The sequence below is a fragment of the Ambystoma mexicanum genome, chromosome 1q (genome assembly GCF_040938575.1).
Source record: "Ambystoma mexicanum isolate Mex_15411 chromosome 1q, UKY_AmexF1_1, whole genome shotgun sequence".
Taxonomy (NCBI): Eukaryota; Metazoa; Chordata; class Amphibia; order Caudata; family Ambystomatidae; genus Ambystoma; species Ambystoma mexicanum.
Genome location: NC_090922.1, coordinates 227,985,851 through 229,139,283, shown reverse-complemented (window position 1 = coordinate 229,139,283; position 1,153,433 = coordinate 227,985,851). Strand labels below are relative to the sequence as shown.

The 1,153,433-nt window shown below is 45.6% G+C and overlaps 1 protein-coding gene and 1 long non-coding RNA gene across 2 annotated transcripts; one reads left to right on the top strand and one right to left on the bottom strand.

Annotated features, from left to right (window-relative positions):
* Positions 1–448,669: 448,669 nt before the first annotated feature.
* On the bottom strand, positions 448,670–840,773 carry LOC138526910 (branched-chain-amino-acid aminotransferase, cytosolic-like). The gene is made up of 11 exons (XM_069637744.1): positions 840,632–840,773; positions 685,228–685,302; positions 653,094–653,294; positions 648,034–648,144; positions 645,622–645,741; positions 587,682–587,845; positions 528,151–528,293; positions 507,144–507,229; positions 458,937–459,077; positions 453,839–453,913; positions 448,670–452,201 (listed from the first exon to the last, which is right to left on the bottom strand). Exons 1-11 carry the CDS (start codon positions 840,650–840,652, stop codon positions 452,163–452,165), a joined length of 1,176 nt encoding a protein of 391 aa, XP_069493845.1. The 5' UTR covers positions 840,653–840,773; the 3' UTR covers positions 448,670–452,162.
* LOC138526916 (uncharacterized) lies at positions 731,076–950,655 on the top strand. The gene is made up of 2 exons (XR_011283775.1): positions 731,076–731,427; positions 950,483–950,655. It is a non-coding gene; the product is annotated as an uncharacterized lncRNA (long non-coding RNA).
* The last annotated feature ends 202,778 nt before the right edge of the window (positions 950,656–1,153,433 follow it).

Below are 1,153,433 nucleotides of genomic sequence, written 5' to 3'. Positions count from 1 at the left end.
TTCATAATCCTGGACTCCCTGGGCATCTCATACACAAACTATGCTGATGATACCCAGGTACTCATCCCCCTCTCGGGTGATTACCAGGCCGACCAGAACACCCTCAATTCCATCTACACAACAATCCAAGCCTGGATGGCAGAACACTGGCTATGTCTCAACAGTGAGAAAACCGAACTACTGCTAGTTGGTTCCCCTTCCACCTTGAGCAAATTGGATAACAAATATTCCACCTTCTCCATTGACAACATCTCCATCACTGTGTCACCCTCCTTCAAAACACTAGGTGTTTACCTCGAACTAGACCTATCCATGGAAAGGCACGTCAACGCCATAGCCTCCCCATCTGCCTATCATTCTAAACTCATTAACGCAGTCAGACCCTTCCTGTCTCAACAGAACTGCCTCTCCATCGCCAAGGCCATAATTGGCTCCAGGGTTGACTACTGCAATGCACTACTCATCGGCACTTCTGCCAAGAATGTCGCCAAACTCCAAATCGTTCAAAACAACGCGCTCAGAGCCGCCACTGGCCTCACGCGTAAAGAACACATTTCGGTACTTAGAAGACAGATCCACTGGCTCCCAGTCAAGGTGATGATCACATTCAAAGCCCTGTCTTTGACTCACAAGTGCCTTCACGACCTTGCCCCCCCTACTTGTCATGCAGAATCACCAAACCTGCTTCCCTTAGACCTTCCAGATCCCATTACTCTAACCTCCTAGCACGATGGCTCCAGCTTCCCTGCAGTCGCCCCCCTACTCTGGAACTCCCTACCGCCCCACATCAGGTCCATTAAATCCCACTCAGGCTTTCGCAAAGCCATCAAAACTAACCTCTTTGTTTGACTGTTTTAACCTGGATTCTATGACAATTTAAACCTGCATTTACTCTGTGTTACGCTGTAAACACTTTCTCTGAACTGTAACAAGTAATACTGGGCGTCTTCTTTGTAACCCTTAATCAAGCCTTCTTAAGCTCTGACATAGCGCCTCGATGCCTGCGGGCTGCCATGCGCTATACAAATTTAAATAAATAAATAAATAAATAAATAAATAAACATACAGGCGCCCAACAGATCCCTGTAGAATGCCAGGTCTATGTACGTAGCCAGAAGGGATCAACCATATTAATTGTTCTCCTATCCCATGGCTCTCCTCAATGTGTTTTCCCTGTATTCACCAACCTGTTTTGTACAGTGCTCTGTTAACTAGCAATTACATTTAAGCTTTATTAATCCTGCCCATATCAAAATATATACATAAAACCACTGCCCACTTATCTCACCTATTTGCATCCTTCACACTCTTGTTTGCTAAAGCATAAACTGAAACAGAACTCTCAAATCATGTCTTTTAAGGCATGGCATTGAGAGCACATGTCATTTACATTCCTTTTTAGTTTTAGACTTAATATCAGAATCCTATGTAAGTGTTTTGGAGTCTATATACACTTTAATGTTGTTTCGTATTTTCCCCAATATTCCTTTGCTTGTTCCGGTTTCAGGGCTTTTAATGTTCGTTTCACTTTTTTTGGGTACTTTCCTTCCTACCCTCAGATTACATCACAATGCGTCTGACCTTTTAGCTCCTTTGTGTTCATCTTGACTGGGCCGTGTGTAAATGCAGCTATTTCTGGCATCTTTGTGGTATGCTCTTGCCTACCCTTTGGCGAGCCACACAGAGAGCACTATGGTGAGATTTAGTGAGATTTAGCTGGAAGTTAAGACGATTCACAGAGCCTTGGTGGCGTGATGGCCTCTTAAAATGAGAATGTCCTAAGAAATAGCACTATTTCAGAGAGGCGACTCACCCTCAACAGAAAACTTGCTTGTGTGTAAAAGGATGCTTTAGTGTAAAAAGGGCAACAGCTCAGAAAAACATGACAACCTGGCTTGCCATTTTAACAAATTAACTCTCTCACAACTCGCTAATACAGAACGGCAACCTCACCACCCCTTCTGTAAAATTCCCTTCACCTCCAATCGGCCTCCCCCTCTCCAATAACTATATCCATTCCTGCCTGTGACCCCAGCCACTCCTCACAATTAAATCCTTGGCCTACATTTCTTCATCCCTATGAGTCCTTCTTCTCCCCCAACTCACCTTGCCCATAGCAAGCCTTTCAATAATCAGACAGAGCTGGCGATCCTTCCCTAACTCCTAGCTACCACCAAAACTGCCCCAGCACTGAGAAAATACCTCTTTTTCACCTATCACATTCAACTATTTATCAGGACCTTCCCTTGTTTGCAAACCTACTCAATGAAAATGATGGCTCCGCCAAGTATAGCCCATAGCCCATGAAGGACATGTGAACCACACTTAGAAACTTCCACATGTATCAGAAGCCCCTGCTCCACACATGTAACCCTTCTGTTCCTTAGCGTTATATCACCCCAAGCCAATAAAAGCTTCCTTAGATCCCTCAAGCATCTGCTTGAATACCTCCCAGCCCCCGTGCTCTCGTCCACTTCACTTTCACCGCCCACTTTCTGCATGCTCATAGCAATGCCCACTCTTTCCCACCCTGCCTCTCCCTAAGTCACTTCACTCTCATCTGTTTAATTTCTAACTCCACATCTACCTGTGGCCCCACCGGCAACCATCCCCTCACCACCAACCCTTGGCACCTTGCCTGCCTCTAGCTGCCCTCTACCTTTACCCTACAATGGCTACCACCCATTCACCCTCTGTTTGTAAATAACAGGTCTCCTCCATTGACCTCTTCTGCTTTCAACATCAGCAGCTGGACCTACTCCACTTCCACTGCTACCTTTGTCACTGGCTGGGCTCTTTTCCCTCAGTGCTGACCGCCCTCCTTCTAATGCCACACTTCTATTCCTTGCTCTTCCCCCATCACAAATCTCCACTTCCTTCACACAATGACCTCTCTCCTCAGCAACCTATTCCGGAGTCTCCCCCCCACCCCACACTTGGAATGAGGCCGTGGGGAAGGGCAGTCTTTGCTAAACTATCAGCATTCACTTTGAGCTAGAGGCCATGTTTGAGCAGTACACGGAAGTTCCATATTAAGAGAGTCAGGGTGTCAGAGGACCAATCAGGAGGATCTCGGGCTTCCGAATGAGGAGGCACCGCCTCTTCCGCTGCATCTGAGGCTGGACATGCTACCAGCTGTGTCCCAGGTATGTGATTTTCGATTGCACAGGAATATGGACTAGACATCCGGAGTGAGCAACGTTTATAGTATGCACAGATCTCGATTCTTTTTTGCGATAGCTACAAAAGTATAGATCTGTGCTGCACCTCAGATCAGGTGTCCCCTTGATTTGAGGTGTGGCCGGGCGCAACCCAGCTGCTGCTTACTTTTCCGCTAGGGGTGGTGCTGCTTGCCAAGGGCGGAGCCAGCCCTCAAACGTTTTGGATGTGCGGGGCTGAAGGACAGTTTTTTAAAAAAGCATGTCACGAGTAGGGCCATGAGTGATCAGAAATGTCCAATGCCCATCCAAATGCCTGCATGCCCACTATCAGTTGTGACTTTTTATTTTGCACCCTCACCTCAGTAACCCTCATACATAAGCTGTCTCTATGCTCCCCAACTGCCCTTCCAGTGTTAAGCTACCTAAACTGCAAATCATACAGGGCCCCTTCTCAAGGTGACCAGACAGGTCCCTGCACAGCAAGCACAGCTTTGTCAATACCTCACCAGGAAATGAATGTGTTGCCAGCAGGATACAAATGGATATCTGCCAGGCTCGGACTGGCCCATAGAGCAATGCCCAAACCAAAAACCCAAAAACCCAAAGTGCTAGAGTGGGCACGTTTGAGTGGTGAAAGTGGGCCACTTTTTTGGCCAATGTGGGCCAGTTTGATGAGTTACTTCCCAATATAGCTAGTAGTTTTGACCATTGTTGCTGAGTAAATATTTTTTTAATTGCACAATTTGCATCACATTTTTATCAAAAAACTCCCCCTTAGTTACTATTCAAACAGTCTGTCACAAAAGAAATGAATTGCCTTTCGCAACTGTGGGCCACTTTTTCATTGGTGCCCGAGACAATTGTATGCCCCAGTACGACCATGATAGCTGCCTTAGGTACATTATCCCATTCCACTCTGCACTCCCAACTTCCACTGTGAGCAGGAGGCTGAATATGTATTAAGCCTTCCTTTGGCCCATTAGATCGTCTTTTTAAATATTTATTTTCACAATGATATTCTAATAATTGTGAAGTGTGAGAAATCTAAAAGCTGTGCAGAGCAGATATGTCTGGTTTCATCATGGGGGGGTGTATTGAAATGGTCAGGGCAGCCTTCGCTCAGCTGCTACTGTACATTTGTTCCTACTGTGGCATTAAGCCCCATTCCAAGGGCTGCAACGGGAGGTAACGTCCAGCAGCCCAAGTCGCGAGGGCCATTAACAAGGCCACTGGGCTGTTACCCCAGGTTCCAGCACTTGGAATGCGGGCTTAAGGCCATCAGCATCCCGGGCAACTAAAGGAGTAACCTGGGGTGCTTAAAGAAAGTGTTTTCAGTCATTGAACGGGACGACTAACGTGTCCCATTCAATGGCTGAAAACACTGTTTTAAGATGGCCGCCATGGAAAGGGAATGCAGGGATCCCTATGGAGCCCCTCTTCCCTTTCGGCCTGCAGGAGCCAAGAGGAAGGAGTGGCTGCAGTGGTGGCACTCGATCACCAACAGCTACGTCTCTGGAAAATGTGAGCAACTGCTCAACAGAGGCAACAAGATGGCTGGATTCATTTTGAACAGAGAGAAGATCGAAAATCCACTAGGAGACAACTTCTCTAGTGAGAGGCCTATTTACCGTGGCGTACCTCAAGGTGCAAGTTTGTCACCACTGCTCTTCATCCTATACCTGAGGTGTCTCTGCATAGTGCTCAATAATATCAGAGCTTTTTTCACCAACTATGCAGATGACACCTTGCTGGTGGTGGAATTGAGTGGTTGTTACGCTAGCGACTGGTCCACAGTGGCATCCCTCTATAACATCATTGAAACATGGATGGATAAACACTGGATGTGTCGCAATGCAAACAAAATGGAGCTCATGATTTTCGGCTCCTTCCAAACCAGATCCAAATTAAGCCAGGAATATCAATCGTTCAACATCAAAGACTCACCCATTACAGTAGTAGGTAAAGTGAAGACCCTGGGGATCATCATGGAAGCCTCGTTGGGTGCTGAAGCTCAGAGCACCTACATTAACAAAACCTGCCAATACTATCTACGGCTACTCAAAGCTATCAGACCATATTTGAGTGAGGGTAACAGCGCCACCATAGCAAGGGCCGCCATTCTATCTAGTCTCGACTATGGTAATGCACTCCTACTAGGTGCAAGTGAAGGATGCATATAAAAATGGCAGACCTTGCAAAATAGCGCAGTCTGAATAATAAAAAAGAAAGCAAGGCGAGACCACATCACAGAGGACAGAAAAGCCCTCCACTGGTTGTCGGTGGAGGACAGAATTCTCTTTAAGAACATGACCTTGGTACACAGATGCCTCTTTAGGCAGGTGCCCACCTACCTTAAAGAGAAACTCACCCTCTATGTTGCACCACGATCATTAAGATCTGAGGCTCTGGGGAAGATTATCTGTCCCTCCTCAAAAAGAGCCTGCAGACTGGGCCGTGCCTTTCAGGTGATAGCAGCCCAGAAATGGACGAGCCTCCCAAATCAGCTCAGGCACGAGAAGAATTTTCAAGCCTTTAGGAAGGGGTTGAAAACTCACCTGTTTAGGTGATAGAACATGATCCAGAATCAGGGCTTATTGTTAGTTAGATAACCACATCCCGTTTTATATGTCAGTCCATGCGTCTATATGTCCTGCATCCTGATGCCTGTGAGCTTTCGGCGCATTATAAACACACAAATAAATAATAAATAAAATAAAACTCACTGCCACCGAAATAAGCTAAGTGGGAGGGAATGAAAAAAAAATAGTGGGGACAGAGGGTGGGGGGAAGGTGGTGGCAGGAGGGAGCAGGCCGTCATCCAGGATTGAACACAGGCTTTCATCGCTGATTCAAGCCTGCGTTCCTAGCCACCTGATTGGCTGGCTCCGTCAGCCAGGGTGCTAATGCTTTTTAATGATTGTTTATCTTAAACTCTCTGCTCATTGCCCCTTTCCCACCACCACCGGAGGCTGAGTTCTCGGGAGAGTGCTGCCTTCTGTCTGCTACTCCCTCAATTTGGGGGGGCTTATGCCCTCACACGCCAGTGGCTTGCTCTGCCACGGCTACCAGCACTTACATCTGTTGTGTTTTTGATGTTCCAAAAATAATCTGACTGGGCCTTGTTATGCTCACTGTTCCACTTAAAGGTTTCCTGTGCCATTTATTATGCTCTTAGATATTTAGGAATGCGACTGTGGCTTTGCCATGAAGGACCACCCTTCCCCTTATTCCCCTTTCTCCCTGAGCTCTGAAGCGTTCTCAATTGTGGTGCTTTAAAAAGCAAGCGCTTGCAATGGAATGGCACTTGCCAGGAACAGCCATAGTGGTATTAACTGGTCATTGACTGTGGCAGGTGCAAAATGGTGTGAGTACTTAGGCATCTAATAGTATTGCCTGGCACATGCTTAATGCTTATACACAAGCCAACACTGCTGGCTTTGCCAATGCTTGTTTTTAACAGTGCTTCAGTGAAGGACACGCAGAGTCCTTATAAATCGAGTGGCTGAAGGCAGACCTGGTAAGACATTTTTATTACACTGGTAGTGGGTTTACAACTCCAATTAAGTTGAATCAGAAGACTACTTTGGACTCAAAGTACCTGCCAGTGTTTTTTCAAAGTTTGATGGTGAGCTCAACGAGTACTCATGAGGAGGTGTTTTGGCGAGGAAGGCAGGAACTGGCTCAGAATGTTTATAGGGATTAGCATGGCCATGGGCAGTCAACCATTGCCTTGAGCATTGCTGTAGTTTCAGGGTTTGAAATTGCCAGGAGCTAGCTAGCTCCTGCTTGCAACCTGGAGGAGCCTGGTTAGCTTGATCCTAGCAGGTGTTACTTTTGAATCCCTAGGCCAAATGGTGCTATTATGTAGGTGACATTAACTCTCAGTGTTTGTATATCGGTCTGTGCACATCTAGAAGAAGTTAAACCATAATGGGTCATTTCTACAGCTTGTGCCGCACCTGTAGAAGTAGGATGTGCAGCTCGTTGTGCACTCACTCCTGGTTCCCCAGAGGTAGTTCCTACCTCCAGGATGAGGCCAGACGCCCAGGAGCTACTTTTAGCTCTTGCTCAACTAAACCTTATTTCAATCCATGCAGTTTTAGATTAGTTTAAACATAGTAATCATTGCTGCTACCAATGGAGATGCAGTGAACCGCTAGTCCCAGCAACATTTCATGTTCATGCTGCTGGAAACTGCCTCTACGTGACTCGGGTATGGGTGGCAGGAGCCTGGGTCCAAGTGATGGCTAAATGTGATCAGCCTAGTTGTTTACAAAGAGTTAACAATGCTCCTGCATGACTAGTTTACCAAATGAAGTGTTTTTTGACTCTAATATATGGGGGACCTGGTTTTATCAATATGGAAAAGATGTATACACATCCTGATGTTGTCTTCAGATTGTCCGCGGCAGGTCTAAAGGAACATTTTTCCCTGGTGCTCAGATGTCTGTATTCCCAAACCCAGCAACACACTGCCTTTAAGATGCTGTGTATCATTCACAGACCAGTTCACAGCCAAGAGCCCATAGGGAACAGACCAATCACTGCCAACCAGGTGGGGCTCTTCTCTTTCAGACTGCATGAGTCTCCAAAAAGAAGATGGAGGGCATGTGCTTCTCTATGCAGGCGTCCTGTCTTTGGAACTTGCTTCCCTATCACCTAATAGGTTACATTATGCTATGCTATTAAGAGTTGTGCCGCACCGCGCTTCCATTTGCATGGTCTCCAGGCGCTCTGGCAGATCTGGAGAGGCTGGGAGGGATCGGTTAGTTGGGGGGAGATGGAGAGAGCGAGGTTGCAGTGCTTTGTGTTGATCGTGCAGATCAGAGGTACCCTGAGCTCTGTGTGCATGGAGGTTTTCTAGGTGTGATGTGCCATGAGCATTGGGTTGGGTACTGGGTGAGCCAGTTGGTGTTAAAAGTATACATTTGTGTTGCATGGCGTCTGGGTTGGGGCCTTTTAAAAGCCATGTGCAGGTGGCTAGTTCGACTTTTCATGTAGTGAGTAAGGTGGAGAAATTGAGAGGTAGTCGATAGGGTCTGTGGTTGATCGGGCAGCTTTTCAATATTGGGTGTAAGGACATGACGCCACTGTCGCTGAAGTTGTGATGAACATTTTGAGCTATATCCAGTGGTAGAAGTGTGCCAAAAAAAGTCACGGAACTAAGACAGCAGCGGGGGTAGGGTAGGCAGGAGGAGAGGAATGTGCAACACATTTCAAGAGGTTGCAACGGTGCTGGTTTCCAGCCTATTGAGTAAAATAGGCAAAAGGAGGCGTTCCCTATATTAAAAGTGTTTCTCTCACTCTGCCAGTCGGTTGGAATAACTTACTGTCATGAATAGAATTTGGTAATTTTGTATTAGCACCCTCGGCAGGGGAGCCAGTCAATCAGGTGGCTAGAAATGCAGGCTTCAACCGCTGGTACAAGCTCGTGTTCCAAGCCTCCTGACGGCATGCTCGCCCCGCCGTCATCTTCCCCCAACCACTGCCCTGTTTTTTTTTTCTTTCAGAACCCCCACCCCCCACTTACCTTATTTCAGCAGCGGTGGCTATCGCTGCCGCAGCCGCACCTTCCTCTCAGCTTCCCCCTGCTGCCATGGAAAGAGAAGAGGGGCTCTGAACGGATCCCTACCTTCCCTTTCCATGGTGGCCATCTTGGAAAAGGATTTTTCTTCCTACAGCGGGACGCTGCGCATGTCCAGTTGTAGGAAGGAAAATCCTTTTTTTTAGCACCGTGGGTTACCGCTTTTGTAACCCGGGCTGCTAATGGCCTTCATCCCCCGTCCCGTTGTTCGATAAGAGATAAAAGAGGACAACCCATGCTTTGATGTGATGTTCATCCCACGTTCCAGCCCGTCGAACAGGGGATAATGGCCCGGAGCCCTTGTTATCTGGCCTTGCTTTGCTCGGGCCGATAACTTGCGCTGTCAGGCCATTATCACCCGTTCCAGCCCCTTGAATGGGCCATGAACGCCACATTAAAGCATGGGTTGTCCCCTTTTATCTGTTGTCTAGGGATGAATATTCTGTTATTCACGATTGACTTAGGTTCCATCCAGTTCTATACCATGTGATGTCATCTTTGAGGTAGGCAGGAGCCACACCATGGATCCATTTGAACATGATGCAGAGAATGGTCATTTCAATTCATTACTCTGCTGGAGGTCACATCCGGTTCCCGTGAACAACACTTTTCCTATGTCCAGAAACAATCAGTTTTGTAACCCCAGAAGTGTGTAGCCCCTGATTTCTTCCCCCAGCATGGGCCAAGGACAGCGCAAACCCCAAGGGAACCACCACCTCCAGGTCAGCTGCTTAGGGAGGGCCACTACACCTGTAAAATAATGTTGCTGTTAACAGGAGATGGGCTTCATCCTGAGTTTTTACCTTATAAAACTGGACACAGACACCAAGGTGGATTTTATAGGACCTTAACAGGGACCCCCGCTTTATGTATTAAAAAAACACCTATTCTTTTACTAAACATTTCTAATCCCTTATTCCCACTTCCCATACTAAAATTCCCCTAGCGTGAGTTCCCTCTGAATGGGAGAATCTGCAGGGGCCACAGGGAGAACGTTAGGGTGGAACTGACGTAGCAGCCCCCCTGCCTAATTCCTGGTACCATCCACTGAAGTGTGAGGCTAGAGGATGCCCCCCATTGGTGGTCCCACTCCTTAGGTGGTCTCTACCAGGCCACTACTTTCATCGACTATCTTAAGCCAGGCGTTTTAGCCCTTTACCCATTTCTACACAATTATACTTAACACCATGTTCTAATACTATTTAACATTCCCCATAATAACCCCATCTACTTACCAGTCCTACTATTTATAAAAATTCACATTACCCTTAGTAACACATTCTATGCAATTAAATATATATATGGATATATGTAAATATATACATATATAAACACAAAGAATAACATACAACATATAAAACATATAGGACATTATTTCATAATAGGGGTGACTGCTGCAATCAGTCACCCCCAAATAGTATCTTCATGGGTCTGTTCTTCTGGTGGTTGCTGTGGCCGGGTGAGGCCCTGTCCCCTGATAGAGCAGGAGTCCGGCCCCACTGTTCTTTCTTCTGGTTGGCTCCATCCACCATGTGGTGCCGCCCAAAATCATCACACACTCGCCCATCCTCACTGCGCCCCACAGCCATATTGTTCATTTTTGGCCTGGGGCGGCACACTCGACAATATAGCTGCAGCCTTCTAAAACTTCAGGGCAACCCCAATAGGGTCACTCGCAGCACCGTCTTTAATCCAGGCAGCGTTCCCTATTGCCATGGGGAGGCTGCCTTTATCCCAGCCATGCCTTTGCGGCCCTGCTCCTCTGACTCACATAGAGGTACGCAGGGGGGGCAGGCTGCATAATCTTCATGTGGGCCCACAATGACTCAGCGGCCCAGGACATCCCTCTTCACCTGGGCTTTCCTTCACCTAGGGCACTCTAGCGTCCCAGGACTTTCTTCACCACCCCGCTCACCGAGGGTGCGGCAGACTTCCCCTGCTCTTCACCTCCCGGGCCGTCTGGCAGATCCGGCCGGGAGGGCTTCTCAGCAGAGACCACCTCACTGGCCACGAAGGTGGGCCAAGGCATGGGTATGGCTCGGTTGCACAGTTTGGGCCGCCCCACCAAGTTGCATGGATTGAGCTGTTCTTCTGATTCAGCCCGAGCAGCCTAATGCACACTACCCAGGCCATCTGATCTCTCTGGGCCTGCCTGGTCTGGCCCCCGGGAGGGCCAAATGGTGCCATGGCCCTGGGAGTCCCAAGCTGTTCCTGGTACGCAGCCCGGGCCCACCTTTATCAAGCTGGGTCACGCAGCTCACGCAACCCGACTAGGAAAGGTCTTCATACCCTGGGGGAGTTGATCGAGGTTACAGCTCCCCCAGTGAGTTGGTTTTTCTTTATTTCCTTCTGTTTTTTCCTCTCCCCCCTCCGGTTTCTTCCTTTCTCTTTTTCAAATGCTCTTTTCAACTGTCCCTTTTCAAGCCTCGAAGATTCTTTTCTATGCTGCCCAGTCCATTCCTGGGAAGGGGAGTTCTGCCCCCTTGTTTCTTTTTTCCTTTATCTTTTCTTTTCAACATTCCATCCAGCCCCATGATGGGCAATATGGATTAGTGCAAAACGAATGCAAATAACATGCACACACACTACATTTAATAAAGTATTGTCTTTAAACCCTGGTGTCTGTGTCTTTATTTCTAGGTTTTCCCTTAGGGGGCAAGTATGTAGCCCTTTCTAGCCTTGCCCCATTTGGGCCACAGGCTACAAGTGCATTTTGGCGTCCAAGCGAATCGTCACCATGGCTCCTACTACAACTACGCTTATCCAGAGACCCAAAGGCACACATGTCAAATGTCAATGATATCAAAATAGCAACCCCTGTGAATAGACTGGCCCACCATCAACTGTACTCAGTGGTCGAAGTGAGCGGGAGAGGTTGGGAGCGGGGCTCCTATACTTTTTTAATTACAATTTACAGCTCCTATACTTTTATTTTAAAAAGAAACCGTTCCGGAATGGGTTCGTTTTAAAATAAAAGTGTAAGAACAAGTTGAAACGTGCCCTTTCAGTGCACTGCACTGAACGTTCCCTTAAACAGCAGGCGCATGTGTTTGAGGGGTTGCATTGTGCGTGGGAGGGGTTTGGCGAAGGGGTTTGTGGGGAGTGGGGGCAGGCCAGCAGGGAACATAGTTCCACTACTTCTTTTCGTACACTTCGACCACTGAGTCTGTACTGTCTAAGCGTTTAAGCTGAGATGAGAATGGGACATGTTTTCCAAAAGTCACAGGCAGATGGGGTATGAGGAGAGGTTTTCCAGGACCTCGTCCATCATCCCCTGGCTAAGATGTGACAACTACCTTCCATCCAGCTTGAGATGTCATACATGCTTGTACATGAATGTACGTTCCAACAGATTTCAGTTTAGCTGACAGCTAACAGTTCCGGAAAGGTGAAAATAGATGCAAAAGGTAGTGGTGATAGTTTACTGTTAACAGTAAGAAAACAGTAGTTGAACTCTCCCGACGGTTTCTTCGCACTTTAACCTCTGGCTACATCCAGTGTTGTGTTTTATGAAAAGGGGGCATTCTCTCAGGCAGGGGTGAAGTCCTAAAAATTAAAGTGGGGGGGCACTCATCAACAAACGCACTGGGACGCGACGTCGCCCGAAATTAGCATATCAAGGTGAAATATGCACATTTCATTAAATTGGCTTTGCATAACCACCCAAATTGCACAGGACCAATGGCATTTGCCTTTCATAATATCCACACACACACCAAACCAAGAGAGGACATTCTCTTCTAATAGTGTTTTTGAAAATGTTAACAGCTGTGCATGTTTTAAACTCAAAGAACCAATACAAATGTTTTTCCTGGGACTTGCAGTACCGAAATGCAACATTTCACCTTTAGTTGTTTGTTATTTTTCATCAGGTTACATAGTGCAGTGGTGAAGTGTCCGGCCTACAAACCTGAAGACTGCGGTTTGATCCCCGAAGTCGTCTTTAATTCATAAATTCAAAGAGGACATTCAAAGTTTCTCACTTTTGCTGGGGGGGACTGAGTCCACCCTCTGAATTAAGTGGGGGGACTCCGTCCCCCCCGCGTGTACCCTCCACTTGAGCCCTGCTCTCAGGGTTTTACTTGTGGCTGGAGATGTTATCATACTTTTCTCTGTGTGCCATGATTTAGTTTGGAACCTGGCAGCTAGGAGTGGCAATGGTGTTCCCTTAGGGTCTAGTTGTGTGTGGGTTGGTTTATTGAGAGGTACTGTTTCTGCATTTTGCTGATTGTTGACTAGTTTCTGCTGTTTATGCATTAAAAAGACAGACGTTAAGAGTTGTCCTGATTTTCGAGGGGTCCTGTAATGTGCAGATTTCCCATAACTAACCATATCGGTTTCCACAAGGTGTTGAAAACCTGGCTCTTTCTAGGAGATCCTTTCTTTTCCGGATCTCTCTCTTTTTCAGATTTCACTACTCAGCAACCCACAGGTGTTAGTAAAGACATGCAGGCTATAAGTCTACTGGTAGGGGCTCTGATCTACGGCAGGCCTGACCTGCTGATAGATCAGGCCCCTACCGGCAGATACATGCCTGAATCACCAGGCACCGTTACTAACCGTGCTGGTGATTTGGGCAACCCCATCGAATGGGGAGTTACTGGCCTCTCTGCCGCCCATGATATCTGGGTAACACCTGGTTATCAGGCATCAGAGACGGTACAGTAATTCCCCCGGTAACCCACCCCAATTACCGGTGGGGTGCCAGGGAACTCATAATGAGCCCAATGGTGTAGGGAAAAAATATTTCTGCCACATGCACTAAGTAAGTAAACTAATGTCCTTTCCCCCCTCCCTGCACAGGAGCCTGGACCATCATATCACTGGTCTCATCAAGAATTGACTATGCCAACAGCCTAAGCATGTATGCATTTATGTATGGGATTTATAAAGCATGCACCTCGCAGGGAAGCAACGAAGTGCTGTAGAAAGGGGCTGGACCTAGGGGGTAAGACAAGACCTAATAATAATCAATCCCTGATTATTATTAGGCCTTGGTGCCTAATCATAATCAGTCCTGTAGCCAAGTAACCAGGCAATGCCCGTTTTCGTCTGGTTTTTCCCTAACTTCCAGTGCAGCCTGAGGTCTATGGTGGATCCAGATTCCCTACATTAGTTGGCATGAGCGAACACTATACACCGCACAGGCAGGGCCTGAGTGGGCAAAGCCCACCCAAAATCTGCAATTGCCCACTGAGCAGCGCTGTGTGGGCATTTACAGATCTTACTGTCACTGCAGTGGGCCCAACTACATTATCTTCAGGCCCCACTTTTTAGACCAACTTGGCTACGCCTCTGGGCACAGGGAACTCACAGCAGGCTGTGTTGCTCTTGAGGGCCACATGAATCTAACCGGCTAAGAATCCCCACTCCACACCCTCCATCGAAGCCAGCCTCGATCACTGTCTACTTGGTACAAGCTGCTTCTGGCTTGCCTCCCGCTTCCCACTCGTTGGCGTGTTCTCCCTGCTCTGCACAAACTGCCACTGCACACTGCCAAACTGAGTGCCCAATTGAGGCTGGCACAGGATATCTCCCTACTATCTCAATTTCCCTGCCTGAAGTAGGTACAGGTTTGGTGCAAGCGTTAAAAGTGGCATTGCATTGTTGAAGTTTGGTGCACCCATGGCAAGGACCTGGTAGAAGTGCCCTTCTGGAGTGAGAAGGGCACTTCTACCGGGTCCTTGCCATGGATGCACCAAACTTCAACAATGCAATGCCACTTTTAATGCTTGCACCAAACCTGTACCTACTTCAGGCAGGGAAATTGAATTCTAACCACTTTTGCCAGTCGTTTACAGCAGCCAGGGTTTTACACGTGCGGGGGTAGGAACAGAGCGGGAAACGGCAAGAATGTGAGTCATGACTAGATGTTATTTCAGAATTTACTGAGGTGCATCACAAAGAAATGAGTGTGCAGCTAAAAGGAGCCAGGAGACTGTGTGGGGCGACGGCTGTTTACATTGGGAGTTCCAGAGAGACTTGCAAGCAGCACACTGTCTATTGTTCCCAGCAAGGTGTCACGTCCAATAGACGTGACTCTGGACAGTGTCTTTGTTCCCTCGAGTTTCTTGCGTATCCACACAGACTGTCTGGCTCTGTCTGAAAGGTCGCACTCGTCTCTGCGTATTTTTCAGAGAAGGTCATCTGGTACACATTAGGCACCTGTGACCACAGCATCTGAATGAACTCCACGTGTTCTTCCCTGTCCTCGTGAGACCTCTCTGTGGCCTCACTTCCCTCACATTACAGCCCGGTGTTTCTGACCGGATTCCATTGTTCTCTTCTCTCACTTCTCATGTTTCTGTGCTGACTAAGGAGGATGAGGGGGCGGCAATCAGGCTCGGACTGGACTATGGGGCAATGGCCGAGCCAGAAACGCACAATGCTATTGTGGGACATTTTTTGGGGGGTCAAAGTGGGCCACTTATTGGCCAATGTGGGCCAGTTTGATGAGTTGCTTCACCATGCGGCTAGTAGTTTTGACCAGAGTTGCTGAATACATATTCTTTAAATTGCACAATTTGCATCAGATTTGATCCCAAAACTCCCCCGTGTGCACTATTCCGTCTGTCACAAAAGGAATTAATTGCCATTTGCAACTGTGGGCCAATTTTCATAGGTGCCTGAGACGATTTTATGCCCCATTCTGACCCTGGCGGCAATGGTTGCAGTAGCCCAACACAAACAAAATCAGAGAGGGAGCAGCAAGCGCCTCCTGAAATATTAGATGGCCCAGTGATATCTTTTGTTTTCTCTGGCGAATAATTTATTTTCCAACAATAATCAGAGCTCCAGTCATTTGCAGTGAGTTGGGTAGGAAACTGGGCAGTTACACCTCAAATTGAAATGGCACTTTTCTGAAGATCTCATCTGCACAAGATGTGTTGTTTACTTGGTAACCTTGTATTTCAACGTCTCTTACCAACCGCAGTTACAAGGTAAAACCAATTTCTTAAAATGAAAACCAACTGCTCTATTCTCTAACTGTATATGTAGTGTCAGAGGCAAAGGCAGGATTGTCTAACAAGTGGGGCCTGACGCTAATGTGGTTGGGCCCACCGCAGCGCCATTAATATCTGTAAATACCCACACATCGCTGCTCAACGGGCATTTACAGATTTTGGGTGGACCCTGCCCACTATGGCCCTATCCTGTCTATACTTCAGTGTTTAACTTGTATTGATATCATAATTTGCAACAAAATGTATGACTACATTAAACAATGACTAGGAGCAGGTGATTTTCTCACAAGTGTGTGTAATCCAGGAGAGACATTAAAGGCATCTCAAATTGACCCATTTAAGTTGTTAGTATGATAGGATCAGCTATTCCTGCTATTAGGCTTCCATCACATTGCATTATGGTTCGTGCAGTCCTGTGTTTGTACTCCTGGAACATAGAAATACAATGACTGTATAAGATCACATGGTGCTTGCTTATTCTCCCGTATCTCTCTTCTTTATGTTTTCTATTTTGTTCATTCATTCCTTCCTTTCTCCCTACTTTTTTTTTAAAAAAAACAAAAGCTGTGTTGTATATTAGGTGTTCTTATTTCTTTTTGTAAAAGGTTACATTTCATTTAACCACATGCAATAAAATACAAATTAAAAATAAGAACATGGTAACTGACCTAAAACTGCAGATATTATAAAATATCTCTCCACTTACTCGCAAACTTGAGAGCTTTGTTTCTGCATATATTGTTTATACTTTTTTTTTATATATAGGCAGCACTTTCAATGGGTTAGTTCTTAATTTCCCTTCCTTCAAACTACTGGCACGTTTAAGACTGAAAGGATGGAGGACCAGCGGACCAGAGAACATTTGATGACTAGTCTAAAAATGGATGAATTTGAAAACTCAGGCACATGTCCTTCATGCTAACACCATGCCCGCCACTCCCCCTTTACCCATAACCTTACTTGTTTGGGGAAGATCACCCTCTCCGATGATGTTACTTCTCCCAGACTCAAAGATTGCACTTAGGACTGAGCCAGAACTCCCAACACGGAAAATCCAGGAGTTGCCACTGTTGCATATACTACAAGTTAACTCTTGCCAGACTACTCTCCAGAGACCTGAAGATGCACCAGGAGAAAATGTAGTCTGGAGCCTAAAATATGTCCAACTGTGCAGCCAGAAAAGCCTGGGCTCACAGCCAGGCATCTGCGCTTGTCCAAACTATGTGATGCTGGGCAGGTCCTTCAACCTAATTTCAATTCTAAAAATTGTAAGGCTTTTCTAGGCTGTAAACATTTTCTCTCATCATGCAAAAACAGTTGCAAGGAAGGCATGCTATCAAACAGTAAGACAGACACAAGTGATCACAGTTCAAGGGTGTTTATTGAACTTCAAAACAGCCTCTAAGCCTAAATCTACCGATGGGAGCAAGCTGCGACGATCAAATAATATTAACATAGTCCTAGTGATTTCTTGTCAAAATAAAAGGGCCTATACTAAAAAAAACTATTGCCAATCCTTACTTCTAAATACAAAATAGTGTGGGAAACAATGTTATGCAAAAGAAAAGTGCTCAAGAAAGGGGGCGTGGCTACACAGCCATGGACTGGGATGTGAATTCAGAGAGCTCCTTGCCGATCCGTAAATTATCCTGCTGATGCTAGGCGTCTTAAGCTAGCTGTGCGAAGTGTACCTGGAGCTATGGCAGTATGAATATTAGCAGAATGCAGCAGTGAAACATCCGATGTGAAAAGTACAAAAGAAAGCGACTTATGAGTCGAAGAAGACAGCGTGACTCCTCCGACAACAGATACAAGATGGCGCCCTATTGAGAACAAAGGAGAAGGCGCATCATTGTTGCACCGCGGGTCTGGAGCGCAGAGCCGTCCTTCGTTGCAAGCAGGCCTGGTGTGCCGTGGGGAAGGCAATACCAATGACAACGGTACGGATTGAAGCAGACCCGCAGATGGCGAGTAGCTGAAGAGAGAGGCACAGAGGATGTGAGGATACATTGTTGCGCCAAACAGGTGGAAGAACGGACGCAGAAACTGCAAAATTTAAATTACTGCATGGACAGCAACAGCGTGGCAGACGAGCGAGGGAGACCTCCGAGACAATGCGATGACTCTGAACTCACTAAAGCAGCACTGTGTGCCGGTTCGGAAGCCCTGCTTTGGTATTATTGAGGAATGGAAAGCATGAAGAGCCCTGCTGCATAGGCGCCAGTATGCCGTTGGGTACCATATCAGGAGGAGGGAATATGATAGGTGACTGGTGAAGTAGGAGGGTAGGAGGCAAAGGAGTGATTGCGCCTCAAGAACCTGATGCTCTCACGGGAGAAAGAACACTCAAGGGGGCCTACCGGAGGCGTTCAGAGGGGCGCTTGCAAACGTATCACGGGTGCAGGACACTCAGTGAGCTGCGTGAACAGTAACAGCGCACGTGTGTCCCTGGCTTCCAGAGGAGGCTTCAGCGTGCCCCGTGGACAGTGCACAACATAGGTGTAAGGCAGACAAAAGAGACTGATAGCCCCAAGGGACACAAGGAAGTCATAGGGCACAGACTGTTATTGAGTGAGCGGAGGCAAGTAGCAAAGACCAGAGCCATGCCATTGAGACATGAGCACGATAGAACGAAGCTAAACAGAGCTGAGGACCCGAGACTAGACCCCACTACACGGAATGACCAATGGCCAGGCGCTAAAACACACACGCCTGCGAGCGTCTGGAGAACACCAGGCACACTGTCAGATATGCCACCCACAGTGGGAGGGAAACCTCAGATAATGGAGGTTGGATGTAAATGGCGCAGAGGGCCAGCAATATCCTAAGGCTCTGAAAAGAGCAGAGAAGCTAGAGTACCCATGAGCTAGAGTACCCATGCAGTGAAGGTGTGGTGCAGCCTTCCCAATCCAGGGCAGTCACATAGTGATGCTGGAGGACGATGGAAGATGACCAGCAGCCAAGAGGAGCGACTAGGGTGGTGGGGGCTGCTCATGGTCCACGGTAGCAGTACAATAGAATAACGGGAGCCCCGGATGAGGGGGCAGTGGACCAACCACTGAAACAAAACAATGGGTGCTTCCCGTTGCAACTGAACAATGTGCTAGGCAGCAATGTGCACAATGGGGATCCCAGAAGACGCACAGGACAAGTACACCGAGAACCTGGCTGTATTGATGGTGAAGGAGAGTCACCGGAAATGAAAGTACAGGATGTGGGAGTGTGGTGAGACTCGGCAGAGGGGTACACGAGTAGTACCTTAGCATGAAGGACAGTGTGCAATCCCAAACTTCCATGGTATCAGACAGCGGCCTGCACAGAGTAGGGCCCCAGGGTGTGGTGAAACGGAAATGGTGACTAAAGCTAACAAAGGTAAAGGGAAGCAGTCGTCATTAGATACGTTTGCCAAACCTACTCAAATGTCGGAAGGCACGAAGATAAAACCGCATGAGGCGAATGATGGGGAAACGTAAGGAAGAATGGACAATGAAATATTGCCCGCCATAGCAGAACTGAAAACGTCACTGGAATTTAAAATAGATGCAATGCAAATAGACATGACCCTCTTGAGACAAGATGTCAGAACGCTGTCGGAATGTACCGGAGTGCTAGAAAAAGAGGTGAAAGCCAACACTAGCAGCTGCAAGGAAAACTCCCAGGAAGTCTTGATCCTGAAACAACAAGTGAAAAACCTGGAAAATAGAGTGGCGGAAGCAGAAGGTCGGGCAAGGAGCAATAATGTACGAATTATTGGTCTCCCGGAAGGTAAGGAAGGCCATAACCCGACTAACTATGTTGAGGACATGCTCCTTCAGGAAATAGGTGCCTGTACGCTCACCCAAGGGTTTACAGTGGAAAGGTGCATAGAGCCCTGAAGAGAAGACCGCCACCTGGAGCTCCGCCCCGGACGATAATTGCGAACATATTGAACTATAAAGACAGGGAGAGAATCCTGGAACACTTCCGAAAAGGAGGCACCATCAGTCAGGCATCGGCATCCATCACTGCATACCTGGATTACAAGTTTTTGGTACAGAAACAGAGGATGAGCTTTGGGGCAGTCAAAAGACGGCTGCAAGTTGCCAACCTCAAATATATGCTATTGTATCTGGTGAAGATGAAGGTGCTGCACAAAGATTGTGCTCTTTTCTTCGAGACCCCTGAGGATTTAAATAAATGGATGGACTCACAGAACATGCCATCAGAACAATGCGAGCAGGTGCCAGAAGAAAGTGATAAGTCAAGCGGCAATGGGTGCTCTGATGTACATTTTACATTGTGGAGTGGCTGATATAAGCTATGGCGATGGTGACTCTCAAACTATTAAGTGACTATGTGTTTAAGGCCAGCGAATTGCAGGAGACACCCGAGCTACTTAAGAGTAGGCAGTGCTAAGAATCACTCTTTCCCCACACTTTTGTTAGCATTTTGCATTTTTATTTGCACTCGGTTAGTTAGTTGGGATACTTGCAGTACAGTATCCTCCTGCTGCACTCCGAGTACTGGCAATGGGCCGGGAAAGGCGGGAGAAGCGGGGAAGCCTGAGATTCAGTAGTGGAGCTGGGCAAATGTTGGGGACAGTTGGGGGAGAAGGGGGAAGTTGGGGGAGTTATTCAGGAGTTGGTCTGCACACTACGAAACAGGAACAGGAGAGCTGTAGGTGAGAAATGGGACGAGAAGGTTGGGTAAAATGGGGTAACTTAGAATTGTAACCTGGAATGTCAGGGGATTAAATAGTTACATTAAGCAGAATCGAGTCCTGACATATTTAAGACTTCAGAAACTTGATATAGCGATGCTGCAAGAAACCCACCTGACTAAAGAGAAACAAGATACAATCATGCAGAAGTGGAACGGGACGACCCTGGGCGCGACTTACTCGGCATATGCCAGCGGAGTCCTAATATGGATAGCACCACAGGTTCCATTCAAGCTCCTCCAGTCCTCCATAGATAAAGATGATAGGCTAGTAACGATACGAGGGTTGGTGGAAAGTAAAGAAATTTGTATTATCAATGTGTATGTTCCGAACCATAACACTGTAGCTTACTTTAGATCCTTATATTCAAAAGTCAGTCCTTATATAGATGGGGTGGTGATTTTAATTGTACTCTGGACCCAACGATTGATAGGTCAGACAAGAAGATAGCTCATCCGACACCTTCAGCCAAAACCCTGAACACACTACTACAGGCCTATCAGTTAGCGGATGTGTGGAGGTGGAAGCATCTACGAGACTGAGTATACTTACACTATTCCGCCCCGCAGAACCTTTATACGAGGCTAGATTGTGTTTACCGGAGAGGAAATGATAACTTAGATAATGAGTGCAGAGTATAAAGCTAGGGTCCTGTCAGATCATGCCCCTCTCATTGTGACGTGGCAGGTACCCTCTCCCCCCCAGAGCCAGGATCCCAACATGGAGGTTTAGGGTCGAGCCACTTAAGGACACAGGGTTCCGGGAGGACCTGAGGGCAGAAATAATGGGGTATTTTGAATACAAAACAATGTCAGTGTAGATTCAGCCGGGATGTTGTGGGAAGCCTTTAAGTAGTAGTGAGAGGGGCGGCTATGGCCAAGTCGAAGGGATTGCAAGATGACATAATGCATGATTTGCAAAAAGTGGAAAACAAGTTAGAAATGATTATGCGAAAAGGCAACACATCGGCCAGAGGAGGCCAGGGAAGTATCCTATTTACAGCAAGAATGTAGACATCACTGGGGACGACTGGGCAAATTAAGCTATAAGAAATACTTTGAGAGACAGCATGCTGAAGGGGTCAAACCAGGCAGACTGTTAGACTGGTTATATAAAAGTGAGACCTCCAGGCAGACAATCAAGGCGGTGAGGGGGAAAGAGGGACTGTTGCATGAGACCCAAGATGGGGTAAACAAGTGTTTTTATGAATATTACATGCAGTGATAAGAAGACTCTGAGGTGGAGGAAGGGTTAGATCTAAAAGAAGCACTGTCCGAGATCACTCTCCGCAAGCTTGAAACAGCAGAGAGAGATAGCCTGGAAACTCCTGTCACGTTAGAGGAATTAGAGCATGTGATAAAGACGCTACCAACTAATAAATCTCCAGGAGCGGACAGACTTCCTGGCAAATTCTATAAATAATATAAGACGGAAGTACTTCCCAAACTGTTAGCAATGTTAAATGTTAAATGAGGCATTCAGCAAAGGTAAGCTGCCAGAGACTCTGCGGGAGGCAATAATCATCCCACTCCTCAAGCCTAATAAGCCGGATACAGATTGTGGATCCTATAGACCCCTTTCACTGCTTAATCAGGACGGGAAGATTCTTACCGCGGTCATGGCGTATAGGTTAAGACCGCTCATAGGTAAATTCATCCACACAGAAATATTACTAACAATTTGAGGAGACTACATCACATAATTGATTATACCCAGGGAGATCCGCAGGACGTGGCAGTGGTTTCGCTGGACGCAGTAAAAGCATTTGACTTTGTCAAATGGCCCTGGCAAGTGGCGGTTCTGGAAGAATACGTGATCGGGCCCACAACAACAAATGGGTGTGGCTGCTGCACAGTGCACCGGTGGCAAGGGTCAAGACGGGATCCACTATCTCTGAACAATGCGTTTGAGTAAAGGCACTAGACAGGGGTCCCCTTGGTCTCCGATGCTTTTCATTTTGGCATTGGAGCCAGTTGCAGTGTATCTGAGAGAGGCGTATGGAGGGGCGGTATTAGCACTAAAGGGGGACGACATCTGATATTGTTGTATGCTGATGATATGCTTCTGTACCTGCAGCACCCGGAAGAGAACCTACAATTTATACTGGATGTGTTGGCACGATATGCAGCTCTGTCGGGCATTACTATAAACCCGCAGAAGTCGAGCCTATACCCTTTGTGGGCATATGTAAGTAAGCCTGTACACAAGCTGCCGGTGTTACTGATAAAATGGGAATTAGGCAGATTCCGATACCTGTGGATAGACATATACCATGACCCTAAGTTAGAACATAGACATAACACTGAAAAGGCGGTGACCTGAATCGAGAAAAGAATTGCATTTTGGAAGAAATTCCCTTTGTCCATGATGGGAGAGGCATCATGGACAAAGGGGTGTCCAAGATGCCTGTCCATGATGGGACAGGCATCATGGACTAAAAATGGTGGTGCTGCCTAGACCACTACATTACTTTGCAAATATTCCATATGCAATACCAAATAAGTTCTTAATGAAGGTACACGGGATATGTAGAAGCTTTATCTGGCATAATTCAAGAAGTAGGGCAGCATTATGGAAACTGCAGAACCCATACAAACAGGGAGGGATTAAACTGCCCAATTTTGAAGTATATTATCTGGCTAGGCAGCTACAATTCGTGGCCAAGTGGCTATCAGGGGAACAGATGCCTGAATCTAGGTCAATGCGCCCTGAGAGTGCCCCATACTTTCTAAATGAGATAATATGGCTAAACAGACAACGGGGAAACCGGACTGCATCTACTGACACGCCTGGGCAGGATGATTTGGAGTAAGGCATGTAAGCTGATGAACAACGCCACTGCATGCTCCCCGCAGATACCACTGGTGATGTTGGAAGGGGTGGATGTACAGGTCAGGCCCAATGTTAGGAGGAAATGGGAACCGGTAGGTAAAGCAACGGTGGGAGACATTCTTGTGGAGGGGAGGCCCAGGGACTTTGAAGAGTTGGTTGAGAACACAGGATTACACCGTGGACAATACATCACATACTCTCGACTCCTTAAGAACATTAAGAGTATGTGGTCCGAGGCTGAACTGGCCCTACAACCAGACATGGTAATAGAAACATTCTATGATGTGTCGGATGGGGGACATGAGGTCTCCCGCATATACGAGTTATTGAGGTCTAAGGTGGGTGAAGAGGTAGTATGCACAAGGCAGCATTGGGAGACGGATGTGGGGGAACCAATGTCAGATGGGATGTAGGGGAGGGTACAAGGTTACCACAAGACGGTATCAAGAAATGTGCGGTTACAACAGATTCAGCTATATGTAACCCACAGAGCATATCTAACCCAGAGCAAGATAGCTAAAATCCATCAAGCGGGTACACAGAAATGTCTGAAGTGCGGGGAGGTGAACGTGGAGCTGGTGCACATGTTCTGGTCCTGTGCAGAGATTGGCAGTTTCTGGGGAGAGGTGGCCCAAATCATGGCTGGAGCGGAAATTAACATTGATGTGGGATCCCCTGGGGCATGTTTTTTGGGTGGCTTCCTAAGGCCTAGAAGAGCTAAGCATGTAAGTAAACTAAAGTACCTAGCGTACATGCTGGCAAAACGTAGAATTGCGATGAGTTGGAAGGCGCAGGGGAGATCGGCTGCACGAGGACTGTGGAGAGATCTTGTGAAATGGGCTAATGCAGAAACAGTGGTATGGCAAGAAGCAAGAAGGAGGAATGAGGATCCAGAGGGTGGAGGGCTTGAGGCTTGAAGGCAACTGATAGCTGCGTTGTCTGTCCAGGAGCATGATGTTCTGGATGGCAGTTAGTCCGGGAGGCGGTAGGATATCACCAGAACAGCTAGGGTGGGAAGAGGGGTGGGGGGGAGGAAGTGTGAAGCAGGCTGGGGTTGGGAGAGGAAAGTTGGGGGAGGGGAGTTAAAAACACTTAACTGCAGGTACAAGGTGGTGTTTGATTGATGATGTGTAAATGTAAATGGTTATATGTGAAAAATCCATAAAAAATGTTTAAAAAAGAAAAAGAAAAGTGCTCAGGAAATGATATGTCAGGATATTCAATCTATTGGCTTCCCTTCCCCATGTTTTTAGCAAGGGACAAGGCAGCACACTCAGGTTTAGCACACTCTCTGGCTTCTCCAGCACGAGGATGGAGTTCAAAAATTCAACATCAGGATCTTCTGTGCCAAAGTCTCTTTGCCATTCAAAGTCTCTTAGTTCAGAGGGCCTGATGCAACATGACAAAACATAAAAGTTCCTTTCTTCTCAGGGTTTTCATTGATACAACTTCTTGGGTGATTTATTGTTCACTCCAGGTCCCACTCCACCGGGCCCAGATCCACTTTTATACCAGAACCTTCAACTGGTCTCCCTCTGCTGGGCTCGGACCAGATCCCTGTACTTTTCCAAAATGTTCTCTATTTCACCAAAATCGAAGATATTCAACTGTGTGCAGGATTTTTATTGACGCGTCGCAGGACCACTTCGATTCACATTTATTCATTCACTTTTAAATGATCTCCCTCTGCTGGGCTCGGATCAAATTGATCTACCTGTATTACTTCTCAGCTGGATACCTTACAGAGACCTTCGATTTAGCACCCACAAGGTGCCGAACCACTGTGTCAAAGGTATTGTAGCTTGCTTTAAAATTCAATCGTTCATCAGCAGTTTAACTCCACTCGCATCTCTTATCACAAGCGTTTTAACAATGTTCATTCCAGTGCTCACCATACAATGTTGGTACTTGCAACCTAGGCTTCAACACAGACTGGTCGCGTATCGGTCTCCCCAACTCACCAGCTGTTCTGCTTTCATTGAAGTGGCTTTGTTCTTGGAGCCAAGGACAGTACCACGGTGGCTGGTGATTCTCCCCGACGCTGATTATTGATGCGGGAGGGCCCCGGGTATCTCCAACACACAATACAGGATTCTTCAGCCTGGTCCCCTGGTCTTATGTTTTCTCTTGAGGTTTCGGGAAAGTAACAGTTCCCTGTTGAAAAAGTCAATGGAATGTCCCTCCTTGCGATCCCCTTCGGTTTTGCCGACTTTCCTCTCTTGCTCAGCTGCTGTCTCGAAACTGCGGTTTCCACATGTGCTTTGCCTCGCTCGGAGTGTGCTCTCGTGCTCCGCCTTTAATCCATGTGGGGAAGTGTAATAGAAGTGGGGTGTGAGTAATTGTCGATTATTGCCTGACCTCGCCTGACCATAGTATTGGGACATGTCATGTACACGGCTCGAGTGTTAGTCTGTTTTCCCTTAGAGCGGCCGGTCAATGAGAAAGTGTAACTATTGTAAAGGGGGGTAGAGTTCCTAAATATCCTACTGGGTAGGATGGGGTAAAGGTGTTACAGGGCAGGGGATACCACGTCTCACCATTAGGTGTCCCATTCCCAATCCAGGAACAGCCCTCACCCAGTTGATCCTCCCGCACTGATCAACCCCCAAGAACTTTATCCAAAAGTGATGGCTGTTTCCTGGCCACCTGGATGACAGATCCCCGATCACTAGTGGGTGAGACACCTTCTGTGTTCTCACATGCCCTTCCCCTATGCAATTTAGCCGAATCTGTTTCACAAGGAAACCAAGAAAGAAAATCATCGTTCCTTTGCTCTTTACTTTTTTTCGGTGCTCCCCAGTGAAACAGTAGGGCTGCATGTCTAGGAACCATCGCATGACTCGAGAGTTTACAGTCCTTTCATTGGCTTATCCACAATTGTGGAGAATATTCTGTGACAAGTGTGAACTTCCTTCCTAGGAGATAGTATGTTAGATGGGTGATGGCCCATTTGATGGCAAGGGCCTCTAATTCTAAGACAGAGTTGTTTTTCCTCATATGGGAAGACTTTTTGACTAGTGAATAGGATAGGTTTTTCTAATGTATCACAAACTTGTGAAAAAAATGCTCCTAACCCTGTAAGAGAGGCATCAGTTTGTAACACAATCTCTTTTGAAAAATCTACCTTTAGGATCAGGTTCTGGCACAGGGTTTGATTTAAGCTGATGTAACACACATCGCCCTCGTCAGTCCAATGAATCTTCTGGGGTTCGACGTTCTTTTGTCTGTCAACCTAGCTGGTCTGTCTGAGAAATTAGGGATAAACCTACAGTAATAACCGATTAAGCCTAAGAATGCTCTGAGGTCTCTTGGTTTTAGGCGTGGGGCTAACAAGCACAGCTTTCACTTTTTATCATTGAGGGTGGACACTGCCATTCCCTACAAAGAAGCTGAGGTATTTCACGGCTGATTACGCCAGCTTACATTTGGATGGATTGGCAGTTAAGCCGGCTTCTCATAATAGTAAAGAGATGGAAAGGATAGTGTAGAGGAGGAGCCAAATACCTCTACTGGAAATCCCACCCCTATTTTGCATATATGTTGTAAGCTGGAAATTGCAACATGCACAATGCCCGTAATGATCCCAATACCACAAAGAATCCTCGAAACAAGGTATTCATTGAGAAAGCCCAACATGATGTACCTGCGAAGAGATGACCATCTCCTAAGGGAGATCCCTGAAGATGTGTAAAGATGAATGAAAGAAAAGATTGGTGATGTCACACGAAGAAAACACGACGCACCAAGAAGAAATGACAAAGAAGATAATGCATAGACCTTGTAGCATCTGATGACGAGATGAAGAATGGAGTAACTTTCATGTGCTAAATGAAGATTGCATGTGCGAAGAACACTGAAGAAAATATAAGTCGCTTTATAACTGTACAGACGCTGCAACGCAACTAGGCTAAGTAATCATGAAGGCTGGCTATACGTAGTAAATAGAATGCAGGTGGTGCCGCCAATATATATGTATGTGTATAGAGCCTGGATGATCGATGTCACAACTTGATTAAGCCAGGACTCGTGGAAGAGAAGGGTTGAAAGTGTGGCGCAGTAGAAAAGCAGCTGAAAATCAAGGAAGGTTCGAGAAGGCTGTCTGGCCCAGTGTCAAGGGTTGGGGCAGCCAAGAACTGGTTATCTATTCAAGGAGATACAGTGAACGTGAGAAGCAAGACAAGCTCCTGTTAAGGTGCATTGGAAAGACACTGCAAGTTTTATACATTTTTTATCATTAAATGCGAATAAAGGAGCTCAAACACAGTCTACAGTCACGTGGGATGGATGGGAATAAAAATGGGCAAGCTGCATCGAGACTTGAAGATAAGAACGTGCTTGCACTCCCTTCTATTCTCAGGCACAGTGATACTTTGCAAGGCCAAGTTCAAAGACAATTCGAATGGCAGATGGCATGAGTGATGATGGATGGTGGGCTAATTGGGTAGGGAGGCATGTTCAAGTCCACCCACCAGCACCTGGAATACCAGTTTATGTGCTGCTAGCGGGTTGAATATTCCAGAAGGGTACAAACGTGCAAACCAATTATAGTGAGCCATGTATTAAAGAGCCCTATAGTTTGAGAGCCAATGGTGTGTCATGTATCTAGGAAATATTTAGGATGACTTGCACAAGGGATGTGCATAAATTGTCCACCTATAGAGACGCAATTATAGTCCAATCCCCTACAGAAAGTATACCTAGATGTCCCCCGTAGACCTATCACAATCTCAAGTAGGTTTTCTTAGTTTGCCACGTAGTATGATGTCACGTATGAAAAATGTTTGCTATATAAGGATGTTTTTTCATGTGATGCTTTGAGATTAGGCTGTGAGACGTCCGTTGATGTCCGTTGTACTCCCTGTTTTAGACAATTGACAATAGACCGCTTTTGTTTGGCAACTTCCTGAGTCTATCTGGTTATTGGTGTAAGTTATTCTGCACCCCCATCTATGTAATGATGAGCTTCCTCATTTAAAAAGGACCTAACGGTTCAATGGCCTTCCCAAGTCTTACTATAAATAACTATGACATCAATATAAACCCCACAGAAATCAGAGTAGGGCTGTAATATCCTGTCCATAAGCCTTTGGAAAGTGGCGTGTGCCCCGTATAAGCCAAAAGGCAGGACATTAACTGAAATAGTCCCATGGGCATTGCGAAACCTGTCTTTTCCTTATCAGGTCCATGTATTGGGACCTGCCAGTAGCCCTTGGTTAAGTCTAGGGTTGATAGGTAGGTTGCATTTCCGAGTTTATCAATCAATTCTTCAATGCGTGGCATGGGATAGGCATCGAAGTCAGAGGTGGCGTTGACCTATCGGACGTCTATACAAACCTCAAGGAATCATCAGGTTTTTTGACCAATACTATAGGGGAGGATCATGGGCTTGAAGAATGTTCGATATTATTTTCCCTTTTTCCCTTTGGGAGTTCTGATACAATGATACATGCTTTGCACTCTCCCTGGTTTCTCACAGAATACATCAGGGAATGTCGTAACTAAATATTTGTAGTCTTCTTGTTGTTGACTAAATAGCTCTTGGGGAATGAAATCAAAATTTTATATTTCTCCTGGTACCAAACAAGACAGTATTGTGGCAGTGGCTACTGATGGATTTTCTTTCCATTATTTTAAGAGATCTACATGGTAGAGGTGGGTTTTTCGTTTCCTGTCCGGTTGGGCTATTTTATAGGTACAGGTACCTGTTTGCTCTTATATTTCATATGGCCCATGTCACTTTGAGACAAGTTTATTTTCAGAGGTAGGTAAGAGGACTAATACCTTTTGTCCTATTGAAAAAGATCTTAATTTGACCTTTTTCTCGTAGGTGGACTTTTTCTGTGCTTGGGCTTTTTCCATGTGGATATAAACAAGATTTTGAACAAGTTTCATATGCTCTCACAATCTGGTAGCTGGTTGTGAGAGGGGAATAGGTGCCTCTTCTCATTCTTCCCAGGTCTCTCAGAGCATGTCTAGGACATTGCTTGGTTCTCTACCATAAAGTAATTTGAAAGGAGGGAATCCAGTGAAGCCTGAGGGGTCTTTATTACAGCAAGTAGGGCCCAAGGAATCAGGCGATCCCAATCCTTCCCATCATTGTCTACCAACTTTCTTAGGATCATCTTAAGTGTTTTTTTAAATCTTTCTACCAGTCCGTCCATTTGGGGGTGGTGAACTGAGGTTCTTAAGGTGGCAACATGGAGTAATTCTTTGACTTCACCCATGAGTTTGCTCATAAAATTGGATCCCTGATCCATTAGAATTTCCTTGGGAAAACCAACCCAGGAAAAATATGGCAATAGATGTTTTAAAATCTGTTGGGTTGTGTTGTTCCGCATGGGGAATGCCTCTGTGTATCGGGTGGCGTAATCAACTATTACAAGGACATACTTGTTACCCAGTCTAGAGGTTTTCAATAGTCCAATTATATCCATCCCAATCCAGGAGGAAGGGATTTCTGTTATTGGTAAAGGGTTCAGAGGGGCAGGCAAGGGAATATGCATACTGATTTTCTGGCATATTTCACATGTCTGAATGAAGTTCTTTATTGCCTGGGTCCTAGATTGTCCTAAGTATCCCCCTATCAAATGAGAATGCGCAATCTCTAGCACGATCTTCCGATGGGATTTAGGGACTACTTACTGAGTTTTACTTAGGCATTCTGTGCAGGTTTCTGTTCTGTACAGTAATCATTATCTTAGGAAGAAAAAGTGACTTCCTTTCTCTGATCCACGTCTCACCATTCGGTGTCCCACTGCCACTCCCCAAAGCAGTATGACATTTCTATAAAAAGGAAGTCGGCTTTAGCAATCAATCAAGGTTGCCCGGAGGCACTGGTACAAATGCACGAGTTGCCCAGTAGGGTGCCAGAGAGATTAGAAGAGAAATTGAACACATTTGCGTGTTTTAAATACAACAGACACAAGATAATGTTGCCCCTGATGAATGTCCGACATTTATGTGTATGAACAGGAGAGAAACCTGTACATATAGGGCTTTTATAAGTGTAAGAGGAATAGCACCACTAGTACACCAAACAAAAAGAGTCCAGAGTAAAGTTTCACATGGAAGAAGTGTTGTACTGTAATAACAGGATTCACATGTGTTGATGAACTTGTGTTGTTTTTACATCATGTTTTATGTTAAGTGATCATTTTATGATTGTCTTTCATGACAAATAAAATGTGTACTATAGTAAGTATATGAAAATAATTTGAAAGATAATTGTGTAATCCTTCTGGCTCATACTCAGTAGAGACACTGCATTCACATCTTTCTTTTGTAGATTGTCTTCCTACTACATGGATATAGTCATACAGTGATCCCTATACATGGACTCAGCCATTTTGAGATCAGTGTGTTTTGTTGAAACTATCATATTGGGAAAGGAACTGTTCATTTGATTTGTTGAAAGTGGCTTTCGAGGGGTCAGTGCCCAGAAGGGGGTGGGGGGCCGAGGGGTGAAGCCATCCCCCAAAAGCCTTCGTGAAACAGAACTTTGTATTTGTTTGTTGGCACTATCAGGCCCTCGAGGGCAAGAGACTTTTTATTGGAAAGCCATTGAAGAACCTGATAACTGGGATGGAACTATCGAATCGTGCTGGGAAAGCTCGAGTTTGTGCTGTGCTCCAAGGTCCCATTTTACCCCGTGCTCAAACCGTGGCTAAGGGAGATCCACGCCACTGCATCCTAACCTATTATTTGAGAACACTTCTATCCCACACACTTTTTTGCATTAGCTTTAAGGTTTGGTAATAGTTGTTATTTAGTATAGGCCCTTTTTATTTGACACAGCACCTCTAGGACTGCCTTATTTTTTTTTGATGGTTGACACTTGCTCCCATCTTAGATTTAGGGTTAGATTAGGTGTTTTTCCAACCTGCATACATCATTCATTGTTAAAATAAACACCCTTGAACTGTGATCACGTGTGTCTGTTTTGCTTGTTGCCACCATGTGTTTCTCACACCTTTTCCATTCTCCCCCTTTTCTCCTCTTTCTCCCCCATCCTTTTCTATTTGTCCACCAGTAGGCCTCCTGCCCTCTCTTCCCCTGCTTCTTTCTTTCTTTCTTTCTTTCTTTCTTTCTTTCTTTCTTTCTTTCTTTCTTTCTTTCTTTCTTTCTTTCTTTCTTTCTTTCTTTCTTTCTTTCTTTCTTTCTTTCTTTCTTTCTTTCTTTCTCTCAATCCTCATCTCTACCAGCCCCATTCTCTCCCCTCTTCCACTATCTCCCCACCGGCTACTATCCTCCTTGCACCCCACTCTCCCTCTTACCACTCCCCTACTGCCCATTCTTTCTACTCTGTCACCTCTCCCCAGTCTCTCTCGCACTCTCTCCTTCTTCCCCTCTACACGTGTACATTTCCCTCTCTAACCCTTTCCTTCCCCCCTTGGTGCACCCACCTGCATCCACGGGTACTCCCAAGTGTCCCATGAAAGTGGGTGTGCCTAGCCTATATGCCTGCCATTGATGCTCCACCTTGCACCAGCAGCCCAGTGTAGACAATCATCCATGTCCAGTGTCCAGTGTGCCTATCGTACTCTCGATAATAAGCCTACTGTTCTGCCTGTAATAAATCATTCATTGGTGTTCCCACTTTCAGTGTAGCCTACCTATTATAGCCAGAGGGGGGGGGACACAGTCCATCTGCAAACAAAATGCACCCTCACCGGTCCTGCTAATCCCAGGCACAAAACTGTATCTCTACCTGGGGTCACCCACGTGGCCTTCCCCATGTTGGCCTGCTTCCCAAGTCCAAGGGGGCAACTCTAGAGGGATAGTTGGAAAAAGGGTGTTAGGATGAAGGGGTAACAAAATGTAAGTGTCTAGGGTTAACTCAGCAGAAGACCTGATGATCTAGTTTCAATCCTTTATTAGTACCACGGCGAGAGACAATCAGAATGAAACAAGCATTCTGATTGGCTCTCGCCAGGTCCATACCCGGCCGGGAATCCCTCAGTCGGGAATCCACGGCCTTTTTCCCCGGCAGGGGGCGTGGCAACCCCTCAGCCTATGGGGAGGCTCGACGCGGGGCCTCCCCGCAGCTGAGAGGCTGCCTTCGCCCCCCGCCGGGGACTCGGGTAAGTATTTTATTTTCCCTTCCCTCTCCTTCCTCCCACCCGCCCCCCCCAACTTACCCTCTTGTTTCTGCATCCCCAGCGGGGGACGAGGGAAGTCTCCAGCCGTGTGGAGACTCGGAGCGGGGCCATCCCTGCTCTGCGCCTCCACACGGCTGGGGGCTTTCCTCGTCCCCCGCTGGGGACGCAGGTACTTTTTTTCCCCCCTCCCACTCCCACCCTCCCAACACCACTTACCTTTTTCTTGATCCTTTTTTGTGTCCCCGGCGGGGGACGAGGGAAGTCTCCAGCCGCGTGGAGACTCGGAGCGGGGCCATCCCCGCTCTGCGCCTCCACACGGCTTGGGACTTTCCTCGCCCCCTGCCGGGGACGCAGGTACGTTTTCTTTTTTGTTTTGTTTTTCCCCCCTACCAACCCCACTTACCTTTTTCTTGATCCTTTTTTGGGAGCGGACGCGCTGGGAACTTCCGATTCCGATGACCGCCATGGAAAGGGAAAACGGACTCCGTTTTCCCTTTCCATGGCGGCGGCAATTTTCTTGGTCGTTTTTTTTCTGTCCCGAAACGCCGCAGCATTTCGGGACAGAAAAAAATTGCTTTTAGTACCCCGGTCACGCAAATATTGCGGGCCGGGATACTAATAGCAATATGACCCTCGCGGCGGGGGCATTATCGACTCTGGTAATGCCCCGGGGCCCTTATTAAGGCCCTCGCGATTACCGACTCTGGTAATACCCCGGGGCCTTCGTTAACTAGGCCCCGGGGCATTACCTGAGTCGGTAATGCCCCCGTCGCTCGGGTCATATTGCTTAAATGTTCAACCCCAAAGTTCCCTATCAATAGGTAGGAGCAAATTTCCTGGGTACTGAAGTTTCCTGTCTCAAAACAATTCTTTAACTCAAACAGCAGCTTTTCTGGGTGATTCCCTGGTTCCGCCGTCATGGTCCATAGAGGGAAGGTCACTGTCCCAAGCTTTGTGAAGGCTGATGCAATGTATCACTACCAGCAATAGCTTGTTATTCCCTCTTGCCTTAGGGAATGCCCAAAACTACTTCCAGAAGGAATGTCTTCCCTATTGCCATGGTGCATGTTCTTCTCCCATACCAGAAAAGGGCCATCCTATTGGGCTTAAGCCCATGGCAGACTTGGCCTAGGTTTCTTGCCTCAAGCAAGCTAACAGCATTCTACTTGAGACAGACTGGATCTGGGCTGCATCACCTAGAAGACTGAGACCAGGCATCAACAGGTTGAAACCATTGTGTGTTAGTCTCATTGTTGGACTTGTCTCAGGGACTGAGATACAGCTCCCACTAAACTATGACTCCTTTTTTTTATCTCCTTCACTTGTACCACATCCCAACTCCTCAACCCATGTTCCTTTTGGTATCCTTTTACACTGCTTAACCCAACTGTTTCATTAATGCTTTGGATTTGGCTAAGTCATGTATCATGAAATGCAGAGCACAGGTTGTGTCAAAGATGGATAATAGATCCACCTTTCCACCGTCTGGCGCCCCTCCTCTCAACACTATCATCAAATGTTGTGACTTCCTTTTGCGTTTTGTTAACCGTCATGACTTGATTTAGCGTGTGGGCTGAGATCCCAAGAAATCTATCACACATTTTAGAGATATGTGGAACTGTCATGTTGCAAGTATGGCTTTGCAACACCACTCCCTGTCTCTGTGGTGACCTAATCACTGCCACCACTGTGTCTTTAGTCACTTTTCATGTGCCCCAGTCTCCAGCATGTCTCCTATTCATGGTGGCATTTCACCTGATCCGTGAGCAGGATCACAAGCTGCTCACTTTCTGTGTGTTCTCCACACTCAGTGTCTCACTGGGCATTGATATGCAACCTATTGACGGTACTCTTCCATATCCATACACTGTGAATTTGGGGCTTACAGCCGGCAGGGACATTTCGCTACAAAAGGGGTTGCCCCCGGGTTGTCCAACTCCATGCCTCGAGGGTCAGAAACCTGGTGGGCTTTTAGGATATCCCTCATTAATAATTTAGAATCATTTTATGCAAATTTATCTCATTAATATTAATGAGGGTTATCCTGAAAATCCACAGATCCGGCGCCCGAGGCCTGTGTTAGACAACACTGCCTGGGGGATTCCCCACATACTGCCTCCAGGGGTTGCATTGTGGAGTGGGCAGCTTTCCATTAACCCCAAAGTATCCTGCTCTCCCAAACCAGGCTCAAACATATGACTTCATCGCAATGTGATACTCCCATCAGGCACGTTACGCGTGAATATGCAGGGGGGAAATTTCCGGCCACCAAATATACCAGCATGTTCCTGCCAGAGTAGTTCATGCCTAAATGATTATAACATTGACAGCATCAGCTTCATACTGTTCAGTGTGGGTGGAAGCTGCCCTGTCTGGAGGAGGTGCATCAGTTGGCATGAGCAGTCGGTGGGAGATAACAGGAGGGCAGCTGCCCTAAAAGGTTAACAAGAGCAGGCTATGATCACACAGGTGGATGCGAGTGAGGAGCGAGAAGCACAGGGTATCAGGGGGTTTCCCCCAAAAGAAACAGAGTCCATTCGAAAGATGCCAGTGGCAGGGAGACCCAGTAGCAGTGTATGAGGAAAACGGTGAGGCTGACACATTTCAGCTGGCAGGATAATGATGACATAAAACAAGGCTAGGTTGTTATTTCACAGTCAGAAAGGCAAAGATCATTCTGCACTGGCCTAGTTAGTGAGTGAAGTTATACGATCGAAGCAACAGTACTTACTGATCCTCATGACTAAGGACTAATTCCAAGTTAATCGCCTTCACGAGATCCAGGGAACGGACCGCTGCTGGACCGTTTGTGCGGTGGCCATCTTGGGTTGGAGCACTGGCTTTGGAGCGTGGTGAAAAGTGAATGACATTGCGCCAGAAGCTGATCCTCCAAGGCACGGTGCCATGCCTGCAGTGACTCCTAGCACAGGGATGAGCAGCTACCTGGGGCTGCGTGTGAAGGTGCAACCCCTGAGCCGAGCACCGATGATGGAGGTTGCGATGGAACGCTGTTGACCTGCTCCGATTAACCAGGTGAGAGAGAGGGCAGAAGAGAAAGACACAGAAGAAGCAGCCGTGCTGGAGCGAAGGAGGCCCAGTCGCTTGAACATTGACACAGATGCTGGGAGTCCTACTGGGGCAACCAAACAGGACAAGGAGACCACGAAAGGAAAGGCGGGCAGGCAAGCACTACCGAAGAGTGAGGGCCACGCTGCACACGAGAGACAGAGCGGGCTGTTTCAAATGTCTGGCGATCCGGCTTTCCCATGAAGGGGGAGAAGCCATTATGAGGAGCTATAAAGTCTGGATAGGTGTCCGGGACACCTAAGCACACCAGGGCACTCCGAACAACTGTATATTTAGTAGCGGTCTACGTAATGAAGCAAAGTTGTCTTTATTGAAACCTGCAATGAATGAAAGAAGCAAAGGTGCTTATACCGAATACCAAACTGAATGAAAGGAGCAAAGTTGCTTATAATGAATACTGAACTGAATGAAAGAAGCACAGTTATGTTTAAACAGCAACGTTACAGCCATTGAATACTGAACTGAATGAAAGGATTAAAGTTGCTTACATTGAATAAGAGGAAATAAGCAAAAAGGCATATATTGAACATTGAACTGAATGGAATAAGCAGAACATGCACCTGTCGAATGAAAGTGAAAGGAAAGAACAACCTTGTTGCACTATAGCACAATGAACTGTAAGGCAATGCAAAGTTAAGACAAATGAAAGCTCTTGGGCGCAAAGTTGAAGTCAAGATTGAGAAACCACTGATATGTTAAAGTCAAGGAATTGCATTTGAGAAAATACTTGTTTGAATGAATATTGAACTATGAGCCAACAAGGAAGTTTTACTGAGATGAAAGAGCGAGAGTAAAGAGAGTAAAGAGTGGTGAATATCAGTCCTGGGGAAGGGAACCCTGAGTTATACAGATTTGTGGAAAATCCAGCTGAAAAGCAAAGCTTCAAAATATTTCTTTTTGTGTTACCTTTTTACATTGAACTGGAGAGGGAAGCCCTGAGACCTATTTTCCCAGAACTTTATTGAACTTGGTGAAGGGCACCCTGACCTTTACAAAAGTGAGGAACTTTATTGCTGCAAGTCCAAAAGAAGGCAAATTGAATATTGTAAAGAACGTGTTGACATTGGGAGAAGAGTAGCTGAAGCATAAGCCAGAGCTGGAAATAGCTCAGAACTTTACTTTTGAAACACTATTTAGTTTATGGTTGACATCCCAACACATTGTTCTGTAGAGATAGAGTCCTCCAAAAGCTCCCTCCGATGCTGCCTATCTGTTGGGAGCCAGAATGTGAGACACATGCAGTACCAGTGAGAATACCTGTATCAATAAGATTCCCATTGAGAAAGCCGTACATGCATACACAACATTATGATGGCCAATTGAATGAAATCCCGGAAGACGTGGGAAAACTGAGGAAAAGGGAAGACTGGTGGCATCATGAAGAGCAGAATTGACGCACACAGAAGAGATGCATAAGAATCCATAAGCTCTAAAGAGGAGGTGTTAAAGATAAGTAACATTTTGGGCTCGAAATGAAGATGTTCATTCTATAGAAATAATGAAGAAGTTATCAAGTTATTTTACAAATGTACAGTTGGAAAACAACGCAAGTAGAGAAAGTATTCTTTAAGGCTGGCTACGTAGTGAATAGATTGCGGCGATGCACCAACATATATATACATATATATATCCCTACACAGGGTACAACTATTATTTAGCTGCTAATTGCACATTGCACTTTACTAACATTAGGTTGTCTATTGCATATTTGCACAGATAGTAAAAATAGGCATTTGCACTTTAAGAAGGTAATTCTTGACATAGGAACCCTCATACACCATTGCCATAAGCACTATGCACTTTAGCACAAGCACCGTATTACCTTGTGAGAATTACATCTCACGTAAAATACACATCCCACCAGTAGACCTAACTGGCCAGCAAGCACAGAAAAATGCAGCATGTATCTCTGTAAGGCACACAGACATACACAGATTATAAAATGAAATGGTGACTTAAAACCCGGTTCTGCTGGGGTAAATATAAGTGTCACTAGGATCGTGTACCAATACGATCCACGAGTCTATCTTGTCTAACTGTGCATAGCAATACAAGCCTTAATTACTGTTTGCTTTTCTACAATTGGAACATAAACAACAATCAGGCAGCACACACAGAGAGCACACACAGAGGCATGACATCCAGCATATATTTTATGCAAGCTGCAGCCTTGATGCTATACAATCCATATGTTTTAATATTCATTTCAGTTAAAATATTATTTCTGTGCAGTTTCTAACGCTGTTAAGAAATGAGGAACATCGTCTGCCCATTTTAATGTTCTCAAGGTCTCTTTTTGAATGTATTAACGTGAATTTACAATAACTTATCATGTTGTGCGTAATGTTTAAAGATGGCGGATTTTGCTAACAGGCAGTCTGTATGTGTACGCTGCTCTATACACTGGAACCATAGAGAACATGCCAGTTTAAAAGTCCTTTCTCTGTGTTCACACCCTAAACGTGATCAAGTGGCATGTTTGCAGCGAAACGCATCGTTTTCGTGCTGATCTTATTTTTGTCCATGACATTTAATCAATTAAAGAAATAATTTCAATGCCTGGTAACTATTGGTTTTTTGACTCAACATTCAGCGTGGACTACACTCTCTGAAATGCTTTCTGGAGTGCACTCCGCTCACTTTATACCGAGGTATAAAGGCCTTTACATATATATATATATATATATATATATATATATATATATATATATATATATATATATACACACACACACACACACACACACATATATATATATAGGAAATGTATGACAATGGATGTTTGCACAACACACTTTAGCAGAGCTGGATTCCGAAAGCAGAAAGACGTTTTCAGTGTGTCGCAGTTAGAAATTGAAAACTCAACCATGGAAGTGGATCAAAGAAAGGCTTGGTTGAATCAACACCAACAAATCAAGGTCATCTTGGTCCTGGATGTGCGTACAGACAATTACAGGACGTGTGAAAAGAACAAACCTTCTGTCTTAAATGAGAGGCGAGAACATTGAAGACGTAAGAGGTTTATCAAATAGTAGTATTTTAAATGCAGTAAGACTCGAAAACATGGTCTACAGTCATGGGGTCAGATGGAAATAGACACTATGATGAACTATATCAAAACCAAGAAGACAGAGTATGCTATTCTCCCTCATATTCTCCAGCACAGTGAACATTTCCAAGGCCGAGTTCAAAGCCTTAATTGACTAGTAGGCTGCATGTGTGATGATGGATGCCAGGGCTAATTGGAGGGAAGCTTTGGTTATGACCAGCCCATCAGCACCTGTGTGTCAGCCTGTGTGCTGCTTGCGTAGGTGGAATATTACAGAAGGGTACAAGGGTGCCAACCAATTGTAGAGGGACACGTGGTAGAGAGCCCTATAGTTTGTATAGCCAATGGGACGTTGTGTATTTGATGACGTTCGTAGTGACCTGAACTAGTGGAGGGCTTAGTTGCCCCACTTGATGTTAGAAATCCAATCACCGTCCCTAACCAGTATGGAATGTGTATATCAGTGGTCAAAGTGTATGAAAAGAAGTAGTGGAACTATGTTCCCTGCTAGCCTGCACCCCCTCCCCACAAACCCCATCACCACACCGCCTTCCACACACAATACACACCCCCAAACACATGCCCTGCTATTTAAGGGAACATTCAGTTCGGCGCACTGAAAGTGCAAGTTTCAACTGCTTCCTACACTGTTCGTTCCGGAACGGTTTCGTTTTAAAATAAAAGTATAGGAGCAGTAAAACTTAATTTAAAAAAGTAGAGGAGCACCGCTCCCAACCGCTCCTGCTCACTTCGACCACTGGTGTACATAGATTTTCCTTGCAAGCCTATTACCATTCCAGATAGGTTTTTGTAGTTTGCAATGTAGGTAGACATCAATGATGACTAGTTTTTTGTATATAACCTGCTTTTTTATGTGTTGAATTGAGTGTGAAGATCGAGCAAACACGTTGATGTTAATTGTAACCCCCTGTTTTAGATAATTGACTTCAAAACAGTCGCACTTCGTCAACTTCATGAGTCAGTTTTGATTATTGATGTTTGAGTAATATTCTGCATCGCCATCTGTCTCTAAGTATTGCTACCTCGTCTTAAAGGGCTGGGTTGGACCCCCCAGTTCAATTCTGTTTTAGTTGTGAGGGCAAGTAAAGGTTTTGGACACAGACAGACTTTTCAGTTGGACACATTGACACAGACCTTCCTAAGTTTCCTTAGGTAAGGAAATCCCCCCTGAGTATAGGGCAAGTTAGGCATTTCTCCATCCTGACAATTTTAATAATTAAAGCGTTTTGTTATATTGAATCTGTTGACTGTGGCATCTGTGAGATTGGCATCATGGAAGGAGACACAAAGACAGAAATCTTGACCATGGAAAGAAAAAACTGTCGGGGACGCCGAAAGAGATGACATTTATGGCAATGTCTGCGGAGCCGGCTCACGCTATGATAGCTGGTGGCTATTTTTTCCACGGAAAGTCAAATGACAACACCAATGTACTAGCCAAAACGAGAAGATCTATGATAAAGCAACAAACATTCTGGAAAGGACATTAACCTGACAAATATGCCCTGTGAGATACTTGCTCGTGACATCCCTTCACCTGCCTCGTTCAAACTGAGAGGCCATCTCTCTACCCCCATGGCACACAAACAGTACATACTGCTGAAGTTCCCCGTGTGATCTCCCCCTCTGAGAGAAACCTGCATTGGTTACACGCAGATACACGACTGTAATAGTTTAGGAGATCTGTTATTTAATCCAATGGTTGTTGTTTTAGCATTACGAAGTTATGAAATGTTGTTATTGTCTTCAACAACAATTGTTCCCACCCAGGTCCACAATTCCGCTACTTAATTTGCTGGGTAATGGGTAATGCGGGGCAGACAAGGAGGATAAAACGGCAGGAGGCTACATTCTAGAGAGCACAGAGCCAACCTAATCATCTCACAAACAAATAGAATGAATGGCATGGTTGTGACGTGGAATGTACGTGGCGTGAATGGCTTCACAAAGAGCAGCAGGGCCAAACAACTATTCACAAGGAAGAAACTCTCAATCATAATGCACCAGCTGACACATTTAACAACTAAGGGACAAACTAAACTACATAAAATATGGGGTGGAAGGGGCTTTGGATCCGTTTATTCGTCCTACACAAGAGGGATGCTGATGTAGATACCGGACAATATCCGTTCAAATCAGAGACTATACAGAAAGACAAGGGGGGTAGGCTGATTATAATCGAGGGATATCTATAACACATTAAATTCTGTCTTATTAATGTATATGCACCCAATGCCAATGCAGCTACTTTCTTTATGCAGGTGATCAGCAAATTTGATCTAGACAGGGAGGCAATTTGGGTTTGGGGAGACGACTTCAACTGCTTTTTTGACCGCACTAGAGACAGATCATCACTGACAGATGTGAGGCCCTCACCCACCACTAGGACACTGCAACTGATAATGTCCAATTTAAACCTAATAGATATTTGGAGACACACAAGCGTATTCCTTCTACACCCACTCTCAGAATACATACACCATATCGATCACTTCATCATGGGAAGAGAGCATGCCCATCTCTTCATTGACGCACCATACCTGGGCAGAACCCTCTCGTCCACTCTCAAGTATTGACCTGTCATGCTCCATAGACAGCGCCCGAGACCTCTCATTCTGACCTGGAAATTTAATCCCAAAGATTTGCTCAATGCAACCTACCGCACAACTCTGAGGGAGGATATAGGCAGCTACTTTGCAGACAATCGCTCCTCTGCCCCACATCCCATGTCAACTAGCAAAACCCCAGGGACTGCTGGTTTCCCAACTGAATGCTATATACTATTTCACAACATTTCACAAAAAATATTGGACCCATTCCTGAAAACATACATATATTCCTATGAAACTGGTGAACTACCTAGAACGATGTGAGAAACCTTAATAGTCCACATTTTGAAACCAGGAAAGGATCCTTCAGACCAGACCTCATGTCAACCTCTGCTTAAGTTAAATACTGAAACAAAACTAGTGGGAATCTTACTAGCTAATAGGTTCAAACCACTGCTCCCACAATTGGTTCATGCCGACCAGGCCGGCTTCATCCTGGGAAGTAACACCATACACAATTTACGCAGACTTCACCACATTATAGCGGAAACCTCTGATAAAGACACCAGGGAACCAGTACTGTCCCTAGTGTGAGAAACCCAAAGGTGTCTCACCCGCTAATCCCCGGATATCTGTCATCCATGTGGCCAGGACACAGCATTGCTATTGGATCCAGTTCCTGGGGGTGGACCAGTGGGGGAGGATCACCTGGATGGGGGGTCTGTGTGGAGTGGAAGTGGGAAACCGATGGGCGAGACATGGTAGCTCCTTCCCTGTAACACCTTTTCCCCATCCTACTCTGTAGGGCATTCAGGAGCTCTACTCCCCACCCACCTTTTCTGGTACAAACACTTTCATACACAGCAAGATACAACGGACTAACACCAGAGCCATTCACCTGACATGTCCCTACACATGGGCCAGGCAGAGTCAGGCAATTGAAAATAACCATGCACACCTGAGGGCCCTTTACCTTCCCCACAGGGATAAAAGACGGAGCACAAGAGCACACTTCGAGCAAGGCCGAACGCACAATGAAACAGCTACACCGAACCAGCAGTACAAACGGAGGAGAAAGGCGGTGAGACCCGGAGGGACGACAAAGGGGAAACCGCCCTTACCCCTTTCAACTCAGACCTGCAAAATCTCTAAAAGGGAATTCTTAAGACTGGGAGTTACAGCTGGTTTTGTGGAGGAACATATGTCAACGGCATTGATAACACACTTGGGGAGGAATGCTGGCTAACATGGTACCATCCTTGACTCCAAAAACAAGCCAAGTCAGCAGACTCGACAAAATCAGTGAGTCGAAGGAAGATGATAGCAACCGCAAGTGTATTGAGTCCAAGGTTGCAAGTGGCAACAATAGATGAATGCAAGAACTTGAGAAAAAAGAAATTGTGTGTATTTGAATTTGTTCGGAAAGCCTGATAAGGGCCAGCTGCAGAGTGGTCAGGTGCTGCAGGAGTGCTCATTCATGGGACTCTCGCAGGCCTCTTTTTCTTTGAAACTGCAAGTACTAGAAGGCCCTAGGAAAGGGCAGCGTTTGGTGTCAGAGTGGTCCTACAAGGGTCACATCAAATCCCTTGTACACTCAAAAGTCTCTGAACCATTGCCAAGAGAAAGCTAAGGGAAGTGAATCCTGCATCAAGAGAAAGTAAAGTGAAGTGTATATTTGGCAAACGTGAACATTGTGTAGAATAAGACAAGTGTGAACGCGACAGAGGGATGCTGAACGAAAGCTAGGGAAAGAAAGTCCACACTTTCTGTTGAAACAAAGCAAATCACAAACTGTGTTAGGAAATCATGAACTGTGTTAAAGGTTCTTAAAAATTACAAGCTGCATTTGAATGGCCGTAGTGAACCCGACGGAGGGAGGCCTGAGTTGCAAGAAGGATCCGAGCCCAGTGGAGGGAGATCCAAGGGGCGTACAGGAATAGCTCAAGGTACAAGATTAACACAGGAACTTTGTTTGTTGATCTGATCCATCAGGTCTTCTAAGGCAAGATACTTCGTAGAGAAGAGACTTGGCCCCTGAAGGTTCTGGTATCGCTGAACTGGAATTGTAAGCCTTGTGCTGGAGAGGCCCAGGAGTGTGCTGTGCTCAGGAGTTCTGCGTTGTCCCGTGCAAAAAATGTGGGGTAGGGAGACCCCACCATACCATCCTGACTTATCATCATTTTGTGAACACTTCTTTATTTTCTGGTGAACATTATCCCAGACTCTTTTTTATCATTTAGTGTTAAGGATTAGCAATAGTTTATTTTTAGCGTAGGCCCTTTATATTTGATAAAACGCTACTAGGACTGCCTTATTATTATTTGATGGTCGTAGCTTGCTCCCATCTTAGTTTTAGGTTTAGATTAGGCATTTTTCTCAACCATGCATATAGTTTAATAAATACCCTTGAACTTTGATAATAATAGGTTATATATAACACACTTAATACCCATAGGCTTCTAAGCGCAGACCTGGGGATCGAACCTGTGTGGGCTATCCTCCTGAGACTAAGTCAGACATCACTTGTGTTTGTCTTTTCTGTTACCACCATGAGTTCCTTACACTAGACGTGGCTAAGGATTTCGACACAGTTATCTGGAACTGGATGTTTGCTTTTCTAAAATGCTTTGGTCTTGGGGAACGCATCCTGAGGTGGATACATTTGTTGTAAAAAAGACGAGAAGGGGCTAGTCCTTGGTAACAGTGGTGGCAGGGGTAATCATTCATGAAAACAACTACACATGATCCAACACTCTGTATTCATTATTTACAATCGGTTAAATCTTTATTAAAGGGGTGTGTGTGTCCATACTGCATATCACACTTGGTAACTGCGGCATAGGGAGAAACTGGAATTGTGATGCTGATAAAGGACAATGGGTATCCCTACAAAATATCTCCTCCAAAAATATCGGCATACATATGGCTGTTTGTCTCGCCATAGGCAATATTTTTGGGGAGGATATTTTGTGGGAGCGGGGGTTGCGGGGGTGTCCCTTACGCATTTTAAAATAATGCGGTGGTTGCGGGGGTGTCCCCCGCAGGGTCCATGGGTACATTTTGCTGCAAAAATATGGCTATATTTTTTTATTGCGATATTTCTGTGGGGATATTAAGACATGGAACCAGGAAAATGGTGTGGCTGAACTATATTGATTGCTGGCCTGTTGTCATTTCAAAGAAAAGATCCTGTGCACAATGTTCATGAAAACTTTATTGACTTACTAAAATTGCCGGTTGGTTGTGAATTCAAAACAATGGTTTGAAAGTCACATCATCATTTTTTGAAACAAAAGTCAACTCAGGAAAGGGAAGGAAATGTTCATAAATTACAAAAGAGAAAAGAAAATGGATTGGAAACTAGAAAGAGAAAAGAATCCAAGCCCTAGTGGCTGTAGACATATGAAAAGACAAAAGCACCTTCATCAATCAGAACAAAAAACATTTGCCCAAAAAAGTTAAGAAAAAACGGGGTGATTCAATAATATTGAAAGTTGGAGGGACACAATTATATCTTCTTTTCAATGCAATTTGTGTGTGAACTTGTCGTTGTAGCTTCAATGTGCTATTACATTAACTGCAATCAGTCTTAAATGGACCCCATTGTTTTTTCATAGGAATGTGTTGCATTTCAGTTCTACTTAGAACAATTCTTCATGTGCAGACAAGTATCCTCAGAGAGTCTCTGTGAGGGTGTCATGAGTTCAATCTTCAATCAGTCACAAAGAGAATCCAAGTCGTCCCTTTGAATAAAAATCTTCATGGGGTATGCCTGTGTCCACTCTTGGATCTGCCTCTGTGGGTGAACGTATAACAGTTTTGGATAAGGACCCTGGTAATGCCAATTGGGTCCTTCTGATGCAAACACGTTTCGGCGTATGACAATAAGTGGTGAAACGCCTTCCTCAGGGCACTAAGGAAAACCCTAGGGGGGAAACAGATAACAATGGAATTAGTGGCTCCCTGGGCCGTATACCTACGAGTGTCTGCTGCCCATTCTTGCATCCCCCTGGGAGAACTCGCCCTGTTCAGGACAAGTCTGGAGTTCCAAACATCAAATCTCCAAACTTAGTGGACCGCACAACATGCATCAGGTCACTCCCCCTACTGCAGGTTCTAAGGAGCAGAGGAGAGAAATGAAAAATATATTGAGGTATATATTCTATGGATCTGTCCTTAAGTTAGCTTCATTCAAAGGCACATCAGACATGTCTGCCTGATAGATTAGCATGAAATGTTATGTTGGTTAATGACCACGGTCATTGTTTTAAGGAATGGAAAAGTATACTTTAAGGGAAGGGTGTTTCTATGCTCGTTCGTGATGGAAGCACAGAAATTGCAGAAATTGCGCCTGCCCAAATATCACCCGTGAAGTCTGCTGGATATAGCTATAACAATGCCGGTGGGGAGACAAAGGGGAAAGTGACCAGAGAGAACTAGACACCAAGTTGATAATATTGTTATGGCCCAATAGCAGAATGCAAAATAGCCTTGCAAACAGTGTGTTGACCTGTGGAAGAGGTGCAAGCGCACCTTTCAGATTTTGAATCCTACTATATTGCCTCAAAACTGCAATATGTAGCAAGATAGTTATTGTGATGCTGGAAATGCATCTGAGGGACAGGGCCTCTGAATCCTTGTCCTTTTTCTGTTTTTACCGTGTGTTCTGTTATGTTTTCTGCCCCGGAGTCCATGTGGGACTTCTGGAAGTGCAGCTCTCTCTTTTGGTTTGGTGAACAGACCCATGGGATACCCTTATGGCACCCATGGGTAGGGGTACAACCCTGTGCCCCTAGTGTATGTTTTTGGGCACCTGTGGGTGACCCCAGAGCAGGGTATGGGCTGGTGGCAGCTCCATGCTGAAATTGACAGGTGCTCTGGGTGTCCTCCATTTGGGGACACCCTGGCCCTGCCATTGGGATCTGTTGATTCCTGATAGGAAACTATCTTGCTTTCTATGACCTGTTATCTTGTTTTGCCCAAAGCCCTGGGAAGCCCTGTCTCTGTCCCTTCCCCCTGACTGGCTGTTGGGTGGAAGTTCCATGTATGGTATTGTTGTGAAGGCCCAGCTAGACTGGCTGGAGCCTTCCCAGTGACTGTATGTTGTGGGTACCTCCTGTGGGTGGGACCTGGGTGAATGGAGTGTGTGACCAATATACACTTCTTGTTGTAGTTGTCTGGTTTCTGGCATGAGAGACAAAGACTGAGACAGCCCTGCCCGAAACTGGCCTGAATGCAGTGTGTAGTGTTGAATGGCTGGGTACTTGTCCCAATCCACATTCCTTGTTGTGAGTGTCTGGAAGGGAGGAGTGTGGCCTGAATGCACTGTGTGCCTGATTGGCTGACTGACTGCATGAATGCCCTGCAGTATGATTGGCTGCTGAGTGTGTGCCAGCAGCGTGGATGAGAGAGAGAGGATAGTATATCTGGGGACCTCTCACCACTGGAAAAGTGTTCAGAAGCGTTCAGAAGCTGAGTCTCCACTCAAGAATAACTGGAACTGCTGATCCTCGGCGTCCAGCTGGAAGAAGAAGACTTGCTGTGGCATTTGCTTCAACCGATCCGAAGGCTGTCGAATTCGTCGAGGACTGACCCGAGAGAGGACCTGGTAAGGCGCCCTCTTCCCGTGCTCCGAGGGACCATCGAGCACCGCTCCATCTTCGCCGAAGCGCCCTGGAAGACAGATCCTCGAAAGGCTGTCGACCCGAGACGGGACCGCCGAGGAGATCGAAGTGAAGCACCCGGACATCGACGCCGTCGAAGTCCATTGCCGTCGACCAGGGTTCGCAGGTTTGTGGAACCGCTGGAGGCCCGTCGAAGTTGTGTTGCCCAGCCGTGGGAACCACTTGACGCCGTGCCGCCGACGACCGGAGCCGTCCGCTCCATTGCCTAAGAACATTCAATCGAAGGACTCTCTCGACCGCATCATCGACCGCTTATCCTGCCGGAGAAAGTCGAGGACGACCAACGCGCCGAGGAGAAACCTGCTGGTGGGTTTCCCGCCACCCGACGACCTCAAAGACTCGGACGACTCGACGCCCTCGCTGGGCTTCCGTCTCTACAATCTTTGCGGTCCAGAACTATTGTCATCGAGGTGCCCCGCACACCTCCGCCTTGCAGGACGCCGACGCCCCGACGCCGACGAGCACCGCTCGGACGAAGCTGCTGCCTCCTCGACATCGTTCTGCCTCGTTTGTCGACGGATGCTCGACGCCCCGTGCCTCCCGCTTGAAAGGGAAGGCATTCAAGAAGGGCCGTCGATGAACAGCGAGTCCCTCGACGTTTGTCGACGCCTTTTCGAGGAACTCGACTCCACCAGGTACATTGGGGGGGTAAAAACATTATAGGGGAAAATAAGACTTGCAGAGCAATATATGGACTGGGCTTGTGCTATATCTTTCTTTACAGGTTGCCCAGGTGGGGGGATCTCCACACAGAACTGTGCCTAGTGGTAGGGGTCAGTATTCTGCCTATTGCTCAACCGTCTTATTTTCTCTCCTCTCTCTATTGCTGGTTTCACTCTATTGGTCTGTGTGACATTGTACAGTATTGTTCATGCACTTCAATGAGATCTAGGGTGGTACCACTTTAGGATTGTAAATATTTGTCATTGTAGATTTTGCCAGAGTACAAAGTGAGTTATCATGATGAATGTACATAACCTTAACTATTGATTATATAAAGACTGTGTTCTAACCAATACAGAGTGTGGATATTCCTTTGTGGGGGCTTGGGGATACACTGTACTTAAGAACCAGCCTGCATCACCTCCTGAGAAGCTAGGCCTTGATTGCTCGACCATTGCTACCGAATAGAGAATCTTGGCTGGGGTCTCCTGTGCCTCTCCTCGACCATATAGGGAGTGGGAGTACAGACACCCCCCACCGGTCGTTGAGATCCGTTCTCTCACAGTTATCAAACAAGGAAACGTCAGAGATTGGAATATTGGGGAACTCTATCACTCCCTACGTCATGAAGGAAGCATTGTGGGCACCCCTGAATAATGAGAATGCTCTAGAACTTGTGACTCTAGGCGTCCGATCTGTTCACAAACCTGTAAAATGTTTTACTAAGTATGTCTTAGTCCCCAGAGCTTCCGCTGGGAGTCACACTTAAATTACCAATAACACTTAAACATCAAATACAGAGAATTTGGGAGGCAAACGGGCTGACTTTGTGGGGAGACTTGTTTAAAGATGGTAGTCTATGCTCTTGGGAGAACTTACAAGATAATTATGATGTACCGCCAGGTCAGTTCTTAACCTATATGACTCAATGGGCCTCATTACGACTTTGGCGGTAGCCATGCCCTTAATAAAGGCATGGCTGCCACCAACACTGGGTTCGGGATCCCTGAATGGGGAATTACCGGGCCATTCTAAGTTTGGAGGGCCCGGTAATTCTTCCTTCAGGGAACCCGGGCCCGGACCTTCCCCATTCCCATTTGAGCCCCCAAAGGGCTCAATGGGAATGGGTGCAGGGAGCTAACAACAGGGCGATTACGACCGGCCCGTTGTTAGCTCCCTGGTACCCTTGCGGGGGGTTTTACCAGGCGTCCTTACCGGGTCCCACGAGGGAACAGCGTAATGAGGCAGAATGGGTTTAACAGGGTCTGCCTCCATTAGAGGCACCCGTTAACCCATTCCGCCAAAGTCGTAATGAGGCCCAATGTCTCAATGAAGCATTGCTAGGCATTGCTAGGCGCACCTGAAGTGAGTACCCAGAGCAATCAGCATGCAACTCGGTGCTATAAGAGAGGGGAGGGTCCACAGGCGATAAGATCTATATATGACGCCATGCTGAGGAGAGGGACATGAAAGGTGTGGAATATCGAACTAACATGGAAAGATGACTCAGGAATGCTTCTCGGTGATGGGCAATGGTACACTATGCAGCTGCATCCTAGTATGGTCTCCCGCAATTAGAGACTTAGAGCGATTCAATACAACCTCCTTCACAGGACATACCTGTCCCCCGATAGGCTGTCACAGGTGTGTGACGTGCGAGTCACGTTGTGCGCATGCGCGAGCCTTGTTCGGGCTACGCGCATGCGCAGTTAAATAAAGTGCGCCCGTGCCGGCAGTTACGGCCGGGATGCGAAACGGCCAACACCGTGTCCCGTGTGTTCCTGTGTGAATGTGCGCAGGAGTGCATGCAGGCCTGCCCGAGGCACGGGCGGCCACACAACATCGTGGCGACGAGGCGGGACGCCAGCGGGGCGCAGAGTGAATGCTTTCATTTTCACAACGCTGCACCGCGGTATGTTACGAACCCGGCGCGAACACAACAGAGGTGTTTTCACGCTTCGTGGACAGCAGTAGCGGCCTGAAAAGGTGCTCGTGCGCTGCTGTGTACCTGAAAAGCCTATCACAAATGAATTTTTGGAAACCCTGCAGTCTTCACCAAACAGGAGGACTGTACCTCAACTAGCCGCCACCACCCAGGGGCTGCGGGTGCAACATTCAGGCAACTCGGAGGTTCAAGGACCGCGCAGTGTTTCAAGATATGTCCAATAGTCATCCAAGACAGGTTTGCGGCCTCGAACCCACCACGAGGTGCCTGTGCGACCTGTGAACATGGCAGAGAGCGATGGCGAACAAGAGGCAGCGAGAGTGGTGGTAAGGAGGCAACAAGGGGCGTTACCTCCCATGCAAGAGTTCGACACGACGGGCCCCCCTTCCAAACTAGGCCCGAGGTGGCTGTTGTGGATCAAGAAATTAGACATGTACTTTACTGCCACGGGGGAAACCGATGACGACGCAAAGAGAGCCACCCTGTTGTACTCGGCGGGCATGGACGTATTACGCATCTATGAGTCCCTGAACCTACAAGTAACAACCTATGACGCCGTCAAAGCTGCTCCTGAGAACTACTTTATCCCGTTATCCAATGTGGACTACGAGAGATTCCTGTTCTGTGGCGAAAAGCAGCGGGAAGAGGAGTCACTCGACCAGTTTTGCGCTCGCCTGCGTCAAATGGCTACAACCTGTCGGTGGGACAATGAGGAATCCATGGTTCGAAATCAGGTCCTCCAAGGCTGTGGCTCTGGCAAGTTACGCAGGCAGATTTTGAGGGAGCCGGGTTGGACTCTACAACAAATTTTGGACAGCGGCAGGACGCATGAGCTGGCGGAGTCAAGGGCTGCCAAAATGGATGCCGCAGTGCGCCCGGGTAAGGTGGAGGAGGCTTTTGCAATTGGCAAACAGGGGGCGTCAAAGGCTAAGTGGGTCCAAAGGTGCCAGGACACGGGGTCGGTGCAAGGGGCATCATCTGTGTGCCAGTACTGTGGATATGACCTTCCACACTCCGAAGAGTGTCTGGCCAAGTCGAGAACATGTGGCAGATGCAACAGTCCAGGTCATTACGCACGGATGTGTCGTGCTCCTGCCCCGGTGACCGTGCAGAGGGGCCCCGCCAGGGTGTTCGACGGACATGCAAGGAGACAGAGGAGCGTTGCCGCACTAGAGCAGGAAATGCAGAGGCTCAACTTGGCAGAGGAAGAGGAAGAGGAGGAAGAGGAGGTGTTCTTCATTTCAAGTTTGGCCACGGGGGCGAGGAAGAAAAGGCAACCGAAGTGTGTTGTGGACATTCAAGGGGTGCCGACACAAGTACTGGTAGACACGGGAGCTTCGGTGTGTGTACTGGCGTCCGACCACTACCAGTCCATACCGGGCCCACCGGCGTTGGACGTTTCAACGGCGAAAATATTCACGTTCGGAGGAGATACACCGCTCCCCATCAAGGGCGTCTTCGTGGCACCGGTGTCCAGAGGAGGCAAGACCATCAAAGCTCGTTTCTTTGTCACAGACGTGAGCCCTCACTCTTTACTCAGTTGTGCAGCTTCTGAGGCCCTCGACCTGGTGCATTTCGCATGGGAAGTTTATCAAGTCGACATAGAGCGGTTACTGGGCAAGTTCCCAGGCATTTTCGAAGGCGTGGGGAAACTGAAGGCTCCTCCGGTACGGCTGCACATAGATGACACCGTCAGGCCTATGTCGCTCAAGCATCGTAGAATCCCATTCCACCTCAGGGAAAAGGTCGAAGAGGAGCTTCGGTCGCTGGTGCAGATGGACATCATTGAGAGGGTGGAAGGCCCTACGCCCTGGGTCTCACCCATTGTGGTAGCCCCCAAGCCGAAGCAGCCTGGAGCGGTGCGTATATGTGTAGATATGCAGCTCCCCAATGCCGCCATCAAGAGGGAGAGACACATCACACCCACTCGGGATCACATAATAGGCGAACTGCAAGGCGCAAGAGTATTCTCAAAGCTAGACTTACGAGCGGGCTACCATTAGCTTGAACTCCACCCAGTCTCCAGATTCATTACGACGTTCACGACGCATGAAGGCCTGTACCAGTTTAAGCGCCTGAGCTTTGGCATTTCCTCAGCTGCCGAAGTCTTCCAGAACACCATCAGGGGGGCGCTGGCGGTCCTAAAAGGTGTTTTGAACATGAGTGATGACATTCTAGTGTTCGCAGAATCTGAATTGGAACACATGAAGAGGCTGGAGTGCAAACTAAAGAGGTTGGATGATTTGGGACTCACCTTACATAGCGAAAAGTGCGAATTTTTCAAGGACAGGATCGGGTTCTTCGGATTCATCTTCCATGCCAGCGGTGTGTCTCTGGATCCGGCAAAGATTAAGGACATTCGTGAGGCCGACGCGCCCCAATCCCCTACCGAGGTGAGGAGTTTCTTGGGGATGGTCAATTACTGTGGGCGCTTCATCAGAGGGTTGGCCTCCCTGTCGGAACCTCTCAGGGCGTTGACCCGGAACGATGCCGTGTGGACTTGGGAGAGGGAGGAGCAAGAGGCCTTTCAGCGCCTCAAGAATGCCCTGTCGGATGATGACACCATGGTGTATTTCAACCCATCAGTTGAATCAGAAATTGTTGTAGATGCGAGTCCCGTCGGTGTTGGTGCACTGCTACTACAGCCAGACAAAAGAGGGGAAATGAGACCCATCGCGTATGCGAGCAAGGCACTCTCGGACACTGAAAGGCGCTACTCGCAAATTGAAAGAGAGGCTCTAGCCATTCTGTGGGGCTGTCGCCACTTTCGGCTATACATTCTGGGCAAGCCTGTGGTGGTCGTGACTGACCATAAGCCGTTACTGCCCATCCTGGCGGGAGTATCGTCTAAGCCGCCTCCCAGAATCGAGCGGTGGATGCTGGCCCTGATGGAGTATGGGGTGAGGCTCGTGTACAGGCCAGGCACCAACAACCCGGCGGACTATCTGTCGCGCCACCCCAACAAGGGGAGTGGGGACCTGAACGAGGAAGTGTCGGAATGCCAAGGACTACTCTGCCATGTCGTGGAAGGGGCATTGCCAGTGGCGCTATCGAGACTCACCATGGCAACTGAGTCATCCAAGGATGAGGTGTTCCACATCATCAAGGCGGCGGTGAGGAGTGGTGACTGGAAGGCTGTGCTAAGGGACAACTCCAGGCGGCAGCTAGAAGCCCAGAAGGACCTTCAGGCGCTCTGGAAGGTGAGGGATGAGTTGTCCATTTCGGATGATGGGCTGCTACTGAGAGGGAGACAGATTGTGATTCCGCAAGCCTTGAGGAATCGCGTCCTGGAGTTAGCACACATCGGGCACCAAGGGGTCGTCAAGACCAAGGCGAGGCTCCGTCCGAAGGTGTGGTTCCCCGACCTTGAGGGCATGGTAGAGCGCTTTGTGGGAAGGTGTATGCTGTGTCAAGCCGCGGCTCCCGGGGACAAGGCCCCACCGATTAGGTCGATGGAACGAAGCGAGAAGCCCTGGGGAACGGTACACGTGGATTTCGGATCGACTGGTCGGGGCATGTACTTTTTAGTGGCCGTGGACCAATGGTCGCGATACCCGGAGGTGGAGGTGTTGGAACACACCGCGACTGAATACACCACTAGGGCCCTGGACAAAATGTTTGCGACCCATGGGTTCCCGGAAATATTATGCTCGGACAATGGGCCCCCGTTCACAGGCAGTATTTTCGCCCAATACCTCAAAGACAGAGGCATTCACCACCGGAGGGTATCCCCTCTGTGGCCTCGCACCAATGGGGAGGCCGAAAGGTTAATGCGCACTTTGAACAAAGTGCTAAGAATTTCCGCTCATGGAGGGGAGGACCTTGCCAAGAAGCTAGTGGAATTCTTAAGAGAGTACAGGACCACCCCACACCAGTCCACGGTGGTAGCCCCCGCTGAAGCGCTGTTCGGACGCTGCCCCAGAGGCATGATACCGGAGGTCAAGGGCCGCGGGCCATGCATCATTGACAACGAGAAGGTCAGAGAGGATCGCATGGCACGGAACCAGCGAGAAAGTGAAAGAAGGGGTCTACAAGACAAAGATGTACGTGTGGGAGATGCGGTGCTGGTCCGTAACCGCCACACCGAGGCCAAGTTGTCATTACCCTACGAACCCCACCCGTGGAGAGTCACACATGTAAAAGGGACCATGGTGACGGCAGCCTGTGCCCGTGGCACAGTCACTCGCAACAAGTCCTTCTTTAAGCAAGTCGACACGTCAGCGGATACGAGTGAGCCGAGCGAGAGCAGGGTTTCCGAGGAAACCCCTGAGGGTCGAATGGAGGACATCCAGAGGGAGCCTGGCCCAGCTGAGGATGGCCTCCGTGGAGCCGCGCCAGAGATGTCCAGGTACCCGATGAGAAGGGGTCGCCGACCGCCCTCATACCTCAAGGACTATGTCCTGGACTCGGGAGACTGAGCCGGGGTGTGTGAAGTCGTTTTCTCTGGGAGTAACAAAATGTTGGGGAAATGGGGGTGTTCCAAGTTTGGACTGTTATTTCCACATATGTTGGGTTTGTGTTTTCGTTAAAGAAAAAAAGGGATGTGACGTGCGAGTCACGTTGCGTGCATGCGCGAGCCTCGTTCGGGCTACGCACATGCGCAGTTAAATAAAGTGCGCCCGTGCCGGCAGTTACGGCCGGGACGCGAAACGGCCAACACTGTGTCCCGTGTGTTCCTGTGTGAATGTGCGCAGGAGTGCATGCAGGCCTGCCCGAGGCACGGGCGGCCACACAACAGGGTGTACCCTGCCACGCCGCATTATTGCCTTAGATGCCACTTACAAAATGCAACCTTGATGCATATGTTTTGGGAATGCCCGCTCATCACCCCTTTCTAGGAGTGAATACAGAGAATATTGAAAGAGGCAGGTGTAATACCAGAGTCTATAAACCCAGGTGGCTTCTTGGGGGGCCTCTGATCAGAAATGGGGGGCCAAATGCACCTAGATACATTTGTGAACCTAGCCATTTTCTTAGCGGTCGGGAGAATGGCTATGGCTTGAAAATCACTAAACCCTGGGCCATTACATCATGGTTAGCAGATTTACAACACTGGGCTAGGGCGGAGGCGACCATACTGAGAGCAAACGCGCGTAGATCTGCACACACTAACCAAGATACACTGCTACAATGGGCGGAGGTCGTCATAACATTGACAAGAGCAACAGACGAGAAACCCCACTGAGAAAATCTCCTATAGAACATATCGTGTAGGAAGTTCCAGCCATTCCCTGTATCAAGAACAGCGATCAACAGCCCTGATTGCACACATTGAATGGCCCTGCACCCCCGCCCCCACGCCCCCACTCCCTCCGCCCTGCCTACCATAATCTGGAGAAGGGTAGATCTGTGTGTAAACAAAAGATGTCTTCGGTTTCTTTTATTTACGCTTATGTTTGCATTGACAACACAGGCATAGAACATTTGGGTACTGCTGACGGCGAAGACATGCTCACTGGCAATTCTTATCGACAGAACCCATTAAGTGGCATTATGATTGTGCAGTTTTTAAATGAATAAAGACATTTAAAAAACAAAGTATGTTGCTCTGAGTGGCGAGTATATTGGGCAGAAGCAGAGAACGTGGTCTAAAGATTCTTTAATGACGTAGCAACCAGGGCAGGTATCATGTTGCAACGAAACCCAGGATTGTGTAAATTAAGGGTGCCCAATACGAAATCTGATATACAATAAGTGGGCCATTGGCGGGGTGATGTCATCTAAATACTCCTTAAAACCAAAATCATATTTATTGAACATGTATGCTTACCCGAGCAAAAGTTGGTGACATTTGGCCTTAAGCTGCGCTTGTGATAGGCTGTCATATGATCTCTTCATCAGCTGCTTTGCCCCAGTGCTAATAGTTTGGGGGGGGGGGGGGGTGGGGGAATTCACAGATGCATCAAATCTAGGGGCGCTAACAGTGATTTCATCCTCCGCCCTGAGCCAGTATATCTAGCAGCACCCCCTTATACTTGGCTAGATCTGGGGGAACCCACAAGCAAATCCAGTACAAAAAGAAAAGCAAGGGAGAATTACAATTGTTTTATGTTATGAGATATTTGTACAGGAGCTAACTGCCAATGTCATGGCCTTGAAGCGCTTGAAGTTGCCTGGGAGTCCAGAAGACTGCAATCCGAACACACATGATAAACAACACATTGCATTGCCGAGAAGTACACCGCATGGTTGTATGCATTTAAGATAGCATGCAAATGATACATTTGTGGCTAAGATGTACTTTAGTGCTACATTTTGCAGTTGTGTTTTGTGTGGGGTGCTGTGTAATTTGCTGTGTTAGTGAATATGTGGTTGTTGGCTTTGGACTCAGCCAATTAATATGGGGATGTTGCACAAAGATGGGGCGTGAGTAGCGTGTAAATACACAACTCTCTCTTTTGCAACTGATTGTATTTGAGGGCTCTACACAACTTCACATGCAAATTTCACACGCATTACACGCACATTTAGAAAACACTGCATGCCAAAGGGTGCATTATATAGGATGCATGCTTGGCAGGCAGAAACCTGGCCAAGCAGTTAAACCATCTGTCTAACTCTGTTGCCCTATCACGCTGTTGCATTATATGCATATTTAGTAGCAAGAAGAAACAAGAAAAAAGTTGAGTCCACCGATAGACAATGTGCTGCCTGGAAAAACATCATAAAACAAAGGACTACAGCGATACACAATAACTCCTCCCTCAGGAAAACATATAACAAGAATGAAACTGAGCAACAGGAGGAAGTAAAAATAGGAATGCGTCATTGATTTAAAAAATCCTGTTTTTGCTAGAAGTGATCAAACACAGTCTCACGACTCCTATGATGGCTCAATTGACCTGATACCCGATTCTTGACCAAAAGCATTCCACGCCGAAGAAGCGATTCATTATTAGTGAAGGGAGAGAACATTCTGGAACAGTAGAAAGTAAGCCCTGCATTGACTATCAGAAATGCCAACAGATCCCCTTCCACGTCAAGTCATGTTTATTTGTTCAGCACAAGGGCCATTACAAAACGCATACAAACAAGGCATATTAATAAAATAAAAAATTAACAAAGTCCCTTACCTAGCAGAGTCTGTGTTGAGGTGAGGAAGATATAAACTGTGGGGGAGTTCATCCAATTCAAATGATAAAAGGTAAGATTAACAAGGTGATGTAACTTGTCTTCCCAATAAACATCAACTGGTGTAACTGCACTCTGCAAGGGTGTTTAAAATGTTTTGTTGAAGATGTGACTTGATATTGCTTTTTTTGTTATATGTAAGTTATCGTTAACAGTTATTTTCGTCCGAATATTAGGCAATTTGTATTATCGTTATCTTCGAACTTTGTCTTTATTCATTTGTCACTGTACCTTCAAAATGGACTTGCAAAAAAAGTAAAAAAATATGTATAATAAATAACATAGGAAAGTGGTCCCCAGCCAAATACAAAATTTATAAAGATGAAAATGTACAATACATACAGGCATGCATTACTTTCTAAAATAAGCAGTGGTACACCACTTTTCATGCAAAAAAAGGAAGGCACACAACAGGGCCACAACAGAGCTAACTTCCTGCACAGTCCAGTTGTGCCATGGGGCAGCTCACCACGAGAGCAGTCATTTCCGATACCTCCACCCTCCCAAATGAAAGTACCTATAGCAATAACACATAAACATACTTGTCGAGGAGAGTGCCCACAGGTGTGCCCCTTGCAAGTGCGTTATCATTGCCTGCATGAGGAGGTGCCTGGGTGCTCACCGCCTAATATTACCATAATCATTTCACATAAGAGAAAATGACCCCAGAGTGCTATCCCAGGCCGCATGAGCAAAGACACTCATGAGTTCAAGCTTAGCCCATGTCACTGTCAAATTTAAGGGCATCCTTGAATTTATGGTAGTGGGTTCACATCTCTGGGTGTCAGATGTGGCGTCATCATTTTCTGCCCATCATAGTAATTAAGGTTTTACTAAAGTTCTATGGCCCAAATATTCAGATAGTAACCAACAGTATCTGATAAGGTTGCTAAGTTTATACAGCTGCACTATATTTTCTTAAAGCGGGTCTTCTCCTTACTGTTGAGGAGTTGGCTTGATGGCAACCTAACCTCACTTGTAGTTGGAGAATAATCCCCTGACTCGTGCAACTTTATTCTAAAAACACACCTCTTTCGTAAGGGCCCACCATTATTAGTGCATTGTTATAATTTCTTAAATACTCCACTTCATATCATTCATTCAATTCTTAATCTTCTAATTTTTCACATAAATGTTTATTTTAATAATGGTGGTACTCCCCACACTCCTACATTATTTTACGAATGTCCCGTACAATATCCTGAATGCCTTTTTTAGGAGATTCAATAGTATAAGCCGGAGCATCCTGTGGAGTAACTCAAGGTGCAGGTTAGCGCTAGCAAAACTTCAGAGCCATATGAACTAGGCGGTATTAAAGTACCCAAGTTCGAAGGATATTTTGTGGCGAGCCAACTACAATTCGTAACCACATGGCTGTCGGACGAGTGGACCCAAGAGACACAGTTGCTTCAAGCTGCATGTGCCCCATTCATTTTAAGAGAGGTAATCTGGACGGCGGAGACAGGGGTGGTGCAGCCCCCTGCTACTGAGGTTAGGCAAAGCAATATAGAAGAGGATGTGTCAGTTATTGGGAAAAGTGACGCCATATTCCCCCCCGATTGATCCCACTGGTGTCACTCAGAGGGCAAGATGCGCAACTGAGGCTAAAAGTGAGAAGGTACTGGGAACCACTGGGAGTAGCAACGTTGGGGATGTGATACGAGAAGGGAGACCGAAGAATGTTGTTGGAACTGGTGTTGGATACAGGAATTTCACTGGTCAGCCTCTTACCTACACCGGTCTCCTTACAAGCCTACAGCAGAAATGGCCAGTTACACAGATAGACGTGCAGGAGAATGAGATGATAGAGACATTTTACAATATTTCAGAGGGAGGGCATGAAGTGTCGAGAATTTATGAGGTATTAATGTCTAAACCGGGAGATATGCTGGCACAAACCAGGTGTAGCTGGGAAGCTGACTTACAAGTGCAAATGACAGATGAAGTATGGAGCAGAGTGATGGTTTACCACAAGAAGGTGTGTAGAAATGCACGGTTACAATTGATCCAATTGTATGTGACCCATAGGGCGTATTTAAACCCAAATAAAATATCTAAATTTAGAGGCACAAAAGAGCAATGCTGCCCTAAATGCGGGTTAATTAATGCTGATCTAGTGCACATGTTCTGGGTGTGCACGAAGATTAGACAATATTGGGAGGAGATAACCCTGGCCTTACAACGAGGGAGCATTACACTGGATACAGGTTCCCCTATGGCATGTCTGCTGGGTAGTTTTGCAAGACCAAAGAATGCGAGACACATGAGCAAGTTTAAAGACCTGGCATATATAGTAGCGAAGCGCAGGATTGCAATGGGGTGGAAAGCACACAAAGGCCCGGGAGTACGTTTCTGGTGGGCCGGCCTCGAGAAATGGGCGAAAGCAGAAACCACAGTATGTCAAGAGGCAGCCCACCGAAGTCCGGAGGAAAGAAATGTGGATTTAGATGCATGGAATCTTATGATAGCGGAGTTAGCTGCCTCCGTACACACAGGTAGCATAGAGGGGGAGGAAGCAGAGACATCATCAGGAGCTATAAATAATAGAGACACAGAGCACAGTCAGTTGCAATAAGTTAGAGATAATTGAGGTGGATTAGGCTGGGGTAGGGTTGGGGGAGTTGGGGATGTGGGAGCCCATGCAGACACAAAAGAACATTGAGGATCATGTGAATTGAAGTGAAACTCTGTAAATTGCTTTGTTGTTGAAAATTAATAAAAGATTGTTTAAAAAAATGTTTATTTTAATACAGAAAAAGGTTAAAGTATTACAAATCGCTGGTATCATTGTTAGTTCCTCTATTCAAGTACTGGTGCCCAACTGCTTAGTGCCCGCTATTAGTTCCACAATTCAACTTCCCGTGCCAACACGTATTTCAATCCATCGCATCTTCTTCAAGGCTGTTATGTCCATAAATAAATAAGTATTTTAGACTATGATTCTAATACAACATTTCGCTTTGTCTATTCTAATATTTTTTTCATGTATATAACCTCAATGTTACCATTCGAGTTCTTTCACAAATATGATATAAATTCAATTAAGCGTAAATTGCAAATCACATAGATTATTAGAATATCATGGTTTTCTATAACTCACTTATTCTGCCTATATGTTCTTATATTCTATGCGGAACTAGCAAATTCTATTTTGATAATGATTTGCAATGCTTTATTCTTTTTTGGTATTATAATAAACATTTATATGAACAACTATAAGATTAGGAATTGAATGAATGATATGAAGTGGAGTATTTAAGAAATTGTAACTACATGCTAATAATGGAGCGCCCTTACGAAAGAGGTGTGTAAAAGAATAAAATGACTAAAATTCTAATCTAGTGTTTGACCATCTTCGTTTATGGTGAACTAAGGCTATCACCTCCCAATATGATGCCTTAATGTACTTCGGGTCAGCTGGAGCAACAAAATTTGGTTCATCCGCCAGGTGGGCAAGATGAAGGAAACCTCAAAGGTTTTTAAAGGGGCCTACACAAAGCTAGGGATTGTAGTCCTCCAGGGCATCGTCTCCTGTAGGTGGATCTTAAAATCAGTGCCCCCCTCTGCTGCCCATACTCGTGCCCATAACAGTGCAGGCCACAGAGCAGCCTCCTTGCTGATCTTCCCAAGACACATCTCTTCATGTACCTAGATAGTCATTGGGAATCTGGAGGTTTTAATAGTGTCTTACTAAAATAATACTCAGCTTCTTGTAGGGTAGCCATTTTTGCATGACCTCACTGCTTGCTTATGGGGGACTGAGGTTGTCATGGCCTTGTAAGAAGGGGCAGAGAGCAGGTGGCCCCAAAACTTGCTGTTAAAGCATAAGATACACTTGCCCCAACTACCAATTTCAAGATGTTCACACGCTTAACTAGCCTGGGTTTCCAGGAACCTGAATAATACAGCCTAATCCCAAAGTAATCATATTATTGGTCTACTTCCAAAGGGGATCATCCTGGAGATTATTTTTTAAATCTAAAGCTGGATATCCTCTTACATTCATACCAGCTCTAATTGATCAGTTCCAGGATACGATTTGGGTCACCAAACTAGACCTCTGCCAAATCTGGGATGTGGCGAATGGAAAGCAGCATTTAAGACCAATTTCAGCTACTCTGAATATACTGTAATGCCATGTTGGCTGTCCGATGCACCAGCAACATTTCAACATCTCATCTCCAATTGGTTCGATATGCACAATGAATAGATGAAACATGTACAATTTGACCTGCTAGATGGCCACTTGAAAAAGAATCTCCCATTAACTTAATGCACAATCCTTTCTTGCACCCTCAAATTGTGGACATATACTGAAAATTAAGTGTGCACCTGATTTTAAGCTACCGCTGCACGTTGAGCTGAGAGATTGGACAGAAGGCCTGACAGAAGAATAAATTCACCTGCGTTAATGAAAGAGGGAGAAGTAAAAGCCACAGACCCTACCTAAGATTCCTTAGACCCTTGGATCGTTCCTCTCCCTCCCATAGAATAGTTCTAGCATGGGGGTCATTGCCCTTTTGTCTTTGAGTTGAAGGGTTTGATTGGGTGACAAAAGGGGAACGATTGAAGCCCGTTGTGGCTTCTCTACATCTTCCACAGGCTGTATGAAAGATACCACAAGCACAATTCAGTTTGTTGTCCTGAACTGAATAACCTCAGCCCTTTAAGATGAGTAGCAATTACCCTGGAGATGGATGGGCATGCGGAAGTTACTAAACATCAATAATCAAAATGACTCAGTTAGTTGGTAAAAAGGATAACTGTTTTATTTTCAATTGTCTAAAACAGGGAGCACAATGAACAACAACGAATTTGCTTGATCGTCTTACTGAATGAAATTCATAAAAAAAACAGTACTTTTATATTCAAAACTTGTCATCATTGATGTTGACCAATGTCATCCTACGTGGCAAACTACAGAACCTATTACTAACTATGGTAGGCTCTGAATGAACATCTACATATGCAATCTATACTAGTATGGGATAGTAAGTGAAAGTGAAAGTGATAGGTTTCTTAACATCAGGTGGGACAACTAAGCCCTTCCCTCTAAATGGCCACAATGAACGCCACTAAATACACGACATCCCATTGGCTACACAAACTATAGGACCCTTAATTACGTGGTCCCCTACAATTGGTTGGACTCTAACCTTCGTCAGTAATTTTCCACCTATGCCTAGCAGCATGCAGATTGTACTTCCAGGTGCTGGGGAGCTCGTCTTACCCCAGCTTCCCACCAATTAGCATATCAATCTATCATCACCTCAGTGGTCACCGTAGTCAATTAGGCTTTGAAGCTCGGCCTTGAGTTTGTTCTGTACTGTGGAGAATCAGGGGAGTGAAAGCATGCTCTGCCCTCATGCGTAGGTATGACCTTCATGCTAGTCCAACGTCATCCTTCCACATGACTGAAGACCATGGCTTCGAGCATTTACTGTCTTTAAAATACTATATTTTAATAGACCTCTGACGTCTTTCGTATTTAGTTCATGCCTTCTGAACAAGAGCTTTCTTTCACACGATTTTGTATCCAATGCTAGTTAACTTCAATCTGATAAGAACATGGCTTCTTGGCTTGACTTCATCGTACATTCAGCCTCATCTTGCTTAGATTCACTTTTAATTCATGCGTTTTCTTACTGCACCACACTGAAGATGGGGTCTTCCATTTTTAGTCCAACTCTGCTATAATACGTAGTGGAAACATCCATCGTTTATCATTAATACATGTATGTAAATAATGGTGCATGCCGCAATCTATTGACTATAAAGCTAGCCTTAAGAATACATAGTCTGCTTGCGTTTCTTTTGCATCTGTACACGTGTAAACTAACTGGATTTCTTCATCCGTTTTATGGGATAAGCTTCTTCACCTTGATCCCAAGATATCACTCATCCTTGATACTTTCTTGATGCCTTATCGAATATCTGCATTTTCTAGTCCCTGCATCTGTTCTAGTCGGTTTAGGGTCAAAGATTCGAATACAAAGGTTCGAATAAGAATACTCTCGAAACAAAGGGACCGAAAAAAAAATCGAATGCACTTTTTTGTTTTTGTTTTGGGGGGTTCCCCCCCAAGCACCTGTTTTTTGGCCAAAAACCATTATTTTTACCTATAACAAAACAAACAAAAAATACATTAAAAAAGGGCCTTCAGTCTTTTTTTGTGTGGTCCTTTTGACTCTAATGTATTGCATTCAATCCTTTTGTTTTCGAATTAATGACTGGACACCGTTCTAGTCACGTCAACTCTGCTCTGTGCGACGTTACCATTTGTCTTGTCCATTCATTTGCTCTGCTTCTTCCGGGATTTCATTCAAACGGCCATCATATTTTCTTGCATGCAGGTACGGTTTTCTCAATGGGAACCTTGCTTCCAGGATTCTCTTAGGTATCAGTATTTTCACTGGTACTGCATGTGTCTCGCATACTGGCTCTCAACATATAGGCAATACAGGTGAGGTGGTTGAGGTGGGGGTACTTGGCTCCTCCTCCTCTACAGACCATTTGGACTGTTATAATTAGAAAACACAAAATTATCAAACGACATACAATATATACGTTTATGTACTTGTGTTGCACCAATTTAGTTGGTAGTCAGCACAATTTTAAATTGTATTTTTTAATGTGTATGAATTCGAAATGTTTTAATTTCTTCTAATTGCTCTTTTTCTATATGAAAGATGTATTAATTACTTCTTGCAGGCAGCACTGTCAAAGCCGAGGCATTCACCCAGGCTAGTGAATAAGCCAAATTGGCTATAAATAATACCTGCTGGGAACATTCCCTTCTTGGTTGTGTCCTACCTAGGATTCAGGCAGCCCGAGGTCTGTGTAGCTCTGAAACTGTCCCTACTACTCTTCCTCTGGGTGGGGTGTGGGCTTGGGGCCACAAGGACTTCAGATGTGCAGGGTGGTCTGGTATCTACCAATGGGAGGGAGGTGTGTCCAGGTCTCTGTGCTGCCTGAGTCTGAATAATGCCTACTCAGCATGAAGAGGCTCCTCTATGCCCAGGCAGGGGTAGAAGAGTGGAGGTGTACAGTGGGATCAGTGGTGCGGCTGACAGCCTGGACAGCAGGGTTGATGCTGCCTGAAGCACAGCAATGACGGTGGTGGCATGACCATCAGAGGTAGGGGGAGATCTGAGGTGACAATGTGGGGCTCCTCAGAAAACAACGCCAGCTTTACTTGACAGCTACTTTGATATGACAGGGGTGTGACCTGAAGTATTCAGCTCATAGTCGTCTCCTCTCTCAAAGGGGCAAGCACATTAAATAGACTGCCTGTTTGAAAAGTTCACCAACACCTCTCTTCTGCTCTGTAACATGGGCATATCAGATCGAATACAGCTAAAGGTAGGCCTCCAATCAAAAGGAATAAAAATGTAATGATCAGAGTCCAAAAGCAACATCAGAAAAGGACTACAACTCTGTTAGCTCTCTGTAAGGAAGAACGTCCTCTGTTGCTCACTTTTGTGGAATTCCATCCAGACCTCACTGTGAAAGCAAATAATAAATGTCCTCCTTTGGGGGTCCTTTTTGCTCCCAAAGATTGGGGCCACCCTCACGGGGCCCCTTAGTCTCCTTGGTTGACTAATAGTGCATTGATGTGGTAACGCCATTTTAGGGTGATGTCTCTTACCTGTCAGATGGCCTGTCTGTGTCCTGTCCTGGGGCTGAACAACAGGGCCTTGTTGAACAGGCAAGAATCCTTTGACATTTGCCCTTTACCAGCTGCTCGTGGCAAGGCTGCCCTGTAAGGTCTTCAGATGTAGGAGGATGAGTCGATCAAGTGTTCCTCAATCTTCCAATCGGGTTGCAGGAGTAACGGTGGCTGTGGAGAGCAAGGTAGGAGCAAGGGTGATGCTGACAAAACCGAAAGTAACTACTGTGATTGCTCTGCCCCACTGTCGGTCTGACTCTGAGATGGATTCAACTCTACCCATATTCTCTGGCTGCAAGTGTTTGAGCACAGGATATTAGGTCTTTCAGAGGTCCTGGGACTTAGTATCTGAGAAGTTTTCCAGACACAGAAAAAAGGATGGTGTAGTCGGGAAATGTGGGCAACTGATGCAACAAAGCATTTGAATTGATGCATGTGTGGCCACCAGTTGGACACTGAGGAGAGTTTAACCTGGTCGTGTTAGAGCACATCTTGGATGCTTGTCCTACAAATTTGCCTTAGAACCTTCCTGACATAGGTTTTGAACCTAAAGAGGTTTGAAGCAGCAGCAGATGAATAGGCAGCATAGAGTAGAGGTGCCTTCTCAAAAACGGGCTCGTCGTTAAAAGCAGTACCCAAAAAGTCTTCCAACCGGGTTTTCATAACTGAGGGTGAAACAACCAAAGGAGGGGATACCTGGAAAGAACAGGCCCCTGGCTACATGGCAGAACAGATGGGTGATGGCAAGGGATGGATTTTGACCACCGAAGGATGGACACCCAGATGCATGGTGAACGCATTAGGAGCACAGGTGTCCAGTCTGATTATTTCCTTTGGATTAAAAGCCACCCGCATCACATCTGAAGTAACCATTTCTTTCCTACAAGTGCGGAGGCAGGACCAAGAACTCCTCCATGAGCTGCCCAGGAATGCGCTTGAGCATCTGTGCAGTGTCACCATCAATGGTCAAAGGACAGAAGTGATTTAAGACACTGGAGCCAAAAGAGCAATGGTAGATTGCACTCTAGCTCTTCCTTGTGGCATAGTTTCTGGAACGAGGAATCCACAAGACGGGTCTCAAGGGCTATGAGGAAGTGTGAGACTGCCAAAGTCACTCTCCAGAGAGGCGATTTCAAGGATCTAAATCAGCGCAGGAGATAAAGCACCTACTTTGGTATATTTGGGGAAGGGGATGGTTGCCGCTGGTGTACCCACACTTGTAAAATGGCCAGGGCTAAAATCACACAATCACAGTCTAAGGGACAGCCTCCTGAGGAGCGCGCTCCTGAGGCTGAAAAGATGATTAGTGTATAAGGCAGACAGTGAGGGGTTGCTGCCCAGTGGTGGCACTTAAACTGCTGTGTGGAACCCATCCCCGCCCCCAAACACGAGTAAAATTGTGCTTTTTTGATGTGCAAAACACAGAGGTCTGCCTTCTTGAAATTCCAACAAAAGTGTTTATTTTTGTTGCATAATGCAGGTTGGCACTAACAAGTGCTTTGAAAAAACAAAGCCAAACTATGGTAAAAGCCATAGCTGGGCTTCACAGGCCACCAAACACGTGTGTATAGGCGCGTTATAAATACCATATCATATCATAACAGGTCATTCCCCAAGTCTGTTTAACAATGTCATGTATTTTATTATTGATCTGGGGCAGACAGGTGTGAACTGGAGAGTGCTAATGGCCCCTTTCCCTGACAATTCACAGCGCACTGGGAAAGGGCCATAGACATTCCAAAGCCTTTTCCCCAGTTAATGGCTGCACCACATACACTTGAAACAGTGTAATGCATGCACACTTGCATATTTTATTCAGAAGGTGCATGTAAAACATTTCTGTGATGTGAAGACAAGTACGGCAACACACAGAGATGCCTGGTTGTCTTGTGCAGGTAAGACATTTTCAAACATGCGGGTGTTGTAAATGTTTGCAGACGGTTTGATTTCGAGAATAAGTGGTGTTTAAAAAGAATTTAGAAAACAAGGAAAGGGGATGTTTAAAAAAAATTGAGGGTGTGTGGCTTGGCACCAAATAAAGATGGCGGCTTAGAGCGCAGCTCCGTCCGCACCGCCTCACATATTTCCCTGTAACACCGTTTTCATCCCTCAATCCCTCCCCCTTCTCCTCACCTTCTGGCAGCGATGGCTGCGGGCTACTTGCTTCTCGGTTCCGGCGTGCTTCGGCACTTTAGGAAACGTTTTCTTCACCCTGCAAGCCCCTGCGGCAGTAAGCACAGCCGTCATCTGTGAGGAGATACCGGTCACGGCGGCGACGCAACTTCCCGGATTGAGCCTCTCATTTTCTACTCATCACCACCTCATGGACATTAAGCAATAGTCGACACATTAAAGTTAAATTGCACTAAAAAGATTTTACACAAGAAGAACACAAGGTGAAATTAATTCTACCACAACTTCCATTGTTCTACGGTAACTTTTTTTTTTTCCTCCTCAACTCTCCTCAATTGGAGTTTTTATCTGTGCAGGTGGGCCCATTATATCAACATTTTGGGGCTTAGTCAGTTAATATGGCGTCCGACAAATATAACCAGAAAGAGTCAAATGCTTCTAAGGATGTGCAAATCTCTGATGTAACTCTTAAAAGCCCAAAAGGGATTTGCCACCACCATCACTTTCACAGGACTCCGCCATTAAGGCCATCCTACAAGAAATATGATTGCTCAAAACATTTATTGAAACCAACAACCAAAAATTGCACCAGCTTAATGAAAGGTGAAACGTATTTGAAAATACAATGAGTGAGATGGAAAATAGAATATCTCCCGGTGGAAGATGTTTCACCCAGAATGTCTCAGCTTGAAAAAGCAGTGAAAGACCTCCAAAAGCACAATGAAGAATTGGAAAAGAGAAGCAGGCGCAACAACCTACGCATTACCGGCCTTCCCGAGGTTTGTGAGGGGAATGATACATTTTCTCCAGAATCTATTACTAGCCCTACTTAACATTTCAAAAGAAACATCCCTCAATATTTTGCACGCTCATCGCATCGGTGCATCAAAAAGCCCACAATCAGCACAACTCCCACCACGCACTTTGTTCTTTTATCTACTTGAATACACCCAACTGCAGCTCATTCTTTCAAAAGCCAAGGAATTAAACCTGGCATGGGAAAAGGATTTATATTTCTCAAGATGTGTAAAAAAAACGGCCCTACTCAGGAAGGAATTCCTCTCCTATCGATCTGAGCTTAAACAACTCAATGTCAGATATGGCCTTTACCACCCATGTTCCTTTAAAGTTACGTATGATGGTCGCACTTCAATATTTGACGAACCTTCTGACCTCAAGATATTCATCCGTTCTCTCAAGACCGACAGCATGGATACGTCGCTTCCTACTAACCCATCTTCTTCTGTGTATTGACTTTTTTTTTCTTTTTACATTTTTGAAGTGTTGCAGTCTCTAATCTGCCCCCAATAATAGTGGGCCGGGCACCACTTGGTACTCCTCTTCTTCCAGGTCTTTTTTCCCCAGCCCTGTTGGTGTCACCTACTCCTTTCTTTTTTCTCCCTTTTTATTCTCCTTGATTTACTTGATCTTGTCATCTTTCTCTATATACTTTATGTTTCAATTTGTCATCTCATTCAAAGTTATGCTTTTCTTTTTTATCTTACCTTTCCTGATGAAGTATCCCCTTTCTTCCTCTCCTCCCCCCCCCCGTGTCACCCTTCTATGTTCGCCCTCACAGTTTTGGATACACCACTTATGTGGATATTTATTTACAGTTGCTACTCTTACTACTATTTAGTGTACTGTGTTCAATTAAACTTTCATCCTTAGGTATTTTTGTGCTCCTGCTCTACCCTTGCTGCTCCTGTGTGATGATTTTGAGAGGTGTTACTTGGAACATTAAGGGATATAATAATACAATGAAAAGGTACAAAATTATCTATCATCTCAAAAAGCTGAACCCATCTGTTGCATGTATACAGGAATCGCACCTCTCCCTTACAGAAGCCATGAAACTCAAAACCCTTTGTGTCAATGCTGTTATCCCTAGTCCAGCTGTGGGGAAGAAACATGGTGTGGCCATACTAATCAATAGGAAGCTATCATATAAGATTCAAGGTCAGGATGTGGATACCAATGGTAGGTGGGCGTGGGTTAAACTGTTAGTTGGTTGGGATGTCATCAGTGTTATGTGTATTTACGGCCCCACCCTGCCTGATCCTGACTTTTGGAATTCTATCAAACAAACCATACTTAACTGAAATGTATCCAATCTAATGTTATGTGGAGATATGAACCAAGTTCTCAACCCATTCTTAGACAGACAATCCAAATGCTCCTTCAAGAAATCCATTTGCCATAAAACTTTATGACTTTGCTTAGCTGAAGCTGGCCTTATTGACACTTGGAGACTGGCCCATACGGCTGACCTAGAGTACACTTTTTATTCAAATCCCCACAATGCCCTTTCACACCTCGATTACATTTCCACAACTAAATCCACTACGAACACTATTACTGACTCCCTTATCTCTAATATTATTATATCTTATAATGCCCCAGTCATAACCACCTTTGATCTCTCTGACATTAGGAAACCATCCTCCAGATGGAAATGTAATAACTGTCTTCTCCAAGACCAAACTATTTATTCAGTCTTTCATGGCCTTCCAACCGAACTTTTTTTCAGAAAATATAGATGAAGACACCTCCATCACCACTAACTGGGATGCCTTTAAAGCTGCCATCTCCAGTATGAAAAAGAAGCAATACAAAAAAGACCTTGATTCTCTATATCTTCAATTTACTGCTGCAGAGAAGCAACATTTTCGCTTGTCCTCAAACACAGACCTTCGTACTCTCCTGCCCCTGCACTTTCAAATTAACAAAATACTCACTGAACAAGCTGCTGGTGCAATCTTAAAATATAAATCCAAAATTTACCAAACCTCCAATAAAGCTGGCAAAGCTCTTGCCTCCTATCTCAAAGCTAGGAAAGAGAAAACTCTTATCTCATACATTAAAAGTCTCTCAGGTGCCATCGTTACCAATCCCTCCGAGATTATCAAGGTCTTCAAAGAATTTTACACTGATCTACACTCTCTGGAATCTTCGGTCCCAGACGATACTCTCAAATCCTTGTTTGATAACATTAATAGATGATCTTACCCATGAACTGATTTAGGTGGCCTGGATGGCAACCTCACTATGCAGGAAATCATGCAGGCCATCAAGGGATTGGGAATAAAGGTAAAGCTCCCAGTCCTGACGGTCTATCCTCAGAATTCTACAATCGGTTCTCTGAATCCTTAATCCCAGACTCAAAACCCTTTACTCTTCCTTTATTTCTAAAGGCTCCTCGTCTGGAACCTTTTCTGAGGCCCTCCTTATCCTTTTTTTCGAAAACCGATAAAGACCTAGATCTTCCAAAAAATTATAGACCCATATCCCTCATAAATGTAGAAAGTAAAATATTTTCAAACATTCTTCCCAATAGAATTGAATACTACTTTCCCATTCTCATTAAATCTGATCAGGTAGGATATGGCAAAGGCAGAAACATTTCGGCCAATGCTAGACTCCTGATTAATTCCCTGCATATTATTTCACTGGATAAAAAAGAGAAATCGGACTATGCTGCCATCGCCTTAGATGCCGAAAAGACCTTTGACCGGGTCGACTGGGACTGGGCCTCATTACACGGACGGCGATAAGGGTTAACGGTCACCATTAATGGTACCGGTGACCGTTAACCCTTACCGCCTTACTACGAGGTCCCTTTGCGGGTTGTAGAATTTAACGCCTGCTTTTTGCAGGCGTTGAAAACCAACCCACAAAGGGACCAGGGAGCTAATTACGGTACCGCAATTTGCAGTGCCGTAATTAGCACCTTCCCCATTCCCATTATGCCCTATGGGGCAAAAATAGGAATGGGGAAGGGCAATGGGGGAAGGGGGAATTACCGCCCCACCAACCTTGGAATAGGGTGGTAATTCCCCTTTCCACCAAGGCGGTGCCAGTATTTTACCGGCATGGACCAAGGTGCTAATAGCACCTTGGTCCACCGCCGTCCGTGTAATGAGGCCCTATATGTTTCAAGTTCTATGATGGCATGGATGTGGTGAGGGCTTCATATCCCTTGCCAAACTTCTGTACTCTAACCCCAAATTCTCGCTATGTATAAATGGTAAGTCCTCATCCTTTTTCGCCTTATAAAGAGGAACTAGGCAGGGTTTCCCTCTTTCCCCCATTCTAAATGTTCTATCCCTTGAACCCTTTTTAGAACTCATCCGATCTGATAAGAATATTCCTGGGATTGCGTCCAGCATCCATGAAACCAAGATAGCTGCCTATGCGGATGATATTCTCATTCTTATGAAAAATCCCAAACAACACCTCCCCTATCTGCTGGCCAGACTTCAAGATTTCTCATATCTATCAGGGTATAAGCTCAATAGAGACAAATCAGAACTTTTACTTCTAAATTCATACTGCCTTAAATTAGCTGTATTTGGCTTTAAATGGTGCAATAACTCCTTCAAGTATTTAGACTTATGATATGCTTCCTCGGTTATCAGTACTATCAAAATAAATTTAGACTCCTTACTCAACAGGCTTAAAGATTTATACTCCACCTGGTCCCCTCTTTATTTATCCTGGTGGGGTCACTTGGACACTATTAAGATGATCTTTTCTCCTATTGTGCTTTACTATTTACAAATTCTCCCAATACCTCCCCCTACCACATTTTTCTAATCCATCAACTCAATTTTGCTCAATTTCCTATGGGGAAAAGGCAAAAGCAAAGGAATTGCACTCAACAAACTCAAAGCTCCTTATGAAAGAAATGGTGTCAGATTTCTGGACGTCACACTTTATCATTACGCTTTCATACTTAAACCTGCTGCTGGTATTCCCCTACTGATTTAAAGCACCCACCCTCCTGGTTCATAATTGAAAAGCAGTTAGTTTCCCCTCACAATCTTGCTGACATATTTTATCTCACTATTAGATCTTCCACTACACTCTCTGACCCCATCAAAGCCTCCAAATCAGCCCTAAGAGCATTTCTCTTCTCTTCCATCAAATCCCGCCTCAAGAACTATCCCCTTATTTGTGGCATAACAAGTCCATTACGATTAATAACAGAGCACTTTGTAGGAAATATTGTCTCTCCAAGGGTGTTAGGTTTATTTATCAGATTGTACGAGAACACACCATAATGTTATTCGAAGACCTCAAGAATTCTTTCACTCTACATCATTCGGTATTTAACTTTTACAACCAGTTGGTCAACGGCTGTCTGGATGGTCTTCAAGCTCACAACAACAAAGTTCTCTTTCACCAGACACCTCAAAACTACATCTAATTACCACGGTCCCTAACATTCAAGCTGCCAAACTCTACAAACTGTTGACCACGGTCGACTTTCCTACGATCAAATGGCTTGTACAATCCCAATCTAAGACTGACTGTGACTGTGGGCTGGTCTTCAATGATCATACATGGTCTCAGCTGTGGTCTAAGATTAGATAGGTTTCGACCTCTGGCAACATCACTCAAAATCTCTTCTTCTTCATGCACAGAGCCTTCATCACCCCTTTAAAACTGACAAAAACCAAAATTCAATCTGATGGTAACTACTGGTCATGCAGGAATAACCTGGGCTCTTACAAGCATATGTTTTATGAATGCCCATTTGTGTTCGGGCTATGGCAAGAAATCTGGAAATACCTAACTGCTATGTTTAACATACATGTCCCTCTATCTCTTACAAATATTTTCCTGGGAAGTATTGCAGTCAATGGGGATGAATATCTCTCCTCCCCCATCCTATATGACCTCTTTATTGCTATTGCCATCAAGCTCATTACCGCCATTTGTAAAAACTTTCAAAATATCTCAGCTAAGGGCTGGTGGAACAATAACTGCCACACACCCAGAATTGAACATTGTATGGCTTCGTATCCTGATATCGTCCCCAAACACAACTCGAAACGGGCTCCCTTTGCCAAGTGGAGCTCATTACAAGTTTGCCGGTCCGGGAACTACGTTACCGGTAATCTTGCCGGTACCTTAGTTCCCAGACCGACAAACTACAAGTTCTGCTCGTGGGTGCCATTACAGCCGCCAGGTCTGACTTGGCGGCCATACCAGCACCCGCGAGGAGAACTTGACGGTAGCACCGGCACCGTTATTAACGGTGTCGGTGCTACCGTGCTCCCCATTCCCATTGAGCCCATATAGGTCATATGGGAATGGGAACTGACAATTACCGGCACCCAGCAATGGGTAATTGCCGAGTCTGGTGGGGTCGGAATACCCCAGTAATTGCCCATTGCCGGGTGCTGGTATTTTCACGAGTTTGGTGGCAGCCGTGCCGGTTTTACCGGCACAGCTACCGCCAAACTCATAATGAGGCCCAATTACTTGGATCATCATAATATGTCTGGACATGGTTCATGAAGTTCTCTTATGTCTGTACCAGATGATTTTTTTTTACCCTTGTTTATATGTACTGCAAGATTATAAACTGTATACGAGCTAACCTGTAAATGGTATCCCTGTTTTCCTTGTTTTTTTCTCTATGTCTGTCTCTTGTTCATTCCCCAGTGAGTCCAAAACTCTATTATCCATCCACCTTTATTTAAATCACTTGACAATAATGTATTATTTTAACCTCTTCATTCTTGACATAGTTTATTTATTTTATTGTATTTAATATGCATATAACAATTATAGTTTTACATATAAGGCACATAAAATCCTAAGGTATTCACAAGAGAATTCTTAAAACACATCTTCATCTAACACAAGTTAAAACATCACTATAAAAACATCAATACACCATTTGATAATTATTTTAAAATCTCTAAAATCGTTACATAAAACTTAATCATATAATAGATTAAAATCATATAATTTCCAGCCATAATTCTCAACCAAATTTCAAACATATTGCACTTATACATATTATTATTGTACTTCATTAAGTATTTCCTACGTATTTCATCAAGGCTATCGCATGCTCTTTCCAAAGTATTTACCCCGCATAGTCTACAATATCTAACATCTTTATGGATACTATTTTTTGCACCTAAAATTACAAATACATTACAGATGTTCAATTTAAACATTAGATACCAACGAATCGTTTTACACTATGGGTACACATACTGATAACTTGGTATGACTTCTCTGGAAGTGAATTGGTTAAGGAATGGACCACTGTTTACTTTTTCCCCCAGGTTTACTATCAGCTGGTCATAGTCTGTTTCACAGATTAGTTTTTTAGTTTCTGCTTAGTCTGTGCAATCGAGAACAGCAACCAGCTGGCACTATCATTTTTTGTCCACTTATCATATATCACTCTCCATCTATTTATGGTAACCAAATTCGTTTTGGTGAGTGAACAGTTGTATTGTTCCATAACCTTTACCACAAAGGTGCCATTAGCAAGTCTGTTCAATTTCACATATAGCATATCCACCATCAATTCAATACGATTATTCACACTTATCAGTCCACATTCAAGAAATATGTATTCATTAGAAAGGTTTTTTGGCATTCTCAACAATATCCTCAGCACTTTGGCTTCACATGCTTTCAACTCTTTCTTGAATAGGCTCCCCCAAATTTCTGCACCATATAACAAGCAAGATACAATTTTAGCGGAATGTAATTTCATCACAGTGTTCACAGAAAAGTTTCCTCGGTTACCGATAAATTTACTTAGGGCCGTGGTGGATATCATACATTTACGCTTTGTTTCACAACAATGTTTTTTCCAATTAAACTTATTATCTATAACTACTCCCAGATATTCAGATGTTTATATTCATTCACAACGTCAAGCTGTCTCGTCTCAATCATCCATTTTGTCGTTTGGTTTCTAATCAGATTTTTGGAATCAAACTTCATTACTTTGGTTTTCTCAATATTGACCACCAAATGGTTCTCTTTTGCAAATCTTACCAATTCATCTAATTTTACTTGAAGACCCTTAGGTGTAATCAATCAGAACAAGGTAATCAGCGTATCCTAACCAACCAGGTTCTACTGTAACTATCTTGATATCAAATGTCTGACTATTACTAATCTCATTTAGAAAGTCTGCCAAGTACAGGTTGAATAAAATAGCTGCTAGTGTACAGCCTTGCTTAACTCCGCGTATAGTGGGTATGGCTTCTGATAATCTCCCTTTTAAATCAAGACGAACTCGAACCGACGTATCTGTGAAAAGCAATTGTATCATATACAATTGCCCGGGCGGTATTCCCCAATGTTTTAGCTTGGTCCATAGCTTACTTCGCGTAATAGTATCAAATGCAGCTGAAAAGTCTATAAACCCAACATATACAGACAGCCCACGAACCTTACGCGAGTATTCTATGCCAGTTACTAAATTTAACATATTATGGGATGTTGATGATCCCGCTCTAAAACCAGATTGATTGTCTGGCAGAACTCCACATTTATTAATCCATTGATTTAGATCATTTAACAGAATCTTTGCAAATATTTTAGCCGGTATATCTAGCATAGCCAACATCCTATAGTCAGCAGGATCTTTACGTGGGCCTTTCTTATATATTAGAAAAATGATACTTTTCTTCCATGTCTCTGGCAGCCTCCCTTGTCTTCCAATCCACTGAAATCTAATAAGTAATACCCTGGCCCATAGTTCTGGGGCCTGCTGCAGCAGGGCATTGCAGGTACTATCTGGTCCTGCTGCTCTTGACTTGGGCAATTTTCTTATTATATTTACTAATGAAGTTACAGTCAATTTACTTTTCCATATCATAACATCATTCACATTGCCATTTTCTTCACTTGTTAGCGTTCCCAAGGTGCTTTTAACATAGGTGTCCCATCCACTTTCTGACACACAGTTAATTGGAAGGGCAGTTTCTTTTTTACGATTTATAATGTCCCACATTGCTTTACTATTTCTATTTTTTTTTTAGGCTTGTGCCAATGCCAACCATGTTTCTTCATTTCTCTTTTTCTGATTGTTTTTCAACCAGTGTTTATACTGCCTTTTGAGTACATATATCTTGTTTGTTGCATTTATGGCCTTTTCCTTTATACATTTTTGAATATTATCTCTGAGCCTTTTCTTTTCCTTATGCATCGCGTTATCAAATCTCTTATGATGTACCAAGTTCCATTTTTCTCCAATAGTTCTATGGGTTCTTTTTTCCATTACAGAAGTTTTTATGTTTTCAGTCATAGATTCAAAATCACTAAGCATTTCATTCATATTATCAAGAGGACTGTTTTCAAATTTGTCAATAACATTTTCCAATAGATGTACAGCTATCTCATTCCCTTTCTCTATATTTCTAGGGTTCCATTTTATACGGTTTCCAGCATCATTTACCTCTGTATCTCCATTCTTTTGACATTCATTAGTGTCTACATGTTTATCTATAAGACAGAGATATAGAGGCAAATGATCGCTTTCTTCCCTACACCCAACTGCCATATCACATACCAACATTCTTGCTCTTTTATTCACAATCATATAATCAATAGTGCTCATACTATTTCCACATATTCGAGTAGGTTGTTGTTCAGCATCTACAAGAGTATTACCATTCAGAATGGATAACTGAAATGTGTTAAGTAGGGAGATCCATTCTTAATCTTCCTTCTTAGGACGATACATATTAAATGGTTCAGAATTAGGTTCTACATTAATGTATTCTGATTCGAACTTAAGCTTAGTATTTAAGTCTCCAACTATAATAACGGGCAGTTTGTTTCCAAATTCTACCAGTATTTTAGTTAGTGTTGATATATTCTCCCTGTTATGCTTCCACCTGGCGGGTTATATACATTTACAAAGATGAATTTGTCTATAGTTGGCACGGTACATGACACAATGACTACTAAAATCATCTTGGTTGATTCTTTATGTTTAATCCCGCTCCACGGCGGTTTAATAGAGATCATTAATCCTCCCTTCGGCCGTCCTCTAATAACTTGGATTGCATAACTAAAATGGTTACTGCGTCCATCTATTTCACATTCATTCACAAGCCACGTTTCTTTTTTATTTTTTTTATTCCCTATTTACATTTTAACAAACATTACATGAACCGGCAACAGTATACAAATCAGCAAAGTACATCCCAAGGAAAAAAAGAACAAAAAAAAAGAAAAACAATATCAATATTATGAATTATGACACCAAAGCAAAGCTAGTACAAATTCAAGAAAGTACCCCAGACCTTCGCATGTAAATTAATTTTGCCCAGTTTTCTATAAGCAATCCTCTCAATGTTCGCCAAGCAGTTCATTTCTGCAATCCAATCCTCCAGTATTGGTGAAATTCGGTATTTCCATGTTCTCAAAATCATTTTTTTGCAAATTGAATCACCTCTGGACAAAAATGTCTTTTCTGATAATGTAAGGTCCTCAAATAAAGCACTACATCCTAAAACCATTGCCTTGAAATCCAAATTAATATTTTGATGCAATACCCGGAAACACACATTGCACACCTCATGCCAAAAGCCTCGAACCCGTACACAATCCCACAAAAGATGTTCCATAATACCTGTCTCGTTCCTGCAACACCAGCAAACATCAGAGTCCGACATACCCCTTTTTTTAATCCTTTCTGGGCTCCAATAAACTCTATTGAGGATTTTAACTTGTCTCGAACGTTCACTTAGACTTATCGAGCAAAGTTTCACATTCACACATATGTCAAGCCATAGATCCGAAGTGATGTCACATCCCAATCTCCCACTCCATTCAGCAAACCAGTATTCTCTCTGTAGTTTGCAACAATCTGACGATAAACCTTACGAGCAAGTGATTGTTTACCACTAGTGAACAGTCCTAAGTTTGCATTTCCACCACATTGAACCTCACCAATACATCTCTTCAATTTCCTGAAATCCGAGATAGTGAAATTATCCACAGTAAAGCTTGCGCTCAATTCCTCAAAGGCAACCCATTTCCCATCCTTATACACATCACCAATCCATTGAATTCCCCCTAGAAACCATTCCGGCCAGAATAATACTTTGCCATTGTCCATAATCGCTTTATTCAACCAAATAGAGGCCTCAGGCGACTTCAGCGCCTCCGAACCACACGTCATAAATAGTCCTCCATATGTCTCTAAAAAACTCAGTCAGGGGACACCTCTTACCATGCCTGTTGACGGTCGTGAAGACCGCTCTCGGCGCAAGAGGACCAGTCATGTTTGCCTCCGCCAGCGCCCATTCAGTAGGAGAGTCCCCTAGAAATGGAAGAAAAAACTGGCATGAAAACGCCAAATGATACGCCTTAAAATTTGGAACCTCAAGCCCCCCCTTCTCAACCGGAAGTTGGAGTTTCCAGAGCCCAAGTCTAGGAGGCTTCCCATACCAAAGGAATGACTGGATAATACCATCAATCAATTTCCAATAGCCTTGGCCAATTTTCAGGGGTAGCAAACTCAGAATATAACTGATTTTTGGCGCAGCATTCATCTTTAGAGCGTTCACTTTACCCCACATAGATAGATGCAAAGCCGACCACCTGTGAACACTCAATTTTAATTCCCTGCTGATCTCCTCCATATTCACTTCAACCATATCACTTATCGCCGAAGTCAACCAAACTCCCAAGTATTTCATTTTGTCCTCACACCATTGAAATCCATAGCTCATTACCAAAGACTTATCACAGTGTGCTGTTACCGGCATCACCTCCGACTTAGACCAGTTAATTTTGTACCTGGCCACCTCATGAAACCAATCAAGTGTGTTCATCAGCGAATGTAATGACAATTCCAAATCTCGTAATATTAATAAAAGATCGTCCACGAAAAACCAAATTTTTTGTATAACACCCTCATAGGAAACACCTCTCAAATCCAGATTACACCTTAAAGCAATAGCAAGAGATTCAATGGCCAGCACAAACAATAGTGGTGACAGCAGGCAACCCTGCCCAGTTCCTCTCTGCAGATCAAAAAAATCAGATAAGAAACCTTTAATTTTAACATCCGCCGTGGGGTGAGCATACAACTGGGCAACCCACGTGATATATTCTTCCCCCGTATTCATTGCCCGTAAGACCGTAAACAAATATTGCCAGTTAACACGATCAAAAGTTTTCTCTGCATTTAGAGAGAATGCAGCTACATCATCATCCAAATTCCTAGCATGCGACATGGTCAGCAGTAAATTCCGGATGTTACTAGAAGATCTACGACCCTTAACAAAACCTGATTGATCAGTGTGAATATGTTTATTCATCAGCAGTTCAACACGTGAAGCCAGTATTTTAGCCAATATCTTATTGTCAGTATTTATCAGACTTATTGGCCGACAGCTAGCTGGTAAATTACTGTCTTTACCTTTCTTCAAAAAGACCGAAATTGTAGCGTGATTTGTAGACGCCGGGAGGCAGCCAGCCTCTTTAGATTCAATAAACATATCCTGTAAAAGACCCAACACCTTCTCAGGAAGAATCTTATAGAATTCAACCGGCAACCCATCAGGGCCGGGAATTTTCCCATAATTCAATCTACTAATGGCAACTCTAATTTCATCAATAGTCACCTGCCTGTTCATACCCTCCTTTTCAGCATTAGTGAGTTTCGGAATATCCAATTTGCTCCAAAAATCTCCACCTTGACCTCAAATGTTAGACTCATTCATATATAAAGCAGCATAAAAATTCTTACTGCATTTATCTTGCGCGGATCAAAAGTGATCACACCATGACCATCCTCAATCGATGTTATAGCTCCCTCAGAGTGTTGCTGTCGCAACCTGTAAGCAAGCCACCTATCGCATTTTTCTCTGCGCTCAATATAAGCACATTTGACTTCATAAAGGTTTCTATTAGCTTTTATACATAAAATATCATCCAGTTCTTTTTTCAATTTCTTCAATTCATTTTTCTTATTAATATCATTCGGGTCACAGACCAAATCATTCATCACCTCCATAATACGAACATCAATTTCAAAGCGCCTCTTATCCATTTTCTTCCGTCTGCTACTAGATAAACCCAGAGCAAGACCCCTCATCATACATTTGAATGCCTCCGTCATGCGGAAGCACAATTTCCAATTGATATTCAGTTCCCACTAACCTGGATCAAGTGCAGCAGTCGTATGTGAGGAATTCCCCCGAAACCCCTACTCCTCTGACTAACAGTAATAAGCGCTCGAGGAGCAGAGACCTCAGGGAAAACCCCTGGGGTAGAAAACCCTGATAGCTGGAGTCGGGAGCGTTGTCTTCTGGTTGTCAGGACGAGAGCGGGCAGAGCTCGAAGGTGAGTATCGGTTGCTCTTTTCTGAGGTCTTCCCCGGCGAAGGCTGAAGAGGAAGTAAGAAGAGGTTACCGGAGTGAAGAGTTGGAGGTAAGGTAGAATGTAGGAAGGTAGAGGTGTAACCTGAGAGTTTGTCCGTTGCCGCCTTACACTCTGCGGGGAACCCCGGAATGGATGAGAGGACTTGAAGGGAGACCCTATAGTTGACGAGAAGGAATACGGTAAGTCTGTTCAGTGTAGTGGAAACAGAGAGGAGGTGTGAACCAAGCTTACCGAGCAGAGCGGATAGTAGTAACTGCTATGGGTTCTACCGCAGGAGCAGGGAAAAAGGTAAACACAGGAGATGTCCGAGTGAGCACGCCTGGAGCTGGAGAAGAAAGGCAGGAAAGTGGTGAGTGATAGGATCAGGACGGGGTTTGCGAAGGATCAAAAAGATTCTCAGTAGAAACTTCCAAAGAGAACCTAATTTCGAACTTCGGAGCGCCACAGTAAGGAGTAGCGACGCGAAGCACGTCTGGATTCGGCTGTTGATAAGGCAGGCTCGCTGAGCGCAGATAAATGGATTCCGCCTACACTGGCAAACAGAAACACGTCTGAGTGGGAGGCAGTACGGTGGCCATCTTGGGTGAGGAAAAAGGTGTAATGACACTGCACCGAATGTTTCCCCTACGGCACAACCAAGACCAGCGCTTGTAGGGAGTCATGACAGCCTCCCAGATAGTTTTCTTACTAAGTCTTCCGATTGATTTTCCATCGCAAAGTATTCCGCCTCTGTCCTAAGCTTCTCCAACAGGACATCATCATATAAAATCGAGGTGTTCATTTTCCATTGAAATGATCTACAGCACTCAAAGGTCAAAGCTACATCTACAAATATAGGTGCATGATCAATGACTGCAATAGAACCAATTCTGCTATTTACAAAATGTGTGGTCATTTCTCCCGCCGTAAACAGCATATCAATTCTTGAGTATGTAACATGTGAACCCGAGTAAAATGTAAATTCCCTTACATCAGGATGTTCCAGCCTCCAGCAATCTTTCAAGTCAAAGTCATCAATGAGAGCCCTGAACGAGCAATAATGCGTATCTCTCCTCTGGATATTCTTTCGTGTTGAACGATCAACAGAAGGGTCACAAACCAAGTTAAAATTGCCTCCAAGTATAATGTTAGGAGAGTCCAAATCAAGCAAGAGTTGCGAAACATCCCTAACGAAAGACCCATCATCGATAGAGGGTGCATAAATATTGCATAATACATTCCAAACTCCCTGAATATCTACTAGGATTGCAACAACTCGACCTTCTTTATCACTACTAGCTTTCAAAATTTTAATTGGAGATCCCTTTCGTACTAGAATAGCAACACCCCTGCTTTTACAGGAATAACATGAAGAAAAGAGATCCCCAAACCATCACTTCTGCAAAACACTCACACCTTCTCTCAACAGATGAGTTTCCTGAAGAAAACACACATCACATTTCATTTCCTCTATACAGTTCAACATTTTTTGTCGTTTCACGGGATTATTCATACCATTAATATTCCAAGATGTGAACGTTAAATGAGACCCCTTGCTCGCAGACATTTTAACCGGTCTAGAGAGATTCAGAAGACTAAGTACTAGCTCAAGAAAAAAAAAGAAAAACAAAGAAACCCACACCCCACACCCCTGGAACAGAAATATGACGCTAATGTAAACAAGCGCTCAGAAACCCAGCACCCCTGGCACCCCACCCAAAAGAGACTGCCCCAGTCAATAAAGAAACACAATCATCCTCCTCAAACCCCAGCATCCTAAAAATAGTCTTCAAAACCATACGTGTCGCCTGCAGAAAAAAAAAACACAGACACTCCAACACGATTCAATCAATTCACAAGTCAATACAGTTCCAAAACCCCAATCTGTCACCTCTAAATAGTGTCCCATGAATATTCATCTCTCCCCCCAATATTAGGTAACAATGAAGCCCCCCCAGCACTCATACGAGAAGATTAATTGGAAGATAGAGATCAGGCCATCATATGCAACTCAAACAGTGCACCAAACCAAAGTCCAGTCAAGCAGCCCCATACAGATCAGTAAATGCAAAATGTTTCCATAGCAAAGGAAGGCCGCAGTTCAGCATTCCCGAACATGGCCATACGAAAATGCACTCTTTTAAATGTTGCATCACATTGATATTAATACACAAGTTATAAGTGTAAGTAATCAGTCAATATGTACATGACCAATCAATTCCAGGCCAGATATTCAGTCTTTCCATGTGTGCTGACTTGGGAGTAAATGGAAAATATATGTCCGTGCTCTCGCAAGTGGATCAGTGCAATATCTCCACAGACATCACTCCTCGAAGTCCACTTCTGAGGACTCATCACACCCCGTTAGACTCGTTGCACTGCATATTCATTCACAAAGAAAAGGTACTACCTCAGATCAAAACAAGCATAAATACTGCATTTGGCTATAGTCTAATAGTCACAATACGAAGAACTAGCGCAATATAATAACACAGCCAGTTCACCCCTTCAAAATAGGCTGTTGCGTGCCTGTTAGTGCAGAATGAGACCCCACCCAAACATGGCAGCCGCAGCATCTAATAGATGTAACAGGGAGTGCAGGGTAAGTATTTAATCCGACAATTTCTATGCTGTATTAGCATTAACATAAGGGAGACAAAGAGAGGGACCAGGCAACAATGTCAAATATGGCCACTAGCGCGTCTTTGCAATTTAGGCAAAATAAACTTTAAATGGTTAAACAGCTTCAGTCCTCCCTAATCCGCTATTGGCCCACTTTCCCCAGATTACCACCCAGACCCGTATAGCCGTGTTGAACAAAAGGCATGATAAACACAAAGAGCCACGTTTCTTGGAGGGCCAATATTCTAAATCTGGCAATATTCGCAAGCAGTCCATCTTCACTTGTATAGTGAGTATTTTCTCCAGTATTCCAGGATACTATTACCTCTAGATCATCAGGAACAGTTTTCAAAGTGGGGTTTAAATGCTATAGGGAGCCATTGCCAATAGCCATCAGGGATATCTACATCAGTCGGCCTATTTGAGTTTGCTTTCACAGCATTCTTTTGATTTGGTTTAGTCACCCATTGTTCGTTATTCACTTTGTCTCCCTTATTTTCATCAGGTTTGTATTGTTCCTCTTCATATTTTCCTCTCGGAATAAGTTTTTCATTACATTTATAGCCAATTTTCTCAAAAAGCTTTTTTTGGCTCAGCATTAACTTGTGTATTGTCTTCTTGTAGCACCATACATTGGTGATAATCCTTGTAGGGCTAACCACTTGATCTACTATTTTCAGATCATCAGAAACAATCATCCAGTGGAATAATTGCTGCACATAGCCTGAGAATGTGTTGTCTATTGAGCACCAACATTTCACTAGTATCTATCTTTTCAATTCGAAGGGCCCAGGTCATATTATTCATTTCTCCTACAGCCTTTTCATTCGGTATAGTACCCACTTTTATACCTTTTTCTGCATTTTGTAAAATATTCTTTGTCTTCTCCTTATCCCTCTGTCCTTTAGTATGTTTTGTGTTGCTTTCACTTTCCCTATCTACGCTGATTCCTGTTGTATTTTCATAGAGTTTGTGTACATCACTCAATATGTTTTCAGCACACTCTAAATGTGTCCGTTTTTTTCTTTTTAGGGCGTATGATCTTCTTAAGAGGGCCCTGGCAGTCTGTGCTAGGTTTATCTAAATGTGATTCTGAAGATCTCCTAAAAAAGTCTCTAATATCAGTATCAGTATCATTAACCTTCTTTTGTCACTTAGGCAACATCCTATTGCTATAGTTTAGGCGATGCTCGTGTATTACACGGTTTATTTAATTCGACTTTTTATCCATTCACCATTCTTGGCTTATCAAGATTTTGATATATTGTCTCAATTTTTGTATTCATTTTCAATTTTTACCAATGTTCAGTGATTTACTCTCGTATGTTCAATAAAAATGTATTAAATAAATAAATAGAATGCTATGACATGTTATTTATAACGCACTTAATACCCAGAGGTTTCTAAGCGCGGACCCGGGGACCGAGCCTGTGTTGCTCTGCGTCGTCTTGCTTCCGGGTGTTCCTGCTACCAACAGCACATAACCTTGCAAGGGGAGTGGATTAGATGCCCGAGGCAGCTGCAAAGCCTAACTGCCCTGATCAGAGAGAATTTGGCAAAGGACAGAGATAACATCTCATTCTTGAATGCTTAACAGGCCATATCCTGGTTGAAATGAAAACCTCCTGAAATACTCTTTTATTGAGAAAGCAGGTGCACACAGGAGGCAAAATACAGGCAAAGTACATTCTGATGATGTTCGCATGCATGAGGCACCTCTGTCACGTCACCTCCGAGTGGAGAACATGTTTGGTTGGCGAGGTTCTGCTGCTGTGTGTATTGCTGGCTGGCAGTCAGTGATCGGTAGCAGTACCGTAAGTAACTATCTGTTTAAATGTCCACCTGTTGCTATCTCTCCCTGTGCTGATTATGTATGAGCTGAGAAGCAAGTCAGTTCCCGGTGAATGCTTAATCGTAGTGCAAAGTATAATCCCCCGGTCCTCAGCCTCCGATGATTGTCACATAGTGGTTGAAAGGGACAAATCCCCCTGGGTACCTTGTGAGGAGGAATGACCTAATGTCGCAGGAGAACTAAATCAGATCCCCCGAAACTGGGCTAACAGGTAGAAGTTCCCGTGATTACAAATGGAGAGGCGGAATTAGCACGGCAACCCTAACCACCGACATCACGTGCTAAATAACATCGCTTAATTGCCGCAGCAACACAGGCGGAGGAGATGTCTCTAATTGTAGCCTCAACTCAAGTGGCAAAGACCGCTTCTAATCGTAAAGAAATGTGCAGTTCTAAACACGCAAGACACCACGGTCAGGATCCAAACGAAAATGAATGATTTCTTTCCAGCTGCTGGTAGAAGCACAGAGATTCGAGTGAATTAAAAAAAACGTGTGCTTTAGTACCAGGAGAAAGCAATGTTAACAATGATCGCAGGCGGTTGGAATTCGATCTGTCAACTGACAATCAAGATGTGCCTCTTAGTCCCACTAAAAAGGTTCCAATGCAAGAAGGTTATAGAGGGCATGGGACTGACCAACTAGATCTGGATGAAATCCCCTTCTTTATGACGTCATTCAATAGTGACACTTCATCAACGAGTAGTCACATTTCTGCGCAAGCCCTCCATCATACCCTACGAGACTTAGACAATAAGGTGAAATTAACAGCTCCTTCAGTTTCAGCTCTAATCCTCATACTGAGTTCTTGGGTCAATTTGTATGACAACATAAAGCTGAAACTCTCTGCACGTACCTTACAGTGGAGTGAGATAAAAATCCCTCTCCACATTTTGCAGGAACATCTGCAAGATAAGGAGAAAAGGGGACAGTGCCTTTCAAGCTGCGTGGCCTCGGAAAACGTACCGCCGCGACCAGTGCAAGGGAGCCGCAGCTCCTGATGACGTGGTCAGTGTTCGTAAAGCTCAAGATGTTTCAGCAAAGAGGCTCGAAAAAGAAAAAAGAACAGGTCGACTACCCCTTCCTTTTTGTCACTGAGTGTTTACAAGTCAGAACAATGACAATCTAGTTTGCTATAAGATTGTTAAGCACACCAATCTAATGTATAAGTTTGGCATTTTCATTTATTTTAATACATTTCTTACAAAACTGTGCTAAACACTTACATTCTCATGTGCAACAATACAACATACCATCAGTCTGATTACAGAAAAGGACAGAAAAAAATCAAAAACTCAAAAAAGGGGAAAAAACAGTTTAAACAACTGTTGGAAAATACTGCTAATTAGAAATTTCAAGGAATGGAGATCTAGCAGCAGTGGCTATAATCATTTCTGCATAGTTTAATTCAACCGTTGTCTAAAGAGTCAGCTGTTTCTTCTTTTAATCTCTTATATACAGCCTCTCTACATTACTGTACGACATTGCTTAAGGGTGTGAATGATGTTACAACTTCTAACAAGACACCCTTTGGTTCTCGGTGTGGATTGAGAAAAAGGAAAAGAAATTGCTAACAGTTTCCTTTAATCTAGTCGACATATGTTTCGGCCATATAAACTCATACAGTTCACTCTCACAATGCTGTTGGTTTTGTTAATAAAGGCCGTCTTCAGGACAATGGAACTGATTTGAGCATGTTTTTAATACTTCCCGATTACGATGTTTCTTATATTGCAATCTGTACATCACTCTGATTGCTTCGAGAAATTGAGAAAAGTTCTTGGCACCATCTGGCTGCTTAATGGCTGCTCAATTCGGGAGGTGTAGTCATTTACCATATCTTAGGCTTCTGCCCTGAGACAGACTTTTTCCTTTTTGCTGTCTTCGTAGTGCAACTTTAGTGAACAGTCCTTGTTGCATATATTTATATATAGCTGTCTTTACCAGCATTCCTTAAAAAGCTGTGCTCATTATTTCACCCACAGTCTATAAGGCAGTTCTTCCGAATGCTCTTGTTTCCACCGATTCTAGAATAATCAGCACATCGTTTTAAGGAATGGTGGTAAAGACAGGTATATATATATGCAACAAGGACTGTTCACCAAAGTTGCACTACGAAGACAGCAAAAAGGAAAAAGTCTGTAGGAAAGGCCCACGAAATTGTCTCCACAGTTTGCCTACAACTGAAGAAGAGGTGGAGAAATATGTTGCAATGACCCAAACTGATAATCATAAGAGGGTCAACACCTCTACTGGATTAACCACTGACCGGTCAACTAAATTATCTGTCTTTAAAAAAGAGGCATATACCCAGAATTCTGAAGATCTAAATGATTGGGTAATTATTGAGCCTCATGACTCAGCTATTTCCATATCAAACAAGCAGTCTAACTGTCAAAAGCCTTTCTCAAAGCACAATAAATGCTGGAAAACAGGAGGAAAAATGACCCCATCCTACTACTAGTAGTCAGGCTCAATCCATCGGCCTACAGTGCTCAGTAGAACATTCCAAGGAACAACCCACTGTGGGAAGGATACTCAGTCTAACCAGCACTAAGTCTCCTCCATGCACGCTGAATTCTGCCCGACCTCGAATTAGACTGTGTACCTGAGGAGATCCAGTCTAATCATTTGATTTTGGAACTTGCAGTCCGCTCTGATGTAGCTATCACCTTGAACAGGGCTAACGTATTGTGCCTGTTCCATAAGGTTCCATCTGTGCGTCTACTTTCAACAAAGGACACAGAAATCAATCTATTTGTTTTATGATAAAATGACCAATGTAGTAGAGCTGTGTTTTAGATCAGGACTGTGGTAAAAATGTTACTCACTGAAGTAGAAGTGATTTAGTAAATGGGTTATGATATTCTGCCAAAGATATCTAGTGCTGCTAATAGATGGTTCAGTGGCCAGTAAAAAGCACAATCAAGTATAAACACTGAACAAGAATTTCTAAAAATAACATGTAAAAATAGCCAAGAGGGCACTGAAACTGTTAATTTAGAAAATTTCTCCTGCAATAAATCACAGTTTGAACAAAACGTTGTGGCTCCTCTGGAAACTGTCAGTAGGTTTTAATTTACTGGGTGAAAGCGGGACAGGGCTTTAACAGTGATAGCTGTTTGCTTCTTACATGTAACAGGAGGGGTTACAACAGCCTAATGAATGGTGAAGTTAGGGAAAAACATTTTCGACAATTAAGAAATTTTAGTACCCGGCGAGGGCACAATTAGAATGAAACAACCATTCTGATTGGCTCTCGCCGAGGCATTGCCCGGCTGGCAATCCCTCGGCCGCGATTCCACGGCCATTGTCCTCGAGGATGCCAATGAGGAGGCTTGAAGCGGGGCCATTCCATGGCTGAGAGGCTTTCTTTGCCCCCCCACCAGGGACGCAGGTAAGGCTTCTTCATTTTGTTTTCCCTCCTCCCTGCCCTCTGCACCCCACTTACCTTCTTGCTCCTTTGTCCCTGGTGAAGGACGATGGCAGTGCCCTGCGCGTGGAGACTCGGAGCAGGGCCATCCCCACTCCGTGCCTCCACACGGCTGGATGCTTTCATCGTCCCCCGCCGGGGACGCAGGTATGTTTTTTTTCTGGTTTTTTCCCCTCTCTTCCTCTCTCCCAACCCCACTTACCTTCTTCTCTGTATTCTTTGAGGAACGGACGCCCTGGGAACACTTCTGTTTCCAGCGCGTCCGCTCCCGATGGCCACCATGGAAAGGGAAAACGGACTCTGTTTTCCCTTTACCGGCGGCCATTTTCTTGGTCTTTCAAAAAAAAAAAGAATTCTGTCCCAAACGTTTCGGGTCAGAAAAAAATGCTTTTAGTGCCCGGTCATGCAAATCTTTGCTCAGGCCTATAACTATGGGCCCCAGGCCATTACCTGAGTCGGTAATGACCCCGCCGCTCGGGTCATATTGCTTTAATATTATTTCAAGAAACTTGGCTAACATCCAACATTACCTTAAATTGATTTACAATTATCCAAGGAATTGCAGATGTCCCAAAAGGAGGTCACCCATACGGTGGGCCTTTGGTTGCTATAAATAATTCTGTCTGAGATAAAGCAGGGCTTGTTTCTGATATGATAGCAGGGCTGTTGGCCTCAAAAATTTTGATAAAAGGTAGTACATACATAAATCCCCTTCTGCTGCTAAATATTTATTGGAACCCCTCGTCTTCCAAATTGGAGGAATATTTGGTTAATTTGGTGAATATTCTTGGAGAATTTATAGTAACCAATTAGGGGCAAAACATAATTGTCGCTGTCAGGACCAGCGGGTGGAGACTATGGAACTACTGGAGGCATTGACCAGTTCAGAGCTGCGCTCTAGTCCTCATCCAGCATGGTGGCTTGCCCTATAACTTCCGGCTCTGCCCCCTCAGCCAGTGCGTTTTATCTGTTACCCTCCTGTTACTACGCTCCGTACTCTTGTGACTACTCTAGTGATTTACTCTTGCGTTTTCGCCCTTTTCCTGCTACCCGTGCCTGTTTTTCTTCTCCCTACGTTATTCTTGTGTTTCCTATCTGTCCTTCCTGCACGGCGTCTTGCCGGTAAACTCCGCTGCCTTTCTTTTGCCTGCTTCTTGCTCTCGTTATCCTTGCTTTCGCTTTCTTAAATACTTTCACGGCGCTTGCCGTTTTAACTCTGCAGCTTTCTTTGCCGCTAACAGCACTTGCAGCCCGTTGCTTCCATTTCCATCACTATATTTTCAGGGCGCCTTGCCGTGTATACTCTGCAGCTTTCATTACCGCTAGCGACACTCACACTCCTTTTGCTTCCTTTCCTAAAAGCTGTATTTCCACAGTGCCTTGCCGTTTTAACACTGCTGCTTTCATTTGCCTCGCATGCGAGCTGCTCTCGCTATCCTTTACTTTCATTTTGTTCTGTACCATTTACACACGGCTCCTGTACTGTTCCCTCTTGGCCAATACTAAATTCCCATTTCTGACAATGTTTGTGTGCTTGACCACGGTTTGTTTCTAAAGCGTTTTCTGTCTGCTCAAGTGCTCTTTCTCCTGATTATCCTTCATTCTTTCTTTCCCGGATTACTCATCATTATTGAGCCCTTCCCATCTCGTTGGACAATTATCCTCGCTGGACATTGGTCTTTGGAAACTACATATCATTCCATCTGAATATCTTCATATCCAGGGTTTTTTCTGCCTTCTGGCTTTTTCCCTGGGGCGAGGCTGGCCCCCTGGGGGCCCCCTGGGGCAGATTCTCATCTCTGTCACAGTGGCCTCTGGAGGGGCAAGACCTTATTTACACGAACGAAGAGGTGGGAAACTAAAGGAAAACAAGCCTAAGAAAAAGAAGAAGGATCCAAAGAAGCCTGAAGCGACACCTAAGGAAAGCACATCAGAAGACTCAGGTGAGGAGAAGGGGGAGTTTGACCCTGAGCCTGACAGTCGCAGGTGACTTAAACTCAGAATGTGTCCCGAGGGTTGCTGATGAAGTTATGTTGGCCACCAGCTTTAAGCATGGGACTGGTACTATGTTATGTTAAAGGATATTTATACCGCACACTATCACCACTGTAGTGGTCCACTGGTGCTCTGACGGATCTGAAAAGGAAACAGGGTGGGATAAGTTAGTAAAGTTAAGTGGGAAAAGGGAAAGAGAGCTGTAATGTGCTGTTGGCAGCATCAGTTCGGTTAACATAGTTCGCTGAGTTTAAGTGTGCTTTTCGGTTGTAACCATCATATGTTGTTGTGCAAGGATATGTGCGTTATGTTTTGTTGTTGCGATGTAGTGAAGTGCGCGCGGTTTGTAGTGCTTAGGAGGTGTAGTTGTGTATGTGTAGAGTGTGAGAGGTGTATGCAGAGGGGTGAGATTGTTTAGTGTGGTTGGTTAGTGGCATCGCTATTTAGAGGCGACATATGCTAATCTTCACAATCCTGTCTAGATGTGGCGCAAAGCTAATCTTTACAATTCTATCTAGATATGATGCAAGTTGATCTTCACAATTCTGTCTCGATTTGACACAAGCTAATCTTTACAGTCTATCTGGATGTGACGCAAGCTAGTAGTACAATTCTGTCTAGATATGACGCAAGCTAGTGTTACAAATCTCTTTAGATGTGATGCCATGCTAATCTTCACAATTCTGTCTAGATGTGACGCGTGCTAATCTTTACAGTTTACATCTTTACAGTTCTATCTAGATGTGACGCAATGCTAATCTTCACAATTCTGTCTAGATGTGACGTGAGCTGGTATTACAGTTCTGTCTAGATGTGATGCAATGCTAATCTTTACAATTCTGTCTAGATGTGACGCAAGCTAATCTTTGCAATTCTGTCTGGATTTGACCCAATGATAATTTTCGCAGTTCTGTCTAGATGTGATGCAGTGCTAATCTTCACAATTCTGTCTAGATGTTATGCAATGCTAATCTTCACAATTCTGTTTAGATGTGACGCATGCTAGTATTACAGTTCTATTTTAATTTAATGTATTTATTTCATTTGGTTATACGCCCAAACCCAAGGGTATCACGGCGTAGGTTTCAAGAATACCTACAGTCTTAATGGTTAAACAAACACTCATAAAGCAATGAACAAAGTCTTACATGAATACATAGCGGTTGCATGGTGAGGCACTTAACAATGGTTGCTAGTAAAGGTACAAAATAACAGTGTGGAGAAGTGGATATGGACAATACCAGCCAGCCGTGAGGGTGATGATATAATGGCAATGGCCAGTGTGAATCAAATAGGTACCTGGTGAAAGATTAGAATTAGTTGAAAAGCCAGCTTTTTAGTAATTTCTTAAATTTTGAGTTGGAGGGCTCATTGCAAATGTATGAGGGGTGAATTCCAGATTCTAGGGGCTACAGGGAAGCTAGAGCTGTATAGATATGACGCAATGCTGATATTTACAATTCTGTCTAGATGTGTGCAAGCTGACATTCAGAAATCTGTCTAGATGCCACGCAAGCTAATCTTTACAATGCTGTCTGGGTGTGGTGCAAGCTGACATTCACAATTCTGTCTAGTTGTGACGCAAGCAGACATTCACAGTTTTGTCTAGATATGACGCAAGCTAGTATTACCTCTCTGTCTATATATGATGCGGGCTAATCTTCACAGTTCTGTCTAGATATGACGTAATGCTAATCCTCACAATTCTGTATAGTTGTGATGCGTTCATACATGTAATTTGATCTGGACTTGCTAGGATAGAGTATAGTCTACCTAGTTGTGAGATATCACTCGATGTGAAAGATCTGGCACAATTAATCTGTCTGGCACAATCAGGCTGAATACGGAAATACTGCTATTTGGCACAATCTGGTAAGTGTGAAAAGCTGCTATCGCGCATAATCATGCTAAACGCAAAATGCTGCTATCTGGTATAATCAGGCTAAATGCAAAGTTCTGCTATCTGGCACAGTCATGCTATCTGGCAGTCAGGAAAATGAGAAATGCTGTCTGGCACAGGTAGGCTATCTGGCACAATCAGGTTGTCTGGCACAATCAGGCTAAATGTTATGTTATGTTAAGGATATTTATACTGCGCACTATCACCGCCAGATTGGTCCCTTGCCGCTCTGTTTGATTGAAAGTTAAGAGGGTAGGATTAGTTTGTACAGAGTAGCGGGATAAAGGTAGAGCATGATTGTAGGTGTTTTGTTGGCAGCTTCAGTACGGTTAGCACCGTTCGCTGGTCATGGGTGGGGTTTCCGGATCTGTGGGCTTCCATGTGCTGTTGTGCGGTACTATGTGTGGTTTGTTTTGTTGTTGCAGTGCAGTGAAGTGCTTGCGGTTGTGGTGCAGGAGAGTATTTGTGTTTGTTTACCATTTGAGATGGTGTGTGGCAAGAGCTGAGGTTTTAGCGTCGGGTTGGTGGGGTTATCTCGTTCTTTCGGGCATCTGTCTTGTGTTCTTTCTAAGGTCTTGCTGCGTGTTGGAGCATTCCCAAGCTGTTCAATCACCCTGTTCTGCACGAGGCGGTGGCCTATATCTGAGGCTATCTAGTGCTCCGTGGGATGGACAGGAAGTGAGGGCCTCCCCCACCCAGAGTTGGGATTGCTAAGGATATCAGTTGTATTCATTTTTGGGGGACATAATAGTGTTCCATCTAGCATCGTCTCCCTTTGTTCCTAGGGGTGGTCCCCTCCCTATGGGTTCTGAGCGCTCTCTCTCCTGTTGGGTGTTAGTTAGTCATTACTACTCCTTCGTCTCTAGCAACGGTCCCTATCCCTTGGGTTTTGCCTAGCAAGGGGGCTTGGCTTGGAGGTGTCGGATTCATTCTGATTCTATGGTGAAGAGGCAGGTTTGGAGTAGTTTCCTGAATTTTAGGTGGTCCTTTGTATTTCGGGTGTCTTTTGGGAGGGTGTTCCAAGTTTTTGCTGACAGGTGAGAGAAGGAGGATCCCCCTAGCTTTTTCCTTATGTACAGTTTTGGTTCAAGGCGGATGTTGTTGCAAGATTTGAGTGTTCTCGTTGTTTGGTAAATCGTTATTTTCTTTTGTATGAATTCTGCTCCTTGGCCGTGGATAGCTCTGTGCATTATGCACATTGTATTGAATGTGATCCGTTGTTTGACTGGAAGCCAGAGTAAAAATATTAGCGCTGGGGTGATGTGGTCTCTTTGTGATAGTTTGAGGACGATCCTGGTCGCTGCGATTTGGATATGTTGCAGTTTCTTCAGTAGGTGTTCTGGCATTCCGAGGTAAAGGCTGTTGGCATAGTCAATTATTGACATGATGAGGGTGATGATTGTCAGTGTCTTATGGTTGAAGGACATGAATGGTAAGATTCTTTTTACTGAGTGTAGGAGGAAAAGACATTTTTGGATTATTGCATTTACTTGTGGTTCTAATGTTAGTGTGTTGTCCATTAGGATTCTAAGATTTTTGACTATTTTTGATGGTGTTGGTGCTGTTCCTAGTTCTGTGGACCATGGTACATAAGTGTTATTTTCCAGGTTTTCGGACACAATCATGATTTCTGTCTTGCCTGGGTTGAGTTTTAGGCTGTTTGTGTTCATCCAGCCGTAGAGTTCTTTGAGACATTCTCCCAGCGTTGTGTTTTCTTATTGTGTTTCTTCGATTTTATAGATGATGTGTGTGTTGTCTGCGTAGTTGTAGCACGTAAGGTTGTGTTTTTTGTTGATCTTGATTAGCGGAGCCAGGTAGATGTTGAAGAACAGTGGGGATAGGGATGATCCTTGTGGTACTCCAAATCTGCTCCACGGGACACCGTCTGTGAAGAGTTTTATCCAGACAGTTTCCGTTCTATTTGCTAGGAATTATTTTATCCAGGGTAGGGGTAAGTCTGGTATTCCTATTTCTTCTGTCTTTTGATGAGGATGTCCTGGTTGACTGTGTCAAAAGCTGTGGAGTGGTCGAGTAGAATTAGGGCAGTGTTTGTACCGGACTCTGCGTTTGTCTTTAGGTCATCCCAGAAGGATAGGAGTGCCATTTCTGTTCCCCTCGTAGGTCTAAAGCTAACTTGCACCTATTCCAGCAACTGGTGTTTTTTTACGTGTTGTTGTGTTTGTTTGTAGACATAGGTTTCTAGTAGTTTTGCAAGATAGGGAATGTTTGAAATAGGTCTATAGTTGGAGAGGTCTTCCACATCTCCTCCTTTGTCCTTGAGGAGTGGTTCGGTGTGTGCTGATTTGAATGATTGCGGTACTTTCCCTGTTTTGAGTAACAGGTTAAAAAGGTTTCTGTAGTGTTCCAGTGGTGCGCCCTCTGTGAGGATGGATTTGTAAATGTCTGGGAGCAGGGGTACATGGTATTTGTGGGAAGCTTTGGAGTTTATACTGTGGTTACTTGTTTGGCAGGATTGGTTCTGTGGTTGGATTGACCGGGCTGCTTTGTATAATTTGATGGATGTCCCTGATTTTTTTTTTAAGGTGGTCTGCTAGGTCGTTGCATAGTTTCTGGGAGGATACCGGGGTGTTTTTGCACCCCAGTGAGTTCCTCATTTCATTTATGATGTTGAACAATTCTTTTTGGCTTCTTGAATTTCTTTTTTGTAAGATTGCATCTGTTGTTGGAATCGTGCTCCCTTTGTTTGGTCGTATTCTTTCCTCCAGTGCAGTTCGAGTTCCTTGTTGTTCTTTTTCATGGTGCTGAGCATTGGGGTAAACCATTTTGCCATTGCTCTCTTTCGTGACGGGGTGAAAGGTTTTTCAGGTGAAATGCCATCAATTGTTTTGGTGATCCATTTGTGAAGTAGCTCTGTTTTTCCATCGAAGTCAGCTTCGTACAGGTTAGTGGTAGTTGGTCTTGTGAGTTCAAGTTGTTCAATTAAGTTGCTCGCTTTGATGGATTTCCGGTTTCTTTTTGTGATAGTTGGGAGTTTGCCGGCCTGCTTGGCTGCTTTAGTTGGTGGCATGATCACAAAGGGATGATGAGGTGGTTGCTCCAGAGTCTCTGTATTGGTGGTGCGGTGGCGATAAGATTTTTGTTGGTGAAGATTGTGTCATATGTGTGTCCCGCTGTGTGTGTTACTCCTTTGACCAACCGTCATAGTTTCATGGTTTTTAGTTGTTCGATTAGTGATTTAGGTGTGTTTGCGTTTCCTTCTTCAAACCAGATGTTGAAGTCCCCTAGGATTATCAGATGTTCATTCATGCTGGATGGCTATGTTGGTAATGGCTTCTATGAAGTTGTCAACAAAAGTTGCATTGTATGTTGGTGGTCTGTAAATCAGTACACATTTTAGGTTTCTTTTTGGGTTTACTTCCAAGTGAAGGACCATGGATTCACAGTTTTGATGTTTAGTGGTTTGTCTGTTTTTATTTTCAGGTGTTCCTTGAAAGCTATTGCAGGACTTCCTGCTTTTTTTCATTTTCTGCTTAACTGTGTGCACTTGAAGTTGTCAGGTAGGCACCTGTGAAGTATGATTTTGTAGTTGTCATCTAACCATGTTTCTGTGATGAATAGGACATTGATGCGGTCATCGCTGAGCATGTCATATATCTCTGTAGCATGTTTTGACATTGACCATACGTTGATTAGGTTGCAGTGGATTCATTTGGTTTGGTTTTGTTTGTCTTTTAATATTGTTTTTTCCTTGCAGTTGTTGCATTGGTTTGCTTCCATGTTGCTCTCAGGGTGTTATGGTGGTTCAATGGCATCTGTGTCGTCATTGAGTAGGTCTGCTAGGTTAAGTATTGGGTTCTTATTTCTTCAGGGTCCCCTTCTATATGTTGTTGTAGTTGAAGGAGGTGTCCTTGTATTTTTGTGATAAATTGGGTGAGGGCATCGATTTTGTTCATATTTCTTCTGGGTGTTTCTGTTCTTTTTTTCCTGCGCTGGTCCGTTTGGTGTTGGTCCATCTGACAACGTTGGTCAAATTGACTTGTTCTGGTGAGTTGTTGGTTGCGAGGTATGGTGTTAGGTATAGAGATTTTTCTCTTCTTTTGGCATTTGTTCTGTTGGCGACCATGTTTGTGGGGGGGGGGGGTGCAGTTGTGATTATGTGGTGCGGTTCCATTTGGTTAATTCCTACACCTGGTTGTCTTTCGCGTGGTCCTGCTAATTTTTGTGGTATGTTGCGTTCCTTGGTGGTAGGTTGTTTTAGGAGTTTCTTTACATTTGGGTTGTCAGTGTTGTGATCTTTTTGGTTTCATTGGTTTGTAAGTTTGTTTGTGTTTAGCTTTCTTTTTTAGGATGCAAGGGCTGCAGCCCACATGCAACGCTTTCCTGGTAGTATTGTGACGGTTCCTGGCTTCCTTACGTTTGCGCTTATGGGTGTAATGGTTTAGCATTGGGTGGTCTTATGGCTTGGCATGTCGGGTTGTTTTGGGGGAGGAAGGGAAGGCTGTTGGGGGATGTAGCCCGCGGGTCCTTGCCTTACCATTGGATTTACTAGGGGAGTCTTGGGGAGGTCCTAGGCTTGATGGGATTCAAGGCTTATTGTTGGGGTTAGTGGTTATCTCTAAAAGGGTATGTCTAGTTTTAGGTATAGTAGTCAATCAGATGGACCTTTTTACAATTGGGCTATCTGGTTCAACTGGACTATCTTGCGCAATTGGGCTATCTGGCACAGTCAGGCCAAAGTGAAGTGCTGCAATCTGGCTCAATCTGGTTGTCTTGCCAATTAGGCTTGTCTGGCAAAAATTAGGCTATCTGGCACAGTCAGGCTAAAATGTGGGATGCTGCTGTTTGGCACAGTCAGTCTAAATGTTGAGTGTTACTATCTTGAATCAATCAGTTAATCCTACACAATTAGGCTCTCTAGCACAGTTAGGCTAAATGTTAAGGTCTTCTATCTCGACCAATCTGACTGTCTGGTACAATATGGCTATCAGGCACAGTCTGGCAGTCTGGCACAATCTGGCTGTCTCGCACAATTAGGCTAGATGTGGAATGCTGCTATCTGGTGCCGTCAGGCTGTATGGCACAATCAGGCTAAATGTGAAGGGATGCTATTTGCCACAATCATACTATCTGGCATAATCAAGTTACCTGGCAAAATCAAGCTAAATGTGGAATGCTGCTATGTGGCACCTTCAGGCTATCTGGCACAATCAGGCAATCTGGCACAGTCAGCCTATCTGGCACAATCAGGATAAATGCAAAATAAGGCTATCTGACACAATCAGGCTAAATGCGAAATTAGGCTAGATGTTGAATGCTGCTATCTGGTGCCGTCAGGCTGTATGGCACAATCAGGCTAAATGTGAAGGGATGCTATCTGGCACAATCATACTATCTGGCATAATCAGGTTACCTGGCAAAATCAAGCTAAATGTGGAATGCTGCTATGTGGCACCTTCAGGCTATCTGGCACAATCAGGCAATCTGGCACAGTCAGACTATCTGGCACAATCAGGATAAATGCGAAATAAGGCTATCTGGCACAATCAGGCTAAAGGTGAAATGCTGCTATCTGGCACATATCTTCGGTTTGAAATCTGTGCCACCCGGAATAAGCATTCAATCTTAATGTGGTTGAAAGGCAAAGCAGATCAACTTGCTCCTCAAATGAGGATAATACAAAACAAATATTGTAGGTTCTTGATCAAACCCTTAATTGAATTCTATAAAGCAAAAGTAGTGCCATCAATACTACCTGGCATGGATATTGAAACCCAGGCAAGAAACCTAAATTGGACCCTCATTTTGATCTTCACACAAGCTTTCCTATGGCCTCCTCAGCGGCTGGTTCTTTTGGAAGATTTTGACACTTTGTAGTAAATTGCTTTCTCCTCCGAGCCACTCTATTTTCATTGATCTAAGTGGGATTAATGGCACTGGGAAATCGCCAATCTTAATAACCTTTAAAGTTTAGCAGATTCAATTTTAAATGATTGTGGCCAGTTGATTGAAGGTTTAAAATCGAATCCTATGGCCATTAAAAAAATCCTTGTTCCAACTTGACTGGATTCAACTATTGAGAAAATGCAGGAGTATATAGTGCATTGTTCCCTTACAAAAGTTGATGATCCTCTGGGAGTACTGCCGCTGTTGTTGCACAAGTGCATACTGGCAAAATCCATTTCTATGGTTTAGGTTTAATTTGTTACCTACAAATGATGTCCTCCCAATGCATTCTAAATATAACGAGAACACAGGAGCCTGTAATATCTGTGGCGTGTGAGGAGACCCCAACCCTACAGCATGTTATGATTGGGTGTATTGCTTTTCAGGAAAATGGAGTGCAACTGTTGGGTAGATTTGTGGATAAGGTGGAATGGCTGAATAAAAATGTGTTCTGGGACACGTTGAATACAGGACATGAAAGAAAATTACTGCTAGAAGTTTTGTAAGTAGAGTTGATCAAAATTAGATGGTAATCAATGTTCTTACGGGTTAAACTCACCTTGTCTTTTAGCAACTTTTTTTTTATAAGTGTCTTACTATGTGCAGCATCTTGAATAGATGTATTAGATTTTAAAAATAAGGTTTGTGGCAATTGTGATATTACAGCAATTATGTTTTTAGACGATGATGAACTCAGGTTTGTTATAAAATTGAAATTGTATTTTATGTTCTCATTCATCTATTTATTGTTGTGTTATGTGAAAGGTTGACCATATTAACCATATCACAGTAATACAAAATAAATACAAAAAAACGTTTGGTTACTTCATAACTCAGTAAAAGAGAGAAAGTGAGCCTGAACCATTAATGACATGCTTACCCCTTGATAATTATAATATAAACAGAAGTAATTTTTATTCAAGTATACGTGTGTATCTCTGCACAAAGCCTGCAAATCTCAGAAAATGGAACCTTCAGTATGTGGCAATTGTGAGAAACCAAAGGGTGTCTCACCCGCTAGTCCTCAGGGACTTGTCATCCAGGTGGCCAGGACATGACCATCGCTTTTGGATCCAGTTCCTGGGGTTGGACCAGTGCAGGAGGATCACCAGGGTGAGGTGTCTTCCGGGAGTGGGGGTGAGACAGCCGACGATGAGACACGGTATCCCCCCTATTTTGCTTATCCATTTCAGGATGCTCCGAGGTCCCAACAACCCCCCCTTTTACACAATCACTGGGCCAAAAAAGAGGGTGACTGAGAGTAACAACATTAACATTCACACATCGTACCGGCCATCTCCCGCTAATCGGATCAGGCAAAGTCAGGCACTTAGTTCTTAGTGCATAGACATGATACCAATTAGCTCTCCACACACAAATAAAAGGCAGAACGCAAAGACACATTCTGAGCAAGGCGGATCATGAGAATGAGCAAGGCTTCCGGGATGAAAGCAAACCTATTGGAGCAGAGCGGCGGACCAAGGGGCGAGAGCAGAGGGTCAGAAAACCCCAGAGTGCCCAATTGGAGGTCGGTGCCTCCGACGGGCCACGAGAGACATGTGGAGAAGGCCAGATCTAGCAAGTGAAAACTAAATTGTGTTTCAAGGATGCCAGCGTCCTTCCTGGGTGAACAGCAGAGTTGGGGAGGCGAGGACAAGCCTGTGGTACTAACCTTGACTCGTGCATTGGAAATTGTAAAACAAAGAAGAAACGCACATAGCCAGTGAGTTGGCAAGTGACCTGAAAGATCGGGGTGTGTGTTAAAATTAGAACATTTGATCACAAGTGACAGCTGCACACTTGTGAATGAGATGCAAGGAAAGGAAGAGCTGTTAATTAAATTAGAAATAAAAGGCAGTTGTGAGGTTAGCGATACTAAGTATGGGAGTGGTCCGGCGAAAGGAAGTAGACCACTCAAAAGTCTCAATGAAAGGTACATTTTTTGAAGCAAGAAAGCAAATATAAAGCAAAATGGATTTGGAAATGTTTAACTCCTAGAAAGGGGAAAGTAAAAGTTGAACTATACATTTTGAGTCGAAGCGTCCCACAATGGTCTGAAAAGTGAGCCACACACATTCGAAAGCCTTTGACATCCGAACATAGTCCAAGCCCAACAGAGGGATACCCGAAGTGAAGTAAGCTAGGCAAAGGGAGCCATTCTTGCAAGTTTGTTTTGAACTTTATCATAAGGGTCTGGTGAAAGGGCTGTATATGTGTTGGAAGCCGAGCCAGAGTGTGTCATCCTGCCTACAGGGACAGCCTTACTCTCTGAGGTCTAACGTGGGGAGGAGAGCTGGTTCTAGCACATGTATTCATTTGATATGATCTTTCCTTTTGCATATATTTCTCCTTTATTCACTTTTTTGTACAAGATATAGGGCAGGCATTAGGTTTTGTTAGCATAGGCCATTTTGATTTGACAGACTCCACTAGAACTGCATTATTTATAGTAAAAAACCGGTATAGCCAAAAACCTAGGCTGCACGATGGACTCAGGCCTAGCTCTCTCCTGCCAGATCAATAATGTTTCAAAATGCTGTCACTACCACCTCAAACTTCTAAGATGTATCTTTCCTTACTTCTTCTACCCTAACAGACTCGCTGCTGTTATGTCTATTGTTATGTCGAGACTGGATTATGCCCTTTACCTGGGAGCCCCAGCATACCAACTCAATAAACTCCAAAGAGCCCAAACTAGTGCTGCCAAACTCCTCCTCACCCTGGGACAGAGAGATCACATCTCACCCGCTCTCCAAACCCTGCACTGGTTCGCAGTCGGACAAAGGGCCACCTTCAAGATCCTCTGCATTACCCACCGAGCAGCGCACAAGACCGGACCAATTTACATACAAGAGAAGCTAAAACTCTACCTCCCTTCTCGCACCATAAGATCAAGCACTGCCCTCTTTGTAGTGATTCAAACCTCTAAGTGTGTAAGGATCGGAAGATCTGTCTTCTCAACCTTAGCCTCAACTCGGTGGAGCTCACCCCCAACCCCCTCATATTTCACACACCCAAGACTACAGGACCTTCTGCAAAGCTCTAAAAACCTGACCCATTCCAAAAAACCAATTATGACCATCTAAAGTGACTGAGACCTACAAACCGATGACAAATGTTCTATGAGATCTGGAGCAATGGAGCCAAAAAAGCCCTATTAAGTCACTAATAAGTGTCATGACCCGGCGAAATTGCTCCTTCTGGACCTCATGGTCATTGTCACGAAGGGCTTGTACTCCTTGTTCCTCCCAACATGGCCGTACCAAGCTCCGTGCTACGCACTAGCTTTCACGTCGTGGCACGTACTATAAATTGGTCATGCCCCTGCGGGTCCGCGCGTCTCAACGCTATCTTCGGTAGTGACCCGATGTGTGTTTACTCTCTACATTGGTTTCCTTTGATCCTCTTACTTCCTTCCTTGCCTTTTATCCTGTTCCTGGATTTCCCCCCTACTTACTCGTTCATCGCTATCATGGATACCCTGGAACCACGAACTTCCTGGAACTCTGAACGCGTCCTGCAACCTGACGAGGCTCGGGCGAGCCTATTCAAGACCCGAACCATCCACAGGAAGAGTCCTGCGGCCGAACAAGGGAGATCCCGATCACAGGTGAGACGGGGGGAGATTTACGACAGTTTGAGACGCCAAACGATCAATACGGATTCTACCATGGAGAATGCTATTCAGGACCTGAGTCGCGGAATGCAAGAACTTTCCACAGAGACGGCGCTAAAACAGCTTGTCTTGTCACGTGACTCCGCGAACAAGGACAGCGTATTATTGGGAGGAGTGGTTGATAAATACGACGGTTCAACAAAGACATTACGTGGATTCCTGGATTCTTGTTTGGTACATTTTACCTTCAAGCCCTACTATTTCTCAACTCATAGGGCTAAGGTGGACTTCATAATATCGCATCTTTCCGGTAATGCCCTTACATGGGCCACTCCTTTACTCAATTCAGGGGATGCTCTCCTGGATGATTATGAAGGGTTCATCGCGGAACTCAAGACCATGTTCGAACGACCAGAGCTGGTCCACGGTGCTCAAGAGAAGTTACTTGACTTCCAACAAGGATCCCAAGACATGTTGACCTACGTTACCAGATTCAAACAGCTAGCCAAAGAGGCGGACTGGCCCCTGGAAGCCAGTTTTACCTTGTTTTGCAGAGATCTAAATGAAGAGATTAAGGATGAGTTAGCCAGGGTGGCACGTCCTAGTTCATTCCAGGCCCTCCTGGACTTGTCTATGCAAATAGACTTAGAATCCAAGAAAGAAAGGCCAAAAAGAAAAAGAATAAAGTCTCAATTCAAAGAAACTCCCCAGAGATTACTACAAGGACAGAATCTGCCAAAAATCCGAGCACTGATTCTGAACCCATGCAACTTGGAGCCTTTTGTGGACCAATTTCCCCGCAGGAAAGGTTAAGAAGGATACAGACAGGCTTATGCATGTATTGTGCCTCAGATAAACATCTAGTTAAAGAGTGTCCTCTGGCTCCTCCCCGATACTCGGGAAACGCCAGCTCCCGATCCTAAATGGAGCAAGGTTTCGGGAGAGCGATGTTTGCTCCACATCAATTCCATCCTTGAACGCTCCTGGACAAAACAATTTGGTGATATTACAGGCCTTTTTATCGCCATCCAAGGACAAGGTCTACCCCATACTGGCCTTGGTGGATTGCGGAGCAATGGGAGTCTTCATTGATCAAGATTGGGTCAGAAGTCATAACATTCCATATGAAGCAAGAAGTTTTTCACAGCCAGTGGAAGCAATTGACGGAAGACCTCTTTCCTCAGGACCCATAAGTCTGCAAACAAGGGAGATCCATCTTTCCATAAATCATCATCAAGAAAGAATTGTGTTTGACATTAGAAAATCAGCCCATTACCCCTTGGTTCTGGGCATGCCCTGGTTACAAAGGCACAATCCATATATTAACTGGACGGCCGGATCCTTATTCCTGGGCTCGGAGTTCTGTATGAGCCATTGTTTAAACCTGGATACCTCAGTCACAGCTCCTATAAGTCTACCAACGTGTCCAGAGACACCACTCATGGTTTCCAATATTGTACAAGTTCCAGAGATCTATCAATGGTATGCTGATGTATTCTCTACTGCCATTGTTCAAGCCTTACCTCCACATAGACCCGAAGACTGTGCCATAGATACTGAACCCTCAGCAGTGATTCCCTTTGGCAGGATGTTTATCCTTTCAGAACCCGAAAAGAGAGCCCTCCGGGAATACCTAGACACTAATCTTGAGAACGGCACCATAAGACCTTCAAAATCACCAGCTGGTGCTTCATTGTTCTTCGTTCCAAAAAAGTACCAAAGAGCTTAGACCTTGCCAGGACTATCGGGGCCTAAATCAATACACCCTGAAAGACAGATACCCACTACCCCTGATCTCGGATATCCTTGAAGCTGTGAGAGGTACAGTGATATTCACGAAACTGGATCTCCGAGGTGCTTACCATTTGATCCGTATCCGGGAAGGAGACGAATGGAAAACAGCCTTTAGAACAACCTTTGGTCACTTTCAATACCTAGTCATGCCCTTTGGTCTGACTAATGCTCCCGCAGTCTTCCAGCGTTTTATGGATAGGGTGTTCTCTGACATGTTATTTCTCAATGTTATCGTCTACTTGGATGACATATTGATCTTCTCCAAGGACTCCTTGAAACATGAAGAACATGTAAAAGCAGTACTTCAATGTCTCTGTGAAAATCAACTCTTAGCCAAACCAGAAAAATGTTTGTTTCATGTTACATCAGTTCACTATCTGTGATTTGTCCTTAGTTCAGAAGGAATTAGTATGGACCCTTCAAAGGTGAAGGCCATACTGGCTTGGCCCGCCCCAACATCTGTTAAGCAAATACAATCCTTCCTGGGGCTTGCCAACTTCTACCAGAAATTCATTCCCACCTTTTCCGAGATTGTTCAACCCATTGTTAATCTCCTGAAGAAAGACGTTCCATTTAACTGGTCTATACCACAAGACAAGGCATTCCAACGCTTGAAAGAAGAATTCACTCAGGCCCCCATCCTGGCCCAACCTGACATAAATCGTCCTTTTCTAGTGGAAACTGATGCTTCCAATTACGCCATAGGAGCAGTTTTAAAACAAGAATCCGATGATAAGTTGGAGCATCCCATTGCTTATCTCTCACGGACCCTGACCACCAGCGAGACTCACTACTCAGTTCTGGAGAAGGAGTTATTGGCTATTTGTCATGCCTTCACTGAATGGAGACAACTACTCCTGGGTGCTAAATATCCAGTTCAAGTCCGTACTGATCATCGAAATCTTCAGGTCCTACAATCCATGGAGTGCAGGAACAGTAGACAAGCTCGATGGGCCTACTTCTTTGTTCAATATCAATTTCAAATTTCACATGTTCCTGGATCGCAAAACTTGATTGCCTATGCCCTTTCTCGGCGTCCCGACTACGTTCCCTTGGAGGATAAGATCTATCCAAAAATGTTTCTACCCACAATCTTTGTAGCTCAAGCGATCAATCTCCTGGAAGAAATCAGAGTGCAGACTCAATTATCTGAACTCTGGAAGGACATATCGAAGAAAAATCCCTGGCGTCTAACAATCAAGGAAAGATATTTATTCAAGAACAATTCAGTGTTCATTCCGACAAAAGAACTTCAACAGAAGGTAATGAATCTATGCCATGATACTCTTCACTCCGGCCATCGAGGAGTAACCAACACCTTCCGTCTTATACAAAGACAGTTCTGGTGGCCAGGGATGAAGTCCAGTGTAGTTCAATACATCAAGACCTGTGCTATTTGTAGTCAGAACAAATACGATAATCAGAGGCCGGCGGGTCTGCTTCTACAACCTACGTTGCCAACCAGACCCTGGGAAGTTATTGCCATTGACTTCATTGTTGAATTACCACCTTCCCAAGGATATACAACCATCATGGTAACCATTGACTTGTTCACTCATCTAGCTCATTTTACACCATTTTACAAACTACCATCTTCCTCAGAACTTGCTGGAATTTTCCTGGAACATATTTTCCGTCTTCATGGCCTTCCTTCCAAGATTATTTCGGATCGGGGACCTCAGTATATTTCACAATTCTGGAAACATCTCTGTCGTGTTCTAGGAATCCAAAGTGCCCTTTCTTCAGACTATCATCCACAAACCAATGGGGCAACGGAACGAGTAAATCAAACCCTGGAACAATATCTTCGTTATTTTGCCACCAAGGTTCAAGACGATTGGTCTCTCCTTATACCTTTAGCCGAATTCTCCTACAATAACTCAGATCATTCATCTCTCAAGATCAGCCCTTTCTATTGCAGTCAAGGTTATCACCCGTCTGTTTTACCATCAGTTCTTCCAGAATCTACTCCAGTACCTACCCTTGACTCTTGGATTCAGACGCTGATCGACTTACAAAGAGAGGCCAAGGATCAGTTAGAACAGGCCCAGACTCGAACCAAAAGATATGCGGACTCTAAGAGAAGACCATCACCTTCCTATTCAGTTGGCGATCAAGTCTGGTTAGCCTCGAAAATGTTACCTCGACATCTACGACCAAACAAATTAGCTCCTCGCTATTATGGTCCATTTTCTATAAAGGAGATCAGCAATCCTGTCTCCTTCCGACTTAAGCTCCCGGATTCCTGGAAGAAGATACATCCAGTCTTCCATACTTCCCTGTTGAAACCCTACGTTAGTTCTACTCAAAAACCCTTCAAACCCACACCTGTTGTTGTGGACGACCAGTTGGAATATGAGGTATCCAGGATATGTGATTCCAGGTATAGGAGGGGTCGATTACAATATCTGGTCGAGTGGAAAGCCTACCCCCCTAGCGAGAGAACATGGGAACCAGTTTCTAATTTAAAGACCCCTCGTTTGCTCAGAAGATTCCATCTTATTCACCCAGGCAAGCCTGGAGGAACCAGTCTTCGGAGGGGGCATGCTGTCATGACCCGGCGAAATTGCCCCTTCTGGACCTCATGGTCATTGTCACGAAGAGCTTGTACTCCTTGTTCCTCCCAACATGGTCGTACCAAGCTCCGTGCTACGCACTAGCTTTCACGTCGTGGCACGTGCTATAAATTGGTCACGCCCCTGCGGGTCCGCCCGTCTCAGCGCTATCTTCGGTAGTGACCCGACGTGTGTTTACTCTCTACATTGGTTTCCTTTGATCCTCTTACTTCCTTCCTTGCCTTTTATCCTGTTCCTGGATTTCCCCCCCTACTTACTCGTTCATCGCTATCCTGGATACCCTGGAACCACGAACTTCCCGGAACTCTGAACGCGTCCTGCAACCTGACGAGGCTCGGGCGAGCCTATTCAAGACCCGAACCATCCACAGGAAGAGTCCTGCGGCCGAACAAGGGAGATCCCGATCACAGGTGAGACGGGGGGAGATTTACGACAATAAGTTTACTGTGATCTCAGCAATCACAAATGCGCACTTGAAATCCAGAATACCAAGCTCGTTAGATCAGAACTCGACCCAGACACTCACCTCTCCTATCACTATGCTCACTCTCTACTCTACACCAACACACAATTCGAGCGCAGCAACATTCCTCGATCAATTCAGCCTAGCTGCTCACATACGAACAATACTCTATGATCACCTCAACATTCTGATAAAACACAGATATACCCACAAAATTCAGGCCTAGATGCACACATAAGCATCCTACACAGGCCTAACGCAGCCAAAACCCAGTCTTGGTGAACTCCCTCCAGACTGCACACATTCAACCGATATCAAATACCACCACACATAATCCTAGGATGCAGCTACCATCAGGCATTTGCATCAGCTGCGCACATAATCGGTGCATCCAAGCACCCTATTACACCCTACTCTCTCGACTTACCTGGACTGCGGTCCCTGAAGCCATTCAACCTACCAGCGCTTTGAGGTCATACCAATGACATATAGAGCTCTATATAAATGCCAAATAACATAACATTATATAACATTTGATGGTCGAGTCTACTCCCATCTTAGTTATAGGGCAGACTAGGAGTTTCTCCAACCCCAACCGTTTCAATAAAGGTTCACAAATTGTACCCATTGTGTCAGTGTCAAACTTGTGATACCATGCCTTCCCTACACACCCTATTAAATACCAAATATTATTAATAAAAGTTAATCTTTTTTATTATTTTATTATTTTTATAATATTTTATTTTAAGACAATATTACAGAAAAAGTTCACTTTCATTTTCTCATGTACAGATTCATTGCCTAAAGCACAATCTCCCGAAATCTGCTACTGAAAAAGCATTTATCATTGCTGTATAATCCATTGTTTTTGATAATTTTGCTTCCAATTGAATATATAACTAGAGACAATAGCATCTCTTCAGCCATTAAATACTGTAATATGTTTTCATCAGATTAAAAGTACTGAAGCTCATCTAAATAATCTGCAGCATCAACTGTAACCTAGATCTTCAGGGCGACCCACATAATTTGCACAGCAGTCCATAAGTGGGTGCTTTAAGACTCAAAATGTAGGTTTTGTTGTGCCCCTGAACATACTCACACACACCAATCACCATATACACACACGCACACCCAGCAAGCCACACATTTAAGTGTGCTCCCTTTCACCATAATTGCACACCCAAGCAGCCACCCATACATTATAATGTGCACCCTCTCAACATGCAGGCACACTCAGGCAGCCACCCATACATTTAAGTGTACACCCTTTCACTGCACACGCACACACGCACACCCATACATGTGTGCACCGTTTCACCACCTACTCATACAGGCAGCTAACTTCACATTTAAGTGTAGACCCTTTGAAAATACATTCACACACTCACACATCATGGGGTTAAAGAGAGCCCTATTACTTCAAAAAGAAATTGTTCCTTCATAAAGAAATGTTTTCCATTAAGGACTGAACCATAACGGAAATTATCTCTTTATGATGGCAGAGTGACTTCAAAAATAAACTATTTCTTTTTGAAGTCATAGGGCTCCCCCCACCCTATGACATGGAGCCCCCCAGCCTGGGGTCTTCCATGTCATGGGGTGGGGGAGCCATCGGACTTCAAAAAGAAAGTTTCTTTTTGTAGTCACTCTTCCTTCATAAAGAAATAATTTTTGTTACAGAAATCATTTCTTTTTGACTGCAGAGTGAATTAAAAAAGAAATGTATTTTATTTTATTTGAAAAAATATTGTATTTCATTTTTTTTCTCCAAGTTGAGCCCACTCCCAGGACATGCCCTAGCGGGGCCCCCCGCACTGCAGGTGCTGCAGGGGCCCCCATTACCCGAGTGCTTAAAGATAGAGCTACAGGGGCGCTACACAGGGACGTCATTTGGGGGTCGCCAGAGGTCGCAACTGCGACCTCTGAGGTCTGCCTTGCGACCTCTGTGGTCTCCCTTGCGACCTCTGTTAAAAAAAAAAATTTTAAAAAAATTTCGTTTTTTTTTTTCGTTTTTTGTAACGCAAGGTGGCTGGCTCTCATGTTCAGGCCCTTTAAAAAAAAAAAAAAGAAAAATAAGAACAGGGGTGCCACAAGTCTAACACTTTCAGCACTGACCCTAAATAAGAAAGAATAGGAAACCAAACAATGTGTCTTTCGGGAATTCTGTACAATAATTGATAAACTCATTAAAGGTTTATTTCAGGCACACTTCAGGGTGTGAGTCACTGATTTAGTCTGTTCTCAAATGCCTCAACTCAGCCTTTAATCCTTCTGAGGTCGATAAATGAGTACCCACACAGGTTGGGTGATATTGGGTGTATATTTTTTCTATATAAAGCGCTTAATCGTAAGTGCTATACAATAATACATCATTATCATTTGGGCATGGACGTCTGCTTGCATTCACAGTAATTTGGTAATATGGGCCTATACACACTGACCTTAACGCTACATATGGCGATCCATTCTTGCATGAAATGTACATCACATTATAGTGATATCGTAACCATATTTTTCGTAGTGTACAATGCTGTGATGTCACTTCCTGTTTTGGCAATGGGTGAAAGGTTTGTGTTCCATCGCTCCCGCGATATCACCTCAGGGTGTGGTCAAATGACATCACTTCCTGTGATGTCATCAGGGGTCAAGGGTCGTGTGATGTCACTTCCGCTACCCCTGGCATTTTGGTGAAATGACGTCCCTGGCGCTACAGCGTGGCGCAAGATGGGACTGAGCTAGAGAAGCTCTGCATCAAGTGAAATATCCTACTGTAACGCTTACCTGGGACACTGCGGGAGCATGATGCCTTCTCAGCCAGAGGATCTGTTATTTGGCACTTTTTAGATTCTTTTTCTGTGAAAACGACAATAATAACAATACAACTACTGTAAATTCTATTTCGCTGGGAATAAACGGTATAGCAGTGTGCCTTTGATAATCCCTCCCTTCTCATCTGTGTTTATGTTTGGTGGAGCTCTCCATCCTGTATTCAACACGAGCGCTCTGGTATGAAAGCTTTTAACTTGAAAGGCTGCAGTGTTCAAATGATTCTTGTCAGAATAATGTCCTTGCTTTTCTAGAGTTATCTTGGGTAAGTATTTGATGAAAAAATATTATAGTTCATTAGATTCTGAGAAGCCCCTACGTTGGAGAGATCTCTCTTTCTAATATTTTCCCTTTTAACTTGCAGGTTCTTGGTTCTCAGAAAAGGTTAATGGCTGTGGGATGGCTGCAACTATACTCGGTTTGAAGAAGCGTTTAACAAATGTAAGTTCATCTAAACTGAGTAATTGCAGCCTTCAGAGACGAGCGCGGTAATAACTAAGCGAAGAAAACTTGCTTGAACTTCAGGTAAGCAACGTATGTAAAACTTCTTTATTTTTATTCCTATAAGTTAATTAATTAATGAAAATACCTTTTTGTTTTGCAGGTTTTCGGAAAAGCTGTAGATGAAATACCTTCAGCCGAGCAGAGTCTGCTGAGGAAACTTCGGAATGAAGGCACTGCGACCGCGAACGAAGACTGCTGCGAATAAGATGCTGAGGCTGTGAAGGAACTTCTGACAGAAGATGCAGAGACTACGAAATAAACAGCTGACTGAAGAAACGCTTCGGAAATACTTCGGTTAGGTAAGTCTTTTAAAAAAAACAGTGGAATTCTGTTGATTTTCTGTGGAAACTAATGTCTCTGAACTTTGTTTTCTTTGACAGGTTCTGTCAGGAGATCGCCGGTAGCGTTACCCGCTGCCGGCAGAGAAGATGCGAAGCGAGCGCTCCAGCGGAGGAAGGGCTTAAGTAGCTCCCTCTGCAATAGGTATAGTATGTGCTGTAAGTTAACAATGGACTTGGCGGCGGCCATGTTGAGTGTATGAAAACCAATGTAAGCGCTATGTGAGTATATGGGTGCAATGCTATGAATGAGACAAATGCCATTTGTGCCAGGCTTGTAGCCACTGTTGACCCACTGACTGAGGTGAAGTTCATTGCTCCCCTGGTATGCCTGAATGGGAACTGTGCTCCTTTACTGGGATCATGACACCTACATGAATAACGGTGGCCAGACTTGAGTAACCCCAACCAGAGATGGGGTGCAGGCAGATTAGGTCCACCAGAATATATTCACTGACTGTGAGCAACCATGCTGTGCTACATTGTAGGTAGGTAGCGGAGGAGTTTGCCTCGAGGAGCTGATGGTGAGCAGAAGCCTGGTGACAGAGGCTGCGGCCGAGGAAAGCTCCATGGCAGCCGCTCCTGTGGGAAGATCAGGGGGGCGAGCTCAGACTATTTTCACATAGTGGGCGGCATCTTACTCTACCTGACTTTCGCACGGCTTGGGCAACCCTTGCTCTGTTTCCTGGGGGCTGTAGAGGCTCAGGGGCTGCCGCCAGAGCTGCAGGACACACGAAGGAAAGGGGCTGTGCACCAACCAGCTGTTCCAGCTGGGAATGGCATGCCAAAGTGTGCTGTGCGGCAGGGCAGCTGGTGGAAAAATGGCAGTTCCATAGCCAGGAAGCGCAGTGCAGCTGCACCGAGGCCTGCATAGCCACCGCAAGCATTGCCCACCAAGACAATTTGGTGTATGGTCTGGAAACACATTGAGGAAGGCCACCGAAAGGAGGTGGTGATGCTAGGAAGTTTGCAGAGTGAATGTAGGGACAGCAACAGCTACCCTCACACTGTGCAGCCGGCAGGGCAGCCAGATGCAGACTGAACCATAGGGCAACACAGGGAACAACAAGAAACAGGTTAAAATGGATATATATTCCGGCACACCACGTGCCGAGCAGACAGGTGTGGATAGGGTGGCGGCATTTAAGTCAGAAGCACAAGTGGAGGCAAGATATGATGTTGAAGGTGATATAGCTGGGTTGCTGGTGTCCTTGAAGACAGCATTGATGAAATGGGTCCAGAAATGCAAACTGTGTGGTAGGGTAACGGAAGCAGAGGAGAGGACTGGGGCACTGGAAGACTCTTTTGAACAGTAGCGCAAAGTTCTGGACATGATTACGCTTGGAATTAAATGCATCAGATCCAAGTTTGAGGACCTAAAAGAAAGATCGAGGAGAAACAACTTGAGCATGTCTGAGCTGTCAGAGTCAACCAACATTGAGGGCAAAATGGAGGTTTTCCTGGAGCGCCTCTTAAAAGAAATCTTGGTAAACCTACTAGTATCCAGTCATTTATAATTGAGTGTGCACACAGAGCCCTGATGGAGAGGCCACCCCGGGGGACCACTGCGTCCAATCATCATAAGTATACTAAACTACAGGGACAGGGATGTGATACTGGCGGCAGCCTGCTAGAGAAAAGAATGCTGACTTAGAGCCCTGCCATGCTGTCGACATTCCCGGACTGCAGTCCCGGGTTGCAGAAGGGTAGGAAGTAGTTCCAAAAGGTTAAAGAAGATCTAATGCAAGAGAATATACCCTCTGCCAAGTTCTACCAGTGGACTTCAGAGCCTCGCATGGGGGAGGGGGGGAAAGTGCACTTCTTTTCAGCAGCACCAAATTTGCTAGGCAGAAGCTCAAGGAAACAAAATCTGTGGAGATACATAAGAGGTACTATAGCAGTTGAAGAATGTGATTAATGACTTGCAGTCTCAGATACCAGATATCAGCATCAGCCCAATGCTCAGTGGCCACAGACTGTAGGCCACACAACAGTGTACCCTGGCGTATACCGCACAGGGAGGGTTCCATTGTCACATTTATTGAGTCGGGTACTGCTGGCCAGTTTAGTTGGCTGGTGTGAATGGGGGGAGGTTTAGAGTTGTTGGTTGGTGGGCACACTTGAGGGTGTTCTCAGGAAGTTACATATCTTTACAAAAACCTGAGCTTAGAGCCCTTTGGATAGCGTGCATATAATGGATGGGATGCAGAGTAACTCTGACACTAAATAATCGAACCAACTCAGGAAGATGGCAAAGTTTGCTGTTTTAATATCAATTGTCGAAAACAGGGAGTTACAACGGACATCAACGGACATTTGCTTGAGTTCTCAGCTCATTTCACATGAAAACACATTTATATACAAAAACTTCATTATACGTGACGTCATACTATGTGGCAAATAAGAAAATCTACTGTCAGGTGGACAATTTATGCCTACCTCTAAAACATGTCATCTTCAGCACTATTAAGTACATAGTATATCATTGGCTCTGAAACTATAAGGCCCTTGATTATATGGCCCTCTACAATTGGTTGGCACGCTTGTGCCATGTCTTTAACATTTCGGTTCAATTAGCAGCACGTAAGCTCATATCCAGTTGCTAGGAGGTGGACTTGACTTTACCTCCCAACCCAATTAGCCCAAAGTCTCTCATCACCCATGCCTTCTGCCATGAAGATTGTCTTTGAACTTGGCCTTGCAAAGTATTCTCATCACTGGGAATATAGGAGACTGCGAACACGCACTATAACTGGTCTAGATATCCAAGCTCAACTCTATTTCCATCCTTGGCTCACGTGACAGGAGACCATGATTTGGACCATTTTGCAGCATTTAAATGTCTTAAATGAATAAAACTCTGCACTCTTGGTGTTCTTTCTTTGCACCTTAACAAGGGATGATTCAGCTTCTCACGTTCACTGTCTTTAAGAATCAATAACCGGCCTTGGCTGCTTTGACTTTGATACCAGCCAAACAGCCTCACCATTTGTATCCACAATCTCAGCTAATTCTTGCGGCGACACAGTTTTCAGCTTTCCTTCTCCAAGGGTCCGAGCTAACTAAATTCATGATGCTGATGTCTAGCTTCTATACAATGGCGGCTTCGCCTGCAGTCTATTTACTACGTATAGTCAGCTCTAAGATTACTTGATCTACTTGCATTTCTGCATCTGTACAGTTATTGAACGGCTTGCATTTTCTGCAGTGCTTCACACACATGCAATCTTCTTTTCACATATGAAAGTTTACTTGATTCTTTACTTCGTTGTTAATTTCTATTAGGTCCTTGCATTCTCTTCAGCCAGTACTCTCTGGGTGTCACGTTCGTCTCTCGTGATGTCAGCAGCTCCATTTTCACTTTTTAAAATCTATTTCTTTAGGGAGTTCCTCCCTCAGATTGTTGTCTCTTCGGGAATACATTTGATAGGGTTTTCTCAGTGGGTACCTTCATTCGAATATTCGCTGTAGTATGTTCACAACTGCTGGTGTCAAGCATGGCACAATTCCAGGCTTCCAACATACAGGAGTTAGGGGGGTGGGATTTCCTGCAGAGGCATATAGCTGTTCCTCAAACCTGTGCATGTTGTAGGCAAGGGAGAAGATGCTAGTGCAAGCAGTAGCCATATGGCTCATACAGAGGGGCAGGGGATGACATGAATAGGTCATTAGCGATAATGACATGGAACATACGAGGGGTCAAGGTCACTCAGAAAGCCAGGCAGGTCTCCAAATTCATGGAAAAGCATAAAATAGACAACCTAATGGTACAAAAGAACCCCATGTACAAAGGCTGCAGAGTAAGGCTTGTGCCATCCTGGAGCAAATGCAGAGAATACTCATCGTACATGTTGAGCTAAAGAGGGATTGCTACATTTGTGCACAAATCAGTGAATTTTAAGCTACTGGCGAGGAAGGTTGACAGGGAGGGCAGGTGTTCCTGCTCATGGGGGAGATCCAGCTTAGGAAAGTAGTGCTCCTCAAGATGTACGCCCCAAACCAGGACAACCCGTTGTCCTTTGAGGAAGCGGCTCGTAGATTGCACAATTACAGTGGCTGCCTAGTAATACTGGCGGGGGACTTCAACACAATAATGGATTTAAACATGGACAGGACATCCACCAGTAGTAGACCACTTTCACACGCTGCACGGGCGTGGTCAGATATAGCTTATTTCTTCTTGTACACGGATGCATGGTGGCACTGTAACGAGGCGAGTAGAGAAAACACGTACTAATCTTCGGTACACGGTGCATTCATGCAAATAGATCATGTCATGGTGTGAAGCCAGGGTCTAGGCTCAATTGTTTAATGCAAAATACTCCCAAGTATGCCCTCAGACCATGGCCCTGTGGTGCTGGAGTATTGTCTGGTGCACAGGAGCAGGCAGGCTAGGCTGTAGAAGTTCAAAGGCAACACACTGGCAGAGGAAGGGTACCGGCAAGCGATAGAAGTGAACATAGAATCCTACTTTGTTGAAGATGAGCCCACTATGGAGAACAAGTTTGTATTGGGGAAAGCGTTAAAGTACCTTATCAGAGGCATGTGCATATCCCGGGGGGGGGGGGGCTTAAACATATAAGACAGGAATATGCAAGTGTGACAGGGAAATCAAGGGGCACGAAGCAGAATAAGTGAGACACCACAGGGATGACCTGCTGGGCTGGATACAAGAACAGGTGGCACTATTCAATGCACTGGCGGCAAGAGAAGTGTGATATTTAGATGACAAGATATGTGCAAGAAGTTACGGGGAGAAGGATAGACCGGGTTGCATGCTGGCTTGGTTGTTAAAGGAGGAACTAGGGCAGCACAATATACCAGAAGTGGTGAATCAAACCAATAATAGATGCAGCCAGGAGGATTGTATCAACAAGATGTTCTTGGATAACTACATACATCTATACACGTCGATGGTGAATCCTGCAGGAGCAGGGGTGCGTGAATTATTGAACAGAGTGGGAGTGCCCAGGATAGGGTATGACATAGCTGGAGGTCTGAACAGGAAGATCTCTGTGGAAGAGATAATAGTCACGGTTAAGACCCTCCCCAATGGGACTGCACTAGGCACCTATGGCATCACATTAGAGTTTTATAATGCCTTCATAGAGATCCTCACACTGCACCTGAAAAAGGTATAGAATTCCTCAATCGAGGCGTAGAAGCAGCTGGAATCGATCAGAATTGCACTCATAATCCTCTTGCTGATATCAGATAAACCTGATAAGCAGTGCACGGCCTATAGACCGCTGTCTCTCCTGAACATTGAGAATAAGATATTGGCGAAAATACTGTCAAACCGTATCAAATAACATATGCTGCTTCTGGTCCAACCATACCAAACAAGGGTTATACCAGGCAGATCCATGGCACAAACTCTCTGCAGGTTCTTTGTAATGATTCACAATATCCCACGAGCCCACTGTCGATACTGCTACTCGATGCAGAGAAAGCTTTAGACTTGGTGGAATGGATGTCCCTTTTTGACACCTTGCAGTTCATGGAATGGGGTTTGCTTATATAAATATGTTCAAACTCCTATAGACTGTGCCAATAGCCAGGGTCTAAACTAATACTATGACCTCAACCCCCATTCACACTGCAGAAGGGTGCGCGGCAGGGATGCCCCCTGTCCTCACTTCTTTTTGCACTGTCCATCGAGCCTCTGGCGTGCATACAATAGTCATTCCATATCCACAGGGGGATTCAAATCCAGACCATCAGCACAATAGTGTCATTATATGTGGATGACATGCTTCTGTACATAGTGTGAGAAACCTGAAGGTGTCTCCCTGGCTAAACCCTGGGGATCTGTCATCCAGGTGGCCAGGACACGGCCATCGCTATTGGATCCAGTTCCTGGGGGTGGACCAGTGAGGGAGGATCACCTAGATGAGGGGTCCTCGAGGAGTGGGAGTGGGACACCCCCTTCCTTCAACACCTTTTCCCCATCCTCTTCCATAGGACATTCAAAAACACTGCCTCCCCTTTTCTGACACGAACATTCCCAGACATTCTTCTCCACATCGCTCGAATTATTATTTTCCACACTCCCAACCTGCTCAGATAAAATACTAGAGTTCCCACAATCCAAGCTATTCCCATTTGCCCCACAAACCCTACCAATCCTGTCCCACAGGATACTCTGACACTCCAACCCCTTGTTAGACCCAAGGACTAAATCAGAAGTGGTGGCTTGACACATCATGAAGCAATAGAGTCTTTCTCACAATAAACCCCTCAAGAGTACAAAAGGACAGATTGAGGTGAGTATTGCCCGAAAATGAATACACCCTGGTACACAGCTGGCTGCAAAAGAAAGCAAAGGATTAGTATAACATCAGTGAACAGAATCAAAGACTTAAACAGGGATATAAGACAGTACTCACTATAAGAATGAGAGATGTGTCTAATGTTTCCAGCAAGGATGTGATGGGTAACCCTGGGAAGCAGAACAGACTATTACCCAGGCAATAGTTCTAATCAAACAAACATGAAGGTTGACGTGCACTCTGCTTACCGATAAGAAATTGTCAAGAATCGTGAATTGTCCCACGTAGAAATAGCTGTAGCAGAAGAAGAACAGGCTTCAGGATATTAGTATCCTCCTATTCCCACCAGCACGAGGACACCTAAATCAAAGTACTTGATCCTTGCGCCGACCCGCCAATGTCCTCACAGTGTCTTTAGAAAATCCCAATGCTGATGAGTATAGTCCCAAACACCAGAGAAGTGAAGAGGTGGGTGAGAAGCGTGGCAATCCAGTAAACGTTCCGAGTCAGCAGCAGACGAGAGCAATAGTACAAAGGAGAACCGTGGCAATCCAGTAAGCGATCCGAGTCAGCAGCAGACGAGAGCAAAAGTACAAAGGAGAACCGTATTACTCTGGTAAGCAGTCCGAGTCAATGCCAATAAACAAACGTAGAGCCAAATCAGGAGACAGGAAAGGGTATTCAATATACAGACCGAGGAGTCAAGAAACCAGGAAACAAGAGTTCAAAATGTAGAGCAGTTTACAGAAACAAATTCAGAAGCAGCGCCATACAGGATGAGCAGAGCTTATATCATGAACAGCTGATAGCACGCACGGTGCGTTGCCGTAATCCAGGAGGCATACGTCTGTGCATTGGTAGCCAGCGTTTCCATGACAACCCATAACATTCTCTGAAAGAACGAACGTGCATAGATGAAGCCTTAGCCTGGGGCTTTTGTAGATGCTGTTTCACTCCCGAGAACTGGGACAAGAAAGCAGAGTTGCTGGAGACATGAGGCTGTTTACTTCCTTATACAGAATGTCCAAGACGTGGTAAAAAAGATCTGAAACCACGGTGGGACCTTCGGAACGGAACCCTTACACCCCTCCCCTTTCCAACAAGAACACTGTTTTACCTCATTAAAGACAACAGACTTGTAATAAAACTGTTTACCTGACATGTCCCGATACAAGGGTCAGGCAAAGTCGGGCAATTGACTTAAATCACACACACTTGACGGCCTTTCCTTTTCCCCACAGGGATAAAAGGTGGAGCAAGAGAGCACAGGACAAACAAGGCAGACTGCACGATGAGACAGCTATCCAGACCTGGTAGTTCAAGGGGTGGAGAAAGGCAGCAAAGATCAAGAGGCCAACAAGGAGAGACACAGCTTTGCCTCTCTTGACAAAACTCTGTGAAACCTCCACAGAAGGCATCATAAAACGGAGGACAATAGCCCAAGTATCCTGCAGCATATGTCAACGGTGCCCAGAGCATATCATTGCTGATAAGCCAGAGCAAGGGACACCCTTGCTTCCATGGTAGCGGCCTTGACTCCAGTTAAGAGGAAAGCCAGGTGGCAAAGTGAGAGAAGTTCAAAGAACTGTAAAATTGCAGAAGGGGACCGGCATCACGTGGGTGCTGCTCCAAGAAACTCTGGTCAATCACGCCTGAGTGAAACTACAGAAAGCAGAAGGCCGTAGGGGAGCCGTCAAGATAGGTCAAAGTGGTCATACCAGAGGTCAAACAAAATCCATGTACAGTCGAAAGCCTCTGACCTAAGAACTGAAAGGGCAGTGAATCCCACTCCATGAGAAATCAAGGGAAGTGAGTCACGCAAACATTGAAAGCAAATGTGAATGTAAAGTTGTCAAGCGTTAACCCGGAAGAGGGATGCTGATGAGAAGGGGTCAAAGACTAAAGTCCCAAGAAACAGTGTGTTGACAAAAGTGAACCCGGCCGAGGGATGTCCACTGGAACTGTTTAAAAAGCCATTAAGATTCGTGACTAAAGGAAAAGCCATAGTGAACCCAGTGGAGGGAGGCTGAAAGTAAAGAGGGGTCGGCACCCGGAAGAGGCGGACCCAGGGGTGAGGAATCCTCACCATAAGACACCAGGAAACAAACTTTCATTTTGTTGAAGGAACTTTTTGTTATGTGAAAATCTATCAGGCCCTCGGAATGAGGAGACGCAACCACTGAAGGCCCTGATATGGATAGGAACTGTTTTGAAGAATCAAACCCAGAGGAAGGGAACCCAGAGGTTAGCGAATCACCCGAAGAACATTTGAAACTGAACTTATTTTTGTTTATTATTTTTCAACCCTCAAAGTCATGAGACTTTTTAGTAAAAGAGACTTGGCCATCAAGGCTCCTGATAAGCTGAAACAGAACTGTCGACTTGTGCTGGGAAATCTTGAGCGTGTGCTCTGCTCCAAGATCCAACCTGACCCCTTGCTCAAAATGTGGGGAAGGAAGACCCAGGTTATCACATCCTGACATTGTGGGGTACATTTAAAGGCGGTAAACAGAAGTCCCTTTCACATAAACAGCAGCCATTTAAACACTGCAACCAAAAACGGCCTGGCTTTTGCTTTTATTTGACATGAGTGGCAAGAATTTGAACACTGCAACAAAAACGGCCTGGCTTCTTCTTGTTGTTCATGTAAAATGAAAGAACCATGGGGAAGGGGCCTACCTGTCATTATCAATGGACCAGCAGCAATGTAACTCACGCAAGAAGGAGGAATCAAAGAATCATGTGACACAAAAATTAAGATTTTTAAACATTAAAAGCAAAAACGGCCTGCATATGTGCTGGCAGATAAAAACGGCTTTAAAAAGCTACAATGGGAAAAGATATCACTGCTCACAGAAAAATGTCAGGAAAGCAGAACAGGATGTGTGGGTTTACCAAAGTCATGCATATTATGGTTCCCACACAGAACTCCAGTGACAGATGGAGAGACACTTACTTAAGGAAAAACCTGTTCTGGTGGGGTGCAGAAACTTCACAATGAAAAACCACACTCCAGCTGGATGTCGCACCGTCCAGCTAACAACCCCGCAATAAATTTGATGCTGCTGGAGGTGTCAAACTTCCCTATTCTGGAGACTAGCTGTCAGGAAAGCAGGGATTTCAAAGAAGGCAATCCTTGGCAAAAGCATGACAAAAAGGTGTGAGCCCTTGTTGCACCCACTTGAAAAGAGCCCACACTGACTTCAAAGGGACTCATTAAGATAACTCTGGTCACAGGCGAGCCCTGGGAGACAGATGGCTGTGGGGGATGACGCAGCCCTCCCATATGTTGAACCAACACTCACAATCAATATTAAAAGACTACGTTTGTTTTAGGCATTTTGCGCAGCCATCAGAGTGAGGATTGATTTCAATTTTATGCCATTTTTCATGTCATTTACAGGCAGTTTTAGGGGTATAAAATGCATCTACCTGTGACTTTGGGAACTGTAATGGGCAGTTAGTTTAGGTTTCTGGCTGATCTGAACATGTGACAAGTATGAGAGTTGATGAAAAGGTAGAAAATTAAATTAGGAACATGCTTGATAACTTACATATTCATAACTGTTGTACATTTTATGAAAACAACAAAAATGTGACACATGGCCATGCTACATAGTATGGATTTGGCGGTCGGCTTATCTAATTCCCCAGGATCAGCTAAAACCAAATATTTATTTCATATGGCAGTGACTAGTACAATTGTAAAGTTATGATACATAACTAGTTTTTGCCAAAAAAGTTGGAAGGAGAACAAAAGTATGATGACAAATGAAAAAAGACAGATGGTGCTCTCCTCCCTTGAACCAATCCGGACTGGGGCGGAGAGAGGGATTGTAACTGTACAATCCTAGTGGCAAGGATAATTACAGGATAATCCCCCTAGATTGTAAAATTAGTGATGTAATTTCTGCTATATAAGTGGGACTGTACTAGGACTCAAGACACACAACAACCGGGTAAGGCAGAAACAGGAGGACGGAGAGAAGGCTGCTGAAACTTACCATCTTTGAAAGTGCAGTGACCAGACCCCTTGTGCTTTATTTCTAGTGAGTCCTGAGATCCAGCTGGCTTTCCTGAATCTTAAACAAAGGCTTGCTATGTAAGTAGCAATATCCCCAGCCCTAAATTGCATAAACCCTTCATTTTTGTAGTAGTGAATCTAATATTTCCCCATTGAAAACCCCAATTGCCTGTGTAGTTCAGTCATCTCCCCATAGAAAAATCTCTTGTTTGCCTGTATATGTTAGCATATCCCCATTAAGAAAACCTTGCATTTGTCTGCGTAAATCCTCAGTATTTTTCGAAGTAAATCAGGTAATTCCCCCATTGAATTTCACGGATCGGGATTGTTGAAATTCAAAACCAACAATCTTGTTCCTAGTGTTTTTATTTAATTGGTATAGTCATTAAAGTGTTGCCCCAAAATAATTATTCCCACTGTGAGCTGAAAACCAAATGTGTCCATGTATTGTGTGCGTTCCCAAACAAATCCCTATTTGCATCTGTCAGTTTAAACCCCAACTGGTTTCATTAGTGTGAGAAAATCCCTTTTGCCTAGAAGTCTACCTGTTATGTCCCTCTGTCATTGTCACTGAAAACCGATTTTCCTATTTTATGTTACCCCTTTCCCAGAGCCTACCTGTAAATTATAAGCCTGAGTGTAAACGAATTTCCATTTGCCACTGTATTTTCCCTTTGCATTTGCTTTCTCCCAAAAAACGATTTTCCTACTTCATTTCTATTTTGCCCTGGTGTGCTGATTAGTATTCTCTAAAACTTTGCCTATCTCCTAAGCGTAAGCAATACAAATTTTCTTCTATTCTGTGCCCTAGCAGTTGTGAGAAATAATCAAAACCCCATTCTTCCATTTTGCTCCAAAAACAGGTTTTCCCTTTCTTTGCTGGCTTCACCCCAAATTCGATTGTGCCCCTATATTTCTACTCCTCGCCACTGCCTTCTATTCAAAGGAATCAAGTTTAATTAATGTTTGGGGGTTAGTGTTGCAGGGGGAGTGCTTAACTGTAGGTGCTACCATTTTGTGGTAAATTGTTCTTTTACTGTTCCGTTATTAAAAAAAACAGAATTAACTGTAATAGAATATCTTAACCTGGTTGTTTTGTGGAGATTATTGAATTTTGTTTTGCCACAACATTGGTGGCTGTGGAATTGGTTGATTTTCATTTTTCATTAAATAATACATGAATAAATATCTTATTGACACACACCGGCCTGGTCCCTGGTCTACTGGGACAAAGGGTGCTGGTGGGGGTTGAGTGTGACATGGGTTGGAGGCCTCCTTGAAAGAATTTGGTTGTAATAATAAAAAGCGTTATCTTTTGCGCCACCTTCATTGCAAGGGATTATTGACTTGCTGGTGCTGCATAATATATCATGACAACATATTATTTGTGAACACTTCTTTCTTTTCTTGAAAACTATCCCACACCTTTTTTGTATTAGTTGCAAGGTTTGTCAATAGGTTTCTTAGTATAGGCCCTTTTTATTTTGACACAACGCCACTAGGACTGCCTTATTTTCATTAGATGGTCGACGCTTGCTCCCATCTTAGATTTATGTTTAGTGTAGGCGTTTTTCCAACCTGCATAGTTTAATAAACACCCTTGAACTGTGATCACTTGTGTCTGCCATTACTCTTGCCACCATGAGTTCCTTACAATAAGGAACCAAGCACACAACCTGGCCCCAATCATGGAAGAGATAAATAACTATGGATGTGCCACAGGGTTTGAGATCAATTGGGGGAAATCTGAGCTTCTTCAATTGACCCCCAACTTGCAGAGCGCAATCGAGGAGCTACGGTTTATTTGGTGTGAAAAGTAAGATAAGATATCGAGGGTTCTTGGTATCTATGAATGTGCGTGGGTTATATATGGTTAATTATGTGAGGCCGCCTGAAGAACTGGAGCCTAAGGTGACGAGATGGGTGCAGCTACCTACATCCCTGATGGCCAGAGTTGCAACTATCAAGATGGTTATTCTGCCAAAACTGTTCTACATCTATCAAAATGTGCTGATAGTCCCACCTGTGGGGTACATCAGGAGGGTTAGGGCTTTGCTACTGAAGCTGACACGTGGAGATGGACACGCTAACCCTTCTGTATGATAGGGTAGGACTGGCAGTCCCAGATATGTGGCTATATGTTTGTGTGGCACAAGCACAATATGCGCCTGGCTGGGTGGAGGAACAAGTTGATGCACCCATCTGAGGCTTGAGAGTGAGGTTATCACACTTACTGCACTGGCAGCCCAGATATGGGGGCAGCTAGTGGGAGAGAGGAAAAAGATTCAGCCAAGTTATGCCACGTGGTGAGCTCTATGCCAGTGGAGGGTAGCAGTGCAGATGTTTTACCCTAAGCCCCAACACTATTGTTCTATAACACAGCAGAGGTCCCGATTACCTTTGAGAGACAGTCTCAGGCCCATCTCAGGAGTTTGGGTATCACACAACTGGGGGACCTTTTTATGGTATACAGTAATAGAATTGCAGCAACAATGTCGCCTGTACAAGAAATCTTAGCAAAAATGCAGTGTTTTGACCTGGTAAAGGTGTACCCCATTATACCATTTAAGGGGAGCGGGGGTGTCCCCCACTCCCATTAAATGGTATAATGGGTCTGGGGTTTGCAAGGGTGTCCCTGGCATCTTTTAGATGGATTGCGGCGGCAAAATCACAGCCTTTTTTGCCCTGATTTTTTGTGTAACCGGCCATTTTTGCAGCGATTTTAACACATGGAACCCTTTTTATGAACACAGAGTTTATCAGTCTTGAGAAACTCAGGGGTAGAGGGACTGTGAATGGGCTAACTATATTCTTATACCATAAGCTGAAGCTAGCACTGAGGGATCGAATGGCAGCTTCTCAATCGAGCCAAGGTTGTCACTGACCACACACTCTCTGCCATCTAGGACCATCAGTATGCATCTAATCTCTAACCTACATTGAAAACACAACATAGTAGGGCAAGCACAGTGCTTGCAAGCTGGAAAGAGGCGCTTGGACACAGTTCACAGACCCAGAATGGGTACAGGCACGTCAGCAAACTCTGAGGATATCCTTGAACCATGGTTAGTTTTAAGTATCTGCACGAGGCACACTACATTCCTAGTAGAGCTCATGCATACAGTACTGATATCCCAGACGAATGTAAGAGATGTGCGAGAGACCAGGCAGATATTATGCAGAAGGGGGGGAGCTGTTTTAGGGTGAGGCACTTCTGGAAGGAGGTTGGGAATAAAATGTCTAGAATTATGGACTTGGACTCTAAAGACTGGCTTCTAGTCCTTTTCCAGCTGCAGACGCAGGAGGAGTCCAGGTTTGTTAATCTTACAATGGTGGTAGACAGGCAGAACTTGGCCTTTATGACCGGTCTACAAAATACGCAGAATTGCAGCCCTAAGGTAGTAGATCAGAGAACATCTCGCCTTAGGAATCGGGAAAGCCAGTGCAGAGGATGCTGGGGAGGGGATTAACTAAGTGAAGTGTGTGTGTAATCATCACACATATGCGATGAGTTTATGGGGCAACGTATTTATTAATATTATTATACTCTATAGGGTTACAGGGGAGAAGCAGCACTGATATTGAGCCCCACCAACTGCCAGCTGACTTCTGTTGACATACAAATCTGCTCGCCGCATCGGTCACAAGCGCGTCTCCTGAATTCCAGGAACCGCTCCTCGTGCATTGCATCTCGTGGCATCTCGCGGCTGAGTTAGGGCATATACTACACATCTTCCCTCCTTAAACTCCTTTGAACAATAAAACTTATGTTGCAGTCTTTCTGCATGCTCCATGTTTCCACATAAAGTCTTTCATCAGGTGAGGGTTGTAAATGATCCTTCCTCTCTTTGACTTGCGTGAAGAATCTGGTTTGGGTTTTGGCAAGGACATTTCTGACACACTTTTCTTATACACTGCATCTCTGCCACACTCTTCACCATCACTAACACCTTCACTACTACCCATATTTTTTGACTTTCCTGACCATGATAACTTGATGTATTCACTCTACATGGTTTCACCACACATACTCTCTCCATGTTCCTGATTCTTCCATCCTCAACCCTTACTGCATGTCCAAATACTTCAACCACACTAACAGGTTTTGACCATTTGCACGGACCATCACCCAAAACAGGTGGAAGTTTAATCCTCACAAATCCTCCAACTGTCGGTCGTGCCTCTTTAACATTACTAGTTGTGGAATTGTCATGAGCTCTTTTGTTCTTTAACTGCATTGCTCTAATGTTCTCGCATGCATCCCCAAAATCCTTCCTCACCACAGTGATTCTCTTCATCCAGGATGGAGCTAACTTGGTGTTGGCTTTGCGACCTCTGCTCATTTCAAAAGGTGATAATCCTGTAGTGCAATGTGGTGTGAAACGGTGAGCATTTATCTTCCGTTTGACCGCTTCTTCCCATTTCAACCCATTTGCCCATGCCCATCGTATGGCATCCTTAAGTACTCTATTGAAGTGCTCGACCACCCCATTGGTCTGTGGGTGATATATGGCACTTCTTTTGCGTGTAATAGAATTCTCCGCACAAAATGTTTGCATTTCCTTTGAGCAAAATTGAACCCCATTATCTGTCAACATACTCTTTGGTAAACCTTCTCTTCCACATATTTCAGTTCAAAATTCAACGACCATCTTTGCGGTCATGCATGGTTTAATCATAACCTCAACCCACCTAGTTAAAAGGTCAATAATCACTAAGCAATACTGTTGCTTACCATCACTGTATATTGGACCTAATATATCCATGCCAATATCATTCCAGATATTACCTGGAATATCTGTGACCACCATAGGATATTTCACACTCGCACAACCTCTATCGCTCTCTTTGCAAAGGATACAATCTCTTATAACTCTCTAGATCTGTAGATCACATCCTGGCCACCACAATTCATCACGTATCCTTTGCTTCGTCTTCACTATTCCTTGGTGGCCCGCATGGCCTAATTCAATGATTCTTTGGCGTAGACTTGTAGGTGGAACAATTCTGTCGCTCCTCATAACTCTGTTATTTTCTACTTTGAGTTCACTAGCAACTTTCCAATATTCTGTGAGATTATTCCCCTCATATTTGATCTTCACTAACGAGTTTCCATTTAAAATGATTTGTCTCAATTGTGTTAACACTCTGTCTGACTCTTCTGCTTCCTCCCATTCTTTCTCCGATATGGAAAGGGCATCAACATTCAGAACAACCTCAGGATTCATTTCATCATCATCATCTATATCAGAGACATTGGTAAATCGTGATAGACAGTCCGCAGCTCGATTCCGTGTGCCTGGTACATATTTGACTACACAGTTGTATTCCTGCAGAAGTATCACCCATCTTCTTATGCGATTTGAGACATTATCTAAACCTTTGCTCATAATGACGTGGACCAACGGTTTGTGATCCGTGCAAAACTCTACTTCCGCACCCCAGATGAAATTTCGGAACTTCTCCTCTGCCCACTTAATGGCCAATGTCTCCTTTTCAATGGCAGCATAGGACTTTTCTGCACCTTGTAATAGTCTAGATGCGAAAGCTATCAACATTTCATTCCCATCAATCTCCTGCGTGACAACTGCTCCAAGACCCACATTACTGGCATCAGTCGTGATCACAGTTTTCTTGCCATTCTTGACATTTTTTAAAGATAGTGCCTTATTTAATTCTTGTTTTATCCATACAAATTCTTCCTCACATTCTGTGTCCCATTCAAATGATTTCTTTTTTAACAGTTCACGTAGAGGAATTGTGTGCGTAGCAAAATCTCTCATAAATTTCAAGTAGTATTCTGCCATACCAATAAAAGTACGTACTTCTTCTTTAGATTTAGGTCTTGGCATATTCTCTATAGCATCCACTAATTGTTTCTTTGGCCGTATGCCTTCGGCTGAGATTGTATGTCCCAGGTACTCAATTTCATGGCAATCAATCTTGCATTTATCTCTACTTAAAGTCATGCCTGCCTCATATGATTTACTGCAGTTTTTAATCATGCGATCTCTGATCGACGGCATTCACCAAAATGTCATCTTGGAAGCAGATGATTCCCTGATCTCCTTCAGACAATTTGTGCATAATCTTCTGAAAAACAGAGGCAGCAGATATTAGCCCAAAAGGTAATCTTTTATATTGGTACAAACCATCTGGTGTAATGAACGCTGTCATACTGTCATGATGCCTACCACCAAGGAGCCAGGTCCGACCCAGCAACCCCAGAGGCAGGCATCATTTCCCCCAGGGAAGTGCCAGCGGGCCCAAGCTGGGGCCCTTTGGACACAGTCCTGGCGCCTCAGGCGCCAGGCTCATGTTGGACCCCTGTCCTGGCGCCATAGGCGCCAGGCTCATAAAGCTAGACATGTGTTCAAGTGTTTTAAGATGCACTTACCTGATGCAGACCATGCTGCTACATCCAGGCCCTCTTGAGGCCTGAATGGAACTACTTTACCTGTGGACCTACTTTCCCCTGCGTGTGGTCGGGGAAGGATACATACCTGATCGGTGGAAGGATACATACCTGGAACTTCTTCCAAAGCTATTTAAACCACACCCGATCAGCAACTCACGCTTCGCGTTGTTCTGCTCCTCGCAGCTGGACGCTTACCGTGTCAGCTCCTGCATCTGGACTTCAGCCACGCCTGTCAGCATCCTGGGTCACCTGCTAAGAGAGAATTGGAAAGAAAGAAGACCTTACCTGCTAAAGCTGCATCACAGAGACTTCACACCGACGAACCTGAAAGGGAAGACATCATTTTAAAAGCATTTCGCTTCGATCGCTGCAGTGCTGCATTTCACTCACCTTTCCTGGGCAACCTCCATCTTCAGCAGCGATCATCCGGATCCGCAGCCACTTCCCAGAGCCTAGAGAGAAAAAGACAAGAACACAAGGTGAGAGAAGGAAGGGAATAGGAAAAGCTCAGTTTCCTTCTAAGACTTACCTGTTGGGTCATTCCCATTTCATTTCGGGTCCTGCCACTTCCTGGCATTCCGGACCCCGGCCCCTATGGGGAAAAAAGACAAAGACATTGAATGAGCGAATGCAAAGACATTACCCGAACGCTCATCCAGAACTTACCTGTCATTTACTGGAACTGCATGTTTCACTTCGGGTCGCGCCATATCTCCGGCATTCCGAACCCCGGCCCCTAAGGGGAAAAAAGACATAAGCAGTTAGCGCTTGCTGCAATAACACAATGAACATTATTATAAGGCTTGAACTTTTGAACTTGCTACAGAACTCTTACAGCGCCTTACCTGAATAGTCAAGCTTATTTGAACTCCCATCAAACCTCAATCCAGTGAAGTAACTGGGTTTCAACGCGCCCCTGCATCAGAAGCAGGATGGAGAACTCATCCTTCCAGACCCTAAGGTGAGACTTCACGGGGAATCGAGGAAGGGTATCGTGGAGGGCTGGAAGGGAGTGGGAGGCTTGAGCATTATTCCGTCAGTAGGTAATACTCCCTTTTCACGCACAGGGGAATAGTCCTGCGAGCCAGTGAGTCCATCTTCAGAGTCCTGCGCTTCACCATAGAAGAAGCATCAGCACTCGAAGCCAGACCTGCGCCTCCGTGGGAATCAGGTGAGCGTGACACATACTCCTAGAGTCCTTACGTAACTTCACTTGGTGGTACGCTGAAGTTAAATTGAGGGTGGAGAAATATTTCGAAGGACCAATAGTGGACACTATCTCCTGTATGTTGGGAAGTGGGTGCCTGTCTGGGATCACACACTTATTGAGCTCTCGCATGTCCACAAATATCCTCAATTTCCCAGATTTCTTCCTTAGAACAACTAATGGAGATACCCATTCGCTGGCATCGATACTCTCTATGACACCTTGTTCTTCTAAACTTTTAATCTCCTTTTTCACTTTATCCCTCATAGAGAGAGGAACATTACGCAATTTCTGTGCCACAGGAACATACCCAGGTTTCATTTTGATTTCATGTGCAAAACCTCTTAGACACCCAATTTCATTCCTGAAAACACCTTTCATTACTACGTCAATATTCTTGGCCTTCTTGCCCATCCAAGATTTTATGGTATTGCTTTCAATATTCAAAACTGACTCATCACCACCAGCATCTAATTTTACTTTAAGTTTACTTTGATGAGTCCATCTCAATAAAGGAGTCCTTCCAGCTCTTGTGATGTATACTTTCCCATTCGCTTTTCTATCTTGAAATTTTAGTGTACTCCAGAACCAGCCACTAACATCTATCTTCACCCCACAATAGGCTATGGGCCTTATGTCGGGTTCATATAGATACTCATGTTTGTTCTTGTCCCACATATTCTGCGGTATGAGAGTATATTTGGCACCAGAATCGATCATCATGTGCATGTCCACTCCATCCACACACACTGTGGCCTTTGGACTCTCCATCTCCTCCTCATTTTCTTCATCTGAAATGACAAATACGCATTCGTCCTCATCACCATCACTGTGGTTGTCGGCACCAATCCAATTTGCAGAGGCATTCTGTATTCTACTACATCTGGCATAATGTCCCTTGCCCTTGCATTTACCACATATAATTTTTAAAGCTGGGCATTCAGGGCTATCTGCCCAATGATCTGTACCATCACATCTGAAGCACCTGCCAGTATTCCTCCTTCTTGGACTGTTTCTTTGTCTACGTGGGCTTCTTTTCCTTGCATATGTCATGGATGCGCCTCTGCCTCTCCTGTCTTCAACCCATGTCGATTTGCGAATTCTATCCGACTTTCCCCTTCCACTTGTTATCTCCGCCACTTGGGCCACTGCTTCATTATTCATATTATTATTTGTAGCATTACTTTTCGGGACATCATGTTTAATTTCAACAGTAGGCATCCTGTTTTCCAATACCTGAACACATTTCTCAGTGTGCTCAACTTCTTTGGCTAACCGCAAAACAATATCCAGAGGTGGATCATCCTCCGTCCAAAGCCTCTCTCTCACTTTACTGCTTCTGCACTCTAACATGAATTGGTCACGTAACCTCTTATGTAATTGTGCATTAAATTTACAAGTTCTGGCTAATTTCCTCAATTCAGTTATGTATTGCTCAACGCTCTCACCTTCTACTTATACATTTGGGAAAAGAGTACATCGTTCCAGAATAGTGCTTACTTTATTCTCATAGTGCTTGCTCATCTTCTTTATTGAACATTCATATTCATTTAAATCTGCGCTTTCCTCTGGAGGTAAATCAGGTAAGTCTTCAAATTTCTCTTGTCCAGCTGGGCCAAGGCAGTGTAGCAATAGTGACTTTCTTTTCTCTACACTACAATTTTGGCCACATACTACACCTGAATAATGTTCAAAGGCCTTGATTCACCTCTTCCACAGAATAGCTGTCTCACCCACATCTGACAGGAAAAACATTGGAGGGGGAACACCGCTAAAAGACATGGTGATTCTGCGATCTTGATTTATGCGCTGATTGAATTATATATGAGAAAAATATAATGAGAGATTGCTTGCACAATTTTCTTAAATTGTCCTGCAGTGGACTTTGAATGAGAGCTCAGAGCCTGAAACCTTGTCTATATTTGATTGTGAGCATGCCATAAATGTATAACTTGTAATGTACCTGTTGCTCTGTAGTGATATGCATATATTTTCACCACATCATTGATTTTCATCTGGTGTTGTAAGGCCTTCCTCCGGTACACAGTGCTCTCCTATACACTGCTGTGAGGTCTTCTTTCAATAACAGTGCGCTCATATAAGGCTTATTACGTATACAAGAAACTGAAAGTCAGAGGGCCTCATTACGACCCAGGCAGTAATCGTCCGTCATTACCGCCATGGCGTAATGAGCGTTTACGCCGTGGGCCGATGGCGTAAAGAGCGCCACATTACGACCCATCGCGCACGAGCATTACGCCATGGCGGTAATGCAATTAACGCCATGGCGGAAAAGACCCCTACCGGCATCGTAAAGCGAGCAAGGTGCACTTCCGCCACCGTAAGTAGCGGCCACCGTAAGTAGCGTCCACCGTAAGTAGCGGCCACCGTAAGTAGCGGCCACCGCAATTTGCGGCGGCCGTAAAAAGCAGAACCGGAAATAGCGTCATCGCGCCGGAACGGGAAACAGCCCGTCGGCCATCTTTAAAAACACAATCCATTGCCATCCTACCGAACAACACCAGACCCAACCCTGACACCTGTCCCAACCTATCACCCACCCATCCAAGTACCCGAAAATGCCAAAAGCTGTGAAAAAGGCATGTGACCGCCAGCGCCAGGAGAGATTCAGCCGGGAGGAACTCTGCATGCTTACGGAGACCCTGCAAGACAACGCAGGTGTCGTTTTCTCCCCGGAAATGACCAGGACAGCCATAGGGAAGAAGAAGGCCATCTGGGCCCTGGTGGCTGAGCGCGTCAGCGCGGTGGGGACCGTACCCCGCACCCCACAGCAGTGCAGGAAGCGCTGGGACGACCTCCGCATACGGGTCAGAGCCGTCATCTCTGCAAACCGCAACCTTGCCCTGGGTACCGGTGGAGGGTCGGAATCCCCCCTAAAACTCCAACCGTGGGAGGAGATCTGTGCTACCACGATTGGCATGGAATCCATTGAAGGCGTCGGAGGGATGGAAAGGGGAGCTCCGACATCAGGCGATGAAGGTAGGTGCCTCAAACAAGACATGCCATAGTCACTGCAGTCCAAACATGTGTAGCACAAGGTTGCCCTAGAGTGTAAATGCAACACATATCAACACTGCCCATAGCCACATGCAAGCACCACCCTGTATGCACTGCTGGCACCCGCATACCTGCATCCACATTCCACACTAATAGGAGACAACCTGCATGGCACTGCCTGAAATCTGCCTCATCTACTGACCAGAATAATGTCAATCATTGTCATTCCAAAGTCCGCAGACCCATCAATAACGCCCTCCCTCCTTTGCTCCACCACAGGCACAGATTCACACCCAGACGACCAGGACACCCCTGCGCCGAAGAGAGCCAAGAAGGCCATCAATAACGTCCCTGCACCCTCAACCTCAGCTGCAGTGAGGCAGACCCCACTACAAGCAGGTCCCACTGCAAGCATACCTGACGTCCCACCGGCAAGCACCCCTGTAGGCAGCAGGCCAGCAGCAGCTGCACCACCTCCACCGACATTGCCTGCCACAGAAGGCACGGGGTCAGCGGCCAGCAGCAACATCGGTGAGACAGCTGCAACAGCTGCATGCTCAGACTCAGACTGGAGCACGAGGTCAGAAGCCCCACTGACCTACTACATTGCCCCTGTTTCTCAGACGCCAGCCCCCATGAGGATCACACACAGGGGCACACAGAGGTAGAGGAGTGGCCTTCCACCCCATGCCCTGTCCACACTCCACAGGAGGGGAGCAGCCCCTCCATCACTCCACCAGCACTGGCCATGGGCCATCAGGGCCAGCAGTCCCTCGAGGACATCACTGAACGGCAGCATCAACTGGCCACGATGCTGAATGAGCATGCCGCGGAATGTGTGGGGGCTAGGTCTGCCATTGAACAGGCCACGGAGACCCTAAGGGCCGAAGTAGCACAGTGCACTGCCACCCTGAGGGATGCCATGCAGGCCATGTCCAGGGACATCTGTGCGGAACTTGCCGCCTTGCGTCGTGCGCTCACTGGGCACACCCACACCCTACCGGATGTGCATGCACAGGGGCAGCCAGGGACATCCTCCACTGCCAGTTCTGCACAGAGCAGCCCCGTGCGACGTTCCGGACGTAACCTGCGCTCCACAGCCAGGGGTGCCCCGGGGGCCAGGAGAGGGGGCTTGTAACAGCCTGTGGCCACTGTCACAGGCATCTGTTGACACCTAGAGGGGGTGTGTTGGGGTGTGCAGGGGGGAGGTGGGAGGGGGTGTGTTGGGGTGTGCAGGGGGGAGGTGGGAGGGGGTGTGTTGGGGTGTGCAGGGGGGAGGTGGGAGGGGGTGTGTTGGGGTGTGCAGGGGGGAGGTGGAAGGGGGTGTGACACGACATTTCATAGTTTCAATACACTTTTTTCTTTCAAAAAAAGTAATGTGTGGACATTTTCATTGCGTATGTGTGCTTTATTGGTGTACAGTCCACAGTGTGCATGTCCCAGAGACACACAGTGCCTCAAGTGCAGTCTCCATGTGATAAACACCAGCCGTGTGTGCTAGAAGCAGTGGTCGATGATACTTTGGCGCATTGCACGCCCCTCCTGTGCATCGCCTCCTCCATGGGGTGCCGCCCCATCTGCACCCTCCTCATCCTCATCGTCAGGTGGTTGCAGTTCTGCGTCAGGGGCAGAGGCACATTCCGTCTGACGCACATATTGTATAGCATGACACATGCCATGACGATCTTTGCCACCTTCTCATGGCCATACAGGAGTGCGCCACCAGACCTGCTGAGGCTTCGGAACCGTGCCTTCAATAGGCCGAATGTCTGCTCTATGACCACACGAGTACGTGTATGTGCACGGTTGAAGTCCTCCTCGTGCTGGTTCTGCGGGTTCCGGACTGGTGTAAGGAGCCACCTCTTCAGGGGATAGCCTGCATCACCTGTATGTAGGCGAGAATGTATGTGTCAGTCATGTTGTCTGATCAGGAACATGATGTTCCACCATGGCTCGCATCCAACTGTTACTTTGGCTCACTTCTACATGCACTGATTGATTCACACAATGCAACCAGTATATGCTCATGGCTCCCATGGCCTGTTTTGCATGCCATCACCCAATGTATGCAGAGGGGTTGTGTGCACTGTGAGTGCCCATCCGCTGTCTCCGTTCTCTGTGTTACTCACAGCCAGGTGGAGTATGCATCATCCCCCGCCCCCTTTCTGCCAGGTGGAGTATGCATCACCACCCCCCCCTTTCTGCCAGGTGGAGTATGCATCACCCCCCCCTCTTTCTGCCAGGTGGAGTATGCATCACCCCCCCCCCTTTCTGCCAGCTGGAGTATGCATCACCCCCCCCTTTCTGCCAGGTGGAGTATGCATCATCCCCCCCCCCTTCTGCCAGGTGGAGTATGCATCGGTACGTCATTCACCTGCACACTTCCATGACATTGGACTCACCGAGTAGCCAGGATCTTGGGCCTGCATGTCGCTCCATGTCGCGTGGTATTGTGGAGTTCCTCAGGACCATAGAATCATGGGTTGATCCGGGGAATCGGGCACAACAATGTGTGATGATCTTGTTGGAGTCACAGACCATTTGCACGTTGATTGAGTGGAACTGTTTCTGGTTGCGGTACGGTACCTCCATGGCACGTGGAACCACCAATTCCACATGGGTGCAGTCGATGGCACCAATGCAACCGGGTATGCCGGCTAGTGCATGGAAACCCACTTTGGTGTTTGCAATCTCCTGGGCAGTCCGTGGTAATGAGATGTGGTCGTCTGTGTGCTTGAGGAGGGCATCGAGCACTTGGATGAGTGTTCGTGAGAATAATGGTTGTGAAATGCCATGCAGGTGCCCCACTGTGTGCTGGTAGGTGCCTGTGGCCAGGAAGTGGAGTACAGACACTACCTTCAGTAGGGGGGGGATGGCGGTTGGACTTTCTATCATGCTGACAATGTCGTTGTGTGTCATGTCTACGATGGCGGTGATGGTGTCCCGGTCCAAACGGTACAGGGTGTGGATCTGCTCAGCAGTGAGGTTGAATGGATTGGCTCTGATGCGTGGGATTGGGGGCTGCCTGCGTGGTGGCACTGGCTGTGCTGGTGGGGCTTGCTGGGCCTGCCTTGCCCTCCTTCTCCTCCTGCGTCTCCTCTGTGCTGCCTGTTGTTGTTGTTGTTGTTGCTGTTGTAGCACATGCATTGCTATCAGGTCCTCCAGCCCCAACATTGCTAGTCGTATTGGCATCATTGTGGAGTGTGACTGGGTGTTGGAAGGGGTGGGGTGTGCTCTTTTTGTGCTTCCCTGAGTCTGTATTGCCTTCACCTGTGCTGTTTCTGTGCACCTGTGGCAGCTGCATTCACTTAACATGGCCCTTTATGGTTGGTTCGCGATGGCGTTATTTGCACCATGGCGGTAAGGTACTTAACGGCCTGGGTGATGGCGTTAGGTGCATGTCCGCTTGGGTCAGCATTTGCGTACCTTTCCGCCATGGCGCTAAGTACGGTGTGGGCGGTCGCGTGCGCGCACCCTTGGCGCAGTTAGCGCCAGCGTTAACTACGATGCCGCTAATGGCATCGTAGTTAACGGTCACGGGTCATGATCGGACCTGGCGGGAAACGATGGCGGTAACCATTTACCGCCATCGTTTTTCACTTAGCGCCAGGGTCGTAATGAGGCCCAGAGTCATTTAAGCAACGCAGTGCCGACTTACTTGTGAGGTTTTATGGCCGCTACAACGTTCACACGAACGGAGCGGCCAGCTGTTCCCCATCCATCAGGGAACAGACAGGAGCAGGGCAGCAACAGGATGCCGGCTCGCCAGAGTCACGAAAGATAACAGCAGAGGTTAATTAAAGGAGGCGGTGGGGCTCGAAATCCTCGTCGCCACTTGAAGTGTGTGTGTAATCATCACACATATGCGGTGTGTTTATGGGGCAACGTATTTATTAATATTATTATACTCTATACGGTTACAGGGGAGAAGCAGCACTCGTATCGAGCCCCACCAACTGGAAGCTGACTTCTGTTGACATACAAATCAGCTCGCTGCATCGGTCACAAGCGCGTCTCCTGCATTCCAGGAACCGCTCCTCGTGCATTGCATCTCGTGGCATCTCGCGGCTGAGTTAGGGCATATACTACACTAAGATTAGCCAATGGATGGGGTGTTAGTCGGTCTGGTTAATGGGCAGATGGAAGGTTTTGGTGAAATGTCTATTTTGGATCCTTTGTCCAATGTAACAGCACTGACGAGTGTTGCCTCCCCTTCAGATTCATGATGATCATTGCCCCCAATTCTCATTCATATGTATTGGAACTTTCCTGTGGTTGTGGTAGATTGAAAGTGTTATGTGCAATAAATTACAAATAAAGGTTTGAAAAAACAAAAAACTACAACCAGGAAAGTACAGATATTTGAGTGAGCTCTTTCAAAGTTGAGCTGACAGCCGAGCAGTGGTGTGCTAGTCTGAAGCAACTCTTTGCTACATTGTGAGGCAAGGCAGCAGCGCCACCACTGTTTCTGTGTCCTGTTGCTTGTCATTATCTGTCACTTCTGCAGGTTTTTTTCTGGATTTTATAAACCAATAGGAGACATGCTATTAACGTATTTAAAAATAAAATGATCAGTGCCGGCGACTGCAAGCAGGATACACCGGCGCCCAGGGATCAGGGGTGTCTAGAAAATGTCAGCCCCACCTTTGAACATGTTCAACGGGAGCTGCAGCCTCTTAAGCGAGAATAAAGAGAAAGGGCGGAGGCTGCACTCATGAGGTGATCTACAGTGGAGTAACTTTGCTGAAAATGTTGGGGGGGGGACATTACATCTAAAGGAAAACGGCCCTTGCCAAATGAGGGTGGACAAAATGGTGTGCCACACAAACACCCTTTCCCCGCCCCTTCCCTAAAATTACTCCCAATGCGATCTGATACAGTTTCGCCCTGGATTGTTTCCCTGGTCTCACCATGCAGCAGTGCACGCCTCGGTTGTTAGGGGCGGGGAAGATGGCCACACACACCTCAATACAAAATCGGCCATTTCCGTTTTCTCGGAGCAGCGCTCACTTGGGCTTAAAAGAGGTTCGGCCCTCTTAGAAATCCCATGTTCCTCCTGCTAGCACGCTTTTGCCACCTCTCCAAAAACATAGCCTGCGTAAAAAAGACAAACACCTTTTCTTTTCTTAAACTGGCCACCACCAGCTGATTTATACATTTGGCTTCATATTGCGTTTTCGGCAGGAATACCACTTGTATTCAGATCATGTATTATGCATAATAATACGAAAATTGCATCAAGCAATGCCTAAGAGAAAATGTCACACATGTTAAACCTCGGCCACATATTAAAAACATTTGAGTGACCCATGCGCCGTGTGAAATGCGCAGCCAGTTCAAGCATCAGAGTGAATTTCGGTACTTTTCGGTCTGCGTTTAAAGTGAGATTATGATGGTACAAGCACTATGCCAGAATACAGAACGCTGTGAGCAAAAATTCAGAAGTACCCAGGACAACTTGAAACTGTGTTGAAGGCTTTCTTCCTGCATTTTTAATACAATGAGTGTAAATACTCAGCAGTCTCAGTGGGTTAGGCCTCAGTTTTTCTTCCTTACGACTACTAGGCTACATGATATGATATGATATGATAGTTTATTTATATAGCGCCTATACACAATGTGTTTCAAAGCGCTTCAAGGCAAGGAAGGGAACAAGGGAAAATACAACAACATTCTTACAGGCCATGAACAGTAAGGATGTGAAATTAACTATCGTACTGGCCTGAGGACATTTCAGGGGGAGAGTGGGAAGGAAATGGAAACAGACCGGCGACTGCCGTACTTGGCCTGACGACATTTCTGGTACAGCGGAGGAAAACAAAAGCTGAGGGAGAGGAGTGCAGAAAGGGAGGGTAGGAACAAAACACGTGACTATCGTGCTATGCATGACAATGTTTCAGATAGTGCTGGATGGAGGGGGGGCAACCGTAAGGGGTTAGGGGCGCGACAGACGAGGTTGCTATCATAGTAGGTCCAGGGACAATTCTGATAGAGTAAGTGCATAGAAGAAACATGGGGCTAAAACAGTGGCATCCCCAGTAATCAAAGTTAGGAGGGGCACAGAGGGGGCCAAAAACAAAAGTTGGGGGGGCGGGGCACAGACAAAAGTGGGGGGTCGCCTATGAAAGGTAATGTGTGCCGTCACAAGCACTCCTGCAAAGAGGCTTTTCAGCACACCAACTACCCACACCCCACTGCACCTCCCCTCCCATCAGAATTCATGCACAAAACCATTCAGTGACTAATGGCCCCTCATTAGCAGTTTTGTGCACTACATTCTGATGGGAGGGGCTGCAAGCTGCTCTGCGCACTATCGAGGCTGCTGTGCAGAAGCCAGGCAGGAACACCTGGGAAGTGGCTCGTGCTCATGTTCATACCAAGGCGATGCCAGAATGCATACCGAGATCACTGCTAACGTTGAGACAAAAGGAGAGTATTTGCCGTGTGATATGCAGACATTTTCCTTCGTGAGTGGCCAAGGATTTCAGAGGGGGGGCACGCCCCTCCATAGCCCCTAGCAACGCCACTGGGCTGAAAGAATGGAGGACCCAAGGACATGTTTATGTCCAGTCTACACAGGAATAGATTTGAGCCCCAGCTACTTGCCCTACTCTCTTATTATGACAATAATAGTTGATGTCCTTATTCAGCGCTAAGTGCCAGCTTCCTTCTTAATTTAAGTGCTGTAATAACAAGTGTTATTATGAACTTGATTAATGGTATTCAATTTATCAACATCAGAAGGATGAAGAGCTAAGTCAGCCCTGGTGTGGGCTTGCTAAGTGCAGGCTCAGCCCATGTGAGGGGCGCGCACTAAACCTGTGGCCCATCTGCTCATGAGCCATCTTCTACTCCCCCCAATTAACCCTACATTTTGGGGGAAGATCACCACTTGCTGTGATGTCACTACCGGCTCTGTCAAGGTTTGCTACTTAAGAGTGAGGCACCAACACAGAAAAGGTAGAAGTTGGCACCCATGATCTGTGTACTAATTTAACTCTTGCCAGGCTATTATGCAGACATCAATGTATGTCGGTGCAAACCTAAAGATGCAACAGGAGAATATGTAGTCGGACACCCAAACAATTGTGAGTCCAGGGATTCTTGCTGCACATTTGGCAGACAGTCGTCCCGCTTGACAAAACAATGTCATCCTGGCCAAATCACTCAACCTAAATGTGTCTTAATTTTTTGGGCCACCAAAACTAGCATTCCCTAGAAGTGTAACGTGACTTTCCTCCAACGCCTTTGTGGGGCGGGTCTTTACCACAATGCCTTTACATTGATGACCTGCACTGCAACATAAAGGTGACGCAGGTCATCTGGTGCTGGGGAGGTTGTGGGGAGTAGGCGGGTAGGGTATACCTTCAGAGTTTGGCATGAACGGGCTACAATGGAGCGTGACCTGGAATCACAAGGAAGATACAGCGTTCCAAGATTTAAGTGTGGGACAGGTGTAGAAAATGAGGGATCCCCTTCTTGGCATCATGAGGAACGGGGTACGAGGTAAATATGGGACCTCATTTGAGAAAGCTAGTTGGCACGTGGGGCAGACAGGGGGCGGGAAGAGTTATGAGGTATTTTCCGCATGGGAAAGGCCTATGCAATAAATACCTCTGGAGCTGATTTATTTATGTATTTTATTTTTTGGACATGTTTACGGTGCCTACACACAAGTGTTTCCAGGTGCCACAAGACAAGATGGGGGGCATGGTAATCACAAAAGTAGAACAACAAAAACTGGGATGGGGTAGAGGGAGAAGTGCAGTAGTGGGGTGCCCCCAAGCAAGGGGGTGGGCAAGTGCTGTGTGGGCCAAGGTGATCAGTGCCAGGGGAGAAGGGAGAAAGGGAGGATGAGTACAGTGGAGAGGGAGGACCAAGTTGGGCTGGTCTGGGAAAGGGAACCCGAGGGCAAGTGCTGGCAAAGGATGCGGGGGGGACTGGTAGGGGGTGGTCTCACCCCTGTATGACTCTGAAGGGACCAGGCCCCAGTCGCAGCTACAGAGAGTGAGAGTTAGCATGGGAAGTGTAGAGGGAAGGAAGAGGAGAAAGGGAAAGTCTTGAGAAGTTTCCGGAACTTAAGAAGATCCAGCTCAAGTCTGAGTGGGGACGGAGGCCATTCCAGCGGGAGGAGCCAGCAAAGGAAAGGGATCTACCTCCCACTCTCTGCTTGGAGAAACGTTTGACCTGCAGAGAGTTGGAGCCAGAGGACCGAAGGACTCTGGCCGGGAGGTATTTTGGGAAAGTGAAAGCTGCATGTAAAGAGGACCCAGCCCCAAGACAGCCTTATGGATGATGCAACAGGTCTTGAATTTGATCCTTGCGGTCACCGGGAGCCAGTGGAGAGATTCTGGGGCTGGAGAGACTCAGTCCCTGGGCTTGAGGCCAAGGATACGTCTTGCAGTCCTATTCTGGATTAGTTAAAGGGGGCGAAGAGAAGAAATGGGCAGATTGAGGAAGAGGCTGTTGCAGTAGTCTAGCATAGAGAGAACCAGGGCTATAGAAACATTGAGCTTCTGGGGGAAGGTGAGGAAAGGAAGAATGCCCCTGAGAAGGTGGAGCTGAAAGTTGGACTTTTTGGCAAGGTCTGTGATGTGTAGAGAGAAAAAGAGAGAGGAGTCAAAGAGGATCCCATGTTGTTTTGCCTCACAGGTGGGTGAGTGGAGGGGCGCCCATGAGTCTGGCCAGAGATTGGGGAAGAACAAGGAGCAGGCATCCCAATGAGAAGGATCTCTGTCATACTGGCATTAAGGCAGAGATCATTAGCAGAGCAGCATGCTTGAATAGCAGCTAGGCAGTCAGTTATGAGGGAGGATGAGGAGGAGGTAGAGGATGGCAGCTTGAAAGAGAGCTGTGTGTCGTCTGCATAACACTGGAAATGAGGGGTGAAAGTGGAGATCAGGTGGGCCAGATGGGCCAGGTAGATGTTGAAGAGCCATGGCGATAGGATAGAGCCCTGAGGGACACCACAGGTAGAGAGTGTGGTGGAGGAGAGAAAAGGACCAAATTGCACTGTGGAAGGTCTGCTTGAAAGGAAGGAGGAAAGCCGTGCCAGTGCCCTGTCTGTGATGCCAAGGGTTTTATAGAGATGGTTTATGAGGATAGAGTGGTTGACTGTGTCAAAAGCAGAAGAAAGATCAAGGAGGATCAGAACAGAGTGAGTGTTAGAGTCCAGGTTAGAGAGTAGGTCTTCACAGGTGTTCAGAAGAGCAGTTTCCATACTTCACTGTGGTCAGTTGGGTGATAACCAGCTTCTCCAGGAGTTTTCCCAAAATAGGGGTGATAGAGATAGGGCAATAGTTAGCCTGGCAAGAAGGGTCAGCAGACGGCTTTTTTAGGAGAGGGTGCACAAGAGAGTGCTTAAGGGGTTGAGGGAAGGAGCCAGTGGCAAATGAGTGGTTGCAGAGGTCAGCCAAGGCTGGAGCGAGAGAGGTGATGTTGTCCTTGATGGTACTGGAGGAGCAGGGGAGCAGCTGTTTAGAGGAGACTTTCATAGGGCAGACAACTCTAGAGATCTGATCTGGTGCAATGGGAGAGAAAGAGGAGAGTAATGGGGATGAAGGGGGCCAAGGAGGCGAGAGAAAGGGCAGGGGTGGGGGGGTGAGTAGATGACAGAGAGGACAGGATGTCCAGAGTTTTAGAGGAATAGTGGACAGCCAGTGCAGAGCAGAGGACCTGGGAGGGAGGAGGGAAGGAGGAGACTGTGGTAGGATTAGCAAGTTCCTTGCATTTCTTAAAGAGTTCAGCCATGCTATTGGCAGTTCCAGAGATGCAGGCTTGGACATGAGCCCTCTTCTTGCAGAAGATGGAGAGACGATATTGCCTTTGTAGTAGACAGTTTATCAGAGGAAGAGCTATCAGCCTGCCACTTCCGCTCTACTGCTTTTCATTTGCGTTTCAAAGCAGCCAAGTTGGAGTCATACCAAGAGTTGCATTTGGAGGCATTCTTCATGCGGATCCTCATGACGGGGGCAAGGGTGTCCAGGGTGTTAGAGATAGAAAGATGGAGATTAGCTAGAACAGAGTCAGAAGGAGAGTCAAAAGAAGGGGGTGGAGGAGGGATGCAGGAAGAGACAAGTACAGCAACTGACACGCTTCATCGGTCGAATGACAGCAAAGGAGACTGGCAGTGCGGGAGGAGGCATTATCAGGGGACAGGGAGGTCAAGGCGGGAGGAGAGAGTGGTCAAACCAGGAGAGAGAGGTAATAAGAGGGTTGGAAAGGGGGATATCGGTTGAGATGAGAGCATCCAAGGCGTGTCCAGCAGAGTGGATTAGGCCCATTCTGGGAGGAAAAGGGAGGTTGGTCCAGGAAGCCTGTAGATGGTAGTGAGAGTAAGAGAGACGGTAGGCGAGACAGAAAGCCTGCAGACTAGACTTTCAAAGGATTAGTAGGTTTGAGTGGAGATGATGTTATGTTGTGCTATGTTATGTTAAAGGTACATATGTAGCGCACCGTCACCCACGGAATTGGTCCCCAGGTGCTCTGATGGAGGCAGGAACCCACTCAGGGAAGATCAGAGCCACTACACCACCAGGCTGGGAGGGCTGGACAGGATCTTTAAGTCCTCGAGGAGAAGAGTGTCACAAGCAGTGATGGAGCTGGCCTTGAACCACGTCTCGGTGAGAGCAAGGACGTCAAGGTCAAGTTCTTCAAGGAGGTGACAGATGTCAGAGGAGTGTTTGATAGCAAAGCGAGAATTGAGGGCAGCCATGTGAAGCTGGTTGCCCCTTAAAAGGATTTGCAAGGGGGGCACAGGGGTGGGGTGCCAGCACTGAGGGGGGAGAGTGGGAATGAGGGATGGAGGGGGAGCAGGAGAGGTGGTGGGTTTAAGAGAGATAGAAGACTCCTATCAAGAAGCAGAGGTTGGGCTTAGAGCCCTGGGCCATGATAGTGCCATTGTGATAGACATTAATAGTGCATTTGGAATATGTGAAGTGAGGAGCCAAGAGCACTTCCCATATGGTGCCACCAGTAATGGGTGAGGAGGAGAAAGGGGAGAGGACAGAGACCATATGGGGAGTAAATACGTCAGAGGAAGGAACAGCAAAGAGAATGTCAGTGATAGTCTGTCTGGAGGAAGCATTGATGAAGGTGTCTGCAATGGGCAGACCAGGTTTGGAATTAAGGAGTGTCTTTTTAAGTTTCCTTATTCCAGACTTCTTGAGAGAAGGAGGATAGGCGGTGGAGAAGCAGTTAGAAAAGGTAGTGGATACTGAGCGCACCATGGGGGCAGGGACAGGTGGGTGGGATCAGAAGATAGCAGGGGAGAGAGTCACAAGCACTGTGCAACAGGAGAATCTCACCAGTCAGCCAAGCCGACAAAATCAATGAGCAACCTGGAAATGCCCAGATGTACAGGTCAATAAGACATGGGGCTCCTAGAAGTGATTATACGACATGAGCACTCCACAAAAAGCCTCCCTCATACATGGATGAATAGACTACAGCCTTTGTTCAATATATTATAATAACAATACATGTTTTTAGACTATGATATTTGTTCCATATATAATAAAGATTATTTATATAGCGCTCATGGCAGGCCACAGATCACACCTTAGTTTGTTCATTGCACCATTGTTCTTAAACCATGGTTATCTCCTAACAGAAACATTTTTAAAATGATGCACTAAAAGGTTCTGTAGACAAGTGGGCTTACCTGAGTCCCTGAGTTATTGGTTCCGACTGTGTAAGGAGTCTGCTAACAGTACATCAGTAGGGGGCACACTGGACATGGGGGATGCTTGCCACCTGCCACACATCACTTTAGTTAATCTCCCCCACTCTCCAACCATCCAGAATATGGAGGTGACTGCTCCTGCTCCCAATTGTGCCTGGTGGGGAACTAGCGTAATCTCCCCTTGGGAATAAAACTGCTAACAGCTCATCTCTGCTTATTTATTTTATTTCAACTTTTATACAGCACTATCCATATTCAGAGAGTGTCAGGGCGCTTTACAAAGTTCAAAGGAAGCATATGAAAAAGAAGTTCCAATGTTTTCAGAACAGGATAGGAACATTAGGATAGACAAAGAGTTGTAGGGGAGGTGGTCTCACTGTATTATCTGGGAAAAGGGGTGACTATTGAGGGTTTTGCTTAAAATGACAATGAAAGGGGTGGTGCAGCTATCATGTGGGTGGGTGGTCCAGGCTCTCCGTGTGCATTGAGTGAATGATTGTTTTTGTGTGCTGGCTAGCTTGCTGAGTGGATGTCTAGAGGAGTTTGGTTGGATTGTGTGGTGTTTGTGTGGGTGATGGGTTTCCGTTTGTTGTGAAGATGGGATGGGCTTTGTGGTGCATGGCCGTGCACATGATGCAGAGTACTTTGAAAGCAATTATCTGTGGCATGGGGAGAAAGTGGAGCTGGGAGAGAGCAGGGTTTAAGTTTTAGTGTTTGGGTAAGTGTAGGACGAGTCTTTCCCTTATTTTAATTTTTAATTTTAATTTTTATTAGCATTTGTTTTAAAAGTCAAACCTTATAGATACGTACCACAAGGAAACAGAATATACCAAATAAGCAATAATAAAAATCATACATGAACACAATAAGAAAAGCAAAAAATAAAAATCACCACACCTTAACAGGGGATGGATGCCCCATCTATTTTTTCCGCTTCAGCTAAAACCATTTCCTATTTCAAGTACCTGCTCCATAGAGTTACTTTCAAACCTTAAAGTTCCGACTTTCTTTCATTAATTACAAAGGCTTCTTTTAGAAAGGTTAATAAAGCCAGTGTTATGGAGACATGGTCTCCTTGGAGTAACATGCTCCACCAGTCTTCCGCCGAAAGCGTTGATGTTTGAGGAAGAAATCTTCCCAGCCACCTAGATTTTTGGAGTCCCAATTCCGGGCATGTTAAAGTCAGGTGATGCAATGTTCCACGCTTTCCCTTGCAGAGTCTGCAATCATAATTGTCTTTGCTTGCTTCTATTATTTCTCTGGTTGGCATCAAGTTGAAGCGGAATCGCATGACGTGACGTTTAAAGAGGCTACTGGGTAATCTTGAAAGATAGCTTGGCAAGTTGCCCCTTGCTCTTGGTTCCACGCAGTGTTTCCCACACAGTTTCAATTTTCTGCCGCTCTCCACTTTCTCGATCCAGTCCCAATCAAATCATTTACGTTTTACCCTTACTGGATTCATCTGTAAGGTGTCTTCCGATGTATTTAGGTCTTCTAATATCGCAATACAAGCTGTTCTCCATGCTACTAGGAGATCTTCAGTGTTCTTTCGCAGGGCGTTGTTTAGTACTTTAAAGCCAGCTTCAGTTTTCGCTAGCAGGCATTTGCGGTAAAACGACAACATTTTCCATACTGTGATAGAATACAGAGAGGATAGACCCCACTCCTCTCTTATTATCTGGATAGGCAAGCAATTTGGCAGGAACAGAACTCTTCTCCAAAATATGCCCTCCAGTTTGGGCCACAAAGATGCTGAAAGTGTGAATGAAGTCTCTGCCCCATAAGTCAGTATCGGTGCCACTTTTATGCGATAAAATTCTATCACAGGGATTAATGGGAACTTGCAGTGCTTCCCTTGTATGAGGCGTGCCTTGGATGTCAAGTTTCTGGTCTTACTTCTTAGAATCACTTCTCTTTGGGCATCCACTGCGCTGTTATTGAAGCACATTCCCAATAATGTAATGGTTGTGACCTCACTGATTTTCTCTCCCTTTAAGTACCATGATGTTTTGGAATTGCTTTTCTTTCCCGTTCTGCCTCCCAGAGTCAGAATGCTGGATTTGTGTACATTTATTTTCAGGCCATTTGCTTCCACGTAAGTAGCCAATGCATTCAACTGTCTTTTTAGCCCCACCTGCATTTGATCTAGAAGGATCAAATCGTCGTCGGCGTAAAGCAGCTGACTCGCCAGTTCCCCTGCTATTCGTGGTGGGAAACATCTGCTGTCCTCAAAGGCTCTCTCGATATCTGAGATAAATAGGTTAAACATAGTGGGAGCTAGGGGCTAGGGTGCACCCTTGTTTCAACCCTTTCGATGTCTTTATGGGCTGCGACAGGTTACCACTTTTGTGTAGTCTACCCCGTAAGGTGGTGTTCGAATACTATAGACTCAGAGCTTCTCTGATATCCTGAGGGCAACCCCAGGCCTTTAACGTCACCCAAAGCTTGGGTCTCTCAATGGTGTCGAAGGCCTGGGCTAGATCAATTTAAGCAAGATATGTTTTTGCCATGAGTTTCCGCTACACTCTTGATTTAATAAGGTTAATCAAAAAGAGGTTTAGGGAAGACCCAATTCCTTTGACAAATCTGGCCTGCCATTTATCGTACTGGGCAGATTTCTGACTCCAATCTGTCAGTGACTTCAAAATCAGCCATCCAAATATCTTACCAACTACATCCAAGAGAGTGATAGGCCTATAAATACTGGGGTTAGACCTATCGCCCTTCTTGAATATAGGTACAATGATAGAGGCTCTCCATGATTCTGGGATCATTCTAGTTCTCGTTTTTTTTTTTATAAAACATTTAATTGGTTTTACAAATGTATGAAACATACAGATAAAAGATGAGCAGAAGGCAGTTAAATCGGTGGTGCTTACAATTATGCTGTAGAATATACTGCGTTATGTATGGGCGCAGGACTGTCGTGGGGCGCAAGGGGGGGAGGGAGGGGGAATTAAGGGGGAGGGAAGAAGAGGGAGGGCGGCTTCACTGATCATCCATCCATCTTCCCCACACCTGCTGAAACTTGCGAGGGCAGCCTCTTGCTGTATAAATTTGTTGCTCCAAGGAAGCGCACCTAGTAACCTCATTGGTCATTCGGGTTAGGCTCAGTGCTGCAGGAGATCCCCAGTTTGCAGCGATCAGTCTCTCACCCAACCCCAGTGCCACGGGAGAGAACAGTTTTTGGTGCTTAGTGAGGCCCAGTTCTCTCCATGTCCCGAGCAGTATCAACTTTGGGCCTAGTGGTATGTGGGAACCCACCATCGCAGAGACTGTGCCCGTGCAGCCCGCCCAAAAGGCCTGTACCACAGTGCAATCCCAGATTGTGGGGGAGAAAGTGCCACATTCGCGCTTGCACCGAAAGCAGACCTACATGCCTGTCCCACTCCATCTAGCCAGCATTGTGTGGGAATAATAGGATTGGTGCAGTATCCTGAGCTGGATCAGGCGTAGTTTAGTGTCTATGCCTTTCTCACGAGGGAACATCAGAGCTTCCATCCACTCTTCCGGTTCCAGCCTGTCTCATCCTAGTTCTCTTCATATCACAAGTCTTACATCAGACTGGTCCATTTATCAGGATCTTTCTTCAGTATACAGTTTGTAATGCCATCAGGGCCGGTGGCCCTTGAGTTACTTGCCACTCTAGTGAGATTTTCAATGTCACTTTTCTCAGTGGGAAAGGACCAAGATCACCACCTACTTCCTACCTCCTTTTTCTCCGTATTTTTGGTCGAGAACAGGGCACCAAAATGGTCTATCAAAACCTCTGCCGCCACTGCATTTGAGAACAGTAAGCCTGAGGAGCACATATGTTGTTAAGCACCCTTCACATTTCTGAAGTGTGTTTGGTTGGCACCATCTTTAACATGAGTTCGGCATCCCGCTGGTGCATAGACCACTTGTGGCTTTTAAGCCCATTTTTAAATGGTTGTTTTAGTTCCCTTAGAATGGTAAGCACGTCTTTTAGATCTTCTTTTTGGTTTTCTCTTATGAGCCTTCTCATCTCTTTCTTCCTTTTAGCTACCTCCTGGTCAAACCTATGGTGCTTTATGAAAGAAGGACGACAACCTCTGCCCCTTACGTCTTTGAAAGATGTGAGGTTTTGCTGACCTAGAGGATATTCACTTTTAAAGCACTGCATCGCCAAGACTCCTTGGTGATCCCTTTGTACGCTCAGTCTATTTCTTCCTGGTGCTACTAGCAGCTCCTCCTGATCATTCGTTTCCTTATTCCCGGGCCACCCATTAATTGTTACTCTTAAGATGCTGTGATTACTAGATTTCATCATCAACACTTACGAGTTAGACAGGTTAGGGTGTAAGATCTCCGAGGCAAATATGTAATCAAGTATCTTTTCCTCTCTTCCTCTCTTCCACGTTGTCAGGGTGGGGATATCCACTTCAATATGGCCGTTAGCAATATGAATATTTTTGGCTGCTAATTCATTCCTCCAAGATAAACTTCTTATTACTTGTGGAGATGCTGCAATTGTGTGTTCTTTTATCAGTTTAGATTTTTTGTCAAAACAGTGGATGTTGAGGTCCCCACATATTAAGATATCCAAAATCACCCAGGATCCCATAGCTTCCTCTATTAAGTCCTGTACAGATCTTTCAAGTCCCTCTGCTGCGGCGGATGCTACATTCCAATACAAATTAATTATCAGGATTGTCATCTTATTTCTTTGTTCACAAGAGCACATAGAGATTAACAGCGCCTGAATCAGGGGAGATGGACATTTTTCTGAAATTACTTTAAAATGTTGGTTGTTTTGTTAATGCTAGTAATAGACCCGCTGCCGGACGGCCACTCGCCCCCTTCGTCGCAGGATTGATATAAATTGTATATCCTTCCAGCAATGGGTGTTTCCGCAGCCATGTCTCCTGCAAACATACTATGTTGTACTCCTCAAAATATAGTTTGCCTTTTCCAAAGAGGTGCGCAAAACCTCTTGTGCTCCAGGATGCTAATAATACATCCAAAAGAGGGTCTTTCCTTGTTCTTTTCCACCGTCGAGTTAGAGCACTATGTTGATGAATCGTCAGCAGCTAACGCACCTGCCAGCCAGTCCCAGCTAGCTTCTTCGTTTCCTGACCTCTTCTCTTCATTACAATATTTTTTCTGTTTCAGTAATAAGGTTCAATGCGGTAACTAAGATTTCTTTTTTGCCGCTTTACGACCCCCTGACCGTGGGGTCTCTGGTCTCCATTGTATTGTATTGTCTTTTTGACGACTGCTTTGGTATTTGCTCAACGTTTAGTGCTGTTTTTTATGAATTGTGTCAGAGTAACTCCCATTAGATCTCTTAGGGCTAGTCACATAGGAGTAATATTAGATAGGAAGAAAAACATACTGCTGGTGGAGGGAAGGAGATTACTGCCTATGGGTTTCATCCTAAGTGTTGATACATAAACTACTGCTTTGTACAGTCTATCCTCTTCTGGAAATTCAATCAAGTGAAAGTCTTTGGACTCTATTCCCTTGAAAGCCGTATACAGTGCAGTAGATGGAGTATGTTGGCCCTGTTTAACATGAGGTTGTTCTTTATGCATAGCACACTTTGCAATAGTAATCAATAAGTATAATTTTCTTTACCTTCTACCTGCCTTTCGACTTATCCCGGAGCTCTGTTGCTCCTTCGGTCTTGTGGTCGGATGTTTTTCCTTTGATCCCGTACTGGACATTAATAAGTTCACCCTTTTTTTCTCTAAGGTCCAAAACGGGCGGGCTTTACCTCCTAAGCCCCTACTTTGATGTAAGGGATAAAAACGATTCAGCAGATCATTTGATTCATCCTCCATCCTAGACGTCAGCTGTCTTCTATTTCTTACTGGAGTTTCGGTCTGGATTTCCATTTGCACAAGTTTTCTTTTCTCTATTCTACTTTCAGATCCTGTTCCTTGGTCTTGTTTTTCGTCCACCTCTTCATTACTACTTTCTTCTGACTCACTAGAGCCTTCTTGTGATCCTGATTCTTGTGGGGTTTCATATCTCTCCTGGTCTCTGTTAGTCCCACTTTCTTCACCCTCCTTAACAGTATAGGTGGAGAAGTTAGTGAGGTCCACCATCTCTTCGCTTATTTCCTCTATCAGTCGTTTTGGTTTAAACTGACTTCCCTCTGGACCCCCTGCCGGAGCAATCTTATCTGTTTTTACTAGGGGTGTACCGAATAGTAAATTTACTATCCGGCCGAATATCGAATAGTTGGCAAAGGTATTCGGCCGGTACCGAATAGTGAGCTGAATAGTAGTTTATTACTAGAAACAAGCAAAAACCGTTGGCTTTGCCAATGCTTGTTTTAACAGGACTTCAGTGAAGGACATCCATAGTGCATATACATAGATCATAGCTGTAACTAAGCTTAGGGGAGTTTTATTATTGCTTGCTTTAATTGCTTAATGAGAAATTTGGTAGATAACTGGGGCTGTGTGGGAGTTTTCAGTCGAAAGCGGCATGCTTTTTTATTTACAACAAAAATTGCCAAATAGATCAACAGGCGCTTTTGGGCAACACATGGTCAGGTGTGGAGGGAACAACCAATTTCAGATTTCGAAAGGGGAACTGGGAGTCGTTTGGAGGGAGTGCTGAATATTTTAAATTGGAGAAAGACAAACAAAGGTTAAGAACTATTAACGTTTCCCACAGAAAGGGCAAGTTTGCATGTTCATTCTGTGAGAAGCATATGCAGCATATACAGCATGACAGCCTGATAGCATGTTTGTCAGGCTGGTAGTCATAGATGCGGGTACTGAGGTGACACTCCTTTCCACAGAAAATGCACACAGGTCGCAGTGTGGGGAAATTGATTATATAGGAACTTATTTGCAATGTAAAGTAGTTTCTAGCAAATGCAGCTGGGTTTTCCCTTTGGCATAGTTTTGGTCTTTAACAAGCACTTTTATTTTATATACAGTGAGGAGGGCCCAACAATGCCACCACCCAGGACCGGCAGCCTTGTCTAACAATGGGCAACAGGCTGTGGCCATTACATGCAAATCCCGAGCAGCGTCGAGGAGGCAGCTTTGAAATGCAAAGCAGGGATCAATGCAGCGCTTTTCACCAACACATTAAATATTCAGGTCCACCCTGCAGAAGTACTTTGCAACTCCAATGCAAGCACACAAAAAAGACATTGGCATTTAATTGACGCATTAGCTCATGCTTATTTTCGCAGCCATTCTCCAGCCCACAGCCGAAGGGCAGTGAACTGGTGTGTGTGAAAGGGGGCAGTACAGTAGACCCTCATGTACAGAACTGATAACTGTCAGTGCTCCAATCACAGGCAGTGTGGCTCTTCTGATGACATCCTCTTGCCCGCCAATCCCACCCCCCTCGCCACTGACACACAGTGTGGCTCTTCTAATGGCATCCTCTTGCCCTCCAATCCCATCCCCCTCGCTCTGCAACTTCTTTCAAGGGACCTTGTGGCAGTGTAGTGCTGCTGGGGGCTGGAGGAGCGGGGGTAGAGAAAAAGGTGGGCAAGAGCGGGCCTAGGTGAAAGTGCTGAGACAAGGGGGCTGTGAACGTGGGGTGTGTGATTAAATGGAGTATGCCGTTTTTGAGTTGGTAGTTAGTTGCACAGTTGTGCTGTGATGCACTGGTGCTGCGTGGATCTAAAGAAAGTGACATACCTGCAACCCAGGGGTCTCCTTGAGGCCCCCAGGTGCCACCTGAAGGTGTGCTGTAGAATGCATAGCAGTGTAAGATGAGTAGACAAAATGGCAATGAGCACAAGCATCAGCAATGAGCGCACACACTGCTGGATGGCAACTGGTCAATAATACTGCTTTTGCACCTAATCTCCCTTATGTGCAATGCCTTTTTTATCTGGGCTGGGGTCAAAAGCCACATACAGACCAATATCTACTGATATTGATCTGCTGGATAATAGCGCTTGGTCACTTTCCGTTTCATGGCGGTATTGCGTAACCATTTGTGCCTGACACAACAAAAAGGAAGGGCGTGCTCCCCCATTGTGCGTGTGACAACAATGGCACTAAGGTACTACTCCAAAAACAGTCTGATTTCCAGATACATACAGGCACACAAATTCTGCACACCAGAGTCACTTTGCAGCCCATCTGCAACAAGTATGGCTGTGAACGCTGCACACCAGTCACGTTGCAGCCCATCTGCAACAAGTACGGGTGTAACTTTGGCTTTGAGTAAGGATTCTATTAGGTATTCGGCCGAAACCGAGTACCTAATTTTTAGCCGGAATTCGGCCGAATTCTTACTCGAAGCCGAATTTCGGTACACCCCTAGTTTTTACTGTTGAGACCACTTCATCATTTGTTTCCTGTACGAGTAAACCCCTAGACTTAGGGAGAATTACGTTTCTTAATATGCCAGGCTTAGGGGTACAGCTGGTCTGTTTGGCGACTTCAGGGTCCAATATTAATAGTGGTACTGTTAAACTACTTTGGTGGGATATGTTCAAACAGTTCAAGGGGAATAGGAGACCCCCGCCTCCCCTGAAGTTTAATATTTGGTTAAGGTCGCAGTTCACTGGATTAACGGTAAGCCTCTGGTAACCCGTCATGAACTATGCAAAACACAAAAATAAAGATCCAGGATTATGCGCCCAGTAGTGTCGATATGTGTTTTATTGAATTGCCCTTTAGATAACACGTGTTTCGGCTTTCCTTGTTGACTCAACAGCAAGCAGCCAACACAGACGACCAGAGCAACAAAATATGAGCATGGGATTGTACCCGTAATTTGAAAGCGCGAGCAATAAGGCTAAGAATTGATCAATTAACCCTACACTGGTGAATTATAATAACACAAGAGCCCTGATTTGAGAAAGGCCAAGGAAGGCCGAAGCACGTGTTATCAAAAGGGCAATTCAATAAAACACATACCGACATTACCGGGCGCAGAATCCTGGATCTTTATTTTTGTGTTTTGCATACGTTTCTTAATAGCGCGGCTGCCTTCTGGGATCTGGTGAGCTGCAGAAGTTTTGAGTCCAGCATAATGTCTGTTGATTTTTTTAGTTGTTTCTTCTGCTTGGTTAATTTCACTTTTAGTAACTCTCTTTTCCTTTGTGATGACTGCACTACTTTTGAGCCCTCACCCAACTTTGAGAATATCTCATACTTCTTCTTCAATTCTCTTGGAGCTGGGTCCCGGTCGCTATCAGACAAGCTTTCTCCTTTTCTTTTTTGCTGATCTGTGGCAGATAAATTGGCTGCGCTATCTTCCATTTCTATTGGTTCCATTTCACTAGCTTCAGCTTCTTGTCTCGCTTGCTGATGGACCTTCTGGCTGCCTGTGGAAGTAGTTGCTGGTAGCCTTTTCTCTTTCAACTCCTTAGGTCACAAATAACACCCCATCTCTGAAAACTCTTTAAGTGGCGTTGCTGTACTCACACTACTCCCCATAGTGTCTCTTTGTCTAGCACAGTCATTTCTCTGTTTTTCAAGATCCGATCTTCTTTTATTTTTGTCTTGAATTATCGGATCAATAATGCTATGTAATATTCCCGTGATCTGTTCTGTATTTGTATCCTGGTTATTTTGGATGGCTGTCAGAAAACCTTCTATGAGCAGCATCTTTAAGTGTAACATCGCCATCAATGTCGACGGGTCCCTAATTTGATCACTTGGGGTTTCATGGAGTTTCATATTTGGGGACATGGTTATAGCGAATACCGCTATCAAGTTTGCATCTACCGATGTTTTTTTGCCGTTTGCTCTTCCATTTGAGTGGCTGCAATCTCCAGAATGTTTTCCAACTCCACACTGTGAAGGGTATTGTCTCCCACCTCCACCTCATCCGCTATACTGCCCTGTCCACTTGTGTCTTGTGACATACTGGTGGACGGACAATGTATCTATCTGGAGATGGCTAGACCTAATTGTGCCCGCACACTCTTCCATCCTTTTCGTGCGCTCTTACACTTCTGTGAGACCACAGGTTGTCTCACGTGCAGGCCACTTTGTCCCGACTCCGCTTCCAGCGTCACGGCTGCTGGGATCAAAGGGATATTCCTGCAGTCTCCCAGCAGCTCCAGACACGCGGGGGCAAAGAAACTCCAACAAAGGTGAAGGATTTGGCGCCAAGACTCGCACTATGACTCACTCTGTCCCATTGCTCTTTTCACGTTTGGGCAGCCATGTCAGTTCAACATTCACTATGCTGGAAGCAGCGCAAGCACCGATAGTACTTACGATTTTGGTCTTTTTAAGGTTGAATCAACCTGCACGTTAATCGGAGGCAGCAGAAAGAGGTTTCTCTGATGTTAATGTTCACTGCAAACTGCTAACTGCTGCCACTTGACAACCACTTTTCGGCCGCTTCGCTGTTCCGGTGTGGTTATGAGTCTGAACTAGGGGGTAGAGCACGACACAGCGGCCCCAGGGCCTCAAAGAGATAAGGCCTTAGTTTTCCACATGCTATTTGAGAGTCTGTGAAGCAATTGCCCAAGTTAGTATTTCTCACTTCCAAAGCACTGAAACAAAGACGTCTGCTGCTAACTGCTGCCCCTTGACAACCACTTCCCTTATATTCTGTATGGCTTGCAGGTGGGCCAAAGTGTTGTTGGAGAGTCCAGTTTGGTTTTATTGATTGTTTAATTGAACTTGTGTAATGGGTTTTATTGAACTTGTGTAATGGGTTTTTGATTGCTGTACCTGAAGAGTAAACAGTCGAATAAAGTTATGGTGATGATGCTTGGGAGGCGTAACAAAAATGCTGCTTAAGTCAACGGATTGACATCGCTGATGTTAAAATGTCAACACGCTTATCTGTAATGCAGGCAAGGGGATGGCGAAACCGCATTCCCATCATAAAGGTATTAAAGGGAGTTTCCACATGAAATTTTGAAGCAGCCTTTATATTCCACGGTACATTTTAGCCCAGAGATGAATTTCAATAATCCGAAAAAGATCACAAATGAACAGCAGAACAAATGGCCTTCTTTGTAAATGTTGATTGTTTCCCTGCCTTCCCCTCCAAGGCCTGGAAAGTGTCCAGCATGTGGTCGTGCAATTGATCAGGTGTTCAATTTACTGCTCCGCAGCATCACCTGCAGGGGAAGGGAGATATTTAAAGTATAATTTAAAAAAAATACTGTTCTCATGGAAAATACAGCTATTTGAGTTCTGGGCAGGGATATGTGGATTAAGTATTGGGAAACGAAACCAGGCTCGCTCTGCCAGTGCTGCGAGAAGACTGGTGTGCAGCAACCCGTACTCTTTGTCAGTACTGCCAGGCACAGCCCAATACACAGCAATAACAACGTGTTTAGAGAGTTATTTTGTTTAACAAACATATATTTACAGCAGGCTCTAGGTCATAGGCATCAGAATGCTTTAGAGAAAGGAAGGGAGAGGCAAAGTGAAATATACACATTAGCATCGAATGCATGTCATAAAACACACTCTTAACCCTGTAGGCAAAATAGACCTTCAGGGCCAGCTGAAGATGTGTCAGGTGGGAGGGTGCGGGGGGGGGGGACGCTGGGGTTAAGGAGGGGGCATTACAAGACCATGTTTGGGCACCCCTGCCTTCCGCTGGGACAAACAGTCAAATTGGCGACAGAAGAAAGCAGCGAGCTGATAAAAGCTGATGGTGTTTGTAGTGACTGTTAGGTGGCACCCTCCTGTGTGCGTTGCCCCTTTAAGGGGATGTGCTTTCCTCAAGTGTATGGCGCCTTTAAGATGGGCCATGACTGTGTCATGGCCCAAGCTAATAAAAGGAGCCCCTGCAGGCACGTGAGACAGAGCGGCTGCAGACTCCCAAAGAGGAACGACTGAGTCTGTGTCTCATTATTGCAGGCCTACATGTGGAGGCCCAGGCCTGCACGCCCGGATGCCGTGGGACCTGCACGCCAGGATGGTAGCTGAGGTCCGCAGGGTCACGAGCCTGGCAGGCTGTGCCCCACCCCGATGGCACTGGTGTCCATATCGCCTGAGGGGCCTGCCGGATGCCAATGGCAGGCCCCAACCCCCACACATAGTGGGTCTGTGTCGTGCTCACAGAGAGAGCACTCCGGGGCGCCTGCCGGATGTCCATGGCAGGCGACCCCCAACAATGGCGACGAGGACCACGAGTCCACGTGGCCCCCCTGCTGCCAGTTAGTAGTGGGGGGGGAAAGAGGAGCGTCTGACCCCACCGCGGGTCCAGCGTGGCCTGTGCCTCAAAGCCACGTTGTGGGCGATGTAGGCCCGGGCGGCCCTGCGGTGGGGCACACACCTCGCGGCGTTCAGCCGCAAAGAGAAGAACGTGAGCGGTGGCTGCCGCGAAGGAAAAAAAGGAGATGCCCGTGGGGAGAGGGTGATGCTGCCCTCCCCCCGCGGCATCCGCCGCGGAGCGCGGTACGATGCCCTGGTCTTACGGGGAGAGGAGAGAAGGAGTGGGAGCCCCACCCATGATTCTCCCCGGCCGCGGCCCTCTGCTGGGGGTGCTCGTGCGGCTGGGGTGTTTGAAGTGGGGCGGAGTCCTGCCCACTGCCCCTGTGGCATCTATGGCCGTGGGGGGAAGAAGAAACGGAGTGGCTGCACCGGGGAGAAACGGCAGCCTGTGCCGTGTCTTGGAGCAAGAGCCCTGATGGTGGATTCCCCTGGCTGCGGCCCTCTGCAAGGAGGGTGCTCGTGCGGCCAGGGGGAGATACAGCCCTGCGGTAAGAAGAGAAGTTGGGGGGAGGATCATCTGCCCCTCGGCGTCTGCCGCCGGAACAAGAGCTGTGTTGCCCCCAGGCGGAAAGTGGAAGACCGGGAGCGGCCTGTGCCAGGGGGGGAACCAGCCAGCAGAATCTTGCGGCATACGCCACCATCAGTAATGATGAAGGAAGTGCCCCGCCAGGGGCAGCATCGTCCTGCGTGAGGCCACGTCGCTGCTGGGGCCCCGCTCGCATGGCGGGCACAGCAGCGGCAGAGCGACGGCTCCGGGACTCACAAAGAAAACACTGTGGACCAGGGACGGCTCCGGGATCGGAGCTGTCCAAGAGAAAAAAAAAAAACAGCAGCTGCATTGCGAGGCATGATCCCGGGCCCAGCAGTGAGAGAAATGATGCAGTGCTCCAGGCGGGTGAAGTTTAGGCCCCTATGTGGTCCTTAACTGCTGATGGTGAAACCAACTGGAAGGTCAGCCCGCAGCCCAGCGAAATCCAAAAATAAATAAATAAGGAAGGTAACATCAAACAGCCACAGCCGCATGTAGATAGGGAGTGGCTACAGCCCTAACAACAAAGGGACCTCCCGCCCGAGGAAAGAAACGATAGACGGAAGGAGGTGAGTACCTGCACCCCACAAACCCCATACGGCAACAGAATTTCGTGAGTATTCTCTGGCTCGCCGCCCACGAAAGCCCTCATGAAGACCCTGGTCTAGGCGGGCTGTCGGAGCGTGGAGAGACTGTGCATGGAGCAGAACGACCATGGTGTGGCCCCAAAGTGGCATTCATCCATGCTGCCGTGATAAGGGAAGGTGGACTCCCATGTTGTGGGAAAAGGGATGCGTGATGTTGCACTGCTCCGGCACTGAACTGCAGAAAAGGAAGACCCACAGCTCTCTGTATGGGTCCGGGCCACCTGGTGGTGAACGAATATGGAGGAGCGCTGCATGCAGGGGCTGATAATACTAACAGGCAGAGTCCGGCAGCGATGGGCCAGAAGCCCCACCTGCAGTTTTAGTCTGGAACCACCAGTGGTGACCTTCTGGAGTGTTACAAGTCGGAGCACGGAAAATGACGTGCACCTAGAACATCCGTGCTGTCTGGTGGTGAAATTGGCAGCTCCATGCTGGAGCCGAGGATGGAGAGGTGGAAAGGTTCCGGGGTCAGAGCCAGGAAAGTGAAAGTCCTGGACCCATATGCATTGAAGTGGAGGATCCAACCCACACCCAACGGTGTCTGCCACAACTAATGAATGGCCGCGGTTGGGGCAACATAGGCAGTTGTGTACCTGGTACCCTACATCGACAGAGAGGAATGCAGCCCTCCTGCATTCCGCGGGCCTGCGTGGCAGAGCAGAGGGAGCCCTGCCACTCCCAATGAAACGTCTTCCATGGTATCCCAAAGATAGTAATGAGCCCGATCATAATAGCCGAGAAGTCAGACCCCTGCCAGCCCCACCGGCAGTGCAGTGGACATGTGGGTGCCAAGTCGGAAGAAGGGAAAGGAAGGACTCTGAGCACCGAAGGCAGCAGTAGATCACCAGGCTGTCCCAACAGCACCAAACGGGATCTGCCATCCCTATGCTCCTAAGGGTTCCAGGCCATGAGCGTCGAAGCATCCGGGGCTCTGTTGGCTGTACATCTCACCCGCATCATCAGGCCGAGGAGTATGCACACACAGTGCGTGCAGGGACCCTCAGGCAATGGAAAGGAGGCAACCTGCACTGCCACGGAGTCCTAGGACAGCCTCCCATTGCCATGGAGAGGACCAGGCAGCTGGTGGCCCAACAATCTGGTACCAGCGTCACCCAGTTGGCCCCATGAGTATCCCTGATTCCCTACTACTACAACCACCCTGCCTGCCCACAGGTGGCCTCGACACCGGAAAAAGTTCCTGGACTGCTGACACTGGTGTCGCTTTGCATGCCATTCCGTCGTGAGATCAAGCCAATGTGGGTGTGGGGGGAGGTACCTGCTGGCCCCCCCTGAGTTCCGAAACACCTTGGGTCTGTCCAGACCAACACCCGGAAGCGGCGCAACGGGCATGGTATGGGTTGCAGCTCATCATGAGTGCTTGTGCGCCCTCCTGCGCTCCGGGAGGAAAGGAGGAAAGAAATACTCCTGACTGGGGGAGTATTACGAAGAAAAGGGGTGAGTGATGTCCTGTCCCCCTGGGCCCGACCGACTGCATCATCCTTTGTCGACAACATCAGGAGCAACCTGGAGGCGACCAGCGTCTCGCTACCCTGCTTTGAGCAGCAGGGGACTATGCCGATGTGGCCCCTGGTACCCACCAGGTGTGGCTTTGCCGGCTGTGAACTGCACCATCAAGGGACGTGGACCTGGAGGGGAGGAGTGACTCCAGCACGGACTGCCCACAACATCGAGGGCCGATGCCGATGTGGTCCTGGCATCATCCACCAGGCGCGGCTTTGCCGTTTTTTGAACTGTACAACCAATGGACCTGGTCCCAGGGAGGAGACTCCTGTACCGACGCTGATGGAAAATGAACTGGTCTCCTGCTGCCCTGCAATTGTTTAAAGAGGACTCAGTAATCTTGTGTTTTGATGCTGTGAACCTGCATAGTAACTACATGCTTTAAGTGGTCTCAGTAAAGAATAATAAGGTGCGGCTGTGCTCCCGCAGTCGCGAGGGGTGCATATAATGCCAGCCGCCAATCATGGCGTTTGTTTGTATGGTTACCGGTCCGAGCCCCAGGTCAATAAAGGGTTTTGCAAACTGTGGTAGAACTGCCTATGTTCCTCTGGCAGCTCACCTGCCACGACTGTCACCTGTTGAGAGTGTTTAGGAATGGGTTAATATATGTTAGGTCTGTAACTAGTAGGCGTTAGGTCTTTAATTGTTTGAGCAAGCTAAGTATGTGACGGTGGCATATATTATTATTTGCCTACCCCACAAGTTCTAAACCGACAAGTATTTTATTGTTTTGTAACAGGTGGGATGCCTGTATGTTTCCGCACTGTTTGTTTGTTCATTATGAAAAAGGAGGAGTGTTAGGTGGGACCCTCCTGTGTGCGTTGCCCCTTTAAGGGGATGTGCTTTCCTCACGTGTATGGCCCCTTTAAGATGGGCCATGACTGTGTCATGGCCCAAGCTAATAAAAGGAGCCCCTGCAGGCACGTGAGACAGAGCGGCTGCAGACTCCCAAAGAGGAACGACTGAGTCCGTGTCTCATTATTGAAGGTCGCAGGCCTACACGTGGAGGCCCAGGCCTGCACGCCCGGATGCCGTGGGACCCGCACGCCAGGATGGTGGCTTAGGTCCACACGGTCACGGGCCTGGCAGGCTGTGCCCCACCCCGATGGCGCTGGTGTCCATAGCGCCGAGGGGCCTGCCGGATGCCAATGACAGGCCCCAACCCCCAGACATAGTGGGCCTGTGTCGTGCTCACAGAGAGAGCACTCCGGGGCACCTGCCGGATGTCCATGGAGGGCGACCCCCAACACTGACGCACCAATGAATTCGTGGGTGGAGCTTTTACCAGCAAGCACCAATGCAGTCACGCAGGGAGGCGCAGGGGCACGCTGGGTCACCATGTTAATAAAACAAGTCAGCCTGAGTACAGGAGCCCAGAGTCGCAACGCATAACTTGTGAGCCTCCGTTATTGCTCCCTCGTCGCTTCCATTGCAACAGGCGTTGCTTGCCTGCCTTTGAACCCTGACCACAGGGGCCAAGTCTCTCTGGCATGCAGACCACTAGCAGGACCTGCCAGTTGGGCCTCCAGACCGCCTGCTTGCCCGTTGTACCAAGAGCAGTCCTTAAGCATGCCAGGGCCCTACCCATAGAAGCGGAGGACACAACAACTGGTGGCAAAGACAGGATTGGGGACGAATCCAATGATTAGTGCTTGTATCCCTTCACCCCACCAACGCCCAAGTCCACCAGCTGCCCTGGACTCGCACACGCCGTCCCTAACCCAGAATTTGATACGTTGGGCACAGTGTCGGCAATAGGGCCCATGTGGGCAACCCGAGTTGGTTCCTAGAACTGTATATCGCCACCAAAAAGGAGAGCGCAGACGAGGCAAAAAAGGCTGCCATGCTTTTCTATGCTTGACTGGGCATGCTCAAAACTTTCAAGACAATGGTGTAGAGGTCTTGACAAAAGACAGGACACAGATTGTGCTCACGGATGTTTATTGAGACACCTCTTGTACATCAGACCTGGGGTATTTAGAGTTCTGGGCAGGGCTGGGGTGTTTACTCACTGTGGCTAAATCCAGTCATGCAGTTGGCTTCACTACATGTAAGTGTGCTAGCAATCACACACTCAGGACAGCCAGAGCACGCAGGAGGCTGCCCTCAGCCTTGGTATTACGCTTTGGCTGACTGGGGCCTTTGTAGGCAGGCCCTGCATCAGCTGTAGTCCTCAACTAGAAGGAGCGCCGCGGCTGACTCGCCTCTGCAGCCTCCGGCAGGTTTTCGTGGTCTTTCCATATTTTTCACGGGCTTCTTGCCAGTGGTGGAAATGGAAAAAATGTGGTGGGGGATCCCACAAGTGCTGGGGTGGGGGAGGAGTTGGGAGGGGCAGAGGGGGCGTGGTTTAGAGGGGGCAGGGTTGGTAGTGGCCATCCGATCAGATAAATACTTTAAAAAAGCAAGAAAAAAAAAGCACCCACAACGGCAACATTGCCTTTTACCGCCGACCAGGGCTTTAAGTGGGCCGGAGCCTGCCGGGGCTCAGCCCCGTCAGGCTCCGAAATTTCGTTTTGAGGCGGGGTCCTGCGGGGCCCACTAATCTCCCCTGCCAGCCCCGGCCACTACAAGAAAATTGCCTTTCAGCCATAATGGTGGCGCCGCACCTGCGAGGCATCCCTTGAAGCAGGAGATGCCCGGGGGCCAGCGCCACCAATATGGAGAAAACATGAGGCCGCTGGAAGCTGAGGACGTTTTCCTGAAGACTGAAACTCGCGGGAGTTTCAGTCTTCAGGAAAACGGCCTCAGCTTCCAGCGGCCACACGCTTTCAGCCTTAATGGTGACGCTGCCCCTGCCCAGCTGGCAAGGGGCAGCACCACCATTAAGGCTGAATAGGCGAGGCCCTGTCCCCTGCCAGGCAAGCCTATAGAAAATAAATGCAGAGATCAACACCCTCTCCCCTACGGGGAGAGGGTGTTGATCACTAGAAAAGGATGCCTGGCAGGGGTGCCAGTGGCCCATTGAGCCAGGCTCTTCAGGGGAGCGTGGCCTAACGGGCCAGCAGGACCCTTGAAGTTAGGCCACGCCCCCTTGATGAGCCCGGCTCATTTTGTAGTGCCAAAAAAAGAAAAAGAAAAAAGAACGCCCGCCACGGCAGCATTGCTGTTTACCGCCGGCTTTGGTGTAATGCACAATGCTCGCTACGTGTACAACTGATTCCTTTCAGTTGTACATGTAGCGAGCATTGTGGATTACACACCAGTGCCAAAGCCAGCGGTAAACGGCAATGCTGCTGTCACGGGTGCTTTTTTTTTTCTTTTTCTTTTTTACAGCGCGGTTTATAGGCTTGGGCGGCTGACTCTGGCTGGATCCCGAGATCCGGCTACACATCTGGTGCCGGATCTTGGATCCGCCGAGAGCCAGCCCAATGACCAGCACTGCTTCTCGCTCCACAAATCTTGCGAGATCATGTGTGCGTTATCTCACGAGACAGAGTCCCCCACAACTGGCTCCCATTGAGGGTTCCTACGCTGCTGCGAAAGTGGCACTCGCCAATCATTTCTACCCACAAGCCAATGTAAACTTTGAATGAAATGGTCCCCCCTTACACTACTGACGCAGATAAAATCACTCAATGTTAAGTTTTGACAGGTAGCCAGTCCCCCATTTCTGGCATAAGTCCCGCCCATTTGATCAAGTGGATATAATTATACATTTTATATCAAATAGAACCCCCACATTTTTGATTGCCCCCCAAAATTATTGATATAATTTTTATATAAAATGGATATAATTTTAATATAACCATTTTATTTAATAAAAAAAAAATTGGGCAGGTGCGCCACTGTTGGTGAAAAATGATCACTGAACACTTGTACCACGGCTTGGTATGACCGTTGAGCAATCATTTTTCACTTACTTTCTGACTAGGCATTCCTTGTTGACTAGTCTTTTTCCTATAAAGGACAAACATGTTCTCTTCTGCCATAACATACCACACCATTATACTGTGAAAGGCCTGATTATCTATGAGAAGGGATTTAAAATACCAAAATAATTGACTTGCACTATGTATAAGGTGTGACACTTGTGGCAGATATAATTTATGAAATTAAAAATGATTTGTGTTAATGTGAAAATTTAAACATAGTATATAGATAGACAGCTGCTGTACTAGCCCCTTTATTTATGTATGGCACATTGGTAAGGCGCTTATACATCACGTAAATTGTGTTTCAAAGCACCCACAGGGCAGCAGGGAGGGGACATAGAAGCGAAAGGCAAATATACTAATAATGAAGAGAAAGAAAGAGGCGTTCCTACTAGGCCTTGTGAGCATTCAGAACGTGCAAGTGCAGAGAGGGAGAAGGGTGGGAGAGAGGGGTAAGTGCTAGGTGTTCCACTGAGGAAGTGCTAGGAGGTAAGTTGCAGGCAGCTGTTAAGTGCCTGGCAGAGATCACTAGGTGAGAGTGGTCAACTGCCAATAATAAGCACAGGCCAGTGGGCGCCCAAAGCATGGGAGTAGGTGGAGGCTGGAGGCGATTGGGGCAGACGGAGGACAGGACCCAGTAGGATACATGAGGGCTCTGGTCACCAATCTAAATGACTGTCCTGAGAGAAGCACAAGCCAGTGGTGAAATCACCACCTTTTGAATGTTTATGTTTGTTAATTATCATTGTCAAGATGCTAATGAACTAGCAGATATTTGTTCTAACCTTGTATGTTTTTTCTACCCTTTTTCTTTATAATATACATTTATTATTAAAACAGAAAAAAAATCTCTGCTATTGATTCTGCTGTTCGGTTGAGCTCTCAACCGATATCAGGTTCAGCAAGAAGTGTGAAGGGGAGGGGTAACCTGTTTCCCTAGGTTATATATTGTTATGTGCATCTTCCCCTCATGAGGCAGGTCCCTAGATAACACAAAATTGGGAAGCACTCATATACATTATAAATTATATATAATGGGGTGGTTTAGAACCAACTAGCTTGCCGCAAACAGGTCACTGGGCCTCATTACAAGTGTGCCGGTCCGGTAACAATGGTGCCGGTAAGCCTGCTGGAACCGTTGTTACTGGACCGGCACACTACGGGTCTGCCTGCCGGAGTTCCTGTGCCCGGCAGGTCTGACTCTGCCGGGCACAGCAGCCATGGTAGGCAGACGTTCACGGAAGCACCAGCACTGTTATTAACGGTGCCGTTGCTTCAGTGTTCCCCACTACCATAGAGTCCTATTGGACTCTATGGGAATGGGGAACAACATTTTACCGGCACCTGACTTCCCGGACCGCCGGTGTTGTAATGCCCCGGTGTTTCCGGCAAGCCAGGCGTCAGTAAAATGTACAAGTCTGGTGGCAACCTGCTGGTTTTAACAGCACGGTTACCGCCAGACTTGTAATGAGGCCCAGTTTCTCTATAACATCCCTTTTCTACCTAGATTGTGTTAATTTAAAAGAAACAAGTAATACCCAAGGCAATAGATTTGGTCTTTTGTATTGACACTGAGAAAACACCCTTTGCCTATAAAGCAAATTCAAATAGGGTTATGTTGTCCGCCATCAAAAGGTCTTGTGGTGTCATTCTGGCATCTATTTATTCTCTATATAAAATCTATATCAAAGTTTGATGTTACTAGGTGATGCGTGAGCTCAACTTTAGAGAGTTATTTTTAGATGCTGTCAAACGTCTGGAATGCTATGATGTCATCTATACTATATATGTTTGCTGTACCCCCTGCCCATTGTGCCTCCTCGCAATTTCGCCCCTTCCAACTCTTGGCCCCCCTCCACTGGAACTCCCTACCTCTATCTATCCGCTCCACCCCTACCTACCCATCTTTCTGCTCCTCCCTCAAAGCCCTTCTTCTCCACTCCCCCCGACTCTGCTTCCCTACCTCTCTCCCCATCACACGCCTGCCCCCTTCCCTTCCCCACTCTCTTCCCCCTCCCCCCGATAACCCCAATTTGAATACTGTAACCACATTAGTGCCTCGGAGGTCACCCGAGGACCCCTCCCTATCCCCTCCCTCCGTCCCCCTCTCTCCTCTGTGTAAATTATTCTAAATACTGTATCACTGGTTTGTTTCATGTTTGTAAATTATGCTTCATTCATTACTGTACCTGTTGTTATTCTGTAAAGCGCTTTGGTGTAAAGCGCTATATTAACTCAATAAACATAAACATAATATCAAAATTTGATATTAAATTGTATATATATTTTATATGAAAATGTATATTACATTTTTTTTTAAAACATTTTACATATAAATTATATAAATTGTATATAAAAATGATATAATAAATGTTGGGGGCAATTAAAAATGCTGGGGGTCGCATCAATTTAATATAAAATGTATATCAACTTGATATCAAATGGTTGGGGCATGGGGGAAAACAGCAGGATTTAGACCAGAAAGGGGGACGGGCCCACCTGTCAAAATTTTACATTGTATTAAAAGGTACCCCTTAGACCACTTACATCAAGCCTTCCAAGCGGCCCCAGATCCAATTGATGAGTTCCATGAACGTCTGAGACAAGTGGCTCCCTTGTCAATGAAACAGAAGGAGTCAGAGCTCAGCTCATCCAAGGTTGTTACTCACACACAAGCTATGGCATCAGATCATTTGAGAATTTAGCACTACAGCTACAGAGCATCCTGGAACTTGGTTGCTTCCTAGAGCTGACTGGAAGTAGATCAAGGAAGATGGAGGCTGGCTTCAAGCACATGGCTGTCACGCAAGTACAAGCAATCTCCTAAGTCCTGACCCGCAAACCAAGCAAGCAAAGCGGCAGGCATGCTACAAACTGTCCGGACACGCAGTCACGTGACATGCAACATTATTACTTTGGGGTAGGCTGGCACACACAGGCAGTTGCCATGTGAGGGTAACAGTGTGTGTGTGAAATGTGGGAGACTTAAGCACTTTGTTAGTGTTTGCGGTGCCGGCAGGTACGCCCCTTCCTCCAGGACAGAAAGATAGCTTTCTTCGACCCAACCCTTGAACTGATTGTTGATACCAACTCTCGCCATTTACGTGCCCTTATGTAATGGTTTATTGACAAGCCACCCTCAACACTGGGGGTTCCTTCCCTCCCCACTTACGTGGTTATGCAACAAACTGTTTAACAGATTCTTTTTTTAGCTCTATCTCAGACACATATCATGCCCCTTCGATCGCTTTCCCCTGAGCTAACAATGAGCCAAGAACCAGGCCGGTGTACGGGAAATATATTGGTATTTATTTAAATTAAAAGTAATAGAAATTAGCACGAATATATCAAAAACCACTTTATCCGTGGCATACCACAATTAACTTCTCTCAGCATAAATGAATCACAAAAGTGAGTTTTAAAAGAACAATCACAATTCTTAACTTTCTGCCGTTTTCACTTCACAAAATAATTACACTGATCAATAACAAAGGCTCATATGTAATGTTGTGCAATTTTGATTTTCCTGCAGGCTTAAAAGGGTAGCAGTAGGATTTCAAGATTGGTAAAAAATACATATGACAATTATAATTTTGCCCACACTTTTGGTTTAAAATAATCACAGAGTGATCTATCGTTTTCAGACCCTCTGCCCCCTTGCTTTGGTCTATGTTGGGAAGTCAGACAGAAACATTGGAATGCTTTGGGGAATGCTGGATTTCAGACCCCGCTACTGAAAGACCTGTGTTGGGGAAGCTGGGTAAAAAGTTTGGACTGATTTAAGAATGACACCTCTCTTCCTTAAAGAAGTTGAGGTCAGCTGAACAACAAGGATTACCCAATTAATGTATAGGCTATAGTTTTCAGCGCACACTGGGAAGTGAGATTTGTTAATTTTGAATTGTAACAAAATTTACCCCATAGTTTCTGTCAAATGGGGAATTCATTAAATTAATATTTTTGGTTACATAGGCTAAGGATCTACACAGTTCTGCCCCCACCCACTATAAAGGGAAATGATTCAAGGCAAGCACATTCCCCCACCTTTTGGTTTCGAAGTGCTCAGTCCTACTTACATAGCAAGCCTCTGTTTAGGGTTCAGGAAAGCCAGCTGCATCTCAGGACACTGTGAAAAGATAGAGCAGGGGTCTGGTCACGCCACTCTCAAAGATGGCCTACTGCTCAATATCATAAGACCCAGTCAGCTTTGAGGCCTTTCTGGAGATAGACAGCTCCACCCAGATGCACTCGCAGCAATCTCTACTGGTGTCTCCTTACAGCTGTCTAAGTTTCAGCAGCCTTCCTGGTGGCCTGTCTCTTCTCTCTGTCCTCCTGCCTTTCTCCTTTTTTTGTCCCCTGTCCTTGTGCAGTCCCCCTTACATAGCAGCGATAACACTTTTACAATCTCCGGGAGTTACTCTGAAATAATCCCTGCCAATAGGATTGGACAGTTACTTTTCTCTCTCCTCCTAAACCCAGCCTCCAAGTCAGGATTGGTTTAGGGGTCTGGAGCAACATATGGCAATTCCCATTTGTCATCATCCTTTGTTCTCCTTTCAACTTTTGACAAAAAAAATGATATGTATCACAACTTCATAATTTTGCCAGCAACTGCCAGACTAAACATATTTTCTGTTTCAGCTAATCATGGAGAATTAGAATAGCTGACCACCAAATCTGTATCATGTAGCATGGCCATGTGGCATCTTTCTGCCATTTTCATATAAAGCACGATAGTTATGAATATGTAAGTTATTAAGAATATCCCTAATTTTATTTTCTACCCAATCACAAACTCTGACGATTGGGACATGTTCAGATCAGTCAGAAACACATTTTAGATATCCATTACAGTTCCCAGAGTCACAGGAAGATACACTTTATATCCCCAAAATCGCCTGGAAATTACATTAAAAAAGGTACATAGATGAAATCCATCCGCCTTATGATGGCTGAGAAAAAGGCCTAAATTATAATAGTCCTTTTAAATAAATTGTGAATCTTCATTTGGGACAAATGGTCCTGCTCCTGCTTCCAGCCATTTGCTTTCACTGGGTGAGCCTGTGCCCACAGTTTATTTTTCAATCTCCTTTGTGTTGGAAGCTTTCTCTTTGAAGTGAGAGCCCCCATTTTCACACATATTAGTCATGCTCCAGCCAAGGGTAACTTTTGCTTTCAGAGCCAGCACGTCTTGAGACCACTGAATTTCAACCCCTTTATCAGGACATTTATTGCGGTTGGTCATTAGATGGGAGATGTGACATCCAGACTGGGAGTGGGAGTTTTCCTTGCGAAGTGTTGCCCACAGCCAGCAAAAGGGTCTGCCTTGGGCTGACATTTTTTTACATGAAGACAAAGTGGCTATTCAAATGTCACTGGAGTATTGTGGCTGAAACCAAATATACATTGCTCTTCATCAACCCACACATCATGTTTTGTTTTCCTGACATTTTTCTGTGAGCAGTGATATTTTTTCACTTTTACTTTTTCAAACCATTTATTTGCACACACATGTGCAGGCCGTTTTTGTTTTCAATGTTTAAAAATCCTGTTTTCCATGTGACTGTTTTCAGGGGCAACGTGCTCGCCTTAGAAGCAAGACGACACGGTGTACCACTGGTTCGATTCCCGTTTCCGTGCTTAGACCTCTGGGTATTAAGCTTCTTATAAATAACCTATCATATTCCTATCATATACACTTGAGCTCTTGATCAAAATATCATCCACATAGGCCAGGTTTCCCCTTTTGCCCAAATCGGGCTTGGCCTTATCTAGGAAGATGTTGAACTCATTGCCAGGGGTTTATGTATCCAAAGAGGGTTCGGGTCCACGTGTACTGCTGCCCCACCAAAGGTAAAGTCAAGCTTGTACTGGTCTTCCCTACTCAAGGGTACTGTCCAGTAACTGTTGGTCAGGTCAATGGTGGTGTACACCTTTGATCCTTGGATCTGGGCCAGTCCCTGATCGATGTAGGGATGGGGCCACCTTGACATGTGGACCCGTTTGTTCAACTCCCTCAGGTCTGCACACAGTCTCCATTGGCCGTTTGGTTTGAAGATCCCCAGGGCCAGGTTGTTGAAGGCACTGTGGATCGGATGAATTATCCCACGTGATTCTAAATTCTTAATCTCTTTGAGTGACTCCATGGACGCGAGAGGTAACCGGTATTGTTTCACAAATACTGGAATCATCTCAGGGTCCGTGTGAATGGTGGGTGAATGAATGAATGTGCGTCCGCAGTCATATGAGTGCACCGAAAAGATATCTTGGAATTCCAGGAAGACCTGTTTTAGCTTTTGTCTTTTCTCCTCGGTCTCATAGGCATCAGCAAGACTGATCCTTTCTTCAACGATCTGCTTGAAACCTGGAAATACCTTGGGCTTGGCAATTTCAGCGGTATCCTCTAGTTGGGTGGAGTGATCTCTTTTGATGGTGTTGACCTGAACAGGGTATTTGAGGTAGTGGTCCTTGACTCTGAACACTACCTCTTCCCTCCTAATGTCACAGGTCACCTCTTACACCTCATAGGGGCAGGAAGAGTACACCAGGAAATTCCCCCCATGCCTAGTAAAAATATTTTCTGGAGGAATAACGTTGCTGATGTCGAAAAAGCCATTTGGGATTGGTCCCATGATTTCATTACCTAAATCAATGGAATAATGTTGGGCATGAAGCGCCATTCCAATAAAGGTGTCTGCGCCCAAAGTGATACTTCAAGGGTTGCTGTTATCCACCAATATTCGAATGGTGGTATGTATTAGATTGGATTTAAATATAAACCTTGTTGTTGGAGATGGGAATTTTGATTTATATATGCGTCCTGATGTTTGAGGTTCTGTCGTCGCTTAATTTTGAGGGAAACAGTAAATTGTCGCACCTGTCTTGGGATGGTAACCTCTTCTCGCACTTGAACTTCAACCGCAAAAGGTAGCAATTGAGCTGATCGGAATACTTTTACAATGTTGTCAAAGCCCATGGGGTTACTCCCCAGCCGGGACCAGGCTTTATTATTAATTAGGTCCAAATTGACTGTGAATCGGTTGAGAGTGTCACTTCCCAGATGAAAGACAGAAGAGACATCTCTCACAACCCAACAATTATGGTCTATGCTTTTGTTGCCAATGGAAATGTTTTAGCATACACCTGCTAGGCAGGAGATGTTTTGAATTTGGAATTTCCAGACCTACTTCCCATTTGTCAATCAATTTAAATGTGGGAATGGTCTGATCTTTTGGGAGTTTCCTGAAGAATTCTTTGCTGATGAAGCTCCTTCAATTATTGATGCATACTCTGGCGAGCACTGGTTTCTCCACCTCATTTAACTAAATGGGGAAAACAACTGTTCAGCCTGTTTCTGAATGTCCGTCAGACTTAGAGCAGACTCTTCCTTGTCTAGTTTCAGGGGACTCAAGGTTTCTTCTGATTTTGGAATAGTGTTTGTTGTTGGATACCTGGTATTATTGGCGCTGGATCAGACTGTCAATTGTTACAGTGGTGCCTTCATGTTTGGTCAAGTAGTCACTTCTGGAAACAATTAAGTTTTCATGATCTTGGTTTTAATCTGCAAATGGTTGCCAGGGTTTTGCAAGCAAGTATTTTAATATTTGCATGAAAAAAGCCAACATGTGTTTCCACTATGGTTCTTTATCAAGGCTGTGATAAGGTGTAAGTGTGGCAGTGTGTGGTGATGATGTAGTGAATTGCTGTGAGTTGTCAGTGGTTGGTTAGAAACATAGTAGACATTAATGTTTATACATTTCAAATTTCATAACTACACATACAGTTGACAAAGGTGCTGTGTGGTGGTTGCGTGGTGACATAAATGCACAAATTCAATTACACACATTACGTGTAGTAAGATAACACCATCATGGGCAGTATGATTGACAAGGGGAGAACGTTGCACCAAAGACGAGAGAAAGAAGGACATTGGTGTTAGATGGATGGGGCAAAGCGTCTGAATATACTGTGTGGTTAATAGGAGTGGCCCTTCTTACTGGATGAGTATAAAGCTGTGTGGGGTCCTTGGATAAGGTGCTGGTTAGCCTCTGGAAATGGAAAGGGTCATGATTATGCACCCAATTGCAACCATGTAGGTATAATGCATGATGTGAGCCCAAGATGTTGTGGAAGGCAGGTGTTTCTCAGAGAGTGGTTGACCAATGTGTGCCATTGGGCCAAAGGACTGTGGTGTGTGAAAATGCCTGAGTGGATGGGGGGCTAAAAAGAGTGTCACCTGGCTGGGGGTGTGGGACACGGTGCTGAGGTCAGCGCAGGTAGGGGCGAGAGGGTGGAAACACCTCCTTGTAAGCAAGGCATGTGATGTTTCGTCACCAAGTCGGACGCGCTCTGCAGTGTCGTGTGGTCCTATTGCATTGCGGAGGCGTGAGAATTGAAGGAGGCTGGGTGCCTTACTAGGTGGTTGAAGCACAATTGTGCGGAGCAGGTGCTCCGGTGTGATGTGCATGGCATGCGAGAGCAAGAGCGCCAAAAATAGGTGGCACAAATTGGTAATCTAACAGGGAGGGTTGGTAGGGAGAGGTTGGATCCAGTAGTCAATAGAGTATGGTGCAACTCAAGGTAATCCTTCAAGGAGCAACACTGTTGAATCGAGAGCGCTGGCTACGGTGCACATCCATGGGGCTGGTAGCTTGCGGGCTAGTTAAAAATGCACCTGTGAGCAATTGCGCTGAAAAACTACGGTTAGGTGGCGGCTGCTGATGGGTGGGACTAGTCGGTGAGTCTAGTTGGATTCTACAATTAAAAATGTATCACATGTCTAGGCAAGTAGGTGATGGGCAAAGGGTTGAAGCAGGCTCGCTATCCGAGGTGTACATGGGTGCTGATGCTACTAGGCTGGCTTAGTCAGTGTGTTAGGGAGCCGATGTACAGGGGACATCGTTTGTGTTGACTGCTGTTCGCAGAAGGGAGATAGGGGTCCCTTAAAATTTGTGCACTTGAAATCATGCGTGTATGCATATTGTGGAATGCTACAGAGCTAGCTTACCTGTTGGGCCCAGCGGGGCCTCTGTATACACTTGTGGCTCACAGCGATCGTTAGATTCCATTCACCATTTTGTGTGAGATAATATAGGAGCATGTCTTGGATTGGTGGAGGGGCCTGGTGAGAGGCATGCTTCGATTGGCCAGGCAGCGGGTTGCGCCACTCGGCAAGTCTGCTCAGCATTCGCCGGTGACGATTAGTAATTAGAATGGTAAGTGCACAATAGGCATATGGGAGGTGATCTCATGTTGCTGTAATTGATGGTTGAATTTACTGGTTTTGTATACAGCAGCTTTCAGAGAAATGTACCATTGGTGTGCACGCTGTTTGTGCTGCGTTAACAGGAAGGTTAGTAGGTACACATGGGAATGCGGAGGTAAACCGCATGGAGTTGGACATGAAGTTAGGAGAAGTGGTTTTGTAAGTCACAGATGGGTAAATAGCGTATTACTAATGTGCGTGCCAGGTACCGTTTAAAGAGGAATCTTCAGTGCTCCACGTAAGTGAGAGGCTTGAGTATTATATTCAGGGGGACAAATCTCGGTGCCCTGAGTGCAACTATCTGGTGGCTTAGGTAGGAGATCTACCTTAATGTTAAGGTGAGATACTACCTGAGAAGTGTGCCACATATGGGAGGGACAGATAGGTACATTGCCAATGTCTGCCATGCGAAAGAATGAAGGGTGTGTTTGTGGGCGGAGGGAGAGCAAGCCTGTACTTGCCTGGGCTGGGACGATGTTAAAAAAGTGGGGAGCGGGCCAGGGGCTAAGAAGGCAGTAAAGTGTTTCAGTGTGGTCATTGCGGATGCATAATAGTGTTTATAAACATTCACTTCATCATACGTAGATGCCAATAGACAGGGTGATAGCTTAGAGGAAGACATTGAGCTCATGGTCTGTATTGAGGCATAGGCTAACACTCCTGTATTTGCAGATCAGTTTGGCCTCTCGTTGTCATAGTCTCAGTTCTCTGTTGCGGCCTCCTGCATCGCATTTGATGAGTTCTAGCCCCATGAATCGAACATCCTCTTTCTTCTCTATTTGGTGTTTGTCCTGCCAGTGCAGTGCCAGGGAGTATCTCACATCCTGTGATTTTAGTAGACCCAGGGGTTCTCTTATCCTTGTTCTCAGTCCTCTAATGGTATTGCCAATGTATTTGAGATAGCAAGTGCAAATAATTACATAAATGACAAATTTGGATTTGCAGTTAATGAAATCAGTGACTTTGTGATTGTGAGTGTCCATGAACTCGATCGAGTTGGCCTTTTTTGCAATTGGGCACATGGAGCATGTGCCACATTTATAAAAGCCTTCTGCTTTGGTTGATGAAAGCCAATTGTCTCTCGGAATCGCCTCAGCTGGCATCTAAGAAGGGCTCATCATGGTCCACAGGGTAGGTGCTTTGCTGTATGACCTTTGAGGTTTGGCTGGTATCCATTGTTGTATGTCTTTATCAATGCCAAGGCGGTGCCAGTGCTTGCCTAAGAACCTGATAGCTATCCTGTTGAAATTTTGATACTTATCTGATGATATCGTCCTTGGTTCCAAAACTGGTCTTTGGTGTTAAAAGTGTTTCACGCGCCGTATGTTTTGCTAGGCTAACCACTGATCCAATTGCTGCCGTGGTGTACCCTCTTTCTGAGAATCGCTTAATTAGAAGTTTGCATTCTGCATCAAATGCTTTACTGGTGCTGCAATTTTCAGTGCTCTGATAAATGCACCTTTAGGGATGTTATCAATTATAGATCTATGGTGGCAACTGGTTGCAAATAACACAGAGTTGACCTCAGTGGGTTCCTGTAGGTTGTTGTTTTCTTGCAAATGTTAGAATACTTGCTTGCAAAATCCTGGCAAACATTTGCCGATTAAAAACCAGGAACATGGAAACGTAATTGTTTCCAGATGTGATTACTTGACCAAACATGAAGGCACCACTGTAACAATTGACATTAGTCTGATCCAGTGCCAATAACACCTGGGATCCAACAACAAACACTATTCCTTCTTTTGCCACCGGACTCTAGGAGCTTTGTCCTGCAGGAACCCTGGGTCAGCCGCAGGAAGCATCATACCGATATGAATTACCAAGCAGATCAGTACAGGGATGCATATTTCCAACAAGCTCCTTCTTTCACCAGCTCTTCTGATTTTGGGCTGGTGCAACATTTTAGGGTGTTTCTTTTCAGTGTGGATTGCCACTTAAAACTGTGAGAAAGGTTCATTTTCAAGAATGGAGAAGGGTTCCCATCACCAATTTGTTCTCCTACAGAGATGACTGTGATGTCTGGGACTTGCTTATTTTTTAAATGGAACTGTACTTTCTCAGAGCGTTGATCAATTACGTGATAGGTACCATTCAGGCTTACATAATTGGTACTCATTTTTTATTTGATAGGGCGGTTAGTCGAAGTCCAGAGGACCTTGTTTACACAGTCGATCAGAGGTGATAACCTCCTCAGGAGATCGTTCCCCAGTAAACAAGGTGTGCCCTCTGGAGTCACAACGATCACCAGATGTTTCAGCCAGTGCTGTCCCATTTTTATGTCCACATCCACATTCCATTAGACGGAAAGATCATTCCTGACAACATTTTGGAGTTGTCCGGGAAGTGATGCGAGTGGAATTTGGTGGCCCTCCCACATCCTGAGTTTAGTTGGTCAAAGGCCCTTTATAACAGGAGGGTGGCTTGAGATCCAGTATCCACCAGAGCTGATAATTAACACTTACCTTGCACCTTAACCGGTGCATAAAATCGGCCTTCTTCCTCCTTCAAGGTGCAAAGAAAGTGTGAGTTATTTGACAACCTGGTAGTCATTTTCTTTATATTGAACTCCGACACTGTGTGGGCAGTTTTCTGTGTCGGAGTTCATTACTCTGTAACAAAAACTTTGCAACTCGCAATGGGTGTTGTTCGGGAATCCTCTTTTTCCATGGCTCCTTGGCTGTCCCCCGTTACCTGGCAACAGTTCTCAAAACCTGTTTGAAGAAAGGACACACCCTCTGTTTCACTTCTGTTTGGCTCACATGCTTGGGGTTGAATAGTTTGTGGTTCTGGGTCAGTCTCCATACTTACCTTGTCCCACTGAGGCTCTTTTGGGACTCATTTTTCTTTGGGAGGTCTTCCCCCATTTTTGAAAGAGATGGTCTGCTTACCTGAATCTTCCAGAGATTCTTCTCTTTCAAAGGGGATAATCTCTTCTTTGGCCTCACCTACTTAACATTTGCTCATTGGGTTCTAACATTTTGGGGGTAAAAGAGACTCTTTCAGGCTGAGGGGGTTTTAGGGGTTCTGTTTTGGTGAGAAAGGAAGCTTTCTCAAGGGCTTGGAATCTCCCCTCCAACCAGGTCTCCACCTCCGGAACCTGTGGTTTGTTAGAAGTTTCCTCCTGTCATTTCCCCCCCGGGGCATCAGACCAGGGTGTTGGGGAATTATGGGAAGCATTGTTAGGTTGAGAGTTGGACTGAGCCCTCAGCATGCTCCCCAAATCATTGGCCAGTTGCGAGACCTTGTCTGTGTGGTAGGGAGGTCACAAGTCATACCTCTGCTGCTCCTGAAAGGGGTAACTGTCCCTTCTCCTGGAGTAGCTTGGGTACTGGAAATTCCCCCCCCATAATTTTCCATCCTGAATCTCCCTTCACCCAGGTTTAGGGATCTTTTGTCCTGGAACCGGGGAGAGAGAGGAGGATGTTTTGGAAGTTGTGGTTTGGGGGATATCTGGGGAAAAAGTTCAGATTGGGAGGTGGAGTGATACTTCTCTCCTGATGGAGGTTTGGAGGGAGGTTTCCCGGGGAAGTACTTACCTGATTAGTTCGTCCCTACTTGGGCCGGGGGAGTGTATACATATCCCAGGATTGGTTTAGTACCCTTGTACCTAGGACTTATATAGGTGGTAGGGTCATAGGGATCATTGTTCTGGGCCCCCACCTGACTGCCATTCGATTGGGCCGGGTTGGGGGTCCCTTCTGCTTTCCATTTTGTTTGTTAGCAGGAGGGTACCTTTAAGGCCCCTCTGTCTCCAGATCCAATGGAGGGGTTGTTTTTACCTCTGCTACCTCTGCCACCTTTGCAGCAGTAGGGGCATTAGATAATTTGGGGGTTTTAACAGTATTTCTACTCTCAGCGGGCTTTTGGACCTCATAAATCCTGGCGGCCTGCTCAATCATCCAATCCAGGGTCCTATGCTCGTGAAAGTCACGCACCAACTGAGTCATTATGTATTTGGGGAGAGCATGGAAATATGTAGTTATGAACTCCCTACTATTTGTGTTCACCCACTGGGAAGTCTGAGCAAATGTGCGCTTTAGCTCCTGCACAAACTCCCTAGGCACCTAATCTTCCCCAGACTGCAAGTGATATGCAGCCTTACGGGCCTCTTGTGGCTTCCTATGGGTGGACATTTTTTTCAGTATGTCCACCTTATAAGTGGACCATTTATGAACCTGGTCCTCCAGTCCTGTAAAGAAACTGGAGTACTCAGGTGAGAACGTCCATTTAGAAAATGCTATACAATTCACATAATTCCTGAACTGGAATGATGCCATCATCTGCTCATAATGTTCCAGGTGCCCCCAAACCAAATTCTTGACATTCTTTTGGTATGGGGTCAGGAAGCTCTTTATGGCTTTGATTTGTCTTAATGGGTCTTTCACAAAACCCTTGCTCTGCTTCACTGTCATTTTCTTCCTATGCACCTGAGTCTATTCACCTTCTGACTCAGAGCTGCTAGTGGTACTCCCTTCCCTGTCTTCTAGGAGCTCCTTATCTCTAAGAGACTGAGAATTTCTCCAGAACCAAAGGGTCTGGACTCCTCTCGCCTGGACCAAAGTGAACTCTCAGGGTCACTCTTCCTGGATTTTATTTCCGGCCCAGGATTGAACCCAGTTTCCTCATCCCTTCTACCAGGGAGTCTGGGAAATTCACCCCCCTTCCCCTGAATAAACATAGGTTTTTAGAATGCCCTTCCTAGGCTGAGGGTCTGGCTTTTCTCCTTCAGCAAAGCGGGCAAGGTGGTCTCTTTGTAGTCTCATCTTCAGCCAATCTAACTCCCTAACTTTCTCCTCATAAGAGTTTTCATGGATTGAAGTACTGACCGTATTATTCCTTACTTCCCAGGACACACTGGTCCAGCCATTTTCCCTTCTGTGTGGTAGGGATTAATACTCATCAATATCAGACAGGGACTGGCCTTCTTGATCAGCTGGGCTAGGCCTGGGTAAGTCAAACTGTCTCATGTCACCCTGTTCTTGATAGGTGGTATGCATGAGGTTGGTTCCCATTTGGGCACAAGAGGTTGTAAATTACTGGCATGAGGCCCCTGTTGGGAAGAGCGCCTCACCTTTATTAGTGGGCCATGTCAAATATCCTGATTGGTCGAGGTGCCTCAGGTGCAGTTTATAATTTTCGATTTCCTTGGTGAGGCTCTCATACCTGTGCCTCTCTTTATTTATTTGTTGTTGGCAGTCAGAGAGCTGACACTAAGGCCTCATTAATCTCATGCACCCTGCTCTGAGCGACCAGCCGACCCTTTATTTGCTGCACCTCCTGCTGAAGTGATTAATTCTCCCTTCGTGAGCCTTGTAAGCTGCGTACATATTAAAAACGCTTTTCCTTCAGGAGACTAATCTCTTTCTCTTGTTCATCCCTACATTTTGCTGCCTCTAATAGTTCAGCTTCTATTTGCCTCACTCGCTCTACAAGCTCATTCTTTTCTTCTCTAATTCTGGTCAGTTCCTGAGAACATGGCTGTTCGTTTTCTAACTCCATTTCAAACTGATTAATCCTCTGTAACAGGACGCTGTTATCCTGATTCAAGATTCTGATTCAAGAGGTCATTTTCCGGAGCCAGCTGCATCCTCCATTGTTTCAGAGTATTTACCTGCTGATGTATCTGATCAAAGTCATTTTGGTAATCAACCCCTTTGATAATTAATTGACTATTTTCAGTTTTCAATTGTTTTATTTCTGATAGGAATGCGATAATGTCCTCCAAAAAGAGACTATCGAGCCGATTCATGGAATTAATATGCGCTGAAATTTTCAGCGCAAGCGTGTGAAAGCGTGCAAATCGCAGTGCCAGCGCGAAAATCACAGCGAAACCCGCGCACAGCGATTCATGGAAGTCCGTGCGCAAGGAAATTCCAGGATGTGCACCAGAATTCTGCGTGGCGCACGCTGGCGCACACGTCTCCAAACAGCGTGCGCTAAGCGCACAGCGAAATCGCACACAGCGCGGCGCACACAACAAAAGTAGGAGGAACAGGGGGGCGTGACACGTGGAATGGGGAACTCATGAAAATGTGGGCGTCACAGGGGAAGAACAGGAGGCAAGTGCGCGGAACGCCCACACGCACGTTCAAAACACGTATTCATGGAATCAAACGGGGCTAACGCGTGTGCCAAAAAAGACACGCTAATCCGGAAACACGTACGCCAGCAGGAAGCAGGCGTACGGGGACCCGCGCAGCAGAAAAGTGCACGTAAACAACAAACAAGCACAGACGCCAGCATGAATATACCGTTCCTAGCAGCAGTGGTCGTGGGATACCGCAGGAGGAGGATAGTCAGGCCCAGAATTTTTACACCCAGAACCAGCCTTTTTGGGATGCTTGATGACCAGGTGTATGGGAGATACAGGTTTCCACCTAACATAATACTCGACCTGGTCAGTGAGTGGGAGGATGACCTCACATCACCCACCCTGTGCTCCCAAGCACTCAGCCCCCTGGAGAAGGTCCTCAATGTACTGCACTTCTTGGCCACTGGATAATTTCAACGGACAACTGCTATAGTGGGGGGTTGCCTACACCAGGTCTCAGCCATCATGACTGCACGCCCATCAGTCCGCAGGCACATATACCTGCCCAGAACACTTGCAGAAAGGCAGGCTGTCGTCCAGGATTTTTACAGGGTGGCACGCTTCCCCAAAGTGCTAGGTGCCATTGACTGATGCCCTGGGGGGACGTAGAGCCACATGGGTGCAGAGCACATCTACAGAAACCGCAAGCACTGGCATTCCATCAACGTCCAGGTAGTATGTGATGCCAAGGGAATCATCACCTCAGTATATGCCAACTATCCAGGGTCCACCCATGACAGTTTTATTTACAGAATGTCAACCATAAACCGGGACCTAGAAGCTGGGCGGCATGGCGATACATGGCTGCTCGGTGAGTATAAATGCCACAGCACATGCATGCATGTCAGATACTGAGCAATGTCACAACCCCACTAATGATACCCATCACCACCTCCCCAGGGGACAGTGCCTACCCTCTGAGCACCCACATGATGACGCCAATTCGGAACCCCACCACGCACCCGAGGTAAGATACAACACAGCCCACATTGCAACCCGGGGCATAGTGGAGCGCACATTCGGAGTGCTCAAGTCACGCTTTCGCTCCCTTGACCGTTCTGGCAGGCAACTGTTATACGCTCCCCCAGTAGTGTGTAGGATCATAGTGGCAGCATGTGTCCTGCACAACGTTGCAACACGCCGGGGCCTGCCCGTGGACATGGTGGTGCCCCCACATCCCCAACCACAAGCACGGCCGCAGCGCATGGGAGGGGAAAGGGCACGGGGTGAGGCAGCCCGTACACAGCTGGTGGATAATTACTTCACCTAAAATCACACCCCTGTGGAGTGCACACAGCCCTGGCACATACCAGCTGACAATCAATGATGATGACATAAGGGACAGTCAACTGTCACAACCATACCAGCCTTAGATTGGTCACCTGGAAGTGTTACATTGTGTGCCCTACCTACACAAACACCACCAATGCTGTGTCATCAAAAGACACACTTCTATGCTGCAAAAACCATTACCCCCTTGCAAAATACAACATGACAACAGTGCCATGTCACCCAACCCCTCCCCAGCACCGCCACCAAACGCACCATGGCATGTCATGCTATGTGAGAGCAAACAAAGCAATCCCCAAAACATCACACAAGTTTCAAAGTACACTGTCCTCAATGGAAACTGCCCACACACAATATGCTCCCAGTGATGTAGGACTAACAACACACATGACCAAATACTTACCAACAATACAATGCAGCTACACAACCTCAAACATAGCATAAACATGACAGTACTAAGTTAAAATAGTGGTAGTCTTACAACCTGATCATGCCAGCACATCGGCCACTTCCAACTGTACAGTGCTGCTGCCACGCAAATGTCCAAGTGCACTGCTTACAACATGAGCTCCATCTCCAAAGTAGACAGCCTTGTGAAGACATGAGGAATTAACCTGACAATTAGGCGAAAGACATGGATGCACAAGCACATAGCAATACACCATGCAGTGTACAATTCAACAACAATATCCACTAGGAATATATACACAGTATTGACTACAGACAGCTCACACAGCTCATGGGAGTCCTACGTCACCGTGTAAGTCAATGTCACTTGGGCACACCCTTTGCAAGCCCATGGAAATGGGAAGCAGGAGGGGTGTGTGTCTCACGAACCCAAGCATCTAACCCAAACCCAGGACAAGCCTGCATGTGCCCAGCCGGAATACAGTGGATGTCCCCGGGAGCCACACAAGGCAACACACTGCAAACACAAAACAAAAAAATCAAAAATCAAAAATGGCCATGTGGGTGCCAGGCGGGGGGTGGGGAGGCCACCCAGGAGGTCCGAGGACAGGGTGCGCACCAACACCCACCTGTGTGGATGTTGGGAAAAAAAACACCTCCATGGGCTCATGGCAGGCACGGCTTTGCCAATGTGGGAGAACTGCTGCTGTCGCTATCATATCACCCTCTGCTGCTGCCACAGGAGGTGGTGCTGCCACTGGAGGTGGTGGTGCAACGGGAGGCAGCCCACGCAAAGCCCTGGTATGGTCCTCCGTGGCAGCAAGCATGCAGGTGTGGAAGGTCTCGTTTTGGAGGATTATAGTGCGGAGATCCCCCTGCAGCACCTGACGTGATGCACGGATCTCCTCCCGAGCTGCTGTTCTGTCCTCAAGTTAGTGGAAGCCTCAAGGTCAACAAAAGTCTCCGTGAGGTGATGGAGTTCTACCCTCAGGGCTTCCCTGTGGCCCTGGGACTCTATTGATATCGATTGGCGTAGAGTCTCCAGTGCCGCCCGTCTGTCCCTGTTGGACGCCAACATGTCCTCCCTGTGTGATTGGCAAATGGAGTCTGTTGCCTGCAGTAGTAGCTCCATCTGCCTTTCAGGGGGGACAATGGAAGTGGCCACTCTCTCCATTGCTTGAGCCATCATCTTAACTGATGCTGCCTGTTGGGTTGCCATACTGTAAATGGATTGTTCCCATGCGGTATTGCCTGGTGGCATACGGCCACCGCGTCGGTGGGCACCACACCTGTTTGGGACAAGGCGATCTGCGCCTTGCTGTGCCGGCACTGCCTGAGGCTGCAGGACTGCATTCCCCCTCTGATGTGCTGGCCCAGGAACAGGATCAGATGTTGTGGAGTGTGACCCTGCCTGTAACTGCCAAAGGGGGATTTACCAATACTGACATCCCCATAGAGGGTTCTACCCCTGGTACAGGTGGGTTGGACAGAACAGAATCCCTGCCAAAAACACTTACCTGTGACGCCACATAGCTCTCATAATCTGAATCAGCACCTGAATAGAGGTCTGGGGAGGTGCACTCAGAGGCACCCCTCGACAGAATGTTCTGCAGCAAGATTGTGTTCTCAACCACCACCACACCACGTCCCCCACTGGTGCCCGGTCGTGCCTGAGATTCCTCCTGGGACTGCACCATCTCCTCAACCTCAACAGCATCAAGTGCGTCATCCCCTGCAAAAACATGAAAGACAAAAAATGGAAACAGGCATTAGCACCATAGCACACAAATAGGCCTGACAAGCTACATAACCAGTACATCATTTATACAATTTACACATGTCCCACATGACTATAACCCTCCCATGCATGCACTGTCACTGAGTTTAAAAGGCAGACACTGATGACACCTACATGGAAGAGCAACACATATGCTGCATGCTGGGTAGCACTGCCATCACACATTGGCCTGTGATTGGCATGTCCAATACACATACATGACACATGCCATCACACAGATGGCATGTACCATAGCCATGGTAAATTCCACATGTCAGTGAATGAATACTGTCAGCCATCCATGCGAGATGGACATGATGAGATGAAAAATGCTACATAGTGTGACAAAATAGGCATGTGCCACATCCAGTGTACAAAAATACAGTGATTGCAGGCCGATGTACACATCAATGGTTTGTCACTTCAACATGACAGGAAACAACTATCATGTTCCACATTCAAACAGGCCCCATAAATTCCTGTGTTCAGGCCAATACTCAATTAGCCAGCCTGAATGGTCAAATCATTCATCTAACAAGGTAACACATGTGGTCCAATGTGGGGTTCATCAATGACAGAAGCATGTCACAAATGTGACAAAAGGGCTGAGGAATGCGTAGCCAAAGTGGAAGAATTGAAACAATCAGCTTGAATGAACACTGAAAAATACAAACAATGTTGTTGCAAGATGCCACTTCAAGGGCAACTGCCGTAATGTTGATCCAAATTACTAACGTGGGCAGAAGGGATACTGTCACACCCAAATCCAAGGCCGCTGAATGTTTTGGATGAAGCACATGGGTGACCCATACCACTCAGGCACACACACCCTCACCTGGCACTCAATCAGAGCCCGTCACCCAAACAACATACACATGCATTACACACACATGCATGGGCACTCACCGGACAATGCTTCATAATCAGGTAGTCCTCCCACACCTTGGATCTGTTCCTCTGTGACGAAGGCCCCAGCAGGAAGTCAGCCAGGGAGTCATCCTGTGCCAGGTCAGGTGCCACAATGGGCTGGTCCAACAGGGGTTGAGCTTGGTTGGTGTCAGCCACGTTTCCCTCAACCATGGGGTGGGGGGCATGGGTGTCCCTGATTGTTCCTCCACACATGGGGGCATAGGGGCACCCTGCAAATCCCGGACACGTCCCCTACCGCACCCACCATGCCCACCTTTTGAGGGTCGGCCACCTTTGCCTCCAAGCACAGTTGCTAAGTACGTGCGGAACTCACCGTCTGCCTGGAAAAAGAACGTGAAAAATACGCAACACCTCCGCCAAAAGAAGAATTGTACGCTGTCTGAAGAGACAGGACAAAAGGAGAAGTGAACTCTGTTTGAGGAAACAGGCCCAACAAAAAATCAGAAAAGAGCTGTCAGAGGTAACAGGGAGTACGAACTAGAAACGCTGTGAAGTAATCGCGTGTGATCCGACAAGAAGTACAGATTTCACCCACTCGCTCTCCACAAAAAGCACGTACAAGGAAATGGCGTCCTACACGCAGCTTTTAAACCGGCCCACACGTACACGTCAGAAACGCGTGTAAGCGGGCGCTTTCATCCAATTACATGCGATGACACTCGGACGTGCAGTTTTTCCACGTGTGCTCTGTCATCACGTGCTATGAGGGAAACGCCCACGCGCATAATGTAACTTACACGCCTACGCGCTAGGGGCCTTTGGTCCAATGGGATCGCGTGCGTGCGCTGACGCGCTAAGGCCCTTTCCTCGAATTACAGGATGACGTGCAATTTTTTCACGTGCCAAATCACTCCGTATCAAGCTGGCCACGCAAAAACACACGGAAGACCACGCACCTGCCCTGAAGGCCATTTTCCTGCCCCCCAGAGCCCCGAGCACGCTCCCACCTGCCATCTGCTGCTGCCTGACTGCCTGCTGCCCACGTGCCCCGCTATTTGGTGCCTGCACATCACCCAGGGGTCCAGTTGCTGTGACCACCCCTGCTGGAACTGAGGACTCCCGACTGGGATACCATCGCTCCACAGCCCAGCCCCAGGACCCAGTTGCCCACCCACACCTGCCTCTGGGGTTGCCATGTCGGGCACACCACCATCTGAGACCACTGGCAACCCCCAGCCAGAGAGGCAGAGGGCCACCAGCTTCACTGCCACCGAAGTTGGTGTCCTGGTGGAGCAAGTCCTGGGGCAGTATGATGCCCTCTTCGGAAGTTTGCGCGCCGACAAGGAGGAACTGACCAGGATCTGGACGGACATCGTGACTACCATAAACGCGGAGGGGGTGGCAGTCCGCAAATTCAAACATGTCAAGAAGCGCTGGGAGGACTTCAGGTCCAGGACCCTCAACAAGGCCCGGCGCCTCTTGAAGGCAGCGGATGCTAAGGGGCAGCGGGGCCACCTGTCGGAACATCAAATGAGGGTCCTGGAACGCATATCCCCAGCGCTCCACGTCCAGGTCCTTGAGAGGCAGACACGTCTGGAGTCGAGCGGTAAGTGTACATGCATACTGATTGTAAGCTGTGCGTGTGATGGTGTGCCAGTAGTGTGCAGGTTGCACATGTGGTTTTGTAGGGCCATGTATGGATGTGTATGTACAGGGCCGTGAGGCTAACACATGCGAGTCCTCTCATGTGTGAGACACATGGATGGTGCATGTGTGTGTAAGCTTGCATGCTAAATGCAGATGTGTGAACACACATGTTTGAATGACTGTGTATGTAAGTTGGCATGGTTGTGGTGTCACACATGGATGTCGGTTCCAGCTGCATGTATCTGCACCGTGTACATGTGTATGTGTGTGTATTTCACAAGGGTGCAACAGTGATGCAACATGGATGCTTGGGACACTGATATGTAGAAGACTGATTGCCAGATGTGACATAGATGCCGATCACATCACTGCGACAGTTGGTGGAGGTGTACACATGCATGTAAGTGTGGTGGCGTGTGTGCATGTCTAGTGCACTCCCTGTGTTTCATGTGATGTCTGGCTCACCTTTGGCTGCTCATGCTGTTGTATGTGTATGGATGGTGCTGGCTGTTGCCATATGGCTGTGGAATTGCTCATGTGTGTGAGTTGACATGCCATGTGTGTTGGGGATTGTGATGCCAGGTCTGAAGTTTGACACTGCCACTCATGTGCAACTGGCATGTGTGTATCAGTCCATTGTACAGTGTCCTGATGCCTGTCTCCTATCTCTCCCTGTCTGCAGCGTCAACTGATGAAGAGGGCGGAGAGGGTGCTGTGGAGCACAGCGGCAGGGATCACACCACCAGCCGGAGACGCAAGGCCCGGCTCCCCTCCCAGGTTGTGATCTCGTCAGGGAGTGAAGAGTCCGGTGGCGTGTCCCAGGCCGCAGCTGCCGAGGTGTTGGGTGTCCTGGCCCACGTTTAAGCTATCATGCTGCAACATTTGGTGCTGTGGGCTTAGAAAATTCAAGATGGCGGAAAACCCACATGTGCGCTGAAATCCAGGAAAGCTGCGCAGTTTGTGCGCACACTAAAATGGTTGCCTCACTTGCCACCCACCAGTGTGAGAATGAAAGGCTGGGTTGCCATGAGGGAAATGGGTTGCCAAAGGAAAAACAGTAGCGCCGGTTAGCTTCAAAGCGCTTTAAAACCACCATTGGACTACCCGCACAGTAGTCTGAAACCATTGGGAGTGGCAATGCTGATTGCCAAAAGCAAACCCATAACTGTTGGGAATTCATTTTCTTAAATCCCAAAAATGGGTGCAGTACCAGTACTCACCACTATCCAAAAGCCGGCAGTTTAAAACCACCCTGTGTTTCTCTGAAGGCAGGCTCAAACTGTCTATTTTAAACATTGCAACACATCTAAAAACTCACTGGACACCAGCAGACATTTGGTAGAATGGAGTTTTGTGTGCCTACAAAATCTGGGAAATGAAGAGCCCAGAAAAATGCTTATAACAAGACTGGCTGCGCTGTGGATTTCAGCAGTTTAAGTTGCATTGGACTGAAAGACACTACAAATCTTAATGTTTAAATTGACTGAGTGACCTACTTTTGAGTGTCACATAGGTTGCAATTGTTTAAATGTCATAGTTTTGCACTTAGAATCAGCATTCTAGCTGCATGTGTAAAATTGCAAGTTAATTTAAAAAGCAACAAATAACATGACAGTAGCTGAAAGTCTGGCTTAAGGAACTTGATTCTGCCTGGCAACTACCCCCATCAGCAGTGAAACTTGAGTCACCACTGTGTTCCCAGGCCAACCTTCCTTTTGCTGCCCACACTAAGGATATGCCATCTATCTGATAATTGAATTATCTGTGCTCTGCAAGAGAGTGAACAAAGCCCTCTTCACTCAGGCAAAGGTTTTTATTACCGCAGTCGTAAAATGTAGCTTCCTCTTGGCAGGAGCTGGGAGGAGCACTGCCTGTGAGAGCAAGCTGGCTTGGCAGAAACTGGAAAGACTGGTTTCTATACCATGTGACCTGGGAAACCACACCCCTTTGGAGCCAGAACATAACTTTAAAAAGATGAATAACTCATAGAGCGGACATGTGAAAATTTTATAAATGACACCATAATTCTTGTGATTTTTCTGCCCACATTTTAAGAGGTTTTTCGACCCGGTGGCGTGTTCAGGGGGGTGTCAGCGGAAAAGTGGATATAACTCTAAATGTATGCATGTTAAAAATCTGAAACTTCATCAGTTAATGTCCCTACTCCCTGCACACATGTATGTAAAGTTGGGTCCATGTCAGAAATTGCAAAATCAGTTAAAAAGTGAAATATGTGCCAGTTCTGAATGCAAGCTCCCAGGAAGAGCAGAGTTTGAACAGGGGATACCTCCTGTAATGCATGATGGGTGCATATGATTTTAAAACAATATGTACCTCTGCAAATATGTATTTGTTTCAAATCTAGATTTGTGTGTAAGTTGACAGGAGGAGTGGACTTTCTGCAGGCTGTAAAATGACATCACTCTGACTCACAGTTCATTCCCCAATCAAATGATAAATGGAAGTTTGACCAATTAGAAGCTGAGAGAGAGGTAGGGTCAGTGATGCTAGAACACACCCACATTCTAAACACATAAAAGCAGACAGACAGGACAGATAGAGACCTTCAAAATCCATCTGCAGCGGGACGCTCTGCCGGAAAAATCCATACTTACCTCCATCAACCTCCAGAAAGCCAAACTAGAGACTTCAATCTATCCAGAACTAGAGACCAGAGGGAGAAAGCAGTGCTGTACCCAGAGAGAAAGCAGTGCTGTGCCCAGAGAGAGAGCTGACCCAGATCACTGTGAAGTGCAGAGGCCAGACCAGACCAGACCAGAGCCCAGTCCAAAACCCTGACCAGATCCATGGCGAGGCCCATTTCACTCAAGAATATAGTGTGAGTACCTAGAAAACTGTGCAGAACCAATCTCCTAGTTAAATAATATAATTCAATCTATTTTAATCTAAGTAGAACTGTCTCCTAACTGTCACCTGTCACTTGTAAAGCTGTCACCAGTGATTTGCTAGTTGCAAGCTGCACTTGTCATTTTGAGCTTTTGAAATTTGCAAACCCAAAAACGACCTTTATTAAATCGCTCATATCTCCGCGACCGTTTGGGCTAGAGACTTGCAGTAACTTTCCTCTGATAGCTTAGAATCGTAGCTTTGAATCGCACCAAGAACCGCATTCCTACCCCTTATAGTTTTACCGCAATCGCGGAACACGCATCCGCGAATTTTACCGCGATTTGCAATTTCTTCACATGTAAAAACTGCTGCTGGCTTTCCATTTGCCAGAAATTCGTTTGACCTGCTAACTATCCCTGCATCATTGCTAGTGTGAGCCTGGACTAATATTAACTAGATACCACTCACCCTGAACCTCTGAAAGGGAATTAACAGCATTTCCAGCATATTTCTCATCCATTGCTAACACATATAAAAGCATTTGGGCTTGTGTTTTCAAAACTCCTATCTGTTTTCTGTTGTCTAAGCTTGCTGGATTGAACTGATTACATTGATTGCATTTCTGAGAACTGTGTGCTTCCCTCCCATTTCCTTGCATTGCATAAAGAGGGGGGGAGTGAATAGCCAGAGAAAAGTGATTACATTGTTTGGTTGAAATCATATTGAGTATTTTCTGTACTGCATTCATTGAATATTGCATCCACCTGAGCTTACATAAAGCATCCTCTACCACATTATACTTTTGTTCCTATTTACCAGTGTGCTACCTTATCCATTTCATGTCAACTCATTGGTGATTATAAGAAGTGTGCTAGTGCCAGATTCTCCGTTGTTAATCTTTATCATATTAGATTAAGGGTGATATTCAATTATTAATTTATTATAAGTGTGATCTATATATCTATTGTTAAATTATCAAATAAACCTTTTAAACTTGCAAAACAGAACTACTTCTTGGCTCAGTGGGGTCAGGGGGATTCCAAGAGAGGGGTGTTATATAGGGGTAGTCATCCAGAACGCATGAACTGGACCTAAAGATATATCAATAAGGGTTTTCATTCAGTATTCTAGACTAGGCGTTGACTTAGCTGTAGTGTTGAATTGAATCCTCTTACAAATTGGGGGCTCGAGCCGAGACGTTGGGTTAGATTTACCACTTGTGCAGCTTAATACAGTGTGCTAACTGACGGGATACATACATCCGGTCGGATCACCACGCTGCATTACGCTGTGAAGCATTCCTCAAAAGGGACACTCCAAGAAAAGTTCTGTTCTGCAAAAATAAAATACAAACTTCTGTAAGTCAGGACAGAGACCAATCTCTAGAATGACGACCTTAGTAGACATGAAAATAGCCAGAGAGCACCTCTTGCATAAGCTATTTGTGAGAGGTGAATGGACCGAACAGGGCCAGGATGCGTGGTTGCAGGCCATCACACAACAGGTCACTGAAACAGGGTCAGATATATATAGAGATCAGGGTCCCTTACATGTGGCCCTGAGTGAACTATATATGGCTCCTAAAGCCAAAGATGAACACAATAAGATTGCCAGGGTAGCGGCGTATTTATATTTACATATGGGAGCCGTGCAGGACAAATGTGCTGAAGGCCAAGATCTGGCGAGTAGGCAACTGCTGGCATTACAGAAGGTCCAATCTGACCTGGTCTCTTCTGAGCAGAGGCTGCAGAGGAGCCAGGAGTCAGAAAATGACAGCAGACTGTACATCACTAAAATGAAGGAGGATATGGATGTGCTGCAAAAGGAAAAGTCAGAACAGGATACCAGATTTCTGGCCCTGCAGAAGGAGCACCAAGACAGTTTGGACTCCTTACTGCAGAGCCAGAAAAAGCTGGAGCAACAATTAGACTTTAACAGGGCATGCACGGAGCAGGTAGCCACCCTGCAAAGTCATCTAGATAGAGTGAAGGTAGAGAGCAACAAGCTGATCTTGAAAGACCTGGATACCCAGGCAGAGTTTGATGAGGAGCGCCAAAAAGCTGGTGCCCTTCAACGGCAAAGGGACGACCTGGCGGCACAAATGCAGGCTCTTAGTCAGGAAAGAGACGCCTTAGGCCAGGAAGTCTGCCATTTAAAAAGAAAAATGGAAGAAAATCACCTGGCCCACCAGGGACTGGGTGATCTCCAAAAAGAACACCAGAACTTGTTAGAGCACACCAGGAGGGTGGAGGATGCTCTAGCAAGAAAGGAGCAGGCCAATAGGGACACAGCTCAGGAGGTAACCCTCCTGCAGCAAAGACTGGCCCAGTTCTCCAGGACCAACCAGGAAGCACAGAGGGAAAACGAGGCCCTCTGTGAACACAATGATAGGCTCCAACAACAGGTAGCAATGCAGGAGAGACTGATAGAGTCCAGTAAGGCCTTAACTGAAGAACTGAAGGCACAAATGCAGGCTCTTGCATTGCAACAGGGAGCAGGGGCGGATAGAGATGAGGTTCGCTGGGAAAGGGAAACTCCGGAGCATAACCTCAGGAGCCCTAGTACCAGAGGCCCTCATACCTCTCAGTCCCTGGACTCTGCCACCCCCATGTTCCCTGGCGCACATGAGCACAGGGCCACAGGGATGGCAGATTACTATCCAGCTAAGAGTATGGGGCTCATAGGCCAGAACCACTCAGGAATGGAGGGGTGGGCATCCGGGTATGGGCACCCAAGTACAGTACAGTTCAATGGGGAACCCCAGGAGAGTAGGCCCATTAAGGGCATCCTGAAAACCTCTGCCCAGTTAGGTCAGTGGAGGGGGTACCCATCAAATCCTGGCAGCAAGGAGGAATCTGAAGACTCCTCTGAACTGCGCAGGACACAGGAGACCAGGTCCCCACATTCCTCCAGCCATTCCCAGGCTTGCAGAATCCGGGGAAACCTGGAAGAACAGACGGGAACCTCTGGGAGCAGTGCCTCTGAGTCCGAGGAAGAATGGACAAGGGTTACCCGAACCAAAAAGGCCAATAAGGCAAAAAGGGCCTTGCTTAAGGACCCCTTAAAGCAGATTAAGGCGATCAGGAGCGTCATCACGCCTTACCATAAGAACGCTAAGTATTCTGTTTGGGAGCACTTAGAGTTGTTTGAACAAATGATGGAGACTTTCCATTTGAAGGACAGCCAAAGCTGTATTCAATATGTAAAGTGGACATTCTCCCCGGAATACTCCAGTTTCTTTGCGGGGCTGGAGGACCAAAATCATTTAAGATGGTCCACATATAAGGCGGCCATCCTGAAACATTTTTCTGTTCACAGAAATCCTCAAGAGGCTCGCAAGGCGGCCTACAATTTGCAATGTGGGGAGGATCAGGCCCCACGAGAATTTGTGCAGGAGTTAAAGCGTGCTTTTGCGCAAACCACCAGAAGGGTGCGCACAGATAGTAGAGAGTTTGTCAATACATTTTTCCATGCCTTGCCCAAATATATAATGACCCAGCTCGTGAGAGATTTTCATGAGAAAAGATCTTTAGACTGGGTCATTGAACAGGCTACCCGGATCTATGAGGTGCAGAAGCCCATAGAAAATAAAAGCAATGCCCAGAAAAACCCCAAAGCCAACAGCACCCCTGCTGCTGTCAAGGTGGCAGAGGTAAAGGTCACCCCCGTTTTGGATCTGGAGATGGGGGGGCCTAAAAACCTACCTGCACCTAATAATGCTAGGCCCAGAAGGTCCTCGGGCCAGTCACAGACAGGGAGCCAGGGAGGCAGCCCCACAAATGGGGTCCCTCGCTCTCCTGACTATGTAAGTCCTCGCTACAAAGGTAACAGACCCATCCTGGGTTATGTGTGGACTCCTCCAGCCCAAGGGGGGGGATCCAGCCAAGCACCTAACCCAGGGAACTTCCCTCCAAACTTCCCACAGGAGGGCAGAAATTTACCAAACCCTGGGCAGAACTTTTTCCCCAGATATCCTCCCGACTTTCAGCCCCAAAACCATCCATCCTTCTTTCCCCAATTCCCTGAGCCCAGACCACTGAATCCGGGAGAGGGGAGGCCAAGGGTGGAGGGGTACCCAAATCTTCCCAACCCGGGGTATTACCAGAGGAGGGACAGCTACCCTTCCCGGGATCAGCCCAGGGGAGAAAACAGGGCCCCGTATCAGCCTGAGCGGGTTTCCCAGTTAGAGCGCCAGGTTCAAAACATGGCGCGGGATCTGGGTCACATACTGAGGGCTCAGCAGAACCCTCAGATGGGCGTGCCGGCGCAGAACGCACCCAACTCTGGACCTGGTGCTCCAGAACAATGACGGGGGCAGCACCCCGATAACTCACCGGTTCCCAGGGAGGAGGCACAAGGGGAAGGGGGGTGTAAAGCCTTGGAGGAAGCTTCCTTCCTCACTTGTAAACAGCCCATGGAAACCCAGGAACCGGAAACAAAATCTCTTGCCCCTGAAAGTCTGCCTCCTAAGGAGCAGAGGGGGGGTAGGAGAAACAAAAGACCCAAACAGACTCAGTTTGAGGAGGAGGTACAGATCTTCCAATTTGAGGGAGAGGGATCCTCAGAGGATCCTGAGAAAAGGATCTTCTCCTTCAGAGAGGGGGGAACTCCTCCCAAAGAAAAATGGGTCCCTAGGAATGCAAATCCAGACTGGGGAGATGTGGAGACTGAGCTACCGCCGCCCACCATCTCATCCCAGAACCAACAGCAAGAAAATCCCCTGGTTCAAACCCATCCTGGGGACTGCCTCCAAAAAGGGGGGGGCGGCCCAGAACCGGAACCAGGGGAACCCACAATGGCTCTGATCTCCAGTTGCCAACTTTTTCTTTCAGATTCCCAAGGCTCTCCACAGAATTCTGCCCAAAATTCTTCTCTCGCGATGTCCAAAACCAGAAAGTTAGCCCACCAGTTGTCCAAAAATGTACATTATCTGTGCCCCCTTGAGGAGAAGGAGGGAAGATATTATGCCCCGGTACAAGTACAGGGGCAGGGTACAATCTCGGCACTGGTGGACACTGGATCTCAAGCTACCCTTCTGTCCAGAAGGGCCTTTGATGAACTGAATGCAGGAAGGGGAGAGAATTACCAAATTCCTCTCACCTCACTTCCTGGACAACTCCAGAACTTTGACGGGAAGGAAATTCCCGTTGAGGGGACTGCAGACTTGGACATTAAGATTGGGCGACATAAGTTGAAACACCCGGTCATAGTAGTGACCCCAGAGGGCACCCCTTGTTTACTAGGGAATGACCTCCTGAGAAGGTTGTCACCCCTAATAGATTGCGTAAACAAGGTCCTCTGGACCCAGACTAGCCGACCAATAAAATTAAAACAGAGTGTCAACCATGTTAGTTTAAACGGCACATGCCACATGGTTGAACAAAAATCTGACCAAGTAGAATTTCACTTCCAGAACAACCAGATTCCAGACGTGACAGTAATAGCAGTAGGACAACAGACTAGTGATGAGGGGTCCTCTCTATTTCTGAAAATCAACCTTCCTTCCAGTTTAAGGTGGTATTCCACGCTGGAAGGAAACACTCTGAAATTCTATACCAATCCACAATCTGAAACTCCCACTCCTATAGTCCAGAAAGATGTGAAATCAGCTCAAAGCCTGGCTGATATTCAGCAAATTGGAGAGCAGTTGTTCATCCCTGTTCAGTTAAATGATGGGAAGGACTCTGTTCTCGCTCGAGTGTGTGTGCAAAACGGTAAGAGCTTCATCAGCGAAGCCATGTTCCGCCAACTCCCAAAAGATCCAGCCATTCCCACCTTCAAACTGATAGACAAATGGGAAATGGACCTGGAAGCACCTAACTCCAAACATCTCCTGCCAAGCAGGTGTATGCTCAAAATCTCCATTGGCAACAAGAGCATAGTCCACAATTGTTGGGTCGTGCGAGACGTCCCTGCCGCCTTTTACTTAGGCAGTGACATTCTCAATCGCTTTGCCATTAGTTTGGACCTAATAAACTTCAAAGCTTGGTCCCGATTAGCGGATAATCCCATGGGCTTTGATGATCCAGAAAAAGCATTTAGGTCAGCTCAATTACTACCTTATGCAGTTGAAATTCAGATTAAAGAGGAAGTCACCATCCCAGAAAGGACCCGACAATTCTCCCTGGAAGTGAAAGTTAAAAGGGGACAAGAGTTGAAAAACCCTGATGCTTACATACATCTAAATGCTTCTCTCCAACAGCAAGGGTTGGGGGTAAACCCAACACCATTAGTCAACATAGAACATGACACCATTCCAATAGAGGTGGATAACAGCGACTTAAAGAGTATTACTCTAGCCGCAGGCACCATTATTGGAATGGCGGTCGATGACCGACATTTTTCCATCGACTTAGTAAATGAACTGTTAGGACCAATCCCCAAGGACTGTTTTGACAGTGACAGTGATGACAATACAACACCAGACAGGATTTTCACCCGGCAGGGGGGGAACTTCCTGGTGTACACTTCCTGCCCCTATGGTAAGGAAGATGTGACGTGTGACTTCAGGAGGGATGAGGTGATCTTCCAGGTACATGAGGGCTGCCTTTCCCACCTGAAGCCTCCGGTCCAAATCAGCACTCTGACCAGGGACTTCTCCACCCAGCTGGAGGAGGCCGCGGAAATAGCCAAACCAGAAGTCTTTCCAGGCTTCAGGCAGATGGTGGAGGAGAGAGTCAACCTAGCTGATGCCTGTGTGACTCTGGAACAAAAGCAAAAGTTGAAACAAGTTTTCTTGGATTTCCAAGATCTCTTTGCGATAGACTCATATGACTGTGGTCGCACTGACATCCACACAACAACAATCCCCACGGACCCTGGCATGACTCCTGTGTTTGTGAAGCAATATCGCTTGCCTCTCGCATCAATGGAGTCCCTTACTGAAATAATTAAGAACCTCGAGTCCCGGGGAATAATCCGTCCAGTCCACAGCACCTTCAATAATCCGGTGCTGGGAATATTGAAGCCGAACGGCCAGTGGAGACTCTGCGCCGACCTTAGGGAGCTCAACAAACGGGTCCATACTTCCCGATGGCCTCTGCCCTACATTGACCAAGGGCTGGCCCAGATCCAGGGGTCACAGGTATTCACTGCAATAGACCTGACCAATGGATACTGGACCGTGCCTGTCAGCAGGGAGGACCAATACAAACTGGCTTTTACCTTTGGGGGCCAGCAGTATACATGGACCCGGACTCCCTTCGGATACCTCAACTCCGGCAATGAATTCAACATTTTTCTACACAAGGCCATGCCCGACTTGGGTGCAAGGGGTAACCTGGCTTATGTAGATGATGTCCTCATCAAAAGCTCAACTGTTGAGGAACACATAGCGGAGATCCGTTATGTTCTGACACAGTTGAGGGCCGCCGGAGCAAAACTTTCCTTTCAGAAAGCACAGTGGTGTAAAACCCGTGTTAACTTCTTGGGGCATGAGATTACTCCTCAGGGTCTTTGTCCCCAGGAAAAGAAAGTGGAAGCACTTCAGAAACTGAAAGACCCCACAACTCTGCGAGAACTAAGGAGCCTCCTTGGACTGACTAATTACAGCAGAAAGTTCATTGAGGGCTACGCAGAGATCACCAGACCCCTGATTCATCTCCTGAAGGGGGGGGTCAAGTGGGAATGGGGTCCAGAACAAGCCGAGGCAGTAAGACAACTCAAAAGAAGCCTCTCACAAGCGCCTTGCCTAGCTTACCCGGTCAGAAACAAGGAGTTCTTCCTGGAGACAGGGTTCTCTAATGCGTGCTTGACGGCAGTATTATATCAAAAGCATGACAAGGTCAATAAAGTAATCTCCTATGCGAGCAAAACTTTATCCTCTGTGGAGGAAAAATTCAACGATTGTGAGAAGGCACTCCTGGCAACGGTGTGGGCATTGAAGAATTACCGCCCGTTTATCCAGGGGGAACACATCATAGTGGAGACTCCACACCAGCCTCTGCAATATCTCCAAAGTGACAGAATCCGGGCCGGAAATGTGAGTAATTCCCGAATTACTTCCTGGATTCTGTCAATGCAAGGCTTTCCTGTGGAGGTCCGATATGGCCAAAACAAGAAGAGTCCCCTCGCGCAAGGTCTGGCTGACTTGCATGATTGTGCCAGAGAAAACTGTCTCGAGGACGAAAGTCTAAAAATCAAGGACAACATGGAGGCATACCTTAATTCCCCCCACAAAGTCTTTGAAGAGGACAAGTGTGAGGGAATGCCCACTGTCTATGTGGATGGATGCTCTTACCATGTTGACAACGACGGGGAGAAAGAACTGGTGGCTGGCGTAGGGAATGCATGGGTGAATGAGTCCCCAGAACCCTCCGCTGGATACAAAATTGGTCCCCGAAGTAGTCAGGTGGCAGAATTGATGGCTGTGCATCATGCCATCCTCACTGCTGTCCAGCATCAACTCCACGAACTGGTCATAATCACAGATTCGGATTATGTACGGAACGGGTTCGTGGAGCACCTGGTTAATTGGAAAACCAGAGGCATGTTATGTGCTAACAACAAACACTTGAAACATGGGAAGTTGATCCAAAACATTGATGATCTGGTCACATCGAATGGGATGACCATCTATTTGAAGAAGATTAAGGGTCATTCCAAAGTAGAGGGACCAGACAAAACTGGAAATGACTTAGCTGATCAGCTGGCCAAAACCGGGGCCATCCAAGGGGATCTAATTGAGATTGAGTCCCTATTGGGGGAAATCCAGGTCACTGCTATCACTAGGTCCCAGACCAATGCTCACAACGACCTTTCAATTGCACAATGGAGTAAGGAGACCCCTGATGCTGATTTGATTACCGCTCAGAAGGGGGATCCAATTATTGGTAAATTTTACCAGCACCTTGAGGACCCTGAGAACTTTCCCCTGACGGATACCGATTACATTGGGAAAGAGGACCTAAGAGTGTTGATGAAATGTCCAAAAATGTTCCGAATCCAAGACGGTTTGCTGGTAAGGAAATCCAAAGCTGGCCACGATCAGTGGGTGGTTCCTACCTCATTCCGAAGCCTGATGTTAAGTCACGCCCATGATGCGGCCACCGCCGGTCATAGGGGGTTTCACACAACATTGGAAATCTTAAGAGAGGTTGCATACTGGCCACACATGGGCCAGGACCTCAACCAATATTTGAAGGGTTGTCTTGTGTGTGCACAATTTCAGCCGACATCCCTCACACACCGGGCGCCTTTACAAAAGAGGGGAATGACACTGCCATGGTCAGATTTACAAATCGACTTTGTAGGCCCTGTGATTCGCTCGGCTAGGGGGAATAAGTACATGTTGACTGTGACATGCTTGTTTACCAAGTGGGTGGAATGTCTCCCAGCCCCAAATTGCAAGGCAGAAACTGCAGCTGCCTTGATGATTAACCACATCTTTTCCCGTTTTGGTCTACCTCAAAGGATTGAGTCAGACAGAGGTAGCCACTTCACCAGTGAAGTAATGACAAAGATGTGGGAGATACTGGGGGTCAAGAGAAAGCTGCATATTGCTTATAGACCAGCTTCCTCTGGGGCAGTAGAGAGATATAACCGGACAATTGTGAGCATATTAAAGAAGTTTGTGGCAGATTCTGGGCCAAGTTGGGATATCCGATTACCTCTGGTCCTAATGGCTATCAGATCTACCCCTTCATCTGCAACCAAAATGTCACCATTTGAGTTGATGACTGGACGCAAGATGGTGCTTCCTCAGCATTTGCTCTACAGGACCCAGGAGCAGACACTGATAAATGCCTCCACTACTCATGAGTATGTAGAGAATTTAAGGAAACACCTCCAACATGCTTTTGCTTATGCTCAGCGGAATCTAGAAAGATCAGCTGATAGCATGAAGACCCACTATGACCTGAAAACTTCCAGGAAGGAATATCAGGTGGGGGACCGTGTCTATCTATACAACTTCCAAAGGAACCAGGCCAAGCAGCGCAAATTTTTGCCTACATGGAAAGGACCCTTTGAGATCATCGACAAGATCTCCCCTGTGGCCTACAAGATCCGCATCCCCAAAGGCGGTTCGGCAGAGGGGGAAGACAAGTGGGTCCACATAAACCAGTTGAAATGTTGCCATCCCAGGCACACTCTGCAACAACTGGAGGAATCCTCTGGAATCCTAGCGGGTACTGTCTCAGACTAATTCAGTTCCAATCATAAAACATACCACATCTAGTCTCTAAAATATTGTGATTTGCATGAAACTGTCTCTTAGTTATACTGTTTTTTTTATCAAAGTAAGAATGTAATGTTTCGTCATGATGAAATGCATATGCTGTCCCACCATCTCAACAGTGGTGGAAAAACGTCTATGAGTAGGTATTGCCGCTCTTCCTTTGTCGTCCTAGGAGAAAGATGACCTTGAGACTGGCCAAGGAGGATGATCCGGAGACCGGGAACGAAGATCCAATGGGCCCAGTGGACCGCCCAATACTCCCATCAGGACTGGCGAGGAGAACCGATCGATCAGTACCGGATGGAGAAGAAGATGCTGAACTGTGCCATCTACAGAAGAGGAAGAAGATTATGCGGACAGACCGGTGCGTGGGTCAAAACCCATGGGCACGCGACTCCCCATCGACTCAAATTCAAAGTGCAGTCGCGTGGGGGGGGCTTGTTGGGTGTCCTGACCCACGTTTAAGCTATCATGCTGCAACATTTGGTGCTGTGGGCTTAGAAAATTCAAGATGGCGGAAAACCCACATGTGCGCTGAAATCCAGGAAAGCTGCGCAGTTTGTGCGCACACTAAAATGGTTGCCTCACTTGCCACCCACCAGTGTGAGAATGAAAGGCTGGGTTGCCATGAGGGAAATGGGTTGCCAAAGGAAAAACAGTAGCGCCGGTTAGCTTCAAAGCGCTTTAAAACCACCATTGGACTACCCGCACAGTAGTCTGAAACCATTGGGAGTGGCAATGCTGATTGCCAAAAGCAAACCCATAACTGTTGGGAATTCATTTTCTTAAATCCCAAAAATGGGTGCAGTACCAGTACTCACCACTATCCAAAAGCCGGCAGTTTAAAACCACCCTGTGTTTCTCTGAAGGCAGGCTCAAACTGTCTATTTTAAACATTGCAACACATCTAAAAACTCACTGGACACCAGCAGACATTTGGTAGAATGGAGTTTTGTGTGCCTACAAAATCTGGGAAATGAAGAGCCCAGAAAAATGCTTATAACAAGACTGGCTGCGCTGTGGATTTCAGCAGTTTAAGTTGCATTGGACTGAAAGACACTACAAATCTAAATGTTTAAATTGACTGAGTGACCTACTTTTGAGTGTCACATAGGTTGCAATTGTTTAAATGTCATAGTTTTGCACTTAGAATCAGCATTCTAGCTGCATGTGTAAAATTGCAAGTTAATTTAAAAAGCAACAAATAACATGACAGTAGCTGAAAGTCTGGCTTAAGGAACTTGATTCTGCCTGGCAACTACCCCCATCAGCAGTGAAACTTGAGTCACCACTGTGTTCCCAGGCCAACCTTCCTTTTGCTGCCCACACTAAGGATATGCCATCTATCTGATAATTGAATTATCTGTGCTCTGCAAGAGAGTGAACAAAGCCCTCTTCACTCAGGCAAAGGTTTATATTACCGCAGTCGTAAAATGTAGCTTCCTCTTGGCAGGAGCTGGGAGGAGCACTGCTTGTGAGAGCAAGCTGGCTTGGCAGAAACTGGAAAGACTGGTTTCTATACCATGTGACCTGGGAAACCACACCCCTTTGGAGCCAGAACATAACTTTAAAAAGATGAATAACTCATAGAGCGGACATGTGAAAATTTTATAAATGACACCATAATTCTTGTGATTTTTCTGCCCACATTTTAAGAGGTTTTTCGACCCGGTGGCGTGTTCAGGGGGGTGTCAGCGGAAAAGTGGATATAACTCTAAATGTATGCATGTTAAAAATCTGAAACTTCATCAGTTAATGTCCCTACTCCCTGCACACATGTATGTAAAGTTGGGTCCATGTCAGAAATTGCAAAATCAGTTAAAAAGTGAAATATGTGCCAGTTCTGAATGCAAGCTCCCAGGAAGAGCAGAGTTTGAACAGGGGATACCTCCTGTAATGCATGATGGGTGCATATGATTTTAAAACAATATGTACCTCTGCAAATATGTATTTGTTTCAAATCTAGATTTGTGTGTAAGTTGACAGGAGGAGTGGACTTTCTGCAGGCTGTAAAATGACATCACTCTGACTCACAGTTCATTCCCCAATCAAATGATAAATGGAAGTTTGACCAATTAGAAGCTGAGAGAGAGGTAGGGTCAGTGATGCTAGAACACACCCACATTCTAAACACATAAAAGCAGACAGACAGGACAGATAGAGACCTTCAAAATCCATCTGCAGCGGGACGCTCTGCCGGAAAAATCCATACTTACCTCCATCAACCTCCAGAAAGCCAAACTAGAGACTTCAATCTATCCAGAACTAGAGACCAGAGGGAGAAAGCAGTGCTGTACCCAGAGAGAAAGCAGTGCTGTGCCCAGAGAGAGAGCTGACCCAGATCACTGTGAAGTGCAGAGGCCAGACCAGACCAGACCAGAGCCCAGTCCAAAACCCTGACCAGATCCATGGCGAGGCCCATTTCACTCAAGAATATAGTGTGAGTACCTAGAAAACTGTGCAGAACCAATCTCCTAGTTAAATAATATAATTCAATCTATTTTAATCTAAGTAGAACTGTCTCCTAACTGTCACCTGTCACTTGTAAAGCTGTCACCTGTGATTTGCTAGTTGCAAGCTGCACTTGTCATTTTGAGCTTTTGAAATTTGCAAACCCAAAAACGACCTTTATTAAATCGCTCATATCTCCGCGACCGTTTGGGCTAGAGACTTGCAGTAACTTTCCTCTGATAGCTTAGAGTCGTAGCTTTGAATCGCACCAAGAACCGCATTCCTACCCCTTATAGTTTTACCGCAATCGCGGAACACGCATCTGCGAATTTTACCGCGATTTGCAATTTCTTCACATGTAAAAACTGCTGCTGGCTTTCCATTTGCCAGAAATTCGTTTGACCTGCTAACTATCCCTGCATCATTGCTAGTGTGAGCCTGGACTAATATTAACTAGATACCACTCACCCTGAACCTCTGAAAGGGAATTAACAGCATTTCCAGCATATTTCTCATCCATTGCTAACACATATAAAAGCATTTGGGCTTGTGTTTTCAAAACTCCTATCTGTTTTCTGTTGTCTAAGCTTGCTGGATTGAACTGATTACATTGATTGCATTTCTGAGAACTGTGTGCTTTCCTCCCATTTCCTTGCATTGCATAAAGAGTGGGGGAGTGAATAGCCAGAGAAAAGTGATTACATTGTTTGGTTGAAATCATATTGAGTATTTTCTGTACTGCATTCATTGAATATTGCATCCACCTGAGCTTACATAAAGCATCCTCTACCACATTATACTTTTGTTCCTATTTACCAGTGTGCTACCTTATCCATTTCATGTCAACTCATTGGTGATTATAAGAAGTGTGCTAGTGCCAGATTCTCCGTTGTTAATCTTTATCATATTAGATTAAAGGTGATATTCAATTATTAATTTATTATAAGTGTGATCTATATATCTGTTGTTAAATTATCAAATAAACCTTTTAAACTTGCAAAACAGAACTACTTCTTGGCTCAGTGGGGTCAGGGGGATTCCAAGAGAGGGGTGTTATATAGGGGTAGTCATCCAGAACGCATGAACTGGACCTAAAGATATATCAATAAGGGTTTTCATTCAGTATTCTAGACTAGGCGTTGACTTAGCTGTAGTGTTGAATTGAATCCTCTTACAGAGGGGAGGTCCAAGAGGCGGAGGTCTGAGTTGGACTCCTCGGCAGCAGAAGGGGCAGCTGAGACCCCACAGGGTCCGACGAAGGAAGATGGCACGGAGTCACCCAGGTTGGTGGGGGGTTTGGTGGAGGAGGAGGCCGCGCAAGGGACAGAGACGGGGTCTGGAGGTGGGGATTCCACTGGTGCCAGTGGTGCAGTGCAGGGGCAGGGACAGGAGGCAGCACAGGCTGCCGCGGAGGTGCTTGTGTGTAATCCTGTCCCCGATCCTGTGACTGCATCATCCTACACCAGCAGGGATGCCTACGTCCAGACCCGTTTTCAGGGAGGGGATCCGCTTACAACAACTGACCTTCCTCTCCCTGCGGACATGGCTATCCGGGACCAGGTTGAGCCTGTCCTGGGTGGGGTGGCGTTGTATCAACGGGACATGCGAGGTGACCTGCAGTCTTTTCATGGGGAGACTGCACGTCATCTCGAATGGCTCGTTGACCACGTCAGCCTACTGGGACAGGTCACCCAGGCCGGATTCCTCCGTTTGCGGAACCTTGCTTTGACCCCCTCCTCACCTGAACCCCCTATGTGCCAGTCATCCTCCGTGCCATCTTCCCACCCATGTATCACCTGGGTACCCTGTGGAGCTGCCTCTGACCGTGCAGCCAGGCTGGTGGAGGACACATCCCTGCCGCAGTCGGAGTCGGACGTCCAGCAGGGGTGGCCACCTCAACAACTGCACCCCAGCCGGAGGAGGATGTGCAGGCAGCAGGAGCCAGGGCACGGCACAGGCACAGCAGCAGCAACAAGGTGGGAGCCTTGATGGCTCTGGGCCTTCGACATCGGAGGGGCAGGCATCGGCCGGAGGGCAGGAGGACCCAGGATTGGAAGTGTCTTCCGTGTGGCAGCGGTTAGGCCATGCTATAGATGCGGAGCTGCAGCGGGCGGAAGAGGCACGGCTCACAATGGTCAGGGCGGAGAACTCCATGCAAAGGGCTCTGGGGCGGGCCGAGTGCCTCGTGGCAATTCGCAGGGACCTGGAGGTCCGGATGTCATCGTCCCTGCGAACTCTCGGGGCCTTAGAAGAGGACTGCCTCCGGGACATCGAGCAGGAGTTCGATGATGCCCTGGCCCGGGAAATCTGGAAGTGAGCCATCGGACTAGCCCACTGCCATTGTATATAATTAATTAGTGTTAGGTTTCCTTTTGGTTTTCATTTCATTTGGGGCGCTTGGACAATGCCCCACCTTTTTGTATATAGTTGTTCATTAGGTAGGGTTTTTGTAGGTTTCCTTTCAATGGTTGGGCTCATGGACCCCGGATTTGTACTTTGTATATAGTTCTACACTGGATTTCACTTCATTTAAGTTTCTTTTTTACCATGGATCAATGGATGTGTCTTATTTTTACACTTTGGATTTGGTTGGACAGGCAGACTCTTTGGACCCATTTGCTTTTGGATTGATTTGGATTCTGCTTTCACACATTTTTTTGGGATATTTTGGACATGCAGCTTTTTCTTCATTATTTCCATTATTGTGTGATTTTTTTTTATTCATTTGGTTAATTATTGAATACACATTTATTATATACTTTACTGATGTGGTCTTATCTCATTTGTTTTGTGCATGTCACAATGTTGATCTTTTCACAGTCATGTGTCACCATTGCGTGGGTCTGAGGGACATTGATTCATGGCCATGCTGGTTATGTATTTTCTATCATGACTTTGGGAATTCAATGTGGGGTGTTTGGACTGGGGTGGGATTTGGGTGGCCATGAGGGGCATGGGACTGGAGTGTGATGACCTGTCAGGGGGGACATATGTGGGGGCCTGCTGGCAGGTGCCCCTGACTGCTGGGGGTGGGGGTGCAGGGGGACATGAGTGGGGGCCTGCTGGCAGGTGCCCCTGATTGCTGGGGGGTGGGGGTTCAGGGGGACGTGTGGGGGCCTGCTGGCAGTTGCCCCTGACTGCTTGGGTGTGGGGGTGCAGGGGGACATGTGTGGGACATGAGTGGGGGCCTGCTGGCAGGTGCCCCTGACTGCTGGGGGGTGGGGGTGCAAGGGGACATGAGTGGGGGCCTGCTGGCAGGTGCCCCTGACTGCTGTGGGGTGGGGGTGCAGGGGGACATGTGTGGGGGCCTGTTGGCAGGTGCCCCTGACTGCTGGGGGGTGGGGGTGCAGGGGGACATGTGTGGGGGCGTGCTGGCAGGTACCCCTGACTGCTGGGGGGTGGGGGTGCAGGGGGACATGAGTGGGGGCCTGCCGGCAGGTACCCCTGATTGCTGGGGGGTGGGGGTACAGGGGGACATGTTTGGGGGCCTGCTGGCAGTTGCCCCTGACTGCTGGGGGGTGGGGGTGCAGGGGGACATGTGTGGGACATGAGTGGGGGCATGCTGGCAGGTGCCCCTGACTGCTGGGGGGTGGGGGTGCAGGGGGACATGAGTGGGGGCCTGCTGGCAGGTGCCCCTGACTGCTGTGGGGTGGGGGTGCAGGGGGACATGTGTGGGGGCCTGCTGGCAGGTGCCCCGACTGCTGGGGGGTGGGGGTGCAGGGGGACATGTGTGGGGGCCTGCTGGCAGGTACCCCTGACTGCTGGGGGGTGGGGGTGCAGGGGGACATGAGTGGGACATGAGTGGGGGCCTGCTGGCAGGTGCCCTGCACTGCTGGGGGGTGGGGGTACAAGGGGTCATGTGTGGGACATGAGTGGGGGCCTGCTGGCAGGTGCCCTGCACTGCTGGGGGGTGGGGGTGCAAGGGGTCATGTGTGGGACATGAGTGGGGGCCTGCTGGCAGGTGCCCCTGACTGCTGGGGGGTGGGGGTGCAGGGGACATGAGTGGGAGCCTGCTGGCAGGTGCCCCTGACTGCTGTGGGGTGGGGGTGCAGGGGGACATGTGTGGGGGCCTGCTGGCAGATTCCCCGACTGCTGGGGGGTGGGGGTGCAGGGGGACATGTGTGGGGGCCTGCTGGCAAGTACCCCTGACTGCTGGGGGGTGGGGGTGCAGGGGGACATGAGTGGGACATGAGTGGGGGCCTGCTGGCAGGTGCCCTGCACTGCTGGGGGGTGGGGGTGCAAGGGGTCATGTGTGGGACATGAGTGGGGGCCTGCTGGCAGGTGCCCCTGACTGCTGGGGGGTGGGGGTGCAGGGGGACATGAGTGGGGGCCTGCTGGCAGGTGCCCCTGACTGCTGTGGGGTGGGGCGCAGGGGGACATGTGTGGGGGCCTGCTGGCAGGTGCCCCGACTGCTGGGGGGTGGGGGTGCAGGGGGACATGTGTGGGGGCCTGCTGGCAGGTACCCCTGACTGCTGGGGGGTGGGGGTGCAGGGGGACATGAGTGGGACATGAGTGGGGGCCTGCTGGCAGGTGCCCTGCACTGCTGGGGGGTGGGGGTGCAAGGGGTCATGTGTGGGACATGAGTGGGGGCCTGCTGGCAGGTGCCCCTGACTGCTGTGGGGTGGGGGTGCAGGGGGACATGTGTGGGACATGTGTGGGGGCCTGATGGCAGGTGCCCCTGACTGCTGGGGGGTGGGGGTGCAGGGGGACATGTGTGGGACATGAGTGGGGGGCTGCTGGCAGGTGCCCCTGACTGCTGGGGGGTGCGGGTGCAGGGGGACAAGTGTGGGACATGAGTGGGGGCCTGCTGGCAAGTGCCCCTGACTGCTGGGGGGTGGGGGTGCAGGGGGACATGTGTGGGGGCCTGCTGGCAGGTGCCCCTGACTGCTGGGGGTGGGGTGCAGGGGGACATGTGTGGGACATGAGTGGGGGCCTGCTGGCAGGTGCCCCTGACTGCTAGGGGGTGGGGGTGCAGGGGGACATGTGTGGGGGCCTGCTGGAGGGTGCCCCTGGCTGCTGGGGGCCTGGGGGTGCAGGGGGACATGTGTGGGACATGAGTGGGGGCCTACTGGAAGGTGCCCCTGACTGCTGGTGGGTGGGGGTGCAAGCTGAAATGTGGCTTGGCTGGGGGGCATGCCCATGGTGGATGGGCTGCCTGCGGGACATGACCAGGGGTGAGGGGTAGTCCCCTGTGGTGTGGGCTGCCTGCAGGTGCCGTGGGGGGTGTAGAGGGAACACCTGGGAGGACCCACACTGCCAATTCACGTGTAGGACTCACCACGCACCCCTGAAATTCACGTACCCCGCTCTGATAGCAAAATCGCGTGTGAACCTTACCGCGAACCCCAGAAATACACGTACCCTGCTGAAATAGTGTGTGAAACTTCCCGCGAACCCCAGTTATGCACGTACCCCACTCGCACAGGCCCTTTCGCGTGTGAAACTTCCCACAAAACCCCGTAATACACGTACCCTGCTAAAATCGCGTGTGAAATTTCCCGCGAACCCCAGTTATACACGTACCCACTCGCACAGGCCCTTCCGCGTGTGAAACTTCATGCGAACCCCAGTAATACACGTTCCCCGCTTGGCGTTTACTGATTGGCAGCCCTGTAAACTGGTCCAGTGTTAGCGCAGCCCTTTGCGCTGGATTGGGGATTTTGATGGCTTTTCCCTGCGCAAGCGGCGTCCTTGGGGGCATAACAGGCGCTGCTGCAGGGTCGCTGCGCTACTCTGCGCCACGGCTGGTTTTGGAGGCAAAAATCCATGAATACGCTGTGCGCGGAAATCGATTTTGGCGCACGTGGCTGGTGCAGACATTCGCACGCGCACACTGTGCGCCAGCTGCGTGCACCACTTTTGTGCGAAATTCTATGAATTACTCTGTATATAGACCAGACTGGTCATTTAGCTTGTGTTGCAGTGTGCTTGGATTTTGTACACACACTGTGAATTTTTCAGTGCAGAAAACTAGGTTTCACACTCTGCACTCTCTTGAGGCAGTGTTTTTAACTCAGCTTTGAGTTGTTGAAGAAGATCCTGGGCCTGTGACAGGTCTGATTCAGCCTACTAGCCTCACTATTTTGCCAACGCTCTTCTACTAACATGCAAATGAAAATATAAATGAGCAGTTAGCTGAGCCATTTGTATCTGTTCATCCCGAGCAGTTGTGGTAATATAAAATGCTTCAAGTGCTTTGTGCAATATTCTGGCTTCAAGCCAAATATTATTGCTTACTTAGGTAACCTCTACGACAATTCTGGTTTGTCAGTTTCCTGCATTGTGCTCAACCCATTCACCTTCGAGAAATTATTTTGTTAGGAGATGCTCCCTGGCTTCCCCACTTTATACAGTAGTCATTTTCACAATTTGCTTTTTGCACTTTAATAAAACATTCTTTATACAGGGGCAAAAATCACTGTGTTCCTGCTTGATTTCCTCACTCAAATAACTTCTTACACACTCTTAATTCTTTACCTATACACCTCCCTGGAACTCAGGAGTCAAGTCCTAGCAGCACTTTAACAAAACAAAGATTACTTTCCCACCAACTTAATGCAATTGCATCAAAATGAATAGACTGTCACAAAGTCCTTGTCATGGGTCAAGAATAGGAAGATAAATCCCAGACAAGCCCCCAATTTGTAACTGTGTATTGATAAATCACCCTCAACATAGGGAGTTCCTTCCCTCCCCACTTAAGTGGTTATGCAACAAACTGGTTAAATGATTCTTTTTTTAGCCCTATCGCACATGCATATTATGCCCCTTCGATCGCTTTCCCCTGAGCTAACAATGAGCCAAGAACCAGGCTGGTGTACGGGAAATATCTTGGTATTTATTTAAATTAAAAGTAATAGAAATTAGCACGAAAATATCAAAAACCACTTTATCTGTGGCATTAACACAATCAACTTCTCTCAGCATAAATAAATCACAAAAGTAAGTTTAAAAAGAACAGAATCACAATTCTTAAATTTCTGCAAATTTCACTTCACAAAATAATTACATTGATCAATAACAAAGCCTCTTATAAAATGTTGTGCGATTTTGATTTTCCTGCAGGCTTAAAGGGTAGCAGTAGGATTTCAAGATTGGTAAAAATACATATGGCAATTATAATTCCACCCACAATTTTGGATTAAAATAAACACAGGGTGATTTATCGCTTTGTTTTTCATACCTCCCCTTGCTTTGGTCTGTTTTGGGAAGTCAGACAGAAAAATTTAAATGTTTTGGGGATTTCTGGATTTCTGACCGCCTTTACTGAAAGGCCTGTGTTGCGGAAGCTGGATAAAAAGGTTGGACTGATTTAAGAAGAAAGACGCCCCTCTTCCTTAAAGAGTCGGGGTCAGCTGGACAACAAGGATTACCCAATCAATGTATAGGCTATAGTTGTTAGCGCACACTGGGAAGTGAGCTTTGTTAATTTTGAATTTTAACAAAATCACCCGTGGTCTTCTACCAAATGGGGAATTAATAAAATATTTTTTTTTTGGTTACATAGGCTAAGGATCCACACAGTTTTGCCTCTCCCCCACCCCTCCACCCACTATAAAGGGAAAGGATTCAAGGCAAGCATACTCCCCCACCTTTTGATTTCCCAAGGCTCAGTTCTACAACCATAGCAAGCATCTGTTTAAGGTTCAGGAAAGCTAGCTGCATCTCAGGAAACTCTGGAAAGATAGGGCAGAGGTCTGGTCACTCCACTCTCAAGGATGGCCTCCCACTATCCACCACAGGAACCTGCCTTCCTAGAGATAGACAGCTTCACCCAGATGCACTCTCAGCAATCTCCTCTGGTGTCTCCTTACAGCTGTCTAAGTTTAAGCAGCCTTCCTGATGGTCTGTCCCTTCTCTCTGTCTCTTGTCTTTCTCCTTTTTCTGTCTTCTGTCCCAGTGCAGTCCCCTTTATATAGCAGTGATGGCACCACCAATGTTACTCTCTTGGGGAGGCACCCTGCAGTAATTCCTGCCACTGGGATTGGACAGTTCCCCTTCTCTCTATTCCCAAACCCAGCCTCCAAGTCAGTATTGGTTTAGAGGTCTGGAGTAACATATGGCAATTCCCATTTGTCATCATCCTTTGTTCTCCTTTCAACGTTTTGGCAAAAAACTAGTTATGTATCACAACTTCATAATTTTACTAGCAAATGCCAGACTAAACATATTTTCTGTTTCAGCTAATCATGGGGAATTAGATAAGCTGGCCACCAAATCTGTGTCATGTATCACGGCCATGTGGCACCTATCTGCCGTTTCTATAAAAAGCACAACAGTTATGAATATGTAAGTTATTAAGCATATCCCTAATTTCATTTTCCACACACTCAACAACTCTCACATTTGGAACATGTTCAGATAAGCCAGAAACAAATCTTAGATAGCCATTACCGTTCCCACAGTCACAGGAAGATGTATTTTATATCCCCAAAATCACCTGGAAATTACATTAAAAAATGGCCCGTAGATGAAATCCATCCGCCTTATGATGGCTGAGAAAAAGGCCTAAATGATGATAGTCCTTTTAAATAAATTGTGAATTTTCAAGTGGGACAAATGGTCCTGCTCCTGCTTCCGGCCATTTGTTTTCACTGGGTCAGTCTGTGCCCACAGTTTATTATCATTTTTTCAATCTCCTTTGTGTTGGGAGCTTGCTCTTTGAGGCAAGTGTCCCCATTTTCACACATATCAGTCATGCTCCAGCCAAGGGTAACTTTTGCTTTCAGAGCCAGCACGTCTGGAGAACACTGAATTTCGGCACCCTTAGCATGACATTTTTATTGTGGTTGGTCTTTAGATGGAAGGTTTGACATCCAGGCTGGGAGTGGGAGTTTTCCTTGTAAAGTTTTGCTCACAACCAGCAAAAGGGTCTGCCTTGGGCTGACATTTTTTTTACATGAAGACAAAGTGGCTCTTCAAATGTCACTGGAGTTTTGTGGGTGAAACATATGAAGAACATTTCACGCTCCATGTTATACGGAGCGGCTCTGCACTGGCCTCCTTTACTATCAATACACAGTGAACACCATCTCAAGCCATGCAACTGGAAATCCTTCTAGAGTCCCATGCTTGCTGAAACTTTGCCAGCGCAAATTTGATCACATGCAACTGTCCCTCATTAAAGTGTGATCTACATTGCGCTGTGCCCCGGCTGATTAGATGTATAAGTGAAATAGTGTGGATGGCCCACACTTGTCTGGACTATTATAGAAGGTGACCCTGGGAGATTCAGGCACAGACAAGTGAAGCTGTGCAGTTCCCCACCACCCCAGCCCCTCTGTGGTGCAGTACCATAAAGGGGGAAGCGCACAGGGAACACTCTCTAATGCTGTGCTGTAGGAGCAAGAACATAATAGAAAGGAACCTGACCGGAGGTCTTGAACGTGAACAACTGAGTGCCTGGCCCTGCAGGGACATCCCCTATTGACTGCAAATCTACACCTAGAACAGTAGGCTGCAAAATGTATGGTGCTGTGCCCTAAGTGCTGTTGCATGGTGTGTGCAACCCACCGGCGCACCCTGTGAGCAACACCAATACTGGTGGCCCCTGTTCACTGGAACACACATTACAACTAATCCAAACAGTGCAGCACCAAGAAATGAGCTAAAACCAGTGTCAGGATATGACGAAAGGTGCACACAAGAAACGGGGCCCAATGGACTTGTACACGAATGCCACACCATCTACCACTAGACAGGTTGAGCAGGGAGCTGGCTGAAGCACTGACTCAAACCCAAAGGAATCCCGGGACGACCAGCGGATGCAGGCAATGCAGAATGGACTCCTGTCAGTGAATGTCAAGTTGGATGACATAGTGGCAACAATCAGCTCTCTGAAGGCTAAAGTGGAAAAAGAGATTGGGCGTATAACCAATGCGGAAACCAGAATCGGAGTGGTGGAGGATAAAATGGACCAACATGATCATGATATTTTGGAATTGAAGTCTGAATTAATCAAGACATGTGGCAAACGTGAGGACCTCGAATCACAATGGCGACGTAATAACATCTGTATTGTAGGGGTCCCGGAGATGCCGTGCAAGGGCCTGATGGAGCCATTCATAGAGAATCTCATCAAAACACTTTCTGAGACAGCATCGCTCTCTGCACACTTCCTGGTGGAACGTACACATCACACCCTGGCACCGAGCTCTAAACCTGGCGGCCCACCCCACACCATAATTGCTAGACTGCTAAATTACAGGGATAAGGACATTATGCTTAAATTATCCTGAGAGAAGGGATCCCTGCACTATGAATCCAGCACGATCCATGTATACCCTGACTTCTCGGCGCCCAGACGCAGTGGAGATCGTGCAACAAGGTGAAAAGAGCTTATTGTGCAAGACACGTCCCTTACGCTCTGTTGTTCCCAGCCAAAATTAGGATACAGCATAGGAGCCACACACCCTTTATTCGAAAACCCGGCGGAGGCCATGGCATATATTGAAGCATCTATCCCCCTCCCACCACAGAATCGCAGGAACAACCATAGTCCCAATCGGGAGATTGGGAATGCACATGATCACAAGGCTGGATGAACTGTTTCTCCCTATCCCAACCATTAAGAAAGTATTATTTGGTGCACAGCATGAATGTTGGAATGTTGGAAGCCGGGGACCGTGAGCTTTGGAAACACTGAAGTAAGCACTGACTGCTCACAGGACCCCCCCATGAATACTCCAGTTATTCATGGGATACACCATCAAGTTGGGGCAGATGGTGGGAGTGGCGGGATGCAAAATGGGGAACACGTTTGGGGTGGGAGGGACGGGAGTCAAGACATTTTTAAAAGTTACAACAAAAAAAAAGCAGGGAGACGGGGTAGCAGACAGGCACGTGAGCACGCACAAAAATTGACAACTTAATAGGCCCCCAAACGTCATTGATACCCGGCGGCACAATACATGGGTGAGTTGATGGGCCTGATGTCATTGAATGTGAGAGGCATTAACAACCCTATCAAGGCTAGTGGAATTATGGCATCCATCGACTGCCACTCACCCAAAATATTAATGTTGCAGGAGACACAAGCTGCAGGGGTACTGAACAAGACCTTTGCTTCCAGATGGGGACGACAAAGATTTTTTATCTCCTATTCATCACAGTCCAGAGGCGTGATAATATTTATACACTGGACACTGCCCTTTAATTCCCAAAAGGTATACATTGATCCTGAAGAAAGATACATAATAGTGATAGGAGAACTAGCTGGGAAAGGGGTTATACTAGTGAACTCATATGGGCCCAATATAGATGACCGTCATTTCTACAGTGGGGTCACTGAGAAAACTGGCAAGAGAGAGCGAGTGCCCCATCATATGGGGTGAGGACTTCAACATGGTCTTAGATGTTCCATGGGACAAGCACCACCCAACGAAAACTTTCTAATGCTGCACAGATGATTAAACAAATAATGGGTCAGCTGGGGGTGATAGATGTATGGAGGACTGAACATCCAAACATTAACAAATACACATACAACTCCTTGGTACACAATGCAATGTCCTGAATCGATTTGTGGCTACTCTCTGCAGGGTGGGCATCCAGACAACATGGTAGCAATATTCTGCCACTTACCCTCTCGGACCGCTCACAAGTAATGATGAATCTGTTACTAAGGGAAATATCTATCCCTCCCCCCTTGTGGAGAATGCCTACAGGAAGACACACAAGTCACATCACTGTGTGAGAAGATAGATGCGTTTTATGAGTTGAATGAAGGCACAGTCCAAAGTATGGGAAAATTTAAAAAGTGTGATTATGGGGCACACTGATGTCCACCACCACTGGATTATTAAAAGCAACTGGATGTGAACTGGGGGAAATCGTGGGGGAACTACGACACCTAGAGAACCAATACAGTAACACTAAAGATAGAGCTCTCCTGGGATTGATCTAAGGCAGCTTGACAAAATTTTGAGGTTTTGCAGCCCGGGAAGTCCGGTATATGGCCAAACCAGCACAATCACGAAGATATGGAGAGGGGGACGGTCCCGGGAAATTACTGGCAGGGTAGTTAGGGGTGATCGAGAGCCACAATTTATTACAGGAATTGTTAGAACCTCATGTCAATTGTTAACAGCCGCTGATGCAACCAATGAAGTATTCCGGAAATATTATATGGCATTATATGCTAAGGCGGACACAAGCACTTGTTAGGAAAGATTCCATATTGTATGTAATTTTCCCTCCATGTGGCAACCCTCAAACTTTTTGCTGCTGTTTTACACCCTGATCTAGACTTTGCCAGAGAAGCGCAGCCTTCCGCCGCACTCCTCTGGGCTTTTGCTCAATTCTTATGGGGAAACTGACATGCCCTTAAGACAGTCGGTACTGGGAGATTTCGTTTCCCTTACTCCTTTTCTCATGTTGCAGCTTTTGTGCAACATAACACAAGAGTGCACCGTAACTTACATTACCGCGCTCTTGGGTCTCTAGTCATTCCAAAGGCCCTAGAAACTCTCGATGGACTTATTATGAACTAGCCAGCCGTGTGGAGACTCGGAGCGGGGCCATCCCCGGTGGCAGCTTTCGTTTCTCTTGTGTTTTGAACCCTTTTTCGCCATGTTATCCGCGCTTACCGCGTTTGGCACAAATGAGTGTCCTGGCTCCAAAATGGCTATGCCACAAGGTTCTTTGTCCTGTCCGCTGACCGCCTTGCCCGTTCACCTTGCCCAGGTCGAGCCGACCCAGGTCAGTCCTTATTTGGTCATGCACTTTCCCGCAAAACCCCAAAGCTTTCGCGGGCTTCTGCATGCCTTGTGTGTGCCTCCAGGATGTGGCTGGGATGTCTGTTCCCAATACACATCCTGGGTGCCAGAGAGTCTGGAGTGTCCTGAATGCCTGGGACCATGTGGTCCGTGATAGGTCCACGTATGGTGTGAGTGTTTGTGAGCAGATCTCCCATTGGGTCCTCTCTGTTTTGGCGCAAAGGGAACTTTGGATAAGAGAGGGCTGAAAACACCACTACAATGTCGATTTCCTGAGTTCACACCAAACAAGGGATAAGGAGCGAAGTAACCTGCAACAAGAAGCTGAGTCGAGGAACCGCTGGTGACCCGCTGACGGTTTGGCACCCTGAACTGCTGTCGTCCTGCGAGACCCCTCTGCATCTGATCGTCCTAGAAGGTCTGCGAAGGCGCTTCGACCCATTGGAATAGTGGGGTCAACTATTCTCGGCACCTTCATCAAACCCTGCAAGTAAGCCTCTTCGGAAGTGTCCCTGAGCCAACCAGTGGGCTGACCAGCTTACACAGGACGCTTTGCTCTTTCACCGCCGCCCTTTTGGGGAAGCCCTCAAAACTTGGTTTATTGCTTGCTCTGCGTCCACGGCACCCTCACACCGAATTTCGTACACTTCGCAATCCCAGGTCTGAAGTGAGACGAGAGTGAACGCGGTTGCCGTGTTGCCCTGCTTCGGTAACAACCTGTGCACGTTTGCTGCATTTGGGACACCCTCGACCCTGCATCCTGCTACACAGAATCTACATGGTGTCGAGACATCCTGATCATCGCAGCTGAACCTGCCAGCAACGTGAACTGAACTGGAGAAGTCTGGGTCTGCCTGCATCGGGAACCGGTGAGTAGTCCATACCCCATCCGGTGGCCCCTCGCACAGGAGCCCGTTTCTTTTCTACCACTGTTGCAAAATAGCGACTCTATCCCACACTCTCATCCTGCCTCTGCCCACAAGTGGAGGCCTTGCTTGAGTAGTGGGGACTTGTTCTGCATCGCTTCATTCACCTTCCTGAACTACCTGATATCCTTGAAGAGGCCCTCTCTGGTCCATTGGCACCAGCGCGTGCAGGTACTTTTGAGCACAAGGCTCCTCTCTTCATAGGGCTCGGACTTCCTCCTAGGTGTATTGCAGATGTCGAACTGGGTCTAATGATTACTTGCACTGCCTGTTTCCCCCCCCCCCGTCTAGGTGGTCAACATATTACGTGCTCCTAACTCCTTAGACCCCTCGGTCTTGTATATATATTGTATTGATTGTGATGTGTTGGTTTACTTTAGTATTATTGTGATTCTTTGCTATGGTTGATGTTACAAAGGCCTTGTAATAAATGTGTCTATATTTTTAATATAACACCTGTCTGGAGTAATTTGTAAGTGTCCTTGCTTTGTGTGCTCGTTGCGGGTTTTCAGTCACCCTCACCCCTCTTGAGACTTAGTCTTGACCGGCGCCATCGCTACCCTGATTGGTCTGGCTTGTCCAGAGGTTACCCTGTTCCAAGAAACTAGGCTGGCCTTCTGAACCTCTGCCCCTCCAGGTCAGAGTTCAGAAATCCATCTTAACAGCACTTGTGTAGAAATAGACCAGTATTTAACTGACAATTCCCCCATTTCACTCTTTGGGGAGGTAAGGGAGGAAATCAATAGGCCAATCACATTGAGAGAAATCAAATAGTCAATACAGGCCTTATCCGCGGGCAAAGCCCCAGGCCCGGATGGGCTTGACATTGAATTATATAAAGCATATAAGGGAACCCTAGCCCAAAAACTCCTGAAGCTGTGGGAAGAGGCACTTGAGAATGGGCGACTCCCTCCATCATTATCGGAAGCTGTCATCACTGTGCTACCAAAACCAGGACGTCCACCAAATGATATGGCATCTTACCATCCCATATCCCCAATTAGTAACCCGGTGAGAGTGAAGCAGAATGCAACAAGCATTCTGATTGGCTCTCGCCAGGTCCCTACCCGGCCGGGAATCCCTCCGTCGGGATTCCACGGCCTTTGTCCCCAGCGGGGGGCGTGGCAGCCCCTCAGCCAATGAGGAGGCTCGAAGCGGGGCCATCCCCGCTCCGAGCCTCCCTGCGGCTGAGAGGCTGCCTTCGCCCCCCGCCGGGGACTCGGGTAAGTCTTTTTTTTTTCTTTTTTTTATCCCTTCCCTCCCTCCTACCCACCCCCCCCAACTTACCTTCTTGGTCCTAAGTCCCCGGCGGGGAACGAGGGAAGCCTCCAGCCGTGTGGAGACTCGGAGCAGGGCCATCCCCGGTGGCAGCTTTCGTTTCTCTTGTGTTTTGAACCCTTTTTCGCCATGTTATCCGCGCTTGCCGCGTTGGGCACAAATGAGTGTCCTGGCCCCAAAATGGCCATGCCACGAGGTTCTTTGTCCTGTCCGCTGACCGTCTTGCCCGTTCACCTTGCCCAGGTCGAGCCGACCCAGGTCAGTCCTTATTTGGTCATGCACTTTCCCGCGAAACTCCAAAGCTTTCGCGGGCTTCTGCATGCCTTGTGTGTGCCTCCAGGATGTGGCTGGGATATCTGTTCCCAATACACATCCTGGGTGCCAGAGAGTCTGGAGTGTCCTGAATGCCTGGGACCACGTGGTCCGTGATAGGTCCACGTATGGTGTGAGTGTTTGTGAGCAGATCTCCCATTGGGTCCTCTCTGTTTTGGCGCAAAGGGAACTTTGGATAAGAGGAGGCTGAAAACACCACTACAATGTCGATCTCCTGAGTTCACACCAAACAAGGGATAAGGAGCCAAGTATCCTGCAACAAGAAGCTGAGTCAAAGAACGGCTGGTGACCCGCTGACGGTTTGGCACCCTGAACTGCTGTCGTCCTGCGAGACCCCTCTGCATCTGATCGTCCTAGAAGGTCTGCGAAGGCGCTTCGACCCATTGGAATAGTGGGGTCAACTATTCTCGGCACCTTCATCAAACCCTGCAAGTAAGCCTCTTCGGAAGTGTCCCTGAGCCAACCAGTGGGCTGACCAGCTTACGCAGGACGCTTTGCTCTTTCCCCGCCGCCCTTTTGGGGAAGCCCTCGAAACTTGGTTTATTGCTTGCTCTGCGTCCACGGCACCCTCACACCGAATTTCGTACACTTCGCAATCCCAGGTCTGAAGTGAGACGAGAGTAAACGCGGTTGCCGTGTTGCCCTGCTGCGGTAACAACCTGTGCACGTTCGCTGCATTTGGGACACCCTCGACCCTGCATCCTGCTACACAGAATCTACATGGTGTCAAGACATCCTGATCATCGCAGCTGAACCTGCCAGCAACGTGAACTGAACTGGAGAAGTCTGGGTCTGCCTGCGTCGGGGACCGGTGAGTAGTCCATACCCCATACGGTGGCCCCTCGCGCAGGAGCCCGTTTCTTTTCTACCACTGTTGCGAAATAGCGACTCTATCCCACACTCTCATCCTGCCTCTGCCCACAAGTGGAGGCCTTGCTTGAGTAGTGGGGACTTGTTTTGCATCGCTTCATTCACCTTCCTGAACTACCTAATATCCTTGAAGAGGCCCTCTCTGGTCCATTGGCACCAGCGCGTGCAGGTACTTTTGAGCACAAGGCTCCTCTCTCGTAGGGCTCGGACTTCCTCCTAGGTGTATTGCAGATGTCGAACTGGGTCTAATGATTACTTGCACTGCCTGGGGCCATCCCCGCTCCGAGCCTCCCCGCGGCTGAGAGGCTGCCTTCGCCCCCCGCCGGGGACTCGGGTAAGTCTTTTTTTTTTCTTTTTTTTATCCCTTCCCTCCCTAAAACCCACCCCCCAACTTACCTTCTTGGTCCTAAGTCCCCGGCAGGGAACGAGGGAAGCCTCCAGCCGTGTGGAGACTCGGAGCGGGGCCATCCCCGCTCCGCGCCTCCACACGGCTGGAGGCTTCCCTCGTCCCCCGCTGGGGATGCAGGTACTTTTTTTTTTTTTTCTCGACCCACTCCCGCCCTCCCAACCCCACTTAACTTCTTTTTGATCCTTTTTCCGGGAGCAGATGCGCTGGGAACAGTTGTGTTCCCAGCGCGTCTGCTCCCGATGGCCGCCATGGAAAGGGAAAACAGACTCCGTTTTCCCTTTCCATGGTGGCGGCCATTTTCTTTTATTTATTTTTTTGTCCCGAAACGCTACAGCGCCGAAACGCTGCAGCGTTTCGGGACAAAAAAAAAACCTTTTAGTGCCCCGGTCACGCAATTTTTGCGGGCTGGGGTACTAATAGCAATAGAACCCTGGCGTCGGGAGCATTACCGACTCCGGTAATGCCCCCGACGCTCGGGTTCTATTGCTTACTTAATACGGATGCCAAGATCTTCGCTAAAACACTTGCAAACAGGCTTCTCCCGCATATTCAACATTTGGTACACCCATACCAATCCGGATATATCCCTTCTCGGTCGACGGAACTTAACCAGCATCGACTGTTTGGGATCATATTGAAAATTGATCCCGAAGCAAGAGCGGTAGCAGCGTCACTTGACGCAGAGAAAGCTTTTGATTTGGTGTCATGGGAATTTTTATTCAGGGTTCTTAAGTACTGTGGGGTGGGTTTCAATTTCATCAAAAATGTGCGACTGCTGTATATAAATCCAACTGCCAGAGAGAGCATCAATGGGACGTTATCACAGCGATTTGCATTAGCCCGTTGTACTAGGCAGGGCTGTCCCTTTTCCCCTTTGTTATTTACTCTCCTAATAGAACCCCTGGCATGGAGAATGCGGGAGCGAGACACACACAGTGGAATTCACATCAAGGGGTCTCCCCAGATAATTTCCCTATATGCAGATGACACACTATATATCTACGCAACCCAGGAGAAAACCTTAACCAAATTATGGCAGAAGTAGCCAAATTCACGACGCGCTCGGGATATAAGATAAATAATGCAAAATCGGAACTATTCCTGCTAACAGAGAACACAAAGGTTCCCTCCAACCTGCTAGGATTTCGGTGGGCTCTGATTAAACTCAAATACCTTGGGCTGATAGTCTCACGTAAACAACAAACACTATATGAGGACAATCATGAAACATATCTCAGTGCACTAAGAACAAAAGAAAAGCTGTGTCTGTCTCTGTTGAAAATGATTGTGGTTCCCAAGCTACTGTATCATTTTGCTATGATCCCAATATGGCCAGGTTCAAATACTTTACAAGACTCAGGTCTATGGTGATTCAATATGTATGGGGGCACGGCGTGCCCAGAATTAGTTGCGAGGGCCTGACAGAACATATGAACGTAGTGGCCTGGCCGCCCCAGACTTCAATCTATATGACATGGTAGCACAGGCACAACATGCAGGTCATTGGTACTCGGAATCCCCGGCTATGGCTCATTTAGCACTTGAACGATATGGCGCAGCCCATACGGACCTTAGGGCTGTGTTCCTTGAAGAAAGCTATACAGATTTGTGCGAGTTTGACCCTGTGCACACAACGGTTGATGCGTGGAGGCGAATATACAAATCACTGAATATAGACACACCGTACAACAGTAAAATAACACTATGGAATTGCCCCAGTCTTCCCCAACGTTTGATCCAGATATAAAGAAATCCTGGGACCCTGGGGGGACTATGAGTCTGGGTGACCTGTTTCCGGGAGGGACTTTTGTAACCCTAGAGGAGTTCAAGGAGAAATTAGGAAATAACCCTGTCAGGATATTGCAATACTTCCGCATGAGGGCGGCTGCACGCCACAAATGGCCATCCTTCCCACATGAACCTGAGTACTGTACATGCATGGATGTGGTAATGTCAGGAGAGGGGCAGAGTGGATTCATCTTCAAACTATATAAGACAATTCAAAAGGGCCAGAATCAGCAGAATAAGGCCAACTGTAAATGGGAAAGGGACTTGGCAATAACCATTGATGAAACAAAATGGCAAAAGTACTGCTTGCTGACCAGGGAGGTCTCATTAAATGCTCGTCTACGGCTCATACGGTTTAAAATATTGAATCGACTACATTATACCCCAGCAAGGGTCTCGAGATTCTTTCCTGCGGTCTCGAGTATATGTACGAAATGTGGTAACGAGGGGGCAGACTCCGTACAAATATACTGGCATTGTCCAGATATTGCAGAGTTCTGGAGAGAAGTATCAGAGGTATTGGCTGAAATGACTGCCTCTCCACCCCACACAGCTTACACCGCTGAAATATCTACTGGGGGACATAGGTAAAATATCCACCAAAAAATTGCAGACTGTTTAATATGGGATGTATAATAGCTAAGAAATATATAATGATGAAATGGAAATCCAAGAGTGCACCCACGTCCCAGGAATGATTTAGAGAAATGACCTTTGTAAGTGAACTAGAGGAGGGATACATTTGGTCGGTGCAAGTGGTGAGTAGACCAAATGGCATATGGGGCCCGTTTAAAGACTTCCTGAAAGGAAGAGAACCAGATAAGACATGAGATGCGACATATAAAATGTAAAATTGGTGTGTAATTGTTGTAAACAAAGATATTGATGGATTGTAATTGTGTGAACCCGTTGTCCGCTGCAATCTGCTAACCTAAATAAAGTTTAAAAAAAAGACAATGCTGAAGGATTTTAACCCGCTCATCCCCGTTTTCAAAGGATGATCCCTTCGCCCACCCCTGTGCATTGCAAAGTGTATGGTACACGTTCAGGAGTTTGATTACACTCCTGAATACCACCCCTGCTCCAGAAAACCAGCAGACTTTCTCTCAACACCTGCATAAGTCAACATTCAAGGAAACACAGAAAGCATCCAGAGTTGGGAGCCATGCCAAAGGTGATGGCAGACCACATTCCCTGTGCTCTGGTTGCTATAGCATCTGCCAGGTGGAACGGATTGCTCAATGGGGAGCAGCAGCACACGGCCTTGGCACAAAGACGTCTCAAGAGCCTATGATTGAGAAAAGACTAACTCTTGGTGTCAGACAAGGGTCTTCTTCTGCGAGACTTGTGGATCCGATTTCCGGCCTCTCCAACGAATAGAGTGGTCCATCTGGCAGACACTGGTCACCAAGGTTTATGTTAGACTACGGCACGCAGGAGGGAAAAGGAATGGTTCCCTGGACTTGAGCCGGCTATTGAGGCCCTCATATCAGAATGCATACTGTCCATGGCCACAGGAGTGCCGCCCCCACATGCTTCCCTATGTTCAATGTCCAGAGATGTGAGAAAACATCTGTGTAGACTTCAGCTCCATGGCCGATGGAAGCCACACCCTGGTAATGATGGACAATTTCTCCATTAACTGGAGCTAGAAATCATCACCTCTCTGGGGGTGAGTGCAGTGATCCCAAAATTAGAAAAGGTCTTTGCTTCCCACTGCCTTCTTGTCGCCCTCTGTTCACAGGCACCACTTCAGGAAAGTGAAATCAACAACTTTCTGAGTGGCCTAGGCATACAACACCGAAGAACAACGCAATGCTGGCTCCAAGCTCATGCAAAGGTGCAACACTTTATGCAAACTCTGAACAAAACATTTAGAATAGTGGTGGATTGTCAGCAAGACCCTGAAGAAGCTATTCTCCAATTCCGACGAAATTCTAGGTCCATCCCTCAAAGAGTGAGAGGTGTAGCCCCTGCTTGCAGCTTACTTTGGAGGGTACCGAGAACCACATCTCCCACAGCACCTGGCTGGGGGCCCGAAACTTTGAATGTGCAGAAATGTTCAGCATGGCGGGTTGAGCTCAGTACAGCTGAAAACTCTTGCAGGAGATCCAAGGAACCAGAACTGCATGTGGGAGAAACCGTCCTGGTCAAGAACTAGCGCCTGCCAAGCAGATTCAAGCACATTCTGATCCCCAGCCACAGGTGGGGACTGCAAAGGAGGGCAGCGTGATCAGTGCATCCAGCGCATATGCATCTATGACGTGAAACTCATCACATTTCAAACAATTAGAGAGTGGCGGGGATACCGGCGGCACTGAACACCCATGCACCCGCGTGGTTACCATGGACAAGAGGAGTACAGCCCAGCTACGGCAGGTCAAGCAGTATCAGAGTGACTGCTGGAGGACGGTACACCTGGCGATGCACATGATGTCACCAACCATGACCAGGAAGCAGAGGCGTTGCTGGGGGGGGCAAGGAGCTATAGCCCCGGGTCTTTTGGTTGTAGCCCCAGATAGAAGCTCAGGTTCTACAACCAAAATGCTGGCTAGCCCCCGAGTCCTGAAAGTCCTGACATTAGCTTAGCCCCTGACCTTTTCCAGACCTAGCAACACCCCTGACCAGGAAGCACCGGCAGTGAGTAGGAATACAGAACGAAGAACGTTTCGAGTAAGCTCAAGGACTTCATAATGGGGTGAGAGGAGCAACCTTTGAACACAATGCTGCAGAGGAATGTGGTGACCTACCGATGGGCGTACCGAAGGAGTGCTGTGCGCCCAGGCTCGCGCTGGCCTATAGGGCAAAGCCTGAACTAAAAACATAAAAGGCTAGTGTGGGCCATCTTTTTGTGCCAAAGTGGGTCACTTTTTTAGCCCACGTCGGCCAATTTGAAAAGTTATTTCACCATGCAGCTAGTAGTTTTGATCTGTGTTACTGAATAAATATTATTTAAAATGTACAATTTGCATCACATGTCACCAAAAACCTCCCCGTCTACTTGTCAAACAGTCTGTCACAAAAGGAATGAATTGCCATTTGCAACTGTGCGCCACATTTTCATTGGTGCCGAGTCCATTTTATGCCCCAGTCCGGCCCTGTGTGCCCCCACGCGCTTCCCAGGACACACCCATGAATTCACATGAGGATGCAGGAAGCATCGCTATGTTAATAAAAGACGGTGGCTTGAGTGCACAGGCCCAGAGCCGTGCCCCAGCTGATATAACGAGTGAGCCTCGGGTATTGCTCCCTTGTTACTACCATTGCCACGTTTTGCTAACCCGATTATGGGCCCTGACCATTGGGGCCCAGGCTCCTGGCATACATACCACCAGCCAAGTGCCCCATCAGACATCCTGCTTGCTCATTGCACTAACAGCAGCCCTTCAGCATCCAGGCGGCCCCATCCCTACAAGGTGAGTGCACAACAATTATTAAGGTGTCAAAGAGCAATTCTGCAGACGAAACCAGAGTAAAAAGGCACAGAGGTGGTAAGAACGTTGCTGGATAATGGCAGAGGCCAAGGTGTTGGCTTGAATTCGCCAGCAAGCAACGTCAGCCTGTAATTTGCACACTGAAAAGCTTACATGTAGTGCCCTGATTTAAAGATGTTGCTGTTCCACGACACTGCCAACATGGGGCAGTTGCTGGGACGCCCCCCCTGAGGATTAGGCTCATTATAACTGAGCATTTTGAAAAGCCTGAAGCCTTCGCTGACGCCTTTAGTTGTTTACAGAAGCACACAACGATTTAACTCACGGGAGTGCCACATGGCATTGGTAGTGCCGGTTAAAAACTGAACCAAGGTTTTTGGGAAAAAAATAAATCTCTCGAGCCAGAATATTCCTTGCCACGTGCACCCCGCTGCTGCCCAGAGACCACATCTTAGGGCTAAACTGCACAAAGCACACCCACACTCATCTCAAGTAGAAAAGGTTGCTTTAATGTTAGAAACCAAAGCTTATAAACATTGCTAACTTGGCCCCTCGGACTTACAGACTAACCAAATATTTAACATAGCAATTAATTAACACCGTTAGGCAATCACCCTGTCCACCCCTCCACTATTCCCTCCCATCAAATCTTCCCTCCCTCTTCAGAAACCCCCGTATGTTCCTAACTCTTACCCTACCCTCTCCCCCAGCCGACACCTGTAATTCTTCATCACCTCCTCCCCTTTTCTGTACCCCTGGGTTAGCCAGTCCATTTGACCAGCACTAACCACCCTCATTAATAACATACCAACCCCAAAGCTTCACACAACCATTCCTTTCACCGGCTATGCCCCCCAGCACCCAATAAACTCACCTTCTTCATTCTTTGTCAACCACCCCACCACCTGTATGTAGCCCCTGTTTTTTTTTCTGGCAAGGCAGTGCCCAGTATTAAAAATATTCCCGGCCAGAACTGGAACACACTGGACCAAGCCCACCCATCCCAAACCAGATGTTCTGCTGAGGCGCTGAGCAACCTGCAAATAAAATGGTTAATCTAGGAGATAGGCTACACCCTGAGTTCTTAGATGACTAATGGACAGACACCAAAGTGAATTTTATAGGAATCCCAACAGTGACCCCTCTTTTATCAATGAAACTCTAATTTCTTTTCTCCCCAAGTGCGCCTGGCGTGAGCTCCAGCTGAATGGGCCCCTGCTACATCAGCCCACCCTCCCTTAGTGGGCTTTCAGGGGCCCTTAGGGTGAGTCAGCCACAACAGACCCCTTACCTAACTTCGGGTACGACCCACTTAGAGTATGAGGCCAGAGGGTGGCCTCCGTGGGTGATCCCAACATGCTAGGCGGCTTCAGGCAAGCCGCCACACCATCCCTCTACCTCACACCAGTGTACACCCCATTTACCCACTTCTTAAACAATGGCCATCTATATTTATTTTATTTATTTTAATTGTTCATTTATAACGCGCTTAATACTGAGTGGTTTCTAAGCGTGGGATCTGGATTTGAACCTGTGTTGCTCTGCGTTGTCTTGCTTCCAAGACAAATGTGTTATATAACTTCTATACCTAATTAACAGTTACCCTACTTAACATTCCCCCTAATACCGCAATCTCTACTTACCCCTACTTAACATTTACCCTAAATAGCATTAATTACATAAATATATACACATAACTACTCATACATATATACATAGACTCACAATATATATAAAACACTCCAGCAGTCACCCCATTGTGACCTAGCGTTTTATAAGTCACCCTTCACAGTACCTGGTGGACTGTCCATGAGGCGCTGGGTCGGGGCAGGCTGGTGATGGGCTGATGCAGAGCTGTAGACAGGCTGGGGCCTGTTCCCCCGTGATAATGTGTGGGGCCAGATCCCTCTTCTTTCTTCAGCTGGTGACTGGGGCCTAGCCACTGCTCTTCCCTTCAGGGTGGCCCCGTCCACGACATGGGGCTACCCGCATTCACCACACGACGCTCGTTCTTGATGGCATCTTGGGCGGCCCCCTGTGTGAGTGGGGGCCGGCACACACTTGACAGCCGCACCCACGGTATGTACGGTATTAGGGAGGCCCACCTGATGTCACTGCTGCACCCGTGTGCCATTTTTATTTTTTGCGGTGTCCCCCTTACCATGGGGGTGCTACCACATTCACTGCCACTCCCACGGCCTTGCTCTTCAGGCCTGCCCCCTCGGCAATGCATTGCAAGACACAGGGGGTGAGCCACTCACCTTCACCCTCTTGATCAGCGCCACCCCAGGCTCTTTCCCTAAATCGTTCTCGCTGAATGTATTATTATTGCCACTGGTACATCATGCTCCTCCTTCATCACATTAAACATTGGAAGGAGCTGGTCCTACCTCAATCCGCCCAAACCGGACCACCTCACCAGCACATCTTTGTAACTGCATGCCATCTGAGCTCCAAATACTATGCTCCCCGCTTCTTTGCCTGCCCAATTCACAATCGAATGACCACAGAACCACACCTTGCAAACTAGACCCCCATTATGCACCTTATCTGCAATACCTACCTGCTACACTGTCCTCCCCCTCTCAACCCTTAGTCTACCACATATCTCCCCCAGATCTCTAAGGTAACCCTTATATCTGTCAGACTTCCAATCGCCCAAATGTCTTCATCTCCAGTTCCCCCACTCACAGTATCTTCCCCTCCTATGCCGGTTCTGTCCTGAAAGAGTGAGTCCTGAAACTTACCCCACACTCCTCCACCTCCACCAATGTCTTGCACAACAGCTACAACACCTTATCCAGTGTCACTTTCCCCCTGATGCTTAAAAACCAGCCCTGATGCCGCCCTGATGGACCCACTCCCATTTTGCTCACTGATTCCTTTTGGACCACCTCACCAAGATGTCCAACCACTTGTCATATAACCTAAGATATTCCCAAAGCAGCCCTTCTTTACCTTTTAATGATACTATCTCTGATATCCCGAAAGCACCCAATAACATCTATGTAAAACAAGTTCTAAACATCACCTCCTCCCATGCTGAACAACAAACGTTCCCTAGTACCTCCAGGATCCTTCCCAGTTGATCCATCATCACAGCCTTCCTTGTTGACTCAGCTGACCCCATTCTCTATCCCAATCATCTAACATCCTTCTACCCTGTCCCCCACTTAGCTCCAATGGCCAGAACCGCTTCATATAAAATGCAATCCTCATCAGCTTACCCACTATTGTCACCCTGGACAAATCCCTGTCCATCAACCTCAGCATATATGCGATGGCATAATCCCTTTTCCTTTCCCCCGCTTTCTGACAACCTTCCCAACATTTCACTCCCTCAACCACAAATTCCAACTAAGCCCTCTGGTAGGTGGACCGCAAACTTGACAACAGAGACTTCTCCACGAACCCCAGTGCCTTCATTCACCCAGATGCCACCGGTCCTCTGGGATTCGGCAGCCTTCTACGTCTGCCTCTGGTGCCAGCCCATGGAACTACCACCGAAAACCGACGAATCATCAGCGATACAATTATTCTTTCCAGGCAGATGCTTTGTTCTGAAGACAATAGTGTTTTCAACACTTCAGTGCAAACCCCCTCAAAAGCCTCATTACCCTCTCACCCCTTGCCGACTACCTGTTGATCACCTCCACCATGCCTTTGTTGCCCACATTGAAATGAACCCTTCTGTACACCGACTCTGGCACCCATAAGGTCAGCACCATGATCAGCGGGAAGAACTCCAGATACACAATGCTACATCCTTCGCTCCTCCAATGACCTGGCCACTTCTCCACACACCATAGTCCCTCGAATAGAAGCCAAAACCACCTGCCCCAGACGCGTCTGAAAATATTGGAACCTCCAAATAGTGGCCACATCGATACACTGCAGAAGCCTTGCAAAAAAGTCAGCGACACCCTGAAGACCTCTCGTATCGTTCACAAGAATCATACTCACTTATGTAGCAATCTGGACCCTAACCTCTACTACCCAATTTTCCTGAAAACATTACACCCCTGGGTAACCAATTTGCATGCAAAATTTAAATGCCCCACCAACTTCTGTAATTCCCTCAGTTCTATCATCTTTGCCGTTTCCGCAGCCTTCAGCATTCTCAGCAACATCTGTACCTTCCCCGCCAGCAGTCTTGACGGCATCGACAGCAAATCCATCTCTAGTCCCAGGAAGGTGGGCACTGTCGCTGGGACCTCCATTATCTCCAGTCAACACATCCACCAGGTCCTCAAATATTCTTCTGCCCACATCCCACCCTGCCCACAAACTGCAAATCATCTAAATATTCCTAAACCTGTTGATGCTCACTTTTGAAAGAAGAACACCACTACGGAAAAGAGTGGAAACGCTCAAAGTGGACACGATATAGAGAACACCATTGGCAATGCTTTGTTGATAAATATCTCAACACGGAACTGCATCCCCCTGCAGCTAAAAGTCAATGGGACCCCTAATCAATGCCTTCCACTTTTACGGGACCAAATCCAGCGGCAACACTACCAGGTCTCCATCCCACTGCTTGACACCCCTCTGCCACCTCCTTCCCCAATTTCCTTTCCATTCCTTTCAGCATGTTCTTTGCCAACCGCAAATTCTCTGCCCACATTCTAACCCCCGGTCCCTGATAACTCAACCAAAAGCCCATCCGGAACCCCTTCCCTAAAGGTGTGTGGTTTCGTTGTATGGGTAGAATTCCAGCTACCTCAGCACAGACCCCAACTTAACTGGTGTATGGGACTTTCCCCACAATCCCTCTACCCACTCCCCAACCCCGTTACCATCCCCTGATCGCATGCTGCAAAACACTGCATGTCTTGGTGCCATCTCGCGCACCTGCTTCACTCGTGCTTAAACTTGTAGACTGCTGGAAAACAGCCTTCCTTATTAAACACCCAGCATGATGTTGACTGCTGATCTCTCCCCATTGCTCGCACCCCATCCAGGGTGGGGTGGTTAAGAAAAGGTCAAAAGGGGAGTGATGTGCAGGACGGGTGCCATCTGCATCAGCACAAACCACTGCAACTATAGATCCATGTCAATGTCCCACCATGCCATGCTCTAATCTGCCCCAGCCTTGCCCGAAACTAATCATTATACCTGAAAAAGATCACAAACGCCTTCCTTATTATGTCTATGTACTTCAAAAGCGCCGCACAGCTCTCTGGGTATTTTTCACAATATACACTAGCATAAATAATGTTGGCCAACATCCAATTCTTTATCGCCACCGGCACCCCCTGCCACTATGCCAATTTCCTCTCTTCCTCCTTCAAACCTTCCTTAACGCTCACCTCCCTACACAACAATTTGAAAATATCCACACATTTCCAGTTCCAAATTTGTTTTTTTGTTGACTGCATTAAGTGCAACCCCACTTGCTTAGTTATGTCCATGGAGGGCAACATCTTCTCTTTCTTACCTTCCTGGTCAGTACTTGTGCTTTGTTCCTTGTGCATGTTGCTCCCTTTATCCCCAGGCATACCACATTTTCCCTGTCCCTTATGTGCTGGACCATGAGCCATTGTAACCATAGCAGTGACATGGCATTGGGTATCATCCACCTTTGTTTTTCATTATCCACCCAACAACCTTCATCATCTAGACCAGCTGGACCCTCAGCCCCCTTTTTGATTTCTTCTGGAGTAGCTAAAGCCTGAATTTCTTTCATAGAGCTAACCCCTTCATCTATCATACAAGTGTCAGAGACCCCCTTTGTTGGATCTAACACATGCATCTTTGAATGCAAATCAGTGGCAGTCTGTTTGGCTATCCTGTCAGCAAAGGTGTTTCCTTTTCCTACTTCGTCCGTCACTTTCTGGTGTGTGACACATTTCATTATTGCTAACTGTGTAGGAAGCGCAAGTGCTGAAAGTAACTAAACTATTAAGGTACCATGCTGGATTTATGTTCCATGCAAGGTCAAGAAACCTCTTTCAGCCCATAGTCGACCAAAGTTGTGAACTACCCCGAACGCATATTGACTATCTGTGTATATATTCACAGTAAGCCCTTCAGGAAGTTCACAGGCTCCGATTAACGCAATCATCTCTGCGGCCTGCGCAGAATTATGCGGAATTCGTTTGGTTTCCACAATAGTGCTTAATGTGGTCATTGCGTAAGCAGCAGTGGATGTACCATCCAGAAGTTTAAAGCAGGAGCCATCGCAAAACATCTCCCCTTGTGGATTCTTTACGGGTGTATCGCTTAAATCAATTCTGCTCTTAGTTTCTTGATCTGTGGTATAGAGTCAATCATGTGACATCTTGTCAGTACAGTCTGTTTCTTGCGGAAGAGGAAATAGTTCCGCCGGATTTAATGGCCAACATCTCTTAATTTGGGTATGCGGAGCAAATAGAATCAGCTCGCACCTTGCTAGCCGAGCTGATGTGAGATGTTGCGTTTGCGTTCTGTTAAAAATGTAAATATAATGTCTACGGAGTGGGGTACCATCATGGTTAAAGAATGACCTAAAACCATAGCCTCACTTTGTTTCACAGATGCAGCGGCAGCGGCTACAGCTCTCAAACCTCTCGGCAAAGCGCATGCAACAGGGTCTAACATGGAGGAGAAATAACCACACTGTCTATTCTTGCCCCATGTTCCTGTGTCAAAACAGCCAAAGTGCATCCATCACATTCATGCACATACAACACAAAGATCTTTTCATGATTTGGTGTGCCCAAAACCGGTGCTGAACACAACGCAGCCTTGAGCAAATCAAAAGCGTTCTGGCAATCCATGTTCCACGGTAAAGGCAAAGAAATGCCTTTACCCTGGGGGAGCACCAGAGACCCAAAGTGATAGCCACAGCAGGCAGAAACACAACGCGGTTGTGTTTGAAAACGCTGCGGTTTTTCTTTCCGAGTTTCTCAGGCTCCTCCGAGCCGGAGGAGCCTGAGAAACTTGGAAAGAAAAACTGCAGCGTTTTCAAACACAACGTTGTATTTATGTTTGTGGTCGCTTCAAAAGCGACCGCAAACATAAATACAACGTTTTTAAAGCTGCGGTTTTATTTCTAAGTTTTCCGGGCTCCTCCAGCCCGGAAAACTTAGAAAAAAAAACGCAGCTAGTGCTTATTTTTTAAAAAAAATAAATAGCACTTACCGAAATTCAGCTGCAGCTTTCCTGCTCTGGTCTCTGGTCCCCGTCCTCCGCGTACAGCACCAATGAAGGAAAAGCCACCCAGCGGTAGCTTTTGTTTACTACAGCTGGCTGGCTTTTCCTTCATTAGTGCCGCAAAAGCAAAAGCCAGCACAGGCGGGCATCCATTTCACAAAATGGATGCACCCATGTGCTTGCTTTTGCAAATTTTGAGCTTGAATAGCTCCAAATTTTACATAGGAAGTTTTTAAAAAAAAGTTCTAGTATTTTTTTTTTTTTAATGTTGCCTATCTATTTTTTAAATACATTTTTTTACTGGACTATCCTTTAAGTCTTGACTACTAAAATCTGTAAACACTTGCTCAAACCTATGAAAATACTCTGTTGCACCCTCTGACTTCAATTGTATACAAGCCGTAACTTTATCCCATTTAATTCTTTTTTCAGGAGCCAGAGTTTTTAATTTAGCTACTATTCTATCTGGCAACATCAGTATCAGTTGTGGTGGTTTCTCACCAGCATCCCTTTCCCCATCTATTCATACGGAAGCATCCCATGTATCACCCATCCCTGCCTGATCGTCTACAGTCCAAATCTGCTTCCACAAATCAGCAGGAAGGATCACAGGAAATAACAAATCTATGTCAACCAGCGTGAAAACTGACTAGTGCAAGACATATTCAATTTCTTTATAAAATCCTGTTGGATTCTTCCTAATATCTGGAATTGTTTGTCTGATAGTATTCACTTCCTGTCTAGAAAACAGGACGTGAACAAACTGTGAGGCATAATGTGATTCAATAGTAGTAGCAGATGTTCGTGCTATGGCATCAGCTGGAATTTCTACTTTTGGGACAAATGCCAGAGGAACCTCCCTCATCAACAATTGTAAAGTAGGCAAATCTGAGCATCTATTAAGCAACAAGGCTAAATCAAGTGACAAAGTAGTGAAAGCAGTATCAGTCGAAAATGCTTGCTTATAAATGATCATTAAATCTGAAGGACAACAAAACTTTCTCTTCATAAACTCATCTTGTAGATACTCTACCATCACCTGTAACACTTTCCATTGCATTGCCGGAGCACACTGACTAAACGTGTAATGCACTTCAATGGGAGAAATTGAAACATCCGAAATCCATCTAAGAGCGTCTCTTGTGCAAATGCGCATTTCTTCACTCATTGGTTTCAATGGAGGAAGAAATCGCTTCTGCACATATGAGGCTTCCTGTCCATTACCATCCATTTCATCTTTCTGTAACTGATCTAGCTCCCTCTTAAACTCAAATACCTTCTCTACATGCTCATATACTTTCTCTGCAGTGTCCCTTGTGCGGGCTTGGACATTCAAATCCCTCAACCCCTTTGGGACATTAATGTCCGTCAAATCACTCCATATATCAACTAAATGCATTCCCATCCGTTCTATCAAAATAGTCTGTTCAGGAATACCCCCTTGATCAGAAATCGCAACTAGAACAGACGATTCATCGCCCTCTTTGATATACTTTTAGCCCACGTATACAATTCTCTTTTCCTGTCTTTAGACACTGTACCACGAGTCACTATTCTTGAATCAGCTCCCACCCCTTCAACCACTACAGGTGAAGCAAAACCACCTAGTAAAGAGAGTTCAGAAAAATCTTGTTCAATGGGTAGCGGAGACAATACCGCTGGCAGTGCAGACGGAATTATGGGGACGGCAACTGTCGATAAGGGTGGAGGTGCAGGAGGAGGAACAACAACAGGAAGAGGAACAACAACGGGAAGAGGTGGACCAACACCAAGAGGAGATAGATAAGGAGGTGGTGCAGTGGAAAGAGTTCTAAGTTCATTCAACAATTTATTAATTGATCCATCTGATGTATGAAAATCCTGAGACGGATATATCTTTTGCACATCAAGTTGGAAAGCCCTATCCATACCTCTAATAGATTCTGACTGTCTCTGTTGATCATGCAATAGTGCTTTCTCAGCATTCATCATGTGTCTACATGCATGCTTTTCTTTACTTCTGAGTTGCTGCATAGCTTCCTTTGTCCAATCTTTAACTGCATCAAATGCTGCAGGCCTAGCCTTTTTCCTCAACAATACCGATTCTAAATGCTCTAGGCGGGCAATTTCAAAACTGTCATAAACTGCCCACTGAAGTTCGGAAACATGTCTAGTCTGTCTGTGCCAAATATCATTGAACACAATAACTCCTAGGCCGTACTTACAATACATAAAATAAGCCAGCGACCCATCAGGTGGCACTGGTTGGCCTTGTCCCAAAGATTGTCTATCTCTGCAGAATGATACCCTGAAGCAGGATGACCATTTCCCAGGCATTTCAGATCACTGGTGTTACCTGCCGTCGTTCGTATTTGCATTTACAAAGCTGCAACCAATATCAGGATTTTTAGGAATCGGGGCACGACTCACCTAATTTCAAAATACAAAGGGTCCGATCATATTTCAAAGGATCGTCGTGGCTGGTGATTTTGATAAACAGGCTTCGATATGGGGACCCTCGTCAAGATGCCCTCCTAAACGATGCTCACCGTCCAGGGATTGGGTCATGCAGTACTGCGCAGGAATCGTGTCTCACTTTGCAGGGGCCCCTTCACTCTACGATCCAAGTCTGGTAGCCTCGTCTTCGACTAGCGATGCAACATCAATCTTGAGGGTCCCTATTCAGGCGCCATCTGTAGGATCAAAAGAAATATCGAGCCTTAGAACCACCAAAGATGAAGTACGCCAGTCACGAGTTCAAAAGTACATTTCCAGTTTATTGATCAAATAGCTATCTGGCTCTCAATGCCTCGCAGTGTGTACCAGCAGACACCGTGAGGGGGGAAGAGTGCTGGACATTACAAAGTCATGAGTTTTTATACTTTTTTGTCACAATCCCGGTTACATCGTCCAGCCCCACTTCGAGTTACATATTCATTAAGGGTTTGTAGCCAGTTCACATACTAATACAGATGCAAACAACTATACACTGTTCAATGTTTTCCTCAAACATTAGACATGTTTTCTTGCACATATGATACAATGGTAACCTTTGTTTTCAAGCTTAGAGTTAATCCAGTTTCAAGGAACGCACACAAAGATTTCTACGAAGGCACACAGTTTCAGTTATTCAACATTCTGTTCCACTGTTTGAACGAGGATGACGCTATTGATACAGACAACATCTAAATTACTGTTCAGTTCAACTCTAGTTTAGCTCTTAGGTTTCTTAGTGCAGGACAAACAATCCACTATCAGCAGCCACAACATGTTTATCTGCGTTGACACAGTGCAAAGTTCAATTTTCTCTGCTGAAGCCGAAAACACAAAGTTTAACATGAAGCAGAAACAGGAGTTAATCAAAATGGTGGATGATTCTAAAATGGCAGTGTAGTCAGCCTTATTCAGGTTTATTCAAATGCAATTTACAGTGCGATGCGAATGCGTTTAGGCCAATGTTCAATATCAAGCAGTATTATGTGAAATATACTTTAACACCCCTTCTTTCAATCCCCCAACTTGTTCAGCCCCTGTGTTCACCGCCACATCCACTCCACCACTACCATCCACAACCTGCAACTCCAAATTCACCCCCTTCCTACCCACCTTCCAACCAGACCCTTCACCAGTCTCCCTCAGCCTGCAGTCCCCTTATAACTCCTAACCAGTGCCATGCCATTGACCACTTTGTTCCCCCCTCACCTGCCGGCAACCTTGATGCCATATCCTTCTTCACTATTGCCAATAGTAGGGGTCCCCTCGGCTGTGTACGGGCTCCTACTTTGGGATGAAAAAACATCTGTCAAGCGATTCTACCTATCCTCCCTTTCCCTATCTCTTCCCCCTTCCCTCCCATTCATCCCCCTTACCTCCTTACTTACCCCAAACAGCCACCGCTCCACTACCTCCCCCTTTTAAATACTCAGTTTCTCCTCCCAATCATCTCCTTGCCCTTCCTCCTAATGTATCACTGCTCCCTCCAAACCGTCTCCTGGCGCACACTGTACCACTCCAAATCCCCTATGCTACTCATGCCTAGCTACTAGAAGTCTTCCCATTGGGGGGCATCCACCCCCACATTTCTGTTCTCCTTCCTGGGGTGACTGCCTTTAACACCTCTTTACTGTTCCTGCTGGGTGGGGGTCGCACTGCTCACTCCCCAAAACTCTGCCATCCCCTTCATTTCCCCCCACGGACACACTGCTTCTCCTCCACTGCACCACCACAGACCTCAGCAGGGCCAGCCCAGCCAGTTTGCCATCATTGACTGCTGTGGGTGATGGCATCCCACCCATACACCCTTTCCTCCCCCAGATTGTTGCATTGCCCCTGTTCCCTTTCCTTTGACTGTTGGGGCACCGGTGCCCCAACCACCTCCCCTAACCTCTGGAACCCTCCCTTCCATCCTCCCATGGTCCCACTGCTTCCCTGGCCACCCATCTCTACACTCAAGTCCTTCCGCTCCACCGCTCCTACCCCTACCACAGACTTGTTCCAGCCCCTCCATGTGATATACTTCTCAGTCAACCTATCCCCCGTTGCTTCCCACCTTTCCTCATGCAGCCCCCCTCCCTTGGATTACATGTCACAACAGCGGCAAGGGCCTGATCCGAGGTCACCCTTCTCTGTGGCCTCCTCCCCTCTCCCCCAACCCCATGATACCTGCTGCACCTCTGTCAGTTGACCCTTACCTGCCCTACGTATGAGGCGGAGGGTCTCCTGGTCCACTTAATTCCCTTCTATTACTACCCCACATTGTACTATACACCTTACCACAATCCTCCCCTAACCCTCTATGGGCTCACTCTCCTTACCAACCCCCTCCCTTAGCTGCCCCCACACCAGTGATCCTCGACACTGCTTGTCCCAACCCAGAGCAGGTCACCCCCCAAACCACTAAAACCCATGCAAGGGCTGGGCCCACTGCCCTGCTCGGCAAGCCAACCCTCACGCAGTGTCCTATAGTGTCCTGAACCCTCACAAATAGCCCCATAATGGGGCTGGGAGGGTTGGAATGGCCCATTCTGATCATTTTCTGGGCCCTCCGACCCATCCTATAACTGCTGTATTAGTCACTGGGGCCCAGCGCAACACAGCCCACTGCTGTCGTCACCCCTGCTCCCTTGGCCCAAAGCCCCCACAAGATGCTACCCTGCACCCGATGGCTCCTTGACCCCCAATGGCCCAGACCATGATCTATCCCAGCTAACACCCCCTTACCTGCTCACTACTCACCGCTTTGCTCTGGCCCCTGGGTCTAGATGCTCTGGGCTGCCCCTCCTTTCGCCTACCTGGCACTGCCACTGAAATCCCACTGCCTGTGTTTCTCCTCGCTCCTTGCAGGTATCTCTGTTGCGTCCTGCAACTCCAGCCACCCAAAGCCCATGCCACTCCTTGTTCCTTCTCACCCTCGCTATCCAGGCCACACTCTGCCCACTCCGACGCCGCAGGTCCCACCACATGTCGACCCCCACTGTGATCAGCCCCTTATAAAGGGTGGGCAATACATTAGTCTGCCCTGCACCAACATCACCCAAACCATTGCTGGCCTGGCTTATGTATTCTGGGGGAGTGGGGGTACTCTGTCCCCCATCCAGCCCAGTACAGTGCCTAAATGAACCTGGGCGGCAATGCATGCCACGCGCCCCCGTGAACACCCTTCTGAACTGCTAAACCTGGCTCAACAAGAGAACATTTATTGTATAATTGTTATAAATAGGCCGGCAGACCTCAGAAGCCAGAGAAAGAAGCAACGCAGTACAGAACCTGCATGCCCACCATCTGCCTGGCTTTGAAGTACAGCGCCACTTTCAAAGGGGCCATAGAGGACTTGGGGAAATCCACGTGATGGCGCACCCAGAGTTCAGGTGTTAGATGACCAATGCATGGGCAACTGTTCACATATCCTCAACCAAGAGGTAGAGCTTAAATATCCTTGGCAAATGCAGGTGGCATTTACAGGCCTGATACAAAGGCATGTGATCATGTGTTCAGATGAAAATCATCAATACATTCCAATAGCCTGGCATGAGGCCCTAATGGGGTGATGCCATCAATAGACTTGTCTACTAACAATTGTTGGACACCAGGGCCTAATGGATACTACTGCAGTGCTGAGGTCCACACGCTATTTGCAGGTTTCCAGATTGACCCATAGCATGCATTTGACTCTAGGTAGCAGGAAGAAGAGGGTCCCATTAACTTATTTTGCAAGGGCCCTTCCTCATTTTGTGTTATACCGCTAGACAGGCACTAAAAAGGGTGAAGTGGTGCTAATCAGGAAGTTAGTGCTTTGTGGGTTAGTATATAAGCAATGCCCCGGTCCTTAGTTCCTCATTACCTTGTAGAGAACATACTTTGCATCTGATGTCCACAACTCTTGTATATAATTGGGTGTCATTGGCATACTGGGGAGCTTGGATATTAATGGTGCAGAAATGATTCCCCAGGAGCTTAACAAAAAAGATCTAAGAGGAAATACGAGCAAATGTACCTAGAGGAAACTACATATTGGATGTGAAACAGGCTCAAACAGAAAAACATCACAGTCAAACAAATTAGCCAGGGAGGAGGAACAGCAGCTCAGAAAAGGTTCACAGAATCCCAATCGGATCTCCAGCTTCCACAAGAAAATTACCTTATCAATCATTTAAAACACCTCTGAGGGATCCAACAGTGCCGACAGGTCGGGATTACCTCCCTCCAGAGGGAATCGCAAGGCACCTGAAAGGCAGCTGCCCAGAGGTAGACCCGTCCCAAAAGCTAGACTGATGTGAGCCGAACTAGCCATTCAGATAGATCAAAATGTAGCACTCCAGAGTTTTCACCAACCAGTATAAATGGGATGTTGCCAGTTTCACAGAGTTCAGAGTAGGCTTCTTCAATAGTGGCATCAGCTGAGCTATGTTTAAGGAGTCTGGGAAAACCTTCAACTTCCCAGTAATATCTTGTGGGCCAGCACTCATTAAAACTGTACCTGATGTAGTGGCCAATGATCTAAGATATCGTGATCAGTTTCTGATTTTTAAGGCTGGTCATCCCAAATAACATTTAGCAAGTTTTAGTTATGACGTTGCTCAAGAAGATGGCACTGCACAGCTCCCAGCCAGCAAACTAACCTTACAACGGACTTATAAAGTCAAGCTATTGGAGGCAGCAGGAAGCTTGCTGAGGTCTCCAACTGGTTGCAGACTTTGTAGGCTGGTTCTAGCTCAACCTGGCTCAGGGACAAACTCTATCTTGGTTTGCTTTGTGGGTGATAGCAGGAGGATGATGGAATTCATTGGTGTCAGGGATCTCATGCTACTCCCTCTATAGATGGCCATTTGCACAGTTGGCCACGTCATCTCTCAGTCAACTGACCTGATTGCTAATCCAGGGATCCAATAACAAGTGGATTACCTCTTCTTTGGCGATAGTTACACTTCCCCTTTCCAATCCAAATTCTTCATACTTGCCTGTGAGCTACCACAGTGCTCTACTTTTCCCCCTCAGTAATTTAATTTAGATTTTTAGGCTTTGCTTAAAAAACTTCACAATCATAGCTTTATTTTTTTTCAGATACTCCAATGATACCCAACTTCATCAAAAAAGGTGGCATGGCAATCCCTTAGCATGAGTTTAAGAGTAGAATAAGAGCAGTTGCATCCTAGATGGATGGTAAATGGCTTACATATAATAACAGAAAAACGGAGGTTGTGCGCTGTGTGAGAAATCTGAAGTTGTCTTACATGCTAGTCCCCGGAGTTCTGTCATCCAGGTTACTGGGACACGGCCATCGCTATTGGATCCAGTTTGCTGGGGGTGGACCAATGGGGATGGATCATCAGGATGGGGGGTCTTCGCGGAGTGGAAGTGGGACACTGACGGGTGAGACGCGGTCCCCCCTTCCTCATAACACCTTTTCCCCATCCTACCCCGTAGGATATTTAGAAGCTTTACCCCCTTTTTCCAACATGAACACTTTCTTACACTGTGAAAGACAACAGGCTAACACCAGAGCAGTTTACCTGAAGTGTCCCAATACAAGGGTCAGGCAGAGTCGGGCAATTGACAATAACTACACACACCTGACGGCCCTTTCCTTTCCCTACAAGGATAAAAGGGGGAGCACGATAGCACACTTTGAGCGAGGACAAACGCATTCCAGGATGGCAGTTCAAACAGAAAAGAAAGATGGCGAGACTGGAAAGGACAACAAGGAGGGAATTGCCCTTGCCCTTTTCTACCCATACCCGCAAAGCCTCCGTGAAAGGAATCATAACACCAGGAACTACAGCTGATGTGTGGCGTAACAGATGTCTACGGTGCACAAGACCCTCCCGCACTGAAAACGGAGGCAGGGAAGAACGCTTACTACCGTGGTACCGTTCTTGACTCCAGAGACAAGAAACAACAAGGAAGGCGGCAAAGCCAGAGAACCAATAGAAACCGGACGGTGTAGAGCAAAGGTTGCAAACAGCAACTTGTTATGAACAAAGAACTTGTGTGCTAGTGAACATTTAAAGCCCAGGGAAAGACCAGCTGCAGAGTGATCTGGCGCCACGTAGGCATACATTCGAAAGACTCTGGTTGGTCCCTCCTTGCTTGTGAACTTTGTAGTAACAAGAGGCTGTTGGAAAGGCTGGAATAAAGAGTCAAGGTGGTCATCCAAGGGTCAAGCTAAAATCCCTTGTATAATCGAAAGTCATTACCAAAGCTTTGACATTGTTAAACAGGCGTGTGCGCCCGGCTGAGGGAAATGCTGTATGAACGATAAATGTGGAAGGCCTGACTGGGGGCTTAAGAGAAAGCCTGACTGGGGGCTAGAAACAGCTAAGGGAAGTGAATCCAACAAGGTATTACAAATAAGTGAACTGTGTGAAACTGGCAAACGTGAACCCGACTGAGGGAAGCCAATGTTACAAAAAGGATAGAAGCCTGGTTGAGGGGGATCCACGAGTGAAAGGAAATCACTGGGAAGATTATTGAAAGCACCTTTTGTTTCTTGTTTATAGTGCATCAGACCCTCTGAGGCAAGTGACTGGTTGTAAAAGAGACTTGGCCACAGAACCACAGAAGGCTGTGATATTTTGGAAACAAACTGCAAGCTTGTGCTGGAGAAACCCAGCAGTGTGCTGTGCTCGAGAGTACTGTCTTTTCCTCTGCTAAAAACGTGGGGAAGGGAGACCCAGTTATACCATCCTGACTTATCATTTTGTGAACACTTCTTTCTTTTCTGGTGAACATTAACCCACACTATTTTTTAACTTAGGGGTAAGGATTGGCAATAGTTATTTTTTAGTATAAGCCCTTTTTATTTGACAAGACGCCACTAGGACTATCTTATTATTATTTGATGGTCATAGCTTGCTCCCATTTTAGATGAAGGTTTAGATTAGGCATTTTTCTCACCCATCTATTCAGTTTAATAAACACACTTGAACTGTGATCACTTGTGTCTGTCTTTACTGTTGCCACCATGAGTTCCTTACAGCTGTAACACTGCTCCCACTGCCTGCCCTCCATGCCTTTGGCTAGATGTTTCGGAACCCTGTGTGGTATAGGTTACCAAGGTCCACAATGGTGAGGTCACAATGGACACTGGTCTCTCTTCTGTTGCCTCAAATCACTTTCCTGGCGCAAGCCATGTTTTAAAGTTGCGCCAACTTCGGAGTGTCCCTGCATCCATTTTTCTTTTTACCCTAAAGTTAGCTTGATTAATGACTTTGTGTAGTCACTAAATGATTCTTATGACACAATTTAAACTAGGTCGCCAAACCTTCCAGAATCCTAATTTTTGTTGACAGAAATCTGTGTGAAGGTGCCATCACCTCACTGACATTGCATTCAAACCTCAGTTTCATTCAGCTTCACGCATAACAGTATAAAACAAGATTCACACATATCTAGAGGAAGCAAAAAAAGACTTGAAGTCAGATGTAAAGAAACTCTAATTTAAAACTATGACAATATTATGAGCCTATGCTTGGATTGATCGATGTAAACACGTAGGCATTTACAATAATACATTAATGATAAAGTGCTTTCGCAAAAGCACTTTGCACAAGGCACTCATATAAAACAAGTGCACTGTGACCGAAATTGATACTAATTATTGACCTCAGACGGATAAAAGTTTGAGTAGAACCTGCTAGGATTCAAAGCTGTGATTTCGAGATCTTATACATATTAACGAGTGAGCATTTAACCCGCTGAGCTATCTTCCCCGGTAATTCTCCTTCAATGTGCATTCCAAAGCATTTCATAATGCATTGGCTGTAGGGGTACATTTCTGATTAATATGACACCTAATGCGGTGCTTATAAGCAGGAGGAATAAGCCATGGCCCACTAGCAAACATGACACTAGTAGTGTTATATATATTTATTTTAATAAAAGGACTAGAAGGAGCAGCAGAGGACAATGGGTAGGTATCCCAATATGGTTATTCTTAACTGATCAGTTGATTAAACACCATACTTGTGTCAGAGTTGGACAGTTTAGCATGGTAAAAGCTCAGCTCAGATATGTGCCAACCTGCACTTCCCAAGTTCATATTTCAACAGGGCTGAATCAGGTCTTCATCTTACTGAGGTTGATCAGTACTATTACCTTTAGTAGTAATTATACCTATGTGTACAGTGCTTGGAAGCAGGAGGATTCAGACATGAGGCCCCATGTATAAAAAAATGTTAAAACAACAACTGCTATACCTGGATGCAGGAAAATCTAGACCACAGAGACATCAAAATGTGAAGTATTTTTGTACAAAATGATAGACCTCAGAAACATAAAACAATCAAGTTGAGTACAAGTTATCTCCAGGTCTATGGCATCCAGTCCAACCTGCCTATATAGGCAAGCAATACTCTCCAGCTCTACCTTTGTGACTATAGCATGTTAGAGAGAGGCATTTCAAATATTCTGGCAGGAAGTATGTTGATGGAAATGTCAAACTGCAGCTCAAATTGATAAGGATGCGCACAGAGTTAATGTGACTACAGGTGCAGGATGACCTAAGCTGAGCAACCATGACATGATATTTGCATGATTTTCAGTGTTTTCAGTTTCCAGATTTACACTACACATCATTTTGATGGTAAGTGCCATGGACAACAGCAAGGTTTTAGCTTGACCCAGTTGCATCCAAAATCCTCATCAAAATCCTCATCAACATACCTATGCCTTCTACACATAAACTCAAAGGGAGAGTTTTTGCGTCTCCTATTGGCCGCTGGTGCAGTGCAGAAAATAGCAAGGGGGGCCTTGCCACATTTCTTGCCCCGTGATTCACCAAAACTGTGACACCCCTGGGAACTGGTTTGCTCTACATGACTTGAATGACCCTGCTAACCAAAGCTTGCCCAGTCCCTCCCCGCCCCCGACATGTGACACAATATGTCATGCCCACAAATCTCCTCAACCAAGTAGTAGGGCTACTCCTTCCTTCTCCTTGGCATGATCAACCATTGAGTCACCCGACCACCCAAACCCTACCCATCTTCAGCCATCCTTCCAGAATTGGGAGTACATGCAGAGGGCGTGCCCGATGAATGGACAGCCTGTGCAGTTGCCCAGGGGCCTGCTGTGAGGAGGGTCCGCAGGCACCAGTTCCTGCCTTGAATTTACAAAGTAATATTGTTTTAAAGAGGGGTTGTGTTGATTCCATGTACAAAAGCTCACTTTTCTGTTTGTCCAGTGAGGTCAGGGTGTCACCTCCCAACCCCTTCACTTTCTTTCTTCATCAGAGCTTTTTTAGTAGGAGCAATTTAAAAGTCATTACTCATTTAAGAGATCATTGTTTTGGACAAGGCTTTCTTAACGGCTTCCTTGCTAAAAATGGAAAGGTGCATTTTTATTCTGAAAGCACACACAAATGCACCCGCTAGCTGCCCACATCTATGTCCTCCTCCAGGCCAATTGAAATATACCACGAAACAGTTTTAAAGGAACTACATTATTTTCAGATATTCATATTTAATAAATCAAACAGCGTTTCTTTTTGGTAAAATGTAATGTTTTCCTCACAGCATATATGAAGCCTGCATTTGTCATACATTGAAACACAAGTGGGTAACCTGTTCAAACACAACCTTTTGTTATAAGTCTTGAGAGTACATTTTCAAACCCAAAGCCCATGTTTGCTTTCTGATGAATTGCATTCTGGTATTTGTAGTCTCCCATTCAAGATGGGGGGGGATAATATATTTTTGTGAATACCTTACTATGGTTTATGCACTTTTCAAGTCATCTTTATAAAACATAGTATTGCTGAAAGCCAAACATGGTGGTGAGGAGAGGAAATGATGGGAGGGCAAGTGAGTCATGAATATTTGCCAGGAATGTGGCAATAGAGGTTTCAATCCTGGCGACCGGAGTGGTTATTTTTTCCTGGTTGTGGCCATATGCTGCTTTTCAAGGCATATGTAAAGCATACATGCGAGTGGATCGCTTTTTTTTTAGAGGACAGATGCAACCACCCCTGTGTGTTTTTGAGGCCGACAAGCTTCCTCAAGTGTTTGAATACCAGGATTTCGTCTAGGCTGTCATGTTCCCACTGACTATTACCCACAAGAAAGCATAACGTTGTTGTTAAAGCACATGTCTCGTACTAGGATTTTGTTTTCTTGGGAATATTTCACTATACATTTTTGGGTTTAAAAGGTGGGCAGCTTTTATACTTTGCTAGTGTAGTTAATGGAACATCTCCTCTTTCCGGTTATTTTTTCAGTGTTGGTTTATTATTCTGAAAGGCAATTCTCTTTTATTTCATGCACTTTCTTCTAAGCGGCAAGGTCAACTGAACTAAATGTGTATATTTCACAGTAAGATACGTCCACTTACTGTACGTATATTCATGGTTGCCAGCTTTTGATTCTTGCTACGGGGCAGAGGTTCCCACACTAAGTGAAGAGGGGGAGCCATACCCATCTCCAGGTTGAACCATCAGATTTGACAGCACATTTTGCAGCACCAATAGGAAAAAACCCATATAATGTACATAAAGGTATAAACACATTTCTATATTTTTATTTAGTGTGTTGCAGTTTACCTTGAAACCTATCACACTTATAGAAATATTAAAATAATCAGAACCATTTATACGCAATTAGACTCCAAACGTTAAAAGCGTTACTAATAAAAAAGTTCAGTCTAAAATAATTTCTCTACATTAAAACGTTATACCCACATTAATTTAATTTCCCTTCACCTTTAGGTTTCTTTTACCTTTTACTACAAGGATCATTCCCTATATTCAATATATTAAGCTTATTTTATTAGATTAATTGCATTCATAAATCTTATCATTGTGATGGTTAAAGGAACTTCAGGACCTGCAAGCATTCTATACCAGAAGTTTGCAACTAATCTGAGGACTCTGACTACTTTTCAAATAGCAGGAGTCTTAATTCTCTTTGAGCAACTCAACTTGGGATCAAATGTTGTAAACTTACTTTTTCAAACGCCGATTTAAAAAATGGACAGCTCTCAGACTCCTCTGACACGGAACTCTTCCTTTATTTCCCGCGTTGTCAATATATTCAATCTGAAACGCATAAATTGCCAACGGAAGTAAGCATTTGGCAACGTAACTAAGTATCGGAGTGAAGCATCCAGTCCTCCGATATCCATGGTGAAATGTGAGTAAAGCTTACACGATAGGACTTCCTCTTGCATTTTACACCAATCAGATTAAAACAATTTCTTAGCTGCCATTGGATTAACAATTAAAGTTTCTATATTTTTTTTTTAAACACTTTATTAAGTTTGCAATGAACAACAACAACTACCAATAAAGTAAACAATGTCTCACAGTAAAGCGTCACAAATTAATTTACAGAACAATATAAGCATCATACATCTTCAATCTGTCATAATAGCTTTATCCTGCGAAACATAACAGCAAACTGACAAATATACACAGAACAACACAAGAGACAACACAAGTGGGGCGAAGAGAAAAAACATTTTCAAAAAAAAAAAACATCACCTCGCCTTATCCCCTTTCCTCCTCAGATGACATATCCACCAGATCAGCTCCACTGTCACATTAATCATAAAGAGACAAAAATGGGCCCCAAAACTTTATGTATTCCTCACCTTTATCTTTATTTTCCAATGAAACCTTATCATACTGTGATAGAATATGCAACTACGTTAACCACTCCTCGACATTAGGCTTTTTCCTCTTTTTCCAAATTCTGAGAATTAATTTAATTGCTACCATCACTGCCCTATCAATCCAATAAGTACATTTTCTAGAACGCACACATCTTTTTTTATGTGACAATAGAACTATATTAGCTGCAGACCTTTGTAAGTTTATTCCATAAATCAGATCAATCCTATCAATGACATCCCGCCAATACAATTGCACTCTCGGACATTCCCACAGTAAATGTAACAGCGTGCCTCTACCAATGTCACAGCACCAGCATAAATCACACGATTGAAGACCCAATTGAAACATCTTAACTGGTGTCCAATATAGCCTTCCAATGATCTTCTGTCGAATCAAACGCAAACCCATGTCTGCTCCCAAATGTAAATTCACCCTCAGTATGTCACTCCAGTCCTCATCAGTAATAACCCTCCCAATATCATGTGACCAAGATTCCTTCAGTCCAGTCCATGCTGATTGAATATTTTCACCAATAGGCATAAATTGTATATAAGTCTGTACACAATATTCCTGACCTTCCAATAATTTGCTAAGTTCTGGTTTTCCCCCAACAGAACCCCCAGCCATACCTATCCTTAAATTAATCATGGAAGCTAGAGCCAAGTATCTATTCAATTCTCTCCGATTCAAACCATATCTACACTGTAGATCTTCAAATCCCAACAATTGGCTCCCATCCATCACATCCCCTAGCTTCAGAATTCCCTTATTAATCCAACTAATCCAGTTTAGACATTTATTATTTATTTGCAGAGCTTCATTATACCAAATAGAAGCATCCGGGCTGAAGCCATAGCCCTGCCCATTTTCTCGAAACCATGACCCTATCACCTGTCTAGTTGCCACCACGGGAATTAGCTTCAATCGTTTATTCGGCAATTTACCCATACTGTAAATATTCCCCAGATCATATGGTGCACATATACCCCTTTCCATACTCAGCCAAATCGGCTCCTTTTCATTCACTTCCCTAAAATAATATGAACTCTTTTTAAGTAAAAATGCTTTATAATACTTCAGTAAATCTGGATAACCAAATCCCCCTTTCTCCACACTTTGCATCATTATATATTTTGGAACCCGAGGCTTTTTCCCAGCACCCCACAAAAAGGATTGGAATAGTCTATCAACCTTTATCAATTGTTTTTTATAAATCATGAAAGGAATGGATTGCAAAACATATAAGAGTTTGGGTAAGAGAACCATTTTGATCGCACTAATCTTTGCCCATAAATTCAATGTTAATCTCTCCCATCTCTTTATTAGTAATGATATGCTTGCAGTTACCTGATCCAAATTATATTGTAACAATTTATTTAAATCCCCAATAATATGTATTCCTAAATACGTGACCCCCCCCCCCCGGCGACCACTTACAATTCCATGAGCTTAAAATATTACTATCACATGTTCTAGACAACGGAAAAATCTCAGTTTTATCCCAATTTACTTTATGACCCGAAATGTCACCTACCTCCTTAAACATATCCTTAATTACATCTCCACACACTTCTGGATTCGACAACAAAAGCATCATATCATCAGCATATGATAACATTTTAACTTCCACCCCCCCAACCACAATTCCCTTGATCAATTTACATTGTCTAATATATGCAGCAAGAGGCTCCAGCGCCAAGTCAAACAAAAATGGTGACAACGGACACCCTTGCCGCGTACCTTTCAACAATGGAAATGAACCCGAAATAACTCCATTGACCAATACCTGAGCTCTAACATCATGATGTATACATTCTATCATCTTCATAAAAACCGGCCCAAATCCCATCCTTTTCAAAGTATAATCCATAAATTTCCAATTAACCCTGTCAAAGGCTTTCTCAGCATCGAAAAAAACAATAATTTTATTCGAGTCCTTACCATGATGTTCACCAATCACATTCAACACAGTCCTAATATTATCATAACCAAACCGACCAGGGATGAAACCCACCTGAGATTCATCAACCAGATTTCCCATACATGACTTTAATCTATTTGCCCATATTTTTGTAAACGTTTTTAAATCTACATTCAGCAATGAAATAGGCCTGTAAATTCCACAATTTCTGTGATCTTTATTAGGTTTTGGAATCACTATAATCAATGCCTCTTTCATTGAATCACACATTAGTCCAGACATAAGAAAGTCATTGTAAAGGTCACATAAAATTGGTGCCAATTGAGGGTCATATTTTTTATAAAATTCTGAAACTATCGATCTGTTCCAATAATAAATTGCCGTCATTTTTAAAACAAGTAAGGAGACTCCTTATGTCTTTAATCAGTACATTTTACAAATCCTCGTATAGGGTCTCTTTTCCGGGTTTAAAAATATGTCTATAGATTTGCGTTTCTTCCATCACTGCCATTCTTTGATTGAAACAAGTTCTGATTTGTTAATTGGAACACTTTTTGGCATCAATTAACATCCGAGCAACACTCGACTACCCTGCTGAGTTGCCTTTCCAATATTCTACTATAGGATACCCTGCTTCCGCCTGCTATTCACGCACCCGCCAACAGCTTTGGCCTGCTCACCCCTTGCAATCAAGGCTCAGGGGTTACATTGATTAAGCCCCCCCTCTCATTTAGAAGTGATCAGCAATTGATAATTTTGCAATATCTATGCTAACACGACAAAGCAGAAGAGGAGACAGAAATCCTGTCAGACCCAGTGATTTACGGAGAGCATGGCATTCATTCCCGATTTTTTTCTCCCGTTTTTGGTTTCCCCATGCAAATATTTTGCAGAATCTCCACTTGGACAAAATGACACCTGTGCCCCTGTTGTTCAAGGAGAATGGGGCAAATGCGCCCTCTGCTCACATGTACTTGGCTTCTATGCATATATTTATAGCGCTCCAACCTTTTTTTCAGAACTTGAGCCCGGTTCATTTTGTAAACACTTAAAGACCTGCGAAATTGTGTACTCTCACTGCCTCAAAACCTCCCAGGTAAATATCGTCTATATCACACTGCAAGGTAATCCTGCAGTAGCGACAACATGTCCTGTCTGCACCAGGCCAAATCTCTGCCCTGACATACTTGGAACCTGATTGGAGTTAATTTATTTCGGCAGTTAAAATAATCCTTATATGTAGCTTCTGAAATAAAAGCATATAAAATAAAACAATAGTGAAACTTCCACAAAAATAGCAGTCAGCTTCAGGTAGCAAAACACAATATGATATGATATGATATTTTATTTATTTCGCGCTCATACACAAGTGATTCAGAGCGCAACCAAGAAAAGGGAGGGGAACAAGGGAGAAAAAAAACAACAATCTTGCTAGGCCCAGTGACATTAAGAACATGCAAGTGCATGGAAAAGGGAAAAAGGGGGAAAGTGCGAGGAAGGGGGAGAAGTGGAAAGTGTGGCACAAAGGAGAGAACAGAATAAATAATAAGTGCAATAAAAAAATAAATGCAATAAATAAATAAATACAGGCAAAGGCAAGTGAGTGAATTGTCAGATAGGGTATATCTGATAAGTGCAGAAGAGAAATGGGGGACTGTATGGGTACAGATACAGATCCCAGTGCAAGGGGTGGCTCGGAGGCAGTGCACGAGGGTGAGCATGTGCCTGGGCCTGAGGGCCTGAGGGTGGCCTGGAGCATGGAGCCAAGAGAGAAAACAGATCAGCAGGGGAGAAGAAGGGCAAGGTCAGAAGCGAAGAGGAAGGTGTTGAGGTGCTTCCAGAACCGGAGATGGTTCTCCTCAAGTTTCAAAGTGGCCAGGAGGCTGTTCCAAAGGGAGGCCTCTGCCGAATACAGAGATCTGCCGGCAGCTTGTTTCTTTGAAAAACGACTGACCCTGAGGGAGTTAGAAGTAGAGGAGCGAAGGGCTCGAGAGAGGAGGTATTTACGGAGGGATAGTTGAAGGTATTTTGGATCCAGGCCCCAGAAAGCCTTGTGGACAATACAGAGGGTTTTAAATGTAATCCTTACATCAACTGGGAGCCAATGAAGGGATTTCAGAGCTGGAGAGATGCGATACCAGGCCTTGAGGCCAAGGACAAGTCTCGCAGTCCTGTTCTGGATTAGTTGTAGAGGGCAGAGAGTGGAGGCAGGTAGATTTAGAAAGAGGCTGTTACAGTAGCCCAACCTAGAGAGAACCAGAGCTTGGGAGACAGCTTTTGTGGGAACGAGAGGAAAGGCAGAGTACCTCTAAGGAGGTGAAATAGGAAGTTTGACTTTTTAGAGACATCAGAGATGTGTGCGGAGAAGGAAAATGTGGAGTCAAAGATGATCCCGAGATTCTTAGCCTCGCAGGAAGGGGTAGGAGGAGGGCCAAGGGAGGCTGGCCAGAGAGTGAGGGGAAAGGATGGTGCAGGTGTGTCAATGAGGAGGATCTCAGTCTTGTTGGCATTTAGACAAAGATCGTTGGCGGCACACCAATTTTGAATGCCGATTAGGCAATCAGAGATGAGGCAAGGAGAGGAGGTGTCTGAGGGAAGCCTGAAAATGAGTTGGGTGTCATCAGCATTGCACTGGAAGTGTGAGCAGAAAATGGAAATGCAGTAGGCGAGAGAAGCTAGGTATGGGTTAAAAAGCCAGGGCGAGAGGTTAGACCCCTGGGAAACACCGCAGGTAGAGCGAGAAATAGAGGAAAGAAAGGACCCAAGTTGTACCTGGGAAGGTCGATCAGAAAGGAAAGAGGTCAGACAGGCCAGAGCCTGATCAGTGATACCCAGGTTGTCACAGAGACAATTGAGCAGGGTGGTATGGTTGACTGTATCGAAAGCAGAGGAGAGAGCAAGTAGGATGAGGACAGAGGGAATGTTAGAGTCAAGGTTGGGGTGCAGATCTTCATGGATGTTCAGGAGAGCAGTTTTTGTACTTCTGGTAGCTCTGAAACAAGATTGGTGGTCATGGAGAGAGCCAACAGTGTCGGAATGAAGATTAAGCTGTGAGATAACCATATTCTTGAAATCCCTTCCACAGTCAGATTGTGTTTTCAAACTAAAGTTTCAAAAATACCTTTTGCACACAACATTTCTATCAATCGTATCTGTGGGAAGAGATGTCTTCAAGTACCTGAAATGCAGACTAGTCTCAAATCCCGGCTTCGACACTTCGACACTTAACCAAAGTGTGAGCATAAACTTATTTCAGTACACCTTATCTGCCAAAATTAGAAGTCTGTATAAGGTACTCACACTGTTGTCTATTTAAAAAAAGAAGTCTCACCCCTTTACCTACATAAATGTAAATATTTGTAGTGACAATTCATATACCGGACATCACAGTGTACTTGCCTACTGCCATACTTATCGCAACATATTTTTAATTTAACTTCCCATGATAACTTTGCGTATTAAAGACTCATTACAGAACATCATTTCAGAACATATCACTCATATGACTGTTTATGCAAATAAAGAGGGACCACCCTTTTTTTGCCACCAGGGATCTGCAAATCCTAGGCTATGACCTATATGTGCATAGAATATGCCCATTGTAAGAATACTTAAAAAACAGTTTCCATTATACCAAATAAAATGTCATAAAACATCAAAAAGCAAGCAGGAAACAAACAAAAAATGTTTTCACATCACATAAATATCACCAAAGTTTACAGTAAAAAACTCAACATTTTAAACACTTCTGGAATCATCCAATATAAATGTACCCAAAGCATATCATCGCTTTCCACAGTCCCAGAGGTACGTAAAATAATATTTTAGGTGTATAGTTTTTTTTTTTTTTAGTTAGTTCTTTTTTTTAATAAAAATGTATATGGCTAATTTTAGCCTTTAACAAGATTTTACAAAGTTTAAACAATGACAACAGTCTACAGGCACGCACCAGTCTAGCTCAAAGAGTTTTTTCTCGACCACGTCTGGTGTTTCACTTAGATCTGAGTCTTCCAGTCCAAGAGTTTCTAATATGGCTTTCCTACTTAGCTCAAAGCTCTGCAACGATGGAATATGGTTTTCATTGAGATGGACATGTAAGGACACAAAGAGCGACTCAGGTGGAGGAATAAGCAGTTTACAGTAGAGACATAATTTGGCCCATGAGACTCTCGCAGCCAGCAATATTAGCCCGAATTCATGGCGAATTAGACAGTTGGGAATGGAAATGGGAAGGCCTAAGCCTGCCTTCCAAATAGTGCCCTCGAGAGCTATAAGAAAGAGGATACGATCATAGAGGGAACATTCTAAGCCATAAAGAAACAATCTTGGCCAAATAATACTCTCTAAATGGCAGCAAGGAAAATGTGTATAATGACACAAGCATTCTTGTAAGTCGAGCAATAAATGATTTAGATTTTCCTCTTAGTTGGTTTTCCACTGCCCCCTAGATTCTCTATAGATTACTTTTAAACCCACGTATTTCATGGAGTCAGTACAAGCCAGGTGTAATTATTCACTCCCCATTGCATTGATTGTGTTTTTTTGAGAAAATAATTATTCTCCACCTATTAGCATTGACCAGCAAATTGTTATCTTCAGCAATAATTGTGAAGGCTGTCAATTTACGCTGTAGCCCAACTGGAGTCGGATCAAGGAATAGAAGGTTGTCAACAAAAGCCAACCAATTTATTTTCAGTGAGCCAATTCCAATGGCATTGGAGTTAATGGGTTCCCACAAGTTTTCGATATCTCATAAGTAGATGTTAAAAAGAAGAGGGGCTAGAAGGTAACCCTGTCGCAGACCTAAAGACATTTGCATTGGTCTAGACAGGGAGCCTTCTTAAGTTGACCTAATCTTAACAGAAGTGTTGTGGTTCAATAGCGAGATCAATTTTACCAAAGCGGGTGGAATTCCCTTTTTAAGCATTTTATGCCACATTTTATTTGTGTTCACTCTGTTGAAAGCAATTGTGAGATCCGGTGAGGCTGTGTGTACTGTGCCGATCGCGCCCCCTGCCACCGCTGCCCGAATGTGAGTCATTCCATTCAGGATCGTTTTTTCAGAAGCCAATTTGGCTGGGGGCTAATACGTTAACAGGTGATGTTGTTCTTGCTGGTATATTGTGCTTTGCTTTTACTCTGGCTTCAGGTATTTTACCTAGCCACCCAATGGCTATTTCTTCCGAAAGGGCTGTTCTCTCTGGCTCTGTGTTTTTATTGTTGTTTATCTGGGCATTTTTTGCGTGACCTGCACTCTTCTCCCCACAGCACAGTGCTTTTGTCTTCAGCGCCTCCTGTATGTACAAGCCATTCTGAACGTCATCCCATTCTACTTCCGGGTGTTCTGACATTGCCCTCCTGAATGGCACGTTCCCCTCGCTCACCTGGTGATATTAAACGAACAATCTCACATACGGGCAGGTGATTGCACAATGGACTATTTCAAAGGCATTGGGGGTTTCCATGGCGACGCTGGCACTTGACACGGCTGCAGTCACGTTCCCGTCTGCTTTCCGCTCATGTGACTCCCACACCGCAGCAACGCCGATATAGTCACGCCCCCTCTTTCCCCTGGCGCTTCTGATTGTTTTCTCTTTGGACTTCAACAGCAGCGCTTATGTACTACTGAAATCCTGGTTTCTGATCCTTGCTTGTTTTTTGGACTTCGTTTGTCTTGCCCTCCTCTCTAAGCCTTCTTGAACTGCTACGACCCGGACTGTGTAACTGGCTGTGCTTTTGTCTTGTGATTTCACTTCTTCTTGTTGCTTGTGGATTGAGGACCTGGACTGCTTACAGAATGCCTTGCTTTATGGACATTGTTCAAACACCTCTACAAGGATCTGCGCTGGAGATACCATCTCCTAGGCGTACTTGTGCCGGCGGGAATAGGGTGTTTATTTCTGTGCTGGACTAGAGACTTCCTGCAGCACTTTGGAACTACTGTGTTGGACTAGAGACTGCCTGCAGCACTTGTAAAACCTAGGCATCCTCGTTTTGGCAGTACAGGTGGAGTTCTTGCTTCATTGTGGAATTTTGGAACTATTCGCTTTTCAAGTTTACGTCTTGCTGTGTTGGTGCTACAAAAGAGGTCCTGCTTTTGGACACATAGGTAAGCAAAGGGTATTATTGCCTGGTTATTTCTATCCGATTCTATTTCCAGTCCTAGGCTTACCTGTGGTGTGTTGTGTTTACTATAGATTCGCTATCTGACTCAGTGCTGGCCATTTCGTACCTGCTATCCCAGGAGTCATGTTGGTTATAGTCAGGTGGGTTACCAATTGTCATTTATGTTACTAAGTACCGTCCATATACCAGTTGCTAACCGAGTGTTTTCTTTGCAGCCATTTGGGGTCCAGTGTGTCCAGCCATCGCCAATTACTCTTTCAACCAATTAAACGCTCAGCACTGTTCTTAAGTCCAACTGAGTATTGCATTGGTGGGAAGAACTCATTTCTTCACTACGAGTTCAAGAGTACCCCATGCCCGTTAGGCACTTGTATCTGACATAGTCAGAAGCCTTATAATGGACACAGCTAGTGATCCCTTGGCGACATTGGTTCAGTTGGTAGCTGATTTGCATGCTGATATGCAGACAGCTCACGACACCACTCATCGCTGCATTGATTACATTCAGGCGGGATTGAGAACCGGTGTCACTGGGCCTCCACCAGTAGCTGTGGCATCCGGTTCAGGTACGCCTGGAGCCCAGCCACGGTCAGAAATGGTACCTGTCTATATGGCAGCACAGTTCCCATTGGCCCCTCCAGAACGATTCTTGGGCAATCCCAAAGCCTTTAGAATGTTTATAAACCAATGCAGACTGCACTTTTTATGCAGACCATCATCATTTCCTGACTCGACTACCAAGGCTGCCTTTGTCCTGTCTAATTTGGGTGGTACTGCTGCAGTTTGGGCCAATCCCCTTTTGGAACAGGGTAGTCATTTGTTATTCGATTGCGATGCCCTTATAGAGGTACTTACACGGGTCTTTGACACCAGATATAAATCTCTAGCCACCAACTTAGAGCTACTAAATCTTCAGTAAGGCGATACCCCTTTATTGACATACCTCACTAAATTCAATCATCTCGTGGCTGAGACTAACTGGCGAGATGAAAAGAAGGTGGCTTTGTTTTACAAAGGCCTATCGGATTCACTCAAAGACATCATAGCCACGGGACCTGTGGTACCAGCCTCTTTTACAGATTTTTTGGATCTGGTTCTCCAGATCGATGCTCGGAAATCAGAAAGGAAGGGTGAAAAAAGGACACTGCCTCCGGTTCCAGTCAATCTTGCGAGCTTTGTCCCTGGGAATGGGGAACCTATGTAAATAGGGGCGGTAAGGGGACTATTGTACAGAGAAGAAAGAGAGAACCGAAAGAAAAACAGCTTATGTTTTTACTGTGGTTCATCTGAGAATTTTGTACGCTCCTGTCCCAAGAAACCAGTGAAATCGGGAAACGCCAAGGCCCGGCAATAGAGGGAGCCCCTATGCCAAGCACTAATGTTCAGGGCTCCAGTTCAGGGCTCCAGTTTCTCTGTCCCATTCACGATTAAGGTCACCATTGCATGTCTGGAAAGACAGCCCTGGTCTACCGAAGCTGTTTTGGATTCCGGAGCAACTGGTAATTATATTGATAGCCAGTATGTCTGGGATTGGCAAATACCACTTGTACCCAAAGAACATCCCGAAGTGGTCAATGTGGTAGATGGCGCTACACTTCTTTCCGGGCTAGTAACCAAATCCACTGTGCCTCTGACCTTGATTGTCGACAGCTTCCATAGCGAACTTATTTCATTTGATGTTATTGCTGCACCCCAATTTCGACTCATTTTAGGCCTACCCTGGCTTAGACGCCACAACCCTATTGTTAACTGGGTTACCGGTTCCGTTTCTTTGTGTCACCGCATTGTCTGGATCATTGTAGTACAGCAAGCATTGTGCCAGATAACCCATGTCAAGCTCTATTGGAGTCCTCAATACTACCATACCCCCACAATATATGGTGTTTAAGGATGTTTTTGATAAGGGGCAGGCAGAAAAACTCCCACCCCATCGCCCATATGATTGTCCAATAGATCTCAAGGAGGGAGCGAAGATTCCTTTGGGGAAAATATACTCCCTCATCGTGAAAGAGGATGCAGTATTGAAGGAGTATTTGGATAAAGCCTTGGCTTCTGGCCTCATCCGTCCCTCCAGTTCCCCTGCAGCCTATCCTTTGTTTTTTGTTCCCAAAAAGGAGGGAGACCTCAGACCATGTATAGATTATCGGGAACTCAATGCCATAACTGTGCGGAACCAGTATCCCCTACCACTGATTTCTGTTCTTTTGGATCAATTGGGATCCTCAGTGATTTTTCAGTCAACTGGACATCAGGGGGGCATATAACCTAGTGAGAATACGAGAGGGGAGATGAATGGAAAACGGCTTTCAAAACCAAATATGGTCTGTTTGAGTATTTGGTTATGCCATTCGGGCTCTGTAACACCACTGCCACGTTCCAACATTTTGTCAATGACATTTTCCGAGACATGATTGACCGTTTTTTGATCGCCTATTTAGATGATATTTTGATCTATTCCCCTTCTCATGACCTTCATGTACAACATGTTACGGACGTCCTACAACGGTTGCGCGATAACTTATACGCAAAATGAGTGAAGTGTACCTTCCATACTTCTGAAGTGGAGTTTTTGGGGTATGACATCACTGGCCATGGTGTACAGATGAGCCAAGTGAAAGTCAAGGCAGTATTGGACTGGCCAGTACCTGCTACGGTGAAAGCCTTGCAGTCCTTTGTGGGATTTGCAAACTTTTATCTTTGCTTTATTAGACACTTCTCCACATTGTGGCTCCTCTCACGGCACTAGCAAGTAACAAGTGTCCGTTCCTATGGAACCCAGAAGCACAAAGTTCTTTTGATGTCCTTAAGGAAGCCTTTACCTCAGCTCCGGTGCTACATGTCAAACAACCGTTCGTTGGGGAGGCAGATGCATCAGACGTTGCGGTAGGGGCGGTTTTGTCTCAACCCTGTCCGGAGACTGGGGTCTTACACCTGGTTACCTTTCACTCCAGCAAACTCACTCCCTATGAGGTAAACTATACCATTACAGAACGTGAACTTCTGGCGGTTTGTGACACATTTAAGGTCTGGAGGCATCACCTTTTGGGAACGGAAACCCCAATTCTGGTGTACACACCGTCCATAGGAACCTTCTAGCTCATCAATCATTGCAATGCACCACAGCATGTCAGGCACGCTGGCATGAGTTCTTTTCCATGTACAACTTTGCCTTGTCTTACCGTCCTGGGATTATGCATTCCACGGCAGACACGTTATCTCGGTTACATGGAGAACCTGAACCCCGGTTGCAAGATAGTACTCTAATTCTACCCAGCCAGGTGATATGCGGTTGTACGTTGCAACCCTCCTTAAAATCTGCCATCCAACACTGGGTACTCAGGGGTCCTCCAGAGCTGGATCACTATAATAGGGATGTGGTGCAGTCCTTGCCGTATGTTCAAGGCAAGATTTACATACCAGATTCAAATACATGATGTATCGCCATGTTCTGGTGTCATGACTCATTGTTGGCGGCACACCCTGGCCCTAGAAAGACGGTGGAATTACTTAAACGCTGGTGTTGGTGGCCTTCCATGTCTAAAGATATAATACAGTACGTTGCAACTTGCGCTGTTTGTGCCCAATGTAAGAACTCCCCAGCCAACCCATGGGCTAACTGCAACCCCTACCCATACCCGCTATGGGCTAACATCACCATGGACTTTGTAGTAGAATTACCTCTGGTTAGAGGTTTTGACACCATTTGGGTAGTGGTGGACAGCTTCACTAAGTTAGCTCTCTTTTTGCCATGTCAGGGTCTCCCCTCTGCTCCCATTCTGGCTGATCTGTTCTTATGGAATGTTTTCCGTTTCTTTTGCCTCCCTGACATCATAGTATCTGATAGGGGTGCGCAATTTACCTCTCGTTTTTGGAGACATCTTACTCAGTCGATGGGAATCGATGAGAGGTATTCCACTGCCTACCACCCTCATACGGATGGACAAACTGAGCGACTAAATGCCACAATGGAACAATACTTGAGATGCCTTATTCTACAACATCAGGAGACCTGGCTCACAGTCCAGTCCATGGCAGAGTTTGCTTACAACAACTCGATTCATTCCTCCACTGGGGTCTCTCCTTTTTATGCCATGTATGGACAACACCCTCGTTCTTTACCCCTGGACATTAACTCATCCTCGGATTGTCCGGCAGTTCGGTCCTGTCTCAGGGATTTATCCTCGCTACGTACCAGTATTACAGAGCATTTGACTCATGCCCAGGGGCAGGCGAAGAAATATGCGGATCATCATCGCAGGCCGGCCCCACTTTACACTCCTGGTATGCGTGTCTGGCTTTCAGCCAAGCATCTCCCTATCCCTGGTCGTAGGAGCCTCTTGCCTCGCTTTGTAGGTTCCTATGTTGTTAAGGAGGTACTTAGTCCTCTTGTGGTCAAATTGGAGTTGCTTCAGACGTGGAAAGTACATCCAGTTTTTCATATTTCCTTGGTCAAGCCATGCACTGAGCAAACCAGACTGCCTCTCCGTCCTCCACCTTTATTAGTACAAGGGGTCGAGGAGTATGAGGTCCGCGCAATCTCGACACCAAACTCTCTCGTGGAGTGCGTTTGTGTCAGAATTCCTCTTCACAAATTTGACCCGTAGTGTAGAAGAAGAATTCTTCCCACCAATGTACCACTTTGTATGCAAGAAATACACAGTGCAAAGGAATCAATTAGTTGAAAGAATGGATATCCCACCGAGACCACGTGGCTGTAGGAGGAAATATAACACAATTAGTACTAAAAGACTGATGATTGAAAATCACAATTCTAATCTAAAACCCAATAACACTAACCTGAGTGAACTGAATAGTAGGAAAGTACTACCACGGTCAAGTTAAGAAAAAAGGCCCAGAAAAGTTCTGCAAAAAAACCAATATTCACTATAAGTAACACTATGTGCCTGAGAGAATAAGGATACTGAACTAAGTGAACTTTACCACAAGAATTTCCTTACCAGGGAATATCCATGAGGGAATCCGTAGAATTAATGGATGACACAAGCCACCTTCAGCAATCCGCGATCTCAAACAATACTCTCACGGTGCGGGGAACAGTTCTTCCAGGGGTTCGAATTCCCGCGTTGCAGTAGAGGCTGTCCCATGGTGCAGCGCAGGCTGTCCCACGGAGCAGCAGAGGCTGTCCCATGGAGCAGCAGTGGCTGTCCCAGATACCAGAGCACACGAGACGCGAATTCAGAATCCAAAAAGAGTAATCCATAAGCCGGTCCAAGTCCAAATATACCTAGCGGGCACCAACAACAGTCAAGGAGATATCAAAAACGAAATCAGGTCACAGAAGCCAGAGATCCAGAAACCATGAAAAACTATGAGGAAAAGTCACCAAAACAGTAGGGTAATCCAAAGCCAAAACAAGTACAAATCCGGGTCAAAACACGAGGAAAGATCGTAGAACTATGAGACAAGAAACAGAACGCCAAAATGCTCAATTAGAAGCACTGAGCAACTAAGGAGGAGGGACTAAATGCCCAAGATCACCTGATCAACATCGTGATCGTGCACGAACGTGACCCCTCCTTAGCAACGCGTCACTAAGCTTCCATGGCAACCTCCAGTCTCCGCCACGGATCGCGTTTCTGGCAACCCAATGCCGTTGTCCCAGCGCTTTCTTTTGTTTACTTTGTCCAGCTGCTGAAGGCGCACGAAAACCCGTACGCAAGTTCCCATGCCTGACAGTACCCTCTCCTAAAGATAGACTCCGTCTCCTTGAGGACCAGAACTCAGAGATCAAGCGAGGAGCATGAAAGTGCTGTACCGGTTCCCAGGTTCTTTCCTCCGGTCCATAACCCTTCCAATCCACGTAATACATCCTGGTACCTCTAGAAACCTTAATATTCAAAATTTTATGGACCTCATACTCCTCCTCCCCCTGCACTGTGATGGAAGGAGGGCGTGCAGGGAGCGTGGTTCCGGGAAAAAAAGGTTTGATTAGAGATACATGAAAAACAGGATGTACCCTCCATTTAGCTGGAAGAGACAGCCGAACCACTACGGGGTTGATTATTGCAGTGATATCATATGGCCCTACGTAACGCAGAAGAAGAGCTCTCCTACCAGGAATACGCAGATTTTTTGTAGATAGCCAAACCCTATCTCCCACACTATACTGAGGAGCCGGGGACCGGTGGGCATCAGCAAAGCGCTTGGCATTTTCTTGTGCAACAACAAGGTGTTTCTTCACCTGATCATGGATTGTACACAGATTCTTGATGCAAGAAGAAGCCGCCGGCTGGCGTGTGGGCAGAACAGGGGCAACAGGCAAAGACCGAGGATGACGACCGAACATGGCAAAAAACGGGGACGAGCGCGTAGAAGAATGTAAAGAATTGTTATACGCAAATTCGGCCATAGGAAGCAGTGAAAGCCAGGAATCCTGATATTGATGAATAAGGCACCTTAGATATTGTTCCATGGTGGAATTGAGGAGTTCAGTTTGTCCATCCGTTTGGGGATGATAAGAACTGGAATATCTTTCATCAATTCCAAAAGAGGCAGTAAGTGACTTCCAGAAATGAGAAGTAAACTGCGAACCCCTATCCGAGATGATAACGCAGGGAAGACCGAAGAGGCGAAAAACGTTCTTCAGAAACAAATCCGCCAGGCTCTGGGCAGATGGCGGACCTTGACAAGGCACAAACAACGCCAATTTGGTGAAGTAATCAATGATTACCCAGACAGTGTCAAAACCTGAAACCTGAGGCAAATCAACCACAAAGTCCATCGAGATCATATACCAAGGATACTCAGGAACGGGCATGGATCGCAAGAGTCCAACCGGTTTAGCACTAGGAGCTTTACATTGAGCTCAGACGTAGCAATGGGAAATGTATTCAGCAACGTCCTTAGACATCGACGGCCACCAACACCAGCGCTGCAAGAGATCAAGAGTCTTCCTACTGCCGGGATGTGCTGCTAAACGTGAATCATGGCACCATTGAATAGCCTTCTTCCGAGTCCCACTATCCGGAAGAAGCAGTAACCCCTCGATATGTGGCAACCCTCGAATGATTTCAAGATTGAGTTTTGCCGGTTCTGCAGGATTGTCTCTCACCCAATCCTGTAGATCGCTTCTTAGTGTGGGTTGAATGGTACAACCACAAATCACTTGATGTGGTAACAAAAGAGGACCTTTCGATCCGCGAGGGAGAGATTCTCCATGGATACGTGAAAGAGCATCCGCCTTAGTGTGCAGAGCACCAGGGCGATAAGTAATCGTGAAATCGAACATCGAAAAGAACTCATGCCATCTGGCATGCCTGGCTGTGGAGCACTTAACAGACTGTAGGGCTACCAAATTCTTGTGATCAGTGTATACCTGAACAGGAAAAACCGAACCCAATAAATGGTGTCGCCAAACCATGAACGAATCACGGACGGCTAACAACTCTCTCTCTGTGATAGTATAATTCCTTTTGTAAGAGGTAACTTTTCTAGAGTGAAAGGCCACCGGGTGTAACCCCTTAGTTTCTGGATATTCCTGAGACAGAATCGCCCCCAAGGCTATGTCCGAAGCATCCGCCTCTACCACAAACGGTAAATTCGGATTTGGGTGTTGAAGAACAGGTGCGCTGGTGAAAGCGGATTTAAGATGTCGAAAGGCTTTGTTACAGTCATCATTCCAAGAAAAAGGCGTCTTATTGCTTGTTAAAGCGGTCAAGGGGGCGACCAGAGATGAGAAATCTTTAATGAACCTTCTGTAGAAATTAGAGAACCCCAAAAATGATTGTAAAGCTTTTAGGGAGGTAGGGATTGGCCAGTCCAGAACTACTTGAACCTTAGACTGACTCATTTGTACTCTGTTACAAGTAATCTCATAGCCCAGAAATGTTCTACCTCAGATGCATGACAAATGCACTTCTCTAACTTGGCATATAAGTGGTTGTCACGAAGCCTCTGTAGAACCCTCGTAACATGTTGTACATGTAATTCGTAAGATGCAGAATAAATTAATATGTCATCCAAATACACCACAAGAAACTGGTCCATCATATCATGGAAAACGTCGTTAATGAAGTACTGGAAAGTAGCGGGCGCGTTGCAGAGTCCAAATGGAATGACTCTATATTCAAATAATCCGTATTTGGTCTTAAAGGCCGTTTTCCACTCGTCTCCGCTACAGATCCTTACCAAATTATAAGCCCCTCGAAGGTCCAATTTGGTAAATATTACGGATGACCCTAGTTGGTCCAAGAGTACAGAAATCAGTGGTATGGGATACTGGTTACGTACAGTAATGGAATTCAGGGCACGATAATCAATACATGGACGGAGCTCCCCTTCTTTCTTAGGTACAAAAAACAGAGGAGAGGCTGCCGGAGAACGAGATGGGAATATGAAACCTGATTTTAGAGATTGATCAATGTATTCCTTCAGAATGACATCCTCCTTGTGGGTTAAAGAGTAAATTCTTCCTGAAGGAATTTTGGCTCCAGGGACCAAATCAATGGGACAGTCGTACTGTCTGTGAGGAGGTAACACTGTACCCCCACCTTCATCAAACACATCTCTGAAATCGGAATACTCAATCGGTAATTCGACGGCCATGACCGCCCCAATCGTGACTGCAGTATCTAATAATAGATGACATGGATTGCAAGTTGAAACCTTCCCCTCCAAACACCTGGATTCACAGTACTCAGAAAGGAGTTCAATACTGCCAGTGTGCCAGTCAATCGAAGGATTGTGCAACTTGAGCCATGGAATACCTAATATAAGCTTGAACTGGGGGGCAGAGATCAAATCGAAATAAATGCGCTCTAAATGACCCTGAAGTGTTTCCATCACCAAATCCTCCGTCTGTCGTACCACCAGACCAGATATCAAAGTGGAACCATCAACAGCATTAACTACAACAGGGTTTGCCTTTTCAATAGTTGAAACACCTAATGTCTTAGCATATTGAGTATCGATGTAATTTCTCGTAGCACCGGAATCCAGAATAGCACTGGCCTGGACGACCTGGTCTTGAGACAACCTAAATCTCACCTGTAAGGAAATAGGTTGGTTGAGATCGGAGTCCATAGAAACATTGGTACTCGACAATCGGACTCCTCTTATTGTCGAGCTTTCAAGTTTCCCTGTTTCCTATTGGGTTTCTTGGTACATTCTTTTAACAGATGTTCAGAAGAACCACAGTAAAAACACAAATTGTTCTTCTTACGATGATCTCTCTCCTCTTGAGAAAGAGGACCCCGTGTAGCAGCTTCGATTTGCATGGGTTCAGGGGTACCTGCAACGGGTGTGGGATTAACCTGGATTACAGGTGGAGCACCACGTTTTTCCCCTTTCCTGGCAGCCTTACGGGCATCGATCTGAAGAACTAATTCCAATAACTCTGGAAAAGTAACCGGAACTATCGGTACTAAAGCAAGAGTATCCTTCAACGAGTCTGATAATCCTTTATAGAATAATGACGCCTTCTTATCGTCAGGCCATCCAGTTTCTGCAGCCAATTGATTAAATTTGGCTAGATATGCCAGAAGAGTCAAATCCCCTTGCTGTAGATTTAACAATTCCAGTTCCATAACTTGAGACTTGAATCGGGTATCAAACACTTTACCCATTGCTTCAATTAATGCATCACAATCAAACAATAATGGCTACCCTCTTCCCAAAGAGGGTTAGCCCAAGCTGCGGCAGTACCTCCAAGATGCAACAGTAAAAAATCTGCTTTGGTAGCGGAATCAGGAAACGAACCTGGTCGGCATAGAAAATGTAAACGACATTGATTCAAAAATGTCCTGTACTGCTTGGGAACCTTTCTGGGGGAGCCAACGGGAACTGTGAGGTAATGTATATCGGGCCAGCTTCTGCCTGCGCTGGTTCAACAACTGGCACATTGGGCATCGCCGGAGCCACTAGTGGTAATGGCTGAATGGCGGTTTGTAATTCGAGGATTTGTTGTTGTGTAGTAGTGTGAGCATTGGCCATATCAGATCTTAAATCAGCCACTAACTGAAGCAAAGTAGCCAGGGTCTCGTTGGGGTCCATGTTAAAGAAGGCTTCTGATTCTGTCAGAATTCCTCTTCACAAATTTGACCCGTAGTGTAGAAGAAGAATTCTTCCCACCAATGTACCCCTTTGTATGCAAGAAATACACAGTGCAAAGGAATCAATTAGTTGAAAGAATAGATATCCCACCGAGACCACGTGGCTGTAGGAGGAAATATAACACAATTAGTACCAAAAGACTGATGATTGAAAATCACAATTCTAATCTAAAACCCAATAACACTAACCTGAGTGAACTGAATAGTAGGAAAGTACTACCACGGTCAAGTTAAGAAAAAAGGCCCAGAAAAGTTCTGCAAAAAAAAACAATATTCACTATGAGTAACACTATGTGCCTGAGAGAATAAGGATACTGAACTAAGTGAACTTTACCACAAGAATTTCCTTACCAGGGAATATCCATGAGGGAATCCGTAGAATGAATGGATGACACAAGCCACCTTCAGCAATCCGCGATCACAAACAATATTCTCACGGTGCGGGGAACAGTTCTTCCAAGGGTTCGAATTCCCGCGTTGCAGTAGAGGCTGTCCCATGGTGCAGCGCAGGCTGTCCCACGGAGCAGCAGAGGCTGTCCCACGGAGCAGCAGTGGCTGTCCCAGATACCAGAGCACACAAGACGCGAATTCAGAATCCAAAAAGAGTAATCCATAAGCCGGTCCAAGTCCAAATATACCTAGCGGGCACCAACAACAGTCAAGGAGATATCAAAAACTAAATCAGGTCACAGAAGCCAGAGATCCAGAAACCATAAAAAACTATGAGGAAAAGTCGCCAAAACAGTAGGGTAATCCGAAGCCAAAACAAGTACAAATCCGGGTCAAAACACGAGGAAAGATCGTAGAACTATGAGACAAGAAACAGAACGCCAAAATGCTCAATCAGAAGCGCTGAGCAACTAAGGAGGAGGGACTAAATACCCAAGATCACCTGATCAACGTCGTGATCGTGCACGAACGTTACCCCTCCTTAACAATGCGTCACTAAGCTTCCATGGCAACCTCCAGGCTCTGCCACGGATCACGTTTCTGCCAGCCCAATGCCGTTGTCCCAGCGCTTTCTTTTGTTTACTTTGTCCAGCTGCTGAAGGCGCACGAAAACCTGTACGCAAGTTCCCATGCCTGACTATTTGTTCTTGGTGGATTGGAAAGGTTACGGTCCTGAGGATCGCACCTGGGAGCCTGAGTCCAACATCCATGCTCCTGCCTTATTGTACCGCTTTCTTGCCTCCCGGGGTCTCTAGGCGCCTTTGCGGGAGGGTACTGTCAGGTTGCAATCGCCTGCACGTTCCCCTCGCTCACCTGGTGATATTAAATGAACAATCTCACATACGGGCAGGCGATTGCAGAATGGACTATTTCGAAGGCATTGTGGGTTGCCATGGCGATGCTGGCACTTGACACAGCTGCAGTCACGTTCCTGTCTGCTTTCCACTCACGTGACTCCCACGCCGCAGCAACGCCAATATAGTCACACCCCCTCCTTCCCCCCGGCGCTTCTGATTGTTTTCTCTTCAGACTTCAACAGCAGCACTTATCTACTTCTGAACTCCTGGTTTCTGACCCTTGCTTGTTTTTTGGACTTCGTTTGTCTTGCCCTCCTGTCTAAGCCTTCTTGAACTGCTACGACCCGGACTATGTAACTGGCTGTGCTTTTGTCTTGTGATTTCACTTCTTCTTGTTGCTTGTGGATTGAGGACCTGGACTGTTTACGGAATGCCTTGCTTTATGGACATTCTTTAAACACCTCCACAAGGAGCTGCGCTGGAAATACCATCTCCTAGGCGTACTCGTGCCGGCGGGAATAGGGTGTTTATTTCTGTGCTGGACTAGAGACTTCCTGCAGCACTTTGGAACTACTGTGTTGGACTAGAGACTTCCTGCAGCACTTGTAAAATCTATGTGTCCTCGTCTCGGCGGTACAGGTGGAGTTCTTGCTTCATTGTGGAATTTTGGAACTATTCGCTTTTCAAGTTTACGTCTTGCTGTGCTGGTGCTACAAAAGAGGTCCTGCTTTTGGACACATAGGTAAGCAAAGGGTATTATTGCCTGGTTATTTCTATCTGATTCTATATCCAGTCCTAGGCTTACCTGTGGTGTGTTGTGTTTACTATAGATTCGCTATCTGACTCCAGTGCTGGCCATTTCGTACCTGCTATCCCAGGAGTCATCTTGGTTATAGTCAGGAGGGTTACCAATTGTGATTTATGTTACTATGTACCGTCCGTCTACCAGTTGCTAACCCAGTGTTTTCTTTGCAGCCATTTGGGGTCCAGCGTGTCCAGCCATTGTCAATTACTCTTTCAACCAATTAAACGCTCAGCACTGTTCTTAAGTACAACTGAGTATTGCATTGGTGGGAAGAACTCATTTCTTCAATACGAGTTCAAGAGTACCCCATGCCCGTTAGGCACTTGGTTCTGACAATTTTCTCTTGTTTGTGCTCTCATGAAACGACATGAAATTCTGATCACCTTCGCCATACCGTGGCGCGTGCAAACCTGATTTCTTCTTTCTTTGTTGCAGCAGCAACCTTGGCCGGTCTCTCCTCGACGGAAACCGATCGATGAAATGTTCGTGGCTCGGGCCCCGCCTGCTCCGTGACCGCTGCTCGATGCTGCTCCTCCTGGTCTCCCATTCCCGCCGGTGAGTTGGGCTATTTCATCTAAGTTCACCCATCTGCCCTTCTTGCCTGTCTAATGCTGGCTATTGAGTGCTGTGCTTGCGGCTCCTCCTGATCCTTGCCCGATGGCGATTCTCATGGAAACACGAGCACAATTCCTCCGACCGGTGCAAGGTAAAGCCCACGTTCGCTCTCGGGGTACTGGAATGTCTGTACTCGCAGTGCCTACGAAAAGAAAACTCCTCTAACCAGTGCACAGAAAAGCCCAGGGCACTGCTCGGTAAAAATACGAAACAAAACATCATCAAACCTGAGCACGGTGAAGCTCACAATCTTGATTCCACTTCCAAGAGCATGTCAAAGCTCTGAAGAAAAGTATTCTGCATGCGCAGATCACTTGTGGTGCTCTGTACGGAGTACCAAAGGATTGTGTTTCTTGCTGCCCAGGCAGCTCCTTATATCCTAACCGATTTGCCCTAGGCTATGCATGATTGTGGGGGGCTTTGCCACGCCCCCGCCCGGCTGGCGCCAATGACTGTTGGCATCTGGCAGTGCCCACTGTTGGTCCCCTGTGACTTCCTGCCTCCCTGATCTCCTTTGGGTGCAGCTCATGTGGCTTGGAACCTTGCCATGCACATCACCCCCCTGGCACTGTGTTGCTATGTGAGTGGAGGGGGGTTGGTGCCGCTTGCTGCAGTTTGCAGCCTATGTTTCGCCCCCTCCTCTTTTGCCCTCCTTGCCCCCCAGGTTACTTATCTGCGCTCTCTAGCTGCGCGGGGTGCCCCCTCCGCAGCGCTGCCCCTCCGCAGCACTGCCCAACATGCGCGTACACCCACTCCTGACTGCTCTCCTTGATTCGACTCGGCTGGAATGCTCGAACAATGCTCAATCAGATGTCTAAAGATGAAGTACTCACAAGCAGTCGAGGCCTCGCCGAGCACTCGAGGAACTGCGGGAAACTACCGCTACGCTGGCAATTGGGTAAGCCCACGTGTTCAACCCAGTGTCAACGTTGGCAAGCCAATGACAAAACCAACAGTAGCACTAGTGAACGCTAGTGAGCTCCTCTTCCTCACTGTGGCCAACTGCCACTTCCACTGCCGCTAAAATATATTTTAAAGAAGCTACCATGCAGGCACGAAAGAATGCAGAGGCACTTCAATGCAGGTCTATCATGACATCCAGTAAATTATTATCTGTTCGTTTCAAGATGCGCCATATTAGTAAATCTGTGGTATTGACATGAACAGCTTTTATTTGGATGCATCACAGACACTTCTGAAACAACTCGGGGTATATTTCCGTCTTGCAGCGTTTGTTGTGAAATCTCTAAATAATTTCACAGTCGCCATAGAAGGAGCGCATTAAGCCATCGTGTTGTGTTCTCTGCTCATATAGGGACCAGATCTATACATTTTTCACCTTATAATAAAATCAAGAGAAGAAAAGCCATACTTTCCATGAGGATTCCGATAATGCGGAGTGAGTCATTGGGGGTATTTCGCTGTCATATGTTTAGTGTGCGCCCATCTCCCACCAAGGAGCGGCAAACCGTATGCCTTGAAATTAGCCTTTTCCACAGAAGGGGAATTCCAAATTATTTTTGCTACGGAAATCTGCTGCTGTGCGAGTTCCAATCCAAACATTGCTTTGCAGCACCCCCTGCTGTTCATACACGGGACTGTCAGACTCCAAAAGGAACTTCACCTCTGCTTCACCACCACAGTACGACACTCGGCACTGGACATCTTGAATCCTACCCTGGCTGCAGCGCCTATAACCACGGCTTTAAGTGGGGTAAGAAATCGCGGGGCGGGCTGCATTTGGGGCATGGCTTTCAGGATGGGCGTGGCCTGAAAAGTACACAAACCATAGTAAGGTATGCAAACAAATATATAAATGTATGTAAGCATTGATATATTTGTATGCATATCGTACTATGTTTTGTGTACTATGCAAGCCATCTTTTATAAACATAGAAATATGTTGCATATTTCTATGTTTATAAAAGATGACTTAAAAGTATGCAAACCATAGTAAGGTGCGCACATAAATATATAAATGTTTACATTTACATATTTGTTTGCATGCCTTACTATGGTTTGTGTACTTCGAGATAGCTTGAAAAGTACTCAAACCATAGTAAGATACGCACACACATATATATCATTTATATATTTGTGTGCATACTTTATGGTTTACATACTTCTCCAGCCTCCTTTTTTAAACAATCTATGAATATAAAAGATGTCTCGAAAAGTACACAATTCAAGCCATCTTTTATAAAGCTTTGACGACGGACAAAGTCTGAGGCGTCTTTGTCCGTTGGCAAAGCTTTATAAAAGATGGCTTGAATTGTGTACTTTTCGGGACATCTTTTATAAACACAGAAATATGGCACTGAGACCCCAGGTTCGCTGAGGGTCAATGACGCCTCAGTGCCCTGAGGAAAGTGAAACTAAAGGACACTAACTTCTTCTTGTGACCCCTCACGCAAGAGGTCACAGGAGGAAGTTACACTGACTGACAGAAGTGCCAGCTAGTGGCTGGCTGGTACTCCTGTCAGATGGTCTGACTTGAAAATGTGAGGCGCATCTCTGTCGCGGCTGCGGCCGTGGTGGGATAATGTGTCCCGCTGTGGTCACTTTGGCATTTTTCGTGGCTTTTTCTAATGGGGGGCCCTGCCCACCATACCACCCCCAAACCCATTGCCTACTCCCCTAAAATTCAATATTAAATGTACCCTAAGCAGACCCTCCAGCTTATAGCGATTTTGCGATCCCGCAAAATGCTGCAAAAACGGCCGTTTTGCACAAAATGCAGCGAAAACGGGCGTTTTGTGCAAAATGCCGCGAAAACGGCCGTTTTGTGCAAAAACAGCACATTTGAAAAATAAAAAAAAGTTACAAAAAATGTATCTGCAAAAATGACTGTTTAAAAAAATAATGACTCAGGGTGCCAGTTTCTCAAATTTTTTTTTCACAAGAAATGAAATGCGCCAACACATCTCATCACTTTCGCCCAAAAAAAGAGCAGCCCAATCCACAAGGGACACATGAATGGGCCATTTTATATGTGCACCCATTCAGATGGCCCTTTTCACCTCCATGATCAAATAAATTGGCGTTTCTTCCAATTTAAAATCGCATCACTCATTTCCAAGCAAGATGCACTTTTAAATGTACAGAAATTGTAGGCAACACTACGCGCACGGGATGTGGGGGTGCCACTGCACGACAGGGTCTTTCCTGACCCTATCATGCATTTCAATGAAGGTATGAACTGCTGGTGTCGCTTGCATTTCTGTTCCTCAAACAGGATAAAAGTGCATTTTTTGGGGTCGCATTTTACAGTGGCCTGTCCCTGTGAAAGGCGCTGGGAGCTTGCAGAACACTGTCGGGAGAGCAATTCTATTCAAGGTACTACCCATTTTGATTACAAAAAATCGATCGAATGGTACAATTTGACCTATTTCGTCTATTCTATTCTATTCTAACGTATTTTTAAATACCGAAATGTGTTGCGGGGGTGTCACACACACGCTGCCCAAGTTCAGTATTATTTGGGTTAGGGGGTTGCAGGGGTGTTCCCCACTTTTCAAAATTGGAGGCGGGGACAGAAAAAAAAGAAAATAACGAAAAAGGGACTCTGCGAAGTCGGATCCGACCCGCGTTAGAGGGACGGATCTGACAACGCAGGGTTGCAGGGGAAGCGGCAGCGACCAAGCATTTAAGTAGGGGAAGGGGTGGTGGTGAAAGGTACATTTTGGGTTGTTTAGCTGAAGTGCAAATCAATTAGTGGCGAAATGGACTACGAACAATTCCGCCGCAAATAATTACACTTCGGTCAAACAACCCACAACACCATTCAAGGGAGCCGGCCAGCGCACAATTTGCGCTACAGCTGAATCCTGTGGAAATGCGCTGGTCACCTTTGAAAATAAGGTGACCTGCTCATTTCCAAAAATAGGTTGTCTAAAAATAGCATATCCTCGGCTCTATTTTTAAATGCCCCATTTTTTGACGATCTGCGTCAAAATCTACATTTGAAAAAAATGGTTACACTATGAGAGGGAAAGGAGAGAGAGGGAGAGTGATGAGAGAGATGTGAAGTGATAGGCAAGAAAGCAGAGGGAGAGCAGTGGGTCAGAGGAGGAAGCGGTGCACAAGAGAGCAGAGGAAGCAGTGATGCGGTGGCCCAAAATCTGAGAGCGAGTGGAGGTACAGAAAGTAGAGGGAGCGTGTGGTCAGAGAGCCAGAAAGCAAAGAGGAAGCAGTTGGCCAGAAAGAGGCAGTGAGCTGCAGATTGGGAAAAAGGATGAGGGAAAAGTGCGATAGAATGGGAGAAAGGATGAAAGATGCAGAAGCAGCACAATAGAATGAAGGACTGTATATTGCGGGAGGAATTGAGTGTAAGGTGTGAGTTGGGAGTATGATTTGGAGTGTGGCAGGGGAGGGGCAGTGCAAATTGTGACTTGACAGTGTGACATAGCACGTGAGTATTTGTATGACAGAGTGAGAGGTTTAGTAATGCAAGTTGTGATGGGGAGTTGGTGAGATTTGTGATGTGTGTTGGTGAGAGAGGTGTGTGGGTGTTTGGGGGATTGGAGAATATAGAAGGGGAATATTTTCAGCATTACAACTGATAATGATCAATTTAGTTAATACTATTAAATAGGCATGAACATTAACCAGAAATGTAGCCAAATCAAACACTGTTCTGCCAAGCCATCTGGGACTCTTCCTATTAAATTAATACAATATATACATAATAATGATACCCTGGCTCTCTTGTAGCCTTGCACTCTGCCTATTTCCTGCAATGTGGCAATCTTACACCTTCCAGTTAATACAAAATGTCCTGCAAAAATGCAGCAATAAATAAAGGTTTGTGCAGCACAATTTGCCATTTCATGCCACAAAGTTTGCCATTTCATGCCGCAAAATCCTGCAAGGTCTGCCGAAGCTACTACAAGGAGCTGACATGCTCCTTGTGATGTATGAGGTTGCGAGGGGACCCATGGACATATTCTACCCCCACTCACCAAAATCATCTCAGACCAGCACACACACACACCCACACAACATACACACAGCAAGCACTCGCTGTCTCATTCACAATCACAAGCACCCATCATGCACTCACTCATAACATAAGCATAGATGCATCCATACACATATTGAAATAGAAAAAAACATTCAAACACATACATTTACACAACATACACACAGCAAGCACTCTGTTTCATTCACACAAACATCCATCATGCACTCACTCAAAACACAAGCATACACGCATACATACACATTTAAATACATAACATATAAATGTACGCATTTAGACAACATACGCACTGCAAGCACTCTCTCATTCAAATGAGCACCGATCATGAACTCTCATAACACAAGCATACACGCATCTATAAACATACTTACATAATAAATAAATGAGCATAGAAACACACATTACACAACACACACGCACAAACACTGTTTCATTCACACGAGCATCCATCATGCACTCACTCATAACATAAGTATATACGCATCCATACACCTATTTATTTAAATACTAAATAATGAGCATACAAACACACATTTACATGGTTTAGGTCTACTTGATGGAAAATATTTGACCTTTTCCAATTTGACTTAATTTTGTTGCATCTTTTCTTGGTCAAAAATGTGGGGGTGGACCCCCCGCTAACTCCCCACATCCCCATCCTAACATATTCCCTTACACCTCCCATATATTTATTTAATTGAATTTTAATTGGACCAAAAAAACTATCAAAACAATTCTGTCAAATTGAAAAGGTCAAATATTTTTCCATCAAGTATGACAATACCCATTTACACAACGTACACACAGAAAGCACTCTCTCATTCACACCAGCATCCATCATCATACTGTCATGAACCATCGGATGCGTCCTTTTTGGACTTCCTGGTCCCTGATCCATAGGGGCTTGCACTCAGCAGTACTCCCAACAGGGCCACCGAACGCGGAAGACTGTTTACCAGTTTCTGCGCCTTATGCATTACGTTCTATAAAGCGGACACGCCCGCGCGGCCCTGCACGTCTCAACGCTACCGCTTGCCGTGGCTAGACGTGTGCTGCCGTAGTTCGCTTGTGTTTTCCTTTGATTCCTGGTTCCCGGTTCCCCTAAATTCCTCCTCCTTCATTCCCCCTCCTTTTGTCCTCCTTGCATCCTGGATCTCCGTGCACTCGTCTTCCGTGTGCACTCTTACTGTTTTCCTGGATTTCCTCAGACTTCCCGGACATCTGAACATTCCCAGGACTCGGAATGCTGAACGCATGCTGGAACCAGAGGACCTGCACTCAGGGTTATACAAGACCTGAACTCTACGAAAGAAAACTCCATCGAAGAACTCCCACAAACAACAAAGACAGGTGAGAAGGGGGGAAACCTGTGACAGATTGAGACGCCAACAAACTGATACAGATACGGACATGGAGGCTGCAGTTCAAGACCTCATGCGCGGCATGCAAGAGCTAACCACAGAAGTTCAGAATCTCAAAGCTGAGAATGCCGCATTAAAACAACTAGTCATGTCACGTGATTCCGCGACCAAGGAAAGTGTATTGCTGGGCAGAGTAGTGGATAAATATGATGGCTCCTCAAAGAACCTTCGTGGCTTCCTTGATTCGTGTTTAGTGCACTTTACCTTTAAGCCCTACTACTTTTCCACCCCCAGGGCAAAGGTGGGCTTTATTATTTCGCATCTCTCCGGGAATGCATTAACTTGGGCTACGCCCTTAGTTAATTCTGGAGATGCCCTCCTGGATGATTATGATGGGCTTGTCCGGGCTCTAAAGACCATGTTTGACCGCCCAGAACAGGTTTACAGTGCCCAAGAACGTCTACTGGATTTCCAACAAGGGTCCCATGATATGCTTACCTATGTAACACGTTTTAAGCAACTGGCCAAGGAAGCAGATTGGTCCCCGGAGGCCTGTTTCACCCTATTCCGGAGAGGACTAAATGAAGAAATAAAGGACGAGCTAGCCAGGGTAGCTCGCCCAGGTTCCTTCCAGGCCCTTATGGACCTCTCTCTACAAATAGACTTTCGAATCCAGGAAAGGAAGGCGGAAAAGAAGAAAACAAAGATGCCTTACCAAAAGACCTCTATAGAATCTGACCCTGGACCCATGCAATTGGGGCCTTCCGCGGACCCATATCCCCGCAAGAAAGATTGCGACGGATTCACACCGGGCTGTGTATGTACTGTGCCTCAGATAAACATCTTGTGAGAGAATGTCCTTTGGCCCCTCCACGGCATTCGGGAAATGCCAGCTCCCGATCCTAGACGGAGCACAGCTTCGGGAGAGAGATGTTTGCTCCACATCTATTCCATCCTTGAACTCTCCTGGACAAAACAACCTTGTGATCTTGCAGACCTTTCTATCGCCGTCCAGGAAAGAAACTTACCCCATTCTAGCATTAGTGGATTGTGGGGCCATGGGGATTTTTATAGATTAGGATTGGGTCACTACCCACCACATTCCATATGAAACTCGAGACATCATGCAACCAGTAGAGGCCATCGATGGACGACCTCTCTCTTCAGGACCAATCACCCTGCAAGCCAAAGAGATCGAGCTCTCGATAAACCATCATCAAGACATGATCAAGTTTGACATCATAAAGTCTGCCCATTTTCCATGGTACTGGGTATGCCCTGGTTACAGAAGCACAACCCATACATCAACTGGGCAGCAGGATCCTTGTTTCTTGGCTCCCAACATTGCATGTCTCACTGCCTATCCCTGGGTTCCTCGTCAAGATCCTCTGAAGGAACGCTGATAGACCAGCAAAGCCCACTCAGGGTCTCAAATATTATCCAGGTCCCCAGAGCCTATCAGGACTACACAGATGTGTTTTCAACTGCTATAGTTCAAGCCCTACCCCCCTCACAGACCTGAAGACTGCGCTATCGATACTGAACCCTTGGCAGTGATTCCCTTTGGAAGAATGTTCATCCTATCAGAACCAGAGAAAAGGGCCCTCCGAGAATACTTGGATACCAACCTAGAAAATGCCACCATACGACCATCCAAATCCCCAGCGGGAGCTTTGTTGTTTTTCGTTCCCAAGAAAGATACTAAGGATCTTAGGCCTTGCCTTGATTATCGTGGTCTTAATCAATGCACCCTCAAAGACCGGTATCGATTGCCCTTAATCTCAGATATCCTGGAAGCAGTAAGAGGAGCCGTAATCTTCACAAAATTGGATCTCAGAGGTGCCTACCATCTGATCCGCATAAAGGAAGGTGACGAATGGAAAACAACCTTTAGAACACACTTTGGTCACTTTGAATGCCTGGTCATGCCTTTCGGACTCGCCAATGCCCCAGCGGTCTTCCAACGTTTTATGGACGGGGTGTTCTCCGATCTGCTGTTCCTCTTCGTCATAGTTTACCTGGACGACATACTGATATACTCCAAGGAACATCTCAAGCATGAAGAACATGTCAAGGTAGTCTTACAACGGCTACGTGAACATAAACTCCTGGCTAAACCTGAGAAATGCCTTTTTCATGTCTCTACTGTTCACTATCTCGGATTTGTCCTTAGTCCAGAAGGAATTGGAATGGGCCACTCAAAAGTAAATTCCATACTATCCTGGCCTGTTCCAACTACTTTGAAACAGATTCAATCCTTCCTGGGGCTTGCCAACTTCTACGGGAAATGTATACCTTCCTTTTCAGAGATAGTTCAACCGAACATTACATTGTTGAAGAAGGATACTCCCTTCTTCTGGACCACAGCCCAAGACGAAGCGTTCCAACGTTTGAAGTTGGAATTTACACAAGCCCCCATCTTGGCTCAACCTGACATTGATCGACCTTTCCTAGTGGAGACTGATGCCTCTAACTACGCCATCGGAGCAGTCTTAAAGCAGGAATTCGAGGACAAGTTGGAACACCCCATCGCTTATCTCTCGCGAACCCTAACCCCTAGTGAGACCCATTATTCTGTTCTGGAAAAGGAATTGTTGGCCATCCGTCAAGCCTTCACAGAGTGGCGTCATCTACTCCTGGGAGCTGAACATCCTGTTCAGGTCCGTACGGATCATGGGAATCTCCAAGTCCTACAATCCATGGAATGTAGGAATAGTCGTCAAGCCTGTTGGGCTTTCTTCTTTGCCCAGTACCAGTTCCAGATCCATTATGTACCTGGAACACACAACATAATTGCTGACGCCTTATCCCGACGTCCCGACTACGAAAGTCTGGAAGATCGTTCCTTCCCAAAGATGTTTCCCCATACAATTTTCATAGCTCAAGCAATCACTCTCCTGGAAGACATTCGGATTCAAACCCAGTCCTCTGAGATCTGGCAGGAATGTACTGGGAAGAATCGATGGAATCTTAAAACCAAGGACGGGTATTTGTTCAAGGACAATGGCCTGGTCATTCCCACACAAAGACTGCGATAAAGGATTACAAGCCTCTGTCATGATACCCTTCATTCAGGACATTGTGGCATTACCAACACTCTCCGTTTAATACAAAGACAATTCTGGTGGCCAAAAATGAAAGTTGACATCCAGCAGTACATCCAAGCCTGTGCAGTCTGCAATCAAAACAAGCATGATAACAAGAGGCCAGCGGGTCTTCTACTCCAACCAACGCTACCAACAAGGCCCTAGGAATTTATTGCTACATACTTTATTGTTGAACTACCACCTTCCAGGGGATACACAACTATCATGGTTACCATTGATTTATTCACTCACATGGCTCATTTTACACCCTTGTATAAATTACCATCTTCCTCAGAACTCGCTGGAATCTTCCTGGAACACATATTCCGACTTCATGGACTCCCTTCCAAGATCATATCAGACAGAGGTCCTCAATATGTACCTCAATTCTGGAAACACTTATGCCGTATACTAGGAATCCAACATGCCCTCTCCTCAGGTTATCATCCACAGACCAACAGAGCTACAGAACATGTGAACCAAACCCTGGAGCAGTATCTCTGTTGTTTCACCACCAAGGTTCAGGACGATTGGTCTCTTTTAATACCTGTGGCTGAATTCACCAAGGATTGCACCCTTCGGTTCTACCATCCCTTCTCCCACATCCTACACCAGTTCCTACAGTCGACTCCTGGATTGAAACCCTCATCAATGTACACAAGGAAGCCAAAGAACACATCGAAAGGGCCCGAGCAAACACCAAGCACTATGCGGACTCCAAAAGAAGACCATGACCTTTCTATGCAGTGGGTGATAAGGTCTGGCTACCCTCGAAACTATTGCCTCGACACTTACGACCTAATAAGTTGGCTCCTCAGTACTATGGCCCTTTTTCCATAAAGGAAATCATTAACCCAGTGGCCTTCCGACTCCCATTACCAGACTCCTGGAAGAGGATCCACCCAGTATTTCACACATCTCTAATGAAACCATACATCCAGACCTGCCGGTCTGCTCCAAGACCGACCCCTGTGGTTGTCGACGACCAGCTAGAATACGAAGTGTACCGAATATGTGATTCCAGGTACAGACGTGGTCAGCTACAGTATCTGGTGGAGTGGAAAGGCTATCTACCCAGTGAACGCACCTGGGAACCGGTCTCAAACCTAAACGCCCCCAGGCTACTTCAAAGGTACCACCTTATACACCTGGGCAAACCCAGAAGAACAGGCCTTCGGAGGAGGCATGCTCTCATGAACCTTCGGACGCGTCCTTTTTGGACTTTCTGGTCCCTGACCCATAGGGGCTTGCACTCAGCAGTACTCCCAACATGGCCACCGAACGCAGAATACTGTTTACCAGTTTCTGCGCTGTATGCATTACATTATATAAAACGCACACGCCCCCACAGCCCTGCGCGTCTCAATGCTACTGCTTGCCGTGGCTAGACATGTGCTGCCGTAGTTCGCTTGTAATTTTCCTTTGATTCCTGGTTCCCGATTCCCCTAAATTCCTCCTCCTTCATTCCCCCTCCCTTTGTCCTCCTTGCATCCAGGATCTCCGTGCACTCATCTTCCGTGTGCACTCTTACTGTTTTCCTGGATTTCCTCAGACTTCCCAGACATCTGAACGTTCCCAGGACTCGGAACGCTGAATGCACGCTGGAACCCGAGGACCTGCACTCAGGGTTTTACAAGACCCAAACTCTATGAAAGAAAACTCCATCGCAGAACTCCCACAAACAACAAAGACAGGTGAGAAGGGGGGAAACCTGTGACACATACATTCACCTAACAACACAAGCATGCATGCATCCATACACACAATCACACAATTTAAATAAAAAAAATGAACATAAACAAACTTACCTTCAGCCGCGGGTCCAGAGGTTTCAGTGCTCCAGCCCCCTGCAAGCATGAACAGGAATCAGAAAGTTCCTGGTTCCTGCATATGTGTGCAAGGGGCCTGAGCATGGGTCCAGAGATGCCCCACTCCAGCCTGCTCTGCCTGTATGTGCGAGGAGGCGCAGCAGCACCACCTTGCACATAGAGATGTGCAGTTCCCCAGCAAGCATTTCCAATAAGCCATGCGAGGTTGGGGAAGCAAACGCCCCCAGCCTTGCATGGCTCATTGAGCTTGCATGGCTTGGGAAATTTAACTATGAAAGGAAAACTTTGTTTCCCTTTCATAGTTAAGAACACTCCCTCAGCTGAAAAAAACCACTGAGGGAGTGCTCGTATTTTACTGGGCTGGCTCCTCCATAATGGGTGAAAGGGGGCCAAGACCCGGTGGGGAGAAAGTCGCCCCTGGAAGGAAGTGCAGCAGGGCACACTTCTACAGTCTGCAATACCGGGGGAACTCAAAAGCATGATCAATCAGTACACCTATAAATCCCCCAGAAACCAAAAGAAAAATAATTATTTTTCAAAACAGCAGGAAGATGGAGGCACAGAGGGGAGAAGCATCACAAGACAATGGAAAGGTGGAGGTAGAGCTGGAGCAGATCATCCATATGGCGAGTTTAGCAGCATCCAAGCATGTGCCTAATTGGTTGTAGAGAATAACGGCAGAACTTGAAGGAGGCCCAGCAGGATCCTCAGGGAGTCGTTCTCAATCTCCACTCCTAAAGAGCAGGTGCTTGAGGAGCTGATTTCTCTCGGGGAGGAAGAGCCAGTGGCCAAGAGGAGGAATGCTTTGACAGCGAAGGCTATTGCAATGAGGCAGCAGACAGAAGCAGACAAAAAAGAGAAGCTGGGAAGACAGCACTGGGACGAAAAAGTAGAGCAGGAAAACAGAGGCTTGCAGCCACCTCAACGGCACCTGAAAGGAAGGCCCAAGGGAGAACAGCAGTGTGTCCAGCACTCATGCAGCCATCACGGCAGCGCAGTTATCAAAGGAAACTTCTTCCTTGGAGCAAGTGAAAGTTATTGTAATGTATTGTAGTGTTTGGGGCAATGGTAGTACGGGCCAAGAATTGTGTGGAAATGTTAATGCGTTTAATCACTTGGGAGAATACACAGTCTCCATCAACACTCAGGGGGGGAGGATGTGATGGCAGAAGTCCATAACAGGGGTGGCGCCACTACACCAGGTCAGCAGGGTAGTACAAGGAGTCCACTAACACAGGGAGAGGTATTGCACCTTCAGATTTGGCAGCCAATGCCAGGCAGCAGCCAATGTCAATGGTGGGGAAGGCAGCAGCAGCACCGTATATGGGAGGGGCATGCCAGGGTTTGCACCCCTGCGGGCAAAAGGGAATACTCTGGTGTGGCACATCCCTATCCATATTAAGGAGAGGATTTGGCAGAAAGAGTTAATTGACATTCTTACCCTTCTGGAGCTACAACAAACGGCTTAGGCATATGTCAATTGTCAGAAAAGGAGATGAAAGAGAGGGACAGGGTAAAGAAAGAGGAAACCATACATAATTGGTTGACACACTAATTGGTTTGCAGGCTTCAGGATGTTGGCATCCATCATGGTGGGAAAGTATCCTGGGGACAAAGGAGCATTATGGGCTTACGAGCAGTATATTCATGATGCATATTTAACTTATGATGGGCATGGCTAAAATACGATAGGGGTTTCAGATTAAAAATGCAGATTTTGCCTGCAATGGCATAGGATGAGGTGGATGTCACAGGATTCATAGAGAAAATGACAGCCGCTAAGGAGTTTGGGAACAGAACACAGTCTGAGAAGCCTTATTATAGAAGGAGAAATTGGCATATGGGGATAGAAGAAGGGGGTCCTTTCAAAGGCACTTCTCCTGGAACAAAAGGTCTAGCTAACAGCAGTGGGAGCAAGCTCCATGCTGGAAATTTGAACACGGGTCCTGCCCATTTGGCAAGACATGTTTTCTTTATTTTTTTATTTATTGTATTGGTTTATATAAACCTTTACAAAAACACATAGAATTCATTAAAACATAAGACAGAACATACAAATACAAAATCATTTCAATAAATATTTCCAAAACAATACTATCACAATATTTCAGACTAATGCTAAAATTCTTTAACTCATACAAAATCTCATAAAATTCATTGAACATAACACCAAACATAAAAGTCAGAACAGTAAAATAACAGCAGAGCAAAACTGTCTCACTACTAGGCGATGAAGCTACAGTTAATTCACAATTCCACATAGCATCTTGTTCATATCAAAATCCCACTAGGTCAAATTACAGATGTTTGCCAAAAAGGCATTCACTCTAATCTTTAGGGACATTGATGAACCATGTAGGATTTCATACCAAACCTGATCCCTTCGAACCTTAGATACATCACGAACAAAGTTTGAGAAATATTCCATCCTCTCCTTGCTCAACTTTGGACAAATTAGTAAAAGGTGCATCAGGGTTTCAGTTTCTCCAGCAGCTAAGCAAAATCTACATACTTTCTGATCCTCAGGGACTTAAATACAAAGGAAATTTGTTTTATGAGAATTTAATACGTTACACCTAAAATACATCGTACTATTCCTTAGATGACGCAAAGGATATTTTACAAGGTATTTCTCTAACTCGGGGTACCACTTGCATACTGATACAATTTGACAATACGATATCGAATTCAAAATAGCTGCATTATTGCCAACCCAGTCAACGCTTTTATTAGCAATTTTACTTTTGCTGGTTTCTCAATAACACATTTTGTTGAAACACCAATATGTGTAAGTATAGTTTCCACATCAATTTTAAGGTTCTGCGTGAATTCTTCCGTAACATTGTCACTGAATCATTTATACAGAGAGTTACTTTCACTTATAAGGTTATCTTTTTCCATTCCATAATGCTTTTCAAAGAGCAAAGACCAAACTCATACCGAATAGCTTCCATTGCTATGCATTTCGGCAGAAAAAAACAGAACCTTTCTCCAGATATGGTGTCAATGGCAAGACATGTAGGTTTAAACATGCATGTACCAAATGTTCTGCAGCACACAGCTCAGGCTCTCATGGAGCCAGAAAGAAGAGCTCTAACACAAAACAAAAAGAGTCACTCAAGTGCAATTATTCAGACCCTGTTAGGCATCAACACCGCTCTACCCTCCCCGATAAAACTGAACGGAACACTCTCACTGCTAAATTGTTGCCACAATACCAATGACGCCAAAATAATTTGGGAAGGATTTTCAAGAGGTTTTATTATTCCTTATTAGGGGTCCATGGTGGCCAGTGAGGCCGAGAACCTCAAGCCTGCACAATCACCGCCAGAAGTGATGAAACAGAAAATCAAAAAAGAGCTATAATTTGGCAGAATGGGGGAGTCTATTTTCTGTCCCTCCCTTAAAGAATGTGAAAGTTTCTCCTCTGTGTATAGCACCAAAGAAAGAGAAAGGGAACTTTCACCCCACCCACCATCTTTCTTTTCCAGCTGGGGAATCAGTAAATGACGGCCTGGACGAAGGAGGCCTGCACAGTGAATGTGGAAATGATCATGGCTTCAGGAAAAGCAGACAGAGTCAACCTCCAGACTCTTGCCAATCAGCCAGCAGAATTACAATCTACTGGGTTTCAAATTTGGTGGGATGTATTATTATGATAAATGCCTACCCATGGGGTGTTCAATATCTTGTGCTCTGTTTGATAAATGTACCACTTTCTTGGAATGGGCTCTGAAACAGATGACAAAGGGGGAGAGTATTGCATTACCTGGACGACTTTCTATTCATCAGTACAATGGGAACAGGTGAGTGCAGAGAGCTAATGGATCAGTTTGTTAGCCAAAGAGTTAGGAGTGCCTTTAGCAGAAAGGAAGACAGTAGGGCCCCTCAACAAGTTAACATTTTCTGGGGATAGAAATAGATACAGTCGAGATCAAGACCAGACTAACAAGGGAGAAGATCACGGATTTAAAGGAGGCAATTGGTTTGTTGCTAGGAAGGAACAAAGCAACATTGAGAGAACTGCCGTCATTGGGCCTGATCACGACTTTGGCGGTAATGCCGGCGGTATAACCGCCGCCGGTATTAGCCCTACCGCCGAACTCCCCAGCGCTAATAGCGTCGGATCACAAGTTTGGCGGTAATGTAATTCCCCATTCCCCATTGAGCCCATTTGGGAATGCCCCATTCCCCATTGGGCTCAATGGGGAAAATTCACGCTCTTACCGCCGGCGGATTTCCTGCCGGCGGTAAGAGCGTGAATTTTCAGCGGATTTCCCCCCAGCCAAGAGCTGGGACGAAATCCGCCGAAGTCCAGATTTGGCGGACCCTTAAATCCGGCGGTAATAGCACAACAGTTGGATTTAAGGGTTACACCCAAAGTCGTGATGAGGCCCATTGGCAGGAAGGGTGATACCAGCCGGTAGAGTTTTCGCAAGGAGCATATTTATCAGAACTGCAAGGCTACAACATGCAGGACAACACGTACGACTGGGCGCAGACATAAAAGAAGATTTGAAAATGTAGGACATGTTCCTGGACAATTTACGATGTACTACTTTGGAGGGGTCAGTGGGCAAGCAGTGAAGACATAAAACTCTTTACTGATGTATCATGCAAACATGGTTTTGGGGCATGTTGGGGATTGAGTGGTGTGCACAGCCACAACTGGACAAATGGCATATGGAATGCCTCTCAGTAGGCATCACACTATTGGAACTGTTCTCCATTGTAGTAGCCGATCAAATGTGAAAGGAGATGCTCAGGAACAAAAGGGTGATATTATGGTCAGACAACCAAGTAGTAGTACAGGTGATAAACAAGGGACGCACATCCTGTGCAAGGGGGCTGCTCTTACTCAGGGGACTGACAGCAAGCCTGCTTAGTTTAAAGACAGAGGTGCGGGCTAGACGCATCCCTGCGGTGAAAAACACAGCGGCTGAAGCTCTCTCTCATTTACAGTTCAAGAAATTCTGAGAGACAAGGCCAGTTGCGAGCAAGAAGATGACCCCATTCAGAAAGCAGCTGTGAGATGAAATCGGCAAGATCTGACTGCCCTCTTCAGTACAGCCTTTGCCTCAAATACTGCCAGGAGATACAAGGCTTGCTGGGACACACGTGTTATGTTCTGGACAGGGCTGCAAGAGGTGCAGGGAATGGCACCAGTGCGATCCTTCATTGGGTGGGCTTGATGCAACCACAAGACCAGAGCATGGGCAGCATACCATTTGGCAGCAACAGCCCACTACCATAAGGAGGATTGTCTACTCCAACAAAGGGGAACTATGTCAGAATGGAAATGAAAGGATGGGCCAGACAAACAGGGATGAAAGAGGATGCAAGGTGCTCCATAGACATTATAAAACGGCAGGACATGCTCGCAGGGCTGCGGTGTACATGCAAAGATAGTTTTGAAACCTCCATTGTTTAGGGCTGAATTTTCTTTGGGTTTCTTCGGGGCTCTCAGGATCAGCAAACTGGTACCATACAACAAAGAAGGGGGAGGAATATGATTCATGACGATAGAGGATGTAACAGTTTCAAACAAAACAGCGCAGCTGCTCCTACATAGGTCAAAAACGGCCCATATGGGTAAAGGGAGGGAGATAACGGTATAATGCATCAAAGACAGCCCTTGGTGCCCTGTGTGCTGCCTCTCGGCATATTTAACTTCGAGCCCCAGCAGCAGAGGATGGGCTCCGCTAATGATACATGCAGACAGCTCAGCATTGAGCAGATTTCAATTTAAAGGGATAATGGTCTTGGCGTTGAAGAACATGGGGGCAAATGAGGGGGTCTTCGGCACCCACTCCTTTAGGTTCTGAGCTGCCACTTCGCCAGCATGGGCAGGCATGCCCCCAGAAACAATTAAGAGAACAGGGGTTTGGAAATCAAACTGTTTTAAGAGGTACGTGAGGGTGGGAAAAATGTGACTAGACAGAGTTCAGAGTATATCCTCACCCCCCCTTTTCCCAATATGCAGCATCAAGAAGGAGCAGAAGAACAGCGTGGGTAGTCAGCCACTCGTTTGTGACAAGGGCCAAGGCAAGGTGGACAGCTGAAAGGGAGCAAATGACCGCAAGACACTTCACGGTCGAATGGTGGGGAAATCCACCCATGAAATGGGCACCGCTAGAGAAACACGTGGAAAGTCTGTTACGGAGGCATCACAAACCCGAAGTCTTGCTTGTTCCCTTGGGTGGCAATGATTTTACCAGCCCGGGAAGAGGAATGTTGTTGAGAAAAATTATGGGAACGTTGCAGAGTTTAGGTGCCTACCTGGGAGACACGGAAATTATGTGGTCAGAGATTATACCAAGAAAAAGTTGTCGAGGGGCAGTGTCACATTCAGCGATCGAGAAGTTTAGAAGAAAGTTGAATGTAGAAATGGCAACATTTTGCAAAGGCATGGGGCTCACACAGATCCGCCATGAGCTGATCAATTTAAAATCCCCAGAATACTATGAAGGCGGTGGGGTACATCTGTCTAAGAGTTGTATGGATCTTTTCATTTAGAACATAAGTACAAAATTGTTGGATTTATGAAGCCACAACAGGGTGGAGCCAAAGATGGGCTTAGAGCCCTCTGTGGCGTGGCGGGATGTAAGCGGCCATTTGGACTGTAAACACTATAAAGTGAGCTGGGTATGAATAAGGAGGGGTTTTCGCTCCTCCCGATCCCGTTCCCCCTTTGAGACTCAATGATGAGGGGACTTGAGGGAAGTAAGGGAGCTCAGATTCCCCCATCATGAACGGCATACCTTCAGCCCATGATCGCCTGCAAAGGCAGGCGGTTCAATGACTTTTCGGTTGGGAGAGCTTTGGCCCAACAAAGAAAGTGGAGTTGTTTGGCAATTAGGGGGAAGTAAGGAGTTGCTGGTTGGTCAGCTGGTCGCCGCACAAGAAGAACAATTTTGCCAAAGTGTGTTTTGCAGTGTTGACAATCAGGAAGTAGAATAGAATTAGTCTGATTGCTGTAAATATAATAAACCTTCAGCCGTTTTTAGCCACAAAGGAACAACTCTCTCTGACAATTCTGTGTAACACTATAATGAAGGTGCAGGTATGGGACTCATGTAAAGTATGGGATGTGTTCCAGGTAATGGCCAAATGCCCAGGTTATGGCAGTGGGCCTCTCAATCAGTGAAGTGGCAAGAGCCCACTAAACCGGGCACCAAAGCCTGCTAGAAAATACTATGAGAGACTAATTGGGGCAGAAAGCCCGTGAAAATGGGGGAGAATGGCAGGAAGGAGGCAGGGCCAGCCAGCGGTGGCATGTATGCACAAGGGCTTAAGAAGGGGGCTCACCCCTTGCCCAGCCTGTTTCTGTTTCTTACTGCCAATACAACAGGAAGCTTGCATAAGGACATTTTCCTCCCTCCCACCCCACATGGAAAGAGGTTCAGCAAAGGGCAAAGAAGGCATATGCAAAAACACATGCCGCAGGGCGGGATGTAAGCGACCAGTTGGACTGTAAACACTATAAAGGGAGCTGTGATGAATCGGGAGGGGCTTTCGCTCCTCCCGTGCCCTGCCCCCCTTTGAGACCTAGCAGCGTGGGGGCTTGAGGGATGAACAAGAGCGCAGCTTCCCCCGTCATGAACGGCACTCCTACAGCCCATGATCTCCTGCGAGGACAGGTGGATCGAGGACCTTTAGGTTGAGGAAGGCGTTGGCCTAACAAAGAAAGTGGAGTTGGATGGAAATAAGGGGGAAGCAAGAAATTGCTTGTTAGTCGGTTGGTCACCGCACAAGAAGAACATTTTTTGACAAAGGGTGTTTTGCAGTGGTGACAATCAGTAAGTAGAATGGAATTAGTCTGATTGCTGCGAAAATATAATAAACCTGCAGCCGTTTTCAGCCACAAAGAAACAACTGTCTCTGACAATTCTGTGTAACACTATATTGAAGGTGCAAGTATGGGACTAAGGTAGTATGGGATGTGTTCCAGGTAATAGCCAAGTGCCCAGGTATGGCCACCATTATTTGCTAAGTTTGTTATGACGGGATTGCTATTGCAGAAGCCTGGGTGGCACACAGTGAGTCTCTGCTTGACCTCTGTTACATGCTGAAACGGATGAGAAAGTCTGTAAGGAGCATGACTTTTTGTAAGGTAGGCTCCCAATTTTTTTCTTTTCGGGGATCAATTTCTCAAAACGGGAGACCAATTTAAATGTTCTATATAGAAAGGTGAGAAAAAGACTACACCTCTTTATACCAATTGAAGGTAGGTTTGGTGGTGCTTTTACATAGTCAGCAGGTTAACAAATTAGCACGTGAGTCCATAATGGATACACTTATCTGCGATGTATATACACATATCTTAATACCAGACACAGATCTATTCAGGTGAAAAAGTTTTCAATTTATTAATAACTCATTAAAACCACAAGGGAACCAAAAGAGAAAAATAAAGGAGAGAAAAAAAAGGGGATGAATACCATACAATCATTAAAAAATAATGCATACAGGGGTTGATTTTACTAAATTAACATAGACTCTTAATAATTCACAGTCTTTTCAGATTGTCAACATGTTTCGGCCATTAAAATTACATTAGACACTATCTCTAGTGTTATTTCCAACATCAGTTCTAAGGCCTTCTTCAGGACAGACTGATTTCTTCAATTCGGTAGTAATATTGTCTTGTACCCAATAATTATTTTTCAAATTCTAAAACATTTTTAAAACAACAATTACACAAAGTGGTTGGTTCATATGTGTTAGCTTCTTCTTCTTTAGTGCAATACTCTTAACATTGATACATCTCAAATTATTTGCTAATTTCATCAATCATAGGTCCTCTGCTATATTTTACATAATTTACTAACCAATGTTCACACAATCACATAGTTCTATGACAGTTACTGACTACTATAAGCACAACCAAACCTTCACTTCTATCAACAACCCGTATGAGCAATTCTGTTGCTGCTGGGCCATAATTGTCCAAAAGGATGTAATTTGGACAGTGAGATACTCTCTGTCCCTGAGCGGCCACAGTTTTGCTCAGCTCTGGCGTTAAGTGCGCCTTACTTATTCCCAAAACTGGAAAAGATTACTTAATTCCTAGTTCTGCCTTGTCATCGCTTTATGCAAGGAATTGGAATATTTCTCTAAACATATTAAGAGATCCTATTGACCTCTATGTCAACACAGATAATTATCGACTTATTTCAATAACTACTCCACTAATCAGAAGAGAGAGACAAGTATTTAAGAGAGACTCATAGCCTGCGATTTGGCACTCAGACTGTTACTTACCTACAGACAGCGTCTTGTGAATGTACTAGTCACTTTTCCAGTTCGATATTGTATAACTTAGCACGTGAGTCCATAATGGATATCACGGTCTCAAGAAAGAAGTCAACTAATTGGTTAACCTGCTAACTATGTAAAAGCACCACCAAACCTACATTCAATTGGTATAGAGAGGGGTTGTCTTTTTCTCACCTGTAAGGAGCATGGGCATGCAGGTGTGCTATCAGTTACTGATTGCCATGATCATACCACAGGCACATGATCTGCCCTCCAGTTGCATTGAATTTCATTTTATGAAGCATGATCCCAGCTACGAAGCAACAGAGTGCCATACAATAAGCCGTGGTAGAAGTGGAAAAAAAGGAACTAGTGCTACGCTGCATCCAAAAAGGCAGATGTGGGGTGCGGGTCAGATGAGGTGGTGGGGAGTGTTGGGGGAATTATAATTGAAGTCATCATTTACATAGCACTTTTTACCATTACAACGCGCTTGTGGTGGGAATGCCCTTGGGACTGCAGTCCAGAATATGGGACATTCTCACAGAGGTTTAGAATGTGTATGAGCATTTTGGCCAAGATAAGGAATTAGGTGGGCTGGCCGGGCTCCTGTAAGCAACCCAAGAAGTCAAGCATGTGGGTGGGTGGTGAGGGAGGTCACATGTGTTTGAGACTTGTTATGTGTCCAGCTAGACCAAAATGTTGTCGTAGGTTGTCACTGTATCCCAATGGCAGAAGTGTTGAGGCAAGTCGGGTGTAAGTAGGTGTAAAAATATTCAGTTTCCAGCTGGACTGAATTTTGGCATAGGTCGTCGCTGCATTTGAATGTGTATGGATGGATATGCCTGCATTAGATGTCCACCGAAGCGGTGCATTTATACGCACCTAGAGCTCAGATGGAAATTATCTTTGTTGTTGCTGCGTGATCATATCATTTTTGGGCATAAAGTTGGCTACCCTCAAGTATTCTAGGTGCTGTCCTAATAAATCTTCTAGGTGTGACAGACAGGCTACTCAAAACAGGATAATAGGATTATCTAGGACATTAGGTTTTCCCGAACCGCCATGGTCAGGCTACCTTTATATTCTCACAAAATATCTTCCAAGTTCTATAAACGCTACCAACAGCCATCTACTAACTGCGATATCTAGATACCTGCATATAATTTCTGTGTGTTACAACGGCTAACTTCGGATCTTTAAGTGTAATGGAAAAGTTACCAGCAATATCTTGAAGAATAATAGGTGCTATAACCTTATAGGTGCAGCACACAAGTCACTCCCAGGTCCATGTAAATGCAATTCACTGCTCACCCTCTGATCCATCTACCTTGTACCTTTCCAAATGCAATATTGGTGCCAGGCTTCACAGTTCTTCAAGTGAAAAGCGAGTGATAAATCCACACTGTTCTTCTAAATGGAATGCATGTGCTGACCTTTACAATTCTTCAAAAGCAGTACAAGTGTTAAACTTCACAGTTCTTTATGTGCAATGCGTATGTCAATCTACCCAATTTGTTCTAAGTGAAATACAGGTGTTAACCCACAGTTACTTGTAGGTGCAACCCAATTGCTGTCCTTCACAGTTCTTCAGGTACAACAAGTGCTAGAAATACCCAAATTCCTCTAAGTTCAATCATGTGCCAACCCACAAAATTGACTCCAAACGCAAAAGAAGAGCTGACCTTCAGAGTTCTTCTAAGAGCAGTGAATGTGCCAGCCTACGTAAGATTCTAAGTGCAATAAATGTGCCAACCTACAGAGCTTCTAAGTGTAATATGTGTGTTATGTGTGTTAGTCTTCACGGTGATAACTTACACAATTGCTCCAAGTGCAACATATGTGATGACCTACATGTGCAGTTTTCTAAGTGAGATATCAAAGCTGGGCTGTCCTCACAGATGTTCTAGGCATAAAAGGCGGGATAAAATCAAGAAACCAGGTCCGGTACCAAGGCTAAGTGCAGTGGGCAAGCTATCCTGGCATATCTTTAATCTCAGAAAGCCCAATTCTAATACCTCTACTAGGTTCAATGAACAGTCTGTCCTCAAAGAACTTCAATGTGCATTGGCCGGTTCTCCCTATGATCATTTGAGTTTAGAGGACAGGATATCATCATAAGCTTCTCTGTATAATGGAAAGGCTTACATATGAGTGCAAACACATTTCCAACCCCCCACCGCCCAAGTCCCTCCAAGGGCAATACATTTCTAACCCCAACAATCCATATGAGTGCAATGCATTCCAAGACCCAACAAACCATCCAAGAGTGACACCTTTCCCACACTCCAAAAGCCATCTAAGTGAGACACATTTCCCAAACCCAGAATCCATCCAAGTGCAATACATTTCCTAACCCCAACAATTCATCTAAATCTAATACGTCCCCTAACTCCAACAATTAATCTAAGTATGACACATTTCCCAACCCCCAACAATCCATCCAAATGTGATATATTTCCTACCCCCAACGTCCATATAACAGCCAAGGGTGACAGATAACTCCCAATAAATCTATCGTGTTATCTAGTGGGAAGAAACCTGTAATATACACAGTGGTATTATAATAATCACGATAATGTAAGGGAGACACAGGGCTGGGCGGCAGATGGGAAAATAAGAAATAAACACAGAAATCAAGCAAAAAGGCAGCACTTGCCAAGGGGGGAGCAGCACTCACCCTCATGTGCTGTTCGGGAAGAATGAAGAAGACCTTGTGCGCGGCACACTCCATGCTGTCCCAGTCACAAGGATCTAATGGAGGCCAATCATGGCCTTGGCCAGGCGGGGGGAGTGGGAGGAGGCAGGATGTAGGCACGCTAGCGCGGGAGCCAGAGAAATGAAAGGGAGACACAGGGTGGGCGGCAGATGGGAAAATAAGAAATAAACACAGAAATCAAGCAAAAAGGCAGCACTTGCCAAGGGGGGAGCAGCACTCACCCTCATGTGCTGTTCGGGAAGAGTGAAGAAGACCTTCTGCGCGGCACACTCCATGCTGTCCCAGTCACAAGGATCTAATGGAGGCCAATCATGGCCTTGGCCAGGCGGGGGGAGTGGGAGGAGGCAGGATGTAGGCACGCTAGCGCGGGAGCCAGAGAAATGAAAGGGAGACACAGGGCTGGGCGGCAGATGGGAAGATAAGAAATAAACACAGAAATCGAGCAAAAAGGCAGTGCTTGCCAAGGGGGGACTAGCACTCACCCTCATGTGCTGTTGTAGATAGTGTGGGGGAGGTTGGGGTTTGACCTTTGGTTAGCAGATTCAATGGCTCTTTCTGTACATTGTGGCCAGTCTAGATATTGCCTGGAAAAGTAAACTAAAGGCATTAGGTTAGTCCCCAAAACTGGGTATGGGCGTGGGTACCACCTGCTTCCATGTATATCGCGTCTGTTAATCAAGTTTATGGCATCCTCCAGAAACCCAACTAACACTCTACTGGGAATATGACCTAAAGTATGAATTTGGTGCATCAACACCGCACCTGGAGACGCCTTGTGTGTAGTCAAAACTAGTGCCAATTATGTATAAGTTGTACCATATGCATTGTGAACAAAACATGACAACCCATTGTCTATTTGTTGCATCCTTTAACCTTTAATGGAGTTCTTCTTCATGTCTTCATCTCAGAGGAAAATAATCTGCTGCCAATATATTTGGGACTTAATTAGTCCATCATCAGGGAAATTCTTCACTATCTCCACCACTAGGAAGGATGCCCAGCGTTCTGATCTCCGGGGGATGTCTCCCTCTTAAATAAAAAAGCATAAAACAGTACTTCTTAGAATGTTCCCCACCAGTGATCCTGATACTGTGTTGCATCAGTCATTGATATGTATATATATGTATCTAGTGCGTCTTGGCTAGGCACTTCCTTCAAACAGTGTATAATCACATGACCTGCAGTCACAGTGAGACGTGCACCTTGCATTGGCCTGTTAGTTACTGATGTTAGATTTGTTCCCCACAGAAATGGCAACACAATCTCTTCATGAATAGAAATCTGTGCTACAACTGTGCATACAAATTAAACACCTTTGAAACACATCTCTTTAGAACAGGTTTATTAGTGTTACCTGTGTAAACATATTTTGATTGCCAATACAATTTAAACTGTGAATGGTTCTATACATTGTCAGTAGGTAAAAACGTAATGTTCCTACATGACTAGTACAGGAAGTTAATCCAGCTATGATACACCACCCTTTAATGTTAATTTTTAATTACTGTATAATTTCTCTTAATGAACACTTTAATTTGTCAGTAATAGTAATTGGGGAAAAAAAGAAATTCAGTACGTTGAGCAAGCCTGTGCCGTACCTTAAACTCAATACACTTTGTATTCTCCAGTAAGCTTCTGTCTGCACTAACTTCAATAGAATCAAACCATTGCCAAAGACGACAGATTTGGCTTTTGTGTAGGCATGGGGTATGCATTTACCAGACACTGGGCCTCATTAGGATCCTGCCGGTCCCGAAAAAAACAGTGGCAGTAAAAACGGCGCCACCGTTCTTTCCAGACTGGCTGATTCAGAGTCCTGCAAAAGGGAAGTGTCACTCCCGCCAGGTCTGACCTGGCGGGAGTAACGCCACCCGACTGCTAGTGCAAATGGAAACACTGGCTCCGTCATAGACGGAAACAGTGTATTGTCCCCATGCAGTCCTATGGGACTACATGCGAATGGGGACTTACAGAATTCTGCCTTCGGAATTCCCAGGTCACCGGGGTCGTAATGCCCCAGTGATTCCGCGAATCACAGAGACGGAATGGTAATACAGGTCCGGCGGTAGCCTGCTGGTTCTTCCTTAGACGGTAATCAGGCCCACTGTCATAATGGCACTACCTGACCATACATACAACAGCTGGAACGTAGTGTGATTATCTATGTCTATGAATATCTGGAATATACCTATCTAATAACTATACAAACACTATAAATGCAGACTTTGTCAATGTTTGTGGATTCAGGCATACTTGTTTAAGACATTTTTATTAAATCTGTAGCACTTTTAGAGCTGTAATTAAGCCATTAACTCTTAACTCTCAGTAGACTACTTAGAAATAACACTGCCAGGACAAGCATGATGTTACTGTTTGATAGAGTGTAATAGATTTGACTTAAACATGGCACCTGTGTGCAGTGCATTTTGGGTGCGCCCAGTGCCATAATAGACATTTGCTCCAGGCCTCAATAGAAGCTGCACTTGATGTGAACAATTTTCTTATTATTTCATTGGTAAACATGTTTTCAGTGCTGCCTATTGCTTATGTTATTTTGCATTGCTCCAAATGCACGATGGAGAGAAGATGCACACATAGGCTTGAATGAGCCGATGCACGCTGATACCTGATAACGTTGTTATGTAATTTGCTAACGCCGAAGATAAGTTATCTAGTTGTTTTTTTGTTGCTTCCTTGAGAAAGGCAAGAGTTTTGCCTTTTGGTGTTGCTATGGGTCACTCCGGCCGGGGCCCATGGGAACTGTCACACATTTGCAGATGGCTTAAAACGAGGGGCGCCAGAGCAGTCAGACAGAAAGCTTCACTGGAGGATGGACGCATCACTCCAGGCCCACTGATGCCAAGATCTCTCTGCCAGCCTGTTTGGGAGCTTTTCAGGGACTGCTTGTGAGATGAGGGTGTGCCTTGCAGTTGTGCCAATGTTCATTTTTATTTAGACTTCTTTTATTCATGTATACATTTATTATTCTTGTTGCATTTATTAATTTATGTATGTTTTTGGTGAATAAAGAGGGGGTGTGTGTGTGTGTGTGTGTGTGTTTGTTTTTTCTTAGCCCTTTTTCATTCAGTGTACTATGTGAAAAACAAAACATAGAGCTATCACAAAGACATCCCAGGAGGATGTGTTTTGGATGGAGTGGGAGTAGCTGTTAGTGGGTGGGAATGGCCATTGGGATCAAACTCGTCCTTGACAGTCAATGGGTTGATAAATAACTAAACCAAACATTCAAACAGTTTGTCCTTCCTCACATATCCTCTCCTTCCTAGCTTTATTCCAGTGCAAAGGTTCAGTTTATAAGCCACACCTAATAGCCACAACTTAAAATGAACTGAAGTAAAAGCTCTGTGGTTAGGTGTCTCTCTGGTCATAACCCCTATGCTCCTTAGCTGTCACTCCTCCCTGGTCCTTGGCTCCCTTTGGAGCTGCTCCTCCTGTCCAATCCTTCCCTGGTCCTTGATTTCCTGGTCAGTCGCTGTCAAAAACAAACTGAAGCAAAAGGCTTAACTTTTCTGTGTGCTGTTGCTGTTTAAAGTGCACTACGAAAGCCTGAAATTCCCACTCTTACATTGTGTCTTCTATGGCCATACTGACGGATGCCTTTATATCAATTTATGCCATGTGACTTGACTTGCGGTGTAGTTGGTGAACATTGATTGAATAAACATTACATGCTGCGTCATACAAGGTGCAGTATTCAAATGAAGTGGGTATTCAACAACTGAGCAAGCCATATACCTTTGATACTGGAATTGCCACGCCATCAGGCAAAAAAATTGACAAACCAACCAATGCGTTAAATGACAGATAATCTATTAATGAATTAATAACTATTTTTCTCTCAAGCATGATCAGTGAAAGTATTTTAGACAAAAGACAAAGATCTCTTAATCTTGATACAATTATGATGGGGGGTCACGTAACTAGTGAGCATGGAGGAGTCTCCTTCGTTATCGGAATCACCCAGACAAATCGCTCCACCAACTAAGAACGGCCATGCTTCATGGTATCAGGCCATTTCACGTAAGCAGGGGCACTTTCACCAGTCCTTTTTTGATCCACCAACAAATGCTTCTGTTCTCGACCATGTGCTCATTGTGCCTGAACAAGCACGTCATCTAAATGACTGGATGACTGGAACCCAGCAAAACGGTTGCCAATACCATACAAAGTTGATCACTCCACATTTGCTAGGTTAATTGTGTTTCCCTGATGAAAACGTGGCAAATCATCTCTTATACCTCGAAACTGGTCAGTCCTTTAAAGCAGCCTGAACATAGAAATATGGAAACGACTTTGCCTGAGTTTTGGGACACGTGTTCTGATTATGTCATTGGGTCAATATTTTAATTGTTTGTTGAATTTGGTATGCAGTGTGTTTGGAATGGTTGTTGAGGGTATGGGTATGGTTGACTTTATTGATCAACTGTGAACATGGTATGATAGGAATTGTTTTCATTGTCCTCCTGCTCTGATTAATGATTTTTGGATTTATTAATTATTACATTCTATTTTTGTATTCATTCAATAAATGTTTCGATACTTTTGGAATTCAATCCTCTGGACTCCTTTTCTGTATGCACAATGCAATCAAGTTTGCCATTGATATGAGAAAGATATGGTAACAGCCGCTCAAATTCACTATCTCCCGCCCTAACTGAAAATATATTGCAGCACAAAACCTGTGCAGCGGGAAAACGAAGGTTACACAATGGCACATACACCAACTGAATGCACATATATGCACTACATTTCCGTAAACACCAAATTAACCCACCACACATATACCACCGTAACTCCCCACAATATTTAAGAACCACTCTTACAGACCCACAGCCAACCACACAAACAGGTACCTTAGCAACTTAGTGTGCACATTAACTATTGCCCCAGATACTCACAAAATATCTAAACTTACACTGCGTAGCGTTGCATCTTGAGATCTACACACATCAACATTGGAACAAAGGAATCATACCCTGGTCCCCCACTGCTGCATTAGTCTCCTAACACATTGCTTCCATACCCTGAAGCGCATGGACAGTGAGAAAATGGCAGCAGGTGTGCTATAAAAGATGCAATAAACCAGCCTAACAGGACAGAGCAAAGGGTTTCACTCACTCTCCTGTGGGGTAGTGCTCTGAATGACCAAAACCAACCTCTGTCACTGGCAGCAACAGGGGAGAACATTTATGTTGGCAGTGCCATAGTTAGTGTATAAAAGATGCTGATGTAGCAGACTGATTGGCTGCTGAACCTATGGGCCTCATCACAAGTTAGGCAGTGTCTCGGCAGTAATTGCGCCGCAATACTGCCCAACATAATTTGCGCTACCACTACTAGGTCCAGCGCAATTTGCGCGGAATCACAAGTAGTGGTAAGGTGGTAAATATCCATTCCCTATTGGGTGGCGTTATTACCACCAGCGCAAATACCGCCAGGGGTAATCGCGCTAAAATAGCCCATACCTTTAGCGCCTCCAGCTTAGAGCTGGAGGTGAATGTGGCTATACTCGGGATTGAGCGGCGCGGTGAATGCAGCGGTAATAGCATTACCATTGCATTTTACCACTACGCCCAACTCGTGATGAGGCCCTATATATTTACCTATCAAATCAAGTGATCTTGGACTGAGGGAGGGGCAGTGCACCAATAGTGAAATTCTAGATGACGGCTTTAGAGTCGACTAACAGAGGAGCATCAAATATGTCCCATTGCAAGAGTGTCTTTTTTCAAATGGGGTGATTAAGTACACACACTCTTTGAAAGACTCCAATTTTTGCAGTTAAGTCTGAGTGTGATTAAAAAATGTAGCAGGATCACACACTTTTGCTAAACAGGGAAGAAGGGCTTTTAATCCACTCTACAAATTTGACCACATACCTTCAAGCTTTACTTGGCACAAATATTTAAGTTTTGGATTTCCAGGCCTACAATAATACTGTATTACAGAGTTTCTTCACAAAATGCACAAATTGCATAGTAAAGCCCCGTGTCAACATGTTAATCATTATAGCAACATGTTAAGCCAAAAGAACATCATTGTGGCTTTAATGTTCACATCCTGAATGACAAACTAGTAAGTCCCAGAATGCAAAATAATGCAAACCTGACACATATATTTAACCTCACTGTACTTTCAGTGATTTAAGACACACAATAAAAGAAATGGTGTAATAAACTCAGAAATGTGGAGATTGTTTGTCACGAACCTCCAGCTCCTTGTTTATTCATGATGTTGAGAACATTTGATTAGTGACATAAAGCAACTTTATTTTTTTCATGTCCTGCTACTAGACATCATGGATATAAACACATCTGTAGAGGGTGCTTTCAGTTGCTCACTTTAACTATCATAAATTTGCAAGGTAACTGGTGCTTTGCAAGGTCTTTCAGCTGGAAATGTGCCATCCTGCACATGAAAGGCTCTGCTGCTGATAATGAAATGTGTTTGCAGGTTGTTAAGGTGCTCAGGCTGCAGAGCCACGAACGGATGCCATGTGTGTCTACGATTGGCCATGACTTGGGACATTGGCAGTGCTTGAATGTCCGTCCGAGCTGATTCTATATTCGGCTCGGGAGAAAGAAAACGAGTCAGGATGAATTTCTTGAGCCTTTCAACTAAAGGTACGCTCAGTAAAAAGCAAACAAACTAGTGGTACGGCGTACTATTCATTTATATTACACTTCCATCTCTGCCAATATGTATAGGGCCATGGGAAGAACATCACATAAGAAGGACCAGTTTGGAATTATGTGTACAGAAGGGAGTAAGGAAGTGTATCTGAGGGCTTGTTAGCTGAAGATGATGTTCTGGACCTTGAGAAGGTGGCTGTTGAGAGTTATTTTCCAAAAGGCCTATTGTCTTGTCTTTTAATCTTGCATTGATATGAATCCATCAATCCTCCCTTCTGTTCCCACTCCTCTGTTTTAACTCATGACATTCTGGTTGCATGTAACGTGGTACACACCACCAAGAAACAGAAGAAATATTTAAGAGCTCCATTTTGTTTTTACAACATCAAGGGGAAAGAAGGACAAAGCAAAACAAATTGAATATATATATATATAGAGAGAGAGAGAGAGAGAGAGAGAGAGAGAGAGAGAGAGAGAAAGAGAGAGAGAAAGAGAGGGGGAGAGAGAAGAGAGATGACTTGCAATAGGAACATTAACCTCCTAAGGGGACAAGTACCTCAAACTAAAGAGTACTGTATACATATCCAAAATTACATTATTTAGAGTCAGGAGAGTGTTGGGGTAAGGTAGGGAGGATGGGGGAGAGGGAATGGGAATTCCCTCTTCAGCAATTAAGTGAAGTGTAAACCAAGCTTTGACAAGATCTACAGTTGAGCTGGGTCTAATAGTTATGGGCATTGAGTTCCAGCGGAGCAGGCGAGTAGCGAGGAAGAGCGGAAGTGAGATATGGAAACAGGGAGGATATGGAACAGTGAGGTTCAGTGGAGAGGGGGAACGTAGGGAACAAGATGGTGAGTAAATGGAGATACAATCAGGCAGTTACTCAGGAACAAGACCATTGATATTTTTGTAGACAAGGTGAAGGAACTTGAACAGAGAGTGGTTGTACACGGAGAGCCAACCAGCATGTTGTTGGTAGGTAGAAGTAGGGCATACAGGTAGCAAAGTTGAGGATTTTGTCTAGAGGGAGGGTGGAGTAGAGAGGAAGGTCAAAGAGCAGGCTTGAGCAGTAGTCAAGTTTGCTTTGCACAAGGGTGGAGATTAGATGTAGAGTGGTTATTAAGAAAAGGACACATTTTCTGAATGTTGAGGAGGATAATAGGAGCATCAGCAGTACTGGTAGTGGTCAACTGTTGCAGTCGGAGGTTGCTATCAAAGAGGACCCCACCACAAGATTACAAGGAACGAAGAAGGTTAGGTGGGAAGGATAGGGAAGGGGAGAGATTTATTTATTTATTTATTGGGCATTTATAAGACCCCTATACAACAAGACAGTGTTTCAAAGCACCACAAGGCAAAAGGGAAAGGGAGAAAGGGAATAAATAATCAAGTGACAAAAAATCAATCATAAAATAAAGTGATCCTACTAGGCCTTGTGACATTCGGAGTGTCGAGAAAGAGAAGAGGGTGGGGGTGAGGGATAAGTGCTGGAGGCCACCCCAGGGGGGGAAGTGCAATAGGTGCCAGATGCAGAGATACCAGTTAAGTGCCCTGGCGGAGACGTCCCAAGTGAAGGGGGAGCTCAACCACCCACCAGGTAAGTGCAGGCCTGAGGCAACACCCAGCAATGTGTAGGCCCATGGCCAGTGCAGGCCAGTGCAGGGGGGCAGGTGCTGGGGCGATTGGGCAGATGGCCAGGACCCTATTGGATTCTTGCGGGACCAGGTGGTAAATCCCTGTGACTGTTGGGGTGGTTAGCAAGAGAGGGAGAGAGGGAAGGAGAAGGAGAAGAGAAAAGTCTTGAGTTTTTTGCAGAACTTGAGCAGATCCGATTCAAGACAGAGAGAAAGAGAGGGAGACTGTTCCGGAGGAGGAAGCCAGCCAAGTAGAGAGATCTGTCCCTAGCTCTCTGCTTGGGAAGCATTTGACCATCACAGAGTTGGAGCAAGAGGATCGAAGCAATCTTGAAGGAGAGTATTTAGTAAGAGGGCTGCAGATAGCGCAGCCCCTGGCCCCGGCAACCTTATGGGTGATGCAGAGGGACTTGAATGTGATCCTTACAGCAACCAGGAGCCAGTGGAGAGATATTAGGGCTGTAGAGATACAGTCCCTGGGCTTGAGGCCAAGGATAAGTCTTGCAGCCCTATTCTGAATTAGTTGAAGTGGACGGAGGGAAGAAAGACGTAGGTTAAGGAAGAGGCTGCTGCAGTAGTCCAGCTGGGAGAGGACCAGGCATCTAGAGACATTGAGCTCCTGGGGAAAGGTGAGGAAACAGAGAATGCCTCTGAGGGGGTAAAGTTGAAATTGGGCCTTCTTGGCAAGGTCCAAGACTTGAGGAATGAATGAGAGAGAGGAGTCGAACATGACCCCATGGTTTCTGGCCTCCGTGTAGGGAGAACGAGAAGAGCCCATAAAAGGTGGCTAGAGTGCATGGAGAAACAGGGAACAGGTCTTCTGATTGGAATAATCTCAGTCTTACTGGCATAAGACAGAGATCATTGGAAGTGCACAATGACTGGATAGCAGACATGCAGTACGGGATGATAGAGGGGGAAGAAGAGGAAGAGGAGGGGAGCTTGAAGGAGAGCTGAGCGTCATCTGCTTAACACTGGAAGTGAGGAGAGAGGGTGGAGATGAGGTGAGCAAGAGGAGCAAGGTAGATGTTGAAAAGCCAAGGCGAGAGGATAGAGCCCTGGGGAACACCACAAGTGGAGAGAGAGGTGGAGGAAGAGAAAGAGCCCAGGATCACCTGGGATGGGTGGTCAGTGAGGAAGGAGGTCACTGGAGATGGCACTGGAAGTTGCCATCCCCCAATACTCAAACAAGCATATTTTGCACCACATACTCTTGGCTGCATGGGCCATCTCTGATGGCTAAAGGTTGTGATCATGATGCCGCAGTCACGTGATGCATAGTGCACTAGGTGACAGATATAATGTTTTGGATCAAGTCTTGCATCTTACAACTAACATCAAATCACAGGGATAGCACCTGGCCCCAGTACTCAGATGTTCCAGTCACCATTAAGTTCAGCCATTATGGGAGTAGGGGAGGGAGCTTTTGGTGCCAGGGGGTCAAGTGGTTCTTGAGGGGGCACTGGCATTGTAAGGTCAGTGGCAGTAGGTGAATATATTTAATACAGAGGCATTAAAATCGTCCACATGTTAGCTCAAGCATATCAAGGGAGCCCTAAGTAACGTAGGGGAAACTAGGAGTTTCTTCTGAGAACATTTTTAAAATAATCTGTTGAAATGGTGCATTTAAACATAATTGTCTGAGAAAAATGGGTTAGAAAAATCATGCAATTGGTTCTCTAGGGTAATGCAGGAAAATAACTGGTAGATGCCATGTCACCAACAGTACACCAGAGCATTTATCAAAATGTGCATGAAGCCTGAATTAATAACATAAGCCACCATTGCCATTGTAAGTCATTTTTATGCAGCTGCGCCCATGATATATCTCAACATTTCCAGTGAAAATCATTTCATGAAGCTGAGGCAATAATAAGTGCCAGCATCCCAAGTGTACAGCACTTTCATTTTGGAGGACAAAATATATGCTAATATGGTCACTGTAAATACATTTTATGAAGATGCTAACACAGTCAATGCTAGATGGTCACTGTAAATCACTTTCATGAAACTGAAACTGCGGTCCCAGTCTATGCCAGTATGGTTGTAGATCATGATGATGAAGCTGCAGCCACAATCTATTTCAAAATGCTCTATATAGCAAATTGGATGGCGTTGCACAAACACTGTAAGCAAGCATTGTCACTATCAATAACCTCCATGATGCAACCCCCTACCCCCAAAGACATTGACGCATTGCACACACTCACACATCACCCACACTCACTGTCAAACACACAAACAGCACTGGCACAATACATCAGAAGCAAGAAGCAAAGACGTGCATATTAGAATTAATCTGGTACAGCTCGCAGGCGGCCAACTTTCACTGCCATTTCCCTACATTTCTTGCAGCACGTATATGGGGGATAGGCCCCCATACCCACCATCCATGCCTACTACCCCTTCTCCAGCTCCAAAATGTTTACAAAAATGTTCCCCAACGCCACATCTCACCCAAAAATGCAGCAAACAAATATGGCGAAAAGGCTACGATGGGTTGGCTTCCTGTGAGTTGGGCCAGTACCGATCAGAACTCTGCCAGTGCAGGAAGGAAAAAAACAGAAGGCACACCTTCTCCATCAATGCCCCAGACTCTGGAACCTCATCCCCATCAACACCAGACGAGTCCCCACTCTTTTACATTTCAGGCTGAAGCTCAAGAAACTCCTATTCAAGGAATGCCTTCTCCCTATTGCCTAGGTCCACATACCCTCCACTCTCCACCTAACCTGAGGCTGGGCGTCCTGCTCCACCTGTTTTGCTCTCATGGTTGTGTGTAGATCCCTTGGTGCCAGACCATCTGCACCCCCCACTGTTAGCTCCCCATTCCCACGTATGTATCCATTTCATTCTGCTTCCCTCACCGAGTACGTCCCCCTATGACTTGTACAGCACTCCATTACTCCTCCAAGCTAGGTCCATGCTCAATACATACCATAATAATAATACTAAGAATACAAATCGTGAGACACTGCCCACATGTATTCTGAGTCACTCGACATGATCTGGGGCGTCTTTTTATGCATCCAGGCTGCACATTGTAAATACATTTCTCTGGCTCTAAATCACTGTTATAAATAAAATATTCTGTCAATCACTATATAAACAATTCAACAAGTGAATACATCTCCCTCATTCTGTAAATACATTTCATATGGGAAACAGTATGCGGATAATGTCGCAATATTTCCTGGCTGCTTTGCATAACATCTAAGAGCATTTTGGGAACCTGTGAATGGACAAAGATTTTTATACTTAACGCATACATGTATTTATTTTCATTGCACAGTGACCTTGGTTTTTATTTGTCACAATACTCACCCTAACTGTAAAAAGCCTACAAAATGTGAGTTGTACATACCAATTTGGACATGCTTTTGCTTTAGGTGCGAGGCTTGCACTGAGCAGAAAATGACTGCTTATTTCTCTCACTGATTCGGGCATGCCTCTGGTGACGATTAGCTGGGGAAAGCAGCCGGTTAGTGTGGTCACTTTTAGGGCCCCCCGTGGCGTTGGGGGGCTGTGGAGGCCTTGTTTACGCCACTCCCCCTTTTGCTGCCGGACTTCCCCTTCTTGGAGTCTGGTCTAGCTGTCTACTCTAATCATAAGGTTAGTGTCTATAGTTTAAGGTCCTTTTGTTGGACTCAGAATCTGATAAAATAGGTCTCCTTGTACTCTGTGCTGTCTAAGTGTTTCTCACATACCCACTATGTGGACCAGGGGTAGAAAGGTGGTTGCCAGGGTTCACGGTTGGTACCCCAGGCAACCTGTAATTGCCAGAAATGGCCACAGGTAAAGTATCCCTTATGAACAAGATTCAAATCCCAAATCCTGTTAAGTCAGTGGCAGAGTGACTGCCTCTAGTTCACAGCGAATGGGATTGTAGCCCTAGTCCCACGTGCCCCTCTCCCCACTGTTTATTGCTCACAAATTCAGTGGTGGCCTGTCCATAACGGGGGGAGGGGTCATGAGGTCAGCGTATACTGCTCTGATGCGCTTAGCTTGTCATCTGCTGAAATTATCAGGGCAGAAGCTTTTATGTGCTGGTAGGCACAGCAACAAATGTCCATAGGCTCCTATGTGTGAACAAGTGTAAAGCTCTCCCATCAACACACAGTAGTCTGCGTGGACTCTGCCCCTGCAAGCACAGGGTGATGCTGAAGTTCTGGCCATAGGAGGCCTTTGGGTCACTGGACCGCTACACACATTCCAATACATGCGCAAAAGAACTTCCATGAGATCTTCACTAGCTCATGTAGGGGCAGGACTCAGGCAGAGCTGTGATTGACATCTCTTTTTCTGCCCTGACATGTGAGTTCGGAGATAGAAGCTGCTGCAGGAAGTAATAAGGAGCATGCAGTTCTGGGCCAAAGAGCGTAGTGTGGTCGGTGTGGGGATAATGAACATGGCACGGAACAATTGCAGGGTACAAGGGCAGTTTGGTGTAAAGAACGCGGTGTGCCAAAGTCTGAGGGGTAATGGTCATGGTAATGCTGTAGCACCGGAGATGATATGGGAAATGAGCAATTCTGGGGGCAATAATAGATGTGATGTGGCAGTTCTGGCACAGAGGACATTTTGTGTACTGTCAAGTGGCAGTTTGGTGTAAATGGACATACCTGGTGGCACCTCTGGGACAATGACATCATAGGGACAGTAATAAGGGCAATGGTGATAGCAAGAAGAAATTCCTTGCACATTTATTTTTTATTTTTGTTGTGCAAAGTGCCCTATTGTTAGCCACATTCTGCCATGGTGTACATGATGGGGAAGGGAGTGCACGCAGGGACGTCATTTTGGGGTTGCCCAGGGTCGCACCTACGACCACATCTAGTCATCCTTGCTACCCCTACAAAAGTTGTTTAAATTATTATTATTATTTTTATAATTGAAACTCCTGGGCTGTGGCCAGTACCATGTGGCTCTTTGTTTCTGGAGAGGCTGACTTTTTTGTTCAGGCCTCTTAAAAAAAACAGGGGGTTCCACAAGTGTAACACTTTGAGCAGTGACCCTAAATAAGAAATAATAGGAATAACAAATAATTTGTCTTTCTGGAATTCTATACAATTGTTAGAATCATGAAATGTTTATTTCAGGCACACTTCAGGGGGTAAAGCACTGATTTAGTCTGTTCTTAAAAACCTCAAATTGACAATGCAGACAAAAACATCCAAAAAGCATTTAGAGTAGAATAAGCATCCATTTCGGACTTTGGGCCTCATTCCGGGTTTGGAGCTAACAATGAAGTAATTGGAGTAATTACTGGTCCATTCCAGGGTTGGAGGGACCGGTAATTCCCCATTCACCTTTTGCCCTTCCCCATTCCCATTTCTGCCCCATAGGGCTCAATGGGAATGGGGAAGGAGGTAACTACGGCACCGTAAATTACGGTACCGTAATTACCTCCGAAGTACCTTTGCGGGTCCCGTACTTAACTCCTGCTAAAAGCAGGAGGTAAGGAAGGACCCGCAAAGGGACCTCGGAATACGGAGGTAAGGGATTACCGGCATCGGCACCCTTACCGGTGCCGGTAATTCCTTACCTCCAACCTCGGAATGACCCCCTATGTATTTTTCTTTTCCGCAAGTTGCAGTTGTAGCATTTTTTTTCTGCCGTTGTCTCTGTTACGTTCATCACAAGACATTCCATCCTCGGTTACTTGACAAAATCCTAGTGCCTAAACGTTTGTGTACAGTGTAGAATTGGTTGACCATAGCACATAAAGTGGCCCTTGATTTCATTGTGCCCCAATTACTGCTTTGTTTTAATGTATTGTCTAACAGGTGGGGCTATCCCTAAAGTAGTCAAAGTGCGCTTGGTACTGACTGTCTATTAAATCAATAGTTTGGAAATATATATAAAGATTTCTGGATAGCTTCTATCACATGTACAGTAAGGCTTTTCCCCCGCCTCTTGGAAAATGTAGATTATTGCTTCTGTACCATGTTGATTGCGCTTCTCCTATTTAGCTCTCTGTAATTGATCTGTACATGATACAACAGAATGGGCTTCTTTGCCAAGCATCAGTGAGCAGATTCTTAGTACACACATTTTAATTGGTCAAAATTATTTTTCGCTGCCAGTTCATAGCCACAGCTAACACATGTTTCGACCACTGGTCCTCGTCAAGGCTTACACATGGCACAAATGATATCTGTTACATACAGCACAGTGATAATAATGAATATTACATACCATCATTTCATCATTAGGTTTGTAGAGGGATATATAGCATATCAATGGAATCAGAAGAAATAATATTGGTTATGCATCAACATATTGTATACCATAATTGCATCATTAGGTTCGTAGAAGGATAAAAGAGCATATGCATAGGGGCAGAAGAGATGATATTAGTTATGCGTCAACATATTGTGACAGGACAAAATAAATATATGAACATCAATGTAAAATACACATATCTGCATATCCATAATGTCCAATGTTCAATAATTAAAAATAAAGTGGATATAATGTCAGCATTCTCTTGTCACATGTTTCCCATTGTTTGGGACTCAGTTACCATACACCCTGTCTGAGTCCCATGTTACCATTACAGTATTAATAAGAGAAGCTGTGCATCTGCACTATTCAATGTTGTGAGCTGTAAAATTCAGCTGATGGCGGAACTATCATCACTATATTACCCCATCGTGGGCTTAAAACCGTTCCTGAGTGACCTCAGTGTACCAAGTACAGCATATTATCTCCTAGGTTTACGGTGAAGTGTTCCATTTACCAAATATGTGTATAACTAAAGCATGATTCACCAATGCGAAACTCTCTTATTCTTGCAATTGCCTTAATGGCTAGTTCTGATTCTCTCTGCTTGTTCTAAAGATCATAATATTGTAACGTTACTATAGTGACAAATATTATGCTGTACACGTGTCTCTTGCACATCACTAAATTATTATAATTATTGATTAGTGGCTAAGCCATCTATGGTGGAAAAGTGCATCATTGGTGAGAACTCACCCCCATGTAGTCTGAGTCAAGATCACTGAAATTCACTGTAAGCGTTGCCTTAAGTCCAATTAAGGATGTGTGTCCTACCTGAAATGTAAGGAATCATCTTTAAGTTATATGTGGTTCGTAACTCAAATAGTAATAAACCAAAATATACAGATTATAGTGTTCAAAATGGAATTGAGTTGTCCCTTGTAACTGTAATTTACATGCCTGGGATAAATCCCTTTTCTCCTTGATGCAGTGTCCTGTATGGAATCACCTGCGGTTTCGGCGGCTTTGCGCGTGCAGGGACACCCGGCATTTTGTGTGTTGAGAAACGGCGGCGTGATGACATCGCACGTTCGAAACGCGCAACATCATCATGTTCCGCTTACTTACCATATTTACATGGGTTGGGCTGTATGACAACTGTGTAAAGTTATTAATGCTCCTAAATGGGCCAAAAATAGGTTGCTAGTGTGTAATTTGCCTATTGCTATGGCTAATGTGTATTGTCATGCACTATTACAGATCAAATATCGAATCTTGAGTTAGATTTAGGTGTAAAATCATGTACTGATATGAATCATCTAAGAACCCATGAGTCGTAATAAGGTATATTAGAGACATCTCATTTGCAACTTGATGGTTTCCTTCCCACAATGCCCATATCAGTTGTTTGCCTGTAAACATCGCCTGTGTATATTGTCATGCCAACTTTTGCAACTTGGTGGTGTCTTTCTAACAATGCCCGTATAGGTTATTTGACTGTGATCATGGCTTGTGTATATGATCATACACTTTTGAGGGTTAAATGGGAATCCGTATTAAACAATTTTACAATATTAAGCGCTCTGTTGCCAGACCATATTATTGGAGTCCAAATGCACAGCACTACTTGTACAGTTAATATCTAGGCAATAGTTTTCTCAAAACAACACATTGTTATTATTGAATATAAAGTCAATTGACATTTAGTTTTCATAGCTTGACAACTATTGCTTTCTTACAGGAACACATTCATCTCATGTTCCTGGATGAGGCCAACGGTTGTACATCTCAATCTGCAAATCATCCTAGATTCCATTTGTCTCAAGAGCAATTTTCGGTCACCTCCTCGACTACCACATCTCACTTTCTGCAGCCCAATGAATCTAATATCCATTTGTTCTCCCTCCTGTGATTCCCGCCAGTGACCAGCTAGTGGTAGTCTCTTATATTGATTACCCAGACTGGATACATTTTCTCCAATTCGGATACGTAATTCACGTATGGTGCTACCTACGTAAAATCTTTTATAGATAAAAATAATTGCACGCACAACATATCTGGTTCGCCAATTAATAAATCATGAATTTTGATTGTCAAACCATAATGACAATTAAAGATTACACATTCTGAATGTATTTATGTATTTTTATTTAAACATTTCTATTACGCCGGTAACTTGCAAAGTCTCGGGGCGCACATACATGGACACCTGGGACGAACACAGATAACATCTACACATGCTGCAAGTGCAGCACTTATGGAATACTTGCTTCAGTTGTCTCAGCCAATCACACCATGTCCTGCCATTCAATTACGGTCTTAAGAACGAAGGGCTCACAATATTCTTGAAAGTGGGAGTTCTTGCGTGTATAAATTTAGGTTTGGTACCTATGTAGTTCATTACATCTGGGTCCATTATCAATATATACTACTGTTTGTGAACAATTTTGTACAGGGCCTCAGAATTGCTAGAATATTGAGTGATAAAATTCACATTTTGATTTCAGGTATTCAAATCTTCCTTTGTAGGATTCAACATCGTCTTCCTGTCGATCACTTTAATTTTATTTTGTGCTTTTTTGACGCACTCTTGTGAATAGCCTCTTTCCTGGAATCTCTTGTGTGAGAACTCTCACAAAAATTGACAAAATCAAGCAGGAAATTGTAAATATGAATAGTTTAGAAAGCACCAAACAGAAAAACTATACCAATATGTACTCAGTTCTGAAGGATTATCAGGATGAAATCAAGTTGCGTACATTTTGCAAATATTTTCAGGATGACAGACACTATAGGGACGACAGGGTCTATACTTTTCAATCACGATACAATGATAATTATGAAACATCATCCAGGACCAGCACGCCCGCTTCAACTCCAGGCAACTCAGAGGTAGAATCTGAAGAAGAGGTTAATTTGACTACCACGACTAGCATACATCAAACATTAAACAGGGGTCAACCAGTCTGTGAAAGGGTGTTTTGGAGGAAATCAAGTGTTCCAAGAGAGGGAACCAAAGAACAGGTAACAATCACGTATGGTTTTAGGACCAAGTAACGTCAGGTACATCAGTGAGAATAATGTCCTAGGTTAGGCTATTGTGCACAGCGAGTAAAGTACCGGGATGTGCGAAGACACCTTTTAAATTTGGAAGGCAGTAAAAGCATATTGTGGGCCGCCCATATAAAAGAAGTGCTGATTGCATTAAATGAGGGTGAGCTGTCGGACAACCCACAGAATGTTGATAAATCAGCCTTACTAAGGATAAAGAGAGCAGCAACTGCTAAAAACAGGGAGAATCTGGTAGAGGAGGCTAAAGAGAAGGGTTTGGCAGTGAATGTTATCTTGATGTTAATACTCCACCGCACGGGAGATCCTTGTATGTCCGTTTCAGGATGCGGGCACTCCCGTTAGTCTCTTTCACCAAATCATGGAGACCTAATGGGTCAGGTGCCTGCCCTTTATGCAGGGCTGACAAGAAAACTGTTACCCATTTTCTATTGATCTGTGAAGCGTTGCACTCATTAAGAGCCTGGCACCTAAGATCAGTCGTCAGAGTCAATGGTCTCTGATCAACTGCAGTTGCTGTGACATTTTGTAAAAGCTCTTTAGAGCAGCAGGTAGTGTTTGCGGTTGGCCGCTTTATCCACAGTGCTTGGCTGCACAGAGTGAAAGCCCGGACATCTATTGATACCGGAAGTAGTGTGCATTGTTAACCATTAGGTCTATGGTAAAAATGGGCACTTTTTTGCTCAGGCATTGTGTGCTTCTGAGGCTGTGAGCTAGCTCTCCTCCATTTGGTATTCTTTCCTGAACTTCTTGTCTGTCATATTTTTAATCCCACATTTACTGTAATTTTTCTTAAGGATACTTTGCATTTGAAGGCCTTTCTATGCCAAATACTGTTTTAGAATGCTGTTGAGTGTTCTGATGTGTTACATTTGTAAAACCTGGAACTGTTACTATTTTGTGTGTGAGGCTCCAAGCTTGCTCTCCTCTGCTTTGCTTTTCCTTTCCATTTCTTTCCTATCATATATTTAATCTAACATTTATTGTACTTTTGTAAGGTTAGTTTGTATGTGAAGGCTTTTCTATGCCAAATACCGTTTTAGAATACTGTTGACTGATTTGATATGTCACATTTTTTAAATCTGGAACTGTTTTTATTTTGCACAGGATGTGTTGAGGCATTTTTAAAATATACATTTGCACAATTACTAGAAAGATGCACTCCATTTATATATTGCCCTAAGTAGAGTGTAAAGTACTGTAATTAACTGTATTTTATGTTTTGCGCTGATGTATGGTTTCTATGATTTATTGGTCGAAATAAAGCATAAAGAAAGAAAGATTCATTACGTGTCCATCTAGACTGAATTTACGTGGCGGGGGAGAGCTTCATTCTCATTGCAGAGGTGTTGTGCAATATGTTGTTGGGAATGGAGTATGGTTGCAGATGTGTGGGGTGATGGAGTGTGATACATACCCGAAGTCTGTGTGTGGGAAATTCATCAGAGGAATTTAGAATACGAGTGTGTATTTGATCCAAAATCAAGTTGGTAGGGGTGGCCAGGTCCCTACTAGGCACCCATATCGAGCTGGTATGTGGATGGGTTCTTTGACGTTGACAAGAGAGAATGTGAGGGTAGTAGGTTCATTATGTGTCCAGCTAGGCCAAATTTATGCACTGGGGGATCACTGCATTTTAATGGCAGAGGTGTTGTTTGATAGGTCATGGGAAATAGAGTATGGTTGCAGGTGTGTGCGGATGAATGGCCTTGACGTAGGCTATCTTCCATAAGCATGGAGTGTGATACCTACCCATCTACTGTTGCTGGCTTCCTGGTTTCGTAGTTGTGGCATGGTCTCTCTGCTTTCTTCTGCTAGAGATTATTAGCTTATTCTCACCATGAATGCATGGACGTTCTTTTCTGTCTAGGTCTGCCTAGAGTCATTGGCTAGCCTTGGAGGCATGGTTTGTCAGGGTGAAAGTGGGAATGGCCATGCCTTGAGGGCCCTCTGGAATGCCAAGTGGTCCTCAATAGGTCCACTTGGATGTTGAGCAGCAATGAATTCCAGATAGCGTGGGGTTGGATGGCGAAGGTGGAGCCTCCAATTCTGGTTGATTTGAAGATGGGGATCACCAGGAAGAGTGCTTGAGCACAGGTTTCTGTTAGGTTGGTAGCAGGTGATTTTCTGTTGGAGGTATTTTGGAACTGTCTTGTAGAGGGAATGGTGCATGATGCATATGGTCTTGAAAGCAGCCCGATGTCTGACCGGGAGCCAGTGGAGGACAATGAAGGTGGGGGTGATGTGGTCTCTGGGGCTGGGGGCAAGGAGGAGCCTAGCTGCAGAGTTCTGGACCTTTTGGAGCTTTCAGAGTTGATAGGCATGGGCACCCATGTAGAGGGAGTTGTCATATTCTAGGTGGTAGAGGACAATGGACAAGATTGCAGTGACTTTGTGGGGGTAGGAGAGGTAAGGGAAGATGCACCTGATAGTGCAGAGGTGTAGGTAGCAAGATATAGAGACAGTATCAATGTGGTGTGAGAGTGTCAGGTCAGTGTTGTGAGAAATCAGAGGGTGTCTCACCCGCTAGTCCCCAGGGATCTCTCTCTCAGGTGGCCAGGGCACAGCCCAGGTGGCCAGGGCACAGCCATCGCCTTTGGATTTAGACCCTGGGGATGGACCAGTGCGGGAGGATCACCTGGGTGAGGGGTCTTCGGAGTGTGGGGTGAGGCAGCCGATGGTGAGACGCGGTATTCCCCCTTTTTTGTTCATCTAACGCATCCTTTTTTTAGGATTCTCTGAGGTCCCATCTCCCCACCTTTTTACACAAACACTGGGTGGAGGAAGAGGATGACAGAGTAACAAGACTAACAAACATACATCGTACTGGACATTTCCCGTTATTCGGGTCAGGCAACGTCAGGCACTTGACTTCAAGTGCATACACCTGATACCAATTGGCTCTCCCCACATGAGTAAAAGGAAGAACCTACAGACACACTGAGCAAGGCGGGTCACGAGTCCAAGCAGCATTTCTGGGGAGAAGGCAAACCTACTGGAGTGGAGCAACGGACCAAGGGATGAGATCAGTGGGTTGAAAACCCCAAGAGTTCCCTACTGGAGGTCGTTGCCTCCGACACGCGGCCAAAGACACAGGGAGAAGGCCAGATCCCTCATCAGAAAGCTGCATTGTGTTTCAAGGATGCCAGCAACCCTCTCATGTGAACAGCAGAGTTGGGGAGGCAAGGCCTAGCCTGTGGCACTAACCTTGACTTTGTGAATTGGAAATCGTAAAACCAAGAAAGAAACGCCCACAACCGGTGAGTTTGCAAGCAACCTGAGAGACCAGTGTGTGTTAAAAATTAAAGTGGCAACATTATATCGCAAGTGAAGGCTGCACGCGTGTGGATGAGATACGAAGAAAGACAGACCTGTGAATGAACTTTTGAAATAAGGACAGCTGTGAAATCAGCAGTACTGAGTATCAGAGTGGTCCGGTGAAAGGAAGTAGCCCACCCGAAAGTCTCTGTGAAAGGTGCATTGTTTAAAACGAGAAAGTGAATGAACTGCAAAAGCGAGTAAGCAAAATTAACTCTGAGAGAAGGGGAGAGTGAAAGTTGAACTTTGAACTGTTAGTGGAAGTGGTCCTGCAGAGGTCTGTAAAGAAAGCCACGCACATTTGAAAGTCTTCGACATCCGAAAGGGGTCTGAGCCCAACTGAGGGAGACCTGAAAGTTTAATAAACTTGGGGAAGGGAGCCCCCTTGAAACTCGCCTGACAGTGGGGGTCCTTTGCGAATTTCATTTTGATGTCTGAGCCCGACAGAGGGGGAATAACGTGAACTTTTTGAAAGGTTGGGGAGAGCCACTTGTGGAGGCCAAGCAGGCTTCGATCCACGTCTTGAACTGCTCATGTGTTGAACCCCCTAGCCAGAGTGGGTCATCCTGCCTACAGGGTTCACTTTACTCTGTGTGGTCTAACGTGGGAAGGAGAGCTGATTCAGCCACATTTATTCTTTTGAACACTGATTTTTCTTTTACATACATTTCTCCCTTATACACCTTTTGTACAAGAGGTTGCCAGGACAAGGCCATTGCTATTGGATCCAGTTCCTGGGGGTGAACCATTGAGGGAGGATCATCTGAATGGGGGCATCCTTGGGGAGTGGGAGTGGGACACCGATTGGTGAGATGCGGTCCTCCCCTCTCAACACCTTTTCTCCATCCTACCACGTAGGATATTCCAAAACACTACCCCCTTCCCTTTTCCGACACAAAACACTTCAACACAAAAGACAATGGACTAACACTAGACATGTCTCAATACAAGGGTCAGGCAAAGTCAGGCAAATGACCAGAATCACACACCTGTGATTCTGGTCATTTGACCATGGACCTAATGGCCCTTTCCCTTCCCCACAGGGATAAAAGGTGGAGCACAAGACAAGCAAGGCAGACAGCACGACATGAAAGCTAACTCAGCATGGTAGTTCAAGAGGAGGAGAAAGACGGCACATATCGAAAGGGAGACTAGAGGAGAAGTGACTTGCCCTTTCCGACCAAGGCCAGTGAAACCTCCGCAGAAGGAATCATAAGACCGTGAACAGTAGCCAGCGTGTGTTGCAGCAGATGTCAATGGTACACAAGACCCTCCTGCACTGATTACCAAGCAAGGGAGGGATGCTTGTCTCTGTGGTACCAACTTTGACTACAAAGAGAAAGAAAGCCAAGCGGTTCAACGCAGCCTGTGAGTCGAGGGAACAGCTAATTTGAGCTTTGAAAGGTTTAAAGAATCTATTGATGAAAGAGGGGGAAAACCAGCAACTGAGGCGTCCGGCACCACATGGGTGATCACGCAGGAAACTCTGGAAGATTATCCGATAGTAGAGACTACCGTAAACAGAAGGCCTTGGGAAGAGGTGAAAAAGAGGTCAAAGTGGTCATACAGGAGTCTTGTAAAATCCTCTGTCCCATAGAAAGTCTTTGACCGACAGATGATTGTGAAAGAAAGGGAAATGAATCCCGCTTGGTGAAATTAGCGCATGAACAGTGTGTTATAAAAGTTGGCAAGAGTGAACCCGGCAGAGGGAAGCCGACAAAATGAGGGAAGCCGACAAAAGGGGCGAAGCCTGAAGAACAGTTTTAAAAGTTAAGATTTGTGAATAATATAAGTATTGAAAGACAAGGGGAAGTGAATTGCACTGCTTGTCATTTGGTTCTGAGCCTGGCCGAGGGAGATCCAGGGTTGAAAAGGCATCGCACAAAGTCCATTTGGAAAGGAATTCTTTGTGTGTTTGTTTGTTTGTTTGTTAATGAATACATCAGGCCCTCGAAGGCAAGACACTTTTTAATGAAAAGAGACTTAACCATTGAAGAACCCGATAGCTGGAATGGAACTGTCGGCTCGTACTGGGAAAGCTTGTGTGGGGGCTGTGCTCAGGAGATCCACCTTGTCCCATGATCAAAACGTGGGGAAGGGAGACCCCTGGCAATCAGAACGTGCATTATTATTTGTGAACACTTCTTTCTTTATTGAAAACCCTACCCCACACTCATTCTGTAATTAGTTGTAAGGATTTGGCAATAGTTTTTTTTTTAGTATGGGCCTTTTACTTTGACAAGACGCCACAAAGACTGCCTTATTTTTCATTTGATGGTCAAAGCTTGCTCCCATCTTAGATTTAGGTTAGGCATTTTTCCACCCTGCATTTACAGTTTAATAAACACCCTTGAACTGTGATCACTTGTGTCTGTCTTTACTGTTGCCACCATGAGTTCCCTACATAGGGCAGGCAAGCATTAGGTTTTGTTAGCATATGCCATTTTGATTTGATGGACTCCACTAGGACTGTTTTGTTTATCGTTTCATGGTCGAGACTACGCCCATCTTAGTTACAGGGCAAAGTAGGAGTTTTTACAACCCTATAAACTTCAATAAAGGGTTTACAAATTGTACCTATTGTGTCAGTGTCATACTTGTGATGCCATGCCTCCACCATGCCTTCCCTAGTGTTCATGGTGCATCCCAGGTTTTGAACAGTGGTGGATGTAGTGGGGGGGGGGCTAGGAAACCCGGCCAGGGGGTGGGTTGGGTGAAGAGAGCCATCTTTCTACAGAGCATTATTTCTGTTTTTCCAGGATTGAGGAGGAGGTGGCTGGTCGTCATCCACTGGTCAATGTCATTGAGGCAGGATGTTGGGGTGGAGACAAACTTGGGGATCTTAAAGATGATTTGAGTGTCGTTTGCGTAGTTGTAGCATGTGAGGTTGTGTGAGCGGATATTTGCAGAGAGAGGGCTCATTTAGAGGTTGAAGAGAAGAGGTGAAAGGCAGGTGCCTTGTGGGACTCCATTACTGAAGGGGCAGCAGATGAGGTGAAGGGAGGGAGGTGGGTGATTTGGTATCTGTTAGCGAGGAATGAGCAGATCCACCTTAGTGCTGTGTCTCTTATGCTGAAGAAGTGGAATCTGGCAAGGAGGATGCTGTGGTTGATAGTGTAGAAGGTCGCTTGAAGGTCAAGGAGTACGAGTGTGGCACAGCCCTCTGAATCTGTGGTAGATTTGAGTTTATCCCATATCGAAATGAGGGATTGTTCAGTTCCATGAAGGCATCTGAAGCCAGACTGTACAGGGTCCATGAAGGTGCATAGCTGGGAGTAGGCAGTTCAGTGAATGTAACATGACAGTTCTGATTCAATGGATGTGAAGTGGGCAGTTGTAGGGCAATTGGCATGGTGAGTGCATTGCTGGGCAAAAAACACAGCATGGAAATTCCAAGGGGCAAAGAACATTCTAAGGGACACTTCTGGGAACAATGGACTTCACATGTGGGATCCTAGGCTTAACAGACACAGCAAGTAGCAATTATGCAGACAACATACTTGATATGGACAGTTCTTAAGGCAAAGGTAAGTTTGGGGGCAATGGACATAGTAGAAGGAGATTCTTGGGCAATCAACACAACATGGGCAGTTTCAAGACCATCAAAATAGGGCAGGCCAATACTGATAGAAATGTACATGTCAAGGGGCTCTAGGGCAAAGGTTGTTGTGACATAACCAAATACAATACAATACAATGCATGGACAATTCTGTGTGCAATGGGCATGACATACATTTCTGGAGGCAAGGAGTCGTTTGGATGGCAAATGAAGTGATAATGAGAAGTTATGTGGCAAAGAACATTATAAAATGCAATTCTGAAAGCAGTGGATGTGACATGGGCATTCTCAGGGCAAACAAGGTGACATGGGACGTTTTGGAGGCAATAGAATTGTATTTGATATACATTTCAAGACACCACAACTGTCTTCAATGCACTAGCCACAATGAAAGAAAAGTCACAGCCACTGATAAAGAGCAGTAATACAAGGAGAAAGCAATTTATTGAATGGTTAATAAAATAAATATGGGCCTTGAGATTCCAGAAAAAGCCAGACAAGGTAAGGATGGGTCTGAGGGAGAGGGGGATAACATGCACAGCTGATGGAAAGAGTTGGAAAGACTGTAGAGTTCAGACTTAGAAAGAAGAAAGGTGTGACCCGCATTAGCAAGGCAGCAGGGAACAAAACCAAAGTGTTCTAAGGAGTACTCTTTAAACAGGAATCCGGTGGTGGTGAGCACATAGATGGGAAAGTCTGAGTAGAGACCAACAATCAGACGAGCAGCCGACTTCTGGGGAGCTTGAAGAAGGAAGGCTCAGGTAAAATAAGTTGGAATACTCTAGACGAAAATGGATAAGTGCAGAGAATGTGGGAATGCATTCCTGCCATACTGAATGACTTTGTGAAAGCCGCATCAGCTCTGTGGTGAATTGTGACGTTGAACCATACCAGGATTCGCCTGCTTTATCTTAATACCTGGCTACAACATGACTTAAACATGTCTTCACTGTTCACACACTGAGGATCCCTGAGCTAAGATTGTGAGCTTTTTTGGCTAATATACGCTTGATGGCTGAATAAATCACACATCACACCATCATAAGTTTGACTGGAATTTTTCCTGGAGTAATTTCCCCCAATTTGCATCTGAAGACGTGAACTCTCAGGTCTTGTGCCCTTATGTACCTGACTACGAACGCATAGGAGCCCTCACTTATACTTGTTGTCTCTGTCATGATGAAGGCCGACCCAATTGCCGCTACTCAAGATAAACAAGGTTGAAACACAGATGTGTTGACCCAATACTTCATACATCTATCCTGTTATTTGCACATACTTGTACACTTCGCACCACAATTACTTTATCATTCTGCTGTGTCATTCTCTGTTATGATAAATGATTCGTGTTTGTTTTTTTCAATTCGTATACTATGTCTACATGTTTTTTGTACTTTTGAGTATCCCATGCTGACTTCAATTAATTCAGATTCAAACATACATAAGTAGCCAGTATTATATACAACTAAAGTGGCTGTCATATTTTTACACTTTGTTGTGTACACTGACTGTTATGATTTAGTGTTGAGTTGCTGGTGGGGTTTACATGACCTTGCTCAATTGTGTTTGATATAAGTGTTCCTTCATGGGTAGAGCAAGGCATTAACCAGACGCCCTTTTTTTATAAATCGCCTAAAGTAGAAGGCCATAACTCGGAGCACCAAAGAGAATCCAATCCCCAAAAGATTGACCTATGTCTTGTACGAGTTGAGACAGAGAGAATTTGTATTCATCTAGTTGAATGTAACAGAACGCCTTGATTGCAAAGCGGCACGAGCAAACCTGCAAGGGGATAAACATGAATGTTTAATAAAAGAAGGAAAGGTGGCGTTCCCTGGGGAACACCACAAGGGAGAGGGCCAGGCTTTAAGTATAGGGAGAGAGATTCAGATTTAGATGGTTTGAAAGAAAGGAGGAAAACCAAGAGACAGCAGTGATAGAAATTACAAAACTGTAGAGGTGGTCAAAATGAATACCATGGTCGGCGAGGTCAAAGACAGCTGAAAGGCCAAGTGTGGAGAGGCCAGTAACACCGCTGCCATCCGTCACCATCCTAACATCATTGATAACAGGTAGAATAATGGACTCAGTGCTGCAGCCAGGTCAAAACTAGTCCTGCATGTGCAGAAGCAAACAGGCCTGCTCAACATATGCTGAAGATGATGGGTGGCCATGGACCCAGGAAATTTAGCAAGTAGAAGAGAGATAACATGGTAGTTAGAAGGAGTAAAAGGGTTCAGATATGGCTTTCTTAGCAATGGAGTAATAATAGCAGACTTTAGAGACATTGGCCCAGACACAGGAGAATATTTATAAGAATAGAAAGCAATGACTCCCTTATGGCAGAAGAGAAATGTTACAGGGGACAGACCATCGCACACCAGTCCTCAGTGCATCCTTTGCCAGCATTTGCCCTCTGACTCCCTTTCCTGGACTAGCCCAACTTGTCCACCCTGCCCACTGCACTCATCCTCCCTTTCTCTCTTTTTTCCCCTTGCACTTCCCTGGCCCCTTCCCTGGGTGCCCCAACACTCCTGCTCTTCTCCCTCTACCCCCCTCATCCCCTGCACATACCACCTTCTCAAGCACTTGCACGGTAGGATTGTCACAAGGCCACTCTAACCGTCTTTTGTTTTTCGTTGTTATCCCTTGTTCCTCCACCCATCTTGTCTTGTGGCGCCTGGAAATACTAGTGTATAGGCGCCATACAAATATCCAATAAAAAATTTAAAATGCTGTGGCATGGGGAACAGGCGTAAGTTTAGTCAGTCGTACAGACAGATCATCAAGAGAAAGTAAAATAATTAAATGAAGTTGGACAGGCAGAAAGAAGTAGAACAGAAGAGAGCAAAGACAAAGTGATTTTAGAAATAGTACAGCAAACAGTTCCAACATTATCGTTAATTAAATCACAACGTTATTCACAAACAGCAATAGTATGAAAATAACAGGAGAAGAAGCAGCAGGGTGACAGATGTCTTTAAAACACATAATAAGCTATTTTTGAAGAGTATGAGTGGAATCAATGTGAGCGGGAATAGTAATTACGTGGGCCATGATAGTCCATATGTTGAAGGATCAGCCGGGCAGCAGGATCCCAAGTAACTGACAGAACATAAATCCTACAAAATTATTTAAAGTTCTGAATGATATGAGAAGGATGAAAAAAGGAGAATGAGAACAGGAAAACAGGAGAAAAATACAAAAAAGGAGTAGCTAAGACTACTAAAAATGAGATCAAGAATGTTACCGGAAACACATGAGTAGGGCTGGGAATATATAGAGGAACAATAAAAATATCAAGTTTATCAAAAGGAAATTTACAGCGGAAAGTGAAGGGCAATCCCCACAAGGTTAAAATCAGTCAAAAACTCAAATCAAAGGAGATGGTGCGAAACCGTAACCATGAGATTGTCAGAAAAAGAGGCATTGTTGCCAGGAGGACGGTGAAGAAGCACCAAAGATTAGGAGCCAAAGATATAAAAAGACTACTGGCACCATAGTTTTGGTGCCAGAAACTTCAGGAAAGGGGACGATGACTAATCTGAGAGATGAACGAAAAATAAATGCTGCACCTTCTGTTTTTACCAATAATATGAAGAATATGGTAATTAGGTGGAACAGACTGGGTTATTGTAGCACCAGAATGATGAGAGAACCAAGGCTCTATAACAAAGTCTGGTGAAGGATCAAATACGAAAGCAAAAAGTTGTAGAGCATGTAGGCGGTGACCTGAGGATGCTGGTGTGAACGGTACCCCGATTTGAGAGGGGTTGTCGAGCAGCCAACTTGTCAGAAAGGGAGTTTCGGCAGTGGGGGGCATGGGAAATGTGGTGGGCAATGCATCTATAGGGGCAAGGGCCTGTCTGGCTCGAGGAGGGCTGTGGAAATTGGGGCTCGGCCGAGGAAGGAGTGTGTTGTTCGGGATATGAAAATGGAGAGTAGCAGCTCCCACTAGTGTCTGTGTCCTTGGGTAGTGGGGCTCCAGGCAGCCGGAGTGTGTACCCGGCTGCCTGATTTGTATTCCAGCACTTTCTAGAAGCTTTATGAGCTTGTTATGCCTTGGAATACGTATATGCCAGAAATATGAGAAAGTGCTGTCTTTCACGAGCGTTGCGCCGCAGCCTATGCTATTAATGGTTTCAAATATGAAGTTTCCACTTTAGGGCACATCCGGAAAATATGGCTGATTAGTGTCTACTGATATGGGCATTCTTTCCCGCGCTTTAGGAGGGTAGGCTGGCTACATAAACATGGCGGCTTCCGGTGCCCTCCTTATAAGGTGCCCCGACTTCCTAGTCATTGCTGTACAAATGTTACTTTCGAGCATATATAGGGGTGGATATTTATTTGTGCAGGCCTTGTGAGCAGCCTGGAATGGTGGGAATGGTGGGATCAGCACAACAGGATAGAAGTTTAAAAACAAAAAAGGGAAAGCAATAGCAAAAATCACAATACTGTGGAATAACTTTGTGAGAGTTAGTTTCACTCTCAAGAAGTGTTTTTTGGCACAGTTTCTGCCAATTTAAGGATTGTTGGTGGGGCTGTTAAGTCTGCAGGGGAAGCCTTCTGTTATAGTTATAATGCAAACTAATTAGTCAAGCGCAGTGGGGTCAGCTTGCTGAGGCTGTGGTGGGCGTCACAGCAAAACAAAAGGGGGAAAGTTGAAAAACGTGGTCACAGACGTGGGCAGCTTTGGACGTGGCTGTTGTTGCAGTGGTGGCTTGTAATCTACACACAGACAGTACAGCAGGCAGGCAGGGTGGTGAGAGGGATATAAGTGATTCTTTCTATTATGAAAATTTAGAATCCGAATATTATGAATTCGAAATGATCATCAAGGAAAAAATCACGCACATTGCCACTGCCTGCCATCCACCCTCCACTCACCCCCCAACTCCTAATACTCTCACACTTCCCTCCGGCATTTAACTTACTTGTGCTCCTTGGCTCCTATGCTCACACTGCGATGTGAGTTCCGCCTCCCCACTTAGAGGCGTAACTTCCGCCGCAGGGTCCTTTTCTTTTTTTAAAATAAATATTTGCCCCCCGCTTTCCTTTATGGATTCGGGGGACACCTCTGCCACCCCCAAATTCACTTAATGTCTAATAAGGGGAGAGGGGCACCCCCGCTCACCGTATTCTAAAACATTTCTTTTAGTTCTTTTTGGTCGTGCCAAACTCAGCATTTTCTGCCATTCAGCAATTATTTTTCATTATTTCCTGTGGAAACCGGTGGGGGAGATGTGGTGGAAGATGTGAGATGGGGCAAGATATTAAGACAGTTGGTAGGGGCATTGGGGCAAAGAAGTTGGTGGGAAGAGGGAAGGGCAGTGAGTGGGAGGGTTCAGGAAGGTGGGACACCAGGGGATAAGGGATTGGTGTGCAAGGGGATGGGGCGGGGAGGGGGCAGCGGAGGGGGCAGGGGTTGGGGGACACTTAGGTGGGGATGGGTAGCAAGAAGCAAAGTGAAATTTGTGGGTGTTTTTACTGCACAGGAAGGTGAAGTCCAAGGCGGGGTCCAAGGCAGAGAAGAGGGAGTTGGCAAAGAGGCCGAGGAAACCAGTGACTACAGAGAACTGGACATCATTGTTTCCTATATACACTAATGTGTACTGTGGGAAGTACCCAAAGCTGTTTGGCACGCGTCAAATACGTAGACGTTATTTGTTGCTCCTCAGTTTTGGGGTATTCGCATGGGTTAGGAGTCTCAGGAATTTAAGGCTAGGGTGGGAGAAAACGCCTGGTATTATGGGATGAATTGTACAACGATCTGGGGTTGCATTGGATGGCAGTGGCATTGGCTGGGAATATGGCAATGGGTCTGCTAGTGTCTTGTCAGCCATTTCTACGACACCCTACCCAGTAAGTGGTGGAGGCAGCAAGTAGGGGGCAGCCAGCTTTGGGATGTTGGGCCTGTAAAAACGAAGCTTGTTTTAGAACGGTGTGCCGGTTCAGGCATGTTTTGAAAGCGAGGACATAAAAGCATGGGATATAGAGAAAGGTGTGGTAGAAGAGGGGTTGTGCAGAAGGGCCCATACGCCAGTTAAGTTGTGGTCTCTAAAGAAGTGGTGACAACTTTACCCAGATAGGGACTTGGCAAAAATGTTGGAGGATGGTTTCACTTTGGGATCAGATTAGGGTACAGAGATCTGAGTGTCAGAAGGTGGGCTGAGACTCTCAGGATTTCCAAGAAGAGGCTGGAATTGATTGAGGTAAAGTTAGAGAAGGAAGTGGCAGAGGGGTGGCCCCTTCAAGGAATGACCATGGAGATATTTGATAATGTACCTTTTGGGATTAGAACTGAAGAAAGCAGATGGAGAATTAAGGTTGTTTCATGATTTTATTGTAGAGGAGGAGTGTGCACTAACCTGGGCTGGTGTGGATCAAGCGGTGGGGCTGGAAAAAAAAACGCAGACATGGGCCACGCCTAGCAAAATGTGATATTAGCTGTTTTTTGCTTCTTGCCAGTGCACCCAAAGGGTTTTTGGTTGCTTGCATTCAATTTGGGGATGTTTTGTGGATGAGCTGTTCCATATCCTGAGGCCTTTTAGAGCACTCTAGCACATTCCTGGAATGGTGATTGTCGTTTAAGAGTACGATCAGCATTATCTGGATGTTTTTTCTAATTGTGGGTAGGGTAGGGTAGGGTAGGGTAGGGTAGGGTAGGGCAGATAGGGGGGTCTAATTGTTTATTGCTGGGGTTTACTAAGTTGGGAGAGTTGGGCGTTCCGTTGGCACTGGAGAAGACTAAGGGGCCGGTGACAGTAATTGGACTCAGTGGCAATGTGCTCCAGGCTACCGCAGGATAAGGTAGAGATGTGTGCAATTGTTGTTGGAGGCATCCACGGCAAAGAGGATGGAACTTTGGGTGTTTGTGTTGGGGTGCCTGCATCGCAATATTGGCTTCAGAGCAAAGCATGTACCTGGCAAGGATAGCGGCAAAAGTATTTCCTCATTTTCAATGGAAGACTTTGTGCTCCGCAGGTGGAGAGGGGAGCAGTGCAGATCCTAGAAGGTATTAGGCAGCTGGGAGAGTAAGGGCCCTGGAGCTGGCAGGGAAGTCAATGTCACGGGTAGTATAGCTCAGTGGCAACGTGCATCTTTGAAGCAAGATCTTGGAAGCAAGATGACACAGAGCAACACAGGAACGAATCCTGGGTCTGCGCTTAGAAACCTCTTCAGTATTATGTCCATTATAAAAAAAACAATAATGTCGGCATCGTCCCGTACAGAATATCAGAGATCATGGAATTTGTGAATGTGGGCGTGGCATTGGAAGGAAGAAGAGAGGAAAAGGGATGATGCGATGAGGTATGTTTTGAGGTTGGTGGACAGAGGGTTGTCCAGGACAACTATTGCAGGCAAGCTGGTAGCAATTTCGTTTATTGTTAATTGTGTTGGGTGGCTTCAGCCTAGTTGAGGGGAAATGGCTAAGAAGATGGTCGAGGGAAAGGGGCAAGGTGGCTGTGCAGAGAATGCTATTGACAGAAGAGTTATTACCAAGTTTGTTGGGGTTGCTGGGGGAAGTATGTCAGTTGGTGCGGGAGACAGCACTGTTTCATACTTGCTTTACACGGTTGTTTTTTGGCGCCTTTAGACTGTCAGAGTTGGCGGAATAAAAGGTATGAATAGTTTGGCATGGGAGGAGGTTAGATTAACACAGAAGGAGTTGGGCATATTTATTGGGAGATCCACAGGAGGTAGAGGTGTGGGTTTGGTTTGGATAAGGGGGAGGGTTGTCCGGTTAAGGAGGGCACAAATTGTGAAAGGGGAGCAGTTGTGGCTCTGGTTTTCAGTATGAAGGAGAGGCATGTGTATCAGTGCACTAGGTGTTGAGCATATTGCGGAAGGGGTTGACAGGGTTTTGGGGGAAGTTGCTGGGGGGTTTCAGACTACATTCCTTTAGAATAGATGGAAGGAGATTGAGCATGGGACAAAAGGAGCTCAATAAACTGCGGAGGAGGAGGGGGGCAGAGAATTATAAGGGATATTTCAGGAAGTTGTGAGGTTGATGAGGATGTGCAGATTGGGAAGGGTAGGAGGGAAGGATGGGGTGTGATCGGGTATTATTTATTTATTTATTTATTTACAGATGTTTCACCTGAAAGGAATGGAGTGGCTGAGGCCTGGATTTGTGGACACTCGCTGGTCAAATGGGCTGGTCAACAGGTGAGGAGGAGTTTTTAGGGCGCAGCTGGGTTGTAGTTATTAGGAATGGACCAGCTCATGTCAATGCTGGTTAATTGAAATCCGTACAAATGTACGATTAAAAAAAAAAAACAAAGTGAGAAGATGCCGAATCTGGCATGCAAAATAAAAACGACCTGAAAAAATATCTGTCAAGGGGAGCGGGGAATCCGGGGTGTTCCCCGCTACCCTTGATCACCGTTCCGTGAGTTCGGGGGTGGTGGGGTTGTCCCCTGCTTCCGTAAAAATTAAAAGTGGGGGACAGGTAAAGTTAATGAAAAAATATAAAGGACCCTGTGGCGCTGGTTCCCTTCCATGTCCGTGAAGGGAACCGCCGTTGCAGGGGGATTCGAGAGGTGGCGGCACACTTCGCTATGTGCCGCCAGAAGGTAAGTAAAGGGGTGGGAGGAGCGGGTGGTCCGAAAGTTATTTTCAATATTTCTACTTTCGGCTTTTTCTCCCTCTGTCATTTAGTTTTGGAAAAGATCTCGGTAATCCGGTTAATTTGAAAGAAGGGCATCAGGAACCTAGGTAAATCATACTACCTGCAGGGCAGAGCAACCGGGCGAGGGAGGTGGGTGAAAAACTATAGTCAAGTATAGTAAATGTCTATGAAGCCTGCCACTGTGTATCAAGCAAAGAAACACAAGACTAACATCTAAATCAGAGATAAACTGGTAAAATACAGAGCTTTGTGTAGTACCAGGTGCCTGAGGCATAGACACGGTAGGGCCTGAGCAGGCAAGACCCACCCAAAATCTCTAAATTCCCACTCAGCAGCGCTGTGTGGCCATTTACAGATGTTAATGTCACTGCGGTGAGCCCAACTACATTAGCTTCAGGCCCCACTTGTTAGACAATCCTGGCTGCGCCGCTGCCGGGTGCTGTCAAGCAGGGCATCACAGACGCGACAGTTGCTGGCACATTGGGAAGCTGGCACCCAGGGGTGGTGGCTAGGTCTGTAAAATATCCAGGGCGAGGCTCATTTTGGGACTGTCGGGAACCGGGCTAGCTAGCCTTTTTGGTTGTAACGCCAGAGCTTCAATCCGTGGCTACATCCAAAAGATACGGGGCTATAGCTCCCTCCACCCCCTAGCAAAGCCTCTGCTGGCACCGTCATCTGGTGGGAAAGGATCCATAGGAGTCAGAGATGAAATTACAAGCATGCGGCCAAATGAAATTCCAACCCAAATGAAGCTGTAAAATACAAAATGTCGACCCTTTATTAAAAAAACTATTTCTTGGATGGGGGATCTCCCCTCAAACCTCTCGGGATATGTTTGGGGTCCCCCATGTTAATTTGGGGAAAACATTTACCCCCCCACCACTACAAGAACTACATTTCTTTTGTGTTTGGTCATTTCTCCAGGAGCAGTCTTCCATTCACTACGGACCAACTCTGGTTTGTATCTACCAACGTCACCAGGAAGCTGGAGCGTGACCGGACGAAGACAGTGCTATGATGTAAACAGAACATTCTCCGTGAACCCCCACCCAGCCCCCCCAACCGCCACTCTCGCCCACCACCAGTCCGACGTATGGCAGATGTGTTGGAAGCTTTCTTCCTTTTCGCTCGTCACATTTACAGGAAGTTTTGATAACAACCCTCGTGGAACATTCCAACTCCTCCAGCCTTGTAAAAGCTATAATAACCCAGTTAGTCCAAATATGTCACTACGCCACCAGTTCGCAATCCACTCAAGAGTCTTGTGACCTTGACGAGTGCCAGGAAGCGCAGACAAATAAGTACGCGTGATCTGGCCAGTTCATTCACAAATACAAAAAAAAAAAAAAACTCTTTTTTGCAGCTGTACGTTTTTGAAATGCTTTCACAAGTGCGTTTGTAAAAACCTTCTCCAAGGTTGTGAACCTTTGTAAAGGTTTACATTTAAAGCTAAAGAAACTGCGCATCCATACAAACCGTTACACAGATAAGGATTGCCAACAGACGTTTTTCGTCCACATAAATCAACGCGGACACTTTAACATGTCATGTAACAGTATCAGAGGTGTAAATACAATTTGGAAGTCATTTTTCAAGTCCATGTAAATTGCACACAGCGGACCTGTTAATTTTTCACTGAGGTGCAAAGAGTTCCCCTCCAGGCACTTTTCGTAATTTGCACTGCAAGTGCAAAAGGGAGGAGTAAAATCCCAGCAAAATTCCCCTTACTCCTCCTTTTTGCACTTCGCTGTGCAAATTGAGTTAACACCTCCTGTCATTTACGCATGGAAGGCCGCTTTTACAATGGATCCCTAGAGAATCTGCTTGCTTTTTACTGGTGCAAAAAGCTGTTGGATTTCCTAAGAATTCATAGCATTTACGACAGCATGAAAATGCCATGCGGTCGTAAATGCTGTTTTTTTTTTATATGGCAGAGACAATGGGACTGTGGAAATGAATATTCCACACCATGCCCCCTCTCCGCCATGGACATTAATTTAAATATGCTGTGGAGTTACAGCATTCTGTAAAATGTTTACGCATTAGTTTTACTCTTCGCCATGACAAACTTGAGGTTGTTTTAGGTTTGTGTTTATGCATTGTTTCATGCCTCATATACCGCTCTAGGGCATTTTCAGCCTTTTTGCTGGTATAATCGGGGTACTGAACACTAGCTCATTCTTCCTGTTCCCTGTGCTGCAGCAGCAAAACCTGAATGTATTTACGCTAGACTGGCGTTTTCATGGTGGTGCTAGTGCATTGGATTCATATGGATTCAGCCTGTTTTCAGCACCTGCTAAAAAGCAGGCAGATTTCCATATGAATCCATTATAAAAGATGGATTATGTAGTTACACCAGTGTTGTACGCTTACCACATGTTTAGGGAATGCATTAGAGTAATAACACCATACACATTAGATTGATACAATTAATGCAAAGGAGTTGATTAGTCTTCAAAAGCTAGTATTTAATTAGAATATAAGCAGTTCAGCCAACACTTGTTTCAACCTCTGGTATTTCTCAAGGCTGGTATTAGTATCAAACATATCACAGTAAAATAAAATTCATTGCAAAATTTGGTGTATACATACCAATATCAGGTTAGGGAGATTGGCAGAAAGAAAAGAACAAAAAAAAAATAACTATATTTACAAAAGACATCAACTTCAACTACATCTTACTGGTTGTACTACAGATACCTTGTAATATAATCTGATTGTTGCCTATTTCACAACATGCAAAGCGTGGATTCTGTGTAGCACCCAAAATACTCAAGTCACAAATAAGTAAGAGCCCAAGCTGTTCATTGTACGAGTACATCTATGTGCATACTTATCAGACCCATGCAGGTGTCACACTCAACCTTCAAGCTGTTGATGCTGTGTTAGTGTTTTGTTTCCCCAGCTGGGATTATTTAGGGGTTACATTCCACTCAAATTAGTGACCCCATCCATCTTTCTATAGCGAGTCGGGTCCAAACCAATCACCAGTAATTGGTTCTAAGGACACTGTGAAATGTGAAGTAGAAACGTATGAGTTATAGTTAGCAGCTATGTAGAGTTAACACCCCTCCCCCCAGGAGTAAGAGGTTTGGTCTAAAAACACGTACCCAATGTTAGTGCGTCTATCGTTTCCTATAAATTGCATGAATGTTCAAACTAGTTCTCATTTAGTTCTGAGCTGTAACAATATATTGTACACGGTAAGGCCACGACAAATCCAGTCCATTTGTCCAGCGCTTGTCTCTTATATGGTAGTAAAGTATTGTAAAGCGGACTTACCCCTGCTATAGTCTGGTTATATACTGCTATTACTGTATCTCTGGTGGGTAATTTCTCCCTCCAGGTCGGTGTGGTCACTGGGGGAACATATATGTTCTCTGAAGGACACAGGAGACCCCACACTCTGGATGAGGGTATTACTATAACAGTAGATCGCAGAAAGAACATCCAAAGGAAACAATTTTCAAATAGGAATCAGGGAAATTTATTAAACCTGATACAATTTAAATAAATGATTCAAATCATGATTTTAATCTGCACTAAATGGCAACAATTCACATAGCAGGAAAAAACTTTAAGAACACATCTATACAATTGTAAAAAACATCCTATTCAATTGTACACTCCTTCATCCACATACAACCGTCAACCATCCAATTTGTACAAAACTACAAAAATTACACAATCTCTGAAATCCATAAAAAAACATGACATATAATTCATTCATAGAGTTATTTATAGAAAGAATGTTTGGCCACAATAGATGATAAAAGTGGTCAGATGATTGAGATGGGTCGCCAGAATCTTCAACCACGGCCTCATCTCAGGATTCTCTACCGGTTTCGACGTGATATTTTATTTTAATAACGTCTTCATCAGGAGATACACAATTTTACATTCTAAAGAAAATAGGAAACATACATTCATAAGTCTCCTATATTAAGATGACAAGATGCTATAATCAGTTTTTTTAAAAAAACAAATATACAACCAATATATGTACACATGAGTAGCAGCCTGCTGCCGCTGCTGTTTCTACTTAAGATGAGTGTCTATAAAATATATACCGTGTGGGTCTCCCAGATAAGAGTGCAACCATCATAGATTGGTGTCCAAAAGTTCTTATAGTCAAGTCAAGTCAACGACAGAATGCACGCCACAACTCAGCCCTTCTAAAGGGTATTTCTAAAGCACTTAGTTTTCTCCTTGATCATATCAGTTCTAAAGCGCTTAATTTTCTCCTTAATCACATCAGTTATGTCATACATTTGTTAGGTTACTTCAAATTATTTGATTAAACTAAAACTAAAAGCCCATCCAAATGAAGAAGTACCACATGGATGCTCCAGCGTCAAAGGTGATCAAACGGGAATTATCCATCCCTATATGGTGGAATAGTAAACTCTGAATACATAACTAACCTTAAATGCACAAAAGGAGAATTCCTCTATGATATTACTGGGTCCGCTGACACTTCCGTTTAACAGCTTCCCGCAGTTAGTTCCTGCAATAGATGTTATTTTCCAAAACAGATTCCACCCTATGGGTTAGAAACATCCCTGAGTCAAAGTGCAAACTACCCCCATCACTACTGGTGTAGAAATCTAAGCTCCAGACTTACCCCATGTGTTTGGTGTAAGACATCAAACAGGAGAGGAAATGGAAGATATAGATGTTTATGCTTCCAATACGCAGTGGCTCACAAGGATGTGATCTATTCCTAAAGTCAACAAAAAACTAAGAATTGGGATTTTGTGACCAAAACGAATGTAAAAATCATTTGCCAAGCTCGAAACAAGGGAGGAGGAGGAGGTAGAGTTACAGCCCCCACTGAGAATACAAAAAGTTTTTTTATGATCTCCTTGATCATATCAGTTCTAAAGCACTTAATGTTCTCCTTAATCACATCAGTTATGTCATACATTTGTTAGGTTACTTCAAATTATTTGATTAAACTAAAACTAAAATCCCATCCAAATTACTGGGGGGAGCATAGCATAAGTTAGCTGGTGTTCACCTATGCCATTGGCATTATAACATAACTTGTCCCCAAAAGCGAGTAGTGATTATATTTGGTATTAGCTACTAAAGTCCACTGTTATTAACCTATCCTTCATGATTCCTAATGTTATTGCCCCCATGTTAAGGACAAATGTTAATCGCCATTGCTAAGTCTGTATACTATTTTCAAAGAGGCGATATCTCTTACCTATTTAGTGATTTACAGTCCCTAATATTGATCCAGCACAGCGCTCTGTGTTTTTTACTCGTGGGCGCCATATTCATATCGTTTTAAGTAGATAGTGCATGTGACGGCACACACATGTTTGCGCGTGATGTCACCAATTGTAAATAAAGACGTCCCGGTCAATTGTCCGGGCGCTACATAGTCTGTTGCCCAATGTAGGAATTAGCATGGGGATTGCCCTTCCATACTGTTACAATTTGCTATGGTTTGTAACAGTATGTGCTTACACTTGCCAAAAAGTATTTTAGGTGCTCACTTGGTCCATACACTGCTGTACAGGTAATTTAGCATTCAAACTAATATGCTGTAAAGGAGGAGTCAAATGCATCTAGCAGAAGTCCCACTCCGATTTTGCCTAAATATTGCGAACCGGAAATAGTGACAAGCACAACACCTGTAAAGATGCCCATAACACAAAAAGCCTTTGAGACAAGATATCCATTGAGAAAACCTTTCTTCGTGTATCCACGAAGAGCTGACAGTCTCTTGAGAGAGATGTGTGAAGATGAATGAAAGAGAAGACTGGTGATGTCACATGAAGCAAAGATGGTGTACTGAGAAGAGATGCAGAGAGAGAAGGCAAATAGAACGTATAGAATCTGATGATGAAGTAGAGGATCGAATATCCCTTTCCATGCGGAATGAAGATTACACGTGCAAAAAGCACTGAAGAAAATGCAAACCATTTTATAATTGACAAATGCTGTAATGCAAGTGGACTAAGTATTCATGAAGGCTGGCTATACGTAATGAATAGGCTGCAGATGATGCCTCCATTATATAGTATCTGGATGTTCCACATCGTGTTTAAGCAAACTAGGACCTCATGAACAGAGGGGCTGAAAGTGTGGTGAGGTAGAATAAAAACAGCTGATGGTGGAGGAAGAATCAAGAAGGCTTGTCTGGCCCAGTGTCAAGGGTTGGGACAGCCAAGAAACTGGTTATCTATCATGGAAAGATACAATGAACGTGAGAGGCGAGACAAGCTCCTGTTACGATGCGACAGAAATACTGAGTGATATGATATCTGCACTAAACGTGCTTAATACCCAGAGGTTTCTAAGCGTGGACCGGGGAACCGAACCTGTGTTGCTTTATGTCATCTTGCCTCCACGGCGAGCAGGTTGCCGCTGAGCTATCCTCCCAAGAGTGCCAAGTTTTATTCATTTTAATAGTATTAAATGTGAAGAAAGAACTCAAACACAGTCTCCTGTCACATGGTCTAGATGGAAATAGACTGTGGGCAAGCCACACTGAGACTTGAAGATAAGGGCATGCTCACACTCCCTTCTATTCACAGGAGTAGGGATACTTTGCAAGGCCAAGTTCAAAGACAATTCGAATGGCAGATGGCTTGAGTGATGATGGCTAATTGGGTGGGGAGGCATGGTCAAGTCCAACCCACCAGCACCTGGGGTATCAGCTTGCGTGCTGCTACTGAGTGGAATATTGCAGAAGGGTACAAGCATGCCAATCAATTTTAGAGGGCCACGTAGCAAAGAGCCCTATAGTTTGAGAACCAATGGAACGTTGTGTATTTTATGACAATGTAGATGACTTGAACTAGGGGGGGTATCCCCAATAGAAAATATACCTTGATGTTCCCTGTTGTCCTACCACAATCCTAGTTAGGTTTCCCTAGTTTGCCACGTAGTATGATGTCAATGATTTTTTAATCAAATGCTTTGAGATTTCTCATGAGATATTATGCTGTGAGACGTCCGTTGATGTCTGCTGTACTCCCTGTTTTAGACAATTGATATTAAAACAGTCAAAGTTTTGCCAACTTCCTCAGTCGGTCTTATTATTGGTGTACGAGTAAATTCTGCATCCCCATCCAATCAATAAAGCGCTATTTCACGTAAAAGGGCCTACAGGTTCAATGCATTTGCTTTTACATGAAAGTCTGTTCTCTCTGGTAAAATCCAGACTCAGTTGCATGACCTTGTGATGTTTGGAAAACACTTAAAACGCCTATTAACAGGACAAATCCGATTTTTTTACATATTTGCAGCGCATTACTATACAGTGTACATTCTGTGCCACCATTCTTATCATTTCATGAATATCAATGCCCTGTATTGATGCACGTATTGGTGATCCTATTAACATTCTCCATTATCGTGCATTATACAATCTGTAGGTTGGGCAAAAATACCATACATTTTCCAAGGGACAAAATGCAATGATGAGTGAGCCTGTTGATATTCCAGGTGCCAAATATAGAATAGTTTCCAAATCATATTTTGCATTCTAAATAAAGACACTCTCAGATAGTTAATAACAGAAAGTTAGAGAAAAAACATTAATCTCATGCTCCAAGTTCAGACCTTCTGTTGTGCTTCTCATTCTACAGATGCATATGGCCTTCAATTGTCTCAAGGTGAGTTTCCAGTCACCACCCCGTTTGCCATGTTTGGCTTTCATAAGGCCAATGAATTTGATGTCACTTTTATTCTCCAATTGGTGGCTTTTTGCCAATGATTGTCCAAAGGACACCTTGGATCCAGATTTACCAGGCTAGACGGGTGTTCCCTTATACACACTCTGAGTTGTCTAATAGTGCCTGTTATATATACTTTTTAACAGATAAATATTATGGCATATACAACATTTCTGGACCTGCAGTTAATAAAATCCTTGAGAAGAATGTATGTTTCCCTATGTTCCTCGTGAATAACCTAAACCACTTAGTGAATATACGATAGTTGACACCCACCTCCTGATGTTGCTTGACAGCAACACTAATAGAAAAGACATCTGCAAAGATTTAGCAGTGCATCCTAGAAACTTGAGTATGCAAGAAATCGGTAAATGTACATCTCCGACACATTCATGCAGTGTGATAGAAACTTTCAATAAGGCAGTGACAACTGATATAAATCAATATTTGGACAAAACCCAGAGGCTCATCAGAAGGAACCAACCTAATCTCACCAAAAATGAACGGTTAGCCCTTGAAGTATTAGCAAAAGACACCAGTATATTGATTAAGGAAGCGGATAAAGGAAGACATGTAGTGCTACTGAATAGGATAGACTACATCAATATGGGCCCAACACATCTTAAAACACCTGGTTGCTACACGAAATTATTATCAGATCCCACCAAATCAGTTGTGTAAGGGCTACAAAGTTTGGTGATGCACTGGCATGGTTTAGGTCTCATAATTGATGAAGAGAAATTGTTTCTGGTTACAACAGAACCAACCGTGCCAACCATATATTTTTTACCAAGATCGATAAGAAATTTGACAGTGTACCGTAAGTACGCCCAATCATGACTGGCATTGGTTGGGCTACCGAGGGGCTTTCTAGATACATAGACAGTGCTATCAAAGATCAGGTTTTGAAGCTATCTTCTTACATACCGGATATCACCCAGGTCTTGCAGTTCTTGCAAAACATTGAATGGCAAGAGAAATACCTACTGGCGACAATAGACATGAATACGTTATACACCTCCATTGTTCATGACTTAGCCATTAAGGCTGTAGATTATACTTATAAGGGGTTTTCAGCATCTCATTTCTCTCATGCTGCGATGATAAAAGCCTTTTTGAGGTTAATTCTTAATTATAACGTTTTCGTATTTGAAAACACACATTATTTGCAGACAAAGGGGGTTGCGATGAGGGCCAAATATGCCCCACCATTAGCAAATGTATTCATGGGACAGTCTGAAACAAAGCATGCTCTTACGAAGAAGGAACATAGTAAATATCTCATTACATAGAGAAGATATATCGACAATATTATCATTGTGTGGAATGGCTCAGAACAATGCTTCTGGGAATATGTACAATACCTGAATAATAATGACTTTGGTATTGAACTGATAGGCCATTGTGACAAGACAAGCATTGATTTTCTTGATCTCCATATTTACATTTAATAGTTAATAACATACCAACAGGTGAATTCCATAGTGCACGCAGAAATTTTAGTGAAGAATGTAAGTTTGATAATTAATGCGAAATCTTATCAGAAAGATTTCAGAGAAGGGGGTACTCATTAATGACTATCAATACATTAAAGAACAGGGTTAAAGGCATGGATCGGGGTGTAATGATGGAGACAGCCGCTAAGAAGGCACCATCAAGAAACCAACATATTGATATCATTACCCAATGCTTCCGAGATGTACATACCCTATATATGATGGTTCAGAGACACTAGTAATTGCTATGTATGGATAGGATTTGATGCAATTTGTTGACACTAAACCCAAATTTGTATTTACCAGGGCACCTACTATCAGAAACAGGCCATGTCCTTCATTTCGGAACACTATTGAAACTCAAGCAACTAGCAGTAGTGATTGGCTGAGAACAACCACAGGTTTTCACAAATGTGGCACTTGTAGCATGTGCTAATATGCACCTACGTACACCACTAAATACACCAATAGAGGTGAAAGAGAAATTCTTATCAAGGATTTCATTAACTGCAGGTCCACATATGTTGTATATGCCATAATTTGTATTTGTAAAATAGTATATGTCGGCAGCACTATTAGACAATTTGGAGTGCGTATAAGGGAACACCAGTCTAGCCTTTCAAACCTGGATCCAAGGTTACCTTTGGCCAATGTGAGGAACTCATGGTGACAACAATAAGACAGACACACGTGATCACAATTCAAGGGTGTTTATTTAACTGTATGCAGGGTGGAAAACTCCTACTCTAAACCTAAATCTAAGATGGTAACAAGCATTGACCATCAAATGAAAATTAAGGCAGTCCTTATGGCGTAGTGTCAAATAATAAAGGCCTATACTAAGAAACATATTGCCAAACATCACAACTAAGACAAAAAGGGTGTGGGATAGTTTTAAAGAAAATAAAGAAGTGTTTGTAAATAATATGTCAGGATGCGGTAGCTTGGAAACTTCCTTCCCCATGTTTGAAGCACGGGTAAGATGGGAGCTTGGAGTACAGCACACACTCGAGCTTTCCCAGCACTAGTTAACAATTCCAATGGCAGCAATCAGGACCGTCGATGGCCAAGTCTCGTTTCTTCTTGAAAGTCTCTTGCCTTCGAGGGCCTGAGGATTTTACAAAACAAACACAAAAGCTCTTTTTGCAGTTCACGTTGGGTGAAGATTTCACCCTTGGGTCTTCTGGATCTGACCCTTCAAAAAAAAAGTTCCTCTTTTTAATGGGTTTTGGGTGATGAGTTCACCCATGCATCTCCCTCTGTCGGGCTCAGACCTGTCTCGACTGTTGGCCTCCCTCTCCCGGGTTCCTTATGGCTTTCAACAAGTCTTCCTACTGTGAACCTCCTTTTCTCTGGTTTACTTGATCGAGGTGATAACTACTCACACCTGGGTCCCCCTCATCGGGGGCTGACTCTTCTTCGACAAGCGGGACAGTGTACTTCACCTGTCTTATAGGCTTATAGTGTCTTATAGTGTATTTATTTATTTTATTTATTTATTTTGACACTTATATAGCACACAAAACCCAGAGGTATCTAGGTGCTTTTAACTTAAAATTACGGTTACATTAAGTGCTTCGGATTACAGAAAAGGAAGCGTAAGAGGTGAATTACATCATGGAACATACAAAAGGTAATACATCATACGTCAAGCGAAAAAGAGAGGTACATGGTAATCACATCTATTGGGCCTGACCCCATGTTACCGGGCGGCAACAGCACACAGATGCAGAGTCAATTCAGTGGGCAAATGCATGGTGCCTACCCCATGTTGCAGGGTGGCAGCAACAAACAGATGCAAAGTCAGGTCAGGGGGCAAATACATGGTGCCTACCACAAGTGTCTCTTGGTTTCTCCCTCCGTCGGTCTCAGAATCCAAAACGACAAGCGGGACAGTGTACTTCTCCTATGCCCTCCTTAGCGTCTCAATAACTTTTCAAACAGTTCATAGTGGACATTCCTTGCCTTGTCGACACACTGTTTCTCAGGACTTTAGACTTTGCTACCTTCTTGTTAGCACCCCTCTTCTGGTTTTACTCTTGCCAAGTTCACTTTCACTTGTAATGTTTATGGGATTCACTTCCCCATTTACTTTCACCATTCAGGATTCACTTCCCTGTTTCTCAAGTTTGTGGATCAAAGTCTTTTGATTGTACGAGGATTTTACTAGACCTCCAGTATGACCACTTTGACCTCTTCTGGCAGCTCTCCTACGGCCTTCTGGTTTCTGTAGATCTCTTCAAACGGGGATTGACCAGAGTCTCTTGGCGCGATGCCCACATGGTGCTGGTTCCCTCTGCAGCTGGTCTCCCCTCAACACTTTTACAGTTCTTTCATAGTTCAATGCAGTTCACACTTGCCACTTGCGTTCCTCATTCAACACAGCCTGGCTTTTATCGGTCCTCCCCTCGACTCACCGGCTGTGATGAACCGCTTGGCTTTCTGCTTTATTGGAGTCAAGGCCGGGACCAAGGTAGCAGGAGTTTCCCTCACTCCCGCCTATCAGCGTTGATATGCTCTGTGTAACATTGACATCTGCTGCAAGACACTTGTGCTATTGTCCGCTGTCTTAGGTTCTCCTCCACAAAGGTTCTGGTTGTCTGAGACGAAAAGGGCAAAGTCACTTCTTTCCTTGCCACCCTCTCCCTTCCCGCCGCCTTTTTCCTTCTCTTGAACTGCCACTTTTGGGAAGCCATCTCATCATGCGGTCTGCCATGCTCGTGGTGTGCTCTCTCGCTCCACCTTTTATCCCTGTTGGGAAAAGGAAAGGTTGTCAGGTGTGCGTGATTCAAGTAAGTTGCCTGACTTTGCCGGACCCTTCGTGTCGGCACATGTCAGGTAAAAAGGGTTATTACAAGTCTGTGGTTTTCTATATCGGGGAAAAGTATGGGTATCAGAAATTATAGTCTTTACATTGTAAAGGGGAGAGGTTGGAGCGTCAGAGTAGGGGAGGTTTGCAAAATGGACGAGCATTACCAGGATGTAGAACAGAACAGATGGGATTGTGGGAACGGTAGTGAATGTCAAAGAAGGTTTGGAATGCAGAAAATGATACTCAGAGGGAAGGGAAGAAGAAGGATGGGGAGTATTCGAATGGAGACCGGTGAAACAATGATTCTGGGAGTTATGCTTTTTGGGTGTAACCATTTTTGGGACCTCAGAGGATTGATTACGTATGGAGGGGATGTTGGATCGGGGCAGGAGAGTTCTAACGAGAGGAAGGGAGGCAGATGCAATACAGCCCATGAAAGCCTCAGATATCTCGCCATCCTCTCCTTCTCTGGCAAGATTCTGCATCTCCCTTTGGGCATTCGCCTGAGCATAACCATGGGCTCCCCTACCCAGGTGATCTTTTCCTGCTCAGCTGCGTTTTGGGTCAGAATAACAGAAGGTCCTCCCTTTCTTGGCCACCAGAATAAGGGACTCTTGAGGTTTGCTAGGTGAGATACCCTCAGGTATTTCGCACCAATCATTTGCAAAAATGCCACCAATTGGAAAATAAAAGTGACATCAAATTAATTGGCCTTATGAAAGCCAAATGTGGCAAATGGGGTGAGGACTTGAAACTCACCTTGAGACAAATGGAGGCCAAATGCATATGTAGAATGAGAAGCACAATAGAAGGTCTGAACTCGGAGCATCAGATGAATGTGCTTCTCAAACTTTCTGTTAGTAACTCTCTGAAAGTGTTTTATTTAGAATGCAAAATATGATTTGGAAACTATTCTATATTTAGCACCTGGAATGTCAACAGGATCACTCATCATTGCATTCTGGTACTTGGAAAATGTATGGTATTTTTGCACAACCTATAGATTGTATAATGCACCATAATGGAGAATGTAAATAGGATTACAGAACTGTGCATTAATACAGGGCATTGCTATTTATGAAATTATTAGAATGGTGGCACAACACCACATAATGTACACTGTATAGTAATGAACTGTAAATATGTGAAACAATTGGACTTGTCCTAGTAATAGGCATCTTAAGTGTTTTCCAAACATCGCAAGGTCGTGCAACTGAGTCTGCAAGCGAAGGACTTTACCAGTGAGAACAGGCTTTCATGTAACAGCAAATGCCTATTAGTTTGAATGCTAAATTAGCTGTACAGTAGTATGCGGAAAAAAGTGAGCACCTAAAATACTTTTTGTCAAGTGTAAACACATACTGTTACAAATCATAGCAAATTGTAACAGTATGGAAGGGCAATCCCGATGCTAATTCCTACATTGGACAATGGACTATATACCGCTGGGACACTTGACCGGGGCGTCTTTATTTACAAATTAGAAATCCGTTTTCTTCACATGTTTGTGTGCACCACAAATGAGCTCTGTTGCACTGAGAAATGGTTGAAGCTTGCTCAAAGTTTATTTGAGAAGCAGTCATACATTGTGTTGGCCCTCTGTGATAACACGTGTTTCGGCAGTAGGGCAATAGCTTGAATATATTGAAATGATGAATGCAATACATAATATAGGAAATAAAAAACAAAAGATGATAAACAATAAAATAAATGATGGTATATGTTCCAGAGATCAATTTAGCACATCATAAATCAATTTTAGTCATCAAATATAATCACACAGTTATGTTCACAAATCACATAACAAAAATCACAAACAAGTTATCAACCCAGTGGTTGTGTTTTGAATCCGTTATCACATGTTTGAATAGTCAAAAACATAATGTTTCATTTTTTGTTGAGTAAGAACCCACAGAGATGAGGGAGGGGGGTCAGGCAGGATGATTAGGATTGGTGGGAGAAACAACACGGTGAAGAGAAAAGAAAATGCAAAAAAACGAGAAAAGAAAACAAAAATGGTACGAGTCTGATGTAACATTATATCTCCACATATATATCTCATTCTGTTGTTTTAAACCACAGTGTCAATTTTCGTCATATCGAATTTCGGATTCAATACTATTTATCCCAGAAAACCCTTTTCTGTAAAAAGGGAAACATGCTCGTCGTGAATCATTCAATTGTCTGGATAATATAGAAATACACGTGCCAAGATAGTTGTGCGTGCATTTATGTTGTGATAGTTAAATGCGAGGCGTTTATGCTTAATATTAATATTTGGTTAAAAAAAAAAAACTTAGATGGTGTATTGCCACCTCTTACCCTTGTTTATCATGAGTGTCTTCAAGTCACAGTATTATACTGTACATGTCATGGGTTAAATCCCTCCTATGATATGACAATAACCATTGTTGGATTATGATAGTGAAACGTGCAAGCAGGCCAATACCTCAATCAATATTAACAATGGTTATCGTCATATCATATATCATCGCAATACCCCAAACCCACCACCCCTCGCCCTGCTCCTACAACTACTAATCAGCCACCGATACAAAGAGATGCCCCTACCAAAAATAAACAACCCTCCTCGACTCAACCAAATAGTACCCTATCAATAATTGGATCTCTCATTAATGCAAGATCCATGGTCGCCCATGCTACCGAGATCTCGGACACCTTAACCAATGAAAACTTAGACCTACTAGTCATAACCGAAACATGGCTCCATGATGCAGCTGGCCCTGCCATCATGCTAGCTATACCTGACGGCTACCAACTACTAAGAGTCGATAGACCTAACACTAAAGGTGGCGGCCTAGCCATCATTCACAAAGCTACCTTACCTATCAAACTAGCTACTACCCTGATATTCTCATCTTGTGAACTCCTTACTGCCAAATTGCACCTCTCTTGTAACCGGACTCTCACCTTGCATGTTATCTACAGACCACCTGGACCACTGGGAACCTTTGAAGACGACATAACCAGCATTATAACCAACAATACTAAAGACCACGCTCAAATACTATTACTGGGAGACTTTAACCTGGGCTTTAATGACAGCAACGACAAACATGCCCTATCTGTCGCCTCACTCCTGAATGACTACGCCCTATCTCAAAAAGTCTCCTCTCCTACTCATGCCAAAGGCAGAACCTTAGACTGGGTTGCTGATCGGAACTGTAACATCAGTATTAGCAACATAATACCACAATCCTGGACTGACCACCACTTAATTGTATTCAATGCCTCACTAGACCTTATCCGGCCCAAACCTATACTCATGGCCCCGCCACTTCCCACCAGAAGTAAAAAAGACATCACATCAGAACAACTCCTACCCTACCTTCTCCCTACTCTTAATAACTTAGACAACATTACAGACCCTACGTCGCTGGTAGAAGCTTACAACAGCTCTATGCTCAAGGCACTTGACTCGATTGCCCCCACCAAGCTGCGTAAAATCAAACAACTCTGTCACCTTAACAACTGGTTCACGCCACACCTGAAAGACCTTAGAATCCAAAAAAGAAAGTTGCAGTCTATCTGGCAACACTCACCCACCGAGGAGAACAAAACCAAATTAGCCACCCTTGCCAAACAGTATAAAAAGGAAATCATAAACACTAAAAGAAATACCTTCAATGACAGAATCTCTAAAGCCAAATCAGACACCAAGGAGCTATTTTCCATCCTCCGTGAAATGGAATCACCCATAACCCCACCTGACAACATTCCCAAAAACAAGTCCTGGTGCACTAATATACAAAATGCCCTGGCGGATAAAATTAGCTCGCTCCAATCTAAAATTGCTAACAAAAAAGCCTCCTTGCTCCTGCCAACAGAACCCATATTGCAACCTCAGCTCCTCCCAAACCAATCTAACACCCCCCACCTATTTAGCTTCAGAAAGATATCCATATTGGAGACAGAAAAAATCATACTATCTCTAAAACCCTCCAACTGTAAAGGCGACAGCTGTCCGGCCCAAATTATAAAAGATGCAGCTCGAGACCTTGCACCCTTCATTTCAAAAATCATTAATGCATCCTTTAAGTCTAATCTAGTACCGAACAACCTCAAACAATCCTGGGTGCTTCCCTTGCTAAAAAAACAAACACTTGACCCTGCTATACCAACTTACTACAGACCCATCACTACTGTCCCTTTCTTACTTAAAATCATAGACAGAGTAGCATACCTGCAAATCCAGGACTACTTAGAAACTAACAATTTACTAGGATCACGGCAATCTGGCTTCCGTCCCCTTCATGGCACTGAAACAGCCTTGATTGACCTCAAGACCCAAATTGACGAGTTGAAGGACAATGGTAAAACAGCGATGCTACTCCTCCTTGACCTATCCGCGGCCTTCGACTTGGTAGATCATGCAGTCTTATGCAATCACCTAAGCTCGGCCGCTCATTTCTCAAGTGATGCCATAACCTGGGTACAATCCTTCCTTGCAAACCGGACAATGAGAGTCTTCTCACCCTCAGCAGCCGCTGATCCCATACAAGTTTCATGCGGTGTTCCCCAAGGATCATGTGTTTCTCCGACGATGTATAACATCTTTACTAAGCCCCTGTTTGATAAGTTGGACAGACTGGGTGTTGTCTACACTAATTACGCAGATGACACTCAGATTCTAATCCCCCTTTCGGGTAACTTCTTGGAAGACACGGACTTAGTAAATAAGATATATCTCCTCATTCAGGCTTGGATGGCATCCCATGGCCTCTGCCTGAACGACGACAAGACGGAGCTACTAATCACTGGCTCAGCGTCGGCTATCAAAAAACTTGACCCCAACTATGCCTCATTCAACATTGACAATAACGTCATTAAAGTGATGCCTGCAGTCAAAACCCTCGGGGTCTATCTTGATTCAGCGCTCACCTTCAAAAAGCAAACGAACTCGCTAGCATCCTCCACGGCATATACTTGCAAATTGATCCGAGCATGCAGACCTTTTCTAACTGAGACCAGCTGCATCACATTAGCCAATGCTCTCATCATATCCAAGCTGGATTACTGCAATGCCCTTTATGCAGGCTCTAACAAGTATATCCTTGACAAACTACAAACTCTCCAAAATAACGCTATCAGAGTAGCTTTAAATATTCCTAACAGAGCCCACATCTCCACCTTTAGGAAAAATATCCATTGGCTAAAAATCAAAGACAGGATCACCTTCAAAATACTCTCCCTCACATCCAAATGTCTCAACAACATTGCCCCCCCTTATCTGGCCAACAGAATCCACAAGAGAACCTCTAACCGTCCCACTAGACTGACCAACGCCTTCACCTTAGTGGTGCCTAGATTCAAAAAGAGTACAGCCGCCGGCTCTAGTTTCCCAATCATAGCTGCGCAAACTTGGAACAAACTCCCCTTGGATCTCAGAATGGACCAACCTTACTCTAGTTTCAGGTGAAAAGTCCTCACTTGGATCCGTGCCAATGACACTTAGCTCGACCTCCCCCTCCCACATAGACACTAGATGCCTGCAACCAGCTGAATGACATCCGATCAACTAGACTGAACCGTAGTTCCGCATTTCTTTATTTCGTTGATCTAACGTGAACTGTATAAACTGCACTTTTCTTGATTTAATTGCGAACTGCATAACGTGTATTTCTCCTGTAACTAAGTTCTTAAGCAATCTTGTACTGTTTGCGCCCAGCTACCCCTTCGGGTTTGGTTCTGCGCTATACCAAATAAACAAACAAACAAACAAACATGGGAGGGATTTAACCCATGACATGTACAGTATAATACTGTGACTGGAAGACACTCATGATAAACAAGGGTAAGAGGTGGCAATACACCATCTAAGCTTTTTTTACCAAATATTAATATTCAGTATAAACACATAGCATTTTACTATCACAACATAAATGCATGCACAACTATCTTGGCACGTGTATTTCTATATTATCCAGACGGTTGACTTGTAAGCCCGTTCGCAGTGCAAAGGGTGAAGACTGCATGCAGGGGACCCTTTTCCACGTAGGTCCAAAACCTAACAGGTCCCTGCCACGCAACGTACCCATTTCTATAAAATGACGACCAAAGTCTCTAAAATAATGATGTGATCAGTAAGAGTTTGTGGAGGGATACGATTGTCAATAAAAACATATGTAATCGGCAGTGAGTCAACATCCTCAGTACTGAGGCCTGTACAAGGATATCAGCAATAAGTGCAGTCACTGGGAGGACAGCAGTGTATACTTTTGTCAGCAGTGTGGCAGAATACACTGAAATCATGTGCACTAAGGATGTTAAAAGAGACAGCAGTGAATGTTCTGTCACAATTATTTGTTGAGCGCCAAAGCCCATGGGCATCAGGGTGCTACACACACACACACACACGGAGGACTTAAGCAATCAACAAGAAAAGGACTAAGAGAGGCGTGGCTGGTTCTAAGTGAATAAAAGAGCTTTTGAACCTTTCCTAGAGTTGAGATGGTCCTTGTCCTTTTACATATTGCTGGGAAGTTTGTTCCATGCCTGTGCAATCAGCACAGGAAAAGAACAACTATTTCCTCTGACTCTCTTAAACCGTGGTATGGTGAGACAATGTGCATCACAAGAGCGTAAGTTACGGCCAGGTTTATACATTTCCAATCTTTCCTTCAAATACGAAGGGGCATTTCCAAACAAACACTTATGGCCCATGGTAGGAATCTTAAATAGTTCTCTTGCTGTGATGGGGAGCCTATGTAGCACTTTCCAAGCCTTTGTTATCGGCTCTCTCATTGAAATATTCCAAACCACACGTACTACCTAGTTCTGGATCCTCTGCCGTCTTCCTAGAAACTCCTTACTTGCCGCAACCAAAAGGGAGTAAGAATAATCGAGTCTAGGTAAGATAAAGGGACTAAAGGGCTGATCTTCCTCAAAACCCTCCATTAGTAATTGGAGTTCTTAACTACATAATGTACATGGGCATCTGCATTTAGCAGCGCTTCAATGTATGTACCAAGTGTTTTTACCTTATCCTGAACAGGGATACTACATCCCACATTATCAAAGCTTTTATATGCATGTCTCAGCAATTCCCTTGCGTGCTTAGACCCATAAACCAACAACTCAGTTGTAGAAGAGTTTACGCACAGCCAATTCGTGGACATCGAGTCGTTTATGATCCTGTATGCTTGGTTCAGCTTTCCCTGATCTATTTCATGATTAACATTGGCATAGTTCGTGAACTGTAGGCCGAGCTTCTCCATTTCAACACAAAGATTTTATATAAATGTTGAACAATGACAGGGACAGGCAAGCACCTTGTGGGACCCTGTATAAAATATGGGTTCAGTCTGATGCAGAATCTCTCCAGCAAACTCTAGATTTCCTACCACAAAGAAAAGAGGCCATCCACTTGATCACATTCTCCAAACACTGACCTGTGACTGTTAACGTATTCAATAGCCTTTTGTGATCAAGCAGATCAAAGGCTGCTGATAGAGCTAAGAGAATCAACAGCTCTGCACTGCTGTTTTCTAAAGCTGAAAACATCTGGGAACGAAGATCCAGAAGAGCGCTCTCGGTTCCATAGCTACTTCGAAACCAGGACTGTTTCTCATGCAGGCCTCCAGCGGCCTCCATGTGATGTAACTGAATTGGAACCATTTTATCTATTACTTTGAGCAAAAATGGGGTATTTGTTATGGGCCCACGATTGCTAGGTTTCTTAGGATCCAGTCCTGCTTTTTTAACTAAAGGGGTTACCACCACTTATTTAATTACCCCTGGAATAAATCCTTGCACAAAATACGCATTTGTGAATCTTCTGAGGAAGGGAGCAAAAATGTTCCTGTTCTCCAAAATGATTTTAGAGGGTAAGAAATCTTCTGGGCAACTAGTTGGATGCATGTCCCTGAGAAAGTTTTCCAAGTCCAGATCGGACACAGGGCTGAAATTAAATAAAACTTGGGGTTCCTGACAGTATCCCGTCAATAGTTGGGATCAGTCCCGTCAGTATCTTGTAATTCTCGGGGGCCTGATCTATTGCGATCTTGGCTAATTTTATTACGTGACAGAGTAATTTTCTCTGCAAAGGCTTTCTGCACTTTAATACAATCATCTTTATCTGGCACACATGATCTGTCCAGCGCACTGGGCTTCTCCCAGTTTTTTAATATTTGGAACAAAGTCTTAGTTTCATTTTCTGCCCATCTTATTTGCTTATTATAGGAGTTCTTCTTTGTCTCCATACATTTTGTTTTATATTCTTGCTCAATTACTTTCCAAGCTTCTTTATTTTTCTCTATTTTCTTTTTGACCCAAATACCCTCAGCCTGTCTCGTGGTCTGCTTGAGCAGTATTAGGTTGTGGGAAAACCAGCTTTGATGATTAGGGCGTTCTCTTTCTGTTTTTAATTTAGAAGGGACGGTTCTGTCCAGAAAACCTTCCACATGTGTTGTATATTTCTCCACTAAGTACTCAGGAGAATCCTGATGTATTGCTATAACCATAAATTCCTTACGACAGCTAGCCATTTCAGAGTGCTTTATTTTCAGAAAATTCTTACTACGAACTTAATACCGTGGCTATACTGCAGAGGTGCTGGTAACTGCAACCTACATGTAACAAAAAAGTGGTCCAACCGTGTGCATGTTGTTTTTTGCACGGTAGTCACCTTCATATTCCTGATGGTAAGCCAATCTAAAATCTGGGCCTTTATATGGGAGGGGTCTGAGTTATATATATATATATGAATATCCATGTTCTTTAAATGGGGTCAGACAATGTTGTCAGCAGTCAGTGTAAAATAAGGCAATCAGCAGTGAAAGTGAAAATGATGTCATTGGTAGTGAGGAAGTTTACAAAATCTATCTTCTTACCAATACATCCCTTTTCCTCGACCCAGTACTTACTCCATGAGGTGCTCTACCGACAGTCCACAACCCCTTCAATAACATATTTTTCTTTTGTTTCGATACCTCACCTGTTTGGCACTGGGAAATATAAGAAGCACAACCTACCCACAATCCTCCTTTTTGGACAGTGAATCCTGAGGAGGCCTACTTGGCTGGTCTGCTTGCGTCCTGTTTTTCCCCTCGCTGCTGTGGTTTGCTTAAATGAAGATGGAAAAACAGAAGAGGATAGGCAGAATTGTGAGAGAGGGAACAAGTAGAGGATACACTTTAGGAATAAGTGCTGATGGTATGGGATCCACTGGGGAGGAGGTAGGGTGAGCACGGATCTACGTGATTTGTCCGGATGGGAAATGTTTGCATGAGAAATGTTCGCATGGTAAATGCACTAATACAAAATGTTCATACATTTCCCAATGCGAAAATGCAGGGATTTCCCCTGCAAACCCCGCTCACTATACTCTGTAGTATAGTGAGCGGGATGTTGCGGGGGACACTCCTGCAGCCCCCGTTTTTAATTTTTAAATTTATTTATTTTTTGGTTCTGTTGGTAGAGCGGGGGGTGTCCCCCGCAACCTCTGCTCACTGTAGTAAGCGGGGTGTTGCGGGGGACACCCCCCCAACCACCCCCCAGCCTTAAAAATAAAAAATTCAGACCGACCCCGCCAAAACACCTAAACACATACCACGAAAAGTTCGAACTTGTGGTAGTTAGAACATTTTGTGGTGTGTGTTTTAGGTCTTTTGGTGAGGTCGGTCATTTCGGGTTAGGTAATTTCGTCCTAACCCGGTGAGTACGAGCAAGGAGACGGAATGTATCTCCATTAGTGATGGGGCCATTTCAGGTCTTTTGATTAGCTTGGTCTTCCACAAAGTTTAAATGGAAGGACTTCCTCAATATTGTTACCCTTCTGGTATTGGCCAATAGTTAATTTGTATGACTACTGATTAATGCTGGCTCTAAGGCTTAAAGTATGTGCCAGACCAAACTGCCATCTTGAAACTACTTGTGAGCATGTACACGGCTCTGAGGTGTTCTGTGGTGGTCGGAATTCTCTCATTGAGTGGTGTCTGCCTTCCCACTGGACACCGCAGTTCTCTAGTCCACGCTCTATTTTTATTTTTGACCTGAATGTAAGCGGGTTTCCCTGTATATTTACAGTTTAATTCCCTTCTTTGTTCTGAGACCATTGCACACTTATGGTTCACTTCTTCCCTGTAGCTTGCAGCTGTTGAAAACTGGTTGTTTAATCCTAATTTCGTGGTGGGAGTTTACTCAATGCTTCTGATTTAATTTTGCTCCATGGCTTGATTTAACTTGCAGTGTAAGTCTTCTCTGTGGTTAAACTCTAGTAATACCAGGGTCTACTGGGACTTTTAGACCCCTTTCATCATTCATAGTGATGTTATCCTCAAAGAGTATATCTCAGTAACGGGTCTCGGAGGGAAGGACATGCCCAAGGAATCCTGCTCTATCCACTTTCTGGGAGGCGCATCGGCTAGCGGCTGGACCAAACCAGTCTGATTTGATTTGGCTGCATCACAATAAAAGAATTTAGTTAATCCGATGACGAGTCTACCCCCAAATTTAGTTAAGTTGGAGGCACTATGCCTTTTTGAATTATTCACAGCCATAGTCGGTCACTAAGGTTTGCGTTTCTCAAAATTGATCCTCGTCAGAGAAAAGTACCACCTGGCAAGACCCTGAGGTACATTCAGAGGACCTTGATTAACTGAATCTGAGGCAATGCCCGCCAATTTCCTCTAGGGTCTAGCTGGCTTCCTCTTTATGACTTACAGATCTGCACACGTGTGAGTACTGATGGAGACTTCTGCTGTGGTTGGTGCAGCAGGCTGAACCCTGTGGTCAGTGATGTTTGTGCTCTGTTGACAAACCTGTAGTCAAAAAACTAGTTCATACCTCCTTTCTTGCAGTCCCGTCAATGGTGTGTTAATAGGGCCTTCTTTGCCACTGATGAGGATATGGTTGTAAACTGGGCGTTCATGGACATTGAAGGCCCTGCTATTGAGGGGCCCTCAATGACAGGCCGTGTGGCAGTGGTTGCTCTGATCAACAAACCGTGGACAGTCGTTGACTGCTCATGGACTGATTCTGCATCTGTGACTTCTCTTCATCAGTGATGGATCCTGTTTTGCACACTTAAACCACTACCTGCAGTGTATGTTTCTAGGGTGTTTCATATTGAAGCTTTGAAGGAACTGATGTATATCTCTGCCTTTAATCTCCCCCTTCCCTCTGTCTGCTGTTTGGGCCCACTTTCCGATGGAGCCTGACAGTGTTGGGTCAGCTCTTGCCCAGGTAGCAGGAACTGTTCCAAATGACTAATCCCTAGAGAAAACTACTGCCCTTTCACTAAGAGACCGGAGTCTCCTGCACCAGTCCTTCTGTGTTGTATGAAGTAAACAGTCCTCCGGTATGTGATCTAGGCAAAGACCATAGGTGCACTCCTCCAGGGGGTACCCAGTGATTTCATCGCTAGAAATAAACATCGATGGGAAAACAATAATTTTTAAGCCACTATCCAACAGTTTCCCCAAATATTTTAGGACTGGAGTTTGTTTATATAATTGCAACCATTCTAAAATATGTTGGGAAGGATGTTTAGTGGGTTAAAACAAATATTGGTAACCCCTCGATGTTTATTACCAGCGATGGAATCACATATAATCCTTTGATGCCTGTTGGCAACTCTTAACTCACATTCAGGTATGCTGAGATACGAATGCACTCCAAATTCAAAGATACCCCTTTGAACCACCTCACCCTGCCGAGTTGACTGGTTAATGGTACTTGCCGATGCAGGGCCACAAGTCTTGGTGAATTTCACAGGACATGCTCTTCGAATATTTAAACACTTACGAGAAGTAGAGAGGACTCTAGTTAAGATGGGCTCTGAGCAGAGGAGCCGACTTATGAATTTCCCAGGGGGTGCCCAAATAAAGGAAGTGACATCACCGGCAGTTATGACTGCATTTGCACATAGTCGCCAACTTGGTGCAAGGGGGGGTGGGTGAAAACATTAGCTAGCATGTACTTTAAATGCTAAAGTCAAATAAGAAGGAGGTTTAAGCCTTCCAGTTGCATTCCAGTAAGCCATCACTGCCCCACTCCACTCCTCTATAATCATCCAGGTTGTAGTAGCCCTCAAAATGCAGAGCAATACAACTAGGATGGGAGAACGAGATGTTTGCTGAACAGAAGGTACAGCTGCAAGGTGGAGTACCACCACCAACACCAAAAAGAAGTTCCCAATTCAAGGGAAAACAAGTAAAGAAGTTTCAACATCCCTCGACAGGCAGCTTTGGCATTGCCAGTTGGGCTACACTGCATGTAAATGTAATGCTCTTGGGACTCCAAAAATTAGCTGATTGCTTTGAAACAGTACCCTATTTCTAACTGAGTGCTTGTTTAATACTTGATTAAGCTTATGCAATCCATTCGTACCTCACAACTTTCATGTTACCTTGAGTCAAACTCTAGGCAGGCTTTAGACTTCTTAGATTAATGGAATCTGTGATGATTTCTGTTCTTGATGTCATGCCCATGCTCCAGTACCGTGGTGAGGTCAGAGTTCTCATTTTACTTGACCTCTCCACGGCTTTCGATACGGCCAACCATGCCATCCTGTTTTGACTGTCAAGTTGTGGTATACTCTCCCACCTCGACTTCGAGAGCTGTCTGACCACCTCCATTTTCTCAAGGCCTTAAAGTCATTCCTTAATGTTTAAATCTCATGGTTAGGGGATGTTCGGCAGACCTGCTCCTTAGCGCCTGATGTCTTCGAGCCTTGGTTTCAGGCTTTATAAAGCAAATACAATACAATATCATCGCAAAGCTCTCCAATGAAGTTAGGTAAGGATATTGGTTCCAGAGGAAAAGAAGCAAGATAGCTAAATAGATCAATGCACCACCTACAGATAGTTGTGTGCATGAAGGTTTTTCTATGTGAAGGAGTGGACCTGAAAACTAATGTATATTTACCATCTGCATTTTTGCATAGGGTAAAAAAATGGCTTTCCCTCACCCGGATGAAGATTATTGTATTAATAAACCAAGGGAAAGAACTTCAAATTGCAAGTTACTAGCAAGGCATAAAAAGCCACTCGCCCCCACACATACCCACACACCATTTCTTACTCAGCACTAGCAAATTACCATTAGATAATAGCTAGTGGGAAGTGTGAATTTTGAAGCCCAAATAAACTCATAGTTAAAGGGTGCTTCTTGGTTGATCTAATGTTTATACAGTGCTCAGATACGCCAAAGAGGTCACCTAGCACTGTCCTCTACAGTTACATTGATGGAGATTTAAAGCACTGTACCCTACTCTAAAAGGACTACTTCTAAGGGCAGTGTGGGCACCTGTAGACTCTCATAAAGCTATTAAGAGGGTTGTTCACTCAGGAAACACCCATTTCTTAAGGTGTCTACAAAAACTGGTATGGCATGTAGTGAAGTCCCCTGTCAGGACCCTGGTGCATGTGTGAGGGTACCTCAAGGGGTTGGGTCCCACCACCCACTTCATATGGAGGTCCTGGAGCAGTGTAGGGAGGGTTCCCTCCATAACACAACGGGTGGGCGGCATGGGGCAGCTTCATAGTATCATACAGTGATGATAACGGTAGCTGGACTATTAGTGAGATGTAATGGAATAGAATAGAAATGCCTGCAATATTAAAGTACCTGAGCATTTCCTGACAGCACAGCCAATGATGGAATTCTGATACTTGGTCATAATTTGGAGACAGCTGGCAAATATAGAAAGTACCAGAGGGCCTGTCAAATGGATCTCCAGTGCCTACACAAAAGAAAAAAACTGTTGGCTTTGTCAAGGTTTGCTTCTCCTGCATTCAACCCACACATGCTTACTTCTTATGCATAAACCCAGCTACAATTGCACTCTATATATTGAGGATCATAAAAGTGTATCAATAATCGGACATCATATTCCACGCCTGATAAAACAGAATACACCTTGTTCAATAATACATTTATCACCACTAGTAAGATGACCATTCCCAAAACCCTAACTGAAAGGAGTTTAGCAAGTATAATACTAGTTTTCACCATCACTGGCCCCTCCTCTATCGTGTACATCCCAATACCCCTCCATTTCACACCATATCCCTCACTTGCATACCATATGCCCAGGATTTGACCTCTTTGCCCAATATTTTCAGTAGAACATGCTCTGCATGTGTGTTATTTACTATGCCCACATGTGCAACCCAATATTCACTTCCTTTTACACTCCCACATTCCCCTCATTTGAATACGATTTTAACATTTTCCTCATCATTTGTGTCATCACATGTGCCCTCATTAGCTCTTTTACATCCTAAAATAAAAATCTCTATTCACCAAAATGTATGCATGCTATCTGTTCCTAGGAGGCAGCACAACTGTTTGCTTTTAATAGGAATTCAGTGCAGGAAGCAGATGAAAGAACATAGAAATTGAAGGCACACTTGGTTAAGACATTTTTATTTCACCACGATTTTTAGAAATTGAGGGACTGATGCAAAGCAAGAGCTTCTTGCGTTGCATCTGTGCCTCCATTTCTAAAAATCGTTTTGGGTTGAGTGTACCTATACATCTATGCACCCCTCTGGGTGGTCCTGCGCCCAGTCCTGTGCCACAAGATGCAGAAACCTGGCATAGAAGAAAATGGCAACGTGTTGTCAGGGTGCACATTTACACTTCAACTAATGCAACAAGCGCCTAGCGCAAAAAGGAGGCCAACCAGCATGCAGCAAAAGCAACAGTAAATCTTGATTATCTGTAATTCCCTTGGATTTGTTAGGGAATTTTGAAAAAACAATGCTTTCAAGAAACTATTAAGGTCAAGTTTGTAGAGGCAATATAATAAATCAAATTTTGAATCAACAGTTCATACACAAACTGAAAGGGAATACATACATGGTTCATCATCAGGCAGACCAAGAAGCTGACACCACGACATTGTACTCCTATATGCCGCTGACCGTATATGACCGTATATGTTATTAACCATACATGTCTGAGCTATATGGTTGAGTAGACCTTGCTAGAATTCAAACCTAAGACTGGAAGAACACACATACACCACAGCAGTGAGCACTCAACCCTCTGAGCTATCTTACCACCTATGTATCCTTAAATGTGCATATCACAGCATTTGGTACCGGGCTGGCTATTATTTACATAACCCTTTTTATTACAGTGCTTAGACGCAGCTGGGATACGCCATGTCTTACTAGTAAACCTGATAACTGTAATTCTATATATTTATTTTAAACTTGTGAGGTTGGTGGTCAGATATCCTCATAAAAGTTTCTTTTTAACTGCAAATTGATTCTCCAGCATAGTGTGTCACAATTGGGTTTCTCAGTGAGTTTAAATCATATGGCTTTTTCTATTCCTGCTGTAAAATGTGTTGTTTTAACCTGGGGATGGGTACAGCTCCCTTGCTTCACTGAGTGTGGGAGTCTATGCCCCCGTAGCAATAATCAAAAGCTGCCACACATTAATATATGCACAGTAAGTGAACATGTCTTAAAGTGAAATATACAATTTAGTTCAATTGACCTTTCCCTTTAAAAGAAAGTGCACTAGACAAATGAGTATGTGCCTTTCCAAAAAAAGTAACCAACACTGGAAAAACTATCTGAGAGAGGATAATGTCCAATAACTATGCTGGCAAAGTATAAAAGGTGCTCACCTTTTAAACCCAACAATTTGTAATGAAATATTCCAAGGAAAGCACAACACAAAACAATGTCGAACAAATGTATATAAAAACGAAAAATATGTCTTTACATGGAATCTGCTTACGTCTTTAGACTTTGCTGTAATACCACCGGCACAGCAGGTCTGGATACTCCCCACCACACAGTACTCATGAGCAATGAGTTGACTTTACCGTGCAGGGTATACACACCTGACACACAGGCATCCCAGTGGTGGAGGCCCACACCGTAACTGGAAAGGCAAACTGCAGAGCACCCAGAAAGAACACTTTGAGTCCCCCTGATCCAAGATCTAGTGTTGTTGTGGCTGCAGATAGATGGCAAGCCTCACAATTTCTTCTGTTCCCATTCCAGCTTAGGATGAGTGCTGGGGAGATAGAAGCTCCGTCCCCTTCTCTGTCAGGAACTAGAATACTGCTGCAGAGGTCATGTTTCCACCAATGGTAGACAGCCTGACAATTCATGGGCGGTGACTGGGCGAGCCTGCTTGCCACTTGGCCAATCAGAGACGTGCCTACAGAAAGTATGGAGAAATAGTGTTCCTTAAGGATAATTTCACTCACTACTAACAACTGTCTGAAATAACAGACAGTCCATGATAAATATGGAGGGGTGGTCACCCTATGTGTAACATAGAAGAGGCCTTGCATTATCCTTCCCATTACATGTTCTAGCAGCACGGCCATGATATTTTTTTATTGAAGATGCACACATCCCAACGCTACTTATATCTTGTATATAAAACCTTTAAAAAATCACACATGCCTTGAGGTGGCCTCTGGCAGCATCTGTCATCTGATATACCACAAAAAGGGATTATGTCTGCCTGAATTCCACATAGCATTTCTTCTGTAAGGTCAGGTCTATAAGGAATGCAGATTCAATTGCCCCTCTCCCGCTTTGATTCCTCATGTCATCACACAATCATGAGTGTTTTCTACACCCGTTCAAAAGTTTTAAAAGGTTGTTCTTATAATGGCGGCCCCAGAACCACCAGCCGGAGCCCCAAGATACACTGTCAGATGCTTGAGCTAGCACAGTGCCATGCTTGCTTCACAGCGGTGGTCTTCAATTGTCATATGATAAGAACCCGTATGTCCCATTGTTACTCCCTGTGTCAATGTCAACTTAGAATCTCGTATGGAAGCAGCATTATCCGCCAAAGGCTGCGTTTGAAATGTTCCAGTAGTTTCTAAGAAACAAGGAAAGCTAACTTCAGAATGATGCAGGCCCATTCTTTCTGCAAAAGCAAGACAATGTAAAACAGGGGAAAAAAAGCTAACAGACATAAACCACCATGCCACAGATGTAATTCTATTTGGGCGCAAATTGATATTGATATGTTATTTTATTTATTTCTAATGTGGTGGCTGTCTCACTCAGGTACGTTATTTCACCAAAACGCCATAGGTAGCGGAAGTGACATCACATGACCCTTGACTTCTGTGGACATCGCAGGAAGTGATGACATTTGAGCCCCACCCCAAGTGTTATCAGAGGAAGTGAAGTGATGGCACACAACCTTCAACCTCTTGACAAAGCAGGAAGTGGCATCACATAGCATTGTTCCTCAGTATATACGATGGAAAATATGGTTATGATATCACTGTAATATGATATACATTTCATATATGAATGGATCATATCAAGACCATCCTCTTTTCTTCTGTCTTCACTCCCCTTCTCCCCTGCTGATCTGTTCTCTCTTGGCACCGTGCACCTGGCCAACCTCTGTCCACCGGGCCCAGGTACCTGCTCACCCTGCCACCCTCCTGCACTGCCTCCAGGCCACGCCTTGCACTGGGGTCTGTATTTGTACCCATACAGCACCCCCTTTTTCTTCCTGCACTTATCAGACCTACCCTGTCTGCTGCCTTAAACCTAGCAGTTGCACATTGCTGGCTGCACTACCACTGTTTGTTGCCTTTATTATTTATTTATTGTTATTTATCTGTTTCTCCTCTGCTTCGCACTTTCCACTTCTCCCCCCTTCCATGCACTTTTCCCCTCCCCCATGCACTTGCGCTCTCAATGTCACTGGGCCTTGTAAAATCGCTGTTTTGTTCTCCCCTGTTCCCCTCCCTTCCTCCCTTGCCTTGTTGCGCTCTGAAACACTTGTGTAGGAGCGCGATAGAAATAAAATATCAATGTCAAATGGTACACTCCATCTGAATGTTTGGGTTGAAGTTTGCTTGACTGCCTTTTCCATCTCCAGTTTCCAGAAGCAGCCATATTATGAAAGCATTTGTAACTGCGCTTCCTGTATGGCCCTTCACTTACAAATCCTTTCTTAATTATGCTCATGAAAAGGTTCCAAATTCAAAGAGGGAGAAAATCCCACCGTGGCCACTCCCCTCCAGCCTCCCTCTCGCTAAACGTGTTTTGTTCCTCAAAGGCTTTCCACCTCAATCACTCTCTTCAACTGCAAGGAATGTTCCTCATCATGTCTGCAGTTCCCCTTCAGTGGGATAGCTGGGAATTTGGGTGAGAGCTGCTCCTACCAGTGGGAGAAGAACAGAGTAAAATAGGGTGGTGGGACACTTGCTGAGACTGGGATATGACTAGCTTCAGAGGGGCCTGTTAGCAAAGCAAACATTCCCAGCCTGGTAGCTAGAAACAAAAGACTGACTTATCCACATCTCAAACCTGCATGCGGCCAAAACGTACACATTTATGATTTAGTTGGCAGCATCAGCATGTAGTCAGTAATAAAAGAGAGGGGAAGGCAACATGTAAACATTCCAAGCGTAGCATAACCATGGACTGGGAAATTGGTGACATGGTGCTCGCTCACCAAACATGACAGTGCCAACTAGCGAGGTGTGGAGGCCACTTGAGGGAGGCGCACTACACCGTCCTCCCACTGGCAAATTGCAATCACTCAGGGAAGGCGGATTTAAGAAAGTACAGAGAGATCGAGGAGCTAATATTTTGGAATGCAATTGTGCACTACTTGAAGGAGACGGAGAGAAGCAGGGATACTCATACTGTTACCCAATGTTACCCAATATTCATTCAAAAGTACAACAGTAATCTCTGTCTGAGAGTCACCAGAGCCTCGCAGTAGGTGTCTGGGGCGGCGGGGGTGTGAGGATCTGCAGATGGGGGTGTCTGCACTGTTTCTTCCAGGGTACACAGGAGTCTTACCTGGCACGGGGGTGAGCTCTACAGTCTCATGCCCGGCTCAGGCAAGCAGGCCTCTGTCCGTGGGAGTTGGAAGTGAAGTAAAAGCAGCAGAGCCGCTACTGCGCACCAAGGCGGGGTCTCCATGGACGACGGATGAGCTGGTTGCTAAGCAACCCTTAACACTCACTCGAGACAGAGTAATGCCGGAGCAAGGAAATGAGCAGGGGAAGGGGCTTGCACGCTTTAAAAACAGTAGTTTGTTTTCATCAGGGGTCACAGAGGCCAGTTGAAAACAACAAATGATTTTTAAAAAAGCAAAGCTCCATGTCAGGGCTCTCAGCTGTATTGTCGGGGGTTGCAGCTGCAAGACTAGGGTCACAACAGGGACCCCTAGCAACCCCCAAATGACGTCCCTGGTCGCGCTTCAATGGTGTGGCCAGTCCCTCCAATTTTCAACAGGCCAGAGCAGGAGGAAATTAGCTTATACCCTTTTTGCAAGCCAAATGACCTGGATCAAAGAAATGAAGGCCAAACCCAGGAGAACTAAGAGATACAACAGAAAACCACTGTCTGCGCCAACACCTGTTTGCTCCTGGCCAACAAATGTGTTGCTAAAGAAAAGCAAATACAAGAACCGATTGATCTGCTCTCTCTTGATGGAGCCCCCTGCCCATGATGGAGCCCCCTGCCCATGATGGAGATCTCAGCCCATGATCGAGAGCTCAGCCGGTGATCGAGAGCTCAGCCCATGATGGAGAGATCAGCCCATGATGGAGCGCTTTCCCCATGATGGAGAGCTCAGCCGGCGATGGAGAGCTCAGCCCATGATGGAGAGCTCAGCCGGCGATGGAGAGCTCAGCCCATGATGGAGCACTTTCCCCATGATGGGAGTCTCTGCCCACGTCAAGATTGCTTCAGAAATCAAATGGAGCTAACTTTGTTCTTTTTTGTGTAGCCATTTTATTGAGTTTTAACCATACACTAATAACTGAAGGATTTACATTTCATTAATATTTCTTAAGTGCCTTTGCCAAGGCGCTGTACAAAAAAGAATAACGTTGGTACAAAAATTAATGACATAATGAGTCCAACGACAAACAGCTGCAGAAGAGTTAAGAAGAAGTCAAGGAGGAGAGAAAATTGGCCTGCGACAGGAAAGAAAGATGTGAAGGAAGGGGGAAGCGAGGATGCCAGATGGCAGTGCATTCCAGCGCTTAGGGGTGAGCATGGGCATAATTTTAGGGGGGACAGGGGTGTTTGTCCCCCCCCAACTTTCATGGCACACCATTTTGTTCCCATTCATTTGGCTGGGTCACCTTTTCTTCAGATGTCATGTCCCCCCCCCCAACATTTTCAGAAAAGTTACTCCACTGGGGGCGAGAATAGAGAGAAGGAATGCAAACGCAAAGAAGCACAAGGAGGCCGAGCAGAAGAGAAGATGAATATGCAGAGAAAACGCGTGGGCGACAATGGAAGCAAGATAGGGAGGGACCAAGCCATGGTAACACTTAAAGACGATTGAAAGAAAACGAAATGAAAGATGAGCGTCATAGGGGAGAAAAGAGATAGATCAAAGAGGCTGGGTAATAGAGGAGCGAACAGGGAGTGATAAGAAGACGAATTGCAGTTTTGACGACCGAGCGTAGAGGGGTGAGTTGAGAGGAAGGAAGTCCGAAAAGCAGAGCAGAGCAATAATCAAGATGGGAGGGGATAGAAGTAATCAAAGGTTTAGCTGCATGAAGAGATAAGAATGAAGGAAGCGACAAGAATGGGCAGTCAAGAAAACGTGAGAGGCAAAGTTTAAGGAAAAGTAAAAATGAACACCAAGGTAACGGGCCGAAGAGGAGAAAGGAAGAAGTGCCGGTGATTTCGGCATAATGGAGGACGCTACGGGGGCCAATAAGCCTCAGCCAAATGACTATGAAGACATGGGCCGGGTGCTAAGGAGCGGCGTACAAACTATAAAAGTACCACTGTTGAGTGAAGCACGAAAGAAACCAACAAATAAAGCAACAGAGACCCTGAACCCGGGAAAGGGTACACTCTCTCCTCCAATACCCCCCCTTAGATCCTCCCACCAGCACGACTCACCTTGGAGAGAGGAAATGGACCCGGAGCCTGAGTCCGTCGGCTGAGTGCGATCGCAGAGCCTGGGAGGGTGTGTATCCCTAGATGGGTATGCCCCGCCTCGGTCTCCGCAGAGGGGGGCCGGCAACGAGGGAGGGGGGGATCTCCCAGAGAGATCGAGGCCGGCTCTGCTGCCTCCTGCTCCTGAGGGGCCGGGCTCGGTCGGTAGGGCCGGCGGCGAACGAACGAGCGATCTCTGTAGGGAGATGGAGGAGGCGAGAGGAAGAGGGGCGGACCCTGCACTAGTGGTTTCTGGGCTGAGCGCGGAGCTCTTGGGGAACGGAGTCCGTGGGCCTGACACCGTAAAGGCTGAGGAGCCGACCCACGATAGCACAACGAAAGCGAACAAGGACACAGACCCAGTCACAGATCCTGCGCGAGCGGTTTCGGGGCTGAGCGCGGAGCTCTTGGGGAACGGAGCCCGCGGGCCCGCCGCCGTGCAGGCAGAGGAGACGCCCCCTGGTGGTCCAACGAAAAAGTACAAAGTCACGGAGAAAACCAATGAAAAAGACTACATACAAAGTTCTATAAAGGGCTCAATAGAGCTCCCGGACAAAAATTTGACAAAAATAAACAAGAGGCTTGCTCTAAACGACACACAAAAATGCGAAAGTGATTCTCATCCAGTGACAGTGCGATCTGACTTACCCAGCCCGGAATGGAACCAAACAGAGTTTAAAGACACTAGTTGTCAGAACATTACCCTATCATACTCGGATGACCAGGAAATGGGAGAAATAGAGGAATTAAACATTCTGAGAGAACACAAGTGGGCTAAAATACACACCTACTCACAATCAGAAAACCAAGAAGAGGAGCCTCACCAAACAGAATTAAAACACCTATTTGAGGACCAAAAAAATGAAGAAGGAGGACAAACAATACCTGGATATAAAGTAAATGAATCTATACTGGATCAACAACCAAAAAGACAAGGAATTAAAAAACACAACCAAACTGATTCATCGACCCCCAATAACAGAGCACCACCAAAACTACAAACGAAAAAAACGGGTAAATCGACACTCCCATCTAACAACCCGTTTGGAAGATTTTTTGAAAAACTAGAGAAGACTCCCACAGTGAATCGTTTTGAACTTTCCGACTTAGAAATTCTGGCAGGAATCCCACCATCCCCTCAAAGAAACCTAAAAATTTCACCAAAGCCAGAAAAGACTTTTGAGGGGGGAGGCCTACAACCGCAAATACGCTGGCACCCAAGCCAACCTTCCTCACGCCAAAAGTCAGAAATAACCAAAACTGGTACAGACAACGAAATCACAGAAAACAGATCTCAGTGCTATGAGGATGGGAAGAAGAATTCAATATTGAAAACAGTAATATCAGGAGAGAACAAAGGAAAACAACAAGAAAGTAAACTAAACTCTGACCAAATGGGGGGAAAAAACAAAAACAAAGAAACAACAAAGGCAATAGACAACGCAAATCAAAAACCATTGCTTATACAACCAGATATATTAGGGAAAAATAATAGCGAGACTTCACTCAACGAAAGTAAAGCCGAGACGGAGGGAAAAAAAAGAGACAGCTTGGCACAACCTAAAGCAAGCTACCAGTGGAACCAAGAAGAAGTAAAACTGGCAGAGGCAATATTGAACTATAAAAAAATGCTAAAACACAGAGAGAACACCCCGGGTTGGAAACAGTCGCCGCAACATAAAAAGCCAGATGTCTCGACGAATGCCTTACGACTATTGTTCTCCACGCCACACAAAGCAAAAATAGAAAGTGAATCCCCAAAGAAAAAAGAAAAAAAACTCACCTGTTAAAAATGTGGACATACTACCCGTCATGTCAGCTGTGACCATCGCACTGGCACCTTTCGAGAAATTATATGAAACAATAAACGAAACATTAAAAGACCATACTTCACTATTAGCACCTTGCAACATGAAACAAACCCACTTGGAAGGGTATATAACAGCTTTAGAGGCATGGAAGGCATCCACAAAGGAACAAGGTACTATGACGGATAAAATGGAGGGGTTCCAGTTTAAAAAAAAATCAGTATCCAACAGTTCTCAAACCGAACAGATTGAGTACAAGGAAACCAGACACGAAGATGAACAAATAGCAACCACAAAAAAAATGAACTGGAGACCGTCATCAATTAAAGATAAAATAGATACAAACCTAGGTGAAACTAAAAAAGGCTTGAAATAGGATCAAAAAGAAAACCAGTCGACGAGGGTCCAACCCGAGAATAATCACCAACTTCAGAGAAAAAAGATCGCAAAAAATAGCTCAACTCAGAAAGAACAATTGAGCACAAAGGGATCCACTGCACAGGATAAACAACGTATGGAAAAAAATGCGAACTTGTTCATGTCTAAGTGGATATCTGGGATGGACCAAAAAATAAAAGTCGTAGAAAGTGAATTACAAGAGACAAAGACGAAAGCAACACATAAACTTGTGGAGGAGAGCTCGCTTGACTTATCGCACCTAAGTACATATTCCATTGAAAACTCAGAGTCGAAAATACCTCGACCGAGTGGAAAGAAAAGAAAGGTGTCCTTTGCGGAGGATAACTCCTCAAGAACAGAGCACGGGGACAAATACAAGCAGAAACAAACAAAGGCGCCAGAAAAAGAGAAAAATAAAATAGACGGTTTAAACTACAGAAGAAGTCGGATAACTCCAGAAAGGAAAACATTGTTTCGATTGGCTAACATAAAGATAAATAAAACGCAAACATGAAATCCCCAAAGACCGCCCCGCACAGAGTTCAAAGGAAAAACATGAGGGCAAAAGGCTTGATAACACACCGAATAGTGGAACTCGTCACAAACAATATCATCAACATAACCAAAGAGCACGACAAAACAAACCAGAAACATCTCCATATAGAAAAAAGTCAGACATAGCAGATAAGCGAAATAATAACCAAAGAAGAGAAAAAACTAGTCCAAGTGACAGACACTCAGAAAGAAGAACTAGATCAAACAGAAGACACTCGGACTATTCCATATAGCCAAAACCCCACTCAGACATCAGCAATTTTTACTCACAAGAGTAACTCATCACGCACCTTGAAATTAGAAAAAAGTGACAAAAAGGGAGAAAAGATCTTACTAAACAGAAGAGCAACCATGAGACTTCTACAAAAAGTTCATAAAGAAGACCAAATTAGAAGTATGGACTTAAACATAGTAGAGTTCGCACACAAAGCTCGGACGGATAGTATCTTCCTGCATATTACATCTCAAACAGTGAAAAAAACTCCTGTTTGTTATCAGTGGCAGGAGACCTAGCCAAAAGAGGATATACCTTAAGAGAAACTACAGCAGAGGAAAGAGGGTACAGAAGAGATGATTCACACAAAACAAGTGAAAAACGTAATTATGAAACAAACGAAAAAGAAATAAGGAAAACCACACAGATAACACCTGTAACTGAAAGACTAACTAGAACAAAGAGGAAATTCAATTCAATATCAGAGATAGATGACCGAAAAGAAGAAGATAAACGTCGAAAATCACGAGAATTATTGGATCAAAGTGATTCAAAGATGAAAAGTGACAAGGAAAGAGTAAAGACCAGAGAAAAGCTCTTCTCCCAAGATAGCTGGACACACAACGACAAGAAATCACAAAGAACATCTCCGAGAAAGCCTAAAGGTCCTTTTCTTCCCAGATCACCAGAGAAAAAGAAAAACATACCATTCGTGAAAACGCAGAATCAGACGAAAGAGACAGAAAAGAACCCTAACAAATGGGCATGGATTCCTTCGGCGTTGACAAGATATGTTAGGAAATAGCAACCAAATCGTCCCTCTGACAACCTAGAAGGATAGACATTAAAGGAGCAACATGCAGCCCAAGAACCAGAGCGAAACATCATCCTTGGCTCTTGGAACACAAGAGGCCACATTCACCTGACGCAACCAGGAGAGGTGAATCTTGGCCTATTCGACCTAATAAGTTTGCAAGAGACCTGGTTGCTATTTCCGCCGAGCCTGGACGGCTTTGAAGTAGTACTCGCACCGGCCCAAAAAGGAGATAGAGGACGTCCTACTTCAGGCCTGCTGACAGCCGTAAGAACTGGCGGAGCTCTCAGTATAGTCCACAATCTGATATCATCTCTGGCAATTCAGGCAATATTGCTAGAATGGAAGAAAGAGGACTCTAGGCAAAAAAAATCCAGGCAGGATCTTATCCTATTATTAAACATCTACTGGAATCCACTGATAACAAAGACCAAGGGATTCCTAAATAACGTGGAAAAAATTCTAACAGACGCAACAGAAATGTATGACATGGATCACATCTTGATATGCGGTGACTTAAATGCCACCTGTCCTGCACTCGAGATGGAAACGACTCCTCATTACATGGGTAGTGCACAATCAATAGCGAGAGGTACAGCATGGGCAAAACTGATGGAATCCCGGGATCTGTACAACTTAAATTCCCTCGAATCAGCCAAATCCAGAATTCCAACATGGGAAAGTGCTGGCAGAAGAAGCACAATTGATTACATCTTTGCCTCAAAAGAGCTATATCTCCAAACCAAACGTTTCAAGGTAGTGAAGACCACGGCCAGCGATCACAATTTACTAACTGCAAAGTGGCCAGCAAAAAAAAAGACGCCAGTGATAATGCCGAAAAATCTGGAAATAAACCAACAAGGAAACCGATTGAAAATTACGACAGAAGGCATAGTCTGTATCACGGCAGCTTACAACGGACAAAAAAAACAAAACACTTCGAAAGAAAAACTATTACCGTCCTCTTTTGATCCCTTACCTACATCCACGACGCAATAGAACTTATGACAAAACCCATTTACAAACTCATAACGAAGAACTGAGGATAAAGAAATCAAACCTAAGGAAGGCTACTCGGCTTGCACAAACAAATCCAACACAAACAAATATAGATTCGGCAACCAAAAACAAAAGACTGTACAAATCGTGGATACAATCGATACGATGGAAACTATATCAAGTGGATGCAGAGAACATGCTAAGAGCAGTGTGCAAAAAAAACTCCCAAGAGTTCTGGACAATCATAAAGCACAAAATCGCACCCACGGACATAAGAACCATAAACAGTGTCCCAGAAGAAAAATGGAGTGAGCACTACACTGACTTATACAAAGATCCTACCCCAGGGGAAACAACATCAACCACTCAAGACCACTCCAAATGGATAGTATGCTCAAAGGAGAATATTCTGATAAAGATCAAGAATCTGAACAACTCCCGTGCCCCAGGTCCAGATGGCATCTCCAATGCCCACTTGAAACAGGATGCAGAAATTTGGGCTCCACTAATATCAGAAATCTTCAGAAGATCGAGGATTTCGAGATCCATCCCTGATACGTGGAAGACAGCAAACATCGTCCCAATTTATAAGAAGGGCCCGAGAGACACCTGAGAAATTATAGGCCGATCGCACTATTAGATGTTCTCGGCAAACTTTTTGGATCACTGCTGTTGGACGAACTCCAGATATGGCAGAAAGAGGCAAAAACAACGGACCCCTTCCAATCAGGGTTCGAAAAGAATTTGGGAACGTCAGTCAACATTATGCTGATTAGCATCCTAAAATCAAAAGTGTTTGAGGGGCAACCATCAATATTCATTGCCTCAATTGATCTGGTCCAAGCTTTTGACCGCGTGAATATGGAAAAACTGTGGAGAAAACTGGAGAAACAAAAATGTCCACCATCCATTCTTGATCCAGTGAAAGCCCTATATAGCGAAACGTCCATCAAAATCCGGATCAATGAAGCAGGCTTGATGTCTGAAAGCATAAAAACGGCCAGAGGTGTGAAACAAGGCTGCCCTCTGGCGCCGGCGCTGTATAAGGCCTATATGGCCGACATAGCAGATTCCGAAAACGACACTCGATCATTTCCTCCGCAAATAGGCGATTCAAAAGTGACAAGATTGCTGTATGCAGATGACATTCTACTAGTAGATCAAACAGCAATTGGACTCCAGAGACAAATAGACAGTCTCACAGCCTATCTGAAGAAAAATGACCTGGAGCTTAATACATCAAAAACGAACATTTTGGTCATAGAAAAACCGACGAGACCGAACACAAGATCGCAATGGTTCGCAAATTCAAAGAAACTAGAAATAGTCAAAAGCTGTACTTACCTAGGGGTGAAACTCTCGTCCAGTAAAATTGATAAAACGATGCAAGTACATCTGTTTTCCAAAACAAAAACTTTAGCAGCACAGGCAGTGTCTTTGGATAGGAAATTCGGGAAATTCTCAATTCTTCCACTCATAAACTTTTATAGAGCAAAGGTCTGTCCAACTCTGACATACGGAGCCGAAGCCATGCCACATCTGCCGAAGACACTGTGGGCTAAACTTGAAGGTATATTTTGGCGCAGAGTACTACGACTTCCAAACTCCACTCCCATTGCAATCATTCGACGCAAACTGAGTCTACAATGATTGGAATCTGTGGTCACGAGAAACAGCCTATTATTCCTGGGTAAAATCATAAGGAACCCACGACCAAAAATCCTGGACATCATACTTCAAGAGTTGAAGAGTGAAAAAAAATCAACAATAACAAGCTGGTACAGTAGACCACTGGAACAAGCAGACAAAATCGGATGTTCAGAATGGGACATAGAACGGATCCCGGGAAAAATAAAGAAAAAACTTAAAATACAAGATTGGATTGAGACTCTAGACAAAGCAGAAGATCTCACAGTCTCCACAAACCATACAACGAACACGCAAAAAATAGACGAAGTCAGAAACTATCTAAAAAAGTTTCCAGATAAACGACTGAGAACAACCTTTTTAAGAGCAAGGTTAAACTTATTGAAAACCAATGAGATTCTTTTTCGTAGAAAACAGTCAACTACCAAAAACTGTCGCTATTGTAAGAAGATGGAAACCGAAACACTAGGCCATCTCCTCCTTCATTGCTCAGGAACGGAAAACCTGCAAACCACCTATCTCAATCCACACAGAGCTCGGCACCTAACCACAAATGAAGAAACTCTTCTGCAGGCTCACCTGCTCCCTCGTCGGCGGCATTCTGTAGCCCTCTCTCTCTCTGTGCACTCCGGGGGGTTTCCTGGTGCTGAGGTTCTCCTTCCTCAGTAGTACAGCATCCAACTCTCCCTTGCAGCATCAGCAACTCTGCTCTGTCAGTCTTTCTCACAATGCCCAGCTGCCCCAAGGCGTCTCCCGTCTCCAGTTAATATTCCCATACAGACGCCTCTTCTGCGGCATTCGCTTCAGATTCGCCGCTCCTCTCCCATGACCTCCTTCTCCCGCAGCCCCCACCGAGAGCAAAAAAAACCCACATGGTCATTAAATCACCCCGCCTTTCTCCGCAACCGATTGCACGCCTGGCACACCTCGCTCTCTCTCTTTGGCCACAGCCGTCTCGCACACCCGTCCCATGATTCACCCATGCTTCCCCAGCTTGCCACGGACTGTGCTCCCTGGCCCCGGTTTTCCTTGGGGAAGCCGCAGCCCCAGACCCCTTGCTATCTACAGCACCTTCCCCAGACACAATAAAAGTGGAGACAGTAGATAGACAGAGACATTGTACTAGTTGTTGGCTAGGCATAGAATACCATGAAGACTAACCAGACAAATACATTAAAGTCCTTACCTACTCCCTACTACACAGCATCTCCTCGAATTTGGAGAAGGACACCAGATCGTCGACCCAAAGGTCTATATTCAGGTTTCTCCTGGTCTTCTGACGTCTCAATATTTGCCTCTTTGTTGATGCAAGGCCCCTGCTGTGTATCCAGACCGCCTGGTAGTGATTCAGCAAGAGGATTCCTGCGATATCGCCGAGTGCAGTGAAACGAGCAGTTCCGAGGACACTTTTTTTCTAATGCCAGATCCATTCTACAGAGCGTGGTGCTCCAGAACTGTGTTTTTCGTTCACAACCCCATGAAGCACGTTAGGATGCCCAAATGTCGGGAACATCCGCAGCAAAGGTCATTGTACAGCCATTACAATTTAAATATCTTTTCTGGGATCCAATTTTACTGGAATAGAATCTGCTGCTGAATAAACTTAAATGTATGGTCTAACTTGCAGGAGGGTAGGAGCATCACATTACCTATTGTGAGAAAGGAATGGTAGCAAGAGACGCACATACTGAAATGTAAGTTTAAAAACCTTTATTTAAGAATATTGTTGGGTTGGTGTAATGCCTTACTGGCCCTAACTCTAAGGGGATTGTTCCCTCAACTTATGTTTCTAAGAGCAGTCAGTGTCTGTAAGTCCAGAACCAAAAGTCCATCTGTGTCACAACCTATGCTTGCCCTCACTCTTAGATAAACATGTGATCGTGATCTTCTGAAAAGGTAAAATGGCGACTCAATTGAAAATCTAAATCAGGATTGGTTTCAGGTAGTCTTACCCTCAGGTGCAGATCTGCCAGTTTCAAAATGCTTCAACTTAAAAGGGTTTCCCTTGGAACCTTCTACATAGGGGTCTTGCCGTCAGTCAATAAAGTTCCAAATGTCTCTGGAAATCTTGGGGTTCCCTTCCCCAAGCTTCAATCCTTCCAGTTCCACACAACAGGATACATTTCCTTTCAAGCCTCTTAGGGTTCCCTTCCCCAAGTATAGGCCTCACACACAAGAAAAAGACAAGTTCTGCTAGGCCTCTCAGGGTTCCCTTCCCCAAGTCTAGGACTCTCCTTTCAAGTTTCAGAAATGTCTCTGCAGGCCTCTCAGGGTTTCCTTCCTCAGGCTTAGGCCCGCTGGTCTTACAACAAAAAGTTCACACAGTTCCTTCACAGGGGTTGTGTCAGAGACCTTCAAAAACGCTGGGCTTTTGCTTCACCCCTACATGACCTATTTGACTTCTGACCACTCTCCTTACGCTTGCCAACCTTTCCTTCTGGTTTATTTTCCTTCCGGTACCTTTTCACTTTATTCTTGTTTTGCTTTCTGCTTTCTTTCTCCTTTACCGTGCACTCCTGCACCTTCTTTTGGTTTTCCTGTGTTTCCTACACACTCCTCTTGCTCTTTCGTGTGCCTTGGCACACTTCTTTTCACTTTGCCAGTGCACCCTTGCACCTCTTCTCCTATTTTCGGGTCACTAGTACCCTCTCTTGGCTTTCCGTTTCCTTTAAATCACACTTTATCTCTCCTTCGGTTTGCTCTAACCCTTCCTTCTGTCTTGGGTCACTCGCGCCCTCTCTTTCTGTCCTTCTCTTTCCTCATGCTGCTAGCGCACCTCATTTCTTTCTTTCCTTTTGCTTTCTGATCTTTGTGCCGCTTTCAGCTTCCAAACCTTTACTCCCACTACAGCCACCCACACGCCGTTGTGTTCCTCTTCCTCTCTCTCACTGAGACTCACCCATACAGCCTGACGGTGGCAAGTGGCTCCATGGGATCTCCGGGCCGAGGTCAGGATCTTAACACCTGCCCATCAGGCCCCCTCGGACGAGCACACATCCCAGTGGAAGGAGCACTGGCCTGGACACAGCCCATTATTAGCGTTCCGGCTCCAAGGAGACAAGGCTCCCTTGCCACTCTGCAGCCCTTCAACCATGCATGATAAGTGTCCCAGCGGCTCCTTCTCCTCTGGATTTCACAGGCTTCTTGTGCTGCAGCCCCCACATTCCAACCAGCAATCCCAGCTCGCTCTGCTTTTCTGGCAACAATTGGTCTGGGATTGAGAAGGGATCCCCTGCTGAACTCAGCCACACAGCCTGCCGTCTGCCCTTCGTCCTACTGCTGCTTGCACTGTTGAATGCCCCACCTTTTATACACCTGAGGCTTGTTAAGATGTTTCAGGTGTGAGTCCTTGGCCTCCCTTGTCTGACTCTCATTGGGCCAATTAATAGGACATGCCTGACCCTTAAGACCCCTTTTCTCCTGGTCAGTCCTGAAGTGGTGTTTAATAGATTACAGGTGTACATAATTCCTGTCAAGTGCCTGGCCTTGCCTGATTCTATTAACAGTACAACTGTCATGCCTGCTGGACATATCTCTGGACCAGGAACAACCTCTCCATACAAAATGAGTTACGCCCATAGAACCACTAGACCATTCTATTCGAAATGGAGGTTGTTCGATGCATTGCCCGGAAAACGACGTCTGCATTTTTCACGTTGTTAAATTCACGTGACTTAGTTCCGTCACGTTTATCACGGCAGAACGTACATAAGCAGCGTGGAAACGTCGATCGCTGCTTCTGATTAATTCATTTTTGGAGTTTTGTAGCTGAACTCCGGACCTGCGTCCTCGCATTCCCTTCAGCAACTTCTTTGGCCTTTTATGAGCGTGTTTTCCTCCACACGCTAATTCCTGGAGCCGTGTATCCTGTTCGCGTGTCAAATCTCCACGCGGACGCTGTCTGCAAGCGCGGCTGTCCTGAGCTGCGTGTATCCTGGTTGTGTACCAAATCGCCACGCGGACGCTGTCTGCAAGCGCGGCTGTCCTGAGCTGCGTGTATTCTGGTTGCGTACCAAATCTCCACGCGGACGCTGTCTGCAAGCGCGGCTGTCCTGAGCTGCGTGTATCCTGGTTGCGTACCAAATCTCCACGCGGACGCTGTCTGCAAGCGCGGCTGTCCTGAGCTGCGTGTATCCTGGTTGCGTACCAATCTCCACGCGGACGCTGTCTGCAAGCGCGGCTGTCCTGAGCTGCGTGTATCCTATTCGCGTGCCAAATCTCCACGCGGACGCTGTCTGCAAGCGCGGCTGTCCTGAGCTGCGTGTATCCTGTTCATGTACGAAATCTCTACACGCGGATGCTGTTTTCAAGCGCGGCTGTCCTGGGCTGCGTGTATCCTGTTCGCGTGCCAAATCTCCACACGCGGACGCTGTTTTCAAGCGCGGCTGTCCTGGGCTGCATGTATCATGTTCACTTGCTAAATCTCCACGCGGAAACGCTGTCTCCAAGCGCGGCTGGCCTGGCTGCGTGTACGCTGTCGTGTGCAATCCTGCACGTGGTTTTCTGAACTACTTTGAACCTTTGGTGCCTGTGACAGTTAACAGGTGAAAATCTAATTTTTTTCTTCGTGGGAAAGGAAGTATTTCATGAACTATTGGAAGGTGATTGTGCACAGTACTTTGGACGCTGTCCTGTGGTGCACCAACCCGGTATCTAGCGTGAGCCTCGTGCCGTTCGGGATAAGTCTCCCTTACTAATCTTCCCCTCCTTTATCGTTGTTTCAACTCCTGGTTTTCTTCAAGAGACTTTCGTTGAATTCTTCAGTTTTACCATAAGGTCAGTGTTTTGAATTAATGCTAATACTGTGCTATCATAGTGATTTGAGTTTGGGACAGTATCTTATGATACTTTATCTATCCTAGGAATACTTACAATACAATACCCACGCCCTTTCCAGTGATCCATCTCTCTGCCTGTTTTATCAGTCAGAGAGTTGTATCATTTGGAAGGTCTAATTTGACCTACCTACAATCAAGTCGTGTGAAAAAGGATCCGGAATAGCCCTACCAATTGTATCCTTTTTTGGTTACCGTATCCTTTTCAATTGATACATTGGTGATTTATGACAACAGCCTAATGGTGGAATATAGTACGCCTCTCCCTTCTTCCCAATGTTATTTGTATGGGTACTCCTCATTACTCTCAATTGCCTCTTCCTCGTCCCAGTACGTGTTGGAAATGGGGAGGGGGAGATGGGCAGAGACTGGAAATACCCCATAAAGGCTCAGGGAGAGTGTGATGCTGTACAACTGTGAAAGAAGGAATACCAGGACTCCCCCTTTGGCATTCTGCTCCAAATCTCTGGAGACCCTCCACTCAGGTGATCCTCCCTCACTTGTCTGCCCCAGGGTCAGGATCCAAAAGAGATGGCCCTACCCTGCCCACCTGAGTAGAACATACCTGGGGAATAAGTGTGAGAATGCCATCAGGTTTCTCACACTATCCAATTTCTTCTTTGTCACCCCATTCTTCCTTGTTGGTTGCCTCTGCAACCTTACCTTTCAGCAGGACAGCTACTGGGGGAGTGGTGTTTCTAAGTGTTTTACACAATGTAGGCTTTGCTAGGATATCCCTCAGGTGCATAGCCATGATTCTTTCCATTACATCTTTGAAAACACTGTACTTCCTTTCCTCCTTTTTCAGGAGTCCAACTTTGGTTGATAAGTCAGTACATTGAAACAGAATATTTATTCCATCACCCCCACGCACAGCACCCACCTTTCGTATACCCACTGATAGCCAGGTCTTCCAGGCTAGTTTCCTGTTTCAGATCTGTATCGCTAGGTCCCCCCAGGTTCTTGCCCAGTTGTGGAGATGGCAGTTTCCACCACTTTACTTCTAGCATATGGTCAAAAGCTTCACAGTGAATTTTAGTGTTGGCAGGATTTCATCCCCCATTGAGCTCCTCTCCACTCCCATGATATCACATCATACAGGTCAGATGGTGCTACAGCCTGCATCTCCATTTCCACCCACCCTGGTTCACCATCCATGTCATCCCAGAAGAGGACAGGCTTGTTAATGAATGCCTGATGGTACTTCCCAGGGAAACCCACATCCTCCCCTTCCAACCACTTAAAGAGTATATGTCATGGTATTCAGGGTCCTTTGTCACCCCTAGCCCCTGAAATAACCCCCTCAGGACCAAATCAATTATTTGTGTTCCTTCTAAGTTATTGGGATCAGTAGCTTCTGCAAGATGTAAAGAATTCTGCAGAGTAAGTACATTTGGACCGCACTGACATTGCCCTAGAAGGGGAGCTTAAGTCTGCCACACTGCTAAATGTGTTCTTAAAGATACTAGATATTCAGTTTGGATTCTGAAAAAAGACTTACTTCGTGCAAGTTTCACATATTAAATTTCATGTTTATGTTTGTAGTTTTACTAACAGTATCCTACTGTATGCAGGGAAATATGTTATGCACACAACAACGAAGTGGATTGATTGGCATGCAGTTGGGTAATATTTGAGCGGGTATTCAGACCATGGATTTGCAGCAGATTTCACTGTGCAGCAATTTAGCTCTATGGGGTGCCCCATCTTCTCTCCTGGAAGTGAACTGCCTACAGCTCAGTGCCAGAAAAGATGGCTTGCTCTTCGCTTGGTTTTACGAATGTGCTAATCGTCAAGCTCTAGACAGACAACTTACATCTTGGGACCATCAGTTATATTCACCCCCATTTTTGGCCACCCAGTAAATGGATGTGTAGGGATCCAAGGATGCAGAGATGTATTTATGCAAGGCCTCTCCACCATGGAGGGGGACCCCACACGGCTGCCTGAGCTAAAGAAGTCAGTTCCCATCGTTTATCAAACTTAAATAGCGCACTCCAGGATATTTGATAACATGCTGCTGAGGGTCTAAACCTACTGCCTGTCTGTTGTCGTCAGGTACATTCTGCTCTGATCAATTCATCCTGTAATGCTTTCTGTGTTCGCTATCCTATGCATAGTTTGTGCGTTCACTAAGACAACTCCTGTAGCATTCTTACTTTTCTATAGGAATTATATTAATAATGTGCAATCGCCAAAGGTGAAAAGCATGTTGATAAATGTGAGTGACGCGCTGGTTCAGAAGATAGCTGAGTGTGTTAAACACTAATTGCAGAGATCTGTGTTCATATGCAAGATTACAATACTACATTCCAGCATGGTCAATTAAGCCTTTTCTTTGTTGATAAACCTGCTATGTTGTTTTGTAGCAAAACAAGTTGTCAGAAACCTGATTGTGTTCTCCCATCTACTCCAGCCAGGAACCTCTATTCAGGTGGCCAGGGAAGGGCCGTCTCTTTTGGATCCCAACCCTGGGGGTGGACAAGCAAGGGAGGAGCACCTGAGTGGAGGGTCACAGGGACTGGGAGGAGAACACCCAAGGTTGAGACATGGCATTATCCTATTTCACCTCAAAACCCTCTCCCTCAGCTTCCATAGGGTATTTCCAAACCCATCCCATCTCCCACTCCCCATTTTCAACCAATACTGGGACGAAGAAGAGGCAACCAGGAGTTGTGCAGATTTCCCATAGGAACAACACGGGGAATGTAAGGGGAACCGACTATGGAAAGAACTCAAGTTGTCCCACTAATAGAGTCAGGCATTTACTAATTATCACTCACACCTGACTCCACTTGACTATTTTTACAACTATGAAAGGTGTGCTCTTTTTCCAAAGAAGGAGCGAGCTGGGGATGTTGTCTGGACCAGAGAGGCCAAAAAGCAGAGAGCAGAAGGACCTGAAGCCTGGAGGAGAACGGTGTGCCAAGACACTGACCCGGTGTTTGAAAAGGCCTGCAGCTTTGCTAGGGAGCTGTGTATCCTTGGAATCAGAGTGAGGCACTGTGCATCTTGCTGTTGGTGGTCAGAAAAGTGCTTGTTCCCTTGGGACTTGTGCCTGTCCAAAGGGTATCTGAGGGGCATGTGGTGAGACCCTGACCTCAGTCCTGTGTTTCCAGAGGAACTGCTCATCAATGTGACGTTGCCCAGTGAGTTTCATGTCAGTGAGAGAGAAACTCAGGAGCGTGCAGTTGACTGGAGCAGAGCGGGAGAAAGACACAGTTTGTAAAGCGGCACGGAGTGGAAAAGTGAAAGAAGTGAGAGAAAGCTTTTAAAGTGGCATGGAGTGGATAAGTGAATAAAGCTAGAGAAAGCTTGTAAAGGGCATGGAGCGAACAAGGGAAAGAAGCTAGAGAGAAAATATAAAGCAGCACAGGGCAGAAAAGTGAAAAGAAGCGAGAAAAAGCTTGTAGAACAGCACAGGGAAGAAAAGTGAAAGAAAATATGAGAAAAACAAAGCGCAAGGAATAGATAAGGAAAGCAATCAAAAGGAAAAGGTGCTAGCAGTGCAGATGGAAAGTAAAGACATTCAGAAAGTGCTAGTGTGCACGAGAAAGCAAGAAAGGTGCAAGTGTGCACGAGAAAGAAGCAAAAGAAACAAAGGAGAACAAGAAGGGGTGCAGGAAACACCTGAAGGTGAAAGGTTTAAAAGGAAGAGCAAGGAATCAAGAGAGGTGTTACAGATCAGTGTGTTCACGCCAAGGAGGAGCAAAAAACATGTGGTTTTGAACCCTTCAAGTGAAGTGTGTGTGAAAGAACTGTATATAAAAAAAAGGAAAGGTACATCCCGACACATTGAACCTGTGTTTGAAACTAAGAGGGGCCTAATCTTGGGGAAGTGTACCCTGAGAGGCCTAACAAAGCTAAATACGTATTAGTTTTTGATGCTTGAGAAGTTAAAAGCTTGGGGAAGGTAACCCCGAGAAGCTCGAAGCAGAACTGTGTATATTTCTTTTTGTTATGTTTTGAACTTGGAAGAGTTAAAGCTTGGGAAGGGATTCCCAAGGAACGGCCAAGGAATTTAAGACATTGGAAGTGTTTGAGACTACTGCAAGAACTGTGGAGACGGTTTTATGAACAGTTCTTTTTGATTGAACTCATTTTTGTGAAACTGACCAACCTACACCTGTTGAGAAGACCACCTGAAACCAACCCGGGTTTCCTATTTTCTGTTGAAGCACTATATATTTTCTTTTGAGAGACTTACTTATACATTTTGTCATAGACTGACGGCAAGCATAGGTTTAGACACAGATGGATTTTTACTTTGGACTTTCAGACTTTGACGACCCTTAGAAACATCAGTTAAGGGAAACATCCCTTTAGTGTTAGGGCCAGTAAGGCATTACACCAACCCAGAAACTTTAGTAAATAAAGATTTCGAAAAATCATCTTTGAGTCTGCGTCTCTCTTGATACAATGCCTGTCTCACAAGGTGCTATTATCAGCTATGTATCTGCACTAGATAGTGGTTGGTATAAAAAACTAACATAGCATCAGTATGGTGAAGGTCTAGAGATTGGTTTGTTGAGATGGATACTTGTAAAACCTCTGCAGCCACCTCCAATGAGGAGCATAAAGCATTAGCCAGAGAGGTGATTAGGTATTCAAATTCAAGACTGTGAAACCAAAGCGTTCATGCTTGTATCCTGGCTTTGCCAGCAGGCAATACAGTGATCCTGGACAAATTATCTTATATCAAAGGTTTGCCTTCTCACATGCTGGTGGCATTATTTAGCCCATTACCTGATCTGTCTTTTTATGTAGGCCATTTGAGTGAAAAGGGTGCTAGACAGAAAAGAGTGGACAAGATATCGGAGGCCTCCGGCAAGCATATTTTAAAGTCTGATCATTTGAGATAAAAAAAAAAGGGTTTGCTTTCTTGTACAACTCAAAGGTTTTTTGTTCATGTTTATAAATACAAATGTCACAAGCCTCTGTTTTGGGCATATATAAAGCTTTAAAATATATAAAAGAAAACCCAGATGTCATCTTTTTAAATCAGACCAATTAGTATGCTCTTAATTACGTACTTCCCTTGATGATGGAGACAATGAAGCTATAATAATTCAATTTTGCTTAGTACACTTCTGTAACATTTTGTTTTTAAAAATTGTGATGTTAGGCTATGTAATTTGTCTGCTTTCCAAGTCGGATCTATAAAATGGGATTATTTTAGTCCATGGTACACGCTAGAAAATAAAATGGTAAACTGCAGAAATTGCAGAGTGGATGCAAATCTCAGTTTCACCTCTTAACTAATGTATAATCCTGGACATCTCATTTAATCCTGTGAGTTTATAGCCCTTTAGTAACGTGCATGTAATGGATGGGATCGCAGAGTAATTCTGAGTCCGAATAATTGAACCAACTCAGGAAAATGGCAAAGGTACTGTTTTTATTAATTATTATCTAAAACATGGAGGTTACAACGGACATCAACGGACGTTTGCTCAGTCTCTCGACGATTTTCTCATAAGACATCCTTATATGCGAATAATAGAAAACCTATCAAGGGGTGGGACTGGCTATGGGAGACATCTAGATATACTTTCTATTGGGACTAGGATTGTGATTGACTGCCCACTGCCAGGTGGTCAACTTATGCCTACCTCTAAAAACATGTCATCTTCAACACTATTAAGTACACAGTTTATCATTGGTCTTCAAACTGTAAGGATCTTTGTTATACGGCCCTCTATAATTGGTTGGCATGCTTGTGCCTGGTCTGGAACATTTGGTTAATTTAGCGGCACGTAAGCTCAGACCCAGGTGCCATGAGGTGGACTTGACTTTACCTCCCCACCTAATTAGTCCAACATCTCTCATCACCCAAGCCTTCTGCCATGAATATTGTCTTTGAACTTGGCCTTGCAAAGTATTGTCTGTGGGAATATATGGCAGTGCAGACTCTCAATATAGTTGTTCAAAGACTCCAAGCTCAACTCTATATCCATCCTCGGCTCACGTGACAGGAGACCATGATTTGGTTCTTTTTGCAGCATTTAAATGTCTTAAATGAATGAAACTTAGCGCTCTTGGAGTTCTTTCTTTGTACCTTAACAAGGGATGATTCATCCTTCGCACATTCACTGCTCCAAGAATAGATAACCAACCTTGGCTGCTTCAGTTTTGACACCAGGCCAGACAGCCTTGCCAGGCTCTTCCACAATCTCAGCTTATTATTGCTGTGACACAATTCTTACACTTTCCTCTCCATGGGTCTGGTATTACTAAATTCATGACACTGATGTCCAGCATCTAAACAAAGGCGTCTTCGCCTGCAGTCTATTTACTATGTATAGCCAGCATCTATGATGACTTAGTCTACTTGCATTGCAGAATCTGTACAATTATTGAACGGTTGATTTTCTTCAGCACTTCGCACACGTGCAGTCTTCTTTTCGCACGTTAAAATGTACTTGATTCTTAACTTCGTCATCAGTTTCTATAAGATCCATGCATTCTTTTCAGCCAGTACTCTCGGGGCATCAATCATGTTTCTTTTTTACGTCACTAGCTTCTCTCTACGCTCCTTTTCATATTCTTTCAGTGAAGTCCTCCCTCAGATTCTCTTCTCTTCGGGGATACATTCGATAGGGTTTTCTAAATGGATACCTTCTTTTGAATATCTGCTGTGGTATTGGCACAATTGCTGGTGTCAAACATGGTACGATCTCAGGCTTCCAACATACAGGAGGTAGGGACGGGATGTCCTGTAGAGGCATGTAGCTGCTCCTCTACACCTGTATTTCCTAATATATCAAAATTGGCAGTCCCTAAACTATTCAAAATTGTCACCCTTCAGAGTGATATCGTTCTTGGGTATGATCTTTAAAACCGCTTCCCTCATGGTTTCACTGGCTATAGTGTGGTCACCTCTATAATAATAGTTAGCATTGATAGATTGTACACCACAGCCACTTGTTTCTTTGCTCTCTAATGGCAACACTACTTGAAAACCATGCCCCTCTTCTAATCTCAGTCTGTCTGGATACGAACACCTTCCTGGTAGCTTCTGATCTTCATCCACTATCTATACTATGGTATGTGTAGCTTTCACCTTGCTTTCAGTTGTCAGCTCTCTCCAGGCTTGAGAACATTTTCTTTCAATGAGGCAGCTATTCAGAGTCGTCTGTTTATTCAGGATTATGTGCACCTTGTTCATACGATCTATGTCTTGCATTTATGCTATTGCCGGTATGCCTTCTTCATGGATGCTATTTATGAAGGGTCCTGTACCTATGCTAAAAAGCAGGAACCCTTGTCGTGGACTGCTAATGCTGGCCTTGAAATGCTACTTATTTATCATTCTGATTACAGAAGAATGAAGAGGGTAAGGGGACTGAAAAGAAGTACCCTTGTCTCTTTTGATCCCTGCAAGGGAACATATCATGTGATCATGACAAAGGGGCTGCAACCAGATATTCTGGATCCCTTAATTCCTTAGTTCAGTCGAGGGGGGCCCCAAAGGTGTCAATGCCCCAGGCCCACAAAAGTGCTTAAGATGGCCCAGCACGGAGCACAAAACACATACTAATTAGGAGAGCCCCCCCAGCAGAATGTCTCATCAAATAAGTAGGGATGAGGATGTGCTTTACACAGAGGTTGGAAGCAGAGAGAGAAACAATACAAAGCGTAAACAGCTCAGCCTCAGAGGCTGTGTAAAGGCAGCTAAACACCACAACCCTCACGCAGGGCCACCAAGACCCTCCACTGGGTCCTCTTATTTAGCATCCCAGGCAATCCACAGGGGAAGCCCAATCGGCCCGTAACAGATGCCCCAGCTTACCATACCCATGATACAGTGGTTCAAAAGAACTATACAGAAAGAGTAGCCGGGAATGCATTATGGCCACAGGAGTGTTGGAAACAGTACATTGCAATGCTGATGAAAGGCGTCATCTAAAGTGCCTAATAAGTGGCCAGTACCCCCTATATTAACATAAAGAGGACAATCTTGGAAAGGATGAGGCTGATGAATGACATACCAAAAGAAGTTCCAGGAAGCCCAATTGAATTCTGGCGAAGCCCCTCAGCCTGGCAGCTGTTCATTGTATTAAAGACCTTGCCGATATATGGCTCCAACTCCCCCCCACTACAACAGTGCAGGTGGTGGACAAGATCATATCAGAGCAATTCATAGAAGCTCTCAAAAACCCAGAGAAGTTAATGAGGCAGCAACATTGGGCCAGTTTGAACAGTGATCAACATCACTTTGGCTTATCAGAAGGACAGAACCGCATGCCTGATGGCTGTGGGAAGCAACTTAGAATCCCCTTAAGTGCGTCCCCCGCGCCTGCCACCGAGTGAATGGCGTGAGAAGCAGCTGGATTAGACAAAATGGTATACTCAAGGTCAGACTACTAAGGGATAAGAAAGCTGCGGTTGTCTCGAGACCAAACACCAGCACCGGCTGTACCCAAGCCAAGACAAACCCAGTGTTAAGACTGTGGTGAATGGGGGAAATACTGCCAATCCCTGGCCCTTCAAGTCAAAAGCCGAACCAATGCAAACCAGGATTTTCAACGAGTCCTGAAGCAAGTATCAGAACTGATGTGAGGGAGATGTGACTCAAGAAGAACAGCAATACCTGTAATGCACTGCTTCATGGACACTCTAGCCGGGTCATGGTCAATATTGGCAGGCTTTAAACCATGTTAAGTGCTGAGTTGTTGGGACAAAAGAGAAGCGGAGGCCCCGGGGAATGCTTTTCTGCATCCAGGGAGACATAAAGAGGTACCTTACCTGTATCATCTTGTTAAAGTTGCTAGGACATGGTGTACATATAAGAGCACCTGGCTCCCATTTCTACCTGCACCATTAGTGATCGGCTCATATATCTTGGTGTTTACAACCATAGTGCAACACATAGAATCATAATGTTGGTAAGAGGCTCCTTTTGCTGGAGAAGACTTTCCACCCCCTTAACACACCTGCCTAAGAACCCGCGGAGCAGGGTGGCCAGAAAAATGGACATGGGGCTGTGAGGGTGAAGGAGTAAGAGACAGACACAAGGGTGGCATGTTGATCGGCAAATACTTTTATTAATAAGAAAACCAGGGGGAGTTGGCAGAAATCCTAACTATCCCTACCTCTAAGAGGGGTTTCCCTGACTCAGCAAGACTAGTTAATGAAACTGTCTGTGTCAGAATGTCCAAATAAAGTTTCCCGTCCAGTGTCCAAATCCTACCCTATACCTCAGAAGCTAAACTGAACATGGGGTGAAACGGGAAATGTCTCCGACTGCCGACCTGCAACCTGGCCTTGCAGTTCAAAACAAAAGTTCCAAAAAGGTGTGTAAAACAAGCACAAGTTCTGCAAGACTCAAGGGGTTTATTCCCTCACCCCTCACCCCCCCAAGTCTTTTCACTTTATCCAAGTTGTCACTGGATCTTGAATGGTCAGGATAAGACTTTAGTAGGCCTGCCCCCAGGCCCTGCAACAAGGAAGAATGGCTTGGACCCCTTTCTCAAGCTGTGCTGAGGGTCCCTGACCCTTTTCTCAATACCCCCTCCTTGGTCCGCTCTCCTGCCAAGTAGAGTACTCAATGTTCTTGCTCACACAGTTTTCTCTTTCTGATTTCACTTCCACCCACAGTCTTGGTTTACTCTCCTGTCAAAGTCTGTGAATACCACTTGTATATGTAAAGTTCGTATTCCTCTTTATTACTGTGTAGGGTGCATTTTCCCAGTGTGAGTCTCAGACCCCCTTCACTTGGCTACTCTTCCACTGCTCTTTGTCCTATCCTTCTTCAAGCCACACCCTTGGTTTACTCCCCTGCCAAGATCTGTGAATATGTATATGCAAAGTTCGTATTCCCATTTATTACTGGTCAGGCTATGCCTTCCCAATGTGGGTCCCAGACCCCTTCACTTGGTTATTCACAACGTTCTGTTTGTCTAATCTCTCTTCATTCTACAGCCTTGGTTTACTCTCGTCCAAAGGTCTGTGATTGCCACTTATATCTACAAAGTTTATTTTCCACTTTATTACTGGTCGGGGTATGTCTTCCTTACATGGGTCCTAGACCCCCTTCACTAGGTCACTGTGCCCCAGTGAGTATTCCTTCTGTTCTCTACTTCAGGCCTTCAGTATTCTCTTGGTCTCCCCAACCCAGGGACTAGCCACCCTTGTACATGTAAGGCCTTGACCATCACCAACCGGCTGCTCGTGGGTCTCCCAGGAGCTTCAGTGGCTTCTCTGCCTCACTGGGATCTTCCCCCGTTTTCCATGTGCCTCCTCTGCAGTTCGGTGGTGGTTTCCTTGCACTCCAGAGTCTTTGGTGACCGGCGGGTACGTTTCCTCTTCTCCGGTCTACCTTCTGCGTTGCGGGCCTTCTGCGAGTGCATCTCTTTGTTGGGAACTGTCTGCCTCTCCACTTTGCTGTCCTGCTTGTACCTGGTATGAGAAACCTGAGGGTTTTCCAACATCTACTCCCCTGAGATCCTCTGTGCAGGTAGCCAGCGACAGGACATTGCTTTTGGATCCTGCCCCTGGGGGGTGGACAAGTGAGCGAGGACCACCTGGATAGAGGGTCCTTGGCGATTGGAGATGGGATACCCTTAGGTAAAACAAGGAATTCCACATCCTCCTTTCAGCTGTGAACATCTATCCCAGAAGTAGTTGTAGGATATTGTGCACCATGTTCCCTTATCTCAGTAAAGAGCAGGAAATACGATCATCCCTGAAGTGTTAGACAGAGACTGAGACAGACTAGGAATAAGGTAATGTGGAACAAAACACAGTATCTGTCTTGTCCTTATGACACTCAATGTAACCCTCTCCCGACCTTTTTAAGTCACTATAAGGTAGTGTCCTCTTGTTTCCCCTCTTGGGCTATATAATGGTACTAAGATGAGGAAGAACCAACTGAGAGCCATTGATAATACACACTTTCCCCCCTATGGTATTGAGATGAGGAAGAATCAACTAAGAATAATGAATACCATTTCTTCTCACCACTTTGGTACTGAGATGAAGGTGGTGTACGAAGGTCAGGCATTTCCATTTAACCAAGGCCAGGCAGCAATGGTTAATGGTATACACTTGCAGCCCAGGAATGGACCACAGGTGTATAAAAGGTGGAAGGCTGAACCGCAATGGTAGAGCAGAGAAAGCGCAAGAAGCAGAACAAAGAGCTGTGCAGAAGCAACAGAAGCTGAGACACAGAGAAGCCAAACAAAACCCTGGGAATCGTGCTGGCGTGATCATACAGAACGGAAATCCCACTGAAGGGGAGGCTGGGAGCAGGCGCTACCGAGAGGCGAAGGCAAAGCTTTGCACGTGAGCCAGAGAATGCAGGGCAAAGCGCCCTGGCAAGCAGGCTTCCCCACTCAAGGAGAAGCCGGTGAAAGAAGCAGAGCTGCTAAACCTGGGTAAGTGTCTGGGACACTGGAACAACCGGGGCACTCCAAAGGACCATGAAAGTAGTAGCAGTTCGCGGAAACAGGCAAAGTTGCCTTCTTTTGTATACCGAACTGTATGAAAAAGGTAACGTTACATTAATTGAATGTTGAACTGAATGAAAACACGTAACATTAACTTTATTGAATACCGAACTGAATGAAATAGGCAAAGTTACCTTTATTGAATACTAAACCGAATGAAATCACGCAAAGTTGCTTTTCTTGAACAACAGCATTGAATGAAGAAAAGAAAGGTACATCTGATGATTATCAAAATTGAATGAAGCAAACAAAGCAGCAATTTTGGAATACCAAATTGAATGAAGAAAACTAAATCACATTTATTGAATACTGACTTGAATGAAACATACAAGGCTACACTCTTTGAGTATTGAAATGAATGAAATAAGTAAAAACTGCATTTTGTAAAGCACTGAATGAAAAGGAGAACAAACTTGTTGAATAATGAACAATGAACTGAAAGTAATTAAACAAACCAAGTTGAATGAAAGACTCTGAGAACAAAGAGCACCAAGGTTGAGAAACCACTTGAATGTTAAAGTTGTGGAGCTACATAGTAGAAACTACTTGTTTGGCTGAATATTGATCTACTCACGGAGACCTGGAAGTTCCTGTTTGCGTGACCTGTAATGGGTGGACTGTATGGTTTGAAACTGTTCCAAGACCAGAGAACTACTATTTGTAGAATAAAGAACTGTTGAAGAGTGAATCCAAAGTTCCTGGTTGCGTGATCTGTAATGGTTGGACCGAGTGGTCTTAAACTGCGCAAAGACCAGAGAACTCCTGCATGATAACAAGGAGGTTTACTGTGGCAGTGAAAGAAACCAACCATAGGTGTGTATCAGACTTGGGGAAGGGACCTCTAAGTTGTAAAGAATTTTTGAAATACAAATCCAAAGCTCCAAGAGACTTCTTTTGTTTCACCTTTAATTTTGAAGGGCATTCTGACCTGTAAAAAAGCGTGGAACTTTCTTGCTTATCGACCATTGGGGCAGTGCATCCTGACCTTTACAAAAATGTGGAACTTTACTACTACAAGTCAGAGAGAAGGTGAACTGAACATTGTGATAAACTTATTGACGTTTGGGGAAAAGAAGATGAAGAACAAGCTTGAGCTGGAAATAGCTCCGAACTTTAACTTTTGGAACACTGTTTAGTTTATGGTCGACATCCCAACACATTGTTTTGTATTAGTTGTGAGGGCAAGTATAGGTTTTGGACACAGACAGACTTTTCAGTTGAACATATTGACACAGACTTTCCTTAGTTTATTTTAGACAGGGAAATCCCACCTTAGTATAGGGCAAGTTAGGACTTACTCCATCCTGACATTTTCATTAATAAAAGCTTTTGTTATACTTTGAATCTGTTGTGTATGTCTCCCTCCATGATGCCAATCTCACAAATAGTGTAAGAAGTGGGATGTGGCTCAACCAATAAGAGTTGGGGGGCCCTCAAGTATAGAAAGCTAAGTGCCAGAGTATTGGATCCTTCAGTAGCCACAAAGGGCTCTATTGGATTTGATATCTGTAGCAGTACAGATGAGATCATCCCTTTAGGTGAAAGAAAGTTAATTCCCACAGATTTGATATTGATTCAACCCCCAGATACTTACATCAGAATAGCACCTAAGTTATGATTAGCCTGGCATTTTGAAATTGATATTTTAGCAGGAGTCCTAGATCCCAACTTGTGAGGTAAAGATATTGGTAATAAATCACAGGAAAAACCCATTTCAAATGTATCAAGGTCATAAGATGGCTCAAGGGGTATTGGAGAGAGCTATACTCCCCATACTCCATACTCCAAGAGAAGAAAGTTGACGAGGAAACTCAAACTTTGGAAAAATATTAGGACCCCTGATAACCCAGCTAATTTAAAATTCCAAAGAGATGGTATGGGACTAGGAGCTAAAAAGGTGGAGGAAGAACAAAAAATGTTCCCAATTGGTTAAACCAACAAAGTGAAATCTTGGAGGATGGTTTTCATCAGGAGTCACATATGATTGCTATCTCATTTTCGGCCTGCTGGTCAATCAGCACTGGTGGAGGTTTGATTGTTTGGGGATGTCTTAAGGACGTCTTGTGTGGTTTCAATAGTGAAGAATGCAAAACAAGATGCATTTTGTTCCAGGATCTTGGTAGAAGTAAGCGGAAGGACATAGGATTTATGACTTTGGAGATGGTGAAGGGTCCAAAGTATTTGGTGCAAATTTGCCTGATCTCAGACGCAGGGGCAGATGCTTTGCAGCCAACCAAACCTCATCACCCTTTTTGAAATCAGGGTCACAATAGCGCACTTTGTACTTGGAAGTCAATAATGATAAATATATACACGTCTAGAGTGGTACCACTAATGTTATCGAATCTCATTAAAGTGCATCAACTGTACGGTTAAAATGTCACACAGATTAATAACGAGGAAACCAGCAATAGAGATAGGAAGGAACGTAAGATGGTTGGAACAATTGGCAGAACACTGACCCCTACCGCTAGGCGCAGTTCTGAGTGGAGATCCCCCCACCTGGGCAACCTGTAAATAAAGATATATAGCACAAGCCCAGTCCATATAATGTTCGATAGTCTTAATTCTTCCTATTAAGGTTTTACCCCCCCAATGTACCTGGTGGAGTAGAGTTCTCTGACGATGCGCCGACCGATCCTTCTCGAGTGCCTCCCTTTCAGGCGGGAGCCACGGATCGTTGAGAGGTGTCGGGGAACTTGGCGTTCGGTTTCAGGGAATTGACAGCCCTTCTTGAGTGCCCTCCCTTTAAGGCGGGAGTCACGGGTCGTCGAACGTCTGACGGGGAACAGGTGAACTACGGCAGGGAAGTGGCAGCTTCGTTCCTAGCGGTGCTCGTCGACGACAGAGCGTTGGCGTCCTGCAAGGAAGAGGCGTGCGGGGCATCTCGGTGACGATAGTTCTGGACCGCAAAGAGATGATGAAGAACTGTGGCCCAGCAAGGGCGTCGAGTCGTCTGCGTCTCTGCGGTCTTTAGGTGGCAGGAAACCCACCGGTGGATGCTCCTCGGTGCGTCGACGGTCAGGCCTTCTCCAGCGGGAGACAAGCGGATGACGATGCAGACGAGAGCGTCCGATGATCAATTAAAGTTCTTAGGCAAAAGGGAGCACGGCGGCTCCGGTCGGCGACGGTGGTCGTCGACAGTGGCGGACAACAGTCCGGGTGCTTCTCCTTGGGGTTCCGCAGCAGTCCCCGTATCGGGTCAGCAGCCTGTCGAAGGTCTGTCTACCAGGGAGCGTTGGCAAAGATCAGCTGTGCACGATGGTCCCTCGTAGCTCGGGAAAAGGCGCCTTACCAGGTCCTCTCTGGGTCAGTCCTTGGAGGCACAGCAGCTTTCGGATTGTGAAGGAGAGCAACAGCAATTCTTCTCGTCCAGCAGGGCTTCAAGGTCAAGCGTCAGTTAATCCAGTTACTCGTCGTAGTGGACTTCAGCTTCTGAACACGATTCCTAGCAGTGAGAGATCCCCAGATATACTGTTGATCTCCCATTCATTCCGCTGGGTCACACTCAAGCATCCAATCACGACTACGGGCATTCATGCAGGCAGGCAGCCAATCAGGCACACGAGGTATTCAGGCCATTCACTTCTCTCCAGACACTCACAACAAGTTATGTGTATTGGGACAAGTACCGAGCCATTCAACACTCCAAGCTGCATTCATACCGGTTTCGGGCAGGGTTGTCTCAGTCATTGTGTCAACCACCAGATACTAGACACCCACAACACAGAATGCATATTCGTCACACACTCTATTCACCCAGGTCCCACCCACAGGAGGTACCCACAACATACATCACCGGGAAGGCTCCAGCTAGTCTGACCGGGCCTTCACAACAACACCATATATGGCACTTCCATCCAACAGCCAGTCAGGGGGAAGGGACAGAGTCAGGGCTTCCCAGGACTTTGGGAAACAAGGTAATGGGTAATAGAAAGCAAGAGGCCACCGGGGCCATCTTGTTTTCCATCAGGAATCAACTGATCCCAATGGCAGGGCCGGGGTATCCCAAAATGGAGGATACTCCGCGCACCTGTCAAATTCAGCATGGAGCTGCCAGCAGCCCATACCCTGCTCTGTGGGCCACCCACAGGTGCCCAAAAACATACACTAGGAGCACAGGGTTGTACCCCCCCACCCATGGGTGCCATAAAGGTATCCCACAGGTCAGTTCACCAAACCAAAAGAAAGAGAGCTGCACCGCCAGGAGGCCCACATGGACTCCTGCGCGGAAAACACAACAGAACACACGATGAAAAGCAGTAAAGGACAAGGATACGGAGGCCCTGTCCCTCCGATGCATTTCCAGCATCACAGTCGCCCCCCCAGACTGAGGTGGAGGGTGCCTAATCTCCCACGGGATAGACACCCTCATCCAGACGGTCAACATACCCTCTGGAAAGGCCATCTGCAGATTGCTAGTTATTTGGTCGAAAACAATTGGTCGACTGGACAACTGGTCTAATCAATTTGGTCGAAAACCAAATTGTCGAAATTTTTATTTTTTTTATTTTTACCCCTTTTTTTTGGGGGGGGGCCCCCCAACCCCCTTTTTTTCTTTCTTTTTTTTTTTCTACACGAAAACCCACAAAACACATATATAAATAAATAAAAAAAAATTCGACCATTTGGTTTTCGACCAAATGACGTCGACCAAATTGCAGTCGACCAGTTTGTAGTCGACCAAATGACTAGACACCCATCTGCATTATCGTGACTCTTCCCTGGTCTGTGCTCTATGGTGAAGTCTAGCCCTTGCAGGCTAATGGACCACCTGAGCAGTTTCGGATTCTCACCCTTCATCTGCATAAGCCACTTTAGGGGCTTATGATCTGTTTGGACCTTGAAGGTAGACTCCGTAAGGTAGGGCCTAAAACGCCTAAGGCTCCAAACTATACTAAAACATTCCTTTTCAACAGTAGCCCACCTATGTTCTCTACCCTTGAGTTGTCTACTGATGAATATGATAGGATGTTCTCTCCCTTTGTCATCTAACTGGGACAAGACAGCTCCAATTCCGGTGTCGCAGGCATCCATCTGGACGATAAAGGGTCGGCTGTAATCAGGCGCACACAACACGGGTGCCCGACACAGACTTTCTTTCAAGCCATCAAAGGCCTTCTGACAGTCTTCAGTCCAACTGACCTTCCTAGGCTGCTTGGGTGAAGTCAGAGCTGTCAGTGGTGCAGCTATGGTTCCATAGTCCGCCATGAAATTGCGATAGTACCCGGTGAGGCCCAAAAAGGCTCTCACCTGGGTTTGAGTAGTGGGAGTCTCCCAGTCCTGTACATCCTGTACCTTACTGGGGAGAGGTTGGATTTGACCCCCTCCTACCTCATGACCAAGATACGTGACTTTCCCCTGAGCTATCTGGCACTTAGTGGCCTTGATAGTGAGGTTAGCCCTTTTTAAGGCCTGCAACACTCTACCCAGATGTGTCAAGTGCTCTTCCCAAGTGGCACTGTAGACAGAAATGTCGTCTAAATAAGCCACACAAAAGGCTTCCAGCCCACTGAGAGCATGATTGACCAATCTCTGGATGGTGGCAGGGGCATTCTTTAACCCAAAAGGCATGACCCTAAACTGGTAGAGTCCCTCTGGGGTGGAGAACGCCGTCTTTTCCTTGGCATGGTCCGTCAGAGCTATTTGCCAATAGCCTGAGGTGAGGTCAAAGGTGCTCACAAATTTGGCAGCACCTATGGTGTCCACGAGCTCATCAGCCCGGGGCAATGGGTGCGCGTCAGTTTTGGTGACGGCATTGACTCCTCGGTAGTCCACACAGAACCTCCAATCCTTGGTACAGGCCTGGGAACTTGCCTTGGGGACAAGGACCACTGGACTGGACCAGGGACTGGTTGAGGGTTCAATAACACCCAGATCCAACATCTTGGCGACCTCGGCCTGGATGTGGTTCTTAACCGTATCTGACATTCGGTAGCTCCTGCTCTTGACAGGCACTCTGTCACCAGTGTCAATCTCGTGCTTACACCACGGTGTAAGGCCTGGCGTCAGCGAAAACAGAGAGGCATCCTGCTGGAGCAAAGTCCTGCAGGCCCTCTGCTGCTCGGTTGTCAAATCTGGAGAGAGCTGCACTCCCTCCACTGAGCCATCCTGAGGGTTGCTATGCAGCAAATCAGGAAGGGGCTCACTCTCATCCTCTTCTTGCTCTGAAGCCAGCAAGAGACATGAGACTTCTGCTCGCCTGTGGAAAGGCTTGAGCCTATTAACATGGAATACCTGAGGGGCTACCCCGGGGATTCCCATGTCAACCAGATAATTGACCTCGCCCATCTTGGAGACTATCCGGAAGGGTCCAGTCCATTTATCTGCCAATGCCCGTGGCTTGGTAGGCTCCATCACGAGGACCTCCAGTCCCGGAGTCCAATCCACTTGCGATGCTTTAAGGTCATGCCAGTATTTGTTCAATTCCTGGCTGGCCTTGAGATTCACCGTTGCTTGACCCATCATCTGTGTCATCCTCCATCTGAGGCCTAACACATAGTCCCCCACTTGCTTGGCGGGACCGGGAGGGGTGGCTTCCAAGCCTTCTCTGATCAAGGCGAGGGGCCCCCTCACGGGATGACCAAAGAGCAACTCAAAGGGGCTGAAACCAACACCCTCTTGAGGTACCTCTCTGTGAGCAAACAGCAGCCATGGCAGGAGGAGATCCCATTTCCTCCATAGGGGCTCTTCCAAAGCACCTAACATGCCCTTGAGAGTTTTATTAAATCTCTCAACTGGACCATTGGTCTGGGGGTGGTAAGAAGTGGAGAACTTGTAGGTTACCCCGCATTCTTTCCACATGGTTTTCATGTAACTAGACATGAAGTTGGATCCTCGGTCAGAGACAACCTCCTTGGGGAATCCAACGCGGGTGAAAATGCCCAGGAGGGCCCGGGCAACCACCTTGGCAGTAACAGTCCGAAGGGGTATAGCCTCAGGGTACCTGGTGGCATGATCTACCAAAATCAGGATGAACCGATGTCCACCTAACGTGGGAGGATCAAGGGGACCGACGATGTCGATGCCCACCCTCTCAAACGGTGTGCCAAACACTGGCAATGGCTGCAGTGGGGCAATGACACTGCCTCCAGTCTTGCCAGACAACTGACAAGTTGGGCAGGTCCTGCAGTGGGACTCCACTTCTACTCCCATCCGAGGTCAGTATAAATGGGCAGAGAGCCTCTGCTTAGTCTTCTTGGTACCAAGATGACCAGCCAAGGGCACCTCATGCGCCAACTGCAGTAGGAAGGGCCTGTAAACCTGGGGTACCACCAACCTCTTGAGGGCACCAGGTTCAGGCTTAGTGGGCTCACTAACAAGGAGCTCACCCTCCCAATAAATCCGGAAAGTCCTAGGCACTTCGCCTTGTGCCTGGGACAGCGCCTGTTTCCTCAGACCCTTGAGAGAGGGACACTCTCTCTGTCCTTTACAGAAGTCTGCCCGGGAGGGTCCCCCTTCAGCTAACAAGCATTGAAGATCGGGATTATCCTCCGGGTTGAGAACCTCTCCCACAGGAGAGTCTTCTGGCTCTTCTCCCACAGGAGTTGAGACGGGGTTTACCACTGGACCCAGCCCGTCCGGAGCATGGATCCCAATGGGTGCTGTAGGAACAGCAGGAAGAGAAGGGGCTCCCTCCACAGAGGTGGCCTTCTTGCTCTTCCTTCGTCGTGCCTTAGGCCGTGCCTTCGGCTCGGGTACCTGACTCACAGCCAGACCCGGTGTCACCTGTGACCTAGTGACCGCAGCAGCAGTCATGGGAAGACCATCCGTGATCAATCCCAACTCAACTAGATCGTTACCTAACAGAATGTTAGCAGGGACGTTGTCCCGAACCAGGACAGGAAGCTTTGCTGTCTTGTCTCCAATTACAAGTGTGACTCGGGCTACAGGTGATAATTTGGGAGGCCCACCAGCTAACCTGGTGGTTCTCAGAGGAGCATCTACATAGTCCTCTGGCTTGTGCAGGGTCCTGTCCACCACTATCATGGTTACCCCAGTGTCTCTCAAACCAGTAGAAGGCTGGTCATTCAGGAGGACACTTCTCAAAAATCTACGGATGTTCCGCGTACTGGTCCCAGGCCCCAAGGAACACTAAGGAAATCTCTACGGGAGCACCAAAAGTGATTCCGGTAGAGGAGGGGAGGACGGTGGCCTCCACCTCAGACATGTGGTAAGGGTAGGTCAGGCTGACAGCTTGTACTCCGAGTGCCTTACCGTTATACTTGGAGTCACCCCTTTTGTGATCCAGAGCCCCACAGTCCCAACAAGTGCCGGGAGTGCGGGGTACGGTACTGGAACCACCGGGAGCCTGCTTTGCAGCAGGTGGACCACTACTCTTATTCTCACCCACAGAGGACTTATCCCCACTAGATTTTTGGGTCTTAGGAGAGGAGGGTTTAGGTTTATTCGACTGTGACTGCTTTTGGGACTCCTCAGCTTTCTGAGAGGCCCCATTTTCTTTGTCCTTGTCCTTCCCACTGGAGTCCTTAGGGGACACCCGGTGGGAGACCCACTTGTCAGCCAACCTAGCCAGGTTAAAGGGATCCAAAATTTCTGGTCAGCAACATACTGACACAGCTCCGGTGAACAGGCTTCAGAAAAATGCTCAAAAAACAACAGGTGGGACAATTCAACAAAAGTTTTCACCTTGTAACCGTCAATCCACCCCATCATATTCATGTGCGCAGCACTCACCCAGTCGACCCAAGACACATTCTCTCTTTTCTTAAAATCCCTGAACCTTTTAAGGTATTGGGTAGGTGTCTTGCCAAACTTGGCAATCAAAGCAGATTTCATACACTCATACTGACTCCTTTCTTCCACACTCAGCTTCAGAAAACAGTCATATCCAGTTTGAGGCACTCTGCTTAGCAAACACTTAGCCCAATCTCTTTTGTCAACATCATGAATTGCACAAGCCATTTCAAATGCTTCAATCCATTGGAGGATATCAGAACCCTCTGAAAACACACCAACCAAATCCTTCATAAATTTAGTGGCTGGGGACCTGACACTCTCACTGGGTTTCGCTGAAGTCTCCACTCGACCTTTCTCTAGCTGGATACTCTGAAATTCAGTGTCCTTGTCTTTGAGTTCAAGATCCCTATTCTTGAGTTCAAGATCCCTATTCTTGAGCTCCACTTGTTGAGCCAACTCCTCCTTCTTAAGCTCAGCATCTATTTCCAACTTGCGATATTCAAAGGCCAATTTCATCCTTAATAACTCAAGCTCCAATGTATTGCTGGGGTTCGGAACGGAGGCAGCAGGAATGGCGGCATTCCCAGAAACAGATTCAGTAGAAACCCCAGGGGCAGAGTCCTCATTGGTTGCATTCCCCCCTTCATCAAGAGTTTCACCATCGGTCTGGTAGTCCACCAGGGCAGCTATCAGCTCAGCCCTAGACTTATCCACAAAGTCTAACTCCCTGGCTTCACAAGCACTCTGGAGAGCCTCTAAGCTCATCCGAGTCAATTTACCATTCGCAATAGACTCCATTGCTTGTAATGCAGTTATTTTGTACACACCCAAACCATAATCTAATAAAGTGCGGATATTTTGTAAGTGGCACGGTTATACACTGATTCTTAAAACCATAAGCATCCCACCGCTGCCACCAGTGTAAAGACTGGTAGGGGGTGTCTGTACTTCCGCTCTCTATATGGTAGAGGAGAGGCACAGAAGACCCCAGCCAAGATTCTCTATAAGGTAGCAATGGACGAGCAATCAAGGCCTAGCTTCTCAGGAGGTGATGCGGGCTGGTTCTTAAGTACAGTGTAGTCCCCGAACCCCCACAAAGGAATGTCCACAGACTGAATTACTGAAAACACAGTCTTTATATAATTAATATTCAAAGGTATGTACACGATCACAATAACGCACTTTGTACTTGGAAGTCAATAATGATAAATATATACACGTCTAGAGTGGTACCACTAATGTTATCGAATCTCATTAAAGTGCATCAACTGTACGGTTAAAATATCACACAGATTAATAACGAGGAAACCAGCAATAGAGATAGGAAGGAACGTAAGATGGTTGGAACAATTGGCAGAACACTGACCCCTACCGCTAGGCGCAGTTCTGAGTGGAGATCCCCCCACCTGGGCAACCTGTAAATAAAGATATATAGCACAAGCCCAGTCCATATAAAGTTCGATAGTCTTACTTCTTCCTATTAAGGTTTTACCCCCCCAATGTACCTGGTGGAGTAGAGTTCTCCGACGATGCGCCGACCGATCCTTCTTGAGTGCCTCCCTTTCAGGCGGGAGCCACGGATCGTCGAGAGGTGTCGGGGAACTTGGCGTTCGGTTTCAGGGAATTGACAGGCCTTCTTGAGTGCCCTCCCTTTAAGGCGGGAGTCACGGGTCGTCGAACGTCTGACGGGGAACAGGTTGAACTATGGCAGGGAAGTGGCAGCTTCGTTCCTAGCGGTGCTCGTCGACGACAGAGCGTTGGCATCCTGCAAGGAAGAGGCGTGCGGGGCACCTCGGTGACGATAGTTCTGGACCGCAAAGAGATGATGAAGAACTATGGCCCAGCAAGGGCGTCGAGTCGTCGGCGTCTCTGCGGTCTTTAGGTGGCAGGAAACCCACCGGTAGATGCTCCTCGGTGCGTCGACGGTCAGGCCTTCTCCAGCGGGAGACAAGCGGATGACGATGCAGACGATAGCGTCCGATGATCAATTAAAGTTCTTAGGCAAAAGGGAGCACGGCGGCTCCGGTCGGCGACGGTGGTCGTCGACAGTGGCGGACAACAGTCCGGGTGCTTCTCCTTGGGGTTCTGCAGCAGTCCCCGTATCGGGTCAGCACCCTGTCGAAGGTCTGTCTACCAGGGAGCGTTGGCAAAGATCAGCTGTGCACGATGGTCCCTCGTAGCTCGGGAAGAGGGCGCCTTACCAGGTCCTCTCTGGGTCAGTCCTTGGAGGCACAGCAGCTTTCGGATTGTGAAGGAGAGCAACAGCAATTCTTCTCGTCCAGCAGGGCTTCAAGGTCAAGCGTCAGTTAATCCAGTTACTCGTCGTAGTGGACTTCAGCTTCTGAACACGATTCCTAGCAGTGAGAGATCCCCAGATATACTGTTGATCTCCCATTCATTCCGCTGGGTCACACTCAAGCATCCAATCACGACTACAGGCATTCATGCAGGCAGGCAGCCAATCAGGCACACAAGGTATTCAGGCCATTCACTTCTCTCCAGACACTCACAACAAGTTATGTGTATTGGGACAAGTACCGAGCCATTCAACACTCCAAGCTGCAATCATACCGGTTTTGGGCAGGGTTGTCTCAGTCATTGTGTCAACCACCAGATACTAGACACCCACAACACAGAATGCATATTCGTCACACACTCTATTCACCCAGGTCCCACCCACAGGAGGTACCCACAACATACATCACCGGGAAGGCTCCAGCTAGTCTGACCGGGCCTTCACAACAACACCATATATGGCACTTCCATACAACAGCCAGTCAGGGGGAAGGGACAGAGTCAGGGCTTCCCAGGACTTTGGGAAAACAAGGTAATGGGTAATAGAAAGCAAGAGGCCACCGGGGCCATCTTGTTTTCCATCAGGAATCAACTGATCCCAATGGCAGGGCCGGGGTATCCCAAAATGGAGGATACTCCGCGCACCTGTCAAATTCAGCATGGAGCTGCCACCAGCCCATACCCTGCTCTGTGGGCCACCCACAGGTGCCCAAAAACATACACTAGGGGCACAGGGTTGTACCCCCCCACCCATGGGTGCCATAAGGGTATCCCACAGGTCCGTTCACCAAACCAAAAGAAAGAGAGCTGCACCGCCAGGAGTCCCACATGAACTCCTGCACGGAAAACACGACAGCACACACGATGAAAAGCAGTAAAGGACAAGGATACGAAGGCCCTGTCCCTCCAATGCATTTCCAGCATCACAATCGGCAAACTTCTTGGGTTGTCCATGAGAAGACTGTAGATTTTTTATGGCCTTTTCCTGTATTTCTTGAAGTACCTGTAGCAATTCTTCCACGGCTGGAACGTGTGTGCTCATGTGTGGAATAGACGATAACCAAGTCGGGTGGAAACCGTAATTGCAGAAGAAAGGAGTTGTTCCAATAGCAGTATGGTAAGAGGAGTATTGTAGGAGAATTTGGCTGACAGAAGTAAAGAAACCCAATTGCCCTGCGTTGCGGTGACAGAACAACAAAGATATTGATCCAGGTTTGGTTTTTTCTTTCCATAAAACTGTTTGATTGCTGGTGGTATCCAGATGACATGCTTGGATATGATGGAGCAAAGAGCTGACCAGAATTTGGAGGTATATCGAGTACCACGGTCCGAGATGATGTTAGAAGGCAATCCGTGCAGTCGAAAGATGGTGGAAAAAAAAATAGAAGACATTTGTGCAGTGTTAGGTAGTGAGGGGCAAGGAGTAAAGTGAGCCATTTTAGGTAAAAGGCATCCAGCATAACTAGAATGACTTTGGGCTTTGGTGCGTTAGAAATAGATAAATAAATAATAAATGAAGTTGGTCTGAGGAAACATCCTTTCAGGTTTGATGTCTGAGTGAGTTGTCAGGGATCGAGAAAGAGTGTCTGCGATCGTGTTCTAAGATCATGGGATGCAAGTCAGGTGGAAACTGATTTGCAGGAAGAAATATGCCCATCTGGTCTGGAGGCTATTGTGACACTCGAAGGATTGAAGCATGAGAAAATTGCAATGGTCTATTCTTATTTCGGTTTCTTGTTCTGCTCCAAGAAGGTAATGCCGCCATTCCAAACAAGCCTGTTTCATGGCGAGGGCTGTAATGTCTTCGAGTAGCATACTGTGGGATGCTCTGGAAGGTGTTCCATGACTTGTTTCAGTACTGCACCAATTGCTTTGTCCGATGCATCGGTTTCCAGTATGAACATCTTATGTTCATTGGGTTGAAAACAGGAGCAGTTGTTGTTAAAATGGATTTCTGAACTCCAACCTGGTGGGCAGAGGTTCAGAAGGCCAGCCTAGTTTCTTGGAACAGGGTAACCTCTGGACAAGCCAGACCAATCAAGGTAGCTATGGCAGGCGGTCAAGACTAGGTCTCAGGAGGGGTGAGGGTGACTAAAAGACCTCAATGAGCACACAGAGCAATGGCACTTACAAATTACTCCCAGACAGGTGTATATATCAAAAATATGAACACATTTATTACAAGGCCTTTGTAACTCAATACACAGTAAAAGAATCACAGCAATACTACTAAACCAACACAACTCTATCATTGCAATATATATACAAGACCATTGGAGTCTAAAGGGTAAACAGCACGAAATATGTCCATAACATAGAAGGGAAGGAAATAGGCAGTGCAAGTATTCTTTAGTCCCCTTCAACATCAAATACACACCTAACTAAGAGGCAGTCCAAGGCCTAAGAAGAGGGGAGCCTTGTGCTCAATAGTACATACAATGCAAGTGCACGCGGTTGTTCTAATGGGCAAACCGGGGTCTCTTAAGGGGTCGCTAGCAGCTCAGGAAGGTGGGTGAGGCGATGAAGAATAGATTCCCACTATTCAGGGAGGACCTCCACTTGAAGGCTGAGGCAGTTCCAAGGTTTGGGAATAGTTTGCTAGTTCACACTAGCAGTAGAAAGGAGAGGGGCCCCCAGGGGCCAATCGTGTGTAAACATGGATGGAGGTGCTAGGGGCCACCAATTAGGGTTATGATTGCTCACCGGCCCCAGGCGCACTCCAGATCAAACTTCACCAGTTGAGTCCACTGTGGTTGCAGGTTCGAATGCGACAAAAAGGACGTCTCTGCGGCTTTCAGTTCTGAAGATACAGCGATGATTCCCAAATGGGATAGTGGCGATTTCTCTGCTCCAAATGGATGGATCGAGCCAGTTTCACTGCAGCAGACTTCAGGGGCAAGAGGGTCACAAATGCAGCACACCTGCTAAGATTGTTGCCACGGCGGGGCAACACAGTAACCTCGTTTACTCTGGTCCTGGTGCACTTGTCTCACTTCAGACCTGGGAATGGCAAGTGTATGTAATTCGGAGTGAGGGTGCCGGGGACACAGAGCTAGCAGTATACCACGTTCCGAGAGCCTCCTCAAAACGGTGACGGTGACACAGCAAAGGACCTAGGTAAGCTGGTCAGACCACTGGTTGGCCCAGGTACACTTCTGAGAGAGTTTACTTGCAGGTTTTGATGAAGGTGCTGAGAATAGTTGGTCCCACTATTCTAAAGGGTCGAAGTGTCTTTGCAGACCTTCTAGGACGACCAGATGCAGAGGGGACGCACAGGACGACAGCGGCTCAGGGTGCCAAACCTTCCAGCGGGTCACCAGCGGTTCCTCAACTCAGCTTCGTAGTTTCAGGATACTTGGATCCTATTGTTCGTTCAGTGAGAACTCCAGAGATCGACATGGTATGGGTGTTTTTGGCCTCCTGTTATCCAGAGTCTCCTTCACGCCAAAACGAAGAGGACCAAATGGGAGATCTGCTCACAAACACACACTCCATACGTGGACAATCATAGACCACGGTGGTCCCAGGCATTCACAGCACTCCACACTCTCTGGCACCCAGGATGTGTATTGGAACCAGACGTTCCAGCCCACATCCTGGAGGCACACACACAAGGCATGCAGAAGCCCGTGAAAGCTTGGCATTTTGCGGGAAAATGCATGACCAAATAAGGACTGTCCAGGTTGGCTCGACTTTGGGAAGGTGAAGGTGCAAGATGGCCAAAGGACAGGACAAAGAACCTCGTGGAATGGCCATTTTGGAGCCAGGCCACCTATTCATGCCAAACGTGTTTAACGCAGTTAACTCGTCAGGAAAGGGTTAAAAAATATGCGAAAAGATAGCTGCCACCAGCCCTGTCCATGACACATCTGCACATATCCTAAAAGGTCCTTTAGGAGTATCTAGGGCCTTTGGAAATGACTAAGAGACCCAAGTACACTGTACTGAAAGGTACATTGTTCACTTGTTACATGTTGCAGAAAAGTTGCAACATTGGAAAAGGACTAAGGGAAACAAAGTTTCCCAGTACTGACTGTCTTAAGGGCATGTCAGTGTCCCCATTAAAAGTGAGCGAAAGCCCATAGGAGTGCAGCTGAAGGATGTGCTTCTCTGGCAAAGTCAGTCTATGGTGTTTAAACAGCAGCAACAAGTTTGGGGGTGTACAACTGGGGGGAAAATTACATATAAAATGAAATCTTTCCTAACAGTCGTAAAGGTGGTTCTTAGGGTCTGAAATGCGTCTTCCGTCTGGACATTCCATTGAAAGGCCGTATTCTTTTTTAGAAGAGATGTTAACGGTAGGACATTGGAGAAGGAGGGAACGAATTTCCTGTAGAAATTAGCCAGTCCGAGGAACTGCTATAACTCTTTCACAGAGGATGGTTGTCTCCAATTTAGGATAGCTTTTATCTTGTGCGGCTCCATGGATATGCCATCTTTGGACAAGATGTACCGCAGATAAGCCACTGAAAGAGCATCAAATGTACACTTCTACAGTTTAACTTGAAGATGGTTCCTTTGTAGCCGCTCAAGGACTTGACTGAAATGTTTGTGATGATCTGCAGCTTGTGTAAAGAAGTCCAAGATGTCATCAAGATATGCTGTATGGGTATGGAAAAGCAGATCTGAAAAGATGTGGTCCATGAATCGCTGAAAGATGGAAGGGGCATTGGCCAAACCAACTGGCATGATCCTATATTCATATTGTCCAAACCGCATGCGAAATGCGTTTTTCCACTCATCGCCTTCCTGGATGAGATGGTAGGCTCTGAGAAGTTTAGTAAAGACCGTAGCATGTTGGACAGCATCGATAATGTCAGAAATAAGCGGGAGTGGGTACTGCTCTTTGATTGTCACTGAATTGAGGCCTTGGTAGCCAAGACAAGGCCGGAGTTCCAAGGTTTCTTTCTTTGGGATAAAGAAAAGTGAGGCTCCGGCAGATTACACAGATTCTCAAATAAGACTGTTGGCTAAGACTCTCAAGGCAGAACATGCGGTTGAAAGGTTGAAGGGTACTGTAGTGTTAGGCATAAGGTTTATAGCGCAATCCTCGGGTCTGTGTGGAGGTACAGATTTCCAGGTTTCCTTCTCAAAGACGTTCATGTAGGGTATATCATTTTCTGGTAAGGTAGTGGCAATAGTACGGTGATTGGATATACTTGTAATTGCTGACGTTCTCATAACTGGAACAGATAACTCTCCTACCAGACAGGAGGTAACAAAATTTTCCGAGCTCAGGAACAGGGTATTGACTTTCCAATTGATGAGCATGAGCTTATGAGCAGTAAGCCATGGGATCCACAAAATAACCAGAAAATGTGCAGCTTGGATGAGGTCAAACTGGATGTTCTCATGATGGTGCTGTATTTGCATCTGTAGAGGTGCATTGTGTTCGATGATGGGCCCGCTTTCCAAAGTTGTCCGTCCACCCCTTCTACCGTAACGGGTTCTTCCTTTTTCTGCAGTGGTATAGCCATCCTTCTGGCCCATTTATTGTCCATGAATATGCCTCTGGCGCTTGAATCAGCTAATGCTGACACTTGAATGGATTGTGATTCAGTGAACTGCAAGGTTATTGTGAGCACAAGTAGCCAAGAAGGCTCTTTAAGAGTGGCTAATATTACTGTGTTATCCTAGCGAGTGGGATCTTGCAATTGCTACCGATCCTGTATCCCTGTTAGGACCGGGAGTTGGAGTTTATCTTACGTTTTGGTGCCAGAGGACATGTAGAGAGAGGACCTCTTGCTCTGCCCAATTGCATAGGTTCGGCCGTATCTTTGTGGATTTCTTGTTGGTTACTAGGAATAGAAAGAGGACGCAATGGTACAGTTCTGTGTTTCTTTCGTTCCTGTCTTGGTTCCTGTAATCTGTAATCAATCTGGATTACAAATTGCACTAGGTTATCCAATGTTGTAGGTCACAGTATATGGGAAAGTTCATGCTTTAGTTCTTCTGAAAGTCTGTGTAAACAATGTAAACAATGCCTGATCGGACCAATCAGCCCACAGGGCTAGTTGTTTAAACTTAGCCGTGTAGGTCAAAACATCTATTTGACCCTGTTGTAACTCTAGAAGTTCCTCCTGAGCTCCAGAAGCGAGATCAGGATGATCGAACAATCTCTTAAAGGCGGTGACAAAACCTGTGTAGGATTTCAAAATTTGGTCATCTGCTGCCACCAGAGTGGTAGCCCAGGTGAAGGCACTGCCTGATGTGTGTTATGAAAAAGCCCACTTTTGAGCGATCAGTCTGGAAAGAGATATCCTTAAAGGAGAACTGGACAGCACATGCATCCAGAAATTCCTTCAGGCGTTTAGGGTTTCCGGAGAATTTCTGCACCACAACCAAAAAGGAGCCTGGTATTCCTGGTGGTAGGGCATCGTGCATTAGTAGGGTTTATCTTAAATAGGCTTTCTCTGATTTCAAGTTTTGGACCTCAAGAGCAAGGTTCTGCACCACAGTAAGCAAGTCCTGTAACTGTGCCATTTCGGCTTTTGATTCTGCTTGGCATTGCAATCTCTTAGATTTGTTTTTTACCTGCGGTTTCCGTGAAGACTTGGTCTTTGTCTCGTGTAAGTAGGGGTGGTCCTTCCTGGCTGCCAGGACTTCCCTGGAGAACTCAGGGTAGACTGGCCACCAGAAAGGCCAGATTCAAGGAAAATCCCCTGTAGGGGTAAAAAAAACCTTGTGGTGCGCTGTGCGGATTCTGGGACAGGTAAGCCGGATGTGGAGCAGAGAAGAGGAGTCAACTTAGCTGTAGCTGCAGCAAACTGGATAAGATGAGTAGAGGGAGGTCCCAGGAAGAATACGAGCAGAGGCAAGAAGTGGCAAGGACCACTGAAAAACAGAGTGGCAGAAGGCAGGAGCGAGGAGCCTCCAAGGAAGGGCAACAAAGGAAAGGAAATAGGCAGAACAAGTAGCAAGAACACAAAGAGATGAGCATTGTAGCAACAAAGTTGCAACGTGAAGCTCTGCGTTAGCCATCTGTATTTGTGTGTAGCAGCACTCCTCACTTCAGTGCGTTTGATGTCTTGATCAAATGGCCGCCATCTTGTGGTTGGCGTACGTTCCTCCTTGATCGGCAATGGAAGCAGCCCTTGGATGGTTCACGGCTATTGCGCACTGCTGTAAGGATGGTTGGCAAGAAGCCGCCTTCCACTTGTGCCACAAGGACCAAGTCCGGGAGCGAAGCATATCAAGTAATAACTTCTGCTCAGCTATCATGAAACAAATTTGTAATCTCCTACATACTAAACAGCTACTGAGATCTATGAATCATGACCAAACAGGTGGATTGGGTGAAACCAAACCATCAAATAAATGCTGAGGAAATCAATGGGATTCTCAGAAAAAGAATATGATCAATTGTTATCTGTGATTCTAACTAACTTATATTGCACCCTACAATCTTCTACCTGTTGTTCTCCCTTCAAGGTCCTATTCAGGTAATATCTTCTAACCCTGCTTGATATCCTCGGGAAAGAGTGGTAGTATCAGCCAGCAAAGTAGTAACTCTTATAGAGTACATTCAAGAGCACCAAAAACACATCCACCAAATCAGCTACTCAACCTCTCCAGAAGGCTCATAAGGTACACAAACTTTATTACAATCAAGGAACTAGGATTTGTACATTGCAGGACAGGGACTGCTGAAGTAATGTCCTTTCAGGCTCGGAGACGTGCTGGATCCGGAATCAGGTAAGGGACTAAAATAATGTCCGTGATCTAACCTTTTCTCCTTCTTTCCCCTTTTTCTAGGAGCTCCGGTTTCGAGGCGGGCGTGACAGAAGACTGGATGCTGACTTGCAGGCACGGTGAGCGTTACTCTGCTGAATGCAGAATAACGCGAAGCATGTGCTGCTGTTCGGGCGTGGTTTAAATAGCCTCCAAAGTAGTTCCAGGTAAGAAGTTCCCCAGAACCACACCCGAGTAAAAAATAGTCCCTGTAATAAAATAGTCCCATCCAGGCCTCACGTTGGCTTGGATTCATTTGCAGCATGGTCTGCATGGGGTAAGTAAAGTCTATGAGCCTGGCGCCTATGGCGCCAGGACTGATTTCTAAGATGAGCCTGGCGCCTAAGGCGCCAGGACTGAACCCAAACAGCCCCCAGCCAGGGCTGCTGGGGTTTTAATAAGTATCTGGATGCCTACTCCCGGGGCTGATGGACTCGATCCGGATGCCCGGGGGTAGGCATCATGACAGCACCCCCCCCCCCCCCCAAGGCCCCTCCTAAAGTTGTTCTTCCCCTTGGCCCTGGCTTGTCTGGGAAGTTCCGATGGAATTCTTTCACCAACCGAAGAGCATGAACGTGGTCACTAGGTTCCCATGACCTTTCTTGTGGTCCGTAACCCTTCAGTCCATTAAATAAAAGAGTCTTGATTTAACCATTTTAGAGTCCAGGATGTTTTTTACCTCGAATTCAGGTTCTCCATCTATTAGGATGGGGTCAGGTGGTTTGGTTAATCTTGTCCCGGGTTGAACTGGTTTTAGAAGTGAAACATGAAAGACAGGATGAATTCGCATATTAGAGGGTAATTCTAATTTGAAGGCCACTGGGTTCATAATGACCTTAATGGTGTAAGGTCCCAAATATCTAGGATTAAAAGTCTGAGTTCCTTTCACAGGTATGTGTCTTGTAGCCAGCCAAACTTGATCTCCAATCCGATATGGTAGAGTCTCACTTCTATGTTGATCAGCATTTTTCTTGTATTTCTCTTTTGCTTGTTTCAAATGTTCTGTTGCCTACTTAAAGGCTTGTGTAATAGTAGAGTGCAGATGGGTCACTGCCGGCATTTCTACGTGCTGGGGTGAATCGAGTTCTGAGGTTCGAGGATGATGTCCATATATGGTATAAAAGGGGCTTTGTCCGGTTCCTGAATGTACAGAGTTATTGTATGCATATTCAGAAATCCATAAAATATCCTTCCAATTACTTTCGTTTTTGGTGAAGCATACAACGTAGGTATTGTTCAAGAGTCTGGTTGGTCCTCTCCGTCTGACCATCGGTTTGAGGATGGTGACTGGTTGATAACCTTACGTCGATTTGCGCCAATTGACAACATTTCTTCCATAATTGCGAAATGAACTGACTACCTCGGTCAGAAATCAATACGGAAGGAAATCCATGCATTCGAACAATGTTTTCGAGAAATTCCTTGGCCAAAATTGAAGCAGGAGGTAATCCTTTTAAAGGAATAAAGTGGGCCATCTTGGAAAAAAGATCCACAATAACTAGAATGGTGTAGAATCCATTACATGGCGGTAGATCTGTAATAAAGTCTAAAGACAAAGTGTGCCATGGTGTGGGTGGAATATCTAAAGGTTGTAAAAGACCAGCTGGTTTTTTCTTCTGACTTTTGTTTTGGGCGCAGATGCCACAAGATAGTACAAATTACTTTACGTCTTTTCGCCAGGTGGGCCACCAGAATCGTCTTTTAATTTTAGCTTCAGTCTTTGCTATACCTGGGTGCCCTTCCATCAGAGCATCATGGTAATTGGAGATGACTAGTTCTTGTAGTTCCTTGTGTGGTAGAAATAGACGCCCTTGATAGTAAGGTAAGTCATTGATGACCAAATAATCTTGGCCCTTTTTCACCCAGTCCTGGTGGGCTGCTGAATCGAAAAGTTGTTGGATTTTTAAATGAATATCTTCTAAAGTCTGTAGAGTAGTTATGCCAAGAATTCTTTGTTCTGGAATTATAGGCACCGGTTCTGGGTTCGAATATGCTTCTCCCATCCCTATTCGGGATAAGGCATCTGTCTTACCATTCTTACAACCTGGTCGATAAGTGATCATGAAATTGAATTCGGCAAGGAATAATGCCCATCGAAGTTGACGCGATGATTGGGCCTTGGCTGTTTTTAAATACTGCAAGTTCCTGTGATCGGTGATTACAGTAATGGTATGCCTGGCACCGAGAAGATAATGCTGCTTAGCCTTGAAGGCGGATTTGATGGCTAACAACTCTTTATCAGTAACCGTATAGTTTAACTCGGGGGCCGAGAACTTTCTGGACCAAAATGCTACTGGATGAAGTTGACCGGTTTCAGGATGCTTCTGGGAGAGGACAGCCCCCATGGCTAAACTGGATGCATCAGTTTCAACTATGTATGGGAGCTCGGGGCGTGGATGCTTTAAGACAGGTGCCGACGTGAATTTCAATTTCAGGTCTTGGAAGGCTTTTTTAGCCTCTTCGGTCCACAAGAAGCGTTTGTTTTTTCGCAAAAGTGCTGTAATGGGGTGTACAGCATGTGAGAAGTCAGGAATAAATCTGCAGTAGAAATTAGCAAATCCAAGCATGCTTTGTACCCCTTTAACTGAACTGGGTGATGGCCACTTTAGAATTGCGTCCACCTTTCGAGAGTCCATTCGGACTCCTTTTGGAGTCAGGATAAATCCGAGGAATTCAACTTCTGTAGCATGAAAAACACATTTTTCCAATTTTGCATATAACTTGTGCTGGCGTAGTTTCTCGAAGACTGCACGAACGTGCTTAACATAGTCTGATTCTGAGGAGGAGTACACAAGAATATCGACTATGTATACGCCAACACAGACGTCAATGAGTTGCCGAAGGACATCGTTCATAAAATACTGGAAGGCTGCTGGTGCATTGCACAACCCGAAGGGCATCACCTGATATTCGAATAATCCGTACTTGGTGCGAAAGGCAGTCTTCCATTCGTCGCCTTTCTTCACACGTACCAGATGATATGCCCCTCGGAGATCTAATTTAGTGTAGATGCAAGCATCCTTTACTTGGTCTAGTAATTCGGGGATCAGAGGCAATGGGTATCGGTTCTTCACCGTAATCTGATTTAATGCACGGTAGTCTATGCACGTTCTGAGGTCACCTTCCTTTTTAGGCACGAAGAATAAAGCTGAGGACGCAGGGGACTTGGATGGACGAATTAAGCCATTAGCAAGGTATTGGTCCAAGTATTGTCGTAGGTGAAGGTTTTTGGGTTCCGTAAGGGCGTAGATCCTACTGCATGGAGGCACCGGGTATGAGGTCGATTTGACAATCATATGATGTGTGAGGTGGTAAGGTTATTCTCTTCTCTCGCCAATCAATACAAGGATTGTGTGTTTCCAACCAAAGTATCCCCAGTATTATTTGGAACTGCGGGGCTTTGATTAATTCAAACACAATAGTCTCTCGATGTCCATCTTGACCCAACAATGTCATCTCTGTGGTGGAATGAGTTACAGGCCCAGAGGCAATTTCAGTTCCATCGACTGTGGTGATGACATCCAAAGTGGTCTTTTTGCATAGAGGTAGATTCATCCTAGAAGCCAATTCGTGGACCATATAGTTTCCTACGGCCCCGCTATCAATGTATGCCCTTACTGCGTGCATACGTGATGGGTGCCTTGGATCAATAAGGACCATTGGTATGATAAGGTGCGAGGTCTGAGTGTCCTTCTTCAAGCTCGGCAAGCGGACCTCTACGCTTGTCAGGCGTGGTCGTTTCCTGAATCAGGCTCTGTTTGATTTCTATCAGCAACTCCGACTACTTTCTTGGATGGTTTTATAGGGCAATCCCGTAGAAAATGTCCAGACGCCCCACAGTTCACAGAGACAATTGCATCTGCCGTCTCCTTTCTCGTTCGTTTTGACTTAAGGGTCCCTTAACCCCCAATATGCATAGGTTCTGATGCATATGCTCCTTTGGGGTAACATTGGGTTTAACGAATACCCGATTCTCGAACTTAGCTCGATCAGCCTTTCTATTCTGAAGTCGGTGGTCTAACTGGACCAATAAGTCTATATATTCTGTGCAATCCTGAGGTGGGTTCACAACTTGGGCCAAAACATCTTTGAGTTCACCCCAAAGTCCACGATGAAATAATGTAATTAGTTTTACCTCTGGCCATCCGGTTTCCACCACCAACCTATTGAAGGTTGCGATATAGGCTAGCAGATCCTGGTTACCTTGTCGTAGGGATAAAAGTTCGTTATCCAGGGCCTGTCCCTGTGAATGTCTGGCGATTAGTCTTTCCATGCTCAATTGAAAACCCTGAAAATCCCGAAGAAGAGGGTCATCCTGGTTGACTAGTGGAATTGACCAATCCACTGCGCTGCCACTAAGGTATGATAGTACAAAGGCTACTTTGGCTTGGTCGTTTGGAAAAGCTCCAGGTCTGCATAAAAAGTGCAAGCGGCATTGGTTCATGAACACGGCAAACCTTTTCGGGTCATCAGCAAAATGTTGGGGTGGAGCTAAAGGAATGCTCCCTGGTAGAACCACTTGCACAGGATTGCTCGATGAAACGGGAGTTGGATTCCCCCCTAGTCCAGGTAGTGGTGTTTGCCCAGCTTGGTTCTGCAGCAGTTGTCTAGCAAGATCATCAGTGCGCTCCTTTGACATAATCAGTTCTCTCCTGAGGGCATTAGTTTCTTGGCGCGCGGAGTGCACTTCTGCCCTAAGTTCCCCTAACAATTGGGCTAGTTGGTCGGTTTCTGAGGTTTCAATTACGCCCGGGTGGGGATTTGTAGACAGGCTTCGCGTTCTGTTACGCTCACCTGGTTCCCACAGGGGCGTCGATCGGACCCAGACAGCTGCGGTCTCCACCAACGTGATGCGTAGCGCAGAGATGACAGTTTGGACTGGCCCGCTTAATCTCGTCTGCTTGACCCGTAGAAGTATTCTCCTGCAAGTGGAGAAAGGGATTTAGCCACCCGTGGATTTTAGTGATGCCCTCCCCCCCCCACTGTTCTCGTTCTCCCCACTAGTCACCTCCGATATCCCCTTTTAGCAACCTCACCTTATGTTTTTAAATGATGAGCTCTCCATCCTGCGTGGCATGCAGGGGCGCGTAGATACCAGTTACTTCACTTGTTTGAAGGTACTGGAGGAGTTCCGGAGGAATATTGACTCTGGGGTTTGTAAAGTTCAAAGAGTTCAATATGTCCGATGTTCACTCTTGTTCCATTCCCTTGTTGAATTGCAGCTAAAAATATTGCCTGGAGGCAACTGATGGCGTTCAGGTAAGAGTCTGTATTACCCAACACTGTCCGGTAAAAGTTGCATGAGTTTAACTTGTTGCTTTCTCTCCCTTTATATGTGCGGCATAAGAAGATGTGGCGTATTAAAGGGTAAAGCCTCCGGTGGTAAATCAGGTTAGCCTATGGTGGTAAAAGTGATTGTATTTGTCGGCTCTCTCGGCTCACCTTGTTATTTCTTTTGTTTTCCCCCAGGTGCTGGAGTTTGACGAAGAAAATAATGGAGGCAGTGCCGAATCGAAAGATGCTGTGGACTGGTGAGTATGACGCGACGAGGCTGCTGGTGATGCGACGTGTGCTAAAGTAATGTCCTTTCAGGCTCGGAGACGTGCTGGATCTGGAATCAGGTAAGGAACTAAAATAATGTCCGTGATCTAACCTTTTCTCCTTCTTTCCCCTTTTTCTAGGAGCTCCCGATTCGAGACGGGCGTGGCAGAAGACTGGATGCTGACTTGCAGGCACGGTGAGTGTTACGCTGCTGAATGCAGAATAACGCAAAGCGTGTGCTGCTGTTCGGGCGTGGTTTAAATAGCCTCCAAAGTAGTTCCAGGTAAGAAGTTCCCCAGAACCACACCCGAGTAAAAAATAGTCCCTGTAATAAAATAGTCCCATCCAGGCCTATGGCGCCAGGACTGATTTCTAAGATGTGCCTGGCGCCTAAGGCGCCAGGACTGAACCCAAACAGCCCACAGCCGGAGCTGCTGGGGTTTTAATAAGTATCTGGATGCCTGCTCCCGGGGCTGATGGACTCGATCCGGATGCCCGGGGGTAGGCATCATGACACAACTTCCCATTTAGATACATCACGCCAACCTGTTGAAAAGGTTTCCGAAAGCTGCTCTGACAGGAAGCATGCTTGTTCCTGAACAGGTGGCATGCCCAGAAACATACCCATTCACAATAATGCTGATAAAGGACCTAAGCATGAGCAGTGACCTTTCCATACCCAAGAAGGCTGAATTATAGACAGTGTTGTACGTCCAGCATGGAATGTTCTTCAACCTTCCAAGTAGAACCACTCTTCAAGAACACTAGAACAGAACCAAGCTAGACGCCCTGGTTCAACAGCAGCCGCATCAAGTACCTGAGGCCAAAGCGGAGCCGGTGCGAAGGAGATAGCAGAAATTCATCATCTAGGAATAACAGAACTATCAATTGTTATCCATTGATGTTTATCCATAGTCCTCGTCCCAATCCTGACTGATCTCTTCAGTTCTTTATGGATTTCAGGAGGTTAAACAGCATTTTCACATATGACTCGAATCCTATGCCATGGGTGGATGAACTTTTAGACAGATTGGGAGCGGAACGTTATATATCAGGACAATAGAACTTGGCAAAGAGTATTCGCAAATTGCACTCAGAAATGAAGAGCGGAAAAGACAGCCCTTGCTACAACGCAAAGCTTGTACTAGTTTAGTGTCTTTCCCTTTGGCCTACACAATGCCCCAGCCACATTTCAGCTCCAAATTGACCTCTTACTCTGGAAGCACCAGAGCTACTCCACTGCCTAGCAAAACAATGTCATGGTCATCAGCACTGGAAGATAGGTGCTCTTGGACTGTCTTGATTGCATCCTAACAACAATACAAGAGGCGGTGCTAAATATCAATCATTTAAAATTGTCATTGTAAAAAAACTCATTGACACCTATTACTTTTATTTTGTGCCTCAGCTGCAGCCACTTGCCTTGTCAACATAGCGTTGCAAGTTTTTTCTGCCTTTCATTCCCTCTGCAGATCGCTGTGACGCCTCCAGATGGCCTCTTACCAACGGCGGTGTGCAACGTTGCCAGAGGCGGCTTCACATGTGGTATGTGGCAACAACGTGGCACTGTGCTGTGCCTCATCTGCCTTAGCAAGTGGCACCATCTCATAGCTGTTCAATATACATACAGTAGGAATAACTTTCTTTTTCATTCGCTGGCTCTTTATTATTGCCATTTAAAGAAGTTGACTGGCCTTAAAAAATAGCATTTTGCTGCATTCTCTCTGTTCAGTGTGATCATTTTATATTTCCTGTCAGAGATTGGATTCATTAGAATTTTTCCATCTAGCTTTGAGGGCCCTGTTACAATCTTCTCAACCATCTGGCATATTGTTGCCTGTAATTATTGCGTCTGTGAGAGGTGGTCAAAAGGTGCCTGCTGAAAAGGATGTACAGGCCGGGGCATCATCGTCTACCCATAAAAGTCCAAAAAGTGAGTCCCCTCCCCCACTTGTTACCCCTCATCTCAACATAGATGGGCTCTTCCGGGAAATACGATAATTTATACCCTTCATAGAGGCTACAAACCAAAAGCTTCAACAACTGGACGACAAATGGTATGATTCTGAAAGCAGGATGGCGGAAGATTGAAAACAGAAAAGGTATTGTGGAAGATATGTCACCAGAGTTCTACACATTGAAAAAAACATCAAAGAGCTTCAAAAGCACAAGGATTTGAAAAATAGGGGCAGACGTAACAACCTTCGCATAGCTGGTCTGTCGGAGGGTTTTGAGGGTACAATGCTATTTTATTTCTATAAGAAATGCTTCCTGCTTTGATTCATATTTCACCAGAAGTAGGTCTTAACATTCAATGGGCACACCACATTGGTCCTAATGTTGGCCCTCAGGCTTTGCACTCTGCGCCACACACATGGATTTTCCTAATGCTGGAATACACACAATTGCAACTCATTGCTACTAAAGCAAAGGAAAAGAATGTTTTTTTTTTATTTTGGGGGGTGGTCCCCCCCAAACTGCGTTTTTGGTGTAAAAAACACGGTTTTTTCCTATACGGAAGCCACAAAAAAAAATACATTTAAAAAAAGGCATTCGACCTTTTTTTTCCGGTCCTTGTGACTCAAAACTATTGTAATTCGAATCAATGTATTCGACCCTTTGACTGGACACCATTATACATCTCTCAAGATGTGGCTAAGATAACAGCACAATGCAGGAAGGAATTTCTACTCTACCACCCAGGCCTGAAGCAACTTATTGTCAGATATTGTCTCTACCATCCATGCTCATTCAAGGTCACCATTAATGCTAGAACTTCGGTCTTTGATGATCCTTCTTACCTCAAAACGTTCATCAGATCCCTAAAATCGGAAAGTATAGATACATTGTTACCACCAATTATTCCAGTAACAATCTCCTGGGTGTTTACATGTTGCTTTTGATATCCTTTTATTTTGTCAGGGGTGTTGCGTGTGTCAGACATCTAAATAAATCTGCAATGTTATGGGCGGGGGTATCGGAGGGGGTGCCTGCTCTTCCCTTGGGTCTCTTCTAAGCCCTTCTGGTGCCACCCAGCCCTAGGTGTCTCTCTCTTTCCTCGCCTTTTGTAAACATGACTCACACTTTTCTCTGCTTTTATACAATCATATGGGCCTACACACTCTCCATTTCCTAATGTCTCTTAATGATGTTGCCAGGACACGGCCATCGCTATTGGATCCAGTTCCTGGGGGTGGACCAGTGTGGGAGGATCACCTGGATAGGGGGTCTTCGGGGAGTGGAGGTGGGACACTGAAGGGTGAGACGTGGTAATCCCCTTTCTTATGACACCTTTTCCCCATCCTGCCCAGTAGGATACTCAAACTCCCCCCACCCCCTTTTCCAACACAAACACTTTCTCACTCTTTGAGCAACAATGGATTAATATCAGACACAGGCGGAGGGCAACACCGAACAAACTGGTTATTGTGAATGAATACGCCGTTGACATAGGCGAACAAAATGGCCCAGCGAGACGTGGATCCAGTTCCTGGGGGTGGACCAGTATGGGAGGATCACCTGGATAGGGGGTCTTCGGGGAGTGGAGGTGGGACACTGAAGGGTGCAACGTGGTAATCCCCTTTCTTATGACACCCTTTCCCCATCCTGCCCAGTAGGATACTCAAACTCCCCCCACCCCCTTTTCCAACACAAACACTTTCTCACTCTTTGAGCAACAATGGATTAATATCAGACACAGGCGGAGGGGAACACCGAACAAACTGGTTATTGTGAATGAATACGCCGTTGGATAGGCTAACAAAGTGGCCCAGCGAGACGTAATTGTCCTTTGGAAGCCTTTGTTTAAAGTTGCCAAGTGCTGTGGAAGGTCTGAGCCCAGATGAGGGGGACCCAACTAAAAGGTGGTTATTTAAAAAGACATTGAAACTTTTGAATATTACCAATAAGGTAATGAATGGGAGACTATAGTGAAAGTGTGAAGAAGCTAAGTTAACAACATTGTGACAAGTATGAACCCGAATGATGGATGTCCAAAGTGAATGGTTGGTCTGAGCTCGATGGTCTGAGCTAACTACTGAGAGGAAGATCGGAGCACAGTTGAAGGGGATCCAAGGGTAAAGGGTAATCACCCTACGTGAAGGTTACTAGAAGGAACTTTTGTTTTGTCATATCAAGCACTCTGAAGCAAGAGACTTTGCATGAGAAGAGACTTCGGCACAGAAGGCCCTGATATAGAGAAAAGGAACTGGGACCTCGGGCACTAGAGAAGCCCATGAGTGTGCTTTGTCCCATGCTAAAAATGTGGGTAAGGGAGACCCGAGGCCATAATATCTCGATTTATCATTTTGTCAACACTTCTTTCTATTCTTGTGAACATTATGCCACACTATTTTGTAGCATAGCGGTAAGGATTGGCAATAGGTTTTCTTTTTATTTGACTAGACTCCACCAGGACTGTATTCTTATTATTTGATAGTCGTAGCTTGCTCCCATCCTAGAATTGGGTTTAGATTAGACGTTTATCTCACATCTTGCTTTGATACCATGCCTTTCTTACATTACCTGTAACTTTATTTCTCCAGCATTGGTATCTTTCATAGATTAACATGCTTGAATTATTCCCTGTCAAACTGGGGATTCCCGGTATATAAAATATCACATATAAAAAAATGGACATTGCTAAAATAGCCTTAGAGGCTTACAGTTTTCAAGCTTTTTCCCATCATTTGGGTCCTTTTCCTCCTAGCCAACAAGGTGGTAGGGCTTTAGCTCCACTCCCGTCAGCCATCTTTAGATTTGAGCATGTAGGCAAGTGATTGACTAATGGGTGACTGACTGACTAAATGGAACAGCCTCACAGGGGATGGGGGTGGGCTGATGGGAATTTATGAAAGATACTAGTGCTGGAGAAATAGAGTTACAGGTAAGTCACTAAAACCTCTCCGGCAATGGATCTTTTTATAGATTCATATGCTTTAACAAAATACCAAGTAGTGGTAGCATGCAGTCAGACATTTGCCCCCCCACCCCATTACTATGCATTCATGCATTCTTACACAATGAAGGGAAGAATGCTCATACCTTATAATAATAGATGGTGCTACACTGCTTTGTCAACAGCTGACATGTGTCAGATTCGTGAACCTTCACAGGTTAGAGCGCCTGGTGATCGAAGAGCAGCTGTTGAACCCGTAGTGTAGTAATATGTTCTTCCCACCAATGTAACACTCAGTTGTGCATAAAAACAGTCTGAGCGCTCAATTGGTTGAAAGATGTTTTGAAGAAGGAACAGGACACTCTGGAACTCCGGGTGACTGCAAGTTTCTTCCAGATATGTGGCAAGTTGTACAGGACACACTGATAGCTCTCTGGTCTTCAGTAGGATACGATACAGTACATATCCGACAGGAAAACCACAATAGAATGGAACTCAACAGTTTCTGTAACGATACAAGAACGTACATAAGGAAAAGAAAAACGTAAGAGCCAATAACTGAACAATGAACACTAAAGTGAAAATTCTTACGTGTATATCCGTATGAAGGACTGTAACGAGGAAGATGTGTTGAAGCTCCAATCTGCTCCAAAAGGAATGTCCGAGAAGAACACAGTCTCACAGATGCTGAAGGATTCTTGAGTCCGGAGCAACCCTATTCCCGCCGGCACGAGTACGCCTAAGAGGTTCAGCGAGGTCCCAAAAGTGCTACAGGCAGTCTCTAGTCCAGCACTTAATTCCTATTCCCGCCGGCACGCGTACGCCTAAGGGGAGAGATCCTTTCGGAGTGATGTAGTAAAACAATCCAAGTGTTCCGGTTCAAACCAGGTAAGCAGAAATAATGAAACAAGAGACTAGAATCAAAAGAAGTCCGGGTCGTAACAGTACCGTGGGCAAGACAAGAGGAATCCAATGGACAGGCAAGAGGTCGAAGAGTAGCCAGATCAGAAGTACAGTGGGCAAGACAGAAGCAATTCCAATAAACAGGCAAGAGGTCGAGAAAGGACAAGATCCAAATAACAAACGCCACTGTAGAATTCCGAGGAAAACAATCAGAAGCACCGAGACGGCAAACGGGGCGGACTTAAATATGCGTGGCTACAACGCGAGAGTCACGTGACCGGGAAACCGGAGCAACACATGACTGCAGACGTAACTGCGGCCAACGTCGCCATGGCAACCCCCAATGCCTTAGAAACAAACCTTTAAAGGAATGGAAGCGATTGCTGCTGTTCCTAGCTATTTTGACTCTCGAAAGTCCGCCTGGTAAGCGGGAACTAGCAGGAGAATCTGGTGTTCTGACAGTATCCTCCCCCAAAGGTCCCCCCAGTCCCCGAGATGCTAGAAACCGGGATATCAGCATGGGGGCATGGATGTTGGATTCAGGTTCCCAGGTGCGATCCACCGGACCGTACCCCTTCCAATCCACCAAAAACGAACGCACACCACGAGACAGCTTGGTATCCAATATAGCTTTAACCTCGTATTCCTCCACCCCTTGCACCAACAGGGGGGGGGACGTGCAGGTAGCCTCATCTGCTCAGGACACGGCTTGACCAAAGACACGTGGAACACGGGATGTGTTTTCCAGGCTGAGGGCAGTTCCAATTTGACCACAAGGGGACTTATTACCTCCTTGACAACATAAGGACCCACAAAGCGAGGTAACAGGGTCTTGCGACCTGGAATACTAAGATTTTTGGTAGAGAGCCAAACCCGCATCCCCGCAGTGTACTGCGGTGCTGGTTGGCGATGGCGATCTGCATATTTTTTTGCCTGTTCTTGCGCGTGTGTCAAGTGTTCCATGACACTCTTACGTAATGACGTCAGGTCCCTAAGACAAGATTGGACCGCCGGACAATCTGAGGATGTGAATAAATCCAAGGGCAGAGAGCGAGGGTGTTGTCCATACATGGCATAGAATGGAGAAGCCCCCGTAGAAGAATGCGCAGAATTATTGTAAGCGAACTCTGCCATGGGCAGTACGGAGAGCCAGGTTTCTTGATGTTGTAGAATAAGGCATCTCAAGTACTGTTCCATGGTAGCATTGAGTCGCTCGGTTTGGCCATCGGTTTGTGGATGGTAGGCCGTAGAATATCTGTCGTCAATGCCCATAGACTGTGTAAGATGTTTCCAAAAACGAGAGGTGAATTGAGCACCCCTGTCAGATATGATGATCTCCGGAAGACCAAAGAACCGGAAGACGTTACGTAAAAACAGGTCTGCCAGGATAGTAGCGGATGGAAGACCCCGACAAGGCACAAAAAGGGCCAACTTAGTAAAACTATCAACTACTACCCAGATCGTGTCAAATCCACCAATCGAAGGTAGTTCCACTACGAAGTCCATAGAAAGCATAACCCAGGGTTTAGCAGGTACTGGCAGGGGTTGTAGAAGACCCATTGGTTTAGCCGGGGCGGTCTTACACTGAGCGCAAACTGCGCAGTTTGCAATGTATAACGCAATGTCTTTTGACATACAAGGCCACCAGCACCAACGTTTGAGGAACTCCAAGGTCTTACGCGGGCCGGGGTGTGCAGCCAACATGGAGTCATGACACCAAGACATGGCAATTCTGCGGGTATGAGAGTCTGGTATATAGATTTTACCTTGAACGTAGGGTAAGGATTGAACGACGTCCAGGTTAAGATCTTCCAGCTCAGGATGTCTTTCTGAGACCCACTGCTGAATGGCAGTTTTCAAAGATGGTTGCAATGTGCAGCCACAAACAACCTGGTTGGGTAAAAGTAGTCGACCTTCCTGTGGCCGAAGTACCGGGTCTTCATAGAGTCTCGATAAGGCGTCTGCCTTGGAGTGTAACATCCCTGGACGGTAGGTCAGTACGAAGTTGTACATAGAGAAGAACTCATGCCAACGTGCATGGCGTGCTGTAGTGCATTTTAATGACTGAAGGGCCAGTAGGTTTCTGTGATCCGTGAATACTTGAATTGGGGTCTCTGCTCCCAAGAGATGATGCCTCCAAACAGTAAAAGCCTCCCGGACAGACAACAATTCACGTTCAGTGATGGTGTAGTTTACCTCATATGGAGTAAGCTTACGTGAATGATAAGCAACAGGATGGAGGACCCCTGTGTCGGGACATAACTGGGAGAGAACTGCCCCTACTGCCACATCTGAAGCATCAGCCTCTACAACAAACGGTTGTTTGACATCAGGATGCTGAAGTACCGGAGCTGAAGTAAAGGCCTCTTTGAGTGTCTCAAATGATTTTTGTGCCTCGGGATTCCATTGAAACGGATGCTTATTACTCGTTAAAGCAGTAAGCGGAGCCACAATGCTAGAGAAGTGCCTGATAAATCGCCGATAAAAGTTCGCAAACCCCAAAAAAGACTGCAAAGCTTTTAGGGTGCCTGGGACCGGCCATTCCAGTACTGCCCTGACCTTGGTTTGGCTCATTTGAACACCCTGGTTAGTGATGTCATAACCCAGGAATTCAACTGAAGTAGTATGGAAAATGCACTTCTCTAGTTTTGCGTATAGTTTATTTTTAAGCAAACGTTGTAGTACTTCAGTAACATGTTGAATGTGTAGTTCAAGAGAAGGTGAATAGATCAAGATATCGTCTAAATAGACGATCACGAACCGATCAATCATATCCTGAAAAACGTCGTTGATAAAATGTTGAAACGTGGCAGGGGCATTACATAGCCCAAACGGCATGACCAAGTATTCAAAGAGGCCGTATCTGGTTTTGAATGCCGTTTTCCATTCATCTCCTTCTCTTATCCTCACCAGATTATACGCACCTCTGAGGTCCAGTTTGGTGTATATTACTGAAGAGCCTAGCTGGTCCAAAAGTACAGAAATCAGTGGTATGGGGTACTGATTCCGTATCGTGACTGCGTTCAGGTCCCGGTAATCTATACATGGTCTCAGGTCCCCCTCTTTCTTCGGAACAAAGAACAGGGGAGATGCAGCAGGAGAACGAGAGGTGCGAATGAACCCAGAAGCCAAAGCCTTGTCCAAATATACCTTTAACACTGCATCCTCCTTCACAGTAAGAGAGTATATCCTCCCAGAGGGGATTCTAGCTCCCTCCTTTAGATCTATGGGACAGTCATATATGCGATGAGGCGGTAGCTTTTCTGCCTCACCCTTGTCAAAAACATCTGCGAAAGCCTTGTATTCCGGGGGTAAAATAGTATTGACAATACCACCCACCATCGAAACAGATTCCAATAAGGCTTGACATGGGTTGTTTTTTACTTGGGTCAATGGGCCACAATGTCCTGAACAATAAGTCGAGGTAAACGAGACAGATCCAGTAACCCAATCCACCAAGGGATTATGGACCCTAAGCCATGGTAGACCCAGAATTAGTCGAAATTGGGGTGCAGTGATGACATCAAATGAAATGACTTCGCTATGACAGTCGTCTATAAGTAAGTTCAGGGGCACTGTAGACTCCGTTATCAACCCTGAGAGCAGTGTGGTACCATCAACTGCATTGACCACTTCAGGTTGTTCCTTTGGTATCAGCGGAATGTTCCAGTCTTTCACATACTGGAGATCAACATAGTTTCCAGTAGCCCCAGAATCCAAAACCGCTTCAGAGGACCATGTTTCTCCGTCCGGAGATGAAAGTATGACCCGAATGGTGAAAGGAACTGAAACTTTGGAGCCCGGAAGATCAATGCTCGACATAGGGGCTCCCTCTATTGTCGGGCTTTGGAGTTTCCCGACTTCGCGGGTTTCTTGGGACATAAACTCAAGAAATGACCAGAAGAACCACAATAAAAGCATAATTTGTTCCTTTTACGCTTCTCTCTTTCTTCGCTAGACAGTGGTCCTCTTATCACCCCTATTTGCATGGGTTCCCCATTACCTGAAATTGAACTCGTCAGGCTGACAGGGACCGGGGGTATAATCCTTTTCTCCCCCTTCCTTTCTGCTTTGCGGGCATCAATCTGAAGAACTAGATCCAAAAGGTCAGGAAAGGAGACGGGGACCACAGGTACTGTAGCAATGACATCCTTGAGGGAGTCTGACAAACCCTTGTAAAACAAGGCTGCCTTCTTTTCGTCTGGCCAGTTGGTTTCAGCAACCAATTGGTTAAACTTAGCCAGATACGTCAATAGAGAAGAATCGCCTTGCTGTAAGTTTAACAACTCCAAATCAGTGGCCTGAGATTTGTATCGGGTGTCAAAAACTCTCGTAAGCGCCTCTATGAGAGCGTCACAATCAAATAACAAACGACTTCCTTGCTCTAAGAGAGGATTAGCCCAGACTGCGGCAGTACCCCCTAGATTAGATAAGATAAAAGCGGCCTTAGTGGTTGAATCGGGAAACGATGTTGGTCTACAGAGAAAATGCAGTCTGCATTGATTGATAAACGTTCTAAAGGTTTTTGGATCACCCAAAAAACGTTCAGGAGGAGCCAACGGAAACTGTGCAGCCATAACTACCGGAACCGGGTCTGCCCTGGCTTGAGCACCGGCCGTACCAGACCCGGAAGCCACTGTGATTGATGGAGGTTCAACGGTGCCAACCCTAAATCCCGCTTGAATATCATCAATACGGCGATGGGTAGCATCATGGGCAGTTTGCATATCAGCACGTAAATCAGCCACTAATTGAAACAAGGTAGCCAAAGGATCAGTGACTGTGTCCATTTTAAGGCTTCTGATTCTGTCAGATTCGTGAACCTTCACAGGTTAGAGCGCCTGGTGATCGAAGAGCAGCTGTTGAACCCGTAGTGTAGTAATATGTTCTTCCCACCAATGTAACACTCAGTTGTGCATAAAAACAGTCTGAGCGCTCAATTGGTTGAAAGATGTTTTGAAGAAGGAACAGGACACTCTGGAACTCCGGGTGACTGCAAGTTTCTTCAAGATATGTGGCAAGTTGTACAGGACACACTGATAGCTCTCTGGTCTTCAGTAGGATACGATACAGTACATATCCGACAGGAAAACCACAATAGAATGGAACTCAACAGTTTCTGTAACGATACAAGAACGTACATAAGGAAAAGAAAAACGTAAGAGCCAATAACTGAACAATGAACACTAAAGTGAAAATTCTTACGTGTATATCCGTATGAAGGACTGTAACGAGGAAGATGTGTTGAAGCTCCAATCTGCTCCAAAAGGAATGTCCGAGAAGAACACAGTCTCACAGATGCTGAAGGATTCTTGAGTCCGGAGCAACCCTATTCCCGCCGGCACGAGTACGCCTAAGAGGTTCAGCGAGGTCCCAAAAGTGCTACAGGCAGTCTCTAGTCCAGCACTTAATTCCTATTCCCGCCGGCACGCGTACGCCTAAGGGGAGAGATCCTTTCGGAGTGATGTAGTAAAACAATCCAAGTGTTCCGGTTCAAACCAGGTAAGCAGAAATAATGAAACAAGAGACTAGAATCAAAAGAAGTCCGGGTCGTAACAGTACCGTGGGCAAGACAAGAGGAATCCAATGGACAGGCAAGAGGTCGAAGAGTAGCCAGATCAGAAGTACAGTGGGCAAGACAGAAGCAATTCCAATAAACAGGCAAGAGGTCGAGAAAGGACAAGATCCAAATAACAAACGCCACTGTAGAATTCCGAGGAAAACAATCAGAAGCACCGAGACGGCAAACGGGGCGGACTTAAATATGCGTGGCTACAACGCGAGAGTCACGTGACCGGGAAACCGGAGCAACACGTGACTGCAGACGTAACTGCGGCAAACGTCGCCATGGCAACCCCCAATGCCTTAGAAACAAACCTTTAAAGGAATGGAAGCGATTGCTGCTGTTCCTAGCTATTGGGACTCTCGAAAGTCCACCTGGTAAGCGGGAACTAGCAGGAGAATCTGGTGTTCTGACAACATGTCTGGCGTCGTCTTCCAGGAAGTAATGCCTGGGGAATGTATGGAATATGCTCTTTTTGGCCACACTCCAGATATCTTTAATGGATACCCCTGCATGCAATACCACTGTTGCAGCTCTTCCTCTAGTAGAGTGGGCAGTTGCTGGGCGTAGGAAAGGGTCTGCCCAGAGCTTCGTAGCAGTGAGGGATGCAGCTGCTCAACCCAGCGTGCCAGACCTTGCTTGGAAATGGCTTGGCTCTTGGCAATAAATGAAAGGCACTTGAACACTGCACATAGAACTTCAGGATGTACTTAATGTCCAGGGAGTGCAAGGTGCACTCTGCCGGTGTAGTGTGGTTTCCAAAGAAAGTCGCAGAATGATCTGTTCTGCTAGCATCATCTGTGAAACTACCTTGGCTAAGAACTTCGGATGTGGCCTGAACTTGACCAGATCCTTGTGGAAGACTTTAAATGGTGGGTTTACACACAGCGCTTGGAGCTCAATGAGGTGTCTGGCCAAGAATATCACGACCAGGAATGCCACCTTACTTTAAAAGAACATGATGTGACACCTGTGAATGGGTTCGTAGGGTGCCAATGGTACCAGGACTGTGTTGAGCTGCCAACTTGGCGATGGTTGCGGCACAGGTTAGAAAGTCCTAAGTAAATTTTAAGAAAAGGCTTGATCGCAGGGGTCAAGGGAAATAACGATGACTGCAGACCTCTTGAATAAGTTGCAATAGCCCAGATATGGTCCTCAAAGGAAGCTTGAGATAGGCCTGTTCTGGCTAGATGGAGCATGTAGGGTAGCTATTGATCCACTGTTACTTGCAATGGATCTAGACCTTGCATTCAACATCATGTGTTGAAAAACCCCAATTTCTTGGTGAATGTTATGCATGTGGACGGTGCTTTAGCTGTACGAATGATATCCAAGCATTCTTTCGGTATACTTAGATTAGCATGTCTCCACTTTTCAGCAACAATGCCCTGAGGGAGAGGGCCACAGGGTGGTGTACCTGGCCATTCTGTTTGTTTCAGCAGCCTCTGGTGCTCCCTGAGTCGTATGGATGCCTCGCATGCCATCCTCCAGAGGATCGGGTACCAGATCTGTTCTGCCCAACCTGGGGCAATGAGTATCATTTGGCTGTTCTTGCACCCGTCTAATTACACTGGGTAACAAGGGGGCAGTGGGAAGGCATACAAGAACTTGTCGGTCCAAGGTAGGGAGAAAGCATCCCCCACAGATCCCTGCTCTATGTATCTTGATGCCAAGGGAGGACATTTGAAATTGGCTCTTGTGGCAAAGAGGTTGAATGGTGGTGACCCCCATTTCCTGAAAACTCATTTGAGTTCTATCCTTTCTAGATCCCATTTGTGAGTTGCATAGTATTCTCTGCTTAGCTGATCCGCTAGGATGTTGTCTTTCCTCAGAGGGGTGCTGCTCGGACATGGATTCCTCCCATTCCATAGCTCCTGTGCCTCTGCCGATTCCACAGCTCCTGCGTCTCTAATACTAGCTGAGCTGATCTTGTGCCCTCTTGATTGTTGGTACAGTGCATCGACGGTGTGTTGTTCGTCTGCCCCATTATCTCCTGGCCCTTGAGGACGGGCTGAAACAACTTCAATGAACACCAGATGGCTCGTAGCTTCAGGACATTGATATGCAGAGCTGACTCAACTCTTGACTGTGTATCCTTTGCTTGCAAGTTGCCCAGATTGGCCCTCTAACCTGTCAGGAAGGCATCCTTCCTGAGGATAAAGGCTGATGTTCGCAACTGAAACAGCATACCCTATAAAAGGTTGTGTTCATCATGCCACCAGTGTAGCGCTTGGTGGAAGGTTCAAGTCAGGTGAATGACATCTTCCCACGAGCCTCTGGCATGCGTCCACCATTTGTCTAACTATTCCTGAACAGGGTGACTCCTTAGCCTGCAGTTTGGGACCAACAATAAACATGAGGACATCATGTCCAGCATGAACTTGTATTATTGTACAGTGGTGGTATTTTCTGCCATTAACCCTCTGTAGAGGAGGAATCAAGTACCTCCACTCCACCTGCCCCGCCTACATTACCTGAAACTATGAATCAAAATATTATATTGAGTAGTTAAACCAGCAAAGAGAAGAGCGAGGGCTCTGTGCAGTACGCATAAGAATACCTCTACGTAAGAGAATATGGGAAGTAAAGTACCCATTGAGGAAACCATACTTGCATCCAAGACAATATGATGGCCATTTGAACAAGATTCCTGATGAAACAAAGAAACTGAATGACCAGGATGAATGGTGACGTCATACAAAGTTGAATCGACACCCAGATAGAGAGATAACCGGACCAGAGAGGCAGACAATTATAAAGAACAAAGAAGTACCAAGTATAAGTGACATGTTGGGATTAAAATGAAAAAATTCATACCACAAACGTGATGAAGATATTTAGTTAGTTTAAATGTGTACAGATGCAATGTAACGCAAGCCGCAAAGAAATCATGGTGCTAGCCACATGCATAAATAGATTAGACAGCGGCAAGCGCCAACATATACCTATGTACCACATAGATCCATATGGATTAAATGAAGAATGAATGTTTCCACTACTTATAAAGCATTACTAAACAATGCGAGAAGGCCTCATTCCAGTGTTGCAGTTACAAAAAGCAATTGAATTAAGCAGAATCCATTTCAGCTAAGGAGTTCACTGAGCCAAGAAAACCAAGGTCTTATAAAACTAGGAGCTGGCTGACATTGGATACAATTAACGTGAAAGAACAGAAGCTCCTGTTCAAGAAGGTCAAGCAAAAGCAAAAGACGTCAGAGGACTATTGAAGAATAAAATCCAATACACAAAAAGGCTCAATTCATGGTGTCCAGTCACGTGATGGAAGAAAGTTGGACGGACGAGATGGTCACACCTACGCATGGAAGCAGGATAGTACCTGTGGGGATGCGCCTCTACGCCCGCAGGGGGTGATGGGAGCACCTGACATCGGGGGCCCTGTGTGTGGGGATGCGCCTCGGCGCCCGCAGGGGGTGATGGGCGCACCCGACATTGGGGGCCCTGAAAGCCGAGGCAGCGGGCCGGCCCCTTCTTACTCGGCTGTCACCAGTGCCGAAAGCAAAGGAACGCAAGCCACTGCTCGTAGACGCGGCGTGTCACCGCCGCACTCACCTGCTAGAATACCCGGTCCCGAAGAGGGGAGGGGGAGAGCGCAGGCACTCCATAAAAAAAGGGGGGGCGGCCGACCCTTCAACGTGCCGCAACCCGCGGCGAACCCATAGCGGATCGCGGCGGGAAGATGCCCAGAGCCAGAGCCCGCCCATATCCGACGTGGCCACGAAGTCAATAACGTGATCGCCTCAGCCGTTCCCCAGGACTCCGGAAGCAAGGATGGGATCACGCAGGCAGGGCAGCCTTTAGGGAGGCGGGTCAATATATCAGCGGCCAATGGGATATGAGCTAGGCAGGGCTGATGGCGATTGGTGGGGGCTTGAAACCAAGGAAGCCTATAAAAGCGCGCCAAAAGAAACTGACAGGGATCTCTCTTTTTACAGGAAAGAGAAGAGGAGGAGGAATGAAGACCGGAGTGGTGGGCCTATCCGGACACCACGAGATAGGACAAGGTTGGGGACTGCCTCAATCTATTCTGAAAGGGCCAACCCACTGGTGAAGGGAACCAGAGGACTTTATTCTTTATTTTGTTAAGGACCCTCTTCCCCACTGGAATAAATATAGTTTCAGCATCCGCCTGTCTCCTGAAGTTTAATTCTCACACTGGCAACGAAGGTGGGATTTACGACAACGTCATGGAGGCACTGATCAAGACTCTATCGTAGGGGCAGCAGCAGCTGCAACAACTAATACAGCTGCGGACAGGCAAGCATTCCAGCAGGCCATCCAATTACAGGGCACCATACAAACCACAGCCCAGGATAAGCAACACAAGACCATTGCCCGTCTCACGGATGTGGTGGCCAACACAAGAAACCAACCATTGGTGCCATCAGCTCTGCTTCAGAAATATAAAGAGGGGGAAGATCCTGCATTCTTCTTCACCAGTTTCGAGAGGATCGCTAGGAATGCGCAATGGCCTCCGGACCGTTGGGGACAGTATGTCGCCCCCCTACTATCTGGGGTGATGCAGGGTGCATACCAGGCAGTAAACCCCAATGGCAGCACTCCTTACGGAGAAATTAAGGCCGCAGTTCTGGATCATCTAGGCTTAGACGAAGAAGCCTACCGGATACAGCTGAGAGAGACCAGACTCAGGGTGGGGGAAAGCCTGCGCCAGATATACTATCGTTTAAAGGACTTGGTCGAGAAATGGCTGCTTCCTCCAACCCCAGCGAACCAACCCATACTCGACAAAATAATCCTGGAGCAATTTATCGAAGCCCTGCCAGGACAGATGCAGAGATGGGTTAGACAGCACCACCGGCCCACCTTGACTGAGGCGGTAGATATCGCCTCGGCATACCAGAAGGCGGGTCACCACAAGATGCAGCAAACTGGGATAACTGCCCGGATAGCAATCCCGATGTCCGATCCCCTTGCGTTTAGGAGCGGCAGAACCCTAACCCCGAGATGAAGACACGCCGACGACACCTCCAGGAAATCTGAAGAAAAAAAAACAGGAGTCGAGGAGGAACATCCATTGGCAGCGCCAGGATACAAGCAACCACAATGCTACAAGTGCAACAAGTGTGGCAATATCGCCAGGTTCTGCCCCAGGAGGAGAACAGCCGAATTGATGGACATCGGATACCTGAGCCCTGGGTCGGAGGAGAGTATCCCGGGTCCTTATGTAGTGGACATTCGGGTGGATGGCAGACCATCGCGTGCTCTACTCGACAGTGGCAGCCGGCAGACCGCCATATCACCAACCGTGAGTAACATTCCCTACATATCTAATATAACAGTACCTATTAGATACATTCATGGGGACGTAGAGTGTTATCCGATGAAGAACGTGGTGGTAGAACTAAACAACACAACCACTCCCTTGAGGGCTGCCGTCCTACCGTGTCTGCCTGCCCCGGTAGTACTAGGAACCAACCTTCCTGGTTTTGAACAGGCCTTGAATGCCCTCGAGGATAGGAAGAAACCTTTGCACGATCCCGACACCTCAGGGTCGGACTCTGCTTCCCGAGGCCCCTTGCCAGGACGGAAAAGGCGAACCCGGATGGAATGGTGTCAGGCTAGTTACATGACCAGACCCATCGACTGGAGTTTGGAGGCGAATGAAGACACCATTAGGGGGGAGACCCTAACTGACCCAACTCTACGGGTAGCACAAGAAAGGGCAACGCAAGAAGGGGAACCAGATCTAACTAGGGGACCAGGTTTCCTACTACGCCGGGGTCTGCTATATCGAAGATATAAAGGCAAAGATGGGGTCACCAAAGAGCGATTGGTGCTACCCCAAAAACATTGTGCCATAGTGGTACAACTGGCTCACAACCATCCCTGTGGCGGCCATATGGCTTCCCTCAAGACCCAGCAAAACCTATTGAAACGGTTTTACTGGCCGGGCATTTATGGGGAAGTGGCACAGTTCTGTAAAAACTGCCCTATATGCCAGTTGACCAGCGGTGTCCTACCAGCAAAGGCGCCGCTACAGAAAATGCCTCTCATAGCGGTTCCTTTCCAGTGGATCGTCATGGATATCGTCGGTCCTTTGGAACCAGCTAGCAGGGGGTACAAATATCTGTTTGTGATCGTCGACTACGCTACCCGATACCTGGAAGCGTTTCCATTGAAGGGGACGTCCGCTAGGGTTCTGTGTGATCAGTTTATCCCGTTTTTTGCACAGGTAGGGTTGCCTTCGGAAATAATTACAGACCAGGGTACAAACTTTATGTCTGTCCTCCTACGACAAGTATGCGAGCGACTCCAAATCAAACAACTGAGGACTCAGTATACCATCCCCAGACATATGGGCTAGTCGAACGATATAACCAGACCATCAAGAAAATGCTGAGAAGGGATAAAGGGCCGGACGCGAAAAATTGGGATCGGGTGTTGCCTCTGGTATTGATGGTGTTAAGGGACACACCCTAATCTTCCACTGGTTTCTCCCCTTCGAACTTCTATTCGGAAGACAACCCCGGACGATATTGGATCTAGTCAAGGAAGAATGGGAAGCCAGCGAGGAGGTATCTCTTACCGAATACACTGAGGAGCTAAAAACCCATCTGACGGCTCTGCGTACCTTGGCCGAAGACAACCTCAACCAGGCTCAAACGTCCCAAGAGAAGAACTATAATAAGGGGAGCCGAATGAGGACCTTCAAACCCGGAGACCGAGTACTGGTACTCCTACCTACCTCTGCAACAAGTTATTGGCCAGATGGCGAGGGCCGTACACGATCACGGATGTACTCAGTCCAGTGATGTATCGGGTGCATCAACCTGATAGGACCATAACCGACAAGGTATATCATATCAATTTATTGAAGGAGTGGAACGAACCAAGTCTGAGTGCATTCGCAGAACCCAAGGAACCAGGTTCAGAAGAAACCGTGAACACAGTTCCTGATACCCTCGGAGCCATCAATTGGGGCGACGTCCTCTCCCCAAACATGAAGTCAGACGTCATGGACAAGTTATCTCCCTATGCCAAGGCCTTTTCTACGTTACCCGTATACTGGAACATGGAATCAACACGGAGCCCGGATGGACTGTAAGGCTTAGGCCCTATCGGATCCCTGAAGCCAGGCGAAGGGTTATCAATACGGAAGTAGACGAAATGCTGCGGATGGATATCATCGAGCCGTCCAACAGCGTATGGTCGTCCCCCATAGTGCTGGTCCCCAAGCCGGACGGATCCGTCCGCTTCTGTATGGACTACAGACAACTAAACACTATTTCTCAATACGAAGCGTATCCGATGACGTAAATGGACGAGCTCTTGGAAGGCCTCGGAGCGGCCCTCTTTCTAAGCACTTTAGATTTAACCAAGGGATATTGCCAGATTCCCTTGCGTACCCAGGACAAGGAGAAAACCGCCTTTTCCACACCGAGGGGACTCTATCAATGCAAGGTCCTACCCTTTGGACTACACGGCGCCCCCGCACATTCCAAAGGCTAATAGATATCATCTGACGGCCACATGACGGATATGCGGCCGCCTATCTAGATGACATTGTGGTGTACAGCAAGTCCTGGGAAGCCCTTCTGAATCATCTGGAATTGGTGGCGGTCGATCTGCATAAAGTAGGTCTGCATGTAAATCCCAAAAAGAGCATGATCGGAACCTATGAAACCAAATATCTGCACATATAGTGGGTGGGGGTGTCCTGAAACCGCAATTATCCAAGACTCAGGCTATACACGATATCCCGATTCCCACCAACAGGAAGCAGATTCGAGCATTCTTGGGACTCGTTGGGTATTACAGAAAGTTCATACCTGACTTTTCTTCTGTGGTCGCCCCCTTGACTGATGCTTTGAGGCTTAAGGGTGTTCCAGACCTAACCAGCAACAGGAGCGCCCTGGCCGCCATAGAACACCTGAAACTTAGGATTTCATCAAACCCTATTCTTTGTTGCCCAGACTTTCAAAAACATTTCTATCTACAAACAGATGCCTCAAACCAAGGTTTGGGGGCTGTACTCTCGCAAGACCAGGGGGGTGATCTACGTCCTGTATGCTTTATCAGCCGGAAACTACTACCTCACGAGGCTGCCTATTCCACCATAGAGAAGGAATGTTTGGCCATCCAATGAGCCATCGACTCCCTCAGATACCATCAGTTGGGTCGCCGGTTCACCTTGTACACGGACCATGCTCCCTTGCAATGGCTTGCGCGACATAAGGACACCAATCAGAGAGTGCTCCGCTGGTTTCTCTCTCTCCAGCCTTTTGAATACCTCATGTTACACAAACTGGTCCGGTTTCAGCTAGTGGCGGACTACCTGTCTAGGTGTGCTTCCCGGCCCAATCGGCCTGGGACTGGGGTGGGGATGTGTGGGGATGCGCCTCTACGCCCGCAGGGGGTGATGGGCGCACCTGACATCGGGGGCCCTGTGTGTGGGGATGCGCCTCAGCGCCCACAGGGGGTGATGGGCACACCTGATATTGGGGGCCCTAAGAGCCGAGGCAGCTGGCCTGCCCCTTCTTACTCGGCTGTCACCAGCGCCGAAAGCAAAGGAACGCAAGCCGCTGCTCGTAGACGCGGCGTGTCACCGCCGCACTCACCTGCTAGAATACCCGGTCCCGAAGAGGGGAGGAGGAGAGCGCAGGCACTCCACGGCAAAGGGGGGGGGGCGGCCGACCCTTCAACGTGCCGCAACCCACAGCGGACCCGGAGCGGATCGCGGCGGGAAGATGCCCAGAGCCCGCACATATCCGACGCAGCCACGATCTCAATCACGTGATCGCCTCAGCCGTTCCCCAGGACTCCGGAAGCAAGGATGGGATCACGCAGGCACGGCAGCCTTTAAGGGAGGCGGGTCAATATATCAGCGGCCAATGGGCTATGAGCTAGGCAGGGCTGATGGCGATTGGTGGGGGCTTGAAACCAAGGAAGCCTATAAAAGCGCGCCAAAAGAAACTGACAGGGATCTCTCTTTTTACAGGAAAGAGAAGAGGAGGAGGAACGAAGACCATAGTGGTGGGCCTATCCGGACACCACGAGATAGGACAAGGTTGGGGACTGCCTCAATCTATTCTGAAAGGGCCAACCCACTGGTGAAGGGAACCAGAGGACTTTATTCTTTATTTTGTTAAGGACCCTTTTCCCCACTGGAATAAATATAGTTTCAGCATCCGCCTGTCTCCTGAAATGTATTTCTCACAGGACCCATACTCCTTAAATATTCACAGAGAACAGTACAGACCCAAGGCCAACTTCAAAAGTACCAATTGATACTCTTGACCATTGAGGTGATGATGGATGATATTTTAATTGGTGGGAAGCAGGTATCAAGACAAGCTTATCCGCACCTGGTTTTTTCAGTCTGCGTGCTGCTCACATAGGTGGAAATTACTGACGGGGGTTAGAAGCCAACCAATTGTCGAAGACCACGTAGTTAAGGGTCCTATAGTTTGTGTAGCCAATGGGAGGTTGTACATTTAGTGACGTTCATAGTGGCCATTTTGAAGGGAGGGCTTAGTTGCCCCACCTGATGTTAATGATCCCATTACCTTTCTCCGTTACTCCATACAGATATAGTATCTATGCGTAATGATGCAGGTAAACACATCAGCTATGACCAACTATGGGTATAAGAACCCAACTTTTTTATGAAGTAGTTAGAGTCAGAGTATCGAGGGATTGCTAATGTTCGTTGTACTCCCTGTTTTAAGGACTAAGCATTCAAACAGACAACCTTTGCCAAACTATTTGTGTCGTCTTGATTATTGATGTACGAGTAGAAGCTACATCTCCATCCATCTCCAGGGTATTGCTACTCATCTTAAAGGGCTGGAAGCCTCCAGTTCACCTTCCACTAGATGTACCAGTGCAGTAATTTGTTTGGCAACAATCTTATGAAAGGGATAGATGTGTCCTGGTCCTCTCGAGGGTATCTGGCTGTTTGTGACTGGAAGCCTGTGAATTTTGCAGCATTGATAGAGAACCCTAAAGTGGTGATGGTGTGCATTGTCTGTCTGATACTCAGAATCGCCTGGCCTTCTAAGCCTGCATATTTGAGCCTATTGTCTAGGTATGGAAAAACCTCCACTCTGGACCTCCGCAGGTGCGCAGCCACTGGGACCAAACACTTCGTAAAAAGACAGGGAGCTGATTTAGCCGAACTGGAGTACTCGAAATTAGTAGTGCTGGTTTCCCACTGTGAACTTTAGGTAGGGCCTGTGTGCGGGGAGAATCGGTATATGGAAGTAGGTATCTTCAAGTGAATGGTAACCAGAAAATCACTTTTCTGTACCCAAGGGATAACCTGATGGAGTGGTCATTTTGAACCTGATGTGCTTAATCTGCCTGTTTAGGCATCACAGGTCGAGGATTGGGTGCCATTCCCCACTCTTTTTCCTTGTGAGGAAAAACAGGGAATAGAATAATTTTCCACACTGCAGACGTGGAATATTTTCTATGGCTGCTTGTTTCAACAACTTGCCTGCCTCCAATTTGAGTTGGCATAAGTGAAACTGTTTTATCTTTCGTGGAGATGATCTTGGTGGCAATGTTTTGAATTCTAGTGTGTGGCCTCTGGCCACCATTTCTAGCACCAACTTGTCAGATGTGATTTTACACCAGTGATGTGGTGGCAGTTGACCCTTCCTCCCACCAGGGTGCAGTGTGGGAGGGGGTTTGTTGATAATTCAGGCCTGCTCTACCTTGCACATACCTTAAATTACATTTTTATTATTTTTTATTAATCACACAAAATGGAAGACAATGAGATTTTCCTGTTCTTTTAATGTTTTTAGAAATGTTTTTGTTTTCCTGTATCAACTTTGTTTATGTTAGTGTTTGTTGTAACCAATTGCCTGCCACTTATGCACCAATTTGTAGTGTTGTTTAATGAATTGTGTACGTATTCTGATGATATTGACATATGTTTTGTATTAATTCGTTTTTTGAAAGGTTGATTGAATTCAACCATATCAAATAATAATAAAAAAAAAGAAGTCAGGCCTGCTTGGACAGCTATAGCCGCAACTGCCCTGAGCCCAGTCTGCCCCTTAGCGCACTTTATTTTGTGGAGAACTTCTAGTACCTCAATGACAGCTAGTGCGTAGATGTCGAACTGTGATAAATGGAGCCGGATAGAAATGTTCCTGCTTCTAAAAAGGAGCGAAACGGTCTGCACTCTAGTTCCTTCAGGGAACTGATCACTCTTGCCTTGTCTGTGTCAGCTCTTGCCCTTCAAATGGCATGCCCAGAATCTGCGCCTGGACCTCTGGGCGAGTGTTGGCCGCCTTCATTTAGGCCTGACCACAGAGGTGCCATCTGTTGAAAACCTGCTTCTGGTGCATCTACTGCAGCATCTATTATGTGGTCCGATGTAGTATCCCCATATGTTATGTTACCTTAGCGTCTTTCTGCAGGTCAGCTGGCGGGTATTCCATGAATGTATTCATTTTATGCCTAAGCTCCCCATCATAGTGAGTGGTCATGGCAAGAGCATTTGTTGGTCTGATCGACGGTGAAGCCATAACCTTCCTGTCAATTGCTTCCAATTTTCTGCCCTCCTTGCCTGTGGGGGCCATGAGTGGGAAATGTGGGTTAGCAAGTTTTCTCATGGCTGCCACTTTTAAGACTGAGTCTGGCTTTGGGTGGTGTGGAAGGCACAATGGTGAGCTATCCAGAGTTTTTATACTTCTTTTCTAGTCGAGCCGTCATATCTGGTATGGATAATGGGCTCTTAAGTATAGACTCACCCGCTCCCCATATGGTGTCTAGTATTGCTACAGCAATGGTTGTCCTCCTTCGCTTATCCCTGTGCTCATAAAGCACCAATTTCTTTTCGGTTGACACCTGGAGTTTGAACATCTGTGTGTCCTTGCTTATTATCACATGGAACAAGGCTAGGTCATCAGGTGGAGAAGACACACCAGGGAAGTGCTGCTGCTTCTGCTTTGTGAGGACATATTTATCCCATTCGTCTGCATCTTCTTGTGGTGAATCTTGAGCAATGTCCCCCCTCTTCCAGTTCCTCCGTCAGCACTCAGTCAGACAAATCACGATATGGGTCCCCAACTGGGACATTCAAGGAATAGGTATCCTCTGTAGAGGCAGTGGATTGTGCCCTTGTTGACGCTGGAGTGATATGTTCCGTGGCGATATCAGGGGATATGTTCCCAGGCTGCTTGAGCTGTGGTACTGCCACATGGTCAGGCATGCTAGAGTGCTCTTTTTGATGAGGGTGAGGGTGAAGGACTTCTCTGCCTACAAACTGGTGCCGTTAAAGCAGGGTTCTACCTTCAGTATGAAGGTTCCTCCAATGCCACCATATAAAGAATTGTAATCCAAAAAGGACCACACACTGGGTAAGAATAAACGCTGTTTATTACAGCTTGGTGGGCACAAGTCAAACAGAACAGTGGACTGGAATTGATTGATGAGAGCTGACATCTGGGCATACAATGAATATTAGTTTTACACTACGAGAACAATGGTCAAGGCATTAGAAACAGTTGCAGCTCAAGATGATCATATGTTCCATATTTCCAAAGAAACTCTTTAGCTACAAGGATATGACGTAGTTTAGCCAAACGTATGTTAGTGAAAGATGATTGGAGAAAACAGATCAACATTATCCCAACTCATCACCTCCCCATGTGGCGCCACATCGCTTCTCACCCCTCCTGGGAACAGTTTGCAATTAGTAAACATTTGTTCTGACCGCTGGAACTTCATTATTTTTCCACTGGCCAGCACCATTTTGAAAGGAACCCGAGACACTCTGATTATAGTGGGATGGAAGACATTCACACAGTATCTGCTGGATAAGGGCCTTCGCAAACCTTGTGGTGGATGCTGAAGGCAAGTCCCTTTTAACGCACACTACAGAGTGAATACAACCCTCTAGGGAACTAAGCCAGGAGACAGATTGCAAGGATAACAAGGTTTTAATTGTACAGAATACAAAATAGCAGCAAAGGACTCTGCTGCTCGAGAAAGTTCTGGTTAACCATAAGACAAGCAGGGGCTTAAAAGGGAGAGTGGCGTCATCACATTTAGTACAACCAGTGCCACTGATCGGCGAGTCATGTACATAGGCCTGCTCCATAGGGGATGCCAGGATACAATTGGTTAGTTCCTTTGCCGTCAGTCAGGCTTCACGTGGGTCAGCTGGGCTCATCCTGTTGTCTGGTGAAGGTTGGGTTGCTCATAAAATACAGTATTACTTCTAAACTAGGACACTAAGCCTACCACTACATCACTGTGGCATGCACCTGGGCGGCTCAGAGATTGTTGCTGGGGGAAAGCAGGGTGAATTACAGTCACACTGACCCACACATACTGGGCCTCGTTGATACCACTCCTCTCGCACCGAAGGTCGCCACCCTGGGTTTGAGCTATAATTTATCCCTCCCTGTACCACGTGTTACAAGGGATGTGTTTTATGCTGGGCAATGAAACAGTTGCGCATGCTTAGATCTTCTATGGTCGCTTGATTTGTGCTAGGACGGGGGTTGTTAGCTTATTAGGAAATGCAGAGGTGTGGGGGTCAGGTCAGTGGTGTGCGGCTGGCTCTGGGCTCGTTGGGTGGGGGTTAGAGGCCTAGTGGCAGCTTAGTGGAGATGGATGGGCACTGCGCAGAGCCTGGTGTTATCTCACACTCTTGCAGGGAACATTCCTTTAAAAAGATACTGACTGTTTGCAACCGGGAAGGGACAAGGGGGAAGTGGACTTCTGTGAGAACTAGCGATGCAGGTTCATTCTGCCTTAATGATGTTGGGCCTAGTAAAATCTTTCAATTTAGGTCGACTGGTGCAGCATGGGGAAGCAAGCCTGTGCTTATGTAATAACTATAAAATGGCGTTTCTTTCTATGTGTCTCCTAATGCCATGTATCTGTTGTTCGCGCTATATTACTTCTGCACCGAGTTTCCTAGTGCAGTTCTCTCCCCCCTTATACACTACACTATCTCATAGGGGATTCTCCTCACCTGAAAGTGCTTAGGGGGTGGGATAACATCATTTCCATTCCGACAATACTCTGAAGGCTGGCCACCTCCCAGGGACATAGGAACGTACTGTCTGATTGGTCCTCCCAGGAACGCCACTTCAGCTTCCCAATTCCCATAGCCACCTGCCCAAAGGCACTCATGGCTATATGAGTGGTTTTTTGGCTCAGGTCCACTTCCCCTCTAACCCAGAGTACGTGTGGGAATGGCTTGCCGTTCTGTCATTACATCACCCAGTGTGGTCATAGCTGCTTCGGCCTGCCCGTGAAGCGCAGCTTGAGCTCAGTCTTCCTCCTCCCTAATATGTGGTGTGTTGATCATGTGTTCATAGCAGGTTTCCCGGGTGAGGCCCAACCTGGAGGCATCCCTGCTAAATGTGTTTACCTGGGATTTATCACCTATCTCGTTATAATATACATAAGCTCCCTGGGCCGATGACATACACGGTGCAGCCATACCACCGCATTTCCCCCTGAGGCATTCTTTCATGGCGCAACTACAGTTTGTTTGTGTACCCATGTTTTTCCCCACTAGGATGTGCCCCATCCCCTCTTGCTTACTCTCGAAGGTGGTAGGTGTGCTATCTTATCTGACGCTGAATCAGCACCTTTAATACATTCCCTCTTGAATCGATCTTTCAATCGACATCTCCGTCACGCTCATTTCCACGCTCATTTCCTTACCCCTTTTCCTTACGCACCACAACCGTGTGACCCTGTTCATATCGTACCCTTCTAGGCATTCTCCATACACCAGTATCTTTTTCCCAACTGGTGAGCATCCAGGTCAAAGTGTTTCATAGTTTTCTAAATCTAGTGGGGGCGCTGCAAAAAATTAACTCTACATCATACTCGCTCTCATTCATGCTTGGACGCTCCTCATCCAACGCTTTGCCAAGCTCAATTTTATTTGCCGTCATTATATAACATGCTTTTGTTTGATGGTAGTCACACCGGCCGATGATCCACCGACCGATAGAGATGGCAACAAGCATCACAAGCACAGGGACAGTTATTTTGAACATTGCTGCCAGCCAATCTGGTACCCAGGCAAATAACGAGTTGCGCCAGGTGTTTGATGCGTCTCTCCTTTCATTCTTTCATGTATGGTTTGTATCTCCTCAACAGCTTCCGTAAGTGTCCCGTTGGCAGGGTTGTTAGCAGGTATTGCTGTGCAACATGTGCTCCCTATCTTGAGGCACAAGCCACCTTCCATAGCAGTCATTAGGTCCAACACGTAACAATTCTGTGGGGCCATCAGACACAGAGCTCACAGCTCTTCTTGCACTGCATTTAGTCTTTTGCAGTAGTATTAGCCAATTGGAGCAGCTCGTAACACGTTATTTGAATCCACTTTGTGTTGGCTGCTGTTTGCAACCCAGGAAGCAGGAGCGAGCTGAAAAACACAGACGCTTTGCTGAGTAGTCTCAAATGTGGGATAGCGTCCAAGCTCTGGGGGAATTCTGCTGATATGTAATTGCTTGCTCTCTTCCTTCTGGTTATTTTTGGTTGTTCTTCTTTAGTCACGATTGTCCTTTTTGCTTTATTTTTTTATTCCTGAGTGGATAGGTCATTGAATGGCATCAATACTGAATGGGGCACCACCAATGCAGGGCTGTGGAGGGTCACAGGTACACATACGCCTCCCCAATCTGGTAGTAGCTGGGCATACGCTCTTGTCCCACAAGCCCACCAATACGTCCATCACTGCTGCTGTCCCTTTCTGAAATACTGCGATGCTCATCATCTTCCTGCAGCCAGCGCTTATCCCTAGTGTCACCATTCCCTTTGCTCTGAAACACGGTTTTATATAGACTGGACAATGTTTTTAATCTATCCATGTTAAGGCATGTACATTGGCATCTCATATTCTCCTACATCTGGCATCTATTTACTTCACCACACTCTCTTGAAACCCCACCAGCCCTTCTGCATGGCATTGTACCATCCCTCTTTTCCATTTTCGGCTACCAGTCATTTGGTCGAAAACCAAATGGTCGAATGACCATTTGATTGAAGTAAAATGGTTGGAAAAAAAAGGTTGATTTTTTATTTTTTATTTTATGGGGGGGTTCCCCCCCCCAACCCCCTTTTTCTTAATTAAAAATTATTTTTTAAGCAACAAAAACTAAAAGAAATATATAAATAAATAAATTCAACCATTTTTTTTACCATTTTGATTCGATCAAATGGTCATTCGACCATTTATTTTCGACCAAATGACCGGACACCTCCATTTTCCACTGTGGTATACCGAACACAGTATTCACATTAAGCGCCTGGTGGGGCATCATGGTATATCATGTCCTATCACCTCTTACTGAATATTCTCTTGTGGGCACTGACCACCTGTTTTCCCATCTGTGCCCCTTCAGTGTTATACTCTATTATCATGTGCTTGGTAGCTTTTCCCTGGGCCATGCTTTCTAGTTGTATATAGTGATCTGCATACACCTCCCTTTAATCTATACAATTTACTTCTATGGTGTGCCCTTGGACCATCCCCCTTGTTCTGCACAGGCACATATGCATCAGACACACCCCCTTTCTCTATATTGTCACCTCTTTTGGCAGGAATTGTTTTGGTGTCCCTGCGAGGTGTGGGATGAGTGAGCACACACAGCATGTGCCATTGGTACTTCTTTGCCCCACCCTTTTCAGCTCTTTATACCATATATTTTCAGACCCAAGTTCCCCTCCTTCGCCAATAGCACTGTAAAATCCTTGAATACTAGATATACTTCTTTTGGTGTATGTTTCTCTTCCACAAGCTGCAGGCGTACTCATACTAACCCTATGCATTAGGAACCGGAAGAGAAGACCGAAAAACAGAACAATCCAACCCCTATTACATTTGCATTCATTTATGGGCCTTCTACAGAGTCTTATAGCAGAACACAGAGTCAATGATAATTGGGTTATACTTCCCATTAAGTGACGCTTCTCTCTGGTCTTTATGTTGTGCTGCTGTTGTCTTTGTGGACGTCTGTTATATGAATCCATGCCCACCTTTCCTTTCTCTTTACTGCTGTTGGAGTTGCGTAGACAATTTCAAATGGACTGCAAAACCTTGGTTCCTTCCACTTCCTTACAGCGTTGTGGACGAGAACTCTGTCTCCAGGAAAGAGAGGCTGAAGTGGAGGACATTTGTCATTTCTGTTCAATAATTTTTCATTCAGTCTCTCAGATCTCGGAGCTAGGGTTAGCATCCGAAATTGAATGTGCAGGAGGGACGGGCACATGCATCCTCCTACCTGTTGCAATTTAGTGCAGAGTCAAATGGTGATCCACACTGGTGAGTTGCGAAGGCCAAAAAGAGCAAGGGGGAGGCAAGAAAGACAGTTTTGGCACAGAGAAAATGTTAGCTTTCCTAAGCATTCTTTAAGCAATTTGTTGAGCCTTTCAACAATCCTGCTCACCTGCATCTGGTGCACTGTGCAAAGCTTGTGCTTTATTCCTAAAAGGTGCGTAATCTCATCCAAAAGGCAGTTGGCGAAATGCTGGCTGTCCGACCTGATCTCTTCACATACTTCTTGGAAACACTGCCCTTACCAAGAATTTGGCCAAAGATTTTGCATCGTTCTTTGAACAGGGCCCAGCCTCAAGCCAGCACGAAAAGGGACAGACGACAACAATTAGGTACTTATAAGACAAGTATCTTTCTTGCATATCAACATAGTCGATATGCAAGCAGGGTACTCTTGCCAGAAGGATATGCAAGTGCCGGAAGGGCCCTTCCGGTTGCGGTATCGTTCCTCAGATGGTTTTTAATGTATGACCACACAAAAACTGTTGACAGACCACACAGTTCACCATAAACTCTGCCACTCGCTCATGGAGATTTGGTACCTACCATCCCTCACTTCTCTTTGATGCTATACTTTCTTTGGATTCATGGGTCGGAAAATGCAATTGCTTGAGAGCTAGGTTCAGCAATTTCCGAGGCATCACTGATGTTCCCCTACTAGTCTACCTCCATATTAAGTCTGTTGGGGAAAGAGAACAACCTCTTTGTATCCACAAGTCCTTCTCCTCTTTCAGGGCATTGCCTTGTAATTCTATTATCTCAACAATTGGTGTTGCAATAAAACTCTCCTCCTTTTCTCTTTCCTTCCCTTTCCTCTTTTCCACCCGCAAACATTTGTTTTAATCTTTTGCCCTCTGGTAAGCAGGATGCCTCATTGGCTGCACTGTCAGCCATTTCTTTCCCCAAAGATATTTGGTCTTGGCACTTTTTATGCCTCAATCAACTAAGTAGTTTGGCATGTTGTACTGGTGTCCCACCGCTTCTCCCAAAACCCCTCCTTTCCCCATTGGGTCAATCCTGAATGTATGCTAGATGTTACATAGGCAGAGTTTGCTGCATGTCCCTCCATCATGTTTACTGCACTCATTTCAACTAGCTCTCGGCTTGTGCTGAATATTGTGATGGCAATCGCATCTGAGACGCTATTACATATTCCTCATGTATGTAGCATCCTACAGCTGCTCCTGTATGTCTTCTGCCAGTACCAGGGTCTAGACTCGAGGACCGGTCAACCTGTAACCATCTCTGCCCCTTCTATTGCGTCTTCCTTAACATGTATGTTTCCTTCCATTCGATCCAAATGTGCTACACAGTCATGGGTTTACTCCTCTTCAGCTGCGGGCTCTCCTACAAATGTTGCTGGATTTACCACACAACACACCACTACCTCTATGGCTGGGTTTGTTTGTATCACCTTGTACCCCAATGGCCTCTGTGTCGTTATGGTGCTTTTTGATCCAGAACAGCAAACAGTGAATGCTCCACGTATAACACTATGGGGAACCCTATTGTTATTGTTGGTGTCTTTTCTATTGCAAAAGCTGTAGCCACAAGCGCTTGTTCACAAGGAAAATGTCTGTGCATTACTGGGTCCAAAAGGCTACTGTAGTAGGGCAGTGGTTTGTGCCCCTTTGGTTTCTTTTTTATAAGGACAGCTGTCATTACTGAGCCATATGAGTGGGAAAACAAGTGGAATATTTTGTTGTAGATAGGGGTGGCCAGTACTGGTGCATGGGCTAAAGCTTCTTTAAGTTCTGTGAAAATTGCTCCTTTTTTATGTCCATTTTAGTTCCCTCTTCTCTTTCTGAGCTTCTTTTAGGCCCTGCAGCAAGAGCTTGGTGTAGGTCAAGTAGTCAAAAACCCATGCCCTGCATTCATTACACACCAGGGATTTCTGCATTTTCTTTACTGTGTGTGACTGTGCTGTCGAGTGAATTGCCTTCACCCGCTCTTGTGTTATCCTGCACCCTTCAATGGATATTATTTGCCCCAGGTACACTACTTCCTCCTGACAGTATTGTAGTGTTCCCCTAGCCACCTTGTACTCTTTTTCTGCCAGTAATGTCAGCAGGTGCACTTAGTCCTTCCTCCATCTCACTGCATATCAACAAGTCATTAACATATTGGATCACTGTGCTTGGCATTTATAAATTGCTCAGGTCCATTTTGATCACTCTATTTAAAATACTTGGTGATTACCAGTACCCCGGGAGCAGTCTAGTGTGTTCGAAGCTCGTTCCCTGATACGTAAACACTGTGAGGTACTGTGAACCGGGGTGCAATGGAATAAAGAAGAAGCCATTCTTCAAGTCAATGACTGAAGAACATTGCCTGTGTTGGGATGTTTGTATAGGGGTTTGGTTACTACTGGAAAATCGGCCTCAACAACATTGTTTACGGTGCACAAACCTTTTAAATAATCTCCAGTACCCACCCTTGGATTTCTTTATCAGATATATGGCTGTGTTGCATGGCGAGGAAGAAGCTTGTACGATACCATGCTATCAAAGTGCATGCAAGGTCGAGTATATTACCTCATCCACTGCTCTAGATAATGGATATTGTTTAACTCGGGGGAGCAGTGCTCCCTCCTTCAATTTTATTTTTACCGCCCTCCCTCCTTTTAGTACCCCTACATCAGGGGGCCCCTTCATCCATAATTGCTCGGGGACCTTCTTGAGATCTTTGTCTGTATGGATACTCTGCTTCTTCACCAGCCACATTAGTATTGGTACCAGCTTCTCCACTACTCTTAATGGACAAGGTATTTGTAGATGAAATACCATCTCTCCCTCTTCCTCTTTGTCGGAGAACAGCTGTTCATCCGTTACTCCTGTAATAGTTAATGTTGGTTCGATGCAGAGCACTGTATGCCATTCCATATTGTCACTGTCAGTCCTACACAGGATCACCATGTCCTTATGTACTATTACCTCCTCTAGCCGTAGCATGAGTGTGGTGCCCTTTCATGTCTCTTTGACACTGTGGTCTGAACAAGAATTTTGATACTAGTCAGAACACCTTCCCTTATATTCCCGGGACCCGTCCCAGCAGTATCTCCACTCCTTACAAGCACATGCTTGGGTACACGGGTTGGCCTCGCAATGTGCTCTAAGCATGTGCCACTAACAAGAGCGTAGTCACACTGGTGTAATAGACACCTGGTGTTACGCATACCATCTCTCTCTCTGTAAATGATATGGTGGCATTCAGTTTGCTGTGTAAATCTCTCCATAGTATGATAATGGGAGTGTCTTTGGAGTACAATAGTGGAGCTATGATGTGTTGTGCCCCTGTTGTTAGTGGCAAGTCTTTTGTGACTGGAACCGTGCCCACCGCCCCAAAGAAGCCCTGCGGTTCCATGACCTTGTTCGATAATGGGAATACCACCCTCTCTTATACAGGATTTTGTTGCACCCGTGTCTATGAGAAAATTCTTATGGTCCTATTGTCACTGCTACCTGGGGCTCATCGTAGGGGCGGTCAGTTACTGCTAGGAATGGACACACTCAAGCCTTCTGTGGGCCCCAATATTTCTGCATGTTGCCCTGAGGGAAAGGGAAGGGGGTTTCCCCCTACAATGCTTGCCCCAGTGTAATGGGGTACCACATTCTTCCCCAGCAGCACTGTACACCCTGTTGCCACAGCTGGAGTATGTGTCATGGCTCAGGTCCCTACTCCCCACTCTATGGACCTCCCCAAATACCTGTGGTGCTCCCTGTTGCATCGGAGCTGAGTGAGGCTGCATCTGCTGCCAGTGCGGCGGAATCGCAACCCCCCCTTGCTGCTGTGCCATTTGTATTGCCTATGCTTCGGCTTGTTGGGCAAAAGGACAAGTGCGAGCGACATGCCCCATGTTTCGGCATATGAAACATAGCCCAAAGACCCTCTATCCTACCCCTCGATATCCTTCTCTTCCTCGCTGCTGGTACCCTCTCTCTCCATGGGGAAGAACCCTTTTTGCATATAATTTCCCCTGAGGTGGCAATCCCCACTGCGCAATATACTGCAGCAGGATATTACCCCCTGGTTGTTGCGTGTCCTATGGGAAACCCTCCCTGTGGGGTGGGTGCCACTGTGGCAGCATCGAGTATACCTGTGTATGAGTGCGATATAAATAAAATATCATATCATACAAGCAGTGCACCTTCCATTGTATACTTTGCCAACTTCTTTTGCACCAATTTGTTTTCTGCTTTTGCAGCATTCTCGGCTGCTTGCCTCTCACTCTTGTTTTCATTTGCAATAGTGCACTATCATTGCCTGTATTTCTGGCTAGACCTTAGCTTCGAAGCCCATGGTCTTATCTAATGATGTCTGTACTTCTGTCGGCAGACCCTTTATTAATATGTGATAAAAACAGGCTTATGCGTTCATCCCAGGACCTTTGCGTCTCTTGTGTCCACAGATCGTGCACCCGTTTTATATGCTCTGCTGGGTCATCGTCGTTTTTCATTTTATGGGCCATTACTGTCCCTTGGTCGTAACTGTCAGGATAAATACTTCTCAGAACCCTTCCGACATGTGCTCGACAGTTATTAAATGGAGCTCCATCATGGGCATTTGTGCTTAATTCCACCACTTTGTACCCCGCTTGGTTCCATATTTGATCTGTCTGTTCTCCTATGATGGCTGCAAATAATATGTTCATGTCGCTTATGGCTAATGGCACCCTTGCCGTCTTTTTCTTGAGCGCCTGTATCCATTTACTGGCCCCTTCCACAAGGGAGGGCAGGCTGCATATTAGATTATGTCTGCCCATTGTCTGCCATGGTACATAATGTGCGTCCCCTCTCCCTTACTGTAGTTATGGTATTACTCTCATCTTTAGACCTATCCCCCCATCTCCTCGGGTGACCTGAGTTAATCCCATTTTCACCTTCCCTACTCTGTTGTGGAGGGAAGTGGAACAGTCCCTTCCAGTTCCTTCACTGTCCTGTCATTTTGCTCTTTCCTCCCGTCTCCTTGTTTTATCAGGAGACCAGTCATCACTGTCCCCATCACTCCAATCTTCCCCTAGCAGTCTTTCATCTGAATCCATATCATCTTCGTCCTTTGCTTCTACCTCAGTTTTCTTCCTGTCTTCCTCTTCATCGACCAGTTTAAATTGTATTCTCCCTGATAGCCATTCCCCCTTTTCTCCCTTACTTTTCCTGAGTACCTCCTCCTCCACCACTCTCTCTGCTTCACTGAATCATGTGCTCACCTGCTGTTGCATATTATTTTCTATGTCCGCTAGGTATTTCCTCTCTCCCCGTGTGTGCATTTCCTCCCTTCATGTGTCTGTCATTTTCGTGCAGTCCCCTCCAGTGGTTTCTTAATGGGGGCGTGTGTACCCAGTCACAGGCTGTAATGACGGATAGACACCATAGGGCGAGGGTGGAGAGCTTGTTAACCCCCCTCCCATAGTCTCCTTTTCCTCCATCTGTTAACAAATACAAGAACATATTTTCTATTATTTTACTGTCAAAGTTTCCCTCCCTGGGCTATGCATGGAAACACTGACGTGCAGTCTCCTGGGCCCATCGGAAATTGCACTTTAATATTTTATAGCGGTTCTGGGGCAATTTTCCGCCCATATCATTTAGGGGGCTATCTAAATAGGCCATTATTCCCCTACCTCCTGTTCATTTATCCCAGGTACCCTTTATATCCTTCCCACTTTTCTCCTTCCCCATGTCTCGCGTCACACACGTACTCACTCATAATCTCACCTAGCTCAGCACTCACTTTGGACCACTCAATAGGTCCACCCAAGCACACCACTCATCACGCTGGCCTTCTCCAGAGGCACAACCCCTCAATCTGTGTTAGTATCCGATGGCCCTCTCCACGGGGTCACCGTTCCCTATGTTAGAGCAAGTAAGCGTTGTGCCTCCTCCGCGCCAACTGCACACATCTGCGCAATATTTCACATGAGGCACCTCCTAGTGTGGACCCGTCCACACCATAAAACAACACTAACTAACTAAACACACACGTGTTCCTCTCTATACCTGCAGAACAGAAAAACTTCAGTGACACAACTTTTACCCCTTACGCAACTATACAATCGACGGTGCTACGTGCAACTCCCGTCTGACGGGGTTCGCCACATACTACGCAGCTCTGCCGCTCTAATGCAGGCATTGTCACGGCTGGTTTGAGAGGTCACCTGTTTAGGCTTAGTAGGCTTCTTTCTTGTTGGATCTGGCTGCCTGCATTTCCTGGAGGTGCGGGTCTCGTGGTAGTAAGTACGGGCTTCTTCAGACTCCACACTGTCTATGGCAGATAACCTAGAGTTCAGCGTTCAACTGATGAATTGTCTGGGCCAATGTGGCAGTCCGAAGGCAACTGTAGAAGTCCTGGAGGGAGAGCTGTGGAAGGTGGTGAGTCGCAGTCGAGACCCGGAAGACTCCGGGAATCCTGGGTATGAGGTAAGATGGTCCGAGGGCAACCGCGGGAGCAGTCCTGGATGGAGAGCCGCGGTAGGTGGTGTGTCGCAGTCGAGGTCCGGAAGCTCCAGGAATCCTGGGTATGAGGTAAGGCGGTCTGAGGGCAACCGTGAGAGCAGTCCAGGATGGGTAGCCACGGAGGACACGGTCGCGGAGGACCAGGAAGGTACAATGAGGTGAAGGAAATTCTTAGGAGGGAGCGAGAGTAACACTCGATCAAGGAATTGTGAGCGAATTGACAGGCGCAGGGGTGTGGTGCTTATCTAGGTGCGCTAGAAACTATACCGCTGATCAAGGAGCGGCATCCGCCATGTTGAGAGGGTGTGGGGAGCATTCTGGCACGTTGTTGAACGGACCAGGAGGTCCAAAGGGGGCGCTAGTGTGATTTCATGACAGTATACCCCCTCCGAAGCCTCGTATCCCCTGGTTTGCCAGGATGTAACCGTTGGAATCGTTGCACTAGTCTGGGGGCATTGAGGTTGGAGACCGGTTCCCAGGTACGATCACTGGGTGGATAACCCTTCCATTCCACCAAGTATTGTAATCATCCCTTTCTGTACCTAAAATCGCTAATTTGGGAGACTTCATACTCAATTTGACCCTGGATGAGTAGAGGAGGAGGACGGGGGGGCATTCTTGGTAGAGCGGAGATAAGGTTTTAACAGGGAAGTATGGAAGATAGGATGAATTCTGTTCCAAGTTGTAGGCAATCGTAGTTGATAGGCCACTGGATTGATTTTCTTGGATACAACGAAGGGGCCGTAGTAATGGGGTGCCTGCTTGTTTGGTCTTAAGTGTCTGGGCAAATATCGGGAGGATAACCAGACCTTGTCCCCAACATCATAGTCTGGAGCAGGGCATCTCCTGGGGTCTGCAAATCTTCTAATGTTTTCCCTAGCCTGAGGTAGATGGTTCAGAGCTTCTTGATGAAATGAAACCAACTGAGCAGTCCAGGAATCAACAGAAGGAACAGGACTTGGAGAAGGTAGCACTGAAGGAAGTACAGAAGGATGAAAACCTAAGTTGCAAAAGAAGGGACTGGTCTTTATCGAAGAGTGTTCAGAATTATTGTAAGCGAATTCTGCGACTGGTATGACCAGTCGTACTGAACCTTGGTGGAAAAACAGCGTTGATACTGTTCAAGGGTCTGGTTTATCCTTTCTGTAATGCCGTTGGTCTGGGGATGGTATCCGGATGAAAGTGCACATTGAATTCCTAACACCTTACAGAGGTGTTTCCAAAACTTGGAGATGTACCGAGGTCCACGATCAGAGATGATTTTAGATGGCAGCCCATGAAGACGGAAAATGTGTTTTACAAAGAGTCTGGCCATTTCTGGGGCCGAAGGCAATTTAGATAACGGCGTAAAGTGAGCCATGTGAGAAAAGAGATCGATGGTTACCATTATGACTGTATGTCCCCTGGAAGGGGGAAGATCAACAATGAAATCCATAGCTATGGCTTCCCAGGGCCGGGAAGGAGGAGCTGGTTGGAGAAGTAGTCCTGTGGGTTTTTTGCTATCTGTCTTGTTCTGGTTGCAGACAGCACATGCCCGGACATACATCTGAACATCTTTCAGCATCTTGGGCCACCAGAAGTTTCTTTGAATGAAAGAAGGGTACCACTGACCCCGCGATGTCCAGAGTAATAGGTGTCATGGCATAGGTGTAATATGCGCTCCTGTAATGACTGGGTAGGTATATCTAGTTGGGATTCCCGAAATAGGAATCCATCCGGGAACTTAAGACCCCAGGGATTGTGTCCTTGGAAGTCCTTCCAAAGGTCTGAGGTTGTAGTCTCGTTCTTAATGGACTCCAAGATGTCAGATGCTTGAGCGATGAACACAGTGCTGGGAAACATTTTAGGCAGGCTGGGTCTTTCCTGAGTAGGGTAGTCAGGACGTCTGGACAAGGAATCTGCAATGACATTTGAGTTCCCTGGAATGTGAGATATCTGGAATTGGTATTGAGCAAAGAAAAAGGCCCATCGTGCTTGTCGACTGTTCCGGCACTCAATGGGTTGAAGGACTTATAGATTCCTGTGATCTGTTTGCTCTTGTACGGGATGGGTAGCACCCAGGAGGAGATGACGCCAGTCTTTAAAGGCTTGGCGAATGGCAAGTAGTTTTTTTTCTAGAAATGAATAGTGTGTTTCACATGGGAGCAAGGTCCGGGATACGTAAGCCACAGGATGTTTGAGCCCATCTTGGGCTTGTTGTTTCAACACCGCGCCTATCTCATATTCAGAGGCGTCGGTCTTCACCAGAAAGGGCCTTGTAACGTCAGGCTGTATCAAGATGGGTTCATGAATGAACATTTCCTTAAGTTTAATAAAGGCGGCTTCTTGAGAAGAGGTCCATAAAAAGGGTGTGTTCTTCTTCAGCAGACTCACGATTGGTTGAACGATGGCTGAAAAGGAAGGTATGAACTTCCTGTAAAAGTTTGCAAGGCCCAGGAAGGATTGGACTTGTTTTACTAAGCAGGGTACTGGTCAGGATGTGATGGCTTCGATTTTGGCAGGGGCCATAGACACCCCTTGGGCATTCAAAACAAATTCTAGGTAATGTACCGTTGAAACATAAAATGTGCACTTCTCTGGTTTGGCTATTAGGTGATGTTCTCTGAGACATTGTAACACGGCAGTGACATGATCTTGATGCTGTGTTGGGGTCCTGGAGTACACCAGAATGTCATCCAAATACACAATAACAGAGAGGAACAACATGTCTGAAAAAACCCGATCCATAAACCGTTGGAACACAGCCGGGGTGTTGGCAAATCCAAAAGGCATGACCAGATACTCAAAGTGTCCAAATGGTGTTCGAAAGGCGGTCTTCCATTCATCGCCTTCCTTTATTCGCACCAGATGGTAGGCTCCTCTCAAGTCCAACTTGGTGAAAATCACAGCGTCTCTGAGTGCTTCCAAGATGTCAGATATCAGTGGTAAAGGGCATCTGTCCTTCCGGGTACATTGGTTTAGACCCCTGTAATCTAGACAGGGTCGTAGCTCCTTTGTGTCTTTCTTGGGTACAAAAAAGAAGCTGCCCCCTGCGGGGGTTCTTGGAAGGACGGATTGTGCCGTTAGCAAGGTTGGTATCAAATATTCTCGTAGGACCTTCTTTTCGGGTTCTGATAGAATAAACATCCTGCCAAAGGGAATTATAGCATTTTCCTCGGTATCGATGACGCAATCTTCTGGCCGATGTGGAGGCAGAGTTTGAACAATGGCAGAGGAGAAAACATCAGAGAACTGCTGATAGATCTCAGGTACATGATTGATATTGGAGATGGAAAGAAGAATTAGTCCTCTGGTCGACCTTGGACACGTCTGGATTGGTGACAGACGTCAAACAGTGTGATAGGCAGTATTCAGAGCCCAAAAATAAAGAGCCGGCAGACCAGTTGATGTATGGATTATGCTTCTTTAACCAGGGCATGCCCAGGACCACTGGATAGTGTGCGGCTCTGATTATGTTGAACTGTATGCTTTCTTGGTGGTTGTGGATTGAGAGCACGATTTCCTGGTCCCGAGGACAGGGGGGAGCCATCAATCCCCTCTACTATCTGAATGATATCCTTTTGTTCTCTGGGTATATCATGCTTGAATGCCCATCGGTCGTCCATAAATATACCCATAGCGCCACAGTCAACCAAGGCCAGAACTGTCTGTGGTGCTCCGATGGAGGGGAGTAGAGTAACCTCAAGGACTTCCAGGTTGCATCTTGATGAAGGATCCAGGATCAGAGGGACGGAGCGGTCCTTGGTCTCCCGAAGCTGGGCTCATTCAGGATCGGGAGTAGGCATTTCCCGAACGCCTGGGTGGTGCTATGGGACAATTCCCAATTAGATGTTTGTCTGAGGCACAGTACATACACAACCCACTGTCAAATCTGCGGCTTCTCTCTTGGCTTGAAATAGGGCCTCTCAACGCTCTCAATTGCATGGGTTTGGGTTCAGCAAGAGGGTTTTCCTTTGTGGTAGGAGCGAACGGAGAGATCTTGGGAGGGGAGTTTCACGTTCTCTTTCTCTCTGCCTTTTTTTCTTGGATTCTGAAGTCAATTTGCAGGGACAAATCCATAAGGGCCTGGAAGGAACTTGGACGGGCAATTCTGGCTAGCTCATCCTTTACTTCATCATTGAGGCCACGGCGAAACAGGGTAAAGCACGCCTCGTTAGACCAATCAGCTTCCTTGGCAAGTTGTTTAAATCTGGTCACATAGGATAACATATCCTGAGATCCTTGGCGGAACTCCAGCAGCCTTTCCTGTGCAGTATACACCTGGTCAGGGTGATCAAACATCTCCTTAAAGGCATTGATAAACCCGTCATAATTGTCCAACAAGCGATCTCCTGCTGAGACCAGTGTTGCAGCCCAGGCCAGGGCATTGCCAGTAAGATGGGCTATGACAAATCCCACCTTAGTTCTGGGGGTGGAAAAGTAGTATGGCTTAAACGTGAAGTGCACCAGACAGGAATCCAGGAATGAACGGAGCATTTTAGGGGAACCATTGCCTTTATCTACAACTCCACTCGTGGAAGCACTATCCTGATAGGCCGAATCTCAGGACAGGACCAGTTGCTTCAGGGCGGCGTTCTCTGCCTTAACATTCTGTACCTCCTTGGAGAGTTCTTGCATTCCTCGCAAGAGATCACCTTTTTAGGATTAGTAGGCTTCTTTCTTGTTGGATCTGGCTGTCCGCATTTCCTGGAGGTGCGGGTCTCGTGGAGGCAAGGACGGGCTTCTTCAGACGCCACACTCTCTATGGCAGATAACCTAGAGTTCAGCGTTCAACTGATGAATTGTCTGGCCGATGTGGCGGTCTGAAGGCAACTGTAGAAGTCCAGGAGGGAGAGCTGTGGAAGGTGGTGAGTCGCAGTCGAGACCCGGAAGACTCTGGGAATCCTGGGTATGAGGTAAGACGGTCCGAGGGCAACCGCGGGAGCAGTCCTGGATGGAGAGCCGCGGTAGGTGGTGTGTCGCAGTCGAGGTCCGGAAGCTCCAGGAATCCTGGGTATGAGGTAAGGCGGTCTGAGGGCAACCGCGAGAGCAGTCCAGGATGGGTAGCCACGGAGGACACGGTCGCGGAGGCCCAGGAAGGAAAGGCGAAGGAAATTCCTAGGAGGGAGCGAGAGTAACACTCGATCAAGGAATTGTGAGCGCATTGACAGGCGCAGGGGCGTGGTGCTTATCTAGGCGCACTAGAAACTATACCGCTGATCAAGGAGCGGCGTCTGCCATGTTGAGAGGGTGTGGGGAGCATTCTGGCACGTTGTTGAATGGACCAGGAGGTCCAAAGGGGACGGTAGTGTGATTTCATGACAGGCATTCCTACACTCAGGTCCACTCCCTATTGGGTGGTACGCACTCATTTCTAATACTACTAAGGCCAATTGTCCTCCCTCTTGAGGATGCATCCTACACACCATAAAAATGTATCCCTCTGCCGCTGTGAGCATGCAACCACTATGCAGCACATTCTTGCACGGTTATACTCAGGTCCTAGAGACCCTAGAGTCCCCTTGGCAACGAGCCTCCAGCATGAGCTCATCCCTCCCAATGGGCACGGGTGGCGCTCGGGACCCGGTAGACCTTCGTGAACTCGGCGTCTGCCGGGCCAACTCAGCAATGCGCATTGGTCAGGTCTGCGGTCGCTGGACCTGGGCCCCGGGAGGGTTGCCTGGAAACCCTCAGCTAACCGGGATTACTGAGGATCTCTCTGGGAACTACAAAAATGTATTAGGGGTCCTGCGATCCCACCATATTAAAAAAATCATAATCCAAAAAGGAGCACACACCGGGCAAGAATCAACGCTGTTTATTACAGCTGGGCAAGCACAAATAAAACAGAACAGTGGACTGGAACCGAGTGATGAGAGCTGACATATGGGCCTACAACAACCATTAGTTTCTATACTATGCATACAATGGTCAAGGCATTTTTTTTTTATTTGCCTACATATAGCCTCTTTGGGCTTTGTACACAACATACAATATATATCATACATTTAGTTAAAACATACATCTCAAAAGTTCTTCTAATATCAGTAGCCGATACAGTATCAAAAATCAGAATGGTTCATGTTTGCACTAATTTTAAACTGTCTATGATCTCCTTGTATAGCCACATTGCATGATAGATTAGATTGGCATAATTTCCATTCATAAGTACAGACCACATTTCTGACGAAGTTAGACAATTATTATTGTTCGAATAGGTTCGTAAAGATCTTTCTCTCAAACTTACTACACCCTCACAACTATACAAGACATGTTCTATAGTTTCTAAGACATTATCATCACAGAGCCGACCATTTCGCTCTTCTCGGTTTAAATATTTATGTGCTCCAGTAGTTTCCAAAACCTCTGTTTGATTGAACTTCACAGCAAATAGTTCCTCATACTTGTGGCATTTATATGTGCATTAATATAAGTACCACAATTCTGTCTACTCAGCCAATAAGTCATGCATGTGGCACTGGTTGATAAGGATGCCACGTGTATAGTATTTTTCTCACAGAAATATTCTTCTATTCATTTTTTACAATAGTATTTTTGTTTTACCTATAGCCAGAGTATTAATAATGTGTAGGTTATTAATGATCAATTTCTTATGGATGCCACTAAGCAATCTCAAAATTCCCACATTGACTGACAAGGGCATTGACACAAAGGAGTCCATCATCCTATGCATGATTGTCATATTGTTTAAATTAATTAGTTTCTCATACATCATGGATAACTTGATGTATGAGAAACTACATCAAGCCGCGCTGCTGCTCCCGCTCACCAGCAAGAGGAGCACAGGGCCACTGAAGCACCGTGGTTCCAGCCCTTGGTGTAACTTTGCCCCTTACAGCAGCCCCAAGCCACGAGGACCCCCGCAGACACCCACCTACAATGGATGCCAGAGAAAGACGCTGGTAGCGTCCTGCTAGGTTGCCTAGCAACCATCCGAGGCCGACCTGAAAATCACCAGAGTAAGCCGGAGGTGGAAGCCGGCCCACCACGACCAAGGCCCACATAGCTTCTTCCTGTCTGCCCCTGTCCGCACCTGCGCTACGCGCGGGACACTGCTCCGCAGTACTCCCACTCCATCTGCAATCTGAACGTTGGACGCGCCCCTGAATTTAGCTCACTACTGACCTCGTCCAGCATCAGATGTGGTAAGACTTTTCGCTACAATGCGTTGAGCTTTGCACAGTCGCAAGCACACTGCTTCATGCCTTCGCTCAAACCACCGAACACAAGACTCTTTCGTTCTCAGCACAAAGCAAACCTTTTTACTCTGTTATTATCTACGTTTGACCTACCTTCACTGTGTGCCTGCATGTACCCGCACAGCTGCTCCACACACTCAGCGGTACTCGGCCACTCCCTCTAAATCTGTGGACTAATTAACAGTAAGCCCAGCCTGTCAGTATATAGCCCCCTACCCCAAATGGAACCGCTAGCTTCACTATGGAGCTACTTGTGGCAATGGGACACCCCTGCATATCCCTTTTTAGCAGCACATACATTGTACTTAGAAGCTAATCGTTTGCCTGCATTTTCTGTACCTACCTAGTCAGCCTTATTTGAGCTACTGCCCTGAGTCATTGATTGCATTTTTGCACATTTTGCACCTAATCGGCCTTATCTGAAATCCTGCCTTGTGTCATTGATTGCATTTTGCACATTTTGTACCTAGTCGGCCTCACTTGAACTACTGCTTTGAGTCATTGATTGCATTTTTGCACATTTTGTACCTAGTTGGCCTTGTTTGAACTACTGCTTTGAGTCATTGATTGCATTTCTGCACATTTTGTACCTAGTTGGCCTTGTTGGAACTACTGCTTTGAGTCATCGATTGCATTTTTGCACATTTTGTACCTAGTTGGCCTTGTTTGAACTACTGCTTTGAGTCAGTGATTGCATTTTTGCACATTTTGTACCTAGTTGGCCTTGTTTGAACTACTGCTTTGAGTCAGTGATTGCATTTTGCACCTAGTCGGCCTCACTTGAACTACTGCTTTGAGTCATTGATTGCATTTTGCACATTTTGTACCTAGTCGGCCTTGTTTGAACTATTGCCTTGAATCAGTGATTGCACTGTCCATGTACCCATCTAGCAATTCACACCAGATCAGCCACCTCCTGACTAATCTGAACACCAACCAGTATAAAACCTTGCTGCCTTCCTCACATTGCACTCGTACTACACCACACTGAAGGGTAGGACACTTGGATCACGACATGCGGCCACTGCCATTTGTCAGCCTCCTTATCTACATTATCATCGTAGGGTACCTTACTGCCTCCTCCTTTTGCACCGCCTTCATCAGCAGTGTTAAGATCAACCATCATTACCCTACCATACATTATTCTACCATGCCTTAATGACCCCGCCTTATGGCTCCATCACTTCGCCACTAAACCAACACCTAATCAACCTTGCACTCTTCATCTAGGAATCTTAGACTTAGATCTAGACTGCCCCACGCCCCATGCACTCAGCGCATCTACACTTCCATTACACACTCTAATACACAGAAGACACTACCCACTGTTAGCTCCACCGCCACCAAAGAACTCAAGGGTGCCCTCATTAATGCCAGATCCCTCACGGCCCAAGCTCTAGACATCTCTGACCTTATCACCGTCCAAAACCTTGATTTCATTGCCATTACTGAAACTTGGCTACATGCAGCTTCTGGCCCTCTTCTTGCCCTCGCCATCCCGAATGGATACTCTATCATCAGACCCGACTGACAGTCCTCCTCCAAAGGAGGCGGAGTCGCGTTCATACATAGAGATAATATCACATTACGAACTATCCCTAACATTGAGCTTAGCTCGGCAGAATCTCTTTCTGTGAAACTCACCCTCTCTCCGACTAATACTGCAACTCTACAGCTCATCTATAGACCTCCAGGACCACTTGGCTCCTTCACAGATGAGATCACAGCCATCCTGACCGACAATACTAAGCCTAACTCTCAGGTACTGCTACTAGGTGACCTTAACCTTGGTCTCTCCGACACCCAAGGATCACTCAGCCTCTGAGGTCACGACCACCTTAGCAAATTTAGGCTTCCAGCAACGTATTGGCGAACCTACCCACATCAAGGGCAGAACGCTTGACTGATTACTGATTTTAACTGCAACACTATTATAAGTTCCAACCATGCCTGTGCCTGGTCGGACCACCACACCATCATCTTCCATTTACCGGCTACCAATCCTCACACCGTACCTACTATAGCTCTGGCCATCCCCACAAGGAACAAAAAAGACATCACCAGGGATAAATTACTCCCCATCCTGAACAACTGCGTCTCTCAACAGAATGACCCCACCGTTTTAGTAGATACCTTCAATCAAACATTGCTCAAAGCTATTGATACTATAGCACCGCTCAAACTACGGAAAGCCAAACAACAAGCCCACCTGAACTCTTGGTTCACCCTGCAGTTAAGAGTCCTACGCAAAGAAAAGTGTAAGGCTGAATCTCTCTGGAAAAGCCATCCATGCGAAGCTAACAAAGATCGCCTCCTCATCACTTCCCTCAATTACAAGGAAGCGATCTTACAAGCCAAAAAGGAGACCTATAACTAGTGTATTTCCCAAGCGGAATCCAACACGAAGGAGTTATTTAAAATCCTCAAAGAACTTGAATCACCTTCCATTGCTCCCGATACCTGTTGCAAAGGCAGTACGTGGTGCAACAACATCCAAAATGCACTACTTAACAAAATAATTACTCTGCAATCGAAAATTAACTCCAAACAAACCACTTTACTTACCTCCCCCCTAACTAGACTGATCACGGCCACCACGGTCTCATTCTCTCACACCCCTTTCATCTTCACCCCACTCACCATCCCCAAAGTCAAAAACATAATTTGCAATTTAAAACCTTCCAACTGCCAAGGTGACTCCTGCCCGGCACCTATCATCAAGGAAGCAGCACATGACTTCACTCCTTTTATAACTACCTTCATCAACTCCTCATTCCTAACGGGAACGGTTCCTAACAACTTAAAGGACGCATGGGTTATCCCGCTCCTAAAAGAAGCAACTTTAGACCCTGAGATACCAACTAACTATAGACCTATCACCACTGTGCCATTCCTCCTAAAAATACTAGACAAAGCAGCAAAGCTTCAGATACAGAACTACTTGGAAACTAACAACCTCCCTGGCACAAGACAATCTGGCTTCAGACCCAAGCACGGGACAGAAAAAGCACTTTTAGACCTCAAAACGCAAATTGAGGACCTAAAAGACAATGGCAAATAGGCCCTTTTACTCTTACTGGACCTATCCGCAGCCTTCGATCTGGTCAATCACCAAATTCTTTGCCAGCACCTGAAATCCGCTGCCCACTTAATGCCACCAACTGGATCAGGTCTTTCCTCGACAACAGGCACATGAGAGTATTCTCACCCTCCTCATCAGCCGATCCAGCACCAGTCCCCTGTGGAGTCCCGCAAGGGTCTTGTGTTTCCCCTACCCTCTATATTGTATTTACCAAACCATTGTTCGATGTACTCGACTATCTGGGTGTCACCTACACGAATTATGCTGATGACACCCAGATACTCATTCCCATCACTGGTGACTACACTGCTGACTCCAAAGCCCTGAATGACATCTACCATATCATCCAGGCCTGGATGGCGCAGCATGAACTGTGCCTCAACGATGACAAGACAGAGCTTCTCATCTTGGGTACGCATCAGAGACTTGTCAAATTGAGTCCATCGTTCAGCTTCTTCAATATTGACGGTAATTCCATCAAAGTATCTAAAGACACCAAAACCTTAGGAATCTACCTCGATTCCGCATCTCACCCTCACCAGACAAACTAATGCAGTGGTTGCCGCGTCAGCGTACACCTGCAAGTTGATCACAGCTTGCCGCCCATTCCTCAATACTCAGAACTGCATCACTCTGTCCAGGACCCTGGTCATGTCCAAACTGGATTATTGCAATGCAATATATCAAGGCACCAATCAGGGTAATCTCAACAAACTAAAGACCACCCAAAATAATGCCATCAGAGCTGCCCTCAACATCCCTAGATCCGCCCACATTTCAGAAACTAGGCCCTCACCTACAAATGTGTAAACAATCAGGCCCCTACATATCTAGCCTCCCAATTTACTCAGCACATACCCGCGCGAGTACTTAGATCCGCACAAACTCAAAGCCTCGTGATTCTAAGATACAAGTTCCAAACAGCTGGTGGCACCAGCTTTCCAGTCCTGGCAGCCAAACTCTGGAACACCCTACCACTAACCATCAGAAATCTACCTTCCCTTAACCTCTTCAAACTCAAAGCTAAGCTCTGGCTAGCTACCTCACGCTAACAAGTAACCTTGTTCTTGTGCGTCCTGGCTGGGACCCTGTATTACATTGTTCTTGTACATTCCTCTCTTCGTTGAAGATTAGATATATGTAACATCGTCTGTAACTCTGTCACAATTGTTATGTCTACTGTGATCATATGTCATTGCTGTAACACTATTAGATATGCGCCCGGTTGCCCTTGGGCCTGGTTTTGCGCTATACAAATAAAATAAATACAAAATACAAACTTGTATTAAACAAATCCAGAGATTTTCATCAATGACATTTCTAAAAGGACAAATTCAATAGGGAGACTTGGTGACATTAGAAATAACATTCTAAGAATTTTAGCTTCCAGTTTCTCTAGTGAATTTCTATGTTTATGTCCTCATACTTCACTGCCATATAGCATACAAGAAGCTATTTTTGTGTTGTATAACAGCAATACATTTTAATTGAGGTGCCACTTTGGCATCCTATGAATACACTCACGCTATGTGCTATAGACACTTTTTCACTGTGGCTTGCAGTTGTTCTTTCCAATTCAATTTTTAATTGATTACAACAACTGGCAACGGTAACTCAAGACTTGTTCGACAGCCTTATTATTTATTTTCCAAATTATCTTTGGGTTTTTTCCCGCACCTTTTCTTTTGGCAGAAACGCAATGATTTTAGTTTTGTCTATATTTACACATCCTTCATGGCAAAATCGGATAATGCATCTAACAAGGCCTGTAAACCCTCTGGTGTATAATCGACAATTAACAAATCGTCCGCATAGCCCAGCCAGCTATATCTCAAATTCCCAAACTTAAGTGGACATGTATCGGAACAGTCAAAAGAAGTCACCAGATCAGCCAAATGCAGGCTGAAGAGTGTGGCAGCTAATAAGCATCCTTGTTTCACTCCTCAAACTGTATTAAAAGGTTCAGAAAGTTGGCCATGATTGTCTGTGCGTACTCTTACTTAAGTATCAGTGTATAGAAGTTGGATAATTTTCAACAAGCCGGGAGGAACATTCATTGACACAGGTTTATTCCACAGTCTGTTCCTCATGACTGTACACTTTAGTGCGGCATTCGACACAAACGCTGCATACACAGGGAGTTGGAGGCACTGCCAAGCGTATTCTATTGTTGACACAAGACAAATCAAGTTATGGCTTGTCCCCGAGTTTCTTCTGAAACCAGTCGGATTTATAGGAAGGATCGAATTGGTGTCTATCCATTCGTTGACTTCTTTGAGAAGAACATGGGCGAATAATTTACCAGCAATATCTAGCATAGCTAGCATTTTATAGTTAGATGATTTCCATTGTCCTTTTTTATAGACAGGAAGAAGTATAATTTCTTTCCAAGATGTGGGTAATATACTGTTTCTTCTTATGCTATTGTACAAAGGATGTAATACTGTTGTCCATGCATCTGGGTATTTTTTTTAATAGGGCATTACAAGTCCCGTTGGGTCCCATAGCAGGCGAAGATGGAAGTTTAGCCACCATTTTTGTTAGTTCTGTTACTGACACTGTTGAAGTCCATATAGCATCACTCTGAATGTGGCTATCGTCTTTTGGGTACTCTGGACCTAAGGTGTTCTGTATGTGATATTTCCAGCTTTATGCTGGTACACAATTTATGGGGACTATTCTTTTTGTGGCTCCTCTTATTGTATTCCATATCTCAGCGTTATTATTTTCTCGCGCGTGAGAGGCTAGCGTCAACTACAAAGTGTATTCTTGCTTCCTTTTATAATTTCTCAAAAAGTATCTATATTGATTTTTTATTTCCTTCACTAATTTAGGGATACTAGCATTGCTCGTGGTATTATGTATAGCTTTTGCAATGTTATTTCTCATTGTTACTTTCGCAAGCTGAATATTTTTTATCATGTTTACTATATTTAGTCGGTGGTTTTGTCCAGCATTCATCTGGTCTTTTTAGAGTCAGTTTTTTCTTAGACACATCACTAATGTATGTGATAAGAAGTGAACACTCACAAAATATATCGAGAGGTGGATATATATCAACCTCTTGGATTTTATTAGCCAACTGTGTAAATTTCTTTGTCGCTACACTATTTGCTATTTCTAGATTGCGTGGATTCCATCCTAATCGATTTCTCGTGATGTTTAAAGTGACATCTCTAGTGGCCATCATTGTTGGCTTAGCTATCATATCAAGTACAACACATAAAGGCATGTGATCACCCTCTTCTCGGTTAATTACCGACATATCTCATAATAACCATAGCACATTCATTTACAAATACATAGTCTATAGTGGTTGCTGACATTCCACTGATCCTATTGAATGCTCTAGAAGAGTGTGAATTAGTATTTCCATTGAGCATGGTAAAACTAAATTTAGACATCAAAGATGACCATATCTTCCCTTGACAATCAGTTGCGATTTTTGGCACTGGGGCTGTCCCATTCCATTTTTCAGGTTCATAGTTGTGATCAGATATTTTGGCATTTAAATGACCAACTACAATCACTGGTATGTTTTGCTTAGTTGCATTTAATATTTGTCTAACTAGTCTACGATTATTTCTGGTCCGGACGAATTTGGGATGGTCATATATGTTAATGATAATAATCCCTGGCTCAGCAATATCTCCTGTGTTAGCCGACACAGCTAAAATCATCTTGGAGGAATGAATGAGGGTGATTACCCAAGGTATTCCATGAGCATAAGAACAATCCTCATGAGTGGGTGCTTGAGAAGTGAGATTTAAAGATAGCCGGCAACCATTCCCAGATATCAGGTGTATCTATGCGAGTATCTATTGTTGTTTGAACAGTGGTACCATTTTCCTTGCTTGTTGCTATTAAGGGAGATTGTGGCACTTATGTGGTATTTGCTATTTTTCTTTGGTCTCTTAATGATACTTTTTTCTTTCATTCTCATATTTTCTTTTAGCATCTCAACTTCTTTACACTGGTATCCTAACTTAAACAAGTCAGTTTCATATTGTAAAATATACAATATTGTATGGTTGGATCTAAAGCTCACATGCAAGGTGATATGGTCTTTGTCTTCCAACTGATCTACTATTGAGATATCTTCTGAGGTAATCATTCTGAGTGGTATAATCATATGTAAAGTACATAAAAAGATAGTTGTATTTAATGGTGGATGACTCTCAATCCCTAGATCAGATTTAATCTCCAATGTTCTTATTTTCTCAGAATTAGCAATGGAATTTTCTGTTTTATCATGTTCTATGTTTATTGCAACAGTTTTTCCGGCTGACTTCTTACTCTGCATGTTTGATACAATATCTCTTTCACCTGCAGGTGCTGATGAACCATTGTTTATTACCGTGGATGCTATCTCACTTCCTACGTTCTTTATTTTGCTACATTTTCTCTTCTTAACTGGCAGATCATCACTAATTTCAATTATCACATCTTATTCCTCATTTATGTTTTTCTTATCTTCTTCTCTTAGATATTTGTGACAATGTTGTGATTCATCAAACAACTCACGTAAGTAGTTGTGGATGTCTTGCTGATTAAGAAAGTCTTTTTCTTGACACATCCTCTGCAATCTTTGAAGCAGGCTTTTTTAATCCTTGAATTATCTTCCATGCTTACCTTAGCCACGGCCACCAAGGAGCCACGTGAAGATAGAACTGTCGACGATTTCTTAGTTCTAGTTCTTAACCAGCAGCTAAAACGCACAATAGCTGGTAGAATAGGTGTTGATCTCTCCAAAAAATATGTAGATTATGAAAAAGATTACAATATTGAAGTTTTTAATAGACAAAGCTCAGAGAGGCGTGGCTGAAGATGATTGCCTGGGGTGGAGCTACAGCCCTGTCACCTGAATGGCTAGTAGCAAAAGGACCAAAATGAGTTGTATAGGCGGAAAAGGCAAAGCCTTTAAGGCTTTATTAGCAATGCCCATTGCTGTATAAGTGATATTTTATATGACGGGGAAAATTTTAAGCATGTGAATCTATGAAAGATACAATGCTGGAGAAGTAGGAGGATTTGGCACAGTCCAGTGCAGATGGGCAGCAGAAAGTAATATTTTGTAGGTTAGTTGTAGGGTGGAAGTCGGGATTTGCAACAGCATCATAGGTCCTTGTTGTTGTTTGTTTTGTTGGTCAGGATCACAGAGGTGAACCAGGGTTCAGGAAAGGGGCGGAAAGGAGGGAATGTGTGCAGGATAGGGTTAGTCAAAAGGGGTCATCCGTGCATAGTGAAAGTCAGAAAAAGCATGGTCCATAGAAGAGGTACAAATAGGGAAAAAAGACAGGAGATCTGTCCCTTGCCCCTTCCTGCTCGAGTTGCCTCTGGGTCATTTAAGAGGGGAGAGGAGGAGTAGACGGTGGCAGGCTGAGATGTCAAAATGAACTATAGAATGATCACAGGTAGTGGGGGCCAATGAATACGTCAGAGGAGGAGGGCAAAGTAGAAAGAAAAACAAGGCCACAGGAGTTTCCACCAGAGTGGGTAGGAGGAACGTTGATTGAAAGAGTTCAAGGCAGGTGGCTGAGAAGTGCTTGGGAAGGTTAATGTTCCCTAAAATGACAATGGTGCCATCTATGGAAAGTGACTCACAGAGAAGGTGAATGCGAGTGAAGGAGTTGAGTGACCCAGGGTGTCAACAGTGAGCAACTGGCCATAACAGTGAGAGCAATAAGAGGGAGCAGTTGAATAGTGACATATTTAAAATGGGATCAGGCGATGTTCAAGGGGAGCAGGGGGCAGTTGCGCGGGGCTTTTAGATAATTAACTCATTTCAGAGTCCTTCTCAACAGGTGAGTGGTAGAAGGTAGCGGAAAGCAACAACCAGCACCTGCAATTCATACATTCTACTTTTTATTCTGCAATGACAATAAATGACACAAATGAGAATGTTATGTCCAAATATTTTTAATTTAATAATTCTGAAAGCAAACAGAAAACGCCTATGAAAATAAGATAGAAATCCTAGAACTACAGAATGAAATCCTGCTGGCTGCATTATATTCACAGTATATAACGCAGCTCATCCAATTAGACACTTGTCACTTGCGGTGTGTTCCGGTTTCATTACAGATCTTAGGAGCACTTGGATAGTCAACATTCTGTCCTGCCACATCAGTAGGTCATGTCAGGCTGAAATACGATTGAGTTAGGCAACATTCTGTTTTACCATGCCAATCTGGCATGTCAAGCCGAATAATTACTTTCACTATGTAATATGCTTGCAGTCCTGGCAGGATATGGAAGTTAGTGGCCTCTGCACAAGGACATTTTCAAGCATCAACACCTGCAACCTCTAATCGCTTCAGATGCATTGTATGCAAGAGTTTTATTGCCACACTAGCCACTGTCATGTTCATTATGAGGAATAACACCTTGCCCTTAACCGTCCAAAAGAAAAAGGATCACCAAAGGTAATATCCAATCCAGGAAGGCGGGGCTGCCTATGTTCATCAAAACAAAAATATTCGGGGTATCCACTTGGTGGGAAAGTTGTTTTGCAGGTAGTTGGGCCCATCATTAAAGAATGCATTCCTTGCGTAACACAAGGCAGCTGAGACATGGTAAGCAAAGCAATAGACATGGAACAAATTCTTCTTGATCACTGGTCCAGGTCTGCTCGGACTATGCAGCCCATGTAGCTGTAGCAATCTGGCACATCGAGTATACCCTGGAGGAGCACCCCTACTCGCACGGGGGGGCCTGATTCACAGACCAAATCACAAGTAGAATGCGAGGGGCATTAAGGTGGACATATGTCCATGGCCCATTTTGTGTCCCGCACATCCCCGATGCATGACGTGGATTTCCATGGAGTAAGAGGATGTGGGCGCTGGCGCAAGTTCCCCTTAAAAGGCGTCCTGCGCTCATAGCTAGGGGTCGGTTGCATTCCCAATGCCCTGGTGTGCCCTGGCTCACTGAACCACACATGGGGGAGGGCTGGGATCAGCTACCTACCTACCTACAATGGGGGTCAGTGACCGCAATGGTGGCCTAAAAGTGCAAATCACTGCAATCGCAGAGTTTACATTGACACCGCTATTTCAGGGCGGAAAAAGTCAAACACATATGATGGAAACAACCAATATTTTGCATGAATGTTTCCATCTGGGGCCAGGCAATGCGACCAGGGTTCTGCGCCCGACCTGTGATAGGGGACCCAAGGCAAGGGAATGGCTCAGATCTACCTCAGATCAAATGTGATCCCACTGTGGACCGCTTTATTTTGTGACAAAGCCTCGCGAGACACAAAACTTTCTGCATTCTTCGGATGGCCTGATTCACTCTTGTTAATCAACCCACCCACAGAATGCAGGTCTTTTGTCCACTGGTGGGTGCCCTGCGCTCATGGATGTAGAAAGAAAATGTTCTCAATCAAGCCTAAAACCTTTAGATGTTCCAAGAACTTAACTAGCGATGCAAACCACACCACTGAGTGCTCTGATCATAAGGATGTTGGCCACCATATCACCGGCACAGTGGACCGAGCCACAGGCGTACTTGAGGTCTGTTCTTTTGGTCAGATTGGGATACTCTTATTATTGCATGTAGTAAGGTGGAAGTCACCTTTTGGCAGCCTAGAGCCACACACGTAATGTGTGATACTATAGTACATGACAAGCATGGCATTCAAGCCGTGCATCCGATACTGCCCATGCATTTGGGTATTATTGCACTGTTCAACTGTTGTGAACTCAGAGGAAGAATTGCACTTTACACACACAAAAGCAGTTGCAAGCCCTCTGCAGAGAGGTGGCATGACTGGTGACTTCAAAACACATCCGGATTCTTAACGGTTTATGGTTTGAAGAGCACCTGTCATGTGCCTCTTTCACTTGCGCCTCCGATCCCATGTTGGATCACAATTACATCGGAAATCACTATCCTGTCAGGGATCTGCACAGACCCCTCTGAAAGCATTCCTCTGCATTTTTTGCTTTTGAGCGCCAAAATGGAGCATTGAAGGTTAAACAAGTATTTACAGTGAGCAGCTGTTTTAGGGTCATCACTTCAACTTTGGTTAGGGTCATGACATCGGTGGAGTGCGTTTACCCTCCACCCACCCACATGGGGAACCCAAGCCAATTAATATATTAGTGACAGGCACGCAACCGTCACTAACGTATAGACGAGGAGCTGGCTGGCACGCAACCATCACACTAACATATTGAGGAGGAGCGGGCTGGCACGCAACCATCACACTAACATATTGAGGAGGAGCGGGCTGGCACGCAACCATCACACTAACATATTGAGGAGGAGCGGGCTGTTGGTGTATTGATCCCGCAGCCAGTGCCACACAGACACTTTAAGAAACAGAGTCTTGTTACTATTAATGTATGCACCTAGAGTGCAAGGTAAAAAAAACACCCAACACTTTGCGTGCAAATATTTTTTGAGTCTGTCCAAGAGCGTACATTTAAATGTCAAGTATTTTATCTAGCAGTCAATACAAAAATTAGACCGTTTTCAGACACAATCAAGTTTTTTGTAAATAAGGGAACTGAGGTACAGTGAGATAATTTATCCAGGATCCCACAATTTGATCAAGACGTGATGTTGGTTCGGCAGTAAACAATCCCAACACCCAACCCAGTCACATCCTAAATAAGGTGCAATCATAGTCTGTCAAAGCTGGTAGCTTCCTTTTCGGCACTTCCTGATATGCAGCAAAAACGAAAGCACCCTGTTTCATCAACAGCATCTGTCAATATTCACACACTTGTTTGTCAAAAGGCTGTGAAACCTTTAGGACCGTGTTATGGATACAAGACTCGACGTATGGAAATTGGTCAAGGAAACATTTTAGCCTACAAGTATGTTGTTTCAAACAATCATCTATATTCAGATTCAGCTGCAAGTAGGGAAAGCCAGGACTAGAACAAAGCATATTCATTCGGAATTCTATAGGGAAAAGAATCACACACATTTTAGACTTTTAGTCTTTGACCAAAGAGAGTAGCTTCAAAAACGTTAAGTTGACTATATGGCTTTACAAGGAAAATTTCAACAATGGAGATTGACATGGTATGGTGAACAAGGAAGGCCGTGATAGTTTAACTTCTCAAGACCTCATGTGCCGGGTAACAGGTGCATGTCTGGGCAATGCTCATGACCTAGTGGGATCGGTTATGTGTCCTCCTAAAGGAAACAACAATAGACCAGCCCCAAAAACGAGCATCTGCCTGAAACCATGGAGAGGAAGAGGGCAACAGCGGGCAGAAGTTTGTTCAGAGGGCAAAGACTTTCCCCAAACCTTTGAGAAAACACCATGACAGAGCAATGACACTATAGTCCATTATAAATAAGATTGCTTCATAGGGCCATGATTGAAAGAGAACTTCAAGATCTCATGGAGGTCCAGCAAACAAGACAAGTCCGAAGTCAGATGGAAAGCATCCAATCGCTGGGGGTACGTCCATACTGCAGAGGGTAGAAAAGAGCAGGTTCATAACCAATCAATGGGTAAGATCCGAACAGTCACTTGTACTAACACAGTTCAACCATCAAGCTCTACGGACTACAAGAGACATGCACAAATATTCGACTTTGTTCCCTGAACCCAGAATTGAGGAAAATAACTTCCTACAGCTGACAATTTTTACTCACACAAACCTATGACAAAACATTATTTAAAAATGAACAATTTGAATTTGTGGTCTCTTTTCAGAAACCGATTTACTTCCTCTGGAAAGCTGTTCGCTTCTCTTTCACCATAAAGTAACGCCCACGCTTGAATAACGTGTATTCAAATTCGATTAAAAATTTCAACTTTTAAAAACGGCTTAATACCGTTTATAACTTTGCAATAACAGTTCAAACCTTGTTTCAAATTCCTAAATATGTTCTAGAACACTTTTTAAAATTGTGTGCTGGCTTAAATTGTTCAAATAAGTTGTACTCCCTGTAGAGCTTAGAAGTGGGAGGAATCCGCATTGAGCTGCTTTATAAACATGTATTAATTTCATGATGCTACTCATTATTATTGTTTGCTTATGTGATAAGAGATTGAAGATTGTCTTTCTGCGAGAGAATCAGTCCGACCTGTGGAGTAGAAATGGCTGTGTGCCCACTTCTCCCAGCATGCCTTGTAACACTGTTCACTTCCTATTTATTTATGGGTTTGTACAGCATCACATGCCGCCTTAGAACCACTTCTAAGCACCTGTCCATCTAGTGACCAAGGCAACAGTGAAATTCTGGCCTCATGTTGATTGGCCACCATGACTGCCCGATTTGCGGATGGGTTTTTTATTTGAATGCCGCTAAGCTTATTGGGAAAGTAAAAACTGTGTCCATGGGTGCATCACCTTGAGTACTGACGGATGATTTAAGTTGAAGTAATTAATATCGCAGTGCATATACCTGGAGTGGAAGGATACTGGGAGTCAGTAGGGCACAGACATCAGCACACAAAACCACAACGTGGAGTAACGCAGAAAACAAACCCACCCCCTAACAGCACCCTTTTAGCATAGGGACTGAATGACAAATACATACAAATGCGATGTAGCCGTGCCATAATTCTTACAAGTACCCTCCCTCTAGCAGTCTTGAATACCTGCTGTCCAGAAGAGTCACATGCTTAGAGCAGATGTTTACTCCAATGTACTCTGGGCTTTTACCCCCGAGGAGTCCAGCACCTGCTTGGATAGGCAGGCTGGAAAGGGATGCTATATACAATCTCCAGTGACGCCTAGTTCCTGATAACCAGGGGTTGCTGGTGGGTGTCGTGGACTGGCAGGAGAGAAGGCTTAGGGCACGGTTTCAGAGGGTAATCTACAAACGTAAGCCCCCCTTTACCTAAAGGAATCTTCAGAGTCACAGAGATACCCAACACGGCTTTCGTGGGCTAGGCAGAGATCAGAGGGGGCGGTATGCCTGGCCAGAGGGTTGATGCAGTCATTCTGTTCACTACAACGGGTTCAACACTACTTCGTTTTGCGTTGCTGCAGGATTACAGTGCCTTAACACACTCTGAGGTGACAAAGTAAAATGTCAGTGCTACAAAAAATAAAAAATAAACCATGGGCATAGCTCCTTCCTCATGGTCATATTACCTGTATGTCAGTCAGTTCTTTTAAGAAACGCTTGGCCAGGTCTGGACCATTATCCATGGTGGGAATATGGTAGCTCTAGAAGGAATAAAAGAACATAATATAGGTGACAGAGTTACAATAGTGACTGGAGACACCTCACATTGACGCTATGAGCCTCACAATTCCAAACAGAGACAGTGCAAGAAAGGAACAGACTAGCTAAAGCGCGCTTTTGCATACACTGCAAATCAATCAGATGTCCTCTTACTTAGGGTGTGGTATAAAACAACTGACACACACCGAGAACCCAAGGAAACAACGTTACCTGTAACAGAACAGTGGGACATACAATAATGTAATTTAAACAGACTGTATAAAACATTCTAGCGATTTCAAAAAATCCTCCTGTAAAAAAAAAGAAATGTTACCTTTCTGGTGACTCGGCTACTCTGTCCGTTGTTATCCCACCTTCACAACTTGTTTGGGAGCAATGCTTCTGCAGTAGAGAAGCGCGGAAAACTAGCCTTTTCAATTGGAAAAGGCTGTATGCATGGGATGCAGAACACCTCCCTCCCGTACACATGCATCGCTTCATCCAGAAGGGGTCCCTCCCAGTGCTTCATATATGACCCAAAAGACCCTACCGTGTACACCCAATGCTAACGTGATCACACCGGCATATGCATAACACTATGGCATGGTGGGAGCTGTGAAGAAGCGAGATCAGCAGACTAAGAAGTTCAAAACTCGCTCACGTTTACTCTAAAATATTGACCCTTTGTTACAAAACCTTCTTTGTAAAAACAAATATCACAAAATTGTTATCCTTCTGAACAGCCACCCCAACCTACTGGTCTGTGGCGTTACTGGTGCTCTTTTGGCTGTGTTCTCACCTCAGTGTCTAGGTTATTGCTAGGAAAGATTTCCATTAGGTGCAATTTTCCCTCCAATTGTGAACCCCCAAAACGTTTTGCTTTTGTTTGGAGTACCTAGCCTAACTTTTCACCACAGAACCCAACCTTCAGCTGCTCTTCTGGGCTTTCGCTCATTTGTTAAGGGGAAACTGACACGTCCTTCAGGCTGTCAGAACTGGGAAACTATGTTTCCCTTAGTCTTCGACTTTGTTGCCATTTCATGGTAACATTTTATCTATGTGGCAAGTACCTTACAGTATCGCGCATAGGGGTCCCTTTTTGTTTTATGACCCTAGCTACCCTCTAAGGAATTTTTGGTGTTTGTACAAGTGTGTCAAGGACAAACTGATGGCAGCAGTTTACTTTTAAAGTAAAAGCAAACGTCCCATCACAGATGATCGTCCCGTACCGCAGCAGCTGAGAGCCGGAGTGTCCTGAAACTGCAGGGTTAACACCACCATGCAAAGTGGGCTAGACTGCCAAAGGTTGGTCTGGATTGTGTCGAGGGTCGGCGGGTACTTTCCTAACTTACCAGTGGCCCCCTGGCACATCTATTCACTTTTACGCACAAGTGTCCCTCAAAAGATACTCACCTTGGCTGGGATATCCTGCGCTCCCCAGTTATTCGCGAACTCTGAAAGTCGCTCTATCTGCAAGGGTAGACCCTCTTCTAGGAATAGGAACTTATTCTTCATCACCTCAAGCCCCTTTCTGAGCAGCTACAGCCCCCTGAAGAGAACCTGCATTTTCTTTTTCGCACAACCGTACATTAACGCCCAACTGTACTTTGAGCGCTAGGCTCCTCTCTTTGTAGGGCTGGACTACATAAGTTGGGAATTGTTGATGAAGGACTGCCTAAACTGATATCCGTGTTGATTTAAAACCCCTTTACTGTTACAGGCCGTGGTTATTTTCTTCCCCCATCATCAGCTTTAGGCTAATCGCATTATTGCATCTATGTTAGATAGTAGATGAACGTGTGTGGTGTTTCTTTATAACTATGGTTTAATCGTATTTTGATTATAAGGTTTATAATAAATGTATTTTGTATTTTTGATACATCTGTCTAAGAGTAATCTGTGGAGATTTGCTGTGTGTGCTCATTGAGGACTTCCGATCACTCTCACCCCTCTGAGGCCCCAATTCTCATCAAGGTGTTAAGTACCGAAAAGGACGTTAAAAGGGTTAACAACCTTTTCGGTACTTAAGACCTATTTTCAGAATACATGTGGCGGTTGGAAACCAACCTAGCAACCGCCACATTTGTAAACTGGCTTTTTGGAAGCCTATTCTTGTGGCACTCCTCCAGTTTACTATGTGTGCTAAATTAGCGCACATACACAGGACCATTTTGGTGCCGTTAAACTGGAGGAGTGCCACAAGAAGCCTTGTTTGGTGTAAATGGAAGTGTCCATATACACCCGTGTTGTATATGGACACTTTCAAGTACACCAAAGCAAGCAGCATCAACACTGCATCTTGCAACATTGAAGCTGCTCGCTTTGGTGTAAATGAAAGTGTTCATATACACTGCACAGTTGTACAGAGGCGTTGCTAGGGGGGGGGCTCAGGGGGCTATAGTCCCTGGTCTTTTGGTTGTAGCCCAGGATAGAAACTCAGGAGCTACAGCCAAAAGGCTAGCTAGCCCCCGATCCCAACAGTTCTGACATCAGCGTAGCCCCGGGTTTTTTCCAGACCTAGCAACACCCCTCCGGGTGTATGTGAACACTTTCATTTACAGCAAACCGAGCAGCTTCAACGTTGCATCTTCAACATTGCAGGATGCAACGTTGAAGCTGCTCGCTTTAAATGAAAGTGTTCATATACACCACATGGGTGTATATGAACACTCTTCTATACACCAAAGTAAGCAGCTTCAACATCCTGCAATGTTGAAGCTGCTCACTTTGGTGTATCGGCAGCATTTTCGTTAAATAACGATTCCCTCGTTATTTAACGAAAATGCTGTCGAGATTCTGCAATCCGCCTGTTTCCATTAGAAACAGGCGGATTACAGTGAAAGCACTGTTGTGCTTTGCGAAGACGCCCAGGCCCACATGAGAATAGCAGTGGTGCCTGGGCGTCAAGAAATGGCGCAGTGAGTTGTGCTATTTAGCACGCTCACTCCGCCAAGATGAGAATCGGGCCCTGAGACTTAGTCTTGACCGCCTGCCAAGCTACTGTAGATTGGTCTGGTTTGTCCAGAAGTTCCCCTGTTACACTAAACTAGGGTGGCCTCCCAAATCTCTGCCCACCATCTCAGAGTTTAGAAATCGATCTTAACAGTAACCGTACAAGGTCACAAAGTAAGGGATATCAAAGAATAGGAGGTCATGTAAGATGATGAGTTGGTTGGTCCTTACGAGTCTAGAACCTTGTATGGATCCACGGTTCAAATCATTTGCAAACACTGGAAGAGCTTGAACATTAGGCTTGGTCTAGGAAGAACTAGGAATATAAAAGGCCTCTTTAGTTGAGGAACTGGGTTCTGCTCTTCAGGATCTCATTCCATGAATTGATCAACATATCAGTGCAGACCCACTCTCCTTGGGGAGATTTGGAGCCGAGGTGAAAACTCCAATCCAAAGAGGCAGATTTTGAGTTGACCTAGCAACCGGGTTCAGTCAAGCAATCTCCTGAAAAGGCTACAACTGTGCAATCTCTTTTGAATAGGCTGGGTTGGTTTCCTTGAGGACCTGCCAACAATCAGGGCATGTGAAGAAAGTCCCTTGAATGACACAATTTGTATAACACATACCACATGTGAGATACGAGATACTGCATTGTAATGCTTAAAGCAGTCACCCACAGTGTAATTCTTGTACTCCAACTAGAATTCAGTATTGAGCTGCAACCATTAGTTCGCCCTAGACAAGCATTTGACAATCCCACAAATTTGTGTCCCTGATGAGACCTCAGATTAGGACCCACAAGGGAAAGGTCAAGTAACCAGTCACGGAAAATACAACAATCACAAGGGCCTAATGCCAAGGTAACAGTTTGGTGCTTACAATCTCATAAAATCAGCCTACTGCAACTCTCAACTACCTTACCTACGTGCAGTCCTTGCTGTCGGGATACAACTTTCACCTAATCTATGTAGAACTTTACAAAAGAATGGCTAATATCTTAAGGACATGACATAATTGGTCTATTCCCAGATTGGGTAAAGTCGAACCCTCGTAATGGGGAATACTTAGAAGATTTCTCCATCTTATTCGATCCCTCCAGAAGTATATATGAACACGTTTTGCAGAAAAACATTTCCGATAGATCACAAAGGCCCCTTTTCTCGAGATTTCAAATTATATTACTGGGAAGACTTGATGGTTGAAACTCTTAACTGAAGCTTATGGACCCTCACTGTCCATGTCACTAATCCAAGAGAAAAGGAACGACTCAGACACATTAGCAATCCAATTCTTTTTTAAAAGGCCAGTCATCAAATCCTGATAAAATTCATTTTGGTATGGAAGAACTTTAGCAAGCCACTTTAAATTACTCATGCTATACTATGCACACCTCTTTGCCAAAACCTCTCACCTTGCATAATATTGAATGAGAAAAGCACTGTTATTTGGTTGGAGAAAGGTCTGCAGCATCCTAGGGACTTAAATGCAGGGCAAACCATTTTATCATTCCAGCCGATTCAAGGCGCACTGGTAGAATGATCATAGGATATAATGGAAGAAAGAGCCTTAGAAGGATTGGAGAAATGACCACTGGATAATCAGAAGATGATAATTGGACAGGTTACATGAAAGGGCTTGAATGAATTGAAAAGAACATGTAAAATATTAAACATTGCCTATCGGATAAAGTCGAGGATTAACCACTCAATTCTTTAGAAGAATGGCCTCCTCTTGTGGTGTGAGAATAAGTATCTTATGCATTGGCAGATTGGCCATTGGACGTGTTGGAAGAATAACCCTTACACACTTCCTATGAACACCCATCAGACATAGTGGAAAAAGGACCACAGAGTGCATAAGAACAATGAAGTCATTGAAGCATAATGATGAGATGTTCTGCAACCCTGACCATTGAATATGATGATGGAATGACCTTTTTTGTGTTGCAAGGCTACTTGTTAGGTTAGTGACATCAGTTTTAGTACAATACTGTAATCAAGTCTGTAACCTCTTGATTACCCTTCCATTCTCCTCCGATAAAACAAAATATGTAAATACATTTAATGGCCTCACCTTCTGCTGGTAGAGTATACGATTCACAGGTAACACAACACAGGCTGTTCCAGCTCCAAAGACTTCTTTCACTCGTTTTTCCTCTAGCCCCTTAATAAGATCGCTCATGGTGATCGTTTTCTCAGCCACTTTGAACTTCCCCTGTTAAATGAGCACATGTTAGATACGTATTTACAACTTTTAAAATTGTTACTGCCCTCATCCTACATGACTAAGCCAGAAATCTTACAGACCAGAATTTGCCTGGGGTGACATTGACAAAACTGGACACTTGTGGCACCAAAGGAGTTTACATTATTTTAGTAATTCATAAAAGGTGTGCGTTAATACAAAGTAGCACTGGTCTTGTATACACCATTTCAAAACGTTTAAGGGCTGATGATGCTTTGTACGAAAATCTAACAATACTTTCAAGGTATTCAAAATTAATAATTAGGACTGATAACCTTTTAACATCTTAACACTGCTAAGAAACCAAATGACCTCAGGATACGACTCAGTGGGAAAGTCTTCCTGTCCTTTGTTAGGGAGAGATTTTGCTTTCCCTTTTTCTAGATTCATTTTACATGGTTAATGTACACACTGATGTTCTTCAGGCTGTGTAAGTGGGAAAAATTACACAGACATTTCAAGGATGCACAGGACATGGATACACATTTCATGCCTCCCTCATTATGCCTTCATTCAGACCCACTTTAAAATAGCATGACAGGCACTCATTTAACCCTTCAATAGCAACACGTGTATTGGTCATTCTCATCAGAAATCAGGGTTTTCTTTCTCCTAGCTTTCTTTCGGCATCCCTCTGACGGGTTCACAATTGCCTTGTTTCACAGTTCACAATCTTATCGGAAAGCAGTGTTCCCTTCCCTTAGCTTTCCTCTGGCAACGGGTCAGAGACTTTCGATTGTACAAGGGATTTGACATAACCCTTTTAGGACCACTCTGACGCCTTACGCCACCTTTTCCTAGGGTCTTCTGGTTCTTGTAGCTTCAAAACAGGTCCCGGTCAGAGTTTTCGAATGAGCGCCCACGTGGCGCCAGACCCCTCTGCACCTGGACCTCAACTGGGCTTTCTTTAAAGTTCAAATATACAAACAAGTTCTTTGTCTTGCAAATTATTGTATCTTCACTTTTCCTTGTGTTCAAAATGTTGCTACTTGCATCCTTGGGCTCAACACAGTTCAGTTTGCTATCAGTTTCCTCCGACTCACCGGCTGTGCTGAACCCGTTGGCTTCTTTGTCTCTGGAGTCACGGTAGCCAGCTTGCATCTCCGCCTGCCTTATGGATGCGGGGGGGGGGGCCCTGTGTACCATTGACATCTGTTGCTCCACACGCCAGCTGTAACTCCCGGTTTTATGATTTCCCTTTCGGGGGCTTCGCAGGTCTGTGTTGAAAAGGGCAAGGGCAATTCTCTCTGTGTCATCCTTCCAGGTCTCACCACCTTTCTCCTCCGTTTGAACTGCCACCAGGTGTGCGTGGTTATTGTCAATTGCCTGACCCGTGTATTGGGACATGACAGGTTAGTCCGTTATCTGTTACTGTGTAAGCAAGTGTTTGTGTGGGAAAAGGGGGTATGGTCGGGCATCTAAGTATTACACAGGGTAGGAGTTGAGGAACAAGAGGGAATGACCTGGATTATTATCTTGAAATGAACAAGGGGGATTGTGGGAATGATAGGGTTTGGTTGAAGCAGACTGGGAGTTCGGGAGATAATCAGATGAATGGTAAGAAGAATGACTGGGATGACAGGGTTTCTGGGCGATGTAGTTTCCCATGACTGCAGGGTTTGGATACCTAGTAGGTTTCCTAGATGCAGACAGACAGGTTGTTGGATTTAGTGAAGGGAGATTGAAGGGGTGGAAGGGAGGTTGATCTAGAGTTGTCTAGAAAAACCAGGGACTTGGTCTTCTTCCCCTATGTCATACCGCGTCTCATCTGGGGTATTTTCCCCAGTACGACTCCAGGTTCCCCTACCAGGTGATCCTCCCCCACTGGTCCACCCCCAGGAACTGGATCCAACAGTGATGGCCATGTCCTGGCCACCCGGATAAGGGATTCCTGGGCTCTACTCAGGAAAGCACCCTTAGGTTTCTTACAGATAACACAATTCAGTCATGAGAGACAATATGGTGGAATACAAAGTCTCTGCATCTGAAAGGAATTTTTTTCTAAATTCTTTTGCAATTGTGTAGGCTTTGCATAAAAGGACAACAATATCAATGATGGTTCCGTCATCATCTTCAACCTTCGTATTACAGCTATTATCAGCTTAACCGAAACGCTCCAAATGCCCTTAGCTTCTTTTCCTACATCTACAGAGTGGGGATGAGTCGTGGCTGCACCTGTAAAAAGCAAAGTGACTCAACAATGCCTTTTGAGTCCCGGGAAGAGTGAGCTTTTGGGAGACCCTCTCTGGGTAAAATTCAGACATTGCAGGTTCAGACACTGTGCAGAGACAAGCTTGGTTTGAGGTAAAGTAGGGAACAAAGTTGTTACCACTGACTTAATGGTCCTTATCAGTTTCAATGGCACAGCAATTATTTAAGCAGTCTCACAAAAGAAGCGATGAGAAAATGTATAGATCTTGTTGATTTAGTTTTTGGCGGGTTTAAGCCCATTGGACCTACATGGAAGTGTCAGGGACTTGGCAGGTGAGAGCTGCTTAAATGGCGAGTGTCACCTGCCAAAAGCATGTGAGATGGATCCTGCCTTTATGTGCCAGGTACAGCCAGCATATGCCCAGGTCAGTGCCTAAACCAATGGCAATGTCTAATGTGTCGCCAACATGTGTGTTTGTTAGCGGGATTGACAATTAAAGGCCTAGCATTAAGAGCCAGATTAGGCCAGAGAAAAGCATGGACCTCAAATGGGCTGAGGGCCGCTAATGGGTAAGCCCTGCTGTGGACACAGATGTTAACACCAGTAGCATTCCGACCTTGCAGCTACAATGCTGACAGCATTTATTCCAAAGACAAAACAGGTTCGCTTTGCTGAAGGCGCTTGCAGCATTTATTTAACTTTTTATTTAGCGCTGGCCCTACCCAGGGGGTCTCGGAGCACCTTACATGGTTCAAATATTGAAATGGTGGGAGTTGAAAAAGAAGTTACAAAATGCTTTCAGGAAAGGATGGGAAGAGCGGGATAGATGTGATAGCTGTGCAGGAGGGCAAGGTTATGTGTGGGAAATTGGATATGTTTTGAGTCTCTTTCCGAAAGTGGTGATGGAGAATGCAGTGCATATGTGGAGAGGTAGGGTGTTCCATGCCCTGCGTGCGCAGAGGGTAAATGCTCTTTTTTTTGTGCATGCGAGTTTGCAGAGTGGAATGTGTAGAAAGTGTTAGCTGGCTTATCTGGTGTTAGTGTGGGTGATGGGTTTGAGTTTGTCATCAAAGTAAGATGAAATTATGAGGTGAATGGCTTTGGACTGTGGTGGGGAAAACGGCAGAGGAAAGATATGTCTGATTTTGGGCAGTAGGTGTAGATTGCATGTTTTGGTGACAGCAGCTATATGTTTTGTTTGTTTGTTTGTTTATTTATTTGGTAATGCGCTCCGAGCCCGTGGGCATCTAGGCGCAGCAGTACAAGAGGACTCGAAACTTAGTTACAAAGCCTGACACAGGCTAACACAGCAAAGCAGTAGTCACATACAGTGGGTGGTACAATGCATAAAAATAACAAGGGTTAAGCACATAAGAGTAACATTTTAGCAGGTTGTGTCGTTTCCGCTAGGGTGAGGGTCGTTGCATGTCATTGTTGTGTAGCCAATTGAGAGCGTAGGATCTGAATCTTGTGTAGGGTAAGGGGCATCTAAGGTCAGAAGGGAGTGTGTTCCATGCTTGTGCAGCTCTAACTGGGAAGCTAGCACCGCCCGCTGTGGTAAGTTTGAATCTGGGGACTTCCAGTAGGAAGGTGTTGGCAGATCTCGTCAGTCGGTTAGAGGGTCTCCAGTTGATTCTATCCGCTAGGTAGGAGGGTGCTTGGTTGTTGAGGCATTTAGAAGTGAGGGAAATAGTTTTAAGTAGGATTCTGTCCTTTATTTTTAGCCAATGGGCTTCTGTCCGGTGTTTGGAGATATGTTCTCTGCATGGGATGTTCAGTGCTGCTCTAAGAGCGTTATTTTGTAATCTCTGGAGTTTGTAAGTGACCGACTTGTTGGCACCAGAGTATAAGGCGTTGCAGTAGTCCAGTCTGGACATGACAAGGGCATTGGCCAAGGTGAGGCAGCTGGCACTGGACAGGAAGGGTCTAGCGGCCCGGATGAGTTTGCACGTGTAGGTGGTTGAGGAGGCAAGGGAGTTCACTTGCTTTTTGAGGGCGAGAGCTGAGTCGAGGTAAAAACCCAGGGTTTTGACCTCGCGCATAACCTTGATAGTGTTGTTATCAATGTTAAATGAGGTATAGTCCGGGGTGAGTTTGGATAATTTGTGGTCTGAACCAAGGAGCAGGATTTCAGTTTTATCGTCGTTCAGGCAGAGGCCATGTGTGGCCATCCATGCTTGAATGAGGATGTAAATTTTATTCACCAGAGCCAAGTCCACTTCATAGTTGCCCGAAAGGGGTATAAGGATCTGGGTGTCATCTGCGTAATTAGTGTAGGTGACGCCCAGTCTGTCCAACTTGTCGAACAATGGCTTGGTGAAGATATTGTACATAGTGGGTGAGACACAGGAGCCCTGTGGGACTCCACATGTGATTTGGATAGGGTCAGCCCACGTGGAGGAGGAGAACACTCTCATAGTCCGGTTAGCTAGAAAGGATTGGACCCATGCTATAGCGTCTCCTGTGAAGTTGGCAGCCAACTTGAGGTGGTTGCATAAGACTGCATGGTCCACCAGATCAAAAGCTGCTGACAAGTCCAGTAGGAGTAGCAACGCTGTTTTCCCATTATCCTTAAATTCCTCCATTTTGGTTTTGAGATCTATCAGGGCTGTTTCCGTGCCATGGAGGGGGCGGAAGCCCGATTGGCGCGAGCCTAGAAGATGATTGGCTTCTAGGTACTCTTGAATTTGGAGATAGGCTACTCTGTCGATAATTTTTAGTAGGAAGGGTACCGTGGTAATGGGCCTATAGTTGGTCGGGATAGATGGATCGAGGGTTTGTTTTTTGAGAAGGGGGAGGACCCAGGATTCTTTTAAATTGGCAGGCACTGTGTTGGATTTGAAGGATGAGTTGATAAGCTTCGAAATGAAAGGGTCTAAGTCTCTGGCAGCGTCCTTTATTATTTGAGCTGGGCAGCTGTCGCCCTTACAGTTAGAGGGCTTCAGTGAGAGGATAACCTTTTCAGTGTCAATGATGGAGATGGGTTTAAAGCTGAAAGGGGGGATAGTGATAGGTTCAGTTACTGGAGGCACTTGTTGATCAGTAGGAGAGAGGGTGTCTTTTTTATTCATTATTTTAAGTTGGAGGGTGGAGATTTTGTTAGATAGGGCGTTCTGTATATTAGTGCACCATATCTTGTCCTTTGGGACCGTGTCAGGTGGTTGGATAGGGGATTCCATTTCCCGGAGGATGGCAAATAGTTCCTTGGTATTCGATTTGGCATTGGTAATTCTGTCATTGAATACTTTTTTTTAGTATTGATAATTTCAGACTTGTAATGTTTTGTAGCTTGGGTTTGCTTGGCTTTGTTGTCGTTGGTGGGCGAATTACGCCAGATAGTTTGAAGTTTTCGTTTCTGTTTTCTAAGGTCCTTAAGCTGGGGGGTGAACCAGGCATTAAGGTGGGCTTCTTGCTTAGCTTTGCGTAGTTTTGCAGGTGCAATGGTGTCTAGTGCGTGAGACATAGCTTTGTTAAAGGTGTCTACTAGTGTGTCTGGGTCGGTGTTGTCCTTCAGGCCGTTAATAGTGGGCAGGAGGAGGGGGATAAGTTTTTCTGTAGTAATATCTTTTTTACTTCTGGTAGGGAATGGTGGTATCATTTTGATAGTTTTGGGGCTAGGGAGGTCAAGTGTGGCAGTGAAATTTATTAGAAAGTGGTCAGTCCATATTTGAGGGGTGATGGCAGTGATAACTATGTTACAGTTGAGTTCTGAGACCCAATCAAGGGTTCTGCCTTTAGCATGTGTAGGGGAGAGAACTTTTTGGGTAAGGCCTTGGTCATTTAGGATAGATGTTATAGAGAGGGCATTTTTATTGCCTGGCTCATTGAAACCGATATTGAAGTCGCCCATCAGCAGCGTTTGCGAGTGTTTTTGGGTATTGTTCGCTATGAGGGTAGTAAGGTCATCTTCAAAGGTTCCCAGGGGACCTGGGGGCCTGTAGATCAGGAGAATGGCTAGCGTGCGGTTGTTGGAGAGTTGCATTTTTGCTGAGAGTACTTCGCAGGAAGCACAGGGGTGTGAGGTGGTAAGTCGGATCGGCAAGGTGGTTTTCGCGATGATTGCTAAGCCACCGCCTTTGGCATTGGGTCGGTCTACTCTGTGAATCTGGTAGTTGTCAGGTATGGCTAACATCAGTGAGGGTCCTGCTGCCTCATGGAGCCAGGTTTCAGTTACGGCAAGGAAGTCAATGCTACTGTTGTTTAGTATGTCAGCAATTTCAATTGCATGAGCTACCATGGATCTGGCATTGATAAGGGATCCAGTAAGAGTTAGGGTGTTGTTGGGAGGTGGATGACTTGCAAGTGTATCTGTGTGCTTATTTTGACTCCGGCGTTTCTTTTGGGGGTGGTGAGTAGGAGTTGGGGTTGGAGTTATAGGTGTCATAGCTAGGGTTTGCTTATCCATGTGTGTCTGTATAGTTGGGAATCTAGCAGTATTGTTTGTACTGTTTCTTTTAGGTTCGTATATGCAGGGTAGCCTTGCCCTGAGTCGCAGGTTTCTATCTGTGGGGGGGCGAGAGCTGAGGGAAGCAAAGGTCATGATTGTAGCTAAGAGGGTCAGGGAGGTCAAGTTTCTGCACATGGTGGTTGGTGTGGTCCGCTGGTGCAATTTACTTCCTTTGTTTCGCTAAAATGTCTGGTTAGGTGACGCACAGTGTAGTGCAGGTGGCTAGTTGAAGCTGGGGCTACGCCTAGCGATAAAGGGCATGATATTCAGGAAACACAGTATGGGCTAGTGTGCATGGTCTGTTAATGATGATAGGGCACTACAAATCAAGGTGGACCGTTAGCGACCATAAGTCACAACGCAGTTAAAGTGGTCCGTTGGCGACCGTAGGGCACAACACAGTTAAAGTGGTCCGTTAGCGACCATAAGGCACAACACAGTTAAAGTGGTCCGTTAGCGACCATAAGGCACAACACAGTTAAAGTGGTCCGTTCGCGACCGTAGGGCACAACACAGTTAAAATGGTCCGTTAGCGACCATAAGGCACATCACAGTTAAAGTGGTCCGTTAGCGACCGTAGGGCGCAACACAGTTAAAGTGGTCAGTTAGCGACTGTAGGGCACAACACAGTTAAAGTGGTCCGTTAGCGACCATAAGGCACAAAACAGTTAAAAGTGGTCCGTTAACGACCGTAGGGCACAACACAGTTAAAGGGGTCCGTTAACGACCATAGGGCACGACACACTGAGGTGAGCCATGAACAACTGGGTATGAGTAGCACCCAGAAAACTAGGGCCTAAGTAAGTGGACGCAGCTATGGTAGATATCATGGGTGTAGATCAGGCAAGCATGAATCGATACATTAACAATACAATGGGACGCAGATTAAATGCATAGGTTCAGGGGTACCTAGATTCGAATTTAGCAAGAGGAGGGGCGTAGTACAAGGACATCTAGATGCGAAATGGCACAATTAGGCAGCCAGCAGTAGTGCAACACAATTTACTAGGCACAGTATAAGGTCATCTAGATACAAGATGGCATTAGGTAGACATTCCATTCTGGGTCAGGAGATGTGATGCGAGGTATCCGAGTAGCACGTTATAGGCAGGGACAGCATAGGCATGTGCCGTGTGGGGTGGCAGCGTTAATTAGACAGGAGCGTAGGTAATGCACTGTGGATTAGATGCTGATGGTGTTATGCATGTGGCAGCACTAGCTTACCTGGAGCAGAACGGGCAGAGTTCCTGGCCCCTGGCTCCTAACAGGCACACAACAGGCCTTAGTATGGCCGGCGATCCGCCTGCCGGCGGTTCTTCCTGGTTAAATCGAGGATTAGCCTCGATTTCGTGCCGCGATGTGCCCGGCATGGGCGAGTCAGGCACTTTGCGTGGACAGGGTCAGGCAGGCCCTGATCCGATGCACGCTTGGGTCCTCGGTTCGATCCTCTGCTGGGCTGGGGGGTTGGGGGGGCTCCTGCCCTCACCCCTCGAGGTGGATGTCGGAAGTGGGGGACCTGGGGCACACAACAGGCCTTAGTATGGCCTTCGACTGGCCGGCGATCCGCCTGCCGGCGGTTCTTCCTGGTTAAATCGAGGATTAGCCTCGATTTCGTGCCGCGATGCGCCCGGCATGGGCGAGTCAGGCACTTTGCGTGGACAGGGTCAGGCAGGCCCTGATCCGATGCACGCTTGGGTCCTCGGTTCGATCCTCTGCTGGGCTGGGGGTTTGGGGGGGCTCCTGCCCTCACCCCTCGAGGTGGATGTCGGAAGTGTGTGTGAAGGAAAGGTGGGGGGTCGATGATGAAGCCAAGGGATTTAACAGATGTGGAGAGGGATATCTGCAAGTTGTCCGTGGCTAGTGCTTGGATCTAGGGGGTGAGCTTGGGTGTGTGCTAGGGGGGTAGATGAGGAGGTATTCTGTTTTGGAAGGGTTAAGTTTGAGGAAGTGGGTGACCATCCAGTTGGTGATGGTGGAAAGACATGTTTTGAGGGTATGGAGTTGTGATCGGGGTATTTGGAATTATATTTGTTTGTAATCTGTGTATTGGTGGACATGTATGTTGTGTTTGCTAAGGGTCTGTCCAAGGGATTCAACATATACAATGTAGAGGACTGGACATAGGAGGTGCCTTGACAGGGGTGGAGGGTCTGATCGATATGTCCTGTCAGCGAGAAATGAGGTGATCCAGTCGAGTATGGTGCTAGAGAGATTCGTCCTGTGGGCTAGGAGTCTAGTAGAATGGTGCGGTTGAAGACTGCAGAGAAGTCGAGGAGCACTAGTAGTGCTGTGTGTCCTTTGCCTGTGGTGCTGTGGAGGTCATCGAGGATGTGAAGGGCAGCGGTTTCAGTGCTGTGTCCAAGCTGACAGCAAGATTGGAAGGGGTTGAGTAGGTTGTTTGTCGTGATGTGTTGTTGCAGTTGGGTAGTTATAAAGCGTTACTTGATTCTGGCAAGAGATACGGCAGAATAGTAATGGGGTAGTAGTTTTCAGAGATTTTTTGAGGAGGGGTGAGAATTGTCCCTTTTTCGGTGCAGTGGGGATAGTATCAGGTGAGAGAAAGGAGTTGATGATGCTGAGCCAGTGGGGAGCTAGGGTGGGGATGCAATTGGATGCAGCTTGCATTATCTGGCACGTATCATCCAGGAAGTGCACAGGTTTTGTTTTGGCAGCGAGAGTGATGAGGGTGTCGATGGGGTGGAAGGTGTCTCATGAGTTGAGCGAGATGGCTGAAGGGAAGGTTGTATTGACGGTGTGTATTTTGGAGTTAAGAAGTTCATGAGGGAGTTGTATACTGCAGTGGGTAGGGGTACAGAAAGTGTGGATGGTGGTTTAGAGAGTGACTTGACGATGTTGAATAGTTTCTGGGTACGATTGGTGGCAGATTGGAGTTTGTGAAAGAAATGGGTGGCTTGGCATTGCGTAGAGCTGTTTTCTATTTGTTGCGCAGTGTCTGGGGGGTGTCCTGGTTGACGGGCATGGGTGCTTTTGTCAGGCTCTTTCTGGGTGTCTGGCTTCCTAGTTGATAGAGAGGAGGGACCTGTTGAACCATGGTTTGTGGCGATTGGGAGTTATTTTATTTGAGGCGTGCATTTTTGACGAGTGCCTGTGTGATGAAGGTGTTGTATTGAAGTAGGAGGGAGGGATGTGCGTGTGGGGAGAATGGAAGTGTATGGGTAGTGCTAAGGCCATGTCTGTAATGTGTTTGGTTTGTCTGGCTGAGGGGCGAGGGGGATGTGTGGCCAGTGGTAGGATTTAGTGTGGTAGTGTGAGCTTGATGGGGATAACAAAGTGGTCCGACCATGATACCCAGGTTTGATTATCCCGAGAGACATTTTTGATTGCGATCAAAAGATCTGGGGTGTTGCCAGCAAAGTGTGTGGGATAGGTGAGGAGTTGTGTGGGGTCATAAGGGGCGAGTGGAGCGAGGATAATCTTTAGTATGCGATTGGTCGATTGATCTGTAAGGGAACCACTGGGTTGGAGTTGACAAGGTAGATGTTGATGCAGGGGCAGGTGTGGGTGTTAGTAGTGAAGTCAGTCCAGTCTGTGTGGAAGTTGGGATAGTATGTAAAAGGACAATAAATGAGGTGGAGAAAGGTGGTATGTGGGCGCGATGGAGGGGAGCAAGTGAGAGAATGCTTCAAAGGATGTCCTTGGGGGTGGGATTACTAAGTGTGAGCGTGTCTTTATACTTGATCACAATGCCACCATTTTGTTTGTGTGAGCCGTCTCTGTGGTGGATGAGATAGTGTGGGGGACGCATGTCAGGGATAAAAGGTGTGTGGTGGGGTTTGAGCCATGCTTCTGTAAGGAAGAGTATTATCTGGGGAGTGTGGCCTAATGAGTTTAGTTTTTCATGTGTGAGCAGGTGCAGACTGGCAGTTGAGAAGAATGCTTGTGTATGTAATTTGTTGTTTTAATGGAGTGCTGTGTGAGTTTAATTTGAATGTTGTTTGTGTGATGTACATCTGTAATTTTTTTGGCAACCTGTCGCAAACCGGGGCTAACAGGGAACAGAGAATGAAATGGAGAAGCAATAGCAGAAAACCTTGGCTCTGTCTTCCCTTTGCTCTGGACGCCCAAAGGACAGTGTTTATACACCCAAAGTATCCAGGAAGTAACTTCGTCAGAGTTCACTCTGGGCAGACCCTAGATCGATCCTGCATGCTTCTTGTGCTTCCCTGGGCTCTGCAGGCAGTTTCAGGCAGATGGAAAAAGTACTTCTGATGGGGTGAGTTCTGTGTTTCTCCCAGCCAAGTTGAAGCCCGTTATGGAGGTGGAAAGACTTTCCAAAGATGACCGTTTTGGGGTCAGACGTCACAGGGGCAGTCCCTAGGCCGCCAAAGGAAAGATTTACCCAGTAGCAATCCTCTTGTCGCCATCACAGGTGGCCATGGCTTGTTGGGGGAAGTGGAGACATTGTCGAGAAAATAAGTGCAGGAAGAGAGGGGCAGGTAAGCAGGGGGAGGACAAAAATGTAGGTGTGGGGAATGCAGGTGGGAGGAGAACAAAAGGGGACTGCAGGTTCTGGGTGGACAAAAGGGGAGCCGAGGCTGTGGCTTGCAGTGGCACCTGATGCACGTGGGGCCAGACTCTCCTCCTAATGTGGGAGTTCCCGGTCTGTTTACGATGACATTGGAGAGAGTAAATTGCTGGCTCACTCAGGTTGGGTAGTATTGCACGTGGATGCCAGCTACTGCTAAATCTTCAAAGAACCAGACCCGATAACACAGTGTTATATTGGTATATTGACATAACAGCTCAATGCATAAATTGGTTTGGTAGAGCGGCACGTTAAAACAGGCACTAGCCCAGATGTTTATTCATTGGTATAACTATCACATGCTAGAAACAACCATATTTGCAAGATACAACCTCACAGTTCTCATTTATGGGGAATTTATATAAAGTAGACATCCACTACGTCAAAGGGAGTAAGAGCGGCTTTATTGGGAGAAATTCTGTGTTTCTACAGTGTGCTAGTAGAGCATATCAAGTGACTAAGTGATGGCATAACGACCAGAAGGCAGATGCCATAGCCTTCAAAAGTGATGCATTTACAGGCTAACACATCCCAACAATTCCATGCATTACACAAAAAAGAAAATGGCATGTGTAGGAAGAAGGAAAAGTAGTCAGGCCAATAAAAATAGCTACCTGTTATGTTTGGCTTTCACCTCCGTGACCCAATCGCTCACCAAGGAAAGGCAGCTGACTGGGAAACCATCTCAAATTAGGAAATCACACGGTTGTTGCGTTGCCTGCCTTTCATCGCTGCCAAGAAATGCTCCCTTGGACCCAATTTAACCACATTGTTCATGATTAACCATCTCCATTCTCCAGGTAGACAGTACATCTTCTGGTCCTATATGACTGCGCAACAGCCCAAACTGGAAGTCGCCAACCCGCAACTCACCGATTCCCACGCACCAACATTCCCTCTTAGTTGAATCACTTAGGCGATTTGGCTCCCTACCTCTCTCCCCAGTTTCTAGTGACCTCCCCAGCACACCTCTCAATGGCAGGCTCCGACCACATACTTACTGCCCACGCTCAACCTCCATCATCCCAACAACCGGAGAGTGCATCCGTCTCACCTTGCCCCCACTCTTCTGCGTCTCCCCCACGCTCCCAAACTTGGCTCACCACAACCCTCATCCTCACATCCCCTTTTGCACTGCCCCATTCCCCTTCCTCCTCTGCATGCTGCAAACATGGTGTTCCAGGGTCCCTCCAGGAGCGGCAAAACAACTGGCCCATACTATGGTAATTATATGTTACTCACTGTAGTGACTAACGTACTCCTAGTGCATAGTCCCCTTTCCTCCATACTATATGAGCGTCCCTCGCTAGTGACGGGAAACGGAACCCTTTTCATCACAAAAAATTGTCTTCCTCTTTACATTTTGTTGGGGGCATGGCCCCGGAAGCATGCGCTCCCTTGACTCCACCCACTGGCACCACTCCTCAGTCTCCTTTGACGCGTCCGCTACATTACAATTTCCTAATCATACAGGCTTTTTTAAGAAGGAGGATGGTGGGACGTATGGAGGAAAGGGGACTATGGACTAGGAGTATGCTAGTCACTATGGTGAGTAACATATACTCCTATCCCCCGTCACCTTTCCTTCATACTGTATGGGTGATTACCACAGAATGAAGCCCTGGGGAGGAAAGTTGTCCCTCCAGGAGGAAAAGTTTGTTAGAACTGCTTGGCCAAAAGCTGCATCTGATCTGGCGCTGGCGTCCAAGCAATTGTGCTTGCAGAAGGCTGATGGAGAACCCAAGTAGCCGCCTTGCTGATTGGCTGCCATGGCACGTGTCTTTGGAAAGCCACAGCCGTGGCCTTGGCTCTGACTGCGTGGGCGTGCATGTTTGCTGGCAAAGTCATGTGCTGCCCCTCATAAGCTTCCATGATGGCTAGAACCATCCACGTAGCTATCAATGCCTTGGATGCTTGGTCACCTCATTTTGACCCACTGTAAGTGACAAAAAGAGTGTCCGATTTGTGGAAGCTCCTAGTCCTGTCCAGGTAAAATCTCAGTGCACGCCTGACATCCAGACAGTGCAAGACTTTCTCTGCCTCGTCCTTTGATTTGGGAAGAAGGTTGGAAGTACCATCTCCTCATTGAGGTGAAAAGATGATATTACCTTTGGGAGAAAGTAAGGGTGTATCCTTAGCACCACCATGTCCCGGTGCAACGTGGTATATGGCTCTGATGCCACTACAGCCTGAATCTCATGGATCCAGCACGCTGAGATAAGGGTAGCCAGGAGAGCAGCCTTAATGGTAGCCAGTCTGATATCCACTGATGCCATGGGCTTAAACAACTTGTGGGCCAGGGCGCCCAGCACCACGTTGAGATCCCAGACTGGGTGTGATCGCTTGACTGGGGAGAACAACCTGGTTGTTGAACACAGAATGGGAGGAGGAGAAGACTTTATCTCCGGAGTTTTTGTAAGGCTTCATGGCCGCCAGATAAGTACGACAGGTGTCCACCTGCACACCCGAATGAGCCAGATGCGTGGAAAAACACAACACATGGTCTATCGTGCAAGCCAGAGCGTCTATCTCGTTTGACTTGGCCCATTGACAGAACCTGCTCCATTTGCTTTTGGTCCATTTGCTTCTGCATTGACTCCTGGTTGAATGATGTTCAAGTTGCCCTGCAAGAAGTGAAGATGTTTCAGGATCACGTGTTCAGGAACCAGGCTGCTAGGGCTAACTTCTACAGGGCGGGCTTCACCACCTTGATGTGATAATAGGGGGGCTGGTGCCACTGGCAGGGGGATTGGCGGTTAATCCGACAGTCGGAGAAGCTCTGAGAACCTATGTCTGGCCGGTCACATCTGCGCTATCAAGATGAGGCGCAGGTGCTGCGTCTCCTTGACCTTGCGGATGACCCTGTGTATCAATGGATCAGAGGAAAAGCGTATGCCCACATGTCGTTTCACTGCATCTGCAATGCATCCCCCAGTGAGCCTCTGCTGTGTCCCATCCAGGACACAAACTGTGACATCTCCTGTTGCTCGCAGTGGTGAAAAGGTCTACCCGAGGATGGCCCCACCTGTTGAAAAATTCCCTCAAGACACCCTCGTTCAGCTGCCACTCTTAGCCTGCTGAGTCTGTCCGCCTCCATGTTCGACTCCCTCGGGAGGTGGACGGCCAATAGGTATATGTTGTTCGCCAGTGCCCACTCCCAAAGGTCGATGGACAACCTGCAGAGGGGAGGAAACCTGGTGCCACCCTGTTTGTTGAGGTAATTCATGCAGGTGGAGCTGTGTCTGAATGCAGACCAGGTTGTTGCTGATAATAGGGAGGAAAGCTTTGAGAGCAAGACAGATGGCCATCATCTCGTGCCAGTTGAGGTGTTCTAGATGTTCCTGCTTTGATCAGAGTTGGAGGACACTGTGCTCGTCCAGGGTGGCCCCAATCCTTCTAGGGACGAGTCAGTGGTAATGGTGAATGCCGGTTGTGACTGCCTGAATGGCCAATCCACTAACAGGTTGGCCGCAGCCCTCCACCATGTAAGGTCCTGGTGAAGGTGCGATGGTATGCTGAATAGAGCAGCTTGGGAGCCCGTTTTCCGATTCCAAGAGGCTGAGAAATGTAACTGCAGCCTCCTCATTTTGAGCCGTGTGAGTGGCACTGCCAGGAGGCATGCCGCCATAATCCACAGCAGGTGCTGGTACCACCATGCCAAGGATACTAACCTGCTTAGGAAATTCCCCATGGCAGTCCTGATTGACGTGACCTTGTCCTCAGAGGGGAAGATCCTCTTGCCCTCGTATCCCAGATAAGCCCCAAAAATGTCAAGGACTGAGTGGGATGTAGCTGTGACTTCTTGAGGTTGATCGAGAACCCCAATACGTATAGCGTGTGCATAAGCCTGGCTGCTGTGTGTTGGACTCCCTAAGGAGAGAGATTCTCCTCGTACAAGCCACACAAGGTATGGATAGATGTGACGGCCCTCACTGTATTCATTAGCCTCGTAAAGACTCTCTGGGCCAAATTGAGCCCAAATGGGAGGACCTTGTATTGGAAGTGGAAGCCCATGACCTGAAGCGTAGAAAGGAATGATGGGGCTCCCATATCGGGACGTGTATGTATGCATGCACCAGCCAGATCAAGGGAGAACATCCAGTCTCCCCCACACAGCTTTTCCACTATCAGCACTGGCATAACGCTCTTGAACTTTTGGAGAGGCAGGGACAAGTTCAGTGTTGCAAGGTCCAGGACAACTCCCAGACCAGCCTGGTTCTTTTTCTGTATGGCAAAGATGCAGTAGTAGAAACCCATGCCTCATGAGGTTGGGACCTCCTTTACTGCCTGGCTCACTATGAGTGAGCAGATCTCTGCCAGAAGAGTTGCCGTCCCAATCTGTGGTAGGGGGCAGAGGTAAAGGAGGAGACTGATGTACCGGTAGGCGGAAGCCCGAGGAAACCCACTGAGAGAATCCACGGGTCCGCAAATCTTGTCTGCCAGGATTGGACGTGAAGGGCAAGTCTGCCACACACTGGAGAAATGTGGATTTGGATGACCCCTTCACAGTTTCTTTCCTTCTGAGGCTGATGCCTGGGAGCAGGACTGGAAGAACCCCTTACGTGACGACTTGTGCTGCTTCCAGCGGTGTTGGTGTGAAGACGAAGACTGGTGGGGGGTGTCTGTACTTCTGCTCTCTATATGGTAGAGGAGAGGCACAGAGGACCCCAGCCAAGATTCTCTAGTACGGTAGCAATGGACGAGCAATCAAGGCCTAGCTTCTCAGGAGGTGATACAGGCTGGTTCTTAAGTACAGTGTAGTCCCCAAGCCCCCACAAAGGAATGTACACACACTGTATTGGTTAGAACACAGTCTTTATATAATCAATATTCAAGGTTTTGTACACTTATCATAATAACTCACTTTGTACTTAGGAAAATCAACAATGGCAAATATATACAATTCTAAAGTGGTACCACCCTTTGTATTAGATCTCATTAAAGTGCATCAACAATACTGTAACAATGTCACACAGATCAAATAGAGTGAAACCAACAATGGAGAGAGGAGAGAAAATAAGATGGTTGAGCAATAGGCAGAATACTGGCCCCTACCACTAGACACAGTTCTGTGTGGAGATCCCCCCCCCCCACCTGGGCAACCTGTAAAATAAAGATATAGCACAAGCCCAGTCCATATATTGTTCTGCAAGTCTTATTCCCTCCTATAATGTTTTTACCCCCCCAATGTACCTGGTGGAGTCGAGTTCTTCGAAGAGGCGTCGACAGATCCTTCTTGAGCGACCCCCTTTCAAGCGGGAGTCACGGATCGTCGAGAAGCGTCGAGGAACTCGGTGTTCGGCGACAGGGAATCGACGGCCCTTCTTGAATGCCTTCCCTTTCAAGCGGGAGGAACGGGGCGTCGAACGTCCGTCGACAAACAGGGTAGAACGGCGTCGATGAGGCGGCAGCTTCGTCCGAGCGGTGCTCGTCGGCGTTGGAGCGTCGGCGTCCTGCAAGGCAGAGGCGTGCGGGGCACCTCGGTGAAAATAGTTCTGGACCGCAAAGATTGTGGAGACGGAGGCCCAGCAAGGGCGTCGAGTCGTTCGAGTCTTTGTGGCCTTCGGGTGGCGGGAAACCCACCGGCAGGTTTCTCCTCAGCGCGTTGGTCGTTCTCGGCTTTCTCCGGCAGGATAAAGCGGTCGACGGTGCGGACGAGGGAGTCCTTCGATTCGAATGTTCTTAGGCAAAGGAGCGGACGGCTCCGGTCGTCGGCGGCACAGCATCAAGTGGTTCCCACGGCTGGGCAACACAACTTCGACGGGCCTCCAGCGGTTACACAAACCTGCGAACCCTGGTCGACGGCAATGGACTTCGACGGCGGCGATGTCCGGGTGCTTCACTTCGATCTCCTCGGCGGTCCCGTCTCGGGTCGGCAGCCTTTCGAGGGTCTGTCTTCCAGGGCGCTTCGGCGAAGATGGAGCGGTACTCGATGGTCCCTCGGAGCACGGGACGAGGGCGCCTTACCAGGTCCTCTCTCGGGTCAGTCTTCGACGATTTCGGCCGCCTTTGGATCGGTCGAAGCAAATGCAACAGCAAGTCTTCTTTTTCCAGCTGGACGTCGAGGATCAGCAGTTCCAGTTACTCTTAGAGTGGAGACTCAGCTCCAGAACGCTTCTGAACACTTCTGAACGTTCCCTGAACCCTCTGAACCAGTGTTGAGAGGTCCCCAGATATACTATTCTGTCTCTCATCCACACTGCTGGCACACACTCAGCAGCCAATCATACAGAAGGGCATTCATGCAGTCAGTCAGCCAATCAGGCACACAGTGCATTCAGGCCACACTCCTCCCTTTCAGACACTCACAACAAGGAATGTGGATTGGGACAAGTACCCAGCCATTCAACACTACACACTGCATTCAGGCCAGTTTCGGGCAGGGCTGTCTCAGTCTTTGTCTCTCATGCCAGAAACCAGACAACCACAACAAGGACTGTATATTGGTCACACACTCCATTCACCCAGGTCCCACCCACAGGAGGTACCCACAACATACAGTCACTGGGAAGGCTCCAGTCAGTCTAGCTGGGCCTTCACAACAACACCATATATGGAACTTCCACCCAACAGCCAGTCAGGGGGAAGGGACAGAGTCAGGGCTTCCCAGGACTTTGGGAAAACAAGGTAACAGGCCAAAGGGGCCACAGGGGCCATCTTGTTTCCTATCAGGAATCAACTGATCCCAATGGCAGGGCCTGGGTATCCCAAAATGGAGGACACCCAGAGCACCTGTCAAATTCAGCATGGAGCTGCCACCAGCCCATACCCTCTCTGTGGGCCACCCACAGGTGCCCAAAAACATACACTAGGGGTACAGGGTTGTACCCCTACCCATGGGTGCCATAAGGGTATCCCATGGGTCTGTTCACCAAACCAAAAGACAGAACTGCACTGCCAGGAGTCCCACATGGACTCCTGGGCAGAAAACATGACAGAACACACGATAAAAAGCAGTAAAGGACAAGGATTCAGAGGCCCTGTCCCTCTGATGCATTTCCAGCATCACAGTCGCCCCCCCCAGACTGAGGTGGAGGGTGTCTAATCTCCCACGGGATAGACACCCTCATCCAGACGGTCAACATACCTTCTGGAAAGGCCATCTGCATTATCGTGACTCTTCCCTGGTCTGTGCTCTATGGTGAAGTCTAGCCCTTGCAGGCTAATGGACCACCTGAGCAATTTCGGATTCTCACCCTTCATTTGCATAAGCCACTTCAGGGGCTTATGATCTGTTTGGACCTTGAAGGTAGACCCCGTAAGGTAGGGCCTAAAACGCCTAAGGCTCCAAACTATGCTAAAACATTCCTTTTCAACAGTAGCCCACCTAAGTTCTCTACCCTTGAGTTGTCTACTGATGAATATGATAGGGTGTTCTCTCCCTTTGTCATCTAACTGGGACAAGACAGCTCCAATTCCGGTGTTGCAGGCATCCGTCTGGACGATAAAGGGTCAGCTGTAGTCAGGCGCACACAACACAGGTGCCCTACACAGACCTTCTTTCAAGCCATCAAAGGCCCTCTGACAGTCTTCGGTCCAATTAACCTTCCTAGGCTGTTTGGGTGAAGTTAGAGCTGTCAGGGGTGCAGCTATGGTTCCATAGTCTGCCATGAAATTGCGATAGTACCCAGTGAGGCCCAAAAAGGCTCTCACCTGGGTTTGAGTAGTGGGAGTCTCCCAGTTCTGTACATCCTGTACTTTACTGGAGAGAGGTTGGATTTGACCCCCTCCTACCTCATGACCAAGATAGGTAACTTTCCCCTGAGCTATCTGGCACTTGGTGGCCTTGATAGTGAGGTTAGCCCTTTTCAAGGCCTGTAACACCTTATCCAGATGTGTCAAATGCTCTTCCCAGATGGAACTGTAGACGGCAATGTCGTCTAAGTAAGCCACACAAAAGGCTTCCAGCCCACTGAGCGCATGGTTGACCAATCTCTGGAAGGTGGCAGGGGCATTCTTCAACCCAAAAGGCATGACCCTAAACTGGTAGAGTCCCTCAGGTGTTGAGAAGGCCGTCTTTTCCTTGGCATGGTCCGTCAGAGCTATTTGCCAATAGCCTGAGGTAAGGTCAAAGGTGCTCACAAATTTGGCAGCACCTATGGTGTCCACGAGCTCATCAGCCCTGGGCAATGGGTGCGCCTCAGATTTGGTGACGGCATTGACTCCTTGGTAGTCCACACAGAACCTCCAATCCTTGGTACCCGCCTGGGAACTTGCCTTGGGGACAAGGACCACTGGACTGGACCAGGGACTGGTTGAGGGTTCAATAACACCCAGATCCAACATCTTGGCGACCTCAGCCTGGATGTGGTTCTTGACGGTATCTGACATACGGTAGCACCTGCTTTTGACAGGCACACTGTCACCAGTGTCAATTTCATGCCTACACCACGGTGTAAGGCCTGGCGTCAGTGAAAACAGAGTGGCATACTGTTGGAGTAAAGCCCTGCAGGCCCTCTGTTGCTCTGTTGTCAAATCCGGAGAGAGATGTACTCCCTCCACTGAGCCATCCTGAGGGTTGCTATGCAGCAAATCAGGAAGGGGCTCACTCTCATCCTCTTCTTGCCCTGAAGCTAGCAAGAGACATGAGACTTCTGCTCGCCTGTGGAAAGGCTTGAGCCTGTTGACATGGAATATCTGAGGGGCTACCCCAGAGGCTCCCATGTCAACCAGATAATTGACTTCGCCCATCTTGGAGATGATCCTGAAGGGTCCAGTCCACTTGTCTGCCAGAGCTCTAGGCTTGGTAGGCTCCATCACAAGGATTTCCTGTCCCGGAGTCCAATCCACTTGCGAGGCTTTAAGGTCATGCCAGTACTTATTCAATTCCTGGCTGGCCTTGAGATTTGCTGTTGCCTGACCCATCATCTGTGTCATCCTCCGTCTGAGGCAAGTGGGGGACTATGTGTTAGGCCTCCGTCTGAGGCCTAACACATAGTCCCCCACTTGCTTGGCGGGACCTGGAGGGGTGGCTTCCAAGCCTTCTCTGATCAAGGCGAGGGGCCCCCTCACGGGATGTCCAAAGAGTAACTCAAAGGGGCTGAAACCAACACCCTCTTGAGGTACCTCTCTGTAAGCAAACAGCAGGCATGGCAGGAGGAGATCCCATTTCCTCCTTAGGGGTTCTTCCAAAGCCCCTAGCATGCCCTTGAGAGTTTTATTAAATCTCTCAACCAGACCATTGGTCTGGGAGTGGTAAGAGGTGGAGAACTTGTAGGTTACCCCGCACTCTTTCCACATGGTTTTCATGTAACTAGACATGAAGTTGGATCCTCCGTCAGAGACAACCTCCTTGGGGAATCCAACACGGGTGAAAATACCCAGGAGAACCCTGGCAACCACCTTGGCAGTAACAGTCCGAAGGGGTATTGCCTCAGGGTACCTGGTGGCATGATCTACCAAGACCAGGATGAACCGATGTCCACCTGAAGTGGGAGGGTCAAGGGGACCGACGATGTCGATGCCCACCCTCTCAAATGGTGTGCCAACCACTGGCAATGGTTGCAGTGGGGCAATGACACTACCTCCAGTCTTGCCAGACAACTGACAAGTTGGGCAGGTCCTGCAGTGGGACTCCACCTCTACTCCCATCCTTGGCCAGTAGAAATGGGCAGAGAGCCTCTGCTTAGTCTTCTTGGTCCCAAGATGACCAGCCAAAGGCACCTCATGCGCCAACTGCAGTAGGAAGGGCCTGTAAACCTGGGGTACCACCAAACTCTTGAGGGCACCAGGTTCAGGCTTAGTGGGTTCACTAACAAGGAGCTCACCCTCCCAATAAATCCGGAATGTCCTAGGCACTTCTCCTTGTGCCTGGGACAGGGCCTGTTTCCTCAGTCCCTCGAGAGAGTGGCACTCTCTCTGTCCCTTACAGAAGTCTGCCCGGGAGGGTCCCCCTTCAGCTAACAAGCATTGAAGGTCGGGATGATCCTCCGGGTTGAGAACCAGGAGAATATTCTGTCTCTTCTCCCACAGGAGTTGAGTTTGGGTTTTCCACTGGACCCAGCCCGTCCGGAGCATGGATCCCAATGGGTGCTGTCGGAACAGCAGGAAGAGAAGGTGTTCCCTCCACAGAGGTGGCCTTCTTGGGCTTCCTTCTTCTTGCCTTAGGCCTCGCCTTTGGCTCGGGTACCTGACCCACAGCCAGACCCGGTGTCACCTGTGACCTAGTGACTGCAGCAGCAGTCATGGGAAGACCATCCGAGATCAACCCCAACTCTACTAGATCATTTCCTAACAGAATGTTAGCAGGGACATTGTCCTGAACCAGGACAGGAAGCTTTGCTGTCTTGTCTCCAATCATGAGTGTGACTAAGGCTACAGGTGATAATTTGGGAGGCCCACCAGCTAACCCGGTGGTTTGCAGAGGAGCACCTACATAGTCCTCTGGCTTGAGCAGGGTCCTGTCCACCACTGTCATGCTTGCCCCAGTGTCTCTCAAACCAGTAGAAGGCTGGCCATTCAAGAGGACACTTCTCAAAAACCTACGGGTGTTCTGTGGGATAGTCGCCAGTACTTCTGCATACTGGTCCCAGGCCCCAAGGGACACTAAGGAAATCTCTACCGGAGCACCAAATGTGATCCCGGTAGAGGAGGGGAGGACAGTGGCCTCCACCTCAGACACGGGGTAAGGGTAGGTCAGGCTGACAGCCTGTACTCCAAGTGTCTTACCTTTACACTTGGAGTCACCCCTTTTGTGATCCAGAGCCCCACAGTCCCAACAAGCGCCAGGAGTGCGGGGTACGGTACTGGAACCACTGGGAGCCTGCTTTGCAGCAGGTGGACCACTACTCTTATTCCCACCCACAGATGACTTTTATCCCCACTAGATTTTTGGGTCTTGGGAGAGGAAGGTTTAGGTTTACCCGACTGTGACTGCTTGTGGGACTCCTCAGCTTTCTGAGAGGCCCCCTTTTCTTTGTCCTTGTCCTTGTCCTTCCCACTGGAGTCCTTAGGGGACACCCGGTGGGAGACCCACTTGTCAGCCAACCTAGCCATCTTAAAGGGGTCCAAAACGTTCTGGTCAGCCACATACTGACGCAGCTCTGGTGAACAGGCTTCAGAAAAATGCTCAAAAAACAAGAGGTGGGACAATTCAACAAAAGTCTTAACCTTGTATCCATCGATCCACCCCATCATGTTCATGTGCGCAGCACTCACCCAGTCAACCCAAGACACATTCTCTCTTTTCTTAAAATCCCTGAACCTTCTAAGGTATTGGGTAGGCGTCTTGCCAAACTTGGCAATCAAAGCAGACTTCATACACTCATACTGACCCCTTTCTTCCACACTCAGCTTCAGAATACAGTCATATCCAGTTTGAGGCACTCTGCTTAACAAACACCTAGCCCAATCTCTTTTATCAACATCATGAATCGCACAAGCCATTTCAAACGCTTCAATCCATTGGAGGATATCTGAACCCTCCACAAATACACCAACCAAATCTTTCATAAACTTGGTGGCTGGGGACCTGACACTCTCACTGGTTTTAGCTGAAGTCTCCACTCTAGCTTTCTCTAGCTGGATTCTCTGACATTCAGTGTCCTGGCTCTTGAGTTCAGGGTCCTTATTTCTGAGTTCAAGATCCCTATTCTTGAGCTCCACTTGTTGAGCCAACTCCTCTTTCTTAAGTTCAACATCTATTTCCAACTTGCGGTATTCAAAGGCCAATTTCATCCTTAATAACTCAAGCTCCAAGGAATTGCTGGGGTTTGGAACAGAGGCAGCAGGAATGGCGGCATTCCCAGGAACAGATTCAGCAGAAACCCCAGGGGCAGAGTCCTCATTGGTTGCATTCCCCCCCTCATCAAGAGTTTCACCATCAGTCTGGTAGTCCACCAGGGCAGCTATCAGCTCAGCCCTAGACTTATCCACAAAGTCTAACTCCCTGGCTTCACAAGCACTCTGGAGAGCCTCCAAGCTCATCCGAGTCAATTTGCCATTTGCAATAGACTCCATTGTTTGTAATGCAGTTATCTTGTACACAACTAAACCTTAATTTAATAAAGTGCAGATATTTTGTAAGTGGCACGGTTATACACTGATTCTTAAAACCATAAGCATCCCACCGCTGCCACCAGTGTGAAGAGGAAGACCGGTGGGGGGTGTCTGTACTTCTGCTCTCTATATATGGTAGAGGAGAGGCACAGAGGACCCCAGCCAAGATTCTCTAGTACGGTAGCAATGGACGAGCAATCAAGGCCTAGCTTCTCAGGAGGTGATGCAGGCTGGTTCTTAAGTACAGTGTAGTCCCCAAGCCCCCACAAAGGAATGTCCACACACTGTATTGGTTAGAACACAGTCTTTATATAATCAATATTCAAGGTTATGTACACTTATCATAATAACTCACTTTGTACTTAGGAAAATCAACAATGGCAAATATATACAATTCTAAAGTGGTACAGCCCTTTGTATTAGATCTCATTAAAGTGCATCAACAATACTGTAACAATGTCACACAGATCAAATAGAGTGAAACCAACAATAGAGAGAGGAGAGAAAATAAGATGGTTGAGCAATAGGCAGAATACTGGCCCCTACCACTAGACACAGTTCTGTGTGGAGATCCCCCCACCTGGGCAACCTGTAAAATAAAGATATAGCACAAGCCCAGTCCATATATTGTTCTGCAAGTCTTATTCCCTCCTATAATGTTTTTACCCCCCCCCAATGTACCTAGTGGAGTCGAGTTCTTCGAAGAGGCGTCGACAGATCCTTCTTGAGCGACCCCCTTTCAAGCGGGAGTCACGGATCGTCGAGAGGCGTCGAGAAGCGTCGAGGAACTCGGTGTTTGGCGACGGGTAATCGACGGCCCTTCTTGAATGCCTTCCCTTTCAAGCGGGAGGCACGGGGCGTTGAACGTCCGTCGACAAACAGGGTAGAACGGCGTCGATGAGGCGGCAGCTTCGTCCAAGCGGTGCTCGTCGGCGTCGGAGCGTCGGCGTCCTGCAAGGCAGAGGCGTGCGGGGCACCTCGGTGACAATAGTTCTGGACCGCAAAGATTGTGGAGATGGAGGCCCAGCAAGGGCGTCGAGTCGTTCGAGTCTTTGTGGCCTTCGGGTGGCGGGAAACCCACCGGCAGGTTTCTCCTCAGCGCGTTGGTCGTTCTCGGCTTTCTCCGGCAGGATAAAGCGGTCGACGGTGCGGACGAGGGAGTCCTTCGATTCGAATGTTCTAAGGCAAAGGAGCGGACGGCTCCGGTCGTCGGCGGCACGGCGTCAAGTGGTTCCCACGGCTGGGCAACAGAACTTCGATGGGCCTCCAGCGGTTACATAAACCTGCGAACCCTGGTCGACGGCAATGGACTTCGACGGCGGCGATGTCCGGGTGCTTCACTTCGATCTCCTCGGCGGTCCCATCTTGGGTCGGCAGCCTTTCGAGGGTCTGTCTTCCAGGGCGCTTCGGCGAAGATGGAGCGGTGCTCGATGGTCCCGCGGAGCACGGGAAGAGGGCGCCTTACCAGGTCCTCTCTCGGGTCAGTCTTCGACGATTTCGGCAGCCTTCGGATCGGTCGAAGCAAATGCAACAGCAAGTCTTCTTCTTCCAGCTGGACGTCGAGGATCAGCAGTTCCAGTTACTCTTAGAGTGGAGACTCAGCTCCAGAACGCTTCTGAAAGCTTCTGAACGTTCCCTGAAACCTCTGAACCAGTGGTGAGAGGTCCCCAGATATACTATTCTGTCTCTCATCCACACTGCTGGCACAAACTCAGCAGCCAATCATACAGAAGGGCATTCATGCAGTCAGTCAGCCAATCAGGCACACAGTGCATTCAGGCCACACTCCTCCCTTTCAGACACTCACAACAAGGAATGTGGATTGGGACAAGTACCCAGCCATTCAACACTACACACTGCATTCAGGGCAGTTTCGGGCAGGGCTGTCTCAGTCTTTGTCTCTCATGCCAGAAACCAGACAACCACAACAAGGAGTGTATATTGGTCACACACTCCATTCACCCAGGTCCCACCCACAGGAGGTACCCACAACATACAGTCACTGGGAAGGCTCCAGTCAGTCTAGCTGGGCCTTCACAACAACACCATATATGGAACTTCCACCCAACAGCCAGTCAGCGGGAAGGGACAGAGTCAGGGCTTCCCAGGACTTTGGGAAAACAAGGTAACAGGCAATAGAGAGCAAGAGGCCACAGGGGCCATCTTTTTTCCTATTAGGAATCAACTGATCCCAATGGCAGGGCCTGGGTATCCCAAAATGGAGGACACCCAGAGCACCTGTCAAATTCAGCATGGAGCTGCCACCAGCCCATACCCTGCTCTGTGGGCCACCCACAGGTGCCCAAAAACATACACTAGGGGTACAGGGTTGTACCCCTACCCATGGGTGCCATACGGGTATCCCATGGGTCTGTTCACCAAACCAAAAGAGAGAACTGCACTGCCAGGAGTCCCACATGGACTCCTGGGCAGAAAGCGTGACAGAACACACGATAAAAAGCAGTAAAGGACAAGGATTCAGAGGCCCTGTCCCTCTGATGCATTTCCAGCATCACAGTTGGCTGGGGGACCTGTCAGGCTGCCTAGTACGGCGTTCCTGCTGCGTTCTCCCAGCACCTTGCCTCTGGTAGCTGGGGTCCGTGAATCGCCCCTGCGTAGATGTAGCAGGGTATGAGGTGCACCAGGTGACCTGAGGTGACCACTCCACCCCTGGGGCGCGGTCTGATCCCTGCTGCACACTCGAATGGTGAACCTCAGGCTGCGCCGCCATTTTGTCTGGTACTGCGTATGTGCTTGTTGCATGACGACTGCCATAGTGGGCCCAGTCTCCGCCTGCTTGCCTGACTGCAAAGGCTCAGATCGTCCCTGCACCTTAGGTTATATACCTGGGAGGCAGAGTGCCCTCGCAATGTTGCCGGTACAGCATGTGGTACTGCGTTCAGGTGCCCTCCTCAGGCTTGTGCCCGGTAGAAGAGCTAAGCCCCTCAGGGAGTACCCCGGTACTAGAGCCTTGAGGCCCCTCAGCAGCAGGACCGGGAGGATCCTTGGACCCCTCAGCCATGTGGCCGGTAGCTCGTAGAGCCATGGTCCCCTTGCTGGTAATTAGGACCTAGAATGCCCCTCCCATTTGGGCGCTTCCCTGGGAATGAGTCACTCCTGCGGGGTGCAGTGGAAAACAGGGCCCCTATCTTTGGCCTGGTCTTCCTCCTGACGTACTCTTTGATGTGCTCCGTTGGTGATCTGGAAAAAACAGGCCAAGCAGTTCTTTAGCGAGCGCAGGGTAATCGCATCGCACGCCGAGCAGCCGTCCCAGCCATGGTCCTCCCCAAGGCACTGGAGGCAAAGTGCGTGTGGGTCCGACGTGGGAAAGGAACCCTCGCATGCCGGACACCTGCTGAAGCCAGGGAGGAGCGTGGGCACCGGAGGAGGGAGTACTTATGTCTCTGAAGAATTAGAGCTAAAGTGAAAAAAGAAAAATGTAAGGCTGGAGAAGTTGTAGCGTGGAATTACGAGCAAAAATAAGGGTCTCGAGGACAGCTTAGGTGAAAGAGGACTGTTCCTGTCGATGCAGAAAAGAGGACTGAGGAGTAGCACTGGTGGGCGGAGGACTCCAAAGGGAGGACATGCTCTCAGGCCGCGCCCCTGTGCACAACAGAATTTAAAGAGAAAGACAATTTTTTCTGGTGAAAAAGGTTCAGTTTCCCGACCCTAGCGAGGGATGCCCATACAGTATGGAGGTAAGGGGACGTGACGTAGGAGTATGTCTTTCATCACAGACGTCCAAGTCTCATTGATCCCTTTGTGGATGACATAAGCCTCTTCATCTTCCTACCTGTTTACTAAACAAAGTTCACACAAGATGACTTGGCTAACCAGAAGGGACCATGCATTCTTCAATTCATTCTGCACCTTAAACAGGGTCTTAATCACATTGTCTCTCGAGACTTTGTGGTACCGAGGAAGTATCAACTACGATTTTTCTGCAACCCTATAACGTCCACCACTCTCACTTCGAAGCCCATTATTTCCACAGCCACGCAACGTGTTATGCAAGAAGCAGTGGAAATCCCCTTTGTACTCAGCATGTGCACTAGTAAACCCCAAATTATGGTTTTGAAATGTCTTAAACAGCAATACACTCCAGGGCCTCATACTCACTCATGTCCCCTGTGATGCCTATGTGTGCCCCTCACCCCTCCCCTGGTCCCCAGTGATACCTCGGTGTGGCCCCCACCCCTCTCCGGTCCCCAGTGATACCTCTGTGTGGCCCCCACCCCTCTCCGGTCCCCAGTGATACCTCTGTGTGGCCCCCATCCCTCTGGTCCCCTGTGAGGTCTCTCTGTGCCCCCCACACCTCCTTCTTCCCTCACCACTCTGCTTTCCCTGATCTCTTTTCCCGCCTCCCCCTCCCCTTATCCCTACTTCCACCCCCCCCCCCTTCCATTCATTGCAGGAGTTGTCTTGATTCACCATCAACAACTTTTGCCAACGCTTGGATTTGACGACTTTTGGACACTGACTCCTGGTGCTTCACCCTCTCAACTCTCATGCTGGACCTCCCCAGGATCTCATTCAGGTTGGCCCTGAATAATGCTGTGCCCATCATCACTTGAATCCTTGCCTACATTTTCTGTTCCCTTGCAACATTATGGCCCTCATTACGAGTTTGGCGGCAGCCATGCCGCTATTTGCGGCATGGCTGCCGCCGAAATCGCGTCCGGGTGCTCAGAATGAGGAATAAACGGGCCATTCCGAGTTCGGAAGGCCCGGTAATTCCTCCCTCCAAGGACCAGGACCCGGTCCTTCCCCATTTCCATTTCAGCCCCCATAGGGCTGAATGGGAATGGGAGAGGGAGCAAACAACGGGCCATTACGAGTTGGCCCGTTGTTTGCTCCCTCTTCCCCTCGCGGGACCCGGTAAGCACGCCTGGTATGACCAGGCGTTGCATCCTGGGTCCCGCGAGGGGACTTCGTAATGAGGCGGTACGGGGTAAACGGCGCCGGCACCTTTTACTGCGCCGTTTACCCCGTACCGCCAGGGTCGTAATGAGGCCCTATGTGTTTTACTGAGCTCTGCAACTGTATTTGCTCTCCCTTCTGCTTCTCTGCTCTCCTTCTGTTTTTATTATCTGTTCTCTTCTCCCTCCCCCTTTCTCTGTCTCTCCTCCCCCTCCCTTACTTTTTTCTATGCACTTACTGTATCAGAATTGTCCCTGATAGTAACAAATGTTTGTCTCCCACCCCCCCTAACTTGTCATTCCCCCTCCCCCTCCAGCACTATCTGAAATGTTGTCAGGCCTAGTACGATATTCGCTTGTTTTGTTCCTCTCCCTACTTTCTCCTCCCCTCTCCCTCACCTCTCGTAATTCTCCGGCTCCACCAAAAATATTGTCAGGCCTAGTACGGTAGTCACCCGTCTGTTCCCATTTCCTTCCTATCTGTGTCTTAGCACTTGCACTATCTGAAATGTCGCCAGGCCAGGTACGATAGTTAAATTCACATTCTTGTTGTTCATGGCCTGTAAGAATTTTTTTGTATTTTCCCTTGTTGCCTGCCTTGTCGTGAAGCGCTTTGAAACACATTGTGTATAAGCGCTATATAAATAAACGATTATATCACATAGTAGTTCCTGTATGCCTCTTTCAAAGCATGTAATTGATGCAATGGTTATGCTCACTTCTCTGCATGGGGTTAGCAGAGTTGTTCATTTATTTTATTTTATTTATTGGGCATTTGTATGGTGCCTATACACAAGTGTTTCCATGCACCACAAGACAAAGGAAAAAGAAAACTACAAAGACGGTTATATTGGCCTTGTGACAATCCTACCGTGCACGTGCACAGACCCAGGTGATAAGTGCAGGGGAGGTAGGAGTAGGGGGCAGGAAGGGAGGGGGTGAAGGGCAGCAGTGGGGAGCCCAAGGGGGTGAGCAAGTGCTGGGGTGGCCAACGAGGGCAAGTGCCAAGGGAAAAAGGGGGAAGGGCAGATAAGTGCAATGGACAGGGTGGAGCAGATTCAAGTTAGTCCGCAGAAGGGTACATGAGGGCAAGTGCTAGAAGGAGATGCTGGGGAGACTGGTCAGGTGTGGTCTGACCCCTGTATGACTCAGAAGGGACCAGACACCAGTTGCAGTGGCAGAGGGACATTAGCACAGGAGGAGGAGAGGGAAAGAAGAGGAGAAGAAGAAAGTCTTTAGAAGTTTCCGGATCTTACGGCGATCCGGCTCAAGTCTGAGGGGGTCGAGGGAGGCTGTTCCAGAAGCAGGAACCTGCTGAGGAAAGGGATCTACATCCCACTCTCTGCTTTGAGGTCTCATGCCACAGTCCAGCTGAACCTCACACTTTCCTTGGGCACTTCTCATGTGGGTAGTCTTGCTGGCAAAATAGTAATAGAAGAACATTTTGGGCTGGGCCTGGTCTTTAGGGGACACAATACCCAGCAAGGTTCCAACCAACTCTTTCATTTTATGGCAGCTGCACCTATGGTGTAACATCAAATATGCCACTTCTTACAACCTGAGCAGGATCTTCAACAACCAGAGAGGTTGGCCCTTAGCTTTGATGGCACTCAAAACTACATGGAGGCATGCCTCATTCCCCACTTTATTCTCACCACCCGGGGTACACATTTCAAGTTGCAAGCTACTAGCCAATCATTAAAAAAATCACTTGCCTCCTCGGTTCTCCCCAAGCACACAGCACACCATTTCGTACACGTCAAGGGTCAATTTTCACTAGCTTTGGCTATTGGTGTGGACAAGAGGCATGCTTACCAACAATCCTGTAAGACATGTATTCTTTTCATCCTGAAAAACAGTTTCTGTATCAAGTGCTGGAAAATTGAGATGACTGAAGAGAAACCAAACGGCATGCTGCAGTATTGAAATACTCTCTATGGTGCAACAAAGGATGTACGATACCCGAATTTGTCATGAAGTTCTATCTGTTGGAAACATGAAGTCAAATCGAGTGCCATTATCTTCTGCCTTAACTATCTTCACACGTTTCTACTCCATGCCAACTGATCTTGCTACGTACATGGCCAGAGATGTTTTTTGTTTGTTGCTCTCCAACATTTCTGTTGTGTATTGTGGTCAGAAATGTTAATCAAGTGGTCTGTAAGATATTTTTGTGCTATGCTTATGAAATTGCATGTAATGATGAGACCTCTGCAGGCAGCAACACAATTGTCTACCCTTTCCCTCTTTCTCAGCTTTTTGCAAAAATAACTGGCAACTCAGATGGCTTATTTATATGTTTTTGTCTTGCTCGTTCCACCAACCTTTTCGTAAGTGTAGTAGTTGCTTCTGTCGAATTCCAGACTATTCGTAAACCATCCTATCAAACTAGTGCACAAGTGGTGCTTCCTTTTCATCATCTGTGAACTTCCCACCATCTGCTGCTGTATAGTATACCAGGACTGAGTTCAACCAAATCATCCACTCAGTGATGGTTTCCCCAGGATGGGGGAGGTTCAATGTTGGGTGTGCTTGTTCTGGATCTAGACTTCTGGATCTAGACTTCGAGCTTGGGGTCGTTGAGAGTTAGCTGTCAATGTGACCTTGCTGGCTAGTAATGCCCCAATACCGTCTTCTTTGGTTCACTCTGAAGTCCTGGGGGCTACAGGGGTACTACTAGCCTACTGCCCATGTGGTAGCCCGAGGCTATGCTCTTAAAGCCACGTTGGTGTCACATTGCCACCACTCACTGTTATTTCCAAAGATGTCACAGCAGTAGGTTTGTTTGCGCTCACAGTGATCCTACAATGGACTACTGTCCAATGCGCTTTGGGGTATGTTATTATATAGGTTGTGCCTATTAATGCAAACACAATAAACGTGGCACCTTGGTTCTATTCTCATTGGATGTATGACAAATGCAATGACCCTAACTCCTAGTGTACCATTTGACACTGACAGTGCTGTCAGAATTTTCTTGTTGCCCTGTTTTCAGTGACTTTTGCAAAAGAGGCCCTTTCCTTCCAGGTTCAGTGATCGTACAGGCGTTAACAAAATAAGACCAAAAAGCCCATAAACTACTCTTTATAGGTGTATAGCTTAGACTTTATTAAGTGTTTGATTACAGAAATTAAAAACATCAACCCATTGTGTACGGTTAATGAGGCAAAAATGACATCAATCAGTATTCGTAAACATATGCCAACATTTATACAATTTTCCTTTCACTCTAAAACGGTCAACAATTAAAATTTCACATCTGATCCCCTAGACGACTTCATTTAATTCCACAATATATTATGACAATTAAGAACTAATCTTAATCTGTACGACTGTCCTAACCATGGAGTTTAATATCTTCCAGCTCAGTCTCATATTTCTAACACTGATCAGGTATGATTCCTCATATGCCCAACATGTTTCGTTCCTTACCACCATCCTAATGCAGCAACTTCATAGGCGGGGGAGGGTGTTTTTGGGATAAACAACAGTAAAATACTTAATTCTAATAGTACCTATCTTATACAGTACTTTTCACATGTTGCCCTAAACACATCAATACCAACACCAACATTTCCTCTCAAGTGATAATTTCATTGACCAAAGTCTATTAACAGACCATAGGAATCTTAGACAATCCTTTGTCACTGACAATATTTTTAGTCCCGGCCTTGAGGTGCCATAACTTCTAAATTCTGTAAGCCCATATTACAAATGATCTTGCTTCTGGTGTTACCTTGGCAGCAGCCATTCACCTGTATAGTGAACACACTCTACGTCACTACTAACAAAGTTACTCACCGTAGTGACTACCTTACTCCAAGTCCATAGTCCCCTTTCCTTCATACGTTTGGGAGATTACCAAGCGCTCCTCACAGGAAAACGGGTGGATGGAACTCCTTTACTAAAAGAGGTTTTTAAGAACCGCCTGCCTGAACTGAGAATCGTCTCTGGCGCTCAGGTCTAAGCATTAATGCTTACAAAAAGATGATGGGGAAGCCCACGTAGCTGCTCTGGCAATGGTTTCCCAGGGAACATATTTCTGGAAGGCAACGGCAGCTGCCTTGGCCCGCACCAGATGGGCATGAATTCCCTTTGGAGGCTGAAGGCCCTGAACAGTATACGCCTCTGAAATACAGGACGCAATCCATCGGGAGATAGTTGCTTTCGAGGCCGGCTTTCCTTTCGATCTCCGAAGGTCACAAAAAGCTGGGAAGAGCTCTTAAGTTTAGATGTTCTGTCCAAATAAAACCTTAGAGCTCGCCAGACATCCAAATTATGTACTACCCTCTCGGCATGTGAGGCCGGGTCTGGAAAGAAAACGGGTAAGGAAATAGACTGCTTCAGATGCAAATCGGATACCACCTTTGGAAGGAAAGATGGATTAGTCCTTCTGAAAGGTGAGGAATGAATGTTCTACAGACAAGGCCTGAAGCTCGCTTACACGCCTCGCCAAAGTCACTGCAATCAGAAAAGCCATTTTCCACAAAAGGAACTTCAAGTCCACCGTAGTCACAGGCTCAAAAGGTCTATGGCATAAGACAGGGAGGACCACATTCAATTCCCACTTTGAATGCGGGTTGCACATAGGTGGATAAAGATGCAATAGACCTGCAAAGTGTCTTTTAATGACACAGTTTGTCAATGAAAAAGAGCAACAGTCTGAACAGGCAAGCAGCGAGAGCCGACAAATAAGTCCTACAAGACAAGACATGTACGCCTGAAGTTACCAGATGAGAAACGAATGACAGGACTGTGTTGATGGTAGCTTCTCTGGGGTCCAGCTGCTTAGCTAAACGCCAGTGACAGAACCAGAGCCATTTGCTCATATACTGAGACCATGTTGAAGGTTTTCTAGCCATCTGGATAATACGCATATCGTCCGCAGACAAGTTGAAATTTTCTAAAGATTTGAACTCAGGCACCATGCTGCCAAGCTGAATGATTGTGGGGGGGAGGGGGTTGCCACATCTGCTGCTGATCGCTCTGGTGAAGCAGGTCGGGAATCAGCGGAAGCCTGATCGGTGAGCAGACTGACAAAGGATGAAGCTCCGAAAACCAGAATCTGGCTGGCCACCAAGGGGCTTTGAACAGGAGAGTGCAATTAGTCGTGTTCCTGAGCTTGTATAGCGCCCGGTGAATCAGAGGAAGAGGCGGGAAGGTGTATGCCCTCATGTTGTGCCACAGAATCTCGAGAGCATCCCCCAGGGAAGAAGCTCCAAGCCCATTCCTGGAAGAATAAAGAGGAAGCTTCCTGTTTGATGACGTCGCAAAGAGGTCCACTTCTGGAGTGCCCCAATGGCAAAAAAGGTCCGAGAGGATCTCTGTGTTTAGTTCCCAATCGTAGCTGACCACCGCTCGTCGGCTGAGAGAGTCTGCAGTCACATTCAGTTGGCCCGGAATGTGCACCGCCAGCAGCCAAACACTGTGCTGAATGACCCATTCCCAAATCTGAATGGCTAGATCTACAAGGGAAGGTGACCTGGTACCCCCTGTTTGTTGATGTAAAACATTGATATCGCATTGTCTGTGCGGATGCGAACCACTTTGTTCACAATCACTGGCTTGAAAGCTTTGAGCGCCAGGATAATCGCCAGAAGCTCCAGATAATTTATGTGAAACTGTCTGTCCTGTGGCGACCACAGGTCGAAAACCTGAAGATGATCCATCATCGCGCTGACCCGAAAAGGGAGGAGTCCGTCGTAATGGCCGCTTGAGCGGAGGGCTCCTGAAAATGAGCACTCACCAACAGATTGCTGGAAGATGACCACCATAGGAGATCTGTCACCATGCAGGGTTGGACCGGAATCATTTTGGTGTCCGGGTCCACTGCCTGAAGCCATTAACTCCGAAGATCCATCTGCATGATTCACATTTTGAGATGAGCATGGGGAAGAGCAAGCACACACAAGGTCATGAGGCCTAGAAGCCTCTGGAACCACCAGGCTGACATATTCTGACTGAAAAATGGACACGTGGTTAACAGATCCGCCATCCTGTCCACAGTCAAGTACACTCTGCAGTCGATCGTGTTCCAACGGAAACCCAGGAATATCAGGTCCTGAGAGATCGTCATGGAGGATTTCCGCCAGTTCACCAACAGCCCAACACCGGAACAGGAGCTGTTGGAGAGACTGAAGATTGCTTGACGCTTTCACTGGACAAGGACTGCGCAGAAACCAGCCGTCCAAATATGGATACACATGAATACCCAATAGCCGTAGAAAAGCCGCAATGACCGACATCTTTGTGAAGACACGCGGCGCTGAGCTGAGACCAAAAGGGAGCACTCGGAATTAGAAGTGCTCCTCTCCCAGGGAGAACCGCAGATATTTTCAATGCAGGATCCAGATCAGGATATGCATATATGCGTCCTGAAGGTCCACAACGCTGACCCAGTCGCCCTTCTGAAGGGGGGACTTTACTTGGCAGGGGGTGATCATCTTGAATTTCTCTTGGGGAAGAGAAAGGTTGAACTGGGAAAGGTCTAGAATGTTGCGCGGGCCAGCCTGGTTGGGTTTAGGCACTGTAAACAGACAAGAATAGAGGCACTCCACTCGTTCCACTAGGGGAACGGGTTCCACAGCCTTGAGATCTAGAAGCTAGAAGCTGGGCCTCGGCTCTGACTGAGGGCGTCCCCGACTGCTGAAAGGGAGGATTACAGGGTGGGGTAGGGTCAAGTGGAAGCCCACCCAAGCAATGGACAAAACCCACCAGTCTTCGGTGATGGTTTGCCACGCCTCCAGATGAGACAAGATTCGTCCTGCCACCTGAGTCTCGTGCAAGCACCCAACAATATAATTTTGCAGACTTTTCGGCGGAGAGACTACCTGTCCCTGAAGTGGAGGCTGAAGACCGAGAGAAAAACGGACCTCGTTGCTGCCTCTGACGGGAGTTACCTCGCGGCGGATCAGTCCTAGGAGACCTGCGGTACTGGAACCCTCTGAAGCCTGAGGAGGACCGAGACTGGGATCCAGATCTCTGAGCGTTGATTGGGGGCTTCACTAGCACCGACAGAGACTTGGCAGTTTGCATGCTCGCTTTAGTCTTTGTAAGCTCGTCATCCGTTGAAGCATGAAACAGCTCTTTGCCGTCAAAAGGCAGGTCCAGAACTTTATCTTGGACCTCCTTTAAAAACTTAGTTGCATGAAGCCAAGCTTGACGAGAGGTGTCCACCCCCAGCATGAGGCCTCGAGCTGAGGTGTCAACATGGTGCACAGCAGCCTCCAGCATATCCTGCGCCAACACCCTGGCCTCTGATAAACCGCCTTTAAAGTCTTCCAGCCTGTCAACAGGAATGAACTCCTGGAAGTCAGCCAAATCCCAATACAGTTTCATATTTGCTGCCACCAAAATGAGCTCTGCATTAGCCTGACGCAATTGCAGCGCCGAGTTAGCAAAAATCTTACTGCCCATGAAATTGAGGAATTTATCTTCCTTGGCCAGAACCTGGGCCGCAGCTGTGGAGGTCGCAGAGGCTGGCTTAGATTGCAGAGTGGCGGCCGCTACCACAGTCGAGGACGGGAGCGGGCATGATGCCAAGGCTACTTCCTCGGAGGTGTGAAGCCTGTAACAGGCATCAATTCTTTTATTTCTGTGCAGCCCAGTGTGGCGTTTATCCCAGACATTGCGGGCCTCGGCCAGGATGTCCCTCTGAAGGAACAGGCTGGTGCGTTCCTGTGGAGATATGGTTAGCGCCCCCAAAAGCACCCCTTGCTGCGGAGCAGGTGCCTCAGGTACTGGTATGGCAAGGAGTGACATATCCAGTACCCGGTCGTGGAATGCTTGGACAGAGCGTTCCTGGTCCTCACTATCCTGATCTGCCCGGGGGTCGTCTAGTGCATCCGGAGCGATCGGCTGCGATGCGACCGGTGTCAAATTGACGTCTTGCTCTGCTGGAGTCTTGTCAACCAGAGGCAAGGGAGGCAGAGGCGGAACATCTGGAGGTGGGCCGGAAGGCAGCGGCGGTGCCGCTGCCGGGGCGACCGGTGCCGTGACTGAAACCGTCGGGGCAGGATGCAGATTTCCCTAAAGAGTCCTTTAAAGTACTCCCTCATGGGATCAGAGTTCATAAGACTATGAAATTTCCCAACAAAGGCATCCTGCCGCCGACATCTTAGGCACTGGAGTGGGCAGAGGCCGCTCATGAGGGGCATAAAACCATGAATGTAGTGAGGAGGGCTGCCAAGAGGGGCCACCACCAACCGGATCCACATAGACCAAAGGGGCAGATTTAGGAGGAAGCAAGACTGAATGTGGTAGTGGCATCCGAGCACGCCAGTCATAAGAGGGGCGGAATGGATTCACACCGTCACGTGGAAAAGGTTGTCCACCAAAAAGAAGGTTCCCAGCACCCACCGTCGATAGCATGGGTGTGAGGGAAGAATTCAAAATGGCTGCTGTAGACCACGTAAACCACATGGGAAAGCCCGCCATTTTTTGAGCATCTGAGGAGAACTGCGTCACATGCGTGACATGTGGAGATGAGGCAGGTGACGCCACAGACTGGTCAGGGGACTTGATCAAAACTTTAGCCTTGATAAAAGGATCCCCGGCAGAGCCAGTACTATGGGGTCTTGGATGTTTACTGTCCCTTGAATTCGCCTCAAAAAGACAAACCTCGGCAAAACCGGTAACGGAGGAGTTACGATCAGCGACCCATCTATGTGCCCCCCTCAACCGAACTGGTAACACTGCGAGTGCGGTAAAGTTGAGGAATCCACGTCACAGACAAGACCTTAACAGGTCTCTCAGTTCTGTTGGTACACACCTTAGCCTCGATAAGAGGAAGTCTTTATAGCTCCCAGACAGTGGCCTTGAACCGTGGTTCGGTACAGAAAGCCTCAACGGAGGCCTCAGGGCGCACCCTGGTGTCTCTGTGGGAAGCTCTAAACAAGGAGACCTCGGAGCGAACTCCGGTACCCAACACCTCAGCACGACTATGCTGGCTATTAGCACCTGATTGGTGAACCTCGGTTCGTGATCCGGTATCGGCAGGCCCCTCGCGGGAACCCTCGGAGAAAACACCAGTACACCTATTAGGCCTGCGAGGCACCTCAGGAGAAACCCTGGAAGCAGAGCTTTTGAACCCCTTCCTGGACCTGGAGGACCCCGGGAAGGAGTCCCGCAGCCGGGGTGGCCTGAAACATAAGGAACTTACCGGGCGTCTTTTCTTTCTGTCGAAGAGTTGAAAATGCGATGGAGGAGCTCTCTGGAAGATCTCCTCCCACCTACGAAGACTATGCTGAAGTGCCCGGACCGAAAGCGGGTCGCAGTAGAAACACGAGTCCCAACGGTGATCCGGTCCCAGACACTCCAAACAGAGAGAATGGGGATCCGCCCTAGCAAAACGATGTTCGCAAGAGGAACAAGCGACAAATCCCAAACGATCTGGCATAGACGGAAGACGATGCGACCGCAGAACCGGAGCAGGAGAGAAGGACAACGGGAAAAGAAAAAGGTCTTCCCGGTGATGCAAGTGCGTCCAGCCCTGACCGCGTGGAGAAAAGGACTGAAGAGCGATGCGCGGGCGGAGCTAAGGAGGGCGGGTTTACAGCCGCGTGTGGTACCCCGCGTAAAAAGAGAAGGACACATTTTTCAATTTGATGCTTTTTTACAAAAAGTGCTCCGGTCCCGTCCCACAGGACGGAATGTCCCAAAAGTATGGAGGAAAGGGGACGGGACATATGAGTATACACTAATCAAATCTGTGCAACATGCTCTCAGTGCTTGCACTACAAAAATATATATGCATGTGCGCTCACGTGACATTTATGTCCTGTGACCTTCGTGAGTCACCACCCCAATTCTTTATGGATCTAATGTACTGTAATGACAAACATTTTATATCCGTTACACAAAGTGTTGATGTTTGTAATGAATTTGTTTAATAGGACAATAAAAAATGGTGTATTGACTAAGCTATCCACTTATATAGAGTGGTGCATGGGCCTTTTGGTCCGATTGTCTTGAGTGTATCTAGGGGTAGCTCGTGCACTTTTGGTTGTCCCAAGATGCTCCTGTTTAGTGATACTTCTTATAGGAGTTACCACCAGGGAACTACAAATCCCATGGTGCTTTGGTTCTTTTGTAGTCTATGGCGTGACATGCATGCAAGAGAACCTGTCCTTGCAGTGTGCGCCTCTCTCCTTGCACAGGCATTCACTTTGGTTTCTTGAGCGTCAGTGACAAGGAGTTGAAGACTCGTCGGTGGTTGGAGCCACCGTTTCAATGATGTGCAAGAACTGCCCTCAGCTCCATAAATGGAACTCTTGATGCTATCACATATCACACCTCAGTTGTGGGTACCTCCGACTGGCCACCCTGACGAGTGGTACATTGGGAGATATAAAAAAGACTATAGTCCTTGCAAAGATGCTTCTAGCAAGTATGATGTCCTCACTGCTCCTCCCTGCACATTTATTTAGGCACAACTGACCCTACTCAGCGTTTCCGTATTCAACAGTCCTGAAGTCGCAGTCTCAAAACAACAGGGCATCTGCCAGCTTGTCAATTGTTAAAATTAAGACATCATATCTGGAAATGGGAAGCTACATTGGGAGACACCGTGCTGTGATGCCACATTGTGTTGTCAGTAAAGTGAAGCAGGCTCGGGTCAAATTATTCTCTTCTCTTGAGATGTAAGTACATGGTAAAATATTCAAAGGGATTTCAAATTCCAAAATGCACTGTGACTCACTCAGGAAAGAAGACCCATAACAGTACATATCCGAGAATGCATTCTGCTGCACTAAACTCCGAAGCTGGAACAGGACTACATATACTAGAATGCACACTGGGGAGTGGAATTAATGTTGTAAGACTATATGTCCAATAATGCAGTTGGATAAAAGAGAGAAAACGAAAACACTTCAAATGGTTTCAGCTCTTTGGTCATTTCATTGTTGCTCCCAAGTGCACCCACATTGGCATTGATTGAAGCTTGTGGTGAGTGGGTGACCTTGGGAGTTGGGCCGAGAAGTTTAGAAAGGACCCGACACCCTCCAGCAAGACAGAGGGAGGCAGCCAACATCAGCAGTTCTTCATGCATTTCTACCCCCGCCCCATATAAATGCCGCCATGGAAGAAACCTGCCAATGCCATCAATACAATTCTGTGATGAAGCACCTGGCCCTCATGGGACTGCCTTTTGCCACTTCAGAGCTCTTTTGGCAGGTGTTCATTCTTTTATTCAGATGAATTAGTGCAGACTGAGAGGCAAATCAATCTTCAGCAAGAGTTTATGAAAACTAGAGGAGCAGAGCGCTTAAGTTGTCCCAGGTCGGGCATGAGTAGCCATCTAGTCCCATTTTCTCCTTTGAACTCTGGAACTTGTAATTACCCATTGTAAGCGCAGGACCACAAGTTAAAGAAAGCACAGGGAATCTCTTGGTCTGACAGCAGGCAATTGTTGTTCTTTGGAAGAGGTGAGAACAGCAATTGTGTTGTTCGCTGTATACCCTAGAGACCCAGGCCTTATGCCTACTGTCACCCAGTAGGCCCAATAGTGTTATCTTGCTGAAATCAATCAATTTCATCGTACCCCTGTTCTTGTAATCGCTATGATTTTGAAATTCTTCGAACCAAACAAAACAAAAATTAAGCATTGTAGTTCACCAGAACATTTACTTGTGCTCTTCTTGTTTGGCAGACTCTGTAACCCAACATGGAAATTTGCTCTGTGATGACAATTAACATATTATTCTGTTTTTTCACATCGCGGTTACTCGTTTATTCTTCCAGACACCTTCATGCAAATCCAGGGTTATTTTAATGCCGTAATCTGCTGCAAGGCAGCTCACGCTTCTCAGGATCAGTGGTCGGATCAGGGAGCTTAGTGGAGATGTAGCCTACTCTATGGCTGCCAAGCAACGCCCTCCCCTCCCAGATGGAATTCTTAACCTTAACCTGCGGCATCTAAACAGGATTGTAAATGTTAGCATGTGCCACACTTAGATGGAATTCTTAACCTTGGCCTACGTCGCATCTAGACAGGATGGTGAATGTTAGGATGCGCCACACTTGGATGAAATCATGATCACTAGCCTGCCTCCCATCTAGACAGAATATAGAAAATTAGCAAGGTCTGCACCCAGATGAAATCACACCTAGACATAATTGAAAAGACAGCAATGCCAACTAACCAATCCACTAACAATTTCATCCCTCTGCGTACACCTCTCAAACTCTAACTAAACACAACCACAAGCCTAAACCACAGCAATCTGCACAAACTTCACTACAATGCAACAACAAAACAAATCACACATAGACTTGCACAACAGAACACGACGACTACTGACCGCAAAACACCCCAAGTCCAGCCAACGGACCCACCGGGCTGATGCTGCCAACAGCACATCACTGCTCTCTTGCACTTTTCCAGCTTACTCCCACTAACTCATCCCCCCCTGCCTTTTTTCAGAGCCGCCAGAGCACCAGGGGACCACTCCGGTGGTGATAGTGCGTGGTACAAATATCCTTTAACATTAACATTTCATAGAACCCTGACCTTTCTTTTGCATTCTGGCATAAATCTAAACTACAAGTGAAATCAAGCAGGTGTAGTCCATCCGGTCCGATTTTCTTCAAATTCTGGGCCTTGTAGTCCTTCATTTGTGATGGAAATAGTACAACTACAATTACTTAGAATTCAACAGATAAAAAGATGACTGAAAGGGTTGCAACTGACTGACAAAGGTCCAAGTTGAGATCTCCAATTCTGGTAGCTGTAGTTTTGTTCGCCTATCTCATCCTTAATTTGAGAACACAACTACAGAATTCGGAAAAGGGATCAATGGGGTCTCCATACCCGACACATAGGTAACCCCAGATCTTCGAGCTTGGAATAGGATCTATATCAGAATGCGTAAATCCCACTGTATTGATAATTGGAAAAGAAGACCTACAAAAGGCAGAGTCAAAAACCAGTTTAGGCTAAGCAACTCTCACCCACTCTTTGACAAGTTATTTGTTTAAACTACGATAAAAAATCAATAGAGAAAGTAAATTAATCTCTGACTCCAGCTGAAAGGAAATACCGGTAAACCTGCTCCTATGAACTCATTTTTGCAAACTAGAATAAAACATCTAAGTTGTAGCAATTTAAAGCTAAAGAAAAAAAAGAATTGTTATAGTTTGAAATAACAAATGTACCGGTCTCTATGGTTTATGCTGTTTTCGAAGGGTCATTTGGAGGGGGATTACAGTTCAGTAGGAATCAAACATTACCTAAGCAAATAAAATGAAACATCAAGTAACAAACATGTACAAATGTAGCATTTAAGCAACATAAAATAAAAGGTTATTTTTCAAATTCTTAAGTATAAAGAACTATTGTTCATCTTTAGACAGATGCCTGGAGGACTAAAAATGATCCAAAAACGTTGTTCTCATTAAGCAATCAATGCAGGAAAAAAGCTGCAAAACACTTGTATCCCAGAGAATGCAATACTGAAAGGAACTGTATCATTATATATAAGCATCATAGCTTTATGGTATTTGTTTTAATGACATTTACATCTATTTTTCTCTATAATTGTGTTGCATACATTTTCTTTATATGCCATTATTTTTTCCACTTTGTAATGCAGTCACAAGTAGTATTTTTGTACGGTCATTTTGTATTCCTTCAGGGAAACGGTAGTCTAAAAACCTTTACGTTGCCAATGGAAACACTTTTAGAAGATGGGATCGACGAGAGGAGTACATTCACTTTCTCATTTGCTGACTAGAGAGCTGGCCATGTTGCAACTTAGAGGGAGTATCAACTTCAATAGCAGGTAAGGGCCGGCATTGGCACCACCTCGGCTTCTATTCTACGCCTATTTATTTCTATTTATTTACACCAAAAATTACAGGCAAGCCAGCAGTTTATTTTTGTGTGCATTTGATCTTCATCAACTAATAACATGTAAAACAGGCAGCCCTTATTTTAAGCCGCCGGCTGCATTCGTTCCAGGTTATGCTTTGCTTTTAGGAAATGTGCAGAAAGTTTGTTTTCTGGATCAGCGTGAGTTGGTGCAATGGCTCCCCCAAGTTGTCCCTGGGCTGCTTATATTTTCTACTCCGGTACTTGTACTTTTTCCTTTTCCAAGTCCCAGAATGCAAAGAAAAGAAATCAGAAGTGGAAGAGGCCCCCATATATTTGTAATGAGACAACTACAGAGCTTTGCTGTTATTTTATTTCCCAATTACATCTGGCACTGATCCTGCAGTGCATCACTAAATTGGTTAATAACAGCTTATCCTTTATCACACTACTTTATCCCTTGTCAGGTGTGAGTAGTTCAGACAGCCCTAGTTTCGAAATTGAGGACACAAGGAATAATCAGCCAGAAGATCACATGGAACCAGCAGGAATTATGGAGGTTAAGCATGCTATCAAAACAGGCAGTTACTAGATAGCAAAAAAGCAACCGGTTGCTGCACACAGGTGCAAGATTGGTGATCGAAAACATAATGCCACTGTCAGCCTTGAGAGTCCGAGAGCAGCTTGTACAACCATTTAGAACACACAAGCCAGCAACACCGACTTCCAAAACGATCACGACCTCAAGCAGATTCAGAAAAAATGTAAAACATACCCAATGCCAGAGCTGCGTTGGTTAGGAATCAAAGGATAATGCTGGAGTAAAGAAGGACTGAAATGAACATGCTGCAGGGAATCAGCTCTGGTTGAGCAGGTGCTTATCTAGCGGAGAGCTCCACTGGATGAGTACCACCCCCCTCGATCTAAAGATTTCTTTTGGTACTGCTTCCACCTTCAACTGGAAATCTATGGAAGAAGAAGATAATTCTCCATAATGCCCAGTAGCGCAAGTGTAGACGGGTGACTGCCAGGATAGTGCTGACTGACTCCAAGCGGTCCGTGCCCCTCCTAAATGGTTCAGCCCATGAATCCACTGACCCACAATGAATACTGAAGAATTCATGCAGCTTGACTGTGATGCTGGAAAAGCCTTTTGAAGAGACAGGGCTTCCTAGTCCTTGTCCTACCACTTCTTTGTGTGTGTTTTCTGCCTCCGAGGTCCAGTCTGGGCCTCTGGCAGTGCAGCTCTTCATTTTTTCCTTTTTGTGAACACCACCCATGAAATACCGTTATGGCACCCATGGGTGGGGGTACACCCCCATGTGTGTGTTTTTGGGCACATATGTTGCCCACAGAGGAGGGGTATGGGCTAGTGGCAGCTACATGCTGACTTGACATGGCTCTGAGTGTCCTCCATTTTTGGGACACCCATGGCCCTGCCATTGGAATCAATGGATTCTTGGACAAAGGCAAGATGGTCACTGTAGCCTCTTGGGTTCTTTTGCCTTTACACCCTGTTTCCAAAGTCCTTGGAAGCCCTGTCTCTGTCCCTTTCTCCTGACTGGCTGCTGGGTGGAAAGACCATATATGGCGGTGGGGCTGTCTCCTGTCAGACTGACTAGAGCCTTCCCAGGGACTGTGTGTATGAATGAAGTCTGAAGTTAACTCGTATTCTATGTTGTGGTTGTCTAGTTTTGGTTGTGTGACATAATGCATGGGCCATCACTGACTAAAACTGGAGTGAATGCAGTGCAGTGTTCTGAAAGGTTGGGTGGTTATCCACAATCTGTGTTATGGTTGTCTGGTTTGGGTGAATGGCCTGAATGCCTGCGAGCCCGATTAGCTGCCTGCATAAATGCACTCTTGTATGATTCGCTGACTGAGCCTCTCGCAGCCTGAGTGAATGGGGAACAACTGTGTATAACTAGGAACCTCTCAATCGGGCTGAGCCAGGCTCAGTCAGCCAATGTTCTGAAGCTGAAACACGAAGCTTGAATCCTGGGTCCAGTCGGAGGAAGGCGTTTACAGCTGCATTTCTTCAAGGAATACGAAGACTGGTGAGCTGACCCAAGGACGGAATCAACAGACGACCTGGATAGGCGACCTCTTCCCGAGCTACGAGAGACCATGGTGCACCTGCTACTCTTCATCATGCTGGTAAAATAGCTCAGCGGGTTGAGTGGTCGTTGCTGCAATCTGAGCATGATCTGCAGGTTGCAGGTTCGAATCCTGGCAAGGCCAACTCAGCCTTTCATCCTTCCGAGATCGATAAATGAGTACCAATTTCGGTTGGGTGATATTGTATGTAAATATGTGCTCTCTAAAGCGCTTTGGATTAAGGCGCTATATAAATAACACCTCAATATAATTATCAGAGGTACCCTCGAAGCCAGTCCCGTGTGCCTGCCGCCCAGAAAAGGGGTCTTCTTGAGTCCAGAAGAGGAGTGCTTGGACAGATCGATCTGAAGAAGTCCTCCTGTGTCGGCCAGGTTTCGGAGGAGTGTTCCTAACCGATGGAAGCCAGATTGCTACCTATCGCCCAGAAGAGGGGGTACACTTGCATAGTGCTGCTAGACACCCCCAGTAAAGGTTCCACCTGATCAAAGAATCTTTCAAGGGACATCCCTGACACCACATCTGTCCACTTTTTCCTGCCGAAGAAGATCTCAGTTCGCTGTGTGCAGAGGAAAGTTCACTGGTGGGTTTCCCGCACCAAAAGCTGAAGATGATTTCCTGAGGGTCCAGACTTGGTGAGGGTCCATAGCCAAGTCCAGTCCAGTGCTAGAGTTCAGATCGCCAGAAGACATCCAGAGGTCTGTGCTGCGGCAACGAAGAACTAAATGTCAGTAAACTGAGAAATCCCGAATCCCGGCACCTATTTCTGCCACTGCACCAGTCGCTTGCGAAAGACATCCAAGGTCCCCAAGGGTTTTATCCTCTTCAGCCAGGCCTTTCTGGACTCCACAGCAAGTTTCACCTTAAAGAGACATCCACAGTCAGAGTAACTACCCGCCAACGGACACCACCGCAAAGATCAAAAGTGCTGCCTTTCCAACACTGCCTGGTTCCTTACTTTTTCTTGACCTCAACATCCCAGTGACTCCTTCATCCTTGCAGAGGGGGTCCATCCTCAAGGGGTCCCGTTGAGGGAGGCACAGCACCTCCACCTCTTTGCCTGCCAAGACACCAAAGGTACTGTGACAAGGAAGATCATCTTCCAGCTTCAGGAATCATCCAGGGCTCCCAGATTCATCGTGGATCCTGTTCTCCTGTGGCATCTCAGGTACTTTGGGGTGGTTGAACCGGTAGAAGTAAAGCAGAACATTATTGAACATTTTCGGACTGGGCTGTAATAGAAATAAGGTACACCTCAACTTTTCCCTTACAGGTTGCCCAGGTGTGGGGGTGGAGGGATCCTCACACAGTATTACTATTTAAGTCTACAGAGAGTATATGGCATATGTTCTGAAACGTATCTACCTTTATTCCTTAATCTATGCAGTCACCCCTTGCTTAATAATTCACATGCTTTTTACAGACTGTTGGTGCATTTTCTATTAATCTAAGTAGTGTGTGGTACCACACAGAGTCTAAATCATATTGCCATTAACTGAATAGTATAACCAAAGTACATAGAGTTCTTGTAATGTATGTGTATATATTAAACTACACCTAATTTTACATAAAGAAACTCTGTTATCACCTAACATTGGGTGTGGACATTCCTTTGTGGGGGCTTGGGGATTCACTGTACTGAAGGACCAGCAAGCATCACCACCTGAGAGCTGAAGCCTTGGTTGCTTGTCAATGCTACCATACAGAGAACCTTGGCTGGGGTGCTCTGTGCCTCTGCCTCAAAAGAAGTACAGATACCTCCCTCCAGTCTTTACATTGACTCTGACCCGGATCCCATACCAGTGAGGTAATCACACACATATACCCCCACAGGCCAGCTTCAGGTGTTCACAAAACCACTATCTGTGCCACAACCACCAGGTGTCCCAAAGTATATAAGGGGTCGGCGGGCCAACCGAAGAGAGGGAGTTTGGAAGGTGGTCATAGAAGTGGAGATGTGCGGAAAGTGTGAAGGAGCCGAAGAGGAAGAGAGTGAGAGAAAGATTGATGAGAAAGGAGGGAAAGATCGATGAGCAGGATCGGAGAATGAAATTAAGGGAAAGGTTGCAGATGGAGGAGGGAAAGATCAAGGAGGAGAGTTGCATACTTGCAAGGGAAAGGCTGATATTGGAGGAGAGAAAGTTAAAGGAAGAGGGGACAGAATAAGAAATTCAAAAGAGATGGTGGTTGAGGAAAGAGAAAAAAAGAGGAGGAAGCAATACTTCAGAGGGGGAGAAAAGAGTTCAGATGAAAGTAATCACCTACTCCAGTGTTGATTGGGAAAGACTCATATCCACAAATGCATTGGTGGTTATGCCCCAGATGCTGCAGATGCAGGCTCAGAGAAAAGGCCAGAGTTGAGTACTAGAGAATAAAGGACTAAGCCATGCCAATTACCCAATACCTGGGGGGATGGGGAGAGGGTAGTAACCCTAGAGGACTGAGAAATTATAGTGGGAGAAGAACCTGACCCACTGAGTGTCATTGCTGAAGATGGAGCCTAATTGTTACATCTGGTGGAGGACTCTCCTGACACCTGAGACTGTTTGGGGCACACTGTCCTTGGCTGTGGGTGTGTGACAGAAATGTCTACAGCCTGATATTGTCTGTGAACACGCGGGGAGGAAATCAAATCAACTTTCGTCATTTGTATACAAGACTTTGGAGGTTGGAGGACCAGCACCACCCATCGTGCCACAAGTCAAAGTGCGCCACCCCTGATATAGACAATGAAAGAAGAGCTCTGCAGCCCTTGGACAGTCCTGAAACTATGGTTGTCGTTATGTGATGGCTCAGGGAGAATCAACACCGACTACAAAATGTTGTAGATTAGTGAACTCGGACTACAGAACATGGTCCTATGTTAGTTTAAGGTTGAAATTTTCCTCTCACTTGGTTGCGTTTTTCTTAAAACCGCTGCACTGTATGTAGATTTATATTTGCTTTTTTACCCCAATTCTCCGCTTGATCCAAGCCATACTCCAATTTGTGAATTTTGACTTAAATCTCTGAGTTGTGCAACCTATTTTGGTCTTAAATCCTCTGCCATTCCCACGTTCCGTGATATGGACTTCCAGTGGATACGAATAGTGCAAGGTGGAAGAACTAGTTTTTGGGTGGCTTGATATCCATCATGACGGCATCAGGAAGGTTCAAAACTGCATATTCGTGATCTAGGTCTTCCAGGAGACAGATCATGGATTGTGGGGGGATCTAGTTCAGAATCAGGCCTTCTGAAGCAACAGCACAGTGCATTGTGGATGTAGACATGAAAGGTACAATTTCAAGGTAAATAAGCGCAGTGAACTGTGGGGGATGTAAGTACTTAAAAGTACAGATTCTGGTTCCAGGTCTTGCATCAGACCCAGTTACGCGCATTCTGGCAGATGCAGGGTTTATATTTTGGGCATGCCAAATTACACAGATTCTTGATGAGTACTTATTGGGAGAAATGAGTATCAATTTACAGCCCCAAACTCTAACTATTTCTCCATCTGCTGAGCATAGACCAGATTCAGACATATGCCTACTTATACAATTCATTATGCCCCAGTTGACCTATGCCACATGACTACATGTTCTATAATGCACGAGGATCGGAGGGGGAGGATAGTAAAGTGCAGATGAACCATTTCTGCCCCCTTAGTCTTATGGCTACCCCCGCTCACCCAATCTAACACTGACTGAGGACTAGGGAACAGGGTAAGAGGCATGGGTGGTATTGCCATAAACGAGGATTCATTTTGAGAAGGCAGGCAGGAAATTGTTACTTCCTTTTCTGCCTTCTCACCTTTCCAGAGGGACTCTTACATAGGAGGACATACAACGGACAACCAATGCGAAAACGTTAAACTTCTGCTGGCATCACATTACTACTTTGGGGACAGAGCCTCTTTATTCTGAGGTTTATTTTGCCTTCTAATACAATAGTTCTTGCGGACTTCAGCCAGCCCCTTAACGAATACAAAAACGATCACAGGACCTAAAGCAGTGACAAACTGTGCTTTGGTACATCAACTTTAGACTGCCCTGTTTAGACCGTGCACTCACCCATTGACGAGCCAGGTCCAGTAGACTGTGTCTGGTGACCCCTGGCAGGATGATGCCATTCAGCGGTGGTGTCACGAGCTCTTCCTCTGAAACAGTAAATTAAACAATACCACAATCAAGCACTATACAAGACATATTTCTTGGTTCCTCACCCCATCAGTTCCTCTTGGCAGATGCAGGTTGGTGCAAATTAAAGGACGACATGACCATGTCAAAGTAGTAGCAAAGGGACTATGGTGATTAGTAAGGTACTTTGGGTGGGAAAGCAGGTTAACTGCTGGGCTGGTGGAATGAAAGGTGGACATGTTGGATGCCCTGGCTTTTATAGGAAATGCACTAATTTATGAGACAAAGCCAGACCTTTACTGCTAATGAGGCCCCCTAATGAATTTGGAGGACGTCAAAGTACATGGACAGAAATGGTAACGCTTCATATTATTACATACATCTAAGTTGCAATGGAAAGGAAGGGCACAAAATACTTCGATGAATACGGTTGTATGTGCTTCTTTCAAGTGGCAGGTTCGTTTGACAAGAATTCGTCAGTTTCTTTTTTTATTATGGTGAGGACTCTGCATACAGCCACTCACTACCTCTCGCCCCATGTCCCCTCTGCTGCACCCCACCCCCGCATGCACATACCCATTACAATAAAACTGGTCGAATTCCGGTCGTATAAAAGTGCACGACCAAATTAACCACTTTAAAACAGAAGTCGATTAAAAACAAAGATACGGTTGAATACATATGTAATTTCATTCTTTAATGTTTTTGATTTATATCAAACCTTTACAATTATACAAAACATACATACATACCATGTAGCACATAATTACCAGTTTATATAACTCCCAGTGGGAGCATCATTGCCCGTTTCCACCATGTCCACTTACACATCATGAAGTGTGTGATCGATATGAAATTACTTTGTGTGTACTTCGGCGATCTTGCCATTTCCATTATGCAAAGCTGTTACATACTGCGTAGTTTCGCAAATGCCTATCAGTACTAGTTTCTATTATACTGTGTTAGCACATACTGGGCGGTTTGAAATATATCCAGTTAACCCCCTTGACCACATTTACATTAAGCCAGCAGGATACACCAGTTGATTGTCAGTAGATGGTCTAGGCCTGGACTCGCAGCAAATATACAACATGTGATGGAAACTGCAGTAAAAAGTAGACTCTACTATCGGCTTGCAAGCTGTCTGAGGTGGTCTGGTCTGGACAGCCAGGCCCAGCCCACCTCAGGCCGCCTCTCGTATGCAATATGCACTTGTCTTATTGTTAGAGTGACTGAATAACAATGGCTGTAGAGCCAGTGAAAAGGTAAGACTTGGCTGGGTTTCCCACTGCTGCACTTTCAGGATTTGCACAACCATCACATAAGAGCCGAACATGCATATGCTTACCTTAAGACTCATAAATCAACCGTCTCCTTCCAAGCACTGAGGAAGCACTGCATTGGTAGATGAAGCCCCAGCACAACTACTAAATATTCCTGATCTTAGTCCTAGCGCAATGAAAACATTTGCATCAGTATTAGCACTAATGCGAACAACTGTCCTCATTGCCTCAGACCTAACAGACCTCACACCAAGGGTACAAAACAAAAGAGGTCCTGGAAACAATGCTCAACGTGGCACCATACCAGCAAGCTTAAACCGTTCCTATGGGAACATTCGGACATTAAATGGGTGCAGAGGTCGGCTGGGAAACCTCTATAGAGTTCCCCATAGGCCAGTCCACCCCTGCCTAACACTCGTACAAATACATACTGGTGAGACAATCAGCCATGTATGCTTGCCATAAAAGATGTTCCCCCTACAAACATTATATGACTTCAGTATAGATCGAGTATTTAATCGATTGATAGTATCAGTTAAACAAACACTGAATACTCCAGGTGTGTTCTAGTATCCTCCAGTTTGAAAACACCAGTTTATCCAGTATGTTCTGGTTTCACAGTTCCACTATATTTTCAGTTTGACAATCACAGTGCAATCCCAGTTTCACAATCCCAGTATATTCCCTGTTTCACAATCACATTATACTCTCAGTGTGGCTACAACTAGTATTCAGAGGCTGTCCCTAGCATAGTATAATTCAAGTTTGCACAGTCCAATAATGCTCCCAGTTTGTCAAACTATGCATTTTTCCACTTTGTGAACCCAGGAATAAAATGGCATATGTGAGGAGTCCAGAGTAAGAGGCGGACACAAGGTTGCCATTTTGGTTGTTATAAACATTTATTAAAATAAAAGGGGTTCGGGAAATTCCTCGCTGTCCTTATAACTAAGAGGGGGTTTCCCTTACTTTTCCAAACTAACAAAGGAATCTCTCATTTGTCAGGATGTCGAAAAGAAATGTTCTCCGTCCCGTGTCTAACTCCTAACCTGACCCTCACTTCTTTGTACTAAATATAATGTGCAAAAGGGAAGATGTCTGGGAGCCACTGGCTCATAAATCAAAGTTCTGGCCCCAGTCTCTGGAGCAAAAAGGTGCATTTATAAAACAAAGTTCCACAATCTTGATAAAGGAAAGGGATCTCCCTTCCCCTATGATTTCTTCTGTTCTGTCAGAGACTGTGGTGAGCAACTGTGTGGCTCAAGCGCGAGGGGGCTTCTTAATTGAGTGGCCAGACCAAAAACACATTCAGCGAGGGAGGGTGTGGGTCCCAAGTGGAGCCAGATGCAGCAAAAGTGGTGCAACACATGGAGAAAGGAAAACAGAAGCCGGTGAGTTCAACCTGGCGTTCTGATTATCTGTATTTAGTTGTCAGTACATGCACGACTTCAGTAGCACAAATGAAGTGGAATAGCTACCCAAAAAGAGTGTTTGCTGAACGAATGACCTCAGGATGATGGAGCCCCCCCAGCCTGATTCTCCAAAATAAGAAGCAATATTACAAAAGGTCAAATAAACCCCAAACTGTCCAGTGTAAATTTGGCAAAATAAAGGGCAGGGGAATGCAAATGAAAACAGAAACAGGAGCTGAGAATTAAATGCCTGGTGTTTTTCCCATTTACATGGAACACAAAGTGAGAGGTTATTTCTTTGAAGCCCAAAGTATTTTGTATTGAGAAACACAATTTAAAACTGAATACATTTTGGTGCCTCTTTAATTCAGGAATGGCTTTGTAAAATTAAGCACCATTTAAAATAGAATATAGGGCTGAAGCCGTTGTAGAGCTTTTTTGGACAAAAGTGTAAGTCATGACACACTATCATACTATCGTTTGAAAGATATCAGAAATTAACATAGCTGGGGAGCCTTGTGCAATATAGTATAGGGAATAATGTGATGTTAGGAGTATTAGTAGAGCGCACGTACACCAAAGGCATCTTCCCACTGAGGATGTAACAGGAAAGTCTGTAGGAGAAGAGAGTCAGATAACTAGAAAAAAGGAGTCTTAAGCAGGCAACACAACTTCTTAAGCTGAAGTGGCAAGGTGTTCCAAAGTTTGGCCGCTGCTGCTGTAATTAAAAAAAGAGCAGCCGCTACTCTTAGCCAAACAACACTGAGGTAATGAGATCAAGCAAGCCTCCTGGGAGCAAAGTGATCGCACTGAAAGATAAGGAGGATACTTTGCCTGCAGAAATTCTGCACCCAGGCCGTAAAAAGCCTGGTGAACTATACATAAGGATTTAAACAATAGATGCCTGGGGACAGTAAGCCAGTGCAGGGAGCAGAGCGTAAGGGAAATGTGAGACCCATAAGAAAAACCTGTGGTGACACACACTTTTCCAGATTTTGGCTGAGTAGAAGACGACGAATAAGATACAGGGCTTGGGTGAGAAACAAGGAGTTGCAATAGTCGATACGACTTAAAGCAAGGGCAGGGACCAATGGAGCTCTAAAATGGGAAGGAGACAACCACCAGTATCTCGGACTTGTCCCCATTAAATTTAAGCCAATTGCTGCTCATCCAAACTGCGACAACCGTAAAAAAAATCTAAGCCGAGTGTGTTTAATAAGAAATGTGTGAAGTGTTAAGTCCTGTAGTTCCTGATCTTTGAATGCACAGATTCATGTGTAATGTGGGAGACATTTTTTCTTTTTTTAACATTGTACATACTACTGTTGAATAGTATATCTCCCAATCAAAAACACATGCAGGCTGAAAACTATACACAAGCCCATGAAAAGCTGTGTATGCATAAAAAGACTGATAGTTACACATGCAAATAGACTGTAAGCAGGGCGCGCACACACACACGTTTATTTAAAGCTGCATACATAACTGCATTCAAAGCCACACATATAGATGGAAAGTAGCACAAGCTGCAACCAAATATTCTGAGAACATAGTACTGTGAAAAACCAGAGGGTGTTTCACAACCTAGTGCCCGGGCATCCGCTGCTCAGGTGGCCAGTGATAGGCCATTGCTTTTGGATCCCGACCCTCGGGTTGGGCAAGCGAGGGAGGATCACCTGGGTAGGGGGTCCTCGGGGAGTGGGAGAGAAGCACCTGATGGTGAGACATGGTTTTCCCCCTTTTCCACAACCCATCTAACCCCTATCCCTTCTTATTTTATAGGAAACTACAGCTCCCACAATTCCTCCCCACTTTACATTGACAACCCTACTGAGCAGAGGAATATGAGGAATGAGGTCAGAAACATTACGTCTACTGACTTCAGACTCCGGCACTCTACTCCGTCTAAACCCACCTGCAGACTCATTCGAGCACACAGTCATTATGCACAGGCAAACCCTTTCCTCAGTGGCCAATCACTCCATGCTGCCACCCCTCTTCAAGTTATTTATATTAACTGCAGTATCTACTCTTTACCTTACACCCTTCACCGCACTTGCTCATACCCTCAGCATTGCCCCTCTGACCAACCCATTCTATCACACTACTACAGTTATGGCCACCCCCCCTCTTCCACCAACGCATACCTTAACAACCCCTCCCCTCTGGCTACAACACTTTGCCACCAGACCTACACCTAACCAACCATGCACAAGCTCAGTGAGGAATTCTAGACTAGGCGCCAGACTCACTCATGCCTCTCACCACCACTCGAATTCTACTTGACTTAATAACCACTTACCGCCAACTTCCATGCCCGACACCACCATTCCACCTACATCCACCTCGGTCAAGAACCTCTATATGAACACTGAATGTACTCCTAAAAACTTAATCAAGGGGGCATTAATTAATGCTAGATCCCTCACGGCTCAGGCACTAGATATGGCTGATCTTATCACAACACATGACCTTTACTTCATCGGCATCACTGAAACTTGGCTCCACGCTACCTCAGGGCCGCTACTTTCTTAGCTATTCCCGCAGGATATAATATCATTAGACACGACTGCAACACCAGCCAATCTAAAGGAGGCGGTATTGCCATCATTCATAAAAATTCCACAAACTTCCGCATTTCCTCTGTGCATCAAATCTCAGCAGAAGTGCTGACAGCTAAACTAGCTCTCACCCCTAACCAAACTATTACATTTCATCTAATATACAGGGCCCCTGGGCCTCTATCCACCTTCGCTGAAGACCTATCTTTCATTCTTGCCGACACCACTAAAACCAAATCTCAAATCATTGCATTAGGTGACTTTAATTGGGCCTCTCAGACACTAATAATACCGCGGTCCATGTTATTAATAATCTGCTTACCAACTCAGGCGTCACGCAACATATTAACGAGCCCACACACTCCAAAGGCAGAATCCTTGATTGGTTAGCCGACTTAAATTGCAAAATCAACGTGGAATCCAACCAACCTTGTGCTTGGACAGACCACCAGCTAATCACCTTTAACATCCCTGCCAGAATTATTAATACCCCCCCAGACGTCGCGCCTGCGATCTCCACCAGAAATAAGTGTGACATAACCTGTGATAAACACCTCCCTCTATTATTCTCCCGGTTCTCAACGAACAGGCGCTATCATGCACTGATCCATCTGTCCTGGTCGACACATTCAATCAAGACCATGCTGAAAGCCCTCGACCACATTGCCCCCTCTAAACCTAGAAAGGCAAAACCTCGAGCTCACCTTACCTCCTGGTTTACACCTCAGCTGAGAACCTTATGCAAAGAAAAAGGGAACCTTGACGCACTTTGGAAAAGTAATCTCACCGAAACAAATAAAGCTAGCATTATTCTTGCTACGTTGAATTACAAAGATGCTATACTCCAGGCGAAAAAAGACACCTATAACAAACGCATTGAACAAGCTAAATCTAATACTAAAGAGCTGTTCCGAATACTAAAAGAGTTGGAATGCCCTATAACCCCACCTGACACATGCACTAAAGATAGCACTTGGTGCGCCAATATTCAAAATGCACTCCTCAGGAAAATAGCCTAAATGTAAATATCGCCAAACCAAAATCAATGACAAAAAACTAGTCTGCAGTTTAACCCGTAATCTAATACTAATATGGCCAAAAACAACCCTAACCTTGACTCGTTGATACCATTTAGCTTCTCACCTTTATCCGTCACTGAAGTTGAAAATATTATTAACAGCCTCAAACCTTCTAACTGGCAGGGTGCCCTATGCGCTGCTCCTATTATTAAGGAGGCCTCTCATGATCTAGCTCCCTTCATTACTACTCTCATAAACTCCTCCTTTAGCACCGGGATTGTTCCCGACAACCTGAAAGACGCTTGGGTTATCCCGCGCCTGAAAAAACCTTCACTGGATGCCAATATACCAACCAACTACAGGCACAACGGTGCCTTTTCTGCTAAAAATTCTCCATCGAGCTGCCTACTTAAGATCCAAGAGTACCTTGAATCTAACAAACTGCTTGGACTGAGGCAATCTGGGTTCCGTCCACGGCACGACACCGAAACTGCCCTCATTGACTTTAAAACCCAGATTGAAGACATAAAAGATAAGGGCAAACTTACCCTATTACTTTTAATTGATCTATCTGCAGCTTTTGATCTTGTAAATCACCAAACTCTTTGTCGACACTTCAAACTAGCTGCCCACTTCTCTGAAAAAGCCACGGCCTGGATCAGTTAATTTCTGGATAACAGATCCATGTGGGTTTTTTCCCCTTCTGCGGCCGCAAAACCTTCTACAGTCACCTGTGAGGTACCACAAGGATTGTGCGTCTCCCCTACTTTGTACAATGTGTTTACAAAGCCACTATTCAAAGGTTTTTGTAAGAGCCTGCTTGTGCCAGAAAGGTGTGCCTTCATATATGTTATATATACTCTCTCTGTTGTGTTCTTGAAAACATTTGTCAACAGGTTCCTCAGTATGCTCCTCTTCATGTTCCCGCTGTTCCAAGTGTCCACCTCGCCTTCACAGGCATGTCTCACAATGTGCTTTCAGCTAAAATATACTCTTCCAAGTGAGAGATTGAGTGAGGTTGTGTGTAGGTCAGAATTATTAGACAGACGAGGCATTGCGAGAGAGACTTCTTATTTCTCAACAAAGAAACCTGAACTTCCCTACATCTATGATTCTACCTTAAAGAAAAGGTCTGAAAAGGGTGCTTGTGAGTATGTCAATACAAAACTTAGAAAGTCATCTGTCCAAACCTACACTCCGTCCATACCACTGTTCCAAAGAAATAAATAACACAGGCTATGTGTAGGCCACGTAGGAATAGTGATTGGTTTCGGACGCCCTCCTAGGTCTTTTTTAATAGGGCTGTTTGCCCTAATCATCATCATCTTCCTCCTCCTCCTCCTCCCACCCCCACAAATCTGGGGACTGTTTGATCTGTGTCCTTTTCTTTACACCTGATCCTGGTATTCTTTACAAAGTGAGCCATAGGCTTTCTGACCCGGGAGGAGGTACTCAGAATTGATGACATTACTAATTACATTACAACAGTAACTGGCATTCAGCATGGCGTTCAGCCATGGTCAGTGTGCATGGCCAAATATATTTTAACATGAATGGTTACTAGCCATGGCCTTCAGTTATGGACAGTGGTCAACCTTCACCCATGTGCACTGAATATTTTAAAATACTAACAGGCTACCAACAATAGATTTTGGCCTTTACCAGTGGATACAGCTTTCAACCGTGTCCACTGTATATTACACAAATGTTAACATAAAATAAATAAATATACACTGATCCGGCACTAGCCATAGATATTAGCACAATACTGGCCAGTGGCCACAATCTTTGGCTGTGCCCAATATATATTCTAACATATAAATGGGCCACTAGCCATGGCCTTTGACCTTGAGCAGTTTGTACATTTTTTGGCCATGTCCACTGTATATTTTAAAATAATAAAATGCAATAAGCAATGGCCTTCGGCCGTGCTCACAGTGTATTATACAACACTAGCCAACAACTAGCTACGGCATTCGGCCGTGCCCACTGTATATTATATACAATAACAAGCCACTCTCCATGGTATTCAACACAATATTAGCCAGTGGCAACGGCTTTTGGCTGTGCGGACTGTATATTCTAACATATTAATGGGCACTAGCTACGGCCTTTAGCTATGGCAACTGACTACAGGTTTCAACGTTGCCCACTCTATTTTAAAACGGTGATGGGCTTCTAGGCATGGCTTTTAACCATGCACAGACCACTAGCTATGGCCTTTGGTGCTGGGCAGTGACCACAGTCTTTGTCATAGCCAAGTCTACGGCCAAAATTGTTTTTACGGCAATTTTCAACTAACTTATAAATGATGTTATGCCAAATTCCATTATTGATGTAATCAGTTTTATACAAAGTAATGAGTGTTGTCCCCAGTGATGGCATCAGTGGTGTGATTTGTAATGTCATCAGTGTTCTCATGTAATTAGTGATGTGATCTGTGATGTCATCATTGTGGTCATAGGCTGCGCAACAGGTGGCATGAAGTCAAGGTGGTGAAGCTAAAGTGCAATTTCATAGGTTTCGTGGCATTAAGTTCTCACCTTAACATCCCTGCAACTAAAGTTTCTTCCTTGAATTTCAAGGGTTTTGTTATTCCATGGATTTTTAGAACACTTCCAGCTCCAAGCATGGTCTTTGGGCATGGCCGGTAGGCACGGCCACTCTATATTTGAAAACACTTGCAACGAATCGCTCAAAGACGTTCAATCAATCACAAACTGATTTTGTCCTGTTTTGACAATGGTATTGTTATGTATAAAAAATTGCAGGCTTTGAGAACTCACAATGTTTCTAGGCAATACGCAGTGAGATTACATTATTTGCCATACACCAAACACTTGGGTTAAGCAGCGTGCTCCAAGCCCCTTGTTTTATGGCCAGTCTAATGAGGACTGTTGTGATGCATCACACAACACCAACTAACCACATTAAGCAGCACGGAATTGGGGATAAATGATTAGCTGTGTAGAATAACACATGCCCAGGTACCTTCTGCACCCATAGCTAAAAACAAAAGCTGGCACCCATGAATATACACACAGTAAGTGAACATATATCTTAAAGTGAAATATACAAATGTAGTTAATTTGACCTTCCTCTTAGAAGAAAGTGTGTAAAACAAAATAGCATTGGACTATTTTTTAAAGTAATGGTCACCAGAAAAATAACCCGAGAGAGGAAATGTCCCAAAAGATATGCTTTCAAAGTATAAAATGTGCTCACCTTTTAAACCCAGCAATCTGTTGTGAAATGGTAAACAAAATCCCAATACGAAACAAGTGCTTGTGGTCTTGTAGGTAGCCGTCTGCACTCGGAACATGGCAACCTGAGTAAAATCCTGAAGAAAGGATTCAAATTTTTTGAAAAGAAGCGCCCTTTTCAAAAAATTTGAATCCTTTCCTCACATTTTCCAAACCCTAGTGGGTGGCTTTGGGGAAAGGGTGACCACTGCCGGTTTAGATCATTACATGTTTTTAATTCTGGAGTGGTCAACAGCGCACAGATCCTATATCGAACCCACTGATTATATTGATTTACGGAGTAAAATCCTGGTAGCCAAATACTTGAGTTAGCTTGCCAACCTAAAAAAAAAAAAAACATGTGTTGCGTCCGCCCTATGAAAAAATGTTACACCCTAACCTACATGTGCCCTTTAATTGTGCCTGAAAAGCAGAAACAATCCTCTTCTCTTCCTCTTTCTCTCTCCCCCTCTTCCCTGCTAACTTCCTTTTCTTCTCGCCTGCTTCCCTCCTCCTTTATCTACCCCCAACTCTGCTCATCGTCGACAGGTCGCTCAGTGCACATCCAGAGCTTCACAGGTCCCAGGCTCCTCCAGCAGTCCTACACTTGCCTCCGGGCCTCTGTACTCTGCCTGGCACTACTGCACTCGGAATACATTCCATGACAGGAGCAACTCCTCTGCACATAACCCAGGCCCCTGATGAACTGGGCGCACTCCCTTGCACTTCCTGTCTGTGCACTTGAATGCATAGGCCTAGCAAGATCTTTCACTTCGCTTGTGCATAGGTGCTTTACAAATAAACAATTACAATCAGGGGATAATAACTGCACCAGTGTCAAGGTTTACAAACTCTCTTGCCACATCATGGGCAAATACTCATGACTTACTTGCCCTCATCATTTTCCCTCCTCACCCATGTCTGGCTTTCAACAATACTCTGCTTTATAAAGCTAACTTGAAAAGTACACATACTACAGTGTCACTCCAATATATAAATACTTATAGAACTAGGTTAAGCAAAAATTGTAAAATTGTGGCATTATACCCCCCATCTTGACTGTGAGACTACTACTTACTCGCTCTGTCCAGGCTACTGCTTTTGCTGTCTCCTGGACGTGTTTGCCTGCTCAGTCTTTCCCAGACCGTTCTGGTCCCTCCTTAGTCCGGTTTCCTGCCTCTGAGCTTCTTTTGCCTGCCCTGGTCCTCTGCAGACCAGCTCCGTTTCTTCCTGACCCCAGTTTTCTGTCAGCTTGTCTTGGCCCCGGTTTCCTTTTTCTTACTTCCGAGATTTTCCTTTTGCTGGCCTTCCATTTCCTGCCTACCCCTTACTTTTTTCTTGTGGCCTTCCTCTACACCTTAAGGTCTTTTTCTTTATTTCTCACTCTGCCCTTTTCTCCGCCTCCTATTGTATTCTTTCGTGGCTCCATTGGATATATGCCAGAGTCCTTTACACCTTCCGGTTCAGTGTTCGCACTGTCTTCACACAACGGAAATACCAGAAGGCGAGCCTGTGATGTGGGGAGCCGGTGTCCAGTCATTCTGGAGTACCAATTCTTCTGGGTGGCGGGGGGCTGGTTTCTCCTGCTGCACAGTTTTTGTTACAAAACCTGGCCTCACGTCACACCAGCTCGACTGTCAAGACTCCACGGAAAAAGACTTCTGCTCGCGCCTACAGCCCAAACTGCTGGATGGATTTGCACCAAACTTGTGCGAGGAGCAACGGCTTGGTCCTGAAAGCGTGCTTTTGCAAACTTGGTTTAAATACGGCCAGTCGGTTTTAAAAAAATGGCCCAAATGTGGGTTACAAAAAATCAGCGATATTTGGGTTCATTCGATTCACAGTCCGTGGACACCTTTGCCCCAATCAGAGAGTAGCGTGACGTTCGAGGACATCATGCACGTCCTCTGTTAGGTCAATTAAAAACGTGAGGTGCATCAAGAATTTTCAAACCAACGCCAAGTTGGATTCACAAACTGCACCCCTTACCTGCGGACATTGCGGTAAAAACTTCGAAAACAAACATTGCACTTCAACTAATGAAACAATCTCTGGGGAGGCGAGGGGTGTTGAGGATGGGATGGGATATAGTCATAAAAAAGGCAAAATTGAAAGGTTTGGAGGGATTTTGTCTAGAGGGGCAAAATTAGAGGGGCAGTTCAACATTTTTAGATGGCTTTTAACTTGTTGCTCTTTGACAAATCTGCACAAATGTTTTCTGAAATATTTTAGACCCAACCATGAATGCTTGTGTAAAGTCTAAATGGATTTTGTCAAGTGGGGGCTAAGTTATATGACTATTTTTTGTATGTACATTTTGACACTTTTCAAAAGCTAAAACATGGACGGATTTGCGGCAAACACGTGTAAGGAGCATTATTAAGGACCCGAAAGCAGGGTTTTGAAAATGTATGTCTGCACGTTTTATTTTTTGAAAAGTGTCATGATGTATGACAAAAAATAGTGATATTCCTTTGGCAACTGAGGTTTTGCCTGTCCACGAGGGACCGGCAATGCGGTTAAAGTGGGCATGGCCACCAGGAGCCGGCTATGTGGTAACGTTTTTTGAAATAGCAATAGGTTTGAATGGGAAAAGAAATTCTGCTTGTGGCTACAGCCCGAAATGCTGGACAGGATTGAAGCAAACATTTGCAAGGAGCATCAGCAAGGACCTCAACCATGCTTTTGCAAATCTGTCCTGTGTTTTACTTTTTTGAAAGTGTCAAAAATGAAATACAAAAAATTGTGATGTAACTTTTCTGCCTGGGCAGTGGGACCTGGCCCTCAGCAAGGACAAATGTCTACTCTGATTTGCCTATTGGGGAATGCGCCATGGCCGAAGCCCAGCCCCCTTATGATATAAGGCAGTTATAACGTGCCTGTACACAAGTATTTCTAGGTGCAACATGGATTGTGGAGACTGGCCAATGCTGCAAGCCGTAAGCATTGGCCATTGGTCACATTATGGGGGTATAGTGGACACTGAACTAGGAAGCAGGGCGGGTGCAGTGGATAACAGGGATGGTTTGGTGGGGCTGGGGTCATGGTCGAGCCTCATGCTCTAGGCAATTCAACCTTCAACCATGACTTGCATGCGCTGCTGATAGCGACAGACATCAGTATGTGTTGCAAAAATGATGTTTGTTAATGGATGTTTACAGTTATTTCATATGTTAAAAGAGAAATTATAAATAACTTATATACAATAATATATACATATACAATAATATAATATATACAATAATATAACATCATGAAACATTTTCACTCATAAAAACCCATGAAATTCACAGAAAACTTGTTTTTATTTTTTAAAAAGGGACGTTATGGTTAAGTTGCACTAATAAAAACCTATGAAATTCAGTGAACAAAAATGTTGTTAAAAGGGACGTTAGGGTTACAAGTAAAACCGAAACCCCCCAGGAATATGCCAGTTATGGTAAGCTAAGCAACCATAACTTGCGCCACCACCGTGCACTGCCAAGACTAACACACGGGACATCAAAGATGACATTACAAATGTCATTGATGACATCACACATGAAATTAATTTTGATGAAAAGTTCCTAAAAAAGGGTTCTGTTGGTAACAAGATGTCAGGGGTGATCAAGAGACCTATCATGAACTACTTAATGTATTAAAGAATGTACTCATTTAAACAAACCATTATATTGGAGTGCTGTTGTTAATACAGGAAACTAATCATACATACACATAGGCAATGGCTGCAGCATGCACCATAGAAGTAAACTATTGTATACAACCTTACCAGCGTTTTGAGTAATGTTAAACCTAGAATAAACAGCTAACAATTTAAGACTTGCAACACACTTGTGGTAGTTACAGCAATAATGTTAAATGTTTTTATACTGTGCACAGGTACCACTTGTGTGGTCTCTCAGTGCTCTGGCGGCTCTGTAATAAGGAGGGCAGTGGGTACGGTTAGTTGGAGGAGTGGGAAAAAGCAATGGGGTCTGATGTACTGTTGGCAGCTTCATTTTGGATGGACTGTTCACTGCGCCTAGTGCGAGAATCGGAGGCGGGCGTCATGTGGTGTTGTTGCGGTGTTGTGAAGTACAAGCAGCTTGCTGTGCTGAGAAGTTCTGGTTGTCTTTAGTGCGGTATGTGAGAGGAGTATGCGAAGGGTTGAGCGTTAATATTAGTTCACCCAGTTGCAGGTAATGGAGAAGCAACACAGTTTGCCGAGAAATGACAAATGGCTGACTTACACTGTTCACCAAGATGTGACAAATGACGGATATTGACACTTATTTCCAGATGTGACGCAAGCCAACATTCACATTTCTGTCTAGATGTGACACAAGCTAATATTCACATTTCTGTCTAGATGTGACGCAAGCTAATATTCACATTTCTGTCAAGATGTGCCTGACGCATTCACATTTCTGTCTAGATGTGCTGAAAGCTAATATTCACATTTCTGTCTAGATGTGACGCAAGCTAATATTCACATTTCTGTCTAGATGTGACGCAAGCTAATTTTCACATTTCTGTCTGGGCTAGCTTGCGCAGTTAGAATACAGTCCACTAGATGCGAGATATCGCTAACTACAGTTCTCCTTGATGTGAGACATGACTAGACAACAAAGTTCACAACTCAGTGAGTTTATATTGGGCAGCAGTTGCTAAATGGAAATGGGTACATGCAAGCTACAAGCTCCTGGGTGGTGGGGAAGATAAGATATGAGAGAGGTGGGCCAGTTTGCTGTGCACCATGTCTGCACCACACTTACTTTGTCACTGCTGGTTGATGGCTGCCGGCTTCCCGCTTCTCTGGTGGACACTGACCAACACCATCTGCATCTGCTTCTGTAGGAGCTGCCCTTTGCCTTGGGGCCCCTTAGCCGTAGGGTGCAGCAACGGGCAGGTGGCTGCCCGGGGTGTTGGGACTGAATAGGGCTGCAGGCCCAATCACAACGCTCTGGGGCGGTAGGTAGGCGGCGACACAGAAAGGGAGTGGGTCAGCTGGAGAAGAGTGCGTGCAGTAGCACAAGCAGGAACCAGGGGGAAATATATGATTTTAGAAAAAAAGGGGCACAGGGAAGCCCAGAACTCACCTCTGCCTTGAGCCAGGAACTAAAGAGCTCAAGTGAAATGGAAAATACAAGCCACGGCAAGATGTTTTAAATATGCCAGGCTTCCTGGGTGCACTTCACCCTATCACAGGCAGCGGGAGGCAGGCAGAGAGAAAGAATGAGAATGAAAGAAAAAGAAAGATGCCTGGGGGCTCAGGAGACCCACACGCAGTGTGTTTGGGCAAGTTTAAATGGAAAAGAAAGGCCCAGCAATGACTCTTTCGCCCGCACGATTGAGGGAGCTGCAGAAAATCATACATATTTATAAAATACATATGAAGACTCACAATGCATACAAATCGGAGGCGCATACAGGGAAACTAAAACAAGGAAGAAAAACAATATCACCAGAAAATGTCAATACAGTGAAAGTTCATCTTCATGTGTACAAATGAATTGTGTGTTTGAGGCCTGCATGAGCTGAGCCTAAATCCTAAGGAAAATACTTTAAGAACATACAACAAGATACATAGCACATTTTGAATTTTCATATTCTGTCAGTGAACAAAAACACCTGACCTAGGTATGTCAGTGAACAAAAAAAAGTGGCCTACATATTTGTATGCCATCTTTGATGTCCTGGGTGTGAGTCTTAGCAGTGCACGGTGGTGGGAACCCTAAAAACATCCCAGACTGAGAGTGACAACTTCTGTCCCTACCCCAGGGATTGTGATGATGGGCTGGGATTTTTTAACTGAGGAACTACCTTTTTGGCTTACTCGCTTTCAAATGAAGGGAGGCCTGCTACTTCAAAGTGATGCCCTTAAATTTTGATGCTATAAACTTATGTTACTTCAAAATAAACCCTGTTCAAACGTCAGCTTTGGTCCATGGGTCTCATTGATCCCAACGTGAATTTGTGAGAAGTGGTGTCAGAAAGGGAATCAATAGCAACTGACCTAGAAGATCCCCCATGCCCGTCTTAAAGGGGTCGAGGGTCACCAAGCGTGTAAAGCTCCCCTTCAAAGCCACCCCTGAATTTGCTGGCTTTGACCTCTTCGGTGGAGATCAGGTAGATATCCCAGCAGAGGGCAGAGCCCTCATTTCCACCAAGGTCAGGGGCCAACTACCCAGTGGGATCTATGGAAGCATAGCAACTAAGTCATGCTTAGCTGTTAAGCAGGGCAGCCTGAATATATGGACTGGAGTGATTGAGTAGTGACATGACAACAAGCCTAATTGAAGACAGCTTTTCATATCTCATGCGGCCTGCAGCCATTGATAGCTGAAAAATGTTTGTCAAACATAATGTTCATCAAACATACAGCACACGCTTCACATGAGGCTAGTATGCACACTTGCTGGACGAACATTTCTTGGCCTCACCAAGGTCTAGGGAGTGGTGCTTTCCTGTTCTGGCAGATGACCAAACCACAAATGGCAGATAGTTGCCTGTTTTAACTGCACATCAGTAGGCGCGAGAGTTTACTTCACACCGCAAGTATTATATCTCATAAGGATTCGAGAACAGAAAATTGGCAGACAAGAACACAAGGATTGTGCACATCCGCAAGCAGAGCCCCCAAGATCCTTTACCCATGTGCCAAGAGATTGCACTGGCCTACTGTAAGGGTGCACTGCTCCTCTCTGCTGTGGAACAAACAATCTCAGTGCAGGAGTGCAGGAGTCAGACCCGTCCATGCTTTGTGGAAAAGTGGGGTCTTCCAAATAAACCAGAAAATAATATGAAGGAAGTGGGGCAGACCTACTACCAACTCTTGGTTCCTACTGCTTTCAGGAATGCAGTATTAGACCTGGCACATTCCCATTTAACAGAGGCACATTAAGGTATGTCCAAGACTTTGGATAATGCACTAAAGATTTCCTTTTGTCCAGGTTTCCTCCAACAAGAGAAACAGTTCTGTGATCGATGCCCTATCTGCCAGAAAAGCTATAAATCTGATATAGGGCAGGTACTGTTACATCCATTGCATATCTGGTAGGTGCCATTTTCCCACACTGGGATGAATATTAGGGGGCCCCTCTGTCAACCCAAAGCCTGAAATTGTTACATCCTTGTCATTAAGGATCACATACTCCATTAACCCAATACCTTGACTTTATGCAACGATACAACATAACCGATTATAAAAAAATAAAAAAAACATCTATTCTATTACTCCAGGCTGAGTTTTCTTCAAGGGATTCTTATTGATTAGGGTTCCACCTTTACGTCTAAATTCATGACCAAGTTGAAAATACCTTTAGAGCATCATACTCCGCATACGTCTTTATACCTACCCCAGATGGATGGCCGAGTTTGGCATTTTAATCAGACATGGAAGACACTTTTACAGCAACTGGTCGACAGATAAGCTAGAATTCTGGATGACCTCTGGCCTTTGGACTCCATCCGCTGTCTGGAAGATGCAGATACAAAATACATTCTCTGCATTTGAACTGGTTTATGGAAGGAAATGGCTATAGGCCTTTGATATGTTGTAAGAAAAGTGTGAGAATTGGGCCAGCACATCACCCACTTCGTGCAGACCACCTGAAAATGACTGCGTCTAGAAACAGACTTATGTCATCGACACCTACATGCCAGTCAAGACTAGCAGAAGTAGTTGTATAATCCTCAGGCCCCCCTAAGAAAGTCCAAGGTTGGAGACTATATGTTGTAGTTGTCACACTTCTGAAAAACGGTTTGGGAGGTGGCATAGGCCTTATTGGATCACAGAAGTTGGAAGCGATGTTAAATACCAACTACAACAAGGTGACCACCAGAAGACATTGCAAGCATATTATGCCAACTAGTTCAAAGAATGGAAACACCCCAGTCGGCACTAATAGCCAGCAAAGAGATCTATCCTGATACCAACTTGACAGCAAGAGGTCCAAACTGAAGTTGACTGGATGCTTGAATTGGGAGTCACTGAGACCCACTAGTCCTCCCAGATTGTCTTGGTGCCAAAGCCGGATGGGCCCTGGCGATTCTGAATAGATTTCTGGAAAGAAAATTAGATTGTAGTTCGATGCTTAACCAATAACCTGAGTATGTGAGATTGTTGAAAGGCTCGGACCCACATGCTACATCTTCACCATTAAAGGTATTTTTATCAAATCCCTTTGTTAATAAAAGACTCAGAGAAGATTGACTTTTCCATCCCTTTCAGCCAGAGAATGATGGACGAGGTTTTGAAGCCCCACTAAGAATATGCTGGGCTTACCTCAATGATATTGTGATAGACAGCAATAGATGGTCCAAGCATGTGCATCGCCTGTATCTGGTACCCCAATGTCTGAGAAAGATGGGGCCAAAACTGAACCTGGTCAAATGCTCCCTTTCCCTCCGTCTGTCAAAGATTTGGGCTTCAAAATCAGGATGTGTGGATTGCAACCGCAGGAGGCCATGGTTAAAGCCTTTCAGAGTGCCACCACTTTCAATAAGGAGAGAACTCTGTGCTTTGCTGGGCCAGTTATGATTTTTGTAATCGAAGGCCATAACAAATTTTGTAACCATTGCAGAGGCCCTTGCAGACATTATCAAGATTTAAAAATACAAGAGCACCTAAAATCGGCAACCAAGCTCCTTCAATTGTCTGAAACACATGTTTGGCAATCACACTTCCCCATGATACTGGACTTTAGTCAACCGTTTGTTTTGCAAGCAGATGCCTCAAGGTGCAGTTCTTTCCCAAGGAAGTAACATATGTGAGCAGCCCATTCTCTACTCCATCCAAAAGCGTTTTCCAGGGGAGGTATTACAACATTTTGGATTTAGACTGTCAGTAAAGCATGCCATTGAAGCCTTAAAATGCTATTTTAGATGACAGAAAATCATTCACATCATGGACCATGCCCCTCTCACGTGGTGGTCCTGGAACAAAGATACCAAGACATGAGTCCTTTAGTGTTTCTTGGCCGATAAAGCCATACCAATTAATTGTGGTCTACTGGAAGAGGGAATAAGGGGGAGGGGTTAACAAATAAATGCAGATCTCTTAATGAGACGCCCAATAGAAAAGCCAAGGGGGAACTTGGAGGAAAGCGGGGAGATACGTGACAAAGTGCCCTGCCTTGCTTTAAGGGTTATTGCAGTGATGACCATAGGAACTGGATGCAGCCAATCACTATGTGAACCAGGGCATGGAGGCTGTAACGGGAGAATCCCAAGGCCTATTCCACCCACTCACCAGAGCTTGCATGAACCTTTCACACTCTGGCAACAACCAGTGTTTTTCGCCTTTAAGCAATGCCTTAATTCTCAAGGAGCAAGCAGTCCCTATACCCATTGTCCCTGGGAAGCCAGGCAGCATGGGGAAAACAGATCATACACTTACCTGTTTTCAGGTTATGTGGCTTGCGTACACAGTAACCCTGCATAGTATACTGATCGGATTTATTTATTACTGCAAATGCAATTCCATCATATTTGTTTCAACGGATTCCACCGAAAATAAATGCGCGAGACCCCCCATATCCCTCCTCACTTCCCACCAATTTAATGATTACCCCAATCCCATCTATATTTTCGGTGAAATTCATTGAAAGAAATGCAATGGAATCGTATTCGCAGTAATGGTCTGAGATGTAATCTACCTACTGATCCACTCCATAGAGGCCACACCTCTGATGCACTGATATGCAGGCAGGATGGCATCCACACCAGACATGAGCTCACTTTACAGAGTCATGTATTCATGAGGAAGAGCCTACAGAACGGGAATAGTACCACCCATGAGTTCAAAATCATCAGTCCAATACAACAAATTATCAGCTAACACTACTGTCAAGAGAATGAAGAGTGGAACTCTAAGGAGGACGGCTTGGAAATTAGTTAGTCAGGAAAAGGCAGGGTTGAAGAGGAGAATCTTACTGGAGCTCAGGGGAAAGCAGAAGAGGAGGCTGGTTTACAGGTGGCTGGAGGAGAAGAGGTGACTAGGAGCAAGGAGGAGTTGACCTGGGGGAGAGCAAAGAGTTTGGTTTTGGCAGAGAGAGGAGAAGGGGGAGAACAACAGAATAAGAACATGGTGGAAGTAAAGTGGAGAGATGTGGTCAAAGAGCAGGTGAAGTTGGAGAGGCATAAAAAAAGACATTAGGAAGAGAAGACTATGGTAAGAGAACACGAGGTGGCGAACAAACATGATAAAGTGACGTTGAAAAACAAGAAGGCAAACACAAAGAGGTGGTTGGCAAACACAAAGAGGCGGTGAGCAAACAGGAGGTGGTGGTGGAATACCTAAAAAGGGAAAGAGCAATATAAAAAAAGAGAAGCGAGTGGAAGTTCACAGAGGAGATTTTAGCTGGGCCAACAGGGGAGAGGTAAGAAGGAGAACAGATTCGGTAGGCAGAGCCAGAGAGGGATATTATCCCAGATACATCCTACCGGGCCATCCGATGATGGGACACTGGAGTGCAAGCATGTGATTAAGAGCAGAGGAGGTGATAGGAGCTCAGAGCAAGGACAGACAAGGCAACACAGACAGGAGGGTCCCCAAAGAGCAAGATCATGTCCCGAGAGGATAGCTCAGGGGCCATGCACTCGCCTTGGAAGTGGTTTGATCCCCGGGTCTGCGCTTTGAAACCTCTGGGTATTATGCGCAAGGGGGAAACCCAGAAGTTCAAATTTGGTGTTGGTCAGAGAACCCCTGGGCAACAGCTAGAATTCACTCCATCAGAGACCCAAATTAACAATCCAAAGACTATAAACGGGCACCCTAGTTCTCCTTTCAATGGTCAACCTGACTTACAGATCAGCAGTGTGTGACAACTTGGACCAAGGTTTGGCTGAAAAGGAGAAGACCACAGCTGCAGCACCAAAAACACCCCAGACTAAGTGAATGAAATCCACCACCAAGGATTACCAAGTGGGAGCCCGGATTGTTGACTGTTTAATATAGGAACTTTTTTTGGTTTACTTGTTTTTAGTCCAAAAGAAACAAGTCTGCTCATTTGTTTGAACTGATACCCTTTAACTTGCATTGCTTCAAAATAAACACGGGGAAACTTCCACTTTCGTCTTTGTCTCTCATTAATCACCACTCACCTTTGTTTCACATGTTTACTAAATGCTATTATATTTCATCACCACCTTGACTGTTATAACTACACGGTTGATCAGTAAACATAAACCTGGGTCCAGATGTGACTACAGTATATTGGTTCTTTCCATGCCAAAGTGTACTCCAGCCCTATGCTGGTCATACATTAACAGCATGTTGGATTTTGGAAAGCACAGACAACTGTATGTTCTGTGATGAACGTAATGTCATAAGTACACAGCAATGGCCTAATAAACACAAGCTCTAAAACGTATTCTCCTCAATACCAACGTTAGAAAACGTAGACAGGAAGAACAAGAAACAAGTTGATCTCATCTACTTACCTCCTTGTTCATTGGTCCAGTACACAAAGATATTCATGGTGCCTGCCTCGGTGATCTGGTGGTCTTCCCCATACAGCCACAGCACTTGATGGCAGCCCTGGTCTGCCGCTATGCTCTGCACATAGATGGTAGGGCCGTAGTTGCTACATTGGCAAAGAACGGGAAGAAAACTTTAAGCCACAGAGGTTCTTGATCATTTTTACTTTCAACTCTTTGGTAGTGCTTTAAAATATAAAGATATTTATTGGATGGGATTAATTTGCAGAGGCATTTGTTATTTGTAAATCCGGCAGAGTCATGAAACAGCATGACAAGCGGAAGCAGGAATGCTGCATCCCACTTGCTGTATTAATTCAGGATTATGAAATGTGTGTGGAGTTTCTTCAAGAGAGAGGGGCCAGGGGTTCAATAGAAAAGCTGATGCTGTCATGCCCAAATACCCTGCTTTACTTCTACCTCGTTGACTCAATAGCTTTATTGCTAAGAGCACAGACAAAGGGGTGTCTGGCAGAGTAGGGAGCGAATAAGGACGCGCACTCTCTCCCATCTACCCCCAATGACTAGTTTCTCCACAGTGCACAGGAAGGAAATGGTGAACACCCGCTCTGTAGTTGCTCCAATCCTACAGCATCCATCCGTTTCAAACACACTAACAAAAGCAAAAAGGCTGGAGCAGTCTGCGAAACAGGGTTAGAGATCTCTTCTCCAATGTTAAGATCTGCATTCCAGCACTTTGGTATATGAGCACAATACATGAAAAAAAAAATGTTTTGGTCAAATTGAATCCAACATCATCTAACATTTGTGTTCCCCAATAGGGTCTTCGGGATATATAAGGCCGCACCTACAGGTATTATTTCATAATAAAGACACAATCATCACGTATGTGTTTTACCCACATGCATTTATGTAGAAATTAGTATGGATATCTAACAAATATCTGAACTACTTCTTTACATGTATTAATGAGTCCCCCTCCTCTTTTCTTCAGAATCTGCCAGCAAATGTAACTCCTCAAAAGGGCTTGTTTTATTACAGTGCAAGATATGTCTACAAGAATAGAAGAAACTCTTTCCATATACCGATAGAAGTTTCAATTTTTAATAATACCTAACTAAGACGTTGTTTCTCATCCGTGAGAAGAACTGTATAATACCAAATTTAAACTGATTTTAAGAAGGAATGAATTTAAAACTCCACGGAACATTAAAAATGCTTGATGTGGACCTTTCTAGACCATTACAAGTTGCACGTCATGTAGTTCTAAGATACTGCTGAAACCTAGAATACAGAAAAAGTCTACGAATGAGTCAAAAATGATGGAAACAGAGAATGAATGATTTGTACTTTGAATAATTAGAAAGTCATTTGTAAAGTTACTTTAAAAAGACTCTTGAAACTGAATGGAGCGTGTAAGTCACTGTTACTGGATGTGTTTCAGCACAACATTTGAACTCTATTTTTCATAGTTTTGATCAATGTGGTTGCATAGAATTGAATGTATTGAAGGGTATGTTTTGAGATGTTTTCTTTACCTATTAGACTGATGTTTGTTCTTAGTTAAGCGTATTTATCTCACTGATATTTCAGCCTTGAGAAACACCTGAACGAACTCATGAGAAATGGTTGATTCAACAAAATATCTCTGGTGATAAACATAATAAGATTCCATCAGTAGCACGTAGGGAACTGTGAGCCATAAATCTATTAAGTATCTCTTCAGCGCACATTAATACACCTAAAAGTGTCCTTCTGAATGAAAGGCAAATTATGTGAATACCGAGTTGCGCAAATACTTGGCACATGGTGCGAGTACCTGCATAGTTATTTGTCATCACAACCTAACACATGAGTGCTGACATACAATGACAATACCTAGATCATTACATAGGTAGGTGGGCATTTGGTGTTTGTACCGGGTTATTTGTGATGAAACTTGGTGTTTGTACCGGGTTATTTGTGATGAAACAAGTCCTAGGTTGTGAGTACCTGAGAATTTGAAGGCAAAACCAGGGATGTTTTGTGAAGATGTCTAGTAGCAAAACCTAATATATTGTTTGAGTACCTGGGCAAAGTCTAGCAATGTTTTACAAACGGTATGCCTACCAGGGAAAATAAATGCAATACAAAGCAAATAGTGTTGGTAAATGAGCATTTGATTAGCCTGAAGTGTTCATGTGCGATTAGCTGGACATGTCACCGTAAAACCTGGCATATGATACTAGTAAGTACAAGATGCTCACTATTGTGACCATTGTACCCCCAAGGCCAGGTCTCATTTGCTCCAGACTTGTCTGAAGAACGTACAAGCAGCAGCATAAGAACATAGCACACAGGGAGTCCTGGTGAGGGAATTCATGGATCTGCCAGCGCCCAAACTCCACCTTCACTTCTGCAACCACAGGTTTACCACCTTCAGTCTTTTCTACTCTGTCCAAACAGACATGTTTTAGTAAATGACACAGGGGGGGTTAGCTGGGTGGGCATACCTGGAGAAACGAGGACACAGAGGAGTAACGTGTACTTACTCTTACAGCAGCCCCCCCCTTTGAACAGCCATGAGAAGGGAGAAAAGCAGACAGCAGAACCCTAGCTCAGCCACTGAGTATATTATAACATATCCTGCTCAAACTAGGCATCAGATCACAAACTCACATCCATCATACAGAATTAAAAAAAGTCAAAGGGGGGACCCAGGGATCCGCCTCACAAATGACGACAAGCAGAACATGGTGATGGTATGTCACCAAAATTGCCCTGGCATGGGCAAAACTGGCATTAAGTTCTGAATGAGAAGAAAGGCCACTAACAATATGTAATTGTAAAATATATGCAACAATCCGGAGAGTAACAGCTTTGCTGCCTACTTGGCCTTAGAAGCCCCAGCACACGTCACAAATAGTGCATATGGATTGCACAAGCCCACTTTACATGGGGAGTAGAATCCAAGCACCCTCCTGACATACCCAGCATCAGAAGATATCTTTGGATAGAAGATAAGCAAAGTTCTCCTTATTTATAGGAAAGGATACTAAATCCTTTGGGAGAAAAAATAGATGTGTCTGCAGGACCACCTTTGTTTTGGTGTACAAAATGTGCAATGCCCCCACAGCTGAAAGAACCTACAACTCACTATGATGGCAAGCTGATTTGATTAAATAGCCCCCAAAAAACCTCTAGGTCACCAATCCGATTTCAACAATGGCCATCACTTAAAAAAGGGCTTATGAGCCAAAACAGCAAGAACGATGTTCAAGTCACAGGAAGAATAAGGCCATGAAACATTGGGAAACATATGAAGACGACTCAAAAATATTGTTTGACAACACGGTTGGACAATAAATAACTCTTCTCCACAGTGTTCCGGTCAGCCACAACACCTGCCAAATAGGAATTTCAGGACCCAACCCGAAACTCAGATATAGGTAGGTGGGATATAAAAGAGCACAGCTTTAAAGAAAACAAAAGCACACCAATGTCTTCACTTTGTATTGCAATGGTTTCTCCAGGTCCGGGATAAATATTATATATGTATAAAAGAGCACAGTCCAACAAAAAGATGTGTAAATGCATCTTACTTTCCAGCACCCAGTGGCAAAAATACGACAGTTCACTCTTGTTCTACCAGAGCATAGAACATCGCCTGGCACCTGAATAGTCTTCATGTTGTCCTTGGACAAACCAAGGTGGCAAATTCTTCCAGAACCAGGTGGCTAAGTTTAGGGATTGAGGGCAGTGGTGCATAACCCAAACTCATGTCAGTTAAAGCAGGACCAGTCTATACAGGACCAGAATGGACTGGGCACTGGACAGCTCCAGCAATTGTGAAAACCAGAAGCCATTGAACCAATGAGAAACAATCAAAATAATGACACACTGCCTGCTCTTCTGGATCTTATGCAGAAACTTCAATAGCAGGTGGCAAAAGGAGGATGTGTAACAGAAGCAGCTTTACCACGACAAATGGAAAGCATCACCCAGGGGATTTGGCACCAGGTCAAACAAAGATGAAAAGGTCCTGCTCTTAAGATGGTCTTCCAAGGCAAGCCAAATCACTTGAGCAACCCTGCCTCCAACCCCACAAGTCTGAAACCACTTGTAGACAACTTGGTCCTGAAGAGACCACTCATTCCCCAACCAGCTGAGTGCACCCGCTTCTGCAATGAGGACTCCCACTAGATGAGTCATACATACCCACAGATCTGGTGCTCCAGAGACCAAATTCAAATGTCCACTGCTAGCATTTACAGCTGAGCAAATCTGATAAAACATTACCCCTTTGCCATATTTCAATCCACACCATTGATAAAAATCAGGTTGGATGGGAGGAGGAACAATGAACAGGTACATACAGAAATACAGAGAAACATAGCTCTACCATCTGCTGGAACAACTCAGAAGCAAGCTCTGGAGATGTTACTGTGACCAGTCATCTGAATAGGAATAGATGTGCATCTCAATTAAGAGGAGGAGACTGCCATGACGTTTGTAAAAACCCAAGGGGAGTGCATAGGCCCAAGGGGAGATACTTTACTAGTACTATAAGCCATTGGCCACAAAGGGCAGGAACATTTTTGTGCTGTGAATCGGGATCGGATGGGATGTATCCTTAAGAACGATAGGTGCCATAAGCAAGAGATAATCTATCTGATGGAAAATGTCTTGAAATCCTTGTCGAGCAAGAACCTATTGAGCAGGTGACTGTTGTAAGGAACTCATGGTGGCAACACTAAAGACAGACACATGTGATCACTGTTCAACAGTGTTTATTAAACTGTAAAGGTAGGTTGGAAAAACACCAAATCTAAACCTAAATCTAAGCTGAGAACAAGCTTCGACCATCAAATAATTAGGCAGCCCTAGTGGCGTTGTGTCAAAATAAAAGGTCTATACTAAGAAACACCTATTGCCAATCCTTACTCGAAAAGAAGTGTGGGATAATGTTTTCAAGAAAGAAGGAAGTGTTCACAAATAATAAGCCAAGATGTGCTATTTGAGGTCTCCCTTCCCAGGTTCTCAGCATGGGACAAGGAGGGACTTTGGAGCCCAGCACACGCTCGACCTTTCCCAGCGCGAGCCAACAGTTTCTGTACCAGCTATCAGGTTCTTTCGATGGTTAAGTCTCTTAAAAAAAGTCTCTTGCCTTCGAGGGCCTGATATTTTCAACAAACAAACACAAAGTTCTGTTCCACGTATACTTTGGGTGATGGGTTCACCCATGGGTCCCCCTCTTCCTCACAAATCGTATTCAATCAATCATTTGCTTTCTCAATAAATTTTCAATCAACCAAATAAAGAGCTCCTTTCTCAATGAATTCTGGGTGATAACTTTCCACACGTGGGTCTCCCTCATTCGGGCTCGGACCCCTTTCAGACATCAGCCGGGTTCACTATGGCTTTTCTTACATTCATGATTCTTAATGTCTTCAGTTCACTGTGGGCATCCCTCGGTGGGGTTCACTCTTGTCAACATACTGTTCATAGGGACTTCAGGGTTTGTGCCCCTTTTTGTCAGCATCCCTCCGCCCGGGTTCACTTTTGCCAACTTGACCAAACAGGATTAATTTCCCTTCGATTCACAATCATCGGTCGGTCAAAGACTTTCGACACAAGACCCCTGTATGACCAGTTTGCCCCCCTCTTCGCCTTCTTCCAAGGCCCCCTGGTTATCGTAGTTTTCAACAATCGGGTAATCACCAAAGTTTTCTGAGTGAGCACCCACACAGTGCCGGATTCCTCTGTTGCTGGTGCCCACTGGCCCCCACTTCCATCAATAGCTCTTTATGCTTTCACACTTCAATTAGCTGCTTGCTACTTCTCGTTCAACATAGTTCGGTTTCTTATCGAGTCTCCCCTCGACTTACCGGCTGTGATGAACCGCTTTGACTTCTTTCTCTTTGGTGTCAAGGTCGGTACTCTGGAGACCAACGTCACTCCCCGGCTTGGTTATCAGCAGAGGAGGGTCCTGTCTACCATTGACATCTGCAACAACGCTGGCTATTGTTCGCGGTCTTACGATTCCTTCTGTGAAGGTTTCACAGGCCTTTGTCGGAAAAGGCAAGGTTGCTTCTCTCCTTTTCACCCTTTCGGTATGCGCCGTCTTTCTCCTCCTCTTGAACTCACATTGTGATCTGCCTTGCTCGTACTGTGCTCTCACACTCCACCTTCTATCCCAGTGGGGAAAGGAAAGGGCTCTATTCAAATATTACTTCTGTTTTGGACTTGATCCATAGTATTGGGTTCCTGTTTATTTCATCCTTCAAGATTCCACACATTATGGTTTGTTATGCTGTTGTTTCCCAAATAATACAACAAAAGGTGGTGCCAAGAATACGAGCAAAACAGAAGAAGGAAGGCAGACAAATATATAATTCAAATCCTTATTTTCATTTTATTTAGATTTGTATAAAAAACATAGAACCTTTTAATCAAGATGGCAGTTCATTTCAGACAAAATATCTCTATTTTGCCTGGAATGAACTGCCATCTATTATGAAATGTTGTTTGGAACCATTAATATTATAATAGAAATTAACTGTCATCCTCTTAACATCTCAGAATATCTATATGTTTTAGAGATTTACTTAGTGAGTGAATGTATGAATGCATGTTTAGTAGAATGTGTTTTTTAAGAATTGATTAAAAGTTTCTATGTTTTTTATACTAATCTAAATAAAATGAAAATAAGGATTTGAATTATATATTCGTCTTCCTTCCTTCTTCTGTTTTTCTCATATTCCCGGCACCACCTTTTGTTGTATTATATGTCTCTACCTGAAGGTGCCAGTGACTACTGAGGTTCCCACCTTGGGTTTTGTGTTGTTTCCCAAATAAATATAAAATTTTATTTCGTTTTTTGGAATGCAACTGATTAAAAATATAGATGATGGTCTAGTGTCTCTCGGATGTAAAAAGACTTTTATTATACAAGTCGAGAGGCAATATTTTTGTCACATGAATTCGCTTCACGGAATATTTGTTAACAAAGCAGCGTATTTGGAGTGTTGGACCAGCATCGCTGAAGGCCACATTAGCCTAAAAGAATATGAATTTCTATCTCCAAAAACACTGAGGAGACCAGCATTTTACGCTTTGCCTAAAGTCCATAAATGGAAAACACCTATCCCGGGAAGACCCATAGTATCAGGCATAGGATCAGTCCTGGAACCCCTTTCCGAATTTGTAGATTTCCTCCTCAGACCAAGAGTTAACAAAATGCGCTCCTACCTCAAGGTTACGACTGCTGCACTTCTACTGCTGAGGGACCGAAACTTCGATCCAGAAACCCATCTACTTGTAACCTTGGACATTGAATCATTGTATACACGAATCCCCCAAATGGCCACTCTGCAAGTACTTGAGAATATTCTCAGAAACCTGGATCCACCTCTAGATACCCCAGTAACCTTGATCATGCAGTTGCTGTCATAGTACAGGCACCCAAAACCCTGAAACTGGTGGGACCTTTCCTGACTTTGGCCCCCTTGGGGGCTTATCAGGCCCCAGCCAGGCTCACCTGGACTCAGTCCTGGCGCCGATGGCGCCAGGCTCATGTAGGTGTTAGTTACATGGTCCAGAGAGGCTGAGCCATTCATTTCAGGGTGTAGCCTGGAACTACTTTACCTGAGAGAAGGGATACGGAGAAGAGGACTATTTTCTTGGAACTACTTGCAAGGCTATTTAAACCGCACCCAACAATCTGAATATGCTTCACGTTATTCTGCACTCCTGCAGCGTAACGCTCACCGTGTCAGATCAGTTCTTGCTTCCTTCTGCCACGCCTGTCCAGAGTCTTCCATCCATCGGCACCTGCAAACAGAGAATAACAGGAGTTATTTAAGCATCGAAGGCCTGACCTGCAGTACATCCAGATCTCATCTCCTGCTTTCCCACGGACAGCCGCATCTGCAGAACAGAACGAAAAGCACCCTCTCGGGGAGCTACTCACCTGATCAGCCCGCTACAGGAACTTCATCGGACAGTTCTTCAGTCAGCAGCGCGTCGCAGCTCGACACTGCCACGCGGATCTTCTATTCTTCTTCCTGGACTCGCGCCGTACCTGCTGAACAGAAAAGGACAAACAGGTTAGTCGCACGTAGCAAAGGAAAGCTACAGAAGCGAACATTCGCGCGCCCAGCACAGCGCAATACTTACCGGCAGGAATCCTGAGCATCATTGTTAGGAGGGTCATCCATCATCCGAAGGTCGCTTAACTCCGCACCTGTAAGACAATAACAGACATTAGTTATCTTGAACAGAAAGACTTAAAGGCAGTCATTCCAAGCAGTTATTGGAATAGAGACTTACCTGCAACTTCCTTCGGATCAGTGACGTAACTCGATCCAGGAAAGACTGTGAACCGTGCCCCTGCCAGAGTGTGCAGGACGGAGAGCTGGCCCATTAAAAAACAGAGGTGAGCCAGAAGAAGTGAAGGATAAACCTGAAGGAGGTAAAACCACTGGCCAGCTCCGTTCGGTAGCTAATATCTTGTTTCGACTTGCAGGCTAACATCTCCTGAAGCAAGCACAAAGGGGAGACGCAAGCTAGCATCACCAGCCAAGCAGAGCATTATCAGGACAGACAACACCCTACGCACACGAGAACACCCCCGTGGAGACCAGGTGAGCGTGACAGTTGGTGGAAATAGCACTCACCAAGAACTATTTTCTATACGAACAAGCATACTTCGAGCAAATATCAGGCACAGCGATGGGCGCAACATTTGCGTCAGCCTCGCTAATTTGTATGTAGCAGCCTTCGAGGAGGACACTATCTATCTTGACACAAACCCTTGGAAACTTCATATACAACTTTGGTCACGCTACATAGACAATGTCCTTATGATCTTCAGAGGCACTGAACCAGAACTAACAAGATTCATGATTTGGCTCAATGAACGAAACAGATATCTGACTTTCACTGAAACTCGTAGCAAATCCGTGATACACTTTCTATATCTCCAACTTTAGGTACGCAACAATACCGTAACCACATTGGTATTCAACAAACCTACAGATAGGAACTACTTGTTGACATTCTTGAGCTTTCATCCAGCCAGCCTGAAGAATAACTTACCTTTTGGCCAATTTCTAAGGTACAGAAGAAATTGTGCAAACACCTTGGATTTTGAAAGACAATCAGAACATCTAGCAAACAAATTAAAGAAGAGATGGTACCCTAGACAGACCATAAAACAGGCCAGAAATAAGAGCATGTAACATACCACGTGATATCACTTTGGAACAGCATGAAAAAGCAAAGAACTCTCCTCTCATCAATAAAGTTAAACAAGACGTTCTAAAACTTTGGCATATTTTGAATGTAGGGCAATCAAATCTGGCTCCCCCGAGATTTGCAATGAAAAGAAACAAGAACCTGAGGGATTCCCTTGTCAAGACCTATAAAGAAAAAAGCCTCCCCCTTGAGATACTCTGGAATCATGAAAAACCAACAGGACATACTCCATGCGGGTCATGCAGTGCCTGCCCTGGGCCTATGAGAACCAAGACCATAGATATTGGATGGCGCCATCCATGGATACAAAAAGATATGACCAATTGTAACAAGAATGTAATTTATCTTGTTACATGCCCATGCGCCTTAAGATATGTAGGGATGACTACTCATCCGATCAGAATAAGGCCGGCAGAGCACCGCTCTTGTATACGAACTAAAAAAATCTCGGCACCCATGGTGGAACATTACTTGGAAAAGAAGCACAGTCCGACAGAAATCCAATGGACAATCGTTGAAAAGGTGAAGATTCCAACAAGAGGAGGCAACATCCAAAACTTGCTCTTCAGACGCGAGCAAATGTGGATATACAGACTCCGAACAGATGTGAAAGGCTTAAATGAATCTATGTGTTGGCAAACGCTTGCAACCCTTTAACTATCTTCTACTTGTTCTCTCCATAATCTGCGTGTTTTAAGAATCATATGTGCATTTTCAAGATTCTCCATAACATAACTGCATCTCAATGCCACACCAGTTGTTATGATCTATTAATTTGACACCTTTTAGCATGTTGCTGCCAGTATCATCCAGCTAGGCTAACATACTACGAGATCTTTCAGTCCTTGGTATACTGGTTTTAATATGCTGCACACCAATTTTGTCCAGCACTCCTTGCGACATATTTAGTTAACAATCCTTCTGAGAGCACTAGGGTTGCAAACGTAGTCCCATTAAGTGTTTTAGAACACACATTAAATACTATTTCGAATTATGCTACAATAACCTTTATGCCCCCAAACTGTTTGAGTGGCACGCATCTACGTTTTCACATCAGGGGCTTGTAGTACTTTAGTCTTCATTTCTCGACATAGTACCTCTTGAACTTCGCAGGTATATCTGCCTTCTCTATGGCATCACATTTTAGTACTGTGGCTTTACATCCCAACATCATACCAATATGGCCCCCATGTCTGCGGTCCGTTTTTTGTGTTCCTGACGTTTTCTCGGCATTGCGCCAGAAAACGTAGCCAATCTCGTGACTCTGCGCGTAAGGATACAAACACATCTGAGACTCAGCTATGCAAACTGATGTCCGCGCTGGGAACGAATCACCAGGAATTGCTCTAATATATCAGGAGGTAAGAACGGCATGCAATGCAACCACACTAGCAAGTTGCCCTTCATGTTACCGATTTCCCGAGAATTTGTTAGAGGACTATTTATGTATCCTTAAACAGAGTCACTGTACACATGCCTTTACCCTTGATTTGGTTCGTGCATATCCTGCGCCCATTGAGCGCACCCTGTGAAGTGCACTCCTGCAATAATATTGTCTCCTCTAGCCATCATCTATTGCCTGAACTAGCCCACAGAAAGTGACCCCACTGGGGACAGTCTCTCTAAAACTCCCCCTATCAAAAAAGAACAAGGATGAGTAAACTACTAAGTGAGAGATTACCTGATAGGTTGGGGGATAATTCCAATTGGTTGATGTGTTCCTTAGGCCAAACTCTCCACAAGTTGACCTTTTTTTGCCCTTTTAACGACCTCGCTAGTTTTTAATGATCTTTTTGAACTGTGTAAAATTGATGCAAGCGTGCCGGCTGGCATGCTGCTCTAGTTCCACCACCTCCTACCTGAAAATTTACAGACAATACTTTTTCTGTAGGTTCACAAAGAATGCACGATAACTTCGGATTCAGAACATTCTAAATAACTATGCTTGTGTGAATCCAGGACCCTGACATATGGGAGTTGTCATCTTTGATGGGTAAGGTACAGACATTATTATGACTCAGTCTTTTGAGGGAACCTGCGGGACATGTCCCTAATGGTCTTTCTTTTCTCTATCTCTCCCACCCCCCATCCCGCTCTTTCACTGCAAAGGGTGACCTCCTATTGAATACCACAGATTCAATACCATTCAAAGAAGAAATTAGACCGCACACTAGTCAGTGTTCGTCTCTCTAGCCCTGAAGAAAATGGTCCCAGAAACCCCTACACCACTGAAACCGGTCGGCTTTTGTGTGACCTGACTAGACAAGATACGGATCAGAGATATCCTCGTGCCAGGCTATATTTCAATCCCAATACTAGGAGGGATTGTGTACTTAAAACCTTGGGAACAGAGTTTACAACAAGATATGCATCTCCAAAACTAAAGAAATAGGAGCTGTCTCAGACTATCTTTGGTCCAACACTCCAAATACGCTGCTTTGGTGTTAACAAATATTCTGTGAAGTGAATTCACGTGACACAAATATTGCCTCTGGACTTTTATAATAAAACATTATTTTTACAGCAGAGAGACAGTAGACCATAACCTCTATTTTTAATCCGTTGCATTCCAAAAAACGAAATAAAATGTGATGTTTATTTGGGAAACAACAACATAAAAAACCATAATGTGTGGAATCTTGAAGGATGAAATAAACAGGAACCCAATACTATGGATCAAGTCCGAAACAGAAGTAATATTTGAATAGAATTTACTTGAATCATACTGTGTTACGACAATAGGGAAGATTTGAGCTACAGATCCCTCAACCTGGTTCCAAATTTGTAGATAACTGTTCAAAAGGAAAGGGCTGTCATGTGTGTTTGATTCTGGTCAATTGCCTGACCCTTATATTGGGACATGTCAGGTAAACGGCTCTGGTGTTAGTCTGTCGTCTTTTGTGTTGTGCAAAAGTGTTTGTGTCGGAAAAGGGGGCGGGGTGCAGTGTTTTGGAATATCCTACATGGTAGGATGGGGAAAAGGTATTCAAAGAAAGGGGATACCGCGTCTTACTCTTCAGTGTCCCACTCCCCAAGGACCACCCATCCAAGTGATCCTCCCTCACTGGTCCACCCCCAGGAACTGGATCCAATAGCGATGGCAGTGTTCTGGCCACCTGGATGACAGACCCCCCCGGGGACTAGCCAGGGAGACACCTTCAGGTTTCTCACACTGTTCAAAATGAGTAGTTGACCGTCATTCGTTTTGTTGAAAATTGGTTAAGAGAAGCCTTGCCCGTTTCTCCTGGTGGAACTGGTAATCTGTTCCCCATCAGTTTGTAGAAATTGCCTTTGGCTGAGTGGAATGAGGAAGGCGGGGAGAGGGAGATGGAATCCTCCAGATAGCACAAAAAGAACCAAGAGTTTTTTGGTGATTGCCCTTCATCAGGCTCGGAAGGGTTTATAGGGCAATAGAGCAAGCCCAAAATGCTAATGTGGGTCCGTTGTTTTGGTCAAGGTTGGAATATTTTTTGTCCAAAGTATTCACTTTCATGAGTTATTTCACTGTGCAGCTTGGAGTTTTTACCAGTGTTACTGAACAAATATTCTTTAAAATGTACAATTTACCAAAAAACTCCGCTTTGGGTACTACCCCACCAGTCTGATGTAAAAGGAATGAAATGCGATTTGTGACTGTGAGCCACTTTTTAATGGATGCCAAGACAATTCTATGCCCAAGTCTGCCTCTGCCCTCTATGACTGGAAGGTCCCATCCCTACAGTAAGTGAGGCTTCACTCCCCGTCTGACTTTGGTGTAGCATTTCCAGAGCTACGGAGTATGGCAAAAAGGTTTGCCGCCACTCAAGAATTCCTACTTGTCCATGCATCAACACAAAATCTTTATATACCAGCAAGGACCACACCTGACCTGCAGAAGAAATACCAAAAGGGACTGAGGCTTAAGGCTTTGGTGACGGTTTTGTGTATGCCACAAGCCAAAGCGTATAGGTACTGTCTCTTTTCCAACTGTTCCATCAATGCAGAAGGTCGAACAGGTCCTTCCCAAATGGGAGATTTAAGAGCAGATCTTCAGCTTTGTCACAGAGGTTAGTGGGTGGAAGTCACATCAGCCTGAGTGTATTGCCCCATACATTCCTCACCCTCAGAATGTCAATTTGTTAATTGCCAAGCCCATCAATACCCACATTATTGGTTGTGCTTCATGGGCATCAGACAGAAACCCTGAGATCTTGCAAAAATATGAACAGCATACACAAATAGAAATTGACATAGGGCTTGTTTTACAATATATTACATTTATATATTGAAATTTTACAAGTATCACACACTGTAACAGCGTAATATTACACTGTATGGAGGTGAAGCATGAGAACATTACAATTCAAAGACATCAAAAAGAACAAAAAGATCAATAGTTACTCACAGCAGGGTCGCAGTCCCATCAAACTGCGGACCCTGTGCAAGGCTGCTATTGTACCTTTTCACATAGGACAGAAAAAAGGTCCACTTGAAAAGAAATTTAAAAAAAACTCCTGCACCCTAATTTGTACGGTAAGGTAAATATTCTCAATCAACAGCAGAAACCACATCTGAGTCCACCAATCTTCCATTAATGGGGCAGCCACGCGCCTCCAACAGGTTCCCACGGCCACCCTAGAGAATAATAGCATTGTGTGTAAGAGAGGCCTATTGTGGTGCTGTTCTAGTAGCCCCCCTGCCTCGAAACAAGAGAAACGATTGGGTTCATTGGAAGGGGAAACCCCTGTGATTCCGCTTATTAGGACTAATAAATCTGACCAGTAACTGACTAGCTTGCGACAGCGCCACCAGATGTGAATATACGTCCCAGAACCCCCCACCCCCTACAACCTTGCCAGAACAGACCATCACCTGCTCAGGTCCCATTTGCCACAACCTATCCGGGGGGAGGTAATCACAAGCTATGAATCTAAAGCCCTTTTTGGAGTATTGCATGCTGTGGGTGGCCTTCTTCAGACCCCTCCATGACTCCCTCCAGTCCTCTTCTGGAATCTCCTCTCCTAGTTCCCTGGGCTACACATGTAAATACCTCGGCAGACTCTCGCCCTGTTGGGCCCCCAAGCATCCATATAACTGGGATATCAGTCCTCTTGAGTCTGACATGGAGAATGTCAACCTTTCAAACTCTGTGAAAACCCTAGTGGCGCTGCCTTATTACACGGCTGCAGAGCGTAGTGCCGCAGCTGCCAATAACAGTAGCGCTACCTCCCCCAAATGAAGCCTTGCATGATTCGAATGTCCTGATTTGCCCCTTGTCAAACAGGTGTACCAGAAATTCACATCCTCCCACTCTCCATGCTGCAAAGGAATCCCTCCCCCGTCATAGGCCAGAATTAAGTCGGGATTACCATGTATGGGAGTAGCTGGGGACGGAAACGATGACAAGCCCCTCCTAGTGACTGCCCCGTCCCACACACAGGAGGTCGTCCTCAAAAGGTGACAACTCATACATGAACAATGGCCTACTTTTCCTCGGAAGCCAGGACATATTCCAGATAGGTTTACCCACTACCTCCTTATCCAAAGGCAACCCCCCCCCCCCACCTGCCCCTTTAAGTGTGTGCAGGTTAACCCAATCATACAGCACTCTCAGCTGGATGGCCTGGTAATAGTGCTTCAGATTTGGGACCACAAGCCCACCCCTGTCCCTTGGTCTGTAAAGGGCCTCTCTGGCAATCCTCACCCTCCCTCCCGGCCAAACAAAGGATTCAAGGTCTCACTGCACTCTCCTCCAGGCCCAGGGTGGAACCACCACCGGCAGTGTTTGGAAGGGATATAGAAGTCTTGGCAGAACATTCATTTTAAATCGAGGCAATCTTTCCAAACTGCGATCGTGCTCACAGGTTCCAAGTCTGTGAATCTGCTCTAATAGCCTGATAGAAAACAGCTTCAAGTAGTTGGCCCGATATAGCACTATGCACCGCGGGATAATGTAAACCCCAAGGTATTTGAGTGACTCCATCGCCCAACGGAACAGGGTTGATTTTTGTAGGCTTTCTATGACATCATGGTGCTTCACTTTTGGCTATATTGACTTTAAACCCTGAGGCCTCCTGAAAGCCCCCCAAGCCATCCTCAGCAAGAGAGGCACAGAGGAACCAGGGTCAAAGAGGGCTACTTTACGGTCTACACACCACCACCATAGGTTACACCCCTAATCCCAACATCCGCCCTAATCTTCACCACTAGGGGTTCCACGGCTAATGCACAGAGCAAAGGCAAGAAGGGGCACCCTTGTCTCGTCCCCCTAGAGTGGGAAACCAGATAAGAACCCATTAAGCGGGTTATGGCCCGGAATAGCTAATGGCCCGGAATATAGAGCAAACACACCGATGATGAAAGCATGCCGCAGTCCAAACCTGGTGTGGACTTCCCTCAGGATAGGCGATTTGACACGGTCGAATGTCTTCTCCGCATCTAGTCCCAGTAACATCACATGGACACGTGTTTTATGGGCTATGCCAATAAGGGAGACCAGATTCCCAACGTTGTCTGCACCCTGCCGACCCCTCAAGAACAACACCTGTTCTGCCCCAACCAGAAGTCGGAAGACCATGTACAGACAGTTTGTTAGTATTTTTTTTCCTATATTTTAATATATATAATATCTGAATTCAGTACTGCAATAGGGCAGTACGAGGCACAGAACTTTAGTCCCTACCCTCTTTCGGGATCAGAGATTTCGATCTAACCCATAGTGCTGGAGATTCTCCCCTGCACAAACATCACATTGAAGAGAGTGTGAAGCCAGGCCATCAGGCCACCCGAGAACTGCTTGTAGAAAAGAAGCCATGAAGCCATCTAGCCCTGGTTGCGTCCCCACCTCCAGAGAGGAAATGGTGCGAAAAATCTCATCCTTTGCGATTTCCCTGTTCATAAGGGCCTGGTGTTCCTCTGTAAGTTGAGGAAGGGGGCAGCTGTCTAAAATGCTTGCTATCTTTTAGGGGTTGGGATTTTCAGATGACTATAGGGTCCTGTAATACCCATCGAATGCTCCAGCAATGTCTGCAGTAGCACATCATTCGGGCCCCGACCTCCCATATTTTCCCCCATTGATCTTACGCCTCAACTTCCATGCTAATATTTTTCTGGTTTTATTGCCCTCCGCAAAGTACAACTGCTTTGTACAGGCCATCACAAACTCTGCCTTAGAAGACTCAAACATATTCATCTGCCTCCTTGCTGTCTGCAGTTCCCAGTCTGCTTTCCGGGAACCTGTATCTCTGTTCAGTTTTTCTTTCTCCAAAGAAGTGATCCCTCCCAGCCTTGATAAGCATTACAGCCTTAGAGATACGGATCCCCTGAATACATGCCTTACAGGCGTCCCATCTGACCACTTCTTCAACCTGTCCCTCCGGATTATGCACCATAAAATCAGTAATGACCCCCTTGATCTGTGCATACCACCAATTCTTTGAAGAGAGTGTGGCTTAGCTTCCACAGTCTATGCTTACATTCACTTGATTAAGGCTTTCGTGAGGGAGATAAGCACCGGAGCATAGTCAGAGAAATTGATAGTGCCTATATCAGCCCCCACAACCCGCGGGAGGAGATGGCTCGCCCAGATGAACTAATGATTTACCCCTGGTAAGGTTCTTTCGACTGGATGTTCCTCCCACATATTGCTCATCTTTGATATACTCCGATATCCTGCTTGCAGCTAGGAAACATTTTATAGCAGAGGGCGCTGTGCGTGGTTGCCAATCTCGTGTGGCCCGATGGCCTCCGTCCGCTCTCTAGTACAGCATCCGTGTCTTTAAATGGCATGCACCATGCCAGTTGCCTCAGTTCAGGTTTTTCCTCTCACCAGCACAGCAGTCTCGAAGGTTCTAGCAGCTTAAAGGACAAAGAGAGCCAGCTCATCAGCAGAAAACAGTCCAACAAAATAAAACAACAAAGGCGGCCGAAAAAGAACAGGAGGGAGGGTGTATTGGGATCCCAATACCCTGCGGGGAAGACCGGGCGACAGTCTAAGAATAACTATTCCAAAATTGCAACAGCTCCTTTGCAAAATATCCTCCAGCAGGTGCGCAAAACTGCTGAGTTAAACAGAACGCTGGCAAACATCCATCAGAACTGAGACCGGGTCAGGGTCTACCCTAGATAAAGAGAACTGTGGGTAGTAGATGGCACATCTTTTAAGTTTTCATTGCAATGAGTTACAGTGTAGTTATAGCCATTACGAGGAGTCACCTGTTATTGACAATCCTATGACACTGGATCGAACGCTCACATGAACAGTTAACCAAGTGGAACCACTGGGTTTACTAGGCGCTCGCAGAATGCTCTTCCAAGAAGCTGCTAAATTCATATTCTTTGTTCTTTATGAATCAGCAAGTAAATAAATAGATTGGTGTCATTCGTAAGAAGCACAAATCAAAAATATTTTTTACTCCTTTTTCATGGAGGCAAAAAAAAAAATTACATTCTCAGCCATATTCGCTCATATGACAATGCATTTCGGAACAAAGTTCCATCTTCAGGGCTGAGCTTTACGTAATACAAGCATGTGGATACTGGTGAGTAAGTATAAGGAACCATACATACCAGAATGTGTGCAGGTGTAGATCAAAGAAAGGGAAAAGCATACAGATACAGAAATTGGCATGGGTGTTAGTAATGAGGTAAATGGTATCTTTGCAAATGGAAATGACTATAATTAAACAGTACCTTAACATGCTGTTTCTGTGAATCTGTAAGTGTAAGATAACATGTCAGAGAGAGTAGCAGGGGTGGTCAGAAGTGAGTGCAACAAAGTGTAGCTTCCCATTTGTGGACAAATTTGTTGCTCATGTTGCATAGAGTAGGTCGTAATTGTATTCTAAGGCCTCTGGGGATCTGCTGGTTCTTGTAGCATCTACCCAAGGTGATTGCGTGCAACTCCCTATTGATCTCCTTGTGAATCAAGTATTCCAATTGTTTGATTCATCTCGAGGGATCAGGATTGGTTGTGTTAGCTGAATTGAGGGAGGCAATGCTTATGAGGCTAAGAATGGCATCTGCCTCTTCGAGGGTGAAACCTAAGGTCTCAGCCCTTTTATTGGTAAGTGATTCATATGCAAACTGCTTTATGTACAAGGAGGAAACAGACCATGTACTCAACCATGCAGTATGGCACAACTACATCGGCCTGTGGATACATTGATATCTTCGGGGTATGGATGGGAACAGAAGAAGATTTGAATGATTTCTTCATGCATCTTAACTCAATCGATGTATGCATACGGTTCACCCATGAAATATCACGAGCCATGATACACTTCCCAGATGTCGAGATCAAAACAGGAGATAATGGGTTCACTACCAATATCTACCGTAAACAAACTGATCGTAATAATCTACTAAATAAACTCAGCTTTCTTCAACCTAGCCTCATTCAAAACCTCCGCTACAGTCAAATGCTGGGAGTTAAACGGATTGTCAGTGACCCAGAAGACTACATCCGGGAGATAGAAGAAATGGGGAAGAAACTCATATCACGTGGATACAAGACACAAGACGTTAAAGAAGTGACCACCAAGCTGAATCTTGTACCACTCAATGACCTACTCACGCAGACTAGAGAAAGAACTAAAACACTCCCACTGGTGTATGTATCCAAATTTTCCACACAAAGTAACAGGATCAAATAAATCATCAAGAGAAATTGGAGAACATTTACCTGCAATCATAGGGTTGAACATCTCTTCAAAGAATTCCCAGTGTTTGCATACTAAACATGCAAAAATGTCAGAGACCAGCTAGTCACCACGAGACCCCCTATACAGTTACCAAGTACTACACACATTGACACATTCCCATGCCTCCATTGCACCAATTGCAGTGTTGTTACCAAAGGAACACAATCAATCATCCACGCACAGGAGAGAAAATGTAACTACAATGTTATGCCACGTGTGACACTCTATGCATTATATATATTCCATTAGGTGCCCAAGTGGACTATACTATATCGGACAATCAAAGTGAGCGGCCAAACTCAGGTGGAATAAACACAGATCGTGCATAAGGAATAACAACCACAACTCAGAAGTAGCAAGACACTGGGCCTCATTACGAGTCCGCCGGTCCGGAATGCGGTCATTCCGTGACGACGGTGATAGTTTCCGCATCCGCAAGGTTGCGGAAAGAGTGTGCGATTACAGCCTGTAAATTGCGCGCAGCACACCAACGTGGAAACGGTGTCACCGTTGCCACATAAGCACCCACGGAAATGGACATACCGCCTCAAAAAGCAGTGCAAAAACCGTCACTGTCGTCACAGATATGGAAACACCGGGAGCGGAAATACCATGACCGCGAAAACCAGAAAGAGAGAGGCAGCCATTATATAAACTACAATCCACTGCCATCCAGAGTCAGCACAGGCCAGATCACCACTCTGAGAAGGCAAAAAGATCCACCACCATGGCATCCAGGATCCCTGCACAAAGACAGCGGAAACAGCGCTTCAGCGAGGCAAAGCTGACAGTACTAGTAGACCACATTGTGCAGCATGCTGAAATGCTCTTCAGTGCTGACCAGCGCCGTGCAACCCAGCAATGTCGAAAGGAGGTGTGGGCTGAAGCTGCACGCAAGTGCACAGCAGTCGGTGTCACAACAGGAAGCGTGAAGGACTGCCACAAGAGGTGGGACGACCTCAGACTCAGGGTGCGAAACCTCATTGCTGCACACCGCCAGCATATCAGTGGCACAGGTGGAGGGCCTGCATCACCACTAAAACTGCAGCCCTGGGAGGAGCGCTGCAGCAGTGTACTCCACCTTAAGGCAATACATGACATTGGCGATTCATAGGCAGGAGTGAGCCCACCTGCAGATGCCGGTAAGTGCACAGATTAAAGCCATGAGTGCATTTTTAGCCCAGGAGTGACCAAAAGGACCCACTCATAAACCCCCCCCCCCCCAAAGTCAGGGCAGGAGTGACCCAAAGGACCCACTCATTAGCCAGATGAGAAGTAACACCCCCACAATACATGGTCCTTGGACATGCTCACAATGCGTGACTGGGTACAAGCAGAGACACATACACCTGAGTGCATCAATAGTCATATACGTGTAAATGCAAGTGCACACTGATTGTCCTGTTAGATGCCTGTGATGGACCCATCAAGTACCAGCACACAACTAACAGCATGCCCTCTGTGTCCCCACAGTCATTTCAAGTGACAGCGACAACGCCCAACAGGCGAGGCAACGTGCACCTGCACATGGACATGGACAACGCAGCACCCCTGCCCAGGAGGACGACGCACGCTGCTCTGGAACTCAGCCACCAGCTGCATCTGGCTCGGATGCACCAGCCAACGGCACCATACCCATGCTGCCTGCTGCCACACAAGTGCCACGCCCACCCATCATGTCCACAGATCCCAACCCTGAGACCATCTGCACTGCGTAGGAGGCTGCATGCAGTGAGAACAGTGCCCCAGCTTTGCAGGCTGAAGAAGGGCTACAGGGGGAGGAGACCAACTTGGGTGACCCATCATCCCTCCACGACCACCAGTTTAGCCCCCCTCACTGCATAGTCCCATGAGATCGCCAACCCCCTCCATGGCTGAGCTGACTGCCCGCATGCAGCGGATGGAAGATCAGCAGGCCACTCTTACGCAGCTTGTTGTAAGGCACCAGGAGGAGGCCAGGCTGCAGCGGGAGGAGGCTAGGCTGCAGAGGGAGAGTTCTTCAACATCTGTGCGTCGGCTCTCCAGGGCCATTGGACGTTTTGCAACCACCATCGTGACCTTGTCACACCATGTCCGGGAAGGCAACAATAACACATCCACCATAGCAGAGTCCATGTTGCTTGCCCAGCAGGCGTATCTAGGACGTATGCCAACACTGACACCAACAGTGCCCTCCACCAGCACCACCCCATCAACACTGCCAGCCCACGGAGGCGCTCACGTCATCTGACAGGGCCCTCTGGCAAGGACCCCCTTGCGCAGAAGCGCACACGCAAATAATGCCATGTGTGTTTGGCTGTACCGGAGACATTCGGGGACACAATGGGTGTATGTGGGTGGGTATGCTTGGGTGGTGGGGGAGGTCCATTAGGGGGTTAGTAGTTTGGGGCCTGGTTGGGGGTGGGTATGTTTGGGTTGTGGGTGGGCACGGGTATACAGCTTCCCTACCCAATGCGCCTTCTTTCCTGTTTTGTTTATAATATATCACCTTTGAAAAATTCTATGAGTGGACATCCGTCATTTGATTTGCAGTCAATCCATTTATTAAAAGGCATTGTCATTTCCGTGCAATGCTGTGAATGTGCAGTCTCTCAAAAGTAAATGCGAATGAGTGTATCCCATGCTCGTTGGCCATCTTGCGCACCCCCGGGGGTGAGTGGAGCCATCCCATCCCCATCACCATCTTCAACTCCATCATCATCCTCTGTGCCTGGGGGCAGCGGAATGTTCCTGCGCATGCACAGAGTGTGTAGCATGGCACACACAAGCGCAATTTTACCCGTTTTCACTGGACTGTAGAGCAGTGATCCGTCAGATCTGCCCAAGCAGCAGAACCTGGCCTTCAGTAGGCCAAACGTCCTCTCAATCATGCCACGTGTGCAGACGTGTGCCCTGTTGTACCCCTCCTCATGCCTGTTCCTTGGCCTCAGTACAGGCGTCATCAGCCATGGCGTGAGTGCATATCCGGCATCACCTACATGGGATGTAAATGTGGGGGAGATGTCATTGTTGGTGGTATCATGTGTTGATCAGATGCAGTGCAATCGTCTGTCATCATTCATTCATCCATCCATATGGGCCAAGCAGTGGTCGGACCGGTGGGTGATTACCATTCCTGGGTCATTATTGTTGACGTTGGCATTTGGACATTGCCCAACGACTTGCTGTGCATATGTTGATGCCCTTGCGGACAATAGTGGTTGGTAGGTATGGCATTGTGCAGTGATGTACACACATGGAGGAGACAATAAATAGACTGTGATGATGTGACTGATGCAGGATGTCTCATGTGCAGGCATCATGTGCATTGGGGGGGGCAGTGGTGCATAGTGTGGGTGGATGTATTGAGTGGCTCAAGTTGTATGGGCTTGTGGTAGTATTGGTTGAGTGTCTCATTTGGCAGGGTGTGTACGGGCACACTATGGCAGCCTGTCATGTGTAGCTTTGTCATGTGTGGGTTGTGCTAACTGTCCATTAAATGAGCCGAGGGGTGATGCATGTGCAGTTGTAGCAGCCCACTCACACAGATCATTGCCTTGGACGCACACCCCCCTTCCACAGGGCCTGTGCATTGGCAGTTGTACTCACCAAATAGCCATGTGCTTTGTCCAGCATAGCGTTCCATGTACCGTGGCAATGTCGAATTCCGCAGGACCATTGAGTCATGTGTTGACCCCGGGAAACGTGCGCAGCAATGTGTTATCACTTGTCCGGCATCACATACCATCTGTACATTCAGTGAGTGGTAAGGTTTCTTATTGCGGTACACCATCTCAATTGCACGTGGTACTGTCAGCTCTATGTGGGTGCAGTCTATTGCGCCTATGCAATTTGGCATGGCCGCAATGGCATGGAAGGCGAACTTGGTGGCAATGACCTGGGCAAGGGTACGGGGTAGGGTGATGTGTTCCGACACATGGCGCAGCAGGGCATCCAGTACCTGTCCCAATATTTTAAAAAACAGGGTTGTGAGAGCCCATGCAGCTCACCAACTGTGTGCTGATAAGTTCCGTTGCCAAGAAAATGCAGTACCGACACCACCTTCAGGAGGGGGGGGGATTACGGTCGAAATGCCAATGTGGCTGCTGATGTCCTCCTCAATCATGATGGTGATGTACATGATTGTTGGACGGTCCAGCCGGTATAATGTGTGGATCTGTCCTAGGGTCAGGTTCCAGGGAGAGGCCCTGATGCAGGGTATTGCAGGCTGCCTGCGGGGTCATGCCGGCTGCACAATTTGGTTTGGCATGGTTGCAGGATTTGCTAAATGCTGCCTCCGCCTCATCCTCCTCTGCACCATTACTGCCACCATGTGCAGTGCTGCCTGTAGGTTCAATAGCCCCAGTCCCAATGCTGCTACAGCTGCTTCCTGCATAGTTGTGTTTGGAGTGGGCCTGGGTGTGGGCCTTTTGTAGGCTCCCAGTGGCCTGCTGCGTCCAGCTGGGCTCATTTGGTGCACCTGTGGCCTGATTCAGCTCACCAGGCAATGTTTAATGTCATGTTCGCAGTGACGGCGATACCGCCACCGTGTCCACGGTTTTTCCGCCATTTTTGTGTCGGTGTTTCCATGTCCGTGATACTCGTAATGCGCACGGTGTTAGGTATTGCCGGTAACTGGGGGGATTCCATGGTGGTGGTATTTCCAGGATCGTAGATCGGAATTTGACGATTGCGGAAACACTGCCGGTATGCTTATACCAGCAATGTTAAGTCCGGACCGGCGGACTCGTAATGAGGCCCAATGGCATGAGAAAAGACACAACATCTCCCAAATACGATTTCAAATTGTTGTAACAGTGACTAAGAATAACGAACATGAAAACATCACCAAAAAAGTAGACCAGAGGGAGATTACTGGATTCAATGCCTTGGCACGCTCTCACCGAACGTCATCAACGAAGAAAAACGAGGTGTATTACATATGATTATTTGCTCGCTCTGACAATTCACCTACAATGTTGATATTTATCTCACCATAGAGTCATAGACATGAACTATACCTCCTTGTGTATGTACCATTGGGTACATTAACCTCTTATGGACACAACCCCAACTAGGGTTCAAGCTTAGAATCACAGACCCTACCCACAACAAAGGCAGGACCCTGGACTGGCTAGCGGATCTCAACTGCTCTACGACCATTACAAAAAACGAGCAAACTGCTTGGTCTGACCACCACGCCATCTCCTTCTCCATACAAGGGAATCCACAACCAAACTCTCCAACCCCTACCATCCCCCAAACCCTCACCAGAAACAACCGCAACATTACTTTACAAAACCTCTGCCCACTTATAGACAATATCTGTACCCCTACAAACTACGCCAACCTAGATGCAGAGAAACTCGCTGACCTCTACAACAAAACGTTAGAATCAGCAATAGACACCATCGCCCCACTCAAACTCACCAAAGCCAAACCGGCAGCTCATATGAACAAATGGTTCACACCAGAGCTAAAAATCCTCCGAAACTCCAAACGAGCCGCAGAAGCCACCTGGAGAAAAATGCCCAACCTTTCCAACAAAACTCAACTCTCGATAGCAGCCACCACCTACAAAACTGCTATCCTTAAGGCCAAAAAAGAGACATATGATAACAGAATTGAGAACGCCAAATCCAAAACAAAAGAGCTCTTCAATATCCTTAGGGAACTCGAATCCCCCCCCACTCTGGCTGAAACCTGCGTGAAAGATGCAGACTGGTGTGAGAGGATTCAAAAAGCCCTTGCAGACAAAATCACCATGTTACAATCCAAAATCGAACTGAAAAAGCTCAGCCTATCCAAAAAAACAAACCACCCTCCGCCCACCACCCCCAAAACACCTACTTGCCCCCCCTTCTCCTTCTCACCAGTTTCCACTAAAGAAGTGGAAAGCATCATTAAGGGCCTCAAGCCCTCTAGATGCCAAGGGGACTCATGCCCAGCTCCCATCATCCAAGAAGGCGCCAACACTCTGGCCCCCTTCATAACAGCCCTCATCAATGCATCCTTCAAATCAAGCTCAGTGCCCAGTAGCCTCAAGGAGGCCTGGGTCATGCCACTTCTAAAAAAACCTAATCTAGACCCCAATAACCCAACTAATTACAGGCCAATCACCACCGTTCCCTACATCCTAAAGATCCTAGACAGAGTGGCCTACCTGCAAATACAGAAGCACCTGGAAGACAACAACCTCCTGGGTCTCAGACAATCCGGCTTCAGGCCAAGGCATGGAACAGAGTCAGCCCTACTGGACCTAAAAATCCAGATGGACGAGGCAAAGGACAAGGGTAATCTAGCCATTCTCCTACTGCTAGATCTATCAGCTGCCTTCGACCTCGTCGACCATCAGATCCTCACAGAACATCTGATGACCTCAGCGGCCTTCTCTAACCAGGCGACTGCCTGGATCCAGTCCTTCCTAACCAACCGAACCACCCGAGTCTTCTCCCCAGGGGCATCAGCACTCCCTGTCCCCATCACCTGCGGCGTTCCTCAAGGCTCGTGCGTCTCGCCGACCCTATACAATATCTTCACAAAGCTATTGTTTGACCGCCTAGATAATCTAGGTGTCACTTACACAAACTATGCTGACGATACCCAGGTTCTCATCACCCTATCAGGGTGCTACGACGAGGACTCCACCAAAATCAACAACCTTTATTTAGAGATCCAAGCCTGGATGGCAGAGCACGGCCTATGCCTCAACGATGAGAAAACTGAGCTCCTCATTGTCGGCTCCCAACCCCGGCTAAACAAACTAGACCCCCGTTACGCGTCCTTCAACATAGACGGTAACCTAATCACAGTAGCCAAAGAAATTAAAACCCTTGGGGTTTATCTAGACTCTACTCTCTCGCTCAAAAGACAGGTGAACGCAACTGCCTCTTCAACCGCTTACACCAATAAGCTCATCAACGCCTGCAAACCTTTCCTATCACCTTCTAGCTGCATCACACTAGCCAGAGCGTTAGTGCTCTCAAAAATTGACTACTGCAACACCCTCTTACTTGGCTCATCAGAACACAACCTGAACAAACTACAGGTACTTCAAAATAATGCCATCAGAGCAGCCCTCAGTATCCCACGAAACGCCCACATCTCCAGCTTCAGACAAGATGCTCACTGGCTCCCAGTACGAGACAGAATCTCCCTCAGATCCCTCGTCATCGTCCATAAATGCCGCTCTAACGACGCACCCAAATACCTGGCAGACAAGTTCCACAATCACACCTCAACTAGACCAACTAGAACTCCATACGCACACTGCCTCTCTGTTCCCAAATTCTCCCTAAAAAAAGCAGGCGGCGCCAGCTTCCCGGTCCTAGCTGCCAAACTATGGAATGCTTTGCCACCATACCTTAGAGCAGAACCCTCATTTTGGACTTTTAGAGCCAAAACAAAAACATGGCTTTCCAACAAAAATGCCGTTTAATGCACTTTCTCTCTGCTTGCCTTTGTTGACCACCTGTAACCCGGTCTACTAAGCCGTTGTTGTTTTTTCACAATCTGTACTGTATATTTTTGCCATGCTGTAACTGTTTTTAAGTCTCCGGCGCCCAGCTACCCCAGGGTTCGGTGCGCGGTACAAATAAATAAACTAAACTAAACTAAACCCTTTTCCCTCAAAATTCGACTTTGGTGCCCACCTACATGCCCGAAAACCCATGCTTTCTTATGTATTCTACAACTCTTATGAGATTCCTTGGCATTGTATTATTTTTTGACACCCTTTGTGTCCATCACAGTTAGTATGATTTATCTGCCATAAGATCTCTGTGTTACCATCAATTTCCTTTTGCGATTCCTGTTGAAGTAATCCCCATCAATGATGACACTACATTGTGTTTGTGTATTCATATTACCATTTGTAATGCAATGTACAATGTGCACACGCTGGAAATTCATCCAAAGCACATTTGTTCGAAGAATGGATGTTACAATTGTATTTATTCACCATATCTGGGCAACCTTTGGTACTAAAGGCAGCTCCACGCCAATGGTGAACCTTTTACATCTGTTTTTTACCTGAGTACATTATATTTGAGTATTTACCTTTTTGTTGCAACATTGACTTCACTTTGTCCACATTGGTTATTTACATGACTACAGAATATTGGAGTATTTATTTAATTTAGTGTTGCAACATTAATTCCTCTTTGTGCATATTCCACACCTACGCCCTGCCCGGTTGCCGACCGCTCTGGATCCCCAGAGTACACGGACACGACGCCCTCGGGTGCCAGGGCGACAGTACTAACACAATATCTGGAGCCAGCACGAGAGGCTTCCTTCGCGCAGTAGAACGCGGATCGCATACCAGGTTAGTTTTAGACACAATCTCTTGGCAATCATGCACCTAATGAACAGTATGCTCACCACATGGATACTACATTAGATTCTATTCTCCATAGATTCACAATAGCTTATCACAGAGGACTATACTCACCACAGCGCAGGTAAGGGCCTCTCCCTTGTTGCACTCACTTCTGACCAACCCTGCTACTCTCTCTGACATGTTTTCTTACACTTAAAGATTCACAGAAACAGCATGTTAAGGTACTTCCAGATCCACCCTTCCTTCACCCACCGCCACTAGCTCAGGCTTCACTTTCAAAAAGGTAACCATACCTGAAGTTCAAAGAATTATAGCATCCTTGAAATCCTCAAACTGTAAGGGGGACAGTTGCCCCGCTCAGATCATAAAAAAATGCAGCCACGGATCTTTCCCCCTTCATTACCAAATTAATAAACCTGTCATTCTCCAATAACACGGTCCCAAGTAATCTGAAACAATCTTGGGTCCTACCACAGTTACAAAAACAAACTCTCGACCCAGATATACCCACGAATTATAGACCCATTACCACTGTCCCATTCTTACTAAAAATCCTTGACAGAGTGGCCTATTTACAAATTCAGGATTACCTTGAGACAAACCAATTACTAGGAACTCGCCAATCTGGCTTTCGTCCTCAACATGGGACGTAAACAGCCCTTGTTGATCTCAAGAGCCAGATAGACGAACTCAAAGATAAAGGTAGGGCTGCCATCCTTCTCCTTGACCTCTCTGCTGCTTTTGACTTGGTTGACCACAAAATCTTGTGCAACCACTTGTCATCGGCAGCACACTTCTCCCACTCTGCGGTCACATGGATCCAATCCTTCCTTGACAACAGGACAATGCGGGTCTTCTCACCCATAGCAGCGGCCGACCCTATTCCCATTACTTGCGGTGTCCCACAAGGATCTTGTGTCTCACCCACTTTGTACAATATATTTACAAAGCCCCTATTCGACAATGACACCCAGATACTCCTGACTTTATCTGACAATTACAACTCGGACGCCAACTGGATCAATGAAGTCTTCTCCATCATTCAGGTATGGATGGCCACACATGGCCTCTGCCTGAATGATGACAAGACCAAACTGCTCCTTGTCGGCTCACCTAATACCATCCAGAATCTCAGCCCCAGTTTCACCAGCTTCACCATTGACGGTAACACCATTCCCATCGCCAAGAGTGTAAAAACTCTTGGTTTATATCTAGACACTAATACCAACCTTGCCAAACAAATTAATATGACCGCCTCAGCCACTGCTAACACTGGTAAACTAATTAGGGCCTGCAGACCTTTGATCTCCCCCAACAACTGCCTCACTTTAGCCAGAGCACTCATACAATCCAAACTGGATTACTGTAACAGCCTTTATGTAGGCGCCAACAAAACAGTAATAAATCAATTGCAAGTTCTACAAAACAATGCATTCCGTGCCGCCCTCAATATTCCTAGAAGAGAACATATCTCGGCTACAAGAATTTCATGCAAATGGCTCTCCATCCAACAAAAAATAGACCTAAAAACCATCTGCCTCACCTACAAAGCTCTCAACCACCTAGCCCCGCCCTATTTAACCAATAAATTCACCTCAAGAGATAATTCTAGAACCACCACATTCTCTAACACACTACAACTGACGGTGCCCAAATATTCCCTTAAAAGAGCCGGTGGATCCAGCTTCCCAGTTCTAGCCTCACAACTGTGGAACACTATTCCAGTGGATATCAAATCCACCCCCACCTTCCAAACTTTCAGAACGAAGGTCATCACTTGGTTACTCAATAAATAACCAACTATGTATGTATGCCTAATGTATGAATGTATCCTTACTATGTCTGCTTTTTACTATCTCTGCACTAACTGCTTTCTTGTAACTATACATATGCTGCACAAATGTACAAATGTTCCTCACCATTGCCTGTAACTTGATGTTTAAGCGCCCATATACCCCAGGGTCAGGAGCGCTATACAAATAAACAAACTATTTAGTATTTGCAAAGATAACATTTACCTCATTACTAACACCCACGCAATTTCTGAATCTTTATGCTGTTTCCCCTTTCTTTGACCTACACACCTGCGCGCATTCTGGTATGTATGGATTCTTATACTTGTAATTTATTGACCATTATGCACATGTTTGCATTATGTAAGGCTCAGCCCTGAAGATGGAACTTTTCTCCGAAATGCATTGGCATATGAGTTAATACGGCTAGGAATGTACATTTTTTTTGCCTCTATGGAAAAATATTTCTGGTTTGGGCTTCTTACGAATGACACAAATCGATGTATTTATTTATTTACTTCCTGATCTATAAAGAATAAAGCATATGAATTTAGCAGCTTCTTCTGGAACAGCATTCTGAGAGCGCCTGGTAAACCCAGTGGTTCCACTTATCTGTTCAGGTCTACCCTAGATAAACCCATATGCTCACGGGCTGGTCTAAGCCAGCCTTTCAATCACACACCAGGTCACCCAAAACATTTTTTGTAACATGCTAATCTGGTTAGCCTCAAAATCTGCCAAACATTTTAGTCCCCCCACACAGGATGTGTAATGGCCTGCTAGGGATATAGATTGGTCTAAACCAGTCCAAATAACAATAGAGGGTGCAGGGTTGGGCTCAGAGGGAGCCCTTATGTGTCAAAAGGCCACTTTAGGCCTTCCTCATGGTTTCCACAAACAAAAAAGGAATGATCCAAAAATAAAATGGCAGAAAGCAGAATTTAAAATACATGAGTATCACAACAGCAACCAATAACCTGCACTGGGATCCTAGTGCAGTAAATATGCTTGCAGCCCTGGTGAAGCCAAAACTAAAACAGCTGCCACTCGATTCTCTAAAATGAAAGAAGGGTGATGTAATCACCCAAGGACCAAAATGGGGTGCATAAAAAGCACCCATCTCCAAGGAGTCATATGGGCTGCCATAGCACTGCATACTAAAAAGGGATGCTGTGTCAGATGGACTCCAGAAGAATTCCTCTGACCACAAAGTGAGGTCAGAGAGCTTGAAAACCAAATGGGAAAAATGCAAAAAGTTTAGGAATCCCCAAAGAGAGACAGCAGAAGCCCCATAAACTGGATATTACCCTAATGCTAGCCTTCGAGGGTTTCATGCCAAGGGAATCGGTGGAATCTTGACATGTGAGAGAGCATCCTCAAGACCTCTAAGGTAAAGCCCCTTGATATGGGTCCACCAACTGCAAAAGGCGTTTCTGGGTCTCTGAGCTGGAATCATCAACCTGCATAGGCATGAGAAAGAAGGGGCACCATACTCAACGACTCCCAGCCTAGGGGTGTCCCACTCTAGTGTGACCCATTGGGCCTTATGCAACTTATGTGAGCAGTGTTTTTCTTGGGCCCCAAAACAAAATCCGGATGCATCTTGTGCCCCTTGGATTTAGCCCCCTTGGCCATCTTGCCAAACTCTTATAGTGGAACAATGTGCTTAGCGGAAGCAGAGTTTGGCCCAGACAGAGCCTTGGCACTCTGAGTATAATCTGCAGATTGGGGGTAAATCATTGCCTTAGCGCAGATCCAAAGGCCCCATAGAATCGGGACAGCGCCCGCCACCCCACAGCCAGCACCCGTGGCAGCACACCAGCATGTGACCTTTAAGGTCATGTAGGCACCCAGGGATATGGGAGTGAGCGTCCTGTCTGGGACCCCTAAGCCTCAGACACTTGTGGCAGGTCCCCAGGAACAGCCCAGAACCTTTTTGTACAGAAGGCTGATAAGTAAAAAATAAAAACTCATCCTCAAAGGGATGAATACTCACCTTCAAGCCCATCTTTTTCCTACCCGTCACAAAATCCGGGAATCGTAATAGTGCAGTAGTACCAAAGAGAGCTGTGTAACTGTGCATCATGTTTCGAAGGAGTGAACTAAAAGCGTTGTTGCACAGTGCACAGTCAGGCCAGGGATTTTGAGGTGCAAGGCAGTGAAGGCACAGAGTGCAGGTCACCAACTAGGACAATGGGCAGAAAGGAACCATATCTCTTCAAACCAAAAGCATGAAACTTCTATTAGGAGACTAAGTCACAGATGTCTGAACTGGAAGAGAAGAATCGCAATTTAGATAGCCAAAAACTCTAGCAGCAAACAAATGCTATAAAAGGAAAAATTTACTAGATCAGCCGAAAAACATCCAGTCTCCAGTTCTGAGAAACTGAAGCGAGAAAGCCAGTGAGTTCAGAAGTGGGTGGTGGGGCAGAAGGGGTAGCAGACCCTCCCCCGGATAGCCTTCAAAAGGTTCCACCAGACTCTGAATGCTTTGAGGGTAGGGCAGTGAGGAATCCTGCAAAGGAGGAACATATTGTGGCAGTAATAAACAGCAAGGGGGATTTAAGGTAGCCTGAAAGAGGATGAAGGAATACATGTTGGATAAAGAAAAGGTCAAGATTTAGTGACCCGGTATGGGCTTCTGCAGTGGTCTTTGAATCTCAGACTTGTCTGGCCTCCTCTCAGGAGGTAACCGCATTATGTCAAGCATATATTTATCATGAATTACTAGTCATTCATATGCGTCCGCATAAACAACTCTATTCCTCCCTATGCAAATTGGTCACGAATTGCACTCTTATTCCTGTGAATCTAGCTTTGACACCTTTTTGCAAGTGCATTATTAAATAACTTCAATCATGCGAACGGGGCTGATGCAGAAAACGTGTGCTTTTGGATAATTAGTACACAATGAATGCAATTAGTTCTCTCAGAAGACTAATAATTGTTCAACTTCACTTTGTTCTGCCATGGGTACCTGCATCACATCCCTATGCCAAGGTCCCTACCCATGTGTGGGGATGCGCCTCAGCACCCACAGGGGGTGTTGGGCGCACCGGTGGTCGGGGGCCCTGAGAGCCGAGGCAGCGGGTCGGTCCCTTCGCTCTCGGCTGTTATAGGCGTCGAGGGTGAGGGAACGCGAGCCACTGCTCAGAGACGCGGCGGATCACAGCTGCACTCACCCGTGGGGAAACCCGACCCCGAAGGGGGTGGGACGACGGCGCAGACACTCCATGACGGCGTGGGGTGGGGGCAACCGGCCGGTCAGCATGGCGTGCCCCGCGGCGGCCCCAGAGCGGGTCGCGGCTGGAAGGCACCCAGAACCCGCCCATATCCAACGCAATTACGATCACGATCACGTGATCGCCTCAAACGATTCTCTGGACTCCGGAAGCAGGGAACGGTGCACGCTGGCACGGCAGCCTTTATGGGAGGCGGGACAACCCCTCGGCAGCCAATAAGGCTTAAGCCAGACAAGGCTGATGCCGATTGGTGGGGACTTGAAACTAGGGAAGCCTATAAAAGCGTGCCAAATGAAACTGACGAGGCTCTCTCATTTTACAGGAAAGAGAAGAGGAAGAAGAAAGAAGACCGGAGTGGTGGGCCTATCCGGACACCACAAGATAGGACAAGGTTGGGGATTGCCTCAATCTACTCTGAAAGGGCCAAACACTGGTGAAGGAAACCAGAGGACTAAATTCTTTGTTTTGCTAAGGAACCTTTACCCGTTAGAAATAAATATTATTTCAGCATCCGCCTGTCTCCTGAAGTCTGCTTATCAGACTGGCGACGAAGGTGGGATCGCGACAACGTCATGGAGGCACTGATCAAAACGCTATCAGAGGGGCAGCAGCAGCTGCAACAATTAATACAGCTGCAAACCCAACAGGCGGCTGCCGATAGGCAAGCATTCCAGCAGGCCATCCAGCTGCAGGGCACCATACAAACCACGGCCCAGGATAAACAACACAAGACCATAGTCCGTCTCACTGATGTGGTGGCCAACGCCAGGAACCAACCATTGGTGCCATCAGCTCTACTCCAGAAATATAAGGAGGGGAAAGACCAGGCCTTCTTTTTCACCAGTTTCGAGAGGATTGCCAGGAATGCGCAATGGCCTCTGGACTGCTGGGGACAATATGACGCCCCCCTGCTATCCGGGGTGATGCAGGGTGCCTATCAGGCAGTAAACCCCAACGGTAGCACTCCTTATGGAGAAATCAAGGCCGCAGTCCTGGACCATCTAGGCCTAGACGAATAGGCTTACCGGATACAGCTGAGAGAGGCCCGACTCAGGATGGGGGGAAAGCCCGTGCCAGTTGTACTATTGTATAAAGGACTTGGTCGAGAAATGGCTGCTACCTCCCACCCCAGCGAATCAACCCATCCTCGACAAGATCATCCTGGAGCAATTTATCAAAGCCTTACCGGGACAGATGCAGAGGTGGCTTAGACAGAACCACCGGCCAACCTTGATCGAGGCGGTAGATATCGCCTCAGCATACCAGAAGGCGGGTCACCACAAGATGCAGCCAACTGGAGTAACAGCCCGGATTGCTATCCCGATATCCGACCCCCTTGCATTCAGGGGTGGCAGAACCCTACCCACGAGATGGAGACACGTCGACGACATCTCCAGAAAACCGGAAGACAAGAAACCGGGAGGCGAGGAGAAACACCCATTGGCATCACCAGGATACAAACAACCGCAATGCTACGAGTGCAACGAATGGGGCCATATAGCCAGGTTCTGCCCCAGAAGGAGACCAGCCGAACCGATGGACATCGGATACCTGAGCCCTGGATCGGAGGAAAGCATCCCAGGTCCCTATGTGGTGGACATCCGGGTGGACGGCAGACCATCGCGCGCTCTACTCGACAGCGGCAGACCGCCATTTCACCAACCGTGAGTAACACTCCCTATTTATCTAATATAACAGTACCCATTAGATGTATCCATGGGGACGTGAAGCGTTATCCCATGAAGAATGTGGTGGTAGAACTAAACGACACAACCACTCCCTTAAAGGCTGCCGTCCTGCCGTGTCTGCCTGCCTCGGTAGTTATAGGGACCGACCTGCCTGGATTTGAACAGGCCATGAATGCCCTGGAGGAAAAGAAAAAGATTCCGCACGGTTCCGACACCGCAGCGTCGGACTCCGCTTCCCTGACCCCTTTGCCAGGAAGGAAAAGACGAACCCGGATGGAATGGTGTCAGGCTAGTTACATGACCAGACCCATCGACTGGAGTCTGGAGGAAAATGAAGACACCATTAGGAGGGAGACCCTAACTGACCCGACTCTACGGGTAGCACGAGAAAGGGCAACACAAGAAGGGGAACCCGATCTAAGTAAGGGGCCAGGATTCCTACTACGCCGGGGTCTGCTATATCGAAGATATAAGGGCGAGGATGAGGTCGCTAAAGAGTAATTGGTGCTACCAAAGAAACATTGTGCCATAGTTGTACAACTGGCACACAACCATCCTTGTGGCGGTCATATGGCTTCCCTCAAGACTCAGCAGAACCTATTGAAGCGATTTTACTGGCCAGGTATCTACGGGGAAGTGGCGCAGTTCTGTAAAAACTGCCCTGTATGCCAATTGACCAGCGGTATCCTACCAGCAAAGGCGACACTACAGAAAATGCCTCTCATAGCGGTCCCCTTCCAGAGAATCGGCATGGATATCGTCGGTCCTTTGGAACCTGCTAGCAGGGGGTATAGATATCTGTTAGTGATCGTCGACTACGCCACCCGATACCCGGAAGCGTTTCCCCTAAAGGGAACATCCGCCAGAGTCCTGTGTGATCAGCTTATCCCGTTTTTTGCACGAGTGGGGTTGCCTTCGGAAATAATTACAGACCATGGTACGAATTTCATGTCCGTCCTCCTACGGCAAGTATGTGAGCGTCTCCAGATTAAACAAATGAGAACCTCAGTATACCATCCCCAGACAGATGGACTGGTCGAACGGTATAACCAGACCATCAAGAAAATGCTGAGAAGGGTGACAGGGCCGGACGCTAAGAATTGGGATCGGGTCTTGCCTCTGGTGTTGATGATATTAAGGGATACACCCCAATCATCCACTGGTTTCTCCCCCTTCGAACTTCTATTCGGGAACTTCTATTCGGAAGACAACCCCGGACGATATTGGATCTGGTTAAGGAAGAATGGGAAGCCAGCGAGGAAGTATCACTCACTGAATATACAGAGGAGCTAAAGACCCATCTGACGGCTCTGCGTACCTTGGCCGAAGCCAACCTCAGCCAGGCTCAAACGACCCAAGAGAAGAACTATAATAAGGGGAGCCGAATGAGGACCTTCAAACCTGGAGACCAAGTACTAGTACTCCTACCTACATCTGAAAACAAGCTATTGGCCAGATGGAGGGGGCCGTACAAAATCACGGACGTGCTTAGCTCAGTGACTTATCGGGTGCATCAACCTGATAGGACCACAACCAACAAGGTATATCACATCAACCTTCTGAAGGAGTGGAATGTGCCGAGTCTGGGCACCTTCGCAGAACCCGTGGAACCGGAATCAGAGGAAACCGTGAACACCGTTCCCGATACCCTCGAAGCCATCAATTGGGGTGACGTCCTCTCCCCGAAAATGAAATCAGACGTTGTGGACAAGTTATTCCCCTACGCCGATGCCTTTTCTACGTTACCCGGTCGGACCAGTATACTGGAACACGAGATCAACACAGAGCCAGGACAAACCATAAGGCTCAGACCATATCGAATCCCCGAAGCCAGGCGAAGAGTTATCAGTTCGGAAGTAGACGAAATGCTGCGGATGGATATCATTGAGCCATCCAACAGTGTATGGTCATCTCCCATAGTGCTGGTTCCCAAGCCGGACGGGTCCGTCCGCTTCTGTATGGACTACAGACAACTAAACACAATTTCCCAATACAAAGCGTATTCTATGCCGCGGATGGACGAACTCCTGGAAGGCCTCGGAGCGGCCCTCTTTCTAAGCACCCTAGATTTAACCAAGGGATATTGGCAAATCCCCTTATGTTCCCGGGACAAGGAGAAAACCGCCTTTTCCACACCAAGGGGACTCTATCAATACAAGGTTCTACCCTTTGGACTACACGGCGCCCCTGCCACGTTCCAAAGACTAATGGATATCATCTTACGAACACATGACGGATATGCGGCCGCTTATCTGGATGACATTGTGGTGTATAGCAAGTCCTGGGAAGCCCATCTGAACCATTTGGAACTGGTGGTGGCTGATCTGCATAGGGCTGGTTTGCATATAAACCCGAAAAAAAGCACGATCGGAACCCATGAAACCAAATATCTGGGGCACGTAGTGGGTGGGGGTGTCCTGAAACCGCAACTATCCAAAACTCAGGCTATACACGATATCCTGACTCCCACCAACAGAAAACAGATCCGAGCGTTCTTGGGGCTCGTTGGGTATTACAGGAGGTTCATACCCGATTTCTCCTCGGTGGCCGCCCCCTTGACCGATGCTTTGAGGCTCAAAGGTGTTCCAAACCTGACCAACAACCAGAGCACCCTGAACGCCATAGAACTCCTGAAACATAGGATTTCATTGAATCCTGTACTTTGTTGCCCAGACTTCCAAAAACATTTCTATCTACAAACAGACGCCTCGAACCAGGGTTTGGGGGCTGTACTCTCACAAGACCGGGGGGGGGCGACCTGAGTCCTGTGTGCTTTGTCAGCCGGAAGCTACTGCCTCATGAGGCTGCCAATTCCACCGTAGAGAAAGAATGTCTGGCCATCCGATGGGCCATCGACTCCCTCAAGTACTACCTGTTGGGCCGCCGGTTCACCTTGTACACGGACCACGCTCCCTTGCAATGGCTTGCGCAACATAAGGACACCAACCAGAGAGTGCTCCGCTGGTTTCTCTCCCTCCAGCCTTTTGACTTCCTCACGTTACACAAACCGGCCAGGTTTCAGCTGATGGCCGACTACCTGTCTAGGTGTGCTTCCCGGCCCGAACGGCCTGGGACTGGGGTGGGGATATGTGGTAATGCACCTCGGCGCCCACAGGGGGTGTTGGGCGCACTGGTGGTCGGGGGCCCTGAGAGCCGAGGCAGCGGGTCGGTCCCTTCGCTCACGGCTGTTATAGGCGCCGAGGGTGAGGGAACGCGAGCCGCTGCTCAGAGACGCGGCGGATCACAGCTGCACTCACCCGTGGGGAAACCCGACCCCGAGGGGGGTGGGACGACGGCGCAGACACTCCATGATGGCATGGGGTGGGGGCAACCGGCCCGTCAGCATGGCGTGCCCTGCGGCGGCCCCGGAGCGGGTCGCGGCTGGAAGGCACCCAGAACCCGCCCATATCCAACGCAATTACGATCACGATCACGTGATCGCCTCAAACGCTTCTCTGGACTCCGGAAGCAGGGAACGGTGCACGCTGGCACGGCAGCCTTTATGGGAGGCGGGACAACCCCTCGGCAGCCAATAAGGCTTAAGCCAGACAAGGCTGATGCCGATTGGTGGGGACTTGAAACTAGGGAAGCCTATAAAAGCGCGCCAAATGAAACTGACGAGGCTCTCTCATTTTACAGGAAAGAGAAGAGGAAGAGGAAAGAAGACCGGAGTGGTGGTCCTATCCGGACACCACGAGATAGGACAAGGTTGGGGATTGCCTCAATCTACTCTGAAAGGGCCAAACACTGGTGAAGGAAACCAGAGGACTATATTCTTTGTTTTGCTAAGGACCCTTTACCCGTTAGAAATAAATATTATTTCAGCATCCGCCTGTCTCCTGAAGTCTGCTTATCACACCATGCACCAACTCTGCCACTTGGACTAGGGTTCTCCCCGGGTGTAGACGCTATCTAGGCTACTGAGAGCACTGTCTATGGTACCATTAGTCTGGGAATGGTATGACAGTGCTCCATGATCCTCTTTTTGCAGTGCTAGGATGTTTGGCTGTCATGCAATAATGCTCCCGATTCCATACCCTGGCAAGGGCCTTCCTCAAGTCTATAGGAAGGAGACAATGAACATAGAAATACCTAGAAATGTGATAGTAACATCCAGCAAATAATGTTCATACAATGGAAAACGATGTCCATCACTAGCAAATGGTGTGAGGACAGCATCATTTAAATATAGAATCCATCAGATGGTGTGCTTATTTGGGCCTAAAGTGGAAGGACTTGGCATTTGTTAACAGTAGCTGACATGAAGCCCTCCTCAAGATCCTTGCCACCGTCCTGGGATTCAATGCAACAGTCCTGCTTTGGTTTGTCTACTACCTCTCCAACAGAGACCAATTTGTCCAAATGGGCCACAAGAGATCCAAATCCGGGTTAGTAGTCTGCAGAATTTCACAAGGCCCCATCTTGTCCCCTGCCATCTTCAACCTCTGCATAGAACTTCTGAGTGAAGTCCTTTCCAACATCGACATCAGAATACATCAATACACAGATGACACACAGCTTTACCTATATACCAATTTCATCAATTACATCCATCGAGTCAAGGACTGCCTGGCCCTCATCCACGCCTAAAAGTCAAGAGGCTCCCTGAAGCTGATTCTTACAAATACCAAATTCCTTGTCCAAGGAAACCCCACCCAACATGTCCAAATTACAGAATTGCCAGACAGAGATGAAGCTTCATGGATTCATGGCTCATCTGTCACCCAGAGCAAAATTACTCGGCTTTACCATTAACTGTGACCTCTCATTCAAGACGCACATTGGCAAGAAGGCCCAGGGGTCATAGTACCATCTTGCGCTCCTTTGCAAAGTCAAACCTTTGATCCCTGCCCGGAGTTTTAGAGTAGTTGTCCAAGCCCTGATCATCTCGCAAATATATGATGGTAATGCCCTACTCACATGAGCATCAGATACCCCCGTGGGCCCTCTGAAAACCATTGGGCATGCTGCAGCAAGCCTCATCACAGGACTAAGAACATGTGACCACATCACCCATATACTCTGGGAGCTGCACCGACTACCTCTACAGGCAGGACTTGCATGCAAGACAGCCTGCATCACCTACAAAGCAGACACAACCTAAACACCACCCTACCTGGTCGAGAAACTCACAATCAGTCCATGGAGACCAGTGTACCACTAGGAAATACAACACTGCCAGGCTGGAAACAAAGTTGTCCAAGAGGAAAAACACAGGTAACATGCCTTTTCCTGCTATGCAATGTGATCAATCTACTGATGCCATCACTCCCTCTCTGGAGAAACTCTCTTTTCATATGGCCAGGAAAGGGCAGCCGCTGCCCGATTCAGACCCTGGTGGTGGCTGCCTAAGGGAAGATCATAGGGGAGAGGCGATTCATGGGAGGGAAAGAGACTCACTGGCAGGAACATGGTATTCCCTTTCCACTTGGGGTATGACACCAATCCTTTGAAATTCCAAACCTGTGTGGCGTATTGTGATAGAGATTGAGTCCATCTATTTTGTACTGACAGTAGAGCTCTTTCCTATACATTTTGCAAACATAAGTGAGATGTGGAAGAGCACAAGAGCAATGCTGAGCACTAAACCTGCGGAACTAGAGATGCGCTCTAGTGGTTGGATGAATCCAATAGGTGCCGGGACATTTAAAACCCTGACACAGCGAGAAGATCCACTATACCTGACGCGGGTCATAAAACGAGGAAGTCGTCAGTTGCAGAATGGGACAGGAGAACTCCTACTGGCGCCGTCGTGAGAAGCTCTTAGGTCAAGGTACGCCGCACAGAGGACTGCAGCATGTAATGCTGTGTAGAAGAGGCCAAAGCACAGCGAGTACTGGAGAACAGACGCCACGCCAGCATAAGGAGGAGGAGGTGCCCCGCTGGAGAAACCGAAGACCGCAGACAGCGCTGAAGCAGTCACAAGAGACTGGTGAGCCTAGAGGGGGCAATTGGGACACCGGTGTGCTTCGCAGCATATACCACACACTGAGGAAAGATGGAGAAGTTCACATGGCAAACCAGAGCAAGGGAACTGGGATGCTGAGTGCATTACGGAATTAAACAGACGAAATGGGGTCAAGGACTCATTGGCTGAATGAGTCAAACTGCTACATGTGGAGAAGGTCCTGGCAGGAGAATTTACCAGGAAACCTGTTGCCAGTCCTAAAATCATGCCCCTTTTTGAAGAACAGTTTAGTGATCTACTGGTCCAGATTTGTGTCACCAAAGGCCCTGTTATTATTATGGGTGATTTTAACTTTTGGGCTAATGACCAGCAGGACAAAGCAGGTACAAACCTTATGGATACCATCACCTCCTTTGGCCTTACCAGTGGATGGAGTCCCCCACGCAAAGCAAGGGTCACACCTTAGACTGGCTTTTGTCCCAAAACACTAACATTTCCGACACCTTTGTAACACCATGCATCTGGTCGGACCATTTTCCCATTCAAGCCAAGATTTCATTACCATCTCCTCCCAATCTCAACACAAATCCACGTATTCAAAAAATGTCTTGCAACCTAAAGAATCTAACAGCACCAAAACTTACTGCACTATTGTCAACTAAGCTTCAATCCCTAGACAACTTTGACGATCCCGCAAAACTTTATTAACCATCTGTCAACTAACATCCAAGAAGCTGTTAACGTCCTGGTCCATTGAAAATGAAGGCAATAAAGTCCGAAACCACAAAGAACACTTGGTTCAATAATGAAATTCTTACTGCCAGACAAGAAAAGAGAGCTCTTGAAAGAGCCTGGAGGAAAGACCCCAATGATGACACCCTAACAATATATAAAAAATCCATTCTCAATTACAAAAAACTCATTATAGAAGCAAAAGCTACACACTATAATGAAAGAATAGTGAACACTCAATCCAATACTGGGGAGCTATATAAAATCTTAGCGGAATTTCAAAATCAGCCTCCTCGCACTAACATCATCAAGGATGATAAGTGGTGTCGGGTCATTCATGATGCCTTTCTACTCAAGATTGATTCTCATAAAGAAAAAATCAGTAAAGCCCTTAGTAACATAGCTGTTACACAATCTATTACTGAAACCAACATCTGTGAAAACACCATCCCTCTATTTTCTTTCACGCACTATACTGAAGACGAAGTATTCAAAATCATACAGGACCTCAAAGCCACATCTTGCCCTGCTGACGACTTCCCCACCAGTATTCTTAATGAGTCCTTAGAGACCCTGGTTCCATGGATTACCAAATTGGTTAACCTCTCCTTTGATGAGGGTCTGGTGCCGGACCTGTTAAAGTCGGCATGGATCACTCCTTTACTGAAAAAAAGAAAACCTTGACCCAGCCAACAACGACAATGACTGGCCCATAACTAAAGTGCCCTATGTTCTCAAGATACTTGATAAACTTGCCTACTTACAGCTACAGGCCCATGTTGAAAAATACAACGTCTTGGGTACCCGTCAGTCGGGATATAGAGCTCGTCACGGAACTGAGACAGCTATGCTGGATCTCAAATCAACACTTGCTAGCATAGCTGACAAAAACCAAGCTGCTCTGCTCATGCTATTGGACCTCTCTGCAGCCTTTGACCTAGTTGATCACAGCTTACTAGTGTCAAGGCTCGGAGAGGACGCCAATTGCTCTGCAAAAGCATCCAAATGGTTTGCTTCCTTTCTGGGTCCCAGAATGGTAAGGGTCTGCGTTGGTGATAAAATAAACAATCTTCACCAATCTCTCAGACATGCAGAGTTCCTCAGGGCTCCTGTCTGTCGCTGCTGCTTTTCAACCTTTACATCCGGCCCCTTCTCGATCTCTTGAACAAATTGGGAGTGCAATATACAAATTACGCTGATGACACTCAGGTTGTTATTCAGTTGAGTGGCTCATACAGCAGCAATTCGGAAACCATTAACCAAATACATAAAGCCATACAAGATTGGATGGCTTGCAATTCTCTTGCCCTAAATGATAAAAAGACTGAACTCCTTATTGTGGCATCTAAAAACACTCGGGCAAAACTTGATCCTAACTACGTCAGTTTCTATATTGCCAACAATACCATCGTTGTTCAAAAGAAAGTGAAGACCTTAGGAGTAGTCCTTGATGAAAAACTCTCCATGAAATCCCATGTTTCCAGCATTAAATCTAGTTGTAGTATTTTAAACAGGAGAATTAGATATATTCAACCATTCATATTGGAGGAGAACTGTGCTCTCTTGTTCACTGCATTGATAAATTCAAGATTGGAGTATTGTAACAGCCTCTTGGTGGGAACCACAGCCTCTAATATCCAATCTCTACAAGTGGCACAGAACAATGCTGTACGGAACATTTTCAATTAGTCGCGTCGTACACACATCTCAACTTTCAGGAAAAAACTCTACTGGCTTCCTGTTAAACACTGCATAACGCACAAGATGCTTACCACGACCCATAAATGCCTCAGTCTCAGCAGTCCTATTGTCATCCCGTATAAGCATCAAACCTAATGTGAGGAACCTTCGCTCTTCCTCTGCGGTCACGCTCAACCATCCCAAATTCGGGACAGCCAAATTTGGAGGTACTACTCTTGATGCTCAGGGTCCCCTTCTGTGGAACACAGTTCCAGCTGGGATGCGGCAGATCCAGAGCTATACCACATTTAAATGTGCCGTAAAGGAGCCACCAGGGGGCGTCGAGATGAGCTGAAGTATCTCCGTTGGTCTCCTACCCAGGGCGCCCTAAAATGGAGTTGGAGCCCCCCTTGTACCCCCAGGAGAGGAGTTCTGACCCCCCCCAGGCTTCGTATGAATCCCCCAGGCACTGTTTGAGTGCAGTCCCGGTTGTTGGCGGAGCCGGGACCTTGGAGAACTCAGCTTGCCTCGGTGGCCGGGGGAGCTGTGTGGAGACGATTTCCCGCCGGCGGCAGCGACTGCAGATGCGTCCCGGTGGGGGAGGGGTCTCTGGCCGTTCTGTGTTGTATCTCCTGCTGCGGCCGCCGCTTCCCGGTGTGGGGTGAAGGTTGTCGGCTGGGCGGCCCCCTCGGCGCTCCCTTGGGACTGTCTGGAGCTCTTTGGCACGTTGCTCTGAGAGATCTAGCCCGTGTGTTCGGGTTGGAGCGGTGTCGTGGCGAGGAGAGAGAGGAGTCGGCGTTCGATCCTCCCCCGATCCGGCTGCGGGGGTGAGCTGTTCCTGCCCTTTCAGTGACTGGGCCAGGAGGGGGCGACTGGTGAAGGTAGATAGTGGCGGCCCTGGGGGTGCTGGGCTGAGGGGCCTTGGCCGACGCTGGATACCGGCTGGGGGGCGCCTGGCGGCCCGGTTGGTGGAGAGGCCTGGCCGCGTCTTCTGTGGCGGCGCACTCCCCATTGCGGAGGACGAGATAGCAGAGAGGCGAGCGAGGTGATCCAGAACCTTAGGGGCCTTTCTCCCCGGCAGCTTGACGGGTGGTCTAGGCGGAGGGAGAAGAGGCCGGTGCTCGGTGTTCTGACTCCGCAGCAGGGCGGGGGTGTTTGGGGGTGAAGGCTTGCATCCCTCTCCTCTGAGGACTAAGTGTTGGGAGTGGAGGAGATATACCCCTTGGTGCGGCCACCTGGTAGAGGGTCCGGTGAGGAGTGGTGGCCCTACCAGCCGCGGGATTGGGCTAGTCTTGCCATCCTGCTGTGTTGTGGGGGAGCGGCGTGGAGCTGCCGGAAGGCTTTTGGTGCGGTGGCCGCTCTGAATGGAGGACCCTTTGGGACTAGAGCCGTGCTAGCTATTGGTACAGGTGCGTGCCGCAGGAGTTTCGGACCCAGGAGCCTGGACTGTATAGGTGTGGCCTCTGAGCGAGGGAAGGGGCGGGCCAGCCCGGCGTCTCCCAGAAGATTGTTGTTCTCTTGCCATGGGTGCCTTTTGGATGCCTCCTGAATGAACTGGGCGCTGACCCGGCAAAAGTTCAGAGAGTGGAGGTGGAGGAGAAGAAGGAGACCGCCATGCAGGCAGGGGCCCAGTTGGAGACGGCCGAGGCCTTGACGGTGAGTCGTAGCATGGCGGTCCTGCTGGAGGAGATGAGAGGTTTTCGAGCGGATGTCAATCGGCGCCTGGACTCCATGGACAAGAAGGTTGACGCTGTAGAAGACCGAGTTCAGGCGTTGGAGGCGAACCAATCCTCGGCAGATCTATTCGAGACACAATTTGACATGAGGTTGGCAGAGCTTGAGAGGCGAGAGGAGAGGGTCACCCTCAAGTTGGACGATCTAGAAAATAGGGAACGTTGTTCCAACCTACGGTTTTTTGGTATGCCGGAGTTGGAGGGGGAGTCTCCGCCGGACATTGTGAAAGGAGTAAAGGAGATTGTGAGTAGTCTTTTTGATGGCGAGAACACCAGCGAGCCCACCATTGATAGAGCCCATAGGGCCGGGGGGCGTGCAGGTGAGCCCCGTACGGTCCTGGTGAAATTACACTATTATGTTGAAAAAACCAAGATCTTGGACTTAGCGCGTAAGAAGGGCCCTGTGGAATGGAGTGGAGCTCAAATTAAGGTGTATCAAGACCTCTCAGCCCTCACCCTGGCTCCACGGCGCCTTTGTGGCCCGCTCACAAGGTGGTTGCAGTCTAAGGGGGTTCATTACAGATGGGGCCATCCATTTTCCCTAGCCTTCCCCTCAGAGGCGGATATCCAACGAGTCTCCCGTGAGCTGTTGGGGGACCCCTCCTCAAAGGCGAAGGATGGGGGAGGTGATGGTTTGGGCGGGAACCGCCCTGGCCCGTCGGGGTTCGCGGGTCGGAGGCGTGTGCGGGGGCATAGGAAATTCAGAAAAGTGGCGCCCCCGTCCCCGGAGCAACCCCCGGATCGGCTCTTGGAGGTGGCCCTGAGGGGTAATGGGGATGGTTTTGCCAGGGGCAGGTCTGTTCCTTGAGTTGTTGGGTCATTGCCTTGTGCCCAGTTCTTGACGAGGGGTATGGGTGGGGGGAGGTGGTCTCAGATGGGGGTGTTTGGAGGTTGTTAATGGGTGAGAGAGGGGGGGCTCATAGCGTTATTTGCTTACATGCTGTGAGAGGCACCCTGGTGGGGATGATTCCTGGTGGCGTGGTGGTGTGGCTGGGAGATGCCGCAGTTATTACAGGCGCTCAGGGGTAGGGGGGCGGAGTGAGAGGGTATCAGGGTTTTTGGGGGGGTAGTAGAGTAGGCAGGGGAGTTTTGCAAATTTTCCTTGTGTTATTGAGGGTGTTTTTAAGGTTGTGCGGGTTTCTGATGGATAGGGTCTCCAGGGGTCCTTTTTTGGTCTTTACTAGTGTAAAATTGTGGGGTGAGCGGGCCTTTCAGAGCGGGTGGTACTCGGAGGGGAAAACATTTTATGGCTATTCTAATGGATGATTCCCTGCAGAGGTTGCTGGTGGGGTCCCTGAATGTGAGGGGGTTGAATTCCCCAACAAAAAGGTCCTTGGTGGTGAGGGAACTAACTAGGCTTAAATTGCACGTCCTGTTTGTGCAGGAAACCCACTGGGTTAAGGGAAAGGAACCAGCATTGCGATCTAAAGCTATTCAGTCTTTGTTCCAGTCTCCTTATAGGGCCAAGAAGAGGGGTGTTGCTGTCCTGATTTCTCCCAAGGCTCTCTTTGTTCCTAAGGCCCACCAATCCGTTCCGGAGGGACGCTATATAATGGTTAAGGGGTCAGTGAAGGGTAGGTTGTTTACCTTGGTGGGGATCTATGCCCCGAACGAGGCGCAGGATCTTTTTTGGGAAGATTGCTTATTGAGGGTGTTTTTAAGGTTGTGCGGGTTTCTGATGGATAGGGTCTCCAGGGGTCCTTTTTTGGTCTTTACTAGTGTAAAATTGCGGGGTGAGCGGGCCTTTCAGAGCGGGTGGTACTCGGAGGGGAAAACATTTTATGGCTATTCTAATGGATGATTCCCTGCAGAGGTTGCTGGTGGGGTCCCTGAATGTGAGGGGGTTGAATTCCCCAACAAAAAGATCCTTGGTGGTGAGGGAACTAACTAGGCTTAAATTGCACGTCCTGTTTGTGCAGGAAACCCACTGGGTTAAGGGAAAGGAACCAGCATTGCGATCTAAAGCTATTCAGTCTTTGTTCCAGTCTCCTTATAGGGCCAAGAAGAGGGGTGTTGCTGTCCTGATTTCTCCCAAGGCTCTCTTTGTTCCTAAGGCCCACCAATCCGTTCCGGAGGGACGCTATATAATGGTTAAGGGGTCAGTGAAGGGTAGGTTGTTTACCTTGGTGAGGATCTATGCCCCGAACGAGGCGCAGGATCTTTTTTGGGAAGAAGTGGGAGTGAAAATTCGGGGCTTAGCTGAGGGTCTGCTGATAGTCAGAGGGGATTTTAACATGGTTCTCGATCCTGATAAAGATAGGAAATCCCCTTCCCCCTGCCCTGCCCAGCGGGCTCAGAGGAAGTTGGCAGATTCATTTAGGCAGACTAATGATATGTTGGGTTTGGTAGACACACACGTAGTGAAGGAAAACTGTGTCCATCTCCACTTTTTTCTCGCCGGTACACAAAGCGTTCTCGAGGATAGATCTTGTCTTGGTAGATTCGACATTGCGGGATAGTGTTGTTAATTTTGGTACGGAGGTAGTACCATGGTCGGATCATGACCTGGTATGGGCTACGTTGGGAGTTCCGCCGGTGGCTCCGGCTAGAGCGCGGTGGATATGCAATGACAGTCTATTGCTTGATAAAGAACTTAAGGAATCTTTATTGGGTTCTATCAGGGATTATTTTCTTCTTAATGATACAGGGGAGGTGGATGTTTGGGGGTATGGGACGCCTTTAAGGCCACCATAAGGGGCGTGCTTATGGAGATGGGCGCGAGAAGGAAGCGGGAGAGGGGGAGGAAAGAGGTGAAGCTGAGGAAGCAAATTGCTAGCATCCAGCCGGGAGGGAAGTTGAGATCCCAGATGGCTCCGGGAAAGTGGGAGGAGCTCCAGAATCTTAAAGCCCAATTGTCAGCCTTGCTCGTGGGGCAAACGGAGAGAAAGCTAGCATTTTTGAAACAGCGGTATATGGAGCAGGGGGAAAAGGCGGACCGGATTCTGGCATGGCGCTTGAGAGAAATGCGGAATAGTAGGAGGGTGAATCGGATTAGGGGTCGTAGGGGGGAGGGAGTGATGTTAGATGATGAGATAGCAGCAGAGTTCGAGCGGTATTACAAGGACCTTTATGCTTCGGAATATACTGGGAATGGGACCGATGTAGATTTATTTTTGGACTCGTTGCATATCCCGTGCCTCTCCGCAGAGGGCTTTGACAGGCTGGAGCTCCCAATTTCCCCCCAGGAGGTGCTGGATGCTATTATTTCCCTGAAGAGTGGCACGGCTCCAGGGGATGATGGCTTCACGGTCTGTTTTTACAAGATCTTCCGCTCCGCGGTGGCCCCTTTTTTGGCTAAGGTATTCAACGCTGCCCTGGACTCGGGTTCTCTTCCCCCCTCTATGATGACTGCTCTCATAGTGGTGCTGCCGAAAGAAGGGAAGGATCCCGAGCAATGTCAGTCCTATAGACCCATTTCATTGCTTAACGTAGATGTTAAGATTTTAGCCAAACTCTTGGCGAATAGGCTGTCTAGTTATCTTCCCGGCCTAGTTCACGGCGATCAGGTTGGGTTCATCCCTGGTCGACAGGGGTTGGATAATGTGAGGAAGACCTTGGGGTTAATGTATGAGTCGTCAAGGCCTTTGGAGGCCTGGACAACCTGGAGTTGTGGGGGGAAGAGAGAGGGAGAAGTTGGGGGGTGAGGGGGTAGCTGTTGGGTGGAATTTGAATTGTTCTTGACTTGTTCTCCTCGGGAGAATTTGTTTATCTCTTGTTGAAAATTTTCAATAAAAACAAAGTGGAACAAAAAAAAAAATTGCCGTAAAGACTCACTTCTTCAACTTGGAATAACCTCCTGACTTTCCTTTCCTTCTGCCTCTTCTGCCTGTTTGTCTCGTCTTGTTCTGTTTCTGTGTGCGCCCTGAGGCCCACAGGCATGTTGGCGCGTTACAAAAATTAAAATAAATAAATAAGTCTGGCACCCGCACCCAATTATAAAGTGAACAATGCAAAAGTCATGGCAGAGAATGTACCAGGGAATGTGATTGCCAGTCTGGGACAGGCACCCAATTACAAATAAACTATAAGAATCAAGAAGAGGCAAGACAACCTCTTGAATGGGTGAAATCCAGGGGAAGGGAACCATACCTTCTGGACTGGAAAATTAAATATTCTGAGAAGAGAACTGCGATTGTGAAATTGTGGTAATCAAGAACGAAAAGAAAAAACCATTGTCATAAGCGATTCAAAGGAAGGGAGCCATACCCCCTGAGATGCCAAGTTGCAAGTAGTGGAAAAAGCAAAGTGAAGAAAATAAGGAAGTCCTGGTAGGAGAATCCCCCAGGTGAATTGATTGTGGGTCTGGGACCTGCACCCAAATATATAATAGATGGCCAAACTTCTTGAATGTTTGGAAACCAGAGGAAAGAGGAATCATAAAGCCCATGGCTGGAAAATAGCATTCTATCGAAAAGGAACGCAAGTTGAGAATCATACCCCTTGATCTACTGTGTTTGTAAAATATAAAGTATCCGAAGAACTCAGTGGAAGAGAAATACCTCCCAAGAACTGTGCTTGTCAGCTATAAAGAAGCCAAGAAACTTGGTGGAAGGGGACTCCCTCCTGAGAATGATGGAATCTTGTGAAACTTTGATCATTTGTTTATTTTTGCACCTTTTGGAACTTTGTGTTGGAATATTGGAAAAGGTTACATATGGCCAGTTGAAAGAATTTATCCCTTTGCACTTTATTTTGAGTTACGCATGTAACGGTCATGTTAGGATATTGGACACAAGATGGAAAACTCTGTATTTTTGGACATTCTGACATCAACATCCTTTAATTTTGTTGAGGCAGGGAACCCCCTCATAGCGATAGGACGAGATAGGTCTTTCTCCAACCCTTTTTTCTTTAATAAAAGTCTAGAACCACCACCAGAATAACTCCTGTGTCCGAGTCTCACTCCTGATTCCTCACAACACCCTACTTCTGGAACAAGTTACCACAGCATATAAGATTAGCCACCTCTATCCTGCACTTCAGGAAGGACCTGAAGACCCTACTCTTCAAAGAACAGCTTGCCAATCGCAGATCATGCCACTCAACCCTACATCACCCACTCTGGAGCTGCCCTGCTGCTATCAATCACAGTTCCTTTGCAACCTGAGCACCCTTAACTGCAACTTCCTGGCTTTGTACCCTATGTAAAGCACTCTGCTGCTTCCCAACTAGGTCTATGCTTTTAAAATCACATACATACATATATAAGTGGTCCTCTCCGTGCAATATACGTCACATCAAAATCTCCCCAAATGTGTACCTGATCATGTGATGTGAAAACCTGCCATGTGATATGGGAACCAGAGCATATCATGTTCAGTCCTGTGGAAGGACGGCTGTGCTCAGACTTGTGCTGGCAACTCCTGATAAATGGGGAGACTGCCCTGGTTTTTTGGGCATTACCTGGAAACGCAGAAATCATTTCCACAACAAAAAAAAGAAAAAAGTAAAAGTTAATGGCTTGGTCAATGCTTGCCAATACTGAAGTCCACTCAAGTATTTCTAATATTTAAATATAAAAAACATCAATGTTGCAAGCAGCAACTTTTCAACATTTCATTTTATGGAGCAGAGAATGGGGTTCTTTCCCCTTTTTTTCTGGCTTGGTTCGGTCAATGTGTTAGACACTGTATCAGACATCGGTTTCCTCCTTTATTCCTGTCCCATTCCTCTCCTTACTTTTTGTCCCTGCCTCTGTACAATAATGCACTTTCCGTGCCAACCCATCTTGCCATTTTTGCACTCCGATGCATTTTTGCTGTTGCATCATTCCATCTCCAGTATTTCCCCTTACATAATGTAGTGCGATACGCGATTTGGTGTAGAAATACTGTTTAATTAAAAGTTACAAACGTTGGTGACAAATTACTGCCAGTTACAGAAAAATCCTTGTACATAGCAAAAGTGAAGCGAGAGCTCAGACCACAGGCTTTGCGCGACAAACCTTTCCACCCGCCTAGGATGTGCCTAGTGCGATAGCTAGGTTTGAGGGGACGGAAGGATAGAATATAGACTATGAATTAGCATTACGTTAGTCAGCACGGTGAGTGACTTAATTACTGCTACATCTCAAACCTTTCCCTCCATTCCATTCCATTCATCAGGGAGACTGACAAAGCAAGTAAAAGCCTATGGGTGGTGGACATACATGGATATTAACCAAAAAGGTTTTGCTGCACTGCAGGAATTGCATGAACAGAATAACATTCAGAGATACATCAGACGACGCAGCGAAGGGTGGATGCTTTGGTGGCATGTTTTCTTTGATAGTTGCTAATTCGTCAGACAATTTGTCGCAGGAATGTCCAAATAAAACTTCAAAGCCCAGTGGACAGCAAGGGAATGATGAATGGTGGTATCTGCCTCTGAAGAGGGGTTCCAGAAAAAGGTTCTTAATGGATATGAAAGTCTGACAAAATCCTTGCAAGGTACATGGGATCCATACATATAAGCATTCTTAGCCCCATGGTTCAGAAGCGGACACTAGAAGTTGACTGATTCTGCAAAACTAAACTTCAATCAACTGGAGCCACGGAATCAAATAATATGTGCAAGAATCATCGAAAGAACAATGCTAATGTCTCAATTAGGGTGAATAGCCACTATTGGGATGAAAAAAAATCTTTTCACCACCTGATTGTAAAATGAAAATAATTCCACGTACAGAGTGTGGTAGGCTCCCAACTCCTCTAAATAAAAACAGCACAAAGACCAGGCCCCCTGAACGAGCCAGGTGAGTGAAGAGTGAGCACATGGGGAAGGGAGCAGGTAAAAGGATATAATCCTGTCCCTTCAGAGAGCATTGAATGTGTCTAGGCTTTCGTTAGCCCTTGTATCAAAGAGGTCTAGACTATCAAATGGCACGTCAAAATGTTTAGCTTGCAAATCTTGTGCAAAGTTAGCAATGCACATGCACACATATCACTTTGTGACTGATCCTGTTCCCACTGAATTTGATAAGCAATGTGTGGTGTGAAGACCAGTTTTCGGAAGCTGTAGAAGTTGTTTAATGGCCTCTGTTCCAACGTGAGCTAGTTGCTGAAAAAAGCCTTGAACATCGGGTGAAGGCTTATATTGCGTCATAGTACAGTAGGCATTGAACATACAAAGGGCAAAACTGGCAGAGGAAAACGCTTTCCTTCTCCAAACATCTTCGCCTTTGCATTCCCGCTCTTTGCGAGCAGTAGAAAAGGCTGTAGTACTTAAGCTGCCTGGACCACATGCATGACCAAGCTCTCTGGTGTAAGATGTGCTGTGAAGAACAGAATGTCTGTCAACGCGGTCCGATGTTCCTGGGGCACAACTTTATTAATAGGGGAGGACTAAAGCTGGCCTGCTCCATAATCAAGGATTCCATGAGGTCTTCGCTAAATGGTAGTGAAGGAGACCCAAACGTGGTCTTCATTACACCCATCGCACTCTCAGCCCAGCGACAGAGAAACAAAAGATGTACATCGCAGGTGTGAAAAGCGCTATTCAGACAACCGTTCAGACCATACCCAGATGACAGTATTGAAGAGATACAGCGGTAGTCAATCAAACAGGACGACTGGCTGCAACTTCGAAGAACAACGATGATGTCATCATGACATGCATACCTAAGACACAAAGCACACAGACATCCTGCACAAAACTACACAAACACTTTAGTTTAATGCTTATGACTCACCTAGTTAGAGGACTGACACACATATACCTCTTGCTATGAGGAAACCAAGACTAGGAATACATATGAACGGCTTGCCTAGGCTTAATTGCAACTAACATGGAGGGCCATGCAAATTAAGATGGAAGCTACAAGTACATTGGAGTTAACGGGAAAAGCAAGATGAACTTCAGAATACAGGGAAAGGCTGACAGAATGATTCTGCTGGAGCAGGCACACAAAGCTTCCAGCGCAGACACCGTACACAGACTCACCAAGGACAAGTAGGGAAGGAAAGTTTCCAGTTAACTGAAGAGATAAGACACCTGCAAGCGATACAGTCAAAAATCCTTTTAATTACAAACAAGAGTGCTTCATTCTGTGATCCCAACACAAGTGACCTGAATCTACGAGACAGAGCATATTCACTCGATGCAGACGGAGAAAGTTGTTCCCATCTGACCAAAGGTGGAAGGCTACAACAGTTATACAGGTTCAAAGCTGTCTCTGGGCCTAGGAGATCGGAGAAGGTAACTTATTGGGAAGATGCAGCACCTTTGGGGTCGTTCGCACTACCTTGAATAGTTGCACATGGCCTGGTAACTGTCCAAAGCCAAAGCTCCAAGGCTTAGAAGACCCTTTATGTCCAATCCCTAATCGCCTTCCACGCTAAGCGTACACTGTGTTGGACCAGCCAATCATGTTTATGCTAACCTGTAACTTTGTATTTGTGATACATAGAGGTGGTCTCAGGAGGAGTCACCAGATATGGTTTACCCAATGATCATACTAATCCCATACATATTACATTTGTAGTTCACCTAACTAACCAATCCAATCCCCCTGCAGGTTTTTTGAGGAGTGGGGTGATCAAGGCAGCTTTAATACCTTTTGGAACAATGTTGTTACGTTTTTGGGATGTAACCTTGTTTTGTGATATCACTAGTCAACAAAATCTAACAGGCACCTGGAGAGAGAGCTATTGAAGAATTTTGCATTATTCATGTTGCGATTCCTGCCATTTTAACTATTAATAAAGACAGTGAACTTTGTCCTATGGCTGGGTCTCCCGTTCTTGGGGCACAGGATTTCCAGGGCCCAGGTCCTTTTGCAAGTAAATGTGGAGACTACTCATAGTTCCCCTGCCATTACAGTAGCAAAGGAACTTTAGATATTTTAGGTTGAAAAATATCTGTCAGGCCATGTTTCACATTTGGAGCCACAAAGCCCAGCATGTCCTCAGCCTTCACTATCAGGCTGCTAAAAGTTCTATATTCCGGGTCTGGGGTGAAATGTCATGTGCGCCTTGTTCAGAAACAGGGGAAGTGTATCACCAACTTGCCTCCTGTAAATCTTCAGCCAAATTGCAGAAAGATGAATCTGTAGGCTCCTTAGGCAGAGATGTCAACCTAAAAGGGACTTGCGGCTGAAAACCATATGGTAAATCCTCAACTATGCAAAAAAGGTAATTACCCCACAACAAATATTTTTCACCATAAGGCATGGCTGAAAGCCGCTACAGCGGTGCTGCCTTCGATAGAGACAACTGTACTGGTGTGGAGAAAGATAACAAGGAGCGCAGTGTTAGGACCAAAGGTGCCAGGGGTGCCTGCTCTTACAACATCCTACTCTGTTCCCAACCCTTGGCAATGTGGCAATGTGATCTAGGAAGACCCAGAGCTGTCCTTATCCGGAGCTGCAGGGACCACAAGCGGATCCACTCTGGATGGAGGGGTGTGCATGTTTAAACAAATGCATGCTCGCAATTCTAAAGGCCTCCCCATTGCTCCAAATATGGAGGCAGAAGAATGGAAGAGAGGTTTTGTATTTACCAGTACAATATGGTGTGTGGAGTTGACTCCTACCACACAGACTGAGTCTCAGCTGCTTTGTTCTGGAACAAGAGAATAAACTCAAATGGTGATGATGTTTTTTCGGATTCCTTTTCTTCCCATATCTCGTTTGAACTGAAACAATGGTATGGGGATTGTGAGACAGGCATGGTATCAATAGAGATGACACAGACAACAGAAGTGCAATTCTAAACAAAACTGTATTGATGATCAGGATGGTGTAGCGCCTAACTAGCCCTATACTATAGTGGGATATTCCATGTCTAAAGAAACCTAAGGAACGTCTTTTTCTGCAAGTTCAAAATGAAAGTCTGCCTGTGTCAAAACCTATGCTTGTCCTCACAACTATAACAAAACATAGTGCGGGAATCTTTCTCAACAAAATAGAAGTGTTCAAAAGTAAATACTGAACTCCTTTCAGCTCGAGCTCTTCTTGGGTTCCCCGTTTCAAGTTCAACACAGTTCCAATAGCGATCCAGTACAATAGTGTTTAATCAAGATCTGAAATTATCTTCTCCAAGTATATCACAGTTCGCACACAACGGAGGTCATGGGACTCCCTTCCCCAAGACAAAGTCCTTCCCTCGTTTGACTCTCAGGGTTCCCTTCCCCAAGACTTCAACATAACATTCACTTTGGGTTTCATCTGCTCCATAGTTCAAAAGAAAACACTGGGTCGGATTGACCCTCCTTCATGTTTGCTTCACCAAGTATTTCACAGTTGTTTATAGCTTGTTCATCGTTCAGAGTTTCAGGTCTAGGCGCAGTTGTCAGACCACACGGTTCACCCAACACAGGTCACGCAACCAATAGCCCTGCATATTAGCAGACTTTCTGTTCTAGGTGCAGTTGTTGGACCACATGCTCCACCCATCACAGGTCACGCACCCATAAGTCTCCCCAAAGCTATTGGGCCCCTTGTGGACTCTTCATCTTGGGCTTTCACGGTATTCTTTTTAACCCTCTTTGATGCCAGTTCTTGGGTTGTAATATATTGGTGACTCTGTCTCACGTTTGCAACTCCAATTGGCAGTCTTTCTGATCTGATCTGATCTCGTTTGAGGCTGTGAAAATAGACCCTTGATCATCAGTCATTTCATGTCGACATTCACCCTAGGCTGTGTCTCAGCACTAAAACAAAGGCCTAACTAGATGTGTGTGCTTACCAACATGATTAAACATATACAGCCAGAAATTGTAAAGTTCTTGCACTCAAAGAGATACCACTCTGACGCATTACTCTGAAATCTACACTTGACACAGGAGTTATCATGTTAATGTATTTAATATGACCCCCTATCTTCTCAGGTTTCTTATGTTCATCAAACAAGCTAAAGCAAAAGCAGGTATAACATCACATCACACCTATGAACAAGATTGCCATGTGGGCAAAGAGCATGTTTGAATAGATGAATAATAGAATAAGTGGTGGTTTTAGTTTAACAGCATGTGTAACCTTTATGTCTTTATGTCTAATGAAGCTATGCTATAGTATACTACATGCCATCAGTCTAAATGCACTCAGCAAGCCCCCACCCCTCACTCACGTTTAGAGCAGAATGTGCCCAAATGCCTTTTACAACAACCTAAGTTATCTCTATGGAAGACCGTTTGGTGTCTCTTATTGGCGTATGGGCAGAGTGGCAGGGTTAAGCCAATAGGTGGCACTCCTCTCGCACTCAAGTTATGACGCAGGACAGTAGGGGTCTAGGATTTGTTTGTGGCTACTTAAACCTCTACATAGTCGTGTCGCTGGGTCTTAGATGGTCCTCCAAGCAAGACCTAGATGTGTGCATTAGGGAATGTGCCTAGGAATGAGATACCTTGCTAGGTTGCTTAGGGAATACAAGAAATGCATTTACATTCCTGTGGATGAAGGAAAAAAAATCCTATGGGGGCTCGCACTCAAAATTAACCTTCCCAGCACGTGAAGTGAGCAAGCAGGCCCTGCGAGAAAAGGTGTGGCGGGTTCTAAGCACTGCAAAAAAAGCGCATATGGATCAGGTATGTCACAAAGCGCAGATGAGAAAATCAGAGGCAGGGAAACCAGTTTGGCCGTTTCACTAAAAAGTTTGAATATGAAACAATGAAGAACGAATGTAAATGTAGCTTTTTCTTTCAGTCCTCTATATTCCAACACTCATGCATCCCTCATTTCAGCCACTAGAGCAAATGCCAATTGTGTTTTACGTACTTGTCAGAATAGCATTTTCTTATGGCACCTGGGCCCAAAACAAACCAATCAGTCTTTTCCATGAACTGTTTTTCAGACAAATTTAGCCCCTATAATGCAATCGCCAAGTTTAAGACAAACCAAGGCTTTTCATAAAAAAGAATCAAAAGAAAGAAAAATCAAACCACAAAAAGGTTCTTCTCAAATTCTCACCAGATCTCGATCAGGTGTCAGTCACAGTCTATGGGGTTGACAGGACTTGGTGATGACCAAGAAGTTAGCAGTTTAAACCTTCTTCAGTTTAAGGCCTTTAGCAGCATCTTTGATGGGCCTTAGACTCAGCTCTCCAGGAGAATTGGCTCAACATTGATGACAGCAAGAATGTGTCACCAGGGTTTTGGACACTGCCACTCTACTGTGGTTGATCAATGTGGTCCATGCCAGGAAACAGGTTGTGTTACATGGGTTGAGACTGGCAGCTGGTGATCTTTCTCCCAGAGAACAGGTGGATGGCCTGCACGTCCTCCCCCTCCCCAGAGTATCTGTCTCAATGTGCGCTCATGCTAGGGGGAACCTTCTCTAGCCTATCTTTCAGGTACGGACATCCCTTGTACACCTCAAGCACCTCCTCCGCATTCAGTCACAAGTTCATACCTTCTTCCATGACTCTCACCATACTCATAAGTTTGAGGTGAGAGTGCCCCGGACTAGTGTCCCTCTAGGCTGCTTGTCTTCTTGGCCTCCTTCACGCACACTCCTTACTATCATCTCTTATTTCTATTTCTATTTCATTTATCTTGTGCCGGTAACTCGCGAGTCTCGGGGCGCAGGAACATGAACACATGTAATACCATCATAAGACACGGGACAAAACAAAGAATGCAGCTAGATGTAAAATGAGGGTCAATTAGCTAAAACTAGTCGTCACATGCTTCCTAAAGCTTAAGTAATTCACTTCTTTTCTTATATTAATAGGTAAGTTGTTCCAAAGACCTGCAGTAACTGTCGGGAAGGATTTGCCTAGGCCTAGCTTACGATTATGCTTCTCTACCACCACTTTGTTTTGGTCGGCCGATCTAAGAGAGCGAGTGGGTACATAGTGTGAATCTTTGCTTTCAAGTACACAGGAGCTTTGCCGTAAACGCAGCGATGTGCGATGGTAAGGGCTTTGAATTGAATTCTAGTCTCTATTCTAAGCCAATGCAATTCTCTCCTGAAATTGCTAATATGATCGCGTTTGGATATGCGCTTAATAATCCTGACTGCGTTGTTTTGTATAATCTGGAAGGCTTTAATGCATTTATTGTTTGCTCCTACCAACAGGGCATTTCCGTAATCCAGCCGAGATAGGATGGTTGCCCTAGCCACTGTGGCGCAATTATCCTCTGAGAGATAGGGCCTGATGATTTTAAGGAGTCTAAGATAGTATCCGCAAGTTTTTTGTGTGTATTGTGCCTGTGCTTCGGCTCCTAATGATGCTTCCATCATTATGCCAAGTGTTTTAACTTTATCAAGGATCTTGATCGGTGTGTTATCTATCTGAAAAGATTTGTATTCTGGGGAAAGAGAGTTTCTGACCTGCTGGGAACCGAAGACCATCAACTCAGTTTTCTTTCCTTTTAAACACATCCAATTCAGATCCATCCATTGCTCAATGCTGGAGTAGATGTTAAGTAGATTTTCATTTTCCTTCTTATGATCGCCACAAAGTTCAATCACTAACTGAGCATCGTCTGCATAGTTCATAAAGTAGACATTTAACTGCTCCAATACAAGGTAGAGAAATCTAAGATACAAGTTAAACAACAGGGGAGACATGCTGGCTCCCTGGGGAACCCCACAGAGGAGTTCTCTTTCTGACGAAAATGTGTCACCCCAGTGAACCAGAGATGTCCTATTCTTTAGAAATGACATTATCCACCCCTTAGCTGCCTTAGAGCAGTTAGCTGTTTTACTCAGTGCCACTTCGAGAACATTATGGTCTAGAAGATCGAAGGCCGCACTGAGATCCAATAAGACCAGGAGGCCCGTTTTCCCACTGTCCATAATACTGAGCATCTTTGTCTGAAGGTCTAACATCGCCGTCTCTGTACTATGGGCTGGTCTAAAGCCCGACTGTTGGGGATGAAGAGATTCAGATGCATCGACATGCACCTGTAATTGTTGAGTGGCTATCCTATCCATAATTTTCAAAAGAAAATTACAGTTAGTAATTGGCCTGAGATTACTAGGGTTTCTGAGATCCAGACCTGGTTTCTTAACCAGTGGAGTAACAGTAACCCTTTTTATGTCCGAAGGGATTATTTGATTTCTAAAAGAAGCGTTAATAATTTTGGATAGTATAGGTGAGAAGAGATCAGAGTTGTCCAAGATCATTTTTGCTGGAAGAATATTTTCAGCGCAAGAAGTTGGCTTCATGGTAGCGATTGTTTTTTTCATCTTAATCCCCTTCTCCGGTCACCACCTCATCATCATCATCACCTGCTACTTTTACCACCAACTCCTCCTCAGCTTTCCCTTTCTGCATGTCATCATTGCTTACTTTCACCATGTCCTCCTAAGATCTTACTCTCTACTCCTCTTACCACCTCCTCCTCAGCTACTCTTTACCCTCCTTCTATAATTCCTATACCCTCTTCCTCAGCTCCTATAGTTACCTCCTCATCCATCCTCCTCTACTTAACCAGATCCTCTTTTAACCAACTGCCACCAGATTTCCTGCTTCCCGCTCTCTAAAATCGATTAACTATGGGTTCTCTCTCTAAATAAATATATATATATATATATATATATATATATATATAATTCTATAATTCTTACTTTCTCCTGGGCCGTGCTTGACATTAGGGTTTACACCTGGGCATGATTTGCTTTCCCAGTGCATGATCGGTGAGTTGTGAATATGCTTTGCACTGTAAGTATCTGTTCGAGCTGATTCAAAAAGCTGGTCTGCCATAATGGTTTTCTCTTGTTGTGCGAGCATTTACCTGGAATTGCTCTGGCAGCAGTTGTTATGATAAGCGGGGTCTTGGACACAATGGCAGTAGCTGACCGCTCCATTGGGGAAATCAGATCGCATTGACTCAGACTGAGGGATATTTCTAACACGCAGGGCCAGTGTTACAGGACCCACAGCCTTAGCACTCTTGCTACTGTGTTCCCTTATATTGTGTGCCTCATTTAAAAAGCAAGTAACCTAGGCAAAGTAAATGTGGCGGGCCACTGCTCTCTAGTGAGGGAGTTTGGGGTGATCAGGGGATCCTCTCCATTCCTCCCCCAGCCCTGCATCACAGAGCATGCATCAGCGCCTGCCCCCATGGTCGCCTTCCCCGCCATGCCCATCATCAGGCAAGGGACACCATGACAGACACCATAGATGGTTTGTTGTAGCTAGTGCAGCATATTAACCAGACCCACAGGACATAGACAAAAGGGAAGAGAAGAACAGAAACAAATAATTTGATGTGCAAGAAATGAATGCACAGCTTTTCGCTGATGATACTGCAGAGCCTGTGTGGAGAAGACTGCAGTTTGGGGCTATAGCATGCACAAGGATGGATCTGTGATGGGTGGGTCCCCGTGAGCATACACCCAGTACATTCTTTTCCTCATTTAATGTCCTCCCGCCCCCCGCCCACCCACCATGGTCTGTCCTGTACCCATGAAGGGCTACATTCCACAAGTATGGTGAAAAGAGAACTTGGCACAGGAGTATTACTGAATCATTCTTACTCCTATGCCCATTCATTCTTGATTCCTTGTTTTCAGCATAAGATGGGAAGTTACATCTCAAGTGAACAACTTATAGTCTAGACAAAAAGTCACACAAAGGATAACATTGGCTACTCACCCGCCGAGTTTGGAGTCCCCCACACCACCCATCCACGCGCGCACAAATTTGGGATCTGCCAGGAGAGAAATGGGGGTGAAGCCACCCGACGGAAAGTAGGGCCCGACTGGCCCAATGATGCAGTACAAAAGTGCGTGATTGGATTTGGCCACTCCAAGAGATGGCTGTAATTAAAGAATAAGAGAAGAAAGAAAATTAAAAAATATGCACAATGTTCCTTGACAAAAGCAACCTTTTTTTCACAGACGAGATTCTTATTTTTTTTTTTTCATTTTAAAGTTTTATAGAATCTCAACTGGTGCACAAGCCAGAATGCACAGCAAACATATTGTAGTTTCAAACAGACAGTCACTTTTAGATTGGTGTCTGCATCTGCATTTCGTCTTGCTCCCACAGTAAGGCTCTGAAGTAATAGAAGGTTGTCGCTGCTGATAGGCTTGCACAAAATGGGGGTTGTTTAGGATATGAGGCTAAGCTACATTGCAGTCTTAACACTCGCTTTGCATTTCTGAAGTACCTTATTGGTTGATGGGTCAAAGAGAGCCGTTCCAATGGGAAGTTAAGGTCTAGCTTCTGCTACAATATTTGCCATGATTCATTTGAAATGTCTCAAAATCTGCTCATTTGGCTTGAGAAATACACAAAGCAAATCCGTTTGAGCGCCCTTAGGAAGTCATTCCTAGAACAGTTTTCCCAATTTAAAATGTAACTCGCAAACAATGTTGATGTGTTGAATTGCTGAAACTGCAGAAATGCGTTCAAGTATAGAAGTTTATGGTATACCTCATACCTTACACGAATGTATACACAAATAACCATCATAAAATCACTGTCTGGCAGAATGTAAGGTTGAAAAGAAATGTGTACAAAACTAACTGCTGTACCAACTGTTCCTGATGTTCTCTAAATATAATTGTTGTGATGTGCTTGTACCTGAATGTAAAAGCATGTGATGTAAGATGGAATGTTATGGTGTGAAGGAGGGAATGCTTGTGATGCCTAGGCAGTTGGAGAGCCCCTGCCTGGGTGATGGGAGCCAGTGTTTGCTCCTAGTATCTGTTCCTGCTGAGCTAACTTAATGTAACTTAAGAATATGTAATAAAGCTACTGGAACTTACCTGCAAGCCTAAGGAAGTCACTTTGTTACACAAATCCCCACATTTATTTATCACAAATTGTTACAAAAATCCTATCTAAAATATCATGTCCTTGTTATCGCAATACATTTCAATTTCCTTAAAAATAACTATAAGAAATCTAACCAACCAAAAAATATATATTTTTTAAAACAATTGTGCTCCATTCATTAATCTGTTCCACAGATTTGATGTAAAATATAATGTACATGTTTTACCACAAATGTCAATTCGGTAAAAATAACCACTAAAACTCTTACCAAGGCAAGTATTAAGGACACTTGTCCTCCACTCGTTGGTCTGTTCTACAGATTTGATGCAATAACTGATGATGTTGAGTGCACCAAAGGGCCAAGAAACTTTGTCCTAATAAATGCTAATGATGGACAATCCGTCACTACATGAAATAAGTCACTAAACGCTCTGCATAGTCTACAAGTTCTTCACTTTCGGGGAATATTAAGTCTGGGACCTATAACCTCCAGAGTCACAAGGCAAATAAATCGAAATCTTATGTACCAAGCTCTAAATAACAGAAGGAAATTTCATTAAATATAGTTTGATTACAGACGAGCTAACATACCAAAAAGACCTATTTCTATATCATTTCAGTCTGAATAGGTAATTACTATCCATAATTTTATCCCACCTTCTGATTTCTTGTTCATAGCCCATTGTGAGTGATTACAATTAACAACTATTACTTGCATAAACCCTCACAACGTTTTCTAAAATTTCAAAGGCCCAAATTAGAGTTCTCTCCCATCGGCTCACCTAAAATAAAGGCTAATCTTTTATTACCCATGGTCATAATTCTTTTGTACAGTGCAAAACATGTATTAATATATCGAGACCACCAAGATTGCACACCCAGTTCAAGCCTTATGACACTAACTGGCACTGGTTTAGACCCACTAATGACTTATTTCCATATACATCCTTCAAGAACGTCAAAATACTTTCTATTGATAAAAGGAACGAATTCAGTTCCATATAGTACAATAGTTGAAACTTTTCCTCAATAAAATTCAATTAACGGGAGCAAAGAAAAGGCATATAGCTTATGCTTACTCGATTTCATCAACCAAATACAAGCTCTTGCTTTATACTTCATCCTCCCTTTTTACATTTTAAGAGCATTTTTCATTGAAAAATATCTGTCCCAAATAGCACATTAACTCAACCTCCTTAATTCTTGTGTTCAATGGACCAAATGTACTGTTTTCTCTGCCTCTTACTACTTATGGTCATTATCAAAGAATTCGCTGGATTAATGACCAATTTGTTATCACTTAAGTAGGAGGCAACCCCATTAAGCGAGCAGTGTCATCCTGCTGGCGTAAAATCCAATAAAATAGGTCATTAGCATATGCAATTTATTTATTTATTGGATATTTGTAAGGCGCCTGTCCGACAAATGGTGTCACAAAAGGTGCCACAAGACAAAAGGGGTGGGGGACAAGGGACAAAGATTACAATAACGGTTCTACTAGGCCTTGTGACATTTGGATCATGCAAGTGCAGTAACAAGAAGTGCGAGGAAAGGGCCGGGGGCAGTGCCGGTTTGCGTGAATTGCAAAGTGCTAGGGTGCGAAGGGGAGTGCAGAGCAAGAGGAGAGTGTGCAAGTGAAAGAGAGGGTGAAGGGAGGGGAGAGGGCCACAGGGGCTAGGCTAGTTAAGGGGGGGCCAGGTGGGCAAGTGTCATTGATTGCATGAGGTGCAAGGGGTGAGGGTCCACATGCTAATTGTGAAGAAGGGCTGGTCGAATGGGTTGGGGGCAGGGGGGCTGGTGCCCTGTAGAACTCAGAACTCAGAGGGAAACCAGGCAGCCAGTCACTGCGGCAAACGGGGCATTAGCATGGGGCGGGGGTGGAGAGAAAAGGAGGGTCTTGAGGAGTTTCTGGAACTTAAGGAGATCCCGGTCAAGCCTGAGAGGGGCAGGGAGACCATCCCACAGGGAGGCTCCTGGAGAGGAGAGAGATCTACCCCCCATTCTCTGCTTAGAGAAGCGTCTGATCTGCAGAGAGTTGAGCTAGAAGGCCGGACGGCTCTAGCAGGGAGGTATTTAGGGAGAGACAGTTGCAATGCAATTTACTCTCCGACCATTCAGTTTAGGAGGATACCCCCCTATATAAGACTTTCTTCGCAGAGATCAGCTATATAGAAATTAAAAAGTGTTGGTGCAAGGTCACAACCCTGACCAACTGCATTCCATACTTTTACTGTGAGCGAAAGTTCCCCCTCCACATTTAGGGCCTGATTCACAGAACGTTTTCCTATGGGATTGCGCCATTATAAAACACTTCTATGAAATCACGCCTTGAATCTTACTCTTGCCTCATTGTTAGAATAAAATAACTGTAGGATGTGCAACAAGTCTGGATCAATCCCTCACCTGACCAACTTCTCCTATAATATTTATCAACATTGTCGAAGGCTGAGTACAGATGCAGGCTTGCCACATACAACACTCTCCCCATTGCGCCACCTGCTCGCGCAACAGGAGTCAAGTGCTAAGCCACTAATCACTGTATCGATCCCTTTCCTATAACCAGTTTTCAGAGGGCTTAATCTCTGCATACTTTCAGCCAGTTTAGTGAGATATTACTAAGTTGGCCAATATCTTAGATAAAATATCGATGAGAGGTAGGTTGATCATAAATGGGCAAATCCCTTTTCCTTTTTTTAAAAATAGGGACAACAACTGCTTGATTACAGGGTATGGAAATAGCTAAAGACCTCACTATTTGAGTGAGCAGATTCAATTTTAAAAAATCGACCATCGGAACATCTCAATATTATTCTTAAGTAAATTAATTGTCATGCCATATGGTCCACTGGATTTGAATTCTTCAACCTTTCAATGGCCAACTTAGTATCGTACCAACTCATATTTCCACCTCTCTCCTGATATTGCATGGCCTAGGGGTATACATTTTTTCCGAAACCTGATCTACTTCGTTAGTACCAAAACTAATGGCAAAGTGTTTCACCAACTATCCTTCTGCGATATACGATGATTTAAGATTTAATTGACTGAGCCAGATGACTCTAGCATCTTTATTAGCCATCTCAAATAAAAAGTCCCGATTCCCCTTAATATGGTTCTGCATTTTATAATTCTTTAGCCAATTTCTCTGACCCTGTCTAAGAATACATATTTTTTCATTCTTCTCTTTCCAATCAATACAATTAGATTTTGTTACCTTCCTATTCTTAGTTCTCATATTTTGCTTCCGGGTATTTACTATACTATAAAAAGGCTTTCCTTTTCATCCAGCAAACATCTTCTGATTCCACTTAGCTTCAGTCCTAATCTTCCCATTAAGCATAATTAGTGTGTTAGTGAACTCTTTAGATGAGCAATGAAATTTCTTCTTATCGCCTGTTAAGCTCTGCCACCATTTAACCAAGTCTCTATTCACTCTTGCACTGTTTTTACTAAACTGGACTAACCTATTACCTACAAAGTTAGTAACCACACAATTGCATGCTGACTTTACCTCATGCTCTTTTGCCTGGTTTATGAAAATTCGTTTTTAACATGGCGTGATCACTGGACCTGGTTGTTTTTATTTGAAAATTGCATAGGTCCGTATGGTCGAAATTTGCAAGAAAAATATAGTTTATCAATGAGGAGGATAAAATACCAAACCAAGTCGGCTGAAGACTCGATGCTGCACTAAAATGTACATTAAGTTGGCTAAATTCCCATCTAGCCAAAAATGGTGCCCACATCCATCCATCCTTCAATTGTTTTCCCCCGATTCCCTGGTTACGAGTAAATCCCTTCCCTTCTATCCTCGTCTAAGTCATCAAGCAACAGTTTCATACTAGGACATGTGCAGTTAAAATCACCAGCTATTTTTATAGGACCCACGCCATGTTTATTAGACCAGTCCATCAGTAGATTAGATCTTTCAACTCATTGATCACATCATTAATATCTACAAACTGCATTAAAGTAGATGTTAATCACAAGAGTCCTAGTTACCGTTTTACCAAAAGAATAAAAAATGCCAGTTGCAAGCCAAGCGTCAGACACAGTCTTAATCTTTTTAAATCACTCTACATTGAGCATTTTTTACAGCTGTAAGAATACCTCCAAATAGTCTCCCCTTTTTACCTATATTCTGCCACTTTGGCTTCAAGGATGAAACCGTCTAAAATTGGCATAGCATTCAACCTAGTCTCTTGGATCAACACGATATCAAATCCAGTAAATACATTTCTCATGTCAACTTTGCAAAAACGATTGTGCCCTTGTGAGTTCCAACACAACAATTTAACGTCCTCTTTTTCCAAAGCCTGGTTGATTCCCAATAGAGGTTGAGAATGAAGAAGTCAACCAGGCCCAACTCGCTGGCTCTTGGTCAAACTCAGCCTGACTGTGAACCTGACCATCAATCGCACATTTTATATTCTTTTTCTCTTTCACAGACCCATTCAATTCATCATGATACTCATTGTCATTAGCTTGCCAAGGCCTAGGGGTATACATTTTGAATCATCTCCAATATGTCGTCATAGCTAGCATAAACAAAATGTTTAATTAATTTTTAATGGGAATGTACTGCACATGTGCCTACCCATGATTCATCTAACAAGTCAACAAATTTCAAATCAGACGTAGAGATAATAGTCAATTTCAATATAGTACAGAGTAGAGATAAGATCATAGTCCTATTCAAAGGGATATCTCGGTCTTCCTCAAACATCAATTCAAATAGGAGTATCAATGAATTGTTGTCAGGCACTGGAGACCATTGTATGTCCTTAGCTTGCCTAACAACCCTATCTTGAGACACCCCACATTTGAAAGCAGAGTTACATAGGGCTATTTCTTTTGGACTTTTTTCTTCCAACATTAGAATCATTTCCTCATTCACTTCTTTTATAAAAATTAACATTGGTCCCAGAAGTACCTGTTAAATCAAAACTGTTCGGATCATCCTAATTCTGTTCCCGTTCACGACCATCGGCATTATCACTGCCATCATTTAGTGCGAGGAAGAACCACCCGATATCTTTCTTTTTACTTACCTTCTTTGTTTTTCCCTTTTATTTATATTCCCACGCTCAGTATCACTCGTACAGGTTAAGACCACGCTATTGCTATTGTCCATTAGTATCTACTTGCACTTGTTCATTAACAGCTCTCTACATCACAGATTGCTGTTGAGTAGCCTTAATTACTTTTATATCAGCAGCTTGATCAGTGTTTTTTCGATAAATACTGGTCACTTTGCTGTGCCGCACTGAGGATATTTCTTTTAAATGTTCTCGATCCCTTGTTTGTACCTTTTGCCGGTCATTCCATATTTTTTTTGTATTAAGACCAGGACTCAATTTCTTTTTCTGGGAAATGGACTGAACAAATTGAGTAGCATTACCCAGCTCCTTATTTATACTGGTATTCAATTCAAGAGCAGCTTCCAGAATTTCTTTCCACAGCATTAACCAAAGTGCTATTTGGAATATAGCAGACTGATTTAGTCCTTACTTTCATATAGCCTTGGTCACGAGTTATCCACTCCCTCAGTTCGGTTAGTAGAGAGATGTTGGATCTCTCCTCCAATACAACATTATCAAAGTCTAATGAACGACTGTAGACCCAAATTCAAGGCAACGAGTGAACTACCTTCCTGCCTGTGAGGAATCTTGATGGAAAGTGTCAGCGCCTTCAAAAGGCAAGGAGGAGCGATCTCCTACCAAGGCACGCCCCTGAGCTCTGTCTTCATCACACGTCATCAAGCCCCTCTTCCCTATTCACAGGAGATCCAAACATATTTGGGGATACACTTAACTGTCTAAGAGGCATTTCCAAAGCCTGGATTTCATCTTCCAGACTATGACACACCTCCACCAGAGACATAATAGCATGTCTCTCAATGTCACTAAGCACTGGCCCTGAAATGTCAGTTCCGTCGTTCATTTCATTCACTATTCCAAGAATAACTGTATCGAGTATAGATTGAGCAACCAAACTGTGTGTCATTGGTTGAGTTGTGTCAGGTATAGACTGTACACCCTGACTATAGGTTTTTGTATAAACCTGCTGAAAAAATGATGTCATCTTCTCTTAATCCCCAGATTGAGCCTTTTTCCCCTCAGACCCCCATTTTTGCACAACTTTGTCCAGGAGAGTAGGCTCAAAACTTCTCGGATTATATCTTTTTGTCTTCCTACGCATTCTCAATAATGATCTCTTCAATTCCCAGGCTATTCAAAGCACATTCCAACAGATGTCACAGGAGCACCAAGCAGCGCATTAAGACTCCACTATTCCCAGACCACACTGTCTTCTACGCCTCTGCATTCCGTGCAACACTTAGAGTCTACAGTCGTGGCAGCTCAAAGGGACGAGTCCCGACAGTCGCTGCCACACATCACTTAGGCTGCTGTAACTCACAGACGGACGTTCATGCCCCAGCACCCATGAGCCGAACTAGTGCAATAACTGCAGCCTCTACTCACAGGTCGGCAGCTACACAAACAGAAATCTGCAGCAATGGCAGCTCCAAGAACAAGTCTGACAGTCACTGCCACACACTGCACAAACAGAATACTGCTGTATGGGGTAGTAAACTCCACAGTGACCTGTAATTTCACAGTCATGGCCCCCCATCCCCGAAATCGAAATCCGGTGTTGTAGACAGAAATGCCAAAAATCTTTGGCTAATTCCGCTAGAGGTCGAGATCTGGTGCCACCCAGATGATTGATGTATCTTACTGCAGAGACATTGTCCATTTTCAGTAAGATACAACAACTCACTTTGTCTTTGGCGAAGGAGTGTACTGCGAAGGAACCCGCCAAGAGATCTAGGCAGTTTATATGCATCTCGAGTTCTAGAGGAGACCAAGTTCCTCCTGTGGCTACTGAACCGCATCTCGCTCCCCAGCCGGAACGGCTGGCATCTGAATCTATCACTATGTCTGGTGCAGACCCGAAGATAGCTCGGCCGTTCCAGGCCTCCATGTGCGTAAGCCACCAGTTGAGTTCTGTTCTTGCTTCCGGTGACAGAGTCATCTGTTGTGAATAAGAGAGACTGCGTCTTAGGTGTTGTCCTTTCAGTCTCTGTGACTCTCGATAATGCAGAGGTCCGAGAAAGATAGCTTGGATAGAGGAGGAGAGAAGTCCTATTACCCTTGCTAAATCCCGAAGAGAAATCTCTTCTCTCTGTAGAAGTCTGCGGATCTCCCGTTTGGTAGAATGAATCTTGGCAGTGGGAAGACGAAGTTGAGCTAACTCGGTGTCTACCACAAACCCTAGAAACTCTAGGCTTCTGGATGGAAAAAGGATTGATTTTTCCCAATTTATGAGGAATCCGAGACTGTGCAGTAGGTCTATGGCTAACCTGGTCTGTTGCTCTACCAGTGCTTGAGACTGAGCCATAAAGATCATATTGTCCAGGTATATGATAAGTCGAATGCCCTGTTCTCTTAAATGTGCTACTACCGGTCTCAGGAGTTTGGAGAAAGCCCAAGAAGCTGAAGTAAGACCGAAGGGCAGACTCGTAAATTCCCAGTTCTGAAGATTCCAAGAGAATCTCAGATAGCTTGCGTGGTCCTGATGTATGGGTACCGCGAGGTACGCATCTTTCAGATCCAGACGCATAAGCCAGTCGTTGGGTCTCAGAAGGTCTCTGAGTATGTAAATACCCTCCATTTTGAAATGGCGGTAGACGATGAAATCGTTGAGAGCCTTCAGGTTTATCACTGGACGCACTTTCTCTTTTCTGCGTACCAGAAATATTGGACTGAAGAAACCGCCTTGGCTTGTACAGGGGCGAATTGCTTGTTTCGTCGCTAAACTGCGAATCTCTTTGTCTAATGCAACCTCGTCCTCTTTGGACATTGGAATGGGAATGGGACGAGCTGTTTGAAAGGGCTGTGCGAAGAATTCTAGGCGCAAGCCGCGAACTGTATCTCCGACCCATGTGTCCCCTGATAAGGAATCCCAAGCATGCTCAAAAGGAGCTAGCCTCCCTCCTATAGGCATTTGCAGCGCTGGCGCTGCAATGGGTAGACTGACCTGTGGCTTGTTGTTGAGCTGGATATCGGCCGACTCTCCTCCAACCGCGACTTCTTCCTCGCCCTCTCGATGGGAAGAAGGTATCTGTGCGATCTTGCCAGGCTTGTTGATCCCTGGATTGTTGAGGTCTTCTATCGAAAGAGTATCGGCCGGAAGAGCGACCTCTGCCTCGTCCGGCCCTGGTGAAAATCTTTGAAGAAAAAACTCTTCTGATGGATGATTGCGCTTTGTCCAGCGCAATGAAGGTGCCCACAAATTTTGACATCTCCTTCATGAAGGAGTCTCCGAAAAGGAGACCTTGGGCTGCCGCTCCAGATTCCGAATCTGCTAACTCACTTAGCTTGGCGTCGATTTTATAGAGAATACCTTTGCGGCGCTCAGTTGATATGGCACAGCTGGCGCTTACGAGCAAACATATGGCTCTTTGAGCCCAACCTGATAGTATTAGAGGATCAATGGGTTCCTCTGTATTTATGGCTGCTTCAGCTAGGTCCATTATCTTTGCCAGTGGACCGGTGACGTCCAGCACTCGGCCTTGGCATGACTTCCAGGCACGATCTATGCCTTTACGTGGATCTTTAGTATTCTTTCCAAGGAAAATGATCATTTTGGAGTCTAACTCCGGTGTGAGGGCCACCTTATCTGGGATCTCTGTGCGTGGACATTCTGCCCTAAGTCTTGCTCGGACTTCTTTGTCCAATGGCTTACCTAGCCTGTCTTTAATGTAGTCTGTCGTCCTAGAAGATGGTTCCCAGTGTGAAGACCTCGGGTGCACTAAGTCCTCTGGAGCAAACATCCCTTTTGAGGAAAGGGAATCTTTGGCTGGCTTATTAGGGATGGGGACTGCTGCAATCCCTGAGGTTGAGGGTTGTGACCCTATTGTCTGCGCATCTTCGTCCCAAGAAACTGGAGATTGACTGCGACGGTCATATTCCTCTGGGTCAGAGCCCAGATAACATCTCTCTGGGTTAAAGGGTCCGAAGTCCCTGTTTTCTTCCTCGTGGTAAGAGGGTTTGTCACCAGAAGGGAGTTCCTTCCTATTCAAAAAGGCCTTTTTCAGCCTGGAGAAGGCGTCTGATAGGGCAGCAGTGGCTGGTACTGGCTGGCTCGGGGGGGGTCGTAGAGTCTTTACTCAGGCGAGCCGCTATACATCCCCCATCTAAAAGGTGCTTTCTTTTTTGTGTCTTTTTTCTTGGTAGGGATTTTTCTTGTAAATGCTCCTCCATGTTATCTAGGCGTTGCTGTATAGGCAGGAGCATTTCTGACACAGCTTTCTTGATGCTGGTCTCCACCGTGGAACCCAGCACTTTTTCCAGGCTGGAAGCCATAGCCACTTCATCAATATCCAAAGTATCTTCCTCGTATCAAGACCAATCCTGGCCCTCCTGAGGGAAGTACTGAGCTGCCATGTTGTTAGCACCTTTATATTACCGTACTTCTTTTTATTTTATTTTTTTAATATAATTATTATTTTTTTTTTTATATATGTGGGCAGACCACCTTCTCTCTATGCCCACAGTATGTAATTGGGAGTGTTGTATCAGCCCAGATCCAGAAGGGCATGAATTAGCTGTCCGCTGTCTCCCTTTATTTTCTTTCACTTGAAATGATGCTACAGCTTCTGGCACTCACGATCGCTAAATTCTTTGTGAAATGCAACGGAAAAGCGATTGCGGGTGCCAGAAAGCTGAGGAATGGACCTGCAGCAGCAGGTGCTCCCTCTGGTGACCGCGAGTGCAATCGCGGTCACACTGAGATTAAACCGCTGCTTCCCGAGGCCCGGCGACGCAAGCCGCCTCGGGAAGTAAAGCGGAATACGTTCGCGAGGGTCTGTGAAGACAGGCCCTCGCAGTAAAGAAAACGCGGCTTGTAAAAGCCTAATGAGGCATAAACACCTCGCGCAGTACTCTCCGACGCCAGCAGGAAGCAGCTGGCGTCGGAGATAATTCCAGTCACGCTCGACTGACGCGAGTGCGTCAGACTGTAAGGAATTAACCCTTTAAATAACGCGCGATGAACGCAGCGCGTGTAAACATAAAATGTAAATTAAAAATTCAGTACAATCAAGGTAAATTCAATAAATATAAGAGAAACAACATAATCTAGAATATGAGGCACTTATCTCTTGCTGTGAGCAGCAAAGAAAGAGGAAGTGTCATATCCTGGACTGTTTATGGAGGGATATGCTTATCTCATTGGAGGATTTAGTCACATGTTGGTGACATCACGTTGGACTTTCCTCAGGCTTCCTGGGAAATGGAGTTTTATGTGTTTCAGGACTGTTAAAGACATTTGACATGATTACCTGTTTATGTTTTCAGTTACATATTTTCCAAGCACTAAAGAAAATATTTTTGCTGATGAGCCTTTCTTAATTAATTAAATAAAAGAAAGAGAAGCATAATGGGAGCCTCCGGTCTTGACATAGAATCCTCATTTTGTCAAAACATTTGCTTCTGCTGAAGAGAATAAAATACTCAAAAAGAATGAGCAAATGATTGTGAGTAATTGATTTGTTTTACCTGTACTGAATTACTTTTTTTTTTAAAACTCCATGAATGCATACACTTATTTCAAGCGGCTATGATAATAAATGTGGCCATTACAAAAAATTTTTTTTGAAAAATGTCATGTTTGAAGGTACACGCGGAACTTGCCTCTTCTAAGTGTGAAATCATAGTTTTCATACCCTAGTCCATGAGTATGAGTATCATTTTGACTTAATTATATATTTTAAACACTCTAGGTAACAGTAATTTAATTGCACAGAGAGGCAGATCCAAGAGGTTATCTTTCAATTGGATATCAATGTGTGTTTTACTGGTCAAAAGGGGATAACATAATTAACAGCATGGCAAACAATTTTGGGCTTCAGATTTAAGTCATGCTAATAGTCTAAACGGTTTTCCATAAAGTATAAACCAAAATGGCCATAGAGCCAACACATGTTTCGATCGGTGGATAGCCTTTTTCAAGGCTGGGACTAGCTAATAGATGTCAATCTGTGTAACCATCCGGGTGACTTTCTATAGTCTGGCCATGGAGCTAAATACAAGGGTTCCAGTTTCAGACGATCCCCAGTGAGTTTTGGCGTTCCTTGTGCTTTCATTGGCAGATGGTTACACAAATTGGCGTCTAATAGCTAGTACCAGGCTTGAAAAAGACGATCAAACAGTCAATACACGTGTTGGCTTTATGGCCCTTTTGGTTTAATACTTTATGGAACACAATTTGGACTATTGGCAAGACTTACATCTGATGATCAAGATTGGTATGCCATACTGTTAATTATGTTATCCCCTTATGACCAGTAACAACCACATTGGTATCCAATTGAAAGATATTGTATTGGTCTGCCTCTATGCTCAATTAAATTGCTGTTACTTAACAGTGTTTACAATATAATTAAGTCAAAACAATACTCATGTGCATGGAATAGGGTGTGATAATAATGTTCTCAAGTATTGATAATAGGCTTGGGCTTAACCTATACACACCTGTCCAAGCAGTAGCCAGGTCATGCTATTACCTATGTTCAATGCAGGGCTGAACCAGGCTTGGCCCCACTAGCTTTTCAATGAAATTGTAGTAGGTTTGTTTTTTTATGTCGAGAGGCAGATGAATACGTCATTTATGGCATCGCCCCCTGTCACCCATCCATATCATAGAAACTAGAGGGATATGTAGTTTATGGCGTCTGCCACTTCACCGCCTCTATATCACAAGTACGAGAAACACTATTCACCAAGACAACCCTCCAGAAATTATCCTGCAACAATAGAAGAGATACATATGCAAACTCAAGAAGAAATTAACATGCTGTAACTGAAGATGATGAGAGGAAGTGACATCACTACCAAACGGACACATGAAGATACAATAGACATGAAGCAAATATGCACTCACCATAATGAAATGCAGACACCAGTACAAATGTGCATTTAGACATGAAGAATATTACCTGCACCATATAAACATGAGAAACATAACATAATCAATGTATACCCTGAAACACAACACAAACGATATACACATTTAGCTTGCAAAATGTAGAGATGCAACGTTAACGAGTGGCCATCTTGAATAAAATGGACAGTGAATCCCCATTTGAGTGAATAGGAAGCCTCGAGACTACATTGCAATCCGACTTGCTGAATTAGCTTTAAAAAAAAAAAAAAAAGACTGGTGCACGCAAGACAGTGGCTGTACAGCCCCCTCCAAGGTTACGCGAAAAGGGAAGTTTGGATAACTCTGAAGAGAACAGGAGATAATAATTCCCAAGCATTAGGCGTATTCTTCTTGGGTTAGGTAAAATAATAAACAGCCTCTCAATGCCAAGGACCTATTAATTAGAAGCTTAATACTGTATGAAGAATAGCTTGAACAAATCTCCAGTGGCCAGAGAGGATAGACACACGTACTAATATGAGATAAAATCCTAATAAAAGCCAAGCAGAATAATCCAAAACATGGTCTCCGCACATGTGACTTATGATTGAAGAACAGTGTCCATTCCTTAGGCTCCAGACAGAGACACCTGCCTCGAATCCCCATCCATTCCTAGAACGAGAGCCGCCGAACAAGACCAAATTCAAAGATGGATACCCTGGCGTGTGGCCTAGGAAATCAGTGATGGTTTCTTATTTAATTAGAAGACGCAGTTCGTTGGCGTCACTTCCCCTACCTTTGATGTCGCTCCCCCTACCACTATTTTTTCTTGTGTGCTGATGACCTGCCAAGTGTTCATGGTTGGTAATACAGATGCCAACCAATCAAAACTCTCAATACAATGCTGCATTACTGTTGCATTAGCCAATTACCTGTTGGTACGATTATGTATTGTTTACCTTTATCTACTTGGGGATGGTCGTGGTGGTTATATCAATGAAAAGACTAACCCTTAAATATTGTATATGTATACAATTTCTCTAACCAATCCCCCGACCACATAGGTTTTTGCAACTAAGATTGTGGTATTGCACCAGCTATGATGTGTTTCTCGTTTATAACTCCTTGTTTTGTATTGCAATTTTGAAGAGCTTTGAAGGCTTGTGTGCTTATTGCTATCCCTGTTTTATATGGATTGCTAATAAGACAGGCCTTTGCCATTTACTTTGACTATTTCCGTCACTGGGTGCATCATTTCCCGACCTGTCTGTTCAGCTAGCACTGGGGCTTTCTAGTGTTCTTTTACATTTGGTAGCAGAGGATGGTTCTGTCCAGACCCTCGGATTATTGAAACTGCCCGCTGCGAGCATGATGACTGCTGAGTGACCTATGGAGAACAGTGAATCACACGTGAACCGATATGGTCGACAGGAGCCCCCTTGGTGAAAATTCTACCCCAGTCCCCACAGGCGCCCTGCAGGGCAAGGGCAGAGTAGCCGATTGAGGGAGGATTGATACCGAAGGCCTCGGCCGATCCACGGATGAAAGTATAGAGCATCGAATTGGCAAACGAAGCAGGGCGGAATTGGTCTGTATATTTGGGGAATTGTGAGGCGATCAAGTATTTCTGAGACGATAACTGTAACAAGGTTATGGAAGGTGGCACACTAAACCTTGAAATAAGGTACTAAGATATTAAAGATGAAGAGATTGCCTGCAACAAGGTCAAGGAAGAGTGCATCATGCCCCGTCCGGGGTAACATTGAGAGATAAGGATACCTTGTCAAGAGGGCAGGAAGACGGCCGTGGGGTTTAGTTGTGTTATATTGATGGTGCACCTATAGGTGTAGTGATTGCTGGCACCAGCGGGAGGGTGAAAAGTCATTTGAATTGTGAAAGGCAATGCTTTGTGGATATTGGTTTACATCGTAGAGCACATGGAACTGTGGTTTGGACCCAAATGGCGAGATCCTGAGCGTGGGCAGCGTATGTGGTGCTTGCACCAACAATTGTTGTAGCTGAGAGGCTTGGGAAGAGACATAGAAGTCGTGGAAATAATGGCAATTATTGTTGACAGGAGATTGTGAAGGCGTTAGGGAGTTTGAAGTTTTATTAGGGTGCAGTAAGTATCGGCAATTAAGAGAATGACGTGCCTTAATGGGAGACGCTCCCCTTATGCATATATGTAAATCACTGCCTAGATACAAAACTAAAATACATAAGTACCATTCCCAATGGGTTAGAGGCACAGCGGGCAAAATGTTCATGGCCTGGCCCCAAGAGAGGACCCTTTAAAAATCAGTGCTGCACCACATGACAACATATTTACAAGCTGCATATAAAGAAAGAAACTACAAAAAAAACGATTAGCCATTCTAGAGTTATGGAAGATGTTTGGGGACGAGATGGAGGATCCACACATGAGGGAGTGGATACTTAATCAGCATGAAGGGGAGGGCACAGCGCCCACGGCTCCTCCTCCCCAGAACATCAATCCGTCAGACGAAAGGCAGTGATTTTACCCATTAAAGAATTGAAAGCAGCAGCAGGGTACACTAAACCCCTATATGCGCCCCCGCTTATATTAGTGGAGGTGCTATAAACGGAGCCAAAAAAATAAAAATTATGAAAAAGGCAGTATCCATATGCAATGAGTATAACTAGCAATGCGAACTGCTGGTGAGACTGACAGAGGCTGAGGAAGAGATTCAGACAGACAGAGCAATAAGGAAGAGACAGCAATCACTGAAACACGTGGATGGGAGGACAAATATTGCTTAAATTAGACGGAATAAACATGGGACGATTCCAAAGAGAGAGAAAGGGAAGTCAAAGAAACTCAGGAAAAAGATGAAGAGCAGAGAAACCAAGAAGAAAGGTAAGTCAGAGAAGGAAGCAGGAGGAAGAAAGAGAATGGGACAGAATAATTGAGGAAGAGAAGGAAAGGGAAATGAAACGTAAAGCAGATAAAGAGAAGGAATGGAAGTGATGGGAAGAAAGGAGAAGGGAGCTAGAGAGAAGAAAGGGCAAGAAAACAAAAAGGAAGAAAGGGAAAGGCAAAAGGGAAGCAGAGAAAGAGCGAAGGAAAAAGGAAGAAAGAGATGGGGATATAGAGCACGAAATTGAAGAAAGCGAAGAGAGACGGTGAAAAGAAGCTGAAGATATTGTCAGGGAGCACATACTTGAAAACAAGGAGAAAATCGAGGAACAGGAGCAGGAAAGAGAAAGGAGTTCAGAAATTCGTATTAGAGAGGTAGATTAGATAATTAAAAACTGTACTCTCCCAGATAAAGATGAGGGAACATCTATGCAAAGGAGGATTGGTAATTTGTACAGAAGCAGGAGGGACAGTGGTGTCATTCGCATGATAAAGAGGAGTGTGGTAGGGTCCCCACAAAGAGAAGAGAACTTATTGGAAGAAAACAATGAAGGGATTGCACGGAATGAGCCCCCTAAAAAGATTAGATTTTGAGGACAGAGTAGACGAAGGAAGTGATGGAAGTTGGGGGACACTGCTTTCAGATGAGGAGAGAAATGAAAGTGAAAATGAGGAAAGGAAGAGGCTGTGCTAGTTCTCTTTACGGACTTAAGCCAAGGGAAAGAGATAGCATGATCTGACCTGGAAGAAGCAGAAGAATAAAACAGAACCTATTGTTATGCTCACCTGGTATCCACGGGGGTGCCACACGATACTGGATGGAGGTCTAAGCGCTATCCCGGACCCCGCTCTGCTTGGTTATGTGCCAGACGCTGGGTAGCGCATATAACAGGAGAATGGAGGGTTTAGATACTGGTTCTGTGATGGGTGGAGTCCCACCTTCCTCTGGTCCAAATCCCCTCCCTTGGAGTTATTGTTCACCTTAGGTTTTTGTGCGTTGAACTCTCCGTCCTGCCTCTCTGTGCAGGGGTGCGTGGTTGGTGCGGACGTTCCCTGGACCTAGTTGCTTCACTGGTCCGTGTGCTCTTATGTCGGGTCCAGACCGGCTGTGACTGACTCTGCTTGCTGTCTTCCAGGTGAGTTATAATGTCTTTTCCGTCTTTATTCTGTCTCTTTCTTTCCCTCCGTTTTCTCCGTCTTCTCAGAGTCTTGCTCCACTATGCTGTTCCCTAACAATGTCTCTTTTTGTTTTCACAGGGATGGTTGCGATCTCGGAGTAGCTGCGCCGATGGCGAAGACCACGGCGAGTTATTGATGCGGAGCGCTGCGCTGTTTATTGGTGTTAATTGCTAACCTGTGTTCTCTTCTCTTCTTTGTACAGGTTGCGGTGATGTTCCGGAGTGATGAGCAATCAAAGCGCTGCTTGCCCAGGTAAGTGCTTTGTTAATGCTGACCTTGTTCCTTCTTCCTTGCAGGTTGCGGTGAAACCCGGAGATGGCATGGTAAGAGAAGCGCAGGGTGCTGCCAGGACTCGCTGCTTGCCCAGGTAAGAATTGTTAATAATGCAATCTTTGTTTCTTTACCTTTGCAGGTTGCGGCGAACTCCGGAGATGGGCGAGGTAAGCGAAGCGCAGGATGGATTCAAGGCCGGTTACTTCACATGTAAGTGTTCTTGCTTGCTAATGCTGTTCTTGTTCTTCCAGGTTATTAATGGAATCCGGATCTAGGGCTTCAGGATCGGGCCACCGGAGAAGCAGATGAGCAGGAGCTGGACAAGTTGAGCGTTACGCTGCAGGAGTGCAGAATAACCCGAAGCATGTTCTGCTGTTTGGGTGTGGTTTAAATAGTCTAGGTAAAGTAGTTCCAGGCCCAGCCACACCCAAAACACTAGACCGCATGGCTTGGTTCTAAGAACTGAGCTGTGTAATAGGCCTCCATGTTGGATTAAGGTCCAAAACTAGTATTGCTTTATTCCTGATAATGAGCCTGGCGCCAAAGGCGCCAGGACTGACTTTGTATGTTTCTGATGGAGTTTTAAGGCCCTTGGGGCCGCTGTGAAGGGCTTTAGCCCCACTGCTGCCAGGGGGCTGTTATACCTGAGGGGGTCAGGGGCATGGATCGTGACACCTATGCCATACCTCAAACGTACAAAAGGGCAATTGCGCAGTGTAGAAGAAACAACCCCATAAGTAGATATTTTGAGAACATTACCCGGGTGAGAGAAAGCAAACATGATATATGCAATCATATAAATGAAGGGCGCAGCTGAATTTGAACGTGGGGAAGAATTGACGCAATTCCCATTGTTAGAAAAAGGGGGAGGACCGCCGCAATATATACTGTGGCTGCAAATGGATAAGGCTAATTTGAGGTGTAAGTTACCATCCCTGACATAGGGAGCAAGGGATTAGATCTATGAATTAAGAGAGAAAGACGGCAGGGGTGACGTTAGCAGTGGGGGACATAAAATGTTTGCTTGCTCTGCCACCATTGTGGCTAGAGCTGACCGCATTTGGAAACGATCAGGGTATCCCGGAGTAACAGCTCAGAACATGACTCATGACGGAGCACCGTTTAACAACTGTAGAGCAGATGTGTGAAGAGCACTCAGAGTGCAATATCCCGATACATCAGAAATTAGTGCAATCATGTCGCACAAAATGCGCGATGACAAAAATCATGTTGCTTACATTCAAGAGAGAACAGGTGGCGTCTTGAGACGAGGGAGCCGTGAGACAAGACTACAGCTGATTTATATCATATTGTGTCAGGGGTTACCCGAGCCAGTGCAAAGACAATTGACAAAATTTGTGAGAAAGGAAGCGAAACCATGGCCAGAGATCCAATTAACTATAGTTCATCATTGTCAATTATTGCAGGAGAAAGCGAGAAAGAAACTTGAGGAAAGAAGGCTGGAGGAAGCAAAGTTAGTTCAGAAGAAGGTATCACTGATTTTAACGAAAAATGAAATAAAATGTTACGATTCCTAAATACAGAGAAAATACTGATTAAAAAAAATATATATTTGCCCCCCCCCCCTCCAATCCCATATTTCCCTCGGTTTATAACCCCACCTCAACCTCCTCCCTACCCATTTTAATCCTTTATCCAACCCCCCAAACAGATTTTACACAAGGAAATCTTTTTTCCGGTATTTAGGGTTCTTTTAAAATGTATTTTGTTATTTTCTATTCGTTAATATCACTACTGGATACCCAGAAGAAGTTGAGGTTTTCAGTGGAAGGAGCCATGTAGACGAGTGGAGAGGGAGTGGTTGCACAAGACACACAGTAAGCACCGCCAATGGCTGGAGGGAATTTTGCAGGAAGGGAAGAATATAATTATTGGGCACGAGGAATAGTGGGTGTACCTAGCGCAAGAGGGGTTGGCTTTCAAGTTCCACAAGGAGGAGGAGGAGGGTTTAATGGGGGACGGCCTAGATTAGAAGGACAGCCTCAATGATGTTGGACATGTGGAAATATGGGGCACATCTCTCGAGCATGTAGAAGCAGGGGAGGGATGCAACAGAATTGCAGGATCCAAGAGGTAGGATAGCATACCCCACTCCATAAAATAGAGCCACCAGAATATTATGTCCAAGATCACACACAGTACCAGACATATGCACTGCCTAATACAACCTGTGCAATAAGCACCAATGCAAGCACAACAGCCACCAATACAAATGCAGTAAGCCCCCTTCAAACACGCAAGCACAAATGCAGTCACAACGCTAGAGCAAAATACCATGCTAACTTGGAATGCAAGTGCAGGATGACAGACACCCACACCCAGAATAGGGAGTGTGATCGTGGTGGCAGGAAACCCTTTTACTTGGACAGGGATGAACTTATACCCACAATAGGACAGCCGTCAGAGCGAATTGATGTGTTCAATCCTAACCATTACACCAGACCCACAAATGGAACCACGGGTTGGGGTGATCATAGGTGACAAGACATTTTCCTTTATTGTAGACACAGCGGAGGCTAGGTCCTTTGTTAGAGAGGGGAAGTACCCAATGTCAGGCATTGCCATCAATGCACAAGGTTTTTCTGAGGCTGCAAGTTTTGATTTTGTTCACGGACGACTTACCAATCAACGTAGGTGAGCATGACCTTTCTATGCCTCTATTATACTCCTGCAATACACCAGTTAATGTAATGGGAAGGGACTTGATGGGCTCAACATGACCATATCTTTCACTGACCAGGGGATAGTGTGCTCCACTCTTGGAATTCACTATGTAAATGCATTGTTTGGCCAAAAGGCACAGCGGGTGTGGCAGTCGACCCATAAGTATTTCTTTATGGGGTTCGCCTTTTGCTAGCACGGCTTCCTGGGAGAAGGTGTAACATATTGTGACTACCTGCGGAATTTGTATTTAGACAAAAAGTACCTATGAATGAGGAAGAAAGACACGCGTTTCTATTAGAACTAGAAGAAGAGAGAGAAGAGAGGGTGATTATTCAGGGGACTGATGACGAGGGAAAAGCATGGTGAGCAGTGATAGCTCTTGATGGAGGACATAGACTGACTGATTTGACAGATGAGGAACTGTTTAGAGAAGATGACTCAGATGATGAGGTGGTGTTCTTCGTAGGCCTCACCTACTGGGTGAAAATTGAGAGTAGGGAAGTGCCACAGAGGATGGCATTGATAAAAAAGGTACCATCATTCTTTCAAGAAGATCTAGCACAGGTACAAGTATATTGTGGACCAGCAGTCCATACAACGTTGGCCTACTGAAAGGATTAGGTGCAGTTCAAATCAAATTGAATCCAGACACAATCTTGCCATGAGTAAGGCAATATCCAATTTCAAAAGAAGCAGATGAGGGCATATACGATACCATTTCCGCTTTAGTGCAACAGGGAATATTAGTGCCATCAGAATCTGTATGCAACGCAGCAGTGTACCCAGTGAAAAAAGCAACGGGGGGTCATGGAGATTTATTCATGACCTATGCCCCTAAACAATATTGTTGAAAATTCCCATTGGTCCTGAATACAGCCAGAATCTTGTGTAATATTCCATCCAAAGGCAAATATTTTACAGTGATCGATTTAAAGAATGCTTTCTTTTCAATCCCCCTTCATGAGGAGTCATAAGACTTTACCTCATTTTCATACAGAACGCAAAAGTGGAAACATACTTGTTTACCCCAAGGGTACAAGTGAGTCCCCATCGATTTTCAATCGAGTACTTCAGATGGACCTAGGGAATGTACACTTTGACAGTGTAGTGATTCAGTATGTAGATTATATTCTGCTGTGCAGTGTGAGAAACCTAGGACTATTCTCCCATGCAGGCCCCAAAAATCCTCTATTCAGGTGGCCAGGGGAGGGCCAATCGCTCTTGGATCCCAACCCTGGGGGTGGACCAGCGAGGAAGGATCACCAGCGTAGGCGAGCCTGGGGTTGTTCTCATGGGATTACCCCAGATGAGACGCTGTATTCCAAGGACTTCATCTTCACCTGACGTCCGGTTGGAATAGCGCAAAAAAGACAGGTGGCTGATTACGAGGGCACGGTTTGACTCCCTTCGGCTACAAGGGAACACTTACAAATGGAAATGGTTGCCCGATCTGTGGCCACCACCTCGAGGATCTATCCCACCTATTGTTTTTTGTGCAGGTTATGCCGGCATTCGTAGAGCGACCCTGATTCCCGCCCTTAAGAAGACAGCGATACATTCGCACAGGGCAGCTCTCTTGTTTCTTTTGAGTGCTGACACGCCCTACACAGCGTGGGCACTGCTCATGTTTTTGAAGAGAGCGATGTTCTTCAGAAAGGGCATATTAAAACTGCAAGGTGATGCTAGTTAGTACTATGAATTTATAACACTTTTTATCAATTGGTATTTAACGTTTATTCTGTGCTTTTAACTGATGTTGTTAGTGCTGTTATGGGGCCATTACCTATGAAACTACACGACTAATGATTTTATTGCAGGTTACCCATTTTGAATGTTCATGGTTTTTAATTATCTTGAAGTTTTGATGAAACTGTAATTTTATATGTGCATAACAGTGTTTTTGTCGTTTAATGGATTTTTTTATTAATCCGAATAAACTTGTTTGACTTGACTTGATAGTTTTAACCTGAACACCTATTTGTCTTCCCCTAGTTTAGGCCAGAGAGAAAGAAAATCATCCATGGTATATACAAATGGGGCAAGGGGATTCCTCTCTTCCCTGTCAATCACCTTATAATTGGTTGGCCCCTATCAGTTTCCATCTTGCCCTGTCTCCCCCTCCCAATTTCCAACATTTACTGGGACGAGGAAGAAGCAACAGAGCAATGAGGATTAACCATAGAAGCAGCATGGAGATACAAAGAGAGGCCCACTACATAACACTATTAGGCTGTCCCACTAATAGGCAAGGTCAGGCACTTCACTACAACTGTGCACACCTGACTCCACTTGACGCTCCACTACACTACACTATAAAAGGTGTGGTTCAGCCAAGAGCAGAGCGCGAGCTGGGGTTGCTGATTGGAACGTGGAAGCCTGGAAGAGTCGGATGAGAGCGGAACGCCAACCCGGTGAGTCAGAGGGGTTGCAGCGTGGCGAGGGAGCAGTGTCTCCAGGGAGCCGGAGTGAGGTATGCTGCAAGCGGCGTCCAGACCCGTGCTTGTTCACTGGGACGTAAGCCGATCCTAGGGGTATCTGAGGGGCAGGTGGCAAGACCCTGACCTCAGTCTACAGATCCAGGGGACCCGCTCACCAGCGACATGCTACCGGGCAAGTTTCAGACAGCAAGAGGCAGAGAAACTCTGTGGCGTGCAGTTGGCTGGAGTGGGAGGAAAAAGGAATAAAAGATGCGAACATTGTTAGTCGGAAACTTGAAAGAAAGAAAAGCCAGCGAAACATTGTTAATCGGAAAGCAGACGGAAAAAGGTGTGAGCGAACCGAATGCAGGAAAGAGGGCGCGAGCGACCGAAAGCCAAATAGCAGGTGTGAGAAACCCGAAAGCAGGAAAAGGGTGCAAGCAACCCCAAACAGGAAAGTGGGTACGAGTGACGCCAACGAAAGAAAAAGAAGGTGAAAGTGGGCACAATCAATCAAAGTAGGAAGAGTGAAAGAAGGTGCAAGGATGCGGAAGCAAAAGTAAAGACAGGTGGAAGAGAAATAAGAGCAGGCACCGGAGGAGAAAGGTGCCAGAGGAGAGATTCAAAGTGTAAAGAGAGGGGCCAGAAGTCAGAGTGGTCGCACAGGGGAGGAGCAAAAAGCCTAGCGTTTTCGAAAGTCTCTGACACAGCCCCAGGAAAGAAATATGTCTTGACGGTGACAAGGTGCACTTTTGTTTGAGACCAGAGGGACCTGAGCTTGGGGAAGGGAACCCTGAGAGGCCCACAAAGACCTCTTTGAACTTTGCAGAAGAGGCCTAGACTTGGGGAAGGGAACACTGAGAGGCCTAAAAGAAACAGTGTCCTGGTATTGAACTGAAAGGATTGAAGCTTGGGGAAGAGAACCCAAGAACCCAAGAAACCAAGAGACATTTGGAACTTGATTGACTCACTGCAAGAGCCCTATATGTCTAAGGTTCCAAGGGCAACCCTTTTAAGTTGACCTATATTTTTGAAACTGGCAGAACTGCACCCGATGGTAAGATTACCTGAAACCAATCTTGGTTTACCTTTTCTTTTGAGCCACCAATTTTTCCTTTAAGAAGACCCCGATCACATTTCACCTAAGAGTGAGGGCAAGAATAGGTTGTGACACAGATATATTTTGGTTTTGGATTTACAAACATTGACGGCCCTTAGAAACATCTGTTGGGGGAAGAAACCCCTTCGAGTTAGGGCCAGTTAGGCACAATACCAACCCCAAAATGTTGTTCCATAAAGGTTTTCAAACTGTTGCTTTTGAGTGTCTCTCATGATACCATGTATGTCACAACAGTAAGACAGAAGAACAGTGCAGAAAAGACTCACAGAGGACAGTCTTGGCAGAGCAGGTACACAAAGTAGACTAGGAGAAATTACAATATTGCCAGGAAGAAGTCTTGTACATAGGTCAGTTGATATCTCAAAAAGGAAGAAACGTGGCCCCTGAAAAAGCAGAAGCAACCATTAATACACCTCAACCAAAGAGAGTGAGGGTGATGCAAGAATTTCTAGGCCTTTCCCATTACTGCAGGGCAAGGGTCTTTGATTACAGTACGTACGTAATACCCCTCTTAAAACGACTTATGGAAGCTCAGAAAGATGACAGTGCACAGCCTGGACAGGTGTAATGACAGACACATTTGATGAATTAAAAAGGGCAATATGCACAGCAGCCATTCTATGGATCCATGACTACAGTGCAGAATTGGTTCTATTCTGCCATTCAAATGGAGTAGTAATGCCAGAAGTGCTCACACAAAAGGCTACCATGATACACAAACAACTAGCATTTTATAGTGGGATTCTAGATCAGTAATGAGAGCCTGTTATCCTAGTGAACAATCATTGGCGGCAGCAGCCTTTCCAATTGAGAAATCTGCTAGTATCACAATGGGCTGCTCAGTAACGTTATATGTGGAGCATGCCCTATTCGCCACTCTTGAGAACCCCAAGAGCACATTGACCACCCAGAGAGCATCTGGCTACAAGGATCATCTCAAACCCATGATCAAAATTGTCAGGTGTAAAGTAGTGGATCCAACAACTTTCATTGCAGAGCCAGTAGAGGAAGGAGATCACGAGCACAATTGCACCAAGTACATTAAATACTATGATGATATACCACATGTTAGAGAAAATGCCCTAGGAGGGGGGAAAATACTCTTTATTGATGGTTCCTTGACGATCGACCAGAACTCAGGAGAGAGACGTAAGGGAACCGCAGTTGTGATTTCTCCTATGTGAGCTAAAACATGGTTGGAGGCCCTCCTGAGTGGAAGAAATTCGATAGAACAGGGTTTTTCACACATGTTCGTTCTAAGTAGAGGGGCTCCCATACTCTTTTTGATTTTGTAAAACTTTGGTTTTTACCCTAAGTAACCAAGGGTAAAACAGACGTGGAACCCTTGCTCACTGTGCCTTAGAGAGGCTCAGCTTCACCCCACTGTGTAGACTCAACAAGGCCGAAACACGTGTCTGAGGTTGCCAATGGTACTCATGTTCAGAGGAGAATTGCCTAGCATTTCGGTGCTGGACTGCCCTTGTGGGTGGGAAAAAGACTGATATGCTAATGAATATTTCTGCTCTGTGAAGGGTGCAGTGAGCTAAAGCGTGGTTGTAGACCCTCCGGAGTGGAAGAAATTCCATAGAGCAGGATATTTCACCCATGTTCGTTCTCAGTAGAGGGGCTCCCATACTCACTTTCAATTCTGTAAAAGTAGAGCAGAACTGAAACTTTGAGACAGTGGCAAGTGCGAAATTGCCTTTACGTTTTTCAGTACAAACAGCAGAATTAGTAGCACTTATTGGGGCACTTGAAACACATGAGGATGAGGAAGTGACAGTGTATTCTGACTCCGCCTACTTGACAACAGTACATCCAGGACTGTCACGTTGGAAGTGGTGAGGCTTCCCATGTGCAGACAGCACACCAGTGCAACATGCACCACTATGGGATAGGCTCATAGACTTACTACAGCTCCCATCAGCCACCACCGGGATGAAGTGTGCGGCCCATACTAAGGGCTCAGATTTAATTTCTCGCAGCAACAAAGTCGCCGACAGAGGACAAAAAAGCTGTGTATTATTCGAATATATCTGAATTTGACACAACACCTAATAAATACACACAAGCGCGCAGCATGGTAATGGAAGAAGGCTTTAATACCTTGCCTATAGCACAGATCACTGAATTGCAGGGATGCGCTCATCCAGAAATGCAGGATGTGTGAAAGTGCTGGGTGTGCTCATTATCCCCTGCAGATGCAACGTGGCAGCAGGACAGCACCGGCAATCCAGTTATACCCCTAGAATTGCTTGAAGTAGCATTAGATCAACTGTAATATCTCTCTCTCTCTCTCCCCAAATTCACAAAAGGACACACGCTGCGAACAGTGAGAGGAGCAATACCCCTGTCTGACTGGACCCTTCCAGTTATTTGCATATTGATTATGTAGATATGCTCCAAGTTTGTCACGGCTACAGATATATGCTAGTAGTCATATTTGTCCTTTTTCCCCACCTGGATAGAAGCTGGTCCATTCAAACATCCTGATGCCACATGTGCTGCAAAGTTGTGCATTTGTGTGGTCTTCCCGAGGTGGGGAGTGTGCGAAGTCCTTCGGTCTGACAATGGACTCCATTTTGTAAATGAAGTATTTGAGCACCTCGCAATCATTCCAAGTATGCGGCATTCATTCATCCTCTGCTTCTCGCCTGCAGGCAAACATGGTTTGTGAATGCATTAACGGCCTTCTCAAAGAACAAATTGCTAAGCTAAAAATTACCATAAAAAAAGGATGGCTCCATTGCCTACCCTTAGCCCTATTTGCATTATGCAGTCAGCTCGGCTCAGTCCATCACCTGACTCCTCATGAGCTGGTGACAGTACGCTGTATGCTGTACCTCCTGCTCTCCCCACTCAAACACGAACTGATGCCCATAATGCTGCTGATGTGCTTGGTTATGAAATGCATGAATATTTAGCTGCTAGGACGGTGAGTGTTGCTTTCATGTCTCAACAGCTTCGAGATCAACAAGGGAGGTCCAAGAAAATTTTGAAAGACATCGAACAAATCGATCCCCTGATGTTACTGAAACCCCCCCCACTGTCCTGTATCCCAGCGTAAACCTAATAAAGAACTTTGTAAGGCGCTGGCACAAGCCATGCTTTGAGGGACCAAACCTTGTTGAGGAGGTCTCACCCAATGCTGTATAAGTCCAGGACAGGCGGGCCTATAAAGGAGAGACCCCCCTGCTGCAACTCCGTGAATATGAAGGTGAAGAAGTGGTGACGCAGACTTGATCGGTCTCAAGGAACAAAAAGCAGCCAGAAAACTGAGAAAAACAATAGAATGATCATACCCATACACAATCAGCAAATGAGAGGAATTGAATAAATATGTTTTTCCTTAAGATTTTACCTTCATAAATAAAAAGATGAGCACTTTCGCAAGGAGATAAAAACAGATATCCAATGTTGCGCCTAAAGGCGATACTATTCACAATTTTCTCATACATAGTAGACCAATGGTTCTGTTTATTTTTTAAAGAGTTCTTCAGGCTATAATTGTGCATTTTTCCCTATAGAAACCAGCATTTTGGAAATAACGTGAAAGATTCAGTGAAAGGAAAACAATGGGCCTTTTCAATTTTGTAAGATATATGCTTTTGACACACAGACCACCTAACACATGTGGTCCTTAGCAACACGTGGATACATTAGCAGTAATGTTTGTAGCTACAATTTTTACATTCCACAGCCTCTATCTCTTTATCCTTTTGGCACTGCAAGAACCGGTCCGCTATATTGTACCCAAACCAATCTGTAACAATGTGACCCCCGTTCCCATGTTAGATGAAGTAACAAACCAGCACTTCTCTGTTGCTACTAAGCAGAAGAAAAGGCTGAAAAGAAATGCTAGAGATGATTTCCAACATAAAAATGCATACATCACTGACTCTGCCCAGGTGACTAATACTATAAGGTACCCGCACATGAGCCAAGTGGGGAGAGGGACATCTGATGAGAGCCGTAATGTGTGCTCCCTCATTTGTTACACTATGAGCGCTTCCAAGACATTTGTGGCCACAGAAATACCTGCCCAGGATGTGCATTGACTAACGCCCATAGCACTTTGCACAACTAGGGGGCAATTTGAAGGAAGATGGGCCACTTTATGATGGATGCCATAAAACACGTTCCCCTATGAGGATAGCTATATAAAAACAAAGACTATGATTGATGAACCGAAGATGAAAAATAAGATGATACAATATATATTGGATGGCCCAAATAAAGGAGATGCTACAACAGTAGATCAAAAATTGTTGCAATGCCCAAATGTTGTAGGGAAAGAGACACCTGTGGTGCCAGGGTGCTGGGAAAGACCCCAGTTATTGATATACGAATAATTATTTACTGCAGCAGGATGGGTCGAGGTGATGATGGGACGCAAAGCCCAAAGGCTCCCGTCGGTACCAGTAGAGGTGGTACAGACTGCAAATGATATATGTCTCAAGGAATGGACTAAATATTCCAAATTGCTCACATGAGTGGGGGATAAGGCAGGCCCCCTATCCATAATACCAGTGAAGAATGCCACATTATGTTTCAGGAATACTGCCCAGTGAAAGTAGGGGAAAGCAAAGGGTGCAAACATTTTTGATATGCCCCGTATGGAAATAGGTACCGCCGTATTGATGGACCGCTATTGAGCTTGTAGATCCACAGCATTTATGAAGCTGACCGCAAATTGGGGAGGGTAATGTTCAATTGTGCTGATAAGCATACCAACTCTGGTAATGCCCCAAAGCGATGTACACATTACAGATTGATTTCCCTAAAATGGATGCATATTTGAGAAAGAAAAGGTCCCTCTCTGCCTCAAACGAACAAAAAGAAGCAACTATTTCTCAGACAAAATGGAAAAGGCACATGATGATATACTAGGCGAGCATAAATTGTTCGGGAGGATAAACATTTTCTTTGAATCCCTCTTTACTGCCAGTTTACAAGCCAATCTGAATACCAAGTGGTTGCAAATAACGTGCTGGCAGCTGTTACAAACAATTAACACAACAGTGAAAGACTTTAATGCCATAAGAGAAATGTTGAGAGTAATAAGGCTCATGACCCTTTAAAATAGGTTGTCCTCAATTTAATAAAAGCCATGGAGGGCATGTGTGTGCACAAATTGGCCCATCTAGCGGCACATACATACCTGCCCACGATGAGGAAAATGGGACACTCACAGAGGCCATTACATTGTTAACAGATCTCCACACTAAAATGGTAGAGGAGTTGGAAGAAAGTACTGGATGACGACTGGCTCTCTTATATTTTCTCCTGGATCCCCTCCTGGTTGGCTAATGCATTCAAAATAGTCATAGCCATACTAATGTGAGTGCTATTGGGATTCTTTGTTTAAATATTTGTGTTTTAGTACATTATAAACTTTCCACAAATCAACGACATTCTCAAAACAAATACAAACTCTATAAATATTTGTCATACATATAACAGATGAAACAATCTAAAATAACATTATCAGTCATAAAATTAATCTCTGTAGAGAAGGCATGGTATCAACAGTAAGACAGACACAAGTGACCACAGTTCAAGGGTGCTTATTGAACCTCAATTGGGTTTGAAAAACGCCCCATCTAATCCTAAATCTAAAGATGGGAGCAAGCTACAACCATCAAATAATAATAACGCAGTCCTAGTGGTGTCTTGTCAAAATAAAAGGGCCTATACTAATAAACCTATTGCCAATCCTTCCCTCTAAATACAAATAGTGTGGGAACCAATGTTATGCAAAAGAAAGGTGTTCAAGAAATATGTCAGGATTTTTCTGCTTGCTTCTCTTCCCCACATTTTCAGCACGGGATAAGGAGGCATACTCAAGCTTAGCACAGTCTCTGGCTTCTCTAGCACGAGGGTGTAATTCAAAACTCCAACATCACGGCCTTCTGTACTGAAGTCTCTTTGCCGTGCAGTGTCTTCTTTCTGAGGGCCTGATGCAACAAACAAAGTTCCTTTCCTTTCAGCATTCTCCTACACACACTTCTCAGGTGATTTACTGTTCACCGTGGATCCCCCTCTGCCATGCTCAGATCCACTTTAACACGAAGTTTGTTTTTCACATATACACAACTTTCATAGGATTTCCACGCATCCAATTTCTCAGGTTACTCACAGTTCACCCTGGATCCCCCTCTCTGCTGGGTTCAGATCTGTTCTAACACAAAATCTTCAGTCAGTATCCCTCTGCTGGGCTCGGACCAATTTATCTATTGTAACACAAACTTGCTTTAACACAAAGCTTTCAATTGATCTCCCTATGCCGCGCTCGGAACAACTATCTATTTTGCCATCAACTTTCTTTAATATATCGAAAACCTTCGATTGTGCACAGGATTTTGCTCGACCCATTGCAGGACCACTTCGATTCACAATCGTTTGCCACTCTCACTTTTGTCAACTCTTGCTGGACACCTTACAGAGACCTTCGATTGAGCACGCATGCAGTGCGAACCACTCTGTCAAATGTATCGTATGTCTTGGCTTCAAAGTTCAATCACTCATCTGCAGTTCAACTTTACTCGCGTTGGTTATCACATGCGTTTCATACAATGTTCGTTCCAGCTCTCGCCATACAATATTGTCGCTTGCAACCTTGGCTTCAACACAGACCGGTCTTGTATCTGTCTCCCCAACTCACCGGCTGTGTTGATTTCACCAACGCTGCTTTCTTGTTGGAGCGAAGGACAGTATCACAGCAGCTTGCGATTCTCCCTGCCTTGATTATTGACGTGGGAGAGCCCCGGGTACCTCCGACACGCAATGCAGGATTCCTCAACCTGGTTTCCTGGTCTTACTATGCTCGAGATTTCCTAAAAGTAATGGTTCCTTATCAAAAAGGTCAAGGGAACTTCCCTCCTTGTGATCCCCTTTGGTTTCGCCGTCTTCCTCCTCGTGTTAAACAGCCATCTTGCAACTGCTGTTTCCTTGTGTGCTTTGCCTCGCTCAGAGTGTGCTCTCGTGCTGCGCCTTTTATTTGTATGGGGGAAGTGTAATGGAAGTCAGGTGTGTGTGATGGTCAGTAATTGCCTAACAATTGTATTGGGACATGTCAGGTATACGGCTCTGGTGTTAAGTCTGTTTTCTCTCATAGCGGGCTGTCCGTGAGAAAGTGTTTGTGTTGTGAAATTGGGTCGGGGTTGAGTGCCTAAGTATCCTACCTGGTAGGATGGAGTAAAGGTGTTACAGGGAAGGGGATACCGCGTCTCACCATCCGGTGTCCCACTACCACTCCCCAAAGACCCCTCACCCAGGTGATCCTCCCGCACTGGTCCACCCCAAGGAACTGGATCCAAAAGTGATGGCCGTGTTCTGGCCACCTGGATGACAAATCCCTGGGGACTAGTGGGCGAGGCACCTTCTGGTATGTCACATATCCCACAAAATTCAGCTCTATTTTTGACCAAACATGGTCAAGTGGCAAGTGCGTGGAAATTCCGTGTTCAATCTATCATTCCAAAAATCCCTGGGTTTGATCCATTCAAGGTTATTGACCAAATTGTCCAGTGTAGTCATGTAGAGAGATCCCAGTCTTGGGCATTCAGTAAAGGGATGTCTTGCTGTTTCTGCATTGTCAGGGCACTTACAGATTCAACAGTAACTGTTCTATTGAGCAGGTTGCCATCTAGATCCCCAGATGGTCCGTAGTGGGAGTAAATTAATACGCCTCAAGAGACACACAGCTGGTTTAGGACATTGTACAAGGTATATTTGGGGCTTCCTAAATGTATGCGTAGCCATTTCTACTGGAGAATAACCTCTTAGTTTGCTAATTAACTACTACTCCAGTTCCATCTGTTGAATTTTCTTGAATAAGCCCCCTTTAAAATTTCAAAAACCTTGCAGCGACTAAGATCAGGTGTCCAGTTCATGATTCCGAAGAGGTCATTGTTTAGCTTCAAATAGTTGATCTCGCTTAAGTATGGTTCTTTATCATAACTGTTACCTAAAAATGGTAACAGGGGACACTTTGGGGCCATTATAGATTTTATAAAACAGCCCCCCCTTCTCTTTAAAGCAAGACCTCGAGGAGAGGTTAACCCCAGTTCTAAACATAATTATTCCATCGGAGTGGAACTGAGCAAACTCAGAATGCACTGCCAGAATAACCCCTCAAGCTTGTTGAGCCAGTTCAGGTCACGCATTGCCAATGCCTCTAATCCGTATAGTATGGTCAGGCAAACACACTGTTTGTATATTGTAACTATACCGGCCATTGAATAACCAGGCCAGTTATAAGGGCCAGAATAAGCAGGGCCAGTTGTCTTGCTTTCCTCGTCTTAATTTCAATAATTCTTGTGTAGTTTGCCCGACTCGACATTTTGAGGCCCAAATATTTATACGAATCTCTATATTGGAACACCCATAAATTAGTTGACATAACAGGCTGGTTTACTTTCCTTATAGAAAACATTAGTTTGGCCAAATTCACGGATAGATCATTGTCTACTGCGTACCACCTAAGCTAATTTATCATGCGTTTCATGCATAAAAAAGTCGGTTCTACCATGAATAGGTCAACTGCATAAAGCATAGAAGTTAGTGTGGTGGACCTTAATTTTGGGGGGGCATTTACCATCTCTCTCCAGTTGTTTCCGGAGATCAGGATATATAAGTTAAATAACAGAGGAGCTAACACGCAGCCTTGCTCAACTCCCCTGTTTACTCTCATGGGCTCTGACAAGCTTCCACTGTTCTCCAGGCGTATTCGGACCATGTTGTTGGTATGCAATGCAATGATTATTTCCAGCAACCACTCCGGCATTTCATTTCCCTTGGCTTTCTCCACAGTGAAGCATGATTGACCTGGTCAGACGATGCGTGGAAATCCACAAACGTAATATAAAGTGGAGCACTCTGCTTGCATCTAGATCTAGAGATAAGTGCGTCTAACAATCTAATATTATGGGTTGTGCTGGAGCCTGGACGAAACCACGCCTGGAAGTGCCCCAATATAGATTTCTCTTTTTGGCCCAGGATTGCAATTCTGCCAAAAGGTATGACGCAAGTAACTTGCCTGAGACGTCCAACATGGGCAATAATCTATCATTCTCAGACCTCAACTGTCTCCAGATTTAAACACAGGGACCAAGGTGGATTTGGTCCATGAAGCCGGTATGGCTCTTTCGATACAGACCTTTTTAAACAATTGTATTAACAGGCCTGTCCAGCCCTTTAGATCCTTCTTTATTACTGCCAATGCCAGGCCAGGTACCCTCGAGCTTTTCAGCTTACCTATTCGCTCATACATTTCCACATTTCTTCTTAGTTTTTGTTTTGCGGTTCGAATTTCGGAATCAAATATTTGCGGTTTCTGCTTTTCAGTACTTACAATTAGTCTTCCTATCACAATCCCAATTTTATGGGCCATATTGTGAATCCACTCTTCAATTAATGCTGCTGAGGCTTTGTTTAACATTGTAGATGTAACCAAGAGTCATCTTCCGCATGGCAGTGCATGCTTTTTGTATATTGGCGTATGACCACTGGATTAGATTGCCACTATGGTTGACTTCCCCCCTACCCTAATCCCAATGCCTTCGTCCTTCCTTGCCCCACAATCTGTTCTACACGAAGTAGGGCATGGTCACTATACTTATTTGGCTGTACTTCAAAATCGTTAACACACTCCAATAATGCATTATTCCCCAGAGGTAGTCGAGGTTGGCATGCTTAGTTCCCTTTCACCAAGTAGATTTCCCCAGAGAATCTTCCCGTGTTCTCCCATTCATGAATGTTTGTTCCCATTCCCAGATGAATTCCATCCACTGCAAACCCTTCGGATTACATGTTTTATTCATCATGGCACTTCTTGCAGCCATATGCTGATGTTCTGCAAAAGGAAGAGACTCACCGCAATGCGTGTTTAAGTCTCCTCCAAGCAGTATGATTTCACAAGCCGGGGAACGACCCTCAGGTTTCGATGATTGTGTCAAAGTATTAAAAAATGCTAATTTTCTTCTACCATCCGGTGGGTCGTATACATTTAATACTAACATTAGCTGGGCTTCTGAATCCTTATTGCAGTAAATCTCAACTGCTAATACATTTCCTTTAACATACAATGGAAATATTTGTTCTGCATGCTAGTCTAAGCTTACCCCGATCATTACCCCCCCCCCCCGATTGTCTGCCTGTTGGACCTTTTTTGCAGAGTTGAAAGATTCTATACCCATCCAAGTGGTATGAAGATCGCATCAAGGTTTCTTGCAGCATAAAGACTTGGAATCCCAAGGTGTGCAGTCAAAATATCGAAAAAGTCAAATTTTGTATTTTTTTATTTATATTTATTTTTTGGCTCTCGCGTGTAAAAAAAGGTTAAAAAAATAAAAAGGGGGTGGTTGGGTTTCGAATAAAAAACGTAATAAAAAAGAAATTCGACTTTTTTGTTCGACATTTCTTTTTCGATATTTTGACTTTTGACTATTTTGACTATAAACCGAATCCCAATAGCAAGTTTAATAAAGCCCCATCTACATACAAATGCATGTGGCCACCCTGCATTTTAATTCTTGAGGGGGGAGGACCCAGACCATCTCACCCCTTCCACATTGTACAACCTTAGTAGAAAATCCTGCTACTGTTTTTATTGCATGGCCGTTACAAGTACAGCAGGCCGCAGGGACAACTTCATGTACTTTCCTATCCAGCTCATAGCCTAAATAGGAAATTGATTCCTGCTGGGCCCTTATCATGTTTGCTCTTTCAGGTAGTGTGCAGTAGATTCTAGTCATGTATTCAGACTTCACCCCCAAGGGTTCGATAAACTCAAAGTTGCTGGTATTAGGGATACCTAGAGATGTAATTTTAGCAAGAAGTTTCAAGAGAAGTGAGAGATTCAAATTAATTACTTTTGAGTCGGCCGACTTCACAGCAATAGTCAGTTTGATGGAGTCGAAAAACTCTCTACTCAAGCAGATCTTCTCCATAGTCATTACAGTACCGATCTTTATAATAAATGCCCGTGGTTGTTCGACAACAGGGTTTTGTAAAACGTGCACCTCCCCCTCCAAGCAATTAAACACAATGCCATAGTTGTCAGATACTGCACCACCTTCACCAGATACTGTGTTTTTTCCTCCTATTGGCTTTCTTCCTTAGCCGCCTTGGTGCATTTCTAGCTTGATCTAGAGATGCTGTTGTGGAGTTTAAAGGCAGTCTACTTGCTGCCTGCAGTGAAGGTGGGGAATTGCTTATGGGAGCCAGCTCTGCTCGCTGTAAGCGTTTCTTCCTTCGCCACTCTCTCTGCATAGGGTAACATAGTGGGGACGGAAGCAGGAGCTCAATAGAGTCGGAAATCATTATGGCTACGTTCTCCCTTATGGAGTCTGTTGGAATTGTAGCCGGTTCCCCTTTGTCCACTTGATGAACTTCCATTTGCACGTTCGGCTCCGTGCTATTGTGCGGCAACATAGGGAACAGCTAACTTACAACTTATCCTTGTTTCAAAAGGTCTTCATGTATGCACCCGCTCAGTTTTAGCAACGAATTTACAGCAAAGTGTGATACATCGCTATTAGCAGGCACACCGGATTTTACTGAGCCATCCATAGAATCAAGTCCAATTTCCGCGATGATTCAAAGCATACATTCGATGAGGCTGAGAGACGTTGCTGTGTAAGCATTGGATGGATTGACTGCAATGTCAGGCTGTCATTATTTGGCCACTCTGCATTTTCTGCTCCAACCTCTTTTTTGGCTTCTAGCACTCGTCCATTACAAAGGGAGTAACGAAGTTCCAAGAAGGAGTTGTTATCTATGCCCCCCAGAGAGCTACTCATATTTTCTTGCCAGCCTCCCTCCATTAAAAATAAAGGGGGCTGTTTGGGTCGTTGCAACATAACACTCAGCGTCACTGTAGTACTTTCCCCATCCGGCTGGAAATATGTTATTTTGGTATTCCTGGGGCTTCCCTCTCCCTCGGTGGCGCCTAGTTCAGATTAATTCGATGGGGCCCTTTTATAGCTGTTGGTCTTTCCATACAGCTTTGATTTACATACATTGTAAACTCCCGACTTGGTCGTAGCTTTTCCAGGTATTTAAGTAGGCACAGAACACAATGTTCTCAGAGGCAAAGCCGCACAATGAAATAAAGTCAGTAGGGCAAGTTCAGCTCGGGTCTCTTACCTCGTCAGCACACTGACTTCCACACGTGAAATAGGGCCGCTCTCTTCGTCCTCTCGCCAGACCACACCAGACCACTTAGTAACCCACTTGGTTATTGGAATTCTGCATCTTGTGAAAAGCCATATGCCAATGTAAAAAGACTACTAAAAATGCAGTAGGAATGAAAAAAGTGATAAATGTGGACACTAAAATCTACAAAAGCACACAAACCAAAGATCGACCTCACATCGACATAAGACAAATTCCTATCGTCCACTCCAGGATCAAAATTGTGCTATCCCCGAGAACCCTGGAATTACGTAGGACTTTGGGTGTTCTGCAAACCAGATGGGGTGTGCTGCTATATGACCGGGAGTGTGGATGATCATATACAAAATTCAGGTGAACTGAGAGGAGTGACCAAGATATGGAACCCCAAGGTACCTTACTGAGGGAGGGCCCTAGAGGAGATGTGGTCAAGGACTCGACCAGAGGGGGGAATGTTGAGAGACATATGAATACGGCATTCATTGTGTCGACATTTCCCCCGCCTCCATATCGTAAAAACGAGAGGAATACATCATGTATGACATCTGCCAATACCCGCCTCTATACCGCAAGTACGGGAAATGCTATTCACTAAGACAACCCTACAGACGTTATCCTGAAAGAGAAGAGATAAATCTGCAAACTGAAGAAGAAATTAGCATGCTGTAACTGAAGTTGAGAGCAAGTGACATCACTGCCAAACGAACAAACAATAGACATGAAGCAAATATGCACTCACCATAAAGAAATACAGACACTAGGTTAAACGTGCATTTATAGATGAGGAATATTACCTGCACCATATAGACATGAGTAACAATCGATCTATAGGCTGAAACGCAACACAAACAATATACACGTATAGCTTGTTAAACGTAGAATGCAACAGTAACTAGTGACCATCTTGAATATAATGGACAGTGAAGCCCTGTTATAGTGAATAGGAAGCCTTGAAACTGAAGGGAGATCTGACTTGCTAAATTAGCTGAAAATACAGACCTGTGCAGGCCAGACAGTGGCTGCACAGCCCTCTCCATGATTACGACGAAAAAGTAAGCTTACTACTGAATGAAGAATAGCTTGAACAAGTCTCTAGTGGCCAGAGAGGGTAAAGAGACACATACTAATATGAGCTAAAATCCTAATAAAAGCCAAGTAGTATAATCCAAAAAGTGGCCTTCTCACAGGTGACTTATGATTGAAAAACAGTGACCATTAATTAAGCTCCAGACAGATAGACGCCTACCTCAATTCCCAGAATGAGAGGCGCTGAACAAGGCCAAGTTCAAAGCTAGATACCCTGGCATGTGGCCTGGGAAATCAGGGATAGTTTCTTATTTAATTGGAAGATGCAGTTCCTTGAATTCGCTCCCCCTACCATCATTTTTGCTTGTGTACTTATGACCTGCCAAGTGTTCAAGGTTGGTGATACAGATGCCAACCAATCAAAACTCTCAATATGATGTTACCTTGTAACTGTTGCATTAGCCAAATACCTGTTGCTTAGATGATGTCTTTACCTTTATCAATTTGGGGATGGTCTAAGGTGGGTCCATCAGATGGTTATAGCCAATGAAAAGTCTAAGCTTTATACATTTACATGTAGACAATTCCCCTAACCAATCCCCCGGCCCCATAGGTTTTTGCAACTAAGATTGTGGTATTGCATCAGCTATGACACGTTTCTCTTTTATAACTAATTGTTTTGTAATGCAATTTTGAAGAGCGTTGGAGACTTGTTTGCTTATTGCCGTCCCTATTTTATATGGACTGTTAATAACACAGGCCTTTGCCACTTACTTTGACCATCTCCGACGACAATGAGTGTGAAATTTCCCGGCCTGTCTGTTCTGCTAGCACTGAGACTTTCCAGTGCTCTTTTAAATTTCTGTGATGCAACTTCCAATATCTTATAAGGTCCACTTCCAGTTCATTTGTTGCAAATTCAAGAGTTTATTTTGGTGCACAAGTATATATGGAAAGTGTGGCAGCTAATCATGTTGCTCGTATCTCGGTGTATGTTACACACACACTGAGCAAGCTGTTGGCTGCATTTAGATGCTATTTGCGCATGTCCCCTTCACCGCTCACAACTATTTCAAAATCAAAACCACATTTTTTGCCATACATACAGTTTGGCATGTGTTCTCCTTAATTGCCAGTTGCCAAGCCAAACTAGTCCCTTTTCAGTCTTCATGGCTCTCCTGTAATGAAGTCTAAATAGGAACTACTGCAGCCAGGCACGCAGCAATAAAGCTGAGAACTCTGGCAAAGATAAATGTTCTCTGCATTATCTCTGAGTTCCTCTTCTTCGTCTCAGTATATAGTCGAGGTGTTCAACCTCGGATACAGAAACCTTTTTCCAAATGTAACTGTTGCCCGGTCCCCCTCCCCTAGAGGTCTATAATGGGCGTTAATTACAATCCTTAGCTCTTTATTTCCTGCCTCCTAACAGGGACCATGGGTGGCAGCCTGTGGTCTATTATTTACCTTCCCAGTGTGAGGTTTGGAAAGCAACATTGTTCAAAGCATCCCTCCACGGCAGGCCTCTGCAGGCCTTGTGAGGGTCAAGTTTATCAGAAGGAAGACAGCCCTTCTTTCATCTTGCAGGGCATGATTGGGGGAAGCAGCCGATTGTTTGCCGGAATGAGGCCATATGGGCTGCAGGCCCATTGAAGGCGGTGGAACGCGGAGGTAAGGCGTGATGGTTGGAATGAAGGGTCCCCACACTCGATATTGGCAACCACAGTCAGGACTACTCATCTCTCAGCATGGTAGGGACTGGATCGGCACTTCTCTCCAGACCTCAAATGGTTGGCACGCTTTGTGCTGCAGTTAGTATACACAGAGCCATTTTCTCTACTATAATAGAACAATAAGGCTTCTCGCTAGAGTAACACTGCATACAGGGAACTAGTCGAGAATGTATGGCATGTTTTTTACCACTCTACAAACACTCTAATCTACACTCTTGTGCTCAGCATACTTGACTACTGCTCAAGTCTATTCCTTGTCCTTTTTTTCTCTACCCCTTCCTCTCGCCAATCAAAGTTTTCAAATTTGCTACCTGCACATTCTATAACCTACCCGGATTCTCCCCCACTTCTACCTACAGACAACATGCTGGTTGGTTGTCCATGCACAACCGCTCTCTGTTCAAGTTCCTTCTCCCAGTCCACAAAGTTATCAATGGTCTTGCTCCCCCATACCTGTCTGATGGTATCCGATTACTCACCATCCCCATCCGTCAGATCCTCCTCTGTACTCAACCTCAGCGTCCAATACCTCACTGTGCCTCTTCATCCTTCTAGATTTTCTCCCTACTCGCTTCATTCCACTGGAATCCAGTGCCCATAACAATCAAATCCAACCCAACTGTGGATCTCTTCAAAGCTTGGCTTAAACTTCACTTACTTGCTGAAGAGGGAGCAACCCCTGCCCTCTCCCCCCTCCTCCCTAACTAACCACACCAGTGCCTCCTAATGACGCTTAATAATGTAATGTTGTATATGTAAATAGTACTGCTCTTTAGTTTGGAGCACTCCCCACCCCTCTTTAGGTTAATGTTTTCTTTGTAAGTCACCTGTTTACTTTGTGAGAAACCTGAAGGTGTCTCACCTGCTAGTCCCCAGGGATCTGTCATCCAGGTGGCCAGGACACGGCCATCCCTTTTGGATCCATTTCCTAGGGTTGGACAAGTGCAGGAGGATCACTTGGATGAGGTATCCTTGGGGAGTGGAAGTGGAACCCCGGAGGGTGAGATGCGGTATCCCCCTCTTAATAACACGTTTTCCCCATCCTACTGTTGGGATGGAAATGAGCCTTTCCCACCACCCTAGACGTTTCCAAATAAGGTGGACCCCTTACGAGGGGATGCAACATACAATGGGGGGAGCCGTCCGCATCGCAAGGGAATGTATAAGGACCCTGCAGCACGTAGAAGTAGATGCACAGCACTAGAAATGCCCATAAACCGTGACTCCATTTTGTATTAGGCCTAAAAAGGACAAGTTGCAGGCTAACGCTACTCACCTTCCGAGTTCACACTACGTTACGAAACTCAAATTTCTGCACTCAGCTCGAGCCCTGTTCCCACGGATGTCCATGTCCCTTCCGTCCAAAGCTTGCCCGTCTGTAATTCTTGTTAGCAGCAACACCCGTCACATGTAACATGAGGTACCATGAAGGGTAAATCAAAGATCAATCCCAAGGGGGGAGACATTGGGTGCGGGAATGGCGGTATCAATGAAGCCCAGAGTGTATGGTTCAGTACAACTGTATTTTATCCCCCCCTTCTCCCTGGCACCATTTCCCATGCCGCCAAGGTGCCTGCCATAATGAGTGAACAGCCAGTCTTAGTTGTTTAGTTTAGATAGATACAATTTGTTTTATTCATGCCCTGACCTTCACTGCGAGGAGGAGCCCAGCTGACCCACGTGGAACCAGATCGACAGGAAATAAACAGCCAATTATTTCTTGGCATCCCCTATGGAGGAAGCCCATGTGCAGGGTGCCTCCAATCAGTGGCCCCGGTTTGTACCCCATGTTTTCGACTTTTCTGAAGTTATAAACCATTGTTTGCTAATGGAAGACCAGAGCGCTCTCGAGCAGCAGAGTTTGTTGCTGGCACTTGTATTTTGTACCAGTAAACCTTGTTATCCTTGCAAACCAATCTCTTGGCCTATTTCCCTAGCGGGTTGTATTTACTCTGGAGTGTGCGTATGGAGGGACTTGCGTTCACTACCATTTACGATACCTAGGAACTCAACCCCCCCACCTTTTCCGACACAAATGTTCTCACAGACAGTTCACTGTGAGCGACAAAGGACTAACACCAGAGTCGCATACCTGTCCCAACACCATGGACAATCAAGGACAGGCAATTACAGATTATTGCACACACCGGACTTCCATTACACTTCCCCACACGGATAAAAGGCGGAGCACGAAAGCACACTGAGTGAGGCAAACTGCACGAGTAAATAACAGTTCCAAGATGGCAGTTTAGTACAAGGAGAAAAATGGCGAGACCAGAGAGTCGCAAGGAGGGAAGTACCCGTGACACCTAAAGACTGTTACTTTTGTGAGCCTTGGAAAGTAAGAAACTGAAGACCAGGAACTAAGGCTCAAACCTCCACAGTGTGTTGGAGGTAACCCAGGGCTCTCCTGTGTCGATAACCAAAGCGGGGAGGAGCGATTGCCGCTGTGGTACTGTCCTTGGCTCCTGCAACAAAGTGGCATCAGAAAAGACAGCACAGCCAGTGAGTAGGAGAGGCTGATACCAAACTACAACATTGTACAAATTGAACAATGTGTGAGGCGTTTGCAAAGAGCGACAGGGCTATAATTTGAACTTTATAACTGAACTTTGGGAGACCAAGAAAAGATACCATACACATAGTGGTCTGGCGCCATGTGGGTGCTCATTCGGAAGTCTCTGTTAGGTATCCAACTGATGCAGAGTGTGATTAAATAAATATTGAGATCGAAATGGTCATGCAACGAGTCAAGCTAGACCCTGTGCACATTTGAAAGTCTTCGATAATTTAAAGTACATCACAATTGGTCTGAGCCTGGCTGAGGGAGACTAATTGAGTGCCGAGGGGGATCCGGGATGAACTGTGAGTCACCCGAGAAAGAATTATCCGAATTTAGTTTGAAAGGGATCTGTGCCCGGATTAGGGGAATCCAGGGTAAACACCCAAATTGAATACTGGAAAAAGGAAAACAACATTTTTGTGTTCTTTTTGTATACCAGGCCCTCTGAGTCAAGAGACTTGCAAGAAGCAAAGGGGCTTGGACACAGAATGTCTTGAACTGTGTAAATGGAACTGTATCCTTGTGCCACAGAAGCCATAGAGTGTGCTTTGCTCAAGTGAACCGCCTTGTCCCGTGAAGAAAACTTGGGGAATGGAGGCCAACTACCTGAACATCCTGACTTATCATTTTGTGAACACTTCTTTCTTTTTTATGAACATCACCCCAAATGATTTGTAAATTAATAGTAAGGATTGGCAATAGTTTATTTTAGTATAGGCCCCTTTTAATTTGACAAGACTCCACTAGGACTGCATTATTATTATTTGATGGTCGTAGCTTGCTCCGATCCGTAGATTTAGGTTTAGATATACGTTTATCTCACCCTTGTAAAAGTTCAATAAACACCCTTGAACTGTGGTCACTTGAGTCGATCTTACTGTTGATAACATGCCTTCCTTACACCCAATATATAAATGTGTTTCTGATTGTTATAGTCTGTGCCCGGTATATTTCCCACTTTTTTACACCCTCATAAACTGGCTCTCCACTTGTTCACATCTTTGTGCTATTGTACAGGTGTCATGCGGCAGCCGTGGCGGCTGTGGAACAACTGGAGAATGGTATGTAGTAACTTACAGAAATGGCTGTTGGGAAACTAAGCCAAGGTAACAGGAGATGTGGTCTAGTCCTCTACCAATATGGCCACCACTGTGTACAGCGTTGCTATAACAATGTGCAGTGCGCTCTGCACAGTGCATTGTATCGATCTCACTAGGCATCTGCTGCTGCTGTCTTTCGCAGTCCTTCCGTTCAGTGCTTTTGCTAGTTCCCTTGCTTTTTAGGGTTTTCTGTTCTTCCCGTCCGGTGCTTTAGACTTCTGCCTCTATCATCCTTCTGTCTCTAGATTCACCCAAATCCATTTCGGCTGGTACCCTTCTCAGACAGGTACGTCTTTCTCTCTCTCTTTTCACCGGCTCTGCCCCTTACTACATTTACTTCCTTTTTTTGTAACAAACTGTATCTTTGCAGTCCGTGTCTGTCTGAATCTGTTCTGTGCCTATGCACCTCCTATTGCCGCTCTGGTGTTCACTTTTCCCCGACTTACCTTCATTTCTCTGCTCCTCGTAGGGCTCTGCCTCCTCTTTCCCTTGATCTGACTTCAGCCTCATCATTAGCTGTTTCCCGCTACACGGCCTCAACGTTGTCTGCTTCTTCTACATGGCAAATACACTCTGCCTACTTCCTGCTTATGTGAATACAAACTTTGTAGACTCATTGTAATTCTCTTGGAATCATACCTCTGGTTCGAACTGGAAGCCTACCAAGGGCAGAAGCCACTCCTTTTTTGAGACCTACTGGGAAAAGACATCTGCCAGGTTTTTTGCTACCAATAAGCTTTTCCCCTGCATTTCAGGCTGGCTCCCTGGGGTTTCCTTTGGTCAGGAATTACCATCCTGTCAAGGTGGCATCCGGTGGAGCCCGTCCTTGCCTACATGACAAGAAGGTTGAAATCAAGAATGGCAAGAAAGAAAGGAATACCCGGAGAAGAGAATCATCTGAGACCTTGACCAACTCCTCGGAAGACAGAGGTGAAGAGGGGTCACGGGAGGGTTCACCGGATAAGGCCAGTTTGGACAGTATACGACGCCCGACTACCCCATGGCTTCTTTGGAGCAGTTTCAAGAGTTAGTGGCTGCAATCCAAGGACTAACAGCTCAGGTACAGAACCTACAAGGGGAGAAGGTAACGCTACGACAACAGGTGGCTGCACGGGATGAAGGCAGAGGAGATTTACCACCTACGCCTTTACCATTTGGGAAATATAGCGGCAGCCCTAAGTCACGGAAGGAATTTAGTGATGCTTGTCAAGTCTACTTTACCTTCAGACCTCGTGCTTATGAAACAGACAGGGCCCGAGTGGGGTTCCTAATCTCCAATCTAGTGGGGAATGCATTGGCTTGGGCAACCCCTCTTGTTACTAATAATGACCCAGCCTTGCAGAATTCTCTCAGATGCTCCAAACAAGATTTGACCGACCGGAAGTCCCGTTTTCATCAAATGAAGCCCTGTTGGACATCAGACAGGGTGGTTCAGATGTCCAGACCTACGTATCCCGGTTCCAGAAGACTGCGGCAAATGCAGGATGGCCTGATTCTGCCCAGCAGATGATATTTAGGCAAAGGCTTCACGAAGATCTTAAGGACTAGCTAGCACGTCCGGGTACATTTCAAGAGCTCGTTACGCTAACACTTCAGCTGGAATACCGCACGACAGGAACGTCGACAAGAACGAAGAAAACATCGGGCATACCCTCCTATGACAGGCCTCCCACGTCAAACCAAGGACCTGAACTTACCAGACCATCCTCTAGACGAACCTATGCAGATAGGAACTACCCGGGGACCACTGACTCCAGAGAAGAACAGAATTGGGATTGCGGATCTTCAAAACACTTACTCCGAAACTGCCTGGAAGTGCCTCCCAGGAGGATGGGAAACGCTCCCCCCTGCCCCCCGATCCTACGCAGGGGAGATATCGGGGGAGAACGAAGCCATCCCTGCAACAACACTCAAGCACTAAGTCTGGCAGAAGACTCCTGATTGATGGTATTCAATATACAGATGCAAATGAACTCAGAAAAGACAGTAGAAGTGTTGGCCATGCTTGACAGTGGAGCGGCAGGCAACTTCATAGATGTTACCTGGGTAGAGGAGCAGGGTATCCCTGTAATGACCAAACAAAGATCCATACCAGTAGAAGGAGTCGACGGAACACCCCTCTCTTCAGGGCCCATTGGATGGAAACAGAAGCCATTCCAATTATAATGGGAAAACATAAAGAAGCTGTGATATTCAACATATTCAGGGCAGCTCATTTCCCCGTCATTCTGGGGATGCCTTGGCTCAGACGACACAATCCTCGAATAGACTGGTCTCAGAATACCTTAAGTTTCGATTCAGACTTTTGTCAACAGAATTGCCTCGTGTTCCAGACTGAAAGTCCCCAGAAGGGGCAAGCGATCACGATACCTCAATCTGTACAGTACTCAGAGGTGTTTAAGGATAGGATACCTAGACTGTTACCTCCACATAGGCCAGAAGACTGCTCATTGGAGCTTCCGGAAGGAACCACAGTCCATTTCGGTAGGATGTATCCGCTTTCTCTTCCAGAAAGAAAGGAGCTTAAACAAGACCTAGAGGCCAATCTACAGAACGGGCTAATTCAGGAGTCAAGATCTTCAGGTGGAGCGTCCTTGTTCCTTATCCTGAAGAAGGGAACTACAGAATTAAGACCCTGCATAGATTACAGGGGCCTTAACCACATCACCCGGCGAGACAGATACCCCATGCCTCTCATTCGTGACAACTTGGAAGCTGTGCAGGGTTCCACCATATTCACCAAGCTTGACCTTAGGGGGGCATATCACCTGCTTAGGATTAAAGAAAGGGAAAAATTCGAACCCCCTTTGCTCTTTGAATACAGGGTTATGCCCTTCGGTCTAGTGAACGCTCTAGCAGTCCTTCAAAGATTCATTGATAAGATATTTTCTGACCTTCTGTATCTTTCGTTTTTTGTGTACCTAGATGACATTTTGGTATTCTCCTCCAACACAATGGAACATCGGAAACATGTGGAGGAGGTTCTCTATCGTCTACAGAAGAAACAGTTATTTGTCAAACCCGAGAAGTGTCAGTTCAATGCGACATCAGTCTCCTACTTGTCAGGATTCCAGGGTACAATTACACATGTTCAAAGAGACACTTTGTTAAAAAGGCTTCCTTTTAAAGATTACACCATCACAGAAATATGGTTGAATGATGTATGGATGTTGATTCTGAAATTTACATCAAATTATTAAAATAACTTTCCTTAATGTTAATCTAATCAGGAAGTATCTAATTTCCCAAGCCAAGATGGTGGGTCTATTACACAACAATGATTGGATTAGAAGTGCTGTGAGGTAATGTGGCACTGTCACCAAGATTCTAAACTGCCTTTCATTCCAGATCCCTTTGAGTGAGGTAGCAGTTTTAATAGCTCTAGAAAAAGATTAACTATAGTGATTTCAAGGAACTCATTCAAGAAGAAAATATTACTGAGAAGACAAGGAGTTTTCAGGAAGAACTTATTCAGTGCTAAAGAACTATTTCCTGACAGATTAAGCAAGCTAAGCCAAATACAGAAATAAGTTAAAACTAAATGTCAAATGAATCTTATCAATAATCAGAATCAAGAAGCTGTTTAAAATAGTTTGAATCTGACTTCTAACTATGAACTGTTAAGTGCTCTTTGCTCGTGTCATTTATCGGCTGAAAAAATAATCTCTCAGTTTAGTATTTGCGGCTGCATTTGTTTGTTTATGATAATTTTCAGTGAAGAAACATTTTGTGAAGTAGAAATAATTCATTGGTTGAGTATATTGGTATTTACAATATTTATTTACAAAAGTATTTTGAAATTTCGCATGCGCGTGAAATTCGTTATAGTTACTTTTGAGGCAAGGACCTATTAGCGTGAATCGTACGTCCTCTCTAATGTTTACTTTAGACTTCCTGGTTGTGACGTTTGCGGTTGTCTTGTGTGAAGTTACGGAAAGTAATTAAATCTACGGAGGATTCAATCGGTGAATTCTTTAGGTAGTGAGTTATTAAGGTGAATTGTAACGTTTCATTTTTACAGGCGCAGTTAGTTTTATGCGCGTTCGTATTAGGGAAAGCGGACCATCTCAGTGCGCGTGGTGTTCGCCGATCACCTCAAGTTGCGCGGAACGTTTCTCTGGTGTGCGCGGCCCATCTCAGGAGTGCGCGGGTTTGTGCGGATCATCTTCAAAGTGCGCGGAATTTCTCAAAGTGCGTGGAACGTTTTCTTGTGTGCGCGGCTCATCTTCAAAGTGTGCGGGTGCGCGGATCATCTCTAGGTGCGCGGTTCGTCTTCAAGCCACAGTGATGTAGAAAAGACTCTTCAATTAAAGACTCTTATTTCTTCATTGGAAATAAAAGAAATAAAACACGCTTTTCCAGAAAGTTAGCAACAGCGTGTATCTCTATAACATGATTCTTTATTTAATGAACTTTCAAAGAGGAAATATGATTTAATTCTTATAGAGAATTATAAAATTAAATTCATTCAAGCATTTTAGAATAGTTTTCTTCCAAAAAGTTCTTTCACAATTAATTAAAAAGTTTCATACCAAGAGTTGAGTAATTGAAGAAACTAAAAGATTCAGAAAAGAAGACATTTATTTATTCAAGCCTATCAGCTATCAAGCATAGGCTGCAGGTATATATAAATACATATATATATTTATAGATATATATATATATATATTAATAATATTTAGTATTTAGAGAAACTATATATAAAGGAAATTAATAATATGTTATATGTGTTCAGATTTTCACAGACATAATACTGAAGAGTTACCCAATCAATACGTCAGTATTCCAGTCCAGATGCAAGACCAGGAGTCAAGAGGTCAACATTGAATACCTGTGAAGATCTGCATTTGTTTTGTTATCCAATTCCCCTTTCCCCTTGGGTTTGCCGGTTTAGCAATTATATATTATTCAAGATTGTTGAATTGGCACACCTGGGGGGTCTGGTGGGCCAGCATCACTTCTGCAAGAAGATTCAAGATTGGAGTCCTGATAGAATGAAAGGCCCAAGTAATTGAATCCTGCCTGAGTGATGATGGAGCCTGAGTCAGAGTTAAATTTGGGGGCCATAGGAAAGATGTTAGTGGAAATAAAAGAAGATTTGAAGTTAGCAAAGAGTTAAGATGGAAGAATTAAGTAACTATGTACATAGAACAGAAACTCCAAGTACTTCTAAAACAAAAAGAAATTTAGAACCAGAACCACCAGTTCTGTATCCAGAATTAAATGTAAAATGGTCAACTAATGAAGTTGAAGAGAAAAAAGATAGGACAAACATACAGCTTTCACCAGGAATTTCTTTAGTATCAACTCCTTTAGCGCCGCCAGAAAGATTTAGTGGAGATCACAGAAAATTAAAAACATTTTTAATGCAGTGTGAATTACATTACTTGTGTAGACCAGAAGCTTTTTCTACAGAAACGGCAAGAGTAGCCTTTCTAATTTCATATTTAACAGGAGAGGCATCTGCATGGTCAGTCCCTTTAGTAGAAAGAGCTGCAAGAGAACTGAGGGATTGGAATCTTTTTAAAGAAGAATTCCGTAAAATGTTTGATAAAAGAACCTCATCTTTGAGTGTAGATGGAGAATTATTAGAACTTCGTCAAGGTAACAGAGAACTGGTAGCCTATATTACACACTTCAAATCACTAGTGCAAGAGAGTGAGTGGCCAGAGGAAAAAAGAGCATCCATATTTTACAGAGGTTTAAGAGAGGAATTAAAAGATTCATTAGCAACAATTGTAGAAAAACCAACTAATAGTGAGGATTTCATTTCTTTAGTAATTCAGTTAGATTTAAGATTATTGGAGCGTAGATCAGAAAAGAGGAGACATTTTTTCGAAAATAAAACTTGGAGTAGGAATGAACGACCCAAAGTAGAACAAAATGCTGGAAAAGAAGTTAAAGTACAATTGAATGAAAATAAAATTCGAGGACCTTTATCTAAAGAAGAAAAGGAGAGAAAACGCAAAGAGAAATTATGTCTGTATTGTGGAGATGGAACACATTTTGTAGGAAAATGCCCACGTGCTCCTAAAAGACTTCCTTCTTTTCCTGGAAAAGGACAAGTTGTAGCAAATACCATTCAGACAGCTGTACCACATATCACTCTTAATGTATCCTTATATTGGGATGGTAAATTAAAATGTGGAGGTCCATGTGTGATTGATTGTGGAGCAACTGGAAATTTTATGGATTTGACTTTGGCAGAGAGATTGGGGGTGCCTGTGGTAATTAAGGGAATTCCTGAACAAGTAAGAGCAGTAGATGGTACACAATTGACATCTGGGTTAATTACAAAAATGACAGGTGTGTTAAGAATGAAGATTGGTGAAGAACATGGTGAGGAAATTGTGTTTGAGTTAATTGATGCACCACAATTACAAATAATATTAGGAATGTCATGGTTAACTTTACATAACCCATATATTGATTGGGGAAGAGGAACAGTAGAGTTTAAGTCAGAAATGTGTAATGAACAATGTTCTATATCATTTCAAGAATGGGATCAGGAAGGAATTTCTGAAATTCAAGGAATTTGTTTTGCTGCTGGAGTTGTTAAGGAACTTGTAATAGGAGCTGTGTCTGGTTGTTTACCTGATTGTTATCAAGAATTCAAGGATGTGTTTGATAGTCAAGTAGCTAAAGAATTACCTCCACATCGCTCATTTGATTGTAGAATTGATCTTGAGGATGGAGCACCTATACCTTGTGGGAGGGTTTATGCATTGACAGAAAAGGAAAATGAACATTTAAAGGAATATATTGATGAAAATTTAGCTAACGGGTTTATTAGACATTCACAATCCCCGGCAGCTTCACCATTATTTTTTGTACCCAAAAAAGATAAAACTTTGAGAACATGTATTGATTATAGGGCATTGAATAAGATCACAATCAAAAATAGATATCCATTACCTTTAATATCAGTAAAGTTGGACAGAATTCAAGGAGCTAAAATATTCTCTAAATTGGATGTAAGAGGAGCATATCATTTAGTGAGAGTGAGAGAGGGTGACGAATGGAAGACAGCATTTAGGACTAGATATGGATTGTTTGAGTATCAAGTCATGCCATTCGGTCGTTGTAACGCCCCTGCTGCATTTCAATTTTTCATTAATCAAGTTCTTCGAGAATATCTAGATGTGTTTGTTGTAGTATATATAGACGACATTTTAATTTGGTGTTGATTAAGTTAAGAGAAAATAAATTGTTTGCAAAACTTGAAAAAAGTCAATTTCACACTGATAGAGTAGAAATTTTAGGTTTTGTTTCGTCTCCGGAAGGACTAGAAATGGACTCAGCTAAGGTAAAGGCTGTACAAAATTGGCCACAACCAAATTCTGTAAAAGATTTGCAAAGTTTTATTGGTTTTGCAAATTTTTATCGTAGATTTATACAAAATTTCTCACAGATTATTTCTCCTCTAACTAGACTGTTAAAAAAGGAAGTTAAATTTGAATGGAGTGAGGAAGCTAAGAAAGCATTTGATTTTTTGAAAGAGAAATTTATTACTGGACCTATTCTATTACACCCTGATGTTGAACAACCTTTTTTCTTGGAAGCTGATGCTTCAGATTGTGCTATGGGTGCTGTATTGTCACAACGTCATCGTGTTACAGGGCAGCTTCATCCGGTAGCCTTCTTTTCTAAAAGATTCTCACCAGCTGAAAGAAACTATACGATTTCTGATCGCGAATTGTTAGCAATTAAGTCAGCCTTTGTTGAATGGAGACACTATCTATTGGGAGCTCGACACCGAGTTACTGTATTGACGGATCATAGGAATTTAACTTTTCTTCGATCCGCAAGAACTTTAACACCTAGGCAATTACGTTGGTCGTTATTTTTTGCAGAATATGATTTTGTAATATTGTTCAAACCTGGACGTTAGAATGGAAAAGCAGATGCTTTGTCTAGATGTATCCCTGGAAGTTTGAAGAATGATCCTTGTATATCTATGCCCTTACTTGCAGAAAAGAATTTTGTCATTGCTGGGGTAGACAAGGTTAAGGATTTTCGTGAGTCAATTTTACAATCTTTTTCTGACAAAGAACTAGCAGATTGGGCGGCAGAAGATTCTGAACGTCATATTATAGAAGGTTTACCATATGTTGGAAAACAGTTGTATTTACCTGTTGAAGAGTTGAGAATGGAAGCATTAAAGAATTATCATGATTCCCCTTTGGCTGGTCATCCAGGAATTAAGAAAACTTTTGATCTTCTTCAAAGGGAATTTTGGTGGAAGGAGATGAGGGAAGATTCTGAGAATTACGTGAGAACTTGTGATGTTTGTATTCGTTCTAAGTCTGATCATCAGAAAGCTGCAGGATATTTAGTTCCACTTCCTGTTCCACCTCGTCCGTGGCATACGGTATCAATGGATTATATTGTGGACTTACCACCTGATAAAGGTTGTTCTACTATTCTTGTAGTTGTGGATGTGTTTTCTAAGGCTGGTCATTTTATCCCCATCAAAGGAGTGGCTACAGCAACATCTTTAGCTCAAGCCTTCTTGCAAAATGTCGTTAAATTACATGGTTTACCTAATCAAGTAATATCCGATAGAGGATCTCAATTTGTCTCTAGATTTTGGAAAGCCTTTTTAAAGAATTGAAAAATGAAATTAATTTAACAACAAGTTATCATCCAGAGAGTAACGGTCAAACCGAGAGGGTGAATCAAGAGTTAGAGAAGTATATACAATGCTATCTTGGTGCAGGTCAGGGGTGGTTGGAATTATTTTGGTTGGCAGAATTTTGCTATAATAATGCTACTAAAGAGTCAACTTCTATGTCCCCATTCTTTCTGAATCAGGGATTCCATCCACGATTTTTGAGAGGGGTGGTTTTAGATGATGTTGAAGATCCAGATTTTGAAAGTAGGTTGATTGCTATGGAACAAAGTTTGAAACGTGCTGTTCAGGCCTTGAATAAGAGCAAACTAGATTACAAAAAATTTGCTGACAGAAAGCGTCGAAAAGAACCTAATTATCAGATCGGAGACAAAGTATGGTTATCCACTAAGAATGTACCTTTGAAGGGGAGAAGTAAATTTAGTCCACGATTTATTGGGCCATTTGAGATAGAAAAGGTTTATTCCCCAGTATCTGTGAAATTGAAGTTACCATCAGGATTAAAAATTCATCCAGCTTTTCATGTAAAATTGTTGAAAAAATTTAGGAATGACACCAGAATGCATGATGTTCCTGGTCCTGTGTTTTCTGAAGATGAGAATGAGTTTGAAGTGCAGGCTATTTTAGATTCTAGAATTGTTCATGGTAAAGTTCAATACCTGATTGATTGGAAAGGATATGGTCCAGAAGAGCGTTCATGGGAGAAAGTTGAAAATGTACATGCCCCTAGATTGGTAAAAAGATTTCATCATTTACATCCTGAAAAGGTTGGCCCTGGGTCAGGGCATTACGGAGGGGGTACTGTCAGGATTCCAGGGTACAATTACACATGTTGAAAGAGACACTTTGTTAAAAAGGCTTCATTTTAAAGATTACACCATCACAGAAATATGGTTGAATGATGTATGGATGTTGATTCTGAAATTTACATCAAATTATTAAAATAACTTTCCTTAATGTTAATCTAAATCAGGAAGTATCTAATTTCCCAATCCAAGATGGTGGGTCTATTACACAACAATGATTGGATTAGAAGTGCTGTGAGGTAATGTGGCACTGTCACCAAGATTCTAAACTGCCTTTCATTCCAGATCCCTTTGAGTGAGGTAGCAGTTTTAATAGCTCTAGTAAAAGATTAACTATAGTGATTTCAAGGAACTCATTCAAGAAGAAAATATTACTGAGAAGACAAGTTTTCAGGAAGAACTTATTCAGTGCTAAAGAACTATTTCCTGACAGATGAAGCAAGCTAAGTCAAATACAGAAATAAGTTAACTAAATGTCAAATGAATCTTATCAATAATCAGAATCAAGAAGCTGTTTAAAATAGTTTGAATCTGACTTCTAACTATGAACTGTTAAGTGCTCTTTGCTTGTGTCATTTATCGGCTGAAAAAATAATCTCTCAGTTTAGTATTTGCGGCTGCATTTACTTGTTTGTTTATGATAATTTTCGGTGAAGAAACATTTTGTGAAGTAGAAATAATTCATTGGTTGAGTATATTGGTATTTACAATATTTATTTACAAAAGTATTTTGAAATTTCGCGTGCGCGTGAAATTCGTTAGTTACTTTTGAGGAAAGGACCTATTGGCGTGAATCGTACGTCCTCTCTAATGTTTACTTTAGACTTCCTGGTTGTGACGTTTGCAGTTGTCTTGTGTGAAGTTACGGAAAGTAATTAAATCTACGGAGGATTCAATCGGTGAATTCTTTAGGTAGTGAGTTATTAAGGTGAATTGTAACGTTTCATTTTTACAGGCGCAGTTAGTTTTATGCGCATTCGTATTAGGGAAAGCGGACCATCTCAGTGCGCGCGGTGTTCGCCGATCACCTCAAGTTGCGCAGAACGTTTCTCTGGTGTGCGCGGGTTTGTGCGGATCACCTTCAAAGTGCGCGGGGTGCGCGGATCTTCTCAAGGTGCACGGTACGTTTTCTTGTGTGCGCGGCTCATCTTCAAAGTGCGCGGGTGCGCGGATCATCTCTAGGTGCGTGGTTCGTCTTCAAGCCACAGTGATGTAGAAAAGACTCTTCAATTAAAGACTCTTATTTCTTCATTGGAAATAAAAGCAATAAAACACGCTTTTCCAGAAAGTCAGCAACAGCGTGTATCTCTATAACATGATTCTTTATTTAATGAACTTTCAAAGAGGAAATATGATTTAATTCTTATAGAGAATTATAACATTAAATTCATTCAAGCATTTTAGAATAGTTTTCTTCCAAAACGTTCTTTCACAATTAATTAAAAAGTTTCATACCAAGAGTTGAGTAATTGAAGAAACTAAAAGATTCAGAGAAGAAGACATTTATTTATTCAAGCCTATCGGCTATCAAGCATAGGCTGCAGGTATATATAAATACATACATTCATATATATATTAATAATATTTAGTATTTAGAGAAACTATATATAAAAGGAAATTAATAATGTTATATGTGTTTAGATTTTCACAGACATAATACTGAAGAGTTACCCAATCATACGTCAGTATTCCAGTCCAGATGCAAGACCAGGAGTCAAGAGGTCAACATTGAATACCTGTGAAGATCTGCATTTGTTTTGTTATCCAATTCCCCTTTCGCCTTGGGTTTGCCGGTTTAGTAATTATATATTATTCAAGATTGTTGAATTGGCACACCTGGGGCTTCTGGTGGGCCAGCATCACTTCTGCAGGAAGATTCAAGATTGGAGTCCTGATATACTTGGGATATATATGGACTAAGGACGCCATAAGGATGGACCCTGGAAAGGTGGAAGCCATACTAGGGTGGCGTGAGCCCCAGAATGTGAAGGATGTCCAGAGGTTCCTGTGCCTGGCGAACTTCTATAGACGCTTCATCCCTCAATTTTCCAAAACTGTTCTCCCCATTACAGCCTTATTGAAGAAGGGAGTGAAGTTCTCCACGAGTCCAGCCGCACTACAAGCCTTTCAGCAATTGAAGTTTTTGTTTACCTCAGCCCAAGTCCTGGTGCAACCTGATCAGACACGTCAGTTTATCCTAGAGACTGACGCCTCGGATGGAGCCCTAGGAGCAGCTCTACTTCAAAAGATGTTGGATGATCAAGAACACCCGATGGCATATTATTCAAGGATGCTCACACCCAGTGAAAGGATTTATTCTGTTCTGGAAAAGGAATTGCTAGCAATAAAACAGGCCTGTGAAGAATGGAGGCATCTATTGCAGGGTACTGTTCAACCTTTCATTGTAAGAACAGATCACCGGAATCTGAAGGTCCTTCAATAGATGGAATGTTCCAACTTTTGCCATGCTCGATGGGATTATTTTTTCTCCCAATACGACCATCAGATAACTTAGATCCCTGGCTCACAGAACATCTTGGCCGATGCCTTGTCCTGAAGTCTAAATACGGATTCGGACCGTCTCCAGGGCAAGGAATTGATCTTACCAGATAAGAGGTTTGTTGCACAGTTGTCTGGATTTCTTCAAGCGGTACAGAAGGGGATACAGACTACAGACAAGGGAGAACTCGACCTTGTCCACAAGGATGGACTGCTGTACCATGGTACGAAGTGGTTTATACCTACCAGCGAACTCCAGGTTCGGGTGATAGCCTGGTGTCATGATGTACCCCTGGCAGGTCATAAAGGCCTGAAGAGTACCTTGGAGCTGGTTAGGAGACTTTTCTGGTGGCTAACATTTTACAAGGGTGTCCAGAAATCAGTTTCCTTGTGTCCCATTTGTGCCTCTTGTAGGACAGTGATCGGCAGACCAATTGGTCTATTGGAACAACCGTCTTTACCCTCCAGACCATGGGAACACGTTTCGATGGATTTCATTGTCGATCTGCCTTTATCCGATAGAAACCGAGCCATCATGCTTACGGTAGATACCTAAAGCAAACTTGCACATTTTTCAGCCCTTTCTGGACTCCCCACTGCTCCTGAAACAGCGTATGTCTTCTTGAGAGGCATTGTCTGACTTCATGGGATTCCAAGTACCCTGCTCTCTTATCGTTTAGGTTTAAGTTCTGGACCACACTCTGTGGTCAATTGGGCATACAGAGGTCACTTTCATCTGGGCATAATGCTCAGAGTAATGGACAGACAGAACGGTTAAATGCAACCTTAGAACAATACTTAAGATGTTTTTGTAACCGGGAACAGGACAACTTGTCCTCATTACTCCCTTTGGCTGAATTCTCCTGCAACAACACTTACCACACCGCCATACGCATGAGTCCCTTTCACTGTACTTACGGTTACCACCCTCAACATCTGCCCTGGATCAACATCTCCACCAACAACTCCCCTACAGTGGACAGTCTTCTCGACACCCTCAAGAAAACACACAATGAAGCAAAGAGATCACTAGAAGAAAGACAAGGATACAAGAAGAATGCAGATCGTAAGCGGCGAGCCAATCCCAGTTGGGCCCCAGGTACCTTGGTGTGGCTGGCCACTAAGCATCTTCCCAGATGGGTACATATGGGGAAGTTTGCCCCCAGGTTCATTGGTCCTTACCCCATCCTGGCCAAGATTAACCCAGCGGCATACAGGCTTAAGCTACCCAAAAGCCTGCAAAGAGTACATCCAGTCTTTCAAACTTCACTCTTGAAACCATACAAATCAGTTCCTTTCTTGAGAAGGAGGCGGAGAAACAAGATCACACCTGCTTCAGAACCAGAGGAGTACGAAGTATCTCATATTGTGGATTCCAGATCTCAAAGGGGCACATTGCAATACCTGGTGCACTGGAAAGGGTATTCAGAATAAGAGCGCACCTGGGAGCCTAAGAATCACATTCATGCTGCCCTACTTTTGCAACAATTCCGCAGACTACATTCGGGCAAACCTGGGGATACCCAGGTAGGAAGGGGGCATGCTGTCATGCGGCAGCCGTGGCGGCTGTGGAAAAAGTGGAGAATGGGCTGTAGTAACTTACAGAAACGGCTACTGGGAAACTATGCCAAGGTAAACGGGAGATGTGGTCTAGTCCTCTACCAATATGGCCGCCGCTGTGTACACCATTGCTATAACAACGCGCAGTGCGCTCTGCACAGTGTGTTGTATCGATCTCACTAGGTACTCGCTGCTGCTGTCTCTTGCAGTCCTTCCGTTCTGTGCTTTTGCTAGTTTCCTTACTTTAGGGTTTTCTGTTCTTCCCCTCCTGTGCTATAGACTTCTGCCTCTGTCGTCCTTCCATGTCTACATTCATCCAAATCCATTTCGGCTAGTACCCTTCTCAGACAGGCACGTCTTTCTCTCTCCCTTTTCACCGGCTCTGCCGCTTACTACATTTAATTCCTGTTTTCGTAACAAACTGTATCTTTGCAGTCCGTGTCTGTCTAAATCTGTTCTGTGCCTCTGCACCTCCCGTTTGCCGCTCTGGTGTTCACTTTTCCAAACTTACCTTAATTTCTCTGCTCCTCGTAGGGCTCTGCCTCCTCTTTCCCTTGATCTGACTTCAGCCTCATCATTAGCGGTTTCCCGCTACACAGCCTCAAAGCTGTCTGCTTCTTCTACACAGCGAATACACTCTGCCTACTTCCTGCTTATGTGAATACAAACTTTGTAGACTTATTGTCATTCTCTTGGAATCATACCTGTGGTCCTAGCTGAAAGCCTACCAAGGGCAGAAGCCACTCCTTTTCTGAGACCTACTGAGAAAAGAAATCTGCAGGGTTTTTTGGTGCCAAGAAGCTTTTTCCCTGCATTTGAAGCTAGCTCCCTGGGGTTCCCTTTGGTCAGGAATTACTATACTGTCAAGGTGGCCTCCGGTGTAGCCCGTCCTTACCTACACGACAAGAAGGTTAAAGTCAAGAAGGGCAAGGAAGAAAGGAAGAACCGGAGAAGAGAATCATCTGAGACCTTGACCAACTCCTCGGAAGAGAGAGAGGTGAGGAGGGGTCACGGGAGGGTTCACCGGATAAGGCCAGTTTGGACAACAGGTTACCTTTGTCGGAATGCCTCAGCCAACTGTAAAAATGTTATTGCAAGTAATTTTTGATCAAAATTGGCATCCCTATTTGTCAAATAAACATTAATACAAAAATCTTCTTTGCATTTGCTACAGTCCAGAGTCCATCTTAGTTTGGGATTTCCCAGGTCCCTCCAAGTATGTGCAGCCGTAGGGGTCTACAACATTCTTATCTCTACAGTTGTCAGTGTTTGTTTTGACACTGAATAGTCGGACTGAGTTCTGCCAGGTAGAGGGCCTCCAAGAGAAAGCTCATCATAATTCCGTTTTTTCCTCCTTCCACTCAGAAGGTGGGCATAAAGGTTTCGAGCTTCGCTCTTTCTGAGTCAAATGATTCATAGATGAAACATTTCCAAAACCTCTGCCTCTTCTCTTCAGAATCATCCTCCAGTAACCCAATTCCTTTCTTGGCTTCTTCCATTGTGCTTCAGTATTTCCTCAACAATAGGTACTGGGATGAGGAGGGGCTTGTATGTAATGCGGACTACTTGCCAGTCATCTTGATAACTTTTTTCCCTCATCACTGTATTCACGACCCGCCTCCAGCTCCCATGAGAAAGGAAGGGCTCCTGATCCGAATGTAAAGGAACTGGGAACTCTGGGAGATGAGGGCATAATAGTCACCCAGGAGGGCAGGAACTGAACGATTTAAATTTGAAATATGATTCCTGTATGAGAAGTAGAAGGCCTCAAAAGTACTGTGACGAGGAAAAGTATGACTAGGAGTAATGAAGATTACCGGTCAGTAATCAGGACATTAGCACCGATGTTTCTCACTGTTGGCGTTAATCCCTGGCAGGAAGGGACATACCGGCTGAGAACATGCATCCTCTTTAAGGGTCCTCAAGTCTTACCGTAGGCTATTGAGGCAGCCCCTGCCAGGGACTATCACATTAGTAAGAAATGTATTATTGATAGCCATATGGAAGGACAGAAACAGGCTCACTTACACATGTGGTTGAGAACGTGATTTCTGATTAGCAATGGTATTTTAATTTCAATGGAGGAAGATTGTGTTCTTCAAAAACACTATGCACATTAAGATCTAAGCGGTCAACTTAACTTTTCATCTCCCAACAGTTAGCGCTCCTTTTAATCTCAAATCAGTGCCGAAAAATGGTAACCAATCTCCTCGGCAGACTGGAGACTTAAACCTACCTCCGTTCCAATAAAGGTAGGGCGAATGTAGAGGCTTGCTGTGTCTGAATACGGAACCCATTCCTGGTCAACTTCGATCAACTTGCGGATACAATCAAGAAGCTCTGCTTTGTCAAAGGACTAGAAAAGAGAAGGAAAAAAAGCAGCATCATAAAAGGGTATACATGCCGAAAGGCATCTTTTGTTTTAGCTCTTGTTGAAAAAACATTTTGGTCTAGTATGAACCCACCAGCCCTGAAAGCCGACCTTAATCCATTTGTGGGCAACTACAATGATAAGAGACCACCAATGTAACAGCGTACAATGACCCTATACTTCCAGGCAGAACATTATTTTACTTTCAGGCAGATTAGAAACCAATCACAACCGCAGACATGCAATAACAAGAACATGTTGGTTGGATAAACACTGAGAGAAAACACCCTCTGGGCTCGAAGAGAGTAAGTAATGAGAATAATCAGACATAATGCTAAGTGAAATCTCAATGGAAGACACACAGCACTGTATCACAACCAGAACTGTATTTTGAGTTTCAGTCTTCACAATAAACCACTGCCCCATTGTTACAGCCAGTTATGAAACCAGAGAATTGCCATCTTTCCATTGCAAAACAGTCATTCTGCCTGTCATATTATTGTTGCTAATGACAAGACTCATAAGACTGTGCCAATCTCATTCACCCAGGGGCACTCCTGCTCGAGTCACCACATACTGTAAGACATTGCAAACGATAGACCTCGGTATGAAATCCGGGAGCAAGCCTATCGGCCTGGCCAACCTCGTTGTAGATTGCATGGCTGGAGCCTACCCGCACATGGGGATTTGTTAAAGTGCAGGACTGAACCTGCCACAGTCTGCCTGCCTTATCAGGTACAGCTAGGGGTTTTGTCATTCAGATCCCGATTGGTTATTAAAATTGAGTAGAATTGAAACTGAGTCATTGTTGAAACTCCCTGCTGCCAAATGCTCGGGAGAGCGCAAACGTGCAGGGCACGTGTGTATGCCAACTTTTGCCCTGCACTTTTGCACTCTGCTCTGCAAAGTGATTAAATGCTGCCCGAAATGGGAGCATGCCAGGCAGCGTTTACTTTTAATTGAGATCGCTACATGTCGGGCAGCGTTTACTTTTCATTGTGTACACTGCTTACCATGTGCAACACATGTTAAGCAGTGTTAACATTACAATGGTTCCCTAAGGCGTCCGCCTGGATAATGCTTGTGCATTATACAGGAATACTCCATAGGGATCTCCAACATTTGTGCCAGCAAGAAAATCCATGCCAGCTCAAATGCTGCAGCATTTGTATGGCGGAGAGGAAGGCAGGCGACGGAAACGCAAGTTGCGTCCCACCCCTCCTCTCTGCCATACACATAATTGAAAATGTGGCGCGGCCTGAGGCGTTAAAGCCTTACTCAAGGCTTTTACACCCTTCTTTCACGTTGCGTCACATACCAACATGAGCTCCATACCAGCTACCATGTAAAATGCTCCCATATAGAGAGCGTGCAAACATTTTGGCGAAGTATGTCAGCAAATTGATAGCCTCTAACATTTCATTATGATGCTGCACGCTCACCCACATCAAAACACAGTGAGATGCACACAGACAAATGCAGAGGTGGAGCCCAACCACTAGAGCCCACAGACATCATGCAACGGTAAAGCAAATGGCCAACATAGTGTGCACACGATGGATTCTGGCTGAGGCCTTCCAGACACTCGTCACTGTCTTGAAGAAAAGATGGATTTTGTAGAAAAATATTGCACAAGCCTTCGCAATATGCTAAGAATGCGTTTCAGAAATCATCCAACTGTGTAAACCAGGGACTTCTACCTGGATCGAATAGGTGAACACCTGCAGCCTATCTCTGCCAAAATAAAGCTTGCCATCATCACCCTCCAGCACTCGTTGAATTCACTTAAATGTGTATTTTAATCTCAAAATTATATTATTTTAGGTTTCCGTATGAAAATAGCGCAACATCGAGCTGTTGAGGAAACATTAAGACCATGCAACAGAGAGTGGCAGTTATGCATGACTAAGGAGTCCTGACTGAAAAGCCTTTTGTCCTGCACCACAATCTGTCAAAAATAAGAGTGGGCCATTACTTCAGTGGCCCTTTGTTGATATATCTGAGCAGTTACACAGAAGGTGGAAGCACTGCATAGCTATGTAATGGCACCGGTGATGATGCAAGGGTGAGGCATTGTGGGGGTGAGGCAACAGACTCTGGTCTGGAGGGTCATGGACAGCCTATTTCCGTCACACCACAAATAGCCTGCATAATGGAAATGATTCCACATGTATAGTTTGTTGCCTGTCAATTTCACCTTAAGCATGTTGGAGGTGTGCAAGTTAGGTTTGTGGCATTCACTTAGCAGGCAAAAAACACCCAAGACTTAATACTTACAGGCAGACTGGCCCGCAGTGCCGACCGATGCATTCTCTCCATGTTCTTCATAGGACGAAAGAGATGCACCTTCTTATCCACACATCGGAATGCCTTCATGCCTTCAAAGAGCTGTGCCATGCCAAGACAGCAAAACAAAAAGAGCGCTTACAAGATGTTGGTCTTCTGCAACATGTGGCAGTGTGCGATGGGTGTCTGGTCCAGACTCAACACTCCCATCACCATTGGTGATCCAGACACCTATCGCATGCCACTTCCACCCCATTGACCGGCATTAAGGACAAAGACAGCAACAGCACAGGCGCATTCGCTGCTAAAACAGATACTATAAAGACCAGAGCATAGGGCCCAAGACAATGAATGAGGGGTTGTTATATCTTGAGATCTGGGTCGTTTGAGTGAATTATGTCAACGCTAGAATGCTCCTGTGTGTCTGGAATGTTTGCCTGTGAATGAAGGTTCTAGCTGAGGCAGTTACTTCCAGCTAGCCTGGGTGGTGGGAGTCAGTGGGTCACAAAAGGACAAATTGAAACAGAATAACTAGCATTATCTTCTCTAACAGTTTATTTATTTCATTTATTTTGCGCACAACTGCACTCGGGCATCGTGGCGCTGTTACATGAAAACTTACTTGGCATTGGATTTAATATCATGAAAACAGTAGGAGCTTGGTTACAGACATTTCTCATGTTCCAAGGTTACATGAGAACAGTGAGCATAGGCCCAATTTGTTGGCACAGGTAGATGATTGGTTACAGACATTAGTCACGTTTCCAGTAGCATTTTAGGTACAGATTTACTTGAATAAAATGGTTTTCAGTTCCTTTCTGAAGGCCATGAGGGATGCTTCAGATCTCAGTTTAAGTGGTAGTGAGTTCCAGGATTTTGGTGCTAGAACTTCGAAACTCGAGCCGCCGGCTTTAGCTCTGTTGAAGTTAGGGACTGAGAGTTGGTTTGTGTACAGATCCCTTTTGGGTCTAAGTGTCTGCACCTGTTGTATTCGTTCAGTTAGATAGCTGGGGGTAGATTGGGATACACATCTATGGGTTATAGTGAGGGTCTTGAACAGGATGCGCTCTTTGACAGGGAACCAGTGGGCATTTTGTCTTGCTAGGGGAGATGTGCTTCCTCCTGGAAATACCGAGGGCTGCTCTCAGTGCGTTGTTCTGTGTAATTTGTAGTCTGTTCATGTTTTTGGCGGAGGTGCCCAGTAGGAGGACGTTACAATAATCCAGTTTTGCACCTATGGTGGCCCTGGCAATGTTTAGGCAGTTTTCAGTGGACAGGTGAGGTTTTATCGCATTGATTATTTTTGTTATCAGTGCTGCTGAAGAGGAGATGTAGCTAACATGTCTATCCATGGACAAGGTTGAATCTAGGTAGACTCCCAGAGTTTTTACCGCAGAAGAGACTGAAATTACAGAGCTCTCAATTTTGAAATTGCTGTATTTGCCGTCTAGGGTTTCTTTAGGGCCCACCATTAGGATCTCTGTCTTGTCTCCATTGAGACAGAGGACATTGGCTGCCATCCAGGCCTGGATGATAGCATGTGTGTTTTGTAAGGTTTTTAGGTCTTGCTCGTAATCACCAGATAATGGGAGAAGAATTTGTGTATCATCAGCATAATTGGTGAAATTTATGCTGAATTCTTCTAGGTCGTGAAAGAGAGGAAGTGTGAATAGGTTGTAGAGGGTGGGGGAGGTGCAGGAACCTTGTGGTACTCCGCAGTTAATAGGGGAGAGGGTGGCTGATGCTTGGTCTGAGAAGACCCTCATAGCTCTGCCCTCCAAGAAGGATGAAATCCATGTAGTGGCCTCAGTGGAGAAGTGCGCCATGTTGGTGAGGTGTCTCTTTAGGATTTTATGGTCGAATAGGTCGAACGCAGCTGACAGGTCGAGAAGTAGGAGGATGGCACATTTGCCCTGGTCCATATTTCTTATGAGTTGGATTTTTAAGTCGAGCAATGCACAATCCGTGCCATGCCGCGGACGAAAACCGGACTGTCTCTTTCCTAGGATGTTGTGTAATTCTAGGTAGGCTTGTATCTGTAGATAGGCAGCCTTATCCAAGATTTTCAGCAAGAATGGCACAGTTGTAATTGGCCTGTAGTTGTTAGAAGAGTTTGGGTCTAGGGTGGGCTTTTTTAGCAGTAGCCGAACCCATGCTTCCTTAAGAGAGGAGGGTACTGAGCCAGTGGCAAATGAGGTGTAATAAAGGTTGTGATGAACAGTGCTAGAGACTCAGCGCAGTCTTTGATTAAGTTTGCTGGACAGATGTCCCCTTTGCATAGTGAGGGTTTTATTTGTTTCATAATGAGTAGAACCCCAGGAGTAGTTACCTTTCTAAAGGTAAATGGCGGTGGTGGGTTGCTGTCATGCTGGATAGGCGGCTTAGGATTTGGAGTAGTCCATGTTGTGTGAGAGGTCTTGGGTAGGTCAATTTTGTCACAGGAAACTTCAAGCAATAGTTATTTAAGGTGTTTGCTTTTATTTCTATACACTATAGAAGGACCCTGGTCCTACAATAAGGTTAAATAGCTTCATAAGAGTGTGACACATTGCACTGTTAATGCTTCTACAGTGACAGCCTAGTTATGTTGACCTGCAGCCGGATACAACACAGCACTGGCAAGGAAAGAGTACTCCCTTCTCTGCAATACGATTCAATTTCATAACTCGCTGCTGTGGTGCAAATAAACGCAGCGGTGGGATACATGACTGCCTATGTATCCCTCGGTAGGGTACTGATTGAAGTTAGGAAACATTTGAATGTGCACAGAGATACTATTGTGAAAGTAAATAGGTGCAAAAGCCAGTCGGCTGTTTTGTCTGTACAATTCATTAGGTGTCGGGAGGCAAAACATTATCCAGGACCAAGTCTACATCAAAGGACCTCAAGATATGTTTGCTGAACACTTGTTCTTTAAACAAACATGCTGTATGCATACACAACCTTATTCTTGATGAAAAATTGGACATTATGTGCATTAAGGAAACCTGGCTGCAGGAGCCTATAGGCCCTACCTGTGCCCTCGCAGTTCCGGAAGGTTACACCATTCCCTACACCAACAGAAAATGAGGGCAGGGAGGTGGTGTCGCTATGACACCTTCACATGCTTCCCTCTAAATCGGTATGTAAGGGGTGTGAAATCTTACACTTGAAACACTCCCCTTCTGACAACAGCTGTAGCAATATAATTTGAATCTACAGACCCCCATCTCTTACATCAGAGTTTAATGACGAACTAACACAGCTACTTAATCACCTGAAGGGCACCAACATCGCTATGTTGGTGTTGGGTGGCCTCAACCGATGGCGAGGGAATTCCAAGGATAAGGTAGTAATCGGCCTCGAGAAAGCGCTGAACAACAAACTTCCAAGTCATGAATTCCAGCCCTACCATGGCAAATGGTAATCAATTGGACTGGGTAATAACAAATAACCTAGAGACAAACAGCTACGAGACAACACCCTGTATTTGGACCGATCATTACAGGGTTTCTTTCACACTGACCATGCCATATCCGATTCAGAAATGTGCCAATGAGTCAGAGTGTGCACTGTCGAACTGTGAAGTTTTGGACAATATCAGCGCCTATTTTACTAACTACGCTGACGATACCCAGCTAGTGGTGGAACTGAGCGGTGATTACATAAAGGACAGCCACAGAGTAAACACAACATCATAGAATCATGGATTGACCATAATTGGATGTGTCTGAACGGTAACAAAACCGAGCTGATGGTCTTCGGATCTCATCAGGCTATGTCTAAATTATTGCCCCAATGTGACTCATTCTTGATTAAAGACAGACATATCCAAGTGGTGAGCAAGGTTAAAACCTCTATGAGCTCAGAGGCACAGGCACTGCAAACAAGCGAAAACTGTTCCTAATACCTCAGGGTTCTTAGAGCAATTAAACGCTTTCTAAATGAAATAAATTCTGCAACCATAGCAAGAGCAACTATCCTATCTCGTTTGGATTACGGGAACGCACTGTTGATGGGCGCTAGCAAACAGTACACTGCCAAATGCCAGCTAATTCAAAATAACGCCGTAAGGATAGTCAAACAGAAATCCAGGTCAGAGCACATAAGCAATGCCAGAAGAGAGCTCCACTGGTTGACGGTAGAAGATACAGTTCTTTTCAAATCTATGCCACTTCTCCATAAGTGCCTATATGGTAAAGCACCTTAAATCTTAAATCAAAGATTGTTCGATATTTGCCTGCACGTATGAGAGCGAACGGGTTAGGCAGAGCCTTTCCTATCTGTGCAGCTACCAAATGGAACAAGCTACCATTGAATCTAAGACTAGAGTCCAATCATCTCATTTTCAGAAAAAAAGTGAAAACATACCTGTTTAAATGAACACTGTCATCCCTAGTTAAGTAGGTAGCCTTTGTTGTTTGGCTATGGCCAAGTGTCTTGTTTCTAAATATGTCTAATGTTTCTGTCTGTGTCTTATTGTTGTGGCCCAATGCCTGCGGGTTTCCGGCGCCATACAACTAAACAAATAAATACATTATCTGAGGGTGTGCTCTTATGTTTGAGACGGAGGTAGGATAATTGGACTGGTGTATTGAGCTGGGAACAAATGAAGTTGGCAAAGACTAGGTAAAATATGCTCCCATTGTCTTGCTGCCATATTTTTGCTAAGTTGTAATGTGTAAGTTTAAGACCCAAAGATCTAGGAAAAGGGAGTTGCCGTAGTCCAGCCTAGAGAGTGCCTGCGTCATGAATCCAAACTGATTTATGGTGGAGGTGGGACGATATTTGTTGGCACAAGTGCGTTGGGGTCCTACAGCAGTGGGACACTAGTCATTTTCAGGCATACAGGGGGCACGGAATTCAGGAAAGTGGGAGAAATGTGGCTAATTGGAGGCATTTTCATCAGCATCAATATGACTTAGGCAGTTGGTGGACATCTACTTTTGGATGCCGTGTGTTTTTTTTTTCTAGCACAGTCGCATTACAGCGCCTTACCAGCAAGGGGTAGTAGTCTTTAAGATTCAATTGTGCAGTATAGATTGCTCATACTTGAAACTTTGTATACTGACCTGAACAGAGTAGTGGAGTGCTGAGATTGCAGGATGCAGGGAGAGGTTCTGGAAAGGCTTGATGCAAGGCTTTGCCCAGCCTTTCTCATTATTCCACTCCACGGTCAGCATGTGATCAGTGAATGTCTTGCCAAATATCAGTTTGCCAGGGTCTGGCTTCTCCTTGGGTCGCTTGGTCAGCTCGATCTGTATGTCGGAGGCCTGGAAGGAATCAGCAGGTATTGGAACAGTATTCCTAAATGTACTGAATGTACCCGGCACTGCCCTCCCAACCGTAAACGCCAAGTACAAGGGACTAACTTTTCAGAATTAAAGAATTGGAAACAATACTGAACATCTTAATGCAAGGATTTAATGCAATGTCCTGGTCATTTCCTGCACCTAAGCATATTATCACAATTCTACTTAAATGTAGAGTGACAACACAGCCAAGCAGGTTCAAGCAAATTTAAATAACATTTATTAAATGAAGACCTCATCTAGAATCAAATCGATGTCTAAATTCTATCAAGGTTGTCCAAATGCAGTCCTCCAGGCCTATAATTCCTCCACCTTTATTACAGAACAGCTGCCGACTATGCAAATATTCTCATTAGATTTGTCGCAGGTAAATGTTGTGTGTTACCAGCAACCTTGAGTAATAAAGGCCCTCAAGGGACAAATCGAGACACTGGTACAGCCATATAATTTCAGATTATTTTACGGGAAGCATAAAAGCAGGTCTCTGTCAGAGATAAACAAGTTACTTACCCCTGGTAACTTTCTTTCAACTGGATGTTCCTCCCACGTAGTCCTCATCTTTGATATTCGATATCCAGCTTCAGCTGCTTCGGAAAAATGTTTTCGGCAGAGGGAGCTCTGTGCGTCGATGAAGTCTACTCAATGTCCCTCGAGGGCCTCTGTCTCAAGGATGATGTCATCGAAGGCATATATAGCACGTGCAGCGCCCGTTGGCTTCAGTTCGGTTTTTCTTACAGTAGAAACTACCCTCATAACCATGGGTTTGACCGTACTCACTGTGAAGGAGCGAAAGCTGTAATAGTGTGTGGTAGGTTGGGAGGGCGATGAGGAATACGTGGGAGGAACATCCAGTAAAAAGAACGTTAGCAGGGGTAAGTAACTTGTTCTTCAAAAGGATTGTGTCTTCCATGTATTCCTCATCTTTGATAGACTCCCAAAGCAGTGTTTGTTTTGGTGGAGGGAGTAAGAATTTTGTTTTCAATGGTTTTCATGAACCGAATGGAGGACAGCTTTTCCAAAGCTTCCATCCCTGACCGAGGGAAGACTCAAGGCAGTAATGCTTTGTGAACGTGTGAATAGTAGACCACGTTGCGGCCTCGCAAATGTTTTTGATTAGTGCACCCTTTTGCAGGGCTGTAGAGGTAGCCATGCCTCTGGTGGAATGGGCCCCTAATCCTTCTGGAGGATCCTTGGCCGCCAGTCTGTAGCATTCCAAAATTGCCAGAATGATCCACCTGGATAAGCTCTGTTTTGTCACAGCCTGACCCAGTTTGTGACCTCTATAGCCTATAAAAAGCTGATCGTCAATACAAAGTTTTGATAGCCTAGATATGTAAAAGCTCAGACCTCTGCGTGGATCCAATCTATGTAATCTCTCCTCCTCTTTGCCAGGATGAGGTGGAAGATAAAAAGTGGGTAAAACAATGTTCTGCCCTACATGAAAATGAGAAATGATCTTGGGTAAAAATTGATGCTTAACCCTCAGAACAACCCTATCCTTATGGAAGATAGTAAAGAGTGACTTGGATGAAAGTGGCTGAAATTCACTCACTCTATTTATTTTCGAGTTTCTTTATTGGGGTTTATGTTATAAAACAGTTGCGTCACTGATCCAAACAATCACAGTGGTAGTAATTTGGAATACATCAAAATAGATCTTTTGTGAAGAAACAATTAAACAGAAATAACAAAACAATAACAACATTAACGAGTCTCCATAATGTCAATGATGTAAGCAACAAAAAGGGGGGGGTCTGGCCGCAGGAGAGCACAGGTTGGATACTGTGCCAGTGTTCCGTTTCAGGTATTGTGAGTCAACAGGGGGCTGATTGTTCAGGGGGGTTTATCGTCATTGGGGGGGTTAAGTAAGGCCCAGGTGAGTGTTTTCCAGGCAGCAAGTCCCAAGCTCGTGTCTTCGGGGGAAGTGGTAAGACCATTCTCCCAAGCTGAAGTTTCCGCCCCTATCCAGCGCTCAAGTTCGTTGTGCCATGCCTGGTATTGTGGGCCTCTGGGTCGCTTCCAAGCCATGGCAATGGTCCTTTTGACCAGAATGCATACCAGATCCATTAGTCTGACTGAGTGTTTGAACTTGGCCAGTCTGGGGTACGTTCCGAGGAGGCACTCTGACGGAGTCCATTCATATCTGGTCATGCCTGCCTCGCTGCAGAGGAGTTCAACTCTCGCCCAGAGTCTCCGGACCTGGACACATCCCCAGAACATGTGTAATAGATTGGCTTCATCTCTACCACACCATGGGCAGTTATGCTGGGGTAGGTTATATATTTTGGCTATTCTAAGCGGTGTCAAGTATGATCGATATAGCATGTTGAGTTGAATTAATTTAAATCTAGAGTTTCTGGATACCGCATTGGGGAACGCTAATGCTCTATTCCATTCAGCTTCGGACAGTTCGTGGCCCAAATCACTCTCCCACCTGGTTTTGAGGTCCTTGCTGCGGGGGTTAGGCCTGTCAATTAGGTGGCTATATATGCGGGACACAGGCCTCCACCCGTCTCCCAGGCTGTATAGGTGCGTTATGAAGGTGTCGGATTCGGGCTCCTCAGGCCACGTGCCCCATTTAGTTCTAGCCAAATTGCGGATCCTTGCGTACCAAAGGAATTGACCGGCTGGGACGCCATCATCGAGCTGCAAGGAGGAGAAGTCCCGGAAAGTGCCCTCACTGTATAGGTCCCCCCACGTGTATACTCCCAGCCTTTCCCAGTGTCGAATAGAGGCAAGGTCTACTGAGTTCTGGCATAGGTCAGCTAAGAGCGGCGTGTCTGGATTGTAACTGTGCTGTAGGCGGAGAAGACTTTTAACCCTATGCCATACCTGACGACCCAGGGTAGCTAAGAAGGGTATCCCCCCCACAAGACGTTGAGGGGCCCAAATGAGTTCATTTAATCGGATTGGGGCCGTCGAGTGCTGTAAGAGCAGTGTTTCAGGGGTAACATCATCGGCTAGCCATTTAGCCACAAAGCTTAGTTGAGCAGCCAGATAGTAACGCTCCAGATCAGGGAGCCGGATGCCTCCCTGCTCGTAAGGGAGGGTCAGGGTGGATAATGCAAATTTGTGCCTACTAGTTCCCCACAGGAAGTCTGTAAGTATCTTCCCTAAGAGACGGAAGAAGGGAGCCCTAATGTAATACGAAATGTTTTGGAAGCCATAGAGAAATCTGGGGAGGACGATCATCTTAATGATGGAAGCCCTGCCCATCATGGATAGGGGGAGGCGAGCCCAAAACCCGATTGACTTGCGCAAGGGGGGAAGTGCCGCTACCGTGTTGTTGGCGTGCATGAGTTCAGGCGTGTGGTAAATATTAATGCCTAGATAGCGGAACGTAGTGGGGCACCATCCTATACCCAGTGAGGGGAGGTCATCAACATGTGTGTCCCTGAGGGCGCCCAGCGGAAACAGACAGGACTTGCGTTTGCTAAAGTGTATGCCTGACACCTTGGCAAAGTTGTCAAGGACCTCCAGCATAGTTGGGACATTCAGCTGCGGATCCCTCACGTAGAGGAGAACATCATCCGCGTACAGGGAAATTATATGGTCCACCCCATCAATCCTGATACCAGCATCAAAGAATTGTTTCCTGAAAAAAATGGCAATGGGTTCAAGCCCTATTATGTATAGCATGGGGGAGAGCGGACAGCCCTGCCGTGTGCCCCTTTGTATATCCCATGCCGTGGATATGAGTCGACCAGTCTTCACCCGTGCTCGCGGCTTGGTGTAGAGAATTATGATCCAGCGAATGAATCGTTCTCCGAAGCCAAACTCCCTGAGTACCGCAATCAGCCATTCCCAGAAAATTGAATCGAATGCCTTGATGGCGTCTAAAGAAAGTAATGTGTGGGCTTGCCCAGTGTGAGAGGGATGTGACAATATGTGTTGTAATCTGCGTAGGTTGGCAGTGGTGTTGCGGCCCGGCACAAAGCCACTCTGGTCGGGGTGCACCACTTCTCCGATCACCCTGGACAGCCGCTTGGCCAATATGGTTGTGAGAATTTTAACATCGTAATTGAGCATAGCGAGAGGGCGATAGGAGTCACAGTCATCCGCAGGCTTACCAGGCTTGAGGAGCGGAACCAATAAAGTCTCTCGCATGCTCTCGGGCAGGGTGCCCGACTCGTAGGCTTCTTGGAATACCTCGTGTAGCAGCGTGGACAGTTCCGGCTCATAGGCTTTGTAAAATTCAGCGGGCAGCCCGTCACTGCCCGGTGCCCTGCAGGTGGCCAGTGACTTAATGGCGTCTTTTATGTCCTCTATATCGATGTCAGCATCTAGAGCCTCCCTGTGTGGCAGGGGGAGAAGGGGCAAGCCAATTTCGTCCAGGGTGTTTGAGATGTCCTCGGGGGGTACCTCTTCAGCGTGGGAGTACAGCTGGGTGTAGAACAGCCTAAGGGTGTCGTTAATTCCCTGTTGGGACCTTTGTAGCGTGCCATCGGCATCTCTTAGGGCAGTGGTCGGGAACTTAGGGTGTTCTTTCTTACACAGCCAGGCGAGTAGTCTGCCAGGTTTGTCGGCATGGGCGTGCGTTCTGTTGGTTCTGGTGATATAATCAAATTTGGCCAATCTGTCCCAGGCTTCCTTGCAGGCGGCCCTAGAGCTGGCCAGCTTGACTTCCTGTGGTTGGAGGTCCAGGGTGTTGGATTCTAGCTGTTCTATTTCAGCTTCTAGTGATTCGAGTTCAGTTCTTAGGCGTTTCCTCATGCCTCCGGCCTTTGCTATGACCTCTCCCCTTACAACCACTTTGAGAGCATCCCAGACCGTGCTTAGGTGGGCTACACTGCCTTTATTCTCATTGATGTAGTTCTCTATGGTTTCTCTAAGGCTTTCCCTGAACTCGGGGTCTTTAAGTGCCTCAGTGGGCATCCTCCATGTGGGTATGGGGGATCTGGGTCCAGTGATGTTCCATTCAATTACAAGGGGAGAGTGGTCAGAGATGGTGCGGCCCAGGTAGTTGGAAGAGTCGATCTGGGGGAAGCTCTCTCTGCCAATGAAGAGGTAGTCGATTCTGGTGTAAAGATTATGCGGTGAGGAGTGGAAGGAATAGCCACGATCCTTGGGGTGCTGTTCCCGCCAGATGTCGACCAGGTCTAGGCGGTTCAGCATGGTGTTCAGGGCGGTGGTGGCAGTTGATGGGCCAGCCAAGGGGGGGGTCGACCTGTCGAGTGCAGGGTCACTGATGCAGTTAAAGTCGCCTCCCCAGATAAGGAATGCATCTCTGTAGGGCGCAATCTTTGTGCTTAACTTGGTGAGGTGCGCAGGGATGTTGTTGTTGGGGAGGTATGAGTTGACTATGCAGATCTCTGTTTGTTCAATGTGGCCCAGAATTATGACATACCTTCCATCGGGATCCTGTTCGATTTTGGTGAGCTGGAAGGGGATGTGAGGGCTGATCCAGGTGAACACCCCTCTGGCGAATTTGGAGTATGTGGACCCAAACCCTTGTCCACCCCAGTATGATTGGAGTGCTGCCATGGCTTCCTTGGTTAGATGTGTTTCTTGTAATAGGACCAACCCTATCTTCTTTCTGTGTAGATAGGATTTTATTCTGTTCCGGCGTAAGTAGGTACCTAAGCCCCTCACATTCCAGGTGGCGATTTTAAGGCGTGTGGGCATGATGATGGCAATGTGGCCAGGGCGCTGGCTCCACCCTCCTTGAGCCAGCTCTGTGTGCCGAGTGGTCGCCCCCAGGGTCTATGCTCTGCTTTCTTCCTGTTGGCCTTGATTGTTGCGTTGACGTGTTAATCGGAGACTTATAAACGAATTTAACTTCCACTCGAACAGGTGGATTGAACAAAAAAGTTAACTGTGTGTTGCTCCCAGCAGCTGTTCTGGGAGGACAACGCTCGGGGGCATCCGCTACCCATCGGCCTGTCCAGGTCATGTGGTGCGGTTGTGGTGTTGGCCTTGGGCCAGCCATGCTTGGGGTGGGGTGGGTTGCGCCGATGTCTGTGGGGTGGTCCGCGGAACTCCCGTCCTTGAGAGAACTAATCAATCATTGTTGTATCGGATCTGTTTGGGTTTAGCCGTTGGGTGTCGAAACGTGGTCCTCTCCCTCGGCCAGGTTATTATGTTCCATCCACATAGTGGCTGCCGCCGGGGTCTCCATGTAGACGGCTTTACCTTTGTGTAGAATCTTGAGGCGCGAGGGGTACAGTAGCATGTATTTAAGGTCGAACTTCCGCAGTTGGGCTTTGATAGGTATGAACGAGTTCCTGGCTCGCTGGACTTGCGGGGTATAATCGGGATAGATTACAATCTTGGAGCCATCGCGTCTGATGTCACCTCCATCCCTCGAGAATTTGAGGATTGTTTCCCTGTCACGAAAGTTCAAGACCTTGGCAATCATTGGGCGAGGGTGTGATCCCGGAGGGGGCCGCTTTTGTAGGGCGCGGTGGGCTCTCTCGATGGAGAAGCCCTGTGTGAGTTTGCCAGCTCCGACTTCCTGCATTAGTAGGGACTCGATAAATTCTGTGGGGTCAGCGCCTTCCATCCCCTCCGGAACGCCCAGGACTCTGATGTTATTGCGGCGGGCTCTACCCTCTGCTTCTTCGGATCTCGCTTCAAGATGAGCCACTTGCCTCTCAAGTGTGATGACTTTCTGCTTTAAGTCCTTGGCAGTGTCCGTGGTGTCCCGGAGGTTTATTTCCACTTTGTTTATTCTTTCTGCCATGTTGCGGGCGTCTTGGCGGATTAGCTGCATGTCCACCTTGAGTTCGTCTATCCTGGTCTCCATGCACGTTTGGAGTGCTGCGATAGCTTGGAGCACTTGGGCGTTGCTGGGGTCGGTAGCAGTTGTTGGGGTTTCAGTCTGCGTGGGGATCTCATGTTGGTTGGGCTGTTTGGGTTTAGCCCCTGAGAATGAGTCCATGATTGTGGCACCCCTGTTCTTGTTGCGCGAAGTAGACATTTGTCCCACCTGGTAGTGTGGTAACAGGGATGAGCCCTCCGTCGGCCCCACAGGACGGCGTATTTCAGTGAAGAGCAGCGGTGTTCCTTGGCGACACGATGCAGGGTGTTCCCCCGGCAGTGCGACAGGGCGCTCAGCGATTTCCCGACACTCCGGGCCGTGGCCTCGCTGGGCCCCGTCGTCTATGGTACAGGCGAGTTCCGGCTCCCAAGCGCTAGGATAGGGTCTGCAGGCTTACCGGTGCGTTGGTGGGTAAACTGTTCACTCCTCCGTCCTCGGGCCGTCCGTTCGGGGGGAGAGGAGGAGGGCCCCGCGGCAGCTGGGGGCCTGTTTAGGTCTCCGCCGCTCCTTCGCACAGAGCTCCTCGCGGTCAGCAGATCGCGTCAGTGGGCTATGCACATCTCGTGTCCCCTCCGCAGTGGTCCCGGGGCGATGGATGTGACTCCGTCCGCTCCCCTTGGCAGTGTGGTGGTCTCCTCATGTGCTCGGTGGCATCCAGCGGCAGGACGAGTCCCGAGGAGCAGGGAAAAGCGAGGGTGTCCGGTCTTTCGGACGATGACTTTGCTGGGGTCTTTCCGCCACTTGCGTAGGGACAGGGGAGGCGAAGCCCGATGGAACCTCTTCCCTTCGCCTCGCAGCCCGCTCGGTCCGCCCCTCCGTCAGGCCTCGCTGTCGTCCGCCATCTTGTTTCGCTCGGGGGCGTCAGTTCCGAGGTTGCGTTTTCGGGGACGCTGGTTCCGATTCTTCTCGTTCCAGCGCCGAACGGGGTCAGAATCACTTCCCCCACTTGGGTATAAGTTTTGGCACACAATCGGGCCAGGAATAAGGGTCGAATAAAGGATCTAGGCCAGGATCGGGACGGGAGCTCCACACAGTCACGTCTTTACGCCATCAGCGTTGGCCACGCCCCCCCGAAATTCACTCACTCTAAGGGCTGAAGTTAATGCTACCAAGAGAATGGTTTTAAATGTTAAGAACCTTTGTGGACATAAATGTAAAGGCTCAAAAGGTGCACACATTAGAAATGTTAGTACGAGATTAAGGTCCCAAACTGGAACTTGGAAAGGAGATGGAGGAAACACATTGGTGAGCCCCATTTACAAATTGTGTCACCAGTGGAATTTTGATATATGAACATTCCTCTGACAAGCGCTTAAAGATGGATAGCGTGCCGCCAAATAGCCCTTAATAGTTCCAACCTGGAGCCCCAGATTGGCTAAAAATATTAGAAAAGATAATGCTTCTGGTGTTTTGCACAGAAAAGGGTCTACATTCTTGTCTTTGCACCAACTGCAGAATTTGTTCTAATGGCAATGGTACAAGGACTTTGTTGCTTGCCTTCTGGCTGAAAGCAAAATCACCATTATGTCATCCGGGAGGTCCCAATCATTGTATCTCAGCCTCTCAGAAACCATGCGTTAAGGCTGAATGTCTTAACCTCTGGATGGCGAACCCGACCCTCCTCTCGCGAGAAAATGTCCTCTATTAGTCGAAGATGTATTGGAGGGCAGATGGACATGTCCATAAGGTCTGAGTACCACGTCCTCCTGGCCCAATCCGGGGCAATTAGGATCAATTGTTTCCCAAACTTTCACAACCTCCTGTTCATGTGAGGAACGAGGGGGACTGGAGGAAACGCATACAGAAGTGGAAACTCCCAGTCCACCACAAACGCATCTCCTAGTGCTCCTCTCTGAGAAAACTCACTGGAGCAGTACAGTTTGCAGTGCCGGTTGACACTGGTCACCAACAGATCCACTTGAGGGGTTCCCCAAAGGGTGAAGATCTCTTGAAGGATTTCCTGAGCTAGTTCCCAATCATGGGACACAGTGCTCTGCCTGCTCCAAGCGTCAGCCGCCGTGTTGTCTTCTCCGGCTAGGGGAACTGCTGATAGAGAGATTCCTTCTTGAATTGCCCGGTACCAGAGCTGCATGGCATCTCTGCACAGTGGTAGCGACCCTACACCTCCTCTCTTGTTGAGGTAGTACATGGCCACTGTGTTGTCCATCATTATCAGGACATTCTTTCCCCGTAAAGAAGGTTGAAAGGCCTTCAGCGCTAGTCTGATTGCCGTCAGCTCCAAAATATTGATATGTAGTTTGGACTCCAATGGAGACCAACGACCGCTGACTGTCAGATCGTTGGTGTGGGCTCCCCACCCCGTGAGTGAGGTGTCTGTCACTACTGTTCTCTCTGGCCATGGTTGCCAAAAGGGTGACCCTTCAGAATGTTGTCCTTGCAGGTCCACCACAGGAGATCCTGTGTGACCCTGCTTGGAACCTGAAGTAGGTCTGACATGTTTCCTGAGAACTGGTACCATAGTATTCTGAGGGCCCATTGAAGAGATCTCATTCTCAGGCAGGCCTCAGGCACCAGAAGAATGCAGGATGCCATGAGGCCGAGCAACCTCAAAAGAATCGTAGGCTGAGAGACGCTGGCCACTCTGAAACTTGGTGACCATCTGCAGAATGTCTAGAGCCCTCACCTGGGTTGCGGGCTCTTTCCCAAGGATGCGTCCAGTACAGCCCTGATGAATTGGAGCTTTTGAGAAGGTGTATATAGAACTTCTTGTAATTGAAGGAGAAGCCCAGTTTGTGAAGAGAGCGGCAGGTCATGCAGAGATGATGCAGGACTTGTTTGGGAAAACCCGCCCTGATCAGCCAATCGTCCAGGTAAGGGTAGATGTAAATCCCCCCTCTCCTGAGACTCGCTGCCACCACCACCATCAAACCCTCAGGGCAGATGTTAGCCCGAATGTCAAAACTTGAAACTGATAATGAGAACTGCCAGCGGCGAACCTCGGGTATTTGCTAGCCTTGTGATGGATTGGCACATGAAAATAAGCATCCTGAAGGACCAATGACACCCTCCAATCCTGGAGTTGGAGGACCTGAAGGATCTGAGAAAGTGTAACCATATTGAACTTATCCTTTCTAAGGAACTTGTTCAAATATCTCAGATCCAAGATGGGTCTTAGTCCTCGGTCCTTCTTGGATATTAGGAAATATGGAGAATATCATCCCTTGTTCCTCTCCGCTACCGGCACTGGTTCTATAGCGCCTCTCTCTAGCAGGGTCAAAATTTCCTCAAAGAGTGGTTCCCCGGTGGATGGTTCTGAGGTCTCTGACTGAAAGAAAGGCAGTAACCGTGGGCTATGGTTTCCAGTGCCCAAGCATCCAAAGTAATGCCTCGCCATTCTTCCAGATGCTGAGACTGTCTGCCTCCCACAGGTGATTTGTGACTCAAGACATCAGAGGCTTTGAGGTGGCTGATGCAGTGGCTGATGGTAAGGATGCCCCTGCTTGAGCGGGCTTTGCACCTCTCCCATGTCCACCACGATGGAATATTGTGTGGCCTCTTTGACCAGCCATTCCTCTCGTTCTTCCAACCGAGTAGTAGCAGCGAAGAGATCTACCCCTCCAAGGCTGCCCACTGGAGCGAAAGTGCTGAGGCTGCCTAATGACGGCACCTAAAGATTTGGCTGCCGCTTTTGAGGTCTGCAACTTCTCAAGGCTGTCGTCAGCCTTGTTGCCAAAAAAGGTGAGACCCGTCAAAAGGCATGTTGAGGAGTCTGGCTTGCACATCCGGCGCAAATCCAGACTTCCTCAACCACGTAAATCTGCGTATTACGATGCAAGTAGATATGGCTCTGCTGATGCGGTCAGCAGAATCCAGACCCGACTGAAGAGACTCGCATGTGGCTTCTTTGTAGTCTCTAACAATAGCTAAGAACTAGTCTCTTTCCTCCCCCCCGGGAATATGCTCTGTCGCCATGGAAATGTAGTCCCATAGAGTGAATGAGAATTTTGCAAAGGCACATGTGGAGTTGGCTGATTGTAGAGCCATAGTCCATGCAGAAAATACTTATCTTGCCCATCCATCTACTCTGTTGTCATCCCTATCTGGTGGGATAGTAGGATAAGCTGCCTGCTTGGAAGTTGCGGTAGTTGTCTGTACCACCATACTCTCTGGAGTGGGGTGTTCATACAGGTAGTTGGGGTCACCACTGGAAGGGCAGTATTGGTGAAGTTTGTATTCACTGCTGGATTAGTTTCTGGTGTCTCCCAATTTGCTTGCACCCTTTTTTGGAGAGCAACATGAAAAGGTAATATAGGATCCATCTGCGGACCCTTACCAAGTATGTCCGTCAGATCATCCTGTTCAAAGGGGACGGGAGGCCTACTCCACCCCATATAGTCTACCACTTTAGACATTAGCTGCCTATATGAAGCATCTGCACGCTCACCAGCCTCAGGTCTACCAAAATCCAGTTCAGTTGAGGTGTCTACCCAACTAGCCGTCTGTAAATTATCATAAAGATCTTTCAACCTAGACTCTTCAGAAATAAAGCTCTCGGGCACATATGGTGTACAAAATTGGAGGCCAAAAGGCACATCATTGTCTGAAGGTTCATGTTCCTCATAATTTGATGAGCGAGATTTAAAATACTCTTTCCTTGGTAAGGGAATATAGGTTTTTTCTGGTATAAGCATTGAAGTCTTAATAAACGGTGGATTTGACGCTCGGGGAGTCGTCTAAACCTTTTTTGGCTTCAATGGCATTATAGGTTTAGGTGAAGCCCGCATCGCAGCCGATGTCAATGGCTCTGCTGGTGTTGATGGCACAGCTGATGTCGATGGTGTCGCCGATGTCGAGAGCTTAGCTGGCATCGAGGGCTCAGATGGTGTCGACGACCTCAACCTTAACTTATGTTTAGTCTTACGGTTCGAAGGATCCTTGTCATCGCGTCGAGGGCTCGACGGCTCTCAATGAGGATTTGGCCTTCGTACCGGGGTTGAGGGCGTGCAGGCTTTAGCTCGACCCCTTTCCTTACTGGCTTCCTTGGAAGGCGCGGTAGGAGCATGGCTTTGCATGGATTTTTGTTTTAGGAATATTTTGAGCATTTCGGACTTAAATACTTCCCATTCGCCGGGTGTGGAGTATTTCATGGGGCAATATAGCCTCTCAGGGGAGGTGTCAGATGACGAAGTCAAACAAGGGGACCTGTGGTGCCTCTTTTATGACTTCCTCAATGACGATGAGGAGTAGTGGGAGCCACTCCTCGATCTCTTAACCTTCTTCCTCCGAGGAGAGTCAGCTCGTCGAACAAAGGCTTTTATTTTCGACAGGGTAGATGGATTTTTGGGTTTCTACCTACCACCAATTTCCCCTTTCGCTCCTTCAAAGCCTTTCCGGTCATTGACTGCCACTTGGAGCAGGCCGAGGGCTTACGCTCCACCTCGAGACACCACAGACATACTCGTGTGGGTCGGTTAACAACATTTTTTCGATTCACAATCTCAACACTTCTTGAACCCAGTCTTTGGGGTAGTCTGTGTCGATGAAGAAGGACATATCGCGAAAAAACAAAGGAAGCGCGCCGTAGTTTCTCGAATCGATATCTTACGTGGAAAAGCAGAACTGAAGCCAACGGGTGCTGCGCGTGCTATATATGCCTTCGATGACATCTTCCTCGAGACGGAGGCCCTCAAGAGACACTGAGTCGACTGCATCGATGCACAGTGCCTGCTGCCGAAAATGAAATTCTGAAGCAGCTGAAGCTGGATATCGAATATCAAAGATGAGGAATACGTGGGAGGACACCATCCATTCAAAATAGAAACTGGTGGAAATAATAAATGTAAGAAGCATAAATTCAATAACTAAATAGTGGGGAATGAGCTATATGCCAAGACCCTGAACAAATTACTCTCTAGAATATAATGATGACCAAAGCTCGTCATGGCCGACCTGTGGTGAGGGGACTTATTCAACTTTGTTTTTACACCACAAGGTATCTTTCCCAGCCTTGGTAACCTGCCTCTATTTCAACGCTGTCCCTGTTATATGCACAAATTCTCATAATGCCTGTGGGCAGTGGAGGGCTTGTGCAGCCTGGGGAACCTCTAATTTGTACTTGAGGTAGAAGGAAGTATGTCCACAATAGCTAGCATGAGTTAGTATGTCTGAAGTAGATTTACACACGGTGTCCGCAATCAATGTTAGGCCTTGTATCAACACAAAGATCTAGCAGCTGTATTTTGGTAGCACAAGGTAGAGAGTCAAACCTGCTTGAATGCTACCATGTTTGGTGGGCCGGAGACTTTTGGACATGCGGATGGGTGCCCTGCCAATTAAACATATGTTGTTACCTGACAGGGAATTCTTATGTTAGATGCATGTTATACATGGATACAACAGAACACACAATACTTAGGAATATTTCAACACCTTTGTTGTTGCTTGTTGGGAAAAAGTTTGGACTGGCAACATACAACAGTGGGAGAAAGGAGGGATAATTCCTACCTTAAAGGGGCGTAAGGTAATAGGACCTATTACCCAGAATCAAATGTCCAGTCTTCGTTCTAGTTTACAAGGATCCGGGGTGTTTTGAATCTTGCAAAAACACTCACTCTCAGAAGGTTTTAGGTGCCCCTGCACACTGCTCGACTTAGCCTTTTCAGATGATCCCAATGTTGAATTTTTCTTGGCACCACTGTAGCCTTTATGAATTCCTTTCGGGGTAAGACCTGTCCCTTTTGCCCCAGTGTTCTTTACCTCTTCTGGGTGGGATTATTTTTGGGTACCATTTTCCTTCCACACCTATGGTTTTGTCAGTAAGCAGTAATTATAACTGCCCCAGCCAGGGTATTTTACAACAATGCCGACCTCTTCAGTTGGTGCTGCTGCCTTTGTAGTTTTCCACCAGTATTTAAGCTAGAGCCCCCAGCAGGCTACTGTGAAACCTCTTCTCAACATCTGGCTCATGTCAGCATGTGGGGCAAGGTTCCTATTAGGCTTTCTACTCCAGCCTTTCCTCTAAGCTTTGCATGTCCTACAGTGTGGCTCACTTGGCGTATCTACCTCCTTTTCTACAATTATATCTCAATATGTGGCTTATGTGGGTTGCCCACCTCAGTTTCTCCCGGCCTGTCTCTCCTCCTCCTCTTCGTCTCTCTGCTGCAATACTGACACTACCAGCCTAAGACTCTTACAGTCATAAGACTTGAGTCTCTTTTGGTAGTTACGCTTTAGTAGAGTAACTGTTAAATGAGTGTCACAATTAGTGGTTATTTTCCCTACTAGTTATGGTTTCTCCAATTGGCATGTGTCTAATGGTTCCACGTCCTCACCAGGTGCATGTCTGTTAAATTCACTAATGTTCAGGTGTTTCTCTGATGAACTAAATTGGCCCTCAAGGCCAGAGGTCTCAAATGGCCTGTCTGCCATCATGTGACAATGCACTAGTGTCGTGGCAGTGGAGCAATGTCGAGGCAGTGAAGCAATCCAGTACTGTCACTAGTAACGCTGCAAGTGTGTCCCTCACATCGCTCCTAAACTATGGAATGCCTTACCAAACTCCCTCAGGGCTGAGACTTCACACATGTCTTTTCGGAAAACTCAAACTCTAAAAACCATGTTATTCAACTCAACACCCACACTCCCACATCATTCCTAGGCTTTGCTTCTTTCCCCACTGACTCTCTCCATCTGGCCTCCTTGTAACAACAGCACCCATGAAACCCCCTCACACCATTGTGATTTAAAATGTGTGTTACCTTACTGTTAGTAGTTTCACTGTAACTACGAACCACAGTCAGGTTGTCACTATGCCTTCTCCCCAGTTTCCTTCCCATTGTTTCTTGTTTTTTCATGAAACTATGTATGCCTACTTGTAACAGCGCCACGATGCGCTCAGGCTGCTTGTCCGCTATATAAATGTAAAAAGTAAATAGTTTGTGCTCGGATCTGCCAATGGAGCAGGATGAATGAATAGTGTCTTTACCTCTCCCGATGAATATATTTTGTCAGGCTCCGCAGTACCTGCTGGGCTTTGTGCAGCAATGGAGCATGGTCACAAAGCCCCGCTCCATCTGTGGGTCTGGGGTCGGGCCAGGTGTGTATTTCCCCCCACCCCCAGCATGTGTTGTGCACACAGTAAATATTTCCTGGGACTGCTTTCCTTAGGGGTTTCTCCACCTGCTATCATGTCATACCCATGGATATAGCAGTGGGTGCTCTTCCTCATAACACATGGGAGACATTTTCGCTGGGTAACACTATGGATCATTCCCTGCATAGCTGACTGCAGGACATGCAATGGGGCATCCGAGGGAAGACTTGGCCAAGCTCTAGGAAAAACCCAATATACCACCTCCATGGGTTGCTTTGCATAGCTGGTGGATTCCCCTGCCTCCCCACCCCCAGTATAGAGTTTCCCAGTCTTACTCTTCAGACATCTCAAAAGGTGACCTAACTGCACCCTGTAATTCTGGAATAAAGGGAAGGAGCAGTCACCCCTTTGGTTCATGTGATACAGTGTTACTTGGTCATAAAATGTGTTACATTTCGTGTTTCATTGTGAGTAATTAGTCAACCTTATTGAAAAGAAATCCATACATTTTAGACTAGTGCTGCAAGAGTGAGAGCGAATGAGAGACAGAGTGAGAATATGTATATCCCTTGTGTGTGTGTGTGTGTGTCCATCTTGTCAATAGAATGGACAGGTCAGTGACTTCCGACGCAACACTTTCAATTCAGCTCAATTCCCTCGGATCACACTGTAGAGGGATTGTGTTTAGGGATTCCTAGTTGTTACCTGGTTGGGGAGGAAGGAAAGCTCAGGGGCAACGCAGCACAATAAAGGTTAGAATCCCAACCCCGCACTTAAAAGCATGTTATGAAAGAACAATTATAATTACCTGGTGTATATGTAGAGGCCACTAGCCAGAGTTTCCCAGGGCAACAGTCGAGCCTTTTTACAGTACGAAAGCCTCAAATAAGCCATTGGCTTTCTACTCATGTCAATATATTCTCTCTCCCTTTAGGTACCTTAGAGGATTGAAAAGCGGTCTCCTTGAGCTGATCTACCACTGAAAGGGTGAGTAAGACTCGGTTTCTACACCCTAGGAGATTCTTACATGATGGCGTGGTTCCTGCGGGTCAGGATATGCTTTGCAGAGCTGGTGGATGTTCTTCTGGTACACTGAAATGCAGTGGTCTAAGTGATTTTTAAAAATGGTTTCAAATCGTTTCTGACTGATTATCACTATGGGCTTTTTAACAGTAGACCCCCTCAACAGTGCACAGTACGAAAGGAGAACTGAAGGCCTGCATATTTCATAAAATCTTGGTGGCCCTTTCACTCAACCTGAAGTGCCATGCATCCCAAGATCCATACCAAGTCACTTATGCGAGTGAAGGAGTTCCCAGGCAGCCACCACCTCCTTCACCTGCCAGTCATCGATGCCTGTTGGACAATGCGTACAGTGTATCTACGTTAGAAAAAAGGGGAAAGAAGAGAGCAAAAGAGCGACAGCGTTTTACATAGGCACATCGAATTTCACAAGGGGTTGCTTCACTACGGCATGTACTGCTGTATGGCTTTATTATTTCATGGAATGTTTGTAACTGTATTCAATTTGTGCAAGGTTTTACGATGCTTGAGATGTCCTGCTTCGCCTGTGAACTTTTGTTACGTTTGCAAAAGTATCCTGTGACTGGACTGAGTGAGTAAGCCTATTTGTGTTTCATTTGTATTCTGTTGTACATGCTGCATAAAAACACAGCTGTGAGACCTGTGCTATGCTGTTGCAGACTGTGCCGATCTAATGTGTCTGTCGTCAAGTTGAGAGGCCTGACTGCAGAAACAATCCTGGCTGTATGTTCAGTTGTATTCGTTGCACCAAAATCCAACTTTGAAGGCCTGTCTGTTTTGGTTATGACCTGTCCTGAGATATTAGGGCCTGTTCTGCTACCTGTCCAAGTGGGGAATTCCAACAGTCCATCAAGTCACCTGAGAATCTTCATATTGCTCCTACTCCACTTGCCCATCATTGTTATGTCGTTCTTACTTCAGTGTTAGTTAGCCCCAACCATACAGCCCTGCCAAGTTGCTTGCTACCATTTTAGCCTAACATCTGGACACCTATTTCTTTATGCATTGGACTTCCAAGAGAATAAGTGCTTCTTTGTTTGGTGAATATTTTCTCCTTATGATAGAGTACTGAAATGTATTAAAACACACAGATCTGACAATAATTCAAAGGGTGGAAACCTGGAGAGTTGCCTTCTGGAGCTGGTAAGAAATGGTATGGAAAATGTAGGGAAAATGTGGGTGGTGTTGCTTGATGACTTTCCTCCTGGTTTTTCTAGGGTGTGCAAGGGTGCTGAAGGAGGCCGACACAAAGGTGGCATTCTTGGGGCTAAAGACTTATTAAATAATAAAGCAAGAGAAAATCTATCCTTCCCGATTTCTAAGAGAATATGCCTCAAATAAAAGATCTAAGGTGACTGTCAGGATGTAAGTAAAAGTGCCCACCCTCCTGTTTTGAGAAAACCTTTGTTCTGGCCCTTACACTATGAACTAAAGAATAAAGCAGTACTGTTCTGCTCCCAGGAGAATGTCTCCCTTATCCTGGGTTATGGACAAAGTTCCACACAATGTTTCCTTGGCTGGGCCAGTGGAATTCCTCCCTTCTCCTGGTGTTCAGTTTGAGATAGCATGGGGGAATGACTTCCTTACCCAGGTCACAAATAATATTTTCTTCCTGGGCCAGGAGAATGTCTCCCTTCTCCTGGCGTTCGGTCTCAAAGTGCCAATGATCATCACCTCTGTCTTGTGTGGTATCAAGAGAGATGACTGTAAAGACTGGGGGGGTTATCTGTACTTCTGCCCTCTATGGCAGAGTAGAAGCACAGAGCACCCCAGCCAATGTTCTCCATAGGGTAGCAATGGACGAGCAACCAAGGCTTAAGCTCTCAGGAGGTGTTGCAGGCCGGTTCTTATGTACAGTCTAGTCCCCAAACCCCCCACAAAGGAATGCCCACACACCCCATCTTATGTGCCAACACAGTTCTTTATATAGTAATAAGGTTCAAAATACATACATCAATTAATTACACACGTTTTACTCTGGCAATTCTAATATGGCAAATATATACAATGTCTATGTGGTACCACATTTAGCTATGGACTCCTTTAAAATTCACCAACTGCTGACAGTTATAATGGTATACAAATCATATAACAATGTTCATCAGCATAGAGCATAGGAAGGAAGGCAAGTTAAGTTAAACAATGGCAGAATGCTGTCCCCCACTCCCTAGAGGCAGTTATGAGTGAGGCCCCCCACCCCCAGCCTGGGAAATCTGTAATAAAGAGTATTGTTATGATATGGCATTTTTAACACGCCTATACACAAGCGTTTGAAGACGCCAGTCCATTAAAGTTTAAATACTCTCGTTTCCTGGTCAAAATGTTCAACTATCCCAATGTACCAGAGTTAGAAGACTATCTTCAACGGTTTGTCGACAGATCTCTCGAGAGTCGACTCCCTTTAAAAGCAGGAGCAACAGGGCGTTGAGATTCCTCGAAGAAATGTTAACTGTGGCGTCAAGCCAGCAGCTATCGACCTTTGCGGTGCTCGCTGACGATCGATCATGAATGTCCTAAAAAGATGAGGATGTGCTTGATTCAAAGAATTCGGTGCCACACAGAAGACTCAGTAAAGAACGTAGCCACGGCAGCCAGCGGCCGGTGTCCGCGTCGACTATCGGGCCTCGACCACAGCTGGATTTCGGATTTTCTCTGGTCAGCGGCTTTGTGGACTTCGGATGGCGGGAAACCCACCGGCAGACTTTCCTCGGTCGTCGACAACCTCGACTTTTTCCGGGGGGACAAAGCAGTTGACGGCGATGGCAAATGAGCCCTTCTTTCAATGTTCCAAGGCAAAAGTGGAGTGTTGCGGCTCCAGATGTTGAGCAGCATGGCGTCAAACTGTCCCCGCTTCTGGGAGACATGACTCGACTGGCTTCCAGCGGTTACGGAATCCTCCGAACCTGGTCGACGACGATGGACTTCGACAACCTCAATGTCCTGGTGCTTTACTTAAGATTTCTCTGCGGACCCGTCTTCGGTTGACAGCCTTTCGGGACTGGCTTCCAGGGTGCCTCGATGAAGATCAGCTTCTGCACAATGTTCCCCTCGTAGCTCGGGGAGAGGTCTCCTAGCCAGGTCTTCTCTTGGATCAGTCCTTGACAGGCTCGACAACTTTTAGATCGCATCGACGGAAAGCAGCAGCAGACTTTCTTCTTCCAGCTGGGCTTCAAGGATAAGCAGCTTCAAGTTTCAACTTCAGCTTCTGAGCAAATTGGGAAGCGAGAGGTCCCCCAGATATACACATCTGTACCTCATTCACACTGCTGATTCAAGCACAGTCAGCCAATCGGACAGAAGGGCATCCATGCAGGCAGGCAGCCAATCAGGTTCACAGTGCATTCAGGCCATTCACTTCCACCCAGACACCCGTAACAAGGAATGTGGATTGGGGCAAGCACCCAGCCTTTCAGCACACCACACTGCACTCATGTCAGTTTCAGGCAGGGCTGTCTCATTCTTTGTGTCTCACACAAACAGATACCAGACACCCATAAAATGGAATGCATATTGGCCACACACTCCATTCACCCAGGTCCATCCTAAGGGTGTACCCACAAGATACAGTCACTGGGAAGGCTCCAGCCAGTCACAATACCATATATGGTTCTTCCACCTAACAGTCAGTCAGGGGAAAGGACAGAGTCAGGGCTTTGCAGAACTTTGGGGGAAACAAGCTAACAGGTAATAGAAACCAAGAGGCCACAGGGCCCATCTTGCCTTCTACCAGGAACCAATTGATTCCTATGGCAGGGCCTGAATATCCCAAAATGGAGGATACTCAGAGCACCTGTCAAATTCAGCATAGAGCTGCCACCAGCCCATACCCTGCTCTGTGGGCCACACACAGGTGCCCTAAAACATACACTAGGGGTACATGGTTGTACCCTGACCCATGGGTGCCATAAGGGTATCCCAAGGGTCTCTTCACCATGACCAAAAAGAGGAAGAGCTGAACTGCCAGGCGTCTCAACTGGAACCCTGTGCAGAAAACACAGAACACACATGATAAGGGCGCGCAGGACAAAGACATGGAGTTCTTGTCCCTGCAATACATTTCCAGCATCACAATGACACAGACACCTCACTAGGTTTCACATCTATAACATACAATTCTGTTTTCACCTCTTCTTTGAACTGGCCCACTTGGTTCACTTCCCTGCCAAGTACTGCCACAGAGAAGATGACATCTTTTTCTGGCTCTTTAAAAATATGCTTCAGGTTCCCGAACCTTATTTCTCTCCCCTTCTCCTTATGCCCCTTTGGCTGGCTCGCTTGGCAAGTACTGACACGACAAGGATAGTTCTTCTCGTAACGTCCATACAGGGTTTTTGCTTCCTGTACCTTCCAGCCCGACAGGTTCCTGCACCTCTCCAGTTACCTTGTCTGCCCCGGGATGTGCGGCTGGTTCTTCCTGGGGTCCTTCTTCTTAGCGTGCTGCGTGGGCATCTCCACGTCTCGCTGCCTTCCTGCCCGGCCCATGGAGCGGCGGTATGGATACTGCCTCTTGGATTCATGTCACAGTCTGCCAGCCTCCAGGTACCTTCTGGATGCCCTTGGGTAAAGGAGTGTAGTTGTCCTTTTGACTCTGGGAGTGGACTGCTCTCAGCTCTGTCCTGGCCTTCTCCGCATCTCTTTCATGCTTCCTTGGCTTCACAGCTTCTCATCCTGGTTGGCTGCGTCTCCCTGACTGGCAGTCTTTTGGTTTTTGTGATGTAAAAAGTAACCACGCCTCCACATAAGTCGATACAGCTGTGGCTACTTCTTGGCATTGTTCTTCACTACTGCTGTCTCCCACCTCGTCCTAGCGTCTACCTGTCTGGTAATCTTCATGCAGTGGTTAATCTTCTTCGTCTCAGTCAAAATAGGAGAGCTGCAACTATAGCAGATAGAAGTGCTAGGAAGAGGGGGTTGATGGAATAACAGCAAAAGGTTTAGGAAGGTTGGGGTGGTGTGTTTGATTCTACCCATGTGTTTGTCCTTATCCCCAGAGAGGGAACACCTCCCGATGAGATCCTCCCATATTTTACTACCCCAAGGGAGACTATAAAGTAGCGGCCACACCTCCCCGACCTCATGAGAAAGGGCTCCCCCCGTCGGGGAGAAGTGATGACATCTTGGGAATTATCTCATACCGTTACATAGGGAAAAGGGACAGGAAATCCACACATTTCCCTACTCTTTTCCCTTCTTATGTTCTACACAAAAACAGAAGGGCTGTATGTTCAAGAACCAACGCATGATCATCCTAGGGTTGGTATCCTTCCAGAGATTAAGCCAATTAAGGGGTGAATGGTCAGTTATAAGTCTAAACTTTTTCCCAGTGCGATAGTATTTTAGGTATCCTATGGCCCACTTTATTGCCAGTGCCTCTAATTCGATGGAGGCATAATTTCTTTCTCAAGGAAATAACTTCTGGCTGATTAACAGCATAACTTCTGGCTGATGAACAGCAAGGGATGTTCCACACCATCATATTCCTGAGATAACAATGAACCTATCCCCACCTTCGATGCTTCAGTCTGAAGGATGAAATCCTTATTAAAATTGGGGACTTTTAAGACTGGCTCACTACATAGGATAGACTTCAAGGTGTCAAAACTGGCTTGATCTTCATTCTGCCAACGCAGTTTTTGGGGCTCTGCCTTCTTTAACTTATAGGTTATACAGGAGGTGATAGAGTAGTTTGGGGTGAACATCTTATAACATCTGGTAAGTCATAAGAAGGTCCTTCGGTCACTCTTGGTTTCTGGGGCCGCAGTTTCCTGGACAGCACACACCTTTTCTAACTGGGGTTGGACTAGCCCACAAATTGTCAGGGTGATGCCTGCCTGGCAGTCACAATCAAAGCCGGTTTACCCATACTGATACTAGCAATCATGAGATTTGTTAATCATTCGTTTGAGGATTGTCAGGTTCCAAAGAGCATCAAGGATGCCGGGATTACTCCTTTGTTTAAATAAATCTGGTCTTGAGCTACTGAACCCTCTGAATTACCAGCCTATAATCAATGTGCTGTTTCTGCTAAAAATACTCGATCAGGCAACCTACATTCAAGTCTTGGAACATCTTTTAGAGAACAAAATCTTGAATAAATGGCAGTCCCGCTTCAGGCTGGCACATGGGACAGCGTCAGCTCTGTTGGCTCTCAAATCAACGATTTTCCAGTTTATGGATGCCAGGCATTGCGTCTTACTAATGCTGCTGGATTTGTCAGCAGCATTTGACCTGGTGGACCATGCCTTGCTGCTTAAAAGACTTGAACAGACCACAGCGCTTTCTACCTCAGCAGTGGCCTGAGTTAAGTCCTTCCTGTGGCAGTGCAGCGGCGTAATCTACACGGATTCACAAAGGTTCCTGTCTGTTTCCCTCCCAGCATAATCTATTTACCCTCCCACTATTCCAACCGTTAGGAAATCAGGGAATGGTGTTCACAAATTATGCTGATGACACCCAATTTCTTATTCCTATGACATGAGTGTACGAAGCTGATTTGGAGACAATAAATAGGGTGTACCTGCTCATCCTAACTTGAAAGATGGCATGACAGTCTTTCCCAGTGGAAATGCAGACTACACAAATCAAATGCTGGCTTTGACTTAAAGGGCAAACTATCTTGGAAGAACAGGTCATGTACTCAGTGTCTAAGTGAAAATAATGGCATAGTGGGGCGGATCTTGGAGTGTCCCCCTTCGGTCAGCATAACACATTTCAGCAAGTTCTACAGAGCACCAAAAGCAAGAATAAATAAAGAGCCACACTAGAAGTCTGTATTGTGTGCGAAATGAGAGTATGAGGACTGCAGCCCTTGAGAGGGGTTATTTCTTGGACCAGTGGGATGGTTTTAAATTGATCAAAGAAGATGTGTGTTTATTTTCCCTTACATAATCGAAGAGTTGGGATTACGAAACATAGATGTTGAAAAATGTGGACCTTTGATAGGATTCTGTTAAACTAATGCAATGGATAAGCTGCAGTATTCATGGAAAATGTAAAATCTAAAGGTGCAGGAACATGTATACTTAAAAGTGGCAATCGAAACAATCCTGAATCAAGTGCCAGCTATAGGTCTAAACTCTGGCATGTGGTATTCCATTTCACCTCCGCAAGCAATGAGATGTGAAAACAGATTCCACGATTTTGCAAGGAGATGAACTGGAGGGAGTTGAGCCACAAAGAGAATGACGGGCTTGTGACTAGGTCACACGAAGGACGAAATTGCAATTATTTCTAAGGGGGTAATTTTATGGGCTACATCTGTGTATGTTGAGCTTAAAATAAAGAACAAATAAAGGGATTTCAGCTGGGCCAGTTTTCACCAATCTGCCATTTCAATCTCCCAGGCCTCTCCTGGAGGAAGGAACTTGCCTTTGGAGAAAAAAAGGAAAAAATGAATGTTATCCAAGACCTGCCAGGCTCTGGAAACTACAAGGAGAACAGGCCAAGGGCTTCAAACTACAAAATAAGTTACCATATCCAGGCCCCCATCATAAATACTTGGCTGCTCTGCATTACCATCATGAACACCAGATAACAGGCAGAAAAAAACAAAGATCCTATGTAATCTTTTATATATATATTTTAAAAAATGCTAGATTTGATTAATATTTCTGGTTATATCTCCAAAACAGAATGTTGTAGCTAGCTCAATGTTTTGAAAGCATTCTGTTTGGAAATGTCTATTAGATGGACCCAAAGCAATTTTTCAAATGTGATTTTTAATTATGCAGATTAGGCAAATTTGTATTTCGATGTGCAGAAATAGGGCATGCCAGTGAGTCATATGTCCTAGCATCCGCAGTAACGGGCACGTTACTTTGAGATGGGAAAATAATTTGTATATAAATATAGTAGATAGTTAAATGGAAACATCTTTAAGTCATTACCCATTTGTGACATCATGATGAAAATTGCATTGTTCGATTTGTACCAGAAAGAGAAATCTGGTGAGCCAATTAGTAAAGCGGTTATATGTGGGAATTTTACTATTTCAGAATGTTATGTTTAATGCAGGAAATCTCTGACATGAGATCACATCAAATGGGAGGGAAACTGGGTGTAGAAGTTACTCCCATCAGAATGTCCCCTTTATTAACATGCCTAATGACCGCAGAGGGGTAGGTCTACTTTGATGTCACTTTTGGAACAGTGTCCAATTAGAGTGGGGAAATTATACACATCTCGAAAAGGTGGGGGTGTTGGGTCTATGAAAGATTCAACCCACACACTCACTAGAGAGACACACTCGCTCACTCACTAACTGACGAAGAAGGAGGATTTAATAAATTGTTCGCCTTTTGAAGCCATTTTGGATTATTGTCAGAGCCCTAAGAGGCCTAGTAGGAGTTAAAGTGCTCGGCTTTCTTCAGTAGAAGACATAGCAGGCAGGCTGTGGAGGAGAGCTCATCTCATCTTGCTGACTGATGGCCACCTGTTCCTAAACAGGGAATTAAACCAGTCCTTAACAACGTCCCCACAGGTCTGTGATCCAGCCAAAAGAAATGCATATGGGAGTATGATCTAAAGAGAAAATAAGCTTGAGGGGACCAATACCATAAAGGGAATTAGATCAAATCCTGGACCTTTTACTTGTCAGTCTATAGGGGTGGGAATATAAATATTGATTGTGTATGCTGAGAAGTTAGGGAACATTTCAGTAGTTATGTAATTCTGGAAAAATATATATCTTATAGACTAGGTCCCATGGTGTGTATACAGTGAGCTCCCTGGACTCTCTCTGTGTAATGGCGACTAGCGCAGAAAAATCATGAGGGGAGTTAAATGGACATCTTGCTGTGTGCATATCTAGAAAAATAATATCTTTGAAGTAATTCCTGGGTATACCATCAAGCCGAATACTGTTATTAATGCAGAGTTGCTCAAGATAAAAGGAAGAGGGGGATTATTCGCCATCAGTGTTTCCATTTTTAAGTTGCCCATTGAAAGTGAGAAAGGTACAATTTCACACAGTAATTAAACAGACACATCACTGAATGGAATTTAGCCGACATACATGATGAAAATACATTTTCTTTTCTACAAGACATTTACACACATGAAGGTCCAGTAGGTTGTTGCAATTTAATTATATAGAATGATACTGAAATTCTGACATGCTTGAGTAACAGGGTGTGGTATCCATTTTCAAAAAGGAGAAGTAAAGCTAATTGGATAGGCAGAGTGAGCTTGAGGTTTAAATTAATTGGTTTCTTTTAACAATTGAAAGCTTATCCTGACCCCTCATGCATTTTAATAAATGGTGCATGCACGACCACAGTAAACAAACACATAAGTGGGGATGTGTATGTTATAAAAGTCTCTATGTCCCCTACCAGCACAGGTGGCCAAACGCCTGGCAGCAGAGATGACACCTTATATGACATTTCGTGAACAACTCATTGCTTTCTTAGTCAGTCCCGCCAGAGCTAAAGAAAATCCATGGTCACACCGCTGCTGAAGAAACAATCTGGATAAAGTGAGCTTCCATAACTACCGGTCAGTAGCAGGACTTCCCTGGCTGGGTAAAGTACTGGAGAAGGTAGTGTGCATGCAACTCCAGGAAAGGAGCAGCTTTTAGATTCCCCTACAATCTGGCTTCCATCCATCATTTGGTACGGAGACAGCTCCTTTGTCAGTATGGGATGATCTCCTCAAGGCAGCGGATCAGGGGGATCAAACCCTGTTGATCATGATGGATCTCTCAGCCACTGCATCTTAATCAATCAACTGAGTATGATTGGAGGAGTGCCTGGTTTCAGTCTTTCCGATCAGGGCGGCAACAGCAGGTTAAACTGGAAGGCTGGGTGTCCGACACCCAGGTTCAGACCTGTGGAATGCCACAGGGATCCTCCCTTCCTCCCTGTTGTTTAATCTATACACTGACGACCACTGATGGACATTTTGAGGACGCTTATGATGAACTTTCAGTCTTACGCTGATGATAGCAGATTTATGTCAACATAGTCAATGAGAAGAGTCCTTCCTTATATTTTAGGACTGTCTGGAGGAGCTCAGTAGCTGGATGTCGGTTAACTGGCTTCAGCTTGTATTTGTATATTTGTAATGCGCAAATCACGAGAGAGCCAAGCAGAAACTGCCTCTCGGCGCAGGTGAAGCCATCAGTTCAGAAGACCTATTAAACAACTAAGCAAAGTTTTCAACTTTTTCCTGAAAATAGTTAGTGAGACAGTTACGTAAATTGGGAGAAAGCGAGTTTCAGAGCCGAGGACTCATGGAGGGAAACCCTCTGTCGCCACATAAAGTTGATCGGGAAGAAGGAACTGACATTAGGCCTTGTCCCGATGAGCCGAGGGATCAGGTGGGGGCAATATTACCTGATTTTAACAGTCAGGTAGCCTGGGGCAAGGCTACGGATGCACCTGAACACCAGGCAGAGAACCTTAAACAGTGTCCTCTGATGTACCAGGAGCCAATGAAGGCTCTGACGATAATGAGATAGACTAATTTCTTCCTTACCAAGAAAGTTTTCCAACTGCTGAGTTCTGGGCAACCTGTAGTCACTGCAATTGATATTTTGGAGGCCCAGAAGTTTAGCCTCAAATTAACAGTATTACCAACTACCATGGGACGATCGTCAATTGCGATTGGAGTCAACAAAAGTGTCAAAGGTTTCAATTGAAAAAAACTGCTTTAACAATTTGGTTGACATGAAGATTGCAGTTTAGGTCAGATTGCCAGATACATCCCAAGTTCTTAATTTTCAAGGAGAATTTGACCGGGTCACCAAAGAGAGCTGGACATGGGACCAGTTGTAAAAGATTGGCTACATTTTTCCTAAAACCAAAGATGATGTTTTGTAGGATTCTATTAAAGTTTATTTTTGAGCATGCAAGTTCTTAAATGATTGGCGCAGTCTAAGACACAAGTAATGCCTTCAGCTGGTTGATTAAGCCGAACATAAAGTTGGCTGTTATCTGCGTAGGGGTGAAATTGGAGTTGGTAATGAGAAAAGATGCTCAGAAGGGAACAAATATAAATATTAAACAATAGTGGGGAGAGGCAGGAGCCTTGAGGGACCCCACATTGGACAGGTAATGAGTCAGAGACAAAGGCACTGAGGTTAACCTGCTGGGAACAATTAGTTAGAAAAGGAGCTGAACCATTTCAATGCATCATTCGACACCAAGGCGACAGATGATAAATCAAAGTCAACTGTGTCAAATGCTGCTGATAGGTCCAGCATGACAAGCATGCTGATCTCGCCCTCATCAGTGGCCGTTAGTAGGTTGTCCCAGACAGGAACAAGCAACGCTTCGGTACCATGACTTGGTCTGAATCCCGATTGATAGGTATCAAGAATGTAAGAATGTGATGGGTTTCTAGGAAATCTTTAAGCTATGAGGTGACAGCACATTCCAATATTTTAGCTGCCCATAAAATACCTGCTATTGGACGATAGCCAGCTGTGTATGGTCTAGGGATGGCTTCTTCAAAATGGGGGTTATAAATGATTTCTTTAGTGCTGAAGGAACTTAATGCCAAGAAAACTGAGGTGGCCTTGTTTGGCCAGAAACATCTCTTGGAAGCAGGTAATTGCCCCCAGACACCCCATATTATGGGAACAGATCTTCTACTACCAAGGTTAAGAATCTGGGCTGCATATGGGCAGGCAATCTCTGCAGTGAGGCTCAGGTAAGCGTCAAGGTGCAATCCGATTTCTATAATCTTCGGCTGCTGCGTCAAGTTCTACCCTATGTACCATCGGACAAGCAGGCTGCAGTAGTCGGAGTATTGGTAAATGCTCAATTAGACTATTGTAATAGCCTGCTTGCAGGAATCTCAGCCAAGCAATGCCAACGACTGCAAAGAGCTCAGAATGCTGCACTGAGAATGGTAGCAGGGCTAACGAAGTCTGACTATATTTCAGGATCTGTGAGGGACAGAATTGATTTTAAAGGTCTGTGTCTTATTTATAAATGCCTGAACAAACTGGCTCCGGCCTATCTTGCAGATAAAATCCACAGATATTGTCCAACTCATTCGCTACGGTCTGCGGATAAACTGCTGTTTATCGTTCCATCTTGTGTGTCCAGGGGCGATCAGGGCTTTGCAGTTTACGGACCCAGAATTTGGAATAGACTAGCCCTAGAGATTCGAGTAATAAAATCAATTAGCCTCTTTCAAAAAGTGTTAAAGACTCACTTATTTAAATGAATTCTGACGATTATTAGGGATGCAGTGATCTATTACTGAACCAAACTCATTGCGCATGGGTCGAACTCCAATGGTTATGATTTACCCGATTATGTTTTAATGAGTCATCTGCACACGAATATAATAAAGTTCATCAGGTTTGCGCGACACAAATAAATCAAATGTCTACTTGGCCCGCTAGCATTGAAAACGGAGGGAACAGTGTGTTGATTATTTTTCATCATTGCATACAAATTTAATGGAAGTGCAATTTATTTTTCTTTAAACTGATTCAATCATTTCACTTTGGTTAATAAATATATCTTCTGTGAAACCCTGTGTGTTTCTTGTCCCGAAAGAAGTGGGAGTCTGTAAGGAATCAATGTTACTAAATTTGGCTATCAACCCAGAAAAATCGAGAATTCTTAGATTTGGCAACCTGAAGAGGGGAAACAAACTGAAAAGAGAACAATGGTTCCTGAACATTACAGAGGTTTCGGCCTTACCTAGGAGTTTGTGTCAACGACGATAAAAACAAACTACCCAGATGCACAGATCTGAGGAACAAAGTCAGAAACCTGACGGGACAAGCAAAGATTCTGTGGACATTATTTTGCAGATTCTCTTTGAAACCATTGGTGGATTTTTATAGAGCAAAAGTGGTGGCAATCCTTACGTATGGAGCAGAAACGTAGCTCCTCTTGGATGCAAAAATATGGCCTCCCCTAGAAGGAACATTTTGGAGATCGACTCTTCAACTACCTAAATCCTATCCAATTCAAATAATATGAAGAGAATTAGCACTGTCTCCGCTGAAAGTTATTTCAGAGTGGAAAATTATGACTTTTTTCAGGAAATGCTTGGAAGCACCTGGGACGGGAGGATTCTCAGCCCTGAAAAAAGCAATGGACAACCAGTCTCAGACGATAACACAATGGGCTAAAACATGTCAGGCCATCTTACGAAACCTGAATGAATCTGAAGAATCACTATTCAATCCAGACCAGGTAAAGAAATAAATGTACAGGCTTGACTGGATTGAAACAAATGAAGATCTAAACAAGTACCAAGGATACAAAGATTTTTGGGCAGTTGCCCGAAAGCTGTACAGACTACCAAAATATCTGCTGTTATTCCCCAATTGGTTCTTGAGATCTGGTTATCTGAGATTTCGCCTTAATTTATGGTCATGTAGAGCTAACAACTATAGGAAGAGAACCAAAGACGAACCAAAACACTGTAGATTATGTCAAGACATAATGGGGATTAAATCCCTGAAACATCTGCCGTTGGAATGCCCAACTCTTAGAGCTGAAAGACTCATTTATTTGGGCCATATTTGGAAGGACCATTGGACCAAAGAGATTGACTTTTGGTGGATATGTCCGTTAGAAGGGGAAATGATTTCAGCCAACTTGGCGATAACAAAATTTCTCTCGATCATCTTTGCAAAAATAGAGGAAAAACGTGTGGAAATGTGTCTGTAAGGACAAAACGATGGTTAAAAGGAAAGAGCACATGCTGGTACCGTGCGCTAATTTTGTCAAGGATGAAGAATTTTTGAAGAGACTACGATGAGATATATGCTTTTTTTTCTACTTCTAAAGAAATCAGACATCTTAAGCAGAAACCTTTTTTTTTAAACTTACTTTTTTACTTATGAAGATATTGATATTAATCTAGTTTGTCTATAACTGTCCATTTGTATAGCCAAAGGTTTTCCTTTTTTGTGTAAACCAAAGTGCTAATAAAAAATAAAAAAATAAAAAATGCTACTAAATTGTGGGTCCCGGGTGCATAAAACAAATTTGATTAAAATAAATGAAAATTGTGTGTGCTTAGTTTGGGGGCGTGGAAGTTCCCTGGAATTAGATGCCACAGGATTAAAAAAGTCTTACAAATGTAGCGAGTCATTAGCAAGCATATGTTTTGACTGGTCATCAGTATCAGTCTCTCTTTGGTATCTTCACCGTGGGCTAACTCAAAGCTGAAATAAAAACACAAATAACAACCAAGTGAAAATGAAAAACAGTAATTTCAGAGATTTTTACTATCTTAATCAACATTTGACAAATGCCAAGTTGAACTATCATGATTCAGTTTCTTAATCGTAAAAAGGATTTGGGTGAAAGACTTTATTTTGTCCAAACTTCAGCAGATAACTATTCCAAAACCGAACTACAGTACATCACTGGGTTTTGCAGGAACAAACATGGATTTCGGTATGGTGAGTTGGTGAAGTTAGTGGGAGATGCTGGCACTGTCGAAATCAGGTACCACCAAGAGTATGGGAAGTAAGCAATTTTGGCCACTTTCAAACAGTTGCAGAGCCAAGGAGGGCAGATGGGGTCTCTTCAGTGCCCGGTTTGCACCCCCTGCCTCATGCAGGGCGGGAGTGCCCCAACTCCAATTTGACATTTGAATGTATTTTTATAATTAAAAATGGCATGCCGGCAAGGCATGCTTGCCTCGAGGTTGCTAAGCAACCACATTGATCAGCACTGCAGGCAGGCCTTGTGTTTTTACTTCTTTCAGGGGATCACTGGCCCTGCCTCAATAAGTTCCCATCCCCTTATTTACAGTGATAATTACTAGTAAAAAGAGAATGTAACTGCAGCTTCATGCAAATTATTTACAGTGATCATTGCAGGCATAGATGGATTGTGGCCTCAGGCTCAAGGTCGTGATTTAAAATGGACATTACTTGCATAGATAGGGTTGAGACCTCAGCCTCAAGCAAGTGATTTACTATGACGATTACTGGTATAGTTAGGTTGTGGCCGCAGCTTCATGCCTGTTACTTAGTGGTTATTACTGGCAGAGAGGAAATCTGGTCGCAGCTTCATGCAAGTGATTACCATTACTAGCATTCATAGGTTGTGGCCTCATGCTCCTTTAAGTGATTTACAGTGGCCATTACTGGCATGGATGGGTTGTGGCCTTGGGCTCATGCATGCGATTTGCAGAGACCATTACTGGCAAAGCTAAGTTGTGGCTGCAGCCTCATGTATGTGATTTACAGCAACCATTACTACCGTAGATAGATTGTGGATGCTACTTTTACTGGATTGGTTCATGTGATATCGAAGAGATTTAGTTGTATATCGTGTGGCTTTTTACCTAATTCCTATTAAAAAAAATATAATATACCATTTCAACAAATTCCTTTGGAAAATGTCCAATGGGAGGGAAAACCAACCCCCCGAAACTCCTGCCCGATCCCCCCCCTCCCCCTGTCCTGCCTTGCTGGCGCTAATGCATTTATTTAGCGCTACTTCAATAGGTTCAGTCAATTGTGCTAATTTGGGGATATAACTAGGCCAAGAAACAGAAAATGTGACTGGCTGAGAATCATGAAATGTTCTGAATTTTTTTGTCTGTTAGCTTAGTGAACCAATTGTAAATCAAATGTTTTTTTTAACCACATTTTCCCCAGAAAATGTACTGCAAATTGCACCATTTCAACACATTACTTAAAAATGTTCTCGGAGGGGAGTACTCCACCGGAGCTATACATTATTTTGGGGCTCACCGCAAAGCTCGGTTACTCTGGCTAATTTGGGGTAATATTTAGGACCAGCGGTGAAGACTGACCCATGAATCATTTAGAATCCTAGTGCTCCCTCAGGAGCAATCTGCCGCCCTGTACCAAAAGCTGCTTCCGTTATTAAGTCAAAGGAAGTGGCATACTTACACATTGTGGGAAACCGCCCAATTTAAGAAATTACAATGGTAGACAGTGGTATAACTTGCCACTTTGGGACTTTTTAAGGAGATTGTACTAGTGGGTAATGTGAAAGATTGGCACTGACTGACACCCCAAATTTTACCCATTTTCAAAATGTGAATCCCCTTGCAGGGTTTGGTGTTCACAAAATACTCACCTTGAATGCAGTGCTCATACTTCGCAATGGCAAAATAGTCCACCTCGAAGCAACCCCAAGCTGCTTACAGAAAACCTGCAAAATCAAAAAAGGACAGCCCCTGAGGAAATATGCGCATGACCAAGAATATATCAATAGACACATGAACTCACCCAGGCAACTTCTGGGGATGACTTTAATGCAAACTCAGATCATCAACATTCTGTATAGTTTCCATCAATGGGGCAAATCGGGCCTCAGCCTTTGCGTAAACTAACAGAACGCTTTCTCCATGTTTTGAAAAAACCCAAATTGGCATTTTCTCCGAAGCACCTCTCCATCATTGTGGCCCTATGTCCCCACGACTGTAGGCAATGTACTAAAGCTTCTTTCTGCTTGGAATGCCACACAAATGGGTTGCTTGCCTATTAGAGGACAACGCTTGCAATTTAAAATCATACATTCGAAAAAGTCTATGCCTGAAAGGTCTGTAGCCTCTGTGATCCCAAAATGAACAATGCCCACATTTTCCATGACTTTTTGTGGGATGATCCAGAGAAACAAATGCTTATACCTTATCACGCATTACCTTAAACGATTTGAATTCTGATTGAGTTTGGAGGTATTCTGATACTTGTTTATCAATAAACAGAAAAAATAGACTTTTTGAAATATTAAATTGAAGCCAAGGGTAAAACCTGGCTAAATGGAGTGGTTTCATCAGTAGTACTTGTACGGGTCGCCCCTTTGCCCAGTAACTTCTAATCAGTAGGGGATGTCTAATTTACTATCAGAGAAAGATCACACATGTACCTACTAACTTGTTGCGTCAACTTGTGGAAACTAGTCGGCGGTGGCCTGTATCTGATCAAAGCCTGGTTGTTCATAAATGATACCCATCAGAAATATATTGTCCCTACACCTACCAACTTACAACAAGACTATGATGGGATGTGGGCGCCGGTGAAGTGTTCAACTAGTACTCCATCAGTCACATATTTCCTTGAACTTACTAACTTCAAACCAGCTTCTCCAATATCATCAGATAATGGGGCAATGCACATGAACTTAGAACCAGCCTGCCTGCGATATCCTCTCTTGTGTCATCAAACACGGGTTGCCCTTTAGCTACTACCTGATCACCCGTCTGTGAGGTCATCTCTAATAGCACATGACACTGGCTCCCTGGTGCCAATTAACTGATGCCATCAGACAAAGGTACCTGGACAAGTCTTCGCATCTCTTTTACCATCAGACAGAGGCCTCTAGCACTTAACTTCTCCTTCCAATATTATTCCACGTCCGTCATATTTTACAACTGACTGACCCCTCTCAAATACCCTCAATTCCACCTCCTCCTCCTCCCCCAGAAGCCAGCCAGGCTTACCTCACGCCTGCCCCTACTAGTAACGTTCACTGGCTCATTATACCATCATCTACAGGTGTGTCCCACCTCCGTACCAAGCTCCAAGTCAGATCCCCAACTACCATCCAAGCCCTCACAGGACACCTCCTTCCATCACTGGTCCACCCCCACCACCTGCAGCTTCAATTGTATACCTGCACACCCATCTCCTATCCTCAACCTGTCATTGGCCCCTGATGTACAGCTATCAAGAGCCCCTAACAAACCTCAACTCCCCAATTCTCCCACCGAGGTCTCATCCTTCCTTGTACTACCACTATTAGCCAACCCATACTAACACATACCTTCTGCAATAGTCTACCGAAACCTCCCTCACCTTATCCGATAATGCTTTCACGCAACTATCCTATGATATTTCTCCCTTGCCTTCTACCTCCTTGACAACATCCACCAAGCGTCCCACTAATTTATCCTAATGTCATCTACTTCTGCCAATTCTCGTATCAGCAATCCCTTATTCAACCTCTCCTGTAACATGGTCTTCCTATTAGATTTCCCTCTTTACACTCAACTACTGATCACAAACTAATCTCACTGACTTTTAGCCCCCTGTCACCTCTAACATGTGTCATCCATTCCATCTTTCACTCACCAAGGGGCTGTGTGTCCACCCCCACCCCTATCAATCTTCATCCCAGCTCTTGCTAACCAAGGCCCTAAATAGGCCCTCCCTTACTCCACCATTCCTAATCCCATATCTTGCTCACCAGTACCTGCTCAAGGCTAACATTCCTCATCCCATCTCTCACCCTGACTTCATCCTACGTGCATCTATTCTTCTATAAACGCTTAGCACTTACCCTCCCAAACAGTGATTTAAGTGGGATAACTATAACAAGCCACCAATATTTGAGGGCAGGACCTAAACGGGTTCTGGCACAGCCCAAGGATCGCAAGTAGCTAGGGAACCTTTAAAAGTTGGGTGACCTATGTAACTAAAATAGTGGCCTAACAGGCACAGCTGAGTCACATCTGCAAGGAAATGGTTCACATTCCATTTTTAAAAGATGTGTTAAATATTATATAATATAATACATTAGCAGTAAAAGCAAATATTAAAAGAAACCGTCAAATCAAAATAGGTCAAGGCAGTGTCCAAACCATTGGCTCTTTAGAAAGCAATCAGTGATTCTCATGTATGAATTCATTTTATTGAATTATTCCAATAGCAAGACATCAATACAATATGTTGCAAAAAAATCTAACAAACAATGTATTCTCTGTATCGTATTTTGCCTTTTGAGTATTATTTTATTTATATAGGGCACCTAAACCGAATGTATCGGGGCGCATTACTTAAGTGAACAGCATAGTTACAATCTGGTTACATGGAAGTAGAAGAACAAGTTACTTTCTTACCTGGTAACGTTCTTTCGATGGGATGGTCCGACGACGTATTCCATATCTATGACAGGTAATGTCCACAGCTGTGCTGCTTCGGAAAATCTTTGGCGTCTGCGTCCAGCGTCGATGCGCCGTCCCCGAGGACCTCCTCCGACAGCCAACATCACCCGATGTGATAAGTAGGATGCACGACGCCCATAGCCTCAGTTATAGTTTTTTCCCAGAACGTGTGCCACCAGTTTTCTGCCAGTCAGACACACAAGGCCTTGCGGAACGCAAGCTGCAATCGCAAAAGAAATTCTGCAGCAGGGAAGGCAAGGAGGGAGCGATATGGACTACGTCGTCGAACCATCTCAACGAAAGAACGTTACCAGGTAAGAAAGTAACTTTTTCTTCGAGGGGATTGGGTCCTCTGACGTATTCCATATCTATGACAGTCTCCCAAAGCAGTACCAAGCAAGGAGGTGGGAAAGAATTTAGAATACAAATTTAGCATGCCCAATCAAATTGCGGAATAGAGAACTGCCTTGCCAAAGGCCAGATCTTGCCCTCTGATGGAATCAAGGAAATAGTGACGTACAAATGTATGTACTGAAGCCCAGGTGGCTGCATCACAGATGTGACGAATAGGAACTCCCCTCTGCAGGGCAGTAGATGCAGCCACTCCTCTGGTAGAATGGGCCCGCAAGCCAGCCGGAGGGTCCTTACCCGCCAAGCGGTAACACTCGGAGATAGCTAAAATAATCCAACGAGACAAAGTCTGTTTCGTCACAGCTTGTCCCAAACGCTTTCCAGCGTAACCAATGAAAAGTTGATCGTCCACTCTGACCCGGGACATGCGTGACATATAAAAGCTCAACGCTCTCCGAGGGTCAAGCCTATGGAGCCTTTCCTCTTCCTTACTAGGATGTGGAGGAGGATAGAACGCCGGAAGAACAACCTTCTGGCTCAAATGAAATTCCGAAACCACCTTCGGAAGAAAAGAAGGACGAACTCCAAGGACAACCCTGTCCTTATGAAACACAGTGAAGGGTGGTGTAACTGAAAGTGCCTGTAACTCACTCACTCTGCGAGCGGAAGTAACCGCAACCAGAAACACAGTTTTCAGAGTCAACAGCCTCAAAGGGCAAGAATGTAAAGGCTCAAACGGAGCACCCATAAGAAACTTAAGAACAAGGGTCAAATCCCAACCTGGCACCAAAAAAGGTGACGGAGGGAACACATTAGTGAGCCCTTTCAAAAACTGCGAAATTAAAGGAATCTTAAAATAGGAACACTCTTCAGACGAGCGCTTAAATATGGACAGCGCCACCAAGTAACTTTTAATGGTCCCCACTTGCAAGCCCCTGTGGGCCAAAGAAAGCAAAAAAGACAAAACCATGGGAATGTCGCATTCAAAAGGATCCACATTCTGAACTCTGCACCAGTCGCAGAACTTTCTCCAACGGCACAGAGACTTTGTTGCCGGCCGCCTGGCCGAGAGCAACACCTCCATCACGTCTTCAGGGAGGTCCCAATCCTTATACCTCATCCTTTCAGAAGCCAAGCGTGAAGATTGAGGGATCTGACCTCTGGATGGAGAACCTGACCCCCCTCCCGTGAGAGCAGATTGTCTCGGTAGGGAAGACGACGTGGAGGGCAGATGGACAAGTCTAGAAGGTCCGGGTACTAAGTCCTCCAGGCCCACGCCGGAGCAATGAGGATCATCCGGGAACCGAACCTCCGTAACCTCTGCAGCACTTGCAGGATGACGGGGACTGGAGGAAACGCGTACAGCAGTGGGAATGACCACTCCACCACGAACGCGTCTCCTAAGGCTCCTTTTGGAGGAAATTCCCGCGAGCAAAACCTTTCGCACTTCCGGTTGACACTGGAGGCGAAGAGATCCACTTGAGGGGTCCCCCAAAGGGCAAAGATCTCCAGGAGAATCTCCTGAGCCAGCTCCCACTCGTGAGAGATCGTGCTCTGCCTGCTCAGAGCGTCCGCCGTCTCGTTGTCGTCTCCAGCCAGATGAACCGCTGAGATCGAAACTTCCTGCTGGATGGCCCAGAACTGAAGCTGCATCGCCTCCCTGCACAGCGGAAGTGACCCTGCCCCCGCCCCCTTTTTGTTGAGGTAGTGCATGGCCACCGTGTTGTCCGTTAGAATCAGGACACTCTTTCCGCACACAGTCGGCAGAAAAGCCTTCAGGGCTAGCCTGACAGCCCTCAGCTCCAACAGATTGATATGGAGTCTGGACTCTGACGGAGACCAACGACCGCTGACTGTCAACTGGTTGACATGCGCTCCCCATCCCGTGAGGGATGCGTCCGTCACGATCGTCACCTCCGGCCAGGGCAGCCAAAATGGGGCCCCCTTCATCAGATTGCCCTCGACGGCCCACCACAGAAGGTCCCGGGCCACCAAGGGCGGCACCTGAACAGGGTCCGACAGCCTGCCGGAGGACTGAGACCACTGGAGCTTGAGTGCCCACTGCAAAGATCTCATCCGCAGACGAGCCTCTGGCATCAGAAGAATGCAGGATGCCATGAGGCTGAGCAGTCTGAAGAACTCGGACGCTGGGAGATTCTGGGCAAACTGAAACTTGTGCACCATCTGCTGAATGTGACGAGCCCTCACCTGAGGAGGAAAACACTGCCCCAGGGATGTGTCGAGCACTGCTCCGATGTACTGGAGCCGCTGCATCGGTGCCAAATGGGACTTCTTTAAATTGAGGGAGAAGCCCAGCCTGTGAAGGGAGTGGCAGGTGACGGACAGATGATCCAGGACTTGCTCGGGAGAGCTCCCCCTGATCAACCAATCATCCAGGTAGGGGTAGACGTGAATCCCCCCTTTCCTGAGATGCGCTGCCACCACCACCATGAGCTTGGTGAAAACCCTCGGGGCGGAGGTCAATCCGAACGGCAGGACCCGAAACTGAAAGTGCGAGTCGCCAACCGCGAACCTCAGGTGGTACTTGTGCTTGGGATGGATCGGCACATGGAAGTAAACATCCTTGAGGTCGAGAGACACCAACCAGTCCTGAAGTTGAAGGGCCTGGAGGACTTGAGAAAGAGTCACCATCTTGAACTTGTCCTTCCTGAGGAGTTTGTTCAAACCGCGCAAGTCCATGATGGGTCTCAATCCCCTGTCTTTCTCTGAAATCAAAAAATAAGGGGAATACCATCTCTTGTTCCTCTCCGCTACAGGGACCAGTTCTATGGCGCCTTTCTCCAGCAGGGCTTGAATTTCCTGCGCAAGGAGCGGATAGGGACACTTCAAAGAGAGGTTCCCTGGTGGAGTGTCTTGAGGCCTCTGCCGAAAAGGAAGACAGTAGCCTTGGGTTAAGATCTACAGAACCCACACATCCGAAGTAATGGCTTGCCACTCTACAAGATGCTGCGCCAGCCTTCCCCCAACCGGCGAACCATGGGACCTGGCCTCATGACTGAGTGGTAGCGGCTGCGGCGTTGCCTGAGGGCAAAGAGGCAACTGCCCGAGAGGCCTTGGCACCTCGAGTACCTTTGTTTCTGTCACGCCCCTGCAGAGACCATGGTCACTGTGGCATAGATGGTCTCTTAGACGGATTGGGCCATCTTTACTCCCAAGATGGCCGCAGCTAAGGATGGTGTGGGTCTAGACTTACACCAAGGCCGCACGGTGGAAGGACCGCCCCCCTGCTCCGGAGCCGGTTCATCTGTTCCTGCGGACAACACGCGGATGCGTTGCTACTCTTCCACAACAGCGCTTCGTGAGTTCGATACTAGGATCTATTGCATACTAGTTTGTTTGTCATTCCTTCTGTGTAATTCTACCCTTTCATTCACCTGTTTCAGACTCGACTCCTTCTCCCAGCTCTTGCACGACATCGGAGACTCGAGTGTACTCTCTCAGCCACACTCGTTACGAGCTGAACCTCACTGATCGGTTCGCTAGTGAGAATTCCTCCCTGGCGTGCGGTACGTGAGAATTGATAGTCAGTCCCTAGTATATCGGGGGTTAGAAGAATAACCAGAATTGACACCTGATATTATTTCACCTATTCAGAAGCAGGGATATGCGGGGTCCGATCCGCAGCATTGAGAATCATTCTATTCCTGGGGCGTCCTCGAGGTTACTCCTATCCACGTCTCATCGGAAGACCTACAATATAGCCCGATAAGTCGTATCCCCCTTCCAATCAGGTACTCCTCGTCTTCTCTACCCATATTCTGCCTTCTACTTACCCTTCTTAAACTTACCACTTTCCTCTGTCTTTATCCAGACGGCTCCCCTCCAGCGGATAGTCCGGATACCAAAAACCTCTCCAGACAGACGACATCTATCCAGTGGCCGTCGACACAGGGTTTTCTTCCCCAGAGGGTTTCCCTGGGGTCCTTCCCCTCCTTAATCCTTGTATTGAAGGCGGAGGAAGGGTCTCAGGGAGGCACTCATTCTCTACCCCTGTCGGAACCATTTCTGAAGAAGGAAGCATAGGAGGGAGAACGACTAGTGTTTCTCTAAGGTAACCTTTCGGTGTATTCAAATTCCTCGTAATTTGTCTAATTATTACAGTTTCCACCTCTGCCACTCTTACGATGGCCTCTTTGACTGCTAGCTCCTCTCGCTTTACTGAAGGACGAGTAATAGCGAAAGGAACCTCCCCTCCATTGCTGTCCCCTAGGACGAAAAGGCGGAGGTTGGCGAACTGCAGCGCCCAACGATTTCGCTGCAGCTTTGGAGGTCTACAACCTCTCAAGGCTCTCGTCAGCCTTGCTGCCAAAAAGGTGTTCACCGTCAAGAGACATGTTGAGGAGCCGGGACTGCACATCAGGAGCGAACCCTGACGTCCGCAACCACGCAAACCTGCGCATTACGGTGCTCGCCGCCATGGACCGGCTGACACAATCCGCCAAGTCCAAACCCGACTGAACGGCCTCACACATAGCATCCTTGCCATCCTGAACCATAGCAAGGAAACCATCCCATTCGTCCCCTTCGGGAATATGATCAGCCGCTAATGCAACACAGTTCCACAGAGTGTGTGTGAAACGAGACAAGGCACATATGGAGTTGGCCGCCTGAAGCGCCATACCCCCGAAGAAAACACTTTCTTCGCCCAGCCGTCAAAACGTTTGTCGTCCCTATCCGGAGGGATGGTAGGATACGACGCCTGCTTTGCCGCCTGCACCACCAAACTCTCCGGGGTGGGGTGCCGAGACAAGTAGCAGGGGTCGCTACTGGCTGGACGGTATTTTCGCGACAAAGACTTGCCCACTGCCGGGAGACTCTCCGGCGCAGTCCAAGCTGCCGCCACCCTTCTCTGCAGAGCCATATGAAAAGGCAAAACCAGGTCAGTGGGTGGACCGAGACCGAGGTCTGTGAGATCATCCTGAACGAACTCCCCTGAGGGAGCTGACCAACCCAAGTACTCAGTAACCCGAGACATAAGGCGCCTATATGAAGAATCGGCATGAGTGCCAGGCTCCGGCCGACAAAACTCCACCTCCGGAGAGGTGTCCAGTCCACTGGCATCATGCAGCGACTGCCTCAGGTCATCAAACTGGCTATGGCCCAAGATAAGGTCATCTGGAACCGTAACCGGAACCAGGCCACCATCAGAGTCTTCATCACCCTCTGAATTGTACTCCAGGCGGGGAGAGGAAGACCTCTGCGGACCAAAGCAGCGCCGGACCTTAGCCATAGCCTTTCTAGGGGCAAACCCCGTGCCACGGGCCCATCCGACACCACCGGCTCGAAAGGCGTCGAGGGCACCGAACGAGTCGGCGCCGGCGTCGATAGAAAAGGCGTCGAGGGCGCCGAACGAGTCAGCGTCGAGCGAATTGGCGTCTACGTCAGCTGCAGCGCCGCCAGCACCGGCGGCGTCGACATCGCCCTCGAAGTCGGAGCTCCAAGCGTGTCTCTCGACAACCTAGGCGCCGACAGCGTCGACGACCCCCTCGGAGGCAGGGCCTCGAGAGAAATCGTCAACGACCTCGGCGCCCCAGGCGTCGACATCTTCTTCGAAGATGGCACAGGATCACACGGTTTCGAGCGTGTCGAGGACCGGAACCTGGCACGGGCATGGCGAGAACGGCTACCCTTGTCTGAACAGGACCTCTCCCGTGAGCCGTGCTGACCACTCGAGCCCGAACGCGTACGAGCAGTGTCTCTCAACCGGTGCCGACCGACCCCACTCGGAGGCGCGGACGGACCGGTGCTCTGCGATTCCAGAATCGCTAGCATCTGCTTCCCGAAGGAAGCCCATTCCTCCGGTTTCGCTTGCATGGAGGGATAAGCGACCCGCCGACCCGGGCGGAGTCCTCAGAAGAGGACGGGAAAGGCGACCTATGCCGGTGCTTCCTGGAATGCCTTGAAGAGGCAGAGGAGTGGCGAGACCGACTCCTGGAAGGAGACCCACTGGACTTCCGACGATGACGCGGAGAGTCACCCCTCGAGTCATCCGTCAAAAGCCCCGCAGACCTCGAATTCCGGGGCTTAGACACCCGGCCTACCGACAGCTTCTTCTTGCGTCCCCGCAAGGCCTTTGCCGTGAGCGACTGGCAGTCGACACAGTCGTCCGTATCGTGGGCCTCCCTGAGGCACCAGAGGCAGGCGTTGTGCGAGTCCGTGACCGACATCTTGGACCCACAGTCCCCGCAGTTCTTGAAGCCCGGATGCGGGGTTGAAGACGAGAAAGACATCGCCATGAACAGGTCTTCACAACAAACCGAACAGGTTCAACAAACCGAGAATAGAAAACAGCAAACTCCAACGAGTCGAGGCGTACGAGATTCACGAAGCGAACACGTTTGCGGAAAAAACAGAACTGAGGCTATGGGCGTCGTGCGTCCTACTTATCACATCGGGTGACGTCGGCCATCGGAGGAGGTCTTCGGGGACGGCGCATCGACGTAGGACGCAGACGCCAAAGATTTTCCGAAGCAGCACAGCTGCGGACATTACCTGTCAGATATGGAATACGTCGGAGGACCCAATCCCCTCGAAATAGACATTAATATAGATAGCATGGCATTCATGAAGTGTTGCAGGTAAGCATGCATTTTGTAAGGAAACATTTGCATGTAGTCCAGAGAGGATAGCTCAGGGGGAACATGCTCGCATTGGAAGCAAGACGACATGGAGCATCAAAGTTTCGATCCCAGGACCGCGCTTAGAAACCTCTGGGGATTAAGTGCGTTATAAATAACCTATCATATCATTTATGAATCAAAGGCCCCTCTAACGATCCTTATAAACCAAATAATCATGCACACGGTAAGGATTGTACCATCGACAGCGGGACGCTGACTGCTGGAGCCCCCAGCAAGACACACTGATCCCTGTATCGATTTCCGACCCCTGCTGAGGACCCGGACCCGCGCGGGTGTGTCTCGCTGAGCAGGTCTGGCCCAAGCCGCACCAGCACTAAGGGCACCCCAACATTCCATCACCTGCTGAATTGGGGCTGTACACACAGGCGCAGGTTGAGGGAACCCCCGGACCTGATCACCGCTCCAGCGATCTTGGCTACCAGCCCGTACCCTGGGCTCCAAACCCCCTCCCAGACACAGCCTAATATCCGAGCCCGCTACTAAGCTTCACGCCTCCCGGCACACCGGGCTCAATGGCGTCTGCTCTATCTTGGAAAAGACCAACGAGGGACATGCAGTAATCGGCCCCCAAACGAACCACAGGGACAACGAAACTAGACTGAGACCAGCAGGCCCAGGTCGCTTCCTCTGCACACAAAGTGTATCTGAGACACCGAATGCGGTATGCCGGCGACCGGAGATCCCACTATAGGGACGCTGGTCCCAGTGACGTTCCACGACCCCGCCTGGGTTCTTGGATTTGGGCGGGCCTCGCTCGGCAGGCCAGGCCCCGATCTCACCAGCTCCTGGACATTCCACCTCAGTCATCAGCAACGTTCGAGCCGCACACACGGACACGACCTGTGGGGTCCCCTGGATCTAACCAATGCTCCAACGCTCCCGGGTGTCATCTCGAGCCTTAGGCCCCCACCCTCCTTCCTGATCCTACGCCCTGTATCATGGACACCATACAGTTTGGCCTTGTGCCTTCCGGGCTAGGTGCGCCCATCCCGAGGAAATAGGGGCTGAATCCAGTGCTTCAGGAAACTAGCTGATGCCTCTGGCGAGTCGGGGTGGTCCGCCGTGCCCTGTCCAAACTGGGCCCAGACCTGACTAGGCCGCCACCACCACATTGGCGCACAACATCTGACAACAGGTAAGCCATCCTTGGCTGATAATGAGCGTCCTTGACACCCACACCACTCAAATCCACCGCTTCTAGCAACCCATTCGAATCAATTATCTCTACGGACGCCATCCACCACTAAAGAAGCGCCCTAACACTTTGCTCGCATCCTATCAAAGTACTGGTCACTCTACTGACACAGCCGGTAACGAGCTATACGATCGCACTTCTCCACGAGAGCAGAGACCTGCTGCACAAGCCCACACGTACCACAACATGACAGCAACAATCCGTGCTGACGCCGGGGAGGTAACCCAAGAGAGACACAGAGGAATGTCCCCCACACAGAGGAATGTCCCCCTCTAAGAACAAACCCAAGTCGACAATAATGGACTCCTTCGCAGTGGCCAGGCCCAGGCAGCAACCGCAACACAAGGTCAATACACAACCGGAGTCATCCTCCCCCGACGAGAATCCTAAGGACACTAAAGTACTGCAGGCTATCGTAGCGCTTCGAACGTTCATCGACACCAAGATCGATGATAGCAAGTCTGACATGCAATTAATGCACCAAGATGCCCGCAATCTGGCCGAAAGAGTCACCACGGCGGAAGCAGGTCTACAAGACACCGTTGAGACCACCCCAGATCTAAAAGCTAGGGTCCAGGAACTGAAAAAGCAGGTCGCACGACTGGAGGCACGATCAGAGGATGCGGAGGGGAGAGCCTGCCGCAACAATATACGAATACTAGGAATTTCAGAATACATGCAAGGATCAAACCCAACTGAATTTGTGGAGTCCATGTTACAGCAGGAAATTGGAGCTGGTAAACTCTCTCAAGGCTTCTCAGTGGAGAGAGCTCATAGGTCTCTACAAAAAAGCCCCCCCCCCGGATCATACCCACCCATTGCGAAAATCTTGAACTTTCGAGATAGAGAAACAATACTTAAATTCTCAAGGGAAGGAGGGGAGATTAAACGTAATGAATCCAAGATCTTCATGTATCCGGACTATACCCCTAATTTGCAGCGTGCAAGAAACTCATTTGTACCAGTGAAGGCTAGGCTGTGGAAACTCAATCTCAAATATATGTTATTATACCCGTCACGACTCAAGATGCTCTATAAAAGGAAACCGATATTCTTGGAAACCCCGGCTGCAGCCAATATGTGGCTGGAGCACAACAGCCTGGCCAAAGACAGGGAGAACTTCACAGGACCTGAAGGGTTTCGGGGGGACCAGTGACCACACAAAACAAGCGGCTGCACGGCAGAACTGCATGGCGCCCGACTAGGATGACCACCTACTGCTGCAACTACATCACTTGCTACTATGGACGGCAGTCCACGAGACCACACATTCAATCTACCATAACCCACCCCACTGGAACTTGTGCGGGCCTGTTGCCGGCACACCACCCGCGCCAAACAGCCTGGATAGGCCTATGAGGTGCGGGAGCTCCCGAGTGTTGCCTTTTTAATACAACTGCTGGGGGCAGTTCAATGTTGCTAAGGTTTGTTCTCACATCCGTTGGAATGAGAGTTGAAATGGTTAAAAATTCTCCAAACAGTGATTCAATGCTTCAGGAAGGGCTACAAGGGAGGAAGGTGGGCAGGCCCCAACCAGGCGACCGGGGAGTGTGACGACCTTACTCCTCGACCACCATGAAAGGCATGAATGGCAGTGGGAAAGAAACCCTGGAACTCTTCCCCAGTCTCACCATGACTACACGCATTAATGTACTCACTTAGAATGTGAGGGGGCTGGGTACCTACCTTCGCAGAAATAGAATTAAATCCTACCTACACAGGAAGATCGGAATAGCCCTATTACAAGGAACCCATCTAACAAAGGAATCCACTGCAATGTTACAAGGGCACTGGGGAGGGCAGGAGTTTGGGGCCTCCTACTCCAAATATGCTAGAGGAGTATTCGCCTGCATCAGCCCTCAACTCCCCTTCCAATTAACGAAGACTGAGACGGATCCAGAGGGCAGGTACGTGATACTATGGGGTCGTATCGAACAGACTGAATTATGCATTGTGAACTCATACCTCCCCAATAACAATATACCAACCCACCTGAACTAAATGTACGGCAAGGTCACACAATATAGGAATGGGTTTTTATCTGGGGGGAGACTTCAATTGTGTGAGGAACCCTGAGCTGGATAGATCTACACCCCTCCTTGGCGGCTTGACAGCACATTAGCGCCCATTAATGCACTGCCGCCTAGATCTAGTAGATGTTTGGCGAGAGTTACACCCAGGAGAAAAGGGCTATTCCTTTTTTTCATCTCCACACAACCTCTACACTAGGATCGATTACATTTTCACTGGTAGAGAACACCTACCCCAGATAGAAATGGCACAATACATTGGTAGAACCATTTCCGACCACTCACCTCTAATGGTAGAATGGAGCTTCACTGGACCCAGATCCCCCACTCTGACATGGAGAATGCCCACAGAAGCATTGAAAGACCCGTTTTTCAGGGAGAATCTCCGGGACTCCCTAGAGAAGTATATTGAGGTAAACATGGGTAGCCCTGACCACCTAAGCACAGTATGGGACGCCTTTAAGGTGGTTATGCAGGGAGAAATCATATGAAAAGTGGGTGGCATCCGGAGACAATTACGGACTGAATTAGAACAATGGGAAAAGGAAATCGAGAAGCTAGAATCCACCACTGGGTGCACCCAGCGGTATGAAGACAAGCTCAGGCAGACTAGAATTGAATGCAAAGAAGCCTGGGCCAGGCTGGCCAAGTTCGATTATACCACTAGAACCACTAGGGCACACACAGAGGCAGATAAACCTAGTCGCCTTCTAGTCTGGCTCTGTAAGAAGGAACACCCCAGGCATCTAACCACTGCCCTTAAGTGTGACAATGATACCCTGCACCAGACCCAGAAAAGCATTAACGACACCTTTAAACAATTTTATGCCCAGCTATACTCACATGACGACCAGGTCCCCCGGGTGAGATCTCAGACACATTAGATGAAATAGGGATACCTAGGTTTTCAACCGCACATAGCGACGCCTTAGATGCAGACATCACTATGGAAGACATATTGGAGGCAATCAAGTCCTTGGCCACATGTAAAGCCCATGGCAGTGATGGGCTACCTCCAGAATTTTATAAGACCTATGAATCATCCCTGACCCCACTACTACAAAAAGTTTTTCAGGAGGCATACGATCTGGGGGTTCTACCTGAGTGTAGTCCTGATGCTTAAACTCAATAAACCTGCCGACGACTGCAACTCCGACTGCCCACTCACAATGCTCAATTATGACATCAAAATATTGACCACGATCCTAGCCAGAAGGCTCTCTGGGCTGATAGGAGGGATAGTACACAGACCAAAACGGCTTTGTGTCAGGCCGCAATATCACAGATAACCTTCGTAGGCTCCAGCACGTCATGTCCCAAAACAACCTAAACGGAGGCTCCTATGCGCGGTTATCCTTAGACACTGTTAAAGCATTTGAATCCATCTACTGGGAATGGCTACTGGCGGTTCTTAGGGGCTTTGGGGAGAAATGTATTAGATGGGTGGAAGTACGTTACACCAAGCCAAGGGCACGGGTGAAGTCTGGAAGGGTTGTTTCTGCGGCATGGGACATATGCAGGGGCACCAGGCAAGGCTGCCCGTTGTCCCCCATGCTCTATATACTGGGACTAGAACCCATTGCCATCTACTTCAGAAAGCAATTTTTTGATGCAGGCATACAACTAGACTGGGTACACCACATAATCTCCCTACACGTAGATGACGTCCTCCTATACATTAGGGTCCCACACCTAAACGTGCCGGCCATGCTGGAAGTTCTGGGTAACTATGCTAGAGTTTCTGGGATACAGTTCAGCAAACAAAAATCCTGTCTCTTCCCACTGGCGGACCTCAGAAACAAAAACATTGAAGACCTACCCTCACTGTGCGTACAATGGTAGCTGACCACATTCCGATACCTCGGTGTCAACATAATGCACACTCCTGAGCAAATGCACGAGAATAACACCTTGACGGCATTACCCACCCTACGCAAGTCAATAGGTTTCTGGTCTAAGCTCCCCCTGTCTGTGATGGGCAGAGCATCCATCATTAAAATGATTGTCCTTCCCAGGTTCCTCTATGGATTTCAAAACGTACATTGCTACATTAATGCCCCCTTCTTTGGTTTACTTGAGACGATATTCAGAGTCTTTCTTTGGGGCAGAGGCAGACAGAAGTTGGCGCTAACCACACTAACCCTCCCACATAGCCAAGGTGGGATTCAACTCCCTGATCTAGAGAAATACTACTTGGCAGCCCAGCTCAGCTTCGTAGCCAAATGGTTAGCGGACGAAGCCACGTCCGAAACTACTTTGTTACAGCACTCAATTGCCCTGGTGCGGCTGAAGGAACTCATTTGAGTACCCCAACACCTTCTGACTGGAGTACCTCTACTGGCCACCTTAGGAAGGAGAATATGGCACAGGGCAAAGGCACTTCTGCACTTGAGACACCGATATGCCCCAGATATACCGATGATTTCAGACCTTTGTAAAACCACCGTCGACTTAGCGACCATCAGACTCTGGGAAAGGAAGGGGGTCTACATGTGGGGAGATCTATATGTGGATGGATCCTTCCATGACGTCTCTTCCCTGCAATCCGAAGATGACATACCTAGCGGCCAATTTCTGTAGTATCAGAGGATTTGAAGGGTGGCATGAGCCAAGAGGGATGCATGGCCTGGGGAACCTGGAACAGACAGACCCCTTTGTAACACTGTTGTATACTCTGGGATAGGGCTGGAAACCTGTGTCCCAAATATACAGACATTTAATGGACAAGCCTAATCCCCGCAGTTCTGAACTGAAATCCAAATGGGACAAAGATCTTGGGTGGGGAATGACTGATAAGGAGTGGGACAAAGCTCTTGCGTTCCCCAAAGAGGTGTCCAGGAATTCCAGGTTTAGATTAATTCAATTGAATTTATTATACCACACCTACCTGACTCTGAACAGTCTCACCATAACTGCACCTGGTGTAACAACAACAAGGCAGATCTCCTACACATGTTCTGGGAATGCACCAATGTACGGCGTCTTTGGGCCAAGGTGTAGCAAACTTGCAAGAGGGCAGGCATGACCAGATACGAGTGGACCCCCAGTGAATGCCTCATGGGAACTTACCCTAGACTTGCTAAAACTAAGCACACTGAAACTCATGGACATGGCATACGTTCTAACCAAAAGGACCATCGCAATTGCATGGAAACGACCAAATGGCCCACAATTCAAAGCATGGTATGGGGAATTGGAGTGCTGGGTGGGAGAAAAAACTAAAGTTTGGGAGGACAGCATCGCAAGATCTCCTGAAGACGCGAGTCAGGCAATGGACGCTTGGAAAGCCCTAACGTGGTCTGTGTTTCATCCCTCTGATGATAAACCTCCTTGAACAATTTGCTCCACTGTTACTAGAACCCAACACCTCCAACAGTACCAATGCAGACTACCCCCCCGAAGCTGAACTTGCCCCCCCCACTTCTCCATTCTCCCCCTACCCTTTCCCTCGACCCTCCTACCCTGCCCCCTCACAGATTCCTCCTAAATCGAATCGAACCATGAATCACTTGGAGACAGTTATTGTTAATGTTAATGTTTAATGTTTTCACCTTGTTATATATCATCTGAGATACTCTATGTAGCAGTGTGCCAACTCTGACACGCTGCTGCTGTAATCTTTATAAATGCCAATAAAGAAATGTTCAAATAAATAGGGCTGTCCACACCTGGCACTGACACGCCTCCCTCTCCTGACCCCTCCCCGCCATGATCACACCGCAAACTATTGCCCACTTGAACTCCCTTCTTCCTGTACTGTGGCAGGACTTAATTATGAGCAATTATCTTTTGAACACGCCTTCATTCTTTTAGAACAACTTATCGATAATGTACAGCCCATTTACACCCCCCAGTTTACCTTGGTGTCAGGTGTAGAGGGTCCATTCTGGTTGGGAGATGCGCCTTGAGGACTGGTCATAACTGGGGTTCCACCATCAAAACTTCCCACTGTGCACTGAAGTACCGTTTCATTCGGTTTCTGCTGTAATGTAGAGCTTTTGTTCCAGAAAAGCGATACCCAGTAAGACCCTTTTACGGGAAATGGGTCTTTGTGGCGAGCTTAACTTCAGTGACCCTTTTGTGTGATAAGTTCGACAACAAAAAAGAACGAACCTGTTGCTAGGAATGTGATGGGCCATCTGTATTTTAAAGCCAAATCCTAACCAGAGCCTGATGTTAGTTAATATAATCTGTGAAAGCAAAAGTAATGTAAACACGTTATGCACTGGATGTACATGCTCAGTGTAGCTCCTCTGTGCTGCAGTTCAAAGCAATGTGAAGTAATGGGGTTTTCAGGCTCACACACCACGCTGGAGTCAGGAGGTAAATTCTTGGGTAAGTTTATTCCTAAATGTGAGTTTAGGTACGTTAGATGGACAGAAATACTGGGACATCCACCCCAGCCAGCACAGCAACTCAACTGTCACTGTAGGAACCCATAGAACCCAGTCACACCATCACTTCAGGTTCCATGTGATATCACACCATCCTGCATCCACACACAGACGCCCATTACAACACAATGCAGTTGGACCGCAAGTATCATATTGCAACAAACATACTTTGAGGTGGTGCAAATATGGCAGCATTTGGAAAGGACTGCCTCGGAATACGCCCCTCCCCTGTGACACTGCAACCCTATGGGTGATCTCTCCAACACTGCAGTGGGGAACACAAGGGCTACACGTACCAAGGTTTTGCAAAGGCACAGAGAAGGATACTTATTCAATACTAGCGCTGTCCCAAATCTACTAGATTTGGACAACCTTAAACACATTTGCTGGAACAAGGTGTTTACAGCAAACTACTATTAGCCTCTGTACCACGTGCATCCAACAAAGAGTACAAATCAATGAACATTCTAAAAGAAAATAAACAGTGTTTAGAATGGTGATGGGCCAGCAAACATTATGCTCATGTTGAAAACAAGAATGTGTTTTTTCTTCAAAACACTTAATGCCTATTAAAGTACACACAAACAGGTATGTAAAGATGTATGTAAACATTTCGCTCTTTACAGGCAACAGTAAACGTACGATGTAGTTTTTACGTGGTCAGTCACTGGAGCGAAATATTTGAAATGGTACTCAAGGTGATTCTGTAGTTACAAATTAACAATAGCAGAGTGTTTCTATATCACTACACATAATCTTGCTGCATCTCCTAAAAGTAATGTCAGAACATCCAAAAAGGTTGCTGAAGCATGGTTCAGTATTTGTTGATGAACAAGACTATTTCCTGTTGTCTTGGTTAATCTGTAGATTCATCATGAAATAGCTGAGATTTATTGTAATACCTGGTAAGAAAAAAAGACAGCTGATAAGAAATATAGGCAGAAAGCATGGCAGCCCAGTGTAGACATTGGAGGAGTGGGTTCAGTAAGACAAAAGCATTGCAATGACCAAAAGAAATAGTTTTCTGTGTGGTCCACTGGCCTCTAACGCTATGCTTCACATTAAAGGGAGGTACTCGAGATAATTGATTAATTAAACATATCACAGCTAAATTGTCCTGATTTAGAAAGATATGCAGCATATTTGGCTTGCTCTTCAGCTTCAAGGAAGCTTGAGAGCAAAAGGGAGACTGGGCATTCTGTAGTCCGGCAAACTACCCGTTGGACCACCTGGGTCTCCGAGTCTCTGGGCATGTAGGAAGCATAACTATTAATTTCTGTCTTCAGAGACCAACTCTTCAGTGTAGGTCACTGCTGGAGGAATGCCTTTCTTGTTAGAGATTCCTGCCACTGCTCCAGAAAGAGAGCCATCAGCAACTCGCTTCCTAGCACAGTACTCAGTCCCCATCAGAGTCACCACTCGTTGCACTTGCACAGGCTGCACTCCCAGGTTAGGTCAAAGTCCCTCACTTTCTTGGTTGCACTAGCTAGGCTGAGCAGGGACTCATTACTTGTAGGTCACCCCTGTATGGGATTCAAACCTCATTTTAGCCACAAAGCGCACCTTGAAGGAGCACCATCCCTCACCTCTTCCCTCAACCAAACACAATATGTTGCCATCTCCCCTCTCCTGCTTCCCCTAGCAGTGACCAGTGTGGTAGGTCAGAAGGAGGCAGACCAATATTTTCAATTTTTAAAGGATGTTTATTTGAAATAATAAAAGATGCCTAGCTTTCGCTATTCTAAGGGTATCCCTACCTAACACAACCAAACTAGGGTGCTTGTTGTCTTGTCCAAACTCCAAGGCAAGTCTGTCCTCCGTCCAAAATCTATTCCTTACTGACCCTATCACTTATGATAAATAACTAAAGAGCAGGAGAATGACTCCCTTCTCCTGGAAATGGTTAACCAGCAGATGTCTCTTTAAATGATTTTCAAGTAGATTCTTGCTATTTCCTGTATCAGTTTGTTCAGTACTGTCAAAGGTCTTTGCCACTTCCCTTTCTTTACTTCTGTTGCATGTTCAAGTCCCTCTCTCTAGATGCTCGGGCCTCTACACATTTATTTACTCTGCTTCTCGCAATTATTGTAGGACCCGGTTCTTTTCCTCACCCAAGTTCATTCAACTTTGTAGCTCTTCGATTACTATTGGGTATCCCTTGCGATATCCTTATCTTCCCACTGGGATCTACGTCATGTAGCCAGTAACCTGTTCCATTCCCTTTGTAGGCTTTCCATTCGGTGGGACAAATTGGTGGAGTGCTTGAACAAGTTGCACTTTTCTGATTATTTATACAAGCACTGGGACGAGTATACTGCTCCACTGTTTGATCCTTACTCTTCTTAATGTGTCCACAATAACTGGTACAAGCAGGCTGAGTCCCCTTGTGATCCTCACTCTTCTCAGTGTTTTCCCGTTCACTGGGACGAGTAGGCCGAGTCGCCTTTTGATTCTCACTCTTCATAAAGTAGCCATATTCACTGAAGAACAGGTTTATTTGAAGCATCATATTTGTTTCCATTATTACTACAAGAAGTCATATTCTGTTTCACTTTAAACGTGCCTTGTCTCCCGCTCTGCCCGTTGCATGCATTGTAGTAGGGCTGTGTCACCGGTTCAGCACTTGCCTTTGCCGTTCCTCTCTGTTTCGTCAGAATTTCTTCCGTGTTTGATTCTTCTTCTCGCTCCCACAAGCTTCGGTGTCCTTCTCTCCGTGTGGAAATGAGTTTTCTCTCTGCCTCCTCTCCAGCTACCACCAGGTAAGAACTCAAAAAGGATTGAGAAAACAAAGCAGAGATCGGTAGATAAGGTTTAGAGGTGCATGTTACATCAAAGCTTAGGTGAATGTATGATCTCCGTTTCACTAAAGCTGGGCTCCTACAGGAGTAATCTGCATAATCAGCCTTTTGTACCCTTCTCTATCGGGGCTGAAGTTACTTTATGTTATTAAGAGGGCAGCTGGGTGATTTTTAGTTTAAGAGAGGTTTAAAGGCTGCTCACATCTGAATGTCTACTTCAGGTAAATTTTAGTTTTCACTCTTAACTGTTGTTCAAGCAACACCGCAATGGGGTAAAATGAACGGTACAGAATGATGTAGAATAGGGTGGCGTTCTGTAATGGAATTTATGAGGGATACTGTGCTTTGACATGTTTACCTAGCCTCTGGAATGACAATCATTTGTCACATTACACTGGTTTGTTTTTGTGGACACTTCTAATCCTGATTTTTATCTCCAGCCCAATGTTGTATTGGCTGGAATGGTGTTACAGTAATTTCTGACTTTAAAAGTGCTAAAAACTAAGAATTAAATACGGCCTGCAAGGTAAGTCCATTTTCCTTTTTTTCGCTCAATTGGTTTGTTTTATTATTTCCAAAAATAGCCGTGAAGTTTACATCATGACTACATTTGAAAACATTGACAGCCTCTTATTTATTTGTTTTCCATTTCTTTTTTGCTCCATTAGGATTGTAATGGCCAATTATCAACCGTTATGCATGAGAATAATGAATATGATTTAGTGAGAACCTTCAGCCATTAAAACCCCTGAGGAACCGCCATATAATAGGCGGGGAAACACGTGTCGGGACAAGGGACAAGGCTGGTTAACAGTAACTTTAATATTATTTTTCTCAAGTTTGAATGAGCCTTTGAATTCAAATTGAAGTGACTTTCTTTCAACTTATAATAAATCAAGGCCGGGAAGGCTAAGAAAATCAAAACAGTTGTCGTATTCAAGAGTTCTTTGTGTCTATCCGGACATACACAACGAGTAAACTTTGAAAATTTGTAATTCCTGTTTTGAGCGCAGGCTAGAATAAGGTCTAATTTGAAGTAGACTGCAAGATAATGAGTAAATTGAAGCTGCTTCTAGTGCGATACAACTTCTTAACTATGTGTTACTTCGGTTGCCTGATTTCTAAGAAATCTGCATCCCATCACACAGCCCCAAATTAAAGTACTTACCTTGCTTCTTTTTATTTTCTATGTAAACCTAAAGACTAGTAGCAACATAATATTGTTTTGCTATGTAAGACAAGTAGTAATATGTTTATTTCTATTGAGAACATGGTAGAAAATTGCTTCTTTATCATTACAGTTTTGATACTTCATCGTAAATCCTTTTGTCTGTGGAATGCATATCCTACTCCTTTTCCTACTGCAGACTAAGGTCTGAATCCCCCTAGCATGGGAATAATATGTCAACTCATGGACAAGCTAAGGCGCCCTCAAAGTACTAACATGCTGATTTGGCGCAGTACATACAAAATTCTTAACTTACCATTACAGAGTAGGGGAAACATGTATGCATGTAAAACTTCCGAAACGGTTTGCTTTGCCAATGCTGGTTTATTTATTTGGGCGTTTTGTGGAATGCTACACGAGCCTCTTGACTGCTTCAAAGTCCTTGTCTGCCACTTGTGGCAAAAAGTGTATATTGTCAGATTTCTTAATTCGGCTAGGGTAGAGGAGTGACCGGTGCAGTGTTTTCCGATTGGTCAGGTGTAGTCCGTGGGCAGAGGGGAAGGAGGAAATTATCCCTGTCCTTTGGATTATTTTACCTATATGTTATGTTTATGACATTATTAATGGAGATTTAAAAGTACGAGAATGCAAAGAAAATGGAAAACCTGCAAACCACCCTCAGCCACAGCTGTACTGTATAACACAGGACTTCCATGATTCACATATAGTCTGCCTGGATAGCGGGTAACGGGGGTGGTGGTGAATACCCACAGCATGACTGGCCTGGACCCTATGATGCGGCTGTGTGGTCATAGTAGCGGCAGAACGTTCCTTCATACCAGAAATCTACAAACTGCTAAAATCAAGAGTTTCCAGGGCAGGATTGTGCCAATGGGGGTCGGACTAGTGCCCAGGATCATCTGGGCTTGAGAATATACACAATTAATCTTAGGAGGTACTAGATTTGGCAGTGCAAGGGAACACAAGAACACAGACAATTTGCGGGAACATGAAAAATAAAAAAAGAAGAGTACGATTTGACACTAAGCTACACAATGCAGCGTGTGGTATGGCATTGCTACTAGACACCTGAACATCTTTTCTGCCTCCATGCTTTGGATTCTGATGCTTGCTGGCCTGTAAGGAACAGGGTGCAATGCTTGCTGGCCTGTAAGGAACAGGGTGCAATGTTAGCACATAGGTTGTGCAATTTTAGGTGAGTGAAGGGGTTTTGGAAAGAGATAGTTGAGCAGATGAGGTTGATGGCAGGGATAGATCTCCCACATGAGCCAATGGCAGCAGTGCTCAACTACTTCCCAGAGATGTAGATATAAATCAACACCTGTGCAAAAAAATAAATCCCGAAACTCTGGAAGCCTGAGAGGCACATCAGGGTGGAGGAAATGGTCCACAGTTTGCGGTATTTGTCAGTCTATGAGAAACTTGAAGGAAAAGAGCATAAATACAAACTTATATGGGTTGCTTTTAGTGCGCCATTTGGATGATCTGATATGGCCCACTGATTTATGGACAAAAGCAAAAAGGTGAGCGGGCACCGCGTCAGTTAAATAACATCTCAATTGGTAAAATTATGATACATTCAATAACATGAGGTGTGCACACTGAGGGGTCAGAAATGTGAGGTGGCCAACTCTTTAATTAACAGGTTGGATAAACGCCTCACTATCCCTACCCTGATGAGGTTTTCCCTGCCTAAAATAAACTAAGGGAAACACTCTAACAAAGGATATCTGTCCCTGAATTCCTATTGCAACAACAATTTCTTCTCAGAACCTGGGTGGATTCCCATTCCCCAGATGTTAAACGGAATTCTGCTTCCCACGTCAAGAAAACAAAATAAGGAAATGCAGGTTTTCAACACATTTCCAGCACAGTTCTTTGCAACTTCAATTGGTCAACAGAAAGTTGCAAAACTTCAAGAATTAAACAAAGAAAAGGGAAGGTTCTTCTTCCTTGTACGATTGATCCTCCTTAGATAAAGGACAACTTCACAGTTCATCAATAGCAACAATAATTGTCTTGGTCAGAATGATTTGCCACAACTGATAAGTTTTAATGAAATACGACTTCTTGTTAACAGCTCTACACAACTGTACCCTCTGCAACATAAGCACATCAATTGTCTCTGTCAGGACCGCTCTGTAGCACTCCTTCAACTTCAACCTGGTTTACTCCCATGCCAGACCCACTACCTCCAAAGGTTTGCTATCTAGGTATACTCCCCTGCCGAAGAGCATTTCACAACAACCAGTGCTCTTGTGGTTAAGGTCAACTGACAAATGATTCACAACAACTTCACATTTCAACAGTTTGTAGCTTCAAAAACTTTTAACAGCTGTTTGGGGAAACCAAGATTCACATTAGTGCTCTTTAATACACTTCTGTAAATAATGCTGCCCTCCTTCTGAATATGCTTTTCCAGAACGGCAGACTTTGTCTGACACTCGTTCGGCCACTGCACAAATAACCAAATACTGACAGGTTTAGGGTCTTATTCTACTTTTCATTTGACTTTGGCAATGCGAGTTTATACCAGCTTTTAACACATGTTGCATAAAGTATGGGTAACACGTTTCACAACTGAGGGACCTTTCATTAGCCCCCTTCTGTTGTTGGAAATGTCTGCTGGATTGTATTCGCCTTTTTGTTAGTTGCTTTTGATTTATGCAATAGTTGCAGGTATTTCTCAACAATATAGCCCCATCGTGTGATGTCATCACGTAATGTGACGCGATGATGTCATACGCCATGCAAACGTGGCCTGTATAAAAGTAAAAGAATCACACACAGAGATAGCGCGGATCCTGTCAGACTGGAGGCAATCGTACCGAGATGAACAAAAAAGGTAACTTCTTTCTTTTTTAAAAATAAGGAAAGTGAGGAATACACTCTGGGCTTTAAAGGCACCCTAAGCTGGAAAGTATATGGCTTGGGATACAATGGAGAGATTAATGGTAACTCCAATTATGTAATGATTTCCACTATTTCAAAGAAGGTTTCCTAAATAAGGTTTGGGAAAATAAAAAAGTTTGGGTTAAAAATGTATATCCTTTCTCTTTGTTACTTACAGAAACCTGTGGAAAAATATTAAAGTTAAAGTTATAGGTTAAAAACGTATACTTTTTCTCTTTGTTACTTACAGAAACCAGCTGAAATATACCTATATAATAAATGAAAGAGATAAAAATGAAAAAGGAATAATAAATTAGAAATATGACTAGATGACTAAGAAATTTTGGTGAGTACAATTTACAAGCAATGTAATCATAGTTGCTCACCGCATCTCACCACCACCAAAATATGAACAATATAACAAAAAAATAATTCTCTCTTTCTCTTATTTCTTTTCCCAAATTTCCTTTTCTACATAGCATCTCTCCTGATGAACCACGTGCATAAGACGTGGGGAAACACGTGTTGAGAGGAAATAAATATACTAGTATGCGAATTAATGTATGAAGAGAGAAAAAATAAACTAGGATACGAACTAATGTATGAAGAACCAAAGTACATGATACTAATGCAAAAAATAAATACTATCTAAGAAGTAATCTTGTTGGTGTGACGATACTGTTTCTTGCCAGAAGCGCACTATATATAAGTGTTTTCTCAAAAAAAGATAATTTGGTATACACTATCTATGTCCGCTTTCGGGAGCCTCGAATAAATCAGTGAAATGTGACCCTCAGTAAACACATCCATAGTGGCCTTTAAAAGTTGCAAAATGTTTTCGAAATGTGTTGGTTGACATGTCCTTCTTTACATAGAGAACACGGATGGAAGCACAGACCCTCACCAGTGACGAAACCGCCAACACGTTTAGTATCCCCAATGGTGAGCCCTACCGACTTGCACAAAGTGGATGTGGCCACAATTGTAATACTAATTTACCTTTTACATTTTACTCTTTTCTGACAAAGTACTGAAAATGAAGGAGCAAGATTCTGCATCAATTACTTTTCCAGAGTCAAAATGAACCTCACTCGCTTATCAAGTAACTATATTGTACTAGTCCTTTATATGCGAATGAACAATACATGCATGTGTTATGCTTGGAATTTCAACATATTGAAAATTATTATGTACAGTATTGGTTATTTACACAAAGTGGTATGTATGGGTGTCTCTCTGTATGTACCATCGTTTGCATCTCATTTGTTCAGTTTCATTTTGCTTTTTCATACGTATTAAAAAAAAGTACTATGTTATAGCGGGATGCTGGAACTCCGACTGCAATCACTTCCTGCTTTGCAACAGGTCCAGAGTATGGGTATGCGTAATTACAGTTTCCTGGCTGGAATGAAAGTAAATCCTATGCAGGATATACTTTTAGACTGAAATGCATGTAACCTTGCACTGTTTCAAACTTTTCTGACTTTGGTTCTAACGTTACACTTCCTCCCTAATGCAGAATAGATTACAAAGGAAACATTACAAAGAAAACTACTTTTGAAGGTGACATTATAATCCCTATGTTTTGCAGAGTGATCTCAGATCAAGTCCATGTGCCACCTCGGAAGGTTATCAGGTGAAATCTGAAATGTATATTATGACCAAATCACGTACACTGTTTTCGAGGGTATGTTCTTACAAATGTTCTAGTTGTGTTGCAACAACAAACCTTATAGTATATGGTTCGTAATCATTTTGAACTACTTTGTGCGATGAAACATTCTACATTTCACTACGATTTACTTTTTTTTTTTTTTAAAAATATTATTCTGTCCAAGGAATTTACTCAAGATGTGGAATTAGAAGAGGCACAATATGAAATACAATTGGGCATCACATTGGATTGGGAATACATGTTTTGAAGTCTGTCAAGTTGGTTCGGTTTGTATATATGTACATATGTTTGTTGAGTGGAAATTAAATTTACTTGATTTAAACCATATAAACTCTTTTTTCAGCTTGATGTTGCGGTCGTCAAAGAGAAGGCCACGGTATCAAAGCGAATTAAGAAAACAAGTGTAAAGAACAAAGCAGTTTGTTTCGGAGATATTTTTAAGGGGATGTTTTAGTCAGATTATGTTTTTAGTCGGAAAATCGTATCTTCTGTATGTGTGCTATACACTGAGCATGAGAGGCTCAGAAGGAGGCGGAGTATAAAAACTCAGACAACAACTGAATCCAACGATGTTGCTTGGCAAATTGATTTCACAATGCAGCAACTATTTGAGGCACAGCGTGGTCCAGTCAATATTCAGACTTATGATGCATGTGTCCAGTGGCCGGAAAATGAATGGAATCTCACCTGCGAACCGTACAAAGTTACCATGGACCATTGCTACTTTGTGCAAAATCGCCCAAATGAAACTGTAGAAAAGGAAGATGCGTTGCAATTGCTTGCAGACCCCTTGACACAATGCACACCCTCTAAAAATGTTCCACCCAACATTCACTGTTACCTGTTACTCCCAATTCATGCGGAAATATCACAGCCTGAACTAACAGAGGCTGAATTTGCTCAAGCTCTCGACTTCAGTTTGCCTAGTTTGGGGGAATTGTCCACCAGCGTCGAGTAGCAAAACACAGTACTGAAGACCGATTGGCTAATAAAGGAGCAGAAATACATTGTATTCGAAAGCTGCCTGCTAGAGATTGTACAAATGCTGAAATGTGATCATAAATTAAGAGGGAACATATGCGCGTAGCCATTGGTAAACATGTCTCATGTCTTACAAGGCACAAACCTGAAAATCCAGGGCAGCTGAGTCTACCTCCATGATACATTTTCATAGTCTGCTCAATGGATGCGGGGCAAGTGCCTGCAGGAAACTGAATTTGTTCAGCAGTTTTACTATTCAGCGGATTGAATTTCAGTACGATTTCCAGTTTCTGTCAATTTGTGGGACTTGAGTTCCTTGCTAAAAGCCAGTACTATAAATATCAGAGGGACTTCTTATTCCCCGCTATTAGTCTTGCCTGGAAACTTGAACAAATGTCAATGCACAGTACATTCTCTGGAAAACGTGTCAGGTAAGCTGACGACGGACAGTGGGACAGTCCAGGATTTTACACTTTGTACTGCACATACCACTTTCAAGACATGGAAAGTAAAGAAAATTGTGAGTACGGTCATGGTGCAGGCGTCTGAATGTACATCGTCTGTGGCCATGGAGAAATAGGGTTTAATTAAATCCATCTAACATCCAGAGGAATGCAAATAGATCTGATAGCCACTGACAGGCACATTTCAATAGCCAAGGCCACTCGAGAGCAGTTTCCACGTATTCGGCATCAATTTGATGCACGGCACATTGCCAAATCAATCGATAAAGAAATTACAACTGCTGGTAAAAAAAAAAAAAAGGGTTCAGAAAAACTTTTAAAGTGGTCCCAGGTTATAAGCAACCATCTTTGGTGGAGCTTTAGCAATTCTACTTAAAAAAAGGCATTAATTGATGCACTGTTGTTCCAACGTACGCTCATGGACAGAAAACCAAGACTTCCACAAATGTGCACATGGACCTTTATCGAAGGACCAGGAATGTAAGAAGAAGTGGTTGTTGCCATGTTCCCCTCCACACAAAGCACTTGAGAAGATCCTTTCCGATAAAACGCTTTCAAGAGACCTGAAGGGACTCACTGAATTGTGTCAGAGGAGATTTTGAGGTATTCCACAATATGTGCCTAAAGTACAGGCCCAAAAGGTTGCATTTTGGCACCAACGGTATGGAGGCCAGAACAAGACTAGCTGTACTTGCGCACAACGAGAATAGTGGGAGGGAACAAGCAGAAACTGAAGGAACATTCGGGATGCTTCATTACCTCATGGCCTTTACAAAACGAGCCAAACAATGGGTGGCCAAGCCAATATACCAGGAAATGGATTTAGAATTTGTGAAATATCTGACATTGACTGTGTTGGCCATGCATGGAATGGATCCGGAGTTTGTTCCCAGGACACAAATGCCACAAAACCTTGCAAACAAGCCTTGTCCTCCAAAATCAGAACTTGTTGAAAGGTTGACTTCCAGATTTAAATGAGTTGTAGCGGTCTTCAAAATCTGCTCACAATAACATTTTAGATATGTTCCCCAATGTTTGTACATTGTACAGAAACAATCTAATGCTATTACACTTGTAATTTCAATGCTAGATAATGTATTACAAAGTATTTATGTACGCCAATATAATCGGGGTTTATGATGCATTCATGTACATCTTTTACCTTTCCTTCATTTATATTACTTATCCTCCATCTAGAAGACACGTGTCTGGGGTTGCTATTGGTACTATTGTTTAGAAGAGAATTGCCCTAGCACTTTGATGCTGGACTACCCATTAGGGTGGGAGAAAGACTGATATGCAAATTAATATTTCACATCTGTAAAAGGTACACTGAGGTTTGGTGACTGTCAACCCCTTTGCTTGACCCAAACCCCATGCACACGTGCAATCCATTGCACTTGTGCTGATGGCCGCGGTTAGGTAAGATTTTCATAGTAATGATAAATCCTCCTGACCTTTGTCAACCCCAGAGCCTTTAGCTTTACTGGTGGATTATTTTTTCTTATACCTCTGAGTGGGAACCTTTTTCCACACTCACAGAATATTTTACTCTTTTTATGGGTGTGATTTTTTGGGATCTCCATAGTGTCTTCTAAAATGTATCCTCTTTGACAACTTTTTTGCAATAAGTTCCTGTTGTTGCTGGGTTGCACTTGGCGCTCCGTTTTTAACTTTCTCTTGTTAACCTTGGGCGAACTACAGTTCCCAAGGGTAGAAAAGATCTTTGGGTCCCTTTTACATATTATTAAGTGAGACTAGCACCCACCCCCACCTTATGTGGAGTGCTGGGGAGATACAGAGTATCCCTTTTCTCATTTTAAATAAATGCTACAAGGACAAACTTACCATTAATGGCTGGTGGCAGTAATCTGTTGAACACTTTTACTGATGTGAAAGGCTTACCTTCACTTCATTAGAGAATTCAAACTATATTCACATAAGAAATGATGTTCTAACCTTCTGCAAAGTATATAAAAGGTTAGATTACTTAAACTTAGAAATGTTCTGCTATTATGGAAAGTAGATATAAGGTTATTTTACTCACCTGTGAATTGGTTATGCCTCTTACACACAAGTAATGCTGTTGGTTTCACTTATTTATTCCTGTTAGGATAATTGTATAAGTGTCTCCCAGCTCGGTTTTGCTTCCCCTCTCCCTCCTGACTTGCTGTTAGCCTGTCCAGAATATATCTTCCTTAGGTTTTACCTACCTAGAATAACTTTGGGTCATGTATAAAAGTGTAAAACTGGGTTTTGCTTTCCCTGGTCTGTTTCAGACAGGCACAAAATGAGTCTTAGGTTACACCTGCCTTTAAGTTTCTTATAGCTCCTGTAAAAAGTGTATAGGTTTTACTTACCTTGAGTGTAACTGTCTTATCCTAAAATATACATCCAAAGGTTCAACTCCCCTACAATAACTGTTATCCTGAATCAGAGTTATAGGTTTATTCTGTGCCTATTATCTGTGTTTCCCTAGATCAGAAAAGTATATTGTCCAGTTGAAATGACTATATGATTTCTTGCTGAGCGTCACGGTACAACTGATGGGGTCTACTACCCTGGTATTACTGAAAGTAATCTATAAGTAACTATTGGTTTGGACTTTCCAAGAACTCCTGTTAGGTGTTCCAAATAAGGTTATATGCTTTGGTATGTGTACCTTCAAGCATAGTGTTGTGTTTTTATAAATGTGGTCATATATAATGTGATAGTACTCATTTCCCCCAAGATTTATCTGGGCCTACTCGTATTTTAAATAAACCATTTATTTTTTACAAAAGATACTGTTTCAATGTTTCTTTGGACCTTTTGTATTAAAATGTCATTTGTATTGATTCTACATCACTCTCTCGCTCCTAAAATAAGCCTGGCTGCTCAGTCCATGCTGCCCTGAACTCAGGTGGTACAGTCTTATACTAAGAGTGGAGTCTTGGACTGCCTCAGTTGAATGGTTTTACGTCCTGAAAGCCACCCTTTAGCATACACAATAAGTCGTTCCAATAAGGTATATGTTTTTATATGGACGAAGTGGAGGTGCGTCCCGTCAACAATAAGTTTGATGAAGGGGCAATGGAAAGGGGTAAAAAAGATGTCATTGCAGACACAAAATCTATCCCATGGCTCCAGTTGGCTACATGGATCAAGCCCTTGCATCACTTGATAGTTTCCCACCAGCAAAAACGATACCTTTTACGCAAAAATATCCCATAAAGGTATTCGATGTTGGCTGCGTTAGCCTGCGCTCCCCAGCTATTCTCACCTTTTGAAAACGGTTCTGCCGCCAAGGGCACATCCTACTCTAATAGTGGGAACCAATTCTTCATCGCCTCAGCCCCCTTCCCGACTTTCTACAGCCTTCCCAAGAAGACCCGCTTTTTGCTTCACTGGCGCGATCATGCGCTTTGACGCACTACTGCACGGTAGAGCACGAGGCTACCCAATTCTTAGGGCTGGACTAGAAAGTTAGGGAAAGACTCTGAAAAAATGTCTAAAGCTCCTAGTGTGTTAACCAACTCTTCTCTTTACAGGTTGTGGCTGTGTTTTCCTCGTTTGTCACATTAGGAAACATATTTAGTATACATGCTGTATAGTAGAGTACTGCGTGTGCTAACTGTTTTCGCATAACTAAAGTTTACTTGTATCTATTGGTCCTGCCTACAATAAATGTATAGATATCTTTCATATACACTTGTCTAATAGTAATTTGTGGTTTGTTGCTGTGTGTGCTCATTGAGGGCTTCCGATCACTATCACCCCTCATGAGACTTAGTATTGACCACCTGCCAAGCTACCTAGATTGGTCTGGCTTGTCCAGAAAGTTTCCCTGTTTCACTAAACCGAGGGTGGCCTCCTAAACTTCGGCCCATCAGATAAGAGTTTAGAAATTAATCTTAACACCCTCCTGCAGCACTTTTACACCCATAGGCTCCTCCTTCCATCCCCTACTTACTAGCAGGGCCGATTGGCACACGGCCTAGTCGGAGCATGAATGTAACTTATCTAGTATGGTCACGCAATGTCACCTGTCACGCATGATGGTAGAGAGGGCTGCCTCAGGTGTGCATGGGAGTATGAACGGACATGCATGAATTCTAGTAAGCCACCGTGCCGTTAGTCCCCTGTTACGTTCACTCCAGAATAAATACAACCCTCTAAAGAAAGAAGCCAAGAAATAGTTTGTAAGGATAACAAGTTTAATTGTACAGAATACAAAAAATATCAGCAACGGACTCTGCTGCTCGAGAACGTTCGGACTCCATAGTGAATGTTGTTGCCTTCTGAGAGGCCACAGCGACAGTAATGACATCACATATAGGGTCTGAACCCGCACAGTTGATGGTAAAACAGTATACATGATCCTGCTCCATAGGCGAGGCCAAAATACAATTGGTTTGCTTGTCAGCCATCTGTCGATTTCCACGTTTGTCAGCTGGGCTCATCTCTCCATGGAGTGAAGGTCAGGCCTCTCATAAGTCACATTGTGAAAACTATGATAATATGCTAAGCCTACTACTACATTACTATGGCATGCACCTGGGAGGCTTGGGGGCTGGTGCCAGGGGGAAGGGATGAAGAGATACCGTCACACGGACCCACACATTCTGCGCTTTGTGCCATGAAACAGTGCTGGACGAGGGAGAGGTGGGGTTTCGATTGAATTTTCTTACAGAGGTGATATATCGCCGGAGGTAGCAGTAACACATACCTTTCAGGATTGTTCTTATGTTCCTGTGGCGACACATATTTCACATAGCTGTTTGCAACTGTCCTTGGGTTTCTGAACCACTTGCCCCAAAGAAGCATCTTGTCCATTTATTTTTCTTTTTTTTTTGTGGCATTCTTGAACAAAATAGAAACCTACCTTTCAAATAGATTGTGTCCTCCCACGTATTCCTCATCTTGTGATAATTCGTTATCATCAGCTTCGCCGCTTCGGAAAAAGAAATTCTCGGCAGAGGGCGCTGTGCTCGAGGCCGTGGCGTCGATTGTCCCTCGACGAACTCCGTTGACGTCACCGATGATATAAATAGCTCGAGCCGCGCCCGTTGCTTCAGTTCCGTTTTCCGATCGCTTCGCTATCGAGAACGGCACGCATCTATTTTCTGTGAAGAAAATGTCCTCATCTTCGATACCTTTGACACCCAGGACTGGGTTCAAGAAGTATGCAGATTGTGGATCTAAGATGTCGATCACCGATTCCCCACCGGATTTGTCTCTGGTGTCTCTGTTCCAGTCACCGAACAGACGACTGCGGGTCCTGCCAATCTATGACCGAAAAAGCTCTTCGTGAGAGGAGAGGTAAACTGTCGGTGGGGAGGGAGGCCTCATAAAAGGTTTCGTCACAAAGACGCAAGAAAGCGACTGATTCTAAGGAATCGGATCGCCATAGGCACTCAAAGAGATCTCGATCTAGGAGTAGATCAAGACACTTCGTCATCATCGAAAAAAATGAAGAGGAGACATAGATTTCCCTCATCATCATCATCTTCTTCAGAGTCGACCGAAGAAATTCATTGCCCGACTAAATCGGATTCTCCCAGTAAGTGGGAAGAATTCCGCAAAAAGATGGAGGTTTTCGAGAATGCGGCCCGACCCCCTCGAAAGACCCTCGAAAAAGCCATACCCCTAAAGTCGCTCCATTGGACGACAAAGGGAAGTCCAAGGCTACCATGGCAAAGACTGGTAGCGTCGAGGAATCCAAAAAACCTTGAGTCGACGTAAAACCGTCGAAGTCTCTTTGAGAGTCGAGCACTTCTCCAGTGCCATACAAGAAACACAAGTCGTCGAAGACTTCGACAACTTCATCGACGCCCTCGACGTCGATAATTTTGACTCCAAAGCCAAAAACGTCCTCGAAGCCAAGACACCTTCCTTCGAAGCAGATGGAAGAGGAAGAAAGGAGATTCACTCCTTTGCCCAGGTCAGACTTTTTCAAATCTATGTCAGCAATCTATGAAGAGTCTGCTTCAGAAGAAGACGAGGTTACTCCTTTGGGAGTTACTTATGGTACAAGACAATTTCCTGAGGAACTTATTGACCAGGAATCTAAAATGAGAGACCCGAGTGATACTCTACATTCTGCCAGTGGCGTTGACACATCCCCAGAATTAAGAGTTCGCCAAACCTGATCCTGCAGAGCATGCAGATGCTTGGTACAGGGATCTTATGACCAGGGTAGTTGAATATATGGGTTGGGGTAATACTTCACCCATTTTTGAACAAGATGACATGACGGATATAATCGTCAAGGGACCTCAGAAGGATCCTGGTTCTCCCTTTCCACAGAGCCCTCCAAAGGACTGTGGAGAAAAACTGGGAGAAGCCAGAAACTATTGCTGCTGCAGATAGCACTTTTCCAAGAAAATATAGACCGGCTGGAACAGAACCTGAATATTTGAATAAACATCCGACTCCAGAGAGTTCAGTCATTCAGGCAGCATCTACTTCAAAACAAACTGCTTATCCAACTATCCCTCCAGATAGAGAGGATAAAGAAATGATGCCTGGGCACGTAAAGTTTTCACGTCAGGCAGTATGGCACTTAAGTCGGCAAATGTCACCTGTACCCTAGCCAGGTTTACCCATACCCTGTGGGACTGTATTTCGGCGGCGGCTAATCATATTCCGGAAGGTGAGGAAAGGGAAGGCTTCCTGAATATAGTCAAAGACGGGAAGGAGGCAATGGGGGACATGTCTCCAGTCTGGACTGGATACTGCTGATAGTATCAGCAGATCCATGGCTGCAAGCGTTGTGCTACGCAGATTTGCGTGGTTGAGGAAGTCAGGGTTTGCACCGGACGTGCAAGCCAGACTTCTCACCATGCCCTTTGATGGCTCGAGGCTCTTTGGCAGAAAGGCTGATGAAAGCCTAGAAAAACTTCAGAATTCGAAAGCAGCAGCTAAATCACTTAGCGCCTCTTTGCGCCAGCCTCTAAAACCCTATTCCGGCTCATCTTCCTGGAGGGGTCGTTCTTTTCGATACTACTCCTCTTTTGGTAGAGGAAGAGGACAGGCTTCTCAAAAAGAAACTTCCCTCGTGGAGCACGAGGAAGAGGTGCAAAATCAGCCTCAGGAGCGGCATCTGTACCCTCAGCCACTCCTGCAGCCGCCTTCAAATCCCTCTGAGACCTTGTTACACAAAACACCAGTGGGAGGCAGGATCTCTCAACATCTGAAGGAATGGCGGGGCATTACCTCAGATGCTTGGGCACTGGAAACAGTAGCCCAAGGTTACTGTCTCCCCTTTCTAAAAAGGCCTCAGAATCATCCACCGGGAGCCAACTCTGCCAAATTTCCAGATCCGCTCCTGTTGCAGGAAATTTTAACCCTGCTAGAGAAAGGTGCCATAGAACCGGTACCTATAGCGGAGAGGAACAGGGGTTGGTACTCCCCATATTTTCTCATCCCAAAAAAGGACGGAGGACTGAAACCCATCTTGGACTTGAGAAACTTGAACAAGTTCTTCAGGAAGGACAAGTTCAAGATGGTGACTCTTTCTCAGATCCTTCAGGCTCTCCAATTCCAAGATTGGTTGGTATCATTGGACCTTCAGGATGCTTACTTTCATGTGCCAATCCATCCAAAGCACAGAAAGTACCCGAGGTTCGCGATTGGCAATTCTCATTATCAGTTTCGAGTTCTGCCATTCGGGTTGACCTCCGCCCGAGGGTTTTCACCAAACTGTTGGCGGTTGTGGCAGCAAGTCTCAGGAGAGGAGGTATTCACATATATCCCTACCTGGACGACTGGTTGATCAGGGCAAGTTCTCGAGAACAAGCTCAGGAACATCTTTCGATCACCTGCCACTTCCTCCACAAATTGGGCTTCCCCCTCAATTTCAAGAAGTCCCACATGTTACCATCCCAGAAACTCCAGTTTATCGGAGGAGTCTTGGACAATTCATCGGGAAAAGCCTCGCCTCCCGAAGTGAGAGCTCTCCACATCCAGCAGATGGTAACGAAGTTTCAGAATGCCCAACGTCTACCGGCCTTCAATTTTCTCAGGTTGCTCGGCCTCAATGGCATGCTGCATTTTCCTAGTACCAGAGGCCAGGTTGAGAATGGGATCCCTTCAATGGGCACTCAGAACTCAGTGGTCCCAGTTCTCAGGGAATATGTCGGATCTTCTGCAAGTCCCGAGCGCAGTTGCTCAGGATCTTCTAGGGTGGGCTTGCAACGACAACATTCTCAAGGGAGAGTCTTTTTGGCAACCATGGCCGGAGATAACGGTAGTGACGGACGCCTCACTCACGGGGTGGGGAGCACACACCAACGATCTGACAATCAGTGGTCATTGGTCTCCATCAGAGTCCAAACTACACATCAACCTGTTGGAGCTGAGGGCAATCAGACTAGCTCTGAAGGCCTTTCTGCCCTCTGTACAGGGAAAGAATGTCCTGATAATGACGGACAACACGGTGGCCATGTACTACCTCAACAAAAGAGGAGGAGTAGGGTCACTGCCACTGTGCAGAGAAGCAATGCAGCTCTGGTTCTGGGCAATACGAGAAGGAATCTCTCTCATCGGCAATTCACCTAGCCGGAGAGAAGAACACGGCGGCAGACGCTCTGAGCAGGCAGAGCACGGTCTCTCACGAGTGGGAGCTGGCTCAGGAAGTCCTTCTGGAGATCTTCGCCCTTTGGGGAACCCCTCAAGTGGATCTGTTTGCCACCGCGATCAACCGGAAGTGAGATCAGTACTGCTCAAGGGAATTTCCTCAAAGAAGAGCTCTGGGAGACGCATTCTTAGTGGAGTGAAGGTTTCCACTGCTGTACGCGTTTCCCCCAGTCCCCGTGATTCCTCAAGTAATCAGGAGGTTAAGAAAGTTCAGGAAAACCATGATCCTAATTGCCCCGGATTGGGCCAGGAGGACGTGGTACCCGGACCTTCTAGACATGCCCATCTGCCCTCCAATACGTCTTCCGCAAAGAGAGGATCTTCTCTCGCAAGAGGAATGTCGGGTTCTCCATCCAGAGGTCAAGACACTCAACCTTCATGCATGGTTTCTGAGAGGTTGAGATACAAGGATTGGGATCTTCCGGATGACCTAATGGAAATCTTGCTTTCGGCCAGAAGACCAGCAACAAAATCTTTGAACCGATGTCGCTGGAACAGGTTTAGTAACTGGTGCAAAGACAAGGATGTGGACCCTTTTCAGTGTGGCACCCCAATGGTGCTTTCTTTTCTACTACATCTAGCTAATCTGGGGCTCCAGATAGGAACAATCAAAGGATACCTTGCTGCGCTGTCCATTTTCAAGCGCTCCTCGGAGGAGGTTTCATATTTCAAAATACCGTTAATTCAATTCTTAAAGGGGCTTAGTAATGTATACCCTCCAGTACCTTTCCATGTACCAACTTCTGACTTAAATTTAGTATTAAAATTCTTGACTTGCATACCTTTTGAGCCTCTGCACTCCTGTCCATTGAGGCTTTTGACTCTAAAAACTGTCCTCCTTGTGGCCCTATCATCAGCCCGCAGGGTTAGCGAACTTCAGGCTCTCTCATGCAAACCACCATATACTATTTTTTATAAGGATAAGTTAAAACTTCGTTCTTGCCAAAAGTAGTCTCGGACTTCCATTTGTCACAGAAAATAGTACTACCAACCTTTTATCCTCCTCCTCATCTGGGCAAGGAAGAGGAGAGATTACAAAGATTAGATCCCAAGAGGGCTCCTAGTTGTTACATCTCAAGGATGGCTAAATTGAGACAAGATGACCAACTATTTGTGGGTAATACTGGTCATAAATTAGGCTTATCTGTAACAAAACAGACCATTTCCCGCTGGATCATATTAGCCATAGTTGAATGCTACAGATTAGCAGAAAAAGAACCACCAGATGGGCTTCGTGCCCATTCTACATGTTATGTTATGTTATGTTACTTTGCATTTATATAGCGCCTTATATACCATTGGTATGGTCTGAAGGCGCTTGTAGGTTGAACGCCCTTGGGAACCGAAGTTCAAGTCAGTAGAGAGAGTAGAGAGAGTCAAAGGTGCGTGTGAGCACCGGATATGTGTGCAGCTGGTGTGGCATTCGTGTCATAGCTGCTTCTTAGCGGTAGGTGTGGTGGTTGGGAGGTCAATAGTATGTGTTCGTTCTGGCAAGAATTATCCAGACCGATCATGGCTGCGTTATGCCTGAGGAGAACGCCTGGCTGGGGGGTGTGTAACCAGCAGTGTTAAGTTAGAGTGATGGGGAGTATGAGGCAGATGTTGGTATGAGAACAGCTATACCGAATGGTGTCATAGTATCGCTGTGTTCTATTTGAGTGGTGGTGTAAAGAAGAGAGTAAGCGTGGAGATGTGAGTATGGTGGTTTACTGTAGGTGCTTGAGATCGCGCCCACTCCAATACTTCCATGAACTTCATCCGTTCCATGTACTCCAACTGTTCCATGCATTACGACCGTTTCAAGCACTCAGACCATTCCTTTCAGTGTTCTTTCAGACATTCCATGCCCTCCAAACCATTTCATGTACGTCCCGCCATTCTGTGCACTCCAACCCGTTCCATGCACTCCCATCCGTTCCATGCACTCCCATCCGTTCCATGCACTTCAACCATTTTATGCCCTCCACCATTTTATGCACTACTCCCGTCATTCGTTCTAGCCACGTTATCCTTTGTCCATGCATCATCCATACACATAAGTCATCTTCGTACTGATCCTTTCATTCGTTCTACCCATGTTATCCTTACTCCATGCATCATCCATCCACATACATCATCTTCACACGTTCCATTCACTTAACTATTTGTACCACTTCCATCGTTCCACCCACTCCACTAGTTCCCCCCACTTCGCTGGTTCCAAGCACATCACCCGTTCATTCACCTACTTCATCCGTTGTACCATTTCACCCGTTCCACCTACTTCACCCATTCTACGTCAGTTCATCGGTTCCATCCACACCCTTCATCCGTTCCATCCACACCCTTCATCCGTTCCAACCCCATGCTTTGCCCGTTCCATCCCCATGCTTTGCCCATTCCTTCCCCATGCTTTGCCCATTCCATCCCCATGCTTTGCCCATTCCATCCCCATACTTCACCCTTTCCATCCCCTTACTTCACCCTTTCCATCCCCTTACTTCACCCTTTCCATCCCCATACTTCACCCGATATAGGGCGTCCACTTCACCCGTTCAGCCTATATAGGGTAGACTTTCAAGACTTTGGTACAGTGACGTTATTAGGGGCACTGTCAAATCCCGCTATGCCAGAGTGGTGTTGTTATATACACTTCTAGAATCAACTTTGTACCGAGAGGAAATTAGGCACACTTTTAAAATCAGCCAAGGCTCGTTAATAGGCACACTTCTAGGTACAACCAGGGCACGCTATCAGGTACAATTCTAAATTCCACCAAGGCACGCTATTAGGCACACTTCTAAGCTCAACTTTGCAGAAATAGGATAATAGGCAGCCAAAACAGTTTTGCAGTGGGGATGATATTAGGCAACCAAATTTAAATTTGCACAGTGAGGATATACAACTAAGGCGCACTAATGGGCACACTTCTAGGTAAACCAAGGGCACGCTATCAGGCACACTTCTAAATTCAACCAGGGCACGATATTAGGCACCCTTCTAAAATTCCGCTTTGCACGGAGAGGATTTTAGGCGCACTTCTAAATTCAACCAAGGCGCGCTGATAGGTACATTCCCAAATTCAACTTTGGACAGAGATGATATTAGGCAACCCAATTCAACTCTGCACAGAGGAGATATCAGGCACACTTCTAAATTCAACCAGGGCGCTTTATTTTGCACACTTCTAAAATCAGGCAAGGCACATTATTAGGCACACTTCTAAATTCAACTTTGCACAGAGAGGATATTAGGTGCATTTCTAAAATCAACCAAGGCGTGCTCATAGGCACACTTCTAAATTCAGCCAAGGCGTGCTAATAGGCACACTTCTAAATTCAGCTTTGCACAGAGAGCGTATTAGGCACACTTAAAAATTCAACGAGGGAACGCTATTAGGCACACTTTCAAAGTCAACCGGGGCACGTTAATAGGTACATTTCTAGAGTCGACCAGGGCATGTTATTGGGCACACTTCTAAATTTAACTTTGTACAGAGAGGATATTATGCATACTTCTAAATTCAGCCAAGGCGCGCTAATAGGCACACTGCTAAATTCAACTTTGCCCAGAGAGGATAATAGGCACATTTCTAGATTCAACTTTGCACAGAGAGGATTTTAGGCACATTTCTAGATTCAACTTTGCACAGAGAGGATAATAGGCACATTTCTAGATTCAACTTTGCACAGAGAGGATAATAGGCACACTTCCAAGTTCAGCTTTGCACAGAGAGGATAATAGGCACATTTCTAGATTCAACTTTGCACAGAGAGGATAATAGGCACATTTCTAGATTCAACTTTGCACAGAGAGGATAATAGGCACATTTCTAGATTCAACTTTGCACAGAGAGGATAATAGGCACATTTCTAGATTCAACTTTGCACAGAGAGGATAATAGGCACACTTCCAAGTTCAGCTTTGCACAGAGAGGATAATAGGCACATTTCTAGATTCAACTTTGCACAGAGAGGATAATACGCACATTTCTAGATTCAACTTTGCACAGAGAGGATATTAGGCATGCTTCAAAATTCAGCGAGGGCATGCTTTTTGGCCCACTTCTAAGGTCAACCAGGGCACGTTAATAGGCACATTTCTAGAGACAGCCGGGGCATGTTTATAGGCACATTTCTAAAGTCGACCATGGCATGTTAATAGGCATACTTCTAAATTCAACTTTGTGCAGAGAGGATATTAGGCACACTTCTAAAGTCAACCGGGGCACGTTAATAGGCACACTTCCAAATTCCACTTTGCACCGAGAGGAAATTAGACAGAGTTAATGTTAAAGGACATTTGTAACATGCGCTATCACCGCCAAGGTTGTCCCCCGGTGCTCTGGCGGCTCTGAAAAAGGCGACGCAAGCTAGGGTTCAGAGTCTGGTGCATGTTAAGAATCACATTTCTATCTGGACGCGACAGAGCCAAAGTTCAGAATTCCATAAGAGTGTGGCAAATGCTAACAATCCCATTTCGATCTTGATGCAGTGCAAGCTAAGGTTCAGTTCCCTAGATGTGTGGCACTAGCATATGCATCACGAAGGCAACATTTGCAGTCCATTTACAGTGGTCAAAAGTCTTCCTAAGTATGTATTGTTTAAGTCTATGGCAGTCTACGCTATGGAAGGTAAGGTAGGGTGACAGGGACTTTCTGGAGTAGAGTAATTGCTCTACACCCCACCCATGCAACACTCACAGTTTTGTTGGTGTCTGCTGGCTTCCTTGGCTTCCCCTGCGGACACCTGCTGACACTTCCTGGAGCCGCCTCTGTTGGAGCCGCCCTTGGCCTTGGGGCCCTTAGCCGCGGGGGCTGCCTGGCAGGGCGCTGCCCTGGAAAGGCCGCTTATGACAGCCAGATGGTCCAATCAGGGGAGGTGGGAGGGTTGGGGAGGCGGGAAGAAGCACACGAATTGGGAAATGGAGGCAGGGGAGGGGGCTGGGAGATGGGCTGCACACAGGCACTGGGGCACATGGAGGCCTTAAAAAACTAGTACAGCGTGGCCCAGGAGGGTCGCTAAATGGACTGCAGCTCACCTCTGGGGAATGGATACTTCTGTGGCTCTAAAGAGGGGAGTCCCAGCAGCAGATATTTGGGCAGCTGCAACCTGGAAAACAATGCATACTTTTGTAAAACATTGTTTGGATACTGCCTCCTCTAACGAGGGTTTATTTACCAAGGCAGTTCTGCATTCTGTCCACGAAAACTGAAATTAGTACTCCCGCCTCCAAAAATTGATACTGCTATGGGAGCCTATCACAAGATGAGGAATACGTGGGAGGACACAATCCATTCGAAGAACAAGTTACTTACCAACTGTAACGTTCTTTCGACTGGATGTTCCTCCCACGTATTCCTCATCGACCCTCCCATCCTACCCCACAGTACAGTTTACGTTTCTTACACTTTCCTCTCACGATGAATGTATCGGTCATGGGGCACGCCTGGGTGTTCCTCCTATATATATATTTCATTGAAAAAACAGAACTGAAGCAACGGGCGCGGCTCGAGCTATTTATACCATCGGTGACATCGACGGAGTACGTCAAGGGACAATCAACGCCACGACCTCGAGCACAGCGCCCTCTGCCGAGAATTTTTTTTCCGAAGCAGCGAAGCTGGAGATAACGAATTATCACAATATGAGGAATACGTGGGAGGAACATCCATTCGAAAGAACGTTACAGTTGGTAAGTAACTTGTTCGTCTCTGGCTGCAGTCACTGAAAACAGGATGCTATTACTATTTTGCCTGGATCACAAGTCAGCAACTGTTCGAAGGACACAATGTGTTGAATACCCACAGAAAATGATAACATTTATTATACTGAAAGTCGACATATGAAAATGTAGTTTCCATTTCTGTGATCTGTTGTTCGGAGTGGTTACTCAGCGTGACGAGAGAATGGAACTTCCTGAAATTATGTAAGCTCAACTATACATAATATTTGAGCGATTAAAAATGGCATGTGTGCTGTATGCATAGTGACTAATTCAGCAACGTGAGCATGTGCGATTTGACCAAAAGAATTGACACAGTATGTTATGTTATGTTGAATGATATTTATACTGCACACTATAAAAAACTGAGTGCGTAACTCGTGGTTTGTTTATCCATCTAGTAATGATTGTTATTTGTTTATAGTTTAAAAGGAGTGAACAGAGGTTTGATTTTTTGGGACTTATTACTTACTGGCCTTGTTATGGTTGGGGGAGGGGCGGGGGCTGAACCTTTCCGTAGGAGCTTGATTCTCTTTTCGATCTCTAATCTTACCAGTTCCGTTATAATGCCATCTGTCTGTGGTTCAACATAAAACGTTAATATATCTGTCCTTATTTCCAAGTAGGGCCCTTTATGTTAAGCGGGTGCATCTGGTTCTCCATCCCGTTGGGAGCTACACCTACTTCAGAGCGCTAACCTTTCATGCATGTCGTGGTCTCAAATACTCCCCCATGTTGTCATGTGTCGGTTCATTTTGTGTGGTTTGTGTTTATAATTAGATTTAATCCGGTTCTGAATTATACGGTAACTTGTTATATTCGATTACAGAACGGCTACTACAATATATTCTTTTATTCTGTTAGCTACACAGATATATTGTGCCGTTCTGCGTATGCCATAGTTTCCTGCTTCTGATGGGTGGATTCTTCAATCAACATTGGTGGATAATCACAAATGGTGCTTATTGTATAACCGTTAAGTAGGATGACCGATAGGCACCAATCTTCCCTTTTTGGCGGTACCAGCAATAAGGAGCAACCCGTCAGCGTGCATGATGTAACAACTTGCAGAAGCGAAAGCGTTGAGCTTGAAAGTGCAAATAATCCATATCTTCTCACGAATGGAACACCATGTGCGTCATTAGACAGTTTTGCTGGTGTAACATAAGGACAAATAAGAATTGGAGTACAGGGATTGATCGATCGTTGATCGCAATCGGCGTATCATGAGGAAGTTATAAACAACATTCGAAACATGTAATGTCCGCTAGCCTTGTACGGCAAAAACATGGGGTTCATTTTGTGGCTCATCTGAGTGTTTTTTGATAAATAAAAGCACTTGTTATATTGCAGACTATTGATGTTTATGTAAAAAAATAATGTTTTGCTATCCTATTTCGGACAAGAAAGAAAAGTTACGCGCTGTCAATGGATGTGGTTGTTTACCTTCCTGGTTTTGCGTTAAGTAACTGTAGAAGAGCAGTTACGTGCCTCTGCAGGAAGTCCTGCCCCCCACTACCACCTGCATGTTGGAAGCCCGAGTCTGTGCCATGCTTGACACCAGCAGTTGTGACCATTCTGCGGCAAATATTCGAGAAAAGGTATCCACTGAGAAAACCCTATCAAATGTATCCCGAAGAGATGACAATCTGAGGGAGGAACACCCCAAAAGGATATGAAAATTTGAGAAAATAGGAGCTGGTGGCATTACAAAAGACGAGCGTGACACACTGTGAATACTGGCTAAAGAAGAATACATGGACTGTATAGAAACTGATGATGAAGTTAAGACTCGAGTAAACTTGTATGGATGAAGAGAAGATTGCATGTGTGAAGAGTACTGCAGAAAATGCAAGCCGTTCAATAACTGTACAGATGCTGCAACGCAAGTAGATTAGGTAATCTTAGAAGCTGGCTATAAGTAGACTGCAGGTGGAGCCGCCATTGTATAGAAGCTGGACATCAGTGTCATGAATTTAGTAAGCTCAGACCCATGGAGAGGAAAGGCCGAGAGCTGTGTCGCAGCAGGAATTATCTGAGATCGTGGACACGAATGGTGAGGCTGGCTGGCCTGGTGTCAAGGCTGGAAGCCGCCAAGACTGGTTATCTATTCTTGAATGCAGTGAAAGCGAGAAGATGAATCCTCCCTTGTTAAGGTGCAAAGAAAGAATACCAAGCATGCCACATTTTATTCATTTAAGACATTTAAATGCTGCAAAATGAACCAAATCGTGGTCTCCTGTAACATGAGCCAACGATGAAAATAGAGTTGAGCGTGGAGTTGTAGAACAACGATAATAGCCTGTACTCCCTTATATTCCCAGAGACAAGGATACTCTGCAAGGCCAAGTTCAAAGACAATATTCATGGGAGAAGGCATGGGTAATGAGAGATGATGGGCTAATTGGGTGGGGAGGTAAAGTCAAGTCCACCTCCTGGCACCTGGGTATGAGCTTACGTGCTGCTAAGTGAACCGAATGTTCCAGATTGGCACACGCGTGTCAACCAATTATACAGGGGCCATATAACGAAGGGCCTTATATTTTGAGAGCCAATGATATACTGTGTACTGAATAGTGTTGAAGATGACAATGTTTTAGAGGTAGGCATAAGTTGTCCACCTGACATTAGATAACCAATCACAATCCCACCCCTTATCGAGAGTATATTTAGATGTTACCCATGAACCTATCACAGCCCCTCGTAGGTTTTTCTTATTTGCCACGTATTATGACATCACGTTTGATGTATTTTTTGTATAAAAGACAATTTTTATGCGAAATTTACTGAGAGCTCGAGCGTCCGCCCGTTGCTGTCTGTTGTAACTCCCTGTTTTAGATAATTGTTAATAAAACAGCAACCATTGCCATCTTGCTGAGTTGGTTTGATTATTTGGTGTCAGAGTTATTCTGCATCCCCATCCATTGCATGCACTTTACCCAAAGGGCCCTATGTTCATAACGTTATGGCGTGGGTGATGACGGGGCACGTTTGGCTATGCTGGCCACAAACGTCATGAAAATAGGTGGAGCATATTGTTTGGACCAGTGATGTCAGCTTCAGGTGCGGGTGATATGATTTAGTGCCGTGAGGGCACTTGAGCATAGGACAATGCATCAACGGATAAGATTAGCACAAGATGGCTGTGCCCAACCCGTTGTCTTCACATGTGTAAAAGTGAGGAAACTAAGGTAAAATGCATAGGAAAAAATGTTTAAATCGATTACAGCATGCTTAAAAATACATGCCCAACCGATCGGGACAGGAAAAATGTTTAGCAATCTATTCCTTTAAACCTACATAAAATGTGTATGTTCTACCAAAGTGCTTGCATGATTACTCTTCCATGATTTCCTCCCAATCCCTCTTCTGCCAGCCGAGTCTGTAACTAAGATCTTTAAAAAGTTCCAGTGTACTGTCTCCAGGGCCTCACATTCTAAACTATATGCGACTGACTTTCCAAGTGTTTTTTTTGCACAGCCTACAGCTAGCTTTTCTCTTATATCTTAAGCCATGTGCCTGTTCTAAAATAGATCCGCCTACAGTACGCACATGCAGAGGCGTCACTGGGGGGGGGCTGAGGCCCCTGGTCTTTTGGTTGTAGCACAGGATAGAAGCTCATGAGCTACAGCCAAAATGCTAGCTAGTCCGAGCATAGCCCCTAATCTCTTCCAGACCTAGCAACACCCCTGCGCACATGGAAACAAATCCACAATCTTAGGCGAATCGGAGTGCTGTAGCCACTGCCTTATGCTCATGGGGTCGTTGCAAATTCCCCAGAAAACATATGTACGTGTCGATGTCTTTGTGTTTGCTTAACTCTTTGTTTATTTGTAATCTGGGGCTTGTCGTTTTGCTTTTTCGTTATGAATAAAATGATTATCTACAAGGACAAGTTGCAGATATGGTATTCCCAAATCAAATAGTATTGTGAGGTAATCTTTTGTACAGTTCGACAGGTCCCCTGTATATACGAACACGCCATGTAGTGACCCTATTGGGATTGTCGCAATGCTTTCTTGTGTGGTCGCAGCATAGAGGCCTGGTTAGGCTTTGGCCATGGCTTGCTCCCCGTGGTTCGGTAATTACTGTATCTGTGCAGAGCACTGATTGTTATTCAGGCGGCATGGGAAGGTTCGGGTCTACAAAAGAATGGAGGCTGCTCTCCATTTGTGCCAAGCTCAGCATGTTCAGTGGCGTGAGAAGCAGACCTTTGGACCCCAGGGCCCTTCCCCCAGTCAGAGGAGGGGACAGTCGCCCAATCATTCTCCAGCTGAACTCTGCCTCGCAGAAGGGGAGACCTGCTCACACGGACAGGTGGCCATAGCTTGGAAAACTTGGTCATGCCCAGTTTAGCGACGATATGTTACACTTTTGTGAAATGTGCTTCGGCACCGAAGATTTCAAGACAAAGGAAACGGATATCTCCTTCTCAGCGGTACGTCGGTAACAGTGAGTACAACCGGTTCAATGTGCCTTGTGTGATCTGAGCCTTTTCTGTACCGAGTCCGCCACTCAAGGTACAAGGCAAGTCAGCATAAAACACGTGAGACGTCAGACAAGTGAGGTAAAAAAAGACAGGAGAGTTCTCTGCGGAAGTTAAAGTGAGGTACGAAACACGCGAGTCACGCGCGATGGTAAAGGGTTGAGTTCAGGAAAACGTAGGACTCTGATGTAAACTGGGGGTTAAGGGTGAGAAAAAAGACGCCTAAAATCCGATAGTTTAACATAAACGGGGCGGCATGAGAGGAAAGGAAGGAAACGACGGAGAAGAAAATTACCAACAAAGGCACATGGGGCTGGATTAAAAAAAAAAGCTAGCTAAAAGGATGTAGAATAATAGAACTACGAGGCCGCCACAGATACACGACGTGCGTGTACAGCACAAAATGGAAATCCGTGGTTGAGGTAAAGGGAGAAACATAGGAAGGCGAAGAGTGGGTATTGGATAACGAAGCAAAAGTGTAAATAACCCAGAGGCGTTAGTTAAAAACAAAATCTAAAAGTGCGAGAAGATAAAAAAAAGAAGAGGGTAAATAAAACAGATGTGAAGAGTGCTGATGATTGTAAAAGCAAACAATGGGAGATAGAAAAAGAATAGGAATGAGCGAAGAAAAAGTCAACAAATGTAGAACTCGAGAGACAAAGGTATAAATGAGGCATAGCAAAAGCAAATAAAGTAGTACAAAAGTGGCAGCTGGAAGAAAAAATGTCCCTCTGGAAAAAGGCACAGAATGTATTGTTAGGTGATATTGGTACAGCGCGGTACAGCGCCTACTGCCATTGGTATGGCCTCGAAGCGCTGTGATGAGTGAACTGTAATGAAAGGATTGATAAAATAGAGTGTATGCATTTATAGCCAAATCGAAGGTAGGTAGACAGTGGTTGGATCTTTAAGAGGGCATTGCAAAGGTGAGTGGACAGTTGCTGTGTCAAAGTTGTCATAGTGTCAAAGTATCAAAAGCTTTGTGAACAGCTGGACACCATTTTTCGTGTGACTCTGCTGTGTTCTATGGGTCGTAGCATGCGGGGGTCGAGAGCAATGAAGGTCTAGAGCAAAGTATAGTCAAATAACGCACATATACGTGCAGTGCGCATCACTATTGACGTCTAAGAGCGCCAAGACTTTGTCAGTGTGGACACTTTGAGAGGACAGGTGTTATCGGATCGCGGTCTGTGGGATGAATGGGAGAAGGGGAATAGGAAGGGAGAAGGGCAGAGAAGGGGAAAATATGGATAACAAGACAGACTTCAGTCACAACGGCATGGAGAAATATACAAGAGTATGAGTGATAGTGGTCCCAGGAATGTCTGTAGAGTTCGGAGTATTTCGTCCAAGAAAAGATAGGAACGTTAATTAATTCAGAACTGCCTCCCATTATGGTGGGTAACTGTATAATATGTTGATCAACTCGGTTTTCATTGAGTTATGGATGCGGATGGCTTTGAGATGTGCTCAATGAGTTGTGGGGCTAAGCATGCCAGATAATAATGACATCTCCCTATGGAGGAGAGCTCTATGTAATGCATAGTCCACTGACAGGAATGTCAGACAACCGTTTGCTGTGTGCTGAACGTATGCAGGGGGAGACAGACTCCCCCTGATCCCTCCAGCCACAATAGGCTGGCTTTCGGTGTAGAACAGAGTGGGTGCCATATATCCAATTAATGCATTAAGTCTGACCATTACCCTTTGACTTAGGGGGACTTAAGGTTTTCTCCTAAAAGTGCTGAATACTGAGTCATGTTAAATGCAATAGTTCCAGAAATGCATAACATGTGCTAGCAATCAAAGACGATGCACGACAGAGCTCGATTAATCACAACGCTGAATAAACATACCTTGAAGTGATTTTTTAATACTATTTGAACATGCAGTTAACATTGATACATTTAAAAATCGTATGTGCATACCAAGACTTTGTCCGGACGGAGGCAATGTCACCTATGCTATGTTGTGAGGTTTTGTCTGTGACCTTTGTTTCGTTTACTCGCCCCTCAGGGGCCCAGCTAGACCCCACACAGTCACTATTCATTTGGAGCATATTTATATTCAATGGGCACATCTTGGGCCTTTTATGTACGGAGTTTAGAGGTGCTGATAATGTTTCATGTGTCAGCATGTTTTTTCAATAAAACATGATATGCCACTGAGCTCATAGGTTGCGTGCATGTGCATTTCCCTTAGGTCAAATAAATAAACCAAGTTACTCAGCCTGTAGTTCTGGCAGAATATTAAAATGTGTCCAGGTATTTATTACTTTCATCATTACTTCTATCAGTTGCCAGACCACATACTAGTTTCTTGTAGAAGACCTGCTGCCATCTAGTAGTATGTGGTGGAACTGCTCCATTAACTACAGCTATGTAGAGCGACTTTTGTAAATTTGTTTTTAAAATCAGTCGCAATGTCCATTTCAGCAACACACTTCCACCAGTAATTTGCCACCAATGTATCTCCTCTGCATGCCCGATACAGCCTTAGGAGCTGCTGCCCATCATTCTGCCACTGGGTACTGTTGCAGTCGTGGGTGGGCCTTGCCGGCGAGTTGACGCACCTTAAATCCATCACGGACACGGAGCATTTGCATGCACATCTTTCTTTATTAGAGTATAACAGAACTCTCCCCTTACCCCGCCTCCCCCAGCCCGTCACTTCCCTTCACCCTGCATCACTTCCCTTGCCCCAACCACCCGCCTCCCCATGTCCATGGCAACGTCAACGTGACATCTACCTCCTTATCATTCAAAGGCAGTGAAAGAGCATGTTCTTTCATGCCCTGTCCAAAGATAAGGATACATGTGAGAAAGAGGACGTAACATAAAAGTTCTTGCAAGCACACAGGCCTTCAGGCACCAGTTACACCCCATAATGTTTGTGGACCAGAGGTTAAAGGTCCACCTTGGTTGAGCCCTCAATTTACTGGGAACTAGGGATTGATCTGCACCACCATCATCATTTTTACCAGTATAAAGGAAACACTACTGAGCATATTTTTTTATTTTTGGTGCAAAACCATTGCCGCAGAGGAAAAAGGTGTTGTAAAGCAGATCAAATAGAGTTGACAGGATAACTACCAATGATTGTGGCATGAATTGTGAAAAAGGGGGTTGGGAGAGCACAAGTGTGCATGCTGTCATTGAAATGTTTATGTGTGTACACAAGAATCTGAACAACTGCATGCATGTGCATGTTTTTGTCAGAGGCTGCTCCAGCAACATGAATGCATCTTACGGGAGCATAACATTTATTATGGACACCACTGCGAAACAGTTTTACAGTTTTACATTTGGAAACAGGCAGAATGAAAAACCGTTCTGTTGAGCCATGCTGGCATGCATTGTAAATACAGGCCTAATTAACCTGGGGTTTACAATTGCAGTGTGTGCATTAATTATGGGCACCATCAAGAAGAACAAGTTACTTGCCAACTGGTAACGTTCTTTCGACTGGATGTTCCTCCAACGTATTCCACATCTTTGAGATGTAATGTTCACAGCTGTGCTACTTCGGAAATTTTTCGGCAGAGGGCGTCCTGCGTCGAGTCGATGTCTCTCGAAGGCCTCCATTGAGGTCGACATCACCGGATGTTATAAATAGGACGCGCAGCACCTGTAGCCTCAGTTTATGTTTTTCCTCCATAACGTGTGACATGCTCGTACACAGTGCCTGCTTGACTGCACATAGCTTTGAGGGAACGAAAGCTGCAATAGCATAGGAAATTCTCCAGAGGGGCAGGTTGCGAGGGTGATGTGGAATACGTTGGAGGAACATCCAATCGAAAGAACGTTACCAGTTGGTAATTAACTTTTTCTTCGAATGGATTGTGTCCTCCAACGTATTCCACATCTTTGACAGACTCCCAAAGCAGTACCAGACAATGGAGGAGGGAGAAGAATTTAGAATACCCAATCAGATGGAAGAATACAGAACCGCTTTACCAAAGGCCATGGAGCGTATCCAGGGAGTAATGTTTGACAAAAGTGTGGATAGAAGCCCATGTTGCTGCGTCACAAATATTCCTAATAAGAACTCCCCTGCTGCAGGGCTGTGGAAGTAGCCACGTCCCTAGTGGAGTGAGCTCGCAACCCTTCAGGGGGGGTCCTTGCCCGCCAATTTGTAACCTTCAGAAATGGTGAGGATAATCCACCTCAACAAGGTCTGTTTGGTAACAGCCTGGCCCAATCGGTGTCCAGTGTACCCCACAAAAAGCTGGTCGTCCACTCGGACCCTGGAGATCCTAGAAATATAAAAGATCAAAGCTCTTCTAGGGTCCAACCTATGGAGCCACTCCTCTTCCTTACCAGGATGAGGGGGGAGGATAGAAAGCAGGAAGTACCACTTTCTGGCTTAAATGAAACTCAGACACTACCTTACATAGAAAGGAAGGACATACCCTCAGTACAACCCTATACTTGTGGAACACCGTAAAGGGTGGCTTCAATGTGCCTGCAATTCACTCACTCTGTGAGTGGATGTAACCGCAACCAAGAAAACAGTCTTTAAAGACAACAGTCTCAAAGGACAAGAGTGCAAAGGTACAAATGGAGCACCGATCAGGAATTTCAAGACCAAATTCAGATCCCAAACTGAAACGGGAATGGCGGGAACACATTAGTGAGCCCCTTTAGAAATTGAGAAATCAAAGGACTCTTAAAATAAGAACATTCTTCAGACGAGCGCTTGAAGATAGACAGCGCTGCCAGGTAACCTTTAATGGTACCTACTTCAAGACACCTGTGGGCCAAAGAAAGCAAGAAAGACAGAACCATGGGAATGGAACACTGAAAAGGATCTACATTGTTTCCTCTGCACCAGTCACAAAACTTACGGCAACGGTACAGGGATTTGGTTGCTGGCCGCCATCACGTCATCTGGGATGTCCCAATCCTTATCTCTCAATCTTTCAGATACCAAGCGTGAAGGTTGAGAGTCTTGACCTCTGGATGAAGAACCCAACCACCCTTTTCTCCCCCACGCGAGAGTAGATCCTCTCAGTAGGGAAGACGGCGTGGAGGGCAGATGGACAATTCTAGAAGGTCCGGGTACCACGCTCTCCTGGCCCAATCTGGAGCAATGAGGATCATGTGGGATCCAAACCTCCTCAACAACTGAGGAATGATGGGGACCGGAGGCAACGCGTACAAAAATGGGAAGACCAATCCAAGACGAATGCCTCAACTAAGGCTTCTCTCGGAGGAAATTCCCATGAGCAGAATCTCTTGCACTTTCGGTTGGGACTGGTCGCAAAGAGATCCACTTGTGGGGTTCCCCAAAGGGCGAAAATCTCCAGAAGGACTTCCTGAGCCAACTCCCACTCCTGAGAAACCGTGCTCTGCCTGCTCAGAGCATCCGCCGCCGCATTCTCCTCACCGGCCAGATGTACTGCCAAGAGTAATATCCCTTGCTGGATTGCCCAGAACCAGAGCTGCATCGCCTCTCTGCACAATGGGAGTGACCCCCCCTCTTTTTGTTGAGGTAATGCATGGCCACTGTGTTGTCCGTCATGATCAGGACACTCTTCCCCTGCATAGACGGCAGAAAAGCCTTCAGTGACAGCCTGATGGCACTCAGCTCTAACAGGTTGATGTGGAGTTTGGACTCCAACAGAGACCAATGACCGCTGGAGGTCAGATCGTTGGCATGAGCTCCCCATCCTGTGAGGAAAGCGCCCGTTACTACTGTCACCTCTGGCCACGGTTGCCAAAATGGCTCCCCCTTCATCAGATTCCTATTGTTGGCCCACCACAGAAGATCATGCGAGACCAAGAATGGAATCTGAACGAGATCCGACATCTTGCCTGAGAATTGTGACCACTGCATCTTGAGGACCCATTCCAGGGATCTCATCCTCAGCCTGGCCTCTGGCACCAGGAAAATGCAGGATGCCACGAGGCCGAGCAACCTTGTGAATTTGAAAGCCGGAAGACTCTGGGCATGTTGAAATGTGTCCACCATCTGCACACTGTGATGAGCCCTCACCCAAGGACGTGTCCAACACAGCCCCGATATACTGGAGCTGTTGAGAAGGTGTCAGATGCGACTTCTTGAAATTTAGGGAGAAGCCCAGCTTGTGGAGGGAGCAACAGGTGAGACGGAGATGATCCATCGCTTGCTCGGGAGAACATGCACGGATCAGCCGGTCACCCAGGTAGGGGTAAAGGTGAATCCCCTCTCGTCTGAGATACGCTGCCACCCACCACCACCATTAGCTTGGTGAAGACCCTCGGGGCAGAGGTCAATCCATATGGCAGGACCCGAAACTAAAAGTGCAAGCTGCCAACCGCAAACCTCAGGTACTTTCTGTCCTTTGGATAAATCGGCACATGAAAGTAAGCATCCTGTAGGTCCACAGACACCAACCAATCCTGAAGTCGAAGGGCCTGGAGGACCTGAGAAAGAGTGACCATCTTGAACTGGTCCTTCCTGAGGAGTTTGTTCAACCAACGCAAGTCCAAGATGGGTCGCAATCTCCCGTCTTTCTTTGGAATAAAAAAATATTGGGAATACCATCCCTTGTTCCTCTCTGCTACAGGCACCAGTTCTATAGTGCCTTTCTCCAGCAGGGTCAAGATTTCCTGCACAAGGAGCGGATCCAGAAGCTTCAAAGAGACAGTTCCCGGTGGATTGTCGTGAGGCCTCTTTAGGAAGGGAAAGCAGTAGCCGTGGCCTATTGTATCCAGAACCCATGCATCCGAAGTAATAGCTCGCCATTCTTCGAGATGCTGAGACAGTCTGGCCCCAACCGGCAAACAATGGAACATGGCCTCAGTTGTTTTGGAGCGGCTGCGGCAGCGCATGAAGGCAAAGATGCAGCTGCCTGAGTGGCTTTGGCACCTCTATTTCCCCAACCAGCACGGGTACTTTCACGTTGTCCCCTTTGACTGGCGGCTCCTCGTGTCCTACCAAAAGAGCAGTAACGAAAGGAACCTCCCCTCCACTGCTGACCCCTAGTATGAAAAGGCGGAGGTTGACGTACAGCTGCGCTCAAAGATTTAGCAGTAGCTTTTGAGGTCTGCAACCTCTCAAGGCTCTCGTCAGCCTTGCTGCCAAACAAAAGCGTGCCATCAAATGGCATGTTCAAAAGACTGCTTTGGACATCTGGAGCAAAACCCGACTTCTGCAACCACGCAAACCTGTGTATAACGGTGCTTGCAGCCATGGACCGGCTAACACTGTGAACCGGGTCCAATCCCGACTGAAGGGATTCACACATGGCACCCTTGCCATCTTGCATGAGAGCAAGGAACCCTTCCCTTTCTTCCCCATAGGGAATATGCTCAGCCGCTAGAGAAACACAATTCTACAGAGTGTGTGAAAATCTTGCTAAGGCACAAGTGGAGTTGGCTGACTTAAGCGCCATATTCCCTGCAGAAAACACCTTGCGTGCCAAACCAACGAAGCGTTTGTCGTCCCTATCAGGAGGGATGGTAGGGTACGCCGCCTGTCTCGAGGTGGCCGTAGCCACCTGAACCACCAAACTCTCTGAAGTGGGGTGAGAGGAAAGGTTGGTGGGGTGGCTACTGGAAGGAAGGTATTTTTTAGTTAACCACTTGCTAACTGCCGGAACAGATTCTGGCATCTGCCAAGCAGCCACCACCCTTTTCTGCAAAGTCAAATGAAAAGGTAACACTGGGTCAGATGACGGACCTTGATCCAAAATATCAGTCAAGTCATCCTGAACAAATGCCTCCGGAGGACTAGACAAACCAAGATACTCAGTAACCCTAGCCATCAGTCTCCTATAAGAAGACTCAGCATGAGCCCCAGGCTCAGACCTGCCAAACTCCACCTCAGGAGAAGTGTCCACGGCACTGGCATCATGGAGTTATTGACGCAACTCTTCCAACTGACTGTCCCCGGAAAAGACAGGAGGCACATCAGGCTCAAATTCTAAATCTGACCTCTCCAGAGGAAGAAAGAACTCCTGCCTAGGGACAGAAGTGGGTCTGGAATCCTCAACAGGCCTCACAGACTTGGATGCAACCTTCCTTGGAGGATCCACATTACCAGGGACCTCCATCAGCAAATTCCGGCCAAAAGGCCCCGAAGGCGTTGAGGGCGCTGACGGCTTCGGCGTCAACAATGACACCAACGGCTGGTGTGGAGGCAAAGCCTCGACATCTGTATCCGACGGACACGGGACCGACAGAGTCGACGCCGACCTCAAACCCTTACCAGATTTATGCGGTTTCGCCGGGGACAAAGACCAAGACCTGGATGCAGCACGTCTCTGGTGATCAACCTGAACCTTGTCCGAACGGGACCTCGACGGTTCCCGATGAGAATCGCACCAAGGACTCGGGCCCAATGACACGCAAGCCTCAGACCGAGACCGTTCCCTGTCGGCTTCTTCTGAAGGGGCGGATGGAACTGTGCCCTGGGACTGAAAATCGCCAGCATCTAAGCCCTGAAGGCTGCCCATTCCTCCGGAGTCGAGCGTTTCCGGGAATGCCAAGATGAGGACGAATGGCGGGACCCACTCCGGGACCGAAATTCCCGGGACTCCTTCCGACGAGGAGATTCACCCCTCGAATCGTCGGTGGACATCCCCTTCACAGATTTACAGGACTTACTGGGTTTAAAACCCCTACCTACCTTTAACTTCCCCTTACGCTCCCGCCAGGCCATAGCAGTCAGCAACTGGCATTTCGAACAGTCGTCGGTGACATGACTCTTGCCCAGAGAGGTCCGTAATCGACATCTTAGCCTTACAGTCCCGGCAAGTCTTAAACCCAGACCGCAGAGTCGGAGGGGTCAACGAAGAAGACGTATTCACGAGGAATACATGAGGCACACCGAGTTCTAGAAGCTATGGGCGCTGTGCGTCCTATTTATATAACATCCGGTGACTTCGCCCTCGACGGAGGCCTTCGAGGGACATCGACCCGACACCATCGACGCAGGACGCCCTCTGCTGAAAAATTTCCAAAACAGCACAGCTGTGGACATTACATGTCAAAGATGTGGAATACGTTGGAGGACACAATCCATTCGAAAGTGTTTTACATTGGCAGCACTGGTATATATTTGCCCACAAGCATGTTATGTTACTTGCCATTTATATAGCGCTCAATATATCATTGTTATGACCTCAAAACGCTGGTAGGTTGAACGCCCTCGGGAACCGTAGTTCTGGTCATTACAGAGAGATAGTGTTGTGGTGCTTGGGTGGACTAGATATGTGTGCAGCTGATGTAATTGCCGGGTGGTAGCTGCATCCTAGCTTTTAGGTGTGGTGCTGGATATCAGTTGGACGTGTGCAGTCTGGTGGGTGGACACTCAGACTGGCTCTGGCTGCGTTAGGCCTGAAGGATGCATATGCAAGCAACTTGGCAGGAATGTGTTGGCTAGCTGCGTTTTATTAGGATGATGAGGTGTTCATGAGGTCATATTCGTATGTGGACAGCTAGTCAGGGGTATAGCTGTGTTCTAGTTGAATGATGATATATAGTAGAGAGTAAGCGTAGTGATACGATATGATGGTTATCTTTAAAGCGCCCGAGACCAGGCACATGAACAGGATTGCAGGAAAAATAGCGACACACAGACACAGAGACAGAGACAGGGGGGATACAGATATATAGCAACAGCATGGGGAACAGGAAGGCAGGGTGCACAATATGATGTTGGCAGCTTCAGTTCGGAGAAACCGGTCACTGAGCCTTGGGACGTGTGTTGTGAAGTGTGTACAGTTTGTGGTGCGGTAGAGGTATGGTTGTGTTTAGTTCTGAGTTTGTGGGAACGTATGGAGAATGGTGAGGTTTTAGTATGGTTAGTAGCAATACATTTCCTACTCCCAGCAATCCCTCTAAGTGTAGTGCATTTCCTACCCCAAGGATCCATCTAAGTCAGGTGCATTACCTACCCCCAAACAGTCCTTCTAATCTCAAATGTCTAAATGTTTCTACAATAGCCTTCGATTCACAAAATCTACATGATTGCAGCGCTCTGGGGATATTATACACCCACCCAACACCTCCACCATTGACAGCAAATTCAGTCTTTCACACATAGAACATGTCCTAAATCTAGCATCGTGAAATTTTACACGGTAACGTGGTGGTAAAACATTCAGCGGTTTCTCCATTTCCCCGATTTTAGAGTATAATTTGGAATTTTTCATAGTATCGCCGGAAAAGATCCAGTCCATAATATACAATTTCCTCTTGACTTTATCTGGGGCAACATACCTAGTGTTGTCAATAGATGAGCAGTCCCCCCCCAATAAGTCACCCAAACACACAGATCAATACTGCTAAAATTCTCACATGTATGGTTTAAGGTGGCAAATATCGACACGTCAGGTGGGATTAAGATTTTTCTGTATAAACTGAGATATTTCCAGCCTGCCAAAGCAGAAAGTGATGTCAGCCCCAGTTCTCATCTCAGAACTGCTAGCGTTACACAGTTCGGAAGACCCAAGACCTGCTTCCAAAGGAGTCCATTGAGTCTATTCCACGATGGCCCCCCCCATCAAAGCCACCATTATGTCTGCCCCATAGGTTAAAATAGGCACAACCATACCCTTATAATATGTTAGGACAGGAACCAGTGAATATCAACCATATTTCATGTTTGTGCGCTTTTCTTGAGATGCTAACAGTATGCTTTTATCTTGGATGTTCAGAAAACATGGCATCTTCATATTTTGGATAAAGATGGAGAAACCCAGATACTCCATAGCCTCTACGACTTCCAATGGGGTTTTAGACAGGGTCCAAGTAAATTTAGAAAAACCATGTGACTTCCAACTAAAAAATAGGACCCTGGACTTTTTTACATTCATTTTAAGATCGTTCCTATTTAGTCTTCAAGTGAGTTCAAGAGTCCTTGCAGGCCTACCTGAGTGTAATCGAATAGTAACAAGTTACCCACGTAAGCCACCCAACTATTCAACTCCATCCCCACTTTAGGAGGGAACAAGCGCACTAAAGAGAGTATAGCCAATGTCACAAATGAACAAATTACAAAGAAATGGGGCCAGCACACACCCATTCGTTGGTATTGGTCGGGGTGAAGGGCCTTGTGTATTAGGCCTACTTTCCACCAGTATTCATTTACAAGTATCACAATATGTTTGATAAATAACTGGGGCAACCCCAATCATGATGTTTTTTTCCACAATAGAGATCTATTGATACAATTGAAAGCCATAGAAAAGTCTACAAAAGCCACATAAATGGGCTTTCTTCTCTTCAGTCTCCTTTGAAGGAGTGATACAAGTAGGACATTTAGCGAGGTGCCCCAAAATGTCTTAAACCCAGATACCTTTGCTGATGCAGCCCAGACTTCTAGATTTGATGATAAAATAGCAGAGAAGATTTTACTGGGCACATCCAGCAAGGCAATTGGATGATCATTTTTAGGTGAGGCTCTTCCCCTTTTTGTAAATCGGAATTATGAGACTTTTTCCAGGTGGGCAGCATAGATCGACTGGAAATAGACAAAAAGTCTATATAAAACCATTGAGCAAATTTCAGGGTCACCCCTCAAGGTAACTTAGGCCGCACTGGGCCGGGTGCTCGAGACGCTTATTATTTTTGATCAATCCAAGGATGTCTTCCTGATCAAAGGACATAGCCCAAGTAGTATTGGTCTGTGGCAGAACGTCATAGTTCAAACGAGGTTGCATATAGCTCACTGTAGTATTTTATCCATACCTCGTCAGGGACAGGATTAATCAATGAATAGGCTTGAGACTGACATTCTCTGCTTAAGAGCCTCCAAAACATTGTCGTATTTTTAGAGTCCAAATAACAGAGCATTAGTTCTGATCTCTCTGAAGGATCATAGATTTATGCCCTTTTAACCCGTTTTTATATCTTTCTTTAAGCTTCTGCACTACCAACTGTTTATTTTATTTTATATATTTTTGTATTTGTAAAGCGCCTACAGCCCAGAGGCATTGAGGCGCCGTTTCAAGAAGGTGTCTTAGTTACGTGAACTGAAGGCATTGTGGAGGTTACATGGAGCAAGTGCCTTACAGAATACAGTCATACTCAAAAGGATACATACAAAGAATGTTTTAGTTACGTGAATAGTAGAGAAAGCTTAGTTACAGAGAGAGCATGTGTCTAGAGGTGTACAGTAATATATTTAAACACATATGGTAAATATAATACGGCTGGGTGATTGGCAGTGATTCTACACACACAACATTGTTTTAATTGCTTTCCTGAAAGCTGTATGTGACTCAATTCTCCTGAGTGAGGGGATGGGGGGGTAGCAGGTTCCAGTTGGTGGCCGCGATGACTGGCAAACTTCATCCCCCTGCACGAGCCCCGAGGCTTTTGGGAATGGCTAAATGGTTAGTGTAGATTGTTCTAGTGGGTCTGTTGGTGTGAGGTAGGGTGAATCTCTGAGAGAGGTAACGGGGTGCAGAATCATGGAGACATTTGTGGGTTAGTGCCAGAGACTTGAAATTGATACGCTCATTGATGGGGAGCCAGTGAACAAATTTTCTCGTGGCCGAAATATGGTCTCTTCTAGAGAGGCCAGTGGCTGCTCGAAGGGCATTGTTTTGTACCGTCTGGAGTTTCCTAATGTTTCTCACAGAGGTGCCCAACAGTAGTGCATTACAATAGTCAAGTCGGGACCCGATAATTGCTCTGGAGATGGTGAGGCAGTTTTGTTGCGTCAGGAATGGTCTGGCTGCCGTGATAAGTTTCGAGTGATAGGCCAATGCAGAAGCGATGACTTTAACCTGCCTAACCATGGTGAGGTTAGAGCCTAAGTACACTCCCAGAGTTTTGACTGCCTGTGATACAAGGATAGGGATGTTGTCAATCAGGAAGGAGCGTATTTTACACTCAATTTCTTGAGTGTTTCTGGCCAGTCGATGAGTGGAAGTTCTGTTTTTTCACTAGTTAGACACAACCAGTTTTCGGCCATCCAAGTTTGGATTGTGGCATAGATTGTGTCAAGGGTTTTCTGGTCAGCCTCATAATCTCCTGAAAGGGGGATAAGGACCTGTGCAGCATCAGCATAATTGGTGCATGTGATGCCTAAGGAGTCCAGATAATTGAATAGCGACCTCGTGACCAGGTTGTAAAGAGTGGGCGAGATACAAGATCCTTGTGGAACTCCACATTTGATTAGTTCGGGCCACGCACTGGCTTGGTCCGAGAAAACCTTTATTGCTCTTTCCTTGAGGAAGGATGAGATCCAAGCAGTGGCGTTTGGCGAAAAGTTGGCAGCTGTGGAAAGGTGGTGACAGTGTGTCATGGTCAACCAAGTCAAAGGCCGCTGAGAAGTCAAGGAGTAACAGGAAGGCAGGTTTGCCTACATCTCTGAGGTCGTCTATCTGGTTTTTAAGGTCCAATAATGCAGTTTCCGTTCCAGTTGTTAGGACGGAAGCCTGACTGTCGGAGGCCTAGTAGGTGATGAGTCTCCAAGTACTTCTGGACCTGAAGGTAGGCTGCTTTATCCAGAATCTTCAGCAGGAAAGGGACTGTTATAGGTCTGTAGTTTCCCAGGATTTTAGGGTCCAGTGTAGGTTTTTTCAGCAGTGGACACACCCAGGCTTCTTTGAGGCAGGAAGGGACTTGGTTGGATTTGAAGGAGGCATGGATGAACGCTGTGATTAAAAAGGTGTCAGGCTGGGTGCACTGTCTTTGATGAGCTGAGCTGGACAGGAATCACCCTTACAATTTGATGGCTTGATGGAGATGAGGATTGCTAGGACGTCCTGTTCCTTCATCTCTTTGAAAGAAATGCTGGTATTTCAGCTGGGGAATCCAGGTGTAGATTGGATAGTTGTTGTTTTAAAGCTTTTTGGTGGCTGATGATTTTGTCTTGTAGGGTGTTCAGTTTGTTGAGCATAGCATCTTGGATCTTGTTACACCAGTCCTTGTCCTTGGTTAGGGAGGGCGGGGAGGACGCGGGAGCTTCCAGTTCTCTGAAGATCGCAAAGATTTCTCTGGATCCTGATTTAGCGTTGGCTATCGTGGAGTTGAAGAAATTGGCTTTGGCTGCGATGATGGCGTTTTTATATTGTTTAGCAATGGTCTTGAAGGCAAGTTTGGTGGCGTCACTCGGTTTGGCCAACCATGCTGCGAGGGCTGTCCTTTTCTTGGTGCATAGTTCGAGAAGTTCAGGAGAGAACCACAAGTTGGTATGTTTGGTGATTTTGGCTTTTCTCTGGGTCAGTGGGGCAATAGTGTCTACAACTTGTGAGATGATAGAGTTGCAGGTGGCGGCGAGGGTATCCGGGTTATTGGTAAATGGTGGCTTAGTTGGAGAACCAGGAGGTGTGGTAATAGTCTGTCCTTGTTAAGTTGCTTGGAGCTTTTGGTGAGAGCAGGTGGCAGTACTATAGGGCGGGCGATGGGTGCTTTAGCGATGTTAAAGTCAAAATGGATGGCGGAGTGATTGGACCATGGAATGGGAGTGATCGCTGAGATTGAAGGAGGGCAGTTGTGATGGGATATCCAATCTGTTCGGCAGAATCACATGCAGTGCCGGTTGGGAACGCTACATGCAATTAAGACTACAAGTGTCCATACAATTTCACCTTTGGTACAAGCCTGTACTACACAGGTATGTAGTAGCAGTGGCTGAGCAGCCAGACTTATCTCAAGAGTTGAGTGAGCAGTAGAACAAGTTACACAAAGGACCAACAAATTAAGTGGTTCAAACAAACACTTACTGAAGGTTTCTTGGTAAAAGAATATACATTTATTTACACAGTCAGTTTGAAAACATTACAATAGCAAGAGCAGCTCAATATCATCTACTAATATACTACAAATAAACAACCAATAAGTTACTGAACAAGGTCAACTCCACTGAAGTGGGAGCAAAATGGCACTTCAGATACTTTAAAAAGGGGTAAAAAGACAAGGTTATAGGAATCAACAGCACAAATACTTTCATAGGCAGGGCAAAGGATTTCAGTAACTACAACCAGCAATTCAGTTCATAGGCCTAGGCCAAAGTCAATGGTTCAGAGTCTTTGTATAGGATAGCACAGTTCTGGTAGTAAACGGTTAAGTCTTTGCCACAGAGTTTAGAAGAATTTGGCTAGGCGAAAAGTTAGACGAATGTTTAGGGAAGGACAAGCCTTTGAAGTTGGGAAAGTTCCACAAACTTTCGCAATGGCCGAAAAGATTTCCGCACCGCGTTTGGACAGTACCTTTGAATTGAAGAAGAGCTGTAGCGGAGGCAGTTGTTCCTGGCAGTTCAAGCAGACTTCGCTGTTCCTGAGCTTCAGTCGTGGGGACAAGAAGGATGACGTCGGGAGGTTCCTGCACAGCCCAGGGAAGAGGCCACAAGCTTAGCAAAACTGTTTAAGGTGTGAGTGCCTTAAAGACCACAAACTGGTATCCTTATCACTGGCTATCCGGTTTTCCACAGAACTCTGAAGAAAATTCAACCAAGAGGGGACAGTGTCCAGGCGGCTTACGAGTTGGTTGTTGCCACCAAACACAAGGGAAGAAGTTAACCTTGAAGGGCTTCTCTGTCGATTGAGTTTCAGGCAATTCGGACCTGCATCAGGGATTCACCGGTCGTCCAGAAGTTGCAGCCGTTCTCTTCCTTCAGCTTGTCTTCGGTTCGTTTCGTTCCAGTGGTCGACTCTGCTTTCCAAGTCCCAGACACCTGCTTTTAAACATTTTTCCCCCATTCATTCCAGCCTGGCTGTCATTCACACATCAGGGTGGCTGTCTTTGCCAGACAGCCAGCTGGCAAATCACGCCAGAGTGCATTCAGGTCTCCTAGGAGACTAAGCACAGGGAGTTTCTGGCCCCTCCCTCACAACCTGTCAACCCCAGACACCCTGGCGCCAGAGGAGGGCTTCAGCACTGAAGCCCGCCAAAGGCCAACGGACAAAGAGACCAAACCTGGTTACGCAGAGACAAACACAAGAAGGACCTTTCCTAAAAGAAATAGTGAAAAAAGTTGACAAAGGTCAGGGGCGCCATATTGAAAAACATGGCTGATCCGATTTTTAGCTACGGTTGGCGGTCGGGAAAAATCATGGTAGTTTGAGCTAAACCACTGCCACCAGCCATTTAAAAGTAGGACAGGGTAAATGTGACTGTTAAATGAGTGCTTTCACTCAGGCGATGCTAGGCAACCCCTCCAGCACTCTATAGGAAGATGGGGTGTGCTGGGTCAGTAAATTTAAAGAGACTAGTGAAGTCAATTTAACTTTACATGCTCTGGGAGACAGTAGTCAGTCCCAGACAAGGTATTTAAACCTTGGGAAGTCTGAAAGGCATCCCTGTGCCACTGCACTGAAGGTGCTGTGTGACACACAGAAAAAGATGATGCCTACGGAGTTGTTTTAAAACTCCACAACCAAAGAACGCAAAAGTAAAACACACATCAAAAGAGTGTGGAAAAAAAGGCCCACACAAAAATCAAATCCTAGAAATCCAGCAAGTTTGTTGGTTCTCAAAAGGTTAGGGAAATTAGCACATTTTGAGAATCCTCCCTAACACAGTCCAAGGTGCGTCCTTTGCTATGGGTGGGTTCTGTCACTGCTTGTTTGAAGCCCAGTATGGAGAAGGCATTATTAAGTGAAGCTGCATGCGCGTCAGCAGGGTTCTTTTTAGGTTGTCAGCAAGGGCATGAAGGAGGGCATCTTGGAACTCGGTGTCCGGCCCAGGAGGGCAGTATGCGATATGGAGGGCGATAGTGCAGTTAGGTGACTGGTTAATCTTAACAAGCATGTAGTCGCAGTTATGGCATAGGTGCCCTTGAATTCTCCTGATGGGGATGGACTCCTTAGTGATCAGTGCTACGCCCCCTCCTTTCTGTACACCATGGTCTTGTCTGAAGATTGTGTACCCTTCAGGTAAGGCAAGGGCAAGAGCAGGTTCAGAGGCATCATCGAGCCATGTCTCGCTAATAATTAGCAGGTCCAGGTTGGAGTTGCAGAGAAGGTCAAGGATATCCAACGCATGTGCAGGGAGTGAGCGAGCATTAATGAGAGTGCACCTGAGCGTGGTCAAGGGGGTAGGAGTAGCCTTAATTGGTGAATATTTAGGGGAGACAGAGGTCACGGCACCATCAGCATGAGCTGTGGCACTTAGAGGTATGCTAGTAGTACTAGGGACACATCCAGCAGCAGTGGAGGCGCATTTTGGGGCACAAGCGACAGTGATGAGGGCACCAGCAACACCAATGGGGGAACCAGCAACAATTGTGGGGGCATCAGCCGCGATCAAAGGCGTATCAGGAGTAATCATGGGGGCACGTTTGGGTGATACCATGGTCACAAGTGCATTCTATTTCTAAGGCAGCACCCACGCATGGGCTGGGGGCTGCTGAAATGTGCATGGATGCGAAAGCGGGAGTCTTGGGGGTATTCCCATGGTCTGTGCATTCTTTGCAGGTAATCCCACCGTGAGGGACCAGGCGACTTGAGGTGGAGGCATGGCCAGAAGTGAGACGAACGGTTATGCTGAGGCGTGGCCAAAGCAGCAAAGATGGGATTGAGGATCTCGAAGTGCGGGGCACTTGATGGGAGAAAGAGCCTCGAGGTCAGGCACTCGTTCCTAGTGCGCCGGGAGATGGGTCTGGAGGTTGGGGGGGGGGGGGGCTACGGTTTGGGAGCGGAGATGGGTCGTTCAAACCTTAATACTGATGGGATGGCACTCCTGCGGGAAGCTCTTACCTTGCTGGTGTGGATGGAGGCAGTGCATCCTCGAGCAGCAGAGCGGACGAGAGCAGGGGCCTGGATCCTGGGCCTTTGCCCTGCGGCTTTGCCTGGCGGTCACCTCTCTCTCCCTTTAAAGCTGGGGGGGGAGAGGGGAGACCGCAAGGCGCCGCAAGCCTATTGGAACTCAGGGCCGTGGCGATGATGCTCCGGCTGGCGCCGGTGTTGATTCTGGTCATCATGGAGATGGAGTCGACCATTTTGTCACGACCAGGATCCTCGTGTGTTTCAGCAGATGCCCGCAGTGTTGGAAAACACTCTGGTGTCTTCTTGGTCAGTGGGAGTCTGGTCCTATTTCTGATGTGCTCTTGCTGCAAAGCGGACGAGAGCAGGGGCCTTGATCCTGGGCACTGTGTGCGTGCTGCTAGATTTACTCCTAAAAACCAGTTTCAAATTGCGTTTTAGCTCCCTTTTTTTCCATCATGAAGTGAAGTATCACATTTGTCTCTATTTTGAGAATTCCATCCCACTTTAGTCTTAAAGAAGGTACTAAAATTCTGTAAGAAGCCCTGGAACCTCTCAGCAGAAAATACCCAACCCCACCACAAATAGATTTCATTTGGCCAATTTGAAATCAAGGATTTTAGCTGAGAAGTGAATTTAGCATATTAAGCTATTCTTACCATTAGTTACTGCTACCAGTGTAGCCATAATCGTTGGCATTAGTGGAGCCGCTTAACAGTCCACCTTCCGTTCTGCGACCAGTGGTCAATCACTCTTTTCAAGCTTTAGTACCTTAAAAACACACACATTTCTCCAAAATACCCTTCGATACAAACATAATCCAATATTTCTTTCACCAATCTCTACCCAAAGTTTGATGGGCAGGTAATATCCCTGCAAGTTACCATTCAACCTCATTAATCCCAAATTCGCACGAGCTCAGACCACGTCCCCTTGCGTCAAAAGCTCCCTTGATGGCCTTTCGACCGTGACCAATGTGGTTGCTTCCCCCTCTAACCAAAAACTATTCAGATCACCTGCAATAAAGACATTACCAGATCTGCTTTCACCCATCCACCTATCCAAGACGCAAGCAATTTGGGTCAGGAATTCATCAATGGTAGGATTTACTGGGTTACAGTAAAGATTCACGAATAATGCTCTAGTCATTTTATACATCTCTGGATCACATACTAATTCTAGCCCGAATTAAGAGAGATGTTCCCTCCCACTCACCAAAGGAGTTTCCTAATCCAATCCTGACACACATAAGCAGGCCACCAAACAGTCGTCCCCTTAGACCCTTGAGTGCAGGACAGAGCTTTACTGTGTAACCATCGAGCAAAGGGCAACCTCTTAACAAGTTTCTTTAAGCATCACAATATAAAATTCATTCAAGTCTAAGGAATCACTCTTGAATACATGTGTATGCTCGCATGTGTTCCAAGAGAGGAGGACACAAATGGGTTTAAAAGCCTCGTAGCCACGACCCAGCTGTTTTTAACCCTTTTCCCGCACTGTAAAAGGTGTAGAAAGCAAAGACCAATCTTTCATAGCTGTCGTATTAGTATGAAGGATTGAAGATTTAAAAAACACTCTAAGCCCCCCTGTAACCACCCCTTTGCTGTAGGTTACACCGTATCACAAGTGGAGGCTCCTTTTGCATGATCAAATTCAATTTATTTGTAGGCAGACGGTCGACCATAGCTTTGGCATTTAAATGAAAAAATTGAGATTTATGAAGATCATAACTAATGTAAGAAAGGCATGGCATCAACAGTAAGAACAAAGTTCAAGGGTGCCTCTTGAACTTCAAAAATGGTATGATAAACACCCCTCTTAACCTAAATCTAAACCTAAAGCTACGACCATCAAATAATAAGAACGCAGTCCTAGTGGTGTCTTGTCAAAATAAAAAAGGCCTATCCTAAAAAACCTATTGCCAATCCTTACCTCTAAATACAAATAGTGTGGGAAATAATGTTATGAAAAAGAAAGCAGGGTTCAAAATGATATGTCAGGTGTGCAGGCCGTTGGCCTCCCTTATGCTACGTTTTTAGCCAAGGACAAGGTGGTTCACTCGAGCATAGCACAAACTCTTGATTTGTTAGCTCGAGGTTACAGTTAACTCATCAGCATCAGGGTCTCCGGAGTGTAAGTCTCCTTGCTTCTCAAAGGTCTCTTCATTCAAAGGGTTAGTGCAACTAAATAGACAATAAGTTAATTTCCCTTGTAGATTTTCACATGTATTCAAATTGGGTGATTCATTAGCCAACCCGGATCCCCCTCAGCCGGGCTCAGATCCTATTAGCATAACGTTCAGCACAGGGTTCCCTCTGCCAGGCTCGAGCCGTTCTTTCACCTTTCACTTTATCGCACAATGTTCATAGGTTCTTCCTTTTCGGGTGACGCACGGTTCACCCCAGATCCCCCTCTGCTGGGCTCAGATCACCTGTACACAATTAGCCTCCCTCAGCTGGGCTCGGACCAATGTCAATTTTATATCAAGTATCGAAGACTTTCTAATGTGCACAGGGCTTGGCTTGACCCTTTGCAGGACCACTTCGATTTCACAATTCTCTTTCTTTTAACGTTTGCACCCTTTTGGTTGGATACCTAACAGAGACTTTCGAATGAGCACCTACATGATGCCGGACCACTGCGTCTACGGTATGATATTTTAGCTTCAAAAGTTCATACACTCATCTGCTGTCTTAATAATCTTCTTCAAACAATATAGCTGCTTGCAACCTTGGTTTCCACACAGCCCGGTCTGATATCAGTCACCCCAACTCACCGGCTGTTTTGACTTCACTGGTGCTGCTTTATTGTAGGAGCAAAAGACAGTACCACATGGCAAGCGCTTCTCCTCATCTTTACTATAGATGCGGGAGAGTGCCAGGTACCTCTGACTCACAATGCAGGATTCTTTAGCTTTAATTCCAGGTCTTACATTTCTTACTTTTGAAGGTTCATGAAAGATGCGGTTTGTCGGTGAAAAGGTCAAGGGTATTTCCCTCCTTACAATCCTCTTCGATCTTGCAGTCTTCCGCCTTGTATGAAGTGCCATCTTGGAACTGCTGCTTCCTTGTGGGCTTTGTCATGCTCAAGAGTGTGCTTTCGTGCTCTGCCTTTTATGCGTGTGGGGAAGTGGGAAGGATGTCCGGTGTGTGTAATGATCAGTAATTGCCTGACCATTGTAGTGGAACATGTCAGGTATACGGCTCGGATGTCAGTCAGTTTTCCCGTACAGTGAGTTGTCTGTGAGAAAGGGTTTGTGTTAAGAAGAGATCAGGCGGTTGAGACCCTACATATCCTACCTGGTAGGAAGGGGTAAAGGTGTTACAGGGAAGGAGATACGCCGACTTACCGTCCGGCGTCCCACTTCCACTCCCCGAAGACCCCCCCCTCCACGTGATCCTCCCGCACTAGCCCACCCCCAGGAACTGGATCCAAAAGCGTTGGCTGTGTCCTGGCAATCTGGATGACAGATCGCCAGGGACTAGCGTGTGAGACAACTTCAGGTTTCTCACATACCCTTCCCGTATGTGAGGTAGATATGACTGGTCTTTGTCCAGGTTCTTCATTGTTAAGACCTGGGAAAGAACAGGGATGTGATGTATCCAAGGACTCTTGCATATACCATATAATTCTGACTGAATGTGTAGGCAGAGGCAAGGTGGTTTTATTGGTCTCTCGAAAATAACCAACAAACTGGTCTCTAGGGGTTGACTCTGGGTTTATGAGTTCTTTATGTCTTGTGGGAGGTTCATGGGATTCTGTCTTTTCCCAATCCCATATTGGAGAGTTTTGGGAATAGTAATTATAGTGCCAGAAGTCCTGAGGTGAAAACTCTCTATAGGAAGGTGGGGGTTCCTGCAAAAGGATGGAAAAATCCCGACCCATGATAACTTCCTCGGGGAGACCTGGAATGATGACTGAAGGCATTAAACATGACTCGCAACTGATGTTAATGTACAGGGGTTTTTTGGGGCATATTTCATTGTCCCCCTGCACACAGGTAACTAACTAGGGTAGCCTTATTGAGATCTGTTGTGACCAAGACGGCTCTTATTTTTTTTTAAACTGTAATTTTATTAACATTTTCATGACATATTGCTCCAACAATAAAAAAACATCCACAAAATCGACTCCACTTCTCCCCCAACCCCTCATCTCATAAGGTTTATGCATTGCAAGAAATCCGGGCAAGCGGCTCCTATGGGCCGGGAGATAGTAACACCACCCCAATATTAGTAAGCCATATTCTTACATGATGTCTATTAGGCCAGCGCCCGACGGGAGGGTGGTGCGGGGGGGCAGGTGCTGAATTACAATCTCATGAGGGCCATTTCTATCAGCACACATAGACTCCGAATTGAGGCAGGGCTCAGGCCTAGAAGTTATGCCTACTACTTCCCCATTTCAGAATAAGCATACCCCAGTCCTGATGAAATGTCCCCACACAATCATTAACCATCACTGACAATTGTTCAATAATATGTCCCACAGTTTATTCAGCCAGTCAGTATTCATTGGGGTCGCTGTGCTCTTCCAATTTTGGACTATTGCCAACCTCCCAGCTCTCAGCATGGCCTCCCATATTCTGGGGAATCGGTGCTCCTCCCTCTCCTCTCCTGCATACCTAGCAACATTGCATAGGATCCAGGATGAGATCTATCCCCAATACTTCCTTAATCCAGCTAAGGACCTCAGACCAAAACACTTGAATTTTTGGGCATGCCCACCACATGTGATAGAGAACCCCCCAGTTGACCACACACCCTGGGACAGAGCAGTGATACCCCATCTTACTCTCTTCTCCTGCGATACCTAGCAACATTGCATAGGATCCAGGCTGAGATATATCCCCAATACTTCCTTAATCCAGCTAAGGACCTCAGACCAAAACACTTGAATTTTTGGGCATGCCCACCGCATGTGATAGAGAACCCCCCAGTTGACCACACACCCTGGGACAGAGCAGTGATACTCCATCTTACATTTTTGAGGGTTTCAGGGGGTACAAATGCCAGCTGTGAAGCATTTTGAAATTGTGTTCCATCATTAAAGGTGAAGAGTGAAGAGGTTGCCATGAAGCACGACCCGATAAACGTTCTCCCACGTCTCTTCTGAAATATACTTTCTTATCTGTGAGGCCCAGTACTCCTTGTAGTTTTGCCTGCCTGTTGTGTTTGCTGTCACCATCACCCTATATAGTTTAAATAATATCCCTTTCCTAAAGCCTGCCATGTTGATAGTTTGCTCAAAGGCCGCAAGGGGGCGTGCCATCTCGGTGCTCCATCTGGGGTCAGTTAAAATCCCCTTCAGCCGCAGTTATCACCTCCTGCTCCAGCATTTCAGCTACCATCTCATAGTTTTTTAATACCCCCCCTCAGAGAAGAGTTGCACCACCCTCTCGAGTCCTCTATCAGACCATGCTTGTGTGTGTCGAAATCCGTGTCTAAAGCGAGCTCATCGGTGAGGGCCATGTAGAGAGCCTATTATTAGAGCCCCCCTTCCTCCACACAGACCACATCACTCCCAAAGAGGGATGAACTCTCACCCTTTCATGGACAGCCTTATGTCATTCTAGGAGACTGTTAACTGAGTGGCCTTCTAATAAAGCTGAAAATCTGGAAACCCAAATCCCCCAAAGTCTCTAGGCAGCATTAGGGTCAGTCTTTTAATCCTAGGTCTTTTGGACCTGCTAGACAAATTTCAACACCATGGCATTTATGTTATAAAAATGACTCTGGGAGAGACGCTGGCAGGGAGCAAAACAGGTACAATACACGTGGGAGAACATTCATCTTTACTGAGGTCATTCTCCCGTACCATGACAGAGTGAGGGCCGCCCAGCGGGAGCGGTCGGATCTTATCGCCTCTATCATGGGGGCACAGTGGACATCCGCCAGCCTGCGCAAGCAGCGGCATGACCCTGGATTTCGCTATATTTATCTTGAGGCCCGAGAAATAACCAAAAGAGTCTATCTGGGCGAGAAGCGCGTGCAGGCGGAGTTGGACACCAGATAGCTCAGAATGTCATGTCTTGTCCACTCGTTTCCCCCCTTTCCGTGTATTTTTGCTCAAGGAACATCAATTCTTTCCTCCGTTTGGTGTAGTAGTAAGGACTTCAGTTGAGCCTTGTATTTCCTAAGATTTTCAGATACGCTCGGAGACAGCCGTGTATTCAGTTTATCACCGGGCGTCAAGACTTCAATCTTATCCCTTAAGTCCACCTCTTGTTTAGCCCACTCCATCTTCTTTTGTGCACAGATCCACATCAGTTCACCCCTAATCGATGCCCAGAAGGCCTCCCACACACTCAGCACCCCCACCTCACCATTGTCGTTAAATTGAAAGTAATATTTTATGGATTGTAAAAGTCCCTGGGTCAGCTATTTGTCCTTCAATAACAGATTGTTACATATTCACCTACTACTGCATCCCTCACTCAGCCAGTCTCCAATCTCACCACTCACTAAGTCGTGGTCTGACCACAGAATGGGTTCCGTGGTTGACTTGGTCGCCTAGCTTTTCATGTTGACCTGCAAGAGAATGTAGTCTATTCTTGAATATGAGTCGTGAACCTGTGAGTAGTATGTAAACAGGGGGTCACCTCCCTCCACCCCGTCTAATGAGTCAACCACCCCCAGGTCTTCATCGGTTTGTTGAAAGTGACGGGATTGCCTCAACGGAGCCTGGGGAACATTCAGGGGTTTCAGTCTTGTTCTGTTCGCCATCGGGTCTAGGACCATAGTCACCCCCCACAGCAAGGCGCCCTTCGACGAAAAGTTAGAGTTTTCCCTTTACTGAGTACGAAAACAGGTCCTGGTCCTCATTTGGACAGTATACTGACCCCACTGTGACTCTAGTCCCTTTTAGCCATCCTTTAATGAAAACGAAATGGCCCTGCAGGTCTTTTAGTTCCCTGTCCACTACCATGTCTAGTTTACTAGACACCACAATCGCCACCCCCTTATTTTTTGGATGTGCATGATGCCCAGAAGACAGAGTCCACTGACCTCGTCCTCAGGGACGGTGCCCTGTCTTTTTGCCAATGGGTCTCCTGCAAAAGCAGGAGGTCCAATTTCAGACGGTTAAACTCACAAAGTGTTAGGGAACGTTTATATGCGGAGTTAAGGCCCTGCACATTCAGGGAGCCCAATCTAAGGGCAGTGTTTAGCTCAGTCATGTGGTCCCGCCCAGAACTCCAAATTACCTCCTTTAGCATAACTACACTTACTCAATGCCGGAAGTGCAATGTTCTTTATCTTGTTATCACTTCCCCAAAGAGCCACGCCAAAAGCCTTACAACTAAAACTTCTTTGTACCTCTCCTGCAAAAACAAGAACCCCAACAAACCCTCCCACCCGCCAGCGTCTGGCCCTGTGATGCTAACCATCGCATAACCGAACCAGACCACCTACCGTTACTGTCTCATCGGGCATATTAACTACAAAAAGTCTCCACTCTGAGCCCCCTCCCTGCCCTTCACAAACCATCAACTTCCCATACCCCTTACGGTGTCCTCCTGCCAAACACCCACCCCCTGCACCCTACCGGGTCTGTACACTCACCACCCAGGAGAGATCGTTCACTCACTTCCAGATCGCTACGACTCATGAGGTTAAGCCCCACTTGCAAGTAAGGAAACATGCGCTCACAGGACTCCCAAGGGAGTGGGTTTTTGTTGAGTAACTGCGCAACAAGATCTTAAAACCATCCAGCCCCCCCATATCAGGTCCGTGCAGGAGATAGTAGATTCAGTTTCTTGAACTTGCGGGGCCTCAGACTCTGCGCCTTTGCCTCGCCCTCCATTCCATGCACTCTCTCCCGACTCCTCATCTGCAGGTGGGGCTGAGGGCCTCACAACCTCCTCTCAGAGTAGCTCATGGGAGATCATGCTAATGTCATCCTCTGTGGTCAGTTTGTATTCGGCTCCCTTGTATTCAAACGCCAACGAGAAGGGGAAGCCCCATCTGTGCCTCAATCCTTTGGAGTTAACCCATTTAGTTAGGGAAGCACAGAGACCTCGTCTGGTCAGTGTAAATGCAGAAAGATCTTGAAGGATGGATATTTGAGCTGACTCCCACTTGACACACTTTCCTGGCCATGTGTAGAATTATGGACTTTTCAGAGTAGTAGTGGAACCTGGCCAGGATAGATTGTGGGCTCCTGGTGCCCCCTCCTGCCCTTTGCGCTCTATCAATGGTGGGCTCTGTGGTTTTACCATCATTGAAAATCTTAATAACTTAATTTATCGCACTCATAATGTCCCTCTGAGTTTCCCCATCTCTCTCCAGAAACCCCAAAAATCTGATATGGTTACGCATCTCACGATTTTCAAAATAGTCCATCCTCAGCTTTACTTCCTCATCCCTTCTCTCCAACTCCGAGATGCACATGTCCATTTGGGTTGCCAGGATCTAAACTGAGGTCTGGTTCGCTTCCAGAGCCTGAAGTCTGTCATCCATGCTATTCACTTTGTCGAGGCAATCCAGCCTGCCCCCAATGTCTGTGTGGAAGCCCCTTATTTCCTCTAAAAGGGCCGCCATGTCCTTTTCCATTGCTGTGTCCTCCTCCATCATTGTGGAATTGGAGGATGTTGCAGACTCTCGAGGAGAATGTGCCGGCGTGGTGAACTGGTATTTCTGGAGCGATGTCTTCCAACTCATGCAGTGGTGCGACTGGGACCGCAGCATAGTGTCTGGGGGACAGCCCTCTCTAGCGGGATGGGGGTGCTGGGTCCCCCACTCTTCACAAAACAAAGCACCAAGTCCCCGGCTCCACTCCAGGGAGCCCCCTCGCTGCGGCAACAAATGGGGTTCCACCCCGTTCTGACTAGCTATAGTCTCAATATCCCCAGTAGCAAGATGACTGGGGTGCAGAGAACCCTAGTCCCCTCACTGATCAACAGGGAAACAACGGGCCTCTCCTCCCAGGATGCAGCCGGAGAGTCCATCAACAGTCCTGTCCCCGGGGGTGTGCTCAGGGCGATCACCTTTAGCGGCGGCTCCCGGCAGGGGTGCAGCTTGGGTCCCCCCCCTGTCCCTTCAGATTGGCTCACCTGGGAAACTTTCCTTGACCGCTAGGATTGTGTAGGCACTCATGTCATCCCTTCGTGGGTATCTCCAGGAGTGCCGCCTCTCCAATTCCTCTAATATCTCCTTGTTTCAGGTTTCAACTCCACTTGGCACATGAAAGCCTTTGGCACCAGTCCCGCCAAGGCCCTGGTAATGCAACGCCTCTGCGTTGTGAATGCCAGTCAGGGCTCAACAGAGTGTTACCTCGGCTTGATCCCGGCGCTCCCCTTGGCGCGGTGTACACCACTGCTGGTCCGTCCCGCTAGCAGACATTCTGGATGCAGCAGCGAAGGGGAGCTGAGGGTTGGCGAAACACCAAGTACTCGAAAGGGACCGGGCCACTATCTTCTCTCTCTGTTTCGGGACCGGAAAGAAAACTTCAGGCAGGTCTCGTGGCGAAATTAGAACCAGGTATGCCTCGGGGGCTCCTCTTCCTAGGTGTGGAGAGTTTTGGGGGGGGCTCAGGACCCTTCAATGTGCGGTGGGAAGAGCGCTACGCAGAGAAGCTACTGCATCTCTGTGCCCTCTGGTGGCTTCCCATGTCCTATGGCGATTTTCTTGCTACCTGAGTCAATTAACGCTTTCACTTGCTTCCCATTTACTCAAGCTTTTTCATATGTGAAGTCAGTAGAAGACTGACACAAACCTATGCTGAAGGTCTCTAGTTCTTCCCACTCTTTTCCCTTTAAAACAGCCTATTTCCATAGGTTCTTCTTTCACATTTTTCAGACAGTGTCTGGCCAAATGCCCAGTTTCTCTACATGAAGAGTAGATATGGGGGGGGGGGGGGAGTTGCTTCCTTTAGATTCTTCCTTTTTACTTTCTTCTCTACTTTAAGGGATGGATCTTTTGGTTTCTGTTCTTTCCTTTGGTATCCATTCTTTGATTTTATGTGACCCTCCTCGTTTGCCTACTCCCTGAGGTTGGGGTCGTGGGTAGGTTTGTAATCTTTCCGTTCCTCACCTCGATGTACCGAGTGGAAGCATCCAAGTGTTTTTCTGCAGTTTCAATGGCCATGACTAGGGTAGGTAGATTTAATTGTAATACAGCCTTTTGCAAAAAAGGGGGTAAGGAATTGGTTAACTGTTCTAAAGTAATCATTTCCATCAATTCCTCCATGCATTTTTTATTAATCCAAAAGGCTATGCTATTTTTGATACGTTCACCCATTTCAAGGGTGGGGGGGGGTGGGGGTTCCCCAGGATTTCATCTAATGGCCCTCAATTTTTGCCGATAGAAGTTACTGGTTTGACCCACTCTTTTCAATAGCCCTTCTTTTATGGATATAAAGGTGGCTCCCTGGGCAAGATTAAGTAGTTGGTAGGCGGTCTGTAGTCCACCTTTCAACAGGGGTTCCAAATAACATCTTTTTAGATTTTCTTCCCATCCTTACTGTTCGGCTAATCGTTCCAAATTCAGAAAGAAGTTTCCTAGATCTTAGTCTTCTAGGTAGGGTTGAAGTATCCCTGTGGTAGTAGAATTTCATCAGGTTTTCTTGAAGCTTAGCTTCGGCCTGCATTTGGTGTGCAGCCAACTGGGCTATGACAGCTGCTACGTCGGCCATTTCTTCCGGTGGGGTAAGGGGTCCTTCGGTTTTTTCTGAATCGGAAAAAGAAAGTGGTTTCGACTTCTTCGGATAAAGTTTCGAAGTCGGCTGGTCCTTCGGAGTTCAATTCCACCAAAGGGAATGATTTAGGAAGGTTGGTCTCTAACCCTGATGGCCACGTAACAGATGGTAACTGGGTACCAACAAAAAAAGCTTTGGGAGTGGGGGGAAGGGAATTTAGGGCAGTAGGTCTAATGAGGTATGGGCTGGCCGTATTTTCATTATCATTCGAAGCCACTGTTAGATATTATATGGAGTCTGTGGGAGGGTGTATAATTATACTTCAGTTTTAAAAAACAAGTCTTTTTGACTAGTTGGGATGTGTAGTTGAGAGAGCAAAACCTCTTTAAGAGTGGATACACAATCACAGTCAAGGAGTTCAACGATTCTATTTTCCCCTTCTGGTGGTATGACAATTATCAGCATGGATTCTCGATTCTTATCAATTGAATCACTTCCCACTTCTGACACCACATGTAAGGAAGGCATGACGTCAACAGTAAGAAAGACACAAGTGACCAGAGTTCAACTGTGTTTATTGAACTTTAAAAAGGGTATGATAAACTCCTATATAAACCTAAATCTACAGATGGGAGAAAGCTACAACCATCAAATAATAATGCAGTCCTAGTGATGTCTTGTGAAAATAAAAGGGCCTATACTAAAAATACCTATTGCCAATCCTTACCTCCAAATACAAATAGTGTGGGAAATAATGTTATGAAAAAGAAAGAAGTGTTCAAAATGATAGGTCAGGTTTTCAGGACGTTGGACTTCCTTCCCTGCATTTTTAGCATGGGATAAGGCGGTTCACTCGAGCATAGCACAGTCTCTGGCTTTGTTAGAGTTCACTCATCAGCATCACGGCCTCCAGAGCATAAGTCTCCTTGCTTCTCAAAGGGGCCTGATGCAACCAAAAAGACAATAAGTTATTTTGCTTTCTAGATTTTCACAAGTTTTCACATCCGGTGATTCATTATCCATCCCGGATCCTCCTTAACCGGGCTCAGATCCTATTGGCATAAAGTTCTCCACAGGCTACCCTCTGCCGGGCTCGAGCCGGTCTTTCACCTTTCACTTTATCGCACAACGTTCGTAGGTTCTTCCTTTTCGGGTGACTCACAGTTCACCCCAGATCCCCCTCTGCCAGCTCAGATCCCTTCTATACAATTAGTCTCCCTCAGCCGCGCTCGGACCAATGTCAATTTTACATCAAGTATCGAAGACTTACGAATGTGCACTGGGTTTGACTTGACCCGTCACAGGACCACTTCAATTTCACAATTCTTTTAACGTTCGCACCCTTTTGGTTGGATAACCAACAGAGACTTTCGAATGAGCACCCACGTGATACCAGACCACTCCGTCTACAGGATCAGATTTTAGCTTCAAAGTTAATTCACTCATCTGCTGTCTTAATAATCTTCATACAATGTTGCTGCTTGCAACCCTGGTTGCCACAGCCTCGTCTGCTATCAGTCTGGTATCAGTCTCCCCAACTCACTAGCTGTGCTAACTTCACTGGGGCTGCTTTTCTCTAGGAGCCAAGTAAAGTACCACGGCGGCAAGCGCTTCTCCTCGCCTTGACCATCCACGCCGGAGAGCCCCGGGTACCTCTAACACACAATGCAGGATTCTTTAGCTTTAATTCCAGGTCTTACATATCCTACTTTTTTTTTTGTTTTGATAACAAATTTTATTGGGTTTTGAAAACAAACAACACAAGCACACTGTCGATACAGGTCATTGACTGTTTCCCACCCTCGTTGCTTACAACATTTTGAATCTGAGTTCACTGCCCCTCTGCAGGAGCTACATTCATTTCCCCTGCTTTGAGGGCACCATAGACGTCGAGGGGCGCCACAGTATATCTTCCTGTCCATTTGTCCAAAGTCACCTATCAGTGGGCGTCTTCCCACTTTTGCCATACTTTCTGCGCCTTGGCCGGACATCCTCTGGCCGTGTATACCCTGCGCTCCATTGCAACACAGAAGTCTATGTCTGTCATCCATTGTCCATAACTCAGAGTCATCTCCGACCCCCATTTTCGAGCGATGTTTCTTTTGATAAGTGCGGTAGTGGTGAACACAGTTTTTCATATCTTGTCAGGTCAACTTCATCGTCTATTCCCAGCAGAAATAACTTAGGATCTCTAGGAATCTCTTTGCCTATGACTCTAGATAATTCGTTACAACATGCCCCCCAGAATTGCTGAATGTGTGTGCATGTCCACAGTATGTGGAAGAAGGTGCGTTCCTCTGTTTTGCATCGCAGACAAGTTGGGTCGTTTATCCTTCCCCATTTATAGAGGGCTACTCTAGGATAGTATACTCTGTGCAATATCTTTAACTGAATCAGCCTAAGTCTTGACGATATGGCTACCTCCCTAGGGAGCATCAATGCCATGACCCATTCTTCTGGTAGTATTGCACCCACATCAGTCTCCCATTTGGTCTGTAGTGCTAGCAATTCTGTCGTGCCAAAGGAGGTTATGGCACTATATAGGACCGACGTCACTTTTTGGGTGATTCGCTCCGGGAAAAGGTTCCTTTCTATTGGGGTAAATTCCGGCAGTGCGGTCATATCAGGGAGGTTACCTTGTAGTGCGTGTTGCAATTGGGTGTAATGGTATTGCTCGGTTTGGGGAAGTGCAAGGCGGAGTGCCAGCTCCGTGAATGGGATTACGATGCCTTCTCTCACGACGTCGCCCAATGTAAGTGTTCCATATTGAGACCAATGAGGCCATTTGGGAAGATTGTATACACCCGGGAGGTTTCTGTTATTCCACAATGGCTGGGCTTGTGACAGCTTATTGCCCCATCCCACGAATTTGTGTGTGTCCGTCCAAATTTGGGTTATATGTGTCTGCATATTGGAAGTAGTTGTTCGGGCCCTTTTCTCGTAAAGATATTGCATAACAGGGTTTTCAGGAGTGCCAGCTTCTAATGAACGGTTATGCGGCACGGTTTTGTCCCCATGCAATTAGTCGTTCACTATTGTCAATTGGCTGGCCCAGTAGTATGTCTGCATTCGGGGAAGCCCTATTCCGGCCTTCCATATGGACCTTTGGAGCGTGGCAAGTGCTATGCGGGGGTGGCCATCATTCCACAGCAACTTCCGAAGTGATCGATCTATTTTCCTGAATACGTTTGGGGGGGCGTGAAGTGGGGCATTCTGTAATATATATAGGAGTCGGGACAGGGACATCATTTTAAAGAGCGCTGCTCTGCCTAGCAGCGTCAGGGGGAGGGATGACCAGTGTCGGGAGTCTTCCGCGAGTCTTGTCATCACTGGGTGTACATTTCTGGGGACATAATCATTGAGGTTATTTGTGACGAGTATGCCCAAGTACTTGAAATGTTCCCTCTCCACCTGGTAGGGGCATTGTGGTGGTGTCGTTTGTTCTACCTGCCCCAGCGGGAACAGAATGGACTTAGCCCAGTTAACCCGCAGGCCGCTGAAGGCGCCGTATTTTTGCAGTAATTCAGTCACTATGGGACAGGATCTAACTGGATCATTCCGGTATACAAGCAAGTCATCCGCATATAAGGACACTGTCATCCCAGTTTTCTGACCAGTGGAAGCCCTTCCAGGTCTCATTACTTCTCAGTATTATCGCGAGTGGCTCGAAAGTGGGCATCCTTGTCTGGTCCCTTTGCCTATTTCAAAGGGGTTTGATACGTAACCGTTTACCTTTGTGACCGCTATTGGTGATTTATACAGTAGTTTGAACTAGCTCATGAATTGGGGCCCGAATCCCATTCTTTGCATTATTTCCCAGATCGCTTCCCAGTTGACCGAATTGAACGCTTTTTCAAAGTCTACCGCCAACAGCTCTAATGGGCCCTGAATAGTGGGCGCATTTTCTATCGCTGTATATAATCGATGTATGTTCATGCGCATGGATCTTTGTGGCATAAATCCACATTGATCCGGGTGAATTAAGAAGGATATAATTGGTTGGAGTCAGTTAGCTAGTGTTTTCGCTAGGATTTTGGTTTCGGTGTTGATGAGAGAAATAGGTCTATATGAACTGCATCTATCTGGAGGCTTGTCTGCTTTGGGTAATACCACTATAGTGGCTTGTCTCAGGTCTCGTGGAAGGGATCCCTCACTGCGGGAGGTTTCATACATTTTCAGGAAGTGTGGTGTAACTATTTTTGTAACTATTTTTTCCCACACTTCTACCGGGAAGCCATTGGGTCCCGGGGTTTTCCCGGGTTGGAGGTCCGCCATGGCTGCGGACAGCTCATCCTCCGTGATGTTAGTATCTAGCAGAGCACTTTGCTCGGGTGTTAAAGAGGGAAGGGTGACTAGCGATAGAAGTGCGGTATCAATGGGGGAGGTCTGTGCTTTGTAGAGCTCCCTATAATAGGACGCGAACCCTTCCGCGATGTCCCGATCCGCTGTTAACAGTGTGTCCCCTGTGTCCTAATCACTCTGACATGTCTGAGCCCTTCATCTCGCTTCTCCAGCCATGCCAGCATTTTGCTCGCTTTATCCCCGGTTTCGTACACTCTGGCACTCATTGCTGTGTGTGCCTGTTTGGCGTTATCTAGGGCAACATTCTGTAGTTGATTTTGTGCTAGTTGTAATGCCCGGTGAGATTCTGGTTGGCATTGGGATAAATGAGCTGCCTCTGCCCTCTGCACTCGCATTTCCGCTTCCCGTATTGATTTAGCGTGTCTTTTCGTATGATCCAGGAGATAAGTTCCCCTCTTAATACCGGTTTATATGCTTCCCATACAGTTGTTGGGCTTCCCACAGAGTGTTTATTCAATTCAAAGTACGATTCTGTGGTTTTTTGGGCATGCTCCAATAGATCTGGGAAACCCAGGTAGTAACGGTTTAGCCTCCAGGTAGGTGGGGTCTATCGGTGCTAATTTCCAACATGAGTGGGGAGTGGTCTGATATGCCTCTGGGTAGGAACTGTGCTGCATTTACTACATGTAGTTCAGATGTCGGGAGAAAGAAATAGTCAAGCCTTGACAGTGAGAGGGGTTTCTCCTGCGGATGTGCGTGCGATCAAGCTCCAGGTTCATAACCTCATTGAAATCTCCCCCTACTATCACCAAGTTCAAGGGATCTGCAGTGATTATAGGTGTTGCGTCGTTAATTAGGGAGGTAAGTAAGGTTGGTGGTGCGTAAATGGCTAGCATGGATATGGTGCGTTCCCACAGGGTCCCGGTTATATGTACAAATCTGCCCCCCCGTGTCCTGTGCAGCGGATAACAGCTTAAAAGGTAATCGCTTGTGTATTAGGAGCAGAACTCCTCGAGCCCCCATAGAGAAGCCTGAATGTAATTCTATTTGGTAATTTGTTCGCTTAAAGAGTTTGCAGTTTGTGCCTGTTAAGTGGGTTTCCGTTAAGAATGCTGCGTCTGGCGCATGTCGATTCAGTTGTTGTAGAACAAGGCGCCTCTTAATGCCAATGCCCAGGCCGTTCACATTCCAGGTCATAATCCTAATGGACTTGGTGTTACTCCTATTGTTGGATTCCGTCATATCGGATGGGGATTGTGTGTGACGGGTTGTGCTGTGTGTGTCCTGCGGCAGTGAACCTTGTCTCTCTGGTGGGAGCCAGATCCTGACCTAAAGTGTGCTTTAAAATCTGTGCCCGAGTGGAACCACGGGCTATCTTAAAACAAAGAACAAAACACGCAAATTCTGTTGCAACTTCAAACTCCCCAACCCCCTCCCCATACTCCGCCCCAGCATGAAGTATCTGTTGCCCGAACAGCAGCCCGAGCTCGACAAGGGTTCGCTCAGGAAATAATTAACAACTTCTACAACTGTTCCCAAGTAACTAGGGGGGTGCGTGCGTCTGAAACAGGCGCTAAATTTCTTCTCATCCGTGTCAAATACCTTGCTGCGTTGTTTCCGTTCGTTGCCGATCCCCTGTCCTAGGGTCTGCTGCCTGGGTGATTGCTGCTGCCTTGTCTCTTCTCTCAGCCCTCCCCCTCAAGTGGTGGCAAAATGTCATCCCGGTTCGGTGGTTGGTCTGGAGGGGGGGGGGGGGTCTCTGGCCAGAGGATTGCCAGGGTGTGCAGGTCTGTTTCTTCGATTCGGTCTCCAGTCGCCATCTATGTGTAGTTCCGCCCACCTCCATGCCTCTTTAGGGTTGGTGAAGTGGACCGTTGTTCCTTTATGGAAGATTTTCAGTTGGGCTGGGAAAATTAGACTGTATTTAACGTTCAGAGAGCGCAGCTGTTTTTTGATTTGTTCAAATGATTGCCTTGCCTTTTGCACTTCTCTTGTATAGTCTGGAAAGAGGGCAATTCTGGAGCCATTGTGAGTTATCGTGCCCCTCATGCGTGCCATTTGAAGCAATGCGTCCTGGTCCCTATAGTTTAGAAACCTTGCCACCACCTAGAGCAGCGGGGACCCAGGCGGGGTACGTCCGGTGGGCTCTCGGTGAGCTTGTTCTATCGAGAAGAATTTGGAGAAACTCTTTTTATCGAACAGGTCGATACGCCACTGCTCCAGAACAGTTCCATGCAGTCACCTTCGGCCTTCTCGGCAAGCCTAGGATGCGTACATTGTTCCGTCTCGATCTGCCCTCTCCTTCGTCTACTCTCGCTTCCAGTACCTTTAGGCGGGCTGTAGTTCTATGCAGCTGCTGCTCCAGGTTCCTCAGTCCGTCTTCCGTCCCAGATTTGCGCTGCTCGGCCTCACCGGTGCGGGACGTTAACTTTTGAAGGTCATTACGTAGTAGCGAGACATCCACACTTATTCCATCTATTTTTTGTTCCATGGAGACACGGGAATCGGCAATCGCCGCCATAATGTCTTTCAGAGATATTGCTTCTCTTTCTTCTGCCATTGTTTCACTGTGGTCTTGCTCCACCGGTGCATTCGTTGCGGCAGTGGTGAATTGGTCCATTTTGTTCCCGTTTTTTTTTTATTTTTATTTTCCCCATGTCAGAGGTCTATGAGTGCGATCAGCGATTTTAGCCCCGCTCTTTCCCGGATAGGGATTCTGTGCTTTGTTGTCGCCTATTACCAGCGAGTCACACTGTATTGCTGCTTTACACAGGAGTTCCTGCGTAACATGTGCCGCCAATGTGTCCGGCGTCCAATGGGTTATAATCACCTTCACCTCTGTGGGGGATGTCGTGGGTCACAGTAAGGTTTATTCTGATGCCTTATTTCCCTCCTATGGGGCATTCGATTTTGGAGACTCTTGCAGTCGGGTGTGCACTGAGGGCCAGTTAGGGCTTGGTACGGGGGTAAGCGCTGGTTTGAGGCGCCTCCAGTCCTTCTTGTGTAGGCTCCCCACCTACTATCGTGCGGTTGCGCAGCCGTGCGCCACGTGTAGGGTGTTCGTATGAATCAGCCTGATCGCCATGCCCGCTGCCGGAGATGCATCCGCCTCCACCCGTGTCTCCTCCCTCGGCTTAGGCTGGTGTGCGAGGGAATTTCGTCCGTGATCGTGGCCCCTTCCACCGGGACGGTCCTCGTGTGCGCACACTTCAGGCGCAACACCTTCTCTCCCCCGGAGTGCCTGGCGGGTGAGTGGAGAGCGTGCAACTCCTCTCAGCATGACAGGCACCGGGTCGGATGCGAGGCGGTCCGCCATTCCCAGTCGGCCTCCGCGCAGCTCCGCTCCACGCACCGCTGTATGTTACTGTCCGCCTGCACCCACCCCGCGCCGGGGGGACATCCCGGGTCCGCTCTCCCACACCTCACACAATCTCGTATCTTTGCTACGCAGGCAGGCTCACATCCGCATCACGTAGCATGGCGCCATCTTGGGAGTGCTTCCCCGGGACGCTTCGGAGAGTTCTCTGTTCTCTGGCCGCCTCGTTGTTGCACTCTTCGCTACGATTTCCTCCCAAAAATTTGTAGCAGCGGTCCCTCTCACCGTGGGTCCGTTTAAAAATGTAGTTCAACACGGATGGCAGGTGTTTTAAGCAGGATGTATATAGTGGGCCCGGGAGCTCGAAGGCTCATGTCCGCATCGTTCCGTAGCTGGCCACCCCCCTTTACATTTCCTACTTTTGAAGGCTTGTGAAAGATGTGGTTTGTCAGTGAAAAGGTCAAGGGTATTTCCCTCCTTGCATTCCTCTTCGGTCTTGCCGTCTTCCGCCTTTTATTAAACTGCCATTTTGGAACTGCCGCTTCCTTGTGTGCTTTGCCTTGCTCACAGTGTACTTTCGTGCTCAGCCTTTTATCCATGTGGAGAAGTGTGATGGAAGTCACGTGTGTGTGTGTAATGATCAGTAATTGCCTAACCCTGCCTGATCATTGTAATGGGACATGTCAGGTATACGGCTCGGTTGGTTGACGTTTTTTTCCACACAAAGTTGTCCATGAGAGAGTGTTTGGGTCGAAAAAGAGGGCGGGTCAAGACCCTACATATCCTACTTGGTAGGATGGGGTAAAGGTGTTACAGGGAAGGGGATACCACGTCTCGCCGTCCGGGTTCTCACACCAAGGATATGGGGCATTGCCGATAAGTGTCCATCACCAATCTAGATCTTAAATGTAAACATACCCTATGACATGCTCATTCAAGAATCCGATTTGGTCAATATCGTTCACACCGAGCGACCTCATGAAAGGAATGGATTAAAATAATGACAAAACGTAGTAACGATTCAAAATATCCACATCATTGCCACCCTTTCCATCAACCACTGAGGAATTTAGGGCCTTCGATAGAAGTCAATTTAGGCCCTGATGAACGGAAGAGTGTCAATGGCGTCTTCGATGACCAGAAGGGGCATAATTTGGTGCGCTTTTCTTCCAAAGTAAAAAACGTATTGATGTATGGTGCCACTGTTATCGCATTATCATTATTATGATATTCGTCTGATGCATTATTAACTTGAGTTTCCACAATAGGATGGTCGGCACCAATAGACTAAGTCGAAAGGTTCAATAGCAGGTCTGAGTCGTCAATAAGGAGAGTATCTATTTTGTTTTCATATTAACTGATTGGATCAATTCGAAGTATCAAGGGGGGGGCCACACAAACTAACCACCTCCATCACCACAACGTCTAAATAGGACTGCTTCTTGTTAATTTTCTTAATTTACCACCTACACAACGATTGCGTAAGCCCATCTACATTCTGTTCCATCTCTGCTACATGAATACCAGTGACTCCCTGACTACGAAGGAACTTATGAGAACCATGAGCCTTTTTTTATTACACCCTTTTTGGTTCTTGTTTTCAAGTGTTGAGGTCTTGTTCTTATTTTTATATCAGAGGCTTGGTCTTTGATAGAATATGGAGTAGTTACTTTGCTAATCACTGTTAGATGGTACTGTTATTGGCTCAGAGTCCAATACAGAGAATACTTCTGGTATATCTGTGCCGGTTTGGATGTCATGCCACTCACGAGCAGGCATAAACGAAGAAGGTTTATACTTGTGCTCTGTCACAATGTGATCTAAGCAAGGCACCACAGGCTCCAAAGCAGGCATTGCCGGGTGCGTCTGGATCGAAGTGGCCAACAAGGTCTCATCGTTAGGCACCGTGCCCAGGACCATAAGCAATAGTGCCATGTGCATGACAGCAACCAGCAACCAGGTGCCCTGCAAGACACTGACCAGACCCTCAAAACAGTAAATCTTCCCACCATGAAGAATGTCCACAAGCACCACAGGCACACAACATGTCCCATGCCATGCAGACAGACACACCATCTGCATAAGTAAACACACTCCACTGATGTCAACATGGCCCCTACAACACCGGTCCACAATGCATGCACCATTGCAAACATCCCAATGTGCCCATCCAGAGTCCCCTCTGTAGCTGACGACACCCCAATGACCCTACCTACACACGCATACCCCCACTCCCTCACCTGCAGACTACACAAATGCAGTCCAGGGTTGCATATACACAACATCAATGGCCGAACACAACACCAGCACATCCCAAATCGTATACACATCATGATGTACCAACACTGCTCCACCCATGCACATGTGTGCCCCTACACAATGCCCCCACCATGAGTCAAAGGATGCACATCACTGTATAATGAACTGCGTGTGATGGCTGTCGCATGGTTCATAGCACAACAATGAAGTACCCCTACATTGTCGCCAACAGGCACCTCATCCGGCAGCGAAGGAGAACTCGAAACTACCCCAACCACCGTTGTATGTCGGCACAGCTACAAAAAGACATCTCGCAGCCAGGAACCTGCTCGCAGCCAGGAACCACCACGCAGTCAGGAACCACCAGGCAGCCAGGAACCAGCATGCTGCGACGGCCGACCAAAGTCCACGGCCTCCACGTCACATCCTCCCAGCCAACCTTGCACACCTGTCAGCCTCAAGAGCCATGCAAAGACACCTTCAGGCAGGCGGCAGCCGAAGCACAGCCCTGAATCAGTGTCCGACCCACCACGACGCACCACAACACAGGGCATGAGTGAGGCCACACAAGATGAGGAAGCAGCATCACCGCCAATTGAAATTGAGGATCTGCCTAATTCCCCAGCAATGAGCATGCCTGGCGATCCCATATCGCCCATACAGAGTAAGCCCGAACTTGAGGACTCTGACACACCAGACATACGTAGCACACAACATTTCATAGCTGCACCCAGCAACATGGAGGAGCAAAGATAATGGGCACCATGAGCCAGAACCCAGAGCCAGAACCCAGGTTCAGCCCAGTAGCCCCATGCAGCCCACCACCCATTCCCCTTGTGGAATGAATATTGAACCCCGCCTCACCCGGAATGAAGAGCCAGGAGGCGATGCATGTACTCCTGAACCGGTACTTCACCGAGGCAGAACTGACGAGGCAGACCATTCAGGACAACACGAGGAAGACTGGAAGGATGATGGGCCGGGCAACTGAGGCGCTGTACCAACTGGTCAGAAGGGTACGTGAGGGCAACAAAGTAATGTCCTCAGTGGCAGAGTCCATTAACCTCCTAGTCACGGCCATCGCTGAACAGCGGCACATTATAACGCCGCCAGTCAAGTCAGCAAGTGCTACGCCCAGCCCTTCGACACATGGCAGCCCCTTACGTCGCTCATTGAGGCTGACCCGTCCGATGGGTCACGAACCCCCAGCTCCGAAGAGGGGGCGGAAGTAGGCCTTTCACTACTGTTAGGCAGAATCCTGTGCAGTGCCCTTATGGACCACTACACACAATTAAGACTACAGGTGGTAATACAAGTTTTACCTTTGGTACAAGCCTGTACTACTGTGTTAAAGTGGTAGCAGTAGCGGAGCAGCCAGGCTCATCTCAAGAGTATATGAGCAGTAGCAGAGATGACACAAAGGGACCACAATTACTGTGACTCAAGCAAACACTGACTCAAGGTTTCAGGTAAAAAATATAAGTACATTTATTTTTAACCCGTTTGTTATAAACACAACACTTCTATTAATTCAAAACCACACGTAAAATATACTACAACCAACCAATTCACTTTGTACAGTATAAATTCAAGGCAAATACCCTATGTTTTAACGGACCGGTGTGAAACGAAAGACGTTACCGGGAATACATATGCGATCACTTTTTGACATTAATAACAGTTCGGTCTTACTAAAGAAACGCGTATCCGCGGCAAGAAATGTTATCGGGGCAAAAACACACTTAGCACCCGAGTTACCCAGAGAGAGTTGGGGGCAAAAATCATAGGCAATACTTTTGTCAAGGCAGACAGAATCAGAGAACACACATGGACAGGAATTCAAGTGTCAATAGGCCGAACACACATGGACAGAAATTCAAGAGTCAATAGGCCGGAGCCAGTGTCAAGTGGAACCGGGTTCCTGTTGTCGAGGATCACGCAGTCGGACAGTTCAAGATTCAACGTAGCCAGGAGTACTTGGATATTGTCAATGGAGGAAGCAAAAGTTATAAGAAGGAGGGAAGATAAGGGCAAGCCTTGGAGGAGAAAAGGGATTCACCCGAATTCCTCAAACAGAACACAGTACCTTATTCAATGAAGAAGCTGGTGCCACGGCAGTTGTTCCTGGTAGTCTCCTGCAGACCCACGGTTCCTGGAGCTACGGTAAGAAGGAGGAGATCTGGAGGGGTCTGCACCACACACGGCTGAAGCCGGCAGCAGCGACGGTGAATAAAAGGTGCGCTCCTAAAAAACAGGCTTCAGATGGCTATCCGGACCACTAAAGCAGTGTGCAGCGATTTCGACCACAAAGAGGATCCTCTTGCTGTAGCAGATGAGCTGGTTATCCCCACCAGGCTCAAGGGAAGAAGACTCCCGACTGGATCTTCTCTGGTTGTCGAACGGTAGATAGCTTAGGACTGCAGCAGGGCTTCACCGGGACGGGATAGTTGCAGCAGCCGACTTCTTCTCCGCTTCTCTTCGGTTCCTTGTAGTTCCAGTGGCGACTCTGACTTCCAGCCCAAGAGTCCTGCCTTTTATGCAAAAATCCCCCATTCACACAGCCTGGCTGTCAATCACGCAGCAGGGGGGTTGTCCAGCCCGGACAACCACCTCAGCCAATCATGGCAAAGTGCGACTTGGGTTTCCTAGGATACCCTGTGCAGGGGGTGACTACACCCCTCCCTCACATTCAGCCCACCTAGACACCCAGGCGCCTAGAGGAGGGCTTCTTGGCAGAAGCCCGCCAAAAGACAGTGAACAAAGAAGGCAAACCTGGTTTGCCGCGCAAAGTAAAACACAAGAAGGACTTTAACAAAAAGAAATGGCGAATAAACCCGACCGGAGCCAAAAGAAAAAGTATTTGGTCAAGCGGGTTTAAGTTCGAGGCTAATATAATAACCTAAAACAATACCATGTTTATATAGTATAATCACGGTAGAAAAGTTAGGGTAGATGCCACTGCCACCAGCCAAGTCTAAATGTTGAAGAGCGAAACAATGCTCTAGGAGGTACAGATAAAAAGGGCCAAGGATTAACCCTTTCCAGTACTCCATGTAAGATGGGGTGTACTGGATCTGTGGTTAAATGACTAGGTAAAGTTAATGGCAACTTTACCCTTTTCTGGGGGACAGTAGTCAGCCTCAGAAATGGAGTCGGTGGGAAGTCTAAAAGACAACCCTGTGTCACTCCACTGAAGGTGCTGTGTAACGCACAAAAGAAGGGGGCCACTGAAGTGGTGTACTCCAGAGTCCACAATCACGAAAACAGAGGAAATACACATGGCAAAACATGGGTAAGAGTGGGGTAAAAGCTCACACTCTTACCAAGTGAAAAAAATAAACTCCAGAAATCCAGCAAAGCTGCTGGGGGACTCACTAGGTGAGGGAAATTAGCCATATAATGAGAATTCTCCCTAACAACTAGTGTCTGGCAGTGGGAACCTGTTGTTGAAGGGCTGTTTATGGCATTTCACATACAACATTGGACATTGTTTTACACTTTTTGGGGTGGGTGAGTGCAAACAGGTGCTAAAGGGGAAGGGTGTTTTGGGCCATTTATGGGGGTTTAGTTGTAATTGGGAGTTGTAACCATCTTGTTGGGACTGAGATGCATGTCCAACCTGTAATATTTTGTGTATAGTTCACCAGGCATTAATACACTTGTGTTTGAAAGAAATACAGTTGTCTGTACATCATTCAAGGGGTGTATGAGTATTTAATGTAACACAATGCAACGCATACAGTGTGGCAATTGATTTTTCCATGTGTGGATCATCCATCAGAAATAACTTGCATCCAATGCCTGTCGTGTGGCCTGTCCATCATGGCCATGGTGATGCTGAGAGTGTCAACATCCTCATCATGATCATCGTCCTATGGCAATATATCCACGTCCGGGGGCAGGGGCACATTACGGCGGATGCACATGTTGTGCATTATTGCACAAGCAATCACAATACGCCCCATCCTCTCAGGACCATAGATGAGGGGACCCCCAGACCAGCTTATGCTGCGAAAGTGACTCTTCAGTACGCCAAAGGTCTGTTCTATTGTGACGCGAGTCCTTGTATGTGTGCGATTGTATGCCTCTTCATGTCGGTTACGTGGACGTCTGATTGGGGTTAGCAGCCAGCCCATCAGTGCATACCCAGCGTCACCTGCATGTTGACAAGAGAGGGTACCCGTGATGATTTGCATCGTTTGACAAACATGGTTGGGTCTATTCTGTTCAGGCATGATTTTCAGGGATTTAATACTAGCTGTGTGCGCCAGTGCTCCAGGATTGTGGTATGCTGTGTAATGTACACACGCCCAACATGGCCCGCCCATCAAGCAGGTTGTCAGAGCTGGCACATTTCCCCCTTCCCCCCAATTTTAACCCACATGCGCCCACCCCCCCCATCAGGCAGGTTCCCAGTGCTGGCACATTCCCCCGCCCCCAATTTTACCCCACATGGCCCACCCATCAGGCAGGTTCCCAGTGCTGGCACATTCCCCCCGCCCCCAATTTTACCCCACATGGCCCATCCAACAGGCAGATTCCCAGTGCTGGAAAAATCACCCACCCCATCATCATTGCGTCTGCCCCTGTGGTCACAGTCACCCAAAAGCCATGTATGGGGTCCGGCATGCCAGTCCATGTAGCGGGCAGCGTCGAATTTCGCAGGACCATTGCATCATGTGTCGACCCAGGGTATCGGGCACAGCAGTGTGTGATCATTTTTCTGCCATCACACACCATTTGGACATTAATCGAATCGAACTGCTTCCTGTTGCGGTATACCTGCTCAACGGCATGCCACACCACCAGCTCTACATGTGTGCAGTCTATCGCACCTATGATGTTTGGCATGCCTGCTATGGCATGGAATGCTACTTTGGTTGCATAGATCTCCGCTGGGGTACGTGGCATGCTGATGTGGGCATGTACATGTTTGAGGAGTGCCTCAAGTACCTGCGTCAGCACGCAGGAGAAGCAGGGTTGTGATATCCCTTGCAGTTGATCCACTGTGTGCTGATAGGTTCCAGTTGCCAGGAAGTGTAGCACACTCACAACCTTTAGCAGGGGGGGGATGGCTGTCCGTATGTTGATAATGCTCACAAGGTCATTGTGTACGAGTTCCACTAGTGCGATGATGGTGTCTCTGTCCAGCCGGTATAGGGTGTGGATTTGTGATAGGGTTAGGGTGAATGGGCGGACACGTTCTCTGGGGATTGTTAGGCGCCTGTGTGGCACAATGGCCTGCACATTGGGCATGTGCTGTCCCACTCTGGCCCTCCTTCTCCTCCTGTGCACTTGCTGCATGGGCTGCCTCTCTGCCTCCTCATAGAGTAGCTGTTCCTGCATGTACTCCACCTCCAGCAGGGCTAGTGATAGCATTTTTGCTCTGGGAGGGGTGTGGTCTGTGGGTGTGCTGCCTTTGTACTGTGGCTGGGTTCAATGGTGTGCACATGTGCTGATTTGTTGCACCTATGGCTGTTTTCTGCTCATCTGATCCCTGTTAGCGCCTGCCCCGCGATGCTGGTGGTTCCGGCATCATTCTTGCTGTTATTACCGGTATGTGGATGCTGGTATGTGCATGTCCGTGCACCTCTGAATGTGCACTGGTCTGCGGCATGCCGGTGTTACAGGCAAAGCAGGCGGGTGTCGGGGATGGTACTGGTGGAAGGGCCTGTGCCGGTGTTGACGTACTCACGGGTCGTAATGATCCGGTTCGGTAATCGGTGCCGGTATTTACGTACCGGCATCGATTATACCAGACCGGCAAGCTTGCAATGAGGCCCAATAACTACATAAAAATAGAACAATGTTCTTGTGCCTAGATGCATTTTATTCTGCCAGGTAGTATCACGTTATGTGTGTTATAAATATTCCACATTAAATCAAAATGACCATTTCTATATTAATTATCCTTGGTGCATACAATGACCACCATTATAATAACTTGCACACAAAACCGTAGCGACAAGGACACTCTCAATCCATAGATCGCTTTCCTACATATTCTTGGGACGTCCCACGCAACAGGGACGGGATCGGAGTGCGTTTCAAAGCAGTATCTAATTAGAACGTTTAAGAAAGTACCAGGGTGGGCGGGCCCTAGACACATACCTGCATGGCACCTCCCTTGCATACCCTGTCCAACTATCAACCGCTTTACAACATCACACACAGAGACTTCTTGACCGAAAGGCATATGGAGGAAAAGGGGCCACAGAATAAGAGCAACGTTGGCCCTACGATGGGTAACTTTATCATAGTCTTATGTCCCATCCCCTCTGCTCCATACTCTTGGAAGATTGTAGAGATTGTAAAGCATCCCAAATGGAGATAATGGTGGATGGAGATTTAGTAAAAGATTCTTCAGGACAGATATTGTAACGCTCACCTGATTCCCACGGAGGCGCTGGTCTTGGCAGGAAGGTGTCTGTGACCCGAAAAGTGATGTGCAGGACTCAATTTGCTTCTGGGGCCGAACCTCTTCGCACTGTGTGTCGAACTCGAAGAGTGAGATTTCTGCAGGTGAAAGAATATGGGGGTTAATGATCTGGGTTGTTGAATGTCCCTCTCTCTCTCTCTCTTCCTAGCTTCTCCGTAGAGCCCCCAGGTCAACGTGCTCACCTTAGATAGGTGAATGCTGGACTCTCCATCTGCGTCTGGTGCAGGGTGCCGTTGCCAGTTCCTTCACTGGTGAAACATAGGCCTCTTGACATCAGAGGATCGCTACCGTCGTTAACTGCACGAGCGGTGAGTTTCTGGACACCTTTTTAGTCCTTATAGTCTTTAGGTGCGTGGGCACGTGTCATGCATGCTGGACGCTACGCTCGTAGAACAGCTAGACCGTTCTATTCCAAATGGAGGTTATTCGATACGTTACCGGGAAAACGACGTTTGCACTTTTCACGTCGCTAACTTCACGTGACTTTGCTTCGTCACGTGAACTACGGTATTACGTATTTAAGCAGCGTAGAAACTTCACTCGCTGCTTCTGATCGAATCTATTGGCGTTGTGTAGCTGAACCTCTGATCTGCATCCTGGCAAATTTCTACAGCTACTTTTGGGCCTTCTATAGCGTGTGTTCCGCCACACGCTGATTCCTGGAGCTATTCCTTCGCGTGATAATTCACACGCGTTCTCTGTCTTTAAACGCGGCTGTTCCGGACTGCGGGAACACCGCCCGCGTGTACTTCCACACGCGCACTCTGTCTTCAAGTGCGGCTGGCCCAGACTGCGTAAATCCTGCCCGCGTGTAAAATCCACACGCGCACGTTGCCTTCAAACGCGGCTGGCCCAGACTGCGTGAATCCTGCCCGCGTGTAACATCCACACGCGCACTCTGTCTTCAAGTGCGGCTGGCCAAGACTGCGTTAATCCTGCCCGCGTGTAAAATCCACACACGCACGTTGTCTTCAAACTCGGCTGGCCAAGACTGCGTAAATCCTGCCCGCGTGTAAAATCCACACGCGCACGTTGTCTTCAAACGCGGCTGGCCCAGACTGCATGAATCCTGCCCGCGTGTAAATCCACACGCACACGTTATTTTCTTCGCGGCTGTTTATAACCGCGTGTACGTTGTTTTTCCTTTAAAAAGAGCGCTATTTCCAACTCCTGCATCTGTGAGATTAACAGAAGGATTCATCCCTATATATAGACATTACTTTACGTGGGAAGGAAGCTTTTCAAGGATTATTGGAAGGTGACATTGAACTGAACTTTTGGACGCTATCCTGTGGTGAATTCAACCCGTATCTAGCGTGAGCCTCGTTCCGTTCGGGATAAGTCTCCCTTACTAATTTTCCCTTCCTTGTCGTTTGTTTCTACATTCAATTTCCTCAAGAGACTTCTGGATTCTTCTACTCTAAACTAAAGGTCAGTGTGAACATTCCTGTCATTATCTATTTCATCATACTCAGGTTGGAGCAGTTATTCATGATACTTTAATTTGTTCTAGGCTGGCTTTCTATACCTTACCCACGCCCTTTCCAGTGATCCATCGCTCTGCCTGTTTTATCAGCCAGAGGGTTGTATCATTTGGAAGGTCTTCTATTGACTTCACAACTATCAAATTGTGTGAACAGGGATCCGGAAGACCCTACCTCCTGTATCCTTTTGAGTATTGTATCCTTTTCAGTTAATACTTTGGTACATTCTGACAGCACGTTAATATAGAACAGGACTCTGTATAATGCTTTTTCCTATTTGTCTTGCAGGGCTCTTGAGATAGGAGATGGTGTGAAGAGAGCCGAAGTTGGAGCCAGAGCCTTGGAATGAAGGGCTTGGAAATGCGTAAGTAAATGCAAGCGCTCTAACTGTCTCTTTTCCCTTGCAGCTGTGAGTTCGTGCTGAAGAGATGCTGGAAAACGCCGGAGTATTTGCAGGCGTTCTATTGTGGCGAACGCGATGGACGTGAATAAATACCTGTCTAATGTCACTTCGTTTGTCTTTCAGATGCTGGGTTGCAGCGTTGAAGAAATCCGGAATTCGCGGAGTGCCGGTAAGTAATAACAATGCTTTTGTCTTTACAGGCTGAGGTGCAGCGTGAAGAAATGTTCGTTGCCGATGGATCAGGTGAGGAAAGCGCTGCGTGTAAAGGTTGCCGTGCTAACCTGTTGTTTCTTGTCTTTGCAGGTGCTACTGAATACTGGATACAGGAGTGGTAAGTATTGTTCTTGCAGGTTCAGGATCGGAAGGAAGAAAGGCTGGAACAGACTCGGTGAGCGTTCTGCTGCAGATGCAGAATAACGCGAAGCACGTTTGTTCAATCGGGTGTGGTTTAAATAGCCTTGGAGTGATGAGGCGTCTTCCTCCACGGCCCCGCCTAGGTAAGAAAAGAGTTCCAGTTCCAGAAAAGTTCCCGTGTTGTATCCAGGGAGTGGAGCTTGCCCCACCCAGGTAAGAAAGTAGTTCCTGTTCACAGAGGATTCCTATGTGGCTGGTAAGTAAGCAGCATGGTCTGCTGCAGGTAAATCCACCCAAGCATCTTCATACATATTATGAGCCCGGCGCTTCCAGTGCCGGGACCGATGGCTTTGATGAGCCTGGTGCCACCGGCGCCAAGACATGGTCCAAAAGGTCCCAGTGGGGACCGGCTGGTGCCTAAGATAACGGTTAGGGGCCTGCTTCCAAGGACGTTGGGCTGTTCCTGACTCCTTGGAAGCAGTGATCATGACAGATATCCCAAAGGCAGCATAATTTTCACAACTGTAGTCAAGAGAAAAGTATTTATATTAGGAATGTGGAGTGATCCAAGTGCCCGCTTTGCAAATATACTTCAAGTGAGCAAGCCTCTAAAAAGCAATCAAAGTTAACTTTCCTGTCAAAGGTAAGAATGGAGACCACCGAGACTGGGAGATGCCCTTTTATTGTAAGCCTCCAGGATGGTGGAGAACAGCCACCGAGCCAGTGTGGCCTTCGACGTTGCTGAGCCCATAGTTGCACCCCCAAAAGTCATGAACAACTGGGCTCCTGACAGTCCTGACATTTTTTGTTCTTTCCAGATAGAATTTTAAGGCCCATGCCACGTGCAAGTTCCTTTCAGATTCCATGCTGACAGAAAGAAGATAGTAAGTGAGATTTCTTGGTGATATGAACGCTGGAAAGAAAATTTTGGAATAGGTTCTCAGGACCGCTTTATCCTCGTGAAAAATGCTAAACGATTCCTCAATGATAAAGGTTTACAATTCACGGATTCTACATACAAAAGTAATAGCCACTGTGAGGGGGCAGTAATGCGAGGCGGACACATGCTTGCGTTTTTCTCCGAATTAAAACATTGATTAAAGATAAAAAGTGCAAATAAATCCTCACTAAACCTACTCTATCAGGGAGTGACCTACCTAGACTAAGATCTAAGGGGATCACTCCTAACAAACAAAACTGGCCCTCACACTACACAACAAAAGATTCAACGTAAATCATAAACATAAAATTAGTGACGAACCAAAAACCAGTAATTTGGTTGACTTTCGCCTTTCCTGGGTAAATCCCTTCCCAAGGATTGTTCAAAGTCAATTTCCCGAAATGTTCAAAAGGAAAAGTACATTCTTGAAACATTTCTTGTAAGTTACAAATGAAACAAAAGTTCGCTAAGCCACAATCTACTGGTAACAGTTCTTCAGCTTCCTGTTGAAAAGTTCCCCTTCAATTCCAGCCAAGAAAATAGCAGCAATGGTAATCCTGGATGTCTTCCTTCCAGGATTGTCAGACCACAGTTCAAAGAATAGATTAGCAACTTCTCCTTCTACACCTGTACAAGTGTACAGAACCTCTGCAATACATTTGGTATAATTGTCAGGATGATTATTCTTGGGTTGTTCCTTTCCACTTGACAACCACCATTCTACTACTGTTACTGTGAAAACAGACTCCTTGGCTACTAATTCCATCAACTGCAATGCAACATCCACTGACAGTATTATACACAACCATAGTTCTGGTACTTCTGCTTCAACTTTATACTTTAAAATGAATAGGCATTTTAAAGACAAGACACTTCAACTTCTACACGTAGGCAAGGCACTCTTCTTTTCGTAAGCCCCCAGAAAAGGGCAACATCTTTGCCTCTTCTGTCTGCCTGTCACAAGGGTAACATTCTTCTGCTTCCAGACTGACTTTCTCTCCACTTCAACAGTCTCAACATTACAGATTATTTGTCCAAACTTGTTAGAAGCACCCACCTCCCTTCCCCAGCTTTGGTCACACCTTCTTGGTTCCAGTAGCTACCTTGAAGCTGTATTGCCACACTTCCAACTTCATACAGCAATGACACTTGTATAAGAGGAGCTTTAACAACTTCATCAGCTAGGTGGATAGGTTTAAACAGGCTTTTCCTCACTGTAGAAAGGGTTTGCCTCTTGGCTTAGGTATTGCCTGTTGTTGTTGTTAACACAACAACTTCTGAGTTCAAAGAATACTTGTTCCTAATGTTACAAAGTTTTACTTCAAACAATAAACAGATTTAGGCATAGATGACCACTCTTTTAGGTAGATCTTTAACCTTAAGTGTCTGTCTGCTCACGAATTCGCACAGACACTTTTACACTCCAACTGGGAATCACAATTGGTCACATGCGACCTCCCTTTGATGCCGTAAGATCTTGTAACAATTGTGAAAGTCTGCATTAGGGTTTTCAGAGTAATTTATAAAGAGTTGTCCCTTTTATTAGAAACAAGTGACCACTCAGGCAGCATTATGACTTCAACAATGGAAATAAAATACTTTTTGTATGCAAGCACTATACCTTTTACTAGAAGTGTGCCGGATACATTTCGATTGAAAAGCAAAGCTTTCACAATGAAACAATTTATACTCGCTTATATTCATACACAAGCCTCTTTAGTGCTGGTAACCGTTACCAGCAAGGGTTTGAGTGAAGCTGGATGCCAAGCCTCACTCACCAGCTCAAGGAACACTGCAGTTATGGGCTGCTCCCTCTTCCTGACTTTCTTCTGCTACCAGTTTAGGCACACTTGGGACTCACACCCCTCTGCAACACAAGTGTCTCTGATCCGGCCTCATCAACGGCAAGTCTCCTTCACTCCTCTGTCCCTCGGCTTGCTTCTTTACACGGGTCTCCGGATGCAGCACCATCACAGGTCTGCAGTTGCAGCGACTAGGTCTTCAATTTCAACATGTCTCTCTCAGTGCTGCCACAGCAAAGGGGGTGGGTTTGTGAACACACGACGCTCTCAGAACTTGCAGGTGAAATCTGCCTTCCACATGTCCCGGTGTCCCTCAAGTGATCTCACTTCCTCATGAACTGCCAACCTCATGCTCTTCTGCTACTACTACCAGCCTTACAGCTCCTGCTCCAGCTCTTTCCCCAGCTCCTTACTGCTTCCCTCTCCTGCTGCAGAGGCAATTGAGTTCAGGTGCAGGCCTTTACTGTTATTTGCCTGACCCTGGCAAAGGCTGTTTGACCTACTTGCCTGTCCTCCACTTCTATATGCCTCTTCAGCCCTCTTCTTCGTCTCAGTCACTATGGGATTCTGGGACATGTAGTTCACTTTAGTGTAACTAGGTTTTTCCATTTCTATTATAGTGTTAAGGGTAGATTTAATTCCCTTAGTCATTTTAACAGAGGGATTGTAGGAAGACTGTGTAGAGAAGGCAACATATCCCCCATTCCATGTAGTGTACCTTTGGTACTGAGAAGGGCATTTATTTTTAGGGATACAAAAGATGTGTTCATTTGGTTAATATGTTGTGTGGTTACAACCTTAGGATTTACCATCTCCATTTTACCAGAGGTTGAGAGATATTAAAATGACAAAAAGTAATCACATCTTCTGCCATAGTGGCAAGAGTATCCCTTTCAGAGGAAAAATACTGTGTCTCATCCCACAGGCTCCCCTCACTAACCTGGGCCCTGTCACCACCCAGGTGATCCTCCCTCAGTACACCACCCCCAGGGATAGGACCAAGAAGTGCCTGCCCTCCCCCGACCACCTGGGAGGAGACTTTAGGCAAGGTTTTAGTGAGGGATCCGCAGGATTCTTCACCCACCGAGAAGGTCGATTTCAGAGTCACCCACCTTAGTTCCACGAAAGCCATAGGCTCAAGGGGATTTTGCATGAGTGCTGATAAGATTGTTTTGAGGTCCAAGGACTATGTGTCCCCTGCTGAGCAGGTCTTAACAGGCCACTGTGAGGAGTCAGGAACGAAACTCTAACACAAATTAGCCATGATGTTGGTTAAAGACTTGTATTGGAAATAAAAGGGTTTGGGGAAAATGCCTCTCTGACAGTGGTCTAAGAGGAATTAACCTGCCTAAACCAAAACCTAAGGATCTGTCTGTGTCTGAATTCCCAAAGCAAAAGCTGTCCTGTGTCCAAAGTTCTACTCGGACCCTCACACTATAAACTAAATTACAAAGTTCTATTCTGACCCTCACACTTTAAACTAAATTCTAAAGGTGAAAATGGAAATGTCTTTAACCTTGGGTGATTTAGAAAAAAGTGTTCATAAATGAAGAATAAATGGCTCCAACACAAACGTTTTTTAATGATAAAAAGGACTTTGCTCAAGAGGGTGGTTCCCGTCCTCTGGATTTCTCTGGACCTTCTGAGGTTTCACACACACACACACACACAACAAAAAGTTCCTTGTGTCTAACGCTGCCACACAACTGTCTGGCTTTGTAGTTTTGACACCTGGTATACTTTCCTGTCAGGATTTTGGTCCTGGTTAACACAATGTCTTTTTCTAGTTCTGATATATCTTCTCAGAGCTCATTTAAATCTTGCACATTTCTTGTAAACTCTCCTGCCAGGACTTCTGGTCATACAGGGTCTCTTCCCTCTCCCCGAGTTGCACATATATCTTTGCTGAATAATTTATCCTCTTGATATATTTATTTACTTTTATTTGTATATAGTTACTATATGGACTTTTATAAATTACAAATAAAAACAAAACAAATAACAAATTGCTAGAATTAAAATTAAAAATTAATTCATCCTAAGTACCATGTATAAAAATGCATTCTTGCAGCTCACAATTTAAAATACTTAATTAGGTTAATAATCTTGTCATTTCATCACATATTGCATCTGTCCCTCGTATAATCCACCATACGCTGGTTCACCTTGAGCTTTTTCAATATTTTCCAACTGGAGTCGATACATTGCAATATGAAGGAGAATGTGTGTTTAGGCAATAGTTCTGCAAGTCGGTAGACCTTATAGAATCATAATTGCTTACCAAACCATTGCATGGACATATGTACACGGGTCCTAACAATCGACATTCAGTAAACAGATGTTTCACAGTTTCTTGTATATGTTCAAGTCACATATTCTACAGTATCTTTTGTTTGATGTCCGGTTCAGCTGTGGGCCAATGACTATAATATATAATCCTGTTGGGGTTTCTCATGTACTTGCACTGCATGTAATCACATATTTGGGATTTGTTCATAATTCAATTCCCCCTTTTTAAACAAGTCCTTTAGCTTTTTCTCTTTCTGTTACTTTACTTGTAATTATTTGCACTTGGCACCGTTGCCAATACTTCCTGGTGTCCCTGCTGTCTCTGGATGGAATCGGCTCTTGTTGGCATTTCTGGGTTCTACCTCGGTCAGCCGATGAAGGTTCTCTGTCTGTTTCCTTCTCGCAACCGCTTCCTCTTCATTCTCCCATGTCCCGTGGCATCTGCTCGACACGTCTGCTTTGTTCCAGGCACCGATAAGTGAAGTGCTGCCTTCTGTCTCCTGGAGTCTCTTGCCAGCAGGTGGCGTTCCCGCAGCGTGTCCTGCTTGCGCAGCGGCTTCTTTCTTAGTTAGCCATCTGGCTCGACCACGCCAGGTTGTCTTTCGGTTTCTCGTACCTCGCAGAAAGGTGCAGCTCTCTCCTGCCAGCAGTAGACATGAACGCTCTGCTTTTGTCCTTTAAATTTCCCGGGCACAGGTGTATATGAGCAATAACTACAGCGCTCGCTGGGCTTGTGGCCTCCTTTGCTCTACATTGATCAATCCTCCTTCCTCGTCCCAGTGTTTTGATAATTCTGGGAAAGGAAGACGAATTTTCAATGGTTTTAAATGGCAAATCAGTGCTGGTTGATAGATAGGAAATCATGTTTCGCAAGGCAGACCAATGTTGGCCTACAGGTCTGGAGAAAAGGTTTTCTCTATTCTTCACAGGAGGATGGGAATATGTACGACAGTAGGCCATGAGGGTATTAGATATGAGAGGGTTACATTCAAGGGGGAAATGGAGGATACCAGGTCTCACCCGATGAAGCCATGACAGCTTCCCGGAGGCTGTCTCCCCCCATGTGTTCCTCCCTCATATAGCCGCCCCAGGGGTTAGGGTCAGGGAGCGGCTGCTGTCCACTGGCCACATGGGAGGAGGTCACTGGGGGGGAGGCGTGGTATCAAACAGTGAAGACTGACAAGTGATCACAGTTCAAGGGTGTTTATTGAACTTCAATGGGTTGGTAAAACACCAATCTAAATCTAAAGATGGGAGCAAGCTACGACCATCAAATAATAATAACGCAGTTCTAGTGGAGTCTGTCAAAATAATAGGGCTTACCCTAATAAACCTATTGCCAATCCTTACTTCTAAATACAAAAATGGTGTTGGTGTGGGATAAAAGTGTATGCAAAAGAAAAGTGTTGAAGAAATTATATATCAGGATAGCTGAGCAGTTAGCTTCCCTGACCCACATTTTCAGCACGGGGCAAGGCAGCACTTGCAGGCTTCGCACACGTTCTAGCTTCTTGTCCACAAGTTACCAGTTCAACAAATAAGCATCAGGGCAATCTGCCAAAGTCTCTCTCGCAATGACGGTCTCTTATTGCAGAGGGCCTGATGCAGCAAATAAAACACAAAAGTTCCTTTCCTTTGTCAGGGTTTCACTTTCACATGTTCAAGACTGGTCTCTGCCCTTCGGGCTCGGACCACGGGTCCCCCTCGTCCGTGCACAGATACCCTTTTCATACCAGAATCGAATACTTTTGAATGTGCAATGGGTTTTGCTTAATACTAAACAGAGAGGATGCCATAGGTGCTGAAAAATTCAATAAATGTGTTTCAGAAAGCGCATGCTGAGGACCAGAGAGTGTGTTCTTATTAAAAATATATAATTTTATTCTGTTACAATTTCATAAAATACATCATTTTGAAACAATTAAGACAACAATTAATTTCCAATCAACATATATTTCTGTGAACAAGTTTTTTTGTGCAACTAGCGCATTTTTGTGTAGACATTTCTCCTATGTGTAGATCACTAACACACCATTCTAGCATTCATCTTCACAATCAAATCTAGTTTGTATAGAGACATTCTAAATAACGTTTACAGTAGTAATATTCCTACTTTGACAATCCACCATTATGTATCAAATATAAGTATGCAAGATTATTCTAGTAGTATTCCTCTCATCATTGGATTTCCTTTTGTATAGTTTCGACTTGACATCAATTGGCCAGATTTTACAGAACCATTGGTCAACGTCTTCTTCAGGATTAGTAGACTTATTCAAAGGCTTTATCAGTGCTACAACATATACAACAACACCATGATTTAAAACATTAAATAATGCTTAAAAACATAGACAAACAACATTGTTAAAAAACACAATCTCTGAGTTCCTTCAGTATGCTACCGCTATTTCATAAATGGGGAGTAAACTTCTATTTTGTTATAAACTCAGACTCAAGATGCTCGGGGTTAGTTAACCTCCAATGCAAAAAACAGGGGTACATGAATTACCTTGGTTAAAATTGGGCCACTAAGTCCCCAACTGTCTTCAAATAGAAACCAAGAAAACCCCCTTACTGTACATTCCTGTCAGTTCAAGCAATTATAAGCCCCTAAAGGGTGCACCATACAGAGGGCCAGGGTTAAAGATATCTGTAAATCAAGGCAATCTCATTTGTACCTTTAAACGCCCATTTAGAAAAAGTTTTCTATTTGCAGCTTTGCAAAAAGTGCGATTCCTGTGGTTTCCCACTGCGTCTTTCCACTAGCGTTCAGTAAGCGAGTGAAATATTTATAGCTCCACCTCAAAGGCAAAGTATTCCACTAAATACAATTCCTGTGAATATAATAGTATAAAATAGATAAATGTTAGCAGAAGCATAGTGTGTCTCTAGTTAGCAAAAAAACAGTGTTGTAGCGTATCTGATTAACAGAACGGTATAGTAGCGAGCGTTGTGCTTTTGGTCTTTCCAGTGCTAGTGTTGATTTTTGCATAGGAAAAAAGTAATTTTACCTTCAATAAGTTTCTACCGAGCTGGAGCACTCTTGCTTCCCCGCTGTCAAATTCACCCACCAGTATTAGACTAAAAAAGGGGAAGGTGGTGGCAAAGAAGAAGAAGGATAGTCAATAGACTTAGCCCTTTGTTTAGCATCAGAATTTGTATGTGAGAAGGGGTCCTAGGTTAGCTTACCTTGAATGCCTGCTTCAAAAAGAAGGGCCTCGCCTACTCAGGAACACATGAAAAACAGCAGAGCAACAGAACCACGGCAGTCAGCTGTTACAAACTGGACATTAGGTTTACTTCCTGCTTCCTTTTAAAGGGGAACTTGCATTCTAATCTCCTTCGAACATAAAGGAGATAGAAAGAAGACTAGGCATTGCCTCAGTCTGACCCAAGCTCAGGGTACACTGATAGAAACAAAAAAGGAACTATTTCTTCAAGATGAATTTAGCATAAATGCTCTCTAATGCATAAAGGTGGAATACAATAAAGGCTAAAAGACAAGGACAACCCAAGTTAGTCAAAAAATAAAAATAAGAAGTATAATCATTAATGTAGATTATAAAAAGGAAATAAATAAATAACAAATATTTTTTAAAAATTGAAAAACGAAAATAGATTGAATGAAATAAACTGAATAAAGCAGCCCAGCTATCGGCGATCCTCAACCAGAGTGGAAACCTTTCGAAGAAAAAAAAAAAAATAAAATCCTAAAGAGTCTTAAGGAAAGGGTCTTACATTTGAAAAAACACCCCCCGGGGACAGCTGCCTTACTCCCAGCATGCTGCACAGAGCCAACAACGTTTCATTAAATGGGAAAAAGAAATAGGTATAGAAGGGCTAACTACTGTTGCCTAAGAATGAGAGAAAGGGGTTAAAAGCTGTTGCCTAAAAGGAAGTAAACCTAATGTCCAGTTCGGAACAGCTGACTGCCGTGGTTATGTTGCTCTGCCGTTTTTCTTGTGTTCCTGAGTGGGCGAGGCCATTGTTTTTGAAGCCAGCATTCAAGGTAAGGTAACCTAGGACCCCTTCTCACATACGAATTCTGAGCTAAACAAAGGGCTAAGTCTATTGACTATCCTCCTCCTTTCCCACCACCTTCCCTTTTTTTAGTCTAACACTGGTGGGTGAATTTGACAGAGGGGAAGCATGTATGTCCCAGAGTGCTAGAACACTTTTTGAAGGTAAAATGACCTTTTGCATGTAAAAATCTACACTAGCACAGAAAGACTTAAAGCACCCTTTCTCAGACGAATTCTGATGTTAAGCAAATGGAAATGGAATTATGGGATATCTAGTTTCACACATTAGAAATAATAAGTCCATTGACTATTCTTCCTTCTCTTGGTAGTTATTTAATGTTGAGCGAATTCGGGAGCAGGGAAGCAAGTGTGCCCCAGCTCGGTAGAAACTTATTGAAGGTAAAATGACTTTTTGCCTATGCAAAAATCAACACTAGCACTGGAAAGACCAAAAGCACAATGGTACTATACCGTTCTGGTTAATCAGATACGGTACAACACCGTTTTTTTGCTAACTAGAGACGCACTATGCTTCAGCTAAGATTTATCTATTTTATACTATTATATTCACAGGAATTGTATTTAGTGGAATACTTTGCCTTTGAGGTGGAGCTATAAATATTTCACTCGCTTACTGAACGCTAGTGGGAAACCACAGAAATCTGAACTTTTTGCAAAGCTGCAAATACAAAACTTTTTCTAAATGGGCGTTTAAAGGTACAAATGAGATTGCCTTGATTTACAGATATCTTTAACCCTGGCCCTCTGTATGGTGCACCCTTTGGGGGCTTATAATTGCTTGAACTGACAGGAATGTGCAGTAAGGGGGTTTTCTTGATTTCTATTTGAAGACAGTTGGGGATTTAGTGGCCCAATTTTAACAATGGTAATTCATGTACCCCTATGTTTTGCATTAGGAGGTTAACTAACCCCCGAGCATCTTGGGTCTGAGTTTATAACAAAATTGAAGTTTGCTCCCCATTTATGAAATAACGATAGCATACTGAGGGAGCTCAGAGATTGTGTTTTTTAACAATGTTGTTTGTCTATGTTTTTAAGCATTATTTAATGTTTTAAATCATGGTGGTGTTATTGTTTTATATGTTGTAGCACTGATACAGCCTTTGAATAAGTCTACTAATCCTGAAGAAGATGTTGACCAATGCTTCTGTAAAATCTGGCCAATTGATGTCAAGTCGAAACTATACAAAAGGAAATCCAATGATGAGAGGAATACTACTAGAATAATCTTGGATACCTATGGTTGATACATAATGGTGGACTGTTAAAGTAGGAATATTACTAATGTAAAAGTTATAAAGTTATTTAGAATGTCTCTATACAAACTAGATTTGATTGTGAAGATTAATGGTAGAATGGTGTGTTAGTGATATACACATAGGATAAATGTCTACACAAAAATGCGCTATTTGCACAAAAAACGTTTGTTCACAAAAATATATGTTTATTGGAAATGAATTGTTTTATAATTGTTTCAAAATGATGTATTTTATGAAATTGTAACATAATAAAATGATATATGTTTAATAAGAACACCCTCTGGTCCTCAGTATGCACTTTCTGAAACACATTTATAGAATTTTTCAGCATATAGGGCATCCCCTCTGTTTAGTAAATATTGAACTCACCCCAGATGCCCATGTAGGGGTCCCCACCTTTGTTTTTGGATGGGTTTTGCTTAAACCGTCGCAGGACCACTGATTTACTTCGCATCAATCTTCTGCTTTGGGTTCCTTTTGTCAGGATACTGTACAGAGAACTTTGTCCAAGCACACTCACAGTGCCGGACCACTCGGTCAACGGTATCGTATCTTTTCTTCTAATGTTCAAATATTCACCAGCAATAGATTCACTCGTGTTTTTCATCACACGCGTTTAACAATGTTCGTTCCAGCGCTCATTTTAAAATGTTGCTACTTGCAATCTTGACTTCAACACAGACCGGTCTGGCATCAGTCTCCCCAACTCACCGGCTGTGTTGTCCTTTGTCGCTTCCTTGTTCTTGGAGTCGAGGACGAATCCACAGCATCTGCTGCTCCTCCCCGCCTTGCTCAGTTACACAGGAGGACCCCAAATATCTCCGACACACAATGCAGGATTTTTCAGCCTTGTTTCTTGGTCTTACTTTCAAGAAACCTTCAAGACAGAAAACGTAACGGCTTCCTGCCAAAAAGGTCAAGGGTGTTGCCCCTCTCACAAACTTCTCGTGCCTGGCCAAACGTTTTAGGTAGTGTGAGGGAAAGGGAAGTACAAAACACTCCTCTCTACCAACACAGTTCAGGGGTCAGATGCCATTACCCTCCAATTGGAGGGAAACCCGCCAACCTACTAGCGTAGAATGCAGCTGAGCCATGAGAATGTCACACCTTGGGCTTATCAGCCTAGCTTTTCGCTGTGTCCAAGAAATTTTTGCCAGGTCTTGGCTTTTTTTGCCCGAGGACCAGAACTCCAACTTCTCCTGTCTCTGCTCTGAAGACAAAAGTTGCACACTGGCTTCTTTGTTGCGAGGAGAAAAGGCCTAACTTTTTGACAGGCCTGGATGTAACAAATAGACTCTGAGCAGTACGCAAATGTACTTTTCCTTCATTCATTATCCTGGATGAATGGAACAGGGCAAGCCCATCGAAGGGCAAAGTTCTAACTTTTTCTTGAACCTTTAATCCAGTATGCCATGAGTGACCACTGTTCCCTCATGCAACCCAGCCAGAAATTGCTCCCTTTTTTAATCTCCTCACGGGTCGCTTGCGAAATCTTCCATTTCATGGTGAAAGTTTGTTGTTACACGCAATGAGGATCGCATCCAAATTGTCCGGTTGTAAAGGTAATGCATTATTTAGGTAGATGCGAGTGTCAGAGAAGTTCCTCCAGATCCAGATAATGGAGCCCAAGGAAATGTTCCCTGTGCCAATGCTGCGGAGACTAGAGCATTATGGGCTAATGGGTTGGCACTGATGCAGAGCACTTCCCCCCCCTAGAATTTGTCACATCCAGCTTTTTACTTGTAGGGGCCACACTGTGCAGCTTTTACCATGTTTCCCTTCTCTTTGTCAGGATGTCCCACGGTAGGGTGATTCCTACCGTGTCTGGCTTTTTAGTCAGCACTTCTACTAAGAACCCCATTTCTTGGGTGGCAGGTCATAACGAGGGAGCTTTATGAACTCCATTATATCCAACATCGAGTAATGAAAGGGCCAAATAGATGCTGGCTTCTCTGCATGCTCTTCCTTGTTATGATGTATGATATGACATAATATGATGTGGCATTTATAATGCCATATATACACAAGTGTTTCAAGGCGTGACAACGCAAGGGAGGGGAACAAAGGGAAGACAGACAATGATCTTACTAGGCCAGGTGACAAGGAGATCGCGCAATTGCAGGGGGGAATGAAGAGTGCGAGGGGACAGGGGGAGAGGGCAGTGCAGTACAAGAGATCAACAGTAATATAAATAAAAATAAAAAAACAAATAAAAAGTATTGCCAGCTGGTGGCAAGTGCAAGGGTAAGTGCAGACATCAAGTGTCAAATGCTGCTAGGGGGTTGTAGGGATAGAGAAAAACAGCCCCTGAGTGCAAGGATTGCCAGGGGGAAGTGCAGGAGTGCAACTGGTTGGGGTTAGAGCTGGGCCCGAGGTCAGAGGGTAGCAAGGTGACCAGTGCAGTTTCAATTTCAGCCAGGGGTTCAGCAGGGGAGAGGAAGAGAGAAAGTAGAAGCAAAGGGGAAGGTCTTGAGATGCTTCCAGAACCAGAGATGGTTCTCTTCAAGTTTCAGAGAGGCAGGGAGGCTGTTCCAGAGGGAGGCCCCAGCCGAAGAAAGCTCGAGAAGGAAGATATTTACGAAGAGAGAGTTGAAGGTATAGAGGCCTTGGGAGCCAGAACAGGGATTTCAGTCCTGGAGAGATACGATCCCTGGGCTCGAGGCCAAGGACAAGTCTCAGAGTACTGCTTTGGATGAGTTGCAGAGGGCGTATAGTAGGGGCAGGCAAGATTTAGAAATAGGCTGGTGCAGTAGTCCAGCATAGAGAGAACCAGAGCTCTGGAGGCAGTGAGCATCTGGGGGAAAGAGAGGAAAGTAAGAATACCTCTGAGGAGGTGCAGCTGGTAGTGTGACTTCTTGGAGACATCAAAGATGTGAGGAGAGAAGAACAGTGTGGAGTCGAAGATGACCCCAAGGTTTTTAGCCCCACAGATGGGAGCAGGAAGAGGGCCAAGAGAGGCAGGCCAAAGAGTGACAAGAAAGGAGGGAGTAGGTGTGCCGATGAGGAGAATCTCAGTCTTACTGGCATTAAGGCACAGATCATTGGCAGCCTGGGTGTCAATGTGGTGCTTGATGGTTTTGGAGGAAAAGGGGAGAACCTGTTTTGATGACTTTCATAGATCAGACTTGTCTAAAAACCTCATCTGGGGAGAACAGCGGAAGGCAGAGAAGGAGGGAGGAGAGATGGCAAAAGAGGGGCCAGAGGAAGAGCAGGGAGTAGAGAGGGGGAGAGGAAGAGAGAGAGGGCAGAATGTCCTGAGTTTTAGAGATGAAATGAGAAACCAGGGTTGTGCATAGGGCCTGGGAGGGGACAGAGGAGGTAGAGACTGCAGCAGGATTGGCCAGCTCCTTGCAGATTTTCGGCCAAGTTATTGGATGCGCAGAAACATGGCCTTGAATCTGGGCTCTCTTCTTAGTGCGGACAGAGAGCAGGCATTGCCTTTGGAGCAGGCGGCAAGCCAGTTTGTCAGAGGATGTACCGGAAGCACACCATCTCCTCTCAGCCACCCTGCACTTGTGTTTAAGGGTGACACGGTCTGAGTCGTACCAGGAGTTGCACTTGGCTTTGGGCCTCAAGCGGATTCTCATAACAGGGGCAAGAACATCAAGAGTATCAGATATAGCAGAGTGGAGCATGGAAAGGGCTGGGTCAGGGTGCGAGTCAGCCAAAGGTGGAGGGGAGTGAGAAAGTGGCGGCGAAAGCCTCAACTGACACACGCTTCATGGGTTGGATGACACAGAAGGTAGGTGGCAGTGCTGAAGTAGGCTTGGCCTAAGGGGTAGAGAGGGTGAGATGGGAAGAAAGGAGAAAGTGATCACTTAGGAGAGGGCAGTGGTGAGAGGGATAGAAAGGGGAAGAGATCTGAACATACTAAGTGTGTCCTGCAAAGTTAGTCGGGCCAGAGGGGTGGATAGAGCGAGAGAGAGTCGCAGAGGTAGCGAAAGAGTCCAGAGGAAGGACAGGAAGCATCCAGATGGATGTTAAAGTCCAGTGGTCGAGACCAGGAGAGAGCAAGAGAGGTCAAGCCACTCAGAGAGAAAGGAGGAGATCTGACCAGGTGGTCGATAGATGGTAGCCACAGTAAGGGAAGGGCTAGGAGAGAGAGACAGAGCCTGCAGACGAGGCATTTGAAAGAGGATTAGGTCTGCGTTGGAATGACAGAGGCAGGAATCCACTCCGGGAAGATCAGGGCTACTGGGCACTTGGAGGATCTTGTAGCCATCGAAGAGGAGAGTGTCAAAGCTTGTGACAGAGCTGGCCATGAACCATATCTTGGTGAGACCAAGCACATAGAGGTAAAGTTCTTCCAGGAGGTGGCAGATGTCAGAGGAGTGTTTGACAGATGAGCGAGAGTTGAGAGTTGCAATATGGAGAAGGTTGCCGTTGTCCGGGGAGGGGTACAAATCAGAGGTACGCCCTGCGGAGGTGTAGAAGAAGCCTGAGGGGGGGCAGACGAGGAAAGATGAGAGGTCAAGGTAGCCAAGGAGTAGGCAGGAGGGGGCGACAAGGTAGATGTGAAGGGCAGAGAGGGGACAGCAGGAGCAGAAAGGAAATTGATGAGGTGCAGGAAGAGTCTATCAAAGAGGAGAAGGTTGGTCTGAGGGCCTTGGACCAAGACAGTATCATTCAGGTAAACATTAATGAGGTCCTTAGAGGAGTGGAAGGGGGCCAGGAGGGCCTCCCACCACGTGCCACCATTAATGGTAGAGGAAGAGAAAGGAGAAAGCACAGAGACCATATAAAGAGTCCATAGGTCTGGCGAGGGAATGACAAAGAGGAAGTCAGTGAGGGTTTGCCTGGAGGAGACACTGGTATAGGTGTCAGTGATAGGGAGGCCTGGGTTGGAGCTCAGGATGTCCTTTTTAGACTTCTTCCTACCAGATTTAGTGAGGAGAGCAGGATAGTGGATAGAGAAGAAGTTAGAAAAGATAGGAGAAACAGAGAGCACCATAGAGTAGGTAGGGAGAGGAGAGAACATCTGTATGCTTCCCAGGGTCCACAAGAGTGGGACCCTGGGGGCAGAATCTGGGACAAGCCTGGACTCAGAAGGTATGGGAATACTGGGTGTTGTGGAGCCAATTGGTTGTACAGTGGAGGTTCGTGCCGTGCTGATGACCATAAAGGAAGCATGATATCAAGCCCCAGCTCCAGGGTTGGACCAAACAGTAAATGCTTAAACCTGCTAATGAGGGACTCTTCCCCTGACCAGGTAGGGCACTCTGTCCTGCACTTGTAGCACAGAAAGGCTGCTGTGGAAGAGCCTGCGTGCTATGCATTGTCGTAAAGGCATGTAAATATATATTGGTGGTGTGGGGTATTTCTACCCATGCCAATGCACCCCTTTACCAATGGGGAAAGAAACAGCCAAAAATGGATGCGCTAAAATCTGCAAAACTGGGATTGGTTCACGATCACAAAAGGCTGCACACCTCTGCCACACACATTCAAAGATGGGGTAAAAACAGAATTCACTGCAGGAGAACGCCAGTGGGTGCTGTTACATTCAACATGAAGCAAGGCCACAGAATTGGGCTAAAAACTGAAAATGCCTTTTGAAATGCAACTTCCCCAACCAATTGCAACCTTCAAAGTGCTGTTTTGGCGCTAAATTCAGTTATTTTCCAAGTGAACCATTGAAATTAAAAGTGTACTGAAATCTCAGATCCTCCAGGTGGCTCGAAGAAACCGGGCCTCACTGACTAACAGCAGCTAAGAAATGTATTTCATAAAAAACCAGTCCAGCAACAGTTTGTTTTCAATTCCACTGGAGAAATGTGGCTAAAAGTGGCAACATATAACAATTTCAGCTGTACAGAGAAAACTCCAAACAAAGGCTGAATACTTACTTCCAGACTGCAAACAAATCTCAGCACTTAAGAGAAGAACTGGTGCTGAATAGATGTGTATGATGCAGAGGAAACTCTGATGTAAAAGACTCAGTTTAAATGTGATTTTTCCATGAAGAAATTGCAAAATGTGCCAGTTTAAAAGCATGTTTTTGTGAAGGGCTTAATTCCTTTAATTGTCAAAATCCCTTATAAACTATGTTCATTATATATTTTAAATGAAAGATTTTAGGTGAATCTTAAAGTAACCCAGTTTGGAGTTAACTGGCTAATTCTGATTGGACAGTGCCCAGCCTGGGAAAGATGACACTTCATGTTGACACTCTGCTGCTACCAGGGAGGCTTAAGTGATGCTGGAGGTTCTCGCATATTTAGAACAAAGACCTCATTTAACATTCGTCTTTGGCGGAGCCAAGGACAATGGCAGGCTGCATACTGATCCTTTCAAGGGAGGGGTGGGAGTTTCCCTCTCAAGGAAGAGGACACCCCACCCTGATCAAGTGATGTGGCAGCTGTTGTCTGTTGAAAGGAGGGAAAAAAAATGCTAGAAAAAATCTAGTTTAAAATGCCTATTTGTGATTATGTTTTGAAAACCTTTAACTTTGCACCATGGAGGAGGACAAAACTAAAAATTGGTAGTTATAAATCTAATTTTATGCTCTTTCTGTGGAGACGTTAGTGAACTGTGTACTACATAAGGAACCAAAGTTACATGAAAAGAATAATTGTGGCAAAACGATTGATGCTGCAAATATAATATTGTATACCCGCGTTCTAGGGGTAATCGCCCAGATATGTACTGAATTAGGAATTGTTAGGCCAAACTTATGATTAAAATTGACAAAATTCCACAGAACGACAAAGATAGTTCTCACTGAGATGGAAATTGGATGTAAAGATAACCCATAAAATATGTAATGCATGTGTCTGATTTTAGTAGAGGGCATAATTATCAAAATGTAAGTAAGTTTTGGTCAAAATCACTGTGGGAGTTCCCAAATCACATCATAAAGATGACCGCTCTTTCCTGACTTCCAACCAGAACAAGGCAAGTGTCTTTCATCACTCACAGCCGTGGTTTGAAATTCTGCCCCTACCATAAACTTTGTGATGTCACTTGGCATGATAAATATAGGAACTTCACCACACATAGACACACACCGATTCCTGACTACATCCCGATTTCCACACAGCGCTTTGTTCCTGACCTTTCATCCTGTCCAGAACTTTTCATCTTTTCCCGGTTCCAGACTACTTTGCAAAACCAAGGCCCAGCAATTGCTGAACTCTTCTTCAGCTAGGCCCAAATCCTGATCCATCCCAAAAGAACTTCAGGAATTAATTCTAATCCAGTCTGGCTTGGTACCATTAAGGCTTGCCTGCTGAAACTCGCAATCCTGCTAATCTACTGTGTCCAGTGACCAGAAGGGCCAATCCAACCTAAATCCAGTCTGAGGTGCCTGTCCAATTGACCCAAACCGCCCAGCTGACCATCCTGCAAGAGGTGCCCTGCTGACGGTAGACCCGATCCGCGATGACCAACCTGACGGTCCAATCTTAATTTACAGTGTACTGTAAGTATAAACAGGAATCATAGTAACCCATAGTATATATTGCATTGTCCTATCCCAATCTTAACCCATCCCATCTTTAACTTCAGAACCCTAATATTGTCAGAACCATTCTTGCGCTGATTTTTCTCATTTGTTTTACAAACCATAACCCATTAGTGATTTGGATTAAATAAAGTAATTCCCAGAACGGAAACCAGAGTATCACATGTGAAGAGTTACAAGCTACCGTGCGCAACTAGAGATTCAAGGGTGGCATTGTCTTTTTCTTAGTCATTACTACAGTTTTAATAAAACCGATCTGTCATTTTTAAAACCGAATTTCTGCTTTTCTCTGTTCTATTTCTTTTCAAAAACGCCTCTCACTAAAACTTTCATAGCTTCTTCAATTGTATAGCTAGAGACTTCATTTCAACTCCTCTCAGTTAAACCTAAGACCTGTAGCTACATCGACAACTAAGAACCGCAGTGCAAAACAGCATATTTGAACCGTTTTTATTAAAACTTGCATACTGAAATTTTGCTGCGAATTTGCATTTTGCAAAGGTTTTACACGTGTCTTTTTCCATTGAAAGTGTTTCTTAACTCCCATTGTGATCTAAAGTGTGTACTGTTACTCATCTTGTAGCTCATGTTGGTTAGGACCTGTTTGGTGTTGCTCCCTTAGGAATTTCTATCAATTTAAGCATTTTTGCACACTTTTTATTGTTTCACAAAGCCATTTTCAACTGTCAGTTTAAAAAGTGTCCATTTCCAAAAGCACTTTTCTCTCTGGTTTGGGATGGGAAGACTGCATTCAAACACTGTACTCTGTTCTTTCATTCCTGAATACCTGCTGCTTACTTACATCTTTGTAGAATTGCTCATTTGTGCATGAAGAACTTTGCAGGGGGAAACCTTTACCTAAGAGCTATCTGTTCACCAACCAAAATGGTCTTTTCCCTGTGTTTTATCGTCTGTGCTGCTTAAAAGTGAATTCCATTGCCTTACTCTTACTTATTTTCTGATTGTATTGTCACCACATTGGTCATTGCTGCCCCAATATATATAAAAATGTGTTGATATTTGAATTTTAATAAATATTTACCTTTACAAACCAGACTGATTCCTGGTCCACTGTGACTGGGGGGTATTTTGAGAAAGGTGTGATTTAAGTGGCATATCACTCAGAATATTGAACCTATAGACACAATAAATAAGTATTTCATTTGTGCATTACATGCTAGGCGAGACCCGGGTGTGTGCCTGATTGAAATCCTTAACAGATTTTGGGGAGTCGTGCCGTGATTTTGAGTTTGAGTTACCACCCGTGACAGTCTAACACAGCATACTAGACTGCAGGGTACAGACACCTTGTTTGGTTGGTGTACTGTGCTACACTGTACACGCACCTCTCAAAATAAATATTCCAAAATCAGGCCTATTTGTAAAAGTAAAAGTAAATTCACCCTAAAATAAGTCATAAGGAAATTGATATTTCTAAAATGGCGACCCCAGTAGAAATTAATGTCGCTAGGGAGGACCTCTTACACAAACTGTTTGTCAGGGGCGAGTGGCCAGAACAGAATGAGCAGATCTGGCTGCAGGAAATCAAAGAACAGGTCACTGCTTGGACCTAGATACATGGCAGGACAAGGGCCCATTACACCAAGCTCTTAGTGAACTGTACTTGGCCCCAAAAGTAAAAGAGGAGTAGAGCAAAATTGCCAGAATAGCGGCCTACCTATACCTCCACATAGGAATAATGCAGGAAAAGTATGCAGAAAACATAGTTCTGGCAAAGAAACAAGTGGAAACGCTAGGAGAGCCAGAAGGCCGAGCAGGACACCCAATTACAGACACTACAAAAGGAGTGTCAGAACAGGGTTGACTCTTTACAACAGAGTCAACAGAAGCTGGCGCACAATTAAAGTGTAATAGAGTCTGCGCAGAGCAGGTGGTTACCCTACAAAACCAAATAGAAACCTTGGAAAAGGAGAATAATAAATTATTAAAGACTTCCACACTCAAGAGGAATTTGATGGGGAGCGCCAGAAATCCCATGCATTTAAAAAACAAAGGGATGACCTGGCTGAACAGAGGGGCACTCCAAGTCAGGAGAGGGACGCCTTAGGCCAGGAAGTGAGCCAATTAAAAACCAAGCTAGAGGAAAGAAAGCTGGCCCTCCAGGAGCTCAGCGAAGTAAGCACCGAACATGAGAAGCTACTACAGCACACCAGGCGGGTGGAGGATGCGCTGGAAAAGAACACCCAGACCAATAATGATAAAACTCAGGAGGTGAGTCTCCTGCAGCAGAAATTGGCCCAGTATTTCCAATCCAGACAGGAAGCACAGAGATACAATGAGGCTCTCTGTGAAAAGAATGAAAGGCTCCACAAACAGATAACCATGCAAGTGCAAATCAATGAGACCAGTAAGGCCTTAATAGAGGAGCAAGAGAGTCAGATTTTGGCATATCACCAGGGAATAGGGGCTGAAAGAGAAGAAGTAGGGAGGGACAGAGAAACCCCGGAGCATAACATCAGGACCCCTGTAATCAGGGACTCTAACCCCTTCATGTCCACTGGCTCATATGAACCGAGGGCCATGGGGATGGTAGACTTCAGCAGAATTGGTAACATGGCACTGACAGATCAGCGCCTCCCAGAAACTGATGGACGGGCATCTCTATACAGATCCCCAAATGTAAGGGCTAGCCTCTCTGATCAGGAAGACTTCTGTGAGGGGAGAGTCAGGGAAGTGGATCCACAAAAATACCGCCTACCAAAGGATCAGTTTGTCAAATTTGGTGGGGAACTCCAGGAAAGCAAGCCCAAAATAAGTATCCTAAAGACCTCTTCACAGCTAGGGCAGTGGGGGGGAGGGGTACTCTGCCAATCAGGGGAGCAGGGGAGAGTCAGAAGAATCTTCTGAGCACCACAGGCATCAAGCAACTAGGCCCCCACATTCTGCAAGCCCTTCTCTGGTTCGCAGAATCACAGAGAGCCTAGAGGATCAGATAGCCACCTCGTGTAGTAATGCCTCGGAGTCAGAGGATGAGTGGACTCGGGTGACTAAGACCAAAAAGGCCAACCAAATCTACAAAAAGATCCCCTGAAGCAGATCAAGGCCATTAGGAGTGTAATAACTCCCCATCAGAAAAATGCTAAGTATTCAGTCTGGGAACACCTTGAATTGTACGAGCAGATGATTGATACTTTCCATCTGAAAGATAGTCAGAGTTGCATCCAATATGTAAAATGGACATTCTGCCCCCCCTCCCACCCCCGCCCACCCCGAGTACTCCAGCTTCTTTGCTGGGCTGGAGGATCAGAACCACTCAAGATGGTCATCCTGCAGGGTGGCCATCTTAAAACATTTTTCTGTCCATAGGAACCCCCAAGAGGCCCGCAAGGCAGCCTACAATCTGCAGTGTGGGGAAGACCAGGCCCCACAAGAATTTGTGCAAGAACTTAAACGATCCTTTGCGCAGACCACGAGGAAGGTGCGCACAGACAGTAGGGAGTTCATTAACACCTTCTTCCATGCACTCCCTAAATACATCATGACCCAGCTAGTGAGGGACTTTCACAAGAAGAGATCACTAGACTGGATCATTGAACAGGCGAACCGTATTTATGAAGTGCAGAAACCTGTAGAGAACAAAAACACCAATAAAAACCCCAAACCAGCCAACAACCATGCTGCTGCTAAAATGGCGGAGGCGAAGGTTGCCCCCATTTTAGATCTCGAGATGGGGGGGCCCAAAAATACCTATACAGAACTTAACCAACCAAAGAACCAGAAGGCCCTCGGGCCAATCCCAGACAAGTAGTCAGGGAGGTAATCCCACAAATGGAACCCCTAACTCCCCTGATTATATTAGCCCCCGTTACAAGGGCAACAAACCCATCCTGGGGTATGTGTGGACTCCCCCTCCCGAAGGGGGGGGGGGGGGGGAATCCAACCAGGTAGCTACCAACCCAGGAAACTTCCCTCCTAACTTTCCCCAGGAGGGCAGTAATCCCACAAATGCCGGGTTAAGCTTCTTTCACCGGTACCTGTAAAACTTCAACTCACAAAACAGCCCTCTTTTCTTTCCCCACTTTCCTGAGCCCAGACAGCCCAATCCGGGAGAGGGGAGGCCAAGGGTGGAGGGTTACCAGAACTATCCCAACCCAGGGTATTATGGGAGAAGGGACAGTTACCCTTCCCGTGATCCACCTAGGGTGGACCAGAGACCCCGTACCAGCCCGAGCAGTTGTCCCAACTAGAGCGCCAGGTCCAGAACTTGTCACAGGACCTGGATCGCATGTGGAAGGCTCAGCAGAACCCTCAATGAAACATGGCAGCTCAGAACTCCACAAATCAAGGGTCTGGTACTCCAGAGCAATGAAGGGAGAGAACCCCGAAAACTGACCAGTTCCAAAGGAGGAGGCATGGGGGGGAGAGGGGTGTAAAACCTTAAAGGAAGCTTCCTTCCCCACTTGTCAAAAACCCCTAGAAACTCAGGAACCGAAACCAAAATCTCTGGAAAGTCTGCAACCTAAGGAACAGAGGGCGGGTCGGAGAAATAAAGGACCTAAAAAGACCCAATTTGTGGAGGAGGTTAGTGTCCTCCAATTTGAAGGAGAGGGGTCCTCAGAGGACTCTGGGAAAAGGATCTTCTCCTTCAGGGATGAGGGAACTCCTCCCAAAGAAAAATGGGTCTCGAGAGATCCTAATCAAGACTGGGTAAATGTGGGGACTGAGTTAGAACCACCCATCATTGAACCCCAGAATAAGCCAGAAAACCACCTTGTCCAAAATGATTCTGGTGACTGCCTCCAAAAAGGGGGGGACCAGAATGAGAACCCGGGGAGCCCAAAACTCCCCCAATACCCAACTGTCCGGTTTTTCTTGCCGATCCCCAAGCTTCCCCACAGAATCATGCCCAAACCTATTCTGGGGACTGCCTCCAAAAGGGGGGGGGGGCGGCCCAGAACCAGAAAAAGAAGATTCCCTAGCTCCCCAAAGCCATTCTGGGGACTGTCTCCAAAAAGAGGGGGACAGCCCCGAATCAGAAAGGGAGGAGCCTGAGACTCCTCCGATCACTGAGTGTGAAATTTCCTGTTCAGATTCCCAAACCACCCAACTCCATTCTGGGGACTGCCTTCTAAAGGGGGAGCAGCCCAGAACCAGCACCGGAGGAACCCCAAACCTCACCAACCACTTCTGTTGACTTCCTCCAGATCGAAGGGGGCAGCCCAGAACCAGAACAAGGGGAGCCCGAAACTCCCCAAATAGCGGTGTGTCAAAATTCTTTTTCAAATTCCCCAACTCCAACACCGTCTCTTGACCCAATTATCCCGGTGTCAGAGTCAGAAATAAGTAATTTGACCATCCAGCTTAACAAGAACACCCATTACCTTCACCCATTGGAGGAGAAAGAAGGTAGATTCTACGCCTCTGTTCAAGTGCAAGGGCAATGTGCAATTCCAGCACTGGTGGACACTGGATCCCAAGCAACATTGCTGTCAAAGAGGATCTTTCATCAGCTGAATTCTGGAAGGGGGGGATACCAGATCCCTCTCACCCCTCTTTCCTGGGCAACTCCAGAACTTCGACAGGAAGCAAATTCCTGTCGAGGGGTCTGCAGAGCTGGAAATTAAAATTGGGCAAAACAAAATGAAGCACCCGGTCATAGTCGTGGCGCCAGAGGGAACCCCCTGTCTATTAGGGAATGATATCCGGCGAAGGTTGTCTCCCCAAATAGACTGTGTGAATAAGGTACTCTGGACCCAGACTCACAGGCCAATCAAATTAAAACAAAGTGTCAACCATGTTAGTCTAAATGGCACATGCCACATGGTTGAACAAAAACCAGACCAAATTAAGTCTCTACCTTCAAAACAATGACATCGCCAATGTTAACATCATAGCTGTGGGACAACAAACTGGTGATGGGAACTACTCTCCATTTTTGCAAATCAACCTTCCTAAAATGTTATACTAATTCACAAAGCCAAAATTGATATCAAACCAGCACAAAACTTAGTTGGCATTCTGAAGAAGGGCAAACAGCTCTTCCTCCCGATTCAGTTAAATGACGGTAAGGAGACTGTCCCCGCCCAAGTTGACTTGAATAGCGAAGAAAGCTTCATCAGCGAAGTATTATTCAGGAAACTCCCAAAAGTCCAGACCCTGCCCGCCGTTGAGCCCCTTGGTCCATGGGTATGGGGCCTGGAAACTCCCTGTTCCAAACATCTTCTGATAAGCAGTTGCATAATCAAAATCTCCAGAGATGAGAAAAGCATAGTACATAGTTGTTGGGTCATGCAAGGTGTTCCTTCAGCCTTTTATATGGGCAGTCACTTCCTCAACCAACTCGAAATTAAATTTGGACCCCAGTTATTGCCAAGCCCGGTCTCAACTGGAGAATAAATCTCAGTGTCCCGGCAATCCTAAAAGGAAGCCTTCCGGTCAGCCTAGTGCTACAGTAGGAAATGGAATTTCAGAAATGGAAAGGTCACCATCGCAGGCTTCACCTACAGAATCCGCATTCCCAGGGGTGACTTGCTGGCTGAAAGACAAGAGGATCCCCATCAACCAGCTAAAGAGTTGCCACCCCAGGCACACTTTGCAGAAAATAGAAGAGCCTACCGGAAACCCAGAGGGAGGGAATCCGGACACCTAGGGAAATTATTAAATTGTCATTGATTACATGCGAGGAAATTGTTAAAATTGTCATTAAATACATGCAGGGAATATTGTCAATTGTTATTGAATGCATGCGTCTATCCCACTGCTGAAATACTCCTGGGAACAGTAGTGGGAAAATGTTCATAACCGCGTTATGTTCCGTTTTCTAGTAATGGCACTAAATACACCAAATCACCAAGGAGGAAAAACCCAAGAGATCCGGAGTGTCGCTCCACACAGGAAAAGAAAGCAGGGGAGAAGACGGGAGTATCTTCCCATTCCAACCAGAACTAGCGAGGAGAGTGTGTCACATCAATCGCTGACGGGAGAAGCAACCGGATTTCTTCACATGGACAGAAAGAAAAATCCCACGCGGCCAACTTCCCCACAACTGGAAGTCAAGCCGAAGTCGGGTGGGGGGGGATTTGTGGGATATTTTTACCCATGCCAATGCGCCCCACTGCACCCTTTTACCAATGGGGAAAGAAACAGCCAAAAATGGATGTGCTAACCTCTGGGCGCGCAAATATCTGCGAAACTGTGCATGGTTCACCATCACACAGTCAAAGTTGGGTAAAAACAGAACTCACTGCAGGAGAATGCCAGTGGGTGCTGTTATATTTAACATGAAGCAAGGCCACAGAATTAGGCTAAAAAAAGAAAATGCCTTTTAAAATGCAGCTTCCCCAACCAATTGCACCTTCAAAGTGCTGTTTTGGTGCTAAATTCAGTCATTTTCCAAGTGAACCATTGAAATTAAAAGTGTACTGAAATCTCAGATGCTCCAGGTGTCTCAGAGAAACCGGACCTCACTGACTGACAGCAGCTTAGAAATGTATTTCATAAAAACCAGTCCAGCAACAGTTTGTTTTCAGTTCCACAGGAGAAATGCGGCTAAAAGTGGCAACATATAACAATTTCAGCTGTACAGAGAAAACTCCAAACAAAGGCTGAATACTTACTTCCAGACTGCAAACAAATCTCAGCACTTAAAGAGAAGAACTGGAGCTGAATAGATGTGTATGATGCAGAGGAAACGCTGATGTAAAAGACTCAGTTTAAATGTGCTTTTTCCATGAAGAAATTGCAAAATGTGCCTGTTTAAAAGCACATTTTTGTGAAGGGCTTAATTCCTTTAATTGTCAAAATCCCTTATAAATTATGTTCATTGTATATTTTAAATGAAAGATTTCAGGTGAATCTTAAAGTAACCCAGTTTGGAGTTAACTGCTTAATTCTGATTGGACAGTGCCCAGCCTGGGAAAGATGACACTTCATGTTGACACTCTGCTGCTACCAGGAAGGCTTAAATGATGGTGGAGGTTCTCGCATATTTAGAACAAAGACCGCATTAGACATTCGTCTTTGGCTGAGCCAAGGACAATGGCAGGCTCCATACTGATCCCTTCAAAGGAGGGGCGGGCGTTTCCCTCTCAAGGAAGAGGACACCCCACCCTGATCAAAGGGATGTGACAGCTGTTTGTTGAAAGGAGAGAACAAAAATGCTAGAAGATATCTGTTGTTTAAAATGCCTATTTGTGATTAAGTTTTGAAAACATTAAACTTTGCCCCATGAAGGAGGACAAATCTAAAAATTGGTAGTTCTAAATCTAATGTTATGCTCTTTCTGTGGAGAGGTTAGTGAACCCTGTAGTACATAAGGAACCAAAGTTACATGAAAAGAATAATTGTGACAAAACTATTGATGCAACAAATATAATATTGTATAACCGCGTTCTAGGGGTAATCGCCCAGATATGTACTGAATTAGGAATTGTTAGGCCAAACTGTTACGATTAAAATTGACAAAATTCCACAGAACGACAAAGATAGCTCTCGCTGAGATGGAAATTGGATGTAAAGATAACCCATAAAATATGTAATGCATGTGTCTGATTTTAGCAGAGGGCATAATGATAAAAACGTTTATTTGTGGAAAAGTTTAAGTTTTAGTCAAAATCACTGTGGGAGTACCCAAATCACATCATAAAGATGACAGCGCTTTCCTAACTTCCAACCAGAACAAGACAAGTGCCTTTGACCACTCGCAGCCGTGGGTGTGTGGTTTGAAATTCTGCCCCTACCATAAACTTTGTGATGTCACTTGGCATGATATAGGAACTTCACCGCACATAGACACACACTGATTCCGGACTACATCACGATTTACGCGCAGCGCTTTGTTCCCGACTTCTTCATCCTGTCCAGAACTTTTCATCTTGTCCTGATTCCAGACTACTTTGCAAAACCAAGGCCCAGCAATTGCTGAATTCTTCTTCAGCTAGGCCCAAATCCTGAACCATCCCAAAAGAACTTCAGGAATTAATTCTGATCCAGTCTGGCTTGCTACCATTAAGGCTTGACTGCTGAAACTCGCAATCCTGCTAATCTAACGTGTCCAGTGACCAGAAGGGCCAATCCAATCCAAATCCAGTCTGAGGTGCCAGTTCAACTGACCCGAACCGCCCAAAGGTGCCCTTCTGCCGGTAGACCCAATCCATGATGACCAACCTGATGGTCCAATCTTAATTTACAGTGGGCTGCAAGTATAAACAGGAATCATACTAACCCATAGTATATATTGCATTGTCCTATCCAAATCTTAACCCATCCCATCTTTAACTTCAGAACCCCAATATTGCCAGAACCATTCTTGCGCTTATTTTTCTCATTTGTTTTACAAAACCATAACCCATTAGTGATTTGGATTAAATAAAGTAATTCCCAGAACGGAACCCAGAGTATCACACATGAAGAGTTACAAGCAGCCGTGCGTAACTGTGGAGATTCACGGGCGGCATTCTCTTTTTCTTAGTCATTAATACAGTTTTAATAAAACCGATCTGTCATTTTTTAAAACCGAATTTCTGCTTTTCTCTGTTGTATTTTTTTCAAAAACACCCCTCACTAAAACTTACATAACTTCAATTTTATAGCTAGAGACTTAAACCTCCTCTCAGTTAAACCTAAGACCTGTAGCTACACCCACAACTAAACACCACAGTGCGAAACAGCATATTTGACCTATTTTTATTAATAATTGCAGTGAAAATTTGCAGCGAATTCGCATTTTGCAAATATTTTACATGCGTCTTTTTCCATTCAAAGTTTTTCTTAACTCCCATTCTGATCTAAAGTGTGCCCTGTTGCTCATCTTGTAGCTCATGTGTATTAGGACCTGTTTAGTGTTGCTCCCATAGGAATTTCTATCAATTGAAGCATTTTTGCACACTTCACAAAGCCATTTTCAACTGTCAGTTTTAAAAGTGTCAATTTCCAAAAGCGCTTCTCTCTCTTGTTTGGGATAGGAAGACTGCATTCAAACACTGTCCTCTGTTCTTTCATTCCTGAATACCTGCTGCTTACTTACATCTGTGTAGAATTGCTCATTTGTGCATTAAGAACTTTGCAAGGGGAAACCTTAACCTAAGCGCTATCTGTTCACCAACCAAAACTGTCTTTTCCCTGTGTTTTATCTTCTGTGTTGCTTAAAAGTGAATTCAATTGCTTTACTTATTTTCCGATTGTATTGTCACCACATTGGTGACTGCTGCCCCATATATACATATATATGTATTAAAATTTGTGTTGATTTGAATTTTAATAAATAAATATTTAATAAATAAATATTTACAAACCAGCCTCATTCCCTGGTCCACTGTGATGTGGGTGGATATTTTGAGATGGGTGTGATATGAGTGGTATATCACTCATAATATTGAACCTATAGACACAATAAATACGTATTTCATGTGTGCATTACATGCTAGGCGAGACCCGGGTGTGTGCCTGATTGAAATCCTTAACAGTGGCCAAAAGGGGCCCTCCATTAACTGCTCCTGTCAGTACCGTTTCTGAATGCTTCATAGAAGTGGTCATCTCCATAGATGGACCAGAAGTACTGCCCCCCCCCCCCCACTTGTTGGGGCCTGACCCTGTGCAGCCGACACATACCTCCCACCTCTCCCACTTTCAGACTATAGACTGTAGACTATTCCAGAGTTCGAACCACTGCCGCACTCTTTTGAGAGTCCTCATGCTTAGCAAACTAGACTACTGCAATGCCCTCTTCAAGGGCACTTCCAACCTTGCAAAGTTACAGCGGCTTCAAAGCAAAGCCCTGAGGGCAGCCCTGGGCTTCCGCAAATCAGAACACATCTGCAACCTGCCAAAATATCAATTGGCTACCAGTTAAAGCGCGGATTTCAAAACCCTGACATTAGCTCATCGCTGCATTCACAATGAAACCCCCACATACCTCAACCACTCAATCGCAAAGAAACTTCACCATCACCCTCTCTGCTCTTCTAACCATCTTACCCTAGCGGGCCCACGCTTACAACGGGCCAGAATAGGGGGAGTGGGTTTTAGAACCATGGCATCTTCCCTGTAGAACTCCCTCCCACCACATTTAAAAATGAGCCATCCTGCTCTACCTTCAAAAAAATGTTGAAAACTTGGTTATTCAACAAGTATGACTAACTTGTATGTATTAACTGTCTACTTGTTACTTGCTAAGTTTTACTCTGTCTCTATTCTGTACAAACGCTGTGATACCTTGAGGTCTCGGCGTTATAAAACGTTAAAAATAAAATATGGTGTATTTAAATATTGAGAAAATGTGTACGTTAGTGAAAGTAAAAATGTAAAGTGTTTTTAATTACCAAAGTGTTACAGTAGAAAAATACTTTTGCTTTGCATTATAAATTACATTTGAAAAAGATGGAAGAGATGGAAGGGATTAACCCTGCAGAGTGCTTTTTTAGTGTTAGGGGTCCCTAGGAAGACACCCACAGTAGAATTGTTGGACATTTTGAACTGCACAGATAAGATCTCAGGGAGAATCAAAGATTTTGGTTGCATTTACAAAGGTTTCACCAAGCCCTAGTGGCACTGTATAGCAATGATGCTTTTGAGGAGCAAGAACTACACAGTCTCGGATCACGTCAATAAATCAAGGAACCTAATGTGAGGCTGACATGTGTTATTTTCTATTTTCAAAGGCTGATGGTTGAATGAGGGTAGAAAATCCAGACCAACTCATAAAAAGGCTTGCCAGATGTTGTGGCTCCTCTCCAACAGACACAACTTGTCTTTGACCGCTGTGGCTGATGCTTACCGGAGATCTATGAAGAGAGTCATCCCAAATCAAGTAAATATGGCATCTATGTGAAGTTGAGGCCTTTCTCTAGTGGCCAAAGGAGAGAAGGAATACCAAGTCTGGTCAGAGAAGACCGGTCAGATGTTCAGAAAATGGAAAGTAAATGAAAGTGAGAAGAAAAATTGCATTATAGATAAGTCTTCAAGGAGCGTATTTCATGGTCATCCAGTCTTTATGCTCCACTCAACCTGATCTGACAGCAGAAGGGACCATGGGCACTCTGGAGGGTTTATGTGGAAGTACCAGAACATATTCTTCATGGAACTAAGAAGTTGCTGGTGATTATATCACTGAAATGTAAACATCACAACATGAATTCACGTTCTTTTAAGGAGTTAATTAGAGGTCCGTCTTCCAGATCTCCTTTCAGAGTGTGGATTTCTCTGTTTACTATGGTTGTCACACTTGGGAATAATGGTGAAGAAACTCAAACTCTGAAAAAACTGTTGAACAATCTGCAGCATTTGTTTCTGAAATCTAATACAGGAGACACAAACCTAGGAGACATCACAACTATTGCCCTTGAATGCCCAACCGGAGGCCAGAAAACTGTCCCTCCTGTGGTGCTTGGTTCCAATTCATCCACATTTAGTGTGTTAGCGAAGTTCAACTATTCAATGACTGACCATTCACCCAGTGTGTCGACAGTCCTACTAGTGAAAAACCCTGCAATCACAAGAAGCGATTGTGGGGCCAGTTGGAGTACCACCAAATTAACCATGGATAAGTACATATCACAGATATTGTAAGGAATGCATGGTGGCAATAGTAAGACAGACACAAGCAACCACAGTTCAAGGGTGTTTATTGAACTTTCACAAGGGTGTGATAAACACCCATCTAAACCTCAATCTACAGATGGGAGCAAGCGACTACCATCAAATAATAATAATGCAGTCCTAGTGGAGTCTTTACAAATAAAAATGGCCTATACTAAAAAAAAAAAGATTGACAATCCTTACAACTAATTTACAAATAATGTGGGGTAATGTTCATGAAAAAGAATGAAGTGTTCACAAAATGATGCCAGGATTCTCGGGCTGTTGGCCTCCTTTACCCACATTTTCAGCATGGGGCAAGGCGGGTCACTCGAGCAAAGCAAGCACTCTGGCTTCTGCGACACAAGGATACAGTTCAATTTCCACAGTTCAGAACTTTGTGTCCAAGCCTCTTTACTTCTTGCAAATCTCTTGACTCAGGGGGCTTGCTGTACAAAAACAATAAGTAAACATTCTTTTCCATTCACCTGTATTCAAGTTGGGTGTTCTCCCTGGATCCCCCTCAGCCGGGCTCAGATCCTTTTTAACTTAAAAGTTCCAGGTCGGATCCCCCTCTTCCAGGCTCAGATCCCTTCCACACCAATGTCAGAATTATGGATCCCCCTCAGCCGGGCTCAGATCCTTTTCTTTCGCTCAATTAGTCTCCCTCAGCCAGGCTCGGACCAATTGTGACGTACATTAAACTATCGAACACTTTGAATGCGCACAGGGTTTAGCTCGACCCGTTGCATGACCAATTTGATCTCAATATTCCTTTTTCTCACACTCAGCATCAGTTGGATACCTAAAAGGGACTTTCGAATGAGCGCCCACATGGCGCCAGACCACTCTGTGAATGGTATTCGCTCATCGCAAACGCCACACACACTGTTCTCTTTATACAAAGTTGCCACTTGCAACCTTGGTTCAAAACATAAGCTGGTTTGGTATCAGTCTCTCCAACTCACCGGCTGTGCTGTCTTTTCTGACGCAGCTTTGTTGTAGGAGCCAAGGACAGTATCACAGCGGCAATCGCTTCTTCCCGCCTGGGTTATTGACGCAGGAGAGCCCTGGGTACCTCAGGCACACTGATCAAACCTGCACAGTCTTAGTTCCTGCTCTTTGGTTTCCTACTTTCCAAGGCTCACGAAAGTAACAGGCTTTAGAGGTCAAGGGTACTTCCCTCCCTGCGACCCTCTCTCATCTCGCCGTCTTTCTCATTGTATTAAACTGCCATCTCGAAACTGCTGTCTCCTTGTGTGTTTAGCCTTGCTCATAGTGTGCTTTTGTGCCCCGCCTCTTTTATCCGTGTGGGGAGGTGTGATCGAAGTCAGGTGTATGTAATGATCCATAATTGATTGACCATGGTGTTGGGACAGTCAGGTACACGGCTCTGGTGTTAGTCCATTGTCACTCACGGTGGGCTGTCCACGAGAAAGTGTTCATGTCAGAAAAGGAAGGGGTTTAGTTCATAGGTATCCTACCTGGTAGGATGGGGAAAAGGAGTTATAGGCAAGGGGATACCACGTCTCACCCTCCGGTGTCCCACTTCCACTCCCCGAAGACCCCTCATCAAGGTGATCCTCCTGCACTGGTCCACCCCCAGGAACTGGATCTAAAAGCGATGGCCATGTCCTAGCCACCTGGATGACAGATCCCTAGGGACTAGCGGGTGAGACACCTTCAGGTTTCTCACACTCTCCTCCAACTCCTACTATCCTCCATCCAACTTCACCCACCTTCTCTGCTTCCTATGTCTTTCTCCTCTGTCTCTTCAATGTCGGTCTCTCCTACCATCTACCTCCAACTTCCGTTGCATTAGTCTTTCCTATTAATATACCTTGTCCACCCTAATACTACTTTTGCGGCACTACTTCTACTCCCCCCCCACTACTACTCTTCCCACTACATGTCTCTTCTCCCCCAAACTCACGGTTATAGTACCATGCTTGCATTTCCAATACACTCAGTCTTGCCATTCTCACAAGCCCCTCACTTTTCCATACACCCCACTCCTACACCCCTCTCAACTAACCTCAGTCTTTCCCAACACCCACTCCTTCTCACTCTAGCTACTACCCTCACCCCTACTCTTACCTCCCACTGTATCTTTCTTTCTCACTCACCTTCAATACAGCCCCCCCTTTCCAACACACTACCCGCAAACAACTGGTAACACTCTTCCTCACATATACCTTGTCTGCACTCTGCTCATATTCCACCACCAGCTCTCTAGTACTTCACTCCTCTGTCCGTCCTCTGCCTTATCCCTTGGACCACCTTCCCCTCCTCTGACCAACACTCTGCCTTTCCGTCTGTCTCCTTTTATACTGTGCGCCTGATGTTTCTGTCTCCCCCTGCCCTTGCATTGTCAGCAGTGCTCACCTGACTCTACGGACCAATCAGTACCCATCTTTTCCCCACTTGTCACACAGGTGACAGACTTTAAATCCCCTTTCGCCCTCCACCTTTTCAATCACAGTTTCAGAAACAGTCACTGATGTGGTAAGTCGGGGGCTTAGGCTGCTCGTTCTCCATGTGGTTTTCCTCAGGTGTCAGTGAGTATTGTTGCCACTGCGATTTAGGAAGGGTTTCCCCCGTCCCTCCTCACTCCGATTGGTTTCTGCTGGTTCCCCATTGGCCTGAAGTCAGTCTGTTATGGTCAGGTCAGGTCAGGTGCTGGGTGTCTCATTCCTGTTTGGCAGGAAGATTCACAATCCATTCTGTTGGTGTCCTGAAACAGAAAGAGAACTGTGGCCAGAAAGCATACTAGGAGATAAATAGCTGTAGCAGTGGAGACATTTGTGGCACACTGTGGTTGGGGTGTTCGAGGGGAAGAAGTTCAAGGACTGGGGATTCCCCAAATCCCACTTCCCGAATCTAGAAAAGGGCTCTCCTAGGCTTTTGTCCTGGTGTGCATCCTACCCCAGGTTCAGTGGAGTCCCACTGCAACCCATTTGAAGGGGTCATGGCCCTGTCACATGGGTCGGCTGTCAGATTACACAAGAATCAAATAATTTTCCACCAGCATCAAAATTAGATGCTAGTAAAAATGCATTTGGTTTCGTCAACAGGAGCAGACGGATTAGGGGGCGGGAGGTTACAGGAATATAAAATGCACGCCTTGCCCTTGATCCGCTTGTCAAAAACTTGAGAAGCGCCAGAGTGGCAAATGAGGTATAATATCTTGCGTAAACCGTTTACATCTCGTTTACCGTTCTGGTTGATTTGAAAACGATCACCTTAAATATGCCCTGTTGTCGAGTCTTTTTCATAAAGCTTAAACTCAATCACTTCGAAGGACAACCTATTTTTGCACATAAGGCACAGCAAGATTAAATGATTTGCCCATAATCAAACATTGTGGTTATGCAATGAAGCTGGGATTTTAACCCATCGTGCAATGTAAGCACTTGACCACATACCTTCTGAGATTTAGTTGGTACGGATATTTAGGTTTTGGCTTTGAAGAACTACAATATGATACAGTTTACTTGCAAAGTAAACAAACAATCTCGCAGTAAAGCAGCCTGACCATATCTACATTCTAACAGTAACATGTTATGGAAAGAGTATCTTTGTAGCTTCATTTTCCATATTTTTAATATTACAAGTCTGAGAACGTAAGGTAATCCAAGTCTGAAACAGCTCCTCTTTTTTACACTACTCACCATTATACTTCAAACCGAAAAGCACACAATGAAAAATTGTGTGATAAGGTCACCTACCTAAAAAGGTTGTCTGGTATAAACTTTCAAATGGTCGTTATGCATAGTATTAAGACAATTTGAATATTCACATAAAAGCAAACCCTTTTTTGCGTGCCATACTAGTACACATTTGGATAGAAACTCGGCGTTAAAAAACGAGTTTTATGTAGTGGCTCACTTTAATTGTCTTGGAAGAAGCCACAGTTTGGTAGGTAACTGAAGCTACGTGTGGGCTTTTATTCCAAAATGTCCCATCACAGTTCCAATCGCCTAACTCCATTCAGACACTAGAAAGGGCATCACTCTTGACAAATTTGCTGAAAAAGTAATTGCCATGTTGGCATGTTTGGCTCTCCTTTTGTTTTCCATGATGGGGCACTGCAAGAGGGAGAGAGATAAGGATGGACTGGGAACAGCTGTCTGCGGCAAAGGCTGCATGAGCTTAGTTCTCATCGCAGTACAGTTCGATAAAATGTTTTCATTTTTTCCTTACCACATACCTCTGTACTGGTACACTCTTTCGGCTTGTGGAAATCCTGGTACTCAAAATTTGGGGGAAAATAAGAATTGGAGGTACTGAGGGACAGTTATGACGTGCCCATGTCCAGACATGAGGGATAATTTAAAGTACTGCTATCCACCCTGCTGGCTTTAATAATTTGGGTGCAACTGCAATAACGAGTCCAGATAAAGAGCGGGCAAGAAAAAAAAACGTGTTTTTCCCTTCTGTTTTTTTTTCTTTATAGCTGGAGGTTCCTTTTTGGCCTGAATGAGATATTCTTCTTTTTTTTTTATTGTTGCATATATAGTATGAAAATAAATACCTTACACAACAGTTTCAATCATTAACAAACCTTTAAAAAGATCAATTGATAAAAAATACCTAAATTAGAAGCGCCCCAAGCAGGGTTTACACACCACTTATTGAATAAGAAGATATAACAAATTATTTATAGCGATAAACCTTAGTAAATATGAAAAAAGAGACAATAAACTACATTAATACCGATCTACACTACTTCACTTAAAAGAACTCCTTGAATCATAACAGTTGATATTAGTTCAAATATTTGCTGGAAAAAAATTACTAAAGCTAAAATAAGGACACGTGTACTTGTCATAAGTCTATTCCATAAAAATACACCATTAACATTTACAGTTGAGTGTAGATGAGATTTAAAATATTGGAATATTGAAACCACAAGATGGACGATAGCATTGGTAAATCAAATTGACGCAATATTTCGACAAATCAATGAGGAACATCCGTCTACCTAAATGACATCTGGAAACAAACGAATGACTGTGGTCTTAAGAGGCGACTGTAACAAGGGAACTTATGAATTGGTACAACAGAAAGAAGAAGTTTGAAAACACGGAAATCGACCAATTTGAAACATTTTCTTAGGATAACTCTTAAGAAAACAGTCAAAATATATATATATATATATATATATATATGATTCTGTATTTTGTTACTCTAGTGCAATCAATAACTAGATGAAAAAAAGTGTCTCAGTGCAATTTTTTGTGCAAAGTCTGCAAGATCTAAGTTGATGCGTAATATTCAATTGAGGTCCTACTATTTCAAGTGAGGGCAGGCAGTTCAATTTAAATTTCATGTACTATTGCCGGGACATGGCGGAAGGGAATTTTCTTAGATAAAGCATTAACTTCATGCCAGGGATATAAGGCATGCCCTGAATTGTCAATCTTTTCAATCTCTGCAGATTGTCAATATCCCAAATTCTATCCCATTTTTTTAGGGCCAACTTGAGTTGGAATTTCATCTATGTTCATCAATGACATAAAGCTCTGACATCTCTCCTTAAAGCTTTTGATAAAATGGTTTGTTCCACCGTCCATCACTTGCTTCAAGGAGTGGGATATGCCTATGTCCCCATTTTCATCTATTTTGAGATATAGTGAAAGGCTCCTATAAATGTATATGGACCACCATGATTGGAGTCCCAAGTCTAGTCTAATCAAACTAATGGAGACAAATTTGAGTAAACATAGAACTTCTTTTAGGATTCGACATCCAGGATGTCAAGGGTGTTCCTACCCTTAAAAGACATAAGCTCTATCTTATGTAGGACCATTGGAGTCACTTTGAGACAAAAAAAAACTCAATGAAGGAGACAAAAGAATAGGCACAAAAGCACCTATAGACAATTCTAATCATAGTGGTACAGGTTCTCACCTTTTCATCTAGCCTCTTTCTCCTCTGTAGGGATACATTTTTGTTTACAAACAGAAATCACAGATCTCACAGATTCTTGAATTCTAATCAGATTTATTTTCCATACATAGCTTTATCCTTGACTTAAATGGATTGAGTGTTAATTTGTTCTCCTCCAGGTACTTAGCTACTCCGTCCAAAGCACACTCGAGACCTGCTGGTGTGAAATCAAGGAGCAGCAAATCATCTGCATATGCAATGCTGCCATTTCATAGCCCACCACATCTTGTGGGGTACAAAGACCATTCTTTGCTACTTTCCCATAATTTGGACAAAGTTTACTGGAATGTTTCTAGAAAGATCCCCCTCCATATGTAATCTTATGTTCACACTGTTGGCAAAGTGTAATGACCGAAGTATATTTAGCAGATCCTGCTCCAGTCCGTTTTTCAAATTTATCCCATAGAATCTCTCGGTCGACATTATCAAATGCAGCTGAAAGGTCCAAAGCTGCCACATACATTGTCCTCCCGGTCTTACCTCCTGCCTGAGCAAAACATGATGATAAAGTGAACCCACTGAGAATTATGCTGTTAGCCCATCTGTAGAGGGCTTAAAGATGTTCATCGTTTTGATCCATTCAATAATTGACCTCAAGAGAATATTTGAAGAAAGATTTGAAAATACGTCTGTTAAAGATATTGGACAGTAATGAAAAGGTTCCTTCCAATCGCCTTTTTAAAGATAAGGAAAACAGTAGCTGTCTTCCAGGATGAAGGAATTAAGCCAGTCTTCGCTATATGGGAGAAAAGCGGGAAAAGGATTTCAGACCACAAGACAGGGTTTAATTTCAGAAGATTATTATTGACCGTATCTAGTCTTCAGGCCCTAGAGTTTTTCAGTTTATTTATCACCAGCGTTATTAGATCTGTATCTAGAACATGCTTCCACATGGACTCCTAATAATTTGTTAGTACTTTTGCTTGAAACAATTTTAGCGTTGTCCTAAAATGTATTACTATAAAATTCTACCCAGTCGTTCTCCGATATAGTTGATGACTGTTTATAAACCTAGTTGTTATCCTTCCAATTTAATTTGTTCCATAGTGACCAGGAGTTGCCTTTCAACAAATCCAAGAAGAGTTCTTGGTTGATATTTATATATTTTAATAACTTGTGATTGCGGTGCTAGGACTTCTATTTGTTCTTTAAAGAGCACATTTCCAGCTTCTTCAGTTGTCAGTCTCCTTTAGATTTAATTACTTGTCTGAATAAGGGTTTATTAACATCTATATCGTGATCAACAACCAAGTATTTTCTTTCCACAAAGTTGCGTTTCTTCCAGAACACCGAACAATGAGTCTTATGTTTGAGCATTGACATGGTATTGTGTATGGAGAGAACACAACATTTTTCTCCTCGATAGGAATGGATTTCCACCAAACCCCTATTGCCTTGTTAACTTGTTTGTGATTCTTCCTAAATTGTGACACCCTATTCCCTGCTTCATTAGTGACTAGACTTAGACACTGTTTGAGAAACGACCCTCTCATTAATAGGAACTAAGACTGTTGCTAACAGCATAGCATGATGACTTCTATTCGTTTTTCATATATATATATATATATATGTCAATTGTCGATTCACAAACCATTCCAAACCAAGTACCCATTGGTTCAGGGCTAAACAGTGTGTTCAATTGGCAAAAACCCCACCTCGCCAAGAAGATGGACCAACTACATCCATTGTGCCCTCTCGGTGCCTGTAGCCTTTGCTTTGGACCAACAGACATATCTATCTCCTCATCTGGATTTTCGTTGTTCGAATATATGTAAGGACAATAGCTATTGAAGTCCCTCACCATGATTATTAAATGCTTCTCTACCGCATTGGTCGAGTTAACCAATGCAATATCTATCTCATTTATCAAAGAGTCCGCGCCGCCATTAGCTGGATTATGGTAATGTTGATCAATAGAATGGAGACGTTAGCTTCATTAGATTTATCTGAAATTGTGGTGAACAACAAATAATTATTTCTGCACCTATGTTTTACTATTGTACTTCCTGAAATGTTTCTAACTGAGATATTAGTGGACCTATGTATATAGCATATCATGACATGTTTGTGTTTCAAAAGATTTTGTGTTAGCCGCATTAGGGAACAAATGGTAAATCTACTTTATGAAGTGGTACATATAAAAGGGTGGGGCTCGAGAGTTTAGTTCCTCATTTCATGGGAATCTAAAACATCTTTCCGGCATTTTGCCTTAGCAAAATGCAAGAGCCCCCCCCCCCCCCCTTCGCCTCTACTAGGTCAAAACTCTCATTTGCTCATAGTCCCTGAATGATAGCAGATTGTGCCATGTCCCCAGGAACAGTATGTTCCAGTACATTAATCTAGCTATCTAGTGTTTTCTGGGAGATGCAGTCTTGGTCCACTACAATCTAACCAATTGGCCTTTAGTACCGGAATTCTAACATTTGTGGAAGGAAAGTCCATGATTAAAGCATTGCATCCCATGAATAATAGTTATCTTGTAGCCCTACTCAAAAGATGAACCACAGTATGTTTGCGATTGCAGACCTCTTCCACATGGGCACAGAGTGTCACACTTATTTTGTTTTTTTAATCTGTTTGCTGGGGAACCCCTGTCGGCGGGGGGTGGGAGGGGCAGAGAGGCTTGATATTGATAACCTTTTGTGATGTTATTCTATGGCTGTCCCCTTTGAGTGGCCAGGTATTATCTCACAATACAAGCACTTGCCTCGGACATGGAGCAAGGTTGCACTTCACAAGTTCATTGCAGGGCCGACTCAGTCCTTCAACCTTCTGATGTCGACGAATTAAGTACCATTACATTGGATAATAATACAACTTCTATAGTAATGCACAGACCAGTGAGGAATCGGACCTGAATCCCTATATAAAAATGTGATCATTATGAAGTACAAAACAACAATATCAAAACCTGCAATTTGCAAATAGGTTGTTATATTTGTGTGTGGAGGATGCCCATATCTGGCCTCTTTTTACTCTCATTTTATCCGTTTACCGTCTAAATAATCGTTGAGCACCTACAACAATTCATTGGCCGCAGAAAGTGTGTCAGTATAGCACTTTGGCTGGGTGACAAGAGGGGTTGACAGTCTGTCATTGTCAGACAGGAAAGAATGCATTAAAGGTTACATGATCCGCCCCTTTCATTTATAGGATTCAGATGGGGTGCCTGCAATGTTGATGGATTACCAGCAGAGCAGGGGTCAGGTGAATATGGTGCCTCTCGTGGAAGTGTCATTCCTCTCGTGGAAGTGCCAAACTGAGGTGAAAAGACCAAGCAGAGAAGTCAAAACAGTATTTTCTGTGTTTGTTTTTGCTTGGACCTTACAGGGCACCGTCAGAGAAGCATTTTTAAGTTTCGTATTGGAGCTCACCCCAGACAAGTTTGTTTTACACACAAACAGCTGAGAAAAGAAGACATTCATTTTGCTGCAGATGAGATCATCAGCAACAGCCCCCATGAGTGCTCGGAAGGAGTCCTCACAGGAACATCAGCATTTACAGTGCCTGTCTGTTAAAAGCGGCATGTTAATATTTGTTGTCATTCAGCCAGCATAAGACCAGCTGCACTTTGAGTCTCACGCGTATAGTTGTACTTACTTTGTTTAGGACTTTCAAAGTATCTACTGATTTCTTTCTCGCGTTTGCGGAATAATAATTGTTTGCTTGGAGAAAAGTATTTGGTGAGACGAATGTGCCAGATGGAGTGACGAGGAGGGGTGAAGGCGGCTTCTGGACTTTTTTGGAGCAGTAGGGGCATGGCCCTCACCCATTTTGGACTTATTTTCACCCTTGAAAACAAATATATAACCGCCATAGACTGCAATGGGGGGCTTCCAATCCAGCATACATCTCCAATTAACCAAATTGTGCTCCTCTCCACTAGCTTCAATAGACTCGCTCACAAAAATCACGCCTTCAACCATCTCAGAGACTCAAAGGTTAAGAGTTACGAGTGGCGATGTCAGGAAGGATATTTTCCGGGGGAGTTTTTGGAGATTGGCGAAAACCATATGAAAGAGAGAGAGAGTGTGTTGGTAGAAGGGAGAGGGCAGAATGCCGGGTATACATGAATGTAATGTGTTGTGGTTGGTGGAATAAGGAGATGAATGTTGGGTTTGCATCGGTGGTTGGTGATTGGGGAGGGAGGAAGACAGTACACCAGGTAGAGACAGTACACCAGGTACTCTTGCATAGTAGTCAGCCTTTTGTCGCCAAGGTGAGAGCTCCATTGAAAACTATAGACTGGCAAAGGGATTGGCGAGAAAGTGAACTATAGGAGGAGGGCGACACCCGCCAAAAGCAGGCGAGTTGACAGGTATGCTGTTGCATCCTTATGCAGGAACTTACAAAACGACTCCAGTTTAATTTAATCATGCCAGTTTCAACACGTAAAGCTCTTTACTGATAATAAGTTGTCATTTTGACTGGTATAACACATCTCAATGAATAAAACCTATGCAACATCTTTCACCCCTCCCATCTAGCCAGAGATGTCATGGGGAGACCCAAAGCAGAGCCGAGCCGGAGGTCTGGCCTGGTGCTTAAGGCCAAACTAGAGCCGAGCTAGCAACTCACTATATCAGCCTTTTGTGGCCAAAACAATGTTAGTAGATGCCATATAAATATCAAGTCACTTTTGATGGTAAAATCCAGGACTTCAATTCCCAGACTACAGAGGAAAAAACCAGGGATGATCTAGCAATGCCTAGATAGTAATGCGCATTAGTATTTATGGAAATATATGCTCATTTGTGGGTTTTAAGAGTCAAAATAATACTTTACCAACCTGAAAAATATGTACATTCATGTTACTCAAAACGAGTATGATTCTAGCTTTTATTTTCACGGTCTTGAATCAGCACTACATGTGACATAATGCAAAGTGATAACAGAAAATTCTGTACGTTCAAGACATCAACAAAAACAAAACTGCAACAAGGTTATGTTTTGAAGAATCTATTATCGTGAGCTTATGACCCTTTAGTAACGTGCATGCAATGGATGGGATCGCAGAGTAAATCTGAGTGCAAATAATTGAACCAACTCCGGGAGATGGCAAAGGTACTGTTTTATTAACAATTATATAAAACGGGGAGGTTACAACCAACATCAACGGACGCTCACTCAGGCTCTCGACGATTTTCTCATAAAAACTTCCTGATATGCAAAAAAGACATCAAAAGTGACGTCATACTACGTGGTAAATAATAGAAAACCTATCAAGGGTTGTGATTGGCTAATGGAAACATCTAAATATACTGTCTATAGGGACTAGGATTGTGATTGGCTGCCCAATGTAGGTGGACAATGTATGCCTACCTCTAAAACATGTACACAGTTTATCAATAGTCTTCACACTATAGGGCCCTCATTATACGGCCCTCTACAATTGGTTGGTACGCTCGTGCCATGTCTGGAACGATCGGTTCACTTAGCAGCATGTAAGCTCAGACCCAGGTGCCAGGAGGTGGACTTGACTTTACCCCCCCCCCACCCAATTAGCCTAACATCTCTCATCACCCGTGCCTTCTACTATGAAACTTGGCCTTGCAAAGTATCCTTGTCCGTGGGAATATATGGGAGTGCAGGCTCTCACTATCGTTGTTCTAGAACTCCAAGCTCAACTCTATTTCCATCCTTGGTTCACGTGACAAGAGACCACGATTTGGTCCATTTTGCAGCTTTTGAATGTCTTAAATGAATAAAATGTGGCACTCGTGGTGTGCTTTCTTTGCACCTTAATAAGGGACAATTCATCCTTCGCACATTCACTGCTTTCAAGAATAGATAACTGACCTTGGCTGCTTCAGTGTTGATACCAGGCCAGACAGCATCTCAGCTTATTCTTGCTGCAACACAATTCTTGGCCTTTCCTCTCCATGGGTCCAGGCTTACCGAATTCATGACACGGATGTCCAGCTCCTATAGAATGGCGGCTTCGCCGGCAGTCTATTCACTACATATAGCCAGCTTTTATGATGACTTAGTCTACATGCATTTCAGCGTCTGTACAATCATTGAACGGTTGATTTTCTGCAGCACTCCGCACACGTGCAATATTCTTTTCGCTTATGTAAGTTTACTCGATTCTTAACTTCGTCATCAGTTTCTGCAAGATCCATGCATTCTCTTTAGCAGTATTCTTGCGGCGTCACACATGTTTCTTGAGAGGTCACTAGCTTCTCTCTTTGCTCCTTTTCATATTCCTTCAGGGAGTTCATCCCTCAGATTGTCGTCTCTTTGGGAATACATTTGATAGGGTTTTCTCAGTGGATACCTTCTTTTGAATATTTGCTGCCGTACTGGCACAACTGCTGGTGTCAAACATGGAACGATCTCAGGCCTCCAACATATAGGAGTAGGAGGTGGGGGCAGGATTTCCTGCAGAGGCATGCAACTGCTCCTCTACATTCCACAAACAAAACCCCCTTTTTCTGGTTTCTAAAAAAGCAGCCAAAACAAACAACAACAAAAAAATACACCATGGGAGGTATGGGGAGCCTGAAGCCAGACTACAGGTCGGAGGGACAGAAACCTTAGTTGAAAAGTTAAGATTTGAGCTGGAGGGAGGAGGGTGTAGAGAACTTTCATATGCACATGAAAGGGTTCTGGAGGACTAAACGTCCCGTGCATGTCAAAGTGCTTCACCTATAACCAATGAGGTGCTAAAAGCAGCATCCTGCCAGGCTCCTTTCATACAGGGAACAGTGGCAGAGTGAACTAATGAGGCCCTAGCGTGAATCATGTCTGCCTGCATCGGTGTCCGTATGCGAGGGGGGGGCTACACAGGAGAATTAATCCCTGCTGGGGGAAGCGAGTGTCAGGCATACATCACCTGTCCCATACCAAAAAATGCTTTTCTAACGTCTTTGATTTGTTATTTAGTCATAGTGAAGTTGGCAACTGAGGCAAGGAGGTAGGACTCAGCTCGGGCCCCAGGGCCCATTGGCTTTTATGGTCAGGCTGGCCTCAGCCACAGAGCCAGAGCTGGGTCAAGACTCGCCCGGCTCTCCCGCTACTACTACCATCTCTCAAAACATGACTACCTGCCTCATTGCCATCCACCACTGAATGGGACTATGCCGCTCAATGTTGAATTCTTCCAAGGAAGAAGTTATTTATCCGTGCCTCTATTGCCAATCTCATTCTTCAATCCCTCAACCAAAGCTCGCAAACCTTGGGGTCGTCTTGGAAGCAGCTTTCTACTCCAACAGTTCATTGTTGCCATTGCCGTGCTGCCAGAGTCAACCCCCTCCACATTAGGAAAAAACACCACTATTGCAATCATGACTCAGCCAAAACAATTGTCACTCTGATTACTGATAGAGTCTACACCTTAGGGTCCCTTTATACTCATTCTCTCCCATCAACATAGTTCTCAACGTTCCCTCTACAGCGTACCCAGATCCTCCCCTAACTCCACTGTTGGCTGGCTCTCTATGCATAATCGCCCTCTATTCAACTTCCTACTTCTTGTATTTAAGTCCATTCATGGTCTTGCCCCACCTTGCCGATATCACCATAAACTCTCCCTCTGAATCTAAATGCTTGTGCACCCTTCTAAATCTTTTCACCCCTCAACACCACTTTGCCACCTCCCACTTCTACTCCTTCCATCCTCTTCCCCCCACTACACTGGAATGCCCTCCACCATGATATCAAATCTACCCCAACGCTTGAAAGATTCAAGATCAGATTTTCAAATAAGGGTATTACTCCTATCCTGCAAATGGGCAGCACCTACCTTCCCCAACTAACTCTAGTCCACCATCCACCCAACCTTTAACACAATCATATGATCCCATCTTTCTTTGTTCTTGTCTACATAAATGAGGTTTATTGTCAGGGCACAAGGTCTACACTATTCATTTATATCTCAAAGCTGTTAAACCTGGTCTCCTTATAATTGACTATCCACTCTCATCAACTGGCTACTTACTCATACCCAAATTCCCTTCAATCTTTTGTAAAGGCACACTATCCAACGAGTCCCTCCATCTCCTGTAATGTTGCTAGATACCCAATTTCTATTTGAAATCGTATCCTAACCCTCAAACAAATTTAAACAAATTTTAGCTGAACAGGGCCTATAACGAGAAAACAAAATATATCTTTTAATTTAGGGTAATTACTGGGCACAAAGAATGTGCTACAACAAAAATAATTGTTTTTAAAATTAAAATGTATTTGTTACTTTCATTAAAAAAAATCCCTTCGTCAACAATAAGAATTAGGTTTTAAAATCCCTGCAAAATGTGTTTACTCTCAACTTTCGACAGCAAACAAATCCTACCTTAAAACAGTAACTAGATCCCCGGATCAGCCTAATTAACTGAAATCCTGCCCCAAGCACTAGCAACTGACACGCCAACAAACACTTTCACGCACATCAAAGCCGCAGGATTACTATACTAGCAGATAACGGCAAGGGATAAACCTGCCCCAAGTACTAGCAACTGACATTGCCAACAAACAACACATCCGTGCACATCATAATCACAGGATTAATACACTGTTGTAGTCGACTGATCAGGGCCTCCTTCCAACTGCCCACGGACACCTCACAACATGTCAAATGGAGCTCCACTCTGCCTATCATGGGGTCATAATAGTAGGCTGCTCGACACACATTATGCACTAGCAACTGACATGTTCAGTGGTCAGTCTTACACCACATAACCAACATGCACTTCACAACCACAGCATTACTATGCCAAAGGAAAGTGGTAAAGAATAGTTTACTATTGGGGTAGACATTTTGAACAGGAGTAAAATCCCCTTGTGCCAGTGCGAGCAACTTACCCAGAAGGCCAGTCTGAGCACCAAAGGTGAGGGATGAGCAAAGATATCAAGGAGGATCAGATAACTCTGTGGGTTGAACAGCCATGGCCGTATCCTGCAAGACACAGATTCACCATACTAGTAAACTAGTTCCCTAGGTTGAGTACTTCTTGCAGTGATCAGTGTAACCACCAGGTCACATGATCAAAAGACCAGTAAGGTTGGTCACTGCACAGAGTAGTTAGCATAATGATCTAGAATTGGAGGTCGCATATCTATTTTCCTTTAAAAGAAATGAGCTGTGGAATAACTAGAGCACTTACAAATGTTCCTTCATTACCTGCCCATTCCAGTCCCTTACCTGGCACAATAAGTGTAGCGTAAACTGTGAAAATCAGCAAAACTAAAAAACCTTGAACTTTACTGAAAGTATATCGGCCCAACGTTTTAGTTATAGAAAACGCCGCACAGAATACCACATCAGGCCACAAAATATGCCAACACCAATGGCGAGAGATAATTCACTCTTGGCAAATGTAATGAAGGATCACCTTTTTCTTCCCAAACAAGAGAGAGCTATCAGTATTGCTTCCATGGCAGTGACGGAGGGACCCCCAATAGAGGAATTTCAGATCAGAAGAGCGATCCTGAGGGAGAAGGTCGGAAGTCCAGGAGCTACACCTGTGCTAAAGTAACAGATGCTGAGAAAGCACTACTTACCAGGGCCTTTGCCATGTGCAGAGAAACGTGGCAGCGTTGCTAGCTCTGAGGGCACAGCTTGCCAACCAGTCTGACAAACAGGTATCTGAGAAGAAGGGGAATGCAGCTAGGAAGATCAATGGAAAATGACGACCAAAGGCTGAGGAGCTGAGAGGTGCCACATGGTAAGAGGCGGAGAAACACTGTGGAGGCAGTAAGCAACCCAGCAACAAAGATCACAGAACATTAAGGGAACTGAATGCTGGGTGTTGTGGTTCTGACACTCGGCAGTAACAGGGGTTTCAGAGTTAAATGCTATGCTAGCTTGGAGGGCAGAGGTTTACTGATTTAGTGGCCCTCGATGCCTGCTTCGAGGCGAGCAGTGAGCTCTGCAAATGCATTACCTACCTACCTACCTAGAACACCAACAAAGTATTCATAAAACCCAACAAAGTGAATGCTGAGAATTGTGCTTTTAACACTAAGACTATTCCTCGTCCCCCACTATGGGCAACTAGGGTGACCAGACGTCCCGGTTTTGCCGGGACTGTCGAAATTATAAATAATTATAAGCGCAATATATTGAATTACGAAAGAAGCAGTGACCAATCTAAAGATATCTAACCTAGGTGAATGCTGGGAGTTGTTGTACTAACTGAGTGATCCTAGCACAAGTAGTGCCGACCAGGCTAAAGTGAACTAATGAAAGAGACTGCTGCGCGTTTGCTTTCAACACGGTGCCAATAGCACAAATGGTAATTGCCATGCCTTAAAGGAACCAGAAGAACTACATGCTGGATGTTGCGATTCTAAAACTCCACCACCAGAGTGCAAGAAGCACTGACAAGTCCTTAATCATTGCAGGCTGGTTATAGTGGTTCTGACATTAAGCAATCACTAAACAGTTAGGGCTGAGAAGTCTAAAGTGAGTAAAGAGCATTGCATGCTCAGTGTTGGGTTTCTAATACTCAAACGGAGAAGCTAAAAAAGGTCAAGAATATTACAGTTTTAGGTGTTTTGTACCTAATGTTCAAGACATTCCATGTAGGAAAGTGCTAATAAGCCAAAAGAGAACCAAGAGAACTGACTTTTGGGGATCGTGGTGGGGTTGCAATACTTTGCCATTCTAGTGCAGTGGAGCCAAGAGGAAAGGAACACTGGAAACTTTCATTGCTTGGAATGTGTACTTTGTGACCCTGAATATCCAGAAAGATCGAATCTCTGGAAAGGAAGAGTAACAGCTACATCAATCCACTTCCACAATGCACGGGGCGATGCAGAACTGAGTAGAGCCCAGAGAGTTGCAGAACCTCGGGGGTTATGGTTTGCTCATTGCCAATCGACACGCATAAGGCATGTACCTATTCCCACATCTGCAAAGGAAAAAAATCTACCATAAGAAGAGGCCTAAGGACAAAGAGAGAACCAGATTGAGAAAGAGAGAAGGAGTGACTATAATCCAACTGGGCTGAAATGAAAGCTGAAAGCGTACCACTTATTTTTTAAATGTTCTTAATAAAGTCCTTTTACACTTTAAAGCAATTATATTATTTTCTTTATTTTATTGAGCATTTGTCAGGTGCCTTATACCACATAATTGTGCTTCAAAGCGCCACAAGGCTAAATGGGAAGGGAACAGGGGAAATAACAGTAAGATACAGTCATAGCCCCGCTAGACCTTGTGGCATTTGGACGTGCAAGTGCAGTGAGGAAAAGTGCACGAGATCGGGTGTGGGGGCACAAAGGAGTAGGCACATGCTGGTGGAGTGCCCAGGAGGGAAGTGCTAATGAGAGCCATGGAGGAGAACCTCAAGCTGAGTGCAAGTGCAGGTGACTCCCAGGGGGTGATGCAGAGGCGCCAAGCAGGGGCCAGCAAGGGCAGTCCAGTGGGGTAGGGAGGTGCTCGTATCGACTGGGAAGAAAGGCCTGGGATCCTGTGATATTCATGAGGATCAGGCCACCGGTCACATCGAAGTGGGGTGATTAACAGGGAAGGGAAAGAGGTAGAGACCAGCAGAGTTGTGAGAAGTTTCCAGAACTTAAGGCGGTTCGGCTCAAGTCTGAGAGGGGCAGTGAGGCTGTTCCAAAGGGAGGCACCAGCCGAGGAGAGAGACCTGCCCCCACTCTCTGCTTGGAGAAGCATTTGACAGTCAAATAGTTGGAGTTAGAGGAGCGTAGGGCTCTAGCACGGGAGTATTGGGGGAAGGGAAAGTTGGAGATGGCGTGGTACCAGACCCCAGAATGCCTTGTGGATAATGCAGTGTCTTGAATTTGATCCTTGCAGCCACTGGGAGTCAGTGGAGAGATTCTAGTGCTGGAGAGATAAGGTCATTGGGCTTGAGGCGAAGGTTAAGTCTTGCAGCCCTATTCTGGATTAGCTGGAGGGGGCGTAGGGAGGAAGAGGGAGTTTGAGAAACAGACTGTTGCAGTAGTCCAGCCTGGAGAGGACCAGAGCTCTGGACACATTGAGCTTCTGGGGGAAGGTAAGGAAAGGAAGAATACCTCAGGAGGAGGTGGAGCTGGAAGTGAGACTTCTTAGTAAGATCAATTACGTGAGGGGTAAAGGTGAGAGCGGAATCGAAGATGACCCTGAGGTTTTTGGTCTCACAGGATGGTGGGGGTAGAGGGCCCAAAGAGGGTGGCCAAAGGGTAGGAGGAATATAGGGCGCAGGTGTCCCAATGATCTCCATCTTACTGGCATTAAGACAGAGATTGTTAGCTGCACAACATGCATGTCAGGGATCTGAGAGGAGGAAGTAGAGAGAAGTTTGAAGGAAAGCTGTGCATCATCGGCATAACACTGGAAATGAGGAGAGGAGGAGTAAATCAGATGGGCAAGATAGATATTGAAGAGCCATGGAGATAGGATAGAGCCCTGGGGGACGCCACAGAGATTGAGGTGGTGGAGGAGAAAGGGTCCAGTTCCAGCTGGGAAGGGCTGTTAGTGAGGAAAGGTCAGCCAATCCAGTGCCCGGTCAGTGATGCTGAGGGTCTCTCAGAGTCGTTTTAGGAGGATAGAGTGGCTGACTGTGAATTGAACAACCCATCTCCTAAATGACTATCAATCAGGGTTCCGCCCCAAGTGTAGCATTGAGACAGCCACCATCCAGGTGGTGGATGATGCCCTCCAAATCATAGATAAGGGTGACTTATGCCTCCTCGTCCTCCTTGACCTCTCGGCTCCATTCAACACCATCAACCACTGCATCCTTCTCTCCCACCAGGCTGGCAGAATGGGATTCTCTGGCACTGCCCTGAATGGGATTACTTCATACGTCTCAGGCAGACACCAGGCTGTTCTAACCGACTTCAGGTCTCCTGCAGAGTCCCCCAAGGCTCCATCCTCTCACCAATTCTTTTTAACCTTTTCATGGAGCCTTTGGGCACTCTCCTCAATGATCCCAATATAGCCATCCACCAATACGTGGACAGAGTTTGTTTGTTTATATATTTCTAATGCGCCCCAGACCCAAGGGTATCAGGACGCAGCAACAAGACAATGCAAAGCTTACAGAGTTACAGGGTATGGTCAGGCTAAAACATATATATACAAATTGTAAACATGTAGGATCAGTACAGCAAGCAGGAACGAAGATATGCTTTGATGGAATATACAGATTTTGTGATTCAATGAGCAGGAGCTAAAACCAGCTCCTGGGTGTCGGGCATCACCCAGTAGGCAGGCGCTACCACAGAAGAACCAGGAGCTACAAGAGAAGTTTTTTTTTTAACTTTCTGTCCATTTTGTATGAACCATTGTGTATTAGATGTGTTCCAATTCTTTTTTATGAACATTCTCAAATACTAAAAAGTTAATGTCACATTTACATGTTTGGAAGGCACTAGTTGGCCCTAGGAGCCAAAAGTATTTCCTGGTGGCTGTTGGTTTCAAGCTAACCAGGCTCTAATATGCTAGAGGCAGGAGCTAAATAGCTCCCAGCTCCCCTCAATTTTGAACCCTGCACATATGATACTCATTAGTAAACGAGAGTAAATAGTGTGCAGGACATCATTCGTCTCTGCGATTACCTAGCTATCATCCAGTCCTCTATGTCGACTGCCTACCTCAAACTAAATCCATCCAAGACTGAATTCTTTCTCATCAGTCCACCCGCAAAAAATCAACTTGTCCAACAATGGCTCAATGTTAGATCCACAACTTTCAGACTCAGCAAAATCCTTAGGCTTCACCATTGACAGCAGCCTGTCCTTCCAGAAACACATAGCCAAGAAGGCCCAAATAGCCTTGCTCAGAATCTAAACCCTTAGAAAAATCAAACCCGTCATCCCGCCACATGACTTCCAGACCGTAGTGCAGACCCTTGTGGTCTCGTACATCAATGGGGAAATGATTTCCTGACAGGGCTCCCAGCCGCTCATTTGGCTCCCCTAAAAGCAGTCCCCCACGCTGCAGCACGTCTTATTGCAGGAGCATGGAAATGTGATCAAATAGCCAACATTTTACGCAAACTACATTGGCTTCCACTCCAAGCCAGGATACTGTTCAAGACAGAATGTATCATCTACAAAGCAGTCACGAGTAGCACACCAGCGTACCTGCCGGCTAAGCTCCACATATCTGGTGGCACATGCTCCTTGCACAGCAAATCAACCAACCGGTTGGAATCACAATTCATCCACAAAGAGAGGACCCGCAAACAATCCTTCTCTTGTCATGCATCCACCCTCTGGAACTCAATCCCAGTGTCAGTGGTATCAGGTAATATTATCCCCACCAATAATATCCCCATATATATATGATTGTCGGGAACGGCCATAGGCGACATTGTTAGTGGGGTTAATTTCTGGGGTAAATGGGAGCAGGGGTTGCGGGGGGGGTTGTCCATGGGTTAATATCGCAGCAATAAAATGGCACCATTCTTGTATGGCGATATCTTTACTGCAATATGAACACATGGAACCGTGTCAGCTCGGAATGCCCCCCAAATCCTACAATTTCGCAAATCTCTCAAAACATGGCTCTTTCAACAACGCCTGACCAAAGATTAATTCCAATGGACGCACATACTGACGCGCAGACCTCACAGTACTGCGCTACTGTTAAGAGGGCAGCCAAAATGCTGGCTAGCCACACTCACTCTGTATAGCGCTATGCTGCTCTCGAGCTAGGTCCAGGCTTAAACAATAATAAAATAAATATGGTTTCAGAAGTGGGTTTGGGGTGGACCTGACCCAGACACCCCACCCACTAAGGAGAAGATAGCATGTGCTTCATACCAAGTTGCCACAAAGGGAATTCCTCTCTGGTTTAAGATCACTAAAGGTTTTCATGCCAACCAAGGGTAGTAAAGGTGCTATAAGGTTGGCTTTTTTTTTTTTAACACTGGGTACAGTTATAGGATTCCACCCCAAGATTGAATGATCATAGAGGGTATTATGGGCAGACTGCTCCAAGAACCAGACTTACTTTGTAGAAGTATATACATGTCAGAGCCATCAGATTAGCTGAAGAGTACAGCGGGAATGTGGGTGTAATGCATCTAGTCTTAATGAACAAAGTTTAAAAATCCAACGGGAGGACATGATCACGGATAGATTTGCACAAATCATACAATGAGAATAGCATAGTTTCACTTGAAAGATATTTGAAAACATATTGCAGTTGACTCATTTTTTGAGGGTGAGGGTAACCGGTATACCATCAGTTTGTTGTAGCTGAAGGGAACAATTTTTGATGAAAGTTGCTGACTTGTGTGTCGCACTTACAGAGAGTGCTTTGTCACTGTGCAAAGAGCTGCCAGCAGCTGCACAATCACTTCCAGAAAAAAAAGTTGTTTCGATCAGAGAATTCTGATAAGGATCTCCTTTGTCAGTCATTAATCAAGCAGACAGTGCATCCAACACTTTGTCTTGTCAAAGCGCTCTGTGAAAGAAGTGTTGACAACTTTCATTCCATGTATTAAATGTATAGTGGGACTTTGGTTATAGGGGGTATTCTCCTCACATGTTCACCCTACCAACACTGAAGGAGTGCTTAATAACACCCCAGCCTAACAGGCTGTCTCCTAGAAAATTCCACCAAGCTCTTGATGAATATGGTCAAGCCTCATCAGCCATTCGCCCCTTAATGATTTGGTTATCCAGAATTAGAAAGAGTGAGCTGGTAGGGATAGCCAGCGTTCAGTTCCATGAAAGTTGGTTTAGAGGAAAGCACAAATAAGGCAAGAAAGCCCAACGGAATGATCCATTGTCACAACACACAATTGAGCAGATGTAATAATATCTGTAATTAATTAGGCAAAATACGTCTTCTTTACAGAAAAGATTGGGTTATTAAGTAGGGTAGAACCCAATCCCAAAGTGAACAGCAACCTCATCTCCAACTGCAAGTTACCAAGCCTCCCCAAAAGGCCAAGCACTTTCCTTCAACAGACTTCGGTGTAACCAAAATACATGATCATGTGCTTAATAGATTTTGATGGCCAGGAATTTATCCTACTATACGTAGTAGAGCCAGACACGCCAATTTATCAAGACTTGAAGCATGGGTCCCGTTTGAAAGAATAGCTATGGACACTGTTGGGTCCCTACAACCACGAAAAACTGGATGCCAGCATGTCTTTGTTTACACTGGATGATGGAACAATATATCCAGAATGTGTTCATTTAAGGACAAATACACCTGACTGAAAGCATCTTGACAGTACCCGTCCTTTAATTTAGCTGGGTATGTTTTCCATGGGAAATGTTGACCGACTAAGTGGTGTCTTTCATGTTAAAGGTCAGGAAGAACATGAAGAAACTAGTGGGGATCAAAACCCTGCAGCCTCTTTATTGCACTCGCATAGAGTTGCTCTTGTGGTGAGTCTCACCAAAAGATTCAAGCATATGTTAACATCCTTCGGTTTGACTGTTTTTAAGTCCTGATCGAAAGAGTAAAAACACTTCGGCTTTGCCAACCTTTTGCGTTTTGAATTGGTATATGTTCGAAATCCCAGAGAGATTCTCTATATACTGCAGTGAAATGGGAGGAACAAGATAACTTTTGCCCAACCTTGCAGAATAAGTCCAAGACACTCGAGAACAAATAAGGATAGTAAGTTAAGTAGTCAGTAGTGTTGGGCTCCCTTAAGCCTCCGGGTAAGTGGTGCACGATATAAATATAATAAAGTAAAAGTAAAGTAAGTAAAACCAAGAAAAAGCCTGCAACAATCGACCAGCCATAGCAAAGAGGCTTTTTAAGAAACTTCACTGAGGGGGACTCAGTCTTGGTCTTGTTGGGAAACACAGATACTGAACTCCTTCTAGAGATACTCGAAGAATGTTGGCACACCAGTATTGTGATGCAGAAATCCAGGCGGTAGCAAAACCATTCCGAAATTGCTGCTGTGTAAACATCATAGACAGACATCCTACAAAGTAGCAAATTCGGATAGTGAAGACAAAATTAATTGAAGTTTTAGCCATTGGTAGCCCTTGAATGGACACACTCAGTGCTCTATACTAGCCTCTCGATCTCTACAAGAAGCTAGCACTAAGACTGAGACACTATCTCCCAACCAATGAAGCTATTCTAACATGGGGCCGATTGTAACAGAAAAAGAGAAGATGAACTGAGGTCAGGGTGAAGATATTGGTGCCCATTATCCTTATTAGCACATGCTGCAAGTCAGCACGCAGCAAACTACCATTCAGAGGAGTTTTGGTTCACTCACATCTACCAGGCAGCATTTGGGTATTGGAGCCATGATGGCAACAAATGATGGATTACCTAAACAAATTATAAATTGGAGACAAACTGTTTGATGTAGTTGAGGGAAGAGACAGCTCCCCACGTTATTACTCCTCCACAGAGAACATAAAATTCACCAGTAGGATGTTTCAAGAGAAGGTCACTGAATAAATAAGGAAACTAGTGGGGCACACATCAATAGATTCCAGAAAAGCCAGGAGCATACAGGGAAAGACTGACAGTGCAAGAAGATCTAAACCGGTGGGAGCCTACTAAATGACTGCTAGAAGACATTCCACATTTGTTTAAAGAACATTAACTAAGAGGAAGCAAAAGCAACATTTTTCCCTCACTTTCATGTCGAGACTTATTGGAGAAAGGCATAAGCGAGCATAAGATTCAGAGACTAATATGAATTAAGCAGGCAGTCACCTATCACCCTATAGAGCTGGAGGTCCACTTATAAAAACCCTGAAACGCTCAAGGCTGAAGCATGTTGAGAAAGCGTAAGAGACAGCGAAGAACTTATTTTTGTAAGAACATTTCGTAGCAGGACTTTACAACTCTGCAGATAGCATTGAGGGCCTCCACATGGCAACAAGGATTGGTGTGGTATGCCCTGGGCATGACGAGTGTGAGCGCAAGGGAGAGGGAGTAAGTGGGTGGGAGGCGGACAAAGTGAGCAAAAAGGGAAAGAAAAGAAGCACACACAACTGGTGAGTTGGGTGCGGGCAGGAGATGTGATCGGGGTAAAGAAGAAGAACCCTTCCCCCCTCCAAATGACAGGGTACATGAGAGGGTGAGGCAGTGGTTTTCCCCTCCTTCGAGGAATGCAATCAGTGCAGGGCAAGAGACCCACTGAAGAAAGAGTGTGCATGTTATGTGAAACTATGGAGAACAGATGGATTATATATTTCTATTTTGTGTATGTTTTGTATTAGATGAAGACAGATGTTTTAGAAAGGGTGAAATGGTAGAATGTCATGAAAGCTTGTTGACTGACCTTTAACATCTTTGTTATAAAAGTTGAAAAAAGTGATTAGACAATTTCCATCAATCAATTGAGTCTTTGTATAGGGTGAGGATATGGAATATAAGTGGTTTTGTTTCTGTTGCAGATAGCATTCCAGTGGCCCCCAGTTCAAAAGCCGGGGCACGCTTATTTGGTATGTGAATGATAGGGAAGGCCATCAAACACCTAGGGGAGGAACGTGGAGTTCAGGAATTAACCAATAACTAATCACACAAAAAAGCAAGGTAATAAACAAATCAGAGGAAACAATGAGTAAACAGGGTTATCAGCAGCCCTGTGACACAACACAGGGCCCTGCAAAGATTGTCAGTGACTGTGCCACATACCAGGGAATCCAGAAGAGAGGAGTCACAGAGGAGGAAGACAGAGTCTAGAGCCTGCTAAGAGTTGTTATCAGGCTCTAAGGAAAACCAGACTGAGACGGCATTTTAAGAGCTTAATGCGAGCCATGCGCCAAATCTAGGAAATAAGCAAACCTAGAGTAAGACATACTAAGTGGGGTGAGAACTAGACCCACAAACCTCGAGACTGTGACTGAAGAGAACCCTTGGCTAGTGATTAACAATATCACTGCATGACAAAAACGCTTTGCAAGGGGGGACAAATACTTGCTAGTGGAAGTGTCGCAAAAGTTATTAATTAAGGAGGGTGACTCACAGCTGGTGGGTGAGAATATTTAGGTCTGAGAAGTACCATAAGCAAAGTGGGGCAAGCTTAGGAAAACGTGCTGGTAGGAGAACGTCAAGAAAATATCCTCTTGGTTTTGTGTGTGTGTTGATTTTATGAAAGCAAATATCATTCGTCCTGTTCAATTGGGGTGGTTATGCAAAGCCAATTTAATGAAATGTGCATATTTCACCTTGATATGCTAATTTCTGGCGCCGTCACATACCAATGCGTTTGTTGATGATGTCCCCACTTTAATTTTTAGGAATTCACCCCTGATGCTTACTCTTGTACAACTATAGTCTTATAGAACGATATCCCCAAGGTGTGCTTCCTCCAGAGGTGCCTTGACAATGCTCAGCACTAACAGTTTGGGATGTCTCCAGAAGGGCATTGTCAGTCCTATGGGACCCCAGTAGTAAACTGTCAGCGAGACAGTTTATGCAAGGCCGATGCTATCACTAGGCAAGGTTAGGTGCTTGCCATTATGTGGAAATGTTAGAGCAGCAAAATACTGCTTTAACACCGCCACACGCATTGTATAATACTAACTGCCTTGACTGTGATAGCACCGGCCCTGACTGTCTGCAGGCTGAGGCTGGTTGCAGCTGCAGCAGACCAGGCGACGCCGCCACGCTGCAAAGTTTTGGGTCGGATCAGGGCCACGAGTGGCATGGGCGTGACAGCGCTGACACGGGCCGGGACCTGCGCATTTGCACTCCACGTGGCAGGCCATGAATGAAGCACCATATGTGCCCCCTCGAGTCTCAACCGATCGTCGTGATGGTCATTGTTTGAGTCTATCAGGGAATGCTGCAGTGCACTGTGTATCCTGGCTGAGCCCCCTGCCCTGAGCCTGTTAACTAGAATTGGTCCGCCGTCCGGACCGTCTATCAGACGTGGTGGCATGTGCTCCCTGACTGGAGGCCGGCAGCAGCCTTTTACTGTGCGGCACCGGTGCGCCAGGCCAGTGAGTACCTTTCCCATAGGCCACCCATCCTGGACACGGTGGCCCCTGCTGTGAGAGCGGCCCTGGGGCTGGGCCCTGCCTGTACTGGAGGCTGTGCTGAGAACAGTCCGACATCACGCAGGTGAGGACTCCACACTAATTGTATACTGCCTTGCCTTGACAGGATCGACCCTGCTTCCTTTGCACACTCCCTCCTCCTCTTCAAATCCCGCTAGCAGGAACTGGTACCTGCGTTAACATGTGTGCTCAGCTGTACTGCTGATGCAACACTAGGAGTCTGACACTGTGCAGATTGCATGCTCATGTGTGCCCTGTGTCTCCTTCACACTCCACTACACGAAAAGTCAGTGCATCCCCTGCAAACACCTTTAAAACATAGTTTACGTTGCACGCCCATTTGTACCCTTAATCTAAAAGCACTGACTATAACTGGAAAATAGCACGGAGTGTAGGCAGAGGTGCGTGCGTGCAATATATTATGCATTAGCTCACTTTTTTAACACGCCTGCTGTAGACGCCCCGCCTGAGTGCAGGGCAAACCCTTGCGGTCAATGGCACTAATGCAAGCAGGACCGACTCCACCTTTCAACCTTCCAAGGTCAATCAATAATATGGCTGCCCTTTCCTTCCTTGGGGCAACACTTGTTCTTGACAGAGCCAGGACTTTGGACAATGTAGACAGTCCCCCACGCTAAACTTTTGGGGATTCAGAATATAGCTTTTCAATGCATCCAGGGAAGCTGAAGGCAGGACATTCACAGAATGCCCCATGTGGAATAAATACGAGATGTTTACTGAGACCGTGGAATGCAGGCAGTCCCAGTGTCCCTGCATGTCGCAGAGTCTTCCTGATTCTCGGACATTGTTTTAGTGATTACATCAAATGCAAGGAACATGGGCGGGCCGAGTTGCCCCGTCTGCCTGCGTGGGACACTTGTGCCCATTTGAGCTTGCAGTCAATTGACTACCTAAGGTCATGCTAATCCCTATGGCCAGCCATTGCCACCTACTTCCTGCCCAAAACGCATCCACTCCTGGGATGTCTTTGAGCTCGCTTTACTCAAGCCAAAAGCCCCATATCGGCCAAAGTCATCTCAGAGTCAACCCTCGGCCCCATCAGTCAGGCTGCACCACTGGCAAAAGATGTTTTGAGTAAGTGCAGTTCATTACTGCTCGGTCACAGCACTGCTCAAGTAGGTCACTTTGAAATACAGTTGTTGCTTGAACAAGAGGAGTCGGGGGCTGTGAGGAGTGCCGGCTCATCACACTTCCTCTAGTACTGGAGTGCAAGGTAACCTACTTAAGTGAACATCATGACACTAATTTATTTATTTGTACTTATTTTATTGTTCAGTTATACAGCGCTTAGAAACAGGTGGAGTGCTTCAAGGCGGGAAGGGAACAAGGAAATACAGTAATCACTCTTAGGCCATGAAGTTTCCAAGTGATTGACAGAAAAACTAGCATACTCGGTCTGACGGCATTTCACCTAGTGCAAGTGTATGAAGTGTTACAGTAGCTCGGGAGAAGGGACACGACGGAATGCAGTGATTATCATGACTACCAAAATAACTAATACTATTATAACGAACCTAAAATAACAAATTCCAAAATATTGAATTCAGAAAAAAAACTAAAAAAAAAGGGGTTGGGACGGGGGATAGTGGTTTTGGAGGTGGGGGAAAAGTATTAAGAAAAAAAAAGGGGGGGGTTTGGGACAGAAACCCCCCACCCTCCAAAAACAAAGATAAAGGAATTTGTTATTTGGGAATTCGTTATTATGGTATTAGTTATTTTGGATTCGTTATAATTACATGTAACCGACAGGACAGACAAACTAACTAGTCCTGGTACATTTAGGTCATGCATGCATACAGAAGGAGGTGCGAGGAACGGGGGCCTGGAGGGAACAAAGGAGTCCAGTCTAGCAGGGCCCTGGGTTAAGTGCAGAGAGGTTGCCCCGCTCATGGAGCGTGATCTGAAAGTGCAGTAATGCTGAACATAGTGCAGTGGCCCGGAGGCAAGTTCAAAAGACGGGCGGGGAAGCCTGGGACCTGTAAGGCTCTGGAGGATAACCAGGCAACCAGTCAGCAAAACTGAACAGAGTTAGGGAGGAGGAGGAGGGTGGAGAGAAAAAGAACAGAGGTTAGCAGGGGAGAGGGAGAGAGAAGGCGGAAGAAAAGAGGAAGGTCTTGAGGCGTACGGAAATTAAGGCGCTCCGGCTCAAGACGGAGAGAGGCAGGGAGGCTGTTCCAGAGGGAGGCACCTGCAGAGGATAGAGATCTACCCCCAAATCTCTGTGGCTCACCCGCAGATAGTGGTATTTATTGTGTTTATATAGCGCTTTAATCCAAAGCGCTTTACATTATAACAACAAGGTACATAAAGTTTACAACAGTAGAAGCAATTTACAAACATGAATCAAACCAATACAAAAACAGTAAGTACAGCAATTAATCTGTTAGGGTGAGAGGGAAGAGGGGGCGAGGAGAAGTGCATAGGGGAAGATGTGAGGGAAAGGAGAGAGAAATGGGAGAGATAAGGGTGTCAGGGTGGGGGATGAAGAAGGAGAGATTTCAGAGAAATACAGCAGGAGGGAAAGGTAGGTATGGAGCGGATACAGAGAGGTAGGGAGTTCGAATGCAGGGGGGCTAGGAGCTGAAACGGGAGGAGGCACATGGGGAACGAAGAATGGTGAGAAGGAAAAGATCAGCAGAACGAAGTGAACGAGAAGGGGTGTAGAAAGAGAGGAGAGATGAGAGAGAAGGGGGAGCAATATCATGGAAAGATTTAAAAACAAGACAGAGGAAATTAAATTTAAGATGGGAGTGAAAGGGAAGCCAACCGAGGTAGGAAAGCATAGAGGAAATTGAGTTGTGAGGGGCAAGGAGACAGAGGGTACGGCCAGCTGACTGATAGAGGGATTTGAGGGGGGCGAGATGAGATGCAGGCAGTCCAAAGAGTAAAGAGGAGCAATAGAAGAGGGGAGAGAAGATAAGGGAGGAGATTCAAAGTTTAGTGGCATGGAAGGTGAGAGAGGAGCGGACTTTGCGAATGTTTAAAAAGGTGGTAGTGACAGGCGCAAGAGGTAAGAGAAATATGGTGGGAAAAGGAGAGGGAGGAATCAAAGTGAATGCATAGATTGCAAGCGTGGGCAGAAATGTGAAGATTAGAGGGGGAAAAGTGAATAAAAGGCGGAGGAGAAAGAGTGTTGGAGGGAAAGAATAAGACTTCAGTCTTATCAGTATTGAATGAAAGAAAGCGGGATGACATCCAGTTTTTAATGGCTGTGGGACAGGAAGAGAGTTTAAGGTGGATATCAGGGGAGAAGGAAGAGAAGGAAAGGAAGAGTTGGGTGTCATCGGCATAGAAATGGTGAGAAATACCAAAGGAAGAGATAATGAGGGCAAGAAGAGAGGTATAGAGAGGGAATATGAAAGGGCCGAGAACTGACCCTTGAGGTACCCTGTAATCCAAGGGGAGGGTGGGTGAGGTACGACCTCCCCAGGAGACAGCAAACGAGCGAGAGGAGAGGTATGAGAAGAGCCAGTTAAGAACAGAGCCTTTGAAACCAAAGGAAGAAAGAGTGTTGAGAAGTAAGGGGTGATCGACGGTGTCGAAGGCAGCAGAGCGGTCGAGGAGGATGAGGACAGAGGATTGTTTAGAGTATCGAGCAGAGAGGAGGGAGTTGAGAATATAAGTAAGGGCAGTTTCAGGAAAGTATTTAGTTTGGAAGCCAGATTGAGAGGGGGAAGGAGGGAAAGGTTAGTGATAAAAGTTGAGTGCTGGGAGTAGGCTAGTTGTTCAAGTTGTCTAGAGAGGAATGGGAGAAGAGAGATAGGATGGAGGTTAGAGGTAAGAAGGGGTATCAGCAGAAGGTTTCTTCAAAATAGGTATAATAGTGGCATGCTTGAATGCGGAGGGGAAGGTAGCTGAGAAGAGGCAGATGTTGAAGAAGGAGGTTAGGTAAGGAATAAGAAGAGAGTAGATCTTAGGGAAAAGGAGGGTGGGGAGAGGGTCAGTAGGGGCCGACGTGGGGTGGGCTTTGGACAGCAGGAGGGATACACCAGAAGGGGAGAAAGGCGAGAAGTCAGACATTCAAGCTGGAGGGGGATGTGGAAGAGGGCAAGGGGGAGCAGGAGGAGTAGTTAATCTTTTGACGAAGAGAAAGAATCTTGGAGGAGAAGAAAGAATCTTGGAGGAGAAGAAGTTCAAAAAGTCAGAAGGGAAGAGGGTGGATGAGGCTGATGGGTCAGAGGTGGCTGGGGAGAGAAGACGAGAGAGGGTTTGAAAGATACGGTGAGGGTGCAAGGCTTGGAAGTGGAGAAGGTTAGAATAGTAGGAACGTTTAGCAGAGCTGAGGCAGGAGTCAGTTGGAGGAGGAGTGGAGGACTCTAGACAGAGAGTATTTAGGAAGAGAGAGTTGTCGATAGTGCAGGCCCCAACCCCAGAAAGCCATGTGCATTATGCAGAGGGTCTTGAACTTGATCCTTGCAGACACGGATAGCCAGTGGAGGGATTTCAGCACCCAGGGCTTGGGGCCAAGAATAAGGCTTGTGGTTCTATTCTGGATGAGTTGTAGAGGAGCGAGAGTAGAGGTAGGAAGATTGAGAAAGAGTCTGTTGCAATAGTCCAGCCTAGAGTGAACCAGGGCTTGCGAGGTGGTGAGTCTTTGGGGAAATGTGAGAAAAGGCAGAATAAGTTGGTAGTGGGACTTTTTGGAGATGTCTGAGATGTGAGAGGAGAAGTGCCTCATTGGTAGGTGAGGGCGCAGGGCCTAGGGAGGTGGGCCAGTGTGAGAGTGGGAAAGCGGGAGCAGGGGTCCCAATGAGTATGATCTCTGTTTTACTGGCATTCAGGTAAAGATAGCAGCAAACCAAGACTGACCTGCCGATAGACAGTCAGGAATGAGTGAGGAGGAGGCCGAGGCTAGCCTGAAAGAGAGCTGCGTGTCAATCACTTAACACTGAAAGTTAGAGGTAAAGGTCAAGATACTGTGGGCTAAGGGGGCCATGTAGATATTGAAAAGCCAGAGGGATATATTCAATCCCTGGGGGCCACCACAAGTAGAGAGACTAATAGAGGAGAGAAAGGACCCAAGTTATACCTGGGAGGGCCGGTCAGAGAGAAAGGAAGTGAGCCACGCCAGGGCCAGATCTCCGACGCCTAGGGTATCACGGAGACTGGTGATCAGAATGTTGTGGTTCACCATATCGAAAGCAGAAAAGAGGTCGAGAAAAATGATGGCAAAGGGAGAGTTAGAGTCAAGATTTGATAGCAGGTCTTCATGGGTGTTCAGAAGATCAGTTCCATGCCTCTGGATTCTCTAAAGCCAGACTGATGGTCACAGAGACAACCAACAGATTCAGTATGGAGGGTAAGTTGTTTACTTTACCAGCCAGCATCAGTCATCAATACAAGCAAAGATTGCTGTGTGCATCCCTGTGTACAATAAGTGTCACACTGACATGAACACTCCATGCACTGTGAAAGAGTCCCTTTGAATAATAACGCTGCACAGCGCTCCCTCTGGATAGTACACCCCTCCCTGTGCACATTCGTGAAGAGACCACAAGTTTGTGCGAGGTCATCCATTACTGTTTCTTCCCCTTTGAGTTACGGGACCTCTACGTTTTTGTTTCCCATTCTAAATTTAGTAAACTACATGTCCCAGAATTCCATGAAAAGCAGGAATGTATAACTCGGAAGAAAAGCATGAGGAATCCTGAGCTCTGCACTCTTTTACGTACACCTGGTCCTGCGCGAGCTGCCCTCTTCATCACAAACCCACACACCCACCCTCTGTTCCCCCCCTCGGCCTCTTTAGAGCCCTTTCTTTCTCTCATTTCAATAATCTGCCCCTCAAGCCCCAGCTTCTTGCCGGCCCCTCTCCATCTATCCCATTCAGACGCTAGCCCGCTATAAGGAAGGCACGGCTAATGAAGGTTAAGGTCACTTATTTATCAGTTCAACATATACAGCGCCTACTCGCCACGACCACCAACCGACACACATTCCATTCACCCAGACTCGTACTTGCCCTTCACTCACACCAAGTTTCTGCGCCTACACTCAGCCCCTGTTGTCGTGCTACTCTCGGACTCGTTTTCATCTATGCTGGCGCCAACCTGCATCCCTCTACGGCTAGACGTTCAACGTGCGCCCTCAGCTGGGGTCCTCTCTCCCTTTCTCACCTGGCTCATTGTCGCTGCCATGCTCCCCTCCGTTTTTTTTCTGACTCGGTGTCGCTCTTTCAGGCTCCGGGCTGCGCTCTGTCTGACACACAAGTTCCGACTCCGAGGCACAAAAGGTTCCTACAGCCTGACTGGGGCATCGCGTGCGTGCAGAGGGGAGGGGTGGCAGAGGGGGTGGGGTGGGTGAGTCTCAAGATTTTAGATTCTCACGCATTTCCAGCCTCGCTTGCTTCACAAGGGAGGAGAATATCGATAGGGTGAAATATACTACAGGAGAGAGTAAAAAGGAAGAGTGTTGCACTCAGATATACACTAAGATGGGTATTCAGTGGGATATCGGTAAGCAATGGACGCTCTAGTGGCGAGCTGCAGGGGCTCAAGGGCGGTAGGTAGCCCTTGAAGACAGTGCACCAGCAGCAGTGACGGCCGTAGTGGAGGATCTAGATAAGAGCGATTTAGAGAAGGGGAGAACCTAAATGGCCATTCATGGGTTAGGGCTCGAAATAATATTAATTGTAAAATCCTCTCACTTGCTGACAGGATTCAAAATAATTAGGGGCAGCAGCCCACACCGTTGAACGGTGTGTGGCCCGTGCTTCTTTTGAATAGAAACAATACAATTATTTTCACAGTTCCGGGTACTTTTTTGTGTGAAAATGTAGCTTTTGGGCAGCAATGGGTTAATGACCGCACATTGTTCAAGTTCCTTCCCCATTTCCAAAATGTTCTTCATGTGTGTGCATCATTTTCAGGTGAGTTTTGCTGCCATTTTATATATTAGGGTTCCGGCCCGTTCTGGGTTTTACACTGTTCCGTGATCTTGCACTAATGTCCACTGATTTACTGGAGTACAAGTGTAGTCCTGTTTGTAATTAATGTTGGCACAGGGTTACAGGTCACGCCTATCGTCCCATACACACCGTATTTATTTATTTTTGCTTACATTCTTGCATAGTGCACCCCCAACATTTCTTGGTGCTAGGTGCTTAGAAGGTTAAGATGTGGGAGGGGACGGAAGGAAAGGGATCGTGAAAGAGTGGAAGCGTAGGTCCTGGTAGTGAGCAAGTTATGTTGAAAAGCAAAGTCTTCATAGCATTTACGAACGGCATCAGAGAGATGCCTCAGTGAGTCGAGAGGGGAAGTCGCTTACAGAGTCTGCTGCAACCGAAACGCTTCTGTCACCTCTCCTGGAGTGGAGACCTTGGATGTTGACTCTCTCACAGGGTCGGACTGGGCAGGGGTCAAGTCATAAAAATGTAAAAGTGGCGACTTATCAACAAACTCATTGGGATGTGACGTTGTCAGAAATTAGCATATCAGGGTGAAATATGCACATTTCATTACATTGGCTTTGCATAATCACCCCAATTGCACATGACGAATGGCATTTGCCTTTCAAAAAAATCTTCCCTGGAACCTGCAGCACCGAAATGGGACCTTTTACCTTTAGGTGTTTGTTATTTTTTATCAGGTTATATAGTGCAGTGGTGAAGTGTCCACCTACAAACCTGATGACTGTGGTTCATCCCTATGGTTGGCTTTAATACATACATTCAAAGAGCACATTCAATGTTTTTCATTTTAATTGGGGGGGACTGAGTCCACCCTATGAAAAAAGTGGGTGGACTCCGTCCCCCGTGTGCACCTTCGACTTGAGCCCTGGGACTGGGCCTTAGCATGGTCTCGGGCACCAGTTGAAACGTAGCCCACAGTTGCAAACGGCAATTCATTTCGTCACAGACTGTTTGAGTAGTACCCAAGGGGGTAGTTTTAGATCAAATGTGATGCACATTGTGCATTTTAAAGAATGTTTATTCTATAAGACTGGTCAAAGCTATTAGCTGCATGGCAGATTAACCTATCGAACTGGCCCCCAGGGTCAAAAAAAGAGGCCCACTTTCACCAAAAGAACTGGCATTTTCGTGTTTGGTTCGGGCATTGACCAGCAGGCCAGTCCGAGACTACTCTCGTGGGAGAAGCTGATCTGCAGAGTGTAGGTCCATCTTGGTACAGGTTAGTTGGTTGATGATATGGTGGAGCAAAACCACAAAGGCATTTGTACATAGGACATAACAGTTTAAATTAGATGAGTTTTTTTTTTTATAAGTCATTGATCATATCTGAGGAAGAGTCAAATGGGGAGTCATTTATGGATGCAAGCTCTGGCCTGGCAAAAAGCATTTGTAACCATGCAGGCTGGTTGGCATAAAAGGTGTTGGCATAATTAAGGGATGAATTAACCAGAAAGATGTCAACCACAGCATAATTTGCTCGAGGGATGAAGGGGAGGATTTTCTTGAGAGATTTCATTTTGGAGTTTGTACATAGGTCTGCATCCCAGGTGGCACCCATGATTTTCCCTTTAGTTGATATGATGACAGGAGAGCCGAAGAAAGTGAAGGGAGGAAGGTATTAAGTGGTGCTTTCTTAAAAAAAGACTTTCGGGGCCACGAAGAAATGGTTTTGTCAGCAACTGGTGGCGATGGCTGTTTATAACTGTGAAAACAAAGCTGGACATACAACCTCTGAATATTTAGCTTCCAAGAAATCTGTGAGAGAAACTGTGCTGGACTGCAACAAGAGCACCCAAATATGCTGAATGCAACTCCCAACTCAATGCCAATGGGCACACAGAGCAATAGGTGCAACATTAAGCAGCAAACCGCACCCATTCATCGTTAAATTAATGAGGCGTATTATAGGCAGCATACCTGATGGGGCTCCCTCGACTAGCCCCAGTTACCCAACCCTCAGCAGGCAGCCTGTCAGTTGCCTGCAGGTGTCGGAGCTGCCGATTAGGAAAAAGATTGAGGCATCGATGCCTCTCCCTTTTCCTTTAGTTTTAGCTGCAGAGGTGTACTAGTGGCTTAGGCCCAGACATTGATAAAAGCTAAAACTCGGGGACTCGTATGAGTGCGGCCCATCTCTTGTTTATCACATACCGGCTGCCTTATTCTAATTCACAAATGACAGAACACATCCTACATAACGACAAACATGAAGGGTACACCTAACAAAAGAGAAACACTGGTATCATTCATGATTGATACCACAAACTTGAAAGTGAAAATGGCAAGACTTTACATGCCTTCAAAGACCGAGAGCATGCAGTAGCATGTATTCCCAAAACTGTCGAGGCTAATCTGTTTTCTTTAAGCGTTGAACATTCCGTGTTTGTTATATATGGTTACGTTTTAAGTAGTTTTGGAATGGTATGGCTTTAGGGCAGGGGTGTAACTAGAGAAATTGTGTTGGATTTATCAAATATTGTATTTGTTTTGCTCGATGTATTCACATGTTTACGTGCATTGGGATCTAACAGACAGGAGGCTACCATCTAAGCACATAGAGGCTCACTTTTTAATCAATACAGGTAGTCCCAGAGTTGATCAATTTATTATGCCGTTACAAAAGCAAACACGATTCCAATGGAGCTGTAAAGCCGCGCGTTGCTAGCTGAAGACATTGCAGCTCCCAAGTGCAAATTCGACAGCAGAATCATTTGGTCGGTTGAGCATTCGAATTCCGTCAGAAGCGCAAATACAGGGTGGGTGTACTGGAAGGCCCCTGGTCAGCGAGGGTGTTAACTGATAACCGAGAAGCTGGATTCCAAACAGATGGGCAGAAGTAACTCTCCTCTCACCCTTTAACCCGTTACCAGCGATGTCCCAACAACTTCAAAGTCATAAAATGAAGAAAGAAGACCTCAGCGCCGGTATCAGAACTTTTTGTTCTTTAAGTAACTCCTTGTAACAGGAGGAGAGGCCCTGCTAGCCTGCGCAACCTGACTAACCCGACTAGCCTGCTCTCTAGCGCAGCCCCTGTAACATGAGGAGAGGCTTTTCTAGTCTGCATATTCCTGCCCACTTGTCCTTCATGCTGCCTCTTGCAGCCCCTTGTAACTAGAGGCGAGGCTTTCCCAGCCGGTACACTCGAATGAATCATTCATGCCTTAACTGAACTGTACCTATATGTAACTACCTAATGTGATCCACCTAGTCTTGTGTGCTGTGCCCAATTTATTACCAGCTGTAACCATTTGCTGTTACCCACTTAGCCCTGTGCTGTGACTATACTGTAACCTAATGCGACCCACCTAGCCTTGCGCTGGGACTGAACTGTACCTAATCAGGGGTGGCCAGGCCTATAGATCTGGAGATTTCCCAGAGAGGCCTCTGCACCCTGCTCCTCTTTTGTGTGGTAACCTATTTTATTTCCACATTTTCTCATAGGAAAAGGGCTGGGCTTGCTCGAAAGGGCCACTTTGAAAATTATTTCCAGGGCCTCGTTTGGTTCCTAGTCCACCCCTGTACCTAATGTGATCTACCCAGCTTTGCGCTGTGACTGTACTGTACCTATATGTAACTACCTAATGTGACCCCCCCCCCCAGCCCTGCGCTATGATCGAATTGTACGTTCATGTAACCTCCAAATACGAATATGCACTGTCTGTAACTAGCGCCTAGATACCTCTGGGTTTTGTGCACTGAAATAAAATGCCAAATAACTAAAAAATAAAAAGATCAGCAACAGCTTCGGAGCCACCAGGAAGCCTGCTATCGTGAACACCCGCCCTTGCACCACGCAGGCTTTCACCACCGTGGGCCAGCCTCCAGGGTTCTATAGCCGGGCGCTGATGGAGCAGACTGGCACATCTCAGTGGATTCATCAGGTAACACCCTGCGGCCGCCAGCATCCGCCCTTGCACCACGCGGGCTTCTACTAATAGTGAATATGTTTATTTCACTAGGGTTCAGGTGCAGAACGATATTTGTATTGAATATAAATTATTTCTAGTGCATTAACTTATTCAACAGTGCAACGCTGTATGCAATACGAAACATTTCTACTGCATTAAATGGTTGTTTCAGGCAAGCGGACATGCACTGAATGTATCCTCAACACATCTGACAAATGTTCATAGAATTTGCATTCCGTTTGTATACATGTGTTCTGCATGCAAAGTATAGCAGAGCCATAACTCTAGACTGTTGCCCTTGGGGTTGATAGCTTAATTTATAATAGCCTGTTCCCGCTTTAGTGCTGCGACTCACAGGCAAGTCCCTAGACCAGTGGTCTTCAAACCTTTTGACCCTGCCGGTCCCCGCAAAGTGCCAATTGGCACACGAAAGTCTGAAGCGCCATTCATTATTGCGCTCCATCGCAGTATTACCCCAGTGAACCCCAACCATGCCCAAAACAACCCCAGGGCTCCCAGCCCATGCCTAAAACAACCCCAAGGGACCCCAATCTGATCCTTAAACACAACCCTTGTGACCCTCCACCAACTCCAAAAACAACCCCAGGACCCTGCACCAACTCAAAAAACAACCCCAGGGCTCCCCACCCATTCCAAAAACAACCCAAGTGACCCCCATCCAATCCTAAAACAACCCCAGGGACCCCCCACCCACTCCTAAAGCAACCTCATGAACCCTCCCACACAACCCCAGGCCTCCCCACCCATGCAAAAAACAATCACAGTGATCCGATCCAATCCTAAAACAACCCCAGGGACCCCCCCATCCACTCCTAATATAACCCCAGGAACCCTCCCACACATGCCAAAAACAACCCAGGACTCCCCATCCACGCCAAAACCAACCCCAGTGACCCCCCCCCATCCACGCCAAAACAACCCCAGTGAACACCATCCAATCGTAAAACATCCCCAGCGACCCCCCATTGAATCTTAAAACAACCCAGGGACCCCCCCATCCACTCCTAAAACAAATCCAGGGACCCTCACTCGCTCCAAAAACAGCCCCCGAGCCCCCTCCTTACCGTGTACAATCCCGGTCCCGTTTCATTCCGCTCCTCTAACTGCAATCACTGGATTCAAACACCCTGGAAGAATGCTCTCCGCAAAGGGACAGACAGCGTGCTTCTAGGGTGTTTATGTCCTGGTCGGCTAAGCCCACTGACTCTAAGCCTGGCCCTTGCCACAATGAGAATGGGCCGTCAGCTGCGCTGGGATATGCACAAACGTTCTTATCTCATGGCAGACTTTTCTTATTTTTTTTTTTTTTGCAGAGCCCCAATTTTCACACTGGGGTCCCACGCACCCCCCAGTTTTGGAATCGCTGCCTTAGACAAGTAAGGTCCAGTAGTCACATAGTCACTGACATCGCAATCCCCCTGCATTGTATGGGCTAGTATAATGTTTTGAACTCGTCATCTCTGCTAGTAATTGAACAGTCGCAATGGAACGCTCTTGTATTTTCATGTTTGTTCAGGTTACCGTCTGCCCAAAGGCCATTTACCCCACAGAGTCCTCACAAAGGCCCTCCCTAAATTCTCCTGCCAGGTGGCCAGGAAAATGCGAACGGGGGTGGTATTAGCCGGCAGGATCACCTGGGAGGAGAAGGGCCCCAGGGAAGCAGGAGGACTCCTTTAGATGGGACCCAGTATTTCTCTTCCCCAAGTGAAGAAAGATCAATGATACCGAAAAATGTAATGGCTTGCTGTCATAAAGAGCCCTTAACTTCCCAAGCTAACTATCTCAACGTGGGTAAGAATAATAATAAACCCTTATGCCTTAAGAAGAAGAAAATCCCTTTTGAGGTCATGGACATTCACATAGATGAAAGCCTCCATAATTCCCAGCGGAATATTGAAGAGGAGTCTGTAAACATTACTAACAATAATAATGTTGTAGAAAACGCTCATAACCAGTCAGGTATTGGGAGTAAGAAACCCCTTGTCAAAGCCACACCAATTTATATAGAAGTGAAAGCTCCTTTCACTTACAGGGGACTAACAATGAAACTCCAAATATTAACAATGTAGATTCGAAAAACTCCAATTCCTCTGTAAAACAAAACCTTTAATTATATCCATATAATACTCCTTTAGGGAGTGTAAATAAGGATAGAAGTAAAGTCAGTAATGATATTGTCATGAAAAGAAGTGAGTTGTACCTTGCAGACTCTAAGCCCCACAATCTCCAAAGTACTTGGACGAAGACGAGGTCTGCAGAGGCAAGAGACTGCCAAGTGCAGCCTTTTAGTAATAATTACCCAAACCTGTGGGAGACTGGAGGCATAAAAAGCTCCCCCAGGTGCATGCCATAGAGGAGGAGAAGGAGAAGCAGGAGGAGAAAAAGCCATTGTTGGCGGAATAGTAGTTGGAGATGTAAGCGTTTGTTGTTGAATGCAGGAGACGCCAGGACCACGACCAGTGTGTAAGTGGAGCCGGGTCCTGAGAGGGTCATCAGAGCAGGAGCTCTGAGCTGCAGAGGCCACGCAGTGGGAAGCGGTGCCGCGGCAGACCGTTTCATCAGAGAGAGAGACTCTCTGAAATGCTTGTTTGCTCTGGCTAGCTGGCGAGCACCGGAGTGTCAAAGGGGCAGAGCAAGCTTATTTTCCAAGCAGCGCATACCGCTAGAGAGCAAACAAAGTGGGCAGGAGCCCTTGAAGCAGGAGAAGAGGCAGCAGCAGTGTTTCGCACGGAGGCGAGTAAAGAGACCAATGAGTTTGCCTAAGCGCGGAAGACCCAGAAGCTCAGTATGCGAACGCTTGCGTTTAATCATAATTTTGAATATCAAACTGATATTAAGCAGCCAAATGACCAAAGCAGAAACATTGTGAACACGAGAAAAGGTTATGGTTATCGTTACAAGGCACAAGTGACGTGCCAGTATAAAAAAGGGCCACTACTTGAACAAGTCAAACGGAACTATCATTGCCAAAGCCAAGAGGGAGTGATATTAAAGCAAATTATCCATAAAACCCATTGCTCAAGCCAAGAGAAAGTGGGTCTTAAGCAAGCTTCGTTCTACCAGCAATTCAAAGAAAGAGCAATACAACAGCAGAATTATTATAAACAAAGTAGCTTAAGACAAAGAGGGACAAATGCCATAAATGAAGATTGTTTGTATTGGTTTGTTGAAAGAAAGGGTAAACAAGAGTGGCAGAGAAGCTAGTCTTCTGATAGAAGATGTTCAGGAGGAGAGAAGCATAGCCGGCCTAGTATGTAACAATCACAAGTGTGTAACAAACAGCACCAGTGTGATTCTTGTTTTCCCTGAAGAGATTTTTAAAGTTGATTTTATGAAGCAAGATACATTGATAATTTGTTGTGAGCTAATCTTTACCACAGAAGTACTTGACGTTAGTAGTTTATTCTGGCCTGGTCAGAAGACTGCAGTCTTTTGTTCTGTTCTTGCAGGAGAGTATGACAACCTGAGTTATGAGGGGCAATCCAATAAAAACCTGGAACCAGCATGGTCAGGCACAGATCTAAGCACGGACATAAGCGTGGCTACCATTTCACATAAAGAACAGATGCCGGCGTGGAAGTTCAGTGAAGTGAATTTCGTTCTGGCTGACAAACGCAGAGTTACGGCAACAAGGACCCCTGAAAGCACTGCCGCGTCGCTGGGAATAAATCCATGTGAGCCGACCCATGAAAACAACAGAGGGGTATTGTTTACACAACGAAATGAAGAGCGTGCAGGTGCTGCCATAATAGGACACCGTAAAACGTCCACATCGTGGGGCTGGAAAACAACACCATACGAGCTGCCGCTTGAACAGCAATTGGAAAAGGGGAATACAAATGCACGCAAAGGAAAAGAGAATAAAGGTCCACCAGACTTATCCAACATTCCGGCGTCTGAACGCTCAAAGCCCAGTCTCCACCGCGAGGCACACGTGGAGGTCACATCATGGCATCCAGCATCCAAAAACGAAGGGGGCGGGACTTGGAGGGGTTTATCAAGGCTAAACTGGGTGGAGGGCACTGATTGGTCCAGGGTGCTCCAGCCCCTATTCAAACCAAACAGAGAGAAAGGACTAACGGTAAATTCTTCTCTTCCTTGCAGAATGGTATTGGAACCGAAGAAAAGCAGCCTAGTACCACTGGGCTTACGAGGAATAACCCCAGGTTTCTGCCTTATCCACCACGGAAACCTAAATAACACTTTATTTTGGACTAAAAGAAGGAAAACAGAGTTCCTGATTGCTTGTCCTTTTTTGTTTTTCAAATTTTGAGTCAATAAAGACTACTTTTGGTTAACATCACTATCTTGCCTGAGTGATCCATCACACAGTTTGGTGGCAGCAGTGGGATTGAAAACGCAATGGAGGCCATCATTAAAGCCCTCACAGACGGACAACAACAGCTGCAACAATGAATGCAGGTTCAGTCACATCAAACTCAGACTGACAGACAGGTGTTACAACAGGTATTACAATTGCAGACGGCAACCCAAAATGCGATCAAACACATTACTGAGACGATGACAGCCACAAGGGGTGCTTCTATAGCCCCTACCAATGTGTTACAAAAGTTCCAGCAAGGAGACGATCCAGGGTACTTCTTTACTAATTTCGAGAGAGTGGCCCGGAACTGTCATATCCCACAGAAGGAGATGGTCATTGTGGCGCCGTTGGTCCCAATCACGGGTGGCGGCCATTGTTTCTCCCAAGATGGCGACGTCATCCGATTGCAGTATTCCAGCCTTGCAAGGGATGCTTGCAACCTTTGCTCCACCCCCTCAGCAAGGATCTGGTTATCTTGCGGCAGGCACAACGCTCGAGTGCGTTGCTACTCTTCCCAGTCAGCGCTTCGTAAGTTCGCCTCTAGGCTTATAATCTTACTAAACGCTCATTACACCTTGCTAATACCTTCCACTGTTTCTGTCTTTTAGAAGCTTTCTTATCGTACGCCAAGGGCAGAGATTCCGCCTCATAACCTCGGCTTTCGAGTGTTAGAACGGCTTGAAACAGATCCTTTTCATTCCACCTGTCACCGCTTGCCTCAATCTGGACACATCGCATACATTGATTCATTTCCCAACTGCGTAATTCAGAAGGCTTTTTCTTTGCATCACAATCCGAATCTGCCGTCAGGTACCTTTCTCCCCTTCTCAATTGTTCCTTTGGCATTTCAGAAAGGTCAGCCTGTTTCTAAAAGTCAGGTCTTTCTTGTTTCCCTTACACATCCTATTAGATTCCCAAAGTTACATCACGAGATCCACTAGATACTCTGTGTTTAACAGAAGGACTTCATACACATGCAATCCTGAGACTTTATAGGGCGCCATCTCCTTTATAAAGGGTAACTATTTGGCAACTAATATTCTACTTCCACTCTGTCTTTCAGTCCAACTTACCATTCTCTAATCGTTACTTTCGTTATTTTCCTTGTGGTATTTGCATTCAGTCTCCTGGAATTGTGTCAGAGATTCGCCCTAACCTGCTCTACAGAGAAGACGTCCATCAGCTGAGGCGATCAGGGTTTTCTTCCCCAGAGGGTTTCCCTGGGGAGTTCATTCCTTCCTGGTGCAATTGAGCACGGGTTAGGAAAAGATTCCCCCGGGGGGACTTCTCATATTCAACACATTCGAGCTACTGGATCAGGTCAGTGGGTGCATATTTATGGGGAACCATTATTATTCCTGGAAATTCTAAACTCAAGAATAGTATTTTACAGGAACTCGCAATGGCCAGTGGACAAATGGGGCCATTTCATTCCTCCCCTCTAGACAGGGCCAATGCAAGGGGCCTATCAGGCTGCGAACCCTGCAGGCGTTGCCACCTATGCTGACATAAAGAAAACCATCTTGGAACGGATGGGGGTGGACAAAGAAGCATATAGAGCCAGAGTGCGAGAAACCAGACTACGCAATGGAGAAACCCCGTGACAACTGTATTACAGAATCCATGATCTGGGTGACAAATGGTTAAAGCCCACTACCAGTTCGGTACAAGAAATCATGGACAAAATCAAACTCGAACAGTTCGTGGAGGCCCTACCGACAGCATTGCAATGATGGGTTCGTCAACATCATAGACCTACGTTGGCTGAAGCAATTGATATCGCCTCCGCCTTCCAAAAAGCCGGACCCACCCGTTTGACCTCCATGGACGTCAATAAACTTGCACCCTGAGGAACTGTACCTATAGATACCAAGAGCAGTCACCCTGAAGCAAGAGCCCCGGCCTGGCCCACCTCTAACCGGCAACTACAGTGCTTTGACTGCGTAGAGTGGGGGTGTATAGCCCGGTTCTGTACACAAAAACCAAAAACAGAACTGATGGTAATTGGGTGGGCCCAGCACCCAGAATTCCGACGGAAAAAGGATCCATATCTCGTGGAAGTACGAGTGGACGGAACGCCAAGACAAGGCCTTCTCAATTCCGGAAGCGAGCAGACCGCCATAACACCAGAAGTAAGTGGGCCGGAAGGGGCGGGGAACCAACCTATCCAGATCAAATGTGTGCATGGGGACACAAAAACTGTCACAGGTTTCCCCCCTTCTCACCTGTCTATGTTGCCTGATGTCCTCGTTAGGTGGAGTCTTCTTTCGTATGGTTCAGGACTTAAGCCCGCTCGGCCGTCCTCGGCTTCCAGATTACGTTCAGCTTCGATGTCCAGGATCACGGAAAACTCCGGGAATATTCAAGAAGGAGTAGGGGGACAAGCGGAAGCGACGCAAGGATTCCCGGAAGTTAGGAAAGAGTAAGAAGTCGGGAGAAGGGAATCCAGGGGCCAGGGGATAGCAAGTAGCACTAGAGAAGGTTCGGAGCACACGTCCGATCACAGCTAGTAGCAGCATTGAGACACGCGGGGCCACGGGGGTGTAGCTTCTTTATAGAGGACGCTGCATAGAACGTGAAAACTGGCGAGCAGCGTTCGGATCTTGCCTCCATGTTGGTAGTATTATGGAGTGTAAGGCCCGACGTGTCAGGGACCAGGAGGCCCAGAAAGGGCGGGTTCGATGGTTTATGACAGCATGCCTCCTCCGGAAACTCGTTCCACCCGGTTTGCCCGGGTGTATGAGATGGAACCTTCTGAGTAACCTAAGGGTATTTAGATTTGAGATAGGTTCCCAAGTGCGTTCACTGGGGGGATATCCTTTCCATTGCACCAGGTACTGGAGTTTGCCACGTCTATATCTAGAATCGCAAATCCTGGAGACCTCATACTCCAGTTGGTCATTGATGAGTACTGGTTTGGGCCGAAGGTTAGTTCGAGAAGTCTGAACATATGGCTTCATTAAGGACGTGTGAAAGACTGGGTGGATTTTCTTCCAGGAGTCTGGAAGCTTGAGTCGGTAGGCCACTGGGTTGATGATTTCTTTTATAAGGAATGACCCATAATATAGAGGAGCCAATTTATTTGGTTGCAAATGCCGTGGTAGCAGTTTCGAGGACAGCCAAACCTTATCCCCTATTGTGTAGGAGGGGCTTGGTCTTCGTTTTGGAGTCTGCATACAGTTTGGTCTGGGTACTGGCCTTTTCTAATTGTTCTTTGGCTTCTCTTTGAACATTAATGAGCATTTCAATCCAGGAATCGACTGTTGGAACTGGTGTAGGAGGAGGAAGGATAGAAGGTAGAACCGAAGGGTGGAATCCTTGGCTACAGAAAAAAGGACTGGTCTTAATACCAAAGTGGTCCGAATTATTATAGGTGAATTCAGCCACTGGTATTAAAAGGGACCAATCGTCCTGGACCTTGGTAGCGAAGCAACGGAGGTATTGTTCCAAGGTTTGCTTTACGCGCTCTGTGGCTCCGTTGGTTTGGGGATGATATCCTGAGGAAAGAGCGCGTTGGATTCCTAGTATTTGGCAAAGATGTGTCCAGAACTGAGAAATGTATTGGGGCCCTCTGTCTGATATGATCTTGGAAGGAAGTCAATGCAGTCGGAATATATGTTCCAGGACAATTCCAGCAAGTTCTGACGAGGATGGCAGTTTAAACAGAGGTGTAAAATGGGCCACATGGGTGAACAAATCAATGGTGACCATGATGGTTGTGTATCCCCTGGAAGGTGGTAATTCCACAATGAAGTCTGTTGCTATGAATTCCCAAGGCCTTGTTGGAAGTGGAGGTTGCTGCAATAGACCCGCTGGTCTCTTGTTGTCATGTTTGTTTTGATTACAGACAGAGCATGCCTGGATATACCTTTGTACATCAGCTTTCACTCCAGGCCACTAAAATTGCCTTTGTATTAATCGGAGGGTATTGGTAATACCACAATGCCCGGAGTAAAGAGTATCGTGACAGAGATTTATTATCCTTTGCTGTAGTTTTTGTGTTGGGATGACCAAGGCATTGTCTTTGAACAAGTATCCATTTTTGGTTTTCAGTTTCCACTGGTTCTTGTCCGAGATATCTTTCCAGAGTTCCGAGGATTGAGTCTGAATGCAGACTTCATCAGGGAGGCTGGTCACTTGGGCTACAATTATTGTGTGGGGAAACATCTTGGGAAATGTTCAGTCATCAGGAGGTTCATAGTCAGGGCGCCGAGACAAGGCGTCATCAATTACGTTTTGTGTTCCCGGAACATGGTGAATCTGGAACTGGTATTGGGCAAAGAAGAACGCCTGACGGGCCTGACGGCTGTTCCTGCATTCCAGGGCCTGTAACACTTGGAGATTTCGATGGTCTGTCCGGACCTGGACAGGATGTTTAGCTCCTAGAAGTAAATGACGCCACTCGGTGAAGGCTTGACGGATGGCTAGAAGTTCCTTTTCTAAGACTGAGTAATGAGTTTCACTGGAGGTCAATGTCCGTGAAAGATAGGCAATAGGATGTTCTAGCCCGTCATCGAGTTCCTGTTTCAGAACTGCTCCGATGGCATAGTTAGAGGCATCTGTTTCCACTAGGAATGGTCGATTTATATCAGGTTGAACCAGGATGGAGGCTTGTGTAAATTCTGTTTTCAGGCGTTGGAAGGCCTTCTCCTGGGCTGGGGTCCAACGATAGGGAGTATCTTTCTTCAACAAGGAGATGATCGGTTGAACAATCTCAGAGAAGGATGGTATAAACTTCTGATAGAAATTGGCCTTGCCCAGGAAAGATTGGAACTGTTTTTACGGAGGTCGGAGTTGGCCAGAATAGTATGGCCTTAACCTTGGATTGATCCATGCCTATGCCATCTGGGCTAAGGACAAATCCTAGATAGTGAACAGTGGAAACATGAAAAAGGCATTTCTCGGGTTTTGCTAGAAGCTTGTGTTCACGTAGCCGTTGTAACACTGATTTAACATGTTCTTCATGCTTGAGAGGATCCTTAGAGAATATCAAAATATCGTCCAAGTAGACGATAACGAAAAGCAACAGCATATCTGAAAACACCCGGTCCATAAAGCGTTGGAAGATTGCCGGAGCATTAGAGAGTCCAAAGGGCATGACCAAGTATTCGTAATGACCAAAGGGTGTTCTGAAGGCTGTCTTCCATTCGTCACCTTCTCTAATACGAATCAAGTGATAAGCACCCCTGAGATCCAATTTGGTGAATATTACGGCTCCTCTTACGGCTTCCAGGATATCTGAAATCAAGGGTAATGGATAACGATCCTTAAGGGTGCACTGATCAAGACCTCGATAATCAAGACAAGGTCTGAGTTCCTTAGTGTCTTTTTAGGAACAAAAAATAATGAGGCTCCAGCCAGAGACTTGGATGGGCGTATGGTGCCGTTTTTTAGGTTAGCATCTAGGTATTCACGAAGGGCCTTTTTCTCTGGTTCAGACAGGATAAACATCCTTCCAAAGGGAATCACGGCTGAAGGTTCGGTTTCAATAGCACAGTCCTCAGGCCTATGGGGTGGTAGGGCTTGGTCAATAGCAGAAGAGAACACATCAGCGTATTCCTGGTAGGTTTTAGGAACCTGGATGGTGTTGGAGACCATAAGAGGATCTTGCTGAGTTGTTGAACGTTCTTCTGATCTTGCCGGTGAAGGATCCTGGAGCAGACAATGGGACATGCAAAATTCGGAACCTAGGAACAGGGAACCAGCTGTCCAATTGATGTATGGGTTGTGTTTTTGTAGCCAGGACATTCCCAATACCATTGGATAATGGGCAGATTTTATGATGTCAAACTTTATCCTTTCTCGGTGATGGTTTATAGCAAGCTCAATTTCCTTAGTCTGAAGGGATATGGGTCCAGAAGAAAGAGGTCTTCCATCAATTGCTTCTACAGGTTGCAGGATGTTCCGGGATTCGTAAGGAATATGATGTTTAAGGACCCATTCCTGATCTATGAATATTCATATGGCCCCACAGTCCACTACTGCCAGAATGGGGTAGGATTCCTTCTTGGATGATGATAGAAAAGCCTGTAAGACTACCAGGGAGTTTTGTCCAGGAGAGTTCAAGGATGGTATAGATGTGGAGCCTGCATCTCTCTCCTGAAATTGAGCTCCATCTAGGATCGGGAGCTGGCGTTTCCCGAACTCCGTGGAGGGGCTAAGGGACATTCTCTGACTAAATGCTTGTCCGAGGCACAGTACATGCATAAGCCAGTATGGATCCTTGTCAGCCTTTCTTGGGGGATATGGGTCCACGGAAGGCCCCTAGCTGCATGGGTTTGGGATCATTTGTAGGAACAGGAGAATCTTCAGATTTTGAAAGGCCCACAAGAGGATTTTTTTGGATGGTTGACTTGGTCTTCCTTTTCTCGGCCCTCCTTTTCCTGGATGCGGAAGTCAATCTGTAGAGCAAGATCCATAAGTTCCTGGTAAGAACTAGGACGTGCTACTCTGGCTAATTCATCTTTAACATCTTCATTTAGCCCTCTTCGAAAGAGGGTGAAGCAAGCTTCAGAAGGCCAACCCGCTTCTTTAGCCAATTGCTTGAATCGAGTTACGTAGGAGAGCATGTCCTGAGAGCCTTGCTGGAAATCAAGTAAACGCTCTTGAGCACTAAAGGCCTGTTCTGGGCGGTCAAACATAGTCTTTAGTGCTTGAATGAATCCATCATAATCATCCAAAAGGGAATCTCTGGTGTTAATTAATGGTGTGGCCCACGCTAAGTCATTCCCAGAGAGGTGAGAAATAATAAAGCCCACTTTTGCCCTGGGGTTGGAAAAATAATAAGGTTTAAAGGTAAAGTGGACCAAACAAGAATCCAGGAATCCTCGAAGGGTTTTTGCACAGCCGTCATATTTGTCAACAATGCCGCCCAATGCCACCCAATCCTTTGAGGCAGAGTCACGTGAAAGTACCAATTGTTTCAGCGCAGCGTTCTACGCTTTCAAGTTCTGTACTTCGATCAATAGTTCTTGCATGCCACGCATAAGATCCTGGATGGCCGCCTCCATGTCTGTATCGACTTCGGTCAGGTGGCGTCTCAATCTGTCACAGGTTTCCCCCCTTCTCACCTGTCTATGTTGCCTGATGTTCTCTTTAGGTGGAGTCTTCTTTCGTATGGTTCGGGACTTAAATAAGCCCGCTCGGCCGTCCTCGGCTTCCAGATTACGTTCAACTTCGATGTCCAGGATCATGGGAAACTCCGGGAATATTCAAGAAGGAGTAGGGGGGCAAGTGGAAGTGACGCAAGGATTCCGGGAAGTTAGGCAAGAGGAAGAAGTCGGGAGAAGGGAATCCAGGGGACAGGGGATAGCAAGTAGCACTAGAGAAGGTACGGAGCACACGTCCGATCACAGCTAGTAGCAGCGCAGAGCCGCGCGGGTGTGGCTTCTTTATAGAGGACGCTGCGTAGAATGTGAAGACTGGCGAGCAGCGTTCTGATCTTGCCGCCATGTTGGTAGCATTATGGAGTGTAAGGCCCGACGTGTCAGGGACCAGGAGGCCCAGAAGGGGCAAGTTCGATGGTTCATGACAAAAACATATCAGTCGAAAGAAGTAGACTTCTAGGTTAACAGGGTCAATTCAAGAATGAGGGTTGCCGTAATGCCACACTTGCCAGCACCAGTATTACTGGGTACTGATCTACCTTCATTCGGGGAATGTGTTAATGATGCGAGTGGTTCAAAACAGCACCCTATTCCCACAGCGAGATAGAACCCAGTATGTGCAAACAGCCAATCAATGAATCAATTACAGGTGGAGAGAGCCTTCCAGGCTGTACAGTGGGGAACACAACTCAGTCCTGAAGAAAAGAAAGAGCTTGAGAACTGCTTACAATCACTGGAAAATGTGTTCTCATTTTCATTTATCCCGGAAAAACGACCCTCGTAGAACATGTGATTAATACGGATCCAAACCAAACAGTAAGGGTTCGTCCATACAGACTACCAGAGTCAAAAAGAACAGCCGTACAAACTGAGGTGGAAGAGATGTTACGCTTAGGGGTGATCGAGCCACCCACTAGTCACTGTTCGTCACCAATTGTGCTGGTGCCCATACCAGATGGCTCCACCAGGTTCTGTATGGACTATAGACAACTCAACTCCATCTCAACATTTCAGGCCTACCCAATGCCTAGGATTGATGAACTCATAGAAAGGCTGAGTAATGCACAGTTCATTAATACTACTATTAGTACTATTGATCTAACAAAGGGATATTCTTTTAAGAGAAGAAGATAAATTGAAAACTGCTTTCTCTACTCCAACAGGTCTTTACCAATTCACTGTGTTACCCTTCGGGTTACACGGGGCTCCAGCGACTTTTCAGGCCCTGATGAATAAAGTACTGGCTCCACACACAATCTACAGTTCCGCATATCTAGATGATCTAATTGTATTTAGTAAGACCTGGAAAGAACACATGGGACACTTATTAGAAGTGATCTCCCTGGGAAAAGCAGGGTTACATATAAAACCAAAGAAAACTATCATAGCTGCAAAAGAGACAACATATTTGGGTTACCAATTGGGCAGCAGTGTCATCAAACCACAGGTGGACAAAGTGGAGGCAATCATGCGATTAACCATGCCCAGTAACAGAAAACAAATAAGAGCGTTTTTGGGATTCATAGATTATTATAGAAGATTTATACCTATGTTCTCCACCATTGCTAGTCCTCTAACAGAGGCTCTCAAATCTACATACAAAGGGGATGTCTTACAAGATGCTTTGGCCCAAATGGCCTTTGAAACCTTAAAAACCCTAATCTCCACTCTTCCGGTATTAAGATGCCTGGATTTTGAGAAACCATTTTTTGTACAGACGCATCGGGTACTGGATTAGGCGCGGTACTCTCACAAGGTGCAGAAAAAGATCTGGTGCCTGTGTCTTTCATTAGTAGGAAACTACTCCCACATGAACTGTCGTATTCAACCTTGGAAAAAGAGTGTCTGGCAATTAAGTGGGCTATTGAGACCCTCCGATATTACTTGTTAGGAAGGTCCTTCACAGTCTTCACAGACCACGCTCCCCTGCAGTGGCTAGCCACACACAAGGGGCCTCATTACGACCCTGGCGCTAAGTGGTTAACGGCGCCGTAAAAGGCTGCGGCGCCGTTAACCACTTGGCGCCTTACTACGAGGTCCCTTTGCGGGACCCGACCTGAACGGCTGGTCTAGACCAGCCGTTAAAGTCGGGACCCGCAAAGGGACTGTCGAGGTAAGTACGGTCCCGCAATTTGCAAAAATGGGAATGGGGAAGAGCCAATGTTCAATGGGGAATTACCACCCCGCCAACCTTGGAATGGGGTGGTAATTCCACAATACTGGCACCAACCATGGTGCTAATAGCGCCATGGTTTAGCGCCGGTGTTGTAATGAGGGCCAAAGACTGAAATCAAAGGGTCCTCAGACGGTTTTTTACGTTACAGGCATTTTCTTTCAAAACTGTGCATAAACCTGCTTAATTTCAGGTTGTTCCTGATTATCTGTCAAAGAGCATGGATTGGCCCGAGCGGCTCGATTCCTCGGGGGCTTGTGTGACAACCTGAGTTATGAGGGGCAATCCAATAAAAACCCGGAACCAGCATGGTCAGGTACAGATCTAAGCACGGACATAAGCGTGGCTACCATTTCAAATAAAGAACAGATGCCGGCGTGGAAGTTCAGTGAAGTGACTTTCGTTCAGGCTGACAAACGTGGAGTTATGGCAACAGGGACTCCTGAAAGCACTGCCACGTCGCTGGGAAGCAACCCATGTGAGCCGACCCATGAAAACAACAAAGGGGGGTTGTTTACACAGCGAAATGAAGAGCGTGTAGGTGCTGCCATAATAGGACACCGTAAAACGGCCACATCGCGGGGCTGGAAAAGAACACTGTACGAGCTGCCGCTCGAACAGCAATTGGAAAAGGGGAATACAAATGCACGCAAAGGAAAAGAGAATAAAGGTCTACCTGACTTATCCAACATTCCAGCGTCTGAACGCTCAAAGCCCAGTCTCCACCGCGAGGCACACGTGGGGGTCACATCATGGCGGCCAGCATCCCAAAACGAAGGGGGCGGGGCTTGGAGGGGTTTATCAAGGCTAAACTGTGTAGAGGGCATTGATTTGGTCCAGGGTGCTCCAGCCCCTATTTAAACCAAACAGAGAGAAAGGACTAAAGGAAATTCTTCTCTTTCTTGCAGAATCATATTGGAACCGAAGAGAGAGCAGCCCAGTACCACTGGGCTTACGAGGATTAACCCGAGGTTTCTGCCTTATCTGCCACGGAAACCTAAAGAACACTTTATTTTGGACTAAAAGAAGGAAAACAGAGTTTTTGATTGCTTGTCCTTTTTATTTTTCAAATTTTGAGTCAATAAAGGCTACTTTTGGTTAACATCACTATCTTGCCTGAGTGATCCATCACAGAGAGTACACAAGAACAGTGTACTTTGTAGTACTAGGCCTGGCAGGTGAGTGGACCAGGTGGAAGTTGATAAAGTACTGTGGTGTGGTGGTGCAGTGTCATAAAGAAGATGTGGCAGAACCACTCAGATGTTTATGTGAATTGCTACAGAATTATCCTGACAAACGTATATCACTGAAACAAGTGTTCTATGAACTGCTGCAGAATTATCTAACATTGATGAAACAATTGTTTGTGTGATCTGTTGCAGAACCATCTTAAGCAAGACATTTCTGTTGCTCTTAATTAAACAAAAAGGCATTCTTGGAACAGAAGAAGAGGTTACCTTGAGTTATTTTGTTACAAGTGAAAATAGGAAAGCCTTGTGGAATACCTCTTGAACGGCTGGTTGAGTTCAAGTTGGAACACACAGAGCTGTACCGGAACTTTGGTTGTCAAGTTGGAACCAAAAGAACTAAACTACAACTTTATTATATGACAGCATTTCCTTATTCTTTGGAACTGTTGAATAGAATCCTGCTTGAATCTGGGGAAGGGGAATTCACCCAGATTGGAAGGAAAACTAGTTATCAGATTGTGGATCTAACTGTTATATTTTTCAATTTTGATTTCCTATATATTACTTATTTGAATTGTGTATGCACACGTGTGAGGGACAGAAACCTTTTTGTTAGGCTGTTTATTTTAGTTTATTTTATGCATGGAAATCATCCCCAGGGTAGTGTCAAGGTTGGTGCCTCCGAGACCAGCGTCCTTCCCCGGCTTGGTTATCAGTGGTGGAGGGTCTTGCGTACCGTAGGCATCTGCTGCAACACACGCTGGCCTTTGTTCACAGTGTTATGTTTCCATTTCCTTAGGTTTCATGGGCCTGGCTCGGAAAGGGCAAGGTCACTTCTCTCCTTGTCACCCCCTAAGTCTGCGCCGTCTATCTCCTCCTCTTGAACTGCCGTGCAGAGTTAGCTCTTACGTCGTGCGGACTGCCTTGCTCTCCATGGGCTCTAGTCCTCCACATTTTGTCCCTGTGGGGAGGAGAAAGGGCCGTCAGGTGTGTATTTTTTTAATTGTTTTTATTGATTTAGCTGATGTTACTCAACTTTTCAATCATTCATTACAAAATCTTAAAAGTCAAATTAAAATATTAATCAGTTTCATTTTGTTTGTTTGTTTGTTTGGTAATGCGCACCAAGCTCTTAGGTAGACGGGCACAACAGAAACAAGAAATCTTAATACTTAGTTACAGTACAAGGTAGCAATACATAGAGCAGTGATTGCAGTAGGAGCAAAAATACAGGTACAAGATACATTAAATACGAAGCAATGGTCTTGGTAAGTCAAGGAGGCATTATCGTGAGTAACAATATATGCACACATACATATACAGATATGTATATACAACCTTACATGTCTATGTTAACGTGTATCCATGGTGCATGCAAATATGACAGGACAGACGACCATGCGTGTATAGTTAACCAATCTACAGTGTAGTTTGAGGGAACAATGGGTTGTGTAGGGGCTGGAGAGGTAGAAGTGTAGTTCGGCAGTTAGGTGTCGTTAGTGTGTAGCCAATTGAGTATCTTATGTCTGAATATAGGGTAGAGTTGTTCTAGTCTGAGGTCAACTGGTAATTTGTTCCAACATTGTGCCGCTTTAACAGGGAAACTGGTTCCTCCTGCTGTCGAGCGTTTGAACCTAGGAATCTCTAACATAAATGAGTTAGCAGATCTCGTAGGGAGGGTAGCTGTTCTCCTGGTAATTATATTCATAAGGTATGGGGGTGCTAGGCTATTCAGGCATTTGGTGGTGAGGGATGCTGTTTTGAGGATAATTCTGTCCGTTATTTTCAGCCAGTTAACCTCCTTCCTGAATTCGGTAATATGCTCTCTGTAAGGGATGTTCAATGCTGCCCTCAGGGTGTTATTTTGCAGCCTTTGGATTTTGTCTGTAATGTATTTGTTGGCTCCCGAGTACAGGGCATTACAGTAATCTAATCTTGACATGATAAGAGCGTTGGCTAGTGTGGTGCAGCTCGCTCTCGAGAGGTATGGTCTGGAAGCTCTGATGAGTTTGCAAGTGTACGTTGTGGATGAGGCAAGGGAATTGACTTGCTTTTTAAGAGTGAGAGAGGAATCTAAGTAGAATCCTAAAGTTTTAACTACAGACATCACCTTGATAGGGTTGTTATCAATGTTGAAGGATGTGTAGTTTGGGCTGAGTTTTTGGATGTTAGCTTCAGAACCTAAGATTAGTAATTCTGTTTTTTTGGCATTCAGGCAGAGGCCATGGGATGCCATCCATGCCTGAATGAGGGTGTATATTTTGTTCACCAAGGCTGAGTCAGTCTCGAAGTTGCCCGAAAGGGGTATCAGGATCTGTGTGTCATCTGCATAATTAGTGTAGGTGACACCCAGTCTATCCAACTTGTCAAACAGAGGCTTGGTGAATATATTATACATAGTAGGGGAGACGCAGGAACCTTGTGGGACCCCGCAGGTTATTTTAATGGGGTCAGCAGAGGCTGAAGTAGAGAAGACTCTCATGGTCTGGTTAGCTAAGAAGGATTGGACCCAAGCTATAGCATCTTTGGTGAAGTTGGCGGCAGATTGGAGGTGGTTGCATAACACTGCATGGTCCACCAAGTCGAACGCTGCTGACAAGTCCAGTAGGAGTAGCAAAGCTATTTTTCCATTATCCTTTAGTTCTTCAATTTGTGTCTTCAGGTCTAGCAGCGCTGTTTCAGTGCCATGGAGAGGGCGGAAGCCCGATTTTCGTGAGCCAAGGAGGTGGTTGGCTTCTAGATAGAGCTGCTTACATACAAATTCAGGACTATCTAAAATATTAAGTAGAAATGGCACAGTGGTGATGGGTCTGTAATTGGTAGGGATAGAGGGGTCCAGAGTCTGTTTTTTAAGTAATGGTAGAACCCAGGATTCTTTAAGATTGGCCGGTACTGTATTAGTTTTAAATGAGGAGTTTATCAACTTGGAGATAAAAGGGGCTAGGTCTCTAACTGCATCCTTTATTATCTGTGCTGGGCACGTGCCGCCTTTACAGTTAGAAGGTTTGAGGCAGAGTATTATTTTTTCTGTTTCAATTATGGAGATACTCTTGAATCTAAAGGGTGTGGTTGTCCTAGTCAGCGAAGGTTGACTAGTGTGTTGGTCAGTGAGTGGTAGTGAGGCTTTATTTGTTGCAATTTAGCATTGTAAGGACAGGATTTTATTCGATAGAGCATTTTGTATGTTAGTACACCATACTTTATTCTTTGGGGAATTGTCTACCGGTTGAATTGGGGATTCTGGTTCGTGGAGGATGGAGAATTATTCTTTAGTGTTGGATTTAGCTTTCTCAATCCTGTCATTGAAGGTGTTCTTTTTGGCTTTTGTTATTTCTTTTTTGTACATTCTCGCAAATTCTGTTAGGTTATTTTTGTTATTTTCAGAAGGGGAGTGACACCAAATGGACTGGAGTTTCCTTTTTTGTGATCTTAAGGATTTGAGTTGGGGGGTGAACCAGGCATTCAGGTGCACTACTTGCCTAGCTTTGCGCAGTTTGACAGGAGCAATCATGTCCAGTGCCTTAGTCATAGCATTGTTAAAGGTATTTACCAATGCGTCAGGGTTGTTTTTTTCCATTCCAGAGATGACAGGGAGGAGAAGAGGGATACGTTTTTCAGCAGTGATGTCCTTCTTACTTCTGGTAAGGAGAGGCAGTGCCATATTATTAGGCTTGGGGCTGAGGAGGTCTAATGCGGCAGCGAAATGTATTAAGTGATGATTCTCCAGGATTGTGGGACGATATCGGTAATGTTGATGTTGCAGTTTAGATCGGATACCCAGTCAAGGGTCCTTCCTTTGATATGCTTTGGTGAGAGGACTTTTTTGCGTAAGACCGTGGTCATTTAGTAAGGCAGCAATAGATTCAGCATGTTTGTTGTCAGTATCATTAAAGCCTAAATTGAAATTCCCCAGCAGAAGTGTTTGGGAGTGATCTTTGGTGTTGTCGGCTAGAAGACTGGTTAGGTCGTCTTCAAAGGTGCCTAGAGGCCCAGGGGGTCTATATATCAAATGGCTAGTTAGAGTACGGCTGTTGGAGAGGGGCAATTTGGCGGTTAGTATTTCACAGGATGTAAAGGGAGCTGAGTTGGCAAGTCTAATAGGGTTGGTTGTTTTGAAGATGATAGCTAGGCCACCACCTCTGGCATTCGGCCGGTCCACTCTAATGATTTGGTAGTGGTCAGGAACTGCTAACATGAGAGTTGGTCCTGCGGCCACCTGTAGCCAAGTCTCTGTTATGGCCAGTAAATCGAGATTGTCATTATTTAAGATGTCTGCAATTTCAGTAGCATGGGCTACCACTGATCTATAGTTTATGAGGGACCTTGTTAGCATTAGGGTACTGTCAGGGTTGGCAGTTAGCGAGGTTTTGTGAGAGAGGGTATCTCGGGAAGTGTGATTTTTAGGGGGAGTTTTGTCCGTGGTATTAGTAGTTTGCGTTAGTGTGGAGAAGGGGTTCTTAGACCGGGTTGTCGTTTAGATTATTGATGTTGTTAGGGAAGTTTCTATAAGGTTCATAGATAGGAGACAATCTAGACCTAAGTCTCCGATTTCTATCCTTAGGAGGGTTTGTTATGATGGCAGTGGCCGTAATGGTTATGATGGCACAGGTAAGTAGTGCCGTCTGGGCTAGTTTAGTCAAGTAGGCAGATGTCATTGTCAAACTATGCTGAGGACATACTAACATCTAAGTGTTGATTCAGTGTAGATGAGGGAGGACAGGACTTCTGTGCTATACCTAGCCTATGTTGTAGTTAGAACACATCTAGGCTAGTCAATGCAAATCACTCATAAGCTAAATGCAATTATGGGCGCAAGGCACATCTAGGCTAGTCAAAGGAAACACACGTAGGCTAAATGCAATTGTGGGCGCAAGGCACATCTAGGCTAGTCAAAGGAAACACACGTAGGCTAAATGCAATTGTGGGCGCAGGGCACATCTAGGCTAGTCAATGAAAAACACACATAAGCTAAATGCGGTTGTAGGCGCAGGGCACATCTAGGCTAGTCAATGCAGAACACACATAGGCTAAATGCAATTGTGGGCGCAAGGCACATCTAGGCTAGTTATTGCAAAACACACATGGGCTAAATGCAATTGTAGGCGCAGGGCACATCTAGGCTAGTCAGTGCAGAACACATAGGCTAAATGCAATTGTAGGAGCAGGGCACATCTAGGCTAGTCAGTGCAGAACACGCATAGGCTAAATGCAATTGTAGGCGCAGGGCACATCTAGGCTAATCAGTGCAGAACACACATAGGCTAAATGCAATTGTAGGTGCAGGGCACATCTAGGCTAGTCAGTGCAGAAAACACATAGGCTAAGTGCAATTGTAGGCGCAGGGCACATCTAGGCTAGTCAGTGCAGAACACACATATGCTAAATGCAATTGTAGGCGCGGGGCACATCTAGGCTGTCAGTGCAGAACACACATAGGCTAAATGCAATTGTGGGCGCAGGGCACATCTAGGCTGGTCAATGTAGCCTAGTAACAATAATAGATTAAGATGCATGTAATTATTTGAAGCAATGAAGGTAAGTCTAAATATGGCAGGCACAGTGAAGGCTATGAGTACATATGACTGGTGAAGCAGTGATGGTTCAGCTAAGTGCTATAGACCCCTATAAGGGCTGATCGTACAACAATAGTAGGGGCTGTTGTTACTTTCATCAGTCTAAGGTCAATAGTTAATAGTCAGGCAGTAATTCAGTGGATGCAGCACGTAGGATACATTTGTCCATTCATAATCTCGCAGAAGTGGGGGGTCATGTAAAAGCACTATGCAGGCATATGATATATTACAGTCACAAACGGGAGCATGGTGAGCATCAGGACTTAGTGCAGAGAAGTCCTTGGCTTTGGCAGCTGCTGGTGGGAGTAGATTGGGAGGGTGTACTGGGCACGGAGCACAAGTTAAATGCAGACACGTTCAGAAATTCTTAAAGACAGTCACAAAATGCCAGCCACTAGGCTTTAATGTTACCTTCAAGACGCATGGGTGCTGGGGTAAGCCACACAGGGATTCCGGCAGGAGCAGAAGGCTGGTGACAGGCTGAGGACAGGAGGCAGCCTTGTTTCCTGTGCCTTGGTGAGGTGGGCCGGCTTTATGCCTTCTGGCGCCTGATAGGCTAAGAAGTAGCACCAGTAGCCTATCCGGAGCCAGGCAGCTGGGTTTAGGCAGGGGTAGGTGGAGGTGCTAGTCAGCCAGTTCTCGGACTGCCATCTTGGAATAGGCACTCCTCGTGGTGCTTAATGGTGGATTCAGAGAACAGGGGGCAAAAAACAATTCTGGCAACGTTTTTGCATTTAAAATAAAAACAGATGTGCAACATGCACGCACTTCGGAATTTAGAGGTGCTCAGATGAATTTTCGAGCGCCTGTGCAAAGTAGCTGCAGAATGGCAATCTGCTTACCAGAAATGCTCTGGAGGGGGGCTCTTTCTTCCTATCCTGAACACTGCTCCTGCAGTGCCCAGATGGAGCTCTTGCTCCACTGTAGGTCGTAGGTTTGTGAGGTCTCAGGCTGAGGACAGGAGGCAGCCTTGTTTCCTGTGCCTTGGTGAGGTGGGCCGGCTTTATGCCTGCCGGCGCCTGATAGGCCAAGAAGTAGTACCAGTGGCCTATCCGGAGCCAGGCAGCTGGGCTTAGGCAGGGGTTTAACAACACAACACAATATTTATAAAAACAAAAGCATTATGTGTGTTCCTTTCTATCAAGTCATCATCAAGGAAACATTCAGATTAAGTTAGGGATCTATGAAAACATATGCATATGTATTTGAATACTAAAACGCATAATTCATGCTTGTCAAACTCAATTCCTCCTTGATGACCCCTATCTTATAGAACGGAGAGCCACCATACATGCTCATGCTAACACTCCATTTTATTTAAGATAACATATTATTTTTTTTGTAGCTACTAAACCAGTTATGATTGTTTCACTTTTCCCATATATAACTCCATAATTCATTAGGCAGACAAAGCAAAAGCCATTTCCTCTTGATCATTCAAGTTCAGTGCACTAAGAAAATTCGATGTAGCAATACGAATACTCATTATGGGAGTTGACAAAATCATCGTCCACCTATGTTCTGGAATCATATTTCCAATAAACTCTAGATGTTTGACAAAATGCTTCTTTTTCAGCACCATAAGAGCTGTACACTCCACAATCAAATGTTCCAGTGTTCCTTTTACTGACGAGTTGGAGCAAAAACGAGCACATCTCGTGTTGGCCACAAATGTAAGCGTAATGGCAAAAATCGCACTTCTGATCTGGGGAGAGGGTGCTTTGCACAAGTATGTTTCTGTGTCCCAGTACTTTTAACACCAAACCAACGGTTGTTGAAATGTTTATATGTGAGGCACAATGCTCTTGTTTCAACCCAGTCCATCATGTAGATCTTGTCCTTGGCTCCATCCGGATTCGTGATGAGAATATCAATTGTCACATCAGCTTAGCCAAGACGCCAAAGATATATTTAGTTAATTCCTGAAAAAATGTGTGTTGTGAAGATAACATACAATTTGACAATGTTATTAGAATAATATCATCTTTCGGAGAGACTAGGCATTTTTGAAAAAGAGCACAAAGATGCCAATTATACTGAGCGGTTAACGACGTGATCCCCAGCTCATATCGCAGCTATGGCCCTGGAGTGCATTGTGGAAGATGGTGCCTGTCTCCAAAATGTGGCCTCTAATTTGTTAAAGTAGGACATCAGAATTATTTTTCTAGTCTCCATCCCATATAATATTATGGGTGTGACTTTTTGATGCCAATACATTATTGCCGATTTGATAGAAAACTTGCCAAATATGTAAAGGATTAACTTAGCCTGCGATATTGCTGTGGTCACAGTTATCGTCAGCTGTGAATTCAGACATGGCATTCCATCATACAACAGACCAAGGTACATATAGTTCAAAACAATCTCTACATTAGCACTTTTAATCTTCCAGTCCATCTTACTTCTGATTGAATTTCAAGGAGAATATATCACCATCTGTGTTTTTTGTAAGTTAACAATAAGTTCATTTTGGTCAAGATAAGCAATTAATGCTGTCAACAACTTTTGTAACCCCATGGGAGTTTTCGAGACGAGCACCAAGTCGTCTGCATACCATAAAGATTTTTTTGCAATATCATAAATTTTTGGTGAGTCTGAACAAACATTCACTAAAGCCTGTATCACATCATGGATAAAAAAGTTGAAGAGGGCTGAAGCAAGGATACAACCTTGCTTCAGCCCTCTTGCTGTTGCAACAGATGATGATAAAAGACCCATCACGGATAGTCTGATTTGTATTGCTGTAGCTGAATGTAGTGCATATATGATATCACATAAAGTTGAAGGGCACTTTGCCTTCAATAATTTTGACATTAACTTGAACCTAGAAACAGAGTCGAAGGCAGAGTTCAGATCAAGGAATGCAAAATAAATCAGTTGTCTCGAATTATGTGCTTGTGCCTTCAGGGCATTGAGAATGAGCAAGTTCACGGCCGTCCCCATACCAGCTACAGAGCCTGTCTGGTTCGGGTCGCGTTGTTTGAACAATTGGGTCCACAAGTTAAAGTCTCTCAACGCCAACCTTGAGAAAATCTTTCCTGGAGCGTCAAGTAACGCAATTGGGCGATAATTCGTAGCTAATGTACGATCACTCTTTTTGCATATCAGGACGATCAGTGAGGAGCGCGATGATGATGGAAGTTTACGTGTATTTAAGATGTGATGAAAAATATTCTTTAAAATGATAGCCCACTGCTTTGGATGTTGCTTAAACATAAAATTGTTTAAGCCATCAGGCCCTGCTGCTCGAGAGGAGATGGACATATGTATTAATTCTTCTACTATCTCCACCGAGCACTTCATTGTCCAACATGTTGATGTTTGCATTTCATATTCATATTGGTCAAATCGCTCATCAGCATACAATTGTAAAACATGTGCTAACCATTGGCTTTCTTTACCACCATTCAATTGGGCACTCACTTATCTCTGAGCTGTACATTCACTAAGCAATGTCTATATTTGTGCAGGGTCCTTGTTGTACAGGGATGACAAATCATTATCGTATTGGAACAATTTAGCTTTCCGTGCACGTGTCCAATTTCGATATCTACACTTGGCAGATCTAAGGGCTTGCTCTCGTTTAATAATCGGAAGTTTGAGAATGTGTTTTTTTCCCTTCCTATACATTGCCCATGTTTGTTGGAGAAGTGGATCAAAACTATGTCTATGATTGATGACTTGTAAGCTATTGGTCATATATACATTTCTAAAGGAGCACAAAGCTCCTACATATGAATCAAAATTATTCCCAGTCTGTTGAACATTCAGTTCTTTATTTAACGAGTAAATATTTTCTGCAGACCATCTAAATCAAGTCTTTGCATTATTAATGGGCAGAACCTGATGTGTCCAACTCTGGCCATTGCGAATGGTATGCTCATCCCATGGCCAGTATAGTGCAAGCAGTAGATGATCAGTAAATGTCTGGTGAATAATCTCAAATTTGGTTACTTTTCCAAACAATTCATCACTCAAATAAACATAATCAATAGTACTCTTCGAAGAGCTTCTCTGCCACATGTGATGGGATGGAATATCGTCTGGTAGGGAACCATTTCCATCTATCTCGCATAAAGTGGATCCATCTCATTACAGCATATGATTTTATCTGGCCATTCACATCTATACAATTTAGATTCAAATCACCGACCGGAATTGTGGCCGAGATGTCAGGAGTGTTTGCTATGGTTTCCAACAGATTAGACAAATCTTTTTAGAAGACATTGTCTGAAATGCCTGCTGGATTTCTATAAAGGTTAATTAAGGCTAAGGACTGGTTTTGATTGGAAATACTGACCAGCTGAGTAAAGTTGTTAGGGGCTGCCCAGGAGTGAATTGTCAAACCTCTGCTGGTGTTTACAGCAACCAGAAAACCAGATGTTGGTCGCACTAACAGGCATTGCTGGTAGCAATACAACATCATGGTCCTCCCATACTGGGGAGGACAACATCCACGTTTCCTGGATGGCCACGATGTCAAACTCATTTATACAATTATTTTGGGCCCATTGTAGATGTGTATGGCCCTGTGTATTCCAGCTTGCTAGAGAGAGTTGTTTTGTACTTGCGTTCTTTGATGGTTATGCATGCATGAAATCAGATTTATCTCCCGTTAATTTAGGGGAAGCGCCACAATATGAACATTGACAAGCTGATTTAGCCTGCTTAACGGCACTTGTTCGTTCATAGATCATTTCTGGAATTTGACTTTCGTGGACCACTCTCTCCAGATCTTGAGCTATCAAAAAACCCATTTAAAACAAATCCATTTTGGCTTTCCATATCGTATTTAGAACCAATCCTGATTTGATCCAGAGACAACAATAGTCAAATTATGATCACATAAAAATTCAACCTGATCAATATCGCCTGTTGAAATGTTTTCAAGAGCATGAACATTTTCAAAGATGTTCATTACGCTTGAACGACATAAATCGTATCTTTCAAACGGAGCGTCACAACATTTCATTATTAATGTATGACTTGTCTGGAATGTATTTTTATGCTAGTTTCTCTGAGATCTAGCAATAGTGCCCCTGTTTGCTTTTTTTTTATCAATGTCTCGCACCCAGAGTCAACCCGCAGTCTGGAAGAATCGTTTGCACGTGGATACTCACTTGGAGTCTGCACATTTGTAGGTTTATTACCACTGACCCTGTTAGAAGTGCATTGAATAGTCACTAGCATCTGACTAAAGGTTGTCGTGGGGTAAAGGTTGTCGTGGGGGCGACTGGGAATGAACTTGTCGTGGCCTCCATCATACGTTGGAGGAGATGCGCATCAGCTGCAGCTTTAATTGCCATTGTATGGTCTTCTAGACCTAGATCTTTCATCATTCAATTGTTTTTAATAATTTTTGGATTGGCTGCTGAAAGCTGATCAGGTTTAGCTACTGCTGATTGAACTGGTTTTATTCTTTCAGATTGCTGTATGTCTTGAGTATTTTTTTCAACTAGCTCTATCAGATAATTTAGAGGTGGATGATTTAGTGGTTGATTCAGTGATGTTTGTTCTAATGCTATCACAGGGGTAGCTTGACTCACTACTTTCGAAATCTCCTCTCCTAACTGTTTGGCTTTCACGACTTGCATCACAGTCTTTATCGTTTTAGTTGGTTGCAACCGCCCTTTTAGGTGCTTGTAATCATCTATAGGTTGTAAACGCACCTGATGGTTGGTCATCTTATTTACCTTGCGTGTCGCTTGATTCGATTTAGTCGCAAGATGTCTTGCTCGTCCTCTGTTACGTGGCTGTTGTGTAAAGACATCAAAATTATCTTGCCACAGGGCTATTAGTTGGTTTCCAACAGTTGTGTCCACACTGATCCATGAATCATTTAAGTTCACTGTCGTAGCATTACCTGCATAAACACCGGTAATACCGACAGCACCGAGCTCTCAATTGCCATGTGTGACTTTGCTTCCCGATCATCAGTAATATCAATCGACTCTTTCGTCTTCAAGCATGTCTCTGGTATCTTTATGACATGAGGTGTTTTTTCAATCTTTTCGACTATTTGTTGGATTTGTGCAGATTGATGTGTTATCTTTGCTTCAAGAGAGTCAAAGAGTTTAAATAAGCTTGCAAAGGTTGTATTAATCACATCAAGAGTGATTTCAATTAGTGCATTACTATCTGCTTTGTTGACTTCAAAAGTGGATGGAAAACATTGATGTGGTGTCGGCTGAATATATGATACGGATGAAGATTGTATAGATGTATCCATCGAACATCGTGCCTGATAATTGGGCGAGTTAGAGTAATTACAACTTTGATCTCCGATACTCGCATGAATTGAGATGTCAGAGAACACCTCACTCATTTCTGTAAATTCTTCCACAGGGCACATGTTCAACTATTTTCATTCATTTTTATGAGGTGTCTGTGCTAGATTCAAGATTGTTTGATCAGGTGAGACCTGTCGCGTCGGCACTTGGCCAACATCTACCACTGGTTCAGCCTCTTGCAAGATCCTGTTAGTGCAAAATGGACTTCACAATACAGACTTTGACGTCGGATTACGCGGGGGAATTTCATTACGTATCGCACAAAATGTCCAAATGTCTTTATTGGACAGAGGTGTTCGTAAAACCGGTGTCAGTGTAATAGTTTTCCGTGAAGTGCAGGACCTGCGCTTCAACTTGTGAACTAGTTTAGGAGGAGAATTTATGGGCGTCCCTAGAGTGTTAGACAAGTTTGTTTTTAGGGAGTATAGACAATGTAACATTTGCGCCTCCTGCGTGCAACAGAAGATCTTTCTCACATTAAACAATGAGCAGATAATGCATACACTCCATAGTCTCCTCCAAAACCAGGTTTAAATAAAATAGTACCTCTCATGGCCACAGGATCGTAGTGCTGCGCCAAAGCGGTACTTAGTCGGTGCTTGCTTCGGTGCACGGACGTTCATAATATATGGGGATTCCTCAAAGGCGCGTGCCACTCAATGTAAATGTTCAAACAGCCCTAAAACGAACAAAACACAGTGTAGATATACTTATGTCAATCCACATACTAGGTACAAACAATGTCCTTGTAGGAGGTTCACCTTTTGCTTGTTATTGTCCACAATGAAGAAAGTACAGAGTTGAAGACAGTCACTGAACAGGATCACGGAGAAAATAACGCGGCCAAGCGGTACTTAATCGGTACTTGCTTCGGTGTGTAGGATTCTGGTTAATTGCCTGACTCTGCCTGACCCTTGTGTTGGGACATGTCAGGTAAACAGTTATAACATTAGCCCCTTCTTAGTTACTGTGCGAGCAGGTGTTCATGTTGGAAAAAGAGGGTGGAAGGATTTTTGAGCATCCTACGGGGTAGGATGGGGAAAAGGTATTAGAAGACGAGGGTTCATTGGTTAACTCGGAAGGGTGGTTTTTGTATTGTTTGTGCAATGAGTAAGAGGGTTTGTTGGCACTGTAGTTGTTGGTCACATTCAACTGGAAAGTCAGAAAGTGACAATCGGAGGGATGGGATGGATAGGGTTTATTATCGTAAAATAAACAATTGGGTGTGCGGGACCGGTAATTTTGTATCGGAGCAGGTTGGGAGTGTAGAAAATAATAATCAGATTTAGTGCAAAGGAAATAACTGGGAGTATTCGGTATGATGGGGAAAAGCAGGAATTCTGAGAGGGAGTTTCTGGAGGTAACTGGGTTTGGGATTTGTAATATTTGGGCCAGAGAGGTTTGACGGGAGAATGTGGGGTGGATGTATTACAGCCTGCAAAGGCCTCAGATGTCGTGTCTTCCTCTACTCCTCCTTCCCAGGTACAATACCGCGTCTCATCTTGGATATTCCCTCAAACATAACCCTGTGTTCCCCTACCCAGATGATCCTCCCTTGCTCATCCACCCCCAGGGTTGGGATTTGAGAGGGCCAGTCCTCCCTTGACCACCTGAATAAGGGATTCTCGAGGTCTGCCTGGGAGAATACCCTCAGGTTTCTTACAGTTGGTGCAAAGATTCTTGCCACCCTACGTGAAAGGTCCTTTTCTGGCCAGTATCATAACATAACTAAAATTGCGACAAATAGGCATTGTGGTGAATCCAGGGAATTTGTTACCGCTTACTGAGGGACAGGGTAAGCGGAATCCCTCTGGAGGACACTTCCCCTTAGGGTTCAGGAAAACCCCAGAGAATGGTATAAGTCACCATTCCGCCCCACAGACACTAACACCTTTATGGGGCATGTTCGGGCTAGGTTGTATGATAACCCTGTACCCCTTTCATAATGACTGACTCAACTTCTGACCCAGCCTATGCCTCATTACCATGAAAGATTGCAGAGAAGCAAGCAATCCAGCCCCCTAAAGGGGCATACCTAGAGAACCAATCAGGAGACAGCATGTGGAGGTCCCGCAGAGTTTATTTGTACTGAAGTCCCCATGGAGGGTGTGCCCTGTAAGAGAGAGAGAGAGAATGCAAGACATGGCATGTCAGTCTGCAACAGATGCACAGCGGATGAGCAGTCAGAGCTGCCCTTTAAGGCAGCGTGAACAAGGACAAAGTACTTAGGAGGGCAGAAACGATGCCCTGACGAGAAGCCGCCTACATGTCCCCACACCAATTGAGCGGGAGAAGAGAGTCGCTGAATGCTGATGCAGAGTCGAGTTGACGAGCCAGGTAAGCGCTCCACAGTGAGTGGAGGGCAGAGCAGACTCCACACCCCTACCGAGGAGCACCGCCCAACACAAGCAGCTACGTGGTGGTCCCAGTGGAATGGGAGTCAGGCAGCAAAGCGAGAAAGAGAGAGGGAAGCACAAGAGAGAGGAGACAAGGAAGACACCCCAAACTTGGGATAGAACAAGAGACAAGCCCATAATGGGGAGAGAAAGAAGAAACACCAGAGTGGAGAGTGAGCAAGAGACAAGTCCCAGAGAGGGGAATGAGAAGGAGCATAGCCCCAGAGTGAGGGAGATGGAAGAAAGCCTAGAGTGGGGAGAAGGACAAAATGCTTAACTAGGGAGAAATAAAAGAGAGAAACCCAGACTGCAGACTGAGAAGGAGGAAATCTCCAAAATTAGGGAGAAATAAAAGAGAACCCCAGACTGGAGACTGAAAACGAATAAATCCCCAGAGTTGGGAAAGACTGGAAGAGCCCCAGAGTGGGGGATGAAAAGGAAGGGAAACCCCAGAGTCAGGGGAGATTTAAAGAAACCCAAAGTGGGGATGGAGGAGGTGGAAAGCCCAAGACTGGTGTGAGATTGAAAGAACCCCAGAGGTGGGAAGGAAAAGGAGAGAAGCCCCAGAGTGAGGAGAGACTGAAAGAAACCCAACGTGTGGCACTAAGAAGGAAGAAAGCCTCAGAGGGGGGAGACAGTGGAAAGCCCCTCCAGTGCGGAACAAGATGACGAAAGCCACCCCGAAGGGAGGAAGACTGAGAGAAACCTAGACTGGGAAGAGATGCCAAGAGGCCTGGGCTGCAGTCCCGGGATGGTACTAAAGAACAGCACAAACTGTATAAATGGAAATGTAAACATAGGCATGGGCTTATGGTAAAAACCCTTTACTAAAGAGGGCTGGGTTTGGGGGTCGGAAAGCAGCAGACATGTCCTTTTGTGGGCAGTTCCCACAAGTATGTATTTTGTTGTCTTGTTATTTTCTTTTGAGAGGTAGGGAGAGTGACTAGCTTGGAGTAGGATTCCAGACCGAGGACGTTATGTATGTTTTGCCATCCTGCCAAGCACTTTTTTTTCTTGTTTCCGTTATAGAGTAGGGCTCGTATTTAGATGTTTAGGGAAAAAGTAGTCTGTTTTGACTTTGAATACAATAAAAGTCCCAAATAACTGTGCATATGTGTCCAAGTTCTACTTCTGACCTTATCACTGCATCTACAAATTTTAAGAGGACTCCTCAAAATCTATAACTGGTACTCCCAAATGTTGGAACATATTTTCTATAGTTCTGCACTAGTAGTTTATTATGAACACTAAGTTGTTGAATGTTTTTTGAAAATCGTATTCACACATTGTGCAAGGGGTAAACAAACTGCCACTTGCCTGTGTTTGTAATCCTGGCATAATTCGGCATGTTTTAAGTACATCTAACAAGTTTGTGTATGCCTGGCGTGGCCAGTAGCCATGGAGTGAGGCTAACTTTGTATGAGATCCTGCCTAATCCTTTACAGATCCGGCTGAAATAACTGTTCCGCCACGTTTGAAAGCTCCTTAGCGGTGTGCGTACAGTTACACATCCTGTACAGAGAGTTTTCTACCTTGTGGGGTGGCTCGCCGCTGTGTAACACCAAGGGAAGCCCTGCGGAGAGTGGAGCGTGACTGCCAAGGCAAACACAAGATGGCGGACGGAACATATTGAGTGGGTCCCGCGGCTGACAACGTGAGGTGAGAACACTACCTTGGACTCAGCGCAAGCTGTGCGTGTAGACCAGCACATCTATGCAGTAGATAATAAGCCCCTCGCTCTCACTGCACAAGCTATGGTTGCCCCTCGACAGATTGACGAATGCGCCCGCATTGTCCTCCTTACACGTGAGATCCTGACGCAAGCTCATTCATGGGTGTACGAAGTCCGCAAACTGCAAGGGTGGAGCGAGTAGAACTAAAGCAGGTGCAACAGCGAATTGCACTGGCACTCATCTGAGGCCCGCTCTTGGACCTTCCCAGGGCCCCGTATACACAGAGAACAGCGCAGAGAGTGAGACAGAGTATCCAGTGCCCATGCTGTAGAAAGGCTGGTACCACAGTGTGGGGGAGGGTGCCCCTGGCTTCTTGGTGGCCCCCAGCACATGCTACGACCTTGGGGTCTCCTGCAGGTACAGAGCGTAGCCTATGCCACCAGGCTCGCCAAGATGACTTCACCTTTGGCACATTAACTACAGCATGGAAAATGACAGCGCGGTCATGGCATGCAATGTTGCCTGTCAATTTGGTACAGCAACAGGAAAGCCTTTAAACTTAAAAAGCAGTTATGCATCGACGAAGTGCAGACTCAGAGTAATCCATACGCATTTACTCTGCTGTCGGGTGGCCAGTGAGCCTGTGAAACGCCCCCGGTTACCAGCTAAGCGCAAAATAGGAACCTTGGTTTCACTTGCGTCACTATACCACTTGTTCACTCAGAGCTCATATTTGCATCTGGGGGCTGGGGAGCTTAAGTGGTAATACTCCATGTAAACTAGAAGCACGATTACCGCCACTCTGTACTACTCTTACGGACGTTGGGATAGCCAAGCCCAGAAGCACCGAGGACCAATAGAACGGCCTGATATGTGCCACCACCTACAAGTGGACCACTCCACCAAACACAGTGAACCTCAGCACCCCACTGCAGAGGGTAATCCAGAGCAAATGCCTCCTAAAGCAGCTAAAACCAAAGTGAACCAAACTACGATGGATAGCTACACAAAACGTATGCAAGACTCAAACAAAGACACCAGTGCGACACTAAGGACAAACAAATCCTTCTAGGCATTGCAGAATTAAAGACCTCTTTAGGATCAAAGATAGACGCTGTCATCATCGATGTGGATCTACTGAGCCAAGACGTTAGAAAATGATCCCAAAGGACGACAGAATTGGAAAAAGAACTGAAGGAAAACAATATAATAACCAACGAGAACCACACCCAAATTTGCATCCTGCAGCAAAAGGTAGACCTGCTGGAAAACAGAGCAGAGGACGCCGAGGGCAGGGCCCGAAGAAATAACGTCTGAATTGTCAGCCTACCTGAGGCGGAAGAAGGGACCAATCTCCACTATGTATATTGAGAATATGTTCTTACAAGAGATTGGGCAAGGGACCCTTTCACAAGGCTTCGGAATCGAAGGGCCCATAGAGCCCTCATGAAGAAACCTCTATTAGGGGCTCCCCTACATTCTATTATTGCAAAGGTCTTGAACAACAAAGATAGGGAGAAGATCCCATCTTACTCACGGCAAGGAGGCACAATACAGAGTGCGTCATCAAAGTTGGCGGTGTACCCGGACTACACCTTTAAGGTCCAGAAAAACAGAATACATTTTTCAATGGTCAAAGACAGACTCTGCAAGGCAGGCTTGATATATATGCTAATGTACCCGGCGTGTTTAAAGATCCTGCATAAGACTGACGCCCTGTTCTTTGACTGCTCAGATGAAGCACAGAAGTGGATGCACATGGAGCAGATCGACCCCTGTACCGAGGAAGGTACCATTCCAACTTACCGCTGAGGCCCCTCAGTTCCTGAGGGAACACAAACTGAGTACATACCTAACACACAGCACTCTGTATAATGCATAATTTGTGAACACTCTGTTAAAGATCCAGAAGCGAGCGGCATAACAGGGCAGCGCCCCCGCCTTCACTGGCCGCAGCAGCTATTCAAGTTTCTACATTCTGGAAGTGATGCCCGGTTCCCAGGCTGCTGCTGACCCACCTGCAGAGTTCTTTCTTCATGTAACGCTTGTTTCCGTGTTCATCCGCTGCGCACAAGACCAGAGAATAGGCCTCGTGGGAGTAAGCGAAAAGCGGTTACGTCCGAGCATGGGAAACATTGCTGGGCGAAGGTTATGGGTTGGGGAAGTTATGGTCGTTTTTGGGAAAGTTGTTTTGCCGGTACGATTTGTAAAATTGCAAAATGCATCGATATTTGTCTGCCCAGCCTGTGAAAGAAAAAGGAAGGGGCCGTCAATCATTACTGTATACAAGGCCCAAGGACTAGTGGCAGATAGTAATTGCTAACGCCATAAAACTATTGACTTGGAATGTCTGGGGCTTGAAAGGCCCAACATGGGGCTTCACATATTCAGCGTATGCCAGAGGAGTATTGACGTGGATCACTCCCTCAGTACCTTTTAGAGTAACTAAGTGTGAAGGCTGGGCCGCAGCCCTGTTCTGCCGCTCGCTTCTGGGTCTTCAACTAAGTGTAAAGCTGATGATGAGGGCAGAATGATACTCATACAGGGATTCTTGGAGAATGTGAAGATCTGTCTAATAAATACATACGCTCCCAATCAAGGCACAGCTGCCTTCTTCCAATCGTTGTATCCGAGGCTAGGCCCGTATTGAAATGGGAATATCATATGGGGCGGATTTCAATTGTGTCATGAACCCCAAAGTAGACAGACAGATCATATGCAAAATTCCAGAGACCTACCCCACCAACTAGAACCCTGCAGATGCTCCTGCCAGACTTGGAACTTGTTGATGTCTGGAGGACCTTACACCTGCACTCTAGGCACTAGTCTCACACTTCTGCATTGCACAACGTCCAAACCAGGTTGGATTATTTTGTTGGATGTATGGAACTACTGACCGAACTGTCACGGGTAGAATACAAAAGTACGGTTCTGTCGGACCATGCCCCCTTGTTGCTGTCATGGCAATATTAATTCCCTAGGCCCCAAAACCCAACGTGGAAGCTGAGGAGTGACACCCTACAAGACACCCCCTTTAGCGAACACATTAAGAACAGTATTATTGAATACTTCCAACACAATAAAGGTAGTGTGGCCAGAGCACGCACACTGTGGGAGGCTCATGAAGTGGTAATTAGAGGTATCGCCATTGCTTGCTCTGGAAGTGTCCACTGCGCCAACAAGGTTTAGAAAAGTGGGACAGACTGGGCAAGTATAACCATAACAAATACATAGAGACAGCATGCTGAGGGAGATGAATAAGGAAGATTACTAGCCTGGATATACAAGAGTGAAGAAAAACGAACACCTATCTACTCGATTCTTACACGGCAGGGCACCCCCTGCAATACACAAGAGGGAATGAACAAGGTATTTCAAAAATTCTAGTGCAACATATACTGCAAAGACTCCAAACCCAATATGGCGGAAATCGAGAAAGTACTAGGTGATATACACCTTCCTAGACTTGACGGGGAGATGATAAGTGAACTAGACTCTGCAATCACAATAGAAGAAGTGGGGAATACAATAGTAATATTACCCACAGGCAAAACCCCGGGCACAGATGGCTTGCCCAGCAAATTTTATAAAGCATTCACCACTGAATTGATCCCACACCTACTAAACACTTAGCAAAGCTCACAAATTTGGCCTCAATCCAACGAGCCTAAAATAATCGATTATACCCCTTCTGAAACCCAATAAACCTCCACAAGAATGTAGCTCTTATGGGCCTCTGTCCATGCTTAATCAGGACATCAAAATCCTTATGACAGCACTAGCCAATAGGTTGAAATGAGTCGTGCATACGCTAGTGCACCCGGATCAAACCAGTTGCATACCAGGTAGGAACATGTTGTGGAACACAAGACGCCTACACCCTATAATGTATTGCACCATCTCCTGGGACACACCATGTGCCATTGCATCAATGGATGCAGTGAAGTATTCAATTCTTTTAATTGGGATTGGCTATACGCTACACTGCGCTGGTTCGGCTTTGGCCCAAATTACCTGAGATGGGTCGAAATAATATATACTAAACCGTCAGCCAAGACGGGGAGATTCTTCTGAAGCCCTTGGTTACTGGAGAAGGGCACAAGGCAAGACTGGCCCTTATCCCTGCTATTATAGATCCTTGCTATGGAACCAGTGGCAATGTATATGAGGACAGAATATAGAGAAGCAGGCATACTGGTCCATGGAACACACCACGTGCTCTCCATGTATGCAGATGATATGCTCATATGTGCAAAGCCCTGAAGATAACCTTGAACTTATACTAGAAATCCTCACGCATTTCTCACGACTTTCAGGTATTACGATAGGACTGGAAAGAACATCCCTGTTTCCAATAGCGGGGCTGGCCAAGACACAACAACAAAAACTCCTAATACTGGCCCTGAAAGGGTCTGTCTCTACATTTTGTTATCTAGGGATTGATATATACCACAACCCTACTCAGGAACATAAAAACAATACCCTGAAGTCCCTTGCTGGCATACAGAGTTCAATGAAGTTCTGGAATAAATTACCTCTCTCACTAATGACGATCCTCTATTGGGTACTTCGACAAATATATTTTTTGTTGGCGACCAGACTCCAGTGTGAAAGAGTTTAGACACAAAAAGTCAATAGTCGTCAATAAAGGGCACTCAATGCTCACCCTTCCCGGATTACTTAACCATCAGCTGTTATTTATGCTTCCGGTTTATGAAAGAGAGTATCATATTACTAATTTGTTTTTGTATTCCAAAAACAATTTTATTAATAGGATACATAAAAAAAAGCCTAGGAAAGGGCTTAGTCAATAAGAAAAACAGACAAAATCACCAAAACACAAAAAGACAACGCTTTGTAACTTTTCCCAACACCTCAAACAGTTGGAGTGGCAGTGAATCGGGGATTTCCGGCACCCTCGCGACCCCAGCAACATCGCCCCTCTCCCCCAAACCCCGCACCAACACCTCAAGGTTTTTTTAAGAACGGGACCGAACCCGACAGTACGGAGCCCCACGGATGACAACCCGCCAATGGAACCCCACACAACAACAGAACTGGTAATTCCTATTTTTAACCTGACAAACTATTATCCTCTGTCCACACAAGAAATCTCACTACTGAGCAAAGGCTTGAGTTTTGTTCCCCCCTCACAAGCTGATAATTTTGAAACAGAAGTTGAACAGAGACGCTTTTTTAGAACAGTACGTCTTAGATATTTTTTCTCTCAGACTCCCCCCACAAAACAGATCGACTGAGGGCAGTACCACCAGCTTAAAAATGCCCTCAAAATGTTCTTCCAACATCTAGTATAGCCAGCCCAGCCATAGTGGCTTTTTTGAAAATATATTTTGAAAATAAGAGATTCTATATGAATCCAAAAAGTTGCTTCAATCCCACAATTTCCATCGGGACAATTTAAGCAAGGAAGAAAGATCATCGCTCAAGCACCTACAGACAAATAAGGATTTTGTGATAAAACCAGCTGATAAAGAAGGGGGTATCGTTCTGTGGGCAGGGGAGGATTACATAGCAGAGGTAAACAAATACCTAAACAATCAGCTGTTTTATAGGAAAATAGAACACAATCCTAGTATGAGGTTAAGGGAAAAAATTAGCAGCCTTATGAAAACCTTTTGTAAAAACAATGCGATCATTCGTCAAAGACACTACCAAGATGCTTAATATCCTGGCGACATTGCAGATTGGAACATACAACCTACTAGTAACCGTTGATGTTGTAGCACTTTACACCAGTATACCTCAACTAGAGAGTGTCAACATCATGAAGATATACCTTGACCACCCTACTAACTAGGTTCTCACTGAGTTCATTTTAGAGTGCACCAGACTGCTGCTCACTCTTCAATGGGTCATTCTATAACCAAAAACACGGATGAGCATAGGCTCCACTTTTGCCCCGATATAGCCTAACTTTACATGGATCATTTGGAATCAGTGACAATATACCACAATGACAATCCATTTATGACACAGATCACATCATGGTACAGATATTTTGATGATGTCTTTATGATCTGGTCAGGAAACAAAGCGAATCTCAGTTTTTTTGACTGGCTGAATACACAAGATCTGAACATCAAATTTACTATGAACCATTACCAACAAAAAATGCCTTTCCTGGACCTTCTTATCACAAAAACCCATACAGGATCTTTGGAGACATCGCTTTTCCTATAAACCCACTGACAAAAAACACATTGCTACAGTTTGATAGTTTCCACCCACTGAGCCTGAAAAACAACCTTCCGTTAGGCCAGTTTTTGAGAATTAAAAGAAACTGCAGCTCCAATGAGGAATTTGAGAAGCATAGCATATAATTGGGTTCCCAACTTAAACAAAGAGGCTACCTCCAAACATTATTCGCAACGCACGAAAATGAGCAAAACACACAGCAAGGGCAGTTTGCCTCACCGCCCACGAAAAGTTAACACTGGATGAAAGAATTACATACATCTCAGCTTTTAGTCCAATTAGCAACAACCTACGGAGAACCATTCTAAAAAAACTGAAAAATGATATACACGGAAGGCTTCACACCAACAAAGCCTAGGCTTGCATACAAAAGGAAAAGATGTTTAAGAGACATTCTAGTACACACGTATGATGACCCAAACAAAGAAAATTGAACAGAAAACCCTATGGTCTCCACCACCAGTTACAGGGCATTACAGATGTGGCGGCTGTTCCGTGTGTACACTAACACAAAACATGAAAGAAGTGGATCTCAACGGTCCCATGTGTAAACTGAAACGTTTTAAAAACTGTAAAAGCAAATGGGCCATCTAGGGCATAAAACGTCCATGCGACCTATTGTACATAGGCAAAACGAAAAGAGAAGTGAGACAGAGGATTTGTGAACACTGGTCGTGCCTCAAAAACAAGGTGACTGATAAACCTATGGTCACACATTTTAACCAAATGAATCTCCAGCCTAACGACATGCGTTGGTTCATAATCCAGATTGTAGAACCGGCCCCTAGAGGAGGTGATATATAGGTCCGGCTCAGAAAAGCAGAACAGAAGTGGATTTTTAATTTGAACACGGTCACCGATGGGCTAAATACAAGTGTAGAATGGGCTTTGTTCATGCACAAAAGCTATGTTGTCGAAGGGTAATCTATCAGACTTCCCTCATAAATTTGTCATTCATTATACTACACCATCTCGCTCTATCAGGACATTCTCGCTTGATATTGCCGCACTGGCAAGTCTGTTTATTTACTTCATTCTTACAGAATTCTCACCCTACCAAGTTTATTACCCTACGTGAATTGCCCCTGGATAACTATCCATATGATGGTGTCCTAGTTATGGACGTGACCACTATTGCTATGTAGGTGGAAACATTTGTCATTCCATTCCTTTAATATGCTGGGTGGTCAAGCATAAATGCAAATGCTCTTTCTGTTTAAATGTGACTGTGGGGTTGACTATGTTTCACACAGTGCTATCTCAACAGAAGAGTGTAATCTCAATCTTCAGAATAGAAAAGACACCGCCCATACCAATTTGTCATGACAAAATGATAGAGATATCACCATCTTACTAAGCCCCAGTCACAAAGATATTTCTATGTGTGATAATTTGCTGTACTGGTTATGTTTTGTAATGAGCATATATTTTGCCTAAGCACTACATGTACAAGATCAAGAGTATTTATGTTGCTTTGTTACCTGTTTTTTTCTTATTGATTAAGCTGTTCCTTGGCACAGGGGGTTGGGGAAGAGGGGCGATGTTGCTGGGGTCGTGAGGGTGCCGGAACTCCCTGATTCACTGCCACTCCAACTGTTTGAGGTGTTGGAAAAAGTTACAAAGCGTTGTCTTTTTGCGTTTTGGTCATTTTGTCTGTTTTTTCTTATTGATTAAGCCGTTTCTTAGACTTTTTTTATGCATCCTATTAATAAAATTGTTTTTGAAATACAAAAACAAATGAGTAATATGATACTCTCTTTCATAAACCGGAAGCAGAGATAACAGCTGATGGTTAAGTAATCTGGTAAGGGCGAGCACTGAATGCACTTTACAAAGTAAGGGAGGGGTAAGCAATCTCCTATTACTTTTTTTTTTCTCTCTCTCACTAATGGGCTGAACTGCGCTATTAAAAATTGTTGTCCTTCTGAGGCTTTTACATTATTTCACACACATACCATATAATGGATCCACGTCCTTTGTCAAAACTATTGATTCCCTATGTACAGAATTCTTGTGGAAGAGTGGTAGATGCAGATTAGCATTGACCTCATTGCAAAGACCATACAAAGAGAGCAGCATTAGGGTACCTTGCTTTGAATGCTATTATTTGGCGGAGCAACTACAACATATAGTCAACAGATGAACCAAACTCTAACACACAGCTACTTCAACCCACAGAACTGCGCCTATTCCTCAAGGAACTTTATGGTACAAAAGGCCTTACCCGGAAAAGCACACATACCTCATACTGCTGGGGTTACAGGTATGTGACCAAGCGTTAACATTCATTAGGATAAAAGACCCCCTATCCATGCAAATCCCTCTAGTATCACTGTTTCCATCGGCTATCCAATTCCAGAAGGGAATTAAAACAGACTGGGAATCAAAGGGCGTTGCCACAATTGGGGATTTATTTCACGACACTACCTTCATACCCTTCCAGGAAACAGTGCACAGCATGAGCCTTCACCATGGCCAGTATCTGCTGTATGGTACTATTAGAAATGCGATTGTGCGAAGATGGCCAATGCACCGTGAATAATAGAGACACTCCATAATCGAAACCTTATACAACATAGCTGAAGGTATACAGAAGATCACTAGGCTATATAATTTTCTCCTAATCAATCAGCCTCCCCAAAGACATGGCTATAAGGAACAAATGGGAAAAAGACATAGGTGAACCATTCCAAGACAAACACTGGTCGAAGATATTGCGCTACCACAAGCAAGTGTCCCGGAACGCTAGGCTACAGTTAATTCAATTGTTCGTGACACACAGAGCATACCTTACTTCTCTTAAGATATCTAAATTCCCAGGGGCGACCCAGCAACAATGCCCTAGATGCTCAAACACAGAAGCGGATATACTACATTTGTTTTGGTCATGCCCCACCATACAGAAATATTGGGAGGAAATAGCAAAGAAATTGAGCAGAGGTGGCCTTAACATGAATCCACTGACTCCCTCAACCTGAATTCTTGGCCACTTTACGTGTCCCAAACACACACGATACATATCCAAGATGAAAGACTTAGCATTTATAATAGCTAAGCGTAAGATAGCGATGACGTGGAAGTCCCTGAACGTCCCCAATGTTGAAGACTGGTGACGAGACCTTAAGAAATGTGCTCTGGCGGAAGCAACCGTCTGGAGCCGCGCGGCTCACATAAACCTCTACGAAGTGAGTGCAGTCATAACTGCATGGAATACCATGATACAGACTCTATTTAGCTCCACCCAAATCAGTGCTGATGACGGTACAAGAATCCCTACGGACACTATCACTTATACACCACAGTAGACAGTTAAGCGCAACTTAGTGATAACAGATACCACAACAACCAAAGAGGGAGGGAGGTTGAGGGAGGGGCAGGCAGAAATATTGGGGAGAAAGAACGGGTGGACAGCAACCTCATAACTGCTAAATGTAATTGTACAATTAATAAGCGTATGATGGCATAATATGTTGGTGTTGAACATGGAAAACTTCAATAAAACCTGTTTTTAAAAAAATAAAATGTTTGTGTATGCCTGAATGCCACATTATTAGACCTGTGAAAGTTTTAGTTAGATTGAGGCGTGTAGGTCTCAGGAGAAATATAGATAAAATATCAATCCCCCATCCCCCCCATCATTCACTGTATCCCTTCTCCCACCCACTCACTCCACACTTGCTGAAAGAAACACCATCCATTGGAAATTAACACAAGTGAGAAAAGATTCTGTTCTGCCACTAGAGGTAAATGCCCTGTGGTTAATAATGTGATGATGGGTGTGGCCCTTGTGAAAGGGACAGCACATGACATTTCTCAAAATGTATAATTGTATTTCCCCATTTACATACCATGGACCTTAGATCACCCATTCATGGGGCAGAGCAGCAGATTGACAGGTTTGCATTTCTTCCGCTGTGGCTATTTGATTCAAGATTGTGGTGTCTAAGTACTGCTCCCACCCCATCACACCTTAGTTGAGACTCAGCAGCCTCCTGAGACCAAGCACCAGCCACTGTATGGCACGTAGGAGTATGTGTAAATAAAGACAACCACACCTGTGCTGGCTTAGCCTTTGTGTGCCACAAGGCCAACCACCAAAGTATTATGATGAGACTCTGCATGCCGAGGTCCATCTGTAAGTTGTAGGGGTGGGAGAGTAGGGACTATTGACCAGTAGCCTGTATCCGGTTGGCAACTGTGAATCTAGGTGTGGTGTGCAGCAGTAGCAGCTTCTTTCAGTGAGCCCTGGAGTAATGACATACTTTAAAGTGAGCAAGTCAACTACAAAGATACCAGCAAGAAGAGATAACTGAGTGCTGCTCTAGGCAAGAACCTTGACAAACTGGTGTATTGTCTGGCCCTGGGAAGGTACCCCAGTAATTAGGTTAGTGCCACTACTTGCAGCTACCTCTGCCCTGCATACACAATTGAAGGTCACAAAGACAGCCTTGCTAGACGGATGTGTGAAATCATAATGCCATGCTAACATTATAGATCATTACTCTAATTTGCAAACAATTATGGGGCACATGCGTAAAGCCCTTTTTTGATCCATACACATAGTGTGGCGGGTCAGAAGAAGGACGCAGACACTGTGATGAATTTCCAATACATGTGTATTAAATAATAGGAATAAGACCTATCTTTCCCGAATACAATGGGTTGCTCCCTACCTTTATGAATAACTAAGGTGCTTGTCAGTCGCGAGGCAATGTCCAAATGAAAACGTCTGCAGTACAAAACAAATCTTCTTTGCAAAACTCTAACCCTAACTGACCCTACCACGGATTTAACCAACTAAGGTCCGGAGAATGACTCCCTTCTCCTGATGGTGTACATCTTTGTAGAGTTTCTCTTAATTTCCAATTTTCAGATAGTCTCTGGTCATCTTCTGTACCAACTCGTTTAAATCTCTCACAAGGGTTTTGGCTTTTCCCCCTATTATTGTGGACTGTCCTCCACAAGTCCTTTCTTGAACTTTGTTTCTTGATCCAGGCTATTGGGCCTTGGGTATTATTGAATGTTATACTTTCTTGGATGGAGCATCTCTTGGGGATTACTAATGTCCCTCCTTCTCAGCTGGGTTATCTGCTGTGTACTTTTTACCTCATAGGATTCTCTTGCCTTCACTTCCTGGTATTTTCTCTCTTCCCCTGGTAGTTTTACCCTAGAGTTATTTGTGATGAATCCTACGGAGTCATTGCTGATTCCCTAGTGATGATCTCCTCCTACATGCCCAGGGGAGGGCGGCCGATACCTGATCCTGACCCTGGGGGTGGAATTATGAGGGAGGATCATGTGGGAGGAGAGAACTACCGGGAGGAAGTGATGACTCCAAAGACACTTTGCTATCCTTAAAACACCTGGTATTCTCCCCCACCCCTTGAAACTATAACCTCTGAAGTTCTGATGGCATATTGTCAATCTGAACCACATAGAATTCCCACTGAAAATGTACATAATGCTTACTGAACATCTCATCTATTGGTTTTAATGTGAACATAAATCTAAAGCAAACTAGCTTTAAAAAGGTCCAAAATTCCTTTGGACTCCAATCCCATGAAACCTTCAATGCTGGGACAAAGAAGAGGGGAAAGGAGTTAATGTGGAGCAGAGGCAACACCAATGTGCAGGCTAGTTGACGTAATGCCGATCAGCTGTGCAGGGTGTCTAAAAATGGTGTGCCTTTTCATGGCCGCAGGGAAGGAGAAGAAGAGAGTTGCAGAGCGGGCACAGTGGGAAGCAGAGCTGAAGGCAGACACAAGTGAGAGAACTCAATCGAGGAAACCAAATGCTTCCTGCTGGGATTGCGAGAGACCGAGAGAAGCAGAGTGAGTGCCAAAGAGGAACTGTGTACAAGCCGGCAGCAGTGGAAAGGCTATCGAGGATGCAGTCATGGTAAAAGGCAGAGGTTTCACGGGCAGAGGACAGAGAAGACGCCAGGAGAAAAGGGTGAGCGTCTGCAAGGTGTGACACGCTTCCTCCGACACATGGGCATCGCTTCCGGGATACACCATGGGTCGGACTCGCCAGCAAACGCCGGTGAGTCTGCCCAAGAGTATTGGGAGTTCCAGGGCATAACGACAGGCGCATGAACAATTGGGAACTCACTTTAAAATGTCAAACAAACAACATAGAAAGACTGCTTGCACATGTTTCCATATATCAGATGTCGATATGGGGAAAGATGGAGTAAATATTGTCAAGAGCAAATTAACTTAAATGAAGCAATTGCAAGGCAAGATGTATAAATCTTCATGTATGAAAGGTCAATATAGGGAAGATTGGAACCATTATTGTCACAAGCCAATGGATGCTTACAATAAAGATAACAAGCTAAACTTGGACAAGTCTCCATATAAGGGATACCAATATGGGAGAAGTTGGAACAAGTGTTACCTGGAGCCAATAGAGTATAAACAGTGCAGGAATACAACTGTGTTATTCTTAAAGAGAAAGAGAACTGAAAGACTGTTAGAAAACCTGATCAAATAGGTGCATCAGGCAGTGAGCCTTTGTGGGAAAGATACCTGGCAGGAGAGTATACCAGGAGATCTAAGTCCAGAGGGGAACTCCTGGCAGGGGAGTACACCAGGAAATCCATTTAGAGTTTATGAAGAGAAAAGACCTTGTGAAAGGAATTCCTGGCAGGAGAGTATACCAGGAAACCATCATTATAAGTTGTTTGAGAGGAAAAGACACTTTGCTATCCTTAAAACACCATTGTTTGAAAACAACATTTTTCATCATCTTAAGGAAGTGTTACCTGGAAAAGACATTTCTGTCATTCTTAAGGAACTGTTGGTTGAACTGAATACTTTTGATATTCTACCTGAAACAGTTCAAAGGAAGGGAATCATCCCATGGATACAAGGATTGCTTTGTTGGATTTACATTTTTGGTTGTTGCACACTTTTTACTGAATTTAAAGCAGAGACATTTACCTTGCACATTTTGTTGTTCATTTTTAGTGTGAGGGTCAGATATGTTTTGGACACAGGAACAGTTTACATACTTTTGATGACGAGACACAGACAGATCTTTAGTTTTGGTTTCATGGGTAGGGAAACTCTTTAGGATAGGGACAGAAAGGCCTTTATCCAAATACTTTTATTTTAATAAAATGTCCAATGTTGGAACATTCCAACTTTGTGTCCGTCTCTCATTTCTGACCCCTCACATAATTTACTCATTACCTGGTGTGTTGAGGGTTCTCGTTCCCAGATTTGTATAGTTCGAGTTCATCTGTTTTGTGTTCAGGCTTTCGTCCATTTCACTGGGACGAGTTTCTCTCAATTTTAAATTCAAGCTTTTGTCAATTTCAATGGGGTGAGTTGCTCTCAATTTTATTACACCAGTGTTAATGTACTTATTCCCCGGTGTACTCAGGTTTCTCCTTCTATGATTATTATAGTTCAAGTTCATAAATGTTATATTCAGCGTTTCGTCAACCTTACTCGGATGACTTTCCTTCAATTTTATACTTAAGGTTTCATCAATTTCACTAGGACGAGTTGCTTTCCATCCATAAGGAGTCACCTGTATCCTCCTGCTCCTCCTGTTCTCCCTGTTACCTTTATTCTTACATGGGAATGTCTCTGGGGCCTGCAATTTCTCAGGACCATTCTCTTCCTTAAACTTCTTTGTCGGCTGTCTCTTGCCAACATCCTTTTCTCGTTCCACTCAACCTCTCAGTATTCCTTCTGCTACCGGGACAGGTTACTGCACTCTCAACAGGGTGGTGCCGGCATCGTTGATCGGGCAGCCTGCTCAACATGGAGTCACCGTGATGATGCCACCACCGTATCTGGGTTCTCCCATCGCCTTCACTCCGTCTGTACACACTGGTTTTCCAGCATCTGCCTCTCACAGATTGCATCTGAACTTTGCGGGTTTCGCGGCTCTGCACGGCTCCGCCTCCGTCAGGTGTTATGCGTACATGGGACCTCCTCCGCTGGTGTATGGGTTCCTTTCGTTCGCCCACATTCAGCATATCTTCCCTCTTCAACCTCCTCATAGCAGTTATTTGGAGGCTTTTTATTAAAGCAACAGAGCCTTTCTCTTGATAAAAAGGTCATATTTTAATCTCGTATTCAGCCAATGTTCTGAATGTGGTCGTGCTTTGCACATCAGATCGTCCCATGTATGCCATTGCATGCAATGGCTTAGGGAGTTCCTCAGCAGAATGGGAGTCCTTGTCTCCTAAAGGGGAGTCTCTACCAGTGAGGTCCCACTTGCCCTAACCCCTAGGGAGGGTGTTGCGGAGTGGGCTCACCTCCCTAGCCTGAAAGCAGGAGGCTCCCTTTTGGGCAGAAGGGACAAATTCCCTTGATTTGTTGCATTAGTTTGTGTACCTTATTTACTTTACCCTTCTTAATCAAATATGTATACCCATAACAATAATTTAAAAAGCTGTATGGTCTCTATGTTGGAGTTTACCGTTAATGAGCATGTGCGCACATGTGTGTGTATATGTTGTAAAATAAATTATGTTGCCTGCCAGTTCATTTGGGACCTGCAAAGTGTGACTAAGGGGCCAGATGCCAGCATGTGGATGTTGGGGATGGGGATGGTGCATGTCCCAGGTCACCCCTCCTTGGTCCCCTTCACCTGACAGGAGACAATCGCAGGTTCACACCTCAGTCCTGTCTGGAGATTCACCACCCACTGGCCTGATAGGCAAACCTAGTCTTGACTGTTTTGGCCCTACCCAAACCTCTTTTGAGACCCCTGAAGTATAACTTTAGTACACCCCGTCTGCAACTGAGAGAGCCTGAAGCTCTCACTGAGCATACTCAAACTAATAACATTAGAAAAGGAAGCTTTCCCTTTAAGTGGAAGGGATTATCTGCACTCATCCATGGTAGCAAGTGTGTAATTATGGTTACAACTTTCCTTGGTACATCAGCAAGCTCTTCTATGGGAGTTTGTGAGACCCGCAATGAACTTCGCTGAACCACGGATTCAATGTTGTGAGTTCATGACTTTATGTACACTGAGAGTTCAGCGTGGGAAGAAGAGTTTCAGAAGACTTGTGCAGCAAGAGATTCTCCCGTCAGGAATACAATGGTGCTTGTTTCCCTCATGCTCAATGAAAAAAAAATATTCCACAAGCTTACCAAGAGGATCCCAGCCAGTAAATTGCACACTGAAAATATCAGAGCGCTCAGTACAATTAGCCCTAGGAAGGGTCAGGAGAGAAAGATTAAATTCCAAAATAACAGAGAGGCCAAATATAAACTTGGCCCAACCCCTTGAGTCCAAGGCTGCCTCTGGAGCATATGGGGAGGAAAGCCAATCACATCCCTTACTAAATTACCAGCCATGCTGAAAGACCTCACTAGAAGCCCCACCAATAGGGAGGAGGCAGTAGACTATAAAAGCCCATAGCTCCAGTTAGGCAGTGTGAGTTGTAGAAACAGGAGGCGTGTGTACGGAGAAGGTTTTAGACTAGAAAGCAGCAGAAGAAGCAGAGGTTAGAGCGGCAGAAGAGAGTGGAGAGGTGACAGCAGTGGAGAGCAGGGGAGACAGTGAGAAGTAACAGTATCACTGATATGGCAGTAACATTAGAGTGTGAGAGGAGGCGGTCATAGCCAAGAGGAGAGGATGTAGTTAAGAAGGTGAAGGAAGAGGTGGTAACACAAGAGGGTGAGAGTGGGCAGGAAGAGTTGGTAACCAGAGAGAAGGTAATAACTGAGGAAGAGAGAAGGTGTTGAGAATTAAGGGAGCAGAAGAGAAGGTGGGAACATCAGAAGAAGGCTAGTGACAGGAGGAGAAGATAACGTCAGGTCACGAGAGTGGCAGTCAAGAGGAGGTGGTGGTAGTAGCCAGGGGGTAGAAGGATGCTGTGAGAAACATGGAGAAGAAGGAGGAGGAGGAGGTGTCAACACCAGAGACTGGCAGTAACATGCAGGAGGTCACATCATGGGGAGAGGCAGACATTGAAGAGGGTGAAGGGAGAACACCACATGGTAGTGGCAGGGGAACTAAAAGTAGTATAGAGGAGAATAGGGGGAAAAGAGAGCTGAGATAGGAACATCAGGTTGTGAGAAAATGGATTGCGAGAAGAGATTGAATCAACACCTAGCTAGTTAGAGCAGGCATGCTCTGTCAGATCCCATTGGCCCAGGGAAATACAGGTTGTGATCAGGGAGATTGTTACAAGTTTGGAGAGTTAGGGCAAGATAAACCAGCAAAATGTCTAGGTGGATCCGAAGGACCTCTTTCTAGCTCTTGTTGCAAGCTGCATCTACTGACCCACCTACTCACTGGACTTACCATCAAGTGAGTCATGAGCATAAAATCTCTGAGAGTCTACAACTAGTTTAGACCAAAAATAATGGTCCAGCTCTCCCCAAAGCCTGGAATGGCAGTGAGCAGTCGTGTTGTTAGGTCTGGAAAAGATCTGGGGCTAGGCCAATGACAGGAATGTTGGGACTGGGGGATAGATAGCCTTTTCATTGTAGCTCCTGAGCTTTTATCCGGGGCTACAACCAAAAGACCCGGGGCTATAGGCCCCTCAGACCCCCCCCCCCAGCAACGCCTCTGCCAGTGGGATTCAGGTAACACCCGGTGAATGGTATGAATTGAGGCACTGGCATTTGAGGCCCGTATGGCCAACATACCCACACCACACGGAAGAGACATTGGCCAAAAGGAGGTTTCTGATGGCCACCTTCAGTGTAAGTGCCATTCTCGGTATGTGACTGCAGGGTGGATGTAGACATGTTCTTCTTTGCAACTCACTTATGGTGTCCCTATGTTTGTGTGTTGGATGTGAGGGGTGTTTCTGTTTACCCAGCATCAGCACAAACTGTGGTCGACGTCTGGTTGTGTTCTGGTTCCTGGAGTTTATGATCGACCCTGACCCTTCGATGCTTTTGGATTGACTTCCATTGTGTTGATATTTGTGTTTAGTTTTAAGTGTGTGTTCAGACTCAGTCGCCAGGGGACTTCTCCATAACTAGTTTTGTCAAGCAGTCATTGGACCTGTGGGCAGCTTTGACTGCTGACATCTTATCATGTGGCTGTTCGAGATCGATTTTAAAACCCCAAACTCAAGTTCTGGCATCTGAGCGCTGGATTCGCCCTGCACCAATTCGGAATGGACTGCATATTCTGCCCTTTGCTTTTGATGGTGCTAAATGTTTTAGGTTTACATTTTTGTCACGCCTGCCACCGAACTTTGCTGTGACTCCTCGGTAGACAACTACTGCACACTTTGTGCATGCCTTTCTACAGGAAGTTTGAGTTACATGCTGGGAAAAGGTTTAAATAGTATATTGTCCATTTCGGTTTCTTGGTTTTAACGTAGAATGTGTAAAGGGTACTGTAAGGGAAAGAGTCATTCTCTATGCCTTGTCCGTAAAAAAGTGTCCCCCACTCTTCTTTGTGTGTGGCTTTAGTGGTCGTCAAATTCCTTCGATGGCTTCTGTTCTATTTCAGTGTCAATTACAAATAATTTGGCTCCGACCAAGCAATCTTGCATCAAACAATGTTAGCTTTTAATTAATTTTTCATTTTCTTTTTTCATTAAAAGGAAAGATTTTCTTACCACCTTTTTGCTTTGAAGTAATGTTTTTGTGCTGACTGCATACAAGTTGAGACATGACCCACTCACGTTTAGACCTAGGTACCATTGAAGAGCTTTGAAGCCACAGTTAATCCATTATCTTCATGTAATGTGTCTGAGTGGGAGGGGGTGTTCTTAGCAGTATTAATCACATGACCAATGTGTTTCATAACAGTAGCAATATATCTTTGAACCCGTCATCTTGCTATTTATCTATCATATGCTTTTCCTTGATTTTAATATTCCACATTACTAGTGTTCTGCATATTCGTTTCCTTATATTTGTTTGTAATATCACATATTGGGTTGTCTGCTTATATATATGCTGGTTTCTCATATTGCACATTACGAGCATTCTGCGCATGTAAAAACTATAAATTCTTGTTTTATACAACCTAAGATCTAGAGTAATATGATTTTCAAAACTGTTTTAAACCACAAACCACTTCATAGCAAAAATCTAATCGATCCATCTATGGGCCTTATCTATCTATCTGCGTGCAATAAGGAGGGATTGTGATAAGGATGGGTGCTGTAGTAACAAACTAGGTGAAGAGCAATGAGTTAATAAGGGACTGGGACATGGATTTACACAATAATGGTAATGAGGGACATGATGTATGCTGTATTGATAACGAGGAACCCAGACAAGTGTCAGAAACCAGAGGGTGTCTCACCCGCTAGGCCCCGGGGATCTCTCTCTCAGGTGGCCAGGGCACGGCCATCTCCTTGGGATCCAGACCCTGGGGGTGGACCAGTGCGTGAGGATCACTGGGAGTGAGGCAGCCGATGGTGAGATGTAGTATTCCCCCCCTTTTATGTTCATCTACCCCATTCTATTTATTAGGATACTGCGACATCCCAACTCCCCCACCCTTTTACACAAACACTGGGCCGAGTAAGAGAGTAAGAGGGTGATTGAGTGTAACAAGTCTAACTCTCATACATCATACTGGACATGTCCAGTTATTCGGGTCAGGGGAAGTCGGGCACTTGACTTCAAGTGCATACACCTGATACCAATTAGCTCTCATTCCACGAATAAAAGGCAACACCTAAAGACACACTTGAGCAAGGCGGAACACGAGTATGAGGTGAACTTCTGGGGCAAAGGCAAACCTACTGGAGCAGAGCGACGGACCAAGGGACGAGAGCTGCGGGTAGAAAACCCCAAAGGTTCCCTACTGGAGGTTGTTGCCTCTGATATGCTGCGAAAAACACGTGGAGAAGGCCAGATCCCACAAGTTAAGACTGCATTGTGATTCAAGGACACCAGTGACCCTCCTGGGTGAACCGCAGAGTTGGGGAGGTGAGGCCAAGCCTGTGGTACTAACCTTGACTCGTGAATTAGGAATGGCAAAACCCAGGAAAAGACGCACAAAGACGGTGAGTTGGCAAGTGACCTGAGAGACCGGTGTGTTAAAGTTTGGACTAGAAACAAGTGAAGGCAGTACACGTGTGGATGAGATGCAAAGAAAGGCAGACCTGTGAGTGAACTTTGATGTAAAGGACAGCTGTGAAATCAGCGATAATAAGTAACGGAATGGTCCGGTGAAAGGAAGTAGCCCACTCGAAAGTCTCTGTGAAAGGCACTTGTTTTAATGTGAGAAAGAGAATGAAGCGAAAACGTGAAATAAAGAAGATTACTTCCTAGGGAAGGGAAAAGTGAAAGTAAAACAGTGAGCTTTGAGTTGAAGTGGTCCTGCAGTGGTCTGTAAAGAAAGCCATGCACATTCGAAAGACTTCAACATCCGAAAGTGGTCTGAGCCCAACTGAGGGAGACACGAAATATAATAAGCTTGGGGAAGCGAGCCCCTTTCAAATTTGTGTTGAAATTTATTGTGAGAGGTGTGAGCCCAAATGAAGAGGACCTATGAAAACTGTGTGGTGAAAGGGCTCAGCCCGGCACAGGGGGATCTTTGTGAACGTCTTGGTTGAAACATTTTGCAAGTCAGAGAAAGAGACTTTTACCTGGAAAGTCAGGTGGCCCTCGATCCATGATTTTGAACTGTTTATTGTGTTAGAAACCAAGCCAGGGTGTGTCATCCTGCCTACAAGATCACCTTACTCTGTGAGGCATAATGTGGGGAGGATAGCTGGCTCAGCCACGTTATCATTTGAACGCCGATTTTTCCTTTTGCATACATTTCTCCTTTTTACACTTTTTGTACAAGAGATAGGGCAGGCATTAGGTTTTTGTTCGCATCATATGCCATTTTGATTTGATAGACTCCACTAGGATTGTGTTATTTATTATTTGATGGTTGAGACTACTCCCATCTTAGATATCGGGCAGGTTAGGAGTTTCCCCAACCCCAACAATTTCAATAAAGGTTTTACAAATTGTACCCATTGTGTCAGTGTCATACTTGTGATACCATGTCTCCCCTACACAAGGATGCACATGGAACTGGTAATGAGGGACTGTAACGAGGATGAGGGATGCAGGATTAATGAGGGAAAGTGATGAGGGGGAGGGTTGTAGTAATGCAGGACATTGACAACGATAACGGTTGTGGGGGATAAGGGATGAGGGACTGATGAGAATGAGGGATGCCAGGGTTAATGAGGGACAGTGACGAGGATAAGGTATGCAGGGATTATGATGAGGTACTGTGAAGAGAATGAGGGTTGTGAGGAAATGAGGGACCCTGACAAAGATGGGCTATGCTGGGGTAAGGTTAATGAGGTACTGTGACTAGGAGGAGAGATACTGGTGTAAAGGTAATAATGTGCTATGCAGAGGAGGAGGGATGGTGGGGTGAGTATAATGGGGGAATGTGACAAGGAGAGGGATGTGAGGGTAATGAGAGATGAAAACAAGGGTTGCACCGTGATGAAGGAATGGGATGAGGATGGGGGATGCTGGGGTGTGACAAAGTGACTACTGCTATGTATGAGTACTAGGATGAGTAGTGGCTAAACCCCTAATTCAGCCCCACACTACCACTTAACCAGCAGGGATTCCAATCATAAAGGTAAAACAGGCAAAGTCAAATGGGTAAACCTCCTTTGCCTCTTGTGGTACCAGGGGCAGAGGATAGGCTATACTCTCAGTAGTGGTATGATATTGATTGGTGTGGCTTTAATAATTGCGTATTCTTATCAGTCAACATTACATAACTAGATATGATTTATTCTTATAAATTGCCCTTCCACCAGACAGTTAAGACAACAATTATTACATTTGGAATCAGAGTTGCAGAGGTTTAAATGACACCTTTGGCTGCAGTGACTTTGGGTCACAACAGGTCTCAGGAATGCACATGAGACATTTCAACCTGCCCTGTGTCACTGAACAGTAGGGGCTGCAGTTGTCAGGACACTGTTGCTATAAGGGAACATGTATGCACTAGGGTTTTGGCATGGAGCTTTTGAAAGGGAGTCCGATTAGCAGGCTTTCCTTTCAGAAACAGAATTACCCACATTTGTATTTTAATAAAAATAAAAGATATAGCTTTCACATCGTCACCAGATGGCATTCCGGTTAGTATATGTATGGTTAATGTATGGTTAATAAGGGACTGACGAGGATGAGAGATTCTGGGGGTAATGAGAGACTGTGACAAGGACGAGGGAGGCCAGGTGTAGTCAGGGGCTTTGCAAGCATGTGGGATGCTACGGCCAGGACGATGATGGAATGTGACAAGGATGAGGGATATCTGAGTAATGTGGGATTGTGACAGGGAGGAGGGATACCAGGGTTTATTAGGGACTGTGAGGAGGATGAGGGGTGCTAGAGCAATGTGGGACTGTGACGAGGATAAGGGATGCCAAGGTAAGGGAAATAAGGAACTTTGACAAGGATGAGGGATGTAAGAGTAATGAGGGACTGTGACAAGGTTTAGGGATGCCATGGTAAGCAAGGGCGTAGGATATGGGGGGAATAGCGGGGACAGATCCCCCCACACTTTTAAGTGGGGGATACAATGACATTTATCCCCCCAGTTTGTGTGTCTCTGTGCTGCATCAGTTAGTGTGTCTGCAGCGTGTCCCTGTGCAGTGATGCGTGCAAACTTCAGACTCTGAAGTTTGCATGCAATTCAGACACTGGCGTAACAGGGGCCCCTGCAGCCCCCGCAGTGCGGGGGGCCCCGCTAGCACGTCCTGGGAGATGCACCCCCTGGAGAAAAATGATTTTTTTTTAATGTTTCCTTTTGTAGTCACTCTGCATTCATAAAGAAATTATTTCTGTAACAGAAATAGTTTCTTTATGAAGACAATGTGATTACAAAAAGAAACTTTCTTTTTGAAGTCCGTGGCCTCTCCCCACCCCATGACATGGAAGACGCCAGGCTGGAGGCCTCCATGTCATGGGGTGAGGGACTTCAAAAAGAAATAGTTTCTTTTTGAAGGCACTCTGCCTTCATAAAGAAATTATTTCCGTTAGGGATCGGTCCTTAATGGAACTAATTTATTTATGAAGTCAGAGTGACTTCAAAAAGAAACAATTTCTTTTTGAAGTAATAGGGCTCCCCTCAACCCTAAACGTGTGCATGTCTGAGTGTATTATGAAAGGGTGTACAATTAAATGTGTAGGTGGCTGCCTGGGTGGGTGTATGGTGATAGGGTGCACACTTAAATGTATGGATGGCTGCCTGGGTGTGCCTGTATGGTGAAAGGATGCACACTTAAATGTATGGATGGCTGGGTGTTGGTATGTGTATATGGTGAATGGTGTGTGTGCTTGTGTTCAGGGGTCCAACAAAACCTCTATTTCGGGGGGGGCTAATCCTTCAAATGTTGGGAGAGGTGCTAACTTGACGGGCGGTGGGGGAGGGGCAAACTTATTTGTGTGGGGGCATCTAACTTCTTTACGTATGTTAATGAGACTATTCTAGTGCAGCTTCAATGTTACACGCAGTTAACTCTCTCCTTTAAGTCTGAAAGCACCCATTTATGGACTGCTGTGAGAGTGAGCGGTCTCCTGTCCCCTCTCTACTCTTCCAATTACTCCCCTGACATGTAACTACTAAACAGCCCACATCACGATTTCAATTGCCTAAAACATGTGGCATTTGAATGCAGGTAGTAACAGTGAAATGCTTTACGTTAGTAATTGCTAGGCCCTTGTTAACAGCGAAACCCAGGTGCCGTTTAACATCTGTGTCCATTTCTGTCCGGCAACTGCTCTGAAGGTCAGCTAGGTTGAGTGAACATAGCCCAAAATCTTAGGGGGCGGGGGGTGCTGAAGCCCAGTCAACTCAATGCTGTTATGCCACTACTTGTCTTTAATGCCTGGATTACTTTTTGGTAATCGTCATTACTCCTAGCCCTATTCTTCCTCTTCCCTGTACTTGTGTATGAGGCATTCTGCCTCATACACAAGTACTGGGATGAGGTAGAGGTACATGGAGGTAATGCCTGATTTAGCTACCGGTAATCTTCATTACTCCTAGTCCCACTCTTCCTCATCCCAATACTTACCTATGAGGCAAGGAGCCTCATATGTAAGCTCTGAGACAAGGAAGAGGGACGTGAAGGTAATTCTGGGCCAATGAACTGATTTTGGAGGATGTGGTAGGAGGTAGGAGAGAGAGGGGATGTGTGGGGGTCGGGATTGTGCGATAAATCATAATGGTTGTCCATGTCCAGGCTAAGCAGGCATGATATGTGGTATTAGTGCCTAGAGAGGCATTTTGGTGCAGCCAGTCTAGTCATTCCTCAGTTTGGTATGATTTATTTTTTAACTGCACATTTCTGATAAAGCAGACCTTCTAAGTGTAATTACCTGGCTAGACTGGCATTTGGGTGCTTCCAGTCTAGCTGTTTCTTAATGTGGCATTGTATATTTTTCTGGACATCTGTAATAAAATGATATGATATAAGTCATTTATAAGAGGCTTGTACACAAGTGTTTCTAGGCACGACAAGACAAGGGAGGGAAGATAGAGGGAAAACAAGACAAAAACAATCTTACCAGGCCTTGTGTCATTCAGATCGTGCAAGTGCGAGAATGACAAATGGGAGAGGGAGTGCAAGGAAGAGGGGAGTGGAAAAGAGGGCAGTAATGCTCTGAGTGGTGCATCCAGGGCAGCGCGGCTCTGGGTAGTGCAAGGAGAACAAGGGACTGTAGGGTTACAGTTACAGTCCCTTTGTGTGTGGTAGACCTGGAGGCAGTGCAAGGGTGACTGATCAAGAAAGAGCCTGGACTAGGTGAGACCTCTGAGGGCAGCCAAGAACCAGTTGGTACAGCCGACAGGTAGGTCAGCAGGGGAGGGGGAGAGAGAAAGAAAGCAGAGGAGAAGAGGAAAGTTTTGAGCTGCTTCCGGAACTTCAGGTGGTCCGCTCAAGTTTGAGGGACAGGGAGGCCATTCCAGAGGGAGGGTCCTGCAAAGGAGAGAGATCTAACCCCCACTCTCTGCCTCGAGAAGCGTCTAACCCTTAGAGAGTTGGAGCTATCAGGGGGAAGGGCTCGAGAAGGAAGGTATTTTGGAAGAAAGTGTTGGATGTAGTGTGGGTCCCGGCTCCAGAAAGCCTTGTGGGCAATGCAAACAGTCTTGAACTTGATTGTTGCAGCCACCAGGAGCCAGTGGAGAGATTTCAGGGCTGTCTCTCGGTCCTGTTCTGGATTAGTTGCAGAGGGTGGAGAGTAGAGGAAGGCAGATTGAGAAAGAGGTTGTTGCAGTAGGCCAGCCTACTGCAAAACAGGGCTCTGGAGACAGGGAGCATCTGGGGGAAACTGAAAAAGGGAAAGAGAGAGGTTTTTTGCGTCGAAGGAAGGTGAAGGAAGAGGGCCCAAGGTGGGCAGTCAGAGTGAGAGAGGGAAAGCAGGGGCAGTGATCCCAATGAGAATGATCTCCGTCTTGCTGGCATTAAGGTAGAGATCGTTGGAGGCGCACCAATCCTGAATCGCGGATAGACAGTCAGGAATGAGCGAGAGAGGAGAGGAGCCTGAAGGAAAGCTGAGTGTCAACCACATAACACTGAAAGTTACAGGAGAAGGTAGAGATTAATGGGGCCAAGTATAGGTTGAAAAACCTGTGTGAGAGGATAGAGCCCTGGGGAACGCCACAGGTAGAGAGAGAGGTGGCAGATAGAAAGGGACCAAGTTGGACCTGGAGGGGCAGTCCATGAGGGAGGAGGTCGGCCACTCCAGGGCCTGATCCATGATGGCCAGATTCTCACGTAGTTGATTGATCAGGATGGCGTGGTTGACTGTGTCAAAAGTAGAGGAACGATCCAGGAGGATTAGGACAGAAGGAATGCTGGAATGAAGGTTAGAGAGCAGATCTTCACGGGTGTTCAGCAGAGCAGTTTCTGTGCCTCTGGCAGCTCTAAAGCCAGACTCGTGGTCATGGAGACAACCAACAGATTCATTGTGGAGAGTAAGCTGGGAAATGGCCAGCTTTTCCAAGAGTTTGTCCAGGAAAGGGGTGATGGAGATTGGGCAATAGTTTGCCGGGCAGATAGGATCGGCAGACAGCTTCTTGAGGAGTGGGTGCATAAGGGAGTGCTTAACGGGAGAGGGGAGCGTTCCAGTGGTGAAAGAGTGGTTTCAGAAATCGGCCAAGGCTGGAGTGAGGGTGTCAATATGGTCCTTGATGGTTGTAGAGGAGCAGGGGAGCACCTGTTTGGACGACACTTTCATAGATCGGACCTGTCTAGAAACCTTGTCATGTGTTGTCAGAGAGAGAGAGGAGAAAGGTGGAGCAGAGGTAGAGATGGCCAAAGGGGGGCAGAGAGAGGAAGAGGGAGAGGAAGAGGAGATAGAGGACAGCATGTCCTGGGTTTTAGCAAAGACGTGAGAGGATAGTGCCATACAGAGGGCCTGGGAGGGAACAGGAGGGTGGAGTCCGCAACAGGATTGACCAGTTCCTTGCAGATTTTAAAGAGTTCGGCTGTGTTATTGTTTCGACTGGCATTTTGGTGCAACCAGTCTAGGTTTGTCTAAATGTGGCCTGGCATGCTTTACTGTAATGTTATTATGTGTCTACACTGGTCTACATTGTGCAGCCATGTTTTCAATGTGGCATGGAATTTGTAATAGCAAAGTGCACTGTGGGTGGCTTGCATGTATTGGATTGGCATTACCCTACAAACCAATTGCAAACACTGACATTTTAGCCAATTTTTCTCAGAAAGTGTGCTATATATTGCAATAAAACACATATTTATATATTTCTCCTAGTACAGTGTGCGGCATACCCCTTCAGCAGCAGGTTTGTGCACATTGTGCAAACGTGATAATCTAGGCCGGCCCAGAGTGTAGCACGACACGTGATTTGTTGCCAAGATGGGGGGCCCCCTCAGCATGGCTCGCAGGGGGGCCCTCACATTTTGTCTTACGCCACTGAGTTCAGACGGTCAGCAGCAACGATGCGGCCCGGGTATTGGTAATGGTTAACAAACAAGGTTCTTAACTCTGCTGCCTGCTGTGCAGCTCGCTCATGCGTTCTCTCTCCCGCAACTGCCGCCTGCATATTTGGAGCGTCACGTGCCCAGGCCGGCATTCTGCACATGCCCCTGCGAGTGCGCAGCCTCAGAAGCCACTAGCCAGACAGCGACGCGTGCTCCTGACTACTGGCAGCATGATAGAAGTGTGACTCCGCCGACTTGACTGGGGTCCTGAGAAGAGAACTCACACTAAAGCAAGGTAAATCAAATCAAAGTGGCCCCAGGCAGGTGTGTTTTCGTGCAGGGGTGCCACAGTGATGTAACTCTGCCTGTGTAGTCAATGTTTAAAATTCAGGAAAAGCCAGTAAACCCCTTTATTCGTCCCACTTGTTAATTAATTTGCAAGCGATAAATTGTTACACTTCCCTGGATTTCTGGTCTAGCACCTTTAAAGCTGCATAAACTGCTGATGGCGCCGAGAGGGGGCGAGAGGGGGGTTTGTGCGGCACGGTTTCTCACCACACAAACCTGTGCTGCTTTTTCACACGCCGTGGGTCTAAGCAAAAGATTGTGCACAGCTGTGAAGTGCCGCCTCTCCACCCAAATGTCCTGTCTGACACCCTGGAAGCTGCAGTGGAGGCCGGGCCGGCATCGGGTGTTGGGGGAGGAGGATTTAATTAGAGGGAACGAACGAGCAACCGTCATATTTAACACGCTGCACTTGTTAACTGGATAAATATGATATTCATACAGTTAACACGCGCGGCACGTTGAAGTTGAAGGAGCTGCTAGTGCTTCCTCAGTGTGGGCCGCCACATGCAGCCTTCATGCCCCCCGTGTGCAGGCATACTTGCCAACATTCTGAGACCAAAAAGTCTAAGATGTAGGATTTTTCAAGCTTCAAAAATAATACTTAGCATAACAATGACATCACAGGAAATTACAAACCATGCATTGTTAGCACCACTGGAGCATTTTAAAATGCACAACCCAGTATGGAGAGATGTTGAAATGTTTACAATGTATAATTTTGAATGGTGAGTTAAGACTAAATTTAATTACCCACCTTCACAGAAGGTAATCACACAGAGCTGGTAGGCAACGTTTGCCACTCCTCTGTAGCATCATCCCAGGTAGTACATATTTATTATTGCAGTGGAGGTGGAACACTGAACAACATGGAGACTGATACTCTCCTCAGTCTGATAGGCAGATGCTGTGTGATGGTGGTACTTGCTACAACTTGCGTTCACTGGTGGTTAACATAAGGTCTGTCCCTGCAAGAGTACAGGGCAAAGTCATGTAGCTGTCAGGTCAGTGGATTGATCTGAGCTCATCACTCAAATTTATCACTTATCCACCCACCGCACAGACAGATTAATTGCCTTAGAGTCACATAAATTACCTGCCACTGTAAAAATCAGTAGGATCTGTCAGCCAAATCTGTAGGCGGTAGGACTGCTTAAAAAGCAGTAGCCCTCCTAATGCCTAAATCAGTAGGGTTGGCAAGTATGAGGCGGTACACATGCCCAAAACCGCTTTCAGTCTGGGGCCATGCTGTTTGAGCAAAGGTTGAGGGGCAGCCATTCCAGACCTCTTATACCCTGCCGGCCTCCAAAGAACAAACCTATGCTATCTTTGTCTTGTCCTTTAGTCACTGTTCAGAAAAACAAACATGTTTTTGCGCAGGACCTGCCCCTACATGACCCCACAAGCATTGCACTGCCTGGCAATCAGCTGCATCTTGCTAGTTGCATGTCCCCGAGTGTCTCCGGTTGTAGCATTACTGCGCTTCTTGCTAGGAGCGTTGTGCGTTTTGAATTTGAATCCAAACTTATATCTCTTTACAAGAGGGTATTGTCTTTGCCCCCAGACGCACACCCATCACTGTTACATCGATCCATGGAGACATGGGCATACAAGCTTCTTCACAACAACACCCCAACCCTCATCCCCCTGCACCGCCGCCAGGGAAGAACATCTTTCTTCCCAATCCAACAATGTCAATCTAATAATGTACACCCAACAAGTATTAACCCCCACACACTCAAAAATAAATATTAGCAATTATTGTAATTTTAAGCTGAGGTCCCAAAAATAGGCTGCACACACGTTAAACCAGAACATTGCACTCAAACTGTGTGTCATAAAGGGTATCACCCCATCACTGCACATCCCAAAATGCTGAATTTCCACAGCCCCATTTCACTGCATATATATATATATGGGGGTGGGTAAAGTTAATAATAAATGTGAGCGGTTATGGGGGGGCTGCACAGGGTCTCCTCCGCATATATATGCAGTGAAATGGGGTAAAACAAAAACTTCTGCATTTCGGTGATGCACACTAAAAATGCCTAGTGATCACATAAACTTAAGGACGTAAATAGAGATTTCTGGTTGAATGCACCACTTTGTTGATCATTTTAAGTTACTTACCTTCATGCAATGTGTCTAATACATCAAATATATTTAAAAAAATATTCTTGAACCACACATTTGTGTCCCAACAAATGTCATGGTACTACATTTAGTCTTTTTGGGATACATTTTAAGTAACTCAAAAGTTATCAATAAAGCGGTGCATTCAGCCTGGAATTTCCACTTACATACATGGATAACGCGCCCAATGTGATACAATAAAGGAAATGCTGTGCAGTTTGAGTGTTACACTTATATCCGGCAACAATCAGTAGTACTACAGTGCTAATACTAACAAGGAAGACAGTGACTGTGACCTGGCCAGTATGAGCAGCAACCACCCGTGCCTTCTCTCTCATGAGTGGGGTATTATTTCACACTCTGTGGTCAGATAAGGGTCAGTATTGATGGGCAACAGTAGTTTGTTACCCTTCTACACCAACTTCCTGTTGGTTAGTCACTTTGTGACCCCGGTGAACTTTAATCTCATTTCTGTTGTTTACACATTTCAATTAAGTCAATTACATTTGCAACAGTGCAGCCCTTATCAGCTTCTAGACCACTATGCAGGTGCATTGAATCATGAAAAGCCTAATCAGGGGTATTCCTTGCAGAGCCCATTTGGATGACTCTTATTCTGCTGATGCTTTGTGTTGGTGCTTTCCTGTCCCATGTTGCGTTTCTATGCCTCAATTCTTTCAGCAATAGCAATCCAGTGAACCCTAACCCTCTTTCCTGGGCAGGTTGTGGACGGTTCCCTGTTTATAATTAAAGTGCAGGTGCCAAGACCTTAAGGGGAGGTAGGAATTTGTGCTACCTCTGTGCAAGACCCACAGGAGATCCTGACAGCAAGGCTCTCATCATCTCGCCCATAGAATAAGGCAACACATTCCTCTCGGCTCCTCTCTATCCGTTTTAAAAGGACTTTATGGCAGCTTGCGTAATTACACGCTCTTATCAATACAATCACACTCACAGTCAATGTTCCCTCTAATTATTTTTCTCTATGTGCGGAACTGGTTTGCTGTTGTGCGCACATTATTTTCCATGTGTGCAACTAATGAGGTAATTCACTTTGTGAGCATGCGTATTTAGTGAACTACCGTTGCAGAAGAGGGTTTGGAAAGGAATTTCCTCTTCCCAGCCACCGCAATTCTTGACAAATCTTACAAAACACATAGGCTAAAATAGAATATGTCATATGTGATTAAACAGAAAACTCATTAACCAGTCCAAGACTTCAAAATCTGCCACAGTACCTTGCAAACGTTTTATGCCACTGGAAAATCACTCATGAGTACTACAAAACACAAATATCTCTTGTCATAAACTGATGTGGCTGTCAAGAAATTCATACAGAATACAACATTTGCTGATGGATTAATGGCAATTAAAAGCAATGTGCCAAAAAACATGCTGATAGGAGTTCAAGTGCGACTTGAATGAAGTAATTCAAGGACCAGGAGAACATCATTTGTGTAAGGATGATGATTTCAACAGAATAACTGCACCTCAGAATATGATGATCAAATATTCCTGAGCCTCTGCTTACTATCCACATTACATTGTCCTTTGGGTAGTGATAACGCCAGCCTTACAGCTAAGAGACATATACACCATCCAATGACCATTTTGTTGCTTCAAGCCCCAAAGCCCCACTGATATTTTTTCGAATTAGTGACCAGTAGAGCAGTGGCATAGGAAGTAACTCTAATAATATTAATGCCTGTTCTCAACAGGAATTTTAAGGGGAAGAACATCTGTTAATAAGCAGAAAGTATCCCTATTAGCAAAGCTAATAACTGTTCTACTCCCATAAAAATCATTTAACTCCAGTAGGGAACAAAATCTGATTAGAGCCTTGCTTGTTACTCTGACATAGAAAGTGAAATAACAGGGAACATAATGTAGTTTATAGTTTTGTCCACCCTTCTCCACCAGAGCCTAGACAAATTAAAGAAGAGCTTTTTTGAGGTTTATTATGGATCCATGTGCAAGAAAATCACATACATATGCATTTTAAGTTAATGGCATCAAATCTGAAGAGATACAACAGATTGAGTCCCTTCGTCTGTAACTATTGATCCCTCTTCTGTAATTCTTTGTTATAAGTTAAATAGGATGCAGGGAGATGCTAGAGACGATACAGAGCACATGGTTATATTGAAAAGCCCTCAGCAGCTGAGCATAGAAATGAAAAGAAGATGCTGTTGTTTAGACAGATACTAGAATTTCATATCCTTTAGCAAACAAGCAACACATTTCCTTCAGTATACTATCGCAAAAAATATCTGACTTGGTTTTTGAAATTTGTTGCTTTGTTCATCACCCGTAAGGAGTGAAGACCTGTGCTCTTCCACCCATACACTTCCCTGGCCTCTGTGCTAGCCTCCAATACTGGTTGATAGAGCACTGTAAAAAGTGAGGGATTGTAGCAGTAAACACTATCTGGGATATTTGCAGACCCACAATACTTTGCAAACCAGGCATATTTAATACCATTATGTGCATTTTAAGAATGTCATGACTCTGCATGTACGCAATTCTTTTGCAGTGCATACAAGATTGTTTGCAACATAACCCACCCTTATATCATTGTGTAGGATTACACAGTGCTCAGTGAACATTTTTGCATAGCAGCAAGTTACCATATAATATGTGATGGTCTATGCCCAAAGGAACTTTGACACCTGGAAACGAGGCACATTGTGTGAAAAGCATTCTCTTGTCTGAATATCCGGTGCCCTGATACTATGGACGAGTAATCCCAGGCATAGTCCATATCCATTATCCATTGTAGTTAAAGTAAATGATATTGCAATGTTGCTCTCCACTTATGGGGTAATGTTAGTAATGCTAAAGTAGGAGATACTGAGCATCTCATTTGTCTTCTCAAAATCCTTACAGGGCAAATGAATATTTGAGTTTTATAATGCGTTAACTTGCAAGGGGGCCGCTTCAAACCACTTGCATGACAGATGTACAAAGAAGAGGAAGTATAGGATAAGGTTACACATCCAGGTAGCCTGCTTACTTACAGTCATTATCCGATATTTCGATTGCATCGCGTGGGTGACGTTTTTGGTGAGGCACAATGAGTAACATAAATTCTGGCATGTGAACGTTATTCATATTATTCATATTACAACAAACATAAAACAGGTGGATGTAGGTATACGTCTGCTAACCTTTCGCAAAGCCAAGAGTGTTGGAGTCAAGGTTGTCCGGTACTATCTTAATGTGCTCTGGGGCAGAAGTTAGAGTCATAAGGTCAAAGTGTGGTAGAATCAAGCTTAAGAGTCATGGGTGGGGAGGGGACATTATTTGGTTAATGTGTGCAGGCATATCTTGGTTAGAGTCTTCTGTTCATGGAGCCAGTTTTTTATATTAGTTTTTAACCTCTTATGTGTGTATCTTGCTGTTAGGGTTTTTAGGTGTTTACGGTCACCTGTGCATATTAGTCTAATGCAAATTGGCAGAATATCAAGACTACCTTATTTTAAGAGAAATCAAATTTCAATTAATTGCTATTGCTTGTGCCTTATTAAATATTTTTGAATAGGTGAGAATTGTTTGTGTGCGCTGCTTAAAATCTTCTGAGCGGCACCCAGAAGGAAGCTGGGCAAGCGCACATGCGCACAGCTTAGAGGGAACATTGCTCACAGTGCCACCACACTGGTCGTTTTTCACAGGCTTTCACTCCCAACTCACCTTCTCTACACAAAGTTCTACATCATAATTAAGGCCCTCCCCATCAAGAAGACATCGCCAGTAGCCTAACAATCTAAATGCGCCATGAGGCTACCATTCCACTGAAAGTTATGCCCAAGTCAGGCTGGAAATCTCTAAGTGTAAGAAAGAGACGATACACAAAGGCCGCCTTAACTGTATGACCAAGGATTTAGCATGCTCTCCCCAGTTCCGTCAGACAGTGGGACTGCAAAGTGAAAAAAGGGTAGAAAGGGTGCAGAGGACAAAAAAAGAGAGGAACAAGGGAAGGGGTGAGATGGGAACAAGAACGGAGTGCAGATGAAAGATAGGGATGTCTGCAGCACGCGGTAACCAGTCTGTGCAGGGGAGAGAGGAGTGCAGGAAAGACCAGAACACATGACAAGCCAAGAATGGTGGGTGGACACCCAATCTTTTTGGGACGAGCTATGCTCAGGCCATGAAAACCTTTTGACCTGGGGAGTGGTAAAAGTTTTACGTGAACTGAGCCTTCTGAAGTGAGATGTCAAATTGAAGGATTTTGTACTCTGAACTGCTTTACTTTTTCTTAATTTTCTTCTGTTTTCTTTTCTTTTGTTTTATACAGTGATGATATATGTGTTTAATACCTACTGCTATTTTAATTTTGGGAAAAGTCGAGTTCTTTGACTAAAACACAATAAGTAAATAAAAAAGCAAAGTCCCAAAATGTCCCCGGTCGCCCCCAGATTTTATGGGTCTTCTACGCCCCTGGTGGTAAGTGTAAATAGGGACAAATGCCAGAGTGAGGGTAATGGAAGATTTAGAAGGAAATGAGGGATGCCAGGGATGAGAGACTGATGAGTATGGGAGATGCCGGGTAAGGTTAATGAGGGAGTGTGATGAGATTGAGGGATGCTGGGGTAAGAGTACTCAGGGGCTGTGATAAGTATGACAGATGCCAGACTATGGGTAATGAGGCACTAAAACTCTTAGTTTGCAAATGAACTGCAGCCAAGTTTGAGAAGGGTAAACCAGGCTGTTTTTGCAGATTAACTCCCAGAAAAGCCCAACCCCCGCCCAAGAGGAATCCAACCTCCATTACTGTCCCCATAAAGCTCTTAGCAGGACTCTAGAACGTTCAGGAAACCTGACCCAGGGCCTTGCTCTCAGAGGAGGAGCCATGGATCAACACCCACCCACATTTAAGAGGACCTGTAGTTCCTCCCAGCTTTCCTATCTAAAGCACCTCAGGCCAAGGGAGTAAGTAGACAAGTGTGTCCGCTCCTGTCCTTGGGCATCACTTGAACACACCTATGCCTAAAGTGCCGGACAGCATCTGTAAATTGAACGTATAATGGGCAGGGGCCCTCCTAGTTTGTTGTCCATGGTATGAATGTCTCCTTTGACCCATAAAGCCTGACATACATTGTTTGGCAGTGTGACCTCTAATATAATTTTGTTTCGTCATACTGCATTCTAGTGGCCTATTTACTGATTCGGGACTAGAAACGGTGAAACCTGTTCTCTTCTCCACTTGACCCAATCTGAAATGGGCTGTGGTGGGGGAGATGCTCTGTCAAACTCTCCTTTTTGTGTCACCGAACACTCATCCAATTCCTGGCTTTGACACCTCAGGCAGCAGGCTCTGCTTTACCAGTACCTCCTCTGGTTATCAGTAGTACGGAGTCCCATAGGATTATTTGGTTATCATCACCCACAACTCTTAGGCACTCTTAAGAATATCTCAAGGCCATCAGGCATCCACAACATGACTTAACGTAATATCACCACTGCACTAGTAACCGCCTCCATGAAGGTTCTGCTGGCCAATAAGGGAAACTCTCATTCCTTCTTTTGATTACATTATCTTCTAGTGAAAACACTGGTAAGTTATTCTTTAATCCCAACAACCACTCACCCTTATGTTTGCATTTTTCTACATATTGTGAGTTAAGTCTTTATATTTTTATCTTGCGCTTCCTCTTTCCTGCTCACACCTTGGCCCAGTATCCTTTTCACCCCACAGACCATGGTCTGGCTGCCACTATTGGCAGTGTCACAATTTGCCTCTCCTCTGACAAGGCTCGGTGCTTTAAGACCACTACAGTGTTGATGCTTGCAGTATAAACTACAAATAACACAACCTACATACAGACAGAAGGATGTAGTGAGTAGTGGAAAAGAAATACAATGAATGGGCACAGCGGTCAACCTGACAAAGTTTTCACAAAAGCCTTCGACTTTGAGGTTCAGTTTGAACATTTCAATGAACATAAGACATTTATTTCGGAGGGGTCCGGGCAAAGATTGGAAACATACTCATCTTACAATTAAAACCTTTAATATCAAACAAAGGAGTCAGTATGCTAACAATATAACCCTTACAAAATAAGACTCAGGAGTAAACAGCGGAAAATAAATCGTCACAAATGAAATAAAATCTGAAAAAAAATGGCTATGAGTTGAATTTGATCCTTATAGGTTTATTTTGTTAATTGTATTTTCTGTAGTTTATTATTTTATTTTAGTGTACATGAGTTTAAGTGATTTGAATGTGTTTCTTCCTACTGAAAATTTGCTCTAATTGTATAGCGATTGTGTTTTGCTCATACTGGGATCTTTTCTGATTTTATACTCTTTCATAATAATAATACATGTTATCGCTCTCTATTTTGGAGGGACACTTACGCTGTCTAGCTTATTGCCTGAAAGGCAGCACGGGGTGCAACATGTGTACCGGAAACCAGAAAGAACAGGAGACAGCAGAAATAATTATTGAAAGAATACAGCAAACTGTAGTTCACCACCAATGAAACTGAAGTATGCTTCAGCCGCAACAGCCAGTACCACCTTGCCATCAAACAGTGCTGCCCAGCAATGGGCAGAACATGCTCAAATCGTCACCACAAATGATATATTGTAAGACCATACAGAACAAAATGCATTAAACAAATTGCAGCACTAGCAAACGAATTACAAAGCAGCAACACCCGAAGAAGGATGGCTGTTGGTTGTGTATGCTGATTCTCAGGGTTCCAAAGGCAGAAGGAAAAAGCACTGTGGCGAGCAGACAGACAGAAAACCTATGAGAGGGCTAGTTGACCCAGGTCCTGATTGCATGATTATAGCAGTGGACAAATCCAAGCAGATAATAGGTTAGGAACCGTCCAAATGTAAGAATCAGGATGTACACCTGGAAACATGTGGTCCCTCTCATAGTTATGTTAAAGGTGTTGATGCCACGCACTGTTGCCACCTGAGTGATCTCTTGGTGCTCTGGCGGATCTGTAATGCAAGGAGGGTGGAGGGTACGTTAGTAAGATTCTCCTCTTAAAATCATGTGTGCAGGACATAATGTTATACACGCAGACAGACAGACTAGGAATGGGTTAATGGCAGCAGCATCCAGGAAGAAAGATCTGGATGAAACTTAGCACCAGCCCAATCTTTCCCAAGAATTTGACGAAAGGAAAGAGAGGATTTCTGGATTCATCCACCGGTACCATCAAATTGGAACCGGAAGACTTCTTTCAACTCGGAGCTGAAAATGATCCAATCACCAGCAAGTCTGGCCAGGCCAATTCACAAGAGAAAAGCCGTGAGGACCAGAAGGAAAGGGTTGTGGTACAGGTTCAGGTCTTAAATAGCACGGGGTGTGTACCTACTGCCTCTCACGTCCATACCAGTTCTTGCACGAAGATGCCATGCCGGTATAAGGACTTTCAAATGTTTTTGACTTTGTTTTAAACTAAGCAGAGGTGAAAGTGTAATATAAATCACTGGTACACTAGTGGCAGATTTATGGCAAATGGCCCTGTGGGCAAGATTGACAGTGCCCTTGGTAAGTTAGGGTGGGAGGAGTTAATGGCTGTCCTATTAATTAACATTAGTGGCAAAGGTTCCATGCATTGTAAGTTCCCTTTTCTACTATTCAAGTTGTGTGTTCAGGGGTATTACTGGCTGGAAATAGCCTGGTCACCTCACTAGGTCTTGCTGACATAATGTGATTTAGCCTGAATCACTCAATGTGTTGAAGTGGAAAATCTGCTCTCCCTTCACTTCTTTCACCTTCCATTCTCTACTCTCTTCATCTTCCATCTGTCCCTCTTGCCTCTCACCTTCGGACCACTACTCTCATTATCTTCCATCGACTCTCCCCAAGCAAAACCGCCCTTGCCACAGCATTACAAATTAAAGCTATACACCACAGACCCCTAACAAGAGGCTGAGAGGTAAATCCAAAGAATACAATGTGTGTACCTTTTATTAAATTGAGCTAGAAACAAAAAAATAAATAGTACAAACCCAGAGCAAAAGAGAAGCAAGATAAGTCGTGTGGAAATATGAATCTCTTCCCATCGATACTCCCCTTTCTATTTCATCAACTCCCCCTTCAACTATCACACCCTGCCACCTTCCATGCACTCCCCATTATCAACATCTCCATTTACCACCTCTCCAGCACACCCCCACCATATTTTCGTGGTCTGGCCGAAGAGAATCGAGGATGATGCCTCCTCTCCTTTGCGAGTACTGAGCAAAGAGACCCACCAGCTCTTATTCCATGTCAATTTCAGCCCACTCCTGCAATATGTCCCTGACACTAGTGCAATATGTCCCCGACACTCCTGCAATATGTCCCTGACACTCCTGCAATATGTCCCTGACACTCCTGCAATTTGTCCCTGACATTAGTGCTACTCCAATGAGGCTGTGGAGGAGGCATTTTCGGTCTGGGCATCTTGTTGTGAAAGACAGACCCCCCGCCCCCACCCCAGAAACACGCAATGGGACATTTTGTGGCTTAATAAATAGCATTTTGAAGCGTACGGTTTTATTTTTCAGCATGTTTGAAGCAATTGCTTTTTGAGTGTGGAAGAGTGCTAGTGTGCTGGGGAGAGAGTCAGGAGGCAGCAGCCTCAGAACATGTAACCAATATCCTCAGGACAAGTTTGGAAACAACATTCTTTGTATGGTTATGTTATGTTCAGTTGATTTATACTGTGCAACACTGCCATTTTCACGATCTCCAGGTGCTGACGTGGCTCTGTAAGGTAACGTGGGTTAAGTTGGTTAGTGAGGGAGAGAGGAATAGGATAGATGTTGTGGTCATCTGTTGATGCATGCAGATTGAGGGACAACTGAGCTTTCTGAGTGTGCTTTGTTTTGTGCATTGTGGCTTGTGTCTGAAAGGATGGCATCCAGTGTTTGGGTTGTTTGTTGTAGGAGGGTGTTGGGTTTGTAGTTTGGTTGGCGAGGGGTGTGCGGTCTGTGTTTTTTTGTGGTTGTTTCACTATCCCCCTGGGCGTGTTGTAGGTGAGAGGTGTGGGGGTGGAAGAGAGACGAGGGGGATAGTTGGTTTTGTGTGATCTCGATCTCTGGTTCTTGGATAGCTGTTAGCTCTGTTATTGGTTATTTATTCTATGTTCATCCCATATTTCTTCCTTTCAAGCTTATGTTTGGTAAAGGAGGGCATGGTGTGTGGTTGGGTGGTCTGCTTGTGTGGGTGGTAGTTGTATAGTTGCTCTATCTTTATCTCGGTGAGTTGAATAGCCGTGTGTTTCGTTGTTTCTTGAAGATTAGGTGGTCTTCCGTCATTCTTATTGCGTTATTGCCTTCTGGGTCGAATTCCATAGTTGGGATATCAGATAGGAGGGGATGGTTGCTCAGAATGTTCTTTTCTCGTAATGTCTTGTGTCTATTTGGAGGTTAGTGCTAGATCTTAAGTATCTCCTCAATTCGGATCGGGTGATTTCGGCTCCTTGTCAATGTAGTGATTTGTGGACCATGCAGAGGGCCTTCAAGTTAATACTTTTCTTTACTGGTAGCCAGTGTAGACTTCTCGGGGCCGGTGGGATGTCGACTCTTCTATTTAGTCTAAGGAGTAGTCTTGTTGTAGTGTTTTGGATGTGTTTGAGTTTTTTGGTGAGGCATACAAGAATTCCTAGGCAGAGATTCTGGAGGCGATTCTTGATAATACTATGAAATGATCCTTGACGAAAAGAGAGTTTATTAAACCTTGAGAGAGGCTTATTTGGAAAAGTGTACACTACAAACTAAATCCCTTCTAAGGGCACCTAATTTAGGCAGGTAAGGCACAAAGAGATTGAATGATATGATAGGCTATTTATAACACACTTAATACCTAGAGGTTTCTAAGCGCGAACCCGGGGATCGAACCTGTGTTGTTCAGTGTCATCTTGCTTCCAAGACGAGCGCGGTGCCGCTGATCTATCCTCCCGAGACTTGATTTACCTAGGATCATAACATTTTGTTAAGTGGTGATGCCGGAAATTGAGCACAGTCGGAAATGTAGGTACTTGACCACGTATCTTCCTAGATGAAGTTGGTACAAATATGTATTAATGTTTGGGTTTTAAGACCTAAAATTGAATAATGTGCAAACCACATGATAAACAAATTTGACAATGGGCCTCATTACAAGTCCGGCGGTAACCGTGCTGGTAAAACCGGCAGGTTGCCGCCGGACTTGTACATTTACCAGCGCCTGGCTTGCCGGAAACACCGGGGCATTACAACACCGACAGTCCGTTAAGTCAGGTGCCGGTAAAATGTAATTCCCCATTCCAATACAATCCCGTAGGACTCTATGGGAATGGGGAACACAGAAGCAAAATGCACCATTAATAACAGTGCTGGTGCGTCCGTGAAAGTCTGCGTACCGTGGCTGCTGACGGGCACAGCAGCTCCGGCAGGCAGACTTGTACTTTGCCGGTCCGGAAACAACAGTGCCGGTAAGCTTGCAGGCACCATTGTTTCTGGACCGGCAAAGTTGTAATGAGGGCCAATGTGTAGGTCATTGTAGAAATATGATGATGAAAAAGTGTACGTGGGCCATTTTGTTTTGAATCCTAAGTTGCATGGAGGGTACCACTTTTGGTTTACATTTTTTGCAAAAGGTATCCTGCTTGCAATTTGAATTATTTCCCCACACGTAGCAGAAAAGTTAATAGTAAAACACAGGTGAAATCACCTTCACTCTTCAATTTCCCACTGACTCTCCAGCTATTAAAGAGTATGGGAGCCCTCTACAATGAATTCCTGTGGTATCTGCCTGGTTTTACTTCTTTGGTCTGAAAAAATAAGTGTTTTTTTCTGTTTGCATTTACCAGTGACTCGCCAAGGACCCGAGGAGCTACTCACAAACGAGCCACGGCCCGGTGTCGGGGTGGGCCTGGGGGTTGGTAACTCACCAGAGCACCCGAGGCAGAACGCTAAAGTGAGGTTTCCCTGACCATTCGTGTGAAGGCCATCCGGTCTATTTTGTTTTTGCTTCGGATGCTGGGACTTGTAGATTTTATTTGCCATTTGAAATTCAGTAAAACTACAAATACCAGAATTTAATGTAAAAGCAGGACAGGACAGCCTTCAGAAACACGGTCATGGGAAACTTGGGAGCTCGCCAAGGGCCAACAGGGTGATGGATCAGAACAGCAAAGGACCAAAGGGGCGATGGACCAGAGGAGCATCTCACAAGGGATTAGGGTTGCCAGCTGACTCCATGTCATGAGGGACACCCTACTCCACATATTTGCTTTTACCATTGTTTCCACAGGTCCATTGTATTCAATTGAAGTGACTGCAGCCAGATTACTGCCAACTGCAAAGTATATATAGAGTTTAAGCTAGGGCTATGGGCTTGCCCAAAATATTGATTTTCTCTTTTGCTCAATTACTGTTATTTATAAATCTTTATTAAGAGACAATAATGCAGTAATAATATAAAAAGAACATTAAAGCACCACCTGCCATATCCGGGTTGAGGTCCTGCACTATGCATGTAGGGACATCTCATGTGTACCTAGTAAGCATGTTTAGAGCCCTATGCAGCTCTAATTTATTGCCAGTCCAAAAGGTTGTAATTGTGTATTTTAGTGTAAATAATGACTCACAGATAACACTAATAAATATGTTCTAGATAGAAGTGTGTCAACTAGTATCTTGATAAATTTGCATGCATGGTTTAATCAAAGATGTCTATTTATTAATATATTGTTTATATTGTTTGGATATTTCTGTCAGGGAGGCATCTGGTAGTGTTTTTTTAAGCCCTAATACAACAATAGCCAATGAAGATCGCAAACCACAGATCAAGCATAGGCCGTCCTCACCTCTTCCCCACTCCTTTTTTGGGGTGCAGCCTTGGTTTCATTAGTTCATGATGCATGCCAACCCTCCCGAATCAGGGGGGAGACTCGCGATTTTTCTTTTTAAATGGTGCCATTTGCTTTCCCCCCCTTCTCAAAATAAATTAAACCCCATTGCAACACTGTGGGAAACATTCAATTCTCCCGCGTTTGGTGCCGAAATCTCCCTCCCAGTTTCTGCAGAATGTTGCCAGGTATGTTAGTTCCCCCGCTCTCCACTTCCAGCACTGGTAATAAGGGAGTGTCATCATTCCATTTATGGACTCACCGTAGAAAATGAAAAATCCCAAATGCCAATAATGTTCATATTTTTGTGTCCCTCTTAAACGTCCCTGGCACCAATTCAATGAATGAACATATATAAATCGCCTACAGCTTTACAGTGTCAGTCGCCCTGTTGTTTATTCCCAAATCTTGGCGTGAGTTCATGCTCATTCCCCTTCACCCTCTCGAGTTATAGGTGACGCTCCTTGTAGTGCAGCTGGTGTTCCCTCGTTTTACTTCCCCAAGGGTCACTGGCGAAGGCCACCTTGACGTACACGTAAGCAGGTCCAGTTGCTCAAAATGGTAATTCTGCTTTACACGCCCTCTCGTCACGTCCAATTAGAGGCTTCGCTTCGGCGACGGCTAGCGTGCCTCGCCCACGCCCCCCACGCTTCCTCCTTTCCCTCGAGGAGGTGCTCTTGACCAACCGGGACTCTTGAAACGATCACGCCCCCAGCTCGGCTATCATGTGATTGTATTTGCCACTAAACAACAATCCCCACATAATTGTGTCACCCTGAATAAGTACGTTCCGATTGATGGTGTGTTTTCTTCTGAGATTAAAGCTGACCTTGACACTGGGACTTCATGTAATTTGCCCAGAGCTCACACTTAAATAGATATTCATTCATCAGCGAGTTCCAATCATTTTCGCCTTGCACGGAATTTTTCATTTTGTATGCAAAAAGACGGACGCGGATTGTCCAATATCCATTGAGAGTACCTCACTCTGCCTGTTTTTTTTCTTAGCAACCTGGTCCTTATTGTTCTGTACGTACAACATAAAAAGAGAAATTAAAAGCACCAACAAAAAAAAAAAGAAGTGAACAGGAACGGATGGGCTATACTCAAACCAACGTGCAAGTTCAACGAAATGAGATCTCTGGTTCAGAAAACATAGCTTAAACAAATTACTTTCCTGAGCAGCATGGGCAGAATCACTGTTTCAGCAGTTCACAGCCATTTTTGTGCGGACCTTTGTAAAACACAAAAATTCCACTCGAACGACAATTTTTTAAAACATACAAGGTAGAGCAGTGCTCCCTTAGGCTTAGGAGGAACTTTGACCCAGGATGGTGATTCACCGAGGTAGGGAGATACTAAGAGAAAATGGCAAACCAAAGAAGGGATGTACAGAAGCAAAAGGTCTATCTTTAAATTATGCTAGGTCAGTGCCCACCCCCGTTCTCCCAGCGCCCTATGGTGAGAGATTTGTGCGCCCCACAGTACCTGCCCCGCCCACCACAAATGCAGAACATCGGGGGCCTCATTTTTGTTGGCTGATACAAGAACAAGCATCAGCTGAACAACAGAGCCCCCGGCTGTTCTTGTAAAGAGCGCCTTGACGCCAGATCAGTGTCATGTAAATAGCGTCTATTAAAGGATCACAACGTGATTAAAAAATAAGCGCTGTTTACATGACGCTAAGCTGGAGGCAATGCGTCCTTTATTATGGGTGCGCCCTTGAAAGGGTGCACCACACCCTCTGAGGGCACCTTGTGCCGTGCTGTGCTAGGTACAGTGCCAGCGCCAGCTAGGCAAACATTAAGTTCACCTTGCTATCGGCTAGGTAAGTGTTACTAAAAAACAAAAAATAAATGTGCAGAGGTTCGTTAGAACTTTACATGCACAAATACTTTAATCATATGCCCCGGTATTGCGCATCATATGTAGGTTCAGACCAGTGCATTAAATGGGCAGGTACTGGCAAATCCTGAGTACCTGCATTTCCTTTATCTGAAAGTACCGGCCCTTTTTAGCAGGAAGCCAATACTGTACCGGCTGTTCTCAACAGTAATCAGGTACTCTTAGATATTGAGTACCTGCACTTCTGTGTTTCCATTTCAAGCACTGATACAGACTCATGTGCTGCATTTTATGCTGGGTACATGGCAAGCGCTATCATTTTTCCGGCTAAATCCTCCTATTCCCACCACGAGAGCTGCCTCACATGCCAGCAATCATACATACGATGCAGCTGTGTTATGGCAGATTGGGCTTCAGATGGTCACAGGTTCTATGAACGTTTGCTGCACTTTTCTCGCCAACCTACACCTTTGTCCAATTTCCTTATACAGAGTTTAGCATTTTTGGGCGTCAAAATGCAGGGGCAGCCCCCTGCACCCTCCCTTACTATCCCCACCCTGTATATACCTTACCCCCACTTACTTACTGGGGTGTTGGGCTAGAGAGGGCTAGGAGGGCCGCTAGGGCTAGAGGTGGGTTTGTGCACTGAGGCATTGGGCTTCTCTATGGCCCTTGGGTTTCCCAGCTACTGATCTGTCACACCTGCTGTCTATTACTAGTTATCAGTGAGGGCCTAAAGGCAAAGGCCTATCTACCTAGCTCCCTCGGGGGATTTTCTGCAGGTGCCCTGACCTTACACTTCCCCAGGGCTCTCAACAGGAACTGGCGTTTCAGGTGTGCTAACGTCAGATACTCTGGCCTAGCCTCTCCCTCAGTGATGCCCTTTCTCTCCTCTCCTGATCGTAGCACTCTCTCTATTCTACTCTCTCTTTCTCTCCCATCCTGTCTCCCTCACTCTAATCATCTTTCCACTCTCTCTCCCTTTTCTCTCTCGCCACTCTTTCCTCACCCGTCTGTTTTCCTCTGTTTACTCTACTCTCTGCACTCTCCTATCACATATCTACTCTACACTCAATTCCACACTCCAATGTACTCATAGCTCTCAACCATTTGTGTCGCAAAGGCGGGTGAAAACACCCGATTTTATTTTTGGCGGGTGAGAGGCCCATTGAAATGAATGGGCGTGCAGGAGGCTTGGCGGGTGAGTCAGCTGTTTACAAGGCGGGTGACACCCGCCAAAAGCGTGTGAGTTGAGAGCTATGATGTACTTTTCTCCTGCTCCCCAATCTACTTTTTACCCCTGCCTTCTCCTTTCAATCCTCTATCTATGCCTCTGTACCCTAATTGTACCACACTCTCTGCCTATCTTTTCCAACTCCCCCCTTTCAGCTTCATTCCACCCTCACCACTTCTCACACTACCCCCTTGCACTGTCCCTGCACCCTGCTACCATACACTCTCTCTATTACTCTCACTCTTGTCCTAATGCCACTCAACACTTTCCCCTCTCTCTAGCCTTATTTCACTCTTTCTCACTCACCTTTTGCACCAGTACCAGTCTCTCACAATCAATGCCTCACCTGTACTCTGCACCAAGTCTCCAGCACTCCAATCCACCATGAGTCGTCTGCCCGGTCTCTTGTTCCACCTCCACCTCCACCTCCACATCCACATCCACATTCACATCCACATCCACATCCACATCCACATCCACATTCACATCCACATCCACATCCACATCCACATCGCCCAACCTCTCCCCTGCAACCCACACTCTGATTTCCATTCACTCCTGTTATATACTGTTCTCTTCCTCATTTAAACTCCCCCTCCCCTTCCATTGGTTACAGCACTCACCCGTTGGTCAATCTCTGCCTGCCTTTTACCCATGGGTGGGATTGCACAGGTGCAAGGCTTTAAAAATAAACTCTTAGCCCACTACCTTTCAGTCTCTTCAAGCAGACTAGCAGCCAGGTGTTCAGGCTGCTCATTTTCCAAGTGGCTTTCATCAGGTGCTGGTGAGTTTTGATGCCAATCAGTTTGAGAGGGGTATCTGTGTCTCGCCTGTTCCCGTGCAGCCTCCACCCACTCCCATTGCAATTTCTTTTTATCCACTATTCTCCTGGGATCCGTCTGGGGTTAGTACGTTTGGTATTCGGTGTCCCATCTATGGCAGGACATATTCCCGTCCATTCCCTTTCAATTCTTGATTCCAGTCCCCTTTTTCCAGTCCACATTTTCGTGGTTGCTCCCAGTTGCATTCTGGGAGTTGTGGTTCTGAAAGAAACACAAGAGAACTCTGGCCAGAAACGGCGCAAGATGGCATCTTCCAACAGAGGGTGATACCAACATTAACAGGCATAGCACATTTCAGGACTGAGCTCCCTCTGCCAACTTCCCCTCCTTGCCTTACCACTCAGACTTGGTTGTCGCTTGTGCTGAAGTATGCCGCCTGTCTCAGGTAGAGAGCTGCCTAAGGCCCTACTGACAGGGTCAGGGCACTGGCCCTGTAACATATCTCCATCCCTTCTTCCAAGCCCCACGGGTAGGCTGGGCATGACCATAATGTAGGTTATGAGACACATTCTGTCATGATCTCTGTTTCCAAAAGATCAGGACTTGCCCAACTCCCTTGGAAGCAGACCCATAACCCCGGTTCCGAGTGCCAGCCAGTCCCAATTGGGACCTTTTGGACCCTGTCCTGGCGCCAGTGGCACCAGGCTCATAAAGATGCCCAGTCCCAGCGCTGGAAGCGCCGGGCTCATAATGCTTGGGTGGACTTACCTGCAGCAGACCATGCTGCTTACTTACGTGCCAGTTGAGCCCCTGATCCTCTTCTGTTTGGGCCTACTTTTCCTGTTGGGTGGGGCAGGAGCCACTCCCTAGGTTCAGAACACTGGAACTCTTCTGGAAAGCAGGAACTCTTTTCTTACCTAGGCGTGGCTGTGGAAGGAGACACCTAAGCACTACAGGAGGCTATTTAAACCACACCCGATGGATGAATCTTGCTTTGCGTTATTCTGCATTCTCTGCAGCAGAACGCTCATCGTGTCTTCAGCTTCTGATCCTGGGCCTAAGGGAACAAAGGCTTATCATCTGGAATCCAGTCTTCAGCAGCACCTGTAAAGACAAAGAAAGAACAGGTTAGCACTATGGTCTTCAGTGGCAGCGCATCTCTTACCTGGTCCATCGGCTGTCACCAACGCCTCGCGCTGCATTCCGGCATCTGAAAGACAAAGGCTTACCTACTCTTCGCATGCTCCGGAGGTCTTCGCACTGCATTCCGGCATCTGAAAGACAAAGGCTTACCTACTCTTCGCATGCTCCGGAGGTCTTCGCACTGCATTCCGGCATCTGAAAGACAAAAGCTTACCAGCTCTTCGCACGCTCCGGAGGTCTTCGGCGCTGTATCCCGCATCTGAAAGACAAAAGAAGGTGCGTTTAAAGACATTGGGCAACTTTATTACTCACGTGCCATTACTCCTTCCCACGCCGAATCCAGTGGGTATTCCAGCACCCTTCAGCTTCTCTAAAGCTCCGAACTTGTACCTGCAAGATAAAAGAGACAGTTAGTGCGCATCGTGAAGCAGGCTACAAGCGCTTACTTACGTGCTTCCAGGCGCTTCTATTCCTCACGCGGGTTCTATCCTCAATTCTCTTCAGCCTGCCATCCGCCATCGCCGGAACCCTGCAAAACAAGAGATATTATTACAAAAGACTTTTAAGACATTTGAAGTGCCCAGAACTTACCGTTTGTGCAGTTAACGACGGACAGCAGTCCTCTGAGGTCAAGAGGCCTGCACCCTTATCCAGTGAAGAAACTGGTTACAGCACCCTGCCCCGAGGCAGATGGAGAGCTCGGCGTTCACTTACCTAAGGTGAGGGCGTTAATCTTTGGGGTTCTACAGGAGAAGAGAAAGGGAAGAGGAGAGAGGCACCCAATAACCCCAGTTCATTAATCCCATATTTTCTATCTGCAGACATCTTACTCTTCGAGTCAGACATACAGTGCACAGAGGTCCAGCCCAAAGAGCCAACCGTGTGTTACACATCACCTTTGAAGATACGGCATTCACCCAGTCAAGACCGGCGCCTCTGCGGGAATCAGGTGAGCGTTACAGAACGCAAAGCCGACCGCAAAACTCCCACCCAGGCGCTATGGAAACCTCGGATACCGACCAGCTAGCCCAGTTACTTGGGGAACTAAGAGCAGAAGTGCATGCAGCCCGTCAGGAAACGAATGCTCTAAGAAGGGAACTGATTATTTCCAAGGAGCGAACAGATGATCTCGCTAGACAATTGCTACAGTCACAAGCCGGACAAACTCCGTTACCCGCATCAGGGGCAAATCTTCCTTCAACATCCTCTACGAACCCAGTGCAGATCAACCTACCTGGGAATGTACCTCTGGCTCCGCCCGAACGATTTTCTGGTGACCCAAAGAGGTTTGCAGTATTTATTAATCAGTGCCGGTTGCACTTCTTATGCCGGCCAGCAGCCTTTCCAACTGATCAAGCTAAGGTAGCTTTCGTGCTTTCGTACCTTAGTGGCAATGCGGCAGACTGGTCAATCCCTCTAGTTAATCAAGATGATCCTGTTCTCCATGATTTTCAAGCTTTTCAGCTCAGTATGGAAAAACTGTTTGCAAGACATTCACAGGGGCAGGCCTTGGACAATGAGCTCCTTTCATTGCGACAGGGTAATCAAGACCTTTTGGCTTATATTGCGTCTTTCAACAGACTGATAGTGGAAACTCGATGGCCTGAGGACAAAAGGATTACGCTGTTTTATAGAGGTTTAAGTGGAGAGCTCAAAGATGTGTTAGCCCAAGTAGTGAATCCCCCGCAAGACTGTTCGGACTATATTGACTTAGTCGTTCAAATTGACCACAGACTGCAGAACAGGAAGGCCGATCGTTCCAAGTTTGATGCTGGAGTATTTTCCAAATCACCAACTCCTACCAAAGGAGTAGACTCCGGGGAACCCATGCAAATAGGGGGCCTGAAAGGACCACTAACACAAAAGGAGCGGGAAAGGAGAAAACAGCTGCAATTATGCCTCTATTGCGGAAACTCGGGGCACTTTCTTCGAGACTGTCAGGTGAAACCAGCCAAGAAGGCAGTAGGAGCTGCAGTTACCAGGGTCACAAACTCTGAGCAGGGAAACGACCTCGCCCGACAAGAATAGAGGTCCTCTTGCCGAGCGTTAAAACCAGTTCCGTGACCTCGCATTTCGTGATACCTATGGTCCTCATTAGCCCTGGACATCCGGATCGATTACATGCGATTGAAGCTTACGTCGACAGCGGTGCCATCAGCAATTATGTGGATCATGAAATGGTTTTGAGGATGAATCTGACTCTTTGTCCAAAGGCTGTAAAGGACGTCATTACTACGGTGGATGGTACGGAGATAGCCTCCGGACCAGTAACGCATACCACCCAAGAAGTGACGCTAATAAGTCAAGATGGACACCATGAGAAGATCGTGTTCGATGTGATCAAGGCCCCTCAGTTCCAGATTATTCTAGGAATTCCTTGGTTAGAAAAGCACAGTCCTCAGATCGATTGGCGAGCAAGAACGGTTCAGTTTCCAGAATGTGTCTCTACTTGTCACCCTCGACCTGGTGTTGCACTGGCAGCAATTTCCTCGGAGGCTCCCCAGTTACCTCCTGAATACCTAGAATTCCAAGATGTTTTCCGGAAGGATCAGGCTAACTCCCTACCTCCTCATAGGTCTTATGACTGCCAGATAGACCTGATACCTGGATCTACTCCTCCTTGTAGTAGAATTTATGCCCTCACCGAGCCTGAGAATCTTCACCTCCGACAATACCTGGATCAATACCTAGCGAATGGGTTTATTCGTCCTTCCAAGTCCCCTGCTTCCTCAGCTTTGTTCTTCGTTCCAAAAAAAGAAGGGGACCTTAGAACTTGTATAGATTATCGCGCCCTGAACCAGATCACCGTTAAGAATAGATATCCGTTACCTTTCATCCCTGAACTCCTGGACCAAGTCAGAAAAGCATGCATATATACAAAGCTGGATCTTAGAGGAGCCTACCACTTGGTACGAGTAAAAGAGGGCGATGAATGGAAGACGGCCTTCCGCACCAAGTATGGGCTATTTGAATATCAGGTCATGCCCTTCGGACTTTGCAATGCCCCGGCCGCCTTTCAATATTTTATGAACGATGTCCTCAGAGAGCTCATAGATGTGTGTGTTGTTGTTTACATTGACGACATCCTCGTTTATTCTTCATCGGAAACTGAACATCGGAAACACGTGAAAATGGTCCTCGAGAGATTGCGTCAACACAAACTTTTCGCTAAATTGGAAAAATGTGTTTTCAACGTGACTGAAGTTGAATTCTTGGGATTCATATTATCACCTAGCGGAGTGCGTATGGATTCAAAGAAGGTCGATGCAATTCTCAAATGCCCATCGCCATCCTCCGTAAAAGGTGTTCAAAGCATGTTAGGCTTCGCTAACTTTTACCGCAGGTTTATCCCTGAATTCTCTCGAATAGTCCGGCCCATCACCGCCTTGTTAAAGAAAAACAAACGTTTTGAATGGTCTACCGAGGCGGAACAAGCTTTCCAGAATTATCTCTGCACCGATCTTAAAACATCCTCGCCCAGAACTCCCCTACATCGTTGAAACTGATGCTTCAAGCCTTGCCATGGGGGCAGTTCTATCACAAAAGGACCCAGTAACCAATCAGTTGCATCCCGTGGCATTTTGGTCCCGCAAATTCTCGCCTCCTGAAATCAATTCCACTATTACTGATAAGGAACTTCTAGCTATCAAGTCCGCCTTTAAGGCTTGGCGGCATTATCTTCTGGGGGCCCGACACACCGTTACTGTGATTACAGATCACCGAAACCTGCAATATTTGAAAACCGCAAAAGCTCAATCCTCTAGGCAACTCCGTTGGGCACTATTCTTTGCCGAGTTTGACTTCATAATTACCTATCGACCTGGTACAAAAAACGGCAAAGTTGAAGCCTTTTCTCGGATGGGAGTGGAAGAACATTTGATCAATCCTAAACCTGTACCTATCATTCCCGAACAAAGAATTCTGGGTGTAATCGCCACACAATCCATAGAGGAAGTTAAGGATAAAGCCAGGCTACTGGTAACTCCAGCAGACATACAGAATTGGCATCTGCAGGGAAAGGACTTTACGGTGAAGGACAACCTTTTATATTTCCAAGAACGGTTATACCTGCCCAGCACAGATTTACAGAAAAAGGTAATCTCTTGTTATCACGATTCTCTAATGGAAGGACATCCCGGTATGGCCAAAACCTCGGAAAAGATCAAGCGCTACTTCTGGTGGCCGTCTTGGAAAAAAGATATCAGAGACTTTATAATGTCCTGTGGAGTATGCACCCAAAACAAGAGTCAAAAGGAAAAACCAGCCGGCCTCTTACGCCCTATTGACATCCCACCTCGCCCTTGGCATACGCTTTCTATGGACTTCATCACCGATCTACCTCCATGCTCCGGATACAATACAATCCTAGTAATCGTGGACCTATTCTCCAAGATGGCACATTTCATTCCACTCAAAGGCTTACCAACAGCAGCAACTCTGGCCCAAGAATTTCTCGAAAACATCGTCCGACTGCATGGTTTTCCTTCAGTTCTAATTTCGGATCGAGGGAGTCAATTTATTTCTCATTTTTGGCGAAGTTGCTGTCGGTCGGCTCAAATTGATGTGAGACTTTCGACCAGCCACCACCCTCAAACCGACGGACAAACCGAGAGGACCAATCAAACTCTGGAACAGTATTTGCGCTGCATGCTACAACAAACTGAAAAAAACTTGGAAAGATATCCTTTGGATAGCCGAATATGCCTACAATAATTCTGTCCACTCGGGAACTGGGAAGACCCCGTTTTTTCTTTTATACGGTAGTCACCCTCGAACCTCGGAGTTGGATCCACTCCAAGATCTTGGAACACCAGCAGTAGACCACCTGCATTCTACAATCACCCAAGCCTTTAAGGAAGCCGTTTCTCACCTTCAAAGGGCTAAAGAACAATATAAGAAAGGAGCAGACCAACATCGGAAGGAAGCCCCCCAGTATCAAGTAGGAGATCAAGTCTGGTTATCCACCAAACATCTACCTCTAAAAGGACCACGCACATTCAACCCAAGATACCTTGGTCCCTATTCCATCACTACCATAGTAAATCCAGTAGCGGTCAAGTTGGACTTGCCCCCTCACATGAAGATACATCCGGTCTTCCACGTCTCTCTATTAAAACCCGTGCAACCTCAAACCCGACTAACTAAATCTCCAAAACCTATTCTAGTTGACGGAGAACTCGAGTTTGAAGTCAAAAGCTTCCTGGATTCCAAGATCTCCAAATCTAAACTATTTTACCTGATTGACTGGAAAGGCTACGGTCCCCAAGAAAGATCCTGGGAACCTGCAGAATATGTCCACGCGCCTCGTCTAATCAAAAGATTTCATCGAACATTTCCTAACAAGCCAAAACCCCTGGAGAAGCCCAGTTTGGGAGGGGCCTTGAGGGGGGGTGCTGTCATGATCTCTGCTTCCAAAAGATCAGGACTTGCCCAACTCCCTTGGAAGCAGACCCATAACCCCGGTTCCGAGTGCCAGCCAGTCCCAATTGGGACCTTTTGGACCCTGTCCTGGCGCCAGTGGCACCAGGCTCATAAAGATGCCCAGTCCCAGCGCTGGAAGCGCCGGGCTCATAATGCTTGGGTGGACTTACCTGCAGCAGACCATGCTGCTTACTTACCTGCCAGTTGAGCCCCTGATCCTCTTCTGTTTGGGACTACTTTTCCTGTTGGGTGGGGCAGGAGCCACTCCCTAGGTTCAGAACACTGGAACTCTTCTGGAAAGCAGGAACTCTTTTCTTACCTAGGCGTGGCTGTGGAAGGAGACACCTAAGCACTACAGGAGACTATTTAAACCACACCCGATGGATGAATCTTGCTTTGCGTTATTCTGCATTCTCTGCAGCAGAACGCTCATCGTGTCTTCAGCTTCTGATCCTGGGCCTAAGGGAACAAAGGCTTATCATCCTGGAATCCAGTCTTCAGCAGCACCTGTAAAGACAAAGAAAGAACAGGTTAGCACTACGGTCTTCAGTGGCAGCGCATCTCTTACCTGGTCCATCGGCTGTCACCAACGCCTCGCGCTGCATTCCGGCATCTGAAAGACAAAGGCTTACCTACTCTTCGCATGCTCCAGAGGTCTTCACACTGCATTCCGGCATCTGAAAGACAAAGGCTTACCTACTCTTCGCATGCTCCGGAGGTCTTCGCACTGCATTCCGGCATCTGAAAGACAAAAGCTTACCAGCTCTTCGCACGCTCCGGAGGTCTTCGGCGCTGCATCCCGCATCTGAAAGACAAAAGAAGGTGTGTTTAAAGACATTAGGCAACTTTATTACCCACGTGCCATTACTCCTTCCCACGCCGAATCCAGTGGGTATTCCAGCACCCTTCAGCTTCTCTAAAGCTCCGAACTTTTACCTGCAAGATAAAAGAGACAGTTAGTGCGCATCGTGAAGCAGGCTACAAGCGCTTACTTACGTGCTTCCAGGCGCTTCTATTCCTCACGCGGGGTCTATCCTCAATTCTCTTCAGCCCGCCATCCGCCATCGCCGGAACCCTGCAAAACAAGAGATATTATTACAAAAGACTTTTAAGACATTTGAAGTGCCCAGAACTTACCGTTCGTGCAGTTAACGACGGACAGCAGTCCTCTGAGGTCAAAAGGCCTGCTCCCTTATCCAGTGAAGAAACTGGTTACGGCACCCTGCCCCGAGGCAGATGGAGAGCTCGGCGTTCACTTACCTAAGGTGAGGGCGTTAATCTTTGGGGTTCTACAGGAGAATAGAAAGGGAAGAGGAGAGAGGCACCCAATAACCCCAGTTCATTAATCCCATATTTTCTATCTGCAGACATCTTACTCTTCGAGTCAGACATACAGTGCACAGAGGTCCAGCCCAAAGAGCCAACCGTGTGTTACACATCACCTTTGAAGATACGGCATTCACCCAGTCAAGACCGGCGCCTCTGAGGGAATCAGGTGAGCACCCGAATGTCCTCTTTTGCCAGGGATATAAGTTGGCATCCGCGAAAACAACTTTGCTTTAGGACAGGAGTGCCAGGTTGAGATCTTCTGTGGATATCAGGTCGGGGCTAAAGGGCTTTTTCTTGTTTCCTGGGTCCAACTGAGCCTTGGTTCATATTACTTGACCCACTATATGCGGAGGTGTTTCGGGTCCGTCTCGCCTCTGGTATAGCCCATGGAAATCGAAGCCTCTGAGCCCTCCTTTTCTTCAGAAAAGTGGTATGGGACATCTTTCAGACCTGCTGGTTCAATCCACAGGTCTTTTTCTGGATCTGTGGGGATCCTACCTGAAGTCTGTGTTAGCCCCAGGCATGATAACAGCTTCCCCATGCTAGGTGTGGGATGGGTCATGGTCTAACCCCCTCATCTTTGATGAGGACCTCTATCTTTTCCGCTTTGTGGCTAGTCGTACTGCCCTGAGGGCCATTTTGGGGGAGCTGCTCCTTGGACAAGGCTTGTTGCTGCATGAACAATGGAACCAGGATTCTGCTCACTGGAGGTGACAGCCCTTCTACAGGCTCTCTGCCCACTTTCCTGGCTTGGAAGGGCACAAGCAACACCTATCTTATCCCTGGAGTTCTTCAACATGGTCACCCAGTTACCAAGAAGCCAAGGAACACCTATAGGCTCTGTTTCCTGCATCAAACTGCTTTTGGAGCACACTTGTTTGTCTTTGAGTTGTTTTTCAAACACTCACTTCTTTTTCCATCGGTACGACACATCGAGTCTCTAACTCGACTTTCGACTGTCTGCACTTCAGTGGTCTTCTAACCCATCGCGCTGCAGAACCTATTACATCGTTAGACATTGTCAAGCTGACTGGACTACTTTGTGATGCTGACTTGACTATCACCTGCCTGTTCTTCAGGCGCTTTGAGATGATCGCTGCTGCAGGATCACATTGCATCTTTGGACCAATCCATTGGGAGTAACCGAGTCAACTGTCTCAGCGCTGACTCAGCCCATTGGAAAGTGCCAAAATGCACCAAGAAGACCGCCTCGACACTGTCGAGCCACCTAAAAAGAAAATAATGGTACTGATTTTGGTACTGTCCCCCTGGCCTTGTTTAAAGGGCTGGAGAAACACCCCACTCCTTATCTTTTAAAGACGTATCCTTTGAACATGAACATTGCTGGGGAAACTATTGCCCGTCTACCCCTGTATGCAAACCCAGAGGGCCTCCTTTCATGACAAATTCTGCATATTCTGGCTTTTCCTTTGTAGGGGTATGTCATTAGTTTTATTCTGGATTGTTCTTGTATTTTTAGTTTAAATAAAGACTCCTATGTTTCATAAATTCTTAATTGGACATTTCTTTTATTTTGTTATCATGGCAATATTGTTCTTTGGTTGCTAGCTTTCATCCCCCGCTCTTTACCATCAGATGCGTAGGAAGTGTACTCCCTTTTCATTTGTAGTTGAAAACCTTGGCCCTTTAGGTGTTAAACCCCTTCCATATCTATTAGTAGTTTGCTATTGTAACCTAGAGATTAGCCAATCGGACCAGAGTGTCGAAGGGACTGAGAAACCCAGACACTTTATAGTTTAATCCCATCCACAGCATTAGTTGCTCAGTTGGCACTGAGAGAAGACTATCTTATTTGGTTATGGACCAATACACTATGTTTATAGTGGTCTTCAAGTTCAAAATGTTATGGTTTGCTAATAAATCTATGGAACCCGTCAAGAAGCAAACCAAGAGCTACTACCCGTCCCCCTGATGATAAACAGATGAACATGCTCTTTAGAGCTCGTGTCCCTTCCCAGGTCCAATATTGTAAAGATGAGAGGTATTAACCACTAAGACAAATGTATCATCCATACTCCAAGCAGATGTAAATGCTGTAACCAAAGGTGACAAAAGCAAAGTGACAGCACTTCTAGGCTGACACAAGTAGCTGCATGAGGCACGAAGATGACATGCATTCATCATGAAGATACATAGACACTAGGTCAAACTCGCGTTTAGACATGAAGAATGTTACACCCAATAGACACTAGAAAAGATGTTATAAACAAAGGCTAGGCGTGAATGCGACCCACAGGCATGAAAATATACTCGTGGTCAGCAGCCATTTTGTACAAAACGAAAGCTACAAGCAGCCTCTTAATGCGCAAAATTCAGAAGAGCACATCATTGTGAATTAATTAAATAATAGATCCGTGTAGAGTGCAAGCAGTAAAATGAAGGCTTCAGCCAAAGTTGCTAAATAAATTAGAGAGGGGTTGTTTAAATAATGCCCACCAGGTGCAGGTCCTGGCAGAGAAAATATTACTAAAAATAGAATGAAATGGTAGGAAAATATGATTTCAGTGGTGCCGTGGCAGGAGGGGAATTCTAACTTAAATCAGACAAAAGTATAAACTAGATAACGGATGAAGAGCATCCAATCAGAGGGGAGAGAAAGTATGAACTGGCCTTGGCATACAGCGCTGTTTTAGGTTTCTTTTCAGCAAACAATATCTGGTTTGAACCAGTGTGCGTGCAAGCTATACTTTTGTTGGTCAGCAAGAAATGACGGTGACCACAAAAGTGATGGGTGGAAGGTTTTGAATGAATCTGTACCACTGGCGTTGCTCTGGGCAACCTTCCACACCACCGTTTTTTAGCCCGTCTGCGCCATTGCAAAAGGGGTCCAGCCATATGCAAATCAGTCTGGTACTGTCACCAATGGTAGCAGCCCATCCCGAACTGCTAGGCCAGGTCCCCTCTGCACGGAAACACAAGCAGCCCCAGACATGTTTGGGCCTTGTTGGGCCTCCTCAGTGAGGTGCAGCTTGGTTCCCTATGGCGCAGTGAGCAAGGGACCCACGTCTGGGCATACCCTCTCTCACATAGTGAGACAAACTGTGACCACAAAAGTGTTGAGTGGAAGGTTTTGAATGAATCTGTACCACTGGCGTTGCTCTGAGCAACCTTCCACACCACTGTTTTTTAGCCCGTCTGTGCCATTGCAAAAGGGGTCCAGCCATATGCAAATCAGTCTGGTACTGTCACCAATGCTAGCAGCCCATCCCGAACTGCTAGGCCAGGTCCCCTCTGCACGGAAACACAAGCAGCCCCAGACATGTTTGGGCCTTGTTGGGCCTCCTCAGTGAGGTGCAGCTTGGTTCCCTATGGCGCAGCGAGCAAGGGACCCACGTCTGGGCATACCCTCTCTCACATAGTGAGACAAACTGTGACCACAAAAGTGTTGAGTGGAAGGTTTTGAATGAATCTGTACCACTGGCGTTGCTCTGAGCAACCTTCCACACCACTGTTTTTTAGCCCGTCTGTGCCATTGCAAAAGGGGTCCAGCCATATGCAAATCAGTCTGGTACTGTCACCAATGGTAGCAGCCCAGCCTGAACTGCTAGGCCAGGTCCCCTCTGCACGGAAACACAAGCAACCCCAGGCATGTTTCAGCCTTGTTGGGCCTCCTCAGTGAGGTGCAGCTTGGTTCCCCATGGCGCAGCGAGCAAGGGACCCACGTCTGGCCATACCCTCTCTCACACAGTGAGACAAACTGTGACGACAAAAGTGATGGGTGGAAGGTTTTGAATGAATCTGTACCACTGGAGTTGCTCTCCAGCCATCACCTCTTTTGTTTTGCTATTGTCACCCCGAGTGGGATGGGTATGCCCAGACATGGGTCCCGTGCCTGCTGGGCCTAGAGACCCAAGCTACTCCTCACTGATGACGCCCAACAAGGCTAAAACATGTCTGGGGATGCTTGTGGTCTCGTGCAGAAGGGATGTGACCTAGCAGTTCGGGCTGGACTACCCTTTTGGGGGTGGGACCAAGCCTGATTTGCTATGGTCTTTCCCCTTTTGTAATGGCTTGGCAGGCAAAGAACGATGGTCTGGAGGGTTGCCCAGAGCAATGCCAGAGGTTAAGATTTATTCTAAACCTTCCAGCCATCACCTCTTTTGTTTTGCTATTGTCACCCCGAGTGGGACCGGTATGCCCAGACGTGGGTCCCGTGCCTGCTGGGCCCAGAGACCCAAGCTACTCCTCACTGATGACGCCCAACAAGGCTGAAACATGTCTGGGGATGCTTGTGGTCTTGTGCAGAAGGGATGTGACCTAGCAGTTCGGGCTGGACTACCCCTTTGGGGGTGGGACCAAGCCTGATTTGCTATGGTCTTTCCCCTTTTGTAATGGCTTGGCAGGCAAAGAACGATGGTCTGGAGGGTTGCCCAGAGCAATGCCAGAGGTTAAGATTTATTCTAAACCTTCCAGCCATCACCTCTTTTGTTTTGCTATCAGCAAGAAATGACGCCAGTGAGAGGAAGGAGGTTTGTGTCTGTGTGTCTGTTTAATGGCTGTCTGCCCATTTCGGGCGGGGCAATGTATTTTAATCCACAATGGTCAGTTCTACACTGTTGCCCAAATGCTATATGTGATTGCTGCCCTGGACTGTACCCATGTTGCACTGGTGCTCTCAAAGGCCCACAAAGCAGTATACTGTAACAGAAAGAAATACCACTCCCTAAATTTGAAGGTGACCTGCGACCCCAACCTGTGCATCACCCACTGCTGTGCCCGCTACCCTGGTTCCACCCATGATGCCATGGTCCTACTGAACAGCACACTGCCAGGATACATGGAGAGGCGCAGAGGACAATGGGCCTGGATAGTGGGTGAGTAGAAAAGCCAGCACACATTCGCTGTGAAGCACATGCTCAAATGGGGGGGGGGCGGGGATGTGAATAACTACACAAAGGATGGCATGACAAGTGAATGAGAAATCCGTACTTGACCACCTCCTGCATCAACGTCACAGTACAGGCCAGGGATCATGCACATGTCGTACTTACCTGCATGGAGAAGCTCATGTACACATACAGTAGAAACTATAAACACCAACATGCCTACAGATACCACAATGCAACATGCACTTTCCAAAGCAATGCTGACAAATGGCCACATCGCCTCACACAACAACAACCCTGCCAGTACAACAGCCAGGCTGCGATGTGCGCCCAGCCCACATTGGCGACCCAGCATGCCCAGATGCCCAGAGAGGGCCCATGGGAAACCCAGCATGCCACATGCACAGTGGAAATATGCTGCTACATGACAGCCACCATGTCAGCTGCACATGTCACTGACATACAACTTGCGTAACATATGCTGCAAGGTAACGGTGCATGTGAAGCAGAAACAATGAAGGACACAAGTGACAAAGCATGCCGAGACATAGATTCAACACATGACATGAAATGAAGGCTCATTTGCATGCACACGCTGTCCATTGCCCTCACCCCCACACCTTAAACCTTGACTAATGTCTGTGCCTGTGCCTCCCCCCATGCAAGTGACTCCGGATACCCACAGCTTCCCTGGCTAATGACCCCTGTGCATGATCCACAAGCATTGAGCATACCTTCGGCCTCCTGAAGGCACTTTTCCGCTGCCTCCACTGTACCAGTGGAGCCCTGATTCACGCTCCAGACAAAGTGGGTAAAATTGTGCTTGTTTGTGCAATGCTCCACAATATCTGCCTGAAGAGGAATGTTCCGGTATCCCCTGATGTGGACATGCCACCCCCAGAAGATGAGGATGTAGTGTCTGTGGTAGAGGCAAATGCACTCATTGCCAGCAATGAGATGAGGGATGGGAGATTGGCCCGCTTGGGACTGATAGATAATTTCCTCTGACGCTTTCACATGTCACAAGCCATGCACAACTGTGTGACACTCACCTCTATCAATGAACACCATATGACACAATCAGGAATGTCCTTGCATTGATGAAGTTCAATGGATTTAATGTAATTAAGTGCCCAACTATCCACCCTCCTGCCTTCCACCACCAACACCCCAGCACACTATCCCACCTCCCGCCTCCCACCACCAACTCCTTAGCATGGCCACTCATGGAAATTAGTGTCTCAGAGTTCATCACAACCGTGGCCTCTTTGTCCTCCTGCCAGCCCCCAGTGATCTTGGGTGCTGACGCCTCTGCGTGCCCTGATGTGACTCCTATGTGGGAGTGGTAGAAGTGGAAGGGATGACCCCTGCATATCTTGGGGTTGCACCTGCATGCTCTGGTGGGTGCCCTGCTATGGCTGAGACACCTTCAGTCATCTCCCTGCCCCTCTGGACTTTTAGTGTCAGGGCGGCCGTATTGGCAGTTGTCTCAGACTGGTTCTTTGAGATAGCCTTGGATGCTGCCCCGTATTGGCCTGCAAGTATTTGGAGTGTGCGTGCCCTATCACCTCCATCTCCCTCTGTCTCCACTCCATCTCACCAAGCCTCTGCAGCACTGTGCTGCTTGTTGGTCTGTGCAATATGGGAGGGGGCCTGTGCAGTGGGCCCCTGGCTGTCATCAGGGGAGCCATAGGATGGGGTGTCAACATCCGGCTCAGGAGTGTGAGCATGCTGCCAGCAGCAAGGCCGTTCTGGAGAATGGGCATGCTGCCGGCGTTGAGCGGATTCAGGTGTTGGGCTACACTGCCAGTGATGAGGGCACCCCGGGGTCTGTGGTCCTTCTGCATGTGGTGACACCGGGCTGATGTCCCCCTGTGTTTCGAGGGTCACCGGGCCTGGAGGTGTGGCCTCTGTGTCAGATCCTCCAGCTGCAGGAGTGGGTGCAGTGGACCTTGCAGTGGTTCTGGTGGGCTGTGGGGTGGATGTCAGCCTGGCCCTGCTGGTTTGCAGTGTCTCAGGGCAGGAAATCCGCCTTTGCATGGGCTGTCTGCGCCTTTTCAGGGTGTTTGCGGACCTTGAGGGCCTGAATGCGCCACTCCCAGATGGGCCTGCCCCCTCGTCCTCCTCAGATGCCTCTGGCGATGCGTGAGTGCATGTAGTGGACATAGGAAATGTTGTCAGGTATGATTCCCCCACGTGTGTTGGCATGCAATGCACATTTGCTATGGTACGGGGTGGGACCCCACACCTTGGGGCAGATGGGCATGGTTGGTCAGCAGAGATTGCATTTGGGTCCAGCATCATCGGGATGGTTGCAGCAATGGGTGTGTGACACATGGCCAGTTGGTCTTTGGCCTTTGTGGTGGGGGCAGGGTGTCCATGCTGGGGCAGCTGATGTTTGACATGCATGCTTGTGGTCCTTCATGCACCCACATCCCCTCCATTGGGTGGCTCTCAGCTTGTGTGGGTGGGTGTGGTGGATTACTCCATGGCAATGGCATAGCTCTATGGGGCACTGCTTTGCAGCCAGCAGGGTTGCGCTGTGGTGTACAGTGATTGGATAGCTGAGCTCATGTTGGTGCAGGGGAACGTGTGCTTCCCTGTGTCTTGTCTGCCATGCCAACAAGGGGCTGGCCAACTGGACCCGCAACACTCTTGTGTACTGCTGCACGGTGTTGTGGTTGCTCACGCACCACAGTCCCGCTGGTATAGGGTGCACCTGCAGGGGTGTGGTGTACATGGCACTTGCATGGGTCACTTGCCACCCCTTCCTGCAACTGGAACCCACAAGTGTGCCCTTGGGGCCCTGCCCCATGGCTGCTGTGGAGGGTGGCTGATCTGCCGCCCCCTCACTCCACCCTGTTGGCATGCCCAGCTACTGGGTCTGCTGACATGCGTCCCTGTCCAATGGGGCATCTTATGCTAGACTGTTATTTGTGCATGCACTTGTGCTGGGGGGTGGGGTTTGAATCACCTCCTGCCTCCTGGCTGCTGGCACCCACCTCTGCACCTCCATCTCCCTTGAGACCCTACATGTCCAACACTGTGCTGCACTTTTCCTCCTGGGCGGTGAGAACCAGTGGCTCCACAGTTCCTCCTCCTGTCTCAACGGACTCCTGGTGGTGTTGGGACAACAGTCCATGCATCCTGACCTTGAGGTAATTCCAGCATTTTCATCAGTCTTCCCCATCACAGGGGACACTTACACCCAGCTGTTACTTTCTGGCTGATGGCATGCCAGATGGCTGTCCTGCGCTGTGCTGATGTTTTCCTTTCCCGTATGCCATGTAGCTCATCACTGTGAGCAACAACCTCATTGGTCAGGACCACTAGCTTACCCATGCTAAACTTTGGTTATTTGAATCGATTATCAGCCACCTTGCCTCTGATCCTATCCTGAGACATTCTGGCCTGTTTTCAGGTCCGGATGGCTGCAGGAAGTGGAGATATTTGAAGGATTGTTTTTAAAAATTACCACCGAAATTCTTCTGGTTCCGGTGATGATGCAATTTCCGCCGGTGTTAATAGCGCCGGGGACACCAGCGGTAGTGCTATTAGCATCGATTTTCCAGTTGTAACCCTTATTTCAGCGCAAATTCCACTGTGCACTAAGTCGGGCACGCGTTCACGCCTGGTTGTGATGCAGCGCTAATTCCACCGGTCAACCTGGCAGTCACACTATTTCCGCTCAGCGGCAATTGTACTGGCAATTGTGCTGGATTGCCGCCAAACTTGTGATGAGACCCATTGAAATCTAAGTTTACCCTTGCCAAGTATTTGCTGCTGCCTGGTTAGGCCCTGTGCATTCTTTTAATCTAGGTACAAGCCCCAGAACATGTGCACCTGAATCTAAGTGTACTTTCTAAAACACCTCACTACTTAATAGTTGCTTCTTGGTTAGGCCCTGTGCATCTTCTAATCTAGGTGAATTTTGAAGAACTGGTGAACTATTGAATCTAAGTGTACTTTCAAAAAATCTTGGCTATTTAATTCCTGCTGCTTGGTGAGGCCATAGGCACTTTGAACTGAAGGGTATTTACAAAAAACATTGCTAATCAACTGCTGATGCTATGCTAGGCCCTGTGCATCTTTTGAATCTATGTGTAATTTCCAGAACCTGTGTACCTTTGTTTCTAAGTGTACTTTGGAAATATCCATTGTTTTCAATCACTGCTGCCTGTTTAGACCCGGTGCACCTTTGAATCCAGGTGTGTTTCCTGGGAAACACTTGCTATCATTTGCAGCTGGTATGAAACACAGCTATGCGCTGAACATCTGTTGTTACTATCGGACACTGTGCACCCTCTGAATCCAGGTGATCTATCAAGCACTGCTCTTATCTTGACCGTCCTGCACTTTAGATCTGCTTCATATCCTGATTGTTGATACATTTTTCAGGACTCATTTACCTAACTTACTGACATTGCTGTGAGCCACTGCATCCCCCTGCTTCCTGACCTCCCTTCCAGCCTGCCATACAGTGTCATTTCCAGAGGATCCCTCTGGCATACCAGAAAACAGAAGACCTCCACTCCAACTCCATTTCCTCCCCCTTCCCACTCCTGCCGGCACCCATCACTCACCCCAGCCTTACACCCTCTCAATTCCACCAACAAACTCCCCTTCCACATCTCCTTCCCACCCCCCTCCACAGCACACCTAAGCAAGCCCCCTCCACCCACCGCCTTCTAACACCCTCCAAAGCCCACCCAACCCTCCATTCTCATATTCCCCTCCTATCGTATCCCCCACCCTACCACCCACACCTCAGCACCTTTCCCCATCCATCCCCCTCGGGCACACCACCCAGCATTTACATCTCTGTGCAACCCACACAACCCTGGCAAACACTCACCTCTCAGTAGCCCCTCCAACCATCACCCACTCACTGCTGGCACCCCCTTTTTGTCTCAGACACAGAAACCGCTCCAAAAGCAAGCCCTCGCCTCCTTTCTCTCCCCCACTCTCCTTCCCAGATTGCATTCCTTCCCACTCACCTACACTTCTACCTTCTCCCCACTCCGCCCAACCATGTCCATCCTATATTCCAATCCCCTGATAACTCCTGTAGCCTCCCTCTGCCTCACCCCAAACAGTTGCAAGCCTACACGCATTGCCCTCAATCTACCCCCCTTCCCCCACTCTCCCCTCCTCCCATTTTTCCTCCCCTCTGTCTCGTGCGTCACCCCATCCCTCCAACCCCACTCCCAACATGCCCCCTTCACATTTCCTACCCCGCTAATCCCCCTCTCACTCTGGCCACCGCCCCCTTCACCCCCTCTCTTGCATACTCATCAATGCCAGATCTGTCAGTAGAAATAAACCCTTGATATTTGACCTTATCTTTGACGAAAACCTAGACATTTTCTTCATCATCGAAACCTGATTCTGTGACGATTTCCTTCCTACTGCCCACAAGGCTTCCCCCTCCCCCTGGTTACTCTCTGATCGCACACAACAGATCCAGCCGAGCAGAGGGAATAGCCATCCTCTATAAACCTTACCTCAAACCCATACACTCCAAGAAACAACCCTGCATTGATGATTGTGAATCCCTGCTTGTCAAATTCCAACTCTCACCCTCATTCACCCACTCCTTCCTCCGGGCCACAACTGAACCTTTGCAGACTTGCTTTCCGACTCTGTACCATCATGATTGAGCACCCCCTCACTCACCGTATTAGGTGATCTGAACATCTGGTTCAAATCCCCTTCCAACCCTATGACCCATCACGTCATTGACAACCTGGAATCCCTCAATTTGTCATAACTTATATCGGGGCTCACCCACAGAGCAGGTCACACCCTGGATGCAGTGTTCAGCCATAGCTCTCAACCATTTGTGTCACAAAGGCGGGTGAAAACACCCGATTTTATTTTTGGCGGGTGAGAGGCCCATTGAAATTAATGGGCATGCAGGAGGCTTGGCGGGTGAGTCAGCTGTTTAGAAGGCGGGTGACACCCGCCAAAAGCGTGTGAGTTGAGTGCTATGGTTCAGCTCCACCAATTTAATCTCCCCCCTCCGCAGCCACCCCTTAATCTGGACTGATCACTCTGCCATCTACTTTCCACTCCAAACACGTGACCCTCCCACACACCACTTCACACTGAACCCGACCCTCCCGGATCCCCCTTTGGAACAAGGTAATTATCTCCCTACTCCCTACTCTCCTACTCTCCCTACGCTCCTCCCCTTCCTCACTCCCCCTACAAGGAGGAAACCCTCTCCCAACCACTTTGACCAATGGATTTCTGATGCCCTCTGGCTGCTCACTCCCACCAGATCCGCCTCCCTCCATACAAGTCTTTTCCCCAGGTGTTTAACCCCCTCCCTCAAATCACGCTAAACCCTCAACCACAGCATGGACGCCAATGGTGGGCCTGCCTTTCCCCAAAAACAAAGCCACCTTTGCTAAACAGACCAGGGCCTACAGAATGGAAATCACGAAAGCCGAAAAAACATTCCATAGTTCCAGCATCTCCAACGCCAACAACCCCTGTAAGTAACTCCACAAGATTATCACAGAGTTCAAGACCCCTCTCTGTGCACTCCTCGCCCCCTGTCTCCCACACACTCTGCAATTCCCTGTCAGACCACTACTTTAACATAGCCATTGGAAGAAACATCTCCCCATCATCAAAATTAGCTACCTTCCCCCTAATAGCCTCTCCACAGTCCCTGTATGCCCAGCACCTGACACGTTTCCCGCATGCCCCCACCCCTGACACATTCCCTGTTCCGCTCCTTTTCTGCCATCTCCCACCACAAAATCCTAAGACTCCTCTCAAATAGCCGCTCCACAGTCTCCTCTGGAGACCGTTGCTCTACCACTCTCCTGAAGAACATTCTCTCTTCCACATGTGCAGGCAGACTTGCTAGATCCTTATTCAACCACTCACGTACATCAGGCATCTTCCTGGAAGCATACACAACCTCTCACCTCAAACCTTTCTTAAAAAGGCTCTCTCTTGACCCCCTCCTCCTCTCCAATTTGTGTCCCATCTCTAACAATCGCTTCATTGCCAAACACCTGAATTGCACAATTTACGCCCAGCTTAGCTTCTTTGCAGAATCCCACGGCCTTCTAGACCCTCCTCAATCAGGTTTCAGACCCCTCCATGGAACCGAATCATCCCTTGTCTCAATCTGGGACAACCTGCAAAGAACAGCAGATTCAGAAGACTGTGTCACACTCATACTTCTGGGCCTCTCGGCAGCCTTCGACATGATCAACCACACCACTATCACTAACAGACTCTTCTAGATGGACAACCCCTTTCCTCTCTGACCGCTCCCAAATAACTATTCTCCATCATTTCTCATCTGTACCCCAGCATGTTCCTGATGGAGTCCCTCAGGGAGCTTCCCTGTCCCCACCCCTTTTCAACCTTTACATATCCCCTCTCCCTGGACGCATCCACTCCCGCATCCTCACCTGCTACAGCTACTCTGATGACACACAGATCATTCTCAAGATCCTTAACTCTCCGTCTTCACACCACCCAGATCTTGCATCCTGCCTCACAGACATAGATTGCTGGATGATAAACAACAACCTCCTCCTCAACCCTGGAAAAATTGAAATCCTAATCTGCAGCAAAACTGCTCTCCTTCCCCAACCCACCCCTTGACAGCCCTGATTAAACCCGCACCCGCTACATCATCCTCAGATCAGAGCTAACCCTACCCCTATCCCGCCACATTACTGCCATCTCCAGATCTTGCCACTTCTACCTCTGCATGCCCAAGTCAATGGAATCTCAGCAATCATGGCCATCATCCTATCCTGCATAGACTACATCTCCCTTAGTCAAGGTGCTCCTGCCTTTTAACTCAGAAAATGCCAATGGATCCAAAACTCTGCAGCAAGTCTCCTTCTTGCACTCTCCCCCAGAGATTACATCTCTCCTGCCCTGAGGGATCTGCACTGCTCCCCATAAGCCACTATGCCTTTTTCAAAGCCATGTGCATTACCCATCTTGCCCTACGCAAGAAAGGCCCTCATTTCCTCCAAAATAAATGTACATGCTACCGCACCAACTGAATCCTAAGATCAGGTTCCGCAAACCTCCTTTCAATTTCTCAAGACTAGGAGGCTCCTAGTACCCACCGTCTGGAACTCCCTTTTCCTCACCCTCCAACGCATAGAGGACCACCTCTTCTTCAGGCAGACCCTTACAGCCTTGCTCTTCCCCATGACCTAAAACCCAGCCGCCACCCTTAACAGTCATGCACAGGCCTCCAGCTGCTAAACCCATCGTGATTCTGTCTTCACTCCACTGTCTCTCATCTGAGCCCTGCTGCAACCCTCCCACTCCTTCCCTCTCCTGTGCCATTGCTCCGCCGCACTCTATCAGACTAGCCAGGGTATGGCACCCAGAGGAGCCTTGGGGCGTCCATCATTCCCGACTTGGAAGACCCTCGTAAATGGGCTAGGAATTGCACCTGCATGGATTTGAGGGTGGGCAAAAAGTGTCGCACTAAGATTATTCTGTCAGGGTGGGCAATGTGTTGTCCCTTAATGGACTTGGGGGAGGACTTCGGGTTGCGTTTGGATTACCTAAGGGGCGGGCCATGTATTACTCTTTAATGCCTGCTGTGGATGGGCATTTTCTCTGGAGTTGAATTGTCTTGATTGGGGTAATGTGTTGAAGTTGGACTGAGGGTGGGCAATATAATACACTTAGATTGAGGGCGGGAAATGTGTTGCACTTGGATGGACTTGGGAGTGGGCTATGCGCTGTATTTGGACTGTTTAGGGGAGGGCTATGGACTACTCTTTAATGCATTTCGAGTTTGGACTCTCTCTGCACCTGAACTGTCTGATGGGGACAATGTATTGCAGCTGGACGGACTTGAGGGTGGGCAGCGTATCACACTCAGATGAACACTGAAGAGGGTCAATATATTGCCCTCAGATTGATACACAGAATGGGCATTTTCTACACATGGCGGAATTCGCTGGCGATAGCCTTTGTATAGCACTTGGAAATGTTGTGCGGGTGACCAGGATGCTGCACTTAGTCAAGTCCATGAGGGCGACAAAGTTCGGTTTTGTAGTCGACCAGGGTGCGGCAACTCGCCAAGTCCATGAGGGCGACCAAGTTATGGTTTCTAGGCTATTGTAGAATGTGATCCACTACATGTAACACAGGTGTTCACAGAATGCCGCTTTACGGTTAAGTGGGGTCTTGAATGTAGCCACCTAATGATAGCTCGACGCATGCAGAATGCACCCACCAATAGTTCTCCACCGAGATGTATTAGAATTGGCTGCATTTACCAATTCTAGGCTTTCCCTTGATTACAACCAATGCCTATTTTCCTCTCGCATTCAACACCTTTGGAATTAGCCAAATGCCTGGCCTCACTGCGCACACATCTGCTTTCACATACAACTCAAATGACACTCTGCGTAATGCTGCTGCCATACAGTCGTCGAAGTGTACAAAAAGAAGTAGTGGAACTATGTTGCCTGCTGGCCTGTCCACGCTCCCCACAAACCCCATTGCAATGTGCCCTCTCATGTGCAGTACTAACCCCATACTTGGGTCATGCTTTTCCTCCATTCCACCCCCACCACTGTGTAAAGGCTGAACACAGTAAAAGAAAATACAAAAATGCATTTTAAAAGACCCCACTAATTTTATTCATTGTCCCCCACAGCATGCAGCTTTAAGCATTCTCCCCTTTCTAATCACCCACTGCTTTCTCCTCTTATGAGGCATGCTAAAGATTAAAACAAACCCTCCCACCTACCCATTAATTGCACGTTCAGCTGCGCTTGCAATATTTTCACGTTAAATTGCTTAAATGCAAAAGCAAATGTCTGATTACTGCAGGAGCAGGGCTATGATGACGCTTGGGAATAGGCTTTGTCCCAAGCGGGCCACAAAAAATATAAAATTAATCCAGAAGTTCTGTGATAGCTCACCGTAATTTGAGGTTGGAGCTGATAGAGTAGGTCCCAGGTTCGAATCCCGTTAGGCGAACGAAAGAAACAAATGTGCCTGTGGTTTAAGGGATCGTTTCAACTTATTATGCACTTTATCGTGCAAGTTCAAACTTATTCCTGCACTTTAAAAAGAAATAAAACATTCCGGAATTGTTTATTTTTATTATGAAAGTATAGGAACGTTAAAACTTAATAAAAAAAGTAGAGGAGCACTGCTCCCAACTGCTCCCACCCACTTTGACTACTGCTGCCATAAGAATGGAGCTACCTTTCACGACAAAAAATTCAGACCGTAGCTACACACATAATTAACTATCCTCTTACACACACTCACCCTCTTATCTCCCTAGTGTACCTCTCTCCAGCCATACACATGCCAATTAGACATGGTGGATAGAAGGGACTCTGCCAAGCCCTCATAACCTCAATGGCCATTATGCACACACGCATACTGGCACCTCCTAACTTTTCCAGACTTGGGATTTCGGTACCTTTGAGGGCGTTCAACCTACAGCGCATAGGGACCATACCCATGGGGAAAGGTGCTATACAAATGACGAAATGAAAAATGAAACGAAATAATATCAAAACAAAACTGGCAGGCGTCCACTCAGAAAAGGGTTCAGCAAATCACTTGCCATCTCAGGCTTTTTAGAGTATTCCTGCACACTTCTTTAGTCTTTGTTATGGCTGGGGTCTTGGCAAAGTCTGGGTTCCCGCGAAAGGGAATTACCAGGCCCGCCAACGTCAGAATGGCCAGGTAAATCCCCTTTTGCGGGACCCGGACCTGAGTTTGGGGGTAGCCATGCTGCTAAAAATGGCATGGCTACCTCCAAACTCGTAATGAGGCCCAATGTGTTTCAAAGCGCTTCACAGCAAGGGCGGAACCAAGGCAAAAATGCAATGACATTCTTACAGGCCATGAACAACAAGAATGTAAAATTAACTATCATGCTCGACCTGGCGACATTTCAGATAGAGCAAGTGCAAAGACACAGATAGGAAGGAATGGGAAACAGACATGCGACTACCATACTAGGCCTGACGACATTTCTTGTAGAGCAAGAATTTTACAAGAGGAGAGAGAGAAGGGACGAGACGGAGGGAGAGGAACAAAACAAGTGACTATCGTACTAGGCCTGACGACATTTCAGATAGTGCTGGAAGGGGGGGGAATCCATATTTTGTCTCCTTAGTTTGGCCCCCACGTCTCTTCTTTTGATTCTCTTTCATTAACTCTTCTCAATTTAGCACCACTCTGTCCTGTCACCCAAACAGTCCGAAGGTTTCTGCTTCCTTTTATGCTATGACTGACAGAGTGGCTGAATTACTGAGGGCTCTGATTCCTAAGTCTTTTTCCCCATTATCTGTATAAATAGTGATTGGCCGTGGCTGAATGGCTCCCTAACTGTGTCGCCATTTTTCATTGTTCCCTGTAGGTGTTGTGCATTTTTTCTAAGCAAGGAATGATGTGTGCTCTGAATCCCACAGCCGAAGTTACATATACCCTATCAGCGATGGTGAAATCGGGTGGTTCAACATGGCGGCTCACACACCCAGATCTGCGGCCACCCGCAACTCTCTGAGTTTCTTTCACTCTGGGATAAGAAAATCAAAAACCCAAAAATCAGGTTATGGATGTCATGCCCAACACAGAAGTATGTTCCAGTTTCTGAGCATTTCTTCAATCTCAGTAAACATTTAGTTGTCCTTGGTGATATCACACATTTCCCCTGGCTAGTCTGAAGCTTTCTAAGTGGGCAACAATAGTTCTTCGAGTCCCAGCTTGCTGCTTTACTGTAAATCGGCATTCAGGCAAATTCAGCAAAGGCGCCAGTCCCGGGAGGCTGAGGGGAACATGAAAGCCAGGCAGCACGCATCAGTAGCAGACAGTTCCTGCCCCTCGCCAACAACTCTAAGATGGCTGATGCTTGCTGATGGACCACCACAGCCTGAGATGGGCACAGACAAACAACACCTCCTCCCAGTGTCTGTCCTCACAGACGGACCAGAACGTGTAGAGCAACAGAATACATTACACAAAGTCACATTTAAAAGTGTTTAATATAGTTGTCAAAATGAGTATGGGATAAATGGCGGAAGGACTTGGCTTTATTTAGAAAATAGAATATGTTTCCTAACTTGATCAATCCAAACAAAAGGTGATGATTAGGAAAAAAATATAGTCTATTCAGGTTTCCTATTTATTAGGGATATTGGTCTCTCCCTGGTTCCTGAAATAAGCACTGGCTCTGGGATGTAGTAGCCCACATGCCTTTCGGCAACAGGATGGGCATGGCATTGACTCCTACAGTAGTAGGGGTTTATCTAAACATTCTAAACATGAATGGTGTGTTCTTGAATGGAAAAAAAGCGAAGGAGGGGCACACTTTAGCGCAGTCAGGTTTCCTGGCATTTTCTGGATCTGGGTCTCCCACTGGATCTATGATCTAAATATAGCTTCCAACCTGCTTCTTGGCAGTAGGTGGGGCATGGTATGAGTGTCTATAGGTGTTATGGGGTGATCTAAAATGGAAAAGGGAGTTCCTGACCTGGAACCGTCTAAGTAAAATGTGCTGGTGGGGAGTAGCCAATACTGTACTCAGGTTTACTATCTACAAGGGGTACACTGTATCTCTGATCTAAGGAAAGACTCAGGGATATGGTGCCCAGCACACTTATTGACACAGTCACAGGTGTATAGCATCCATCACATTTCATGATGCAATCACAGGAGTGTAGCACCCAGCACACTTCCTGACACAATCACATGGGGATAGCATCCAGCACACTTCTCGACACACTAGCATGGTATAACACCCAGCACACTTCCTGGTGCACTCACAGGGTTATATCGCTCATCATGCTCATGGATAAAGCACCCAGCTTGTTCCTGCACTGTCAAACAGTCACATGAATTCAGCGCTCAGCCCACTCGTTAAATCCTTCCACTGATCAAGTCCCTGGCTTACATATGTCGGCTCTTCTTCAGAGTCTCTGGTAGAAACCACCCTACTTGCTGTTTAAAGGAATTATTGCCCAGCTCACTCTAGTAGGGCTATAGATCCCAGTTTACTCCTGAAGGGCTATAGTGTTCCACACTCTTCCTTAGGAATATAGTGGCAAGCTCACTTCTGGAATGATATATTATATTGCCCATCTCATGTGGCAGATTCAGGACTGTTGGTTCCCATTTCTCTTAGGCTTTCATATGCACTTCAGAGTCTTAGCTTCTGCAGGTGGGCCAACTAGCATAGATGCCCCTCACAGCCTCCCTAGAATAGTTCACCAGGGCGTCTGGACTCCTGTTTGCATGGCCTCTGCTGCAGTTAACTGCTGCCTTGAAACTAAGCTATCCTCCTATCCTTTTATAGGGGACGACCTCCATGCTGCCTATGTTTCCTGGGGCAATATTGTTTAGTGGTGGTTTGACCCTCTTCAGCCGTTTCTGAGTCCCGATCAACTTCTCAGTTAATGGATCTCACATGCGGCTCATTGGTGCATCTCCAAGACTATAAGACCTTGATAACCATCTTTGGAACAGGTGTAAGTTCATGCTTGCAATCCTGGCTCTGCAGCAGCTCTCTGTGATCTCCTTGCTGCTCTCCTCTCCTTGGCATGCCTGGTCTCTCCTGCTCGCTTCTCCAGTCACAATGCAATCTGACAGGCCGAATCTGGCATATGTGATCCTGGTGCGAAGGCCAGTATACACCCTGAAAAATGAGCAGTATTCCTCCTCCTTCTCAGGATAAGCTCTGCTAGGGTCCCATGAAGGATGTGGACCCCACAGAATGGGCTGTATTCTACCCCAACTGGCGCCAGTGCTTGGTTCTCAACGTGTTTCAATCTGGCATGCCTTTGTGTGTCGAAACTGGAACATGGCTCCCCACTATTCAGGTTGGCTGGTTTCTTCTTACTGTAGACTTTCAAGTCTGTTTTTTTGTCCTGGTGACATGCCTGCAGCGGTCCCATCTGGTGTACGGTCCTCCTTGGGGTAAGATGCCTCTTGGCTGTTGTGGGTGCGGCTGAGGGTTCTGCTTGTGGCCTCTCATGATATGGGATCCCTGTCATTGATCCCATGCACTGTTGAGGTGCGGACCTCTGGAACGGGGGTCTGGCTACCCGAGGGATCCACCATCCCCAATGGGGGCCTGCTTTAATCTGATGAGGGGCTATGGTTTTGGAGGGGCTCTGTGACTCCCACCCTGCAGTGGCTTTGAGTAGCCAGTGGCATGGCCATATGGCTCTTATAGCCCCCTCTCCTCAGAGTTACGCTAAAGCTAAAGTAGCTCATGAGAGAGGAGAGCAGGGAGAAGAAGCATCAAGTCTGCGTGGAGCGCTCCTTGAGAACCTCTCACCATTCACACCACACCACACCCCAACCGTTTACACTCATGTAGCCGCACACCTGGGTGAAATAGAAAGCACACAGGCACGCAGCCAGCATTAGCGGATTACTCAGTCCACCACACACCGACACGCAGTCCTGAATATCGTAGCCCACAGCATGATTTTTCTGCATGGTGCCGACAAGTGATTTTTGCTGATAGGATTCAACATCGGAGGATAAGAAGAATTGAGGATAGCACAGGGGCAACACGCAGAGCAACAGAGGTTCGATCTCAGATCTGCGCTAAGTAACCAAACTCAGGTACAGTATTAGGCGCGTTATAGAAAAACAATTAAAAATATAAAATAAACATCAATCACTACTCCATAAAGGTTAATTAAAGTGTTTCTATAGCTCGGTCTGTTATTTTATGCACTGTTATTTGTTATAGAGTCAACATACTACAGTATTTCAGAAATCTAGAACCGATCAGTGCTCCAAACCCAGACATCGACTAGCCGTACAAGGCCATACCAATGACAATAGACAATTCACAAATGCCATGTAAGATAGGAAAATGTAGCACAGCGCACTGGATTCACAGTCCAATGAAGGCCTCATCATATTGGCCAACATTTAGGAACACTCAGAGGGGAGATTTTGCACCAAGAAGAGGTAGATTTGTATTTGCTCCTTAACTGGCGTTGGAATGGAGTATGTTTCAGTAGAAATGTAAAAAAAAAATCTTTGGAGACAATAGCAACCTTTTGGCTAAAACAACCAAATAGAAGTGACCTAATAGATAGGGGATACTCCACTGCAGAAGCTACAATATCTTAGACTCGGATCAGCAATTGCAGTAGCATGAGAAGGATTCCCACAAGAACCAGAGTCACATCCATGCCTCAATTACATAACCTCCACTGGGATGACCAAGAAAACTGTCTCAGCATTGTATAGAATGGCGTTGGAACCAAGGAAGGCGCAGGTGCCCAATGTTAGGGGGTCTGGGAGAGAGGCCTAGGGGCTACATTCACGGATTCACACTGGTCACAACTGGGCGGCCTCACGAAACAGGTGTCGCTTAATTCCAGGTTTAGGCTAATCCACTTTCAAATACTAAACAGAGTGCACCTTACCCCAGCTTGCTTGAAGAGAATGTATGCAACAGCCACAGGGAAATGCCCTAGGTCTCGGAGAGAAGAAGCCGACTTGATACACATGTTATGGTCCTGCAGGAAGCTCTTTGAATACTTATGTGGGGTCTGTGAGGCACTTGAAACTATGGTGGAGCAGTCGGTGGACTGGGAGCGATCGATATGTATATTGGGCTGTGTACTTAAAAGGAATGCATCGAAGCGCAAGCTTATTAACATTGGATTCTTACTGGCTAAGCGTGCCCTATTGAAGAGGTGGAAGAACAACTGAGGAATGGGTAAATGACATGGTGTGGGTGAAAGACCAGGAGGAAGTATACTCGGTTTTATACAAATTGTTCGTTTTACAACTGCTCGAATTACAATTGACCTTTTCACAATTGACCGAATTGTGAAGGTCAATTGTAACATATATGCGGGGGGAAAACCCTGCAACCCCCCACCCAATGCCAACCTCCCCCAAAACTCCTATATATATATATATATATATATATATATATATATATATTGGGTCAATTGTGAAAAGGTCAATCGTGACCCTTTAAACTCGGTCAATTGTTCATTCAAACAATTGTAAACGAACAATTTGGGTAATACCGTATACTCTAGCTAACTTCCCCGCACCAACAGTCCAAGAGATATATTGGGTGTGGATTCCGCCAATGCCTGAGCAACAGGACTGATACGAACAATAGTGAAAACAGAATAGTGTAATAAATGTTCAATATAACATACCTGTAAACTGCTTATATAATACTACCTGTGTAAAAGTGAATCTGCTGAACGAATGCTTTATGGTATTTTCTGTGCAACTTAAATAAAAGTTTTAAAAAAGAAATGGCCTAATAAATATTGAGTGTTGGTGGGAATGGGTCTCATGCTTCTATCACTATACTCTTCCTCAGGCAATTCCATGGGGGTACCTTGGATAGTCCAAAACCTGAGTCATTGAGTTTGTTGAGGTTCACTTATGAGTCCAATCAGAGTGTGTAGCACATCCCATTCTACAGAATGTATCAGAGTCCCAGAGGTCATTTTTATAAACTCCAGTGTTAGCCTGGGGTTGGGGGGGATTGGGGACCAGGGTGTGGGACTATTCTTTTTATTTTTTACAATAAGAGTTTCACTGATTTTAACAAGGAAATAAAAGTGAGATTTGTTACATCACAAATTATACAAAGAGTCCATCAAATTTGGCAACCATTACACACCTAAGTAGCTATTAGAGTTGGATTATATGCCTTCCGAGTGGGAAACAGTCGCTGTCAAAGGTTGAAGGTCATTTATCCCAGGGGAAAGTACTGCGGTCAATTTGAAAAAAAACAGTTGGGGATGGTGATTTTGCATGAGTCTGGCTCATCTTCCATAAAACAAATCATGAGTGACTGCTACACGCCAGGGGCCAGCATCCAGGGCCCATTTCAAACATTGGATAAGCCAACGACACCATCCCTGTCTCCATGGCGATCCCTCAGGGTATACACTGATCAATGGATGAAGTAAACTGGATTCTCAAACACAGTAGAAAAGAAAAAGAATCTTCTATGGCAATAACCCCATAGAAAATTAAAATGCATGTACAGAGCATGGTGTCCAGTCAAAGTTTCGAAACATTAGTTTCAAATGTCAAAAGGTCTGACACAAAAGTGTCAAAAAGAAAAGTTTTGAATTTATTTATTTAATATTAAAGGGTTTATTTTAATTTAGTATAGGTAAATACTTTTTAAAAAAAGAAAACAATTGAGGTTTGGAAAAAAAAAATGGACACTTTTTTTACGACACTTCAGTGTCGGAACTTTTGGCATTCAAAACTTTGACTGTTGAAACAGTCACTAGGAACCACTGAGCAGAGCTAGAGTCGTATTAATGTGTTAAATATTACTTTCTCAAGCAGTACATATTGTTGATTGACCGCATGGATCTCATGAAAATATATTGTTTTATTTCTCCAGCTTTGAATCAACCGTCTCCTTGAAGGTCGTCTGAAGAAACTGGGCAATGTGGACATTTGCAAAGAAGACCTATCTACAAGAGAAGTTCTGAATGCTCGGCGTTTTTGTGTTTATGGTTCATATCTTTTAATGACTGCGTGGTTCTCAGGAAATAAAATCACATATGTGTTGTTTTTTTTCGTCTTCGATTCTTCCATCTTTATAAAGGACGTTTGCAGAAGTTGGCCAATGCGAAGACTTGCAAAGATGACATTTTTACAACAGGAGTTCAGAATGTTTCACATCTTTGTGATTACAACTAGACTTTTCTTTTAAAGAGTGAAGGTCTCCGGTTCTTTGCTGTTGCAAAAGAGTAAGATGGACGCTTGTTGTGGCGCTGTAGAGAGTTATGGCATGTCCTGAACATTTATGTTCTAATTCACAAAGATGTGCACTGGAGCAAATGATTAAATGCCTGTGAGCACCTGTTACCCTACACCTGATTCGTACAGCCTCAAGCTGTAGAAAATCTGGAGGCATCTCTCAGATACTGATTGAGCAAATCTTTGTGAATCACATTTGCATGTGAGCATCTCAAAGATACTCTAGGTAGCTTCAAATCTGGTCCCGATTTAGGCTCTGTGAATTAGGTATAAGGGAGAGAATATGAGTGAGACATTTGAGATTCTTAGGGTCCACATCCTCTTTTGCTTGCCATTTTTCCTGTCTCAATCCCTCAAAGTTTGTACGTTCTACAGTTGCTCCAGCTTTAGGAACAGTATAAAAGGTATGCAAGTCATTTGCACTCCTTTGATTTTAATACAAATTATATTTTTTCATTTTCAAATCTAGAAATATTGGGCATCATTATGAGTTTGGAGGCAACTGAACAAACTGAAGGTGACAAATTATCTCCCGTTCTTCAGTCCTGATTATGAGGTGCCAGAATATACAAGGATTTATGACCTCCATAAAATGGAGGAATTACCTCAGGTGGATTTATCCCTACAGGTATTCCTCCGTTTCCCAGTGAAGCTCTACGGGCCTTCAGAATAGGGACTTACCACAACTCATATTCAGGAGGAAAGTCCACAGTTACCATTGGTGGAAACTCTCATTCCCAGTGGAAGAATTAGCACAGCTAATACTGAAAGACCAATACATGAGGCTTACTACAAAGAAATGGAAATAGCCAGTTACAAGGTCAAACAAAGTTTATTATAGTCGCGACTGGGTCTCAGCGCCCCACTATGCCTGCATACAAACACTGTGGTGGGACAGAGCCCCTGAGTCGTCAAAATCGTACACATATATACATTTAGAATCACATATGAAATGCTTGTCCAGCCCCCTCATATGATAGGGCCCATAGGGTTCATGACCTTTCCACACAGATGCTATGACTAAGGCAACAGCTTTGCATATTTCCCTGTCCTTCTACTGACAATTTACTGTCTGGGAGCAGGACAGATCAGTGCATGGGGGCATATCGTGTTCCCTGGTACCAGGTAACATTTGCTGCACAGCTTTTCTGTGTTGCTCCTAGAGCCTAAGGTCAGTCTGCTCTAAAGCTCGGGAATAGGGTTTTCACTAAAGGAGCACGGTTTAACTGTACATTACTACAATTAATAGCTCAGCGGGGAAAACATGGTCAAGACAGGCGGGTACCTACTTGTAGATTAGCTATGCTCCTGCGAAGGCTACAAGGTTCTGCAGTGTAAAACAAACAACACGCTCAGCAGATTGTGCAATCCTGTCTCGTAAATATCGGAAAGTTCATACCGCAGTCTTCTACCATGTTTAGAGCAAAAAACAAAGAATGAGCAGGGCACTGAACATTGCATTCAAGATGGCGGATGAGACAAAATGGCAACATGACCATAGAATAGATTTGTAGTGTGATGTGAAATGCGAATGTGCTTAGGCCAATATGCATACTAGATGGGATACTAAACTGAATACATTTTCACAAACCCTCATTTTGGCCTAAGCCAAGAGCATCATCCAAACATGGCATCTTCAGATGACCAGGATGCAGTGTCATCATCAGAACACTCCGAGTCATCACTGTCATAAACGTTGATGGACATAATCTCTTTTATGGCAACGTCCTGCATGATCAGTGCATTGGTGACATGTACAGGCAAGTGTGGGCCTGGTTTCAGTTTCACCAATGAACGTGCACAACAATCCCCTATCATGGAACCCAGGACAGGTAAACATTGGATACAGCAGCAACAGAATATAACTATACTAAGGATAATAGCTAGAACAGAGACTATCTTCCACCCCCAAAGTCTGCAGTAAACTCCCGAACCATGTGTTGAGATCCCAATCACCTCGGGGGAATGTGTACTTCTGAACCCAAAATCTGTAATCTCTTGATCACTTGGAAAATGGTGGGGGGGAAATCAGGTACATAAAGGTAACACGCGGACCCGACCATTTTGCATACACCAGCACGCTCAGCCAGGATGACGTCTAACACCATCCTGTTCTGAAGAGCTTCCAGTTTAATGGCATTTTGTTCCAACGTCATATTGAACATGATATCAGTAGTCACATTGATAGTTTTCTCCAAACTACTAGCCAATTTCCTAATATCTTGAGAGTTGATTATCTGTTGATTATCTGTCCCTAGAATTGAACCATGGACTTGGCAGTGTGTCCCAATACCTGCAGGGGAGTGTCACCTTCTCTTTCCCTTCTAGGACAAGTTTTCAAGATATCAGTGGTGGAAGTGATACATACCCCAGGTAAAAGTATTCCCAGATAACATGTACCCTGCCAATCTTTAGGTAACCAAGGATAAGCTTCACTCCCGCAAACAAAATAGATGGAACTCCCTATATACAGAGGCCTATCCTCTTTCACTAGAACAGCTGTGTTCATCCATTTATCATAGGAGCCCATAGGACAGGAACCTTCCTTTCATAAACAGAATGGGACAATTTCAGGGTCGTGATTGATAGTGTATGATGGAGGAGTGACCTCTTTATTCCATACTGGAGTTATTTTAAAATAAATAATCGATTGGTAAAATCTGGAATATTTGTCAGAATGTTTGGCAGTAGCGGTATTGAGAGTGCTTTTGTTTGCGAACACTGAACATCCTAGAGGCAATAACACCAGTCAATCAAATTTACCAGTGGCACTGTCGTTCCATCGTCCAAAGAACAGTGCCCTAAATGAAGCATAGCATGCAGTAGATAGAGATAGAGGATGAATATACCAACCTATTCCCTTCTCACCATGCTGTGGCAGACGTGAGAAAACCGAACAATTAGTTTTATTCAGAATAGCATGTTTTGCATTCATAATCATCATGAGGATGTTGTTACGATAACCCCCTCTATGACTGAGGTCATGTGGACGAAGAGTGTGTGCGTACACGTGTAAAGGAGACATTTTGGATGCACTGACAGTTGGCAACAGGTTATCAAGTGAATGTGCACTTTCTAAATACCACAATACAGGTATCAATGTGACCATACTGCAAGCTATCACTGTGAGGATTATCCATTTTGTCCTTGGGGACCATGGCCCTTGATATACAGGCCCATCATTCTGAAAAATGTACCATGTCCTCATTTATTCGAGCAGCCCCAAACGCCGGCATAGTCCTTCAGCATCCGTTAAGAAGCCTCACTCACAGGCTTTATAAATTCATCCGTTGGTGGCACCTAACCACATAGCCAATCTTGATTGTAGTCTTCTTTGCCGCTCCCTGCCCCTTAGCTTATCCAGAGGGGAGTGACAAGGAAATGGTACAACGTTGGTGTCCCCTTGGTGCAGTAATCCTACCACACTTTCCTACTCAATTACAAAACATAATGTCAATTCCTAAACTGAATCCAATTTCCTGGTCGAAGGTTGTACCTTAAAGCTCCAGGTACCGAATGGTCGATGAACAAAGGATTGTTGATCTCCGAAGAAACAATGTCGGCTGATGCAGAGGAAGAAGAAATAACTGTTTCCCCAAGCCCTATGGACTCAGGCAGTGGTTTTGTATAACTCTTGGTGTGAATCAGCTCAGGCACATGATGATCGATTTCCTTTTTGTCAACTCGTCGAGAGACAATGGTAGTGGCACTTGGTTCACGTGTGTCGCATGGATCCAATGACGCTTTCCAGACACATGTATTGCTGTCTGCGTGGCCAATAGCACTTGGTACGACCCCTTCCAGTGAGGTGCAGGGCAAGTTTTCCTCTTGAAATTCTTCAACAGAAAAAATTCCCCAGGCTGAATTCGATGGCCCGGGCCCTCATATTTCTCAGGCAAGGCTGCTCAAACCTGTTGGTGATTCAAACGCATATTTTGAGTCAACTGGTCACAATAGTCAGACAGTAATGATACTCTATCTCGGCCAACATTTTAGGTCTCAGTGCATTCCATACATTTGCAGGTTGTCCCATAATAATCTCGTACGGGGAAAGCCCCGTCTTTGACTGTGTGGATGTTCGAATTGAAAGTAACGCTATTGGTAAAGCGTCAGGCCATTTTAGATTACTGCGTGCACACATCTTTGCTAATTTATTCTTGAAAATACCGTTGTGGCGTTCCACCAAACCAGCACTCTGAGGATGACATCAGCAATAAAGTACGGCCCATTGTCAGACCAAATGACTCCCGGCAGGCCAAACGAAGGGAAATACTCCTTAAGCATGGCTTTGCCCATCGATAGTGCAGTGTTGTCTTTCAGGGGAAAGGTCTCAACCCATTTGCTAAATGCACAAATGACAACTAATACGTATCTGTAGTTTTGGCAGCGTTCCTTCTTGATAAAGTCAAAATGAATCACTTCAAATGTCATGGAGAAAGGCCGAAAACTACCCCGTGTTTTTGGCGTGCCCTTCCCAATGTTGTGTTGCAGACATATCATACAGTTCTGAACCAGACGTTGAGCAATTTTTGGGAAATCATTGTTGTACCACACATAATCTAAATGCTGGCATATCCTTTTCACACATATGTGTGCTGGGCCATGATCCATAGTGACTACATCGGTGACATAAGTTTTGAGCAGCATCCATCTTTGCTTCTCATTGTCTATCCAACAACCCTCAACATCCAATCCCGCCTGACCATTCCCCCATTGTTTGATCACTTCTGCCGTTGCTTCAGCCTGAATTTCTTTCACACTATTGACCCTTTCTTCCATCGAATTGGTATCAGTATCTCATTTGGCCGCGTCCAACACATACATTCCTGAGTGGGGATCGGTAGCAGTCTGCTTGGCAATCCTATTGGCAAAAGCGTTTCCTTTTCCTACATTGTCCATCACTTTCTGGTGTGAGGCGCATTTCATTATCGCTAACTGTGTAGGAAGCGCTAGTGCTGATAACAATTGTACTATCAGAGTACCATGTTGAATTTTGGTGCAATGTGATGTCAAGAATCCCCTATCCACCTATAATCATCCAAAATTGTGAACCACTCCAAACGTGTACTGACTGTCCGTATAGATGTTTATGCTGAGCCCTTCAGAAATCTTGCATGCTCTGCTTAGTGCAATAATCTCTGCAGCCTGAGCGTAATTATGCAGCATCTTTCTGCTCTCGACAACAGTGTCTAATGCGGTGATTGCATAGGCAGCAGTGGAATTGCCATCAGGTGACTCAAAACAGGAACCATCACAAAACAGCTTCCCATCTGGAGATTTCAACGGTATGTCGCTCAGGTCAATTCTGCCTTGTGTATCTTGTTCTGTGACATATAGGCAATCCTAAGACAAGGCATTAGTGCAGTCTTCCTCTTGTGGAGACGGCAAAAGTTCAGCCAGATTCAAAGTACAGCATCTCTTAATTTGGATGTGCGGTGCAAATAGAATCAACTCATCTCGTTGATCGAGCAGAAGTGAGATGCCGAGTCTGTGTTCTGTTTAGTAGAACATCAACAGAGTGAGGTACCATCATGGTTAAAGAGTGACCTGAAACCATACCCTCATTTTGTTTTACTGACAAACATTTCGGCAAAGCGCATGCAACAGGGTCTAACGCGGAGGAAAATAGCCGTATGGTCTGCTCTTTCCCTAATGTTCCTGTGTCAATACAGCCAAAGCACAATCCTCTTGTTCATGCACATACAAAACAAAATCCTTTTCATAATTTGGCGTGCCCAATACTGGTGAGGAACATAACGCAGCTTTGAGCAAATCAAAAGCATTCTGGCAACCCATGTCCCATGGCAAAGGCAAAGGAACATCCTTCCTTGTCAATGCCAGCATTTGTTTGATCAAAAGTGAAAAATTCTGGATCCACTGTCTACAATAGGACGCCATGCCAATCAATGCTCTGACTTCCTTTTGTGTATTTGGAACAGACATGTCAGAGATGCTTTGTATACGTTCAGGTGTCAGACGCCTTCAATCCTTTGACAGGAGATAGCCTAACTAGGCAACCTCCTGTTGACAATACTGAAACTTCTTCAACAAAGCTTTATGTCCATGTGTAGCTAAATGAATAAGCAGTAAAATGGTGCCCTCCTTGCATGTGTCCTCGGAATCTGCAGCAATAAGCAGATTGTCAATGTACTGCAGCAACATGCAGGTTGACGGTAGCTGAAGCATGTCAAGCTGTTCCTTCAATGCCCTACTATATATGCTCGGGCTTTTGGTATAACCCTGAGGAACACGTATGAATGTGAAAGAGCGTCCACCTACAGTGAATGTAAACAAGTACCTACTATATGTGTGTAGAGAAATGCTAAAGAAAGCATTTTTCAAATTAATAACACTAAAATATGTGGCCGTAGCCGGAATCATAGTGAAAATGGTCGTGACATCAGGGACAATCAGAAACCGTGGCGCGACAGTCTTGTTAATTGCGTGAAAATCAATTATGAAATGGTAGGGTAAGACATTATCTCCTTTCTTATATACAGGCAGAATCAGGCTATTACACACACTCCCAGAAATATCTTCAATCACACCTTAATGTATAAAATCTGAAACAATACTCTTCAAAGCATGCTCACCCTCTACTGATATTTTGTACTGTGGAATACGTGGCAGTATAATACCTGATTTCAAGATTATCTACACTGGCTCAACGTTGAGAATTCTAACATCATTATCATTCACTGCCCATAATTCTGTGGGTATTCTACTCAACTCACTTGCTAAAGGCATAGACAAGAATTGTGAAGCAGAATTTTGTTAGGGAGAGATCGTCAAATACACCCCATCTGGAGAACAATAAATCACTGCATTCAATTTTTTCAACAAGTTTAACCCCAACAAGTTTTTGCCGCAATTCGTTGTCAGCAAGAATGGACATGAATCAGTAAACGGTCCCAATGCAATCAGTACCGGCCGAGAGACGGGGCTGACCACTGCTGTTCCGGAGAACCCTATGGAAATATTGTTCTGCCCTGACAGTGGAATATCTGGAACCTGCATATGATCAATGGAACATTTCTGGGCTCCAATGTCTACTAGAGAGATATGCTCCCTATTCCCCACCTTCATCTAAATGTAGGGCCCTTTTTGATCTATGGGAATAGGTATTGGCTCCAGACCCTGCTTCGGGCTGTCATAGCGAAACAGTACATCATCCGATGTAAAATATTCAGTAAAATAGGCGTGAGTAGGAATATCAAAGACATTCCCACCACTCGCATTCTGTGACTGTCCTCCTCCCTGGCTACCCCCATTTGTGTCTTGTGGTTGACTCTGCTGATTCTGTGCAAATTGATATCTACCAGAACCCCCAATACCGGGATGACCCCTTGATCGCCTTCCCATTGTAACATATGGGTTATTAGTTCGTTGTTGGAGGGACAAACACTGTGCCCTCCAATGGCCTTCCTGTCTACAATACGTACACTGGTTTATGTGCAGAGGACCCATTTGGGCTACCATTTGTGGTGAAAACTGACCCCTTGGTTGAGTGTTCCCGCCCCTCGATCCTCATGTATTTGCTGCAAAAGGTTTTCAAATCACCTTTTTTCTTTTCCACCTTCTCCTTCTCCATATTCACCCTGTTCTCATAATACTGGACCATGTGCAGCACTTTGGATTGTGATTTTGCTTCCCATGCACTTTCAGATGTTAGGGTCTGAGTTTGAATGTCAGGCATCAATCCTCGTACAAATATAACAACAAATAATCTCTTTCCCGGTTCTGTGCTCAAATCCTGCCCACAAAAATCCAAAAACACCTGCTCAAATCTGGTGATGAACTCAGTTGCACCCTCGGTTTTGCCTTCCATGCATGCTGTCTATTTGTCCCATATAATTCTCTTCTTGGGCACTAAAGTCTTTAGTTTAGTCACAATATTATTTGACAACATCAATATAGCCTCAGGCGGTTTCTCGCCTGCTTTCCTAGCCCCATCAGCTTGTGTCAAGGCATCCCAAGTATCGCCGATCCCTTCTTGATCATCTACGGTTCTAATCTGTTTCCATAGATCTGTCATGACCCATAGAACTTGCCCCTTCTGGACTTCCTGGTCATTATCGCGACGGGGCTTGTATTCCTTGTTACTCCCAACATGGCCGTGCCAAGTGACTTGCCTCGCACCAGCCTTCACGTCGCACACGGCACATTCTATAAATTGGCCACGCCACCGCGGCCCGGCGCGTCTCAACGCTATCATTAGGTAGTGACTTGACGTGTGTGTGCTGTTCAGCGAATCCACTATTCCTAGTTTCCTGGTTGCTTCTTCCTTCCTTTCACCCCTTCCCTCTAATTCTGCTCCCGGAATCCTCATCCCTAGTGACCGCTACCTTTTTCCTGGATATCCTGGAACTGCGAACTTCCCGGAACTCTGAACGCGTTCTGCAGCCGGACGAGACTCGAGCGAGCCTATACAAGATCCGATCCGTCCACAAGAGGAATCCTCCCCTGGAACAGAGCAAGAAGCGATCCCAGGTGAGACGGGGGGAGATTTACGACAGTTTGAGACGCCAAATGACCGACACTGATACTGCTATGGAGAAAGCAGTGCAGGACCTTATGCGTGGCATGCAAGAACTCACAACTGAAGTACAGAACTTAAAAGCTGAGAATACTGCGTTAAAAGAGCTTGTTTTGTCTCGCGACCCCGCTAACAAGGACAGCGTGTTACTGGGTGGAGTGGTAGACAAATATGATGGCTCGGCAAAATCCTTATGTGGATTCCTGGATTCCTGCTTGGTGCATTTTACTTTTAAGCCCTATTATTTTTCTACTTCCAGGTCGAAGGTGGGCTTCATAATCTTGCATCTCACAGGGAAAGTGTTGACCTGGGCCACTCCCTTAGTCAACTCAGGAGATGCCCTCCTGGATGATTATGATGGATTCATTCAGGTACTCAAGACTATGTTCGACCGCCCAGAACAGGTTTTTAGTGCTCAGGAATGGTTACTTGATTTCCGACAGGGATCTCAGGATATGCTAACGTACGTTACTAGATTCAAACAACTGGCCAAGGAAGCAGATTGGTCCTCAGAAGCAAGTTTCACTCTATTTCACAGGGGTCTAAACGAGGATATTAAGGACGAATTAGCCAGGGTGGCTCCTCCTAGCTCATTCCAGGCTCCTATGGATCTAGCCTTGCAAATAGACTTCCGAATCCAGGAAAGAAAGGCTGAAAGAAGAAAGACCAAGATACCCTTTCAAAAGAATTCCCTTGAGACTTCTGTAAAGGCTGATCCTGCCCCAACCCCTGACATAGATCCGGAACCCATGCAAATATAAGCCTTCCGTGGGCCTATTACCCCACAAGAAAGGATGAGAAGGATCCACACAGGCCTGTGCATGTATTGTGCCTCGGATAAACACCTTGTTAGAGAATGCCCTCTAGCCCCTCCTCGGCGTTCGGGAAACGCCAGCTCCCGATCCTAGATGGAGCGAGGTGTCGGGAGAGAGATGTTTGCTCCACATCAATTCCATCCTTGAACTCTCCTGGACAAAACAATTTGGTGATACTACAGGCCTTCCTGTCGCCCTCCAAGAACAAGACCTATCCCATTCTGGCCTTGGTGGACTGCGGAGCTATGGGAATTTTCATTGATCAAGACTGGGTTGTTAGTCATCATATTCCATACGAGACACGAAACACCATGCAGCCGGTGGAAGCAATTGACGGAAGACCCCTCTCTTCAGGACCCATAAACCTGCAGACTAAAGAGATCCAACTTTCCATAAACCATCATCAAGAGCGGATTACATTCGACATCATTAAGTCAGCTCATTACCCCATGGTTTTGGGTATGCCCTGGTTACAAAAGCACAATCCGTATATCAATTGGACAGCAGGATCATTATTCCTGGGCTCAGAGTTCTGTATGTCCCACTGTCTATCCCTGGATCCCTCCTCGACACCTCCTAAAGAACCATCAAGAGACCTAAAAACACCACTCATGGTTTCCATACAAGTTCCAGAGGCCTATCAGGGATATGCTGATGTATTTTCTACTGCCATAGTCCAATCCTTACCCCCTCACAGGCCCGAAGACTGTGCCATAGATATAGATCCCTCAGCAGTAATTCCCTTCGGCAGAATGTTCATTCTTTCCGAACCTGAGAAAAAGGCCCTCCGGGAATACCTAGACACCAATCTTGAAAACGGCACCATAAGACCCTCGAAATCTTCAGCGGGTGCTTCGTTGTTCTTCGTTCCCAAGAAGGATACCAAGGAACTCAGACCTTGCCTCGACTATTGAGGCTTAAATCAATGTACCCTCAAAGATCGGTACCCACTGCCCCTGATCTCGGATATCCTGGAAGCTGTGAGAGGCGCTGTAATATTCACAAAGTTGGGTCTCCGGGATGCCTACCACTTAATTCATGTCTGGGAGGAGACGAATGGAAAACAGCCTTTAGAACACCCTTTGGTCACTATGAATATCTAGTCATGCCCTTTGGACTAGCTAATGCTCCCGCAGTCTTTCAGCGTTTCATGGATAGGGTGTTCTCTGACATGTTGTTCCTCTTCGTCATTGTCTATCTGGATGATGACATATTGATTTTTTCCCAAGGATCCTCTAAAGCATGAAGAACATGTAAAGGCAGTACTACAACGACTTTGTGAACACAAACTTTTAGCCAAACCCGAAAAATGCTTGTTTCACGTTACTTCTGTTCACTACCTAGTATTCATCCTTAGCCCAGAAGGAATTGGTATGGACCCTTCAAAGGTAAAGGCCATACTGGCTTGGCCCGCTCCCATATCTGTGAAACAAGTTCAATGCTTACTGGGACTCGCCAACTTTTACCGGAAGTTTATTTCTACCTTTTCCGAGATCGTTCAGCCGATCTTTGCTCTCTTGAAGAAAGACACTACCTTTATCTGGTCTACACCGCAAGATAAAGCATTCCAACGAGTGAAGACAGAGTTCACGCAAGCCCCCATCCTGGCCCAACCCGACATAAATCGCCCATTCCTAGTGGAAACGGATGCCTCTAACTACGCCATAGGAGCGGTCTTGAAACAGGAACTTGAGGATAAACTGGAACACCCCATTGCTTACCTTTCACGAACCCTGACTCCCAGCGAGACACACTATTCCGTCCTGGAGAAGGAACTGTTGGCCATCCGCCAAGCCTTCACGGAATGGCGACACCTACTTCTGGGTGCTAAATATCCAGTTCAGGTCCGCACAGACCATCGGAATCTCCAAATTCTACATTCGTTGGAGTGCAGGAACAGTCGTCAGGCGCGTTGGGTCTACTTCTTTGCCCAGTACCAATTCCAAATCACTCATGTTCCCGGATCACAAAACATGATTGCTGATGCCTTATCTCGACGTCCTGACTACGTAGCCACTGAAGACGAGGCCTATCCTAAGATGTTTCCCCACACTATCTTTGTAGCTCAAGCAGTCAACCTCCTGGAAGAAATCCGAGTGCAAACCCAGTCCTCCGACCTCTGGAAGGATATTTCAAGGAAGAATCCATGGAATCTAAGAGTTAAGGAAGGATATTTATTCAAGGACAATGCACTGGTCATTCCAACGCAGAAATTACAACAAAGGATAATAAACCTCTGCCATGATACCCTTCACTCCGGTCATCGTAGTATAACTAAAACCCTCAGTCTTATACAAAGATAGTTTTGGTGGCCTGGAATGAAGACCGACGTACAACAGTACATCAAGGCTTGTGCTATCTGCGGTCAAAACAAACATGATAACAAGAGACCGGCGGGTCTTCTACTGCAACCATCGCTGCCAACAAGACCATGGGAAATTATTGCTACAGACTTCATTGTGGAATTACCACCTTCCCGAGGATACACGACCATCATGGTAACCATAGACATAGACACTCATATGGCTCATTTTACACCTTTGTATAAACTGCCATCCTCCTCAGAACTTGCTGGAATCTTCCTGGAACATATTTTCCGTCTTCATGGACTTCCTTCCAAGATCATATCGGAACGAGGACCTCAATACGTCTCACAATTCTGGAAACATCTGTGTCGTATTCTAGGGATCCAACGCGCTCTCTCATCAGGTTATCACCCACAAACCAACGGAGCCACGGAACGTGTAAATCAAACTCTGGAGCAATATCTTCGTTGTTTTGCCACTAAGGTTCAGGATGACTGGTCTCTCCTCATACATCTGGCCGAGTTTGCCTACAACAATTCCGATCACTCAGCACTCAAGGTCAGCCCTTTCTATTGCAGTCAATGTTTTCACCCGTCCGTTTTACCTTCTGTTCTTCCGCATCCCACTCCAGTACCTACTCTCGACTCATGGATTCAGACTCTCATCAACATACACAAGGAAGCCAAGGAACAATTGAAAGAGGCCCAGACACGCACTAAGCGTTATGCGGACTCCAAAAGAAGACCAGCGCCTTCTTATTCTGTTGGTGATCAAGTCTGGTTGTCCTCGAAACTATTACCGCGACATCTACGGCCAAACAAATGAGCCCCTCGGTACTATGAACCATTTTCCATAAAGGAAATCATCAATCCTGTCTTATTCCGACTCGAGCTACCTGACTCCTGGAAGAAAATACACCCAGTCTTTCACACTTCCCTATTGAAACCCTACATCCAATCCACCTGAAAATCCTGCAGACCCAGTCCTGTTGTTGTGGACGATCAGCTGGAATACGAAGTGTTCAGAATATGCGATTCCAGGTATAAACGGGGTCGACTTCAATACCTGGTTGAATGGAAGGGATATCCTGCTAGCGAGATAACCTAGGAACCAGTTTCTAACTTAAATACCTGTACGTACGATGTATGTTGCTTATCCCTATTCAATTCATCTTTATGTAAGCGATCAAGTTCTCTTTTATATACAAATAATTCTGTGACATTTTTGCGTAACTTTGTTGCAGTATCTCTTGAACAAGACAGAAAATTCAAACTCTGCAATTGCTGTGGAATAGCTGAATCAGTGAAATCACTCCATTCTTCAGCAAGATGCACTCCCATTTGTTCTATAAATACCTTCTGCTCAGGAATACCCCCATGGTCAGACATCGCACTTACAGCAGAGGTTTTGTCACCCCCCCTCCATATATGTCTCAGCCCATTCACGCAATTCCCTCTTCCTCTCTGGAGATATCGTACTACGTGTCACCATTTTGAATCAGTGTCAAGCACTGGAAGGGAGTGGAACTGGAGGCAGCTGGCAATGAAAGCAAGAATAAATCATGCGTTCTTGGCAGTGGGGGAAATGTTGGTGCAGTTGGAACAACTGGTGTAGCAGCAGCTGTTACAGTTGGACTGGGTGCCGATGCAGGGGGAGGTACATAGGGAGGTGGTGCAATTGACTCGGCTCCTGAATCAGACAATCGCTCATTCAGTAATGTATTCAACAACTCATCTGATACATGCAAATCTTGCGATGGGTATATTTTCTGCACATCTAATTGAAAGGCCCTATCCATACTCCTAATGGCATCGCTCTGCTTCTGCTGGTCATGTACTAAAGCCTTTTCCACATTCATCATGTCTCTACGTGCATGCTTTTTTCTACTTTTGAGTTGTTTATTCGCTTCCTTCTTCCAATCTCTAAATGTGTCAAATGCAGCTGGTATAGCTTTCTTCTTTTCTTTCTTATCCAAATATTCTATTCTTGCCAACTCAAAACTTCCCAGTACTGGCCACTGAAGGTCTGTAGCATGTCTGGTTTGTCGATGCCAAATATCATTGAATACAATAGCGCCTATGCCATGAGATATATACATATCATATGCCGCCAACCCCTCGGATGGTGCGGGGTGACTATGTTTCAAATTACTAAGTTGTCTTCCTCAGCAACAAAACATTGCACAAGAGGATGACAACTTACCAGGCATACTAAAATCACAGTCTTGCCTGGCCAAAATATTTACGCGTAAATACTACTACAAATCAAATCATCAGGGAGTTTCCTTCCTGAAACAAACTCACCTGATTTCCAATCAAGTCCAAATGACAATCGTTGTGGCTGGCAATTCCTCCAAACAGGCAAAACAAGCCTTGATTCCGGAACCCTCACTGCGATGCCCTCTAGGCACTGCAATCGGCCAGAGATCAGGCATAGCAGTCTGCGAGGAAACACGTCTCTTGTGCAGGGGCCCTTTTCACTCACTGATCTCGATCCGACAGCCTCGTGTTCGTCCAACTCGAATGGAACATCAACGGGAGGGTCCCTATTCAGGCGCCATCTGAAAGACCAATAAATGAGGCTTACTACAAAGAAATGGAAATAGCCAGTTACGAGGTCAAACAACAAAGTTTATTATAGTCGCGACTGGGTCTCAGCGCCCCACTATGCTTGCATACAAACACCGTGGCAGGATGGAGCCCCTGAGTCATCAAAATCGTACACATATATATGTTTAGAATCACATATGAAAGGCTTGTCCAGCTGTCCAGCCGCTTCGTATGATAGGGTACATAGGGTTCATGACCTTTCCATGCAGATGGTATTACTAAGGCAACAGCTTTGCATATTTCCCCATCCTTCGCCTGACAATTTACTGTTTGGGAGCAGGGCAAAGCAGTGCTTGGGGGCATATCGTGTTCCCTGGTACAAGGTAACATTTGCTGCACAGCTTATCTGTGTTGCGCCTAAAGCCTAAGGTCAGTCTGCTCTAAAGCTCGGGAGGAGGGTTTTCACTAGAGAAGCACGGGTTAACTGTACATTACTACAATTAAGGTCTCAGCGGGGAAAGCATGGTCGAGACAGGCGGGCACCTACTTGTAGATTAGCTATGCTCCTCCGAAGGCTTCAAGGTTCTACAGTGTAAGACAAACAACCCGCTCAGCAGAATGTGCAATCCTGTCTCGTAAATATTGGAAAGTTCATGCTGCTGTCTTCTACCACGTTTAGATCAAAAAACAAAGAATAAGCAGGGCACTGATCATTGCATTCAAAATGGAGGATGAAACAAATTGGCAACATGACCATCATTATTGCAACAATAGATTTGTAGTGTGATGTGAAATGTGAATGTCCTTAGGCCAATATGCGTTCTACATGGGATCCTAAACTGAATACATTTTCACAATACCTCCAAACCCGTAACGAGGCTCATTATCATCCATGAAAGAACGAGACTGCATGCTGAATGCTGCCATGTCTGCCCCTGTCATGGAAGAATCAAGTCTTTGTTGCTTAACCCGTGGGGTTGAAGAAGAAACCTGGAGGTTGTCATCCAGCCTCTGAAATGCTTTATGATACAGGTATGAACATTGTTGCTTTGTCAGTTCAACTACACTGGAGCACTCTCCAAAAGGACTGTTCTGAGAGTCATGTGGCCTACTCTGCGTATGAGGCACAGGCCTCCTGCGAAAAGACATATTTTCATGATAGGCCAGTCAGCTCTGTTTTCTGGCTTCCTCAATTGGTCAAAACCCACCACTATGGAGTTTCTGAAAGATTTCATGCCCATTAGTAGTTGTGTATAACCACATATGTCGTAACTTGAAGAATGAGGAGCACCACTTCAGCCACACTGTTGGTCTTTATTGTTAATAAATGTTATACATGTGTTCATTGAGGTGAGAGCTTACATCCAGACTTTGAACAGTTGGGACCTGCACAAATATTTGAAGTAATTCACTGTTAGAACTCTCCATTGAGGATGGACATGGCTACAAAGAACTGTTGACAGGCAACCAACAGTGACACATTTGTGCCAGTTCTTCTCAGCAGACATTGGGAGCAACACCACTATTCAGCAGGTGGGATTTACTTCACATTTTTTAATAAGATGCCATTGAATGTTCAAAACCAGCCAAGGACATTTTAAAACACATATAATACGTCACAGTCCCTAGAAACATTCATGATTCAACTTAAAAACGTTTTCATAGTCTGCATAGCCCAAAGCTGCAAGGGTAATGGCCAGGCGTGATGACAACAAACCACACAATCGGGCGGTGATGAAATAAAATTGTTCAATAATGTTAAAACATCAAAATCATTTCAAGAAGTACTATCAAGCAGCACAACTATGGGTCTCGAAGGAATGGCTGGGGAAGACCAACTAACAATATGGGTAGCACAAGATAGGGCGGTCGCAAGGACCCCCGTAGAGGACCTTTCTGTGGAAACATAAACACCATAGACACCAGAATCTTAGAATCAGCGAGGTCATGAAAGCCACTCTCAATGCCTGGGACGACCAAACCAAGAAGGGAATCATGACCACCCCACTGGCCCCCTTTACACCCATATGCCAAAACCCACAGTTCCCTCCGGGACACGAACCAGGCGGGTTTGAAAAATGGGAAGCCGCAGGGTGCAGAAAAATTGGAGAGATGATTCAGGACAATGAAATTAGAACATTTGCAGAATGTAAAAAAATGTGGAACCTGACAGACACAGATATGTACAAATATGAACAAATAAAACACTGGCTTACCACATCAGAGGTATTCCAGGCGGCCTCAAGGGACCTAACACCGTTTGAAAAATATATAATAACCAACCCAGGTGACAAAAAACTGGTGTCAACACTGTATCACTTCATCAATACGCCAGAAGAAGAAGTCAAATGGACATACATGAAGAGATGGGAGGGCACGCTGGGGGAAGGAATAACCAGACAGCAGTGGGAGGAATTATGGGTTGGAATTCCGAAACTCACCAGGGCAGTCCAAACTAGAGAAATGTGGCTTAAAATAATCACACAATGGCATTACACTCCAGAGAGGCTCAAATCAATGTACCCGGAAACGTCGGGTCGCTGCTGGAGGGGGGGCCCGGAATCCGGCACCTGGAGGCATATCTGGTGGGACTGTCCGGGGGTAAAAGGCTTCTGGAGAGAAGTGCAAAAGGAAATGACAAAAATCTTCCCAGGGGCAGACCAAATGGGGGTGCGAGTGTGGCTGTGCGGATTTACAGACCTACAGGCCAAGAGACTCCACAAAGCACAATGGAGGAGTTTCATGGGCCTAGTCATAGCGGCATGGACAACGATAGCCCAAAACTGGAAAACACAAGACCCCCCACTGGTGTTCACCTGGCTACAAAAAGTCTGGTCGCAAATGACCATGGAAAAGATAACGCTCCACCCACAGGACCAGAAGAACTCCTTCATGAAGGAATGGGGAACGGTGTTGGAATATTTGAAATCGGACTACATGGAACAATGGTGCCCGCACAACATCAAAATATCAGACATATACGGCACATAAACATTTCCCGAAACGAAATCTGAAAGGGATCCTACTCTTCCGGGGAGGGCTGTGAGGGAGGGGGAAGATATGGGTATTTGATGTGTTGTTGTTTTATGCACAAAATCAATAAAAATATGTTTAAAAAAAACCCATCAAAATCATAGGTGGTACAAATAATCCTGGTTACCGAACAAGCAAACAAGATAACTTCTCCAGGAGGGCATGCAATCAGCCGGTTCCACCCAAAGCATTCTTCAGAGGAAACACCTGTCTAATTCCTCTGACTTTTACAAGTGGAAAAGCCAAGTCTCAACCATTCTGTACAATTTACAATGGTCTGTATTAAAGGCCTATCCGATAGGGACCATAAATAGCTTCCTAATGGCCGAATCATGTTTTCCTCTGGAGCTTCGCAAACCAATATCGTGTTCACCTTGGGGATCCTGATGCTTGTGGAGAAGCAGTAGTTGTGTTCACCTGGGTTTTAGACATGCAAGCTACTGAGCCATAGTAGTTTAATGCAATCAAATAATGTCCCTCAGAATGATGTGCCAGTGAGCATTGCTCCTTACTGTATGGAGTTCAGTCCTTGTCTACTGACATTTGTCAAGCTTCATGCAATGTAATATATTAGGCATCTGTACTTTGCCAGTTACAACTATAGTATTGTCATGGTGCTAAGTCTTGCCTGAGTCGATATTTTTTTATTTTTTATTTATTGCTTTGGTTTATTTACAAACCTTTACAATATCACAAAATACAATATACAATATCACAAGATTTATCAAACATTGATTGTACAGAAAAAAGTTTAAAAAGAATGCATAAAAGTACCAAACTTTGAATACAAGTTAATCCTTTTTGTATCAAAATTTTCATGTCGTAGTAAACTTACATTATATTTTCAAAATAAAAGAAAAACACAGATGAGAACATTTTCCTCAGATCCAGATCTGCGTAAATCAAAACAAATAAAATCTTTTACCCAGGTAAACTCAAGTCACAAACATTTCTCAAAAAAGTTGTCACTGATATTTTTAAACTTATGCAATTATCGTGGAGCTTTCTGTACAATATGAAGTCTCTTTGCACTTCATGTATAGAAACTACAAATTTTGAGAAGTACTTTATCCTCTGAGTCTTTAAACAGGGGCAAACCAATAAAATGTGCTAGAGAGTTTCAATAACATCAACAGTCTTGCAGTACCTGCATCATGGATCACCTTCAATTGTACGATTTCTAATGCATTGTACTTGTTTAGTAGACAAGACATTAAAGCGAAAGCACATGAAGTCACTACGCAACCTCTTGCTCGGGTATTTAATAAGATAACCTTCCATATCAGCTTGCCATTTCCAGGTAGAACAGGCAGATTTGTACAATTTTGAATCTAGAATTGTGGTTTTCGTTGTTTGCCAATCAAAGCCTATTATACTGAATTTCACTTTGCCCGGCTTGTTGCATAGTGAGATCATAGATAAACCTAGCTCTTTCAGACAGGTCTCACTTTCAAGTTTTAGTGCATTCATGAAAGGATTCAATGGTTCACAATAAGCACATTTATTCAATGTTTCGTCCTTACTAGTTTTACATTTTTTCCAAAGGCATATTCTCTTCCAGACTGCATAAGAACAAAGTGAGTGCAGACCCAGTTGGTATCTTATTAAAGCTAGATGCATGCATTTAGGCAGAAACCATAACACAGCTCTCCAGATTTTTCCTTCAATAATGGTCAAATATGTATGTAGTTCATTAGTAAATAGTTTGATTCCATAGGTTAAACGTGGTATGACCTTTTTAATGTAAAATTCCCTCAGCGGAACCATCGTAAATTTTCCAAATTTGTTGTCAATAGCCCTCAGCTGTCTAATGGCTATGTCTGATTTTAGGCTCAACTGACTTTTTATCAGGCCGGAGGAATCCTGACCAGAAAAATAAAAACCCAAGTACTTAAATAAGGGTTGTGCCTTAATCCTCTTTCCTTCACAAGACCATGTGAGAGCATTCTCCTTTTTGTTATTTTTGCCAAACCGAACAATAACTGTTTTTGCAGGGTTTATTTTCAGCTTGAGATCATCTATAAATATTTCAAATGCTCGAAGTAGCCTTTGCAGACCAATTCTGGTTTTGTCCAGAAGAAGAAAGTCGTCAGCATAAGCCAACCAGTCAATGCACACATTATTCAATTTTGGACTTACCAAACCTTTACCACCAAGTGCATTTTGGGCACCGCTTACATACAAATTAAAGACTGTAGGGGCCAGCATACAACCCTGTCTTAAGCCATTCGGAATACTAATAACCTTGGAGAGTAAGCCCTCTGACATCAAGCGAACCTTCAGACTAGTGTCAGTATACAAAGCAATGATAATTTGGAGTAAATGGACAGGAATCTCAAGTTCTTGTAGCTTTAGCCAGAGGAGTTGCCTATCAACGAGATCAAAGGCTGAACTGAGGTTCATCGAGGCCACAAACAGGGGTCTCATCCACTTCTTCATGGAATTAGCTATTAAAGTTTTCAACACTAGACCTCCACAGTCTGTTCCGATATGTTTTTTGAAACCTATTTGTTTTAGATCAAGAATGGATTTTTCCGTAATCCATTCTTGCAGTTCCTTTAAGACCAAAGAGCCGAATATTTTTGACTCTGGGTCGGCAATCGCTATCGGCCTATAGCTAGTAGGACACATACGTGCACCCTTCTTGAAAACCGGAATAACTATAGAAACCTTCCATGAAAGTGGTATAACCTTGGTCTCTAAGATGTTGGTATACAGCTTGAACAGAATGTTTCCCCAGATTTCCAGGTCCATTTTTAATAGTTTATTAGACAAATTGTTCGGTCCCATTGCTCCTGAGTTTTTAGATTTCTTGATAATTTCTGTAACGTCATAAGTTGAGAAATTCAAAGACCAAGACTGGCTATCAGCTATTATCAATTTACATTTCACCTTATTAACAGTGTATAACTTCGGAAAGTGTCCCTGCCATACATCCTCATTAATCACATTCACTGCCATATCCTGTTGAGGTTTTTCAATTTCATTTATCAGATGCCAAAAATGTGTGCAGCCATGCCCACGCAGAGCTTTTAGCATAAGCTCCCCATCGTGCTGCATTCGCAACGCTCTGTATTGGATATGCCAATTTTTATAAGTTTGCTTGATTTTGTTTTTCCTCGTATTGTATTCAGTTGGTAGTAAAGCTTCCTTTTCTAATTTTCTGAGTTCTCTTCTGTAGAAAGTTTTACGTGCATGGACAACTATATCCATTGGGTGTCTATTTTTTATCTTCACTTTAGTCCTCATCGCGGACCGAGGGGCCAGATTATCAATGGTATCTTTAATGTAATTAGAAAAGTTTAAGGAAGAATAACAGTCATCACAGTCTAACTCAGTCATGGAGAAATAATCATTTATCATTGTTGATGTAAACTTCACTTTTTTTTGTGACACCATTTTATTCTGTTTCCCTGCTGATTTATCATCACCCCATGAGTATACTTTTCATTAGTTGGAGTAAGGAAATTAAAGGCCATTTTACAGGTGAGAAAACAATGATCACTCGTGCTCGAGTCGATAACCTCAAAGTCATACACACTCCTAAAAATTCCAGAAGAGACAAAAATATAATCTAGAGTAGATTCCAGGCCTCTGGCTTTCCAAGTATGGTGGCTCCCTCTGAGAAGATCTAACCCCAAGGATTCTGCAAAATGCATCCACAGTCTTCCACGTAAAATACCAGAGCCACCTACCCGCAAACGCTGCTCTGCGTTTGCCATCATTTCATCGCCCACTAGCTGTTCAAACAGACAGTTAGCATTAATATCACCAGCCAAAAAATTTGACCTCCCTGGTTTGTCTCACGCCAGGTTTCGATTATTACTCCCAGTTTGGTAAGTTCCTTTCCGAGTTGTAGATCAGTCAGTTCACTGGGATTCCAATAAATGTTAATAAAAAGAACAAAAAGAGACTCTTTGTTTATTTCTAATTTAAATGCAGCAACATGAAAATGATGTTCCAGACACCATTCCCCTGTTTTGGAGAACAAATTTGTTTGTTTGATGGCTATCAGTAATCCGCCTTTAGGACGACCCTTGTTGGAGCCCCGAGCACAAGTGTTAACCACAGTAAATCCTTCCCAACACAGCTGCTCCCTTGACCAAGTTTCCTGAAGAAAAACAAAATAGTATTGCGACAGAAAACTCATACATTTTTCATTATTCAAAAGGTTCACACAACCCCTTGAGTTCCAACTCACCAGTTTAAAGATCGAACAGGAGCTAGAGGGGTTTACCAAGTTTTCTGAGTGAATCAATAGATTCCCTTAGAGTCAAGGCCAGCCACCTCCATTCCTGCTTATTCAGATTCGATTCCTCATCAGAAGACTTGATAGTTTGATTAGATTGTACTTGCCCTGCCTCATGCGTCTTGGGTTTCTGTTGTACAGGCTCTTGAGACTTATATTCATAGATGTCGAAACTCAGTTTTTGAAATAATTCAGATTCCTTGAACAACACAGACCTTATCAAAGCAGAAGGAATTACAAGTCTTACATAATCATATCTAAACCTATGAATAAAATCAACCAAAGTGATATCTGCTGAAGTGATCAAGCTAAATTCAAGTATAGTTGCTAATAGAGATAAGATGTATGATCTATTTAATGAGATGTAAGCTTGATCTTGGAATAATACTGTCAATATCAGGCCCGGGATCTCAGGAAAAACAGGTTGTTTTAAATCAATGCCCATGTTATCAAAGGAGGAGCCCCCATTTTCAAATTTGTGTTCACGGAGTTTAACCACATTGTCAGCTCTTCCCTTCCCCTGATCACCTCTTACCGGCCCACTCTGTACATACCCCTGGGTTGAAACAGACGCCTCACCTATGGGCAGGCTCGGTTGGTTGGTTCCCAAGGTGCAATTACTCGTAGAAGCATAATTCTCACCCAACACCTTCAAGATAATACGCCTTAGTTCATGCTCTTTTTCATCTTCAGAGGTACCCAAAGACCCAACATGAGTTTTGTGGGTGACATTGACATTCACATCGTAATTAGCATTTGTATTACAGTCTGTTCTCCCAACACCGTTGTTTCCACTCCAGTCCACACTGCCCAGATCAGTATTTACTGTGATTTCAGATTTATTCGGACCAGAGGGAACCTTAGATTGCCTTTCATGGTTCGATTCTCGAGTGTGACCAGTAGAGTTCGTTGTTATGGGGTGCGACAGTTGTGTAACCTTGGGAATACTAATATTAGTACAGCCTTCTTTGTGATTGGTTCCCCAGACACCCTTAAAGTTTGTGTTACCTTTACTAAATTCAAGTGAATGAGGACCCTTGAAGATTTGATACATAACATCAGATTTCCTTTTTAGTTCTTCACTCAAGGTATTTTCCCCTTCTATAAAGGTACCCCTTTGAACACATTCCACATCAGATGTTTGTCCCGTCACATTGGTGGTTGACAGAGCGTTAGCCCCTGAATTAGGATGAGTCAAAGTAGGATTCAATAACAGTGCATACTCTTCGGTGACTAACTGTTGTGGATCCACTTTTTCCATAAATTTTTGCGACATTTTGTTCTTAGCCGCGTTATTATTTTTTTTCTTGTTTTGTTTAGCCAATTTCTTTCTTTGTCATTTGGAAATTTTTACCTCGTAGACATCGTTGTCAAAAGTCTGCGAGGAACCGTTTTTTTCCTTGCCATTGTCAGTGGCCTCAACCTGTTTCTCATTAGTTATACTTTCTGAGAGCATACTCTCTCCAAGTATTTGTGTAGATGGCATGATAATTACCTCTTCCGACAAAACAGGTTTATCCAGGACAGTTTTTGTGTTGTCCCTTAATAGCCTTAGAACCTGGGCCATAATACTGGGGGTTTCTCTATTCAATACCTCAGCAAAAGACTCAGTTATATAATGGGGCATTTTTAAAAGTTCTGTAGTTAAATTGGTCATCACCTCTGTCTGTTTTCTCATTTCCGATAAGAGTAGTCTGTTAAATATGCTTAGAGTTGCAATAAGGTCAGAACCTACTCCCCTGTCAGAAACCTGATTGTTAGATATCGCATCTGGGGCTGACACCTGCCCTATTTCCATTGATGGACTAAATGGCGAGTCAACAAAATTATCATAGCAGAAACTGCTTTCTTTCTGCTCATTAGGGTCCTCCGTAACAACCTCTCCCACAGTAATGGTATCCCTCCCCGCAATAAGCTCAGGTAGTTCCTCATCTACAAAGAGTGGTTGCGAGGGATTGATAACATCCTCTATTGTTTTACAATTAGGGGAACAATCCTGCGCACATTGCAGCAAAGCTTCTTCCTCGTCACTAATACCCGGGAGAGGAAGAGCAGCAGCCCGTGCCAAACTCGTACGTCATGTGCTGACAGCATTGAAAAAATCAGCTCTGATGTCTTTCATTGGTAAACCAGTTTTCTTTCTCCCCATTTTCAGGTACACTTTCTGACCCGCTTAAGCATTGTAACCCTTAGTGAACAGTAATAGGGAATCAGTTATGACTGTCAAGGTAACACACAGATATAACAGAACTATCAGGGTTACAGCTAGTTCTTACCCGCTAAAAGGTCAACAAAGTATCATGTTCCACTACCATATTTCAACATGTGTACTCCACAAGACGTGAGAAGTAGCAGATAATAGCACGAGAACGCACCTCGCACTGCTCACAGTGAACAGTAAACAGTGCTTTCTGGTGCTTCACAGGGCGCTGCACCAAGGGTATTAGTAGAAAGAGAAGAGCGCTTAGAACAAGCAGAGGGCAGAGCCAATGACGCTCGCTGCAAAAGAAATAAAAGAAAGGAGGTGAAATACTTAATTTACCTAGTACTTGTTAAAGAAGTACAATCATCAGAGTCCGTACAATAGAGTCTGTGCGCCCATAAGTTGAACATTTTAAACAAGTCCAGAGGGGTTTAGGTATAAACTAAACTCGATCTGTTCACCTCCAGGCAACGTGGTGTCACAGCCAAAGACGTCCTCCTGGGGGCACGGTAGTAGCAGCATACAAACGAACCACACTCCTTGCATTTGATCCTTCCAGTAAACAGTGCTTTCTGGTGCTTCCCGGTGCCGGTATCGGTGAGTCGATATTGCTTAATGTGTCCACACCTGAATTTCCAGAACTTGGTCTGTAATGTGGTTATGTGTGGGGGAGAATGCTAAGAGGGGGCTGGCAAAAGTTAGATCAGGAATCAGAAACAGACAGCAAGAGGCAGGTAAGGCAAGGCAGTGAGGTGAGATGTGGGTGTCTGCATATTTAAAGTGGTGCTGCATGTTGGCTTGTTTACAACCCCCTCTCTTTCCCAGGCCAATTCCCGATTCACCCTTTGATTACAGCGATTACTATCAATCACACCCTAGAGGGATTCGTCCACCTTTTTTAGGGCAAGGGGATCCTAGAGGTCGCTTCTAGGATCCAGATTACAACTATCAGGGCCTGAGGCCACGCCGCACGAGGAGAATACAGGAGGTGAACCCATCACTCTCACTACCGGTATTCAATCCGTCCGGTTTGGAATTGTTAGCTGCAGAGTACTCTGTGCTCCTCTAAGGGACTCACTTTTATTCCATCTAATAATCCTACCAGCTGGTTCCTTATAGAAAAAGAGATGAGACATTTTGTCCACACCATTAGATTAAAGTCCTATTTCCGTGAACATGAGAAACTAGAGGAAGAAGAAGACACAGGCTTATGCCTTATGTCCACCTTCACTCCAACTGAAAGCCAGACACCGAGAGAGATTGTCTCTTTTGAAAAATGTACTCTGAAGGCATTACAGACCCTCCCGGCAAAAAAGCAAGGGGTCAGATACAATCTTACAGTTGATGAAAGATCAGCACTTAAATCTCTGTAGGTCCAACTCAGAGTTAATAATCAAGCCAGCTAACAAACGGGGAGCATAGTAGTTTTTAAAACTGAGCAATACCAACGGATGGTCTAAGATCTCCTTAGGACACCGATAATAACATTACACTATGTCAAGACCCCATTCCCAAGATAAAACAAATCCTCTCGGAGACCACTCTCTTTGGGTATATGATATGGCATTTATAACGCGCCTATACACAAGTGTTTGTGGGCGTGACAAGACAAGGAGGGGGAAACAGAGGGAGGACAAAACAACGATCTTACTAGGCCTTGTGTCATTCAGATCGCCTATAGGCATTAATGGATATCTAATAATGGATTTGAGTACTAGAATAACTTGCAAGGACATAAACCATCTTTTTATGCCATTCCCAAAATACATAAAGATGAACAGAACCCGCCTGGTAGACTCATTGTGGCTGGTTGTGGCTCAATTTTGGCTCCTTTCTGTACATTCATCAAGTCTTTCGTTAGATCACTCAGTCAGCTTACAGCTTCATACTTTAAGGACACTGTGTCAGCCATTGACCCCTTTGTGGGACACACATTTGACCCCAGTGAGAGCCTGCTGGTCACCATGGATATAAAGTCCCTTTATAAAAGCATGGCATAAGGGTTCTATGTCCCTTTGCTGACACCCGTTTTTGCAAAGTAACTTTCTTTGAAGAAACTCCTTTAAAAAAACCTATCAAATTTTTTGAAAAAATGTTGGTCCTCTCCAAGCCCCCCTTCCCAATACTATTAACCCTACCCCAGCACCCTCCCGACCCCCTTTAGCCCCTTAACCCCTCTATATTTCAATACGTTTTTTCAAAGTAATTATTTCATGGAAACAACGCGATCCCCCCACAAGAGGAGGCTATAAAATGCATTAGAGATAATCTGACACAACACCCTATTGAAGATAGGGTACCTCCAGGCTTCATTATTGATCTAATGACCATAGCCCTTCCAAAAAAACGTTTTTGTATTTTAAATAAAATCGTATTTAAAAAACACAAAACTTACAAGTCATTCAAACCAATGTCCTCAGAGCAGCATTGCACATGCCAACAAAAAGATCCTATTTCCGTTGCTAGAAGAAATGCCCATTGGCTCCCTATCCGTGATCGAATTCACTTCAAAATCCTCACCCTAATACACAAATGTCTGGCACACACTGCCCGAAATACCTGTCTAATAAAATCAACAAATCTCAATCTGACACACCAATCAGAGCCTCCCACTCTCACCGCCTATCCATACCTAGATTTAAACTCCAGAAATCTGGCAGCCGCAGCTTTGCCGTGGTGGCGGCTACAAACTGGAATACCCTACCATCTCATTTAGAGCTGAAACCTCCTTCTGCTCCTTCAGTAAAGGCCTCAAAACTTGCCTCTTCTGTCAAGATGCATAACCTCCCCGACCAGTCTTTTTTTCAGTTTAGTCAATGCAATTGACTTATGTAACGTACTTCAAGCAATTGCAAATGCACCTGTACTAACTCTGTTGCTGCTTTTAGTTAAACTCAACTGTGCCTCTGTAACTAGTGCCTGGATGCCTCTAAGCTCATGTAATTGCTACTGTATCTGTACTCAAAGTTGTTTCTGTGTTCGGTTCAGCCTTCACAGCTTTCTGGTCAGTAGAACTGGGTAGATCGGAAGTGATGAACTGTGCTTGGACAATGGACAGGCTGTTACGGATAACAATCGGGCGTCACACACCGGACAGGACACTTGGTCTTATCCTGTGAATAGGAGCACTTTTTGAATTAGGATAGATTGCACCCAAGTTAAGGTTTCCCCCTGCAATGTTCCCTCCACCCACAAATAATTGAATTCTGAGTGGATAGAAAGAAGCAGCAGCTAGTCGGGCATAAGAGGCAGCAAACAGAATCCAAATCCGACATTTCCTCACAGATCTGCAAAGGAATAAAATGACACTCTGATTTTGATAAATAATTAATTATATATGTTTTGAAATAATGCTGTGCATATATTTTATCACAGTATCAGGGACGTTATATCTTTAGCAACCATAAGGTAAGGTATCACAAAAGCATACAGTTCACAAAACAGATTTGAAATTGAAAACCCAGTGCAGTCAAATCACACGTTGGAAAGTTACATTTTTATACAGAAGCAGTTTTAAATGCAAAAACGGTTTGAAAAAATAAATGGGTGAAAAACACTGAATTTGAATACGTTTTTTGGGCTGGGTAACAGATGTGTATGACAGGGCCCACATCAAAGTGAAAGGATGGTGGTAGTTGAAGATTTGGATGAGATTTTCAGGGTGGAATGGGGTTCAGTTTTGGAAAATAGAGCAGTAAAAAATAAAAAAATTGGTTTTGAAAGAAAGTCAAATTTGACTTAAACTAATTATATTGTTAAAGAGGGACACAGTAAGCTCCAGGTTTGATTCACGAAGTCAACCTTGTCACCCCAGTGCTCAGCTTTAACTGGGAATTAGTTTGATTACTCAAAATATGACTAAGGGCTTATGATTTATACCAGACACAAATGAAAAGAGAGATGGCGCTCGCACTTTGAAAGTCAAGGGCACAGTGCATGGATAATTCTAACAGTTTTAACAAGTTACGAGGGTATGGATAGGATTGATTAGCAAGTGGAATAAAGACAAAAGGGTCAAGATGGGGAGACTATGTGTTTCTCTGGGATGAGGAGCTACTCACATTCCACGCTTGGGTTTGGAATTTTAGAACAGCCAACTGGGTCTGGTCACCACACGGCGGGGGCGCCTTACAGCAAACAGCTGGGAAATTCTGGTCACCGCATGGCAAGTACAGCTGGGCAATTCGGGTCACTGGATGGCAGGGTGGCAGCGGGTATGCAGTTAGTGGGCAAAAGCCAGGCTGGTTTCAGGATGCTTCCCAAAAAATATACCACAGCTTCTGTCTTTGGGAATTGGGATTTTTAGTGGGGTTACAGGATTTAGGCCTTGCTGGGATGGTCAGCAGTGCGTTGGCCTTGCTGGGATAGCATCAGCTATGGTCTGGCTTTTCAGTGGGATATGGAGTCTGGAAATTCAGGAAAGAGTTTCTTTTTTAGAGTTCTGTCAACCACCCCTTATATAGAGCCTGGTGACATCACAGAAATATTGGTGGGCAGAACTGAGCTAGGCCTACCCCCAAGAAGCAGATAGGACAGCCTAAGTTAATCGCCTCCTCAAGGAGGAGTCCCAGTTAATGAGGTTGCATTTTTTGAGGTAAAAAGCCATCCCACAGTCCTTTTTGCCAAAATCCAGTTTTGCCATAAATGGCACATTTTTATAGTTGGGGCATCTTAACAAATTACATAAGTAGGTTACATATTTTATGCGGAACATGCCAGTCCAACTCTGCAGTCTATAAAACATTGTTTTGCCCTTCTAATAATCTTTGGTAATTTTTAATGTGAAACATTCGGCCTCAGATTCTATAACTTTAGGTGTGTGTACATACTATCATGGGGCCAATTTCTGTTAATTTGCAACATTCCAACATATGTCCTTCCCCCATGATTCACATTCTTCTGGCGTTTGTGTCCAATACATGCTATTGACAGCCAAGATAGCTTATTTGAAAGCCACGAAAACCATATTTAAACTGTATAACCTTTACATTTTTGTGAGGTCCTGTTGCAAGATACCATTTTTTTTTCTCTTCAGCTACCCCCCAACTGTCAGTTCAGCCCATTGTGGAGGGGGGTTTACCAGTTTGATTGAAGGCTTATGACTTCACAGGTTGGTGTCCCAGAAGTTTTGTAAGAGACCAAAGTCTGTAAAGGTAGCAATTATCACTTGTGTGTTAGGATCTACTGTGAATGGCCTTCTGTTACTAGCATTCCTCCCAAGCAGAAACCTGTCTTGGGCTGATTTCTCCCAGGTTGCCAATACAGTTTAATTTATTTTTATTTATTTTTGCTCTGAATTTGAAGAAAACCTGCTGAATAAAACCATTTCATACATGTATTTCACAGCACAATCCCCTTTCACATTGCTAAGCAAGGATACATTTTTGTTCAACATAATACTTTTAAAACAGGCATTTTCTTCTTTGGTTTGCAAAAGCCCATTTTTGACACATGTGGTGACAGCTGCTAGGATTTTCCTTTCAAATTAGTTTTTTTTCCAGCTGACTTCCCAATATTGTTTTGCAGTCCTAGTTAGTTTCTTGTAGGCAGCAGTATGTACAAGGCAAAGGTCTCCATGAAATTGACATGTGCACAGAAAGCTAACATTTATTTTCAAGCTGTGATTTTTGACATTTTGTAACAAAATATTAAGCGTTTTTTTTCCGTGCAGCTGAAGTAAATCTTTTGTTGATTTTCTCAGATTTGGCTTGCACAGCCTGCTCTTGAGGAATAATGCTCTTTTCTGAAGGAGCACAATGTGAATATGGCAGGGCATGACAGGGTCTTGTTGATAAAAGTAGTTTGATGAAACACAGATGAAAATACCATCAGAGCAGCCTCCTTTTCAATGTGAACTATTCCCTTTTTCAATGGGAACTTTGGCCTTGCAACAAAGCAGCGCTGCTTTTTCACTCCCCTTATTTTGTACATTTAAGCAACACAGTGGCAGTCTTTTTCAGTGTGCCCCCTTGTTCCCTCCTGCCCAATGTGTGCTTGTGTAATAATTAACAAGATAGTTGTAACCGATTGATTAGATATAAGAACTAATGACCCACCTTCAGGAACACAGGGATCAAGACAGCCGCGTAGAATACAAGAATCTCCCTGTGAGCCCTGAGTCTCTGTTCCAATGAAACAGCTAGTTTAATGGAGGTATTTTTCTTCCGGAGAGATCCGCGGGGATTGAAGAGGTAGGTGATTGCTGTGGCAAAGACCTATATCGAGTGCGGATCAATGGCAGAAGTAACCTGGTAACAGAAAGGGAGGAGGGATGTCCCTTCTGTGGAGCAGAGATAGAGAAAGGGAGATAGTACATGAAGAGTTGGGGTGATAGAAATGAATCTCTCTCTATCCCAATACGATACCCTGAGAGATGTGGCTGAAAGATTTATGTATTCCTCCTGTTGAACTTCGTGGAGAAGGGGGGGTGGAGCCTTTGTATAATGAAGAGCACGGGTCCCGAACGTTCGTTTGACGAAGTTGTAACTCTGTGGAATCGAGGAGGAACAAAGGATAATGCTGAGAGGGTTCTTTTTAGAAGTTTGTGAAATATAGGAGAGAGTTTAAAGATATATGGGATACCTGGACCGCAATACACTGAGAAGCTTTTGGGATGGAAGCGAGTGGTGTGGAAGCGTGGGGACAACTTCAAAGCTCTGGGGGTGTTACAGAGACTAATTAGCAAGTGTTAGAAAGTCAGAAAGTTGTTAGTACGGGCAATCCAAACTCACATAGAGTTCGCTATATGGAGTAGCAACGCGGCGATCCGTTGGCGACTCTGACTGAAGTATTCCTTCCGATGGCGGAAGAGGAGCCATGCAGACGGGTGACCACTGCACGACTGCAACGTTGATCAGACTAGAAGCAGCCATGTTAGGAGGAGGAACAGCGCGAATGCAGGCAATGCTCTTCCACCTGTGCCACAATGTCCAAAGAAAACGTCGCCGCATGACAGCTTGGCAAGGTGGTGCAGCCATCTTTTTGTTGCTGAAAAACACAGTTTTGGTGTAAGGCAGTGGTGCTCAAAGGAGCCAGCGCAGCCATTTTGCTGTTTCTGCTGAAAAGCAACTTGGTGATGTGGAGAAGTACTGCTGAGTGGGTAAATATATCCCACAAGGCAATGCACTCCCACGGGCGATTCAGGATTCAGGGCCTTCAGGGTTCATGGGAGAGGGACACGGGTATGGAGTCCCACAAGTGGAGAAGGTGAGCTTCTCAGCAGCCTGGGCATGCAACAGGCAGGACTCAGATGTGGCCTAAAATATCATTACAAAAGGACACTAACTTTTCACATACTATTTCCCTATGCAATGGAAAAGAAAAATATGATATGGTCTCATGCTTTTCTTTGCTTCTGCTTTTTCTCAGAAAGCACCTGTGAGTCAAATGAATATGCACCCTATCAGGTTGCGCTGTGGTATCACACTACCTATAGCTAACTTGTAACAAATGTATGAACATTTTCTAGGTCTCTTGGAAACCTAACCAGACACTTTTTGTCTCTGTAGCTAGCTGTGGCCTAATTGCATTGGTCCCACCAATAAATGACTACACTTATTAAAGCTTTACATCTGTAAAAAACACTTTCTCACATCTAATGTTCGTGACTCACTGAACATCATCCAATTATTAACATTCTGTTCCCTTTAAGAACTAAAATATATTGAGTTTCCTCTTTGCTAGGCCTACATATGCCCCTTACCTAGTCTGTTGTTATGTTATGTGGATTTATACCACGCACCACTTACAATTGTATGGTCTCCAGGCGCTCAGGTGGCGCTGTAAGAAAGTGGGTGGGGTAGGTTAGTGAGTGAAGAGGGATGGGATATACATTGTGCCCTTGTGTTGAGGCTTGCAGAACCCAAAGAAACTGTTGTTTGTGCTTGTCTGCTTTCTGAGTGCACTTTGATTGTGTGTACTGGGATGGTTGTGTCCGGAGGGGTAAAGTCAAGTGTCTGAGTTGTTTGTTGTTTGCAGCTGTTTTTTCTTGTGGTGTATGTGTGGCTTATGTGTTTATATGTGTAGTGTGGCCAGCCCTTTTGGCTTGTGTGGTATGTGGAAGGTATGTGGGAGAGGAGCAAGGAACAGGGGGGTGGTTAGTACGTAAGTAGCTTTTGGCTTAAGGTGTGTGGTTGTTTTATTGTTGGTTCCATGATCTGTATTGTTTCGTGATTGCCTGGGGTCTGGAGTATGAGTTGTGGGGGTGCCCGTGTTGGTGAGGTCTGGTATGCCAGAGGTCTGGGGGTTACTACGAGCCTACCCATTCAGATCCCAGGGCCCAACAACCCTGCCCACAGAACAAACGGAGGTCTCAGCCAAGGGCAAGTTACACTGCTGTTTATTACAAAAGCCAACAGGGATCATACATGGCATTAAAATATCTTCATAATCACTGCTTCCAAACCTGTGTTAATCAGTTTTGTTGCAGTGTGTCATCACAACATGGGCCCTTCCCCGAAAAGCCTATCCCATTTCTTGGTTGGGTGATCGGAGTAGTATACACTAAAGACTATCCCTATTTATCTTAATTGATTGGCCTTTGCATGTCAGGTGGCTGACCTACCCCTTCTCCAAGAACGATCCATTACATTGATGCAGGGTCGCAGGATTACCATTGGCTCTTGTTCTAGACCATCCACCCCTGGAATCCGGGTCCCTGATTGGATGGAACTGGTCTCACCAGGCCTGGGACCCTTAGCGCTCTGTGCAGCTCTTCAAGGTGATGGGAACGACATTGTGTTCTCAATGTATCTGTTAGCAATACCACTTTTGCCTGTGAGAGTGCTCTCCATGTTGCAATATTGTTAACTTGTTCATGTTTCACTTCATGTCTGTGGTGCTGAGAACTGTTTGTCTTCCCACTGCGGGTGTATACCCATTGGCTAGGTTGGCTGCATCACGTGGTTGAGGACCACGAAATCGAGCTCTTCTGGTCTGCATTTAATGAGGATTTATTTTGTTTTTCTGCAGATGGCCCCTTGCAGCCTGGTTCTGCTTTCCCCTCTTCACATGTCCTACCTACGTCTAGTGGCTTTATGTGATCCTCGTTGTGCTTATACTGTGATTTCTACACATCTATATCATGCTATTTTCCTATAAATTAGTCTTCTCCTTATTTGATCCAGTAGTTCCATAGGGTTAGTTGCCATAAGCATCTGCAAGCTTGCTCTGCATCTCATTGTTGCCTTGCATTCAGCGTTTCTGTACTTGGCTAATGGGAAAAATAATAAAAGCTTTTGACAGTATGTATATGTATCTCTCGTATCTCTCCTCTCTCTACAGAACTGTGTAAGAAGGTTCTTTGTGTATACGAGTGTGTGTTTGTGTAACATTGTGCATAGTTGCGAGTGTGCTTCATGATTGACGTGGCTATGTCGTGGTGGCACTAATGATGTCAGCACAATCTTTTCTCTGCATTTAGTCAACCTCATCCATCGAGGCATTTTGGTCTATAACCAATGTTGAAGCACCTGTATCCATAAAGACATTCCCTGGATATGGTTTGAATGACTGTATGAGAGAATATCTTGCTGCATGCTTGTCAGTCACTGGTCCTCCTGGGGCCTGGCCGAATAGTGAGTGGCTTTGTGCGTTTTTGACTCTTCGGGCTGCCATGTTCATGGGGGCGAGGAGGGGCATTCCAGGGACCCTCTCTTCACCCGTCTTTATGCTTGTCTCAGTGAACTAAATAGGCAGGTGTTCAGACGTTTTTTGAAGGTTAGGTGATCGTTTGTTGTTCTTATTTCCTTCAGTATGAAATTCCATAGTTTGGCTATCAAACAGGAGTTTGCGGTTCCTCTGAATCTCCTTTTTTCGTAGAGTTTCATTTCGATTTGGATGTTGCTGCCTGATCTTAGGTTTCTTTCTGGTTGGTAGCTGTTGATTTTCCTTGTCTGTGTAGTGATTTGAGAGCGATGCAGAGGGCTTTGAAGTTAATGTGTTTTCTTACTGGAAGCCATTGCAGGCTTCTCTGGGCTGGTGTGATGTGGTCTCTTCTGTTTAGTCTCATGAGTAGTCCTGCTGCAGTGGTTTGGATTTGTTGGAGTTTTTTGTGAGATGTTCTGGCATTCCAAGGTAGAGGCTGCTTGCATAGTCTAAATAATCCTGAGGAGATGATTGCTCTGTGTGGGAAGGTGAGGTACGGGAGTATCCCGCTAATTAGTCACAGGAGGTAGAAGCATTTCCTTGCTATTGTGTTAATTTGTGGTTCTAATCTGAGTCCATTGTTCATGAGTATTCCCAGGCTTTTTATTATGGAAGAGGTCTCCGGTTAGGTTCCCATACATGATGGCCAGCTCAGGTGTGTATGTGTTGCGTTTTCCTCTTACGAGGCAATCATTATATGTTTGGTCGAGTTTAGTTTGATATTGTTGGCTGTCATCCAGATGTATATGTCTGTGAGGCATTTGTTGCGGGTGTTGTTTGGGTCTTGGTTCAAGGTTATTGTAATGATTGTGAATTTTGGAATTAGATGTGTGCATCATTAATTGATCATGGATGTATTACTCCTCCTCCCCTGTGAATTCACAAGATGCCAATAACCCTCTGAAGTCAGCCAGAAATGCATCCACCAATTCATCAATTCCTTAATTCCTCGAAAATAACATACACCTTTCTAATACTACATTTACCTGTTTACCATACTGAGCCTCCAATTTCCTCATTGCCTTGCCATACAAACCAACGCCATCCCCATCCGACACTTGAACATCCATCAGTTTCTTTATTGATATTACCGCCTCCGCCCTCACACAACACATGAGAGTAGAGAATTTCCTTTCATCAGAAATCTTTGAAACCAGATGCTACAAAATACAATTTAAAAAGATCTTTCCAATCCTCATATGTTACTGGTGGTTCCCGGATGTAGCTAAACATTTTGGGGGTGGTTCTAATTTCTACATGATGTTGGTCAGCAAATAACAAGAAAGATAATAATGCGCCCACCCGCACCCCTGTGAAAATACTATGCAGTGAGATAAAGCAGTGCAAAAGTACACAATTTCCTAGAAGACAATATGATACACAGCACTAACATATAGTTTCTTATAAATGCAAAGTCCCACCTGAAAAACACTTTCCACCAACCATTGGATAAAACAAGTTGAGGGGACCTGTCCTTTAAATTCCCCTAAGATGAGGTGGTACGCAGCGCACTTAATAGCTTGGTGTAGTGCCTTCACAATGCACTCCAAATGTTTTCTAAATTGTGTACACCCACAGCACCCCCAACAGGGAGTTCACTCTGATGAGAAAATGGAGAGGAAAGAGAAAAATAAAATGTGGAGAGCAAAGAAAATTGTAGTTTACCAGTACTGACAATAAATGACCACCAATATTGATTAACTGAGAAAACTAACCATACATTTGCATAGCCTGACAATGTTTGTATGAATTATTTTCTGACACACTGAAAATATTAATTATACTTTTCCCCCCCAAAAATGCCTCATGAATGCAAATGTATCAGTTCCCACAATACAGCCTAACTATAAAAGAGATGTCTCTTTTGTAATTACAAGATGTCGCATCACAAATAGGAACCACTGCTGGCTTCTGATACAGCCTGAATGAGGGAGTAGCAGTCTTTGTTGCCGTAATGTGCTGTTAGATAGGAATCACTTGAATGATTCTCGGGCCCCTGCCGTAAAACAACTGTGCAGGAATGATATGTGCTGCCACTTCCTTCTTGCTTCCCGAGCCCCGACCTGGACTCCGGTAGAAGGCTGGAGGTACTGCACACAACACAAAGTTAGCTCCCAGGCTTTGGAATGGTAGGCCCTGATTCATCGACCGTCCGTGGCTTCAGGGAGCCACCACTGTATCCTTCAACAGAGAGCGGCCCACTACCATGCACTTCTCTGAGTCCCAACCTGGACCCAGAATGGAGGTCCCACTACAGGCACAAGACACACACTGTGCCGCCAAGGTCTGCAATGCTCCCCCTTCCAAGCCCCGACCCAAGCTCCGGTGGTAGGAGGACTGCACAGAGGGGTGACATGAACTCAGACTAATTTAAGACAGCTTTTCATATCTCATATGACCTGTAGTCATAAAAGATGTTCTTTAGACAGACACTTTAACATACATTTTAATGATGCATATGACGTGTGCAACACTTGAGACACATGTGTTGTTAAGTCCTGCAGATCAGCCAACGACCAGGAAATGGTGCGTTTCCTACTCTGGCAGGTCAGACGACCACAAAACTGTCAGCTAGCAGCCTCTTTGACTTCACACAAATAAGTGTTATCTGATATCAGCCTTTTATCCTCACACAGTTAAATGTTATCTGATAAGGATTCAAGAACATGATATTGACAGACGTGAACAGAAGCATCATTCACATTCGCAAAGTCAAAGCCCATAGGGTACAATGGGAAGTACTGGGTAACAAGTGAGAAAGATATCCCTTGATAACAGACAGCTGGCTAAGCTAGCCTGCAGAAGCATACAATGCTTTGATGTTACAGAACTTCACAAATGCTATAGATTACAGTGAAGGGATTAACTAAAGTGTACAGAGACCTCACATTGAGATGCAAAAAACTAGCTAATCTAGTTTCACATAGGCATTCTTCCTCGAGCAAACAAAGTGACATGTTCACCCTCTCACTGGTCAAAACAGCGGATATGACGAACCCACACGTGCAGGGTTCCATTTTATTTGATAGACATATAGCCCAGCACAACAATGGAAAGGGAGAGAAGGGAGAGCAGCAGACTTGCCAGTCCATTCTCAAGCCAGAGGGGCTGATGAGGAGTGCAGAGCAGCAGCAGCACACAAGTAAGACAGACAGTCCCAGCTAAGAAGAACTCGTCACCCCAGAAGGGGCTGTTTTATTTGAAGCACACTCCACTCTAAACGTGAGTGACAGATGGATGCTTCCTGTGTACATGGAGACTAAAGGCGAGTAGCTTAGTGAGATATATAGGCTACCCATGCTTTTAAACTAAACACCAACTGTTCTATTACTTACACATTCAAACATGCTGTCTGCCTACATGGGAATATTTTTCATAGGTGTGATGTTATGTTATGTCATATCTGCTTTTACGTTAGCTTGTTTTATGAGAATAAGAACCCTCAGAAGATAGGGGGTCATATTAAATACATTAACATGATAACTCCTGTGTCAGGTGCATAATTCAGAACAATGCGTCAGAGTGGTATACTTTGAGTCTAAGAACTTTACAATTCCTGACTGTATATGTTTAATCATGTTGATGAGCACATTAACCTAGGCATACCTGTCTTTTAGTGCTGAGAGACAGCCTAGGGTGAGCTTTGATATGAGTGACTGATGACGAGGAGTCTGTTTTCACAGCCTCAAACGAGGTGGAGATAAGAGGCTCGTGGTCACGCCTAATCATAAGTAATCAAGACAGGTGGCACCCCAGATAGATGGGACTTCATAGAGATGACCGTAGCATTGCTAATAATAACCTCATGCCCTAGTCATGATAAATGGACAGGGCAAAAATATTTTTTCTAAAAAGCTTTTTAATCAAATGAGGTTAGGTGGGTACAGAAGATGGCCCATCAGGAAATCAATATTCCCATACATTTCAGAACGGTGGTCTAGAAGACAAATGAAGAGTCTAAAAAGTATGGCACTGATGAGAGTGCATCGCATTCCTCACAGGCAAAGATGCTAGACCGTTCTAAAACTGAGGGGAAGGACAGGAAAGTTCAGAAAAAACACACTGCAGCCCTGCGAGTTTTACAGAATGCAGAGTCCATGCACTCATCGAATCATCCCCAAGACTAAGCGACAAACTGACTGTATAGAGGTCCTGTTAGACCCTGGGTCTGATATATCCATATTCGAATGCAGCCACTGTTGGAGCACACAAAGGCACACAGAAATGCACAAATAACTACACCCACTGGGCAGACATTAGCAAATAACGAAGTGTATTTTGGAACCATTCTGCTGGGAGGTGAACATCCCAAAGAGATTGAAGCACTGTCTTGGCCACAGTTACATATCCAATATAAAGGACTTTTAGCATTTCAATATTGGCCACCATTGTATGTAAAACAAGCACCAACAGGTTAAGAAGCAGTGATGCCTGTCTTTGCAAAAGAAGTGAGTGGGTTACTAGTACAATAATCTGCACAAGACTGCCAGCAGTGCAGTTGTTTAGAAAGCATGTAGGGCATGATTTGAAATTTCCAGCGCATGTGATTCCAGTGCTGAAACCAGCCGTACCACAGAGGTAGTATCCAGTCAATCCACAAGCAATTACCCACATGAAAAACCATAGTTGACCAACTAATGGGACAGGGGCTCATTATAAAGCAAGCAAGCCCACATAACAGTCTCGTTATGCCCGTTTTAAAACCTGATGGCACTTATCATTTTATTGTGGACTTCAGAATTTTGAATGCAAATTGTAAGACAGAGGCAGTCCAAAACCAACACAGTTGTTCTGGACTTCTGACCAATCTACACAGATGCAAATATAAACCAAACCTTGATCTAGGCAATGGGTATTTCAATCAACCTTTAAGTGTAGAAAGCCAGAAATACACGGCATTCACTTTTAAGGTAACATTTTTCCAATTCACTAGAATAATGCAGGGGTCTAAGAATTCACCCAGCACATTCTCTAGGAGAATACGGAGTTTGCTGGCAGACATTCCCAACTGTTGGCAATATGCAGATGACATTTACATTACCCATGAGAATCTCAATGAACACTTGCAACAAGTAGACATAGGGGGTCATTACGACCCTGGCATTAAGGGTTTAACGGCGCCGTAAAAGGTGTCGGCGCCGTTAAACCTTTAACGCCTGATTACAAGGTCCCTTTGCGGAACCCGACCTTAACAGCTGGTTTTACCGGCCGTTAAAGCAGGGTGCTACAAAGGGACCTCAGTGCTAATTACGGTAACGCAAATTTGCGCTACCGTACTTAGCGCCTTCCCCAGTCCCATTGAGCCCTATGGGGCGAAAATGGGAATGGGGAAGGGCCATGGTGAAATGGGGAAATACCGCCCCGCCAACCTTGGAATGGGGTGGTATTTCCCCATTTCACCATGGCGGACTCGTTACAACACCGGCACCAACCATGGTGCTAATAGCGACATGGTTTAGCGCCGGGGTTGTAATGAGGGCCATAGTCATTCACACATTGGCTGCAAAAGGGTACCTGATTAATTTCAAGAAATCAAGAATAGCTCATTGTGAGGTTACCTTCTTAGGGTTCACTCTTACAGATGAGGGCAGAGGCTTGTCAGAAGATTTCCTTGAGAAGTGTGCCAGGATATGACCTCATAACACACACAGACAATTGCAAGCCATTTTAGGGCTTTTGAATTTTGGCAGATCTTATGTGTCTAATTATGCTGAGCTAGTGAAACCAGTGTATGCTTTGATAAAATGAAATTTTAAAGCAGCTCATTGTTTGCCAGAGCACACTCACATTCTGTACCATGTGTACTCGTTAATGACTCAAACTGGTCCTTTGCAAGACAGAAACACAGAAAAAGATTTAGAAATAAACCTGTTGCTGGGAGGTAATGCTTTCACATACACAGTTTGTAATCTAGGGGAGACTAAACCAATTGCATATAAGTCACATGTATATTCCACACCTGAATTAAGATTTACACCTGAGGAAAAGATTCTCTCTTCAGTTCAGACGATTATTCAGAAAGAAAGGACTTTGGCGGCGAATAGAGCTATACACATAAATACACCTTTAGCCCAACCTGATACTGTCCCAAAAGCTAGTGTGCCAAATGCAAAGGCATTACATACTAGATGGATTCAACGGTCAGCATCTCAACAGGCTCCAGATGTAAATTATCATTATAAAGCAGAATTGCAAAGAACGAGTGGATTGACTTGGACAATGGATACAGAACCAGACCCCTTACTGCCTGACATGCTATTGTTTGATTTTTTACAAATAATTTATGGTGATGGCTCTGCCATACCAGCTGTTGGGGCACATTCCAAATATGCTGCTGCATGTGAAGCAGTGGTAGGACATTTTACACATGAAGAAGCATTTATACATACTGATATTGTCACAAAGCATCTGGGAGACATGTCTGCCCAGATTGCTGAATTGCATGGATTGTTGCTTGCATTGCGCAAAGCACAATCAGAGAAGCCCACACTAGTAGTCTAAGATTCAGATTACATTGTCAGGGCTTATAACACTGATTTGCAATGGTGGATTCAAAATGACTTTACAGACATTATGCATACAACTATTTCTTCCAGGCAACTCTGGAAATAAGTGTGGTACCTTAAACAGACTTACCCTTTGCTATGGGTGAAGCACACAAAAGCACATACTAAAGGGGGCACATTCATAGCATTGCCAATGCATTAGCAGATACATATGCCAAAGAGCACACAGTGAGAAAAACAATAACAGCCATAACTCGCTCTGCAACTGCAATGGATGAGGAAATAAAAGAAGCTTGTTTGGGTATTATACCCAGGCCAAAAGGTGTCCCAAGTAATTATATTTATGACATTGAGAATAATAAAGCAGTAGCCACAATTCCTATGAGAAGAGGGGATCCTATTCAAGGATTAATCCCAAATGGAGCAGACAGGGAAAAGCTAATAGCAGCCATACATGCTGGACTTGCATCTACCTATTTTATTTTGGGGTTCCTGCAACTGCAAAGCTGCTTCTTGACAGGTATTGATGGCAAGGCTTAAGGCAACAGGTTAAAGTATGCATACCGAACAGTGACACATGTCTGAAGACAACTGTGGACCACAGCAAAAAACCTAAAGAGGCTCCTTTAAGAAAGGCAACCTCGCCTTTTGAGATTCAATATCTGGATGATATAGGTGCACTACCAGCAATAAATAAGTACAAATATATTCTAGTAATAGTGGACTCTAGCACTAGGTTCACCTGGATGATTCGTCAAAAGAGAGCAGACTGGAAATCAGTCATACAGGCACTTCGGGGTGTAGTAGCCATGATAGCAACTCAAATGTTCCATGCTGATAGTGCCTTCGCAGGGCGGGCACTGAGAAAGGCATTAGAGGCTTGGGGATCAGAGCTTCACTTTTCTAAACCCATACTATTTAGAGATTAAATGGGCTTATAGGAAGGGCAAACCACTCAATAACGTGCCTGTCTAAATGCATCCTTTCAATGGGGGGTATCTGGGTAGACCATGTGCATCTAGTTAGCAGAAGATTAAATAATGTAGGCAAGAGCAACTGCTGGCAACAATGCTGCTGAGGGAATCCCTCCAGGTCGAAGCTGCTAAGGCCAGTCCTGTGACCACTCTCAAAGCAGGAGATTGGGTCCTGGAGAAGATCCATGATAAGACTCCACTTGGCCCGCCCTACAGACCAGCAGTACAAGTAATCAGATTGAAAGTTTCCAGAACTGCTGTCCTGCCCGCAATACCACCCAAGAGAGTCACCAGACATGTTTCTGTGGATCACATGAAACCCGCTCCAGATGGTTACCGCAATGTTTCCATGCAATCACTCTCTTAAAGTTGAGGATCCTGAAAGAAGAAGAAGAGATGGAGATGCGACAAATGATGATAGTTGGCGTGCAAGATGAAGAAATATATGCCACTCTTGACTACAACTCCACAATTCAGGGAAGTACTGCAGGTCTGCCAATTTGGAAACAGAAACCCTTTCTGGTTGCTAAAGTAATGAAATAATTCTTCTGGACAGGCTTTCTGAAATAGTGTTATGTAATGCTGGCAGTATACTTCCTTCTACTGTGGCCGAGCCTCACTGTGTTTCTCATCTCACTGACTGCGGGGCATTTTCTGAGCAAGGTTTCCACTCTACCTGTAAGCGAAGAAGTGGTTTTAAAGCCTATTGGTTCTTCACACATGTTAGAGAAAAGAGAGCTTCAAGAGCCAGGAACTCCAGCCTCCATACAAATGTTTCCTGTAACCATGGCTCATGTGTGAATGCCATCATTTAAGACGTTTAATGGCCCAGCAAAGCAGCTGCAAGTTCACACTTTTTCTGTGATTGATGAATCCAGACATTTTGAACCCATTACGTCTGTGTCCAGAACACATAGAGAACTGATAAGAACTAGGCTCCAGACATTGGCACAAAATGCATTGTTTGATGCTTTTGATGATATTGAGGATCTCCAAGAGATGGGGACCCATGTGTGTTATGTGTGATATTACAATGCCTATTTACTTGTCAAACGTGAGCCCATCCTGTGGCCCAAATACACTTTTTGAGAACACTTTGCAGTGCCTTTCCAAACCGATAGTCCTGAATTCCAAGCACAGTCCCATATGTTTCACTGAGATCATACCAAGCAGGGGATTACATGTTTGAAAATCAGTATAAGTTCCCCCCCAGAGCCTAATGGTGCACAGCACATGTATGTTGCAGATTCAGTCGTTTTTGACAGAGAATAGATTTCAAACATGACTGAACCACCATGGCAGGAAATTGTCCCTCTGTGGTCTACTTCGGGTCAGCAGATATGGCAAATCAAAGGTATTCACACATTAGACATGGAATTTAGATTCACACATTTGGTGTATCTTTTAAATTGTATGCAGTTCCAGGACACCTGCAGTAGTAGTAACATGAGCTTCTACCCTGACTGTAAGAGGGAAGAAGGTGAGTTCCGGAGTGTGTCCTATAGCGAAGAGAAGGAATGCAATGGCAACAAGCATATTACATATGCATCAGGGAGTCCTGTATTATGGACAGTTCAAGCAAATTAATGCAATAAAAAAAGAGCAGGAACCAGTGTGGCCCCATATAGGGTGTGGAATTCCCATAACACTTCCCTGACCCAACCTATATCCATAGGTAAGCTGTGCCAAGGAATGCATTCACAGTATCACCTGTGTGAGGTGATACTATCTCTAGATAACTTCATAAAAGAAGAGAATTGGACAGCTATCATGCAGTCAGCTGCTGTTCTGAGGCACACACAGAGGGTGGGGGGTGTCAGGAGATCAGCTGCCTGCACCACCTCTGACCCTAGAGTTCCTTGTGAGGTGGGGCAAGCGTCAATAACAGGTAATGCTTAAACTTGGTCACAAGCACTAATGCAAATCCTGCAGACTGAAAGTGAGGCAGTGCGACTAGGATTTCATGCATCAGATTCTAATGATCAAGCGCTAGAGCAGGGTTTCTATGCGCTAAGGGATGTCATTTCAGATGTAGTGGAATTGGTTCAGAGTGACCTGTCTATGATTAGAAGCGACCAAGAAGACGCAGTAAGTCTTTCTGTGTTAACAGATTTTCTGCACACTCTTAGCAGAGGAGTCCCAGATTGGAATGTAATTTCATGGCCAGAAAAAATAAATGCACTTAACTTGTCCAAGGTTGCAATATGCCAGTCAATGTCAGGCTCTACGTTCTTGTTACTTAGTGTACTTACAAAATGTTCTGCAGCATCATCTGCCTAGGTACCAGGCTTGGCCAATTGGATTTTGCACGGTGTGTTAAATATTCCCCTTCAGACAACACTTTCCATGGTATGTCAGGAACTGCATTCCTGGGGTAATGTGCACTTGGTTAATGACACTTGGATCAGGGAGGACTATGTAGTGCCTTGTTAACATGCATGTGTATCACCTTCAAGTGCTGAAATAACACTGTACGCATACGTGAATGCAAAGGGTCCACTCGCATGGTTTGCATGCTTGCAGAGCCACTGAATTCCTGTGACAGTAACACTAAATGCACACTTTGTTACACCAATTGCATTTTTTCACAAACAAGTGCACAGCTTATCTAATGGCTCATATCTTGTGCAATTCAATGAGTCCTGTTGTCATGTTGCAATTTGGGTTCCAACCAAGGTCACTGTGAGTACACAAGTTAAGTGCTGTGTGTTTATTCTGAATTCACCCAGGCCATCACAATTCATATTCCTACACTGGCTCAGTCTCAAGTTAAGACCCTTACAATTTCCAAAGTTGAGCTTGCATATGGCACACCTGCAAAACATGCGTCTAAGAGTGTGCAGCAGTGAAGAGTCTTATCTTGAAGCACACTCTGTAGTAGTCAAACAGATTGCATCTCTGCTAGCATCCAAAGATACAATGGAAGGGGCCATGCACTCTTTAATCAACAGCTCACAGTTAATTGGCATGAATACTGTTTTTTCTGTGGTTATGATGGTTGCCAAAAAAGCTCTTCAAAAAGGGTTGACCACACTGGACATGTTCATTAAAACACTAACTTATTCGCCAGTTGCACTTTCTCTTTTAAGCTGCTGTTGGCACTCAATTATGAATGTTCGCAATATGAAGCATCTCGAAGCAACTAATTTCCGGTTCAGAGCTGAACTATGCAGACGCTGTGTTTTCCAGCAATGTGCTTGATTTCAAAAACATTTAATTTTCTCATTGATCAGGAATAAGTCAAAGGTATCAGCTATTGCCAGCTGGTTGGTGTGCACCAATAAATCGCTTCTGGCCAAGAAGGTGGGGATCAGAGTCTCAACATCCAGACTTGCATTGTGGCATACTCCACTTGCCAACACTTTGTCTGTGCACAGAGACGTATGTGGCATCCAGAGATTCTTCCCTCAAGTGTTCTACTGTGATTTCCTTGAAACCCCTCCAGAAGCCACATCTCGCCATCGGAGCATGTCAAAGAGAACTGCTCAGAGAACGATGAAAACTATGACAATGTCCAGATGTCTCCCGTGAGACCAATACACCAGCAAGTGAAACAACTGAGTCTCCAATCGTAAAGCCTGATTCAAGCCAGGCACAAAATGACACATGCCTACTCGTAAACCCTGGGCCCCACAGAGCCACCACATTCGAGACAAGTGATGGATACCTCTGGTTCCAGGCGTGCATGGCATAATAAAGCCAATAACCATGTCCTTGTAGAAATATGGCATGCAAACTTTGTTTCCTTTACCACTTTGCTTCCTAAAGCACATCAAAAGATTATCAGCAAACCCTGAGTTCAGAAAGCCTGACAATACGTGGAATCCCCCACTACTGGCATCACAATCAGGGTCCACAGAACTGAAAATATACTGCATTATGCCTCAAGGTACAAGTTTATACATACGTACGCATTGGATGGCCTCCACCTGCAAATCACTGTGGGTAACAGAGGCACTCTGACATGTACTCATTTCTGCTTGTGACCCCCATAACCACTAACTGCTTCAAAGTCTGATGCATTTATTCATTTGATATTTCCTAGCACCTACAATATGTTTCTAGGCACTCATGTATTCACCAAGCAACATATGTACCTTTGCATGCAGTAATCATTACTCACCATTGCTAAGATGTGTACGCTTTATTTTTCCACCAACATAGGCACCATGTTTTGCAAATACAGCTCCTAGAAGTTGTTAATGATGGCTTTACAGAGCTACAAATCTCTGGTCTATGATAACTGTCTTGAGGGGGGTGACATGAAAACATACTAATTTAAGACAGCTTTTCATATCTCATACGACTTGTAGTCATAAAAGGTGTTCTTTAGGCAGACACTTTAACATAGAATTTAATGATGTATATGATGTGTGCAACACTTGAGGGACAAGTGTTCTTAAGTCCTGGAGATCAGCCAACGACCAGGAAATGGTATGTTTCCTGCTCTGGCAGGTCGGCCGACCACATAACTGTCAGCTAGCAGCCTGTTTGACTTCACACATTTAAGTGTTATCTGATAGCAGCCTTTTAACCTCACACAGTTAAGTGGTATATGATAAGGATTCAAGAACAGGAAATTGACAGATGTGAACAGAAGCATCGTTCACACTTGCAAAGTCAAGGCCCATAGGGTACCATGGGAAGCACTGGGTAACACGTGAGAAAGATATCCCTTGATAACAGACAGCTGTCTAAGATAGCTCGTAGAAGCTTACGATGCTGTGATGTTGCAGAACTTCACAAATGCCATAGATTACAGTGAAGTCATTTACTAACGGGTACAGAGACCTCACTTACACATTCAGACATGCTCTCTACATACATGGCAATCTTGTTCAAAGGTATGCTGTTATGTTATGTCATATCTGCTTTTGCTCTAGCTTGTTTAGTGAGAATAAGAACCTGCAGAAGATTGGGGGTCATATTAAATGCATTAACATGATAACTCCTGTGTCAAGTGTATAATTCAGAGCAAAGCGCCAGAGTGGTATCTCTTTGAGTCTAAGAACTTTACAATTCCTGACTTTATATGTTTAATCATGTTGGTGACCACATGAACCTAGGCATACCTGTCTTTTAGAGCTGAGAGACAGCCTAGGGTGAGTTGTGACATGAGTGACTAATGACCATAGGTCTGTTTTCACAGCCTCAAACAAGGTGGAGATAAGAGGCTTGTGGTCACGCCTAATCATAGGCAATGAAGAAAGGGGGGGCAAAGCCTTTTGAACTCCAGCCACGTAGGAAGCCCAGATAGGCTTGGATGTCTGCCTCCCTAGCACCGTCCCAGGCTCCGATGAGGGAGCCCACACAGCACCTCACAGGTGAGTCTCCACCACTGCATTCAACTTCGCAGTTGCCCACCACAGGCTCACCCAGCACCCACAGACCTCAACCACAGAGGCAGGCTGCACTCACACAAGAACCAAACTATATATCTGATGACTGGGTAGACTATACATCATGACTTTATCATACAGGTGCTTTGAACAGCATTGCTGTGCTTTAAGCTGTGTTCATTTGAATAATAGGGGTTGACTAATGACCATTAATCATCGCATTTTAGCAATGACTGCACTGATTAAAGAAAACTGCATGAATGCACTCCATTTCCTTCTCTAAAAGCTCAGGGCTCTGATACGCGGATGTTTTCCTATCGCTTGAATGTCAGCAATGATTGGTTGTGCAGTGCTCTACAGAATCTACTGCTGTTGATAACGCTACTTTAGTTACTCTCACTCACACAAAAATTGTGTACTTTTTGCATTTCTGCAGAAACCAAGGACACTGAAAAGGGGAGTTGTCTTCCGCACCCAATTTTCCTCGCTTTACAGAGCTTTACTGAGCTGCTAATACCCCTTGTACAAGATTTACATATTACGATTGAGGTGCAGTACCGCAGTCAAGAAGCCATCCATTTTATCTGTTTTGCTGCTTTCTAAAAACGCAGCCAGGCATTTGCAGTAATGAATTATTAACCTGGTCAGCAGTGTAATTTCAAGAGCAGGTCAGCTCTAGTCACCAGTCAAGCCAGTAGGCATGAGCCTTTACGACGACTGTTGCTTTGGTGCACTTTCAGTGCATAGACAATGACACATCTATGTTCTATAGTGTTAGACTAGTAATGGTTACAGACATTAAGGACACTGTATATGACATTTTGGTTACTTACAGACGTTTTAATCTGCCGCTTTTAGGTTGCGCTTTCCTGGAAGCAATCCGGGTGCTGGAACCGTAAAACGCCAACTGTTGGTGCTGGCACACACTCAGATGGCAGCCTTTGAAGCTGTTTTAATCCATCAAGCGTGGCAAGACTTTTCAATCTTTATAATCACTTTTTATCACAGCCAGTTTCTTTGTCTATTTACTTTGAATTAACAAGAACTTCAGTCTCGCTCTGCACGATGTTTGCAATACAGCGGGCCTCATTATGACCCTGCCGGTCCGGAAAGAACGGTGATGGTAAATCCGCCACCACCGTTCTTTCCGGACCGGCTGATTAAGAGTCCTGCAGACGGGAGGTATCATTCCCGCCAGGTCTGACCTGGCGGGTTTAACACACACCCGCCTGGAGGCGGACATGGAAACACCGGCAGGCACCATTACAGCATGGTGCCGGTGTTTCCATTTCCCCATTCCCATGGAGTTCTATGGGACCCCACAGGAATGGGGATTAACAGAATTCCGCCTCCGGAATTACCGGATCACTGGGGTTGTAATGCCCCGATGATTCCGGCAATCACGGAGGTGGAATGGTAATACGAGTCTGGCGGTAACCTGCCGGAATTTCTGGTACGGTTACCGCCGGACTCGTAATGAGGCCCAGCATGTTTAAAAGGTAGCGATTTCATTTCCCTGCTTCTAGATGTCAATTACACTGCAGGGCTTCCATTAATTGTGGCTAAAGCGTCTCTTTGGATTGGCGGTAGGTTGAGAGGTTATGCCTAGGCTGGTTCTTAGGGAATTATATGTTTCTGCTTTGCCCTGCATTTGTGAGGGTTCCATTTCTTCCTTTTCTGTTTTTCTGTTCTAAAGCTGATAGGCGCAATTTGTAAAACTGCTTTCTCAAGCAGGATTATTCACTAACATTAATCAGCTTTCAGAACGCTCTACTGGGGTGAAAACCAATGGTTTTGTTGAAAGACCACAGTTCTAGAGTGTTCGGGAAACCAACGCACATATGTGTCATATGGCAGCCATAGTAAAGGCCCTTTATCCGGTACAAAGATTATACCCCCCTGATGTGATCTGTACACCAGACATCTGAATTTATCGCTAATTCTTACAGAAGGTGTCTTCAAAAAAGCGTGAAGCACCTCAGTGGTCAAAGCGCTATCTGAAGGAACCTGCTGGACAGCAATAATGAAGCATTCATTATAACTCTGTATAAGAAGTTCGCCAGACTACAGAAGGGGTGCTAGAGGGACAGTCTGCATAGCGCCTCGTCCCTCCCTTGGAGGCGGGAGGGCCGTTCCTGTGGGCTGGTCGTATCCGGCTGGGCTCCTGGGGGAGCACTCTTAAGGCTGGGGCTGCTGAATTCCTTCTCTTTTTGCAGCCCCTGCTCGAAGTCTTATGGTGTAACAGCAGGAGCAGGACCATTGTTCCAAATCCAGCAGCAAGGAGCTTTGTTTGGTATTGTATGATTGGAGTCGAAGGCCTCTGGCGCGCCAGGTGCCGGCCCTCTCTGAGAGGCTTTATGCTGACCGTCCCCTCCTCCAAGGTTTTAGGTTATCGGGCTCCATACATTTAATGGAGCGAGTGAACCCGCGGGATCCGCACACACTTAATGTTGCTGCAGGGGCGCACGGGACACATCCAGGAAATGGTAGCCTGGCAATGTTCATGCCTACTGTGCATCTTCAAGGGTGTGTTTTTGTTGAGCGCACACTGCGTCCACTGCCGTGCAGCGCTTGGACCTGTGGCCTTTGCGTTCAGCATGGGCTGCCCATTGAGGGATTTAATTGAAAACGGTCGCAATGGCAGCCTCTGGGGTCTGTGGTTATAGTGCAGCACTTGACTATTGCAGCGGCTCCGCACCACATGGACATGGCGGCTTTCGCGCTGCACGCCCTGTGTATGTGTGATTTCCGTTGTCGAACTTGGGCCACAATGAAGGTGATGACGGAGGACAAACAAAATGGAGGAGGCACCCGATAACCCGGGCAGGGTCCTCCTCCTCCCTCCCTAAGGGGGAGGTTCTCAGTGAAGCGTGCCAAGGTGCTACCAAAAAGCCTGTGAAGGGCAACAAAGGAGGGGGGCGTGGCGAGTGCAATAAATACCGGAAGGCGTCCTGCTGCCGGAAGCATCCAGCCCCCAGCAGTAGGACCCCTGCTGCAGCCAAGCAGAGGATTTTTCTGTAGCCTTGACGGCGCCCGTACCTGCTGAGGCTCCAAGGAACCGTGGCAGTGCACCCAGCGCTCCTGTAGCCAACTCAGCAGTAGCAGCAGAGGGACCCACATCCTTGGAGGTGGTAAAAGGTATGTTCATGTAGTGTATGCAAGCATGGGGCAATGGTGGCAATGGCCAAATGTTATGTGGTAATGTGAATGCATTTAATCAGTTGGGAAGGAATGCTGAAGCTGTTCATCATCAAGGGGAAAACCTGGCGTTGAGGGGCTTCGGTTCGGGGGTAAATCAAGCCTTTGCATTGCCCAGCGCAGGCCCTGTTCTAGGGGTTGGGCATTTCCTAAGGTTGGGCATTTGCCGCAGGTTGGTTCATCACCAGCAGGCTCTCGGGGTCAAAGGCCAGCATGGTGGGGGTAAGGAGCGGCAGCTCCCGGGGTTACCTCTTGGGGGCGGGGACAGCCAGGGGGCTCAGCCGGTGCCGGCTCCAACAGTCAACCAGGTGGAAGGTGGAGGATTGTGCAATGTCAAACAGTATGGGAGGCCAATGACATGCTTTGCCCCCGCAAGGGTCACAGGGAACTCCTTGGTGTGGCCCATATCAAGGGCCTATGGCAAAAAGAATTTCTGGAAATCCTGGATTTGGTGGGAATGGAACCTGAGGGTGAAGGGTTAAGGGAGTTATCTGAAAAAGAGGGGGAAAAGAAGGAAAGGGAGAGACATAAGGTGGAGGCTACTATCCACAATTGGCTGAGGGCCTGTAGGATGTATACGTCCATCATGACTGAGAGATTCCCGCAGGATGCAGCGGCAATGATTGCACATGAGCAGTACATTCACAACCTGTATTTAAAATATGGCAGCGACGCCTGGCTAAATTATGACAGGAGCTTCAGGCTTAAGATGCAGGTCTGGCCCGCAATTTCCTGGGATGAGGTTGATATCGGTGGGTACATAGACAAGATGGTACCTGCCAGGGAATCTGGGGACAAGGCCCAAGGGGAGAAGCCTCAATTCTGGAAAAACCGAGGGTCTTACTCACACCAGCTGCACACATATCTGGTGCGCCCAAGCACCATACAACACTCTCTCTCTACTGACTTGAACTGCGGTTCCCAAGTGCGTTCAACCTACCAGTGCTTTCAGGTCATACCAATGATATATAAGGTGCTATTTAAATGCCAAGTAACATAACATAACATAACACCCAGGTAGGCGGTCCTTTCGCGGGCACTCCTCCTGGAACAGTCTTTCCAGCTACAACGGGGAGCAGGCGGATAGCTGGAAGTTTGCAAGGCTTTTAGATTCAAGCACTCAAAGGGCAAAAGCTCAGGGGAACGCAGCTCCTCATCAGGTGAAGGGAAGCAGAGAAGCGGTGCCAAACCTAAGAATAAAGCAAAGCGTGATTAAAACCCATTTACCCACACCGGTTCAACTGCAGGCATTGATTCCTTTGCTAAATGTGTACCACAACAGTATGGATGCAAACATTCTCTGGGAAGGTTTCAGGTGGGGGTTCAGGATTCCCTTCTCTGGGAACAATTGAAGTCAGCATTGGGGATGCCAGAAGTGGTGACACAAAAAGTTGAAAAGGAAATCAAACTTGCGAGGGTTGAGTGGAAGGAGGGGGCACTTGAGACCCCCCTCCCTTATTCCTACTCTTCCTGGGTAGGCCCAGCCACGGCTGCTTTGGGTCCAGGGCCCCAGCCCCAGAGCACTCGTGCGGGAACACCTTCAGGAACCGTGAACCCTTTCGTACGGCAATATCTCTGGGTGCTGCAATACCCTCGTGCACACCCTTGTATAGCAAAACCAGGGGTGATTAAGACTCCATTTTGAAAATCACAGACTCCATTTTGCAATAGCAAATGGTTATTAAGGTTTCTCTCCAGCCTGCAGCCCTCCCCGTCGAGCACACACAGCAAGCAAGACTCTCCCCCCACTTCCTCCCCACTGCCGTCCACACAACTGCTTGATTCCCATGAGAAGGCTGGTTGCAAGAATGCAACAAAATCCACACTGTATCGCTTGCCTTCCGACTCCCTTCGCTGACTCAGATGCAACCCAGAACAAGGGCCAGAGCAAGGGCTATCTGTCTCCATAAACCTGCCCCGCACCCCACAGACCCTAGCCATAAAAATATAATCCCTGTGCACTCTAGGGCACAGTCAACAGTTGAAAAAGACCCTCAAACCAGTGAACATATTTCTTCCCTTGACATGGATAAACGTAAGCATGCTTTCTTGTCTTGTGCAAAATTATACAAACCTGCTGATAAGCTAAGAAGGCCTATGAGTAAACAATGTAAATACATATATGTGTGTAGCTGGAAGTTCCTATGCTAACCTGCTATGTTGAAAGCCTAATATATGTCGACCTATAATACTGAAATGCTCATAATACTAATTGCAATATTACAATGGTTAACGAAATATAGATCTGTACGTTCTCGGACAATGCTACCTAATTCTCGACAAAGCTGAATGTAACTACAAGTGTAATGTCAGATAAGTATAATACAGAAGTTAGTCGCTCCTAGCTGGTACTCTCATAGATCTTTAGCCACTACCTGCACATCTATGAATAAGTGAACCTCGAGTCAAAGAAATGTTTTATTACTTGGTTATTCATCGACAAATTCTCTATCTCTCTTTTTTAGTAAAATTGCTTAGTTGTATAGAGATAAAAGTATGTTCCGGGACCATGTGACTCAAATGTAAAACAGCCAGCCACATGTTAAAAAGTTGTATGTTAAATGTATTCTGAAAGGCCTTGAGCCATTGTGTAGTGTAGGACCAAACTGCAAAGGGGGTCTAAGCTCGCCCCAGATCACCTTGGTGTCAACAGAGAGTTAGTGATGTTTGGACATTCAGACCCTGAGCCCCTTCAATGAAGTGTATGTTTACCATGATATGTACCTTTTTGTAACCCGGTCATCCTAGCCATATATTCTGAAATTCCCCTTGTCAATGCTGAATGTACACCCCGACCATACATTGACCCCTTAACCTCTACCCTTGCCTAGTATATTCTGAATACATTTGGACAGGGGAGTAATACCTTTGATAGGGGTGAATAATTCATGTCCAGTAATAAATAAGCCTGCCTTAGAATCCTGTTTTCACAAGTGTTAAGATACAGCCCTTGCAGCCGGACGAACAAGTCAGAGTTCTGAATGGATGATAATGTGTGGCCACAAGGGCAAAATGTTGCAAGGATAGGATGTCAAAGAAATAACATGGCATGCCAGGCTGATGAGCCCAGCTGAACGTTTGACCCCAAGTACCATGTCATCTCGTCACGTGCCCGTGGACAAATCAGCCATCGCCGACTCTATAGCACCTGTATGTCCTGCTCTTAGTGTCCAATCCCGATTGACTATGTGCCCCTTAGGCCACCCCTCTCTTGGATGACAAAATCTGTATAAAAATGAGTTGTAACATTTTTCCTGCAGAGCGCTCTCGGCGTGAGCAGAGTAGATTCTGTTTGCCCTAATTTTAGATAAAACCTTTAATCGTACTCTCACTTGGTCTTGGTCTTATTCCCTCCTGGGATGTACCTTTATTGACTCTGTGGGTGATTTGCCTGCAGTATTGGGGGTCTCTCACTTTCATTGGTGACCCTGATGCAATAGCGTTCTTTTCCGTCCTTCTGGCACGAGACGCCCCACTGCTTTGACCCAGATTGCGCTCCCTCAAGAGCTACCTGCCAAGGGGAGACCCGCAATAGTATTTAGAAACACTTTTTCCAACTTTTTCCTTATCTGTCCTCTCTCAAGTGGGTGAACTGGAGTAAGGTGGAGGGAGAGATTAAAACTCAGAAAAGAACAGGGGACTGGGCAAATGTAGAAGGGGTATTAGGGACGGTGGGAAATAATCTATGTTTTCTATGTTTTCTGTTGTCCATGTGAACTGTTAAAGGTCAATTTCTTCGTGAGAAAATAGTACTTTTGTGCATAATAGTGAGAAGCAAATTTGACAAAAATTGCATGTATAACAACGTGGTTTTAAGATATTGAAAAGTAAGTGAACATTGAATCTAGATTGGAAGGAGTGTAAGCGTGTCAAATTGGTCATATGAGAAGTAAACAGGTACAAAACAGAAGCGTCAGGTAAGGCGTAGTGAGAGTAAAAATACAATGGGTGCAGAAACGCCCCTTGCCCATATCTGTAAAACTTTACCATGGTACGCGGAGAAGATTAATAAATACCATGAGCAGTGGATCGTGGAGTTGAAGGGGGAAGGATTACCCCAAGTATGGCCTGAAGGAGGGTCCTTTGACAAGGAGGTGTTAGACATGGTTGCCACTTGCTTGTTCATTGTAAGTACAAGGGAAAGCAGTTGCAGAATAGGAGAGAGATATTGGACCTGTGGCACATATTTGAGGAGGTACCCCCAGGTAAGAGTAGCGAACACAATGCATCTCCCCTGACAATAGCTGTCAGCGCAGGGCCACCCACACAAGATTAGAAAGTAGTAGAGGTCACACGTGTTTATCCCTTATGTCGAAGCCAGTGCCTGCAGAAAGACATAGTGATCCCGAATATGTAGCACAGCCCACAGCGCCCTCCACAATGAAGCCATCCAGCACAGCGCCACCCCTTTACGAGAGCCAAGGAACAATCAGACAGGTAAGTTCCCCTGTAATTGATATCAACAAATTCACACAGGATCTAGATTCATGGTTGACGATGGCTCGAGCTGAGCTGTCTCGTCTAAGAGCCATGGGTGAGCAAGGGGGTCACTTACCCCCCGAGCAGAACGTGAAGAGACGCCCCAACCAAGTGTAAGGGCCGAGGAAGATGGGTGGAAAAAGGCTTGATACTATTTCGAATAAATGACACCCCTACCCAAAACATAGAAATCCATACAGCGGATAGTGAGCGAGAAATAGAAGAAGGAGGGGTAGTGTCAGATCGAGAGGAAGAATATTGGAGCAACATAGAAGAGCAGGAGGAAGAGGGGAAAAGGTTGGGGCTAGCCACCGGTGGGGTCTCGATTGGAGAGGGGTTATCTCCCATGGAAGAATGGAGGGGGAGGTTAAGAAACAGGACAAAGCGTATGGCTGTAATCGGGAAGAAAGGGAAAAAGGTGAGTACTAAGAAGGGGGAAAAAATTTGCAGCTGCCAATAATAAACAGGTGGACGGGAAGGCCAAACTACATACCATGGGCACAAATGGACAAGGCTAACTTACTCTAACAGCTGCCCCCACTATCAGGAGGCACCAGCAAGTGGATATATGTTTTTGAAAAACACAGGGCTGGAGTGCCCTTGGCAGTGGGGGATGTTAAAAGCCTGCTCGTATCAGCAGTGGGAGACCAGGCTAACAGGGTCTGGGCAAAGGCAGGATTCCCAGGAATAACATTAGATTGTGACCGCCATGATGGGGCCTCGTTTAATACAGTGCGAGCGCGTGTGTGGGATGCATTGAGAGAAACATTCGCAGACACTCCCGACTTACAGTCAGTGATGCAATGCACAATGAATGATGAGGAAGATGCGATGTCCTTCATTCTCCGGGTACAGGACATGTGGAGAGCGGAAATGGGTACGGCCTGGGACCAATCGACATCCCTGTTTTACTTCAATATAAAAAGTGGACTCCCTAAGGAAGTGCAGGAGGCCCTTGACAAACTAGCTGGGATAGAAGCCAAGGGGTGGCCTGAAATTCAAAGCATCATAGTGCACCACTGCAAGAGGATCAAAGAGAAGGAGAAGGAGATAGCTCAGCGGCGGCTGGCAGACAAAACTTAATTGGTGCCAAGTAAACTACTGAAGGTCAGTACGGTAGCAGCAACCAGCGTAGCAGGAAGGGAGCGAGAGGAGGAAAAGGGACAGCTAGGTATCCCAATGCAGATGGTGGCAAACTGGAAAGGTAACGGCGAGGACCAATGGTCAGGGGTAAATCAATATGAGGGACCACAGTGGCCAACTAGAGGGGGGCGAGGTAATAGAGGAGGATTCAAGGGATCAAGAGGAGGGGGCGTGGGGTATGGAAGGCCCAGAGGTGAAATGCAAGGGCAATGCTGGAATTGTGGGAGGTGGGGTCATTTTATGAGAGAATGTTGAAGCAGACCCAATAATTCATACCCAAATGAACATCAGGTCGGGCACCCCCACCCAGGAAGCCCCTATGGCTGCCAATAGGCAGAAACAGACGGCATATTCAGGCCGACCCAAGATACATGAGTGAGCGCCCATTACCCTCGCAAGACGCGTCTCCACACCCCCAGTGTCATGGCAATACAGCCCCTATGCGCAACCACGCTTATGCCACCACAGCAAATGGTGCACCAACTACGCCGTGTAGGGGGACAGCAGTGGTAACTGGACATTTTTTTGATGTGGATGAGCTCCCATGGCACTCAGCATAGGACAGCCCACAGAGAGCACTTGCGTGTCCAGTACTGTCGACGACCCGTAACGCAGCAGTGGAACCACTCGTTGGGGCGGCGATAGGAAACAAACACTTCATTTTCATGGTGGATTCGGGAGCGGAAAAACCATGCCTCAAAGAAGGCAGGTTCCCGCTTTCTAATCGGACTTTGGAAACACAGGGGTTCTCTGGGGCGATGGTCTAGGTTCCATACACTGAAAAGCTAGACATAACGGTGGGAGGGAAAACTGTATGTGCCCCCATGTTGTATTACGAGGAATCGCCCATCAACCTGCTGGGAAGGGACCTTCTGAGCAAACGCAACATGACCATCTTGTTTACCGAGAGAGGAATAGTGTGCTCCACACCAGGCATATGCGCGATTCACACCATGTTAGTGATATACACACAGGCAGAATTCCCACAGACACGAGGCATACCCGTAAATCCTGACATGTTCGTACAAGAGCTGAGAATACTAGCGCAAGTAGTACCAGAATTGAAAAATAAAAATTGGAGTGTCCCCGCAGAGTTAATTTTTCGCCCAATAGCAGAACCATAAATAGTGCCGGGATCTATTGTGTCCCTGGACATACACACAGTACAGGTATCAGCCCAGAGAATAGTAGTGATAGCAATGGACATGCAGGGATGCCAGTGGAGAACAGTACTGTGCATTAACGCCAATAAGGCCCTGCGAGATTTAACCGATGAGGAACTTTTTTGTGACACAGAAGACGACGGGGAGATAGTAATGGAAATTGCAATCCCTTGTGACGTCATGATCCAAAGGAGAGAGGTGCAACTACCACTCGTGGCAATGATCAGAGCCCCACCAACATACTTTGAGGAAGACATGTCCCAAGTACCACAGTAGCTGTGGACCACCGGCCCACATGACGTAGGGCTATTACATGAAGTGACACCAGTAAAGATCAAGCTCAAACCCGGAGCCATTCTGCCTCGAGTGAAGCAATACCCCATATCGAGGGAAGCTGAGGAAGGAATAAAAGACACAATATATGCATTGATGGTACAAGGTATAATAGTGCCATCTAACTTGCCCTGCACCATGTGCATTTACCTGATCAAAAAAGCCAAGGGAGGGGCGTGGAGGATGATCCAAGATCTACTCCCACTTAGTGACGTGGTACAGAAGGAGTTCCCTCTTGTCCCAAATCCAGCCTCAATTCTATGTAGTATTCCAACAGAAGCCACGCATTTCACGGTAGTGGACCTAAAGAACGCATTCTTTTCAATCCCACTCGATCGAGGTTCCTGGTACCTGACAGCATTCACGCTAGGGGGGAAAAGGTATGAACATTGCAGGCTCCCCCAAGGGTATTGCGAGAGCCCCAGCATTTTTAACAGAATATTGCACGAAGACCTTGGAAATACGCACACAACGAGCCCCATAATTCAGTACGTAGACGATCTGTTGGTCTGTGGGAAACGTGAAAATGAGTGCAGAGAAGATTCTATCACCCTGCTAACACATCTTGCACAGAAGGGGTACAAGGTAGACAGACAGAAGCTGCAATACTGCTTAACAGAAGTACTGTAGCTAGGACAATTGATCTCCAAAGATGGGTAAAGAATCATTCCAGATAGGGCAGCAGCAATAAGAGCAGTGAAAGAGCCCAATACAGTAAAGGAGATGCAGAAGTTCCTCGGCATGTGTAATTACTGCCACGCATGGATATTATATTATGCATCATACACTAGGCCCCTGCTCCAAGCACTCAAGGTTGCACAGTGAGAAAACACCATCCTACATTGGACGCAGGAAATGCACACAGCATTTGACGCACTCAAGGAACTGATAGCCACTGCCCCAGTTTTTACGAACCCTAACCATGAGTAGGAGTTTTACTTATTCTCACATTGCAATGGCACACTCATGACAGCCGTGCTGACACAAAAGACGTCCCTGGGCCATAAGCCCTTGGCATTCTACAGCGGGACACTTGATGCAGTGATGCAGGGACATTTTGCGGGCGAACAGGCTCTCGCAGCCACCGCGTTCGCGATAGAGAAAAGCTCTACAATCGTGATTGGATGCTCTGTCACATTATACGTAGAACACTCCCTGTTTACTATCCTCGAAAGATCAAAGAGCACATTGACCACTCAAAGGGCCACAGCATATGAACAGATAATTTCTAGTGCTAATATCCATATTGTGCGGTGTAAAACCATAAACCCAGCCACGTTTATCACAGAAGCATGCACCGTAGAAGACATGCAGGAGCATGACTGCGCCACATACACAGGAGATGATGATGGCACGTCCAAAGCACATGAAAATGCATTATCAGAGGGGGAAGTTTACTTTGTGAATGGGTCTGCCTCCATAGATTGTGAAACAGGAGAAAAGCATGTAGAAGCAGCAGTAGTGCAGGTAGAAGATGGGGATTTTGAAGTGATCGTGCAGATGAGGGTTCCCACACACTTTTCAGCCCAAGCAGCAGAGCTAGTAGCCCTCATAGAAGCGCTTCACCCAGAAAAGGGATGTATGGTCACCATTTATACAGATTCCGCCTATATGGCAACCACGGTACATGGGGGACTAGCGCGGTGGGGGAAAAGGGGATTCTGAAGAACAAATGGGTCCCCAGTACAACATGCTGCATTACTAGGAGACCTGAGTGATGCCTTGAAGGAACCTATACTTGTCGCAGTCGTGAAATGCCAAGCCCATACCCGAGGTGATGACGTCATCTCATTAGGGAACGCGGCAGCGGACGCTGCTGCAAAAGAAGCCTCATATTTACCAAAGGTCCCAGCAGGTGAGTACATATTGCAAAAGGCAGTAGAGGAGACCCAACCAGAGGGCTTTAATTCCTTACCAGTATCTCAGATAATTGAGCTTCAAAACGATGCACCTGGCGAAGAGAAGGAGATGTGGGTGAAGAGGGGGTGCAGTCAATCACCCACTGATCTACTATGGAGACAAAACAATAATTGCAAGGTAGTGATGCCAACAAAATTGCCTGAGGTAGCATACAAACAGTTACATTTCTCAGCCCACAATGCAAAGCAACACATCATTGCAGACATACAGGAAAATTGGTTTGCCCCCGGAATACAAGAACATGTCACAAAGTTAATAGTAGAATGCATTACCTGCCAAACGTACAATTCCGTTATGACATTACGAACTCTTAGGGGAACATTGCCAAAACCAGAAGGGCCGTTTAGAGAGCTGCATATAGACTATGCAGACATGGGAGAGCGGTATAACGGGCGAGGTATTTGATCATTGTCGTGTGCCCATTTTCCCGGTGGGTGGAAGCAGGGCCTTGCACTCACACAGATGCACGGTGCACCTCCAAATTCCTAGTGAGAGAGGTGTTTCCCCGCTGGAGCATCTGTGACAAAATCTGTATAAAAATGAGTTGTAGATTCTGTTTGCCCTAATTTTAGATAAAATGTTTAATCGTACTCTCACTTGGTCTTGGTCTTATTCCCTCCTGGGATGTACCTTTATTGACTCTGTTGGGTGATTTGCCAGCAGTATCGGGGGTCTCTCACTTTCAGGGTTGCAGGCCCTTTCACCTCCCCACCACCGGAGAATTTTGTAGTATCACCATTGGGGCTGGACCCAAAGAAGGAGGAGGGGCAGTACCGTTTAATCCAGCACCTTTCCTTCCCTGTGGGAGAATCTGTAAATGATGGCATATCCGAAGCGCTGTGCAGGGTGCACTATACACCATTTGATGACGCAGAAGAGATGGTGAGGTCTGCGGGGAGAGGCGCTCTTATGGGGAAGGCTGACGTAGAGTCCGCCTTCAGGTTATTACCAATCCACAAGGAGAGTTACCATTTGCTGGGCTTCAAGGTGCAAGAGGAGTACTTCTATGACAAATGTTTGCCAATGGGTTGTGCTATTTCGTGTGCATACTTTGAAAAATTCAGCACCTTTCTGGAATTTGCATTGAAGCAGAGGGTTCAAGCGGGTGGGGTCCTGCACTACCTCAATGATTTCTTGTTTATCGGGAAAGAGGGGACGAGGGAGTGCCGGTCGCTCATGAGCTCATTTCAGGGATTGATGGGGGTACCGCTAGCCAGGGGGAAGACAGTTTGCTCGGTCACAACATTGACATTTCTGGGGATCGAGATTGATTCAGTCACAGGGAGTGCAGGCTGCCCAGTGATAAGGTGCTGAAATTGAAGGTAACAATCAAGGTTTTGAGGGGCAGGAGGAAGGCTACCCTGAGGGAGCTTCAATCATTGGTGGGTAACATCAATTTTGCTGGTAAGGTCATCCCGGCTGTTAAGGTGTTCGCTAGGAGTATTGAGCTCAAAACGGTGGGTTTACAGCATGCATCACAGCCTGTCTGACTAGGGTCTGAAGTGAAAGAAGATCTCAGAATGTGGGACAGTTTTTTGGATGACTTTAATGGAGGGAGGAGTGGGCCAGCAGCAACGGACCCGAACGGAGAAAAGGGCAAATGCAGTCTGTACTGCTGTTTCGCTGTCTGATACTAATCTGTATTCATCTGTATTCATCTGTGGAACACCTGTGAGTTGGACTGGTTAAACTCACTTCTTGAACGCTGCCCGTGTTATTGCAGTGCTCATATTCCTTGGCGTGTATCCCCTGCACCTTTAAGGAAGATCGTTACAGCTGGCCACGCCTACCAGGAAGTAGCGGATATAATCCAAGCCAGCGGCACCCTGCGGCGAGAACCCCGAATGGAGAAAAGGGCAAACGCAATGCGTACTGCTGTTTTGCTGTTGTGCTTGAGGGGCGTGGAGCAGGGGCCCTCACCCTAGCATTATTGAGCCTCAAGTGTGTGTGGGATACCGTCAAAGGACTGTAAGGAAGGAATGGTAAGGAGTTCTGCTCCAACCATTTACATCTATCATCTGGGGAGCAGCGGGAGACTGTCGGAGCCTCCTCCTTTGATCTCGCTGGTCCTGCACTACTGATGCGAAGCTGGGAAAGCTCTGCCGAGCCTGTTGCACTAGAGGTACATACGTACATCAATTACAGTGAAAAGTGCAGCGAAAGTGTCCAATGTTTGTCTGTGCTCAGCATGGAAGCTAGAGGGTGAGGGTGTTCTGAATTCAGACGGTTCCTTGCTGGGGACGGATTTATTAGTTTCATAACTAAGAGCTGAGCGAGAACTGCGGGTCAAGTACCTTTGACTCGTTCAGCGGTGTTAATCTTATTTTCACATCCTATTTTTGCCTATCCCTGCTACCTTTTAGCAGTTTGGATTTTGAGGTGGAAGGGGCAATGCCAAATACTTATAATTTGCAGAGTGGGCCTTTGAGGGACAAAATAGCGCTATCTGATCCTCCAGGCAACTTTACCACAATGGACCGGCTAATTATGTCGGGAACGCTCCTTGCCCGCCCCTACAAAATGGGCAGGGGAAGTTTTTTGCCACCAAAGAGTACCTTACCAGAGGATTTGGAAGTCCCCACAAGTTCCGGTTTATCTGCTTGTAAGATTGATAAATTAAAGGCTACACCTCACTCTACTCCTCTGAATTTGGCAGCAAAAACCATATTAATGTCGAAACTGAATTATACGGTCACTGCGGTCACTGTGAAAAATACAATCGAAGATCATTTCCCTGTACCCACTGCTGCTGCAACAAAAGATCGTACTCCTATGTTAACGGAGGAAATTTCAGATTCCCATCAACCCTTAGATATGTTACACAATCAAAGCTATCAAAGCCTGCACTCCTCTGTTGACGCTTCTGGTGTCCCAGATATTGACTTGTCTACTGAGCAAAATCCTGTATTGGAATTGTGGCCGGCAGCAGAGGAAGACTGTCCAATGGAACGGCAAATTTCTGCTCTGTTGTCTGACCATCAGGAAAAAGACTCTAATCAAGCAGCAATTGATGGGAAAGATATGGGACCTCCCACTATAGCAGCCTTACATTTTGTATTAAGCTCGCTGGTGAAGGTCTTTGAAAATATTAAATCGGAAGTGGAACAGCACTCAGGAATTCTGTTGGAACTAACAAAGGACATGGAGTCAGTTGACTTAAATATGGTGGCATTAAAATCAGCCGTAAACGAGGAGAGAAACACATCTACGAATATCTTGAAATCTTTTCAGGAGTCTCAACTAAGCAAAATGGACCTTCTGTTTTCTCAAGGAGTGGATCTAAAACAGGATTTAGCTATGTTTACCAAACAATGGGAACTGCGCCCGAAAAGCCCTGGCTACTCAGTTACTCCAATGAGTTCCGAGATAGGCCAAGCGGCCAATGATTGGGAAGATACACCTCTATCAGCGTAGGTCATGGAAGAATTTATGCGCCTAGCTCAACTGGCCGAGGATGAAGCTTCTCTGATCCCAAATAATGATATAATCGAGGAAGCTGATCCATTGAATGAGAAGTTGGACAAAGTGGAGAATTTGGACAAGGTGACAAAGAAACCAAATGGAAAGACAGAAAAAAAAGGAAAAGGAAGGTGGAAGAGTTCAAATTGGCACAAAAGAAAAATAAGCTTTTAGGAAAGAATAGGAAAGCTGAGAATCATCCGGAGAATAGTAAGCAGTCTGTCAGAAAACTGAAAAAAAATACTCTGCCTGTCACAGAAAAAGGGAATTTCAAAGGCCCTAGGCCGGCCTCGACTAAAAATCGTAAAGCTAATTCAATAGAGCTGGAATCGAATAAGAACATGGATGAGGGCTCCCCGGCCATTACTAAAGTGACAGTTAGTAGCCAGACAGACTTTCTGGCTCCGCCTAAGAAAATTGCTCCCATCTTCTTTCCTCCTGAGCAAAAACCTAAACCAAATGTGCCCCCTATGGAAATTGCTCCAATTTTTCTCAAACAAAAAAATGCTAATGCATTGTTGGGGCCAAAAAATCAAAGCGTGGGAACTAATTCTGCAACTCCACAAAAAACGGATACAGATAAAGGTCATGAAACCGTGAAAGAAAGTAGATTAACTGAAGGAGGTCAGAATGGCAAACCCCAGATGGAGAAGGATGATACAACAAAATCTAAGTCCTCCTTACTACTGCGGTCTTCTGTGAAGTCGAAGGTTTCTGCTGTCTCTTTTGTCAAAAATGATGTTAGTAACACTCAACCCAGAGGATCTTTTTATCTAAGTCCCAAGATAATAAGTCTCAGAGTCCCATTAATCGGCCAGTCATATTGGAAGAGATGAAGTCTATGAACTTACTGAAATGTTTGACTTCAAGTGATATAGATCGAGTTAGCTTCCCGGACTATCCAAACATAAGCTCATCTGAAATTGTAATGAAATCCAGGCTAGCTTCAGAGTCAATGCTTGAGTCAAAGGATGAATGGTTAAAAAAGGGATATATTATATCCAGAATCCACCCCAGTATTGTTACAAATACCTCCTCTATGAAGGAGCCCTCTAGTCTTGGGGGGTCATTGAATCTTTGGGAAATGGTCCCAGAAATCATTGCTCAAGTGTTTCAGAAAATGGGTATACCTGAACAGAAACTCTAGCCAAGCAGGAACTCAGGTGCTTATCTTGGAATAGGGTATAGCTCTTTTTCTAAAGATAATAAGAGATGTTTTATATTTCAGAACTTTGATTTGATTTCTTTACAAGAAACCTGGCTCTGGGCATTGAGGGTTGTTCTGTCTTTTTTCAATGTGCTGAATATAGAGGGGCTGGACGTCCGAGTGGAGGACTGCTACTGGCTTGCAGAAGAGAGGTTTTTAACGAATGTACTCTAATATCAAATACAGTTCAGGGTCTCTTGGTGGTTAGAATGCAGATCAAAGAAAATATGATCTTCTCCTACTGGGTGGTAATCACTGTCTTTTGGAACCCTATGGCGATTTCTCTCATGGTTTTCTTGCAGTCCCTGTCTGATATATTGGTGGAAGTCGTCTCTCAATTTCCTTTTGATGAATTGATACTCCTGGGTGATTTGAATACGCAGGGTATTAATACAAATGTATTGTCCTTTCCTCCAGAAAAAGAAATCACACAATGGTTATGTTTGGGATGAGTTTATGGCTGAATGGGACCTGACAATGCTCAATGAGAATGTGAACGGAGATATTCCATCTGCACCTTCCTGGGAGAGAGGTAACGCTTTTTCAACTATTGATTACGTGTACGTCTCCAGGAATATTTTTAACAAATGTCTAACTCTCAATTTGGCTCATACTCAAGATAGTAACCATGCCATGCTGGATTTTGTTATAAGAATTGAAGATACTTCACTAAACCCACAGTACGCCCATCCTTTGGAGGAGAATATTGCGGGTAATCGAGTTGTGAAGTTTAAAAAAGGGGGGCAAACACTTAATGACAATCTGGGAAGAGCTATTAGGCAGACATCTACTTGCCAATTGATAGAGCAATGTAAACTGAGTAACTATATCAGCTTTTTGTGGTCTCTGAATCCCCCTAGGATGGGGAATGGTAAGCCCCACAAAAAACACAAACATTTCTTTGATAACCAAATATATGAAAAAAAGAGACAATTAAGAGCCGATAAACACAGAATTAAAAAAACAGTAAAAGATGGTAAGGACTGGCTGTCATGCCTACCCCGGGGACCCAGGCCAAGTCCAGCAACTCCGGAAGCAGGCATCAAGTTATACGAAGCAAACCCAACAACCCCTGCTAGGGGCTACTTGGGTGCAATCCTGGTGCCTATGGCGCCAGGCTCATATGGAGAGTCATTCCTGGCGCCATAGGTGCCAGACTCATATATTAAAACTTACCTGATGCAGACCATGCTGCAAACTCACCTGATGCAGACCATGCTGCAAGAGCTCCAAGCCAAAGGAGGCTTGGAAGGGACTACTTTACCTAAGGAACTAATGTTTTACTCGGGTGGGGCTGGGAAGGAATACTTACCTGGGACTACTTTGGAGGCTATTTAAACCATGCCCGAAGAGCAGCACACGCTTCGCATCATTCTGCATCCAGCAGCGTAACGTTCACCGTGCCTGCAAGTCTGCATCCAGTCTTCTGCCACACCCGCCTCGAGTCCAGAGCTCCTAGAAAAAGGGGAGAGAAGGAGAAAAGGTTAGAACAAGAGCAATACCTTTGATCCTTACCTGAATTCCCGATCCATCGCACCTTCGAGCTGGAAGAAAGAAGTTATTTTATGCGCGTCGCCTCGCCTGCAGCAGCGCCGCGCTGAACTCACTGGCCTTCGCAGCATCTTCACATTCCATCGCATCCTTCTGCATGCTCCCGCCGCACTCCGGCACCTAAGGGGAAGACAAGAACAGCAAGGTGAGCCAAGGGAATACACAGAGGCAATATTAGTTACCCCCCATAGACTTACCTGATTTTAACACTGGGGGTACTATTTCCCTTCACGGGTTGGCGCAGCTTCCACTGCATCCTCGCCTAACCCCAGCCCCTAAGGGGAAACAAAAGGACAGCAAGGTGAAACAAAGGGACAAACAAGGGGAAACCTCCTCACCACAATAGACTTACCTGATTTTACCGCCAGAGGCATTATTCCCTGAGACTTCATATTTTCTCTCAGCGCCTGAATAAGGGAGAAAGCAACAGGTTAAATATTGGCATTATTTTATCGAACTGTGTTGAATAATACAAATCCTTACCTGAATATTACCGGTTGCCACGAGGAACTCTTCGCTAGGGTCAAGCTGCAACCTGCAAGGAATCGGACAAGAGTGAAAGTCAGACATTTGAACTCTTACGAATTACATACTTACGGCGTCTTGCCGGGAATCTCTGAGTCAATATTGTTCTGGAACTCACCAATTCCTTCGAGCCTTTGAAGCAACTGGTTATCAACGCGCCCCTGCGCTCAATGTAGGATGGAGAGCTCATCTTTCCAAACCATCAGGTGAGACTATAAGAGGGGACATCAAAGGTGATCAGTGGGGAGAACAGCGGGAGTGGGGGAGGGTTAATGCTCAACTCCACGGGTGGTTAATTCCCTTTCTCCATTTGCAGAAGAATATTCCCACGGGCCAAGCAAACGAAGCTAGGTGGGCCAGTCCAGTCCGTCATCTCGGCACTACGCGTCACATTGGCGGAGGCCGCAGCTGTCCAGTTCAGATCGACGCCCCTGTGGGAGCCAGGTGAGCGTAACAGAACGCAAATCCTACCCACAAATTCCCACCCGGGCGTTATGGATACCTCAGAAACTGACCAATTGGCCCAATTACTAGGGGAACTGAGGGCTGAAGTGCATTCCGCCTGTCAAGAAACCAATGCTCTTAGGAGAGAACTGATTTTGTCAAAGGAGCGAACTGATGACCTTGCTAGGCAACTACTGCAAAGCCAGGCTGGACAAGCAACCCTACCAGGTCCCGGGGGGAATCCAGCTCCTGTGTCATCGAGTAACCCTGTGCAAATAAACCTACCAGGAAGTATTCCGTTAGCTCCGCCCGAACGCTTTGCCGGAGATCCCAAAAGGTTCGCCGTGTTTATGAACCAATGCCGCTTGCACTTTTTATGCAGACCCGGAGCCTTCCCAAACGATCAAGCCAAGGTAGCCTTCGTATTGTCATATCTCAGCGGGAGTGCAGCTGATTGGTCAATTCCACTAGTTACTCAGGATGACCCAATTCTTCGGGATTTTCAGGGCTTTCAAATGAGCATGGAAAGACTATTTGCCCGGCACTCCCAAGGACAGGCCCTGGATAACAAACTTTTGTCACTATGACAAGGTAACCAGGACGTTCTATCCTACATCGCGACCTTTAATAGGTTGATAGTGGAAAATGGATGGCCTGAGGTAAAACGAATCACGTTATTTCATCGAGGGCTTCGAGGAGAACTCAAGGATGACTTGGCTCAAGTCGTGAACCCACCTCAAGACTGCGCTGAATATATAGACTTAGTGGTCCAGTTAGATCACAGATTTCAGAACAGAAAGGCTGATCGAGCCAAGTTTGAGAATCGGGTGTTGGTCAAGACCCACGCTAACCCCAAAGGAGCAGATGCTTCAGAACCCATGCAAATCGGAGGGGTTAAAGGACCCTTAACCCAGAAGGAAAGAGAAAGGAGACGGCAAATGCAATTGTGTCTATATTGTGGAACTTCTGGGCATTTTCTATGGGATTGCCATGTAAAACCATCCAAGAAGGTGGTAGGAGCTGCTGATAAAAGCCATATGGAGTCAGACTCGGGAAACGACCACGCCTGACAAGCGAAGAGGTACGCTTGCCGAGCTTGAAGAAGGATACTCAGACCTCGCATTTCATCATACCAATGGTCCTCGTAGATCCAAGGCAGCCATCGCGTATGCACACAGTAAGGGCATACATTGATAGCGGGCCATAGGAAACTATGTGGACTACGAATTGGCTTCCAGGATGAATCTACCTCTCTGTCGAAAAACCACCTCAGATGTCATCACCACAGTCGATGGAACTGAAAATGCCTCTGGGCCTGTAACCCATTCCACCGCAGATATGACACTATTGGGTCAGGATGGGCATTGAGAGACTATTGTGTTTGATCTAATCAAAGCCCCACAGTTCCAAATAATACTGGGGATACCTTGGTTGAAACACATAATCCTTGTATTGATTGGCGAGAGAAGAGAATAACCTTCCCAGATTGTGCACAAACCTGTTACCCAAAGAAAAATCTGAACGCAGGCCTGGCCCCAGTAACCACAGCAGTCGTGCAACTACCTCCAGAATACCAAGAATTCCAGGATGTCTTCCAAAAAGAACAGGCAAACACCTTACCACCTCACAGATCGTACGATTGTCAAATCGATCTCATACCCGGTGCACAACCCCCTTGTAGCAGGATCTACGCCCTTACGGAACCTGAGAACCTTCACCTACGACAATACTTAGACCAGTACCTTGCTAATGGCTTCATTCGCCCATCCAAGTCCCCTGCATCTTCAGCTTTGTTCTTCGTGCCCAAAAAGGAAGCTGACCTCAGAACGTGCATAGACTACTGCGCATTGAACCAGATAACTGTTAAGAACCGATACCCATTGCCTCTGATCCCTGAACTACTAGACCAAGTGAAAGACGCTTGCATATACACTAAGCTAGATCTCCGGGGGGCATACCATCTGGTACGTGTAAAAGAGGGTGATGAATGGAAGACTGCTTTTCGCACTAAGTATGGGTTATTCGAATACCAGATGATGCCTTTCGGGTTGTGCAATGCACCAACAGCCTTCCAATACTTCATGAATGATGTCCTTCGTGAACTCTTTGATGTTTGTGTTGTCGTATATATCGATGATATTCTAGTATACTCCTCTTCAGAATCTGACCATGTGAAGCATGTCCGAGCAGTCCTTGAGAAATTGCGCCAGCACAAACTATATGCAAAACTGGAAAAATGCGTTTTTCATGCTGCAGAAGTTGAATTCCTTGGGTTTATCCTGACCCCAAGAGGAGTCTGAATGGCCTCACGAAAGGTGGAATCAATTCTTAAGTGGCCATCACCAAGTTCAGTTAAAGGAGTACAAAGCATTCTTGGCTTTGCCAATTTCTACCGCAGATTTATCCTGGATTTTTCACATGTTGTACATCCCATCACAGCACTCTTGCGAAAAAATAAACGCTTTATGTGGACTGAAGAAGCTGAAAATGCCTTCCAAAAGCTGAAAGCGAAATTCATGTCTGCACCTGTATTAAAGCACCCACGCCCTGAACTTCCATATATAGTGGAAACTGATGCATCCAGTCCAGCCATGGGAGCTGTCCTGTCTCAAAAGGACCCTGAAACTGGCCAGCTTCACCCAGTAGCATTTTGGTCCAGAAAGTTTTCGGCACTCGAGTTAAACTATGCAGTTACCGACAAGGAGTTATTAGCCATTAAATCTGCCTTCAAGGCTCGGCGGCACTATCTTCTCGGTGCCAGGCATACCATTACTGTGATCACCGATCACTGGAACTTACAGTATTTAAAGAGAGCCAACGCCCAATCGTCACGCCAACTCCGATGGGCATTGTTTTTTGCCGAGTTCGATTTCGTGATAACCTATCGACCAGGTTGTAAGAATGGTAAAGCAGACGCCTTATCCCGAATAGGGATGGGAGAGGCAGAAGTGAACCCAGAACCAGTACCTATAATTTCTGAACAAAGGATTCTTGGCATGACAACTCTACAGACACTAGAGGACATTCAGATAAAGATCCAACAACTCTTTGATCCTACAGCCCTTCAGGACTGGGCAAAGAAAGGCCCGGAATACTCTGTCACCAATGACCTGCCTTATTACCAAGGGCGGCTATTTCTGCCACATAAGGAACTACAAGAGCTAGTCTTTTCCCGTTATCATGATACCCTAATGGAGGGGCACCCAGGTATTGCAAAAACTGAAGCTAAGATTAAGAGACAATTCTGTTGGCCCACCTGGCGAAAGGATATTAAATCATTTGTGATGTCTTGTGGCATTTGCGCCCAAAACAAAAGTCAAAAGAGAAAACAAGCTGGACTCTTACAACCTTTAGACATTCCGCCTACACCATGGCACACCTTATCGTTAGACTTTATTACTGATCTACCCCCATGCAATGGATTTAACACCATTCTAGTCATTGTGGAACTTTTTTCCAAGATGGCCCACTTTATTCCTTTAAAGGGATTACCTTCAGATTCAATCCTGGCCAAAGAGTTCCTCGAAAACATTGTTCGCATACACGGATTTCCGTCCGTATTGGTCTCTGACCGGGGCAGTCAATTCATTTCACATTTTTGGAAAAAATGTTGTCAATTGGTGCAAATCGATGTGAGGTTATCTACCAGTCACCACCCCCAAACCGATGGTCAAACGGAGAGGACCAACCAGACTCTCGAACAATACCTACGTTGTATGTTACATCAGACTGAGAGTAATTGGAAAGACATTCTTTGGATCGCCGAATATGCATACAATAATTCAGTACATTCTGGAACTGGACAAAGCCCCTTTTATACCTTATTTGGGCACCATCCTCGAAATTCAGACCTTGACTCACCCCAACACTTAGAAATGCCCACAGTGGACCATCTGCACGCTACGATTACACAAGCCTTTAAGGAAGCAACTGAACATTTAAAAAAGGCGAAAGAAAAATACAAGAAAGATGCTGATCGGCATAGAAGTGATACTCCACAATACCAGATAGGGGACCAAGTATGCTTAGCCACAAAACATATACCTCTAAAGGGAACACAGATCTTTAACCCCAGATATTTGGGACCTTACTCTAATAGGCCACTATCAACCCAGTGGCTGTCAAGTTGAACTTACCTGCTAATATGCGAATTCACCCCGTCTTTCATGTGTCACTTTTAAAGCCAGTGCAACCAGGGACAAGACTAACCAAGCCACCAGACCCCATCCTTGTAGACGGGGAACCCGAATTTGAAGTTAAGAACATCCTGGACTCCAAGGTGATAAAGTCAAAACTTTTTTATTTAATCGATGTAAAGGTTACGGACCACAGGAAAGATCATGGGAATCTAGTGACCACGTTCATGCACCCCGATTGGTGAAAGAATTCCACTGAAATTTCCCAGACAAACCAAAACCACAGGGAAGAACGACTTTAGGAGGGGTCTTGGGGGGAAGTGCTGTCATGATGCCTACCCCCGGGGACCCAGACCAAGTCCAGCAACCCCGGAAGCAGGCATCAAGTTATAATAAGCAAACCCAACAACCCCTGCTAGGGGCTATTTGGGTGCAGTCCTGGCACCTATGGTGCCAGGCTCATGTGGAGAGTCAGTCCTGCCGCCATAGGCGCCAGGCTCATAGATTAAAACTTACCTGATGCAGACCATGCTGCAAACTCACCTGATGCAGACCATGCTGCAAGAGCTCCAAGCCAAAGGAGGCTTGGAAGGGACTACTTTACCTAAGGAACTATTTTTTTACTCGGGTGGGGCTGGGGAGGAATACTTACCTGGGACTACTTTGGGGGCTATTTAAACCACGCCCGAAGAGCAGCACACGCTTCGAGTTATTCTGCATCCAGCAGCGTAATGCTCACCGTGCCTGCAAGTCTGCATCCAGTCTTCTGCCGCGCCCGCCTCGAGTCCGGAGCTCCTAGAAAAAGGGGAAGTGCTGTCATGATGCCTACCCCCGGGGACCCAGACCAAGTCCAGCAACCCCGGAAGCAGGCATCAAGTTATAATAAGCAAACCCAACAACCCCTGCTAGGGGCTATTTGGGTGCGGTCCTGGCACCTATGGTGCCAGGCTCATATGGAGAGTCAGTCCTGCCGCCATAGGCGCCAGGCTCATAGATTAAAACTTACCTGATGCAGACCATGCTGCAAACTCACCTGATGCAGACCATGCTGCAAGAGCTCCAAGCCAAAGGAGGCTTGGAAGGGACTACTTTACCTAAGGAACTATTTTTTTACTCGGGTGGGGCTGGGGAGGAATACTTACCTGGGACTACTTTGGGGGCTATTTAAACCACGCCCGAAGAGCAGCACACGCTTCGAGTTATTCTGCATCCAGCAGCGTAATGCTCACCGTGCCTGCTAGTCTACATCCAGTCTTCTGCCGCGCCCGCCTCGAGTACGAAGCTCCTAGAAAAAGGGGAGAGAAGGAGAAAAGGTTAGAACAAGAGCAATTCCTTTGATCTTTACCTGAATTCCCGATCCATCGCGCCTTTCGAGCTGGAAGAAAGAAGTTATTTTATGCGCGTCGCCTCGCCTGCAGCAGCGCCGCGCTGAACTCACCGGCCTTCGCAGCATCTTCACATTCCACCGCATCCTTCTGCATGCTCCCGCCGCACTCCGGCACCTAAGGGGAAGACAAGAACAGCAAGGTGAGCCAAGGGAATACACAGAGGCAATATTAGTTACCCCCCATAGACTTACCTGATTTTACCACTGGGGGTACTATTTCTCTTCATGGGTTGGCACAGCTTCCACTGCATTCTCGCCGAACCCCGGCCCCTAAGGGGAAACAAAAGGACAGCAAGGTGAAACAAAGGGGCAAACAAGGGGAAACCTCCTCACCACAATAGACTTACCTGATTTTACCGCCGGAGGCATTATTCCCTGAGACTTCATATTTTCTCTCAGCGCCTGAATAAGGGAGAAAGCAACAGGTTACATATTGACATTATTTTATCAAACTGTGTTGGATAATACAAATCCTTACCTGAATATTACCGGTTGCCACGAGGAACTCTTCGCTAGGGTCAAGCTGCAACCTGCAAGGAATCGGACAAGAGTGAAAGTCAGACATTTGACCTCTTACGAACTACATACTTACGACGTCTTGCCGGGAATCTCAGAGTCAATATTGTTCTGGAACTCACCAATTCCTTCGAGCCAGTGAAGCAACTGGTTATCAACGCGCCCCTGCGCTCAATGTAGGATGGAGAGCTCATCTTTCCAAACCATCAGGTGAGACTATAAGAGGGGACATCAAAGATGATCAGTGGGGAGAATAGCGGGAGTGGGGGAGGGTTAACGCTCAACTCCACGGGTGGTTAATTCCCTTTCTCCATTTGCAGAAGAATATTCCTACAGGGCAAGCAAACGAAGCTAGGTGGGCCAGTCCAGTCCGTCATCTCGGCACTACGCGTCACATTGGTGGAGGCCGCAGCTGTCCAGTTCAGATCGACGCCCCTGTGGGAGCCAGTTGAGCGTAACACTGCCTAACCCAAATTAAACAAATTAGTAACTTATATAAGAATTGGGTTAGAGGTCACAGGTTTATGCTGTCTCACAGAGATGGTGAAGAAATGTTGTTATCTCTGCGAAATTCTAAGAACTTTTGGACAATTGTTAATTCAGTACAATCTTCTATTGATTCCACTCAAACGTCAGTGATTGACGGAAAAGTATGGGTGGAACGTTTCTTGAAGGTCTATGCCCCTGCTACTTGCCAAGTCCCATTTTCTCATCGAGAGGCTAGTTGGACTCTGCATTTTGAGGTAGACGATATCAAGCGTTTAAAAAAGAAATCCTCCTACTCAAGGGCAACTGGTCCGAACGGCTTATCAAATTCATTTCTAAAGAAGAATCCAACTGTTTGGGCAATAATACTGTTACGCTCACCTGGTTCCCACAGGGGCGTCAATCGGACCCGGACAGCTGCGGTCTACACCAACGTGATGCGTAGTGCAGAGATGACAGTCTGGACTGGTCCGCCTAATCTTGTCTGCTGGACTCGTAGAAGTATTCTCCTGCAAGTGGAGAAAGGGATTTATCCACCCGTGGACTTTAGTGATGGCCCCCCAATGGTTCTCGTTCTCCCCACTAATCAACTCCGATATCCCCTCTTGGTAACCTCACCTTATGTTTTTAAATGATGAGTTCTCCATCCTGCATGGCATGCAGGGGCGCGTAGATACCAGTTACTTCACTGGTTTGAAGGTACTGGAGGAGTTCCAGAGGAATATTGACTCCAGTGTCTATAAAGTTCAAAGAGTTCAATAGGTCCGATGTTCACTCTTGTTCCATTCCCTCGTTAGGTTGCAGCTGGGTCCAAAAGAATATTGCCTGGAGGCAGCTGATGGCGTTCAGGTAAGAGTCTGTATTACCAAATACTGTCCGGTAAAAGTTGCATGAGTTTAACTTGCTGTTTTCTCTCCCTTTATAGGTGCGGCATAGGAAGATGCGGCAAATTAAAGGATAATACCTCTGGTGGTAAAGCAGGTAAGCCTATGGTGGCAAGAGATTGTCTTTGTCGGTTTTCTCGGCTCACCTTGTTATTCCTTTTGTTTTCCCCCCAGGTGCTGGGTTTCGACAAAGAAAATGATGGAGGCAGCGCCGAGTCGAATGATGCGGTGGACTGGTGAGTATAACGTGGCGTTGCTGCTGGCGAAGCGACGCGTGCTGAAATAATGTCCTTTCCACGCTCGAAGATGTGCTGGGTCCGGAATCAGGTAAGGAATCAAATAATATCCATGATCTAACCTCTTCTCCTTTCTTTTCCTTTTGTCTAGGAGCTCCGGATTCGAGGCGGGTGTGGCAGAAAACTGGATGCTGACTTGCAGACACGGTGAGCGTTACGCTGCTGGATGCAGAATAACACGAAGCATGGGCTGCTGTTTGGGCGTGGTTTAAATAGCCTGCAAAGTAGTCCCAGGTAAGAATTTCTCCAGAACCACACCCGAGTGAAAAATAGTCCCTGTAATAAAATAGTCCCATCCAGGCCTCATGTTGGCTTGGTCTCATTTGCAGCATGCTCTGCATAAGGTAAGTAAAGTCTAAGAGCCTGGCGCCTATGGCGCCAGGACTGATTTCTATGATGAGCCCGGCGTCTAAGGGGCCAGGACTGAATCCAAACAGCCCCCAGCCGGGGCTGTTGGGGTTTTAATAAGTATCTGGATGCCTGCTCCCGGGGCTGATGGACTTGATCCGGATGCCCGGGGATAGGCATCATGACAGCACTCCCCCCCAAGGCCCCTCCTAAAGTTGTTCTTCCCCTTGGCTCTGGCTTGTCTGGGAAGTCCCGATGGAATTTTTTCACCAATCGAGGAGCATGAACGTGGTCACTAGGTTCCCATGACCTTTCTTGTGGTCCGTAACCCTTCCAGTCGATTAAATAAAAAAGTCTTGATTTAACCATTTTAGAGTCCAGGATGTTTTTTACCCCAAATTCAGGTTCTCCTGAATGATGGGGTCAGGTGGTTTGGTTAATCTTGTTCCGGGTTGAACTGGTTTTAGAAGTGAAACATGAAAGACAGGATGAATCCACATATTAGAGGGTAATTCTAATTTGACGACCACCGGGTTGATAATGGCCTTAATGGTCTAAGGTCCCAAATATCTAGGATTAAAAGTCTGAGTTCCTTTCAGAGGTATATGTCTTGTAGCCAGCCAAACTTGGTCTCCGATTCGATATGGTGGGGTCTCACTTCTATGTTGATCAGCATTTTTCTTGTATTTCTCTTTTGCTTGTTTCAAATGTTTTGTTGCCTCTTTAAAAGCTTATGTAATAGTAGAATGCAGATGAGTTACTGCCGGCATTTCTAAATGCTGGGGCGAATCGAGTTCTGAGGTTCGAGGATGATGTCCATATATGGTATAAAAGGGACTTTGTCCGGTTCCTGAATGTACAGAGTTATTCTATGCGATTTAGAAATCCATAAAATGTCCTTCAAATTACTTTCGGTTTGGTGGAGCATACAACGTAGGTATTGTTCAAGAGTCTGGTTGGTTCTCTCCGTCTGACCATCGGTTTGGGGATGGTGACTGGTTGATAACCTTACGTCGATTTGTGTCAATTGACAACACTTTCGCCAAAATTGCGAAATGAACTGACTACCTCGGTCAGATCAATACGGAAGGAAATCCATGTATTCGAACAATATTTTTGTGAAATTCCTTGGCCAAGATTGAAGCAGAAGGTAATCCTTTTAAAGGAATAAAGTGGGCCATCTTGGAAAAAAGATCCACAATAACTAGAATGGTGTTGAATCCATTATATGGCGGTATATCTGTAATAAAGTCTAAAGACAAAGTGTGCCATGGTGTGGGTGGAATATCTAAAGGTTGTAAAAGACCAGCTGGTTTCTTCTTTTGACTTTTGTTCTGGGCGCAGATGCCACAAAACAGTGCAAATGACTTTACATCTTTTCGCCAGGTGGGCCACCAGAATTGTCTTTTAATTTTAGCTTCATTTTTTGCAATACCTGGGTGCCCTTCCATCAGAACTTCATGGTGGTTGGAGATGACTTGTTCTTGTAGTTCTTTGTGTGGTAGAAATAGACGCCCTTGATAGTAAGGTAGGTCATTGACAACTGAATAATCTTGGCCCTTTTTAACCCAGTCCTGCAGGGCTGCTGAATCGAAAAGTTGTTGGATCTTTAAATGAATATCTTCTAAGGTCTGTAGAGTAGTTATCCCAAGAATTCTTTGTTCAGGAATTATAGGCACCGGTTCCAGGTTCGAATATGCTTTTCCCATCCCAATTCGGGATAAAGCGTCTGCCTTACCATTCTTACAACCTGGTCGATAAGTGATCACGAAATCGAATTCAGCAAGGAATAAGGCCCATCGAAGTTGATGCGATGATTGGGCCTTGGCTTTTTTTAAATACTGCAAGTTTCTGTGATCGGTGATTACAGTAATGGTATGCCTGGCACCGAGAAGATAATGCCGCCAAGCCTTGAAGCCGGATTTGATGGCTAACAACTCTTTATCGGTAACCGCATAGTTTAATTCGGGGGCTGAGAATTTTCTGGACCAAAATGCTACTGGATGAAGTTGACCGGTTTCAAGATCCTTCTGGGACAGGACAGCCCCCATGGCTAAACTGGATGCATCGGTTTCAACTATGTATGGGAGCTCGGGGCGTGGATGCTTTAAGACAGGTGCCGACGTGAATTTCAATTTCAGTTCTTGGAAGGCTTTTTCAGCCTCTTCGGTCCACAAGAAGCGCTTGTTTTTTCGCAAAAGTGCTGTGATGTGGTGTACAACATATGAGAAGTCAGGAATAAATCTGCGGTAGAAATTAGCAAATCCAAGCATGCTTTGCACCCCTTTAACTGAACTGGGTGATGGCCACTTGAGAATTGCGTCCACCTTTCGAGAGTCCATTCGGACTCCTTTTGGAGTCAGGATAAATCCAAGAAATTCAACTTCTGTAGCATGAAAAACACATTTTTCCAATTTTGCATATAACTTGCGCTGGCGTAGTTTCTCAAGGACTGCACGAACGTGCTTAACATGGTCTGATTCTGAGGATTAGTACACTAGAATATCGTCTATGTATACGACAACACAGACGTCAATGAGTTCACGAAGGACATCGTTCATAAAATACTGGAAGGCTGCTGGTGCATTGCACAACCCGAAGGGCATCACCTGATATTCGAATAATCCGTACATGGTGCGAAAAGCGGTCTTCCATTCGTCGCCCTTCTTTACACGTACCAGATGATATGCCCCTTGGAGATCTAATTTAGTGTAGATGCAAGCATCCTTTACTTGGTCTAGTAGTTCACGGATCCGAGGCAATGGAAATCGGTTCTTCACCGTGATCTGGTTTAATGCGCGGTAGTCTATGCACGTTCTGAGGTCACCTTCCTTTTTGGGCATGAAGAATAAATCTGAAGATGCGGGGGACTTAGATGGACGAATGAAGCCATTAGCAAGGTATTGGTCCAAGTATTGTCGTAGGTGACGGTTTTCGGGTTCCGTAAGGGCGTAGATCCTACTGCATGGAGGTTGTGCACCGAGTATGAGGTTGATTTGATAATCGTATGATCTATGAGGTGGTAAAGTGTTTGCCTGTTCTTTTTGGAAAACATCCTGGAATTCTTGATATTCCTGAGCTAACTGCATGACTGGATTAGCGAATGTGGCCAGGCTTTTGTTCAAGGTTTTTTCCAGGTAACAGGTGTGTGCACACTCCGGGAAGGTTACTCTCTTCTCTCGCCAATCAATACAAGGATTATGTGTTTCCAACCAAGGTATCCCCAGCATTATTTGGAACTGCGGGGCTTTGATTAAGTCAAACACAATAGTCTCTCGATGCCCATCTTGACCCAACAGTGTCATCTCTGTGGTGGAATAAGTTACAGGCCCAGAGGCAATTTCAGTTCCATCGACTGTGGTGATAACATCCGAAGTGGTCTTTTTGCAGAGAGGTAGATTCATCCTAGAAGCCAATTCGTGGCCCACATAGTTTCCTACGGCCCCGCTATCAATGTATGCCCTAACTGCATGCATACGTGATGGCTGCCTTGGATCAATAAGGACCATTGGTATGATTAGATGGGAGGTCTGAGTGTCCTTCTTCAAGCTCGGCAAGTGGACCTCTATGCTTGTCGGGCGTGGTCGTTTCCCGAATCATGCCCTGTTTGATTTCTATCAGCAACTCCGACTACTTTCTTGGATGGTTTTATAGGGCAATCCCTCAGAAAATGTCCTGAGGTCCCACAGTACAGACACAACTGCATCTGTCGTCTCCTATCTCTTTCTTTTTGAGTTAAGGGTCCCTTAACCCCCCGATCTGCATTGGTTCTGATGCATCTGTTCCTTTGGGAGTAACATTGGGTTTAACCAATACCCGATTCTCGAACTTAGCTCGATCGGCTTTTCTATTCTGAAGTCGGTGGTCTAGCTGGACCACTAAGTCTATATATTCTGCGCAATCCTGAGGTGGGTTCACAACTTGGGCCAAAACATCTTTGAGTTCACCCCGAAGTCCACGATGAAATAATGTATTTCGCTTTACCTCTGGCCATCCGGTTTCCACCACCAACCTATTGAAGGTTGCGATATAAGTTAGCAGGTCCTGGTTTCCTTGTCGTAGGGATAGAAGTTCGTTATCCAGGGCCTGTCCCTGTGAATGTCTGGCAAATAGTCTTTCCATGCTCAATTGAAAACCCTGAAAATCCCAAAGAAGAGGGTCATCCTGGTTGACTAATGGAATTGACCAATCCGCTGCACTGCCACTAAGGTATGACAGTACAAAGGCTTATTTGGCTTGGTCGTTTGGAAAAGCTCCTGGTCTGCATAAAAAGTGCAAGCGGCATTGGTTCATGAACACGGCGAAACTTTTCGGGTCCCCAGCAAAGCGTTCGGGTGGAGCTAAAGGAATGCTCCCTGGTAGAACCACTTGCACAGGGCTGCTCGATGAGATGGGGGTTTAATTCCCCCCAAGTCCAGGTAGTGGTGTTTGCCCGGCTTGGTTTTGCAGCAGTTGTCTGGCAAGATTATCTGTGCGCTCCTTTGACACAATCAATTCTCTCCTGAGGGCATTAGTTTCTTGGCGCGCGGAGTGCACTTCTGCCCTAAGTTCCCCTAACAATTGGGCTAGTTGGTCGATTTCTGAGGTCTCCATTACGCCCAGGTGGGGATTTGTAGATAGGCTTCGTGTTCTGTTACGCTCACCTGGTTCTCACAGGGGCAACGATCGGACCCGGACAGCTGCGGTCTCCACCAACGTGATGCGTAGTGCAGAGATGACAGTCTGGACTGGCCCGCCTAATCTTGTCTGCTGGACTCGTAGAAGTATTCTCCTGCAAGTGGAGAAAGGGATTTAGCCACCCGTGGACTTTAGTGATGGCCCCCCAACTGTTCTCGTTCTCCCCACTAATCACCTCCGATATCCCCTCTTGGTAACCTCACCTTATGTTTTTAAATGATGAGCTCTCCATCCTGCATGGCATGCAGGGGCGCGTAGATGATACCAGTTACTTCACTGGTTTGAAGGTACTGGACGAGTTCCGGAGGAATATTGACTCCAGTGTCTATAAAGTTCAAAGAGTTCAATATGTCTGATGTTCACTCTTGTTCCATTCCCTCGTTAGGTTGCAGCTGGGTCCAAAAGAATATTGCCTGGAGGCAGCTGATGGCGTTCAGGTAAGAGTCTGTATTACCAAACACTGTCCGGCAAAAGTTGCATGAGTTTAACTTGCTGTTTTCTCTCCCTTTATAGGTGCGGCATAGGAAGATGCGGCAAATTAAAGGATAATACCTCTGGTGGTAAAGCAGGTAAGCCTATGGTGACAAGAGATTGTCTTTGTCGGTTTTCTCAGCTCACCTTGTTATTCCTTTTGTTTTCCCCCCAGATGCTGGGTTTCGACAAAGAAAATGATGGAGGCAGCGCTGAGTCGGAAGATGCGGTGGACTGGTGAATATAATGTGGCGTTGCTGCTGGCAAAGCGACGCGTGCTGAAATAATGTCCTTTCCAGCCTCAGAGATGTGCTGGGTCCAGAATCAGGTAAGGACTCAAATAATATCCGTGATCTAACCTCTTCTCCTTTCTTTTCCTTTTGTCTAGTAGCTCCGGATTCGAGACGGGCGTGGCAGAAGACTGGATGCTGACTTGCAGACATGGTGAGCGTTATGCTGCTGGATGCAGAATAACACAAAGCATGGGCTGCTGTTTGGGCGTGGTTTAAATAGCCTGAAAAGTAGTCCCAGGTAAGAAGTTACCCAGAACCACACCCGTGTGAAAAATAGTCCCTGTAATGAAATAGTCCTTTCCAGGCCTCATGTTGGCTTGGAGTCATTTGCAGCATGGTCTGCATAAGGTAAGTAAAGTCTATGAGCCTGGCGCCTATGGCGCCAGGACTGATTTCTATGATGAGCCCAGCGCCTAAGGCGCCAGGACTGAATCCAAACAGCCTCCAGCCGGGGCTGTTGGGGTTTTAATAAGTATCTGGATGCCTGCTCCCGGGGCTGAAGGACTCGATCCGGATGCCCAGGGGTAGGCATCATGACAAATACTGAAGACACTGTTTGACAATATCCTCGTTTCAAAAGCAATTCCGGAGTCATGGAGATAGGCTATTATTATTCCAATCTATAAAAAAGGTGACCGCACTTTGGCGGTCAATTATCGTCCTATTTCATTACTCGATGCAGATGGCAAAATCTTCAGCGGGCTAGTTTTGGTGGAATTGGAAAGTTGGGCAGAGTGTAAGGGTATACTCCCTAGGGAACAGACAGGCTTTAGGATAGGTCTATCGACGTCTCTGAATATATTGATCCTTAGCTGTATTACTTCATCTCCACTGTTTAAAGCTGGTACTCCACTTTTTTCTGCCTGGGTTGACCTCTCCCAGGCTTTTGACACCATAAATAGGAATAAACTATGGTGCAAACTAAAAAACTGGGGCTTACCAGACAGCCTTTTAAATATTCTTATCTACTTGCACCAAGGTTCTGTACTCAGAGTAAGACTTACAAAATCTGGCTTGCTATCCACCTCTATTAAGATTGAGAGGGGGTTTTGCCAGGGTTGTCTGCTGGCTCCTTTCCTCTTTGTTTTGTTTATGGCGGAACTGTCTCAATGGTTGTTGTAAAAGGGTCTGGTGGCTCCTAAGATTGGTACAGGGAAAACCTCTAGGCTGGCCTATGCCGACGATATTGTACTGATGGATCACACCCAAGTCTGCTTACAGCGGTTACTTACAGCCCTAGCTGAATATGCCTCTCTGAATGACTTGTCTATGAATCCAAACAAGTCAAAAATTGTTATTTTTAAACATCCTCATAGAATAACTAAGCATTATGTATGGCATTTGAACAACTCAATTATTCCTACAGACAAAGAAGTCACTTATCTGGGTTGTCAGATTCCGTCTTATCCCTCCATGCGCCATCTCCTAACAATCATTGAGCCTAAACAAAGAAAGTTGGGTGCGCAAATGAAGAGAGTGTACGCTAAGCACTGCAGATTTTCCTTGGTTCCACTGATTAAATATTATGTGGGTAAGGTCCTTCTATCCATTACTTACGGTTTAGAGTGCTACTCACAGGCTTTCGATGTTGCATGAAGCATGGGCTCAAACTATTCACTGACTCCTCAGGTTCGCTTGGATTAAGGGCCATTTGGGGAGCAATTTGTGTGGCCAGGCTTGGCCAGCAGCATGGCACCATTAGGGAATTACTAAGGACATCACTCTGCTAGAGATATTCCCCATCGTGGTGGCATTTAAATTGTGCGACAAGCAATTAAGGAACAAAAAGGTGTTTCTCTGGTCAGACAACTTGCCAGTGGTCCAGATCATCAATCAGGGGATGTGCAGCACTTCCAGGGTTTTGAAGCTATTTAGAGCTCACAAAAAGCTTGCTGACATTGAACACCGAAGTTAGGGCACAGCATATTCCAGGGTTGAAAAATGTGGCCGCTGACTCTCTCTCTCGTTTACAGTGGGAGAAGTTTTGGGGGAGCTGTCCAGAAGCAAGCAGGATGTTGACCCCATTAAAGGCTTAATGGTGGGGCATGATTGGGGGATCTGAGTTCCTTAATCCATACCGCTCTAGCACCTGGCACAGCGAGAAGATACAAGGTGTGTTGCAAGCGGTTTCTTGGCCTTCCAGAACAATGTGTTGACAAAAGGGCGGAGGGATTTGCCAGTACGGGCCTTTGTTCGATGGTGTTGGCGGTCTGGGAAAACCAGATCTTGGATGGCATATCATTTGGCGGCAATAGCCCATTATTGCAAGTTGTGGGGCAAAGCAGACCCCACGAAAGAGCATTACATTGTGATGGCAATGAGAGGTTGGGCCAAGCAGGCTGAGAGGAAGCCAGATGCAAGGCGGCCCATTGATGTAAAATTGCACAGTCTGATTGAAGGGGTGGTTTGCCACAATGAGTCTGAAAGGGTTTTGTTCACGGCAGCCTTCACATTAGCTTTCTTTGGAGTATTCAGAGTGAGTGAGCTGGTGCCTGAGAATAGGGACGGAAGGGGTTCTGGGTTTTTAAGGTTGAGAGATGTCCACTTGACAGAGGATTGAGTGGGCATTTTTAGAAGAAGGTCAAAGACGGACCAGAAAGGGAAAGGGAGAGCAGTGACACTCCTGGGCATCCAAGGAAGCATAGTGTGCCCGGTAGCTGGCTTGGTGGCGTATCTCCAACAGAGGCTGCCTACGGGTGCAGAATCTCCTCTTCTCATGCACAGTGACGGGTCGGCCTTAAGCCATTTTCAATTCAGGAGGGTCATGGACATGGCACTGGAGAAGATCGGTATAACAGAAGGGGTTTTCACGACTCACTCTTCTAGGATAGGGGCAGCCACATCAGCGGCTGAGGTAGGCTTGGGTCCAGAGGCAATCAAACAAATAGGGGGATGGAGGTCGGGGTGTTTCAAAAGATACATCAGACCTGAAAAAATTTAGCGTTAACAGCTTCCTTCTCATCCCCTTCCGACTAGCAGCGACACTGAGGAGGAGACGGTCTGTCTGGGTAGTAGGGCATTCCTTTGTGTCAAGGACCGGGGAAAGCTGGATGGCAGAGCAAGAGGAGCTGACCGCCCGCAAATTTCGGATATGGTGGCACGGGGTGCCCGGGATGAGATGGGCCCAGCTGCAGGGGCACATTCACAAATTGCTGGGTAAGCAGCAAAAGCCGGATGTCTTGATCGTACACCTAGGGGGCAATGATTTGACGAACCTATGGAGGGGGGCTTTGATGAGGGAGATGATGTTTTCTTTACAGGAATTGTCGACACTGCTGGAGGAGACCGAGATTTTGTGGTCAGAAATCATTCCAAGGCAGGAATGGAGGGGCGTTAAGAGCCACTCAGCTGTAGAGAAATCAAGGAGAAAATTGAATTGTGCAATGCCGAAATTCTGCAAGGGCAGAGGATTTCCACAGATCATACACGCCCTGATCAACTTGAAATCCTCAGAGTATTACTTGAAGGATGGAGTGCATTTGTCGGCATCAGGGATGGATCTGTTTTATTGGAATGTTTGCACAAAGCTCCTGGAATTATGAAGTGGGAAAGGGGGGAGCTGCAGTGGGCGGTAAACCACCTTTGGCGTGGCAGTGTTTGGGTGACCAATGACAAGAGACAGACTCCGAATGAGCCATGGGAAAGCCGGGTCTTCGCTCTTCTTGGGACCAGCACCTCTTGGGAGCGTCTGGTAGTAGCAATAAGGGCTCAGCTTCACCCGAATAAACGGCGCTCTCCCAGCCTAGGACCACCTGCAAGGGCAGGTGGGGTTCAGACACGAAGGTTTGGGGGAGTAGTGCCTACTGTGGACTTTGTTGGGAAAAGCGGGAAGCAGGTTTCTGGACACAGGGCAGTCGCCACATCATCAGAACTATTTTCACTAATTTGTGTGCAGTGTTTGGAATCTATGATGTTGTGAAAATAAATCTGCTGCCTTTTTATGCCAATAAGAAGACATGTCTCATTCTGCACCTTACTAGGGGGAAAGGAAAGGGGCAAATGAATGAGCAAGTATAATGTATGTGGTACAAAAATGGACAGATATCCAAGTTATGGCGTTCTCTGGGCCTTTGCATTGGGTTCTGCGCACTTCATTTTAACGGCCTCCATGGTATATGTATTTTGCCCAACAGGGTGGACATGGCGTATTTCCAACCGCATATGGTTCAGCTATAAGTAGGCTAAGGGGTCAAGCTCGGTAGGAAAACCTGCGCTTCTTCCACTGGGGGCCCCTACTTGTGCTGGCGGGAATGACGATAGTTTTGCTTATTGTAAACAAAGGGGGGCAAAAAATGTCGCAATGGTTGTAGGCGCAGCGTATAGGTTATGAGTGGTGGCTTGTTTAGTGCAGCCACGAGAGTTTCGGGTGCGCTGGCATGTCTGCGTTGGACTCGGAGTTCGTTGCCAGTAAGATAGCTCAGCAGGTTGAGGGCGGGCGGTTGCAATCCACAGCTTGTGGGTATTGTCCCCCACAAGGGAAATATTGCTTTCATCCTTGTGCGAGGCTCTCAGGTTAGTCTGCAATCTTGTAAGGGGATCGCTATGTACCAGAAATTGTGGAGCGCGTGGGCCAGAGAGTTTAGGCGCTTTGGCTATGTGCATGTTTGCCCCTGCAAGTGCTCCCCCAGGAGTTTCTACATACAATATATATCATGGCTGAAATTGTTTTTTGCAGTTACACCAGGGAGCGATTTCTAATTAATGTTCCCACTCATGTGGCACCAGTTGGAGAACATGGTGCACACATCGGATTTGTAGCTTTCATAAAGGATCATTAAGACTGCATATAGAGGGCAGGTCAAAAGGTGCTATGCACGCGCTTCACAAGTTTTTTGGGAAAACTGTGCATGCTAAGTAAAGATTGCTATCCCCTGTTGCGGTAAGAATGGCTTACATGTCTGTGTTTCCCACCGCACCTCCGAGGTGCACAGATTGCAATGACTGGGGTACAAAAGCGCACAAATAGGGGTGCACAGATTTACAAATACACCCAACCCAAAACGATTTTTAGAAATTGACGGACGGACTTGCTTTGCATCCGTGCCTCATTTTCTAAAAATCGTTTTGGGTTGGGTGTATTTGTACATCTGTGCACCCCTCTTCCAAAGGCCATCCATACTGTGTCTCTTCTCTGCTGGGAATGGGGGGTGGCAGCGGGGGGGGAGGGGTGGCTCAGCCCCGACTTCATTCTGCCGGCGGATGCCCAGGCCCCAGGCCCGGAGCACCCGCGTACTCGGCGCCCCTGAGTACAGTAGTGCTTCCGGTTCCAGGCAGCAGTGAGGTCTGACCTGAGAGGAGAGAAGCAGCTCTGAGGTAGGTTTCACACGCACTCTGTGTGAGGCGTCTGGTGGGGTGGCATTGGATCATTCGCGTCGTTGACTAGTGCAGAGTTTGGGCAACTTGTCATATCTCGTTTAGACTGTCAGAATTTGTTTTAAGAAGGTTGTGGAAATGGCTTGCTGAGCACAGAGCGGGTCTGCGTATCGTGCATACCTAGCTAGCCCCCAGTCCCAACAGTTCCGACATCAGCTTAGCCCCGGGTCTTTTCCAGAGCTAGCAACTCCCCTGGGCCAAGGGGGCAAGTTTGATTGTGATCATGGGAGTAGGATGTTTGAATTCTCTTAGGGCCCCTGCTTCATTTAGCAGCCCGACGTCACTAAAGGGAGTGATTACTCATTCACCAATCAATGTCTACTGGTTTTCAAGCGCGACGTGTCTCTGTTTAGGAAGAAGAAACGTTGAATACCTGTTAGTGGGTTGAGTCCTTCGCCGCGTTTATCATGTGAAGCCACTGTCCAATATGCAGGAAAGTTTTAGTAAAGAAGGGACACCATGTGTAGGAATTTGGGCTAGGACTACCACTTCGTTAGTATAGGCAGGGGGGCACACACCTGTTGCCAAGTATACTGGAGGGTGCACTGCGTTCCATTGAGTAAAAGGTATGGTGCAAAACATTTCTGTAAATGAGGCCCATGTCTTTCCATTGAGTTTTTAGGGTGGGAGTAGCTCAGAGGCAACGGGTTTGTTTTGGAAGTAAGAGAACGCAGCGCAACACAGGTTCAAATCCTCATCCCGTGCTTAGCGCGTTATAAAAGAACAATTATAAAAAGAACGATTGGAGCATGTCAGGTAGATATTGTGGCAGCTGGGGACGTGGAGCAGATGCTCTGGGAGCATATGCTTACGACAGGAGAGAGGTCCAGGTATCAGCGTAGTTGCGGAGGAGGAATGATACCCCAAAGAGATAGTGGCTTGGGGCACCATGCTAAAGGAACACTCCGAAGGAAGTATGGTGAGCACATTGGCCCACTATTGGGGGTCGGGGGCATTGTTATGGCTGCAACTGACTTGAGAGTCGGATACTAGAGGTGGGCCTTTCTCACTGGACTGGCACCAGATGTGAGCCATACAAAGGTTATGGGGGTGACTATCCGGCAGTTGGATACCAGATGCTCTCAAGACAGGGATTTCTGTTACACATACAGAGAAAGGTTTTTCACAGCTCTAAAATGGGCAGGACGTGCATAAGAAGACATTGGGAGTATAGGTGCATGAAGATAAGGAGTATAGAAAAATGTGCAAAATCCGAGGGCATGGGATTTATTATGTATTGTTGTTTGGGTCAGCTCCTGTCACATTTCGAAGGCGTTGGTGTGTACCCACCCGACAAAACGACTGGACGTCTCCTCGCAGCAATACTAGTGTTGGCAAGAAAGGAAGGATGAGAGTAGGTTCCTTGGTGAGTATGGCTGTTTTGAGGGCATTGGGCATTGGGGCAGAGTTGCAGGGCAGTCCTAGCTGGGGAGGAGCTTTGAAACTGCGGTTTCGGCCACAAGTGGATCCCGATGGCCGTACTCGAGCCAGGTTCGGCCGATGCCCACTGACTCCCTTATGGACAGTTGAGACTCCTCATGAACTGAATGCAGTGGTCCTGGGTTTATTCACTCCAAGCAACGGCAGGGGAACTACTGCCTGGCAGTTCGTAGCCAGAGGCGGACGTCCACTACTTTGCATACTGGAAATCCCACGTTGTTTGCTTGACTCCAATACATGTGATTTTTTGTTTCCAAAAACATACATTGTTTCAGTGGTTATTATGATTGGAAAGGTAATCATTGCATCCATGTCTAAGATTTGGGGGTGGAGGCTATAGTAGGGGATAGCCCGCTAAGGGACTGGCCAGCTCTCGGAATGGGTGCTAGCGGGACAGCCTGCATAGTGGGCCACCCCTCGGGTATCCAATGCCTTACCCTTCCCTGGGAGGCGGAAGGGGTGTTCCTGTGAGCTGGCCTTATGCGGCTGGGCTTCTGGGGGAGCACTCTTAAGGCTGAGGGCTGCTGGGTTCCTTCACTTTTTGCAGCCCCCCCCACTCGAAGTCCCACCATGCCTCTCCTTTGTTTTCATGTACCCGGTAGCTGGGTTGACCTGGGTAGAATAGACAGGGGCCTGGCCGGTACTCCAAGGGGCAGGTACCCCTGTTAGTTAGATGAGGGTGCAGCTGAGGAAGTGAGTTCTTTGTGAGGAGTTAACATCTGCTTCTATCAGGAGATTCTATGATTTGATGCTAGCATTTCTTTGTCAGGGTCAGTTGAAGTACTGTATGATACTGACGATTGCTTTGGTTCATATATTGTGTAATTTGTTGCTAACTTTTCTTTTTCTGTCACAGGTGCAGCTATGGGGCGGTCCTAGCCGGGGAGGAACTTTGATGCTGCAGTTTCAGCCGCGAGTGAATCCCGATGGCCGCACTCGAGCCAGGTTCGGCCAATCGGCACTGACTCCCTTACAGACAGTTGAGACTCCTCGTCAACTGAATGCAGTGGTCCTGGGTTTATTCCCTCCAAACAAGGGCAGGGGAGCTACTGCATGGCAGTTGGTAACTAGTGGTGGATGTCTGCTACTTTGCAAATTGGAGGTGACAACTGTCACACTTGGACATTAAATCTTGTTGCAAACTCGGGAAAATCTAAAGGGCTACCTTAGAAAGTTCTGTAGGACATTGCTTTGTTTATGTGGGTAGGACCGCCACTAATTTGTTTGCTGGACTCCAATAAATGTGATCTTTTGTTTCTAAAAAATATACATTGTTTCTGTAATTATTATGATCAGAAAGGTAATCATTGCATCCATCGTCTAAGATTTGTGGGTGGGGCGATAGTAGGGGATGGCCCGGCTATGTTGGAACTACAAAGCAAGCGTTCACTTGGTCAATGCACTTTAAAGTTATGTAAGGATCTTTAGCCGTCTGCACACCACCTGTCAGCTTTGCGTGACCCCCCTCTACTCCCTTATCCGAAGGGGAATTTTGTTTAATTTGCTTTGGGTCATTCATGAGAATTAATTAGAGGAAGGTATTTATTGCAGCCTGGTAATTAGGGGTAGGCCGTTTCAATTAGAACACCTGCTTCTCTGCACTGCGTTTGTAATGTTTTTGGTTCTATGTCGCTAGCTAAAGAGCCCTTTCTTCGAGATTCCCTTTTGTCTTTTCCAGTTCTAGACGTCTTTCTATTTATTATGTTAACACGCCTGTGTGTTTCCGCCCACAGGAAAGACTAGATTGACTATGCGCTCTGCTGCAATGTGTAGTGGGGCTGCTGGTGGCACTCTCAGTCTGAAGTTGTAGCCATGCATGGCCCCATTTAAAAAAAAACAAAAAAACGTTCCTTTGTTTTGGTAATGTCTTATCTTCCAAGAGACAACCAGCCATCTCTTTATACTGTCCTAAAGTCTGCACAACACAGGTCACTGTTTCACACAAGCATCTTGTGAATTAAATGTGCAAGCAGGCAGTACATTGTATACACAAGGTTTACATGTTAACACATTAGACACATCACCAACAAGTCAGCATTGGCAAGTTTTAAAAAAAAAGGTTTATGTGGGGGAAGATATTCACAGTGGAGTCTAAACAGGAGGAGGGGCTTTGGAATTCTAATGCCCCCTTCCCAGTGAGCTGTGACTTCACACAGAAGGGGGACATTTGCATTTAACACCTGTCTGCTCCAACCTCCAGCCCAGTAAGTGAAAGAAACAGACCAGCTGAATGACCTGTGGCCAGGGCTGGTTATTGGGCCAGCTCTCACCGGATCCGAGATCCGGCACCAGATGTGTAGCCGCATCTCAGGATCTGGCCAGAGTCAGCCACCCCAAACCCCTGCTCTGTGCTGGGGAGAAGAAGAAAAAAGCGCACCTGAGCAAACTGTAACTTCCTCTGGTGACCCCATGCAAGAAGTCACAAGAGGAAGTTACAGTCCTCAGTCACGACCAGCTTTAATTATTTATTTATGCAATGTTTGTTGGATACATGGATCCAGATTATTTATATATGCAATGTTTGTCGGATACCTGTATCTGACAAACATTACATAAATAAATACCGCTACTAACATCACACAAGATGCAGCCATCCAACTGCTTTCAGAAGGGAGCTGCAGGATCTGTGCCAGGTGTGGTTCAAGTAAAGGAAAACATTGTTTAATGGCGAACAGAAATCACTGTTTTTGAATAGTACCCAAAGGGAAGTTTTTCTTAATAAAATGGAATGCAAATTGTGCATTTTAAAGAATATTTACTCAGCAACACTGGTCAAAACTATTTTCCGCATAGTGAAGTAACTCATCACCAGTGCCATGGAAGTGGCTTAATGCGGAATTGATATATAGTTTGGAAAAGAAGAAGCATGAAAGAAATAGTGCCGTTTTAAACTATTATTTTGGACATTTGCTTTGATCGGAGGTCAACTGTGAGCTATGCCCCCTTAACCCTACCTCCTCGGGCACCGCCACCCCCAAAGTCCACCCTCACCCCGGCCCTTGTGGGATCCCACACCAATTTCTTTCCATTTTCACCACTGCCTGTGATCTGAGAAGCCGTGCTATGAAAGGTGCCAACCTGCTCATACAACAAAACAAAAAAAAACCTTTGTTAGTATTTCACAGAGACAGACCTCGTGTTTTACACTTCACAAAGGCACACTTATCTGCGTGCCCCACATGTCACGTGTTGGCATGTTGTCAGCTCCCCAAGCCAGTACGAGTAATCTGCCGTCCAAGGAGTTTGCAGATAGCAACTGATGGTGGGAGTGCTAAACACTCACCAAAGCGAACGTAGGAGAAACATTTATCCTAAGTTCCAGGCCGAGCAACTCTCTCTTCTGTATCTGTGCAAAGAAATACAACTCTGCTTTCACTACATTTTAAAAGTGAGTCTCAAGGCACCCTCTCCTAAATGGCCATCATTACAACCATGACTTGGTATTTATACTCACGGACGGGAAGCCGATCCCCCCTGCATTTCTAATGCACACAAGAGAGAAAACAAGACATTGCACAGAACAATATTTTCTCTTTCAGATAAGCACTTCATTACACACCAGCCCATCTCAGGCAGCAATAAGATGACAGCCTCGGTATGAAAAACAAGATACTTTATTTAGATAAGCATAAAAAAATTCCGTGGACCATCTCACTAACCATCACTTTGGGCCTCATTCCGAGTACCCGGACCGGCAGCGCCTTGGTGGATGGCGGAATCACCGCCCCATTCCAAGGTTGGCGGGGCGGTGATTCCCCATTCACCAGGGCTCTTCCCTATTCCCAAATGAGCCCCCATAGGGCTCAATGGGAATGGGGAAGATGCTAATAACGGTGACCGTTCATTACGGTCACCGTTATTGGCTTGGATGCCCCTTTGCGCACTCGACTTTAACACCTACTCAAAGCTCGCGTTAAGGGCGATGGCACAGAGGGAACTCGGAGTATGGCGATAAGGGATTACCGACACCGGTCTCGTTACCGGTGGCCGCTATCCCTTACCGCCATACTCGGAATGAGGCCCATTGACTCTGAAGGGTCCCAGCCCCAATACGTTTCCCCCTTGGGACATGTAACAATTCCACACTTGGATTTCAATCCACACCACTTCATTATCGATGATTCAAAATAACACGTTTTGCTTTACTCTAAAGCGCCTGCTTGTTAGGCATGCGACCAATGAAAACGCCCATGATTCTATTAGCAATCTGCTGACTGTCTGCTGAGAGTAACCAATGAAAGAACGCTTCTAAGAAAGTTCCAAGCATCTGAGTAAACACATCAAAGCACCTGAGTATACATTCCTATGAGGCGAAATCAATAGGAAAGGAAGCCTAGACACAGACACATGAGCTGCACAGGCCAAAATGCATTGCCAATTATGTCAGATTGGAGCATTAACCCATTTTACAAAGCGTAGAATCAAACGATTTGCAGACCACGTTTGTGTCCCCCGCAGGGCCGGTCTTACAACAGATTGCACCCCAGGCAGAAAGCATCGTTGGCGCCCCCCCACCCGACCTGTGATCTCATGCATGTGACATGGGCTGAGCAGCGGGAGTGGGGACTATGAGTTAACAAAATTGTCAATGCTGGCATCTGCTGAATTTCATGAACCTCAGAAAACAGCAATAAGAGGGTCAAAACCGAACAGGCCTGGTTATGTTAGTCTGCTTTTGCTCTTCCTCTTTAGTAACAATGACCAGTTTGCTGCTGTAACTCAGGTCAGAGAATCAACAATTTCAGATCTACACTAATGTCATTCGTATGACCTCAAACATTTAGCCACTCTTAAAAGGTGATGAACTGCTCTTGAACAGTGTTACTCAAACCTCCAAGAACAAGCACTGATAGCTGTACAAGCCCGTCTATCTCAGCATTAAAATACATGCATTTCACCAATATGTATTGCATCAAATATTTCACTGGAAGTTAAATATATTTAGGAGGGACACACGTCAACAATATCACTAGTCCATGTGAGTGGTAAAGTGTACTTTAAACATATGCAGAGAGTTGACATGCATGTACAATTCAACATAGCTGCCAATGTTAATATTGGAGAGGTGGTTTTCTAAAATTATGACATTACAATGTGGACTTTACATTGAAACTCACTGCAGTGCATTACCGTGGCAGAGAAATGGCAGCTTGAGTGTTGGGGTTTGTTTCGCTCATGCTCGTGAACTCTCACAATTCTTAAATGTTTCCTTCGTGATCACTCATTTTAGCTCCTGACAGCACCATGAAATTGTAAGATCGCAAAGAAAAACGATGTCTGCCATCCCAACATAAAAACAAAAACAATCAAATTCTTGAAGGGTGGAAGGCAACCTTTTCTTGGGACTCGTTAAGTTTACTTTTTGCAAATTACTAGTCGCGTGCTGCTTGAATAACAGCGGCCCTTGCACATTGTGCAGTGTATAGACGAATTTGATGCGGGTATCAGGGGAAGCATCTCAGTGTACCCCAAGCATAGTGCGCTTTGCCCTCCACCCTCACCCCCCAGCCTTGCAGCCCTGTGCTTTTTCACATTCTCCATTATGGTAAAGAACATTGTCCCGAACTTGGGGGAGAAATGTACTGTGCAGAAGGAGCTGCCTCCCCAAGGTGCGTTTAGCTGCTGGTGTATCAAATGAAGAAATGGGTGGCATCAAGAGCCCCACGCTCTGAAACACCTTTTGTGCACTGGTTGGTCACATGACAGAAAGTGTGAGCAGGTGATTCCCCAACACTTGAACCATTATTTAGAGACCTGCCTTTGATTAATGTAGCGTTAGCTAGTCATGGCCATTTCCCAGCGTTTGTGTTAAAGGCGATCGGAAGCTGCACCGTGCGGGGTATTTTAAAGGCCATGAATTGATGCTACAGCATGACGCCCCCAATGGAACAAAGAAAGTGAAGCATGCATCCTGCAAGTCTGGGTATTTGCATTATACGGAAGACGGGCCAACCATCCACGGAGACGGTTTCTACTGTAGTTGCTCAGTCGCTTTCCCAAGCCAGCTGCTGTGCAGACTTCGCTCAGCTTTTGGTCCAGCGCCTGCATCCATCCTTCACACCATCATTCACAAGGCACGTTCGTGTAGGTGTTTGTTTATCTCGTTAGACTAGCGTGATTGCTATTCCAAACAAAAGAAGCACAACGACAAAGAAGATTATAAAACAAGTCTGAGAGAACAGTTAAACGTATGAAGTGCATGCCCAGGAAAGAGGGAACGACGAACAATATGCTCGGGAGCGGGAACTAGGGGGGCGTAGTAACCCCAAAACCAGCCAAAGTGTGGTACCGGCCCCCAGGGCCTCGCCCTCGAAGTGATTTTGGCCCAACCACGGGCCGAATGGCCGACGGACGGACCAATACCCTGCTGGAATGTGCAACTGTCTAAGATCTGCTGACAGTGACACTCTGCCCAGGTCTTCTGAGAACCGGCCTTTTGATCTCCTGAGGAGAGTCCACCACCAGTGCTCGCTTCCTTTTTCATGACTACTTGAGCCTTGACAAAAGTGTCTAGCTTTGTGGCCTCCAGAGGCTGTTCGTGGATGGCCCAGTCATCTCCGCAATACCATTTTAAAATAAATAAAACGCCTATGCAGCAATAGGCCTCACCTGCGAGGACGGGAGCAGGAGGTAAGAAGTGTGCTTGCCTCGGCAGTCTGTAGTTACTGCCGGGTGTCCTGAAACAAGGCCAATCAGCGAGGGCAGGATGCAGCAACTGTTTGTATTTGCTGATTCTGCTTGGCAGTGTGTGTTTGTTTGGGAACAACTTCAGGATTTAGTGACCGAATCGCTCCTCTTTTCTGTAATGGCTGGGGCCGACAACACCAGCCAGCCCCAATCAAACACTTCAGTGTCAGTGCGTGCCCATAGCCTGGAGGAGGGCACACCGCACGTGCGCCCATAGGCCTGGCTGGGGGAAGGTAATAAAGCAGCAAATGTTGCTAATTTATTTGCCAATTGCCCTGCCCTGCCTGAGGGCCGAGGCCAGGCCCATTTCTTGGCCCGGGCGAGGCAGGCAACTGCCCGGGGCGCAATAGCCCCGGGGGTGCAGTTGCCCCGGTCCCTGGAGCCTCTGGAGGGGGTGGAATTCCCCAGTTTGTGGGGTGGCACATTGATGTGGGGAAAGTTCCGCAGGTCAGGTGCTGGTGCTGCCCCTTCCGACTGTAATGTCACATAGTACAAAAGTACTACGTGACATTACAGAAGTCAGAGGCTCCCTCTGACCACTTTCGCGCCACTTGGGGTGGGGAGCATAAGCACACCAATAAAAATACTTTAGGTCCCCCTGCAGCTAAGACCAGCCCCTTCCATCACAATGCCGTCAGGAAACTGCTAATGGTGGCCCCTTAGTCACTAAATGGTTTTGTGTTGGCATTGAGATGGGAGGGGAGGTGCAGTGGGCTATGGGCGAGTGGGCGTGCTTTGCAGGGACGCACCGTGGGCCCCGACACGGTACAAACAGAGACCCGTTTGGGCCCATGGTGCGTCCCTTCAAGCCCAGAAAATGGCCAAAATAATAGTTTAAAGCAGCGCTATTTCTTTCATGCCGCTTCTTTTCCAAACTATATATCAATTACACTTTAAACCACTTGCATGGCATTAGTGATGAGTTACTTTACAATGCGGATAATAGTTTTGACCAGTGTTGCTGAGTAAATATACTTTAAGCCACAAACCAGTTTATTTATTTATGCAATGTTTGTTGGGGACATGGAGACGGATAATTTATTTATTTATTAATGCAATGTTTGTCGGATACCTGTATCCGACACACATTGCATAAATAAATATGCAGTTACCCGACAAACATTGCATGAATAAATAAATAATCCTGGTCCATGGATCCTTACAAAGCATGCACTTGATTCCCATTCAAAGAATGTTAAAGTGATTGTTTATTGGGTTCAGGTGTCTCCTTGTCATTGCCCTTTTGGCTTAGGTTGCCGCCAAACCCCCTTCAGCATCTTGTGTTCTTTGATGGTTGTATATACTGCATCCTATGCCATATTCATGGTCTCTTGGTGTGTCCAGTCCTCATTATCTGCAGCCTAAGTGGGACTGGGGCATAAAATTGTCTTGGGCACCAGTGAAAAAGTGGCCCACCATTGCAAATGGCAATTCATTCCTTGTGTGATGGACTGTTTGACTTTGGGTAGGAGTTCCTTAACGGTGTACTTTGGGAATGACGTGCAGAGTGCAGTGGGAGTGGTGCGCTTGGTGCAGTGGGAGTGGTGCGTGGGGTGCAGCGTGAGTGGAGCGCGGGGTGCGGTGGGAGTGGCACATGGGATGGGATGCAGGGGGGCTTATTCCTAGTGTTTCGCCCTGAGCACCAAATGGATTAGAAACTGCTCTGACTGAGGCCACAGCCTGCAGCAGTGCCAGTGGCAGAATACACGTGTAATACGTTCTTTTCCTACATTATAAAAATTAACAGGTACATTCATTTTTATAATGTTAGGAAACAAACGTGTTACACTTGTATTCTAGCACTGGCACTTTGGACTGCTGGTGCAGCGCCCCCTAGAGGCTGACTGACGTCAGGCAGCAGCCTGGGCTGCCTGATGCAAAGACGGCCCTGGTCCCCGGCATCTGCACTTAACTAAAGGAGGTAGGGGAATTTATAAGGTTCTCCCAAAAGGGTCTCCCATGAGGCAAAAAAAAAACCCGTCTTTTCCCCCGTAATCGTGAAACTTTGGGCCACAGTCCCTTTCTTTGCGCGAGCCCCCCGTCAGAGCTCTCTCGCAACTTAGTCCCAAAGTGAATTCCGAAAGCAAAAGCTCTGAGACTCTTGTCAACAATCAGCTCTGGGCCTTTGCTCTGAACTCATCCAAAACAAAACGCTGTGGACTGAAGCTTCGAACCGATGCCCGAATGGACGACAATTATGTGTGGGTGCTTATCTACCAGACCAAGGCCTAAGCATCTTTACACGTGTGGTGAACGGCAGCAGCAACCAGCTGCAACCATGCCTATTGCTACGGCCTGCTCTGCAAATCCAACTGCTAAAATAATATAGGGCAGTCAATAAAACTTCTTGCTGCACACTAAACCTAAGTATACATATGATAAATGTATGCATTATGCAATGTTGCAGGCTAAATCTGTATAACCCCTTCATATGCTATCTTCTAGTAGCTTACATGGTTACATGATTGAATACATGCGTGCTCAGAAACACACCCCTGTATTGTATTGTTTATATATTTATAGAGCGCGAACAAGGCACGAAGGCATCAAGGCACTAACAGCCACTGATAGCAGAGGGTGAATTATTCAGATCAAACTCGAAAAAGGAGTGTTTTCAGGTTCCTTCGAAACTGCAGATAATCAGCAGTATCACTAAGATGTACTGGCAAAGAATTTCTCATAGTGGGGGCAAGGACAGTAAAAGGTTGTCCTCCTGCTCGCGCCCTGCAGTAGTTTGGAATTTGTATTTTGTAGCAGGATTTGCGAGGAGGACAGAAGTACCCTAGCGGCTTATCTAGAACAAGTTTAGTCCAACAGTATTCTGCGCCAGTACCATGAGTGCACCAGGTATAAGATTTTAAAATGTATCTGGCTGCCAATAGATAGCCAGTGCAGCTGGTGAAGCATGTCTACGGAATGGGAAAACCTTGAGGCTCCAAAAGCCAATCGATCTGCTGCATTCCGTAAAATCAGCAGTGGCTGAAGCAGGACCGCATCCGGCACACAGAGGAGATTTGGACTTCTCTAGATCCCGAAGTGAGGAGTTTCACCACTAGGCTTTTTACAGCTTGAACTGGCTCTGGTCAGGTTCCCAGAGAGGCAGGCCAATAGTCAGCACTCCATGAGGCCTCCGCGGTGACAGAGCCAGCGACCAGGACTTCAGTTTTGTCACCATTTAGCTTTAACCAGTTCAAGGCCATCCATTTTCCAACAGACTCCAAGAAATTCCTAAACTTAGATGGAGGATCCGTCACCTGCACACTTAGGTGAAAAAGAATCTGTGCCTCGTCGGGATTACCCCTAAAAATCGTGAAATAAAAGCCAAAGGCACATTTGGTGCGCATTCGGCATGGTGAAAAAAAACCGAAACCCATAATATCGAACAAGACGAGCAGGGTGTGCGGGGGTGTTCCCTGCTCCTCTAGTTTGGTATTATAGGCTGCACAGGTTGCGGCGTTGTCCCCAGCATAATTAAATGTATAGCGGGGGACAAACAACCAAAATCCCAAAAGCTCGAATTACAAAATGCAAACAAGTGGGCTTCGGAAATGTTGGAATTCGAGCTTTAGGGATATGGTATTACAACATAGATCCCGTGTTGTCTGCGTAGGTATAAAAGCCTACCCCATGGTCAGCAATCAGGTCGGCCAATGGGCACAGATGCAAGTTGAGCAACAGGGAGGATAATGCCAAATCCGGAGCGGCTCAGCACGTAAGTGCCAACGGCAAGAATTAAAATGGAGGGAGTAACAGTGTCTGAAATCTCTCAGACAGAAATGATGAAAACCATTGAAGTGGATAGCCAGTGATACCAATCTCTTCCACACTTTGTAGTAGAATCCCCTGATCGATAGTATCAAAAGCTGCCACTCAGTGATGTGTCTGGGCTCAACATAAAGCATCCTAATTATATGACTGCAACATACCACTATATGTCTTAGACATTACAGTGGAGATTAATAATGCATCTTGAGAGCTTCGGGGCACCTCTAGGTGCTTTAAAGCGCTAAGCCTACGATGGTATCAAGCAATGATACATTTGGTAGCTTGGCTATCCGAGGTCTATGCTAGCAACATGCTACACATGACTTCACAGAATATTTCTAACACAACACCAGAAATGATTTGCTCACCCTTTCCGAATGCAGAATGTTAATCTTCCTCTGTCTAGGCCTCTACAGCCCAAACGACTCTACTAGTCTATTATGAGCGAACATGGAGCAGGAATCTATGGTTTCCCTCCCTCACTAGACCCCTGCAGAGCAGACTGGGCCAAATACCAGGTCAATTGGGTGCATGAGGCTTGACCTCTCTAGTTCGAGTAAAAGGAAATGCAGTAAAATGGTGGCGTAACTCTGAGATGCTGGTAACCATAGAGGTCTATTCTAGTTGGAGCAGCTGATACCCCCAGTACTCAGAAGGAGCTTCATTGGTTGTGTGAATGGTTCAAAATGTGCTCAAGCGGCCCAGTATAATTTAGAGCCCAATTAGTTTGGATGTGCTTAAGCTCCCCTAATGACCCCACTGGGGAAAGACACTGCGATGGGCAAGGCATATGCAGTCTATGCATATAAGTCACGAAGGGCTGTGCAAGAAATGGAAATGTGGGGGGGTGAAGTAATGGGAAGAGAGAAAGTCACAGATTCAACCTAAATGCCCACCTGCGCGGTCTCAGTCCTCTGAGTGGGATTCAGATTGTAAATTGGCTGGCTTGTAAGTAAGCACCGCTTCACTGTGACTCCCTCCCTGTCCGCCTTCATCCGTGTGCTGCATTTGCCTCCTTCTGTGAAAGGTGAGCTTAGACAGTGGCCTTCTAGCTTAGAAAATGAAACAGCAGAACAGTAATCATCATAGTCATTCGTGGACAATGGCAGTTCTATTGCAGTACTTGCAACATACGTAATACTGGGCCACCCTTGTATCCTGAAAGTGTCTAGAGGAACACTGGAGAGTGACTTGTCTGATGGGATGGTCAAGAAAGATGCCTGAAAAGTGTCTTATTCACTTCGTTGATATAAATCTGCCAAACTTACCACTTTCTGTAAGGATTTGAACAATGAACGATCAACACACTGTTCTTCTTTTTTGCTGCAATACACTGGCTTGAGTCTTGAAACAGCAAGAGTCACTCCGGAAAATTCCCAGACTTCCGCCCTCATCAATGCCCTGACTCAATCACAGTTCTGCTCCAAACGAACTGCTTCACTCGGAACTAGGTTCTTGGTAATAATCCAAGTCAATAAGAATGATATTCTTGATAAAGTCCTACGATATGATAATTCACATATGTGTTGTTGGTTATATTCAGGTGTGCTCACACTGCCTCTGAGAAGGGGTGATGCATAGGCTCAGAGACAATGCGTTTGTCTTGGAAGCAAGACAGCGCAACACAGGTTTGAATCCCGATCCCACCCTTAGAAACCAATCTCTGGTATTAAGCGTGTTATAAAATAACAATTACATATATACATATATATAAAAGTGACTTACTTGGAGCTATGCACTTTTTAATGTGACAGTGTGGGGTCAGCAGGACATATGAGACACAGGTCCAACACATGTATGTCACAATAGGTTGTGTTGGGGGAACTCCTATGGGTTCTAAGGGTTTCCAACTAAACTCAAAAGGAACGCTTCATATATCAGGATGGTGGAGGAACAAAAATAGGGGAAGGTTCTACTGTAGGATGCCCAAGTCTGTTTCCCTACAGTACAATGAGCAGGTTCAGCAATACAGCCATGCTGCAGTTTTTTGGGTCAAAATCACAGTCCACTGGTATAGTCCACCGGCATTCTTTTTGAATCACTTTTCCTCTCCTCCCTTTATTCTAGTCCTGACCCTCCTAGTCAGTAAGTAGTCCTCCCAGTATCCTCCAAGTATCAGACTCCTAGCAGCAAAAACATATTATTTTACCTAGCCTCAGGGGTTCCCTTACTAACAGTAATTATGATGCCACCATGCAAAGAATATCTTCACTCTTGCCAGGGTTGTTGTCAAGCTGAAGTTGTTCTTGCCCACCCATCAGGAATCCCTCACCAGAGCTTGGGCACTTAAAAGGCTCTGTTTAGCTTCTTCTTCTGCCTGTCTGTCCCTAGCACGCTTGCTGTTCTCCTTCTCTATGGTGGGGCCTCCACAAGAGGCCAGACCAGAGTCCCAATTGGACTCCTGGCAGCTTGTACTCCTTGCACTGAGGTTCAGATTAGGGACTGATCTAAAGCTCTCAGCAAGCTGTGGATTCTACTCTCCTTCTCTGACTCTCTGGATGCACCTCCTTTTCCCGGTTGCACCGTCACCCAATATCGCTGTCCCAACTCCTGTTCCTTACAATTGATTTCCGTAGGTGTCATGAACCATCGGGCACGCCCCTCCTGGTCCTTGACACGTCGGGGCTTACACTCTGCTGTACTTCCAACATGGCCGTAAGCACAGAACACTGCTTACCAGCCTTCACGTCCGATGCAGCAAGTTCTATAAATTATCCACACCCCCACGACCCCGTGCGTCTCAACGCTACTGTTAGCTGTGGCTAGACGTGTGCTATGTAGTTCGCCTTCGCGGAACTCTGCTGTTTCCTGGTTCCCGGATCCTTCGCTTTCCCCTACTATCCTTTCTCCTTCTTATTCAGCCTTCATCCCGGATTCCGTGCATCCGCCTCCGAGTGCACCTTCTCCTTATCCTGGACTTCCTGGAGTTTCCTATTGATCCCGGACATCGAAGGTGAACGAACACTTGAAGCCGAAGACTGCCGAGCGGGCTTGTACAAGACCTGTACCGTACGGAAGAAAACTCCTCCTAAAGAGTCTATCAAGCAGCGAAAACAGGTGAGAAAGGGGGAAACCTGTGACAGTAGGGCTCTGTGCTTCCCAAATGCTCTAATAGTGCAGAGGATTGGTGGAGCATTTGCCTATTCTCTGTGTGCCACAAGACTGGTCTGAATTCACATTCTCCATTTCCTCTGTGTGTTTTCTTTCAGCTATTACTATTGCCAGTTGTGAGATTTCTTTAATGCAGTGGCTCAGGATTGCTTGCAGGAACGTGGGCTAAGGGCTTAAAGACAAGAGTTGTTTTTGGGGTTAAACAGAACTGTCATGGTGCCGGTGTGGCTTCTTAGTCTAGCCACACTCTCTGATCACTGTCTGTTTCCAATATTCGCAGCGCCCTGAACCTCCCTGTTTCCTCACACTGGTGAGTCGCTCTGTGTTCATATGCACAGCGAAGGAGGATCCGCGAGCTGCTCCCGCGACTCACTGCAGGCAACAAACCAGGTCTCTGTAACCTTCGGCTCTCCAAATGTTTTGAACTCCATCTGCCATCAGCCCAAGCTACCATGGTCATTTGTGGGGGATTATGGCAGTCGTAGCCCAAAACATCCTTAGATTTGGTTAGTTTCAATCCCCATGCACTAAACAGTATCCCTTCCCTCCTTGCTATTGCTGCTACCCAGATTTCACCGGCTGAGCAGGGTAGGGCGCTCTCACAGCGCTGATGGCTTGGAAGGGCACATGTCCTTGTCTCTTTATGTATGCGGGCAAAAGGTGGACCTGTCACTGGAGGGGAGACTTGTGGGCTGCATCCTCGTGGAGTCTGGCACATGGGGTGACCCACTACCTAAACCCTACCCTGGGTCCTTCTGGCAGTGGAAGCAGGGGGCGGATTATATACTTGGTTAGGTTCTCCAGCTACCTCCTTGATGGGTCTCATCACATAGCAGGTGGATCACCTGTCCCCAGATTTCCCCACCCTCCCATTATAGCCTCCTCCATGTGGCTTTGTCACACCACTAGGAAAGCACCTTATGAGTTTGCTCCCATTGAAACACAGTGATCACTCAAGCCTCCCCTCAAGTTAACAGTCAGATCTGTTCACAGTACAATGTTTGCACTATTGTGTAGAACTCCTCAGAGTTCTAGCCTGGAAAATGCCCACTGAAAGAACGCCATAAATGATGTCTGGACAAAGAGAGCTTTATCTCTTTGAAAGAGCCAGTGCCAGCCAGAAGCTAAGCAGGAGTTCCTTTTTCCGAAATCTAGGATTCTTAGTAAACCCATTCATCTTGAAAGTGCTTACTATTTCATTTTTATGTTGTGCCCTTCAGTTAGAGCTGTTGAATAGTATGTTATAGGGTTTCAGGCATAGACTTGTAATGGAGAACCTTTTATAGTTACATTGTGCACTTATTTGTTTGATGGCGTGCATGTTGTTTCGATCAGGAGAAGCTTCTAACGGGGTCAATACAAAGCTTAGAGCAGTCCAGGAAACCGGTGCGTTACATTAAGCCAGTACAGTGGCAGGGGGTCTTCCAGTTTGTGAGTTGGAGGGTTTAAATGGAGACATAACATTCGGACAGCATAATACCATTATAGCAATATAAACACATAAAACAGGCTTAGAGATCAGCTCGAGGGGCGCACAGGGGAGGTGTGATGCGGAAGGATGAAGAGGGCGTCCCACAGACGATGCAGCTTGAGGTTGTTCTGGGTTTTAAGAGGACGGTCACATGATACTGAAAGGAAAAATCACCCTGGATAACCTTTAAAGCATAGTAGGGGAAAGATAGATGCATTTCTCATTTCAGTACAGCCTCATGATACCAAACAAGAAACGCCATCCTTGTGCTGCGACTTAAATAAAACTTTGGAAAATTCAGTAGGAATTGTAGTTATTACGGATAGTTGAGATTCTGTTAATATCATAGAGGAGAGTATTACGCATCTCAAACATTATTCATTTCGCTCAGCAGTAAGAAAACATAAAAATCAACTCAAATGAATGCCCAATATAGACCATAAATCCCACAGTCCCACCTCATCCCTCCAGTCCAAACCCATAACCGTCCTTTATCAATGCCCATCTCCCCACCTTTCACTATCCTCTTTTCACAACTTGTCCTTCAGAATATCCTGAAACCATTTTTGGAAGTAATAGCCAGAACCATGAAAATCCATGTTGAATGGACCGTCCCCCCTGTTCTGTTCCTAAACTCTCAGAGGAATGCCTGGTTAGCATTTAAATCCTCTGTCACTGTAAGGCACAAACGCATTAATGATGGGCAATGTAGGGTGTGATAATACTCGCCTTTGTGTCATTAGTAGAATCTGGCTCTCCATCATATCTACTAGGATTAAACACAATGATATGGCCCGGCCCACAGGCTTCCTATTATGCACGTCCAAAGACGTAGCAAACAGACCTTAATGAGTATACCACAGATTTTATTTTTAAAAGGCATTAAAGATCTGCTCATTTTACAAACCTGCTGACCTGAGAATGTCTTCAAGCCTAGCCCAGAACAAAATGAAGGACGAAAGGGAGGCTGAGCTCCAAACAAAGATGTGCCAAACACTGCATGTGCCATGGTGACCCACCTCACCCCTCTAGCCAAGGAAGAAGAAGATACAGGATTCAAAGCATAACAAGAACTGCTCCTCTGAACCTGTTGGGGCTTTGGTGAAAGCATCATATGCCTTAAAACAGCCAACCACTCAGAGATGAGGAGAATCCCAAGCGTAAGGTACCTCACCAATCCTAGAACTCATTTTAGAGCGATGTGAAAAGTGCCACCATTAGCGGAGAAAACATGCTCGGACAGATCTAGAGTTCTAAAGTCTGCCGCCTTCCTGAAGTATAGCAAACACCTAAGCATCACTAATTTAGCAGCCAGAGCCAGAAGGGAGAGGTTCTTCTCGTCAGGCCAAATCCGTAACATGTTTAAAACGGAATTAACATGCTTTAGTCAAACACCCCACCCCCCCTTCAATATTCTATATACCATGGCGTTCACGCCTAGTGGGAAGCCATTGAGCAAACAGCCTTGAAGAAGCAGCGATCTATAAGTATTGACAATGCAATAAAACCACTTTGAAAACACCAGCCTACCCAGGTCTTCCATGCAGAATCGTTGGCCTTGACACTGCTTAGGGCACATGACTGCCACACAAACTGCCACACAAACTCTGAGGTTTCTCCCAAATGCCCTCAGACAACGTTCTTTTCCCTATGTGAGCCAAGCAATCAGTGGGGGCGATTCCTGCAGCATCAAACAGACTAAGCTGCTGCTGAGGGTCAAGAAGGTCCCTGCCAACAGGAAGAAGAATGGCCTGTCCATGGCCTTCTCCACTTCCTCTGAATATCAGGCTTAGGACACCCAAAGGGGCGTGATCAGCATGTGGCGTGTACCCCGTAGCTGAGCACGAAGGAGAGTTTCAGTTATCATGGAGAAAGGAGGGAAAGCGTGGTGGGTAGCCTTGCCCCAGGATTGAAAGGCATTCATATGTTGCTTTGGGGATAAAATTGGAAGGATGTAGACTAGATGAAAAATTCGAGGAGCTGCGTGTTCAGGTGGGAAGAAAACATGATCTACCTTTGGGGGTTCCCAGCAACACTGGAACCTCTAAAACAGAAGTCTCCAGTTGCTGTAGTACAATCATAGTCAGGAACACCACTCTGACACCATATTCATTGGGCCCAGATGTTATTGTGCCTGTACCATGCGAGAACCAGAACTCCCAAAACCTCTTGCACTTACCCCTGGCTCAAACGGCCGGGTGCACTTGATCCTCCCTCCCTCCCTGTGAGCCTTGTGCACTTGCTCGATCCGTACGCACCACACCTGAAGAACGCATGTCTGTTCTCCCTGTCTTCACCCCTTAATTGCACTATTAAAACTGCAGAATCACTGCCAGGCCTATTTGCTGTCTCCCAAACTGTTAAATGTATATTTTACTCACTTACTCTGCCTGTGCAAGCTATTATCATCTCAGAATTTCAAGTGCTCTGAGTGACTGTTTGTTTTTTCCCCATGTTCCCACCCTCCTTGAGCGCTTTGAAACACTTGCCTTTGTATAGGCGCTATATAAATTAATCATGCCATACCATACCATTGGACAGTTCTGCCAGAGACCTGGACCTGGATCCCTCAGCTTGCTCATATACCTCATCACCATGGAATCGACCAAAAGCATCTTGACAACACAGAGGGAAAACCTGCTTGGAAAGCACCTGATCTAAAAGAACCTACAAGTATTGCCAAACAATGTATGTGCAAAAGAGACTACAGAATGACCATTGCTCCCCAGGCCACGTTGCCTCACACCTGTGCCCCATCCCTCATGCTTGCATCTGATTCTAACTGTGGAGTAGCTTGGCGAGGAGCCACCGGGTGGACTGTTCTCTTGTTACCTCGTCACTTGCATCCTCACAAATCGAAACTGACAACCAGAAATATGTTTTAAGTGTTTAATTGAATTATGATGGAATTATACAGATTCAGATTTCTTCTCAAATATAACACCAACAAGCGTCAGGATAACAATAGTCAAAGTAAATACTCAGTGTCTGGGCGATAAGGTGACTCAAGGTAGAGGGATGAACAATACTAGAAAAGTGAGTAGTCAGTGCATGGGGTTTCCTCACGGAAATATCCAAAAGAATAAGTCTCACTGTTTTACCCCAAAGGGGTTTCTTTACGGCAATGTTCAGTGTTCCAAAGGTTCAACAAATATCCAAAACTGTTAAGTCTCTCAAAAAGGCTGTCTGCTCTCCTCTTTTTGTCTTCTAAGAAAGGTGGATTTCCCCTCCAGCTCTCTCCTCGTCCTCCGAATAATCCTCTGCATTGGTCCCACAGCGCTCGAGTGGAGAAGTATTTTGATGACCTACCAGCCTTTGCCTCCAAGGTCTCGTTCTCTGTGTTGGCTCAGGAGCTTGCTCATCCCGAGCTCTCGGTTGCACAGGTGGTGTTTGGCGGAGAAGTGGGCTCTGTTCCTAACCCCTCCTTGACTCCTTCTATGATGTGTCCCCTGCCTGCATTTCCTCATTTTCCTCATTATTTATTTCATTGATTTATTCATTGGATATTTGTAAGGCTACACAACAATTGGTGTTTCGAGGCGTAGCGGGGGGGGGGTGGAACAAGGGAGAAAGATAACAATAACAGTCCTAAAAGGCATGGTGACATTCGGATCATGCAAGGGAAGTAACAAGAAGTGCGAGGAGGGGATGGCAGTCTGCTTGAAATGCGAAGTGCTAGGGTGGGAAGGGAAGTGCTGGGTAAAGGTGAGATAGTGCAATGAAAGGGGGGTTGAGGAGAGGGGGAAAGACCACAGGGGCTAGACGAGTGTTAAGGGGAGGACAGGAGTGCAAGTGCCTGGGATTGCATGGAGTTTAGGGGGTGAGGGTCCACATGCTAAGTTCAAGGAAGGGGTGGACAGGGCGGGGGAGCCTGGTGCCTTTTAAAACTCAGAGGGAACCAGGCAGACAGTCACTTCATCAGATGGGTGTGTTAGCAGGGGGGGAAGGAGGCAAGAAAGAAGAGGAAAGGAGGGTCTTAAGGAGCTTCCGGAACTTAAGGAGATCCAGCTCAAGCCTGAGAGGGTCAGGGAGTCCATTCCAGAGGGAGGCTCCTGTGGAGGAGAAAGATCTACCCGCCACTCTCTGCTTAGAGAAGCGTCTGATCTACAGATAATTGGAGCTAGATGACTTAAGGGCTCTAGCAGGGAGGTATTCCGGGAGAGAGAGTTGGATGTAATGGGGTCCGAGGCCCCAGAAAGGTTTGTGGATGATGCAGAGTGTCTTGAACCTGATCCTAGCAGCAACCAGGAGCCAGTGGAGAGCTTTAAGGGTTGGAGAAATACGGTCCCTGGGCTTGAGGCCAAGGATAAATCTCTCCACTCTATTCTGGATTAGTTGAAGGGGGTGGAGGGAGGATAAAGGAAGATTGAGGAAGAGGCTGTTGCAGTAGTCCAGCCTAGCGAGGACCAGAGCGCTGGAGACTTTGAGTTTCTGGGGGAAAGTGACAAAAGGGAGAATGCTTCTGCGGTGGTGCCTCCGATGGGAGGAGAGAAGGAGAGAGAGGAGTCAAAGATGACACAAGGTTCTTTGCCTTGTAATAGGGTGAGTGGAGGGGGCCCATAGACGGTGGCCAGACGGTAGGAGAGGAAGAGGGAGCTGGGGGTCCCAATGAGAAGGATCTCAGTCTTACTGACATTAAGGCAAAGATCATAGGTGGCACACCATGCCTGAATAGCAGTCAGACAGCCAGGGATGAGATAGGAGGAAGAGGAGGAGGTAGAGGGAAGCTTGAAGGAGAGCTGTGTGTTTTCTGCATAACACTAGAAGTGAGGAGAGAAGGAGAAGATCAGGTGGGCTGGAGGGGCAAAGCAGGTTTTCAAGAGCCACGCCGAGAGGATAGACCCTTGAGGGACGCCGCAGGTGGAGAGTGAAGGGAGAGACAAAAGACCCAGTTCAACCTGTGAAGTTCGGCTGGAGAGGAAAGAGGTCAACCAGTCCGGTGCCAGGCCCATAATGCCAAGGGTGTCACAGAGCTGATTTGTCAGGGCGGCATGATTAACCGTGTCAAAAGCAAAGTTAAGAGCCAGAAGGATAAGAATGGATGGATGGTTGGAATTGAGATTTGAGAGCAAGTCATCACGGGTGTTCAGTAGAGCAGTGTCCATGCATCTGGCTGCTCTGAAGCCAGACTGGTGGTAGTGGAGACAACTAACACATTCAGTGTGTTGGATCAGTTAAGAGATGACCAGCATCTCCAGGAGTTTGCAAAGGAAGGGAATAATGGAGATACAGTGGTAGCTTCCTAGGCAGGAGGGGTCGGCAGAGGGCTTTTTGAGGAGAGAATGCACAAGGTAGTGCTTGAGGAGTAGCGGAAACTAGCCAGTGGCAAAGGAGTGATTTCAGAAATCGGCCAAGGCTGGCACAAGGGGGGCAATGTTGTATGCTCTCACCTGGACCAAAGTAGTCCTCGGGAACCTTTCTGTCCGGATATCTATCTCTTGCTCCTGGTAATCGATGGAATGATGCCAACCCCCTCTTAAGCTGTTCCATTTCCCTCACACTACTCCATCCAAATTGGTATCCTTTCCACTATGCTCCCAAGCAATCGTCTCTATTTTCCATGAATGTTTTAGGTCTTCCTTTTGATCTGCACCCTCACTCACTTCACATACGGCAGCCCTTGTTTTCCTCACTAAGCTTGTACCTTTCCCTTTCTATTAAACCCAATCTTTCTATATTCTGACATGCTTCTCTAGTCTTACCGCTCACCAGGGCTTCCACAATGCAGTACTTTTCAGTGACACTTTTGAGTGGAACTTCTCTGGTCCAGACTTCACAGGGTTTGATGCGCCTCTCTGGTCATTTCCCCTCTGGTCTGCTGGCTTGCTGCAAAGTCTCCTCACTTGGGGTCTTTCAAGATCAACTTTTTTCAAGGTTCTTCCTAGGACTTCTTGTAAGAAAGCTTCCCAGCTTGGTGTTTCTCTGGCACACTGACCTTTTTTTAAATTGAACTTTTGTATTTATTTGAAGAACAAAGATGTCAATTTTGATCAGAAATGACTTACAATAACACATTTACAGATGGTGGTGTCATTCCATGGAAGGGTTCCTGCACAACAGCACAAAGATGAGAACAAGTGGGGAGCAAGTTTATGAGGGTGTAAAAAGTGGGGCATATACTATGGAAAAAACAAAACAAACAAAATCAATATGCAAAAAAACAGGTGACTTGTAAAAGTAACATTAACCTAAGGGGGAGGGGTGCTTCACTCTAAAGAGAAGTACCACTTAAATGCGCACAATTGCTTTATTAAGTATCACTGTAGAGAGTGGTGGGGTCTGGTAAGGGGGATGGGGGAGAGGACAGGGGCCTCCCTCTTTAGCAAGTGACATTTAACCAAGCTTTAAAGAGATCCACAGTTGGGATGGCTTTGATTGTGACAGGCAAAGAAAGAGAAGATGGGAAAGGAGGCAGGAGGGTATGGGGTGGTGAGGTGGTGTGCAGAGGAGGATCATAGAGAAGTAAACCGTGATAGAATCAGGCAGGTGCTGAGCAGCAAGACCATTGATAGCTCTGTAGAGTAAGAGAAGGAACTTGAAAAGAGCGCCGTTGTGCAAGGAGAGTCAACCAGCATGTTGTCAGTAAATAAAAGTGGGGGAGGATCTGAGTATGTTGTAGGGAGTGCGGATACCAAAGTTGAGGACTGTGTCTAGAGCAAGGAACAAGTAGAGAGGAAGGACACGGAGTAGGCTTGAGCAGTAGTCAAGTTTGCTGAGCACAAGAGTTTGGATTAGGGTTTTTGTAGAGTGGTTACTAAAAATAGGTTAATACAAGTAGGTTAATATGAGCAGCCGAGGCTGTGGTAGTGATGAATTGTTGCAGTCAGAGGTAGTTATCCAAAGGAACCCCTAGATTGTGATACTTGGGTGAGGGAGCAAGAAGATCGAGTGGGAAGGAGATTGGAGAGGGGATGGTAGGGATGACTTTGGAAGCTGACAGAAAAATGACTTCTTTTTTTGAAGAGTTCAGCATAAGGCAGCGAAATCCATCCAGTGACAAATATCAGTGAGATACTTAATATGGATCCAAGATGGCTAAGGTGAAGAGGGAATGGAAAATAATACTTAAGTGTGATCAGCAAAAAGGTGCTAGTGAAAGCCAAAGGATGAGCTAAGTCTTCTTCAGGCAGAGGTATAGTGGGAGAAGAGCAGAGTTCCAACAACTGATCCTTGGGGGACCTCAACTTGGAGAGGGGTGGGGTCAAAGGTTTGAAAGTTCCAAGAGATTGACCCAGAAGGCGATCCAGGCAAGAGCAGATTTGAGAAACGCAAAGTCCTGGAGAGTGAGGAGAGCTGAGTGGTTCACAGCAGCAGAAAGGCCCAAAAGGATGAGTATAGAAGAGAGTCTGGAGTGGTCAGCATTAGAGAGGAAGTTGGAGGCAATCATGAGTGCAGGCTCGGTGGAGTGTTTACTATGGAAGCCAGATTGAAGTGGATCTCCAAGGACATTATCCTCAGGGTACTTAGTGATCGGTTGAAGAGCAAACCACCTGCTGAACCATTTTGAATAATGGGGAAGGAGAGAAACTGTGAGATATTTTGAGGGTAGATGAAATTTGCAGGGGTGATTTGAAGGGAGGAGATTAGGTTTTTGTGATAGGGTGATTTGCCAAAGTGCAGTTAGGAGTAGAGTAGATGTACATGATTTGTGCCAGCATTGTAGGAGATGGCAAATGTATGTTTGAAGGGTCTGAACTTCAGAGGCGATCCAAGGCTGAGGACTAGGATGTGGAGGTGTGAATGTGCAAGCAGAATAGTGTTGGTCAAATGGAATTGAAAGTGCTGTGACGATTCACAGGAATATGTCCCTTCTCCCAAGGGGTAGCCCCTCTGTGGTGCTAGCGAGGAAAGCACACTCCACGATACTGTCCCTAGCGGTCGAGGCAAGTGGGACCACACCTGGAGAAACTCCACCTTTGGGGATGTAAAGGAGGTCCCAAATAAAGCCTGCCCTTCAGTCACTCTTTTTGAAGTACCAGGAATGTTCACACCGAGATATGTGATATATGAGGAGCAAATAAACCTACAGAGAGCCGCAGTAGGGCTCTGCCCAGTACCTATCAGAAGAACAACACATGTTGAAGTACCAATACCTAGAAAACCATGGACAGTAAGGTACCCATTGAGAAAACCCTACCAGCAAATAAGAAAAAATTAAGACTGCCTAAGTGCTGTCCCTGAAGAAACCCAAATGGCCTTAAGTGAAGACGAATGGTGACGTCAAGAAGGCCTGGACGGACTCGCAGATAGAAGATATGATGACCCAAGGATGACACAAGAGACGAAATGCTATGAATGAGTATATTGTGAACCTAAAAGGAGATAACGATGTTGAAATATAAAGAAACTTAAACTGTAAGCAGGATGAAGCCATTAGGGTCAAACAGGACAGGATTCGTATTCCAGCTAAAATGAGAAGAGATGGCTAAATCGGAACTCAGCAGAGGCAACGTGAGCCAGGAAGAGCCAAGGTCAGACCAATAGAAGGAGCGAACAGTAGCTTCGCAGAATCGAAACTTAAGAACAGAAAAGTCTCTCTCAGGAAGGCTGAGATAAGGAGGCGTAGGCAGGTGGCAAGCCGAATAAGAAATAAATGAACTAATTGAAGGAAACTAGGCAGATTCAGGGTGTGAGCAGCACGTGACCCTCCGAGCAAGAAAAAGCATGGCTTCACACCTATGCCTGGCTGTCCCCCAGAGAGAGATATCATAATTTTTTCTGGCAAGAAGATACAGTTTTGAGGCCAACGACAGCCAACTGATTGACACAAAACCACTGAAATAATGATTGATTGAAGGGAGGCCGGGTGAATCTTGGGGCATCCTGCACCTGGCTGACCATTCCGTGTGCTGCTAAGTAAAGTGGAAATGTATTCATGGGGTTGAAGCCAACCCAATCACAATGGACCAAATAATCTAGGTTCCTACAGATAGTAGAACAAATGGGACGTCATACTCGTAGTGATGTCTACTAGAGTAATGTTAGAAGGAAGGGCTTAGACGCCCACCTGATAGCGTTTATCCAATCCCCTCACTCCGTTACCATATACAGATATAGTACTTATAGTAAAGTTACCTTTTCCCAGCCAATAGAGTTGCATGTTAACTTCTCGAGTGTTACACGTCAATGATGATGAGTTTTTGGTATAAATGTTATTGTTTGTATGAAGTTCTTGGCAGTTGAAGCGAGACGGGCTATCGCATCACTGTTGATTTCCATGTTTCCCCATTTTTCTGTACTTGTCATTAAACGGACTCCCCTTTGCCAAACCGTTGAGTTGTCCTTATTAATTGGTGTTGGAGTAAGAAAACCGGCAACCCCATCCATCTCAAGGTGCAGTTATCTTGTCTTAAAGTACTGCAGAGCAAACCCAGACTCTATGGGCCGGCCGGAGGTCTCTCCAGTACACTTGGTAGCAGAGGATGGTTGGTTATCAACTATCGATTATTTGACTAAAGTAAGACACATATTGACCATCGACATAAAGTAACTCTAGGTCTTCGGCAATATCGCAAGTACTTTGTTATCCAGATGAGTAGACAGTGAAGCTCCTCGTAGACAATGGTAGCGTAAGCAAGAAACTGCAATTAGGGCCTGAAGGGACCCGTTTTCCAACACTTCCCTTCCCATTCCTACGGGCAGCTAAGCAAGCAAAAAGCTGAAGAAGCCGGCAACAAAGTCGGTGATCCCGAGGATCCAGAGAAGAACTATGCGAATGGTGAGTGAAGAAAAAATTGAGTGCTTTGGCAAACAGTGCATGCCTTAGAAGAAGTAAAGGGAAAAGGTAGCAGAGGAAGGAGTGAAAACAAAAATATGATTCGAAGTAGAGGAGACTGTATATATATACACATATATATATATAAGGGGATAATGACTCGAGAGGAATAAAAGAGAGAGGTTACCGGGGTAGACACCCGAGAAGAAAGAGGTTACTGGGGTAGACACCCGAGAAGAGAGAGGTTACCGGGGCAGACACCCGAGAAGAGAGAGGATTTGCCTTATTCCTGCGCTTTAATAAAGCAGCCAGAAGAAACATGTACCCAGAGTCCCACATAATGGGGAACGACTTGGCTACCACAACGTTTAAAGACGTCATGAAAGGGGTGCGTTTACACTCCATGAAGGGGTAATGATTAGAGGCAGAGATATTTGTGTCCAGCTGGTGTCTGTCTAGTCTGTTAAGTGTCTGTCTTACCTGTTTCTTTGTTGTGACGTCATATGTATGAACATTTTTTAAGAGAACTGTTTTAAAAATGTTTGCGATTTAATAGCTGAGACAGAATCACACATAACTTGATGTTTTTGAACAAATTAGTAATATAACATTTTTGTGGAAAATTTGGATTGGAGCTTGCAGTGTTTGGTGCTCGCTCATATTTTTAAAAGCTGTTTAAACCACACAAAAGCATTGACAAGTGCTGCATAAGAGGAAAGGGAACAGATTTAAGCATGGAGGACATGACTCCATCAGCACACTTATGCAAGCAATTGCCAAAACACGCACCCAAGCTAAGGAAATATAGTACAAAGTGGGTTAAAGGTACCGCCCACAAGATGTTTATGCCATGGCCACAAAATGGGTCTTTATCTAAAGCCGTCTTACAACATATGATGACATATTTGCACGCCAAATATACAGGCAAGAAGTTAGAAAAATGCCTTGCTGTTCTCGAGTTGTGGAAAATGTTTGAACAGGTAAAGGAGGAGGAGCCGCCAACAGATTGGATTCTTTATGTATGCACCAGAGGGGGGTGAGAAGCCTACTGCACCACCTGCCCCGCCCGAAACGAAAATTGAAGGAAGTAAGGACGAGGGATTGTACCCGTTGAGGGAACTTAAAGCAGCCACGGGGTACAGCAACCCCGCATATGAGTCACCTACACATAGTAGTGACGAGAATCAAGGGAGAGATAAGGACAAGAATATTACCTCCGCAGCCCGAGATGGAAAGGGAGCGAAGACAGAACTGATGAGATAGCATTCGCCAAAGCTGAATGGATGGGAGGACACATTTTATTGAAATTCAATGGCAAAGGCATTGATGACGCAAAAGACCAAAGGAGAGGTTAGATGAGACACAGAGAAAGGGGAAAGAAAAGGAGCCAAGAGACAAAAGGATAAGAAGGAAAGACAGACAAAGGCGAGAACAGCTATATTGCCAGGAGCAAGAATAACAGCCAGATCGCAACCCAAGAACAGTCTACGATCAAGACAGACAGAAACAGCAAAGGTTAGAAGAGCAAAGGATACGTGAGAAAAGAATGAGGAGACGAAGAGATGAGGAAATGCGAAGGGCAGATGAACGTAGAAATGAAAAGAGAATGGAAGAAGATAGGGTAGGAGAAGCGGCGATGAAGCACAACAAATTTGATGATGATATCCAACGTAAGCGAAGACAGAGAGCACGCGATCTTGAATATTTGGAGAGGGAAGTTAAAAAACCCGATCCAGTTGTAGACTGGGAAGACATTGAAGAATTCTTTCCTGCGTACGATTCAGTATCAGGTACGTCTAGGGCAAATATGGAAGATGATTTCGACACTAGAAGCATCGGAGAAACAATCGATAATATATATGATGAAATGGGGCTAGAACAAATACCCCAAGGGGAGGGGGAAGATGAGCACCCGGAGAGCACTTAGCTGTACTACACTGAGGATGTCACTCAAACTAGTGGGAATAGAGAGGAGCTATCCCTGGATAGATTAGAAATAAGCAGGAACAAGGAGGATACGAGTAGTTGCGTGAATTGGGGACAGACAATGTCTGACTCCGAAAGGGAAGAGCGCAAAGAAAACGAAGAAGGGAGGCAAAGCGAAAGGCGACGCCCAAGGGAAAAGGAATTAAGATGGTCAGACACTAGCGAGTCTGCACCGAGGGCATCAGAGTCTGCCACGCAGTTTGACCGACATGAAGGAGTATTTCATGGTCAGAGGGGGGTGTCTTCACCGCCCTATGTAGATAGGCTAAGGACATTGACAGGTAGACAGCGATACAGGAATATTACCCCTGCAATAGACCGGCGAACAATGAGAGAAGAAAAAGAGGGCTACGCATTCCAATTTCCGCTGCTAGAGAAGGGGGGAGTAAGACCACAATATATTACATGGCCACACATGGATCAAGAAAACTTGAAAAACAAGCTTCCAATGCTGACATCGGGACGTGGAAAATGGATACATGAGTTAGACAAAAATGACAGGAGGAAACGTTAGCTATAGGGGACATTAAGGTTCTCCTGATCGCCATACTTGGTGAGAGAGTAGATGACGTGTGGGCGCGAGCAGGCTACCCTGGTGTAACCACAATTAATACCACGCATGACGGAGCTCCATTTAATAATTGTAGAGCCGCAGTATGGAAAGCACAACGATTACTTTACCCATATACTTCCGATATGGGAGCTATAATGACTAGAAAAATGAAGGATTCTGAGGATCCGTTAATTTATATACAGAATTTCCAAGACGCGTGGGTACTCGAAACGCATGAATCTTGGACGAAATCAATACCTGTGTTTTACCATATATTGTGCCAAGGGTTGCCAGAGTCGGTGCAAAAACAACTCAAGGAATTAGTAGGAGTTGAAGCCAAACCTTGGACAGAAATCCAGTTGACTATTGCACATTATTGTAGACTTTTGCAAGAAAAGAATTGCATAAAGGAAGCGACTCGTAAGGGTGAAGAAGTTAAGTTGGTGCAATAGAAATTGTCAAAGTATGCTCTTGAGGGAGCCATGATAACTAGCACAGCTGAATCAAGCATGCAGCAGGTGGCTAGTCCACAACAAAATAATCAGAATTAACGTAGGGTTTTACCCACGGGGAAGAGGATTTAGGGGAAGAGGATGGCAGAGAAATCAGGGAGGTTTCAAAATAATCAAGGAGGATTTCAAAACATGCAAAATGGTAACCAAGATATGTCAAATGTGCAAATGATCGGACCACTGCCAGTTTGTTGGCTGTGTGGAATGACAGGGCTCTTGGTGCGCACATGTAGACGTCAAGGCATGATGCAGAACGGCCAAGGGACAGGAGCAGGCATGATAAATCCACCTGCAGTGTTACAGCAGGGTGGTGCACAGAATCACACGGTACAACAACAAGCACAAGGAGCGCAGCAAGGGGTGCAACCACAAAGCATGGGGAATTTTCCAAAAGGACAATCCCAACAGGCACCGCTGCAACTATCACAGACCATGAACCCTGGAAGGGGAAATAACAATGGGAATGGGGGAAAATCCACCGGCAAACGGTTGGCTCAATTTATATATAAATTAGGACAGCTCACTGGGAACTCTGATGTGCTCTATCGTATCAGTGACACCAGACCCTCACAGGGAACCTAGGGTGGATGTCGTTATAGGGCGCAAAGAATATTCTTTCCTAGTGGACACGGGTGCAACACACTCGTGAATACGTGAAAGCATATTTTCCTTGTCCGGAGAGGCCATAGATACTTAGAGTTTTACAGGAGCTCACAGTCGAGTTCCCTTTACAAACGCACTCCCAGTCTCCATAGGAGAGTGCAAAATGAATGTACCTTTATTGTATTCACTTCAGACCCCAGTAAACATTTTGGGTCGAGACCTAATGACAAAGTTGAACATGACAATCTCGTTCACGGAGGAGGGCATAGCATGCTCCACTCCAGGAATGCACTACTCAAATATATGTGAAAAGATTAGAGCATAATCAGGACACAGAGCCATGAAGGCTATAACATTAGAACCAGAAATGTTCGCATATGGCATGCTTGTGCTTATGGCAGGATTGCCAGGCATTGCAGACAGAATGATGAGATTCCCTGATGAGTTCTTATTCAGACCAAGATCCCGATGCATGAGGAGGAGGGACAAGTATTTCCCTTGATGATGCACACAGCGGCAGTGCGAGGGAAAGTGATCTTGGTTGATGGTTACGATGATGAAGGCAGACAATGGTGTGCGATTATTGCCATCGAAGAAGGATATTGAGTGACTGACGTCACCGATGATGATCAGTTTGAAGTACAAGCAGAAATGGGAGAGACATGGTAGAGGTAAGCCTCACCTGTCTGGTAAAGATGATTAAAAGAGAAGTACCTTAGAGAATGATGTTGGCACTAAAACGTCCTGAATATTTTGATGACAATATAGCTAAAGTGCCTGTCTCAGTGTGGACTACCGGACCCTTTGACGTGGGTCTCTTGAAGGGGGTTGGAGAAGTAAGGATTAAACTGAAACCAGGAGCAATCCTACCAAGAGCCTGACAATATCCCATGTCCAAAGAGGCAGATGGAGGGATTTTTAAGACAATTTCTGCCATGATGGACCAGGGCATTTTAGTGACGTCAGAGTCACCATGTAATACGTCAGTGTATCCTGTAAAAAAATCAAAGGGACGGTCTTGGCATTTAATTCAGGATTTACACCCAATAAATGATATTGGTGAGGCTGAGTTCCCTTTAGTCCCTAACCCGGCTACAATTCTATGTACTATACCTGTTGAGGCAAAATATTTCACGTTGATTGACTTGAAAAATGCATTTTTCTTAATCCCGTTGCATCGTGATTCACAAGATCTGACGTCATTCAAGTTCAGACAAATGCGCCTGAAAAGCATGAGGCTGCCACAGGGGTACTGTGAGTCCCCTTCTATTTTCAACAGAGTCCTGCAGATGGACTTAAGCAATGTTGCAGTAAAAAGTGTTGTATTACAGTATGTGGATGACATTCTAATCTGCAGCACAACAGAAGAGCAATGCAGACACGACTCTGTTCAGCTGCTGACTATACTGGCTGAGAAAGGATATAAGGTTGACAAGGAAAAGTTACAATATTGTCAACAGGAAGTGCTGTACATAGGCAAGCTGGTCTCACATGATGGAAAGAAAGTGACCCCAGAAAGGGCTGAAGCCGTACTGAACACGGCTAAGCCACACACGATAAAGCAGACGCAGAGCTTTTTAGGCCAATGCAACTATGTCAGGGCATGGGTTTTCGATTACAGCTCTTACACTAAGCCTTTACCTCAGGCCCTAAAGAAGGCCGTAGTGACGAAAGAAAAGATTGAATGGTCTGAAACCATGGAGAAAGGGTTTGCTGAACTCAAGAGAGCTATTTGTACAGCTCCAGTTCTCGGAATTCCCTATTATGCAGAGGAATTTTACCTGTTTTCACACACAAATGGCAGCGTCATGACGGCAGTGCTCGCTCAAAGAACCTCCTTGGGGTACAAACCCCTAGCATACTACAGTGGGAATCTGGACCCAGTAATGAGCGGCCACTTCCCATGTGAACAAAGTTTAGCTGCTACGGCATTCGCCACAGAGAAGGCAACAACCATTGTGATGGGACGCTCCATGACGTTGTATGTCGAGCACTCATTATCTGCCATTCTAGAGAAACCAAAGGGCACATTGACATCTCAGACAGCTTCTGCTTATGAAGTGATCATATCAAACCCATTGATTAAAATAGTCCGATGTAAGATAGTGAACCCAGCTATGTTTATAGCAGAGCCAGTCACTGAAGTAGAGCCGATACATGACTGTGCAAATTATGAAGAATTCTATGATGAAATTCCCAGCTTAAAAGAAAATGCCTTGGCAGGAGGAGAGATTGTCTTTATTGACGGGTCTTCGAGAATCGATCAGAGTGATGGGCAAAGATACACAGGCCTCGCTATGATGAAACACACAGCAAATGGAGAATTTCGAGTGCTTCTTAGTGCTCGAATAACATCTCATTATTCAGCACAGGCTGCAGAATTATTGGCGTTGATACTCGCCATTGAGAATCACGCAAACCAGGAAGTAACGGTGTACAGTGACTCGCCTATGTGACGTCGACCGGCTTAGCGCGCTGGAAAAGGAGGGGCTACCTCCGAGCAGATGGCACGCCAGTGCAGCACGCAGCCTTATTGGACAGGCTGATCAAGGCACTACAGCTCCCAGTGGGCATAGCGGTCATGAAATGCGCCGCCCACACGAAAAGGACAGATTTTGTCTCATGCGGAAACCAAGCAGCAGACACGGAAGCCAAGCGTATGGCATCCAAAAGTGAGACGGTTATTGAAGTGGAAGTCGCCTGTACCAATGAGCGAATGTTGGTTGCATGAACAACACCTGAAGCCTATAACAATCTTGGGCAAACGCAGTTAATGGAACTCCAAGGGGAGGCACCACAGGAAGAGAAAAACCTGTGGAAACGTCAAGGGTGTTCTTTAAACCCCTCTGACAGCTTGTGGCGACAAGACTGCACTGATAAACCAGTAATGCCTGTAGCCCTATTAAACATAGCGCTGGAGCAGTTACATTACCCGGCGCATATGACAAATGAGAATCGAGCATAAAATGCTCACGGAAGACTGGTTCATACCAAATTTAGCAGAGCACGTTGCATTTTTCATGGTGAACTGTTTAATCTGCCAGCAATTCACCACTGGGCACACATTAAAAGTAATGAGAGAAGTCATCCCCAGGCCAAATGGGCCTTTTCAGCACTTGCATGTCGATTACGTTGACATGATTCAAGTATGTAACGGGTACAGATACTTAATTGTTGTGGTGTGTCCATTCTCTAGATGGATTGAGGCAGGTCCATGTACACACCCAAACTCTACCTGTGCGGCCACATTTTTTGTGAGGGAAGTTTTCCCCAGGTGGGGGGTTTGCAAAGTCATGAGATCAGATAACTGGAATCACTTTGTAAATTAAGTTTTTGAGCAAATTAGCTTGTTGCTTGGTATAAAGCACAAGTTCTCGTCGGCGTATCATCGACGAAGTAATGGGATCTGGGAGAAGCTCAACGGCTTGTTAAAGGAAAGGATAGCAAAGTTGAAGCTTACTCTAAGGAAGAGATGGTTGCACTGCCTTCCACTGGCATTGTATGCTCTTCGGAACCAACCTGGCTCTGACCATCATCTTACGCCACACGAGATAGCCACAGGAAGAAGAATGAGAACTCCCCTAACACCCGATATAGAGCTAGATGTGATGCCCAGTCAACAAGAGAGGATTTGGGATCTGAAATGCAAAACTATCTGAACTGCATGACATTTGCCTTACTGTAATTTCAGACCAGCTGCAGTGACAACGAAAAGGGTGTAGTGCAGCACAGAACACAGAAGGAGACACTACATCAGACTCAGCCCAAGGTCTATGTGTTCCACTCGTCTTCCCTGGAGACGCCGTATTGGTGAGAAACGATACAAGGAAAAGGTGGGACGAACCAAGATTCAATGCTCCTTTTATGGTAAAGGACTGCACTCCATCCGCTCTCGTCCGCTGTGAAGCTACAGGGCAGGAGAGCATGGATTTTTCTCAGTGACATCAAACCCTACATCGGAGAAGGCCCCCTGCCTGCACCCAATGAGAGGAATCGACAAACAACAGGGAGGAACCACAGCACGTGCAGACGAGATCCATGATGAGGAAGAAGGACGCATGACCTGCTAGACAAAGACAAGGAACTTTTGTGCAAAAAGTTGTGGCTTCTTTTTGGACATTCCTCTAAGCAAAAAAAGGGATAAGGACATAAAAACGGACACTCTGTGCATCCTAGTTACAGGGTGAAGAAGAAAATTGCACGTGTAAGCCACAACATAGTCTGTTGACTTTGAACTTTTGGACTGAGGCACGCTGAAGCCTTGATGAGAAAAAGACTATGCCAAATTTTGACAGAGAACACTTACATCGGAAGCAAACACAGTATCCCAACTCGTTCCACACCGGAACGCTATTCGAAATCACTTATGGTGTCCCACAGTAGAGGCATCACAAAGGATGTGGTTACCTATTTCAACCTAGTGCTAAGATCATACCGGTCACTGGTAGGGAGGCTCACCAGTGTCACAGACTTTCTCCAAGATCCTGAAAACGAAAAAATAATAAGACAACTGCTTAATGTTATTGCCGAACAATGTATTATACTCCCTGAGTACAATAAGGAAGAATCAAATGTTCCCAACACAGGCGGAAATGAATGAGCTTGTCAACACACTGTTCTTTTGCATAATCGAGGAGTGTCCAACTCTTATTGGAAGAACGACGGACACACTCACATTTCTTCAAGACCAAGCGAACATTGAACATTTGAGTCATCATTTAAATAAGATCATTATTTTAATCACACTTCACGCGACCAGACAGTGCAGACATTGTTTACATCAAGGAAAAAACCTATAATCCTGAACCCAGCAAGACAGGACAGATGTCCCTGTCACCAGAAGACAGCAGATTGGCGCACAATGTCCTTTTTCGCCTAGTCACAGACTTTCCAGAGCTGGTGGGGGGACCTATCGAGGTTGACGTCCTCACCTTCATCAGAGATCCAGCTAATATTGCACAGATGGGGATGCTTCTGCATGTTATCATACTCCAAGTGGAACTTTCTAATCATCAGATATCTGAGGAGATTTTAAGAAAACTTTCCACCGAGGGACAGATCGAGGGGACAGTGCCAAGAATTCCATTTGTTATATTTGTTGTTATTTGTTCCCTATTTCTTCATACTGACCAGTGTCCAACATGTCCTCGGGACTGAAGCAGATTTGAAGGGTGGATTGGGAGCTGACCTACTTCGAACATGCACAGTAAAAGGGCTCACTGAAGTGTTATATAATCTGTTTGTCCCATAGTCGAGCAGAGGAACTGTATCCTGAAATAAGAGACAATCTGTCGCCCGCAAGAGGGGGGACACTTGTGAACCATCTAACACTCGCAAACGCAGTATTTGGAAGACGATATTGGTTAAGGAAATAATAACATTGACATTTGGAAAATGATCGCAATGGGGGCCCAGAGCAGCAACCTGGTCCTTCCAAAAGCAGAGAGGCACCCCCGCTTCTCTGGAAGGAAATGCTGTCGCCTTACATATCGAACCATAATGTACTTATGTATTGTATTTATCATTATTTTACTGTCATTAACGATCAGAACTGCATTCTTTATTGGTGCACGAAGGGTTCCGATTTCAGTGCCCCCACCTGATGATACACGCATGAAACCCACAAGAGTGCCCAGACCCTATATAGTCATTCCAGTCCCTAGAAAATCCGATGGTAGAGTAAAAGAACTTGAAATTAACGTGATTAATAGTGATACACACACCTATGGTAACGCATGAGCAGGAAAGCCAGAGACAGGGTTGGCATGAAATGAATGAAGAAAAAACACTGACAACTACACGCACACACACACACTGAATGCACACGAAACAGGCCTAGTGTCAATGACCGCAGAACCACAAACGAAAACAGCAGAGAAGGTGAGACTGGCTGCCATAAAAACCTTCACAGAGGATAGTGGGAGAAAACAAGAAGAATTAAGAGAAAGACCAACAGAAGCAGTCATATCAGAAACTCTTAAGAAAACAGAAGCGGACTCAGAACAACTCTCCGCAAGGACACAAATGTTAGTAGACTTACTATTCCCGCACATAGCCAGAGCGAGGAAACTGCATGAGGAACCGAAAACTAAAACCACAGAAACTGAATTACCCAGCATATATGTTCCAACACAAGAGACAAGTACCAGTTCCACAATACAGCCATATACCGGACCAGTGCCAGGCTGGTTGGCATGGGCATTTGCACGCAGCCGAGAAAAGATGCACGAGGACCGGAAAAGAGCTGCCAGACTCCTGTCCACTGAAATGGAGCAGATGAGGAGACCTGCACCATGGACCAGGATACCTGAAGATCCTCCAGCGAGAAAGAGCCATACAGATGCATTCAGAGATGGAGTAATAGCAAACTACATGAAAACCTTAAGAATCAAGAGAAGCATGCATGAAGATGACAATGAACTAAAAAATTAGTTGGAAGACAAAAATCTGAAGGGGAATGCTTCGTTTGTGCACTTCTACCGTATAGCATGGGGAAGTCCAAGATCTTCATGGCTGTAGAAATTGATGTCCCGACAGCACACTGTCTCTCACACAGCAATGTGCAAGCCCAGAGCCCAGTTCATGGGAAGTGATGCCTCGTTGATATGGGCAACTGAAAAAGCTTATCCCGATGAAGATGATTATGTCCAGGACATTAAGACGAGAAACAGAGCTCATACTCGGAATCCTGTGATCAGGTACGAGAATCCTGGAGTTAAAGGAGCAGGATTAAGATGGGAAGTGAACCCGAGACTAAATGTCCAAGGGAAAACTCCAGCAGAGGCTCAAATTTGAAAAAACACAGGCCAAATGCAGATTTGGGGAACAGTGCTTTCACCAAACGGATGGGAGCAAGGAGTAGTGATCTGCAGAGCATGGATGGTCCTCGGAGCCTGCAAGGAAGCCGTCGAAAACTCTCAAAGATTGTGCAAGCCAGTGTGGCCAAAACTTGCAAAACTACTGACATGGGTCGAAGACAGAGGAGGACCCCTGCAGATAGTGCCACTAGAAAGTCCGAAATTGTGCTTCAGGAACAATGGCACAAGAAAGATGGGAGAGAATCAGAACTGTGGCCGAATTTTTGATGCTCCAGGAATGGACCATGGAACCGCAGTAATTATGGATCATTATTGGGCATTCAGACCCAAAGCATACATCAGACTGCCGAAAAACTGGGGAGGCATATGCACAATAGTGAATATCCACGTTCCAGCATTAGTAATCCCGAAAAGCAACCTGAACACTGATAGTTTCCCGAAAGCAGATACTCACCTGAGGAAGAGGAGATCTGTGGAACTGATGACCTGATTGAAAAGGGAAAATGACTTCTCTGCCAAATCTGAAGAAGCATTTCATGCAATCCCATATGAACACAGCCTGTTCAGCCTCACCTCATCAGTGTTCACAACGATTTTTATGCCAAGAATCCAAGTTGGAGCAAACACTAAATGGTTGCAGATAACCAGATGGGAGTTACTGCAAACCATCAACACGACAATAAAAGGATTCAATGCAATCAAGGAAGAGTTAAGAGCCATCCGACTGATGACTCTCCAGTACAGATATGTACTTGACATGATCACAGCTGTGGATGGAGGAGTCTGTGCAAAAATAGGAGAATCATGTTGCATATTTACACCTTCTCACGATGAAGAAAATGGAACTGTAACAGAAGCCATAAATATGCTGACAAACCTGCAGAACCAGATGATCAACGAACTGGCGAAGTTGATGATGACAGCTGGTTTAGATCACTATTTTCATGGGTCCCACAATGGATGGCAGACATACTCAAGTTTCTGAGAGCCCTGCTACTGACGATATTACTAGGATTTTGCATTATAAAGAATATAATCTCGCAATGCCATAAAACTGTGAAGAAAGCCATAGGGATGAAGATCATGATTGATGTCAAACCAGGATATAAGCCCAGAGATCTGACAGATGAAGAAATAAGAGACTTTGTGAAGGCCAGCAAGCACGCACCAGAAGGTACAAAGTTTCTTTATCCCAGGAAACGCAGCAATTATGAAGGAACATGGATTTACTGCAGCCCAAATGGACAATGTCAGCTGATGACATGGAACAAAGACGAACATGTAAGGACAGCAGGAAGCCTGAGAGGAGTAATAAAAATATGGACTCCAAAGAGACACTTCTTCAAACCATCATGTACAAACCCAGAAGATGAAGAAGGAATGAACCCAGAAGATGAAGTGAAGATGAATACAGAGGAACCAAGTGAGATGAATCCAAAGGAGGAAGTGGAAGTGGTCGATGAATCGACCAGAAGGGGGAGTGTAAAGGAGGTCCCAAATAAAGCCTGCACTCCAGTCACCCATTTTGAAGTACCAGGAACGTTCACACCAAGATATGTGATGTATGAGGAGCAAATAAACCAGCAGAGAGCCGCAGTAGGGCTCTGCCCAGTACCTATCAAAAGAACAACACCTGTTGAAGTACCGATACCTAGAAAACCATGGACAGTAAAGTATCCATTGAGAAAACCCGACCAGCAAATAAGACGAAATGAAGACCGCCTAAACGCTGTCCCTGAAGAAACCCAAAAGGCCTTAAGTGAAGATGAATGGTGAGGTCACGAAGGCCCAGACGGACTCGCAGATAGAAGATATGACGACCCAAGGATGACACAAGAGAAAAAAACCTATGAATAAGGATATTGTGAACCTAAAAAGAGAGAACGATGTTGAAATATAAAGAAACTTAAACTGTAAGCAGGATGAAGCCATTCAACCAGCTCACGCCTGTACATATGCTTGTAACTGCAAGGAAGCTAAGAAAACATTGCGGCTTGCTATGCTAAGTAGAAGAATAGAGCGGCAAGCGCCATTCTACACAATCTACCTCAAAACGAAGCATGTTATATAAGTGCGAGTCCACTTTACACAAAAGCAGAATCAACTCAGGTTACTAGAGGTCAAACAGGACAAGATTCGTATTCCAGCAAAAATTAGAAGAGATGGCTAAATCGGAATTCAGCAGAGGCAACGTGAGCCAAGAAGAGCCAAGGTCAGACCAATAGAAGGAGCAAACAGTAGCTTTGCAGAATCGAAACTTAAGAACAGAATAGCCTCTCTCAGGAAGGCCGAGATGAGGAGGCGTAGGCAGGTGGCAAACCGAATAAGAATTAAATGCACTTATTGAAGGAAACTAGGCAGATTCACGGTGTGAGCAGCACGTGACCATCCGAGCAAGAAAAAGCATGAGTTCACACCTACGCCTGGCTGTTGCCCAGACAGAGATATCATAATTTTTTCTGACAAGAAGATACAGTTTCGAGGCCTACCACAGCCAACTAATTGACACAAAACCACTAAAGTAATGATTGATTGAAGGGAGGCCAGGTGAATCGTGGGGCATCCTGCACCTGGCAGACCATTCTGCATGCTGCTAAGTAAAGTGGAAATTTATGCATGGGGTTGAAGCCAACCAAATCACAATGGACCAAATAATCTAGGGTCCTATAGATAGTAGAACCAATGGAACGTCATAATCATAGTGACGTCTACTAGAGTGATGTTAGAAGGAAGGGCTTAGAAGCCCACATGATAGTGTTTATCCAATCCCCTCACTCCGTTACCATATACAGATATAGTACCTATAGTAAAGTTACCTTTTCCCAACCAATAGAATTGCATGTTAACTTTTCGGAGGTTACACGTCAATGATGACGAGTTTTTGGTATAAATGTTACTGTTTGAAGTTGAAGTGAGCCGGGCTATCGCAACACTGTTGAGTTCCATGTTTCCCTGTTTTTTGTACTTGTCATTAAACAGACTCCCCTTTGCCAGACCATTGAGTTGTCCTTATTGATTGGTGTTGGAGTAAGAAAACATGCACCCCCATCCATCTCAAGGTGCAGCTATCTTGTCTTAAAGTACTGCAGGGCAAACCCCGACTCTATGGGCCGGCCAGGGGTCTCTCCAGTACAGGGACAAGGACTCCCATTCCTGTGAAGAACTCCCAAAAGGGCATTCCAACAATGCCTCTTCGAAACCATTTGGCCAGGGTGCAACAGCTTTTTTTCATGCAGAGGTCAGGTAAATATTTATTCAAAGCCGAATTAAAGTACATCCCTACTCCAAATTGGCATCCTTCCCACTGTCCCCCTAAGTAATCTTCTCTGTTTTCTCCATGTGTTTCAGGTCTTCCTTCTGTCCTGACCACCCACTGTCTTCCCAGACAGTACTCTTGTTTCCCTCACCAACTGGTTCCCTTCTCCTCTAGTGACTCTTGCTATTAAACCCACTCGTTCTGTACTCTTCCATGCTTCTCCACCCTCACCTCTTAACAGGGGTTTCTCCCTGCAGCAATTTGCAGTGGACCCTCTCTGGTCCAGGTTTGACAGGACCTGCTTCTCCCCTCTTGCCAGCTCCCCTCTGGTCTGCTGGTTTGTTGCCAAGTCTCCTGACTTACATTCTGCTGGATCAGAACTGCTCACAAATTTCCAGAGGTTTGAGCTCCCAGGACTTGGTTTCTCCCAGAATGTACCTTCCTCCAGGCTCCGGGAGTGGTCTTTTTTATGACCAATCCTCACTGCTGATGTCTCTGTGCATTCCACCCTTCCTGCTGGGAGTTCTTTCAGTGGCTGACAAAGGCTGCTAGGAGGGGCTGCCTTTTACCTGGTGATTGGTCCTTCCTTGGGTGTGCTCAAGGGAGATAGGCAGCACCTCTGTGCTGTGTATTGTGCCTTTCTTCCATGCGCCTATAGAATTGGAGATTGATGGTCTCTCTTGTAGCAGGCCTAAAACTATATAAGGGCCAGCTGCCATTTTGAATTTCCTAATGACCACTGTGCATGGTGTATTCTCATCCCCCTGTCCTTGCATCACTTCTGCGGATGCCTGCTCCTCTCAGCCTGTGTTTGTGTATCCTGCATATTTTTCTCTCCAAAAGAAACCCTCCGGAAAGTGTCTCCTTCATGTGGTTTTTCATCAAGAATTCAAGGTGGGAAAATTGCAAAATGAATTCTCCTGCAACATTTACAGACGCAGGAAGACGGTTCATAAATGTTAACTTCACGTTGGAGACTCAAGTTTGTTTTCTCGTTTTAACTGATTTTATTGAAAGTTTTTATAAATATAATAGCAAATACAAAAATGTATGCATTTGATTAAACTCTCGCAGCAGGCCTAAAAGTATATAAGGGTCAGCTGCCATTTTGGGTTTCCTAATGACCTCTGTGCATTGTGTATTCTCACCCCCTGACCTTACATCACTTCTGAGGATGCCTGTTCCTCTCTGCATGTATTTGTGTATCCTGCACGTTTTTCCCTCCAAAAGAAACCCTCCGGGAAAGTGTCTCCTTCATGTGGTTTTTCAGCAAGAGTTCAAGGTGGGAAAATTGCAAAAAGAATTCTCCTGCGACATTTACAGACGCAGGAAGACGGTTCATGAATGTTAACTTCACGTGGGAGACTCAAGTTTGTTTTCTCGTGTTAACTGATTTTTATTGATAGTTTTTATAAATACAATAGCAAATTCAAAAATGTGTGCATTTGATAAAACTAGAAAGTTAAACAAGTAAAACGTTTACCTTAGTATATAGTTTCATATATGAACCACATGATGGTTAATACTCAAGTTTGTTTTCTGTCTTTCGTCCGAGGTGGAAACTGATGTGAGGTATTTCTGCGCGTTTTATGTGCTTTCATATTAATGATCCTTATTACAGCTTCCAGACAATACAAAGTAACAGAGCCGCTGTTCAGATTTCCAGAAATGCAATCTTCTCACAAGTTTAAAGGGACAAGGGACTCCCTTTTGCATGGTAAGAGGCTGGGTCTGAATTGAGAGAGCTTTTCTCCTTCTTACCCCAATTGGTTTAGCCTTAAAGGGTGTTTTATGGTCGCTGGGGGTGCTTCCACTTCCGCTGGGTTTTTTTACCTGTGCATGGACACCCCACGATGCCCACCTGAGCCCCTGACTGAATTTAAGTGGGTGGCAGCTGGGATTTCTTCGGGCCAGAGCAGTCACAGTGTAATTGAGTGGCTTGCGCAAGGAGGAGACGCTCTTAGAGAATATTCTCTCTACTGCTTGAGATAAAGAGGCATGAATCGAATGGACAAACTCCCTCCACCAGGCTTCCCTCTCTGAATCACTGCCGTGTGCAGCCTGGTGCAGCGCAGTACCTAAGGGTTGGGCTGATCCCTCAGAATCAATGATCTCCATATTGGAAATGTGAACAGAGCTAACAAATGTATGAGACAAATTACCCAGAGTGTCACTCAAAGTGCAAGGAGATCCTTACCCCGTTCACCTCAAGTTATGTGTGTTCCCTGAGGGGGACTGGTCTCAACCAGTCCCTGCAGCCCCCGCCGCATGGGAGATTTGGATGTGCCGAGGGCTTTCCTCTAGCCCTGCCGCGCATTTGAGGGGCTGATTCCGAGCTGTGGCAAAAGCTAGAGTGGAAAGCCGGCATATTCCCCTCGAGCTTCCAGCTCCACTCTTATGAGGTCTATGGTAGGATTGGAGGGGAGCTGTTGCGCTTTACAGCTTCAAAATCTTATACAATCTTTTGTTGTAGGAGCAACGTGTGCACCAGTGATACTATGAGGATTTCTAAAAAGTCTGCAATTAGAAAAGTGGTGTTTCAATACATGAAAAAGTTCAGCTTTTAAAGGAAAAACCTTTGTACAAATTTTCAAAGGTGACGTATTTTAACTCAAGCAAAATAAGGGAGAATTCCCTCGCAGTGTCTGACCTGATTTAATGATGGTAACTAGGGTCGTTGTCAGGCAAAAGCTGATGCTTTCATGCCCAGTCGCCACATTTCTAGATTAACAGAAAATGGTGCTTTCATGAAAAGTGTGAAGCTGAAGGCGCACCCATCCGAGATGGGGAAAATCTACCCCGAGCTGCAGGTACTCCTAGAGGCAGGGAGACCTGCAGCAGCAGGCGACTGGCAACTGTAAAGAACTGCCCACACCCTCGCCCCCACACTCAGCCCTTTGCCTCAGCAGACAACAAAGTGACTGAACACAAATTGTGTGCTTCAGTGAAAAGGCACCATCCATTAGAATTAATGAAAAAAAAACATTAAACACTCATTTAACAACTGCCGAACAGTAAGAAAAGAGAACACCAGTCACTAGACAGACATTGATAAAGGACTAATTACCCTGGGATTTGACTAGGGGCACAATGTGGGATTTCGGGCTTTGTAGTAAAGATTTGGCATTGTTCTGAAATGTTTTTTGGTTTCTTACTCCTGAACACAATTAATACGTTTTGATATGCATGGTAGGGCGGCAGCACGCCACACAGTTGAGCAGTATTACTCAAAAGTGAGGTATGTATTTGTGAGGTGTTGTAAAAGGTGGTGTGTGGATACTAAACCAATGTGTATGTTCAGAAAGGTAGGAAGGGATATCAGACTCCATGCTCATTCCATTCTTGACCTCTCTGATGAGACTGAAAGTGAGCGGTCATTCTGTACTATTAAAGGTAAAGTAGCCCTTCTGAGAAGTGCAAGTAAGGTCGACAAAATATACAGCAACCCGGCTGAGTATTGCTGTCACTGCAAAAGAAACATATCGAAGCATATAGCTTACTGCGAAGTGTCCGTTCTGACCAATTAAAACAAAACAGCTCTGTCAATTTGACCCACCACGTATGGCCATTTTTGGCCAGGTTACTTTTTTTAAATCCCTTTCTGCTTCGTGACAGCCCTCATCCTCACAACTGTGGCTTCACTCTACTTTCCATTTTCCCTCTACCCACTGCTATGCCTGCATTCATCTGGACCATAGCTCCCACCTAGCTGTGGGTTTTCCCTCTTTGGGGATTTTAGGGGTTGCTTCGTTATTAGCTGCTGAGCCCTGGACAACAGACATTTCAAGCTATCCAGTACCCTAACACTGGCTTAGACTCCACTGGCTTGAGCTACTCTCCTTTCTACTCCCACTGGCTGTCTTGACAATCTTGGCACTGTTACAGCAGAACTAATTGTTTTATGTGGGCAGAGTGACTTCAAAAAGAAACTATTTATTTTTGAAGTCCGAGGGCTGCCCCCACACCATGACATGGAGGCCTCCATTTTGGAGGCCTCCATGTCATGGTGTGGGGGGAGCACTATGACTTAAAAAAGATACAGAGCCTCATTATAAGTTTGCCGGTCCATCAATAAGGTTGCCGGTAAGTTCACCGGCACCCCTGTTTCGGGACAGGCAAAGTAAGTGTCTGCCTGCCATTGCCACTGTGCTCGTCAGGCGCTGCGGCCATGGTATCCAGACCGGTCACGGAAGCACCGCCACCGCTAGCAACGGTACCAGTGCCTCCATGTAAGGACTCTATGGGGATGGGGACTTACAATTTACCAGAGCCTGACTTCCCGGGCCGCCAGACACGTAATGTGCCAGTGATACCAGGAAGTCGGGTGCCGATAAATTATTATTGGTCTGGAGGAAACCCGCCGGTAGCACCGGCAGGGTTACCACCAAACCAGTAATGAGGCCCATAGTTTCTCTTTTAAGTCATGGTTTGGTCCTTTACGGTAAATACTTTATATGAAGTCAGAGTGACTTTAAAAAGAACCCATTTCTTTTTGAAGTAATAGGGCTCCCCTCCACCCAATGACATGAAGGCCTCAAGATCCTCTGCAGACGATGGAAACAAGCTTTCCTGCCTGCTGCATGGAGCTGAAGGCCTTGATCCCTGGACCAACAGATTAAAGGAAAGAACATGTATTTTCTTTAAATGTGTATGCGTGCATCTAGGTGTGTGTATATAAGTATATAATGTAATGCGCATGAATGAGTGAGTGCATGATCTATGGGTGGCTGCCTTTGCGTGCCTGTGTGAGTGTATGGTGAAAGGGTGCGCCTATATGGAGAAAGGGTGCACGCTTAAATGTATGGTTGGCTGCCTGGGTGTGTGTGCCTGTATAGTGAAAGGGTGCACACTTAGATGTTTGGGTGGCTGTATGTGTATGCCTGTATGGTGAAAGGCTGCACATTTAAATGTATGGGTTGCTGCCTGGGTGTGTCTGTATGGTGAAAGGATGCACACTTAAATGTATGTGTGCATGCTTGGGTGTGCATGTATGGTGAAAGTGTGGACACTTAAATGTATGGGTGGCTGCCTGGGTGTGCCTGTATGGTGAAAGTGTGAACACTTGAATGTATGTTTGGCTGCCTGGGTGTGTGTGCCTGTACGGTGAAAGGCTGCACACGTAAATGTATGGGTTGCTGTCTGGGTTTGTCTGCATGGTGAAAGGGTGCACACTTAAATGTATGGGTGGCTGCCTTGGTGTGCCTGTATGGTGAAACGGAGCACAGGGTGTGCCTGTATGGTGAAAGGGTACACACTTAAATGTGTGGGTGGCTGGGTCTGCGTGTGTATGTATGGTGAATTGTGTGTGTGCTTGTGTTCAGGGGCACAACAAAACCTAAATGTCGGGTCGAGCTAACCCTTCAAATGTTTATGGGTAGTGGGGGAGAGGCAAATTAATTTGTGGGGGGCATCTAACTTCTTTATGCATTCTAATCAGACTATTCAATGTTACAAGCAGGTAACTCTCCTCTTTGAGTCTGAAAGCACCCACTTATGGACTGCTGTGAGAATGAGCAGTCTCCTATCCCCTCTCTAATCTTCGAATCCCTCCCTTGGTATGCAAGTACTAAACCCACATCACGATTTCAATTGCCTAAAAAATTAAGCATTTGTTTGCAGGTACTAACAGTGTAATGGTTTAGGTTAGTAATTGTCGGGCCTTTGTTAACAGAGAAACCCAGGCGTTCTTTAACATCTGTGCCCTGTTGTGTCCAGCAACGGCTCCGTAGGTCAGCCAGGTCGAGTCAACATAGCCCACAATTTCAGGAGATGCCCATTCAGCTCAAGGGTGATGCACACTGCTTGTGTTTAATGCCTTGCTTACTTATTGGTAATCTTCATTACTGCTAGCGCCATTCTTCCTCGTCCTAGTACTTGTGTATGAGGCAATACACAAGTACTGGGATGAGGTAGAGGGATGTGGAGCCAATGTCTGGCTTAGTTAACTGTAATCTTCATTACTCCTAGTCCCAATATTTCTCGTCCCAGTTCGTACATATGATGCAAGGTGCCGCAAACATAAGCACTGGGACAAGAAAGAGGGATGTGGAGGTAATTCTGGGCTGTGGAGCTAATTTTGAGGGTTGGGGCATGGGGTGGGAGGTAGAGGGGATGTGTCGGGGGTGAAGTGGGGCAGAGATTCTGCATTAAATAATAATGGTCATCCATGTCGAGGCTAAGCAGGCCTGATATCTGTTATTAGTGGCTAGAGAGGCATTTTGGTGCAGCCAGTCTATTTATGTATGTGTTGTTTATTTATATAGTCCAGTCATTTCTTAGTTTGGCTTGACTTTTCTTTTAACTGGGCATCTCTGATAAAGCAATCCCGCTAGGTGTAATTATCTGGCTAGAATGGCAATTGAGTGCTGCCAGTCTAGCCGTTTCTTACTATGGCATTGTATATTTTTCTAGGCATCTGTGATAAAATAACCTTGATAAGTGCTATGGCTTCAACTTGCATTTTGGTGCAACAAGTCTAGGTATGTCTAAATGTGGCCTGGCATGCTTTACTGTGAAATGGTATTACGTGTCTAGACTGGTCTACATTGTGCAGCAAGTTGGAAATGTTTTCACTGTGGCCTGGCATTTTTAATAGCAAAGCATTCAATTAATTAAAGCATTAATGTTCCTGTGCACTGTTGTTGACTTGCATGTATTGTATTTTTGGATTGGTCTTACCCTACAAAACAATTGCAAATGTTCTGGCCTTTTAGGCAATTTTTCTGAGAAAGTGTGCATTATCATTAAAACACAAATGTATATCTTTCTCCTAGTGCAGTGTGCGGCGTAGCCCTGCAGCAGCACATTTGTGCATATTGTGCAAGCATCGTAATCTAGGCCGGCCCAGAGTGTGGCATGACCCATTATTTGTTTCTGAGCTTGGGGGTCAAGGGGCCCCCACAGCATGGCTCACAGGGGGCCCCTCCACATTTTGTGCTGCACCTCTGACTCTTGGCTTTGCCTTTTTCCTCCTCCTAGTTCAACTTTTCTTTGTAGACTACCAGGAAAGTTGCTTTCGTTGGATTGGTGTTCCATTGCCTGGAATATAGCTCCCATCTAGCTGTAGGTTTAGGGAGTTTAGGGGTTGCATTGCCACCACTCTCTGAGCCCAGGACTATGGGGTTCTCTTACTGTGCTGTTCTCTGATGAAAACTTTATTTAAGAAACAGGCAGACATGTTGTGAATTACATTAGATAAATACTGGCAGAGTCCAGGTGGGACACGCAGGTCATTTTGCGCACGTTTTCAGTAACTTTCACCCCCACGGAACAAAGAAATAATCTGCAGCATGAATGCCCTTGCCATCCAGAGGGGCCCTCAGTGCGCCTCCTCGTCTTTCTGTGTATGGGAAGGCGGCCGCGGGATGGATCCCAGATGTCCTTTGGCCTACATGCGTCACAACCGGTGCCACGTACCGTGCCTCTCTTTCGTTGGCATCTGTTAGTTCCTTGAGCCATTCCGAAGAGGTAGGAGCTGCTTCAAATTTCCAATATACATTTTTTTCGCGACAATACAAGCAACATTAAAAAACCTTCACAGAGTTATGGAAACCTTTCCAATATCGCCCAAAAGGTATTTAGGAGGGGAGAGCACAGGGGGTATATTTACAGTCTCATGAAACACCTCTGCTATTTCCTGCCAGAATCGCATGATCAGTGGGCAATCCAAAAACATGTGGACGGATGTGCTGTTCTCTAAACTTGGCTTCTGTCCAATTTAGGCTCCACTGGCGCAGCCAGCTCCCCTTTCTACTCCCACTGTCTTGTTGCTTGATCATTTGTGTGGAGTCCATGACCGCGCCGGTGCTCTTGCCATATTTTTACTCCAGTACACCAGGCTCCCACTCTGTGTTTGGCCTGTGGACAAGGATGGCAAACCAGAGGCAATCACCAGTCAGTTCTGCAAATGCAGGCCCTCGGTGTAAAAGCTATTCTCTTGGAGTTTACTCTTGGGGAATCGGATGCTAGATTCTGAGCTCTGAATAATTGCCTTACTCTGGCCCTGCAGGAAGTACATGGCAGCTCTGTCAAGATAGGGGCTCTTCCTAGTGTCAGGCTCTACCTCTATCCTGGACGCCATAGAAGGCGGGCTGATGGAGCATCTCCACTCCATTTGCTGCTTCCAGGGTTTGCACCGCGGGGCAGGGTTCAGCCCAGGCATCCAGAGTTCACCTGTTAAGGGTGATGACAGGTCACCTTGTTATAAGGGAGCTCAGATGGCATTGCCAGGCAAACCTTCCTCTTTCTAAAGAGGCTACGTAAAAGGCACCATAATCGTTCACACAAATAATCCTATAAAACAGCATCACATATTCATATACCACAACATGGCAGAGATTTCCAATAGAAAAAGAATATATTGGCCTTGCCACTGTGTATTTATTGCATCTGTGTGAACTGAGAAGCTTCAGGCACAGACTCATTTCATCCGCCCCACACCCCAGTGTGGGCACCACTAGAGTGAGGCTTGAAAACTTGCCTCGTTTTGTTAAAGGATGTTGTTCCTTGAGTAATACTATTTTACTGAACCTTGGCACTACCTGCACACTAAAACAGAATGGTCCCTGGTCATCCCAATCTGAGTACCAGCTGAGTACCACCTACACTCCCTAAGCACCTGGTGCAGATCTCATTCTGTCACAGTAGCGCCACTTGTCCCGCTGGGCAGACAGGGCCAGCCCTAGGAATTAGGCCAGTTGTGGGAAACTCCCAGTCACCTAGTAAATAACAGAAGCAGAACTGTCATTAAGATAAAAGGCCACTAATACAAACTCGCACTCTGGAGTACACTTGCACAAACCTGTCATTTCATAAGCACAAATCTGCAACTCAATTACTTTTAATTACTTGGCTCTATATACAAAGCTGCCTCTAGGGCAAAATAATAACACTTCCTCTGCATTTTATTTCGGATTATCCTTTCTCTGCAGGAGTCTCAGTTGTCAAACCGATATACAATTCTATTGTTTACATTTTTAATTGGCATTCCTTTCCTTCGGCTTACATTTCGTTCTCTGGGATCTTTATGGGGAGGTTGAAGTATCTTCTGGTCACAGTTGTTTGTAGTACAAAGGGGATGCCTGACAAAGTCTGGTCACTATCTTCATCACCAGAGCCACAGGGTAGTTTTTAGCCCAGGGGCCCAGCTTCCAGGGAGGTGATATATGGGTAATACTGCAGAGACCCCCTTCATCTCTACGTCCATGCCCCAACTTGAGTGATGCCATACCCATCCCAGAGAAATCTGCTAACTGTGTATTACCTGGATGATATTAATGCCTAAATTCAAGAAGAGATAAAGAGCAAAGCCGAACATCTGACCTACTCTACAGACTTGGGCCATCAAAGTTATTCTTCTGCATCAGGCCTAAAATCACTATCAGAATATGTGGGGTTTGGTGACCCCAGTTTAATACCTGCCTCATGAAGATACGTTGTTTGCGGGAATGGAGAGCAGTGGAATTAGAGCGCTAAGAAGATAACAGCAAGGGGGGGTCATTTGCAGAGGAGCAGAACAATGCTGCTTTCATGTGACCTCTGCTGGAGCCTCAGCCAGAGGATGGAGCTCTGGGAATAAACTGAGGTGCACCACAGGCCCCTGCCTGCTTGGAATTCTGAGACAGTGGGCACCCAAACCCATAGCTGAACTGCAAGTCACAGGCTAGGGAGAGCAGGGACCAGGAGCATAGCGAGGGGCTGAGGAGGAAAAGTGTCCCAGCCATGGGAACTAGGAGTGAGCTATTGAGGGGCTGCTGCAGAGCCATGGAGTAGGTGGGGCATCTGCCCGGACTCACAAGGGTCACTGTCCATTCTAAGCTCTCAGGGCAATGCTGGCTGATGGGTGGAGGAACCATTTTGTCAACTATCCAATACCAAAACCCCTTACATAGAGAGACCATTGTTGGCCAATCATTACACAAGAGAGCGACAAAGAATAAGGCAGGCCCTGTAACAGGCAAAACAGCACCAGAACAAGGGGGTAGGTATGGAAGCAGGAGAATGAACTTGAGGCTCAGAAAGGAACTAGTATGTAGAAACCTGAATTACCTCATTACTGTGGGAGGGGGCCTGCAGGGAGATCTCGGAAGCCAATCCCCCTGGAACCTTGAGCTATGAACCTAACTTTGTTGTGAACAACATCATATCCCTCTTGGGCGAGAAGAGAACTATAACCGAGACGGTAGAAAGGGAAACACAACCCATGTAATTGGAAGGTCATTGTAGAGAGAGAGGGGGATTGGAGAGCATTCTGCACCCAGGTGGTTGACTGGATGCCAGTTCTTGCATCTGCTCATGCACTACGTCATGTTAATTTATTTTGTATTTACACTGTGTTGGTTATTTTTATTCTATTTTGTGTTCCTTGTAGCCGAGTCACTGCTGCCTTGGCAAGAGGGTACCTTGTCTCCATTGAAGCTCCGCGGTCTCACGCCCGGGTTCTTGCGTGGTATTTTGTTTAGACCTGCACTCATACTGCACAGGCTGTTTTCGCTATCCACTCGCCTGCAGCTGGTGTATTGGCTACAGGTGATACAAAGTGCAAAGATCTGCGAGGCAGTCCCCGGAATCGCAGCAGAGACACACCTTGCGCGCCAAAGTCACGCCAAAGTTAAGCTTGTCTGTGCCCGTTCATGCTACGGACGGGCTATAGGCGAAGCTGCGACCTTGTCCTCAAGACAACGCCACACTGACACGTTTAATGCAACACACTTAACTGCAGCTTGCTCCTGCTAATACAGTTTTTCCGACAGGTTTTCATTCTATACCTGAGGTAAGGGCTAATCCTACTCCTCGATTGGTGGAGCAATTGAAATGTCTTCAATTTAATGCTCATTCACTTGTTTCCCACACGGATGATTGCTACAAACCTTTGCATGATTACGGGCCAGATTTGGTGTGCGTAACTGAGACTTGGTTCAGGGACTCACCTGGCCCTTTCGTGGTCCAAGCTCTACCTGTTGCTTATAAAATGCTTTGTACGAGTGATCTTCTACTTACCTCAGTGGAGGCATTGCTTTTATTTTCAAGGCTCCTCTTGTGGGCATGGTAATGCCTTTGGTCCATTCTCCTAATATGGAAGCCCTTTTAGTCTGTGCTTCTATTAGCGCATCTATTACATATCACCTGCTTCTTGGTTATTGACCCCCTTGTGTAGATTCCACCTTTGATGCTGCTTTTGTAGAATGTATTGCTGACTTACAGGTCTGTTTTACCAATCTGTTGATAGTTGGGGACTTTAACATCAAGGTGAACATCTCCTCTGATTCTCAGGCTACTCGGCTCCTTTCTGCTGTGGGCAATCTAGATTCTCAAGAGCTAGTAACTGAACCTTCACATTATCTAAGTAATACCCGACTTAATATTTTTATCTCCGACGGTAAAAATACACTCTGCTTTTCAAGTGACCTGGACTGACCATTCTATTCCTTTTTCCATTGAAACTAAGAGTTCCAAGAAATTGCCAGCCCTCCAAGACCCACTTCAGCGCAGGTGGCGCTCAGTGGAACTAGTTACACTTTCAGGCCAGATCAGTGGAAGCCGTGTATCCACACACTCCACTGTTTTGGTGACTCGCTCACAATCCCTTGTTCATAGTACTGATTCCCTTGCTCCACTTTCAATTTCTAAAACTTGTGTCTGACCTTCTGAGCCATGGTTTAATGCACATCTTAAAAAGCTTTGTCTCCAACTGAGATAGTTGGAACGTAAATGGCATCTGGTGTACTGCTCCATTGCTAGAATTGCTTTACCCCAAGCCTCTGTCATTTACCACAAAGCTCTCTTTGAGCCCAAACAGGCTTTCTATTCTAAAACGATTGAATCTGCTCTCAACCGGCCTAAATAATTATTTAACCCGGGGCGTTCACTCTCTAATTCAGCTAATGCTGACATTTGTCCCCTTCACTAATTCTGTGTGAGTCCTTGTCTAAGTCTAAGTCTTGTCTAAAACCACCATTTCACCCCCTCAAACCATCCAATTGTAAAGGTGAAAGCCTCCCTGCTCGACTGGTGAAACTCTGTACCCCAGCCCTAGTGCCCACAATCACTGACTTCATGAACACCAAATTTACTTCCAACTCAGCCCCCATCAACATTAAATCGACATGGGTAACACCCTTACTCAAGAAACCCACCTTTAACCACATAACCCCACTAACTACCGCCCCATCACAACTGTACCCTTCTTACTCAAAATAATTGACCGTGTAGCCTAAACACAAATCCAGAATCAGCTGAAAGGTAACCACCTTCTGGGAGAAGGATAATCAGCCTTCTGCCCCAATCATAGCATGGAGACAGCACTATTGGATTTAAAAATACAGATGGACTGCATCTGAGATGCTGTAAACCTAGGAATCCTACTCCTACTGCAGCTGTCTGCAGCGTTTGACCTAGTAGATTATGACAAACTCTGACAAGAACTCACCCAAAACCTCCACTTCTCCCAAGAAGCCAGCTAATGGGTCAAATCATTCTTGTCCGAACGTACCAAAGGGTTTTCATTGGTGACGAGGCAGCGGATCCCATTGCATTTCCCTTAGATGTCCCGCAAGGATCTTGTCCCTCCCTCACATTACACAATATACATACTAAACTGCTATTCACAGCCTTGGATGGGTAGGGCATCATATATACACATTTTGCAGATGACGCACAAATACTGATATCCATCACAGGGGACTACAAACAGATTCTGATACTATTAACAAGGTCTACTCCATCATTCAAAACTGGTTGGCCACACACATTCTTTGCCTGAATGAAGAGAAAACTGAACTTCTCACTGTGGGCTCCCCTGCGAGGCTCAAATCTCTAGACACCAAGTACTCAGCCATAAACATTGACGGCACCTACATCCCAGTTTCCAAACAGGTGAAAACACTAGGTGTAGATCTCGAAGCTGACCATTCTATGCCAAGGCCCATAAATGCGCTCTCCTTCTCCTCCGCTTACACCACTAAATTCATTGCCCTCTGCCGTCAGTTTCTATCACCTGAGAACTGCCTCGCCTTGAAACACTTGTGTATGGCGCGTTACAAATGTCACATCATATCCTAGCGCGCGCCCTAATCCTCTCATAATTAGACTATTGCAACATCTTGCTCATCAAACCTTTCCAAACTACAACTGCTGCAGATTAAAGTACTACGTGCCGCTCTTGGCCTAAAACACAACAACCGTATTTGTAACATTAGAAGAGAAGTTCACTGGCTCCCTGTCAAAGCCTGATTTCTCTTTAAGGCCCTGATCACTGCTCACAAATGTGTCCATAAGGAGGCCCCAATCTACCTGAACAACAGTCTGACCCAAAATATCCTACCGCAGACCCTAAAATCATGTTCTAGCATCTGTTTGAAAGGTTCCTGATACAGCAGTAGAAAGGGCTGGGGCTTCTAACTTCCTTGTAACTACCCCTACGCTGTGGAACACACTGCCTGCATATAACAGGAATGAGTAATCACACCAACAATTTAAGAACATTTTCAAATTGTGGCTTTTTTCGACAAGTTTGAATAATGTAACCTGAATAATGCTTATTGTTAACTATTACTACAATGTATGTATCTGATGACTTATGTGACCAAATTCTTGTAACCAGTACTCCTAAGTATATAACGATGTGATACTCCCAGGTTTGGGTGTTTGACAAATGTAATAAATAAATAAATAAATAAATAAATAAATAACGAAGTATTTTCACGAGAAAATGATTGCCATAGCTAAGATCATTTTCACATCGGGTCTCAGGTCATTTGTCCCAATGGCGGGTTCCAAGGCCCCAAGCAATGCTTTTAGCTGGTTTAGCTTTCCCTCTTACATCTATGGATGTTGCTGCAGCCACAAACCGCTTGAAGTCAGCCTCTTCCCTGGATCCTATTCCATGTGACAATTTCAAGCAAGTCATGCCCACTAACGCTCCACTAGTGACCCGGGCAACACATCCCTCTTTTAGTTCTGGCTATAACCCTTCCTTTTTTAAACATGCTTTAGTGATCTCACTTTTAAAAAGACCTACTTTGGACCTCACCCTCCCTGACAATTTTCATCCCATTTCTTTGCTGCTTTCTCTTCTGAAATTGCTGGTATCTTTGGCCACTCCTTTTCTCAGTAGGTTTCTTGAAAACTCTTGCTTCTTCGCTCCCTGTCAATCTGGCTTTCGCCTTGGACCCATTGGTTCTTTGTTTCGGAGAAACCCCTTCACAATTGGAAGGGGCAGAAATGATATAAAGTGGGAGCAATTATCCCCCACCAGTCAAATTGATGATGGAATACATATGATTCTTCACTGTTTTCATGTTATGCTTTCCACTTGTAACAATTATTGTGAAAGTTATTATGCATTTTAAATAATTGTTACGTCTGCAAAATTGAGGAATTTATATCGTCATTTATGAAGTATGTATTAATATCGGATGATCAATGCATATGCTAGTTTCATCAGAACTTTCAACTGTCAAGAGTATTTACCTTGTCTTTTAGCTTTCCGCTACAATTTTCTGCTCTCAGTGCCCCCCCTCCTTTTTCACGACACTGGCTCCAGCTTTTGTTCCCACATTTTTCCATTCAATTGGTCTCCTTCCTTTTTCTGTGTTTTTTGTTGTAAAAAGGATCTTTCAATTTTAATTGGATTGGCGTTTTTCTAAGCAATATTACATTTTTTGTACATTAATTGCATTCAAGTGGCTTTTATGACACCGTTTGGAAGGTAAAGAAAGAAAAACGTTTTTCCTTTGTTATAATACATTGATAGAACTAGGTTTAATCAATAACCAATTAAGTACTAACCCATGGTAGCAGCTCTTTCATTATTTCTCAATTTCGCCTTGGTCGGGGAACTGAAACGGTGTTGCTATCAGTTGTGGACGATCTCACTTGTCTCTGTGGCCAAGATAGGGTGGGCATATTGATCCTCCTTGACTTGTCATCTGCCTTTGATACCATTGAGTATTCCATCCTCCTCGATCATTTGGCACAGGCAGGCATTACTGGTTCAGTTCTTTCCTGGTTTCAGTCTATTGTCAGATCGGGCCCAGATGTTTTCATTAGGGCATTATAAATTGACATCAGTTCCTTTAACCTGCAGGGTCCGTCACAGATCTCCCATTTCCCATGTTCTATTTAATGTTTATGTCCAACCCCTTGCTAAGCTAATCCAGTCATACAGCTTTCAGTGCTATTCCTACTCTGATGACTCTCAGATCATCGTCCGGCTAGATCTGTCTCAGAAGAACATGGTGTCTCAGCCTAGCCTAGGCCTCGAATCTTTTTGGCAGATGAATGAGTAACAACTGTCTTAAACTTAATAGGGATAAGACTGAAGTACTCGTCGTTGACCCTCCTTCAGCCACCTCTTACTGGACACCTCCTTTTTGGGCTTCATAACTTGGTCCCTTCCCTAATCCTGTTCCTGTTGTCAACAATCTTGGTTTCAAGATTTCAAGTTTCATGCTTCTTTATTATCAGAATCTCAGATAAATACTGTTTGCCAACCAAGGCACTTTAAGCTGAGAGTCCTTTGGAAAGTTCTTCCTTTTTTGCCAGAACTTGTGCGAGCACCAGTGGTTGCGTCGCTGGTCTTTGGGACCATAGGTTATTGCAACTCTCTGTATCTTGCTCAGCCCGCTTATTTAATTTAACAGCTGTAGGTTCTCCAAAATCTGGCAGCAAGAATTGCTTCATACGCACCTTGTCGAGCCCATGCACCTCTTCTTTTACATTGGCTACCCTGGTTGCCTGTGTCTCGTCGGATCCAGTTTAAGTTCCATTGCCTGGTCCATCATGCTTTTTACTGCTCTGGGGCTGAATATCTTTGTTAGGCAGAATTACATGCAGTACCCTTTGGGAACACTACACACAATTAAGACTACATGTGTAAGCACAATCTCACCTTTGGTACAAGCCTGCACTACACAGTTATGTGGTAGCAGTGGCTGAGCAGCCAGACTTATCTCAAGAGGGATGTGAGCAGTACAAGGTGTTACACAAAGGACTTGCAATCACTGTAGTTCAAGCAAACACTTACTCAAGGTGTCTTGGTAAAAGAATATACATTTATGTACACATTTGGTTAGAAAACATCCCACTAGTAAGAAGAAGCTCAATATCACACTATAATACACTACAGTACACAACCAATATGTTTCAGAACAAGTTAGGCTCCCCTTAAGTGGGAGCAAAATTGCACTTCAGTAACTTTCAAAAGGGGTAGAAAGACAGCGGTTAAAAGAATTAAAGCGCAATCACTTTCATAGGCAGGGCAAATAGTTTCAGTTCACTACAAGAGGCAATTCAATTCAATAGGCCTTGGCCAAAGTCAATGGTTCAGTGTCTTGGATAGGATAGCACAGTTCTGGTAGTAAACGGTTAAGTCTTTGCCAATGTTCTTAGAAGTAGTTTGCCAGAAAAAGAGTTATGTGTCGGTTTAGGAGTGAACAAGACTCCAAAGTTGAGAAGGTTTCACAAACTTTCACCGCGGCAGAAAGGATTTCCACATCATGTTTGCACAGTACCTTAAGTATGAAGAAAAGCTGTAGCTGAGGCAGTTGTTCCTGGCAGTTCCTGCAGATCTCGCTGTTCCTGAGCTACAGTCATGGGGACAAGAAGGAGGACGTCGGGTGGTTCCTGCACTAACCAGGGAGTAGGCCACAAGATTGGCAAAATGTTGGTTTAAGGTGTGAGTGCCTTAAAGTCCACAAACTGGTATCCTTCTCACTGGCTATCCGGTTTTCAACAGCACTCTGATGAAAATTCGACCAGTATGGAGACGGTGTCCAGGTGGCTTACGAGTTGGTTGTTCCCACCAGCTCAAGGGAAGAAGTCGTCCTTGAAGGAGCTTCTCTGTCGTTGGAGTTTCAGGCAATTCGGACCTGCAGCAGTGCTTCACCGGGAAAACCAACGGTCCAAGAGTTGCAGCAGTAGTCTTCTTTCAGCTCGTCTTCTGTTCTTTCGTTCCAGTGGTCGACTCTGCCTTCCAGATCCCATTGACCTGCTTTTAAACAGTTTTCTCCCATTCATTCCAGCCTAGCTGTCACTCACCAAGCAGGGTGGCTGTCCTTGCCTGTCAGTCAGCCAGCCAATCACACAAGAGTGCATTCAGGTCTCCTAGGAGACAAAGCACAGGAGTTTCGGGCACCTCCCTCACATCCTGTTCACCCTAGACACTCAGGCGCCAGAGGAGGGCTTCAGCACTGAAGCCCGCCAAAGGGCATCAAACAAAGGGACCACACCTAGTTTGGCGCACAGAGTTAAACACAAGAAGGACCTTTCCTAAAAGAAACGGCGAAAAAAGATGACCGGAGTCTGTTTTTACAGAGGGGTCTTGTGCGCAATATTGAAAAACATGGCGGACCCTATTTTTAGCTACCGGTGTTCGTGGTCGGGAAAAATCATGGTAGTTTGTTCTAAAACCAGTGCCACCAGCCATTTCAAGAGGAAAGGGTAACAATTACATGAGTGCTTAGACATAAGGGATGCTAGGCAACCTTTGCAGTGTTCTATAGGAAGATAGTGTGTGCTGGGTCTATGAATTTAAAAAGACTAGTCAATTTAACTTTACATGCTCTGGGAGACAGTAGTCAGTCGCAGAGAAGGTATTTAAACCTTGGGAAGTCTGAAAGACACCCCTGTGCCACTGCACTGAAGATGCTGTGTGACACACAAGAAAAAGATGATGATGCCTATGGAGTTGTTTTAAAACTCTACATCCAAAGAACACAAGAGTAAAACACACATCAAAATACATGAAAGAGTGGGAAAAAAGGCTCACATTCTTTCCAGGTAAAAATGTAAATCCTAGAAATCCAGCAAAGTTGCTGGGGGTCTCAAAAGGTAAGGCAAATGAGCACATTCTTGAGAATTCGCCCTAAAAATATTCGAGCCAAATTCTGTCCATATCATCCTTCCCGAACCCTTTATTCTCAAGCTGCCCTCCCCCTTCTGGTTCCGTGTTTTCACAGGACTAGGCTAGGTGGTCACGCTTTCTCCGTTGCAGCAGCTATCTTATAGATCCAGCTGCCTCTAAGGACCATCTTCAGTTTTGTTGTTTTTAATTTATAAAATGTGTTCTAGGCAAACTGGTGCTCGCAGTCTGGGTATAATCAGTGCCAAGTTGCCTTTGGGTGTACAATGTGCTCTACAAGTGTCCCTAACATAACGGGAGGAGAAGATAAAAGGAGGAGAAGATAGGACTAACTGCAGCAAGGCAAAAACAAACAGCAGCATTATTTTCCACTCTCCTAATGACTCCTTTCAGGAGGTCGCAGGGTGCTGCAGTGCCGAAAAAGCAACAGTTCACATCACTAGAAAATGTATCCTTTTCACACAGTGTCAATAAATTGACTGAATAAGTAATTCTCATTTGTGACTCATCACTCAACCAAACAACATAACATGAGCACAGGCAAAACACAGCCAAACAAGCATATAATAAATAATTCAGAATACACATGTTTAATCTCTAGACTCACATCTGCTGTTCAAATGTACCATTTTATGCTATTTAAGCAAGAGTGTGGAAGGCCCTATACTGAGAATAACATTTTTATTATATGCTATGCTTGATTTTGTAATGGCATGTTGATGTAGACTGCTTCACCGCTTCAAGGCCATACCAACTGAAGTAAAGCACCGTGCAAATTACACTAAAAATAACACATGTCCTCTTACTATTTTACAATTACAATGTCAGCAGGTAGACCCACTAGGCTATAAAAGGATCAAATCTTTTTAGATATGTGTAGCAGTTAGAAGTTGTAGATGTGGGGAGCATGATAGAGCATGACAAGGTTGCTAGTCAAGGAGAAGAAGCAGCGGAAAATGAGCCGATGGTTGTCAAGACTTGTTTCCCCTTCTTCAATCCCCTCCTCACCTGGATCCGATGAAAGGTAATCTGAAGAGTTCTTCCTTGTCTTTTTCTTTCTTTCCACAGCCGCCTTCTTCTTTTTCCCCTTGCGGTCGTATAGATATGGTCGGGCTCCCCCGGAGTACACCTTGCACAATTGGGAAACACTAGTGGCAAAAGGGGGAACTCGGATGAGCCGACCCCCTTCCAGTCAGGGAAAAAGCGTTGTAGGCAACAAAAACCTGATGTAGAGCCAGAACTTCACGGGTGGACGCTCCATATAATGGTATGCTGTGGATCCACGAATATTTGAAATCCTGAAGGTTGCCTGCCTTCCTTGATGGAGTGCGATGGTCAGGAGGTGGTGGAATGAAGAGAAGGGGATGAATCTCTAGCAGTAGCACCCACGGTAAGGTGAAGGAAGCAGTAAGCGCCGGAATGGCAGAGTAGAAGCAGGGAAGAAATGATGGCAGACAGGCACGGTAACAAGGAGGAAGGACGGGGGAGTAACAGGATACGGTAGGAGAAACAAAGGGAGGAATACCTGGAAGGCACTGAGGACCAAAGGAACAGCGGTCTGTAACACACATGAGCGAGCATACCGGCAAGAGAGCACGGTTGCAACGCTCTGATCCCTCTACAGTGGGTGTTTACATAACGGCGGCGGCCATCTTGAAATAAACTAGACCGTCGAAGTAGAAACGGAAGGTATTGTAATTCTCCCCCAGAAGCTCGCTGTCTCCCGAGCCCTGGTTCTCTCAAAACTGGACTACTGTAACAGCCTCTATCTTAATCTGCCTGCCTCCACACTCTGCCCTCTGCAACTCATCCAGAACAGAACTGCGAGACTTGTCCTTGGCCTCAAGCCCAGGGACCCTGTCTCTCCAGGACTGAAATCTCTACACTGGCTCCCAGTGGCTGCGAGGATAAAGTTCAAAACCCTCTGCATTGTCCACAAGGCCTTCTGGGGCCTGGGGCCTAAATACCTTCAACTCTCTCTTCCTAAATATCTTCCTTCCCGAGCCCTTCGCTCATCCGTCTCCAACTCCCTCAGGCCTTCCTGCCCCCCTGAAACTTGAGGAGAACCATCTCCGGTTCCGGAAGCACCTCAAAACCTTCCTCTTTGCTTCTGCTTTCTCTCTCCCTCTCCCCTGCTAATTCTTCGCTGAAACTGCACTGAATCTGCAACTGGGCCACTCTCACCGACCTCGGTCCTAGGCCCAGCCACTCTCCACTTGCACTGCCTCCCTGGCAACCCCTGCACTGCGGGACTGTCTCTGTATCCCTACAGCCCCCCCTTCCCAGCACTTGTTCTGCACTTATCTTGCACTTGCCACCAGCTGGCCCTTTTATTTATTTATTCTACTTACCTTGTACTGCACTTCCCCCCTCCCCTTCCCCATGCACCTCTCCCCTCCCCCCCTCCCTGCCTCGTCGCGCCTTGAAACACTTGTGTATAGGCGCGTTACAAATGCCTTATCATATCATATCATATCATACATTGAATGGTGGCGCCACCTTGGCCACGGGCGAATCCTGAAATTGGTGGGCAAGAAAGAGAAGGAGATGGGAAAGTCACGAAAAAAGTTTTTTGGCTTGAAAAACAGGTCCTAGACCCACGAAAGTCCAGAAAACATTGCCGGCCCAAAAAAAAGTCCTTAAAGTGCATCATAGGCTCCCAAAAATCTAGAAAGGTTTGGAAGCCCGAAAAAAGGGCTTTACATGTATCCTAGACTCCCCAGAGTTCAGAATAGTTTGGTGTCCCAACATTTTCTGGACCTTCAGGGGTGTAGGGCACATATTTCAGGCTGAAATGTTTTTGGGACATTCAGGGGGTCTAGGGTGCATGTAAATCCCTTTTCGGGCCTGCAAACATTTTTAGATTTTTGGAGGCCTAAGGTGCGTTTTAAAGCCTTTTTTGGGCTGGCAACATTTTCTGGACCTTCAGGAGTGTAGGGCGCATTTTTTGGGCCAAAAATATTTTCAGGAATTTCAGGGGTTTAGGATATGGGTTAAGCCCTTTTTCAGCCTGCCAATGTTTTTGGGCCACCAACATTTTCTGGACTTTAGGGGGTCAAGGATGCATGTAAATCTCTTTTTCGGGCCTTCAGTGTTTGAGATTTTTGGAGGCCCATGATGTGTTTTAAGGCTTTTTTGGGCTGCCAACAATTTCTTGACCTTCAGGGGTATAGGGCGCATTTTTTGGGCTGAAGATATTTTTGGAAATTTCAGGGGCGGGTTATGGCCTTTTTCAGCCTGACAATTGTTTTGGGACATTCAGAGCTCTCTGACAGATTTTCTGGGCCATCAACATATTCTGGACTGTAGGGGGTCTAACATGCATGTTAACACCTTTTTCAGGCCTCGAAAGATTTCAAGATTTTTGGAGGCCTAAAATGTGTTTTATGGCCTCTTTAGGGCTGCCAAGGTTTTCTGGACCTTCTGATCTTCTGAGACAGAAGGGCTGGTGTGAAGCTGTTGGGCTGTGGCGGCGCTGCAATTTACTCTTTTCATTGCGGCAAATTCATTGAAAACATTTAAAGTACTGGACTGCTGATGTGTTGCAGCGTGGGAGGAGTGAAGGAAACACATCACTGAAATCCTCACCTACAACTGCCAGCACAAACTTTCATTCAAGGCAGGAGGTGAAAAGGATGCCTCCGCCTGAGAACGGGATCAACCCGCGGCCGACGAGGAAGTCACGTGACCGCCAGCTGGGCTCAAAACCACACCCAGAGCGCCCTTGCGGCGTAAGCCCTGAGACAGAAGGGCTGGTGTGAAGCTGTTGGGCTGTGGCGGCGCTGCAATTTACTCTTTTCATTGCGGCGAATTCATTGAAAACATTTAAAGTGCTGGACTGCTGATGTGCTGCAGCGTGGGATTAGTGAAGGAAACACATCACTGAAATCCTCACCTGCAACTGCCAGCACAAACTTTCATTCAAGGCAGGAGGTGAAAAGGATGCCTCCGCCTGAGAACGGGATCAACCCACGGCCGACGAGGAAGTCACGTGACCGCCAGCTGGGCTCAAAACCACGCCCAGAGCGCCCTTGCGGCGTACGCCCTGAGACAGAAGGGCTGGTGTGAAGCTGTTGGGCTGCTTGGCGGCTTGGCGTGTGGAGCATCTTTTCTGGCCTGTTGGGGGCCCTATGGTAGCGACGGCAAAGCGACACTCCCTGGAGGAAGAAGGAGAGGGCATAAACACTAGAAGCAAACGTGGCCGTCTCCTAGGGTGCGCAGGAGGAAGCACTCCTGAGAGGGAACACGGTCTATTCCGTCCAGCAAACGATCCCAAATTGACTCCACTCCCAAGCTTGAAGATCACGCCTCAGAGCAAAATCCAATCTCACCAGCGGCTTCAACAGGTATCCAAAAAGGGAAGGGAGGAAAAAAGCAACTATATTAAAAGCCCCCCTCTACTACTAAAGAAACGTCTCTAGTGGGGGAAAACATGATCACCTCTGATAGTATGGGGACAGATCCCCCTGAAATGGAGGAGAAACAACACTCGGCCCCTGCCTTTCCTACCCCAGTCGCAATACGGGTGAAAGTGCGCACATCATAACACTCACCGGTGACAAGGGTTCGGAGGTGGGAATGGTGGCAGCGACGGCGGAGCTATCAATGCAGGCCGCGCCTGCGGGAGCTAAGTGCTCATCCGCGACTATTGAGGTGGCTGTGCATGCGCATCCGCAGGTGGAGGACCTCGCCTCCCCTCCGTTGGAGGGACCACAGACGTCAGGGTCCGCGACTGCGGTGGGGGAACCGGCAGGCCAAGGAGAGGACTGCCCGCCAGAGGGCGCGTCCCCCCCACGGCCGGTGTCAGTGGGGATGGGAAAGGAATCCCCTCCGATAGACGGGTCCCCCACAAGCCCCGTGCAGGAAGCTAAGCCGAGGCTGGGCAGGGAGGTGGGAGGGTCCTCTCTCGGGATCGACATCCCGGCCTCACCGTTGATCACTAGTGGAACAGTCCCCCAAGCCGCCCTGCCAACAGCAAACCTGCTGGGAAAGGAGGACCAGAGACCTCTCAAGCATTACCTGACAAGTAAAATAGTGGCCAGTACATCTAAAACGTTGGCCAGAAAAGCATCACGCGCTAAAGCTCCATACAAAAGAACGTGCAAAAACCAAAATAAACTTAGCATCTCCAATCTCTCCAACTCCATGAATACGCTAAAGGAATATTTTGGCAGGAAAGGACGCCAAAAGGGTTCCTTACACTACGACATCTCGGATGCGGAACTGCTGGCCATTGTAGAAGACACAGCGGCTCAGCTGTCAGAGAAAATCATTCCTCCTATTACGGCGGCCAGAAAGGAAACTATTCACCCACAAAAAAATCTTGATGAGACAGGTAACAAAAAGCCTTCAGAAATTGACTCAGATACAGCCTGATTAGAACTTCTCGTTATAGGGGACGAAAAAGCAAATTGTACCCAGTCTAGTGTACCTGAGCTAAGTACACAGCCAGTCCCCTCAACAAAGTCCCTCGCGACTTCTCTAAGTATGGAGAAAGCGAGGGTTAACCAACCTGAGGAAGTGCCACTAGAACTCAGACCGCCTCCACACGATCAAATTGAACCTGCCAAGGGAAAATAAATAACACATGAGGAAAGAGCACCCCAACCTAAAACCACTAATGACTTTGGGGAACCCAACAAAGGAAAAGAGACGCCGAAGAGAGACAAAAGGAAAAGCGGCAGCAGAACTCCTTCAGACTTACCCTGGGGGAATCAACTTACCTTTAGCCCTCTGCATTCCAATACTTCAGACAAAAAGAAATACGCTGACAAAACAACAAACACCAAAGATCCAAGGGTTAGGTCGCCAATGCCTAACAGACGGATGAGTGAGGTCGCCGGTAAACAAACGCAAGACTCTCCTCAAAAAAAATTGGACGCAATGACCATTCTATCAACGGTCACAACAGCACTGTTACCGTTTGGAAAGTTATATGAAGCTCTAAACGATACAATGAAAGACCAAAACACATTGATTGCCATGATGTACGCAAAAATACTCTTTCTAGAGGGCTTCATGACTGCTAAGGAGAAACATCTCAATGCGGATGCACAAGAAAGGTTAAGGCAGGGGAATAATAGTAAAGACGACACTGGGAGAGAAGCAGAGACACTCGTCACAAGATCCTTCCACACGCAAACTGAAACGCTCGTGGGAGTTATCCCCACTAGCGCACTGAAAGCAGCAAATGATGATGCCTCCCGCACCCCTGCAGCACTGGCAAAATCTCAAAAAATCGACCCGCACTCTACTATCACCCCCGCTCCTCTATCGCCACAGGAGGGCGTTGGCGACGAAAACAACACAGACCCCGGGCAAAAAAGAAGAAAAACAGATTCTAAACTGAATGCTAACGAAAGTGTAAAGACGAAATCTGCCCCGGATATCTTCACTTTCACATCTGACCATATCTTTCCAACTTTTGACATCTTCTCGCAGAAAGCCCTGCCTCAAAACGATCTTACGAAGAAGCCTGCACCGAAGGAAAATTGCCTACCAAAGGAGGTAAAGGGCAACCTCGGGCCTGCGAAAGGACCACTTGTAATCAAAGCAACAGTTGCTAAAAAACCACCAGCCCCAAGCTCGTGCAGACCAATTTGAAAAAACTCCATCTTATCACCAGCTCAGAGCGAGCTAGTAGAAGAGGACCAGCAACAAAATGAACAAACATACGACTCAATAGATCTGATTAACCTAAGCCTATATACTGTCAAGGATTCTGATTCTGAAATCTCAGCAGCTCTGCAACAAAAAAAGAGCAAAAGAGAAGTTATAAACCCCCGACAGACTCAAACGGCAAACAAGAGAGTGCTCCTTGAAGGTTCCAGCCTACCGTCACAAGAATCCAGGCCACGTATTAAAAACATCATTAAAAAAACTGCCGAAATGGCGCCGGAGTCTCCGCATGTACGAGGACGAAAGTGAAGACACTCAGTGACAGGCCAGGACAGTGTAATACTTCAATCCAATAATCAAGGGAATAACAGGAAAGTTGGGGTACGAAAGGAAAAAACAGAAAAAGTCAAAGCATCAAAACATCCTCAATGGGGGGAGACGAGTTCGCGCCACCCTCAATCTCAACCAAAAACACATTACAGGTCAAGGGTCACGACGCAAGAGAGATCCCCGCGTCTCCTAATTGGCAGAAAAATGCTCGGGAAAGTAAGCTTACTTCTACTGCCCAACCAATTCCGATGCGAACATTTAAGCTCCAGAGATACCATGAAGAAAGAGACAACTGGACCCTGAATTACAAAGCATTATCAAGTATCTTTGAGCAAATAAAGCCCCTCAAAGCGGCCTCGCTAAATATCATTGACATTTTGGAACCTAATCCCAATGGAAGGACAGACAGCTCCTATCTGCATGTCAACTCAAGCAAGGCCCAAAAATTACTTTGGAGCTCCAAGGACGAATTAAAACATCTGGGATTAGAACTCACCCTCGCAATGAATGCGACACTGAATCAAGCAGACAAAATGATGGAGGAGAAATTGACAGAAATTCCTAGAGGATTAACTAAAGGAATACTTACAAGAGCCACTGGAAATCACAACTCGCCTAGCAGGAGATTCCCCCACACTAGATCACCTCAGGCTGCCGCAGAAAGACTAGCCAAATCCAGAGATCCCGGGGAAGAAAAAACAGCTAGAGATTTGCGGAGGAGCTACGACTTTTCTCAGCTCCGAAAACAAATAAAAGAGAAGTCACCTAATTCAGCAGAAAGACATCACGAGAAAGAGGAGCAACAATACAGCTCATCTTCAAAGAACGTTCACCAAAGGAAAAAAACTGCTCCAACTTCCAACGCCAAACAAGAGGGGAGACTCTGAGAGAAAACACTCCTCAAGACTGACGAAAACTGCGACTGGTTCACGAAGCAAGTAAACTGGCTAAGAACAAAGTAGCCACTATATAAGGTCACCTCTGATTCATCACACCCGGACCAAGGAACAAACGACACGCCCACACTTTCATTGGCATCTTGGAACACGAGAGGATTCTCACATTTGACTGCGAGATCAGACGTCCAACTGGCTGAGTTTGACGTACTCTGCCTCCAGGAGACGTGGCTTATTAATAAGCCCTGCTTAGAGGGCTTTGAACTAGCACACTCCCCGGCCCAAAAAGGCCAAAAAGGCATACCACGATCTGGCCTAATAACAGCGATCAAATCAGGAAGTATCCTGTCTCTGACCAAGGTCTCGACGAGAACAGAATTCATCCTGGCATCAATAATCTCGTGGTCAACTTTGGTCAAAAGCACAAAAAAACAGACGCAAGAGAAGATTTTGATCCTTAACATCTATTGGAACCCTCTGAGAATCAAGAATGAACAACTTATGATGGAAGTGGAACAGGCAATCGATTCATCCTTAATAGAAGACGGCATCAAACATATAATGATTGCGGGGGACTTGAACATCGACCTACTTACTGACAAGAGAACCCCATGTGGAAGAACTGCTTTATGGTCCAGCCTCATGAAATCTAGAGACTTGCACAATCTGCACCTGACAAATGGCATAGAAGAACCCCTTATTCCAACATGGGAGAGAGAGGGCAAAGAGGCGGTCATCGATTACATCCATGTGTCCAGAAGCCTTTTAAAACACTTTGCTTCCTTTAAGGTGTGAAGGACTGAAAACAGTGATCACAACTTGCTACTCTATCAGTGGCAAACGAGCTTAAAGGAAGAACGAAGAACGACATTACCTCTGGCCGTGGATACCCAGGGTATTTGTATCCATTTATCAGACACTGCAATCAGCACGCTGACGAAAGAATACTCAGAGCGTTCCAACCACGGCAATCACTTCGTCGGGAACATAACAGACTACTCTCATGTCCTTACAGTCCATAGGAAGCCAGCAAAAAAAGATGTCAAACGACCAGCAGCGATAATTCACGCTTTCAACAAGCAACTGGTGGAGAAGAGGAAGCTGGTCAGAAAATTAAAAAGAAGAGCAAACAAATCAGGGTCGGTATTCGATATAACAGAACTAGACAAAGCTACAAAAAACTACCAACACTGGCTCAGAGCAAATAGACACCAGAGAAACCAAGAGGACGCAGAACTCATGCTGCGTACGATCTGCAGCAAAAAAACAAAGGACTTTTGGTCTCTGATTAATGGAAGATTAAAGAGAGAAAGCCAGCCGCTAACCAATGCAGTGGGCGAATTGAGCTGGGTGAAACACTATGAACAACTTTACAAAGCGCCGCAAGTATCCCCAACACTCTTTCTCACTGATGATAAAGTAAAATGGAAAATTTCAACGGATCAAGAGTCAATCTTCAACAAAATCAAAAAACTCAATGGGTCACGGGCGGCTGGGCCAGACGGTATCACCAATTTTGACCTTAAACAAAAGGCTGAAAGTTGGTCCAAGTTCGTGGGAGAAATTTTTAAGAACTGCAACTCAGCCTTAACCATTCCTCCATCCTGGAAGAAGGCGACCGTAGTGCCCATCTTTAAGAAAGGTGCAAGAGACAACCCGAGCAACTATCGGCCCATATCATTACTAGACTCAATAGGCAAACCTTTTGCAGCATTTGTTCTGGAAAGCTTCAAAAGTTGGACAGCCCTGGGTAACATGATGGACCCGCTACAAACAGGTTTTGTGAAAAACTCAGGAACGACTGACCCTAGCCTTAAGTACCCTAAAAGCCAAAGTAGTCGAAGGCCACCCTAAAATCTACATGGCCTTCATTGCTCTAACAAAGGCTTTCGACTACGTCGACAGAACCCTGCTGTGGAAAAAGCTCGAACTTAACAACTGTCCACCTGAAATCCTAAACCCCATCAAGGATCTGTATACGGACACGTCGATGTGTGTACGTTTACATCAACAAGGCCTATTGTCATCCTGGATAAAAATCGAACGTGGAGTAAAGCAGGGCTGCCCACTAGCTCCAGCCCTTTACAACGCATACACCTCGGACTACAAAGATCAAGAGGCAAAGGTACGATCCTTCCCCCCCTAGAATTGGTGAAGGGCAAATATCGAGAATGCTGTATGCAGATGACATTATCTTGATGAACCAAACACCCATAGGCGTACAAAGACAACTGACGAACCTGGACGCTTACCTGCAGGCAAACCAACTCCAAATGAATCAAGAAAAAACAAAACTAAAATCATGATTCTGGGTAAAGGCGTGAGCAAAAATGTGAAATTCACATGGAAGATACAGGAAGAAACACTGGAAACGGTGGAAGACTTTAAATATCTCGGAATAATCTTGAACAAAAGCGTCAAAGAAAACCGGATGTGTGAAGCAATTTTGAGAAAGCTACGCCTACTAATAACACAAACCAAAATACTGTCCGGAAAGTACGCCCGCTTCACAATTGCCCCATTATTGTCATTCTACAGGATGAAAGTCACCCCCACTCTAACATACGGGGTGGAAGCTATGCCCTATATTACATCACTCTTCTGGCAGAAAGTAGAAGGCCGCTAGTGGCGCAAAGTCCTCAACCTACCACAATCAATTCCTGTGGGAGTCATCAGGAAAGAACTTACCTTACAGTCACTAAATTCCATCATAGCACGGAATGAACTGATGCTATACCGCAAAATGCTCTTACCAAACTCCTCGTTGATACTTAAGGCAGTGGAACAAGAAATGAGAGCAGGGACGTGCAAGATGCTCCAACAATGGGAGGAGAAAATCATCTCTCGCCTCAACTGGGCAGGATGCTCTTGCGAGGACCTAACCGTCACCCCAGGAAAAGTAAAAATCCGAGTGAGGGAGAGAGACTGGATACAAACTATCGATGAAGCACAGCTAGTAAAATCGATGAAGAACAGTGCGAACAACCCAGTAAAAATCAATGAAACGAGAGCTTACCTTTTGAAGTGTCCCTCCAAGAAGCTACGTAAAAACCTTATGCGGATCCGCCTAAATATCTTATACACAAATGAAATATTAGAGAGGCGAAATCAAGCTGATACCAGCCTCTGCCGATTCTGCTTTGAACCAAATACAATTGAAACCTTGAAGCACCTACTCCTTACCTGTAGAGGCGTAGATGAAATTTGCACTCGTCATCTGGGGCATCTATTTGGCAAATTCGAATTCGTGAACGAAGAGGGGAAATGGAACAACTTGATGCGTGGAGAGAACATTAAATGGACCATCGCAGTTGTGGGTTGTTACGAAAGGCTCGGCCTTATGACCCGCCAGGACCAGGGCAAAGTAAACAACACAATTGGAAGAGATGGTATTTTTGGGACATTCAGACCTCCTAAAGTGCAGAAAACTTTGGTTGCCTGAAAAATGTGTCAGAGAGCTCTGAATGTCACAAAACATTGGCAGCCTGATAAAGGCCTTAACCCGCTGACCCTTAAAAATCCCAAAAACATTTTTGTCCTGAAAAATGCATCCTACACCCCTGTAAGTCCAGAAAATGTTGGCAGCCCAAAAAAGGCCTTAAAACGTATCTTAAGCCTCTATCAATTTACAAATCTTTCGAGGCCAGAAAAAGGCGTTTACATGTGTCCTAGACCCCCTAATGTCCAGAAATGTTGGTTGCCTGAAAAAGCTGTCAGGGAGCTCAGAATGTCCCAAAAACATTGGCAGGCTGAAAAAGTTCTTAACCCGCATCCCAGACCCCTCAAATTTCCAAAAATATTTTCAGTCCAAAAAATGCCCCCTAAACCCCTGAAGGTCCAGAAAATATTGGCAGCCCAAAAAAAGGCTTTAATTTGCATCTTATGCCTCCAAAATCTAGAAAACATTGGAGGACCGAAAAAGTGGGTTTACATGCACCTTAGACCACTTAAAATCGAAAAAATGTTGGTTGCCTGAAAAACGTGTCGGAGAGCTCTGATTTTCAGAAAAACATTGGCAGCCTGAAAAGGGCCTTAACTTGCATTTTAGATCCCTGAAATTTCCGAAAATATTTTCAGCCCAAAAAAAAGGTCCCTGCACCCCTGAAGGTCCAGAAAATGGTGACAGCCCAAAAAAAGCCTTAAAATGCAACTTAGGCCTCCAAAAATCTAGAAAACTTTGGAAGCTCTAAAAAAGGGATTTACATGCATCCTAGAAGCCCTAAAATCCAGCAAATGTTGGTGGCCTGAAAAAGCTGTCAGAGAGCTATGAATGTTCCAAAAACATTGACAGCCTGAAAAAGGCCACATCCTAGACCCCTGAAATTCTCAAAATTCAAAAATATTTGCGCCCAGAAATATGTGCCCTACACTTCTTAAGGTCCAGAAATTTTGGCAGCCCAAAAAAGAAAAAAGGCCTTAAAACACATCTTTGGCCTCCAGAAATTTCAAAAATTTTGGAGGCCCAAAAAAGCGGTTTACATGCATCTTAGATCCCCTAAAGTCCAAAAAAGGTTGGTAGCTGAAAAAGGCCTTAAAACTCATTTTAGGCCTCCAAAAATCTAGAAAATTTTAGAGGCCAGAAAAACATATCAGAGAGCTCTGAATGTCCCAAAAACATTGTCAGCCTGAAAAAGGCCTTAATCTGCCTCCTAAACACGTGAAACTCCCCAAAACATTTTTGACCTGAAAAATGCATCCCAGAACCCTGAAAGTCCAGGAAATGGTGGCCTCCCAAAAAAGACCATAAAGTGTATCTTAGGCCTCTAAAAATCTACAAAAATTTGGAGGCTTGAAAAAGGTGTCTACATGCATCCTACACCCCCTAAAGTCCTGGAAAAGTTGGGTTGCCTGAAAGAGCTGTCAGGGAGTTCCAAATGTCCCAAAAACATTGTCAGCCTGGAAAAGGCCTCAACTGGCATCCTAGACCCCTGAAATTCCCAAAAACATTTTTGGCCTGAAAAACAAGCCCTACACCCCTGAAGGTCCAGAAAATGTTGTCAGCCCAAAAAAGTTCTAAAAATGCATCTTAAGACTCCAAACATCTAGAAAACATTGGAGGGCCGAAAAAGGGGTTTACATGCATCCTAGATCCCCTAAAGTCCAGAAAATTGGTGGGCTGAAAAACATGTCAGATAGCACTGAATGTCCCAAAGAAACTTCCAGCCTGAAAAAGGCCTTAACTCACATCCTAGACCCTTGAAAATCCCAAAAATATTTTCAGCCCAAAATATGCACCTACACCCCTGAAGGTCCAGAAAAAGGTGGTAGCCCAAGAAAGGCCATAAAATGTATCTTAGGTCTCCAAAAATTGAGAAAACTTTGGAGGCCCGAAAAATGGGTTTACATGCATCCTAGATCCCTTACAGTCCAGAAAATATTGGCTGCCTGAAAAGTGGTCAGAGAGTTGTGAATGTCCCAAAAACATTGGCAGCCTGACAAAGTATTTAACCCGCATCCTAGTCCCTGAGATTCCCAACAACATTTTCAGACTGAAATATGTCCTTCACCCGTGAAGGTCCTGAAAATGTTGGCAGTCCAAAAAATGCCTTAAAAGGCATCTTTGGCCTCTAAAAATCTCAAAGACTTTGGAGGACCAAAAAAGGGGTTTACATGCATCCTATATCCCCAAAAGTCCAGAAAATGTTGGTGGACCAGAAAACTTGTGAAAAAGCTCTGAATGTCCCAAAAACATTGGCAGCCTGAAATAGGCCTTAACCCACATCCTAGACCCCTGAAATTCCTGAAAAATGTTTAACGCAAAAAATGCACCCTACACCCCTGAAGGTCCAGAAAATGGTGATAGTCCAAAAAAGGGCTTAAAACATATAAAAGGCCCCGAAAAATCTACAAAACGTTGGTAGCCTGAAGAAGGGGTTTTCATGCACCCTAGACCCCTAAAGTCCAGAAAATGTTGGTGCACCAAAAAATTAGTCAGAGCTCCAAATGTTCCAAAAATATTGCCAGCCTCAAAAAGGACCCGTGAGATTCCGGAAAACATTTTCAGCCCAGAAAATGCACCCTACACCTCTGAAGGTCCAGAGAAGCAGCCCAAAAAAGACTTTAAATGCATCTTAGGCGTCCAAAAATCTACAAAACTTTGGAGGCCCAAAAAAGGGTTTTACATGCATCCTACAACCGCTAAATTGTCCAGAAAATGTAGGTGGCTCGAAAAAGCAGTCAGAGAGCTCTGAATGTCCCAAAAACATTGGCAGCCTGAAAAAAAGGCCTTAACTCGCATCCTAGACCCTTGAAAATCCCAAAAATATTTTCAGCCCAAAAAATTTGCCTACACCCCTGAAGGGCCAGAAAATGGTGGTAGCCCAAAGAAAGCCTTTAAATGCATTTTAGGCCTCCAAAAATCAAGAAAACTTCGGAGGCCTGAAAAAGGGGTTTACATGCATCTAGACCCCCTCAAGTCCAGAAAATGTTGGTAGGCTGAAAAACGTGTCAGAGAGCTCTGAATGTCCCAAAAACATTGGCAGCCTGAAAAAGGCCTTACCTCGCATCCTAGATCCCTGAAATTCCCAAAAATGTTCAGCCCAAAAAATGCGCCCTACACCCCTGAAGGTCCAGAAAATGGTGGTAGTCCAAAAAAGGCCTTAAAATGTATCTTAGGTCTCCAAAAATTTAGAAAATTTTGCAGGCCCGAAAAATGGGTTTACATGCATCCTAGATCCCTTACAGTCCAGAAAATATTGACTGCCTGAAAAGTGGTCAGAGAGCTCTGAATGTCCCAAAAACATTGGCAGCCTGAAAAAGTCCTTAACCCGCATCCTAGACTCTTGAAAATCCTAGTAATATTTTTGCCCCCAAAATTTGGGCCCTACTCCCTGAAGGTCCAGAAAATGGTGGTAGCCCAAAAAAGGCCTTAAAATGCATTTTAGGCCTCCAAAGACCTAGAAAACTTTGGAGGTCTGAAAAGGGGTTTACATGTATCCTAAACCCACTAAAGTCCAGAAAATGTTGGTGGGCTGAAAAGCATGTCAGATAGCTCTGAATGTCCCAAAAACATTGGCAGCCTGAAAAATAAAATAAGGTCCAACTATAAAAAAGAAATCATAGCTGCCAAACAAGAGTCTTACAACCAGATAATTGCACATTCTAACTCCAGCACCAAAGAGCTATTCACGATAATTAAAGAACTGGAAACACCAGTGCTAACTCCGGACACCTGCGTGAAAGGACAAACAATGGTGCACCAGTGTCCAAAATGCCCTAAACTACAAAGTCACAAGCCTTCAAACTAAAATCAAAAACAAGAAAGAGTCCCTGGCTAAACCAACCAACTCCACTAACACAACCTCACACCCCACGCCTCAACACCCATTGTCCAACCCATCTTGCTTTAACTTCTCCAAAGTTTCCACTCTAGAAGTGGAAAAAATCATTCTCAGCCTTAAACCATCCAACTGTCAGGGTGACCTTTGCCCCCCACAAATCATCAGAAATGCGGCAAGAGACCTCTCACCATTCATTACAAGACTAATCAATGCCTCCTTCTCCTCAGGCACCGTCCCCAGCAACCTCTAAGAGTCCTGGGTCCTCCCCCTTCTCAAAAAGCCATCTCTTGACCCCTCCATTCCCACCAACTACAGACCCATTACCACTGTCCCTTTCCTACTTAAGATCTTAGACAAGACAGCATACCAACAAATCCAAAAATTCCTTGAAACAAACCATCTCCTGGGTATTCGGCAATCAGGCTTCAGACCCCAACACGGGACAGAAACAGCCCTCATCGACTTGAAGGCACAAATTGACACTCTGAGAGACAACGGGAAAACTGCCCTTCTGCTCCTCCTAGACCTCTCTGCAGCATTTGATCTAGTCGATCACAAAATCTTATGCAATCACCTAGACTCTGCTGCCCACTTCTCCCAAGAAGCCATCGGCTGGATCGGGTCATTCCTCAGCAACAGATCCATGCGTGTCTTCTCCACCACAGCTGCCGCCGACCCCATCCTCATTACATGTGGAGTCCCTCAGGGCTCATGCGTCTCACCTACACTGTACAACGTGTTCACGAAGCCCCTGTTTGATGATCTAGATGGTCTGGGCATCACCTACACTAATTATGCCGACGATACCCAGATCCTCATCCCGTTGACGGGAGATTACAACCATGATTTGGCCTTGGTGAACAAGGTGTACCTCATCATCCAGGCATGGATGGCTTCTCATAGTCTATGCCTGAATGATGACAAGACTGAACTAATCATACTTGGATCCACTGCTAATCTAACCAAACTGGACCATAAATACACCAGCTTCATAATAGACGGCAACCTGATTACAGTAGCCATTGACTCCGCCCTCTCCTTCCACAAACAGGTTAGCTCCATGGCATCCGCCACGGCCTACACATGTAAGCTTATACGACCACCCAGAGCTGCATTACATTAGCCAGAGCCCTTATACTATCAAAACTGGACTACTGTAATGCCCTCTACATAGGAGCTAGCAAACAGATTACCAACAAAATACAGACGCTACAAAACAACGCTCTCAGAGCAGCGCTTAGCCTCCCCAAGAAAGAACACATCTCCAACATTAGGAGAGCCCATAACTGGCTCAACACTACTGAGAAAATCCAGCTTAAAGTGGCCTCGCTAACTCACAAGTGCCTCAACAACGCTGCCCCCCGTTATTTAGTCGACAGAATAAGTAAACACTCGTCCAACAGACCTACGAGAACCTCCAACGCCAACCTACTCACTGTTCCCAGGTTCAAACGCGCCAAAATGGGGGGCAACAGCTTCCAAGTGAAAGCAGCCCAGCATTGGACTCCCTCCCACCCCCACTAAGGACACCCCAAACTTACTCACAATTCAGACGCAACTACATACACTGGATAAAGAACAATGACCGCTAATTGCACCCTTGTATGCAGGTCGTATTACCCCCTCTGTAAATATGTATACTTGTAAACCTCTGTCTCTATCATGACTGATGTATCTATCTTTGATCTGATTGTAACTACTGTAACTACAGTAATGCATTGTAACATGTAATTAAGTTGTGAATAATCTTGCTGCTCCTGCGCCCTCATACCCTCGGGTTTGGTGCGCAATACAAATGAATGAATACAAATACAAAAAGGCCTTAATTCGCATCCTACGCACTTGAAAATCGCAAAAATATTTTTGGCCCAAAAAATGTGCCCTACACACCTGAAGGTCCAGAAAATGGTGGCAGCCCAAAAAAGGCCCTATAATGCATTTTAGGCCTCCAAAAATCTAGAAAACTTTGGAGGCCTTAAAACGGGGTTTACATGCATCCTAGATCCCATAAAGTCCAGAAAATGTTGGTGGCACCTAAAAAACTGTGAAAGAGCTCCAAATGTTCCAAAAATATTGGCAGCCTCAAAAAGATCTTAAACCTCATCCTAGACCCCTGAGATTCCCGAAAACATTTTCAGCCCAAAAAATGCACCCTACACCCCTGAAGGTCCACAAAATGTTTGCAGCCCAAAAAGGCTTTAAACACATCTTAGGCCTCCAAAATGCTACTAAACTTTGGAGGCCCGAAAAAGGGGTTTACATGCATCCTAGATCCCCTAAAGTCCAGAAAATGTTGGTGGCCCGAACATTTTTTCAAAGAGCTCAGAATGTCCCAAAAACATTGGCAGCCTGAAACAGGCCTTAACCTGCATCCTAGACCCCTCAAATTCCTGAAAAAATGTTCAGCCCATAAAATGCACCCTACAGCCCTGAAGGTCCAGAAATGGTGAGTGGCAGGAGGGGCCTGAGGGTATAGGCGTGCCCACTAAGCCAAAGGGAGAAAGGCACACAAGAAGCTGGATTACAAGGAGTCCTGTAGACAAAAAAGGATAGGCAAAAGAGGCTGTGAACAAAAAGGGGCAGGGAATGCAAAGATAACAAACACGCTGGGTTCCCTCTTGGGGTGTACGCAGAATGGGGAAAGAGTGTTCCACAGACCTTGGGAAACTCCAGCCTTCTGCACAGATTGCTATTACAGGGGCCCACTCTGAATGCTCATGGCTAGAAGCAACAGCAGTGGGTGTCTGTATCTGAACCCTAAGGCACGAACAAGGTAACAGTACTCACAAGACTGAAGCCTGTACAGGTCCAGCAGGAACCGAACAATGACTGCTTCCTGAAACAGGAACCAGTACGCTGTAACAATGACACGAAGTACAACACTAAAACGCGACTAGGGAAGGGGCAGAGATTGCCTGCTAGAAGTCCAGCAGCCAAACTCTGTACATAGGAATTACATAAAACACAAGTGAAGTCAAGAACAGAAATATCCAGGGAAAAAGGAAGTCAGAGAGAGCAAGGTTCAGGACAGAGAACCAGAAGAAAGGAAGGGCAGAAAACTAGTATTTAAATGCAGGGAACGGCAACCGGAAAACAGTACACGGGAATCAAGAACTGTAACTCTGGGCTGGAAAGACAAGAGAAAGCTAGCAGAGAGAGATCAAGGAAACAGTACTACTGAAGTGGATGGAAAAAAGGGGAGGACTGAAGACTCAAGGAAGCTAAGGACAGGAATCATGGGCAGAGGGTGCAGAACAGGGCAAGGAACAAGATAATTGATGGTAGAAAGCAAAGTGGGTGTAGCCAGGGAACAGAGAGCTGCAAGCAAGGAAGAGAGCAAGGAAGCTGTAGCCAGGAAACAGAGGGCTTCAAAGAAGAGAGCAAGGGGGCTGTAGCCAGGGAATAGCGGGTTGCAAACAAGGAAGCAGGGCTGCAGTATGGAAAGCACAGAGGTACAGGCAAAAGGCATGGGAGAGAGGGCTGAGAAGCAGGGCTGCACGGCAGGAAGCACAGGGCTCTGGAACAAGAGCAGGAACTGGAAACCACAGGACACAGCAAATATCCAAGGAACAGGGCAACAAAGGGCTAGTAGAAAACTCAATGTAAGAGACCTGTGCTCCTGCAGGCAGCTGCTTAAATACTGAGCTGCCCTGTGCTGAAGTAGGCTAATTAGCAGCACCTGGAGCAGCACACCTGAATGTAATTGGCCTCTGCCCTCTCTAGTCCTAGGAAGGCGGAAGCTGCACTGCTCTCTAAGGCTTCTGGGGAGTGTAGTGCTAGAACTGCTGCATAGGAATAGCCAGGTAATGGGAACTGCCACAAGGTGCATTATGGGACATGTAGTTTGTAAAAGTAAATAAGAAAGTTCCAAAGCCTTGCAAACGGAAAGTAAAGAAAATAATATGAATAGGTGTTGTCCAAGGAGTATTATGGAAACAAATTAGTCCCAAATAGTCCACAATGGGTGCCAATTGATGCGCCAGTGGCACAATCGTGACAGTATACCCCTCTCCATGCCCCATGTAGTTAGACCAAAAAAAAGATTGAGTCCAAGGCCTGTGTCACTGTAGAAGGGTCTTATACTGTGATAGCACATCATGATGAACCAAGCACTGTTTAAGGCTTCAAGGTGAGAGTCTTTAAAGTAGGACACTCTTACATCCTGTAGAACCTTGGTGTGTAAATCCAGGAAAGGCAAGTTTTCAGAGACACAAAACACTGCAATGTGTCCATGGACTGAGAAACTGTGAAGCTCTGCTGCATGCTCCATTGCTTCTTCTTTCTTGAAGGAAGACAGTTTCCGTAGGACTGGCAATGGTACAACACTGAGTGGAACCAGGGCTACGGCTGGATTGGTTGCCTTAGGGGGTTCTTCCAAATCTTCCAGTGTATAGATAGTCAGCGTGATTTTCTTATTGGAAGGCACATCAGGCAAGACAGGAAACTCATTCCAATGTACAAACAAGGGTGCATGTTTGTTCGTAAATGATTCTTCACTGGCATTCATGTACCTGGAAGGGTTCTTGAAAGGAACACTATCCACTAGAACAGTATCTATCTCAACAACAGGGTAATTTGAGGGATGCAGATCAGGATTCCCTTGGAGGTTTATACAGTCTTTGTGAACGGAAGGAAGATCTTTAAGAAGCATTACACCAATGACTGTGCTTATCAATAGGTCTTGGAAAACTTTGTTCAAGTTCATGTCTTTCCTGTTGCTTAGGGTAGTATCAGGCAAGGGCAGGCTTTCAGGTGTGTGTCCTTCAAAGTCTTGTGTGCTCCGGTTGACTGATGGATCTGGGGTATTGACTGATGACAGAACTGGACTCCATACAGGTGCTGGGTTAAGTTCAGGATGGGTCTCAATTTCTGACTCATGCTCTGGTGCTGGAATGTCCATAGAAGCAGAGTATATATCTGACTTGGTCACTTCAGTAGAGGCTGTAAGTGTGAGTAAAGGACTGACATCAAAGGCAAGAACTGGCAAGTCCTTCAACTCAGCGGAAACTTCACTCAGAAGGTTACACTTGGCTTGTGGTGAAATGGCAGCTTGCGCTGTTTGACCAACTGTAGGAGTGAATTCTTCACTAGTTTTGCAACAGTCTGAGTTACTTTGGCTGGTAAGGGTATGAGCTGTGTTAAGCTGTAGCTGGTATACATATGCCAAATTCAGGTATTCCATCTGCTCTGTCTAGGTTTGTATCAGTTTCTGTGTAACCATTCCAGGCCTTACCATGTCGATATTCAAAGACAGAATGTCAGGTGTTTTACATAGTGCCACATGGTCTGGTATATTGTGGCCCCTTTCTATATTCCTGTTATGCAAGTAGACAAACTCATCATAGAGGTTTTCAGTTTGTTTTCTAAGGCACACATGCTGTTTCTCTAACTGGTATGTTCCTGTAACATCTTCCAGACCTACACTATCATTCTCCGGTGTCGCAGAAGAGGAAGGTGTTGAAATGTGAAGACTAACCTTTGTGTTACTGTGGTTAGTAGTTTTCGGGGAAGCATTAAGAAATCCTATGACCTGTATTGGTCTTTTGTACACAGGACCAGCAGCACTAATCTCAGAACACTGAGTGTCATGTCGACAGGGGTGTCGATCGGACCCGGACAGCTGCAGTCTCCTTCAACGTGATGCTTAGTGCAGAGATGACTGTCTGGACTGGCCTGCATAGTCTTGTCTGCTGGACCCGAAGAAGTATTTTCCTGCAAGTGGAGACAGGTATTAACCACCTGTGGGTTTTGTGACGGCCTCCCAACTGTTCTCGCTCTCCCCCACTAATCACCTCCGATATCCCCTTAGTAACCTCACCTTATGTTCGTAAAAGATGAGCTCTCCATCCTGCGTGTCTTGCAGGGGCGCATAGATACCAGTTACTTCACTGGTTTCAAGGCATTGGGAGAGTTCCGGTAAGCATTGACTCTGAAGTCCCAGGCGGGATTGGTAAGTATCAAGTTCAAAGAGTTCAATGTGCCCGATGTTCACTCTTGTCCCCTTCCTTCCTTAAGTTGCAACTGAGTTTGTGAGAAGAAGGTCTCGTAGCTGCTGCTGGCGTTCAGGTAAGAGTCTGTATTACCCAACGCTGTCCGGTAACTATTGCATGCGTTAACGTGTTGTTTTTCCCCCTCTTTACAGATGCGACATATGAAAATGTGGAGAGTTATGGAATAATACCGCCGGTGGTAAATCAGGTAAGTCTATGGTGGTAAGAGGTTGTATTTGTTGATTCCCTTGGCTCACCTTGTTTTTTCTTGTGTCCCCCTAGGTGCCGGATTACGGCGAAGAAATGATGGAGACAGTGCCGGATCGAAAGATGCTGTGAGAACTGGTGAATATGGCGCCGTGCTGGAGCTGGCGAAGCGACGCGTGCAGGACTGATGTACTTTCCAGGTCCGGAGATGAAATGGTTCCAGAATGAGGTGAGGAATTTGAAATAAGTGCATTTTCTAACCTTGTCCTTTTCTTCTTCTTTATTCTAGGAGCTCCGGATTCGAGGCGGGCGTGGCAGAAGACTGGATGCTGGCTGCAGGCACGCGGGCGTGGCAAAAGACTGGATGCTGGCTGCAGGCACGCTGCTGGATGCAGAATAACGTGAAGCATGTGCTGCTGTTCGGGTGTGGTTTAAATAGCCTCCAAAGTAGTTCCCGGTAAGAAGTTCCCTAGAGCCACGCCCGAGTAAAAAATAGTCCCTGTAACAAAATAGTCCCATCCAGGCCTCATGTAGGCTTGGACTCTTTTGCAGCATGGTCTGCATCAGATAAGTAAAGTCTATGAGCCTGGCGCCTATGGCGCCAGGACTGATTTCTATGATGAGCCTGGCGCCTAAGGCGCCAGGACTGAACCCAGACAGCCCCAAGCCGGGGCTGCTGAGGTTTAAACAAATGTCTGAATGCTTGCTCCCAGAGCTGAGGGCCTTGGTCCTGAAGCCCGGGGGTAGGCATCGTGACAGCACCACACACCGTGTGTAATAATAAGCAGCGCTCAGATACCTGAGGGTCCGTAGCGCTATATAAGTGCCAAATTATTATTATTATTACCTGTGCTCCTGCAGGCAGCTGCTTAAATGCTGAGCTGCCCTGTGCTGAAGTGAGCTAATTAGCAGCACCTGGAGCAGCACACCTGAATGTATTTGGCCTCCGCCCTCTCTAGTCCTGGGAAGGCGAAAGCTGCACTGCTCTCTAAGGCTTCTGGGGAGTGTAGTGCTATAACTGCTGCACAGAAATAGACAGGAAATGGGAACTGCCACAAGGTGCATTATGGGACATGTAGTTTGTAAAAGTAAATAAGAAAGTTCTATAGCATTGCAAACGGAAAGTAAAGACAATAACATGAATGGGTGTTGTCCAGGGAGTATTACGGAAACAAATGAGTCCCTAATAGTCCACAATGGGTTCCAATTGGTGCGCCAGTGGCACAATCATGGCAGTGGGAGCCCAAAAAGGCCTCAAAATGGATCTTAGGCCTCCAAAAACCTAGAAAACATTGGAGGCCCAAAGAAGGGATTCACATGCATCTTAGACCCCCTAAAGTCCAGAAAATGTTGGTGGCCCAAAAAACATGTCACAGAGCTCTGAATGTCCCAAAAATATCTGCAGCCTGAAAAACGGTCTTAACACGCATTCTAGACCTTTAAAATTCCTGAAAATATTTTCGGCTTAAAAAATGTGCCATACACCTCTGAAGATCCATAAAATGGTGGTAGCCCAAAAAAGGCCTCAAAATGCATCTTAAGCCTCCAAAAACCTAGAACACTTTGGAGGCCCACAAAAGGGGTTTACATACATCCTAGACCCCTCAAGTCCAGAAAATGTTGTTGGACCAAAAATGCCGTAAGAGAGCTCTGAATGTCCCAAAAACATTGACAGGCTGAAAAAGGCCTTAACCCACACTAGACCCCTGAAATTCCCAACAAAATATTTTGTCTGTAATGTTTGCCTTATACCCCTGAAGGTCCAGAAAAGGTTGGCAGCCCAAAAAAGGCCTTAAAACAAATCTTAAGCCTCCAAAAATATAAAAATCATTGGAGGCCTGAAAAAGTGGTCATAGAGCCCAAAAATATTGGCAGCCTGAAATGGTCCTTAACCCGCATCTAGACCCCTCAAATTCCTCAAAAAATGTTCATCCCAAAAAATGCACCACACCCCTGAATGTCCACAAAATGTTGGCAGCCCAAAAAAAGCCTTAAAACGCAACTTAGGCCTCCAAAAAGATCCAAAACTTTGTAGGCCTGAAAAAGGGGTTTACATGCATCCTAGATCCCCTAAAGTCCCAAAAATGTTGGTGGTCCGAAAAAAAATTCAAAGACCTCTAAATTTCCCAAAAACACTGGTAGCCTGAAATAGGCCTTACACGGATCCAAGACCCCTCAAATTTCTGAACAGATTTTCAACCTTAAAAATGCACCCTACACCCCTGAAGGTCTAGAAAATGGAAGGAGCCAAAAAAATACCTTAAAATGCATCTAAGGCCTCAACAAATCTAGAAAATGTTGATGGCTCGAAAAAAGGGGTTTACATGCACCCTAGACCCCCTAAAGTCCAGAAAATGGTGGTGGCCCAATAAAGATGTCAGAAAGCTCTGCATGTCCGAAAAACATTGGCAGGCTGAAATAGGCCTTAACCTGAATCCTAAACCCCTCAAATTCTGGAAAACGTTTTCACCCTGAAATGTGCACCCTACACCACTGAAGGCTCAAAAAATATTGAAAGCCTGAAAAAGGCCTTAAATCACATCCTAGACCCCTGAAATTCCTGAAAACATTTTCACCCTGAAATGTGCGCCCTACACCACTGAAGGTCCAAAAAATATTGGCTTCCCAAAAAGGCCTTAAAATGCATCTTAGGCCTCCAAAAATCTAGAAAACATTGGAGGCCTGAAGAAGGGGTTCACATGCATCCTAGACCCCTTAACTCCAGAAAATGTTGGTGGCCCAAAAAACATGTCACAGAGCTCCGAATGTCCCAAAAATTTCTGCAGCCTGAAAAGGGTCTTAACCCGCATCCTAGACCCATGAAATTCCTGAAAATATTTTCAGACCAAAAAATGCATCCTACGCCCCTGAATGTCCAGAAAATGGTGGCAGTCCAAAAAAGACCTTAAATGCATCTAAGGCCTCTAAAAATCTAGAAAACTTTGGAGGCCTGAAAAAAGGGGTTTAGATGAATCCTAGACCCCCTAAAGTCCAGAAAATGTTGGTGGGCTGAAAAACATTGCCAGCCTGAAAAAGGCCTTAATTCGGATCCTAGACCCTTGAAAATGCTCAAAATATTTTTGGCCCAAATAATAGGCCCTACACCACTGGAGGTCCAGAAAATGGTGGTAGTCCAAAAAAGCCTTAAAATGCATCTTAGGCCTCCAAATATCTAGAAAACTTTGCAGGCTCGAAAAAGGGATTCACATGCATCCTAGAAGCCCTAATCTCCAGAAACGTTGGTGGGCCAAAAATGCTGTCTTAGAGTTCGGAATGTCCCAAAAACATTGGCAGCCTGAAAAAGACCTTAACCCGCATCCTAGACCCCTGAAATTCTCAAAAATATGTTTGGCTTATAAAATGTGCCCTACATTTCTGAAGGTCCAGAATATGGTGGTAGCCCAAAAAAAGCCTTAAAATGCATCATAAGCCTCCAAATACCTAGAACACTTTGGAGGCCCACAAAAGGGGTTTATATGCATCCGAGACTCCTCAAGTCCAGAAAATGTTGGTGGACCAGAAATGCTGTCAGAGAGCTCTGAATATCCCAAAAAGATTGGCAGGCTGAAAAAAGGCGTTAACCCAGATCCTAGACCCCTGAAATTCCCAACAACATTTTCTGCCTGAAATATGTGCCCTGCACCCCTGAAGGTCCAGAAAATGGTGTGAGCCCAAAGAAGGCCTTAAAATGCATCTTAGGCCTCCAAATATCTAGAACACATTGGAGGTCCGAAGAAGGGGTTCACATGCATCCTAGATCCCCTAAAGTCCAGAAAATGTTGGTGGCCCGAAAACATGTCACAGAGCTCTGAATGTCCCAAAAATATCTGCAGCCTGAAAAAGGTCTTAACCTGCACCCTAGAGCCCTGAAATTGCTGAAAATATTTTCAGACCAAAAAAGTATCCTACACTCCTGAATGTCCAGAAAATGTTGGTAGCACAAAAAAGGCCTTGTAAAGCAATTTAGGCCTTCAAAGATCTAGAAATCTTTGGAGGCATGAAAACAGGTTTTACATGCATACTAGATCCCCTAAAGTCCAGAAAATGTTGGTGGGCTGAAAAACGTGTCAGATAGCTCTGAATGTCCCATAAACATTGGCATTGTCACTATAATACTCTGGTCCAGAGGCTAGAGTTTCCCTGCTCTCTTCAGTTATTTGTGCCATAAACATTGGCAGCCTAAAAAAGTCCTTAACTCACATCCTAGACCCTTGAAAAATCCCAAAAAAGGCCTTAAAATGCATTTTAGGCCTCCAAATATCAAGAAAACTTTTGGGGCCTGAAAGAGGAGTGTACCTGCACCCTAGACCCCCTAAAGTCCAGAAAATTTTGGTGGCCTGAAAAAAGTGTCAGAGAGCCCTGAATGTCCCAAAAACATTAATAGCCTGAAAAAGGGGTCATCCTAGACCCCTGAAATTCCTGAAAGTTTTTGGGGCCAAAACATGCGCCCTACAACCCTAAAGGATCAGAAAATGGTGGTAGTCCAAAAAAGGCCTTAAAACACATCTTTGGCCTCTAAAAATCTCAAAAACTTTGGAGGCCCAAAAAAGGGGTTTACATGCGTCCTAGATCTCCTAAAGTCCAGAAAATGTTAGTGGCCGAAAAAAGTGGGAAAGAGCTCTGAATGTGTCAAAAACATTGGTAGCCTTAATAGGCCTTAACCCGCATCCCAGACCTCTGAAATTCCTGAAAAATGTTCAGCCCAATAAATGCACCCTAGATGCCTGAAGGTCCAGAAAATGGTGTGAGCCCAAAGAAGGCCTTAAAATGCATCTTAGGCCTCCAAAAATCTAGAAAACATTTGAGGCACGAAGAAGGGGTTCACATGCATCCTAGACCCCCTAAAGTCCAGAAAATGTTGGTGGCCGCGAAAACATGTCACAGAGCTCTGAATGTCCCAAAAATGTCAGCAGCCTGAAACAGGTCCTAACCTGCATCCTAGAGCCCTGAAATTCATGAAAAAAGTATCTACACCCCTAAATGTCCAGAAAATGTTGGTAGCACAAAAAAGGCCTTGTGACGCATCTCAGGCCTCCAAAAATCTAGAAATCTTTGGAGGCCTGAAGACAGGGTTTACGTGAATCCCAGACCCCTAAATTTTCCCCAAAAAAGGTCAGGCTAACAAATGCACCCTACACCCTGGAGGTCCAGAAAATGGCGGTAGCCCAAAAAAGGCCTTAAAATGCACCTTAAGCCTCCAAAAATCTAGAACACTGTAGAGGCCCACAAAGGGGTTTACATGCATCCTAGACACCTAAAGTCCAGAAAATGTTGGTGGACCAAAAATGCTGTCAGAGAGCTCTGAATGTCCCAAAAACATTGGCAGCCTGAGGAAAGGCTTTAACCCACATCCTAGACCCCTGAAATTTCCAACAACATTTTCTGCCTGAAATATGTGCCCTAGACCCCTGAAGGACCAGAAAACTTTGGCAGCCCAAAAAAGGCCTAAAAAGCATCTTACGGCTCCACAAATCTAGAAACCTTTGTTTGAATCAATGACTACCCAAATGGCATCGTACCCCTGGACCAATGGTGATTCGACTACAAAGTCCATAGAGAGCATCACCCAGAGTTTCTTAGGGACGGGCAGAGGTTGAAGTAATCCCACTGGCTTCGACGAGGAACCCTTGCATTGGGCACAAATCGAACAGGTGTTGATGTAACCAGTCACGTCTTTACTCATAGTAGGCCACCAACACCATTGTTTGAACTGAGCAATGGTTTTGCATCGACCAGGGTGTGCGGCCATCAGCGCATCCTGAGCCCACTTCAAGGCAATCATCCGGGTTTGTGCATTAGGCAAGAAGATCCGCCCCTGGAAGCAAGGCAACGAATGAACCAGATCCATATTGTAATCTGCTATTTCAGCAGGGTTAGTAGCTAGCCGTTCCTGTAGCATAGACTTTAAGGATGAATCCAGGGTACAGGAACAAACAACATGGCAGGGTTGTAAGACTGTTCCATCCCAAGCACATGAACGCTCTTCTCCATGAATCTTAGACAGGGCTTCCGCTTTGGAATGCAGAGACCCAGGACAATAGGTGAGCACGAAGCCGTGGTACATTTTACTGACTGTAGGGCCAGCAAATTCTGGTGGTCTGTATATACCTGGACGGGAGCTGTGGTACCAAGAAGGTGATGTCTCCAGACTGTAAAACCATCCCGGACGGCTAACAATTCTCGCTCGATAATGGTATAATTGGTCTCATACCTATTAAGTGTCCTGGAATGATAGGCAACGGGCTGAAGAAAACCTGTATAGGCACATAACTGAGACAAGACAGTGCCAACGGCTTGATCCAAAGCATTGGCCTCCACATAAAATGGTTTGCCAAGATCGGGGTGTTGTAAGACCGGAACAGAAGTGAAAGCAGTTTTGAGGGTATCAAAGGCAACTTGAGCTTCCTCAGTCCAGACAAACGATCGCTTGGAACTAGTGAGGGCTGTTAGCGGAGCAGCTGTAGCAGAAAAAGAGCGTATGAAACATCTGTAAAAGTTAGCAAATCCCAGGAAGGACTGAAGGGACTTAACAGAAGTAGGTACAGGCCAATCTAATATGGCTTTGACTTTAGTGTTGCTCATCCGGACCCCTTCGCTGATGATATCATAACCAAGGAATTCTACTTGGGTAGCATGAAAAATGCACTTTTCCAATTTGGCATGAAGGTTGTTCTCGCGTAACTGTTGCAAGACAGTGGAAACATGTTGAACATGTGACTCATATGAGGGTGAATATACAAGAATGTTGTCCAAATACACAATGACCTAACGATCCAATAGATCCCAGAAGACATCAATGATGAAACACTGAAAAGTGGCTGGAGCATTGCACAGCCCAAAGGGCATGACCAAGTATTCATAGAGTCCGTATTTGGTCTTGAATGCAGTTTTCCACTCATCACCCCTTCTCATTCGTACCAAATTATAAGCGTCACGTAAATCCAGCTTTGTGAAAAGGACTGAAGAACCCAACTAGTCTAATAAAACCGAGATGAGAAGAATAGGATATTGGTTGCGGATAGTAACCGCTTTCAACGCCCTGTATCATTACAGGGACGTAGATCCCCCTCCTTTTTAGAAACAAAAAAAGAGGTGAGGCCGCTGGTGAACAAGAAGGCCTTATGAACCCTGAACTTATTGCTTGATCCAAGTATTCCTTCAGTACTGCATCTTCCTTTTGAGTCAGAGAATATATCCGCCCAGAAGGTATCGAGGCATTGTGAACCATATCAATGGGACATTCATATAGTCTATGGGGAGGAAGAAACTCTGCTCCCTTCCTGTCAAATACGTCTCTGTACTTTTCATATTCCTTAGGCAAAGTAACAGCAGTTATGGCTCCAATAACTGCAGCGGAAGCCAACATCAGAGTACTAGGACCAGCTGTATGTGCCTGAGTAGAAAAGCATTGGTCTCTACAAAAAGCAGAAACGAATTCTAGGAAACCAGAACACCAGTCAATGACTGGATTGTGTAACTTTAACCATGGTAATCCAAGAATGACCTTAAACTGTGGTGTAGTGATGACATCAAAGGTAATGACCTCAGTATGGCCTGAGGGGAGATTCATAGTAAGAGCAACAGTGTGTTCTGTGACTAAACCAGAGAGCAAAGAAGTGCCATCAACAGCATTGACCAACTCGGGACATGTCTTGGGTTCCACAGGTATCGCATGGTCTAGAACATATTGTGCATCCATGTAATTACCTGTAGCTCTGGGATCCAGAACAACATCAACTGGCCATGGATCCCTGGAAGGGAGAGCAAGATTGCAGAAACGGAAAAGGGTATGAGACCTGAGGAGTCCTGAAGGTTTTGGCTCGACAATCGGACCCCTTCTATTGTCGGGCTTTGGCGTGTCCCTCCTTCTTAGGTTTTTTAGGGCATAATCGCAGGAAATGTTCTGAGGATCCACAGTAGAAACATAAATTGTTTCTCTTACAGTATTCCCACTCATCACTAGATAAAGGATCTCGTATTGCCCCTATATGCATGGGTTCTGACAGAGGTGCAGGCATCAAGGTAGGAGAGTTTATTGGCAGTGCTTTCCTCTCCCCTTTGCGTTCAGCCTTTAGTGCGTCAATCTGTAGAACCAGGTCCACAAGCTCAGGGAACGCAGAAGGAACCACCAGTACCGTGGCTAGCACATCCTTCAAAGAATCTGATAAACCCTTATAGAACCATGCCCCTTTCTTTTCATCTGGCCAACCGGTTTCCGCTACAAGTTGGTTGAACCTAGCCAAATAATTCAAGAATGACGTATCCCCCTGCTGTAGGGAAAGCAGTTCCAGATCAGTAGCCTGAGACTTGTAACGCGTATCAAAGACACGAGACCTAGCGGCTATTAACGCATCACAATCATGAAGTAGATGACAGTTTTCTTCCAGCAGAGGGTTAGCCCAGACTGCAGCCATCCCCCCCAAATAGGATACGACAAAGGCCGCCTTAGTAGCAGCATCCAGAAAGGATGAAGGCCTACACAAGAAGTGTAGACGACATTGGTTAATGAACGTACAAAATGATTTTGGATCACCCAAAAAACATTCAGGCAGAGCCAAAGGAAACTGAGCCGCCATGTTGACAGGGACCTTCTCCTGTCTAGGTGGAACTCCGCCTGAGGCTGAACCAGAAACAGAAGGTCAGGCCTCTGCCCCAGATAGCATGCCAGCGTGTAATTTGTTAATGCGACGTTGGGTAGCCTCATGAGTGGCACTCACGTCTGCCCTTAGATATGCCACCAACTGAGTCAGGACCATTAATGGATCCTCAGTTGGTTCCATAGTAAAGTATGGCTTCTGAATATGTTAGATGTGCATCCAAAAACAGAAGAAAACGGCAGTCTTTGACACGTCCTGAAGTTATTTGGTCTTTCTGACAATATACCCCTCAAGAGTACGAAAGGACACATTGAGGTGAGTAATGCCCAAAAATGAGTACGCCCTGGTACACAGCTGGCTGCAATGAACAAATGAAACACGTGGTTAACCAAAAATACACACCAGAATACATTCATTAGATTGACAGTAATGATACTCACTAACGTAATGTTACTGATGTCTGTCAAGGAATTACCAACAGATGAGAGGTCTACCCCTGGAAGAATAACCAAGAAGAGTAAGTTAAGTGGCAAAATCGAGCAGTTGAATAACTAGAGTTCAGTGCTGATCTTACTGTAGGTTAATGGAGCGTTAACTTCTGTATAGAGTTCTGGTATCCTTCTGGTGACGGAGGAGTTTGTGCGAGGGAGATGGAAGTCTGTGAGCAAGTCCTGCACAGACTATTCTCAACGAAACGAGGACGCTGGTTTAGAGTCCTGAACCAACTGTCACCCGACGAAAGGAGGACGCCTGGAACCAAGTCCTGAAAATCCAAGCAAGTTCAAAGATAGTCCATGAAAAGTTCCATAAATGCTAGAAAACAGTTTAATGGTGAGACGTGGGCAATCCAAAAGTGAAATCCGAAGTCGTAGACCAGGTGCAGAATTAACAAGCAGAAGAGGGCAAACAGTCCATTGAACGTTCAGGTCAAAATACAGAGAGATCGTAGAAATGGCCAGGAATGCAGAAGCAGAAAGTCCAAGATGCAAAATAGGGTCGAAAATACCAAAAATCAAGCAAGATACAACGAAGACGCCACTTTAAACGAGATTCAGAAGCAGCGCACTGACTGCGAGGTGGAGTCTTAAAGGGATCAGCTGATTTGACATAAAACGTCCCGCCGTACCTGGGCCAAATGGTGTCTATGGAAAGGCTGCCAACGTTTCCATGACAACCTCCAGCGTTCCCGGAAAGAAACACAACATGTAGGGACTTTACCTGCATGCAATGGAATACCACGCTGAGGACTTGAAGTCATCTGAGATCCCCTCGCATGATTAGCAATACGGGATGAACTTATCATCCATGTGTTGTAATGGTGTATTGTATGCATGAGAGTGAGAGCGTGGTGTAATCCGGACACCTACACCTCTGAATGTCCAGAAAATGTTGGTGGCATGAAAAAGCTGTCATAGGCTCTCATTACGACCCTGGCGGAGGACCATGGTGCAATTTGCACCATGGTCCATGGCGCTAAGCTGCCAACTCCGCCATGGGGGTTGGCGGACTTACCGCCCCATTCCGAGGTTGGCGGGGCGGTAAGTCCCCAATCCCCATTTACCCTTCCCCATTCCCATTCCTGGCCCCATAGGGCATAATGGGAGTGGGGAAGGCGTTAATTACGCCACCGTAAATTACGGTGGCGTAATTAACAACAAGGTCCCTTAGCGCCATGGATTTTAACGCCTGCTAAAAGCAGGCGTTAAAATCACCATGGCGCTAAGGGAACTCGTACTCAGGCGGTAAGGTACGCCATGGTTTACGCCGGCGTAAACCCCTTTCCGCCAGGGTCGTAATGAGGGCCATAGACCTCTGAATGTCCCAAAAATTTGGCAGGCTGAAAAAGGCTTTAACTCACATCCTACACCCCTGAAGGTCCAAGAAATGTTGGCAGCCCAAAAAGGCCTTAAAACATACCTCAGACCCCCAAAAATCTACAAAACATTGGTAGCCTGAAAAAGGGGTTTTCATGCATCCTAGACCCCTAAAGTCCAGAAAATGTTGGTGCCCCAAAAAATGTGTCATAGCTCCAAATGGTCCAAAAATATTGGAAGCCTCAAAAAGGTCTTAAACCTCATACTAGACCACTGAGATTCCCGAAAACATCTTCACCGCAAAAAATGCGTCCTACACCCCTGAATGTCTAGAAAATGTTGGCAGCCGAAAAATTGCTTAAAACCCATCGTAGGACTCCAAAAATCTAGAAAGCTTTGGAGGCCCACAAAAGGGGTTTACATGCATCCTTGACCCCTAAAGTCCAGAAAATGTTGGTGGACCGAAAATGCCGTAAGAGAGCTCCGAATGTCCCAAAAACATTGACATGCTGAAAAAGGCCTTAACCAGCATCCTAGACCCTTGAAATTCCCAACAAAATGTTTTGCCTGAAATGTTCGCCTTACACCCCTGAAGTTCCAGAAAAGGTTGGCAGCCCAAAAAAGGCATTGAAACAAATCTTAGGTCTCCAAAAATATCAAAATCTTTGTAGGCCTGAAAAAGGGGTTTACATGCATTGTAGTTCCCCTAAAGACCAGAAAATGTTGGTCGCCAAAAAAAAATTTCAAAGAGCTCAGAATGTCCCACAAATATCGTCAGCCTGAGAAGGTCTTAACCCGCATCCTAGACCCCTGAAATTCCTGAAAATATTTTCTGCCCAAAAAATGCATCCTACACCCCTGAAGGTCCAGAAAATGTTGGCAGCCCAAAAAAGGCCATAAAATGCTACTTAGGCCTCCAAAAATCTAGAAAATATTGGGGGCCCAAAGAAGGGATTTACATGCATCCTAGAAGCCCTAAAGTCCAGAAAATGTTGGTGGCCCAAAAACATGTCACAGAGCTCCGAATGTCCCAAAAATATTGGCAGCCTGAGAAAGGTCTTAACCCACAGCCTAGACACCTGAAATTCCCAAAAATATTTGCGTCCAAAAAAATGCACCCTACACCCCTGAAGGTCCAGAAAAGGGTGGTAGTACAAAAAAGGCCTTAACTTTGAACCTTTTTTCCATGAACACTGCAGCTGGCTCCATGTGCTCCAGAGCTGAGTCTCAACTCAGTCAACATCTGTACCCGGCCCAGACTCAAAGTGAAGGGAAGTTGTTACATTTAGCTGTTACTTACGTCAGTTTGAAGTACCAAAAGAATTTTGCAAGACAAAGGCCACTGTGCTGCCGGTGCTGGCTGCAGCCCGCCAGTGTGGCTCTACAGCCCCAGAGCTTGCACATTCATGTTAATTTATTTCACACCAAGACATGCAGACAAGATACACGTGACTTTGCCTGGGCTGTGCCTCTGGCTGTGGCTACTTTATGTTGCTCTTCTCTTGCACACCCAGAAGGAGCAGATTTAGATGGAACTTGACACCTTGAGATGAGGGAGGAGGAGTCAAAGCCTATGACGAATGAGGAACCATGAGGCCTACTCAAGACTACTATGGGACAAGACTTTCTGCATGGACTCCTGCATGCGCTGCTGCTCTTTGACTAAGTCAACGAACGGAAATAGAAGTGTCTGAATGATCAATACACATTTTACACAAGTAAGTAAGAACTGATTGAAGAGAGAAGGGTCTATCTCTCATATTGCACAGCGGGCCTTATATAAAGAAGGATTGTGAATACCAGGGGGCATATGCCTTGTTGTGTCTGGTCCTTCTCGTGTTGAGGGAAGCTGGGCATTACTGATCAAACAGGGGCTGGGGCTGTCGTAGTTCAAACACAAAGAACACTGACTCATCATAGGGCTTTGCGTGAACTTCTCGGGGTGTCTGCCATGCCTGATTATCACACGCTGATTTATTAATTTATTTATTCGTTTTTGTAGAGCGCGCAACAGCCCAAGGGCATCGTGGCGCTTACATAGCCAGTACACGATTTAGGAGCTAAGAGCTTAAAATGAATTCAAACTAATTGGGATATCTCTCCTAGCTTACAATCAATAAAAACACTTGAGAAAGAGAGTTGAAGAGAGTAATTGAGATGGGGGACTCATGTTCCTTATATAGCCTTTAAAGTCTGCTTCTAAACGTTGCAGGCTTCGGAAAAAAATGTGATGGTCTTGCAACAGGTACATGGAAGGATTCGATCAGTGTCACACAGCTCGGTTACGTGGGGAAGCTGTGACTAGTTCTGATGGGCGTTGGTTTAACATCTGATTATGAAGCTCTATGCCACTATGTGGCTGGTAAAGTGGCACTGGGAAGTATATGTAAGCAGGGAGGAGAAGAGGGGAAGGATGGATATAGAAAGAGACGGGTGGGTGTAATGCCAAACGGCTAGAAGGAATGATTAAACTTCGAGGATGGGACAAGAAAGGGGTCAAGAGATTTGGGGGCACAGCGAGAGACTGGTGTTCATTTTAATCAATGATGCATCGATGCCATCCGTGCCTTGTGGTGTGTTTCATTAGAATTTACGACAGTTTTTTGCACTGTGCTGTGCTTTCTCAACCTCGAAACAGGCATGTCACTGAATGCAAAGCCTGTGCTCTGCACTGTCTTACCACTTGCACCAACATGTGACTCCAAGCACACTAATGTGCCACACACTTTAGGAATCACTTTATGAAATATTTCAAAACACAATTGTATTCTCTCTGCCTGGCCGGCAGCAGGAGTTAATGTGAACAATGGAGCGCTTGCTGAGAGAATTGGCGCTATACTGTGGCTGGAGGAGGCAGCTCTCAATGCTGACTGCTCCCACCAGCCGCTCATCCACAGGCCGCCTTCATTGCCATTTCACTGCTACTCATTCGAGGGTAGAATCGTGTATATTACATTAATAAATAAATAAAATGTATTCCAGCCGACACAGCATCAGCATCCAGTGAGATGTCAGCTGTGTGCAACGCTTTCATAACGAGGCCAAGCGTGAAAGTGTAGGTGGATCTTTTAAAAATTGCGGTCGCTAAACAGTGACATGTGTGTCGGAGGAACTGTTTATTTTTAGTGCCTGTCCGGTCTGGGCCTGCCGGTGATGCGTGTGTGGATAGGGCATGAATAAATACACAAACATCAAGACTTAAGGTCAAACAGGAACTGCTTTATTGGCCCGCAGTACATGCCACATTAACATGGGTCACATGACCTTTTAATACGGGTGTGTGGCCAAGTCACATGACGCAGTGGGCACACGCAATGCTAAATCTTCCCCCAGAATAATCTAGTCCTACCCCATCTCCTTGATCCATTTTCTTGGCCATTGTATGGTGCAGTGTGGTCTTCTTTCAGCATGGGGATGGGCCAGGTCTACATCCTGACCTTCTTTTGGGCCGACCTGTTCTTCTCTCTCTGACACCTCATCATCTCCTGTGTATCCCGACTTATTTCTGGTCAGAATTTCAACGTCCCTCTCATTGTCATCAATTTCTGCGGGGGCTCATTTGTGTCTTCTTGAAGAAGAATGCGTTGCGAGTCACTCGTTTGTCTGCTCTTTTTGCACTGACCATGGATCCCTTCATGCGGTAACTATTAACGAGACTGCATCAAAAGGCGGGGTACCTTTCTGCTGTTCCGTCTGTCTCACAATGACACAGTCTCCCACTTCCAGCTCTCCCTTTTTTCGCTTAATCAGAGTGAGAGGGCTGGGATTATTGTGCCACTCCCGCTCTAACGCTCTTTTCATTGTTCTCGCCTGAATAAGTTGTCATTGAACCAGGAGTTCTTTCTGTTTTCAGACTTGATCTTTTAGGTTTTTTTCTGGGGCTAGGACTTCGATAGTGGATGTGATGGAGTTCGAAAGTGTAATGCTAAATCTGAGGCATTATCGAAGAAACCCAGTGTGTCCAGTTTAGAGGACAAGGAATTTCAAAAATGTAGTGGCTGTACATTTTGTAAAATTCCTACCTTATTTCTAAAGTCGTGGCTGATTGTCTGGGGTAATGATATTAACGTGTTGACTATAAAATGGTTTGACCAAGGACAGGCCTCTGTGGTGGTATGTATACCTTGCAGGTTGTGAGTTAAAGGAATGGTTCAGTCAGAAATGTTTATTGTCCCAACGGGTCGGCCATGTGTTTTAAAGCCTATGGACCTTACCCGAGTTTTCGTCCATTAAACGCACGCGAAAACAGGCAGCAGGGCGCTGCCATTTTGTGATAATCCTATCACTTGCCCCATCGCCCTGGCTGACCTGCTTTTGCGGCACTAAATCATATCCCCCGCCTCTGAGCCTGTCATTAGCAGACGCGTACCGCCCATTTCACAACGCCAAAGCACGTCTCGTGTCAACAATCGCTGCGCTTCAGCTAATGACGTGTCGCCATGGAAATGGCAGGACTCCTCTTTCCTCAATAAGTATAATCAGACCGTTTCACAACACACAGCAGCAGATTTTCAATTCCATTCCTCTCTCTCTGTTACTTTGAGTATTCTGTGACTCGTTTCTGTGCTCTGATCAGCTACCTTCGCCTCTTGTAGCCTGTGTGAACACCTGTACCATCGCTATAAATTATTTTAGTTTGTTTACCACACAATGGCAACAATAATGCCCTACATGTACGAGCCCGAGTATACCGTTTGTATCATTCTTTTTCACAGGTGGTACAGGCTGGTGGCCTATCGTTCCTTTACATGGTGGCTTCACGGGAGGCTTGGACACCGCGTTCGAAGAGTAATACCCGCCTGTGCCGTTCGTGCCATAAGACAAACTTTCCCGTGTGACAGCAGTCAGTACAGGGGATTTTCCCTTGCTGTGCTGCAACCTGACCTGTACAATGTGTAAAGGTTTGTATTTTTGTGTCATCAAAATAAGAAACAAAATAAAACACCACATATATTTTAACAACGGTTGTTTCGATTTTTTAAATGAGTCAAGTGTGTCTCCATTCAAGAGTCTTCCTGTGCCTTGCCTGCACGCCCATCGGCCCATCCACCCCCCCGATCAAAGGCGGTTCGCGCCAGTGGATGCGCGCTGCCATGGGGGGCTGTCAGGGGCGCAAACGGCCAAGGTGCCAAACACCATGTACACTACAAAAGGTATCCCACACCCGGGGCCATCGCTCACATGGCCTCCTCAGACCCCGTGTCTCCAGGAAGGCCTCCCCTGACGCTGGCCGCCCCCCTGCAATCCACATAAATGTGTCTCCATTCAGCAGTCTTCCTGTGCCTTGCTTGTCTGCACGCCCACCGGCCCATCCACCCCCCCGATCAAAGGCGGTTCGCAGCCGGGGTTGAGCGCTGCCATGGTGTGCTGTCAGGGGCGCAAACGGCCAAGGTGCCAAACACCATGTACATTTCAAAAGGTATCCCACGCCCAGGGGCCATCGCTCACATGGCCTCCTCAGACCCTGTGTCTCCAGGAAGGCCTCCCCTGACGCTGGCCTCCCCCTGCAATCCACATAAGTGTATCTCCATTCAGCAGTCTTCCTGTGCCTTGTCTGCACGCCAACCGGCCCATCCACCCCTCCCCATCAAAGGCGGTTCGCACCCGGGGATGAGCGCTGCCATGCTGTGCTGTCAGGGGCAATAACGGCCAAGGTGCCAAACACCATGTACACTTCAAAAGGTATCCCATGCCCAGGGGCCATCGCTCACATGGCCTCCTCAGACCCTGTGTCTCCAGGACCCCCCCTCACGCTGGCCGGCCCCCGGCAAACCACATAATACCACGACATACACACGTCATTCATTCACAAACACACCCCTGTTTCTAATACTTTATAAACCACTTGATATGTCTCATGAGAACATCCTTGTGCTTTTCAAGTCAACTCCTGAACGTGCTACTTGAGAAAGATCTATGCTAATCTGCTCGGCGTCGTGCTATCCGTGAACTTCTGTGACCGCTTCGAGCAAACTCATCAGTGTGCTACCTGTGGCCATGTACCTGTTCTCCTGCAACATACTGCTCTGCTTGCTGAATCCAACTGTTTGTTGGTCAAGGTAAGGCCATGTATCCTAGTCATATTTCGTTGATTTTTAAATTTATATCTATTTGCAAGTAGAGTACTCAATAGTGCTATGTTCATTGGTCTCATTGCTATTGACTTGAGTTTCAATTGTTATGCTATCAATAGATCTATTTATTTTCATCTGTGCAAATTGTCATCGAATTGCATCCTTCGGGGGTCCAGTCTATAATGTAAGCATGTTTCCTTCTCGTGCAAGACAGAACATCCAAGGGACGAGTCACATGTTCAGAGTTTAGTCACATCATTTATAAATTTCTGCAACCTATTGAAATACTAAGCCGAACATGATGAACTGGTATAGTTCCGGTGACCAAAACAAACCTTGCATTGAACATGGTATGGTTCATTTACTTTTGTATCACATTTTTATTCATCAAGATTGTATAATAATGTTGATATTTACTTTTCAGAATTTTCAACAATGCATGCCTGTTCGATTAGCGGTTGCCCTTCGAAGACCCGTGCTAAATCTGAAGGCACTACAATGCATGTATTCCTGAAAACTGTTGATCGAATAAGAGAATGGGTCAGACGTTGCGAATATCCACTGGTTGAGCTGGAAAGTAGAGTCCATCAAGTCTTAGAGGACAAGAGGGGTGATCGAAACCGCATCTGCAGCCGGCACTTTTCCTCGAACATATACGCCACATCTTGGGTAACAAAGAAGAATAAACGGCGAAAGACACGAAAATTGCTCGCAAACACTATTCCCACTCTATTCATCCACATTCCGCCACTGCTGAGTCAAGTGTCCGGATTTAGCTTTAGGCCTTGCTGTAGTGTGTAAGTAGCTTAATGGATTGATATTTTAGGTGTTGTGTCCCTTGTAATACTTTCACCATTGATATGAGTGTCTAGATTTTTGAATAATGACATTTATCAATATATTCTTTTTAGATTTCATAACCCACAAACAAAATCTATATATGGGCACAGGGAACTGTGCTATATTGCGCATTTTCAATAACATTACTCTCAAGTATTCTGTGGCTTTACATGGCAATTTTCAATATTGGCATTTCATTATCAAACAATAATTTACCTTTACAACTGCTTGACTATCCCTTGAATCTGAAGCAAGAACATTCTACATCCGTGACGTGCTCGCAGTTATCAACCACTTCTAGCGCGTATCAGGTAATCTTTCCTGGCTATTCCGCTACAAACTTGTTTTATGCATGTCAAGTAATCGTTTTTATGTATCGTGTAATTATTTTACCGAATGTTTGGTTAGTGCTTTCCAATTGATATACACCTTAGTTATCGTCCACTGGTCTTTGTTTTCAGTTATAATTAGTGTTATCCGCACTAATGCAAGTACTGTCTTTCAGGGAGATGCTGAAGCGTCCACCACATTGACAACATCCCTAGATGTTCTTCAGCAGCACGAGGTATGGATACTGACAGCTCCATCGAACTAGATCATCAGAGCTGGAATACTTTTCGTTTGATTGTTCTACACAATGTTTCATTTGTGGTTAGCCATTGATATGTACCTGTGCGGTCGACCCCAAGTGTGTGTTTTGTTTTCAATATTGTAATCCTTACTAATGCAAGTACTATGTTTCAGGCAGTTGATGGAGCGTCAACCCCTGAACTTGATGCGGAGCCTGACATTCAAGTAATAACCGGGGAAGTGGAAGCGGGACCATGCATATACGAATCGGCGCAACAGCTTTCGGAAGTGCGCACTACATTTACAACATCCATAGATATTCTTCAGCAGCACGAGGTATGGATACTGACAGCTCCATCGAGCATGATCATATAACGTGATTCCATTTGCTATACTTTGTTCCCTATTAACGCAAGTACTGTGTTTCAGGGAGACGACGGAGCTTCCACTACAATCACAACATCCCATTTAGATGATGCAGATGTAAATAAATCAGAGAAATAAGTCGATTAAATCTGATCATATTTAGATATTCCTTGATTCTTTTAGACAATACATCATTTGTGGTTATCTCTTTATATGTACCTGTGCCGTCGACCACAAGTGTGTGTTATGTTTACAATATTGAAAACCATACTAACGTAAGTACTGTGTTTCAGGGAGACGACGGAGCTTCCTCTACAATCACAACATCCCTTGTAGGTGATGCAGATGTAAAGAAATCGGAGAAAAAAGTCGATTAAATCGATTCATATTTAGATATCCATTGATTCTTTTAGACAATGCATCATTTGTGGTTATCTATTTATATGTCACAAACAAAAGAAAACAAGGCAACTTTGCCTTATTATAACTGGCGCTTCTCAGTTGGCCCCTAGAGAGGGCTGCAAGTTCCCAAAGTATTTATATCCAATGTTCTAATAAAATCAAAGCCTCAGTTAGATCTGTGCAGTTTTGGCTAGGAATGTTTTATTCACATCCCTGTTTTTCTAATTAGATTTATTCTGAATTCATTTCGGTGAAAACCTTCATCAGGGCTGTATATAGGCTCTTGATTACATCATCAAGCTTCGCATAGTCATACATTTGTCAATACAAGTTCATTAAATGGTTTGTGTACAATACATAAACAAATTCACACATACCATTTTGTTTGTCCCACGAGTATTCAATTGGTACGCCAGAAAAAATAAATGAAAAACAGAAATGATCATTTAGTATCAGCGTTACAAAACTCTATGTACACAGTTTAAGGACAGAAGAATGTCCTACCTGATCACTTTCAATACGCTCTCTCTGTCAAATCTGGTAAGCCCCAAAGGATTTTATTTTGCAACCCTCACGGCTCCAGCCACATGTGTTGCAGATGCGTGGTGAAACACATATGTCAATCGTGTCTCTGTGAAAGAAACAGGCTATTAGACAGCCGTTCTAACATGTCTTTACTATTTGTATGAATCAAAGCGACAAATGTTCTCTGACGTTTACCTTCAGTTCCTGCGTTGTTCTGCCTTCTGCAGAGAGACATTCACGCGCATGTCTCTTAGTTCTATTTAAACATTGCCTTGGAGACGGAGTCAAGGCGCCGATGTCCGACAGGTATGCCGGACCACGTATGCCTCGCGCCCCACCCCCGGGTGATTACCCTGGGGCGGGGATGTCTCCATGACAACTCCTGAAACTCTGTGTGTTGCCAAGCTGTCAGAGCGGTTCTCGTGTGATTGACATTAGTTTCGGACTGTTACTGTGAATGCGTGTGCATTGTAGCATAAATGCATGTTATAAGTGTAGTAGGTGTTGTATAATTTGTTCTGTTCTAAATTTCTCTTTATTTTGGATAACTAGGTATCGCTACCTCTACTGGCTAATGCTTACAGGTTATGTACAAAGCTAACTATCATTAGCTTACTATGTGTTGTATATTTGTTCTTCTTTTGCGGGTTTCAAACGATAGGTCTTAAGTAAAACAGGCACAAGTGTGAATGTACAAAAATAGAACTGTAGCGTTTACAATAAAACGTCATGTAGGATTTTTCGTCTGAAAGGACAAGCAGAAAACCTTCACCCAAACAATGTTTTAGACAATCTAGCACATGGTGTTAGTTAAATTGGAAATAAATGTAATTCCAAGTGTCAAATTATGTCCATTTCATCTGTCGATGTCTGGGCTCCAGACCTGGTTGGCCATTGCGATGGCTGCTGTGGGAGTTCATAAGCAATCATGAATGTTTGATTACAAAAAACACACAAAGTTAATCTCCTCGTTCATTCCTTTAGGAATCAGGGAACTCAAACGATCTATCCAGAAAGTTTCTCGTTGATCCATTGTTTTCTGAAAGTTTTCATGTGGATCTCTCTTTTCTACTATTTCTAGGATAGCGAATCGAATCTGTGCCAAGTTATGTTTTTTGTCATGCCAATGTCTTGCCACAGCCGAAGTTTTGTTGTTGTTGCGTATACAGGATCTGTGTTCATTCCATCTTGTCTTAGCCGTTCTTCCAGTTTGTCCGACATAATGCAAGCCACAGGGACATTTTATGGTATATAACACGTTTTTGGAGTCACATGTTCCAAAGCTTTTTAGTTTGATATTTTCTCGTGTATACGGATGTTTCAAAGAATCACCTTTCATGATGTAGATGCAATTGCTACAATTTAGGCAAGGAAAAGTACCTATTCTCTTGGTGGCTTTCTTCTTTTGTGCTGGTCTGGTCTTTACAAGTTTATCTTTCAAATGTTGACTCCGTTGATAAGCGAATGTTGGGACCTCTTTGAATAAATGTTCTACACATTGGTCGCAGGTGACTTTGTTCCAGTGTTTTTTAATGATAGTTTTAATGCGGTTACTCTGTCTTGAGCACTTGGATACGAATACTAGGGGGGGTTCATCTTCCTTCTTGGTTTTAGTTCTCAATAGATCTTCCCTTTTCTGAGTTGTTATGCGTATTTCTGCTGCTGTCACTTCTTCTTTCATGTATCCACGGTCCAGAAATTTCTTACCCATTTCTTTGACTTCTTTTTCGTACTCTACAGGGTCACTCACTGGTCTTTTTACACAAAACATTTATTTATACCTGTGCCGTCGACCCCAAGTGTGTGTTATGTTTACAATATTGATAAACCATACTAACACAAGTACTATGCTTCAGGGAGTCGATGGAGCGTCATTCCGTGCTGTCTATGCAGATCCAGAAAATATAGTTGTTGCAGCGCAAGAGGAAGGGAAGACATGCAGAAACGAATCGGAGCAACAGCGTGCAGATGTTGAAGTTCGAGTCAAGAAAATTGCAAAGAAAAGAAACAAAAATAAGGTTAGTTACAAACAGTTCATAATTTTAGAAATTGTTTTGTGCTGGGGACTATATTATGTTTTTTTTCCTGTCAATTGTACTATACTTTACCTTGTATTTAAACTGAACATCCCTTTTCCAATCTGTCCTCTAGTTACCCGTGGGTGTACGAACTATACATACACAGACAGTGAACAAATGAGAGATGTTGCTTGCCAGACCATTTACACTATAGAGGAACTATTAATTCAGACGCAGCGTGTTGAGACTCGAGATGCTTATGTCCAATAGCTAGAACATGAATTGAATGTGTCCGGAGAATGCAGTAAAGTTTTATTGAACCATTGCTACAGTGCGACCGTACCACCACAAGAAGATGATACTGAATGTATTGAAGATAGCTCTGAAGTAGTCGCAGATCAATTCACACAATCTACACCTGCCAAAAAAATGCCACCCAAAAAGCTATCAACATTGTTGTGTTCTCCCATCAATGTTGAAGTAACAGATGTTGAAATGACAGAGAATGAACCAGCAGCAGTATTCACCGACGCATCACAACTTGATATCAGCGATATTTCTTTCAATTGTGGTGATATGTCCTCAACGATACAGTCCGAAACAACTTTGACGCCGGATGACAGTCTAATGAAAGAGGGCAAATACATAGTATTCGACAGTTGTTTGATGGATATTATAAGTATGCTGAAATGTGGGCATTCAGTTAGAGGGGAAGTATGTGGGAAGCCATTGATTCATGTGACTCATCAAAAACAAGGCAGTAACGTCACAGTACATACCACCTGTAGATTAAATCACACGTTCTCATGGTCTGCACAACCGATGCTGGGGAAACTGCCAGCAGGCAATCTACTGTGTGCAGCTGCTTCACTTTTTAGTGGCTCCAGTTTTAGAAAGTTAGAGTCTTTCTTTCAGTTAGTGGGACTCCATTTCATTTCTAAAACGCAGTACTACAAATTCTAACATGATTATCTATTTCCGGCCATTAGTGATGCTTGGAAAATGGAAAAATTGTCTCTAGAAAGTACATTCGAAGGCAAACTATTCAGGCTAGCCGGTGATGGACAGTGCGACAGCCCTGGATTTTCTGCCAAGTACTTCACCTACCACTTTCAGGACATGGATAGTAAGAAAATTGTGAGTTTGGTGGTAGTGCAGGTGTCACAATGTAAATCCTCAGTGACTATGGAGAAACTAGGATTTATAAAATCATTGGAATATATACAATCAAGGGGAATGCACATCGACCTCATAGCCACGGACAGACACGTTTCAATAGCCAAGACAATGAGAGTGCAGTTCCCACATATTAAACATCAATTTGACGTATGGCATCTTGCTAAATCAATCAATAAGAACATCTCTGCTGCAGGGAAAAAAAAATGTTTGGAAAGTATTTCACAGTGGTCCCAGTCTATCAGCAACCATCTTTGGTGGAGCTCCAAAACTTGTGAAGGGCCAGTGGAAATCCTACTTGAAAAATGGCGGTCACTGATGCACCACTGTACCAACGTTGACCGCTGGACAGAAAACCAACATTTCCACCAATGTGAACATGGCCCTCTGTCCACAGAGGAGGCACGGAAGAAGAAGTGGTTGATTCCATCTTCACAAACACACAAAGCCATTGAGAAGATTGTTTTCGATAAAACTCTATCAAGAGATTTGAGGGGACTGACAGAATTCTGTCGCACTGGAGATTTGGAGGTGTTCCACAATATGTGCCTAAAGTACAGGCAAAGGGATTGCATTTCGGCTTAGAGGGCATGAAACATAGGACTCTACTAGCGGTCTTGGCCCATAACGAGAATGTGTGCTGTGAACAATCTAGGACTACGGGAAATGTAGGGATGCCTCGCTGCACTACGGCCTTTGCAAAAAGAAGTAAGAAATGGGTGGTGAAACCAGTATATGAGGAAATGGAGTTCGACTTTGTTAAAGGCCTTATTGTTACTTTACTAGAGAAGCACAGATATGGAATTTTGACCGTCTCTGGGCACAGCACTTATGCATTGCCACCAAACATTGCCACTGTGCCATTCCCACCCAAAGCAGAGCTTGTTGAGAAGTACAAATCCCGGTTTAAATCATTGTAATCTCATTGTCTTTTTGAAAATAATGTTATTGTACAGTGTACATACAAAGTATGCTAACCCTAAACCCTCCCTTCACCATACTGGGTGGCGAACAACATGGGTATCATATTTGACTTCTCTCCCTATTCACCTCATATCGCTGACCTTGTGAATATGTGTATGTATATATTTTTGTTACTGTAACTAAGTTTCGCAATCTCATGTAAATGCTGCGCACTGTTAACCGAGGGGAGGCTTGCGCATTGCAAATAATAAAACAAACAAACAATAAATCTCACTTTCAACTCAACTCCTCGGGTACTTCATACTTTCCTTGACCCCCAAAAAGTCAATGTCTCCATAGTTATGGTTCTCTACGGCTGCAAAGCTCGCCGACAACGAGGACAAAATTGGGGGCCTTTGAATTCGCCAAGCGAGGCGTTGCAGATGGGAGAGAAGCCAGTTCGCATTTGCACATTGAGGCCTAGTACAAAGATGCAGTCAAAAATTCAAGTTCTCACAGATGGCTTTCACAGGATGTTGCAAAGTAAGAATGTATGCTCATGCAGAGTGAAGGACAGCGGCTTTGATTTTTTGCTCACGGGCTGACGAAGCCCGCGACTCGCACTGATAGTATAAGGTTCTATTGTTTTTTGACCTTGAGAGACAGGGACCATGCCGAAAGGACTTCATTTGAAGGAGGGGTGCAATAATGTAAGAGACGATAAGGCTGAAAATTCTGAAACTAGACCGAGTTTCATGTTAGTTCAGTATATGAAAAATCATTGGCACGAACACAGTGGGATTCACAAACTGCATTACGCAGAGACACAATGGAAATGGCAAATATAATTTAAGTAACTCTTTAGACGCTTTTATACCGGAATGAAGAATGAATGAATGAAGAGCAAGTAAAACATTTGTGGGATCGTCTTTCTACCGGGCACATGGGCATGCATGTGCCCATTCGACACGCATGTAGACATACAGTCGATTCTCAGTGGTTCAACGCTAAAAAATCATTACATTGTGTGTTAACCTCGATTTATTTCGTTAGTTTTCGCATTGCTTTTAGAGCCGAACATACTCCATTGCACTATCCTCGCAAGCAAATAGTTTCAGCTCGGCTGTAATAAATAAAATGAATAATATTAATAAAGATCGGCTGGTGAGACTAATTTCAATTTTTATGTTTTCTAAACAGGAACAACCTACCGTACTGCTATTACCACCTATTCCAGACCCCGGCCGTCAGATTTTTTAATCACCAGCTGCAGCTTCTTGAAAACAACTGCACAACGTTGACAATTTTATGGGACGATCGCCAAGGGCCCATATGCCCTTACGCAGTACTACTGGCTAGAAGCAACATATCAACCTTTACGGTGGCCTAGTGCCTAGTTGATGGAACAGCCTTGCGGTTCACAGTGCTTCTTTTAAAGAAAACCAACACCCTGTGTACCATAAAGGAACAGCGCGTGACTCACGATAAACTTTAGAGGATTTGCGGATTGAGAGAAAAGAAAAAAATTCCATTCCGATTTAATATGCCAATTGCTGAATATTCTCTAAACATTTAATGTCAAATAAATGTACTTTACCAAATGTACTGTATTGCTGTTTGATTAAAAGTACAGTTTCATATTCCGAATTGTGGCGCGCTGTGTTGTGAGTTGATCTGTGTTGGTTTCCGGGTTCTGTGTGAAGTCGCGTAGAAGACGACTGGGTGCGTTTGCCTACGCAGCACAGTAACGTCACGGAGAGAGGCGGGGAATATGAATGTTTTGATAATGTCAGGCTCAGGGGCGGGGGATATGATTTAGTGCTGCAAAAGCAGGTCAGCCAGAGCGATGAGGCAAGTGATAGGATTATCACAAAATGGCAGTGCCCTGGTGCCTGTTTTTGCGTGCGTTTAATGGATGAAAACTCGGGTAAGGTCCATATGAAATTTTTCTAAAATCGAGTGACTTAGGCTTAAAAACACATGGCCGACCCGTAGGGACAATTAAAATTTCTGACCGAACCATTCCTTTAATACCCAATGTAGGGTATGGCCTTCTTTGTGGGTTTGTTATTTCACTAGTTGGATAAAGTTGATGGTTTCAAGAGCTGATAGTAATGATACCGCTTGCTTCTCAAGCTTGTCTTCTTCTGATACGTTGAATTCCCCCACCACGATCACTGGGGATTTGGGTTTGATAACAACATTACATAATGCCAGTAGTTGTTCTCGAACAGTGGTAGGCTTTTTGGTGGTTTTTATAGAGTAAGTATGCTCAGGGATGAATTGGCATTAATTGTCATCTTAATTAACAGATTTTCACAACTCTGGATGGTAGGACCATTAATGAGGTAGCAGTCCAGGTGCTCTTTAACTGTGAGTGCAAGCTCCCCCGTGTTGTCCTTTTCAATCTGTTCTAAATATTGTATATTCCTGATGGACGGCATGAAGGACCGAGATCTGTGCAGTATCGTTAAGCCAGGTCTCAGTTACCGCTAACATATCTGGTTTGTACATGGTGAGATGATCAGCAACTTCAAGACCCTGTTGGACCAGTGAGCGTGTATTCAACAATGAAATGCTCAGGTTAAAGAATCATGGCTGTGATCCTTCTTGCTGGCATTAATATCTGTTGTCATGGGGTTGGGACTTAGATTTGCAAAAGTAGGTAGGTGACTATGTACAGGGTCACTAGTGATTGCTGGTTCCCAGCTTTTGATATTTTGATTCATGGTGACTGCATTAGGAATGGTGATACCTATTATATCTGTAAGATTAATGAACTGCGTGTTGAGGTTGTATTGCCGGGTGAATTCAATATCAATGTCTATCGCCTGTCTGTCAGATTGGGTCAAATCGGTTTGACTAATCATAGTTATTTTCTGGGAGGTCCTACAATCAATTTAGTTAGGAACAGTGTCCTTAGAAAAGGCAGATCTATCGTGTTCCCTGTGTCAGGCGCGCATATCGTATTTAGGTCATAGTTATCAGTGAGGATTTGTAAGAGTCCCTGGGCTTGGTTTTGTCAATACAGACAAATGGTTCAGAGTGCTAGTAATCCACCAGTATCTGTGATTGTTCTTTGTGATTGGATTTTTGTGTGGTAAATATTCGTCATTTTTTACGTTAGGTAAGTATATTGTGCCTGAGTTGGCACAACCCATGGGGGTTTTACTTATATTCTCTATGTGGCATATGCTATCACTTTGGAGCCAAGGTTCCAGGTTTTGGTATGTCGCTACAATTTCGAACTGTCTCGTTTTGTAACGAGTTTGTGGCGCTAGTGACAAACTCTTGTATTCACATAGGGTGAAGTTGAAAACACAGTACAGGTGGATGGAGTAGCCTACCTTTTCTGTTGGGAGTAAAGCTGTTAGGGTGTCCTGAGACGCTAATTCCAGGAACTAACCCTGAGAAACTGTACGTTTCTGCACAAACGTTACACGAACCAGCGATAACAAGCGTCTCAAATGGGGAGAGGTAGATTCTTTCCTTTATTCTATAAAAATCGTGTTGAAATATGCCACACCTTTGTCTGACTCCTTACTCCACCATGCCACACCAGGAAGAGAGGACTTTAAGTTATACATCTGTACATACATGTAAACATAATTGTGACACTCATTGAAGGCTGGCCCTGCTTACTCAGGGTCTCCTTTGTAGTCTAGGGAGCCTATCTCCTTGCACCTGTCAGGTTGTGCCTATTGTACCACATCCATATTATTCAAGTATGAGGGTAGACCAACCTTTAACAAAAACATATCCCATATAATGACTATGTCAAGGAATTTCTATGACGAATGTAAAGGACTAGGATGAAAGAGAAGGACTATGATAAATTACTAAGAACATGAAGGCCTACGGTAAGGCTGAAGGGGTGTGTTAAAGAACTGTAATAAAGGGGAAGAACTGGGATGTAAGAGAAGGTCTAGGACAAAGGGAAGGGCTAGGACCAGGAACTATTACAAAGGAAAAAGACTAGAACGAAGGACTATGATAAAGAAGAAGGACAATGATGGAGGATAAGGATTAGGACAAGGTGGACAATGAGAAGGACTGGAAAAAAGAAATAGAGAGGGGAAGGAGACACAAATGACAATGATACAGTTGCCCGGACAACTAAATATTCAGCTTCTCAACACCCTTTTCCTTCTCTCTCTTCTCTATGGTATATCTGTGGCAACAAGGTGGTGCTAATGTGCCACCTATGAGTCACAATGAAAAATAACAAGATACGAGCCATAGAACAAACTTTGGTGCATAGACATCAGAAAGGAAGAGGATACCAAATTACAATGTATCCTTGCGCAAATTAACAGTCCAAATACACCAGAATTATTTGTCACGGTTGAATAAGACAACTTTGATCCAAAACAAAAAAACACAAAGTGCAGATTCTAGTTTTAGGTCTGCCAGCAGCGGATCTACGTCATCACGGTGCCGCCCAAAAAATTCAAATTTAAAATTGCTAACTACATTCATGGCGACGCAGCAATCACATTGTGATATTAAATATGTATCAGAAAATGTATTTGAAAATATCGTTTTGGTTAGTTAATTGTAATAAATGCAAAACACACATAACTGAATGTTTGCTGTGTTAGATTTCACTGAAAGAGAGGGATGTTTTGGCTCAAACCCTGCAGTATACACAGGGCGAACATAGAGGAGAACGTACGCTGCGCTGGAGTGGAAAGCAAATACATTTTATGTGTATTGCACCCGTGCACATAACAATCCTAACAATTTCACAATACCAACGAAAAATTACTGCACACGAAAATTCACTTTAGCATGAGAGGCAAACCAAAAAATATAGTAAACATATTTAATAGCTGGTTTCATTAACAGTAGAGGAAACGGTTAATATACCAGTTTCAGCATTAAAGAGGAGAGTGAACGTCGAGAGCTAACTGAATAAGACCATTATTTGACAGGAAAAGAAGACTGTCATTAAATAAAAAGAAGTACATTACAAAGAATGTCAATTACAACACCAATTAATAGAAAAGAAAGTATGACTTTGTTTAATTAAGACTATATTTTTATTGAAAAAGGTAAATTGATTGGAATAGAGAAGGCAAAGTATGTGTTTTCAAACAGGCCAAATAAACAACTAAGACTTAACGGATATATTTATTAAAAGGGGAAATTAAAATTAACAAGACAATGCGGAAGTGCACACAACATTCAGTAAATAATTGATGTGGACGTATTTGCATGGAAAATGAAACAGAACATGTTTAGTATATTAGGAAACATAACAATGAAGTGCTACATGGATAAGAGAAAAATACAAGACATGAAAAATAAAACATACCTTGTGCAGTCTACGACAGACAAGTTGTTAGGCAGGTACTCAGTGAACTGCCACAGCATCTTCCCGGTGAAATGCCTAGTGCCAAATCACTTAAAAGAAGACTACTATACCAAAAAGAAAAGAAGAGCAACCAAAAAATACCCAAATGTATAGACAAAAGTAACATACCACCAGAATTAAATTTACAAACAAAGGGGAACTATTTTTTATTAATTGACAGTGAAACTGACGAGAAACGGTTTAGCATATTTTCAACCAGTCAAAACTTGAAGGGATTAGCCAAAAGCAACGATTGGATGATGGATGGCACATTCAAGAGTTGCCCAAAGCCATTTGCTCAAAAGAATAGTGTACACGGAATGGTGGCTAATGTTTGGTTTATGTGTTAATGAGCAACCATTTGGAAAAAAAACATATCTTGAAATGTTCTGCAAAATAAAGGAGAAGCTCCCCATGCCAGTCTTAACTGCTCTAAGTTGTGGTATATTATGGGTTACCAGCCACAGAATCCTTGCAGAAAATCCAAAAATGCATATTCCAGGGTGTTTCTTTCATTACAGTCAAAAGCCTATGGAAAAATATCCCAAAACATGGGATAACCAAAATACACACCAAGAAGGTGAATTTCAATACGAAATAAATAAAAGATATGTGCTTTAGCGTGTGTTCCAAAAAATGAAGTCATCAACAGCTACATAAAAATAATTTCAGATGAATACTTTCAAAATCCCGACTAAGATCTTTTAAACTTTCTGAATTATTTTGAGGACACATGGATAGGCAAATGGACCAGATATGGCTGACGTCAGCCTAACATTGACATAGACTATTGGAATTGTTAGGCGGCAATAATTAGCAAATCACCAAAAACAAACAACAAGCTAGAAGGGTGAGATCACAGCCTAAATGCTGCCATTGGAGGCAGTAAACTGACACTACATTTCAAAGACTACATTTCAAGCCTAGCATTTAATGTTGCATTTATGATTCAGTGAATATGTTCATTTCATTTTAGTTCAGGTTCTACTGTTGACACTATACAGTTTTTCATGGGATTTCTAAAATACACTATTTCAGTGCATCCATTTCAGTTTTTATTTGTAAATATTGTTGTATATGTAACGATATGAAGTTATGAACTGTGCCTATTAAAAAGAACTCATTAACAATAATAAATGTGTATGTTACTACTATACAGATATTCTAGACTGAACTACTTTTTTATTAAGAAAGAAGATGCTAGAAATTACTGAAAATAAAAAAGAGAAAGCATACTTTATTCCGTGATTATTGATTTCTAAGAGAATACATTAATACAAGAAAGAAAATTAGAGCATACTTTACCATAAGTTGTATGTCGAATACAAGAATGAACAGAGGGCAGTTGCAGTGGCTAAGAAAAACGCCTGGCCGTTTTGGCCTCAAATACAATGACTTGCCGGCAGCGCAGCAATGGCATTCACTAAATAAACAAAGTGCAGATACAGAGGTGCTGCTGTTATCGTCTTCTTCAGGAGATTGTTTTGATGAATTTTAAAGGAATTGATAAAAGTTTGCAAGAAACTATGCATTCAATAAAAGAAAACGGGTCAGTACTATGGTGCGGCCTAAAATCACAGTAACGCTAAGGTTGCAGTTATGTGGGTGACATTTTGTATGTTTCCCCAGCGGCTCAACACAAAGCATTGTGAGAGTTATAGTGATTGTGTCTTTTGCATGCTAAATGACAATGGTTCTTGACAAAGGGCCTGCACATTGCACATGACTACACATCTGGTAATGCACCTGCTTCCACAGAGAATACTGTGCGCTGCCTGGGATGGTGACAACTCTGGCACCCTTCTAGCCCAGAGGGCTAACCTAGTCTGACATTGGTTCGAGTGTGCAGCTCAGCTCTCCATCTTTTTAAGGTCAATAAACGGAATAACATTACATTAGGTATGATTAACACATGTTATGTTCAGGGGTAACACATTTCATCAACTTTTGTTGCAAGCACTTTATATAAGAACAAGTTATTATCAAATACAAAAGAGATTTCAAGGGTGTTAAGGTACTTCACAACAACATTTTCACTCACCCTGCATTGGACATCATGTATTGCACTCACACCAGCAGAAAACTGCAATCAAACTCACCCACACAACTTTCTTCACCTAGAAATTGATGGAGCTAATTGAAAAAACGGGTTTTCAAAATGAGTAAAGGTTACAATCTGTTTCCATTTACAACTGCACCAACATGGCGACCTCTTTTATCACAAATAACAATAATGTAGCTAAAGTCAGATAAAGTCTTGCATGTCATAAAATGCCTGCATTAAGGTGCCAAAGTACTCTTCATTCCCCTTTAATAATCTGTCGGGTCAGAGCATAGAGATGGATTTCTCAGCAACTGAACAATATTTCAATATTATGGATCACTGCAGGCAATATTATTGCATCCTTAGTACCATAATGCTTTGCCAGAGGACCCTGTGCACCATCTGGGGGCCCTGCCCTCAAAATGAAGCTCTCTGGGCCTACACCACCTAGGACTCTGCCTGCAAGTGTGGAAGCCACCTAGGGCACTCTGACTGGCTTCTAGAGGGACATTTGACTGTATGGAGGTTAGTTTTTCAATATAGGTTCTTTTCCTTTGTACTTTGACCACATCCTGCTTTGCCAGAGGGCCCTCTGCACAATTTGTGGGTCCTGCCTACAAAACCAAGTACCCTGTGCCTACAAAACCTAGAACTCTGGGACTGGCTCCCAGAGAAATATGTGATACACTGCCTCCCAGGCATCTGCAACCAAGCGCCAATAGTAGCAAAGGGCAGCTCCTGATTGGGCCTGTTAGTGCAGTAAAGGACCTTTAGCCAGAACCCGTGCTCCAGCAAGGACTTCATCAAGCTCTCCCTCCACCTGACTTTTGCTTCCATTGTAGGGTCCATCCAGCCATTGACTATCCATTCATCGCAGAGTTTCTGTTACTCACAGGACCAAGGGACATTGCTGTTTTTGGCCTGTGAACTGCCATTTGGTTACCTAAAACCTCATTCTAGCCCAACTCATAACTTACACCAGCTTCCTCTCAGCCATCCACCCATCCTCTTTCCACTCTCCCACATACCCTCCCTCTCTCTTGGGATGCACCCTTTCTTCATTGGCTTCACTTGCCTTTTTCTTCTACCCTCCAATATGAATCTTGATTTTGCTCTTTTTCCTTCTACACACTCTTCTTCCCTTCTCTCATATCCTTCAGCCTCAACTTGGTGCAACTTATACATCACTCTCTGGCCCCCCATCTTCCTACTTTCCCCAGCCCCGCACCTCTCAAATAAGACCCTACTGTGCACCCAGATTCACCAACCTCATCGATCCCCTGCGCCTACTGCACAACATATGCTCCTATCCCCACCTCCTGTCGCTACTTCACCTGACCTCTGGAATGCACAATCCCTCTGCAACAAGTCTTCCTACATCACTGACCCCTTCAACTCCTATCACCTTCAACTTTCAATTCCTGCCTCACAGAAACCTGGATCACCCCTCATGACTCTGCTACACTAGTGATCTAAACACTGACTCTGCTACCTTCTACAACTATCCCAGACTTGTTGGGAAGGGCAGTGGTGTGGGCTTCCTTATCAGTAAGGCCCCCCACACTGCCCCCAATCCTCCTCTGACATTAATTTTTCCTCTTTTGAATATGCCACTATTCATCTCCTCCCTCCTATTCCTCTCACTGTCCTTGCTTTCTATCGATGCCATAGTCCTCTCAACTCCTCCTTCCCTGATCTGCCCATTCTCCTTGCGTAATTTCCTGCCAACATCCCCATTGTCATGCTAGAGGACTTTAACCTTCCCAAACCGTCTGCAGCTACCTGACTTGAACTTAAATTCCTTCTATCTGACCACTCTCTCTGCTCTCTCCACGACCAACCTACCCACTCTGGTGAGAACTCTCTTCACCATGTCTTTCTCTCTAATACGGTGTCCTCTTCTGACCTCTCTGTTGTCCCCTCTCCATCTATTCACTTTATTGTTCACTTTAACATCTCAGTCTCACCACCTTCTACTCCTTAAATCCCCACTACAATGACTAAGAGGAAAATCAGGCAGGACTAACTTGCCCCTCACTTTGATGATGTGAGGACCTCTCTCTTGTCTCTTTCCCCTATTCCTGCCTCTTCCATTGACATTGGTTTCTCTGACTTTCACTATGCACTTATGACTCCATTTGACCAACACTAGCCTGCTTGCACATTCACACTTTCTGGCCCTCAGCCTTGAATCACCCCTGAAATTCAGACATTCAAAATAAACATTTGCTGTGACCTACAATGCTGCCGCAAATTACGGACACCTTTCAGGGACGTCATTTCACTAAAATGCCAGGGGTAGCAGAAGTGACATCACATGACCCTTGACCCCCGATGACATCACAGGAAGTGATGTCATTTGCCCCACCCCAAAGTGATATTGTGGGATGCGATGGAACACGACATTTCACCTGTTGACAAAACAGGAAGTGGCATCACATAGCATTGTATACTACGAAAAATATGGTTACGATATCACTATAATGTGATGTACATTTCATACCTGAATGGATCGCCATACGTATCATTAAGATCAGTGTGTATAGGCCCATATTACCAAATTACTGTGATTGCAAGCAGAGGTCCATGACCAAATGATAATGATGTGTTATTATATAGCACTTAAGCTTAAGTGCTTTTACATAGAAGAAATATACACCCAATATCACCCAACCTGTGTTGGTACCCATTTATCGACCTCAGAAGGATGAAAGGCTGAGTTGAGGTATTTGAGAACAGACTAAATCAGTGACTCAACCCCTGAAGTGTGCCTGAAATAAACCTTTAATGAGTCTAGCAATTATTGTATAGAATTTTTTTTTCTTTTTTTAGAGGTTGCAAGGGAGACCACAGAGGTCGCAAGGGAGACCACAGAGGTCGACCTCTGATGACCTCTGGCGACCCCAAATGACATCCCGGACACCTTTCCTGCTCTTAGCCTACAAAGATTCTCTTGCTGCCCTAACCTCTGCCAAATCCTCCTACTTCACAAACCTAACCTCCTCCCTCTGCAAATCAAGGCTGCAAACCCTCTTCTATCCTCCAATCTTTGCTCACACCTCCCAAGTCAATGTCCATCGACTCCTCACTTTCTGCTAATGACTTTGCACATTATGAGGCTCATTAGGAGTTTGCTGGTCTGGAAATAAGGTTCCGTTAACAACGTTCACCGGCACCTTTCCGGACTGGGAAAACTCCAAGTCTCCCGGTAGGGGCTGTGACCTACAGGCAGGGCTGCCCGGTCAGTAGTTCAGGCCCCTACTGGCAGACAATAGCCACAATCACAGGTACCAGTATTGGTGAGAATGGGGAGTTACCTGCGTCTCCTCAGTCCGTAATATCCTGGTAACACCAATATATCAGGTGGAGTAGACGGCACGGTAGTTTCCCGGTATCCCACCAGCCGAACTTTTAATGAGCTTCTCTCAGCTGTACTCATCCCTGCCTCCTTCAAATCTGCGACTGTTTTACCACTATTAAAGAAACCCTGTGCTGACCCAAATGTCCCAGCAAACTATCACCCAGTTTTTCTCCTCCCCCGTTATTCAAATGTCTGTCAGTGGATGGTCTTCAACCGGATCACTAAATAGCATAAGGTCAATGGCCTTGGAGATCCACGTCAGTCTGGCTTCTGTAGGAAACACTCCACTGAGACTGCACTCATGCATGTCTCCAACCGTCTCTCTAATGCTCTCCATTCCAAACTCTCTTCTATACTCATCCCTTTGGACATTTCTGCCACTTTTGACATTGTTGAACACTCCTCTCTCCTCACTCTCCGGGACGTTTGGGTTTGCAAATCTGGTCTTACCTGGTCACCTCCTACCTGGAAGGTTGATCCTTTAAAATGTCTTGGAACTCCCAAAACTCTGACCCCACTCCTCTCCCTGTTGGTGTCCCACAAGGATCAGTCCCTCGACCTCTGCTCTTCACCGTCTATACTGCTGCCCTAGGAAGACTCATCTCTTTCTTTGGCTTTCAGTACTACCTTTTTGCCGATGGCACTCAAATATGTTTCTCATTTCCCTCCTTAACACAAAACATCTCGGACAGATTACACGCTGTCTCATTGAAATTAGTCACTCAGTGGCTCTCTACCTGCCACATGCTGAACTTTTCAAAAACTGAAGTCTTCTTTCTCCCAGCTTCCAATGCCACACTGACCCTTCCATATCCTTTCTCCTTGCCACCAGACCTTCTTGCTGCCTCATCCAAGGCTTGGAATTTTGGGGACCTCTTTGATAATGAACTACGACTGCAACAATTCATCACTACCAATGCCTCTGCTGCTCGTATTAGCCTCTTCAACATTAGGAAGATTTTCCCTTTTCCTACTACCCACTCTACAAAAACTCTAATCTCCATTCTTAAGCTCAGCAAACTGGACTGCCCCTCAAGCCTGCTCATTGGCCTTTCTACTCCTTCCTCCCTCTAGATCAAGTCTTCAACTTGGCTACAAACATTCTCTACAACCTACCCAGATTCTCGTCTACTTCTACCTAATGACACCATGCTGGTTGGCTCTCCATGCACAACCTCTCTCTTTCAAAGTTCATTCTCCAACTCTACAAAGCTATCAATGGTCCTGCTCCTCAGTACCGTTCTGATTGTAGCTCAGTTTACTGACCATCTCCTTGCCTCTGATCCGACACTGCACTCAACCTTCACTGTCCCATAATCTCCCTGTGACTCCTCTCCCTTTCCCTCTTTCTACCTACTTGCTCCACTCCACTGGAACCCACTTCCCATAACAATCAAAGCCCAAGTGTGGATCTCTTCAAAGTTTAGCTTACATGTCACTTACTTGCTAAAGAGGGAGTTGCCTCTGCCCTCTCTCCCAGAATCCCTAACTGACCCCACCACTGCCTCCAGTGATGCTTAATAATGTAATATTGTATATGTAATTAGTATTCCTCTTTAGTTTGAAGCACTTGCCCTTTAGGTTCATATTATATTTGTAAGTCAACTTTTTTCTTATGTACATTTTATTTCTGTTTGTTTTGCACCTGGTATATGTCCTAATATTTGTATACCATCATAACCTGGCTCACTACTTGTTCTCATCTTTATGCTATTCTACAGGCACCCAATGTCGGAGTGCTTCTCACATCTGTCAATGCATTATTGTAAGTCATTTTAGGTCGGAATCGACACCCGTGTTCTTCAAATAAATATAAATCAAATACTGGCAGTAGTGCTTAAGTACACCAATATATCATATAGTTAGTATTTTGTTTCTGTGTGTCTAAGTCTGTGTTTGGTGTGCATATAGTATCCCTGATAACTAATAATTCCTGGAAACATGATATTAAAAATGATATTAAATGTATGATATTAAAGGTATGAAAAAAAACAACGAACCATGACAAAGATAATGTCATGGGTTGTCTACCCAATAATATTTCCAATTCTTTTTTTAAATTATTTCAGTTATAAAGTAAAGCTTCCCCAACCGGGGCTATGACCCTATCAATTCCTGGCTAACCAATGGCAAAGCGTACTCCTAATTGTTCTTCCGACAAGGAATTTGCCTGGAATCAGAAAGGGTGCCTAATACTGCCTTTGGGGCAGTTAAAATAAATAATTCACTTTGCATTGCTCCTGCCTGTCGCAGATTCGTGCTGAGCTCAGCTCACTGACCCCATACCCAGCCTAAAGTAGAAACAGGGCCCGAGCAGGATGACTTCGCTACCGGACAGCCCTGGAGGTAATTCGTCCAACACTATATGACACTTCCTTCAGCCCAGACGGTTTGCGTTTCTGTTTTCAGTGGGTATTACAGGATAACTAGCACCAATGTGGCTTACAAATTGTTTTGACTGGGGCTACCTGCATAAATGTCACTGGGGGCATTAAAAGAGTGACATTGGATAATTATTTAAATCATCATATCTCTTTTAATCGGCATTAAATCATCAAGAGTACAACATGTGACATGTGATTGCTCCAATTGTCACGACCGCGAGTTCCTGGCGTTTGTGGAAGAGGTGGAAACATGGCGGCCGTCAGACTGTGCCGCCACGTTGTGCTCCCAAACGTCGTTAGCGGTCTAGTCTTTTCCATAATGGCCGCCGCCGAGTGTATTTACCTGTTTACGTTCGGCGGTTCGGCGGGTTGCAACTTCTGATTCCTCATTGTTGCTAGCGCTCCGTAGTTTACTTGCTTGGCGGTGTCCTTGCCACTCTAGTTCCGTTTCGTTCTCTCTCCTCTCTTTGCGCCCTTTTCTCCATTGGGGCGCTGGGTTTGCTCGTTCCTCTTTTCTCTTATCTTCTATTCTTTGCCTCTCTTGGGTATCTCTCATTTTCTCCCTGGCTCTCCTCCTCCCCCCATTGCCTTCCATTTGTTCCGTTCTCTCAACCTACCTTGTGGAGCCCATACCTGCCAGGTTAGCCAGCCTCCATATTCAGCTGATTCGGATCCTCATCTTGTTTCTGTTTCATCGGCTTCCTACGCTCCGAAGGGGTTTTTGTGCCGCAAGGCTTTTCCCCTTGCCCGCTTGTCTGTCGCGGGGGGGAGTCACCGTTGAGTCATTCCCAAAGGGTCACGGTGGCTTCCTCCCGAGGCCGACCTTATCTTCACAAGAAAAGGAGGATTCCTATTCTTCGATCCCGCGGGAAGAAGTTGGACTTCTCATCATCATCAGGTGAGGAGGAAGGGGAGCTTGAAAACTCTCAGGGTTCGAGTGGGGTGGACGATATAACGGATAATCCTGTAGATACGCCCCTAGCGTCAAGCATTATTGATACCAATATACAAAAGCAAGGTAAAATCAAAATGAACATACCGTTAAAACTATATGCTCATAAAAACTAAAATGCTAGCAAATATAGGGGTGACAATGCTTACAACCCCTTCGTTGCCCATTATTTTCAAAATACAAACCTAACATAAAAACTATATAAATTGGCCTAATATAATTACCCTTGATAGGGGAGAGAGCCCTCTCAATCCCTGACATAAAAAACATAACATTCCAACCATTAGTTCGCAAGAACCTGGATAAACTGGCACCCAACAATTACATTCAATCATTTGAGTCAAGGACACAATTCACTCTTAGCATTAGATCTCACCAGTCATGCACTATGGAAGAATAATTTTGTGACACTGAAGACCTTATCCAGAGTATCTATCCATTTGCAGAGTTCAAAGGCTTCAAGGGCAGTGTGAATACCTGCTGCTCTAAGAAATGGCCTTAGGTAAATGGAGCCCAGTAAGCTAAGCTGCGGACACAAGAACAGGACAGATCAGTGCCGCAGAGAGGACATTTATGTGAGTGACTGGTAACCCAATATTTTATAAAGGAGACTAAGTAGAGACTTCCATTTCTAAAGTGGATGTAAAGGGCTCGGGCAAAGGACGGTTGTAGTTGGTCAAGATAAGGTTCATAGCCAAATTCTGCAATATCCTAAAATAACCAGCATCCAATTTGAGCTCTCACTTGCCAAAACCATACCCCTTCTTGCATAAGATACCATTGCCTCTTTCTTGAATTTATTTACCAGGGCCTTAGTACTATTCTTGGGACCTAGCCAGCGATCATGCTCAACCCAACTCATGTTTTTTTTATTTTTTTACATGGGTGAACCAGAGGAGACTACCGCCCCACCCCCTTCCAAGCTCATAACATGAATCAGTTCATCCCTCCATTTTTCTTGAGTTCCAATTGTCTTAAATTAAGTTCCATCTGAATTAAGAATAAGTGTGCCCTGAGGCCTTTGGGTGAGCTGGCGCTACAAAAAATGTAAATAAAGAAAGAAAATAAATAAGATGTTGGGTGCACCCTGTGATAATTGGAGCAGAATTGTCAAGAAACTGCTCTCAACTTCTGATAAACAGAAGATATTAGCACAGCCCCAGAGTTCAGCTCCAAATATAGCAGCAGTTATAGCCGCTTCTCATACAGTTCAATCACTGGCTTTACTTCACCCATGCCATGTTGAGTAAAGAAGGCACACATAGCTCCACTGTGTTGTTCAAGATTAGAACAGGCTCCTGGAATAATGCTGCAAGGGAACATGCTGACATGGGTCACTTCTGGTGACAATGGATCCACTGTGAGGGCAGTGGTGAAGCCAGGAATTTGACAGGTGGAGTCAACACCAAATACATGTGGGCATAGAGTAAGTGTCCTGGTATATGAATTATGCTATATTAATTTTATAGGAGTGTTTTATTTTTAATGTTCCCATGGATCAAAATGAAATCTGGGCTTTTATGGGCCACTAGCTGTACCTGCTGTATTATCCACTGATCTAGCACTCTCTCTCCTTGTCTCTCTCTGTCCCTCTCTCTCTCCCTGTCTCTTGTACACTCTGTTTCTCTGTCTATCTCTGTGTGACCGGAGGCCAAGAGAAGTGTT

What these genes read in the sequence shown, in the direction of transcription:
- LOC138526910 (XM_069637744.1), bottom strand. Translation starts at nt 840,652, where the DNA reads ATGGCAGCGACAATGAGCCAG. An exon ending in CTGGACCAATGAACAAGGAG is followed by an intron (nt 507,230 to 528,150) that starts GTAAGTAGATGA and finishes TTACTGTTTCAG; the next exon opens with AGGAAGAGCTCGTGACACCA. An exon ending in AAGAACTGACTGACATACAG is followed by an intron (nt 452,202 to 453,838) that starts GTAATATGACCA and finishes TACCCTCTGCAG; the next exon opens with TATGGACGTACCCCCAGCGA.